Here is a 1,055,555-nt window from a genome sequence, read left to right as displayed (position 1 = left end):
GTCCCCACATCTTCCAAGAGATAGATCCAGGTGGGCAGACCTGCTGGTCTGAAGCAGTAGAACAAACCAGGCGTCCAGTACCACCTTTAAGACCAACCACTCAGAATGTCAGCTTTCATGTGTGTGCCCACTTCTTCAGACGATGAACGAGGTACAGTAAGCAGAGCTACAGATAGCTGGTGGGGTTTAGAATGCAAAGTGGTACAAAGTTAAAATCCAGTAGCAGAATAGTAAAAGTAACAAATTCAGATCAAAGGTTTTCTGAATTGCTTAATTTTACTATTCTGCTATTATTTTATTACATTCTGAATAAAAGTTTGTTGGTCTTGCCTTGCAAGAGATGTTTTGCATGCATTTGATGCTGCTTTGCAAAGACAATAAACCTGTCTATGGTGCAGTAAACACATGCTAAAGAAATACAATTTTTATCTATCAGCTTTGAAAGCTAGAGGCTCAATCTCCAGTCAGTGTGAAAAAGGGAGGGAAAAAGACAGCCAGTTTGGTGTAGCGGTTAAGTGTGTGGACTCTTATCTGGGAGAACCGAGTTTGATTCCCAACTCCTCCATTTGCACCTGCTGGAATGGCCTTGGGTTAGCCATAGCTTTCACAGAGGTTGTCCTTGAAAGGGCAGCTGCTGTGAGAGCCCTCTCAGCCCCACCCACCTCACAGGGTGTCTGTTGTGGGGGGGAGAAGATACAGGAGATTGTAAGCCACTCTGAGTCTCTGATTCAGAGAGAAGGGCGGGGTATAAATCTGCAATTCTTCTTCTTTTTCTTCTACAGTGTCAGTTGCCAGCCAACTGGAGGAACATAATACAGACCCAACATTTTTACTTGTCTTCATTATATCTGTAATAGTTAGTTGCAGGGCTTTTTTTGTAGCAGGAACTCCTTTGCATATTAGGCCACGCCCCCTGATATATCCAATCCTCCAAGAGCTTACAGGGCTCTTCTTACAGGGCCTCCTGTAAGCTCCTGGAGGATTGGCTACATCAGGGGTGTGTGGCCTAATATGCAAAGGAGTTCCTGCTACCAAAAAAAAAAAGCGCTGAGTGTCACAGTGACATGCCAGAAACATTAATAGTAGTATTCATTATATAGGTAATGTTTAGCATTTTTAAAATAAACTTCAAACATCTTTTGAGTAATAAATGAGTGGTCTGCATTGTGTATTCATTATTTTAGGTATAATATATTCAAACAAAAATGTGCCCCCCTAAATGAAAATCCTGACTGTGGACCCCCCCCCCCCCCACAATGAAAAATCCTGGCTAAAGGGTTGGAACACTTTCCCTATGAAGAAAGGTGAAAACGCTTGGGGCTCTTTAGCTTGGAGAAACGTCAACTGTGAGGGGGTGACATGATAGAGGTTTACAAGATTATGCATGGGATAGAGAAGGTAGAGAAAGAAGTACTTTTCTCCCTTTCTCACAATACGAGAAATGTGAAAGCAACGTCACCACAGAGTCGGAAACGACTGTTGCTTGCACAGGGGACCTTTCCTTTTCCCCACAATACGAGAGCTTGTGGGCACTCAATGAAATTGCTGAGCAGTTGGGTTAGAACGAATAAAAGGAAGTACTTCTTCACCCAAAGGGTGATTAACACATGGAATTCACTGCCACAGAAGGTAGTGGCACTTATGAGCATAGCCAGCTTCAAGAGGGGATTGGATAAAAATATGGAGCATAGGTTCATTAGTGGCTCTTAACCACAAGGTATAGATGGAACTCTCTGTCTGGGGCAGTGATGCTCTGTATTCTTGGTACTTGCGGGGGTGGGGGGAACAGTTGGAGGGCTTCTAGTGTCCTGACACCACTAGTGGATCTCCTGATGGCACGTGGGGGTTTTTTTGGCCACCGTGTGACACAGAGCGTTGGACTGGATGGGTCATTGGCCTGATCCAACATGTCTTCTATTGTTCTTAAGAGCAGAGGTCTATCAGTGGCTGAGCCACAAGGTATAGATGGAACTCTCTGTCTGAGGCATGATGCTCTGTATTCTTGGTGCTTGGGGGGGGGGGGCAACAGTGGGAGGGCTTATAGTGTCCCTGGCCCCACTGATGGACCTTCTGGTGGCACCTGGGTTTTTTGGTCATCATGTAACACAGAGCATTGGACTGGATGGGCCATTGGCCTGATCCAACATGTCTTCTATTGTTCTTAAGAGCAGAAGTCCATCAGTGGCTCTTAGCCACAAGGTATAGATGGAACTCTCTGTCTGGGGCAGTGATGCTCTGTATTTTTAGTGCTTGGGGGAGCAACAGTGGGAGGGCTTCTAGAGTCCTGGCCCCACTGATGGACCTCCTGATGGCACCTGGGTTTTTTGGCCACAGGATGGGCCATTGGCCTGATCCAACATGGCTTCTCTTATGTTCGCAGCGCCTGCTGTGCGCCCTCCCTGCTCAGCACAGGGGGCGCTTGTTGGAAAAGCCTTCTCACCCCGCGGCCTGCCACGCCAGCCTTTCTGACCTTCCTGCAGGGCGGCTGCTGCTCTTGCCGCACCGAGAGCGCCTCTCCGCCTCGCAACGCTGCTGACTAACCGCCCCAGCGCCTTCCCCGCCCGCTCCCCTCCGGCGAAGGGCGGCCCGCAACGGCAGCAGAAGCCACGGCAGGCAGGCAGGCAGGCAGGCAGGCAGGCGGGCGGAGCAAAGCAGAGCAGAGCCACCCTCTGGGCCGGATCGGCGGCCAATGGCCTGCGGAGAGCGCAAGGGGGCGGCGCAGGGGAAAGGGGAGGGAGGGAGGGGGAAAAGCCGCCCACGGGAGGTGACAGTCTCGGCTCCTCCTTTGCGTGCAACGATCCGGCGCGCATTGTGCCGCTGAACATGGCAGTGGAGGAGGCTTAAAAGCCGGCCCAGCCGCTTGCAGCGCCCGCGCCACTTGTTGGCTCGCCCGGTGTGTGCGGACCTCGTGGAGGCGCCGAGTGACAGCAGCCGGGCAAGGGGGCTTCCGAGCGGTGCCTGTGCAAAGGCAGGGCGGGCGGGCGGGCGGCTGGAGCAGGAAGCGGCAGCGGAGGCAGGGCCGGGGAGGTGGAGGCGTGCGGGTGCATGTGCGCAGTGGCGGACCGGCGGGGGTGTCAGCTTGCCCCATGGCAAGTGGGCCCCGCTTAAACATGAGGCAATACGTTAAATATGTCAATGACCTTTTTTATTAGCTTGAAAATAGTCCCACTATAATGCAGTGCAGCTAAAATTTGCCTTGCATTTAGGGTTGCCAGCCTCCAGGTGGGGCCTGGGGAGCTTCCTCGTTCCCAACTGATCTCCCGCTGCTGGCAGAGATCAGCTCCCCCGGAGGAAATGCAAGCTGCATTGCCGTTGACTGTCTACTGCCTGCTGCCGGTGAGATGTGCAATACATGCACGCTGCAATCACTAATATAGATGCCTTTATTTTGCAAAAAAGTTTTAATTGTACCTTTTTTCCAGTTAGGGATTTTGGACATTGCATTTCTTTTTTGAGACAAATGAAACGATAGCCTTGCAGTTGTGGTCGTAGGCAAGGTCTTCCTCCCCCCCCCCCCCGCCCCTCCCCGAGTTCTCCTCCTGGCCGCCGGTATTTTTAGACCCGGGCCGCCGCCGCTGCACGCGTGGAGGGGGATGATCGGGCCATGGAGGCGGCGAGGGCTTTGCTGCTGAAGAGGGGAGCGCGGCGAGGGCGCACAGCCAGCCGCCGCCGCCGCCACTGCAGGGCTTGGGAGCCGCTCGTCCCCCGCCGCCAGCGCTGCAGCAGCCGCCTCCCCCAGCCGGGGCCGGGCGCCTTGGGCGTTGCAAGCCCGCCGCAGCGCTCTGCTTGCGGCTCGGCGTGAAGCGGCGGCGGGGAAGGCCGGGCGCCGAGGCGAGGCGGAGGGAGCAGCCCGCAGCAGCCATGCTGCCGGGGGTGGGCGTGTTCGGCACCAGCCTGACTGCCCGGGTCATCATCCCGCTGCTGAAGGACGAAGGCTTCGCCGTCAAGGCGCTGTGGGGCCGCACGCCCGAAGAGGCCGAGGAGCTGGCCAAGGAGATGAGCGTCCCCTTCTACACCAGCCGCATCGACGAGGTCCTGCTCCACCAGGACGTCGACCTCGTCTGCATCAACCTGCCGCCGCCGCTCACCAAGCAGATCGCCGTCAAAACTCTGGGTGAGTGCCTGGCCGGGTGGGTGGGCTTGGGAGCCCTTTTTAAACGGGGGAAGGAAAGACCTCTCGGGTGACCCTAATGGCCACCAAGACTTCTCCTTCCAAAGGAAGGTGCCAGGGGTCAACAGTGAGATATAGGGCCGGCCCTGTCACTTGACAAACTAGGTGATTGCCTAGGGCGCTGGGCTTCTGGGGGGACACAAAATTGGGCATCCCTATGTGCCTTGGTGATGTTATCAGTGTGCCAGGAAGGGGGTGGGGGGTGGGACGCCAGAAATTAGCCCTGCCTAGGGTGCCAGACAGTGTAGGGCTGGCCTTGGTCTGCATCCTTCTGGCATTTCCCCCCTATCAATGGTCTGCTTCTTGGGTTGTCAAGATGGGTCTGCAGAATATGCTCAGAGGTGCTGTGTTCTTAGGATGACTGCTTCTGAGTGGTCTGCTCTTTGGTCAGGGCCAGCCCCGACGCTAGGCAAGCTGGGCAGTTGCTTAGGATGCTGGTTTTCCAGGGAGTGCAGAATTGGGTGCCCCCCATATGACTTGGTGACATGGAGAGGGGACAGAAGTTAACCTTGCCTAGTTTGCCAGACAGTCTAGGACTGGCCCTGTCCTTGGTTACGCATGTGGGGGTCAAGATGGGTCTGCACATGCTCTGTGTTTAGGATTGCTGCTTACGAATGGTCCGCTCTTTGGTCACTCCTTGGGAGGCTAAGATAGGTCTGCACGCGCTCAGAGATGCTCGTGTTTAGGATTACTGCACATGAATGGTCTGCTTATTGGGAGGTCAAGATGGGTCTGCACATGCTCAGAGGTGCTCTGTGTTTTGGAGCAGTGCTTATGGCCTGCTCCTTGGTTACTCATTTAGAGGTCGAGATGGACCCACACATGCTCTGTTCTTAGGATTACTGCTTATGACATTGCACTCTATCTCTGTGTGTGTGTGTGTATGTGTAAGAGACAACCACATGAACAAAGCCCTCTCCATTTTGGTCAGTCTGTAGCTCAGAGTATCTGTTTTGCGTATAGAAGGGCCCAGGCTCAGTTCCTCGTATGCCCCGTTAAAAGGAGGAGATAGGAGATGATGTGAAAAACCTCTGTGTGGGATCCTGGGAGAGCTGTTGCCAGTCAGAGTAAACAATACCTACTGGTAGGGGCCAGTGGTCTGCTTCTGAATAAGGCAGCTTTATGCCTCACTGCTCAGTTCTGTGATTAACAAGATGTTCCACTGTTGGTCTTCAGTTGACCAGCTAGATTCTAATTCAGTAGCACCAAGGGAAGTTCCACTCTCAAAAACGTTCGCCCAGAAAGGCTTGTTGGTGTCTAAGGTGTTACTGTGTTGAAGCTCAGATTAAGCCCCTGAGGTTCAATTAAACAATGAGTTTGGAGGATCAGCCCCACGTCTCTACTATTCTTTGGGGTTTGGTTACGTTTATTTGTAAGGTGTGACAGAAACATCAGGTCAGAAACATCCTATTTTTCCTAAAAGCCTTTTTCTTCAAGTTTTAAGATGTGTAGTTTGCAGTTATTTAAGGTTGAGGAAAAGGCCCGTCTGCAAATGTACTCTTTTTTCTGGTTCTATCTATGTCTAGCTCCAGGCATTCAAAAAAGGTTCCAGCCGGTATCCTGATGAACTTTCAAATGAAATGTCATCAGAAAGTGACCAAGAATAATTTACTGCCCCAGACTAGTAACACAGCACATCCATCACTCTTCTGCTATTTCATAATACTATCTCATGAGTCATTGATATTTTTTTTAAGAAAAACATTATTTCTGGATTTATATCAATTGACAATACAATGGCACTCAACTTACAGCTAGGACCTTCCGCCCCCCCCCCCCCCCCCCAGGTGCTGGTATCTGTTTCTCCTGTTAGATTTTGAATATTGTAATTCATGGAAAATACCCACAGGCAGGCTTTTTAAACTGTGGGGAGATTCCATTCTTTTCCAGACACACCCAAAGTTTCTTCCTGGTCAGGACAATTCCTTATCCTGAATAAATTCTTTGAAGACATAACACCTGTGTTTGTTTGCTTATCACATTTACCTCCTCCTTTCTTTTTAAGAAGACCAGACCAGAATGTAAAAGCCTTCTCATGTTCTACCTTCATGTGAAAGAAGGATTGTGAACAGCTTTCCAGAAGCATTAACCTAATTTTTTTTTTAATGTACCATGGTTCTAAGCTGGGGTTCGTTTTGTAGAAAAATAGGTGGTGGAGCTCATCCAGGGATTGTTATGCAGCTGTGCCCACTATTCAGTGGACAAGGTGGGGAGGGAACCCTCTGAAAGGTTCAGGAGTTGCAATCCTGTGAACTCCTGCTGAATCCTTGAGAGTTCTTGAGAGCCAGTTTTGGTGTAATGGTTAAGTGTGCGGACTCTTATCTGGGAGAACCGGGTTTGATTCCCCACTCCTCCACTTGCACCTGCTGGAATGGCCTTGGGTCAGCCATAGCTCTCTTATCTGGGAGAACCAGGTTTGATTCCCCACTCCTCCACTTGCACCTGCTGGAATGGCCTTGGGTCAGCCATAGCTCTGGCAGAGGTTGTCCTTGAAAGGGCAGCTGCTGTGAGAGCCCTCTCCAGCCCCACCCACCTCACAGAGTGTCCGTTGTGGAGGAGGAAGGTAAAGGAGATTGTGAACCGCTCTGAGACTCTTTGGAGTGGAGGGTGGGATATAAATCCAATATCTTCATCTACCTCACAGGGTGTCTGTTGTGGGGGAGGAAGGTAAAGGAGGTTGTGAGCCGCTCTGAGACTCTTCGGAGTGGAGGGTAGGATATAAATCCAATATCTTCTTCTTTGAGGCCTGGTTCTAAGGAATTAGTTACTATATCAGTGATGGAGGGTGACGTATCTCCTGTTGTTCCAGAGGCATATTGATCCTGATGGGCAGTGTTGCTTCTCCAGGTGTGTTACAGCTCTCAAAAACAGGTGCAAATAGTATCTTAAGTTTAAAGCATATGTAACACAGGTAGCAATTATTTGATTTCTAGAAAGATCTCAGTCTCATGTGTTTTTCAGTGTCTGTTTTCTTGTGCATTTTCAATTGATATAATTATTCCCCCCCCCCTTTTTTTTGCTGATTATCACATCGCATATAGAATCATGGGATTGGAAGGGACTTCCAGGGTCATCTATCCAGGGTCACCTTGTCCAACTCTCTGCACAAGGCTGGACATTCACAGCTACCTCCCCCCCATGCCCCCAGTGACCCCTGTTACAAGCCCAGAAGATGGCAACATACAAACACTTCCAGGATCACTGGCCAAACTGGCCTGGAGTTTGATTGGTGGTGATCAGCGTTTCCCTGGGCATATAAGAAAGAGCCACAAGAACTACACACTGATGCAGTCTTTCCTGTCCTCCCTCTCATGATCCGCCTAAGTTCATGGAATCAGCATTGCTGTCAGATGGCTGTGTTTAAAACCATTAAAGAAGGAGAGCTCATAACCTTCCGAAGAAGCCTGTTCCTCTGAGGAACTGCTCTGTCAGGAAGTTCTAAGTGTCAGGAAGTTCCTCCTAATGTTTAGCTGAAACTCTTTTGATTTAATTTAAATCTGTTGGCTCTGGTCCAACCTTATGGGGCAACAGAAAACAACTCCGCACCATCCTCTACATCAGTGGCCCCCAGCCTTTTTGGCACCAGGGGCTGGTTTTATGGAAGACAATTGTTCCACGGACCAGTGGGGTGGGGGTGCTGGGGTTTTTGCTGCCCCAGGCTGCCCCCAAGCCCACACCCCATCCTTGCCCCATCATGGGGGTCTTTAAATAAGGAGCAGGCAAAAGTCTGTGCCTCACTCTGTGGCCCGGTTGCTAATGGGTCACGGACTGGGGGTTGGGGACCCCTGCTCTACAGGACACCCCTTCAAGTTCTTGAAGAAGGTAATCATATCACATCTTTTCTCCAGGCTAAACATACCAAACTCCTTCAGTCATTCTTCATAGGACTTGGTCTTTAGACTCCTCATCATCTTTGAGCCGGTTTGGTGTAGTGGTTAAGTGTGCGGACTCTTATCTGGGAGAACCGGGTTTGATTCCCCACTCCTCCACTTGCACCTGCTAGCATGGCCTTGGGTCAGCCATAGCTCTGGCAGAGGTTGTCCTCGAAAGGGCAGCTGCTGTGAGAGCCCTCTCCAGCCCCAGGGTGTCTGTTGTGGGGGAGGAAGGTAAAGGAGATTGTGAGCCGCTCTGAGACTCTTCGGAGTGGAGGGCGGGATATAAATCCAATATCATCATCATCATCTTCTTCTTCTTCTTCTTCTTCTTCTTCTTCTTCTTCTTCTTCTTCTTCTTCTTCTTCTTCTTCTTCTTCTTCTTCTTCTTCTTCTTCTTCTTCTTCTTCTTCTTCTTCTTCTTCTTCTTCTTCTTCTTCTTCTTCTTCTTCTTCTTCTTCTTCTTCCTCCTTTGGACATGTTTCAGCTTATCAACATCACTCTTAAATCATGGTGCCCCAAACTGAACACAGTACTCTAGGTGAGGTCTAACTGAGCAGAGTAAAGTGATATTACCATTTCACTTGATCTGGATGCTATATTTCTGTTTATATAGTCCAAAATCGTATTTGCCTTTTTAGCTACTCCATCACACTGCTGACTCATGTTCAGTGTATGGTCTACTACGACTCCTTTTTGCACATACTACTGTCAAGACCAGTCCCCCCCCCCCTCCCGTCCTATAATGATGCATTGGACTTTTCCTTCCTAAATTCAGAACTTTACATTTATTTTCCCTTGACATTAATTTTATTGGTTTTAGTCTAGTTTTCCAGCCTGTAAAGATCATCCTGTATCCTTGACTCTGTCTTCTACCATATTTGCTACCCCTCCCAATTTAGTATCATCTGCAAATTTAATAAGCATTCCATCTATTCTTTCATCCACATAATTTATCAAGATGTTGGACAAAACACTAACCCTTATCCTCCTTTCCCCCCTTCTTGAAGAAGGGGTCATCAGTTGTCTGCCTCCAGTCATCTGGCACATTGCATGTTTTCCAAGAATTCTCAAAAATAATGGACGGAGGCTTGGAAATTACATCTGCGAGTTCTTTTGGATGCAATTAATCTGGCCCTGAGGACTCAGTTTCATTTAAAGAAACTAGGTGTTCATGTACTATACCTATGCATCTCCCTTCCCTCACCATGTGTTCTGTTTTTGCCATGTTGAGCATTGTTTCCCTTGCAAGAGAAGACTGAGGGAAAGAAGGAACTGAGCAGTTCTGCCCTCTCTTCATATAGTTTCATATCCATTTAACAACAGTGTATATCTTCTTGCCATCATTTCCATTTTTCAAACTATGACAACCTTGCAATTGATGTTTCTGGAGTGTCTAAAACAGGAAAGCAGAAAAAGCAGGGCAGGATGATGTGGCCTTAACTTGCCACCCTTTCCTGATCCCTGCTACTATCTCTTTAATATTAGAGCAGAGCAGAGCAGAGCAGAAATATTTATTGTATATAGCCAAAGGCCATCACAATGGAAAATTAAGAACATAATGATAAAAACGCCAAACAAAACTAAAAGCATCATCAAAAAAATCTGTCACAAGATACACAAACAATTAATATTAAATTACAGAAATATAATTACTGTTAGCCTCAACCATAATAGACCTGATTAGTTACAAAGATTGGTATAGGATAAAGTTATAAACACCTAAAATGAAACCAGTTAGTTATAAAATTTATTTACTGAGACAGCAGTCTTGGCCGTAATTTAATATTAGCCTGTTACAAAGAGATTAAACAGGTATCTTTTAACCTCTCCTTTTTAGGAAAAAAGTAACAATTTTTTTTGCATCACCTGATGTTAAAGATATCTTTTGCATTTTAAACAGCAGCTTATTGCAAAGAAATGAAAGCGTTGTTAGAAGAGAGAGGTGAAAGAACTTCACTTATTTAATTTCTCTTTCACAAACAAAATTTCAATTTTCTTTCTTGGAAATAACTCTCTGCAGTCTGTGGTAGTGTAAGGAATGATGGGAAATTGCAGTGGAGAATGCTGGGATACTGTCGCATGACTTATGCCAGCTACCCTCCCCCAGCAGGCTTCCTTCCAAACCAGGAAGTTAAGTAGATGACGCTTTTTAAAGCACAGAGATAAATATGATCATGTCTTTACATCTTCCAGAGTTGAAGACAGAGAGGATGATGTACAAATTGGTAATTCTGACGACACATCCTAAATAGATCCTTGTATTTCCTCCTGCAGCTTCACGTGGGGAGATACACATATTTTTTTCTTTGTAGAAAAAGCCCAACAGGAACTTATTTGCATAATGGGCCACACCCCCGACGTCACCATTTCACACAGAGCTTTTAAATAGAAAAGGCCCAGCAGGAACTCATTTGCATATTAAGCCACACCCCTGACTCCAAACCAGCCTATGTGTTCCTGCTCAAAAAAAGTCCTAGAGATACATAAACTTCTAATGTTCCTTTCCCTGCAGAAAAGCAAAATAAAACATCCTGGGTTGGGACAATAGAAAGTCGAACAGGAAACAGAAATGGTAAGGCACTGGTAGTTCTTGTCGGCCATCCTTATTTCTATCATGTCTGAAATCACCCCTAGAAGTCAGAAACATTATCAGATGCATGTTGGGAAACTGCACATAATCAGGGCTTTTTTTTGTAGAAAAAGCCCAGCATGAACTCATTTGCATATTAGGCCACACACCCCTGATGCCAAGCCAGCTGGAACTGCGTCCCTTCCTGCTAAAAAAAAAAGCCCTGCACATAATACTATAACAGAAAAATAAAATATTTGCAAAGGTGACTTAAACCAGGTGTATTCTAAGGGCATTACTGAAAAGTAGACCCCCTACCATGAAAAAATAGATCCACACATACATAAAATATTCCACTTTGGTTAACAAAGTAATCAAAATAGAAATCCTTTGACCTTTTGCATCTCTCGTTTATAAAATGTTGGGTCCCCCCCCCCCCATCAGGATCAATTTTTGTGGGTTTGATATTGGAATTTTACAGACTGAGGCCAGACATTAGCCCCTGTAAGTGCAAGCAACATTTGGGAAAGGATATTACTAGTCATGTGAGTAATTGACAAAAATATTTTTAGATTCTCGGATCAAATTCTGGCTATTCAGTCGTGTTGGCTGCTTGCCAGGTACCCTTAGTGGATCATTACTGTTTACGGTTTACAGTAAAGCCGCTTTACCCACCAGAGTCAGGCAGACTAGTAGTGCCAAAGATTTACTACTGGGATAAGTAGTAAGTCCAGTCTGAGTGCAGAAAGACTCTTACTGCCTGCTCCTGAACACGTTTACTCAGAAGTAAGTAATATTCATAGCAATGAGCTTGATTCCAAGAAAGCATTTGTGAGGTCGGGATCATAGGATCTCTGTGCAGAGTGGATCTTTGCGTTAAATGTGAATGTGTCCATCTCCAACAAAAAAGTTCTCTTTTTATATATGAATATATTTATTGTTTTAGTCATTTACATTGAGCTTATCCTTTTTCTCATACAGAGTATACATGTGAATCTCTATCTCCCTTTACAAGGTATTCTTGCTCGGTCCTTTTAGTTTAAATGTTCTTATATCAGTCCATATTGAGGTCTTCTTGCTTCCAAGTAGTACCGTCGTTCTTTAGTCTTCTCCTTCTAGGCCTTTATTAAGTCCATTTTCTCTTTCACCTTCATATTCTTGTCACTTCCGAGCTTTTCCTGCCCTGACGATAGGGATGAGAATGTTTTAGTACATAGGATTTGATTTCCTATCACATTCATCAATCTATTTTTCTTCCCTAATCCCTCCCTCCCTCCCTTGCGTGCTCAACTTTCTAGCCAGGGGCACAAATTAAGAAGCTTCCACCGAATGTCCCGCCGTTGACCTTCTAGTGACCACTTTAAATATGGATACCATTTCTCCTTTCTCCTTTTTGTTTTTGACCCCCATTGTTCATCATGATTAAGCATGGCTATAATGTCCGACTGAACATATTCAAATAAATAATTATGCCAGTTTTGCTCCGTCCATTTGGTTTTATCCTCCAACAAAAAAGTTCTCAACTTTTCTGGATACACTATCAAGCCAGCTCTGGAGAAGTACTCCTTGTACTGCATTGTCTTGTACTTGGGATGCTTAGAGTTTCCCTGGACCTATCAGAATGTGTAAGTGACACAGCCTTTCCCTTTCATAATATAATATAGTGGGATACATTACACATAATAAATGTTTGGGGCAGCTGTGATGAGATATTCAGAGAATGCATGTTAAAGACAAGCTCTAAATGGTGGCAATGGGAAAGGAAGTAAAGGTAGATGGTAGGGTAGGCATTAGTGAATCACCAAATGGCTGCTAACAGACCGGCACTTTGTGCCGTCAGCAGGGCTGGATTAACAGTTAGGCCAACTAGGCACTGGCCTTTGGGCCCCGACACCTTTAGGGGCCCCGAGCTGGCTTTCCTCCCTAGCTTGGATGCACAGGCAACAACTGAGCCACTTTTTGCCCAACTTGCCTGGTGTGGCAGCTGCTGGCATTGTTGCCAAGTTTGCCTCTCTCTGCCTCTCCCCTGCAGCTTTGTCAAAGGGGCTTTTGAGAAGGTGCCTGCAGGCTGCAGTGGGGGCCACGGTTAGCAGGGCAGGCGCTCTGACTCTGAGATAATTTGCATGTCCCTCCCCCTCCCCGAGATTTTGACCTACTAAGGGCCTCCAACAGAGTTTAATCTGGCACTGCGACTCAGACGCCTCTGAAATCGATCCAAGAAATCCTTATCTTCCGCCCGTCCTCAGCCTGTCCTCTGGCCTCTGCAGTGTGACTCAAAAAGCTACCATTTCCGAAGTGGTAGCAAATTTTTGAGCCGCATGCCAGTCGCCTCCTTGGAGTCTGGAAGTGGAAGGGCGCAAGCGAGGCGTTTTGTCAGTGTGAAACCACCAAGCCCCACCCCAAGTCGCATCTGGCTTTTTAAAAAAATAAAAACTGTTCAGTGCGCGTGACTACTGAAATGTTTGCGGAAGCTGAGTGATGGGGGTGGTGGTGGTGTGCAACAGCCGTCTGAACACGCCCGTGTCGCCCCATGGACTGGATGGGGATGGCTTGCGGGGAAGCATGTGGAGGCTTCAGGATGGCTCTTTTTGAGCCGGCCCAATTTAAGATGCCTCCCAACTGCCTCCAAATGCCAGTCTGTTATCACCCTACCTGAATCTACTACATACGTAAATGCTGTCAAGTCACAGCTTACTAATGGTGACTTAGCATGGAGCTTTCAAAGTAAGTTAGAAGCAGAGGAGGTTTTCCACGGCCTTTCTCTGCAGAGACTTCCTTGGTGGTTTCTCCTCCAAGTATGAATGTTGTCTAGCTGCCAAGATGTGTTGAGTTGCCTTCCCACAAGATCCACAAGAATCCCACATGGATCCACAAGAAAAGCAATAGCAGAGAGCTGCTGCTCACCTGTTTCACAACAGTGATACCCCTCTTCCTGGAGTTAGGAGGCATACCTCTTGAGGTGCAGGGGTCAGGGGAGGCGTAGTTAAGGTATATATCGGGGGTGGCCAAACTAGCTTAACATAAGCGCCACACAGAATAAATGTCAGATGTTTGAGAGCTGCAAGACAAGAACGTCTGATGTTTGAGAGACTCAAGACAGGAAGGAAGGGAGGAACAAAGGAAGGAAGGAATGAAGACAGGCAGGCAGGCTGGCTGGCAAGCAAACAGATGGGGAAAAAGGGAGGGAGAGGTGGAAAGAAAGCAATTTTAACTTTAAATGCATTCTCCAAGCCAGCCAGTGGGGTGGTGGGGGCTTCGAGAGCTACACAATATGTGTGAAAGTGCCACGTGTCGCTCCTGAGCTGCAGTTTGGCCACCCCTGCTCTTTTGGGCTCTTGCAAAGCATATGAAATTTAAAGTGGGTGGCTTCTCTGTTTCTTTCTCATGCATTTTGTCAGAGTTCCCAGAACTGTGCTAATCTTGAAACGTGATCCTGGTAAGCTAGTAATGTTGTTTTTGCTGAACAATTCATGCAAAATAGCAATTAGTTGGACCAGCATCAGTTTTTGATTTTTCAGGTTTGGAGATATCATGCTTAAGTGTAGTGTGTTGGACTTGAATCGGTGATCCCATCCTCTTTGTGGCAGCCATTTTGTGTAGTTCCCACTACCTCTTTTTAAAATTGCAAATGTTCCTACAGCAAGATTGGGAACCCCCTGGAGTAGAAGGACCTCCCTGGTCTACAATTTTAATTGTAACTTTCATTTTATGTCTACTATGATCCTCAGTGTGTTTGTGTAGGGAGTTTTAATGGGACTTGCTCATTAAAAGTGCTCAGGCTTGCAAACGAAATGACTGATTAGTGGAGCGTGTAGTCCCTATCTTTGTCTAGGATCCATTAACCGTTCTTGAAATCTTGTTTGTTTGTTTTTAGCCCTGACCTGGATAGCCCAGGCTAGCCCAATCTTGTCAGGTCTTGGCAGCTAAGGAGGGTCAGTTCTAGTTAGTAATTAGATGGGAGACCAACACGAAATCCAGGGTTGCCAAGCAAAGCCAGGCAATGTCAAACTACCTCAAGTGTATCCCTTGCCTTGAGAAAAACCTACAAAGACATCATAAATTGGTTGCAACTTGGTGGCACCTTCCACTGCAATTTTGTTTAAAAAGAGTAAGCAAACAGTAAGTATGATTTTCCCCCCCTTAAATGCAGAAGAATGCATATTCATTGGGTGCATTCACACACACTATAATGTCCTTTGCAACGGAATTTTTACTGTGTAAGTATAATATAGTGGGTTCAACGCAAGGAAGAAGCAAGGTGGTAGTGATCATAGCTCTTTTATTAAGTACAGCAAGGGCGGAACTCAAAGACTGAAGAAGTGGGCCAACGGGGCCTACTATATACACATGAAGGTTCCTGTTCATGTATGCCATTGAACATATGAAGTTGCCTTATACTGAATCAGACCCTTGGTCCATCAAAGTCAGTATTGTCTTCTCAGACTGGCAGCGGCTCTCCAGGGTCTCAAGCTGAGGATTTTCACACCTATTTGCCTGGACCCTTTTTTGGAGATGGCAGGGATTGAACCTGGGACCTTCTGCTTCCCAAGCAGATGCTTTACCACTGAGCCATCGTCCCTCCCCATTGGATCCTTCAAACCAGCAGGGGGCCGGTGATTGGAGCAGGGCAACAGGGATTTGGATCCTGCTGTCCATTGTCCTGAGTCCCCAAACTCTGTCCTACAGGCTCCGATGAGCCAGGCAGGAACACTCCTATAACATACATATTAGTTCATATACACAGCAGTAAGAATGGCAAAATCCACTTGCAAACAGTTGCCATGTGAAAGCATCCGTTGTCTCAACTGAATATTGATTCTTATTTGTTATGGTTTTGTGATGCAAATAAGAATTAATATTTGCATTCTGTTCAGTTACAAGAAAAAAAGTTTTGATAAATTGCTTTCATGTTATAGAAAAGACATATAATGGCTGAGTTTAATTTTATTCCAGTACATAATAAATTGATCCTAGATCTCATGGAAAATATCCGTAGATACTTTACTTTCCTATGATTTATAAAATAAATTTTATTTATAATCATTACGCACCATACTTTTTAATGTAGCTATAAATAATGGATTTGTTGCCCAGTTCCTAGCAAGAACCTTTCTAGAGGCCATTTATTAGCTTACCAGAGCCCAATATTTTTAAATATGAAGTAAACCTCAGTAGTTTGACCAAAGCGATAGTTTTTCATTTTAACTATTTTTGCGTTACATTTTCAACAACAGCAATAGCAAGAAGTTATTCTTAAGATACACCAGCAACATGATATGATATAAACAGGCCTACTCATAAGTAATTCCAATTTTTTATCAATGAGGCTTATTCTAAAGAAAGTGTTCCTTCCTAGGATTACAGCCATCATCTCTCAGAGCTGCTGCCTGGTTTCGCAACGTCAAACAATGCCGGGACCACGGAGGTTAACAATCAGGAAATGACAAAAAAGATACTCTCCGTGTTACAAAACAATATCAAAATATAATTGCAATACTTTCCATTCACAAAATTCCAGTGACAAATACCATCCGAAGCCCACAACTTCACTACTGTCCATAAGATGATATTAGGTTCTTTCCAAACAATACAGTCCGACGATGCAAAACTGGTCCGTTGTCGTTTCGGATCCTTATGATCATTCCTCTGGGACTGTCTTATTGATTTTGAATGCAGTAGTCTGATGGTGCCTTATTTCTTTACTATACACTGTATTCCAGGCTTTCTCTAATTTATTTCATTAGGAGAACGCTACTGTTCTTTCTCCATCTTTCAGCATTTCATTGCAAAGCAAAACACTTCGCTTCCCAAGCAGATATTTTCAAGCACAGTAGCCAGGATTACCAACCCCAGATTGGGAAATTCCTAGAGATTTGGGGTGGGGCACGGGCACAGTGAGGGTGAGGTTAGGGGAGGAGAGGGACCTCAGTGGGGTTATAGCACCATAGAGTCCATTTTCCAAAGCAGCCAATTTCTTCAGAACTGATCTCTGTAATCTGGAGATCAGTTGTAATTCTAGAAAATCACCCGTAGGTTGGCAATTCTATTTGTGGCTGGGAGAGTTGTCAGACTTTCCTGCAACAAATAAACCATTTGAGGCATGTCCACAAATAATGGCACAAACTGTCTTCCCATACACAGCTCTAAGGCGTTCTCTTTGATCTTTCTCTTTTGCTAATCTGTAGCGGAGCTTGCATGCAATCTATAAGGCGTGGAAGCTCCTGTGTACTTCTTATATTTAGATCTAACCAGCCCCATTTTTACCAGAGGGTCACGCATTTAATCCAGTGCTATTCAAAGCACGAATGATTGATGTGTGTGTTTAGCCTTGGTGAGAATGTGTTAACTCCACCTATATATGGGAAGCATCCATGCTCTTCTCAAAGGCAGGTAATTATAATGGATTTTGCCATTGCTGAGCGTTGGTGGGGAAGAGGAAGGAGAAAGGAAAAAAGACTCCCTCTGAGCCTTTATGGTGGTATCCTTAGCATGGACACCCAAAATGTGTTTATAGGTCGTTAAAGTAATATAAGCAAAATTATTCCTATAGCATGATTAAATGCATTAATTTTATTAACAGTTTTGATTCAGTAGCTTAAAAAAAGTGTTATTTGACTCCTCATATTTAAATTCAGGTCCACCAACCTAAACCTTTCACTGTTAGTGTAATTTGAACTCTTACCGCCTTTCGGCGGCTTACTTTGCAAGGTTACCTTTTAATATGCAAAGCTCAAGTGCCGTTGTTTAGTTCAGTAAAGAATAGAAGCCTCTTCTCTTATTAAGTATTTGTATTAGGTATTTTCAGTACATGTATTTGGGAAAATGTCGTACATCTTTTTTTTCTTCACTTCAACACAGGCCTGTTTCCCTCACTTCCTTTTTAACAGCTCATATCTAGTGTCATTGTGTGTTGCTAAACAGCTGCTGTAGCACTCCCATTGATTATACATTAGACACACTAGCAGGATCAAGGCGGGAGTTGGAATAATTTATGTGCGTCTGAAGTGCAACCTGCCCTCCGGATGCTGTTGGATCCTCTTTGCCAGGAATTATTTATCTTTCAGGTTCAAATAAATTGTTGCAAAGAACAAATATTTTGCCTGAGGAATCTGTCAGCTGTCCAGACACTTCTCATATGTAGTATTCTATTCACTCTCTCCTCTCCTCCCCGTCCCCGCCCCCCCAAGCTGGAGAAGTTTGAACAGGATGGCAATCTCGAGTGCATCTTGGTTTTGAAAATGAAAATCTCAATGCCTGATCTTTTCTTTAGCATCGCTTATCTCAGCAGAAGTCCTAGTGATTGACTGTTTCCAGTGGCTTGAGAAATCGTTGAATATGTTGCATTTGTAAGATGATTATTGTTATTGTTATCTTCACCCAAAGGGTGATTAACATGTGGAATTCACTGCCACAGGAGGTGGTGGCGGCCACTATAGCCACCTTCAAGAGGGGTTTAGATAAAAATATGGAGCACAGGTCCATCAGTGGCTATTAGCCACAGTGTGTGTGTATATATACATTTTTTTGCCACTGTGTGACACAGAGTGTTGGACTGGATGGGCCGTTGGCCTGATCCAACATGGCTTCTCTTATGTTCTCTTATGTTCTTATCCCTGGTGCAGAATGGGGATTCAAGAGACCACGGAGGCTGCAATCCAGAGAAATAATAATAATAAAAAAGCATGAACCCTGTCAATGTAAGAGATCAGAATATGTGGAACCATTGAAAAGACCTGGACAAATGTAGATATTCACCACTATGCCCAAACCGGAATTCTTGACTTAGTGAATGCTTCTATTTTGGTTATTTATAAATAGATGAATTTATTTTCTTTGTTTATTGATTGTCTTTTTCAGTAGATTACAGGATTGTAAAACAATGCAATACACACCAGAATAATCCATATAATAAGCAGTGCAATAAAACTTGGTCACACATTAATAGAAACAGTATAATATATCCAGTATACAAGGCACGAATTATGGTGACAGAAATCTAATATCATCTTCTTTCTATTCATGAATAGGAATTCATTTCCAAACTATAACAAAATAGCCCAAGTGTAAAAGTTAAAGAAAGGAACACTGCTATGGCCCCCAACCTTTTTGGCACCAGGGACTGGTTTTGTGGAAGACAATTTTTCTACGGATCTATGGGGGTGCTGGGGCTTTTGCTGCTCCAGGCTGCCCCCAAGCCCACACCCCATCCCTGCCCCCCATGGGGGTCTTTAAATAAGGAGTAGGCGAAGGTCTCTCACTCCTTGGCCCGGTTGCCAACAGGCCACAGACTGGTACTGGTACTGCCTCTGTTTTAGAGGCAGGAACTGGTGAACCTTAATCAGTTTTTTGAGGGGTGGGATTCAGTCCTCTAGGAAGTGAAGTTTTCAGTCCTTTTGGAAAACCATTTAAGTGCTTAATTAAACAGTACAAGTAACAAATTATACCTCTAGGATATGATTTTGGCACTGTTAGCTGCAAGGTACTCATAGTAGTAACTTCCAGTGTAGTCCTAAGTAGAGTTATGCCAAGATCATTGTTCTAAAGGTACACCTTTCTTTTAAGGAGCTCAGAACAGTGCGTTTTGCTTCAGATGGCACTATTAAGAGTGTAGTGATTTATTTAGCACTGCCCAGTAATCCACGGCATTTGTTAATGAGATATTGATTGGCACCAGTCCCCGCATAAGCTTGTCATAACGAAAATGTTGTTCCTCACCCTGAGCCCTGTATGGTGGAGGGAGGGCTATAAATCTAAGTAAATAAACTAATGAAGGTCTTGTATGCTATATTAAGTAATAAAAATTGCTCAGATAACCACAAATGAACATGAACATATGAAGCTGCCTTATACTGAATCAGACCCTTGGTCCATCAAAGTCAGTATTGTCTTCTCAGACTGGCAGCGGCTCTCCAGGGTCTCAAGCTGAGGCTTTTCACACCTATTTGCCTGGACCCTTTTTTGGAGATGCCAGGGATTGAACCTGGGACCTTCTGCTTACCAAGCAGATGTTCTACCACTGAGCCACCATCCCTCCCCAATGTAAGGTTAAATCCCAATCTAGTTTCATGTTACAGAGGTGGTACTGTTGTGTTAGTAACATATGAAAAGTTAAAGCCATATGAAACTTTTCATATGAAAAGTTAAAGCCAAGGTGGACAAGTATAGGTTAAATCAGCTGGGAAAAGATGCTCAAACTGGCCGTCCTGACCTGAAGATCAAGCTCTGTTGAACGTACTGGAATTTCCTTCAGAGTAAAGTTTCCTAGACTATGCTACATGGCTGTATGCTATAAATTTCATCATCAGCTGGTAAACAAACACCAGGGGTAGCCAGGCTTGCTTAACATAAGAGCCACATAGAAAACATGTCAGATGTTTGAGATCCACAAGACTGGAACATAAGAGAAGCCATGTTGGATCAGGCTGATGGCCCATCCAGCCCAACACTCTGTGTCACACAGTAGCCGAAAAACTCAAGTGCCATCAGGAGGTCCACCAGCAGGGCCAGGACACTAGAAGCCTTCCCACTGTGCCCCCCCCCCCCCCCACAAGCAGTGTATGAGAGAGAGAGAGAGCCTGCTGGGTGATTTTACAAAGAGTAATGTAAAAGATGGTGATTAATAGGTTAGAAACTGCCCTCCATGGAGATGGACAGGGTGTGGAATGGAGAACAAGGTAGAGTGTAGACCAGGGGTGTCGAACTCATTTGTTACGAGGGCTGAACCTGACATAAGTGAGACCTTGTCAGGCTGGGCCATGTAGGACCAGGCCATATGTGTACGTATTTAAGATTAGGTAGCAGAGATATAAATTTATAAAGGACACAGACAAACACAATTAAATATTTTTTAAAAACTTAAAATAAAACATGCTTAAAAAAATTAGCACTCGTTGGTCTTAAAGGCGCTTTCTTTGTATTTCTCCCATGGGATCCAGGGAACTGGGCAAAGGAAACTCTGGCTCTTTCCTTCCTTCTCCAGGGGATGAGGAGGAGCCTCAGCCAATAGAAGGAAGAGAGGCTTAGCTCAGTAGCTCTGCTGTGTGGTTGAGCAAGCCTTGCAAAACAAGCTGTTACGCAGAAGGAAGCTAGAGGAAGGGAGAAGGAAGCAGACTACAGCCAGTTGCATGGGGGCCTGATAGCAACCCTCTGGGGGCCTGATTTGGACCCTGGGCCACATGTTTGACACCTCTGGTGTAGACTACAAGGATGCTAGGCCAGCCTGTGGTTGTTAAAAGGGCATTTCTTAGAATATCCTAAAGCAAAATCATTATTTCTCTGTTACAGCCAACTAGTGTCTCTTAAGAGCTACAATTCTGGCGTCTTCGCCCTCCGAAAACTGAGGTTCTCTCAGCAGCCTCAGCTTATTTGGCTTCCGCCTTCCTTGTCTCATCAACAGAACCCATGCTGTCTTTTTCAGCCTGCCTTGCTTGGCCCTGCCCCTTTCTTGTTTGTTGTGGCATAGAATAGAAGATGAATGTGGAAGATTCCTTCCTCCACCCTTGCCTTGTGTGCTGAGATCCCCCAGCAACTACTGCAAGGCAAGGGAGGAGTGGGCCGTGTTTGTCTGGTTGCAGCGGAAGCCTGGATGAATTGTGTTGCCAGCCCCGAGTTTGGAAATATCTGTCGATTTTGGGGGTGGAGCCTGAGGAGGGCGGGGTTGTAATTTCTCTTGGAAAATCCGACAAAGCAAGGTGTCTTATTAAGTGTTGTTGATTTATTTAACTTCCTTATAGTCCACCTTTCTCTCGGGAACTCAAGAAGGATTACGCATAGTGAGTAAGTACAATCACAAAAAACAGGAAATTCAGTAACCAGTGCATTTGGATTTCAGAAATCTGGAACCACCAGAAAGAACTGAAGCATAGAGGAAGTATTCACATGACATGTTGAGCGGTGCAGAAATGACGTGAATAGAATCCTCCATACAATAAGCTAAAAACAGCAGTATAGACCACAGTCCTTCAACATTTGTCCAAGCAAGTTTGTAAAACTGTTTTGTGCAGCGATGATGGCAGAAGAGTTAGTTTTATACCCCACCTTTCACTACCCGAGGAAGTCTTGGAGTGGCTTACATTTGCCTTCGCTTCCTCTCCCCACAACAGGCACCTCGCAAGGCAGGTGGGGCTGAGAGAGTTTTGAGAGAACTGTGACTGACCCAAGGTCACCCAGCTGGCTTTATGTGGAGGAGGAGGGGGGAATCAAACCCAGTTATCCAGATTAAAGTCTGCCACACTATACCACTCTGGCTGTATACCACCAAACAGGGCTTTTTATGTAGAAAAAAGTCCAGCAGGGACTCATTTGCATATTAGGCCACACCCCTGGCATCACCATTGTTGCACACAGGACTTTTTTTGTAGAAAAAGCCCAGAAGGACCATATTTGCATATTAGGCCACACCAAACCAGTCGGAACTGCGTTCCTGTGCATTCCTGCTCAAAAAAAGCCCCAGCACCAAACTGGTGGCACTACCAGAAGTGGAGCCCAGGTTACCTGACTTTACTTACATTTACACTTGAGCCTCAAGTATGAGGCAGGGCGGTTTAGAAATCGAATTTAAATAAAAGCACAGTGAGCCTTTTAAAAATGCTTTCCTTCCTCTGGGGATGAGCAATGTGGCAGCAATTTCCATCTGTGAATGACTTGCTGAGAGAAGTTTATGAGCCAGAGGCTGTGGGTGGGATTTCAGCAGATCGTAGTGGGAGGTGAATGGTGGGTATAGGTCACAGTACAACTCACATGTGTGAGTAAGAGATGATTGGAAGGAATGGGTAGACAGTTGGATGCCTGCCATTTGTGAAGAAGTTCACAGGCGTGATTGGGATTACGGCACCCCCCTCCTGGATTGAAAAAAATAATTGGGATTATAACTATCCCAGTTTCCTCTCACACCAGCTATCATAGTCTATTCAATCAAAAGGGTTCAGGAGGTGTGCTCCTGTGAGCTCCTGCTGAATCTGACGCCTGGTCTTAATAGCTTGCTGTTAGTGGTGATGGCTCCATAGTCATGGAATGTAGCACTTCCTTTTAACACTGTTCCTGTGTTGCTAACACACCCCTGGTTCCTCTTTGCATCGGAGATTACTTCTTTATTTTGTGTAAAAAGATGCATGCGGTCAGCTCATCTGGGTGGAAGATAAAATTAGGGATTTGAGCCTCGTAAATAAGGAAGTTCCTTGAGTGGTCGTGCTGACTGCATCCCTGTCTTTTGTCTCAGTTGTTTAAAAACTAAGTGGAGGGAGAGATGACGGTGCGTTGACAGGGCCCTGGCTTTGAATTTGTATTCCTGCTTGAACACTAAGCAATAAGATTTCCAGGTAGTGCCTGGCAGTCTGTGAGAAGGATGTAGGTAGTAATTAAAAATGTGACACCGCCAGCAGCAGGTGGTACAGGTATAGCTTGTTCCACGAAGGGTTGCCTACCTTAGTTTGGTTTGAGCAATTCCTGGAGATTTGGGGGTGTTGCAAAAGGAGGCAAGACAGCAGGATATGAAATCACTCTAAGACTTCCACTTCCTCTAGCCTTCATGATATGCTATAAAGTCTGATGCTGCCACTTCTTCCAAGGAGTACTGATCTCTGTATTCTGGAGATTAGTTGTAATTCTGGGAGAACTTTGGGGTCTCTCCTGGAGGTGTGATGATGTCCCTTCCAGGAAGAATCTGGGGAGTTACTGTGGCAGAAAGTGGTAGCTCTAGCAATGGCCCAAAACTCTGTGGTTTTACAATAAAGTTTCCAGTGATTCCTAGAGCGACCACGATTGCTTCTTTGTTTTCCTCATAAGTGACATTGTCACTCTTGTGCTGCCACCCCCATCATGTGCCCAACCCTCCCATCGGTTGCCAGACTTGAATGTCAGCTGTTTGAGAGCCTCAGACTTGGCCTGGCAACCATAGTATTCTAACGCCTCATTGTTTTTGGTGTAGTGGTTAAGTGCATGAACTCTTATCCGGGAGAACCAGGTTTGATTCCCCACTCCTCCACTTGCACCTGCTGGAATGGCATTGGGTTAGCCATAGCTCTCGCAGAGTTGTCCTTGAAAGGGCAGCTTCTGTGAGACCTCTCTCAGCCCCAACTACCTCACAGGGTGTCTGTTGTGGGGGAGGAAGGTAAAGGAGTTTGTGAGCTGCTCTGAGACCCTGAGATTTGGAGCGGATGGCAGAGTATAAATCCAGTATCCTCTGCCTCCTAGATTATGCTTTAGTTATACACACAAAGTAATCGATGCCTGTGTGGCAGACAGGTGAGACATGTTATTGCTTTTTGTTCTACCTGTCTCCTGTCATAGCAATTGCCTGCAACTTCTTTTGGGAGTTCATGGATGAACAACTCTGCTGTGCTAGCATGCAGGAAGCACATGTGTGATTTTAAACTGATTGCAAAACAGTCTTTTGCAGAAAGCTCTGTTAAGAGGACTGCATTCAGGTTTGCAGTGGCCATTAGCACTGCTCACATTTTTATAATCATGCTCTAAATTGGCTTGGGGGCACAGTTCAGGCCTGCAAAATGTTTGATTTATTTGGTTACACTTTTTTTCTGTTTGTTGACGCTGGGCAGAAACGGCAGATAGTAGAGAACGGCCAAAGCAACTGCAGTTGAAATGTTACAGCTTCAGTGCTTTATTATTATTTTTTTAACACACAGTGTAAGTTTCCTGTAATTTCAGTAGCAAGCTGTGTGAAAAAACCCTCACTTTTGATCATTTGTTTTGTGCTCTTTTTACTGGCTGGGTAGCAAGCAGAGAAGGTTGGGACTAAAATGATTCATTTGAGGAAAAAGTATGCTGTAGGAATATAATGAATGAATATCTTTTTAAAAAAATGTCTTCAGAATTAATTATGGGAAGCCAATAAATTTTCACAGAGCGGTTTTCATGGAAGTAGTTCTGTAGGAAATCTTTTTAAAAATACTAAGTTTCAATAAGTCAAAAATCCAATCATAACAATAGAATGATAAAGGTGTACATAACCATGCTCATAAAGTCAGTACATCAATACTTTCTGGTAATACAATAGCAAAAATTAATGTCAGCCCAGAAAGAATGAGGAGCTAGCTGTTTGTTATTAGCATGTGACGATTTAAATTCGAATCTAAGAATCAGTAGAATAGTCTCTTGATTGTAATGGTAACATCATTTCTGTAATATATTTGATCCCCCCCCCCCCCCGTATTTGCATCTGGAACGTGTACAGTTGGAACGTGTACAAATTAAATTGATTTTAGGACATGAAAGCCTACAATTTTAATGGGTGATTATAGACTGACACTTTGGGCCAACTCAGAGACAGCTCTGAAATCAACCCAAAAAATCCTTCCACACACAAACATCTGCTGCCCATCCTCGTCCCGTACTCACCCTGTCCTCTGGCCTTCGTAGTGGGGCTCAAAAAGCCACCACTTCCGAAGTGGCAGCAAATTTCTGAGCCGCACCCCAAGCCGCCTCCTTGGTGTCTGGAAGTGGAAGGGTGTAAGTGAGGTGCATTGGCAGTGTGAAACCGCCAAGCTGCCCCAGGTCGCATCTGGCTTTTTAAAAGCAAAACTGTTCAGAGCTCATGTGCGCATGAGTGCATGTACACCCATGCACACATATGCATGTGCATGAACACATATGCATGAGCACATATGCATACGCATGCACATGACTACTGAAAATGCAGGGGGGGGACCCAAGCTGAGTGGCAGGAATGGTGTGCAACAGCCGTCTGAACATACCCATGTCGCCCCATGGATAGGATGGGGACAGCTTGCGAGGGAGCGTGTGGAGGCTTCAGGATGGCTCTTTTTGAGTCATCCCAATTTGGGACACCTCCCAACCGCCCCAATCTGCCCGTCTGTTGTCACCCAATAAGACCCAACTTGATTACATTGTTTCCAGTTCTGTAGGGAATGTTGAAAGCACTCATTCTCTTAACAAGGAGACTGTCACCAGAGCCAGTAGTGGTTAGACTGGGGTCTTGGGAGGCCCAGGTGCAAACCACCACTGTGACATAAAAGCTTAGTGGGTAACTGGGGCAGGCGCCTATCAATCAACCGAAAGGACCAGGGTTGCCATTGGGGAGAAAAGTGGAATATAAATCAAGTAAGTCAATAAATAAATTGAGCCCTGTGGCGCAGAGTGGTAAAGCTGCAGTACTGCAGTCCTAAGCTCTGCTCACGACCTGAGTTTGATCCCGGTGGAAGCTGGGTTCAGGTAGCCGGCTCGAGGTTGACTCAGCCCTCCATCCTTCCGATGTCGGTAAAATGTGTACCCAGCTTGATGGGGGGAAAGTAGATGACGGGGGAAGGCAATGGCAAACCACCCCGTAAAAGGTCTGCCATGAAAATGTTGTGAAAGTAATGTCAGCCCAGAAACGACTGGTGCTTGCACAGGGGGCTACCTTTACCTTTAGTAAATAAATAAAAGGTTATTCTGCACGATGGAGAGCAGGGGTGGCCAAACTTGCTTAACATCAGAGCCACTTAGACTAAACGTCAGATGTTTGAGAATTGTAAGATGTGAATGTTTAGGGCACCCATTCTCAGTTCTCATGCTAGTCAAAATTTGCAGAGAGGAGTTCAGATCCATGATAGTTTGAGTGAGCATAAAACTCCAGTTTATGCTGGAGTCTGTTCCTCCTTTCCGTATCTCTATGCTTGCTAAACATTGGTTTCCTCGTTCTCTTTGACTGTGATGTTCTGCGCCATAGGACTCCACCACTTCTTGATCTTTAAGATAAGAATATATTAACAGATCAAAAATGGAAATTTCCTGGAACCTACTTCCATTGAAAAATACTTTTCTTTGCTTTTTATGAGTCATCTCTTGTTGCATAATGCGGAAATGGAACAGCGAAAATCTCTTTTACTCCTGATCCCCCTCTCCTTTTTCTCTTTCCCTATCTAAACTTAATAAAATATTTCAAACAACAAAATGCAAGATCACGATGCTATAGGGATGTACCTCCTACCTGCTGGCAGCAAGGAGGAGGGAAATGTCAGGCATGGGGGAAGGCACAGAGAATGTTCCGGGACGGGGATCCGGGCCCCACCTGGCTTTTGCAGGGCCTATAAAACGGAGCTGTTCCACCAGGCTTTTGGAGTCCATTTGTTAGATCCGTTGGCCTCCCCTGCTGTACCATCATGTAGTACCATCATCAGCACCGAAAAAATTATGCTATTAATATAGCATTGCTACGTCATCATTATTTGGACTGTTATTACTGACGGGGGCCAGTGGGCTATGTAACATCATAATACATGGTATGTAAAGCGCTGATTAGTTTCTGAGCTTAATGCTGTAACTGATTTTATTATGATTTTAGCTGTTTTAATTGTTTGTTTTATTATCATATATTTGATGTACTCTGCTCTGAGCCCCCATGGGGGAATGGACGGAATAGAAACATAATAATAATAATAATAATAATAATAATAATAATAATAATAATAATAATAATAATAATAATAATAATAATAATAATAATATGGAGGCTCCATTGCCACTGCTAATGCCCTTACATTTGCAGCGGCAATGAGAGCAAAATGAGGCCATTGTCCCCATGTAGAAACAACTTTAACTATAAACTCATATCCCAACCTAAATTTCTTCACAGGTTGTCTTGGAAATAAAACAGGAGGGGAGAGACAAACTCATATCATACGTCATCCTGAGCAGCTTGCTAGAAGGGCGGGATAATAAATTTATTTTCTTGCTGTCAGCACTCCCATTTTCATGAAACTAATATGTTCTTTCTCCTCCTGGGAAGCTCTGTTCACCTGGAGACCTGGGATTCTTGTTAAACCACATTATTGTTCCAGAGAAATATGGAGAAACCTGTTGGTGTATATTGGGTATTGCAAATACTGTAAAAGATACCAGTTTGGTGTAGTGGTTAAGTGCATGGAATCTTATCTGGGAGAACCGGGTTTGATTCCCCACTCCTCCACTTGCAGCTGCTGGAATGGCCTTGGGTCAGCCATTGCTCTCGTAGGAGTTGTCCTTGAAAGGGCAGCTGCTGTGAGAGCTCTCTCAGCCCCACCCACCTCACAGGGTGTCTGTGGTGGTGGTGGTGGTGGGGGGGGTAAAGGAGATTGTGACCGCTCTGAGATTCAGAGTATAGGGCAGGATATAAATTCAATATCTTCATCTTCATACAGGTGTAAAAATGGGTCAGGGACGATTTTATTATAGATTTATAGCTCGAGGAAGGATGTATGGTTATTATGTATAGTCTTAAAGTGTTTTCAACTCCAAAACGTCTCAATACAGTAGGGTTAGGATACCAGTCGGTCAATTGGTTAAATATTGACAGCTGACTATGGTCAAATATTCTATAGTCAAAAGCTTGCACAAGTAGCAGTCTACCTTTTTATTTAATCATAGGATCCTCCCTTTTTATTTAAGCATAGGATCCTCCCATAACAAGGGCAAGACTTCCCAGTCACACAGGATTCGAGCGCTGCATATAGATAGATGTCTTTGGATATTGTTGCACTGCAGCTGCAGTGGAGACAAGGCAATCTACTATAGTACAATGACAGAACGATGTCTGATGGTGGGGCAGATGCAGCAGCACCCCTATCTCCGACACGTCACAGGTGGGCAGTTCAAAATATATCTCAGCTGCTTCATCAGACTGTGTGCATTCTATGATGTTTTGGTGTTCTTGTGATGCTAAGAGAAGAAGATGCTGGAGAGGAGGGGATACGGCTCCTCAGTAGTCAAGCATCTGTGTCAGAAAGTTGATTGTTCAATCCCTGGCATCCCCCCCCCCCAAAAAAAGGGGGAGACTCTGGACAGCGACTGCTAGTCAGAATAGCCAATGCTATTAGACCAGGGGTTGCCAAACTTGCTTAATGTAAGAGCCACACAGAATAAATGTCAGGTGTCTGGGAGAAGGAAGGAAGGAAGGCAGGCCAGCAAATAGATGAGGGAGGGAGAGGTAGAAAGAAAGCAACTTTAACTTAAAGTGCATTCTCCAAGCTGCTGGCTGCCTTGGCTTGGAGAAGTGATTGAAGAGAGAAATGCCTTCTCCATTGTGGTTTTACGAATGAGGAACAATAACAAACGATATGGCCATAAACTGTGTTAGTTCATGACCAAACAGGGGTCAGAATTGAGTTTGCCGGCCTCCAAGTGGTGACTGAAGATCTCCTGCTATTACAACTGATCTCCAGGTGACAGAAATAAGTTTCCCTGGAGAAAATGGCTTCTTTGAAGGGTGGATTCTGTGGCATTGTACCCTACTGAGATTATCCCCCTCACCGAACACAGCCCTTCTCAACCCAGAGCAGGCAGTCCTGACCAGAACTCCAAGGTTCTTCTGTTTCTCCTGGTTTCTCCTCAGCTGGACCAAACGAAGAAAATGGCTGATCAAGGTCATTTATTCTGCAGTTAAGTGCTTCTTTCAAAGCTGTACTTTATATCAGTGGGTTCCCTTGTCATCAGCCTTTCATTTCCTCCATCCAATATTTTGGGTGTGATAAGACTTTCAAGGAAGAGGCGACGTGTTCTAAGAGCAGCTTTGACTACTGAGTTGGTGAACAGAGCCAGAATCCATGAAGGTCAGCGCTTCTGGGCTCCATGCCAGTTTAGACAGTACTGGGTGACAGATAAGTTTTAATAATGTTTTTATCACCCCTTCTGTTCCTGATTTTTCCTTCACGGCTCTGTGTTATTTCTGTGTTTTAAACATTGACAGAGATAGTTAACTTTTGAACCTGAAGACCTGTATTTATCTATTGTACTTTTAAAAGTGTCACTGAAATAGTGCAATACTCTTTATTAATAATTTACATAGAATGCACATATAACTGCACCAGGGATCATTGCCTGAGAGAATGATAAGTAAATATCTTTCAGTGAGACTCTTGACATGAAACACTGTCACATTTAAGAAAATAAGAAAAGTCCTACCGGATCAGGCCAGGGGTCTATCTAGTTCGGCGTCCTGTCTCACACAGTGGTCAACCAGTTCCTCTGGATGGTTAACAACAGGGCACAGAGGCTGAAGCCTTCTCCTGATGTTGCCTCAGATTTGTAATTTTTTTTAGTATAATTTCTGCTGTACAGGGAAAGGACCAAGATGGAAAGATTCAGACGGGTAGTGTGTCTGAAGCAGCAGAATAAAGTTTGCGTCCATCGTCACCTTTAAGACCAACAAAATTTAATTCTGGGTATAAACTTTTATGTGTATGCACACTTTTTCAGATCAGAAGAATCTGAAGTGTGCATGCGCATGAAAGCATATACCAAGAAATAAACTTTGTTGGTCTTAAAGGTGACACTGGACTCAAACTTTGTTCAAGATAGAAAGAGTGGGTCACAGGGGTCGTTTTGTACAAAAATAGGTGGTGGAGCTCATCCAGGGATTGTTATGCAGCTGCACCTACTATTCAATGGACAAGGAAGTGGAACTCTCAGAAGGAGGAGGCGGAACTCTCAGAAAGGTTCAGGAGCTGTGCTCCTGTGAGCTCCCTCTAAATCTGAGGCCTGGTGGTTCATATCCTGAGCACACACAAATATATCCATTCTTCCCTTGACAGATGAAGACTGCAATATTATTCAGTAGCCATTGTTATGCTGGGAGGGGTGGGCGGGCAAAAAGCTGTCTGTCTTGGATGCCCAGTGGTTTAATGAACTGTAAACCTGCAGGAAGCATGGCTTCCATCTCCAGTCATTATAAGACACTAAACAGGGCTTTCCTATCAAGAACCATACTCTTCAAATTCCATTGAAATCAGCAATCAAGTAATCAATACAAGATGAGGCAGGAAGTCTATGGCGATAAGGTGGTAAAGTATTGATGGGTGTCCTTTGATAGTATGATCATAAGCAAAGTTGCACCCTCTGAAGGGTGTAATTCTGCTTAGGATCACACTGTAAAAGGAAATCCATTAACCCTTTACCACCTTATTGCCAAGGATCTCCTGCCTCATCCTGTATTGTTTACCTGATTGCTCGTGTGGCTTTTACAACTGCGAACCAGTAACTTAAGATTTGATAAAGTGGTATGGCTTATAATATATAGGGATAGCAGCTGCTATAATTATTTGGGAACGAGGGATGTGAGAAAAGGGAAAGGTGGGTTTTATGGTACAAATGAGTAATGGTCACTTTTCCTCCTGAGCTTGTGGGGAACAATGCTGAAAGGTATAGTCACTGTTTGCATGTGTGTGCTTTTAAAAATTATTGCATAGCTTTCAGCTGATCAGAGAAAGATAAAGAAGGAGGCAGACAGCAATTAGATTGTATTAGACTGTATAGAAAGATATTGTCTTTTTCTGTACCGGCTAGTTTTTGGGGCAGTTACTAAATAGTAAACATTACAGTTGTAAATCTGCAAGGAAATAAGGACTTACATTTGATTCAATTGTATCTGTATGCCACAGGAGAGACATGGAGGGAAAGGCAAAAAAACTCCCATAGGGAAATGGAGGAGCGGGAAGAGGAAACTGCATGTGTAGGCAGCAGTGATCATAGGCATGTCTAGAATTGTTCAGTTTCCAAGAAACGTATGTTTATTTGGTTCCTGCCTATCCCTAGATGTAATGTAACCCTTTTATTGCAGCGTGAATAGGAGTTTTAGCATAGTACCCAATCGCCCCCGCCAAAATATCACTCCCAGTTCTGGTTTCTGTGTAAAACAGTCTTCAGCTTAGGCTGACAGACATTCAGTTCTGATACCGATTTTTTCCTTAGAATTTATAGAACAAATTAAGGCAAGGAGTCATTTCCCTTCACTCCAAAGGTGAACCTGTCTGAGGCCAATTCCCCACTAGCCTTGTCCTGATCTCACACTTCTTTTTCCTGCAGTGCTTCTCCCTGATTTTGCACATGCTGTCACGGGGCTGCAACTTGCCCCGCTTCTTTCCCAAGTTCCCTCCGTGCCTGTAGGAGTCTCTGAAAACCAGATTTTGAAGCCACAGAGAGAATTTGGGAAAGAGATGGAGCAAGTTGCAACTCTGCGCAGCACGTGCAAAATCGGGCGGAAGCACCGCGGGAAAAGGAACGCAAGACCGGGACAAGGCTAGTGGGGAATGCCTCTGACTGTCTTTGTCTGACTTTCCCAAAGACCAACTGGCTGGAAGAACTCCACAAAAAAGACCATGCCCTCAGCACTCAGCTAATCATATACTTCTCCTCAGCTGGTGCTGACCAATCAGAAAAAAGGGGGGAAAGGGAGCAGCCTGTCACTCAAGCTCTCCATTCCAGCGAAGAATTAACTCTTCACTCCCCAACTCTCTAAACTGCTGCATTTGGGAAACCTGTTGTTAAGGGCAGTCTGTCACATATTGGGAAGACAGAGTACAGTGCCAGAGAGCCACCATTTTCTCCAGGGGGACTGCTATCTGTATTCCGGAGATGAGGTGTAATTCCAGGAGGTTCCCAGGCCCACCTGGAGGCTGGCATTCCTACCACTACCATAGTAATAGAGAAGTCTTTGTAAGGCTGACTAATAGTAATTTGTTCACAGCTGTCTAGAAAGCAAAATTAATTCAGAGTAGAAAAGTCACAGCACCTTACTTCAAGTATGAAATAGTGCAGCCACCAGGAAATCTCTCATCGACTATTCAGAGACTCTTTTCTATCTATTGTCTTCTTTCTTCATCAAGCTTATAAAATATCAACTCTAAGAAGACCAATAAACACACTCCTATTCAGCACTGGCTCGAGGGCACATGACCCCTAGGCAGACTAGTGGCCTGCTACCCCCCTCCACAGTGCCCCCTGTGCCTCCCCCCCTCTGCGGTGCCATGCTCCCCCGCACCTCCTTCTCCCTCCCTTCCCCACCACAGGTCTATTTCAATGGCCAGAAGGGTGATCGAGCGCAGCTCCTGGGCTGTCTAAAGGCAGCCCCCCTGCTGATCAACTGATCGGCAGGTAAAACCATGCTGCATGCTCACTCAGCACCTGGGCAGGCCAGCAGCAGCACGAATGAACTGCGACCCGAAAGGGTGCCGCCACCACTCCCTCCTCCCCACTTCCTGGATAGGAAGGAAGTAGGGAGGAGTCAGCTGATCATGGGAGGCGTCTTTAGACAGCTGTGCTTGATGGCCCTTGGCCATTGAAATAGACCTTGGGTCAGGAAGAGAGGGAGGAGGAGGCTGGGGAGCAGGTAAACTAGGCATTTGCCTAGGGGGGAGGGAGGGAGGCTGAATTTGGCACCCCCACCCTGCCAGCGCCCTATGCAACCACCTAGTTTGCCTAGTGGGCGAGCCGGCTCTGCTCCTGTTCTTCTTGACTCTTTTTTTACCAAGATTTGTCTGTGAGTGTGTTATTAATCTTCTGTATGAAACACTTCCATGATGTGCATATTACTTAATTTTGATATCTTTACTTGAGGGTGCCTCTATCCTAATTTATAGGATCTCTTCACCTGCTCTTACTTTTCCAGTGCAATAGGCAAAGGGGGTAACTCCATGCCAAGGATTATACAATTAATTTCATCAGCCATTGCACTGAAAAGATTCGGCCTATTCCCTTGGAATTTGTAAGAATGACTAGGGAAGGAATTTGAAATGATCTAATCTAATCTTTCTAAAGATAAGGAAGACAGGGGCTTGGCTTTCATTTCTCCTCGTACCGTATTCCTAGCAGGCCTTTCTAGCAGGATGCAGCTGGGCTGAACTATGTCCGTCGATTGTAGCCATGTTTGGGAGGTAGACAATAGCCGTGACTGAACCGTCTTTATGAAACGGCACTTTCTGTCGGTGCCAGGACTGGCACTTGTTCATGCCTCTGAAGTGAGTGATATTTTTGTCGGCGCCTGAGGAGCCAAGGAAATAAGTGGCTTGTCAGAGGTAGCTGGTTTAAAATTACCATACATGTTTAAAGTGTAACGGTTCAGAGCAACAACTCTGAGGACAGGCTGGCCTAATGGAAGACGGGAGAGCTATGCTCATTCAGATAATAGTCACATACTCTTGGCCTTTGGGTTCTGTGTAGAAGGAGCCTATGTAGTTAGTCACATTGAAGAAGCCCTGAGGGACAGATGTCTGCATACAGCTGTCTGATTAGCAAGCCCTTGACGTTACAGAATGCTAAGTGGCATGTGCTGAAAATACGTGAGGTACAAGGTGACATCTGGGAAACTCCACTGGGAATACAGATATTCTTTACCAATTCAACTGACTTGACTTGTCAATGCTAAGAGTACTGTGCTCCATTAACGTGCCTGTAACGTGCCGATCCCTTTTTGTTCGGTATTCGTGCCAGTTGCTTCTAGGTACCACATTTGCATTTATTTTTGCTTGAAGCAAATCTGGCAGTCTTTAAGATGCCACAGGACTCCTTGAGAACCAGCATGGTGTAGTGGTTAAGAGTGGTGGACTCTAATCTGGAGAGCTGCGTTTGATTCCACGCTCCTCCACATGAAGCCTCCTGGGTGACCTGACAAAGTCCAGTAGCTAAAAGACAAGCACCTCTTGGGATGCTCTGGGTTGATTAACTGGGAGGCCATGGGGGCAACTGGTAGCTTTGGAGGTCTGATGTAATGTGGTTCAGGGAGGGGAAATTTCCATCCAGTTCAACTGCAGCCTCTGCCATGTATTCTTTAGGTGACCCTGGATACTTCTTGTACACTCCTACTTCGTACTCTCCTACTTCGTTCCTTCTTCCTTCTCCTGTTCCTTCTCGTACGTTGCTATATGCAGCGCTCTTGTGTCCTGCCTGTTGCTCTCTCATCCCCCACTCACCACTCTGCACTATGACGTCACTCCAGGTGATGTCATCATGTTGTAATTGGGAGTTTGGGGGGGGGGGGTGCGGCTCAGGGGCCTGCCTCAAGTGGTAGAACCCCTAGCTGCGGGGCTGGCTATATGAGGATGGTGCGAATACTTGCCTACCTCATATGATTCTTGTAAGGAAGAGATGTTTCAAACACCCAGAAGTGCTACATCAGTATGAAGTATTAGGAATACTGGATAATTTGGACACAGCCTATGCTTCCTCCCATGGTGGGTAGGGTCTTGGCATGTTGGAAGAGCCTTTGCTTGATGTGCAGATGATCTCAGGTTCGGTCCATGGCGATCTCTGTATAAAAGGATCAAGTAGCAGGTGATATGAAAAGCCTCTTCCTGAGACCCTGGGGAGCCACTGCCAGTCTGAGTAGACGATCCTTATCTTGATGGGCCAGTATAAGGCAGCTTTATGTGTTCCAGGGTTGTTCTACCAAGGCAGGCAATGACAGACCACCTCTGAAACCTCTCTTGCCTTGAAAACCTGTCAGGATAGCCATGAAGTTAGATTCAGGTGTGTAGCTGTGTTGGTCTGAAGCAACAGAACAATGTTTGAGTCCAGTGGTACTTTTAAGACCAACGAAGTTTGATTCTGGGTTTAAGCTTTTGTGTGCATGCACACTTCATCTAATACCAGATCTGATAAAGTGTGCATGCACAGGAAAACTTATACTCAAAATTAGATTCTGTTGGTCTTAAAGGTGCCACTGGACTCTAAAGCAGGAGTGTCAAACATGCGTCCCGAGGGCCGAACCAGCCCTCAGGGGGCTTCTATCAGGCCCCCAAGCAACTTGCTATCATCTGCTTCCTTCTCCCTCTCTCTTGCACTTCTGCATCAAAGCTTGCTTTGCCAGGCTTGCTCAATTGCACAGGAGCTACAGTCTCTATTTTCTCCATTTGCTGAGGCTTCTCCCTTGGGAAGGAAGGGTGGGAGGGATAGCTTGCTTTGCCAGACTTCTCAATCACACAGCAGAGCTTATTGAGTCATGCCTGTCTTCCTTCTATTGGTTGAGGCTCCTCCCCCTCCTGGTCCCCTGGGGAAGGAAGGAAAGTGCCAGAGCTTCCTTTGGCCAGTTCCCTGGATTCCATGGGAGAGATGCAAAGAAAACACCTTTAAAACCAACAAGTGCTAATGTTTTAGTCATGCTTTACTTTTAAGTTTTTTTAAAAAATCTTTAATTGTGTTTGTCTGTGTCCTTTATAAAGTTTATATCTCTGCTACCTGGCATTACATTTTATGACACACATGACCGGGCCTGACAGGGTCTCATTTATGTCAGATCCGGCCCTCACAACAAAAGAGCTCAGCACCCCTGCTCTAAAGGATAGCCAAGTCAGCTATGACTTGATGGCACTTTCCACCACCATTTAAAAGTTATTAACCACAATGATTGAGGGAATAAACCCAAGTACTAGCTCCCCTTTCCTTCAGAGGCCTTCAGTCAGACCAAGTCTTTCCCCTCACAGTCTTAGAACCATTGATTCCAGGAAGAATTGCCTCTTAAGGATAATAGGCATTTACTTTGTGAAACAATAGGCTTGGCAGACAGCAAAAGATGACCTAATCTTTGGGCAGTGCACTTGCCTCTGAGCAAGCTGTCTTGGCTTGGGGATGGAGAATAGTGTGTGTTTAGTTGGATGCGGCAACACTTGTTAAGCTTTTGACTCAGGCTGTGCTTTTGCCCCAGTCTGTTAGCAATTCATTGGTTCAGGGCAGGATTTTGTTTGCAAGGCATTATGAAGAATGACAGCATTTTGCCTGGCAGGGCTCCTGTGCCTTTAGAGGTTGCACAACAAGCAGAAATGGTACAGGTAAATCTGGTTGTTTGAGATGCTGATGTTTATAGGGCAGCCAGGAGGTATGGAGCCTTTGCAGGAGACAAAAAACCAAGGGATGGGAGTTGGTATCTTGGTCCCTGCTGGTTTTGGGTGGATCCTGCTAGTTTTGGGGTGGAAAAGGCTGACAGGAATGAAGAAATGAAGAAAGTCGATCCATTTGAAATGTGGTGTTGAAGGAGGAAGAGTTGGATTCAGAGCTTTTTTTGAGCAGGAATGCACAGGAACACAGTTCTGGCTGGCTTGGTGTCAGGAGATGTGGCCTAATATGCAAATGAATTCCTGCTGAGCTTTTTCTATAAAAAGCACCATGCGAAACAATGCTGACATCAAGGGGTGTGGCCTAATATGCAAATGAGTTCCTGCTGGGCCTTTTCTACCGAAAAAGCCCTGGTTGGATTTATACCCCACCCTTCACTCAGAGTGGCTGACAATCTCCTTCCCTTCCTCTCCCCACAACAGCCACCCTGTGAGGTAGGTGGGGCTGAGAGAGCTCTGAGAAAACTGCCCTTGAGAGAACTGTGACTGACCCAAGGTCACCCAGCTGGCTGCATGTGGAGAAGCGGGGAATCAAGCCTGGTTCCCCTGATTAGAATCTGCTGCTCTTAACCAGTACACCAAACTGGCTCTTGGAGGAGAGTTTTACAAATACCGTGGGCCGCCAAAAAGACAAATTAGTGGGTTCTACACCAGGTCAAATCTGAGCTTTCCCTTGAAGCTAAAATGACTAAATTGAGGGTTATATTTTGGTCACATTATGAAACTGCAGGAATCATTTGGAAGACAATCGTGCTAGGAAAAGCTGATGGCAGCAGGAAAAGAGGAAGACCCAGGGCTTTTTTTGAGCAGGAACATACAGGAATTAAGTTTCGGCTTGGCATCGGGGGTGTGGCCTAATATGCAAATGAATTCCCACTGGGCTTTTTCTATGGAAAAAGCCTTGTGTGAAACAATGGTGCCATCATGGATGTGGCCTAATATGCAAATCCTTCTGGGCTTTTTCTACAAAAAAAACCTGGGAAGACCCCCACATGAGATGAATTGACTCAATCAAGGAAGCCATTTTGAAAATCTGAGCAAGGCTGCTAGCGACAGGATGTTTTGGAGAATGTTAATTCATAGGGTCGCCATAAGTCAGAAGTGACTTGATGGTGTGCGTGTGCATGCACGTGCACCCACCCACCCTCCAGGGAAGGTATGGAATGTCTGGGCCGTGCATTCTTTTGCAGCTCATTTTTAAGCTAACCCAACCCCACCCTTCTTCTTCAGCAAATGAAACATGTGATTAGCAACTGCAGTGTGTGAATTTTTAGCTCTGACCTCTTCATTATGCTAATGAATTCCTGTAGATAGTGTTATTTTTCCTGTTCTCATTAAGCAAAGTCTCTGACAGGCTGGTACAAAAAAGGATGTCAGATCAGAATGCCTTCAAAATGTTTTGAATAGCAGATTAATATCAGGATCGAAGCTTGATGGGGAATCGGAGGGTGGATTCGGCCCTAACACTGACCATTGCAGGCATGTTTTTAACATAGCAACCAAGTGTGCCTTTATTCCTGCACCCCATTACATTTAATTTTTGTTTTGTTGCAGTAAAAACAGAAGGATCCAAAATAAAGATTGTTAAATGAAAAGAGTCGGCTGTTTAAAATAAATACATTTCAAAGAGGCAGCAGTTTTGTGATCCTTCTTGCAGTGGGAATAAAGCCGTCTTAATTCTGCATTTTAATCTTATACAGGGCTTTTTTTGGTACAAAAAGCCCAGCAGGAACTCATTTGCATATTAGGCCACACCCCCTGATGTCACCAATGTTTCACATAGGGCTTTTTTGTAGAAAAAGCCCAGCTGGAATTCATTTACATATTAGGCCATACCCCCTGATGTCACCAATGTTTCACATAGGGCTTTTTTTTGGTAGAAAAAGCCCAGCAGGAACTAATTTGCATATTAGGCCACACATCCTGATGTCACCAATGTTTCACATGGGGCTTTTTTGTAGAAAAAGCCCAGCAGGAACTCATTTACATATTAGGCCACGCCTGCTGACACCAAGCCAGCCGGAACTGTGTTCCTGTACATTCCTGCTCAAAAAACCCCCTGTTTTTATATAGTAAAAAACCCTCTGGTTTGTTATTGAAGGAGGCTTTGAAGGAAACCCTTTGTTTTATCTCAATGTACTCTAGCAGAAGCCTTGATGAAGCAGAGGAAACATTGGACTCTTGTCAACTCCAGAACATTTTCTGTGCTATTAGCTTTGTTTTACTTTGTACTCATTGAACTGTGATATGGAGCTTTTTGCACTAAGCCAGTACACATGGGAAAAACAGTGATCCTAAGAGCTTATGAGCAGGCTTTTGAAGGGCACACTGAAGTAAAATTAAGTTATGATGCTTTCTGTTGCCAAGGAGTCTAGCCCTCAAGCCTACAGAATAATCTAGAAGCTCAACACGGTTCATCCAGATTTCAGTATTTGCAAATTTTGTGATTCAATTGGATTATATATTTAACTCTTCCAGTAAAGTATTTATGTTCATATACAGCATCTACTCTGAGAACAGCAGCTCTTGGGCAGAAAACAGTTTCCCTAAACATACGCCTTCAAAATGCAGCATTTCCAGAGGGAGGATGTACATTTCCTCTGCTCACAACCCAGAATCAGTGGGGTCAGGGCTATGTACTTGCACACATCCACCCTCTACATAATGTCTCAGTGCGCATACTGGTTGTGTGTAGAGGGCTTCTAGATCTCAGGGACTGAACCAAGGGCCTTTGACATGAGGACATGAGTTCTATAACTAAGCCCCTCCCCAGTTTATTTAATTTTGTCAGAAGCATCCTAGAAATCCTAGGCCTCCACTTCTCTTACAGTCTAAATCGTGATTGCTATGCTTAAGGAAACACTTCCAGTTTAAATTTCACACACATATAATTCCCTAGTTAGGGTTTATATTAAACTGCCAACTCCTTATATGAAAGATGGAACACAGGGCTTTTTTTTTTGGTAGACAAAGCCCAACAGGAACTCATTTTCATATTAGGCCACACCCCCTGACATCACCAGAAGTGATGTCACCCGTTCAGTAGGTTACTTTCTGCATATCGACACAGAACAGTACAGTGCCATCAGCTGCATTTCATGGATGTGTGTTCTCACACAGCCCAATGAGAGACGTTGCTTCGTCCCCCAACATGGCTGGAGAGAGAGAAACACATGCGGTGGAGTTAGGGTTGCCAAGTCCCATTCAAGAAATATCTGGGGACTTTGGGGGCGGAGCCAGGAGACTTTGGGGTGGAGCCAGGAGACATTGGGGGTGGAGCCAGGAACAAGGGTGTGACAAGCATAATTGAACTCCAAGGGAGTTCTTGCCATCACATTTAAAGGGACAGCACACCTTTTTAAATGCCTTCCTTCCATAGGAAATAATGAAGGATAGGGGCACCATCTTTTGGGGCTCATAGAATTGGACCCCCTGGTCCAATCATTTTGAAACTTGGGGGGTATTTTGGGGAGAGGCACTAGATGCTATATTAAAAATTTGGTGCCTCTACCTCAAAATATAGACGCCACAGAGCCCCCAATTCCCACAGATCAATTCCCCATTATTCCCTATGGGAATCGTTCTCCATAGGGAATAATAGAGTGCCCAGTAGACATTTCCCTCCCCACCATGCTTTCTAAAGCGGAGGGAGGGCCTCCAAACCAGGGAACCCCCTGCCCCCTCCCTCTCTCTCACACACAAATACTTACTGGGTCTTGATCCTGCAGAACTTTACTTGATCTGAAAACGAAAGCAAAACAAAGGGAGGGGCTGTTCTCCGAAGCCCTTCCTGCTGCCTGCTCAGCCTTAAAGGCACATATTTTAAAAACGGACCTGCAGGAGCTCTAAAACGACATGGTGACTGTGGGGGGCAGGGCTTCCCCTGCTGGCCAGCTGGCTAGGGGTGGGGAGAAGCCTGTAAAAACGGGATCCCCCGCTGGGACCTGGGAATTAGGAAGCTTAGGTGGAGTGGGTAGCGGCAGGCCCAGCTTTTCCCAGGAGGGGGTGCTCATGGGTGGCTCTGTGGCTCTTGATCTCTTTGCAAGCTCATTGGAGGTTGGAGGCGGCAGAGAGGATGAAGTGAGTAGTCTGGGAGCGTTTGGCCGTCTAGTGCCTTCCCTCTGCTGGAGACCTTTTTCTAAGCTGGAGGCCTGGCCAAGCCAGCCATAACAGCATTCCTGCTCAAAAAATGCCCTGATGGAACTTACTGTCTGATCATTTTAACAAAGACTGATGTAAAGTTGTACAAATTAAAAACTGCCTTTGTCACCATAGAAACTAAACCAGAATCAAAATGGCAGTGGCTGGAAAACAAAACCACTATAGCTTCTGAAAAAAAATGTACAATGACCAGATCACAAACCAGGAGCCGTTCTCATCCTAGGGTTGCTAACCCCCCAGATTGGGTCTGGAGACCTCCCAGAATTCTAACTGATCTCCAGATGGCAGATATCCGTTCCCCTGCAGGAAATGGCTGCTTTGGAGTGTGGACTCTGTGGTATTATAGCCCACTGAAGGCCCTCCCCTTCTCAAATCCCATCACCCTCAGGCTCCGCCCCCAAATCTCCAGGAATTTCCACATCTGTTTGGGAATCCTAACCCCCCACCCCCCATCAATCTAGTTTTAGCAACACACTTTTGGACTCTCATAATGCTGGGGATTAACCTCTGGGTTGGCCAGGCTTTGCCAGATTGGTTTCTGCCCTGAAAAATTTATATTCTATGTGATGGCAATGTGGAGACGATGAAGGGAGAGGGGGAGGGAACCATAAGTAGCAAACAGATGGGGAAGATAAATTCCCAGTGCCTACGAAAGGCTGTGGTGTACAGAGATGAACTTCTGTATGTATTTTGGATGCTAGTTTTGAAATTCTTTCAATTGATATTCAGTATGTATTACTTTCAGACTATCTGTTTTTCAGAAATTTCATATCCATGTGTGCGCGTGTGTGTATCTAAATAAATAATAATACACACCTAAGTATTAAAAGCCACTCTGTGGCTCAGAGTGGTAAGCTGCAGTACTGCAGTGTAAGCTCTGGTCACAACCTGAGTTTGATCCCGGCAGAACCTGGGTTCATATACCTGGCTCAAGGTTGACTCAGCCTTCCATCCTTCTGAGGTCAGTAAAATGAGTACCCAGCTTGCTGGGGGGGAAGTCTAGATGACTGGGGAAGGCAATGGCAAACCACTCCGTAAAAAGTCTGCCATGAAAACGTTGCGATGCGACGTCACTTCACAGTCAGAAACGACTGGTACTTGCACAGGGGGCTACCTTTACCTTTTAAATATTAAACAGAATCCATTGGTTATATGCTCGTTAGAGATGTTCAGTGTGTGTTGGGGGGTGTATTGCATTAAACTGTAGTGTCTTCTGTGTTAAGCTACTCACAGCTCAACTGCCAATTTGCAGGGGCCCAGTAAATGTTTTGTTACACTTTCTGACACAATGCCAAATAATTGCTGGCTCAAAGTGGCACACTTCTCCATCCTTTGTGTCAGAACAGCTAGTGCTTTGAAAGGTGCGAAATTCTTCTCTTTCCATCTGTCCTAGACTTGTTTTTGCTTGGTTTTGATCAGCCCCTCCCCTCCCCTCCCCAAAAACACTTTGTTCCTTGTACCAAATAGTCTGCTGATTGATAACTTGATGGAATTGATAATACGATAATAGAAAATGTCTCTAGCAGAATCATTGCTGAGCTACGGAACAGCTTCTTTGCTTTGGTAATATTAAGTTTTGCTCTGCATTAAATGGCCCTGCACGTTGCTTCTGTTTTTTGTCTAACTCTTTGAATAGTTATCCCCAGGGGTAGAATTCTAGCAGGAGCTCCTTTGCGTATTAGGCCACACCCGCTGATGTAGCCAATCCTCCCAGAGCTTACAAGGCTTTTTTTTGTAAGCTCTTGGAGGATTGGCTACATCAGGGTGTGTGGCCTAATATGCAAAGGAGCTTCTGCTGGAATTCTACCCCTGGTTATCCCTGTTAAAATGAGAGATCTGTAAATCTTTTTCAGGACCTGGATCTGATGTTCCCCTGTCTCCTCATATTATGATGTACTTTCCCCAGCACTTGGTCCATATTTATTTATCGTTGCATTATGCTAATTGCCATCTAAACAAGAGGTCCCAAACCTTTTTAAAAATTATGCTGTTATAAGAGAATCATACTAACAGCTACAGTTCCACAGAAAAAGTTACAGTGGTGTCAAACATGCTCCTTGGGGCCAAATTAGGCCCCCAGAGGGCTCCTGTCAGGGCCATGAGCAACTCACTGTCGTCTGCATCCTTCCTTGAGGAGGAAGTGGGGGAAGGAGAGCTTGCTTTGCCAGGCTCTCTCAATTAACGGCAGAACTACTAAGCCAAGCCTCCCATCTGTTGGCTGAGTGAGGTGGATTAGGCTGGATTAGGCTGAGTGTGTGTGTGTTCGTCTGTGTCCTTTATAAAGTTTGTATCTCCCTGACCTGGTATTACATTCTATGACACACATGTCCCGGCCCGACAAGGTGAAGATCCAGCCCTCATAGCAAATGAGTTTGACACCCCTGTTTTAAAACGTTAAGGGAGCAATCATAAAAAGGTCCAGGCCTCGGATTCAGTAGGAGCTCACAGGAGCTCCTGAACCTTTCTGAGAGTTCCACCTCCTCCTTCTAAGAGTTCCACCTCCTTGTCCATTGAATAGTAGATGCAGCTGCATAACAATCCCTGGATGAGCTCCACCACCTGTTTTTCTACAAAATGACCCCTGAACAGGTCTATTCAGAATCTGACACAGGTCGGTTCACAGGAAAGTGTTTTTAGGGTTACACCATTGGTGGTGTCTCATCGATGTGTTGCCACTGCTATTAGAACAGATCCATGGGAAATAACCAGGAGCAGACTGGCCATTATGGAAAAGTCCCAGTAAACCTCTCCCACACCAGGGCCAGGGCAGCCCAACCTGCCTGAGCCTTGGGCAGTGAGGGGATGGACTTGATTCCATGTTTGATTCCCCACTCCTCCACATGCAACTGCTGATGTGACCTTGGGTCAGCCACAAGTTCTCAGGAGAACTGTTCTCTCAAGAGCAGTTCACTGAGAACTCTCTCAGCCTCACCTACCTCATAGGGTGGGGAGAGGAAGGGAAAGGAGATTGTAAGCCGCTTTGAGATTCTGAGTGAAGGGCGGGGTATAAATCCAGTCTCTTCTCTCTTCCCTCCTTCCTCCAGTATGGCAGGGGGCAGAAAATAGGTTCTGCTGGATCTCTGCAAAAAACATGGCCTTGAGCCAATTGGACAGTGAAGAGAGAGCTAAGAGAGGTGATCAAAGTCATGTCGATGAGTAAGGTAAAAGTATGTTGCGGTGGACATCAGCCCTTTTTCTCCCTGCCCTTTTCTAACCCTTTCAGGCTACAAAGAGTTAAACTCAGTCACATGGTTTACTTGTAAAAGGAGACTATCAGGGTCTCAAATGTCCTGCTGCAAACTAATTTGCAGACTATGCTAATCAAAGTGACTACTGGCGTGCTGATAGCTACCACACTTTTTGCTGAGAAAATTGGAGTTAAGGTGTGGCGTTTTGGATCACTGCTTAGCAAACGACAGCACTGAAACCACTCTTCCCTCCACACTTTATAGTATCATTTTCTCTTCTCCAGATATGGTTAAAATGAAGCGCATAAATTGCCACACCCACATACATTTGCTTAGAGTGCACACGTCAAAGAACCTGTCTTATTGCTGAGATGGGAATGATGAAATGATAACCGCTTAGGCATGCAAATTTAGCATCGCTTGCCCGTCAGCACAAAAGTCAATAGTTGTATCTCAGTTTCTGCACCTTTTGTTATCCATATCCTAGTCCTGTTTGTGTGCCTGCCTGGGCATGATAAGGCTTCTCACTCTCTTCCCCCACTCCTTACATTTTCAAGGGTGGCTTGTAAAGCATCACTGGAGATGAGGACTTTTGTGGGGGTGGGTGTCAGAACTTAAGAACTTCAAACGGATCCCATACTTGGTTGCAAAGTTAGGATTTTATTAGAAAGAACTAAGCACTGGAAGAGGCAAGATAACAGTGATGGCGAGAGCCAGCACCAACTCAATTTTATACACGTAAAGCAAACATCTCACAAAGCCACAATTCACACCGTTACAGGCACATCTGTCTTCTCACCATCACTATCAGTAGAGAGGATGCCTCCCTACTCCGAAGGCCATGCTGTTCGGCTTCAAAGGGTCTCAGTGTGAGAATGTGCAGAGACATAACATAACTCATTCTACAGCCCCAAATATTTTGGATACCAGTGGGGCAAGGTTAATTACTATTCAAGCACTTTGGGTTAAACAAGGGTTACAACATGGAGTCGGTTTGGTTCAGTAACAAAACCACTCTGAATCACAGTAAGAGTACAATACAGCATTGGTTGCATTATAAGAAAGCAGCAGTAAAGATACAAGTTCTGACATACTGCCCCCCCTAAGCGCCTCCTCCTGCGAGGCCCGCCTTGGGCTTGTGCGGGTACAGTAGGTGAAATTTTTTCAGCAGTTGCGGAGCAGCTACGTTCTGAGATTCGACCCACTCATCACAGCTCGGGGGGAAGTGTTTCCACCTGATCAAATAATACAGTTTTCCCCTTTTGACTTTGGAGTCCAGGATCTCCTGGACTTCATGGTGACTCTGACCCCTCACTGTCGTCGGAGGGGGCGGTGGGGCCCTGGGATGGAAGGACGTAGCACCAGGGTCTTTCCGAAGCAAGCTGCAATGAAAAACAGGATGGATCTTACTTAGAGCTTTGGGTAGATCGAGTTCCACCGTTACTTTGTTTATGACCCTTTTGATTTTAAAAGGCCCCAAGAACTTCAGTGCGAGTTTACGGCAGGACTGGGGAAGGGGAAGGTTTTTTGTTGACAAGAAGACTGTGTCCCCCACCCTTAGATCCCACTCCGGGGAGTGTTTTTTGTCAAACTGTTTTTTGTAGGCTTTTTTCGCTTCCTGCAGGTTTTCCTGAATACCCTTCCAGCCTTCACGAAGGCCCTCCCACCATTGCTGGCATGATGTTGGTTCGGACGGGCTGGCAGGGAGGGTGAGCGTGGGAAATGGCTTGCCTTCGTAACCATTGATGATTTGAAAAGGAGAGGTTTTGGTAGAGCTATGGAGGCTATTGTTGTAGCCATATTCTGCAAAAGGGAGGAGGTCCACCCAGTTGGATTGTTGGAAATTAATGAAACAGCGGAGGTATTGTTCTAGAAGACTATTAACCCTCTCCGTCTGTCCGTCTGACTGGGGGTGGTAGGCAGAGCTCAGACCTTGCTCAATGCCGGCTAGTTTGCAGAACTCCCGCCAGAAGTTGGCAACGAACTGCGTTCCGCGGTCGCTAATGACCTTGTCCGGGAACGAGTGTAGGCGTACAATGTGGGTGAAAAAGAGCTGGGCGAGCTTTTTGGCCGTGGGTAGTTGTTTGCACGGGATGAAGTGGGCTTGCTTTGAAAATGTGTCCACTACGACCAAGATGACTGTCTTGCCTTGTGAAGGCGGGAGTTCGACAATGAAGTCCATGGAGACTACCGACCAAGGCCGGGCGGCTGTAGGGAGGGGGACCAGGTGGCCCGGGGGTTTGCCGCCCCTCCGCTTTGCCATAAGGCAGGTGGGACATGAGAGAACAAATTCCGACACATCTCTTTTAATTTTTGGCCACCAAAACTGGCGGGTGAGCAAATTGAGAGTTTTGACATAGCCAAAGTGGCCGGCCAGGCGACTAGAATGGCAGCGTTCCAAAACTTCCTTTCTGAGGGGAGGGGGCACATAGATCTTTTCATTGTGCAGCCAGAGACCGTTTTCGGCTTTGACTAAGCTGGGTGGGCGGTCGGTCTCCTGGCTATACACTGAGAGGAATCGAGGCAGCAGGTCTGAGTCCGGAGAGCCGATCTGCTTGCCGGAGCGGGTGGTGACTCCCCCCGAAATGGCTGAGGGGGAAATTAGTGAGTCCACCACCTCCTCCCGGAGACTGTCGTGTTGCGGCATGCGGGAGAGGGCATCCGCCAGAAAGTTCTTAGAGCCAGGGATGTGTTTTAGCACAAAGTCGAATTTAGCAAAGAAGCCTGCCCACCGGATTTGTTTTGCAGTCATTTTGCGGCGCCCAGTGAGAGCTTCGAGGTTTTTATGATCGGTCCAGATCTCGAAGGGGACTCTCGCTCCCTCTAGCCAGGAACGCCAGGTTTTGAGGGCAAACATGACTGCAAACGCCTCCTTGTCCCAGACTGACCAATTTCTTTGTTCATTGGAAAATTTCCTTGAGATATAGGCACATGGCCGGAGCACCCCATTCTCCCCTCTTTGCATTAATATGGCTCCCACTGCGGCGTCGGAGGCGTCGCATTAGACCACGAAGGGTTTTAGTTCGTCGGGATGAGCCAACACGGGTTCGGAGGTGAAGAGGCGTTTCAGTTCAGTGAAAGCTTTTTGGCAGTCAGGCGTCCACGTTAGGCGCGCGCCTGGCTTTTTCACCTCGTCACCCTTCCCTTTGGTTTTGAGGAGTTCCGTGAGGGGGAGCATGACTGTAGCGAACCCCTTAATAAAGTCGCGGTAAAAGTTGGCGAACCCGATAAAACTTTGTAACTGTTTGCGGGTTCGAGGGGGTTCCCAGTCCAGCACCGCTTGGACCTTTGCGGGGTCCATTGACAATCCCTCCCCCGACACTCGGAAACCCAAGTAGTCCAGTTCTGTTTTATGAAACTCGCATTTCGACAATTTGGCATACAGTTTGTGTTTACAAAGGGTGCTTAACACTTTTCTAACCAGTGGCACATGAGATTTTAGATCTTGTGAATAGATAATGATGTCATCAAGGTACACCACCACCCCCTTAAAGAGGAGGTCCCGTAGCACTTCATTGATAAAGTTCATGAATACACCAGGGGCCCCTTGCAGTCCGAAGGGCATAACTAAGTACTCAAACTGTCCCAGAGGGGTGTTGAAGGCTGTCTTCCACTCGTCTCCCTCCTTGATGCGGACGCGGAAGTACGCGTCTCGGAGGTCAAGCTTGGTAAATATTTTTCCCTTTGCTACGGTGTTCAACAAGTCTTTTATCAACGGGATCGGGTAGGCGTTGGACATGGAAATCCCGTTTATCGCACGAAAATCTGTGCAAAGTCTAAGAGACCCGTCCTTTTTCTTTCGGAATAGGACGGGGGCGGCATGGGGGGCTGTGGCCGGTCGTATAAAGCCGCGCTTAAGATTTTTGTCCAAAAACTTTCGGAGTTCTGCTTTCTCCGCCCAACCCATGGAGTATAGTTTTGCTTTGGGAAGCTGGTGCCCTGGGATCAGCTCAGTGGCACAGTCCGTAGGGCGGTGGGGCGGTAGCTCGTCCGCTTCTTTCTCGCTAAATGCTAATCTTAGGTCCCGATACTCCTTGGGGATTGTGGCGACTTCCTCGAGTGTGAGGCAAGCCCGCATGTTTTGGGGGGGAGCGTGCGGCCCCCATTCGGGGCGCCAGTGGTGGTGCTCGCACCTCCAATCGGGGAACCGGACGATTTGTTCCTCCCACCTTATGTCTGGTTGGTGGCGGGCGAGCCAAGCCGAGCCTACCACCACGTCGAAAGAGCAAGAGGGGGCAATTACGAAAGTCTCAATCCCCCAGTGTTCCTCGGTTCCTACCGGGACCGCCTGAGTCTCAAGTGTACAGGGCTCCCCCCTCATGGGCCCCCCGTCCATCTGCTGGAATTGCATCGGTTGTGGTAGGGGCGAGGTGGCTAATCCCAACGCCTCGACTAGGCGGGGGGTGATCAGGTCTCTGTTACACCCTGAGTCGATTAGCGCTCGGGCGTGCATGAATCTCTTTAGGTTGGGGTTAAGGAGGGTAACGGCCATAAATAGTAAACCCCCCGAGGCTCTCACCGTTAGGAGTGCCGGCTGTTGTTGGACCTGCTTTGCGGCACCCATTAAAGCAGGTCGCTGTCGTTTCCCGCCGACTCGGTGTCGTCCGACTCCTCGGTCGATTCTTCCACAGTCGCCAGGTCGGTGGTAAAATCCTCGTCAGTCGCCAAGGAAGTGGCGACGGAGCCCCGGCTGGGCTCCTTCGAGCGGCTACTCTTCTTCTTTTTCGGACCCGGGGTGGTCGGCTTCGCCGTGGGTGGGGTGGTCCCCGCTTTCACTGGGCAGTTGGCGGCGAGATGATCCGGGTCTCCGCATCTGAAGCACTTGCGGGCGGGGGACGGGGTCGAGGTCGCCGGGGTCTTCCGCCCTTCGGTTTTGGTCGGGGTGTGTTTGGCCCCCTTCTTTGCCAGCTGCTGCCGCCGCATCCCCACATGTTGGAGGTTGGTCTCCACTTCTCCGGCCAGTTGAATCCATCCGACCAGCGTGTCGGGTCTCCCTTGGCTGTAGCAGCGGTCGAGGATGTTCGGGTTCAAGCCATTGATAAACGCAGTGTATTTCATGACCTCGTTCCATCCCCTCGCCGCTGCGCAGTAGCCCAGGAACTCGGTGGCGTACTCGCGAGTGGAGCGGTTGCCCTGTTCTATGCGCTGAAGGGCGGCGACAGCCTTCTCCTCCCGCAGAGGGTCGCCATACTGGCGGAGCATCGCGTGCAGGAACCCCGCCACGGTAGCTAGTTCGGGCTTTCTTCCCATGAAGAGCCCCACGTACCACTTGCGGGCCGAGCCTCTCAGTCGGGACGCGATGTGGTACACTCGGCTGGCCTCGGTCGGGTAATCGGCACCCCAGTGGGTGAAGAACGTGTCGCACTGTATTGTAAAGTACTCCACGTCCTCGGGATTCCCGTCGAAAGTAATCTTCAACTCCCTTCCTCGACACTCGGCCCCCCCCGGGGCTCGAGGTGCCGCCGGCGGTGGCACTGGGCCCGGTAGGGCCGGCAGGATCGGGGCAGGTGGCGCCGGTGGCCCCGGAACGGGCGGAGCCGGTGGCGCCGGAGCGGCCGGAGCCGGCGGGGCCGGGGCCGGCGGAGCTGGTGGCGCCGGGGCGGCCGGAGCCGGCGGGGCGGGGGCCGGTGGAGCCGGCGGGGCCGCGAGCGGTTGCCCCAGCGGCAGCCCTCCAGCAGGGACCCCCAGGACCGCAGTTTGCAAGGTGCGGAGCTGGTCGTAAATTGCGCCGAGGTTCTGCTGCATCTCCTCGACCATCGACACGCGGGCCCGATGCACGTCGTCGTGGATCTCCCGCACCCAGTCGAATAAGTCGTTGCGGAGGGTCCGGAGCTGGTCGTCTCCCCCTCGGGGCTCCGGGCCCTCTGCCTGGTCGTCGTCGCCGTCTTCGGCTCCCCCTTCGCCCAACATGCTTCTGTACCGTTGCTCCGCGGCGTCGATCGCTGCCGTAGACTTCCGCGGGCTCCAGGTTCGCGGGGCGGGGAACGCGTCGACCGAGAAAGGTGCTGGGACCTTAATTTTGCGCCGAACTCCCGTCACTTTTGGGTCGAGCGGCGGGTCCTCCGTTGGGGTGGTGGGCTCTCCGTCGTCTGGAACTTTTGCCGCCATCGGGCCAAGCCTCCAGTACAGATAAGCCACGAAACAATGGGATCACTGTTATAATGTCAGAACTTAAGAACTTCAAACGGATCCCATACTTGGTTGCAAAGTTAGGATTTTATTAGAAAGAACTAAGCACTGGAAGAGGCAAGATAACAGTGATGGCGAGAGCCAGCACCAACTCAATTTTATACACGTAAAGCAAACATCTCACAAAGCCACAATTCACACCGTTACAGGCACATCTGTCTTCTCACCATCACTATCAGTAGAGAGGATGCCTCCCTACTCCGAAGGCCATGCTGTTCGGCTTCAAAGGGTCTCAGTGTGAGAATGTGCAGAGACATAACATAACTCATTCTACAGCCCCAAATATTTTGGATACCAGTGGGGCAAGGTTAATTACTATTCAAGCACTTTGGGTTAAACAAGGGTTACAACATGGAGTCGGTTTGGTTCAGTAACAAAACCACTCTGAATCACAGTAAGAGTACAATACAGCATTGGTTGCATTATAAGAAAGCAGCAGTAAAGATACAAGTTCTGACAGTGGGGGGGGGGAGACATATTATATGAGTGTGTTTTATAGAGCGCTAATGCATACCTTCATGTTTACAACCATGACAATTTGCTGCATCTTGTTGGGCCAGTATGTGCAAGTTTAGGCTTGACAGTATTTTACCCCCAGAGCGTTCTGGTATCTGCTCATTAGGCAGAAGTTGAGAAGGGAAAATTTGGATATGGAGGCCTGCTTAAAAGGAATCAGAACAATCAGGGCTTTTTTTTTTCGGAGCAAGAACTCCTTTGCATATTAGGCCACACCCCCTTGATGTAGTCAATCCTCCAAGAGTTTACAAGTCTCTTCTTACAGGGCCTACTGTAAACTCTTGGCAGATTGGCTACATCAGGGTGTTGGCCTAATATGCAAAGGAGTTCCTGCTATAAAAAAGGACCTGAAGCTTGCCATCTGAAACTCTGACCAAGGCACTGGTGTTACCACCAAATTGCATAGTAATTGAGTTGCTCTAATGGTTTACCTTGTGTAATCCAGGATGGCCAATAAGAGTCTGTTTTGGGTTCTGCAGCATGATATTTACAATTATGAGTGGGCATAGTGGAGAAATTTATACATTTATTTATTTACCTTAAATTTGTATTTATACATTTATTGTATTTACCTTAAATTTGTATCCCCCTCTCAGCAAGCGGACTCAGGTTGGCTAACAACAACCAAAAAGTTACATTAAACAACTAAAAAGTTACATTTGCTAACAAAAATTACATTAAAATTGCTAACGATACGAAACCAAAACCATAAATACATCATTATAGTGCTAAACTTTGACGTCCTAAATTCTGTCTGCCAGAATTAAGGTGTTCTGCTCCCTTGATCTTTTTCATGTCATAATAGTAAGATCATTCAACGTATAAGCTGCTGGTAGATATGTATCTTTACCCCAGGCATGCTCCTCATTGAGATTCCATTTCCATGTTTGTAGTGGGAAACCTGTATTCAGATTAACACAAATACCCTGAAGAATCCAGGAGAGGAAAATTAGGTCTTCTATGAGCAGTGCTAAGAAGATCTGTTAATGTCAGCATTATGCACATTATCATGGCTATGTTTCAGCATTTAATATTTTAGAAATGAGGTAACTTAAGTAATTGGTGTCTACTGGCTGCCGGAGGGTTGGGGAGGATGTGAGAAGTCATTTATAGTCTTAGAAAGGTTAATTGTTGAAAACAGCCACTTCCCTAAGAATGTCTTAGATGTAAATCCTTCTAAAGCAGTTCTGTGTTCATTTCAAGGAGCATTAAAGGGATGCTGGAACTGTGGGCTGTTTTTTAATTATTCTTGGATGAGGGAGCTCACCAAAAGAATGTAGCCTCTTTAGAAAAGCATACACAAAGGCCACAGTTCCGTAGAACATGGCTGCAAACCGCAAGTCTCTTTGAAAGCAACAGATCTTGTGATTGTAATGAAGTATTGCGATAGACACTGCAGGGAATTGTGTTCAGAAGCCACAGTGCTGTGTAAACTGATGCAAGACCTGTTGAAATTAGTAAGACTTTTGAATCAATACGGCTGAAGTTCTACTGAATTACATTGGATTTCCAGGGAGATCTATTCACTGTTGCTGTCTAGGTGTACGAATGGGCTGAAAGTCTAAAATTTATTGTTACAGAATGTTTACGTTTATAAGGAAATAAAGCAAGTACATTCAATATATAATAAACAGGCCTTATTTGGGGCAGGAGCTCACAAGAGCAGAGTTCCGGAACCTCTACATTTTCTCCCCCCCACTCCTCAATTCTTGCTCCTGAGCTCCACTGTTCAAACCTCACTGTATTTTGCTGAACTCTTAAGATTTGACAAACTTTCTAATATATTCACAAAAAATGGGGAAATAACCCAAACATATAAAGCAGACATGTCACTGTGACCACATAGGAGAAAGTAATTTTAAAAGTATGATGGGAGTAAGGTTTGATGATGACAGTTATAATTCAAGAAGCATTTTAAGGTAGATGCTGAGCTGATATAATTTAGTTTACCTTTGGGTGATGTTAGGGGTCTGTGGCATATGCAAATGAGTTGTGCTACTGAGCTCCGGCATATCTTTTTCTACAAAATGACCCCTGATAATAAATATACATAAATGTTGTTGGTTCTGGCATTTTGTTTTGGACAGGGCTTTTTTGCAGCAGGAAATCCTTTGCATATTAGGCCACACACCCCTGATCTTGCCAATCCTCCAAGAGCTTACAGGGCTCTTCTTACAGGGCCTACTGTAAGCTCCAGGAGGATTGGCTACATCAGGGTTGTGTGGCCTAATATGCAGAGGAGTTCCTGCTACAAAAAAAAGCCCTGGTTTTGGAGTGTAGAATTTATGATTTCTGGGTACAGAACTAGGTTTACCGTAACATCGGTGTGTTTTTTGAATGATTCCCCCCCCCCTCTCTCCTGGCTTTCCTTAGTTGCTCTTGCTCTTTCTGGCTTTGCTCAGCGTTGTGTGGCACCTCATCTGGCTGAAACTTCCAACTGACATTGGTGGAGTTCAAGCAATAGTACGGAATGTTCACAACCATTGTGGGGTGAAGCTGTCAGAATGTTCGCAGACAACTACTGACCTGTGAGAGCAGAGAAACTAATTAATTTGATTAGGCTTGCAATTTCAGATTAGCCCTAGGAAGAGGAGTAACTCTGTGGAGAGCAGATAGAGGACAAAAAGGAGATCCTGAGGAAGCTAATGGGGAGGGGAGTCTAGAAATAAAAATGCTGAGAAACAGGAACATGATGAGAAAGTAATTGGAGAAGACAGCCTGAGGAAAAGGTTAGAGGAGACAACAAATTAAGGCAAGGGGATTAATTAAAGAGGGGTCTCTGAAGATGATGGGTCTCACAGTGCTTGTTCTCAGGAGGTTCTGAACAGGGCTTTTTTGATAGCAGGGACTCCTTTGCATATTAGGCCACACCCCTTGATGTAGCCAATCCTCCTGGAGCTTACAGTAGCCCTGCACTAAGAGCCCTGTAAGCTCCAGAAGGATTGGATACATCGGGGTGTGTGGCCTAATACGCAAAGGAGTTCCTGCTACAAAAAAAAGCCCTTGGTCCGAACGATACGGGGATGTAAATGGTGAGACAGCTGTGCTAGAAAATCTGACTGGAGAGACAGAATGTCTAAGAGAAGTGAGACAAGGTAGGTAGTAGATTAAAACAATGGAGATCTCAGGAAAGAATAACTGGTGCAGACATGGGGGTGAAAAACATAAGTGAAAATGGATGGGGATCTAAGTACTGGACGTGCTAATGGAAGCTGCTGTCAGGAAGGCAAGGAAGCGTTGAGGACAGGGGACAGCCAACTAGGGAACCAAAGGGGAGATATGGTTGCTAGGTAAGGGTCCAGGCCAGTGTTCCCTCTAAGCTGAGTTAGTGTGAGCTAGCCCACAATTTTTAGACTCCAGCTCACACATTTTTGTCTCAACTCAGGAAAAATGGCCCTAGAGCAAACTAATCTATGCAGTCGCTCATAACTTTAATGCCAGTAGCTCACAAAGTAAAATTTTTGCTCACAAGACTCCACAGCTTAGAAGGAACATTGGGAGGCCCTGAAAAGGTTGCTCTACTTTTTAAGGGTTATACAGAACAGGGGTTTGCCATTTGTGGGCTTCTGCTGTCACCGCTGTATATAGGGAAGTGGCAACCCCAAGGCAGTAATGAATGCTGGAAAAGTGTATGTGTGTTGAGCAATGCTCCCTCTAAGCTGTGGAGTCTTGTGAGCAATAATTCTACTTCATGAGGTACTGACATTAAAGTTGTGAGCGAGTGATATGGCTACTGCATAGATTAGTGTGCTCTGGGGCCACCCTCCGAGAGCTAAGACAAAAATGTGTGAACCGGAGGCTAAAAAACTGAGCTAGCTCACACTAACTCAGCTTAGAGAGAACACTGGTGTCGAGTGAGAATAATTTGAACCTAGAGTACAAGCTTCTAGTTAGGATAAATGTGTGTAACTTTTTAATGCTCTTGCTTTAACTTTGTATGATTCCTCTGTGAGTTTCAAAGGAATTCTTTGCTATAATTGGGTGGGAGGGAGTGCTGCTCTGAAAAGATGGTTCTAGTCTGCGGTTAGTGGGAATTCCTGCTGTCTCATGCTGTCACAGATATACTTTTAAAATTTCAATTTCATTTTGTTTGACGCAGCATCAAGACCCAAATAACACTGTAAATGATGGGCAAAAAGTAGAAATATGAGGCTTTATTATTGGTGAAATTTCAGCTCTGATCCAAGCCAAAGACATTTCCTACCTCTTGAATAGTGAAATTGTCACTATATGCACATTTTAGTGCATCCTGTGAATGCAGAGTATTAATCTTTGGTTTGTAGCTTCTCTATTTCCAGAGACAGTATAATTTTTTGTAAATTCCCACTTCATTTAATAAAATTTCCATCTCATACATATGTATTCCTATTATGTATGTGGGTGTCTCGTCTGATATATTTATTTATTAAAATATTTATATGCCATATTTCCTTTGTGATTCAAGATGACTTATGTGAGGAGCAGGAGGCTGTTCTGCCCCCTCCCTGCCCCATGGGAAAAAGAGCCACTCAGCTGAGCCAATGAGAGAGCTGCCCCAGCATCCAATCACCCCATTGGTGGAATTCTAGCAGGAGCTCATTGGCTTATTAGGCCACACACCCCTGATGTAGCCAATCCTCCAAGAGTTTACAAGACTCTTTTTCGTAAGCTCCTGGAGGATTGGCTACATCAGGGGTGTGTGGCCTAATATGCAAAGGAGCTCCTGCTAGAATTCCACCCCTGAATCACCCTTCAGAAGAGAGGTGGAATGTAGGAGGGAAACAGAGCAGGAGAGAGAGGGGAGTTCAAATGTGCCTCAGGGAGAGAGCAGGGAGCCCTCCAGTCTTACTCAGGAAAAGAGCAGGCAGAGAGAAGGGCAGCTCTACCAGGTAGGGTGGAAGACTGGCTGCCATGTGTCAAATGCATTGGATCTCTGTAGACGGGCAGAGAAGATGGCAGGGCAACACTGCCATGCCCACTGACATCATCAGTGGATGTGACTTTGGCTGCTGAGTCTGAACAATCAGGCCTGGTGCTGGCAGGCAGGAGAAAGTGAAGAAACAGAGGGTTTTATATCCTCTTTTTCCCTACCTTAGGGAGTGTCAAAGCAGCTTACAATTGCCTTCCCTTCCCCACAACGAGCACTGTGTGAGGCAGGTGGATCTGAGGGAGTTCTGAGAGAATTGTGACTGGTCCCAAGGTCACACAGCAGGCTTCACAGGGAGGATGAGAGGGGAATCAAACTCAGTTCTCCAAGTTAAAATTCAGTACTCTTAACCACTTTACCCAGCCCAAATACGTGCCATTATGCCATAGCGGTGCATACTGACACAAAAAAGCTCTGGTTATAACAAGGTGACAAAAGTTTGGGATTGTGTTAAAGAAAAGTCTTCAGATGCTGTTATAGGACTAATCGTACTCAGTTTTTTTCAAATGGGAAAGCAATAGATAAGAAATTGAACTGAAGAATCCGTGTTTTCATGTTAAGTAGGTCACATTGTACTTCAGCATGACCAAATTGGCTCCAAACCGTATTCATATGAATGAAATTAGATGTAGAACAGGGACAGTAAATTCACAATTCCACTAATTTCCTAAGGGCTGGGATAGCCTCCCAGCAGGCGTTTCTACATTCTTTCCTATACACAGGGCTTGAATTCAGCAGGAGCTCACAGGAGCACAGCTCCTGAACCTCCAGCCAGGGTCTGCATGCAGTGGGGAGTTCTCTCCCCACTACACACAGATCCCAGGGATAAGATATGCTACTGAGCTCCTGCACCTTTTTTCCTACAAAATGACCCTTGCCTGTACAGTCTACAGATACAGAAAGTGTATCTTTCAGTGGGAATGGAGGTGACCTCTTATTTCTTATTTCACACAGTCTCAGTGCCTTGTATAGTAAAAAGGTAAAGGTAGTCCCCTGTTCAAACACCAGTCGTTTCCAACTCTGGGGTGACGTTGCTTTCACGTTCTCACGGCACACTTTTTATGGGGTGGTTTGCCATTGCCTTCCCCAGTCATCTATACTTCACCCCCCCCCCCCTCCGCAGCAAGCTGGCTACTCATTTTACCGACCTTGTAAGGATGGAAGTCTATGTGAACCTCGAGCTGGCTACCCAGCTTCCGCCGGGATCAAACTCAGGTTGTGAGCAGAACTTAGGACTGCAGTACTGCAGCTTTACCACTTTGCGCCACAGGGCCTTGTATAGTACCGTTGACCTAATTGGAGTGGTTTTCTACCTTATTTTGCTTGGGATGTGGTAATGACCAGACCTTAAGTACCGCAGGAGGATCATGCTTTTCTTATGCTGTTGGCAGGATGCTCCTCCCCAGGACTTTTTTTTTGTAGTCAGAACTCCTTTGCATATTAGGCCACACACCCTTGATGTAGCCAATCATCCTGGAGCTTACAGTAGGCCCTGTACTAAGAGCCTTGTAAGCACCAGGGGGATTGGCTACAACAGGGGTGTGTGACCTAATATGCAAAGGAGTTCCTGCTACAAAAAGATGCCCAGCACCTCCCATTGGTTGTCCGTAGGGATGTGGACCATGGGGGAAAGATTGATATTTTCCAGCTCTGAATATCAAGGAGCCAAAAATTAATAATCGTATACTTGGTTTCAGGCCCCAAATGCTGGTTTGACAATCAGATCCAGTTTTCTTTGGGGGTATGGGTTCTTGAATTATTCAGCTCTATTATTCATTATGGGGAATCTTTCCAGAGGAATGGAGAGGATTTTTTTTTAAAACTAATGTCACTAAAATTGCAGTGGAGCTGCTGGTGCCTGTGTGCTACATAACCACCACATGAATTGGATCTCTATGGACCACTGAACAAAGTGCCCCTGGCCATCCTCTGCTGTTTCCTATGGGAGGGGAATTCTAAGCTTTTCCCATGGCAAACAGTCATTGAACACTCAGCAGTAATCAAATGCTAAGCAACCACTGGTCAGAAGCCTCCCAAAGCAAACAGAACCAACAAGCCCAAAAAACCAATGCTCAAGCAGGAAGTCCCAGCAGAATCACAGGACAAAGGGGCAAGCTTAATAAATATCAAATCAAAGAGCCCAAATCAATGTCAAACCAAAGAATCCTCTAAACAAAACCAGATTTGAAAAAAAAATTCAAGGAATGCTGTTGTGAGCCCAACAAATGCCAAATTAGAGACTTCAGTTCAATTGTGAACCAGAAAATCCTTGTCAATGGCAAACCTGAGCCTCTAGTGCACACATGTGGCTCTTTCACACACATCGTGTGGCTCTTGACTTGCTCTAATCCCCCCCCCCAATTGGGTGGCTTGGAGAAGACATTTGTCTCCTTAAATCACTTCTCCAAGCCAAACCAGTCAGTAGCTTGGAGAATGCATTTAAAGTTGCTTTCTTTCTACATCTCCTTCCTTCCTTCCTTCCTTCCTTCCTTCCTTCCTTCCTTCCTTCCTTCCTTCCTTCCTTCCTTCCTTCCTTCCTTCCTTCCTTCCTTCCTTCCTTCCTCCCTCCCTCCCTCCCTCCCTCCCTCCCTCCGAAATCTGATCTTCATGTCTTGCAGCTCTCAAACATCTGACATTTATTCTATGTGGCTCTTATGTTAAGCAAGTTTGGCCACCCCTGCTTGAGTGCGAATGAGTTTGCGTAAAGAACACAATGGCACAACATGCAAGACCTACAGAACTAATTTAAAAACATAGAATCTTAGCCAAATCAACCTGGCAAGCCGATACCAAGCCCTGCCAAGAAGGCACAGAGAGAGACACAGAAGAATATTCAAGAAAAAAGTCTTGGGAGCTTTAAAATTTTGGCTCCTGTTATTCCCAGTTACTCGGACTCCCGAATATTTCTGGGATTTCTGTTGGTCAGTATCCCAGAAGATCCTAGATACCATTCAGAGACCAAATATATCCAGATAATACTGATAAAAGTATTTTTGGATATATTTTTGGACTGGCCATATTTGAACACAAAAGCCTAATTGTCCATCTATCATTAAACATCGCTTAGAGATATGCCAGGACCATTTGCAAAGCAGCGATATGTTGCATGGGCAAAAGCCCTCTCAGTGGGGCTGTCGTACTACATCTGCCCAAAGTCATGTGACTGTCTTTTGTCCTTCAGAAAAGTGTCGAATCTTTTTTTATTCAAGATGGCTTCCCCTGTTCAGTTTGAATGGTTTTGTTGACAGTGACTTTAATTTGTGTTGGGAGGATGCTTAGTTTTTAATCTCTTGCTGTTTTGAAACATGGAAAGCCTTTTAGACTCTAAGAATCTGGTGTCATCTCATCACATTGGCCCCTTTGCTGCTTTAATCGTACTCTTTCTTTCCACCCTGGATCTCAGGTTCAAGGACAGCGGGTATGCCCAGCTGCCGTTAGATGATCCTCCCAGAGGATTCAAGGGAGCTGCAAATATGGTCTTGCAACAGTAGCTTTTTTTCCTGTTTTCTTAAAATAAAAGTCAGATGTTGGAAGGATTTCTACAATAAAATATTGTGCATCTGGAGAGGAGTTATCTACGTGCATTTCAGGGCAGCAATGTTTATTTCACCAGCTGGCTTGGCATAAGAAAAAAAAGGCTTTGTAGTTCAACATGTTACACAGGATTGGCTTATAATATTTGTTCCGAAGCTCTTCAGAATGCCTTAGTTCTTTTCCATTTTTGACTGTGGTCAAAAAGAAGAGCACTTGGTTAATCTGATGATTTACCTGCAGGGCTTTTTTGTAGCAGGAACTCCTTTGCATATTAGGCCACACCCCTCTTATGTAGCCAATCCTCCAAGAGCTTACAGGGCCTACTGTAAGCTCTTGGAGGATTGGCTGCATCAATGAGATCTTGTTGGGCTGGCCTACGAGTGTCATGAAATGTAATGCCAGGTAGCGGAGATATAAACTTTATAAAGGACATAGACAAACACAATTAAATGTTTTTTAAAGTAAAATAAATAATACTTAAAAGGTTAGCACTCTTGCAATATCTTATTTATTTAACAGTCTCTGATGACTGACACTTCTTGCTCTGAATTATAGCATCAAAATCTGAAGACAATATCTGTGCTGTAGCAATCTTGAGTAGGCTATCCCGGTGTTGTTCAGTTGTGTGCGCATTAAGTTGCAAAACTACTTTTGATGTATTGACATTCATTACAGAAATCTCATGGTCAACATTTTGAGCCTAAGGCCCAAGGGAAAACATGAAATGGCTGGGCATTGAGAGCTTTTGTACACAAGTTGCTTCATGTGCTGGTCAGCCAATGGAGAAAATAGAGGCTTTGCTCTGTAGCTCCTGTGCGATTGAGCAAGCCTGGCAAAGCAAGCTGTGATGCAGAAAGAAGCAAGAGAGAGAGAAGGAAGCAGATGACAGTGAGTCGCTCATGGGCCTGATAGGAGCCCTCTGGGAGCCTGATCTGGCCCTTGGGCCACATGTTTGACACCCCTGCCTCAGGGTCACCATAAATCAGCAGTGACTTGGTGGAACTTTCTGCTGCCACTACTATAATGCAGTGAATACCACAGGAGCGATGGCCAAATTCTTGTGCTACCACCGCTATGTGATAGCTCCTGAGAAACTGGGTGTGTCACCTGGTGTAGCTGGGGGAGAACCTGATGATCTGAGGGTCCAACATGATTGTCACATTTATATATTTCAAATGTGATTTACATATGTTCCCAAGCCAGTTTTTAGCAGCAATTGTGGTATTACATGAATTTGGGCCTATTATGGATATGCAGTTGGAGAAGCAGAAGAGGAGGAGAAAAATAGTATGTTTTTATATCCTGCTTTTCTCTACGCTAAGGAGTCTCAAGGCAGATAGATCCAAGTGGGCGGCCGTGTTAGTCTGAAGCACTAGACAAAGTAGGAGTCAAATGGCACCTTTAGGACCAACAAGTTTTATTCACACGAAAGCTTACATTCTGAATAAAACTTCGTTGGTCTTAGAGGCGTAACTTGAGTCTCAAAGCAGTTTACAATCACCTTCCCTTCCACTCCAAAGAGCCAGTCTGGTGTAGTGGTTAAGCGTGTGGACTCTTATATGGGAGAACCGGTTTTGATTCCCCGCTTCTCCACTTGCAGCTGCTGGAATGGCCTTGGGTCAGCCATAGCTTTCACAGAGGTTGTCCTTGAAAGGGCAGCTGTTGTGAGAGCTCTCTCATCCCCACCCACCTCACAGGGTGTCTGTTGTGGGTGGAGAAGATATAGGAGATTGTAAGCCGCTCTGAGTCTCTGATTCAGAGAGAAGGGTGGGGTATAAATTTGCAGTCTTTTTCTTCTTCCCCACAACAGGTTTCTGGGTTGGGGGATAAAATGTAGAATGGAAAACCACGTACGTTGCACTGAGCTTCTGGATAGAAGGGCAGAATCAAAATGTACTAAACAGATAGATTGTTTTGGGCTAATTACAGCATATAACCAGAATTATGCTTTGATACTAGTTTGAATGCGTGGAGTGTGCGAGAGCTACAAACTCGCATAATTAACAGAGACTGTGAGGCTTAATCTACATGCAGATGTGAGTCAGAGATGACGCTTGATAATATCCCCACATTAATGATTTATTTGTACCTGGATAATCTAAGCTGACCTCAACATGAGCTGGTTTTAAACAAGCCAAAAGCCAAGTGTCCATACTGTGGTTTGATCCACTCAGCCTTTCTGCTGGTGAAAAAGGGAAGGGGTGTGTGTCTATTTTTAATCACCGTAAGAACTTGCACGGGTAAAATATAATTAGTTCAGTTTTTAGAAGAACTGGAAACTCTATAGAGAGGGAAACTAGACTGATAGGAACTCTCCTTTTTCCTGGCACATTGTCAGTATAACTCCCCTCTGTATAGAGTTTCCAGGCCTTGCAAAAATTTAACTAACGGTACTGAGGTATGTCTTGAACGAATATCATTTCCCATTTCTGATGCCTCCACTGTTTTAGTTTTCTGTCACTCCCCATTTCGTTATGATAGAATCCGACCAAAGTGACGTGAAGGTATTTGATGCGGCAGTGACTTATAAGATCTAATCTTTATTTATCGGCCATCTTGAACAGACAGTTCTACAGACGTAGGGACTGAGTGTTCTAACATTATTGACAAACCTATATGTCAACAAGGTCGCTTAACCTCCAGTACAATTACATGAGATTTTTGCAACAACTATTGGTGATTCATTTATCTGCACCCCCACATAAGCGGTCCTGGTTTATTCTGTTACTCGTTTTGTAATTTCAAGACCACCTATCCAGCTAAAGCTTTTTGGATGAATACTTAACACAGCATTGCATCCTTCCACTTCTTGTGCTGGTGGAAGAGAGGAGGCCCCCATTTGTAGTGTTGCCAACCTCCAGGCAGTGGCTGAAGATACCTGTGCTAGGTCGGTCTCTCTTTCTCTCTCTCTCTCATCCTATCTTGTCCTATCAAGTCACTGCTAATTTATGGCAATCTGGAGTTTTCAAGGCAAGAGACATTCAGAGGTGGTTTGCAATTGCCTGCCTCTGGTTCGGCAGTTTACAGCTTTCTCCTTCCAGTACTGAATACAATTGCAATTTTCATTGTTAAAAAAAAAAAGGCAATTCTACTTTTATGTTTTCTAATGTAATATGCCCAATAATGCAGTTGTATATGCTAGCTATAAAGTAAACATTCTAAGTTAAAACAGTAAAAGAAATTTAGGTTCAATGTGTGTGAAGTGATGGCAAGGCACAGCTGACTTGTGGAGACCCCTCCAAGGGACTTTCAAGGCAAATGAGAAGCAGAGGGGGTCGGCCATGGCCTTCCTCTGCAGAGTCTTCATTGTATTTATTTATTTAGTAGATTTATAGTCCGCCCTTCCCCATAATGGGCTCAGGGCCTCCCTTCCAAGTACTGACCCTGCTTAGCTTCCAAGATCTGATGAGATCGAGCTATACCACACTGCCTCACTCCCTTTAGGTTTCATAGTAAAATGTGTGTATTTCTTCAGTTTCCCTCAAATACCGCCCTCCCCCAAAAACCACCCTGGTTACTTATGTATGTTAAACATGTATGAAGGTGTTACCTCTCTAATGAAGGTTAAGTGTGTTTTATGATGAAGATCAAATGCATACAACTGGAAAACAACCAAATTTAATTTTCATTTTATAAACCTTTGGACTTCTTTGGTGTGAACCAGAAGCCTATCTTTCTGCCTTTCTGCGAAGTATAACAAGACAGGCTGAGGGTAATCAATGCTGGGTGGAAAAATCATTTGATGCTCCTGGAACAGGCAAATGCCGTGAAAGAATTAATACCTGGGAGGCTTCTAGTGCAATTTTAAGAACAGCAACTCCTTTCTCAGCCCATTGAAATCAATGGGTTTTAAAAAGTCGAACTCTTCCTAGGATTGCACTGTCAGACTACAGTCCTGAGCAGACTTTCTTTGGACGTAAATCCCACTGAAATTAATTAGGTTTCTATCCAATTAAATGTTGGTTTGGGCTGGGCTGTAAGGCTTTTCTTTTAATGAGCCATGAACTCTCTTGACTCGCTTTAGGCAAACCTTTGTTTGTCTCTCAATAGTTGGCTGTTTTTAAAAGGGGAGCAAGAAGGAGCCCCGTGGCGCAGAGTAGCGCAGTACTGCAGTCCGAACTCTCTGCTCACTACCTGAGTTCGATCCCTGCTGAAGCTGGGTTCAGGTAGCCGGTTTTTGACTCAGCCTTCCATCCTTCCGAGTTTGGTAAAATGAGTACCCACCTTGCTGGGGGGAAAGTGTAGATGACTGAGGAAGGCAATGGCAAACCACCCGGTAAAAAGTCCGCCGTGAAAACGTTGGGATGTGACGTCACCCCATGGGTTGGAAACAACTGGTGCTTGCACAGGGGACTACCTTTACCTTTTAAAGAAAGCATTTCTGCCTCATCATAATAAATATCCAAGTGGAGATGAATGAGGTGAAAGTGAGGTAAGCTGTTTGCATATGAATACTAAGATGAGTTTCCTTTAGGGTTGTCAGGTCTGTGTTGGAAAATACCTGGAGACAGGGCTTTCTTTATAGCAGGAACTCCTTTGCATATTAGGCCACACACCCTTGATGTAGCCAATCCTCCTGGAGCTTACAGTAGGCCCTGTAAGAAGATCCCTGTAAGCTCTTGAAGGGTTGGCTACCTAAGGGGTGTGTGGCCTAATATGCAAAGGAGTTCCTGCTAAAAAAAAAGTCCTGGTAGAGATAATATTGGGAGGCACTGTCTTGAGTATTTTGTTTCATGCACGTGGATATGCACACCATAGAACTACAGTTCACTCTGACCTTGCTTACTGAGATAATTGGACCATGAACAACCTCAATCGGAAAGATGGTTTTTGATGGTCCTAATTGATTCCAATAATGAAGTGGGACTTATCTGGTTATAAATTGGCCCTACTTCTTGTGAGTGTTTTTAAAGCTTAGGTCAGAAATGCTGCATTTTATATTGTGAATAATTTGACACTCTGGTGTGTGCATTTTAATAATTTGTACCACAGAGGAAGGCCTTGCGGCTGAAATACACTTTGGTTTTAATGGCATATTTTACCATTTATGTATTAAAGGTTCGTTAATTTAACATATGAAAATCCATTATTATTTATTTTGTTGTTAGGCCCGTTGTCTTCCTTCTCAATCACCTTGTTTTTCTGGGCTGAAGTTTTTTCTCCCCCATCTTGTTTTGGTTTTGCCATCTTGGATCATGCATACATTTTTGACTGGCACTTTGTTCCATATAATGTCCAAGGGCTTGCTGTGCTTTTAAGAACCGTTGGTATAAGAAGAAGACCAACTCCACCCCCCCTCCTCCTTTAATAATGTAGTGAGCACACACTGAGAATGTTTGCTTTCCATTAGAGAAGGGGAGGCATTTGATTCCTCTCTGAAATGGAGGCAGTGGAGAAAGCAATTAGTTGGAGCTGATGTCCCCAGAGTCAACAAAATATCACAACCAGATGTCCGTGTTTTGCTGGTTCCTGCACCACAGAGCATGTCTGTGGATAATCCAGAAAGGAAAAACAACAACTTTAAGCCCCAAGCAATTAGAGAATAAAGTAATATCGTGATACTTCACTTTGGAAAGCCTGGTCTTTGGGGAATAAACTTGTGGTTTATCCCTCGTGGCCGCTCTATTGGATTTCATTTTAAGTTATCTATTTTCCCCCTTTCAGTTTTTTCAGAGCCAGAGACCTTGCTACAAGCTTCAGCACAGTCTTTAGGCAAGTGTTTAGTTCCTGTCAGGGATTTGGACAGTGGCTTAGCTGCATCAGATATCTACAGGCCATCTTTCATAAAGGTGCATTGCATCTGAAGCTACACCTTATTGCGATATCTACACTAATGCTATTTGTTGTTGTTCAGTCGCACAGTCGAGTCCGACTCTTTGCGACCCCATGGACAAAGTCACGCCAGGCCCTCCTGTCTTCCACCATCCTCCGAAGGCTGCTCAAATTCGTGTTTGTTACATCAGTAACACTGTCCAGCCATCTCATCTTTTGCCGTCCCCTTCTTCTTTTGCCTTCTGTCTTTCCTAGCATCAGGATCTTCTCCAGTGAGTGCTCCCTTCTCATTTGGTGGCCAAAGTATTTGAGTTTCAGCTTCAGCATCTGACCTTCCAGGGAACAGTCTGGGTTGATTTTCTTTAGGACTGTCTGATTTGATCTTCTTGCAGTCCAAGGGTCTCTCAAGAGTCTTCTCCGGCACCACATCTCAAAAGCATCTATTCTTCTGTGCTCGGCCTTCCTTATGGTCCAGCTCTCACAGCCATACATTACTACTGGGTATATCATCGCTTTGACTATACGGACTTTTGTTGGCAGGGTGATGTCTCTACTTTTTATTATACTGCCCAGGTTCACCATAGCTGTCCCCCCAAGGAGCAAATGTGTTTTAATTTCAGGGCTACAGTCACCATCTGCAGTGATCTTGGATCCCAGAAATGTGAAGTCTGTCACTACTTCCATGTCTTCCCCTTTTATTTGCCAAGGTGTGATGGGGCCAGATGCCATGATCTTAGTTTTTTTGATGTTGAGTTTCAAGCCGACTTTTGTGCTCTCCTCTTTCACCTTCCACAAGAGGTTCTTTAGGTCCTCCTCACTTTCTGCCATTAGAGTAGTGTTATCTGCATATCTGAGGTTGTTGATGTTTTTCCCAGCAATCTTAATTCCGGTTTGTGCTTCATCCAGGCCAGCATTCCGCATGATATACTCTGCATGTAAATTAAATAAGCAGGGTGACGATATACATCCTTGTTGAACTCCTTTTCCTAGTCTAAACCAATCAGTTGTTCCATATCCCGTTCTGATAGTTGCTTCTTGACCCTTATATAGGTTTCTCAGGAGACACGTGAGGTGGTCTGGTACTCCCATCTCTTTAAGGACTTGCCACAGTTTGTTGTGATCCACACAATCAAAGGCTTTAGCATAGTCAATGAAGCAGAAATACGGTAGACATTTTTCTGATACTCCCGTGCTTTCTCCATAGTCCATCGAATGTTGGGAATTTGATCTCTAGTTCCTCTACCTCTCCGAAACCCAGCTTGAACTTCTGGTAGTTCCCGATCTACATACTGCTGAAGCCTAACTTGTAGGATCTTTAACATGACCTTGCTGGCATGTGAAATGAGTGCAATGGTCCGATAGTTTGAACATTCCTTGGCATTACCCTTCTTTGGGATTGGAATATAAACTGATCTTTTCCAATCCTGTGGCCACTGTTGTGTTTTCCAAATTTGTTGATATAATGTTTGCATCACTTTAACAGCATCATCTTTTAGGACTTTGAAAAGCTCAACTGGGATACCATCATCTCCGCTCGCTTTGTTGTCAGTAATGCTTTCTAAAGCCTATTTAACTTCACACTCCAGGATGTCTGGCTCAAGGTCATCGATTTCACTGTCATGGTTGTCTGGGACATTTGAGATCCTTCTTGTATAATTCTTCTGTGTATTCTTGCCACCGCTTCCTGATCTCTTCTGCTTCTGTTAGGTCCCTACCATTTTTGTCCTTTATCATGGCCATCTTTGCACGAAACGTTCCCTTGATTTCTCCAGTTCTCTTGAATAGATCTCTTGTCCTTCCCATTCTATTATTTTCCTCTATTGCTTTGCATTGTTCCTTCAGGAAGGCCTCCTTATCTCTCCTTGCTGTTCTCTGGAAATCTGCATTCAGTTGAGTGAATCTTTCCTTTTTACCTTTGCCTTTCGCTTTCCTTCTTTCCTCAGCTATTCCTCAGCTACACTAATTCTATAGCCACATGTAAACTGCATCCACATTACTGGGCTTCTGCTGTCGTTGTAAAATAGCAATAATTCACAACTGGATTTTCCAATGCAGACAAAACAATGCAGTTGTAAATGACTGCTGATGTGCAACGATAGTGCAATATCCAACCATGAGTAGAAGCATTCATAATTGGATGTGGTGTTATAGTCATACAATACCAATAGTACAGTGGATAGAATTTTTTCTCCTCCCTCTCCCAGAATGCTAGAACTCAGGAATACTCAATGAAGATGATGGGCAATAGATTCAGGACAGACCAAACGAAATACTTCTTTACTCAATGAATGATCATCTGTGTAACGCTTTCCTAGGCATAAGCCCTATTCAGTACACCTGAGTGAGACTCTGAGCAAATTTGCTTAGGATGGTACTGCAAATTGTGGAATTCACTTGGAGTGGAGGTAGTGATGGCCACGGTGCAGATAGCTTTAGAAGAGGATTAGACATTCATTGTGGTGAGTTCTGTGACTCTGGCTAATGCCTATCTCTAATTGGCTGGTAACAGCTAATAGTTATCTCTTTGTGGAAACACACCTCCGTTCTTGTTGACACTTTTGTGCATTTTATGGCTCTTTTCCTTGGGAAACTGAGCTGTTTCCCAGAGCCCCAGGAACCTCCTGGTGACCTTCAAAGCATCTTACATCTCTGGGTCCATGACAAGTCTCTCTTTTTTAGTCCTTTCCAGCTGTTGATGGATGGATGTGCCAGGTCAAAAATAAAGACACTCGCACAGCTATTCTTACATAACAAAATAATGTATCTCCATACCCATATAACTAGAGAAGCATGCTTTTGGGCTAGATCATTTGTATAGCAACTGCAACTGCTATCTTTGCGTTTTATTTTGTTTCTTACTGTGTAAAATATAATAGGAGAGAGAACCAAAGTTTTCCGAACTCTTACAATTAAAAAATGAAAGCTTGAAGTCACCGTGTCCCTTTTTTTTTGTTGCTACCCTGACTTTTATCCTTCTTCCCATGGGGATTTAAACCAGGTAATAGGATGCTACAGGGTACCAGTCTTGGTTCTCATGTATTTTTAGTCCAAAATCCCCCAGGGATTATTCTGTCTTCTTTTTCATATGTCAGGTATCTCCAGAGCAGAGACCATGCATGTTGCCAGTGGGCATAATGCATTATTCATAAACCCATCTTATACAAGACTCATGCAGTCATATTTGTCCACATTGCTTCTGTGGAATCTTTTTGTGACCTGTGAAGCTTTATATTAAGGTGTTTTGATTTTTGTTGGTCTTTGACGGTAATAAACACTGACTTACTCATAATCCAAGGTATGAATGAGATTCAAATGCAATGTCATGTGACAGGGCTGGCCCAAGAGATTTTGACAAGTGGCCGTACCATGAGATTCAAGACATAGGATCCAAACACCCCTGATGTATCATGGAGAACACAGGGGTGTCAGGTCAAAAATTTTAGTGCCTCCTGTGACCAATCAGGTGACTTGTGTTGCTAGACAGCCCAGTGTGGGTATTTTATACTCAGGCCCTTCTTCAACCATTGTCTTGTTCAGTTGGGTGAAAAGAGAAGGTCGCAACCATTTCATCCCATAAAGATAAAGCAATCATTATTCCAAAATTACGTAATGCCAAATGTTTGTAAAACCAGAATGACTCAACTGTAGTATTGCTGCCACTTGGCAGATTATCATATAACTGAGTTATGGCAATGCCACAGTTTTTATTTTACTTTGTCTAACCATATAATTACATTTTAATATTTTTTTAAATCAGAGAGATGTCTAAAGGATCATCTGTTCCTATGTGTCCCCAAGATAGATAGATAGATAGATAAAAAACAATGCCACAGTTTGATCAGATGGCAGAGAGTGGCTTAATAAATAATCAAAATCAGGGCTTTTTTTGAGCAGGAACGCAGTTCTGGCTGGCTTGGTGTCAGGAGGTGTGACCGAACGTGCAAATGAGTTCCTGCTGGGCTTTCTCTACACAAAAGCCCTGTGTGAAACAATGGTGATGTCAGGGAGGGTGGCCTGATATGCAAATAAGTTCCTGCTGGGATTTTTCTACAAAAAAAGCCCTGATTAAAAGTACATAGGGGATGTAGAGTTTGTTTTATTATCAGTATATAATGATGGTAATGACCAAGCGATGGCTTTCTGAATACGCATTCTGACAATCTGTCAAGTTTGATGTTTCTAAGAATCATAGAAATGTACCAAGTGAATATGTTTATTGATTGCTTAGAACAGTGATCAAATGTTCCTTCCCTGTAAAGATCCGAGCCCTCATTTAGTACCAGACTGTTGTTTGTTTGTTTGGAGGAATGTAAAAGACCATAGGATTGCTGGGAGGCAGCAACATAGAATGTTTTTTCTAGATGAAATTTCTCATATGTTGTGTGCTTTGAGTCAGTTTGGCGGACAGCGACAGAGCAAGCAAAAAAACCAGCACTGATGGCCACTTGTCCTCCAGATCATGCTCAAAACAGCAATGGCTTACAAACTTCACCCCAACATATTTTCTCCATCCTGAAAAAAAACAACTGCACAGCTGCTGCGTTTTCCAGATTAAAGCATCCCTGTTGCAATCTTATACTTAGGAGGTGCCACCTCCCTTTTTGTCCATCCCAGGCTGACTTCTGCCTCATTGCTGCCTTCGCTGCCTGACTGTCTGACTGCGGCTGTGCGGGAAGAAGGCAGCACATGTGTGTATGACTGCCTTATGTGCCACGTTCGCCACAAAAGCAAACAAAACAAGAACTTCGTGCAGACGCTAATAGTGTTGTTAATAATTTTGTATGCGTTGTTGTGTTGTTTGAATTCTTTAAAGTAGAAAGGGCATTTGAAGTATCAGCCAAGGTCTTCAGAAGAGTTGAAGCAGAAATGTGAAATTTTGGTGACAGAAAAAAAATGTGTTTCATAACAAAGCAGAAGGACTGTGTCTTGCATCCCAGTCCCAATGAATTGAGGAAGTGTCTAATGGCACTGGGTCTCTTCTTCAAGTTCCTTTCAGCTGCTGTTCTGAGCACTGTCACTTATGGTTTTTTTTTTCATTGGTTCTGGCCCTGTACTGCTTGTTTATCCCATGATTTTCACATCCATTTCTGTACCTTTAGTTTTAAGTTTGTGTGCATGTTTGTTTTCCCCCTCCAAATTATTTCCAGGGTTTTTTTTTAGATAACTTTTATCCTGATATATTTTTAAACCAATTTTGAATTGCCATTTTTCTTGTGCATAATGTTCAGGGCCTTTTCTTTTGTTAAAAAAAAGCCCAGCTGGGACTCATTTGCATATTAGGCCACACCCCTTGATGTCACCATTGTTTCACACAGGGCTTTTTTGTAGAAAAAGCCCATCGGGAACTCATTTCCATATTAAGCCACACCCGCTGATGGCAAGCTAGCTGGAATAGTGTTCTTGTGCATTCCTGGTCAAAAAAATCCTTGATAATGTTCCTGTTGGTTTTCTTTGTCCTGGCCACTCACCACCCACCTCCAACCCCATTTTTTGATTATTGGACTGTCATCATTGTCGTATCACCCCCATCTCCTTCCCCCCACCCTAAAGACATGTAGTTTCATTTTTGTTTTTTTCAATGGCACTAAAATGAGGAGAGCCAGTTTGGTGTAGTGGTTAAGTGTGCGCACTCTTATCTGGGAGAACCAGGTTTGATTCCCCACTCCTCCACTTGCACCTGCTGGGATGGCCTTGGGTCAGCCATAGCTCTGGCAGAGGTTGTCCTTGAAAGGGCAGCTGCTGTGAGAGCCCTCTCAGCCCCACCCACCTCACAGAGTGTCTGTTGTGGGGGAGGAAGGTAAAGGAGATTGTGAGCCGCTCTGAGACTCTTCGGAGTGGAGGGCGGGATATAAATCCAATATCTTCTTCATCTTCTTCTTCTTCTAAAATGTTGATATATTGATGCCACATTTAGTGATAAGCTGAATGCATTCCCAGCACTCCATTTTTAAAAAGTGTGCCGAGCCCCATCTGCAGCGGAGGCTTAAGCCCCAGTTCTTCTAGTTTTAATTGATAGTTGTTTTAAGTGACAGCTGAACCTTACCTATTAAAAAAAAAAAAGTAGGTCACCCATGGAAATTCATGTGACTTTTTGCCAGCGTGGACTGAAAATACAGGTCTGACAGACTGATCAAATACTAGGCTGTTCAGCACCACCCTGCTGCAGCCATCTACTGAACTATCAGTCTCTGCTGGTGTGAGGACAGAATTCAGAGTTGCAGACTTCCTCTTCTTCCAGACTACACTTAAAAGGAGCTTCAGAAAAGCAGCCTCCATAGTTGCCGTGTGCACAGCGACCAGGACTTTTTTTGTAGCAGGAACTCCTTTGCATATTAGGCTACATCCCCCCTCCCGATGTAACCAATCCTCCAAGAGCTTACAGTAGGCCCTGCAAGAAGAGCCCTGTAAGCACTTGGAGGATTGGCTATATCAGGGAGGTGTAACCTAATATGCAAAGGAGTTCCTGCTACAAAAAAAAAAGCCCTGCATGACAATGCATATAGATTTTGCTATGTACCCTTTGGGGAGGCATAGAAAATCTTGTCACACATTACCTATCCATTTAAAAAGTCATCTGTCTGCATTTCTAGTTGTTTGTTCACCCTGCAGTTCCACAGAAGCGATGTTTTTTTTGTTGGAAAAGACTTGTTATATAGATCACTTGATTTTAAAGTAGTAGCTGTGCGACCAGAAGTACAGCTAGAGCTTAAGGTCAGCTGCCTAAATCCATTTACTGAAGTCAGACAAGCCTTATTCTATAGGGATCAAGCAGAAGCAGTGGAAGAGGAGTGGTTTTTCAAGACAAAAGGCTTAGAGGCATCACTTCTTCACGGGAAGAAATTAAACAGAAGATAAATAAGCTTAGGGCTTAAGAACGCAAGAACCTAAGAAAAGTCCTGATGGATCAGTCCAGTAGTCCATCTAGTCCAGCATCTTGTCTTGCACTGTGGCCATCCAGTTCCTCTGGATGGCCAGCAACAGGGCGTAGAGGTTGAGGCCTTCCCCTGATGTTACCCACCTGCCTCTTGGATTCAGAAGATTAGTGCCTCTGAATGTGGAGGTTCTCCTCAGCCATCATGATCAGTAGCCACTGATAGACTTATTCTCCATGAATCTATCCAATCCCCTTATTCCTGTGGTCATCCTCTGGCAGCGAATTTCAAATTTTAATCACTCTCTATGTAAAGCAGTATTTCCTTTTGTTCATCCAGAACCTACTGCCCATTAGCTTCACTGGTCACCCGCAAGTTCTAGTATTTTGGGGAAATTTCTCTTTGTGAACTCTACCCTATGTATAATTTTATTACCCTCTATCATGTCCCGTCCCCCCCTTTAGTCATCTGTTTTCTGAACTGAAAAGTTCCAGCCTCTTCAACCTTTCCTCATAGGGAAAGTGCTCTGAGTGACATATCAAGATATTTAAATTGTGGTAAGATAGATCCAGGTGGGTAGTTGGGCTGGTCTGAAGCAATAGAACAAAGTAGGAGTCCAGTAGCACCTTTAAGACCAACAAAGTTTTATTGAGAATGTAAGCTTCTGTGTGCTAGAAGCACACTTCATTTGACTATGAAATGGGGTACAGTTAGCAGTGCTACATATACCCTGCTTTGATCAGGGTATATACCCTACATATACCCTGCTTTGTATCACCTTATAAACAATACCGATAAATAAGTAGGAAATATGTTCACATCAGATTTGAAGGTGATACAAAATGAGGAAGCATGATAGAGGAATGGAACTTCCATGTTACGATGCACTCCACTGCAGTAGAAAATGTGCCTGGCAATACCAAGGAATGTATGTGTATGGTACCCTCTCTAAATTATCCCAGGACATGGCACAAGATACAAGAGTCTTGTTGCAGCTGTACTGATCTGGGTTTGTTCAGTGTCTGAGGGGGAGATGTTCTGGTAATCCCACTGGTAATCAAGACACTGCCATGAATTCCATGGGAAAAGGGCAGAATAAATAAATCTAATAAATTGGGTTTTTAAAAAAAAGATATGCAAGTTGTAGGCATCATGCTGGATTATTTGACTGGTATCCTGGAGAGCTAGTGTAATATAGTGGTTAAAAACAGCTAGCTCTAATCTTGAGAGCCAGGTTTGATTCCCCACCTACCTCACAAGGTGCCCATTGTGGGGAGGGGAAGTAAATGTCATTGTATGCCACTCTGAGACTGTAAAGTAGAGAAAAGTGGGATATAAACACTTCAGTCTTCTACTCTTCCTCTGTGAGATATCCTAATTTCTTTGTTTTTAATGTCTGGCAGGGATTGGGAAGAACGTCATCTGTGACCGAACAGCCACGCCTCTTGACGCCTTCAGGATGATGTCAGCTGCCCACTATTACCCCAAGCTCATGAGCATCATGGGGAACGTTCTCCGTTTCCTGCCTGCCTTTGTGAAGATGAAGCAGCTGATCCAAGAAGGCTATGTTGGAGAGCTGCTGGTGTGTGAGGTACAGGTTCACAGTGGCAGCCTGCTGGGGAAAAAGTACAACTGGAGCTGCGATGACTTGATGGGTGGCGGTGGGCTCCACTCTGTCGGTACTTACATCATCGACCTCCTCACCTTCCTCACCAGTCAGAAAGCCGTGAAGGTCCACGGGCTGCTCAAGACTTTTGTGAAACAGACGGATCACATCAAGGGAATCCGGCAAATCACAAGCGACGACTTCTGTACTTTCCAGATGGTCTTAGAAGGGGGAGTGTGTTGCACTGTGACACTCAACTTCAACATCCCTGGGGAATTCAAACAAGACATTATCGTGGTTGGTTCCAGCGGGCGGCTGATTGTAGTAGGAACTGACTTGTACGGGCAAAGCAATAGCGCGTCGCAGAAGGAGCTCCTTCTGAAGGATTCCACACCGGTCAGCAACTCCTTGTTGCCCGAAAAGGCCTTCAGTGACATCCCGTCCCCGTACCTCCGAGGAACAATAAAGATGGTGCAGGCCGTCCGGCAGGCGTTTGAGGACCAAGACGACAGGCGAACCTGGGACGGTCGGCCGCTCACGATGGCTGCCACTTTCGACGACTGCCTCTACGCTTTGTGCGTGGTGGACACCATTAAAAAATCAAACCAACTGGGTGAATGGCAGAATATTGTGATTATGACCGAGGAACCAGAGTTAAGCCCTGCGTACTTGATTAGTGAAGCTATGCGCAGGAGTAGAATGTCTCTGTACTGCTAGCTTCTAGTCACGTCTTGGAGCGCAGGTTGTGGGCGGAGGGAAGGAGGCGGATCCGTGCAGTTCTTTCCTAACAGGAGATACCTTGAACGTCATGCCTTGGGCAAGGGAGACAATCTGCAGAATCAGCCCTTGATATGTAAGCCACATTGCCTAGTTGGTGCTGAGATAGTTGCCCCTTGTACAGGGCATTCTGCCATCTTGGCACCAGACTCAATGAAGACTTGCTCAAGAGCCTGATAAAAAATGTTTACAAAGTACCATTATATAGGAGGGTAAAATAGGATCAGTGTCTTATCTGCAAGTGCGTAGCTGCTGAAATTGTGTTTACCGTAGGAGAAAAAAAGGTTCAGGAAGGTCCAGTTGCAGCTTTCCTTGCCAACTCACAGGCCGTGAAGATGGAGAAATGTCAGGTGGTCCCTTGCAACAGACAAAATGGCTGGCTTCTGATACAAATGCTTTCCTAGCAGCTCCACTGGTAAGAGCATGCTACTGTTACTATAAGAGATGTTACATTCAGTAACTCCATGCACCTGCAGTCAGCTCATAGGCCTAAGAGTACTCGGCATGAATGAGTCACCTACAAAAATTTGGCGGCTTGGTTTGTTGCGTATAGCTAACATGGAAGGTGGTTTGTTGTTCAGGATTCAGGAATATTTTCCCTTTTTACCCACCACCCCGCAACATGTGTCAAAAAGAAGCAGTGTGGTTTTAAAAATACAGGCTGCTCTAAAAGAGTGGCATGTTTCACAGGGGCCTCACTCAGAGGTCATGGCAAACTGTGGTTTGATCCAACCCAAGTTAGTTGATAATGTTTGAACACATTAAGCTGTTTTGTTAATTTGGCCCCCTTAAGTAAGAGGTCTCTGTTATAGATTAACAGTACTAATCCAGACAACTGGCCTGTCAAGGTCAGTAATGTCTTATTCTGATTGGTAGTTCAGGTAGAGGTCTTGCACGCCACCTAATACCTGATCCATTCGACTAGAGATGCCAGGGATTGAACCTGGGACCGTCTGCATGCAAAATAGGTGCTCTTCCCCTGAGCCAGGGGCCCATTTCAAGCAAGTAGTTCAAGAAACGGGGGTTTGTTGGCAGGGGTGGAATTCTAGCAGGATCTCCTTTGCATATTAAGCCACACCCCCGATGTAGTCAATTCTCCAAGAGCTTACAAGGCTCTTTTTTGTAAACTCTTGGAGGATTGGCTACATAAGGGAGGTGTGGCCTAATATGCAAAGGAGCTCCTGCTAGAATTCCACCCCTGTTTGTTGGTAAGAACAAAAGAATCATGTGCTTGTAGCTGGTTTGTTTCCCACAATTGGTACTAACTGTAGTTCATTGTGATGTCTGAATTCGCATCACAGTTTGTCAAGTAATGTCATCCTTCATGGCTGCCAGGGCACAGAGATGGCAATACAGGGAAAATATGTTCCTCTCTGGAATTCAGAAAGGAGACAAACTGGAGTTTACACATAAACTAGGATTTGCTATTTATATTTGGTTAACTAACCAGAGTTTGTTGCATAAAATACAGCTCATACAAACCAAAGTTTATTGTGCTCTTGGAATGTACACATAGGCTTCTTGTACTGCTAAGCACAGAAATCTGTGGACAAATAAGGAATGTACAAAAATTGCCTGCAGTGGGGGCCACTTAGTTCTCTGATGTGCTCTGAGTTATGGCAGTTAATTTCAGATGGATAGCCCAACTGCAACAAAACCAACAGTGTCCAGGAGCAGATTAAATGCTAGCAAGTTTATTGGGGCACAAGGTTTTATGAAACATGGAGCCCACTTTATCAGACACGTGAAACAATCCACCTAACAAAGTGAAGCTTCCACAAAAACATATGGTACAATAAAACTGTTTTTTTAAGGTGCCATGGGATTCTTTGTTGTTTCTGATATTGCTGTTTGTTTTTGGATCCCAAATTGTGGTGATATTCAACAAAGTAGGGTTTCAGCCACATCCAAAATGTTATTTTGTAGATGGGAGTTTTAGAAAACAAAACGTGGATCGATTTCCCACTCACCTTACGCCGCTCTCATGTTCCTCTTCTCTGCAGGGCTTCCTTCCGATTTCACACTATCTGCCCCGGGGCTGCAGCTAGCGTTGGTTTTTTCGCACGGCAAGTAGAAACCTCTAAAAACCAGTTTTTGTTTGCCGCGTGAAAAAGCCAACGGTAGCTGCATTCCCGGGGCATATGGTGTGAAATTGGAAGGAAGCCCCGCTGAGAAGAGGAACATGAGAGTGGCGTAAGGTGAGTGGGAAATTGGTCATGATTTGGCTAACACACACACTAAATAATGCACTTTCAAACCACTTTCAATGCACTTTCCAACTGGATTTTGCGAGTTCACACAGGGACATCGAGTTGGAAAGTTGACTGAAAGTAGATTGAAAGTGCATTATTTAGTGTGTGTGATGGCAGCCTTGGTTATCCCCACCCCCTCCCCAGAACTGACACCCATCTTTTTTCATGAAAGTGATCTCTTTGACTATCACATCAGGAGACCGGTGAACCGTGTTGTGATACCATGGAAGCTACAGTCCCTGTTTCATGAATTACAACTGAACGGACTCTGAGTTCAGATGATTCTCATGCATCCTCTTGCACAGAATACATCAGATTAAAAAAAAAGTTAATTGAACACTAGAAGAATGCTGTCATCTCTTGATAAAAGAAAGGCTATGTCACTACAAGGAACAAATTGCAAATGTAAAATTACTGATGCCAGAGGATTTAGATTTTTTTTTTTTTAATTTCTAAAGTTGGCATAGTGCTAGTTTTCAAATGGCAGGCATTTCAGCAAAAGCTCTGTTTGCTTTGTAGAATCATAGGCTTCTGTTTCTGTGTAGCTTCTGAAGTCAGGGCACATCTGCCTATGCCCCCCTAATCTGTAGTTTAATCCTATTAATTGCCATGGTTTTGCCATTCGAAATAGCATTGCCATGTTGCATCTTTAAAAATCCTCCAGTCTCTTTGACAGCTCTACAGCTGCAAATTGAAGAAGAAGAAGACTGCAGATTTATACCCCGCCCTTCTCTCTGAATCAAAGACTCAGAGCGGCTTACAATCTCCTATATCTTCTCCCCCCACAACAGACACCCTGTGAGGTGGGTGGGGCTGAGAGGGCTCTCACAGCAGCTGCCCTTTCAAGGACAACCTCTGCCAGAGCTATGGCTGACCCAAGGCCATTCCAGCAGGTGCAAGTGGAGGAGTGGGGAATCAAACCCGGTTCTCCCAGATAAGAGTCCGTGCACTTAACCACTACACCAGACTGGCTCTCTGTTTGGCTCTCACCAGATTGGGTGAACTGCCCTCCGTGGTGTGGCTTGACCCTGCTGCCAATCCTATTGCCTGTTCTCATCTGGGGTAACATTTCGGACACATTTCCAGCACAGCAGGTGGAGGCTGTGAAAGGGACAGCAAGGTCTTATGGGTTGCCACTTTCCACCTTAGTGCAATTTCCTAACAATTCTCTGTTAAGAGATTCCTGGCCTCCTCACAAACCTGTAATTCACAGCATACCAGAAAAGAAAACTTTGAGAGTTGAACTACTTAAATTTATAACGTTGTGTCAGTCATCAGCGATCTGTATAAAGGCACTAGAAAAGAGCGAGAGTCCAGTAGCACCTTAAAGACAAACAAAATTTGTGGTAGGGTATGAGCTTTTGTGACTCACTGCTCACTTCTTCGGAGCTGAACTCGGCCATTAAAATGCTATGCGGGCCCAATCCTGATGACCCCCCCCCTCCCCGCCCAGGTGTAACATCTAGCAGTGCCTTTTGGGTCAGTGCCTCAAACTGTGAGGTGGGCTTCTTGGTCTTCTAAAACTTGCCCACTTATCTGTAGGTGGCTGAATGGGGAGGATGTAACCAGGTAAGAGTGGTGGGTGGTGGGACTAAGAGGAAAGGGAAACTTCCTGTCATGATCCAGATGGGGGTGCCACCTGACACTGCCACCACTCTGAAATTATGGTCAACGAGGGGCAAGTGAACAGATAAGGTGCTTTAAAACTATATAGTAATGTGGGTGAAGGAAAAGAAACATAAAGTCCCTAACACAACTAAACTATCCCTCATCTGTTAGTAGGGCACCAGGCCTTGGCCCGCTCACTCTCTCCCTCAGAGTCAGGGTCTTCCTCCTAAACAGCAGCCGCACTACTTGCTTGACCTCTCTCTCAGGAGGAAAGAACAGTGTTTGTCTCCCGAGAGAGCTTTTAAACCATTCTCCTTAGAGCCTACTCGGACACCGATTATCTAAAACCAGCTCCAAGCATTCTGGGGATTGCAGGCTGTCTCTCCCTACTGCGGCACAGGCTTCACAAGCACCCTAGGTCCACGAGGCCTCTGTCTCACAGCACATCACAGATCATGACATCTCCTATTCAGAAGAACCTGTATTTTCCTTTTTGCGGGCCCATAGATTGCTGTGCACAGCAGTAGGATGAACCCAGCTGTGTGCAGGATTGTCACATGAATCCCTGTGAAACAGCACTGGAGGAGGGGGGTGGATCACAGAAGATTGAATAAATTTTAGAAGTGGAGGAAGCAAGTTTAGAATTTAAAAAACACTGCTTTAGAGTTTGAATTTGTTCCGGACCATTTCAGTGCAGATGATAAGACTCTCTGCTTTACGTATGAGCATACCAGCAACTCTCCCTTGAAAAAATTTGAAGAATGACAAATAAGTTTACTGTATGATTAGAGATTTCATTTTTTAAAAGTCCAGTTGTGGTCACTTGTGTAATCATGCTATTTAATTCCATTCCTGGCAGGTCTGGTCAAGTTTTCTGGTTTTTTTCCCCCTGGCGCTATGTGCACGTCAACCTGGATGCTGCACTAAAGACGTTGGGTTGGATCCAGCCAGCTTTTTTTTCATTCAGTCTCACCTAATTCCTCTCCCTACTTACAGCCCTTGTCCCCCCACCCGCCTGTTGGATTCAACCCATTAGAGCACAAAGAGCAACGCCCCCCACCCGACCCCTGATAACCCATCTCTGCAAATCCTCTTCTCTGTTGAATTAGCGTCCTATCCTGCCCCCATGCCGGACTGAAATTTTCTACTTCCTTAGATTCTTGAATGTGATGCCTTTGTCCCCCCCTTTTGTGTTGATATTTTTGGTGATTGGTGGAAAGCAGGGGTGGGGGGGATTCTAGCAGGAGCTCCTTTGCATATTAGGCCACCCCCCCCGATGTAGCCAATCCTCCAAGAACTTACAAGGCTCTTTTTTGGCGATATCAGGGGGTGTGGCCTAATATGCATAGGAGCTCCTGCTAGAATTCCACCCCTGGTGGAAAGTGCTATCAAGTTGCAGCTGCTTTATGGCAACCTCATAGGTTTGTCAAGGCAAGAGACGTTCATGGGTGGTTTGCCATTGTTTATCTCTGCATCATGACCCTGGTATTCCTTGTCATGACCCTGGTATTCCTTGGAGGTCTCCCATCCAAATACTAACCAGGGTTGACCTTACTTATCGTCTGACATCTCATGAGACGAGTTTAGCCTGGGCCATCCCGGTCAGGACACTGATATTTTTAATGTTCATAAAAACCACAAGTGTACATTCATGGCTGAATGAAATACATATATATTTATTGTGTTTTACAAGCATATATATGTATATGTAAGATGCAAACTATATATAAAAAATAATGTCAATGCATGGGCATTCGATGTACAGTAGATATTTTAAAAATCTATTTATCAAAGAAAAGGAGTGTGTGATAAAACAAGAGTCTATATTTTATATATAATGTGGGTAGCAAAATGAAATGGTGTCTAAATTGTAACAAGAGGATTTGGGGATTTTTTTTTAAGGGAAAGGGAGCAGGGGGTCTGAGCTTGTCTCTAGCATTTGAACAGGCCAGCTTCTCTGAACGGAGGCTGCCTGGCTACATGCCCCCAGCTGTAGTCATCTTTGTCAACTGCAGCAAATTCTGGCCTGGTTTCCAGAGATCGAAAGGCTGATGTTCATTTGTTACGTTCACAGTGCTTGGGGAAAGTAGTTAGTAATAGTCCCGAACATATGTGCTGCTTAAAACATGGTTTCCTGCTGTTCTCTACATATTTGCATTGATAAAATAAAAGGAGCAGAAATGATAAATAAAAGAGATAGGATTTCAGCTGTGACCCATTCCTTTGTTGTGCTTTCTTTTTACTTCTTCCTGCTAAACAATGTGATTTGACTCAATATATTTCAACGGAATCGCTCATATTTCTGCTTCTGAACCAGGGAAGGGAAGGAACAGTGGTAAGAAAAAAAGAGTTTTGATCAGTTTCGTTGATCGTTTTGAGGTGGTAACCAATATTGTCAGGCCACAGGAAGTTTTTTAAAAATTGACTTTTCCAGATAAGTTCCAATTTTACCTCACATTTGTATGTATCAGATTAATCCAGTGACCTGTTGTCACACACAGGAACCAGTGGCTTCACTACATCAGTAATTCAAAATGAATCAGATAGGTCTTTGTCAGACATTTCTTGTTTTAGACTCTGGAGTCTTCAGTGATGTTTTAGGTTCTCCTTATTTTCACACAACCAAGTATACATTCCCTTATTTTCAAACACTACAATCATGAAACTCTCCTTTATTTTGGAATTTTTGTTCTGGTAGTTCTGCCTGGAAGAGAAATCCCTTTAATAATTTTCAGACCAAAGCTCATGGGCAATCCATTCAGCTGCCCCTACAACCGGCTAGAAGTGCTTCATCATCTGCTTGGTTACCCAACATAGTTCCTTCACTGAATATTGGGCTGTTGGAAAGGAGGTTACTTAGGAGTGCAGCTAGGATCCTGGGGTGGGGGGTGACAAATCAACAAATAATATTGAATGGGCTGTCACACATTAGCAGGATCAATGCCTGCCCATTTTCGGGGAACTGAATGAGAATCTATATATTTGTGTACGCACAATATTAATGCAAAAGAAAAACATTTTAGATATCAGCATTTTAGGAAACCCATTTAGTTCTTGATCACTGGTTGCTGATTGTCTCCCTTAAGGTGCGTTTGCACTAAGACTGTAAGTGGATTTTTTAAATTTAATATAGTAAATCTAATAACAAATTGCATTAAAATGAATTATTCAGTGTGTGTGAACACACTCTTAATCTATTTCTTTAGACTGATATGAGTTCGTTGCTGCTAGGCATACCAGTAGGTCCAAGAAAAGGTCTGAGATTGATAGAATGGCCACAGAGGTAACAAAGAGGTTCCCCAAACAATATTACTTTTGCTTTTCAAACAGAACCTCTCAGGGGTGTCAAGACCCAAGCCACTGGGAGGAGGTGGGGGGTAGGATTGCCAGATCCAAGTTGGGAAACTCCTGGAGATTTGGGGATGGAGCTTGGAGCGGACAGGGACCACAGTGAGGTACAATGCCATACAGTCCACCCTCCAAAGCATCCACTTTCTCCAGGGGAACTGATCTCTGCAGTCAGGATATGATTCCAGGGGATCCCCAGGTCCAACCTGGAGGCTGGCATCCCTAGAGCCTCCCATGCTTGCACTGGCAAAAAGAGTTCAGAGAAGATGTGAAGGCAGCATGATTGGAAATGTATGAGATCATAACACCTAAACTTGAGATAACTACTGGATTTCTTTCTGCCCACAAATCTTTCCAGCAGTGGCCATCATGGGTATCTCTTACTTTAATGTGTGTGTTAATTCCAGGCCTCCATTTATATTTGAGCTATGAGATCATTAACTCTCTCAATGAAGCCCTGAGGGAAATATCATTTGAAACAAGTGCTAGAGGTACAGCTGGACTATTAGCAGGCCTCGAATTCAGTGGGAGCTCACAGGAGTGCAGCTCCTGAACCTTTCTGAGGGTTCCCCCTCCTCTTCCCCACCTCGTCCATTGAATAGTAGTTGCAGCTGTGTAACAATCTCTGGATGAGCTCCACCACCTATTTTTCTACAAACCAACCCCTGACTATTAGAATACAGTTATAGTATAGAGTATCTAGTGATGCTGGTAAACTTCAGCATCATAGACAAGCTAAGAAGAATTTCAAGTTAGCAAGGCTAAGGAGGGAAGGCTGCTGGGGGACCATCTTTTTAAACATTGAGATACACTGGCATGATGATGGTGGTGGTGGTGAAGATGATGAAGAAGAACCCAGTCTCTGCAGTTGGCAACATAGTAAGATTAAAAACATTTAACAGGTAAAACAAAAGACAAAAATAAATACACTATGAAAACAGATGGCGAGTAGAATTCCCGGTTACAGTTACAGCCAGTCAGGATGGAAACCATCATTGTCAACCAAAAGCCTGGCGGAACATCTTTGCTTTACCGACCCTGTGGAACTGCATAAGGTTCCATAGGGCCCTAATGGAATTCCACCAGGTTGGGGCCAGGACCGAAAAGGTCCTAGCTCTAGTTGAGGACAACTGGATATCTTTAGAGATGGGGACCACCAGCAAGTTGCTGTCCAAAGAGCGTAACACCCTCCCAAGGACATAACGGAGGACACTGTCCCACAGCTGATGGATAACATACCCACTGGTCCGCTCGTATGTCTTCAGCCTTAGCTCAATGTGTGAAATAACATGGAGACAAATACCATTTAAAGAATCCATTGGCATAATAAAGATTGCATTATACATACAATAATCCAATATCAATCAAAATCACAAGGAAAAGGATTACATATACCTTTTTACACAATAAAATGCAGAAATACTTTACGCTCCGCCCTCATAATGCAATCTTTATGATGCCAATGAATTATTTATAATTTCTGTAGTCAGTAGTTCATTTAGTATAGCATAGGAAGGAACAGTTCTTTTGGTCTATGATTGTATATTTCACTGTGATTCCTCTTGATAGTGTACACGTGTGAACAGTGACATTCAAGCCAGTATAGCGTGTTCATTTATATATTTGAGTGAACATAGGCTTGCTATTTTAATTTAATGCTGGGAATGCAAAGAAGTGCGTCTAGCATCACAAAACACCCTACATTTAAATTTAAAAACCCTCAAATTAAATACAGCTAGGCCGTTGGCCAGTACAAATACCCTCAATCAACACAGGAAGAGGCGGTTTCATCCTGGAGAGAACCACTAAAAGGCCACTGGCATTAGATCCAATTACCTAATTAAGTACTGATTAGCAAGAGAACACTGGCCAGAAATTAGAGTTATTCTGAAAGGATTACATTGAGTTTAAATTCTTTTCTCCTCATGCCATTTCACTGTCTGACAATACCCCCATACAGCTTTTTTGAAGCTTAGTAAGGAAAAAGTATTTCACCCCTCCTTCCTTCATACAGCTTAGCAGGGGTGTCAAACATGCACCCCAGGGGCCTCATTAGGCCCCCCGAACAACTGGCTGTCATCTGCTTCCTCTCTCTTGCTTCCTTCTGCATAACAGCTTGCTTTGCAAGGCTTGCTCAATCGCATAAGACCTATGGAACAAAGCCTCTATTTTCTCCATTGGCTGAGGCTCCTCCCTTGGGGAGGAAGGGAGAGGGAGAGCTTGCCTCCCTCTGAGCCAAGACTCTCTTCCTTCTATTGGATGAGGCTCCTCCCCCCCCTGGTCCCCTGGGGAAGGAAGTAAAGAGCCAGAACTTCCTTTGCCTAGTTCCCTGGATCCCATGGAAAAAACACAAAGAAAGCACCTTTAAGACCAATGAGTGTTAATGTTTTAAGCATGTTTTTGTTTTAAAAGCTTCCATTGTGTTTGTCTCTGTCCTTTATAAAGTTTATATCTCTACTACCTAATCTTAAATAGGCACACACATGGCCCAGCCTGATGTGGCCCGCCCTGACAAGGTCTCATTTATGTCAGAGCCGTCCCTCATAACAAATGAATTTGACACCCCTGGCTTAAGGCATCCTAGAGGAGGAAAATGTATTGGAGAAACAGAGGGTCACCCACTGGAGAGCCAGTTTGGTGTAGTGGTTAAGTGTGCAGATTCTTATCTGGGAGAACCGGGTTTGATTCCCCACTCTTCCACTTGCAGCTGCTGGAATGGCCTTGGTTCAGCCATAGCTCTGGCAGAGGTTGTCCTTGAAAGGGCAGTTGCTGTGAGAGCCCTCTCAGCCCCACCCACCTCACAGGGTTTCTGTTGTGGGGGAGGAAGGTAAAGGAGATTGTGAACCAAGCCACTCTGCCCTCTATTGGCTAGGCTTCTACCCCTCCTCATCCCTGGGGAGGAAAAGAGAAGGGAGGGAAAGAATGGGAGCTTACTTTGCCCAGTTCCCTTGATCTCACAGAAGAGATACAAAGAAAGCACCTTTAAGAGCAACAAAGTTTTATTCAAGGTATAAGAGAGAATGGCTCTTATGCCAGGGCTCTTCTGAGTACAACTGGGTTCCCCTCCTCTTTTTCACTGTATTCATCCCCTCATGATCCAGTCTTTCTCAGTTGGAAAACAATGTGAACTACTTGGATGCAGAATAACAACAAGCCAGTGAGGTAGATTAGGCTGAGAGTGTGTATCTAGACAGGGCCACCCCTGCCACTAGGCAAACTAGGCAATTGCCTAGGGCACCGGCCTTCTGGGGGTGCTGAATTGGGGGCCCCTCACATGACTCAGTGACATTATCAGTGCAGGGATGGTGCCAGAAGTTAGCCTTGCCTAGGGTGGCAGACAGTCTAGTGCCAGCCCTGTACCTAGACCAAGTTCACCCAGCACATTTCCTTTGCAGACTGGGGATTTTGAATTTAGACTTCCCAGATTGTAGGCTGATACTGACCACTATACATTGCTGTTTCTCTATATGTGCACTGCCACATAGGAGTTGCAGTTATTTCTCTAGGGAAGACTATAGGACAAGCACATAGCCCTCAGTCTGTGCCATGGTGCCTTCACGTTGTTGACCAGCACAAGAAGCAAATTATGCACAAAAGCTCGCAATGCCCAGCCATTTCATGCTTTCCTCTGAGGCTCAAAGCATTGACCATGAGATTTCTGTCACATAAATCTGTCAATAAATCAAAAGTGGGCTTGCTACTTAACAGATACACACCTGAACCACACCTGAACAGCATACTCAGGATTGCTAACAGCACAGACATTTTGATGCAATACTTCAGAGCAAGAGGTGTCAGGTATCAGAAACTGTTAAACAAAATATTGCAAGAGTGCTATTTTTAAATCATGTTTTAAGTTTAAAAATAAATTGTGTTTGTGTCCTTCATAAAGTTTATATCGCTCCTACCTGGCATTACATTTTATGACACACATGGCCTGTTCCGACAAAGTCTCATTTATGTCAGATCCGGCCCTCATAGCAAATGAGTTCGACACCCCTGCCTTATGTGATACATACGACACATGATCACTGAATGCATCTAATAAATGAGCTGTGGCTCACATTAGATTACGCCGTAGTATGTTTGTTAAATCTAAGATACATAGAATTGTGGAAATGGCAAACCTTGAAGAATGCTGCTATGCACATAGGCATTGGGGCCATTTAAAGGGTATGGAGTTGATTGAGTTGTACAAGACAACAGAATCTGAGGAATTTAGCAAGAAAATGTACAGAAATTAGGCATCTATGTAGAAACTAGGTTTAGTTATATGCAGCCTAGAAAGTTTATGTTTCTTGTTTAGGTCTCTCTCTATATATATCTATATCTATATCTATATTTTTAAAAAAACATTGGGAATGCAGAAACTCTTAGAAGTATCCACAGCAGATCTTGGGATCCTGTCCTGTGAATCTTGCAAAAAAACAACCCCACACACTTTGTTTAAATCATATGCACAAAGAGAAAACTGCCACCTACTGGCATTCTTTAACAGATAAGAAACTTGACTAAGTTTGCCACCTAGTGCCAACAGGATAAAATGGCTGCCCAGACACTAAAAGACCTGTGCTTTGCAAAAATAAATAACCTGTCACACTGAAACAAAATTGTTCTTTGTGTTATATACTACACAGTATTCATCCAGGTAAACAGCCGTGTTGGTCTGAAGCAGATGAAGTATGCGTGCACAAGAAAGCTCATACCTGGAATAAACCTTTGTTGGTCTTAAAAGTGCCACTGGACTCTAACTTTATTCTACTGCTCAACATCCAATTTAAGAATTGACCAGTCTTCTGGTATGAAGCAGATGCCTAGTCAGAAGTAACTTCCTCCCCTTAATGCATGACCTACTTCAAGCATTCACCAAATCTCTGTGGAATGCAGTTAGCATGAGCCATCTCATAAGAGCATGAGAGAAGCCGCCTTGTGGCTCCTCCTAACTTGCCCCCCCTTCCCGGGCATTTCCCCCTTCTCCTTCCAACTTGCTTTCTTCTGGCTGCGAGGACTTGTTTGGTCCTGGAGGCATCCAAAGGGAAGCCAGGACGCAGAACCCTGTGCAGCTTACTTAACCCTTAAAACGTGCAATTTTTGGAGACTGTCAGATTGCAGTCCTGGGCATGCTTTTGGGACCCCTGGGAAAACAGCCCCCCCCCCCCGCAGGAAACAGAGGCTCTTCAGCGCCGCCCTGTGGCCATGGCAATTCAACGGTCCCCTGAAATCCCACATTTTAAGGGTTAAGTAACCCCTAAAGGGAGAGCCGCCGGGCTCTAGGGCCTGCCATGCGACGGCTTCCTCCCTTCCCACCCCCTGGCTGGGCGGAGCGGCGGCTGCGCGGCGGCCCCAGTCTGGAAGAGCTGGCTTGCCGGCGCCGAGCCCTGGCTGCTTCTCTGGCCGTGGAGGCCTTGGCCGGAATCTGCCCTGCAGTGCAACCGGGCTGGGAGCCTCCAGGTCTGTCGCCTTGCCGGCCTTTCTGGGCTGCTGCTCTCATCCCTCTAACGCCGCCTCCGTCGGCCCCCGTCGCTCTCCTTCCTGCCTTCTGGCTCTGCGGCCCCGCTGCTTGCAAGTTGCATCTCTCTCCCGAAACCATTCGCCTCCCCCGGCTGCTTTTGCTCGCCCCGCCGCTTCGCCCCCTCCTCTCTCATCCTCCTTCCAGCCCCTCGGCAGGCAGGAAACAAAGCAGACAAATGTGGGGCTGGTGGAACCTTCCAAGACTGCAGATCTTATTCCTTATTGTTGTAGGGTTGCCAATCTCCAGGTGGGGGCACGGGATCCCCCTGTTTGGAGCCCGCCCCGCTTCAGGGTCATCAGAAAGCGGGGGGGGGGGAGGGGGGAGGGAAATGACTGCTGGGCACTCCATTATTCCCTAGGGAGAGCGATTCCCATAGGGTATAATGGTGAATTGAACTGTGGGTATCTGGGGCTGTGGGTGGGGGCTGTTTGTTTGAGGTAGAGTCACCAAATTTGCAGCGTAGCAACCAGTGCCTCTCTTCAAAACACCCTCCAAGTTTCAAAAAGATTGGACCAGGAGGTCCAGTTCTAAGAGCCCTCCAAAAAGGTGCCCCTTTCCTTCATTATTTCCAATGGAGAGAAGGCTTTTAAAAGGTGTGCAGCCTCCTGTGATGGCCAGAACTCCCTTTGGAATTCAGTTATGCTTATTGTCACAACCTTGCTCCTGGCTCCACCCCCAAAGTCCCCAGATATTTCTTGAATTGGACTTGGCAACCCTATACCTCCTTTCAGCCTGTTGGCAGGCAGTAAATAAGACAAACAAACGTGGGGCTGGTGGAACATTCAAAGACTGCAAATCTTATTCCTGCGTCTGATGATCATGCAGCGTATCTTCAGAAAGCTTGTGCTGTAAAGGGTGCCAGCCTCCAGGTGGGATCTGGGGGTCCCCCGGAATTACAGCTCATCTCCAGACTACAGAAATCAGTTCCCCCAAGGAGAAAATGGATTTTTTGGGGGATGTACTCTAGGGCATTGTACCCCACTGCAGGCCTTATCCTCCTCAGGCTCCGTCCCCAAATCTCCAGGAGTTTCCCCAACCTGGAGCTGGCAATTCTATTGTTCCAGTTAATCTTCATAATTTAGTTATCCTCTGTGCCCCGTTAATTTCAACCCCCCCCCCCCCCCCCCGCATTTGAGCCACTCCAGTTTCTCAACCCTGGTCACTTTTGCTGTGGCTTGAATTTGTCCTTAAGACAGGAACCCCTGTCTTAAGACTTTTTTTATTCAGATCCCAACTGACTTGTGTATCAATAATCGTTATAATATCCTTTAATAATCACAAAGTCATCCTTTTATGTGTCGCCTTTCAGAATGAAACATGGCTGAGGACCCGCAGAGAAATTTCCGATCCGTATATTATGAAAAAGTGGGCTTTCGTGGTGTGGAAGAAAAGAAGTCATTGGAAATCCTTCTGAAAGATGATCGGTTGGGTGTGTGTGTGTGTTTTTAAGTACTGGGGGAGGGGAGTTGGGCACCTACCATTGACAGGGTGGCCTTTCAGATACTTTGGTACAATATAGATCAGCGGTAGCCAAACTTGCTCAACGTAAGAGCCACACAGAATAAATATCAGATGTTTGAGAGCCGCAGGACAAGAATGTCAGATGTTTGAGAGGTGCAAGACAGGAAAAAAGGGTGGTAAGAAAGGTGGAAAGAAAGCAAACAGAGGGAGGGAGGGGTGAGGAGAGGTGGAAAGAAAGCAACTTTAAATGCATTCTTCAAGGAACCGGCTGGCTTGGCTTGGAGAAATGATTTACAGAGACAAATGCCTTCTCCAAACCAGCCAAAGGGGCAGTTGGGACTTTGAGAGCCACACAATATGTGTGAAAGAGCCACGTGTGGTTCCTGAGCCACAGTTTGGTCTCCCCTGATATAGATGATGGCTTACAAATGCCTCTAGTGGCAGAATTGCTGTGGATATTGGCAGACAACAAGGCTAGCCTTGAGCAAGCTTTTTCCCAGAGAGAGTTCGTTTCATCACCCTGCCAGAGGTTGAAAAGGGCATGGCAGTTAATCAGGTGTAAATGCATGGTAGAACTACCATTGCAAAGCAACCATTGGTTTGAGCTCTCTGTATGTACACTCCGGGCTTTAATCCCATGCTTACTTGGGAATAAATCCCATTGAACTCAATGAGAGCCTTCTGAGCAAACATGCTTTGGATCATTACAGTAAGACCGATTTCGCACTAGGCTTGTTCTGGGTGGAGAGCCTTTTTGCTCCCGGCGCTTCTCTCCCATTTTCGCACCAGCTGCTGTGGAGCTGCAAGTTGGTGTGCTGCTTTTCTGCGGCAAGCAAGATCCTCTTACAAGCGGTTTCTGCTTGCTGTGGGAAAGGGGTGTGGCAACCCGCAGCTCTGAGGCAGCTTGTGCAAAAATGGAGAGAGGCTCGAGGGGCAAAAGGGACATCCACTCGGAACAAATCGGTCAGAGTTTTGTTTTCTTTCTTAGTTTTTCTGGTCTAATAAATGCTGTGACCCACAGGGAGGCACGGGAAGCATTAAGCTCACATATTCTTCTTCCCTCTTAGGTAGATTCCTGCCCCCACCCCTCCGGAACTGAAACCTGTGCTTTAACCATGTGGTCTGCCTGTCCCTTTTTTGCATGGATGAATGTGTGTGTGAGGGTGTTTCATTCTGAATGTAGGCATTCATGCAGAACCTTCTGTACTCTCACACCGTGCGACATATGGAAAATGTACCTGAGGTGCGGTGTGAATTGGCATCTCTGCTGTTTCCAAGAGACCGGAGAGAATTCTATAAAAAGAATTTTTGTGTTGAAACCCATTCAGCTCCTTGGCTTCCTTTCAGAAGCTGTAATCAGTGCATGATGGTGGTACTGGTGCTGTGCCTTAGCATTCTGATGTGTTCCTCAAGAACGGTGGAACGTCATTGTTTCCGTTTGTTTACAGCTGAAGTGAAAAACGAGAGGTGACAGAATTCGGGTGTGGCAAAGGTCTATGCCCACAGTACATCACCAGTTTGGTGTAGTGGTTAAGTGTGCGGACTCTTATCTGGGAGAACCGGGTTTGATTCCCCACTCCTCCATTTGCCTTGGGTCAACCATAGCTCTGGCAGAGGTTGTCCTTGAAAGGGCAGCTGCTGTGAGAGCCCTCTCCAGCCCCACCCACCTCACAGGGTGTCTGTTGTGGGGGAGGAAGGTAAAGGAGATTGTGAGCTGCTCTCAGACTCTTCGGAGTGGAGGGCGGGATATAAATCCAATATCATCATCATCATCTTCATCTTCTTCTTCCCTCACTTCCAGTATAATGTCCTAGTACAGAAAATGTGCACGAGCTATATGTGCTCCACGATCGTTTGCTCCTAACACATCTTGCAGAGTGGAAATACTGCAGTTCTTTAATTGGTCTTGTGTAATGTGTACATTCGAGGAGCCCTGTGGCACAGAGTGGTAAGCTGCAGTACTACAGTCCAAGCTCTGCTCATGACCCGAGTTTGATCCCGGCGGAAGCTGAGGTCAGATAGCCGGCTCCAGGTTGACTCAGCCTTCCACCCTTCCGAGGTCGGTAAAATGAGGACCCAGCTTGCTGGGGGGAAAGTGTAGATGACTGGGGAAGGCAATGGCAAACCACCCCATTAAAAAAAAAGTCTGCCAGGAAAATGTCGTGATGTGATGTCACGCCGTGGGTCAGTAACAACCAGGGGCTTGCACAGGGGACTACCTTTACCTTTAATATGTAAATTGGCTGGCAGAGTGGAGACCTGGATATGCGGCCCATGCAGTTCATATTTTCCCTGTTTGGAGCTTGAAATGCTTTGTTTTTTTTAAAGCTGTTACAGTGAATTACTTAGGAAGTAAAAAAGAAAATATCATTCTGACATGAAGACATGGCTGGGAAATAGTCCTTCAGTGTTTCAAAAAGCAACAGCAAATGGATCAAAGGGTTTTTTTGCCATATACAAATATATTTGCATTTTATCTGTTGGGAATGATGAATTAGCTAGAAAGTCTTTTCTTGGTTGACAGCCCTGATACTACTCTTTTCTTGTGTATCACTTCTGGGTGTACATTTTTTGAAAGGGCCATATTATGCAAACAATTTTACATGGAATTTGTCGAACACTCAAAGCTAAACTTCTGGGGTTGTTACTGATACTGTACTCGTGAAGATGTGTTCTGGTTACAAGAGCCAACTGTCACTGCTTGTTGTATATTTTCCGGGCTGTGTGGCCGTGGTCTTGGCATTGTAAGACCTGACGTCTCGCCAGCAACTGTGACTGGCATCATCAGAGGTGTAACCCAGAAAACTGGAGTTCTCTCTGGGTCAAATTGAGAAGAATACTTGCCTACCAACTTCTTCTCAATTTGACCCAGAGAGAACTCCAGTTTTCTGGGTTACACCTCTGATGATGCCAGTCACAGTTGCTGGCGAGACGTCAGGCCTCACAACATCAAGACCAGGGCCACGCAGCCTGGAAAATCTACAACGACCAATGGACTCCGGCCGTGAAAGCCGTCGACAACATATACCAAGTGTCACTATTTGAGAATAAGGAGATGTTTCTTAACAGTCTTTAATTTTGTAAAAAAATCTTTCTTCACAGATATTGAAAAGCTTTGCACATTCAGTCAAAGATTTCCGCTCCCATCCATGTATCGAACCCTCGTGTGGAAGGTGCTTTTAGGTATGGTTAACCCCAAAGACCGCATTCTTGGGTTTCATTATAGATTGAGGTTGTATTCTTACCATTGTGGGATTCTGGAGTGACCTCAGAATGGAGGTCTTGTGTGTCCATTCCATGAGTACTCAGATGACAAATATACCAGGAGCTGATATTATAGAGCTTTGTATTCAAGACCAGGTTATTATGTCTGCTGTTCTTTTAATCAGTAACTTAATTCTTGCAGTTCTGTTTTTATTGTAAGCTCTGGGTGTCTGTTAATCAGAGAAGCAGACGAGAAAAAGTTGCTCTAAGACACATGGAGATGGAATTTCTGATGGCATACGTTCCACCTTTGTGTGTTTTGGATTGATACATTGTGATGGAATACATGCTATTTTAGTGAGCTGTGTCAAGTATTATCCAGAGGAGAGGATGTAGCTTCGGACACACTTTGCACGCTGAAGGTTCTAGCTTTAGTCCTCAGTTAAAGGGGTATCAGACAGCAGGACAGATACATACATCTGCCTTGGACCCTAGGATGTCACTACAAGTTAGGTTAGACAACTGTAGGCTAGATGGACCAGTACATATTTCACAGGGCTTTTTTGAGCAGGAACACACAAGAATGCCGTTCCGGCTGGCTTGGCACAGGGGGTGTGGCCTAATATGCAGATGAGTTCCTGCTGGGCTGTTTCTGCAAAAAAGGCCTGCTATTCCATATGTTCAAAACATATTCTTTTTGAACTTCACTAGCAAACAAAGAATCTTTGACTATGTATATCCCCAAACTTCAGTTTTATTGTTTTGTAAAAGGTAAAGGTAGTCCCCCCCCTGTGCAAGCACCAGTCGTTTCCAACTCTGGGGTGACATTGCATCATGACGTTTGTTGTTTGGGGAAGTACACTAAAGTCTGTTTGATCCTTGTATTAATTGGTCGGGTCCAAGTCCACGTATAAAATGCACAGTGTTGTCCTCTAGGGCTGGCATTCAGCCCATTGGACAGGAAAACTAGAAGGAATATCTAAGCGACTGCTTATGTATCAAGTAATATATACTTTCTCTTTTTCCCTTTTTGAAGGTATTCTTCCTCCCCATCATGAATCTCATACGTTTGTGATGAAGTACCGAAAAGAGCAGTATAAAGACGTCTACCATGCCCTCCAAGTAATTCGCTTTATCAATGAGTCAACCCCACAAGTTGAGGTTTTCCTCCGGATGTATCAGCTGGAATCAGGAAAGCTACCTCGAAATCCATCTTTCCCATTGGTCAGTCATCTTTTGTTTAGCTGTTAGCAAGATCTTGGTATAAAAGTCCAGATCTTTCCTCCTCTGGAACTGTATTAAAGGAAATACACAAAGGTGAATGCAGGGCCGGTGCCAGAGTTCCTGGTGTTCTAGGCCCCGCCCTGGACAGACCCGGGAAGGTGAGGCCGGAGTGGAGTGGCGGCCTGTGCGCTCCTTGGGGCTTGCCTTTGTTTGATCCCTGTATTAATTGGTCAGGTGCCGGCCCCGCACATGCCACCGTGCCACTCTTACCTTCCGGGTCTGTGCAGACCAGGAAGGCGAGAGTGGCAGGGCGGTGCATGCTCTCCTTGGAGCCTGCCTTCCCTCAGAGGAGAGCACATGCCGATGCACCACTCAGCCACTCTTGCCTTCCGGGTCTCTGCAGACCCCAGAAGGCAAGAGCGGTGGGGCAGGGGCCACTGTAGGCCAGGTAGCACTCTAGGCAACTGCCTACCTGGTCTATTCCTATATGCCAGCCATGGGTGAATGCTGTCCTCCTAGCGATATTATGTCTCCATAGAGGACCTGTGCATGGAACCTTTTGGTGTGGGGTGAGTCTGGAGATGGCAGAGCTGCTCAAAGCCCAGGTATCTTTTGAGAGTGGTCTCAGCTTCTAATTCCAGCCTATTTCTGCACTATCCAAGATTAACAGCAAAGGAGTTTCCCCATGTAGCAAGCAGAGCAGAAAAGTGCAGCTTATCTTGCGTGTGGATTGGGACGGGTGTGTGTGTGTGTCACTTGCCAGAAGTCAAAGACTTGGCCACAATATCCTGGCATCCATCTGTGTACTCATAGTCCATTCTTAACCTGGACCGATTTTGCACTAGGGCTTATTTCGGGTAGAGAGCCCTTTTGCCCCCGGGGCTTCTCTCCATTTTCACATAAGCTGCCACGGAGCTGCGAGTTGGCGCGCTGCTTTTCCACAGCAGGCAGAAACCGCTTGTCAGAGGATCTTGCTTGCTGCGGAAAAGCGGCGCACCAGCTCGCAGATCCGGAGCAACTTGTGCAAGAATGAAGAGACGCCCCGAGAGCAAAAGGGCTCTCCACCTGGAACAAGCCTTGTGCGAAATCGGTCCTGGTCTGGGACCAGAACAGTTTCATAGGACAATATGGAGCATAGGAAATAGTTTTTCTCAAATTAGCTTCGATTACCCTGTGCCCCATACTGAGGTTTTTTTAAAAAATGTGGAATGCTTACAGTAGGGTGATTAACATGTGGAATTCACTGCCACAGGAGGTGGTGGCGGCTACAAGCATAGCCAGCTTTAAGAGGGGATTGGATAAAAATATGGAGCAGAGGTCCATCAGTGGCTATTAGCCACAGTGTATATATGTGTGTGTATGTGTATATATATATGTATACCCACACATATATTGGTCACTGTGTGACACAGAGTGTCGGACTGGATGGGCCATTGGCCTGATCCAACATGGCTTTTCTTATGTTCTTATGTAGTGTGGATAAATCCAGAGGGAAGTCTGTAAACTCTGCCTGGTGGTGGTGGAGGGTGCTGTCAAACAGCCAATTTATGGTGACTCTGTAGGGCAGGGGTGGCCAAGCTCTCCAGATGTTTTTTGCCTACAACTCCCATCAGCCCCAGCCAGCATGGCCAATGGCTGGGGCTGATGGGAGTTGTAGGCAAAAAACATCTGGAGAGCTACTGTTGGCCACCCCTGCTGTAGAGTTTTCATGGCAAGAGTAGTGCAGAAGTGGTTTGCTGTGGTCTGCCTCTGTGACTCAACCCTGGACTTCCTTGATGGTCCCAAGCTTATTTATTAGAGCTTATTTAGGTGAGGGACTGAGATTAGCTTTTTGTTGTGATAACAGCAAGGCCTTTTTTTTGTCGCAGGAACTATTTTGCATATTAGGCCACACCTCCCTGATGTAGCCAATCCTCCAAGAGCTTACAAGGCTATTAGTACAGGGCCTAGTGTAAGATCCAGGAGGATTGGCTACATCAGGGGTGTGTGGCCTAATATGCAAAGGAGTTCCTGCTACAAAAAAAGCCCTGGATGACAGCAGGAGTTGCCTCATGTTTATATTATACATGACAATATAGTTTTAAAAAGCGACAAGCAACTGGGAAGAGTTTGGGATCAGTCGCTGTGGCAGCAGTAGTTAGAAAGTAGGGTTGTTAGAACATAAAAACCCGAAGGCTACAAAATGCCTAGCTCTTAAATTTTGGTGCTGACTCCTAAAGCCGAAGAAAATTGGTCACTGCTTGGAGTACGATGAAGTCTGTTTTGCATTTCCAGGAACCTGAAGATGAAGTATTTCTTGCTATTGCTAAGGCTATGGAGGAAATGGTTGAAGACAGCATCGACTGCTACTGGCTCGTCAGTAGCTTTGTGAACCTATTTAACAATAAATATAAGGACGCAATACCCCAATTGGTAAGAATTCGTTTTTCCCCCAAGGTGAGAAGACGATTACGAAAATGATGGATGTGCAGATTCCATTGTATGTTGTTCTTGTTTTATTTTATTTTATTTAATTTATTAGATGTATATCCCGCCCTCCCCGCCGAAGCAGGCTCAGGGCAGCTCACAACAATGAAAACAGTAGATTACGTATGCAAAGCTAATCTACAAATACGAATTGTGGGTTTGAGGTGGGGATAGGGAAGTGCTGAGCAGTACTATGGGAGGGTTTTGGGGTGGTTTTTTTTTTTTGCCCCTTAGGTATGAAGAATAAATTATTTTTCAGCTATGTTACTCTTTACTGTATTACTGCGTTACTTTTAACTATATTTATATAATTAAATGCAAGAGCCCCGTGGCGCAGAGTGGTAAAGCTGCAGTACTGCAGTCTGAACTCTCTGCTCACGATCTGAGTTCAATCCCAGCGGAAGCTGGTTTCAGGTAGCCAGCTCAGGTTGACTCAGCCTTCCATCTTTCCGAGGTCGGTAAAATTAGTACCCAGCTTGCCATTTTTGGGGCCATTTTTCCTGAGCTAAGACAAACATTTGTGAGCCAGGGGCTAAAAGACTGTGAGCTAGCTCACACTTACTCAGCTCAGAGGGAACACTGCTAGAGAGTGCACTGCAACAGCAGGCTTTGGCCATGGCGTATGTGACATTACAAGCACTTTCCTCCAGACCCGATTTACACATATAGCAGAATGAAATGGTAGAATCCTGATTTCAGAGTGAGTCATCCTAAGTGAGAGAACACATGATGGACAACATTCTGAACAGCCTTCCATTTTTATTTTTAAAAACCCTCCCCTAGGGGAAGGCAATGGCAAACCACCCCGTAAAAAGTCTGCCGTGAAAACATTGTGAAAGCAACGTCACCCCAGAGTCAGAAACGACTGGTGCTTGCACAGGGGACTGACTACCTTTACCTTTTTATATAGTTAAAAGATTTTTGTCCCACATTTCCACTCAGGGCCCTCAAGACACCGAACAATTAAATATATTAAAAATTAACTTGAAAAAGATATATAAAAACATATAACTAAAAACATAAACAGGAAGTAGGGTCAGTAAGGGAGTGCCAGCCCAAACAGAACAGTCTTCACTTGCTGGCAGAAGATACTCATAGAGGGAATTAGATGAATCTTCTTGGGGAAAGGATTTCACAGTTTGGTGGGTGCCACCACTGAGAAGGAGCCGTCTCAGGGTGCAGCCTGTCTCAGCTGAGATGATGGGTCCTCCTCAGAAACAGGGCTCTCGAGTTGACTGTATTTGGGGGAAAATGGGGTTTTAAAAGACCAGAATACACTGGGCTTTGCTCCAAGGCTTTGGGCCCTTGTACTGGGGTTATGCTTCCTGAAATGTACCTTAACATCTGCTGTATGTAAAAGTGGTGGAATAAATCACATATTTTCCCAGTGTTTCCTTACTAAAATTTACCCCGCAGACATCAAAATCAAAACAGTTTGGATGAAACTAGAGCTTCCTTGTGCTAGTTACTGCTTGTAGGGGAGGGTTTTTTAAAATAAAAAATGGAAGGCTGTTCAGAATGTTGTCCATCATGTGTTCTCTCACTTAGGATGACTCACTCTGAAATCAGGATTCTACCATTTCATTCTGCTATTTGTGTAAATCGGGTCTGGAGGAAAAGTGCTTGTAATGTCACATACGCCATGGCCAAAGCCTGCTGTTTCTAGCAATGTTCCCTCTGAGCTAAGTGTGAGCTAGCTCAGTCTTTTAGCCCCTGGCTCACACATGTTTGTCTTAGCTCAGGAAAAATGGCCCCAGAGCCTACTCATTTATGCAGTAGCCAACTCGCAACTTTAATGCCAGTAGCTCATGAAGTAGAATTTTTGCTCACAAGACCTCACAGCTTACAGAGAACATTGTTCTCTAGCCTATGTGCCAAGTGTGCAGGTGAAAGACTTGTTTCAAGTAAGATGATTCTGAAAAGCAGTCACACCGGGTTGAATGAAGTCTGAGTTCCCACTGAATCATCATTTGGGAGGGTTTTTTTGGCTTTTTTTCTTTCACATTGTTTTTTATTAGCACGGCCGATGAACATTGAAAATTCTAGCAACCCTTAGAGTACAATTTAACCTTTAATCACATTATCTAACATGACATGTTTTCTGCATGTGTCAGATTGTATTTAGGATGAAGTTTGTTTTCTTGCAATGAAACCCTGACTTGTACGATTATTATTTGGTTCATTTTGTCACTTCTCTTCCTGTTTCTCCTGCAGCCAAAATATCTGGAACAAGCGTTGAGCCTCGAAGACAGCAGGCTCCTAACGCATCTGAAATCATGTTCAGCAATGAGCCAGCTTCCTTACAACCTCTGGTTTCGGAAGTGTTTTTCTGGGTGTCTACCTGATCGAGCCTACAAAGGCAAGTTGCTTTTGTAGCAAAACAAAACTCCACTGACCCACAAGTGCTGCTCTGTTGGGTTGTCTGAGGCATTTAGGGGCCTTGTAACCGTCCTGAGTCTCTGTCTGGTGACACACCACTCTCCCATCTCACACAAACCTTGAAGGGTTTCTCTCTTATTTGGTGTGATGCCACTAACTCGGGGGTGTCAAACTCATTTGTTATGTGGGCCGGATCTGACATAAAAGAGGGCTTGTCGGGTTGAGCCATGTCGGGCTGAGCCATGTTTGTACCTATTTAAGATTAGGTTGCAAAGATATAAACTTTATAAAGAACACAGACAAACACAAATATATATTTTTTTAAACTTAAAAAATGCTTAAAATGTTAGCACTCATTGGTCCTAAAGGTGCTTTCTTTGTATTTCTCCCATGGGATCCAGGGACCTGGGCAAAGGAAGCTCCCTCCCTCCCTCCCTCCCCTCCCTCCCTCCCTTCCTTCCTTCCTTCCTTCCTTCCTTCCTTCCTTCCTTCCTTCCTTCCTTCCTTCCTTCCTTCCTTCCTTCCTTCCTTCCTTCCTTCCTTCCTCCCTCCCTTCCTCCCTCCCTCCCTTCCTCCCTCCCTTCCTCCCTCCCTCCCTCAGGGACTGGGTGGGGGAGGAGCCTCAGTCAATAGAAGGAAGAGAGGCTTAGTTCAGTAGCTCTGCTGTGCAATTGAGAGAGCCTGGCAAAGCAAGCTGTTCCTCCCCAAGGCAGGAGCCTCAGCCAATGGAGAAAATAAGAGGTTTTGCTCCTGTGCAATTGAGCAAGCCTTGCAAAGCAAGCTGTGATGAAGAACGAAGCAAGAGAAAGGAAGAAGGAAGCAGACAAGAGCCAGTTGCTCGGGGGCCTGATAGGAGCCCTCCGGGGGCCTGATTCGGCCCCCAAACTGTATGTTTGACACCCCTGCACTAACTGGACAGTTTAGGAATTGTCCACCAAGAAGGCTGGTACTCCCATTTTCCCTTCGTGTTGTCATTCTAAGGCTCTGCCTAGTGTCTTTACCTCTTGCTACCCAAGTTGAGTCCCGTGGCACAGAGTGGTAAAGCTGCAGTACTGCAGTCCAAGCTCTCTGCTCATGACCTGAGTTCAATCCCAACAGAAGCTGGGTTCAGGTAGCCATCTCAAGGTTGACTCAGCCTTCCACCCTTCCGAGGTTGGTAAAATGAATACCCAGCTTGCTGGGGGAAAGTGTAGATGACCGGGGAAGGCAATGGCAAACCACCCCGTAAAAAGTCTGCCGTGAAAACATCCTGATGCGACGTCATCCCAGAGTCGGAAACAACTGGTGCTTCCACAGGGGACTATCTTTACCTTTTACAACTAGCTCTGGGAGAGCCAGTTTGGTGTAGTGGTTGTGTGCGGACTCTTATCTGGGAGAACCGGGTTTGATTCTCCACTCCTCCACTTGCACCTGCTAGCATGGCCTTGGGTCGGCCATAGCTCTGGCAGAGGTTGTCCTTGAAAGGGCAGCTGATGTGAGAGCCCTCTCCAGCCCCACCCACCTCACAGGGTGTCTGTTGTGGGGGAGGAAGGTAAAGGAGATTGTGAGCTGCTCTGAGACTCTTCGGAGTGGAGGGCGGGATATAAATCCAATATCATCATCATCATCTTCTTCTTCTTTTACCCAAGGTCTGGTCACTATGGAGACAACTTGCCATACCTTTGCTTTCCTGTGGAAATAGTGATTTAGTGACTGACCACCTCTCTTTCCCTGGCCCACGTTTTAAATAGTGTGTTTGAATAGTAGAGGTCTAAATGGTAAAGAGAATAACCACCGGCATTCAAAATAGTAAAGAATTTATTAGAAGTAAAAATGGCACACTCATACTCTTAGCAGAGCACTGGATTGAGCAAGGAGTATAAGGGAAAGATGTAAATGCGTGACCCTCTGTCTCTCAGCCCTAGCAGCAGGCCTTGTTCTAAGGCAGACTCTTTGACTTAGAAGTTACAGTTTGCTAAAAGGCTCTTATTATCTAGGAGTCTTTGTCCTGGCATCCAGCCCTTTGGATAGAATTGGCCAAAATGGATCCTTTTCCCACCATGCCGAGGGATTTGCTTACCCCGCCCCCCCGCCTGATGTGCCCAGTGTGATGATGTTGCTTCCAGGTGATGTCATTGCACCACATTCCGGAGTTCTTCAGGAAGATAAAATCTGGCCTTTGGATTCCACCTAACGTGTGATCTGACCATTTCACTGTCTTTGGCCAGCATGGCCATTAATATTTCCAGACATTTGATGGTTGGTATTTGAGTGATGCTTAAGAGCAATTGACTTCCACCTTCCTACCTGTCTTTTACTAGGAGAGAAAAAAAAACTTATAAAATGAAATGTAGTGGTTTTGTCAAGGACAAACCCTGAGATAAAATGAAATTTCTTTGTCTGCCCTCCTGAAATCTCATTCTGGATGGAGTGCCCTTCATTGTCCTGAGAAAGAAGCAAAGAAGGAGTATATTGTCTGTGAATCGGAGCTAGCTGTAGATGTTTTCATAATGTATAGATGTACTTTTGGTCACTGTCCCCTTCCTCCCCCGCTGCAGAAATACTTCAGTTGGACTTCAGGAAACTCTAGCTCTGAAGATTTTTAAAGTTCTTTTACAGATTCCAGAATGTGATAGTGGGTTTGGAACTCAGTACCCTAAGAATCTTCAGAGTTTTTTTTATTACTATTATTTAAATTAAGGGTTAAATTAAGGGTTTTGACTTTACGGTTGCCAAGGTAGTCTTGAAAGTGACTTGGTAAAACACATGTACACACACATGACTTTTTTTGAGCAGGAACGCAGTTCCAGCCGTCTTGGAGTCAGGGGTGTGGCCTAATATGCAAATAAGCGCCTGCTGGGCTTTTACTACAAAAAGCCCTGTGTGGAACAATGGTGACATCAAGGGGTGTGGCCTAATATGCAAATGAGTTCATGCTGGGCTTTTTCTATGAAAAAAGCCCTGCACACAGATGTATCCTGAACTACAGAACTGGGGTGGGTCAGTCCAAGCAACTGCAAGAGGAATGCCTTTTCTGGTGCCCACCAAGTGTTTCTAGGAAGTGGGTGAGTCAGATAGGGCTGTTGCCCAGCAAATCTTCTGACTGACGACTGGAGGTTTGGTTGTGCAGATATTTTTTAAATGTTGCTTTAAGGGTTCCAAATCCCCCGTCCGGGCGGGTTTCTCCCCAATTTTGGGGCCTCCAACCTGCTGTAATGGAACTGGCCAGTGGGGGGAGCCCCAACCCTGAAGAGCACTGAGATGCCACAATGTGCATCACCTGGAGGCAACACCATCTTTCTGGGCACGTTGAGGGATGGCTCCAGCATTTAGAGAAAAACTATGGTTAACACAAGAGTTTGCCCAAAGGGCTAGAACAGTGGTCCCCAACCCCCAGGCCATGGACCAGTCCCGGTCCGTGGCCTGTTAACAACTGGGCTGTGAGTTGTATAATTATTTCATTATATATATTACAATGTAGTAATAATAAGACGACGACATTGAATTTATATCCTGCCCTCCACTCTGAATTTCAGACTCAGAGTGACTCACAATCTCCTTTACCATCCTCCCCCACAACAGACACCCTGTGAGGTGGGTGGGCCTGAGGGCTCTCCCAGAAGCTGCCCCTTCAAGGACAACCTCTGTCAGAGCTATGGCTGACCCAAGGCCATTCCAGCAGCTGCAAGTGGAGGAGTGGGGAATCAAACCCAGTTCTCCCAGATAAGAGTCTGCACACTTAATCACCACACCAAACTAAAGAAGATGAAGATATTGGATTTATATCCCGCCCTCCACTCCGAAGAGTCTCAGAGCGGCTCACAATCTCCTTTACCTTCCTCCCCTACAACAGACACCCTGTGAGGTGGGTGGGGCTGGAGAGGGCTCTCTCAGCAGCTGCCCTTTCAAGGACAACCTCTGCCAGAGCTATGGCTGACCCAAGGCCATGCTAGCAGGTGCAAGTGGAGGAGTGGGGAATCAAACCTGGTTCTCCCAGATAAGAGTCCTCACACTTAACCACTACACCAAGCTGGCTCACCAAACTAATAGAAATAAAGAGTGCAATTTTATCATCCTGAAACCATGGCATCCCACTCTCCCAGCCTGTGGAAAAATTGTCTTCCACAAAATTGGTCCCTGGTGCCAAAAAGGTCGGGGACCACTGTGCTAGAGCACACCCCCCCCCCGCCCGATGTGCCCACTGTGATGATGTTGCTTCCAGGTGATGTCCTTGCACCACATGTACAAAGCTTGTGGGACGAAGATTCCCTGCCGGCAGCTAGCTAAGACTTGCCAACCCTAGTTGCTTTGGCATCAGCTGCCCCTGCAGCACAAGGATGTGCACTGTGGACCGCAGTCATTTTGTGGCTGGTTCTGCTTCCTGCGGCATCCATTTTGTTGCTGCATCCTGAAGTGTCTGCAGACGCTAAAAGATTGGAGACTCCTGTGCTACAAAATCCTAGTCTTCCACAAACTACAGCATTTTAAAGGTAGAATTTTTGCTAAAATTACGGTGCCTATCACTTCCTCTGAACTCAAGAAGGGTACAATAGAATGTGCTGATAGCCAGAATTTCTGAGAGACTAACAGGTCTGACTGTATTGGAAGTTTAGGACACTTTGATATGCCATTCCGGTCGGAAAAATAAAACTGCATCACTGAATATAAATAATACGTGTAAGCTTTTTTAGATTTAACTCTCTGGTTGACTTTTCTAGGGTTTGGGACAAAGTGATCAGTGGTTCCTGCAAAATCCTTGTCTTTGTTGCTGTTGAGATTTTGTTGACTTTCAAAATGAAGTTGATGGTATTGAACGGCGCTGAGAAGATTGCCCAGTTTTTGGAAAATGTAAGTACACTTTTTTTTAGTGTACATTGAACAAAACCCAGGAGATTATATTTCTTTGTCAGATTTTTGGAGATCAAGGTATTGGCAAGAGAGAGCCAACTTTGCTTTGCCTCTTTTTCCAGGTGTAAAATGCTTTCCCCATATTTAGAGTGGCTTGGCTTGGGCAGCAGAATGTGCCGGTAGAATTGTGAGACAGTAGAAAGGACCTACATATGAGTGACCTTTTACAATGGTCCCCTGAATGAAAAAGGTAGCACAGCCAGGACATTCTAGCCAAGCCTGTTTTCTCCCAGATGTGCAAGGTTTTTTATTACTTGCAATGAGTTTTATATACATGAAGTATTCAAAATTGCCTCCTTGCAGTGCGGTCCCAAGCCAAATGAGGCCAAATGCAGTGCGGTCCCAAGCCAAATAGGCTTTGAGAATGACGTTCTCTGCAGTTGCTGCATGGATGTAGGCAGGGCTTTTTTTGTAGCAGGAACTGCTTTGCATATTAGGCCACACACCCCTGATGTAGCCAATCCTCCTGGAGTTTACAGGAGGCCCTTCACTCAGAGCCTTGTAAGCTCTTGGAGGATTGGCTACATCAGGGTGTGTGTGACCTAGTATGCAAAGGAGTTCCTGATACAAAAAAAGCCCTGGATGTAGGGAAAGTGAGTCAGGGAACATGGAGCCAACTCTCTTTTGTTTTTAAGGCTCATGTAGTTTGGCTGTCAGAAATCACACCAAATTTATAGCTTAGCTCCCTTAACCTTAGTTCAGTATGATGTCTGAAAGGAAACACAACAGCTTCCCCCCTGTGTTCAGTATGTTGCATATGAGATGTACGTCAAATTCGCATTGAAATGGGCGGAATTTGCTTTGCTCAGCTTTCAGGAACAATTGCATAATAACTCTGGCCATGCTTAGATCACTTGGTGTCTTCCCATTTCCATAAAGAATTTGAACACAAATGAAGCTGCTTCTATTGAATCAGATGCCTGGTCCATCAGGGCCCTGCATACCTTAGGGACCGCCTTTCCCTGCATATGCCCCAGCGAGCACTTCGGTCCGGGTCTCAAAACCTGCTGACGGTCCCCAGCATCTGGGAAGTTAGGCTTCAGTCAACCAGAGCCAGGGCCTTTTCCACGGCTGCCCCTAGCTGGTGGGATGAGTTGCTGGAGGATGTTAGGGCCTTGCGAGAGCTTCTACAGTTCTGCAGGGCCTGCGAAACGGCACTCTTCCACCTTGCTTTTCCATAAGGACAACTTACAGCAACGGACTAGGCCCATAAACCAGAACTTAACACCATTCTGGACTTCCCACCACGCTATGGCGGTTTGGGGTCCCTTGGAACATCTAAGATTGACTGTCCAGTTATACTGCTACCATCGAAATTTAATTACATCATGAATTATTGTACTAGCATCTACTGTTACATGGTTTCTACTAACTGATATTTTAATATTGTTTTATGTATTATCGATGTTTTATCTTGTTGGTCATTTTTGACCCTAACCTATGAAACGCCCTGAGCCTGCCCTCGGTGGGGAGGGCGGGATATAATAAAATAAATCAAAGTCAATATTCTTTATTCAGACTGGCTCGCCAGCATCTCAGGCAGAGATGATGCTATTGGATTTATATCTCGCCCTAGACCCTGAATCTCAGAGCGGTCACAATCTCCTTTACCTTCCTCCCTCACAGCAGACACCCTGTGAGGTAGGCAGGGCTCAGAGAGCTCTTACAGCAGCTGCCCTTTTAAGGACAACTCCTACAAAAGGTATAGCTGACCCAAGGCCATTCCAGCTGGTGCAAGTGGAGGAGTGGGGAATCAAACCCAGTTCTCCCAGATAAGAGTCCGCACACTTCACCACTACACCAAACTGGCTCTCATATCTCATATCATATGAAAGACACCTTTCCTATTACCTCCCACCTGAACCTTTTTAGCTGGAGATGCCAGGGATTGAACTTGGGAACTTCAGTCATGCCAAGCAGATGCTCTACCACTGAGCCACGGTGCCTCCCCATTTCTTAGCAGGCAGGCTTCCTGTGTTGGGAACACCTTTGGACACTTGTGCCATTGCATCCGGGGAGTTTCCACTGCACTAGAAGCAAATGGGAACACCAGTTAATCTCATTATTTACATACCATGTTAGCAGACTTTTACTTAAATGGCCATGCCTCGTTCTGCAGAAAGTTAATTCAGTTGGCATTCCAAGAAAGGAGAAAAGGGGAGTAGGGTGTGTGCGCTTCCATCCAAGTTGGCTGAGATTTTACATAATTTTCATGGATTCCGTTTCTGAGAAACAGTATCCTCTGATATAACTATTCAATGCTTTATTCAGATTTTCAGGTAAGGGTCTCCATCCTTTAAAGAAAATTTTTTTAATGAGCTATAGCCTGGAAATTCCATTAAACAAATTATAAAATTATTCCAAATTATCTTAAAATCATCTTTCATTTTTTTTCTACCCTGGGCTATTCAGCGGGGCTTATTCCCATGAAAGTGCTTTTAGGATTGCACTGTAAATGTTTCACTTGATATACATCATAGGTAGATTTTCAGAATACCCCACCCTCCTTCTCAATAGAATGATACTCTAGGAGTTTTTTCATTCTTGGCTTTCAAGAGTTAAAAATAAATTGGTCTAATTTTAATTCTCAGTCCTTCAAAATCTTATCCGAGATATTAGTGTGCTTTCTGATCTAGCTGGTTATGTAGCGATTTCAGATGGTTTAGTGTCTAATAAAGGTTCTGTACTAGAGAGTATCAGTAGTGTGCACCAGAGCCTCTCTGTTCCACTGGTTAGGGCAAGAAATGAATATCCTAAAGCGACAAAATACCTGTCTTTGTCTTTTGTAGGTACCTCAAGATAATACTGATGCAATTGTGAGCAAAGCCATTGAGTTGTGGCACAAACATTGCGGGATGCCTGCACATTCAGTCTGAGCATTTTCTGAAGAAAATTAATTCAGTTGACATTAATTCTGAGCATTTTCTGGTTTAGGGTTCTGTGGGGGGAGGTTTGTACACCTTTTTCTTTAAATATTTAATTAAATTATTTAAATATTGGTGATGTGTTGCCATAGTTTATTTCAACGTGTTGCTTCCATTGTCAGAACGGCTTGCAGTTTAGAAGAAGAAGACTGCAGATTTATACCCCGCCCTTCTCTTTGAATCAGAGACTCAGAGCAGCTTACAATCTCCTATATCTTCTCTCCCCACAACAGACACCCTGTGAGGTAGGTGGGGCTGAGAGAGCTCTTACAGCAGCTGCCCTTTCAGGGACAACCTCTGCGAGAGCTATGGCTAACCCAAGGTCATTCCAGCAGCTGCAAGTGGAGGAGTGGGGAATCAACCCCGGTTCTCCCACATAAGAGTCCGCAAACTTAACCACTACACCAAACTGGCTGTCTTTATAAGCCTAAATAAAAGATGAGTCAAGTTCATTCATGAGGCTATGATTCCGGATACACTTAGCTTTAAAATACGTCCCATTTATCTAAGTTCAACATAATTTAAAGCGAATGCAACCAGTACAGACATACCTTCACATATTAACTAACGAAACCTAAAGTTAATTTTTTTCTACTCTTTAATATAGCTAATTCAGTTGTTTAAAAAGTGACATTTGGAAATCTCAGTGGAACTGTTCTGGGTCTTGTGGTCCACGTTTTAGAGGTGCACAAGTTAAGAGAAACCAGTACAGCAGCAAAGGAAGAACATGACTGAGTAGAGACGTTTTCCAACCAGAAGAGTTAACAGATGTTCCTGCAGGAAAAAAAGGTGTCTTAAAGGCTTCCACTCTCCCAATTCCCTTGTGCTGCTCCCAAAGGTTTGAAGAAGACTTGCTTGATTATTTAAGGAGTGGTTACTATTTTGTACTGTATGGCTCTGCATATCTGGGAAAGTAACCAAAGAGATGTTAGGGTGAAAACAATAAAGTAATCACAATAAAAACTCTGGTTCTGTATGTAAGCACCTATACCTAATATCGGGACAAATGTCAGAATATATAAATACGAGTTAAAAGGTTCAAAATGTGGGCAAATACAAGAACCAAATGCATTTTGACTAAAAAGCCTTCCTCAGTGGTAAAATACAAGCTGAGCACTCCATGAGTTAAATATCGATACATTTCAAACTCATAAGAACATAAGAGAAGCCATGTTGGATCAGGCCAATGGCCCATACAGTTTAACACTCTGTGTCATACAGTGGCCAAAAAAACCAGGTGCCATCAGGAGGTCCGTCAGTGGGGCACCAAGAATACATATACAGAATGGACCTAAAAATACAAGAACCATGGAGTAAGTAGGAATAAATATTCTTTAAAATGCAACATGGGACATTCGTCTAAGTATAGGCCCAATCTGCAATATTCAGAATCCAGACAGAGTGTTTAGCTACAATGTACCCCTCATAAGTTTTCCTATTTTATGAAGAAGCACAACCTACAAACAGTATTAAGACCCCATCAGAAAAATACAACAGATGCTACAATCAGCAAAAGATAGAACAAACCCCCTTACTTCTGCAGGAGTAAACCACATGCCCTGCAGTTGTGGACAGGTTTACACTGGCACCACACAACATAGCATCCAGACAAGAATAAAAGAAAATGAAAGACACTGCAGACTTGGCCAACCTGACAAATCAGCAGCGGCTAAACATAGCCTAACTCAAACAGGACGCAGTATCTTATTCCAAGACACTAATGCTGGACAACACATCCAATTACCATGTTAGATTACACAGGGAAGCCATTGAACTCCATTAACACAATTTCAACAGGAAGGGAGTTTAAAAATGAATAGGGCATGGTTTCAAGTCCTGGAAAACACAAAATGCTCTACATTTTACAATAGCACTACAGATAAGATTAGAATTTCAATAGCCAATCCATATACAAAAGAACCTCTTCAGGTAAGCTCTTCTATTAGCATGTCACAGCCTGGGAAGCTTCTACAAGATAATGACTCAGCCCTACTCCACCTTCCTGAGTAGATATAAATTACCTGCCTGCCATCTTCTTCTCACTTTGACCCAGAGGGAACTTCAGTTTTCTGGGTTATACCTCTGAGGAGGCCAGTCACAGTTGCTGGCGAAATGTCAGGTCTCACAACGCCAAGACCATGGCCATACAGCCTGGAAAATCTACAACAACTAATGAACAACGACCATGAAAGCCTTTGACAACATATTGGGGAGGGACGGTGGCTCAGTGGTAGAGCATCTGCTTGGGAAGCAGAAGGTCCCAGGTTCAATCCCCGGCATCTCCAAAAAAGCGTCCAGGCAAATCGGTGTGAAAAACCTCAGCTTGAGACCCTGGAGAGCCGCTGCCAGTCTGAGAAGACAATGCTGACTTTGATGGACCAAGGGTCTGATTCAGTATAAGGCAGCTTCATATGTTCATATTTATTTATTTATTTTTCGCATTTATATCCTGCCCTCCACCGAAGCAGGCTCAAGGTGGCTAACAACATTGTAATAACAACAGTAAAAACAATCACAATAATAATCAGTTAAAAATGAAAACAGTTGACAATTTAAAATTATTAATACAATTTTAAACAACAGTTTGGGTGCTAAATTCCATGCCATACATTCGGTGGTGTTGGGCATCTATATACTTTGGTTGAAGGCCATTCGAAATAATGTTGTTTTGCAGGTCTTGCGGAACTGGGCAAGGTCCCGCAAGGTTCTAACATCGTCTGGGAGTTGGATCCACCAGTGGGGGGCTGCAATAGAAAAGGCACTTTCTCTAGTAGCCTTCAATCTCGCCTCCCTCAGCCCGGGGATTACGAATAGGTCTTGTGATCCAGATCCGAGTACCCTCTGGGGAATATATGGGGAGAGACAGTCCCTAAGGTAGGCAGGTCCTCGGCCATATAGGGCTTTAAAGGTAATAACCAGCACTTGTAGTGAATCCAGAATACTATTGGCAGCCAGTGCAGTCTCCGCAGCCCCGGCTGTATATGGTCCCGAATAGGGAGACCCAATAGCAGCCTGGCTGCTGCATTCTGCACCAGCTGCAGCTTCCGGATTTGGGACATGGGCAGCCCCATGTAGAGGGCATTACAGTAGTCTAGTCTCGAGGTGACCGTTGCATGAATCACTGTTGCTAAGTCACTGTGCTCTAGGAAGGGAGCCAACTGTCGTGCCCGCCTAAGGTGGAAGAAGGCGGATCTCGCAGTGGCTGCTATCTGGGCCTCCGTAGCCAATGTGGGCTCCAGTAGCACCCCCAAGTTCTTGACTTTGGGTGCCGATATCAGTAGCACCCCATCAAAGGCTGGTAGAGGGATTTCCCTTCCCAGGCCACCGCGGCTCAGACAAAGGACTTCTGTCTTCGTTGGATTCAGCTTCAGATGACTCAACCTGAGCCACCCCGCCACAGCTTGTAGCGCCAGGGCCAGATTTTCTGGGGCGGAGGCAGGCTGGCAATCCATCAGCAGACAGAGCTGGGTGTCATCAGTGTACTGATGACAACCCAGTCCAAATCTCCGGACAATCTGGGCAAGGGGGCACATATGCATTTAAATGCGTTCTCCAAGCTGCCAGCGAGCTTAGCTTGGAGAAGCGATTTCAGGAGATAAAAGCCTTCTCCAAGCCAGCTAATGGGGCAGTAGGGGCTTCAAGAGCCACACTGTGTGTGTGAAAGAGTGACATTTTGAAGGACGTTCCAAGCCACAATTTGACCATCCCTGGAGTAGACAATACTGACCTCAATAGACCAGTAGTCCAACTCTGTATTATGCAAAGCAGTGTCAAGTAGCACCTTTAAGACTAGCCAAGTTTTATTCAGAACGTAAGCTTTCGTGTGCTCTAAGCACACTTCATCAGACAGCAGGATGGAATGGCAAGCAGTCCTAAATATAGAGAAAGTGGGCAGGGAATCAGCATGCAAAATCATGGAAATCTCCCTTAACAGTTTAAAAGAATCACAAGCCAGGGCCTAGTGACTGCCAGCCTGTCCCCACTGGACAAAACCTATGACAAAGGATAAATGGACACAAATCTGACATCAGGAATCACAAAACTGAGAAACCAATAGGAGAACATTTTAATTTTCCAAAAAATTCAATATGTTACCTCTAAGTTGCTGTTTTGCTGCAAAGAAACTTCCAAGAACAGAATGGAGAGGGAAATTGCTGAATTACAAATTATTATGAAACTTGGAACAAACAAGCAAGACTGAAAAGGAATATTGGATTTTTATCTCATTACACATACTAAACCCACTTTCACCAAGTATAGCTATATATCTACAGTATTCCACTTTCACCAAGTATAGCTATATATCTACAGTATTCCAATGTATTTCTCTTTTAGAATAGTGTATCAGAAAAATGTTTTTTGTATTGACATACTCAAATAAGGGACATTTGCTGTTTATCTCATTACATATACTAATCCACTATTTTAATGCATTTTTTTTAAATAGCAAACTAGAATAGATAAATTTATTGTCATTGTTCTCCACAAAAAGAGAGCAACGAAATGAGGTGCTCTTCCACAAACATACCAACACATCAAACACACATATTCATAAACCATTTAAAATACATCTAATGTTTTTGAATGTTTTTGTGTGTGTGTTACATGTTTCAATTAAGCCTCCGAGAACCTTATGCACCCTCCTTTTAACCTAGAGCAAGCTCTCATTTATTTCAGGATACTTAAGGGACATCAATCTGCTATTCTGGCGTTTATTACTGTTGGGGTTTTTTTTTAGCCCAGTGGACACGGGCTGGCAGTTGCTAGGCCCCGGCTTGTGATTCTTTTAATCTGCTAAAGGACATTTTGATGATTCTGCATGCTGATTCTGCCCACTTTCTCTATAGTTTGGACTGCTTGCCATTCCATCCTTCTGTCTGATGAAGTGTGCTTAGAGCACACGAAAGCTGACATTCTGAATAAAACTTGGCTGGTCTTAAAGGTGCTACTTGACTCTTGCTTTGTTCTACTGCTTCAGACCAACACGGCTGCCCACCTGGGTCTCTCTGTATTATGCAGTTCCATGTGTTCAAGCCAATTCTCCTCCCTGCCCCAACCCCACTCATGGAAAGCATGTCCTGAATCATCATACTCTTACCTTGGCTGGGTCGTGTGGTTTTTGTCTCCTTTCGCAGTCCTCTCCCTTCTTACCTGTGTTGATCCAGGTCAGAATGACAGGGCTTTTCTCCTACAGAGGTATAGCATCAAAAAATGTCAAATCCTTCCTTAGCTAGGCTGTGAACTGAAGTGTGTCCAAGTTGCCTCTTTTAGTTAATGCTAGCATAGGGTTGCCAAAAACCTGGCAGGGGGAAAAATGTTCCATCTCCTTAACAGAGGTTTGTTGGGATGTTATTTACCAGGTGATGCTGTTCACCTGGATGTCATGAAGAGCTCCACCTGCCTCTTTCCACACATGAAGCTTGCATGAAAGGAGATTGGTGAGCAACCCGGTGCTTGCAGAATATTGTCATCCACCCACAGTTTGTTCTCTGGAGTGCCGCTGAGAACATGGGATGTAAGGTTTTTAAAATAAATTTCAATCTTTTCAACAATTAACTCTGGCATTTAGGAAAACCGGCAAGATTAACAAAACAGCAGTTTTTAAAATTTTTGCATTCCTTGATCAGAATGCGGGGTGGGGGAGTTTCTGCAGGTATTACGCTGTGGATTGCTTCTTGATTAAGAAATCAATCGTCATGTGGTCAGGGGCTACCCCAGGAATGAATCCATAGAAGACTGCAGATTTATACCCTGCCCTTTTCTCTGAATCAAGAGTCTCAGAGCAGGTTCTAATCTCCTTTATCTTCTCCCCCCACAACAGACACCCTGTGAGGTGGGTGGAGCTGAGAGGGCTCTCACAGCAGCTGCCCTTTCAAGGACAACCTCTACGAGAGCTGTGGCTTACCCAAGGCCGTTCCAGCAGCTGCAAGTGGAGGAGTGGGGAATCCCAGTTCTCCCAGATAAGAGTCCACACACTTAACCACTACACCAAACTGGCTCTCATATCTTCTTTAGGGAGAGTGAGTGAGAGAAAATGGGCTTCCTCGTCTTCCATCTGCAGTTCCAATTAATGCACACGTTCTGTTTCATAGTGTTGCCTGATGACTCAAAGCCAGAGTGCCAGACTGCTAAAACAATGTCTCTCCTCTCTGGCACACTGTCACTTCTTGAGGGTACAGCTGTGCTGAAATTTTCACATGGGAGAAAAAATAGCAGTTTTAGACGAGTGTTTTAAATGCAGAGAGAAGCTTTCCTTGGCCTCCAGAAGTCAATCAAACTACTATTTAAATGTCAGTGGAAAGTTCATCTCTGTTCGGCCAGTTGTACAGAGAAAGAAAGGTTTCTTCCTGTGCCGTTCTAAAGCAGGGGTGGCCAAACTTGCTCAACATAACAGCCACATAGAACAAATGTCAGATGTTTGAGAGCCGCAAGACATGAATGTTAGATGTTTGAGAGCCACAAGCAGCAGACAGGCAGGAAAACAGATGGGGAGAGGTAGAAAGAAAGCAACTTTAACTGCATTCTCCAAGCCACCAGCTGGCTGGGACAAATGTCTTCCCCAAGCTGGCTGACAGAGTGGTGAGGGCTTTGGGAGCCACACAGTATGTGTGAAAGAGCCACATGTGGCTCCCAAGCCACAGTTTGGCCACCCCTGTTCTAAAGCATGCTCTATAGTAGTAGTAAAAGATATTGGATTTATATCCCACCCTTCACTCAGAGCAGCTTACAATCTCCCTTTCTCACAGGGTGTCTGTTGTGGGGGAGGAAGGTAAAGGAGATTGTAAACCGCTCTGAGACCCTGAAGTTCAGATTGAAGGGCGGGATATAAATCCAATATCTTCATCTTCTTGTGCAATAGGTGGAGTTGAGAGTTCTGAAAGAACTCTGACTGGCCCAGGGTCACGTCTCATGTGGAGAAGGTGGAAATCAAACCCACTTCTCCAGATTAGAGTCCACTGCTTCTTTTTTAAATTTAAAAACAAAAAGTGTAAACAATGGGGGGAAAAAGTCTGTTGCTCTTAACCACTGCATTGCACTGTATTAGAGAGCTAGAGAGCACATGTCGTGGAAAGCACTGTCGAGTTGCAGCCGACTTAAGGCAAGAAATGAGCAGAGGTGGTTCACACCCTGGATTTCCTTGGTGGTCTCCCATCCAAGTACTAATTGGGGCCAACCCTGCTTGGCATCTTTTTTTCAGCAGGAACGCACAGGAATGCAGTTCTGGCTGGCTTGGCGTCAGGGGGTGTGGCCTAATAAGCAAATGAGCTACTGCTGGCCTTTTCCTACAAAAAGCCACGTGAAACAAGGGTGATGCCAGGGGGTGTGGCCTAATATGCAAATGAGCTCCCGCTGAGCTTTTCCTACAATAAAAGCCCTGGTGTCTGAGATGTGATAGAATTGGGCTAGCCTGGGCCATCCAGGTTGGGGCCCTCCCCCATTTAGCTTCAACAAACGTGCAAAACAGAAAGATTCCCATTGCTGCTTGATCCAACACAGCCACCATTACGTGATCTGTCCTCCCGGCAATGCGCCCTGGGACTGATAGGAGCCCATTCGACAGGATGCTGAAAAGAACCCCTGGGACTTTTAGCCAGAGGGCATTTTTGCAGTCTAAAGTGGGATGCCGCTTGCCTGCACCTCCTTTTGCACTGCAGCATTAAGTAACAATAGCACAGAGTGGTAAAGCTGCAGTACTGCAGTCCGAGCTCTCTGCTCATGACCTGAGTTCGATCCTGGCGGAAGCTGGGTTCAGATAGCCTGCTCAAGGTTGACTCAGCCTTCCATCCTTCAGAGATCGGTCAAATGAGTCCCCAGCTTGCTGGGGGGAAAGTGTAGATGACTGGGGAAGGCAATGGCAAACCACCCCATAAAAAGTCTGCTGGGAAAATGTCGTGATGCGACGTCTCCCCAGAGTCGGAAACAACGAATAAACGAACACAAGATGGACAGGAGTCAGAAAGAAAACAAGACAGGAGCCGCTTTTTTTTTTCCTTTTAAAATGTTTTTAAAGAAACTGCATACATCAGAGACCATTTAAATACCATGCAGTTTCAATATGTACAAAACCCTAAGCCGCAGGGATCCAGTTTTTTTTAGTTTTTTTCTAGGTATTTACATTTTGTTCTGGATTTTTTTTTTTCCTTCATACAGCCATAATCTGTTAAATTACAATACTGGAAGAGCACAGGCTTGACTGTCACCACATCCACTCCTATACAAAGACAAAACTATGTACATACACTTGACTTGGAGAGGAACCGGACGGATGCACGGGGGTCTGGAATAAACAACGAGGGGTGTGTGTGTGTGTGTGGGGAGGGGGGTGAATGGGCCATCTGGCCTCTCCTTGTTTTCCTGTTTATACAGTTATTAAGGTGAAGATGGCCGAGCAGGTTGGAGGAGGGGAGGGGGGGGAATTCAACCCTGTTTGCCATTTGCAAGGGCCACATGGGTGCCCTTTTTATCATTGCCCTTTAATGAATAGCAGGAAGGGGGGGAAATGTTTTGTTCACAGAATAAAGGAAATTGCAGGTTGGTGTGCGATAACCCCCATCTGCATTTGAATAGAGGCCTATTTGAGCAAACACAAAAGTTCCCGGCTGCTTGTGCTGGAAAGCGGGAAGGGGGGGGGGGCTATTCTATGGGAAATAAATGAATTTCTCCTGCTTGGTGAAATGAATGGGGACTGGGCAAAAAAAAGAAAGTCTTCTGCTTTTGCTAATCTCAGTACATTTCATGGGGGAAGGCAGTTGCATAGGAATTAATAGAGAAGTCCTCCAAAACCGTCAGACCAAGAAGGATTTCACTGACTATTCTCTAGAAAGATTATGCAGCCTTGCAGAGTCACTAGGCTTGACAGGTTTGTGTTGGAAAATACCTGGAGACTTTGGGGGTGGATTCAGGAGAGGGTGGGGTTTCGGGAGGGGAGGGGCCTCGCCATGGCACAATGACAAAGAGTCCACCCTCCAAAGCAGCCGTTTTCTCCAGGGGAGCTGATCTCTGCCAGCTGGAGATCAGCTGCAAAATCGGGAGCTCTCCAGGCCCCACCTGGAGGCTGGCAACCCTAGATGCCATTTGTTTTTGTGTAAGAGACAAACTGGCATTTAGAAATACATTACAGGGACTCCTCCCATGTACTAGTTCATTCTGGAAGTAGGAAAAGTGTTTTGCTCAGATTGGCTTGTGTTTGTGCGGAAGAGAGACTCGTTGACCAGCCTTTTGGATAAATGCAACCCACCAATGAGCCAGCTGGGTGCAGTAAAGAAGAGCCAACCATTATGTTTTCTTCACTTGGGGGCGAGCACCAAAGGCAAGGTAATATGCAGAATCACTTCCAAACTTCCATCTTAAAGTGGGGAAAATGATGTCTGTATCTAAATGTGAACACAAACGCACGGGGATATTGCTCCACTGAGCCCTGGGTTTGGATCGTATACAAAATAATATGGTGAATGTGCATGATGGCATGCACTTAAAAAACCTAATGTGGGGAATGAAACTGAAAGCAAATCAATTCCGCGTCTCAATTAGAAAGTAGTATTGTCAGAAATATGGAGGAAGAGTGAATATTTGTGTAAATTAATTACATCACTAGCCCAACCAGCAGAATAGCTAATAATACCTTCCCTAAAGTCCTTCCTATGAAAAAGTTTTCTTGCAGTTTTACTGGTGTGCTGAGACTGACATCTTTTCTGCATTCTCATTTTTCTCACTTGTGTGTTCCTGGCGCTTCTATGTGTCTGGTCCATACGTGTTTTGCTCCCTCTAGTGGTTAATTCAATATTCCGTCACTTTATGTCTGGCATAGGAGCCCCGTGGCGCAGAGTGGTAAAGCTGCAGTACTGCAGTCCAAGCTCTGCTCACAACCTGAGTTCGATCCCGGTGGAAGCTGGGTTCGGGTAGCCGGCTCATGGTTGCCTCAGCCTTCCATCCTTCCAAGGTCAGTAAAAAGAGTATCTAGCTTGCTTGGGGGAAAGTGTAGATGACTGAGGAAGGCAATGGCAAACCACCCCGTAAAGAGTCTGCTGTGAAAACGTTGTGATGCAACGTCACCCCATGATCAGAAACGACTGGCGCTTGAACAGGGGACTACCTTTACCTTTATGTCTGGCATAAAAACTTGCAGTTTAAATTAGCTGGTGGCTGCGGCGGGGAGGGCTGACAACCCTAGCGTGAAATTGTTCCCTTCTTCCTCTTCAATCAGCAGAGCTCAGCTCATGTGAGAGGTCAGAGGCAGCGATTTCACCCCCTTTTCTCTGCTCACCACAACTGCCTGACCCACATGGGTAAAGAGAATCTGGGAATAAACTTTCCAGGGGTTTGAAATGGCTGCCGAAGAAAGGAAGATCGTCTACTACTGACAGATTGCAGGACCTAACCCACTAAGAGTAACCCTGCGCCTGTCAACTCTTTTGATGAACTGATCAATAGCAGTAGGGTAATCCATTTATTTTTCATAGGCTTTTTCCTGGTATAGTTCTTCTAGAAGAACAGAACATGCTGTTAGCTTCCCAGCATCCCGTACATCTCTATTCTTCATATTTCTTCCCTCATGTTCAGGGATGAAATTCTAGCAGGAGCTCCTTTGCATATTAGGCCACACACCCCTGATGCAGCCAATCCTTCAAGAGCTTACAAGGCTCTTTTTTTGTAAGCTCTTGGGAGTATTGGCTACATCATGGGGTGTGACCTAATACACAAAGGAGTTCCTGCTAGAATTCCGCCCCTGTGGATTAACACAAATATCACTAGCCAGGCTCATTTTAGCCTCTTTCTTCTGGGCGAGGGTTTTATATAACCTAAAGAGATCCTGGTTTCAAGAGTTTAACTGTCCTTGAGTGGAACTGGGGACATAAGGTGAGAAGGGAATGCAGAAAGGCAAGTGTTTTGCTGTAAAAGAGAAACCATGCTTTCTTTACAAACTTTCCAAAGTAAAGGAATTCTCTTTAGTATTCATTTTTATGACGCCCTTACAATTGGGATTAAATCTGAGAACTGATAGTACCCTCTTGGTAACAATTTGTTGGGAATTGGGCTCAGTTACTGAAGGGGGGGGGGAAAAAGCTTTTTTGGTCCAAACGAGGCATCAAACGAGTTTAACTGGGATCAAGTTATCTGACTGCTGGTGGTGCTAATATGTTGGGTCGATAATGCATTTCGAGATGCAGGGGACCCGCCCCCCACACTAGTTAAAAAAAGAGCCGCTACTTTAAAACAACCTTCCCCATTGCTGGCTTTTTGCGAAATGCTTTGGTTCTCTGTACCACGCATGTTGCTGAGCCATTCAAAGCAGCACATTTTGTTATTTACACCATTAACAGACAGTGTCCTATGTAACAGAACCCCTTGCTCTTTAAGAAATCCTATGCATGCAGAATAAAACGGGCCCTGTGCAGACCTTCTTCTCTGCATCGCAGCACACACAGTCACCTGCATCTGCACCAAGTCAACTCACCATATCGATCCGGTTACTCAACACAGCTGCTTTGCCGTCTAACCTCTACACGGATGCACGTAAGAACATGGAGTGCTAAATAGGACAGAAGGCAGCCCCCGACTGATTCTGTCTGTAAAGCTAAGCTTGTTACCTAACATCCCTGTATCTGTAACTGTTTCAAGAATCGTTAGTTTGTTTCCCAACGCCCCCCCCCCCCCAAGCAAAGAAGTCAACTGAACTGAAGAGATGTACAGTGAGGAATTCTCCTTGTGTTTCCCTTACAAAACAAAAGGGTGACAGCCAACCAGCCACAGGTCCCTCCTCCAGGGATGATTCTCACAAAAGTGTCCAAGTAGGTAGGTCATCAGAGTGGGTCTTTGCCCTTCTCATCTTTCTAAGGTGCTCTCAAACAGAAAGAGGTGTTTGGTAGGAAGGTGTTGACCCAAAAGGTGGTAGGCCTGGTTGAAGCTTTTGTCCCGCATGTTCGTGCCTATGTTCATGTCCGGGGTCAACACCGAGTGCCTCAGGTTTCTTTGGAGTCAGAAGACAGTTGCTTGGAGGAATAAGGGGACTGAAGAACAAGAGTGCGCATGAATGGCTGGTCTTAGATAAAAATGGCAAACCCACACCAGTGGAGTTATAAATACAGATGTCAACTCTTGGTGTAATTCTTGCTATGGTTGGTTTCAGTTACTGAAGGTTGTGCCCACAGGAGGTCTTGGGATCATTTTTTTCTCTTTTTTTCCTTCTTGATTTTATTTAAAAAGGCAGTTCAGAAGATTTACAATATACGTAACAGAGAAGAGAACAATGCCAGCACTTATGGTTCTTTTCAGTTACGTTTTAACGCTGGCGTAGTACTTGCGTAGAAGTAAACTACGGTCTATGAAACCTAAAGAGAAACAAAGGGGGAAAAGAGAGACAATTTTAAATAATTTGCTCATTTTTTACATATAAGAATACAATCAGAGGTGTGGCAGAATGAGACCCACAAAAACTATGGCCCTCATAGGGCTTGCTTAGTATCCATCGAAACAATAGCTACAGACTCCACAAAATCCAATAAGGTTATACTTCTAGTACAAACAGGGCTTTTTTTGAGCAGGAAAGCACAGGAACGCAGTTCCGGCTGACTTGGCACCAGGGAGTGTGGCCTAATATGCAAATGAGTTTCTGCTGGGCCTTTTCTACAAAAGGCCATGTGAAACAATGGTGACATCAGGGGGTGTGGTCTAATATGCAAATAAGTTCCTGCTGGACTTCTAAACTTGTTTTTTTTTTACCAAAAAAAAAAACCAAGCCCTGGGTACAAATATTGAAGTCATAAGACTATGAATCTATCCTGCATTCCTGGGAAAAGGTTTGTCCTTCAAGTGCCAACTTGACTGGGCTTCTTGTGCTGCTCACAGAAATCTGAGAGCCAGATGGTAATAGCATGCCCAGAAATCTGAGAAGCCAACAGGGGAATAGGACTGCTCCATACAACGCAACTGAGATGTATCACTTCTGAGGGAAAAACTTGTGACTTTTCCTCACAACTGGAATCTACATTTTTCCTCACAGGAAGCTGTAAGACTTTCTCTTTTGTCCGTTATGATTTGTGGGTGAATGGAGTGTGTGGGCTGGTGTTCCCTTTCATAGAAGAAGAAGACTGCAGATTTATACCTCACCCTTCTCTCTGAAACAGAGACTCAGAGAGGCTTACAATCTTCTATATCTTCTCCCCCCACAACAGACACCCTGTGAGGTGGGTGGGGCTGAGAGGGCTCTCACAGCAGCTTCCCTTTCAAGGGCAACTCCTGCAATAGCTATGGCTAACCCAAAGCCATCCCAGCAGGTGCAAGTAGAGGAGATGGGAATCAACCCCAGTTCTCCCAGATAAGAGTCTGCACACTTAGCCACCACACCAAACTGCCTCTGGAATTCTGGAGAAGACAAGACCTGATTCAACAATTCATGAATGATTTTTTTTTTAAATATTCAATAAAAGCTAGTGACCAAACAGCAATGAAAGGGCAAGAAAACTGAGAAGGCATAACCTATTACGTCACAACAATTCCTATCAGGCAGGACATGGAAGAAGAAGGCTTTCCACGCCCTGTTCCTGGCAGGAGGGAAGCTTACACTGTGACCTCCAAAATTTACCCAGATGATCCAAATGTCAAGATTTCCAATTATAACAACCCATTGCAGTAATTTTTAGGTAAATCCACATGATTCGCATGAAAGTTGTACTTCAACATGGCAAAAAAATATTTTATATCTCAGTCAGGTGGAAGGGTTCACTTTCTGAGGAATCGTTTTATCAGCCACACCAGAAAAGCCACACAGGCACCTATTCCTGTGCACATACCTCATTACCATAGTAACACAAAGAGCCCATTCTCTTCTTCAGGATTGATTCATAACAGTGTTTGAAAGGACTGCTTTTTTCTGAACATGTGTTTTTGATACAAGTCTCCATGAAGGGACAATCAAAACAATTGTTTCTGAAGCTGATCAGCCAACCACCTTGATGTCTCAACCAGAGGTCGTATTGTAGAAAAACAGGTGGTGGAGCTCATTAGCATAACTCAGTAGCATTCACTGCCCCCCCCCCCCGAACCAAAAGCAACCCAATGCAAGAAAGGAGAGCCCCGGGAAAGCAAGGCTTACTTGGGCTGGCTAGACATCCAGCCAGCCCAACAGGCCTCGCTCACCTGGGGCTCTCCTTGGTTGCCACCTCACAGTGAAAAGGCCAGCAAGTCACCTGCTGGAGAAAGTGGAGAAAGGGTGAGCTGCTGAATTCAAGCCCTGGTCTCAACTGTACAAAAAATTGGGTTGAAAAGTGAAACATGACCAAAAGTGGTTCATAGTAGGCCACCAGCTATGAACAGGGTCAAGTGGAATCAGGTCCATAGCTATGGAGGGGGGGGGATCTCTGGGGCCTTCAAACCAACTTCTCTTTGAGGCACCCCAACTCTGCTGGCCCCATGCCTCTCTCTAGAGAGCCAGTTTGGTGTAGTGGTTAAGTATGCAGATTCTTACCTGGGAGAACCGGGTTTGATTCCCCACTCCTCCACTTGAACCTGCTGAAATGGCCTTGGGTCAGCTCTGGCAGAGGTTGTCCTTGAAAGGACAGCTGCTGTGAGAGCCCTCTCAGCCCCACTCACCACACAGGGTGTCTGTTGTGGGGGAGGAAGATAAAGGAGATTGTGAGCTGCTCTGAGATTCAGAGTGGAGGGCGGGATATAAATTCAATATCTTCTTCTTCCTTCTCCTCCACTTGCAGCTCCTGGAATGGCCTTGGGTCAGCCATAGCTCTCATGGAGCTGTCCTTCAAAGGGCCATTTCTGTGAGAGCCCTCTCAGCCCCACCCACCTCACAGGGTGTCTGTTGTGGGTAGGGTGGCCAGACCGTCCCGGGAGCCCGGGAATGTCCCGGTTCTGGCCCCCTATTCGCTCCCTCCCTCACTCGCCGCCTTCCCCGCCCGCGCGCGGGGCCCGGCGGCAGTGGTGGAGGCCTCTCCGTGGCCTCCGCTGGTCGCTGGAAGCCCTCCAGAGACTCTGGAGGGCCTCCAGCGACCAGCGGAGGCCGCGGAGAGGCCGCGGAGCACCCAGCGCTGGTCCCGGAAGGCCTTCCAGAGCCTCTGGAAGGCCTTCCGGGACCAGCGCCGACCAGCGAAGGCCTCCCCGCGGCCTCCGCTGGTCCCTGGAGGCCCTCCAGAGTCTCTGGAGGGCCTCCAGGGACCAGCGGAGGCCGCGGGGAAGCCGCGGAGCACCCGGCGCTGGTCCCGGAAGGCCTTCCAGAGCCTCTGGAAGGCCTTCCGGGACCAGCGCCGACCAGCGAAGGCTTCCCCGCGGCCTCCGCTGGTCCCTGGAGGCCCTCCAGAGTCTCTGGAGGGCCTCCAGGGACCAGCGGAGGCCGCGGGGAAGCCGCGGAGCACCCGGTGCTGGTCCCGGAAGGCCTTCCAGAGCCTCTGGAAGGCCTTCCGGGACCAGCGCCGACCAGCGAAGGCCTCCCCACGGCCTCCGCTGGTCCCTGGAGGCCCTCCAGAGTCTCTGGAGGGCCTCCAGGGACCAGCAGAGGCTGCGGGGAAGCCGCGGAGCACCCGTCGCTGGTCCCGGAAGGCCTTCCAGAGCCTCTGGAAGGCCTTCCGGGACCAGCGCCGACTAGCGAAGGCTTCCCCGCGGCCTCCGCTGGTCCCTGGAGGCCCTCCAGAGTCTCTGGAGGGCCTCCAGGGACCAGCGGAGGCCGCGGGGAAGCCGCAGAGCACCCGGCGCTGGTCCCGGAAGGCCTTCCAGAGCCTCTGGAAGGCCTTCCGGGACCAGCGCCGACCAGCCTGTCGGTCACTTCCGGGTTCCTGTCCTGCATCTCGACCTGTGTTATTAGTGACAGGCTGCTTCGGCGTGCCGCTGCGCCGGCCCCCTGGGCCCCACAACGATGGGACCGATGCCACAGGGACGGGCTCAAAACACTCTATAACCCCTCAAAAGAACAGCAGTCTAGCTCGCTTCCCCCGAGCCCTGCCGCCATAAGCCTCAAGGGGGCTCATTTTGCGGCATCTCCCGGCGGGAGGGTGGCACCTGCACGGGACACATATCAAATGAAAGAGGGGGCGCAGGGCTATCAGAAACAGCCGGCGGAGGGAGTCGGGAGACCACCCCACTGGGGGATCCACACCCCGAAGGTGATGAAGGTGGCGCAGATAGAGCCAACAGAGCAAACAGGACAAAATAAATAGGCTGCATTATGCAGCACAGTTGAGAAAGTGCCTTATCCCATATACTGATGAAGTATATACAGGATTTCAGAACAAAATTTTTTCCGGCGGTGATATTTGGGGGATTTTTGGGGATGTCACAGGAAGTGCTGTGAAGTCACTTCCTGTTTCCGGCAGTGGCATTTGGGGGAAATGATGTCATTTGGGGGAAATGATGTCACAGGAAGTGATGTCACTTCCCATTTCCGGCAGGTGACGCGGGGAAATGATGTCACAGGAAGTGATGTCACTTCCTGTTTCCTGTGGTGGCATGACGTCACCGGAAGTGACGTCACTGGAAGTGACGTCACTTCCTGTTTCCGGCGGCGCGCGCACCCCTATCTTCCCCCCCCCAACGTGTCCCTGGCTGGCCTTCAGACATTATGGTCACCCTAGTTGTGGGTGAATAAGATAAAGGAGATTGTAAGCCGCTCTAAGTCTCTGATTCAGAGGGGAGGGGGGTAGAAATCTACAGTCTTCTTTTTCTTCTTCTCTCCCCTCTCCTGCTCATCCAAGCAGGATGGGAGAGTGAGAGGTGGCAAGTCTTTGCCGCTCAGGGGCATAGCCAGGATTTTTTAGGTTGGGGGGACTTTCTAAAAATTCGATTCCCCCCTAAATTTTTAAAAAGCCCCCCAGGCCTAAAGAATTCTGGCTGCGCCACTGAGTGGAATCAGCCACAGTTAAGAGGGTCAGGCACATGAATCAGAATATTGTAACAGAGCTCAAGTTTGGGGTTAAACCTGTTGTTGAAAACACTACGGGGACCACCGTGATATTTACCATCCTTGTGTCTTTTACGATTACTAAATGACAGGTGAGTTTGTGAGAAAACCAAACCTTACAGTTTGATGTTTGTAGGAAATCCAAGAATGGTATGCCGGCTTGTGTCTTACGGAAGGGCATTTTCCAACGCCGCTCAAAGAGGCTGTGGTCCGTCCCCTCCTGAAAAAACCATCTTTGGATCCGGCCCAATTGGCACATTATCGGTTGGTCTCAAATTTGCCCTTTTTGGGCAAACTTATTGAGAGGGCAGTGGCGATGCAGTTACAGACTTTCCTGGAGGACGCTTCCGTCCTTGACCCATTTCAGTCCGGCTTTCGCCCGGGACATGGGACGGAGACGGTGTTGGTTGCCCTAGTGGATGACCTTCAACGGCATCTGGATCGGGGTGGCTCGGCGGTGCTGATGTTGTTAGACCTGTCGGCTGTGTTCGACACGGTCGACCATCGGCTACTGACGTGCTGCCTCGCCGACGCGGGGATTCAGGGGTTGGCCTTACACTGGCTTTCCTCTTTCCTGGAAGGTCAGGGACAAAGGGTCGCAATTGGGAGGGAGCTATCCCGGAGGTGCACACTCGATTGTGGTGTGCCCCAAGGGGCGGTTCTCTCCCCGATGTTATTTAACATCTACATGCAGCCTCTTGCCCAGATTGCCTGAAGGTACGGGCTGGGATGTCACCAGTACGCTGATGACACCCAGCTCTATCTACTGATGGATGGCCAGCCGGTCTGCGCCCCGGAAAATCTTGATTGGGCACTACAGACCGTGGCTGAGTGGCTCAGACTGAGTGGGCTGAGGCTAAATCCTGCGAAGACAGAGGTCCTTTGCTTGGGTTGCCGCGGGCCGGGAGGGGGAATCCCCCTACCAGTTTTTGACGGTGCACCGCTGACAGCGGCGGACAGGGTCAGGAGCTTGGGGGTGCTATTGGAGCCTTCCCTAAAGATGGAGGCTCAGATAGCAGCCGCTGCCAAGTCCGCGTTTTTTCATCTTAGGCGGGCAAGGCAGTTGGCCTCCTTCCTGGAGCGCGACGACCTAGCAACAGTGATCCATGCTACGGTCACCTCGAGGTTGGAGTACTGCAATGCCCTCTACATGGGGCTGCCCCGTCCCGAACTCGGAAATTGCAGCTGGTGCAGAATGCCACGGCCCGGCTGTTATTGAGTCTCCCAAAGTGGGGACACATTCGGCCGGGTCTTCGGACTCTGCACTGGCTTCCAGTGATATACTAAGTCCGGTACAAGGTGCTGGTTATTACCTTTAAAGCCCTATATGGCCTGGGACCTGCCTACCTGAAGGACCGTCTCTCCCCACTTGTTCCCCAGAGAGTACTGAGGTCGGGAACACAAAATCTCCTCACTATCCCTGGGCCAAAAGAAGCCCGCTTGAAATCCACCAGAGAAAGGGCTTTCTCCGTTATGGCCCCTACATGGTGGAATCAGCTGCCGGAGGAGGTGAGGGCCCTGCGGGACCTTGTTCAGTTCCGCAGGGCCTGTAAGACGACCCTCTTCCGGCTAGCCTACACCTAGCTAAGATGAGAACTCAATGTAGCTTGCAAGACTTCTGTTTTATATGTATTTGGAATGTTTACTGGTTTTTAAGGTTTTAACTGTTTTAAATGTTTAATGGTTTATATATTTAAATATTGTTTAATTTTTATGTTGATCAATTGCTGGAAGCCGCCCTGAGCCACTAGTGGGAAGGGCGGGATACAAAACATAGATAAATAAATAAATAAAATAAAAAAAACCCAGGGGTTGTTTTGTAGAAAAACAGGTGGTGGAGCTCATTAGCATATGCTGCCCCCCCCCCCCCGCAGCCAAAAGCAACCCAATGCAAGAATGGAGACCCCTGGGTGAGCGAGGCCTGCTTGAGCTGGCTAGAAATCCAGTCAGCCTGAGCAGACCTCCCTCACCTGGGGCTCTGACTGTGCAGGGGGGCAGCCCAGGAGAGCCGCAGGCGAGTGAGGCCTGCTTCGGCTGGCTGTATCTCAAACAGGCTTCGCTCGCCTAGGACTCTTTTTTCTTGCGTTGGGTTGCTTTTAGCTGGTGGAAGAGTGGCATATGCTAATGAACTCCACCACCTATTTTTCTACAAAACGACCCCTGGTGCTAGCCCATCTTAAGACCAGGTAAGTACAGGTGGGACTTGGGGAGCAGATGTGCATGTGTGATCGGGCACATTAAATTCAGAGAGGAGGGCTGGCTAGGTCGGGCCAAATCTCTCGTGTGGTTGCGCCCATACTTATATTGGCAACCATTAGTCACTGTGGGTCTTGAAAGGAAAAAAAAATCTTACCTTGTTAGATGCCTACTTAGTTCATGAACTTCCATTTCAGTGCTTTTAAATTCATTGAGCTCTTTGCGAATTGCAGCCTGTAAATGACAAAATGTAAACCTGCATCAACTTTTTAAAAGTTTAAAGTTCAAAACAATAGCTTTCATAAACAATCAGTGAAGGGGCACAAGTGGTGCCAGTAATGAGAGAAAACAGGTTTTTAGTACAGTTTCTGTCCCACTGCCGTCTACACAAGGAATTTGCCAGAACTAGAGATGAGAGAGTGTGTCTTAATCCTATGCACGTTTACACAGAAGTGAGCTTTTGCATTCACTAGGGTTTTTCTCCTCCAAGTCTGCACACAAGAGATTGCTGCCCCTGAAGTCAAATACTCAGGTCTTAAATAAGCAGAGGACAAATGGCATCTATTGTGATAAGACCTGTCCCTTGGAAGATTGCTGCTGCATATACAAACAAGATTACAAGGCCTGGTTTACACATACCAGAGAACAAGGCGACAGAACGGAATGCACAACTTTGGACTGCAGGTGATGGATTCTAGTTCTGAATGTTCCCTCCCATTAGAAAAAACACACAGAAATTGAAAAGTGGCAACAACACAAAAGCTTTAAACCTACTTTCTTTAATTCCAGCCCCCCAACTCTAACCCCCTATGGCAGGGGTGTCAAACATGCAGCCCAGGGGCCAAACCAGGCCCCCCGGAGGGCTCCTATCAGGCTCCTGAGCAAGTGGCTGTCATCTGCTTCCTTCTCCCTCTCTTTTGCTTCCTTCTGCATCACAGCTTGCTTTGCAAGGCTTGCTCAATCGCACAGGAGCGACAGAACAAAACCTCTCTTTCCTCCATTGACTGAGGCTCCTCCCTTGATGAGGAGGCGGGGGGGGCGGATAGTTTGCTTTGCCAGGGTCTCTCAATCGCACAGCAGAGCTACTGAGCCAAGCCTCTCTTCCTTTTATTGGCTGAAGCTCCTCCCCCTCATGATCCCCTGGGAAAAGAAAGAAAGAGTCAGAGCTTCCTTTGCCCAGTTCCTGGCCTGACAAGGTCTCATTTATGTCAGATCCAGACCTCATAACAAATGAGTTCGACACCCCTGCCCTATGGGGTCATAAAAAGAACAGACCATCCAAACAAGGCTATGCTGGGGATCATGGTACCTACATGGAAAAAAAGCCATGTGGGATGGGGGCTGTAGTAGGGAGGGGAATGAAACATAGGGAAGGATTCCAGAATGTGACCCACCACAATCTCTTCCCCACCACAGCCTGAAGTATGGTCCACTCAACTGTCTCAATATTCTACCACTACATTCTGCATATTAAATCTCAGATAAAGGGATTTAAATCCATGAGTTGAAAAGTCCAAAGTTCAGATCTTACATTGGCTGATGAGCAGTTTTCCACCAGCTATTATTCTGTCAGAATTAGTGAGATAATATTTGTGAAGGCCTGGATGTTAGAACACTTTAATGTGTGTGGGGGTGTGTGTTTACTATGATTCTGATGCTCTTTCAAGGTACGTTTTAAAATTAATTCTGTGCTTTGACAAGACATTTGACATTTCTATTATGTGAGTTGCTTTCTTTTAGGAGCTGGAAACAATGGTTAAATTGTACGTGTTATTAACAATACCAGGTTTGCAGAGTCATAAGCTGAGATATGTGAGACTCATAAACTGAGTTTATGAGAGTCATAAAATCTGAGAGTCATAAGCTGAGATATGTGGCGTGGCGTCATGTCGGAGATATCGGGTCAGATGGTGGCTGTTGGGGGGGGGGCAGAGCTTCCCCCCACACCAGTCAGCTGGCTGGTGGTGGACAGGAGCCCACAAAATCAGAGGATCCTCTGCTCCCAACGCAGCATCAAGAAGCAGAAAATAGAGAAAACACATTTAAAAATGTTTAAACTCACCGGACTCCCAAGGCTGGCCCTAGACTGTCTGGTACCCCTCCGCACTGATAACATCCCCAAGTCACACGGGGGGGTTGCACAATTTCCCCCCCCCCAGAAGGCTGGCACCCTAGGCAATCACCTAGTTTGCCTAGTGGCAAGGCTGGCCCTGCAGACTCTCCTCTGTATCTAAGCTGGAAGGCTGGGGAATTGACTCACAACTGATGTTTCTTGTGCTTCTTCTCCACTTGCCTCTGCTTATTTTAGGGCTGCCAGGCCTCTGGTGCTCACCAGTGGGGGATGGGAGGGAGCTTTCCAGGAGTGGGGGGGTGGGGTGGGGCAACCTGGTGACATCACACAGAAGTGATGTCATCATGTTGAGGACATCACATGGGGGGCTTCCTCCCGCTGGTTAGCTGGCCAGCAGTGGGCTGGAGCCCATGAATTCAGGGGGATCCCCCCACTCCCACCTGGGGTTAGCAACCCTAGCTTATTTGCCTTTATTTACAGGGATCGGGGTGGAATTCTAGCAGAAGCTCCTTTGCATATTAGGCCAACCCCCTGATGTAGCCAATCCTCCAAGAGCTTACAAAAAAGAGTCTTGTAAGCTCTTGGAGGATTGGCTGCATCAGGGTGTGTGGCCTAATATGCAAAGGAGCTCCTGCTAGAGTTCCACCCCTGATAGGGATGGTGCGTGTCTCAATTTAGAGTAGGGGTGTCAAACATGCGGCCCTGGAGCCAAATCAGGCCCTTGGAAGTCTCCTATTAAGCCCCCGAGCAACTGGCTGTCATCTGCTTCCTTCAACCTCTCTCTTGCTTCCTTCTGCATAACAGCTTACTTTGCAAGGCTTGCCAAATTGCACAAGAGCTATAGAGCAAAACCTCTATTTTTCCATTGGCTCAGGCTCCTCCAGAACCTGATCTACGTGTTTTTTTGAAGGGTGGCAAAATTAAAAAATGGTGTCCTCTTATGGGCCATTCTATCTTATGGTCCCATAGAATACAATGGACTCCATGCCCAATTTGGCACCCCCCCGTTAGCGCCTGGGGCAAACATCCCCTTCTGCCCCTCCCTAGTTCCGGCCTTGAGCTCCTCCCTTGGGGAAGAAGGGAGGAGGAATAGCTTGCTTTGCCAGGCTCTCTCAATTGCACAGCAGAGGTACTGAGCCAAGCCTCTCTTCCTTCTATTGGCTGAGGCTCCCCCCCCCAGTCTCCTAGGGAAGGAAGGAAAGAGGTAGAGCTTTCTTTGCCCAGTTCCCTGGATCCCATGGGAGAAATACAAAGAAGGCATCTTTGAGACCAATGAGTGCTAACATTGTAAGCATGTTTTAAGTTCTAATATATATATATATATATATATATATTTGTGTTTGTCTGTGTTCTTTATAAAATTTATATCTCTGCTACCTAATCTTAAATAGGTATACAGATGGCCCGGCCCAACAAGGTCTCATTTATGTCAGATCCAGCCCTCAGAACAAATGAGTTCGACACCCCTGCTAAGAACTCTACCCCAATTTATTGGAGAGAAAGACATTTCTCATACAGGTATCACATTTATCAGGACCAACACTCTTATCTGCCTTGAACACAGGCAAAGACAAAATTGCATTGTTTCATTTTGTGGATGCTGTCAGTTTTACTTTTCCCCTGGGAAGTGATAAAACAACACTTGCAAATAGAACAGACATGCTACTAACTGCGGTGAGGCAATGAATTAACAAAAATGAACCACCTGGAAGAGTGCGCACAACCTCTCCCAGCATTCTCTTAAATGAGCTCTCTAATGTTGCTTTATTTGTGAAGGTGGGCAGAACTGTAAAGGGATTTATCCAGCCAAAGTTAACCACTAATTTCAATGGAAGAGTGTCATGGCTTAGTGGTAGAACATCTGCTCTACATGCAGAAGGTCCCAGGTTCAAGCACAGGCCCAGAAGGTACAATCGCGAGTTCGTGTCATGGCTAGCATGCGACTCCAGAGAAGGGGTTTAAACTTTAAACCCCTTCTCTTGTGAGTTGGGCCACTGCAGCGGGACCATCTCTCCATTGTACCCTATGGGCTCATAGGATACAATGGAGAGATCATGTGCTGCAGAAGGGAGGGGATGGCATATAAATGCCTCCTCTTCCCTCCTCCAGCCATGTTAAACCATGAACCAGTTCAGGGAACATGATGGTTTGTTTGGTTTGTGGTTTGTGCAATCAAGTGAACCATGAACCTAATGAACCGCCATTTTCCCAGTTCGTGTCCATTCCTAGAGTGTACTGTATTTTCCCATTGAAATGTAAGGGCCTTGGAAGTCTCTATTGTGCTACACTCAACTCAGCCTGGAGACAAAGATGTGCAAGAGAGATGAAAGCAGTATGAGAAGCACCACTTTCCATAGTGTAATACCCACGTGTACACCCCCTGAAAAAAATAGGTGCAGAAGTGGGATGGTCATACACAGGGGTGGAATTCTAGCAGGAGCTCCTTTGCATATTAGGCCACACACCCATGATGTAACCAATCCTCCAAGAGCTTAAAAGGCTCTTTTTTGGTGAGCTCTTGGAGGATTGGCTACATCAGGGGTGTGTGATCTAATATGCAAAGGAGTTCCTGCTAGAATTCCACCCTTGGTCATACACATCATAAGACATGGCTTCTATGTCAAGCAGCCTCCAGTTCACTAGGGGAAAACAATCACCTCCAGCCTTGGTTTTCAGGGAAGAGTGGCATGGGGCAGTGACGAAGGAGGAAATATTTGGTATGTAGCGCAACAGTGCAACAGTTCAAGAGGTCATTTGGAATGAAAAAAGAACAAGGGCATAGAAGAGTTTGTTTGACTTACTGTTTTAAGGGGGAAAATATGCTGTATGGACATTTTAAAGTCAGTAGCTGAATATGAAATAAGCCGTAATATATATTTTTAAATGCATTCTATGGCTTGATTATTATAAGCAGAATGGCTTGCAAAACGTGTCTCTCTGGTGGAATTGTCAGCAGAAACAGCAAGCATTAGTGCTGTCAGCAAGGTATTTCCCAGAGAGTTATAGGCCTAATTTCCTTCACACCAAGCTCAGTGGTCGAGTAAATATCCCATTGATTTTTAGCGGAATTAATGCAAATTTATGCGAGTGCAAGCAAATTTTTATGTCAGCAAAATAAAAAGAACGTAACAGAAAGAGAAGCGAAGGAAGTACAAGACTGGCACGTAGTCATGTACTCTAAGCTAGCTGGCTCATCTCATACCTGTAGTCTACTGACTAGTTCTTTGGTCATCGGTCTCAAGGGCAGCAGAAAGCCTCAGACATCCCTGAAAAAAGCCAAGCTGAATGGCCCAGTGGTGTTACGGCACCAATAGTGGGCCCTGAGTCACCTGTTGCCACCTCCTGCAAACTATGTGTGTGTGTGTGTGGGGGGGATTAGGAAGGCACTGCCTCCATGAAAAACATTGTGTAATTCAACTTAACACTTCAAACACACTCAGAATTCTTGGAACCAGGACTTTTTTTGTAGCAGGAACTCTTTTGCATATTAGGCCACCCCCACCCCCGATGTGGCCAATCCTCCTGGAGCTTACAGTGAGCCTTGTACTAAGAGCCTTGTAAAGTCTTGGAGGATTGGCAACATCAGGGGTGTGTGGCTTGATATGCAAAGGAGTTTCTGCAACAAAAAAGCCCTGCTTAGAACACAAACTTACTAATATTCATTCTCGTACAAACAGTAGAATAATTAATAAACAATCCACGGAACAACCATAAGGTGGAACAGGTAAAATGTCAGACATATATTCCAAAGTCCTTAGTAGAAGTTAACAGGCAAGTCCATTCATGCTTTTTCTTCTATTCACAAAACAGGTTCTGTTCCATCCACTGAAGAAGAGGATTCTGTTCTGGACAAGGTGAAAACTTCAGGCATACAGCCACACAGCTAACGAGTATTTCCAGAATATCTAGGACCCTGTTTTCACAAGATGATTTTATCCAAGCTACATTCCTTACAATGAGATTTTTCATAGATCCTACACCTCTTCACACTTCAAAGTTCCAAGCAAGTCCTAGATATGTTTAAAATGCTTTTGCCGCTTTTTCTAGCACACCCAGAATTGTTTACATGTACTAATGGCTATGCCTAATGTATAAGTACCTGACCCTACTTTAGAAGGGCAGTCCTAACAAGGAAGTCTGTTACTGTGAACATGTCTTTCAATAAATACCTTATTTGATGAAAATTAAAGAGGCTGAGTTGACGAGAGCTGCACAGAAGCTGACGCCTAGACTCTTCAAACTTACCTTATCTGCAGCTGTGAGCCGCGTCCACGGTTTGTCTGCCCGTCTGTCGTAGTCCTGAGCATCTGCGACCTCCACGTAATCGCTGAAGCGGATGAGGATCTTCCTCTCACGCAACTCTTCCACTGTTGGCCTTTGACTCAGCTGTAGCAGCAGGGCAGAAAAGCGTACCAAAACATCAAGCTTCCCAAAAGCTCTTTGCCCACTTCTCCCATTGAAAAAAAATGTTAAAAGAAGGAATGCAACATCATTGGCTAGTAGACATCCAGTAGATGAAAGATAAACAACTCTATCTTAATATTGGATGGAAGACATACCATGTGATGTGTAGCCAATGAGAGATCCCTCTCTGTGACAAGGCATTCAGCATACCAGAGTGCTACAGAATAGGAGGAGCAGTATCCAGTGCATCTTACCACCTTTTTGTCAAAACAAATCCCCCTAAATGGACTGCTCTGCCTTTAATACGAGTAGTTTATTTTTAACTCATTCCAAACCTCATCTTTAACTCATAACCAAACTCATTCAGTTTGGTGTAGTGGTTAAGTGTACGGCCTCTTATCTGGGAGAACTGGGTTTGATTCCCCACTCCTCCACCTGCACCTGCTGGAATGGCCTTGGGTGACCCATAGCTCTGGCAGAGGTTGTCCTTGAAAGAGCAGCTGCTGTGAGAGCCCTCTCCAGCCCCACCCACCTCACAGGGTGTCTGTTGTGGGGGAGGAAGATAAAGGAGATTGTAAGCTGCTCTGAGTCTCTGATTCAGAGAGAAGGGTGGGGTATAAATCCGCAGTCGTCTTCTTCTTCAACATAGCTTTCTGTTCTTAATTATGAGCTCACTTGTAAACTTGCCCTGTGTTGTGGCCAGTGTATATATTAAATAGGGATACCGTTCACACAGTAGTAGTTCTTTTGAAATTCAGGCACAGCTGAATGAAAAAGGTGCAATTTTTTCTCTCTGCTGCTGCTCCCACAGCAGTCTAAGACCATTTTTGCACCAGCCTTGCTCCGAAGTTGCTCCGCGCCAGGCTTCTGATTCTCTCTGGAGCAAGCTAGCAATTTTGCACCAGCTGCTCCGTGCTGCCATTTTGCGCCGGGGCAACCCGGGATTTGCTGTGCCGTGTGGCAAATCGTTCGTTGCTCTGGCCCAAAATGGCAGCGCAGAGCAGCGGGTAAAAAAATTGCTTGCTTGCTCCAGAGAGAAACAGAAGCCTGGCGCGGAGCAACGTCGGAGCAAGGTTAGTGCAAAAATGGTCTAGGACAGGGATGGCCAAACTGTGGCTCTTTCACACATATTGTGTGGCTCTCAAAGCCCCCACCAACCCCTCAGCCAGCTTGAAGAAGGCATTTCTCTCTTTAAATTACTTCTTCAAGCCAAGCCAGATGGCAGCTTGGCGAATGCATCTGAAGTTAAAAGTTGCTTTCTTTTCATCTCTCCTTCCTTCCTTCCCTCAAATATCTGACGTTCGTGTGTCGTGGCTGCCAAACATCTGACATTAATTCTGTGTGGCTCTTACAATAAGCCAGTTTGGTCACCCCTGGTCTAGGATGACTATTTATATTCTCTGCAGCCTGAAACAAAATAAGCAACATTCCCTCTTGAAACCTGACATTAAATATCAAAGTGGGATTAAAAGTCAAGGAATTCAAAGGTAAAGCGGATGTTCCGTCCTTTGCTCATAACAATACAGCCCCCCTGAAGCCCCCGCAGTATAAATTAAGGATGAAGTGTCAGTATTATCACTGAAATTCATAGCCTTTGACTGTTTGTTACATATTCTGGATGCTATTTAAATGCAGCATTTTTAAAGTGCTCTATTTATATTTTTACTATGACAAGCGATCAAAGTAGGAAACCATGTAAGCCAAATATAGACTTTAAAAACATGATATAAACTTCACAGTGAAGTCAGTTTTCACTGCTACCAAAAATAGTCTCTGTTCTCAGGCAAGGAGACAAAAAGAGATGTTTCATAACAAGGTAGTGAAAAAAATCTCCTTCATTTTGCTTTTTTTTTTTTTTTTTTTAAAGAATAATTATATCCTGCCTTTTTGTTAAATAAATATTTTGTTATTTGAAATAAAATAAAATCCACACTCAAATCTTTTGATTCTCTAGAGTACTCAAACTATGGTTGGCAACAGGGCTGGAAAAAAATGTTCTTCCCCTTTAATAAAGGGTTCATGTGTGGAAATGGCCAATTGAAATTTTGCATGGCACAGAGGTAAGTAATACCACAAGGGAAATAACATCCAATTAAGTCCCTATTAAAGAGACAGTACATTGTTTTTCTCAGTCTTATTGACAACCCTATAACCTTACCATCCATAGAATGTATCTAATTTGCCAACCTCCCCACAGCAAACATATTACTCAGGAATCCTCAATGGTGTGCCTATGGGCACCATGGCACCCATGATCACCTTTCCTGGTGCCCGCTAAGTGTTTTTAGAAAGTGGGCAGGGTTAGTTACAGCTTTGCCAAGCAGGGCTTCTGATTGGCTGTGCAGATTAAAAGGCATCACATTAAACAGTGCTTGGGCCTGAAATGTTGAAGACATACTATTAGAGTTATATATAACCTTGATCCCTGACATTTTGGGATAAGCTCCACTTCCTGTGGCAGTAGGCTTCCTAACCCTCCCGCCCTGGCGGGGGACCCCAGGATTTCCAGCCTCTTCCCCCGCTCCACAAAAAAACAGAAGCGGGGGGAGGGGGGGGAAACGGCACCAAGGAGCGTGGTGAGCCGCCCCATCTCGGAGCGGGGGACGCCGTGTCACTATTATGTGTAAAGAGACAGCTTATAGCATGTGCTGCAGAACTGGAAGTAGATCTAGAGGCTTAGATGATCTACATGACAGCAGGTGGCTGGCTGCCAGAAGGATTGCATCAGCCAGCAGAGTCAGCATGACACAGCAAGTTGCTGATTGGCTGTCCACTGTATAAATGTACAGAGCAACTGTGGTGATTGTGGGTTAAAGGAGTTGGAGTGCAGCGGAGCATATTGTCAGTCAGGAGAGTGAGTGGTATTGTAAATAAATGTATATAGTGGTTTTACAGCTACTGTGTACAGCCTTCATTCTTGCGTCGCTAAGAATCACCCTCTTGGTCTCTAAGCGCATCGACACGCCGCTGCGCTGCTGCCGCCTCTTCTCCCCTTCACCGTGGCTGTTCCTCCGAGATGGGCTCAGGCTGGGCCCATCTCGGAGGAGCAGCTGGGAGGGGGCGGGGAGGGGGCGGCGGCGGCGCGGCGGCATCACCCGCTCCACCTCTGAGGTGGAGTCGGGGGGTGGGGGTGGGCCAGGAGCGTGGCGGGCCGCGAGTCTGGGTCCTTCTATGACCCGGACTCGCGGCTCGCCGTGCTCCTGGCCTGCCTCCACCCTCCCCTTCTCTGGTTTCGCCTCGGCTGCTCCGTGGCTGCTCCTCCGAGATGGGCTCAGGCTGGGCCCATCTCGGAGGAGCGGCTGAGGTGGGGCGGGGAGGGGGCGGCGTTGTGGCGGCATTGCCTGCTCCGCTCCACCTCTGAGATGGAGTCGGGGGGGGGGCGGGCCAGGAGCGTGGCGGGCCGCGAGTCTGGGTCCTTCTAGGATCCGGACTCGCGGCTTGCTGTGCTCCTGGCCTGCCTCCACCCTTCCCTCCCCTTCTCTGGTTTGCCTTGGCTGCTCCGTGGCTGCTCCTCCGAGATGGGCTCAGGCTGGGCCCATCTCGGAGGAGCAGCTGCGGTGGGGCGGGGAGGAGGCGGCAGCAGCACGGCGGCGTCGCCCGCTCCGCCTCTGGGGTGGAATCGGAGAAGGGGAGGGTGGAGGGAAGGAATTCAATTGTGCTTGTCACACCCTTGCTCCTAGCTCCACCCCAATGTCTCCTGGCTCCACCCCCAAAGTCTCCTGGCTCCACCCCCAAAGTCCCCAGATATTTCTGGAATTGGACTTGGCAACCCTATGTGGCAGCCATTTTGTGATTGTGTCCACACAGTCCTGTGTCAGAATTCCAAACATGCCTGCTGGCTGGAGACCCGATATTACTTTTTTTTTTTTTAATAAAACACTTTTATTTGAGCAACATATGATATTCAAATTCAATAAAACATTAATAAACTCATTATCTCTCATACATCGCTATTTTCCACCCTTACTTCCCCCCTATAGCTTGACTCCCGCCGGTGTCATTTGATTAAAATACTTATAAAAAGAAGGCAATCTTATCTCTTAAGAATCTTATAACATGAAAATAGAAAAGAAAGATAAAAAAAATTGTTATTCTTCAAGAAAATACATATTTCTAATATTACTACTACATAACCCTATCTTCATTGTTATAGTACACCCTTTTAATATTTTTAACACTTTATTGTTATCAAAGATTGCCCAATGTCCTTTTATTTTTCATTCTTTTTCTATATATCTTCTGTATTTTCCCCAATCCATTTTTATCTATCCAAATCATAGTCTTTTAAGATTCTTGTAAGTTTATCCATTTCACTCCATGACATAACTTTAACAACCCAATCCCATTTTTCTGGTATTTTATCTTGCTTCCATAACTGCTCATACAATGTCCTTGCAGCTGAAATTAAGTACCAAATTAAAGTTCTATCTTCCTTTGGAATCTTTTCCATTTGTAATCCCAATAAAAAAGTCTCTGGAAGTTTCTTAAAGTCATTTCTTAGTATTTTTATAATCTCTTGTTGAATCATCTGCCAAAATTGGTTTGCTTTTTCACAAGTCCACCACATATGGTAGAAAGAACCCTCATGCTTTTTGCATTTCCAACACCTATCTGACATCTTGTTATTCATTTTTGCCATTTTTTTGGAGTCATATACCATCGGTATAACATCTTAAAAGCAATTTTCTTTAATATAACAAGTCGAAATCTTCATAGAGTTCTTCCATAAGTATTCCCAAGATTCCATCTGTATTTCTTTATTTACATTAATTGCCCATTTTATCATTTGAGATTTTACTACTTCATCTTCAGTAGACCATTTCAATAATAACTTATATACTTTTGAAATCAATTTGTCGTTATCTCCCAGCAGAACTTTTTCCAACTCAGTTTGATCTTTTCTTATTCCTTCCTTTTTAACACCATTTTCCACTAAGCTCTTAATTTGTTGCATTTGAAACCAGTCAGACTTATTATTTAGCTCGTCGGATGTTTTAAATCCTATCTTACCACCTTGTATTTTTAACAATTGACTATATGGTAGCCACTTTTCTTCACCCATCTCCGCAGATATTTTTATAACTTCTGTTGGCACAATCCATAACGGCTTCCTCTCATCTCCATATTTTTTGTATTTCATCCACGTATTTAACAGACTTCTTCTTATATAGTGTGATGAGAGAAAAAACCATCCATTTTATTTTTTCCATAGTATATATATGCATGTCAACCAAATAAATTTCCATGGCCTTCCAATACTAAAAGTTTTCTATTCAATAACATCGCCCATTCTTTTATCCACACCAAACATACCGCATCATGGTATAGCTTTAAATCTGGTAGTTGGAATCCACCTCTTTCTTTTGCATCTGTTAAAATTTTCATTTTGATTCTTGGTTTCTTCCCAGCCCATACAAACTCTGAAATCTTCCTTTGCCACTTTCTAAATTGTTCATTGTCCTTCACTATCGGAATTGTTTGAAATAAATACATAATTCTTGGTAATACATTCATTTTAACTGCAGCTATTCTGCCCAACAATGACTAAGCTTATTCCATTTTAGCATATCTTCCTCTATTTTGCGCCATAGCTTTTCATAGTTATTTTTATAGAGATCAATATTTAACATTGTAATGTCCACATCCAGATATTTTACTTTAGAAGTGACTTTACACTCTGTTAGTCTTTGCAGTTCATTTTGTTTGTTCACTTGCATATTTTTACATAAAATTTTGGATTTTTCTTTATTAATGTAAAATTCCGCCAGTTCTCCATATTCTTGTATCTTGCATAATAACAATGGTGTTACTTGTATAGGGTTTTCATTGATAAACATTATATCATGTGCAAATGCTCTGTATTTATAAGTAAAACCTTCATCTTCAGTCCTATTTGTTTGTCTTCCTGAATTTGCATCAACAAAATTTCCAGAGTCATTATAAACAATAATGGAGATAGGGGGCAACCTTGTCTTGTACCTTTGCTAATTACCATAGTCTCTGTTAAATCCGCATTTATACAAAGTCTTGCACACTGTTCAGTGTACACTGCTTTCACCATTTTTATAAAACTTTCCCCCAATATTAATTTTTCCATTACTGCAAACATAAAGTCCCAGTTCAAGTTATCCAAGGCTTTCTCTGTATCCGCAAAGAACAATGCAACTTCTTTTTCTGGATGTCTCTCATAATATTCTGCAATATTTACAACAGTTCTGACATTGTCTCTAATTTGTCTCCTGGGAAGAAATCCTGCTTGTTCTTCTTTAAGAAGAAGACGAAGAAGAAGAAGAAGAAGATATTGGATTTCTATCCCGCCCTCCACTCCGAAGAGTCTCAGAGCGGCTCACAATCTCCTTTACCTTCCTCCCCCACAACAGACACCCTGTGAGGTGGGTGGGGCTGGAGAGGGCTCTCACAGCAGCTGCCCTTTCAAGGACAACCTCTGCCAGAGCTATGGCGGACCCAAGGCCATGCTAGCAGGTGCAAGTGGAGGAGTGGGGAATCAAACCCGGTTCTCCCAGATAAGAGTCCGCACACTTAACCATTACACCAAACTGGCTTTAATAAAGTTCATCAGATATTTCTTAAGTCCTTCTGCTAGTAGTCTTGTATATATTTTATAATCATTATTGAATAATGAAATTGGTCTATAATTTTTAACATTCGTGACATCTCTGTCTTCTTTTGGAATCAGTGAAATGACTGCTTCCTTCCATGTGTTTCGTATTGTTCCCTCCATTCTTATAGTATTCATCAGTTTTTGAAGTTTCGGTATCAGCACTTCTTTGAAGACTTTATAAAATTTTGCGGAGTATCCATCTGGGCCGGGAGCTTTTCCCAACTTCGTTGAATTGATTGCTGCTTCAATTTCTATTTTTTCTATTGGTTCATTCAAGACTTTTTCCATATTCTCTGTTAGGGGAGTTATTTTTAGCCTTTGTAGATCTTTTCTTTGTTTACTTTAAATTCTTTAAACAATTTGGCATAATATTTAAATTATTCTCTTTTTTATACTTTCTTGATCCACAATCTTTTTCTCCCCTACTATTAATTTATTAATGATTTTACTTTCTCTCTTTTTTTCCATTTGCCAAGCCAAATATTTTCCAGGTTTATTTGCTCCTTCAAAAGATTTCTGTTGCATCCTTTTCAGGTTCCATTCCAACTCTTTATGTAATAAATGTCTCAATTGTGTTTGTAATATTTAATCTCTCTCATAATTTTCTTTTTTCCCAGGTCTCTTTCTTAACTCCCCTTCCTTTTTTTAATATCATTTTGAATATCTAACATTTGTTTTTCTTTAGCTCTTCTGTCTTTATTATTCAATGTAATCAAAACTCCTCTCATCACTGCTTTATATGCGTCCCATACCATCTGAAATTTAATATCTTCATTTTTATTTATTTGGAAGAAATCTTTAATTTCTTTTTCTAGAGACATCATTATATCTTTATTCTGTAGTAAGTCCTCATTTAACCTCCATCTCCTTGTCTTTTTGATCAACTTAGTTGTCCACATTAATGGATTATGATCTGCCCTTACTTTAGGAAGAATCTCTATTTTTTTTGTAATGTCCCAGATTTTTTGTACTCCACAACATATCAATTCTTGAAAAAGTACTATGTCTTGCTGAGTAAAAAGTATAATCTCGCACTTCAGGACTGAACTTTCTCCATATGTCTTCCAAGCTTTCTTGTATAATTAGCTCAAATAATGACTTTGGTAGTTTTCCTTCCTTATTATTCTTTTTCCCTCAGACCTGTCCAATTAATTCTTTATTGTTCCATTAAAATCTCCCATTATCAAGATTTGTTCATATGTCACTTGATCTAGTTGTTGTGTGATTTCTTTAAAAAAAGAGTCCTTTGCCCCATTTGGAGCATACAGTCCCAGTAACAATGTTTTTTTTAGCATTTAATATTATTTCCACCGCTAAGTATCTCCCATCATTATCCTTGAAAATTACTTTTGGCTCTAGTTCTTGTTTAATATAAAAAAGCACACCTCTTTTTTTCTGATTAGCCAATGAATGGAATTCTAGCCCCAATTGTTTGTTCCATAAAAATTTGTAATCCTTTTGTTTAATGTGTACTTCTTGCTAGCATATAATATTACAGTTTTGCTTTTTAATCCAATGAAACATCTTTCTTTTTTGTGGTGAATTTAGTCCATTAACATTCCAAGATAATAATTTGTAATCCATCATGGTTCTTTATATTATGCTATATCTCCAAATTCTTTATGTTCTTCCAGAAATCTACAAAGTTCTCGCATATTTGTAATTACAATCCTCCTCCCTTGAAGTTCAAAGCTCACACCTTCTGGTAGTATCCATCTGTATCTTATTTCATTTTCTCTCAGTTTCTCTGTTAATTTTTTATACATTCTTCTATCAGTTATAACTTGTCTTGGCAGTTCTCTCATAATTCTCACTCTGTCACCAACTATTAATGTCTTTTCAAAATTTTTGCTGATGATCTTTCCCACCATATCCCGTGTTGTGAATCTTATTACCACATCCCTTGGTAGTTTGTTCTTTTTGGCATAAAATGAATTAACTCTATAGGCATAGTCATATATATTTCTAGAAACCTCTGGATCTTCTTCCAAAAATTAAGCAATAATATTTATTATATATTATTTTAAGTCATTTTGTTCTTCTTCAGGTACTCCTCTCAGGCGTATCTGGTTCTCCATCAGTTTGCAGTCATGCATAACGACTTTTTCTTGTACATTTTTTCAAGGTGGAATCTTGTTCTTTCATTTTCCCTTCCACTTCTTGCATTTTCTTTGATGTTGCCACAGTCTCATTTCTAAGATCCTCAATTTCTTTCTTCAAAGCTGTTGTACATGTTTCAATATCTTTATTTCCTTCTTCGAGGCAGTTATTAGTTCTTTCATTCCTTTCATCACCCTTGCTTCCAGCTGCTCCTGCATCTTTTCCAATGAGATAGCCCTAGAACGTATTGGTTTTGAGTCTGACATGAAGGTATACTGAAAAAAATTGATCTCACCAAATTAAGTTCTAGGTATCAGGTTTTGAAGAGCAAGGCTTGCTCTCTTCAATAAGCCCAAAATCGCCAATCCTGGAGCTTCCCAGCTTGAAATATTAATTTTAAAAGCTTTTATTTTGTCCAAGATGGCGCCAGCGGTTTTTCTGCCCCCTTAAAAAAAATTTCTACTTTCTTCTAGGGGCTACTAAAATTATTTTTATCAACATTAATCAATAATATCCACTGTGCAAAGCCCAATTTTGCTGGCTCCACAAATTTTTAATGTCCCAAATACTTTTAATTAATTCTTAAATTTTGATCTTCTTCTAATGGCCGCCGATGTTTTCTATGATTTCCCAGTCCTAGAGTAGGCTGGCTGACTCCACTTTTCCCTTCTTTCGATGGTTACTTCTTGCTTTGCTTGCCGCTAAATCCCGTTCTCTATGGTTAGGAAGTCTCGTGATACTTTATAACGTCATTTCCTGTGGCATCTACTTCATCAACAACTCTATGACGATGTTATTTCTCCTCCAAAACCGCAAGTATTTAAAACATTAGTTGTTTTTTTTCATTTCTAGCACTGTCCTTTAACATTTAAAGTTCTCAACTTCACCCCTCCTCTTCTTTATATAAACATCATATACTCCGCTTGCCACCTTATATTTTTCTCATTTAATTCTTATTTTAGTCCCGGAATGATAGATAGCAATCTGTACCTTCTACTGTAGTTATCCAGACAGGCACCATCCTTGTATCAATTCAGATGTTAAATAAAACAAAGAAGTTTTGGATTCTGGAGAGTTTAGGTCAATTGAATCACTCTGAAGATCCTCTGTAGACGCTGGAATGCAACCCGTTACCGGAGATCCTTCAAAGTTTCAAAGAAGCCCCCTTGAAAACTTCTTTTCAGCCAAAGTAAATCTCCTCAGAGTTTCCCAAGCATGTCTTGGACTATTCTCTGAGAAAAGTAGGCAGTAGGCATTAATTTGCCTTTTCTACCCCGAACAGAGGTCTCAGGCTGCTCCCCTTGTGAGAAGCAGTTCAGTTCTCCATTTACCAACCCCTGGAAGTCCGGGACCCGATATTACTTAATCATTGGATTAATCAAGACAAAAATATTTAGTGGAATAGTCTGTTGGTCATATGTTGCCTCAACTCTGCTCTAGTGGAGACCGTGACTGTCACCAAATATTACAAAGGGCCTCTGTTACAGTAGAGAGCAGGGGTGTTCACCAAGACCAGTAACAAGATCAATAACTTCTAAGGGGGTGAAGAATTTCTAGTGCAAGAGGAACAGGGTCTGCTGTGAAAAGACCATCTTCGCATCAGAAGAAGTGTAGTACAAATGGAACGAAGGTATAAGATAGCTGTTTTTATTCTGTAAAATGTTCCCTTGCCGCCTATGATGTAATGTATTTTATTGCTTCTTGGTTTTAATATATTGTGTTTAGTTTTAATTGTTATCTAATTTATGCTGTAATCCGCCCTGAGCCCGTTCACAGGAAAGGGCGAACTATAAATCCGCAAAACAAACAAACAAACAAATAAAAAGAACAAAGTCTTAGACCAATTCCCTACTTACCTTGTTTCAGTCTCATTCCTTTTCCCAGAAGGGCTGTTGCTGGATTTCGCACAAGCTGCCCGGAACCGACAAGTTGCCCACCCCTTTTCAAGTTCCCTCCATGGCACAGAAACTGGTTTTCAAAGGATCCTGCCTGCTGCGGAGGGAACTTGAAGAGAGGCAGAGCAACCCACTGGTCAGGGGCAGCTTGTGCGAAATCCAGCAACAGCCCCGCGGAGAAGAGGAGACTGGGAGCGGTGTGGGGCTAGTGGGAAATCGGCCTTAATGTTTAATGAAGACCACTACCCACACTGGGAAACAAGGGATCATCCAGAAGCAAATGAAAGCAGCTGCCTGTCAAAGCCACATCCTTTTGAGGGACCACAAAAATGTCTCCCCAGTGGAAGTAACTTTGAGCTTTTCTAATGAAGATGCTAATCTACAAAGGCAACCGATGGCACCAAATGTTCACTGAAAAGCACATCTTCTGTTGTTAAAAACTTTAAATATGCATAAGGGCCTTGGGAGATAAACTCAACCGGGGGGACTGCTAAAGTCCTTTGCAGAGGGCAGATCTAATTGGGCAGGGGTGAGAGCTAGGAGGGGAATGTAAAGCTAGGGTGGGTTGAATTTAATAAGCTCACTGAGCATTTGTCTTTGGCCTTCTGTATATTTCAGCCTTGGATTCCTCTGTGAATTAGGGCATGGCAGTGAGCTCTGCCTGGAGCCATCCTTTCTAGCTGAGACGGGGAGTATCAGCAAGCGCTGATGAGTCAGAGCCATGGCTTGTAAAGTATCTGTCTGTGAATATTAACAGAACAAGATACAGCCAGAAGCAGGGCTTTTTTTTGAGCAGGCTTGGTGTCAGGGGGTGTGGCCTAATAAGCAAATGAGTTCCTGCTGGGCTTCTTCTACAAAAAAGGGGGGATCAGAAGCAATACTCCCTCTAAGCTGTAGAGCCTTGTGAGAAAAAAAAAATTCTACTTTGTGAGCTACTGGCATTCAAGTTGTGAGCTACTGCATAAATTAGTTTGCTCTGGGGCCATTTTTCCTGAGCTAAGACAAAAATGTGTGAGCTGGAGGCTAAAAAACTGTGAGCTAGCTCACGTTAACTCAGCTTAGACGGAGCACTGGTCAGAAGTATTTGCTTTCCAGGTGCTGCTACAGGTACATCCATTTTTTTCCAGGATAACTGTGGCCTGCAAAAAAATATAAGTCTCTTAAGGCTAGACATTTCAAATATGCAGCTGACTATTCTGACGTGTAAGAATGTGTCACTTGCAGCTGAGATAAAATTAATTCATGCTATAGTAGTCCAGTATTCCCCATTGCTATGTATGAGCGTGAAAGTTGGGCAATGAAGGAACTCTCTGGTTGGGCCACCTCCATCCCCCCCCCACCCCCAAAAACACACTTGGAACTGTCCCTGTTAGAATGTCTTGATCATTATTTCCAGGCATATCTCCTTCAGCATTTGAAATGATATCCTCAGGAACTGCTTTAAGTATCCTTTCGAAGAATACAGTAATTTTATTTATTTATATTTATATCCCGCTCTACCCCACAAAGTGGGCCCAGGGTGGCTCACAATACATAAAACATACAGTTTAAAAGATTAACGCATACTATAAAAAATAACATTCAGTTCTATACAAAAATCACAAGATGGCAAGGCAACATCATAAAGTGCTCCCAGAGATTATTATAAATCGTGCTCTGGTAGAAGAAAAAAAAATACACCTCCCCCCACACACCTCAGCCTTGAAAATGGTAAGGAATTAAAAGTGTCAGTTGAAAGCTCCAAAAGCACCCCCCAAACAGGGAACAGCAGCCTCTCACCTTACGTGTTAATCTTCTCTTTATTTCCCGTTTTTCTTCCTGTTCCTCTTGTTCATTCCGTGCTGGAAAAGATTTTCAAGGTTCTAGATTAGTTAGACTGCTAAAACATGCAGAATATACAGAAACTGGCTTCCGTTAGGATGGGGCTATCAATATTTCAAGCCTTCTTCTGATGCACAGAAAGGACCCCAGGGAGGAGTGAACGTTGGCCATCCCACAGTAATTGCTTTTCTTAGTAAACTGTACAAAAAAGAATCCAAATCCCTTCTGGTCAGCACAAATTTTATTCCTTAACATAGCTCAGCTTATACCAGCAATGAAGCAGGAAACCAGGGCTTCCTCTGTCATTACTGGCAGTGCCTAAGGGCGTGTTTGCTGTGGGGGAAGAGAAGCATTAGACAGGTAGTACAGACAGAGCAAGCAGGTCAAGATGCATTCTGAGGTAAAATTTTGCTTTTATGGAACAGTTCTTGGTACGAGTCCCTGGAGGTGTTCTGTATATAAGATATTTTGTGGGAATAGGCCATTCATGCAACTTGATTGCACTTGATCCCATGAGCTCTAGCTTTCCATCCTCAGCTTTAAGATTATGATCTGAGAAATACCTCTCCCTTTCTTTTATTTTTTAACATTCTGCCTGATGAAAAATTCTGGAGGATCTGAAAGTTTGTACACCGTGTTGTTTCTTTGGTTGCATTTTCCTCTCTCTTTTCTCTCTTACCCACTGGGAGGGTTGGGACTCCCATCTTCCCTTCCAAGTTCTGAGGATTGGCCTCTGTGTCTCCCGCAGCCCAGCATGTGGTCACCATGGGGACAATCTACTGTCTTGTGCACCCATGAAAGAATAGGCCATGACCACACACACACACACAACCCTCCTCCCTCAGGGTAAATATCGTCTGGGATCTGTCCTGATAAATGTGGACTTGCGACCTGCTCTGCATCTCAGCTCACCTGGCAATGGCCAGCAGACAAAGATGGAGGGTGGAAGAGACACATTGGAACCAAAGGACAAAGCGAGAAGACCGTGGGGGCCTGGAAGAGGCTCCTTGCTCTGCAGGAGCATGAGAAAGTCAACAAAGGAGGCAAGAAGGGCCTCCCAGCTGGCTTGGGACGGGCTTACAAAGGCCATCCCAAGCACCTGAAGCTCCTGAACAACCCACCCACCAGTCCTGTCATAACTAACAGGGAGACGCCGGAATGGGGGAGGCAGGACTCACTGGGGGAGTGGAGTCAGGGCAATGGGTATAAGGGGGAGATGAATGCCCAAGGTCTGGGAGGAGAAACACAGAGCTCACGTGGGGAAGGGCTGGATGACCAAGCCAAGAGAGACAGAGGTGTCCAAGTGAGGGGAGACTGTGATGGAAGAGGGGGAACCCTGGTGGCTTAACCACCCCCCTTCCAAATTCTGAGGCCTGAGATGGGCAGAGCAGCTCTGATAGCTGAGACAGCTGGAGAAATTGCTGAGAATTTCTGAGTTTTGAAGGACTACATTCTAAGGTTTGTGGGGCTGCCTAAAATTCTAAGGTGTGATAGCTGGGGAACTGCTCTTTGTTTGGTTGACTGCTCTTTGTTTGGTTGACTGCCTTAAGGGTGAAAGAGATTGAGAGTGATTGCTGCTGATTGAGAGTGATTGCTGAGGAGTGCCCTGCTCCACCTCTTTGCATTTTAAGCTGCGCCTTGCCAAAGGCTGAGCACATCTCACAGAGGTCTGGGAGGAGCAGAGCAGAGCAGCTCTGATAGCTGAGACAGCTGGAGAAATTGCTGAGAATTTCTGAGTTTTGAAGGACTACATTCTAAGGTTTGTGGGGCTGCCCAAAATTCTAAGGTGTGATAGCTGGGGAACTGATCTTTGTTTGGTTGACTGCTCTTTGTTTGGTTGACTGCCTTAGGGGTGAAAGAGATTGAGAGTGATTGCTGCTGATTGAGAGTGATTGCTGAGGAGTGCCCTGCTCCACCTCTTTGCATTTTAAGCTGCGCCTTGCCAAAGAGCGAGAGCTAAAGGGCTCTTGGCCTGTGGCTCTTCGCCTAGGGGCTCTCTAAGGAGCAGGAACCCAGATCCCTGGCTTCTTTGTTCTCCAAATAAGGTAAGTTCCCAATAAGGTAAGTTTAGGTAAGTTGACCCGCCAGAAGGGGAGCCACTTAAACAGCATTTAAAGAGGACTGTATATTTTAATATATATATATATACAATGAAGATAGAATGCCAGCAGGGGGTTGGGGGCTTTCCAGTGTTTTGCACTGAGTGTCACATGTATGACTATCTGCCCAAAGGACAGAAGTCTTGGGTGTGTGCTCGATGCAAGGAGCTCCTGGTCCTCAGGGAACGAGTTCGTACCCTTGAGGCCGAGGTGACTGCCCTGGAGAAGCAGAGACGGTCAGTTAGGCACTTGGGGAAGACTCTCGGGGGCGTATTAGATGAGCCCCGCTCTGAACGTAGCAGCCCCGTTGCTGCCAGAGAGCGTGAGGGTCGAGAGGGAACAGGGCACCGTGCTGAGGATAAGGGGAATGCGCCCTCAGAAGGGACCTCTTCTTCGGTCGGTGAGCGGGAATCCTTTCGCGCCAAGGAACCATCCCTGAGCAGGGGGAGAGGGGGGGTATTGGTAGTTGGTGATTCGATCATTAGGCAAGTAGACAGCCGGGTGGCGAAACCGCGTACTGACCGTATGGTGACTTGCCTGCCTGGTGCGAAGGTAGCGGACATTACGCGTGTAGTAGATAGACTGATAGACAGTGCTGGGGAGGAGCCTGTGGTCGTGGTGCATGTTGGCACCAACGATGTGGGGAAATGCAGTCGTGAGGTCCTGGAGGAAAAATTTAGGCTGCTAGGCGGGAGACTTAAGGCCAGGACCTCCAAGGTAGCCTTCTCGGAAGTGCTACCTGTTCCACGTGCAGGGCAGGAGAGACAGGCACAAATTAGAAGTCTCAATGTGTGGATGAGACGATGGTGTAAGGAGGAAGGGTTTAAGTTTGTTAGGCACTGGGATGCTTTCTGGAACAAGCGGGAGCTGTACAAAAGAGACGGTCTCCACTTGTCCCCGGATGGAACCAGGCTGCTGGCGCTTAAAATCAAAAAGGTGGCAGAGCAGTTTTTAAACTAAATCTTGGGGGAAAGCCGACAGGAGATGAAATGTCTCTGGTTCGGGAGGACTCGTCTCAAAGAGATGAAGGGTTAGCTGCTATTTTTCTACCGGGTAACGGACCGGAGTTGTCCACTGTGAAGGTGACAAACAATATGGACTGTCTGCCAGTGTCTCGAGGCGGCAGGAGGAAGGTGGCGGGCCTAGCTCGCCTGGGAAATTATAGATGTTTGTATGCAAATGCTAGAAGTGTTCAAAGTAAAATTGGTGAATTGGAATGTTTAGTGCTGGGAGAAAACATAGACATTGTGGGAATTTCAGAAACTTGGTGGAATGAGGAGAATCAGTGGGACACGGTGATTCCTGGATATAAGCTATATCGGAAGGATAGGGAGGGAAGGGTTGGAGGTGGGGTGGCTCTGTATGTCAGAGAGGATATACGGTCCAGTAAGGCTGAGATCAGAGAATTAGATTCACTTTTAGAAATGCTTTGGGTTGAAATAGAGGGCCCAAAAGGAAATTTAACTATGGGAGTTTGTTATCGCCCACCAAATCAAAAGAGAGAGGACGATTATAATATGATGGAAGGCTTAAAGATAGCGGCTAAACGTAAAAACTGTGTTGTAATAGGTGATTTTAACTACCCGCAGATTGATTGGGTCAATATGTGTTCTGGTCGAGAGAAAGAGATTGAGTTTCTTGATGCTCTCAATGACTGTGCTATGGAGCAGATGGTCTCAGAACCTACCAGGGGTGGGGCGATCCTGGATTTGGTCCTAAGTAATGCCCAAGACTTGGTGAGAGATGTAAAAGTGATTGCGCCGCTTGGGAGCAGTGACCATAATGTTATTGATTTCACCGTTTGTATAAATAGGGAGTTGTCCAAAAAGACCACCACAACCACGTTTAACTTTAAAAGGGGTAAATACACTGAGATGAGGAGGCATGTGAGGAAGAAACTGAAAGGAAAGGTACATACGGTCAAAACCCTTGAGAAAGCTTGGACGCTATTTAAAACTATAATCCTAGAAGCTCAGATAAAATACATACCACAAGTTAGGAAAGGCACAAACAGGCATAAGAAAAGGCCTGCGTGGTTAACAAATAAAGTAATGGAAGCTGTAAAAGGTAAGAAGGACTCCTTTAAGCGGTGGAAAACCAGTCCAAGTGAGATTAGTAAAAGGGAACACAGGCTGTGGCAAATCAAATGCAAGACTGTGATCAGGCAGGCAAAAAGGGACTATGAGGAGCATATTGCAAAAAACATAAAGACCAACAATAAAACTTTCTTCAAATATATTAGAAGTAGGAAACCAGCCAGGGAGGCAGTGGGGCCCTTGGATGACCATGGGGTAAAAGGATTACTGAAGGAGGATAGGGAAATGGCTGAAAAGCTAAATGAATTTTTTGCCTCCGTCTTCACTGTAGAAGACGAGAACTTTTTGCCCGCCCCAGAACCACTAATTTTGGAAGGGGTGTTGAAAGACCTGAGTCAGATTGAGGTGACAAATGAGGAGGTCCTACAACTGATAGACAAATTAAAAACTAATAAGTCACCGGGTCCGGATGGCATACATCCGAGAGTTCTGAAGGAACTCAAAGTTGAACTTGTGGATCTTCTAACAAAAATCTGTAATCTTTCATTGAAATCTGCCTCCATTCCTGAGGACTGGAAGGTAGCAAATGTCACCCCCATCTTTAAAAAAGGTTCCAGAGGAGATCCGGGAAACTACAGGCCAGTCAGTCTGACTTCAATACCAGGAAAGTTGGTAGAAACCATTATCAAGGACAGAATGAGTAGGCACATTGATGAACACGGGTTATTGAGGAAGACTCAGCATGGGTTCTGCAAGGGAAGATCTTGCCTCACTAACCTGTTGCATTTCTTTGAGGGGGTGAACAAACATGTGGACAAAGGAGACCCGATAGATGTTGTTTACCTTGACTTCCAGAAAGCTTTTGATAAAGTTCCTCATCAAAGGCTCCTTAGAAAGCTTGAGAATCATGGAGTAAAAGGACAGGTCCTCTTGTGGATCAAAAACTGGCTGAGTAATAGGAAGCAGAGAGTGAGTATAAATGGGCAGTCTTCGCAGTGGAGGACGGTAAGCAGTGGGGTGCCGCAGGGCTCGGTACTGGGTCCCATGCTTTTTAACTTGTTCATAAATGATTTAGAGTTCGGAGTGAGCAGTGAAGTGGCCAAGTTTGCGGATGACACTAAATTGTTCAGGGTGGTGAGAACCAGAGAGGATTGTGAGGAACTCCAAAGGGATCTGTTCAGGCTGGGTGAGTGGGCGTCAACGTGGCAGATGCGGTTCAATGTGGCCAAGTGCAAAGTAATGCACATTGGGGCTAAGAATCCCAGCTACAAATACAAGTTGATGGGGTGTGAACTGGCAGAGACTGATCAAGAGAGAGATCTTGGGGTCATGATAGATAACTCACTGAAAGTGTCAAGACAGTGTGCGTTTGCAATAAAAAAGGCCAATGCCATGCTAGGAATTATTAGGAAGGGAATTGAAAACAAATCAGCCAGTATCATAATGCCCCTGTATAAATCGATGGTGCGGTCTCATTTGGAGTACTGTGTGCAGTTCTGGTCGCCGCACCTCAAAAAGGATATTATAGCTTTAGAGAAGGTGCAGAGAAGGGCAACTAGAATGATTAAAGGGCTGGAGCACTTTCCCTATGAAGAAAGGTTGAAACACTTGGGACTCTTTAGCTTGGAGAAACGTCGACTGCGGGGTGACATGATAGAGGTTTACAAGATAATGCATGGAATGGAGAAAGTAGAGAAAGAAGTACTTTTCTCCCTTTCTCACAATACAAGAACTCGTGGGCATTCAATGAAATTGCTGAGCAGACAGGTTAAGACGGATAAAAGGAAGTACTTCTTCACCCAAAGGGTGATTAACATGTGGAATTCACTGCCACAGGAGGTGGTGGCGGCCACAAGTATAGCCACCTTCAAGAGGGGTTTAGATAAAAATATGGAGCACAGGTCCATCAGTGGCTATTAGCCACAGTGTATGGAGCACAGGTCCATCAGTGGCTATTAGCCACAGTGTATGGAGCACAGGTCCATCAGTGGCTATTAGCCACAGTGTATGTGTGTATATAACATTTTTTGCCACTGTGTGACACAGAGTGTTGGACTTGATGGGCCGTTGGCCTGATCCAACATGGCTTCTCTTATGTTCTTATGTTCTTATGTTCTTATGGGCGACTTTTCCCGAGTGATACCCACATCCTGGAGTCTCTGCCCCACAGGAGTCCAGTCCCAGAGGACAAACTGCAGACATATCTAGCACCCTTAACTGCAGAGATATAAGGTGAAAGATACCGCTGAAATGGAAGGGCTAGGCACTTAAAAAAAACTGAAAGCTGCAAATTCAGACATCCCCCCCCCCTTTTACGCAGTATTATAATGTTATATCAATATAACAATATTCATTTGGCAATTGGTGGTGTGGGTGGTGGGAGGTCAATTGCCACTTCTGGGGGGCTGGAGCAAGGAAATGATGGGGAACAACTGCAGCAGCAGTGAAAACAGCTCAGTAACTGTGTTGCAAAATTTAAAACGAAGAATTGACAGGCCTGAAATTGGATTTTCTTGAATGATTACTTGTAACCAGTGTTCCCTCTAAGCTGAGTTAGTGTGAGCTAGCTCAGTTTTTTAACCTCTGGCTCACACATTTTTGTCTTAGCTCAGAAAGGATGGACTCAGAGCAAACTAATTTATTCAGTAGCTCACAACTTTAATGCCAGTAGCTCACGAAGCAGAATTTTTGCTCACAAGACTCCACGGCCTAGAGGGAACATTGCTTGCGACCCAAATATGTTCTCAGTTCTCTCTAAGCTGAGTTGGTGTGAGCTAACTCACAGTTTCTTAGCCTCTGGCTCACACATTTTTCTCTTTGCTCAGGAAAAATGGCCTCAGAGCAAGCTACTATATGCAGGAGCTCGCAACTTTAATGCCAGTAGCTCACAAAGTAGACATTTATTTATTCATTCATTCATTCATTCATTCATTCATTCATTCATTCATTCGATTTATATCCCGCCCTACCCCACCAAGGCTTTGCTCACAAGACTCTGCAGCTTAGAGGGAGTATAGGGTCTCACTAAAGCACTGTGGTAAAAGTGATGGTGTTTGTTATTTGCATTTGCATGCATTATATAATGACAGTTTTAAGGCCTGCAAGACCTTCCTCTTCCGACTGGCTTTCGCTGATGAAAATGGAAATTGCTAAGGAAACCGCCATCAAAAAAGCAAAACAGTATTAGCACTTTTACTAATTTAACTTAATTAATTTTAAAACTTAAGCAGAATTTTAATTAAAATGTTTATGATGTTTAAACGTAATTTTATCTATTTCTGTATAACTAAATCTGAATTATGTTGTTAGCCACCCTGAGCCTGCTCCGGCGGGGAGGGCGGGATACAAATAAAATTTTGTTGTTGTTGTTAATCTGTTGCAGATAACAACAGGACCAGGGGTGAAATTCTAGCAGGAGCTCCTTTGCATATTAGGCCACACACCCTGATGTAGCCAATCCCCCAAGAGCTTACAAGGCTCTTTTTTTGTAAGTTCTTGGAGGATTGGCTACATTCGGTGTGTGTGGCCTAATATGCAAAGGAGCTCCTGTTAGAATTCCACCCCTGAACAGGACATAAAAATTGGCTGAACGGGGATGGCCCTGCTCTGGGGTCCCTGGAAATTTGGCATTTCAGGAATGCCCTTTTTCCTGAGCTCTCACAGCCTTCTAGCTCTAGCTTGTAGCTACTTACGTTTCAGAATGTTCCTCTGTTCCAGCTCTTCAGCGGTTGGCCTCTGGCTCAGCCGTCTGCGGAGAAAGTCTGGGATTAATTTTTGGACCATATCATGCCCTTTAGTCTATGCCCAGGAGTTGCTTTTTGTCCTGTGGTCCTAAAACAGAGACGATGACATTGCTCCTCTGTGCGCAGTGTGTCCCGATAATAAATACTGAGCATAACTTGCTCTGGTAGTTTATTCCCAGTCAAGGGAAAACTCAGCATGCTGTATGATCATAATTAGACATGCCTCTTCCTTCACCACCTCAGGCTAATCAGCTGAAAGGTAGGTGATGCAGATGAACATATGAACATATGAAGCTGCCTTATACTGAATCAGACTTTTTGGTCCATCAAAGTCAGTATTGTCTTCTCAGACTGGCAGCGGCTCTCCAGGGTCTCAAGCTGAGGTTTTTCACACCTATTTGCCTGGACCCTTTTTTGGAGATGCCAGGGATTGAACCTGGGACCTTCTGCTTCCCAAGCAGATGCTCTACCACTGAGCCACAGTCCCTCCCTAAAGATGCCTTTGCTTAATCCCCCTTCCTGGCTTCTATAAGAACGACAAGCTTGGCTCTATATCCATTCTTCCCTATGCTTGTTAGAGCCTCCGTACTTTACCTTACTTGCCCAAAGGGACTGTGATAGGGTCGCCAGCCTCCCGATGGGACTTGGAAATCCCCTGGAATTACAGCTTATCTCCAAACTGTTAGTTCCCCTGGAGAAAATGGAGGCTTTGGAGAGTGGACTCTGCGGCATTGTACTCCACTGAGGTCTTTGTCCTTCCCAGGCTCCACTCCCAAATCTCCACGGGTTTCCCAACCTGGATCTGGCAACCCTACCCCCCACTGGTAGCTAGGAGGGAGCTGGTAACCTTAGTTCATCTCCGGACTACAGAGATCACTTCCGCTGAAGAAAATTGATGCTTTGGAGGTGGGGAGACTCTGTGCCACTGTTTCCCTCTGAGATCCCTGTCTTCCTGAGGCTCCACCTCACATCTCCAGGAGTTTCCCCACCCGGATACAACAAAAAAACAACAACAACCAAACCCATCCCCTGCTAGTAGCTAGCAGGGACCTGACAATCCTATGCTGTGAAAGGCAGCTTATGAGCACAGGAAAACAACAACTAGGCATGGTGATCTTGCCCAGAACAATACTGATTCTTCTTAGCCTCCCTAAGTCCTTATTTCTTCCCCTGCAAGTCTAATGTTTGCTACTGATAAATTTGGTCCCTCTGCCAGTGGTGTCATTTAGCTGCAGAGCAAATAAAATGTGTTGTTGAAAAGAGCAACTGGAAGGCAAGTGCAGCCTAGAATATTAGAGCTGTAAAGAAGAAACAAGGGCCGATTTCACACTCACCTTACGCCGCTCTCACGTCCGTCTTCTCCGCGCTGCGTCCTCCTGACTTCCCACTATTTGCGTCGAGGCTGCAGCAAACATCGCAGTTTTCACGCAGTTTTTCGCAGTTTCTTTTTTGTTTCGTGAAAACAGCAATGGTTGCTGCAGACCTGGCCCAAATAGTGGGAAATCGGGAGGATGCTGCGTGGAGAAGACGGACGTGAGAGCGACATAAGGTGAGCACGAAATCGGTCAAGGAAAAACCAAGAATTGTTAGGGGGAAAAAAGATGGGCATGGAGATGGCGCATCCCGACACCGTCCTACTAAGGAACCTTAGTAGGACTTTTTAGCATCATAGAAATGCTAAAAAGTTTTTGTATCTCATAAGAAAGAAACTCAGCTTATATAATAAGATAAATAAAATTCTGTATGCTGCAAATTCAAAAGTGTGTTATTTCCAGTTATTTGCGGGGGGGGGGGGGGGGAGAAATCCCCACATTTCCTGCACTGTTTCTTTCAGCAAAGCAAAAGCAAGAAAGGCTTGAGACCAAACGGCTGTACTTCAGAGGACATTTCCAAAAGGGCAGAGGTGCAGTAAACAGGGAAACCTCATATATGCCTGAGATTTCTAGCATGTTAAATTGCTTCATAATTATAGCAGTGCTACATAGATGTAACATAATTATAGCAGCATTACATACATATAACACCTAGGAGTGTAACTTTTCTTGAATGCGAATGTTCCAAGACCCCCCCCCCCCCTTTTTGGGCAACAAATGGAATTCCTTAAGCATTTATTCATGGAAGTCACTGCAGATTCACCACTGACTACATGGTGAAACAGTAGAATCTGGTTATTTAAAATCAAGGAAAAAAACCAACTTAATAGGACAAGTCTGTTGTGGATAGAATTAGAAAGGGTTGTTTTTCCTAACAAATCTCAGCCCAGCTGGATCAGGAAGAATATGGACAGAGTATATTTAAGGACAGAAATGACATTTGGTTATTTATCAAGTACCCTTCAGCCGTGAAGCCCAATTTTGCATGCATTTTACACTTATATTCCACTTTTCTCCCCAATGCAGACTTGTAGTGACATGGGAATAGTTCTTCCTTCGTAGGTTTTCTCACAACAGTAACAATTCTGTGAGGTACATTGGGCTGAGAGAGAATGACTGGCCCGAAGTAATACAGGAAGCTTCCATGGTAGAGCGGGGATTCGAACCTGAGTCTCCCAGGATGCTGCTCTGATGCTCTATCCACTATAGCAGTGTTTCCCATTTGCAGGGTCATGACCTGGTACCAGGCTATGGAAGCCTCAATACTAGGTCATAAGGGGTGGCCCGACAGCCCCCGCCCCCCTCCACTCTCTATTTATCTTCGGCACTGCATGCCACGCCGTGCTCCAGCCCCTGCCCCCATGCCGCTGCCTGTAACACTCAGAGAGTGCTACAGACACTGCATGCTGACCAGAAGCACTCCCGCATCCCTCTCTGATGTTTGGAAACATCAGTGAGGATGGGGAAAGCTCCTGGCCAGCACGCAGTCTCCATATTGCTCCCTGAGTGTCCTCCGCCTGGAGAACAATCAGGGAGCAATACTGAGACTGCGCACTGACCAGAAGCCCTCCCCCATCCCTCACTGATGTTTCCAAACATCAGAGAGGGATGAGGGAGTGCTTCTGGTCAGCATGCAGTGTCTGTATCGCTCCCTGAGCATCCTCTGTCTGAACCACGGGGAAAGAACTGGGTCACAGGAGGGGAAAGTTTGGGAAACCCTGCACTATAGCATGCTGGTTCTCAGTTTGGGCCAGTCACTCTCTCTCAGCATAGTCTACCTTGTAGGACTGTTGTGAAAAGAAAATGGAAAAGCACTTTAACCTCCTTGGAGGTTAGTATTGGCACTAGCACTAAATTGCTTTTAATGTTTTTTAATTGTTTACTGTTTAATCCGTTTAATGTTTTTAAGTGTTAAGAGTTCAGAATTGTAAATGTTTTTATTGTTGTGAGTTGCCCTGAGTCTGCTTGGGCAGAGAGGGCGGGATATAAATCCAATAAAAATAAATAAATAAAAATGAAATAAAAATATATATTTCTTGAAGCAGCTGTTTGCTATCTGAAGGAGAATATCAAATATCAGGAAGACATTTGTTCCACTGAAATTCTGGAACATCAGCCAGCATCCTTATGAGGCACTTGTGGAACAGCAGAGTTCATAATTTATAATAAATTCCAGGGCTTTTTTGTAGCAGGAACTCCTTTGCATATTAAGCCGCACCCCCCTGATGTAGCCAGTCCTCCTGGAGCTTACAGCTGGCCCTATATTAAGAGCCCTGTAAACTGTTGGAGGATTGGCTACATCAGGGGCGTGTGGCCTAATATGCAAAGGAGTTTTTGCTACAACCCCCCCCCGATAAATTCTAATAAACCTTTGCCCCCCTCCCATTCTCAACAAGTCCAAGCACAACAGGCTAAGAGATTATCTTCTGAAGCACCAGTTACAGCCCAGTGCCAAGAATCATGATGGACATATTTTCATACCGAAGGTAAACCTGTTCCAACCTGTTGGTTGCTAATATGCCATAACGTTATTTTTTGCAGTGAAGTTAATAAACTATCAGAAACTACAAATAATATTATGATTAAAAATACTGTATTGCAATTGCTGTCATAATTTGCTAGGTGAAGAAACTTTTTGAAAATGAGCACTGATGGCCAGTTAACAGTTTCTGTAGTTAGCTGAAGATGTTTGCTGAAGAACTTTTGGCCAGATGTTTCTTCAGTAAATACTGATGAGAGGAGGCAGGGATGGAATTCTAGCAGGAGCTCCTTTGCATATTAGGCCACACACCCCTGATGTAGCCAATCCTCCAAGAGCTTACGAAAAAGAGCCTTGTAAGCTCTTGGAGGATTGGCTACATCAGGGGTGTGTGGCCTAATATGCAAAGGAGCTCCTGCTAGAATTCCACCCTTGAGTGGAACGCCACTGTGCAAGAACATAGTGCACTTGATCAGATAGGGGAGGGAGACACATCTGGAAGATACAGTTGTGTTTTCTAGCGTCTAGAACAGGAGTCCTCAATGTGGTGCCTGTGGATGCCATGGTGCCCGCCCCCCCCAGCACCCACAATGTGTTTTAGAAAGTGGGCAGCAAGATTTCTGGTTGTCGACTAGAGACCTGCTTGGTTGGGCAGATTTTTAAAAACGTTGCTTTAACAGCAGCTGCCACCACAGCACAAGATCTGTGCAGCCATTTTGTGGCTGGCTCCATCACAATGTCAGCGCAATCCTAAGCACAGGTACACCCTTCTAAACTCATTGAAATCAATGAGTTTAGAAGGGTGTACCTCTGTTTAGGATTGCCCTGTGTGTCAACATTCCAAAGGTGTCTGCAGGATCAAAAAGGTTGGGGACCCCTTGCCTAGAACAAGGAACACTGGGGGTCCTTCACTGATGGTTTTGATTCTTGGTGGAATGAATGACATTTTAAAGACTTGAAGGGTGATTACAGATGGGTGGTTTAAGCTGCCCTATGGACGGGAGGCAGATAGACAAAAAAAGCACGTCCACATGCGCACATCTGTCTCCCGTCCTGCCCGTAGCCCACTTGGGGCCAGACTGAAGCTGCCTCAGGACGACACTACTTACTGGATGGCTGGGAAGTGGCCTGGGGCAGGCCGTGTGCTGTCTGGAGGCTTCCGGTCTGCTCCTTTTTTGACCAGCTCTCTTTAATCACCCATCTGTAATCACACCCAAACTGTTTGCATTGTTATTTACAGGCTCCTCAAATAAATACACCATGGTACAAGAGGTATGTGCTCTCTGCTTGCAGGGAAACTGATCCTGCATAATGGCTGCTGCAGAAACCTCCTACTGCTCAGAGAAGAGTAGACTTATAAATCCTTCGCCCCACCCCATAGTCATTATGATGCCTTTCAGGGAACAAACTGGCTCTCACCACTCAGAAAGACTGCAGCCAAGTGAATCAGATTGAAATGCAACTTGAGTGAAATTATCTTGAAACAAATATAATTAATAGTTCTCAGCTTTGCCATGATGCTCAAACATCTGTGTGCGTGGCAACGAAAGAGAAAGATGGTGTCCTTTGTGTAACATTCTGAATTCTGGATTGCTTCAATTAGTTCTTTTTCAGCTACAGATATGACGATGGTTTCGATGTAAACACCTCTATGAACGGATGATACTCAAGTATGGTAGGGATTTCTTAGTTTACTTTATTCAGAGAAATGCAGGCTCAGACTAGGCAGCGGCTGGAAGAGCAGTGTGAACTCACCGCTTTTCAAACATTGAAGGCAGCTGTAGGGCGATTCAAGCAACATAAGAATATAAGAAGAGCCCTGCTGGATCTGACCAATAGTCCATCTAGCCCAGCATCCTGTCTCAGACAGTGGCCAACCAGTTCCTCTGGGCAGCCAACAACAGCCCACAGAGGCCGAGGCCTTCCCCTAATATTGCCTTCCGGCTTTGGGATTCAGAGGCTTTCGTGCCTCTGAATGTGAAGGTTCCCATTAGTCACAATGGCTAGTAGCCATTGATAGACGTATCCTCCATGAATCTATCCCATCCTCCTTTTTTTTTAAAACTGAAATTTCTATTGAATTGAATTCTACTGCAAACATTAACACAAATTATTAACCACCTTTCCCCGCCAATCTACTATAACATTCCTCCGTGTTTAACAATAGAAAACGTTCTTCAGTTTATCCACATACAATTGATACACCTATAGTAGTCAAGACTCATTTTCTATTCTGAATCTTATTATCTTGTAATACCCGTTATTTACCATTCAGTTCCCCCATTGCATTTTATCCTAATCACCTTAATAACAATAATAACAATAAAGGTAAAGGTAGTCACCTGTGCAAGCACCAGTCGTTTTTGACTCTGGGGTGATGTTGCTTTCACAACTTTTTCACGGCAGACTTTTTACGGGGTGGTTTGCCATTGCCTTCCCCAGTCATCTATCCTTTCCCCCCAGCAAGCTGGGTACTCATTCTACCGACCTCGGAAGGATGGAAGGCTGAGTCAACCTCGAGCCAGCTACCTGAACCAGCTTTCACTGAATCAAACTCAGGTCATGAGCAGAGGGCTCTGACTGCAGTACTGCAGCTTTACCACTCTGCTCCACGGGGCAGATAATAACAATAATATCAACCTAATTACCCTCATATCATTCTAGATTAAACTTTCTTCCACTATCAGTTAACACATTTCCCCCCTTCTATTTGCCTTCCAAGAAGTCAGCCTCACGTAGATGAAAAAGAAGAAGAAAAAAAGAAAAACCAAAAGGCTGCCTCTCATTCTGGAACCAAGAAAACTCAGCAGGGTGGGAAAAAGACCCTTCCTCCTGTTAGAGGTCCTTTAAACCTCCTTTAAAGCTGTTTATTCCTTTGGCCATCACTACATCTTCTGGCAGTGAATTCCACGTTTTAATCAGTGTAAAGCACTATTTCTTTTTGGTGTATTTTATCTTTAGGGTTTGTAGAATCTTTCGGGCTCAAGTGCCGTGTTCTACTGGAGAAAGAACACGGCACTTGAGCCCGAAAGATTCTACAAACCCTAATGATGTTACCAGCCATGAAAACCTGAAATCTTTGATATTTTATCTTTCTCCCGAATGCTGATGTCCTGATTTAAATAGTCCTCTTGAAGATGATATTTGCCTCTCAAGAGAAAATATATAAGTAGCTGAGTCATGCCTATGTTTTTACACTGCAGGGCTAATGACTGCTTTGAGAGTTTGATTTAGATTTTTTTAAAAAACTGTCTTGGGGGGAAAGGTTTAAACAGCCTCTCCCCACGCACCATTTCCTTGTTCCAATTTTAGGTCTCCCCCTGCACCTTGGAATTAGAGGTGATCTAGTCATAGAACACCCTCTGTCATGCCGAGCTCAGAGTTTATAAATGTAAAGGGTTTACCAAAGATCTTCTGCTCAATTCTTGGACAGGGCATTTTGGCTGAATGGAAAGAACACAGAAACTTCAAAAATAACATTTTACACTGAAAAAACCTGACTAATCTGCCTCAATTCAAAACTTTCTGGCCTGAAATGACAATGGTAATATCTACTGACTGGCTCCCAGAACTGCCAACCAAGCTATGGACAACTGCTATGACCGCTTCTAGGGCTCTCAAAAGTCCACCCCCAGCATTGCCTAGGAATTGATTGTATTGGTACCAGGCAGTCTTGCAAGCGAACTGTGAAAATGAAACAAACAATACGCTGCAATAGAAATGTGATTTGTTTTTGGATCGGAGAGGACACAAATCCATGAACTGGTTCTAAGCACAAATTGGCCTAATTTGTGCACAAGTCACAGTTTGACCAATTTTGCACTAGGGCTTGTTCTGGGTGGAGAGCCCTTTTGCCCTTGGCGTTTCTCTCCATTTTCGCATAAGCTGCCACAGAGCTGCAAGTTGGCGCACTGCTTTTCCACGGCAAGCAGAAACCGCTTGTCAGAGGATCTCGCTTGCTGCGAGAAAGCAGAGCGCCAACTCGTAGCTCTGCGGCAACTTGTGTGAAAACAGAGAAAAGCACTGGGGGCAAAAAGGTTCTCCATTTGGAACAAGCCTAGTGCAAAATCAGTCTTTGTTTATTGGTTCATGCTCATTCCTTAAAGATGACTAAAACTTATCAACTCGTGGCCATGACTTTAATAGGCATGAGTCCACTTGATGATATAAGCTGCTATGGGGAAATCAGGCCATCTTGCATTGGTCCTGAAACCACCAACTACTGGTCCAACAGCAAAGTTGTGCCGTACGGGTGGGTTATTAGAGGCTGATTAGGGGCAGAGACTGTTGTTCAGCCATGGAAGCAAGATTTGCGTACAGAAACTATATGGTCAGTGGAATGGACCAGGATGTCTCTCTCCTGCTTACTACACCACAGAATGCCACTCTACCATTCACACAGGATTTGCAAAGCCAACACATATGTTTGGGTTACTGGTTATTCAGCCGAAAGGAACTCTTTTGTTGAGTAAGATTGTGTCGTGAGAACCCATGTTTATAGCACTAAATTAGTTCAAGCTGAAAGCTCTTATTTAGCCCAGATTGAAACCAAGCAGAAAACGCTGTACAAAACCATAATTACTACTAGACAGATACGTTAAGATTCTAATGACATCATAAATAAACTGAATTTTCCCCATTGCAAACCAGTGAGATCTGCTCATTTACTCTGACAGTTGCCTTTCCTTGCAAAAGGCAGAACATTTAGAGAGATTCCAAAATAAGAAATGATGGGGTTCATATCTGAGACACCTGCACACAAACTTGTGTGATGCATGACCTCCCTTCCATGGTGGTGGTGGTGGTGGTGGTGCAAAGTTGTATCTGGAATCTGGTAGTAGAAGTCTTTGATACATGGCATTGCATTTGACTGTGCTAAAGAGTCAGTTGATAAATGTTAAAATATGCTGCTCCTTAACGCTCACAGGAGTTTATATATCAAATTCTTGACAAGGAATTGTCACAGGAGAATGCTACTAAAAACGGCAAAATACAATTTGTTTGCTCTCTGAAATCATGACACTTTAGGAAAATAAATGTCTTTTTCAGATTTGCGCTAGAATCACTGGTTTATTTGGCTGAGGACCAGAAGCTGAGTTTGAGCTGAATTATTGTTACAGAAAATTGCTGTAGGTAAATGACACAAAGCAGGTGTGCGTGTTTGTGAATGTGAGCATGTGCTCAAGATTGATAAACTCTCCCATGTTTGAAAAAAAACTGTTGTATATGTGATCTGAATTGTGACTATGATATGGAGTTCTTGCCTGGCTCATTGGAGCCTGTAGGACTGAGCTTGGGGACTCAGGAACAATAAGCAGTAGGATCCAAATCCCTGCTGCCCTGCTCCAATCAAGAGCCCCCTGCTGGTTTGAATGGTCCAATAGCATGCTAGCACGGGAACTCTAAGTGTATATATAGTTGGCCCCGTTGGCCTAGTATTCAATCTTCTAGTGTAGCGCTATACTATGCTGTATCTAATAAAAGAGCTATGATCACTACACCCTCGTCTCATCATTGTGTGGAATCCTCTATATTATAAAAACCCTTGAATTTTCTCCAAGTTCTTGTGACTTACAAGTAGGATAGTTAACCGCATGCCTCTTAATGAATCAAGTACTTTAGGGTTGATACAGGAGAGGGAGCCAAGGAAGTCAGACTCCTTGTGCCTGCAGAAACTAGGGCTTTTTTGTAGCCCGAACTCCTTTGCATATTAGGCTACACCCCACTGATATGGCGGATCCACCAAGAGCTTACAGTATGCCTTGTAAGAAGAGCCCTGTAAGCTCTTGGAGGATTGGCTACATCGGGGTGTGTGTGTGCCCTAATATGCAAAGAAGTTCCTGCTACAAAAAAATGCCCTGGCAGAAACACTGGGCTGGATCCAGCCACTTGTATGGAAACAGGCTTCCATTCATTGATCACTGGCTGGATCAAAATCTGTGGATGTTAATCAGTTGCACATCCATACATAGATCAGACTACACATCTGACTGCAGGTGTTGTCTCTTTGCACTGCGTTGTTTTTGTGGGATGTTCGTTCTGAGGCACATCCCCATCCACACTCTTGGGCAACCATTCCACTGCAAATGCCATTTTTTTTTTAATATTAGTAGAACTGGACTGAAACATAAAATAAAAATCAATATCTTCTATTTTGTTTTGTTCTGTATATTTATAGTCTCTTCAGGGGTTCAGTGCATTGAAGATGGATAAAGATTTAGAGGAACAGACAATGACTGAAATGGGGCTCTATAAAAAACAAACAACCCCCCCTCCCCCCGAGTGACCCAGGACTAATTTTGGCAAAATAAACATATTCTGAAGGCCTTAGTTGAAGGTGAAAAAGGTGTTCTCCAGTTGGTGTGCTTGTGGGTCCCATTTGTTTCAGCATTCTTTATTATAAGGAATTCATGCATGTAGTTTAATCAGAATTCCTCTTTGAAGCAGGATGTGGATGCGAGGTTTCATAATAGTCTCCGCAGCACAGTATGGTTTATCTGAGAGCCAGTGTGGTGTGCCGGACTACAATGGAACTGAATTCACATCCTGATTTCCATTAAGATCACAGGACAAATTACTTATAGAAGCCTAGCTGTATGTACTTTAGGGCTGCATGAGAATAAAATGGAGATGCACATAAAATTTTTTCCCTTTGGTACAAAGGTTGAAAAATCAGACTATGATGTCTCTCAGGTTGGCATCAACTAATTTCTCCACCTGGCAATATATTCACCTCTCAGAATCTGATTGCAGAACTGGACAGGGAGAAGCTGGTGGAGGACAACCACTACTGAGGAGCCAGAACACCAGCCAATTGGGAGCTGGTTTCGTCCAACTAGTGGCATCATATACATTTAATTCTGCAGTTGCTCTCTGCCATGCAGGAATGGGGGGAAAGTATACTTGCTGAAATTCCCTCTTCTGTGTAACCAACTAAGGGTACACGTGTCTGTCTTCGGGGGTGAATGCAACTTAGACCAATATCGCACTAGGGCTTGTTCCAGGGGAAGAGCCCTTTTGCCCTCGGCACTTCTCTCTGTTTTTGCACAAGCTGCCGCAGAGCTGCAAGCTGGTATGCCATTTTCTGCGGCAAGCAGAAACTACTTGTAAGAGGATCTTGCTTGCCGTGGGAAAGTGGCATGCCAGCTTGTGCGGAAATGGAAAAAAGCACTGGGAGCAAAAGGGCTCTCCACCCGGAACAAGCCTGATGTAAAATCAGTCTGCATTTCTTTTTACAAGTACTGTCTCTCTTGGGTAGGGTTGACAGCTCCGGGTTAGATATCACCTGGAGATTTTGGGGTTGGACCCTGAGGAGGGTGGGATTTGGGGAGAGGAGGGACTTCAGTGGGGTACAATGCCATAGAGTCCACCTTCTAAAGCGGCCACTTTCTCCAGGGGAAGAGATCTCTGTCACTTGGAGATCAGTTGTGGGCGCTCTCAAAACAGATGATGGGAGGTAGCACTTCAGCTGCATTCTTACTGGTACTCTTGTATCAGCCTGTACAGGTTTTTTTTCCACCTTTCCTTCTTCTTTGCCTCTGGACCTGGTGAGTCTGACGTTAGTTACGTCCAAAATCTTCATGCCACCTTAGAAGCTGAAGTCTGATTCTGGCCTCAATCTGTCAACATTGAGCCATGAGTTATGGAAACGAGACTTCTGATTGATGGGATATCAAATCATCCCTTGAGTGGCATGTTCAGTTGTCATTAAGTCTTCTTCTACAGGCATGAAAGATTGCATGGGACTATAAAGAAATTTGGACAGCTTTTGCAAAAGAGAGAAGGGGTGGCCAAATAGGTAGAAAGTTGCACTGATATCATTTTATAGTTAATTATCATTTCATTTTCCATCAGTATTTAAAAAGGACAAAAAATGCAGATGAGTTAAAGAATGCATTTCATTTTATGTTTAGCAGTAAAATAAGATTTAATAAGTTGCTGTATTATATAAAGGCGTCTGAACTTCCTGGGCAGACTCAGTGTTGACTTCAAGTTTGGTGTAGTGGTTAAATGTGCAGACTCTTATGTGGGAGAACCGGGTTTGATTCCCCACTCCTCCACTTGCAGCTGCTGGAATGGCCTTGGGTCAGCCATAGCTCTCGCAAGAGTTGTCCTTGAAATGGCAGCTTCTGCGAGAGTCCTCTCAGCTCCACTTACCTCACAGGGTGACTGTTGTGGGGGAAGGAGATAAAAGAGATTGTAAGCTTCTCTGAGACTGATTCAGAGAGAAGGGCAGGGTATAAATCGGTGGTGGTGGTCGTCGTCGTCGTCATCTTCTTCTCCCTAGGTCTATTAAGAATCCTGTTCCCATAGCATTCAGCATTGTGGTCTCTCACAAGAACCTCTTGATGAAAAGTGTATTTTGGAAACCTTATTTTAAATGATTTAGGTTTAATAATAATAATAATAAAATTTTATTTATACCCCGCCCTCCCCGCCGGGGCAGGCTCAGGGCGGCTTACAGGGTGTGTCAAAAGCCACGTTGAACAATAAAACAATTATACATTTCTATACCATTTAAAGTTTACCATTAAGTTTACATAATATAAAAGTCTAAAATCAATCTAAAATAATCTCATCTTATTGCTATCTCAATTATTGATGTTAGTGATGGCATGGTGTTTATTTCAGGTTCCATCTTGGAAGGCTAGTCGGAAGAGGGCGGTTTTGCACGCCCTACGGAATCGGCTAATGTCCCGTAGGGCCCGCACCTCTTCCGGCAGCTGGTTCCACCATTGGGGTGCTTTTATAGAGAAGGCCTGTTCTCTGGTTTAAGAGCAGGACATGCTATGTATATGAAATTGTTTCACCTTTTCCCTCCTCTTTAAACGCTGGTGCAGTCAACTGCCCAGAACAGGTGCTTAGTGAGTGCCTGGGCACTCCCTAGATACTAAAATGACTAAACTGAGGCTATCGTGCTTTGGTCACATCCTGTGAAGACAAGAATCATGGGAAAAAAACAATAATGCTAGGAAAAGTCAAAGGCAGCCGGAAAAGAGGAAGACCTAATGTGAGATGGATTGACTCGATCAAGGAAGCCGGGGCCCTCAGTTTGCAAGACTCAAACAAGACTGTTAATGATTGGAAGTTTTGGAGAACATTAAGACATAGGGTTTTCATAAGTTGGCAATGACCTGATGGCACCACACACAGAGTATGCACCTCAAATTTTATGCACAGCTACTTGCTAGCATTTACTTTCCTTGCTAGGGAAGAATACAACTTCTTGCTCTGTCCTTCTGGAACTGTATCCCTTTGCAGCTGCTACAATTAGAATAAATCATAATTAGGGAGGAATGTAAGGCAGCAAAATTGCCTAGAAGCTTCTGGTATAGTAAATTTCACTCATGAGAGAAACTGAATATTTTTAATGGTTATAGGATGTTATGTTCAAATATATATTTGCATTTTCATGCATTTAAAAACCCTATTTTTTAAAAAAAATCAGATGTGCTTTAGGCATTTTAAGGAGAAATGTTGGGAGGATACTTTTCAAAAAATTACTTATGACAGTAACACAACCAGTGTTTCCTCTAAGCTGAGTTAGCGTGAGTTAGCTCAGATTTTTAGCCTTTGGCTCACACTTTTTTGTCTTAGCTCAGGAAGGATGACCCCAGAGCACACTAATTTATGCAGTAGCTCACAGCTTTAATGCCCGTAGCTCACAAAGTAGAATTTTTGCTCACAAAACTCTGCCGCTTAGAGGGAAGATTGAACACAACCCTATTTTGTTTTTAAATCAAATGTGCTTCAGGCATTTTAAGTAGGAATGATGGGATGATACTTTTCAAAAAAGGATCCATGACAGTAATACAACCAGCTGCAGGTGTCTATTTGCAACCAAGCTGGTGACGCGTCTGGTACTTCGATTTTTCCCAAGTTTTGCTTGAAGTGCTATGGGAATGTCAGTTCTTTGTACTTGGTGTGAGCCAGTGATCTTCTGCCTTTCCAGATCTGGGACCCACCTTTAGTACTAGTGGGCAGCAAAGATCTCAGCAAACCACAAGTCTGTGGCCACCAGTTTCATGACATTATGGTCCTCACCTTACCATCCTGATGCTCTTTTTGTCATGTGTGAAAGGCAGGACAAACAGGGCCGTAGCCAGAATTTCATGTTTGGTGGGGCCCACAGCAAGATTTATTGGGGGTTTTTTTTGGGGGGGCACCCAGTTTGATGGCCCTAGGCTCTTGGCACTGTACACTGCCTTGAGTTCCACAAGCTAACCCCCCTTCATCAGGGCAGTCACAACAGCTCTGCTCCCCAACCTATTTCCTATGTGCCCCTCTCTTAGAGAAAAAGAGACCCCTTGACTCCCCCCCTCCCTTTGATCTGCACGCTGTGTTAGGGAAGGGGAGACAAAAAAGTGAAAAGACCAGCAGCAATGCTACTACCTGTTCAGAGTGGCAGTGAGCAAAGGTGACAGATTGGAGGCCCTCCAGTGGAGGGGACATACAGTTGGAAGGGGTTTTTGAAAGAATGGGCCTGGCCCCTCTGTAGCTACGGGCCTGAGGACAAATGACATCCTTGCTCTTTCCAGTTTGGTGTAGTGGATAAGTTCGCGGACTCTTATCTGTGAGAGCCGGGTTTGATTCCCCACTCCTCCACTTGCACCTGCTGGAATGACCTTGGGTCAGCCATAGCTCTCGCAGGAGTTGTTCTTGAAAGGGCAGCTGCTATGAAAACACTCTCAGCCCCACCTACCTCACAGGGAGTTTGTTGTGGGGGGTGGGAAGGTAGAGGAGTTTGTGACCGCTCTGAGACTCTGAGATTCAGAGTATAGGGCGGGATATAAATCCAAAAATCTTCTTCTTTCCATAGCAGCAAAAATTAGCCAAAAAGGGGGAAAAAAAGGCGGCTTTAAAGCTTGCAACCCAGCTGTCAGGGCTTCACTACTGACCTGATGGTCTCAACCCATGCGTAGAAGACCACTGGTCTAAAGCATAGATTAAGCTGCAAGAAGACTTGCAGATCAGGTTATATGGAGGGCTATGGAACAGAAGAGTCCCCAGAAATCATAGGAGAGACAGAAAAAGAGAGAGAAGACAGAGACTGATTTCCCACTAGCGTTGCTCCACCCCCAGGCTTTTGTTTTCCTTGGAGCAAGCAATAGTTTTCCCACTAGTTGATCCATGGGTGCGTTCTGAGTTGCGGCAACTTCTAATTCTCTGCGCTGCAACGTAATCCTCAAAAGGCAGCATCTAAAAATGGCACAGGGAACTGGAGGTTTTTGCAGCTCAAAATGCACCCACGGAGCACTTGATAGGAAAAAGATCACTTGAGCTGGGCGCGGGGGGGGGGGGGGGAGAGGAAGCCTCAGGGCTGAGCAACGCTAGTGGGAAATTGGTGTGACTCTGTTAACACACCTGGCTGCAGTCCCTGGAACATCAAATTAAGTCGACTAAAACGATACCAAGTATTTACTACTACAAAATGTGGATTCCAAAAATTCTCACAGACCTGTTATAAGGGACACAGCTATTTAAGAATTGCATCAGCGCACTGAACTGGAAACTAGCACTGAACTTTCCAACTAAATGCACCCTGGGCCCTTGCTCCAGCTGGGAGATGCCAGAGCAGGCTGGCAATATCTATCCTCTCCCTTTCCACTGCTACGCCCTTCCCCTCTTTTCTTTGTAGTACTATCCCATCATGCCCCAAGCCACTATCAGCTGCCATATGGTTAAAAGAAAACCCTGCAAAAATTCTGCTAGGATTAGTTCAGGGGTGTCGAGCTCATTTGCTATGAGGGCTGGATCTGACATAAATGAGACCTTGTCAGGCCAAGCCATATTTAAGATTAGGTAGCAGAGATATAAACTTTTTAAAGGACACAGGCAAACACGACTAAAGATTTTTTCTTTTTTAAAACCTTAAAATAAAACATGCTTAAAACATGAGAAGTACTTTTCTCCCTTTCTCACTCTGTTGGTCTTAAAGCTGCTTTCTTTGTATTTTTCCTGCGGGATCCAGGGAACGGGGCAAAGGAAGCGCTGTCTCTTTCCCTTCCTCCCCAGGGGACCAGGAGGCAGAAGAGCCTCAACCAATGGAGAAAATAGAGGTTTTGCTCTGTAGCTCCTTTGCGACTGAGCAAGCCTTGCAAAGCAAGCGGCGATGCAAAAGGAAGCAAGAGAGAGGGAGAAGAAGACGACTGCAGATTTATACCCCGCCCTTCTCTCTGAATCAGAGACTCAGAGCAGCTTACAATCTCCTATATCTTCTCCCCCCACAACAGACACCCTGTGAGGTGGGTGGGGCTGAGAGGGCTCTCACAGCAGCTGCCCTTTCAAGGACAACCTCTGCCAGAGCTATGGCTGACCCAAGGCCATTCCCGCAGCTGTAAGTGGAGGAATGGGAGAAACCCGGTTTTCCCAGATAAGAGTCCGCACATTTAACCACTACACCAAACTGGCTGAAGGAAGCAGACAAGAGCCAGTTGCTCGGGGGCCTGAAAGGAGCCCTCCAGGGGCCTGATTCAGCCTCTGGGCCACATGTTTGACACCCCTGGATTAGTTCATATCAAGATTGTCAACCTCCAGATGGGCCCTGGAGACCTTCTGGAATTGCATCTGATCACCAGACTGCAGATTAATTCCCCTGGAGAAGACAGATACTTCCGAAGGTGGATTCGATGACACTATACCTCCCTGAGGTGCCTCTCCAAGCTCCGCCCCCAAATCGCCTGAAAATTCCCAACCCAGAGCTGGCAACCCTAGTTCAGATTCCTTTTCCAGTCCTTTTAGCAACAACAGATTGCTCCTTGTCCTTGCAATATGTCAGGGAAAAGACTTTAATACACTGCTTTACTCTTGTGATCACAGCAACTTCTCTTTTTCACCGTGTCTAATTTGGATCTGCGAAATACCTCCATGAATGCCACTGAGCTGTAACATGGCTTTGTATGAACATTTAAATAATTAAATCCTCCACCTCCATAGGATTAAAAAAAACAAAATCTAGTTCAACGCTGACAATAACAAATGTTTCCTAAGGAATCATTCTACATACATTTCTTTTTTGTTCTGTGGTTGTTTTTTTTTAAAAAACCTTTCTGCAAACAGTCTAGGTAATTTAATCAGATGGTTGTTCGGAGCCTGCAGGGACTTTTGTCAGAATGGCACAAATGCTTTGAAAAAAAAAATGATTAAAAATTGCCAACTGCAATCAAAATGTGTCTTTTGCCTCTTCCCCAAGGTCCAGTTCCTTAATTTAGCTTGAGATCTGAATCATTACGTGGCCATTCCTGTGGAACAGGGGAAGACAGATGTGATAATGAAGTTCCGGAAAATAGTATTAGAGAACAAAGAATACGACCATGTAGTCTTTAAAAAATGCTATGCTGACGAACACTTACTTAATACCAACTGCCAGATTGGCATATTACAATAGCATGGGATTTTGCTGAAGCTGCATGGATGTTATGGAAGTATTACAAAGGAAGTCTGACTCTTGGCAAGTCCGACTCTTTGCAACGCCTTGGACCAAGTCACACCAGGCCTTCCTGTCTTCCACCATCCTCCGAAGTCTGTTCAAATTCATGTTAGTTACATCCGTAACCAACGGTCGCTTTGTAGAAAAATAGGTGATGGAGCTCATCCAGGGATTGTTATGCAGCTGCACCTACTATTCAATGGACAAGGTGGGGAGGAGGAGGGGGAACCCTCAGAAAGGTTCAGGAGATGCGCTCCTGTGAGCTCCTGCTGAATCCAAGGCCTGACAGATTACAAAGGAATATCCAAATTACAAAGGAATATCCATCGGTATTTAGGAATGAGTTCCATCATTCTGACAAACAGGAGTAGGAAAACTTCCTGCCCAGCGTACAGAGAGTTCTACCTGGCTTGCAAGAACGGGGAAGCAGGCACCTCAGCATGACAGCATGCTTGCCATGGCGGTGAAGCCCTGGCACACTGGACTAAGCCCTGGCACACTGATTGCTCCCTCTGCCCCCCCCCCCACAACCAAAGCCACCTCCTCCACCTGTGAAAGTGCCACCCAATGGCATGGGCTTGTTAATGGAGTGGTCAAATTGTCAGTCATGGTACTGTTCAAAGTAGTGGATTGTGCTATGATCTCAAGGGGAAGATCTGTGGCTCCATGGCAGTGCATATGCTTTTCTCTGATTTAAAGATTTAAAACGCTTGAGGCTCTTTAGCTTGCAGAAACGTTGACTGAGGGGTGACATGATAGAGGTTTACAAGATTATGCATGGGATAGAGAAGGTAGAGAAAAAAGGACTTTCCTTCCTTTCCCACAATACGAGAACTTGTGGGCACTCCATGAAATTGCTGAACAGTCGGGTTAGAATGGATAAAAGGAAGTATTTCTTCACCCAAAGGGTGATTAACACATGGAATTTACTGCAACAGGAGGTGGTGGTGGCTGCAAGCAATGCCAGCTTCAAGAGAGGATTGGATAAACATATGGAGCAGAGGTCTATCAGTGGCTATTAGCCACAGTGTACTGTTGGAACTCTCTGTCTGGGGCAGTGATGCTCTGTATTCTTGGTGTCTGGGGGGGGGGGGGGTGCAACAGCGGGAGGGCTTCTGGTGTCCAGGCCCCACTGATGGACCTTCTGATGGCACCTGGGTTTTTTGGTCATTGTGTGTTACAGAGTGTTGGCCTGGATGGGCCACTGGCTTGATCCAACATGGCTCCTGTTATGTTCTTAAAGAAATTCTGGTATCAGTGCTCTATCTAAAGTCCTTGACTTGGCAGAGAAGCCAATATTGAACCAATAGTCAGAATTCATCTGAGTTGACAGTTTCCTATATCCAATGTGCAGCGCCCTCTCAAATCTGAATCAAGCTCTCTATTCAACACTGCAGAGTTCACTGGTTGCCATAGAAACAAACTGTCAGAGCAAGGGCTATTACCTCTCTCCGTTTGTCTTAGTGACTCTTTTCTGAAAAGAGTAATCAGGAGGGAATGATACGGTGCTATATATACATCTCTCTGGACCAGATTTGCACAATACTATTCTGATTTCTGCACTCAAGACAATTTTCCTTCAGTATCAATCATTACAGAGTGGTAGTTGTGTTAGTCTGTTGCAGCAGCAGCAGCAGCAGCAGCAGCAGCAGCAAACACCACCACAACAAAACATGAAATCTGGCTGCAAAGGCTCACAAAGTGTTAATCCAGCATAAACTTCCACGGAACAGGGCTCATGTCTTCAAATGCTATGAGCGGATCCTCGTGTTGCATTCATTTTATTTAAGAGGTTTTAAAAAATCAAGCAGAGAAAAAGGTCAAGAGATGATGGAATGAAAGAAGCACAGACTGAAATGTAGCTATCTAAAATGAACATATGAAGCTGCCTTATACTGAACCAGACCCTTGGTCCATCAAAGTCAGTATTGTCTTCTCAGACTGGCAGCGGCTCTCCAGGGTCTCAAGCTGAGGTTTTTCACACCTATTTACCTGGACCCTTTTTTGGAGATACCAGGGATTGAACCTGGGACCTTCTGCTTCCCAAGCAGATGCTCTACCACTGAGCCACCGTCCCTCCCCTTACAATGTAAATCTAATCTTCCTAATCCGGACAATTACTAGGGTTGGCAGCTCTTGGCTGGGAAATAACATCGAGATTTTGGGGGTGGAGCCAGGTGAGGGCAATCAATCAATCAATTTATTCGGCCAACAATCAGTACAAGTCAAAAGCAAGAACTATTCAATGAAACATTTAAGGATAGAATTGGTCTAAAAATAACAGAAATATCTCTAAAATTTAACATTTAAAATCCTAACGCAAGAATTTAAGATCTCCACCGGTTTGATATCTCTAAAATTTATAATCTATACATAAAATTTCATGCTGAGAAAAATTTAGCACAGCCCCGTGGTGCAGCGTGGTAAAGCTGCAGTACTGCAGTCCGAACTCTCTGATCACAACCTGAATTCGATCCCAGCAGAAGCTGGGTTCAGGTAGCCAGCTTGAGGTTGACTCAGCCATCCATCCTTCTGAGGTCAGTACAATGAGTACCCAGCTTGCTGGGGGTAAAGTGTAGATGACTGGGGAAGGCAATGGCAAACCACCCCATAAAAAGTCTGCCAAGAAAAAATCGTGATGAGACATCACCCCAGAGCTGCAAACGACTGGTGTTTGCACAGGGGACTGCCTTTACCTTTTTAATAGTGACCTGTGGGTTCACACCCATCAAAAGGAGGGAGGGACCTCAACATGGGCCATAGGGTCCATCCTCCAAAGCAGCTGTTTTCTCCAGGGGAACCGATTGCTATCATCTGGAGATCGGCTGTCAAAGCAGGAGATCTGGAGATTACTATTACAGACTCTAATAACATCAACTGTATCATCTTGGGCTCATCTACTAGTTCATTTCCCAGTGTGATACATAGGGCTTTTTTGTAGAAAAGCCCAGCGGGAACTCATTTGCATATCAGGCCACACCCCCTGATGCCAAGCCAGCCAAAACTGCGTTCCTGCTAAAAAAAAAAAACCCTGGTGATACATGCCATCATATGCCAGCAATGCCTTCTGCTCTCTGTGTGAATGCTGTTGTTTATAATAGTGTGTCAAAATCTTAATTTTTTTTTAAATTATCTGAATCAGCAGAGAGCTTTTAGGAGAATCTGAACATTTAATTATGCAACTTTGAAAATTTGTAAAAACTTTTCCCTGCTAGAAGCAGTAAAAATGATAGCTGGAGAAACACTACATGTTATTTCCTTCAAAACTAAATAATTAAAGCGTCTGCGTTAATTCCGCTTGCCGGGATTTTGTAATGTTGTGAGCAAGTCTGAATTATATCCATTGATGAGTACAGATGCTGAGAAGATACTGAGAAGAACAGAGAAGTGGCTTTTGTTGTGCTTTGAAGCAGCACTGCGGGATTCAGATAGAAGCTGACCATTGTAAATTTGCTGTGATGATGAAAGGGAAGTAAGACTGGGACAGAAATTGAGGAACAAAGCCTTGATCTCTCTTTTTAGCTTTCCAGATGGATTCGCAAGCAATATGCGTAGTTCCATAAAGTAAAATCCAGCCAAACTGAAGCATTTGAAAGTCCCACTGATTTCAACAGGAGGAAGATCTGGTTTTTAGACCCCACTTTCCATTACTTAAAGGAGTCTGAGAGTGGCTTACAATAGCCTTCTCTTCCTCTCCCCAGAACAGATACCCTGTGAGGGAGACAGGGCTGATAGAGCCTTGCATGTTATGACAGGAATAAAAAAAATAACTTGGTCAGGGCCCTTCCTCCATCATTTATTGTCTGGGAAGAACAGGAAAGTGTTCGGTTCTTACCTGGTCAGCTTGGTCCCAATTTGCTGCCTCAGTTCAAGCCGCTCTTCATCGGTCTGCATGGGGAGGATATTCTTTTCCTCCAGTTCTCGTTTGGAAGGCCTGTTGCTAAGTTTGATGGCTAAAGAATCTTTCCTGCAGACTTTCATTGCCAGGGAACCTAGGACAGAAAGAAGAGGCTTTGGAGAACAGAATTCACTCTAGGGTTTCTCCGCATCAACAGGATCACAGCAACACACTTTTTTTTTTTTTAAATCCTCCCTGCTTGGGAAGATCTTTTAAATTAAAGTTTTAAATTAAACTTTTAGTCTGTGTTAAAATTATCCTTTACCACAGACAAAAAAGTTTAATTTAATTTAAAACTCCTTCCAAAGTTTGGGACCGATTTCGCACACACCTTACGCCGCTCTCACGGTGGTCTTCTCAGTGCGGCTCCCTTCAGATTTCCCACTATCTGCCCTGGGGCTGCAGCAAGCATCGGTGTTTTTGCGCAGTAAACAGAAACCACTAAAAACCAGTTTCTGTTAACTGTGCGAAAACACCGAGGCTTGCTGAAACTCTGGGGCAGATAGTGGGAAATTGGAAGGGAGCCATGCTGAGAAGACAAACGTGAGAGCGGCGTAAGGTGAGTGCGAAATCGGTCTGAGTGCCCTCTCAAACTAAGGCCAAAGTGTTACTGTAAGCAAAAATCCCTTTGTTGAGGGCTACTTTGGAGAAGATTACTTTTGCACAGGAACTTCAGACAGGTGGTGCGGACGGAGCTGGAGTTGTGCCTAAGCTTGGAGGACTTCCTTTTTCTCAAGCCAAGTCCTTTTTGCTATCTTCATCTCAATGCAAGAAAGGAGTCATTCCATAAAAATAAAAAGACATTAGGATGAAAGACTGAGCAGCATAAAAGAACTACTTAATGCACAGAGGAACAAGCCTTACTGAAGAAAAATCAGCATGGCTTCTTCCAAAGGAAATCCTGTTCACCAGGAGTTGAGAGAGTGAACAAATATGTGGATGAAGAGAACTAAAAGACATGTTCCTGCTACAAAAAAAGCCCTGAGGGACAATATACCTCTGAGAGCCAGTTTGGTGTAGTGGTTAAGTGTGTGGACTCTTATCTGGGAGAACTGGGTTTGATTCCCCACTCCTCCACTTGCACCTGCTGGAATGGCCTTGGGTTAGCCATAGCCCTGGCAGAGGTTGTCCTTGAAAGGGCAGCTGCTGTAAGAGCTCTCTTAGCCCCACCCACCTCACAGGGTGTCTGTTGCGGGGGAGGAAGATAAAGGAGATTGTGAGCCGCTCTGAGACTCTTCGGAGTGGAGGGCAGGATATAAATCCAATATCTTCTTCATCTTGAATGCCAGTTGCTGGGGAGCACCAGCATAGTCAGTTTATGGCCTCTGTGTCCCTTCTGTGGCACTTCTGGTTCATCACTTCAGCTACTGGGATCCAGAAAGCTGGACTAGATGGATTACTGGTCTGATCCAGGAGGGCTCTTTTATACTCTTAAATGTTATTCTTTCTTTTGTAATGAGTGCAAAGAACAGGCAAAAAAGTGCAAATATTGCCTTACTTGTAAATAATGAACTTTCGTCATCTTCCTCTTCATCCTCGTCCTCTTCTTCTCTTGCGTAGAGGCAGGAAGAATCTTCATAGTCTGATTCGTGAGGCACATTTTCTTTATTGTCATCGTATTCGATCACAACAGTTGGCACTTGTCTCATGTCTGAAAGGCCGCCAGGTCCAGGTTTTGTGACACTGTCGCCTGCGTGTAAACCAGAGCTTTGGGGAGGAAATCGGGCAGGGAGGGGGAGAGAGGAAAGAATGCTGGAATCAGTCGGCTTCCTAGGAATCAAAGGTCATGTTGGCAGCACCTTTCAGGATGAAGGCAGACAGATCAGGTTTAAAGCAACGAGGTTAGTTTCAAAGCAGCATTTTCACCACATGCAGAACAAAAATACATCCCCCCCTCTTCCAAGATGAGCTGTGACCATGAGGGCCTCTGATGGGTTAGTACCCATGACATCATCAAAAGGTGTGTGTACACCAGAGCTTTTTTTGTAGCAGGGACTCCTTTGCATATTAGGCCACATCCCCCTGAATTAGCCAATCCTCCTGTATCTTACAGTAGGCCCTGTATGAAGAGCCCTGTAAACTCTCGGAGGATTGGCTACGTCAGGGGTGTGTGGCTTAATATGCAAAGGAGCCCCTGCTACAAAAAAAAGCCCTGGTGTACACATGTGCATGTAATTATGCATGTGCTTCATTCTCCCACTCCAAAGGTGGTTAGCAACCAGAAACTTCAGAGCAAGGACAAGACTGATGGATATACTAGGGTTTAGTTTGCTGCTATATGCAGGGCCTTTTTTTATAGCAGGAACTCCTTTGCTTATTAGGACACACACCCCAATGTAGCCAATCCTCTAAGAGCTTACAGGGTTTTTATTCCAGGGTCTACTGTAAGCTCCATGAGGATTGGCTACATCAGCAGATGTGGCCTAATATGCAAAGGCGTTCCTATGCTGGTTTCACAGCACAGAAGATCCCACCACATTTGTTCTCTATATTCTCTGTCTTCACACTCATAGTGAGCGATATAAAAGTGATGTGATATAAAATAAGGGAATGAACAGAGGATAAAAAATAATCACCCATAATAAATCATGAGCCATAAATAAATACTTAATAAATAAGACCATACTAAATAAAAGATTCCCACTAGCTTTCTAAAACAAAGTCACTATATTTCTCTTGTTAAAACCCACAACATACAAAACGCCCTGCTGGATCAGACCAGGTTCATATAGTTCAGTCCTGTTCTCACAGTGGAAAACAAATAGGGACTAGAAGCCAAGGCCTTCCCCCTGATGCTATGAGTTTGGGGTGAATCTTAGAGAGCCACTTTGGGTAAAAAAACTGCAAGAGATGTCAACCTGCCCCCCTTGTATCCAGAGATATGCTGCCTCCATATACAGAGGTTCTCTTTGCTCATCATGGCTAGCTGCCAGTGACAAACTAGGGTTGCCAATCCCCAGGTGGGGGCAGGGGATCCCCCGGTTTGGAGGCTCTCCCTCCACTTCAGGGTCATCAGAAAGCAGAGGGTGGGGGGAGGGAAATGTCTGCTGGGAACTTTATTATTCCCTATGGAGATTTATTCCCATAGAAAATAATGGAGAATTGATCCGCGGGTATCTGGGGCTCTGAGGGGGGTGTTTTTTGAGGGAGAGGCACCAAATTTTCAGTACAGCAGCTAGTGCCTCTCCCCAAAATATCCCCCAAGTTTCAAAACAATTGGACCAGGGGGTCCAATTCTATGAGCCCCAAAAGAAGGTGCCCCTCTCCTTCATTATTTCCTATGGACGGAAGGCATTGAAAAGGTGTGCCGTCCCTTTAAATGTGATGGCCAGAACTCCCTTTGGAGTTCAATTATGCTTGTCACAGCCTTGATCTTGGCTCCACCCCTAATGTCTCCTGGCTCCACCCCCAATGTCCCCAGATATTTCTTAAATTGGCCTTGGCAACCCTATGACAAACCTATCCTCCATTATTGTCTAATTCCCCCTTAAAGCCATCTACGCTAGCTGTCATTACTATGTCCACTGGCAGTGAATTTTACAATTAAATGACTTGCTGACTAATTTTTAATTAATTGCTGCTAAGTAATTTTATAAACCTCTACCATGTCACCTCACTTTCGTCACTTGTGCTCATCACAAGTTCATCACTGTTTTTTTCTAAAATAAAAAGTCCCAGACTCTTTAACTTTTCCATCCCCTTAAATAATTTCCGTCATTTTATTCTGCACTTTCCCAAGGTCTATAACATCCTTTCTGTGATAACAGCAACCATAACCATATACAATGTTCCAGATGGGACCGCACGATAGCTCGTACATAAGAGAATTACAATATGGGCTGTTTTATGTACTGTCCCTTTCCTAACAATTTCTAACCATTCCTAGCATGGGTATAGAAAGTCTTCCATTTTACACCAAAAAGTATTTTAAAAGTATGAAGAAAAAAAGTTGGGAATGTCTGCATTTGATTTTAACTGAGTTTACATTAAACTGATGTTATCTAAAAAGCCATTTTGGAAACTGTCAGTGGAAATCTTCCTAATAATATATAAATGTATAACAATCCCTTAAAAACATTTGATTAACCTTCTAAATTATGAACGAAAGTTTGATTTCAGCGTCACTTTTAAGACCAACAAAGCTTTTGTGTGCACGCACACTTCCTCAGAGACACTGAAATGGAGGGTAACAGTTCACTGATGTACGTAGAGGGTGAACATCAAATCAGCACACAACACGATGACGATGTTTTAACAGGTGCAAAAACGAAACAGGAGCAATAAGTTAAGTTTAAATGATCACTATTTGTGAAAGAAAAGTCAGACAGGGTTGCCAGTCCCCAGGTCCCAGCAGAGGTCCCCTTGCTTTTGGGGGCTTTGATCCACCCCCCCCTATCTGGCAGAGAGGTCTTAATATGCAAATTCTTCTAATGTGCATTAGGGAAGGGACTTCAATGGGGCATAATGCCATGGAGTCCGCCTTCTGAAGAGCCCATTTTCTCCATGTGAGCTGATCTCTGTCACCTGGAGATCAGTTACAGCAGTGGGAGATCTCCAGCTACCACCTGAAGCCCTGTAACCCTTTTCTGGTGGTGTGATGGGAGACTAAGACCACCCCCTTATGCAGCATAACTCCAGTCTAAGCACACTGAAATCAACTCTTAGGATTTCACTGCCAGGTCTTCATTAGCTTATATTCAACTATGGGTTAAGAGCCGGCTGAAGACAAAAGCAAATCCATCACCTGTTTTCTGCTCATTAAACCTAATGGCATGTCCCAACAACTGCGGGCTTGATAGGAGCTCAGAAATGTGAGCCTCTATTGCTGCGGGGAAACAGATGCCGCTATGAAGTCACACGGTGAGAAATATCGCTGTGCATAAGATAAAGCGCATGTTTCATGTGCAATGGACCAGACTGTGCAATTAACATAGGCCCATATGCATGCAAGTAATTGACGGAGGAAAGAGGAGATAGTTGCTTATAGTAAATTGCTGTCTTGACTTAAACTGACTTACACTTTCAGGTAAGGGAATAAAAGACATTTTAAAATAACATGTGAGCAGCTGATGCAGCTACATACACCTGAGTCAAGCTAATGATGCAACGTACACAAGAACAACCCTCCTGGTGTGTTTCCAGGAAAACTGGACTGGTCACTCACTTCTGGAAGCAAAGTACCCAACAAGACAGAACCTTGTCCTGATCCTCTGAGGCACTTATGTTTTTCTGTATTAGACTAAACCCTGTCCAGCCTTCTGCCATGGAAAGTAACAAACGGGGCTCTCCAGAGTCCAGTATGGAGGCCCCAGAAGTGTGCATGGTTAGCATCAGCGCTTTTTTTATTTGTAGCAGGAACTCCTTTGCATATTAGGCTACAGCCCCCTGATGTAGCCAATCCTCCAAGAACTTACAGGGCCTATTGGAAGCTCTTGGGAGGATTGGCTACATCAGGGGTGTGTGGCCTAATATGCAAAGGAGTTCCTGCTACAAAAAAAAGCCCTGTCTAGCATGATTAGAATGATGAGAATGCATATGAAAAAGGATAAGGAAAATACTTTTGATAAAAGAGAATGAAAAACATAGGCTATACAGTACACCCAAGACTGTCTGATTTTCTACGTCAATAAAAAAGATCTTCTTTTTGTACCTACATCTTGAGGGCACAGCAATTAGGGCTGCAATCCTAAACACACTTATCAAGGAGTTTACGTCATACATGGTTCAGCCACTACTGTTAAGAGGCTGAGCTATGAGCCGGTTAGTCCCAATTTCAAAATCTCACTTCACTGAGTGATTCACAAAACCGCAGTGCCTCTGGTGAAGGGTCAACATGACAGGAAGGATACAGTGACAGAGTTCCACCCAGGAAAAACTTGGTTCACATCTACAGCTGGCCACTAAGTTAATTGTGTGTCCTTGGAGAATTCTCAGTCTAATTTCCCTCATAGGGAAAGGACAATAAGATGAGCTTGTCTTCCCTGGGTGATTTGCCTTAAATCCAAGTTTCCACTCAAAATGAAAATGTCACACATTGAGGGAAAAGCAATAATGTGCACCTAATGTGTGTTTGTCAACTACTTGTGTTTCTAGTTAGCCATTCAGAAAACCAGCTATCAAACACCATATTTTCCACTATGACAGGACAATCACCACAATTCACTCTTTTGAGAAGCCTTCATGCAGCTATGGCACACATGTGGGGAAACGGAGTAGTCTAAATACTAAAGAGCCTCTTTTTAGTACTTATAATGCACCACATCTGAGCTAGAGCTTTTGAAATTTGTCCAGCAGCAGTGCTTTATCATAGTGCTTCTTTTTCAAAGTGTTGTAGAAGCTCATTAAATTAAGGATTTCCCAAACCTGATCCAACTTGCATTCAGATGCTACCATTATCATCATCTTCATTCCCAGCAGCAACAGTACATACATGACAGGAAAACAAAATGAACATGGTAATAGCTACTGTAACACCCTCCTAATCATTATGCCTAACCCATTAAAAACAAGCGAACCTGTGAAATGAAATGACACACTACTTATACGAAGCTGAAACAGGTAAATCGATTAAAGTCAAAACAGTTTTCAAAGAAAGAAATTGGTACCAAAATTACGATGATTATCATATATCCAAACTTCTTATCTCAGAAACGGAGGACATTGTCTTATTTGTATAGTCTACAGTGTTCATAGCTTTGCTTTTTTCAAAAGATTTCACTGAATATTTATTCAGGCAAATGAGATAATATGAGCTGCATCCTTCCTGTTACAAGCTGTAGTCCATGACAGGGTAGAACAGTATTTCTCAAACTCCTGACAGCCAAGGTTCATTTTTTAAATTAATTACAATGGGAGGCATGCTTCACTCTTAGACCTAAGAAGGGTTACTTTTCTAATGCTTAATAGTAATAGCATACCATTTGGTAATAGTAATACCACTTATCTTTTGAAGAATCTACCCATGGGTAGTTTAGGATGGCACTGCTACTTGTAGCTAAGCACCACATGGTAGAATTAATTTTCCTCAACAAATGCTAATTGGAAGGAGACACAGCCAGAGCAGTGACTCAAGCAGAGATGCATCCAGCAGCCTCCTCTGAGAAAAGACTTGAATGTCTCCCTGCCTGCCTATCCATCCATCCTTCCAATCTAGGGCATCAGGGAGTGTGGCCTAATATGCAATTGAGTTTCTGCTGGGCTTTTTCTACCAAAAAAGCCCTTCATGAAACAATGGTGATGTCACCATTAGGGGGTGTGGCCTAATAAGCAAATGAGTTCCTGCTGGGCCTTTTCTACCAAAAAAGCCCTCTGTGAGTGTGTATGTGTGTGCGTGCACACACCCTGCAGCACACTAGGAGTTCTCTCAGAGTATCCAGTCCTGCAATTAGTGGAATAGAAAAAGAAGCTACACATAATGTTCCAATACCTTTCTAGCCTCTGCATAGTCATGGCCAGCGTCTTATTTAATTCCTCAATCATCCGGCACCCTGACGGGTGGATAGGTAACGTGTTGGATCCAGAAGGCAAGTGTGGGCTGTGGCTGCCATACTGATGCTGGTGCGCTGCTAACTGCGATGGCAGGACCGTGTGGTGATGTGGAGCCATGGATTGCTGGGAACCCTTCGGAGAGGAGTAGGATGCGAGGGAGTGGTCTGGTCCCCCTAAAGGCATGCAAATCATGACTTTCTTTGGAGGTAGCGGAGGTGACAGTTTGACGGGCATACAAGGCAGTTTCACAGGAGCGCCAGGATCTAAAACACAAAAGTTTGAGAAATTCAGACATAAGCGCTTAGCAACGGGAACATACATGTATACAAGCCACCCGGGAGCCTCCTCCTCATGGGATCTTCTCATACACCGCAGTAAGAGTGAGAGCACTACAATAATGTGGACGAGGCTGATCAATGGGACCAGATGAATGGGAGAAAACCCACACAATCAGATCTGTCCACATGGCTGCAGCCAGGGGTGGAATTCTAGCAGGAGCTCCTTTGCATATTAGGCCACACAACCTGATGTAGCCAATCCTCCAAGAGCTTACAAGGCTCTTTTTTGTAAGCTCTTGGAGGATTGGCTACATTAGGGGTGTGTGGCCTAATATGCAAAGGAGCTCCTGCTAGAAATCCACCCCTGGCTGCAGTATTCTTGAGCATATCACAGCTGTGCCTGAAGAACGAACGTTCTGAAAAAGATCACACTAGAAGCCAGAAGCTTCTAGAAGCCAATTCAGATGCAGCAGACTCCAGTATCAGAAGTGTACACATTCACATCATAGCTGTGTTAGACTCTTCTACTCTGAAAGGCTGTGCTAAAAACTGCATTTAAAAATGGCAGTCTAGATTTCCTATCATCTTCCTTCCCCCTTCTCCAAGCCAGTTTTTGAGCAGCGGGAGAATCCTGTCAATATCTCTGTGAGTTAGTCAAATAAGCAGGGTTTAAAGAGCCCATGTGAGACAAAGTGTTGGGTTGACATTGGGGAGATCTGGTTTCTAATCTCTGCTCAGTCATGACGCATACTGAGTGGCCGTGGGCATATCCCTAATAGCCTATCCCAGGGCTTTTTTAAAATAGCAGGAACGCACAAGAATGCAGTTCCAGCTGGCTTGGTGCCAGGGGTGTGTGGCCTAATATGCAAATGAGTTCCTGCTGGGCTTTTTCTACAAAAAGAGCCCTATTTCCCATCGTTTCCTATTTCCCATTGTCTCAGGATATAAGAGAGCAAGATAATGAATGCTGGCTGCCCTGCGCTCTTCAGAGAAAATGTGAAGAGGTAACTACCCAAAGAAAACTGGTAAAAAAAACATGGCAGGTCCGTTTTTACTTAGAGGAATGCTGATCCAGGGCATTTTTCTGCACAGAGAAGAGAGTTTCATGACCATGAGGATTCAACCTCTGGTTTTCAAGACTGAGACTGAATACAATGCAGGAGATCAGCTATTGGGATAGCAAACTGGTATTATTTTTTTCTTTCCAGGGTTAGAAAAACTTCTGATTGGTAGAGGAGTGCTCTAAGATACTTCTCTGTATCATAGGCTTGTTCCAGGTGGACAGCCCTTTTGCTCCCAGGGCTTCTCTCCATTTTTGCACAAGTTGCCCCATAGCTGCGAGTTGGCGTACCACTATTCCGCAGCAAGCGAGCTCCTCTGACAAGCGGTTTCTGCTTGCTGCGGAAAAGTGGCGCACCAACAAGCAGCTCCACGGCAGCTTATGTGAAAATGGAGAGAAGCCCTGGGGGCAAAAAGGCTCCCTACTGGAAACAAGCCCTAGTGCGAAATCGGTCTCAGACTTCCACAGGGAAGTGACTGGGAAAGGGAAGCACAAAGAACAGTTGAAAAGTAAAGGTGAAGTTAGGAACTACTTATACAGTGCTGTTTGAGGTTGTACCGCTGTGTCAGTATAGCTGGATGTACACATGCACAAAAAAAAATTCCCTGCACTGGCATGCCCAAGTAAGGTGGATCAAGCTGCTTAGGAAAGCAACATTCCATGGAAAATCAAAACAGACAATAGCAATGGAAGAATGAAAATGGAAAGAGAGCAGAAAGAGGATTTGCTCAAGGTGCAATGAACATTGTCCAGAAGTAACTCGCTGCATTGGCAATCTGGGGTTTGGGCATAACACAACATATCAACAGAGCTGCCATAAGTATACATGGCTGGGCAAGCAACCTACAGTGTCTTCTAGAAGAATGGTCTTCTTCAACCCATCCAGACCCAAGACTAGATTACCTATTGGGAGCCAATGAGCTGCAAACACTTGACAGGAACTCATGTGACATAAGAGTCATGTGATAGAAAAAGAGTCAGAGTTATGACCTCACCAGTGTGAACCATGGGCAGTACACCAAAGAACAGAGGGCAGGAACGCAGCTGAGCCCCAGGAAGTACAATATCAAGGGGAACTACCCAAGGGTTGCTCTCTCACTGATTCAGCATAAACGCAGAGGGAGGCAGGAGACTTGGCACCTATGCTCTTTAAGCAACAGTCCTTAAAAGTACCACAGTTTGCGATCCAGCAGTAGAGGCTCTGAGAGTCCCAACCCATAGACTACTCCCTTAGAAAACCTTTGCATTTCATCTGCCTTTTTGTAGCTGAACAAGTGGGGTGGAACATGGAGTTAAAAAAACAAAAACTCTTGTTACACTTTTATACATTTCAGTAAGATTTTAGCAGGACACAACCTACAAGCAATAAGAGCAGCAGTAGGACCATCACTCCCAAGTATCTCTTTTACTCTTTCTCCTGCCACTCAGTCCATATCCTCATTTTCTCTCTCTGTCCATTTTGCCAGCTTAGATGTGTACATAATGGAGAGATTATCTGGATGCTTCTCCATGCACCCTCGTCCCAGTTTGCCATCATTAATAGGTTATCAAGATGTGTCCAGGGAACTCCTCTGCATATTAGGCCACGCACCCCTGATGCAGCCAATCCTTCAAGAGCTTACAAGGTTCTTAGCATAGGGCCTACTGTAAGCTCCAAGAGAATTGGCTACATCAGGGGTGTGTGGCCTAATATGCAAAGGGATTCTTGCTACAAAAAAAAGGCCCTGGATGCAGGCCTTGAATTCAGCAGGAGCTCACAGGAGCACAGCTCCTGAACCTTTCTGAGGGTTCCTCCTCCTCTTCCCCACCTACCTACCTTGCCCAATGAATAGTAAGTGCAGCTGCATAACAATCCCTGGATGAGCTCCATCACCTATTTTTCTACAAAACGAGGCCCCTGCCTGAATGTGTCGCATGGTTCTGGTGCACTGGAAACTGAGATGCACCACAAAGCACTCAGAGCATGTTTCCTTGCACATATTCAATTGATTTCTTGATTTTTTTAAAAATTCACCATACATTGAAAGTGCTCATGTAAAATCAGCCTTTAATTCCATTTAGCCTGGGACTTTGGATGATTCTTGCATTCAGCCCAGTCCCCACAAGGCTGACAAATAGCAACGTTCCTAAAGCTGAATGCATTCTGCACAAAACTCACTTTGACACTGATCTTGCCATGGGCTGAGATATCCAGTAGTAGAGTCTATTTTTTCACTGGAACCTATTTAAAAACACACACACACATACACACACACACACACACGTTTAAGAATTAGATGCAATCTCAGAAGAATTTCAAGCAGAAACACTTTCTGTGAACACGTTCCTCTCACTGTTGCCTCTGCAAAGCAAATTATTATCCACCTTCAATTCAATTAAATAACCTTTATTGGCACGATATCGAACATAACAGGGAACCAATCCAGCCATCAAATGGCAATTTGCAAATACATTAAGCGCCTCCTAGATATAAAAGTTTTGCAACAGTTTCAATTACCAATTGGTTCTGAGTTGACAACAAGAAGACAATTTTATATTTGTAAGGCTTCGCAGTTTGCTCACTCAAACAGGGGTCAATGAGAACGGAGTGCAGGTCAGAGTAAAAAGTACAGTTTAAGAACACATGTTCTAAAGTTTCTATCGCTGGACATGCACAAATGCACAGGGAGTTTTATGGGATCTTCCAAGAAGTATCACAGATGGTAGCACATTGAACCTAGTAGCAAATAAGCTCTGCGTTGCCAAGGGGCAGTTAGGCAGGTGAGATATTCATCCCTATACCCAGGAGGTAAAAACTTCCACCTTCAGTCTCCATTAGTCATGCCCAGAGTGTCTTAATTTGCCTCTTCACAAAAATATTAAGAGAAAAGAAAAAGAAACCCAAACCAAGTGCTAAAACTATGTGGGAAACGTGTGAACTCCTTCATTTTGATTGTGAGAATTCTCATTATATGAATTGTTTCAAACAGGGCCTGAGAAAGCCTCCGGAGAAATCAATAATGGAATAAGGTTAATTCACTTTCAGCCTTGGAAGGATGATTCATTAGAACCAATTGCTCATTTCCAGGAGACTATGCAAAATCGAAATAAACTCCCAGAGGACAAATATAACATATTTTAGAAATAAAAATATGTTTCTTGGCCCCTCCATTCCAATTCTAGGCATGTCTTCTTGGAAATATGACTTTCTGATTTCACTGGGGCCAAATTATATGTTACAGTGGAACCATGTGTAGCGTTAGCCTAAAAATAGGTCTCCAAACTGTTACGAGTTTGCATCAAATTAATGGTAGTTATTGTCTGTAACTAAGATGTCCACTATTTCAACTGCAATTATTTCATAACAAGCACAGCCAACTGTCCTTGAGAATTATTTTGCTGCCTCCCCCGTTTTTGCTTAAACATGCTAGAGGGAGTCTTATCATTTTAAGAGAATTCTGCCCACTTGGTTCTGTCATATATGGAGAGGCCTAGGGATATTAGTGGTAAATAGAGTAGCAACTGCATCACTAGTATCCTTGTTAAAGTGGCCCAAGTAGCCCAGACTAGCTGGTTTTCATAGGGTTCCCAATCCCCCCGCTTTAGCGGGAGACTTCTGGGATCCCAGCTTAATCTCCCGGTCTTCAAAAATTGAGAAGCGGGGGGGTGGGGGGTGGAGGGGGGGAGAACATACCTATAGAGCTCCTATTGTAGAGCTCCTGAGCAGTTTGTAAAATCCCTGTCCCTTTAAGGCTGGGCAGGAAGGAGGAAACAGGAAGGGCTTCGGAGAACGGCCCCTCCCTTCTTTGCTTTCGTTTTCTCAGCAGGCACAGTTCTCCGGAAGAAGACCAAGTAAGTATTTGTGTGTGTGTGAGAGAGGGAGGGGGATTCCCTGGTATGGAGGCCCTCCCTCCCTTTAGAAAGTGTGTGTGTGTGGGGGGAAATGTCTACTGGGCACTCTATTATTCCCTATGGAGAATGATTCCCATAGGGAATAATAGGGAATTGATCCGTGGGTATTGGGGGCCCTGGGGGGGCTATTTTTTGAGGTAGAGGCACCAGATTTTTAGTATAGCATCTAGTGCCTCTCCCCAAAATACCCCCCAAGTTTCAAAACGATTGGACCAGAGGGTCCAATTCTATGAGCCCCAAAAGATGGTGCCCCTATCCTTAATTATTTCCTATGGAAGAAAGGCATTTGAAAAGGTGTGCTGCCCCTTTAAATGTGATGGCCAGAACTCCCTTGGAGTTCAATTATGCTTGTCACACCCTTGTTCCTGGCTCCACCCCCAGTGTCTCCTGGCTCCACCCCCAAAGTCTCCTGGCTCCGCCCCCAAAGTCCCCAGATTTTTCTTTAATTGGACTTGGCAACCCTAGGTTTTCATCAGAGGTTGGAAGTTAAGCAAGGCTGGTATTGGGAATGGGAGTTCACCAAGGAAGATGGGGACTGCTATCCAGAAGAAGTTAATGGCAAACCACCTCTGCTCATCTCTTGTCTTGAAATCACCTGCGACCAGTGTTCCCTCTAAGCTGAGTTAGTGTGAGCTAGCTCACAATTTTTTAGCCTCCAGCTCATACATTTTTGTCTCAGCTCAGGAAAAATGGCCCTAGAGCAAACTAAGTTACGCAGTCGCTCACAACTTTAATGCCAGTAGCTCACAAAGTAGAATTTTTGCTCACAAGACTCCGCAGCTTAGAGGGAAAAATTGCTTGCGACTCAGTGGCACGATTTGCTGTGGTATCCTGTCAGGGTTGATAGACATGAAGGCAAAATGGGAGACGTGGGCCGCTAACAGATGGCCGGTTCAGGGCAGCATCAAGCTGACCTGGAAGTGAGCCAGCCAGAAATGGAGCACCTGGGAGCATCCAGATGGCCCATGGTATGGGCCATTGGCGCCCCAGGGAGTGTCTGGAGTACTCACGTGCCCTATCAATGGCTCCCCAGGCACTCTCCAGGTGCTCCCCGGCTGTCCAGATGGCCAGGGAGGTACCTCAGAGGCGCCCCAGTGAAAAGGGAACACTTTCAAAATGGTGCCTTTGTGAGCCTGCTCCAGGTAAGCCGGGGGCGGCTCAGGGGCGGGATGGGGATGGCAGGGAGATGTGCACATGTAGATGAGCTTTTTAGATCCACCTGCCTGGGTGGCTTTAACCACCTGTCTGTAAGCAGCCATGGAGTTCAGCAGGCTCAGGCAGGGCTTCAAGGTAGTCTGTGGTGACGGTCACCTTCTCCTGCTGGACCGGGAAGCTGCAGCACCACCTTCAGCAAACAGCAAGAATGGGACTGCTGAGCAGTGGAGAACAGGTTTGCAGTTCTCTGACTGCAAATTGTCCCACTGGCACAGCGAACAAGGGATCAGAGCCCAGCTGCCAAGTCTCCGTTTCAAAACCTCTTGATATTTTATGGCTCGAACAGATGTAAGGGCAATCATGGGCATCTATCAATGAGGTAAACAGCATATGTGCAGTCATGGTTTAAATTGGAGCCATAACCCTTCAAGGCCTGCTAATTGAAACCAGGTTCTCCCATGTTTTTGGTATTTTAATGGAGGAAAGAAAGGGGTTTTTTTAAAGACAAAAATAGGAACCTTTCTTAATTTATGTAAGCAGGAGTTTGAAATCCCCAGAAGCCCCCACAAAGACCCAGAAGCAGAAGATCACTGTCTAAGGAACTGCAGACAAAGAGTCTTGGTGTGAAGGAGGCACTGAGACAACAGACCTGCCCAAAAATGGGGGCGAAACTCTTTGAAACAGGTATTAGTGTGATTCCATACTGCAGGGGTGTCAAACATGAGGCCCAGGGGCCGAATCAGACCCCCTGAGGGCTCCTATCAGGCCTCCAAGCAATTGGCTGTCGTCTGCTTTTTTCTTCTTGCTTCCTTCTGCTTCCTTCCTTCTTGCTTCCTTCTGCATAACAGTTTGCTTTGCCAGGCTTGCTCAAACACACAGGAGCTACACAGTGAAGTCTCTATTTTCTCCATTGGCTAAGTCTCTTCCCTTGGGGAGGAAGGGGAGAAGGAGAGCTTGCTTTGATAGGTTCTGTCAATCGCACAGCAGAGCTACTGAGCCAAGCTTCTCTTCCTTCTATTAGCTGAGGCTCCTGCCCCTCCTGGTCCCCTGAGGAAAGAGCCAGAGCTTCCTTTGCCCTGGATCCCACAGAAGAGATACAAAGAACGCACTTTTAAGGTCAACAAGTGCTAATGTTTTAAGCATTTTTTAAAAGTTTTAAAAAAATCTTTAATTGTATTTGTCTGTGTCCTTTATAAAGCTTATATCTCTGCTACCTGGCATTACAAGGTCTCATTTATTTCAGATCTGGCCCTCATAATAAATGGGTTTGGCACTCCTGCCTTATTGGTTCGGGTTAAGTTTGTTCTAGGGCCTATAGCATCCTTCATCAACCCCAGAATGAAAGACCAAATAACTACAAATTGGGCAATCTAAGACAAGAAGAACCATGGAGTGAAAATCCATGAAAGGATGAGGTCCAAAAATATCTCTACAATGGGACAAGTTGAGACACAGATCAAATGAATGCTGGAGGAGTAGAATGAAGATTAAGGATTAGGGGTACACATTCAGTATAAACAGAACCAAATAAATACCAGAAAAAAACCTTATTGGTATTTTTAAGGTATTTATTCAGCCAAATACTAATACTCTAATCTGATTTGACTACCGATATAGCTGAGTCCGAATAAAAGCTTATATTATTCAGATTTTATTTGGGCACAGCTTCTGTGTTCACTCACTAAGTCACTCTGCAGTGGCACCACAGGCTGGGTAAAGAGGCTTGTGCAGCCACCATAGCAGTGCAACTTGAACTCTTGGCAACTTGGCTCTCTTTAAATGCCTGAGTTCATTCACTGAGTCATGCTGCCGTGGTTGTGGCAACACGGGCCAGCTTGGAGAAAGAATTTAAAGAGACCTCTTAAATGCCTTCTCCAAGCCAGCCCACAACACAGTGGTGTAACTTGGAGAGTGAACCCAGGCATTTAATGGGTCTCCATAAACATATGGAGCAGAGGTCCATCAGTGGCTATTAGCAACAGTGTATTGTTATTTATTTATTATTTATTTATTTGACACATTCAATTTCTATCCCGCCCTCTCCACAAGCGGACTCAGGGCAGCTCTCTGTCTGGGGTAAGCGATGCTCAGTATTCTTGGTGCTTGGGAGGGGCAATAGTGTGAGGGCTTCTAGTGTGCTTGAGAGAGGCAACAGTGGGAGAGGATTTCTAATGTCCTGGCCCCACTGATGGACCTCCTGATGGCACTTGAGTGTTTTGGGGTTTTTTTGCCACTGTGTGACACAGAGTGTTGGACTGGGTGGGCCATTGGCCCAATCCAACATGGCTTCTCTTATGTTCTTATGTAAATGCCTGAGTTCAGTTGCTGAGTTGTGCTGCCAACCTCTTTAAATGCCTTCATTAAGGGTGATGCAAGTCAGTGAGTGAACACAGAAGACAATTAAAAAGACTGCAGACTCTTTAATTGCCTTCCTTCCCTCCATTGAAAGCAATGGAGGAGGGGGGGACCTTTGGGAGCCCATAGAACTGGATCCCCTGCACCAATATTTTTAAAACTTGGGGGAATTTTTTTTTTGAGGAGAGGCACCAACAGCTATGCTGGAAATTTGGTGCCACTATCTAAAAAAAGAAAGCTGCCCCCCATCCCCAAAATCCCCTGGATGGATTCTCCACTATACTCTATGGGGACAGTTCCCATAGTGTATAATGCTGTCAAATAAATTCAGGTTTCCTGAATATTTTTTAATTATTTAATTACATTTTAAAACCACCATCCCCTACAAATAGGGCTCGGGACAGTGTACATCAAAGCCATTTACAAGTTCACAATTTCCAAGAACATCATTTGACTTACAGCTGAAAACAATATCTGTAACCAATAGATGGTGACAAACTGCATTTGTCATGTGGGCACTCAATGGAATTGCTGAGCAGTCAGGTTAGAACAGATAAAAGGAAGTACTTCACCCAAAGGGTGATTAACACATGGAATTCACTGCCACAGGAGGTGGTGGTGGCTGCAAGCATAGCAAGCTTCAAGAGGGGATTGGATGAACATGGAACAGAAGTCCATCAGTGGCTATAAGTCACAGGGTATTAATGGAACTCTCTGTCTGGGGCAGTGATGCTCTGTATTCTTGGTTCTTGGGAGGGGCAACAGTATGAGGACTTCTAGTGTCTTGGCTCCACTGATGGAACTCCTGAAGGCACCTGGTTTTTTTGGCCACAGTGTAACACAGAGCGTTGGACTGGATGAACCATTAGCCTGATTCAACATGGCTTCTCTTATGTTATGTATGCTACTGTCCAGGGTTTTCTTTTGAACAGGAATGCATAGGAACACAGTTCTGGCTGGCTTGGTGTCAGGGTGTGTGGATTAATATGCAAATGAGTTCCTGCTGGGCTTTTTCTACAAAAAAAGCCCTGCCAATGCTCAGTGGGAAAGAGGCTGGGGGAGAGAAAGGAATGCTAGCTTGATGGAATTTACCCAAATTCCAACATCATACCAATATTGGGATTTGGGAATAGAGGGAATTCCCAGGTCCAACAGACCTGAATTTTACAAAACCCTATTTTTTTGTACACCCCTAGTTAAGGACAGCAGTGACAAGCTCCCCCCCCCCACCCCCAAAAAAGTCTCAAACAGAAAGCTACAAGAACAGAAACAATTGCTGTAGCTGAAACATGCACAAATATTTATGAATGGCTCAAGTGGATCAGAGTGAGATAAGGGGATTTAAACCGGGTTCAGTAGACATCTTCCCTCTTTACACAATATTGAGAACTGTAACTCCATGAGGCCAGAAACCTTTCACAGAATCTTAGCACAGTTCCCAGCATGCTCTGAGACAAGGCATAGCACTGAAAATTAGCAATATAGCCTTCGTGTAGGGTAGGCTACTCCTAGCACATGTGTTGACAGCAGCACACCAACCCATTTTGCTCAGTATTCCAGGCCAAATCTTGGTTGAACATCTACAGTCTGGAGTATAGGAGAAGGCAACAGGTATAGCTTATGCCAGGGGTGGCTAAACTGTGGCTCTTTCAAACATATTGTGTGGCCTTTGAAGCCCCCACTGCCTTGTTGGCTGGCTTGGAGAAGACATTTGTCATATCTCCAAGTCAAGTCAACTGCATTTAAAGTTAAAGTGGTTTTCTTTCCACCGCTCCCTCCCCATCTATCTTTCTTCCTTCCTTCCTTCCTTCCTTCCTTCCTTCCTTCCTTCCTTCCTTCCTTCCTTCCTTCCTTCCTTCCTTCCTTCCTTCCTTCCCACCCACCTCCAACATTCATGTCTTGTGGCTCTCAAACATCTGACATTTATTCTATTTGGCTCTTATGTTAAGCGAGTTTGGCCACCCCCCGGCTTGTGCCCTTCATTGCCTCCCAAACCTTCACAGCAACCAGCTGGGTCCAAGGCAAATCCCAGAGATGCTGGCAATGCTGCTGGGGCTGGCTCACTCCAAGCCTCATCTCCACTTTCCTCTCATTTTGTTTGTTTCACAGATAGATGTTGCATGTGGTGGGGGGCACTGGAGCCAAAAAGGTTTCCTGCCCCTGACATAGGCAACACAAATTTGCCGTGTAGACTGGCCCAAGGAGTCTGCCAATCTATCCTATGTTGTGATACAATCTGAATCCCATTTTGTTCTATCGTGCTTGCAAATCAGTGACTAGCATTGTTATTGGGAAGGGAATTTTTTCTTAAATTCACTCTTTTAGACATAGGCACTGATTCCTCTTGTCGATTCTTTTTTAAAAAAGGGATTTTCCTTTCGTTTCTCTTTGAAGAGAGATCAATCCCCACCTTTTGTAAAGTCAGTCCTTGAAGCTGCTTTCTACTGCCCACCAGGGTGGTGCTCTAGCACAGGGGTCCCCAACCACCGGGCCGTGGCCTGCTAGCAACTGGGCCCCAGAGCAAGGCAGAGGCGCTGTACCTTCCCCACCCACCCAGGACCCAGGTGGACAAAAGAGGCAGTGCTGTCTTGCTCTGAGGCAGGAAGGCAGCCTTAGAGCAAGGCAGAGCAGTTCCACTGCCCCTTCCGCCCACCCAGCACCTGATCTGCTGACCCCTGGGGGTCTGTAAATGGGAAGGGGAGGAAGACAGGTCTTCTGCCACCTGGCCACCTAGTGGGAAGACATCAGAAACAGCCCCAGTCTCCCCCCAATTTAAAGACCCCCTTGGGGGCAGGGATGGGGCACAGGTGCGGGGCAGCCTGGGGCGGCAAAAAACCCAGCGCTGCCCCTCCCACCGGTCCATGGAAAAATTGTCTTCCATGAACCCAGCCCCTGTTGCCAAAACGGTTGGGAGTCACTGCTCTAGCAGGAGAACAAGATGATCTGCGAAGACACTGCTTGCCTCTGAACATTTGCAGAGCGAAATTTTGCAAAACCTTCCTTCATGCTCTTCTTGAATTTCTCTTTGATCAAAATGGAATTGACCGGAAACCAGATGTCAAATTCCTCATGAGGGGAAACAATCAGATTGCTGGATTTTAGGGAGAAACTGGGTCAAGGGGAAGAGAATTTCTCCTATCAACGCTATCAGTGACACACCAGTGCTAACCAGAGATGCAAACACAAATACAGCATCTTGTAGCCTTATGGAGAATAGATGCTCCTTCCAGTTAGAGGCAGACGAAGAAGGGCATTCTTACAAAAGGAGGTAGCATAAACCATTCTGGAATGCTTACTTACCAGCTAAGTGGTTGGCAATCCGGGCAATGGGTTTAGGAGGCAGGGCAGGGGGCTGTTTGAGGAGGGAGAGCTGTTTCACTGGGGTGTCCTCATGGTCTCCAGAGAAAGCAGCAGATTTTTTAGGGGGGAGGAGCAAGACAGGTTTAGATGAAGGATCTTGAGATAGGTGGACTCCAGATTCACTAGACGTGGGGCTCTCTTTGGATGCTGAAGGACACAATGACATCAGAGACGCAACAACGTTACAAGCAAAGCGGGAGCAGAGAGACAAGAGAAGCAGCAGAGCATTGTGGGTTTTTTAAAAAAGCACATAACTAACAGCAGCGCTAACTCAGACATTGATTATATATATATGTATGTACATATAAAGAAAGAGTGAGAACAGAACAAAAAGAGAGAACCTCTCCACATATAGGCTGAAAACAAACTCTGGGGGGTTTCACAGTAAACACGAGAACTTTACACACCAAAGTTGCATTCATTGCCTCAATTTGAAGACATGGTCAAGAATTCAGGGGTGAATTCTCAGGCCACGTATGCAGTTTCACTGACACCAATCCAGACTGCAACATCCTAACATGTATAACCAGGGCTTTTTCTGAGCAGGAACGCACAGGAATGCGGTCCCGGATGGCTTGGCATCAGGGGGTGTGGCCTAATATGCAAACGAGTTCCTGCAAAAAAAAGGTCTTTGCATAACTATCTCTGTAACTTTCTAGATTAGTGTGTAAGATGAGATGTCAATAGGTCCATTAATATTAATCTATCTGTAGCCCAGGGCTTAACAATGCTGCACAAGAGCATGGGTTTAACCGGCCGTTGGGGCAGAATTCTGGGGGGCAGAAGTTTCAAACCTTTTGCAGTGATGGAACATTTTCCATGTTGACCTGCCTGCCACTGCACCACTGCGTGAGTGCTGTTAGGCCCGGTGGGCTGCATATGCTTGGCTGCATTGACCAGACATGCTGGGTCTGAAAGTGTGTCCTAGAACATACCACCGAACATTCTACTCTGGCTGAACAATGCAGGGGAAGCCACCAGCAGAGTGGAAAAGGGGCTGATGAGGGGTTGTGGCGCAGTGGCAGAGCATCTGCTTAGCATGCAGAAGGTCCCAGGTTCAATCCCAGGCATTTCCACTTAGAGAAGCTGGCCATGGGTGATAGGAAAGATCTGTGAGATCCTGGAGAGCTGCTGCCAGTCTGAGTAGACAATACGGATTTGGATGGACCAGGGGTCTGGTTCCGTATAAGACAGCTCCAGGTTGCTGATGCTTTTATAGACTGCTGTGTGTTTGATACAGCTGATTTCATTGAAAGGAGGTTATATAAAATATATAAGATGGATTTGTTGTTGGGGGTTACTTTTCTGAATTGTTTTTAATATTTTGCGGGGATATCATTTTAATTGTATACTGTTTGTTTTTGTTAGTCATCTTGAGCAGATATCTGGAGAAGTGGATTATAAGTATTCTTAATTAATAATTTAAAATCTCTGCCAGGAAACTTCATTTGCCATTTCTGAACTTTTCTTTGTAAAAAAAAACCCTAAATAAAGCAGCTGGATTTTGAGAAGATGTTGGTTTTTCTATCAGTTTAATGGAGTTAATGGAGTTAACTGTAATTCTCTATATGGCTTCATTTTTGTCATTTTATCTCAGCAATGAAAGGAGTTGTGCTTGTAACAGGAGCATTCATTTCTCATTCCTGCCTTATGTTTGCTGAGGGAATCTGTAAAACTTTGAGAAAATCATCTCCCTTCTCTGTGCCTCAGTCATATATAAGGGTTGCCAGGTCCCCCGGCTTGTCTGGTGGGGGGATTAGGGGTGCATTCTGGGGTGGGTGAGGGCATCACATGATGTCCCTGATGCAATGACATCATCCAGAAATGATACCATCATGCCAGAGATGCATGTGTGGGACACTCTGGTATTTGGGCAAAAGTCTAGGGGTTTTTTGCCCTCAAAACTATAGAGTTTGCCCAAGTACCAAAGTGTTCCCATGTGATGCCCCTGGAATGATGACATCACCCAGAAGTGATATCATCACATCAGGGATGTTGCACAGCAATGTCCCTGTTGGGGAGTGGGGTTTCCCTCAAAGTGAGGAAAATCCTTCTGGTGGCTGGTAACTCTATATCATATAATTCTAGCAATGACTATCAAACCTGTTTAGTCCTTTGCATATTGAAAATAATTGTCCCACCTCTCTTTTTGTTTAGAACCTTTCCCCCCAGGTCCCTCACAAATTACATTACATGAGCAAACTGAAAACACAGTTACTGAATTTCAAACCAGCCCTCATCCATGTGCACTCTGTTTCACACAAATGTAATACCTGACAACCCCCCGCCCAGGAACAGTGATTTCCTCTAATACTGTAGAAACATAGCTACTGACAGGGACAAAATCAGCTACAGAGAACAACTGCTAAATCTGTGGGCTAAAACAATCCACTTATGCAAAAATTAGTAAGAAAATACTAATGGGTCTCTATTCTGCTTTGTTTAATAAATACTATCATCTTCTGTCTTTGAACCTCAGAAAGCTACCTGTTCCATCCATAACCTCTGGAGTTGAGTGCATATCATATGTACAGGAATCCCCAGATGAGGAACACGGCTCCAATTCAGACAGGGCAGGTAGAGAAGCCTGGCTGGAACTGAGAGTTTGCCCATTTTCCAGCGATCCTTCTTCATTTTGTGTGGGAAGCTCACCATCTAGAAGAAATACAAACGATAACATGAAGTAAAGAAGATAATCACAAGGTTTTAAAATCAAGCACTCTTCACAAAGAGGCTATCTGGGGGGAAAAAGTGATTTCGGTCTCTCTCATACACATTGAGTATCTCTCTGATACCTTAATTGCAATCAGACACCCTCAGAAGCTGAACTCCAACAAGCAACACCTACACTTTTGTTCAGTCGGAATCTGACAGGACCAATCTTCTTTAGTTCACCATGACAGCTGTAAATGGTGTCAAGTGTCTTGACACAGGGCAATCAAACAGAGTGTTATCACACATTCAACTTTTGGCAGGAAGATTTAAGTATGCTCGCAACAAAAAAACTGGCTATGGGGCAAACCTGAAATATTTGGGAGGATACAAAACCCATTTTTAAAGTGCTTCGGGATATTTAACAATTTACCTTAAATTATTTCACATTTCTAAAGAACTGCAATACCCGCAACCATCTTTCTGTATTTTTTTTAAAGATACTGTGTTATTTTTGGGACACAAATGAAATGTTAAAAACCCCAGGCTTTTAAAATATGATTTTATGGGAGCAATTTAATTTAGATAATATCATCGCCACCGTATGAAGTTCTAAATGTATTACACATCTTCAAAATAATGAAGAAATTTAAATGCCAGTAGTTGTGAGGGAATTATATAAGAAGCGGGATAGGATGGATGGATAGATGATGGGAATGAGGAAGAATTACTGTTATAATTATTACTATTATCCAGGGCTCATATTGCAGCAGGAACTCCTTTGCATATTAGGCCATACACCTCCAAGAGTTTACAGTAGGCCCTGTAAGAAAAGCCTGGTAAGCTGTTGGAAGATTGGCTACATCAGGGAGTGTGGCCTAATATGCAAAGGAGCTGCTGCTACAAAATGAGCCCTGCATTATCTAGACATCTATTCCTCAACCTGCAAATACCTAAATTTGTGGATCAGGGCCATATTGGCACTAAACAGATTTTTCTGCAAACTTGGGGGACCACCCCCAGGTTTACAAACATCTTAAAAACACACACGTTAGGGTGGGGTTGCCAAGTACAATTTTTTTGTAATTTTTAAATATGCCCTGGCTGGATGATTAAAATGCCTACCACTACATTGTAGACTTTGCACGACGGTGATCACCACACAGGACAGTATGATGTGTGACTGAGAATTGTTGCCGTAAGATTTTGTCTTGAAATGGAAAGGTAGGTTGTAAAGGAATTAATTGTATTTGAATATTGTAGGACTTTTATTTCCTATGTATATTAATTTAATCTTTCATGCACCTTGGAAAAATTAATTTTGTGAAACGAGAGAAAGGAGTACCAACTCGTTGCTACAAAGGCTGGATTCATAAAAGATTGAACTTTGAAGATTTGGATATATTGCCTTCTGACCTGTGGACTGGAGTTTCCCTTCTAAAGGACCAAATACTTTTTCTGAAACTTTTGGAATTTTACAAAATTGGATTCCCGAGCTAAAGGCTTTTGTTCTGTGTTCCGTCTTGCAGTACTTACAATACAATGAGTCGCATTGCTTATTTGATAAAAACATTATTGTTAAATTTGTTATATAAGTCTTTAAAGGCATATGAGGGGGGGGGGGGGTTGTAGAGGCTGGTTCCACAGAGGCTTGAGGTTTACTTCAGTCACTTCTATCTGTATGTCTCATTTGTCTTCCTAATTCCCCAGGTCCCAGCAGAGATATGAAACCAGTTTTATCATAAAGTTTTGCCCCAAAAAACAAAGCATCGGGGACGTCTGAGAGTGCCCCCTAACTGCCCCTCCCCCATTAGAGTAACAAAGGGACCTGGCAACTCTAATAAATATTCATTAAGAGATAAAAAAAGATACTAAAATTTAAGTTTGCAAGGAACCTAAAACATGCTATTAAATATTTTACCAAGTAATATTACAACCAGGGGCAGAATTCTAGCAGGAGCTCCTTTGCATATTAGGCCACACACCCATGATGTAGCCAATCCTCCAAGAGCTTACAGGGCTCTTTGTACAGATCCTACTGTAAGCTCCAGGAGGATTGGCCACATCAGAGGTGTGTGGCCTAATATGCAAAGGAGCTCCTGCTAGGATTCTACCCGATTACAACATAGTGAACTATTTGAATATATGATTAACAGAGGCAATGGTGACATTTACGTCTATGTGGAAGGCAGAAAAACTGAACTGATGGAAGAACAACTTAATTGAGTATGCAACAATGACAAAACTAACATCTTATTTACATAATAGATTGAATTTAGAATTTCAAGAAAAATGGAATGTCCTTTTTGATTATACAGCCGAAAATTGGGGTGACGTTGTTAAAGTTGAGGATAATTAAGAGAGTCAGGCAATATGTCTTCGTAATAATGAAATGTTAGATATAAAGCAATGAAAAAAAGATAAAACAGAAGTGAAAATTTAGATATAAATAAATCTTATGCAGCCAAGTAAGTTCTGCTTGACAATTGTAATGAATAGATTAGTGTAGTGTTGTGGTTTGTGTGGGAAATAGATACTGTAGACAAAGTAGATGACTACAAATGTGTTCATGTTTGCCTATGTTCATTCTATGCGTATGTCTGTATTTACGTAAGACAAATGTCTACATCATATGTATAACTGTAGCAATGTATTGTATATTTTTTTCTGTTCGTAAAAATAAAAAGAATATTTTTAAAGATCTCTCCTTTCCCTACTAGCATTATCCCTGTCTTTTGAGGATTTAGTTTCAGTACTGCTAATTAATTTTCAGTCTTAGCTAATTAACAAGCATGGCCTGGCCGCAATTTAGGACCTCTACTGCATCACCAGGAGATTTGGATAAGGATACATAGAGCCAGGTATCATCCACATTCTGATGACAACCAACCCCAAAGCTATGAAAGATTTATCCTAGGGGTTTTATACAAAGATTGAAAAGAATGGGGGATACAACCGTCTTCTGTCGAACTCCACATGATAGGTCTCACACTGATGATAATGGGTTTCCAATAGCAACACTTTGAGTCTAATCTGTGAGGAATGATTTGAACCAGTTCAACTTGCATCCCCTAACGCCTACTTCTGCCTCCAAGTGTCCTAATAAGATTATACAATTTGCTGTATCAAACACTGCAGATAAATCTAATAAGAGCAACAAAGAGGCATGGTCTTTGTCTACCCCTCAGAAGGAGGTAATCAGCTATCCCATTGTGTGGCAAGATATAACTATCTTTTAATAGTTGAGAATAACATTACTGAAGTCAGGCGTAATGTAAGGAAAGGAAAGGTCCCCTGTGCAAGCACCAGTCGTTTCCGACTCTGGGGTGATGTTGTTTTCACGGCAGACTTTTTACAGGGTGGTTTGCCATTGCCTTCCCCAGTCATCTACACTTTATCCCCAGCAAGCTGGGTATTCATTTTAACTGACCTCGGAAGGATGGAAGGCTGTCAGCCTTGAGTCGGCTACCTGAAAACCCAGCTTCCGTTGGGGATCGAACTCAGGTCATGAGCAGAGCTTAGGACCGCAGTACTGCAGCTTTAACACTCTGAGCCACGGGAATCTTTGTAATGTAAAGAACAGGCTATATAAGGGCAGAATTGAATTGAGATGTCAACTGTCCTATTGCATGACAAGGTATAACTATCACACACACACATTTATGTATAATATTTATACCTCACATAACCAAACCAGAAGCCATCAGCAAATACAATGATGGAGAAGAAACAACCAATAAAGAGAAGTTCTGTAAATTTGCCTGTAACACATTCCAGGTGGTGGCTTCTCCATGATATCTCAATAGCTCTCTTTTGGTATACCCAGTTTTTGCAGCAAGATGTCATTTTGTTATTTTCCAAATGTTTTTAGGACAAAAGTCCCACATCAAAGGAGAAAAAGCAAGTTAACATTTCAGGTACATGAAACAAACAAACAAGGTGTATATAGCAAACAACTGCATGCATTGTCATATCATTTGGAAACCAATAATTTTCTTTTGCCTATAAACAACAGTAGACAAATGTTTCTGAAGATCCTGGAAGGCAGAACATTTGAAATGATGCTTTTGCCCTTTAAGTATCTTTGAGAAGGCAGAATTTCCAACTCATTCATAGAATAATGGAGTATATAAGCTCTTAATTTTTCTTGTTATTAGTGCAGGATTTGGAAGGGATTACAGAGATAAGATGGTATAGTAAGATAATAATCAGCAGAAACCTATGCTATAGGTTTCCAAGTCCTCAGAGGAATAAAGAAATGAAGGTCATATTTATGAAAACTATTTGTGGGGGAGTTAGCTTGCTGCTGACTTCTCAGTTCCATCCACTCCTCATATAGCCTTGTCATCATACTTGACTTCAGTAATGTCATTCTCAACTATTAAGAGATGAATATATGAACATGTGAAGCTGCCTTATACTGAATCAGACTCTCGGTCCATCAAAGTCAGTATTGTCTACTCAGACTGGCAGTGGCTCTCCAGGGTCTCAAGCTGAGGTTTTTCACACCTATTTGCCTGGACCCTTTTTTGGAGATGCCAGGGATTGAACCTGGGACCTTCTGCTTCCCAAGCAGATGCTCTACCACTGAGCCACTGAGATAGTTATATGTCTTCCAGCAAAGTTAGGGCCAGGGTGCAATTCTGCTTGTTTGCCAGAGGCACATAACAATTGGTCCTGGGTGAGCCACAGCGCTATCTTAAGTGGAACTGCACCCTTCTAAAGCCAGGATGGAATTGTTCATGGATTATTCTAAAACCAATACATTAGGCACTTAAAAATAAAATCTAAAGGAGTATCAAAAACTGTTGGGAGTAGATTCAATACAAGTGAAAGATTGTAAATTTCAGCTAAGAATAATTCATATTTGAAAATTATCAACGATGGCTTAGTTACTAGGGAGATCCAAATCACATATTACCATAGCCAGAGGTGGAATTCTAGCAGGAGCTCCTTTGCATATTAGGCCACACCCCCAGATGTAGCCAATCCTCCAAGAGCTTACAAAAATAGCCTTGTAAGCTCTTGTAGGATGGACTACAACAGGGGTGTGTGGCCTAATATGCAAAGGAGCTCCTGCTAGAATTCCACCCCTGACCATAGCAGCGTGGGAATTGTTTCTCCTTCACTGATTCAGTAACGTTGCAGAGGCAAGGTGGGACCATGGAGGGAGAGCACAGTATTGGACAAAGAGTGTTACTGCTACTGCCTATAACCGTTCCAGGATACATATATGTGTTTGGTTTGGACATCATATGAAACCATATTTTAACGAAAACAACTATGATAGGCATGACTGTCCAACTGTGGGCCATTCCAGATTTGGAGTGGTTGGATCAATACACTCATTCTCTTCTTGGAGTTTCCTATTCAGAGTTGAAAATGAGTTGAATGATTACAGCAGCACAATATCCAACGGTGTGTGGATCCAGTGGATGCCTTTTATTTCCATTTAAGGATTAGCAGCTCCTGCTGACTTGATGAAGAAGATAATTTTCTAGGGAAGCTTGTTTGTTTCTGCTAGAGAATGCATTAACGCAGCTGTTAAAACAGATATTGCAATAGTTTTTTGGGTTTTTTTTTTTTTTTTTGCTAGGTTGGTTTTTTTTGCTATGACTCTTACTTTGCTAATATTGATCCGAAGTGTGCAAATTATTCTTTAACAATTCCACAGTGTCCATTTAAGAGGGACTTGGCAACTGGTCGGAACCAATAAAATGAGACACTTCTGTTTTATTACCCTGAAGCGGTCCAAGAATAGCACCGTGTTCAGTAGGAAGAATCACTCATTTGGGCTGATAATGGAACCATTTCTCTTTCTCTCTTTTAAAATAACAGCTTTTCACTATTATTTCTCTGTCTCTTAACAGTAGACTTTGGTGGCCCCTGTGACAGTGCCTGTTCAAATGTAATATAGGCCTCTAGCTAAGGCAGGGGTGGCCAAACTTGCCTAATGTAAGAGCCACACTGAATAAACATCAGATGTTTGAGAGCCACAAGACATGAACATCAGATGTAGGTAGGTAGGTAGGTAGGTAGGAAGGAAGGAAGGAAGGAAGGAAGGAAGGAAGGAAGGAAGGAAGGAAGGAAGGAAGGAAGGAAGGAAGGAAGGAAGGATGGAAAATAGATGAGGAGGCGAAGGTGGAAAGAAAGTAACTTTAACTTTAAATGCGTTCTCAAAGGTATCGACTGGCTTGGCTTGGAGAAGTGATTTAAAGAGACAAATGCCTTCTTCAGGTTGGGCAGTGGGGCAATGGGGGGTGGGGTGGAGTTTGAAGAGCCACACAATATGTGTGAAAGAGTCACATGTGACTCTCGAGCCACTGGCCACCCCTGAGCTAAGGCAACTCTTTAAGAACATGAGAGATTTCACCCAATCTGTTTTCACAGCTAGAGATAATTAAACGATAATCCTCCACTTCCAGAACATTATAGTTAAAGCTGTAAAATGTCACAATTGAACAGTGCTAAGGAAAGTGAAATGCCATGTGCCTTGGCTCTATATATTTAAAAAAGATGACAGAGTTATACATTTATGTGCTGCACTGCTTTATTACTTAAATTAATAAATCTACATGCATTGAGCAGAAGTATTTAGGATTAGTTGTTACCTGGCAAACAGATCTATGGAGAAACTGAGTTATATGAGCTACAGAACCTGTGAGTTATGATCGGTGCAGACAGGTGTTGTTGTTTTTTTAATTTAAGAAACTGCAGTAAAACTATATAGCGTAAACTACACTAAAATATTACATTGCTGTTAAGGAGGATTATGTCATTTCACAGACTGTCACTCTATCAATGGCTATTAGCCATGACAGCAGTTTGTGGCAGAATGCCAGCTGCTGGGGGCAAACAAGATGGCAATACAGTTGCCTTCATACCCTGCTTGTGAATTCCCAAGTGACTTGTATCTTGCCTTACTTGGGAAGAAAAAGCTGGAGGAGATGGACCCTTGGGCTCAGTTCAGATGGTTTAAACAAACCAATGTTTGTTTGGGATGAGGCTGAACTAGGGTTGCCAACTTCCAGGTGGAACCTGAAGATCTCCCAGAATCACAGCTGACCTCCAGATGACATAGATCAGTTCCCCTGGAGAAAATGGAGGCTTTGGAGGAAGGCCTCTATGGCATCATACCGTACTGAGCTCCCTTTCCACAGACCCTGCCCCCCACAGATCTCAAGGAATTTCCCAATCTAGAATGAACCTGGTAAATTATTGGGACATGATATCTCCTTTTCAGAAATTGTCTCGGCACCTGTTAGCACGCAATGGGGGGCTGGGTGAGAAACCGTTACCTTTGCTTTGTGCAGGCTTTTAGCCCCGAATTCTGGTGGGCTTGTAATGGGCCTGGGAAAGGGTATATAGATCTGGTTCCAAGGGTCAAAGCCAGATCTGACACAAAGAGTAATACTGCTGTGCTGTGACGTATCTATCAATAAAAGTAATCCTTTTCTGAACATTAGAGAGAGGCCTGCTTATTGAGGACTGCTCAGGAGCTGACAGTCAAGTGTTTTAGAAAGTGGGTGGGACCATGTGGGGGTGTGCCCAGCAAAGTTTCTGATTGGACATTGGAATTTTTTTTAAAGTTACTCTGGCAGGGTTAACTGCCACATCTTCACTGTGTGACTTCAGCAGCCATTCTGTGGCAGCCATTTTGTGACTGCAACCACTATGCCATGTCAGAATTCTAAAGGTGTCTGCAAGTTGAAAAAGATTAAGGATCCATTCCTGTTACATATTATACCCCCTTGCGTTGCATCATGGAGGCTCATAATTTTTACTCCTCTTGTGCCCATATCCTTATTTCTTCCCCTCCCCCTCCCAAGTGTGGTGCTTCAATAACATAACAGCACAAATATTCTTCCCTCCCATGACTATTAAAGAAAGGGAAGGAAAGAAAAGAGATATATCCAGTGACGTTGGCTGAAAGTGACCTTGCTGTGGAAGTGTAAAGTCTGAGCAAGTTTGGTGAAGTGGTTAAGTGTGTGAACTCTTATCTGGGAGAACTGGGTTTGATTCCCCACTCCTCCACTTGCAGCTGCTGAAATGGTCTTGGGTCAGTCATAGCTATCTCAGAGCTGTCCTTGAAAGGGCAGCTGCTGTGAGAGTCCTCTCAGCCCCACCTACCTCACAGGGTGTCTGTTGTGGGGAGGAAGATAAAAGAGATTGTGAGCCACTCTGAGTGGAGGGCGGCATATAAATCCAATATCATCATCATCATCATCATCATCATCATCATCATCATCATCATCATCATCATCATCATCATCATCATCATCATCATCATCATCTTCTTGATATAAGATGAGGGAAATGAGAAGAATAAGGTCTGAATGGACAAAGAGATTAAGTGGTGGTAAGGAAAGGGAACCTACTGAAGGGCTGCAGCTATGGGGAAGAGCCTCTACTTTGTCTGCAGAAGGTCCCAGGTTCAATCCCTGGCATCTCCAGTTAAAAGGACTAGGCAGTAGGTGACATGAAAGACTTCTGCCTGTCTGAACAGACAATACTGACCTTGATGGACCAATGGTCTGATTCAGTATAAGCTTCATGTGTGCATATGAATATTAAAAACCCCAAAGTATAAATCCGAGACAAGTGTCATTTCCGCCGTTGCATTACAGGAAAAGAATTCCAATTGCCCCATGGCACTGTACAGCAAAGAGCATCTGTGATAAAGTCATTTGGTGGTTTATTTTCTGTGATAGTCCTGTTTCTAGCTACTGAACAGAAATATTAGAATTTCCTGGTAGCACCACATCGAGGATCATCTGAGACTGCAAATACATGGCCTGTGAAATCGTTCAGGTTGAAACGTTAGATGGAAAGTCAGCAGGAGTTTCAAAACGTAGCATCTGATTCATTATCTTATCTGGAAGGCAATACATCTCGGAATGAAGACTATTACTTCTTACTAATGGGCTTACAGCTAATATGATTATTAAATTCCTTTGCAAGACACTGAAACTTCAAACAACCACTTTTCTGAAATTAGTAAATTCTACAACTATTATCTTGCAGTACACTGATATCACACAAAACAACATCAGCACTAAGAATCACAAAGCAGGAAGGGTTTGAAGACCATTAAGTCCCCTGACCCCCAAAAGCGATGAAGCCAATTTAGTATACTGATATCTTAGAATCCCTTAATTCAAAATAATTCTCCCACATGTCAAGTCAACTACTATCAGTTTCTAGATGTGTCCTTAGAGACTGCTATACACACTTCAGATCTCATAATATGCATATAAGGATTTTACACTTTAGCTGTGCATTCCAAAGAAGAGTGGCGGAGCAAACATGATTGCTCTAATGCTCAAACGCTTTATTATCTGTGCAAAAATAAAAATGCAACCCCCAACCCCAGAATAGAGGGAACTCATGTTGGGGAGTCTGAACTGCTTTTTTTTTTTTTTAAATTTATTTAGAATTTATATCCCGCCCTTCCCACAAGTGGCTCAGGGCGGCTTCCAACATTAGATCCAACATAAATTAAACAATATTTAAACATGTAAGGGAATAACTTTAAAACAGATAAAACAGATAAAACCATAAAAATTAATAAATATTCCAATATATACAGAGATCTGGCAGGTTGCATTAAAATTCTCAAGCTAGGTGTAGGCTAACCGGAAGAGGGTTGTTTTACAGGCCCTGCAGAACTGAACAAGGTCCCGCAGGGCCCTCACCTCTTCCGGTAGCTGATTCCACCATGTAGGGGCCATAACAGAGAAGGCCCTTTCTCTTGTGGCTTTCAAGCGGGCTTCTTTCGGCCCAGGGACAGTAAGGAAGTTTTGTGATCCCGACCTCAGTACTCTCTGGGGAACATGCGGGGAGAGACGGTCCTTCAGGTAGACAGGTCCCAAGCCATATAGGGCTTTAAAGGTGATAACCAGCACCTTGTACCGGACTCGGTATATCCCACCAATAGTGCAATCATCAGAAGTGGCAGAACATGTGTGAAAACGTGAAAGGCAGCTGCAGTCAGGGCTTTTTTGTAGCAGGAGCTACTCTGCATATTAGGCCGCACACCCCTGATGTAGCCAGTCCTCCAAGAGCTTACAGGGCTCTTAGTACAGGGCCTACTGTAAGCTCCAGGAGGGTTGGCTACATCAGGGGTGTGTGGCCTATTATGCAAAGGAGTTCCTGCTACAAAAAAAGCCCTGCTGAAAGTTATGCCTTACCAGATTTGAAACTTTATATTGAAGAGTGCCCATATATGTAAGAAAGTAAATTCAATGACGTTGTTTCTTTTAACTGGTTTTTAACCCTGTTCTTTTTTTAACAGTTGCATGTTTTGTTTCTCCGCTTTGTTCTGCGATCGCTACAGCTTCAACTATCAGGGCATTTCCCCAAATGCATCACTGAACTGGAAAAGGCATACTTTTTGCAGGAAAGGTTGTGATTCCATCACTTTGACTTTTATATAAAAACTGCTCCTTAAATGTTTTTGAACTACTGTAAAATTAAATCTACAGTAGGGAATCAATCTCTGTAAAGAAATAGAGGCAAAATTCCATACTGATGAATCTTGCCTTTTGCCTATCTGTGGGCCACACAAAACGGTTAACCAAAATGGATAAATTCGGCTTAAACCATAGTGTTTGCCCCCAAACAAGAGCGCCCCCCCATGCAACGTCCCCAACATGATGATGTCACTTCCGGGTGATGTCATCACATTGCGGAAGTCGTGTGGTGATGACCCTGTTTAGGGGAGGGGTTTCCCCTGCTGGCCAGCCAGTCTGTGGGAGAGAGGAGCTCCCCAAACCAGGGGATCCCCTGCTGAGATCTGGGGGCTGGCAACCCTATGTCTATTACAGAATTATCTGCTAAAATCAAACTATATTTTACACCATTTAGTATTGCCCCTTGAAGACCTCCAAAATAAAGAACATAGCTAATTACCAGCCAGAACATCACTGATACTATGGGCTCTTTCACACATGCTAAATAATGCAGTGTCAATCCACTTCAGCGACCATTTGCAAGTGGATCTTGGCGTTTTGCACAGGAAAATCCAGTGGCAAAGTGCATTGGAAGTGGATTGAAAGTGCGTCATTTAGTGTGTACGAAAGTGCCCTTTATGTCCTTGTCCTTGTAGTTTACTAACTGAAGCTGCCTTTTGCATTTAGGGAGCACAACTTCATTCCAGGAGTATTTTTGAAATAAAGAAATAAGGAAATGTAACTTAAAATAAAGAACAAAACAGCAGGCTTCAGTGTTGAAGAGGCAATGTCTCTTACCTTTATCAAAAATTTCCTTCAACACTCCCCGCTTGATAAGTTCTTCTCTGCTTTGCCTCATTGATATTTTTCTTTCAAGTGCTAGCAAAAAAGAAAAAAAGTCATGGTTATCACAACAATAGGAACACTTTCAAAGGTTCAGAACAATGGTTTCATTTCAATTATTTTCCTGCTGATTAACCCATCCTTTTTTGTAGGCACACTTGTACATTACAAGCTACTACGTATTTTCTAATACCCCTGCCTTAATTTTAAACATAAGTGATTAACAGTAAGCCTGACCCTATGCAGAAGTAGCTGCAGGTAAACTTATTGATATTGGTTGTCAAAAACCAGTAACCTTTTGTTCTAAGACAGACAATTAGCCAGCAGCCTGCAATAGAGAAAAGTTTATTTTTTAATTTGAAATGGACTCAGAATAAATTCAAGACAAACGAAAGGAATAACTTCATCACACCGTGCATAAATAACACATGGAATTATCTGCTACAGGATGTGGTGATGCCACTAGTCTAGTTAGTTTTTGTTGTTGTTGTTCAGTCGCACAGTTGAGTCCGACTCTTTGCGACTCCATGGACCAAGTCATGCCAGGCCCTCCTGTCTTCCACCACCCTCTGAAGTCTGCTCAAATTCATGTTAGTTATATCAGTAATACCGTCCAGCCATCTCATCTTTTGCCGTCCCCTTCTTCTTTTGCCTTCTGTCTTTCCCAGCATCAGGATCTTCTCCAGGGAGTGCTCCCTTCTCATTTGCTGGCCAAAGCATTTGAGTTTCAGCTTCAGCATAGTTAGTTTTAAACAGGGCTTTTTTTGAGCAGGAACACACAGGAATGCAGTCCCGGCTGGCTTGCTGTCAGGGGTGTAGCCTAATATGCAAATAAGTTCATGCTGGGATTTTTCTACAAAAAAGCCCCGTGTTTAACAATGGTGCCATCAAGGGGTGTGGCTTAATATGCAAATGAATTCCTGCTGGTTTTTTTTTCCTACAACACCCCCCCCCCAGTTTTAAAAATGACAGTCATTGGTTGGTTTCAGCTGAAATTTTCTCCTCTCTTCCCCAACAGCTTTCACAAGGCTACTTATGAATACGGTTGCCAGCTTTGGGTTGGGAAATACCTGGATATTTGGGGGTGGCACCTGGGAAAGGCGAGGTTTGGGCAGGGAAGAGGCGTCAGCAGGGTAAAATGTCATAGAGTCCACCTTCCAAGGCAGCCATTTACTCCAGGAGAACTGATTTTAGTACTCTGGATATCAGTTGTAATAGCAGGAGATTTCCAGGTGCCACCTAGAGGTTGGAACCCTGCTTACGAATCACCTTGCCCTCCTTGATAACCTGACCGATGAGAGTTGCATGAAAAGAGCTGACTTTTAAGCTGTCAATTAACCTGCAACAAGCACGAAACTTAGTTGTTGCAAGCAAAGCGTGCAGATACTGCATTTTCATTATATGATGTTCTTCACATACTTTCTTTGGTGGAGAGGCAATTCAAAAAATAAATGCACAAATAAGGGTCAGACAAATTCACCCAGGATGTTTGGGCATGACATCTAAGTAAAATCTCATTGTTCAGAGGCAGCATGGCTTCTAAGGCCCAATGCTGCCTTCATGCCTGTTTGGGGGATTTCTTGAGGCATTCATTTCGACAAGATGCTGGATTAGATGGACCACTGGTCTGAACTAGCAGAGTCTTCTAATGCTCTTTGCCCTGAACACCTATGCCTGATGAGGAGATAAAGTCTGAACACTGGTAGCATATTAGATGGTGCTACCAGTTAAACCATTCTTTCATCCGCTACACTGCTGACATTGTGTGGACTGCAGTGTCTGATCTACAGTGGAAGCAATGGCAAGGCAATCAATGGACTCAAGACTGGAGTAATGCTGTATAGTATTTCATTGCAAGGGTGGCCAAACCTTCTAATTGAATTCTTCCTAGATGCTGAAATGACTTAACTGAGGCTATAGTACTTTGGTCACATTATGAGAAGACAAGACTCACTGGAAAAGGCTGAGAAATTAGAAAAAAGCTAAGAAATTTAATGCTGCCGGAAAAAAGGAAGACCCAACATGAGATGGATTCACTCTGTAAGAAAGCTGTCGTCCTCAGTTTGCAAGATCTGACCAAGACTGTTAATCATAGGACATTTTGGAAGACATTAATGCATAGGGCCACCTTGACAGCCCTTAATACACAAAGGCCTTCTAACTATACAACAATGCCAGGAATTCCAACTGGCCTGAAAAAAAAACCCTCAGATACTATTATGTTGGTATCAAGCAAAATATACGATCAGCCTTTTTTCTGTTCTTTGCTTTTCCTATACTTGAATAACATTAGAGAAATGTTCTACTTCTCAGTCGCTATATAATTTCCACCCTAGTTTGACAGCTAGTTCAACGTTTTAAATGCACAACAACAACCCCGATGCCAGAGTCTGATTTCAGTGGTGCCAGATTCCAACCAAGAAGCATTTGTTGCTGTACAGGTGTCCTTTCAGGAAGTTTGCATCTCTCTTAGTTCCCGTTCACTGCAAAAGAAAATTGTATGTGCTGTACCAAACACATCTTTCCAGGATGTCAGCACTAGCTCCCGCTGAGATGCAGGTGCAGAATTTCACTAGAATTATCGGGCATGGATATTTTGAGCACTAACTTCCTCTTCTCTCATCCCCACATATATTTATCTGTTCAATGGATTCGGTAGATATCATGAGAACTGTCGGTTGTTTGGAACCAAGACTGCGAGCTCACCTTTTTGCTTCTGTCTCTCAGATCACACTTGCTTATGTCCTAGTTCCCCCTGGAGAAGGTCTAATACAAGGGTGGGCAAATTTGCTTAACGTAAGAGCCACAAAGAATAAACATCAGATGTTTGAGAGCCACAAGACATGAACATCAGATGTCTGAGAGCCAGAAGGAAGGAAGGAAAACAGATAGGGGGGGAAGGGAGGAGAGAGCGGTGGAAAGAAAGCAACTTTAATTTTAAATGCATTCTCCAAGCCTCTGGCTGGCTTGACTTGGAGAAGTGATTTAAGGAGACAAATGCATTCTCCAAGCTGGCTGACAGGGTGGGGGCTTTGAGAGTCACATGATGTGTGTGATAGAGCCACATGTGGCTCCTGAGCCACAGCTTGGCCACCCCTGGTCTAATAGATTTTCACTTGTTCTCATTCTATACTTAAGAACACAACAAGAGCCCTGCAAGATCAGAGCAGTGGTCCATCTAGTCCAGCATCCTGCCTCACACAGTGGCCAACCAGTTGCTATGGTCAATCAATAAAACAGGGCATAGAGGCCAAGGCCTTCCCTGATGTTGTGTCCTGGAACTGGAAATCAGATGCTGACCACCTCTGAACATGGAGGTTCCGTTTCGTCACCATAGCTAGTAGCCACTGATAGACCAATCTTCCATGAATCTGTCTTAAAGCTATCTATACCTGTGGCCATCAATACATCCTCTGGCAGTAAATTCCACATTTTAATCACTCTCTGTGTAAAGAAGTATTTCCTTATATTCCTCCTTAGGAGTTGTTTTGTAGAAAAATAGGTGGTGGAGCTCATTAGCATAACTCATTAGCAAAGCAACCCGATGCAAGAAAGGAGAGCCCTGGGTGAGCGAGGCCTGCTTTGGCTGGCTGGAAATCCAGCCAGCCTAAGCAGGCTTCGCTCACCTGGGGCTCTCCTTGGCAAACCCCCCCCCCCCAGGCAAAAGGCCAGCAAGCCACCTTCTGTCCAAAATCACATAAGAAGTAGAGAAAGGGTGGCGTGGGTTTCTCCAGGGGTTAATGAGGGCTGCTGGAGGTGTGGCAAAGCTCCTGGTGGCTGGCTGGCTGCCCACTATCCTAATCCAGGGAATGTAATGCAGCTGCACCTTCTATTCAATCGACAAGGTAGGTGGGGAGAAGGAGGGGGAACCCTCAGAAAGGTTAAGGAGCTGTGCTCCTGTGAGCTCCTGCTGAATTTGAGGCCTGTTCCTCCTGAATCTACCCATTAGTTTTAGAGGATGCCTTTGAGATAAGGGATGGTTAATGCTGCGGGAGAATTACTAAATTAAATTTATAAGATCATTGACTAATGAAATGCTTGCCCATGGTGCACTTTTTGTTATACAGGAATGACATAGCTGGAATATTTTACATTTACAGCAAGAACCAGCAGACAAACCGCGGCGGTATGGAACACGGACATTTAAGGAACTGCAGCCAATGTTTTTGAGAGCTTTGTCAATATGGCATTGGCGAGCAACTGCATCCTAATTGGGAAGATAAGATGTTCTGAAGTGCCCAACAGTTAACAGTTGCTCCTTAAAAATAATTAGAATGCAAAATAGCAATTTAAAGAGAGAAATGCTTCTTAGTCACATATCCCGGCTATTATTTGCATCTAAATTGTGAAGGACATAAATGCCAGATTGATTTGGGTGATTATTTGATTACAACGTAGGTGTCTTGAAGTCCTGTATGGTACCAACAGTGTTTTTGTCAGTTATTACCCCAGAGAACATTACAAATGCTTTTTTCTCAAAGCTGGTCACAAACCAGTATTTTGGTCTCACAAAAGGAATTCCTCTGTGTCCACTTAGGCAGAATCCGACAGCTAACAAAACCACTTCTTTCCCATACAAGACTTTAATTACTGAACTATCTGTTTATGTATGAATGTTGGATGATGATAGTGAAGATCAACAGCGCTGAGTAACTTTTATGTCCACCATAAAAGAACAGTTCCATGTGTGACAGAAACAGTGTTAGAAGAAGAATACTGCAGATTTATACCCCGCCCTTCCTCTCTGGATCAGAGACTCAGAGCGGCTCACAATCTCCTTTATCTTCTCCCCCACAACAGGCACCCTGTGAGATGGGTGGGTTGAGAGAGCTCTCACAGCAGCAGTTGTCTTTCAAGGACAACTCTGCGAGAGCTATGGCTGATCCAAGGCCATTCCAGCAGTGGAGGAGTGGGGAATCAAACCTGGTTCTCCCAGATTAGAGTCTGTGCACTTAACCACTACACCAAACTGGCTCTCCAGATGATGATGATGATGATAAGAAGAGGAGGAGGAGGAAGAAGAAGAGGAAGAGATTCATACCCTAACCTTCACTTTGAGTCTTAGAATGGCTTACAATCTCTTTCTCTTCCTCTTAGTTTAGTTTTTTTTAGTTTAGTTTACTCTTCCCACAACAGACACTCTGTGAGGTAGGTGGGTCTGAGAGAGCTCTCCCAGAACTGCTCCTGAGAGAACTGTGGCTTGCCCAAGGTCACCCAGCAGCTCCATGTGGAAGAGTGGGGACTTGAACCCGCTTCTCCCAGATTAGAGCCAATGCACTTAATCACTACACCAAACTGGATCTCTGGAACTCCATTCCGCTGCGCTCCCCCAGAAAAAAAGCCCCGATAAAAGTAGATTAGTTTCAAAAGCTCAAGGAAATCCAGATAAGAAATACATGAACAACCTTGGAAGTCTTAACGTATGGAAGGAATCCACCAAAGAAAACAAAGGCAGTTGTTTATAATGAATTTCTTCTGCGGGAGGACTGAAAAGCATGTTTAGAAGGAGCCACTCAGGGGAAAGGGCAAGGTTTCCTGTCCATTTGCAGTCTGCAAGTAGTTTGTCATACTGGATTTCACAGATTGACAGGAGGTGGCGGGCAAGAAAAGTCCGGGCAAAAATATGACAGGAACTCTTTAACTAAACAGTGGAAGGGAAAATAACAAAAATTAAAAATAGCAATTCTGAATGAAGGCAAAAGCTGTAGGTGTCTTGGAGAATCGTGCTTTGAATTCAGGCATGTTGCTCTTTCTAGTAATAGGTTGATAAATGGAGTTAAAGCAGTGATTTGCAAACTTTGTTGATGTGGGTCCCCTGTATAAATTCATTTTAATATTTGGGAACCACTTGCAAAGTGAAAAGGAGAAAAGCCCCGTGGCGCAGAGTGTTAAAGCTGCAGTACTGCGGTCCTAAGCTCTGCTCACAACCTGAGTTCAATCCCCGGCGGTAGCTGGGTTTTCAGGTAGCCGGCTCGAGGTTGACTCAGCCTTCCATCTTTCTGAGGTCGGTAAAATGAGTACCCAGCTTGCTGGAGGGAAAATGTAGATGACTGGGGAAGGCAATGGCAAACCACCCTGTAAAAAGTCTGGCGTGAAAACGTTGTGAAAGCAATGTCACCCCAGAGTCGGAAACGACTGGTGCTAGCACAGGGGACTTTTCCTTTCCTGCAAAGGAACTCCACACTACTTTCTCTCTTCTCAACATAAAATGCAGGGATCTCCCATCATTTCACACTGAACAAGTTTATATTCCATATTCATGTTAAGAATTTCTAAATGAACATAAGATAAGCCATGTTGGACCAGACAAATGGCCCATCCAGCCCTCCCACTGTTGCCCCCCACCCCCAGCACCAAGAATACAGAGCATCACTTGCCCCAGACAGAGAGTTCCAACAATACACTGTGGCAAATACCCACTGATGGACCTCTGTTGCATGTGTTTATCCAATCCCCTCTTGAAGCTGGCTATGCTTGTAGCCACCACCACCTACTGTGGCAGTGACTTCCATGTGTTAATCACCCGTTGGATGGAAAAGTACTTCCTTTTATTGGTTCTAACCCGACTGCTCAGCAATGTCATTGAGTACCCACAAGTTCTCATATTGTGAGAAAGAGAGAAAAGTACTACTTTCTCTACCTTCTCTATCCCACGCATAATCTTGTAAACCTCTATCATGTCACCCCTCAGTCGATGTTTCTTCAAGCTAAATAGCCCCAAGCGTTTAACCTTTCTTCACAGGGAAAGTGTTCCATCCCTTTAATCATTCTAGTTGCCCTTTTCTGGAATTTTTCCAAAGTTATAATATCTTTTTTGAGGTGCGGTGACCAGAATTGTACACAGTACTCCATAAATGCATAGCATTACTAAGCAAGATGCTATATTTATGACCATTTTGCACATGATGAGAAACAAAGCCAATTTGGTATTCCAACCCCTCTCAGAAACTCCTCTCCTAGCTTACCCTGTTCTGCTTTCCTCTTCACCTTTGTGACCCCTATCTGAGAGAGGATCAAAACCCACTTTTGAGCACCAACCCACCATTCAAGAACCAGGAAGGGCTCTTCCCCCATTCTCATTTTTGTTGCTTGGGTGTCCCTATTGTTTCTCTTTTTGTTTTCTCTACATGTTTTTCTCCCTCTAGTGGTTGATTTCGTATCACACTGCTGTGTGTCCAGTGTGAAACCTGTGGTTTAAATCTGCAAGGAGGTATGCCAGAAGCACAACAATGCAATATCAAATCAACCACTAGAAGGGGCAAAACATGTGGGAAAGACCCCTCCAACCAACAGAGACACACGAGAGACAAAAATGAGAATGCAGAAGAGTGTGAAGTTAAAGATTAGCCCAGGGGTGGCCAAACCTGCTTAATGTAAGAGCCACATGGAATAAATGTTAGATGTCTGAGAGCCACAAGACAAGGATGTCAGATGTCTGAGAGCTGGAAGGAAGGAAAATAGATGGGGGAGGGAGGAAGAGGTGGAAAGAAAGCAGCTTTAACTTTAAATGCATTCTCCAAGCTGTTGGCTGGCTTCGCTCAGATAAGCGGTTTAAAGAGACAAATGCCTTCTCCAAGCCAGCTGATGGGGCAGCGGGGGCTTCAAGAGTCACACAATATGTGTGAAAGAGCTACATGTGGCTTCCAAGCTGCAGGCTGGCCACCCCTGGGCTAGCCTACGTTATTAAAGGGTAATAACTTTCACACTCCAGAAACACTTGTCATTTGCAAACAAACGTTCAAGTAAAAAAAGATTAAATGTGTTTTCAGGATCTGCAGACACCTGAAAGCTTGCCCTTTAACCTGGTATCTGAGGGGGTGCACAGGTAAAAGCCTTGCATCTGAAAACTCCACCCCACTAGTAGCTGTAGTCACATATATTACAAAATACCGAAACAAAACACGGCAAATGTTTTTTCCGCAAATACAGTAAATAACAAATAGATATTATAATCCCAAAATAATTGTTCCTGCCAAAGAAAGCTTCGTTGTATTAAACGGGCTGTGCATTCACTGATCTGGTTTTTGGGAGGGAAGACAACACTAAACTAAAGCTAGTATTATGCATGTGTGGTATGGAATTCTGGTGATTGTACACTAGGAAAGGCAATGGATACTTTTTCTTTTAATGGCCTCTCCTCTGGCTAGGGTTGCCAATCCCCAGGTGGGGGCAGGGGATCTACTGGTTTGGAAGCCCTCCCCCTGTTTCAGGGTCATCAGAAAGCGGGGGGAGGGGAGGGAAATGTCTACTGGGAACTCTATTATTCCCTATGGAGATTTATTCCCATAGAAAATCATGGAGGATCGATCCGCGGGTATCTGGGGCTCTAGAGGGGCTGTTTTTTGGGGTAGAGGCACCAAATTTTCAGTATAGCATCTAGTGCCTCTCCCCAAAATACCCTCCAAGTTTCAAAAAGATTGGACCAGGGGGTCCAATTCTATGAGCCCCAAAAGAAGGTGCCCCTATCCTTCATTATTTCCTATGGAAGGAAGGCATTGAAAAGGTGTGCCGTCCCTTTAAATGTGACGGCCAAAACTCCCTTTGGAGTTCAATTATGCTTGTCACAGCCTTGATCTTCGTTTCAGCCCTAATGTCTCCTGGCTCCACCCCCAACGTCCCCAGATATTTCTTGAATTGGACTTGGCAACCCTACCTCTGGCCCAGATTCTGCTGTCTGACCCTATCTACACAATTACCCTTAATCCCACTCCCTCCCGCAGGAACAAAATATCCAGTTCTTTCACGCTGTCCCCATGTGATTTTCTGATACTTGTTTTTCCTTGAGTGAAGAAAGCACATTATTTTTTTTTTAGCCCAAACAATGCATTTACCAGGTAATCCTTCTATGCAAGTCTTTTTTTAAATTAAAAAAACAAACATTAAAATCTCTTTCGAGACTAAAATCCCCCACAATGAACGTTTCAGCACGCGCTTTCTCTTTTTCTCTTTCTGCTATATGGAATGTATCCCACCGAAGTGTACATCTTTTGTAATTTTTTTTTAAACATTGCAAGCAGATGGTTCTGCAGTGAGGATCAACATTGTCATCTGTCCTAGGAAAATACATAGGCAACATTTTGATACAGAAAATGCCACATGCCAATGTAAAGAGATTGGGGGGGGGGGTTTCCCCCTCCTGCAGCTGAATGTAATCCGAGTAATAAAGTCTGTTTTTCACCAAGTCGCCTGAGTCAGTGGTTAATAAAGCCACCTTCGTTTTAAAAGACTTTCCATTTACGTAGTAGCAATAAAACAGAGATGCCAGCCTCTAGGGGATGTCTCAGAACTACAGCTCATCTCCAGACCAGAGATCAGTTCCCTTTCAGAAAACGTTTTGGAGGTGGACTCTATGGCATTGGGCCCCACTAGGTTCCAGTCGTCCCCAGGCTTGACCCCCTCATCTCCAGGAGTGTCCCAACCTGGAGCTGGCAATCCTCTGTCCCCCACCACCTTGTGGTGGGTAGGGAGGACCTGGCAACCCTACATGGCTTTTTTTTTGTTACTGTTTCAAGAGGAACACTGAGTTATTTCGGTCGTCCCCCCCCCAAAAAAAAATCTAGTACCTAGCCCAGTTTAGTGCAAGTTAGATATTTCTTCTTTGACCAGGCTTGATAAACATACAATAGCTACAAGCAAATCTTTGGCAATTACAGTTTTCGGGACAGGCCCATGGACTGCCTGACCGCCTAGTTTTAATTTTAATTTAGAAAAGGACTCTAATTTTGTCACAGGTGACTCTGCTGCATGTCAGTCGAATCCTGCCATCTTGTTTTCTGTTTGCCAGTTTGTTTCTGAGAGCCAGTTTGGTGTAGTGGTTAAGTGTGCGGACTCTTATCTGGGAGAACCGGGTTTGATTCCCCACTCCTCCACTTGCACCTGCTGGAATGGCCTTGGGTCAGTCACAGCTCTGGCAGAGGTTGTCCTTGAAAGGGCAGCTGCTGTGAGAGCCCTCTCAGCCCCACCCACCTCACAGGGTGTCTGTTGTGGGGGAGGAAGGTAAAGGAGATTGTGAGCCGCTCTGAGACTCTTCGGAGTGGAGGGCGGGATATAAATCCAGTATCATCATTTGTTCTCCACATCTTCCCAGTGTGGATCTTGTAGCCTTCGCAATTGTGCCATTGATTTAACTTTACTTCAGAATGACATCCTTGCACTTCGTTCTGGAAGAAACGTGACAGAGCACTGTATTTCACTTTAGGCGATTCCTAATTATTATTAATTGCTTTATGATTAAAACTGGAGTCCTTGAAAGGCTAAAAAAAGTAAGAAACTGGAAGTTGAAATCTTGCCCAGTTTTCCAAGCCGGCAGAAAGAAGAACAGCTGCTCTGTAGACTTTGACTAATTTTCATGGTTGAGATGCACAGATGCTCCAAAATATTTGCTTATAAAATAGCACCAGTTCCAGGTAACTTGAGTAGAACGCTTTTTTTGTGAAAGGCATTTAAAACTACCAAAATATTAATGCAGTTAACCAATATGTAGGTAGGTAGTGATCTCATCTTATGGATGAGATGATGAGCAGGACCATCTGCTTTCAAACTCTTTCTAACCAAGCCATCTACATTGTATTTGGGCCGCCGTGCTTGACTGTGAAAAATATTAATAATTTTCTTGTTATTAGTATTTGTTATTTATTCTGCCACATCAATGTGCTCAATGCTTTCCCAAGGGTTAGAAGATAGGTCTCTTCTCCAAGGAGGTTATAGGCTAAAGAAGGGATGGCCAAACTTGCTTAACGTAAGAGCCACATAGAACAAACATCAGATGTTTGAGAGCCACAAGACGTGAATGCCAAATGTTTGAGGGAAGGCAGGCAGGCAAATAGATGGGGAGAGGAAGGAGGGAGGAGAGGTGGAAAGAAAGCAACTTTGACTAGGAATGCAGTCTGCCAGCTGGCGTGGCTTGGTGAAGTGATTTAAAAGAAGAAATGCCTTCTCCAAAACTGGCTGACAAGGTGGTGGCAGCTTCGAGAGCCACACAATATGTGTGAAAGAGCCACATGTAATAATAATAATAATAACAACAACAACAAAAACAACAATAATAATATTTTATTTATATCCCGCCCTCCCCGCCGAAGCAGGCTCAGGGCGGCTCACAACATATAACAAATACAAAATTATAATATAAAACATTATCTCAGTACAATATATACAATTTGCTAATTAAAACCATTATAATTAAAACCTTCAAAATTAAAACTAACATTTACAGTGCTATATCCTAAGTGTTCTCTTCGGTAGTTTATGATGGCTGGATATAGTAGACTAAAATCCACAATAAGCGAAGGCCAGTTGGAAAAGGGTAGTCTTGCAGGCCCTATGGAATTGATCAAGACTCCGCAGGGCCCGCACTTCATCCGGTAGTTGGTCCCACCAGTGTGGAGCTGCGATCGAAAAGGCCCTTTCTCGTGTACTCTTCAGTTTGGCCTCCTTCGGCCTGGCCGCAGTTTCCCCAGCCGCAGTTTGGCCACCCCTGGACTAAAGTTTGTGACAAGGAAGACAACAAAGGGAGGTGGTGGCAGAGATCAACAGGGGAGCTGTATGCATTCACTTCTATTACATGTACTGCTGCTCAAGTTTCTGTAAGAGATTGCTTGTGTCCAAAGCATCATAGAAAACGCATTAGTTTGAGGAGGGTTTTGATGGAAGCGACATCAGATGCTTTACGTAAATATCTGAGAGTCAGTTCCAGGCATCAGGGGCAGGAAGTGAGGATGGGTGGCGTGATTTTAGGGAGCAGCAGAGAAGTCAGCTGATGATGACAGAGCTGGATCAGCACAGCTCATATATCAGGGTACAGAAATGGAGAGACAGCCAGGGCTGAGGGGGGCAAGGCCATCGAGACTCTGAACATAAAGAGAAGGAGTCGTGCTGAATCTAGGAAACCAAACATAGATGTTACAGGGCAAACTTTAGCAGCATTATGCCTTTGAGGTTCATGTGAGACAAAAGGGCTTAGAAGGGGCTAAGTCTGCTTAGGTTGGCCACTGTTAGTTTCTACCATCCTTCCAGCTGTGACTTTGCTAGATTGTAAATTGTGATCTTGGGCAACTTGTTTAGCTTTTCAATATTTCAGCTGCACAGTCAGCACAAGCAGAATTTACCATATGTACAGAAAGGGATTTTTTTTGCAGCAGAAACTTCTTTGCATATTAGGCCACACAACCCTGATGTAGCCAATCCTCCTGGATCTTACAGTAGGCCCTGTACTAAGAGCCCTGTGAACTCTTGGAGGATTGGCTACATCAGGGGTGTGTGACCTAATATGCAAAGGAGTTCCTGCTGCAAAAAAAGCTCTGCATACATATCCTTGATAGCAAGCCCATTTTGGATACATCTTTCTTAAAACATCCGCCTACAGAGCTAACATGGGTGTTTTTGGTATGTAAATCAAGAACAGACAATATCTGCCTGAAGAACAGAGGGTAATCCTTCCACTTAAGCACATCTTTGAAAGGCAGGTATCAAAACTATTAAAACTGTATTAGAACTAATGAACTCATTTAACTGAGGAAAGACAAACCATAAAAAAGAGAAACACAAAAAGCAATCATTGATTTAAGAAGTGCCCTACGTATTCAATTGTCTAGTTAGTGATGGGGAGAGAAGGCAAAACAGTATAGCCCAGGGGTGGCCAAACTTGCTTAACATAAGAGCTACATAGAATAACCATCAGATGTTTGAGAGCCACAAGACATGAACATTTGAGAGCTGGAAGGAAGGAAGGAAAATAGATGGGGGAGGGAAGGCGAGGTAGAAAGAAAATAACTTTAACTTCAAATGTCTTCTCCAAGCCACTGGCTGGCTTGGCTTGGGGGAGTAATTTAAAGAGACAAATGCCTTCTCCAAGCCAGTTGACGGGGCAGTGGGGGCTTCAAGAGCCACATGTGGCTCCCAAGCTGCAGTTTGGCCACCCCGGTATGTCAGGTCTTGGAAGCTAAGCAGGGTCAGTACTTGGGAGAGAGGCCACCAAGGAAGACTCTGCAGAGGAAGGCAGGGGCAAACTACCTCTGCTTCTCACATGCCTTGAAAGCTCCTTGCCGGGATCACCATAAGGTGGCTGCAACTTGGCTGCACTTTACACACACACACACAGAGTTGGTGATGGGTGAAGACCCCCAAGTACATGACCCCAAACTGCTTGCACTGTTGTAAGCAGTGTTCCCTCTAAGCTGAGTTAGTGTGAGCTAGCTCACAGTTTTTTAGCCTGTGGCTCACACATTTTTGTCAGCTCATGAAAAATGCCCCCAGAGCAAACTAAATTGTGCAGTAGCGCACCACTTTAATGCTAGTAGCTCACAACTTTAATGCTAGTAGTAGCTGACAAAGTAGAATTTCTGCTCACAAGACTCCACAGCTTAGAAGGAACATTGGTTGGAAGCATATCTGCTGAACACTCCAAACTGTTCAACAGGCATTTGTAAATGACTGGAAGGGATGTTTGGAAAATGCAAGCATGCACACAACACACACTCACACTTATTGCTACTTATTGGCTGGCTGGAAAAACTGCATTTCCCAGGAAGCCTGCCATGAATTTATACTGGTGAATTTTGAGACTCGGACCTTTTTGGAACCTGCCTTCTGTTTAGTAAGTCATGCCTCACGACTGGTTTCTCCTTTCCCTTTGGGAAAGACGAAGTGTGTAACTGGAGGGAAAACAGGGTAGAGGGTGGAAGCAGCAGCCATGTTGAGCCAGACCCAGGTTCAAAGGTGTCTGATATGAAAACGGTTTACAGGAAACTCACTTTCCAAGCTTCCTTGCTTGAAATTCATTAACAGCACTAATTCAAACCAGTCTTTCAGTAGTCAAGGATGACGGCTACACTGGCATAGCTTTTATATGGGATGTAACATGGTAATTACTGTACTTTAATGTGGAGGACTGGGTTTGATTCCCCACTCCTCCATGTGAAGCCCGCTGGATGACCTTGGGCCAGTCACAGTTCTCTCAGAACTCTCTCTGTCCCACATATCTCGCAAGGCATCTGTTGTGGGGAGAGGAATGGAAAGTGACTGTAAGCTTCTTTCAGATTCCCCAAGGCAGAGAAAAGTGGGGTACAACAATCTATTCTGAAAGGCTTATGAAAACTTGGCTGTGTCTCCCAGGAATTACAGAACTGAGAAATCTGTGGGGGAACATTTTAATCTTCCAAAGCATTCAATGGGTGACCTCAAGGTAGCTGTTTTACTGCAAAGGAACTTCAAGAACAGAACGGAGAAATTGCTGAATTACAAATTATATTGAAACTTGGAACAAACACCTCCCCAGGACTGAACAGGGATATTGGGTTTTTATCTCATTACATATGCTAAACCCATTCTCAATGAGTATAGCTATACATCCACAGTATTCCAATGTATTTCTCTTTTATAATAGTGTATCAGAATAATGTTTTATACTGACATACTCAAATAAGGGATATTGGCAATTTATTTATCTCATTACATATACTTAACCCATTTTCATTTTATGTATTCTTGTATGTTTTCTAATGGCAGCCTAGAATGATGTTTATAATGTATAGATCGATGATGATAAATTAGGTGGACTACAACTAGGAAATACACGCCCTTTTGTGATTCATCTAGATTTACAGAAACACCAATTGGCAGAGGACTTTATTACCTTTTATGACTATCCAGACCAAATGGCCAAGCCACACTGGTTTACCATGTGATCATGGAAAACCAACTGCTTGTATTTCAACCCACAATACCTGATCCTCTCATCTGATGAAGTGTGCTTAGAGCGCACACGAAAGCTTACGTTCTGAATAAAACTTGTTTGGTCTTAAAGGTGCAACTTGACTCCTGTTTTGTTAGATAATGCACAGTGACATTTGACACCAACTTAAGCTGCCCGTACATCTCTGAGGGAAACCTACAGAGAGCTCATTACAATTGTCAGCCCACAATGTTAAAAAAGTATGGGTCAATAGGGCAAAGCAAGTCTGTCTAGAAAGGAGCAGAGCTTTCACAAGTACAAATGATATAAGGCATTTTAAGAATAATTTTAGGCTTTTTCTCAAGGAGTAGTACCCCTAATCTCTATAACTGACCAGGCTTGGCTCCATGCAGCAATATGAATTGGTAACCCTGAGGGGGAAATGTGGCCCTCAGAACAATGTGCTGGGGGCAAGTTGTGAGTGTTGATAGCTACTATTTACACATTGGGTCAGAACCTACAGAAGAATTCCAATAACTCAAATTGTGTGTGTGCGTGGTGTCTTCCCTTTCCCACTGCGGACCTCTAACTCTCTGCTTATGCTGTTCCTCAGCATTTTGAATAGGCATTTTGGTCTACAACAGGTCAGGAGGTAGAGATGCTAGGCTCCAGGTGAGACCTGGCAATCCTCTGAAATTACAGCTCATCTCCAGACTACAGAGAGCAGTTCCCCTGGAGAAAACGAAAGCTTTGGAGGATGGACTCTATGGCATTGTACGCCGCTCAGGCCCTTGTCCTCCCCAGGCCCCATCCCCCAAAATCTCTAGGAGTTTCTGAACCTGGATTGGCCACCCTACCCCCAAACCCCACTGGCGGCCAGGGGGCCCCCGGCAATCCTATCAGGAGGTAAGGAAGTCCCAATTTGCTAATGGAAACCCTTTTCATCAGTGGAAGAAGAAGAAGAAGACTGCAGATTTACACCCCGCCCTTCTCTCTGAATCAGAGACTCAGAGCAGCTTATAATCTCCTATATCTTCTCCCCCCACAACAGACACCCTGTGAGGTGGGTGGGGCTGAGAGGGTTCTCACAGCAGCTGCCCTTTCAAGGAGAACTCCTGCGATAGCTATGGCTAACCCAAGGCCATTCCAGCAGCTGCAAATGGCGGAATGGAGAATCAAACCCGGTTCTCACAGATAAGAGTCTACACACTTAACCGCTACAACAAACTGACTCAAACTGGAGATTTCCCACTTGATCCAAGTCCCTAATCCAAAGTATGTTTCCTTCTGTCTTATAGTTGTATAACAACAGACATGGGAACAATTCAAAATCCACATTTTACATTACGCAGTATATTTAGTGAAGGGACACCAGCCATTTCTCTTCATTGAAATCCTCTGAATTGAATCTTACATGTAGGAACAACATTTTAATGTTCTAATAGAAAGAGAAATCAGGCAGCGTAACAAACTATTTAATGAGGTAATTATAAAGCCATCAACTCAGTTTTTTAAAACATAAGTATTCACAAATGTATGAAGTTATTAGTGTAGAGTTAAATCCTGCCTGAGACAAGTGGGAAGGAAGAATTCAAAAGATATATTGAAGGTTTTTGTCAGAAGTGATCATCCGTAATTGGAAATGATTAGTGAAACTGAGAATAACTATTATGACTTGGGGTACTACTCCAGGAAAGCACTGGGAAGATGGATGTATTGAATAACACTAATGTAAAGCAGCGTTCTCACAGGAAGACAAAATGTAGCAGCAGATAGGCCTGTAAGGCTGCATGCAATCTTAATACTTGAGTCCTAGACTTATTGGTGTGTATCCAACTATCTGCACATGGAAGCCTTATTAAGGTTGCTGGCTCTGGGTTGGAAAATACTTGGAGATTTTGGAGGGTGGAGCCTGGGGAGGGTGGGGTTTGGAGAGGGGAGGGGCCTCTGCAAGATAGCATGACACTTTGGGTGGGGAAGCTCTATGATGAGGACTGAAGAGAGGGGGAGCACTCTTGGGCTCTAGAAACGTCTTTAAAAAGCTTGTGAGCTCCTCTCTGCGGCAGGCCTACAAAAGCACAGTCCCCATGTGGGACTGCACAAATACCATCACAATGAACTTTTGTTCTTCTTTCCAAGTACTTCAACTACTTTTATATCTACAGTCAACTTCCATGTGGTGACTGGAGATCTCCTGGGATTACAGCTGATCTGTAGGCAATAGACATTAAGGTTACATGCAGAAAATGGCTGCTTTGGAAGGTGGGCTCTATGGTATTACATCCCCCTGAAGTCCCTCCCCTTTCTCAGGCTCCACCTCCTCCCAATCTAGAGCTGGCAAGCCTACATTTAGGGTATTGTTGGGTCAATCAAATGGTATTTAATAGATTAATCAAGCAAATTTATTGACTTAAACCCTGAATTCCTAATTTTAGTGTAATTCCGTAGTAATTATGCAGCTGTTAATCTAACAGATGAAGGATTGATGTAATAAATCCACATTGCGTATTAAAAGCTCATCTTCCAAGGGAATCGGCGTAATCCTCACAGATTCCTTTAAAGATCTGAGACTTTCATCTGATTAGTTATTGCTTATGGCAGTTGACAGAATGTAAATTCCCACCCCCGTTTTTGCTGTAATACGGTACGTGAAAATGAAGGCTACTGACTGATCACAAAATCAAAAAACGTCATCGGAGGTTCATATAAGTATTTAGTTAAAACATTTAAAGCACAGTCTCCTTTTCACTAAGATTTAAAATATCAATCAAGGCAGAGGATAATGATTAATCAAGGTTGGCTCAGCCTTCCATTTTTCCGAGGTCGGTAAAATGAGTACCCAGCTTGCTGGGGGGGAAGTGTAGATGACTAGGGAAGGCAATGGCAAACCACCCTGTAAAAAGTCTGCTGTGAAAACGTCATGATGCAATGACTGGTGCCTGCACAGGGGACCACCTTTTAAATCTATTTATTCATTTACATTAATTTTTGTCCACCATTCTCACAAGGACTCAAGGCAGGTTACGCAGAGTGAACCACAAAAAAAAAATAGAGAGAAATTCAATAATCAGTGCATTAGAATTTCAGAAGTCTGAAACCCCCAGAAAGAACTGCAGCATAGGAGAAGTATTCACATGTCTTTGGAGGGACTGTTTGAATGATAACACCACTTTCTAATTGGATAATGGAGACTTCCCTAGGTAAATTTGAAACATAACATGAGAGGCGAGAATGTGGTTGGTCAGCTTGGGTTCTGTTCACCAGTCAAATAAATCAGTTCAAATATTGTTCGGCTTTACTATGTTTTATTAGGTTGGGAGTGGAATATGGAGTTTTATTGTTGCATGTTTTTTGTATGTATTGTAAGCTGCCTTGGGCCACAGGGAAAGGCAGGATACAAATGTGGGATAGAAACTTTTCAAATAAATTAATGAACTCATCTGGGCTCTGCAGCTAACCTTCTGAGGTTACAGTGACGGCTTGCTGTTTCTGCAGGTGAGTCAGGTATCCAATTATCCTCTGCCTGACGTTTGCTCAGGTGCTCTTATGTCACATGTCCTGCAATTAGTGACTTTAGAACAACAGGGAAACCTATATTTTTAGGTTCACGGGCAATCTTTTAGTGAAAATGAAGGATTCTGGCATGTATTTATACCAAGCGCTTTTGAACAACAGCTTGTTCCTGCAGATTGATGAACCGTCTTGGAGTCTTCCATGGCAAAATTGCACCCCTTTTCATAACCGCTCGTAAGTGCTACCAAACACTACCATGCTTCCCATTTATATATGTGGACTTCTGAACCAAATGCTTACCCTGTAATCCAAACAACAGACTCTTACCATGTCAGCCTCACTCAGAAACATGCATATTTACATTTGTCTAGGTGATTGCTTTCATGAGGACCAGGACAATGAATGTTGGAAGGGTAAATTCATCCATGCTATTGAATTCACTAAACAAATCACACCTTTAGAGAAGTTATGTCACCACATAACAGACTTAATGATGCAAAATTGAGCAAGAGTCTCAGTCTTGTAGGTTCAGAAAATGTCACTAACCATTTCGTCAGAAATTTTTCTCGTCTTGTTTTAAATTTAGGGCAATGAAAAAAGATACAAGAGAATCTACAGTCTTTAGTTGGCAGTCACAAACACACCAAGTTGCCTCTGTCATGACAGTATAGTAGATGTGGCAAACGTCTGTTTTACTGTAATTTTAAATTTGGAATTTTACGGGTTTATGGGCTTTTAAACCTAACAAATATGGGTTTATGGGCTTTTATACCTAACAAATTATTGATTGATTGAGAATGCAAAATACTGCCCTCCCCAAAGCAGCCCACGTAGTGGTTTTGTATTTCGTTGTTATGGTACTGGTCTTTCATGTTCCATTTAAGAAACCAAGGAGTATCTGACATTTCCATCAGTGCTGTCCATTACAATATTTCTCCATCATCAAAGTGAAATGAGACAATCTCAAAAGATTCAGACCTTTCAGGAGACAACTTCATGAAACTACCATACAAGACTGAGCACAAACTCTTATTACGCATCTCTTTATTCAGGGGAAATAGAGAGCGCAGATCTTTCCCCGCTCTCCAAAACGCAATGAAGCACTCTAGCACTTTATGTGCCAAAAAAGCCCACCATAAAAGCAATCTGATATTTTTAGATAGCTAATTTGTAGAATCTCAGAGCCATCTGCTGTTCTGAGTTATAAAGAACATAAATTGTGCAGGAATTAAAGGAATTGCTTGGCTTTTAATAAATTCATGGACTCAAGACAGCAGTTTGGCAAAATCTAGTAACATTTGATTTCTTGTAACAAACTTCGGAATATTGTTCATTCAACATGAGCAGGTGACCTAACACCTTTCCAAAGAAATTGCCTAATGATTTTGTTTGCTTAATGAAATGAATGGGGGGGGGGGGGCGGTTTGAAGATGACTTTTGTCAGTAATAGAATGCTGCCGGAAGGATACACAGAATATTGTTATGAAATTGTATCCAGAGGGGTCCTAGTGGATCACACAAGGTCTATCTAGTCTAGCATCCGTTTCCCACAGTGGCCAAACAGATACCCTTAGGAATCCAACAAGAAGGACAACAGACTTATCTCACTACTGCTCCTTAATAACTAGCATTCATCAAAGCATACCAGCTCTGAGAACCAGTTTGGTGTAGTGGTTAAGTGTGCAGACTCTTATCTGGGAGAACTGGGTTTGATTCCCCACTCCTCCACTTGCAGTTGCTGGAATGGCCTTGGGTCAGCGTAGCTGTCACAGAGGTTGTCCTTGAAAGAGCAGCTGCTGAGAGTCCTCTCAGCCCTACCCACCTCACAGGGTGTCTGGTGTGTGTGTGTGTGTGTGGGGGGAAGGTAAAGGAGATTGTGACCGCTCTGAGACTCTGAGATTCGGAGTGGGTGCGATATAAATCCAATATCTTTTTTTCTTCTGATCCAAGGAGGCACCCTTTGGCCATTGTGTCTAAATTGTTACTGACAGATTTTTTTCCTCCATGAATTCATCCGATCTCCTTTTGAAGTACCGTAATCTAAAAGGGCCATCGTAAACAGAGTTACACCCTTCTAAACCCACTGATTTAATTTGATTTAGAAGGGTGTAACTTTGTTTAGGATTGCACTGCAACAGACAAGTTTTTTAGTTTAGGTTTCTTTTGTTTGTTTGTTTCCATGCTTGTTGAATTTTTATAATATTGCTTAACCCTCCTCAATAATTTAAGTATGAGTTGTGCTGCAAATATTGTAAAGAAATAATAAAATAACTAAACCAAGCTTCTGGCCATTGCCCCGTTTAATGGAAGTAACTGCATACATTTGTCTTCGTTTTGCATGTCTAATCTATCGCCAATCAATTTCGCTCACCGATTCCACACTCCTGAGTCATTGGGGTGGGGGTTCCTCACACATTCTCCATATTGAGTATAATTTTATGAACCCCTGCCCTGTCTCCCACTAGTCACTTTTGTCTAGACTTTATAATGAGATAGTCCAGTGCTTTTTGGGTATTATCAGTATGTGGGATGACATCCAGGTCTATATTTCTTTAAATAAGCTAATATAAACTGGGTCAGTGCTTGGAAGCCATACTTTTAGTGTTGCCAGCTCTAGGTTGGGAAATACCTGGAGATTTTAGCAGTGGAGCCTGGGGCAGGTACAGTTTGGGGAGGGGAAGGAACTCAACAGGGTATGGTACCATAGGGTCTACTCTCCAAAGTAGCCATTTTTCCCCAGGGGAACTGATCTTGGCCATCCAGAGGTCAACTGTAATAGCAAGAGTTCCCCAGGAAGTTGGCAACCCTACACTTTGGACAGAAGGGTGACCTTTACTGACATGGTGACGAACTGAGGGATTTTACTAGATCATACCTTACTGTTGGAAAATCAGATAAATGCAGTTGTGCAGAAGGCTTTCTGCCAACTCTATCTTGAGTGGAAACTGTCTCTCTTCTTGAACTCTGTTGATGTAGCTGTGTTGGCTCCACACTTCTGTAACCCTGCATTCCACGCAGGGGATGTGGAAGCCTCATTTGGAACAAAATAACCTGAACATCTGGTAACTAGCGCTTGGAATTGTAACCATGTCATTCCCATTTTAAAACAACTTAATTACAGTGTTCATTCTGAAAGTGCTGGTTTGTCATGATATTCTCAGTTGTGCCTAGCTATTTCCAGCAATATTGTCCAATTTCACAAACAAAATTTGATTAAAACTGTGAAATTGCTCTTCAAATCACCCCTGTTTCATTCAGCCACTGCCAGGAGTGTGAAAGAGCAGCAAACGTGAAAGGAAATGGGACACAGTTGCACTACAAAACACTGAATTACTATCTAATCCAGTAGATAGATCCAAGAGGGCAGCCATGTTGGTCTGAAGAAGTTGAACAAAGCAGGAGTCAAGTTGCACCTTTAAGACCAACTAAGTTTTATTGAGAACGTAAGCTTTCGTGTGCTCTGTAAGCACACTTCACCAGACAAGGGGATCAGGTATCGTGGGCTGAAATGCATGCAGTTTGTTGTTTAAGAGTGCAAACTGGCTGTGGTCACATGATAAAGCTGTGGCTTGGCCATTTGGTCTGGATAGCCATGAAAGGTAATAAAGTTCCCTGTCAATTGGTGTTTTTGCAAATCACAGAAGGACATGTATTTCCTAGTTGTAGGCTACCTAAATTACTTATCAGCATCAATCTATATAGTATAAACATCATTCTAGTCTGCCATTAGAAAACATGAATACATAAAATGAAAATGGGTTAGGTATATGTAAATATACGTACATATACATATACAAAGGATATATGTATAGGTCAGGGGTGGCCAACAGTAGCTCTCCAGATGTTTTTTGCCTACAACTCCCGTCAGCCCCAGCCATTGGCCATGCTGGCTGGGGCTGATGGAGTTGTAGGCAAAAAACATCTGGAGAGCTACCACTGGCCACCCCTCGTATAGATATATCCTCTCCAAAGAAACTTTAAGAACATGGAGAGAGAAATTGCTGAATTACAAATTATTATGAAACTTGGAACAAACACCTCCCCAGGACTAAACAGGGATATTGGTTTTTTATCTCATTACATATGCTAAACCCACTCTCAGTGAATATAGCTATACATCCACAGTATTCCAATGTATTTCTCTTTTATAATAGTGTATCAGAATAATGTTTTATATTGACATACTCAAATAAAGGATATTGGCTATTCATCTCATTACATATACCGAACCCATTTCCATTTATGTATTCTTGTTTTCTAATGGCAGACGAGAATGATGTTCAGTGCCCTGTGGAGGCCCCTAGGCAGTAAAAATCTCGGGGGCCCCCTTGCAAATTATCTCTGAGTTGGAGTGTCTGCCCTGCCGCCCCCACTGCAGTCTGCAGGCACCTTCTCAAAAGCCCCTTTGACAAAACTGTGAGGGAGAGGCAGAGAGAGGCAAAACTGGCAATGACGCCAGCAACAGCTGCACCAGGCAAGTCGGGCAAAAAGTGGCTCAGTTGCTGGCTGTGCATGCAGGCTGGGAGGGCTGCAAGCAGCGGGAAAACTGGGGGAGAAAGCTGGCCCGGGACCCCTAACAGTGCGGGAGCCAATGGTTCAGTGCCTAGTTGGCCTAATTGTTAATATGGCCCTGATAGGGTTGCCACATCTAGACTGGGAAATCCCTAGAGATCTAGGCGTGGAACCTGGGCAGGACAGGGCCTTCAGTGGGGTAGAATGCCATAGAGGCCACCTTCCAACATATACATTTTCTCCAGGGGAACCGACCTCTGTAATCTGGAGATGAGCCATAATTCTGGGAAGCTGGCCAACCCCAGGCTTCTGAGTTGTTTTATACCTCAAGTTGTACATGGAGACCTGTTTTTGCTTAGCCTTACTGTACAATTTGCCAGGCTGGGGTGAGTGCTTCATACACACACTCAGGAAATTTGCGGAAAAGCTGGGCACTGCATAGAAATACAAATCTGCCTTGCTACGAAACGTTCAGAATTTTTCTCTGTAAAAGATTATTGTCAACGACAGATTAAGCACAAGGCCTCCACTTAAATTTGACAAATGACATAGGGGGAAAAAACAAATCAATGCGGGCTCTGAGAAGCGTGCAGACAACCCCTTCCTTCCCAAATCCTCCCACCGGTTGTCATATTAAAAACTGCTTTTGGTACGCCTCAACACAAATAGTTAGGATGTGAAAGAAAAGCACTGACAAAATCTTGAATACGGCTCTTCCTGGAGAATAATAAAACACTTTGCAGCAGGTTCTCTAAATGAATCGCATTGCCTGGCGGTGAAATGGAATTATGGCTTGAGAGCAAAACCCCAGTTCATGCTGTGCCAGCAAGGCAACACAACAGCTCTTGGGAAAAGGAGGCAAAGGATAACACCTCCCTTGGTGACTGGGTTGGGAAGGCAGTTGGGATATAATCACACACACTGGAAATGCGGACTAGGCAATGTTCCCTCTGATTTTTTTCCTTTACCAAGTAGAGCAGTTCACATCCTGAGCCAAATATAACTACTGTAATCTTAAAATGGACAATGGGCAGTGGAAGACCCTGTGCGGCTCCCGACTGCTGCTGAGCGGAGCTTCCTGTATTAATGAACGGCCACTCATGCGCACATCTTAGAGGGCAGCCCCTGTATAAGTAGCACTCTGGCCTTGAGAAACTGCAACAGGATGGCAAAAAAGGTAAAGATAGTCCCCTGTGTAAGCACCAGTTGTTTCTGACTCTGGGGTGATGCTGCTTTCACAACGTTTTCATGGCAGACTTTTTATGGGGTGGTTTGCCATTGCCTTCCCCAGTCATCTACACTTTCCCCTCAGCAAGCTGGGTACCCATTTGACCAACCTCGGAAGGATGGAAGGCTGAGTCAACCTTGAGCCGGCTACCTGAACCAGCTTCTGCTGTGATCGAACTCAGGTCGTGAGCAGAGGGCTCCGACTGCAGTACTGCAGCTTTACTACTCTGCGCCATGGAGCAACTGTGCAAATAATACCTTTCCCTCACCTCTTCTGGAACATGCAATTTATTTTAAAAATTCCATCCCCTTTCCAGATTGCCATGACACTATTTCTCACAGATTCTTGCTTTTCAAAAAGAACCTAAAAATGTAACCACGGCAAAAAAAAAAAATCATGAAAATTTGTATTTCTGTAGACTATCTTGCTCACTGGGACTCAAGGAAGATTACACAGACAGCGTCAATGCAAGCAACAGGTTGGGACATGCAATAAACAATGCACAGGGTTGCCAACCTCCAGGTGCCAACTGGGGATCTCCCACTATTACAGTTGATCTCTAGACAACCAAGATCAGTTCCCCTGGAGAGAATGGCTGCTTTGGAGAGTGGACTCTATGCCTTTAGGCTTCGCTGAGGTCCCTTCCCTTCCCTAGACCCCACCTCCCTTCCGAAATCTCAAGGTATTTCTCATCGCATAGCTGGCAACCCTAAGAGCCACCCAGAAATCTAAGAAACAGAACTGAAGAGAAGCACAAGTGTAAACATTAAAGCATACAAAAATCACAGGTAGAAATTTATCCAAGTAATTTGGTAAATCATCTTTGTGCAGTGCAACCCTGTGTAGAAAAGCCTTCTTGAGTTTTGCACAGCTTGCAGAAAGCCAGGAGAATGGGAGTCTTCCTGACCAGACAGGCAGTTCTGTAAGGTGGAGGCCGCAACAGAGAGGGGGCATGTGTACAGGCAGTTGTTGACTTTGCCCATTTGCACGCTGGCACCTGCAGAAAGCCCAGCTCAGATGAGTAGAACTATCATAGTGTCACATAAAGGGAGAGGCAATCTTGCAGATATGAAGACCCGAGGCCATGATAATACATCACAGCAGTCTAGTCTCAACAAGGTTACTGCGGCCAGATCAGTCATATCAAGGTAAGGGGCCATTTTACATCTAAGTTGGAAGAAAGCCCTTTTTGAAGCTGCACTGGCTTGCTTTTCCAGCAATAACGTAAGGTCTACTGTAACCCCAAGGCTCTTAACTGAGACAATCAGGGTCAGCTGACCTCCAGCAGAAGTGGAGAGTACAATGTCCTTCAAGATCTCCACCTTCCCAACTGGCATTACTTCTGTCTTTTCAGGGTTTCATTCCAATTTGCTCACTCTTAGCCAATTTAACACAGCAGCCAGACAGTTATTCCAGAGGACCTTTACTCAATCAGCAGGAGATTTGGATAAGGATATATAGAGCTGGGTGTCATCTGCATACTGATGACAACCAACCCTAAAGCGACAAATGATTTGTCCTAAGGGCCTTACATAGAGATTGGAAAGCATGGGGGATAGAACTGCAGTCTGTTGAACTCCACAGAATAGGTCCCACACTGATTACCACTGGCTTCCAATAACAATTATTTGAGTTCAATCCATGAGGAATGAATCAAAAGGTGATTTTTTTGTACTTATTTTGGATCTCACAGCATTACCTTTCTTGTCAGTGCTGAGAGAGCCAAAAGGCGTACAAGAGAGGCTTTCACACTACTCCTTGTTCCCTTTTGAGAAGAAAGATAGCTCTCACAACCCCAGCATTATCACAATGGCTTGTGGGATGATGATATCCTATTATCCCCCTGCCCCTGCATCTCCAGCTAAGCAGTGAATTCCCTCCTTGATCTATGGGTCTCAGCAGACCATGCTGACTGTTGATGCCGCAGAGGGTTGACAGTCCTCAGATGGGGCCTGAGATCTCCCGAAATTACAACTGAGCTCCAGACGACAAAATCAGTTCCCCTGGAGAAAATGGCTGCTTTGGAGGGTGGGCGCTTGATGCCAGGAGTCAATAATAATATCTGAGCAAATATCACATGCCATCCAGTCTTGACAGTAAGAACAGAAGAACATAAGAGATGCCATGTTGGATCAGGCCAATGGCTCATCCAGTCTGTCACACAGTGGCCAAAAAACCCCAGGTGCCATCAGGAGGTCCACTAGTGGGGCCAGGACACTAGAAGCCCTCCCACTATTGCCCCCACTCCAAGCACCAAGAATACAGAGAATCACTTGCCGCAGACAGAGAGTACCATCTATACCCTGAGGCTAAAAGCCACTGATGGATCTCTGCTCCATATGTTTATCCAATCCCCTCTTGAAGCTGTCTATGCTTGTAGCCGCCGCCACCTCCTGTGGCAGTGAATTCCATGTGTTAACCAGTCTTTGGGTGAAGAAGTACTTACTTTTATCTGTTCTAACCCAACTGTTCAGCAATTTCATTGCGTGCCCACGAGTTCTCGTATTGCAAGAAAGAGAGAAAAGTACTTCTCTCTCTACCTTCTCTATCCCATGCAATCCTAATTAAATTATAAAATATTCTACAACATTTTAGACTTAAATGAGGGTGAAAATTTCATGTGTTTCTGCTTCCAGCAGCAAGGATTCAAAAGCACGCCTGACGCCTGCATGCATCATCTCTTCTTATTACATCCTAATTGGCCCAGATCCTACGACTTGTTCCAATAGTGCAGTGGAGCCTGAAGGTCACAGCAGAATGTTCATTTGGTTCCGAAGGCCCTGCGACTCTTTCCAAGTGAAACTGGGTTAAAATGGTTGGAGGACAAGGCAAGGCACAGGAACAGCTCAGTTGGATGCCTTGGAAGGACATCTGTTTACGACTGTGGCTGGCTCCGAAGATATGCCTGATAGCTGAGAAAAAGCCTGGAGAATTTAGTCTGTAGCCTTGCTCTGCTTATTGGCTTCCTAACATTTTTAAGACATTACAAATGGCTTTTGGAAGAACGGAATTGGTTCTCCCCCCCACCCCTCCGATTTTTGCCTGCCAGTATTAAAGACAATTATATAACATCCTCCCGATTAAATGTTAAAAGAGCTTTCAGGCACAATCTCTTACTTCTGGCAATGAGGAGCTTACTCTAATTAAAGCCAGGAGGAGCTGAATGTGTCTGCCAGTTCCAATTGTCAGCAGTTTTCTTGCAAGGTTATGCAATCCTAATTAAAGATAATTTTAGATGGGGGGGAAGATCTCTGTTTAGAAGGAACATATGCACACTCTATATATGTATGCATGCATTTTGTTTTCTTTTACAGTAATGTTTCTTCTTAACATATTTCTTCTTGTAGAGATAGCCTTGTTTCAATCCACCTTGATACAACAGTAAGAGAATTAAATAAGATGCTGACAATGAGGGTGAATGCATTTGCCCACTGAAAACACATTCATTCGTTGAGCTGCCTGAAGTACCTTGTTATTTCAGCATCCAATTAGAGCACACCTTAATGGGGAATGAATTTTGTTGTCACCGTTGTTCAGTCACACAGCTGAGTCCAACTCTTTACGACCCCATGGACAAAGTCACACCAGGCCCTCCTGTCTTCTACCATCCCCCCGAAGTCTGTAACGCTGTCCAGCCGTCTCCTCTTTTGCCGTCCCCTTCTTCTTTTGCCTTCTGTCTTTCCCAGCATGAGCATCCTCTCCAGTAAGTACTCCCTTCTCATTTGGTGGCCAAAGTATTTGAGCTTCAGCTTCAGCATCTGACCTTCCAGGGAACAGTCTGGGTTGATTTCCCTTAGGACTGACTGATTTGATCTTCTTCAGTCCAAGGAACTCTCAAGATTCTTCTCCAGCACCACAGCTCAAAACCATCTATTACAAAGGGGTAATTCAACAACAGTAGCTGGATTGCCAGGCTGTGAGAGAAATCCTAAGAAGTTATACTTAGAATCCCACTCAAGATCTACTCAATGTGGATCACTCCCGGGAAAGTATCTTTAGGATTGCGTAGTAAGAATGCCGGACTGTGGAAACCCAAGTTCAAATTACAGCTCTGCAATGAAACTTGGTGACTAACCTTGGGCCCATCAACATTTCTCAACCTAACCACCTTCATAGAGTTATTATGAAGATAAAATGGGAGAGAAGATATGATGTATCCCACCCTAATCTCCTTAGAGGAAGGGTAATATTAAAAAATTTAAATAAACAGCAAAACCAACTAAGAGCCTCATGGCTCCTTAAAGATTAACACATGTATTGTGTGGAACAAACTCAAGTCACAAAATGCGGTAAGTTACACACAGATAGGTAAAGAGAAAATGATTATAAACAGTTGAGCCCAAAGGCCATGGAATAAAAGTTATTCTAAGCTTAATGTATATCTAGGATATCAAGGATTGTGTCTCCTTCATCTACTGAAGATCACACCACAATATACCCGTCAACCATGAAGAAGAAGAAGAAGATGATATTGGATTTATATCCCGCCCTCCACTCCAAAGAGTCTCAGAGCAGCTCACAATATCCTTTACCTTCCTCCCCCACAACAGACACCCTGTGAGGTGGGTGGGGCTGGAGAGGGCTCTCACAGCAGCTGCCCTTTCAAGGACAACCTCTGCTAGAGCTATGGCTGACCCAAGGCCATGCCAGCAGGTGCAAGTGGAGGAGTGGGGAATCAAACCCGGTTCTCCCAGATAAGAGCTCGCACACTTAACCACGACACCAAACTGGCTCTCCACTATTGTTTGCTTGTTTAGAAAATGTATATGCCACCACTCCAGAGACCTGCTCAGGGTAGTTTATAAAATAAAAAAACGGCAGCAGCAACAAAATTAAAACCATAGAAACACAGATCTAGGAAACAGATCTAGGAAAGCGGTGTACAAATCTTCCAAATCTCACCTTTTCATTTGACCATACATTTACTGAAACAAAGGAGGATAGTCGCCAGTGATACAATTAAGTGAGCATTGCAGAATTTGACACACACTGGGGCAGTGTCTTAACAGTGACTGGTAGAAACAGAAAGATGTGCAGGAAAATATAATAACTTGGAGCATGTATATTATTAGAGGGAGGCACTAAAGACAGTCTTTGAAATAAAGCAGGAAATAAAACAGCACTTGGCACCAGCATTGAGAGGGACCATCACGGTGTCCAGTCTCATGTTTCAGACGCCATGCAAGCAGTTATAATGGCAGGCTTCATAACCTTTTGTGACTTTCAGCAGGGGTGCCACGGTCCCACCCCCCCGGGCATTGGTGGGGGATGAGGGGAAGAGTTGTCAGGTCCAGGTTGGGAAACTCCTTGAGATTTGGGGGTGGCGTCTAACTGAGGGACCTCGGTGAGGTACAGTGCCACAGAACTGATCCCTCTAGTCTGGAGATAAGCTGTGATTCTATGGCTCCAATTTTAAACCCAAGCTGGTAAAGAACTCCTAAATTTCACCCGCTTGCCTTGAAGATGCTTCAAGTTCTATGGCTGCATCCCTTCTCCTCCCCTGCCTGGCAATGGTTCTGACTCCCATGTAGCTTATTACAGCAATCATTCACAACTAGGTTGTCTTGCTTGCACAGGAAAATCCAGTTGCAAATGGGTGCAACAATGACAGCCCAATACCACCACCCCTTTTTCCCCCTTTCCTTTCCTTTCCTTTCCTTTCCTTTCCTCTCCTCTCCTTTCCTTCATGGTATGGTTCTTTTGGCCACATCCTTAAGCCTAACCACACAGTGATGAAGGAGGAGGGGGGGGGGGGGGAGAGGCTCACTGCAGTCACTAAAGTTTAAAAAAAATTTATGCTGGGTTACTAAAAGGTAGGATGCCACTGACTTGGTGGTATATGGGTCCTTGATGATGATGATATTGGATTTATACCCCGCACTTCACTTTAAATCTCAGAATGGCTTACAATCTCCTATACCTTCTTCCCCCACAAGAGACACCCTCTTGAGGTAGGTGGGGCTGAGAGAGCTCTCCCAGAAGCTGCCCTTTCAAGGACAGCTCTGCAAGAGCTATGGCTGACCCAAGGCCATTCCGGCAAGTGCAAGTGAAGGAGTGGGGAATCAAACCCGGTTCTCCCAGATAAGAGTCTGCACTTAACAACTACACCAAACTGGCTCTCCACACCAAACTGGTTTCTCTCCCCCCCCCCCCCGCCCCACTAAATTTGGGACATTCAATAATGAGGATACAGGGTACCTATCTTCCCCATATTGGAGAAAAAACAGCATTCTGAAAAGGGAACTGTGATATCTTTTCCAGCCAAAATATATCACAGTATTGGGGAACTGTCTTGGACTTTACTGGTAAAATAACAGGGGGAAGCACAATACCCAATTATGTGTAGATGCAACCAGAGCTATCTATTTCTTTAATCTTGATGTTGTTGCTTTGTTGCAATAACCTTCAGTAAATCCAAAAAACGAGCCCTATGACTTGCTCAGAATCTTGCCCCCTTGTTAACAGAACTCCCTTTCTTTCACACAATGTGAAATGGCACCTCTAGTACTACAGCTGCCTTTTATGTTTTGCAATTTTAATTTCTGCTCCTCACACTATTTTTAAGGGCATAGGACCCCTTCCAGGGGAAAAAAAAGGGAGTTGGAATCTGTAGCTGAGGGACTTGTTCTCAATGGTTAGGATCCTCCCAGCCCTGCGATTCTATACTTACACTTCCCAAAGCCATTTTGACAGGGACAATGTGGTGTATACCGTGACTGAATTCCACTCACTTGGGGTTCATTATGTTATTATTACCACACATATCAAAGCAACACATTCTGGGGCTGTGAGACTCACTAATTTGGAACAAGTCTCACAGGAACACAACAGAACGAGCCATGCTCACGTCAGGGTAAATCTAATGTTTACTCGGGAGGAAACAGAAGAGGAAAATGTTCAAGCTAAACTGAGCAATACGTAGCTGTCTCCCAAAACGCAGGACTGAAAAGAGACAGCTGAAGTAAAATATTAAGAAACACAATGAGCAGTGGAAGGGAAAGGAAATAAAGATGAAGAAAAACAACCCAAACCAAAGGGGAAATCATGGCCCATTTCGAAAATGCAATTGAGCCACACTTGACCCAGTTGCTGCAAGCATTTTTACTGAGCATGTTTCTGTCTACAGATATGGGTTCTTACTCTCCCTTCAAATTGCATTGAAACCAACCTAAAGCCCAGTGCGCAGGGAAGGGCAGCCTGGAAATCAAATTGATAAATAAATAAAGTGGAGTCAACACTAGGTCTTATCATGCTAATTATTATAGTATCCTCTGCTTATTCCACTACGTCTCTTAACAGAGCAAAAAAAAGAAATCAAGGCGATTTCCCTCCAAATCAGACATTTCCTCCTGAAGAACCACTATTGCCAATCTCCAGGTGAGGGCTGGAGATCACTCAGAATTACAACTGGTCTCCAAATGGCAGAGATCAGCTCCCTTTGAGGTGGGGGGAGTGAATGCCTTCACTTGGGTGAGTGGGAAGACAAAACGGAACGGAGAGGGGGGGCACTCACCCAGAGCCTCTTTCTAGAGCCCATTGTATTTTTCTTCACAATGGGCCTTATTTAGGGTTGCCAATCCCCAGGTGGGGGCAGGGGATCCCCCGGTTTGGAGACCCTCCCCCTGCTTCAGGCTCATCAGAAAGCGGGGCGAGGGGAGGGAAATGTCTGCTGGGAACTCTATTATTCCTTATGGAGATTTATTCCCATAGAAAATCATGGAGAATTGATCTGCGGGTATCTGGAGCTCAGGGGGGGGGCTGTCTTTTGGGGTAGAGGCACCAAATTTTCAGTATAGCATCTACTGCCTCTCCCCAAAGTACCCCCCAAGTTTCAAAAAGATTGGACCAGGGGGTCCAATTTGATGAGCCCCAAAAGAAGGTGCCCCTATCCTTCATTATTTCCTATGAAAGGACGGCATTGAAAAGGTGTGCCGTCCCTTTAAATGTGATGGCCCGAACTCCCTTTGGCGTTCAATTATGCTTGTCACAGCCTTGATCTTGGCCCCACCCCTAATGTCTCCTGGCTCCACCCCCAAAGTCTCCTGGCTCCACCCCCAAAGTCCCCAGATATTTCTAGAATTGGACTTGGCAACCCTAGCCTTCTTCCTAGTACCTTGAACAAACCTACATTGGTCTTAAAGGTGTCACTGGGCCCAAACTTTGTTCTGCTGCTTCAGGCCAACATGGCTACCCACCTGGTTCTTGCTTTATTTCCAGTTTATCACCCTAAAGTTTAAATCTTCAGGGAGATAAACAGGAAATAAAGCTGTTTCATATCAAATTGATCACTAGAGGGAACAAAATATATGTAGAACAGGAAGGGCTTTTTTTGAGCTGGAACACATAGGAACGTCGTTCCGGCTGACTTGGCATCAGGGGCGTGTGGCATGATATGCAAATGAGTTCCTGCTGGGCTTTTCCTACAAAAATAGCCCTGGGAAAAACTGAGGAAAATGCAAGTTAATAGCGAGTAAAATGAGAGTGTGGGAAAGCCCATTGTCTCAGAGGGATATCTGGGGGCGCGGGGGGGGGGGGGGAGGGGGCGGGGGGGAATCTAAATCTGATGAAATTTTCTAAGGCAGTCGGACATCAAAATATTTTCACTTCTTCAGAGACTAGCCTAAAGCAAATTAAATACAGTGCTCTTGCCTGAGTGTTTTAACATGACACAGTTTATAAAAGTCCTCTGACACAGCAGAAGTCTTTAATCCAACCATTTTCCTTTTGATTAAAAAAAAAATCTTCTTGCTGCTAATCTCAAGAGGCCAAGCGATTGGCTTGTGTCGAAATTCATTTAAAATGCTGTAGCTAGATCCTAATCTTCTTGGATGGGGGAAGTAAGGGGAAGACACCCCCCCCCACACACACACTTTTTTGCTCTCTTTTTTTATATGGAGCTTTTCTCCAAAAGATGCTTTCATTGCTTTTTTCAGGTAAATCATACAAGCATTCATCCACAGAACAGTCTACTCGTCTTTTATAGAAATGTAGAAAATTGAGGAGTCTGTATAATAGATTTAAGGAGGCTTATAAGAACTGCTGAAGTAGCTGGCAGATAACAGTCTCAGCACGCTGCTGAAATTACATCAGAGGGAAAAGAATGTGCCCGTTTGCCTTCCATAAGTAGTACAAATAGATCTATTGTATCATGTTTTTGCCTGCAGCATGCGCTGTGTTAAGGAAGAAGTTTTTCCAAACATGTTTTAACGCTAGACTGTGAGGTTTGGATTCATTAAATTGAATACAGAATGGGACAATATTGTAGAACATATCTGTGAATACAGTATTTTAAAAATCTTTTCTTATCGTTCACAGTGGTTTTTTTCACCATAAGCAGGTCTATTTTAATTAATATGGGTAGAAAGCAAGCAGGAATACAAGTACTGATTTAGCTCCCTTTGCCTGTGCAGAGCCTGTTACTAACAAAAACATACCAGCAGAGCACAGTGGAAACAAAAAGACACTAGGCTGCAGATCCCTAGAGAGCAATTTGTGTACCAGTGTCCACAGTTTCATCCAGTGCCAGTTAGAAACCCTCCCTGTCCTTCTAAATTCAAAACTACTGATTCTTCCACACACATGACCTCCAGAGAGCAGTTTGGTGTAGTGGTTAAGTGCGCAGGCTCTAATTTGGGAGAACTGGATTTGATTCCCCACTCCTCCACTTGCACTTCCTGCAATGGCCTTGGGTCAGCCATACCTCTCAAGGAGTTGTCCTTGAAAAGGCAGCTTCCGGGAGAGCTCTCTCAGCCCCACCTACCTCACAGGGTGTCTGTTGTGGGGAGAGAAAGGAAGATTGTAAACGGCTCTGAGACTCTGAGTGAAGAGTGGGGCATAAATTCAAAGCTTCTCCTCCTCTGCTCAGGTGCTTGGGTTTGGGTTGCTGACCTCTAGGTGGGGGCTGGGGTTCTCTGGGAACTGTAACTGATCTCCAGTCTATGAAGAACATTTCGTCTGGAGGAAATGACAGCTTCAGATGCTCTATGGCAGGGGTGTTGAACTCATTTGCTAAGAGGGCAGGATCTGATGAGGCCTTGTCAGGCCAGGCTGGGCCATGTGTGTATCTATTTAAGATTAGGTAGCAGATATATAAACTTTTTAAAGGACACAAACAAACATGAATAAAGTTTTTTTTTTTTAAAAAAACACCTTTAAATAAAGCATGCTTAAAATATTAGCACTTGTTGGTCTGAAAGGTGCTTTCTTTGTATCTCTCCAGCGTGATCGAGGGAACTGGGCAAAGGAAGCTCTGGGGACCAGGAGGGGAGGAGCTTCAACCAATGGAGAAAAGCGAGGTTTTGCTCTGTAGCTACTTTGCAGCTGAGCAAGCCTTGCAAAGCAAGTTGAGATGCAGAAGAAAGCAAGAGAGAAGGAGAAAGAAGCAGACAAGGGCCAGTTGCTCAGGGGCCCGAAAGGAGTCCTTCACATGCCTCATTTGGCCTTTGGGCCACATGTTTGACACCTCTGCTCTATGACATCACATCCCAGTTCTCTCTCCTCCCCAAACTGTCATCCACAGGCTCCACTCATCAATATTAGCAACACACACGCACAAACACATTTAAATGAAGATAAACAGCTTCTTCAAACTCTCACCTTTTTTCTTACTGCTCACAAACACAAGTTATGATTCCCATTAATATAGGGCCAAACTACAAGACCTGCTGAATGATTTGTCTCCAAGCAATGAATCTTCAGGGCATTTTTTTTTTTTTAAACTGGTCAGCAGTTTTGGTCTCTCCTCATCTTGTGATCTCAGCAAAGGTAGGGGGCATTAAGAAGAAGAAGAAGATATTGGATTTATATCCCGCCCTCCACTCCGAAGAGTCTCAGAGCGGCTTACAATCTCCTTTACCTTCCTCCCCCACAACAGACACCCTGTGAGGTGGGTGGGGCTAGAGAGGGCTCTCACAGCAGCTGCCCTTTCAAGGACAACTCCTTTGAGAGCTATGGCTGACCCAAGGCCATTCCAGCAGGTGCAAGTGGAGGAGTGGGGAATCAAACCAGGTTCTCCCAGATAAGAGTCCGCACACTTAACCACTACACCAAACTGGCTCTTTCTCCTGCACAAGTTCCCCAACCTCCAGTGGCCCCTGAAGCTGCTGTTTGGGAAAACACACGTTACCTATATGCTTTCTCTGAAAGAACAATGGCATCTTGGAGAGACATGGTATTTGAGTAGGGTTGCCAGCTCCCTTTGCCACTGTGGTTGGGGGAATTGGGAGGTGTTCCAGGGGTGGGCGGGACATTGCACATGACGTCCCCAATGTGATGACATCACCTGGAAGTTGGATCCAAGTAGGCAGCCGTGTTGGTCTAAAGTAGTAGAACAAAATAGGAGTCGATTGCACCTTTAAGACCAACTTAGTTTTATTCACCTGGAAGAAGTGACATTATCATGTTGGCAACCCCACACACAATGCTTTGGGTTTGGGCAAAACTCTGGGGTTTTTGCCTCGGCATGATGATGTCACCCGGAATTGATGTCATCATGCAGGAGACATCACACAGCAACATCCCTGCTTGGGGGTGGGGTTTCCTCCACTAACCAGTTGACTGGTAGGAGATTGAAGTCCTCAAAAGCAAGGGATCCCCCACTGGGATCAGGGGGCTGGCAACCCTATATTTGAGGTTGGAAATATGGAAAGAGTGGAAGGGTGCTAGGATGCCAGTCTGAACTGAGCCGCCCTATGTCTATTGTTTATCAATAAAATGTTGGTGATGGAAAGGGCCTCAAGGTGCAGCTGACAAGGCAACCCCTGAAGAGTTTTCAAGGCAAGGCATGTTCAGAGGTGGTTTGCCATTGCCTGCCTTGGCACAGCAACTCCAGATTTCTTTGGTGAACTCCCTTAACAAATACTAACCAGAGCTGACACAGATTAGCTTCCAAGATCTGACAAGATCAGGCTGGCCTAGTAAGTCCAGGTCAGGTATATTAAAAAAAAAAAGTTAGGAATATCCATTTACAATCTAACACAGGGGTGCCAAACTACGGCTTAGGAGCCACATGTGGCTCTCTCACACATGTTGCGTGGGTCTCAAAGCCCCCACTGCCCCGTTGGCTGACCTGGAGAAGGCATTTGTCCTTTTAAATCACTTATCCAAGCCAAGCCATCCAGCAGCTTGGAGAATGCATTGAAAGTTAAAGATCCTTTCTTTCTACTTCTCCCACCTTCCTCACTCCTTCACCTATTTGCCTGCACTCCTTCCTTCCTGCCCTCAAGCATCTGACAATCATGTCTGGTGGCTCTCAAACATCTGATGTTTATTCTGTGTGGCTCTTACATTAAGCAAGTTTGGCCACCCCGATCTAACATATACTTGGATCCCCGGATAACTTCTCTGATCCCCTAATTTGAATGGACTGGTCATAGATAGAAAGGATTTCCAAAGTGCTGCTTTGCCAAGGTCTCCTGCTTTGCAGTGTATACAGAGCTGGCGTGTCCCAGTAGGCCAGGTAGGCTACCACCTAGGGAATCACCTGGCCACAGGGGAGGCTGGTGGGCACCCCCTCCCCACGTGCACCCCGCCACTCCTGGTGCCCATTCCCCCCTGTCACACTTGCCTTTGCTGCCTGCCTCTCTGCTGCCCTCCTCTGCCTCACCATCTACCCGCAGGCAGGTAGACAGCAGTGGGGGGAAGGGCACCGGGGGGCAGAGGGGCAGGACAACAGCGGGTGCACTTGGTGCCATGCTGTCTGCTGCACTCACCCTTGCTGGAGCGAGGGTTGGTGGGCTTGGGCGCCAAAACCCCTGGTGCTGGTCCTGAGTGTGTAACTTTAGGTATAAGAAGCTCACAGTCCTCTCTGAATAGGCTGTGATCTGTAGAAAGTTTCGGAAGGCAACCTTGTTGGTCTGCAGTCAGATGTGAGATTTATTGATGACATTTTCATGATTTGAACACATGGGAAAGTAGCACTGCAGAAATTTCAATGGGCCTTCACCAACTTCCATCCCACTGTCAACCTGACCATGAACCAATTCACACAAGAAATACAATTTCTAGACACCACTGTACAAATACATAGTGGGAGCATAAAACAACCCTTATCCTGGAAACCTATTGCTCACCCAACGTATCTATATGCCTCCGGACAGACACCATCCTAAAAACATCAAATGATCTATTCTCAAGCTTATCTGTTCTGATCCCCTCGGAAAAAAAATCCTCAGCTGCAGGATCTGCAATAGACATTCTTGGAATTACAATTCCCACCTGATGTAGTAACGAAACTGTTGTGTACTGGACCCAAGGGAGGACTGAATTAAGTGTTCCTGCCTGGCTCATTGGAGCCATAAGAACGGAGCTTGGGGACTTGGGAACAATAGGCAGCAGGATCCACCAATCACTGACCTCTGCTGGTTTGAATGATCCAATAATGTGCTTGCGCGGGAACCCCGAGTTGTATATAGTTGGCCCCATTGGCCCAGTTCCTCAGTCTTTGTAGTGCAGCCACCTACCATGCTGTATTTAATGAAGAGCTGATTATCTCTACCACCTTGCTTCTTCAATGCATCGAACCCACTATATTATAGAAACAGATAAAGCCAGAATGGTACCAAGGGATAACCTGCTATAAGATAGGTCCAAACAAAACAACAGAACACCAACAAAAACAACAGAACACTGACCTCAAGCCAGCTCAATGCATCACTATGCTGGAAGTCATTTCCACGATTCCCAGGATGGCAGGCATTCCTTCAGTGGCCACCTGGGCAGTCCACTTAGAGGGTCCAAGTTGGAATGCATTTGTAAATGCCTCTGTAAGGTTCGTTTCACTCTACTATCTCTGCATTCTTAAAGGCGGTACAATGACTTCATCATGAAAAGGGCACTGAACCTGTTTTTGACACTGAATTTTTACATCAGCCATATAACTATCATGTCATCCCATTTACACGCCTGAAAAACATGGATGGCTTGGGCTTGGGAGACTTTTGTCACCTGCTTGATACCCACCAGAAGCCACCTTGTTAAAATAACATTCACATTACTTTTGTCTTTGCAAAACTGAGACAGAGTGTTTGTGGGCTAAAACGCTTGTCCTGTGGTACGTTTGAGCTTCGGTATGTTCAGGACACGGTAGAACACCACAGAGTGAGAAACATCTGTTCCCCTGCTCCCACGGGGCTAGCATCTGTCAGAAATATTCTAACATGTCCTTGACTTGTTGCAGACAGAGAACTGACTTTGTAGGGGGGGTGGGTGGGAATGGAGGTTTGCTCTTCCAAGAACATACCAGATGAGACCAGTCAGTATCATTCGTAATGTATTTGTACGGGATATATGAGATCTTAATAACACCTTTTCATCTTGATAGAGTATCATTCTGTGGTGTGCAGGAACAGGAATTATACCTCAGTTCCTCTCAGTGGCTTATAGGAAGCCAAGGTGACTCACAACCAAAAGCCAAACTGAACCTTTGTTTTTTTCCTGAACAACATCACATGAACACACACATAAAGAAGCTAGGGAACCACCTGGCCACAGGGGAGGCTGGCGGGCACCCTTCCCCGCGTGCACCCCGCCACTCCTGGTGCCCCTTCTCCCCCCACACACTTGCCCTTGCCGCCTGCCTCTCTTGAATCAGACCCTTGCTCCATCATTGTATTGACTACTCAGACTGGCGGTGGCTCTCCAGGTGGATGGAAAATTTAGATATTAGCCCAATCGTTCTGCATACCTGTTATATCAACTTGGTTACGCATTTAACATTATTATATGCTTCCTGTATGTAACTCTGCCATACAACAGATAAATACATCTCCAGGGTTTCTAACAGAGGTCTTTCACACCACTTACCGCCTCATCCTTTTAGCTGGAGATGCAGGGAATGAACTGGGGACCTTCAGCATGCCAAGCAAATGTTCCACCACTGATCCTTGCCCCTCCCTTTGTCCTGCCCCTTATTAGAAATTTGTATTGAACTGGAAAAGAACCCTTAAATATACTGGCGTTACCAGCCCAACTTACACACACACCACCTGGTGAAGTCCACCCATTTCCATCTGGCCTCATCCCTAGTGAAACGCCAAAGCCAGGGCTTTTTTTGTAGCAGGGACTCCTTTGCATATTAGGCCACACCCCCCTGATATAGCCAATCTTCCAAGAGCTTACAGTAGGCCCTGTAATAAGAACCCTGTAAGCTCTTGCAGGACTAGCTACATCAGGGGTGTGTGGCCTAATATGCAAAGGAGCTCCTGCTACAAGAAAAAAATTCCCCTGACTAAAACTAATGTCTGAGAGCATTTTTATATATTTTGTGTTTGTCTAGGGAACAAACCCTTGTTCATGAAGAAAAAAACCCGGGAAACATCAGGTGGGATAAAGATCTACTGATTTAAGGATCAAATTGAAACAGGCTTCAAATGTACTATTAAATGTTCCCATTAGTATTATTTCAGATGTACTTCATAGTACTTATGGGTTATGGTTGGTAGTATGGGTTATTCTCTCCCCAGGGCTCCAGCATAGCTTCTGCTGGAGAAACGTCGACTGCGGGGTGACATGATAAAGGTTTACAAGATTATGCATGGGATAGAGAAGGGAGAGAAAGAAGTACTTTTCTCCCTTTTTCACAATATGAGAACTCACGGACACTCAATGAAACTGCTGAGCAGGCAGAGGAAGTACTTCTTCACCCAAAGGGGGTGAATAACACATGGAATTCACTGTCACAGGAGGTTGTGGTGGCTACAAGCATAGACAGCTTCAAGAGGGGATTGGATGAGCATATGGAGCAGAGGTCCATCAGTGGCTATAAGCCACAGCACATTGTTGGAACTCTCTGTCTGGAGCAGTGATGCTCTGTATTCTTGGTGCTTGGGGGGGGGGGCACAGTGGGAGGGCTTCTAGACCTCTTGATGGCACATGGGTTTTTTTGGCCACTGTGCGACACAGAGTGTTGGACTGGATGGGCCACTGGCCTGATCCAACATGGCTTCTCTTATGTTCCTCTTTCCCAAGCAATCCACTGAACCACGCTGGTCTTCTCGAGATATGCTTTTCATATGGTCCAGCACCCCTTACTTTCTGATCCCTGTCTCTAGCCTCATATTTGTCCCAGTTTTTATCTTCTGAGTATGGCTAGCTAAACTGTAGATAGCACGAGTTCCTTGTACTGTCATGCTTCAGGGTGCAACTCACACAGTGGTCCTATTTACTAGTTACCGTCAGAGTTCCCTCTAAGCTGCAGTGCCTTGTGAGCAAAAATTCTACTTTGTGAGCTACTGGCATTAAAGTTGTGAGCTACTGCATAAATTAGTGCGCTCTGGGGTCATCCTTCCTGAGCTAAGACAAAAATGTATGAGCTGGACGCTAAAAATCTGTGAGCTAACTCACACTAACTCAACTTAGAGGGAACACTGGTTACAATGAACACAGGTATAATCCTTGTATAGGGTACACTTGATTGTTCTTTGTATTTGAATAATTCTCATGTTGAGTAATTCTCATGTTCCAGTCAGTGCTTGTACAGTTGAAAAGGTGATACAAACCTTGCTCTTATCCAGCTACTGGGTGCCTGGTTTCATTCATAAAGTGAACGCACACTGACTCTTTCTTACTTTTAAAACCTGAAAAGGCTTGGGATGACCTCTTCTCCTATTGTCCAGCCCACCTCACAAGCCCTTCTCGCTGTGCCCTCAGAGGTGAGGTGGGTGACAACCAGAGACAGGGCCTTCCCAGTAGCAGGACCCAGCTTATGGAGTGCCCGTCCCCTTGAGTCTTGCCTGCAGTCAGTGTTGTTTTCTTTTAGGCACTAGGCCAACATATTTTTGTTCACTCAGGGTTTTAATTATAGTGTTGATCTTTTAACATTATTTTAACCTATTAAACTATCAGTGGTCTGTTTTCATGGTCAGGATTTTTTAAACAGGAGCTTAGTATTTAATTTAATTTTTCCATTTATACTCTGTCCTATCCCGCAAGCGGGCTCAGGGTGGCTTACGACATTAAAACAACATTAAAACGAATCACTTCAAAAACATCATCACCCCAAAAATGTCGATCAGATTCGACAGCAGTAATCAGTGCAACAAACCACACAACATTGTGTAGGCTGGAAGCTTTCAACCTCTTAGTGGATTATACGCTGAACATGAGTCAACAATGTGATACAGTAGCTAAAAAAGCAAATGTAATTTTGGGCTGTATCAACAGAAGTTTAGTGTCCAGATCATGTGAAGTGATGGTATCGCTTTACTCTGCTCTGGTAAGATCTCACCTGGAGTATTGTGTTCAGTTTTGGGCACCACATTTTAAGAAGAATATAGACAAACTGGAACGGGTCCAGAGGAGGGCGACGAAGATAGTGAAGGGTCTGGAGACCAAGTCCTGTGAAGAAAGGTTGAAGGAACTGGGCATGTTTAGCCTGGAGAGGAGGTGGCTGAGAGGTGATATGATCACCATCTTCAAGTACTTGAAGGGCTGTCATATAGAGGATGGTGTGGAATTGTTTTCTGTGTCCCCAGAAGGTAGGACCAGAACCAATGGGTTGAAATTAAATCAAAAGAGTTTCTGGCTCAACATTAGGAAGAACTTCCTGACCATTAGAGCAATTTCTCAGTGGACCAGTCTTCCTCGGGAGGTGGTGGGCTCTCCTTCCTTGGAGGTTTTTAAACACAGGCTAGATGGCCATCTGACAGTGATGAAGATCCTGTGAATTTAGGGGGAGGTATTTGTGAGTTTCCTGCATTGTGCAGGGGGGGTTGGGACTAGATGACCCTGGAGGTCCCTTCCAACTCTATGATTCTATGAACACAGTTTAAGCACCTTGATGGTAGGGTGCTGGGGGGGCGGGGCGATGGCTTCATAGGATGCCTGCTGGATCAAGTAAAGGTCTGGTGGAAGAGCTCCATCTTACAAGCCCTGTGGAACTTGGGTAGGTCCTGCAGTGCCTGGGTCTCCAACGGGAGCTTATTTCACCAGGTAGGGGCCTGGACTGAAAAGGCCCTGGCCCTTTTAATGTTTTCCATTTTAATTTCATTTTTTAAAAGCTCCTTCAGGCAAGTTCATGGAAAGGTGGCATAACATTTTTCTAAATAAAAAAGAATAAATAGTCACAGTTATAAAACTGCATGGGCTCTTACACAGCATTTTTGATTCTTTCGTGTCCTTACTACAGCTGAGAATAGACCAAACAGTTTAAGAAGGCTGGACTGCTTCAACTGAAACTTAAGAACTTTTGTCTGCATGAAATAAATTAATTCTAACGGCTGAAGTAAAATCACAGGTATTGATTTCACAATCTCACTTGTCTACTGCTGCCAGGAAGTATTTAATCGCGTGGGACAAAACAATTGACTTCTCATTTAATGTGCCAGGCAGTGATGATCAAGTGGTCCATCTAGACTACTGACAGGTAATGTTCCCTCTAAGCTGAGATAGTGTGAGCCAGCTCACAGTTTTTTAGCCTCCAGCTCACTCATTTTTGTCTTCATTCAGGGAGGAAGGCCCCGGAGCAAACTAATTTATGCAGTAGCCAAATTGCTCACTCACAACTTTAATGTCAGTAGCTCACAAAGTAGCATTTTTGCTCACAAGACTTCACAGCTTAGAGGAAGCACTGCTGACAGGCTTACTAAATTTCAATCAAATGGTAGTTTACCCACAGTTTCACTCCAAAGATTAGGCAAATATGAATATTAAATTTCTTTTCTGGATTTTGTGTACAATGCTTTGAGTGCTTCTGAGCAAATGTCTCATAATCTTACTGCTGGATGGTACCATTATCATGAAACCAGACTATTTCTGAACAAGGAGAATCCATGCCAAAATATGCTTCTGGATCCTGAGAGGTAGACCACTCAATAATAACCAGTAGTCACTCCTGTGCAGAAATGCTGAAAACTCTTTGTAAGTTTCCCGCAAGCCAGACCCAATATACTACTTTGCCTTCAAAAAGAATGGAAAATATTTTCCAAATCTCCTTTTTCAAAAGCAGTCATGCTGATTGGCTATTAGAATCACATGATAGCTGAGGAAAGTGTACATGAGCAATAATAATAATAATAATAAAAATAATAAAATAAAAAGTAGAGACATCACCCTGCCAACAAAAGTCCGTATAGCAAGGGTGGCCAATGGTAGATCTCCAGATGTTTTTTGCCTACAACTCCCATCAGCCCAAGCCATTGACCATGATGGCAGTTGTAGGTAAAAACATCTGGAGAGCTACCGTTGGCCACCCCTGCCGTATAGTCAAAGCTATGGTATTCCCAGTAGTGAGAGTTGGACCATAAGGAAGATCAAGCGCAGAAGAATAGATGCTTTTGAGCTGTGGTGCTGGAGAAGAATCTTGAGAGTTCCTTGGACCACAAGAAGATCAAATATGTCAGTCCTAAGGGAAATCAACCCTGACTGTTCCCTGGAAGGTCAGATGCTGAAGCTCAAATACTTTGGCCACCAAATGAGAAGGGAGCACTCCCTGGAGAAGATCCTGATGCAGGGAAAGACAGAAGGCAAAAGAAGAAGGGGATAGCAAAAGAAGAGACGGCTGGACAGCATTACTGATGAGACTAACACGAATTTGAGCAGACTTCAGAGGATGGTGGAAAACAGGAGGGCCTGGCGTGACTTTGTCCGTGGGGTTGCAAAGAGTCAGACTCGACTGTGCGACTGAACAAAAAGGGATATTTTCTTCTTCTAACAGACATTTGGAGCAATTTTCCTAAATCTCTTTGGTGCTGTTTTTTAAAAAACTTGGAATAGAGGAAAGTTCTACTTACTTTGAACATATACAGCAATTAAAAGGAACAGAATTGTGCCACAATCAAATTTGCTCTGTCCAGTTCCTAGCAATGACACAGAAGAGCCCATCTCTATTTCTGGGAAACTGGTTTATGAAAAGCTGCTGATCTTTTTTTTCCTGCCATCCATCACGGTGCTGTCTGTTCCGGCTCATTCTTTCATTTTTCACCTAGGAAATAACACTGGCCTACACAAAGCCCATTTCTTTCCTGAATAAAACACTGATGAGCTCTGAAAGCTCAGAGGCCACAGAGACCACAGAGAATGCCAGCACTCCTCTTGAGGTCAGCCAGTGTTGATGTCAGCTTCAATTCAGTGCTGATCCATAATAAGCTCCTAATGCAGACACGCTCGTAGACACAGCTTAGAATATCCTCAGTGGAGCTGTGCTGGAACACACAGCGAATCGAATACCCCATCAGGATAACCAATATTGTGTGGCGTGGAAGGGACTGATCACGTATTAATTACAACTGCTCCTCCTTACATCTGTCCAAGAAAAAGCTGCATGGTTTTAAGACCCTTGGCTTCCTCTTCTTAGAAAGACAGAGACATTTTAAAAAACCTTGTTTTTATATCCTTACAGTTACCAAGCTTGCTGTCCACACCCTCACCTACAGAAGAAGACTGGAGATTTATACCCCATCCTTCTCTCTGAATCAGAGACTCAGAGCAGCTTACAATCTCCTATATCTTCTCCAGAAGAGCCAGTTTGGTGTAGTGGTTAAGTGTGCGGACTCTTATCTGGGAGAACCGGGTTTGATTCCCCACTCCTCCACTTGCACCTGCTGAAATGGCCTTGGGTCAGCCATAGCTCTGGCAGAGGTTGTCCTTGAAAGGGCAGCTGCTGTGAGAGCCCTCTCAGCCCCACCCACCTCACAGGGTGTCTGTTGTGGGGGAGGAAGGTAAAGGAGATTGTGAGCCGCTCTGAGACTCTTCGGAGTGGAGGGTGGGATATAAATCCAATATCTTCTTCTTCTTCTTCTCCCCCCAATGAGGTGGGTGGGGCTGAGAGGGCTCTCACAGCAGCTGCCCTTTCAAGGACAACTCCTGCGATAGCTATGGCCAGGGGTCATTTTGTAGAAAAATAGGTAGTGGAGCTCATCCAGGGATTGTTATGCAGCTGCACCTACTATTCCATGGACAGGGTAGGTAGGTCAGGAGGAGGAGGGGAAACCCTCAGAAAAGTTCAGGAGCTTTGCTCCTGTGAGCTCCTGCTGAATTCAAGGCCTGGCTATGGCTAACCCAAGGTCATTCCAGCAGCTGTAAGTGGAGGAGTGGGGAATCAAACCTGGTTCTCCCAGATAAGAGTCCGCGCACTTAACCAGTACACTAAAGTGGCTCAGAGGTAAGGCAAGTGCCAACCAGACAAGGCAGAGCATCCATTAAGGCCGTTGGGAAATATTCTGGTGGGCAGGCAGTCTGTGGGTCTATCCTCTATGGAGGCCACCAAGGTACCTTTGCCCTATCTTGGGTGGAGAAGGAGGAATGCAGCTGAGCCCTGCCTGACTTTGCCAGGCTGGGGTTTCTTTTCCAGCCTGTGGCCCTGCTGAGAAAGGAAGCAGGTTTATGGCTCGGTTGATCCCCATCAGAGGCAGGTATATAGGTGCACATCCCCACTGAGAACTGCTAGGCAGGAAAGGAGTCACAGCTATGCATGGCCAATGTCACATCCACCATGCAGCCTGGCTGTGTAGTCTCATACACAGCAGGGAAGGAGGACAATAACTGAGTCCTGCATGGCAAAGGACACACCAGCTGGCTCTTTCTCCCTCCCTCTCTCCTTCCTTTGGAGGGGGAAGGATGGGCTGAAAGGCAGTGCCCTTTTCCCAGGCTGTTTTTTTTCCTCCCAGTCTGCCCCTGCAATCAGAGACAAGGCCTTTTCAGTGCTGGCACCCAGGGGTGGAATTCTAGCAGGAGCTCCTCTGCATATTAGGCCACACACCCCTGATGTAGCCAATCCTCCAAGAGCTTACATGGCTCTTTTTTGTAAGCTCTTGGAGGACTGGCTACATCAGGGGTGTGTGGTCTAATATGCAAAGGAGCTCCTGCTAGAATTCCACCCCTGCTGGCACTTTGTTTTTGGAATGCTCTCCTCCTTGAGGTTTACCTAGTGCTTACCTTAGTGTCCATTTAAGGATGCAGGCAAAACTATTTCTTTTCACCCAGGCTTTTAACTTCCAGGACTCCGGGTATTTTCCAACACAGACCTGGCAATCCTAGTCACATTGTTGTGTGATATTTGTAATGGGTGTTTTGTATATATTTACTTACTGAATATATTGAGTTTTCTAATTATTTGAATTGAGGTTTTGTATATACAGAGGTTTTTCCTTTTCAGTTCCACCTGGGGACTGGGATCCCTACCTGAACTCAAGACACATTCATGCTGTACTAAGCAGAGTTATATCTTGTTGTGGCCATTGAAATCATTGGGCTAACCAGTGAAAGATTGATTAGGATGGATTGTTGGGACTCTAAAGGTAAGAACCAGCCCACAGGATTGTGGCTGGAAGCAAACAGGCAGCAAAGGGATGATACCATATATGACAGGGGTGACCAAACTTGCTGAACGTAAGAGCCACACAGAACAAATGTCAGATGTCTGAGAGCCCCCCTCCCCAAAAATAAAATTCTGAACCCAGGTGGAAATAAGACCTCCCAGACACATCTTGTTCAGAACTAGAGGCACATAATTAAATATTTTGACACCATGTTTTTAAGGATTCAAATGATTTGCAAAATTCCTCTTGTATAATAAAACTGCAAAGGAGAAGAGGTTGCCAGAGTCTCTTTTTAGTTCCAGGCAGCTAGATAGTTCTCTCTAATTACCTTCCTCCAAAGCAGATGAACAGCTGTAGGGAAAAGCTTGGTGAGATTAAATACGGATAGCATTAGATTTATCCGGTTTTTGTTTTTTTAAAAAATCCTGTCATTTTCCAAATCTTTTAATTATCAGGATAGCAGCAGTGGAAACCATCTGTATATCAGTTTGACCCCCCCCCCGCCCCATAAATGACAAAACAAGGTATGACTCTTAAAGTAACAAATCAGCTTTGCTGATCTTTCTCAACATATATCTATATTGTGCTTGGCCTTATCTCTTCCAGCACATTTCATCCTTAGGCTTAATTAAATAACCCATGGAGAGGTTTGAATATAAAATAGAACATCAGAGATAAGACCTAGTTGAATTGCCATACATGATACACTCCCAAGTTGAAATCGAACAAACAACCAAGGGAAATTCACATAGGCTGCCATCATGCATACTACATAATGCACTTTCCAGCTGGATTTTGCCAGTTCACACAGTAAAATCCAGTTGGAAAGTGCACTGAAAGTGGATTGAAAATGCATTATTTAGTGTGTGACCAATTTCACACTAGACCTTTAATCCTGGTTTAACTCTGTCCTCAAACTGACATTCTACACTAGAATCAGAGAATCAGAAAAACCAACTCTATGACTCTATGATTTTAGTGTAGAATGTCAGCTTAGGGACAGCACTAAAACAGGATTAAAAGTCTAGTGGATTTTTTGCACATTTCATTACTACAGTGCGTTTTCAGAATTTACATAAATAAAGGTGAAGACTGTGACATTAGCAGAAACGACTGGGACATAATGATCTGAAGCTCCCTGTTTTTTTCTGTTCCTTTCAAGACCCTTTGGTTTTTATGCCCCAAACTCAAGAAGCGCGGTGCTTGAAAACACATCAGCAGGCACCATGGTGCCCCAGAGTACCACAATGAGGATCATGGACCCAGAGTTTATGCACAAACTTAAATGATTCTATTTATTAAAAAATATTAATGCCCACCCTTCTGAGCATCCAAGGAGCTCCATATTAACAGGCTCACAAGGTGGTTGCCTAGGGTGCCAGGAGGGGGCACCAAATTGGGCTCCCCTTCCCGGTGCCCATGACAAACGCCTAGTTTGCCTGCCGCCGCTTGCCCCCTCATTTCCCTTCCACAGTGCTACGCGCCGAGCTCCGCCCGCCCCCCGGTGCGATCAGAGGAGTGTGCTGTGACAGGCTCGTACCTACCGACTTTGATGTGGTCTGCAGCTGATCCTTCTTTGAACAGGCTTCACTCCCCCTCACTTCCGGTTTTTGGAAGGAGGGGTGAGAAGCCTCCTCCAGCACTCTGTTCAAGGGATCAGATGCTGACTGCGTCGAAGCCGGTAGGGCCGAGCCTCATTGTGGCATGCTCTGATGGGGGGCGGGCGGTGGTGACAGAGCGTGGTGCTACGAAGGGAGGGAGGGTGTGGGGGGGGCGGCAGCAGGCAGGGAGCCGGCCTGGGGCACCATGCCCCCTAGGGCCAGCACTGCATATTGACTTATCTCTGACAGACCAGAATTTGCTGCTCAAAACATGTTTTAAACAGACTTATTTATTATGAATGCAGCCTTGGTAAAACCTATAATGATGGGACACCTGCCATGTGGAGTCTTCTACCACGTATCCCATCAAAGTGTCCTTTCACAAAACCACATACCAATATAATATATAGCTGTTATTAAAGTATCCAGGGCCTTTTTTCCTGGAAAAAGAGGTGCCGGAACTATCAAGGGGGAAATGAAACACATCAGTGCCCCTCATGGACGTTTAAACACTTTTTGAGAATTTTGTTTTCACAAAGAGGTTCTGGAACTCTGCTCCACAGGAAAAAAAGCCCTGTTACAACATTTGTACCACCACCACTCTATTCCATTTGTACCACTTATTACCACACCACTGTGTTTTGAGACATATATAATCCAAGACTGAGCTTCTCCCTGTCTAGGGAGATACTACTATTGAGGTACAACTACAGAGCTGTTTCTGGCCCTCCATGAAACAGAGAAATCACTTGGATCAAGTGGAACAAGGTTATAATTTTCAGTAAGACTCCACAGCACTCTGTCGGTATTTATGGCGCCCTTGAGTGAGGCTTCCAACGCAGCTGTTTTGTGCTCCTGACTTATCGATGGCAACCAGAATCATAAACATCCTGGCAGTGAAAAGTTATTGCATGACAAGGCTCACATTGCTAAGAGAATAATGAGCCAAGTCAAATATGGGTCAGACAGGCAGGAGGTCAGTAGAACAGTACAGTTCAATCAACGCACTGCTCCACTCCTGCCTGAGGGAATGCCGGCTTCAGTTATTTCACTGTGGGCAATGCTGTTTAAAAGATGAATATTCAGATAAGTATCAATGCTCCTTAATTTCCAATGAATAAGCTACAAATGAAATCCACAATATTTATACTTAGCGCAGTTCTGGATTTCCTGACATATCACAAGCATCAAAGCAGAGACCTGCAAAATTATCTCAGGACACAACTCTTTCCCCTAGCTATCATTCAGGATGTGGTCTGAGGCTGCCACTCTCAAGGTAGCATCTGGATATCTCTTGCTAATACAGGTCACAGAATCACAGAAGGGACTTCCAGGGTCATCTAGCTCAACCCCCTGCCTAATGCAGGAAACTCACAATTACCTCACCTCACACCCCCAGTGACCCCTGCTGTCCATGCCCAGAAGATGTCCTTGCTCTTTTTCTTACTTTTTCTTACTTTCTTACTCTTTTTCTTACTTTTTCTTACTTTCTTACAACTAGAATGATTAAAGGGCTGGAACACCTTCCCTATGAAGAAAGGTTGAAACGCTTAGGGCTCTTTAGCTTGGAGAAACGTCGACTGAGGGGTGACATGATAGAGGTTTATAAGATAATGCATGGGATGGAGAAAGTAGAGAAAGAAGTACTTTTCTCCCTTTCTCACAGTACGAGAACTCATGGGCATTCGATGAAATTGCTGAGCAGACAGGTTAAAACGGATAAAAGGAAGTACTTCTTCACCCAAAGGGTGATTAACATGTGGAATTCACTGCCACAGGAGGTGGTGGCGGCCACAAGCATGGCCACCTTCAAGAGGGGGTTAGATAAAAATATGGAGCAGAGGTCCATCAGTGGCTATTAGCCACAGTGTGTATGTGTGTGTATATATATATATATATATATATATATATATATATATATATATATATATATATATATATTTGGCCGCTGTGTGACACAGAATGTTGGACTGGATGGGCCATTGGCCTGATCTAACATGGCTTCTCTTATGTTCTTATGTTCTTATGAATGTAACAAAATAACCCCTTTTTGTTGTCTTTAGGATCTTCAATGAACAATTCCCAGCCTAAGGACTGGATATTTAGATTTGATGCACTGATCAATCAGTCCTTAATTCTAAAATCTACAGCAGTACCATGGTATAAATTATTTAAACTAGACCATTCTAGAGAACCTTGTTTGCCCAAAATTTTTCTTACCACATTCTCAGGATGACTCTTATATCACTTCATTTTCATACTATGCCAATGGCTGTTCTGATCGGTGGCTATCTTCAACTACCAATGGACCAATGTGTCTGTGGATCACTTACACCACAGGACCTCATTATATCTTACTCTGTCTTGCACTAATCCCAGGGTAAAACTTTTGGCAGGAATTCTATCTGCCATAAACACATATCCTGTAGCTGAGAAGATTGTATTCATGCTATCTGATAATGATGTGTATGTATCTCTCTGTTTGCCTTTGCAGCAAAGAATTTAGGGCCTGAGGGGATACAGCAGGGGGTGGTTTCTTAAAACTGCAGTTTGTTAAGTTTTAATCTGTTTTAATCACAAATGTTTACATTCCAGTTTTATGGTTTTATTTGTTATTGTACCTTGTGCCTTCTCAACTTGTAATGGCCTATGGCTATATACAATAAACTACGTATTTGACTGTTGACTAATGTAACACCTACCACCTGGAGGACTCACTGCCGGCGTCCCGGCTTACTGGGCCATGGCAGATGACCCCCAGGTGAAAGGGTGGAGCCAGTACCGCGCACACTGCGCTTCACCTAAAAAATTCCTCTGCGCAGGCCTGAAGGGCATATCCACACACACAACCCACAACGCATCAAGTCCTGCAGCGATAGGCAAGGGGCGAAACGGCAGGTGGAAGGTGCCACTGGAAGCCGCAGTCCCGATCCTGCATGTAGGCGGTTCAGGATATTGGTCGCCTGATGCTAACCCGGAGACGAAAGCATCTTTCGGCAGCACCCTGAACGACCAAGCAGCCTTATCTAGGGACAGCACTGCTTGCTCCACACGGAGAGGGGCCTAGAAAAGGTGGCCTAAACAAAGCTCGTCTCCCCCACCCCAGTTGGCTAGCCGCGGTCAACGGGCATCCTTACTTGCGGTCGAAAAATACCAACCCTAAATCAGACTTTTCCCTGCAGCCACTGTGGCCGGACCTGCCTGTCCCACATTGGTCTTGTCAGCCACCAGCGAGCCTGCAGCAAATGTGGACTATTGCACCCTTCTTAAATCTTCGTTCGCGAAGCCAAGCCGAGAGAGAGAGAGATATATATTTCTTCTCCATGACAAGACATCAACCGCTGCCCCCTCAAAATGAACACTTCTGTTCTCCAGCCATGTTCTCACTATGAGTCAAGAGAGGGGTTTAAAATCTCATTTCCAAACAAGATCTGATTCATGAATTTTGAAGAAGACTGCAGATTTATACCCCGCCCTTCTCTCTGAATCAGAGTCTCAGAGTGACTTACAATCTCCTTTAACTTCTTTCCCCACAACAGACACCCTGTAAGGTGGGTGGGGCTGAGAGAGCTCTCCCAGCAGCTGTTATTTCAAGGACAACTCCGACGAGAGCTGTGGCTGACCTAAGGTCATTCCAGCAGGTGCAAGTGAAGGAGTGGGGAATCAAACCCAGTTCTCCCAGATAAGAGTCTGCACACTTAAACCACTACACCAAACTTGCTCTCAGTGCTTATTCAATTTTTATTCCATTCTTCCTTTAAGGAGTTCAGATTAGAGATCACACACCCCTCCAATTTTATCCTTATGTCTAACCACTGAGGTAGGTGAGTGATGTGCCCGAGATCAGGCCCTAAAATGAACAAATAACTCATACACTTAAGTATAAAAGAAGCAATTATAAAACAACTTGGTCAAAAAAAGAATATTGGGGTGAGGTCCTACCACTCCACTGAGCAAAGTTCATTTATTAATTAAAATATTTATCCTTCACCTTTCCTTTCGGCTCAGATGTGAAGCCTTCCTCCGATCTAAGGAGTCTCCCTCCAAATCCAGTGGCTCTTCCATTGGAGAAAAAGCCCCTTGGAAGGCTCCACAGGCTGAAGATATGAAGGTTTCACAGAGAACGGTTGGCTCCACCCCACTTTCCCTTTGTACCCATGATGTGCATATCAGTCTGTTACCTGAAGAGAGAACACTTCATGCTTGCGATGGCTGATAAAGTGGGCTCTTGTCCATAAAACCCTATACCACCATTTAATGTTATTAGTCCCCAGGACTTTTTTTTTGTAGCCATAACTCCCTTGCATATTAGGCCACCCCACCCCCCCTGATGTAGCCAATCCTCCTGGAGCTTAAAGCAGGCCCTGTACTAAGAGCCCTGTAAGCTCTGGAAGACTGGATACATCAGGGGTGTGTGGCCTAATATTCCTTCTACAGAAAAAAGCCCTGGCCTTTAAGGTGTGGCAAGACTCCTGTTTGAGGTCTACCTGAAGTGTTTTGTCTTTTGCTGTTGAGCAGCAGCCAATTTATAGTGACCCCCCATGGGGTTTTCAGGGCAAGAGATGTTCAGAGGTGGTTTGCCATTGTCTGCCTCTGCATAGAGACCCTGGACACCCACCCAAGCACTAACCAGGGCTAACCTTGCTTAGTTTCTGAGATCTGATGAGATCAGGTCAGCCTCACTATCCAGCTCAGGGTGCTTGAAGAGTTACCTCCTAGATTTCAGATGCATATCGAGGAACTAAAATTAAATCATGGGGCCCAGTTCTCAACCAAAGAATACATTACAGAATCATAGAACTGAAAGGGACCTCCAGGGTCATCAACCCCCTGCACAATGCAGGAACTTGACAAATGCATCTCCCCATATATCCCCAGTGACCCCTGCTCCATGCTCAGAAGATGGCAAAAACCTCCAGGATCCCTTGTCAAACTGGCCTGGAGAAAAATTGCTGACTGACCCCAAAGTGGCAAACGACATTTCCCTGGGCGTGTAAGAAAGGGCCACAAGAACTAAGCACTGACGCAACCATTCCCACCCTCCTTCTCATGATCTGCCTAATTTACAGAATTGAAAAACTAGAGAGAAGTCACTCAAGATTGCAAACATTAAACAACCCAAAGGGTTATAGTGACCAAAATTACTAAGATATAATGCACTACAATTCCAAATTTTATAGATAAAATACACCTATAGATCTATATATGGAACAATCTCAATACAATTATAAATCCACTAGAATTTCACACTATAGAGTTCCAATGTTACAGGAGGTCGACTTCAAATCCTGCTTCGAAGAAGGATATGAAGTCGACCTCCTGTAACATTGGAACTCTACTTTATAGGGCGTGTTCAGACGCACAGTTTAATCAGTTGTTGCTGCTGTTTCCTACCGGATTAAAAGTGGCTGATCAGACAGCAACATCTGCCTCCCGGTAGTCAATCGTTGTCCAAAGTGAATTATTTTGTTACCTGCTCTTTTGTGGTGTTTTTTGAGTTGTCCGGTTTCACCTTGTAGTTTTCTCTGTCTGAATAGTTCTGCTGCGATATTAACCAACTTCCGGTTGTCTGAAGTCTGTCCCAGAGCAAAAGGAGCCTCAGACATTTGGTTTACGGATGCCAATTTTTTTTACTACTTAGCAATATGCGCATAACCACGTAATGTTTTTACCTATGCACATGCGCATAATGCTCTTATGCGCCTAATGGTGGAGGAAACAAAAAAAAGAGAACTGCATGGTGCCATCAGGTGGATGGCAGAAGATGGTTTCATCGCAAAGTGATGCGAATTGCAGTATGGCAGTCTGATCGATAATATCCGGAACAAAGATATTCAGAACATAACCGAGTCAGTTTAACACGGACTCAACACGCTGTGTGAACAGGGCCTATGTGTGAAATTCTAGTGGATTTATAATTGTATTGAGATTGTTCCATATATAGATGTACGGTATATGTGTAACTATATTTTACCTATAAAGTTTGGAATTGTAGTGCATTATATCTCAGTAATTTTGGTCACTATAACCCTTTGGGTTGCTTAATGTTTGTAATTTACATAATCAGCATTGCTGTCAGATGGCCATCTAAGCCTACAAAAAGACCTTTCTGTTTTGACTATTGCTGTATGTTTTGTCACCGCAACAGCTAAACTGGATACAGATCCTATTTTATTGTTTTCCAGTAGGCTCAGAAGTAGGATCTAATTATAACTAAATTTGTTACTAAATCCCCTTTGGACATATGATGCAAGCTACCAGTCACAAAGAAGAGAAACGAAAACAAGAATTCCTAGATAGTTATTCTACCTTTCCAAGCTCTGAAACCTGCCTTCTACGCCTGACAGATTAATTGCAACCTCTTATTTTCTGCAGCAATACATTATTACAGAACGGCACTGCAGAATTACAGTTTGGGGTTGTTGCATATAATCTTTACAGCATCTGGAACTGTGATTAGCATAAAATCCAAATAGGCTCATTAAGCATTCCTTTCCTGTAAGCTCGGACGCCTTTAAGGATCTTTTTCTCCTTACAAATGCGCCATTAAAGCAATGGCATGGGGGTTAGTACATTCTTTAAAAGGCCTTTTCAAACCAGCAAGGGAAAGTGCGCTTTTTAATGGCTGGAAATATGCGATGCAGCAGATTTTCAAGAGGGCACAAAAGATTCAGTCACTGAGCAGCATAAACATCCCTTTTTCATCGGAAGCCTGCATTTGCCATTTCATGTACAAAAATAGACGACGACAAGCATCGCTTGTGTAAAAGTGAATGGGTAGTTGACAGATCCTTTAAGCGCTGATGCTGCAGTAGCCAGAGTCTACTGAGGGCAGCTGTTCCAGATGTTGTTTGTTTTTCTCATTCAAGTATGAATGTGTGTTGCGAAAAGCACAGGTGTCACCTTCGGTACCAGTCAGTTCTGGCGTTTGCAGGTGGGATGACCTGCTTGCTGAACCACCACCAGCCTTATTTGCAGGGAAGTGTCAACTACTCGCAGCAGACTATGACAGTCAGTGTGGTGTAGCGGTCAGGATCTGGGGTAGGATCTGAGAGCCAGTTTGGTGTAGTGGTTAAGTGTGTGGACTCTTATCTGGGAGAACCAGGTTTGATTTCCCACTCCTCCACTTGCACCCGCTGGAATGGCCTTGGGTTAGCCAAGAGTTGTCTTGAAAGGGCAGCTGCTGGGAGAGCCCTCTCAGCCCCACCCACCTCACAGGGTGTCTGTTGTGGGGGGAGAAGATACAGGAGATTGTAAGCTGCTCTGAGTCTCTGATTCAGAGAGAAGGGCAGGGTATAAATCTGCAGTCTTCTTCTAGGATCTGGGAGATCCAGGTTCAAATCCCTGATCTGTCATGGAAGCTTGCTGGGTGATCTTGGGGCAGCCACACACTCTCATCCTAAGCTAGCTCACAAAGTTTATTTATTCATTTATAAATCCAGTTTGCAGACTGCCCTCCCCTGAAAACAAGACTCAGGGAGATGAACAACAGTTTCAAAAGACACATGCAAATCAAGTTAAATAATTAAAGCAGTAACGAAACAATTCCCGGTGGTGTTAGAATAGATCAATTTTATCATGTGGTTTCTTCAAGAGCAGTGTTAGCACAACCTCTTTTAATCTCTCAACTGAGGTTTGAAGAATGTGGCCACTGACCATGTGCTGGCTTAAAAAGTTGAAGAAAGCTTCAAGGTAATGGTAATCTGTAGAGATCTGTAATTTCCAAAGCTAAGAGGCTGTCCTATATATATATATTTTATATTAAATGAAAGAAATTCATTTAAAATTGAATACTAAAACATATATAAATCCAAATACCAGTAACAATGACCATAAAAGAATTACTTATATACAAGTAGGCAGGGCTCTTTTTCTAGCAGGAGCTCCTCTGCATATTAGGCCATGCCCCCCTGGTGTAGTCAATCCTCCAAGAGCTTAAGAGGGCTCTTAGGACAGGGCCTACTGCAAGCTCCAGGAGGATTGGCTACATCAGGGGCAGTGGCCTAATATGCAGAGAAGCTCCTGCTCGAAAAAGAGCCCTGCAAGTAGGGATACACTGAGTACATAAATGTATATTTATGTAGGTATATAAATGCGTATGTTCCAGGTTGACTCAGCCTTCCATCCTTCCGAAGTCGGTGAAATGAGTACCCAGTTTGCTGGGGGGGAAAGTGTAGATGACTGGGGAAGGCAATGGCAAACCACCCCATAAAAAGTCTGCCATGAAAACATCGTGATGCGACGTCACCCCAGAGTTGAAAACGACCGGTGCTTGCACAGGGGACTACCTTTACCTATTTTAGACATTAACCAAAGCAAAAAAGAAAAAGGAGGGGGAAAGGAAGGTAGGGGGAAGGAAGAGAAAACTATATTAAATCTAATATCACATTTCACTGACCAGGTTCTGCATTAACAGGTTGGAATAAGTAAAGGATCATTTTCGCATATGAAGGATTAGTAGGAAGATTGTTATTGTCCATTAAGTAGCGCACCACGGGTTGCCGCATCTCTTGAAACGATTTCTGATATAGTTCTAAGTTAGAAATAAGAAAACGAGTAGAAATCTTACTATATAAATAAAATTCCCAAAGTTTGTATTGGCAGTTGATTATTGTTGGAGAAGGGCATGTATAGGGACAGGGACAGAGGAATTGCATTTTACTATTTCTTTCAAATCCCTCGCTCAACTAGGAGCTTCCGGCTTCGGCAGAGCGAGGCGGTCGCGTCTCGGAGGAGCTCCGAAGAGACGAGCCGAACTTGGCTTCACAGAGGGACGTTTTAGTCCGTGCAGACCCCTGTTGGGGGGGCCAGTACACTGAGGGGGCTAGGGGAGGCGTCTGGAGGAGTTTCACCTCGAAGACGTTTCTCCCTTCCCTGTCTTGAAGCCAAGCGCGCCTAATGGCGACTTAGCTCCGACCTCCGGAAAGAGGAGGAGAAGCCGCGGCAAGGCGATTTGTTTCACTTTGAAAAGCTAAAGGCTCAATTGCATACTTCCAAACCAAGATAGTGGAGAAGTTGTTGTTTGTTTGCGGTTCCTCGGACTTGAAAAAGGAAAAAAAAAAAAGGAAGGCGGCTGCGTTTGTCCCCGCTCCCTTCGGAGGTGAGAATGTAGGACCGACAACTCCCAGGAGCGGTAAGACGGACAGAACAAAGAGGCTTATTTAAACTTTCTTTTCACGGACGGACTAGCATTTAGTGACAGTGTTGTTGGTGGGTTGCTATCGTGCCCGCTGGATGGGATTAAAGGGCTGACTGGATAAACTGTGGAGAAGGAAAGCGGAGGGTGACGCCCTGCAAATCAGCGGTAGCAAGGACTCTGACTGGATTTTACCTAAGAGGAGATCAAAGAAGATTAAAAGGCTGTGTAACTGGAAGCGGTGGAGAGAAGAAGAAAGGTGGACTTTTGTCTGACTCACTTTGCTTGTGTGTTAATTATTGATTACCTGTAAGATATTTGTGAGTTAACTGGTAATTTGTTAAGTTGCACACCACTCCTAGTTAGTTATTGGTTACTAGTGGGAGTTCAGAGGTTGGCTGAGATAAAATGTCACAACAGGCTAAATTCAAAGGTTCACCGGGTCAACCCAAAACGGTGGCAGATTCCATAGCTCAAGACTCTCTTAAAGAGATTCAACAGATTAAAGAGACTCAACAGACTTTTTTAGAGGCATTAAAACAAGTTCAAACAGAACTAAGCAAGCAGATAGAAGTTCTAACAGGCAAATTTGAGACCTTAGAGGTGAATTACAGGGATACCAAGGAAGACATTAATGAGATAAAAAATATTACAAAATCAATAGAAGAGAAGTTTAATAAAACAGAGGATAGAATAGAAGAATTAGAGATAAAACAGGAAGAACATGAGACTAAACTAGCTAAGCTAGAGATGGTTCAAGCAGACTATATTATTAGATTATTAAATATCCCAGAGGAAAAATTGGAGAATCTTTTGGAAATAACAGCGGAGGCGTTGACTGAAGTTATAAAAATAGAGAAGGAGGATATAATAAAAGAGATTGATTTTATACATAGAGTTGGTACCCAATACGCGAAAAAGAACGATCTACCAAGAGAGGTTCATATAAAGTTTGTACGTAGGTGTATGAAAGAACGTGTGTGGCGTGAGTTAAGAGACCAATCTCTCACAATTAAAGGTACAAAGATAAAAGTTATGAGAGAGATCCCGTGGACAATAAGGTACAAGAGGAGAAACTATACTAATTTAGTGGGTAGGCTGCAAGATCGAGGGATAATTTACAGATGGATGATTCCGGAGGGGGTGCTGTTTACATACGGTGGTGTAAGATACAAGATTGACTCCCCAGAGAAGGCAGAGGATTTTATACTTAATCAAGCTAGAACGTGGGAGAAGAAAGTGGATAGAAGGATTTCTAAAGGAAATTGGAGCCCAGGAAGGCAATTAGACCCAGTTGAGGCTGTAGATGACCGTTCACAAGAAGAAAAGACCGAAACTGAAATTGAACAAGCGCAAGAGCGTGGGCAGAGAGAGACAAGAGCTCAAAAGAAAAAGAAGAATTTTTTTTAAGGAAGATTAAGATATTGTTTAGATTCCTAAATGGCGAATAGTTTAAAGATTTTGTCGCAGAATGTAAATGGCCTGAACTCGCCCCAAAAAAGGAAACGTGTTTTTCAGCAATTAAAGAAATTAAATTTGGACATTATATGCTTGCAGGAGACTCATTTAAGAAAACGGGATGAGGCATATTTGTTTAATAAGAAGCTAGGTAATATGTTTGTGACCTCACAACTGGAAAAAAAAAAAGGGGGTTGGTGACCTATGTTAATGAGCGATTGCAAGCCAAACTGATTTTTCAAACAGAGGATGCAAGGATGCAAGGTATAGAAATAATTACGGAAACAGTAAAGTTTTTGTTAGTTAATATTTATGCACCTAATGTTGAACAGACCCAATTTTATAGAGATTTATATGCAAAGATCAGTGTATACAATTATGATGAGATTTGTCTATTAGGAGATTTTAATGCGGTTACTTGTCCCATTCAAGATAGAAATTCTATAAATCATAAAAAAGGAAGGAAAAAATTAGGTAGTAATACACTACCGGATATTTTTTTCAGAATGGTAGATGAGTTTACCCTGGTAGATCCCTGGCGAGTCATATATCCAAACAAAAGTGATTTTACATTTTTTTCTGGGAGACATAATTCCTGGTCGCGCATCGACATGTTCTGGGTGACAGCTGGACTAATTAAAATATTGGAAGATGCAGAAATATTACCGTGCACAATAGCGGACCATAATCCGATTATGATATCTATAAAAGATGTTAAGAAAAGACCAGGATGGAGGTTTAATATGAGGCTTTTAGATGATAAACAATTTGTGAAATTTATTAAGGAGGAGATGAAGGTATTCTTTCAGATTAATTCCCAGAGAGAGACTTCCCACAGATTACTGTGGGAGACTAGTAAAGCGTATATGAGAGGGTTAGCAATAAGTTTTAATAATTTCAAAAAACGAGAAGAGAATAAAATTTTAACAAATTTAACTGAATTGCTTAGGCAGAAAGAGAGTTACTTAAAAGAGAAACCTTCGGCTCAACAAATTAAAGCTGAAATGAAGTTAGTACAACACAAGATACATTTAATATTCTTAGATGAGATGAAAAAGAAGATTCAATATACCAGATCTCAATTTTTTGAAAATGCAAATAAGCCAGGTAAATGGTTGTCATACAAGATAAGAAAAGAGAAAGAAAAGAAAATAATAAGGGTCTTGAAAGATAAAGATGGTAGTCAGAAAGCAGCAACAGAAGAAAAGAAAAAAATAATATGGGATTTTTACTCTCAATTATATAGTAAAGATGAGGTAAATTCTGATAAGATAGAAGCTTATTTTAAAGACAAAAAAATGATACAGAACTTAACCGAAGAGCAAAGGATTAGTCTAGCAAGTCCAATTACAATTGATGAAATTGAAGAAGTATGGGCCAGACTAAAAAAGAACAAGGCAGCAGGACCAGATGGGCTGCCAGCCGAATATTACATATGCTTTAAAGAGGATATTATAATCCAATATAAAAACCTGATTGAGGAGATTTGGGAAACTCAGCTAATTCCGGAGTCTTGGAAAAGGGCAAATGTATCACTTATTCCCAAAACATCAAAAGACCTAGAGGATATTAAGAACTACCGCCCGATTTCTCTATTAAACATAGATTACAAGATTTATACCTCTATTTTAGCGAATAGACTTAAAAAAATTCTGGCAAATATAATCCATTCTGACCAGGCTGGATTCCTCCCGAAAAGATATATGCGAACAAACATCAGGATTATATCTAATATATTAGAATATTACGACTTACATAGAGAAAAACAATTGATTCTTTTGTTTATTGATGCCGAGAAGGCTTTCGATAATGTTAATTGGGATTTTATGATCAGAGCATTAAGGGAGATGAGTTTTGGCGAGATTTTTATTAAGAACATACAAGCTCTGTATACAGAACAAGTTGCTAGATTTATTATTAATGGAGACTTAACAGAAGAGGTAAAGATACATAAAGGCACAAGACAAGGATGCCCACTCTCTCCGCTGCTCTTTATTTTATTACTGGAAATCTTAAATAACCTAATCAGGGCTAATAGCAAAATCAAAGGATTAGAAATTAAGAAAGAGTCGTATAAGATTTTAGCGTATGCCGATGATTTGGTATTGATATCACAGAATAACAGAGAATCCGTGGAGGAGATTTTAAAAGAATTAGAAGACTATGGTCAGGTCGCGGGTCTAAGAATAAATAAGCAAAAATCTAAGATGCTCAATAAAAATATCTCCCCACAAGAGGTGAGAGAGCTTGAAAGATTAACCGGATTTAGTAATGAAACAAAAATAAAATATTTGGGGATAACTTTCTCCAATAAGTGTAGCAATCTATACGATAATAATTATGTACCTCTGTTAAAGGAAATTGACTCCTCTTTAAAAAAATGGGCGAATATGAAACTGTCTTTTATGGGAAGGATAGCGTTAATTAAGATGATGGTCCTTCCTAAAGTCATGTTCCTGTTTCAAATGATTAGTTTTGGGATAAGGAAACCCTTCTTTACTAAAATAGACCAACTAGTAAGAGCCTTTATTTCGCAAGGTAACCGATCTCGGATAAAATGGAAAACTTTAAAAGACAAAAAAGATATGGGCGGATTGGGACTCCCAGATTGGGAAACATATTATGTTGCGTGTGTCACACTTTGGCTAAAAGAATGGATCCGGCTGGAGAATACGCGTATATTAGCCTTAGAAGGCTCAGATCTACAATCAGGTTGGCATGCTAATCTATGGTATGTGCAAAAAGGGCAGAAATATTTTAAAAATCATTTGATCCGCAAAACCATTTATGAGGTTTGGTTAAAAATTAGAAGATTGATTTATGTTAAGACACCAAGATGGATATCTCCTGAAGAGGCGTCAATTCTGCCTCAACTGGTTAACTTTAAAAAGATAATTAGATATCAGGATATTTTGGATGATAAAGATAACTTAAGAGGAAAAGAAGATCTAGACTCTAGAGGGATAAGTATGGATTGGTGGACCAGAAATCAAGTAATAACCAAATATAACTCAGACAAGGCGAAAGGATTTACAAAAGTAAACTTCGATTTTGACAAATTGCTATTAAGGGAAGAGGAGAAAATAATTAAGAAAGTTTATAATTATATGTTGCAAATTAAATTAGAAGACGAAGTGGTTAAAAACTCTATGGTGAAATGGGCGCAGAATTTACAACGTAATATTAGTTTAGAACAATGGTCCAATTTCTGGAAAAAGAATTACAAAGTGATAAAGCCAATTAATTACAGGGAAAATTTTTTTAAACTATTTCACAGATGGTATCTTACCCCGGTACAGATAGCTAAATTTAACCGTGCAATGTCACCTGTATGTTGGAAGTGCAAAGTAGATATTGGTTCATTTTATCATATGTGGTGGAACTGTAAAGTGGCCAAAACTTTCTGGAAAAAGATACACTGTATGATAAAGGAAATATTAGCTAGAGATTTTGTCTTTGAACCAGAAGTGATGCTATTATCATTTATTAAGAATACAGTTCCACAAGCAGAAGAATACATGGTGATTTATATTATAACTGCGGCAAGGATAGTGTACGCTAAGTACTGGCGTCAGGAGAGGGGTCCGAACCTGAGTGAAGTTATCGAAAAAGTCTTGGATGCCGCCGAAATGGATGTACTTTCAAATATGTTAAGAGGAGAATCTAAAGATGACGCTGTTAGAAACTGGGGCAAGTTTTATGAATGGTACGAGAAAAAAGAAAATATTTTTATCACTGATAAAACCGAAAAAACTTAAAAATAATTATTATCTAAAAATTATCTAAAAATGATTTGTTGTATTTATAATTTGTTCTGAATTCTATAAAGCAGATAAAAAGTCGTGTAATTGTAATGTAACGATTTAAAGTTAAACACTGTTTGTATTTAAGTTAAGATAGATGCCGCGGACATTCTCCTCAAGGAAGTTTATTCAACTCTACTTATGTAAATAACGTGTATATATTATGTGACAGTAAGTTGATGAAGTGGGTGTATTAATGCCATTGACATTGATACAAAGAAAATAAAAACTATTATGGCAAAAAAAAAAAAAAAATCCCTCGCTCAACTTATGCTGTGCTAAAAGTATGCCTGTGAACATTTCTTAAATAAATTCTTTATGACTTTTGATGCTGGCAATGGCTCTCCGTACCACAGAGGCCTCCACTGTCTTGGACACACAGTTTTAAAAGGACTGCCAGGGGAAGGCTGGCAGTCGGCAAGTGGTGGTGACAAGGCACTGGGCAGTGGGAGAGATAGAGGCAGACCCTCAGAACTTGGATGCGGAGCTGGAAGTCCTGACCCTCCCAGTGGGTAATCCCTGCAAAAGTCAGGTGGTGGTGGTGGATTACTGGAGAGAGAGAAAAGCTTCTCCAGGTGTTGAAAAAACACTGAGGGCAGGGTAAAATAAGGCCTGCAGGCTGGAGCAGGCCCATTCTGCCATAGTGTCAAAAGTATACCTCACAAAATAAATTTTTTCTAAGACAATGCACATCCCCCCGTCATGATCCTGAGCCTAGTGAGGCCTGTAGGCCCAGAGAAGCCTGCCTAGGAGTTACAAAAGAGCCTACATTTCCCAGGATCCCTTCTGTCCCTCTGTTTGGGTAGCAAGGTTTTTGGAGGGAACACCGGCCCAGAGAGGGGTAGGGCCTGGGAGGAGAACATAAAAGGGCCAAGCCCAGGCATGAGGTGTTCTTTTCCTGGAAGACTGAGCTGGAGGTAGGCTGTAGCCTAGAGAGCTTGCAGTAGGGGAAAGTTCCCTTTCCCAAGGGGGTAAGTGTTGGTTATTAGAGTAGAAACTGTATAGATAAACACGTCAGGGCTTTTTGTTTATTAGCACCACCCTTTACTGTATATACGTTTAACAGTTTACCCACTTATTATTTGAGCACTGTAAGTAAACTGTTATTGTTATACTCCTTGGGTCCTCACGTCTCCTTGGTCACAGTTAAGTGATATTTCTTAATAAGGAAGACAAGGGTGGTTGGGTGCTCTGGGCCCTCCATACAGATCCTTGCCAGAGTGATGGCAGTCAGTAGAAGGCCCTGCTAGGCCCGGCTATGTGACACCCTCCTTTGATGTTCAACTTGTGCAAAGTCTCTCATTTGCTTTAGAAAATGGCATATTTAATATATTCCACAAAATTTATCTTTCCAAATTGTTACTTACAAATATCCCAGAATGGGATCAATCACGGAAAAGCTTAATGCGCAGTATGCATTTAGACATCATTGTGTGTGCTTATGTATAAAAGAACAGTAAAAGACTGGATACAAGCTTGTCGACTCAGTGTCCAACTGCAATAAAAAAGGCAAATACTATACTGGGGATTATTAGGAATGGGATTTGAAAACAAATCAGCCAGTATCACAATGCCCCCGTATAAACCGATGCTGTGGCCTCATTTGGAAGAACTGTGTACAGGTCTGGTCGCTGCACCTCAAAAAGATATAGCATTGGAAAAGGTGAAGAAAAAGGCAACTAAAATGATTAAGGGGATGGAACATCTTCCCTATGAAGAAATGTTAAAAAAGGTTAGGGCTCTTTAGCTTGTTGAAACAACACTTTATGGGTGGCATGACAGAGGTTTACAAAATTATGCATGGGATAGAGAAGGCAGAGAAAGAAGTCCTTTTCTCACTTTCTTACGATACAAGAGCTCCTAGGTACTCAACAAAATTAGTGAGCAGTAGGCTTAGAAGAGATAAAAGGAAGTATTGGCTCAATCTCCACCTCAGAGGAGAGGTGATGCGAAAGACCCTAGAGCAAGGGTGTCAAACATGCAGCTCGGGGGCCAAATCAGGCCCCCGGAGGGCTCCTATCAGTCCTCCGAGCAACTGGCTCTTGTCTGCTTCCCCCTCTCTTGCTTCCATCTGCACCTCAGCTTGCTTTGCAAGGCTTGCTCAACTGCACAGAAGCTACAGAGCAAAACCTCTATTTTCTCCATTGGTTGAGGCTCTTCCGCCTCCTGGTCCCCTGGGGAGGGAGGGAAAGAGACAGAGCTTCCTTTGCCCAGTTCCCTGGAGCCCATGGGAGAAATACCTTTAAGACCAACAAGTGGTAATGTTGCATGTTTTATTTTCAGGGTTTTTTTTTTTTTTAAATCTTTAATTGTGTTTATCTGTATCGTTTAAAAAGTTTATATTTCTGCTACCTAATCTTAAATAGGTACACACACGGCCCGGCCCAACGCAGCCCAGCCAGGTCTTATTTATGCCAGATCCAGCCCCCATAACAAATGAGTTTGACACCCCTGGGGCTTCTGTCAGAGAAGAAAATACTGACCTCTAACTCAGTATAAACCAGCTGCACGTATTCAGTTCAGGAAGACAGCAGTCAATCTACTGCTGTGGACCTTGCAGATCAAAACATTTATTGGGGCGGAAGATGTCACGGACACGCTTTGTCATTTGTACACTTGAACCTGTCACTGAACCTGCCGGCTGTGTCTTATCTCTCCTCCTTGCTAATGTCTAATCCTCTTCAAAGTGGGCAAAACTGAGCGCTTTTCCTCAGGAGACGGACGGAAATTATGTTTTTCTAAATGGAAATTATATTTTTTCTAAAGACGTTTATCAGAACACCAAAAGATTAAGCGAGCTAGCTCTCATTACAGCATTCCCTAGGGGTTACGTGTGATTTGCTTTGGAAATTAAAGCGCTAACCTTACCGAGATTTAAGATATCAGATAACAACTCCTTCCCAATCTCTGTCATCATGCAGAGCTTGAAACAACATCCCATCTTTTCTTCCATGTTCACTAAGGAAGCCATGTAGTGCCTTTGTTCTGTACGTGTCTGCAAAACTCTGAAAACCTCTATAAATCTCACCAGAACTATCTTGCAGGAAGGTTATTGTATGATGGACAGAGAACATGCAGGGGAGACAATGTGGTGTGTGTGTGTGTGGGGGGGGGGGGGGGTAGTTAGGCAATCATGCCACTTGGACAATATCTCTTCTCAGCAATGTAGCAAAACCGCCCCCCAAAGAAAACTACAACAAAGTAGAATTTTACAATGCCGTAAGGCAAAAAATTGAAAGAAAACAAGCCCAGTTCCAAACAATTTAATGCTGACAGAATACTGGCTTAAGACAAGCAGCCAGTTGAACTGATGCAGCGCCAGCTTTGTGCACATAGAATCATAGAGTTGGAAGGGTGTTAACTCTGTTTAGGATGACACTGTTAGTAATCTAGTTTTTAGAAATATTTATTGGAAACATTTTCATAGCTGCATGGTGCTCTCTGAGAGGGAAGAGGAGGAGAAAATTCCCTGTTTGGCCAGGAATTTCCAGTGCCTTCTGGAACAGAAAAGGTTTTCCTTATTTCCTGGGGTTTCATTTTTGATAGGAAAGCCCTTCAATACTTGAGAAGGGAGTCCATTTCTCATTTTACTAGAACCAATCATAACCAATAATAATCATTAAACTGATTCACTTTAAATGTGGTACTGGAGTAGAATTTTATGGATCTCATGGACCACCAAAAAGATAAATAAGTGCGTTCTAGATCAATCAAGCCTGAACTCTCCCTAGAAGCTAAAATGACTGAACTGAGCCTACTGTACTCTGGTAACATTACCAGAAGGCAAAAGTCAGCGAAAAAGGCAACAATGCTGGGAAAAGTTGTAGGCAGCAGGAAAAGAGGACGATCCAACATGAGATAGATTGATTCACTGAAGGAAGCCATGGCCTTCAAGACCTGAGCAAGGCTGTTAATGATAGGACCTTTCAAAGGACATCAATTCATAGGGTCGCCCTAAGTTGGAAGTGATTTGATGGCGGTTAACACACACAGTCATAATCCTATATGGCTATACCAGGGCAGGGTTGGAACAATTAAATGCTTTAGGGTAATGAAGTCTCCCATGCAAAATGAAAGCTGCTGGAGAAGATCCAATTATCAACGTAAACTAACTAAGCTTTTCGTTTCCTGGGAATTGCTTGGAATGCATTTTCTACTTCCTAGTGAGACTAAGCAAGAATTCTCGGAAGCGGCGTATCACTGAAATCCAAGGGTCACAATTTAAAGTCGTCAGTGAGTAAAATTGTATTTGTTTTATCCATTAGCAATAACAATTTAGATACAGGCAATAGTATTTTCTGCAAGCTTTCAGATGTATTTTAAAAACCATGTAGCTGTTGGCACTGATAATAATGAGGATATTTTCTCGCTATGACCTTTTCAACCTCCATCGTGCTAGCATCAGTCTCTCTCCCTTGGCCTGTAGGCTACCCACCGTTTCTGTCAAACTGAAAAGGTTCTGGCAAGAATGATTGAAAAGTTATTGGCTGAGACAGTTGTGCAAGCCTTGATTGAAGGGTATTGGTAAGACAGAGGAGGTGGGCTAGACTGGTGATTCCCAGTCGATTGGGCATAGTGACCCAAGGTACAAATTTACTTGGTATGGTGACCCATCCAGGACCAGGTGTTTTGACCCATAGTGAATGATGACCTTGTTGTCCATCTAGTCCAGCATTGCATTTCCTACAATGGCAAACCAGATCACGGAATCATAGAATTGGAAGAGACCTCAGGGAATTCATAACTACTCCTCCCCTACACCCCCCAGTGACTGCTGTTCCATGCCCAGAAGATGGCAAAAAAAACCCCTTTCTGGGATCCCTGGACAAACTGGCCTGGAGAAAAAATTGCTTCCTGACCGCAAACAGCATTTTTTGAGCATTTAAGAAAAGGTCACTAGAAAGGAAGAGCCCCGTGGCGCAGAGTGTTGAAGCTGCAGTACTGCAGTCCTAAGCTCTGCTCATGACCTGAGTTCGATCCCCTGCGAAAGCTGGGTTTTCAGATAGCCGGCTCGAGGTTGACTCAGCCTTCCATCCTTCCGAGGTCGATAAAATGAGTACCCAGCTTGCTGGGGGGAAAGCGTAGAGGACTGGGGAAGGCAATGGCAAACCACCTCATAAAAAGTCTGCCATGAAAATGTTGTGAAAGCAACGTCACCCCAGAGTTGGAAACGACTGGTGCTTGCACAGGGGACCTTTCCTTTCCTTTCCACTAGAACTAAGAACTGATGAAACCCTTCCTGCCCTTCCTAAGTTCACAAAAAGCATTGCTGTCAGATGGCCTCTGTTTGAAAACCTCCAAAGGAGGCGAGCCCACCACCTTCCGAGGAAGCCTGTTCCACTGAGAAACTGCTCTAACCGTAAGGAAGTTCTTCCTAGTGTTTAGCCAAAAACTCTCTTGATTTAATTTCAACCTGTTGTCGAGAAATCCACAAATATCACACAAAGGGCACAGCTGCCCCCAAGCTAGTGGCATTCCATCTTCTTCTCTAGTTACTAACTGCTGGACAATTTTTCCTCATTGTTGAAAAGGGAGGTGTGAAAGGGGAGAATATGCAATATTGACAAGGAAGATGAGGAGAGAAAGGAATTATGCAAAAGTCAGGAGTGGCCATTAGAGAGGGCCGGCCTGTAACCCACTTTGCGACCTATTTTTGGTCCTGTCCCACAGGTTGCAAAACTCTGGGCTAGACCATTCCTGGGGACAATCGACCTGTCCAGGTTAGTGGGCTAGAGTGAGGAGGAGTGATGAAACTGACCTTCCTTTCAGTGGAGCTGCACTTGCAGAAAAGGAAGGAGAGGTGATTTTGCTCTCCAAGTTCTAGACCAGCATGGTGTTGTGGTTAGGCTGTCGGATAGGGTTGCCATGCTGTGTCTGGCAACCAACAGGAGGGCTGGGGGTGGGGCCATGACATTGTCTGTGCCACTATGTCACTTCTGAGGAAAACCCAGAAGTGATGTAGGGGGGCTCTACGTAATACCACAGAGTTTCTGATGATTCCTAGAGCTACCCTATCTCACTTCCAGGTTTTCCCAGAAGTGAAATAATGGGGCAGACACTGTCACTGTGGTTTTTTTAAAAAAACTTTTCTTCCACCTCTGCTCAGAGAAGTAGCAGGCAAAGAGAGCTGCCTACAGGAGGCCTCCTATCAGAGCAGATGCTGGTAGCCCTAGTGTCAGTCTACGACAGGGGTGGTCAGACTTGCTTAACATGAGGGCCACATAGAATAAACGTGAGGTGTTTGAGAGCCACAAGACATGGATGTCAGACGTAGGTAGGTAGGAAGGAAAACAGAGGAGGGAGGGAATGGTGGAAAGAAAGCAACTTTAACTCTAAATGTATTCTCCAAGCTGCCAGATGACTTGGCTTGCAGAAGTGATTTAAAGAGACAGATGCCTTCTCAAAGCTGAGCGATGGGGGAATGGGGGCTTCAAGAGCCACACAATGTGTGTGAAAGAGCCACATGTGGTTCCTGAGTCACAGTTTGGCCCCCCTTAGTCTAGGATGTGGGAGACCCCAGGTTTGAATCCTTACTCTGCCATGGAAGCTGGTTAGGTGACCATGGGCCAGTCACCCACTCTCAAGCCTTAACTACCTCACAAGGTTGTTGTGAGGACAAAATGGAGGAGAGAATGATGTAAGCTTCTTTGGACGCCTGCTAAGGAGAAACTCAGTGTTTACATACAGCAAATAAACAAATAGCCCCTTGACCTGTGTGGCCATTCCTTCACCTCAGCCCACAACCCTGGCAATGACCTTATGGTAGTCAGAAGGGTCTGCAGGAACAGAGAGGACTATGGGAAAACTCTGCAGTCTGTGCCCAGAACATCGGATTCAGGCCACCATGTAGACATGCCCTCATTGTTGTCGTGTGCGGCACAGCTAACTTGTATCAGCAAATCCTGATTTTAAAGTAAAGCATCCTCCACCGAAAACAGCAGTTGCTCTAATTACCTGCAGATGTGTGCTTGAACTTCTCGCTCTTCTTCTTCCTCCATTTCCATGGCTTGAAGAGTCTTCCTAAAGTGGCAAACTTACTTCGCCTTCGAATTGGAGGGGTGTGGGTTCCTGGAACCAGCGAATCCGAGCGCATCGCAGCCAGCCTCTCCACTTCTTCAGCTATGTGGTCACCGCATGAAAGAAACACGGAAGGGAAAGAACAAGTTAATAAAAAAGGAAATGGACAGCATTTTACCTTGCTAGAGAGGATAGAGGCTTCTTTTTTTAACCCAGGTCCACACTGCACTGGTAACAAAGCTAAGTATTAATAGTAACACACGCCCTTTGCATAGTACCTTTCAAGAGATTCAAAGATAATCCGGGAAGGCAATCCTACAAATCCGAAAAGATATTCTCCCCTCAGAGTTTTATAAACAGGGGACGTCTTTTGTGGCAATTCGTTTTTACAGGTTATAGTAGATGGCAGAGAAGGATTACATGATACACAGGCCCTAGGGAAATAAGAGAGGGGAAAGGGAGAGACGAGAAAAATTGGAGAAGCAGCTACTGCCTTAAATCTTTTAGGAGGTGCCAAGAAAGAAAATGAAAGGATAACTCGGCATCCCATCATCCATCTTTGAAGCAGCCATTCTGAGGGGGAAAAGAGCACAAACACACCTTTGACATGCCAGGGTGGGGGTGAGGGGGAGAGAAAATGCTAAAAGCTGTGGAGCTTTCTTCCCTTTGTCCCCTGTTAAGCTGCTCAGCAGTAGAACAAGGCAGACATGGTTCAGTCTCTTTCTCACCTCTGAATACCCACCAGCCTGCCTCACCAATCCCCTGTGATTAATGAGAGAAAGCTTGGAGGTCAAAGAGCACGACTTTGACTTCAGCTCTTGGCACCTCCCGTTTCAGACATTTAAGCCAGTGAAGCCACCATACGCTATCTGAGATCAGGGCTTTTTTGGTTGAAAAAGCCCAGCAGGAACTCATCTGCATATTAGGCCACACCCCTTGACGTCACCATTGTTTCACACAGGGCTTTTATGTAGAAAAGGCCCACCAGGAACTCATTTGCACATTAGGCCACACCCCTTGACACTAAGCCAGCCAGAACTCTGTTCCTGTGTGTTCCTGCTCAAAAAAAGCCTTGTCTGAGATACTCAGCCCTGTAGCTAGGGGCCACGGGGAGAGAGGGCCGTGGGAGGGCCGCAGGGGCTGTGGGAGAGCCATGGGGGGACCGGGCCATGGGGGTGACAGCAGGAAGCTTGAGGCTGGGGGCCACCCCCCTTCTTCCCTCCCGTGTGATTTAGAGCCAGTCAATAGGATGACTGGCTCGTCCTTTAAATGGCATGGGATAGGCAGAGGCTGCTCTTGGGTACCCCTCCTGTGCAATTAAATCACACAGAAGTGGGATGGAGAGGGGCAGCCCTGGGATGGGGGGCGAGGGCCCCCCCAAACCGTCAGGGGGCCAGGCCCCGAGGGCCCCTGGTTAGCTACGGGCCTAATACACATTCTCCTAATATTCTTGAGAGCCAGTCTGATGTAGTGGTGAAGTGTGCGGACTCTTATCTGGGAGAACCGGGTTTGATTCCCCACTCCTCCACTTGCACCTGCTGGAATGGCCTTGGGTTAGTCATAGCTATAGCAGAGGTTGTCCTTGGAAGGGCAGCTGCTGTGAGAGCCCTCTCAGCCCCACCCACCTCACAGGGTGTGTATTGTCGGGGGAGAAGATAAAGGAGATTGTCAGCCGCTCTGAGTCTCTGATTCAGAGAGAAGGGCGAGGTATAAATCTGCAATTCTTCTATTCTTCTTCCTCTAAGGTTAGCAACCTTCACTTAGAGCCAGGGCTGTCTTAACGCATGGGCCTGATGGGCACTTGCCCGTGGGCCCCACGAGCATAGGGGCCCCGTACTAATCTATGTATGATGCAGTACTAATAACCATTTACATTTTTATTCTTGTGAGTAGCTGTTGTGGGGGCCCAGTACACTGCTTTGCCCGGGGCCCATAATGCTGTTAAGATGGCTCTGCTTAGAGCCTGGGAGACCTACTACAACTGGTCTCCAGGCTACAGATAACAGATCCCCAGAAGAATAAAGTTAGAGTCCAGTAGCACCTTTAAGACCAGTAAAGTTTTATTCAACGTATAAGATTTCATGTGTACAAACACACTTCTTCAGGTACAATGAAATGGGAGAAAACCATTTTAAACTCTGTGGCATTGCATCCCTGCTGAGCTCCCACCTTTCCCAGCACTCTGCCCTCCACAAGCTCCACTCTCAAATCTCTCAACCAAAGCTCCCTCTAAACTATGGAGTCCTGTGAACAAAAATTCTACTTTGTGAGCTACTGGCATTAAAGTTGTGAGGGAGTGATTTGGCTACTGCATAAATTAATTAGTTTGCTTTGGGGCCATCCTTCCTGAGCTAAGATAAAAAATGTGTGAGCCAGAGGCTAAAAAAAAATGGCTCACACTAACTCAGCTTAGAAGAGTGCTTAGAGGGAATATTGCTCCCAACCCAGATTTGGCAATAGGGTTGCCAAGTCCAATTCAAGAAATTTCTGGGGACTTTGGGGGTGGAGCCAGGAGCAAGGTTATGACAAGCATAACTGAACTCCAAAGGGAGTTCTGGCCACCACATTTAAAGGGACCACACACTTTTAAAATGCCTTCCCTCCATTAGAAAGAATGAAGGATGAGGGCACCTTCTTTTGGGGCTCATAGAATTGGACCCCCTGGTCCAATCCTTTTGAAACATGGAGGGTACTTTGGGGAGAGGCACTGGATGCTATCCTGAAAACTTGGTGCATCCACCTCAAAAAACAGCCCCCCCAAGAGCCCCAGATACCCACAGATCAATTCTCCATTATACTCTATGGCAGAGGTGTCACACATGTGGCCAGGGGCCAAATTACGCCCCCAGAGGGTTCCTATCAGGCCCCCCAAGCAACAGCTATCATCTGCTTCCTTCTCCCTCTCTCTCTCTCTTTTAAAAACTTCTCCCTCTCTCTTCCATCCTTTGCAAGCCTTTGCTCAATTGCACGGCAGAGCTACTGAGCCAAGCCTCTCTTCCTTCTACTGGCTGAGAATCCTCCCCTTCCTGGTCCCCTGGGGAAGGAAGGAAAGAGCCAGAGCTTCCTGTGCCCAGTTCCCTGGATCACACAAGAGAGATATAAAGAAAGTACCATTAAGACCAACAAGTGCTAATGTTTTAAGTATGTTTTACATTTTAAAAAAAAATCTTTAGTTGTATTTGTCTGTGTCCTTTATAAAGTTTGTATCTTTGCTACCTAGCATTACATTTTGTGGCACACATGGCCTGGCCCGACAAGGTCTCATTTGTGTCAGATCCAGCGCTTATAACAAATGAGTTCGACACCCCTGCCTTATGGGAATCGGTCTCCATAGGGAACAATGGAGTGCCCAGCAGACATTTCCGTCCCTCCCCCCCAAGGGACTGGCAACCCTATGCAACACGGTAGGGCTTTCACGCAGAAGCTTGTTCCGCATTCTAGAACATCCAACAAAATACAATATTCTTCAATCATAGTACTTAAGATTCATGGAACAAACCATAACTTTTCAGATGCAAGTTTTTTTTTAAAAAAACAACACCATGATTCAGATGCTAAAAACGTTTGTCCAGCAGAGAGCCACAAATCTGAGAAGAAGCACTGTGAATTGTTCCGCGACTTGCTTTTATGGCCCCCATTTATTATATGAAGGATCGAAGCCTTCTATCTCTTCTACAGAAAAAGACAGTGATTTAATGGGAATAATAATTCAGAATCACCTTATCAGTCTGTTGTAAGCATTACCAAGATATATGTGGAGAGCTCTGTGGCCTACACCTGCCAATCTTCAGGTGGTAGCTGACGATCTCTCAGGATTACAACTAATCTGCAGGTGACACAGATCAGTTCATTTGGAGGAAATGGCCGCTTTGGAAGGTGGACTCCATGGCATTATATCACACTGAAGTCCCTCCCCTCTCCAAACCCCGCCTTTCACAGGCTCCACCCCCAAAATCTCACGTTACATCCCAATTTGATTTATATAGATTTATTAGATTTTCAGGTGAAAAGGAATGGGAAATAGAAGGAAAAGGGTAGGGTACATGAATTAAAATTCTGTAATATCTCTACTTATACATTGATAATTTCGTATCGTCATCAATATCGGTCATCATAAAACATTCTCTGCAAGTACATCTTATGATTCAGTAATCCAATAATCATTAATATCTCTTAAAGCTCCTACTAAGACAGGAATGTATTTTTACACAGCAATAGTGATCATAAATTACATTATTATCTTATTTTAGAAGCTCATATATTATAACGTAACCAGTTATATAATGGTTCCCATGTTTTCTTAGTTTCACAGGTACATCCCAATCTGGAGCTGGCAACCCAACCTACCAGATAAAACTGATATATAAATGTTAAGTTTTATTACTGAGATATGAGCAAATGTTCTAGTGCAAGTACAGTCTTTGTGGAAATGGGGAGGCAAGCGGCTTAGCCAGGCCTCATTTTGGGCAGGAGCTTACAGGAGCAGAACTCTGGGACTTCTAAATTTTATTGTGCTCCTTCTTTCTTACCCCTCCTCCCCACAAAAATACTTGCTTCTGGGCTCCACTGTTCAAACCCCCCGGTGAGAATTTTGCTGAACTCTTAAGATTGGACAAACTTTCTAATATTTCCCCCGCACAAAAAATAGGGAAATAATCAAAACATATAAAGCAGACAGATGGAAATCTTCCTCGCCACTGTGGCCACATAGGAGAAAGTACCGTATTTTTTGGACCATAAGACTCACTTTTTCCTCCCAAAAAAGTGGGGGGGGAAGTGTGTGCGTCTTATGGAGTGAAGGTACCATACGTACCTTCCTCGGGGGGGGGGGTGATCCGCTGCCTCCGTCCCAGCGCTTCCCGCCCCTGCCTGCCTGGCTCCAGCTCTGACGCTTACAGCAAGCGCCAGGATCGCTCCCACCGCCCTCCGATCCCAGCGCTTGCTTTAAGCATCAGCGCTGAAGCCAGGCAGGCAAGCAGGGAGAAAGCACGCCGCCCCCTCCACAGCCAGGGCTTGCGAAGTGCTGGGTTTGCGGAGGGGGTGGGTGCTTCCTCTGTCCCTGTCTGCGTGGCTTCAGCTTGTGCTGATAGCAAGGGCTGGGTTCGGAGGCAGCCAAGCCTCGGATCCCAGCCCTTGCTATCAGCAGAAGCTGAAGCAAGGCAAAGAGGAAGCCCCCCCCTCCGCAAACGCAGCGCTTTGCGAAGCACTGGGTTTGTGGAGGGGGGGGCTTCCTCTGTGCCTGTCTGCCAGGCTTCTGCTGCTGCTTCTAGCAAGGGCTGGGATTGGAGGCAGGATTGAGAGGGGGAAGGTGCCCAGATCTGGGTGCACAGCTTCAAAAATTTTTTTCCTGTTTTCCTCCTCTAAAAACTAGATGCGTCTTATGGTCCGGTGCGTCTAATGGTCCGAAAAATACGGTAATTTAAAAAGTATGATGGGAGTAAGGTTTTATTATGACAATTATAATTCAAGAAGCAAGGTAGATGCTGAGCTGATATAATTTAATACGCCTTCCGGTGATGCCACGGGTGTGTAGCATATGCAAATGAGTTATGCAAATGAGTTGTGCTAATGAGCTCTGGCACCTCTTTTTCCAATAAATGACCCCTGGGCTTAGTAGTACAGCATCTGATCTGCCTGCAGAAGAAGGTATCTGGTTCAATCTCCAGTTAAAAGGATCAAGTGGTACACAATATGAGTAGGATTACTAAGCTGGTGACTGGCACCCGGCAGGAGACTGGGGGAACAAGAACATGGGAGGGCTGCTGTTGCACTGAGGCATGAGGTTTTACCATAGAGTTTCCACTGAATTCTAGAACATTGCATCGATGGTGTGATGTCACTTCTGGGTAGCCTCGCAAACTTCCTGGCAATGCTCAGTGTTGTCCACTGGCACCTGAAAGTGGGTGAAAATGGCAGCAAATTGGGGGCATGTGCTGACTGGTGAAAATGGGAAGTTACATCATGGAATGCATGGAATGCAAGTTACATCTAGGATTTATTTTAAAAGTCAATGGTTTTGCCACAGAGTTTTCCCAAATACTAGCATGCTCCATGATGTAGAATGGGCTGGGTCTGGCCTGCTGACCCTATCCTGCCCAGCCCTCCTGGGTTTTTCTCAACCCCTGAAGAGCCTTTTCAAGCTACTAATTTGCAGCCTGAATTGCAGGTGTAAGCCAACCCCTGCTTCTCCCCCAAAGCACTTAAAGGTTCCCTTTAAATGCTTTTGTGAAGAAATGGGTGTAGGGGTGTGTGTGCACACTCCAAGCCACGAATTTGTAGCTTGGAATGCAGGTGCATGCTGCCCTCCTTACTCAAAGAAGAAGAAGACTGCAGATTTATCAGAGACTCAGAGCAGCTTACAATCTTCAATATCTTCTCTACCCCCAACAGACACCCTGTGAGGTGGGTGGGGCTGAGAGGGCTCTCACAACATCTGCCCTTTCAAGGACAACTCCTGCGACAGCTATGGCTGACCCAAGGCCATTCCAACAGCTGCAAGTGGGGGAGTGGGGAATCAAACCCAGTTCTCCCAGATAAGAGTCTGTGCACTTAAACATTACATCAAACTGGCTCTCTACAGGATCCCTTTAAATGCTCTGGGGAAGAAGCAGGGAGGCTGCATGCATGTGCACTCCAAGCTGCAAATTCATCACTTGGAACCAACATACGCTCCACCCCCCTGCCCACTTCTTAAAAGAATTTAAAGGGATCCTTTAAACGCTTTTGAGAAGAAGTGGAGGGTGCTGCCTGCCCGTCTCCCTCCCTCTTGCAATATTTAAAGGGCCTTCCTGTTGATTGGTGGGCCATGTACTCCTTACCAATCAGCTGAAGGGTTTTTTTAATCTTTCTGGAGGGGAGGGGGAGGGATGGCCTCTGGTGATCAGGCTTGAGGGAGGGGCTTCCCCACCAGTCGGCTGGCTGGCCAGCAGATTGGAGCCCCCAATGCTGCGAGGACCCCCACCAGGACCTGGGAGATGGCAACCCTAGTTACAAATCCCTACAAAATTTCATTACCTTGAAGCTCCCTCCAGCTCTTTAGGCCAGTGCGTGGTCAAAAGCGTCTGTCTCCACAGAGAAGAGGTCTGAGTGTCTCACTAGAGAAGAGGTCTCCCCAAAGCAAGAGATCGTCTTTCTGCCGCAAACAGTTTTTATTACCTCTCTTTCTCCACTCACTGATCAGGTCACCCCAGGTTGAGATCTCCAGGACATTTCCTTTCTGGAGTTCTAGCATTTAACGCCTCCAAATTTCTGTTCCCTGCCAGGAGGAAGAGGGAGATCTTGACCCATCCATTATCTCCCCTGCTAGATCTATTAGCATTTATATGAAAGTGAGCAGAGGTATGGCTAGGAAGCAATTGAATTGACTCCCCCCACCATTGCCTGGTCTCTGCCGGGGGGGGGGGGGGACTTTTAAAACACAATATGGAGGTTTTGTTCATTTCAAACCTCCCAGGGAAAAAAGCATTTCTTCACAATGTCACCTGGTTTTCATGGGAAGTGATGTTAGCGCATTGGCATGATGCTGGCACGCCTGTTTCCCATCTCCAAAATGATCCCAGGGATTGCCTGCTTTGACTTGGCAGCCCTATTTCCAAGTTTGCCCCAGAAATGATTTTACACTGGCAAGGGGATGGCAATTGTTGGCTTATTCATCCCTCTCTGACATGATAAAGGTTTACCAAATTATGCAGGGGTGACATGATGGAGGTTTACAAGATTATGCATGGGATAGAGAAAGCAGAGAAAGAAGTTCTTTTCTCCCTTTCTCACAATACAAGAATTCGTGGGCACTCAACGAAATTGCTGAGCAGTCGGGTTAGAACTGATAAAAGGAAGTACTTCTTCACACAAAGGGTGATTAACACATGGAATTCATTGCCACAGGAGGTGGCAGTGGCTGCAAGAATAGACAGCTTCAAGAGGGGATTGGATAAACTTATGGAGCAGAGGTCCATCAGTGGCTGTAAACCATTACAGCTTATTGTTGGAATTCTCTGTCTAGGGCAGTGATGCTCTGTATTCTTGGCGCTTGAGGGGGTACAGCAGGAGTGCTTCTAGTGTCCTGACCCCACTGGTGGAACTCCTGATGACACCTGGGTTTTTTGGCCACTGTGTGACACAGAGTGTTGGACTGGATGGGCCACTGGCCTGATCCAACATGGCTTCTCTTATGTTCTCATGTTCTCTGCTCTACCAGGCAACAGTAACTTGGATGTTGCCAACCCTATTTTAGAGGGCTGAGGGGTGAAAGAGAATAGAGAAACATCAAAACGAATGCAAAGAATCCTAAACAGCTAGAGACGTATCCTATTGTAGCTAGCTGGCTTTTCCACTCCCTCTCCGTCTTACTATTTCTTTCCCTTTCCTTCTCCTCCATCCTCCAAAATGAGTGTGCCACAAATAAACCACTGAATTTAACTGAACCACTACTGCAGCATAAAACCTCAGCTATGGAGAGTACGGGAATATATGGCTCATGAATTTAAAATAGGGTTGCAAGTTCTCAGAGCTAACTTGCAAGGGTTAAAGAATTTCCCAAAGCCTCCCTCTTTCTCTCTGTGCCAAACAGTGCAGTCTTAAACAAAGTTACCCCATTCTAAACTCAGTGCCCTCAATTATATCCCATTGAATCATATACCATTGAAGAAGGGTATAACTCTGATTAGGATTATATGGCATGAGACTTATTTTCCCCTACTTTAAAGATTTTTCAGCTTGCCTTAAAATCTTAAACCACTAATTTTCGTATAATTTCTCCTCATTTGGGGGAAAAAAATCTATGGAACATCTGTTTTATATTATAAAGTCTGGCTGTTATAACTAAAGACTGAATGGGGAGAAAATTGTTGTTCATGCTGCTCAAGGCATGCAAAAATAGAACAAGCAAAGATCTATTCAGTTCCCTTGGGAATTAGGAAACACTTGGTGAGAAGGTTCCCCCCCTTCATAATTTTAAGAGTGAACAGTTCCATTTCTGAGATGTGGTATCATAAGTAAGGACTTGGGCCTATTGAAGCCAACCTCTCCTCATTGTTCTGAGGAGACCACTGAGGGAAAATGGCACCCAAACAAACTGCAGGGTACCTTCAGTTTAATCATGTAAGCTCCCCCACTTTGGGTCCCTATTGGGGAGAAAACTCAGGGTATAAATGAAGAAGATGAAGATATTGGATTTATATCCCGCCCTCCACTCCAAAGAGTCTCAGAGAGGCTCACAATCTCCTTTACCTTCCTCCCCCACAACAGACACCCTGTGAGGTGGGTGGGGCTGGAGAAGGCTCTCACAGCAGCTGCCCTTTCAAGGACCACTTCTGCCAGGGCTATGGCTGACCCAAGGCCATGCTAGCAGGTGTAAGTGGAGGAGTGGGGAATCAAACCCGGTTCTCCCAGATAAGAGTCTGCACACTTAACCACTACACCAAACTGGCTCTCAGTAAATCAGTAATATAAGGACTTGGGTCTATTGAAGCCAACCTCTTGAAATGTCTTTATTGTCCTGAGGAGAAAGAGCACCCAAAACACTCCTCTGTTTAAGGACAAGCTATGTGGGAGCTATGGCTGACCCAAGGCCATTCCAGCAGCTGCAAGTGAAGGAACGGAGAATCAAACGCAGTTCTCCTAGATAAGAGTCCGCATGCTTAACCACTACACCAAACTGGCTCTCAGTATTCCAACGATATTTGTGATGAATGTATATCATGCTCTACTGTTCAGATCATTCCACATTCATGACCTCAATTGTCCTTACAACAAATCTGTAAAGTAGTCAGTATTATTTTGCCCATATTTGCAGACTTCTTGAAAAGTTGAAAAGGATAGTGGACTGTTCGAGCCTTCTAGTGATTTTGAGACTGAAGGGAGAATTGAACTAGTAACAGAGAGTAACAGTGTGGCATAGTGGTTAAGAGCAACAGATTCTAATCTGGAAACCAGGCTGGATTCTGCACTCCTCCACGTGAAACCAGCTGGGTAACCTTAGGTCAGTTACTGCCCTTCAGAGCTCTCTCAGCCCCAAAATAAGTGTAGCTCACCACCTAGTGGTACATAACACCAAAAGAGCTGCCGGACAAGCTTAGGGTCTCCTGGCTATATTACACACAATGCCTAGTAAATCAATAGATCACCACCACCACTACCATCATGTAATTTATTATTTAGAAAACGCCTATGCCATCTTTACATAAAATTTCCCCAAGGCAGCTTACAAAAAAAATATAATGGAACTAGTGTTGCCAGCCCGAGGTTGGGAACTACCTGGAGATTTTGGGGTTGGAGCCTGAGAAAGGTAGGGTTTGAGATGGAGAGGGCCTTCAGTGGGCTGCAATGGCATAAAGTCCACCTTCCAAAGCGGCCATTTTCTCCAGGAAACTGATCTCTGTTGCCTGGAGATAAGTGGTAATCCCAGGAGATCTTCAGCCACCACCTGGAGGTTGGCAACTCTAAATAAAACCCATTCAACTTTAAAAATTGCTCGTTAAAACCCAGCCAGAGCACAAAAAGCCCAACTATTTCTAATTAGACATGGGCATGAACTGAACCACGGATTGTGATTTGTGGTTCACTTTGAATGGGTTTGTTTGGTCGCACCATGCCTGAACTGGAAAATGAGCTCCCTTTTTTTCTTGATGCCTTTTGTTTTTGTTTTTGTGGTTCGTTTTCCCAGACAGCCTAGCGCCTATTCAATCAATTCCTATGCAACACTGGGGGTGGACTTCTGGGAGCCCTAGCAGCTCTGGGAGCCCTAGCTTGATTGGCAGCTCTGGGAGCTAATCATGTAGCTCCCATTCTGGTCTATGGAAGCAGGCATCCTGATTCTGCTGCTTTCACTTTGCACTGCAGCACAAAGAGAGAAGAGTTGGTTTTCATTGTGAGAGCTGCAGATGAGTTCTCCTGGGGGCACCTGATTCGAGGGGCTGTAACTGGACATTCCAAACCTGATTGTCATCAAACTTGGAGTGTGGGTGGAGGTGAGCCTGCTGAAGACTCCCAGTGAGTTTTACACCTCCCAAACAAAATGAAACAATGAACCACAAACTGGTTTGGGCAACCAGATGAATTACAAAACAAAAGAAACTCTGGTTCCAGAGAGTTCACATGAACCAACATGAACCACCATTTTCAAGTTCTGTGCTCATGCTTATTTCTCATTCCTATATTCTCTTTCCACAGTGAAATACTTCAGTGTAGGGTCAACTATTAAGTAACCTTTTCATGTGAACATTGTTTCATAGAAACTACATCCCAAAATTAGAAAACAAAACACAGATAGCCAAACCACCACCACTAAAAAGCCTATTTGTTGCTTTTTTTCATTGACAAGAGTCTTGCAGACGCACAACAGTTTCCTGTAATCCAGGCTGCGAAGAGCACTGATTCAATTGTGCAAAATAAATGCAATCCAGACCATAAATTATATGAATATAAATGACAGAATTTCTTTGCTGTATATTTTTCGGTTAAATCGTAGCTAAAAATTAATGGCCAAGAAGAACTAAAAGTTAGATGAGGAATACACGCAGTTATATGGCTAAATGCACAAAACTGTGCCAAATGCTGTTTCAACACAAGTGGTTTTTCTTCATTAGATCTGATTTCAATAGGCTGTGAGTCTTAATTATTATTGATCATTTATGGGCTAAAACTGGGCAATCTCCTTTCATGCTGCATTTCTTCCAAAATATGCAATTAAAAACATACAAACTCATTGCAAATTTATTAGATTTATGCCCTTTGGGAGAAGAAAAGAAACTATCTTTTTTGGTATACAATTAAAACTCAAGCTGAAAAGGCAACTGTAAATTACGTGAAGATCCAGCTCATGTCCCACCAAAGGACAAAACTTGAGAGACAGACAGATATAAACAGCAAGAGAGACAGAGACTGAGCAACCATGCTAGGCCCATCCAGTCCAACACTCTGTGTCACACAGTAGCAAAAAACAACAACAGGTGCCATCAGGAATCCATCAATGGGGCCAGGACACTAGAAGCCCCCCCAAGCACGAAAAATACAGAGCATCACTGCCCCAGACAGAGAGTTCCATCAATACCCTGTGGCTAATAGCCACTGATGGACCTCTGCTCCAGATGTTGATCCAATCCCCTCTTGAAGCTGCCTATGTTTGTAGCTGACACCACCTCCTGAGGCAGTGAATGAAGCTGTGTTGCTAGGCTGTTTCCTTGCAATAGTACAATCGCATGTGGTTCTCAGTTTACTAGAACTTATCAAGGACATGGAGTTGCTTGTACCCCATTCGTTGTTGGCATCTGATGCAGGAGGTGAAATCAGCTGTGATAATAATGTATACACTTTTCTTGGAGGCTTCCTTCACCTTAACAAGCTCAGCCTTTCTGACTTTCTGTGAAAATTAAGATCTATTCTGTGTCATAATGACCTACTTTCCAGAGCGCTTGCATGTGGCAAAGCAGGCATGGTCAATGACATTTGCAAAGATGAAAGAGACGCTTGAGTGGGCTTCAGTCTTGCTATCCATCTTTCGCAGTAATGAAACACAGAAACTTCTATTTTGGAAACCATATCTACATAGCACAACACAATCACCTTCCATGTCAATACTGACCTACTAAAAAATAACAAGTTGCTGGTACCGGACGGCATTCACCATAGCGTTTCAATGTGCAGTTTCTTATCCTGTAACTTGATAGATCACAGCTTGATAGATCTCCATCACAGAGTTGGAAGGGACCTCCAGGGTCATCTAGTCCAACCCCCTGCACAATGCGGGACATTCACAAATACCTCCCCCTAAATTCACAGGATTTTCATTGCTGTCAGATGGCCATCCAGCCTCTGTTTAAAAACCTCCAAGGAAGGAGAGCCCACCACCTCCCGAGGAAGCCTGTTCCACTGAGGAACAGCTCTAACGGTCAGGAAGTTCTTCCTAATGTTGAGCCGGAAACTCTTTTGATTTAATTTCAACCCGTTGGTTCTGGCCCTACCTTCCGGGGCCACAGAAAACAATTCCACACCCTCCTCTATATGACAGCCCTTCAAGTACTTGAAGATGGTGATCATATCCATCAAGTCACAGCTTGATAGATCTCCATCAAATCTCCATAAAGTCATGTGGGGTTTTCAAGGCAAGAGATGTTCAGAGGTGGTTTGCCATTGCCTATCTCTATGTAGCAACTCTGGTCTTTCTTGGTGGTCTCCCATCCAAATACTGACCTGGGCCAACTCTGCTTTGTTTCCAAGATCTGACAGGATCAGGCTAGCCTCAGCTATCTAGGTCAGGGCTACTAAAATATAACCAGGGTTTAAAAAAAAACAAACCAGGAACACAGTTCCGGCTGGCTTGCTGTCAGGGGTGTGGCCTAATATGCAAATGAGTTCATGCTAGCCTTTTTCTACAAAAAAGCCCTGTATATAACAACCCTAAAATCCCCCTCAATAGCAGAAGATAGGTCAGTAGCCAACGTTATACATAAAAAAGAACACATTGAAGAGGCATTCATGAAATAACATCCAGTTCCATTTCTGTTATATTGGTTGGAAGCATTCTTACAGGCTACAATTAAATATGTATGCATGTATGCAGGGCTTTTCTTGAGCAGGAACGCAGTTCTGGCAGGCTCGGAGTCAGGAAGTGTGGTTTAATGTGCAAATGAGTTCCTGCTGGGCTTTTTCTACAAAAAAACCCGTGTGAAATAATGGTGATGTCAAGGGGGTGTAGCCTAATAAGCAAATGTATGCACGTATATAAAAATCAGCATGGCTTCTGTAAAGGGATGCCTGGTCTCATCAACATTTTGAATTACTTTGATACCATAAAAATAGTTGCTAAGAGATGACCTGGTCAATACTCTTGCAAAAGGCTTTTGACTAAGTTCCTCACCAAAGGCCCCTAAGAAGACCAAGCTGGACATAAGACACTATTTAAATTATCCATGAAGTGTTCTGAAGTCAGTGAGATGACAACAAATTATCCAGGATGCTGAAATTCCAAACAGGCTGTGAAGAGTTTCCAAGTGAATTTTTACATCAAAAAAGTACATAATTAAGTCAGAACGCAGCATGAAATGCAAACTCTTATTTATTGCCTCTTTTGGATTTTATGTGAATTGCAATGGGAGCACGGAATGCACCATTCTTGATTTGCTATGCATTTAGGATGATAGTGCAACAATGGAAAATAAATGTTTTAAAGACTGCTGCTTAGCAAAATCTGTATTTTATGACTCTCTACTCACATTCTAACTTTGTTAGCAAATCCCTACTCATGGTTTCACTCACACACACTGTGTGGCCTCAGTGAATTCAAGATCCCTCAAGACACTGTTGAGGCATTCTAAAAAGCGTAAATGCGCTTTCATCCACATAAAAAAAAAGTTTATATCTTTTATATTTAGTATTTTTTATTGCATCAAAGCTCTAATTACAACAAAGAAAGAAGCAGCAGGAAGTTGGCACTGGATTCATGGCCATGATCCTGTCTGAAAGTGAGCCCAACCTTTTCCTTTGCACTGTTTCCCTAATGAAAACGTTCCCATTTGCCCCAATGTGGAACCCTCTGAGCACCAACATCTTGTTTTAATAGATCCCCCACGGGTCCCCAGCATGGGTGCCATGATGCCTGACGTAAGCTTTTATAGTGCCCACCAAGCGTTTTTAGAGAGTGGGTGGAGCCAGGTGGGTCTTTTGCTCGGCACTGAGAGATTTGATTGGCTCTGCATATTTTGAAATATGTTGCTTTGGCAACCATGGCATTATGATTTGTGTCCTGTGGCTGTGCCCGCCATACTGTATCAGAATTCCAAAGGTGCTGCAAGCTCAAAAAGGCTGGGCAATCTCCAAACAAATAAATACAGCACAACTACAGTGGTTATAAAATGAGCTTCAGCTTTCTAATATCTAAAGACAGAGCTGTTATAGTTCATCAATTTGGAAAGTTGTACCAGCTCAAGTAAAACAATTCCTAGCAAAACTGCCACCCACATACAATATAGACCTGTCTACTTTATCACTTCCATCACATATGGACATTATTGGCCATAAAAGTCTTACAGGGGACGAGAACAACGTGCTGTAACAGCCTCTGAGTGGCACACTGCTGAGCAGGGTGAAGTCAAATGCAGTGCAGAAGAGCCAGCTTCCCTTTCAGAGCAGCGAGAGCAGCCAACACAAAAATTTCTATTAAGCGATTTTGACGTTCTGATAAAATAGGGCAAGTTCATCACTCTGCTTTTAACAAAACTGATGAAATGCCTAAACGTGTAGAAATATTCAGCTGAAAAGTTCACCAGAGTGGACATCCACCAATGTTGTCCTTGGAAAATTGAACAGCAGTTTATTGACACGCAAAAACCAGCACATACATAAGCAGGAAAAGGAACAGGGTCAGATCCAGTTCACATTTACATTCCCAGACTAGAACCGAAGGGCAAAAACGCTAATGAAACTGAGCCACAGCAAATCTGCTTATACCGAATCAGATCTTTGGTCCATCAAAGTCAGTATTGTCTACTCAGACCAGCAGTGGCTCTCCATATCATTAGCCTGGAGATGAGGTGGTTGAGAGGTGATATGATCACCAGCTTCAAGTCCATGAAGGGCTGTCATATAGAGGATGGTGTGGAATTGTTTTCTGTGGCCCCAGAAGGTAGAACCAGAACCAATGGGCTGAAATTAAATCAAAAGAGTTTCGGCTCAACATTAGGAAGAACTTCCTGACAGTTAGAGCAGTTCCTCAGTGGAACAGGCTTCCTCGGGAGGCGGTGGGCTCTCCTTCCTTGGAGGTTTTTAAATGGGACGTACTAAAATGAATGACAAGATGGTCCATATGAAACAACAGCAGAGCCTGCATGGTCCATAGGAAATAATGGAAGAGAAGATGGTCCATTGACTTGCATGGGCTTCACTGAAATACATTGAAGCACAGAAATGGCTGCAACAAAAACCTGGAATGGATAATCTTCTCTGCCATTATATCCTATGGACCATCCAGGCTCTGCTATTGTTTCCTATGAACAATCGTCTGCCAACCTCCAGGACTGGAATGACAGGGGAAAATATACTTTGCCAATCCCCAGGACTGGAATGACAGGGGAAAATGTACTTTGCCAACCTCCAGGACTGGAATGACAGGGGGAAAGGTGCTTTGCCAACCTCCAGGACAGGAGTGACAGGGGAAAATGTACTTTCCCAACCTCCAGGACTAGATTGACAGGGGAAAATGCACTTTGCCAACCTCCAGGACTGGAATGACAGGAGAAAATGTACTCTCCCAACCTCCAGGACTGGATTGACAGGAGAAAATGTACTCTCCCAACCTCCAGGACTGGATTGACAGGGGGAAAAGTAGTCTGCCAGCCTCTAGGACTGCATTGTCAGGGGAAAGGGGAGGTTGACAGCCTCTAGCACTAGACTGATGGGGGAAAGGGAGATTGGCAGCCTCTAGGGCTAGATTGACAGTCAAGAGGAGAGATTGGCAGCCTCTAGGGCCAGATGGACAGGGGAAAAGGGAGATGTACAGTCTCTAGGACTAAACTGTCAGGGGAAAGAGGAGGCTGACAGGCTCTAGCACTAGATTGAGAGGGGGAAAGGGAAGACTGTCAGCCTCTAGGGCCAGATTGACAAGCAAGAGGGGAGATTGGCAGCCTCTATGGCCAAATGGACAGGGGGAAAGGGGAGATTGGCAGCCTCTAGGACAGGGGTGGGGGACCTCCATCCTGAGGGCTGCATACAGCCCTCAAGATCACTTGGTGTGGCCCTTGGGGATTGATGGACTGAACTGAGACATGTGGCAGCCTCCCTGGGGCCTGGCTGGTCAGCGAGGATCGTGGGTCCCAGTTGTGCTGTGAAGCAGCCTCCCCAGGGCCAGGCAGGGATCACAGGGCCCCGATGTACTGTGCGGCAGCCTCCCTGGGGCCTGGCTGGCCGGCCAGAATGCTGCAGGGCCTGGAAAAGTTACTGTCACAGTTCAGTTTGCCCTTGATTATCCCAGATGGTGTGGCCTAATATGCTAATGTAATGAGTGTGTGACCTAATATGCTAATATTAGGGGATGTGGTCTAATATGCTACTGAGTTCCTGCTGGGCTTTTTCTATAAAAAAGCCCTGGACCTATGCATTTGTCTAGGGTGGCAGGTCGGGTGTGTGTGTGTGCGCGCGTGCGTGCCAGATTAGGCTCTCCCCACATGACTTCAAATAGAAAAACAATTATTTGCATTAATTTTACTGGCCTGAATCATTCTCTCTCTACAAAGCACTTTTTAAAATTGATAATTTTTATGACCCACGAATGATGTTATAAATATCCATATGGCCATTGGCAGAAAAAGGTTCCCCACTCCTGCTCTAGGACTAGATTGACAAGAGAAAGGGGAGGTTGACAGCCTCTAGCACTAGATTGACGGGGGGGGGGGGGGGGAAGGGAGATTGGCAGCCTCTAGGGCTAGATTGACAGGGGAAAGGGGAGATAGACAGACTGTAGGGCTGTGCAGCAGCCTCCCCAGGGACAGGCAGGGATCACAGGGCCCAGATGTACTGTGCGGCAGCCTCCCTGGGGCCTGGCTGGCTGGCCAGAAGTGCTGCAGGGCCTGGAAAAGTTACTGTCACAGTTCAATTTGCACTTGATTATCCCAGATGGTGTGGCCTAACATGCTAATCTTAGAGGATATGGTCTAATATGCTACTGAGTTCCTGCTGGCCTTTTTCTACAGAAAAGCCCCCAACATATGCATTTGCCTAGGGCGGTGGGCTGTGTGTGTGTGTGCGTGCGCCAGATTAGGCTCTCCCCACATGACTTCAAATAGAAAAAACAATTATTTGCATTAATTTTGATGGCCTGAATCATTCTCCCTCTACGGAGCACTCTTTTTTAAGTTGATAATTTTTATGGCCAGCGAATTATGCTATAAATATCCATATGGCCCTTGGCAGAAAAAAGGTTCCTCATCCCTGCTCTAGGACTAGATTGTCAGAGGGAAAGGAAGATTGACAGCCTCTAGGACTAGATTGTCAGGGGGAAAGGGAGATTGACAGCTTCCAGGACTAGATTGCCAGGGGGAAAGGGCAGATTGACAGCCTCTAGGACTACAATGTCAGGGGAGATGTTAGATTCACAGCTTCTGAGAGTGGATTGCCAGCGGAAAAGGGAGATTGCCTCAAGGTGCTCTGGCACCCAGTACCTGGTTATCATGGAAACCAAAGTCCTTTTTGGGGAGACACCTGGAAGATTGGCACCCTTGGCAACTGCATGCCTTTCCTTTCCCCAGGACTCCCTACAGTAGCCTGGTCGAAGGCGGTTGGGGAATTATGTGTTACAAAGTTTTACAGTCAACCTTTCAAATAGTTAACGGTTCATTTTTTAAAAACTAGTAAAAAATTACAAACATAATCTTAGCACAGCACACGATAAACTGCCAGAAGATCAAGTAAAGTTTGGTTTGAAACACATCCTTCCGTGTCTGGTTTGAAGACTTGCCCTACCAGAAATTTAAACAGAGCAGGCCCATTTATGCTTAGTTACAACATCTTGCCTGCAAGTTCGGCCCTAGAGACTGCCAATCTCCCTTTCCTCTTGTCAATCTGGCCCTAGAGACTGTCAATCTGCCTTTCCCCCCATCAATCTAGTGCTAGAGGCTGTCAACCTCCCCTTTCCCCTGTCAATCAGGCCCCAGGGGCTGTCAATCTCCACTTTCCCCTGTGCAATCTGGCCCTAGAGGCTGTCAGCCTCCCCTTTCCCCTGACAATATAGTCCTAGAGGCTGTCAATCTCCCCTTCTGCCTGTCAATTTAGCCCTAGAGGCTGTCAATCTCCCCTTTCCCCTGACAATCTGACCCTAGATGCTGTCAACCTCCCCTTTCCCCTCTCAATCTAGTCCTAGAGGCTGTCAACCTCCCCTTTCCCCTTTAAATCTGGCCCCAGCGGCTGTCCATCTCCCCTTTCCCCTGTCAATCTGGCCCCAGAGGCTGTCAATCTGCCCTTTCCCCTATCAACCTAGTCCTAGAGGCTGTCAATCTCCCTTTCCCCCTATCGATCTGGCCGTAGAGGATGTCAATCTCCCCTCTTGCCTGTCAATCTGCCCCTAGAGGCTGTCCATCTCCCCTTTCCCCTGTCCATCTGGCCCTAGAGGCAGCCAATCTCACCTCTTGTTTGTCCATCTGGCCCTAGAGGCTGCCAATCTCCCCTTTCCCCCATCAATCTAGTGCTAAAGGCTGTCAACCTCCCGTTCCCTGTCAATCCAGTCCTGGAGGTTGGCAGACTACCTTTTCCTCTGTCAATCCAGTCCTGGAGGTCGGCAAGGTACGTTTTCCCCTGTCAATTCAGTCCTGGAGGTTGGAAAAGTGCGTTTTCCCCTGTCAATCCAATCCTGGAGGTTGGGAGAAGACCTTTTCCCCTGCAAATCCAGTCCTGGAGGTTGACAAAGTACATTTTCCCCTGTCAGTCCAGTCCTGGAGGTTGGCAAGGTATGTTTTTCCCTGTCAATCCAGTCCTGGAGGTTGGCAGACTACCTTTTCGTCTGTCAATCCAGTCCTGGAGGTAGGGAAAGTACATTTCCCCCTGTCAATCCAGTCCTGGAGGTTGGCAAAGTGCATTTCCCCCTGTCACTCCAGTCCTGGAAGTTGGCAAAGTGCATTTCCCCTGTCAATCTAGTCCTGGAGGTTGGGAAGGTGCATTTTCCCCTGTCAATCCAGTCCTGGAGGTTGGCAAAGTTCATTTTTCCCTGTCAATCCAGTCCTGGAGGTTGGGAGAGGTCCCTTTCCCGTCAATCCAGTCCTGGAGGTTGGCAGAGTACCTTTTCCCCTGTCAATCCAGTCCTGGAGGGTGGCAAGGCACATTTTCCCCTGTCAACCCAGTCCTGGAGGTTGGCAAGATACGTTTTCTCCTGTCAATCCAGTCCTGGAGGTTGGCAAAGTACATTTCCCCCTGTCAATCCAGTCCTGGAAGTCGGCAAAGTACATTTCCCCCTGTCAATACAGTCCTGGAGGTTGGCAAAGCACCTTTCACCCTGTCAATGCAGTCCTGGAGGCTGGCAAAGTACATTTTCCCCTGTCATTCCAGTCCTGGAGGTTGGCAAAGCACATTTTCCCCTGTCATTCCAGTCCTGGGGATTGGCAAAGTACATTTTCCCCTGTCATTCCAGTCCTGGAGGCTGGCAAAGCACTGTCAATCCAGTCCTGGAGGTTGGCAGACGATTGTCCATAGGAAACAATAGCAGAGCCTGGATGGGAGCCTGGATGGTCCATAGGATATAATGGTAGAGAATATTATCCATTCCAGTTTTTTGTTGCAGCCATTTCTGTGCTTCAATGTATTTCAATGAAGCCCATGCAAGTCAATGGACCATCTTCTCTCCCATTATATCCTATGGACCATGCAGGCTCCAATATTGTTTCCTATGGACCATCCTGTCATTGGTTTTAGTATGTCCCTTTTTAAACAGAGGCTAGATGGCCATCTGACAGCAATGAAGATCCTGTGAATTTAGGGGGAGGTATTTGTGAGTTTCCTGCATCGTGCAAGGGGTTTGACTAGATGACCCTGGAGATCCCTTCCAACTCTATGATTCTATTAGATTCAATTAGAGTTGCTGGGGATTGAACCTGGGACCTTCTGCATGCCAAGCAGGGGCTCAGCCACTGAGCCAACGCCCCTCCACTATCAGTATTTTTACTACATCTACTGGTAATTTTAGATTAGCAATTAGATAAACCAAGTCAATTTAGATCATTTGGAAGGCACTGAAAGAGCTCTAAGAAGAAAATTGCACCAACAGGCTTCAAGTGGATAGAATATGACGCAGCTTGGCTTGATTGAAGGAAGCACCTGACAGCTAAATCCACTAAGTGTAGGTCAGCGAAAGTGCCCCCAGTTAGTGGAGTAATCAGGAAAACAACTGTGTATGTGAGTGTGTGTGTGCCCCGTCTGTGTATGCTGAAGAGCTTAATGTTAAATACTTCTAATGTCAGGCAGGTGATGGATTTATAAGGTCATCTGTTGGAAAGCAGTATTATGATCATCTGTGATGAAAAGGTACCGTGGAGCAGTCTGGATGGATCTGCTTTCCTTGTCTTTAAGTCTCTCAATGAAAGGTAAATGTGGTATTTTTGCTTTGGAAAAGTCTTCAAATCCGCATGCCCTTGAAAAGATCCTGGAGGCTTTTTATAGAAATTTAATAGAGGGAATGGGATTTTTTTTTTTACACTTGGTAATTGCTGTGCTCTGAACCTCTATTCATGTGCTATTCGCGCTGAGGCTGAGATGCCTTTTAAAAATTCCTATCAAATACAAAAAAAAAAAAAAACCCCTTCCAAAAGCATTCATTTCCTCTGCATTTTTTCTCTCTCTCTACAGGGATCATATATAGACATATATATATATGACTATAGCAGGGGTGTTGAACTCATTTGTTATGAGGGCCGGATCTGACATAAATGAGAGCTTGTCGGGACGGGTCATATGTTGATCTATTTATGATTAGCTAGCAGAGATACGAACTTTTAAAAGTACACAGACAAACATGACTAAAGATTTTTTTAATAAAAAAACCTTAAAATAAAACATGCAACGTTAGCACTTCTTGGTCTTAAAGGTGCTTTCTTTGTATCTCTCCCATGGGATCCAGGGAACTGGGCAAAGGAAGCTCTGGCTCTTTCCGCCCCTCTCCAGGGGACCAGGAAGGGAGGAGCCTCAGCCAGTGGAGAAAACAGAGGTTTTGTTCTCTAGCTCCTATGTAATTGAGCAAGTCTTGTAAAGCCGAGATGCAGAAGGAAGCAGACAAGACCCAGTTGCTTGGGGACCTGATTTGGCCCCCGGGCTACATGTTTGACACCCGTGGTCTAAAGGCATCATAAAAACATTTTTATGACGCCTTTCCACTCAGGGTCCCTGAGGCAGTGAACACCAAAACATTGAAACAATTAGGGGGAGGGACAGTGGCTCAGTGGTAGAGCATCTGCTTGGGAAGCAGAGGGTCCCACGTTCAATCCCCGGCATCTCCAAAAAAGGGTCCAGGCAAATAGGTGTGAAAAACCTCAGCTTGAGACCCTGGAGAGCCGCTGCCAGTCTGAGTAGACAATACTGACTTTGATGGACCGAGGGTCTGATTCAGTATAAGGCAGCTTCATATGTCCATATGTCAATTAGAAACAATATTTAAAATTATAAAAATAATGCAATAAAAACACAAAGAATACCAGAATCAGGGAGGAGGGCCCATAGCCATTACTGGAGGTATGTCAAATGAAACAAATAAAGTCTTCACCCACTGGCAAAAGGCAATGTTAGAGGGAGACAGACAAATTTCCTTGGGAGGGAATTCCAAAGATTTAGTGCCTTGACTGAGAAGGCTATTTCTTGGGTTGCCACCTGTATATCCTCAGGTGGTGGGGGGCACCCAAGCAGGATTCCTGGAGATGACAAGAGGGGGGATCTAGGAACCTGGCACCCATCATCCAGTGCCTGATGAACTGGAACAGCTGCAAGAGCTCTGCCAAGGCCACAAACCCTCAGAGTCTTCTCCAGAGACGAAAGAGGGCCAGGGTGGAGTCAGGGTGATGGAACACAGGGAGAGTCGCCCAGGATCTGCCTCTCTCCAATGAAGGAAAAGAGAAGTCATGATTGACAGGACAGAGGCAGGTCTTTAATCAGGTAATCAGAAAGGATGAGGATCCCAGCCTCTTTTATAAGCCTGCTGGACAGCTCCCATAAGGCTTGCTGTTGCTGCCTTTGCTCAAGATAATTTCAGAAGTGAGGGGTTTGGCATCTAGCGCTGCATGCTGGAGATGTCCAGAGCAGTGTTCCCTTTAAGCCGAGTTAGTGTGAGCTAGCTCACAGTTTTTTAGCCTCCAGCTCACACATTTTTGTCTTAGCTCAGGAAAAACAGCTCCAGAGAGCAATTAATTTATGCAGTAGCTCACAGCTTTAATGCCTGTAGTTCACAAAGCAGAATTTTTGCTTACAAGGCTCCACAGCTTAGAGTATTGATCCAGAGGCAGCATGCAGTAAGTGGAACATAAACAGTGGATTACTGCCAGCACATATGACCACCCTGCTAGATCAGGCCAATAGCCCATCTAGTCCAACATCCTGTCTTACACATGGCCAACCAGTTCCTCTGGACAGCCAACAACAGGGCATAGAGCCCAAGGCCTTTCCCTAATGTTGCCTCCAGCTCTGGGATTCAGAAGCTTATTGCCTCTGAATGTGGAGATATTCCTCAATCACCATGGCTAGTAGTCACTGAGGAGATGTATCCTCCATGAATTGATCTAATGCCCTTTTAAGACTGTTTATTCCTGTGGCCATCACTAGAGAGCCAGTTTGGTGTAGTAGTGGTTAAGTGTGTGGACTCTTATCTGGGAGAACCGGGTTTGATTCCCCACTCCTCCACTTGCAGCTGCTGGAATGGCCTAGGGTCAGCCACAGCTATCGCAGGAGTTGTCCTTGAAAGGGCAGCTGCTGTGAGGGTCCTCTCAGCCCCACCCACCTCTCAGGGTGTCTGTTGGGGGGGGGGTGAAGATAAAGGAGATTGTGAGCCGCTCTGAGATTCAGGGTGGAGGGCGGAATATAAATCCAATGTCTTCTACATCCTCTGGCAGAAAATTCATCATTTCCATCACACTCTGCGTAAAGCAGTATTCCCTTTTGTCCATCCTGAACCTACTGCCCATCAGCTTCATTGGGTGCTCTCAAGATCTAGCATTTTGGGAGAAGCAGATAAAATTTCTCTTTGTCAATTTTCTCCGCCCCATGCGTTGTTCTATAAACCTCTCTCATGTCCCCGCTTAAGTCATCTCTTTCCTAAACTGAAAAGTTCCAGCCTCTTCAGCCTTTCCTCATGGGGAAAGAGTTTCTTCCAGCTCTGCAATGTCCTTTTGGAGATACGGTGACTGGAACTGTACACAATACTTCAAATGAGGTCCTTGCAGTGAGTGATCCTGCCAGATGTAATATAGTAGACAAAAGCCCATCCATTGTTTCCTTTAAATGATCTTCCAGCATATGGTCCTGAGACAGATTTTCTTTAGATTTGGGTTATGAAGACATAATCGAGCTACCGGTGATATCATCATAGTACTTAAGCGGCTTGAGGAATGTTCCTAAATGAGGATTGCAGACACAATAGACTGCAGCAGCATTTCCACAACCCATTCATCTCGTTAATGTGCACTTGGGGCTCGCTATGCAAACGACTGACTACGATATCATCAAGTTTTGCTCAGTGACAGTTATATCTTTGAGAGCCTGTCCCTTTCAGCAAAATGATTCCACATCCGGTGGCAATACCTCTCTGTAGCTGACTGGGACTGTATCGTTCTTAAAGACATGGTTTACTGACCGGGCACATTAGCTTTGAACAGATGCTTACCGGAAACACGAAAATCTCAAATGAACACAACAGTCTGTTGTATGCTGTCAAACCAGTTTCATTTTCTGCAAGGGTCGTTTTGTAGAAAAATAGGCAGTGGAACTCATTAGCATAACTCATTAGCATATGCTGTGCCCCCCCCCAGCCAAAAGCAAGCCGATGCAAGAAAGAAAAGCCCTGGGTGAGTAGGGTCTGCTTGGACTGGCTAGAGATCCAGCCAGCCCAAGCAGGCCTCACTTGCCTGGGGCTATCCAAAATCACATAAGAAGTGAGGAAAGGGTGGAGTGGGCTTCTCCAGAGGTTGCTGGGGATGTGACAAAGCCCCTGGTGGCTGGCTGCCCACTCTCCTAATTTAGGGATTGTTATGCAGCTGCACCTACTATTCAATGGAGAAGGTAGGTAGGGGGAACTCTCAGAAAGGTTCAGGAGCTGCGCTCCTGTGAGCTCCTGCTGAATCTGAGGCCTGATTTTCTGTAACATGCAACAGTTTTCCATGGTCAAAATAACCCTTTTAACTGGAGACTATGGAAATTTAATCTGGGACTTCTTACATGGGAAACAGGTGCTTGGCCTCTGATCTATGGCCCCTGTTCACTAGATCTGACTCTTGATATCCTGCAGTCAGCATTTGCAAGACTGTTCAAAACACTGTGAATCCGAGGGCTGCCATGCTCCTAGGGGTGAATCATATACAATTATTTGCTGTAATAGCAACAATAATAATTTAAGTATTGGCTAAGCAAGCAAGTTTTGGCTAATGTGTAGAGAATGTATCTTCATCACTTATGTTTTAAAGCATGTACAGCATCATATCCAGGAACTTCCAGAAATCATAAACATTCAGAAATATTCGTCATGAGACTATACCATGGTGAAAGTTAGTGCTTTAGTCATGCTCTGAAAAGACAGGATGGTGCTTTGACTGAAATAAATATTTACCTGTGAAACAGTACATAGAACACTACTTAATATTGGCAGCCATTAATTGCCTACTGCATCCTGGTGGGTTCATTGATGAAGGTGACAGGAACGGGAGCTATACCTGGGATTCTTGTGTGGAATTTTGGAGTTGAACTTTGGATTCTCTAATTGGAATTGAATTGTATTTCTGTGAATTGATTTTTGTACTTCCACATGCTTGTGACTGAAAATTTCTGAATGTTTATGGTTTCTGGAGGTTCCTGGATTTGATGCTGTACTTGTGTTAAAATATATGTGATGAAAATGTATTCCCTACATATTGGTCAACGTTTAAATTATTATTGTTGCTTCTACAGCAAATAATTGTTTTTGACTCCATCCCACATGCTGTAATACTTATTGTGTACTCTATCCTCCGAGGGGTGGCAGGCAACCTCTCTCTGGGCTCCAGACCCCACTGGGCCTCTTCACTCCAGCAACAGCACAAGGTGAAGGCCAATGTCATGTGATATAATGATGTCACTTCTTGTTTGTACCCAGCAGTGATGTCAGAACACTCCAAGAATATGCACATCTCTACGGTTTCACCAAAAGAGCAAATCCTTAGAGCATTGTGATGTCACTCTAGAGCCAGTTTGGTGTAGCCTCATGAGCCAGTTTGGTGTAGTGGTTAAGTGTGCGGACTCTTATCTGGGAGAACCGGGTTTGATTCCCCACTCCTCCACTTGCACCTGCTGGAATGGCCTTGGGTCAGCCATAGCTCTGGCAGAGGTTGTCCTTGAAAGGGCAGCTGCTGTGAGAGCCCTCTCCAGCCCTACCCACCTCACAGGGTGTCTGTTGTGGGGGAGGAAGGTAAAGGAGATTGTGAGCCGCTCTGAGACTCTTCGGAGTGGAGGGCGGGATATAAATCCAATAATCATCTTCTTCTTCTTCTACTCCTGCGTTCAAACCAGAAGTGATGTCAGGTGATTCTGCTTGCCACCTCCCAAAAGGCTTGATGCTGGTTCTCAGCACAAGGCTGGCAAACCTGTCATAGGTTTGCCTCCTCAGCATTGTTCCCTCTAAGCTGAGTTAGTGTGAGCTAGCTCACAGATTTTTAGCCTCCAGCTCAAACATTTTGGTCTTAGATCAGGAAGGATGACCCCAGAGCACAATAATTTATGCAGTAGCTCACAACTTTAATACCAGTATCTCACAAAGTAGCATTTTTGCTCACAAGACTCTACAGCTTAGAGGGAACACTGCTCCTCAGGGGTAGAGCCTGAAGAGGGTAGAATTGTCAGAAGGGAGAGAGCTCAGCAGAGATGTGATGTCACTCAAGAACTTCAGTTTCTCCTACATTGCCATTTCCTCCAAGGGAAATTCTTCCCCAAATCCTGCCGTCCTCACATTCCACCTCCAAAGTCTCCAGGTACTTCCCAGCCCAGAAATGGCAACTCTAAGTGGTTAAAAGTATGGTTACATTTTTTTTTACAGACTCTTTGAATACCTTGTCAATTGAATAAAATTTTAAGAATTTTAAACTGCATATATAAGCTTCTCAGTTTTGCTTGCCCTGTTCCATTTGTAATCTCAAAGAATGATATAACTCTCTAACGATTAACCCATCATTTAATTGGCCTCTTGATCTTTTTGCTCAGGTCTTCTAGACTTGGAGCAAAGGATTTTATTTATTCATTTATTTTTTGTTAATTTGTATTCTGCCCTTTTCCGCAAGCAGGTTTAGGCGGATCGCAACAAGAGTTAAAACAATTAAAAACTACAAGCTAAAACCATAAAAGATAATAAAACAGATAACACATATATCAAAGGCGGTGATTCTCATTGGGCGCATTCTATATATCAGTGCAGCAGTCGGCCCAAAGAGGAAATAATAAATTAAGATAAAATAATATAGAATCATGGCAGGCAAGGGAGGCTGAGCAGTCTTCTTACTAAACTCTAGGAATTTTCATCTCCAACCCCCCATCTCATGCCACTTCATACATGTGTAGGAAAACGGAAGCAGGATTTTTATCACCTCTGTTTTGGACAACAGTTTATTACATGCGCCTATGTGAACTCAGAGACATTAAAATATGATGCAACATGTCCCAGCATGAGACTGAAAACCTCAGGTGTTCTATGAATCTCATGAGCCCACTTGCCCAAAGAAAGTTTGGTTTACAAGACATGCAATTACAAAAATATAAAAATGACTTTGTCCTCTGAGCCTTAAGAACATACTGTTGTCACAGCTTTCAACTGCAAAGGTATAGGGAAAAAAATTACATTTAGGGTTGCAAAAAACCTTTTATAGTTGATTAACCAACTTCTTCAAATAATCAAACTGACTAACATGATCTCATCACAGGCATGACAGACCAATTTAACGTGGCAAAATAGAAAAACACAGACAATTCATTTATTGTTGGGGTATGACTGTAAACCGGAGGGTTACAAAATCATGCCAAACTAACCATCTCTAAGGCCTACTTTATATGTTATGGGCTGAAAGGGTAACTGAGTAAAAATTACCTGCAAAGCAGATACATGCAGTGAAACAGAAACTTACACATGCAGATACACATTCTTGGTTTCCATTGCTTTCTTTAATGTGTGAAGTGACCCTACAGATTTGTTCATTTCTTCACACAGAGATGAAATGCTACTCTGGTTGCCAACTTTTGGTTGGGAAATACCTGGAGATTTTGGTGGGTGGAGCCTTGTTTTATTTTGTAAACTGTCTCAAAAGGGTTCTCTGGAAAGAAAGCATAGACATTTTTCTAAATAACGATTTTATTTATTTATTCATTTATATCCCTCCTTTCCTCCCAAGGGGGACATAGCGCCTTACATCATTCTCTTCTCCTACAATTTTATCCTTACAACAACCTTGTGGGGTAGATTAGGAGGGGAGCATGTGACTGGCCCAAGGTCACCCTTCCATTGAAGAGTGTGGATTCGAAGCTGGATCTCACAAATCCTAGTGCAACGCTCCGCTTAATCTGTGAAGCAGCTAAGAGACTGCCAATGCAATCAACAGGCAGAATTAGTCCAGTTTTGACCTATAGGGTTTAGCAGGGCTTTTACGATAGCAGGGACTCTGTTGCGCATTAGGTCACAACCCCCTGATGTAGCCAATCCTCCAAGAGCTTACAAGGCTCATAGTACAGGGCCTACTGATTGGCTACATCAGGGGTGTGTGGCTTAATATGCAACCAAGTTCCTGCTACAAAAAAAGCCCTGGGGTTTAGACTGGAGTGACTCTCTTTGTTGGTCCTCAAGGAAAATGAGAAATACCAATGCTTCTCAGATGCTGCTTAAGTGCAAATGAGAGCATTGTTGCAAGTGTTTATCTAGGGACTGCATCTTATTTTTGCTTATCATGTGACCACCTGATTCATTGGGGCAGCAGTGGAATTCTACTAGGAGCTCCTTTGCATAGTAGGCCACACACCCCTGATGTAGCCAATCCACCAAGAGCTTACAAGGCTTTCTTGTAAGCTCTTGTAAAATTGGCTACATCAGGGAAATGTGGCTTAATATGCAAAGGAGCTCCTGCTAGAATTCTACCCCTGCACTGGGTAATACTTCATTATCAGTGCTGGTTGATCTTGTTACAAATGCACATGGAGGTACAGAAGATGGAGATCTAGCTAGCCATGAAGACAAAGTGCCTTCCTTCTCTACGAGAGAAAACTCGGCTTGGCTTCGCGAACGAAGATTTAAGAAGGGTGCAATAGTCCACGTTTGCTGCAGGCTCGCTGGTGGCTGACAAGACCAATGCGGGACAGGCAGGTCCGGCCACAGTAGCTGCAGGGAAAAGTCTGATTTGGGGTTGGTGCTGTAGCAGTGCGATTCTTCCTCAATCTCCTTTTGTCCTCAAGACCAGCTATGCGTGCGTTCTCAAAGGAAGAGACAGCCTGGTGGATGGTGTGCCTCCATGCTTTGCGATCTGAGGCTAGGTCAGACCACTGGTGATGGTTGATGTGACAGGTGCTAAGGGATTTCTTCAAGGAGTCCTTGTACCTCTTCTTTGGTGCCCCTCTATTTCGATGGCCGGTGGAGAGTTCGCCATACAGGGCAATCTTGGGAAGGCGGTGGTTTTCCATCCTAGAAATATGCCCTGCCCAGCGCAGCTGCGTCTTCAACAGCAGTGCCTCGATGCTGGTAACCTCTGCCCGCTTGAGGACTTCAGTGTTGGTCACAAAGTCACTCCAGTGGATGTTGAGGATGGTGCGAAGGCAGCGCTGATGAAAGCGCTCAAGGAGTCGCAGGTGATGACGGTATAAAACCCACGATTCGGAGCCATAGATGAGGGTTGTCATCACAACAGCTTTGTAAACATTGATCTTTGTGCCTTTTTTCAGATGCTTGTTGCTCCACACTCTTTTGTGCAGTCGGCCAAATGCACGGTTTGCCTTTGCCAGCCTGTTGTCAATCTCCTTGTCGATCTTGGCATCTGAGGAGATGATGCACCCCAGGTAGCTGAACTGCTGGACTGTCTTCAGAACTGATTCACCCACAGTGATGCAGGGAGGGTGATAATCTTCCTGGGGTGCAGGCTGGTGGAGAACTTCTGTCTTCTTCAGACTAACTTCTAGGCCGAATAGCTTGGCAGCCTCTGCAAAGCAGGACGTCATATGCTGCAGAGCTGATGCCGAGTGGGAGATGAGTGCAGCATCATCAGCAAACAGTAGCTCTCGGATGAGTTTTTCCATTGTCTTGGAGTGTGCCTTTAGTCGCCTCAGGTTGAACAGGCTGCCATCGGTGCGATAGCGGATGTAGACACCATCGTCCTCATCTAGATCTACTGCGGCTCTTTGAAGCATCATGCTAAAGAAGATCGTAAAGAGAGTTGGCGCAAGAACGCAGCCTTGCTTTACATGTAAAGAGAGAAAACATGTAATTGCAATTCCCACCTGGGTTTTAAGACTCTGGGTTCAGCTGTTCAAACAGCCTGGTAGAAAAATTTGCTCTGCTGTTAAATGATACATTAGCTATTAAGTAAAACAAGGTGATTATTTGGCTACCTGCAAAAAGTAATTATTGAATCAAATTGCTATCTTCCAGGCGAGCCATAAACCCAGCAGTTTCCCCTCCACGGCTCTGTTTTTCCATTACTAATTCACATATGGTTCACGGACTTTAACAGTCTTGCCTGATCAGCTCTAAAATGAAGATAACAGAGACGTCCGCTAACGGCAGCCATTTATGATCACACCTTTTCGGAACAGCCCTAATCCCCATCTAAGGGTGTTCCAAACAATGGAAGGAGGAAGAACAGTAGAGAATAAAGCAGAAGAATTGTACCAGATCTCCATTCCCACAGAGGCAGTTTGGAAAAAAGGGGAAAACCTGAAAACAACAGAAAGAGTCTATGCCTTGCTCCAGTTCCCACCGGGAGTTTGCAGGGCACACACGGAATGTTGAAATAAGACACAAAGCGGGAGACTTGTGCTCACATCTCGTAACTTTTTTTAAATTTCAAAGCAGTTGCAGAGCAGAGGAGACAACAGTTATTGCAGAAGCACCATACCAAGTATGACTGACCCTTTCTCTCCTGAAGATGATTATCAGACCAACAGCAGAAAAAAGACAGGACTTTTGGCCCAAGCATTCTTTCCCCCTCACTTCCTGCTGTAGAGCTAATAGGAGAGCAGCTTTACATGGTGGGATTGTATACAGCAGGGAGGATTACAGTCTCCCTCTTCCAGTGCCCAATCCGCTCCTTTCTTCTGGTGCAATTAATTTGGAAGGTCCAGTTATACATCTCCATCCAGAGTTGCCAACATCCAGGAACCCTTTGGCTCTACCTTTGCTATCTCATCCGTGCTTCTTTTTTGGTTGCTTATTTAACCTCCAGGTGGGAGCTGGAGATCCCCTGCTACTGCAACAGACATCAATTCACCTGGAGAAAACGGCCACTTTGGAAGGTGGACTCTATGGCATTATAGCCCACCGGTGACCCGCCCACCCTCCTAAGGCTCCACCCATCCCAAATCTTCAGGTCTTCCCAACCTGGAGTTGGCAACACTGCTTACCACATCTGTTTTGGCCATGAGGTTAAACTAGTGGCTTATTATCATTATATCACGAAGACACTCAGGCTTACTCTTTAATATACCTTCATGCAAAAAAACAAAAAACCACCGCCAGCCTTCAGGTGGGTCCATGTATCTCCTGGAATTACAACTGATCTTCAGACTACAGAGATCAGCTCTCCTGGAGAAAATGGCTGCTTTAGAGGGAGGAGTCTGCAGTGTTGTACCCCACTGAGGTTCCTTCCTTTCCCAAACCATTTTCTCCCCAGGCTCCACCCCCAAATCTCCAGGAATTTCCCAACCCAGAATTGGCACCCCTACACAGAGAAGGTCTGGTTAGAAACCCATCTTCTCCTTGACATGTACTCGAGAGTTTTGTGTAGAAAATGATGTCAGCCCTAGCTGCAAGATCCAGCTTTGCCACCTCAGTAAAAACTAGTCAAGAATTTTGCATTGCATTGCTAGCACAGAATAATATAATATCAGAGCTTTTCCGGTAAGGGGGGGGGGGAGAAGAAGAAGAAGATATTGGATTTATATCCCGCCCTCCACTCCGAAGAGTCTCAGAGCGGCTCACAATCTCCTTTACCTTCCTCCTCCACAACAGACACCCTGTGAGGTGGGTGGGGCTGGAGAGGGCTCTCACAGCAGCTGCCCTTTCAAGGACAACCTCTGCCAGGGCTATGGCTGACCCAAGGCCATTCCAGCAGGTGCAAGTGGAGAAGTGGGGAATCAAAGCTGGTTCTCCCAGATAAGAATCTGCACACTTAACCACTACACCAAAATCCCAGCAGGAACTTATTTGCATATTAGGCCACACCCCCTGACACTACCATTGTTTCAAAGCAGGATCTCATTTGAATATAAGGCCGTGCCCCCTGACACCAATCCAGCCAGAACTGCATTCCTGTGCGTTCCCGCTAAAAAAAAGCCATGAATACAATAATAATACAAGAGGTCTTCCTCCTTTGAGGCATCACTGCTAAATTTTGTTAATGTTTTGTTAATGTTAATGTAGCACCTTAACTTATTGTAGTTTTAAAAATTTTATGTAACTGTTTTAAAATGTATTTATTAACCATATTTTACAATTGCTTTGTACAATAATCATGGTATATACCATGTCCTGTTAGCCGCCCTGAGCCTGCTTCGGCGGGGAGGGCGGGATATAAATAAAATTTATTATTATTATTATTTAAAAAACTACTGACCTTTGGCCAATATCTCTATATCTTCAGTTAAACCACAGAAGAATGGTAAATGAGGATCTTTCGGCTGATCTTGCAAAGCAGTTGCACTGCCAATTCTATTCTCCAATATCATTTATTTCTAAAGAACCTGAAGATTTCCCAGGACCAGGTGAGAAATACTGATGGGCTGGATTGTTTGTTCAAACACAGCTCTGTGCCTGGAGCCTTCTAAAGAAGCAGCTCCCCAAGGAGTGCTCGTGAAGCACCCAGTGCACTGGTTAACTGCTTGGTCGCCAAGTCTCTCAAGCTTTGCAATTTTGATGTTTTCTTCTACCTTGGACCCATCTGGTACATTTGTGCAAACAGAAAACATGTTGCTAAATCTACTCTTCGATTCACGAGTATATAATTAAGGAAATTCATGCTCTAGCACAAGGTCACAGGACTATGAGGCAGAATCCTGAGCTTTAAAAGGCATGGAGACTTCTACAGTTAGTTCCTGTGTACTTTTTGTAGACAGCTGCAAATACTTTAGTAACCATTTGAATCTGTGAGCATATACTAACCAGGGGTCAAACATGCAGTTCGGGGGCCAAATCAGGCCCCTGGAAGGATCCTATCAGGCCCCGGAGCAACTGCCTGTCATCTGCTTCCTTTTCCCTATATCTTGCTTCCTTCTGCATAACAGCTTGCTTTGCAAGGCTTGCTCAATTGCACAGGAGGTACAGAACAAAAGCTCTATTGTCTCCCTTGGCTGAGGCTCCTCCCTTGGGGAGTAATAGCTTGCTTTGCTAGGGTCTCTCAATCTCACAGCAGAGCTACTGAGCCAAGCCTCTCTTCCTTCTACTGACTGAGGCTCCTGAGCCAAGCCTCTCTTCCTTCTACTGACTGACGCTTCCCCCCTGCCCAGTCCCTGGGGAAGGAAGGAAAGAGCCAGAGCTTCCTTTGCCCAGTTCCCTGGATCCCATGGGAGAAATACAAAGAAAGCACCTTTAAGACCAATGAGTGCTAATGTTTTAAACATGTTTTAAGTTTTTTAAAGATATTTTTGTGTTTGTCTGTATTCTTTATAAAATTTATATCTCTGCCACCTAATCTTAAATGGTCCGGCCTGACAAGGTCTCTTTTATGTCAGATCCTGCCCTCATAACAAATGAGTTCAACACCGCTGTACGAGACCCTCTGAGCTGCCAGCTCCTCTGTCATCGCTCCTCTTTCCTACCACATAACCAGCCTCTCTCCTTCGCTGTGCCTATTCCTGTCAGAATAAAGCAGGTTACAAAAGCCCCTGTTCTTTTAAAAGAGGCACGCAACACATCCTGCTTTTTGCCCACCAAATGACTTCTAGAACTGTGTAACGAAATAAACATTGCTTGGGACCAGTTCTTCTTTCATTGAAAATAGTTCATTTTTTTTTAAATGTAGGAATTAAGGCAGGGGTGGCCAAACCTGCTTAATGTAAGAGCCACATAGAATAATTGTCAGAAGTTTGAGAGCTGCAAGACATGAACATCAGATGTTTTGAGAGAAGGAAGGCAGGCAGGCAAATAGGTGGGAGGGAGGGAGCAGTGGAAAGAAAGCAACTTTAATTTTAAATGCATTCTCCAAGCCACCAGCAGGCTTGGCTTGGAGAAGGGATTTAACAAGACTTCTCCAACCTGGCTGGACAGGGTGGTGGGGGCTTCAAGAGTCACACAATATATGTGAAATATATGTGACTCCCGAACCACAGTTTGGCCACCCCTGAATTAAGGTAAAAGACAATCAGTCGCTGCTTTTAACAGGGATGAACTCCATAGGGACTGCAATGGGATTTCATGAGGGGCCAGTGGTAGAGCATCTCCTTGGCTTGCAGAAAGCCCCAGATTCAATTCCCGGCATCTGTGAATTTAGGGGGAGGTATTCATGAGTTTCCTACATTGTGCAGGGGGTTGGACTAGATGACCCTGGAGGTCCCTTCCAACTCTATCATTCTATGAGAGCCAGTTTGGTGTAGCGGTTAAGTGTGCAGACTCTTATCTGGGAGAACCGGGTTTGATTCCTCACTCCTCCACTTGCACCTGCTAGCATGGCCTTGGGTCAGCGATAGCTCTGGCAGAGGTTGTCCTTGAAAGGACAGCTGCTATGAGAGCCCTCTCCAGCCCCACTCGCCTCACAGGGTGTCTGTTGCGGGGGAGGAAGGTAAAGGAGATTGTGAGCCACTCTGAGACTCTTCAGAGTGGAGGGCGGGATATAAATCCAATATCTTCATCTTCATCTTCTTCTTCTATCTCCCGCAAAAAGGGTCCTGTCAGGTAAGTGATGAGAAAGCCTGAGACCCCGAGAGCCAGCAGCTGCCAAACTGAGCAGACAACACTGAGCTTGATGGAGCAAGCGTTTGCTCCAGCACAAGGCAGCTTTGCATGTTCATGCGCACTCTGTCCTCACCCAAAAGATCCCCTCTCCCAGATTTCAGACAGAAAGCATCCCCAACTATTGATGGTTAGAATTCCCACCAGGACAGCTAGTGCAGAGAAAGAACCATATGTACATAAGTAATATATTTTTCCTTTTTCTGGGATCCTCAAATGGGGGGTGGGAGTTTGTTGTTGTTGTTTTAAATACAAAAATGGAATTAGCCAGTAAGAGGAGGTAAACCCTGCTCTCTCTCCCTCACCTCAACTCACTGTGCTCCACCCCCCCATATTTGACCCCCCCCCCAAAAAAAGTCCAGTTCACTTCCACAACCAGAGCCTGGCTGGGAGAAAACATTTCATACACTAAGGTATTTTGTGTTAGGGTGGGGGTGGGGGATCCAGTCAGATGGGGAGAATCAAGGTTCATTTCTCCCTGCTTACACACAGCACTTTTGTTTATAATAGATCTTTCTTAATTAACACACAACTAAGCAGATTCATTTATATCACTTCATCTCCTTTCTATAGTGCTTGCAAACACAATACAAATTACTAACTAAAGAGCTTTTTTTGTAGCAGGAACTCTTTTGCATATTAGGTCACAGACCCCTGATTTAGCCAATCCTCCAAGAGCTTACAGTAGGCCCTGTACAAAGAGCCCTTTGTGAGCTCTTGGAGGATTGGCTACGTCAGGGGTGTGTGGCCTAGTATGCAACGGAGTTCCTGATACAAAAAAAGCCATGAACTAACATATTCCGATCCTGAATCAACAACTCTCTCTGAGCTTGTCCCTGGGTACTCTGGGGCATAAGGAATGGGAGACGTTTAGGCAGAGCTGGCCCAGTGTAGGAATTAGCATGCCAAACTAGGAGATCCAGGTTCAAATCCTCATTGCCCATTATGTTTGCTCAGGGACCTTGAGTCAACCTCTCTCTCCCCACCTCTTTCTCCATCCCCCCTCCGAGTCTAACCTTCCTCACAGGGTTGTTGTAAGCAGGGGTGGAATTCTAACAGGAGCTCCTTTGCATATTAGGCCACACACCTCTGATAGAAGAAGATAGAAGATATTGGATTTATATCCCGCCCTCCACTTCGAAGAGTCTCAGAGCGGCTCACAATCTCCTTTACCTTCCTCCCCCACAACAGACACCCTGTGAGGTGGGTGGGGCTGGAGAGGGCTCTCACAGCAGCTGCCCTTTCAAGGACAACCTCTGCCAGAGCTATGGCTGACCCAAGGCCATTCCAGCAGGTGCAAGTGGAGGAGTGGGGAATCAAACCTGGTTCTCCCAGATAAGAGTCTGCACACTTAACCACTACACCAAACCGGCTCTTGTAAGCTCTTGGAGGATTGGCTACATCAGGGGTGTGTGGCTTAATATGCAAAGGAGCTCCTGCTAGAATTCTACCCCTGGTTGTAAGGATAAAACCAGGATGGGGACCATATCTGCAACTCTGAGCGCCTAGGATGAAGAGCAGGATAAAAATGAACTTGAGAGCTGGGTTAACACGCTTCTGCATTGCAAAGGTTAAGAATTCTCTATTGTGATATGGAGTGTCATTCTAAGTCTACATCTCTTTGCCAATTAAAAACTTCATTGATTGGCGTTAAAAGACAGGACTGCTGCACATTGCTGCAAGTCTTTCTGCAAAGCGTTTGGCGCTGGAGTTTATGTTGGAAGGTTTACATGTGTTCGCCTATTACAGTGATCATTTCCCTTAATGCTACGATTCAGAAATTTGAGGCTAGGGATGTTGACAAATGGAGTGGGCGCCATGCTTTTACAGATGAATTAAATTAAAAGAGGCAGCACACATTTTTAATATGTGCTTTTGGGGATAACATGAATCACGCAAGGCTGAAAGTCACTGGCTGAACCTGCTGTGCAAATCTCTAGGTGTAATTTTCAGATATGGGCCAAGCGTTATTCTTGGCTACCGTCGTACAACTAGGAGGGAAGTTTTGGATTTCTGTATATCAAAAAGACATCCAGCTGCAGCGATCTAGTCCACCTGCAGTACAACAGAAACAAACTGCAACTCTACTAGCAAGTCATTTATTAAATTTACGAAAGGCATTTCTAAAAAAAGCTATTTCTTAACAATGGCTTGGGGCGAAAAAGGGCTGCCAGAGGCTAAACAATATTTCGTACTTCTGAGCAGAACGAACGAACAGAGTTTTTAACCATTTGGAATTCATCTCGCATGTCAAAAAAATGGTGAAATCAAATAGCGGCAACTGCAGACAGCGAATAGCCCAGAGCGTTGTTACGTTTTTCCTCCTTGGACTTGCAATCAAAACCCTTTTCACTGACCTTCAGGAAACGAGCTCTCACACGTCCATTTGACCCACTCCTAACACCAGAGCCTTCAGATTTGGAGTCAAATAAGACATATCATGGCAAAACAAACTAAAGTAGAACTGGGAGGAGGAGAGAATATTGCTGGTAATGTCTCCGAAGACCTTTCTGCTTGCCTGGTTTTATGCCTCTTGTCACTTTCAGCCTCTTTGAGTTGCTGACTCCGGCAAAAAAAAATCCATCCTCGCTCATTCAGAATGTTTCATTTGCAAACGCACAGAAGGGATCCGCTTACCTGTCCAACCCACCCCCACCCCCGAGATTCTGCTGGATCTTCTCTCTTTTGAACCGTGACACACAGCATCAACCAGAGTGTGGACAACCAAGCTGCGGTCAAGGGTCTGACCAAAAGAACCCCATTCATCCCAATCAGATATCAGCCAAGACCTCTGCACGCCTCCCAGGAAGGGAGCGTGAAATAGCATGCGAGATGGATGCCACGCAAAACAGCCTCTTGGCCAGGACCGAAAAATTTAAGTCTGACTGCAGCTCCTTGAGAGAGGAAAGGGGGAAAAGTTGACGTGCCACAGAGGAAAGACTCGTCTCCTCCAGCCACCCTGACGATGGCAGAAGCGAAAAAGACACACGACAGTTTCTATAGCAGCTACCAAGGAGAGGTCTCAGGAACCGCAGATGCTGGGCGCAGCAAAGGGAGTTAAAATTGCTCCTTTTGCTTCCCCACTCTGGCTAGCATGCCCAAGAGCTGCCAAACCCCTTTCATTCCCTACCCCCTTTCTCTCCTCCCGCAGTCCCTTAAGTAGCAAGCAAAGCCTCCAGAAGCAAGTCACACAAGTGCATACAAGCCCCGCAAGCAACACATCTTTCTTCCTCACGCACACCCGAGAGCACAGGACTCACCGTCACGGGCTTCCTCCCCGCGACTGCAGTTGCTGCATATGTGCTTGATCTCCTTGCCGATGTGGCAGTGTATCACAAAAGACACGTTGTTGTTGTTGTTTGCCAAGGGCTCCTTCAGGGGCTTCATCCTCACCAGATAGAAAGCTCTTTTTTTCGGCTTCTCCTCGCTCCCACCTGGAGCCGAGCCGCCCCTGCAGCCCAGGGAGGAGGAAACAGAAAGCCTCCCGGACTGCTGGGTCTGCGTGGAATCCGCCATCCGCTCCCTCTCGCCTTGGCATCTATCTCTGCTTCACACACTCGCACCCCCCTCTACTCACTCACTCTCTCTCACACACAGAGATTAAGAGGGAGGGAGGAAGCAATGGGGAGAGACAGAGGCAGAGAGCGAGAGAGAGAGAGAGAGAGAGAGAGAGAGAGAGCAAAAGGGGAAAATCAGAGCCCCAGCCTCGGGTGACCCCTGTGACCCAGCTGCCTAAACCAATTCAAGTGACTGGAGCTGCAAAGAGGTGGCCAGCTGGGCTATGAGAACCTTGCCAGTCAGACCTGCTTTGCCTCATCTCACCTTGCAAATACGGACAACCCCGGTGCTCATTCATCAGCAAAGCAGTCATTCTTTCCAACTCCCTTCTTCCCTACAGCATCGCAAACCTCTGCATGCAAATGGAAGTTATGCTTTTCTCATTGGGCAAATGTCGGTCTGAGGTTCTGCCAGGTCCCTCTTGGCCACCAGTAGGGGACCGGAGGGGGGGGTTAGGGTTGCCAGATCCAGGTTGGGAAACGCCTGGAGATTTGGGGATGGAGCCTGGGAAGAACAGGGACCTCTGTGGGGTGCAATGCCTCCTTCCGAAAGATCCATTTTCTCCAGGGAAACTGATCTCTGTGGTCTGGGAATGAGCTGTAATGGGGGGGGGGGAGGATTTATGTTGCAAGGTTTACATGTGTTCACTTTTCTAATTGGTCTCCATTTCACTTAACACAACATGATCAACAATATGGGGAGGGATGGTGGCTCAGTGGTAGAGCATCTGCTTGGGAAGCAGAAGGACCCAGGTTCAATCCCTGGCATCTCCAAAAAAGGGTCCAGGCAAATAGGTGTGAAAAACCTCAGCTTGAGACCCCGGAGAGACGCTGCCAGTCTGAGTAGACAAGACTGACTTTGATGGACCAAAGGTCTGATTCAGTATAAGGCAGCTTCATATGTTCATAACAAACTTAGGCAGTATTTAAACTTTCCTCTGTTACAATTACCATCTCTCTCTCTCTCTCTTTCTCTCTCTGAGAGGGAGAGGGAGAGATTGAGATGGGAATTTGTCTAATACCTAAACAAAACAGGTTGGCTCTACTTCCAGCATGTTAAAATAAGCCCTGTTTTGAACTGAACAACGCACAAAAGGTATTATGGTGTAGTGACTGGCAGATTTGACTGGGACTGGGAGTAAGATTGTCAGGTCCAACTCAGGAAATATCTGGGGTGGAGCAAGGCTGTAACAAGCATGATTGAACTCTGAAGAGGGCACTGGCCATCACATTTAAAGGGACCACACTCCTTTTATAAGCCTTCTATCCACTGGAAATAATGGAGGATGGGGCACCATTTTTTTGGCTCAAAGAACTGGGCCACCTGGTCCAATCTTTTTGAGACTTGGGGACATTTTCGAAGAGGCACCAGATGTTATGCTGAAAATATGGTGCCTCTACCTCAAAAACAGCCCCTCCAAAGCCCCAGATACCCACAGATCAATTCTCTATTATAGCCTATGGAAATTGGTCTCCACAGGGAATGATGGAGTGCCTGGCTGACATTTCCCCCCCCCCCACTGCTTTCTGATAACCCTGAAGTGGGGGGAGAGCCTCCAAACAGGGGGATCCCCTGCCCCCAACTGGGGATTGGCAAGCCCATCGGGGAGACCCAGGTTCAAATCCACACTCTGCCATGGAAATTTGCTGGGTGACCTCATGTGTGATGCCATCCATCAGGCCTAGGCCTTATCCTTTCTCCTCATAAATCCCCCTTGGTCAGCTGATTGGCAGCAGGGGGTAGGGCCTAGCTGGGAGAGGGAACTCCTGACTCTACTGGGATGCATCTGGCTACCCTAAGTAGAGACAAGGCCAAAGTCTGGACTGAAATTGGAGGAAGGGGCTTGCAGCAGCAATCTTAAGAGTTATATTACAAGTCTAGCCAACACAGAGCTCAGCCTCGGCTTCATCGTGTTCTGCTCTGGCAAGCCCTGGTTTTCCTTCTCCCCCAAATCTTACCTTAAAGTGTTTGAATTTCAGGACTGAACTTGCCTTTGGCACCTGGAATGTCAAAATGGCAGCACCTCAAGTGCTAAGGCCCCTGAGGTGCTCCCATTCCATTAGTCTGGATCCCTTCTGCCATATAAACATTGAGAACTATGGCCCAGGTGGAGGGTCAAGGCCTTGTATGTGTTGTATGTTTGGGGCCCTGTTTCACTCCCAAAAATGTCATCAGGAGCACCACAAATTATGAATTTTGGAATGAGTTTGAGGGGAAAATAAGCCACCTTCTGGGTGTTTTTTAAAATTAATTTGATTCAGTGAAGGCTATGTTGAACTGAGCCAAGGGGATTCAGTTCATCAGAAATAACGAGAAATCCTTAACATTGGGGGTCTATTCTGTAGGTTAGGTGGGAATATTCTGGAAGCCTCTGGGCCTGCTCTAAGACAACCAAAGGCTCTCTATGCTGAGCATACGCCATGGAGCCAGTTTCCCAGTATAGCCTGTAAAACTTCTTTTCCTCCTCTGTAGGCGTCTTTCATTCAAAATACCAAGAGGCTATATCTGTCTTCTGCTTGACAAAGACACCATTGAGACGGGCTAGCGGGGGCTGGCGACATCAGGGCAAACTTGTCCAAAATGTCCGTCCCTTCAGAAATGCTGTCTGAGGGACGCTGAGAAACGCAGATTCTGAGGCTGATCAAGCTGCTAATCTCAGGGTGAATGCCCTCTCTTTGTTTCCCCCACTCCTCTTTGACCCGAAGAGCTAGAGTTGTCACCCTTGAATACTTATAGGCAAGGCAGGGTTTTTATCCCTACCCCTCCCAGGCTATAATATCAAAACAAAGCCTTTAACTGAAATAAAATCTGTGCTATCCAACTGATTCATCAAAAAATGTTGCCTTTCTCAGTAACCAAGAGATACCACATGCTGTCTAGAAGATGGAGAGGCTTTTTTGACAGTGCTTAAGGGATGATACTGGACTATGGAGCACAGAAAGGATGAAAGTGGATCTTGGACCATGAATTATCTGCAGAAAGCAACACAGGGCGGGGGGAGGGGGGGAAGATGAGAAAAATTTAATAGAATCATGGAGCTGCCGGGGCTTGTCTCATCAAGACACCTTCTATCCTGTTGAGGCAAGAGTCAAGAAGAAGACTGCAGATTTATACCCCGCCCTTCTCTCTTAATCGATTTACAATCTCCTATATCTTCTCCCCCCACAACAGACACACTGTGAGGTGGGTGAGGCTGAGAGGGCTCTCACAGCAGCTGCCCTTTCAAGGGCAACTCCTGCGATAGCTATGGCTAACCCAAGGCCATTCCAGCAGCTGCGAGTGGAGGAGTGGGGAATCAAATCCGGTTCTCCCGGATAAGAGCCCGCACACTTAACCGCTACGCCAAACAAGCTCCATTCTTCCAATAAAAATAACCTATGCAGTAGAAGAATCAACCCAATTTAAGCCCATTTTAATGCCTTCCATGGCAGAAAGACAGTACATGGTATTTTAAAATATCCAATTAAGTTCCATAAGTAGAGAAGAACAGGAAACAAGGTAAAACCAACAACAACTTTCCTCTTAGGAGAAGGGAGACCTATCTTCTTTAAAGGCATCTTATTAGTACATTTTTATTCTGCCCTTTCCTCAAAGATCTTAAGGTGACACATGGCCCTTTGAACTTTACCCACAAAACAACCCTGTGGAATAGGCGGGAAGGCGGCTGAAAATGTTCTAGGCAGACGTGGTTCCGTATATTGTTCTTTCCTTACATTCCCTACATTATATCCTACTACATTGTCTATAGGATTAACAGGACATATTGCATCAGCTATTTTCCACAGTTTAAACCAGCCAGCAAAACTAGTTAAATATTTAAAAGATTTTTGAAAAATACATTACACAGAAGAGTAAGTCCTATAGTTTTTGAAAAAACACCGAACAGCAAGACTAAATACTGCACTAAATGATATAAAAGCTAAATTTTATCAAAAATTTTCTTTACTAGCTATCTAGTGCCTGAGGCCAAAATGCTGAGTCATTACAGATGACTCAAGACTGATTCAGGTTTTTGGTTTTTCTGCAGGGTTTTCCTTAACCTAATCAACCTTTTCACCATCCCTGCTTGTATAGATGTCACCCGAGCTTTTAAATTGTTAATATATATCAAGATTTTAGGGTAGGGGTGGCCCAACTGCGGCTCAGGAGCCACATATGGCTCTTTCACACATGCTATATGGCTCTCAGAGCCCCACTACCCTGTCAACTGGTTTGGAGAAGGCCTCTGTCTCTTTAAAATCACTTCTCCAGGTCACGCCAGCCAGCAGCTTAGATAATGCATTTAAAGTTAAAGCTGCTTTCTTTCCACCTCCACCTCCCTCCCCCATCTAACTTCTTTTCTTCCAACATCTGACATCCATGCCTTGCAGCTCTCAAACATCTGACATTTGTTCCATGTGCCTCTTACATTAAGCAGGTTTGGCCACCTGTTTTCGGGCAAGCTATGTTTGTAAGTTGTCAGGAAATAGAAGAGAGAAGAGATTGTGTAAATTCATTCTTTAGGGACTATAATCATGGTTGCCAACCTCCAGGTTGTGCCTGGAGATCTCCAGGAATAACAACTGATCTCCAGACTACCGTCAATTCCATCAACAGACTCATTATACTCAGTCAAGGCCCCTCCGCTCCACAGGCTCCACCCACAAATCTCCAGGAACATTCCAATCTTCCTTTTGGGAGGGGGGGTGCTGTAAGCCACTTTGAATTTCTAATGGGATAAATCTGGGTTGAAAGCAAAGTTATTGTTTTTTTATGGCCACCCTAATCCTGATGAATATGTTGCGTGGAGAGACTGCACATCATTTTATTGATTGAAAGGATTTTGAGTCGAAAACAGTTTTTGATGGGGCCTATAATATTAATTCATGTTGTAAAATAATCTCAAAAAAAGACCGTTAAAATGCCAATTTTAACAATTAACATTTACAAAGCAACCGTCCACAGGAAATCAATAAAACATGAAAAGGGAGGTAAAATATCTTAAGGTATAAAAAAATCCAGAAGATACTGGATTTATATCCTGCTCTCCACTCCAAATTTCAGTCTTGGAGTGGTCACAATCTCCTTTACCTTCCTCCCCCACAACAGACACCCTGTGAGGTGGGTGGGGCTGGAGAGGGCTCTCACTGCAGCTGCCTTTTCAAGGACAACCTCTGCCAGAGCTATGGCTGACCCAAGGCCATGCTAGCAGGTGCAAGTGGAGGAGTGGGAAATCAAACCCGGTTCTCCCAGATAAAGAGTCTGCACACTTAACCACTGCACCAAACTGGCTCTCAGGGGAGGAGAACAAACTCATTGAATGTCTGCCATCATACAGGTGTCAAATTGGGGCAAAGTGGGTTGAGGAGGCTGCTGCATATGAAGATTTAAGCAGTTGTTGGAAAGATGAGTGGAAGCATTCACAGAATCTACCTACATTGTACTTGACTTAGCTCCAATTGTCAATCTCGTGTTCACACAGCACTGAAATCTTTCTCATACAGGCAGGTACCAAAAACAGACAAGTCAGTTCATCTTTGTTGTCCTGTGCTGTTCCACATGGTACAGGCCAGCCACCAGAAGATTTTATTCTTGCATGGCAACAAAATAAGAGGAGCTCCTCCTACCTGCTGGAGACATTGAGACCGTTTCCCACCTAACAGTCACATGCTCCAGAGAGGGGCTCTGCACACTCCCTCAGTTCTTCTTTGGCTGCAACTTGAGCAGAACATCTGAGCCAGCTCCGCCACTAGGCAAACTATGCAATTGCCTAGGCTGCTTGCCTTCTGGGCGCAGCAAATTGGGCACCCCATGTGTCTTGGTGACATTATCAGTGCAGGGGAGGGCACCAGAAGTTAGCCTTGTCTACGGTGCCAGACAGTCTAGGCTGGCCCTGCTCAGAACATAGCTCATGCTTTTTTCTTTGATGATGACACATCTTTGTTCAAGAAATTCTCCATGCGTTCCATGAAGAGGGAAGGTCACAACATCGCAACATGTGCATTCTGCCAGCGATTCATCCCAAAGGCTAGGGCGAATCTAGCCCACCTAAAAGTGGTGTTGTGGGGGAAAGTGCTCTCAGTAGGTTCTAACCCAGCAGTCAAACCATCTGCCCGGTCAAACCAACTGCTCTGCACCAAAATTCTTGAGCCCTGTTAGGGAGGTCAACATGTTTGGTTCCACAGTTAGATCCAGCCCAGAAGCGATCTGCAGAACCAAGCAGGTTGACCTCAGATCTGTGGAACCAAGACTGAAGGAGCCAAGTACTCCGTTGCCTGTCTATGCATCACCACCTAGATCCCCATCAGTTTGTGATGAACCACAAACACAGCTGGCATCATCTACTGAACCAGTACATCAGTGGGCCCCTGGAGAAGCATGGCGGTCAGATGTGTATAAACAACGCTTACAGAACAAGCTAGTGGGTTCCAGGGATCTGGTTCCAGAACCAGAACCGTACAGCCATTATTTGGAGCCTCTGAGAACACCATTTTCTGACTCCAACCCGAAGGCCATTTGCTGGCACTTGTCAAGAATGCTTCTTGCCATGAGCACATCCATTTTGGTCCTGTATGATGTAGTCATTATGATTTGCTCTGTTTAGCCTGCTTGCTTACTAATCTACTGTGTTATGTCTGTAACACTGCACAAGTAACTTTTCCACCCTGGGAATGCGGTACGGCTAGCCAGTGAAGGTCAGCCACCTCTACTGTCCAGAGGCTTTCGCTTTTGAGAATAACCTGCTTCAGCCAGAAATGATAACAGGGGTGGGGGAATGAGGGATGTATTATTGGTAGAGAAAACAGGTGCTTTGAGCTTCAAACATGTAATGGTCTGGACAAGGGGTGGCCAAACTGTGGCTCTTTCACACATATTGTGTGGCTCTCGAAGTCCCCACTGCTTTGTCAGCCAGCTCGAAGAAGGCATTTGTCTCTTTAAATCAGGGGTCCCCCGGCGACCGGTACCAGGCTGTGGCCTGTTTGCAATGGGCCACGCAGCCTCGATGCCCCTCCAGCGCCTCCTCCCCCCCCATTTTCACCACTTTAAGGCTGAGGAAGGGGCGGTGAAGCACCTCCCAGGCCGACCTCCCACCTGTCGATCAGCTGATTGGCTGGGAAAACCGCCACAGCAGCAGTGAGGGATGCTGCCCTTGCCTCCTTCCCGGGGGTGGGGTGGGGTCAGCCTGTGAGGAGCTTCATGGCCCTGCCCCAGCCTTAAAATGGTGAAAACAGGGGAGAGAGGAGGCAGCAGCGAGGCTGCACAGGGGGGCGAAGGAGGGAGGAGGAAACGAAGGAAGAGCAGGAGGCGAGGCTGTGCGGGGGGCAGTGGTGAGGCTGTGGGGAGGGGTGAAGGAGGGAGGAGGAAATGGGGGGAGGAGGCACCATGGAGGGGCGGGGGGAGGCCAAATTGGGTACCCCCACCCTGTCAGCCCTGGGGCCGCAGTCGGTGAGCCGGCCCTGGGGACAAAAAGGTTGGGGACCACTGCTTTAAATCACTTCTCCAAGCCAAGCCAGCTGGCAGCTTGGAGAATGTATTTAAAGATAAAGTTGCTTTCTTCCCACCTCTCTCTCCCTCCTCTCATCTATTTGCTTTCTTTCCACCTTTCCTTCCTTCCTTGTGGCTCTCAAACATCTGACATTCACGTCTTGCGGCTCTCAAGCATCTGACACTTATTCTATGTGGCTTTTACATTACGCAAGTTTGGCCACCCCTGGCCTGGACCTAAGGATATAATTGTATTCCTGAGCCTAGAGGCTCAGTTTCACCAAGCCTCTGTCTTGGAACTGTAATGTCTTCTCATTCATGAATAAACCTTATTTGAGTAGATCATAGAGGGGATCATTGATGGGGATTGTGCAGCACCTTCATTCCAAGAGGGATTGGTTGCCTTCCCCCCTAAATGGCAAACTGTTACTTCTGACAATGCCCAGGTACTAGTTAAGAGTTCAAGCAGTTTCCTTCATTACAGTCTTTGTTGCAAGCAGCTGACAATGTTTTCCATGAACTGGACACAGAATTACAGGTTTTGCGAACAAAGGGGGCAGTGTGGAAAGTAATACCTTCCAATACATCGTTGGGTTTCTATTCCAGGTTTTCCCTTATTAATTAAAAAATGTGGTGCTTCAAGGCCAATCTCGGATCTCAGAGGCCTCAATTTTTTCCTTAATATTCATAAATTTAAAATGATCTCCTTGGCTTCCATGACACATTGATTAAACCCGGGAGATCGGTTTGCTGTCTTGGATCTCCAAGATGCATATTTTCATATTTCAGTTCATCCAGCACGCACAAAATATCTTCAGTTCTTGGTATAGAAGGTCTCTTATGAATACAGAGTGGGAGATTTATAAATTGAAATAATAATAATAGTCATATTGAGCAAATTGGTGGTGTATGGTCCAAATCTGAAAAAGCATTTCACATTAATTTACTGGAGCTAAGAGCTATTCGTTATGCCCTTATCTACTTTTTAGATACTCTCATGGCTTTTTTTGAGCAGGAACGTACAGAAACGCAGTTCTAGCTGGCTTGGTGTCGGGGTGTGTGGCCTAATATGCAAATGAGTTCCTGCTGGGCTTTTTCTTCAACCCCCCCCTTCCCCTTCCCCCGGATACTCTCTGCAAGAAGTCAATTCAGATCTGAAAAGACAATTCCACCATGACAGGGGAGCACCCCATTGCTTCAGCTGTGCCAAGAAGTCATGGGCATTTGGGAATGGATAATCAAAAACACCATCTCATTGCAAGCCATATTAGAGGGACCGAGAACATTATGGCAGACAGGCTGAGAAGGCTGGGAGAGACCAATCACAAGTGGTCCATCACCTGCAGATACCTCCTCCCCATTTTCAAACAATGGGGTTTCCCAGAAATAGATCTTTTTGCAACCCATCTCAATTCAAAAGCCCCTTGCTTTTGTTCCTGAACAGGCCTAGACCTGGGATCCACAGAGGATGCGTTTCAACTAATGCAGAACTCCAAGCACACTTTTATGCCTTCCCACCCCTACTCCTTAATAGGCAAGATTGTGGCTAAATTAAAAATGGACAATTCCTACTGTTATTGATCACCCTTTTCTGGGCCAGACAAATCTGGTTCCAGGTACTTTTGCAGATGTCATATATCTGTTTGGCCCAGAGCTTTTTTTTGTAGCAGGGACCTCATTTGCATATTAGGTCACACCTCCTGATGTAGCCAATCCTGCAAGAGCTTACAGGGATCTTCGTTCAGGACCTACTGATCCCATCAAAACCTAGATGCCCTCCAGTTAACTGCATGGTTTCTGGTCCCAACCATTAAGGTCTTACTCAACTAGTGATAACCGTTTTAGCTAGTTCAAAGAAACCTGCAACTTGGAAGTCATATGACTCCAAATGGAGATGTTTTCAGTGTTGGCTGGGTCCTAGAGAATTATCACCTATGTCTTGCCCCCGTCTGTTATTCTGTAATATTTGCTGAACTATTTGAATATTTCCCTAGCAGAAGAAGGGAGACAGCAGAGAGGACAGCAGTCTTCCATTCTATTTTCCAATGAATAGCTTACCTCATCACCAGTGTTCCCTCTAAGCTGCCAAGTCTTGCCAGCAAAAATTCTACTTTGTGAGCTACTGGTATTCAAGTTGTGAGCTACTGGCATTAAAGATGGGCCATTGGCCTGATCCAACATGGCTTCTCTTATGTTCTTTGTACAACATGAAAATCTTCTGTTGCGCCAGAAGACTAAGGGGAGAAATGGAGAGCAGATGTGGCTCAATGGCAGACCACCTGCTTGCATGCAGGGATCTTCCTCCAGTGTTACTGCTAATATGGAGATGGAGTGAATCATACTGGAAAACATAGAAATAATGTGCGAGCTCAGTTTGGTCAATGGGCCTTTCGACGGTATGAACAGTGAGCTGATATGGGAATTAATCTTCAAGGCAGATGAACAGAGGACCTTTTTGGAATTTGCGGGTTGACTATGCTGGAAGACGGTATCTCCAATCCGTGAAATATGATCCTATATACCAGGGGTGGCCAAACTTGCTTCACATAAAAGCCACATAGAACAAACATCAGATGTTGGAGAGCTGCAAGACATGAACATCAGATGTTTAAGAACTGCAAGATAGAAGGAAGGGAGGGGGAGAGAGGTGGAAAGAAAGCAACTGTAACTTTATATGCATTCTTCAAGCTGCTGTCTGGCTTGGAGAAGTGATTTAAAGAGCCAGTTTGGTGTAATGGTTAAGTGTGTGTACTCTTATCTGGGAGAAACGTGTTTGATTCCCCACTCCTCCACTTGCACCTGCTGGAATGGCCTTGGGTTAGCCATTAGCTCTGGTAGAGATTGTCCTTGAAAAGGCAGCTGCTGTGAGAGCCCTCTCTGCCCCACCCACCCCATAGGATGTCTGTTGTGGTGGTGGGGGAGAAGATATAGGAGATTGTAAGCCGCTCTGAGTCTCTGATTCAGAGAGAAGGGCGGGGTATAAAACTGCAGTCTTCTTGCCTTCTCCAAGCTGGCCAATGGGGTAGTGGGGCTTTGAAGGCCACACAATATGTATGAAAGAGCCATATCTGGCTCCCGGGCTGCAGTTGGCCACCACTGCTATACGTGCCCTCTTCGTACATTATATCCACAGGGAGCCTACCAACTCAGTAAATAAGGATAATTAGGTTCCCATGGCCAATGGCTGGGGCTGATGGGAGTTGTAGGCAAAAAACATCTGGAAAGCCACTGTTCCCCCACCCCTGCCATAGTGCACCTGATTAATGCGGTTGCCATTTTGGGCAATGTGTGGATTTTCCATGCACGTACACGCTTCCATACATACAGACCAGAAAAACAGGTTGCTTACCTGTAACTTATGATCTTCAAGTGGTCATCTGTGCAGTCACACACATGGTCTTGCCGCTGGCAATGGATCCGTACCTCGGAGTCTCCAGTAGCTCGCCTAGAGCAGTTTTTGGCACGCTCTCCTGCTCGCCCTGGGGAGCAAGTATCGACTGCGCATGCCTGGAGCAAGCAGGAGGCGCCCCTCCCACTCAGTTTCTTCCAGCCGCTACTGACAGTCTACGTAGGCAAAACCAGAGCAGAAAAGCCAGCAGAGGTGAAGGCTGGGTGGGCACGTGTGACTGCAAAGATGACCACTCGAAGATCGTAAGTTACAGGTAAGCAACCTGTTTATCTTCATCGTGGTCTCTGTGCAGTCCCACACATGGGTGATTAGAAAGCTGAAGATCAAAGAAAGAGATGGGTGCTGGCAAGAAAAATTAAATACTTACAATGTATGCAGGCACTCACCTGGGATGACTTCAGTGGATGATGACCCTGAGAACCGCTTGGCTGAAGGAGGTGTCACGTCTGGCACGAACGTCCAAAGCATAGTGGGAGACGAATGTGGATGGAGAAGACCATGATGCAGCAGAGTAAATGTCCTCTAAGAAGACTTTTGGCTTGTCGAGAGCATGATTTCTGGTGGAAAAGCTGCTTGAGTTGAGGGGCTTTCTGCTTCCAGTATTCAGACTGTTTTGGAGAATGGTGACAGCTTTGATATGCTGGTTTCCAAGGTCTCGGCCGGTTTGACTGCTGTAGAACGGGTTGAGGGACTCCGCTTAGCTCTCTTATGGCCGTCATCAACAGATGTGAGAACCTCATCAGTGGAGGCGTGAAACAGTCCAAGACCATCAAAGGGAAGGTTCTCGATTTTCTGCTTGAAATCTGGTTGCAGATTTGTGGATCGGAGCCAAGCATGGCGCCTTAACGCAACCAAGGATGCAAAAACTCTAGAAGAGCACAAAACAGCATGCCTGATGGTATTTATTTGCTGCTTAGACACTCTGGAGAGTTCAGAAACTAAGTTGGAAGCTACCCTCTGAGAAGTCTCTGGGAGAGAAGGGATGAGTGGTGTGAATTAGTTAGCAAGATTGAAGGTGTAGGCGGAGAAGTAAGCCAAGTAATTATTGACCTTTGAGTTGGTAGAGGCAAGATTGTAAATTTTGTGGGCTAGAGTGTCCAACTTATGGCCCTCATGATCTGGAGGTGTAGGATGTCTTGAAGGTTTCGCTTTAGATATGGAATGGACAATAATGGAATTTGGAGCTGGATGTGAGGCCAAAAATTTTGATTCTGGAGCATGGATTCTATACAAGGAATCAAAACACTTCGAAGTAGGTGGTACAGAGGCAGGTTTGTTCCAAGCCTCACGAAGATCTTCAAAATGCACTGCTAGCATAGGTAGGAGTGATCCAGTAGGAAAATCAGCCTGAACTAGATCATGCACTACATCTGAAACCTTGGGTGAGTCCGATGGGAAAGTCACATTCAAGGCCTCAGCTATAGTGATGATGAGGTTGAGGTAGGCTTTAGATCCATCAGACGGGGAAAGACGGTTTGGTCAAGTAGTGTCAGAGCCGGGGGAGCCCGGTGAATGTTCAGAATCAGAAGTGAATGAACTGTCCTTCTCGGATTCAGAGTCGTCTGGTTCCTAGGAGGTGTGTTGGGTTTAGTGGGTGCAGACTCAGAGTCCTCTGGAGGAGGAACACCTAACTGATACTTTGGATGGAACATCTTTGGATGGAACAAAATGCTCTTATAGACCGCTGGCTTTATTTTATCTTGTTTTATTAACTATGCTTTTATTGTATCTGTAAATGTTTTAAATGGAACTGTATGAATCATTGTGTTGTGAGCCGCCCTGAGACACTTCGGTGAGAAGGGCGGGATATAAGTCCATCAAATAAATAAATAAATAAATATTAGAGGTTTGAAGAAGCTTAGGTCGTGATGGCAGAGTGCTCAAAGTCGTGGCAGGTACTGCAGGCATAGTAGAGCAAATTGGAGCATCATGGATTCAAGGTGGCTTGTGAGACTCACGGCACCAAGAAGGTTCGTGGTATAGAGACGAAAGGTATTTGATGTCTTGGGTGCAAGAAGGTTCACAGTATGAAAATGGAGTACAATTATAATTTATGGTTTTTTTCTTTCTTTTTCTCTTTTTGCTTTATGATGCTTTTTTTTAATGAAGATTCTTAAATAGATAAAATTGATTACCTTTTTTTTAGCAATTTAAAATACACTGCTGGGGGTCACGAAAAGGGGGGGAGGGTGGAGAAAATGTAATGTATATGTATGAATTTTTAATAACAAATGATAAGTGTTATTACAATATATTACAGTATAATAAATTGTTTTACACCAGGAGAAGGTTCACAGTATTGAGACGAATGGTAGGCAGTGTCTCGGGTTCGAGATGGTGAGGGTTTGAGGTCATGGAGTCGAAGAAGTGCAGCTTCAAAGTCTCTATGAGAAGTGACATCAAGTTCACGGTACCGAGAATGCCTGAATCCCTCATCCGAAGGTGAGCACGAGTAATGACGATAGATTCTACGGTGTCGAGGAGATTGGAGATCTAGAGACCGAGGAGTATTCATACTGACCGGTGTGATAGTAGTCATGGTAGTCACGATGAGATGGAGAGCGGGAGCGGAAATCGCGCCAACGAACCAGAGTACGAGAGTGGAGATACTGAGTGGACACTTGAGTGGAAGTCTCCTGGTACAGGGGAGAAATCCCAATGTTCCGAAAAGACTTGAGTTGGAGAAGAGACCATGCACGCTCCTGTGAGAGAATCAGAGGATCAGTAAGTGGGTCGGGTTTGAGAATGTCCAAGGGGACAGCACTGTGGACCGAAGGTGATCGAGACCAAATCGGAATAACCTCTACAGGAACATTAGGAGTTGAGGCATGTCTGAAATCATGTCGGACGGTGCCGAGAGCTTTGGAGGAATTAGTGGTTGAGTCGAAGCTGAAGAAAGTCCAGGTTGGTTAGAAACCGAAGCCATAGTAGTCAAGATGGTAGCTGTCAAGGTCGATAAGATAAGGCTGTCGGAGTCGACTTGGCTATCGGGTCACAAGTTTTTTTCGGAGCCGTAGTCAATGAGTCGGAGTGGTGCCGGGACTTTTTTGAGGACTTATGTCCCGAATCAGAGTGCTAAGACATTCCCTTGTCGGACTTATGCTTTTTTAGGGATTGCACGGCAGCCGAATCTCCCGCATGGCCCAGAGAGATTTTTCAAGCAGAAAACTTTGGAGCCTTGCTGCTCGATTTTTTTGCGCCTTTTTCCGAAATTGGTGCAGTGCGGGCAGGTATCGACCCGATGAACTTCACCCAAGCAAAAAAGGCAATAAGAATGTCCATCAGAAGCAGGGATTTTAGTCCCACACCTCTGGCATTTTTTAAAAGTTGTTTTCCCTTCCATACGCTCCAGACAAGGAAGGAGAAGGGAAGGGAAAAGGGAAAGGAAAGCGCAGAGATAAGGGCTTTCTTTTTGTTGTTGTTTTTTTAAGACGAAAGAAGAAAATAAGAGAAGGAATAAGATACCACAGGTGGAAAAAGGCGAGCTGAGGAGAAGGGAACGCAGCAAGGTAGGTGTTGTCCGAGTGGCAGTTAGGAAGAAACTGAGTGGGAGGGGTGCCTCTTGCTTGCTTCAGGCATGCGCAGTCGATGCCTGCTTCCTAGGGCGAGCAGGAGAGCGCACCAAAAAACGCTCTAGGCGAGCTACTGGAGACTCCAAGGTACGGATCAGTTGCCAGTGGCAAGACCCATATGCGGGACTGCACAGAGACCACGATGAAGATCCCTAACTTTCACATGTATGGAAGCTGTATGTACATGGAAAATCTATGTATTGACCAATTCATATGAAACAGTGAAATGTGTGTACTGGAGGCACCATGGGGATTGTGTACCCCCAATATGCATGGCTGGTGAGCTTGTAGTTCATTTGGACCTAATGGCTGGAAGAGGTTGTGTGTGTGGCTGGAGCTTGGTAACTCCCACCCTCTGTTCCTTGTTTTTCACTGTGATATTACAAGATCACATATACCTTAACCAAGGACTGATACAGAGGACAAATCACACAAAAGAAGGGTATTCATTTTTGTTCTGCCACATGTCATTTCTTTAGCGCCATATTCAGAGTTCAGTTTCATTAACACTCAGAACAATGCATGTGCCATTAGTGGCACTTTCCAATAAATGGAAAATAATCTCTCTCTAAAGATGCACAGCAATCACAAAACAAAGCTGGAGTAAACTAATAGTTCAAGAAATAATAATGAAATTGGTTCTGCATGAATTCTATGGCATAGTTAATTAAAAAAAAACCACCCTCTATTCAACTTCCCTGCCACCATTGAAAAGCTTTATAAAGGATGGTGTGGAGACATTTTAAAGCGGATAAAAAAATTAACTTTATTCGGGGCCGTAATAGGATTCAGCCCACCAGAACGTTAGTCAATTCAATGACCTAGTTAATTTATTCATTAATCAAAACAAAAGTGAGGATTCCCCCCCCCCCCGATTTTTAATTTCTTTAAATTTATTATGTAACAAATAAACGAACTAACAAAGAAAAAGTAAACAAAAAAATGAAAAAAGGACTAGTTGACTTACATCTTAGCAATTTAATATGATCAAGCTAAGTAATATATAACATGCTGAGTCTATATATTTAATTAATTACATCTTCTTTTGGAATTTTTGATCTTTTTTCTCCAACTTTAAAACAACAATGTTCCAGTGTGCAGTTGTTTTTAATGTCTTTTTGATAAAGTTAACTGACTTCAATAATTTAAGCCAGGGGTTGCTTTGTAGAAAAATAGGTGGTGGAGCTCATCCAGGGATTGTTATGCAGCTGCACCTACTATTCAATGGACAAGGTGAGGAGGGAGGGGGAACCCTCAGAAAGGTTCAAGAGCTGTGCTCCTGTGAGCTCCTGCTGAATCCGAGGCCTCATTTAAGCATTTCTTTTACCTTGTTTATTAATCTATTATTATTAATCTATTAGCAGTGGTCTGCAATTTGATTTCCAGATCTTTGTAAAAATCATTCTTGCTGCAGTCAAGACATAAGCCACAGTCTGGATTTTAAAGTTTTTAATTGGAGCTATTCCCTGTAAAATAGTTACTTAGTGATGGAACAATTGGCAAACACGGCCTGATTCAGATCATTCACTTAAAGTGGTATATGTACCAAGAAAAGCATTAATCAGAGATCCCAGATATGCTGTCTGCATTGAGACACTGCTATATTTAATTAGTTGGCCACTTTGTGGCCATTAATTAGTTAGTTTTTATGATTTCAAACAAAAGAGTTTAAAAATTTAAAACTTCAGGTTTGATTTAAAGTAAGTTGTAAATATTGGTGCTCATGCTTCATCAGATTTATGAAGTGCTTGGAAATCCTTGACCAGCATATGAACAATATAATAAAGATAATATAAAAGGCAACACTCTGCCCCCTGCCCCGCAGTTGTAACACACTAAGACATTCTCTCGCAGAAGAAATTAGTGAGGTATATATCTGTAAATTAATTGCTGCATCTTTACGGTTGTAATCCCCAGGTGGGGGCAGGGGATCCCTGGGTTTGGAGGTCCTCCCCCTGCTCCAGGGTCATCAGTGTCTGCTGGGCACTCCATTATTCCCTATGGTGACCGAATCCCATAGGGTATAATGGTGAATTGATCTGTGGGTATCTGGGGCTCTGGGGAAGGTTGCTTTTTGAGGTAGAAACACCAAATTTGCAGCACAGCATTTGGTGCCTCTCTTCAAAACACCTGCTAAGTTTCAAAAAGATTGGACTAGGGGTCCAATTCTATGAGCCCCAAAAGAAGGTGCCCCTGTCCTTCATTATTTCCAAATGGAGGGAAGGCATTTAAAAGGTGTGCAGTCCCTTTAAATGTGATGACCAGAACTCCCTTTGGAATTCAATTATGCTTACCACAACCTTGCTACAGGCTCCACCCCACTGTCTCCCGGCTCCACCCCCAAAGTCCCCTGATATTTCTTGAATTGGACTTGGCAACCCTACACATCTTTCAATCGGCTTCCCACATGGAAGACTGTGTTATACCTTCCTGAAGACTGGGAAATGCATCTGGAGGGAAAGTTTCAATCCAGCTGCAATGAACTTAAATCACTCAAAAGCAATGTTTGGCCACAACGCAAGCACTTTTTGGATCAGCTTTCTGATTTTGAGTTCTCCAGTTGAAAAGTGATAAAACAGCAAGGTTTTTGCATAGCCCAAGAAAACAAAATGAACCTGAGATCTAGTATAATTGTGCAACGTAAACTGGCAATTCCTCCATTCCTACTAGGTTCTTTAGAATCTCTGAGAGATACTACGAAGGATACACTGAAGATTTTACCAAGTGGGCTCATTCTAAAACCAGACAAGATTAAGCCCAACGTGCAACAGTTCTAACAAATACATCTTATCAGTGGGAAGCAACAGTGCATGTTTTATACAAAGAAATGCATGCTTAAAATTACACATTTTTGTCTTTAAATGCTCTCCCCATGTATCTCTGAGGGCAATGTGAAATACATTGAAATGCAAACCAAATACCCTGAAATAAACCCTATCAAAAGCATTAAGTATGCTTCAGTGAGATTCTTGCTGCAGTTCGATATTCCAGGTCAATGAAGCTCATTCTGAGCAAAACATCTGGAGCATTGCTAAGTATTTTTTTTTTCTTTGCAAATTTTTGGCTGAGATTTTCAGTTCATTGCTTTAAACCTGCCTTTCAATACCCGAGGATGAGCAAAAACAACGTCCCTCAGCAGTTCTTTCACCGGCTTGCTTTCTGCTGTCTCCTTTTAACCTTTCCTTCCCACTGTTTTCTTTGGACTGTTTTCCAAGCAGGGGCTACAACTGCAAGCTCTGATATCCTTTCTTGTCCCAAAATATTGTTTCCAGATATTCTCACAAGCCTTGGGTTAAGGAACACAGGTTGGCCCCGCTGACCTGAAACAAAGCATATTTGGGAACAGGGCTTTTTTTTGAGCAGGAATGAACAGGAACGCTGGCTTGGCGTCAGGAAAAGCTCTGTGTAAAACAATGGTGCTGTCAGGGAGTGCGGCCTAATATTCCTGCTGGGGATTCTCTACAAAAAAAGACCTGCATGAAACAATGGTGTCATCAGGGGGTGTGGCCTAATATGCAAATGAGTTCCTGCTGGGTTTTTTTTAAAACAACAACAACAACAACAAGAAAACCCCTGCTCTTTCTGAAAGGCTACTGGATGTTGGAGTAGCACTCTGCTGAGTGGCTGTTTTTTCCCTTTGGGGCAGAACAACCTCCTTTGGCCACACATGCTAAAAAACGCACGGGGGGGTGGGGGGGTGGGAAGGGGACTGCAAACATGGCACAGAAAGAGTTAAGTAGTCAAGATGTGATCAGTTAGATGCAAATGTATCCACAGGTTGGAAATAAGAAGTGCAAACGTATTACAGCAATTGTAGCTGGTACGGCTGTATGTTTCAAAGAGGGATGTAAATGCACTGGCTGTTTTTAAAACCTAACTAATCATACTTCTAAAAACCTCCTTTAAGAAAAGTCATATTCCATCACAGGCTAAAAGAACTAAAAATCCTCAGGTGGCTTAATATTGGGTGCTAAGGTTATCCCAATGCAAGCTGAAAAACAGCTATTATCTTCCTAAAGGAACCAAAACTGGAATGATTATAATAGGTTTCAATCTGTAATGCTGTTCTATAGCTCCCTCTCTGAAGTTAATCAGCTTTAACGCTGGCCAGGACCTGCACAGGAGCCTGACTTGGAAACCTATAAATGCAGTTCAAGATAATTCATGTTGTAGTATTCCCCATTACTATGTATGGGTCTGAAAGTTGGACAATGGAGAAAGCTGATAGGAAGAAAGTTGGTTCCTTTGAAATGGGATGTTGAAAGAAAGTTTATGGATACTAAAGGTAAAGGTAGTCCCCTGTGCAAGCACCAGTCGTTTCCGACTCTGGGGTGACATCGCATCACAATGTTTTCACGGCAGACTTTTTACGGGGTGGTTTGCCATTGCCTTCCCCAGTCATCTACACTTCCCCCCCAGCAAGCTAGGTACTCATTTTACCTCAGAAGGATGGAAGACTCACCGGAAAAGACTAAACCCAATACTTCATTACTTTATTTATGTTCTGCCTTTCTTGCCAGTGGAGGCTGAAAGATGCTTACATCATTTTCCATTTTATCCTCACAACAACCTTGTAAAGTGGGTTAGGCTGAGAGGGTTTGGATGGCCCAGGGTCACCCAGCGAGTTTCCATGGAAGAGTGGGGCTTTGAACTTGGGTCTTCCAGATCCACTAGGGATGTCAGCTTCCAGGCAGAACCTGGGATCAATGCTCCCTCTAAGCTGAGTCAGCGTGAGCTAGTGCACAGATTTTTAGCCTCTGGCTCACATTTTTGTCTTAGCTCAGGAAGGATGACCCCAGAGCACAATAACTTATGCAGTAGCTCACAACTTTAATGCCAGTAGCTCACAAAGTAGAACTTTTGCTCACAGGACCCTGCAGCTTAGAGGGAACATTGCCTGGGATCCCCTGGAATTACAGCTCATCTCCAGACTACAGAGATCAGTTTCCCTGGAGAAAATGGACGCTTTGGCGGGTGGACTGTATGACATTGTTATCCCCTGAGATTCCTGTCCTCTCTGGGATCCACCCCGAAATCTCAACCTGTAGCTGGCAACCCTAACCCACATCTTCTGCCAGTGACCAGGGGGATCTGGCAACCCCAGGGCTTTTTTTGTAACAGGAACTCCTTTGCATATTAGGTCACACACCCCTGATGTAGCCAATCCTCCTGGAGCTTACAATAGGCCCTGCACTAAGAGCCCTGTAAGCTCTTAGAGGATTGGCAACATCAAGGGTATGTGTGTCCTAATATGCAAAGGAGTTCCTGATACAAAAAAAAGCCCCAGCAACCCTATTAACCACTGGCTCTCTTAATCTATTTCATCCACTAGTGTGAGTGTGTATGTTTGTGCAGAAGAGGTGTCAGTGTTTTCCAGTGCTAAAGACAGTGTGGATCTGAACTTCTAATTCACAGGATCTACAATTGCATCCTTCAACGGCAGCTGTAATTAGTTTCCTGCTGCTCTCAAGTGATTTGGCAATTACGATGTATACTGTTGTTGTCAGCTCCGCAGAGGGCATGGTCCCCGCTTGTGTATTTAAGCAAGCGGGGACACCCACGCAAGGCATAACACAGTTCCAGACAAAGGCAAATGCTTTTTGGAGAGAGATGCAAAAGTAGCACATTATAAATAACCCTGTACACAAAGAAGTCAAAGAAATGTGTTGTCATTTGTTAGCGAATAATGTTTTGCTGCACGAGCTTGTAGACCGAGTTCCACAGTTTGCTCCTTCCCTTCCCTGAATGCAGCACCATGCCTAACCTCTGGGGTTGAGTCAAACTGAACCTTACCTTTTATAGAATGGGTAATTGAAACAAAGATTTAAAAAGCGTTTTCTTCTAATGGAGGCCAGCGGGTTGTGATTAATTCCCTCTTTCCCTCTGCCTTCCTTTCTCTGTTTCCCCCTTTCCTAAACAAATGTCATTCAAAAGAAGTAAATAGTGAATTTAAGGTCTAACAACACAAAACTACCAAGAGAAGGTGCGGCACAATCAGTATGTATCCCAGTGTCTTCTGCACAAGCCACCCCCAAAGGAACAAAGGTAGAACAGCAATAGTATTGTTTGCCAGACTGAATCCTGTATTTTCAAGATGAATATTCTGAATTCCTCTGTCTTCAGTACATTTCATTACAGAACCCAGGCATCAGACCAGTGAACTGTAACCAGGGCTTCTAGCCAGTAAAAGGGCCCTTTTTTTCCTGGGGAGATATAAGGTTACCCTAGAAAAGCCTTCCTAAATAAGGTTGTTTTTTTTAAAATGTGGTTTTACTACCATATTATCTTGTTAGGTACAAGACGCTTAATGAGTTTTATAAACAAAAGAGCCAAGCCAAATCACAAAATTTGCAGCATAGCATCTGGTACCTCTCCTCAAAACACCCCCCAAGTTTAAAAAAGATTGGACCAGGGGGTCCAATTCTATGAGCCCCCAAACGAGGTGCCCCTTTCATTATTTCCAAATGGAGGGAAGGCATTTAAAAGGCGTGCAGTCCCTTTAAATGTGATGGCCAGAACTCCCTTTGAAGTTCAATCATGCTCATTGCTCCTGGCTCCACCCCCAAAGTCCCCAGATATTTGAGTTGGACTTCGCAACTCTAGTGTAAACTGTTCTGTAGCAGCTACAGCAGACACCCATTAACTAGTGGTCATGCTGTGCCAATTAAAACTCTGTTGAAGCATCTTTTAATTTTGGAGAACTTGCAAGTGGTAAGTTAATAAAAGGAAATGATTTTGTATTTGGATGGGCTGTGCATATCAGTTTAACTACACAAACCAAGTACTAGAGAGAGGTTTTGGTTGTAGCCCAGAGCCCAGCTTGATCCCGCAAATTTAACGTTCATTTTATAGAATCAACTGGGAACTTCTGAGCATATCTGCATTATATAGCTAACCCTTTATATCAGAGGTGTCAAACATGCGGCCCAGGGGTCGAATCGGGTCCCCAGAGAGCTCCTATCAGGCCCCTGAGCAACTGGCTGCCATCTGCTCCTTCTCCCTCTCTCTTGTTTCCTTCTGTATAACAGCTTGCTTTGCAAGGCTTGCTCAATTACATAGGAGCTACAGAGCAAAGCCTCTGTTTCCTTCACTGGCTGAGGCTCCTCCCTTGGGAAGGAAGGGGGGAGGCAGAGTTTGCTTTGCCAGCCTCTCTCAATCACACAGCAGAGCTACCGAGTCAAACCTCTCATTTTTCTATTGGCTGAGGCTCCCCCCAGTCCCCTGGGGAAGGAAGGAAACAGCTAGAGCTTCCTTTTCCCAGTTCCCTGGATCCCATGGGAGAGATACAAAGAAAACACCTTTAAGAACGGGTGCAAATGTTTATTTTTAAGTTTGTTTGTTTTTTTAAATCTTTAATTGTGTTTGTCTGTATCCTTTATAAAGTTTGTATCTTTGCTACTTAATGTTAAATAAGAACACACATGGCTCAGTCTGACATGGCCTGGCCCGACAAGGTCTCATTTATGTCAGATCTGGCCTCACAACAAATGAGTTTGACACCCCTGCTTTATTATTTATAATCATACAAATCTTGAGCTAATAGTCCTTGATTTCATTACTCGTCTACTGATGCTGATCCTGCTACAGAACCTGCACTCATCTGAGTCTTCTTTGGTGCTGCCGTACAAACAGGTAAAATCAGCAGCCGCCCCATTCAGACACCTTCTCTGTGGTGGCTCCCACATCACGGAACATCCCAAAAGCCCCTCCCCCCATTACCCTCCTCCAAATATACCTGCATAAAGCTCACTCTCCCCAAAACGTGGAGGGACCTCGCAACCAGTAAGGCAGTAAGACCAGGTCTCCCACCTCATAGCGGTCTGTCAAAGTCAGGCTATGTGGAGCCAGCCGAGACTCCATCTTTGAACCAGCCTCACAGACCCAGGGGAAGGTGAACCAAAAGGAACTGCTAAGAACAAGCATGCACACAGGATCTTGTGACTGCTGCAATCTACAAGAAACAGCCAGCCTTGTCTTCCTCCTCATCCATAATCTCAACTTTGCTGACTCTAGCAAACTGTACTTCGAAGTAATTTCAGAGGTCTAGCACCTCTCCCCACTCAATGTGGAGCTACTGACACATAGAAACACAAACTGTAATATAGCGGGTTCTTAGGCACTGAAGAGGAGAGGTGGTAGTGATAACAAGCTCTTTATTGAGTACAGCATGATGGGTGGCTGCACTAACGAGATTGAGGAACGGGGCCCGCTGAGCCAACTATATACAACACTGGGTTCCTGCGCTAGCACGTTATTGGGTCATTCAAACTAGCAGGGGGCCTGTGATTGGAACAGGGCAGTTTGGATTTGGATCCTACCGCCCATTGTTCCTAAGTCCCCCAACTCAGTCCTTCAGGCTCCAATGAGCCAGGCAGGAACACCATTAGTAACAACATGGATCCTCATACATAACACAAACATTGGCAAATTTCCGGACCTCGGAAGTTCCTGCCAAGCATTGCACACGTACACAATTTTAATCTGGCTACTCATTACGCCTGGGCCAGCCCACCCCGGCTCCCCAGAACATACTTAAATTGGCACTCTGCATCCCAAAACTGTACATCTCTGGAGGAGCCTAGAAGAGTGTACCCTAAGACTTTTGTCTGAGCCTCTGACATGAACCACTGGCCAGCCATGTCTCTCCCCCTTCCTTCTTTCCTCCATGTGGATTCCAGACTTCAGGATCAGGTGAATATCACCCTATTACAAACCAGACCTCTTCTTGTCACTATCGATCACCCCTCTGTTTCTTAGTTCTCTCTCTCTCTCTGTTGATCTGTATTTATTATTTTGCATGAATGCTTAGTGTGAATGTATACATCTATACACAGTAAAATTCCATTTATTCAATTAAGGCCTCTTTCTTCCATTAGCATCTCTTGCAATCTGACTCTTGTATACATAAGTATGAAGAAGCCTTATGCATGTGAACTGCCCTGTGTGTCAATAACCAGACCCAGGCAATTTGGGTAACACCCCCCGCCATTTCTACTGTTTTGTAAAATGTGCAAAACCGACATGTTCAGAAGGGTGTTCCTATGAAGGAATCAGAAATACAGTATATGAGATCAGTTTAGGAGATAGTCAGGGGTCATTTTGTAGAAAAATAGGTGGCAGAGCTCATTAGCATACTTCATTAGCATATGCTGTTCCCCCCTTCCCAGCCAAAAGCAACCCAATGCAAGAAAGGAGAGCCCTGAGTGAGCGAGGCCTGCTTGGGCTGGCTAGACATCCAGCCAGCCCAAGCAGGCCTCACTCGCCTGGGGCTTTCCTGGGCCGCCACCCCACCCCCCCCCCAAAAAAAGTCAGCAAGCCACCCACCGCCCAAAATCACATAAGAAGTGGAGAAAGGGTGGTGTGGGCTTCTCCAGCGATTAATGAGGGCTGCTGGGGGTGTGGCAAATGACAACAACGATTTACAGTCAACTCTAACAATCTTATCTAATCACTAGATGATTGGCTAGATAAGGTTAAAGAAATGTTTAAATTCTTAAAACGAACTGTATTATAAAGGTCACAAGATACTGCAAACATTACAAGAAATTGAACATGCCTCACAGTCATTTAAGAAACTTATGACTGTAGAACAAGGGGCACCATAAATGCTTGCACACAACAGCTTATACCTTGAATAAAACTTTGTTGGTCTTAATGGTGCCACTGGACTCAAACTTGATTCTGCTGCTCCGCATGGCTACCAACCTGAATCTATTGTTATGACTGTGTTTGTATTATGTCGCTAAGCACAGTGTAAGATAACGGTGTATCACCTTTGAATGAATGTTAATTTTGCAATTATTTTCTTCGTTCTTCCGCTTTCTCTTATATTATGCATAGTAACTATTTTGTCCTAATTAAATAAAATCTAGCAACGTCACTTGTCGAAACATGCTGGGGAATTCAGCTGTATTTTCCCCGTTACTTTCCCACATCTCTTTAAGCACTTTTTAATAGCAGACATCTGCCATCGCCACAAAACAGTCTTTTATAAACTGTGGTTTAAGGAAGTCCATGTTTTTCCTTACCCACCAGCATGCTCGGCTTGTACTGATGTTACTAGTTCTGTTTATAAAAGCATTTATAGCCCATCTTTTCCTGTGGAACAAGGCAGCTTACTATACATAAATCATCAAGCCATCATACAGAGCAATCCTAAATAGGTCTCCTCAGAATCCTACTTAGGTATTCAGTGGGCTTCCTCCCAGTAAAAGGTTCTCAGGACTTAATCTGGCTGCAAAATGCTTATTCATGATCAGTACGCTGTTACTTATTTCCAGGGGTGGAATTATAGCAGGAGCTCCTTTGCATATTAGGCCACACATCCCTGAGAGCCAGTTTGGTGTAGTGGTTAAGTGCATGGACTCTTATCTGGGAGAACCGGGTTTGATTCCGCCACCCCTCCACTTGCACCTGCTGGAATGGCCTTGGGTCAGCCATAGCTCTGGCAGAGTTGTCCTCGAAAGGACAGCTGCTGTAAAAAGCTCTCTCAGCCCCACCTACCTCACAGGGTCTGTTGTGTGCATGGGGGGGGGGCGGGGGAGGGAGAGGAGATTGTGACCATTCTGAGATTCAGAGTATGGGGCGGGCTATAAATCCAAAATCCAGTATCATGTAGACAATTCTCCAAGAGTTTACAAGGCTCTTTTTTGTAAGCTCTTGAAGGATTGGCTACATCAGGGGTGTGGCCTAATATGCAAAGGAGCTCCTGCTAGAATTCCACCTCTGCTTATTCCAGAGAAAAGACAAGAAGATATGACAACAGTCATAGATCATGGAACTAAAATCCTGGCTGCTTAAGTGGGCATTTAAACCTACAAGGTGTGGGGAGGAATTGCTGGAAAGACATGAGATCAAGGTTGTTGGTTTTTTTGTAGCAGGAACTTGTCTGGATATTAGGCTACACCCCCCTGAGCTTACAGGGCTCTTCTTACAGGGCCTACTGTAAGCTCTCGGAGGATTGGCTACATCAGGAGGGGTGTAGCCTAATATGCAAAGGAGTTTCTGCTACAACCCCCCCCCCGCCCCCTGCATGGGATCCTTTCCTTTTCACATTTGTTACTGGCCCCGGGGCCAACTGGATTCTATTGCCAGTGTGATAGTAGGACGGTTTTCTTCTTCTTCTGGCATGTAGCAACTTGGTGCTCAAGTGCAAATTGTCTGGATCTCATTCACGAGTGCGTGTTGACTACGGCCATACTACAATGAGATCTGAGAAGGTGACATATTTCCTTTGGAGCAAAGCTAAAGCAAGACACTTCAGCTTCTACTGTTGCGACAGCAGGCAAAATACAAGCTAAGCCATTGATATGCCAAAATCAAAGAGCGCCTTTGATGGCGGGGCTCATCCTTTGAGAGAACACAGCATCACAAAGCCCAGAAGTGCTGCTTTGCATGGGCTTGTACAAACATTTTCTATAGTTCTGTTCTGTGTAGGTTTATACAAAGGGAACCACATCCACACGCCTGCAGGGCTTCGGCTTTTAACACTTTGAAGCAGTCTACTACAGTCACCTGCTTTCATGTTGAAACGAAGCATGGTTCTGATGGAGAAACCTGGAGATGGCCTGCGCTCGTTCGAGACTTTTGTACATTATGGAAGCAACGAGGACGTCAAATATCATGAAACTCCAAATGGTGAACAGACAGGGGCAACTCACTCGCCCCTCATTCTGTGAGCTCCTGATGCCAGGTTCTTGTCAAGAGCTGATTCTTCATCGCTATCACAATCCTGACCTTCTACCAAGAAGTTCAGGCAGGCATACACCCTCTATTTTACGCTCACAATGCTCCTCTTGTGGGAAATGATGCGTGAAATGGTAGGGAGGCCATAATGAAAGCCCGATTTTCTGACTCCCTTTAATTTTAGCCCTTTCCCTAGTTTCCACAAGCCACAGAAGCCAGTTGTCTCTTTAAATCAGGGGTGTCAAACATGCGGCCTGGGGGCCGAATCAGGCCCCCGGAAGGCTCCTATCAGGCCCTCGAGCAACTGGCTGTCATCTGTTTCCTTCTCCCTATATCTTGCTTCCTTCTGCACAACAGTTTGCTTTGCAAGGCTTCCTCAATTGCACAGGAGCTACAGAGCAAAACCTCTGTTTTCTCCATTGGCTGAGGCTCCTCCCTTGGGGAGGAAGTGGGGGAGGCAGAACTTGTTTTTCCAGGCTCTCTCAATCGCACAGCAAAGCTACTGAGCCAAGTCTCTCTTCCTTCTATTGGCTGAGGCTCCCCCCCAATCCCTAGAGAAGGAAGGAAAGAGCCACAGCTTCCTTTGCTCAGTTCCCTGGAACTCATGGGAGAGATACAAAGAAAGCATCTTTAAGACCAACGAGTGCTAATGTTTTAAGCATGCTTTAAGGGTTGTTTTTTTTTTAAATTTAAATGTGTTTGTCTGTGTCCTTTATAAAGTTTATATCTCTGCTACCTAATCTTAAATAGGTACATACATGGCCCAGCCCGACATAGCCCAGCCCAACTCAACGTGGCCTGGCCCAACAAGGTCTCATTTACATCCGATCCGGCCCTCATAACAAATGAGTTTGACACCCCTGATTTAAATCATTTCGCCAAGCCAGCAAGCAGCTTGGGGAACACATTTAAAGTTAAAATTGCTTTCTTTCTACCTTCCCCTCCCCAATCTATTTATCTATGTTCCTTCCTTCCTTCCTCCCACATTCAAGTCTTGCGGCTCTCAAACATCTGACATTTATTCTACGTGGTTCTTGCATTAAGTCTGGCCACCCCTAAGCTAAATATCGGTGTTAGGAAAGGATACTACAAGGTGTTCAGGTGCAGGTTTGGTACAGGAAAGGGGGGGGGGCAGCACACAGAGAGATTAAGGCCAGCCTGGCATGTCCCAAAAGCATGCAAAGTCTCTCCAAAATTTAAAACAAAACAAAACATCAAATCACTTCTTTAATCAGAAAAAAATAAATTGTGGAGGGAAATAGCAAGGTCTCCATCACCTTCTGATTTGTAATTCTGCAAAAATTATGTTAAAAAACAAGGTAATGCAACGGAAGCGGGACAAGTTGATTGAATAAAACAGGTAGGTAGCACTGCGGTAATAGGAAGGGATCCGTGTACATCAGCAAGGCTGGAATTTCTTTACAGAGAAGCTGCTTTTTTCTTGAGATTAAAATAACCGATTTTCTGCTCCTGTAGGCGACTGCTGGGCCAGGAACTGAATGTGCAAATGGATTCTCGTTGGAAAATGTCTTTTCACCCTTGACTGCATGATTGGTGCTGTCAGCTTTGATGGGGCCAATTGCTTCTTGGCGGGGCGGGGGAGACCGAATCCAGCCCCTCCCCATGACTAGCATGTCAAAATGGCTGTTCCCATCCCAGTCCTCAGACAGTGACTCTGAGGAGACTGCATAGATGTGGGTCATTAGGAGATTGCTTGAGGGACTCAGCCTCCGTACTTGCTTGAGATGCAGTCTGAAAGCATCTCTGGAGAAGGGGACTCTGTAGCGCTGGACTCTAACTCTGCCTCAGGTTCTACATTCCTCTGTAGGCTTCCACCTGAAAGGGACAGAGGGCATACCTACTGAGCATCCATCAGCAGAGTTAAAAAGGGATAGAGAAAAGGATAAAAGTTCTTCTTTCTCTACCTTCTCTATCCCATGTAGTCCCCTGTGCAAGCACCAGTCATTTCTGACTCTGGGGTGATGTTGCATCACGACGTTTTCACAGCAGACTTTTTTACAGGGTGGTTTGCCATTGCCTTCCCCAGTTATCTACACTTTCTCCCCAGCAAGCTGGGTACTCATTTTACCGACTTCAGAAGGATGGAAGGCTGAGTGAACCTTGAGTCAGCTACCTGAACTCAGCTTCTGCCAGGATCGAACTCAGGTTGTGAGCAGAGAGCTTGGGCTTGCAGTACCTCCTCTACACACTCTGCGCCACGGGACTCCCTTCAGCAGAGTTACCCTCTTCTAAGTGTTTGAAGCCAATGAGCTGAAAAGGTGGTAACTCTGCCTGGGATAACCAGGGTCGGCTCACCCACTAGGCAAACTAGGTGGTTGCCTAGGGCTCTGGGAGGTGCCAAATTGGGCTCCCCCCTGTGCCCATGGCAAATGCCTAGTTTGCCTGCTTGACTCTTGCCGCCACCCTCCCCCCCCAGCACTGCAAGCAAGTGCCACTTCCCCCCCCCCAACCATGGCTGCTCCTTACTGGCTTCAATGCGGCTGGCACAGCTTCTAATCCTTTGAAGAGCCCGCGAGAAGAGACTTCACTCTCCCTCACTTTCGGTTTCAGGAACGAGGGGGAGCGAAGTCTCCTCTCAGGGGCTCTTCAAAGGATAAGATACTGCGCCAGCCACATCCAAGCCAGTAAGGAGCAGCTGGGGGGGGGGGGGGGACAGAGAGCCGCACTGCCTTGCAGCACTGCGAAGGGAAGGAGGGCGGGGGGAGCAAACACCACGCTGGGGGGGGGGGGAGACAGCCAACAAACTGAAGGAGGGCGGCGGCAGCATGCCCACGTGCCGGCGCTGGTGATAACATTGACAGAAACTTAGTGATAGCGTTACCAGGTCCCCCCCCTCCGGACACCAGTGGGGGATGGGGGGGGTAAGGTTTCCAAATCCAAGTTGGGAAGCTCCTGGAGATTTGGGGATGGAGCCTGTGAGGACAGGGACCTCAGTGGGATACAGTGACATAGAGTCCACCCTCCAAAGCATCCATTTTCTCCATGGGAACTGATATCTGTAGTCTGGAGATGAGCTGTAATTCTGGGGCATCGCCAGATCCTACCTGGAGGCAGGCATCTCTACTTTATGATGCCCATGAGCAGGTTCTCATTGCTCTGCCTTTTAAAAATTTCTGCCAGCTTCTCTCTGAAGGGTACATAAAGCAGAGATACTCTGCAAGTCTGATGTAGGTACTTAATAGTTTAACTGGAGTTGCTCGGCTGCATTCAGACATTAGAGGTTGGCTCTAAACTGGGATTCTAAAACCACAGTTTATATCAAGCTTCTGAAATGTGATCTGTTGTAATGCCTGAACGCTCCAGTCTGAGCTTGTTACTTAAGAAGAAGAAGAAGAGTAGCTGACCTTTCTTATATCCTATCTCAGCTATAGTCACCCGGTACTTATGCATCTTGATTCTAAATGGCCCTTCCAGACAACAAGCCTCCCCCAAGTAATGATTGAGGAGGTTCTATCCCACTGTATCTGATGAAGTGTGCTCGCACACAAAAACTTATACCCTGAAAAATACTTTGTTAGTCTTAAAAGTGCCACTAGACTCAAACTTTGTTCACGTCTGTTACTGCATGGCAAAGACACGGTGGATGCCTTCAGGGCCATGGTTCAGTGGTACGGCATTTGTTTTGCATATGGAAAACAAAAGCTGTGGAGTAGGCATGGGCATGAATCAAAGCACGAACTGCAATTTGTGCTAAAAAACGACCAATTCATGGTTGGTTACGAATCATTTCAGCAAATGAAATAAAAACGAAATGGTTTGGTTTGGGGGCGGTTCATCTGTGTTGTTAAAGGCGGGGGATCCACCTCATGCACCACAATGCGTTCTGCCTTCATGTGACCTTAAGCTACTGCTTGTAAAACAGAAGAGCTCCCTTCTTTCAAAAGCTGTGGTAGGTAGGAGTCATCTCACTCCTCCTCCTAAAGCTCTACTTTACTCCACCGGAGGAAAAAAAAGTACTATAGTAAAGCACTACAGGTGCAAACCACAGCTGCCACTTGAGAGAAAGAACAAATATTCCTGCTATAGCAAGGGGTGGCCAAACTTGCTTAATGTAAGAGCCACGTAGAATAAACGTCAAATGTTTGAGAGCCGCAAGATGAGGGAGGGAGGGAGGGAAGGAAGGACGGACCTTCTGCAAGCTGGCTGATGAGGTGGTGGGGGCTTTGAGAGCCACACAATAGTTGTGAAAGAGCCATATGTGGCTCTTGAGCCACAGTTCAGCCACCCCTGTGCTATAGCATGGGAGGTCTGCTTAATACTGAATCAAGCAAAACCTCTGTTAGCTCTCTGTTACTCAGGATTCACAGCCAAGTATTATGTTACAAGACAAGGCCAGGCTCCTGTTAAGAAGTCTGAGAGTGTTGTTTTCTTTATATTAAAAATACGCTTTCAGCCCTCTGGTTTCTAGAGATCCTTTGGGAAATGTGCTTGCAAATCAAAGTACGGCAAACAGGAATGCAGGCAGAAAACAAAAGAAGACCAAATGCCAGACTCCCCCCCTCCCCAAATCTATATATACCATCATTATTTTTTTCAGGGCCTGCCTCATGCTTGGCAGATTTTATTTAAACATTTTGAAGAATAAATACTGGATTCCCCACACCCCCTCTACCTTGGCTATAAAAATGATACCTAAATTATACACGGATGAGTAATTTGCTACAGCAATACAGTCATCATTCATTTCTGATACCGTGGGCACTAGCGAGAAAATTATTCACCTCCATTTGGCACCTCGGGTATACCGATGGTGACACGGCAGAACCAAACCATTTGGTTTCTCAGTTTAAGATTTAGCCGACTGAAATGCTACTTTCACAGAAGAGTCACAAACTAAATTCATAACGAAGATGCAGAAGAAGTGCCAAAGCTCTATTTTCTTCTTCTTTCCCAGGCCCTCCCATTAGAGGTCATACACCTGTTGCTTTTGGAATCACCTTCCCTTTTCTGATTCAAAAGCTTAACGGGGGAGGAAGGGAACATTAAAGATGTGATGTTTCCTTCCTCCCCCCTCAAGTCACAGCTGACTTATGGCAACCCCTAGTGAGGTTTTCAAAGTAAGAGGTATTCAGAGGTGGTTTGCCTTTGCCTGCCTCTGTGCCCAACCCTGGTATTCCTTGGTGGTCTCCCTTCCAAATACTGACCAGAGCTGACCCTGCTTAGCTGCCGAGATCTGATGAGATCAGACTAGCCAGAGCTATCCAAGTCAGGGTTCATGTTAATTACATTGACTGATATCTACAAAAGTTGAAACTCAAAGCAAACAATATGTTGTCGAAGGCTTTCATGGCTGGAGTTCATTTATTGTTGTAGATTTTCTGGGCTGTGTGGCCATGGTCTTGGCATTGTGAGACCTGAGATTTCTGGGTTACACCTCTGAGGATGCCAGTCACAGTTGCTGGCAAAACGTCAGGTCTCACAATGCCAAGACCACACAGCCCAGAAAATCTACAGCTAATCCAAGCAAACGCTTATGAAATTACTTTCAAAATGCTGAGAAAGCTCTCCCTCCCAGACTTTCTATGGCTTGTGGACATTTCCTTGCATCCATTTTTCATTTCATCTTCCCCCAAAGAAATCGGGATGCTGTATGTGGTCTTCTGCCCCCTTTTAAAAATATTATTAACAAACTCCATCAAACAAGTTGGGGGTGGGGGAGAGATCACCCAATGAGTTTGATGGGATTTGAGAAGGGCGTTGAGTTCCAATACTCTACCCACTGCAGCAGGTGCTGCAGCATTAGTAATATGTCCATCACATGTGGTGATGCCCTCTTTAATGCACAAATGGCATTAAATGTATCATCAGTAAGAGAACGTCGCTGCCCCTGAAGGTAATCTGAGGTGGTTCCCTATGTTTTCCAAATACCTTAGGTGGCAGTATTTGTGAATTTCCTGCATTGTGCAGGGGGTTGGACTAGAATCAGGGGTGGCCAATGGTAGCTCTCCGGATGTTTTTTGGCTACAACTCCCATCAGCCCCAGCCAGCATGGCCAGTGGCTGGGGGTGAGGGGAGTTGTAGGCAAAAACATTTGGAGAGTTACCGTTGGCCACCCCTGGATTAGATGATCCTGGAGATCCCTTCCAACTCTATGACTCTACCTCTCTCAGATTCTGCAGAGGGGACATCAGTTACCACACGCCTCAGTTGGGGTCAGATGCTGTTGTAATTTTATTGTGATTTTATTACTATTTATGATGTACTCTGCTCTGAGCCCCCAAATGGGGAATGGGCGAAATATAATGAGGAGAAGAAAAAGAAGAAAAAGAAAAAGGAGAAGAAGGAACTAACCTCCCTCTGCAAATCCTGGCAGCCTCCCTTGCTTGTCAAAACAGTTCCAAATCTCTCTTCGTTCTGGGGTTGGGGGGCCCAGCCCCGCTCTCATCCACAGCCACGTCTGTCCGATGTGATCAGACAAGAGAGATTTTGCAGCTGAGCTGAGGCAAAAACGGACTGGGCTGAAGGGCTGGGCGGGTGTGGAAGGGGGTGGGAAGGAAGCCACAAAACTGTATGTCTCGTTGCCGCTCAACGTCCCTCCGTGCTCAGAGGATACAAAACTCCAGACCAATTTCGCACTAGAGCTTTAATCCTGATTTAGCCCTGTCCCCAAACTGATATTCTACACTAGAATCATAGAAAACAACTCTAGGACTCTATGATTTTTGTGTAGAATGTCAGTTTGGGGACAGGGCTAAACCAGGATTAAAAGTCTAGTGCAAAATGTGCTGCTCCTCTCTTTCCCACACCTAATGCTTTCTGAAACAGAGCAATAATCCCTGACTGAAAATACCCACATACATACAACCCTCTATCACCACAGACTCCTAGTGTCAGACTGCCTGCTCCACCAAAGCCACAACCCAAAGGCGATGTTTGGGTTTCGACTTGTCCCTAGGATCGCGAAGTCCAATTCAAGAAATATCTGGGGACTTTGGGGGTGGAGCCAGGAGACACCGGAGGTGGAGCCAGGAGCAAGGGTGTGACAAGCATAACTGAACTCCAAAGGGAGTTCTGGCCATCACACTGAAAGGGACCGCACACCTTTTAAATGCCTTTCCTCCATTAGAATTAATGAATGATTGGGGCACCTTCTTTTGGGGCTCACAGAATTGGACCCTCTAGTTCAATCCTTTTGAAACTTGGACGGTACTTTGGGGAGAGGCACTGGATGCTATGCTGAAAATTTGGTGCCTCTAACTAAAAAACCAGCCACCTCCCCAGCCCCAGAAACCCACAGGTCAATTCTCTAGTATACATTATGGGAATCAGTCTCCATAAGGAAGAATGGAGGGCCCAGCAGACATTTCCCTCGCCCCCCCCCCCCTTTCTGATGACCATGAAGACCTGCAAACTGGGGAGATCCCCTGACCCCACCTGGGGATTGGCAACCCTACTTCTCCCTCCCCTCCCCGCTGCTGTTCAACCATAAATACCTTCAGAGAGGACGCGGGTGGTTTCTAGGCAGGCGGGCGGGCGGGCAGCAAGCTCAGCTCCGCTTCTCTCCTTCTCTTCTCCTTGCCCAATCTCCGGAAAAGTAAGCACGCATTTCAAGGGCGGGAGCGGCGGGGCGACGGGGCGGCCGCGCTCTCCTCCGCCGGGCGACTAGCTCCTGGATGAGGTCTCCCCGGAGCCATTCATGTCGCACGACGAGAGAGAAGATGCAACCGGTTGCAGAAGCCAACAAGCGACGCGGGCCCAAACGGTTCCCTGGCTTCCCCCCCTCTGGAATTGCTAGGCTCTCGTCCGGGCTATAAATCAAATCAAAAGCTCCATGCGCCGGCCGGCCCGGCTGCACCAATCGGCGCTTTCCCTCCTATGGAAATAGCAAGCGACTTTTTGTTTGCAAGGGGGAGGGGGTGTCTCTGCGAGGGCGACGGCAAGGAGGTGGTTGCTCCAAACACTATTTGTTCGGGGGGTTGTGTTGTGTTTTTTTTTAAAACATGCAGCTTGTCTCCTTCTGCAGGGAATTACTCAGCCCGTCACATGACACCAAACAGCTCAATTATATAATTCAAAACTGTGCTGAGGCTGTTGTGGGGAGGAAGGGATAGGGAACCACACCAGAGAGGGAGTCGAAAGCACACCGCACCGCCACATGGCGAAGTTGTGGTTTGACCAAAGGCCGCGTTTGTTTCCCCTGCTCGTTCTTGTCAGAGGAGCCCTGCGGGCAGCTGGCCTCCTCCGCGCTTAGCTGAGCCCTTTCCCAGAGAGAGAGAGAGGCCCGAAGGCTGCCAGAAGCCCTGCAGAAAATCCCAGCTGGGCTGCTCTGCCAGCTTTCTTGATGCAGGGCTGGTTTGGGGTTTGAAACGCTGCGCATGCCCGATCTGGCCTCAGGGGGACACCCCCCCCCTTGCTGAGTACATTCAAGCACAAAAAAGTCATTTCATGGATTGCAGAGCTGGGGTTGGCTCATTTTATCATCACAACAATCAGGTGAGGTAGGTTGGCCTGAGAGGAAAAGTTATTTGTCCCAGGCAGGGACAAATATTGGATCAAGCCATATTGGATCAAGCCAATGGCCACCCAGTTCAACACTCTGTGTCACACAGTGGCCAAAAAACCAGGTGCCATCAGGAGATCCATCAGTGGGGCCAAGACACTAGAAGCCCTCCCGCTGTTGCCCCCCCCCCCCAAGCACCAAGGAAGTGGATGCTGGATCCCCATCTTCTTCCCATGCTCAGGCCTGTGGTGGAGCCACATCTGGGATGGCAGAGGGCAGCTGGTAAGTTGCCAGTCTCCAGGTGGGATCTCCTGCTTTTACGGTTGATCTCCAGACAAGAGATCAGGTCCTCTGGAGAAAATGGCTGCTTTGGAGGGTGGACTCTCTGGCATTGTACCCCATTGAGGGACCTGTCCTCTCCAGGCTCCACCCCTAAATCTCCAGGTATCTCCCAACCAGGAGCTGGCAACCCAGCTAGTGGTTGGACCAGCCAAGGGTGCAAGAAGCCCCTTAACAAACAGGCCAAAACTTTATACTGTGTGAGGAAGAAAGGAAACTTGTGTTGATTTTGGTGTACGGCAACTCAGGATGAACACGAGCAATGCCTTTGCTCCCAGAGAAAGCAGTTAAATGCCCACTGGATTGCACAGAAGAGGCCGGTTTGGGTCTGTTTCAGCTGCCTGACTGCGGCACTTTTTTAAGGCTTTTACCTGTCAGCACTTTCTTATTTATATTATACTTTTCTTATTAATTAGTGCCCTTTTATCCATTTGATCTGGCTAATGGATTTCTCTGTTCAATTGGCTTAATGGTTTCTCCACTTAAATTAATTATTTCCACTCTTCATATCCTTTCCTGAGGATATACAAACCACTCATTTGATAGAGATAGGTTGATATCATCTGGGTTGGTGGCAAAGGAAGTCTGGAGTAATTCAAGGACCATGTCAGCTCCCACCAAGCTTGCCAGCTCTGGGCAGGGAAATAATTGGAGATTAGGAAGGGCAGGGTTTGGGGAGGGGAGGAACTTCAATGGGGTATAAAGCCATACAGTCCACCTCCCAAAGTAGCCATTTTCTCCAGGTGAACCATTTGTGCAAATTAAGAAATACTAAGCAAGTTAATGTGAACAGCTGCCTTAGGACAAGTTCCTGATTCAAGAATATGTGGCTGGTGGAAGTGGCAAATGAAACACGAATTAAACCTGGGACTTGTGCAGCCACACCTGTTGAGCAGGGGTGGCCAACGGTAGCTCTCCAGATATTTTTTGCCTACAACTCCCATCAGCCCCAGCCAGCATGGCCAATGGCTGCGGCTGATGGGAGTTGTAGGCAAAAACATCTGGAGAGTTACCATTGGCCACCCCTGGAATAGAGGACATACCTCAGGATTGATTCAAGGATATACAGTACCATCTGCGTCTACCAGCAAGAGGGATATAAAGACAGCAGGATTTGGTACCTATTCTTTGCAGCATCCAGTTTGGATCTTATTTCCAATAGAGCCTTTGTTTGAGGACTGTGGACTATATAGTTATAGTTATTGGGTTAAGAGCATTTGATGTGAGCCATAATAAGTGATGCATGAGTAAAGAATGTAAATCATTTATTTGAAGCGTGTAATTTACACGCTTCCAATAAAGTAATAAAGTCAAGATGCCCCATGGTGCAGAGTGGTAACGCTGCAGTACTGCAGTCGAAGCTCTGCTCATGACCCGAGTTCCATCCGGCGGAAGCTGGGTTCAGGTAGCCAGCTCAAGGTTGACTCAGCCTTCCATCCTTGAGGTTGGTAAAATGAGTACCCAGCTTGCTGGGGGGAAAGTGTAGATGACTGGGGAAGGCAATGGCAAACCACCCCGTAAAAAGTCTGCCGTGAAAACGTTGTGAAAGCAACGTCATCCCAGAGTCGGAAACGACTGGTGCTTGCATAGGGGACTTCCTTTACCTTTTTTACTTTAATTTACACAATGTTTTGTTGTTTTCTTATCACCTGGAGGTTGGCAACCCCCAGCAATCAACTCGATGTGCAATGATACTATCATTCGCATATGCCACCCTCCCGCCCCCCCCCCCCCAGCCAAAAGCAACCCAATGCAAGAAAGGAGACCCTCCCCCCCAGGCAAGTGAGGCCTGCTTGGGCTGGCTAGAGATCCAGTCAGCCCAAGCAGGTCTCGCTTTCCTGGGGCACCCCACCCCCCAGTCAAAAGACCAGCAAGCCACCTGCCACATAAGAAGTGGAGAAAGGGTGGTGTGAGCTTCTCCAGGGGTTAATGAGGGCTGCTGGGGGTGTGGCAAAGCTCCTGGTGGCTGGCTGGCTGCCTGCTCTCCTGATCCAGAGATTGTTATGCAACTGCACCTACTATTTGATGGATGAGGTAGGTTGGGAGGAAGAGGGGGAACCCTCAGAAAGGTTCAGGAGCTGTGCTCCTGTGAGCTCCTGCTGAATCTGAGGCCTGCCTATGCCTAAGAACAGATGGACACAAATCTGGCATTATAAGCCCAATATTCAGAAACCAGGGGAAGAATATTTCTGTCTCCCAGGGGACTCTAAACTTAAGGAGAATCAGATACGAAATTGCTGAATTAAGAATTCATCCAGAAATCTGACATCATCCCCCAAGGACTTAACAAGGACCCTCAGCCATTACAGGAGTTAACTGGCTTAGTAAAACTACAGAAATTACATTATCACCAGTTACTGCTCTTGTAAACATTCTCTTGCCTTTCATCAATACATCTGCATTTTAAATAATTATGGTTCATTCTGTCCTTCCAGAATTTCATGTCCATGATGTTCCCAACTTTTATCTCCATAGCCTTGTATATAAATGAAAACCCACAACAAGCACTGGATGAAGCAAAATCCATGACACCTTTTACTAGAATAAAAACTTGTTAGCCTTCAAGATAACATAAGCCTCTTGTTTATTTTCCTCCACAAAGGTGAGAACGATGAAGTTGCTGTGTTGGCATCCTTTGGGGAATTGACTTCTAGAGGACACTTTCACACACACTAAACACACTTTCAATCCACTGTAATGTACATTGCAACTGGATTTTACTGTCTGAAATGGCAAAATTCACTTGCAAAAAGCCACTTAAATGGATTGAAACTGGTATTTAGCCTGTGTGAAAGCCTCTCTCATCATTTAGGAGAAATTGTCATGGGAGTCAAAGCAGAACACTAAACACACTTTCAATCCACTGCAATGTACATTGCAACTGGATTTTACTGTCTGAAATGGCAAAATTCACTTGCAAAAAGCCACTTAAGTGGATTGAAACTGGTATTTAGCCTGTGTGAAAGCCTCTCTCATCATTCAGGAGAAATTGTCATGGGAGTCAAAGCAGAACACCCTGAAAAAGCCATCATCAAGCCTAGGTTTATTACTTTTTGCAAGCATCTACATCTACAGAATCTATATCAGGGGTGGTCAGACTTGCTTAATGCAAGAGCCACATAGAATAAATGTCAGATGTTTGAGAGCCGCAAGACATGAATGTCAGAGGAAGGAAGGAAGGCAAATAGATAAATAGATTGGGGGAGGGAAAGGTAGAAAGCAACTTTAACTTTAAATGTGTACTTCAAGCTGCCAGCTGGTTTGGAGAAGTGATTTAAAGAGAGAAATGCCTTCTCCAAGCCAGCCAATGGGGCAGTGGGGGCTTTGAGAGTCACACATTATGTGTGAAAGAGCCACATGTGGCTCCTGAGCCATCCCTGATATAATATAGTGGGTTCTATACACTGAAGAGGTGAGGTGGTAGTGGTAATCAGCTCTTCGTTAGATACAGCATGGTAGGTGGCTGCACTAAAAGACTAGGGAACTGGGCCAACGGGGCCAACTATATACAGCTCAGGGTTCCCACACAAGCACGTTATTGGATCATTCAAACCAGCAGGGGGCCTGTGATTGGTGCAAGACAGCAAGGATTTGGATCCTGCTGTCCGTTGCTCTCAAGTTCCCAAGCTCCGTTCGTATGGCTCCAATGAGCCAGGCAGGAACACCCAATTCAGTTCTCACTTGAGTCACGTACACAACACCTGATCTACACGAATGGCTAATGCAGATGGGAGGCATCTGTCGTCAAGCTTGGACTGCATCATCCTGAATCCGTCTACGGCATCACCTGCACCTTCATCTTGGGGCAGGTTGAATGAGTGGCACCAAGACCTGTTCCCTTGAAACAAGATTTCAGCTGCAAGTCCAGCAATGGAATATGGAATGGGATGCAAACCACCTGGATGCCACATCCCAAGTGTTAAGAAAACTATTCCATACTTTCCTACTTGGTTTGGAAACCACATCAACAATCCTAACAACAACAACAAAAGCAATCTGTTTCAAGACCATTTCATTTAGATAACCACAGCCTTTCAGACAGACTATTTCCAACAGGGAAAATCAAAACAAAACATCTAACTCTAGAACCAACCAGAAATAAGAGCGAACTTCAGAATATACAAACTGAGCACACTAACAACCCATAGCCTTAACTAGGAGGGGAAATACTGTTATTTCTACCTATGCTTTAAATCCTGTTTTTTAAATTCAGTTTTAAACCTCCCATGCATTTGTGCAGCAGCTGTCATTTTCTTGACATTCCCAGCATTTTTAGAACTGTCACCTTGGCACCCAGTGGATGGCATGACATCATCCAGCTGTGCCATGGATTTAGGCGGAAGCCAAATGTTTAATCAAATCATTTAAAGCCTCTCTCTGTTTTGTCAGTCCCTTATTTCCATGTAGAGTTTAGTCAGTGATATCAATGCATTCTGCTTAGGAATACAGATATCTACAGATTATCTGTCTGTCTGTCTGTCATCCATCCAAATATCTATCTATCTATCTATCTATCTATCTATCTATCTATCTATCTGTCTGTCTGTCTGTCTGTCTGTCTGTCTGTCTGTCTGTCTGTCTGTCTGTCTCCATCCATCCATCCATCCATCCATCCATCCATCCATCCATCCATCCATCCATCCATCCACCCACTCTCTCTCTCTTGCCCAGAGCAAGCTGGGATAGGGCAATTAACAAATCTATTATCTATCAATCTATCCATAAATTCTAGCAGGGAAGGAAGTCTTGAGAACACCTTTCTCCTCCGAATGAGACTTGCCTGAGCTTGTTTCCTCCTTTGTTACAAGCTTGGGCATGGCCAGAAGCAGGAGGCTTCTGGCATGAGTTCAGGGTAGGGGCCACAGAGCTCTTAGCCTGTGCCTTGCAGCCTGTGGCCTTGAGTGAGTCAGGTAATAGGATCCAGGACCAGCCCAGGACAACAGAGTGTTGTACATTTTTCCCCCCTGTTTATTTGTAAACTGCTTTAAGTTTTCCCAGTGGGGAGAAAAGCAAGCTAGAAATGCTTTAATAATTTACAAATCTTGAACACACAAAGCCCTCCTTTAATTTGCACCCTGTTACCTTTGCAATTTTTCTTAAGTCAGTAGACAGAATGTTCTTATTAGATTCCTGAAAGGTTCTTCTGGGCCATTCTCCCTTTAACATTTGCATTTTCTTCTGGATTCCTCAGTAAACATTAGGGGAACTGGCACTCTGTTCCCATACGATGGGCATTTTGCTCTTGGGTATTTGTGCCCAAAAATGGCAAGAGAAAGCTTCCATTTCATCTCTCAGCATTTTCCACCCTTTAATAAGCTTGAAAATGTGACTCCAGTGGGCCTTAATGTTCTAAAAACCCAGAAGGCGTGCAGATTACAGACGAGTGAAATCTATTTCTGCATTATATTAACATGTAGCCAACTTGCAGCTGGAATTCCAAGTTCTGCCTTAAATCGTTCCTGGTCTAGGAGCGCTGCAAACGGCAGCTCTGCACCCTGCTATGGAGTTAAATGCCTGGTGATTAAAGATCATAATCACAAAAGGCAATGAACCAGAGGAGGAGAATCCAGAATAATGTGCCAGCAATAAAAGGGATGCTCAGTTGCACCACCCATTGTGTTTCCATTGGGTTGCCTTATCCAGTCCACTTAATCCACACACTTTACAGCGCCAAAGTACCTAACTCTTTGAATTGTCAGCAGTCAGCAACATACACTCAGTGTTAAACGCTGATGTTAAACATATGGAGCAGAGGTCCATCAATGGCTATTAGCCACAGCGTATTTTTGGAACTCTCTGTCTGGGGCAGTGATGCTCTGTATTCTTGGTGCTTGGGAGGGCCGATAGTGTCCTGCTCCACTGATGGACCTCCTAATTGAACCTGGTGTGACACAGAATATTGGACTGGATAGGCCATTGGCCTGATCCAACATGGCTTCTCTTATGTTCTTATGTTGCAGTTCTCTCAGCAACTAGATAGATCCCAAATATTTAAGAGGCTACATCTTCCTTCAAGTCCCACTGTAAATGTGCACTTGGTATTGCTATCCCTTTCCTCACATTTTCATAGCAAGTGCACATTCAGAGGTATTTTAATGAATCCTCCCCCATAGTTCCACAGTTCCTTTTCTGAGGAGACACTGAAATCTAAGCCTGGCATATTTCAAAAGCAATGGAAGGCTAGCTTTTTATAGTGGGGTCAAGCACAGGTCAAAGGGTAGAACAGATCATCATAGGTAATGGAACATCTGCTTTGCATCCAGATGAGCTCAATCGCAAGCATCTCCAGTTAAAAGGATCAAGTCATAAGCAATGTTCCCTCTAAGCTGCAGAGTCCTGTGAGCAAAAATTATATTTTGTGAGCTACTGGCATTAAAGTTGTGAGCTACTGCATAAATTAGTGTGCTCTGGGGTCAGCCTTCCTGAGCTAAGACAAAAATCTGTGAGCTGGAGGACAAAAACCTGTGAGCTAACTCATGCTATCTCAGCTTAGAGGGAACACTGGTCGTAAGGGTTGTGAAGGCCCTCGACATGAGACCCAGGACAACCATTGGCAATCAGAGTAGATAGTATTGACATTGAGTGCGATCACACCAAAAATTTGCCAAGGCAATCTCCCGGCTTTGCAAAAGGGGAGGGACAGTGGCTCAGTGGTAGAGCATCTGCTTGGGAAGCAGAAGGTCCCAGGTTCAATCCCTGGCATCTCCAAAAAAAGGGTCCAGGCAAATAGGTGTGAAAAACCTCAGCTTGAGACCCTGGAGAGCCGCTGCCAGTCTGAGAAGACAATACTGACTTTGATGGACCAAGGGTCTGATTCAGTATAAGGCAGCTTCATATGTTCATATGCTCCGGAAAGAGGCACACCACGTCAAATAACACAACACCCTCGATAGGCACGGGCCACTCATGCACTTAGAGGAGCATTCAGATGTTCTTGTACATGCTGGGTGCATGCATGGCATGCCCCAGTTGTTCAGATGACTGGGAAACGCCATGCATGTGCTTCACAGGTCTGCTACCAGGAAGCACCCAGTAGCTATTTACTCCAGTCCCAACCCATCCTAGGATGAGGCATGGATGGGCAGGACACGGAAGGCAGATATACACATGTGATCATGGACATTAAATCTGGAGGGGAGGAGTGTCTAGGGTGGGCCTAATCTCTCATGTGATCGCATCCATTGACAGGCCAATGGCTTGATGCTGTATAAGGCAGCACTGTGTGTTCAGTATTGCCTTTGTTCACCTTTGTCTGTGCTGCTGATTTAAATTGTCTATGCTAAGCGTATTTTCATACATTGTGACCTAACCTTGACCATGAAGCTGCCTTACAATGAGACTGCTGGTTCATCTCGCCTGATCTTTTTTACAGTGATTGACAGTGGATTGCAAAAATCTAAGGCAGGGATCTTTCTGCCACTTAGTTGGTGATTCTGTGGACTGAAGATGGGTTCCTCTGCATGCAAGCCAGGTGCTCTTCCACTGACCTACAACTTCTCCCTTGTGTGTGTGCGTAAGGTACTGTCAGTCAGTTCACAGCCAACTTATGATAACCCTAGATAGTTTTCACAGCAAGAGATGCAGGGCTTTTTTTTTTTTGTAACAGGAACTCCTTTGCATATTAACCCCTGATGCAGCCAATCCTCCAGGAGCTTACAGTAGGCCCTGTACTAAGAGCCCTGTAAGCTCTCGGAGGATTGGCTACATCAGGGGGTGTGGCCTAATATGCAAAGGAGTTCCTGCTACAAAAAATGCCCCACGCTTTGCCATTCCCTGCCTCTGCGTAGCAACCCTGAACTTCCTTGCTGCTCTCCCATCCAAATACTAATGCTTAGCTTACAAGGCCTAACGAGATCTGGCTAACATGGGCCATCCCCCTGAGATTTTATTCCATTTATTGGTAGAGTTGCTGATCATATTTTATCATTTTATTGTGTTTGTTGTATTAGAATTGTGAATGTTTTAGATTGTACATTGCGTTTCATCATGATATTACCCGCTCTGAACCCATTTGCAGGGGAGAGCAAACTTTAAGTCCAATGAAACAAACAAACAAACCCAGCTCAGGGCCTAGTAACAATACTCGGCCTTAATGATAAAATGGTCTGTGTTGGTAACAGAAATCATCCAATGTTGTACAAGTGGTAATGTACTGGAAGTGTCAATTTTGGGCTCATGTCTACAAGAATTCAGCCAGTTTGGTGTAGTGGTTAAATGTGTGGACTCTTATCTGGGAGGACAGGCTTTGATTCCCTACTCCACCACTTACAGCTGCTGGAATGGCCTTGGGTCAGCCATAGCTTATCGCAGGAGTTGTCCTTGAAAGGGCAGCTGCTGTGGGAGCCCTCTCAGCCCCACCTACCTCACAGGGTGTCTGTTGTGGGGGGAGAAGATACAGGAGATTGTAAGCCGCTCTGAGTCTCTGTTTCAGAGAGAAAGGCAGGGTATAAATCTGCAGTCATCTTCTTCTCTTCTCCCTTCACCAGGGCTTTTTTTGTAGGAAAAAGCCCAGAAGGAACTCATTTGCATATTAGGCCACACCTCTGGTGCCAAGCCAGCCAGAACTGCGTTCCTGTGCATTCCTGCTCAAAAAAAGCCCTTTCCTTCACAAATCCCACATGCCATTATGGATTATGTGTTCTTGATGAAGACAAGTACAGGAGTTGTCATGGTTGCATAACTTTTTTTGTACATATGGTTGCTTCGTTCTGGAAAGAAACAACCACCTTGTTGTTTTCTACCCACTGTGTTTAGTGCCCTGACAGTTATGCAAGTAACTGTCCACCTTGCAAGCCATCCTCTACCAGGAGAGCCAGTTTGGTGTAGTGGTGAAGTGTGCAGACTCTTATCTGGGAGAACCGGGTTTGATTCCCCACTCCTCCGCTTGCACCTACTGGCATGGCCTTGGGTCAGCCATAGCTCTTGAAGGAGTTGTCCTTGAAAGGGCAGCTGCTGTGAGAGCCCTCTCCAGCCCCACCCACCTCACAGGGTGTCTGTTGTGGGGGAGGAAGGTAAAGGAGATTGTGAGCCGCTCTGAGACTCTTCGGAGTGGAGGGCGGGATATAAATCCAATATCTTCTTCTTCTACCATCTCTTCCTCTCTTCTTAGATCAGCAGCTCTTGATCGAAGGAGTACACAGTTTTAGCCAGGGCTGCTTCTTTTTCTGGAAAAAGAGGCACCGAAAGTCTCAAGAGGGAGATGAAGGAGAAACATATGGGTGCCCAGCCCCTCATGAACGTTTAAACATTTTTTTTTTTGAGAATTTTTGTTCCCCGGACAAGTTTTGGAACTCCTATTCCACCGTGGTTCACTCAAGAAAAAAAGCCCTGGTTTTAGTTTCTGCTTCATTTTCCATGCATAGGCCAAGGAGCACAGGCCACATGTCCTTCCCAGAGTTGTCATCTCCAGGATGGGAAATATCTGGAGATTGGAGGGAGGGTAGAGCTTGAAGACGGTAGGGCTTGTGGGAGGGGAGGGACTTTAGTGGCATATGGTCAAGTCAGAGACTCAAACCCAATATCCTTTGGAAGGGGACAGGTCAAGCCAGAACAACCCAACCCCCCCCCCCCAAAAGGCTGAACTGTGAGTCCTCCTTAGGCCTCAGGGTAGTGCAACCACCAACCCCTTTCCACTAACCAGACAGCCAGGGACCATGGGACCACAAAAGTCACCCTTGTGGACACTTGTAAGGCAAATTTCACCAAACAATTAATCTGACAGCTGTAGCCAAGGAGGGCTTATGTACTGGACTCAGATCAAGGCCTCCAGAACTCTACCAAAATACAAGTGAAGTGGTTTATTACAAAACTGTGCAAGAATAACCAGTAAAAGACCAGTGAACAGCGAGGATGAAAATGATAAAGCTAAAAACCAACCTAAGCACATTTACAGGCATTGGTTCAAGATCCAGATGTTACCAAAAGAAAACTGAGTCCAATAAAGTTCTAAAGTCTAAAGTAAGGTTTCCAGGCAGTAAGTCCCACACACAAAACAAAAAGTGTCCTTAGGCCTTATGTAATCCAGACAAAGGGCAAAACTAGAACGAAAACCCTTTCCTTTATGCCCAAAGACCTGCTTTGGCCTCATTCCAGTTAACCAATCGAATGTATAGCAAGTGATGCAACTTGGCCATCAGGTCTGTTAATAAGCAGGTAATCTAACCAATCAAATGGATTTGCCAATTAACCCAGACACCCTGTAGCTGTGTTGGGTTCAACCAGACACCTTCTCCCTCCCCATGAACTCGGGCGCTAATGAGACACAATGCACCTTCTTAGGTCCTTGAAGCTACCAGGTCTAATGGTGTGACTGGCATCTGTAGTATTTGTACATGCCAATAAAGGTGACTTACTGACTGAAGAAGAAGAAGATATTGGATTTATATCCCGCCCTCCACTCCGAAGAGTCTCAGAGCGGCTCACAATCTCCTTTACCTTCCTCCCCCACAACAGACACCCTGTGAGGTGGGTGGGGCTGAAGAGGGCTCTCACAGCAGCTGCCCTTTCAAGGACAACCTCTGCCAGAGCTATGGCTGACCCAAGGCCATGCTAGCAGGTGCAAGTGGAGGAGTGGGGAATCAAACCCGGTTCTCCCAGATAAGAGTCCGCACACTTAACCACTACACCAAACTGGCTCTCCAGTTGACTGACTGGCACCTGGTTTGCCTCCCATCTCCCTTCTTAGAGTCTTTAAGACTCTTAGCAGCTTCTTATGTTTCAGAGAATGAAACTTCCATCTTTTTAGGCTTCAGCCTTAACTGCTGTTTTGAATTTGAACGAGAAGCTGTTTAAAGAGACCAGTTTCTTGACAGATATAATGCCATATAGTCCACTTTACAAAGCGGCCATTTTCTTCAGGTGAACTGAACTCTGTTGCCTGAAGATCAGCGACTTTGGAGGGTGGCTCTACGGCTTTATGTATGCCATACTGAGTTTCTGCCCTCCCCAGACTCTACCCGTCAAATCTTCCAAGTATTTCCCAAACCAGAACTGGCAACCCTAAAATTCTCCAGCGTATAGCAGTTCCTGCCATTAATGAGCGTATAGCAGTTCCGGCCATTAATAAACTTTAGTCCCTCTCGTTCTGCAAGATATATGGGATAAGAACTTTTCTCTCTTTTTTTTAGCATTTTCCCACATTAAAGAAGACAACGACATTGGATTTATACCCTGCCCTTCACTCTGAATCTCAGAGTGGCTCACAATCTCCTTTATCTTCCTCTCCCACAACAAACGCTCTGTGAGGTGGGTGGGGCTGAGAGAGCTTTCCCAGAAGCTGCCCTTTCAAGGAAAACTCTTGCGAAAGCTATAGCTGACCCAAGGCCATCCCAGCAGCTGCAGGTGGAGGAGTGGGAAATCAAACCCAGTTCTCCTAGATAAGAGCCCGCACACTTAACCACTATGCCAAACTGGGAGTTAGCTTCCATGGATGTATTTTGCCCTCTGGTTATGGCTCCTGCAGAGCATTTTATGGTAGAATAATGATAGAATTCCTTATTCCAAACAAGATCCTGACCAGACGAAGCAAAGCTAGAACTGAGCCTGCCTTATGAAGGGCTTGGATTTAAAGTAAGATATAATTTCAGGGCTGGGTCCATTCCTAACTGTCAGACAGCACACTGTGGATATGTGGGTGTTCTGGTGTTAGCCGGAATGTTCCCGTTCCGTTTTGTTCATCTGGTCTTGCATTTAGCAGAGATGAATCTCACCAAATAAACTTGCTGTTTCCCCCACCACCACCAAAGAGAGCTTATCAGCAATTTATATTTTAAAGATTTTTAAATTCCAAGCCAGCTATGAATGCTGCTAGACGCATATAAATGATATCTGCACATGTGAATGAAATGTTATATAGGCCTTATAGGTCTTTTAGTACATCTGGAATCCAGTTTTGAAACTCAAAGAACAGTCCTGACGTTGAGGATTAGTTACTTAGTCATTTTTCTTCACATTTCCATTCATGTGTGGTGCTCCTTCAAACCCCCACACATAGGTGTATGTTCATAGATGCCCAAGAGGAACGGTCCACAAATATATTTTCCAGTGGCATGATGCTTATCGTGTGTTCTGGTTTGTTTGGTGAAGGGAACAGTCATATAATCAACACAGTGTTTGATGTGTAAAATACAGGGGTCACTTTGTAGAAAAACGGGTGGTGGAGCTCATCCAGGGATTGTTATACAGCTGCACCTACTACTCAATGGACAAGGTGGGGAGGAGGAGGGGGAACCCTCAGAAAGATTCAGGAGCTGCGCTTCTGTGAGCTCCTACTGAATCCGAGGCTTGGTTAAATATATATGTGCAAAACACACTTAGCAAGCGAGCCATTACAGTCTCCTCCTCCTCACTAACACCATAACTGGGCACCAGTTGAAAGCTTTGGGTTCAAGTCCTGGCCAGAAGCCAGCCTGACTGAGCATTGACTACGGTTCACGTTAACATAAACAGAATGATTAACACGTGTTTAAGGTTGGTGGGGCTATCACGCACAAGAGGGGGGCATTATTCAAAGAGGATGGAGAAGAGGAGGAAGAGGAAGAGAAGATTGGATTTATACCTCGCCCTTCACTCAGAGTCTCAGAGCAGCTTGCAATCTCCTTTCCCTTCATCCCTCCACAATAGATACCCTCTGAGGAATACTCCCTCTATGCAGTAGAGTCTTGGGAGCAAAAATTCTATTTTGTGAGCTACGGGCATTGAAGTTGTGAGCTACTGCACTAACTAGTTTGCTCTGGGGCCATTTTTTTCCTGAGCTAAGACAAAAATGTGTGAGCTGGAGGCTAAAAAACTGTGGGCTAGCTCACACTAACTCAGCTTAGAGGGAACACTGCCTGTGAGGTAGTCAGGGCTGAGAGAGAGCTCTCAGAGGACTGCAGTTCTTTCAGGAATAGTGACTGACCCAAGGTCACTCAGCAGGTGCATGTGAAGGAGTGGGGAATCAAACCCGGCTCTCCCAGATGAGTGTTCACCAATGTTTCCTCTAAGCTGCAGAGTCTTGTGAGCAAAAATTCTACTTTGTAAGCGACTGGCATTAAAGTTGTGAGCTACTGCATAAATTATTGTGCTCTGGGGTCATCCTTCCTGAGCTAAGACAAAAACGTGTGAGCTGGAGGCTAAAAATCTGTGAGCTAGCTCACGCTAACTCAGCTTAGAGGGAACATTGGTGTTCACCACTCTTAACTGCTACACCGTGCTGGCTCTCAGGAAGAAAATCACCTCCCTTTTTGTTTCACAATGATGATTCTTCAAGATCACTTATGGCTCTGGTTATTATGAGAAATAAAAAGTAACCATGACAAAATAAGGTTGCCGGGAGCCTGGCTGCCAGCGTGCGGTATGTGAGTGGTAGGGGTAGGGTTGCCTGCTCCAGGTTGGGAAGCTGCTATAGATTTAGGGTGGAGCTTGGGGAGGACAGAGAGGGACCTCAGTGGGGTGCAATGCCACAGACTCCATCCTCCAAAAGCATCTGTTTTCTCCAGGGGGACCTGATCTCCGTAGTCTGGGGATCAGTTGTAATTCTGAGCAGGGGTGGAATTCTAGCAGGAGCTCCTTTGCATATTAGGCCACACACCCCTGATGTAGCCAATCCTCCAAGAGCTTACAAAAAAGAGCCTTGTAAGTTCTTGGAGGACTGTCTTCATCAGGGGTGTGTGGCCTAATATGCAAAGGAGCTCCTGCTAGAATTCCACCCCTGATTCTGGGGAATCTCCAGGACCCCTCTGGAGGCTAACAATATAATCTGAAATATAGCCAAGATTTAATCTTTACATTTCCAGAGAATCTCCTCTCCTTGCCCTGAACTCTCTTTACATCCCTTAAAACACTGAACTGCAACATTTCAGAGGGGGATGTAATACTCCATGCATTGATCTCACAAAAGCCCCTAACAGATTGCAAGCTGTATCGCTATACTGGCAATACAGTGAATGTTATCATAAGCAACCAAAACACTATTCTTTGCCTCATAAGACACAAAATTACTCTTGTGGTATGATTCTGTTGAAGAACCATATCCTCATCAACAAGAGAAATCTTTCATTAGTTCTGCCTTCAACCAGCCTCCTCTGAACACATTGAGATTCACCTCATGAATTTAATTTACCTTTAAAAATCCGGCCTACTTGCTTACCATCGTGTCACAGGGCACATTTCTGTTCATAAATTAATATTGTGTTTGGCCTCTCTCTTCCACTTTCAAGGTTGTTCTACTTTAAGGTGAGAGATGTCACTCCTTCCCCCCCCCAAAGGCCTCTCATTTTTCTCTTTTAAATGGTACCGTTCAGAAGGTTGATAGTTCCCCTATATCAGTTTTGACATACAGATTTCCCATTCCATATTAAAGCCATAAAAGGATCATTTTGTTGCTAATAAAAATGGTAAGATTCTTAATAGTTTCAAATAAATAAAATATGGAATATAATAAAGTGTAGATTATTCAGTAGGAACCTAAAATTAGAACATTTCATTTCTCTAGAAACAGAAGTAAAATGGTTTTATGAATCTAGACTTTCATGAGCCGATTGATGCTTTCATATCTTTTTAGCTTAAGCCATGAAAAAAAAATCTTCCTCAAAGCCCCCGTCTCTGTCCCTGATGATTCATAACTCATATGCTGGCCCCCATCCCTCACCATACCGGAGCCAGGATTTCATGTTTGGTGGGGCCCACAGCAGTATTTGTTGTTGGTGGGGGGGCACCCGGTATGGTGGCCCTGGGCTCTCAGCACTGTAAGCTGCCTTGAGTTCCACAAGCTAACTCGTCCCCCCCCCCTCCCGGCCTTTGCTCTGCATGCTGTGTTAGGGAAGGGGAGAGAAGAAAGGAAAAGATCAGCAGCAATGCTAATAACTTGTTCAAAGTGGCAATGAGCAAAAGGGACGGGTTGGGGGCCCTCAATGGAGGGGCCATACAGTTGGAAGGGGGGCTTGAAAGGATGAGCCTGCCCCCTCCCGGGCTACTGTAGCTACGGCCTGGGTAAGAACTGGCCCAACAAGCAATTTCCAGGTATATAAAGTTGAATCCAAAGATTGATTTTTGCCAGTAACTCGTTTTTACCAGAGGGAAGAGGATAGGTTTTTCCCACCTCTAACTGCAACCAACTGAGATCTCTAAAATGTGAAAGTTTGGGTTTTGGCCTGGTTAAAGGACTGAAAGAGAGGGAAGGCAGAGCATGATATAGTCCAGTCCCATCAGAAAGCTAAGCAGGGTCAGTACTTGTAAGAGAGACCAATGAGAAAGACTCTGCAGAGAAAGGCCATGGCAAACCACCTCAGCTTCTCCCTTGCCCTGAAAGCCCCTTGCTAGAGTTGCCATAAGGTAGCTGTCACTTGATAGCACTTTACACACACACGCAATTGGAACAGGTTTGGTCACCCTGGTGGATGTCCTGAACCATGGGATGGACAGAGGGAGTACAACTCTGTTGACTCTCCTGGACCTCTCAGTGCCTTTCGATACCATTGATCATGGTATCCTTCTGGACTGTATATCTGGGCTGGGATTGGGAGGCACTGTTCCGTGGTGGTTCCAGTTCCACCTGGAGGGTAATTTTCAGAAGATGGTATTGTGGGACTTCTGCTCAGCTCTTTGGCCTTTGGAGTCCTGCAAGGTTCCATCATGTCACCTATACTTTTTAACTTCTACACCAGACTGCTGGGTGAGGTCATTCGGAGATTTTGGCAGAGTTGTCTCCGGGGCTTTTTTGGTAGCAGGAACTCCTTTGCATATTAGGCCACACACCCCTGATGTAGCCAATCCTCCCGGAGCTTACAGTAGCCCCTGAAGTAAGAGCCCTGTAAGCCATTGGATGACTGGCTACATCAGGGGTACATGGCCTAATATGCAAAGGTCTGGGCCACACACCCCTGATGTAGCCAATCCTCCAAGAGCTTACAGTAGGCTCTGAAAGAAGAGCCCTGTAAGCCATTGGAGGATTGGCTACATCAGGGGTGTGTGGCCTAATATTCAAAGGAGTTCCTGCTACAAAAAAAGCCCTGGTTGTCTCCAATTTGCAGATGATAAAAGGTAAAGGTAGTCTCCTGTGCAATTGCCCGTCGTTTCCAACTCTGGGGTGTCATCGCATCACAATGTTTTCATGGCAGACTTTTTTACGGGGTGGTTTGCCATTGCCTTCCCCAGTCACCTACACTTCCCCCCCAGGAAGCCGGGTACTCATTTTACCGGCCTCGGAAGGATAGAAGGCTGAGTCAACCCTGAGCCGGCTACCTGAACCCAGCTTCTGCCGGGATCAAACTCAGGTCATGAGCAGAGAGCTCAGACTGCAGTATTGCAGCTTTACCACTCTGCGCCACGGGGCTGTTAATTTGCAGATGATACTCAGCTGTAGTTCATGCTTCCAGCTAATCCCAATGAGACTTTAGAAACATTAAACCAGTGCCTGGATGTAGCTTTGGAGTGGATTCAGGCTAATAAACTGAAGCTTAATCCTGACAAGATAGAAGTGCTACTTGTGGGTGGGAGGTCTGTGGATCTCAGGCATCCACCCATTCTGGATAGGGTTGTACTCCCCTTCAAGGTACAGATTTGTAGTCTAGGGTGCTCTTGGACCCTAGACTACATAAGCAGGCGGCAGGCTTTGGGCAAGCTTTGCTGGGTTACCCAGCTGTGGCCTTTCTTGGGCAGAAAAGATTCCGGTTACCTCTAGGTTAGATCAGAGCAACGCACTCTACATATGGCTGTCCTTGAAAAGTGTTCAGAACTTCAGTTGGTGCAGAATGCTGCAACAATGAATGAATATTAAGTATGAATGGAATATTGATGAATCCGAAGTATGAATTGCTGAGTCAGTTATAGCAAAAGGAAATTTTGTCATTCGTTTCTGAAATTAAACCAAACGGGTTAGACTTGACATTTCTAAGACAGTCCGTAGGTGTGAACAATCTGAACACAGAATCCCAAAGAAACAGCTGTCAACAAATCCTATAAGCAATGGATTGGGACAGCTTGGGGGTTTTTTTGTGGGGGGAGGGGAAGGAATATTTTTTAAACCACCCAGACTTGTTTCCCATCCTAGAGAGAAAGAATCAAAAGTATAACTCCTGCATCTTTTGAAGTCTTGCGACCTACATTGCTTTCTCCATAAGTGGAACTACTATCTGATCTTGCCAGACCTTCCTGGAAAACATTCTAAATTGTATTGGAGGAAAGGGAATGCTGATTTCAGATCAGAAGAGCTTAGGGTTGCCAGGTCCAAATCAAGAAATACCTGGGGACTTTGGGGGTGGAGCCAGGAGCAAGGGTGTGACGAGCACAATTGAACTTCAAAGGGAGTTCTGGCCATCACATTGAAAGGAACCACACACCTTTTAAATACCTTCCCTCCATTGGAAATAATGAAGTACGGGGGCACCTTCTTTGGGGGCTCATAGAATTGGATCCCCTGGTCCAATCTTTTTGAAATTTGGAGGGTGTTTCAGGAAGAGGTGCTGAATGCTATGCTGAAAACTTGGGGCCTCTACTTCAATATACAGCCCCCCCCCGAGCCCCAGATAACTGCGGATCCATTCTCCATTACACCCTTGGGAATTGGTCTCCATAGGGAATAATGGAGTGCCCAGCAGACATCCCCCCCTGCTTTCTGATGACCCTGAAGCGGGGGGAGGGCCCCCAAACAAGGGGATCCCCTGCCCCCACCAGGGGATTCACAACCGTAAAAGAGCTGCAGTGTATAAAAGTGTCCTGATTCGAGAGGGAATAGTGGCAAGGTAAGGCCCTGTGCATGAGGTGGATGTGCAGGTTCTATTCCCTTTTTGGAATGCCCCCCAAATCCCCCCACTGGGGAGAAATTGGGACCCGGCAACCCTATAATTCATAGGGTTTAAACTACAGGCATTATTTTGGGAAGAGCTTTACTGAATTATCTTGGAGAGGACTGTGCTGAATTTTGTATGTTTTTAATCTTAGAACTGTAAGCTGCTTAGAGCAACAAGGGAAAGGCAGAGTATAAATATTTTACTGAATATATAAACATATTATGTCAAAATGAGGCCCTAAACTATATCAGTTTAAGAGCTCTCACCTGATCTCTGAGACCTTCTTGCTTCTTCTCTTTCTGCTGCTCAAACAACTGGTGGTCTGAGCCCATGCCTGCGTGGAAAATCCATACACGGCCCAATTATTTATTTAGGCAGGGCTCTTTTGGTAGCAGGAGCTCCTTTGCATATTAGGCCACACACTCCTGATGTAGCCAATCCTCCAAGAGCTTACAAGGCTCTTAGTTCTGTAAGCTCCAGGAGGATTGGCTACATCAGGGGTGTGTGGCCTAATAGACAAAGGAGCTCCTGCTACCAAAAATGCCCTGTATTTAGGTATAATTTAAATTTGCAGACCACCCTACCCATGGCTCAGGGCAGTGAACAACATAATGATAAAAACATTTATGGATGATAAAACAATGTAAATAATGCGTAAATTAGCATATATTGGTATTGCACACATTGGAGTCCATCACAGGGGTCAAACTTCCTGATACATATGATACATATGTTCCTGATACATATTCTTGGTGCTTGGGGGGGGCGGCAAAGTGGAAGGGCTTCTAGCCGCACTTGTGAATAGAGTTGCCAATCCCCAGGTGGAGGCAGGGAATCCCCCGGTTTGGAGGCCCTCCCCCCGCTTCAGGGTCGTCAGAAAGGGAAATGTCTGCTGGGAACTCTATTATTCCTTATGGAGATTTATTCCCATAGAAAATCATGGAGAATTGATCTGTGGGTATCTGGGGCTCTGGGGGGGGCTGTTTTTTGGGGTAGAGGCACCAAATTTTCAGTATAGCATCTAGTGCCTCTCCCCAAAATACCCCCCAAGTTTCAAAAGGATTGGACGGGGGGGGGGGGTCCAATTCTATCAGCCCCACAAGAAGGTGCCCCTATCCTTCATTATTTCCTATGGAGGAAGGAATTGAAAAGGTGTGCCGTCCCTTTAAATGTGATGGCCAGAACTCCCTTTGGAATTCAATTATGCTTGTCACAGCCTTGATCTTGGCCCCACCCCAAATGTCTTCTGGCTCCGCCCCCAAAGTCTCCAGGCTCCACCCCCAAAGTTCCCAGATATTTCTTGAATTGGACTTGGCAACCCTACTTGTGAACCTTCTTTTTTTTGGCCACTGTGTGACACAGAGTGTTGGACTGGATGGGCCATTGGCCTGATCCAACATGGCTTCTCTTATGTTCTTATGAATGTAACAACACCATGATTTCTGCCAGGGCCGGCCCTGCCACTTGGCAACCTAGGCAATCGCCTAGGGCCCTGGCCTTCTGGAGGCACTGAATAGGGCGCCCCCATGTGACTCGGGGACGTTATCAGTGCAAGGAAGGCACCAGAAGTTAGCCTTGCCTACGATACCAGACAGTCTAGGGCAAGCCCTGATTTCTGCAGAAGGCTTTTGTGAGCTTGTTAGTAAGCAACTGCTCAGAACTTGTTTCAGAAGTATAATTCCACAATGGAAAATACCATGATTTTTAAAAACAATCATGTCGTATTCAGTTAAATTAGTACACACACACACACAAGAAATGAAACTAATTTAGCTGAATGCGACATGATTGTGTGTGTGTATAAAACCACTAAACTTGTGCACAAGGTATAACTCAAATGATTACTTGCTCCCAACAATTAATTGCTTTTGGGCCTCTTTCAAAAAATGCCAGATCATTTAAAAGTATATAGAACCTTCTCTGGAGTGTTTTGCCTGCTATTTTCAAGAAAGATATAGTTTGCGTTTTTTTTTTCTTTTTTTAAGCGCAGTGATAGATGCTTTTTAATAAGGGAAATAAAATCATTTCCATTAGTTGTCTCTCTCACCCCTTTTATGTTGATTATTCTCCCTTCCTTGCAAATAAAACACCACTTCACTTATAAAATATACATTCCCTCTGGGCACAGTAGAAGCTAGCGACAACCGTAGGTTAAAGAAGATCGGAGCAATGCAGTTGAATCTCTTTAAATGTTTTTTTTCCCCCATGAAAAGTTTATTCCTCAAGAAAACAGCAATTGGAGTCACTCGTCAACAGACTGTCAAGAAGTTAAATAAGGGTTGTTGCCAGGGGTAGAATTCTAGCAGGAGCTCCTTTGCATATTAGGCCACACCTCCCTGATGTAGCCAATCCTCTAAGAGCTTACAAGGCTCTTTTTTGTAAGCTCTTGGAGGATGGGCTACATTAGGAATGTGTGGCCTAATATGCAAAGGAGCTCCTGCTAGAATTCCACCCCTGGTTGCTGCAGTCTGTGGGATTTAACAGCAGCAAACTTAGCCATAACGTCCATTTTCAAATCAACGGTTAATGAGATAAGCAATTGCGGTTACATTGATCAAGCCAGGGTTGCAAAATATGTCACCTGAACAATACCGTTGTTCCTTTGGAAGGATCGCTGTGTTACTTTTAAAACGCAAGTATCTCATTCTGGGGGGGACAGAAAACTCTGAGCAGCTTTAGAAATCAGAAGTATCAGAGTACTCTATCATAGGAGCCCTGTGGAGCAGAATGGTAAGCTGCAGTACCGCAGTCCAAGCTCTGCTCATGACCTGAGTTTGATCCTGGCAGAAGCTGGGTTCAGGTAGCCGGCTCAAAGTTGACTCGGCCTTCCATCCTTCTGAGGTCGGTAAAATGAGTACCTAGCTTGCTGGAGGTAAAGCGTAGGTAACTGTGGAAGGCAATGGCAAACCATCCCGTAACAAAAAGTCTGCTAAGAAAACCTCAGGATGTGACATCACCCCAAGGGTCAGTAACGACTCGGTGCTTACACAGGGGGACCACCTTTACCTTTTACTCTATCAAACCTTTCCTTTATTCACAGTAAGCTCCTTCAACTGGAGGTCTTGAGCCATACAATAAAATCATGGTACAGTTATCAATAACAGTTCCAGAATGATGATTAAAAATTATGACACTAGTAAAATTGCAACCTTGTCACAGAGTGTCAGAAAGATATTATAATAGACAAGAATTTGGCCACAGATCGCGTAACTGTGGAGCTAGTGTCAGGCAGCAAAGAGGAAACTACCTGTGGTTCAATGGCAAGTTGATACTTGCTCAAAATGCAGGAAATCCAGTGTTCTCACAATGAGGACCATTGGTCACAGAATAACAAAAGGTAATCATGCCAGAGGCACAACTGTGGATGGGCACAAATTGGCTCATGAATGAGAGTTTGTGATGAATTTTAGCTGGTTTACATTTCGGTTATGTTTGCAAACTGAAGAGCCGCCACGAACTTCCATGAATTTTAAGGCGGTTCATGGAGGTTTGTGAAGAGCAGAACCCTGCTTTCTGCTCCCCATCATTCAGTTGGGGAGCAGAAAGTCATGAACCAATAGGAACTGGTTCGGTTTATGGTTTGCCAACAGACAATGAAGTAAGCCTCAAAAATGCAGTTTATGCCTATCCCCAGATACAACAAAGAGACATCCAGAGAATGGAATATTAGCAGATCTCCCCTTCAATTTGGCTACAGGCAAAGCTTTCAGTCAACCTAGCATAAATGCAAGGCTTTTTTTGTAGCAGGAACTCCTTTGCATATTAGGCCACACACCCACTGGAGCTTACAGTAGGTCCTGTACAAAGAGCCCTATAAGCTCTTGGAGGATAGGCTACGTCAGGGGTGTGTGGCTAATATGCAAAGGAGTTCCTGCTACAAAAAAAGCCCTGCATAAATGCATGGTGGTTACTAGGAACAGTAAGATATTTTAAATATGGTGGTTCATGACTTTCTGCTCCCCAACTGAATGATGGGGAGCAGAAAGCAGGGTTCTGCTCTTCCCAAACCTCCATGAACCGTCATATATTTTAAATATGTGTGTGTGTGTGGGGGGGGTGAGATTCCAAGGGAACATATGTGGGAAGCTTGAAACTCCATACTAATTCTATTAGCTCCGATCCTCCGTCCTGCTACTCTGCTCAGCCACATTTGAAGCCTTCTTCTTGTCCAGGCAAAATCCTTCTAGATCAACAGCATCCACCATCAGAGGATGGGCCCCTGGCCTGGAGGAAAAGTGGCAGTGGGGGAAAGTGGAAGCCCCATAAGCAGATAAGCAAAAGAGGGAGACGAGGTATGAGGCACTGGCACATGGTAAATGGTCTGAGAGTTTGTATTTGTGAGTCTTGTTTGATGTAGTGGTTAAGGGCTTGGACTCTTATCTGAGAGAAATGGGTTTGATTCCCCACTCCTCCACTTACAGCTGCTGGAATGGCCTTGGGTCAGCCATAGCTTTCACAGGAATCGTCCTTGAAAGGGCAGTTGCTGTAAAAAGCTCTCTCAGCCCCACCTACCTCACAAGATGTCTGTTGTATGTGTGGGGGGGAAGGTATTGTGACTGCTCTGAGATTCAGAGTATAGGGTGGGATATAAATCCAATATCATCATCTTTTTATTGGTCTCTGTGTTTCTACATACAGGTTTTTGAGATTTCGGTCAGACTACATGTCTGCTTTGAATAAACCCTCCACCCCCCCCTTTTTTTTTTTTATAAAAAAGGATACCAAGAAATGACAATGTTCTGGTCGGGGCTTTTTTTCAAAGCAGGAACTCCTTTGCATATTAGGCCATCCCCCTCATGTAGCCAATCCTCCAAGAGCTTACAGGGCCTACTATAAGCTCTTGGAGGATTGGCTTTATCGCGGAGGGGTGGTGGTGGACTAATATGCAAAGTGGTTTCTGCTACAAAAAAAGAGAGCTCTGGTTCTGGTACATGGAACATCTGCTACAGTCTACAAGGGCGGCATGTGCTTGGATAATAACCTTCACAAAAGAGGTATCCTTGTCGTGACCCCCCACATTATCTATTGCATGTGCAGCAATGGGGATATACATAATATCCCCCAAGTCAATACAGCCCCCTTCTGTCAACCTACCACTGGCTCCCACAGAGACCCAACTGCAGGGGTGGAGAGAAGGGAGAGGACAGCTGGCTGCATGCAGACTTCTGCAGTTATTTCTGGGCACCAGCTCTAGCTGGAAATATTCAATTAGTTAAATTAGCCAAAAGAGTCAGAGGAGGATAAATGGAAGAGATTTATTACAGTGAAGCACAAGATCCAAAAGATGCATTAATATTATTTATAGAAATGGTTTGAACGTTCCGGGGTTTTTAAGCCTACACGGTAATTTTCTAACAGAATAAATGTGTTCAGGTACTTGAAGGGCTGTCATATAGAGGATTGTGTGGAATTGTTTTCTGTGACCCTGGAAGGTAGGACCAGAACCAATGGGTTGAAATTAAATCAAAAGAGTTTCCGGCTCAACATTAGGAAGAACTTCCTGACCATTAAATCGATTGCTCAGTGCAACAGGCCTCCTCAGGAGGTGGTGGGCTCTCCTTCCTTGGAGGTTTTTAAACAGAGGCTAGATGGCCATCTGACAGAAATGAAGATCCTGTGAATTTAGGGGGAGGTGTTTGTGAGTTTCCTGCATTGCGCAGGGGGTTGGACTAGATGACCCTAGAGGTCCCTTCCAACTCTGTGATTCTATGATTCTAGGGCCGATGGCACTGCTTTACCTCACCAGAAGTTGGGAAAGAGCTTTCTAGGGTTGCCAGGTTGTTGGAAAATACCTGGAGACTTTGGGGGTGGATCCGGGAAAGGGTGGGGTTTGGGGATGGGAGGGGCCTCAACATGGTACCATGCCATAGAATCCACCCTTCAAAGTAGCCGTTTTTTCCAGGGGAGCTGATCTCTGCCAGCCAGAGGTCCTTGTAAAAGTGGGAGATGTCTGAGTTATAGCCCTCCAAAGCAGATGCTCCAGGAAAGCTCAGCTCTACCTTCAGGTGTGGCATTATACTGGTATATAATCTGCTCCCACAGAGCAGGATGGGAACCATGTGGTTGGCTCCCAGAGCTGCCAATCAAGCCATGGACAAACACTTTGGGTGCTTCTAGGGCTCTCCCCAGTGTTGCCTAGGAATTGACTGAATCGGCGCCAGGCTGTCTGGAGAACAAACTGCAAAAATGTACGAAACGAACCATCAAGGCAAAATGTGGTTCATTTTTTTTAACTTGGGAACGACATGACCAAATGAACCGGTTTGAAATGAACCATGAAGTGGCCTGGTTTGTGCCCGTTTCTAGGCCAAATCATTCCACATTTGCTGTTGTTTACAATGCTGAATTTAGCTTACATCCTACTTCAGAAACCAAACTGTAGAAGAGAAGCCTGTGATCATGGAGGAGAGAGAGGCTGTTGCTAATTTTGTGCAGTGGCTGATCATGCTGCTGTAACTGGGCTAGCAGTGGACATTATTATTTTCAATTATTTTTATATAGGGTCATAAGTGTGCACACAGTGTTACACACGCACAAGAGAAGTCCCTACTAGAGCAGATTACAACTTCAAAATTAGATAGGGCAGAATAACAATAGGTGAAGGGGCAGGGAGCCAAAAGTCAAGTTGCCAAATAATAAGGGACATACAACATGTAGATGCTCAGGGCATTACTTCTTGACATAAAAATTATGTTACAGCTGACATTAGGTGTTCAGCCTAATTTGCTTCAGTAACCCAGTGTCTGTAAACATCCCAAGAGCCTGATGCTGCGAATTTTTACCCAAAAGTAAAATCCCTGTACATTCACTAGGTCAGACTACCAAGGACAAGTACATTTTGAGATTTTGGCATGTGGTCTCTCACCACTAGAGGTCACTGTTGCATAGTATTTGGGTGAGCGGTTGAAGGTTAATCATATTTGGCTTACCTAAACTGGCATTGACTTCCTTAACTCTAACTGCTCTCATGGTGTTTTATTGCCAAGCTTTTGGGTGCAGCTTTATGCCAACTGCAAGTGTGAATTTTCCTAATCAGCACTAAAGTGGCTGGTGACGAGAGGCCCCCAGGTTTCTCCCCCACCACATCCAAAGAGTAAATGTTGACTTTGTGATGTTCTTGGCTCATGAAACTAGCCTCCTCAGACCTCTCAACTCTGACCACATAAATTACAAGAGATTAAAAAATATTGAAATAGAAGTCATCCAGTACTTTGCTGAAATTTGCTTAACACATAAAACAAAATAGTGAGCCAAGTAAATCTGTGGAAGCTCCAGCCCCTGACTTAGAAACTTTAGCAGAATGAGAATAGAAGCATGGATGGATGGATGGATGGATGGATATATATCTATATCTGACTGCCTATGTGACTCTGCCTCTATCTCTGTCTGTCTCTGAGACTAGTTGTAGTTGTCCAATGAGAAGACAATGGAATTCTGCTCTCTTCATGCTTTAAAGCAGAAATTGATGGCCACTTTCACACACACACTAAATAACACGCTTTCAGTCTGCTTTCAGTGCACTTTGCAATTGGATTTTACTGGCTGAAGTGGCAAAATCCACTTGCAACTTGTCACTGAAGAGGATTAAAACTACATTACTTCACATGTGCGAAAAAGCTGAAGCGTTGCAGACTAATTGTTGGGTTGATCCTTTGCTAAATTAAAAAAAAAATTATGAATGCCATCAATTTTGGTGCAGTTGATAAAGGGATAATAAGCAGTGTACTCAGGGCCCCTGGGCAGACAGCGCCCAAGGACCCCCTTGTGACCACCACCAGCCCCACCCTTTCAGGCTTCCCTGCCCACCCTCCACCTACCTGTATGCCCTTCTCCCATTTGCAAGTCCCCCCAGCACCCATGCTCGGTTGGCTGCACCTGTACATCATTGCCCTGGCAGCACTGGCCAGTGTATGCAGCTGCCATGGCCATCAGGAAGACCACTACTGTGCAACACCTCTACGCCCTTCCTTAATGACTCTGGGCAGTGGAGACTGCAGGTACAGTGGAGGTGCGAGCCCTGACTCTGGAAGCTGCCCTATCCCAGGTTATGTTTTCTTCACTGAAGTATCTAGGATGGGGGTTGCTAAACCTGCTTAATGTAAGAGCCACATAGAATAAACATCAGATGTTTGAGAACCAGAAGACAGATGTTTGAGAGAGGAGAGGAGAGGAGAGGAGAGGAGAGGAGAGGAGAGGAAGAAGGAAGGAAGGAAGGAAGGAAGGAAGGAAGGAAGGAAGGAAGGAAGGAAGGAAGGAAGGAAGGAAGGAAGGAAGGAAGGAAGGAAAATGGATGGGTGATGGGGAGAGAGTGAGAGGTGGAAAGAAAGCAACTTTAAATGCATTCTCCAAGCTGCTGGCTGGCTTGGCTTGGAGAAGTGACTTAAAGAGAGAAATGCCTTCTCCTAGCTGGCCGATGGGATGGTGGGAGCCTCAAGAGCCACACAATATGTGTGAAAGAGCCACATGTGGCTCCCAAGCAGCAGTTTGGCCATCCCTGATCTAGGACGAGTGTTTAGGTAACTTGGCTAGGGCAGAGCTCCAAGTCACATGCAGATAACATTAGGGCGATACAAACTATGCCAATTTTGCTCTTGTAAGCCCTCCTGAGCTTGCCTCAGTGGGGACAGCAGGGTATAAACTAACTAACTAACTAACTAACTAACTAAATAAAGGGGGCCTCTGGAACTGCAATCAGCAAATGTAGTGAGAAGCAACTGGGAACCAATCAATACTCATAAATGCCTTTTGTACATCTTCACTAGGAGAAAACTGTTCCGTTGTTAAACAGACACAACTTAGCACTGGGAACTATTTATGACATTATTGTATCTCACTGGTTTTGCTGGGTGTAAGGTTTTGGCACAGGTACAGCCGGCTTCCGTAACCTTTGTGGCCATCCTGTTCTCCAGGCAATGAGACAGGCATGGGGGTGGGGGTGGGCTATGCACAGAGCCATCATGGGACTGCCTAAGCAACCGCTTGCCTTCCCCCACATCCGAACTAGGACGATTTAGGCCTTTTTAATGGGTATTCAAAGACACTACTCACAATTTATTAGCCACTTGTAATTTACGACCCAATTACAATTCAAGCAGAGGACAGTTCACCCGTCATGAATTTAAATGGCTGGGTTCCTGATGACAAACACAGCCTGCTAGGGGGGAAACAATAGTCATTCATTGTGTGGAATCTGACAAATGAAATGCAAGCGAACCACTTAGGGCCAAATGGGACAGTGACACTTCATGACTGGAAATCCTAATACGTTATTTGACCCTGAAAAGCAGCTCTGCCACGGAGGGGGAGGCCATATTGGGGTTCCCTGCTGCGGTGACATTATAGGACTGCATTTACTGGGGTCATATCAAGGCTCAAAGGGATAGAAACTATTAGGAAGTCCCTTCTTACTCCTCAAAGTGCTCTGGCTCATCAGGGTTTTTTTTTAAGGTGGTGTTTTTTTCCCCCTCCCCAATTTGCCTTAGGTAAATTTATAAATTAATATTTTTCTGCATACCTGAGAAGTTCCAGGGATATATAGTCCCTATCTTGTCTATGGATGGCGCCCAGTTAAGAACATAAGAGAAGCCATGTTAGATCAGGCCAATGGCCCATCCAGCCCAATACTCTGTGTCACACAGTGGCCAAGAAAACCAGGTGCCATCAGGAGGTTCATCAGTGGGGCTAGGACACTAGAAGCTCTCCCACTGTTGCCTCCCCGCCGCAAGGACCAAGAATACAGAGCATCACCGCCCCAGACAGAGAGTTCCATCAATACCCTGTGACTAATTGCCACTGATGGACCTCTGCTCCATATGTTTATCCAATCCCCTCCTGAAGCTATCTATGCATGTAGCCACCACCACCTCCTGTGGCAGTGAATTCCATGTATTTAATCACCCTTTAATCCATTCTAACCCAACTGCTCAGCAATTTCACTGAGTGTCCACAAATTCTTGTATTGTGAGAAAGGGAGAAAAGTCCTTCTTTCTCTACCTTCTCTATCCCATGCATAATCTTGCAAACCTCTATCATGTCACCCCTCAGTAGACGTTTCTCCAAGCTAAAGAGCCCGAAGTGCTTTAACCTTTCTTCGTAGGAAAAGCGTTCCAACCCTTTAATCATTCTAGGAAAAGCGTTCCAACCCTTTTCTGCACTTTGTTCCAATGCTATAATATCTTTCTTGAGGTGTGGTTCTGCAGCTGTTGTTATCACAGGTATGAGGGAGGGGTTGGGGGGGGTCAAAATTCTGAGGGGCCCTGGAGCTGAAAAAGTCATGTGATTTCTGTTCATATGATCTCTGGTTTGGGCTTGGGCAGTGTGAAGGAAAAAGCTCAAAGGGGATGGGCTCCTGAGGAAGGCAAAGCTGGGGTCTGTAGTGAAATGCTGGAATAGGCAAAATGGCTTCTGTCTCAGTCAAATGCTTTCCCACAAACTGTAAGTGAACATAAGAACATAAAAAGAGCACTGCTGGATCAAGTCAATAGTCCATCTAGTCCAGTATTCTGTCTCACACAATGGCCAACCAGTTCCTCTGGATGGCCAACAACAGGGCATAGAGGTCGAGGCCCTCTCAAAACAATTAAAAAAGCAAGTGCAATCATGGAAAGGTTCAGATTGCATTGAGAGTATGAGACATACATACATACATACAGCTCCAGGTTGTTAAATAACTGAAAATTGGTGAGGTGGAGCCTGAAGAGAGCAGGGCCTAGAGAGGGGAGGGGCTTCAATGGCATATGTTACAAACTTTGGCTGGTTTGTGGTTCATGAGCCCACGTTTGCAAATATTGGAATAGCCACCAACTTCTACAAACTTTGAGGCAGTTTGTGAAGAGCAGAAAACCAGGGGTTTAAATGGCTCTGAGCCATTTAAAGCGCTGCTTTCTGTTCTTCGCAAAAAACAACAGCTGAGCCATGGGAGCTGCCCACCACTTGGCTGTTAGATTTAAATAGTCCCAAGCCATTTAAGCCTTCCTGTTCTGCTCCCTGCCAAGCAAAACTGGAGGTTCAAATGGCTCCATTTAACCCTCCAATTCTTGTTCCCTCTTCCTCAAAATGACAGAGAGCAGATCCAAAAGGTTTAAATGGCTCAACGCAGGGCTTTTTTTTGTAGCAGGAACTCCTTTGCATATTAGGCCACACACCCCTGATGCAGCCAATCCTCCTGCAGCTGACAGTAGGCAGTGTAAGAAGAACCCTGTAAGCTCTTGGTGGATTGGCTACATCAGAGGTGTGTGGCCTAATATGCAAAGGAGTTCCTGCCCTGGCTCAAAGTGTTTCCATGCAGGTGCTCTTTTGTACACATTGCTAGCAGTGCTCGAAAGTTTGCCTTTATTCTGTTCACATTAGTAAAGATGTATTTATTTTTCATTGACACTTTTAATATGGTTAATCCTAAAGAGCAGAAGAAGACACTTCCAGTCGTACAGTTGTGCCACACGGGACACTTGTTAGATGACCTCATCACACCCTTCCCACTCCTGGAACATCTTTGGCCTGGTTTGCCAAAAAAGTATCTTCTCCAAGGAATCCCCCCCCCCCCCCCAAGGCCTCTGCAATGACTTAATGCTCTGGAAAGAACAGTGGTGGTACTAATTATGGAATTATACCACCTACCCATGCCTGCAATTAAGTTTGCAGCTCTTGACTATTAGAATACATGTTGTCATAATAAGTATGGTTTTGCTTTCTTTTATTTGCATTTGCTGAATGGTAGAATCTATAATTACAAAAGGTAAGAATCATCAGTTTTGGATGCCTGTTTCTGTAATTATATTAACTGAACAACATAGTGATTTAACAATATAAAGCAGTATGCCTACTGAAGTAATTATTATACAAGAGTAAGAAGTTTGCTAATTATGAAAAGTCTTTTGAGTTTGATGTGGCAATTAAATAAATATAAACAGTACTGGCTGTTCTGCAACTCTGATTGAGATCGTGAGACTCTGAAAGACAATATTCTCTTTCCCCTTTGAGCCTGACTATAGAAAGGACTCGTGTTAAGAAGAAGAAGATGATGATATTGGATTTATATCCCGCCCTCCACTCCGAAGAGTCTCAGAGTGGCTCACAATCTCCTTTACCTTCCTCCCCCACAACAGACACCCTGTGAGGTGGGTGGGGCTGGAGAGGGCTCTCACAGCAGCTGCCCTTTCAAGGACAACCTCTGCCAGAGCTATGGCTGACCCAAGGCCATGCCAGCAGGTGCAAGTGGAGGAGTGGGGAATCAAACCCGGTTCTCCCAGATAAGAGTCCGCACACTTAACCACTACACCAAACTGGCTTTAAATGGCAAAGTACAGATACATTGCCATTGACTGAGGACCCAACTAAGATTAATAGAATAATAGAGTTGGAATGGACCTCCAGGGTCACCTAGTCCAGTGGCCCCCAACCTTTTTGGCACCAGGGACTAGTTTTGTGGAAGCCATTTTTTCTACTGACTGATGGGGGTGCTGGGGTTTTTGCTGCCCCAGGCTGCCCCCAAGCCCACATCCCATCCCTGCCCCCCATGGGGGTTTTTAAATAAGGAGTAGGCGAAGGTCTCTGTTTCACTTTATGGCCCAGTTGCTAACAGGCCACGGACTGGTCCGCGGCCTGGGGGTTGGGGACCCCTCATTTAGTCCAACCCCGATTAGGTTTTGTGATTGTATAAATGAGATATCGCTGTGTATAAAACTAAAATACTTGGCCTCTGTATGGCAGAAGCCACAAAACTGAGTCACCCACAGACAAGATAACACAAGAGATGCCCCAGGTATGCAGGAAGATATGACGGTCTATGCTTTTGGGGGGGGGGGGAGGGAGGAGCTGTAAAGTCAAATCTGATTAATGGCAATCTGGTCGAGTTTTCAAGGCAAGAGATATTCAGAGGTGGGTTGCCATTGCTTGCCTTTACATAGCAACCCTGGACTTCCTTGGTGGTCTCCCATCGAAATACTAGCCAGGCCCAACCCTGCTTAGCTTCCAAAATCTGAGAAGATCAGGCTAACTTGGGCTATCCAGGTCAGGGCTTATGAGCTTAAAAGTAAAGGTAGTCCCCTGTGCAAGCACCAGCTGTTTCTGACTCTGGGGTGACGTTGCATCATGACGTTTTCACAGCCGACTTTTTTACGGGGTGGTTTGCCATTGCCTTCCCCAGTCATCTGCACTTTCCCCCCAGCAAGCTGGGTACTCATTTTACCGACCTTGGATGGACGGAAGGCTGAGTCAACCTTGAGCCGGCTACCTAAACCCAGCTTCCACCGGGATCGAACTCAGGTCATGAGCAGAGCTTGGACTGCAGAGAAGACTCCGCAGCCCTTCTCTCCAAATAAACCAAAAACTAGCCTGATGGTGACAAAATACACTCCAGAAGGGATGGAATGTTGAGAACAGGGGAAAGATGGTAAGAGGAGAAATCAATCTCCAAACACTGACTACAGAGTCTGGGAGAGAGGGGGGGACGACATTTGGATGGGTGGTGTCAGATTTCCAGTTTTGTTACTCTAGTTCTTCACAGGCCCTGTTTCTAGATCTGGTACTCAGCTGCATAGCACCACCTTGGGGTCATTTGAACCTTCCAGAGTAGAGTTCTGGGAGCTACTATTGGCATTAACACAAGGAAGTGTGTGGGAAAAATCCATTAACTTCACTGTGGTTGAAGTAGCTTGAGTTCACCTCCAGGATGCTACTAAGTGTTGAAGTGTTTTATATGTTCTATTTTAAAAATGGATTTATACTTTCAGAACATTTAGTTTTGTCCCTCTGATTTATAATGCCTTAGCTGTGTATTAGCGGAGGGAGATATTTTGTTGTTGTTACTCATATCATCCTGTAATTCAGTCTAAAAGGGCCTGTAACGTAATGATCAATTGAATGGAAAGTTCATTGAGGCTGGATATAGTAGGTGAAGAAGCAATGATTCAAGAGGACTGTCCAGGATAGAGTTTCTACGGTATTGGGGGCAAACTCTATCTCCCAGGTCACAGCTATTTATATGACCAAATAATGCGTTACAAGATTATATCTTTCTGACACTTGACCGGATCAATAACACATGCAGCTGCCGTTTCACTACATGATGAAGTGATTACAATCACTCAAGGGCTTAAGAGCCTTACTGTGGTTGTGTATTTGAACTTTACATGGGAATGAATTCATCCACAGTTATTCAAAATAACAAGCTAAAGTGATTGAAAAATGTTAAAACGCATTTCAAGGCAGTCCCTTACTTTCTTTGACCCAGTTCTCATTGAGGTGTGGAGCAAATATGCACCTGGGCTGTTTGACATCGAACAAAGGGTGTGTGTCACGTGCCTCAGCCTCCTACATTGGAGCCCCCAGTGTGCTGCCTGTGGGCACCACCTCTTCTGGCACCCACTGAGTGTTTTTAGAAAGTAGGTGGGGCTAGGTGGAGCTTTTGCCCAGCAGGGCTTCTGATTGGCTGAACAGATTAAAACTTTCAGAGCTTCTGTCTGAAAAACTGAAGAGGTACTATTCGAGTTAGTTACATATCACCTCACTCTCTGACATTTGGAGACTTCCTGTAGTGGCCATTTTGTGACTTGCGCCACTTCTTGCGGCAGCCATTTTGTGATTGTGCCCACTGTCCTGTGTCAGAATTCTAAAGGTTGGGGACCCTGTCCGACATATAAAACAATTTTCTCCACATAGTGTATTAGCAAGAAAGTTAGGCAAGCCTCTTTTCCCTTACCTTTAGTGTTCTGTGAAGGACTTTTTTGTGTGGGTTTGTGTGGAGAATTTTATTTTTTTTAACACGGAGAAACATGAAATCATGTGAGCTCCCAGCTGCTGACTGAAGTGATACAACCCAAACACAGGTTTACCACATCAGTGAAAACTAGGCTACGGAATAGCCAGAGGGTTAGACTGAAACCTTGATCATCTTGACTTGAACTACCAGTTCTGGCAGTGTTGTGTTACTGACATTTAGAGAGTCACAGGCAGCCTTGACACAGTGGCTGGATGAACACTTGTCAAGAATGCTTTAGGCTAATCCTGCATTGAGCAGGGGGTTGGCCTAGATAGCCCTTCCAACTCTATGATTTTGTGACTGCACTAATGAAGGAAAATCAAAAAAGTTCTCACTTTTGACTGAATGGCTGACAGCACGCCATTATCACATAACAACATGGGCAGCATTAAAATGATTCATTAAGCCACTTTGGTGTAGTGGTTAAGTGTGCAGACGCTTATGTGAGAGAACCGGGTTTGATTCCCCACTCCTCCACTTGCACCAGCTAGCATGGCCTTGGGTCAGCCATAGCTCTGGCAAAGGTTGTCCTTGAAAGGGCAGCTACTGTGAGAGCCCTCTCCAGCCCCACCCACCTCACAGGGTATCTGTTGTGGGGGAGGAAAGTAAAGGAGATTGTGAGCCGCTCTGAGACTCTTCGGAGTGGAGGGCGGGATATAAATCCAATATCTTCTTCATCTTCTTCTTAATCACAAATCACTTTTTCAGAGCAGGGATCAATTCGGCACTCTCAGGGATCATTCTGGTATCAGTGGCAAAGTACCTAGTGCCGCAGTTGTGTACCATCCAGACCATGAAGCAACTCTGAATCATATTTTTCTGGTTTGTTAAAGCAACGATGAATGAATGCCTTCTCAAACTTGCTGATGGGGAGGGGGAGTAAGTTCCTCATAACTCCTTAAAGGTAAAGGTAGTCCCCTGTGCAAGCACTAGTCGTTTCCAACTCTGGGGTGATGTCGCATCACGACGTTTTCATGGCAAACGTTTTTACAGGGTGGTTTGCCATTGCCTTCCCCAGTCATCTACACTTTCCCCCCAGCAAGCTGGGTATTCATTTTACCCACCTCGGAAGGATGGAAGGCTGAGTCAACCTTGAGTCGTAAGTAATTTCTAAGCTGATTTTTTTTTTCCAATTAAACCCACATGGACACACAGTTGGGGCAATTTCATATGCAGTTTGTTAAATATGCTAAGGTTTTTAAAAGAAGGTTCTAGAAAGTGTTTGTCTTGCCTGCTGTTGACTTGGTTTTCTCTAAGAAGCGGAAAACTCATTTGAAACGTGCTTTCTATGTAAGAGTGACCGATTTCGCACTCACCTTACGCGCTGTCACATTAGTCTTCTCAGCGCAGCGTCCTTCCCATTATCTGTGCCAGGGCTGCAGCAAACATCGTGGTTTTCGCACAGCAAACGGAAACCGCTAAAAACCGGTTTCCGTTTGCCACACGAAAACCATGATGTTTGTTGCAGCCCCAGTGCAGATAGTGGGAAATCCAAAGGACGCGCGCTGAGAAGACGAATGTGACAGCGGCGTAAGGTGAGTGTGAAATCGGTGCGTATCTCAGAATCAAGATCTGAAATTCACGTTATCAGGGCTTTTTTTTGAGCAGGAATGCACAGGAATGCAGTTACAACTGGCTTGATGCCAGGGGGTGTGGCCTATTATGCAAATGAATTCCTGCTGGGCTTTTACTACAAAAAAAAAAAGCTCTGCATGTTATCATCCCCAGATTGGGAGAGGCTGATCCTTGGACTGAGGTCACTGTATGAGATGGGAAGGGGAGGTTATGGGTTGGATCCAGTAGATTCCTGCATAGACCATAGCCCTTGTGCAAGAGGAAACTTACTGCCATGACCACACTGACTGCTTGCATCATAAAACTTATTGTATCCTAGCTTCCACAGCTGCCTGTGCAAGACGCTGTGCAAGTATTCGATCATTACTACAGTGTATTTAATACTAGTACTCTTGCAATGAGCAAGCAGAACTATGCTATGTAGGGTTGCCATGTCCAATTCAAGAAATATCTGGGGACTTTGGGGGTGGAGCCAGGAGACATTAGGGGTGGAGCCAAGATCAAGGCTGTGACAAGCATAAATGAACTCTAAGGGAGTTCTGGCCATCACATTTAAAGCGACGGCACACCTTTTCAATTCCTTCCTTCCATAGGAAATAATGAAGGATAGGGGCACCTTTTTTGGGGCTCATAGAATTGGACCCCCTGATCCAATATTTTTGAAACTTGGGAGGTATTTTGGGGAGAGGCACTAGATGCTACACTGAAAATTTGATGCCCCTACCCCAAAAAACACCCCCCCCCCGAGCCCCAGATACCCACAGATCAATTCTCCATGATTTTCTATGGGAATAAATCTTCATAGGGAATAACAGCAGACATTTCCTTCCCCTCCCCCCGCTTTCTGACTACCCTGAAGCGGGGGGGAGGGCCTCCAAACCGGGGGATCCCCTGCCCCCACCTGGGGATTGGCAACCCTAATGCTATGTGAGCGTGCATTGCTGTTCACATAGGGTTGCCAAACTCCAGGTGGAGGCTGGAGATCTTCTGGAATTACAAGTGATCTCCAAACCACATGCATCACTAATTTATTTATTTAAAACATTTATTCCACTTCTCTTGGAGAAAACGGCTGCTTTGGAAGGTGGACATTATATCCTACTGAGATCCCTCCCTTCTCTAAATCTCACTGTCCCAGGCTCCACCCTCAGATCTCCAGATAGTTCCGAATCCATAGCTGGCAACCCTACATCCACCTGTCACAGGATTCAAGCCTAACAGTGCAATCCCTTGTGGCTACTCCAGCCCAGCCCCACGGATTTAGACGGCTGTTCTCTTCACGGGATTGGGACTCTAACAATCCTAATCAAGGGTCTGCATCAAAATGAGGACTAAGATACGATGGATGCTTCAGCTCTTTTTTGGGCTGCCTTAACAGGTGAGTCCTTGCCGTCACGAAACAGTTCAGCGATGTAGACACAAATGACAAGATCCCCCATGGCTGGACCCATTGGTAACATATGCAGTATTAACAGGGCTTTTTTTGTAGCAGGAGCTCCTTTGCATACTAGGCCACACACCCCTGATGTAGCCAGTCCTCCAAGAGCTTACAGGACTCTTCGTACAGGGCCTACTGTGAGCTGCAGGAGGATTGGCTGCATCAGGGAGGTGTGGCCTAATATGCAAAGGAACTCCTGCTACAAAAAAAGCCCTGTGCGGCAAAACGATAAAGTAGAAAGTCCAGTGGGACGAATCGCATTCACCGCTTCAGACTGCAGCTTATTACATTTTTAATGTTCCCTCACATTTTAAAAGCAATTAACCTCCCTGCAAACTGATAAGCAAGATAGGGCTCGTCTCCCCAGTGTTCTAGTCTCTATTTGTGGGAAGTATTTAAGTAGGAGAAACATTCACAATGGTAGCAGAGCTCTACCTTCAGTCTGAAGTGGTCCAATCCATTCTACCACCTCATTATGCTATGTATGTCAATCCAGTCTGAGTATAACTCTCCTATTGTACAAAACAATAATGGGCCTCTCAATTGTTGCCTGGCAACAGCACGATCCGAACTGGAGTTCTGCCATTCGAAGCCCACTCACTTCAACAGACTTAGGAGGGTGTAGCTTTGTTTAGGAATGAATTGCTAGTTTGTGAGCTATCCCATACAAATAATACACTTAAATCCAGGTGGGCAGCCGTGTTGGTCTGAAGCAGTAGAACAAGGTAGGAGTTCAGTAGCACCTTTAAGACCAACACAGTTTTATTCAGAATGCAAGCTTTCGTGTGCATGCATACTTCTTCAGACGAGGGAATGGGGGACAGTGAGCAGAACTTACATATAGCGGGTGGGTAGTGGTTAAGAATGTAAAGTGATACAAAGTTAGGATCCAATGGCAAAGCAGTGGAATAAACAAGTTGAAAGACCGTTTGGTCAGGACAGCATTTGCATGGGAAACCAATAAAAGGGAATAAAAGTTGCCTGTTAATTGCTCTTGCTACAAGTCTAGGTAAAGCATTTTGTTTTACATTTTGGAGTCAGGGTTGTGGCCTAATATGCAAATGAGTTCCTGCTGGGCTTTTTCTACAAAAAGAAGCCCTGCATAAACTGTTTTCGGTCCCCACTGGGGAGAAAGGTGACATACACAGAAAGTTAATGAAGAAATTAAATAATGTGACAGTGAGAATGTTTGTTCTATTAATTGATTCCTAGTAATTCTCAGCAACTTTCAACTCTACTAACAAATAATAATAGGATATGCTTTCAAAAGCTGCCGAATTACCAATTCCTCCCAACTGGATATAGCATTTCTCTATTCCGGGGGAAACGACAGGAAACAGTCTCTTAATATATCGCTGCATTAGATGTGTACTTTCTAACGTTCCATTGCCATCTTGTGTTTTATAAACGCACTGCAACTTCAAAGTTGAAACCCAGAAATCAAATTCTGGATCATGTCATAATCACATTGGATTCTATACACTGAACTGGGAACACGTACTTTGTGTTATAAAAAATATTACACAAAAATTTTGTGCATCTAAATGGATTATCTTATTTGCACATAATGGAAAATGTACCAGACCATTCCCAGTATATTGCATAGGCTGATGAAAAGGAAAAGGTGGTCCCTTGTGCAAGCACCGAGTTCTTACTGACCCATGAGGTGACATCATGTCACATCACAACGTTTTCATGGCAGACTTTTATGGGGTGGTTTGCCATTGCCTTCCCCAGTCATCTACACTTTATCCCCAGCAAGCTGGGTACTCATTTTACTGACCTCATAAGGATGGAAGGCTGAGTCAACCTTGAGCTGGCAACCTGAACCCAGCTTCCTCTGGGATCAAACTCAGGTCGTGAGGAGAGCTTGGACTACAGTACTGCAGCTTGCCACTCTGTGCCACAGGGCTCTAGACGGATAGTACAATCCCAAATGGACGAATACCTTTCTAAGTCCATTGACTTCAACAAACTGAATACAAACTCAGTTGGGTAGGCAGCACGGCAATCTCTAGTTGTTAAAATAACATTCTGCTGACAATTTCCTGCATCTTCATTTCTGAGGCACATTTTACTTGACTCCCTCAGTGTATTTATGATATAACTGGAACGGGGGTGGGTTGAGATTCGAAAACCAACGTGCCCATGCTTTGAAAGACTGGAAATATGGTATGGCCTCACTTTCTTTCTTCCCACTGCTTGCTGTGACTTTCTCCCTCTCTCCTCTGTTTTGGCAAACTACTAGGGTAATTTATGGGTTTGCAAGTAGGGTTGCCAACTTCCAGGTGGTAGCTGTAGATCTCCTGGAATGACAACCCATCTCCAAGCAACAGAGATCAGTTCATCTGGAGGTGATTCTGTGGCACTGAAGTCCCTTCCCTCTCCAAATCCTGCCTTCTTCAGGCTCCTCCTCCCAAATCTACAGGTATTTCCCAACCTGGTATACCCTATGTACAAGCCACAGCTTGCGTGGAAACTGGAATATCTCAATGACTATCAAACGGAGGTTGCAATTTTGCTTTCCAGAAAAGCTATGATTGGTACAATTGTTATCCTAGTTTGCAAGTAACAGCAAAACTAAGGAAGGGAAAGATGCACAAAGGGAAAAAAACATGTCAACTCAAGTCTTGGATTATAATAAACCACGACTGGGTCCTTCCGTGGGAAACAAGCCACTTTTTTCAGCTGAAATGGTAAGGACTCAAGTTAACATCACCTTTGATCTTTATTTTTTTATGGTACAATCTTGAAATGTGTTTTAGCCAGGGCTTTTTTTGTAGCAGGAACTCATTTGCATATTAAGCCACACACCCCTGATGTAGCCAATCCTGCTGGAGCTTACAGGGCCTACTGTAAGCTCCAGGAGGATTGTCTACATCAGGGGTGTGTGGCCCAGGCCTTTTTTTTTTTGTAGCAGGAACTCCTTTGCATATTAAGCCACACACCCCTGATGTAGCAAATCCTCCAAGAGCGTATGGTAGGCCTTCTAATAACAGCTCTATAAGCTCTTGAAGGATTAGCTACATAAGAGGGGGTGTGGCCTTATATGCAAAGGAGTTCCTGCTACAAAAAAAGTTCTGGTTTAGCTTTAATTTCTGATCAAAGCTATAAGAGCGGTTCTGTGTAACTGGAACCTTCCCACTCACCAGTCAACTGCAGCAGCGTCTCTATATTAAGGGGAGGGACGGAGGCTCAGCGGTAAAACATCTGTTTGGTAAGCAGAAGGTCCCAGGTTCAATCCCCGGCATCTTCACCTAAAAAGGGTCCAGGCAAGCAGACATGAAAAACCTCAGCTTGAGACCCTGGAGAGCCGCTGCCAGTCTGAGTAGACAATACTGACTTTGATGGACCGAGGGTCTGATTCAGTATAAGTCAGCTTCATATTGGTCGGACCAGCCGATATCAGTCTAGGATTCCAATTTCAATATTCAGTACAGCCACAAGATGGCGGTCCTATCTAAACAGTTACAACCAAATAGATTTCATTGGAGGGCATCGATATGCAATAATGCGGAGGCTAATTGATAGAAATGTTATCTGCAGGATGGGGATTTCTTCGCTTCCCAGTCTCTGATCAGCAATCTGAGATGCAATTGGCATAAAGTAAATATTGTGCTGTGTGTCACAGGGGAGACCCGTTTCTCCGGTGGAAGAAAGGATTCACGCTCTGTGTCAGGAGTCCTCATCTTTGATTCTTGCCTTGGATTCTGGGCCAATAAATGAATAACAAGCTGTGCATGGTGATCTTTCTCTCCCTCCGGCTCAGGGGGATGATTAGTGTTGACATAATTAATTGAAGGATGAGACGGGGAAAAATCTAATTCCTACTCCAACATGGCTTCAAACTGTCAGTGCAGAACTTTTCATCAAGTTCGCCTGCGTGGAATCAGAGCCTTGTACGTGATTGCTATGCACACTTCTGATGCATGAAAAGATAAGATGAAAAAGTACATTGCAACAGGGATACTAAGAACCAGGGCTTTTTTTTGTAGCAGGAACTCCTTTAAACTTATGGAGCAGAGGTCCATCAGTGGCTATCAGTCCATCAGTGGCTATTAGCCACAGCATATTGTTGGAACTCTCTGACTGGGGCAGTGATGCTCTGTATTCTTGGTGCTTGGGAGGGGCAACAGTATGAGGACTTCTAGTGTCCTGGCCCCACCGATGGACCTCCTGATGGCACCTGGGTTTTTTTGACCTCTGCTCCTTTAAACATATGGAGCAGAGGTCCATCAGTGGCTATTAGCCACAGCGTATTGTTGGAACTCTCTGACTGGAGCAGTGATGCTCCTGTATTCTTGGTGCTTGGGAGGGGCAACAGTGTGAGGGCTTCTAGTGTCCTGGCTCTGCTGATGGACCTCCTGATGGCACCTGGGGTTTTTTGGCTACTGTGTGACACAGAATTTTGCACTGGATGGGCCATTGGCCTGATACAACATGGCTTCTCTTATGTTCTTATGTTCCTTTGCATATTAGGCCACACACCCCTGATATAGCCAATCCTCCAAGAGCATACAGTAGACCCTGTAAGAAGATCCCTGTAAGCTCCAGGAAATTGGTTACATCGGGCGGGGTGGTGGTGGTGGCCTAATAGGCAAAGGAGTTCCTGCTACCAAAAAAGCCCTGCTAAAAATGATTACAAAATGTCAAGGTGCAGTAAAAATGCTGCTATGATAGGGTTGCCAGCTCTGGGCTGGGAAATATCTGGAGATTTTTTTTTTAGGGGGGTGGAGACTGGGGAGGGCTGGGTTTGGGAAGGGGCGGGTATAATGCTCCAGAGTCCACCCTCCAAAGGATTTATTTTCTCCAGGAGTACTGGTCTGGATCATCTGGAGTTCAACTGTAATAGCAGGAGATCTCCAGGCGCCACTTGGAGGCTGGCAACCCAAGTGTGTCAACTGCCATCTATAGTGAGTCAAAAACAAACAAAAGACTAATGGTTACTGTAATAAAAATCTGTTTAAAATGCAATGCAGCTGAAACATGAGAGTACACATGTACATACAGAGCCAAATAGCTCACAGCTGAAAATTATTGGCAACCCCCCCCCATTAAACGATATAAAGAATATAATTGTTCAAAAATTCCTACATGTATAAAGGTAAAGGTAGTCCCCTGTGCAAGCACCAGTCGTTTCCGACTCTGGGGTGAGGTTGCTTTCACAACGTTTTCACGGAAGACTTTTTACAGGGTGGTTTGCCATTGACTTCCCCAGTCATCTACGCTTTCCCCCCAGCAAACTGGGTACTCATTTTACCGACCTTGGAAGGATGGAAGGCTGAGTCAATCTCGAGCTGGCTATCTGAACCAGCTTCCGACGGGATCAAACTCAGGTCGTGAGCAGAGGGCTCCGACTGCAGTACTGCAGCTTTACCACTCTGAGCCACGGGGCTCCTACATGTATACTAAACATTAAAGAACAATTTTATCATGTGTTTGTTCCTATGTTTTCCACTTTGATCCAATAAATTCCCGGTGAATCCAGGAGACTGCAAACAGTAGTTCGAAAACCGATTCAATCCACTGCAACCGTTCCAATCATTCAGAGGGCAAAGGCCAGTGCCATTCTTCAAAAATTGTCAGCGGCATTAAAGCTGAACCCCAATTCCATGAGTTGATCACGGGGCCGCAAGCTGGAGCCGGCTGTTTCACACGGAGGCTTCGTCAGATATTCATATAAGGGTCCTGCAAAATTTCATATGTCTACACTCTTTTCATTAACATTTTGAGTCAAAGGTGCTGGCTCCCTCCAAGACATCCACGAGAACATGAGAGCACACAGGACAAAGTAGCTTGAGAAGTCTGAGGGTCCCAAACCAGAAAGAGCTTTAAAAATGATAACTAGGCCCTGACCTGGATGGCCCAGGCAAGCCCAATCTCGTCAGATCTTGGAAGCTAAGCAGAGTTGACTCTGGCAAGTACTTGGATGGGAGACCTCCTTGGAATACCCAGCTGAGAGGCAGAGGCAGGCTCTATTCAGTCACCTCTCTGAATATCCTCCAGGCCCGACATGACTTCCAGGTGCAAACACACACATGCACACACACACAAATACAAAATAGCCCTAAAAAAGTGATAACCAGCACTTAGAATTTGGATTGGAGGCAAATAAATAAAACACTACAGTTGATACAACATTGGTGCAATGTGTTCTAAGCAGGGCTTTTTTGGTTGCAGGAACTCCTTTGCATATGAGGCCACACACCCCTGATGTAGCCAGTCCTCCTGGAGCTTACAGTACTAAGAGCCCTGTAAGCTCCAGGAGGATTGGCTACATCAGGGGTGTATGGCCAAATAAGCAAAAGAGTTCCTGCTACAAAAAAAGCCCTGATTCTAAGCAGCTTGACCCAGAGAGGAAGTCTCAGTACAGCAGTCCAGTCTAGAGGATACAATAGTTTGGGTCATAATGGATAGGTCAGCCAAGTGTAAATAAGAAGTTAACGTAAGGTCTTACAAGCAATTGAAAGAAGGCACTTGAAGCAACAGATGGAGCTTGGCAGAACTAGAATTTTTGCTGCCCTTGTGGGCTGACTAAGTATTTGGCAGGCACCATACATTGCAGGTGGAATGTGTGCAGTTTGGTATGTCGTAAGGTTGAAGCAGGAAGTGGTAGTCAAGGTGGTTGTAAACTAATTACGGGGAAAACGCCGCTATTCTGGCTATTATATTTCCCACTGCCCTGGTTTATTACACAGGTTGAGAAAGTTTTATCAGTAATTCCTTTTCCTGCACAAAGAAACAGAATGCTCAGAATTCAAAATGCAAGATAGGAAATGGTTCCTGGATATGTCACTTCAGACTGTAAATCAGGGGTGTCAAACGTGTGGCCTGGGGGCTGGATCAGGTCCCTGGAGGGTTCCTATCAGGCCCGCAAGCAAGTCTGCTTTCTTCTTCCTCTCTCTTGCTTCCTTCTGTGTCACAGCTTGCTTTTCCAGGCTTGCTCAATCACACAGGAGCTACAGAGCAAAACCTCTATTTTTTCCATTGGTTGAGGCTCCTCCATTGGGGAGGAAGGGGAGGAGAGAGAGCTTGCTTTGCCAGGTGCTCTCAATCACACAGCAGAGCTAGTGTGCCAAGCCTCTTTTCCTTTTATTGGCTGTGGCTCCGCCCCCTCATCCCCTGAAGAGAGAGGGAAACAGCTAGAATTTCTTTTGCCCAGTTCCCTCAATCATATGGGAGAGATACAAAATCTTTAACTGTGTTTGTGTCCTTTATAAAGTTTACATCTCCGCTACCTGGTATTACATTTTATGACACACATGGCCTGGTCTCACTTATGCCAGATCCGGCCCTCATAACAGATGAGTTCGACATCTCTGCAAAATGGTGTGTGTGCGTGTGTGTATGTGTGTGTGTGTTTGGGAGATCTCTGCAACTGAAAGCTTACTTGTGGGTGTCTCTGTGTGGGGAAGTCTTATACATAACAGACTAGCAATTCAGTCAGAAACCTAAAAGAAAACTCTTCTGCTGATCTGGTTTTCTTTGTGCAGAGAGTTGTTTTATTCATGTATTTTTTTCATACGGAGGTGCAATCTAGGCTTAGAGTCCTCGCAGAATTACATTTGACATCCAGACTACAGAGATCAATTTCCAAGGAGAAAACAATGACTTCAGAGGATAGACTGAGCATGGAATTATAGCCCCACTTAGCCCCCTCCCCAAATTCTGCTTTCCTTGAGAGCAGCCCCCAGATCTCCAGGAATATCCAAAGCTAGGGCTGAAAATCCTAAGAATGAGGCTTGAAGCACACTTTGAAAGAACTAATGTTTACCTAGAAAGTTCCAAAACCACCTGTTCACACATTGCTTAGGCCCCCAGCCAATTTCACTTACGGCAAAATTCCTTCGCAGTTGCCAAAGTAGCAGGGAGATTCTGCACACTAAAGTCCTGCTCTGCTCTCCTCTCCCCAAGGAGAAATGCTTGAATTTGGTGTCCTTTTGATTTGCTTGGAACCCTTTTAAGAATGCACAGGTTAGCTTGCCAACTATGTTGACGTAATGCACTGCGAGGCTACAGAACGGCGTTTTGCATCGCATGAATAAACATGTTGCAATTTAATATAGTGCTGATGCAAGGGAGGTAAATATCAGCAAAGGTTATTATTGACAAGAATGAATATTCTGGGATTCTATTAACACCTAGGCAGTGTGAATATTACGAACCAAGAGAAAAGTTGCAATCCCACACACACTTTGTTGGGAGGAAGTCCCCTCCTGAATTGGGTCAGATTTTGCACAAAATAAGACTGGAAGGGCCAGATTAGACTAGATCGGGGTGGCCAATGGTAGCTCTCCAGATTTTTTTTTGCCTACAACTCCCATTAGCCCCAGCCATTGGCCATGCTGGCTGGGGCTGATGGGAGTTGTAGGCAAAAAACATCTGGAGAGCTACCATTGGCCACCCCTGGACTAGATGTTGGAGACTGCCGGGGCTGCCAGGTCTGTGTTAGAAAATACCTGGGGATCCAACTTTGGGGTTGGATCCAGGAGAGGGTGGGGCTTGGGGAGGGGAGGGGCCTCAGCATGGTCCAATGCCATAGAGTCTACCCTTCAAAGCAGCCATTTTCTCCAGGGGAGCTGATCTCTGCCAGCTGGAAATCAGCTGTCAAAGCGGGAGATCTCCAGACCCCACCTGGAGGCTGGCAACCCTAAATTCTCCAAATGTATCTTTTAACAGCAGCTCTTGAGGGGTGTACACTAATTAGATTTGGACGATGGTGCTAAGATGGTAGGCTTTAACCCAGGCCCATCTTAACAGCATTATGGGCCCCGGGCAAAGCAGTGTACTGGGCCCCTACGACAACTACGCACAGGAATAAAAATGTACATAGTTGATAACTGGTCGACCTATACAAAAGATCTTTGTAAAGGTCTACAAGACTATATTCAGCCGCCTTGGTGGGGAGGGTGGCATATACATTAAATAAATATATTCAACATTTTCTCAACTTGCACAAATGAAAAAAACGTATCCATTCATATATTCGCAAACTATTTTATTTATTTTATTTTTGATTTATATCCCGCCCTACCCCACCAAAGCGGACTATCAATACCTGGTTATTAGTACTGCATTGTACTCAGATTAGTATGGGGCCCCTATGCTCATGGGGCCCATGGGCAAGTGCCCATCAGGCCCATGCATTAAGACAGCCCTGCTTTAACTCTTTCTTCTTATGATAATTACCCTAAGAAAACCATTATTTCTTTTCCTAAAGCTGTATACCTGTATGCCACTTTTTGTTTTCCCTATCTTGAAAGTATCTCGTGTGAAAATGAACTTGTAAGTAAGTGTGCCACTGAACTGAGAGTTACTTTTTCAGTAAGTTTGCGTAAGATAGAACTATATGAGCAAAACGAGACTCAACTTGGTGGACAACTGCAATTGTCAGCTTTTCCGCATTCTCATTTTCTTAGCTTGTAAGCCGCTGTTTCTTCGGGTGGGGGGTGGTTCTGTCCCACAAGTGTTTTTCTCTCTCCAGTGGCCTATTCTATATTAGACCAGTTTATGTCTGGCATAAACACTTGCAGTTTAAATCTGTATGGAGATACACCAGACATAAACTGGTGTAATAGCAAATCAGTCACTAGAGGGAGCACAACATAATATCAAATCAGCCACTAGAGGGAGGAAAACGGACACCACGTCCAAAGAAAGAGGAACTTACAAGTAAGGAAAATGAGACTGTGAGAAAGTCCTGCATCTCTTACACCTTTAAATATCTTTTAATAGTTGTTTCAGGGGCCATGCAGGGTGGACTGGAATTGTATGTCTGCGGAAAGTTTAACTCTTACCTCCTGCACTGTTAACCCATATAAATGACTCCCCTTCTTGGAAGCTGCCATTTGCCATTGTAGAAAATGCACGGTTACCCTTATGTTTCCACTCTCTGAACCAACAGCAGCTAAGGGAGGGATTTACCTACAGAACATGGCGCAGGGGAAAGGATTAACCTGATAACCCATTGCCATGGCCCCAATTTGCTCTATCCAGAAGCTGCTATAAAAAGAAATGTAAAGAACTGGGAGATCCAGGCACAAACCTCCAACCTTATCAAGTTTCCCCCTGAGAGTTCAGAGAATGGCTAAGCATGATAAATTTCTATGCGCTCTTAATGGCATACTACAGAGGTAGGTGTACCGCGGAGGGGAAAATGAGGATTTTACAGGAACAGAATAGGATGAGTAATTTAAAAGTTCAAAGACAAAGGAAAATTGCACGCATATTCTGTTTTCAGATAAGGATATTTCTTTTTGATCAAAGGCCATCTACAGATGCTGAACAAAGAAACAGGCTAGTGGGGTTTTTTTTGGAAAAATGAAAATTCTATGGATTACCATCCTAAGCAAATAAATTTATTGCCATTTTGGGGATGGGAGAAAGGGTTCATGTGTGCAGATGATTAAGGGTAATCATCATAAAACTCCCCCAAAGCCTTATCACACCTTAAAGCTTTCCTAGGATCACAGAATGAAAAAGTTGGAAGAGGACTAAAGACCATCCAGTCCAACCCCCTGCACCATTGAAGGATGTCCTAAATTATCCTTGGCCAAATGTGGCCAAACTTGCTTAACTTAAGAGCTGCATAGAATAAATGTCAGATGTTTGCGAGCCACAAGATGGGAGGGAGGGAAGGAAAGAAGGAAAATAAATGGGGGGGGAGGGAAGAGGTGGAAAGAAAGCAACTTTAAATGCATTCTCCAAGCTGCCAGCTGGCTTGGCGAAGTGATTTAAAGAGAGAAATGCCTTCTCCAAGATGGCCAATGGGGTGGTGGGGGCTTTGAGAGCCACACAATGGTGTAGTTCAGGGGTGGCCAAACTACAGCTTGGGAGCCACATGTGGCTCTTTCACACATATTGGCTGTGATCACACACACTAAATAATGCACTTTCAATCCATTTTCAATAAGAACATAAGAGAAGCCATGTTAGATCAGGCCAGTGGCCCATCCAGTCCAACATTCTGTGTCACACAGTGGCAAATATATATATATATATATATATATATATATATATATATACACACACACACTCACACATACACTGTGGCTAATAGCCACTGATGGACCTCTGCTCCATATTTTTATCTAAACCCCTCTTGAAGGTGGCCATGCTTGTGGCCGCCACCACCTCCTGTGGCAGTGAATTCCACATGTTAATCACCCTTTGGGTGAAGAAGTACTTCCTTTTATCCGTTTTAACCTGGCTGCTCAGCAATTTCATCGAATGCCCACGAGTTCTTGTATTGTGAGAAAGGGAGAAAAGTACTTCTTTCTCTACTTTCTCCATCCCATGCATTATCTTGTAAACCTCTATCATGTCACCCCTCAGTCGACGTTTCTCCAAGCTAAAGAGCCCTAAGCGTTTCAAGCGTTTCAATGCACTTTTCAACTGGATTTTGCCAGTTCACACAGTAAAACCCAGTTGGAAAGTGCATTGAAAGTGGGTTGAAAGTGCATTATTGAGTGTGTGTGATCACAGCCAATATATGTGAAAGAGCCACATGTGGCTCCCAAGCTGTAGTGTGGCCACCCCTGAACTACACCATTGCCCCATCCCACACAATTGCTCTCTGCAAATGTTATTAGTGTAGCAACAGACCTGCCACATAAGCTGGGCCCTCCAAGTCAGGGCATTTCCCACATGGCGGGTAATTATGTACCGTTAAGATAAACTCCCCTTGTGGCACACTTGGATTCACTGATGCAAAGTCCCACAGGTAGTCAATGGGAGATCGGTAGATACCTAACTTTGGCTGCGATCACACACACTCAATAATGCACTTTCAATCCACTTCCAATGCACTTTCTAACTGGATTTTACTGTGTGAACTGGCAAAATCCAGTTGGGAAGTGCATTGGAAGTGGATTGAAAGTGCATTATTTCGTGTGCGTGATCACAGCCTTTGTCTCACCGAAATGGTCTTTTGAGCCTCCTCCATCCCAACAGCCTCTCGGTACTCAGAGGTGATCTTGTTCTCCAAGCCCGCAAACGGTGAATCACGTCGCATCCGCTCACCCACTCACACATGGACAGGAAGCTTCAATCTCCAAATGTCCCCTCGTCGCTTTTGCAAACTAGGCAGTCATCCAAATACGAAAATCGTTCACATCGAAATGATCTCTGTGATTAACACATAAGAAAACCCGAAGCTAACAAATGACCTTTTCAGATTTTTTTTTTTTAAAGTGTTAAATGTGATATTGGTGGGAGAGGAATCGCTAATTTTCAGATCTTGAGGGCAGCTCTACTGAAATTGCCGCTTCAGTTTCATCAGACACCCTTTCATTGTATACGGCATTTAGGCAGGGAGGCTTGGACACAAACAATTACAACAAAATGAATGATGGTGATTAGGAGGACTGGCAAAAAGTCAATGCCTTTGGAGAGAGGACTCCTCAAGATGCTTGGCCGTACAGCAGCTGGGTTTCATGGCGTTAAAAAAAGGAAACAAAGTGAACTGATGTTTCTGACCTCAGGAAACTTGATTCCTGGGATTGTGAGACCCAAGTGGTGTAACAGCCCGACGAGTCAGTAATGAGCAGGCCTCAGATTCAGTGGGAGCTCACAGGACCACAGCTCCTGAACCTTTCTGAGAGTTCCACCTCCTGAGAGTTCCACCTCCTTGTCCACTGAATAGTATTGCAGCTGCATAACAATCCCTGGATGAGCTCCACCACCTATTTTTCTACAAAACAACCCCTGGTGATGAGGAAGGAGGTGAAATTACTCCTGTTGACAGAGGCCTGCTAAGCCAAAGAGGCAGGGAGTACAAATGCATTTGCTGAGCAGTCGGGTTAGAACGGATTAAAGGAAGTACTTCTTCACCCAAAGGGTGATTAACACATGGAATTCACTGACACAGGAAGTGGTGGCGGCTGCAAGAGGGGATTGGATAAGCATATGGAGCAGAGGTCCATCAGTGGCTATTAGCCACAGCATATTGTTGGAACTCTGTCTGGGGCAGTGATACTCTGTATACTTGGTGCTTGTGGGGGGGCACAGTGGGATGGCTTCTAGTGTCCTGGCCCCACTGATGGACCTCCTGATGGCACCTGGGTTTCTTGGCCACTGTGTGACACAGAGTGTTGGACTGGATGGGCCATTAGCCTGATCCAGCATGGCTTCTCTTATGTTCATTCCTTACTCCTTTCCTTTCCACTCATCGGTATAAATGAGGGTTCCCCTGCACACACTGTACAATAGCATGTGCTTTCCTATGCTGAACATTAGTTGTCACATTGCCCATTCACCCGATTTGGAGTGATCCTCTCAGAGCTCTTCCCAATGTGATTTTCGCCATCCTGAATAATTTGGTATCAAAGAACTCCAGAAGCAGGGGTGGAAGTCTAGCAGGATCTCCTTTGCATATTACGCCACACACCCCTGATGTAGCCAATCCTCCAAGAGCTTACAGAAAAAGAGCCTTGTAAGCTCTTGGAGGATTGGCTACATCAGTGGGTGGCCTAATATGCGAATGAGCTCCTTCTAGAGTTTCACCCCTGTGCAGAAGCCATGCTGACTTTTCCTTGCCAGGCTTCGCCTTCTTTATGTGCTTAATAATTCTATCTTTAATAGCAGTTTCTGCTAATTTACCATCAACGAACTTTAGGCTAACTGGCTTGTGATTTCCTGGATTGCATCTGGCAAGTTACTTAATGACAAGTTACATAATCATGGTCAGAAGATCCATGATCTCATATCTGAGTTCTTTGAAAATCACTGACGATGTGGCTGCGGGCTGCATATAGGATCTTCCCATACAAGCATGGATGGCAAGTTCTACCTTGGCTTCGGTGGGGGATTTTTCTCGTGCGCAGCATGATGACATCACCCTGAAGTGATGTCATCGTGTTGGGCATGTCACACCAGGGATGCTCTAGGATTCAAGTAAAAACTCTGTGGTACCATAGAGTTTTTTCTCGAATCCTAGAGCATCCCCAGCGTGACATGCCCAACACGGTACCATGGAGTTTTTACCTGAATGCTAGAATATCCCCGTACAATGTGCCCAGCACGAGGATGTCACTTCCAGGGGACATCCTTGCCCTGGACATGTTACACGTGATGGAGCTCTTTGGGGTGGGGGTGGGGACCCACCCCCCGGCGGCCCGCTCCGTGCTGGCAGGTTGAGGGTCCCCAGCAGGAGTCTGGCAGCTCTACATACAAGGTCTAGTAAAACAATTTGATATTGCCAAGCAACAGTGCCCACTAGATTATGCCTCTGACAACCATATTAGTGCCATGATAAGAAATCTCCACACCTTGGTAACTGTAACATTGCTATTAAAATGAGAACAGTGAGAATGGCTTTCAAAATGAGAACAGTGAAAATGACAGCCATTAAAAAAGGGAATTGAAAAGATATATATATGTACACAGGGCTTGTAAAACTTTGGTATACTTGAACGATCTTAAAAGATCAGGAGTAAAACCTATGGGCGAGATTAAACCATGTCCAGCTCTAAAGTGAACCTTATATCCAGGCCTATCCTTTGTTGACTACACCATATATCCATACTGTGGTATAATGTATGCCTGGGACCAAATCCAGCACCTGCACACTCAGATTATGTGATGAATTTTGTGAATTTTATCCACAAAAACCAACCGTGTGAACTGAACCTAGACATTGCTGAACGTTGCCCATGGAACGTTTACAGTGCTTCGTGGATGGCCAGTAGCGTTGGAGGCAAGGCAGCCATATCAGGTAGCTGGATAGGGAGACAAGACGTGCGCCTGCTTTTTCCTTTCCACCACACATAAGTTCAGTATCATCTCATGTCCTTGGAGAAGTGAAAGAAGCGATCTGAAAGTCATGTAACTCTTGTGTTCTTGCTAGCGCTTTTTTTGTAGAAAAACTTATTTGCATGTTAGGCCACACCCCTGACATCACCATTGTTTCACGCAGCGTTTTTTTGTAGAAAAAGCCCAGCAGGAACTCATTTGCATATTAGGCCACACCCCCCAACACCAAGCCAACCAGAACTGTGTTCCTGTGCGTTCCTGCAAGAAAAAACCCCACCAGCCCTGGTTTTTGCACAAATGGAAATGTAGGATGGCCAAACTGTGGCTTGGGAGCCACATGTGGCTCTTTTACAGATACTGTGTGGCTCTTGAAGCCTCCATTGCCCCACTTGCTGACTTCGAGAAGGCATTTGTCTCTTTTCCAAGCCAAACCAGCTGGCAGCTTGGAGAAGACATTTAAAGGTAAAGTTGCTTTTTTCCACCTCTCCCTCCCCCATCTATTTCCTTCCTTCCTTCCTCAAACATCTGATGTTTATGCCTTGTGGTTCTCAGACAACTGACCATGTCTCGCAGCTCTCAGACATCTGACGTTTATTCCATGTGGCTCTTCCTTTAAGCAATTTTGGCCACCCCTGGACTACTGTATCCTCTTGTTCTGCATCATACTTATTGTATCCCTATTTGCATTTCTTGCACAGATGGAAAATGCAAGGAAAAGACTATTTGCATTTCTGCTTCCACAAGACCTTGTGCAACCAAATTCTGGTCATTATAAATATGTAGTGATGAATGTGGTAAGGGTAGCACAAGATCTTGTGAAAGCAGAACTGCTATAAAGTCCATTTGTATTTCCACTTGTGCATCACTGGATCCCAGCCCAAGTGTACTTTTTCTAGGCAGGCAGGAGGGACAAAAGGACTTATAGCTGCTTATTTTGTGGGTATAATATCCTCCAGATTAAAGGGGGAGGAATAAACTCTTCAGTCTGCTTCACTCACTTTAACACACCTCTGAGCAACGTGCCCTGCGGGATGCCATCACACGGAGCATGTGATGTATGAGTTGAAGTGTCCCCAAATCTAGTTAAGCCTTCAAAAGGTGATTTCCTTAAGCCGGGCAGCTTGAAGAAGCTTAGCTTTAGGAACTGCAGCTGGAAAGCTGGTGGTTATAGCTAGAGGAGTGCTGAGTCACACTGCGTCCTTTGCGGGGCTGGTGCCAACCACTAGGCTAGGGGTGTCAAACATCTGGCCTGGGGGCTGAATCAGGCCCTCAGAGGGCTCCTATCAGGCCCCCGAGCAACTGGCTGTCATCTGCTTCCTTCTCCCTCTCTCTTGCTTCTTTCTGTATCACAACTTGCTTTGCAAGGCTTGCTCAGTTGCACAGGAGCTACAGAGCAAAACCTCTGTTTTCTCCATTGGCTGGGGCTCCTCCCTTGGGGAGGAAGGGGGGGGGAGGAAGAACTTGCTTTGCCAGGCTATCACAATTGCACAGCAGAGCTACTGAGCCAAGCCTCTCTTCCTTCTATTGGATGAGGCTCCTCCCCTCCTGGTCCCCTGGGGAAGGAAGGAAAGAGCCAGGGATTCCTTTGCTCAGTTCCCTGGATCCCATGGGAGAAATACAAAGAAAGCACCTTTAAGACCAATGAGTGCTAATATTTAAGCAATGTTTAAGTTCTTTAAAAAAAATCTTTAATTGTGTTTGTGTCCCTTTATAAAGTTTATATCCCTGCTATTTAATCTTAAATAGGTACGCATATGGCCCGGCCCGATAAGGTCTCACGTATCAGATCCGGCCCTCATAACAAATGAGTTTGACACCCCAGCACTAGGCAATGTAGGCAGCTGCCTATAACAGCATCTCACCACAGAGGGGTGCCAGCCAGGATGTACTCCTGCAGGCTGGGAAGAAGCGCTGGCCCAAAAGAAGCCCGGCAGTGCGGGAAGCTGCAACTGGCCTTAAAGCCCAGCAGCAGCACCAGGGGCTGAGGAGCAAGTCAGCGAGGAGTGTGACTCGACTCGCAAGGCAAGTGCCTTTAGTGCCGTGGGCGGGCGGGTGATGGTGGGGAGGAGGAAGGGGCTGAGCAGTGGTGGCGGGGCAGGCAGGGATGTCTCACCTGGGGTGCCAAAAACCCTGTCGCCACCGCTGGCCCTTTGTGTGACTGAGGATGTGTGGACAACTGCTGTTGTGCATAGGTATTTAAGGCAGTGCATCTTCTGATAGAAGAGTTTACAAAACACTTCCTAGGAACTCAGGGCTGGCGCGTGGGAGTCAGCGACCTAGGTGATTGCCTAGGGCGCCAGCTCTCAGCGGAGGCGGAGGCCCCCTCCCAACTCACACCATCTCTGAGCCTCCAACTGGACGCTGAGAGGTTGGAGGAGCTCCCCCGGCCCCTCAGCGCCCAGAAAGGACAGTGCTTCCAGTCCTCGGTGCCTTCCAAACTCAGAGAGCGCCAAGGAGTGGAAGCATGGCATGTTCTTTCTGGGCACTGAGGGGTCAGAGAAGCTCCCAGACACTAAGTGCCCAATGTGATGATGTCATCTGTGGGTGACATCATCATGCCGTGCGTGTGCGCTAAAACTTCTTCCCAGGGGGTGAGTGGGAGCAGGCAGAACCCCACGCACTGGGCCTGTAGGAACCTCATGTTTACATGAGCACAAGGAGAACAATTTATTAAACATGCAATGCAAGTAAGATCATTTGCCTATCTTGCTTCCCCCCCCACACACACACCTTCTTCCCCATCCCTGAAGGACAAGAAAAACTATTTCAGAGTGATGAATCTCACTGCTTAATCAATGTAATGGAAACATGTGTCTCTTTCAGTAGCCTGAGTTCCCATGAGTTACGGTCCACTTGAAATAAATCTGATTGGCTGAGCAACGCCACACAGTGTAAAGTTTGGAATTAAATTAACAGCCTTCTGCTTGGGGAATAATTAATATGCCAGAGGGGAGACTTGTGCATGTTGAAGTAGACAGAGCAGATGACTAAGTGTCCTTTTCCGAATCTGCCTTATGTGAAAAATATTTATCACCTTTCTTGCAGGCCTAGAACATGAAATAAGCAATCTGTAATTAAAATAATAGTTGCAGCCCACACTGGGGGTTTGTGTAAATGTATGCTAGGGTATACTATGTAACAGTACTGGAAGGAACACAGAAAAGGGGCAGGAAGTAGGGTTGCCTTGTCCAATTCAAGAAATATCTGGGGACTTTGGGGGTGGAGCCAAGAGAAAGGTTGTGACAAGGATAACTGAACTCCAAAGAGAGTTCTGGCCATCACATTTAAAGGGACCACACTCCTTTTAAATGCCTTCCCTCCATTGGAAATAACAAAGGATAGGGGCACCTTCTTTGGGGGCTCATAGAATTGGACCCCGCAGTCCAATCTTTTTGAGACTTGGAGAGACATTTGAGGAGAAGTGTTGGATGCCATGCTCCAAATTTGGTGCCTCTATCTCAAAAAACAGCCCCTCCCCAGAGCCCCAGATACCTGCGGATCAATTCTCCATTATACCCTATGGCAGTGTTTCCCATTTGCAGGGTCGTGACCCGGTACTGGGCCATGGAAGCCTCACTACCGGGTCACAAGAAAAGCCACAGCTAGCCCCGCCCCATCCCATGTTGTTCAGAGAGGAGCTGGGCTGCCTCTCCTTCCTCCTCCCCCGCTCCCAGTGTTTGAGAGAAAAGCTAGCATCCACTGGCACTTTAGACCCATGAAGTGTTCTTCAAGGTATGATCTTTCATGTGCCTTGCAGTATGTTCTTTTGGGGAGATTTTCCCAGGAGGCCTGGGCAGCAAAGAAGGGTGTGTGTGTTTTTTTCAGCCGGGAGGGGTGGGGAGTGGGCATTCCAGTAGCTATTTTTTTACCAAATGACCCCTGGGAAGAATTTTTGCTGGCTGGGGTCATCTGATGGTGAGGAAGACTTTTCTTTCTTTGCCTTCCTTCCTTCCTTCCTTCCTTCCTTCCTTCTTTCCATGCAAGTGATGGTCTTTCTGTATTCTTGGCGCTGGGGGGTGGGAAGCAACAGTGGGAGGGCTTATAGTGCCCTGGCCCCACTGGTGGACATTCTGGTGCTTTTGGGGCATTGTATGAGGGAATTTTGGACTGGATAGTCCACTGGCCTGATCCAACATGCCTCCTCTTATGTTTATGTTCTTTCTTTCCATGTCTTTTTCTTTTTTCTTTTCCTTTCCTTTCCTTCCATTTTATTCTTTCCCTTTCTCTTTCTTTCTTTCCTTCCATTTTTACTGGATGAAACTTTTCTGTTCATCATACAGTTGTTGCAGACATAGGAGCTCTGCCAATGAAAAGCTGGCACCCCCAGTTGTAGCCAGGTGGCCTTCTATGAGATTTCTGTGTGAGTGAGTGAAAGTAAGAGGTGTGGGGCAGAAAGAGATTATTGGAGATTACTGCGGTATATCTCAACAGCACTAGAACTTGGCACCATTTTACTGGTCCTGCTTTTAACACCTGTCTGACACCAACATCAAACTCCTCCTGTAGATATTAAAAAGGATGAAAGAAGTTCACTGGCTAAGTATCTGCACAACAGGTTGCTTTTAAAGGCATGGGAAACACAGCCAGTAAAAAGCTGCAAGCCCCTCATAAATATCCTTTTTGGGATAACTGCAGAAAAGCTTGTATGAACTTCATATGACTTGAAATTAATTCATTAATTGTAGTACAATTCTCTGTTACCTTTCACAGCAATTTCCCTATGTTTCAACCAAAGAAACGTATGAAAAATAGCTGTCAAAAGATTTTCTTGAAACCAAACAAGCTTGGTTGTAACTTGAGGCAGGATTCCAGTAGTAGCAGCTGAAGGAAGGGCCTACTAAATGTGTCAGCATATTTTGAGGTAGAGCAGCTGCCAGGGCCCCGTGTGGGTGGTACACAGTGCTGGCATTCCTGATGGCAATGGCAAAAGCACTCCCAACTGCATACACTGGCCAGTGTTGTTGAGGAAGAGATGTGTAGGTGGTGCAGGCAATTGAACATGGGCATTAGGAGTGCTTGCAAGCTGGAGAAGAATACACAAACAGATAGGTGCATGCAGGTGTGGGGGTGAAAAGAGAGGACTGCCCACTTTTCACCCCCATTTTGGCTCAGCATGAGTTACAGAAAGATTTTTCTGAAAATGAATTTACTTCCGAAGAAGAGGCAGGTTTGGGGGAGTGCCCTGGAAGTGACATCACAGGAAAAGGTGGAATTTTGGTTCAGTGTGCCCCAGAAGTGACATCACTTGGTCCTTGATATCACAGGAAATGTCTCCCGGCTCCACCCCCCAAAGTCTCCTGGCTCCACCCCCAAATTTTAGTGGGCCACGAAGGAGAAGTGTAAAAATAATTGGGGCACGGGAAAAAAAAGTTTGGGAAACCCTGCTCCATGGGAATCGGTCTCCATTGGAAATGAGTGTCCAGCAGATATTTCCCGTCCCCCCCACACACACCCTCCAAACCGGGGGATCCCCTGCCCCCACCTGGGGATTGACAACCCTAGCAGGAAGTAATTGGAACTGGTTCGTGCTAGGGAATAAAAAAGTTGATCCCGTATTTTTGGATAATAATCCAGAATTTAGAAAGGGTAATTTGGGAAATACTGATCCAAGAGACACATTTAAGTGGCACATTTAAGACCAACCAAATTTTATTCAAGGTATAAACTTTCATTGAAATAATCTTTAAATGATTTCCAAATCCTTATCAAAACAAGAATAGTCACTGGCTGGGATATGGTTATGAATTCAATTAAATACCTGGGAATAAATGTTTCTTGGGGCGGGGGAGAACTATTCTTTCATGACAATTACAAAACAGTATGGGAAAAAATTCAAGAAGACATGAAGAGATGGTCTAATCTAAACCTGTCCTGGCTTGGGAAAATTTCTGCAATAAAAATGAGTGTTCTCCTCAAAATCAACTTTCTATTCCAGATGTTACCAATCAAGATACATGATAAGATCTTGAAAGACTGGCAGAGACAGATAAAAACTTCCATATGGAATGGCAAGAAACCAAGGGTCACAGAGGCGGCCTAGCAGTCCCCAACATTAAGTTTGCCTGCTTTTGATTTCTGACTGAATCAAAAACCTGAACAAATGACTGATAAAACGGGAAGCAGCAAATTTGTCAGATGGCTTACATAGACTTCTTTGGATCAAAACGACTCGGAAAACTTCTTTACAAATCATGAGTAATACTTGACATGTTACTAGAGATAGTCTGCTAAAAAACTGGTGGTCACTTAACACAGGAATGAGTCCCCCAATATCACATCTAATGTCACCATTATATGCTTATCATAACCAGGGGTGGAATTCTTGCAGGAGCTCCTTTGCATATTAGGCCACACCCCATTGATGTAGCCAATCCTCCAAGAGCTTACAAAAAAGAGCCTTGTAAGCTCTTGGAGGATTGGCTACATCAAGGGGTGTGGCCTAATATACAAAGGAGCTCCTGCTAGAATTCCACCCCTGATCATAACAAAACTGAGAGGAAAAATAATGACTTTGTAACATATCAAGATATGATTGATTAAAATGGGATAATCAAATCTTGGCAAACAATTAACGAAGAAGTAAAAAAGATACAATGGTTAACATATCTTCAGCTTTCACTGAGACTTAAAGAAGATAAACATCGAGAGGGAGATACACTGAGGAATTTGACTCAATTTGGAAAAAGCGTTATGCAATTGCATCTCACTGGTTTCCTGTTGCTTGAACTTGAGGCAGGCACTCCGCTCAAACTGGGATCCTGAAGCCTGAATGAACTGGCCAATCAGGACTCGAGGCCTGTAACAACTTGAAACAAAGAGATGCAAATGAAGACTCCTGGAGAGAGCCAATAGGAGTAACTGTAGCCTGCTAGGGGGGCGTGGCTTGCCATGGCCAGATTGTATATAGTTGTAATTTCGCAAGTGTTCCTCTGTGACTGTTTCTTCTTGCAGTAAAGTGTTCTTGGTTGATTCAGAGCTGGCCGAACTCATTTTATTTCCAAAGGTATAAGCTTTTGTTTGCATGCACACTTCTGAAAAAGTGCTAAATTTTGACTAGTGCCTCTTCTTAAGGGGTAAGGTGATAAGGCATTTTCAGCTCTTGTAGAATATCCTACAATGATAAAGACTTATCATCCTGGCAGAGTACACTTAATTAACCGTTACATTCTTTGTAATTTTCAGCATGCCAATTCAAGTGTTCATAAAATATGAATAACGGCAAACTAATTATGTAGTAAGCGTTTGTTAATATTTTTCTCTTGGGAGAATTTTACCCAACAGCTACAGGCTTCAATCGAAGGCTTTGTTTTATCTTCTCACAGTTTATTTGTGTAAACAGAACGAATGCGATGGCTGAAGAACCGATCCACAGTCACCAACACATTACACAACAGGTTGCTTCAACCTAGCAAATAGGGTTGCCAACCTCCAGGTGACCTCCAGCTGACAGAGATCAGCTCCCCTGGAGAAAATGGCTGCTTTGGAGGGTGGACTGTCTGACACTGTACCATGCTCAGGCCCCGCCCCTCCCCTCCCCTCCCCAGACCCCACCCTTTCCAGGATCCACCCCCGAAGTCTTCAGGTATTTTCTAATCCAGACCTGGCAACCCTACTAGCAAACCATTTTTCATGCTGCCCTGTCTCCAAAAAAAAAATCAAATACAGACAACTTTAAAAGTAGCCTTAGTCCCATTCCAAAGAGGAATATTTAAATTTCTCCCATTAGTATCTACATTCCTGTAATACTATTCTCTCTAAACCTTCAAGCCTTCATGCATATATATATCCAGGTAGGTAGCTGGGTCGGTCTGAAGTAGCAGAACAAAGTTTGAGTCCAATGGCACCTATAAGACCAGCGAAGTTTTATTCAAGGGGTAATGTGCGGGGTAAATGGAGTGCTCCCATTGGCTGACAGGTGCATTCCATGCACTCGACAAACCATTGACCCATCATGTGTCAGTCACCACCTCTGAGTTCCCATTGGCTGACTCCCCTACCCCTGCCCACTGTAGGGGTGTTACCTCAGAGACACTTCTCACTGTCAACACATCTCAGACAGGGCTGTTGCTCTACTCTGGCTTACCTCAGAGATGCTTCTCTCTCTCTCTCTCAACAAACCTCAGATAGAGCTGCCAGCTTCCCAACCAAACAACCCTTTCAGCCACTGCTCGCAACAAGCAGATGACCAGCACACAGGGCACCCTCCAGGCCTTCATGGCCCCCACCTCTCTCTGGCAGCCTTCTGAGGCTTCTCACTGGGCCCTCAGCCTCTGCCACCCCCCCCCCCCGAATGCCCTAACCACCACCAGCAGCAACAGCCATCTGCTGCCCCCTGAGTACTGCTACCTTACATCATATGACCACAGAGAACACTGACTCTCTACTGCCGAAAGATATGTTGTTCACTTCCATGCTTGTTCTTTTGACTATACTACACTACTGTGTGGTTGCCCTACCTACTGCCTACACATATAATGCCATAGAAGAGTCCACCATCCAGAGCAGTTATTTTCTTCAGGGGGAGAGAGATCTGTTGTCTGGAGTTCAGTTGTGATCCCAGGAGATCTTCATACTCCACCTGACTTCAGTGGACTTAGAAGGGTGCAACTATGCTTAGGATTGCACTGTGCATGCTTCTGTTGTGTCTCTTGACACTGAACAAGCAGCAGCTCCTCAAACTGTCCAATCCACTTCCCTGATTAATGCTATGTAGAAGTGGAAAGCGCCATCCAGTCATAGCTAACTTATGGCAACCCGGTAGGTTTTCAAGGCAAGAGATGTTCAAAGGTGTGGTTTGCCATTGCCCTCACCTGCGTAGTGATCCTGGAATTCCTTTGTGGTCTCCCATCCACATACTAACCAGGGCTGACCCTGCTTAGCTTCTGAGATCTGACAAGATTGGGCTAGCCTGGGCCATCCACATGGCAGATGGTTACACACCATCAAGATCAACTTAACTTGTGATTAGCATTGGCAAGTCCCCCCCAGTGACTGGCTGGGAATGGGGGAATAAGGTTGCCAGATTCAGACTGGGAATCTCCTGTACCTCAGTGGGGTACAAGGCCAGAGAATCCACCCTCCAAAGCATCCATGGTCTCCAGGGGAACAGATCTTTGTAGTCTGGAGATGAGCTGTAATTCCAGGGGATCTCCAGGTCTCACCTGGGGGCTGACTCCTTCTTGTCACGCACTTGGATTTGCTGATGCAAAGGCCCAAAGGAAGTCGGGAGACTGGTGAATGTCTGATTTTGTCTTACTGCTTAGCTTCTGAGATCTGATAAGATTGAGCTAGCCCAGGCCACCTAGATCCGGGAGTTAATGTCATAAGTATTCTGAAAAGGAATGGGGTCACTGAAAAGGTCCCTGTTCCCCTCCTATACTGAAGGTGGAGCAGAGTGTTTCCCCACGCTAGCTGTTCCTAAAATCTGCTTCCATGCAGACAGCTGCCCTGTGGAACAGACCAGGCATGATCTCCAAAGAAAATATTAATGAAGCAGATGTATGCAGGCATGACTAGGATGTTTGCCAGATGAATAGGTATTAATTAACTTTCCCCGTTGCCACTCCCTCCCTCTTTCCTGAGGCCCAGACATAGTTTGTCTTTTTACTGAAGGAAGAAATGGAAATGGAAGAAAAGATTGAACAATCTTTGCAATAAGGACTCCAACTTCTTGGTTTGCTGACAGCTGAAATTATTTTCCTAAATAGTCTGAATTTTTAATATATCACTAATTTTACCTTCACCAGCTAATGTTATTTTATTGTTAAATGAACATGGTCTAATTCAATAACTGCGCATCCGCCTAAACTATCCACGGTTTCTGTTAGGGTTGCCAGGTCCAATTCAGAAAACATCAGGGGACTTTTTTGGGGGGGGGGAGCCTGGAGATTTTCCCATTCCCTAAAATAAAATAAAAATAAAAATACAGCAGTGCAGCTCCCCTGAATAGCCTTCATTTCCTCATCTCCCAGCAGCTGCACTTCCACTAAATGAAAGTGAACACATACACAATTTACAAGTTTACACACACTCATAAAGCAGCCAAAATAAACAATTTGCAAGCACACACTTTTGTGTGTGCTTGCAAAATACACCGTTGTATTTTTCTCCACAATGGGCCTTATTCCTAGTAGGGTCTAAAGGAGAACCAATCCCTGGGTATCTGGGGCTCGGGGAAGGGCTGTTTTTTGAGTTAGAGGCACCAAATTTTCTGCATAGCAACTGGTGCCTCTCCTCAAAACACCCCCCAGGTTTCAAAAAGATTGGACCAGGGGATCCAATTCTATGTGTCCCAAAAGAAGGTGACCCATACTCTATTATTTCCAGTGGAGGGAAGGCATTTAAAAGGAGTGCAGTCCCTTTAAATGTGATGGCCAGAACTCCCTTCAGAGTTCAATAGTGCCTGTCACAACCTTGCTCCATCCCCAAAGTTCCCAGATATTTCCTAAATCAGACCTGGCAACCCTATGATGCAGTGTTCTGCCATTGAAATCCCAGCCATATTTTCACAACATCCAACAGAAACTAATGGAAGTAGGAAAAAAATAAATGCATCCCTCCCAACCCAGCCCAAGCCCCAATACAACTTAGGATAACAACAAAGTTTGCAGCCAATCAGAGCTCTCAAAACCCCACCCAGGCAACCGCAGCTCAGATGATTGGCTCCTATATCTCACTGATCTCATGCCATGCACCTTTAGAGTTCATAAAGGGGACTTCAGTGACGGAAGCCCCACAGAAGGGATCACTCAGCACAACCAGCCAAGGGAAAGAACAAACATGGCAGCCTGCTTCTAACATGGCTTTGCTCAGGACTCTTACAGGGGTTCCGTCTCAGGAAACAAACACCCAGCAGAAGCCCCTGGGAATCCAGGGCCAATGAGTCTCACACAATAAGAAAGAGAGAGGAGCCTGCCAAAGACTAGGTGCAACTTTCATCCTTTCCATCTAGACCAGGGATGGCCAAACTGTGGCTTGGGAGCCACATGTGGCTCTTTCATACATATCGTGTGGCTCTCAAAGTCTCCACCACCTTGTTGGTCAGTTTGGAGAAGGTATCTGTCCCTTTAAATCAGTTCTCCAAGCCAAGCCAGCCAGCAGATTGGAGAATGTGTTTAAAGTTGCTTTCTCTTCACCACTCTCTCCCCTCCTCCCCCATCTATTTGCCTTCCGTTCTTCCTTCCTGCTCTCAAACATCTGACACTCATGTATTGCGGCTCTCAAACATCTTACATTTATTGTGTGTGGCTCTTACGTTAAACAAGTTTGGCCACCGCTGATCTAGACCAACTCTGCGTACTTCTCCCAGCTCAACCTGAGACATTTTATTTGCTCCCCACCTTTAAAAACACCCAGAGCCTGGAGCCCTTGAATGCCTACAAACTTTGTGTTATTGTGGGTATAGCCTAATACAAGATATAATCTCTCTCTCTCTGCATTTCACTTCACCGTCTTGTTACTCAAACATTCTCCTTTGCCCGCTTTGTACTTAGCAGTTAGTGTAAAGTATGGATCCAGTCATTCACATGTTTCCCCGCAGTATAATTACGTATGCTTTACTTTTGGAAGACTGTCAAAGGCAAGTGCATATAAAAGCAAAGCACTTTTCCTGCACGGAATAGGTTGTTTTCAATTACAATGACAAGTATACTTCTAGCAGTACAGTAAATCTTCTTTGATTCTTTTTGGTGATTGCTTCCCTTGTCTCAGATGAAGCGCTTGTTTACCTAGTTCTCAATGAAAGTTCATCTCAGCTGGTTGCATCTTAAACACTCTTGTCATTTCCTGCAGTGCTTTGTCTTGCTGCACCACGAGTGAAGTCCCTGAACGTTAGTCAATCTAAGGCTCTAAGCCAGGAGTGTCAAACGTGCGGCCCGTGGGCCGGATCAGCCCTCGAAGGGCTCCTATCAGGCCTGTGAGCAAGTCTGCTTCCTTCTCCCTCTCTCTTGCTTCCCTTCTGCATCACAGCTTGCTTTGTCAGGCTTGCTCAATCATACAAGAGCTACAAAACAGAGCAAAATTCACAATGAGCAGCCATTTCATGTTTTCCTCTGGGTCTTAGGCTCAAAGCATTGACCATCACATTTCTGTAGTGCATGTAAATAAATAAAAAGTAGGTTTGCAACTTATAGATACAAACCTGAACAACACCTGAACACCACACTCAAGATTAATACAGCACAGACATTGTCCCCTGATTTTATGTATTGTTATTTATAAATTCAATTTCTATCCTGCTTTCCCCACTGAAGTGGGATCACAGTGGGTCACAAGATAGATTATTGCAATTTGATGCAATAATTCAGAGCAAGAGGTGTTAGTTATCAGAGACTGTTAAACAAAATATTGCAAGAGTGCTAATCGTTTAAGCATGTATTATTTTTCAAGTTTTTTTTTAATCATTAATTGTGTTTGTCTGTGTCCTTTATAACGTTTATATCTCTGCTACCTGGCATTAAATTTTATGACACACAGGGTCTGGCCCGACAACGTCTCATTTATGTCAGATCCAGACCTCATGACAAATGAATTTGACACCCCTACCCTAAACAAATCTGTAGGAGCTGCTTCTAAAAAGAGCCGGGGGGTGGGATTCCCTAGGAAGAAGAAGAAAAAGACTGCAGATTTATACTCCGCCCTTCTCTCTGAATCAGAGACTCAGAGCGGCTTACAATCTCCTATATCTTCTCCCCCCACAACAGACACCCTGTGAGGTGGGTGGAGCTGAGAGGGCTCTAACAGCAGCTGCCCTTTCAAGGACAGCTCTGCGAGAGCTATGGCTAACCCAAGGCCATTCCAGCAGGTGCAAGTGGAGGAGTGGGGAATCAAACCTGGTTCTCCCAGATAAGAATCCGCACCACTACACCAAACTGGCTCTCCAGTCATCAGTGCCATCACTGGCAACAGATCATAGGTGTTCTGCTCCTAAACTCCCAGAGGAGACACCACCTCAGGCAGGGCCAGTTCCAGGTATCCAGAGCCTCTCTCCCCTCCATTGCCCACCACCAGGCCAGCACACCTTCCTTCCTCCCCCCCCCCCTCCCAAATGCATGTCTCCCATGTACTTGCATGTTCTTCCCCTGTCTGCTCACAAAAATCCCATTCTGCAAATTGTGTGAGAGCATCTTGCAACCAAAACCGTCAGAAAGAAAAGTAAATCTAAATTCATATAATTGGCCTTACCACAAGAGCATTTAAGCTGTTCCATGAGAAGACGACCAGCAGCCCTTTATAATTGGGGCATAACATCTGATGAAGTATTAAGCGTCAAAGGAACTCGCTTTCAAATTTCTCATCACACTACAAATGAAATTGCCAGCTCTAGGTTCGGAAATGCTTGCAGATTTGAGGGGGGGAGTGGAGGCTGCGGAGGGGTCAACATAAAGTGGCTGTGAAACTTTCCACCACTCAAGAGTCTTCTTTAGAAAATGGATATGCTAGGGTAGCCAGCCTTCCGGTAGGGCCTGGAGACCTCCCGCTTTCACAACTGATCTCTGGCTGGCAGAGATCAGCTCCCCTGGAGAAAATGGCTGCTTTGAAGGGTGGACTCTGTGGCATTGTACCATGCTGAGGCCCCTCCCCAAACTCCACCCTCTACCAGATCCACCCCCAAAGTCTACAGGTATTTTCCAACACAGACCTGGAAAACCTAGGATATGCCTCCAGAGACCTGCTTGGGGCGGCTTACAGTTTGCTGAGCCTGCAGAAGGTTCTTCTGCTTGACATCCAACTCCTGTTTCAGCAGAAGACCCCTGGCACCGGACAAAAGCCTCGCCGTCAGAGGAACGAACCCCCAGGATACAACCTGTTATTGTATTCTTATGTGCACTTCCTTGATTGTATGAAGGGTACCGTATAGATGTCTTGAACAATGGGAGAACGCCTAAGACAGTGGCACAGAACTAACCAACTTCGCCCTTGCTTATTGTGCGCAATTAATACGACGACTTCCCCGCCATTCATCACACACGTTGTTCGATCAGCTTCACAAGGCTGTCTTTGTTATTCTTGCATGACAGGCATAAAAGTGATTTACAGCTCTCAATAATGGTAATATACCTTTAAGCACCGGCATTTACTTATCCCCTCCAGGAGACCACCAGGCTTAATTTTAGCATTATTTTTTTTTAAATCAATGCCTATCCACATATGGCAAATGAATTTAATGGGGAAATAAATTGCTATTTCAAAATGAGCATGCTCGTCTTAGATTTCTGAAAGCTGGTTTTAAAGATCTCTCTCTCTCTCTCCCCCAATACTATGCACAAATCCTTGTTTACCTGCTGTTGCTTATTTCTGTACAATCTTTATTTTATGCACAAACAGGTTTGTTGTACAGGATCTGATACAACAGCAAATGTTGTTCAGCACACAGGAATAGGCCCAATTATCGAAAGAAAGAGCTCTATAGCTTTTCAGAGTTATTCACTTGTACTTAACCATAGAAGAATCTGATGCAAGGATAACCCATCCAAGTTTGCTTTCAGTTGGTGGCTGGAGATCTCCTGGGATTACACCTGATCGCCAGGTGACAGAATTCAGTTCACCTGGAGAAAATGCTTTGGAGGGTAGGCTGTATGAAATTATATCCAGCTGAGGTCCCTCCTCTCCCCAAACCCCATCCTTCTCAAGCTCCACCCCCAAAATCTCCAGTTATTTCCCAACCTGGAGCTGGAAACCCTAAGCCAGGGCTGGCCAAATTTGCTTAACCTAAGAACCACATAGAATAAATGTCAGATGTCTGAGAGCTGCAATACATGAATGTCAGATGTTGGGAGGGAGGGAGGGAGAAAGGAAGATAGAAGGGGGATGGAGGGGAGATGGAAAGAAAGCAACTTTAAATGCATTCTCCAAGCCACTGGCTGGCTTGGCTTGGAGAAGTGATTAAAAAAGAAAATGCCTTCGCCAAGCTGGCTGATGGGGCACTGGGGGCTTCAAGAGCCACACGTGTGAAAGAGCCACAGTCTGGCCACCGCTGCCCTAGGTTTCCCCTTCATTTTCCCGACAGAATCCCTAATGTTCCAGAGGTGTAGCTATGTTACTGCAATATTGTCCAAATAACAAAGAGTTTTGTGGTAGGTGAGAAGAGCTCTGGGATGTTCTTCTCTCCTGTGTCTTGAGGAAAGAGCAATTTCTTGGCAGGAAAAATAAAGATGATTTAAAGGCTAACACGTTTTTATTCTAGCTTACGTTATCTTGGACTTGAGCCCACTTCATCAGATTTATAAGGTGGGCCCTCACTTGGCAGACATAGATACAAGATGATGAAGGGGGGAAAAACCTATAAACAGCAGGGTTAAAGGGCCATGAAAATGTGGGAGGTAGAGAGTGAGATATAATTAGGTTAACGTCAAATGTCATCAGGGAAAGGACAGAGATCGTTCAAAACAGCAGTAACTGGTGATAATATGATCTCTCAAGTTTTGATAAACACATTAACACTCACAACAGCTAAGAAATCGCAAATTGTTCTCAAAGTGTTGGGGAATGCCAACAGAATTGTTGATAAATTTCTAATTCAGATGTTTCATTCTGGTAAATAAAAGGTAAAGGTAGTCCCCTGTGCAAGCACCAGTCGTTTCCAACTCTGGGGTGACGTCGCATCATGACGTTTTCACGGCACTTTTTTTTAATGGGGTGGTTTGCCATTGCCTTCTCCAGTCATCTACACTTTCCCCCCATCAAGCTGGGTACTCATTTTACCAACCTTGGAAGGATGGAAGGTTGAGTCAACCTTGAGCCGGCTACCTGAACCCAGCTTCCACCGGGATCGAACTCAGGTCATGAACAGAGAGCTCAAACTGCAGTACTGCAGCTTTACCAAAACCCATAGAGCTTGGCAAAACACCAGAGCATCCCCAATGCAATCTCCCTGGCACAATGATGTCTCTTCCGGGTGACGTCATCGCACTGGGGACATCAAATGCCCACCAAAGTCCCCTACTCCAGTGAAGGTAAGATCTGGCAGCCCTAGTTCCCTTTGGACTGCTTTTTGCATGCATGGTGTATGTGTGCGTGTGGGTGTGTGTGTCTTCCTGGTCTGTTTGCATTCACATTGTTATACAAGCTAGTATCTCATGTTGAAACTTCTGCGGTCTTTGTCTCAAAATGTACTTTGGGAAATTATGATTGCAATATTGGAGCTCCTCAGCAGCATTTAATTATCCTTGCCATGTCTCAGTAGCATACAGGTGCCGTTACTATTCTCTGTACACTGGGGAGGGAAAGATAGGCTCATTTTATTCCTCAGTGAAATATGCAAATAGGTTAGTGGAGAAAAGTTAATTATGACAAAGAAGAAGTTCTGTTTTCATTAGAGACAGCTGTGTGGCAGCCGTCTAATTTTTTAAAAATCCAAGAACCAACCCAGTAAAAGCCTTTAGTAACAGATTTTTTTTTAAATAATAGGTTAGCCTTCAGTCTGTAAACAAACTTAAAATGCAATTATATCTAACTGGATTAACTGGAAAACAAATGAATATGATCCAGGACATTAAAAGCAGGGCTTTTTTTTTTAGCAGGAATGCACATGAACACAGTTCCAGCTGGCTTGATGTCAGGTGGTGTGGCCTAATATGCAAAGGAATTCCTACTGGACTTTTTCTACAAAAAAAGCCTTCTGTGAAACAATGGTGATGTCAGAGGTCTGGCCTAATATGCAAAGAAGTTCCTATTGGGCTTTTTCTACAAAAAAAAGCCTTGTGTGAAACAATGGTGACATCAGAGGTGTGGCCTAATATGCAAAGGAGTTCTTGCTGGGCTTTTTCTACAAAAAAGCCTTGTGTGAAACAATGGTGACATCAGGGGTGTGGCCTAATATGCAAACGAGTTCCTGCTGGTTTTTTCCTACAAAAAAGCCTTGTGTGAAACAATGGTGACATCAGGGGTGTGGCCTAATATGCAAATGAGTTCCTGCTGGGTTTTTTCTACAAAAAAGCCTTGTGTGAAACATTGGTGACATCAGGGGTTTGGCCTAATATGCAAAGGAGTTCCTGTTGGGCTTTTTCTTCGAAAAAAGCCCTGATAGAGAACCCTGACATCCAGCAATCTCTGAAACATGACAGCAGTGCCAGTAATCAACTCCACATGCTCACATATTCCTGTTCAAGAGTATATTCCTTCACTGAGTATAGATAGTGAAACAGATGTGCTTGCATTGCTGGTCTCATTCTCTTCCACGTTGCAAAACCTGTTTTGTTAAGCAAACAACCTTCTTCTCTTCTCTAACAATCTATTTTTTCCAGGTCAATTGAAACCCTCCCCCCCCACAGGCTAAAATGCTGATCATGTTAAAATCCAATAAAATAGTAGATCAGATTCCATTTATTCCCACAAGGGCCTACCATAGAAACATGGCCACATCTGGGCACAATCCATTTTCCTTGCGACAAGCTGTGCAAAAATGTATTTAACACAGCAAAGCCAAGGCGTAAGGAGTAATTCAGGAAGGCTCTTGATGGATCTCTGGTTGAAGTTCCATTGTTATAGAAGTGCCCCCTGTTTTATGCACCATCGGAAGTGGGGCTCAGGTTGCCAAATATCCCAGGCTACTGGCAGGGGATGGGGTAGGGTTGCCAGCTCCAGGTTGAGGAAGCTCCTGGAGATTTGGGGGTGGAGCCTGGAGAGGACAGGGACCTCACTGGGGTCAAATGCCACCGAGTCCACCCTACAAAGCATCCATTTCCTCCAGGGGAACTGATCTCTGTAGTCTGGAGATGAGCTGTAAGAACATAAGAGAAGCCATGTTGGATCAGGCCAAAGGCCCATCCAGTCCAACACTCTGTGTCACACAGTGGCCAAAAAACCCAGGTGCCATCAGGAGGTCCATCAGTGGAGCCAAGACACTGGAAGCCCTCCCACTGTGCCCCCCCCAGCACCAAAAATAGAGCATCACTGCCCCAGACTGAGAGTTCCAACAATATGCTGTGGCTAATAGCCACTGATGGACCTCTGCTCCATATGCTGTAACTTCAGGGGATCCCCAGGTCTCACCTAGAGTCTGTCATCACTAAGTGGGGCTGGGAATCCAATTATCTCTCATCATCACTATAGTCAGGGGTCGTTTTTTAGAAAAATAGGTGGTGGAGCTCATCCAGGGATTGCTATGCAGCTGCACATACTATTCAATGGACAAGGAGGTAGAACTCTCAGACAGGCTGAGGAGCTGCACTCCTGTGACCTCCCACTGAATATGAGGCCTGACTATAGTATTAACTGGCATTCCAATTCCACAGAGCTCAGTTGCGACGAGGGAAGCCGGGCAATTCTGCTCCTTCCCTAAAGTCATTCTTCCATCTGTACACACAGCCAATAGTTCCATGCTGCCATCTCCACCCCTCTCATTTATTATTCAGGGAAGAATAAGATTAATGCAGAAAAACATGCTGTTCAGGGAATCGCCCTGGAGTATCTGCTGAGAGCTTCTCAGGTTTTGCACTGGTCACAAATCCGCACCTACAAAACGGATACCTAACCTCCTTGTTCACGAAAAGGGGCATGACGAATTGCACTGCCTAATAAAAGGCCTAAAAGAAAAGGTCACACTGCATTTGCATACATGAACTCAAAGGAAAAAACCCAATTTTTAACTATCCATTTTACAGCATTCATAATCTATCAATGCAAAAGAGCCCTGTAACTCCCCCCCTCCCCTTGTGAACTCGAAAGGTCAGGTTTTGCAATTGTTCAATCTCTCTCTCTCTCTCTCTCTCTCTCTCTTTCTCTCCATCCCTCTCCAAGAACTAGTGGAAACAGCAGGAGTCAATTCATATGGCTGATGAGACCCACACACATGAGATACTTGGAGATCAATGACTGGATTTTCCTAGTGAGATGACTGACATGAGCACAGTCTTCATATAACCAAACTACTAACATGAAACAAAAGAGCTATGAATAGAGTTAAGAGTGTTTCTAGGAGAAGAATGTGACCATCATACCAATTGTTATTGGAGCCCTTGGAGGAGTGCCTGGAAGTCTCAAGAAACACCTGGACATTCTGCACACTGAGCAAGTAACACCAGCTCAGCTCCAGAGAGAGAGAGTTTGGTGTAGTGGTTAAGTGTGCGGGCTCTTATCTAGGAGAACCAGGTTTGATTCCCCCCTCCTCCACTTCCACCTGCTGGAATGGCCTTGTGTTAGCCATAGCTATAGCAGAGGTTGTCCTTGAAAGGGCAACTGCTGTGGGAGCCCTCTCAGCCCCACCCACCTCACAGGGTATCTGTTGTGGGGGGAGAAGATATAGGAGATTGTAAGCTGCTCTGAGTCTCTGATTCAGAGAGAAGGGTGGGGTATAAATCTGCAGTCCTTTTCTTCAGAAGAAGAAGAGAGTGTTGCTTGGAACAGCAAGAATCCTGCAAAGATATAGTCCTCAAGTATTTGAGGCTGCAATACAGGGATGAATGTGGTTACTTCAAATGGACTGTCAGTACTGACAGAGAATTGTATGAAATCAATGTAAGACTCTGATTAATACTAAATGTCATATGTGAAATTAATTGCAGTTCTTCCTTATAATAAAATCTCTCCATATATATTTAAAACATGTACAGAAATGTCTTAGGCCAGTCAAAGAAATCACCATTATCTGTAATCATGCAACAGAGACATACATTGTTCCAACTAAACAAATAACAAAAATGAAACAATGACAAAGAACGCCTTTCAAGCAGAAAGTCAATGTCCATTTCCCAGCAAGTAGGGTTGCCAGTTGCCCCCTGGCCACCAGCAGGGGACCAGGGGAGAAGGTTGTCAGAGCCAGGCTGGGAAACTCCTGGAGATTTGGGGATGGAATCCTGACCTGGATAGGCCAGGCAAGCCCAATCTTGTCAGATCTTGGAAGCAAAACAGGGTCGACTCTGACAAGTACTTGGATGGGAGACGCGGGGACTTGGGAGAATAGGCTTCATTCAGCCACCTCTCTGAATTTCCTCTATGCCCCCACTAGGGGTTGGTCACCAGATGTCGCCATGACTTCCGGGTGCAACACAAACACACGCAAAATACAAAAATATCCCCCCCCCCACACACACACACTGAAAGAGAGATTAAGGGATGGTGCCTGGGGAGGACAGAGACTTCAGTGGGGTACAATAAGAACATAAGAGAACCCATGTTGGATCAAACTAATGGCCCATCCAGTCCAACACTCTGTGTCACACAGTGACCAAAAAACAAACAAACAAACCAGGTGCCATCAGGAGGTCCATCAGTGGGCCCAGGACACTAGAAGCGCTCCCATTGTGCCCCCAAGCACCAAGAAGATGGAGCATCACTGCCCCACACAGAGAGTTCTAACAATACACTGTGGCTGATAGCCACTGATGGACCTCTGCTCCATATGTTTATCCAATCCCCTCTTGAAGATGTCTATGCTTGCAGCTGCCACCACCTCCTGTGGCAGCGAATTCCATATGTTAATCACCCTTTGGGTGAAGAAGTACTTCCTTTCATCCGTTCTAACCCGACTGCTTAGCAATTTCATTGAAAGTCTACGAGTCTTTGTATTGTGAGAAAGGGAGAAAAGGACTTCTTTCTCTACCTTCTCTATCACAGGCATAATCTTGTAAGCCTCTATCATGTCATACCTCAGTCGACGTTTCTCCAAGCTAAAGAGCCCCAAGCGTTTTAACCTTCCTTCATAGGGAAAGTGTTCCAACTCTTTAATCATTCTAGTTGCCCTTTTCTGCACTTTTCCCAATGCTATAATATCTTTTTTGCCATAGAGTCCACCCCCCAAAGCTGCCATTTCCCCCAGGAGAATAGATAAGGTGAAATTCTGGGGGATCACCAACTAGAGGCTGGCATCTCTACCAGGGACTCCCAGTAAGATTTACTTCTGAGAAGATCTGAATCAGATTTGGCTAGATGTTTTACTAAAATAATCTGAGCCAGTTTGTTGTAGTGGCGAAGTGTGTGGACTCTTATCTGGGAGAACCGGGTTTGATTCCCCACTCCTCCACTTGCACCTGCTGGAATGGCCTTGGGTCAGCCACAGTTATTGCAGGAGTTGTCCTTGAAAGGTCAGCTGCTGTGAGAGCCCTCTTAGTCCCATCCACCTCACAGGGTGTCTGTTGTGAGGGAGGAAGATATAGGAGATTGTAAACCGCTCTGAGTCTCTGATTCAGAGAAAAGGGCGGGGTATAAATCTGCCGTCGTCTTCTTGAATTCCTACAGGAGCTCTGACTGCTAACAGTGAAATAAATTGAAACGTTTTTACAGGGTTTCCTTTATCACCTTAATGAAACCGCAGCCACCGGAACTAACCAAGTTTAATTAGGCTAGGATGTTAAACAGGACTGGACACAGCTGCACAATAATAATTTCCTATTCGTTGAAAAAATAAAGCAGAGAAGCCACTGACATGAAGACATGCACAGCTGAGATCTGCCTGCAGAAATAAAGGGAGACACAAAAGCCCAATATGAATGTGGGTGTCTTTGTTTTTGATACAATAGATGGCTTTTGCTGTGGGGGAATTTCATGACATCTTAGGGAACTAATGAGGCTGGGGAAATGATCTGACAACGTTGCTTGTGGTTCATAACAAAGGAAGACAGCTGGGCAAAAGGTTGGGAGTCGGCCATGACCCACATCGTGAAAACATGTAGCCAAATAACCCTTTCATCCCAAGCCCCATCCTGGCTCAGTTGGAGTGATCCTTCCCTCATCACAGTGACCATGTAAGACTAGGGTTGAGAAGTCTCCAGGTGGTACCTGGAGATCTCCTGGGATTACAACTGATCTCCCAGAAGGGCTTCTGATTAGCCATTGGCAGGCCTTTTTTGTAACAGGAACTCCTTTGTATATTAGGCCACACCCCCTGATGTAGTCAGTCCTTCAAGAGTTTACAGGGCTCTTAGTACAGTCCCTACTGTAAGCTCCAAGAGGACTGGCTACATCAGGAGTGTGTGGCCTAAGCTGCAAAGGAGTTCCTGCTACAAAAAAACCCCTGGCCACTGGAGATCTGATTGCTGTGCAGATCTTTAACAAGATTGCTCGGGCAGCAGCTGCCACCATGGCAGGGATGAGCTGAAACCTGAAAATGGTGATTCCGATCGAGGTTCGGGGCAGCTGACAAACTGAACCCCCAGCTGAACCCAATGGCCCCACATGAACCAAGCCGGTGCAGCAAGGCTGGTTCCCTTTTCTCCCAGTCACAGCAAGTTTTGCTCCCTCCGCCCCCCCCTTTGAGGTACTGAAACTTATATGATGTTTTAATTTTGATGTCTGTTTTTACTGTTGTAAGCCGCCCTGAGCCCACTTGCAGGATAGGGTGGGGTATAAAAAATTAAATTAAATTAAATTAAATTTGAAGCAGCAGGAAGCAAAACCAAAGGGTTAAATAGCTGCCAGAAATACTCCCTCTACGCTGTGGAGTCTTGTGAGTGAAAATTCTACTCTGTGAGCTACTGGCATTAAAGTTGTGAGTTACTGAATAAATTAGTTTGCTTTGGGACCATTTTTCCTGAGCTAAGACAAAAATGTATGAGCTAGAGGTTAAAAAACTAGCTCACCCTAACTCAGCTTAGAGGGAACACTGGCTGCCAGCCATTTAAACCTAAAAGCTCAGCAGTGGACTCTGCACCGCTCAGCAGCCATTTAACCCTTTGGTTTTGTTCCCCACTACTTTGGGAGGGGGGGAAACAAAACCAAAGGGTTAAATGGCTGGTCTTGAACAGCCAAACCAAGCTGGCCAAAAGACCAGTAAATGTTCAGGGATTGATTGCATCTTCTCCGAACATCAGTTCCCAAGCGCTGAACCATGCCCATCCCTACACCATAGTACAAGGATCTTCACTGTGTGACTGAAGTTAAACTGTGGCAGCCATTTTGTGTCTGTCTCCATTTCCTGTGACAGCAATCTTGAGGCAGCCATTTTGTGGTTGTGCCTACCACCCTGGGTCAGAATTCCAAAGGTGTCCACAGGCTTTAAAGAGTTGTGGACCCCTGATGTAGTACTTAGTTACCTCACCCCTCACTTTTTTTTGGTCCTGTTGTGTCAGAGTCCAGTATGAGGCATGCATGCCCACACAACAGGACCTCAACCAACTGTAGGTCATGAACTGACAGTTGTGGGGTTCAGGCAGGGATTTCATTCATGTGTCACCAACAGCCAAAAGAGGAAAAGTCAGCCATGCTAACCAGGGAAGTGTGCTTTACTAGTAGACCAGAGCAGATCAGGTGATTATTCCTATTTAACAACAAAACAAAAACCTTTGGATTCATCCTGTGGTTGTTTTTCTGAGCAACTATGGAGTAGCTCTAAAAAAAAAAATCACAAGCGGTAATTAAACTGGTTCTTGAGAGTACTACATATCAGATGGAATGTGGGCATTCACATGGCTAAATGCTCCTCCATACATAGGAAAACTGAATGACAGGGTATAGGGTTCTAGTTTAGCCTACTCCCTAACATGCTGGTTTTCTATAAAGATTTTTTTTTTAAATAGAGTGACATTAAATCCTGTGAATGCTTGCACAATTGTACCTCAGTTCAAAGAACTAAGACAGAACACTACATCATGTCTCTACTTGTGAAAATTTGCACTAGGAGAACAGCCCCTGCTCAATCTGCCTCCATCTTGTTCCTCCCCTTTCTGCCCCAGCTGCAGCTGGGAGTGACACCAGTTTACATCAGGGTTCAAAGAATATTCACCACTTTTCCATAAGATAATAGAAGTATTTAAGTCCTAATTATATTCCCCATAAGATGTTCGTGGTTAACTGAAATAAATGTGGAATCAAATTTAATGGTTCACACAATACCTGGGAAAGGAGAAGTTAATTCTTTTATGCACTACAGATTTGATAAACTGTCCCGAATATTGTATGATTAATTTAAGTAGTATAAGCTATGAATTTTGCCACAGGTGTGGAAGTACAATATAAGGCACCCAGGATTCAGCGAGGCTCCTTTACCTCCCTCCCAGTAATAAAACTCGTTAGTCGAGATTTATTTCCCTCAGTTCTCTTTGAAACTACATCATGATCAGAAATGGCTCTTTTCCCCCTCCAAGCAGTCCGTTTAAAATGCTTTTGAGCATCCCTGTTGTTTTGTTTGATCCAATTTCACTAGGACACCTTGTTTCATTGTTGTCACTTCTCAGTTATCCTGTCAATAGTCTTGCGTTGTAATCCCCTCCACCAAAAATTTACTTATTTTAGCTGGTTTAGTTATTCCCCTGTATTTTAAATGTAAAACTAGGGGTGTGTTAATAGAAGGAAAGTCAACCAATGACTCAAAACTGGTATGTTTAAGGAATTCTACTATGAATGCTGAGGTGCTAAAGCTCGTTTGTCCACAGACCCCTTGAGGTCTTGGGAAAGATTTTCTATTGCTTTTTCCCTCCGTAAGCCTTGTGTGCTGTCATTCACGCAGGCAGAAGGGGAGAATAAGCGGTTGCCTAGCAACTACCAGCATCATACCTACTTCCAACAGGTTGTAATGCCTTAGATTACCAATGGAACCGTCTATAAAATACCGTTTAAAAAAAAACCCCAAAACCCTTCCGTCTCTAAAACACAATCTGAAAACAGCTTAATCTTTCTTTTGTTTTAAATCATCCCCTCCCCTCCCTCTTTGATTCATGGCCCACTTGATCGACACACTTCCCATATGACTGATATAGAAGATGCAGAAGTATCCTTAAGCTTTTTTTCAGATCTGATTCGGCACTCTGACCACTTCTAAAAGGAGTGTGTGTCAACCGTGATGCTCCCAATACAGGGTGGTCACCATTTTGTGCAAATAGGAGAACACACATGCCCCCATGCAATGAACAGCTTCAATGCATGTAAAATTGTAGCCCTCTAAATTCTGCTGTTCTGCTCATGCATGTCAAAGCTGGAAAATTCACGCATTGGCCTATACACTTGAAAGGGTCACCATTAGGAAGTGGGCACAAACAGAATTACGAACCAAAGTTCATCACAATTCAGAGGTTTGTGCTCATCCCTATCCCATGACCCTCCCATAACCCTCCACATGGTTGTTGGAGGTTTGCGGTGGGCAGGGTTTTTTTTTTTTTAGCAGAAACTCCTTTGCTCTTGATATAGCCAATCCTCCAAGAGCTTACAGTAGGCCCTGTAAAAAGAGCCCCATAAGCTCTTGGAGGATTGGCTACATCAAGAAGACGACGACATTGGATTTATATTCCGCCCTCCACTCAGAGTGGCTCCCAATCTCCTATATCTTCTCCCCCCACAACAAACACCCTGTGAGGTGGGTGGGGCTGAGAGGCTCTCTCAGAAGCTGCCCTTTCAAGGACAACCTCTGCCAGAGCTATGGGTGACCCAAGGCCATTCCAGTAGGTGCAAGCGGAGGAGTGGGGAATCAAACCCGGTTCTCCCAGATAAGAGTCCGCACAATTAACCACTACACCAAACTGGCTCTCCAGGAGAGTGTAGCCTAATATGCAAAGGAGTTCCTGCTACAAAAAAAGCCCTGGTGGTGGGAAGTGGGGCCAGGGGGAGCGAGAGGAATTTCTTTACTGCCTTGCATCCATTTTAGCCTGAAACATCTGCAGGCCATTACAGCAATCCCTCTTGTTCTCCCCCCCTCTTCCAAACATTCCCTTTAAATAGCTTTTGCAAGCAGGCACTACGTGGGGATGAAGTTCAAATGGCAAGCTCACCACTTCCAGATTAACTTCCAGAAGTGAAGCTTGGACTTCACTCCTGCGGGGCCCCCGTTTGCAAGAGCCATTTAAAGGGAATGTTCCCTTTAGACGGCTTTTGCAAGTGGGTGCCAGGCAGGGTATACCACAGACAAGACAGTCCTTTTGTTGTTGTTCAGTTGCACAGTCGAGTCTGATTCTTTGCGACTCCATGGACAAAGTCATGCCTTCCCATCTTCCACCATCCTCCGAAGTCTGCTCAAATTCGTGTTAGTTACATCAGTAACGCTGTCCAGCTATCTCATCTTTTGCTGTCCCCTTCTTCTTTTGCCTTCTGTCTTTCCCAGCATCAAGGTCTTTTCCAGGGAGTGCTCCCTTCTCATTTGGTGGCCAAAGTATTTGAGCTTCAGCTTCAGCATCTGACCTTCCAGGGAACAGTCAGGGTTGATTTCCCTTAGGACTGACTGATTTGATCTTCTTGCAGTCCAAGGGACTCTCAAGAGTCTTCTCCAGCACCACAGCTCAAAAGCATCTATTCTTCTGCACTCGGTCTTCCTTATGGTCCAACTCTCACAGCCATACATTACTACTGGGACAGAGTTAAACCCTTCTACATCCACTAGCTTCCATTGACTCTACTCAGAATTGCAGTGTGAACCTACTTATGCTAACAACATAATCACAGTTTGGTGTAGTGGTTAAGTGGCTGGACTCTTATCTGGGAGAACCGGGTTTGATTCCCCACTCCTCCACTTACAGATGCTAGAATGGCCTTGGGTCAGCCATAGCTGTCGCAGGAGTTGTCCTTGAAAGGGCAGCTGCTGTGAGAGCCCTCTCAGCCCACCCACCTCACAGGGTGTCTGTTGTGGGGGGAGAAGATAAAGGAGATTGTAAGCCGCTCTGAGTCTCTGATTCAGAGAGAAGGGCGGGGTATAAATCTGCAGTCTTCTTCTTCTAAAGATGATTTCAAAGTATTTAAAATGGAGGGGGGGGGGGTGTTTGCTTTCTTATTTTCATTTCCACTTCTGCTCCGTAACTTTTCCCATGGGAAGCAGAAATGTCTAAATGTTACCATTTTAAAAAACCTGATTTTGAATCATGTTGGAAATAAAGCTTTAGTGGCAAACTCAGGGGGAACACACCAAACAAAACATACTGCGTAACGTCCATTAATTGACCCTCATCTTTGTAAAGTTCCGAGAGATGCCAAAGACCAAAAGCTTGACTGAAATCAATAACAATTTCTAACACCACCTGCTCAGACTTGCTCCCAACACGGTAATTAAAGCACCCCTAACCGTCCACAATTTAATGCACAATTATGCACCTACCTTCCTGAGTGGGCAGTCGCCACAATGACAGGCAATTATTATTATTTTTAAAGCCATGCCCAAGCCTTATATACCTAGTCACTAAATTACCCCCTCGCTCTAAGGGGTGGTCCTTCCAGGTCATCTTGTTTGGATGTCCCAGCAGGCATCCACTCACTGCCAAAAACAGTGTTGTTACAGCTGTTCCAGAGATACAGGCTGTCAGGCCAGAGTGTTTCAACAGCTTGAGTCACCGTCTCCCCCTGCTACTGTATAATTTTGGTTCCATTAAATCCGGGCATCACACAATGGTCCCTTTTGTTGCAAACTCCACAAAGAAATTCTGCCGAAATGGAAAGCACCGGCTTTCAAGCCAGGAAGTGTCTGATTGATACATATTTTTTTTGATGTGCCACGCGTGGGATTATTTTCTCTCTGCCAAATCTCGAGGGCAGCTGCCTGCTCTTGCTCTTTGAAAAGGCGAGCTACTGAAACTAGTAGGTCATTCCCCAATTTCTAGCATCAAGTTCTCAAGGTGGGATGTTAGCAGAGCTGCAGATATTAGCTTCTCTCACACCCGCTCACGCATACAATTGGGAGGGGGGGGGATTGTTGCTTTTCCTCATTGTGAACGCTCATAGTGGACCCCATCCTGGAGTGTACCTGGCAGCCAGAAGCAAGCTGCTTTAATTAGCACCACTTAAATGATATGATTCCTCCTTTCTTTCCTGTTTCATTCTAATGTTAATACATCCATCTACAGCAGGGTTGCCAGTCTCCAGCTGGCACCTGGAGATCTCCCACTATTACAATTGATCTCACCTCCAGATGACCAAGATTAGTTCCTAGGGCTGCCAAGTCCCTGGGCCGGCGACATCATTATGCCAGAGATATGAGTCATCGCACTGGTGACATCATCGTGCCGGCAATGTCACGCACCAGCTGCTCTAGCAGTTTCTGGTATAACTCTATGGTTGTCCAGGCGCTCTTGCAATTTGGGTGGTAAAACTCTATGGTACAATATGTACCATAGAGTTTTCCCCTTCCACATTGCTAAAGTCGGAGGCCATGGGGGACTTGACAACCCTATTAGTTCCCCTGGAGTGAATGGCTGCTTTGGAGGGCAAACTGTATGTCATTGCACCCCACTGAGGTCCTTCCCCTCCTCAAACCCTCCCCTCCCTGGGTTCCACCCCCAAAATCTCCATGTAAAAACATAACAGCATAAGAGAAGCCATGTTGGATCAGGCCATTGGCCCATCCAGTCCAACACTCTGTGTCACACAGTGCCCCCCCCAAAAAACAGATGCCATCAGGAGGTCCACCAGTGGGGCCAGAACACTAGAAACCCTCCCACTGTTGCCCCCTCTCCCCAAGCACCAGGAATACAGAGCATCACTGCCCCAGACAGAGGGCATTTTCCAACCCTAATTTATGGAATATCTAACTTATTCAAGAGCCTGTTCAGATATGCCAGTCCAGTCCTCCCCTAGGATTATCCCACATCAGGCAAGGCAAGAAGTATGTAATCAAGGGGTCCCCAACTTTATTGTGCCTGTGGGCCGTTTGGGAGTATTGAGAACAGGCAGTGCTCTAGTGCGGGGTTCTGGGGCAAAAATATTGGGGGTTCCATGTCAAGCATGTTTCAGTAATGGAGGCTGCTGTTTCTGAATGAGTGCTCCCTGTAGACACAAAATCATGCCTTCCCGAAGGAAAAAAGTAAGACACTGTGGCATCCTGATTTACTGAAAAAAAGCTGTCTGGTGTGAGTCTTCCTGCACACAGAGAGGCTTCCAAAAGAGCGCCGTATTACTCCCTGACACCTGAACAGGCCCTTGAGCAGTCTTCACAAATGAGGTTTCTTTGTGTTTAAATGAACTTTGGTCATTTCCCATAATTTGAATACCCAAATGGTTTGAACGGAGCATTTGATTTTAACCTCACTTGCTTTCTATTCTACATCAACATTCACAAGGGCTGATTCCACAGTAGTCGCTCCACTCTCAGGCTTCTGCTTTTCCACCAGTTGCTGTGCAGGCGCATTTTGACTTGCATCTCCCTCCAATTTCCGCCGTGCATGGGAAATCCAAGGGAGATGTGAGTCAAAATGCGCCCGTGCAGCAACTGGTGGGGAATTCATCCTTTGAGCCGGGGAAAGCAGAAGCCCAAGGGCGGAGCAACCATACCGTAGAAAAGGACAAGGTATTCCCAGGGGTCATTTTGTAGAAAAATAGGTGGTGCAGCTCATTAGCATAACTCATTAGCATATGCGCCCCCCCAGCCAAAAGAAACCCAATGCAAGAAAAGAGAGCACCAAGCGAGCGAGGCCTGCTTGGTCTGGCTAGACATCCAGCCAGCCCAAGCAGGCCTCGCTTGCCTGGGGCTCTCCTGTCCCTCCCCCCCCCACCGATCAAAAAGCCAGCAAGCTGCCTGCTGCCCAAAATCACATAAGAAGTGAAGAAAGGGTAGTGCGGGCTTCTCCAGAGATTAATGAGGGCCGCTGGGGGTGTGGCAAAGCTCCTGGTGGGCCAGAGGAATCTAACAGAAAAACAAATACGGTGGGTGGGATTTTTCTCTAAATTTGATTTCCAACCGAAACACATCCCGGGGACAAAGAATTTCCTAGTGGATGCTTTGTCTCGCCTACCCCAATGTAATAGCTGAAGGGAATAAGTGATTGACTCTCTGATCTCCCCATCACATCTGGGGGGAGGCGATTACCACCTGGTTGCAAAAACTCTGGCAAGAAACGGAGAATCAATGGGGGATTAAACTCAAATTAGAAGTCGAAAAAGAAAGGGACTCCAAACCGGCAGGAGTGGAGCAATGGGAAGGGGGGTTCTGGTACAAAGAAGGCAAACTGTATGTGCTATAGAGCATGCGCCAGGAAGTGTTGCAAAAATGCCATGGCAACAAAACGGCTGGTCATTTTGGCTACGTTAAGAAATTACATTTGGTTAACAGACAATTTTGGTGGCTGTTTATGAAGGAAGAAGAAGAAGAAGATGAAGATATTGGATTTATATCCCGCCCTCCACTCCGAAGAGTCTCAGAGCGGCTCACAATCTCCTTTACCTTCCTCCCCCGCAACAGACACCCTGTGAGGTGGGTGGGGCTAAGAGAGCTCTTACAGCAGCTGCCCTTTCAAGGACAACCTCTGCCAGGGCTATGGCTGACCCAAGGCCATGCCAGCAGGTGCAAGTGGAGGAGTGGGGAATCAAACCCGGTTCTCCCAGATAAGAGTCCACACACTTAACCACTACACCAAAGGGAGACATTTCCGAATATGTAGCCTCCTGCCCAATCTGTCTGATATCCTAGTGGAGGGGGGGAAACCTCCCGGCCTCCTCCAGCCCCTAGAATCAACCGCTTGCCCATGGTCAATGGTCTCTATGAATTTTATTGTAGAACTACTGCCCTCCCAAGGGAAAACCATAATCCTTGTAATAGTGGACACCTTTTCTAAACAAGCGCACTTCATTCCCTGTTCAAAACTTCCCACCGCTAAAAAATTGGCACACTTATTTTTCCAGCATGTGGTACAAATACATTCCTTCCCTGATAAGGTGATTAGCGACTAGGGAGCTCAGTTTGTTGCCAACTTCTGGCGGGAGTTTTGCAAACTGACTCACATTTTGCAAGGACTCAGTTCCGCCTACCATCCTCAGATGGACAGGCAGACGGAATGAACCAACGCAGTGCTAGAACAGTATTTATGGTGCTTCATTAATCACCAACAATCGACTGGGTGGAATTGCTCCCCTTTGCAGAATATGGATATAATAACAGTGTAGATAGTTCCACCAAGGCCACCCCGTTCATGGTGGTAAATGGATATGAGGGGAAACCCTTCCCCTCATTGCTAGGGGGGAAAGTGCCAGAAATTTTCTCTTCCTTTGAACAGTGGTGGACCAGGCTGGGGAAAGCGTGGGGAAGTATCCAGGAAAACCTGGAAGCAGCCAAAGAAACATACAAAAAACATTACGACAAATCCCATTCCCCCACTTCGGATTTTAAAGTGGGGGGCACGGTGTTCCTATCAACTAAGAACTTGCCCATCACCCAGCCGTTAAAGAAACTGGCGTACAAATTTGTTGGTCCTTTCCGGATCAAAAGGATTATAAATACAGTGACTGTAGAGTTGGACTTGCCTAAAATGTTTAGTAAGATTCATCCTATTTTCCACTGCAGTTTACTCAGGAAGGATCTTGGAGCAACACACTGGCACCCTAGACCGCCGGTCCCGATCCCCGTGGGGAACCAGAATTACCACGAGGTGGAAGAAATCTTAGATGCTAGAGTAAAAAGGGAGGTGCTGTACTTTCTTATTCGATGGAAGCATTTCCTCAAATCACATGACGAGTGAGTCGCCCAAACTGATGTAGAAGCCCCAACCCTGATCAAGCAGTTCTATGCTAAATTTCCATAAAAACCCTGAGGGAGGGCCTAAGGGGGGGCAGTATGTCAAGCACGGTTATTTTCCTCCTAAGATGGCTGAGGTATAGTCAAGAAAAAGCCCTGGTTATTCTCCATTACCAACAACCCCTTTCTCACGTCTCTGCAGCTATCTGGCAAAGGATGTTTATCTAACGGAACTGTCAGGCTGTGTCTCTGTGCCCTAACTCCCCCGTTTCATCTCAGGCACTTCTCAGGCCTTATCTTGGTCACCGGTTAGTGTTAGACAGCTGTTGCTAGGTAGAGGGAAATTATTGCTTTGCCCTTTGAACCCCAAATTCCAATAGTGTGTGTTTGTAACTTTTATGATACCCTATATAGCATCCTGCAATCTCTGATTCCTCAGTCTTCTCAAAGACAATGTTCTATATGCAACCTGGAGTTAAATAAAGAAGCTCACTTTGATTCCAAACAAAGGACTCTATTATTGAACTACTTGTGCTTGACAGTAGGTAGCCGGGGAGGAGGAGGGGGAGCCGTCAAAAAGGTTCAGGAGCTATGCTCCTGTGAGCTCCTGCTGAATCTGAGGCCTGGGTATTCCTAACACTGCTTTGGAGAATGTCCTTTGTGTAAGCATTCATACCCTGGAAAAGTGGGCATGAGCCATCATCCCTCTTTGCCTCTCTTCTCATTCAGTACACCAGGGGTTCCCAACCCTTGGTCCGTGGACAAGTGCCGGTCCATGGCCTGTTAGCAACTGGGCCGAGATTTGTATAATTACTGTACTTCATTATATGTTACAATGTAGTAATGATAATAAGACGATGACATTGGATTTATATCCTGCCCTGCACTCAGAATCTCAAAGTGGCTCACAATCTCCTTTATCTTCCTCCCCTACAACAGACACCCTGTGAAGTGGGTGAGGCTTAGAGTGCTCACAGAAGCCGCCCTTTCAAGGACAACTGTGCAAGAGCTATGGCTGACCCAAGGCCATTTCAGCAGCTGCAAGTGGAAGAGTGAGAAATCAAACCTGGTTCTCCCATATAAGAGTCCGTACACTTAACTACACCAAAATAAAGTGCACAATTGTATCATCCCGAAACCATCACACCTCTCTCCTCGGTCCTTAGAAAAACTGTCTTCCACAAAACTGGTCCCTAGTGCAAAAAAGGTTGGGGACCGCTGCAGTACACCTTCTATTTATGGTTATCTGCCTGGAAAAAGAAGAAATGCTCTATGATGACTCATCACAATGTAACTGATGCAAATAATTTCCCACATTCTGTTGAGCAAATATTAATTTATCAATTAATAAGTGAAACTGCTACATTATTATTTAAATTTTTTTTTTTAAATTTCTATCCCACCCTCTCCGCAAGCGGACTCAGGGTGGCTAACAACATTCATTTTTTACAATTTAACCAATAAAACTACAGTTTAAAATTATTTAAAAACATTTCATTTCATGGTGCTGTATCACTACAATATAATATAGTATAAGTGGTGATCATGGTACTCTATAATGATGTAGGGTGGCAGCTCTCTCCCGGTTAGATCTCAAAGGCCTGTCTGGAAGCCCAATGGGGAGGCTTCGCATTGGGGAAGAAGAGGAATGGGCTGTGGGGACACTTGGCCTGCCTGATGTGGACTGTGATGCTGGAAAGGGGAATCAATCTTCCGCTCCCCACCAATGCAAAGCCCTGCCCTTGAGCAACTCTCAATCAAAAAGAAAAAAAGTAAGGTTAGAAAAAAAATACATTCTCTTCTTGCTCAGCATAGTATTTTTTAGTTTTAAGTTTTATTATGGTCAGCAACGAGATCCAACTGACAAACACTATCAGGTACACAGATATTCAAGTTAAACTCCAGTTAAAATAAAAACATAAAATTTAGCAAAAAAATCTATATAAAATTACATAGTAGAAATTGAATAATACACATTAAAAATAACATCTTAGATAACCATATTTAAAATTTGAGCCTGGAATCTAAAAACCGAAAACTATGTGATTTTAAGATATTGGGCAACTGCCTTGATGTATTTCATATTTTCGGGGGTCAGAAACCAGAAGACTTCATTAAGTCTTGTTGGTGTTCCAACACAATGGGTGAACTTGCTTTTAGGTGTTGACTTTGTCTCCGGAACACTGCAGTTCATTGATATTAGCATCATTTAGTAACAGTAGCATTAAAAGAAGAGTTAAAAGAGGTGACAGTAACATAAAAAGAGGATTTTTTTTTCTTGTATGATTTTGTCTTCTTTTGATGGGCAAGAAGGATATTTGTAAACCCAGAAGAATCTAGTAACAATCGCTTTCAACATCCCTGGGAGGCCTAACTGCCAATTCTAAAATGTCAGGGGGTGTGGCCCAATATGCAAAAGAGTTCCCGCTGGGTTTTTCCTACCAAAAAAGCCCTGGATGTATGTTCAACAGACTAAGCCTTAGCAAAATTGTGAAGTGAGCACTTTTCTGCAGACATAGTATCTATTAAACTTGTGAGAGCTTTCAAGGGATATTAATGAACGAGTTAAATCCTGCGTATGCAAAAACTGAACCAAGTGCCATTTGTCAACTGCCATAGATTCCATCATTCCCTATATGAGAGTCCCAGAAATTTTTTATTAATAGGGCATTTTTTTCTAAAATTACAGCCGCTCTTCACAGCAAGCGTTTCCAGATATTAATGAGAATTTCAGTGGCTGGCAATAAAATCATAATTGGAGACAAACCCAATGATTTGTTCTCCATTTGTCACAGAGAACACGGCAGAAGTGGGAAAAGGCAAGACGCCAGGAATGAAGCCCTTTTCACATTATTTCTGTGGACTTTGCAACATGTGACTATCTAGGTGTCGCTATAACATGGAGACTGGGGGGGGGGGGGGCGGGGACTCAAACCACTTTCAGGTGCGCTCAGTAAACTGCAGTTCTCACCCAAGCAAATACGGCTGTCAAAGATGTTCCCCATCAAGGCTGGCCACTTCATAGGGTTCCCAGCCTCCCATTGCGGGTGGGTTTGGACAATTCTTCCCAAGGATAATTCTTGACACAGAGATTATCATCATTTCAACACCAAGTGAAAGCTATGTTATTCTCTTAGACAGGCCTCGGATTCAGCAGGAGCTCACAGGAGCGCAGCTTCTGAACCTTTCTGAGGTTTCCCCCTCCTCCTTTCCACCTTGTCCATTGAATAGTAGGTGCAGCTGCATAACAATCCCTGGATGAACTCCACCACCTATTTTTCTACAAAATGACCCCTGCTCTCAGATGTCTGGATAAACTCTACTAAATTACCACAGTCTTTACAGCTGTTTCTCTGCTCATTTTAATATGAATTCAATTCTAGTTTTTGTTTGGTTTTAAAGGCAGGTAAGGCGGTTTGAACACTCTCTGTGACAGGATATAAATATTTAAAACAATCATTTCCATGCTCTCACCTTTCTCCCTAAGGCCATGTAAACAGCCAGGGTTTTTTTGCTCAAATACTCTGATGATCAAATAGGCGTGGGTTCTGGAGAGGCGGCATATAAATCCCCTAAACACACAAATAAATAAATCAATTGTAATAAATAAGGCATGCAAAACAATCTGGATTCATGCATTATTTAACACCGCAGCTCCCATGCCGTAGTGAGATTCCAATACATACAAAGTCTATTCCACCACCAATAATTATTTCTGACTAAAAGCATTGTGAAGGAAAACCTTCCCCATGGTTCTGGATGCCCAGAACTAATTATGGATTCCCCCCCACAGAGTATTTCTCAAGTAGCACTAATTATAGGGTTGCTGGCTCCAGATTGGGAAACCCCTAGAGATCTGGGGGTGGAATCTATTGAAGGTAGAGTTCGGGGAGGGGAAGGACTTGAATGAGGTATAAACTGGGCTTTTTTTGTAGCAGAAACTCATTTGCATATTAGGTCACACCCACTGATGTAGCCAATCCTCCAAGAGCTTACAGGGCTCTTAGTACAGTGCCTAATATAAGCTCCAAGAGGATTGGCTACATTAGGGGTGTGGCCTAATATGCAAAGGAGTTCCTGCTTCAAAAAAAGCCCTGGGTTCAATGCCACAGTGGCCATTTTCTCTACAGCAGGGGTGTCGAACATGCAGTCCACGGGCTGAATCAGGCTCCGAAGCAACTGGCTGCCATCTGCTTCCTTCTCCCTCTCTCTTGCTTCCTTCTGCATCACAGCTTGCTTTGTAAGGCTTGCTCAATCACACAAGAACTACAGAGCAAAGCCTCTATTTGCTCCATTGGTTGAGGCTCCTCCCATGAGGAAAAAGGGGGGGGGAGCTTGCTTTGCCAGGCTCTCTCAATCGCACAGCAGAGCTACTGCGCTAAACCTCTTTTTTTCGTGCTGGCTGAGGCTCCTCCCCCTCCAGGTCCCCTGGGGAAGGAAGGAAAGAGCCAGACCTTCCTTTGCCCAGTTCGCTGGATTCCATGGGAGAAATACAAAGAAATCACCTTTAAGAACAACGAGTGCTAATGTTTTAAGCATGTTTTATTTGAAATTTCTGCTTTTTAAAAATCTTTAATTGTGTTTGTGTCCTTTATAAAGTTTATATCTCTGCTACCTAATCTTAAATCGGCACACACATGGCCCAGCCCAACAAGGTCTCATTTATGTCAGATCCGGCCCTCATAACAAATGAGTTTGACACCCCTGCATAGGGGACTAGATTGCTGTAGCCTGGAGGTAATCCGAAGAGATCTCCAGCTACACCTGGTGGCTGGTAATCCTAACTAATTCCCACCTGATCCATATCCCAGGTGTGTTTCAGTAGAAGCCCAGCTTTCTTCAGTCAAGATATTCAAAAGAGTAAAGAACAAGATCAGATTCAGGGTTTTTTTAAAGCAGGAATGCAGTTCCGGCTGGCTTGGCATCGAGGTGTGGCCTCATATGCAAATGAGTTCCTGCTGGGCCTTTTCTACCCCCAAAAGCCCATATCAGATCAATTTACTATACACGAAAGGCTCTTAGGTACATTCATTATGCTCCAGAGCCCATTCCTCAATGTTGGATTGAGGGGATTAAAAGATTTAAATGACTTCCTGATGTTCATAGTTCTGAGATATGGTAGGAAAAAAAAAATCCTTGCGTCCAGAAACAATCAAGTAACGACTGCTAACAGGAGAAGTGCACAGTTGTTCTTTGCCAATATGGCTCCGTTGCTTCAAAATGACAGATGCCTCCAGTGCCAAACTCAATGTCTAATCCTAACAGGAGCAAAAGGGGCTTTTGATATTTTGCAGAATGAAAAGATTTGTTGAACATAAACACAGCAAAACAAACACTTTGCATAAATGCACACACCTCATTTAGAACTCAATTGCCTGTTAATGTTTCAAAGGAGCGAATCTTATTATTCTCTCCCCCCCAACTGCACAGGGACTCAGTAGCGCAGGAGCAGAGGCAGCAACAACAAAATTGTCACAAATAATGCCCAATTCTACAAATTACCGCTTACAATTTCAGCCCCCTCAAATTAGGTTAGAATGATCTGCTCAAGGAAGGAGGTTTTGCTTTGTTCAGTCAAGAGATTCAGTATTCTACTGAGTATTAAACAACACCCCCCCCCCCGTGATGTTCCTTCTTTGTACATATCATTCTAGTTACAGATCTAGGGTTGCCAGCCTCCAGGTGGGGCCTGGGGATCTCCTGCTCTTACAACTCATCTCCAGCAGAAATCAGAGAAAATGGCTGCTTTGAAGGGTAGACTCTATGGCATTGTACCAGGCTGAGGCCCTTCCCCTCCCGAAAACCCACCCTGTCCTGGATCAACCCCCAAAGTCTTCCACTTTCCTTATCAGACTTCCCCTTCTTTTTCTTTCTTCAATATAATTGTTCTGTGGAGCTGCTTCTGCAAACCCTCAATTCAGGGATCCTTCAAAAACACATCAAGGACTTTTGTAAACAAACTAAGCAATAATAATAAAATAACAATAACCAGGGGTGGAATTCTAGCAGGAGCTCCTTTGCATATTAGGCCCTACACCCTTGATGTAGCCAATCCTCCAAGAGCTTACAAGGCTTTTTTTCCTAAACTCTTGGAGGATTGGCTACATCATGGGTGTGTGGCTTAATATGCAAAGGAGCTCCTGCTAGAATTCCACCCCTGACAATAATAAAGGGGCAGGGGGGAACCAACATGTGAATCCACATTGGACTTCTCATGTGAAGTCTCATAGATCAGGCTGGATAAAACAATCTCGAGGGAAAATTGGGAGAGTGATACATGCAGTCACGAAATACAATCTAATAATATTTCGCTATTAATCCCAGTTGTAATCCTCACACCTATTCTATAAAGTGGATCTGTAATGCTGGGGGTGGGGTGGGAGGATTTTTCTCCACTGAAGTGTTTGAGACGTGTCTGTCCTTTTGGAATGGTGAGATTTCTTTGTGTATGGTGTGAGTTCATGGTCCTTTGGAAACGCGTCAGTGTATATATTGGCATGGGTTTCTGTTATAGAGAAGGACCTTTGGTGAGGCCTCTTTGATAAAGACTTGGGAAATGGTCATTTAGTCAACAATACCGTCAGAGGCTTAACTTTTCGGGTCCATGCCTTATTGTTGAGAAGCAAGCTACCAAGAACTCTACTGCATCTCAACATTGGAATAAACTTTATCGACTATTGGGACGGTACAAGCACTCTGCCGGAAAGCATTACAAGGACTGAGAGCGCAAAAGACAGACTTCATGAAAGCTTTGGACTGATTTCAAATATCATAGACAAGCCATTTGTATGCACTTTACTATTTCCTTGAAATGACATGTTGTTATTGTAATTGTTGTTTCCTAGTTATTCTGTCATGGTTTTTGTTTGCCTTTACCCTCTCCCGTGACTCTCTTGTGGCTAAACTTCCAAATGAGGTCTAGAGTCCTCCTGAAATTACCACTAATCTCCAGCCTACAAAAATCAGTTTCCCTGGCAAAAAAATATCAGCTCCCCGGGAGGAAATGGCAGCTTCAGAGGGGTCATTTAGCCAAACTCTGAGAAGGCTATCCCAGAGAACAGACAGCCTAAGGATACTGATGAAGCTTATGCTCTGTGTCAGGGGTGGCCAACGGTAGCTCTCCAGATGTTTTTTGCCTACAACTCCCATCAGCCCCAATGGCTGGGGCTGATGGGAGTTGTAGGCAAAAACATCTGGAGAGCTACCGTTGGCCACCCCTGCTCTGTGTGATTGCTGGAGACTACTGTGTTCCTTTTGTAAGATTGGTGAAACACTAATTGAGAAAGAATGGAGCTCTTGAGGAAGACACGGAACTGCTTCTATTCAAATAGCAAGGGATCCTTCTCTCCTATTTGGAAGCTTGTCTCTTGTTCAAGAGAAGTCCCATCGACTGGTGGGAGAAAGGAAGAAAGCACTCTTTGTGGGACTACATTTGTAGAACACCTGTTTTTGGACTGAAAAGGTTTTTCACCATTCATGGACTGTAACTTCTATTTGTTTGATTATTCTACACTGTAATACACTTATGCACACGTTTGTTGAGAACTGTACAATCTTTTCATTGTTTTTGTCTAGCTTGGAGACCGTGGTGCCTTGTGTTTTGTTAGCCCCTGGAGGAAATGGCAGCTTCAGAGGGTGAAGGGGTCATTTAGCCAAACTCTGTGCTCTACGGAGGCTATCCCAGAGCTGAGGCCTGTGTGACATATAGGGCTGCCAAGTTACCAGACCGGGCAGGGGTTCTCCTGCCCTGGAGGTTCCCACCCCACCGGCGCACATTGGGCTGGCGGAGGGATACTTGGAAGTGACGTCATCGCACTGGCAATGTCATGCGCCGGCCGCTTTAGGAGCATCCAGGAAAATTCTATGGTTTTCCCAGATGCTCTAGCATTTTGAGAGGAAAGCTCTATGGTTGGAGGCCATGGGGGGATTTGGTAACCCTAGCGACATAGTTGGGCTGGAAGGCCTTTCCATGTGTAGTAGAAAAATATGAATTATTTTTGGAAATACCTCAGCAAAGTTTGTGTATGTTCCAGAGATAGTGAACTAAACATGGAAGGCTGGATCAGATGCAGAAGGCAGGATTTATTTCTTACTAATGAAAAAAAACTTGTTTTTGTTTTTCTTTACTGATGCTTAGTCTCCGTTTAAAAGTCTTAACCCCAGAATTGAATCTTTACTGAAGTTTTATTTCAAGGATTAGATTAAAGTTCTGTTTCTAAATAGCACGCGGCAGAATCCCAGACAAATACTCAAGTGCTATTTCCCTTTACACATTGGTAAATCAGGTGTGTTTTATGCCTTTGGGCTTAGTTGTAAAGATAATAAGAGTTATAATAATCAGCTCAGGTCTCTAGATGACAATATAAAACCAACGTGAAGGAAATAATCAATGGAGCGATATTTATTTTTTCTTGACTGCAGCTTTCTTTTTAAATATATATTTTAATGTCGGTTTGCTGAAGCCATTTTTTATAATTCTGTCAAAGGGATTCCATCTGTTGATAGTTCTATGAGTATTATTTTAGGTCAGCTTTACATACGATAAAAATACATATCCTGAAAAGCTGACGTTATGACTACTTCTGCATGGAGATGATTCTCTATGTAGTTTTCATTGCTATACTGAGTGCAGAGCCATTTATAGTTAAGATTTTCTCCACTAGTACCTTGCCTCAGCCCCTTGGCCACCATTTCCCCCTCAACTGGAGAGCTTTTTTAATAAAAAATACAAAGAATTCGTAGATTGCTATACCATGGTAACCACCTATCCCATGCCTTCTTGTGTCCAGCTTTCATTTTTAAAATAGCCCCTAGCCCTTTGTGTTTAGAGTTATAATGGGAACTGTTTAGCCTCTACCTTTCTTCTTATAACTCTGCAACAAAAAGGGCTAGTGACTCAGTTGGTGTTTCTAATGCAATCTGGGAACTAGGAGGTCATTACAATAGATCATTATAACACTATATTTATTCAGGGATTTCTGATTTTATTTGTTAAGAGAAGCCCCCCAAATCCCTCCAGCGTGAATGTGGGAAATGGCAACCAAAGGGGTTAAGGCAAAGGTATTAGTGCCAGTGTAGTGGGACCTGGAAATTTGCACATTTTCCTGTCTATACGGCATAAAAAGATGCTTTGACTGAAATTCTTCAAAAAAAATCATACAAAACCAGGTTTGGGAAAGACTGTAACAACGTAGGAAAAAACATGAAGGCAGGATGAATAGAGAATGTTGTTACACAGCTACTCCTGAAAACAGCAAGGCTATAAGGAAACTCAGTGCAAAACATCCATGTGAAAATAGCCAACATCAAGGCTAGTTTACTACTGTCCATTACCAGGGCTTTTTGGGAATCAGGAACTCCTTTGCATATTAGGCCATGCCCCCTCTGATGTAGCCAATCCTCCTGGAACTGTACTAAGAGCCCTGTAAGCTCTTGGAGGATTGGCTACATCAGGGGTGTGTGGCCTAATATGCAAAGGAGCTCCTGCTACCAAAAAAGTCCTGTCCATTACTGTTCCAAATATCACTGCACACAATCTCTTACCACATGAATACATGAAGCTATCCTTTACTGAGTCAGACTACTGGCCCATCAGAATTACTGCCAGTGGCTCTCAGGTGGAGGTCTTTCACACTGCCTACTGCCCTTTTCTTTTTGGAATTGCCAGGGGTTGAACCTGGGACCTCCTACTTGCAAAGCCTATGCTTAGCCATGGTCCCTCCCTTATAGGACATTCCTCAAAGGTAGCTCCAAAAATGAGATCTAATTCTCCATGCGTTAGGCTTGCCAATCCCCAGGTCCCAGTGGGGGTTCTCCCGCTTTCCCAGGCTCCTTCCCACCTTCAGTCAGCTGGCCAGTGGGGGGAAGCTCCACCCCCACAGCTACCATGTGCCTTTCCCCTTCAGAACACTAGGAGAAAGCTTGCAAAGGTTTCCTTTTTGGATGGTGTGTCTGTGTCTCTAAGGCTGAATGGGTGCGGGGTGAGGAGGCAGAACAACGTGGCTGGTCCCAGTAGCTGTGAAAGCAGCCCAGCCCCTCCATATGTTGTACAAGCTTTTCAGAGGTCGTTTACATAAAGGTAAAGGTAGTCCCCTGTGCAAGCACTAGTCGTTTGGGGTGAGTCCCCTGTGCAAGCAGTGGGGTGATGTTGCTTTCACAACGTTTTCACGGCAGACTTTTTACGGGGTGGTTTGCCATTGCCTTCCCCAGTCATCTACACTTTCCCCCCAGCAAGCTGGGTACTCATTTTACCAGCCTCAGAAGGATGGAAGGCTGAGTCAACTTTGAGCCGGCTACCTGAATCCAGCTTCTGCCGGGATTGAACTCAGGTTGTTTGCATAGTAAAGCACAAACTTGAATCTTTGGTTTCCCTGTGTTGTTGGAAGTTCAGCAACTCATGAGTAAATTGCCCCAGTGAGACGACGAGTGTGGAATTGCACAGTTTTATTTTTAGTTCTCTGTGTGTGTGCGTGTGTGTGTGTGTGTGAGAGAGAGAGAGATAGAGATGATTTGCAGCTGCTTGGGTGAGGAAATGAAGACTGTATCCAGGGGAACTGCACTGCTGTGTTTTTATTTATTTATTTTAGGGAAAGTCTCCTGGCCTCACCCCCAAAGTCTCCCAGCCCCACCCCCAAGTCCCCAGATATTATCAGAGTTAGACTTGGCAACCCTACCATGCACAAAGAGAAGGCCTTGGAAGTTGGTGAGCAGCAGTTTACAAACTAAAATTAAAGGTGGGAAGAAAGTAAATGACCCAACCTGGCTCCTCTTCTTCTCCATCCCATATTTCTCCTGTTCACTGATGACACCGCCTAGAAACTGTTGGGAACCCTAAAGGGGACTTATCTACTATCAGTAGTCCTTTCTTTAGTGATGAAACACAGGTGGTCTGCAATAGAGGGGAGCCCACCTGCTCAAGCTGCCCATTTTGTACACTTCAGGAGAAAAATCCAAAGAAAAATATACAAAATTCAAAGGGAAACAAAAATCAAATAATCACATTTTCTGTACTTTGAATCCTAATGTGAAACTTTTTTATTGTAGCTCATCAAATTATTATCTAAGGTAGTCACATAATGTCAATCATCGAATTGTGTAGGAGTTACTTATTTCAGAATTCCCAGAAGTACGCAGCTGATCAAATTACTTCTGAATCACACTCCTCCCATCACGACTTTGCAAAAAGCTTTTAATAGAATCTTAGTAACAAGGACTTGTCAATAATATGAATGCTTCTGCACTTTCCCAAATACCTTTCATATATGGATTCGCAATACTTTATGCAACACTTGTCACTTGAATCGCTATGACATTATCATCATCAGATAACATTTGGTTCACCAAGAGTAAAAATCTCTCTTTCATGACTACCAAATCCTTAACTTAGGGTTGCCAATCCCCAGGTTGGGGCAGGGGACCCCCAGTTTGGAGCCCCCCTCCCCACTTCAGGGTCATCAGAAAGCGGGGGAGGTGGAAATGTTTGCAGGGCACTCCATTATTCCCCATGGAGACCAGTTCCCATAGAGTATAATGGAGAACTGATCTGTGCGTATCTGGGACTCTGGGGAGGCTGTTTTTTGAGGTAGATGCACAAATTTTCAGTATAGCATCTAGTGCCTCTCCTCAAAACACCCTCCAAGTTTCAAAAAGATTGGACCAGGGGGTCCAATTCTATGAGCCCTAAAAGGAGGTGCCCCTATCCTTCATTATTTCCAGTGAAGGGAAGGCATTTAAAAGGTGTGCGGTCCTTTTAAATGTGATGGCCAGAACTCCCTTAGGAGTTCAATCATGCTTGTCCCAACCTTGCTCCTGGCTCCACCCCCAAAGTCTCCTGGCTGCACCCCCAAAGTCCCCAGATATTTCTTGAACTAGGCTTGGCAACCCTACCTTAACTTGCTTCAGTGTCAAATTTTGCAAAAGGTAAACCCAAAGATATTAAAAAGCAACAATATGGGTACAAAATTGGTCAGTATCTAATCACCTAATTCCAATGGGATCTCACAAAATGTTAATCCACAGTGTTTCTAAGTAGAATTTTTAAGGTATTCTTTAAGGAGAGCCAGTTTGGTGTAGTGGTTAAGTATGCGGACTCTCAGCCCCACCTACCTCACAAGGTGTCTGTTGTGGGGGAGGAAGGTAAAGGAGATTGCGAGTGCTCTGAGACTCTTCGGAGTGAAGGGCGGGATATAAATCCAAGATCTTCTTCTATTCTCTGGATGGAATTATACCTTCTACTGTGTTTTTGAAAAGATGTTTGGAACCAGTGATGATCTTTGTTGGTATTGCAGGGAAACTTCCGGTTCTTTTGTTCATATATAGTCAAGGCTTTCTTTTGTAGCAGGAACTCCTTTTCATATTAGGCCACACAACCCTGATGTAGCCAATCCTCCAAGAACTTACAGGGCTCTTAGTTCAGGGCCTACTGGAAGCTCCAGGAGGACTGGCTACATCAGAGGGGTGGGGCCTAATATGCGAAGGAGTTCCAGTTACAAAAAAAGCCCTATGTGTCGCATTCCATGATACAAGGTTATTGGAAAATATTCATCAGGTTATTGTCAAAATCAACAGTTGCAAGCGCTAGGTTGGGAAATTCCAGGAGTTTTGGGAGGTGAAGACTGGGGAGGGGAGGGACTTCAGCAGGTTTTAATGCCACAAAACCAGCTTCCAAAGCAGCCATTTTCTCCAGAGGAACTGATCTCCGCTGCAACCGGGATGGGGAGCAACATAATGACATAATAACGTCACACACAAACCAGAAGTGATGTCAAAACAGCTCTCTGCCCACTCCCCAATTCTCCCATTGGTTGCCAGTGCTCAGTCCCCATGGTGTTATCGTCTCTACCATGATGGTTAGTCCTATAACGGGTTGACTAACATGAAGGTGATGGTAGCAACGCAGGTGCTAGTGCTGTGGGAAGCGTGTGCTTAAGCCTTGCAGACAGGCCTGGCCCTGGACTGTTTGGCACCCTAGGCAAGGCTAACTTCTGCTCCCCCCCCACACACTGATAATGTCACAGAGTCACATGGGGGCATCCAATTTGGTGCCCCCAGAAGGCTGGCGCCCTAGGCAATCACCTAGTTTGCCTAGCGGCATTGCCAGGCCTGCTTTCAGACGATTAGTGCATTGCCAAAGACAAATAAAACTGAATCAACAGGAAAAATAAGGCAGCTTCCCCCCCCCCCCCCGGCACAAAGAATAATTTGTTCAAAATGTCAGATCACCATCCAAATATGTGCCTGCTCTCCTGCCATACAATGTTACATCCTTGCAGATGTCACAATTTGAATTGCTGGGACCAATAACTATTTATCAGCAGCTTGGAAGACTGGTTTGAGTGCTGGAACAACAAGCAATTCTCCACAAGTGGCACGCTAGGGAGGACATCATTTGGCCGCATTAAATAATGTGGAATAACAGCAACCTCCTTCTGCTTTCGCATGTAAATTAGAATCTTTGCTTCAGGGACAAGCGGGCATTGGCAAAGTAAAGTTTTTCTTGATGAGTGTATCAACAAAATCTAAGGGTCCCTAAGGAATGGTGGCATGGCATAGCACAGTCTTGTCAGATTTTGAAAGCTAAGCAGAGTTGGTACTTGGATGGGAACCCCTCCAAGGAAGGCTCTGCAGAGGAAGGCAATGTGCAAACCACCTCTGCTTCTCATTTGCCTTGACAGCCCCTTCCTGGGGATGCTGTAAATTGGTTGCCCATACATACATGCAAACATACTTACATACATATTTCACTGCACCAACTCAACATCAAGGCTTTTTTTGGTAGAAAAAGCCTAGCAGGAACTTATTTGCATATTAAGCCACACCCCTGATGTCACCATTGTGTCGCACAGGACTTTTTTGCAGGAAAAGCCCAGCAGGAACTCATTTGCATATTAGGCCACACCCCCTGACACCACCAAGCCAGCCAGAACTGTGTTCCTGTGCATTCCTGCTCAAAAAAGCCCTGCTCAACACACAAGTGGGGGCCCCACAAAGAACTTGTGGGAGGAAATTCCCTCATTGGTCCCAGGTTTCTGCACAGCTGAGCCGATGTTTTCTTCCTTCAGCCCTAAGTAGTCCATCGGCTACTCAACATTTTATTTGAATCCCACAATTTTAATAAAGGACAGAAAAACAGCATGGCCCCATATGTGAATACTCAGATCCAGAAAATTGAACTATGATGAGATATGCCAGACATTTCTACAAACTTGAGAAAAGTCTCAGGATTGCTAAACATCGCGGGGGGGGGGGGACACATTGGGGGAAACATTGCCTGTAATTTTAAGAAACATATGCCCAGTCAGTTACAGGGAACACTAGGGAACCACAACAGTACTGGCAGCCTTCAAGCCTTGATTTCTGTCAGCAAAAAAGGCAGAGGAAGGGGTCCTTTTCAGGTCCTTTCTGGCCTTTGAGCAAGGACTCATAGGGGCCAGCCCTGTCAGCAATCACCAAACAACCTGCAACCACATGACTTGCGTGACTCACCCAAGACTGACTTACTACTGTTCAACAGCAGACACCCCATGAAAGCCACTGTAGTCTAATGCTAGGGTTGCCAGCCTCCAGGTTGGGCCTGGAGATCTCCTGCTTTTACAACTGATCTCCAGCTGGACAAGATCAGCTCCCCTGGAGAAAATGGCTGCTTTGAAGAGTGGACTCTACAGCATTGTACCCTACTGAGGCCCCTCCCCAAACCCTGTCCTCTCTCGGATCCACCCCCAAAGTCTCCAGGTATTTTCCAACTCAGACCTAGCAACCCTATAAGTGGTTAGAGTTTGAGACTAGGATTAGGGAGACCCAGGTTCTAATTGCTACTCTTCATGGAAGCTTGCTGGGTGACCGTGGGCCAGTCACACACTCTCAGCCTAATCTATCTCTCAGGGTTGTTGTAATAAAATGGAGGAGGGGTGAATGGTGAAAGCTGCTTGCGTCCCCATGGTAGAGAAAGGAAGAATGTAAATGAAGTAAATAAATTATAAATATAGCTGGCGATGGGGAGAGGATAAAAAGTAGGTTGCTTGGTGGGTGGGTAGGAGAAAAAGAAGCAGGGAAATGTACCAGGAATGGGAGTACTAGGGAAAGAGGGGAATACAGGGGAAAAACGAGGTCCACCCAAGCACATCACTCTTCAAGTTGCCAGAAACTCTATGGTTTTAACAATACGGTTTCCAGTGACTCCTGAGGAATGTGACATCATTTCCTGCTTTCCCCAAAAGTGATATCACCCTGCATACAACAGGGTGAAACAAAGGTCAACATTATACCAGCTGTACATATTCATTTAATGGCATAAGAGTTGCCCTTTTTGTGGAGAGTGAAAAAGACTTTAAGAAAAATTACAGCCCCCCCCCCGCCCTCCCCCAGGAAGGAGTTGGGAATATCAGATAGAAATGACACTTCATTAACTAAGCCATTATACAAATTCTTAGAGTATATGGCTTTTAAATTATTGTGGAGGATCCATGTTAACTGTTCCATCAGTTTTAATTGCTAAAAAGCGAGCCTGTCTTATGAAACCTCCTTGCCATACCATTAATTGGCCAAGTGATGAAACCCTTGTATAAAAGACATCCAATAATTCCATTTTTAACTCAAGGGAAAAGTAACCATTCAGAAAGGTACATTGTAAAGAAGTAAGTGTCATACCTTTCTCAAAGAATAGGCCCATTTGTGCTATAAATAACTTATTTTAAATTAATTGCATTACATTTATCAAATGCTTTCACTTAAAATTGTTAGGGCTCCATTTCCCCTCCTTGAAGAGATACTAATCTTTAGACGTCGACTTTACTTACTTAATAAATGTCTGTCTCTCAAGTGCATTTTTATCCTGCCCTTCTTCCAAGGAGTACAATACAGCATTCATGGTTTTCCCATCTTCACTTCAGCCTCACAACAACCCCTGTGAGGGAGGCAAGGCGGAATGAGTGCAACTACCCCAAGAGCACCCAGCAAAGTAGGGTTGCCAAGTCCAATTCAAGAAATATCTGGGGACTTTGGGGGTGGAGCCAGGAGACATTCGGGGCGGAGCCAGGAGCAAGGGTGTGACAAGCATAATTGAACTCCAAGGGAGTTCTGGCCATCACATTTAAAGGGACAGCACACCTTTTAGAATGCCTTCCTCCCATAGAAAATAATGAAGGATAGGGGCACCTTCTTTTGGGGCTCATAGAATTGGACCCCCTGGTCCAATCCTTTTGAAACTTGGGAGGTATTTTGGCGAGAGGCACTAGATGCTATATGGAAAATTTGGCACCTCTACCTCAAAAAACAGCCCCCCCAGAGCCCCTGACACCCGCGGATCAATTCCCCATCATTCCCTATGGGAATCGTTCCTGGAGGTGCATAATGGCTGTGGGGGTGGAGCTTCCCCCGCTGGCCAGGTAGCTGGGGGAAGGGGGAAGCCTGTAAAACCAGGGGGTCCCCTGCTGGGACCTGGGGATTGGGAAGCCTACAGCAAAGTCCAGAGTGGCACAGGAACTCAACTCAACACTCTGCTACCTTGCAATTTGGAAAGTGGAGAGGTCACTTATGGGCCTGGGGGCAGAAGCAGTCCCGGCCTCCCACTGGAGTTAAAGGGCCTGCCGATCAGCTGTTCTGTGGGCCCTTTAACTCATGTGGGGAGCTGGGGGCTGGAAAGGCAGGGTGGCAGCGAGAGTGGCGGGGGGGGGGGGCTGGGGGAGTGACTAGAGGGAAGGTCATGTGGGGCACTGGGGGCATCAGTGCACCCTGAAAAATGTAAACGCCCCCTGACCTTCCAAATCCTGGCTATGGCCCTGGGAGCTAGCATGTCTGTGTCTCCAAGACAATACCCACAAACTTCGGATGCTGATTTGCTTTTGTCAGCCTGTCAACCTGCTTTTCACTGCTGCAGTTAAATGGTCCCCTCTAGATGGGGGCCGGTCAGGTGAAATGCAGACTCACTTGCCCGCAACAGATAACAATGTAGTTATGGTGTGAAATTTAGCTATTGTGCCAATTATCTCTGTTCAGTGCCTTCATATTAGGATTAATAAAATTAACCCTGCAGAACGGCTGTGTTATCTGCATGCAGATTTCCAGTTAATGTAAGATGATGCTCATTCCATTCTGTGAAAGCTACTTAGCGTCAGGGTGAGATACTACAACTACAATCAGACACACTAAATAATGCACTTTCAGTCCACTTTCAGTGCACTTTCCAACAGGATTTTACTGTGTGAACTGGCAAAATCCAGCAGGAAAGTGCATTAAGAGTGGATTAAAAGTGCATTATTTAGTGTGCAAATGCAGTGTAAGGCTGCAATCAGACACATGAAATAATGCACTTTCAATCCACTTTCAATCCACTTTCAATGCTCTTTCTTTCCAACTGGATTTCACTATGTGAACTGGCAAAATCCAGCTGGAAAGTGCGCTGAAAGTGGGTTGAAAGTGCATGATTTAGTTTGTGTGGTCACAGCCTAAAAAAAAGAACAAGATTCGAGTCCAGTAGCTCCTTAAGGACCAACACGTTTCCCAAGGTTTAAGCTTCCAAAAGTCAAAGCTTCCTTCATTAGATACTTGACGAACGGTGCTTTGACACATGAAAGTTTCTACCCTGGAAAACTTGTGGATCTTTAAGGTGCAACTGGACTCGAATCTAGCTCCTCTACTGCAACCAACGTGGCTAGTACCCACCTGAAGCAAAGAAACGGGGGAGAGGGTGCGTTCACACACACTAAATAACCTGCTCTGCAACTGGATTTTTACTATGGAAGAAGAAGAAGATGATGATGATGATGATATTGGATTTATATCCTACCCTCCACTCCAAAGAGTCTCAGAGTGGCTCACAATCTCCTTTACCTTCCTCCCCCACAACAGACACCCTGTGAGGTGGGTGGGGCTGAGAGGACTCTCACAGCAGCTGCCCTTTCAGGGACAACCTCTGCCAGAGCTATGGCTGACCCAAGGCCATGCCAGCAGATGCATGTGGAGGAGTGGGGAATCAAACCCGGTTCTCCCAGATAAGGGTCCGCACACTTAACCACTACACCAAACTGGCTCTCCCAGCAAAATCCACTGGCGAACAGATGCTGTGTGAAAGCACCCAAAGTTTGACAAAGGAAAGAGCTATGGTGAGAAGCGACGGCATGCTCCCCTGTCCAGAAATATGGATGTGAGGTGCCAGATTAGCAATCAAAGGCTGAAATGATCAGATCCTGCATCTTTTCATGTTCCTAGCGTTGTAAATCAGTCTGGGGCCGAGAGTCTGGCAGCTGGGGGCTGATCTGGAGGTTCCTGAGTTTCCATTTTTCTGTGCCCCAGCCAGAAGAAACCAAGAGCTGAATGCAACGTTAAAAAGCGAACGGAGCCAAACCCACCAGCAGACGGATGTTCCCCTCTGTCTCTCCTGCCGCCTCACTATCTGCTTGACCCTGATGATCTAGCTTTTGCATCCATATGTCTGGCTCGGTACTGAACACTTAGCAACATTCCTTTAATTAATCACCAGATGGTATGATTTAGCAGAGCAGGGAAGCATTCGTGGGCGCAAAGGTGTGTTCACTCAACTGTTGATACCGAAGAAGGAAGCGTTATCCCTATTCTCGGAGAAGCCAGGTGTCGGAGCCTTTGTATTTGTTTTGAATCAACAAAGCACAGAGCCTATTAACGTTCCTTCCAAGTGCAGGGATGAAAAATCCAGATGAAAAGGCAACGCGGCACAACTTTGGCTAAGCACATTCAACAGAACGATTGTCGCCGCTTTGGGAAGGCATCTAAAGATAACAGAATCCAGTTCCGCAGATTTGCCGCCGAAAAACAATCGATAAATGCCTGTCTTAAAAAACATTGCCTCCGAGAACACATCATTCGTTATTAGTTGTGAGTTTTTAAAGTTATTTCTTTCTTCTTTGGGGAAGGGGGTTGGAGATACTTTTTGCAAATTGTCCACAAGGCAGGTTAAAAATCAGTCCATCGCGCAGTTGGCACTGGCGTACCACGCAGAGCAGTAAGACAAGATCTTCTCTGCCTGGAAGGGAAATTTTAATCTCTATCAAGCGGGTTCTGATGAAATTTTTTAAAAACAGGGTCAGAAATTAACAATCTGGCAGATATGAGGGGAAGACACTCAGAGTTGTAAAATTCAATTCCCTGGGGCAGTCTGTTCATTCAAGCTGCAAAGGGTGGGAAGCCAGTTTGGTGCAGTAGTTCAGTGTGTGGACTCTTATCTGGGAGAACCGGGGTTGATTCCTCACTCCTCCACTTGCACCTGCTGGAATGGCCTTGGGTCAGCCACAGCTCTCGCAGAGGTTGTCCTTGAAAGGGCAGCTGCTGTGAGAGCCCTCAGCCCTACCCACCTCACAGGGTGTTTGTTGTGGGGGAGGAAAGTAAAGGAGATTGTGAGACACTCTGAGATTCTGAGATTCGGAGTGGATGGTGGGATATAAATTCAATATCCTCCTCCTTCTTCTTCATTCTAACCGGAGCAAGAACAGGAACCCCAGAGAAACTATTCCCTTGGAACAGTGGCAGTCATTGGGCTACCGGGAACAAAGCTTTTCTCCTGGATCTGACATTCTACTGGATATGATAGCGATCTCATATCCCATACATGACACAGTGCGTATTATGATATACATTTCCAGAGTTCTTAATATGCCATGTGAACATATGTGCTGTTCCAAGTGAGCTCCACTTACATCCCATCTGAGGTTTTGCAGCATCTGTTAATAAAACCTCAGTTATTCACCCATTCTGCGTTTCTAAAATATACAGGGGCAACCCACAATGCCCTCTCCAGTTTCTGAACTGTCTTGTTCTTTCCTGAATTCAGCAGGGGCAGGGGAAGGATTAATGAGATACAGTGGGACAAATATTTCAGGAAAAGAAAGATTTCCAGGTAGGTGTCTGTTTGTAGGAAGGCCCTCCCACTCCTGCCATTCCACAGATTGCATAAAACAGGATTGTTCAAGAGGGCTTTTTAATAAAGAGAATATGACCGTATTATAAAGGAATAGTAACAGTGGTGGGCTATAAATAAATAAATATTCAATATTGAAAAGCGGAATATTTTAAGAGCATTTGTTGTCATTTTTCCATTTTATAGTAACTATTGGAATGTTAGCAATATAAATCAAATATTCAATATGTACCATCTGATATAATTGATTAACAACAACTAATTGAGTGTTAATAAGGAAAAGTTAGGAAAGATTGCCTGTCTGTCTGTCTGTCCATCCATCCACCCCAGGGGTCATTTTGTAGAAAAATAGGCGGTGGAGCTCATCCAGGGATTGTTATGCAGCTGCATATACTATTCAATGGACAAGGAGGTGGAACTCTCAGAAGGAGGAGGAGGAACTCTCAGAAAGGTTCAGGAGCTGTGCTCCTGTGAGCTCCCACTGAATCTGAGGCATCCATCCATCCCTCTCTCTTACTCCCTCTCTAGTTGACAATACAACAAGAAGTAAATATCCCCCCCGTTTTGGTCTTCCACTATCATCCACATCCATAAATATAAACTCTAAAAAATGAGGCGCTGGACAGAAATTTAATATCTAAGCCAGTTTCCAAAATGTGAGGTTAAGGAAGAAAACAGATGAGTCGGGCAGCAGGTTTATAGTAGGATCTGATGAATATGGTTAGTGATGCAGCCTTTATCTGAAATATAATTAAAAACAAAAAAGCACTGTGTTAGAACAGTCATAGAGATTAACTGGGGGAGGGGAAGGGTTAGCAATATTAATGTTGAGCAATGCCATTTTTCTTCTGATTCCTAATATGCTGATCTGCATATCAGAACTCCGCATATTAATTGGACCGAGAGAGAGGGAAGACCTGACGCATGGGGGGATGGGCATGAATGTGATATTTTCCCTAGTGGGATTTTTTGAGTGTGTGTGTGTGTGTGAACACATACTGTCAAAATTATTTCACTGCAGGACTACATATGGAAATTGAAAAGCTAGGCACATTTCCCGGGAAAGATTACGAAAAGCTCTTGGGCACAGATTTTTCCAGTTAAAACTCATGGGAAGTATTCCATTCCATTGTTACACTTCATCTGTGTGTGTTCCAAGAGCGATTCTTATGACTATTTTGCTGAGAAAATGGCACAACAACAATAAATGCTTAAACAATAAATACTTAAATAACTGCGGCAAGTTGCCAGAAGCAAACTGCAGAAATGCAGTATGGTGCAACAGTAACTGTTCCCAATTCCTAATAGCAGAAGGTTCTCAAATCCTTGTGGCAGGGCAGCCAAAAAGGATTTGAGGAGGGAATCAAGAGGCCCAGGCAGGTGTTCTAGGGTTTCCCTTGCTGGGAAATTTTAGGGATGGAGTTTGAGGATGGCAGGTTTGGTAAGGGAGGGACTTCAATGGGGTCTCATGTAGAATCCACCTTCCAAGAGGCTATTTTTTCCAGATCAGCTGTAATCCCAGTAAAGGTAAAAGGTAATGGTAGTCCCCTGTGCAAGCACCAGTCATTTCCAACTCTGGAGTGACGTCACATCATGTTTTCACTGCAGACTTTTTACAGGGTGGCTTGCCATTGCCTTCCCCAGTCATCTACACTCCCCGCCCCCCCGCAGGAAACTGGGTACTCATTTTACCGACCTCGGAAGGATAGAAGGCTGAGTCAACCTCGAGCCAGCTACCTGAACCCAGCTTCTGCCGGGATCAAACTCGCGTGAGAAGAGAGCTTGGACTACAGTACTGCAGCTAACCACTCTATTTGGTGTAGAGCCAGTTTGGTGTAATGGTTAAGTGAATGGACTCTTATCTTTGAGAACCGGGTTTGATTCTCCACTCCTCCACTTGCAGCTGCTGGAATGGCCATGAGTCAGCCATAGCTCTTGCAGAGTTGTCCTTGAAAGGGCAGCTTCTGGGAGAGCTCTCTCAGCCCCACCCACCTCACAGGGTGTCTCTTGAAGGGGGGGGGGGAAGGTAAAGAAGATTTTGACTGCTCTGAGACTCTGAGATTCAGAGTGTAGGGTGGGATATAAATCCAATATCATCATCATCACCATCATCTTCTTCGCCACGGGGCTCTTTTACAATCCCAGTAGGGATGCTGAATACCCACTAAATCAGCCCACAGCCTGTTTGCAAATATGGAGCTGATTTTTTGATGAACGGAAGGATTCCAAAATTGCAAGCCACCCCTCCCCCCTCAGTCTTCAGTGGGGTTGCCCATCCTACCAACAGTGTATTGTTGGAACTCTCTGTCCGGGGCAGTGATGCTCTGTGTTCTTGGTGCTTGCGGGGGGGGGGGGCACAGTGGGAAGGCTTCTAGCCCCGCTGGTGGACCTCCTGATAGCACTTGGTTGGACTGGATGGGCCATTGGCCTGATCCAACATGGCTTCTCTTAGGTTCTTACCACCATTAGACATGCCAGGACCTCTCTAGCCGCTGGCGGGGGATTCGGGCGGGGGGGGGGTAAGGTTGCCAGATCCTGGTTGGGAAACTCCTGCAGATTTGGGAGTGGAGTCTGGGGAGGACAGACACCTCAGTGGGGTACATTAAACTGTATGCAAAAGCATCACTCTTTTCTGCTTAACAACCAGGGATATTTTTCATGGGACCAGCATATCCAGTGTATTCAGCCATGTACGCTTGCCTTGAATTTCCTTTTCATGTATAACGTAATGCTACATCTTCTTTAAGTTACACAGTTGTTCTATTAAATATATTTTAATTTTTTTTTTATTTGTCGTGTTCTTTGGGAGACACCATAGAATTGTTAAAAATGAAGTCACTGACAGAGGCCAGAAAGGAGGATGTTATGCCAGCCATTAGCCATCTGGCTGCTTGTAAGCTTGTTAAGCATGATGGAGCATGTGTCAACATCTGGTCTAGGGGCCACCATCAGGTTCAAAGGATGCTCTCAGTCCAAGGAAAGATGACAAATGAGAAGGACCCAAATGTCCAAGAAGCCACAGCTACATAGAAACTCTCCCAGGTGATCAAACTGACTAAGACCAGGAAGGCTGGAAAGCAGAAAGGGACATAAAAGCAGAAACAAAACAACACTGATAAACTCAATGGGAATAGATCCAAGTGGGCAGCCATGTTGGTCTGAAGAAGTGGAACAAAGCAGGAGTCAAGTGGCACCTGTAATGCTCTCTACATGGGGCTACCCTCGATGCTAACCCGGATACTACAGCTAGTGCAGAATGCTGCGGCACGGCTGTTAATGGGGCTGCCGCTATGGGAGCACATTCAGCCAGTGCTGAGAGAGCTGCACTGGTTGCCTGTTGTGTTCTGAGTTCGCTTCAAGGTGTTGGTATTAACCTTTAAAGGGACATGGTCAGGGACCTGTCTATCTACAAGACCGCCTTTTCCCATATATCCCCCAGAGAGCACTGCGATCAGGGACAAAAAATCTGTTGTCCGCCCCTGGGCCAAAAGAAGCCAGGTTGTGGCAGCACCAGAACTTTGGAACACTCTTCCAGAAGCCATAAGGGCCCTGCGGGATTTGTCTGCGTTCCGCAAAGCCTGTAAGACCGAGGCCGTTTTTGCACTCACGTTTTACTGGCGCCACGACCCTCCTCACGCCGGCGAATCTGCATGGATTTCGCACCAGAAGCGCCGGCGCACCCAGAAGCGCCGGCTACTTCCGTCGCTAAGCCAGCGCAAACGGAAATCGCAAAGATGCAGGAAAACGTTTGCGCTGGCTTAGCGACGGAAGTAGCCGGCGCTTCTGGGTGCGCCGGCGCTTCTGGTGCGAAATCCATGCAGATTCGCTGGCGTGAGGAGGGTCGTGGCGCCAGTAAAACGTGAGTGCGAAAACACCCCGAATTGTTTAAACAGGCTTTTGCTGTTTGATTGAAAAAGGGCTGCCACCGGACATCTTATAGAATGCTGGTGATCACAGTCGAGAATTCAATACCGCTTATATTGTACCGAAGCAGCGCCATAGAATGGTTTTAAAACTGAAATAAGTAAATTATGGTTTTATATGTTTTATTGGATTGATTGTATTATACAATGTTGTGAGCCGCCCTGAGTCCGCTTGCGGAGAGGGCGGGATATAAATTGAATGTAATAAATAAATAAATAAATAAATAATTTAAGACCAACCGAGTTTTATTTAGAATGTAAGCTTCTGTGTGCTCTCTAAGCACACTTAATCAAACAAGGGGATCAGGTATTGTGGGCTGAAATACAAGCAGTTTGTTGATTAAGTATGCAGACTGATCACATGGTAAACCAGTGTGGGAATAGTCGATTGAGTATCTGGGGCTAGTGGAAAGACTATGGCAGGGGTGGCCAACGGTAGCTCTCCAGATGTTTTTTGCCTACAACTCCCATCAGCCCCAGCCAGCATGACCAATGGCTGGGGCTGATGGGAGTTATAGGCAAAAAAAAAACATCTGGAGAGCTACCGCTGGCCACCCCTGGACTATCGGACCGATTTCTCCCTAGCCTTACGCCGCTCTCATGCTCCTCTTCTCTGTGGGACTTCCGTCAGATTTCACACTATCCGCCCCGGGGCTGCAACTAGCTTTGCCTTTTTTGAGCAGCAAACAGAAACTGGTTTTTAGAGGATCTTGTTTGCTGCATGAAAAAGGCAGAACAAGTTGCAGCCCCGGGGCAGAAAGTGTGAAATCTGACAAAAGCCCCGCAGAGAAGGGGAGCGTGAGAGCAGCGTAAGGCGAGGGGGAAATCGGTCCCGGTATAATCAGATGGGTAGGTTGCTGAAGCAGTATCTAGTGCCTGAAAAAGCTGTTTGAGTTTGTGCCACCCCGCCACAATCAGACGGAGGGCGCTCAGCTGGCATCAAAGCGGGCCCATGGTCAACCATTCACATTGTTAATTCACTGCAACCACGGGTCCATGAGAAGTGGCTATGGCAGACCAAACGGCTCATGTGATCGCACACCACAATCAGGCTACAGTTAGCAGAGAGGACACAAAGCACTATGTGTTGGTACAACTGGGATTCTGTTCTTTGTAAAGCAACACTTCTGGGATCAATGGGAAAGCCCATTCAGAACAGAAACAGCTGTTAGTCAGTGGCTGCTGGCATTCCATTCACAGTAACAGAATCTTGGCAAATCAAAAGCCATTCATCAAATGGCCATACTGTACTGACACAGCTGAACTGCACAGAGACTGTAAAACAGGGGCGAAAACCACCAGACAACCACCGACTTCCTTGAGACCACAACTCAGGCTCATGATCTTTCCTCTAATGCTAGGACAGTCAACTGTTTCCCTTGCCTTTCCTCAAAGGAGCTCCTAACCACTAAAGAGCGAGAGTCCAGTAGCACCTTAAAGACTCACAAAATCTGTGGCAGGGTATGTGCTTTCGTGAGTCACAGCTCACTTCTTCAGCTTGTACCCTGCCACAAATCTGATTAGCAGAGCAAAGCCTCTATTTTCTCCATTGGCTGAGGCTCCTCCCTTGAGGAGGAAGAGGGGAGGTAGAGCTTGCTTTTCCAGGTTCTCTCAACTTCATAGCAGAGTTACTGAGCCAAGCCTCTCTTTCTTCTATTGGCTGAGGCTCTTGGTCCCCTGGAGAACAAAGGAAAGAGCCAGAGCTTTCTTCGTCCAGTTCCCTGGATTCCATGAGAGAAATTTATTTATTTATTTATTTTATCAAATTTATGCCCTGCCCTCCCCTGATGAGCTCAGGGTGGCTAACAACAGTTAAAAACAACATAAAACATTAAAACAGAATATCCAATAAAATCGTTCCATCCATACAAAGAAAGCACCTTTAAGACTAATGAGTGCTAATGTTTTAAGCATGTTTTAAGGCTTTTAAAAAAATGTTAACTGTGTTTGTGTCCAGGGTTTTTTTTGTAGGAGGAACTCCTTTGCCTATTAGGCCACACACCCCTAATGTAGCCAGTCCTCCTGGAGCTTACAGTAGGCCCTGTAAGAAGAGCCTGGTAAGCTCCAGGAGGATTGGCTACATCAGGAGTGTGTGGCCTAATAGGCAAAGGAGTTCCTGCTACAAAAAGAGCCCTTCTGGTTAGTCTTTAAGGCGCTAGTGGACTCATGCTCTTTTCTACTGCTATGGACAGACTAACATGGCTTCCAATCTTGATCCATCACACTGGCTGTTATTGTAGTGCCTCCCAGTGATCCTCTGTAGGAATAAAAAGCTTGTCATTTCAGATCAGGATGTTTTGTTTCATGACATAAAAATGCATGTTACATCATTCAGTGGTAGTAGATGAATTTGTTTCTTAATTGTTCACTATGCTGCCTCCAAGACTTTTTTTGGTATAAAAAGCTGAGCAGGAACTCATTTGCATATTAGGCCACACCCCTGACACCACCATTGTTTCGCACAGGGTGCGAGCAGGAACTCACTTGCATATTAAGCCATGCCCCCCGATGTCACAATTGTTTGGCATGGGGCTCTTTTTTTAAAAGAAAAAGCCCAGTAGGAACTCATTTGCATACTAAGCCACACACCCCGACAGCAACAATGTTTTGCACAGGGCTTTTTTGCAGGAAAAAAATCCAGCAGGAACTCATTTGCATATTAGGCCATGCCCTATGATGCCAAGCCAGCCAGAACTGCGTTCCTGTGCATTCCTGCTAAAAAAAAACAAAAGCTGGTAAAAGCAAAATATCCCTGGCTGTGACAGACTGTGTGCAAACAGAACGCTGCCGCCCGGCTGTTATTAGGGCTCCCAAGATGGGAGCACATTCAGCCGGGGCTCCAGGGTCTGCACTGGCTGCCAGTAATATTCCGAGTCCGGTACAAGGTGTTGGTCATTACCTTTAAAGCCCTATATGGCCTAGGACCTGCCTACCTTAGGGACCGTCTCTCCCCACACGTTCCCCAGAGAGTACTACGCTCAGGTTCACAAAACCTGTTGGTAGTCCCCGGGCCAAAGGAGGCCCGTCTAAAATCCACCAGGGATCGGGCCTACTCAATAACGGCACCTTATTGGTGGAACCAGCTGCCGGAAGAGGTGCGGGCCCTGCGGGATCTAGGGCAATTCCGCAGGGCCTGTAAGACAGTCCTCTTCCGGCAGGCCTATGACATTAGCTGACAATGTAAAACATCTGGATGGAACAAAATGTATCTATAGGCCGCCGGTTTTATTCTATCTTGTTTTTACTAATTTATGGTCTAATTGTATTTTTAAATGTTTTAAACTGAAGTTGTTTTAATTATTATGTTGTAAGCCGCCCTGAGACACTTAGGTGAGAAGGGCGGGGTATAAATCTTAATATAAATAAATAAATAAACTTTATCTCTTTTCCAATATCCACTGCTTTTTCCATAAATGTGCAGCCTCTACACAGGCATTCAATTGTGTCTAAGCCTATTTGGTTCTATAGCCAGCCTCCCCTCGAGTACGAGGCCCACTAATGCCGCTGGATTAATTGCTTTTGCTTGCCTCATCTTCTGCTCCTGTCAGTGACTCCAGCAGAGGATGCCTCCCCCGTGTCAGCCGTACTCCCATTTAATCTGCAATTAAATTCACTTGCCATCTATTATTTCTCATCAAAAGCAGCCTTCAATTTACATAGACGATTCTGTATTTCAAGAGGGGTCAAAGAAAAGCAGGTCAGAAATAGAGCTGCAACCCTGACATTAAATGCTCTGTTATCTGCCAACATGCCTTGCAGTAGCTGAACTTCTTGCCTTCCAAGTTCTCTGGGGAGAAACAATGGGGCAGAACCATGCCAACATCTCTTGAACAGTTCAGTTCTATGCCAGGAGCTGCAATAATGTGCTAGGGGAGGAGTTTAGGAACAAACTACCGGGGTTGTCAATCCCTAGGTGGGGGCAGGGGATTCCCCGGTTTGGAGGCCCTTCCCCTGTTGCAGGGTCATCAGAAAGCGGGGGGGGGGAGGGGGGAGAGGGAAATGTCTCCTGGGCACTCCATCATACCCTATGGAGAGCAATTCCCATAAGCTATAATGGAGAATTGATCTGTGGGTATCTGGGGCTCTGGGGAGCTGTTTTTTGAGGTGAAGGCACCAAAATTTCAATATAGCATCTAGTACCTCTCCTCAAAACACCCTCCAAGTTTCAAAAGGATAGGACCACGGGGTCCAATTCTATGAGCCCCCAAAAAGGGTGCCCCAATCCTTCATTACTTTTGAACAGAGAGAAGGCATTTAAAAGGTGTGCGGTCCCTTTAAATGTGATGGCCAGAACTCCCTTTGGAGTTCAGTTATGCTTGTCACAACCCTGCTCCTGGCTCCACTCCAATGTCTCCTGGCTCCACCCCCATAGTCCCCAGATATTTCTTGAATTGGACCTGGCAACCCTATGAACTATACATTTCATGACCAGACCTATGTCTGTCTCCTAAAGAGAACAAAGGGGGAATTGGCTGTGATAGTCGGTTGTTTCCGCCCTTAGTCACCAAATAATTGCTGGACTCAGAATGAGCAGCATTTTATCCATTTTATCCTAGAAATTAGATTTCTAGGTTTCTGTTCCTAGAATGGAAAGGAGGACTGCCTCCGTTCCTGAGGACTGGAAGGTAGCAAATGTCACCCCCATCTTTAAAAAAGGTTCCCGAGGAGATCCGGGAAATTACAGGCCAGTCAGTCTGACTTCAATACCGGGAAAGTTGGTAGAAACCATTATCAAGGACAGAATGAGTAGGCACACTGATGAACACGGGTTATTGAGGAAGACTCAGCATGGGTTCTGCAAGGGAAGATCTTGCCTCACTAACCTGTTGCATTTCTTTGAGGGGGTGAACAAACATGTGGACAAAGGAGACCCGATAGATGTTGTTTACCTTGACTTCCAGAAAGCTTTTGATAAAGTTCCTCATCAAAGGCTCCTTAGAAAGCTTGAGAGTCATGGAGTAAAAGGACAGGTCCTCTTGTGGATCAAAAACTGGCTGAGTAATAGGAAGCAGAGAGTGAGTATAAATGGGCAGTCTTCGCAGTGGAGGACGGTAAGCAGTGGGGTGCCGCAGGGCTCGGTACTGGGTCCCATGCTCTTTAACTTGTTCATAAATGATTTAGAGTTGGGAGTGAGCAGTGAAGTGGCCAAGTTTGCGGATGACACTAAATTGTTCAGGGTGGTGAGAACCAGAGAGGATTGTGAGGAACTCCAAAGGGATCTGTTGAGGCTGGGTGAGTGGGCGTCAACGTGGCAGATGCGGTTCAATGTGGCCAAGTGCAAAGTAATGCACCTTGGGGCTAAGAATCCCAGCTACAAATACAAGTTGATGGGGTGTGAACTGGCAGAGACTGACCAAGAGAGAGATCTTGGGGTCATGATAGATAACTCACTGAAAGTGTCAAGACAGTGTGCGTTTGCAATAAAAAAGGCCAACGCCATGCTGGGAATTATTAGGAAGGGAATTGAAAACAAATCAGCCAGTATCATAATGCCCCTGTATAAATCGATGGTGCGGTCTCATTTGGAGTACTGTGTGCAGTTCTGGTCGCCGCACCTCAAAAAGGATATTATAGCATTAGAGAAGGTGCAGAGAAGGGCAACTAGAATGATTAAAGGGCTGGAGCACTTTCCCTATGAAGAAAGGTTGAAACGCTTGGGACTCTTTAGCTTGGAGAAACGTCGACTGCGGGGTGACATGATAGAGGTTTACAAGATAATGCATGGGATGGAGAAAGTAGAGAAAGAAGTACTTTTCTCCCTTTCTCACAATACAAGAACTCGTGGGCATTTGATGAAATTGCTGAGCAGACAGGTTAAAACGGATAAAAGGAAGTACTTCTTCACCCAAAGGGTGATTAACATGTGGAATTCACTGCCACAGGAGGTGGTGGCGGCCACAAGTATAGCCACCTTCAAGAGGGGTTTAGATAAAAATATGGAGCACAGGTCCATCAGTGGCTATTAGCCACAGTGTATGTGTGTATATAACATTTTTGCCACTGTGTGACACAGAGTGTTGGACTTGATGGGCCGTTGGCCTGATCCAGCATGGCTTCTCTTATGTTCTTATGACTTAATATCATATCACACTTACCACCACTGCACAGTTTAATGAAAAGACAGGGCAATGGCAAACCATTGGTAAAAGGTGGTAAAAAGTCTGCCGTGAAAACGTCGTGATGTGCCATCACCCCAGAGTCAGAAACGACTGGTGCTTGCACAGGGATTACCGTTACCTCTTTATACAGAGACTCTAAAAAAACTAACCAGCAATTACAGCCAAGGGCTTATTATATTTGAACACTGACAGAACCTAGCATGGAATCTGCAGGCTCTGGGAGCTGGCTAAAAAAGTCAAAGTTGTCATGATTCTCCAGACAAGGGATGGCCAAACTGTGGCTCTTTCACACACATTGTGTGGCTCTTGAAGCCCCCCCCCCAACTCCGTTGGCCAGCTTGGAGAAGGCATATATCTCTTTAAATCACTTATCCAAGCCAAACCAGACAGCGACTTGGAGAATGCATTTAAAGTTGCTTTCTTTCTACCTCTCTCCTCTCCCTATTTCCTTCCTCCCTCCCTTCCTATCTTGCAGCTCTCAAACATCTGACATTTATTCTATGTGGCTCTTAAGTCAAGCAAGTTTGGCCACCCTGCTCCAGACAGCTAAGAGAACATCTCCAAAACACTCTTCTTTTAGCTGTCTATTCGGGCATTCAGCCACTGCATCTAAACCAGCCTGTCATGTCTTGAAGGGACATAGATTGGATACAAAACATAAATAATTTAATAAAGCTGAGACATGAACCAACAATTACACAAAATTAGAACCAAATATTAACTTGTGGCACAACTGCAGCACGGTACTCCTGCAGACCTTTTTCGGGAAGTCTTTTGACAATACGAAGCTTGATTATTCCTTCTCTTTTCTGTTGTTCCCATGTAGACAATGAAAACAAACAGCCATAAGTTTGGATATGCCAAGTTATTACAAGGAGGAGAGGAGAAGGAAAGAAGAAGACTGCAGATTTATACCCCGTCCTTCTCTTTGAATCAGAGACTCAGAGCGGCTTACAATCTCCTATATCTTCTCCCCTGATTCTCTGCTGAATCTGTGAATTAGGCAGTTCATGAGAAGGGGGGCAGGAAGGGTTGCATCAGTGCTTAGTTCTCGTGGCCCCTTCCTACACACCCAGGGAAATGTCAATTGCCGCTTTAGGGTCAGTCAGCAATTTTTCTCCAGGCCAGTTTTGGCAAGGGATCCTGGAGATTTTTGCCATCTTCTGGGCATGGAGCAGGGGTCACTGGGGATGTGTGTGTACGGGGAAGGTATTTGTGAAGTTCCTGCATTGTGCATGGGGTTGGACTAGATGACTCTGGAGGTCCCTTCCAACTCTGTGATTCTATGGAACTGCTATTTTCAGAGTGACTGCTTTCAATGCCACAGCTGCTTCAGGTCCTATATGTGGTCCCACCATGATAAAGCTAGAAGATAGTGGTCCAGCAAAGTACCTTCATCTCCTTAAGGCACACTTCCCAGTTTTCTAAAATACTGAATGGCCCATAACCAGTACTTCCTCTAAGCTGTGGAGTCTTGTGAGCAAAAATTCTACTTTGTGAGCAACTGGCATTAAAGTAGTGAGCTACTGCACAAATTAGTTTGCTCTGGGGCCATTTTTCCTGAGCTAAGACAAAAAAATGTGTGAGCCAGAGGCTAAAAAAACTGTGAGCTAGCTCACACTAACTCAGCTTAGAGGGAACATTGCCCGTAACGTATCAAGCAAAAAAGAGAAATTCTGTATTCCAAGATCATATGCGATACAGACAAGCTGGAACGAACGGGCAAATTTGTTGGCTGGACAGATGATCAAGCAAGGCTATTGAGTACGGTTCACGCTGAGGCCCTTGGTTTAAATTCAGGCTACTGAAATAAACTCAGCACCACAGCCCTTCAATTATTCATGTGAAATCAGCTGGTGGTCTCCATCTTCCTGCAGGGATCTTCTGAGGCCTGCAGTAGAGAAACACTGCTTCTGTCAATCACAACAGAAGGTGTTAAGAGAATAGATTTGGGGGGTGGGGGGCGGAGGTAGAGAGGATAAAACATTCCTAGAGTCCGAGAGACATGCTTTTCTTCTCTAGAAAGCTGCATCAACCAATATCCAGGTCAGTTGCTGAGATCTAACAAGTCAATTAGATCAAATCTCAAGTACAGCTGCAACACCACAAACAAACTTATTTTGACACTTTCCATAAGGTATCTGTGTATACAGAATGTCATTTTGCTAACTTAGCTCAGCGCCTTTTTCTAAAACAACAATTCTACCATTAGGGACATGCAATCTGACATTTACCAGTCCAGATTTGACCCAATGGCCATTCATAAATTCTAGAAAATGCTCTGGATTCAAACAACATCACTTTTTGAGATCAGAAGCGGGCAGAAACCTTCCCGTCTGAGGTTCATTCTGGTATCTGGTCTATTTATCTACGTTTTTGCTTCCAATCAGTTATGATGCTATGAGGTACACAGGGTTGCCAATCCCCAGTTAGGATATATAGAAAAGTTTGTTGCAATAGCACTACGATAAAATTTAATGGAAATTTTCACAAAAATTCTTGTGTGTGTGAGTTCAATTTTTGGTTCTACAATTTTATCTTATTTAGACAAACATACATTTATATTTTATAAAGCATAAAGACATCACATGTAAAAGTAGTCTTCACAGTATTATATACTATTATATTCTCTTAACACCTTCTGTTGTGATTGACAGAAGCAGTGTTGATCAATGGTGGTGTCTGTTCTCATACTATGCAATCGATACAACTCCTCATTGCCGGGAAAAATATCAACAACCTCAGATATGCAGATGACACCACTCTAATGGCAGAAAGTGAGGAAGACCTAAAGAACCTCTTGTGGAGGGTGAAAGAGGAGAGCACAAAAGTAGGCTTGAAACTCAACATCAAAAAAACTAAGATCATGGCATCCAGCCCCATCACACCTTGGCAAATAGAAGGGGAAGACATGGAAGTAGTGATGGACTTTACATTTCTGGGATCCACGATCACTGCAGATGGTGAGTGTAGCCATGAAATTAAAAGACGTTTGCTCCTTGGGAGGACAGCTATGGTGAACCTGGGCAGCATGATAAAAAGTAGAGACATCAGCCTGCCAACAAAAGTCCGTATAGTCAAGGCGATGGTATTCCCAGTAGTCATGTATGGCTGTGAAAGCTGGACTATAAGGAAGGCCGAGCACAGAAGAATAGATGCTTTTGAGTTGTGGTGCTGGAGAAGACTCTTGAGAGTCCCTTGGACTGCAAGAAGATCAAATCAGTCAGTCCTAAGGGAAATCAACCCAGACTGTTCCCTGGAAGGTCAGATGCTGAAACTGAAGCTCAAATACTTTGGCCACCAAATGAGAAGGGAGCACTCCCTGGAGAAGGCCCTGATGCTGGGAAAGATAGAAGGCAAAAGAAGAAGGGGACGGCAAAAGATGAGATGGCTGGACAGCGTTACTGATGTAACAAACACGAATTTGAGCAGACTTTAGAGGATGGTGGAAGACAGGAGGGCCTGGCATGACTTTGTCCATGGGGTTGCAAAGAGTCGGACTCGACTGTGCGACTGAACAACAACAAAATTACAGCAAGCTGTAATCTATCTGATACTTACATAAATCCCCAGCTGAGGGCAGAGGATCCCCTGGTTTGGAGGCCTTCCCCTTGCTTCAGGATTATCAGAAAGCGGGGGTGGGGAGGAAAATGTCTGCTAAACACTCCATTATCCCTATGGAGATCAGTTCCCATAGGGCAGGGGTGGCCAACAGTAGCTCTCCAGATGTTTTTTTGCCTACAACTCCCATCAGCCCCAGCCAGCATGGCCAATGGCTGGGGCTGATGGGAGTTGTACGCAAAAAACATCTGGAGAGCTACCATAGGGGAGGGACGGTGGCTCAGTGGTAGCGCATCTGCTTGGGAAGCAGAAGGTCCCAGGTTCAATCCCTGGCATCTCCCCAAAAAAGGGTCCAGGCAAATAGGTGTGAAAAACCTCAGCTTGAGACCCTGGAGAGCCGCTGCCAGTCTGAGAAGACAATACTGACTTTGATGGACTGAAGGTCTGATTCAGTATAAGGCAGCTTCATATGTTCATTGGCCACCCCTGCCGTAGGGTATAATGGAGAATCAATCTGTGGATATGTGGGACTCTCAGGGGAGCTGTTTTTTTGAGGCAGAGGCACCAAATTTTCAGCACAGCATCTGGTGCCTCTCCTAAAAAAACAACAACCTAGTTTCAAAAGGATTGGACCAGGGGGTTTAATTCTATGAGCCCCAAAAGAAGGTGCCCCCATCCTCCATGATTTCCAATGAAGGGAAGGCATTTAAAAGGTGTATGGACTCCTATCTGGGAGAACCGGGTTTGATTCCCTTCTTTTCTGCTTGCATGGCCTTGGGTCAGCCATAGCTATCGCAGGAGTTGTCCCTGAAAGGGCAGCTTCTGGGAGGGCCCTCTCAGCCCCACGCACCTCACAGGATGTCTGTTGTGACGGGGGGGGGGGGAGTAAAGGAGATTGTGACTGCTCTGAGTCTCTGAGATTCAGAGTATAGGGTGGGATATAAATCCAATATCTTCTTCTTAAATGTAGACACTATTGCCTATTCAACTTTTTTTTTTAAAGAAAAGGCCCTTGTCTTGAGCAAGATGGTTCTAAGTGTGGGATGTGCCACAGTCATATATATACATATATTTAAAGGGATGCACCCTAACACAAAACCCTGAAGAGGCTGAAGGAAAATCTGTATATTCTCAAAGAGTGCCTGAAATCATGGATTGCTGAGTCTTATGTTGACTAAGAGTACTGTTTGTTTAAAAAAATACTTCCCCTCCCCTACTTCTATATTCCCTAAATATAATAATCAAAGGAAAGTGCCCTTGAGCATTTTATGCAACGTTATGCTATGGCATAGACTTTTTAGGGTATGGGACAATTTGATCAATGGTGGTGTCTGTTCTCATACTACGCAATCGATACAACTCCTCATAAGAATGCCTCCATATTGAATCACAAGGCTTTGATTTAGCAGCACTTCTGCAACCAGGGGCATAAGAGTAAGCAGACCAGTATCCTTTGTCTCAAAAACGCCATGAGCTTCAAAGAACTCCAGCTGTTCCGTTTATCATGAAAGACCTTTTTTGCAAGAAATCTTTCAGGCAAACTATAACCTGGCTGATTTCTTCACAAAGTTCCCAATATAGCATTCCCTTACACAAACAAACTTTAGTGAACATACACTGACCACATTTCAATCTCTCTTAACATTTTTCCTCCATCCATCCATCCATCCATCCATCCATCCATCCATCCATCCATCCATCCATCATCTACACACACACACACACACTTCACTCCCTCCTTAAATGGTTATTTGGGGACTCTCTTCAATATATTCAGAGCTCTGTGGAAAATTAGAAGTGTCCATCAAACAAGAACTGCAGACTTCATACTTACTGTATTTCTAAGATAATTGAGCTTTTTCATAGATTTGGGGGTTTTGATCATCACTTAACTTGACTGCTTTATTTTTATTTTATTTTTGTACTGAGATACTTATTACCAAGAATCAAAAGTTGTCAAAACAAACTTTTAGACATTAACTTCTTTTTCTTCATGAATTATCGTAAATGGCAGTTTAAGGGAGAAACAGAGAGTTGCATTGTGCTGTAAACGTGGAAACTTCACACATAATGTAGTTGATCAACAAAAAAGTAACAATGGACTCTTTCTGCTACCTCTGTATTATAAAAATGTGCTACCAGTTCCTGCAACAAGCTAGCTTTGGGGAAAGGACTTGGAAGTCCCTCTCTCTTTCTGACTCCCTTCCAGCTACGGTGGGCTGGCTTCCATCAGACACCTATTCCAGCTCTGGACAAGAAACTTGCTGATCTGGGCTTCTCTATGACCTGTTTATTGGAGGTGGGTTTAAACAAGAGCTGTGCAGTAGTAACAGAAAGGCTTGAAGAACTGGACAGGCAAACGCTTAAGTGTATGAGCAGCATCTGGCATCGGGACTTTTTTGCAGCAGGAGCTCCTTTGCATATTAGGCCACACCCCTCTGATGTAGCCAATCCTCCAAGAGCTTACAGGGCTCTTAGTACAGGGCCTACTGTAAGCTCCAGGAGGATTGGCTACATCAGGGGTGTGCGGCCTAATATGCAAAGGAGTTCCTGCCACAAAAAAAGCCCTGGGTTGCAGAACATTTTGGTAGCCAGGCAGGGGCTTCAGGCCCTCCACAACCTGACAAGAGACCTTTCAGAAAAACTAGTCGATGTTCACTTGCATACCTCAAACAGAATACTTTCTTGTGAATTTAGCACATTGTTTGTTTAGTACCACAACAAACGCATGAAACCATATCATTAGGATTCAACTCTGCCACCTGAATCTAGGCTAACAAAGAACAGTCCTTTCCAGACCATGTTCTTTGTTGGACAGGGTGACTGGGCTGCAGCTCCAGCGACTGATTCTCAGCAAAGACAACGAATCATGTCAAAGATTTCCATTTACAGAACTGGCAACCCTCCCTGCATCCTTTTCATGGACAGTTTGTTTGAGAGAGTTCACGTACGAAGTGGTACGGAGACTAAACACAGCTTGGTGGTGGGGGGAACATCTTATATTCAGCTTGGATACCCAAAAGGAAAATGCATGTGTATCTTGCATATTGCTCTGACCTGGACAGCCCAGGCAAGTCTGGTCTTGTTAGATCTCAGAAGCCAGGGTCAGCCCTGGCTAGTATTTGCATGGGAGACCACCAAGAAAATAACCAGGGTCGCTGTGCAAAGGCAGGGAACAGCAAACCACCTCTGAACATCTCTTGCCTTGAAAACCGGGGTCTTTTTTTGTAGGAAAAACCCATCAGGAACTCATTTGCACATTAGGCCACAAACCCTGAATCACCATTGTTTCGCACAGGGCTTTTTTGGTAGCAAAAGCCCAGCAGGAACTTATCTGCATATTAGGCCACACTCCATGATGCCAAGCCAGCCGGAACGGCATTCCTGTGAGTCCCTGCTTTAAAAAAGCCCTGGAAAACCCTATGGGGTTGCCATGCCAGGTTGAACTTGGTGACACTTTCTACCACCATTTTACATACTATTGTGACAGATAAGATGGGCACATGGCAATCACTGCTGTTCTTTTAAAAGATATGCATTTTTAGCTTTCACGTTAAAAAAAAACCTAGAGCCTTTTAAAACAGATACGGCAAAAAGCAATGTCAGTCTGAAGAAGAGTTATAAAATGTCTTGCAACAAACAGAGAGATCAGAACGAATAACGATTTCTGCTAAACATTCGCAAGCCAAGTTCTAAATGAGACAGAAGATGAAATGCTGACTGCCTAGTTGTTTGAATTTTGTTAAGATGTCATATGAATCTTTTAGCAATATTTTTCCAAAATCATATTAACAAACAAGCACAGATGAAGAGTTCAGTATACAATCTAGTAAACTGCAAATGTTAACATTTCTGCCAGTTTTATTTTGATGCAGTCTTTATTGTTTTATTCAGTCATAAAACTGATTTAATTCCCCTGCAAACAAGAACAGAACAGATGACTGAACAGAACGGAACAGTTTTAAACAGTGAAATGTTAATGCCTTCATGGAATTGATTCATGTTTTCCAGGGTGGTAAAAAACTCATTTTTACTGGGGCAGCAAATGGCAGTTTTAACTTCTTAAAAACAGCAATGACAGAAGAACTTTGCAAATAAAAGACATGCGTTTTCCAGCACACGTGTGTACCAGCATGTCAAATGCCTTGCCTTTGCCTTCCTCTTTGCATAGATGACACCTAAAAGAGACTGTTGAAAGGTTTACTAGTCCTGCCAGTGTTTATGATTTCATGATACTTCTGAGGGAAATGTCACGCATGTCTTTCAGTATATGTGTCAGTTGTATACCTGGTACCTTCTAAGGACAGCTCATCATACCTCCTGTTAGCTGCTACCGAAAGAACCATAATACCAACTGTTTTAACGTCAAAGATTTAAAAGGGCAGAGGGGGCCCTTCTGTCCAATCAGAAACCAGACCAGCTATGTCATGTTAACATAGACCTGTGATAACAAGATGGCTCAGCAGAGAAGCATAAGAACATAAGAGAAGCCATGTTGGATCAGGCCAATGGCCCATCCAGTCCAACACTCTGTGTCACATAAGAACATAAGAGAAGCCATGTTGGATCAGGCCAATGGCCCATCCAGTCCAACACTCTGTGTCACATAAGAACATAAGAGAAGCCATGTTGGATCAGGCCAGTGGCCCATCCAGTCCAACACTCTGTGTCACATAAGAACATAAGAGAAGCCATGTTGGATCAGGCCAATGGCCCATCCAGTCCAACACTCTGTGTCACACAGTGGCCAAAAAATTTATACACACACACACACACACACACACTGTGGCTAATAGCCACTGATGGACCTCTGCTCCATAGATGACACCTAAAAGAGACTGTTGAAAGGTTTACTAGTCCTACCAGTGTTTATGATTTTATGATACTTCTGAGGGAAATGTCACGCAGTTTTACCACAGGATGCTTCTCTCTGTAGTGTAGGTCAAGCATCAAAATAAGTGAGGTGTGCGTTAGCTCCACAAATCCCCGTAACCAAATGGTTACTAAAGCACCAAGTCAGGCTTGTCAACTTTTCTCATGACAAAACCCCAGCTGTTTCCCTTTGATCTGTTCCCTATGTTCCTGGTCTAAGTCTTGATATGAAGCCTGAACCAAAGTTTAATTCTAGGCAGGGGTCATTTTGTAGAAAAATAGATGGTAGCGCTCATTAGCATAACTCATTAGCATATGCCGCCCCCCCCCCCAGCCAAAAGCAACCTGATGCAAGAAAGGAGAGCCCTGGGTGAGCGAGGCCTGCTTGGGCTGACTAGAGATGCAGCTAGCTCAAGCAGGCCTTGCTCACCTGGGGCTCTCCTGGGCCGCCCCCCCCCCCATTCAAAAGGCCAGCAAGCCACCCACTGCCCAAAATCACATAAGAAGTGGAGAAAGGGTGGTGCGGGCTTCTCCAGGGGTTAATGAGGGCTATGGGGGTGTGGCAAAGGCCCTGGTGGCTGGCTGCCTGCCTGCTCTGCTAATTCAGGGATTGTTATGCAGTTGCACCTACTATTCAATGGACAAGGTAGGTGGAGAGGAGGAGGGGGAACCCTCAGAAAGGTTCAGGAGCTGTGCTCCTGTGAGCTCCTGCTGAATCTGAGGCCTGATTCTAGGTCTAATGAAAGAACAAGAAATTGACTAGAGGTCTGTTTTCTTGACACAAAGTTCATCTTTCCTACCAGAAAAGCTTCTGAAACCAGCTATAATTTCTTTTTTTTAGAAAAAGGTATAATCAGCTTGGAAGCTACAATATGGCAAACTTTGCCTCCCTTGCACTGATACAATAACGAAAGGAAAAAGCTTCTACTCTGCCCAACAGGTAGGTAGCAAGACTTAACAGCAAATGGAATATCAGAGCCAAACTCTTGCAGCGCTCAGAAATCATCAAAACTGCCAGGAAAGAAGAATGCAGTGATAAGTAGAAAATGGGTCTCTAAAAGTAAGACAAAAGAAAGTGAGTGAGTGAAATTTCATTGCACGTAGGAGACTATAAAAGCTTGACGCTGATGTCTTGACTGCAGAGAAGCGTTCACCAAGAATAGCAAGTGAGTAGGAGTAGCTGGAGCAGAAAGTTTCTGGTATGCTTTGGTACTGGAGTTCTCCAGGTATCAACAACTTCTTGTTGTCAGTCATGGGCGGGGTGGGGGGGGGGGGTCAAAGCAGAAGAAGACTGCAGATTTATACCCCACCCTTCTCTCTGAATCAAGAGACTCAGAGCAGCTTACAATTTCCTATGGCCAACGGTAGCTCTCCAGATGTTTTTTGCCTACAACCCATCAGCCCCAGCCAGCATGGCCAATGGCTGGGGCTGATGGGAGTTGTAGGCAAAAAAATCTGGAGAGCTACCGTTGGCCACCTCTGTCTTCTCCCCCACAACAGGTACCCTGTGAGGTGGGTGGGGCTCAGACGTCCTTGAAAGGGCAGCTGCTCTGTGAGAGTCCTCTCAGCCTCACCCACCTTCCAGGGTGTCTGTTGTGGGGAAGGGAGATAAAGAAGATTGTGAGCTGCTCTGAGACTCTGAGCCTCGGAGTGGCAGGCGGGATATAAATCCAATACTTTCATCTTCTTCTCATAGCAGCTGCCTTTCAAGGACAACTCCAGCGAGAGCTATGGCTGACCCAAGGCCATTCCAGCAGCTGCAAGTGGAGGAGTGGGGAATCAAACCCGGTTCTCCCAGATAAGAGTCCAAACACTTAACCACTATACCAAACTGGCTCTCACCAGAATCAGAGAGATCAGCTGATGAAGTCCTTGGCATCTGAAAACTCCTGAGTTACTCTAAGTAGGACAAGCTTCGTTGGAACAATGGAAATACAGCCAGTCACCTTTTAAGTCCTATACCACATACCAACACACCAGGGTCTTCAAAGTTATGTGTTTCTAAGCTGAAAGAAGGAGGCATATGTAGCCTGGAGAAAACAGAGAGGCACATGCAGGGCTGGTCCTAGACCAGGGGTGGGGAACCTTTTTCTGCCAAGGGCCATTTGGATATTTATAGCATCATTCGCGGGCCATACAAAATTATCAACTTAAAAAACAGTACTCCGCTAAGGGAGAACAATTCAGGCTGGCAAAATTAATGCAAATAATTGTTTTTCTATTTAAAGCCATGTGGGGAGAGCCTAATTCAGCACATACATACACTGGCCCGCAGCACTAGGTCCAGGCATATTAGACCACACCCCCTAATATTAGCATATTAGGTCACACACTCATTGGCCACACTATCTGGGATAATCACATGCAAACTGAACTGGTGGCAGCTGGCTTTCACCCCCCACTGCTGCCACCCCTCCCTCCCTCCTTTCATGTGGAAACTGCAGCTGCTCCCAGCACACCTTTAAAGGCACCCACATACCTCAGCAGCAGTCCTTCACAGCTGCACAGTGCGGTTGGGCCTCATGATCCTTGCCAGCCAGCCGGGCCCCAGGGAGGCCACCTCGTGGCTCGGCCCAGCAGTCCCCAAGGGCCAGACCAAGTGATCTCAAGGCCCACAAATGGCCCTCAGGCCTGACGTTCCCCATCCCTCCCCTACACTGTCTGGCACCCTAGGCAAGGCTAACTTCTGGCTCCCCCCCTCCACTGATAATGTCACAGAGTCACATGGGGGTACCCAATTTGGTGCCCCCAGAAGGCCGGCGCCCTAGGCAATCGCCTAGTTTGTCTAGTGACAGGGCGGGTCCTGGGCACATGATCAAAGACCCGAAGGTCTGTCATCTGCAAGAAGTTGAAGACTTCTCGGCTGCTTCGAAGAGCTAATGAATTTGTATTAGAGCAGGGGTGTCAAACATGCAGTCCGGGGGCCGGATCAGGCCTCCAGAGGGTTCCTATCAGCCTCCCCAGCAACTAGCTGTCACCTGCTTCCTTCTCCCTAAATCTTGCTTCCTTCTGCATAACTGCTAGGCTTGCTGAACTGCACAGGAGCTACAGAGCAAAACCTCTCGTTTCTCCATTAGCTGAGGCTCCTCCCTTGGGGAGGAAGGGTAGGGGAGGCAAAGTTTGTTTTTTTCAGGCTCTCTCAATCGCACAGCAGAGCTACTGAGCCAAGCCTCTCTTCCTTCTATTGGCTGAGGCTCCTCCCCTACCAGTCCCCTGGGGAAGGAAGGAAAGAGCCAGAGCTTCCTTTGCCCAGTTCCCTGGATCCTATGGGAGAAATACAAAGAAAGCACCTTTAAGACCAAGTGCTAACATTTTAAGTATGTTTTAAGTTTATATATATACATATAAAGGTCTCATTTATGTCAGATCTGGCCCTCATAACAAATGAGTTCAACACTCCTGTATTAGAGGCAGGCCTCAGATTCAGTGGGAGCTCACAGGATTTCTGAGAGTTCCACCTCCTCCTGAGAGTTCCTCCTCCTCCTTCTGAGAGTTCCTCCTCCTCCTCCTGAGAGTTCCTCCTCCTTCTGAGAGTTCCACCTCCTTGTCCATTGAACAGTATGTGCAGCTGCATAACAATCCCTGGATGAGCTCCACCACCTGTTTTTCTACAAAATGATCCCTGATTAGAGGAAGGCACGTGTCTATGGTGACAGCAGTTTGACAATACAAAACAGTTCTATAGAAGGTTTACTCCTTGCTGAAGGTTTTCCAGAAGACTGGACAGAGCCTGGACAGCCATCTCTCAGGATTGCTCTAGCTTCGAAAATATATGTCCCCTTCTCCCTCTGAAAGAATTGGAATGGCAAAAAAATAAATTTGGAATTCTATTCAATTAACATTTCAGGCACTGAATGCTTTCCACAAACACCACAGTCCTCTACAGACTTGCTCCAGTCTTATCCCACTGAAATCAAACAGAGGCAACTCTGCGTCGGATTGTGCCTTTGAAATGACTTCCAAAGCCCCTGAGCGACGGAAGTCAAGTTTTGCTAACTTTCTGCCTGATGTGAACAAAGGTGTGGCTTTCGTGGATATGGCAACATCTACACCCCAATGTTAAATCAGAAGTATAGTTTTTCCAAGATCAGTTACTCCCAGAAACCTTTCCATACACAGCCAGTGTGGTAGAGTGGCTAGGATGTCCTACTAGGATCTGGGAAACCCAGCTTGGAATCCCCAGGCAGCTGTGGAAGTTTGCTGGGTGACCTTGGGTCAGTCACATACTCTCAGTCTAACCTAACCCTGTGGAGATATAAGGACAAGAGGAGAGTGATGTAAACTGCTTTGGATCCCCATTGGGGAGAAAGATGGAGGTATAAAAGAAGTCAATAAATACATAAGGGCTGCTTTTCTTTGCAAACCATAACTGCATGTCGAAATCAAATATATGGAGGGGAAAGGGGGAGTCATCTTCACTGCTTCTGTCCCTGGCTGTCCCAATGTTCTAACAAAGCTTATGCTTTAAAGGTCTCTGCTTCTCTATACATTCTGTATCTCCTGGAAGCAGGTCAGTCTTCATTTTGCGTCTTTCCCTCCTTGTCGTTAATTAATTTGCAAAATCATCTTTTTCTGCACAGTTGCAGAAAAAAAAAATTAAACCTCTGCCTTGTCTCTGGGTGGTCTCAGGGCTTTTTTTGGTAGAAAAAGCCCAGCGTGAACTCATTTTCATATTAGGCCACACCCCCTGGCGTCACCATCGTTTCACATAGGGCTTTTTGTTCGAAAAACCCAGCAGGAACTCATTTGCATATTGGGCCACACGCCCCTGTCACCAAGCCAGCTAGAACTGCATTCATGTGCGTTCCTGCTCAAAAAAAAAAAAAGCCCTGGGTGGTCTATTTCTTCTGCTTTCATGGTTGGAACAAACCACCCACTTTATTATTTGAATATAGTGCTCTTGGATTGATTTGAACAATGCAGGTGCAGATCTCTAGATACCCTGTAGGGGGCAGCAAAATAATGAAATCACCCACTGCCTAGCTGCCCTCCAAGGTTTCATCTTTGAGCACTCCATTCTGTGTTTTAGCAGAGATGGCTTAATAAGAAACTTCTAATTTCAGAGCATGACCACAGAGGCGCCTGTTTTTATTCAAACCCAACATGAGTCAATGAGGAAGACGAAGTTGCCAACCTCCACCTGAGGCCTGGAGATCCCTCAAAATTACAACTGATCCCCAGACTATAGAGATCCCCAGACTAGGAGAAAATGGCTGCTTTTTATACCCATTATTCGTCACAGGTCAGACTCAAAGGGTTGCTATTGCAGGGTTCCACAGGGGATAATTCTATCCCCCTTGCTTTTCAATCTCTCTATGAAGCTCTAAGATCAAATCGTTTGCAGTTTGGGGGTTAGTTGTCATCAATATGCTGTTGCTAAACAGCTCTATATCTCCTTATCCAAATCTCCTAGTGATGCAATAGACCAGTGGCCCCCAACCTTTTGGCACCAGGGACTGGTTTTGTGAAAGACAATTTTTCCATGGACCAGTGGGGGTGCTGGGGTTTTCGCTGCCCCTGGCTTCCCCCACATCCACACCCCATCACTGCTCCCCATGGGGGTCTTCAAATGAGGGGTAGGTGAAGGTCACTGCCGTGCTGCCCCTTCTCCCTGCCTGGGGCCTGGGCGAATGAAAGAGGTAGTGCTTTGGAGTGAGGCTGCACTGTCTCTTTCGTCCGTCTGGGACCTGGGTGGGTGAAAGGGGTGGTGCGGTGCCTCTGCCTCACTCTGCGGCCCGGTTGTTAACCGGTCATGGACCAGTACCGGTCCACAGACCAGGGGTTAGGGACCCCTGCGATAGACCTCCTAAATAGCTGGCTGGCTGCTATGGTTAACTGGCTAGAAGTGAACACACCGAAATGAAACCCTGAAGCAACAACGGTCATGATGATTGGGAAGGTGGAGGTCTTAAACGACACTGTTCTCCCCACTTTCAATGAGGTTCAATTGATTCTTGCTGACTTGAGTTAAAAGCCTTGGGATAATAGTAGATCCAGCTTTATTGTTGGAGAAGCAAGTTAATACAGCTTCAAAATAAAAATGCTTTCTCGCCCTTAAGAGTCTCAGAGCGGCTCACAATTTCCTTTATCTTCTTCCCCCACAACAGACACCCTTGTGAGGTAGGTGGGGCTGAGAGAGCTCTCCCAGAAGCTGCCCTTTCAAGGACAACTCCTGTGAGAGCTATGGCTGACCCAAGGCCATTCCAGCAGCTGCAAGTGGAGGAGTGGGGAATCAAACCCGGTTCTCCCAGATAAGAGTCCGCACACTTAACCACTACACCAAACTGGAATCTCTTAAGATGGTCCCTTACTGTGATACAGCTGATCTGGCCACCTGGATCCATGCTGCAGTAACACTGAGACTAGACTACTGCACTGCACTGCACATTGTTGTTCGGGGGCCTGATAGAAGCTGTCTGGAGGCCTGATTTGGCCGCCGGGCTGCATGTTTGACACCCCTGGTCTATACTGCTGTGTATAGCCTACTGTAACAAGATCCTGTCATGTAATTTTTGCACCGTTTAATGAGTCACGTTAATACTTATGTTATACTTTAGTTCTACCTTTTAGATCCTAGTACATTGCCTATCGAATGTCCCTAGTGCATTACCTATTGAATGCATTGTACTAACTAATGAATAGATGAAGATATCTTATACTGAATCAGACCACTGGTGCTTCGAGGTCAGTATTGTACAGGGGTGGAATTCTAGCAGGAGCTCCTTTGCATATTAGGCCACACACCCCTGATGTAGCCAATCTTCCAAGAGCTTAGAAGGTTCTTTTTTGTAAGCTCTTGGAGGATTGGATACATCAGGGGGGAATGGCCTAATATGCAAAGGAGCTCCTGCTTGAAATTCACCTGCTTGAAATTGTCTACTCAGACTAGCAGTGGCTCTCCAGGGTCTCAGGCAGAGGTCTTTCACATCATCTCCTACCGGGTCATTTCAACTGGATATGCCAGGGATTGAACCAGGGACCCTCTGCGTGCAAAGCAGAGGCTCTTCCACTGAGCCACAGACCCTTCCCAATCTCTCTGTGTGATCTGCCTGGAGTTCCCTGTGAGAAAGGCAGACTAGAAATAATGCAAATAAATGCCCTGCCCAGGGCTTTTTTTGTAGCAGGAAACTCCTTGGCATATTAGGCCACACCCCTTGTATGTAGCCAATCCTCCTGGAGCTTGCAGTAGGCCTTATACTATGAACCGTGTAAGCTCTTGGGAGGATTGGCTACATCAGGGGTGTGTGGTCTAATATGCAGAGGAGTTCCTGCTACAAAAAAAGCCCTGGCCCTGTCAAGATCTCTCCCCTCCTCAAATCCTGCTTCCTCCAAGCTCCACCCCAAAATCTCCAGGAATTCCCCAACCCAGAGTTGGAAACCCTATATTATTACTCAAGTGCAGCTATCCACGAAGCTCTATGCAGCTCAGGAAAACTGGTAAAGGTACCGTTGATTGTTCCTGACACCGCTAATGCCATTTTAAATGTCACTTCATCGCACGGGTCTTCCAGCTCCTTCCTTGCCACCGAGAAATCTGTGGAGACGGCGGCTGTGGGGGCTTGTCACTTACCCATCATGCGGGATTTCAAAGCGCTGAACTGAGTCATCCAGATCCCGGTGACTCACTCAGGCCACTTGATACGTGCTCTTTTCCATTTTGAATTCAATACAGCAATCACTTAGAAAAACCACTCACAGCCGGCAGCTACTTTCCTCCCTTCAGGCCTCTTAGTACTCCACTCGCTAAGTTCCTCCTGACTGGGAAACGAGGCTAAAAACATTTGGGGGCTGGTAAAAGAAACAAGTCAAAGCTATGTATGATGCCTGTCCTGCTCCGTGAATTCAACAGAACCTCAGTTCTACAGGCAGATTTCTACAATCCTTCCTTGGCCACATTTACTGCTTTATTTGGTGCTTTTTAGTCAAGAAGAAGAAGAAAGAAGAAGAAGAGGAGGAGGAAAAGAAGAAAAGGGGGAGGAGGAGTAAAAGAAGAAGGGGAGGAGGAGGAGAAGAAGAAGAGGAGGAGGAAAAGAAGAAAAGGGGGAGGAGGAGTAAAAGAAGAAGGGGAGGAGGAGGAGAAGAAGAAGAGGAGGAGGAAAAGAAGAAGAAGAGAAGGAGGAGAAGAGGAGGAGGGGAGGAGGAGGAAAAGAAGATGAGGAGAAGAAGAGATGGAAGAGAAGAAGAAGGAGAAGAGAAGAAAAAGAGGAGGAGGAGGAGAAGAGGAGGAGAGGAGGAGGAGGAAAAGAAGAAGAGCAGGAGAAGAAGAAGGAGAAGAAGAAGAGGAGGAGGAGGAGGGGAGAAGGAGGGGAAGAGGAGGCGAAGAAGAGGAGGAGGAGGAAAAGAAGAAGATGAGGAGGAGGAGAAGGAGAAGAAGAAGAAGAGGAGGAGGAAAAGAAGAAGATGAGGAGGAGGAGGAGGAAGAGGAGAAGAGGAGGAGAAGGGAGGAGGAAGAAAGGAAAAAGAAGAAGAGGAGGAGGAGGAGATGATGGTGGTGAATTTATATCCTGTCCTATACTCCGAATCTCTCAGACCGATTTCCCACTCACCTCACGCCGCTCTCACATTCCTCTTTTCAGCGGGGCTTCCTTTTGATTTCACACCATCTGCCCCACAGCTGCAGCTAGTGTCGGCTTTTTCACGCTGCAAATAGAAACCTCTTAAAACCAGTTTCTGTTTGCGGCGCGAAAAAGCCAATGCTAGCTGCAGCCCCACGGCAGATGGTGTGAAATCGGAAGGAAGCCCCGCTGAGAAGAGGAATGTGAGAGCGGCGTAAGGTGAGTGGGAAATTGGTCTGAGTCTCAGAGCGGCTTACAATCTCCTTTACCTTCCTCCCCCACAACAGACACCCTGTGAGGTAGGTGGGACAGAGGGAGCTCTTACAGCAGCTGCCCTTTCAAGGACAACTCCTGCAATAGCTATGACTGACCCAAGGCCATTCCAGCAGGTGCAAGTGGAGGAGTGGGGAATCAAACCCGGTTCTCCCAGATAAGGGTGCACACCCGTAACCACTACACCAAACTGGCTCTTGGTGGTGTCCATGGCTGGTGGTGTCCAGGGTAGTGACCATGGCTGTTCCCAATTCCGTTTTATCGTTAAAATGACTCTCCGCATTGGTTAAGAAGACTGGGAGAGACAGCAGACCTAAGTTTCATTTCAGTGACATCAGAGCTTTGTCACTAGCATGGGGAGTCTGACAAAGGTTGGGAAATTTGGAGGGGCAAAGACCAGGGCTTTTTTTTATAGCAGGAACTCTTTTGCATATTAGGCCATACACACCTGATGTAGCCAATCCTTGAAAAACTCATGGGGCTCTTATTACAGGGCAGGCCTACTGTAATCTCTTGGAGGGTTGACTACATCAGGGGTGTGTGGCCTAGCAATGGAGTTCCTGCTACAAAAAGCCCCGGCAAAGACCTATCGGTTCAGACATCCCCAGGGTTGCAAAACCACTTCTGGAGCAAACTGTAATCGATATCAAGACGTCAATGCAACACTCTAGCATGGAGCTTTACCATAGACTTTCACATTAGAGCATCATGCTGATACATTGACATCATGTCCCGTTCAAGACAGAAGGGATGTTGCAATGTTGGGGGGGGGGGAACTACCAGCCCCCCCCATTTTCTCCTGCCGATCTGTGGAGCAGTGGCAGGGAACAGGGGGCTCCAGACCTGGGGTTCTACCACTACGGCAAGAGACCTGCACTCCCTAGGAGGGGCCATGACTCAGTGAGACATACCAGTTAGAGGATCTCAAGTAGATGGTGTTGGGAAAGATCATTTACTACCTGCAGAGCCACTGTCAGCCAGAGGAGACCATGCCACAGTTGATGGACCAATGGCTTGGTTTGGTCGAAGGCAGCCAAATGTGTTCGTATGCAAATTTCAAGGGATTGGGAAGAAGACCAGGGAATCAGGAGCACAGCATATGCTGCCCCCCCCACCAGCCAAAAGCAACCCAACACAAGAAAGGAGAGCCCCAGGCAAGCGAGACCTGCTAGAGATCCAGCCAGTCCAAGCAGGCATCGCTCACCTGGGGCTCTCCTGGGCCTCCCCACCCCCCTATAGTCAAAAGGCCAGCAAGCCACCCACTTCCCAAAATCACATAAGAAGTGGAAAAAGGGAGGCGTGGGTTTCTCCAGGGGTTAATGAGGGCTGCAGGGGGCGTGGCAAAGCTCCTGGTGGCTGGCTGGCTGCCTGCTCTCTAATCCAGGGATTGCTATGCAGCTGCACCTGCTATTCAATGGACAAGGTAGGCAAGTGGGGAGGAGGAGGGGGAACCCTCAGAAAGGTTCAGGAGCTGTGCTCCTGTGAGCTCCTGCTGAATTCAAGGTCTGGGCTCTGGCTCTGGATTCTTACATGGGTGAGACACTTAGCAAAACCAAGATGTCTCAAATCTTAGTCATGGTAACATTTCGAGCAATACTAGAGGGATTGCCAGCTCTGGGTGGAAAATATCTGGAGGCTGAGTCCTGGGGAGAACAGGGTTGGAGAAGGGGGGGGGGGACCTCAACAGGGTATAATTCCATGGAGACCACACTCCAAAGCAGCCATTTTTTCCTAGTAGAACTCATTTTGATCATCTGGAGATCAATTGTAATACCAGGAGATCTTCAGGCCCCACCTGGAGGTTGGCAACCCTAAAATCTGAGCTAAAAGGAGACTCCACTCGCTATTCACAAACTATAATGGATGTTTCTGGCAAGCAGCAACCAAATTTATATCAGTGTCCAGACTGACGGGATTAAAGTTGTGAAGGCAGTTGGCCAAAACACATCTTACTGCGCTCATTATATTGGTGGGAAACGTTGCGCTATGGAAACACAGATAACAAGCCAAACTGATTCAAGTTGCTGGCATGGCTGCCTAAATCAGAAGCGACGTCACCAAAGCTGTCAGTCTTGTGCTGACACTGCATCCAAAGGAAGGTGAGTTGCCAAGGTGACACAGGAACTAAGGAGAAGAGAGGAGCCAACATCCAAGAGCTTCTTACATGCCATCTTTTCAGCTTTAACAGGAAGGATAGAGAAGGTTCAAGGTATTCACTTCAAGGTATTTTGCCACTCCCAAGCAAAGTATAAATTTTGCTCCTAACGTTCAATGTTATGCTATGTTTCAGTTCTTTCTGGTGACGAAGAAGTAGTAGTAGATATTGGGTTTATATCCTGCCCTATACTCTGAATCTCAGAGTGGCCACAATCTCCTTTACCTCCCCATCCTCCCCCACAACAGACACCCTGTGAGGTGGGTGGGGCTGAGAGAGCTCTTACTTCAGCTGCCCTTTCAAGGACAACTCCTGTGATAGCTATGGCTGACCCAAGGCCATTCCAGCAGGTGCAAGCGGAGGAGTGGGGAATCAAACCCGCTTCTCCCAGATAAGAGTCCGCGCAATTAACCACTACACCAAACTGGCTCTCTCCGAACTTCTAAAATGCTAGCTAACACATTGGTTTTTGAATGTCCTGATTTTTGTGATTGTATTAGCTCACTCTGTATAATCTGCCTTGAGTCCCTGTCAGAAATAACGTACATAAATTATACAAATAAATAAATAGCACAACTTGGATCCATGAGTAGGTAACTGTTATTATTAGGCATGTGCACAGACCCGAACCCATGTTAGGAGCAAAAGTTCAATCCAAACTTTGGCTGGTTCACGAATCCCAAACGGAAGTTCAAAGAAGGATACTCAATGAACTTCTGCTTGGTTCAGGTGTTACACCCTGTGGAGAAACGCCTTGCTCCTGGAGAGGTGGCAAGCCAGCTTTAAAAGGTTCTGTCTCTGAGCTCAGAGACAAGCAGGAAGTGGGGGGGGGGGAGAAGTTAGCCCCTGGCATTACAGCAACATCTGGGCTACCTCTGAAGAGATGCTAATGGAGCTACTTGAAGAGACAATGGGCATCCTTCTCCTCTAGGCAAGAAACAGAGTGGGGAGAGCATTGGGCTAGACCAGCCCCAGAGACTATCTCCAGGAATGAGCTGGAGATTTCCCAGAACACATTGGGGTTTCCCAGAATGCCTCATAGAAAAGAGGCTTCCTGGGGACAACAGGAAAAGAAGCCTAAACCTGGGTGGACCAGGTAACAAGGGGTGGAGAGTAATGTAAAGTGGGTGGAGTCAGAGGATTAACAAAAGTGCTTGCTCTGAAGAGCATGGGGCCTCTTCTCTCTTGGAACTGGGACTGGAAGGTAATAGACTGCTACTCTCCAGCCAGTGGCCAGCAGCCATATTTGACCATGTTGCTGGATGCAGGAAGCCTGAAGCAATGAGGTATCATTAGAACTTTTTGTAACTTACTAAACTTAGATGTGCCTGCTCTGCTTAAAGTGTTGCCCGTTTTTGTGAAGTGTCATAAGCTGAACATCTTGCCATTTGTACCCTTTTAAGCCTTTGGTTCACTTTTTTTGGGCCACTGTATTTATTTTAAATAGAAAGGCAGAAGTTAAATATTTTAAAATAAATGTTTTCCCTCTGTACCCATCATGTTGTATTACTTTATCTGCTGACTTTGTGCATCTGACTGAAATGGGCTCCAGCAATGAAGCTTACGTTATATAAGTCTTTCTGAGCATGCACAGAGTGCATTTCCCGGCCTGTTGAATAACTGCAGGCTTCTGCCTACCCATATACTTAATAATTCTGGAGTCTGCAGCTTCTAGCACAGCCTTCGGTGGGATTCTCAAACATAAAGACCAAAAGTGACAATTTTTTAACTTTAAGGGGGAAAATTCCATGCCTCATTTTTTTCCTGTCAACTTCCAACCAGTTAACAGAGAAAGATTTGTTTAAAAAGCTCACCAGAACAGTACAAAAAGGCAATTCCATTCTTTTAACACTTATTCTGATGCTTTATCAATAAATATTGAACTCCCATTGACCAATAGTAAATGTATCAATTTGCATAATGAAGCTTCTGAAGGGAAAATTGGAAGTTAAGTGGAGGGGGTGGCTGTTAGCTCCAGGCTGGGAAGTACCTGGATATTTTTTTTTTGGGGGGGGGGGTTAGACCCTGAGGAAGGTGAGTTTAGGAGAGGGGAAGATGAAAATATTGGATTTATATCCTGCCTTCCACTCTGAATCTTAAGAGTCTCAGAGCGGCTCACAATCTCCTATATCTTCTCCCCCCACAACAGACACTCTGTGAGGTGAGTGGGGCTGGAGAGGGCTCTCACAGCAGCTGCCCTTTCAAGGACAACCTCTGCCAGAGCTATGGCTGACCCAAGGCCATTCCAGCAGGTGCAAGTGGAGGAGTGGGGAATCAAACCCGGTTCTCCCAGATAAGAGTCTGCACACTTAACCACTACACCAGACTGGGAGAGAAGGGATCACAGCAGGATAGAATGCCACAGAGTCCACCCTCCAAAGCAGTAATGTTCTGGAGATCAACTGTAATAGCTGGAGGGTGGCAACCCTAGAGGAGGGGACATCAGCAGCGCATTCATTTAAAATTAATTTAAAATAATGTCTTTTATCCCACTTTCTTGGCATGCCTTATGGGATCAACGATGATAAAAGGAAAAGGCATGCTAACTTAGATATGAGCCCAGCATGCTGGAAAAAATGTGATTCTGAGGGCGATTACCTTCACTGTGGGCTTACTTGTTCTGTACTCCGGTATTTTTGGCATACGGTGCTGAAGACAATCTACACAATTACCGAGATCCAATTAGATGATACACCTGAATATCTGCTTCTGGGACTACTTCCGAAAGATGATCCACCAATGTGGAAACGATCGGTTATTGGTATCCTACTAGCAGCTGCAAAACTTGCGATTGCTTCTCAACAGAAATCCCCTTCAGCTCCATTGGTTTCGGCTTGGCACTCCAGACTCTGGGAACAATATATTTTAGCCAAACTAGCACCCATTTCCCACTCGCCTTATGCCGCTCCCACGCTTCTCTTGTCAGCGGGGCTTCCGTCCGATTTCACACTATCTGCCCCGGGGCTGGAACTAGCTTTGCCTTTTGCATGTAGCAAACAGAAACTGGTTTTTAGAGATTTCTGTTTGCCGTGTGAAAAAGCTGAAGCTAGTTGAAGCCTTGGGGCAGATAGTGTGAAATCGGATGGAAGCCCCGCTGAGAAGAAGAGCGTGGGAGCAGCGTAAGGCGAGTGGGGAATCGGTCAATCTTTTAATCTTAATTCCTTGCCTTCACCAGCAACGGTTACCAAGTATAAAAGAACCTGGTCTCCTATTTTAAATTATCTGGCAAAGAACAGAGAAATTCCTAAAGAACTTTATACCTTATATTTAATTTAAGCTCCTTTGCTTTTTTATTGGTGTCGTTGCAACACTTTTAATTTTTGAGTAAATTTAACTATTTTTTTTTAAAGATAAAAGGAAGGTAAAAGAGGGCTTGAGTCCATATAATTGCCACGTCTTCCAACTAGAAAGGTATACACACCACTTGGGAAATGCAATACTCTTGTTTACAGTTGATGTTATTAAGGTAAGGTAGTCCCCTGTGCAAGCACCAGTCGTTTCCAACTCTGGGGTGATGTTGCTTTTACAACATTTTCACAGCAGAATTTTTACAGGGTACATAAGAACATAAGAGAAGCTATGTTAGATCAGGCCAATGGCCCATCCAGTCCAATATTCTGTGTCACACAGCAGCCAAAAAAATTATATATATATATACACACACACATACACACACACTGTGGCTAATAGCCACTGATGGACCTCTGCTCCATATTTTTATCTAACCCCCTCTTGAAGGTGGCTATGCTTGTGGCTGCCACCACCTCCTGTGGCAGTGAATTTCACATGTTAATCACCTTTTGGATGAAGAAGTACTTCCTTTTAGTTTTAGTTTTAGGGTAGTTTGCCATTGCCTTCCCCAGTCACCTACACTTTCCCCCCAGGAAGCTGGGTACTCATTTTACCGACCTCAGAAGGATGGAAGGCTGAGTCAACCTCGAGTCGGCTACCTGAACCCAGCTTCTGCCGGGATTGAACTCAGGTCGTGAGCAGAGAGCTCGGACTGCAGTACTGCAGCTTCACCACTCTGCGCCATGGCTAATACACTATGCAAACGGAGGGAAGAGAGTATGAGGATGGTTTGGAGTGTGGTTTATCCAGGACATTTGTAAGATCAGCATCAAGAAGCCCTCCATAGCTTCAGAGACAGGCAGCCTCCAAAGAGAGAGAGAAAGAGGGAGTAAAGCTAGATAAGACACCTTTGTTGCATGCAGGCCTCATTATGCAGCCTCAAGCAACCCCTCTTGTGGTTTGCTTGTATATCCAAGCTGCCTTGCCTAATAAACAGCCCAAAGGCTGCCTGTAATAGTCATGAAACACAAAACTCTTCGGCACTGTAGATCAGTGGCTCCCAACCTTTTCGGCACCAGGGACTGGTTTTGTGGAAGACAATTTTTCCACAGACTGGTGGGGGTGTTGGGTTTTTTGCTGCCCCAGGCTACCCCCATGGGGATCTTTAAATGTGGAGTAGGCAAAGGTCTCTGCCTCACTCTGTGGCCCGGTTGCTAACAGGCCACGAACCGGGACCGGTCCATGGACCGGGGGTTGGGGACCCCTGCTGTATATGATCTCTCTGGTATACTAAGAAGGATACAGAAAAGAATTTTGACTTGACTAATAAAGAAGAGCTGGTCAGGGAAGTTTATGGTCCAAATGCTTCAGTATGCATACTCAAAAGTCAGTCCCATTTGTTGATAAATGGTACCTTTCCCCTAGTCATTTAGAACTGGATTCAAGAAAGCAAAAGGGTACATAGCAATTTCTTCTAAGTACAATTCAACCCCCCACCCCCGGAGCATATCATACGCATCTGTAATAAAGATATACTATTTTAATGCAGTCTTATACAACTGCAAAAAGTCTGGGGCCGAGTTTTCAAGAGCCTGAGGCATATGTCTCAGTACGATCCCCCAAATCACAGGAAAATTGGCCAACAGAAGTTCTGTGCCATGTAGATTTAGTGACATGGTTCTGGTGTAAGGTTAAGCAAAAGTCAGTGTCCAGTTGGGCACATATAAGCAGGACGCTTTTTGTAGCAGGAGCTCCTTTGCATATTAGGCCACATGCCCCTGATGTAGCCAATCCTCCAAGAGCTTACAGGGTTCTTCTTACAGGGCCTACGGTAAGCTCCAGGAGGACTGGCTACATCAGGGGGTGTGGCCTAATATGCAAAGAAGTTCCTGCTACCAAAAAAAGCCCTGCATATAAGGCAAAGAAGACTAAGGAAGGGGCTGGGTGACCAAGACTGCAATTAGAGACAAAGGCTTTCGTTGCCAGCTACACCAAATTTCATTCTTGCGAATCCCTGCATATCCTAATAGTGTTTGCCATCTTCTATTTCAGGGCAAGGGATTCAAAGGAATGCATATTTATTGCCTCCTCCGGCTGACCAATAAATGCAGCCTTGGCAGGAAAGCGTAAAGTTTTATCTAGTGCATACTAATTATACCCAAATGCCACTTGATATTAAAAGCGGAAGAAACTAAACAACAACAATGGCGAAAACTAGCACAGAGGGCCAGGGGAGGCAGAAAAGAAGGAATCGATAGGTGTGAAAGAAGGATCCCAGGCCTTCACAAAGTATCTTTTAAGCATGCCTAATGACATGATGAAGGCTACAAATAAGATCTGCACACAGGCTGTGATTTCCCCAAGGTCTTATTGGATTTCTTCTTCCCAGAGTCCAGCTTTGTGCAGAAAAAGATCTTAATCTTCCTGTTGACGGTGCTCTTTTTTTTGGGGGGGGGGGGAGAAGGGGGAGGGGAATGGAAATGCATGTCTTCAAAATGGAATCGCTTACAGTTAATATCTAGAGAGGTTTACACAAAGAGGTCAGTCCTACTGAACTCCGGCTTCCTCGCAAGTAAGGCTGCACGGGACTGCAGTGTCAGACATTATAAAATGTTAAAGATCAGAGTGCTATAGCCAAGTTAAAGTAAAGGTAGTCATCTACACTTTACCCCCAGCAAGCTGGGTACTCATTTTGCCAACCTCGAAAGGATGGAAGGCTGAGTCAACCTCAAGCCAGCTACCTGAACCAAGCTTCCGCTGGCATCAAACTCAGGTCGTGAGCAAAGCTTAGGACTGCAGTACTGCAGCTTTATCACTCTGCACCACGGGGCCGAGTTACTGCTGCTTAAAATATGATCTTTGTGTATAAGTCAATTTGGTTCTGTGACAGAAGCTTTCTTATTAGCCCTGTAGTCTACTTAAGAACACAAGAGAAGCCATGTTGGATCAAGCCAATGGCCCATCCAGTCCAACACCTCTGTGTCACACAGTGGCCAAAAACCCCAGGTGCCATCAGGAGGTCCATCAGTGGGGCCAGGAGACTAGAAGCCCTGTTGCCCCACCCCCAGCACCAAGAATACAGAGCATCACTGCATCACTCTGCTCTATATGTTTATCCAATCAATTCTACTTCACCTAGTCTCAAAAGCTGTCCATTGACATTCATTGCACCATCTGGACCTCCAAAATGTCCTATCGTTAACAGCCTTGCACAGTTCTTCGAAATGAACACCCTGGCTTCCTTGTTTGAATCGATCCATCACATGTTGGATCGTCCTCTTTTCCTGCTGCCTTCGACTTTTCCTAGCATTGTTGTCTTTTCCAGTGATTCTTATTCTCAGGGCCTTTTTGGTAGAAAAAGCTCAGCAGGAACTCAGTAGCATATTAGGCCACACCCCCTGATGTCACCATTGTTTCACACTGGGCTTTTTTTGTACAAAAAGCCCAGCAGAAACTCATTTTCACATTAAGTCACACCCCCTTGGCATCACCATTGTTTCATACAGGGCTTTTTGTAGAAAAAGCCCAGCAGGAACTCATTTGCGTATTAGGCCACAACCCCTGATGCCAAGCCAGCTGGAACTACATTCCTGCTCAAAAAAGCCCTGCTTATTCTAATAATGTGACTCTGTCATCGAATTGTGACTGTTGTTAGCCGCCCTGAGCCCGTCTGGGGAGGGCGGGATATAAGTGCAATAAATAAAAAAATAATAATACCAAAATATAATAGTCTCAGTCTAGTTATTTTAGCTCCTATGGAGAGTAGTGTCTTTTAAAATTCATTTCTCTTACTGAGACTATATCCTTGCAAACTGCATTTGAACATCCTAAAGACCATGCCCATGCATCTTGTGGGCAGATTCACTCACGCGTGTGCATCAGACGTGAGCTTTGTCTATACTTCATTGCCACATATTTGATTAAAAGGCTGCTGAAAATGTGTGCTGACTTCTTTGTGCGTGAGCTATGGAGAGCAGGGCTCTGCCTGCTATGCTCATTGCCCTCAACTGGGCAGCAAAAGAGAAATGCCCCGGAAAAGTGGCATTGTGCCGATGGTGCCAAGTTACAAATACATAGGAATATCACAACACCAGAATGACACTAGTATTCACTCAAAACCAGGGCTTTTTAATAGGGAAAAAATTGCAGCAGGAACTCATTTGCATCTTAGGCCACACCCCCTGACACCAAGCCCCCTGAAACTATGTTCCTGTGCATTCCTGCTCAAAAAAAGCCTTGGCTATCATAGAGTTCTCATATCATCATAGGGTGAATCCTGGAGTGTCGTGCTGGTGTGATGCTGTCACTTCTGGGTATTCGCCAAAAGTGACATCACACTATTGGCCAGAAACTCTAAAGTGAACTAACATTAAAGCTGCTTTGAGTCTAAAGAGGTAAGGCAGGATAGAAATCTTTTAAGTAAATGGAAATTTTATACATCAAGTGACTAAAACATTCTTATGAACCAACACAGCTGTTCTTCTTGCTGATTCTAACGTTGATGCTTTAGAGCAGGGGTGTCAAACATCTGGCCCAGATGCCGAATCAGGCCCCCAGAGGGCTCCTATCCGGTCCCTGAGCAACTGGCTGTCATCTGCTTCCTCCTCCCTCTCTCTCGCTTCCTTCTGTGTCACAGCTTGCTTTGCAAGGCTTGCTCAGTCGCACAGGAGCTACAGAGGAAAGCCTCTATTTTCTCCATTGGCTGAGGCTCCTCCCTTGGGGAGGAAGGGGGGGGAGGAAGAGCTTGCTTTGCCAGGCTCTCTCAATTGCACAGCAGAGCTACTGATCCAAGCCTATCTTCCTTCTATTGGCTGAGGTTCCTCCCCCTCCTGGTCCCCTGGGGAAGGCGGGAAAGAGCCAGAGCTTTCTTTGCCCAATTCCCTGGATCCCACGGGAGAAATACCTTTAAGATCAACGAGTGCTAATGTTTTAAGCGTGTTTTAAGGTTTGTTTTTTACAAAATCTTTAATTGTGTTTGTCTGTGTCCTTTATAAAGTTTATATCTCTGCTATCTTATCTTAAATAGGTACACACATGGCCCAGCCTGATGTGGTCCGGCCCAACAAGATCTCATTTATGTCAGATCTGGCCCTCATAACAAATGAGTTCGACACCCCTGCTCTAGAGAAACAACATCCTCAACTTCTCAGGGATCTCCCTGCTTTCATATTTCCTAATGCTTTATTGTTCACTGGTGGTCGATTGAAACCTAGCAATAAATTACAAGCCGTATAGCAGAGCCTTTTAGAATATGTCCATGTGGGCACAGGAAGGACTGCGAGCAGTTGGTTCATTTGTATTGTGAATGCCCATTGAAATGGTTGTCTGAACCCTAACCCGAAGCACCAGCCACAGAAAAACGAGCCAGTGATTGAGTAAACTCATCTTAATTCAATAATTAGTACATTAGTTTTGCTACATTTATTTTCTCACATTGCTGTTCCTAAAAAAAGACACCTGCGTCATGAGTCACTGTTATGCTAATCAATCTGTGATTTAATTAATATGGATTTTTTCTGGAGCAACCAGCATGAAGACAGATAAGTTATGAACAAAATCAGCTAGCTTTTTTGGGGGGGGGGGGAGGGGGAGGCTCTGAATCCTTATGGTTGATGAATCACATTGTAACCTGACAACTCGTTCCTCCCTCTCCCACATTTTTTACATAGAAACTAGAACTTGCGAATACAACACTGGTGATCAGCTCCACCTTCCTGAGTGCTAGGGCACATTACGTTGCAGAGAGCCAAAATGGGTCTCATAGTGAAATCCTAAATAGACTTACACCATTTTAAAGCCCACTAATTAATGTTTAATAGTATAACTCCGTTTAGGATTGCACCGAATGTACATTTGATCAGGGCTTTTTTTGTAGCAGGAACTCCTATAGTGCAGCCAATCCTCCAGGAGCTTACAAGGCTCTTCTTATAGGACCTACTGTAAGCTCTTGGAGGACTGACTACATTGGGGGGTGGGGGGGGGGGGCGTAGCCTAATATGCAAATGAGTTCCTGCTACAATAAAACCCTGCATTTGATAATCCAGTCAAAAGCGGCTACCTGTATGATATATGAGTTTTCAAGTACGCTGTATTAAGTGGATTCAGATGCATAGTGAGGTTGCCATGAAGAAGCAGAACAAGCTTTGAGTCGTGGCACCATTAAGACCAGCAAAGTTTAATGCTAAGTATAACCTTTTGTGTGCACACATACTTCTTCAAATAGACTAAAACAGAAGTCACCAACCATTACATATAGAAGAAGAAGAAGATATTGGATTTATATCCCGCCCTCCACTCCGAAGAGTCTCAGAGCGGCTCACAATCTCCTTTACCTTCCTCCTTTACCTTCCTCCCCCACAACAGACACCCTGTGAGGTGGGTGGGGCTGGAGAGGGCTCTCACAGCAGCTGCCCTTTCAAGGACAACCTCTGCCAGAGCTATGGCTGACCCAAGGCCATGCCAGCAGGTGCAAGTGGAGGGGTGGGGAATCAAACCCGGTTCTCCCAGATAAGAGTCCAGACACTTAACCACTACACCAAACTGGCTGCCAGGGGTGCTGGGGGTGGGGTGGTGTGTGGCTGGAAAGAGCCCATTAGGGGCAAGATGCATAAACAACTAAGCAGTATATATAGCTTAGAATGGATGAAGGTGATCGGTAAGACCTGGGAATAACAGCAAATTAGCATACAGTATAATAAAGGAGTTCACAACAGATATGAGAACTGAATGATGTCAGCATGTACAGCGAGATAAGAAACCAATATCTCTGTAAACCCCTGGGGGTTTTATTAATAGTCACAAACAGCTGTCAAGCCTCTATTGGATAATGACAGTTCTCTTTCACAAGTACCAAGAAACAAACTTTTTCTTGCCCACAGAAAAGCCCCCTCCCCCCAATTTTAAACAACTCCTCACCCACAATAATGAGACATCAAATTTGAACATGGACTGTGGTATCAGAGCTTGCATCAAACCCAGGTGCCAGTTCTGCTGCCACGTACACCCAGACAACACTGGACCAAATAACATCATCTCAGGCTCATTCACTTGCCCATCTTCTAACATTGTATATGCCCTTCAGTTTTCTACACAGGACAAAACCTACACGAATGGATGAATGAACACAAATCTGAGATCAAGAATCACAGAACTGGGAACTTGTAGGAGAACACTTCAGCCTTCAAGGACATTCAATGAGAGACCTCAAAGTAGTCATTTTTTTGCAAAGAAACTTCAGAAACAGATCAGAACAGGAGATTACTGTTACAAGTTATTACATCACTCGGGACAATGAAACCTCCAGGGCTTAACAGAGATATTGATTCCTTATTTCACTACACATGCTGACGTCATTCAGTTTTCACATTTGTTGTAAACTCAATTACTCTGTTTGCTGATTTACTGTTATTCACAGATCTATCCAATCGCCTTCATCCAGTCTTATCTATATTTACTGCTCAGTTACTTATGCATCTTGACTCTAATTGGCTCTTCCTGGCAACACCTTCCCCACCCTCTTACCTATTGGCAGGGGTGGAATTCTAGCAGGAGCTCCTTTGCATATCAGGCCACACACCCCTGATGTAGCCAATCCTCCAAGAGCTTACAAAAAAGAGCCTTGTAAATTCTTGGAGGATTGGCTACATTAGGAGTGTGTGGCCTAATATGCAAAGGAGCTCCTGCTAGAATTCTACCCCTGCCTATTTGTAATGGCTGGTGACTTCTGTCTCAGTGTATCTGAAGAGGTGTGCATGCTAGGGCTCCCAAGTCCCATTCACGAAATATCTGGGGACTTTGGGGGTGGAGTCAGGAGCAAGAGTGTGACTAGCACAACTGAACTCCAAAGAGAGTTCTGGCCATCACATTTCAAGGAACTGCCCACCTTTTAAATGTCTTCCTTCAGTAGGAAATAATGTAGGATAGGGGTACCTTCTTTTGGGGCTCATAGGATTAGACCCCCCGATCCAATCTTTTTGAAACTTGGGAGGTGTTTTGGGGAGAGGCACTGGATGTTATACTGAAAATGTGGTGCTTCTACCTCAAAAAACAGCCCCCCCCCCAGAGCCCCAGATACCCCGGATCAATTTTCCATTATTTTCTACAGCAATAAGTCTCCATAGGGAATAATAGAGTTTCCAGCAGACATTTCCCTCCCCTCCCCCCACTTTCTGATGACCCTGAAGCGAGGGGAGGGCCTCCAAACTGGGGGATCCCCTGCCCCCACCTGGGGATTGGCAACTCTAGTGCATACACATGAAAGTTTATACCCAGAATAAAACTTTGTTGGTTTTAAAGGTGTCGCTGGACTCAGATTGTATCAAGTAGCTGCCCTGGCCTGGCTAGCCTGATCTCATCAGATCTCAGATACCATCAGACCATGGTATTCCTTGGGAAAGAGACCTCCAAGGAATACCATGGTCGTGACAAGGAGCCAGGCAATGGCAAATCACCTTTGAATGCCTCTTGCCTTGAAAACCCTATGAGATTGGTACAAATCTCATAGGATTTGACAGCAAAAAGCCAAATGATGTAGCAATCAGTGTTTTGCAGGATTGTGTATCATGTAACATCTGAAGCAACCAGGAGATCTGATGGATCCTTCTTGGCTGTTGCAATGAAAGCTACTTTGAGGTTTCTTTTCAAGCGTCTTCGGATAATAGCCGTCCTTTTCGATAACAGACAGAAAGACATTGTCAGTTCTGTTCAAAATATTTCAACAAAACCAAGATAAATAGGAAAACCAGGATTTTTTTTTCCAGAAAGAAGATTTACGAGTGTTTTAAAAAGAAAGAGAAAGAGAATCTAATTTCTACCGGCCACGAAGGGAGGCAAAAAAAATCATTTCTAAAATTACCTGCATTTTCTGCAATATTTCTTCTTGAATAAAAGAAATGCATTTCACAACAGAAAGACAATATCCTCGAGGGAACACATCTGATTTGTTGAGGATTAAAACATACAGATCTGAAGCAAACACTGTATTTGGAATATGATATGTATGTGTTCGTTATTAGAATAGGCACGAGACAGATTAATGCACTGTGATTTCTGTGCAATTTGTAGTGACTGAACAATGGAAACTCCTGGGAATGTTAATGAGCGCTTGATCATTAGCGGTTTCACAGGAAAAGTATACATCTGCATGGCTTTTTAAAAAACACCTCGCGATACCAAAGTAGAGAAGCAAAAGAAAAAATTCTTAAAGAAGCATCTTATCTCCTTTAAACATCAAAAAAATTGAAACAAAATTGAAACATTTCCTATGATGTTAAGGTATAATGAGTGTGTGCATGTACACACACACACATACACACAGACTCCTATGGTGATTTCCAGATGAAGAACTGTAGAGGGTGAGGGAGTGTGTGAATTTGCAGAAATGGTTGAGTAATCCAGATAGGATCAAGTCACCGCATCCAGGGGTAGAATTCTAGCAGGAGCTCCTTTGCATAACAGGCCACACACCCCAGATGTAGCCAATCCTCCAAGAGCTTACAAAAAAGAGCCTTGTAAGCTCTAGGAGGATTGGCTACATCAGGGGTGTGTGGCCTAATATGCAAAGGAGCTCCTGCTAGAATTCCACCCCATACCACATCCAAAACAAAAGGGAGATGGGGGGAGTGTTCCAGGAGTGGATGAGTACGTCATGTAACATCCCCAATGTGAAGAAGTTACCCAGAATTGCCATCAACAAGTCGGTGATGTTGCATGGGGAACACTCTGGTTTTATGGAACACTCTATAGTTAAATGGGCTTAAACCATAGAGTATGCCCAAAAACGAGAGCATCCTATGTGACGTCCCCGATGTGATGGCAGCACTTCTGGGTGATGTCACTGCATCGAGGACATCGTGCAGTGATGTTCCTGTTTAGGGGAGGGTTCCCCCCCCCCACCGGCCAGTTAGTCTGTGGCGTGGAGAAGCTCCCAAAACCAGGGGATCCCCCACTTAGCCCTTGGGGGCTGGCAATCCTATTTGTTTCTAACAACAATAATATATTAACTACTTAAAACAAGGTTGGCGTCTAGGGTTGCCAGGTCCTCCACCCTCCAAAACATCCATTTTTTTCCAGGGGAACTGATCTCTGTAGTCTGGAGATGAGCTGGAATTTTGGAGGAATCCCTGGTCTCACCTGGAAAATGGCATCCCCAAGAGAACCCTGGTTAGAACTGATAAAAGGAAGTACTTCTTCACCCAAAGAGTGATAAACACGTGAAATTTACTGCCACAGGAGGTGGTGGCAGCTACAAGCATAGACAGCTTCAAGCAGGGATTGGATAAACATCTGGAGAAGAGGTCTATCAATGGCTATTAGCCACAGCGTATTGTTGGAACTCTCTGTCTGGGGCAGAGATGCTCTGTATTCTTGGTGCTTGCGGGGGGGGGGGGGGCAACAGTGTCCTGGCCCCACTGGTGGACCACCTGATGGCATCTGGGTTTTTTGGCCACTGTGTGACAGAGTGCTGGATTGGATGGGCCATTGGCCTGATCCAACATGGCTTCTCTTTTGTTCTTATGTTCTTATATCCAGGGGTGGTCAATGGTAGCTCTCCAGATGTTTTTTACCTACAATTCCCATCAGCCTCAGTTATTGGCCAAGCTGGCTGGGGCTGATGGGAGTTGTAGGCAAAAAAACATCTGGAGAGCTACCATTGGCCACCCCTGTATATACCAACCATTTTCCTCATATAATTTCAGGACAAAACCCATGCATAGATTAGCACTTTTAAAGTCTCACTGATTTCATTTAAGGATATCTATCTATCAAGCATGTGCATACAACTCTTTCACTGAAATAGAAAGTTAGAAGTCCTTAATGGTGGCTAATTAATATACAGTTATATGACATTTATATTTAATATTATTGTGATATTTATTGGAATTGTCATTTCAGGAGTCAAAAAATCAGAACCACTTAATGCATAAATAACATATCCATTACATTTGATTAATTAGTTAACTGAATTGCAGCGTATGTTTTCATTAATACTGTGTTTGCTTCATTTCCAGCAGATGGTGAAACTAAAATTGCTTATAGAGAGATCCTGGCTTTAAACACACATTACTTCTAAGTGATGTATGTTGTAAAGAAGGGTTTGTGTTTGATGTTTTTGATCCTGCCCAGAATGTAAAGGTCTCCAAGACAAAACCCAATATTATGGCTGGACTTCGTAAAATCAGACTTGTTTATCCAAAAAATAAATTAGGATTGGTAAAAGTAGATAAACATTGTGTTTGCAAGACCTACCGTTGTGCTAAAACAGAGTACTAAATTTATTCACACTGTTATATTTACACTTATAACATGGGTCTATGTAAGACAAGAAATCCCATGAAGAAGAAGAAGAATTAGATTTATACCCTGCCCTTCACTCGGAGTCTCAGAGCAATCTTCTTTGCTTCCTCTCACCTCAACAAATGCCCTGAGGGCTGAGAGAGCCCTGAGAGAACTGCTCTTGAGAGAACAGATTTGAGAGAACTGTGACTGGCCCAAGATTACCCAACAACTGCATGTGAAAGTGGGGAATCAAACAGCAGCCAGAAAGGAAAATAATTTGCCTCCAATGAAGTATGGAGTATAAAGTATCCAAACTGGCCAGCTAAATATAAATGCTACGTGTTAAACCTCTGGTCTTCTCCAACATCTAGCTGTGGAGACAAAGTGACACAACCAAGTGACTAAGTGACTCACACAACCAAGTGGCAAGACCTGTTAATTAGTCACTTGGTTGTGTGTGAAAGTTGGAATCTTGCCATGTTTGAAGCTAGTTAAAGGTTAAAGTGAAATGAGGGAGAATAAAGTACTACCTCATCGCTGCATTGTGGTGCTGTGTGAAAAACGCTTTTGTGGAATATTGAGTATCATCAGGATTCCTCAGGAGCAACCGGGAACCGAGGATCCTAAAAGAACTGAAGAACCATTATTGTGAAATGAACATTTACTTGTAACGGGAGACGATAAAATTTGGGTTCTTTGAGCTTGATTATTTGGTGTTCTATTGTCAGGGTATGTTTGTAAAGTGTTTTGTATGAGAGCGTTATTCTTTTTGTAATTTGGTTTCAAATTGTGTTATTGTGGAGATTGGATATCACGGAAACCTAGGGTTTTCTTCCTGTCACCTAACTGGAGAGTGGCAATCCTAGTTTTTTCCTATATAAATGGAGAACTTTACATTCATCCCTGTTAAAATCCATTTGATTTGTTTTAGCCCAGTTTAGCCCAATTATTTATTACAATCAGAAGTTATATGGTATCATTATAAATTTAAAAAAATGCCTAAAACTGTCAAGAGTCATCAAATACCAGCTCTGTTTACTGTTTTGTCAGTAGGCTTGTCAATCTCCAGATGGCACTTCGAGATCTCCTTCTATTATAATTGTTTTTCCAGATCACCAAGATTAGTTCCCCGGGAGAAAATGGCTGCAAGGGAAGGCGGACTCTGTGGCATTATTCTACCCTGCTGAGGTCCCTCCCCTCCCCAAACCCCACCCTCCTCATCACTCGAGACTGGCATCCCTGGGCGCAAATCACAGCTTGAGCTGTACATGCTTAGAATGTAGCATGAGCAGGGGTAGAATTCAAGCAGGAGCACCTTTGCATATTAGGTCTAGGGTTGCCAATCCCCAGGTGGGGGCAGGGGATTCCCCGGTTTGGAGGCCCTCCCCCCACTTCAGGGTCATCAGAAAGTGGGGGGGGGGAAATGTCTCCTGGGAACTCTATTATTCCGTATGGATACATACTGCCATAGGAAATAATGGAGAATTGATCCGCGGGTATCTGGGGCTCTGGGAGGGGCTGTTATTTGAGGTCGAAGCACCAAATTTTCCTTATGGCATCCAGTGCCTCTCCCCAAAATACCCCCCAAGTTTCAAAAAGATTAGACCAGGGGGTCCAATTCTATAAGCCCCAAAAGAAGGTGCCCCTATCCATTATTTGCTATGGAAGGAAGGCATTTTAAAAGGTGTGCAGTTCCTTTAAATGTGATGTCCAGAACTCCCTTGGAGTTCAGTCATGCTTGTCACATCCTGGCTCCTGGCTCTATCCCAATGTCTCCTGGCTCCACCCCCAAAGTCTCCTGGCTCCACCCCCAAAGTCCCTAGATATTTCTTGAATTGGACTTGGCAACCCTAATTAGGCCACACACCCCTGATGGAGCCAATCCTCCACGATCTTACAAAAAGGGGCCTTGTAAGCTCTTGGAGGATTGGCTATATCAGGGGTATGTGGTCTAATATGCAAAGACGCTCCTGCTAGAATTTAACCCCTGAGCGTGAGAATCATTCAAGGCACGTATATAGAAAAACCAGGCATACACCATAAATCAGGGGTGTCAAACTCAATTGTTATGAGGGCCAGATCTGACATAAATGAGACCTTTTGGGGCTGGGCCATGTGTATCATAAAACATAATGCCAAGTAGTGGTGACATAAACTTTATAAAGGACACGAACAAACACAAAGATTTTCTTTTAAAAAAAAAGCTTTAAACAAAACATGCTTTAAAGATTAGCACTCTTGCAATATTTTATTTAACAGTGCCTGATAACTGAAGGAAGCAAGAAAGAGGGAGAAGGAAGCAGACTTGCTTGCAGGCCTGATAGGAGCCTTCTGGGGGCCTGATTTGGCCCTCGGGCCGCACGCTTGACACCCCTGCCATAAATGGATCATTTGTGGGTTCACTGCAACTTCTGAACAGGGCTAGTCTCTGTCCTGCTGCAGTGAAAGAGGCTAAGACTGAAGAGTTGGGCATCCATCCAGAAGAAATGGATCCACCACAGAAACAGACCACTGTGGAAAAGGCAGATCCCAGTGAGGTATAAAAGGAGCATAGCTTAGAGGGAAACAGTTAACCCCCCCCCCCCCGGGGAACAGGGCAGTTTAAGTTTATAGACTGAAATAACTGCCTTTATGGATACATATAAATATCCACACAGCTGCACTGAAAGAACAAGCAAAATATAAAAACGAAGAAGTGATGGCTTAGATAAAACACTGGGAGTAGCGGATGGGTTGCAGACTTATAGCAGGAGTTCTTTCTGGAATACGCAGTGAGGGGTTTAAAAAGACATGGAACATCAACATCGAAAAGACAAGAGCTGTTCAGTTTGCCACGGCTTACCTCTGCATCATGCCCCTGATATTTCTGGGAGGTCTCTCACTCAAATACTAGCCAGGGCCAACCCTGCTTAGCTTTCACAATCTGACAAGATTGGGCTAGCCTGCTGTGTGAGCTTGGGCCAGTCACAGTTCTCTCAGAACTCTCTTAGCCCCACTGGCCTCACAAAGTGACTGCTGTGGAGAGGAGAAGGGAATGTGATTGTAAGTTACTCTGCGCCTGCTTAAGGCAGAGAGAAAAAAGGTGAAGGTAGTCCCCTGTGCAAGCATTTCCGACTCTGGGGTGACGTTGCATCATGACGTTTTCATGCCAGACTTCCCCAGTCATCTACACTTTCCCCCCCAGCAAGCTGGGTACTCATTTTACCAACCTTGGAAGGATGGAAGGCTGAGTCACCCTTGAGCTGGCTACCTGAACCCAGCTTCCACCAGGATCGATCTCAGGTCATGAGCAGAGAGTCTGACTGCAGTACTGCAGCTTTACCACTCTGCGCCACGGGGTTCCTTAAGTCAAAGAGAAATGGGGTGTAAAAACCTTTTCTTCTTCTTCTTCTAATCCACTTTAAGACTCTAGCTGAAACCTATGACAAACTTTAAACGCAAGATGATCCACATCAGCAACCCAGCATCAACCAACCATAAATCTAAGCTAGATTCTATTCAGGAACATTCTGTTCAGAAAAAAATGCGCACAATCCATAAAGTCCAAGTCATCAATGCGGTCGGTAGACAAATGAAAGCAAACATGTTCTGATACAATGTGCTGAAGCAACCCAGCTTTCAAGATTCATTCACTTTACAGCAGATACTTTCCCCTCCACTGCAAGGAATTTAGATTATCTGATCTCGGCAGCTACTGCTGAACCCACGTTTTCCCCTTCCTGCTTTTATTAATGCCTTTCCTGAGTGCCTTGAGGCTCTGTACAACCTCTCCCTCCCCTTTCGATAAACAGCTAAGCAAACTCATCCTTGGAGGAGTCGTGGAAAGCAACGGGCTTTAAAGAAAACCAGTACACAAAACCCATGGAAGTTATAACTAGTTACAAGGAGGTAATTCAACACCTACTTGCCACTAGCTTAAGAAACCACACAGCTTTCAAATATGGCCTCACCCTTCACAACCAAGACGACCCTTCCAAACCCAAGTCGGTGACAGGATAATTTTGCTCACCTAAAGCTGCTGGCACACCCAACTGCCTATAAAAGAACAGCAGAAGAAATGCTGAATTTTATAACTCCCTTTTCTCTTCCTTAAGGAGTCAAAGCAGCTTACAATCACTTTCCCTTCCTCTCCCCACAATAGACACTTATGAGCCATGTTCCCTCAAAGCTGCAGAGTCTTGTGAGCAAAAATTCTACTTCGTGAGCTACTGGCATTAAAGTTGTGAGCTACTGCATAAATTATTGTGCTCTGAGGTTATCCTTCCTGAGCTAAGACAAAAATGTGTGAGCTGGAGACTAAAAATCTGTGAGCTAGCTCACGCTAACTCAGCTTTAGGCTGAATTAGTGTGAGCTAGCTAACTCACCTTTAGGCTGAATTAGTGTGAGCTAGCTCACAATTTCTTAGCTGCTGGCTCACACATTTTTGTCTCAGCTCATGAAAAATGGTTCTAGAGCAAGCTAATTAATGCAGTAGCTCACAACTTTAATGCCAGTAGCTCAGGACTTTAATGCCAGCAGCCCACGAAGTAGAATTTTTGCTCACAAGACTCCACAGTCCACAGCTTAGAGAGAACATTGCTTGTGAGGTTCGTGGGGCTGAGAGAATTCTGAGAGAACTGTGACGGGCTCGAGGTCACCCAGCAGGCTTCATGTAAAGGAGTGGTGAATCAAACCCAGGTCTTCGTATTAGAGTGTACAGCTCTTAACCACTATACCATGTTGGCTCTGAAGTTTTTCATACTAACATCTAGTTCCACTTATTAAGAGCAGCTTAATTCTAATGACGACATTCTCAAATAAAGCCTATGTGGAGATAGATGGGACAGCCTTACAATGGCTTGTCTCTTTTCTCTATGATGGGGGACAGAGGATGGCGCACGGGGAAAAAGTCTCGACACATCACCCTTTGGTATGCAGCATCTCACAAGGGGTGATTCTTTATCCCATGTTATTTAACATCTATATGTGCCCCCTTGCCTAGTTGGTCCAGAGCTTTGGGCTGGGGTGCCATCAATATCCTGATGATACCCAGCTATATCTGTTAATAGACTCTGCCCAGGATATTTTGGTCAGGGTCTTAGAGGCTGTAGCTGGGTGGTTAAAACAGAGACCGATTTCACACTAGATTTGTTCCAGGTGGAGAGCCCTTTCGCTCCCAGCGCTTCTCTCTGTTTTTGCACAAGCTGCCCTGGAGCTGTGAGTTGGCGCGCCGCTTTTCTGCAGCAAGAGAGATCCTCTTACAAGCGGTTTCCGCTTGGCGCGGAAAAGCCACATGCCAACTTGCAGCTCCACAGCGGCTTGTGCAAAAACTGAGAGAAGCAAAAGGGCTCTCCACCCGGAACAAGCCCTAGTGTGAAAACGCTCAGAGACGGCTGAAACTAAATCCATCAAAGTGCCTGGTATTTCTTGGAGGTCTCTCACCCAAATAAGGGAGAATGAGAGTGGGGATCCAATTCCCAGCTCCTGGTGGGGTGCTGTTATCCCAGTGCCAACAGTGAAGAGTCTGGGGATGATACTGGATGTCTCATTATCTATGGAGCTCCAAGCACAATTGTTGCCAGATCAGTATTTCCCCATCTTTGTCAGATCAGGCAACTGGCTCCCTATCTCTCTCCCCCTAACCTAGTCACAGTGATCCACACAAGGGTCACCTCCTGACTGGACCACTGCAACTCCCTCTATGCAGAGCTACCCTTGAATTTGATCTGGAAACTTCCACTGATCCCGAATGCAGTGCCACTGGCAGGAACACCATAGAGAGCACATATACACCCAGCGCTCCACCAACTGTACTGGCTTCCAGTTGAATACCGGTTCAAGTTCGAAGTTTTGGTTTTGTCCTTTAAAGCCTTATGCAGGGCAACATACCTTCAGGACTGTCTCTCCTGATATGTCAACAAACAGGGCTTTTTTGGTAGAAAAAGCCCAACAGGAACTTATTTGCATACTAGACCGCACACTCTGACATCACCATTGTTACATATAGAGTTTTTTGCAGGAACCCCCCCCCCAGCAGGAACTCATTTGCATATTAGGCCACATACCCCAACACCAAGCCAGCCAGAATTGTGTTCCTGTGCGTTCCTGCTCAAAACAAGCCCTGTCAACAAAACAGCACTGCGCTCGATGGACTACGATCTGCTGGTGGGCCCTGGGTCCAAAGATGTCCACCTAGCCTCAACCAGGCTGGTGGAGCACTCTCCCTACTGAGATCCAGGCCCTGTGGAACCTACAACAGTTCTGCAGGGCCAGCAAAATGGAGATGTTCTGCTAGGCTTTTGGTTGAAGCAGCAGAAACCTATTTTGTTTTAGCCTCTCCTTCCAGGCATTGCTCTGCATTGCTTATCATATGTAATCTATATTGTCAATCATCTGCCCCATCAGCATCAATTACCATTTACCTGCACACATGGAGGGGGGGGAGCCTATGGGGGGCCAGATAGGGATGAAGTGATTAGATGTAGGCTTCCCAAATCCCCCGCCTGGGCGGGGGACCCCCGATTAAGGAGCCTCCTCCCCCCGCTCGGCAAAAATCCAGAAAGCGGGGGGAATGGCGGCCCTTCCCACGCAGCCTAGATCCCAGCAGCTTCTCCTCTCCCCTTCCCACTGATCCTTGATGCTTCTCCTCCTCCCTTCCCTTCCCTTCTCACCTCGGATCACAGCAGCTTCTCCTTGCCCCTCCCCTTCCCACCCAGCTCCATCGCAGCAGCCGGAGCTTTCCCAGGCTGCTTCCTGCCCCGCCCCAAAGTACGATGCGCCTTTGCACCTCCGGAGGTGGTGAAAGGCTTCAACTTTCTGTGTCTTTGTTGCTGTGAAGAAGCTGGCTGGTGAGTAGAGAGCCAATCCCCTACATCAGATTTGCGAGAAGGGGTGTGTGTGGAGGAGAGGGAAACGTCTTTATTATTCCCTATGTGGAATATTTCTCATAGGGTATAATGGGGAATTGATCTGGAGGTTTCAGGGGCTATGGGGTAGCTATTTTTTGAGGTAGAGGCACCAAATTTTCAGTATAGTATCTAGTGCCTCTCCCCAAAATACCCTCCAAGTTTCAAAACGATTGGACCAGGGGGTCCAGTTCTATGAGCCCCAAAAGAAGGTGCCCCTATCCTTCATTATTTCCTATGGAAGAAAGACATTTAAAAAGGTGTGCTGTCCCTTTAAATGTGATGACCTTGGAGTTCAATTATGCTTGTCACACCCTTGTCCCTGGCTCCGCCCCCAATGTCTCCTGGCTCCACCCCCAAAGTCCCCAGATATTTCTTGAATTGGACTTGGCAACCCTAATTAGATGGTATCAATTGTTATTTATTAATGTTATTTTACAGTTGTTTAAGGATTGGTTGTGAAGTTTTAGAAGCTAGATTATGTATCTGTGGTTGTTGAAATATGCCCTGAGCCTCCTTGCAGCCCAAAACACTAACTCTCATTGTAACATTTTCCATTGCTCAGAGGGTGTGAGTCAATGACTTTGCACAATACTAGGATGAAAAGTTGGAGTATAAATCTTAAACATAAACATGAGTCTGATACTGAACATTCATCGTTCTCTGTTGGGAGTTTGGCATTTAGTTTGTGGTAATGCTCTCAACTTCTGGATTCCAATAAACATGACTATTTCTACATTCGCCTTTTAATTATGGCATTTCCATGCTCTAAAGTGCGCTCAGAGCTCTTTCAGTTTTCTCAGATTCACGGTACAATGAAATATGAACTGCAAGCAATTAGACAACATTAGAAAACTGACAGTAGCCCTCAGTTTTCTGGAAAGCAGAAGGTTTAAACTTGACCCACTGTTACCTTCAAAGGTTTTGGGTCAGTAGGTTACCACTGCAGAATAAAACCAGAGTATGACTTAGGGAAATTACTATGTATGTATTTCCTGGACAGGACTTCTTCCATTTACAATGATCAGTACAGTTGCCAGATCTGGGATGGGAAATTGCTGGAGATTTCAGGGATGTAGCATTGGGAGGGTGTAGTCTGGAGAAGGAGAGACCTCAGTGGGTTACAATTAGTGTTGCCAATCCCCAGTTGGGGGCAGGAGGTGCCCAGTTTGGAGGCTCTCCCCTCACTTCAGGGTCATCAGAAAAGCGGGGGGTGGAGGAAAATGTCTGGTGGCCACTCCATTATTCCCTATGGAGATCGATTCCCATAGGGCATAATGGAGAATTGATCCATGGGTATCTGGGTCTCCAGAGGGGCTGTTGTTTTGAGGTAGAGGCACCAAATTTTCAGCATAGCATTTGGCGCCTCTCCTCAAAACACTTGCCAAGTTTAAAAAAGTTTGGACCAGGGTGTCCAATTCTTTGAGCCCCAAATAAGGTGCCCCAACCTTCCATTATTTCCTGTGGAAGGAAGCCATTTAAAACGAGGACGGTCTCTTTAAAGGTGATTGCCAGAACTCCTTTTGGAGTTCAATTGTGTTTGTCACACCCTTGCTCCTGGCTCCACCCCCAAAGTCCCCAGCTATTTCTTGAGTTGGATTTGGCAACCCTAGTTACAATGCCATAAAGTCCATCCTCCAAAGCAGCCATTTTCTCCAGGGGAACTGACCTCTGTAACCTGAAGACCAGTTGTGATTCTAGGAGAACTCCAGCCATCACCTGGATACTGATAACTCTAATGATCACGTTATGTGTCAGCGTGGTAACATGTATAACCTGCTGATCACTGATCATCCCAATACACAGGGGTGGAATTCTAGCAGGAGCTCCTTTGCATATTAGGCCACATAACCCTGATGTAGCCAATCCTCCAAGTGCTTACAAAAAACAGCCTTGTAAGCTCTTGGAAGATTGGCTACATCAGGGGTGTGTGGCCTAATATGCAAAGGAGCTCCTGCTAGAATTCCACCCCTGCCAATATACAAGGCAAGCCTGTAGGCACAGGGGGGCCTGTTGGGGCACTGTCCCGGACTTCCAGGCCTCCCAACTTCCCGGGGGGCCTCTGGGACACAACCTGCTTTTTGTTGTTTTTCTTTTTTTGTCATGGCTGAGCCAGCGAAGCATCATCAGTGGCAGCTGGAGCCGGGAGAGCTGAGCAGTGCACAGTGCAATGCAGCAGCAAAAGCTCCACCCCCCCCCCAAATCTCCAGGTATTTCTCAACCAGGAGGTGGCAACCCTACCCTCGGTCCATCAGTGTCAGCATCATCTGTTCAGACTGGAACTGGCTCTCCAGGGTCTGAGGCTGAGGTGCTTCACATCATCTACCGCCTGGTCCTTTTTAACTGGAGATGCCAGGGATTGAACCTGGGACTTTCTGCATGCATGCAGATGTTCTGCCACTGAGCCATATCCCCTCCTATATGTGTCTGTTCATCCGCCCCCCCCCCAAAAAAAAATAAATTAAGATCAACTGAAGTTCTTTTTTGGTCGGTTCCAAGATTCCATCTTTTGAAAACCATAATTATTATTATATGCCATACAAAGGTGAGCAAAGTTGAATTGGTTTCATTAGTACTGATTACTACAGGGGTGGCCAAACTTGCCCAGTGTAAGAGCCACATAGGATAAATGTCAGATGTTTGAAAGCCGAAAGTCATGAACATCAGACATTTGAAAGCTGTGAGACAGGAAGGGAGGGAGGGAGGGAGGGGTGGAAAGAAAGCAACGTTAACTTTAAATGCATTTTCCAAGCTGGCAACTGGCTTGGCTCAGAGAAGCGATTTAAGGAGACAAATGCTTTCTCCAAGCTGGCCAACAGGGCAGTTGGGGCTTCGAGAGTCACACAATATATATGAAAGAGCCACATGTGGCTCTCAAGCCACAGTTTGACCACCCCTGGTTTACTAAATACCTATCATCACTACAAATTTAGGCCAAGGGGGTTTCTGTATAACAGGAGTGGGCAACGGTAGCTCTCCAGATTTTTTTGCCTACAACTCCCATCAGCCCCAGACATTGGCCATGCTGCCTGGGGCTGATGGGAATTGTAGGCAAAAAAAAACATCTGGAGAGCTACTGTTGGCCACCCCTGCTGTATAACATGCAGAGAATAAGGCGCTTGGGACAGATTACTTGGAGGCAGGTTACCAGTTCAGGATTTCCAGTGCCTCGTAAGCCAGTTAGGTGGTGCTGACTGTACATTGTGGGCCGGTATATATAACTTTAATGTACCTGATCTACTGAAAGTTCATCATGAATATTTAAAGCAATGAAGTTATTCAAAGCTATGACTTGTTCCATTTCGTTTCTGTGGGATTCTGCTATGGTGAAATGTCACTGAATCCTGGCTTGCATGGCTGACTTTCAGGGAACGCTATGAGATCGACATGTTTAACTGGCATATGGCATTGTGCATTTTCATGATTTTCATTTCAGTCTTAATTCCATCCAACCAGACATAAGACTTTTGAGTTCAACTGAGGAATTAAGCACGGACTTAATATATTAATATAATAACATCCCATATATTAACATAATAATTCCACATTAAAATTGATGGGAATTGAAAGCACCTAGGCTTTGTTCAAAATGAGTCGGACGTAAGATAGAGCAGCTCGGAATGTATCAGTGAACAAATATATATGGTTTTTTTTCCTGCTCGTCTTTTTTGTGGTTTGAACGCACCCCCCTCCCCCAGAGCTACTGAGACCTGTAATAAAGACTCCTTCTGGTTTTCTGCTCTGTTCCCACCAAACCTCATACGAAAACAAACCAAATGGCCTGCTCAGCTCCAAGCGCCACTAGAAGGACAGAATCCTGAGCACTTTGCCTCCAGATTCCCTACTCTCACTAGCCCTGCCCTTTTTTCTACTTCTCCAAGGGCTGACTGACTGGCAGAATTCCAGCTGCGAGATCAGGCTGGCTAATTGTACAACATGGTATTGATTTGTGCGCCTGATCTCCCGTCCAGTCAACCCGGCATCCCAGCCTGTATCATTTCTAACTGAACTGATACAAGCACTTTCGCATTTACACATCAGAATGAAGTAGATTCTCTCCTATTTAATTATAATTAAAAGGCATACAGGGAGCCAAGGTTTTGGGCGGTTGCAAAGAGAACTGGAATGGATTTTTAATTAACAAAAAAACTAGCCATATTTCTACACAGATGCCATGGCCGTTTGTAAAACTCTAACCAACCTATTTATTGTAAATGTTTTCCAGCAAGGGCCTAGCGGGGTGAGATGCCAAATGTTCCAGGCTGCAGCAGTCAAAGCGAATCGAAAGGCACTGAGCATTTCACAGCATCAGGCCTTAGATGATGAATACTGTTTGTTTCTAAATCAATCGATGGTTTCCAGGCTCTATTAAGACAAACGTTGCCTTTATTTTTAGCTTTGCTAAGATGTATTGCCCATGTCTTTTGTTATCAAACTAATGGGCAAGCTCCTTGAAATGCAACCAGACTTTGCCAGAAGTGATCTTAATACTTTATCAGGTACTTAATACTTTATAAGGTTCTTATGCAGTTTTGAAAAGAAGCCCACAAAAAATTAGTAACGCACAACGATCTTTACAAGAGAGGTCAGATACAACCCCAATTGTTAAAAGAACAGCTTGGGCAACCATCCCTGCGTAGTTTTCCAAAGGCAAGTTTTAACTTGCTACAAGCAAACATTATAATCCCAATTGCCAAATGTCTTAATGTTTAACCAGGGGTCATTTTGTAGAAAAAGAGATGCCAGAGCTCATTAGCACAAGTCATTTGCCTAACTTATTTGCATATGCCACACACCCCTGACATAACGTAGTTCACCTTCTGGTGATATCAGCTCAGCATCTACCTTAAAATGCTTCATGAATTATAATTGTCATAATAAAACCTTCCTCCCATCATACTTTTTAAATTACTTTCTCCTATGTGGCCACAGTGGCATGATGAAGATTTCCATCTGTCTGCTTTATATGTATTGGTTCTTTTCCTGTTTTCAATGGGGAGAAATATTAGAAAGTTTGTCAATTCTTAGAGCTCAGCAAAATTTTCACAGGGGGTTTGAACAATGGAGCCCAGAAGCAAGTATTTATTTATTTTTTTGGGGGGGGGGGGGGTGTTAAGAAAGAAAGCACAATAAAATTTAGAGATTCTGGAGCTCCGCTCCTATGAGCTCCAGCCCAAAATGAGGCCTGTGTTTAACTATATTAACATTGCCATACAGAACATACTGTAATTATGCCTTATGGAAATTCCAAAATTAACTTATAGTTTGTGTTTTACATCAACATCTATCCGGCATGCTTGTCACATCACATACATGCATATGATCGTGTATATCTCTTTTTACTGTTTAATACAGCAGGACATATAAACCATAGCTAGCTACATCCTACAACCCTACATCCCCAGCAAGTAATGCAAATAAAATTAATATGTGTTTAGGACAAGCAACTTTGTTCAATCTAAAGTCAATTTTAGATTTCAAATGGGCTTTCTCAGCTACTCAGTAAACTGGCTTGTCATTAAACTTCTGATGAAGCTCTATAATGGAACGATTCCATTATTTCATTTCAAGTGGATGAAGATATTCCAAATGGCAAAATGTTACTCTAGAAAAAAAATTATTTCTTTTTGCTGCTTTCATCGCTTATTCCTGTAGCTACAATATGGAAGTAAATCTAGTGCAATGAAGAACTCAGGAAATTCAGCTGGTATCTACAGATGCATCTCTGTAATAAAAGCATGATGTATATGGGGTTAACGAAGGTAAATAGATTTAAATGCTTATAAATTATAAATATGCTTATGAGCATATTTAACTGCTTACAATGCACTTAGAACAAACGTTATTAACAAAAGAGAGGTACGCTTGTTCTAGGGTTTGCCTCTGATGCCCAAATACATTTTCAGTCCTGCATATTTATGACAAAGCAAATGTCGAAATCAAGCTTGCCTAGACTTTATGGCAAAGGTACACCTCCTAAAATGATGGTTTATAGCCTCGTTTGACGGAAATATCTTCTTCAGTGACTAGTCTGCTGTGTCCAAGTTGTAAATATTACAATAGCTCTTCTCTCTGATCTGCGCTTTGATAGTGTATGCCAAGGCCACAGTTCAGAGCCACAAATACATCTGCTCTATAATCACAGTTCAGAGCCACAAATACATCTGTTCTTTTGCCTGTCATCTTAGGGATAGCCAGGGGTTGTTTTGTAGAAAAATAGGTGGTGAAGCTCATTAGCATAACTCATTAACATATGCCACCACCACCCCACCAGCCAAAAGCAACCTGACGCAAGAAAGGAGAGCCCCGGGTGAGTGAGACCTGCTTAGGCTGGCTACAGATCCAGCCAACCCAAGCAGACCTCGCTTGCCTGGGGCTCTCCTGGGCCACACACCCCCAGTCAAAAGGCCAGCAAGCCACCCATTGTCCAAAATCACATAAGAAGTGGAGAGAGGGTAGCATGGGCTTCTCCAGGGGTTAATGAGGGCTGCTGAGGGCGTGGCAAAGCCCCTGGTGGCTGGCCAGCTGCCCACTTTCCTAATCCAGGGATTACTATGCAGCTGCACCTCCTATTCAATGGACAAGGTAGGTCTGGAGGGGGAACCCTCAGAAAGGTACAGGAGCTGTACTCCTATGAGCTCCTGCTGAATTCAAGGCCTGGGGATTGCAACCACTGTTGCCAATAACACAGAAATTCACATCACTTTTTCTTTTGTGGATTGTAGTTTACAGAGGAGCTGTTCCCTGATTTATTAATCACATTACTAGAATCCAGGGGTTTTTTTTGTAGCAGGAACTCCTTTGCATATTAGGCCACACACCCCTGAGGTAGCCAATCCTCCAAGAGCTTACAGTAGGCCCTGTAATAGGAGCCTTGTAAGCTCTTGGAGGATTGGCTACATAAGAGGGGTGTGGCCTAATATGCAAAGGAGTTCTTGCTATAAAAAAAGCCCTGATAGAATCCAATTTATACTTCATAGGTTATATTTTATATTGTTGTCAAGAAAGGATTAGGTACCCACTTCCCAGGGACATGTGGCAGGTTGTACATAACTGAAAGTAGGGTTCCCAACCTCCATGCAGTGCTTCCTCTAAGCTGAGTTACTGTGAGCTAGCTCACAGATTTCTAGCCTTCAGCTCACACATTGTTGTCTTAGCTCAGGAAGAATGACCCCAGAGCACACTAATTTATGTTGTAGCTCACAACTTTAATGCCAGTAGCTCACAACTTTAATCAGGGGTGGAATTCTAGCAGGAGCTCCTTTGCATATTAGGCAACACCCCCCTGATGTAGCCAATCCTCCAACTGCTTACAAGGCTCTTTTTGTAAGCTCTTGGAGGATTGGCTACATCAGGGGTGTGTGGCCTAATATGCAAAGGAACTCCTGCTAGAATTCTACCCCTGACTTTAATGCCAGTAACTCACAACTTTAATGCCAGTAGCTCGGAAAGTAGAATTTTTGCTCACAAGAATCTGCAGCTTAGAGGGAATAATGTCTACATGTGTGGACTATTACAGTTGATCTCCAGACAATAGAGATCAGTTCCTCAGGAGAAAATGGCTCTTTGGGAGGGTAGAATATGGCATTGTAACCTGCTGAAGTCTAAGGGTTGCCAGCCCCCAGGTTCCAACAGGGGATCCACTCCACTCCTCTCCTCTCCACTGTGAACCAGCTGGCTGGTGGGGAAACCCTTCCCCTGAACAGGAGCATTGCCACACAACGCCCTTGATGTAACATTGCCCACAAGTGACGTCACTGTGTTGGGGACGTTGTGTGTAGGGCACTCTGGTTTTTGGGCAAACTCTATGGCAGGGGTGGCCAAACTGTGGCTCGGGAGCCACAAGTGGCTCTTTCACACACATTACGTGGCTCTTGAAGCCCCCACAGTCCCATCAGTCAGCTTGGAGAAGGCATTTCTTTCTTTCAATAACTTCTCCAAGCCAAGCCAGCCAGCGGCTTGGAGAATGCATTTAAAGTTGCATTCTTCCCCCCTTCCCATCTATTTGCCCTCCTGCCTTCCTTCCTGTCTTGCAGCTCTCGAATATCTGACATTTATTCTATGTGGCTCTTACATTTAGCAAGTTTGGCCACCCCTGCTCTATGGCTTAAGCCCAATTTAAGACGAGGGGACCTGGCAACCCTATGCAGTCCCTCCCTCCCCAATTCATTCCTTTCCATCCCCAAAATCTCCAGTTATTTTCCAACCCAGAGCTGGCAACCATAACTGAAAGGGAGAACAGACCCAGAGATAACAGAAAACAAATTAGACAGCCCAATCCCCCTATCATGTCTATCCAGAAAGAAATTTTACTGATTATTCAGCAATACATCCAAATGGATTCAGAGGAACGTGCTCCCAAGTTAAGCACAGACAGGAATTTAGACCATTCAGTTGCACTCCATGCCCTTATATCCCTAATATCCATGCCCTTATATTCCTAATAAATTGGTCCCCATAACACAGGTCTGCACAGACTAAAAGGTAAAAGTAGTCCCCTGTGCAAGTACCAGTCGTTTCCGACTCTGGGGTGATGTCGCATCATGACATTTTTCACAGCAGACCTTTTTACAGGGTGGTTTGCCATTGCCTTCCCCAGTCATTTACCCTTTACCCCCAGCAAGCTGGGTGCTCATTTTACTGACCTCGGAAGGATCGAAGGCTGAGTCAACCTTGAGCTGGTTACCTGAACCCAGCTTCCGCCAGGATTGAACTCAGGTCGTGAGCAGAGGTTTGGACTGCAGTGCTGCAGCTTTACCACTCTGCGTCACGGGGCTGCACAGACTACAATCCACCAATCCAAATGCAGCCAATTACTACAACAGGGGCTTGGCAAACCTGTTTTTGCTGCTTGTATGTGATTAGACAAACAGAGGATGAGGGCTGACAAAACCCACTAGGCCTGTGATTGCCAACAACCTGGAGAAAACTGCCCTGTCACTTTAACAGAGGCTTAATGTGTGGAAATGGGCAGCTGAGGATATTTATGGCATGGAGGTAGATAATATCACCTGGTAAATAACATCCCTTTAAGCCTCTTTAAAGGGACAGGTCTTTTTTTCTTCTCCAGGCTGTCGGCAACTTTAGCGAGACTGCTAACACGCAGTTCATTTCACCTTGCTGAGTCATAAGTTCAATTTGCCAAAAAGGTAATAGAAGAATCCTGTGCATACAGATTTAAAATATGAGACCAATGTACAGTATATCTAAGTAACTTTGGGTCCAAGAAATCCAAGTCCCCAAACCTCAAGGGGAAAAAAAAAACCATTGTAAATGTAGTCTGAAATCTGATCATGAATTGGATTTGCAATCTTATTTTAGGTTACTATCTACCAGCGGTCATTTTGTAGAAAAAGAGGTGCCAGAGCTCATTAGCACAGGTCATTTGCATAACCTATTTGCATATGCCACACACCCCTGAAATCACCTGAAGGTGTACTAAATTATATCAGCTCAGCATCTACCTTAAAATGCTTCTTGAATTATAATAAAAAAAACCTAACTCCCCTCATACTTTTAAAATTACTTTCTCCTTTATGGTCACAGTGGCCTGATGAAGATCTCCATCTGTCCGCTTCATATGTTTTGGTTATTTTCCCAATTTTTGTGGGGGGAAATATTGGAAAGTTTGCCAAATCTTAAGAGTTCAGCAAAATTTTCATGGGCGGGAGGGGTTGAACAATGGAGCCCAGAAGCAAGGAGGTTTTTTTGGGGAGGGGGGGATTAAGAAAGAAAGAGCACAATAAAATTTAGAGGTTCCAGAGCTCTGCTCCTGTGAGCTCTGCCCAAAATAAACCCTGCTATCTACCAACAAAGAAAATGCAGAAAAATCACCTTGCGGTGCTGAAAATACTTGTGCCAATCCTTTCACAATGCAAACCAAGACAGAGCAACTCCATGCACTTTAATCAGAAAGATAACTTCAAGCCTTTTCTATCGCGTAACAAAATTACTACCTATGAATCCATTCAAGCATGATTTATCCATAAGTGTCTTAAGATTTTTAGTGCACTCCTAAGCAGAGCTTCACCCTTCTAAGTCAATTCAAAGTAATGATTTAAGAAAGATATAACTTAGATTAGTATTTCACTGCTTGTACTACAAGGGTTCCCCTTCTCTAACCTTTTAGCTGCATCACCCCACCCTCTAAAAATCACATTTATGCTGTCTTTTATGTTTCTAGCTTGTTTTTAATATAGATGATTTATACCGTTGGTTTTTATGATTTTATGGTATTATTTTTACTTACGAGCTCCCTCGAGCAAGCCTCCAGAGGGGCACCATGGAAGTTCTCTAAGTAATTTAATAAATTTGTAGTAAGCTGCTGTCTTGTGATGCTACTGAGGAGTAATGACACCTGTCATCTTCAAACTATTCACCTCAAGATAATTGCTGGATTCAATCACATAACCCCCTCTGCCAGTGTTTATTGCCCTCTGAGGCCCTCATGAGGGTCATATGATACTAAAGTCACTGATTTGAAGATCAGCATCAGAGTAAATGTTATAGAGCAGGGGTGGGGAACCTCTGTCCTGAGGGCCGTATGTGGCCCTTGGGGATTGCTGGGCCGAACCGAGCTATGTGGCAGCCTCTCTGGGGCCTGGCTAGCCAGCGAGGATTGTGGGGCCCAGCCGCGCTGCGCAGCAGCCTCCCCAAGGCCAGGCAGGGATCACAGGGCCCAGATGTACTGTGCAGCAGCCTCCCTGGGGCCTGGCCAGCCGGTCAGAATTGCTGTAGGGCCTGGAAAAGTTACTGCCACAGTTCAGTTTGCACTTGATTATCCCAGAAGGTGTGGCCTAATATGCTAATGAATATGTGGTCTAATATGCTATGGAGTTCCTGCTGGGCTTTTTCCATAAAAAAGCCCTGGACCTATGCATTTGCCTAGGGCAGTGGGCTCTCTCTATGTGTGTGTGCCAGATTAGGCTCTCCCCACATGACTTAAAATAGAAAAACAATTATTTGTATTAATTTTGCCAGCCTGAATCGTTCTCCCTTGGCGGAGCACTGTTTTTTAAGTTGATAATTTTTTATGGCCCACGAATGATGTTATAAATATCCATATGGCCCTTGGCAGAAAAAAGGTTCTCCACACCTGTTAGAGAAATAAGTACTGACTTTCTCAGCCTGCTCCTACACACCTTTTTCCCGGGAAGCAAGGCCTGTTGCCTTTGATGGGGTTTATTTTCTCCAGTAACTTTGCACAAGAGTAAGTCATCTGAGAAATAAATATAAAAAATACATCCCGAAGTATCCCAGGCATGTTTGTGGAGACGCTCCAGTATTTTTACCAAAATGCAGAGGTGCCAAACTCATTTGTTATGAGGGCTGAATCTGACATGAGACCTGGTTGGGCCGGGCCATATTGGGCTGGGCCACGTGTGTACCTATTTAGGATTAGGTAGTAGAGATATAAACTTTATAAAGGATACAGACAATTAATGATTTTTTTAAACAGCAGACTTAAAACATACAAAACATTAACGCTTATTGGTCTTAAAGGTGCTTTCTTTGTAGCTCTCCCATGGGATCCAGGGAACTGGGCAAAGGAAGCTCTGGCCCTTTCCTGCCTTACCCAGGGGATGAGAAGGGGGAGGAGCCTCAGCCAATAGAAGGAAGAGAGGTTTGACTCAGTAGTGCTGCTGTGCAATTGAGAGCGCCTTGGCAAAGCAAGCTATCCCTCCTCCCCTTCCTCCCCAAGGGAGGAGCCTCAGCCAATGGAGAAAATAGAGAGTTTGTTCTGTAGCTCCTGTGCGATTGAGCAAGCCTTGCAAAGCAAGCTGTTATGCAGAAGGAAGCAAGAGAGAGGGAGAAGGAAGCAGATGACAGCCAGTTGCTTGGGGGCCTGATAGGAGCCCTCCGGGGGCCTGGTTCAGCCTCCGGGCTGCATGTTTGACACCCCTGTACTAGAGTGTTGCCAGGCACACTTCACACACACAAGGGAAGTTCCCCTCGCCGGTAGCCAAGCAAGACCTGGCAACCCTAAGCGAACTCTTATTCATTGACTGGCAAGCACTAAAAGGCCTTGGTCACAGACTTGCAGATCCTAATTACTATTTCCAACCCTCACCTTAGTATTTGCTTCTCCATTAAAGTTCTTTTTCTGTACAACTGAGTGCAGTGCAGTTGCTGGGACCCACCGGAGTCACGAAAAGTGCCTTCAGCATTTGCCTCCAGTCTGAATTGCACAGGCACGCTACTGGCGTGCATGATTACTACAGAATCCGCTACAAATCTGCACAGCTGGGTATTTATTCTGCGTATATCTGATTAGCACCGGCTAATACTCAGCACTTGCACTTCAGTGATAACTAGCGATAGTTTTTCCAGCCTCATAATTACTATAAGGATACCTATTCTGTCTTGAGGTGCCCTGGCTCTCATTAAGCTGGGCAGCGTCTCCCCACCAGCTTCTAATTATGGGCATTTCTGCATTATTCGCAAATAACAGATTGATAACTTAGCTCAAAGGGACATCTTTCACTAACTTCAAAAAAAAAAAAATCTCGGAAACATCTTGGCACGGAGACTGCTTCTTCAACTTGTCACAGGCCAGCTGGCTCGCAGATAATAAGCCGGGTGGCTGAAATCCAACATTTATTCCAGGAAGTTGGCTCCAGCTGCAGTAGCCATGCCACAGAAGTAGGTCTCTACACAACCTCCCTTGCCCTCTGTTGGCCTAGCACAAAGGGCTACACAGCCAAAGGGCACTCCAGTTGCGTTAACACAGAACCACCCATTATATCTTTATGAAAGAGGGAAGAGAAATTGCTTTGCCTGTAATTATAAGCAAGCTCTTGATTTGCAAGTGCAGGATTTCTCTTCCATGGTGCTTCTTAGACCCTCTGCATGGTCTTTATGTCTCTGTGACAGTCTTGCAATGCACAGTTCTAACACTGGATGTCCATGTTCCTGAGGTACTATAGAATGGAACTGTAGGAACCAGGGCGTTTTTTGAGCAGGAACGAACAGGAACGGAGTCACAGCTGACTTAGTATCAGGGATGTGGCCTAATATGCAAATGAGTTCCTGCCGGGCTTTTTCTACAAAAAAGCTTGGTGTGAGACAATGGTGATGCCAGAAGGTGTGGCCTAATATGCAAATGAGTTCTGGGCTGTTTCTAACCCCCCCCTCAAAAAAAAGTCCTGGTAGGAACCATTCCTTCCCGTTTGGTTTTTGCTTTGGGAAACCTCCATCCACAACAGAAAACGTTTGCCTGATTCATCTCTCTTTGCCGGCTCCACAGGAGACAATGTAGTAGCAAGATACAATACAATACAGAGGGGATAGGGGGACCTTTAGATTTCACTGCAGCATTTGTACTGATACCCAGCTTTAGGGCTCCCTTATTATTTGTGGAGCAAGCACTTATGGGTGTCTGTTATCAGCAAGTGAAAATGGCTTTGTGGGAGAGTTGGTTGCTCTTATTTTTCCCCTAACTGCAGAGTGAAATCTTGATTGCACTGAAATGGCAGGAAACTATCAGATGGACACAATTTCACATGCTGCATTTTGTTAAGAAGTGATTTTGTCAGAGGATGGGAGTAGGGATGCCAGCCTCCAGGTGGGACCTGGGGATCCCCTGGAATTACGGCTCACCTCCAGACTACAGAGGTCATTTCCCCATGATAAATGGCTGCTTTGGAGGGCGGGCTCTATTGCAGAGATGTCCAAGGTGTCCAAAAGGTGTTATAAGAATGTAAGAGAAGCCATGTTGGATCAGGACAATGGCCCATCCAGTCCAACACTCTGTGTCACACAGTGGTCATCAGGAGGTTCACAATTGGGGCTGGAAGCCCTTCCGCTTTGCTCCTCCTCCCCAAAGCACCAAGAACACAGAGCATTATTGCCCCAGACAGTTCCAACAATACGCTGTAGCTAATAGCCACTGGTAGACCTTTGCTCCATATGTTTATCCAATCCCCTCTTGAAGGTGGCTATGCTTGTAGCCGCCGCCACCTCCTGTGGCAGTGAATTCCACATGTTAATCACCCTTTGGGTGAAGAAGTACTTCCTTTTATCTGCTCAGCATTTCATTGAATGCCCACGAGTTCTTGTATTGTAAGAAAGGGAGAAAAGTACTTCTTTCTCTACTTTCTCCATCCCATGCATAATCTTGTAAATCTTGTATAAGGGCTGGATCTGACATAAATGTGACTTTGTCGATCCGGGCAATAAAACATACTGCCACATCCTAGAGAAATAAACTGGTAAGTTCCAAGTTGGTGTGTCCTCACTGCAAGACCCGTGGACAGAGGGAAAGCCTCACTGGTGAACTAGAGTGGCTGGTTGTTGCAAGCTCCCCCTACCCCCAAACAACCATGGAAGGGGACTGAGAGGAGCCAGCCAGCTATGGCTGAAGGCTGCTGGGTGGTCCACGGGGGAGAGAGGCCCAGCCACTGAGTTGCATCCTCAGTGGTAGGGCTATGCCCCTGATGTGTGGAAGAAACTACTGAAGAATGCTCCACAATGGGCCAAAACACAGCTGCCATACGGGGTTGGGGGTATGAATACCACCGTGGCACTGGCCATCAGCAGGCCCCTGCAGATGATCATCTGTACCCCACCACCACGTGCAATCACTGATCCCTGTGGCCATCTGGGACAGCATCCCAAGAGCTGCAGGTCAAGCAGAGAGGTGTACGATCTCACCTTGGAACCGTGAGCTGGCATGAATACAGCTGCAGTGGCTCCCAAGTTAAAGTGTGGCTGCCACCAAAGTGAAGGGGTTCTGTTGGACTGCTGCAGACAAGGTTGTTCTGCCGTACTGAAGGAATAACTGGGGTGACTCCACCTGGTCCCCGCTCGCCCCCCCCCCCAGAAGCCTCCTGCTCCCTTTCTTGCACCGGTTGCTCACAGACCAGATAAGAGCACTGGATGGGCTGATTCCAGCCCCCTTGCTCTACGGCAGAAGTAACCAAACTGCGGCTCAGGAGCCACATGTGGCTCTTTCACACATATTGTGCGACTCTTGAAGCCCCTCACCCCATTGGACAGCTTGAAGAAGGCATTTCTCTCTTTAAACCACTTCTCCAAGCCAGCACGAGCTTGGAGAATACATTTAAACAGGGCTTTTTTGGTAGAAAACCCCCAGCAGGAACGCATTTGCATATTAGGTCAACCCCCCTGACATCACTATTGTTTCACATGGGACTTTTCTGTAGAAAAAGCCCAGCAGGACCTCATTTGCGTGTTAGGCCACACCCCCTGACACCAAGTCAGCTGGAACTGTGTTCCTGCTTAAAAAGCCCTGCATTTAAAGTGGCTTTCTCTCCACCTCTCCCTCCTTCCTTCATTCCTTCCAACATCTAACATTCATGTCTTACAGCTCTCAAATATCTGAGATTAATTCTATGTGGCTGTTACATTAAGCAAGTTTGGCTACCTTTGCTCTATGGCATTGCACCCCACCAATGTCCTCTGCAGGTTCTAACATGAAATATTCAGCCATTTCCCAACCTGGTATGGGTAACCCTACCCCCTCACCCCCTGCTGGTGGCTGGGGGGGGGGCTGCCAACCCTAGATGGGAGTAAGCAGACTATGGAACAACCCTTTTTAGGTCCTGCTCATGCTCTGTGCTCCTGCTATTATCTCAGGTGCATTCTGATGTTCAAAATCCTGGATAAAATGTTGTAGTTCCATGATGCCCACTCATCAAATGGGTTGAATCCAAATGGATGCTTCTGGTTGTGGAAGGAGAGTTTTGCATTTAACCAAAGGATTTGGACCCAACTCCCCCTAGACCTGCGCTTATGGCCCACAAATGCCCACTTGGCATACTATTTTAATGGCATTTGACACCTCTCAATAGGATGTTAAAAAGGAATGTATAAATTAGAAGAATGTAATGTAAAATGAAGCTTTTATGTTTCGCAATAGTGGGCTACCCTTTAGCATTATTTTTTTTTAAAAAAGTATTATATGACAGAATAGTTCTGCACCAAGTGTAATCAAATGCACACTTGGACATACCCCACTGAAGTTAATAGAGTTAACATGGTAATAATAGGCTGTGTGATGAATAAGGAAAGCCTTTTTCATGTAGGTTACAATTTACCAGGCAGCAATTTGGATATGTTCCTGCGCACCTCCCATCTATCTCAATGTGGCTTATGCCGGCCCATTTACCAGAGGATCACGTTCTCGCCTTCACTGTATGCCATAAAGTCATGAAACAATAAAAAAAAGAAACATAGTTCTGAATATGTGTATAATTATGTATTGTGGTTTCATTTTGGGGAGATGCACAGCTGTTGGGTTTATGGCAGAAATAAACTTAACAGCACATAGATACGATTTGCTGGAAAGAGGGTCCCATTTCAATAGGGAAATCCCCCTCTTTGCCATGAAATTCACATTTGCAAGGAGGAAATGTGCAGAAGTTTGCTTGCCTCCCAAATGTGTGCCAGCTAATGTTTCCTCTAAGCGGAGTTAGTGTGAGCTAGCTCACCGGTTTTAGCCTCCAGATCACACATTTTTGCCTTGGCTCAGGAAAAAATGGCCTCAGAGCAAACTGATTTGCAGTAGCTCACAACTTTAATGCCAGTGGTTCATGAAGTACGTAAATTTTTTGCTCACAAGACTCCACAGTTTAGAGGGAGTGTTGGTGCCAAGCAGAGCTATTTTTGTAGGGAAAAGCCCAGCAAGACCTTATTTGCATATTAGGCCACACCCCTGGTGTCACTGTTGTTTCACACAGGGCTTTTTTTGTAGAAAAAGCCCAACAGGAACTCATTTGCATATTAGGCCACGACTCCTGATCACAAGACAGCTGAAACTGTGTTCCTGTGCACTCCTGCTCAAAAATAAAAAAAGACCTGGTGCCAATACAGTTGACCATGGCTAGTTTTGCAACACTTTGGCAGAGGTGGCTCCACCCCATGTTTCTGACTCGTGTTCCTATGAGATACAGACAGAGATGGAATACAGGCACTACATTGCTGCAATATTCTGCGACTGCTTCCTTGTTCTTTGTTTACAGAAGCTGCTAACTCAGAGAGAGGTTAAAATGAGCCCCTCTAGTGGTTTAGTCATACATCATTATTTTTGGTTCCATCCTTCCGAGGTTGGTAAAATGAGTACCCAGCTTGCTGGGGGGAAAGTGTAGATGACTGGGGAAGGCAATGGCAAACCACCCTGTAAAAAGTCTGGCGTGAAAACGTTGTGAAAGCAACGTCACCCCAGAGTCGGAAACGACTGGTGCTTGCACAGGGGACCTTTCCTTTCCTTTTAATGGGATCTCCAATAGGGATAGCAGCCCCGTGGCACAGAGTGGTAAAGCTGCAGTACTGCAGTTCAAACTCTCTGCTCATGACCTAAGTTCGATCCTGGCAAAAGATGGGTTCAGGTAGCCAGCTCCAGGTTGACTCAGCCTTCCATCCTTCCGAGGTTGGTAAAATGAGTACCCAGCTTGCTGGGGGGAAAGTGTAGATGACTGGGGAAAGCAATGGCAAACCACCCCGTAAAAAGTCTGCCATGAAAACGTTGCAAAAGCAACATCACCCCAGAGTCGGAAACGACTGGTGCTTGCACGGGGGACCATCTTTACCTTTTTTACCAATAGGGATGCCAGCCTCCAGGTGGGACCTGGGGATCCCCTGGAACTACTGCCCTTTGCCAGACTACAGAGATCAGTTCCCCTGGAGAAAATGGATGCTTTGGAGGGTAGACTCTATGGCACTGTACCCCACTGAGGCCCCTCCCCTCCCCAAACTCCACCCCCAAGTTTCCACGATATTCTCAGCAACACCATAGGCCAACACCATCTGAGTTCCCTTTCCTCCCCAGGCACCACTGTAAAATCTCCAGAAGTTTCCCAACCTAGAACTCACAAACGTATGCCTTTCTCGCTAGAGGCCTGGGAGAATGTGGCAACTGTAAGCATGAGTGCCCCATCTCTGTAAAATGGGGAAAAACCAGAAGAGCCTCCCCCAGATTCACTCTACACATTCAGATCCAACCCTGCACTTGCACAGTGTTCAAGAACATAACATTGTCAACATTACAATGCAGTTTCTTGGTAAAGCAAAATAAAAACCATCTCACAAAAACAACTTTTAAAAAAATCTTTTGAAGTACGGAAGTTTCTAGGGTCACAGACAAGATTACCAGAATGAAGAATGGCTTAAAACCAACCATAAGAAGAGCAACATCTAAGCAAAAGATTTATGCGATCTGAAGAGAAACCAGAGTATAGCAACATCTAAGCCTTGTTCTATAGCTAGGGTCATGGGACCACGGAGCAAGTCCTCAAGCTAATGGTTTTCTAATATTGTTAAATATAAGGGAAAGCCTCTAAATTATAACTTCTGTCACTACATTAACAAAACCTGCTACAGTGAAATTGGAAAAACCATGGAGAAAAACAAGGTAAGGCAAGCTCTAAAGTTCAGAAGAAGAATTTTCTCAGTTGGTATCATAAGCTATAGATTTCTTATACAGACAACCATCCATATGACAACTGGGAGGAATTCTTGCCATTGGAAAAGATCCCAATACAAGACCTATGTGCAAGAACACTTGGGAAAATTAAATCAGATTTTAGTAATATAGACAACCAAGAAACCATGTGCTAAAAAATGCTATTAAGTGGTAAACTGGGACTCTCTATTGCGCAGAGGCTGTGGAATTTAAAAGAATTCTGAGCTCATGGGACACCAAAGAGTCAGTCGCACAATACCGCACAATAGTCACAGACTGAGTTGATAAAATAAATATTGGCTGAAAATCTAGTGAAACAATGGAATTCAAAATTGAGAGGTAAATTATTAATCTAATCTGATTAAAAGGGCAGCTAAAGGTTGCCCTTATTAATTGCTTGGGAAGAAAGGAAGAAAAAAAGCTATTCCCCAACCAAATAATTGGCTAGGCGTGCGCAGCCTGTTGACTGTTCAGCAACAAAGATAGCAGTAATAGTATAATTATAATTTACAGCAAAAGAGGTAAACAAAGCCATTGGCCCTCAGCCATTTATTTTACAAAGAACAGTTGTACACATCTGCATATGGGCCTTTTCATAGCAGGCCATCGCCAGTCACAAGTGCAAGAAAAACCTTTACCTTGATGCAGCTTATCTGAGCTGCTATCTGGGGGGGGCGGGGGGGAACCAGTGACCGGATCAAAGAGACCGAGAAGAAGCAGCTGGCAGGCAAAACAGCAAAGCAAGCAGCCGCCGAGCAGCAGGAGTTGTAATCATAAATACATTAAGTGAGAAGCAAGGTAGAGCTTTCCGGTGCCTCTAGTATTGTTTCAGCTTTGATTGCGCTGCTAAATTGAAGAGAAGTCATTGTGTTCTTCTTCCAGGGGCATTCATACACACACACAGACTAACCCAGATTAACTTGAGGCATATATATGCCATTTCTTAAAAAACAGAATCTGCTTTCTCCTGCTTTTTTAGAAGCGTTCTGTTCAGCACCACACCACAGTGAACAGCACCTGATGCACATACCGGCTTAGGTAGTCCTCAGCCTTCCCTATTAACAGGGACACAGCCCTGCAATTACTTAACTTCACAGGAGAGAAAGCTTGATAGAGCAGGGGCGGCCAACGGTAGCTCTCCAGATGTTTTTTGCCTACAACTCCCATCAGCCCAGCCAGCATGGCCAATGGCTGCGGCTGATGGGAGTTGTAGGCAAAAAACATCTGGAGAGCTACCGTTGGCCACCCCTATGATAGAGAATTGGAAGTAACCAGAGGTGGAATTCTAGCAGGAGCTCCTTTTCATATTAGGCCACACCTCCCTGATGTAGCCAATCCTTCAAGAGCTTACGAGGCTCTTTTTTGTAAGCTCTTAGAGGATTGGCTACATCAGGGCTGTGTGGCCTAATATGCAAAGGAGCTTCTGCTAGAATTGCACCCCTGGAAGTAAGGACAAATGAATAAAAGAAGACACCTGAGCAGGTTTGGTCTCTATTTCCATACCAAGTCAAAGTATGCGTAGAAATAATATTCGGAATCTGCACTGACTTTTAAGAACAGCTGTACATGTATCCAAAAGCCCTGTATTTGTTCGATATGTCACTTTTTATTTCTTTTAAAGCCACATTAATACATGCAGTTGTGAAGGACAGTGACAACTACAGACTAAAGTAAACAGCAATGGTGGATTTCTTAAGAGTATTTCCAGTCAAAGAATCCTCCGCTATGCAATGCATTTGGTTAGAATAAGCTTGTTTAGCCAAATATTTACCACACGCTACAATTTTTATAAATAATCAGTGCTGCTCATTTTTTGTAAACATTGCCTAGCAACCAATTTTCATCAAATTTTAAAAATCCAAAGCCACCCAATGGAATATGGATTCAAGAACACGTTCTTCAGCATTCTGAAGAGTATTTACACTTCTGCAAAGAGGTGTTTCTCAAAGAGCCCAACGAGAGAAAGCTCACTATTGAGTGGAGAAGAGACATCACAGACGTCAAAAAGTGAGGAAAAGAAAAGGACAATTACACCAAATCTTGGCTATAGTTGCTGAAGGCTGCAAGCCTTCCGTTTGAACTCTTCAGCGAAGCAACTGCAAGGTCAAAAGATGAAGTAAGCTAGCTGTGCCAATTTGATCAGCATGACTGATAAGCATTACCTATGACAGTACACACAGTGTGCATAGCCACTTCAGAAAGACGCACAATCGCCTGCATTTGCATCTCATACTCCTACCATAGGAACACTCTACGTCCTCTAATTTATTCCATCTTCAGTCACACTTAAAAAAAATCAACACCATTTGGTATCCTTCTGGCTCTCTGGTGCAAAATCATGGTTACCACAGTTGCAAACGTCTTCAATGAAAAACACCTTTGTAATTATTTATATAGGATTTAACCATGTAACAGCCAAAAATCACTTTATCAACATACAAAGCAAACACGGCAATGGATATTTTACTAGGTGCAAAGAAAAGTCAAAGTCAAAGTGAGCAGTGAAGGAGAAGCCCACCCAAGTTTCAGGAATTGGGGAGGGCGACAGAAAATCTCTAACATCATCCCAAACACTCATTTAATGGGCTGGATTCAATAGAGAATGTCTGCTGATGGGAGAGGGGGAGAGATTTTTGCCAATTCTCCCAGCTGTCACAAGCATCCAATGCTGCCCTTCTGCAGTTTCTGGGGTCCCCTGTCCCGAGGGAGTAGCATTTTGGGAACATTTTGGGCAGCAGAGGGTAGGCAAGAAAGTCCTGTTTCACAGCTCTAAATCCCCTTCTATCCAAAAAAACTCTTCATGGGATCCAAGCCATTGTGTTGAAAGTGGAATTCCATCGAAAGGCGCAACAGTTTTCAAGCACATCTGCTTTTCTGTAAACTTCCTAGATAGTCAGTTAATAGGGGCCCTTGACAGAGAAACTAGTGCCACACAATCCTATGGGATGCTACATTTTGGTGACACCCAAATATGGCCTTCTGAGCAAGAATAATGTGCAGCTGAGGGTCATTTAATGTAGATTGCATGGGATAGTTGAAGGCTGCATGATACAATAATCTTGCTGATGCTAAGCTGACTCATAGGTGCTCAATGCCTGGGTAGGAGACTTCTGGGAACTCCACACGCTCTGCTTCTGAGGTCCATGATGGAAGAAATTTGGGCCATAATTGTAATCCTAAATAATACATGAAACCTCCCAGATTTTCCCACCACCACCACCTTTGGATGTCTGGTTTGGAACTGGCCCACCACAGCTTTCCCTTCCTTCCACCATCCTTCAGAAGCAGGTAAGAAAAGAAAGTTACAGGAAAGGGATACAGTGCTATAAATCACAGGATGGGAAATCGGAGATCTAAGAACCATGCAGGAAATTCTGTACAAAACTGCATGTGAAAATAGCTGGGGAAACTCCTGAGACAGGACGCAGGGGGGGGGGGGGGGGTTGTAGCAGAAACTCATCTGCATATTAGGCCACACACCCCTGATGTAGCCAATCCTTCTGGAGCTTACAGTAGGCCCTGTACTAAGAGCCCTGTAAGCCCCGGAAGGATTGACTACATAAGAGGGGTGTGGCCTAATATGCAAAGGAGTTCCTGCTACAAAAAAAAGCCCTGGACAGGAGCATACAGAGAAACATAGGATGGGTTCCTCTATAGGGAAATGCGCTAGTGGTTCAGGTCATGCACTAATTACATCATAAGCAAAAGGCCATTTGGGTGTGAGAGAGAAGGAAGTGAAGAAGTGAAGGAGGGCACAGATTAGCCTGTTTTCAGAAAGTGGAGGGCAGCCTACGATAATTGGGCCGAACTATGGGGCTCCCACCTGGCTCTGAGCTTAGGCTCTGAACACCAGCCTGAAAGACAGCAGATGAGAACTTTTTATATTACTATCCTCTCCATGCAGTGAAAAGCTTTCTTTCTAGGTATCAGGCAGTTATCAAAGGCCCAGGGGCAGGGTCAACATTAGAAAGCAGCTCTTTGAAAGGGAGAGGCGGGGGCTGAGGGAATGACCACTGGAGAGTAGAAAGGGCTCTGGGATTTCTTCTTTGGGAGGGTCTGAGCAGGGGGGGGCCAGGAACAAAACCGGGCAAACCCAGTGAAAGCAGGTAACTTTGAAGTAGACAGCAGGAGGGTTGGGAGGAGAATGCAGAGTTCAACTCCAGAAGGTCGGAGGGTGGATAAAAGAGAGTGCACGGCTGGCCCTAGACTGCCTGGCACTCTGGGCAAGGTTAACTTCTGGTGCCCACCCCTTGCACTGATGACATCACCGAGTCACATGGGGGACACTCAGTTCGGAGCCCCCAGAAGGCCAGGCACCCCAGGCAATCACCTAGTGGCAGGGCCACTAAGAGAGTGGGGGATAGAGGACTGGGATTTGGGGAGAAGGACGGCTGGGGGGGAACCCCTAAGAAGCAAGGAGGTAATGGAAGAGGGGGAGAAGGCTGTCAGCTGGGCCAGCCCTGCCACTAAGCAAACTAGGTGACTGCCTAGGGCACCAGCCTTCTGGGGGCGCCAAATTGGGCATCGCCATGTGACTTGGTAACATTATCAGTGTGTGTGTGGGGGCACCAGACGTTTCATACTTATTGTGTGGCTCTTGAAGCCCCTACCACCCTGTTGGCTGACTTGGAGAAGGCCTTTCTCTCTTTAAACCACTTCTCCAAGCCAAGCCAGAGGATGGAGGGAGAGGTGGAAAGAAAGCAACTTTAACTTTAAATGCACTCTCCAAGCCGGTTGGCTTGGCGAGTGCATTTAAAGTTGCTTTCTTTCCACCTCTCCCTTCACCCTCTCATCTACGTTCCTCCCTCCCTCTCTTGTAGCTCTCCAACATCCGACGTTCATGTCTTGTGGCTCTCAAGCATCTGACGTTTATTCTATGTGGCTCTTACCTAAAGCAAATGTGGCCACCCCTGGTCTGGGGCAAGCCCTGGCTGTCAGCTTCGAGTCCTGCGCCTCAGAGCCCAACAAGAGCTCCAGGGTGCAAGCTTTCCAAAGCTCCCTGCCTCCGCCATGAGTAGGAAACCAAGATCTCCCAGTCTTTTTTATCCCAGCCAGAAGGTGGGAGGCGTGTCTTAAAGAAGGCTTGCAAAGGATGCAAAGGTATATACCCCCATGCCTATTTGTAATCCGCTTGATTGCAGCAGAGGGGGAAATTAGCCTCTGTAGCGAGTTCAGACTCCTGTATCCAGCTCCAGCCCTGGCGAGCCTGGACCTTGCAGGAAGGGGGCGGGGGGGGGGGGCGTCTCCTCCACATGCCCAACTTCGAGGTCACCCGGTCCCTGCAGCTCCCCGCCCCGTAGCTGCAGAGGCGCCGTCCCCCCAAACAAGTCTGGCTTCCTTCCTCCCGCTCCCCCCCCGCCCCCCCCAGTGCAGCGTCGCCAAGGCGGGGAGGGAGGGAGAGAGAGAGAGATGACAGCCCCCCCCCCGGACGTGTCAGGGCTTCGCATTCCCGCAGCAGCAGAGCGACCCCCCCACCCCCCACCCCTCTCCCCATGCAGACACAAAGAGGGGCTGCCTGCCGCGGGGCCGGGGTTGCAGGAGGGCAACGGCGGCCAGAGGGCTTGCAGAGGGGCGGGGGGGGGGCGCCGCTCTCTGGCTCACCTGCCTCGAGGTTGAAGGAGATCCTGGCCTCGGCGAGGTAGGGGGTGTCGCTCTTGGAGCGGACTCGCCTGATGGGTCTCCGGTCGACGTCCTCCTCGGAAGATGCCGCCATTAAGGTGGGGACGGTGAGCAGGGTCGCCCGGCGAGCTGGAGGAGAGGAGAGGAGAGGAGAGGAGAGGAGAGGAGAGGAGAGGAGAAGCAGGGGGCCGGAGAGCAGAGGGGAGAGGGAAGGGAAGGGCGCACACGCGTCGGAGGGAGGGAGGGAGGGAGGGGGAGGGGAGGGGGGGAGAGAGGAGCAGACAGAGAGATGGGAGGGAGGGGAAGGGGGGAGAGAAAAGGAAAACCCGTTAAGGATCTCTGGACTGGAGCAAGAGTTGCTTTGGAAACCCTGGCCCTGCTAGCCCCCCCCCCCCCCCCGCCTCCCAGTCCCAGCAGGGCTAGAGGCTCCCCTCGTGGGATCTTGCAGGGACTAACGAATTGCAAAAATATTTCTATTAAAACGCGCACACGCTTTCGTCGTCCGTGCAACGGGCCTCAGAGAGCACGCCCCTTCTCCCGCCCGACCCGCTTGCAAAAGCTGCGGTTTATTCGAACGTGTGTGTGTGTGTGTGTGAGAGAGAGATTCTGTTTCCCCAAAAGCAGATTTCCAAACGGAGGAAGCTGGGAAATGACCGGCTACTGAGAGGAAGTGAACTTACAGGGCTCTTTTGTTTGCGGTGCAGAGCGTGCTGGGGGTACGGTTTAGGGGGTGCCAGCCTCCAGGGGGCGGCTGGAAATCTCCCGGGATTACAGCTGATCTCCAGAAGGCAGAGGTCAGTCCCCTGGCTGGAGAAAACACCACCTTTGGAATAATTACTCTGTGATATTAGACCCTCCCCTCCCCAAATTCTGCCCTCTCCGGACTCCCCACCCCCCAAATTTCCAGATATTTCCCAACTCCTGGGGGCTGGCATCCCCATTTGACAAAATGCTAGGTAGCTGGGGGTATCAAGGAATTATGGGAAACTGCCTATACAGATAGCCAGAACTGTGTATTGGTTAAAATATCAAACTGGGATACAGCTGCCAGCAATGTTCCCTCTAAGCTTAGTGTGAGCTAGCTCATAGGGTTTTTTTAGCCTCCGGCTCACGGATTTTTGTCTTAGCCCAGGAAAAATGGCCCCAGAGCAAGCTAATTTATGCAGTAGCTCACAACTTTAAGGCCAGTAGCTCGCAAATTAGAATTTTTGCTCACAAGACTCCACAGCCTAGAGAGAGTACTGGTTGCCAGGTCTGTGTTGGAAAATACCTGGAGACTCTGAGACTGGATATGGGAGAGGGCGGGGTTTGAGGAGGAGAGGGGCCTTAGCAAGGTACAATGCCATGCCCTTCACCCTTCAAAGTGACTGTTTTCTCCAGGGGAGCTGATCTCTTTCAGCTGGAGATCGGTTGTCAAAGCAGGAAATCTCCAGACCCCACCTGGAGGCTGGCAACCCTAAACGGGGATCTGGAAGCGCAAAGTTCACATTCCTTGTCCATCATGGAAGCTTTCTGGTTGACTGTGGGCCAGTCGCTCTCTCTCAACCTAACCTTCTTTGAAGGGTTGTTGTGAAGATAAAATGGAAAAGAGGGAAACTGTATAAGTTGCTTTGGGTTCCTGTAGGGGAGAAAGGCAGGGAACAAATGAAACAAAATAAATAAATCGCCACTGACATTCTCTTTGCCACGGGGCAGGAGGATACAGAATGCCAAGCTAACCTAAGGAAGTTCACACAAATAAAAAAGCTAAAGGTCGTCCCCTGTGCAAACACCAGTCGTTTTGACTCTGGGGTGAAAACGGCAGACCTTTCTACAGGGTGGGTTGCCATCGCCTTCCCCAGTCATCCACACTTTCCCTGCAGCAAGCTGGGTCCTCATTTTACCAACCTCAGAAGGATGGAAGGCTGAGTCAACCTGGAGCCGGCTACCTGAACCCAGCTTCTGCCGGGATCGAAATCAGGTCATGAGCAGAGAGTTCAGACCACAGTACTACAGCTTTACCATTCTGCACCACAGGGCTCCTGTTCACACAAATAGCTTCCCGCAAAGTTACTGCTGCCCTGACCTGGATAGCCCAGGCGAGTCTGATCTCATCAGATTTGGAAGCTAAGCAGGGTCAGCTCTGGTTAGTATTTGGATGGGAGACCACCAAGGAAGTCCAAGGTTGTGACGCAGAGGCAGGCGATGGCAAGCCACTTCTGAACGGCTCTTGCCTTACAAATCGCTTGGGGTCATCCTAAATCAGCTGTGATTGTGATGGCAAAAAAAAAGTTACAATTTGAACCCAGGCCTCTCTCATTCTAGTCTAACTCCTCTCTTAAAATACGACCTGTTGAGAATATTGCTTAAAAATAAAGCATACCTGGCAATAGTAACTAATGCGTAGGCATTTTGTCCTAATTTGAGGCATTTCCGTCATCACACGTACTCATTTGTCACCTACTCTAGGAGCTCTGGACAGCTATCAGCAGTGTTCCCTCTAAACTGAGTTAGCGTGAGCTAGCTCGCAGATTTTTAGCGTTCAGCTTACACATTTTTGTCTTAGCTCAGGAAACATGGCCCCAAAGCACACTAATTTATGCAGTAGCTCACAAACTTTCATGCCAGTAGCTCACAAAGTAGAATTTTTGCTCATGGCTTAGCGAACATTGGCTATCACAATGTTATATTTATGCAGAGTTTTAAAGTGTTCAAAGTATTTTGTATATGTTCTCAGAACTTTTAGCAACTCTCTAAGGCCAACATTTGTCCCATGTCAGAAGGTGGGTGAAAGAACACTGAGACTAAACAGCAGGGCAGCTTTGAAGGGACAGCAGTCTTTTAACCTCTTCGTGCCATTGACTTAGATTCATTGTCTACTGATTGACTCAATGCTTTGTTTACGGTAATACAGCTTGGATCCTGGCAAGAAAGGGAGGCTATAAATGATGATGATGGTCAGGGATGGAATTCTAGCAGGAGCTCCTTTGCATAGCCAATCCTCCAAGAGCTTACAAGGCTCTTTTTTGTAAGCTCTTGGAGGATTGGCTACATCAGGGGGTATGTGGCCTAATATGCAAAGGAGCTCCTGCTAGAATTCCACCCCGATGATGGTGATAAAGAGCAATTTGCTCTGTATTATTTAATTCTTTTGCACCCTGCTGTTGTCCTCACTGGGGATCAAGAGTGGCTTACACTGTTCTCCTCTCCTTCATTGTAACTTCACAACAACTCGGAGAGGTAGGTTAGTCTGAGACTGCGTGACTGGCCCAGAGGATGCACAAGTGGGGATTCGAACCTGAGTCTCCCGGATACTAATCTGACACTCTTAAATATTACACCACACTGGCTCTCATGAATACTTTTCATAAATACATATATACATAGGGCTGGCAACCTTCAGGTCGGGGGCGACCAGACTGTGGCTTGGGAACCACATGTGGCTCTTTCACACATATTGTGTGGCTCTTGAAGCCCCCACCGCCCTGTCAGCCAGCTTGGAGAAGGCATTTGTCTCTTTAAATCGCTTCGCCAAGCCAGCCAGCAGCTTGGAGAATGCATTTGAAGTTAAAAATCGCTTTCTTTCCATCTGTCCCTCACCCATCTATTTGCCTTCCTTCCTTCCTTCCTTGTTCATATCATCTGATGTTTATTCTAGGTGGCTCTTATTTGAAGCAAGTTTGGCCGCCCTTGCTCCAGGTGGAAGCTGGAAATGTGTCACTACTACAGTTGATCTCCAGGTGATGGAGATCAGTTCACCTGGAGAAAATGGCTGCTTTGGAAGGTAGACTCTAGAGCATTATATCCCACTGAAGCCCCTCCCCTCCACACACCTCACCCACCTCAGGCTCCACCCTCAAAATATATAGGTATTTCCCAGTCTTGGGGCTGGCAACCTATATATATATACAAAATGTCTAGCATCAAAATTCATCTGCTGTCATACTTTCTAAATGTAAACACATTCAACACATTCTTGTTCAAAGTAAAGGACATTTTACTTTGCTAGGAATGGCTTCCTTTGGTGAGGCAAGGAGTGAGATATATCATTGGGTAAGTTTATGTCAATTGTATTCGAGAACTTAAACCATACCTGCCACCAAATAATTCCCCCAAACAGGTATTGTCATGATTCCCTGCGTTTGTGAATAGGAACCAGGGGTCGTTTTGTAGAAAAATAGGTGGTGGAGCTCATCCAGGGATTGTTTTGCAGCTGCACCTACCATTCAATGGACAAGGTGGGAAGGAGGAGGTGGAACTCTCAGAAAGGTTCAGGAGCTCTTTTGAGCTCCTGCTGAATCTGAGGCCTGATAGGAACCATTGCTCCCCTATCATTTAACATGCCAACAGCTAGTCTGCTAATCACTGCACAGCACAATTTATAAAATGTGCAGCACAGTGCTAAATCTAGTCCTGGGAGATCCCACATTTGGAGGCAACGTCTGTGATTAGTCCCATTCAAGCAAGGTGCTAAATGACCTTGAACAGATGCAGAAGTTCCCGGCGCCCTGCATCCTTCTGAACTGTATTCCATAGGAAAAGAAGGAAGGAAATGCCCAATGGTGATATATTATGGATGGCAGTGAACCAGAGAACACATTCAGCTAACACAATGAAAATTGAAGGGAGACGATCCAAATGCCAACTTTGTCTTTCTTATAACATTAGCAAAGGATGAATGCTACAGTTTTATTCACTTTGTTCGTATATGACAGAGCTTTGCAATAATGATTTATTTTTTGTTGTGTTTGCTTTCTTGAAAAACCTAGCAAGCCAAAATGTCCATGGAGAAACAGTCCAATACACTGTCACAGGCCTCTGGTGCAGGGCAGAGACCAGAGCTGTAGGTCCCTCCAGGGTTTCCAGTCTAGGGACTGGTCAAGCCCTTTAGTTCTGTCCCTTCCCTGGATCTGACTTTTGAAGAGTTCCCTAGGGAGGGACATTCCTGGCTCCCCCCTCTATCTCAGGGGTGGCCAAACTGTGGCTCAGGAGCCACGTGTGACTCTTTCATACATATTGTGTGGCTCTCAAAGCCCCCCAGCACCCTGTCAGCCAGATTGGAGAAGACATTTCTCTCTTTAAATCATTTCACCAAAATGCATTTAAAGTTAAAATTGCTTTATTTCCACTTTTCCCTCCCCTCCTTCCTTCCTTCCTTCCTTCCTTCCTTCCTTCCTTCCTTCCTTCCTTCCTTCCTTCCTTCCTTCCTTCCTTCCTTCCTTCCTTCCTTCCTTCCTTCTCTCAAACATCTGATGTTCATATCTCGTGGCTCTCAAACATCTATGTGGCTCTTGTGTTAAGCAAGTTTGGCCACCCCTGCTTTATCTCCAGTCCAGGGGCCAGACTATGTAGATTGGCAGGAGCCAGGGGCAATGGGTCTTCTCCCTGGTCTTGAGACACCCTGCCATACCGCCCCCCCCCCCCGCAGGGTTGCCAGACCCCCTACTTTTTCACTCTAACCTACCTCAGAGGATTGAGAAAAATAAAGCAGCGGAAGGACAATGATGCTGTAACTCTGGGCTCCCATTGGACAGAAAAACCAGGGTACACATTTCAAAATACATCAATGCCGCCGAGTCCCTTAGTGCGTTACAATACAGATAGCTTGTGTAAACTAGCCATGGTAGGCTTACTCTGATAACTTAAATATATGTATATAAATCAACTTTTGGGTAATTTGTGGAAGTGCTAAAAAGGTAAAGGTAGTCCCCCTGTGTAATTCATTCATAATAGAAATTATAACGCAGGTTCCAGGCCTAAAAATTTTTTTGCAGTAAGACTTGCAATTTGGGGCAGCTCTTTCTGTTTCCTGCTGGCAGGATTTCCATAAACCAAAACCTTGAACTTGGAGGATACTGAGAAAAATCTGCTTTGGATGCCTGTAGTTGATAGAAACTGGAGCCACCTGGCAACACCTATAAAGAAGTGTGTATATCTTTTGTGTTTTAAAAAAAAAATCCTCACTGTTTCAGAGAAAACAGATTTCTTCGGGCATATTTTGAACAAAGCATTCTCTGGGGCACACTGGTGGATGAATTTTAATTGGTATACCAGTGATGCTAATTGAGAAACCGTTTCTTTTAATCCTCTGCCTTTTTATTTTCATGATGCCAGGAAAAGGTAAAGTCATCGGCCGCCTTTGCGCCATAAATCTGTACCAGCTCCTCCTCCTCTCATTTTAAATTTTCCAAATACAGGTGGATAAATCACAGCTTGTTTTGTAGGAGACACGTTATTAGAGAGCAAATATCCATGTACATTCAGGAACGCATATCAGAGATATCCCTGCCACCCCCACAACTCAGGTTTAAAGTACTACTCTCCAGTTGTTCATATTTGTAAATTGTGGGTTCATTAGATGCTGCTGTTTATATTGTCAGAGAAAAATCAAACTGGTAAATTCTTTTTCTTGTTTTGCATTTACAGTGTAAACTCTATATTATTCAAATTACAAGGAATATATCAACAGGGTATTAGAGAGATGAAATTAACTGGAACTCATAAAATGGGGGAGAAGGGGAAAGAAACACTGATGTGAATATTATGGGGGAGAGTCTTCTTTTTCATTGTGTTTCGTGGTGTTCTTCCGGAACAAATAAATACTTCGAGGGGGAAGATGGCGGCAGAATATTATGCTTGTTTCGCAAGGCAGCAAAGCTAGCCCATTTAGCAGAAAATAAATACTGTGGAAAGTGGCATTTTTTTTCACAAACTAGATATTTAATTGAGTAGCATTTGAGAACAGCAATACAGAGCTGATGTTCCCAGCTCAGCCATACATCTCTTTGGTGAGGGCAGATGATCACCCAGTTTGGAGGCCTCCCCCCACTTTAGGGTCATCAGAAAGCGGGGGGAGGGGAATGTCTGCTGAGCACTCCATTATACCCTATGGCGACCAATTCCCATAGGGTATAATGGAGAATTGATCTGCAGTTATCTGGGGCTCTGAGGGGCCTATTTTTTGAGGTAGAAGCACCAAATTTTCAGCATTGCATCCACTGCCTTGCTTCAAAAACCCCTCCAAGTTTCAAAAGGTTTGGAACAGGGGGTCCAGTTCTATGACCCCCAAAAGAAGGTGCCCCTATCCTTCATTATTTCCAATGGAGGGAAGGCATTTAAAAGGCATGTGGACCCTTTAAATGTGATGGCCAGAACTCCCTTTGGAGTTCAGTTATGCTTGTCACAACCTTGCTCCTGGCTCCACCCCCAAAGTCCCCAGATATTTCTTGAATTGGACTCGGCAACGCTGTTTGGTGGTCTTAGACAAAATGTTCTCACTCTCAGTTAAAAACCCCTCTCTATAAAACCAGAACAACATTTAGGGATAACAAACTGGATCGAGGGTTGCCAACTTCCAGCTGGCGGCTGGGGATTATAACTGATCTCCAGGCGACAGAGATCAGTTTACCTGGAGAGAATGGCTACAAGCACTAAGGATAATTCTCTAATTGTCTGTGCTAAGTGAAAGTTATTGCATCACTAGTCTTTTGTTAACCTGCACAGGATAGAACAGGGGTGTCTCTCATTTGTTATGAGGCCCGGATCTGACATAAATGAGGCCTTGTTGGGCCGGGCCATGTCAGGTTGGGCTGAGCCATATCAGGCCGGGCCATGTGTGTACCTATTTAAGATCAGGTAGCAGAGATATATGTTTTATAAAGAACACAGACAAACACAAATATATTTTTAAAAAACTTAAAACATGCTTAAAACTTTCTTTGTATTTCTCCCATGGGATTAGGGTTGCCAAGTCCAATTCAAGAAAAATCTGGGGACTTTGGGGGTGGAGCCAGGAGACTTTGGGGGTGGAGCCAGGAGACATTGGGGGTGGAGCCAAGAACAAGGGTGTGACAAGCATAATTGAACTCCAAGGGAGTTCTTGCCATCACATTTAAAGAGACAGCACACCTTTTAAAATGCCTTTCTTCCATAGGAAATAATTAAGGATAGGGGCACCATATTTTGGGGCTCATAGAATTGGACCCTCTGGTCCAATCGTTTTGAAACTTGGGGGGTATTTTGGGGAGAGGCACTAGATGCTATACTAAAAATTTGGTGCCTCTACCTCAAAAAATAGCCCCCCAGAGCCCCCAATACCCACAGATCAATTTCCTATTATTCCCTATGGGAATCGTTCTCCACAGGGAATAATAGAGTGCCTCGTAGACATTTCCCTCCCCCCCACGCTTTCTAAAGGGGGGAGGGCCTCCAAACTAGGGAATCCCCTGCCCCCTCCCTCTCTCACACACACACACTTACCAGATCTTCCTCCGGACAACTCTACTTCCTGTGAAAACGAAAGCAAAGAAAGGGAGGGGCCGTTCTCAAAAGCCCTTCCTGCTTCCGGCTTCCTGCCCAGCCTTAAAGGGGCAGACATTTTGCAAACGGCTCAGGAGCTCTACATGAAGCCTAAAGGTATGTTCTCCCCCCCCTCCACCCCCCACCCCCGCTTCCAGTGTTTTGAAAAGCGGGAGGTGAGGCTGTGAAACCAGAAGTCTCCCGCCAGAGCGGGAGATTTGGGAAGCCTACATGGGATTCAGGGAACTGGGCAAAAGGAAGCTCTGGCTCTTTCCTTCCTTCCCCAGGAACTTGGTGTGGGGAGCCTCATACAATAGAAGGAAGAGAGGCTTGGCTCAGTAGCTCTGCTGTGCAATTGAGAGAGCCTGGCAAAACAAGCTATTCCTCCCCCACTTCCTCCCCATGGAAGGCATCTCAGCCAATGGAGAAAACAGAGGTTTTTGCTCTGTGGCTCCTGTGCAATTGAGCAAGCCTTGCAAAGCAAGCTGTTATGTGGAAGGAAGCAAGAGAGAGGGAGAAGGAAGTAGATGACAGCCAGTTGCTCAGGAGCCTGATAGGAGCCCTCTGGGGGCCTGATTCGGCCCCTGAACTGCATGTTTGACACCCCTGGGATAGAATGTAAAATATTTCTTTGGATGCCCTGACCTGGATAGCCAAGGCTGGCCCGGATTTCAAAAGATAAGGAGGATCAGCCTTGATTACTCTTTGATGGGGGACCATCAAGGAATACCAGAGCGGCTCCACAAAGGCAACAGCAAACCACCTCTGTGCTACAAATCACTGATCCAAACAATCACGTAACCGTCTGCTGCACATCCCACTGTACCACATGCACATAATTGTTTTATTAAAATTGTACTGCTGTGCTAAGTGTTGCCGCAAATCTTGTGCAAATGGAACTGCCCTGAGTCTATTTTTCTTTCTAGTTGTGCCTCACTGGAGCCAAGCCATTATAAGCACAGCTGAAACAATGATTTGTGTCAATGTTCTTAATGCAAAAGGAGGGGTGTAAATAATACCAAAAATAATGACTACCACACAAAGAAACACAAAATGGAAAGGCTCTACAAACAGACATGCACGCAAACAAGTCTATGGAACATTTTCTTTCTTTCTTTTTTTTTTTTTTAAATCCAAATAATATTTTGTTTACAACTGACCCAGACCAGGATTCCAGTTTCTCTCCACTTGCCACCCCCATTGACACATGTTGTGTGGCTCTCGAAGCTCCCACTGTCCCGTCAACCAGCTTGGAGAAGGCATTTCTCTCTTTAAATCGCTTCTCCAAGCCAAACCAGCCGATGGCTTGGAGAATGCATTTAAAGCTGCTCTCTTTCCACCTTCCCCCTCTCCATCTATTTGCCTGCCTGCCTTCCGGTCTTGCAGCTCTCAAACATCTGATGTTTATTCTATGTGGCTCTTACATTAAGCAAGTTTGGCCACCCCTGCTTTAAGCACACAATTGCTATGAAGTTTCTGAAAATCTCTCCATGGTGGCATCTTGAACATTCTTAGTTGAAACTTTATCTCATTGGTCCATATAAGACTGAAATGCTGTTGGTTGACAACAAGACCAATCATAATTTGCAGAGCCTGGGCTGTTATGAGACTGGGCTGTTATATACAGGTCTTGGGATGCAGTATGAGACTGGACTGTTATATACAGGTCTTGGGATGCAGGCACCAATTTCCAATGTGGCCACAGTTATCAGTGCACTGCATCCAAGAAGAACTGTTGTGAGCTGTCCTGAGCCATTAGGGGATATTTTATTTGATAAAATAAAAATAAATAAATAAAATCTACTGCAATATGCTGCCCAAGGATCTACATTTGAAGATTATCCATAAGCTTCAGTTGGTTCAAAATGAAGCACCAAAAGTAGTTGCAGACATGCTCTATGTGGCCCATATATTGCCAGCTCTAAAAGATCTTTGTTGGTCACTGATTTGCTTCTGGGCACAGTTTGGTGTAGTGGTTAAGTGTGCGGACCCTTATCTGGGAGAACCGGGTTTGATTCCCCACTCCTCCACTTGCAGCTGCTGGAATGGCCTTGGGTCAGCCATAGCTCTCTCAGAGTTGTCCTTGAAAGGGCAGCTGCTATAAAAAGCTCCCTCAGCCCCATCCACCTACCTCACAGGGTGTCTGTTGTGGGGCGGGGGGGAAGGTAGAGGAGATTGTGACCACTCTGAGATTCAGAGTATAGGGTGGGATATAAATCCAATATCATCTTTAAAGTACTGGTCACTAGATATAAAGCTGTGGATGGACTGAGACCTTTGCCATTTGAAGGACTGTCTCCTCGCATACAACTGGCCCATCAATGCCACTATGTCTACCCTGACTTGAAGAAGCAAGATGGGTGAACAATAGGGATAGGGCCTTATCTGGTTGTGCTGTCAAGACTCTCTGGAATTTTGCCTCCATAGCAATTTGTCTTCATCTAAATCACTGACCGTTTTCACACACAGCTTACCACAGGGTCACGTTCCTGTTCTCTCCGCAGCGTCCGTCAGATTTCCCACCATCTGCACCTAAGTTACAGGAAGTGACGCGGCTTTTGCGTAGCAAACGTAAACTGCTAAAACCCAGTTTACGTTTGCTACGCAAAAGCCGCGGCACTTCCTGTAACTCCGCCGCAGATAATGGGAAATCTGACAGACACTGTGGAGAGAACAGGAACGTGACCGCGTGGTAAGCTGTGTGTGAAAACGGTCTCTTTTTTTGGGGGGGGGGGGAATACTCCTCATCCTTTTATCATTGGAAATGGACCATAGGCTACATGCCATTGTTTTAACTGAATGTAGTAAGCCAGGAGTGTCAAACTTATTTGTTATGAGGGCCAGATTTGACATACATAAGACCTTGTTGGGCTGGGCCATGTGTATACCTATTCAAGGTTAGGTAGCAGAGATAAAAACTTTAAAAAGGACACAGACAATCACAATTTTTTTAAAAAAAACATAAACATGATTAAAACGTTAGCACTTGTTGGTCTTAAAGGTGCTTTCTTTGTATCTCTCCCATGGAATCCAGGGAACTGGGCAAAGGAAGCTCCGGCACTTTCCTTCCTTCCCCAGAGTATCAGGAGGGGGAGGAGCTTCAGCCAATAGAAGGAAAAGAGACTTGGCTCAGTAGCTCTGCTGTGCGATTGTAAGAGCCTGGAAAAAACAAGCTCTGCCTTCTCTCCTTCCTCCCCAAGGGAGGAGCCTCAGCCAATAGAGAAAATAGAGTTTTTGCTCTGTAGCTCCTGTGTGATTGAGCAAGCCTGGCAAAGCAAGCTGTTATGCAGAAGGAAGCAAGTAATGGCTAAAAAAAAATCCATTTTGCTATTCAGAGGCTTCTAAGGAAGCCTCCAAAGGCACTTTTGGCAGTGCAGGGGGAAAGCGGCAGCACGGCGGCACTCTTGTGCACTACCGATCACTCTCTCCCTCCACGCCGCCCTGCAGAATGCGCAAGAAGCAAAAAGAAAGGGAGCTTGTGTGGGGGGAGGGGTGCGGCACAGGGGCCTGCCGGGAACGGCAGAAACCCTCGTGCCGGGCCTGGGAGTGGGAAATCAAGCTTGGTTCTCCCAGATAAGAATCCATGCACTTAACCGCCACACCAAACTGGCTCTACAAACCACTACACCAAATTGCAGGACAGAAGTAACAGCATAGTAATGGCTGCAAAAACATGCCATTTTGTTTTTATGGTTATTCCATGTGGCTGCATCCAAGAAGGAAGAAACATTAACAATTTGAGATATGCCACATTACTGCCAGAAAATACTGAAGACTCCACATGTCTTCTGATGAATGCAGAAAGTGCAAAAGCAGGAGTACAGCTGAATATCAAGAAGACAAAAGTAACAACTGGTGGGGAATTACGCAACTTTTAGAAGAAGACGGCGGCATTGAACTTATATTCTGCCCTCCATCCCAAATCAGAGTCTCAGAGCAGCTCACAATCTCCTTTATCTTTGTCTCCCACAACAAACACTCTGGGCGTTTTCGCACTCACCTTCAAGTGGTGTGACCACCCTCCTCACGCCGGCGGATCTGCAGGGATTTCGCACCAGAAGCGCCGGCGCACCCAAAAGAGCCGGCGACTTCCGTCGCGAAACCCGCTCAAACGTTTTCCTGCTTCTTGGCGGTTTCCGTTTGAGCTGGTTTCGCGACGGAAGTCGCCGGCTCTTTTGGGTGCGCCGGCGCTTCTGGTGCGAAATCCCTGCAGATCCGCCGGCGTGAGGAGGGTGGTCGCACCACTTGAAGGTGAGTGCGAAAACGCTCACTGTGAGGTGGGAGGGGCTGAGAGAGCTTTGCCAGAAGCTGCCCTTTCAAGGACAGCTCTGAGATAGCTATGGCTGACCCAAGGCCATTCCAGCAGCTGCAAGCAGAGGAGTGTGGAATCAAACCCCGTTCTCCCAGATAAGAGTCCGCACACTTAGCCACTACACCAAACTGGCTCTCTTAAGGTTGATGAAGAAATTGAAATTGTTAAAGATTTTCTATTCCTTGGCTCTATCATCAACCAAATGGTAGACTGCAACCAAGCAAACAGAAAGAAGTAGAGACTGGGACGGCAGCCATGAAGGTTCTAGAAAGCATTCTTAAGCATAAGGATGTGTTACTGGTGACCAAAATCAAGATAATTAATGCCCATGAGTATATATGGTTGTGAAAGTTGGACAGTGAAGAAAGCTCACCAGAAGAAAGTTGATTCATTTGAAATGTGATGTTGGAGGGGAGTTTTACGGATACCGTGGACTACCCAAAAAACAGACAAATGTGTTCTAGATCACATCAAGCCTGACCTTTCCCTGGAAACTAAATTTACTAAACAGAGGCTATCATACTTTGGTCACAATATGAAAAGATAAGAGTGACTGGAAAAGACAATATGCTAGGAAAAGTTGAAGTCCGCAGGAAAAGAGGAAGAACCAACATGAGATGGAGTGGCTCTATAAAGGAAACTGTGGCCCTCAGTTGATTGATTGAGTGTCAATTTATTCGGCCAATGACCAGTACAAATCAAAAGCAAAAACTATTCAACAAAACATTTAAGAATAAAATTGATCTAAATATAACAGGAATATCTCTAAAATGTAACATTTAAAATCCATACAGAAGAACTTAAAATCTGGACCTATTATATAGCTCTAAAGTTTAGAATCTATACCTAAAATTTCACGCCGAATTCTACAAGCTGCTGAGAAAAAATTTAGCATAGCTAATAGTGACCTGTGGATTCTCACCCATCAAAAGCTTCCTTAAAATATCTGCATCAGAACAACTTAGGTAATTATTAAGCAGAGGGGAAATTACAATAGATCGAACTTCCTGATAAAAATGACAACACAACAATACTTGTTCTATAGATTCCACCTCATCAGTGCCACACGGACAGGTTCTCTCCTTCATGAGAGTTTTTTTAAATCTCCCTTCTACAACTGCAGATGGGAGGGCTCGCCATCTTGCCAAGGTGAAAGCCCTTCGTTGACTAGGTACCTCCAAAATGGAGAGGTAGGGTGCTGGGGCAACCACATAGTTTAGTTTCTCCGGAAATAGGAAATTTGGGGTATTAGTGCTATCCCTTTGGCGCTCTATATCAAGCAATCTTTGTTTGATCATTGATCTTGCTTGATCATAACCCCTTTGTAAAACAAATTCTAAAGAGAAGCCCATATTCTGTAGTTTAGAGTAGATGGCCCTCTCCCAAGAGGATTGAAAATTATCTTGCAGAACTAAAGCTGTCAAACCCTTTGGGTTGTGTACTAATCTTAACCAAAAGTTAATAGAGGCTAGACTTACCCTAGCTTCCACTTTAACCAACCCTGACTCAAGACGTAGAGTGGCATTAGACACGCATCTTGGAACCTGGAATAAAGTTCTCAAGAATCTTGACTGGACTATTTCTAGAGGAGCAAAATGGGAAGAGAAAGGTCCAAGTATTGTCCCATACATTAATTGGGGCAATGTTTTTGCCAAAAAATAACCGTAAAGCTGCTGGTATATACATGCCTCCTTTGAGCAAATTTAAGAATGCCCTGTGCAGTTTTCTGGCCAATTGATGCAGCATAATCATGATGGGCAGTTCTACTCCCAAAGGAATGAATCATCACCCCTAAATATTTAAAATAGGATACTTGTTCTAGCCTATGGCCGTTGATATACCAAGACCTTTTTTTCCCTACTTTTGCCGAATGATAGAATTTTAGTTTTATTATAATTAATCTCTAGTCCGGTCTCTTCACAGTAGGAGCTGAATGCCTTGAGTGCTCTTTTCAGACCCACTGGGGTTCTGGAAAAAAGATCTGTATCATCGGCAAATAGCAAAGCTGGTATTTTCCTGTTTGCTAAAATAGTGGGGTGAGTGTCGACAGAACTTATGCTGCTAATCAGATTATTAATATATAAATTAAACAACACTGGTGCTAGAACACATCCTTGTTTTACTCCTCTAGCTGTGGCTACCACATTAGAAAGTTGTCCAGCTCTGTCACATCTAACTCTAAGGGATGTGTTGGAATAAAGGGTGCATATAAGATATAACAGCCTCTGGTCTATATTCATAGCTTTCAGTTTTTCCCACAACAAGCCCCTGGATATAAGATCAAAAGCTGACCTTAAATCAAGAAAGGCGGCATACAATGAGGCTGACTTACTGGATGCAAATTTCTCTATTAGATGTTGCATCAATATACAATGTCCCAGTGTAGTTCCTTACTCCCTAAAACCCGCCTGTTCCAAAACAAGGATATCTTCTTGTTCAATCCGGCATTTTAGTTTGTCCAGTAAATGGCTAGCATATAGTTTGCCTATAATGCTGAGTAAACTGATAGGTGTATAATTGGTTGGATCATCTCTCCTCCCCTTTCTTATAGAATGGCATGATGATTGCCTGTTTCCAGTCCTCTGGAATACATCCTGTTGAATCAATATAGGTGAAAAGTGTAGCTAAAGGTGGAGCGCACCATTCAACATTAGAAAATATATTATCAATACCAGGGGCTTTTCCTTTCTTTAATTGTTTTATAAGAGCTGTGACTTCTTTAACAGAAACTGGAGGCCAATCTGGCAAATCCAATGTTGTTTGTTGAGCAATCTCTTGGGGACATTTTTCATACATCTTTTGGAAATAGGATTCCCAAACATTGGCCGTAATAACAGAATCTAATGGAGAAGATTCCAAAAAAAGGAATGTTTAAAAGTCAATTTCCAAAATAGTTTGGAATTTTTGTCTTTGGCTGCCTGAATCAGTATTTCCCATGTTTTCATTTTATCTGCTTTCCTTTTTTTTTTTAGCCACAATTGCTTTGTAGAATGTCTTTGCATTCAAATAGGATTGAAAGAGGGCTGGACTTTCTGCATTAGAGGCATGGAGTGCAGAAATACAAAATCTTTTGGCATCTTGACAATCTTGATCAAACCATTTTTTGGAAGGGCATCTCAGCTTCTTTTTTGATCCCATGTTTTAAAGGAATAGAGGCTTACCTTTGAACAAAATCATTGTAAGGAATCAGGGGATTGTCGCCCTCTGAACAACCAATAATGGCTGCTCTGTTTGCCTTGCATTCCTCTTTGATTAGGAATCCCTTTAATTTCTGTTCCAACTGGGATGTCCATTTTGCACGACATCCTAATTTGTTCTGTTGGTAAGATCAGCATCCCAACCTGCCTATTCAGATGACTTTTAGGTGGTAAAAGGTTAAGACATAGATAGTGGGGGAAATGATCACTTTCTAAGGCAGGTAGGACCTGGAGGCTTCTCACAAATGGAAGTATATTTCTGGAGACAAGAAAGTAGTCTATAGTACTACACCTCTTTCCCATCAAAAATGTACTGCCTGGAAAGTCTCCATTAGTAGACCCATTCAAAATATGAAGACTAGCCCTTCCTGCCATCCCAACAAGGCATATGCCGGCGTAGTTTGCTTTGCCATCCTTTGAGTGACGTTGGTAGTGGGTGTGGGTTTGAGCATCCTCTGTTGTTATTATGGAGTCTTTATAAAAGTCAAAGAGGAACTGGTCACTTGGACCGATCCTTGCATTAAGATCTCCCCCAACTATAATCTTGTCTGCCACATTGTCTGTAATAAGATCTTGTAGATATTGTTCTAGATCTGTCCATATTGCTGATGTAATCTTGTTTTTCCGATGGGGAGGGAGATGCACGTTGACCGCTATTATCTGGTCAGAGCCTAGCTGAATAAGAATAGCCATTGCTAAGTTCTTTAAGGGATGTAGTACTATAATCCTTGCTATCAGAGAAGTGGACACTAGAATGCCCAGACCGCCCATTAGCCTCCCAGGTCCCCCACCATTCGCAGCCCCAATGGTATAAGATTTGTAGCCATCCAGCACAATATCATCAGCTAACCACGTTTCCTGGACCATAATTATATCATATTTTTGATCCTATAAAACTGCAGAACAGGTATTCTTGTTTAAAAACAGATGATGGTGGGGATGAAGGGGAGGACTGCCCATTGGCAGTCCCAAATACTCCCAAATCCTGTTCCTGATAATCCCAAATACTGCCAAATAATCCCAAATACTGTTCCTGAGATACATCAAGAGACAAATACTTTACCCCAGTTGGAGTCCAGGCTTAAAACAGATGGCCCTCAGTGTGAAAGACTTCATGCTACAAACTCTATTGTACCATCGAGTTTTACCACAAAACCTAGGGTGTCCCCAGCACAATGTGCCTGGCATGATGACATCAGTTCCAGGTGACATCATTGCACAGTCAGGGCACGTCACGCAATGACGGGGCTCTTGGGGACGGGGATCCCCCTGGTGGCCGGCTCTGTGCCGGCAGGTCGGGGGCCCCCAAACTGAGGGATCCCCCACCTCCAGGGGGAACTTGGCAGCTGGGATGGGGGGGTGGATATGGTCTTTCAGATATGAGCGTCCCAGGCCATTAAGGGCTTTGTATGTGACAGCCAATACCTTAAATTGAGCCCAGCAAGGGTGGAATTCTAGCAGGAGCTCCTTTGCATATTAGGCCACACACCCCTGATGCAGCCAATCCTCCAAGAGCTTACAAGACTCTTTTCTGTAAGCTCCAGGAGAATTGGCTACATCAGTAGGGTGTGGCCTGCTAGAATTCCACCACTGGAGCCCAGTAACTGATGATCAGTGAGTATAGTGACTGCAGAATGGGAGTAATATGCATGCTCCGTCTAGCTTCCGATAATAGCCGAGCTGCGGCATTTATGTGAAAATAATTCATATGAAAATAAGTGACGTCTGTGTTATGGAAGTGGCAGACCGTTATTTTAATTGGGGTAAACATCCTCCAATTATCTGTTTTAATCGTTTGACTGAATTTAACATCTGATGTTTAATCGATTCAGAGCACTTTAATCCTTAGGTCAGAACAAATTTACGCAGACTGGCAGTGTTTCGTTCACTGTGCCACCTGCTGGTGCAAAGAGGGAATTAATCGACAAAATCCACCGAGGAGAAAAGTCAGTGAAATTAGAAATGGCTTTGAATTGGGTATCACTGAGATATTTTCCAGTTAAGACAAAGGATCATACTGACAATTTATTGAATATGAATGCAGCAATGGCAAATTGTTTTTGGATTCAGCATTTTCAGAAAACAAACTTTTGCAAACTGAAACTTGTGTAACCCCATGTATTCAATATATTATACAACTTCAATTTCTTTTGCTCTTTAACTGTATGATCTGATTTTATTGCACAGTTTGTGTATTATGTTAATATTTATTACACTTTTATAATTTTGTACTTAACCTAAGGCTCAGTGAGAAAACTGAAAATAATTAAATAGGTTGACATATCTTCCTTGAATCCATCTCTCTTGCGACAAGTACAGATCTAGAAATGTGAAGAACAAAGTGGAAGAATCCTCCTAGTTCTTATTCGGACTGCAGATGCGAAATAACATCTAAATTATATCATGTTTGTGCTTTTTGATTGAGTTGGTCAGGCCAAGAGCTGAGAATTGTATGGGGTCAGCTCATTCCTTTCTAAATGTATCTTGTCAGAAGGAGCCAGGAGTTTGTTTGGCTTCATCAACATCTCATGGGGTCGCTTCGGCCCACTGAACTGAGTGGGAAGCTTTTCTGGAAGCAGTTCCTGTACAGCATCCTAGGGCATCGATACTTTTAGCCGGAGCCTTTAATGCTTGTATTGAGTCTTCTGAGAAGAGTCAGTTTGGTGTAGTGGTTAAGTGCGCGGACTCTTATCTGGGAGAACCGGGTTTGATTCCCCACTCCTCCACCTCCAGCTGCTGGAATGGCCTTGGGTCAGCCATAGCTCTCGTAGGAGTTGTCCTTGAAAGAGCAGCTTCTGGGAGAGCTCTCTCAGCCCCACAATCACCTCACAGGGTGTCTGTTGTGGGGGAAGAAGATATAGGAGATTGTAACCCACTCTGAGACTCTGATTCAGAGAGAAGGGCGGTGTATAAATCTATGGTCTTTTTCTTAACCTCAGGGCTGGATGAGCTTTTGAGTCAGGTGCTGTCTGTCTGTCTGTCTGTCTATGAGCCAGTTTGGGTTAGTGGTTAAGTGTGCGGACTCTTATCTGGGAGAACCGCGTTTGATTCCCCACTCCTCCACTTGTAGCTGCTGGAATGGCCTTGGGTCAGCCATAGCTCTCGTACGAGTTGTCTTTGAAAGGGCAGCTGCTATAAGAGCTCTCTCAGCCCCACCTACCTCACAGGTTGTCTGTTGTGGGGGCGGGGGGGAGGTAGAGGAGATTGTGACCACTCTGAGACACTGAGATTCAGAGTATAGGGTGGGATATAAATCCAATATCATCATCATCATCATCATCATCATCTTCATCTCTCTATCTCTCATTTCTCTATCACGGGACAGCTAAAGATGCTAAGATTAATTTTTCCAGCAGACAGCTATACAGTTTTGCAGTAAATGGTGTGTGTGTGTGCGATTTTAAATGTTTATTGAGGAGTAGATCCTGCTGAGGACTACACTTGTGGTACATACAAAGGTGCTAGTCTAATTGACTATGTACTAGAACAAAGCAGCAGACAAGAGCACCTTTAAGACCAACTAAGTTTTATTCAGAATGTAAGCTTTCGTATGCTCTTCAGCGGACTTCATCAGACAAAATGGGAATGGCAAGCAGCAGTTCTTAATATAAGTGGGCAATGAGTTGGCGTATAGAATCATGGGAATGTTTTGGCAGATTAAAAGAATCACAAATAGGGATCTGTGTTAGTGTTAGAGCAAAGTAGGGCTCAAACAACACTGGAGGGTGATAGAAAGCAGACTGCTGTTGCAGGTGCAAAGTGCCATAAATCTAGGTAACGTTCTGGCTTTAAATAGAGGGCATGGTTTCTCAAGTTCTAGTTCTGCCATTAGTAACAATGAGATGGAATCTGGAATTTAGTTAATAATGGCCTTCTAATATACCAGCATATATTGCCCCTGCACTTTGGGAACAATCCCTTGCTACTGTTTTTGGAAAGGCCTCTTGGACAGAATATTGATAGAACTTCCTGCAAATAATCTGTGGTCCCTGATTTCTCTGGAGGCAACAGGTTTCTTAACCAAAAAGATGTGCTCAGGTACGGCATCTGGGCCAGATCCAATATGAATTGATCTTCTGAAAGTTATTTTTTTTATGCAGTGGAGCAAGTAGTTGGCTGCCCTTTGCGCACAAATTACAGGGATAATTTTGTCAATTTGTATACATGCAACAATTGCCCCTACATATAAAAAGGGGCTAAGACTGGACTAGCAATTTACTGGCCCATAAACTTAATCATAACAGTAGATAAGGTAGATGCTGCTTTCCTCTCTCCAGGGCCGATCCTGTCACTAGGCAAACTAGGCAACTGCCTAGAGCTCAGGCCTTCCAGGGGCACCAAATTGGGTGCCCACCATATGACTCGGTAATGTTATCAGAGTGGGGGGGGGGCGCCTTGCCTAAGGTGCCAGACAGTCTACGGCTGGCCCTGCCACTATCTCAAGCTTTTAAACCGGATAGAATCAGATTCAGCATTATATCTTGAACAAGCGAGATTTAGAAGAGGTCTGTCAGCCCGTGAGCAGTGTTCCCTCTAAGCTGAGTTAGTGTAAGCTAGCTCACAGATTTTTAGCCTCCAGCTAAGGAAAAATGGCCCCAGAGCACACTCATTTATGCAGTAGCTCTGGAAAGTGTAGATGACTGGGAAAGGCAATGGCAAACCACCCCGTAAAAAAGTCTGCCGTGCAAACGTTGTGAAAGCAACGTCACCCCAGAGTCGGATACGACTGGTGTTTGCGCAGGGGACCTTTCCTTTTCTTTCTCACAACTTTAATGCCAGTAGCTCACAAAGTAGAATTTTGCTCACAGGACTCTGCAGCTTAGAGGGAACATTGCCCTTGAGACCATTACCTTGTATTGTATAATCTATAGACAAATATTCCCTCCCCCCTGCCGCAAGGGTCATCTTTATGCAGCATCTATGGACTTCCATGAATTTATATGAAAAAGGCCATGGCCCCTCCTTTTGCTGGACATTGTCCAGCCCTGGTAGAGAAAAGAGCTGCTTTTTCATGTACTGTGTGGAGGGAAGGAGGAGGGAGGAGAGGCAGGCATGATTGCCATTGCGGCAGCCCCCTACTTACCAGGGAGGCTTACGCTGAAGTAAACTGCTACAGAGGAGGCTGTTTCATCACACCCTGAAACCATGATTGAAGTGGCTCACCGGCTTGCTCCTTCAGCAGTTTCCTGTTCCTTCCCTCACCCCTCATGTTCCTCACATGCTCATGGGCTGGATAAAGGCCCTGGACAGGCCTGTGTCTACTCAAACTGGTATCAATTGTCTAGGATCTCAGGGAGAGGTCTTTCACATCACCCACTGCCTGGTTCTTTTAACTGGAGATGCTGTGGGTTGAACCAGGGATCTTCTGAATGTAAAGCAGGTGCTCTACCAGTAAATTCCCCAAACGACTATCCTTTTTTGGAATTCATCTGAGGAGCAATTACTCTTCCATGTCCACATAGCATGTTATCGCAATCCTTTGCTTTAAGGGGGGTGGGGGGTGGGGGTAGGATGATTTCTAATGCTACATATCACCAAACAGCCTATACCTATACAGTTCTGGGTTCCTACTACAGAAAGAAGTTTCCATTTACCCTTCCTTCACTTTCTCTCGTGTATGCCAACATACTCTCCCACAGGGGCCATTGACATTACCTTGAGCTCCTTGACTGTAAAACAGTCGGTATGCAGAGTCGACATCTAACAGGTAGTCCATCTTGAAAGGGCTGTCCATCTTGGAAGAATTTTGTTGCTAACACCTCTGTTTTCCTCAAGCTGGCACAGTTAATTTCCTGAGAAAAAGGAGATGAAACTTACATATCAAATGGCTTAAAGTGTAAACATGATATTAAGGCATCCTAATTTGAGACTTATAGTGTAGAAATCTTGCGCCTAACCCTTGGAATCCCCGGGTTTAGTATTTTTCCACTTATGAAACCCTATGAATATGGAAGATTTTGATTTTTGCTACTCTCAGTTGACCTTTAGACAACTGTTGCACCTTTCCTTTTCAAAGTTAGGCTTGTGTAAGTTTATCACACTAAACTTGTAAGCTGTTTGGCAATCCCTAAGTACAAGTGCTAATAAATGACAGTTGTATGACAAAATGCAAGGATTTCTTTTTCATGGAAAGGCAGTATTCGATCATGTTGTGCTAGAAGCGAGTCATACGGCTGTCAAAGAAAATGACTATTTTTTTCGGACTATTAAGATCTTTTTATTATTACTTTCTTTTAAAATACAGGAATGCAAAAGTTAAGATAGATCAGCATTTACAATATAAGAGTAAAAAAGCAGAATAACACAAAATATATAATTAAATCTACCTTCACATACCAGTAAGGAGAACTGTCATCTTTAAACAATGTCAGAAAATGTTTAACACATAATGTCGGGATAATAGGAATTACTCGAAATAATCTCACAAGATACTGTATACAACAGGAAACCAAACAGATTGGAAGGATTTGTGATAACTCTCCAGATGTGGCATAATAGAGTGACTTGTGAATTAATGAATTAATTAGTGAATTAATTAAATGGTCCCAAAATTTATTATGTCACATTTGTAGGGTTGGGGATGTTGTATCCTTCCATTTAGTTGCCCCAACAATTCTAGCAACAGTTCAAAAGGACTATTTGATGGGACTGTGAATACAAGTTCTCTTTGTGAAGAAGGTTAGCAATTTACCAAAAGTTTATATTCTTTGGCATCCGATTTTTGTGCTAGCCCTCTCCCAAACCCAAATAATGCAAGGATCACCCCCCTCCAAAAAGACAATGACACAGACATGAATACAATGTATACAGTTGTAATGTACATTACCAGTGATAATTTAGCTTACTGTCCATGGTTTCCTGAATCTCCTTCCGCTTAGACGGCTAAGCTGTATATTTAGAATTCAGCATTCACCCAACATTATAGGCATTCTTGCATTTTACAGCATGTTTCGGTACCACTGGAGGTGGGGAAAAGCTAATAAACCCCCTTAAGTTGTCTTGATTTTTAAAGGAACGGTTTCCCCACTTTTTAGCTTCCCTTAAAAGTCCCCCACTTTGAGTCCCTGCCTTCCTTTATTCATTACCATTCCCTAAAAAGTATACACTCCATCCCCTATTGGTAATCAGATTATTTTGATATTAACAAGCTTATCAAAAACTTGCTGCAGGTCTTCAGGGCTGGTTTTCTAAGAACCCACCGAGCAGCAAGCGATACTTACTGCAAAGACATCCAGTGCTTGCTTGGCTGTGGCAGACAGTCCGGCAGTTTCCAGGGAGGCTTTGGCAATGACTCAACATCTCCCCCCCCCCACCACTGGTGGAAGCAAATAATTTTGATTGTTTGATTGGAACTCAGATGAATAATGTATAACACCGGGTAGACTTCTTTTATCTGATACCCGAAGAGCCAGGAGAAGTTACTAGGCAACGGAAGGTGACACTACCCTCTTCAGCACACCCACTCACCTTCTCTTCTGGATTGAAAGACCCCCCAGTCCTTGGCTGCAATCAAACTTTCCCAAGGAATACAAATATATACAATTGCTTTGCGGATGTACTTCATCTGCTCCTCGCCTGATCTCTCCCTCACCTTTTCTTTTGCCTTTGTCTGTATTCAGAGTTGCTGAAATCAGGCTACAATGATTAACTTAATCCCCTTTGTCTAATAATTTACTTTTACCAACCTGCACCCCCCCCCCCTTGACTCTTTACCGCAAGAGTAATGGGGCTATAAAGTTATCTTTCAGTAAATGCAATGCGATGAATAATGCAATGAGATGCTTTAGTGGCCAAGTTTGTTCTTATCACAATCTAGTGTTGGTAGGTTTAGGTTATTATTATTGTTGTTGTTTTAGGACTGGGACTGTACAGAAGCATTCTGAGTGTTTTAAGTCATACCCAGTGAGCACAAAGGTTAAGTTCTTCACATCATTAAATCCTCTTTCTCGATTTTGGAAATGAAGCCATGAAGGTTCAGAGTATTTACAAGAGCATCTCTCCAAGACGGAATATATAACATACAGCTGTGTGAACAGTTCCATTCAAAGATCTGTTCGCACAGATCAACAGATCCAGGATTAAGAATAATCTAATACAGAGGGGGAGGGGGTTGTATTTAAAGAGGACAGGTACTTACCTGTGTGATGATCTTTGGCTCCTCATACACCGCAAAGCGAAACAGTGTTGTTGTTTTTAAAAACGCCTCTAAATCTCAGCAAGTAGCTTGTAATTGTCGTTTCAAGTGCCAAAGAATTGTGAAGAAAAAAGTAGTCGTTCTTACATATGAAGGTGAACTGAAAACCCCCTTTGCAGAGATCAGAAGGGAGCCACTCCCCACCCCGAAAACACAAGCTGCTGACTTTAAGAACACCGAGGAAGCTTTATTTAAACTGGCTTATCTGTTCCTTTCCTACTACCTCGTCAATTTCATTTGCATTTAAAATTATTCTTATGTCTTTTTTCACTGCTGCGATTAAAAAAAAAAGAGGTGTGGAGTATTTTTTCCCTAATCGCGACAAAATGCGCTGGGTGGCTTGGAGTAACCCCACTTCTCTTCTGAGCCAGGAAACATGGTGAGTAATTATAATTGGTAGTTATTTTCTAGAATGAAATGCAGAGTGCTCTTTCTCTCCCTCTCTCTCTAATGCAGTTTTTGATTTTCCTCTCCCTTTGGAAATGCATGGCAACACAACCACTCAGGCAAAGCGTCATTTTTTGGGGGGTGGGTGGGTTTGCGGTGGTGGTGGGGAGAATCCAAACCAATGGTTCTGTTCTGATCATCTCGTTATCACCATCTACGCTTCCAGGGAATCTGACCAATCGCTTTTGTGGTAAGAAACCGTCACCAGTTTTTAGTCCAGTTCCTTCTTTGGCTAACAGCCCACTGCTTCCTTGCCAGCACAGCAGGCAACACTTCCTGAGTCGAGGCCTTATGTGAGGTTTTTACACCTTCTTGAACACACGTATGAACAGGGGTGGAATTCTAGCAGGAGCTCCTTTGCATATTAGGCCACACACCCTTGATGTAGCCAATCCTCCAAGAGCTCACAAAAAAGAGCCTTGTCAGCTCTTGGAGGGTGGGCTACAACAGGGGTGTGTGGCCTAATATGCAAAGGAGCTCCTGCTAGAATTCCATCCCTGCATATGAAGCTGAATCAAACCCAGTGGGGAGATCTTTGGGCCTTCCTGGGATATTTGCCGTGTACACAAAGCACACGTAGAGTGATGACATTATCACCCGTAAGTGACATCATTGTGCCACTGACGGCGTGCAGCGATGCTCTGGTTTTCGACAAAACTCTATGGTTTGAGCCCAAATTGCCATAGAATTTTGCCCCAAAACTGGAATGTTGCTGTGTGACAGCAGCAGCATGATGATGTTACTTCTGGGCAGAGCTTTTTTTGAGTGGGAACACAGTTCCGACTGGCTTGGCATTGGGGGTGTGGTCTAATATGCAAATAAGTCCCTGCTGGGCTTTTTCTACACAAAAGCCCTGGTTCTGGGTAACTGGAGATGCCACGTCTTGAACCTGAACCACGTTTCAGGGCATTTCCAGGTGGGAGGAGCCTGCAAAAGAGACGATATAGGATGTATATCCCGCCCTAGACTCTGAATCTCAAAGTCTCAGAGCGGTCACCATCTCCTTTACCTCCCCCCCCCCCCGCCAACAGACATTCTGTGAGATAGGTGGAGCTGAGAGAGCTCTTAAAGTAGCTGCCCTTTCAAGGCCAACTCTGCTAAAGCTATGGCTGACCCAAGGCCATTCCAGCAGCTGCAAGTGGAGGAGTGGGTAATCAAACCCAGTTCTCTCAGATAAGAGTCCACACACTTAACCACTACACCAAACTGATTCTCAGCAAGGGAACTCCTGCCTGGACTTGTGGGGGAGGGAGGGGGGGATAGACTGGCAACCCTAATCAAACCACCCCCCCTAATCAGTCCATCAAGGTTAGTATTGTCTTCGCAGACAGGCAGTGGGTCTCCAGGGTCTCCAACGGAGGCCTTTCAAATCACCAGCTGCCTGGTCCTTATAACTGGAGATGCCACATTTTGAACCTGGGACCTTCTGCATGCTAAGCAGAGTGTTGTTGTTCAGTTGCACAGCTGAGTTCTTCTTTTGATTTTCTGCAGATTCTGTGCTTCTCTAATTATTGGTCTTTCTACCGTCCAGTTGTGCAGGCATCAAACCCCCTTACATTTCCTGTCAACAACGTATAGTCCTTCCTGTCCCTCAGGTCTTGTGGGATGCTTTCCCCAACTAAACTGGTTTTTCACTTCTTGGTAGGGTTTCCAATACATCTCTTTATATTTTTAGTCTCGGCGTGACACAGCTCAGAGCTGAATCGGCTGTACAAGCAGTAGCGTTAAAGTAAAAGGTAGGGCAGGGATGTCAAACATATGGAACGAGGGCCAGATCAGGCCCCCAGAGGGCTCCTATCAGGCCTGTGACATCTCAGTGTCATCTGCTTCCTTCTCTCTCTCTGGCTTCCTTCTGCATCACAGCTTGCTTTGCCAGGCTTGCTCAGTCGCACAGGAGCTGCAGAGCAAAGCCTCTATTTTCTCCATTGGCTGACCAGCACATGAAGCAACTTATATACAAAAGCTCGCAATGCCCAGCCATTTCATGTTTTTCCCCTGGGTCTTAGGTTCAAAGCACTGACTGTGAGATTTCTGTAATCAAAAGTAAGTTTGCAGCTTACACACACAGCTGCTGAACAACACCAACAGCATACTCAAGACAGCTACAGCACATTGCCTCCAGATTTTGATGCAATAATTCAGAGCAAGAGGTGCCAGTTATCAGCAACGGTTAAAGAAACAAAACATTGCAAGTGTGCTAATCTTTTAAGCATGTTTTATTTTAATGGTTTAAAAATATATTTAATAGTTTGTGTCCTTTATAAAGTTTATATCTCTACTACCTGTTGCTGTTGAAGACGCAGCTGTGCTGGGCAGGGCATATTTCCAGGATGGAAAACCACCGCCTTCCCAAGATTGCCCTATATGGTGAACTTTCCACCGGCCATCGAAATAGAGGGGCACCAAAGAAGAGGTACAAGGACTCCTTGAAGAAATCCCTTGGTACCTGTTGCATTAACCATCACCAGTGGTCTGTCCTAGCCTCAGATCGCAAAGCATGGAGGCACACCATCCACCAGGCTGTCTCTTCCTTTGAGAACGCACGCATAGCTGGTCTTGAGGACAAAAGGAGATTGAGGAAGAATCGCACTGCTACAGCACCAACTCCAAATCAGACTTTTCCCTGCAGCCACTGTGGCCGGACCTGCCTGTCCCGCATTGGTCTTGTCAGCCACCAGCGAGCCTGCAGCAGACGTGGACTACTGCACCTTTCTTAAATCTTCGTTCGCGAAGTCAAGCCGAGAGAGAGATCTCCACTACCAGTCATTACATTTTATGACACAAATGGCCCAGCCTGACAAGATTTCACTTCTTTCAGATCTGGGTTTCCAGCCTCCAAGTGGGTGGTGGTGGTGACCTGGATTAAAAAAAAAAAAAAAAATGCTTAATCTTCTTTCCTGGGGAAAATGGCTGCTTTGAAAGGGGGGCTCTATGGCATTACACCTACTGAAATCACTCCCCTCTAGGCTTCCCAATCCCCAGGTCCCAGCGGGGGATCCCCTGGTTTTACAGGCTTCCCCCCGCCCCCAGCCAGCTGGCCGGAGGGGGAAGCCCCGCCCCCATCTATTATTCCCATAGGGAATAATAGGGAATTAATCTGCGGGTATCAGGGGCTCTGGGGGGGCTGTTTTTTGAGGTAGAGACACCAAATTTTCAGTATAGCATCTAGTGCCTCTCCCCAAAATACCCCCCAAGTTTCAAAACGATTGAACCAGGGGGTCCAATAATATGAGCCCCAAAAGAAGGTACCCCTATACTTCATTATTTCCTATGGAAGGAGGGCATTTTAAAAAGTGTGCTGTCCCGTTAAATGTGATGGCCAGAACTCCCTTGGAGTTCAATTATGCTTGTCACACCCTTGTTCCTGGCTCCACCCCCAAAGTCCCCAGATATTTCTTGAACTGGACTTGGCAACCCTACTCCCCTCCCTAAACCCCTGTTTCCCAAGTTCCACCCCCAGATTTCCAGATATTTCCAAACTAGGGTTGGCAACCCTAGTTATTGTCCTATATCCAACCGCATTCCAACAACTTAAGGGCGAGGCAGTGCAGTCCCCGTGGGCAGTGGTCCCCAACCTTTTTGGCTTCAGGGACCAGTTTTGTGGAAGACAATTTCTCAGGATGATACAATTGTGCACTTTATTAGTTTGGTGTTGTGGTTAAGCGTGCGGACTCTTGTCTGGGAGAACTGGCTTTGATTTCCCACTCCTCTACTTGCAGCTGCTGGAATGGCCTCGGGTCGGCTATAACTCTGGCAAAGGTTGTCCTTGAAAGGGCAGCTTCTGGGAGAGCCCTCTCAGCCCCATCTGCCTCACAGGGTGTCTGTTATGGAAGGTAAAGGAGATTGTGAGCCGCTCTGAGACTCTGAGATTTAAAGTGGAGGGCAGGATCCAATGTCGTATTATTATTATATTGCAATATATAATGAAATAATTATACAACTCATGGCCTGGTTGCTAAGAGACCATGGACCTGAACTGGTCCATGGACTGGGGGTTGGGGACCCCTGCCCTAGGGTACCGGACTTCTGGGGGTCCCAGATTGGGTGCCCCCATGTGACTCAGTGATGTTATCCATGCGGGGGGGGGGGGGGGATGCCAGAAGTTAGCCTTGCCTGGGGAGCCAGACAGTCTAGGGTTGGCCCTGCCCATAATCTCCAGGTATTGCCCAAGCTGGATCTGGCAACCCTAATAGCAGTGACTATTTTATATTTATACAAGGAATTTTTAAAAAAATAAAATGTATTCCTCCTCCTCCTCTTTTGCCTCTGGTGACATGGCTTGCCAGATATTGCCAAGAATCGGTGATACATTGAAGTGTAAAAACCATCGGCTCTAAATCTCGGGATCCACCTTAGATCGGCTAAAGTAGGACCTCCTTTGACATTCCTGTGAAGTCTATTGGAGGAATGAAACAAAGTCATGGGTATTTTTACAAACATTCAAGGGTGGAATTCTAGCAGGAGCTCCTTTGCATATTAGGCCGCACACCCCTGATGTAGCCAATCCTCCAAGAGCTTACAAAAAAGAACCTTGTAAGCTCTTGGAGGACTGGCTACATCAGGGGTGTGTGGCCTAATATGCAAAGGAGCTCCTGCTAGAATTCTACCCCTGCACACATGAGAGGTATTCAAGAAGTCAGACAAAAAATGACATGTAATTCAGTCAACTGTGGGTATCCCAATGTTTTAGGTTTCCAGGTCACATGAGATAATGTTGCATTTCATAAGAAAAGGAAGAAAAGACATTGGATTCACATAGAATCCATTGCTCTTCTTCTGACTTTGTTGATTCCCACTGAGACATCTCAAACTAGCCATTTCCAAGAGGGATTGACTTGGGTAGCACAATATCTGGTTTCACTTCGTATGGCTATTTCCATGTGCTTTTCTGCAGGGAGCCATTGTTAGTGGCTCCGAAACAGCTGGTTTGGAATCAGGAGTGGAATTCTAGCAGCAGCTTACAAGGCTCTTTTTTGTAAGCTCTTGGAGGATTGGCTACATCAGGGAGGTGTGGCCTAATATGCAAAGGAGCTCCGACTAGAACTCCACCCCTGTTTGGAATCAGAGCACTATGTTGCAGCTTGATGTTAATGTGAAGTCAATTTCAACCAGTGTTTATGAGGAATTGCAGATACTGGGTTTTCACCACATAATTTCCCACCTCACTCCAGCTCCCATCCCACATGGCTTTTTCCCATGTGGGTCCTGTGATGCCTTGTATAGCCTTTTTGGTGGTCCAAGGGGAGGGACAGTGGCTCAGTGGTAGAGCATCTACTTGGGAAGCAGAAGGTCCCAGGTTCAATCCCCGGCATCTCCAACTAAAAAAGGGTCCAGGAAAAACCTCAGCTTGAGAACCTGGAGAGCCATTGCCAGTCTGAGTAGACAATACTGACTTTGATGGACCAAGGGTCTGATTCAGTGTAAGGCAGCTTCATATGTTCATATGCTATAGTTTCATTCATATATGACCTCATCCTCCATTTTTCACCAGCAGAAGAACTGGTTGGATCCAATCGGGAGGTCCTGGTGGGGGGACAGGAGGGGAGGGGGCCCCTGAGCACTCATCAAAACCTGGAACTGGCCCTGATGCCCAGTATTGTTTCTGACATGTTCTTTGCACAATGGGTTTCCCTTGCCACATGACAAGGAGTTTCTGAATGCTGCTTAATTTCAGCAATAATGATGTGGGAGGAGCCTTAGAAAGAAAAAAGATCTCTAGGATGAATCCATCCAAACCTCCAGGGCAACCTTGAATGTTTATTTCATTGTGAGCTTTCATGAGCTGCAGCTTACTTTAGATATGTGAAGGAAAATCATACTGGAAACCGGGACTGATTTCCCACTAGCCTTAAGTCGCTCTCACGCTCCTCTTCACACCAAGGGGTGTGGCCTAAGATGCAAATGAATTCCTGCTGTGTGAAACAATTGTGCCGTTAGGGGATGTGGCCTAATATGCAAATGAGTTCCTGCGGGGCTGTTTCTAAAAAACAAAAAACCCTGCTGGAAACTCTTCTTATCCAGAAGATTACATGTTTGGAGGAGGAGCCAAGGCAGAGAGGTTTGGAGTGAATCCTGCCACTAAACTTCAAAGTGCAAATTCTCCATCTAAGGGAAAAGGGAAGGGAGAATGGTAATTTGGGAATCTGTCATAAATCAACAGAGTTAGCAGTTACATATAATCAGTGGGGGTGCCTACCCTATTTGGAACATGGGTGGATAACAGCCCCCTCTTTTTTCTTATGCTGTCAAGTCACAACAGACTTATGGCAACATTATAGGGTTTTCAAGGCAATAGACATGTGGGTTGGTTTCCCATTGCCAGCTTCCACAGTGACCCTGCTTAGCTCCTGAGATCTGACAAGATCAGGCTAGGCTGGGAGTCCAGGGGTGGAATTCTAGCAGGAGCTCCTTTGCATATTAGGCCACACACCCCTGATGTAGCCAATCTTCCAAGAGTTTACAAGGCACTTTTTTGTAAGCTCTTGGAGGATTGGCTACATCAGTGGGGGTGGCCTAATATGCAAAGGAGAGCCTGCTAGAATTCCACCCCTGACTGGGACTATCCAGGTCAAATCCCCTTCTCTATACAACAAAATAATGTCCACTAATAATGAAATAAAATGAACAACAACAATCAGAAAATAGATTCAGATGGTGTTGGTCCGAAGTAGCAGAACCATTGCTTTTTTTTTAAGCAGGAATGCACAAGAACACAGTTCCAGCTTAGTGTCAAGGGGTGTGGCCTAATATGCAAATAGGTTCCTGCTGGGTTTTTTCTACAAAAAGCCCTGTGTGGAACAATGGTGATGACAGGGGGTGTGGCCTAATATGCAAATGAGCTCCTGCTGGGCTGCTTTTACAAAAAAAGCCCTGAGCAGAACAAAGTTTGTTCTTAACGTTGCCACTGGCCCCAAACTTTGTTTCAATGGCCAGAAAAGAGACACAGACAGTAAAAAAACTATTTTATTTAGCCTCATATATAAAAAAAATGATGCCAGTTAAAAAAAAAAATCAAATTCCAACATGCTATTCCATCACCAGTGTGGTGTAGTGGTGTCAGACTAGGATTTGGGAAATCCAGGTTCAAATCCACACTTGTGCCATGGAAGCTGGCTGGGTGACCTTGGGCCAGTCACATTACTCTCAGCCTAGCCTTGTCCTAGATAGCCCCAGGATAGCCTGATCTCATCAGACCTCAGAAGCTAAGCAGAGTCAATGTGGAGCAGGGCTGGATTAACAATTAGGCCAAGTAGACACTGGCCTATGGGCCCCCATGACTTTAGGGGCCCCAGGCTGGCTGCCTCCCTCCAGTTTCACGCAGCCAGCAACTGAGTCGCTCTTTGCTCAACTTGCCTGGTGTGGCTGATGCTGGCGTCATCGCCAAGCTGCCTCTCTCTGCCTTTCCTCCACAGCTTTGTCGAAGGGGCTTTTGAGAAGGTGCCTGCAGGCTGCAGCAGGGGCCACAGGTGGCGGGGTGGCTGCTCCAACTCTGAGATAATTTGTAAGGGGGGTCCTGAGATTTTGACTACCTAGGGCAGGGGTCCTCAAACTTTTAAAATAGGGGGCCAGTTCACTGTCCCTCAGACTGTTGGAGGGCCTGACTGCCATTACTGTACAAGGCCGCGGGCCGTCAGTTCTCCGTCTTCTGCATCTCTCTCCCTTCCCCACACCACACACCCCGGCCTGGGAACTCACCTCACCTCGGTATTGCCTCACACTCTGTCTCCGTCGCCTCAGCCCAGTGCCGGAAGTGTGCGTTGCTAACGTGAGTTTAGGTCGAACGTCACTTCCGGTCTGATTTTGCCATAACCCGGTGGGCCACATAAACATCCTCAGCGGGCCGCATCTGGCCCGCGGGCCGTAGTTTGAGGACCCCTGGCCTAGGGGCTTTCACGGGGTTTAATCTGGCCCTGATGTGGAGACAGGCAATGGCAAACCACCTCCAAATGAATCTTGCCTTGAAAACCCTGCAGGATCACCATAAGTAAACTGTGACTTAACAGCAAAAACAAAAACACCTTCATAACACTCATGTTCTGAGTAGGCACTGGGCTTCTGTCCTACATGCTGAAGCCCAAGAGCTGGCCATCCTAAACATCTACAAGACATTTTTGAGAGCTAGGAGGCTGCCGTTGTACTAACTCTTACTAACAGTAGCCAAAGCATCACAAGCTTCACCAGACTGGATGCTAAGAAACATACTACCCCCACCCCACCCCTAGCATTGTTTCCAAAGGACTACAGTCAAACCAGAGAATCTCTTAAGTGGAAAATGAAGGGTGGGCATTTTTGCAAGCCCAGCAGAACCAATGCAACGTAGTGCCCAGCAAACCCAGTGTCAACATGGCGATGCCAGCTGAAGACTTCATACTCAAACCTAGCTGTCTTTCTCATCATGTACAACTGTTTATCAAGGAAATGCTTTGACCTAACTGCATAAAATACATGCAAACAGATCCAAGATTCAAAATGTTAAAGTTAATCATCCCCTGTTTGATTGATTTGTAGTGATTCAGGAAGGACAATAATTGTTCACCTGGCATTTCCAAGAGAACAGCCTTGTGGTTTTCTAGTACACACTTACATATTGGCAACAGGCTCCCCCCCCCTTTATTCTGAACTCTTTACTGTGAACAAAACAGTGACAATAATGACTCAGAGGTTAGAAAGAAAAGGGAAAGAAACTTACTGCTGACAAACACTAATATTAACTCAAAAGAAAGTGAGAGAGAGCAAGAACGCACGGATTGGGTGGCTAAAGAAAAGTGGTGGCAAGGTGATCATTATGAAGAGCTGTTTCCTCGGGGACGTGTTCAAAAGAAAAGAAAAGGGGGGGAGGAATCAAAGTTTAAAGCCACTTACATGTCAAGAATAGCCTTATAGGCAGCAGTAATTATTACTCTCGCGCTTACGGGACGAAAGGTAAAAGCTTTGTTCTGTATTTGTTCGGTCCCCTCACACCTGAAATGTTTCAAAACTCATACAATAAAAACCATGCAGACAACAGCTTGAATAAAGACGGATAGCACGACAGTGTGAAGAAGATACACCTACCCCTCACGTTCTCAAACGTGAACTGGACGTGATTGTCAGGCACTTGAGATGAGTGGCCCAAGAGCTACCATGGAGGGTGTGTGTATTCAGCCTCAAGAGCCCCCTTCTGGCTCAGAATAAGGGTGTAGTCTCAGCTCCTACACAGCCTTTGGCTAGCCACACCATCAATACAAACAGCCTGGCTTTCTGTCCTCACCTGCTAATCAGAGCAGTATGTTTTACCTTCTGTACTTCTCACCTCAGGGACTGTGGGCCAGAGAACATATTACTCTAGGGTGAATGTATATTTTCCTGTCTCAGGTCTGGCCATGTCAACTGCGAAATAGCCTGCTGCCTCATGAACCTTGGACACAGAAGTCACTCCCTTATCAATCTTTGTTTTATGTAGGCTGTCCAAATTCTAAAATAGATCTTCTCCTGGTGGTGTAGTTAATACATAATGGCGGAAAGTGCCATCAAGTCACAGCTGATTTATGGTGACTCCGTCAGATGAACGTCAGATGTTTGAGGGAGGGAGGATGGAAGGAAGGAAAAAAGCAATTTTAAGTGCATTCTCCCAGCTGCTAGATGGTTTGGTATAGTGGTTAAGTGTGTGGACTCTTATCTGAGAGAACTGGGTTTGATTTCCCCACTCCTTCACTTACAGCTGCTGGAATGGCCTTGGGTCAGCCATGGCTCTCACAGAGTTGGTCCTTTAAAGGGCAGCTGCTGTGACAGTCCTTTCAGCCCCACCCACCTCACAGGGTGTCTGTTGTAGGGGGAGAAGATATAGGAGATTGTAAGCCGCTCTGAGTCTCTGATTCAGAGAGAAGGACAGGGTATAAATCTGCAGTCTTCTTCTTTGGCTTGGAGAAGAGACAAATGCCTTCTCCAAGGCCAGGGCAGTGGGGGCTTCAAGAGCCACATAATATATGTGAAAGAGCCACATGTGGCTCCAAAGCCATAATTTGGCCACCCTTGTTCTAGAATGTCCTGAAAAGGGTTTGTTTTTTCTTGAAAAAGATTAATTCCTTTATTCCTCATTCCCATATGTAACTGAGTATTAAATACACACCAATGTGTTTTCCCACATTCATCATTCCCTGTATTGCTCTCTCCCATCCCCACCTCCTTTCCTCTTTTAGTTTCCCCCCACTGAGACTGTGAATTCCTTGAGGGTGGAGCAGGGGTGGAATTCTAGCTGGAGCTCCTTTGCATATTAGGCCACACACCCCTGATGTAGCCAATCCTCCAAGAGCTTACAAGGCTCTTCTTTGTAAGGGAGGATTGGCTACGTCAGGGTTGTGTGGCCTAATATGCAAAGGAGCTCCTGTTAGAATTCTACCCCTGGGGTAAGGTCCTTGTTTCTTCCTGTGTGAAACCCTGCTGGGATCCGCGTACACTGCTGGTATCAGATTTCCATTCATAATGGCAATCAACCCCCCCCCCCCCCCCCCTCAGGACTTCATTTCAAACTGGGTCTGGAGAAATGAGAAACCCCCTCCCCCACTTTAAAAAGCTAAGGTTCTTTCCTTTTTTGCTGAGCCCAATTCCAAACCTCACCATTTTCTCTAAAAAGCAGAGCAGAGAGTAATCTTACATAAGCTCATTGAACATATTTCTTTCCATGGGAACTGAGAAGGTGCTATCCTAGTGAGCAAGACTGTGTGAACAATGCACATTGAAGGCTAACAATCAAGTTAACAGCTAGTAGCTGAAGACAACGTTCTGACGGAATGTCTTAAACACATAGGGTCACTAACAAGGCCACTATTAAGCATAAACAGATGATATAATTATTACAGATCATCTGGAGATTTTTGGCATAACTACAGTTTTTTTCCTTGGGGAACTCGGTGGAACGGAGTTCCAGAACCTCTTTGTGGAAACGCAATTCTCAAAGAATGCTTAAAAGTTCATGAGGGGCTCCTGTGTGCTTCTCCATCATTTCACTCTTGAGAGTTCCAGCACCTCTTCTTCCAGAGGGGGGAAAAAAGCCCTTGGGCATAACAACTGGGGGGTGGGTGGGTGGGTGGGATCCAGTCAAGTATCTTTGCATTTATGCATATCTGTCACCTTGTCCATTTATTTGTGGTTTATAAACTTGTTCTCTCAAGGCTGTTCTGCTCAAGAGCAGTTCTGGGAGAGCTCTCTTAGCCCCACCTACCTCACAGGGTGTCTGTTGTGGGAAAGGGAAAGGAGATTTGTAAGCTGCTTTGAGACTCCTCTGGCTAGCGAAGGGTGGGGTATAAATCCAATCTCCTCCTCTTCTTTTTCATAAATGCATGACAATAGATTTTTTGATGGGCCACACTGCGTTGTCTTCATGGCTTTGGTGTGGGTAGACATTAATGGTGCAATCCTATGCAGAATTGCTCTGGTCAAAGCCCACTGAAATCAGTGGGTTTAGGCTGGAAAAACTCTGCATGGGATTGCACTGTAGGTCTGTGAAGACCCCGGTTCCATATATCCTCCAGTCATAAATTGTACTTGGGGACCTTGGGCCATTCACACGCACTCTACATAACCTACTTTGCACAATCATCGCAAGGATAAAATGCAGCAGGGGACAACCACCAACCTCCTTGGAAGAAAAGAAGGATAAAAATGCAAAACTATCTTATAAATGAAAGAATTTATCTCCACACTACTGCGATGGCCATGATTCTTTGGCTGATCAGCAGGGCTTTTTTGTAGCCGGAGCTTCTTTGCATATTAAGCCACACCCCCTGATGTAGCCAATCCTCCAAGAGCTTCCAGAGCTTTTGGTACAGGGCGTACTGTAAGCTCCAGGAGGATTGGCTACATCAGCGGTGTGGGCCAAATATGCAAATTAGTTCCTGCTACAAAACAGCCCTGCTGATCAGAATGTATAGAATTAGACCTAATGAGATTGTACTAGACATTATGTGAAATCAAGTCCTGCTACTCTTTCATGCAATGAGAAAACAGTCATAACTCAAAACCATGTCTCCCCATTTGTCTGAGTGGTCTTCATTTAATAGGATAATCTTTAAAAAAAATAGCAAAATCATCAAGTGCTCCAAAACGCAAGCCAAAGGTGCTGCTTGCTTCTGTTTTGATCTGCACAGCAGATATAAAGAAAAGCATCTTTAGCCTAGGGTTTTTAAAACAATCTTATGATAAATCCCAGGGCTGGAGGGACGGTGAGACAGAAGCTTGTTTTATGTTGATTTGATATTTTTGCTAACAGGCTCTGTCAAAAGAACAAAACACCCAAGTTCTCCCCTGAACATGCCAGGCATATATGTTCTAATTTGCTAGTACAAGTAGGATTAATCATCTATGTATGCTGTGGGATAACTACAAGCAACTTGTTAATTTTAAGTTAGACTTCTGGTTTGAAAAGGAGTTCCATGAGGAAGTTAGGAATGTATGGTTGTGTGTATGAATGGAGATAATGCTGATGGAATAGTTAGTATCTAGACCAGGGGTCCTCAAACTACGGCCCGCGGGCCAGATGCGGCCCGCTGAGGACGTTTATGCAGCCCGCCGGGTTATGGCAAAATCAGACCGGAAGTGACATTCGACCTAAACTCGCGTTAGCAACGCACACTTCCGGCACTGGGCTGAGGCGGCGGAGACAGAGTGTGAGGTGATACCGAGGTGAGGTGAGTTCCCAGGCCGGGGTGTGTGGTGTGGGGAAGGGAGAGAGATGCAGAAGACGGAGAACTGACGGCCCGCGGCCTTGTACAGTAACGGCAGTCCAGCCCTCCAACAGTCTGAGGGACAGTGAACTGGCCCCCTATTTAAAAAGTTTGAGGACCCCTGATCTAGACGATTAGCCGTGTGAGGCAAAGAAGTATCCTTCTGGTACTTCAAAGACTACGTTTCATGGGCTAGAGCCCCTTTCATCGGATGATCTTTAGCAACTGATCTCACACTGAAAACTGAGGTACTATACATGAACCAATAAACAGAGGAAAGCAGATCTAGCGAACAACCCTAATCAGGTCTAGTTAGAATCCTACTCCAGTTTATTTAATGGGGCTTACCCCCCAAAGAAATGCAGCCCCATGGCACAGAGTGGTAAAACTGCACTACTGCAGTCCAAGCTCTGCTCATGACCTGAGTTCGATCCCGGTGGAAGCTGGGTTCAGGTAGTCGGCTCAAGGTTGACTCAGCCTTCCATCCTTTCGAGGTCAGTAAAATGAGTACCCAGCTTGCTGGGGGGAAAGTGTAGATGACTGGGGAAGGCAATGGCAAACCACCCCATAAAAAGTCTGCCGTGAAAACATGACGCAACGTCACTCCAGAGTTGGAAACAACTGGTGCTTGCACAGGTGCTTTTACCGTTTTTTTTACCCCCAAAGAAAGTGCTAGGATTGCATGGACAGTGCCAAGGACATAAATGAGCCCAAGCGCACTCAGCTCTTGCAGATTACCTGGAATAAAGGTGGAGATGCATTTTATGGGGAGACTGCTTCATCCACGACAGCTTCCTACACTGAGAGGACACGCACACAGCATTACACAGTTGGGTTAGAACAAATAAAAGGAAGTACTTCTTCACCCAAAGGGTGATTAATACATGGAATTCACTGCCATAGGAGGTGGTGGTGGCTACAAGCATGGACAGCTTCAAGAGGGGATTGGATAAGCATATGGAGCAGAGGTCCATCAGTGGCTATTAGTCACAGGGTATTGTTGGAACTCTCTGGGGCAGTGATGCTCTGTATTCATGGTGCTTGGGGGGCATAATGGGAGGATTTCTAGTGTCCTGGCCCCACTAGTGGACCTCCTGATGACATCTGGGGTTTTTGGCCACTGTTTGACAGAGTGTTGGACTGGATGGGCTGTTGGCCTGATCCAACATGGCTTTTCTGTTCTTATTACACGTGTACTCACAACACCTAGTTGTGAGATTTCACATGGTTTTCCTTTCTAATTATATCCAATGAAATACACGATATCTACATGCAGAGGCCTTAAAATGAGGTCGTCCCACATGTACGTCCTGTGAGAGCTCTGTTGGAAAGAACACACAGAAAATGTAACTTAGGGGTGGTAAAGTCTCAGAAAAAAGACGTTGGACTGTGAGCTTTCTGCCAGCCAAAGAAGTGACCGAAAAAGCTCATTGACTCTAAGGTATTGCAAAGGTGATGGCTGCTCTTGTACTGAGATTATTATGTAACAGCATCATTGTACATAGAGAGTAACAATCAGACAAAGAAGGATCTTTGTTCAAAAAAGCTTAGGGGTGTCAAATGTGGCCCAGGGGCTGAATCAGGCCCCCGAAGGGCTCCTATCAGGCCCCTGAGCAACTGGCTGTGGTCTGCTTTCTTCTCCCTTTCTCTTGCTTCCTTCTGCATCACAGCTTGCTTTGCCAGGTTTGCAACTTACAGATACACACCTGAACAGCATACTCAAGGTTACTACAGCACAGACATTGTCTTCAGATTTTGATGCAATAATTCAGAACAGGAAGTGTTAGTTATCAGAGATGGTTAAACAAACAAAATATTGCAAGAGTGCTAATCTTTTAAGCATGTTTTACATTTTTTTTTTTTAAATGAGTTTAACACCCCTGGCTTACAGTCTAAATTTAAGTTGGGAAGGGGACACAGTTGAGGAAGGAGGTGAGAGAAGTCAGAGACAAAGGCAACACTCTCCAAAAACAAACAGATAGGAGAAAAAAACGGAGCCAAGATGGTAACATAGGATAAAAAGTTAAAGGTAGCCCCCTGTGCAAGCACCAGTTGTTTCCAGCTCTGGGGTGATGTTGCATCACGATGTTTTCACAGCCGACTTTTTACGGGGTGGTTTGCTATTGCCTTCCTCAGTCATCTACACTTTCCCCCCAGCAAGCTGGGTACTCATTTTACCAACCTCGGAAGGATGGAAGGCTGAGTCAACCTCGAGCCACCTATCTGAACTCAGCTCCCACCGGGATCGAACTCAGGTTGTGAGCAGAGAGCTCAGACTGCAGTACTGCAGCTTTACCACTCTGTGCCACGGTGCTCTTAACATGGAATACTAGTGAACAAATCCATGTTCATATATTTTTGGTTTGGGATTAAGACATTTCAAGAGGAACATGCTTTGGCGGCTACCCTCTTCATCATTTAAAATGCCTTCAAGAACAACAGCTTTAAAAAACCTGCTACAACATGCTATCGGAAAGCATCAAAAAGCTGTCATTCCAAACTGAACTTCAGCCCATCCCTATGGCAACTAATGGAAACATTTAATGCTGCCTATATATGCACCAAAAAAAAATTGTAATGTGCTCCCCCGCTGCACTTTTCATTTTATGCTAAAATCACTCAATGCCACCTACGCAATTGTGAGATTGCAACAAAGCTGAAATACATCAGGAGGTGCGTCGACATCGCAAAATGATGTCTTAACCGTGGAATAGTTTCCTGGCTTGTGTAGATCACAAGTCGTGAATCACAAAGTAAAATGCAACTCAACAGTCACCTGTAATGGATTTCTGGCTACTTGACAACCCTGATCTCTCCCGTTTTACAATCCCTCCCAACCAGCGAGCAAAACCAGCAGATCTATCAAGCACCAGGCTAATGAGCTTTAGCTTGGTGCTTTGGGGCAGTTCTGGGATTTAGAACCTTGAAAAAGTAGCCAAAGGATATTTTCAAACCTGTAGCTAGTTAAGTGCAATTAATTTTACAATTAATGACCAACTTTTAAAACTAAGGGTAAAGGTAAAGGTAGTCCCCTGTGCAAGCACCCAGTCATTACAAACCCATGGGGTGATATCACATCGCAACCTTTTCTTGGCAGATTTTTTATGGGGTGGTTTGCCATTGCCTTCCCTAGTCATCTACACTTTCCAGCTGGGTACTCATTTTACCAACCTCAGAAAGATGGAAGGCTGAGTCAATCTTGAGCCGTCTACCTGAACCCAGCTTCTGCTGGGATTGAACTCAGGTCAGGAGCAGAGCTTGGACTGCAGCACTGCAGCTTTACCACTCTGCGCCTCGGGGCTCCTCTAAAACTAAGGGTACAAAGCGATATATATATTAGAGGTGTGCACCAAGCAAGAATAAAAAGCTATACTTATGTATCTGAGATGTGGGGAAAATCTTCCCCCATAATTGCTTATGTTTGTGGAGGACATGTCCAGGACTAACGTTTAGCCAAAAACTCTTTTGATGTAATTTCAACTGGCTGATTTTGGCCTGACCTTCTGGGGCAATAGAAAACAACTCTGCACCATCTGCTACATGATGGTCCTTCAAGTACTTGAATATGGTGATCATAACCAGTGTTCCCTCTAAGCTGAGTTAGCTTGAGCTAACTCACAGATTTTTAGCCTCCAGCTCACAGATTTCTGGCTTAGCTCAGAGAGAATGGCCACAGAGCACAATAATTTATGCAGTAGCTCACAACTTTAATGCCAGTAGCCCACAAAGTAGAATTTTTGCTCGCAAGACTCTGCAGCTTAGAGGGAACATTGATCATAACACCTCTCAGTCGTCTCCTCTCCAGGCTAAACATACCCAGCTCCTTCAACCTTTCTTCGTAGGACTTGGTCTCCAGACCCCTCACCATCTTTGTTGCCCTCTTCTGGACCTGTTCCAGCTTGTCTACATCCTTCTTAAAATGTGGTGCCCAAAACTGAACACGATGCTCTAGGTGAGTTCTAACCAGAGTAAAGTGATATTGTCACTTTATGTGATCTGGATACTGTACTTTTGTTGATACAGCCTGAAATCACATCTGTCTTTTTAGCTACCACATTATACTGATGGCTCATGTTCAATGTATGGTCTACTAGCATGGTACTTTTTGCACATACTACTGCTGAGATATGTCTCCCCCATCCTATAATTATGCATTTGATTTTTCCTATCTAAATGCAGAACTTTACATCCCCCCCCCCCCGAAAAATCATTTTATTTCTTTAGTTCAGTTTTCCAGCCTGTCAAGATCTTGACTATGTCTTCCACTGTAATGACTACCCCTCTCAATATAGTGTCATCTGCAGATTTAATAAGCATTCCCCTTTATTCCTCCATCCAAATAATTTATAAATATGTTGAAGAAGACAGGTCCCAAGGCAGATTCCTGGGATGCTCCAAGAACCAGCATGGTGCAGTGGTTAACAGCAGTCTCTAACCTGGGGAACTGGGCCTGATTCCCCACTCCTTCACATGCAGCCTACTGGATGACCTTGGGTCAGTCACCATTCTCTCAGAGGTCTCTTGACCCCATCTACCTCACAGGGTATAGGTTGTAGGGAGAGGAAGGAAAGGTGATTGTAAGCCATTCCAAGACTCCTTCAGATAGTGGAGGGGGGAGAGTATAAATCCAACTCTTCTTGTCAAGAGGATGAGGAACCATTAACAAGCACTCTTTGGGTGCAATTTGTCAACCAGTTACAGATCCACCTAACAGTGAAAGGATCCAAACCACATCCTACCAACTTGTCAAAAAGACTATTATGTGGAACCATATAAAAAGCCTTACTGAAATCAAGATAAACTATGTCTACAGCATTCCCCTGATCCAGCAAGGTAGTAACTTTCTAAAAAAAGAGAGATCAGGTTAGTCTGACATGACTTGTTCTTGAGAAACCCATGCTGGCTTGTTATTGAGAAACCCATGATGGTAATCCTAACCATCCTTTTAAGTGCTCAAGGACTGACTGACTCATGAACTGTTCTAAAACTTTTCAGGTATAGACATTCAGGTGATGGATTAGGAGTTACCCAGATCCTCCTTTTCCTCCTCCTCGAAGATGGGGACAACATTTGCCCACCTCCAATTTTCCAGCATTTCACCTGTTCTCCAAAATTTTTTAAAAAATAATGGACAGAGGCTTGGAAATTACATCCAGAAATTCTTTTAGCAACCTTGGTTACAATTCATCTGGCCCTGAGAACTTAGTTTCATTTAAAGAAACTAGGTGTTTATGTACTACTGCTATACTGATCCTAGGCTGCAACTCCCTTCCCTCATCATGTGTTCCACTGAGCACCATTTCCCTCCCAAGAGAAGACTGAGGAGAAGTAGGAATCGAGCAGTTCTGCCCACTCTTCATCACCTGTTACAATTTCACTTTCCTGTCCCCACAATGGGTCTACCATGTCCTTGCTCGTTTCTTACTTTGAACATAACAAAATAACCCTTTTTGTTGTTTTTAGCATCTCTCCCTAGCCTCACACACGGAGCTTTAGCTTTTCTAACACTCTCCCTACAAGCATTGGTTATTTGTTTATATTCATCCTTGGATATAAGGTCCTCCTTCCATTTCCTAAACGAGCTAACAGCTTAAAAACAGGCATAAAATATAGCTTAAAGATCACTGAAACCAAACAAGTACACATGATTAAAACAATTAAAATCAAAACTAAAATACACATGCAATAAAATAAAAACAACAATTAAAGCATAGGGTGGGATCACTGAGATTTTAAAAAGCCTTCACCCACCAGGAATGCTAGTCTTGAGGTGGGACCTGGGGATCCCCTGGCATTTAAGCTCATCTTCAGGCTACAGGGGCTAGTCCCCCTAGAGAAAATGGTGCTTTGGAGAGTGGACTCTATGGCACTTTGGATGCTTTGGAGAGTGGACTCTACGGCACTGTACCTCATGGTGGTCCTGTCTTTCCCTGGTTCTATTCCCAAATATCCAGGAGTTTCCCAACCTGGATCTAGCAACCCTATCCCCCCCATTCCTTGCTAGTGGCGGTGGGGGGGACCTGGCAACCAACAGGTGAACACCATCCAGTCCAACCTCCTGTTTAGTACAGGGAATCCAAATCTAGAACATCCCTGACTGGCTATCTCAGGGGTGGCCAAACTGCAGCTCAGGAGCCACATGTGACTCTTTCGCAACTATTGTGTGGCTCTTTAAACCCCCATCGCCCTGTTGGAGAAGGCATTTGTCTCTCTAAATCACTTATCCAAACCAAGCCAGTCAGCGGCTTAGAGGATGCATTTAAAGTTAAAGTTGCTTTCTTTCCACCTCTCTCTTCCCCATCTTCCTTCCAACGTCTGATGTTCATGTTTTGCGGCTCTCAAACATCTGATGTTTATTCTATGTGGCTCTTATGTTAGGCAAATGTGGCCACCCCTGGTCTAGCTTACACCAGAGGACCTCCAGTGCAGGAGATCCCACCACATTGGATGCATCAGCCCTCTTTGCATACACACACATGCGATCGGGGAAAACAGTCTTAAAAGGCTGCCCGAATTTTGCAGGTTATGGCATGAGCGGCATCTTGCTGAGATTCAGTCAATAAAGTGAAATACCACCGAATAGCCATCGTCGGTGAGAGCCGGTTTGGTGTAGTGGTTAAGTGTGCGGACTCTTATCTGGGAGAACCGGGTTTGATTCCCCACTCCTCCACTTGCAGCTGCTGGAATGGCCTTGGGTCAGCTATAGCTCTGGCAGAAGTGGTCCTTGAAAAGAGCAGCTGCTGTGAGAGCCCTCTCCAGCCCCACCCACCTCACAGGGTGTCTGTTGTGGGGGAGGAAGGGAAAGGAGCTTGTAGTCAGCTCTGAGCCTCTGTCCTTGAAAGAGCAGCTGCTGTGAGAGCCCTCTCCAGCCCCACCCACCTCACAGGGTGTCTGTTGTGGGGGAGGAAGGGAAAGGAGCTTGTAGGCCGCTCTGAGCCTCTGTCCTTGAAAGGACAGCTGCTGTGAGAGCCCTCTCCAGCCCCACCCACCTCACAGGGTGTTTGTTGTGGGGGAGGAAGGGAAAGGAGATTGTGAGCCGCTCTGAGACTCTTCAGAGTGGAGGGCGGGATATAAATCCAATATCATCATCGTCGTATTCTTCAACCTTGAGTAATAGCAGGAAAATAAACAGTCTACTTTTGTGTAGCAAACACCAACCAACCACAAGACGCCTGACAATGCATAGCGATTGATTTTTCTAAAAAAAATATTATCAACGGCTTCAAAACCACTTACTGTCAGAAAAAGAAAAATCAGACATTATGCATATGGAACAGAAGATGAATTTTACCTGTAATCTGGGAAGACGGCAGTCCAGGACCAATAGAATCTATACCAGTTCACTCCTTGACAAATGACAGAGGCAAGGGAACCACACAAATACTGAAAAAATATATATAATCAAAAACAAATGCTGTGTCTTTATTTTAATTTTATAAGGCTGTGAGTGACACTGGAACGCAGGGGGAGAAAGAGGTATAGGAGGACGAGGTGACATGCCAATTTGTCATTTGGAGAATGCATCAAATCTTCTTTTAAAAAGACCAACTCCATACAGACAAGGCTCTCATTTACATAATAGAGTCATTAGGCATGGTTTGTTCATCTCCAGTGGCCACAACATACATAGCCTCTCAGCACTGCACTTTTCAGTAGAGTCATTACACAGGCAGCCGCCAGGAATCAAAAGCTAGTTCACAAATGTGCTCAATTTCTTTATGTTTTTGCAACAGATGGGCAACGTCGTGTGTGAACTGAAAAACCATTGCGCTTGAGTTGATGTAAAGCAAGGTCTCTTTGGCATGACTCATCAGGGCTGCCAAGTTCCCAGGCTGGGCAGGGGTTCCTGTGCCCCGAGGTTCCCAACCCGGCAGCCCACACTGGGCCACGGGGGGGGGGGGATTCTCCCCCGACGTCACCGGTGCGATGACGTCACTCGCAGTGATGTCATTGTGCTGGCGATGTCGCGTGCCAGCCGCTCTAGGAGCTTCTGGAAAAACTGTATAGTTTCCCTGGACGCTCTAGCAATCTGGGAGGGAAAACTCTATGGTACCTATTGTACCATACAGAGTATTGAACTCTATATGTAAAAAGACTCCTAAACAGGATTTCATGTTAGCAATGTGGCAAATTCCACGCATATCGTTTGACACATCTGAGGTTTATTTTGCTTCCTTAATGGAAAACATCTTTATTTAATATTCTACCTTTTCTCTCGCGAACACAGATGAAAGGTTAATATTATCTCAAAAGAGTGAGCAATAAATTATTCAAACAAAATATGAATAAAAGAACTCTGCCCTTAAATGGTAATATACATTCTGGTAACTGTACATTGCGATAGCATCTCCTATATGGAGCTTGGGATAGATTCCAGTGGGTTCGTATTCGTTGGCATTTTAAAAAGAAATCCTGTTCCTCGGAGGGAGGGGGGAATCTATATATTTGACAAATAGATTTTTAATGATAGTCATCAAAGCTCAAAGAAGTTCAGTGAATTTCTCCAAGTTATGACATGGAGTGAAGTGGACAAATTAACAAGAATATTAAGAGACTATGATTGAGAAGTTTTTAAGACGGAGTGGAAAAAGTTTAGAAGATATGTAGAAAAAGAGTGGAAAATAAAAGGACATTGGACAATTTTTGATAATGATTAAGTTTTAAAAAAAGAAGAATATAAATTTTTGTTTTAACAGTTAAGGGTACTTTTAAATATTTGCATTTTAAGTAAATAACACCGGTGGGGGCCAAGTAATGGGGGGAGGGGTGGGTAGAAAGTAATATATAGGGTAGATAAAAGAAGTTTTTAAAGATGCAAGAAATAGATTTATTACCATATGTTACCAATAAAATTGTTTTAAAACCAAGAAGTTCAGTGAATTTCTAGTCTAAGGACTGAATTCAATAGCAGATGCTTTGCGGAATCCCCAGGTGGTCTCAGGTGCGTGCGCAGCGACTGCAGAGTGGAATTTGATCTAGAGTGGCAGCGCTATACTTTGTAAATAGGGCCCCAAAGCATTAGCAGCAGAGCTCAAAGGTGTGTCTGTCTGGCAGCGCTTTCAGTGCCTTCTTGAAATCTGGTGATGGCGGCTTTGCAGTATTAGAAATGGTGAGCCTCATCAGGCAGCTCTAAGGACAGGCCCGTAGCTACGGTGGGGTCCTGAGGGATCCAGCCCCGCCAATCAAAAGCCCTGTGTGACCTTTCGGCCCGCTCTGTTCAAGAGACCTTAACCACTCCCCCCCACACACCTGATAAAAAGTGCAGAGGGAGAGGAAAGATTGTGCATAATTTTGTGATAATAAAAGAGATAACATTGCACTTGTTTTTTTTAGGGGCAATCACAGGATATTTTGAGAGTTGACACTGAGAGCCCATCCCTCCAGCCCCCCTAAACAGAAAATCCTGCCTGTGGCCCCACCAAACTTGAAATCCTAGCTACGACCCTGTCTAAGGATGAGAGTGGCTCTAACTGCTGAGCTGAGCTCTGAACTCGTGCACAGAGCTGGCCTGACCAACTAGGCAAACCAGGCATTTGCCTAGGGCACCGGGAGACCAGGGGCGCCAAATATGGCCTCCCTCTGCCCCCTAGGCAAATACCTATTTGCCTCTTCCTCCCTCCATCGTCCCTTCACCAAAATTTTAATGCCCAGGAAAGGGCAGCGAAGCGCCGTGCTCCGGGACTCATTAAAGGCCGACCCCCCCCACCAATAAGCTGATTGGCAGCTAAAACCGAGCTGGGGGCTGGGGGCTGCTATGCTGCCCCTCTGGCACACTCGCTATCAGTGCAGCAGCAGTAAGTGAGTGGCTGAAAGAACAGCTGCGCCACTGACTCCTCCCCACTTTCCTCCCCCACGCAAATCCATTTCATTTCCTTTATATCCCGCCCTCCCCGCCAAAGCAGGCTCAGGGCGGCTCACAGCATAAAATCACAAGCAAACAACGGATCAAAACATTATAAAACTACATTACATATAAAACACATTCTGTAATTAAAACAACCAAATTAATTCGGTGCTAATCTCTTTGGCAATACATATTTCTCCAGTGGCGACGGTATGCCTTCAGCTTCCTACAGTATAAACTCCACATCAATTAAACGCCAACCGGAAGAGAGCGGTCCTGCAGGCCTCGCAGAACTGGGCAAGGTTTCCTGGGCGAGGCCCTCACTTCCTCTGGCAGTTGCTTCCACCAGTGGGGGGCTGCAATCGAGAAGGCCCTCTCTCTGGTGACCTTGAATTTGGCCTCCTTCAGCCCGGGGATTACCAATAGATTTTGAGATCCTGAATGAAGTACCCTCTGGGGAACATTTGGGGAGAGACGGTCCGTAAGGTAGGCAGATCCTAGGCCATATAGGGCTTTAAAGGTAATAACCTGCACCTTGTAACAAATCCAGTATACCATTGGCAACCAGTGCCGTTCCCGCAGCCTTGGCTGTATGTGTTCCCACCTGGGAAGCCCCAATAACAGCCGTCGCGTTCTGCACTAGCTGTAGTTTCCGAGTTCAGCAATCCAGGAAGGAAGTGGGGAAGAGAAAGCAGCGCACCTGCTCTTTCAGTAGCTCGCTTGCCGCTGGTGCCCTGGCACTGATCTTGAGCATGCCAGAGGGGTGGCATAGGAGCTGCCAACCCCTGGCATGGTTTTACCCACCGATCAGCTGATGGCGGGGGAGAGGATGTCAGCCTTTAAATTGCCCGGGAGCTTGGCACTTTACCACTCATTCCTGGACATTAAAATTGTGACAAAGGGACGAGGGAGATCGGAGGCGCCATGGAAGGGGGCGGCGAGGCTGCGTGGGGCATCATGCGTCCTAGAGCCGGCCCTGCTCGTGCATCACCATAACAGCCTTTGCTGCCAAGCCCTGTTCTCTGGAAGGCAGCAGCAAAGGTCACACCTGAATCTGCCTTAAATTGAGTCAGACTCTTGGTTCATCCCAGTAAGCATTGTCCACACTGACTGGCAGCAGCTCTCCAGGTTCTCAAGCTGAGGCCTTTCATCTCCCCTATTGCCTGAGTCTTTTAACTGGAGATGGTGGGGATTGAGCTTGGTTGGGACCTTCTGAATGCTATCTACTGATCCACCACTTCTCCTCTCATGGGGCTACCTTGGGAGCTACCTTATTGTCTGGAGTCAGACTTCCTGCCCCTGCACTTATGTCCCAGGAGACAGAGGCCGAGAGAACTGTCCAGCTTGCCATTACATTCAGAGATGCTGGGCAAGGCAGGGGCCAGCAGCAGAGGCACAAAATGACAAGGGTCTCAGAGGAGCAGCAGAACCTACAACAAACAATGGATGAGGATCTGTTGTGGGAGCCAGGAAAGCTTCTTTGGAAAGGGGGGGGGGGAGTAGGAAACAGGCTCCTTAAGCCAACAGAGGGCAGAGGAGAAGCCTTATGAGGCTTTCTATTGGAGAGGAGCAGGGGAAGTGGGATCCCTGGCAGGCAGCTGCCCATTGGTCCTAAGACCTGCCAGTCCCATAGACCCAGCCCTCAAGATAGAGGAAGTGGTGAGGCCAGAGTTGTTCCATCCCTGGGCAGTCCTTTAAAAGATGCACTCTGGGAGAATGTGAAAGGAAGCACCTAAGGCAACCAGGGAGAACAAGAAGAGAGTGCTTCTTCTCCCCCATGCTGTTTAACATCTATATGAAACTTCTGGGATGGGTCATCAGGGGATGAGAAGTAGGTAGGGACAGTGGCTCAGTGGTAGAGCATCTGCTTGGGAAGCAGAAGGTCCCAGGTTCAATCCCCGGTATCTCCAAAAAAGGGTCCAGGCAAATAGGTGTGAAAAACCTCAGCTTGAGACCCTGGAGAGCCGCTGCCAGTCTGAGAAGACAATACTGACTTTGATGGACCCAGGGTCTGATTCAGTATAAGGCAGCTTCATATGTTCATAAGATATGTTCATAAGGTACCACCAATATGTAGATGTCACCCAGCTCTACTTCTCCTTGAAAGATGGTATCAGGATGGGTCTGTAGAACTGCTTCACTGGTGCCTGGAGATACTAATGGGATGGAGGAGGGCTAGGGTTGCCAAGTACCTTTTAGTCCCTGGTACCTATTGTATCATAGAGTTTTCCCTCCCAAATGGCTAGAGCGTCCGGGAAAACCATAGAGTTTTCCCGGAAACACCTAGAGCAGTCATCGCGCGACATCGCCGGAGCAATGGCGTTACTTCCGGGTGATGTCATCATGCCAGCGACATCGGGGGAGGTTTCCCCCACAGGCCCAATGTTGGCCAGCGGGTTGGGAACCTCCTGGGCAGGAGAATCCCCTCCTGGACTGGTGGCTTGGCAGCCTTAAGGAGGACCATTAAACTGAAGCCTAATCCAGACAAGATTGAAATGTTACTGGGCAACGACACAGTTGCTCAAGGGCTGAGGAGTCCATCTGTCTTGGTGAGGGTTGCACTTTCCCTGTAAGAAGAAGTTTGTAGCTTGGGGGTACTGCTGGATCTTGGTCTACAGTTGGAGGCCCAGACCTCTTTGTAGTGTCTCATCAACTCTGGCCAGTCCTCAAAAAGCATGTTCAGGCCATGGTAATCCATGCTCTGACTATATCCTGGTTAGATTACTGTAATGCAGGGGTCATTTCATAGAAAAAGAGGTGCTGGAGCTCATTGGCGCAACTCAGTTGCATATGCCACACGCTCAACATACTAAATTGTATGTACTAAATTATACTAAATTACTAAATTATATCAGCTCAGCATCTACCTTAAAATGTACTAAATTATATCAGCTCAGCATCTACCTTAAAATGCTTCTTGAAGTATAATTGTCATAATAAAACCTTACTCCCATCACACTTTTGTAATTACTTTCTGCTATGTAGCCACAGTGGCATGATGAAGATTTCCATCTGTCTGCTTGATATGTTTTGGTTATTCCCCATTTTTTGTGAAGGAAAATATTAGGAAGTTCGTCAAATCTTAGAATTCAGCAACATTCTCACAGGGGGTTTGAACAATGGAGCCCAAAAGCAATTTTTTTTTTGCAGGGGGAGGATAAGAAAGAGCACAATAAAATTTAGAGTAGGGGTGTCGAACTCATTTGTTTTGAGGGCCAGATCCGACATAAACGAGAGCTTGTTGGGCTGGGTGATGTCTGGTTGGGCCAAGCCATGTTGGGCTGGGCCATTTAAGATTAGGTAGCAGAGATATAAATTTTATAAAGGACACAAACACAAATATATATATATATATATATATATATATATATATATATATATATATATATATATATATATATATATATATATATATATATATATATATATATATATATATATACAACTTAAAACATGCTTAAAACGTTAGCACTCGTTGGTCTGAAAGGTGCTTTCTTTGTATTTCTCCCATGGGATTCAGATTCCAGGGAAGTGGGCAAAGGAAGCTCTGGCTCTTTCCTTCCTTCCCCAGGGAACGGGGGGGAGGGGGGGAGCCTCAGTCAACAGAAGGAAGAGAGGCTTAGTTCAGTAGCTCTGCTGTGCGATTGAGAGAGCCTGGCAAAGCAAGCTATTCCTCCCAAGGGAGGAGCCTCAGCCAATGGAGAAAATAGAGGTTTTGTTCTGTAACTCCTGTGCAATTGAGCATGCCTGGCAAAGCAAGTTGTGATGCAGAAGGAAGCAAGAAATATGGAGAAGGAAGCAGACAACAGCCAGTTTGCTCAGAGGTCTGATAGGAGCCCACCAGGGGCGTGATTCAGTCCCTGGGCCGCATGTTTGACACCCCTGTTTGTAAATAGATCTTGCTTAAATGGAAGGGGGGCGGGAGAAGAGAACTTTAATTACTGCAGAGAAGGTCAGGAACGGATTCCGTTGCCCCTCTCTCTTGCTAAAGAAGGATGGCATGTCTTGTTAATAGCCCAATCGACAACTCAGTTAAGCCAACTATTTGTGGCCTACGCTGCTTCAGATTCATCAAAACCAATGCAATTAAATAGCCTCCAAGGCAATTACTCAGGTTCAGTTTTCAGACTCTGCTAACACTATTTTTGGGATGTCAGATTATTTCTGGACTCTCCGTTGCCTTGGCTTATTCCACAGCCGACACTTTCAAACTTGAACTTTCTGGGATGAACGCTGTCACCTCCCTGGAAGCTAATTAAAAGCATTCTCATCTCCCAACAAGAACCGGGCTCCTCTAGCCCATTATTGTCCCAGCATTATTTGTGGAAGTTCTATTAAAGATAGTTGAGGATAGCAAGATTCAGGAGCACTTGAGAAAGATGCTCTTTTCTCAGATGAATACAGCAACAGCAAGACAAGTGTGTGCAGTTATTTTTTTTGTAGACCAGGGTGGCCAAACTTCCTTAACACAAGAGCCGCATAGAATAAATGTCAAATGTTTGAGAGCTGCAAGACATTAATGTCAGAGAGAGGGAGGAAGGGAGGAAGTACTTCTTCACCCAAAGGGTGATTAACATGTGGCCACAGGAGGTGGTGGCGGCCACAAGTATAGCCACCTTCAAGAGGGGTTTAGATAAAAATATGGAGCACAGGTCCATCAGTGGCTATTAGCCACAGTGTATGTGTGTATATAACATTTTTTGCCACTGTGTGACACAGAGTGTTGGACTTGATGGGCCGTTGGCCTGATCCAACATGGCTTCTCTTATGTTCTTAAGGGAGGAAGGCAGGAAGGCAGGAAGGCAGGAAGGCAGGAAGATAGATTGGGGGAGGTAAAGGTAGAAAGAAAGCAACTGGCTGGCTTGGCTTGGAGAAGTGATTCAAAGAGACAAATGCCTTCTCCAAGCCAGGCAGTGGGGATTTGAGAGCCACACACACAATGTGTGTGAAAGAGCCACATGTGGCTCCTGAGCCACAGTTTGGCCACCCCTAATATAGCTGGTTATTTTGTTGGTTACATTGTATTTTAGTACTGGTGTACTAAAGTACTGGGAGATGAAGATAAGAAGATATTGGATTTATATCCTGCCCTCCACTCCAAATCTCAGAGTCTCAGAGCAGCTCCCAATCTCCTTTATCTTCTCCCCCCCACAACAGACACCCTGTGAGGTGGGTGGGGCTGAGAAAGCTCTCCCAAAACCTGCCCTTTCAAGGACAACTCCTATGAGAGAGCTATGGTTGACCCAAGGCCATTCCAGCAGCTGCAAGCGGAGAAGTGGGGAATCAAACCCGGTTTCTAATTTGCCCTTTTTGGGTAAACTTATTGAGAGGGCAGTGGCGATGCAATTACAGAATTTCCTGGAGGACGCTTCCATCCTCGACCCATTTCAGTCCGGCTTCCGCCCGGGACACGGGACGGAGACAGTGTTGGTCGCCCTAGTAGATGACCTTCAACGGCATCTGGATCGGGGTGGCTCGGCGGTGCTGATGCTGTTAGACCTGTCGGCGGCGTTCGACACGGTTGACCATCGGCTACTGACGTGCCGCCTCGCCGACGCGGGGATTCAGGGGTTGGCCTTACAGTGGCTTTCCTCTTTCCTGGAAGGTCGGGGACAAAAGGTCGCAGTAGGGGGGGAGCTATCCCAGAGGCGCACACTTGATTGTGGTGTGCCCCAGGGGGCGGTTCTCTCCCCGATGTTATTCAATATCTATATGCGGCCTCTTGCCCAGATAGCCCGAAGGTATGGGCTGGGGTGCCACCAGTATGCTGATGACACCCAGCTCTATCTACTGATGGACGGCCGGCCGGTCTGCGCCCCGGAAAATCTGGACCGGGCATTACAGGCCGTGGCTGAGTGGCTCAGACTGAGTGGGCTGAAGCTAAATCCTACGAAGACAGAGGTCCTTTGCTTGGGTCGCCGCGGCCCGGGGGGGGGGATCCCCCTGCCAGCTTTTGACGGTGCGCCGCTGATGGCGGCGGACAGAGTCAGGAGCTTGGGGGTGCTGTTGGAGCCTTCCTTAAAGATGGAGGCTCAGATAGCAGCCGCTGCCAAGTCCGCATTTTTTCATCTTAGGCGGGCAAGGCAGCTGGCCCCCTTCCTGGAGCGCGACGACCTAGCAACAGTGATCCATGCTACGGTCACCTCGAGGTTGGACTACTGCAATGCCCTCTACATGGGGCTGCCCCTGTCCCGGACTCGAAAGCTGCAGCTGGTGCAGAATGCCGCGGCCCGGCTGTTATTGGGTCTCCCAAAGTGGGGACACATTCGGCCGGGTCTTCGGACTCTGCACTGGCTTCCAGTGATGTATCGAGTCCGGTACAAGGTGCTGGTTATTACCTTTAAAGCCCTATATGGCCTGGGACCTGCCTACCTGAGGGACCGTCTCTCCCCATACGTTCCCCAGAGAGCACTGAGGTCAGGAACACAAAATCTCCTCTCTATCCCCGGGCCAAAAGAAGCCCGCCTGAAAGTCACTCGAGATAGGGCTTTTTCCGTTATGGCCCCCACTTGGTGGAATCAGCTGCCGGAAGAGGTGAGGGCCCTGCGGGACTTGGCTCAATTCCGCAGGGCCTGTAAGACGACCCTCTTCCGGCTAGCTTACACCTAGCCGGGATGGAACTTGACGTAACTGGCCTGCCATCTGTTTATATAAAATGATAGGTTATTGGTTTTAAGCTGCATTGTTTTTATGAATTGAAATGTATTGGTTTTAATGTTTAAATGTGAAGTATTTAATTGTTTATATTTAAATTGTTAAATTGTTATTGTTGGAAGCCGCCCTGAGCCACTCCTGGGAAGGGCGGGATACAAATCCCGAATAAATAAATAAATAAATAAATAAAATAAGAGTCCGCACACTTAACCACTACACCAAATTGGAGTGGTATAGTATAGTCCAAGGGTGGCCAAACTTGCTTAATGTTAGAGCCACATAAAATAAACGTCAGATGTTTGAGAACCACAAGATGTTTGAAGGAAGGCAAATAGATGGGGGAAGGAAAGGTGGAAAGAAAGCAACTAACTTTAAAGACATTCTCCAAGCGGCTGGCTGGCTTGGCAAAGTGATTTAAAGAGACAAATGCCTTCTCCAAACCAGCCAACGGGCCAATGGAGCTTTCAAGAGCCACACAATATGTGTGAAAGAGCCACATGTGGCTCCCGAGTGACAGTTTGGCCACCCTCGTACAGCTCGATCTCATCAGATCTCAGAAGACATGCAGGGTCAGTACTTGGATGGGAAACCACCAAGATAGATTTTGCAGAGGCGGGCAATGGCAAACCACCTCTGCTCTGTCTCTTGCATTGAAAATGCTGCAGAATTGCCAGGAGTTAGATGTGACTTGACAGCACTTTACACAGAGAGAGAGAGAGAGAGAGAGAGAGAGAGAGAGAGAGAGAGAGAGAGAGAGAGAGAGAGAGAGAGAGAGAGAGAGAGATGATATTAGATTTATATCCCGCCCTCTACTCCGAATTTCAGAGCGGTTTACAATCTCCTTTATCTTCCTCCCCCACAACAGACACCCTGTGAGATGGGTGGGGCTGAGAGAGCTCTCCCAGAAGCTGCCTTTTTAAGGACTGCTCTGCGAGAGCTTTGGCTGATGCAAGGCCATTCCAGCAGGTGCAAGTGGAGGAATGGGGAATCAAACCTAGTTCTCCCAGATGAGAGTCCACATACTTAACCACTACACCAAACTGGCTCTCTGAGAGAGAGAGAGAGAGAGAGAGAGAGAGAGAGAGAGAGAGAGAGAGAGAGAGAGAGAGAGAGAGAGAGAGAGAGAGAGAACTCTCTCCACTGAGGAGAAGGGTAGGGATACCTAAATGAATAAAGTAAGGGGAGATGTAGATAAGAAAATGGCATGAATAAAAAAGTGAAATGCCCTCAGGAGTGCTGGTCTGATCAAAATCTGAACCCTTTGGGGTTCCTTTAAAAAATTAGGTACTCATATCTGTGGTGTAGAAATTACAGAGTTGGACTGAGATCTGATGGGCCTAATATCAAATCCCCCCTCTCTAAAGGAAACTAGCTGAGTGTGACTTTGGACTAGTCACGGTTTTATGGCACTACCTTATACTGAATCAGACCCTTGGTCCATCAAGGTCAGAATTGTCTACTCAGACTGGTAGCAGCTCTCCAGGGTCTCAGGCAGAGGTCTTTCCCTTAACCTACGACCTGATCCTTTCAACTGGAGATGCCGGGGATTGAACCTGGGACCTTCTGCATGCCAAGCAGACTACCACTGAGCTACAGTCAATCTTCTCAGTCTATCCTACCTCACAGGGCTGCTGTGGAGATAAAATGGAACAGGGGAGACTGAAATAAGCCACATTATTTCCCCATTGGAGAGGGGAAATCAGGTTTTAAATATCTGAATAAATTTTCTATGTGTGTGTGTGTGTGTGTGTCTCTCTCACACACACAAAGAAGCAAACTTTTTCTTTGGCTGACTATTTGATGCTTTCAGGAACTGAGCATCATTTAAAATTAACACCCACGAGATGTAGCAGCGCGTAGGAGTGGAGCATGGAATCAAACTAAAGAGTAGTCCACAGCCGCTAAGTAATGATGAGGGGATTTGTGCTTTTTCTTTTTTTCCCCTCCCCCCACACCCCAGGAATCTCAGATTTCAACAGTATGCCGAAGAAAAACTCTGATGTAACACCTGAAGAACACAAGCTAGTTGGAGAAACGGCATGCTGCATCTTTCAGGTTTTTACTATGGAGTTGGGAAAATGTATAATTCTTGCAATATGGACTATTAAAGAAGAAGATATTGGATTTATGCCCACCCTCCGCTCCGAATCTCAGAGCCAATTTGGTATAGTGGTTAAGTGTGTGGACTCATATCTGGGAGAACCGGGTTTCATTCTCCACTCCATCACTTACAGCTGCTGGAATGGCCTTGGGTTAGCCATAGCTATTGCAGGAGCTGTCCTTGAAAGGACAGCTGCTGTGAGAGCCCTCTCAGCCCCACCCACCTCACAGGGTGTCTGTTGTGCGGGGAGAAGATATGGAAGATTGTAAGCCACTTTGAGTCTCTGATTCAGAGAGAAGGGCGGGATATAAATCTGAAGTCGTCTTCTTCAACTCACAGCGGCTCACAATCTCCTTTACCTTCTCCCCCCACAGCCAGGGCCGGATCTAGTGGGGGTGGGGGCAGAGGGGGGTGCTTGCCCTGGGCGCCAATGGAGGGGGGGCACCAAATTGGGTATGGAGTCCATTGTATTCTATAGGATATAAGATAGAATGGCCCATAAGGGGGCGCCAGTTTTTAATTTTGCCCCCCCCCTCAAAAAACATGTAGATCCTGTCCTGCCCACAGCAGACACCCTCTGAGGTAAGTGGAACTGAGAGAACTCTCACAGAAGTGCATGGACTCTTATCTGGGAGAAGTATTGCAATCTGGACATGAGGGGTGTTGCGTTACCAAAGCAGAATGGGCATGGTTAAGGGTTTTTTTTTTCCTAGCAGGAACTCCTTTGCATATTAGGCCACACACCCCTGATGTAGCCAATCCTGCAAGAGCTTTCAGTAGGCCCTGTAAGAAGAGCCCTGTAAGCTCCAGGAGGACTGGCTACATCAGGGAGGTGTGGCCTAATATGCAAAGGAGTTCCTGCTACAAAAAAAGCCCTGCCGCCCCCTCCTCTTGTTGGATTCAGGCTCAGGGAACTGGCAGGTTCTGACAAGAGGCCAACAGACTCAAAACGTTTGTTGAGGTTGGGGCAGGTCCACTTTGGGATTACATCCCTCTCCGTGCTCTCCCAGCATGCAATTGCATCAGCTGGCTGTAGTAGAGGAATCAGCAAGCAGCACTGCTCCCTGAAAAGCTGTGCGCTCAGCTCCTAAGTACAACTACAGCACCTTTGGTGAGCCAGTTTGGTGTAGTGGTTAAGTGTGCGGACTCTTATCTGGGAGAACCGGGTTTGATTCCCCACTTCTCCACTTGCACCTGCTGGCATGGCCTTGGGTCAGCCATAGCTCTGGCAGAGGTTGTCCTTGAAAGGGCAGCTGCTGTGAGAGCCCTCTCCAGCCCCACCCACCTCACAGGGTGTCTGTTGTGGGGGAGGAAGGGAAAGGAGATTGTGAGCCGCTCTGAGACTCTTCGGAGTGGAGGGCGGGATATAAATTCAATATCTTCTTCTTCTTCTTTGTGTTGTGGTGGCTGCTGCAAAGCTGCTCCAAACATCCGATCAGTGGCGGACTGAGTCTAAAGAATATTGGTTGCCAGGAGACAAAGGGGGCCCACCCACAACTCTAAGGCTATCATTTAGTTTTTATAATAATAAAATGTTCAAAAAATACATACGTACCTAAGTGGGGGGGAAAAGGTACAATTAAAACTTTTGCGAAATAAATGTGTATGTATTTTTAGTAATTACAGTGTACATTTATGGTACATTTTACTGGCAGCATGCAGTAGATATTAAATGTAAATACAGATTGCATTTTCTTCAAGGGAGCCGATCTCTGCCAGCTGGAGATCAGTCGGAAAAGTGGGAGATCCCCAGGCCTCACCTGGAGGCTGGCAACCGTAAGTACAATGCAAATTTTAATTGCATTACAGTCATAATATTGGGACTTCTATTATATTTTCAAGCTACTAAAAGGACATTAACATTTTAAACTTATTGTCTAATGTTTAAGGGCCCCCCCCCTTCATCAGGGGCCCACTTGCCAACAGGCAAGATGACAACCTGGCAGTCCACCACTGCATCCGATCCCCATGTATCACCAGCAGCATAGCAGTGTTTGTGCCGCTGGGATAGGCTGAAGTCCTTTATATGGATCTTCTATAGCAGGACAATGAATTACAGTGTGTGGGCAAGGCTGTGATCTGTTTTGCATCCTCCAGTCTAATAGGAGATCGATGTCCTTTGTCTGTTTAACACACATTCTTTATTTTGATGGTCTTGTTTGGTGTTTCCCCCCCCTTGTTGCATAGTTTTAGTTTAGTAATTTATATTTATACAATTGAGTCAATTATTGTTTAACCAGAGTATTAGAAGGTTTTCTGTATAATGGGCTTTGATTTTTTTCCCCCATGTATATTCCACATTTAGCTAAGCAGAATCACCAGGTCAGATAACTCCCTAGACGGACCCCTGGCCCCCATTCCTGCCCACCTCCCACCTGCTGTTCTGTTTCACACATTCCTTTGTCCAACTCTCACCTGCAAGTTTATTATTGATCTCCATAGAATCATAGAGTCGGAAGGGATCTCCAGGGTCATCTAGTCCCACCCCCTGCACAATGCAGGAAACTCACAAATACCTCCCCTAAATTCACAGGATCTTCATTGCTGTCAGGTGGCCATCTAGCCTCTGTTTAAAAACCTCCAAGGAAGGAGAGCCCACCACCTCCCAAGGAAGCCTGTTCCACTGAGGAACTGCTCTAACTGTCAGGAAGTTCTTCCTAATGTTGAGCCGGAAACTCTTTTGATTTAATTTCAACCCATTGGTTCTGGTCCTACCTTCTGGGGACACAGAAAACAATTCCACACCATCCTCTATATGACAGCCCTTCAAGTACTTGAAGATGGTGATCATATCACCTCTCAGCCACCTCCTCTCCAGGCTAAATATGCCCAGCTCCTTCAACCTTTCCTCATAAGACTTGGTCTCCAGACCCCACATCATCTTCATCACCCTTCTCTGGACACGTTCTAGCTTGTCTATATCCTTCTTAAAATGTGGTGCCCAAAACTGAACACAATACTCTAGGTGAGGCCTTACCAGAGCAGGGTAAAGTGATACCATCACTTCACGTGATCTGGACACTACACTTCTGTTGATACAGCCCAAAATTGCATTTGCCTTTTTAGCCACCACATCACACTGTTGACTCATGTTCAGTATATGGTCCACTATGACCCCGAGATCCTTTTCACACATACTACTGCTAAGATGAGTCTCCCCCATCCTATAGCCATACATTGGATTTTTCCATGCCAGACCTTACAAATCTGCTGAACTGGAAGGTCACATAGGCAGCTGTGAATCCTAGCACCTAGCCGGGCTCATTGAATTCTCGCTCTCTCAAGCAAATGCACACATTTTTATCCTGCCTTTTCTCTAAGGAACTCAGGCTGGCCCACGTTACCCATGTTAAGCTCACAAAAACATTATCAGGTGGTTTAGTCAGAGAGCGTGACTGGCGCAATGTCATCCAGTGAGCTTCTTGGAAGTGCCAGTACTCCCATGCCCCATTAGCCCAGGGGTGGCCAAACTGTGGCTTGGGAGACACACTTGGCTCTTTCAGACATTATGTGGCTCTCAAAGCCCCCAACGCCCCATTGGCTGGCTTGGAGAAGGCATTTCTGTCTTTAAATCACTTCTCTGTGCCAAGCCAGCCAGCAGTTTGGGGAATGCATTTAAATTTAAAGTTGTTTTCTTTCCACCTCTCCCTCCCTCCCCCATCTATTTGCCTGCCTGCCTTGCAGCTCTCAAACATCTGACCTTTATTCTATGTGGCTCTTATGTTAAGTAAGTTTGGCCACCCATGATATATATTATTGCAATTCAAAGTTTTTATATCTAGGGGAACTTACGTACTGAACAAGGGATGGTTACCACACAACTGTCTTATGCAATGCTACTACATTTTGACCCTTTACCATTAGTCTGTGGTGGGATCTTCTGACTTTGGGTCATCTAGATGGTGTGTCTCTTAAGAAAGATATCTAGCTGCCCTTTCCCAGATGAATTTCAGTTGATGGGTATCAACAAGTGGCTTAGAAAAAGGGTCTATTCAAACTTTTCTCATGCGTACTAGAGGTTGTATAGCAATAGTTCATCTGTGACGAATCTATCATATTCTAACTCTGATGGTAGAGATAGAATGAATGCTGAGATATACACAGAGGCCAGTAAAATACAGAGCTGTGTTTGCTTGGCAAATCCAGGCCTCGGATTCAGCAGGAGCTCACAGGAGCACAGCTCCTGAACCTTTCTGAGGGTTCCCCCTCCTCCTCCCCAACTGCCTTGTCCATTGAATAGTAGGTGCAGCTGTGAAACAATCTCTGGATTAGGAGAGCAAGCAGCCAACCAGCCAGCCGGAGCTTTGCCACACCCCCAGCAGCCCTCATTAACCTCTAGAGAAGCCCACACCACCCTTTCTCCACTTCTTATGTGATTTTGGGTGGCAGGGAGCTTGATGGCCTTTTGACTGTTGGGGGGGCGTGGCCACCTAGGAGAGCCCCAGGCAAGTGAGGCCTGCATGGGCTGGCTGGATCTCTAGCCAGCCCAAGCAAACCTTGCTCACCCGGGGCTGTCTTTTCTTGCATCGGGTTGCTTTTGGTGGGGCGTGGGGCATGCTAGTGAGTTCTGCCACCTATTTCTCTACAAAATGACCCCTGCTTTTGGCTGGTGGGGGGTGGCATATGCTAATGAGTTATACTAATGAGCTCCACCACCTATTTTTCTACAAAATGACCCCTGGGCAGATCTTGATTTATTTATTTATCATGGGATTTATATCCCTCCCTCCGCACCAGTGAGCTTAGGGCAGGTCACAACTGTCAAATAACAGTACAAATAAATACAGTTCATAACAGATTAAAAAAAATTTAAGTCACCAAAGCGAAACACTATCTCCAGCATCTACCAGGGCCTGCCACTGGTGCAGGGCTAGGGTTGCCAATCCCCAGGTGGGAGCAGGGGATCCCCCGGTTTGGAGGCCCTCCCCCCGCTTCAGGGTCATCAGAAAGCAGGGGTAGGGGAGGGAAATATCTGCTGGGAACTCTGTTATTCCCTATGTAGATATATTCCCATAGGAAACAATGGAGAATGGATCCGCAGGTATCTGGGGTGCTATTTTCTGAGGTAGAGGCCCCAAATTTGCAGCATAGCATCTGGTGCCTCTCCCCAAAATACCCTCCAAGTTTCAAAAAGATTGGACAAGGAGATCCAATTCTATGAGCCCCAAAAGAAGGTATCCCTATCCTTCATTATTTCCTGTGGAAGGAAGGCAGTTAAATAGTGTTCAGTCCCTCGAAATGTGATGGCCAGAACTCCCTTTGGAGTTCAATTATGCTTGTCACACCCTTGTTCCTGGCTCCTCCCCCAATGTCTCCTGGCTCCACCCCCAGAGTCTCCTGGCTCTGCCCCCAAAGTCCCCAGATATTTCTTGAATCGGACTTGGCAACCCTATGCAGGGCATATAAAGACTTAACAATGGATCCCGTTCGGCAGATGCCAGGACAGTTCTAAGCAGGGCTGAGTTAAACCCTGTGGAGGCCTTTAGGCAGTCAAAATCTCAGGGCCCCCCCTTGCAAATTATCTCCGAGCGTCTGCCCCACCTCCTGCATCCCCTGCTACAGCCAGCAGGCATCTTCTCAAAAACCCCTATGACAAAACTGCGGGGGAGAGGCAGAGAGAAGCAAACGTGGTGATGCCACCAGCAGCAGCCATACCAGGCAAGGTGGGCAAAGAGTGGCTCAGATGCTGGCTGCACATGCAGGCTGGGAGGGCTGCAAGCAGGGGGGAAACAGGGGGAAAGCTGCTCCAGGGCCCCTAAAGGTATGGGGGCCCACAGGCCAGTGCCTACTTGGCCTAATTGTTAATCCAGCCCTGCTTCTGAGGGAATATGTCCAACGAATAGTCCACTGCTTGACAGAAAGTGGAAAGATACAGGCTGGAAATCGATACAACAGAGGCCTATTGCAGTTCCTTTTGGAGATTGGGGCAGAGAGGTACTAATTATGGCAAAGCAAAAAAAAGTTGTACATTGAGATGGAAGCTCGAGAGATGATGAATGGAGCGTTACTGTGTGGGCCTCAGGTGACAACAATGATCCAATTTACAAGTGACGGCTGTAATCTGAGGCAGCAAACAAGGATGACTCATAAGCTACATACGAAGAAGGAAAAAGGAGAACTAATAATAAACAGCAGACTTGAATCTGATTGTGTTTGTGGAAAACAGCTTTCATTGAGACTTACCTGCAGATAAATTGGCTTCATAGGGCATCCTTTGCCTTCTTATAGTACTTGTCTTATTTTTCTAACAGCGCGATATCCAGTACATATTATTATTTCATATACATCCAGTCAGCAGTCTTTGCAAAGTCAATGAGGTAGGCCAGTTATCAGGAGGGAAAGGGATAAGATGCTGGGAGACCTGTGATTAGATTTCTCTTAGGTCCGCCCCCCTCCCGATCCAGTTTGGTGCAGTGATTAAGTGTGCAGACTCTAATCTGGGAGAACCAAATTTGATTCCCCACTCTTCCGCATGCAACTGCTGGAGGGACCTTGGGGCAGTCATAACGCTCTCAGAGCTGTTCTGCTCAAGAGCAGTTCTGGGAGAGCTCTCTCTGCCCCATCTACCTCACAGGGTGTCTGTTGCAGGGAGGGAAAGGGAAAGGAGATTCTAAACTGCTCTGAGACTCCTTCGGGTAGTGAAAAAAAGGTAAAAGTAGTCCCCTGTGCAAGCACCAGTCATTTCTGACTCTGGGGTGACGTTGCTTTCACAACGTTTTCATAGCAGACTTTTTATGGGGTGGCTTGCCATTGCCTTCCCCAGTCATCTACACTCCCCACCCCCAGCAAGCTGGGTACTCATTTTACCGACTTCGGAAGGATGGAAGGCTGAGTCAACCTCAAGCCAGCTACCTGAACCCAGCTTCTGCCAGGATCGAACTCAGGTCGTGAGCAGAGCTTGGACTGCAATACTGCAGCTCTATATATAAATCCAATCTCTTCTTCTTCTAAATTGGACTGGGCCTTTGAGGAAGTGAGAAGACAGGTCAACTCAACCCTCTGATACAGTTTGATCAGTTGAAACCAGCTACTCTGAGATTATAGTAACCATTAAGAAGACAGATTATCAATCTTTCTTAATTTTAAATGTTAAAATATAGCATGGGTGTGGGGTGGGTTTGACTGGGATAATTGCCTAGGGATCACAGGTCTCAATCTGAACTGAAGCCCTTCAAAAATGATATTAGCTGGGAAGATTCAGTAAGAATCTGAACTATTTTGACTTAAATATTTTCAGATGATGATGATACTGGATTTATACCTTGCCCTTCATTCTGAATCTCAGAGCAGCTCACAATCTCCTTTCCTTCCTCCCCCACAACACAAACTCTGTGAGATGGGTGGGGCTGAGAGATCTCTGACAGAAGCCTCTCTTTCAAGGACAGCTCTGTGAGAGCTATGGCTGACCCAAGGCCATTCCAGCAGCTGCAAGTGGAGGAGTGGGGAATCAAACCCGGGTCCCCCAGATAAGAATCTGTGCGCTTAACCACTACACCAAACTGGTTAGGAGCTAGGGTTGCTAGCTCTGAGTTGGGAAATTCCTGGGAATTTTGGCCATGGTGCCTGGGGGAAGGGAGGGACCTCAGCTGTATATAATACTATAGAGTCCACTCTCCAAAGCAGCCATTTTCTCCAGGGGAACTGATGTCTGTTGTGCAGAGATAATTTCTAATCCCCAGAGACTGTCACGTAGCAGGTGCAGGCAGGCAAACCGGACACATTCAGGTACTCACCCAAAATGCAGAGTTCAGCTCCAGAAGTCCATTCAGGTGTTCAACCAAAGTGTAGAGTTCAGTCCCAGAAACTGTTCAAGCCAGAGGATCATTACCAGAAGGGATATCCTAGACAGCATAGTCAGGAGGTTCAAAGGTCATCACAAAGCCAGTCCAAGGTCACACAAAGAAAGCATGATCAGGAGTTGTCATCACAGAATGCCTGACTTTGAAGAAGGCACAGTAGCTTAGCTTTGGATTCTACCTACACATTCTTTCAGGTACACACACCAGACACAGGCAGTAAATAACAGGCAGTAATTAAGGGACTTGACAGCTACATAAGGGCTGGGTGGTGGCTCTGGATCAGCTGTTGATTGTGAGTCTTGGTTAGCCTGCAGCTCATTACCCTGTTTGCTAGCTGCTGCTGCTGCTGACTCAGAGCCAGCCATGCATGACTCCCCTTCTTCTGAGGAGTCCTCTTCCCCTGAGGATTTTGTGCTGATTTCAGACTGACCCATGACAGAGATCTCTAGGCCCTACCTGGAAGTTGGCAACTCTAAAAGGAGCTGAGACTGTTCAGGGCTATATAAGGTCGAGTCTCAGATGATATCTAAACCAGGACTTGTGTAGCTCTTAAGGATGCCAAGTCTCATCTCTACCTCTCAGGAATTTTTGAGTTGAGCAAAAAAGAAAGAAGAGATATTCAGAATCATCCCTACTTTAAAAGAGCCATATAGAATAAACATGAGATGTTTGAGAAAGGAAGGAAGGCAAGCAGGCAGGCAGGCAAATGGGGAGGGATGGGAGAGAGAGGTGGAAAGAAAGCAACTTTAACTTTAAATGCCTTCTCCAAGCTGCTGGCTGACTTGGCTTGGAAAAGCAATTTAAAGAGAGAAATGCCTTCTCCAAGCTGGCTGATGCTGGCTGCACATGCAGGCTGGGAGGGCTGCAAGCAGGGGGAAAACGGGCGGGGGGAGCCCACACAATATGTGCAAAAGAGCCACATGTGGCTCCTGAGTCACAGTTTGGCCACCCCTGGTCTAAATATTACTCTAGAAGGAAAGAATGTCTCTCTATGATGATGCACTAACCATATCTTGTTTCATTTTGGCCTGCAGCTGGTATGCATCTAGTATTAGGAGGAACTACTGAGACTACAAGGCAAGGAAGGTGGCGGGAAAGTTCTGCTTGGCTCTGGATTTGCTCCAGGTGGCTACCACTGAGAAGTTGTAGCCACCACCTCACTTGAGAAGGCAGGTCTGTTGTGGAGACCTTAACCCTTAAAGCAACTCACATCAAACTTTTAAATAGACCCTTCCACCTATTTGTTATTTAACCAATGAACCCATGCAGTCAATAACCTTTTCTGCATGATAGTTATGGACGACTCTTTTTTCAAAGGCAGATTTACCTCACTGCAATTAAATTCTCCTCAGAAAGTAAATTATTTACCTGATTATTGGCTTGTACCATACCCTGAATCCTATTATTTTAAAAAGAGATTGAATTGTATATTGTACATTTCCTTGTGCAGTGATGTGTTATGATAGAGGGGTTTTGTAAGTAATTCTAATTAAAAGCTTGGTACTCTGTTCTCTCTTCCTACTACCTGTGTTGTAGCAACAGGGCACTGCTAAATAACTGAGTAAATTAGGCTGTTGATTCTCTTTCAGATGTTTGAGGTTGATATAGAGGTTGATTGACTAGTGGAACATTTGAAAGCACAGCGTGGTTCCCAGTGAAGACATAATACCAACAACACCTTAAAGGGAGCTTTTTTCAGCGACATGGAAGGTGGCTCTGGAAAACGTTGCTATATTTGTTACAAGAGGGGAAAGATGGCTGTAGGGGATTTTTCTCAGTCTTACCAACAGCAAACTTTGGGCACCATCAAGCCACCTGTGACTGGAAAGGAAGGAGTAGAGGCATCCTACACCCCTCCCCATACCTTCCAATTCCACCCATGAGGTTGGACCATGAGGTTCCTTAGAAGCCAGTGATCCAGAATCACCCATTCAAATGATATGCACTCAAGGACTGGTCTAGGAATACCAATCTCCAGGTAGAACTAGGGAATCCCCTGGAATTACAGCCAAGGCTCATTTTGTAGCAGGAGCTCCTTTGCATATCAGGCCACACACCCCTAATGTAGTCAATCCTCCAAGAGCTTACAGGGCTCTTATTACAGGGCCAACTGTAAGCTCCAGGAGGATTGGCTACATCAGGAGGGTGTGGCCTAACATGCAAAGGAGCTCCTGCTACAAAATGAGCTCTGACAGCTTGTCTCCAGATTCAGTTCCCCTGGAGAAAATGGATGCTTTGGAGGTTATGGCACTGAAGCCTCCATCCCCAAATGACTGGGAGTTTCCCAACCTGAATCTGGCAATTCTACACACACACCCCCTTACTGGTGGTCAGAGAGGATCTGGCAACCCTAGCCCCATGGGGAACCTTCTTGTCCCCCTAGGCTGTTTAACATCTGTATGAAACCTCCAGTATCGGTCATCAAGAGATTAGGAGTAAGCACCACCAATCTGCAGCTCTACTTCTCCTTGACAGCTGAGTCAGGATGGGTCTGTACAGGTGCCTGGAGGAGAACCATTAAGCTGAAGCCTAATTAGGGTTGCCAAGTCCAATTCAAGAAATATCTGGGGACTTTGGGGGTGGAGCCAGGAGACATTAGGGGTAGAGTCAAGATCAAGGCTGTGACAAGCATAATTGAACTCCATAGGGAGTTCTGGCCATCACATTTAAAGGGATGGCACACCGTTTCATTTCCTTCCTTCCTTAGGAAATCATGAAGGATAGGGGCACCTTCTTTTGGGGCTCATAGAATTGGACCCCCTGGTCCAATCTTTTTAAAACTTGGGGGGTATCTTGGGGAGAGGCACTAGATGCTATACTGAAAATTTGGTGAGCCAGTTTGGTGTAGTGGTTACGTGTGCGGACTCTTATCTGGGAGAACCGGGTTTCATTCTCCACTCCTCCACTTGCACCTGCTAGCATGGCCTTGGGTTAGCCATAGCTCTGGCAGAGGTTGTCCTTGAAAAGGCAGCTGCTGTGAGAGCCCTCTCCAGCCCCACCCACCTCACAGGGTGTCTGTTGTGGGGGAGGAAGGAAAAGGAGATTGTGAGCCGCTCTGAGACTCTTCGGAGTGGAGGGCGGGATATAAATCCAATATCATCTTCTTCTTCTTCTCTCAAAGCAGCCTGCTGCTGCTTTCCTTGCCCATGGCACTGCCACACTCATTTCACAAGGGGCTGAGCCGGGTATTGCTGGACTCTGCCCTCCACCTTGCCTGGGGCTCAGCTAAGGGTTGCCCTCTCCTTTACCTCACACAGGGCTTGGCTGGGCACTGCTCTCTGTCTTGTCCAGGAAGGGCTCTATCCTTTGCTTTGCCTCATCTCATTTAGGCAAGGGACATTTTGCAGGAAAATAGGTGGCAGAGCTCATTAGCATGACTCATTAGCATATGCCATCCCCCCAGCCAAAAGCAACCTGATGCAAGAAAGGAGAGCCCCAGGCGAGCGAGGCCTGCTTGGGATGGCTAGAGATCCAGCCAGCTCAAGCAGGCCTCATTCGCCTGGGGTTCTCCTGGGCTACCCCACCCCTCCCCACCGCCAAAAGGCCAGCAAGCCACCCGCCACCCAAAATCACATAAGAAATGGAGAAAGGGTGGTGTGGGCTTCTTCAGGGATTAATGAGGGCTGCTGGGGGTGTGGCAAAGCTCCTGGTGACTGCCTGGCTGCCCGCTCTCCTAATCCAGGGATTGTTATGCAGCTGCACCTACTATTCAATGGACAAAGTAGGTGAGGAGGAAGAAGGAGAACCCTCAGAAAGGTTCAGGAGCTGTGCTCCTGTGAGCTCCTGCTGAATCTGAAGCCTGCAGTTAGGTAGAAAAAGCCCAGCAGGAACTCATTTGCATATCAGGCTCAGCCAGGCACCACCCCTCTGCCTCACCTCATCTTTCCTTGCCGATCTTGCAAGGGGGTGGGTGGACCAGCCTAGAGTTGCCAGGTCTCCTCTGGACTCTGGCAGGGGATGGGGGCATTGGGTTGCCAGATATAGGTTGAGAAGCTTCTGGTGGTTTGAGGATGGAGCCTGGGGAGGACAGGGAGCCCGGTGGGGTACAGAGCCAGAGAGATTATCCTCCAAAAGCATCTGTTGTCTCCCTCTCTGTGAGGTCCTGGAAGCTAAGCAGGGTCTTTCCTGGTTAGTATTTGGATAGGTGATGACCAGAGAAGACAAGAGCCAGTTTGGTGTAATGGTTAAGTGCATGGACTCTTGTCTGGGAGAACAGGGTTTGAGTCCCCACTCCTCCACTTGCACCTGCTGGAATGGCCTTGGGTCAGCCACAGCTCTGGCAGAGGTTGTCCTTGAAAAGGCAGCTGCTGTGAGAGCCCCCTCAGCCCCACCCACATCACAGGGTGTCTGTTGTGGGGTAGGAAGAAAAAGGAGATTGTAAGCCACTCTGAGATTCGAGGTGGAGGGCAGGATATAAATCCAATATCATCATCGTCATCAATGGCAAACCACCTCTGAACATCTGTTGCCTTGAAATCTCTTACAGGGTCACCACAAGTCAGCTTTGACTTGACAGCACTTTCTACAACCCCCAATGACTGGAGAGTTTTAGCTGCTTGAAGTTTCTCAACCATTCTTACTGAAGTGTGTGAAATAAACTGAATAACTGGTCCATGAAAGGTAGCATGCATTCGAAGAGCTCATTCAATTATTTCTTTGCTTGTGAGCACATTACACCAGTAAGCTCCTATAAATAGATGGCAGCCATTAGGACAGTCTTTCCACACGTCGCCTAAGTTGTCAAGCCTTGACGTGCAAAAGATGTTAATAAGAACATGTGGCTCATTGGTGCTGGCGCCCACAGCTTTCTGTTACGATTCTGAGCTGATTTTCTAAGGATTGCTGTGTAAAAAAACTTAGAAATGCCTGAAGTGGAATTATGAATAGATCTGCTCTATGTAACAAGATATGTGTTCCTGATACAGAATTGGCTTGTACATTGCTTACTAGTAAGCGGGGGTGGTGGTGTAGAAAAAGCCCAGCAGGAACTCATTTACATATTGGGCCACATCCCCTGACATCCACCCAGGGCTTTTTTGTAGAAAAAGCCCAGCAGGAACTCATTTGCATATTAGGCCACTTCCCCTGATGCCAAGCCAGCCAGAACTAGCCCTGCTAGTAAGAAAAACAGCCCACTTTATGGGAGACCTCAGAGTCAAAGGAGGAAGATGTGCTGTTTAATTCAGAAAGTCTCTTTCTGTGCTCCTTTGGAGATAGTGTTTCACATGGGGGTTTTTTTGTAGCAGGAACTCCTTTGCATATTAGGCCACACACCCCGATGTAGCCAATCCTCCAAGAGCTTACAGTAGGCCCTGTACGAAGAACCCTGCAAGCTGCAGGAGGATTGGTTGCATCAGCAGGTTGTGTGGCCTAATATGCAAAGGAATTCCTGCTAGAAAGAAGGCCATGAGTGTTTGTCTGTCGCTGTAGAAAAGAGCAAGAGTCCAGTAGCGCCTTAACAACTATCAAAAATTTTGGCAGCGCATGTGCTTTTGCGAGTCACTGCTCACTAGGGCATGTGTGAGTATGCCTCTCGCAGGGTGCTGGCATTTTATTTATTTTATTTACTTACAATTTATATCCCGCCCATTCCAAACAGACTCAGGGCAGCTAACAATCAGAATAACACAATAAGACATTACAATTTAAAGCAAAGTATTGGTGCTATACAGAATGTAAAAGCGTAGGCAGCTCAGATCGTACTAGCCTTCCATTTATCTGTTGGTGGTCCTTCTGGTGGTATTGCCCAGCGGCATAAAAGTGGCAGCCTTTTCGCCTAATTGTTGTAGGCCTGTTTAAAAAGTTCAGTTTTACAAGCCCTGCAGCATGAAAGCTCCTTTGTTGTTCAGTCGCACAGTCGAGTCTGACTCTTTGTGACTCCATGGACAAAGTCACTCCAAGCCCTCCTGTCTTCCACCATCCTCCGAAGTCTGCTCAAATTTGTGTTTGTTACATCAGTAATGCTGTCCAGCCATCTCATCTTTTGCCGTCCCCTTCTTCTTTTGCCGTCTGTCTTTCCCAGCATCAGGAGCTTCTCCAGTGAGTGCTCCCTTCTCATTTGGTGGCCAAAGTATTTGAGCTTCAGCTTCAGCATCTGACCTTCCAGGGAACAGTCTGGGTTGATTTCCCTTAGGACTGACTGATTGGACCTTCTTGCAGTCCAAGGGACTCTCAAGATTCTTCTCCAGCACTACAGCTCAAAAGCATTTATTCTTCTGCACTCGGCCTTCCTTATAGTCCAGCACTCACAGCCATACATTACTACTGGGAATACCATTGCTTTGACTATACGGACTTTTGTTGGCAGGGTGATGTCTCTACTTTTTATTATACTGCCCAGGTTCTCCATAGCTGTCCTCCCAAGGAGCAAACGTCTTTTAATTTCATGGCTACAGTCACCATCTGCAGTGATCTTGGATCCCAGAAATGTGAAGTCTGTCACTACTTCCATATCTTCCCCTTCCTATTTGCCACGGTGTGATGGAGCCGGATGCCAAGATCTTAGTTTTTTTGATGTTGAGTTTCAAGCCTACTTCTGTGCTTTCCTCTTTCACTCTCAACAAGAGGTTCTTTAGGTCCTCCTCACTTTCTGCCATGAGAGTGGTATCAGCTGCATATACATAAGCTCCTCCCCTACTATAAATGTGGTTAGTCTTTAAGGTGCTGCAGGTGCCTTGATCTTTTCTATGCTGCTTTGCTATAGGAGGTTTTCTTGAAAAGCTTCCACCCCGCCCTATCTATGCAGGGTTCATTTACAAACATACGAATCACATTGAGCTTGTTTGGTGTAAAGAGGTCATGTGACATTTTTCAAAGCAATAAAAGGTAAAATGATCGTTGTCTCACCTGTGCTACGATGCCAACAATACTGTTTGAGAGACAGTCTTTCACATAGATGTTTACCTCAACAGGTGCATTTTTTGGAGTAATTTCAGCAGATATGCCTGCCTACACGGTAGAAAACATTATATGAAAATTATATCCACAATGGAGTGATCATACAGGAAGAACATTGGGGTACAGCCCTTTGGTTACTGGTAGGGATGGCGGCCTCCAGGTGGGAGCCCTTGGAATTACAGGTAATCTCCAGTCTACAGAGATCAGTTCCCCTGGAGAGCCTGGAAGCTTTGGAGGGTGGACTCTGTGGCATAGTACCCCACTGAGGTCCCTGACCTCTCCAGGCCCCACCCCAAAATCTCCAAGAATTCTCCAACCGAATCTGGCAAGCCCAGGCCTTGAATTTAGCAGGAGCTCACAGATCCTGAACCTTTCTGATGCCCCCCCCTCCTTCCCACCTACCTACCTTGTCCGTTGTATAGTACGTGTATCTGTATAACAATCCCTGGATTAAGAGAGAGAGCAGCCAGTCAGCCACGAGGAGCTTTGCCACACACCCTGCAGCCCTCATTAACACCGGAGAAGCCCCCGTCACACTCTTTCTCCACTTCTTATGTGATTTTGGGTGGTGGGTGGCTTGCTGGCCTTTTGACTGTGAGGGGGAGAGCGGCCAAGGAGAGCCCCAGGTGAGCAAGGCCTGCTTGGGCTGGCTGGATCTCTAGCCAGCCCAAGAAGGCCTCGCTTGCCCAGGGCTCTCCTTTCTTGCATTGGGTTGCTTTTGGCTGGTGCAGGGGGTGGTGGCATATGCTAATTAGTTATGCTAATGAGCTCCACCACCTATTTTTCTACAAAACAACCTGTGGGCAAGCCTACCCCCAACTCCCACCAATGTTAGTGGGTTTGCTCAGAGACAAAACAGCTAGAATCCTGGTCTAAAAACCTGGCAGAGAACTTAGGTCAAAGCTTTGTGATCCTTCGCGAGCGGAAATCTTCTCTGGAAACAATGTCCCAGAATGGCTGACGAGGCAGGGTGTCAGCTGGATGGTGGGTGGTGACAACCAAACAAACTCACAGCTCTCTCCCTAATAATAGGAAATATTTATTCACAAAAAAAAGCTCAACTCAACATGCGCTGCTGTTGCCCAACACACTTTATTTCTAGGTGGAAGCTACAGCGATGGAACTGCTGTGTTTTCCTCTTAGGAAACAGTTAGCAAAGAAGTCCTGACGGCAGCTATTCAGCAGGATACGAAATGACTCTATACTGACTGTGTTTCCCATTCGTCTCATTGTGATTTGAAGATGTTGGGAATTATTTTAAAATAGTAGCTTGTCCATTTAGGGTTTCCAGCTCTGGGTTGGAAAATACTTGGAAAATTGGGGGGGGGGGGGTGTGAAGCCTGAGGAGGGGCCTCAATGGGGCATAACACATCGAGTCCACCCTCTAATGCAGCGGCTTTTCTCCAGGGGAACTGATCTGGGTTGTACTGAGATTAGGGCTGGTGCTAGGCTTTCTGGCGCCCTAGTCGAATCACGCACTAGCGCCACCCCCCACCGCCCATTATTAAACAAACATAGGGAAATTGAAGAGCGCCAGACTTGAAACTTTTAACATTTTTAATTTACGGATTTTTAATTTTAATATATTTTTTTAAAAAATGTGATGTTATAAAAAAATTGTGAGAATAAGTGCTTACCGGCCATGTTAGGAAGGAGGGTGGCAGGATAGGATGAGGTGGGAGGCCAAGTCACACGTCGGGGAGAGGGGGGGCATGGCTTTGTTGAGGGCAGCTTGGTGATGGGAGAGGACAAGGTGACAGCGGTCAGGAGCCAGAGTCATGCATCAGGGAGGGGGCACCCAGTGGTGCCTCTTAGGCCAGGTAGTGCCCTAGGCGACTGCCTATTTTGCCTACTTCCACGCACCGGCCCTGACTGAGATCAACTGTAATAGCGGGAGATCTTCAGGTGCCACCAGGAGCATTCGGAGACATCAGCATTGCATGCTTGACTCGAAGAGCAAGTGTCACGAGCCCTAACGAGGGGGAGCTGGAAGGGTTAACAGACTTGGAAGAGAATGCCAGCCAGTTCGTTAGCCGAACAACCAGCAGCTGGCCCATCAAGCACTCTCCTCACATTCCAGGCACCAGTGCCGGTTGCTGACAATCAATCTCCTCCAAGCTCTCCCCCTCTCATCTCAAGAGTTCGAAGCAGGCTCTGGAAAGAACTTTCAGAGCAAAGACATGAGGCATGCCGATGCTTCAGATCTCTCAGCCCTGAGTTCTAGCAGAGTCACTGCTACCCAGGAAGCAGGCTGATTGAGGCTCCTATATAACTTCCACCCAGGACCTGGTAACCTCGTGGAAGCAACAAGTTGATTCTCTGGCATGCATCCATGCTCCTTCCTGATTCCAGACCCTGACCTGCTTGAATTCCTTGGCACCCTGACCCTTTGGCTTTTGGACACTGACTTCTGATTCTGGTTTGCGATTTTGCTTTGGTGACTTGGCCCCTGCTTAACTTCCTGGACTTTGACCTTGGACTGGCTTTGGACTCCTGCCTACCTGCACCCTGAGAACGTGACAGCAATTGTGATTGTATCAACTAGTTAGTCCCAATATCACGTTTGTGCCTGACGAAGCATTCTGGGAAACGGACTGTTTACCGGTTCACCGTTGTGCTGGGTTTCCAACTTTGGGACATTTGTACCATATGTTATCATCCGACAAAGAAATTTTCATCCAGGCACTGTAGGCTCCACGTAAGCAAATAAGAAGAAATAGAGCGACTGCTCTTTAAATCACAGAGAAAGGCACAATTTGAAAGTGGAGCGGCATTATGAAGTGGCTGTTTTTGGTTTGGGTCAGCATTGTGAATTTGCAACTATATGTGCATACAAAATTGTGGATTTTTGATAACTTTTCATTTATTGTTTATAAGTTTATACAATTTTGCAGTCGTTGCCCATAAGCTTTGTGCTCTTACACTGCCACCAGGAGGTTGCCAACCCTCCAGCTTGTCACTCCAGCTTTGAAATGCAAATCCCGATCAAAACACAAATTTAAACTCAATGCCAGCACTGGGTCGGGGCTAGAGCGTTGGACTAGGACAGGGGTGGCCGAACTTGCTTAAGCTAAGAACCACAGAGAATAAATGTCAGATGTTTGAGAGCCCCAAGACATGGATTTCAAATGTTGGAGGGGGGAAGGGAAGGAAGGAAGGAAGGAAAGAAGGAAGGAAGGAAGGAAGGAAGGAAGGAAGGAAGGAAGGTAGGTATATAGATTGGGGGAGGGAGGAGAGGTAGAAAGAAAGCAACTTCAACATTAAATTCATTTCCCAAGCTGCTGGTTGGTTTGGCTTGAAGAAGTGATTTACAGAGAGAAATGCCTTCTCTAGACTGGCCGATAGAGTGGTGCAGGCTTGAAGAGTCACACAATATGTGTGGAAGAGTCGTATGTGGCTCCCAAGCCACAGTTTAGCCACTCCTGGACTAGGACCTGGGAGACACGGGTTCATATTCCCACTCAGTTATGGAAGCTCATCTTGGGCCTCTCTCTCTCTCTCTCTCTCATAGGTTTGTAGTTGTGATGATGAAATGGAAGAAGGGAGAATGATGCTGTCAGCTGCTTTAAGTCCCCCTTGGGGAGAAAAAATAAGGCATAAATATGTAAATAAAATGTATATGCTTTGCATGCGTGCCATTCAATGGGTGACCAACCCAATTTTTCTTTACTAAACATAGTGTACCATTAAACATTTGTATGCATATTTTTATTTCAATTAGTAAAGAAAAACCCTTTGGCAAAAATATATATTTCAAAATGATAAGAGATCAAAATCTGTTTTTACCTGTCCTATAAAATGGAATAATATCTGCCGTCTCTATGGGTTAACATCTTATCATGATGTGAGATGGCCAGGCTGGAAACTTTTTCTGAGTGCTGTTGGGCTTGTTTGTTTATAAAATGTTTTTTATTATATGTTATTGTTTTATCATATGTCGTACTCGGCCCTGAGCCCTACAGGGAATGGGCGGAATAGAAATATACTAAAATAAATAAATAAATACCTATACTATATCAGGGGGATGCAGCCTAATATGCAAAGCAGTTCCTGCTGCAAAAAAGGCCCTGGTTATGAACATATAAAAGAAAGAAATAATAAAGTAGTAGGGCTATTAAGCAGCAAGAGTGAATTCAACAGTGGCATTAGCAGCAGTGTGGTTAGCACCAGTGCATGTGAAACAAGTGCTTATCGCAGTGGGGAAAGACTGTAACTCAGCAGCACATCTCATGCATTATCTGTATAAAATCCCAGACTTGGTTCCAGTTTAAGGATCCTACACAGCACAGCTTGTTTGGATAGCTGTTGGTAGTCAGAGTATATGGCATTGAGCCTAAAAAAAGTTATCTGGGGACTGTGTGCAAATGCTGGGAGATATAAGGTGGCATTGACAGGGGAGGACACAGTTTGGGAAGGATGTGATGTCACTTCTGGGTGATGCTCTAGGCTCTTTCCTCTTCTACCATAAAGACTAAAACAAATTCCTAGAGCTTCACTATGTGGTGGCCATTTTTCTCCTGCTTTTCAATTCACTGGGGGTGGAAAATCATGGCTAATTGGAGACAAATGGGAGATCTAATTGTAAGGATCAGTGTTATCAGAGGCCTAGAGTAAAAACTAGGGCTAGAATTAAATCCTGTAGTATATTATTGCAATCTGTAGGCTTCAGACAACTTTATGTCAGTTGGTTTTTCCCCTTTTTGTCAGCAACCAAAATATCTTAATGGTATGTTTTGGTAAGGCTCAATGGATCCATGTTAGTGTTCCTGCTGAAGCGACTAGCAGTAAAGGTAAAGGTAGTCCCCCTATGTAAGCACCGAGTCGTTACTGACCCATGGGGTGATGTCACATCATGACATTTTCTTGGCAGACTTTTTGTTATGGGGTGGTTTGCCATTGCTTTCCACAGTCATCTACATGTTACACCCAGCAAGCTGGGTACTCATTTTGAAGACCTCGGAAGGATGGAAGCCTGAGTCAACCCTGAGCCAGCTACCTGAACCCAGCTTCCGCTGGGATCAAACTCAGGTCATGAGCAGAGCCTGGACTGCAGTACTGCAGCTTACCGCTCTGTGCCACAGGGCTCTTAAAGGTAAAGGTAGTCCCCTGTGCAAGCACTGAGTCGTTACTGACTGATGGGGTGACATCACATCATGACGTTTTCTTGGCAAACCTTTTATGGGGTGCTTTGCCATTGCCTTCCCCAGTCATCTACACTTTACCCCCAGCAAGCTGGGTACTCATTATACTGACCTTGGAAGGATGGAAGACTGAGTCAACCTCGAGCCGGCTATCTGAACCCAGCTTCCACCGGGATCGAACTCAGATCGTGAGCAGAGCTTGGACTGCAGTACTGCAGCTTTACCACTCTGCGCCACGGGGCTCCTGAAGTGACTAGCAGTGCAGTCCTAAACTGAGTTGCACCCTTCAAAGTCCATCAAATTAAATAGACTTAGAAAGGTTTAACTCATTCCAGGATCGCACTGCTGATGCAACAATTCTGCACCAGTAGGTTATTTATTACCACTTTACATTCTTTGATGGAATTTGTATTTCCAGGCAATACACTGTATTTCTGAAAGCCCGTCCATTTACAGGAGATAAAAAAGTAAAGGAAGATGTCAAATCCTATCTTGATAAAGCCAACACTTTCCCACGTCATGTCATTGCAATAAGATTTCTTTCCCCATAAGGAAGGGTTTTTCTTAAAATGCAAAATTAGATGTTTAAATATGGAGAATAGGTCTTAAGGCCTGACACATTTTCCCAAAGAAGTGAGCATATTAAGTCAACACATCCTGCATTCTGGCATCCAAAAACATTATTTGAGCAGCAGTTCGGGGGCAGGACTGGTTGCACATGGTGAGGCTTACATTTCCCTTGAGAAGCTATTTGTCTTAGCATAATTGCTAATGAGGATGAGAAGTCAGGGAGGCATGCTTTTGTGATGCAAATGAATGTTTTAGCCAACTGAGGTTGTACATTTACATTACAAGACCAAGCAAAAATAACTACATTGTGGGGAACAGTGGGTAGAGACTGGGAGGGAGTACCTCTACTTAACTTGGAATTGCTTAGACCAGGGGTGTCAAACATGCAGTTCAGGGTCCAAATCACGCCCCTGGAGGGCTATCAGGCCCCCGAGCAACTGGCTGTCATCTGCTTCCTTCTCCCTATATCTTGCTTCCTTCTGCACAACAGCTGGCTTGGCTTGCTCAATCACAGAGCTACAGAGCAAAACCTCTGTTTTCTCCATTGGCTGAGGCTCCTCCTTTTGGGAGGAAGAGGGGAGGAATAGCTTGCTTTGCCAGGCTCTCTCAATTGCACAGTGGAGCTACTGAGGCAAGCCTCTCTTCCTTCTACTGGCTGGGGCTCCTCCTCAAGGAAAGAAAAAAGGGCCAGAGCTTCCTTTGCCCAGTTGCCTGGATCCCATGGGAGAAATACAAAGAAAGGATCTTTAAGACCAACGAGTGCTAATGTTTTAAGCATGTTTTAAGTGTGTGTGTATGTGTGTATATTTCGTAGCAAAAGAGGTGCTGGAGCTCATTAGCACAACTCATTTGCATAACTTATTTGCATATGCCACACATTCCTGGCATCACTGGAAGGTGTACTAAATCACATCAGCTCAACATCTACCTTAAAACGCTTCTTGAATTATCATTGTCATAAGAGAACCTTACTCCCATCATACTTTTTAAATTACTTTCTCCTATGCGGCCAGTGGCATGAGGATGCTTTCCATCTGTCTGCTTTATACGTTTTGGTGACTTCCCCATTTTTTGTGGGGGGAAATATTAGAAAGTTTGTCAGATCTTAGAGTTCAGCAAAATTCTCACAGGAGGCTTGAACAATGGAGCCCAGAAGCAAGTATTGGAGGCGGGAGGGGGGGGAAGGGTTAAGAAAGAGCACAATAAAATGTAGAGGTTCTGGAGGTCTGCTCCTGTGAGCTGCTGCCCAAAATGAGGCCTGTGAGTTAGATACTTTAAATACCCCAAAGCAATGAAATAAAAAACTGAATAATTTTCAGCCACCTGTTAGGAGCATAGTATTATTAAAGGTAAAAAGGTAAAGGTAGTCCCCTGTGCAAGCACCAGTCATTTCCGACTCTGGGGTGACGTTGCTTTCACAATGTTTTCACAGCAGACTTTTTACGGGGTGGTTTGCCATTGCCTTTCCCAGTCATCTACGCTTTCCCCCCAGCAAGCTGGGTCCTCATTTTACCGACCTCGGAAGGATAGAAGGTTGAGTCAACCTGGAGCTGGCTACCTGAACCAGCTTTCACTGGGATCGAACTCAGGTCATGAGCAGAGAGTTCAGACTGCAAAACCGCAGCCTTACCACTCTGCACCACGGGGCTGTTATAGTATTGCTAACTGTATGCAATAAGATATACAGAAAAAGGAACATTGATCTCAGTTGTTCATCTTGTTGAACATTCATATACCAGCCACTGCACTTTAATATTTCCAAAATTATTACGTAATATCACCAGACAATTTGGTTTTCAACTTTCCCTTAGGTATGTTCAAGCTGAATTGATCAAATGAACCTGGCTGGAATGATTCATCAGCTGTTTCTGCAGAACAAACTAGGTACATTTATGTGGGAGGTAATGAAGTGTCATATGTATAGATATTAGCAACCGTAGGACTTCAATTTAATGCATCCATGTCATTGAACAGCCAAGAAACTGCCCTGTTCTTTCAAGGACCCATTGTGCTCAAAAGAATACCATAGGTAGCATCAGTACCTTGGACAGTTCCAGTTCATCGCATCACACGCTCGTTTCCAGCCAGGTGGACTATACTCAGGGGTGGAATTCTAGCAGGAGCTCCTTTGCATATTAGGCCACACCTCCCTAATATAGCCAATCCTCCAAGAGCTTATAAAAAAGAGCCTTGAAAGCTCTTGGAGGATTGGCTGCATCGGGGTGTGTGTGTGTGTGTGTGTGGCCTAATATGCAAGGGAGCTTCTGCTAGAATTCTACCCTTGCCTATTCTGTATAAGAATTGGCATGGTTGCGGGGAGAGGGACAGACACTGAAGGAAGAACAAAATGAAACCTAAGTGATGCCTTGTTCCTGCACTTCCACAGACCCCTCAATTACACTATGTGGTGGATAGACTGGGGCTATCAGCAGCTGTCTGACTACAGTTCAGGGGCTGGATGCTGCACATTACAGAAATTAGGAACTGAAGTGCAAAAGATATTGTTCTTAACAACTAGAAACAGGGCTGATGAGGGTCACTATGGGCCTCCAGACAAAAATTCCCTCTGAGTCTCCTTTATGCCACAAAAGGCAATTATATCATTTGTCTGGTTCCCTGAGCTCCCAGGGTGACTAAAACCTCCAGAACTTTGTCTTCCCAATCACTTCTCTACATAAACCTACCAGTCAAAGGCAAATGCCTCAAAGTGATACCAGTGTTCCCTCTAAGCTGAGTTAGCTCACAGTTTTTTAGCCTCCGGCTCACACATTTTCGTCTTAGCTCAGGAAAAAATTACTCCAGAGCAAACTAATTTGTGCAGCAGCTCACAACTTTAATGCCAGTAGCTCATGAAACAGAATTTTTAACTTGCAAGACTCCACAGTTTAGAGGGAGTATCGACTTATACTAGGTCTAGCAAATCCAGATTTTGCCTAGTGACTGGACTGCTAGTCCCAGGGGCAGATTCCTTTCCATACCTGAAGAAGGATCAGAGCCACACAATCCTAAGCAGTTCACAGGGCTAAATCCCAGGCCTAAACTCCATGTGGTTCTTCGTTCAAGTTCTTGAAAGTAGAACACAGCTTCTGAAACCTGCAACAGTTGAATGCGTTCATATACTAGTTGCCCAGTGTGTTGAGCTTGGACACCATGGTGCCCACTGATGGGTTTCCTAGCTCCCGATACAAGAAGATGCTTGTACTGCAATGTCCCAATATTTTGTCATTGGCCCCAGCACTCAAAGGCAGCCATATTGCCCTCATGTTAGCCATCTTGTTGTAGTGCCCACTCCCCAACCCCTACTTTAGTACTATTCCCATTCAAACTGGAAAAAAAGGTAAAGTCCCCTGTGCAAGCACTGAGTTGTTACTGACCCATTAGATGACAAATCGTGACATTTTCTTGGCAGGTCTAAGCTGGAAGCCGGATATTTCAATACCTTTGCAAGTTGCCCTGCTTAACCTACATCTGTGAGGATCTTGCACTTCCCTCTAATGCACCTGCTCTTGGCCACAACTAGGCTCTACCTGGATTGTGACATTTGAAAGAGCATAGCAATTCCTGTGTTGTTACTGTAATGAGTCCCCCAGCCATCTGTTCAACTATGTTCTATTTTATCTCCTCTCAGACTAAGGTTATATGAGAAAATCAGAGTTTCAGAGGGGTGGGGGGAACCAGACTACATTAATTTGGAGTTGTGAATACCGATTTATTTTTAGCACCAATTTTGCTATGGATTTGGGCACTGGCTTTCCAAATTGCAGTTCAGCATGCATTGTAACAGCCTAGCATCAGCTTGGCCTTTTATCAGGAACATATGCCCAAGAGCGATGACAAGGCACTGTCTGAGTAACAATAGGCATGGCAAAGTGACAAAATCTAGTATTTTTTCCCCCTAAGCATGGCAATACAAATGAGAAATGATGAGTCACCTCAGTTATCTAATTTTTATTTTAATAAACAGCTGGAAAACAAGGATAGATGAGCATCCCAATTTGGTACCCAACAGAGGTAAAAACCTTATGAGGCTAACATGGACCACTTCAACCATTGACATACATACAAAAATGCATGCCCTCCAGGTGCTTCCTGCTGGTCTACTATCATGGAACTTTTCAGAACTCCACCCCTTCCCCAAAGACTTGACTTTAGAAAACCCTGGTTCAGTTGTCATGGATATTGATCAAAAATATGGGTTCAATTGAACATTTACTCAGTTCTCTTCTCAAAGTGAGGGCAAAAGCTTCGCCTGTTGAAATTCTATATGTCAGGTTGCCACTAAGAATGAAAGAGCTGACCGCTAAAAATGCTGAAAGCCAAAGCAGATGATCAAGAACCACAGGAAAATTGATTTCCAGGGATTGGAAAATGCCGAGCTGAATTGCTTCTCAGAAGGGGAGCAGGCTGGGGCTTCTGTTCGGGGTAGTGGAGGGCAATTTAATGCCTACTGCTACTTTTCTCAGTCAAAGATCAGTCCAAGATATGCACAGGAAACTCTGAGGAGATTTACCTTGGCTAAAAGGGAGTCCTGGGGGGGGGCTCCTTTGAGGGGTCCCCGGAGACGAGTTGCATATTCATCATCTGCAGAAGTTTCCAGAGTCATTTATTTGACATAAGCTCGACAGGATCCTAACCTTCTTTGAGACTTCTAAACATCTAAAGTTATACGACTGGTGTTGGATCTGGATAACTGCAGAAAAAGGTACTGATGACTAGCTTCATTCTGGGACTATTTAAAGTTAAACAAAATAAAATCAGAAGGTGGGAAATAGAGATTCAGAAAGCTTGGAAGAAGAAGGGAAGAAGGGGCGAAATTTGAACTTTGTAAATTTAAAGGACAGTGCTAAAAAGTGGAAAGGAATTTATTGTTTTGTCTACTTGCTGTTTTGGTGAAAAAGCCCCATCGTCACAGATTTGCAGCTATCGCAGTCAACACAGGAAATACGTCAAACATTGCGAGATCTTTTTACCAGTGAAAACGGGATTTGGTGGCAAGAAAAGCACGAAGTGTCGGATGGAAAAGGGAAATCATTGAAGCAGCTACCCTACTCTAGGACTGTAATATCATACAAAAACATCGGCGGCCATTGTTAGGAGGTCCAAATTTAAACAAAGTTTTTAAAGTGTTTGGGACATTAAAAATTGGTGAAGCTGACAGAGGTGACAATTATAAGGCAAATACTATTGGACATTATCGCTGATAATTATTTTAGAAGCCTTTTGAAGGAAATTTTTTTTAAAGGGAAGCAGAAAGTCGCTACCGCCATTTTGGAAGAAATAAAAACTTTAAAAATTAATATCTGAGCCCAGGTGGCTCTGAGGATGGCGAAATTAGGCTTATTGAAAAGGGCAAGCCTTACTCTATCAAATGTGATAGTTTAAATTTATTTTTGAGAGGTCAAAAATGTTGGTGTTTTTTTAAATGTCAGAGCATAAGTTAACCTGTGCAAGGACTGCCTCAATGGAGAAAATGCAAGAGCAATTAGAAGCAATGGAAGCCAGGATGATGAAAGGGGTGAGAGACATAATAACTGCTTCTAAAAAAGAAATTAGAAAAGACATTGAAGAGCTAAGGAAAGATATAGAAGATCTCAGAAATGAGACTGTGGTAACATCAAAGAAAGTGCAAGAGGTGGAAGAGAGAGTGTAAGTACATGATTCCACCTTGTTAAAAATGCAAGAAAAGGTGGCAATTCATGACTGCAAATTGATGGAAACCCAGATACGTCTGAGAGGAGTACCTGAGGATGAAGAGACTGATTTGAAAGGATATATAATAAGAATAATTGCAGAATTTTTGGAGGAAGATCCTGAAGGAACTAGAAGCATGTTTGACTATATGTATAGAGTGAACTCACTATATGCCAAGAAAAATAATCTACCAAGAGATGTGGTTATAAGATATATGACAAAAGAAATGGTGGGAAAAATCTTGAATAAAAATTTTGAAAAGACATTGATAGTGGGAGGCAGCAGAGTAAGAATCATGAAAGAATTGCCAAGACAAGTGATAAATGACAGAAAAGCATATAAAAAATTGACAGAAAAACTACATGACAATGAAATGAGGTATAGATGGATAATACCTGAAGGTCTGAGCTTTGAGCTGCAAGGAAAAGGGATTACAATTACAAGCACACAGGAACTGCATAGGTTTTATGAAGAACATAAAGAATTTGCACCATGATGGATATTATCTTGGAATGTAAATGTACTAAATTCACCTCAAAAAAGAAAGGCAATGTTTCATTGGATTAAAAAGCAAAATTGTAATATCGTTTGTTTACAAGAAGTGCATATCAAACAAAAGGATTACAAATTTTTATGGAATAAACAACTGGGACTAGAATTTTATTCATTGGCTGAACAGAAGAAAAGGGGAATGATTTTCTATATTAAACAAGAATTGGAGCCGAAATTAGTGTTTAAAGATAAAGATGGAAGATTTGTAAATGCAAAAAACCCCGTTGTTATTGGGACTGTATGCACCAAATGGTGCAAAGGATGCTTTTTAAAAAGACATTATACAACAATTTGATGAACTGACTTATGACCAAGTTTTGATAATGGGGGACTTTAATGGAACAATTAAGAACACACTGGATAGATCTGGGGGTAAAAAAAACATAATAAGGAAGGAAAATTGCCAAAGTCTTTTTTTGAATTGGTCAAACAAGAAAAGTTGGAGGATATATGGAGGAAATTTAATCCTGAAGTCTGGGACTATACCTTTTTTTCAGCAAGTCATAAAACTTTTTCCAGAATTGACATGTTGTGGGGCACTAAAGACTTAGGCCTTATAACAAAGAAAATAGAGATTTTACCTAAAATTGGGGCTGACCATAACCCAATAATGTGGGTTACAAAATTGTCTAAGAAGTTGAGAAGATGGAGATTGAATGAAGATTTACTACAGAATAAAGAAATAGTGACATCTCTAGAAAATGAAACTAAAGCTTTCTTCCAAATAAACGATAAAGAGGATATAGAATTTCAGACGGTCTGGGATGCTTATAAAGCAGTAATGAGAGGAATATTGATTACATTGAATAACAAGGATAAGGGGGCAAAAGAAAAACAGATGTTGGACATTCAAAATGAAATAAAGAAAAAAGAAGGGGAACTGAGAAAAAGGCCAGGGAAAAAGAAAATTATAAGGGAGATTACAATATTATAAATGCAAATGAGACATTTGTTAGATAAAGAACTGGAATGGAATCTGAAAAGATTGCAGCAGAAATCTTTCGAGGGAGCAAACAAACCCAGAAAATATTTGGCCTGACAACTGAAGAAAAAGAGAGAAAGTAAAATTATTAATAAAATTGTGGTGGATGGAAGAGAGGTGGTAGATCAAGAAGGAATAAAAAGAGAATTCTTTAAGTATTATGCCAAGTTATTTAAAGGTGTTAAAATAAGGAAAGAAAAGATGGATGAGTACTTACAAAAGATAAAAATAGCACCCTTAGCAGAAAATATGTGAAAAGTTTTGAACAATCCAATTGAAAAAAAAAATTGAAGCAGCAATTAAGGCAATGAAAAATGGAAAAGCACCTGGGCCAGATGGATATACAGCTATATTTTTTACAACTCTCAGAGGAGTTAATCTCGAAACTTCAGAAATTGATGAATATGATAAGAACAAAAGGGAAAATACCAAATACGTGGAAGGAAGCTGTTATTTCATTGATTCTAAAGGAAGATAGAGATGTTACGAACGTAAAAAATTATAGACCAATTTCATTATTAAATAATGACTATAAAATATATACAAGAATCTTGGCAGAACGGTTCAAACAATATTTGATAAATTTATAAAGGAAGATCAAGCGGGGTTTCTTCCCAAAAGACAAATAAGAGACAATATCAGAACTGTTGTAAATATTGTAGAATATTATGAAAGACATCCAGAAAAGGAAGTAGCATTATTCTTTGCAGACGCAGAGAAAGCATTTGACAATTTAAATTGGGATTTTATGTTTGCAGTAATGGAGAAAATGGAGCTGGTAGAAAGCTTTATAAGAATGATAAAAGCAATATATACTGAACAACGTGCAAGGCTATGTATAAATGCTGATCTTACAGAAGACATGATAATTAGTAAAGGTACAAGACAAGGTTGTCCACTTTCCCCACTGTTGTTTATAATGACTCTTGAAATATTACTGATACAAATTCAAGAAGATAAAGAAATAGGATTAAAAGTAAAAGGATTTATTTACAAATACAGAGCATTTGCAGATGATATAATGTTTATAAATGAAAACCCCATACAAGTCACACCTTTGTTGTTAGCCAAAATACAAGAATATAGGGAGTTGGCAGGACTTTGTATTAATAAAGAAAAATCAAAACTTCTATGTAAAAATATGCAAATAAATAAGCAACAAGAATTGCAGAGACTAATGGGCTGTGAAGTTACCTCCAAGATAAAATATTTGGGTGTGGAGATAACAATGAAGAATATTGATTTGCTCAAAAATAATTATGAGAAGCTATGGCGTAAAATGGATGAAGATATGTTAAAGTGGAATAAACTTAATTTGTCACTGTTAGGTAGAATAGCCGCAATTAAAACGAATATTCTACCAAGAATAATGTATTTGTTTCAAACTATTCCAATTGTGAAAGACAGTAAACAATTTAATAAATGGCAAAGAAAAATTTCAGAGTTTGTGTGGGCGGGGAAGAAACCAAGAATTAAAATGAAAATTTTAACAGATGCAAAAGAGAGAGGCGGATTTCAATTACCAGACTTAAAATTATATCATGAAGCAGTTTGCTTATGGATAAAAGAATTGATAATGTTGTTAAACAAAAAACTCTTAGTGTTGGAAGGTCATGGAAATAAATTTGGCAGGCACACTTATATGTATTATGGGGAAAAAAAGATAGACAGCTTTTTCTCTCACCATTATATAAGAAACAGCTTGCTAAATACATGGATGAAAGATAAGAAATATGGAGATGAGAGAAAACCATTATGGATAGTGCCAGCCAAAGTGATAAAAATAACAGCTGAGACGGGTGAAGAAAAGTGGTTGTCATATAATCAACTATTAAAAATACAAAGTGGCAAAATAGAATTGAAAACTGCTGAAGAGCTGAATAATAAATATGATTGGTTTCAAATGCAACAAATAAAGAGCTTGGTGGAGAATGACATTAAAACTGAAGAAATAAGAAAAGAGCAAACAGAAATGGAAAAAGTTCTGCTTGGAGACAACAAAAAATTATTTTCAAAATTATATAAATTACTTTTTAAATGGTCTACGGAAGATGAAGTAGTGAAATTTCAAATGATTAAGTGGGCAATTAATGTAAATAAAGAAATACAGATGGAAACTTGGGAATATTTATGGAAGAACTCTATGAAGCTTTTGACGTCATAGTATTAAAGAGAAGTTTTAAAATGATGTATAGATGGTATATGACTCCTAAGAAATTAGCAAAGATGAATAATAAGATGCCAGACAGATGTTGGAAATGTAAAAAACATGAAGGTTCTTTCTACCATATTTGTGGACTTGTGAAAGGACAAAAAAGTATTGGCAGATGATTCAACAATAAATTTCTAGGATCTTGGGATATGAATTTAAGAAAGTTTCAGAGACTTTTCTGTTGGGATTACAAATGGAAAAATTTCCAAAAGAAGATAGAACTATAATTTGGTACTTGCTTTCAGCTGCTAGGACATTATATGCGCAGTTGTGGAAGCAAGAAAAAATACCAGAGAAATGGGATTGGATTGTAAAAGTTATGACATGGAGTGAAATGGACAAATTAGCAAGAATTTTAAGAGATTATGATTTAGAAGTTTTTTGATAATGATTAAGTCTTAGAAAAAAGAAGAATATTAATTTTTGTTTTTATAGTTAAAGGTACCTTTAAACATTAGTACTTTAAGTAAATAACACCGGCGGGGGTCAAGTAACGGGGGGAGGGGTGGGTAGAAAGTAATATATGGGATACATAAAAGAAGTTATTAATGATGCAAGAAATATAATTTGTTACCATATGTTACCAAATAAAATTGTTTTAACAAGAAGAACCACAGGAGAATCTATATCAGGGGTGGCCCAACTTGCTTAACGTAAGAGCCACATAGAATACACGTCAGATGTTTGAGAGCCACAAGACATGAATGGCAGATGTTTGAGAGCTGAAAAGGAAGGAAGGAAGGAAAATAGATGGGGGAAAGAGGAAGTAGTGGAAAGAAAGCAACTTTAAATGCATTCTCCAGGCTGCTGGCTGGCTTGGTTTAGAGAAGTGACAAAGAGAGAAATGCCTTCTCCAAGTTGGCCAACGGGGTGGTGAGGGCTTTGAGAGTCACATAATATGTGTGAAAGAGCCACATGTGGCTCCCAATCCACAGTTTTTCCACCCCTGATCTATATAAATTGAGCAGGCAATAGCATGGCAAATGATGTTTATGAGGCTTCCTCTTTGTTGCACTGGCTTCCCCACCTTCAGCCATCCTGGATGGTTTTGAGCCTCCCTGCCAGTCTCCATTTACAAAGGAGGGAAAGTTAAAGCACCTTGGTCTGCTTCCTTTCCCCCAAGTAAACATACCTTTCCCACTGCCTCCCCTGCATGCTCCATCCAGTTTTTCTTCCCCAACCTCCCTTATGTACCATCTTTGGCCCCACCGTCTGGGCCTTTGCTCCAGTCAGTGTTCAGCCTGCCTCTTCTTGGAAGTGATAAAAGGAAGGTGGACACCTACTCTCAAGGCTTACTGCCCTATGCTCTCCTTCCTACATTTCAAAGGAATCAAGTTCCACCTCCTTCTTATCCTGGCCCGTCTTGGCTGCCAGCCTTCACCCCTGTGGGCCCACCGTTGGGATGACTGGGTCTCCAGCCTCTTCTCTAGCAGCAGTGGGGGGCACTGCTTGGTTGAGGCCCATCCTTGCCTGCCCCACTGTGCTGGTCACTGCTTTCTGGGTTCCTTGCTGCCTTTCCCTCTGGTTAAGGGCCTTTGGTGTACTTGCTCACCCACCCTCTGCCATCCATCATGGTTTTGGGAGTCCCTGCCAGCCTCCAGATAGGAAGGAGAGGAGGTTCAAGCACCCAGTTTAAGGCCTTCCAGGCACTGTGGAAAGGGTACAGCTTCATTTGGATACTGTGTACAGTTCTGGTCACTGTATCTCAAATAGGGCATTGTAGAGCTAGGAAATTACAGAGGAGGATAGGGTTGCCAAGTCCCCCGAGTTTTCCCTCCCAAATTGCTAGAGTGTCCAGGAAAACCATAGAATTTTCCAAGAAGTGCCTAGAGTGGCTGGCGTGCAATGTCACCGGTGCGATGACATCACTTGCAGGTGATGTCATCGTGCTGGCAACATGAGGGGAGGTTATCCCCGCTGGCCCAATGTGAGCTGGCAGGCTGGGAACCTCCGGGGTGGGAGAACCCCCACCTGGCCAGGGGAATTGGCAGCCCTAGAGGAGGACAACGAAGATGATTAGGGAGTTGGAGCACCTATCCTATAAGGCAAGTCTGAAAAGCCTGGGACTTTTCAGTTTAGAAAAGAGATGACTACAGGGGGGATATGATAGATGTTTATAAAATTATCCACGGGGTAGAGACGGGGGATTGAGGGGGCTTACCCCACAACACTAGAACTTGGGGGCACCCCATGAAATTTATGCACAATGGCTATAAGACAGACAAAAGGAAATATTTTATTCAACAACTGTGGAGTTCATTGGTAGTAGAGGTAGTGCTGATGGCCACAAACAGATATCTTTAAAAGAGGGCTAGAGAGATTCATAGAAGATAGGTCAATTGATCTATGGGTATCTGGGGCTCTGGCAGGGCTGTTTTCTGAGGCAGAGGCACCAAATTTTCAGCATAGCATCTAGTGCCTCTCCACAAAATATCTTCTAAGTTTCAAAAAGATTGGACCAGGGGATCCAATACTGTGAGCTCTAAAAGAAGGTTCCCCTGTCCTTCATAAGTTCTAAATGGAGGAAAGACATTTAAAAGGCACACATTTCCTTTAAATGTGATGGCCAGAACTCCCTTAGGAGTTCAGGTGTGCTTGTCACAACCTTACTCCTGGCTCCATCCCCAAAGTCTCCAGGTATTTCTTGAGTCGGACCTGGCAACCTGCCTGAAGTAGACCTATTAAACTCTACTCCTGTTAGAAACCATGCTGCCTCCTTATTTTGATATCTGGCACCAGGACTTTTTTTGTAGAAAAAGCCCAGCAGGAACTTATTTGCATATCAGGCCACACCCCCTGATGCCAAGCCAGTTGGAACTGTGTTCCTGTGCGTTCCTGCTCAAAAAAAGCCCTGTCTGGCACTAAGAACACAACAGGAAGAAAGGCAAGATATAAATATAATACATTCATAGATAAATAATAAGCAAAAGAGAGAAAATGGCAGGAAAACACCTCTCGGTCTCTTGGGTGAAAGGCTCTCTGCCCACTCCCTTGCGGTACGATCAATTCTTCTCTCAAGTTCACACACACACACACACAAGGCAATCTGTATAAGTAGTTTTCAGAATTGTAATAATTAAACTAATTAGCACCAACTAAATGCGGGAAGAAAGGTCTTTTGTTTTGAGAGGAGGAGGAATAATAATTGCTACCACAGACGGTAAAGCAGTTTTTGAATACTGAGGGTAGAGATGGGGGGAGGGTAGCAGAACCTGTTCTCTAATCACCTCCTGTCCAGCACTAGTCACGAAAGTGCAACAAATCTACAATATTCTCAGGCAGAACTGGCAACAGTGCTGTATGCTATGAGGAAGCTGTGTTGGATTAGAAATTTCTATTGGCTGTCCTGATGTATATCATCTCAGACTTGAATGTTACTGACTGGATTCCATAACTGGGATTAGCAGTAGGGTCGTGAACTCCAGATTGGGAATTTCCTGGAGACTGGGGGGTGGAAGCTAGGGAGGGCATAGTCTGAGGAAGGGAAAGACCCCAGCAGGGATGTGATCCCCTAGGGTCCACCCTTCATGACCTCCATTTCCTCCAGGGGACTTGATTTCTTTAATCTTGAGATCAGTTGTCGTTCTGGGAGCGCTACAGGCCCCACCTGGAAGTTGGTAACCCTAATTAGAAGAGTTCAGGGAGCTGAACATGGAGATTTCCCATTCTCAGGGGTGGAATTTTAGCAGGAGCTCCTTTGCAAATTACGCCATACTTCCCTGATGTAGCCAATCCTCCAAGAGCTTACAAAAAAAGAGCCATGTAAGCTCTTGGAGGATTGACTGCATCAGAGGGTGTGGCCTAATATGCAAAGGAGCACCTGATAGAATTCCACCCCTGCCCATTCTATTATGTATACTAGGACAAGATATAGTGATTCACTTAGTGAAGCTGACATCAGGTTTCCAGTCTCCATGAGGGGCCTGGAGATGTCCAGAAAGTACAACTCATCTCTGGATGCCAGAAATCAGTTATGCTGGGGGTGGGGGGGATGTCACTTCAGAGGGTGGTAAGGTTGCCAATTCCAGGTTGGGAAATTCCTGGAGATTTAGGGGTGGAACCTGGAGAGGGAAGGATTTAGGAAAGGAGCTCAGCAGGGACCACCCTCCAAAGCAGCCATTTTCTTCAGTGGAACTGACTGCCATACTCTGGAGGTCAGTTGTAACCTCCAGGACTCACCTGGAGGTTGACAATCCTATAGGGTGAACTCTATGGCAGTATGCCCTGCTCCCCAAACTCTGCCATCCCAAGGATCCATCCGCAAGTCTCCAAGAACTTCCCAATCTGGAGTTGGCAACCCTAGGCTTACTGCCAAGGGAGGAAATAAATCAAAGCCTTGGTATTGTTCAAATCCAAGACTCTGGCCTGGTTTACACATGCAGGGAGATGAAGGTAACTGTGAGGTGGCCCTGAGGCGGTAGAATGATCTTTGCATATCTGACGGCCCATCTCCTCCCACGTCTCTGCCTCAGATCCCAACTACAGTCCCCAGGCTGCCACCTATTGGCTGCTTCCTGGCATTGACCAGAGTCTGTGCCTTTTCCACTGTAGCTCCTCCACTTTGTGGAAAGGGCTCCTGGAGGCAGCACCGGCCCGAGGTCACATAGCACCTTAGGCATACTGGGTGGCCTGCCGCCCCCCTCCACAGCACCCCCTGCACCTCCTTCTCCCTCCTTTCCCCACCCCAGGTCAATTTCAATGGCTGGAAGGGCGATTGAGTGCTGCTCCGGGCTGTGTAAGGCGCCCCCCTGCCGATCAGCTGATCGGTGGGTAAAACCACGCTGTGCGCTCACTCAGTACCCAGGCAGGCCAGTGGCAGCTCGAACAAACTGTGTCCGGAAAGGATGCCATGGCTGCTCCTTCCTCTGCACTTCCTGGATGGGAAGGAAGTACGGAAGAGGGAGCAGCCATGGTGCCCTTTCCGGACACAGTTCGTTTGAGCTGCTGCTGGCCTGGAAGCCGATTGAGCACTCAGTGTGGTTTTACCTGTTGATCAGCTGATCGCCGGGGGGGGGGCGCCTTTACACAGCCCGAAGCAGCTGTGTAATTGAAATTGACCTGGGGTGGGGAAGGGAAGGAGGATGAAGAGGGGAAGGCCGAATTTGGCACCCCCACTCTGCCAGCACCCTAGGCAACTGCCTAGTTTGCCTTACATTCGAAATAAAAATTGGTTGGTCTTAAAGGTGCAACTTGACTCCGACTTTGTTCAACTGCTTCAGACCAACACAGATGCCCGCTTGGATCCAGCAGTGTTCCCTCTAAGCTGAGTTAGTGTGAGCTAGCTCGCAGTTTTTGAGCCTCCAGCTCACGCATCTTTGTCTTAGCTCAGGGAAAATGGCCCCAGAGCAAGCTAATTTATGAAGCAGCTCACAACTTTAATGGCAATAGCTCACAAAAGTAGAAGTTTTGCTCACAAGACTCCACAGCTTAAAGGACATTTTATTGCCAGAGCTTTAGACATTAGGCCTCTTTGAGGGTGGGGGGGAGACATTATCTAAGGTTTTATTTTGTATGCTTTCAATGGTGATGTTTTGTATTCAGGTGGGTAGCCCACCTGTTTTTAATTGTGATTTGTGCAAGCACGTGGAAAGGTGGGTTAGAAATATGAAAAACAAATTAATTTCTAGCTACTCAGCATCTGATCACCACAGTTCTCCTCACGTGTGAACCAAGCCTTTGTCTGAAAATTGGATGAGTTTGTAGTGCCTAGTTAAATCAATGAGCTTCTAAGTATTTCAGGTTCAAGTTTATTAAGTTTAACAGTCTATAGGCCATACACTAGTTAAAAGAGCTATGAGTTAAGAATCACAATAAAACATAAATTTGCCACATCGGCAATAAAAGTTTTCTCAGAAGCTGCTCAGAAGTAATCAAACTCATTGCGTGTCAGGAATGATTAGATATTTTGATATCCATTTTCTGAGAACTCTCTCTTGAGCTTCTAGGTATTTAACTCCCCACTGGACTGTGGTCACACTCAATGGAGGAAATCCCCTTTCATCTGCTATGAGAAAGAGCAGGACAAACATGTGATAGACTAATAAATAACATCAGCTGTATTAGACTAAATGGACTGGTGGCTGGAAGGACAGCTGCATTTGTTTCTGCAAAATTCCTGAATGGACAAAGAATGTTTCTAATCAAACTAATCATATGGTAGATTTAACAGAGATACACTCAGAAGATAGAAGAAAAAGAAGAATTGCAGATTTATACCCCACCCTTCTCTCTGAATCAGAGACTCAGCATGGATTGCAATCTCCTATATCTTCTCCCCCCACAATAGACACCCTGTGAGGTAGGTGGGGCTGAGAGAGCTCTTAGAACAGCTGCCCTTTCAAGGACAACCTCTGCCAGAGCTATGGCTAACCCAAGGCCATTCCAGCAGGTGCAAGTGGAGGAATAGGGAATTAAACCCAGTTGTCCCAGATAAGAGTCCACACACTTAATCACTACACAAAACTGGCTCTCTGATTTATGCATGCAAGAAGGCGCCAGAGCTCACCAATGTATATTGACCCCATAATCAGCCTATACACATAAATGTAACCAGGGGTGGAATTCTAGCAGGAGTTCCTTCGCATATTAGGTCACACACCCCTGATGTAGCCAGTCCTCCAAGAGGTTACAAGTCTCTTTTTTGTAAGCTCTAGGAGGATTGGCTGCATAACAGGGGTGTGGCCTAATATGCAAAGGAGGTTCTGCTAGAATTCCACCCCTGAATATAATCTAGATAAAGAAGGTGAAAGCACTTGTCTGTGTCAAGAGCCATCGAGTCTCAGCCAACTTACAGCAACCCCAGCGAGGGTCTTTCAAGACAAGTGGGAAGCAGAGGTGGTCTGCCATTGCCTTCCTCTGCAGAATCTTCCTTGGTGGTCTCCCTTCCAAGTACTGACCCTTCTTAGCTTCTGAGATCTGACAAGCTATGGCTGTACCAGGCTGCAGGGCTTTTTTGGTACAAAAAGGCCAGCAGGGACTCATTTTCATATTAGGCCACACCCCTCGATGCCACCATTGTTTCACAGAGGTCATTGTTGCAGAAAACGCCCAGCAGGAACTCATTTGCATATTAGGCCACACCCCCAACTCAGAGCCAGACGGAACTGCGTTCCTGTGCATTCCTGCTAAAAAAAAAGAGCCCTGCTTGCTGATGATGTATGGGAGCTGACTGCAATGCAACATACAGCCACAGCCAACCTGCAATCTAAATATAGCCGCTTTTTTACACTTTAGTTGCCATGTATGGTATGCGAGGCAATTTGATGCTGGTTGCCGGAGAAACCATTTATGCTATTGAATAAGGTTGCGCTGCCCCAGCTTCATCCTCTACTACCACATAATAAATATCGGAGAGATTAAGTCTCGCTGTAGAATTATGACTGGCAGGGAAGCTGAAGCCCCTGGAGCCCATGAGATGCCCAATATGAGCCCTCCACCCATAATTTGGCAGCCTGCAGAATGGTGGAAGAATTTGGTGGGGCTCTCTCTCTGTAGTGCATTTCAGAAATGAACCAGGAAGCATGAAAATGAATGTTTAATATCTGCACCGTTTTCATGTATCTGGCTTTGAGAGGTGGGCCTGTAGGTGTACAATCTGAGATGCCTCCCCTAAGCGACAACAATACTCCGAACCTCTTCCGAAACGATTGCATTTTGCTGCATTAATTAATGACTGGTGATTTTCAAATGCTCTGCCTTTGCAGCCTCATTTGCATAGCAATTTGCTGGGGATCCCCATCTGCATTCTCATTTCACAGCAGGCACATGCAAGGACAGCCCCCCTGATGGCAGCCAGGTAAGACCTGGCAACCCTACAGCTCCAAGTAGAGACTTGGGAGGGATTTGGGGAGAGGTACAACCTCAGTGGGGTATAACTCAAGAGAGCCCACCTTCCAAAGCAGCCATTTTATCTGGGGGAACTGAGCTCTCTCCTGGAGATGAGTTCTAATTCTGGAAGTTCTCCATGACCTACCTGGAGGTTGATAACTCTGCCCCCTCAACATTTGTAGTCATGTGGAGCAAAATAACATTTTCAAGGTGAATTACACCAATCCTAGAAATGACAAATTTGTTTGGGCATTTTTTGGCGTATTTTGGCCCTCTAATGTTAAAGAAGAAGAAGAGGAGGAGGAGGGGAGGAGACTGGATTTATACCCTACCCTTCACTACCCAAAGGAGTCTCAGAGTGGCTTACAATCTCCCAGGGCTTTTTTTTTTTTTAGAAAAAGCCCAGCAGGAACTCATTTGGATATGACACCAAGCCAGCCGGAACTGCATTCCTGTGGGTTCCTGCTCAAGAAAAGCCCAGCAATCTCCTTTCCCTCCCCCCAACAGAAGCCCTGTGAGGTGAGTGGGGTTGAGAGGACTCTGACAGAAACTGCTCTAGAAAGAACGGCTCTGAGAGAATCACTCCAGCAGTTGCATGTGGAGGAGTGGGGAATCAAACCCAGAGTCCATGTGCTTAACCACAAGAAGGGCCTTTAGAATACACTTCCCACTAAAGCCTTATTCTGTTTCAAACTAGGGAAAAAACAAACCCTGAAGCAGCTGTGTGAACAATTGTTTTTCAACATCCTCCCACACAAGGACTGCATTTCTTCAGGCTTGCCATTGTTAAGGCCCATCTTCAATTATGAATGGTGCTGACACACTTTTTAAAGAATGTGCAGCTCACACAAACCTAAGTTGCTTGATTAAACAACACAATGAGAGCTCCTCGGTGTACGCATCTGGCAGGCTTGTTGTAATGCCGTCGGAGCTGGTCCATAGGATTTGTTTGCTCAGTATAAACTAGGCTGCAATGCCTTGTGGGAAAGCAGGGGCTGCTTTATATCCCTTGGTTTGGTTTCTCAGAATGTGCAAACTCTCTGCCTTTATGGCTAATTCACAGTCTAGGATTGCCAGCTTCCTGGGATTAAAACTGATCTTATGAGAACAGAGGTCAGTTCACCTGGAGAAAATGGCCACTTGGGAAGGTGGACTGTATTGCAGGGGTGGCCAAACTGCAGGTCGGAAGCCATATGTGGCTCGTTCACACTTATTGTGTGGCTCTCGCCCCCACTGCCCCATTGGCCGGCTTGGAGAAGGCATTTCTCTCTTTAAATCACTTCTCCAAGCCAAGCCATCACTTCTCCAAGCCAAGCCAGCCGGAAGCTTGGAGAATGCATTTAACATTAAAGTTTCTTCCTTTCCACCTCTCTCTCCCAATTTCCCTTTCTTCCTATCAAACATCTGACGTTCATGTCTTGTGGCTCTCAAACATCTGATGTTTATTCTATGCGGCTCTTGCATTAAGCAGGTTTGGCCACCCCTGCTCCATTCTAAAGTAACGTTTGTTCCAGTTTGGGGTTTTATCAGTTAGTCTTTTTTTGACAGCAAGCAGAGCCATAGCGCCTTGATTTGCAGAGAAGACTAGGGGCCTTGATTTGCAGAGAAGAGCCTTCAGCTGAGGAAGGTAGCGGTACCGAAACCGGTCCCTTTGGCTTCAAGTCCACCACGTTGGCATCTATTATTGGCATCTCTGAAGACTGATTTGTCGTTTTGCAAGTACCTGAGTGGACATTTTATAATGAGAGGCTGCTTTGTACTGGAGGAAACAATGTATCCTCGGGAATGATGTATTTATATTGATCTGATATGTGCTGTGTGAATAATTACTTTCGTTTAGTGCTACACATTCTTGCTCGTTTTTGCTACACCCCTTGCTCCATGACATTCTACCCCATTGACGTGTCTCCCCAAACCCCACCCTCCTCAGGCCACACCCACTGAATCTCCAGGTACTTTTCCAACCTGGAGCTGACAATTCCTATTTATGTATTCACATCCCCCCGCCCCCACCAGACCAGAGAGAAAGATAATACCAAAACATCCTTTGAACTCTATGGCACATTTCCCATACTTCTCAGAAAGGGCTGTGATGGTTCTTTTATGAATAAGCCCTAAATATTATTTATTTGCATATTTATTTAGGATATTTATATGGCTGACTTCTTCCCACTCCTGCTTTAGGCAGCCGGCAATTAAGCAATGTGAAAAAAAACCAGCCATTAAGAACAAGCCATTTGGACATAAAAGCTATCCACAAAGCAAAAGCAGACCATTTAAAAGCTTGTTAGATAAAAGATGTGCTTTGGCTTAAGATTTTTTTAAAATAGGATCTAGGCAAGGCTTGACAGGGAAGGACCACCACTGAAGATGCTCTGTCTCTAGTTGCCACTCCCCAGATGGATCCTCCAGTTTGGGGGTCCTCCCTCCGCTTCAAGGACATCCAAAAGCAAGGGGGGGGGAATGTCTGCTGGGCACTCCATTATTCCTTATCGAGACCAATTCCCATAGGGTATAATGGAGAATTGATCTGTGAGGCTCTGGGGGGGGGGGCTGTTGTTTGAGATAGAGACACCACATTTACAGCATAGCATCTGGTGCCTCTCCTCATGACACCCTCCAAGTTTCAAAAATTGGACTAGGGGGTCCAATTCTATGAGCTCCCAAAGAAGGTGCCCCTATCCTTCATTATTTCCAATGGAAGGAAGGCATTTAAAACGTGTGCGGTCCCTTTAAATGTGATGGCCAGAACTCCCTTTGGAGTTGAATTATGCTTGTCACAACTTTGCTCCTGGCTCCACCCCCAATGTCTCCTAGCTCCACCTCCAAAGTCCCCAAATATTTCTTGAATTGAACTTGGCAACTCTACGGCAGAGGCACATGCAGCAGAACCTGAGAGGCAGGTTTGAACTGGAGGACTAGATAGTTTGGGAGGCGATGGTCCTTCAGGTACAGGGTCGGCCCTCCCACTAGGCAAACTAGGCAGTAGCCTATGGCGGTGAGAGGCGGGGGGTGGCAAATTGGGCTCTCACCCCCAGTTCTGGTTCCCCAGGCTAGTGCTTAGCTTGCCTCCCTCCTGCCACTAGCTCCCTCCGGGCCGCTGCTGCCCGTCCCCTCCCCGGCACGGCGTCCTGCCCTCCGCCCCCCCAGGCTCTCTGCTCACTGCTGCTAAAAGCAGCAGCACTCCGCTCACTCCCTTCCCCCTGCTCACAGGCTAAAAGTAAGCTTAGCCGGCTTCGCAGCTTGTGCCTGCGCGTTTTGTCTCTTAACAAAATGTGCAGGTGCGGGCTGCGAAGCCGGCTAAGCTTACTTTTAACCGGTGAGCCCCAGGGGGAAGGGAGCGAGCAGAGCGCTGGGGGCGGGGCCAGGGCATCAGGCAGGACATCGCGTGGGGGGAGGGGGCATGGAGCCGCAGGGGGGGAACCATGGGGGGCGCTTGGGGGGGGGCGCCAGGCAGCAAGTCTGCCTAGGGTGTTTCAGTGCGTCGGGCCAGCCCTGTTCAGGTATCCTGGCTGCAAGCCATTAAGGGCCTTAACGGTAAGAATCAGCACTTCGAATCGTGCTCAGAAACTGATGGGGAACCAGCAAAGATGCTTAAGCACAGGTGTGATATAATCTGTACTGTTTGCTCACTGATGCCCTGACCTGGATAACGCAGGCTAGTCTTATCTCATCTGATCTCAGAAGCTAAGCGAGTTCAGCCTTGGCTAATATTTGGAAGGGCAACCTCAAGGAGCACCAGGTCCTGATGCATCCAAGTACTAGCCGGGACCAACTTTGCTCAGCCATTGACATCCAACAAGGTCAGGCTAACCTTATGATATCTAAGTGGTCATTAAGCCATCTTTTAAATATAATGCCATAGTGACTGGGTGCTGCAATACATCATTGCTCACAAAGCACAAGTTCGTTTTTGATATTGTCTGCAATTCCTGATGGAACTGGTTTTGCATGTTTTCACAGGGCTTTCCTTTCTGCACCCTGGGAATACCAAGTGAACATGCAGGCGACATCTAGTTATGCAATTCATTCACAGCCTGCCTTTCTGCCCAATGGGAAGCCAATGCAATTTACATGTTACATATCACTTCCAGGTTTATGTCTTATATCGGAAACTGAGACGTTGGTTTTATTTTTGATTGTTAGCCACCCTGAGTCCGTTTGGAATGGGCAGGATATAAATGGAGAGTAAATAAATACATATCTTGCCTCTGTTTTTATGCTCACAACAGCCTTGTAAAGGCGGTTCGGCTGAGAGTCTGTGACTGGCCCAAGATCAGCCAGCAAGCTTCCCAGGCAAAGTGGGGATTTGAACCCAAGTCTCCTGTGTCCTAGTCTAACACTCTAACCACCATCTCACACTGGTTCTTGGTAGGGCTGGTGCTGGCAGCGATCGAGGTGAATAATGCATTTCCCCCCAGATGATATCTGGAGCAATTCTGGAACAGTTTAAACATCTTTACATGAAAGGAAGGCTAAAAATTCATCACTTCTTCTACCCTCCATAATTTCTAAAGAGTGCAAAGCTATCGTTCATTCACAATAAACCTGTGTGCTTCCTTGCTCTAGTCAAGCTTTAGCACTCACAACTCTGTTTCTTTTTAAGGGAACAGGCTTTTTTTCTTTGAAGTGGAATTTCCCTTTCCGCACCAGCAAATCCTGAGAGATTTTCCTTGAGGCAGTACCTCAAGAGTGCATGATATCACTTCCAGGTATCACTTTAGGAATTTCCCCCAAACTCCATAATAAAGATCATAGAGACTAGAAGAAATTACTATAGCTTCACTATCAGTAAAATCCCCCCACTCCTTAAATCAGGGTCGGCTCGCCCACTAGGCAAACTAGGCATTAGACTAGGGTGCCAGGAGGGGGGGCGCCGCATTGGACTCCTCCTTCCCTGTACCCCACACAAACGCCTAATTCGCCAGCACCCCCAGAGGAGGGGGGAGAAGCCTTGTCGCATCCTGCACTCTCTTAAGAGAATGCTTCATGGAGATGCCCGCATCAAGCGGGTAAGGGGAAGCTGGCATACTCTTCTCAGCGCATGGGGGGCAGGAACTGGAACGTGGTGTTGCAAATAACACAAGGAGGAAGGAAGGGGTGGGAGGGGGCGTGGCGTAGGAGGGTGGGCTTAGGGGAGGGCCGGCGGGGCTTGGCGCTGCGGAGGGGACGCTGCAAGGCAACTTTGCCTGGGGCGGAGGGTACCCTAAGGCCAGCCCTGCCTTCAATGATTGAGGGTAGCCAAATGGCAAACCTACTCTGAAGTAACGCCATCTTCTCTTCGACAAGTCTCTCCTTCTGTATTCCACTACAGATGGACATCCTATAATCAAACCATATAATCAATCATGTGAGAGAAAATTTGATCTTACAAATGTGTGGTTAATCACTAGTTCCAGGTTTTAAAAGTTTGCCCATTCAGAGAACTAAAAATATGTTATACAGTGATACACAAACACGCACACCGCGCCCCCCCCGCCCCCTTTGGGCTGGGGAAGGAGGATATTCAGTTGCTATTCTGAACGTGAACATTTGGAAGCAAGTTTCTACGCAAATCAATGAAACTTTCTCTAAATCTCAGATATTATAATTTTGCTATGTTTACTCACAGACAGGCAACATCATTACAGACAATAAAGAGTTAAAAATGCAGCTTTCCTGGCTTTATCTACACATCCAACCATGAATTCGTTTCACACTTTGGAATGTACTTTGTATGCGTTAGCCTATCCCTCTGACTCTTTTTTCACACCATTTGCTTTCTGATTAAGTAGCTTACTATTAGAATAGAATTTAAGAGATTGGGCTTAATGACGTTTTAAGAGAGGCCTAATCAGCAGAATGAAACACATTCTTCTCTGGCGAACAACTTGAATCTTCACTAAACGGGGGAAGGGCTTTTTAAGACTATGGATTTATAAGGTATGTAGGTAGCGTTGCCAGCCTCCAGGTGGGGCCTGGAGATCTCCTGCTTCTACAACTGCTCTCCAGCTGGCAGAGATCAGCTCCCCTGGAGAAAACAGCTGCTTTAAAGGGTGGGTTCTATGGCATTGTACCATGCTGAGGCCCAGGGTTTTTTGTGTTTTTTTTTGAGCAGGAACACACAGGAACACAGTTCTGGCTGGCTTGGTGTCATAGGGTATGGCCTAATATGCATTCCTGTGAAACAATGGTGATTTCAGGGGGTGTGGCCTAATATGCAAATACGTTCCTGCTGGGCTTTTTCTATAAAAAAGCCTTGCTGAAGCCCCTCCCCTCCCCAAACCCTGCCCTCTTCTGGATCCACCCTGAAAGTCTCCAGGTATTTTCCAACACAGACCTGGAAACCCTATGAACCTGGCAAGCCAGCCTCAAGAGGGGATTGGATAAACATCTGGAGCAGAGATCCATCAGTGGCTATTAGTCACAGTGTATTGTTGGAACTCTCTGTCTGGGGCAGTGATGCTCTGTATTCTTGTGGGGTTTTTTTTGGGGGGGGGGCAACAGTGGATGGGCTTCTAGTGTCCTGCCCCCACTGATGGACCTCCTGATAGCACCTGAGTTTTTTGGCCATTGTGTGACACAGAGTGTTGGACTGGATGGGCTATTGGCCTGATCCAACATGGCTTCTCTTATGTTCTTATATATGTAGGGTTGCCAGGTCTTCCCTGGCCACTGGTCCCCTACCTAAGACCTCCAGGTTTTCCCCTCTGAATCAAGTTCCAAGCTCTGACTTTTGCAGGACTGCGCTTCAACCTATGATCGCAGATTGCATGATCATTCCAATTACAGAGTTAGGTGGATAATCCTGTGAAGGAAAGTTTCCGTAATCATTCCTTCTCAGCTGTCTGAAGTACAATGAACTTCATCTTCTTCCATCTTCCTTGCTGGCATTTATGACCTCCCACTGCTTTAAACAAAAAATACTTTCTTTCTAGCTGCTGATGTCAAGTTTTGACAAATATTGTCCCCCCACCCCCCCCCACCCCCGCCTCAGCCTACCTCTAGCTCATATCAGCCAGGCGTTTATGTAAGAAGACTTCATTACCAGCAATGAGACCTGATCTTCAGAAAAGCCATTACCAGTAGTGAGACTGAAATCGGAAGGAGTGTTCCTGCACATTATTCCTGATGTCTTTGCAATTGTCAGAATTTAATGAACAACTGCTGAACATTAGATCACAGCAGGAGAGGAAATCTGGAGAATGATATAGTCATTGGCTTGGTTGCTGAGCAGAAAGTTTCCGTGTAAAATGGTCATTATGTTACATAGGTGATGTTCAAAATGCTATTTCTACATTTTAACGTCTGGTAGCCTGAAATTTAACTTGTGGTTGGGTTGGAAGGATTAAGCTATTTGTTCTATTATGGGGGGGAATCTGCAAGATAGTTATATAGACCTATTGTCTTGTCCTCACCATCACTGAGAGCCATTTTGGTGTAGTGGTTAAGTGTGTGAATTCTTATCTGGGAGAACCAGGTTTGATTCCCCACTCCCCCACATGCAGCTGCGGAAGTGATCTTGGGTCAGTTATAACTCTCTGAGCTGTTCTGCTCAAGAGCAGCTCTGGGAGAGCTCTCTCAGCCCCACCTACCTCGCAGGGTATCTGTTGTGGGGAGGGGAGGGGAAAGGAGATTTGTAAGCTGCTCTGAGACTCCTTTGGGTAGTGAAGAGCAGGATATAAATCCAATCTCTTCTCTTCTTCTACTCCTGATTACCAACATACTAAATAGGCAGCAATTCAGAATGCTACAAAAACATGCTTAGTAAGCTTACCAGGTTGCCCATCAATGGGCAACCACCTGCCCCTGTGGCTCTAGACCCTGCCACCCCTCAGTGGGGCAATGGGAGTGAAACCAGTCATGGAGCTGACAGAAGAAGAAGAATGGGGAGGGATGATGGCTCAGTAGAAGAGCATCTGCTTAGTAAGCAGAAGGTCCCAGGTTCAATCCCCGGCATCTCCAGCTAAAAAGGGTCCAGGCAAGTAAGTGTGAAAAACCTCAGCTTGAGACCCTGGAGAGCTGCTGCCAGTCTGAGTAGACAATACTGACTTTGATGGGCCAAAGGTCTGAGTCAGTATAAGGCAGCTTCATATGTTCATATGTAAGAAGAAGAAGATATTGTATTTATATCCCTCCCTATACTCTGAATCTCAGAGTCTCAGAGCGGTCACAATCTCCTTTACCTTCCTCCCCCACAACAGACACCCTGTGAGGTGGGTGGGGCTGAGAGAGCGCTCCCAGAAGCTGCCCTTTCAAGGACAACTCTGCCAGAGCTATGGCTGACCCAAGGCCATTCTAGCAGGTGCAAGCGGAGGAGTGGGGAATCAAACCCGGTTCTCCCAGATGAGAGTCCGCACACTTCATCACTACACCAAACTAATAAAAACAAAGTGCACAATTGTATCATCCCGAAACCATCGCTTCCTCCCCACCCCGGTCCGTGGATTGGCTCTCACAGCTTGGTGCTCTAGGAGTTCACCCAATCCATATTGTATTTTGTACCTCATTATGAAGCTGAGTCCAAAGAATTAAAACTCCTTACCTTACTGACAAAATAGGCTGAAGGGGTGCGCAGCAGGCTTGAGGGTGGGATCCCCAGTGAGTTTGCTCCCACTTGGAAAGACATTTAAAAAGATGTTGAACTGAAATCCAGATACTACATGTCATTCCTCTGCTACAACAAAGGGCTTTTCCACATTCTTAGTTCCTGTGTCCCTGTTGCTTTGGGCGGGAGGGGGTGTGTGTGTCCCTGCACACGTTTTCCTCCATCTACAGGTTGATTTGATATTACATTGCTTTATGTTCAGTTGTAATACTGAATCGGCCATCAGAGGGAGGAAAACACATGCCCAGCAGAGTAAAACCCTAGAAGTGACAGGAACACACAAGAGAAGGAAGTGAGAATGTAGAAAAGCCCACAGGTACAGAGGTACATTTGGCCACCCAATGAGAAGGGAGCACTCCCTGGAGAAGATCCTGATTCTGGGAAAGACAGAAGGCAAAAGAAGAAGAGGATGGCAAAAGATGAGATGGCTGGACAGCGTTACTGATGTACCTAACACTAATTTGAGCAGACTTTGGAGGATGGTGGAAGACAGGAGGGCCTGGCGTGACTTTGTCCATGAGGTCGCAAAGAGTCAGACTCAACTGTGCGACTGAACAGCAACAACAGAGGGAGAAAGCATGCGCAGTTTTGCTGCCTTTCAGTTCAGATTTTTAACATTGAAGCTTGAAAGTGGACGGTCACTTCACTATGTGGTGGGAATCTCCAACTCCTTAGAATTTCTTCTCTTGTTCTGGGGCAATGTCAGGGCCACCCTGAAAGCTTTCTACTGTAAAAGGCTTCTTACATCATCAGCTATTATAACCCTGTGGGGCAGAGTGATAAGCTGCAGTACTCAGGGCTTTTTTTGTAGAAAAGCCCAGCAGAAACTCATCTGAATATTAGGCCCCACCCTCTGATACCAAGCCAGCCAGAACTGTGTGTTCCTGTGCGTTCCTGCTCAAAAAAAGCCCTGGCAGTACTACAGTCCAAGCTCTCTGCTCACGACCTGAGTTCGATCCCGGCAGAAGCTGGGTTCAGGTAGCCGGCTCAAGGTTGACTCAGCCTTCCATCCTTCTCAGGTCGGTAAAAGGAGTACTCAGCTTGCTGAGGGTAAAGTGTAAATGACTGGGAAAAGCAATGGCAAACCACTCCGTAACAAAAAGTCTGCCAAGAAAATGTCATGATGTGACGTCACCCCCATGGGTCGGTAACAACTTGGTACTCGCACAGGGGACTACCTTTACCTTTACCTTTTTATAGGCAGCAGGGCTAAGCACAGGGAACTGAATTGCATATAGTGCAAGGTAGAGAATTAGGGCTGGATAATAGTACATCTGCAGGAGGCCAGAGTCCACTCACAGAGAACAGGGCTGTGTAAAGTTTGAGCCAAAAAGCTCATGTGGAGAAGATGTTAGTGGGAGGGGTGGGGGAAAGGAAGCAAACCTAGAGTCTGGCTGTTACCTAATCTGACCTGGAAGTATTTATAGTTAGACTAAGGAACCATTGAGCTGCTTGCGGGGTGGAGACCTGCTAAGGCCCGAGAGGCAGTCCTGAGAGGTTCACCACAAAGAGCATCAGCAAGTAAATGTGGAGATCCTTAGTTTGAATTCTGACTGACTGTTAAATACTGGGCTCAATGCATCGGCGTTCAAACAGGAACATGCTTTATTGGTAACTACACACTAAGACAAAATGGCGGGGCAATGACCTTGCTTTTAGGCATGCAAAAGAACCACCCCCCAGATCCCGTAGCAAACTGCAGCCGTCAAGTTTTGCGCCGTAATGAAACTGTACATACTTTATTGGCAGTGGCTTGAATATTGTTAGCATCAAAATGGAAAATGCACTCATTACCAACAATAACCGTGGCAACATCAGTTATGGGAACACTTTGTAATAAATAAGATATCAGCTAATATATAGTCACTGACACCGGAAAAGTATGAATCAGAATGTGTATCAGTGTGGTTTCCAATTGTGGAATATCTGGCAAACAGAATTCACTTTATGTGAAAATGCTATATTTTTAATAATTTTGTTGTTAGCAATAATTTGAAATATACGTGTCCCCATTAACGTTCACAATCTTTAATCTATACTCTCTAGTTATTCATATACTGTGTGAAAAGAACATAATAACTATAGTTTAATTTTAATTGTAATGTATTATATTTGTAAAGCATTGTAACAAAGCTACACACTATATTTCGTTTTTGTTGTATGAATAAAGGTGTTTAAAAAAAAATAAAAATAAAAAGTTTTGCGCCAAGACTGCTCATTGGTTGCTGCTACCATCCCAGTCTCTAGCTATCTCAAAGAGTCTCCCTTGTTTCTCACTGCTGCCGGGCGCATGCGAAAGCTCCCTGCCAATCATAAAGTCCATTACATAACACTGATCCTTCCTGATACATCACTCTGAGCTCAGTATCTAAGAGAGCCATATGTATTTCTGTTTCAAGGTGACACACTAGAAAATCTCCATCATCTCCTGATTAAAATTATAGGCTTTGAAACACAAAGATCTTTTTTTTCCCTTCCCATCTCTCACCCCCATCAATGACCCACAAATGATTTCCCTCAAAAGCGCTAATTACTCCCTCTATTACGGTGTGTTTTGTTTTGAAGATGAAGGGAATATAAGAAGAGCCCTGCTGGATCGGATCAGACCAGAAGGGCCCTGGTTCATCTAGCCCAGCATCCCGCCTCACACAGCGGCCAACCGGTCCCTCTCACTGACCAACAACAGGACATGGAAGCGGAGACCTTTCCCTAATGTTGCCTCCTGGCTCTAGGTTTAGTGCCTCTGAATGTGGAGGTTCCTCTCAGTCACAGGGCCGACGCGTGGGAGTCGGTGGGGTAGGCGGCGGCCTGGGGCACTACGTATGGAAATTTATGGTAGTGTTGTTATGAGGAGTGCATCAACACTAGTTTATAGTGTTAATATATGGCACCAAACTGATTGACTGTTTCTCTGTTTCATTGTTTTAATTTTTGTAAATTATTTCATGTATTCTACGCTTTATTAAGCCGGTTGTTTGAATTTTATGTTGTGAGCCGCCCTGAGCCCGCCTCGGTGGGGAGGGCGGGATATAAATCAAATAAATAAATAGGGTACAACTGAGGTAATATATATGGTCAGGGGTGGAATTCTAGCAGGAGCTCCTTTGCATATTAGGCCGCACTCCCTGATGTAGCCAATCTTCCAAGAGCTTACAAGGCTCTTTTTTGTAAGCTCTTGGAGGACTGGCTACCTCAGGGGTGTGTGGCCTAATATGCAAAGGAGCTCCTGCTAGAATTCCACCCCTGTGCATGGTACCTACCACACTTATATTTTTAGCCAATTTAAAAGTACGAATTGGCTATATCCCGCAGAAAATGCCATTCTGTGACAGAAAGCTAGGAGGTGCTATCACTATCCCTTAACAGTAATTTATAGGTGGGAGTAGTTCATGAACACTAGAGGGCAGCAACACTTTAGTTTAGAGATGAGAATTGTGTGCTATTCTTTATCCAATATGAGATTAGTTGTATTTAGAGGTACTGGGGTGGGGGGGATACATGTATTTGTATACTTATTACTGTAATAGCAATAATAACTGCCATACTGCAAGGGGCATACTGCAAGGGAAAGCGAACCATAGCATAAGCTATCAAAGATTTCAGGTTTTCACGGCTGGTAACATCATTAGGGTTTGTAGAATCTTTCGGGATCAAGTGCCGTGTTCTACTGGAGAAAGTTTTCCTTCCAGACGTTTCGTTCTCAGCTGCGGAGAACATCCTCAGTGGCGTTGCAGCCGGAGCAGGCGCTCAGACCTTCTTGGCTGCTGTGCACTGAGTGAGCATAAGCCTTGCAAATTAGAAGAAGCCTTGCAAATTAGAAGACGACTGCTGATTTATACCCTGCCCTTCTCTCTGAATCAGAGACTCAGAGCGGCTTACAATCTCCTACATATTCTCCCCCCGCCACCTGCTGTGAGGTGGGTGGGACTGAGAGGGCTCTCACAGCAGTTGCCTTTCAAGGACAAGCTCTGCCAAAGCTATGGCTGACCCAAGGCCATTCCAGCAGCTGCAAGTGAAGGAGTGGGGAATCAAACCAGGTTCTCCCAGATAAGAGCCCATACACTTAACCACTACGCCAAACTGGTTCTCAATAAGGCCATCAAGATAGCTAACAATTAAATTAACTAGCAAAAGAACAGGCCCACTGCAGATCAGTGAATGGAAATACTGGAGGGGGGCAAGGCGGAGGAACTGAAACTGCCAGTAGAAGAACCAGTGTTGTTTCTTGAATGCTAAAAGAAGAAGAGTTGTTGATGGCATGTGGATGGAAGTTTGCCCAAGTTTATTCATTGTGGATGACTCCATTGTACATATAGACACAACTAACCTGGGGATAGCCTATGAGTGAAGAGGAAGCTAGATTGCCACCTCCAGATTCCACTCCCCCCAACTTCTACACATTGATCAGCCCTCCGCCACCATGATCCAAGGTGTTCAATCTATTATCCAGAGAGAAATGAGATGCGGATTTAGGAGGAGGTATTTGCAATTGCTTCCTTGATGTGGCGAAGAGGGCTTGCGCAGTTTAGTGAGGCTGTGGGCTATGCTATGCAGGGCCACCCAAGATGGACAGGCCGCAGCTGAGAACCCAGACAAAATGCGATCCACTGGAGAAGGAAATGGCAACCCACTCCAGTATCCTTGCCAAGAAAACCCCATGGACAGTAACAAAAGGCAAAAAGATATGACGCTGGAAGATGAGCCCCTCAGGTTGGAAGGTACCCAATATGCTACTGGGGAAGAGCAGAGAGCAAGTACAAGAAACCACAGAATGAGTGAAGTGGCTGAGCCAAAGCCAAAAGGACACTCAGCTGATGTGTCTGATGGTGAAAGGAAAGTCTCGACTGTGCGACTGAACAACAAATAATTTGTGAATTTTCTGCATTGTGCAGGGGGTTGGACTAGAGGACCCTGGGGGGACCCTTCCAACTCTGTGGTTCTATGTATCACAAATGCACATCAGCCAGGCATTGTGCAGTTGCCAGGGTTAGATATTTTTACTCCCCCTTCCATGCACTGATGATCCCAGATTAGGCATTTGCACAGCACTAACGTAATTTCACGTACACCCAGAGGTGACCAGACTTGCTTAACATAGGAACCACAGAGAATAAAAGTCAGATGTTTGAGAGCCACAAGACATGAATGTCAGATGTTGGAGAGAAGGAAGGAAGGAAGGAAAATAGATGGCGAGAGGTAGAAAGAAAGTAACTTTAACTTTAAATGCATTCTCCAAGCTGCCAGCTGACTTGGCTTGGAGAAGTGATTTAAAGAGAGAAATACCTTCTCCAAGCCAGTTGATGAGGGCATGAGGGCTTCGAGAGCCACATAATATATGTGCAAAAGCCACATGTGGCTCCTGAGCTGCAGTCTGGCCACCCCTGATGTACACCTAGCTTCCAATTTATATGGAGTCAGCATAAGCAAGAGGGGAAAGACTTTCCTGACATTACAAGCAACCGGTAGAGAAGGAGGGATGCTTGCCCGTGGAACAAATCAAAACAGTCCCTGCTGCACAAAGAAAAAAAAAATCCAGGTTTCTGCTTCCTGGATACAAGAGCTCACAGTGTGTAGCATGAACACACTAGGACAAGACTTTATGAACTAGTGCTGCTTCTATGAACAGGCCCTTGTGAAGAAAGTTTGTTTTGTGTTTTGGGATGTTCTGTGCTCTGAAGGCACATTAATCTACAGAAGAAAGCTTTGGATATTAATATTTTGCTCCATGGGACCTGAGCAATACAGGTGGTTTGTGTGTTTCATAATAATAGTAATGATTATATTTATAATTTCTAAAGCACCTAAAATAAATTACTGTTACACAAAGCTGTAAAATACATACTTCCCAGTCCCTGATTAAATATATGGAACTAGGAAGAAACAAAATACATACATACATACATACATACATACAGAGAGAGAGAGAGAGAGTAACCACAAAAAGTCAAATTTAGGAAAAGTCAGATATCTGATTTCCCTTTGGGGAAAGATGCAACTTAAGACTAGATGCTATGAAATAGTGTTGATGATGTCGCAGGGGTGGAATTCTAGCAGGAGCTCCTTTGTATATTAGGCCACACCCCCTGATGTAGCCAATTCTCCCAGAGCTTACAAGGCTCTTTTTTGTAAGCTCTTGGAGGATTGGCTACATCATGGGGGGTGTGGCCTAATATGCAAAGGAACTCCTGCTAGCATCCACCCTTAATGGTGTGCAAAACTGCAGGGGAGAGGCAGAGAGAGGCAAACTTGGTGACAACGCCAGCAGCAGCCACATCAGGCAAGTAGGGCAAAGAGCAGCTCAGTTGCTGGCTGCGTGTGGAGGCTGTGAGGGCTGCAAGCAGGGGGAAAACTGAGGGGGGGGGGGAGACAGCCCAGGGCCCCTAAAGCTTTGGGGGCCCATAGGCCACTGCCTGCTTGACCTAATTGTTAATCTGGCCCTGGTGTGAATAGGGTTAGGTGCTCAACAGGTGACCAACTTCTTCTGAGCTGATGAAAATCATAGCCGGAAAAAGCCAAAGAGGATCGCTTTGTCTCCTTGCACTGGGTTATTCTGCTTTGTACTTCTGCTGGAATGGGTAGAGGAATCTGGGAGTAGATGCTGCTCAAAGCACCAAGGGCTCTTTTCCTTGATGCATCTTTCTGTTTATATTTTGGGTCTATACACTCACCTCACTGGGTGTCTTTTGTGGAGGAAGAAGATAAAGGAGATTGTAAGCTGCTCTGATTCAGAGAGAAGGGCGGTGTATAAATCTACAGTCTTTTCCTCCTCCTCTATGTTTTGCCCTGGGCAACGTCTTGGTAGCCCTGGGTATGATTGCTCAGGAAATATTTCCCCCCTTCTTATTTCCTACAAGGCCTGTCTTCTGAGAAATAAGAAGTTATGGAATTTGAGAGGATGCTGTAATGTCTAAGCCTTTGTACAGTCTTGTTATGTCTGAAAGATCATGTGGTCTTTTTGTACCAGTAGCTCAAACAGCTGATTGCAAAAATATATATCTATTTGTTATTACAAAGCTGTTGACTTTCCTGGTGGGAACATCAGGTAGTTCACAGGGTTGGTAAGTGGTAAAACAGCTTAATAGTTGCATAGCAAATAGCTGAAGGAACCATGATAACATTCCATTATTTCCCCTGATAACAGCACAAGCAAATCTTGCAAGACATGAGGGAGACGGTGGTTAGGGAGAGGGAAGTTATTCGGCGTAAAAAGACTTAGGCCAACTTTTTTTTAAAAAATGTACTTATTGAATAAAGTTACATTTTTAGTTAAGAGAACTCATGGACAGATGGAAGGGTGATTGCACACACCTTTTCATGTCCCGATTCTTGAATTTAAATATTAAGCTTGCAGTGTATAGAATTAGGATCCAGTTTAAAATAGTCTGGGTTCTGCTTTCCATCCCCAGTGTTTGGACTTCCTATACAGCATGAGAGAGACTCCAAAGCAATTTAATGCCAGATATGAGAATATCTTAAAGCAATTATTGACACTGATAATAACAGACTCCAACCATTCAATGAGTTTAACTCCCATGCCTGTTAAAAAATACATTTAAAACTTATTTTTTTTTTTAGAAAATGCATGCTGGCAAAACCATATAAAATAAGCTTGTAAAAGCAAAGAACAAAAAGAGCGGTGAAAAAGAAGAGACTGCAGATTAAACAGCAACATCTTAAAGACGAGCAACTTTAGTAGGGCACAGGTTTTAGTGAACTAGACTAGAGCATTGGATCCATCCTTATCCCTTGGGGTCTGTATCTGACATAGGAGCCTCAAGTCAATAAAAGCTGATGCAAAAATGCAGCTGTTGATCTTTAATGCGTCACAAGCAAGGTTGCCAACAAACTGAAGACAAAAGTCCTGTCTGGAAATGGGCAGGTGAAATTTGTTGTGGCATCAAGGTGAGTCACATCATCTGGTCAATAACATCTCACGCATCCTCTACTAATGTGGGAGGGTGAGATCTAGGGTTGCCAAGTCCAATTCAAGAAATATCTGGGAACTTTGGGGATGGAGCCAGGAGAAAGGTTGTGATAAGCATGATTGAACTCCAAAGGAGTTCTGGCCATCACATTTCAAGGGACCGCACACCTTTTAAATGCCTTCTCTCCTTTGGAAATAATGGATAGGGGCATCTTCTTTGGGGGCTCATAGAATTGGACCCCCTGGTCCTATCCTTTTGAAACTAGGGAGGATGCTTTGGGGAGAAGCACCAGATGCTATGCTTAAAATTTGGTGCATCTACCTAAAAAAATAGCCCCCCCCGACCCCAGATACCTGCAGATGAATTCTCCATTATATCCTATGGGAATTGGACTCCATAGGGAATAATGGAGTGCCCAGCAGACATTTCCCTCCCCACCCCCCGCTTTCTGATGACCCTGAAGTGGGAGGGGGAGGGCCTCCAAACCGGGGGATTCCTTGCCCCCGCCTGGGGATTGGCAACCCTAGAGAAAGTGGTTAGCTCTGGGTTGGGAAATACCAAAAGAGTTTGCGGGATGAAGCCCAGGGAGTTTGGGGGAAGGAGGGGCTCAGTGGGGTAGAATCCACTCTCCATAGCAGCCATTTTCTCCAGGGGACCTGATCTCCATCACCTGCAGATCAACTGTAATGGTCGGAGTGCTCCAGGTGCCGCCTGGAGGTTGGCAACTCTAGCAGAGGACACTTTATCTCCAGGCTTTTGAGAACTCTAGCCGCATCTCTCTGTTAGTATGCAGTTATGCAGTTGTCTTATGCAGCTGCTCACCCTGAGATCTGTCATTTCTTTAATATCTTGTACCAATTAAAAATAAATAATTGCAGTTCAAACCCTCCCCCTTCAAACACACACACACACGCCAAAAACTAGCATTCGTCTGAGCATGCATCAAAAGCTTCCAAGTGAATTCAAAGGAAGAATCATGCGCGGGGCTTTTTTTGTAGCACGAACGGCTTTGCATATTAGGCCACACACCCCCCCTCACTGATGAGGCCAATCCCCCAAGAGCTTACAGTAGGCCCTGTAAGAAGAGCCCTGTAAGCTCTTGGACGATTGGCTACATCAGCGGGGTGTGGCCTAATATGCAAAGGCGCTCCTGCTACAAAAAAAGTCCCTGGAATAAGAATTCTGGGTATGACTTCCACCTCTTAACCTTGACCCAGAATCTTAAATCTCTTGCTGTAGTGGGGGAGGGGGGCATCAGACCAGGCTAAGGTTACCAATCCCCAGGTGGGGACAGGGGATTCCACAATTTGGAGGCCCTCCCCCCGCTTCAGGGTCATCAGAAAGCAGGGTGTGGGGGGGAAATGTCTGCTGGGCACTTCATTATTCCCTATGGAGACCGATTCCCATAGAGTATAATGGACAGGAGAATTCATCTGCGGGTATCTGGGGCTCTGGGGGGGGCTTTTTTTTTTTTTTTAGGTAGAGGCACCAAATTTTCAGCATAGCATCTGGTGCCTCTCCCCAAAGCATCCCCCCCCCCCAAGTTTCAAAAGGATAGGACCAGGGGGTCCAATTCTATATGCCCCCAAAGAAGGTGCCCCTATCCATTATTTCCAAAGGAGAGAAGGCATTTAAAAGGTGTGCGGTCCCTTGAAATGTGATGGTCAGAACTCCTTTGGAGTTCTGTCATGCTTATCTCACAACCTTTCTCCTGGCTCCACCCTCATAGTCTCCTGGCTCCACCCCCATAGCCCCCAGATATTTCTTGAATTGGACTTGGCAACCCTAGGCCAGGCTACAGTTGAGTGGCTCCTGCCGAGCGGTCAGCCCCACTGAAACTTGGCTCAGCTTCCTGCTGGCAGTCTTTGGGAGTAGAAGGCCCCTGGGGAATTTGGCAGGAAGTGAAAGGACATCTCCTCCATCCTTGGAGACAACACCATCACGGCTGCTGCTGTATATTTTCTCCCCGGTCCCACTGGCCACCTCTCCTTCAGTGGCTGCGCTGCACATCTGGAGACCCATCTGCAAGCAGCAGGGGGATGGAGAGGGTGGGCGTTGGCTTGGGGGAAAGATCTGAGGGCAGCAGTCACAGCTGCTCCCTCTCCATTAACTGCAGCAAGAGATTTAAGGTTCGCTTACAGGGTCTGCGAGAAGAGACGGCAAATAGCATTGTACAAACTGGCACTTTTTCTTTGGATATGTTATCATTGGTTTCATCCATAACCGTTGAAAAACCATTCTTTTGCATCGTTTTACATGACGCATCCTTATACGCAAGGGATGCAACAATAATGTCCACATTGTGTAAATTGAAAGGGGAAAATGCATCGTGTGAATACAGAAAACAGCAGAAAAATAGGGACAACTATTTTGATTTGGCACAAGAGAAGTGAAACTAAACTAAGGGAATTTTTGACTGCAAAATTTGACTGTATCTCATGCATACTCTAGCAAGGCCATGATATCTCATGGTGCCCATCTACAAATTAAGCTTAGACTTTATAAATTCAGCCCAATCTGTGGATCTGGTTGTTTTCATGTGGTAAAAGGCTGTCTGATTTTGGGAGGGGGAGGGGGAAACTATTGTTGAAATACCATCAGATATCTTGTTCTCTCTCAAGGCGCCCTTCTCTTGGACAGGATGTATGGGTCTTGTTAATACTCTCAGCATTTCACAATTAAGAAGGGCACATCTGCCCATCAACCTCCAATTTTGATAAATTTATTTACTTTTCTAGGTTTCCCCCTGGAATTAAACCCAAACAAATGGTAACCATATAAACTAAGTTTGTTATCCCTGTTTGGTCCTTGAATCTGTTAAACATCATTATGTTGTATGCCCAGGGGTGGAATTCTAGCAGGAGCTCCTTTGCATATTGGGCCACATCCCCTTTTGCAGCCAATCCTCCAAGAGCTTACAAAAAAAACCCCTTGTAAGCTCATGGAGGACTAGCTACATCAGGGGTGTGAGACCTAATATGCAATGGAATTCCTGCTACAAAAGAAGCCCTGGTCCCTCATATATATCTTGAAGTCAGGGAGACAAAGACAAACATTATTTCACCACTCCTGATATGGCCCCAAACAGCTAATCATTGATGCTTTTACACATTACAGTTGCCGACATCTAAGCCTCGAAAGGACATCAGAGTAAAAACTGATGTTCACTTTTGGATGGCTTCTGTGCACCTACTTTTTAGTACGCCGATGAAGAACAAAAAAAGCACAGAAAAAAAAATGAGAGGTCAGTTTGAAAGGGTGTGAATTCTATTTCTGCCTTACGTCAGCAGTGCCTTGATGTGAGGCCGGCCTAATCCTCAGATTGTTTCTCAGCTTTGGACTGGCAAGTCTTCGATGCCACAAAGATGATGCTGTGGCCCACAATCCTCTGGGGCCAAAGCCGCCAGTCACGTGGGCTCTTCTGCATTCTCGTTTTCATCACTTGTGTGCCCCTATTACTTTTTTTCTTTTCTGCATGTGCTTTGCTCCCTCTAGCGGTTGATTTGATATTACATCTCTGTATGTCTGGCATATTTCCTTGCACCGTAATAGGGACACACAAGTGATAAAAACAAGTGATGAAAACAAGAATGCAAAAGAGTCCTGTGTTAAGTGTCTTAAAAATCCCTCTTTCCGCAGGTTTAGTTAAACTCTCAGTCTCACACCCAGCAATCCGAGGCCATTGCTAGCATTCAAAAATGCAGCAACATAACCATATGACAGGGGTTGCCAAACTGCGGCTCGGGAGCCACATGTGGCTCTTTCACACATATTGTGTGTCTCTTGAAGTCCTCACCACCAAGAAGGCATTTGTCTCTTTAAATCACTTCAGTTTGGTGTAGTGGTTAAGTGTGCCGACTCTTATCTGGGAGAACCGGGTTTGATTCCCTACTCCTCCACTTGCACGTGCTAGCATGGCCTTGGGTTAGCCATAGCTCTGGCAGAGGTTGTCCTTGAAAGGCAGCTGCTGTGAGAGCCCTCTCAGCCCCACCCACCTCACAGGGTGTCTGTTGTGGGGAAGGAAGGTAAAGGAGATTGTGAGCTGCTCTGAGACTCTTCAGAGTGGAGGGCGGGATATAAATCCAATATCTTCTTCTTCTTCTTCTCCAAGCCAAGCCAGCTGGTGGCTCGGAGAATGCATTTAAAGTTGATTTCTTTCCCTATCTCCCTCCCCCTCCCCCATCTATATTCCTTCCTCCCTCCCTCTCCTCCCTCAAACGTCTGTTTTGTGGCTCTCAAACACCTGACGTTCATGTCTTGTGGCTCTCAAACATCTGAAGTTTATTCTGTGTGGCTCTCACATGAAGCAAGTTTGGCCACCCTTGCTATATGGTTTTTCTAGGAAAACGATTTCTATGCTGCGTTGGCGTTTCCACCCACAGGGCATGATAGAAAATCTGCATGGCCACTTCTGTTATTTCATGAGGAGCCTCTGATGCTGCTGTCAGAGAGTGGCCTCAAACATCAGCTAAAGAACTGAGACTTTTCTAGGCAATCAGACAGTGAGAGATGGAGGCAGATTCTTTTATTCTGCAGATTTCCCCACCCTCTCCTTCCTGCAGGTCTGGTGAAAGACATAACTGGTTTAGCACACTCAAGAGACGGTTCTTAGAACTAGGTTAGGGTGGTTAGGGCATGTGATCTAACACTTAGGTCAGTTTCCCAACCCTTTTCTCAAAACACCTTTTCCACAAAGCCATTCACTTAACCCTTGAATACTTTTCTCCTCATGCAACCAAGACACACCTGTAACTGCTTTTACTCATGTTAATCCCTCACGACTCTCAAATTTTCCTCCTGTCCCTTTCTTTTTCTTTTGTTCTCTCCTTGTCAAACATTAGATTCTGGGGGAATTCAGGGACTTGCTTCATTTTATGATTATAAAAAGCATCAGGTGCTTTGATGACACTGTATGCATGACTACAGAATGTACACTGCTGAAAATGTTAGCTCTGACATTTGAAAAAAGAAGAAGAAGAGAAGGAGGAGGAGTTGTTGGTGGAGGAGATTGGATTTATACCTTGCCCTTTGCTACCCAAAGGAGTCTCAGAATGGCTTACAATCTCCTTTCCAATCCTTCCCCACAACAGACACCCTGTGAGGTAGGTGGAGCTGAGAGAACTCTGACAGAAACTGCTCTTGAGAGGAACAGCTCTGCAAGAACTTATGACTGACTCAAGGTCACATCAGCAGGTGTATGAAGAAGTGGAGAGCCAAGCCTGGTTCTCCCAGATAAGAGTCTGTGCATTTAACCAAGTGCTTGGCTAGACCAAACCTCTCTGTTTGCAGTGCTGGCAAAACAAAGCCACAGTGCTTTGTGATCCTGAATGCTAGTTGCAGCTGGATCCTAGACATCTGTAGGCAGGATCCTCAAGGCTTTGGACTGGGTCCTAAGAGATGCATTATCTTTAAAGACAGCAATTTCTTTTTTAAAAAATCACTACCAGGGGAGATTTAAACATACAGGCATAAGCCAGTATGACCATGGCACAATGTTTCTTCTTTACACAAAACACAAAGGAAACAAGAGCTGAGCTTCATTATAGCATGTGATTGCTCTCTGCTGGCCAAAGTGCAGCATTACATCTCTTTAGTCCGGGAAAGCATATGTGGTCACAAATCCTTGAGTCTTTCTGGGACTCCTTTTGGCTATTTCCCTGGCTGATGTTTGCAGAGAGATCACTGTTTCCACCCAGTACTTGAAATGGAATGTAACCTTATTCCCTACATAGCTGGATTTATTTTTCCAGATTCTTAAATGAAGTTATTTGTAGAACACAAAAGTAACCTTGTAATCCTGAAGTAAAGTAAATTGTCTGATAAGAAAACTTTACAGTTCCTCTCCCCTTTTCCCTGTTGTTACATTAGATGTTGTATAATATGTCAGGGGTGGCCAACGGTAGCTCTCCAAATGCTTTTTGCTGACAACTCCCATCAGCCCCAGCCATTGGCCATGCTAGCTGGGGCTGATGGGAGTTGTAAGCAAAAAAAATCTGGAGAGCTACCGTTGGCCACCCCTGTTATACTTTATTTGTTTTTTAAAGCATATTTTTATTCCACACTTCCTCCAAATTGCTCAGGAAGCCTACTTTAATCTCCTCTCGTCTATTTTACTTCACAAGCAGGGGGAGACTGGCCCTTACGGTCACCAGGACTTTTCCTGGTAGGACTTTTCCTGACCTCACACACACCTGGGTCAGGTTGGCCCAATAGTGGAAGGGCTTGTGCAGAGATTAGTGGATTGGTTTCCCAGCTCTGGTTTGGGAAATATCTGAAGATTTTTTTGGGGGGAGCTGATATTTGGGAAGAGGGGGCCTCAACAGCCTCCTAAGCAGCCATTTTCTCAAGGGGAACTGATCTCCGTGTCATGGGTGCTGGGGACCCTTCAGAGGAAGTTGAGTCTGATGAGGAAACTGTGCCCCTGCCACCTGCACCAGTGCCCCTGCCTCCTGCTGGAGAAGATCCCAGCCCCCCTGCCTCGCCCTCTCGGGTGGCTCGTGTGCGTGACCGCCTCCGGCAGGACCTCAGGGATCGGAGGAGGGCGGCACGCTCACAAGCAAGACGCTCCCTGAGCCCTGAGTTCTGAGAGGATTCTGGCCCTTCTAAGAGCAAGGATGCTTGAGTGGTAACAGGATCCTGGCTGCCTCCCTGAGCCAGCAATTAGCCCAAACGGGCAACAGCCAGCAGAGGGCTATATAGCTGTGGGCTTTGGGAGGAAGCTTTGTGGAAGCAACTAGTCATCTCCCTGACATTCTAGCATCCACTCCGGCTTGACTTTGGTTCCTGACTCCCTGACTTTGGCTTTGGACTTCTGGACTCCCTGACCTCGGCTTCTGGACCTCAGACCTGCGATACTTCTACAGTGACTCGGATTTGGCGCCTCGGACCCTCCTGCTTACTGGCTACAGACCTCGGACTGCCTCTGGACTTTGCCTGACCCGGCCCCAGCCGTGACAGATTGCTTCCACCGACAAACACCCACTCCACAGGATGGATGCTGAAGCAAGTGAAACCACAGAACTACTGGCTGCGCTCCAAGCCCAGGTACAGCAGCTAACACAGGCAGTAGTGCACTTGCAGCAACAACCTGCGGCCAGTGCTCCAGCCAAGTGCCCAGTTCCCCCACCTGACAGATTTGGGGGTGCCGTGGAAGAATTTCCTGCCTTCCTAGCACAGTGTCGGCTGTACTTTGAACTGAGAGCACGGGACTTCCTCAATGACAAAACCAAGGTGTGTTTCGTCATCAGTCTGTTAAAGGGGCAGGCGGCCAAATGGGCCACACCCTTACTGGTCGCGTCCTCTCCCCTACTGACTGATTACCAGGGGTTTGAGGCCCACCTGTCTACTGCTTTCTCAAACCCAGTCCAAGCAGCCACAGCCAACCGGAAGATCAGGGCACTGAAACAAGGCAACTCCTCGGTGGCTCAATATGCCACTGAATTCAAGCTCCTGACCCAGGACTTGGCGTGGAATGAGGCTGCCCAGATGGACCAGTTTACTGAGGGGTTGGCAGAGGAGGTCCTGGATGAACTGGCCAGGGTGGAGCAGCCACCCACGCTCCAAGAACTTATCACCCTCTGCCTCCGCATCGATGGCCGCCTGGAAAGTCGCCGCCAAGCCAAGACCAGAGGGCGCCAGCTCCCTGCGCCGTGCTACCTGGCTCCTCGCCCGTCCCCAGCTAGTACCAGCACCAAGGATGAGCCTATGCAGCTTGGAGCTGCTCGACCCCGCCTGACCCCAGAGGAAAAGACCAGACGCCGCACGCAGAATCTGTGCCTCTACTGCGGCACGGCAGGCCACTATGCCTCTGGCTGCCCTGCTAAGCATCGGATACCTGGACCTTCGCTGCCACCGCCGCCAAAAGGGCAGCCCCAGGCGTAAGTGGACCCCCCAGCCTGGGGCGACTAGCTGGGTCCTCCGAACAGCGGGCTGATACCCCAGGGCCATTCCTGCTACCAGTCAAACTCCGTCTGCCTGACGAACGCTGGCTGTTCGTGTATGCCATGCTGGACTCGGGAGCGGCCCACTGTTTTATAGATGCCGCCTTTGTGAAGCAGCACCAGATCCCTGTGCAGACAAAAGGGATTCCGTCGCTGGTGGAGGCTATTGACGGGCGCCTCCTCCGTTCTGGCCCCGTCACCCAGGAGACCTGTCCCATCACCTTCCACGTCCAGCAGCACCAAGAACAGCTGCGGTTTGATGTCGCCCGCATGCCTCGCTTCCCGCTGATTCTAGGCCTTTCCTGGCTGAAGCTGCACAACCCCATCGTGGACTGGGCCCAGCAGGAACTACGCTTCCGAGACCCATGCCCCCATCTGACTCCTCCCACCACTCTAGCAGCTGGCATCCCGAGTGGTGGTCCTCAGCTCCCTCAGAAGTATGTGGACTTTGCTGATGTCTTCGAAGAGACAGGAGCTGATCAGCTTCCCCCTCACCGGCCCTACGACTGTGCCATTGATTTGGTACCTGGGGCACCACTCCCGGTGGGGCGTCTGTACCCAATGTCGGAGCCGGAGTTGGCAGCTCTGCGAGACTTCCTGGACAAGAACCTGAAACGCGGATTCATCCGACCCTCAACCTCTCCCCTATCTGCTCCAGTGCTCTTCGTGAAGAAGAAAAGTGGGGAGCTCCGGCTGTGCAATGACTACCGGGCCCTGAACAAGATCACCATCCGCGACCGGTACCCTCTACCACTGATCCCTGAACTCTTGGATCGCCTAAAGGGGGCCCAAATCTACACCAAGCTGGACCTCCGTGGAGCGTACAATTTGGTGCGCATACGGCCCGGAGACGAATGGAAGACCGCGTTTGGGACCCGATACGGGCAGTACGAGCACCTGGTAATGCCCTTCGGACTGACCAATGCCCCCGCTGTCTTCCAGAGGTTCATGAATGACATATTCCGGGACCTGCTCGACCGCTTCGCGATCATATACCTGGATGACATCCTAATTTACTCCCGCAATCCTGCCCAGCACGCCGAGCACGTCCGCCAGGTCCTGCAGCGCCTACGAGCCCATGGTCTCTACGCCAAGCTGGAGAAGTGCGACTTCGACCTGCGCTCCGTCGAGTTCCTTGGGCACATCGTGTCACCGCAGGGGATCCTCATGGACCCGAAAAAAGTAGAAGCGGTCCTGACCTGGCAGGCTCCTCAGAATCGCAAAGACCTGCAGCGGTTCCTCGGTTTTGCCAACTACTATCGGCAATTCATCCCGGCCTACGCATCCCTGACCACACCCCTGACTCAACTACTCCGCCCCAAAGAACCCTTCCACTGGTCCCCAGAGGCCGATAACGCCTTCTCCACCCTGAAGACTCGCTTTGCCACCGGGCCACTCCTGAGATACCCCGACCCCCAGCTTCCCTTTACGGTGGAAGCTGATGCCTCCAACGTGGCCCTGGGAGCAGTGCTGTCCCAGCGCGAGGAGCCGTCCCAGCCACTACAGCCCTGCGCCTATTACTCGCGGCAGCTCACTGCTGCAGAGAGGAACTATACCATCTGGGAGAGGGAGTTGCTCGCGATCAAGGCGGCGTTTGAGGTTTGGCGACATTACCTCGAAGGGGCTCGCCACCCTGTTCAAGTGCTCACCGATCACCGGAACTTGGAACACCTCCAGACCACCCGCCGTCTCAACCAGCGCCAGATCCGGTGGTCCCTATTCTTCTCTCGCTTCGACTTCCGGATCTCCTACATCCCCCATACCCAGAACCGGAAAGCAGACGCGCTCTCCCGGAAACCGGAATACGCCCCTGCCTCAACTGAGACCGCGCCCGCTGCTCCAATCCTGCCGCCCTCAGTATTTGCAGCCACCTCCACTTCACCAGCACTCGTGGAGGACATTCGGGCTAGCCAGGCCAATGATCCCTGGGTCCAGCAACACCTCCAGGCTCTCCAAGATGACCCAACAGGGGAGTTCACGACTCGAGGCGGCCTCTTGCTACACCGCGAACGCCTCTATGTGCCGCCCGGGCCCTTGCGGGCAGAAGTGCTACGCCTGACCCACGACTCGTTACCCGCCGGGCACTTTGGACAGCATAAGACCACCCACTTGCTGACAAGGGAATTCTGGTGGCCACGAGTTCGCGCTGATGTTGCCCGCTATGTCAGCTCCTGTGATGTCTGCCGACGGGCCAAAGACATCCCAGCCAAACCCTCAGGGTTGCTGCAGCCCTTGCCCACATCTTCAGGACCCTGGGATACCATCTCGATGGACTTCATCACGGAACTTCCACGCTCCAAGGGTCAGACTTGTATCTGGGTGGTCGTCGACCTATTTACCAAGATGGCCCACTTTGTTCCGTGCCCGAAACTCCCCACAGCTCAGGAGACGGCCCAGCTTTACCTGCAACACATCTTTCGTCTGCATGGACTCCCAGCCCATCTGATCTCCGATCGGGGCCCTCAGTTTTCCTCTCGGTTCTGGCAAGCCCTCCATTCCAGCCTGGGTACTCGAGTGCACCTGTCCTCGGCCTACCACCCACAGACAGATGGCCAGACAGAGCGCACCAATGCCACGCTAGAGCAATATCTCCGCTGTTACACCTGTTACCAGCAGGATGACTGGACCACTCTATTGCCCCTAGCGGAGTTTGCATACAACAACGCGGTCCATTCATCCACCCAAATGACCCCGTTTGCTGCAACCTACGGGTACCACCCTCGGTTCTTCCCAGCGATCCTACCACCCACGAATGTCCCCGCCGTCGATGCCTACCTGCAAGAACTCCGTGCCAGCCAAGACTTGCTCCGAGAGCAGCTACAGCAAGCCAAGGAGGCATATAAACGGGCTGCGGACCGAAAGAGGCAAGAAGGCCCTCCAGTGCAGCCGGGGGATCAGGTGTGGCTCTCAACTCGCTACCTGCGCCGGCCTGGTCGGTCTCACAAGCTGGATGCACGGTTCATTGGACCCTACCCCGTCGTTGAACAAATAAACCCCGTCGCCTTCAGGCTCCAGTTGCCACCCCACCTCCGCATTCACCCCGTGTTTCATCGCTCCCTCCTTGTTCCGGCTGCACCCCCTGACCCAGCTCGGACTCCTTCCCCACCGCCGCCACCACCAGTGTTGGTGGATGACGAGGAAGAATATGAGGTGCGCCAGATCCTGGACTCCCGGTACCATCGTGGAGGCCTCCAGTACCTGGTGGACTGGGAGGGATACGGCCCAGAAGACCGGTCTTGGGAGCCCGAGGACAATCTTCATGCCCCGGACTTGGTGCACCAGTTCCACAACGACCACCCCGACCTTCCAGGTCCCTCGACGGAGGGGGGCCCTGGGGGGGGGGATAGTGTCATGGGTGCTGGGGACCCTTCAGAGGAAGTTGAGTCTGATGAGGAAACTGTGCCCCTGCCACCTGCACCAGTGCCCCTGCCTCCTGCTGGAGAAGATCCCAGCCCCCCTGCCTCGCCCTCTCGGGTGGCTCGTGTGCGTGACCGCCTCCGGCAGGACCTCAGGGATCGGAGGAGGGCGGCACGCTCACAAGCAAGACGCTCCCTGAGCCCTGAGTTCTGAGAGGATTCTGGCCCTTCTAAGAGCAAGGATGCTTGAGTGGTAACAGGATCCTGGCTGCCTCCCTGAGCCAGCAATTAGCCCAAACGGGCAACAGCCAGCAGAGGGCTATATAGCTGTGGGCTTTGGGAGGAAGCTTTGTGGAAGCAACTAGTCATCTCCCTGACATTCTAGCATCCACTCCGGCTTGACTTTGGTTCCTGACTCCCTGACTTTGGCTTTGGACTTCTGGACTCCCTGACCTCGGCTTCTGGACCTCAGACCTGCGATACTTCTACAGTGACTCGGATTTGGCGCCTCGGACCCTCCTGCTTACTGGCTACAGACCTCGGACTGCCTCTGGACTTTGCCTGACCCGGCCCCAGCCGTGACACTCCGCAGTGTGAAGATCAGTTGTAATCAATGTCCCTTCTAAGCTCCACAGTGTTCTGAGCAAAAATTCTACCTCGTGAGTCCAGTGTTCCTTCTAAGCTGAGTTAGCGTGAGCTAGCTCACAGATTTTTAGCCCCCAGCTCACACATTTTTGTCTTAGCTCAGGAAGAATGACTCAAGAGCACAATAATTTATGCGGTAGCTCACAATTTTAATGCCAGTTGCTCACAACTTTAATAGCAGTAGCTCACAAAGCAGATTTTTTGCTCACAAGACTCTGCGGCTTAGAGGGAACACTACTCGTGACCAGACAAAGCTAGTAGCACTAAAACTGTGAGCGAGTCTACATTTGACTATCGTGTAAATTAGTTTTTTAGACTACTTCCATGTAAAAATCTCAGAATGAATACTTTCATACTATATTTAAACTTTATTTTAGGAATAATTTAAACATTATAACTAGAGAAAACAGAATAAAATCAAGTTTCAATGCAGAAAATGGTGTCCTCCATGGGAGTAGATCAGGTTTCTGGAGAACAGGTCTACCTGCCCCTTTCCACTGTATTGGAAGACCTGATCAACAGGTCTGTCCACCCCTTTCAACTATATTGATCAGGGCTTTTTTTTTAAAAGAAAAGCCCAGCAGGAACTTATTTGCATATTAGGCTACACCCCCTGACATCACTATTGTTTCACACAGGGCTATTTTGTAGAAAAATGCCCAGCAGGAACTCATTTGCATATTAAACCACACACCCTGAAGCCAAGCCAGCCAGAACTGCGTTCCTGTGCGATCCTGCACAATTAAAGCCCAGATATTGGTAGATCTGGCCTCCAGAGAATAGGTCTATCCTCCTTTTTACTATATTGGTAGACTTGGAATTTGGAGAGCTGGTCTACCTGCCCCTTTCAACTATATTGGTAGATCTGTCCTCTGGAGAACAGGTCTACCCACTCCAGACCACTATATTGTAGACCTGAACCTTAGAAACATACCAGCACTTGGGTGGGGAAGAAATTCTTGTGTTTTAACAATTTATTAATAACACATGGTTACAATATTTAATTAACTTTTTCTTATACTAAACCATATGATATTTCACCCCCCCTCCCTCCAATATTGACTCCCCCGAAGTTATAAATTTCCAGTTAATTCTAAAGGTACCACTAATCTATCAAAATGTAATACTTTTGATTAATACTAAAAAATTGTCCAATGTCTTTTTACGTTCCACTCTTTCTCCATATATCCTTTGAACTTCTTCCACTCCTTTTTGAATAAGTCTAAGTCATAGTCTCTTAAAGTTTTAGTTAATTTGTCCATCTCACTCCACGATAAAACTTTCACAATCCAATCCCATGTCTCTGGTATTGTTCCTTGTTTCCAAAGCTGCGCATACAATGTCCTAGCAGGTGGGGAAGACATTCTTGCAGCCTACTTTGGGGTTTTAAAAAGTGAAATGTGATACATTTACAGGTCAAATTTACAGTATATTTCTGTTGGACTGAAGGCCAGGATTTGAACAGAATGGGCAACACGCTGCACCATGGTTAGCTCTGGACAAGCACAGGAGAATGTTTATGCATGAGGACAGAGGGAGTGACATGTGCGTGAGCCAATGAGATTCTCCCGATCGTGTAAACATGGTTAGGAGGACCGGCAATTCTCCAGACCTTTATTCAGCCGTGGCTACTCCGTCCACAGTTGATTTGCCTCCGCGCTTGCACTTTCGCTCCTAAACGACGCTAACCCCTTAAATATTTTCCTTTGCATTAACAAAAACATTGGGAGAGCAGATAAGGGTGAAAAGAAAAGGATGAGGTGGGGGGGGACATGCCGCAAATTGCATTGTTGTCATCTCCTAGAATGCATGTTGGAGAAACAACAGGAATTAAGGGGCCACCGGAGTGGAGTGATGTGAAATGATAAGGAGCCTGTTGCCATCTAAATGGGAAGACATTCTTTCCTCTCTTCCAAACAAACAGCACCCCCCCCCCTCCATGGGCCTTTTGTGACTCTTAGCCATAAAGAGAGCAGTGGTGGATTTATGTGCAATCAAGAGATCTGTAGGCAGGGTTCTTTGGACAGGAAGAAAAGCCAGGGAAGAGACTGTGCAATTCCAGTCCCCGGCGGTCTGTCAACACCGCACACTCCAGGACTTTTCACTCTAATCCAGTAAACGTAGGGAAGGGTGGGGAGATTAAGGTTTGGTTCCATTTCAAACTAGCTATGCCCATCGAGAGACCAAAAATATACAAAAAGGGCGTATGCTGCCTCAAAAGAATGTTATCTAAATGCCTATTTTGGGTGCAATTTGCATTTGGTTCCTCCCCCCTATTTGTCTTAAACGGCTAAGTAAAATTTCCACATGAAGCGAAGGAAACTACTTTCACTGCTGCTATGCTGGGGCTATTTTTCTTTTCAAAACACTGCTACCAGGATCTGTTTGCAAGAGAGTAGCCTATACACAAACTATATTATTACTCTCAAGAGATGTGCATGTCCCACCCACCCACCCCCACACAAATGCAAGTCCACTTGGTTTGGTTAAGTCAGTTATCACTGTTATTTATTTTAATACTGTTCTAATTATTATTATTTTTTAATGAAGAAAAGGAGGAATACTCCCTCTAAGCTGTGGAGTCTTGTGAGCAAAAATTCTGATTTGTGAGCTACTGGAATGAAAGTTGAGAGCAAATTATTTGGCTACTGCATAAAAGAGTTTGCTCTGGGGTCATCCTTCCTGAGCTAAGACAAACCAACTCAGCGTAGAGGGAAATCTAGGACAACGACATAAGCTGTTTTAGATTTCAATGGGGACAATAGCAGGTGAGGGATGGTGGCTCAGTGGTAGAGCATCTGCTTGGTAAGCAGAAGGTCCCAGGTTCAATCCCCGGCATCTCCAACTAAAAGGGGTCCAGGCAAATAGGTGTGAAAAACCTAAGCTTGAGACTGTGGAGAGCCACTGCCAGTTAGAGTGGACAATACTGACTTTGATGGACTGAGGGTCTGATTCAGTATAAGGCAGCTTCATATGTATGTCTAAATCAGGGGTGGCCAAACTTGCTTAATGTTAAGAGCCACATAGAATAAATGTCAGATGTCTGACAGCCGCAAGACATGAACGTCAGATGTCCAAGAGCCACAAGAAATGAATGTCAGATGTATGAGAGCCACAAGACAGGAAGGAAGAGAGGGAGGGAGGAAAGCAAATAGACGGGGAGGTAGAAAGAAAGCAACTTTAACTTTAAAAGCATCCTCCAAGCTGCCAGTTGGCTTGGCTTGGAAAAGTGATTTAAAGAGAGAAATGCCTTCTCCAAGCTGGTTGACAAGTAGTGGGGGCTTCGAGAGCCACACAATATGTGTGAAAGAGCCACAGTTCGGCCACCCCTGGTCTAAATGAAGGGAATATAATATAATATAATATAATATAATGTAATGTAATGTAATGTAATGTAATGTAATGTAATGTAATGTAATGTAATGTAATATAATATAATATAAAGAGATTGGTAGCTTTCTGCACATGCTGACAGGCATAAAGCTGCCAGCTCCAGATTGCAGATGACTGGAGATTTGGGGGGGGGGGGGGGGTGGTGGAGCCTGAGGAGGGCAGAATTTGGGGAGGGGGGGAGAGATTTTACTGGGGTCTAATGCCACAACTTTCCAATCCTGGCATCTTCTCCAGGGTAACTGATCTCTATTGCCTGGAGATCAGATGTAATCCCATGAGATCTCCCCAACCAGCATTTGCAGGTTGGCAGCTCTAATTAGGAAGAGCCCCGTGGTGCAGAGTAGTAAGCTGCAGTACTGCAGTCCAAGCTCTGCTCACAACCTGAGTTCGATCCTGGCGGAAGCTGGGTTCAGGTAGCCGGCTCGAGGTTGACTCAGCCTTCCATCCTTTTGAGGTCGGTAAAATGAGTATTCAGCTTGCTGGGGGGAAAGCGTAGATGACTGGGGAAGGCAATGGCAAACCACCCCATAAAAAGTCTGCTGTGAAAACGTTGTGAAAGCAACATCACCCCAGAGTCGGAAACAACTGGTGCTTGCACAGGGGACTACCTTTACTTTTTTTTTTTTTTACCCTAATTAGGACCCACAAAGACCAGTGATGAGGATCTGAGAACTAAACGAACAACAATTCTACAGGTCTTTGTGACCCATCTGGTGAGGCTCTCTTGGGTTCCCCCTCCCCCACAATTCTGTTTTTATTTTAATTTTCCAACATTCTCCACATATTAAAGCAGTAAATCACATATATCAAACCACAATTAATCTCACTTTTAAAACCTTCGCCAAATTGAAATGTGATCATAAATCTTCCTAGGCTCAGTATATCTTATATGTAGTAACTATCATAGCTAATTTAGTTTACTACAGTCCTTATATTCTTATAGTTGCACCATACAACTATAAATCACACTTAATTATACTTGTGCATATGCAGCTAAGCAATGGGAATGCCAATGACAGAAGCCTCAATATCTCTTAGCTGTGATGTATCTAAACATCCAGAGCTATCTTCAACCAGTCTCTTCTCAAATTCAAATCATTAGAAGCCAGGCTTTTTCTGTAGCAGGAATTCCTTTGTATGTTAGGCCACACACCCCTGATGTAGCCAATCCTCCAAGAGTTTATAGTAGGCCCTGTGAGAAGAGCCCTGTAAGCTCCACTTGCAGCTGCCAGAATGGCCTTGGGTCAGCCATAGCTCTCATAGGAGTTGTCCTTGAAAGGGCAGCTGCTGTGAGAGCTCTCTTAGCCCACCCACCTCACAGGGTGTCTGTTGTGGGGGGGGGGGGAGGTAAAGGAGATTGTGACCACTCTGAGACTCTGAGATTCAGAGTATAGGGCGGGATAGAAATCCAATATCTTCTTCTTCTCATGGAGGATTGGCTACATCAGGGGGTTGTAGTCTAATTTTATTTATTTATTTGATTGATACCCTGCCCTCCCCGCCGAAGCAGGCTCAGGAAGGCTTACAGCCCTCACTTCATCTGGTAGTTGGTTCCACCAGCAGGGGGCTATGATTGAGAAGGCCCTGTCTCTAGTTGATTTCAGTCTGGCCTCCTTCAGCCCGGGGATTACTAACAGATTTTGTGATCCCGATCTAAGTACTCTCTGGGGAACATGTGGGGAGAGACGGTCCCTAAGGTAGGCAGGTCCTAGGCCATATAGGTAATAAAGGTAATAACCAGCACCTTGTAACGAACCCCGTATACTATTGGCAGCCAGTGCAGTTCCCGGAGTCCCGGGTGAATGTGCTCCCGCCTGGGAAGCCCCCAAAACAGCCGGGTAGCCGCGTTCTGCACTAGCTGCAACTTCCAGGTTCGACACAAGGGGAGTTCCAGCTACAAATAAAATAAAATGTTAAAAACCCTGATTAGAAGTATATCAGGCTCCCTTGGTTCGAAGGGATTTGAATTTGGTTGGATTTGAACCTAGAGGTGACCTAAAGCAGGAAGCCCAGGTTACAGGCTCTGGCGAAATTACATCACTGCTGGTTTGGTCACAGGGGGTTAACCTTCACAAATACCTTCACACAATGATTGTGTTGTGGACGATGTCAGACATTTTTGTGCTCCCTTTCGGGGAGAGAGAGAGCGTTAGTCACGACTGTGCACGACGTCACAAAAAAATTATTTGCAAGAGACAGCAGCACGAACAGTCACCCTCCATGACTGACAGCAAACAGCTATGAATAGATTGATGAGCTATTTGACTGCTGTTTACCCAAAGAGAAAAGTGGGTAGGCTTCTTCCACTGTGCACAGACATAGCTATGAAACACTGGCTGAATGTATAAGCCAAGGGCCACGGCAAAATAACAGGAAGTCAGGAAAATATATGGCTATAACAGGAAAGAGTCCTGTGGCCCCATGACAATTTTTTTTTTCATGACATGACCATTTATAGGCAAAGTGCCACAACGAGGGCAGAATTACACATTATGCAAAATACATAAGGGATGCTTAGGGGTAAAAAAGAAAAATTCTTAAGCTTTAATGGAACTCTGAAAAGTGAAGTAAGGTCAGCCAGGGACAAACACATCACAGAAACATGGAGGGGAACTTAGGTGTAAAGCAGGGCGCTTTTTTGTAGTGGGAACTCCTTTGCATATTAGGCCACACACACCCTGATGTAACCAATCCTCCAAGAGTTTACAGTAGGCCCTGTAATAAGAGCCCTGTAAGCTCTTGGAGGATTGGCTGCATAAGAGGGGTGTGGCCTAATATGCAAAGGAGTTCCCACTACAAAAAAGCCCTGGATGAATGTATGGGATGGGTTAAGTCCCTCTCTTTCCTACTCCCACATTTCAAATGCCACACTTTTGGCAGTAGACATTCACTGAATGACAATGTACATTTATCAAGGTAAAAATTCACATAACGTACAGTATTGTGATAGTTTCTCCCTATATATTTATATATATGTATGTAAAGGTAACCCCTTGTGCAAGCACCAGTCGTTTCCGACTCTGGGGTGATGTTGCTTTTACAATGTTTTCACGACAAGACTTTTTATGGGGTGGTTTGCCATTGCCTTCCCCAGTCATCTACACTTTTCCTCCAGCGAGCTGGGTACTCATTTTACTGACCTCGGAAGGATGGAAGGCTGAGTCAACCTTGAGTCGGCTACCTGAACCCAGCTTCTGCCGGGATCAAACTCTGGTCGTGAGCAGAGCTTAGGACTGCAGTACTGCAGCTTTACCACTCTGCGCCACGGGGCTATCTATCTATCTATCTATCTATCTATCTATCTATCTATCTATCTATCTATCTATCTATCTATCTATCTATCAATCAATCAATCATGGCAGCAAACTTGTGGAAAACAAAGCACAGAGCTAGAAATAATTCTGCCAGAAGTGATACCTAATTAGTCTTTTAGGCAGCACGGGTCCTCTGAGCATGGAACTTCCGGCGCACACCCAACTGAAAGCTCTTGCGGCTTTGTGATGCATGAATAAGCCTTGAGCAGTGGGCATGAATAGGAGGCACAGGAATATAGGAGGCATGCACAGCCCTTCTGCTTTCGATTGGGCATGTCACAGAGCCTGTATGCCTGTCACACCAGGGAAACCTTTTAGCCTGTCATGTTCTGCATGCATCACACCGTTCGCTTTCATAAATGATGAAGAAACAAATGGCTTTCTCTGAGCAGAACAGGATTTCGTTCCATGCAAGAATTCCAGACAGTTAGCTGCATGCGGCCATACTAACAAAGGGTTGGATCCAGGCAGCTATTGCGTCCCATCTTGCTCCTACGTACTACAGTCACATGGACACATGAAGCCAGGGCTCTTTTTGTAGCAGGAGCTCCTTTGCATATTAGGCCACACCCATTTCATGTAGCCAATCCTCCAAGAGCTTACAGGGCTCTTCTTACAGGGCCTTTTATTAGCTCTTGGACGATTGGCTACATCAGGGGTGTGTGGCCTAATATGCGAAGGAGCTCCTGCTGCAAAAAGAGCCCTGCGTGAAGCTGCTTTGTACTGAATCAAGGTCAGTATTGTCTATTCAGACTGGCAGCCTCTCCCTAGCGTCTCAGGCGGAAGTATTTCACGTCACCTGCTTTCTGTTCCTTCTAAACTGGAGATGCCAGGGATTGAACCGGGGACCTTCTGCATTCTGAGCAGGTGCTCTACCTCTGAGCTATGAGCCCTCCCCAATCCATGTGATGACTTTTGTCCACGTGGGTCCCATGATTCCCAACATAGCCTTTTGTGGTGGTCCATGGGAACCTCTCTGTCCCTTTTCTCCAGCAGAAAAACTGGCTGGATCCAACCCAGAGATGGCGCTTAAAACATTTACTGTGACATAAGCTTTCTGAAATAGACAAGTGCACCTTTAAGACCAACTAAGTTTTATTCAGAATGTAAGCTTTCGTATGCTCTTAAACAGACTTCATCAAACAAAAATAGAATGGCAAGCAGTCCTAAATATAGAGAAAGTGGGCAATGAGTTGGTGTGTAGAGTCATGGAAATGTTTTTAGCTGATTAAAAGAATCACAAATTGGGGTCTGTGTTTGTTAGTTAAGTGTTGTTAACTAGGCTGAAACAATAGTGGAGGGTGATAAAAAGCAGATTGATGTCATAGGTGTGAAGTGCCATAAATCCGGATATCATTCTGGCTTTGTTCTGGGTTTAAATAGAGGGCCATACCCCCTGACACCTCTGCTTGCCATTCCATTTTTGTCTGATGAAGTCTGCTTAGAGCATACAAAAGCTTACATTCTGAAAAAAACTTAGTTGATCTTAAAGGTGCACTTATCTACTGCTTTGTTCTACTGTTTCAGAACAACACGGCTGCCCACTTGTATCTATACGTTTTCTGAACCAGAATCTGATGTTTTCCTGTGTTGATGCTAGAACTCAGGGCTTTGTTTTGAGCAAGAGTGCAATTCCAGGTGGCTTGGTGTCAGGGGGTGTGGCCTAGTATGCAAATGAGTTCCTGATGGGCTTTTTCTACAAAAGAAAGCCCTGCTGGAACTGCCGTGCACTGGATTGGGCACTGGGGTTTATTGTTTTCCATTGACTTTTTATAATGTTCACCAAAATATATCCATCATGCCATATATGCCTATGGATTTGCTAATTTATACTGAACAAGGGAACATATGACATCATGTAGATCATTTTCTGCATGCATAAAATCTCATTTCGTAACCAATTTTCGTTTTTAAAAAAGTCTGACAAAGCTTTACTCAGTGAACAATGAATTAGAACAGTTGCATAAGTCTCCGATTTAAAAAGATTCTCAAAGGAATTTCCAGCTATGGCAGAATAAGTGCTGATTGAATAATAAAGACTGCTGGTCAGAGATATCCGTTCATTGGATCTTTCCCAAAGGCATATCAACAGAGCGATTCCGTGAAACCCAGTCACCTTGGGAAAGTCCACCCTGCACAATCAGAGCATTCATCCCTTTTAACCAAGAATTCCAATATATATATATATTCCAATATATATATATATATTTTCCTCCTTCAATGAGTTCTTCCATGCAAAGAACAATCATCTCCATCAATTCCACAGTCAAAAATTTGCAGCCAATATAAATTAACCTTCTGCTAAGCTATAGTCAGGACTTTTTTTTTTTGTAGCAGGAGCTCCTTTGCATATTAGGCCACACACCCCTGATGATGATGAAGACGACGACGTTGGATTTACCGGTATATCCCACCCTCTACTCAGAGTCTCAGAGTGGCTCACAATCTCCTTTATCTCCCTCCCCCACAACAGACACCCTGTGAGGTGGGTGGGGCTGAGAGGGCTCTCACAGCAGCTGCCCTTTCAAGGACAACTTCTGCCAGGGCTATGGCTGACCCAAGGCCATTCCAGCAGGTGCAAGTGGAGGAGTGGGGAATCAAACCCGGTTCTCCCAGGTAAGAGTCCACGTGTTTAACCATTACACCAAACTGTCAATCTTCCAAGAGCTTACAGGGCTCTTAGTACAGGGCCTTCTGTAAGCTCCAGGAGGGTTGGCTACATCGGGGGTGTGGCCTAATATGCAAAGGAGTTCCCGCTACAAAAAAAGCTCCGGCTATAGTTTGAAAGCTGACTCCATCCTGCGTCCACTATCGCAAGGATGGGGATGCAGTTGCTCTATTGAAGGTATAAATGCGGATCAAATGATTTCTGGAGGTTGGCTTGCAATGGTCACATGATCCAAGGCCTTGTACCACAACCGCTCATCATTTGAACAGACATGAGGGATTACAAGAAGTGTATTTCCAACGTCTCAAGCTCCCATATTGCGGCACAGTTTGTTATGTGTAGATTGCTCATAACTTTGTCTCGGGGGATAGCAAAGCATATTTATTTATTTTGGTGTCTACAAACAGCTCTTCCGCACCGATGGGGAACCTCCAGTGGATTGCAGTGGATTGCAATCTCCAGTGGATTGCAACATTGGTTGCCCTTTTCGTCCATTTTATTTTTATGCAACAACCACTGTACTGAGGTAGGTAAGTCTGAGAGAGAGACAGAGAGACAGAGAGGGAGAGAGAAGGTGTGTGTGTGACAGAGAGAGAGAGAGGGAGAGTGAGAGAGGGTGAGAGAGAAAGAGAGGGTGTGTGTGTGAGTGTGTGTTAGAGAGACAGAAAACGACAGAGAAGACTGTAGATCTATACCTTGCCCTTCTCTCTGAATCAGAGACTCAGAGCGGCTTACAATCTCCTATATCTTCTCTCCCCACAACAGACACCCTGTGAAGTGGGTGGGGCTAAGAGGGCTCTCACAGCAGCTGCCCTTTCAAGGACAGAGTCTCAGAACGACCTACAATCTCCTCTACCTTCCTCCCCCACAAGACACCCTGTGAGGTGGGTGGGGCTGAGAGGGCTCTCACAGCAGCTGCCCTTTCAAGGACAACTTCTACAAGAGCTATGGCTAACCCAAGGCCGTTCCAGCAGCTGCAAGTGGAGGAGTGGGGAGTCAAACCTGGTTTTCCCAGATAAGAGTCTGCACATTTAACCACTACACCAAACTGGCTCTCAGAGAGAGAAAGAAGGAGAGTGATAGAGGATGACGAAGAAGACTGCAGATTTATACCCCGCCCTTCTCTCTGAATCAGAGACTCAGAGCGGCTTACAATCTTCTATATCTTCTCCCCCCACAACAGACACCCTGTGAGGTGGGTGGGACTGAGAGAGCTCTGACAGAAGCTGCGCTTTCAAGGACAACTCCTATGAGAGCTATGGCTGACCCAAGGCCATTTCAGCAGGTGCAAGTGGAGGAGTGGGGAATCAAACTTGGTTCTCCCAGATAAGAGTCTGTGCACTTAACCACTACACCAAACTGGCTCTCAGAGAGAGAGAGCGAGAGAGCCCTGAGGTCACCCCACAGGTGTCCGCAGCAGAGATGGAATTCTAACCCTTACTCCCCCAATCCTAGTCCTGCACAAACATCTACACCAGCCCTTTTAATAATAAAATTTTTAAAAAATGACGGATGAATCTTTCTATTAGATCTTCTTCCATTTCTGCCCTAATAAGCCCCTTTTAAAAGGTCTGGCCTTTGACATTTCTGCTGCCAAAAGCACACAGCCCAGAAGGAGATTAAATAATTTACAATACACCTAAGGGCTCTCGTTTGGTAGGGAATCAAGCCCATCGACAGAGTGAGTGCGAATCTTTCAAAGGTTTGCAAATAATAAATGTATCTAGGGGTGGTGCTACTGTTACGCACACTCACACACTCCGTGTTGAGTGCAATGTTTGCACCTCAGGAAAGGCACACCAGACTTCAGAAACAGTGGTGTGCACATTAACCTAGAGGTCCAAAGGGACCCATTGCTGGTTTCCATCCTCACAGACCACATTGGCATCAGCGCTCTCTTTTCCTGTTCTTCAAAGATCTCAGCTGCTGCCCAGGGAAAATCTGATTGTGTGGCTAACCTTGCAAGCTTTTCCTTAAATAACAAGGCCATCGCTGCTGTTGTCTGGCAAGATAGTAAAAATCTCCCCACTCCCCAGGGCTTTTTTTGAGCAGGAACGGGCAGGAGCGCAGTTCTGGCTGGCTTGATGTCAGGAGGTGTGGCCTAATATGCAAATGAGTCCCCGCTGGGCTTTTTCTACAAAAAGGCCCTGTGGTGGTGCCATCAGGGTGCGTGGTCTAATAGGCAAATGGGCCCGTGGCCAGAGAATTTTAGGTGGGGGGGGCCACGGGGCCTAAAAATGACACTTGACACATTACAGAGCCTGAAGCGTGTCCGGACAGGGAAAGGAGGAATCTGTGGCAGGCAGGCCAGGGAGAGAGAGATCTGTCCCACAATGACTCTCCCAGAGAAAAAACAGCATCCTCTTGCTGAGGCGGTAATAGGAAAGAGCCACGATGTAAGAGGCCCCCGCGGAGCAACTAGTGGGGAATCCATTGCTTGAGCCGGCGCAGGGAGAAGCACGGGGGCAGAGCAAGTGCTGGCGAGGAATCACTCTAAGACTTATACACACAGAGCTCTCCCCACACATGCACCGTGTGTTCAGAGCGGCGGTGCTTGGCGGTGAGCAAAGGAAGAAGACGACGACGACATTGGATTTCTATCCCGCCCTCCACTCCGAATCTCAGAGTGGCTCACAATCTCCTTTATCTTCCTCCCCCACAACAGACACCCTGTGAGGTGGTTGGGGCTGAGAGGACTCTCACAGCAGCTGCCTTTTCAAGGACAACTCCTACAAGAGCTATGGCTGATCCAAGGCCATTCCATCTCCTTTATCTCCCTCCCCCACAACAGACACCCTGTGAGGTGGTTGGGGCTGAGAGCACTCTCACAGCAGCTGCCCTTTCAAGGACAACTCCTACGAGAGCTATGGCTGATCCAAGGCCATTCCATCTCCTTTATCTCCCTCCCCCACAACAGACACCCTGTGAGGTGGTTGGGGCTGAGAGGACTCTCACAGCAGCTGCCCTTTCAAGGACAACTCCTACAAGAGCTATGGCTGATCCAAGGCCATTCCATCTCCTTTATCTCCCTCCCCCACAACAGACACCCTGTGAGGTGGTTGGGGCTGAGAGGACTCTCACAGCAGCTGCCCTTTCAAGGACAACTCCTACAAGAGCTATGGCTGATCCAAGGCCATTCCATCTCCTTTATCTCCCTCCCCCACAACAGACACCCTGTGAGGTGGGTGGGGCTGAGAGGACTCTCACAGCAGCTGCCCTTTCAAGGACAACTCCTACGAGAGCTATGGCTGACCCAAGGCCATTCCAGCATGTGCAAGTGGAGGAGTGGGGAATCAAACCCGGTTCTCACAGGTAACAGTCCGCACACTTAACCACTACACCAAACTGGCTCTCTCAATGGAGGGGTCATACAGATGGAAGGGAGGGTTGAATGGGGTGGCCTTCCCACTGGGCCCCACTGTAGCTACAGGCCTGCATGTAAATGAGTTCCTTGATGAGCTTTTCCTGCAAAAAAAGACCTTCCGATCCCCATTCGTTTTCCTCCAAGGTGAAAGGAATGGAGATCGCGAAGGCAGAAGCCTCGCCGTGCTCTGGTTGTTTAAATCTGGACTGCTGCAGGAAGCTGAGGATACTAACAGACCAAGATGTGGGACGTTTGCATTCTGCCTCGCATCCAGCAGCTGGCTCCGTGACTTTCTCCACGCAGTGATACAGCTCCGGTGAAAGGATGGACATTGCTCCTTTGAAAGGAGCCCAAACTCATGCCAAAAGGCCCATGATCGATTCTTCATGCCATCCTGTAAGACGGGAGTCCGCTGCAGCACCTTCGAGCTGAACCGCGGCGAAAACAATACAGCCTGTACTCGGCTTCATAAACATTCTTCGTTACACAAAGGGCAATTGAAAGGCAGCGTGATACGGCTTGACCTTAAAAGCTATAGACAATCTCGTGGAGCACAGACGTTTCATAAAGTATAATCACTTCCTGGAATTCTTGGGGCAGCATAGCCGGAGCCATGCAAATCCTGTTTTCTTGGCGTCGTTTCCTGCGTGCGAATTATCATCGGTTCAGGGAGGCTTGTAACCATGGCACTGGCTAAACAAGAGAGGAGAGGGCTTCTGGTAAAGCCATCCCAAACGAGGCTTTCAAGGATTTTCCGGATGGTAACAATTCTTCCTCTCTCTTTCTCTGTTAGGTGAACTCCCACCCCCCAAAAAGTGGAAGCTGAGTAGTTCATTCAGTAGTTCAAAGTGACCTACAATTGCATTCCCTTCCTCTCCCCATAACAGAAACATTGTGGATAGGTGGAGCTGAGAGAGCCTCACATTAAGCTAGATGTATTGGGAGAGTAACTCAGGATACAGAGCGTGTGTCCCTTGAAGAACTAATGACTTAGAGAGAGAGAGAGAGAGACCGATCTCCCTCTAGCATTGCTCCACCCCCAAGCGATCCATTTCCCACTAGTTGCTCTGCGGGTGCATTCTGAGCCGTGGCAACCTCCAAATCCCGGTGTGGCAACGTAACCCTGAAAAGAAAGCACCTAAAAATGGAGCAGGGAACTGGAGGTTGCCGCTGCTCGAAATGCGCCCATGGAGCAACTGGTGGGAAATTGATCATTTGAGCTGGGGGGTGGGGGGACAGAAGCCTGGCAGAAGAGCAATCCTAGTGGGAAATCAGTGAGAATATTGGACTGCAAGATGAGTGGCAGAGTAGATGGTAGGAAAAGGAAAACAGCCCTTTCATAAACACAACAGTAAAGCTGGGGTCATAGAAGGAAGCTCTTCATTTGCTGCTGTTGTCCCCTTCGCTAGCTGTATGAAGGACGGAGACTCTTGGCATATCCCAGTAGAAAGAGGGAAGGACTGTAGCACCAGAGAGGAGCAGGTGCCTGAATGGCTTGGTTGAGGAAATGGATTGGTTGTGAAGACAACCTAACTGTCAAGCAGGGCTTTTTTGTAGCAGGAACTCCTTTGCACATTAGGCCACACACCCCTGATGTAGCCAATCCTCCTGGAGCTTACAGTAGGCCCTGTACTAAGAGCACTGTAAGCTCTTGGAGGATTGGCTACATCAGGGGTGTGTGGCCTAATAGGCAAAGGAGCTCCTGCTACAAAAAAAAAAAGAAGCCCTTCTGTCAAGCGTTTGATGCTCACCGATCATGTGGGATCATTTAATGGATTTTTTTGTAATCCAAGGAACATCCCTGCCTTTCCTATTTCCTTCACTGCTTCTTATTGTAGCCCAGAGCTGCAACCATTCTTCTAAGAGTTTATTCAGAGGAGGAGGCGATAAGATTTATACCCCACCCTTCACTCAGAGTCTCAGAGCAGCTTACAATCTCCTTTCCTTTCCTCTTTCCGCAACAGACACCGTGTGAGGTAGAACAAAGCTGGAGTCCAGTAGCACCATTAAGGAAGAGAGCCCCGTAGCGCAGAGTGCTAAAGCTGCAGTACTGCAGTCCAGGCTCTCTGCTCACAACCTGAGTTCGATCCCGGTGGAAGTTGGGTTCAGGTAGCCGGCTCAAGGTTGACTCAGTCTTCCATCCTTCCGAGGTCGGTAAAATTGGTACCCAGCTTGCTGGGGGGAAAGTGTTGATGACTGGGGAAGGCAATGGCAGACCACCTCGTAAAAAGTCTGCCATGAAATAGTTGTGATGCGATGTCACTCCAGAGTTGGAAACGACTGGTGCTTGCACAGGGGACTACCTTTTTAGCAGTGTTAAGACCAACAAAGTTTTATCGAGAATGCAAGCTTTCGTACGCTAAAAGCTTAAATGTGCTACTGCTTCAGACTAACAGGTAGGTGGGGCTGAGAGAGTTCTTTCAAGAACTGCTGTTGAGAAAACAACTCTGAGAGAACTGAGTGGCAGCAGGTTTCTGTCACACCAGCAGGCTTTAGACCAACATGTAAACTCTAGGACTGCAGTCCTAAGTGAGTTACGCCCTTCTAAATCCACTGGAGTCAATGGATTTACAACAACGTGAGCCTGATTAGGACTGTAGTGTCTACTGAAATCCATGGGCTTCGTAGGATGTAACTTGGAATCTGGCTGTTTTCAGAACAAGGCAGCCATTGTCTGTTGGCAGGAACTCGCATTTGTCTTGACTGAATCGGCGTGTGTCGTTTCCTTTTTTCTTCTTCTTTGCCTTGTCAGATAAGCTTTGGCTCTGCAGCCAAGCTTAACACTGCAGAGTAGGAATTTTGCCTCTGTTCGGCATTTAACCAGGACAGAACACAAATGTGTTGATGTTTTCTCTCTAAATTCTTTCCACCTGCTAATGACGTCTGGCCGATTAATCACGGCACATGTGGAGGCCTGTCGTTCAAGAGCTGCGGGTGTCCCCCAAGGCAAGGTGTCCCCTTTGTCCCAGGAGGGCAGAAACATGCCCTGAGCAATGGCGGAATGCCTCAGAAATTTAGCAGTTAGATACACACATCCTCAGGAAGTGAAAATAAAAATGGGGAAAGGGAACCTTGCTGCAGGCCTGTAGCTACAAGGGGGTCTGGGAGGGGCCAGGCCCATCCTTTCAACCCCCCCCCTCCATCGGAGGACCCCCAAGCCGTCCTCTTTGCTCACCACCACTCTGAACAAGTAGTCTTTTCGCTTCCCCCTCCCCTTCCCTAACACACCTTGCAGAGCAAAGGGGGGGGAGTCCAGAGGTCTCTGTCTCTCTGAGAGAGGAGCACATAAAAAGGGGGTGGGGGGAGCAGAGCTGCTGTGACTGCCCAGGCGAAGGGGGCTTAGCTTGTGGAATTCAAGGCATCTGATAGGGCTAAGAACCCAGGGCCGCCAAACTGGGAGGCCCGTCCCCCCCCCCCCCGCCAAACAACAAATTCTGCTGTGAGCCCCACCAAACATGAAATCCCGGCTATGGCCCTGCCTTGCTGTGTCTGTGGCCTTTTCGGGTGTGAGACCTTAAAAAGACAGCAGCAGCAGTAGAGAGAGGCACACAGACAGGGACAATTAGACAGAGAAGCACTTGGTCCAGGAAACACAAGACACTGTCATAGGGTTGCCAATCCCCAGGTGGGGGCAGGGGTCCCCCCGGTTTGGAGGCCCTCCCCCTCCCCCCACTTCAGGATCAACAGAAATCAGGGGGAGGAGAGGGAAATGTCTGCTTGGAACTCTGTTATTCCCTATGGAGATTTATTCCCGTAGGAAATAATGGAGAATCGATCAGTGGGTATCTGGGGCTCTGGGGGCCCCTGTTTTTTGAGGTAGAGGCACCACATTTTCAGTATAGCATCCGGTGCCTCTCTCCAAAATACCCTCCAAGTTTCAAAAAGATTGGACCAGGAGGTCCAATTCTATGAGCCCCAAAGAAGGTGCCCCCATCCTTCATTATTTCCTATGGAAGGAAGGCATTTAAAAATGTGTGTGGTCCCTTTAAATGTGATGGCCAGAACTCCCTTTGGAGTTCAATTATTCTTGTCACACCCTTGTTCCTGGCTCCACCCTCGAAGTCTCCTGGCTCCACCCCCAAAGTCCCCAGATATTTCTTGAATTGGACTTGGCAACCCTACGCTGTCACCATTTTGTACTACAGAAAGTTAAAATGTTGGCAGATAACTAGGCTTAGGTTGGTTTTCTGCCATTAACTGTTTGTCAGGGCCTCTGCATACCTTGCTCTTCTTACCGGTGAGATGTTTCAGAGGTCAAATACGAGGTCCCCATTACCTTGTGTTTGCCTTCCTTTTCCTAACTGTGTGACTGGCTTTTGGCAGTGCATTTACCTCGTCTTTGTTCTTATTTGCGGGAAGGGGAGGGGTGGTTGTAGCAGGAACTCCTTTGCATATTAGGCCACACCCCCGATGTAGCCAATCCTCCAAGAGCTTACAGAAGGCCCTGTACAAAGAGCCCTGTAAACTTTTGGAGGATTGGCTACATCAGAGGGTATGTGGCCTAATATGCAAAGGAGTTCCTGCTACAAAAAACGCCCTGCTTACTCGACTAATGAGTGATCAGGCATAACCAGCTGAATTCTGTCTGCAACTGAATGTCAGCCAGTAGATGGTGCCATCATGTTGTGTGTGTGTGTGTGTGTTAATTGATGTCAAATCACTTTGAATTTTTTTTACCCTATAAATTAATGGTCTTCAAAAAGTCCTATCAGGAACAGCCTTGCCCAGGGCTCAACAAATTGAGTCAATCCATCTCATGCTGGGTCCTTCCTCTTTCCCATCTTTTCCTAGCATGATTGTCTTTTCCCAGTGATTCTTGACTTTTCATAATGTGACCAAAGTATGATAGTTTCAGCTTGATCATTTTAGCTTCTAGGGAGAGTTCAGACTAAACTCCGGGGCTTTTTTTGAGCAGAAACACATCAGAACGCAGTTCTGGCTGGCTTGGCGTCAGGGGATGCGTCTACTATGCAAATGAGTTCCTGCTGGGCCTTTCCTACAATAAAGCCCTGTGCAAAACAATGGTGATGTCAGGGGGTGTGGTCTAATATGCAAATGAGTTCCTGGTGGGCTTTTCCTATAAAAATAGCCATTTATTTGTCTTTTGTGGTGGCCCATGGTATCTGTAAAACTGCACTCCTCCACTACTGCATTTCAAAGAAAACAACTTTCTTCCTGCCTGCTTTCTTCATTGTCTGACTTTCAACCCATACATAGGCATGCATGGGGAATGCTATAGTGTGAATTATCTTGCTTGTGGTAGCCAGCGGCACATCATTACACTTAACTATTTTTTTCTAGCTTCTTCATGGCTGCCCTTCCTAGCCTCTACTTGATTTCCTGGTTGCAGTCTCCCTTTAGGCTGATTTTTTAGTCAAGGAATTTAAAATCTCTAACCAATATTTTGTCATCTTTAAAGGTGTGTGATTCTCTAGCAGTCAGGGGTGTAATTCTTGCAGGAGCTCCTTTGCATATTAGGCCACAAACCCTTGACGTAGCCAATCCTCAAAGAGCTTACAAGGCTCTTTTTTGTAAACTCTTAGAGGATTGGCTACATCAGGGGTATGTGGCCTAATATGCAAAGGAACTCCTGCTAGAATTCCACCCTGCCAGCAGTCATAATTTTTGTCTTCTTGATGTTCCTGTTTTGGCACATTCAGCTTTAACCATCTTCAGCAGTTGTTTCAAGTCTTCGTTATTTTCTGCCACTTCAAAATTTCTGTGGTTTTGTCTGCATATTTCAAGTGGTTAAGTTCCTTCTGCCAATTTCCATTTTTATCCATATCTAATCCAGTTTCCCTTATGATATGTCCTCCATATGGATTGAAGAGACAGGGATATAAAATATATCCTTTGTCCAACATCTTTGCCAGGTGGAAACCATTCTGTTTCTCCATTTTCTGTCCTAACAGCAGCCTGTGGTCCAGAGTACAGGTTGTCCATCAAAACAAGCAGATGTTATGGCACACCCATTTCTTTTAAAACTAACCAGGGGTGGAATTCTAGCAGGAGCTCCTTCGCATATTAGGCCTCACACCCCTGATGTAGCCAATCTTCCTCCTTGTGCTTTGAAACAATGCCAACGGCAGTGCTTGCTGGCCGTTACAGTAAAATCCCTAAGGAACAGCATCTTTGTATTTGTGGCATTTCTGTTAGTGAGGATTTACCTCACTACATTCTTAACTGTCCATTGTATGCTCAACCCAGGGTAAAAATTCTCTCCGGAATATTAACTAGTCTACATGCCTATTCAGATCCTGAGAAGATTGTATTTCTGTTAGCTGATTTTGATGCCAATATTTCTTACAGAATGGCACTGTATGCCCTAGCAGCGAAGAAATTACGGGCCAAAGCTGTTTGCACAGGTGCCAATTAACTACTGATTCTGTGGTTACTTTGTGATTGTAATATTTGTTCTTTTTGTGGTGTATTTTGCCTCGGTTTTCACAATTTGTTTTATGGTTATGATATTTTACTTATATTGTCTTGTTAGCCGCCCTGAGCCTGCTTCGGCGGGGAGGGCGGGATATAAATAAAACTTATTATTATTGTTTTCCACCTGTATATTTTATCTCCATGAACCTCCTTGATACTTTTGTTTGTAATAGCCTATGGCTTAACACAAATAAATAAACTTACTTACTTATTACATCAGGGGTGGGTGGCCTAATATGCAAAGGAGCTCCTGCTAGAATTCCACCCCTGAAACCAACCATAGCTTTTCATGATCCACACAGTCAAAAGCCTTGCTGTAATCAAAGAAACCCAAGTTGATTTACTTCTGTAATTCTCTTGTATACTCCGTTAACTGGTATGCACCAGTAAATGATTGTAATAATTTATAAAATTGTTTTTATTGTCTTATCTACCTTTGGTTCTCGCCATGCAGCCTACAAATACTCTAAATGGCACAAGGTTCTCTCGCCCTAGAAAATTAGAAACTGAAACAAGTTTCAACAATGTTTCAAATTATCTATCTATCTATCTATCTATCTATCTATCTATCTATCTATCTATCATCAACAGAAACCTTTGAAAGGTCAGAAAAGCTATGCACAGTTCAAGTCCATAATAATTTATCATAAGGATATGCAGTAGTGTTTAACTTACTCAGTATGGCCTTACAGTTGGTGTCAAGCATCGCTGCATGCCAGTCTCTGCAAATGACACTTCCAGGCTCATACACAAAATCCAGTTCAAGATCCAGGTTGGTGCCATCTTGTGACCAACTGAGGAATTACTACTTTTAACTAAGGAAAAAAAAGCCCCAGGAAAACTTGGAATTGTTGTGAGGTCTGCATATTTTCAACAAGATTCTTTTACAAATATAGTGGAAAATAACACAAATTATGTGCCAGAGAAAAAGCCATAAAAAGAGAGCAACCTTTCGTAAAGCAAGGTGAATGTCTTTATCAAGGAATTTTTAGATAGATTATTGGGATACCTTGTTCCCACATACCAGGTGAGAAGCTTACTACACTAATGGAGGCCACACAAGAATTTACACTGCAAGACAGGCCTACATTCTTTTCTGTCTGAAGACCAAGACCGAAACCTGCCACCTGACATTAATTTGCATACTGAAACAGCACTGTTTGTCCATAAAAGGGCAGCGATTGCTTACCTACACACAAATACCCAAGGAACTGGTCAGGTTTTCAGCTGTGTTTGTCATGTACCACACAAGGGATTTGGAAAAATCCACGAATTCCATGCATATTTATCTTATGAGCCATTCCGTCAAGACAAAGAGTGAAGAATATGGCTATTGTGTAAATTGTCTGCCCATTCATTTCTACTTCCTTTTTTGTTTTTGAACCTGAGAAACTTTAGCAATGTGGAGATTGGTTATCTTTCTGGGTTAAATGCCTCCAGACTGTGTAAAAACAAAACAGAGAAAGAGAGAGATATTTCTTGCTTGCAGCTGCAAGGCCGTGTATCACATGTTTAGACAGAAAAACCGTATGATTTGTTAACATTTGAAATCATTATAAAAAGAAGAAAAAAACTAAGCTAGGACTTTTTCTTTTAAAGTCATCAAACACTTTAAAATGGAATTGTTCAAGAGGACATTTTGATAAACAGAATACCACTGCAGTTTTAATAGCTGTGATACATTTTGGGGAGTTTTATTTAATCATTTACTGCAGGCATTATGCTGGTTTAATGCATTTTTAAAAACTTGTAATCTGCCTCGAGTCTCAGTGAGAAAGTTGGCTTATAAATCAAGTGAATATATCATGCAACATAATAATTCTGAGCTTTTATGCAGAGTTTCCTGAATATTCAAACCCCTTTGCAGACTCATGGTCATTATTTTCTCAATGCCCCTTGTAAGGCAAGGCAGTACTATTAAGGAGGGAGGTTTGAAAAACATTCCTGATTTTTTTTAATTTTTTTTTTACTGCTGGTCATCTTGAAATTCTTCCCACCAAAATCCTCTGATGTTGGATCGAGGAGGGACCCCCACATCCACTACAATTTACATTTCAGTGAAATTTCAGTAGGGGCTCTCTTTATTCTTCCCCGTTACAAAAAGGAGATGACCAGGGGTGAAATTCTAGTATGAGCTCCTTTGCATATCAGGCCACACACCCCTGATGTAGCCAATCCTCCAAGAGCTTACAAGGCTCTTTTTTGTAAGCTCTTGGAGGATTGGCTACATCAGGGGTGTGTGGCCTAATATGCAAAGGAACTCCTGCTAGAATTCCATCCCTGGAGATGACAGCGGATGGGGGGAGAGCATGGTTAATCTGACCAACGTAAAATGACGGTGTTTGTGTATAAGGAGATATGAACTGGGCATGATCCAGGTCTAAGAAAGACCTAGTTTTAAAATACATTTCTTCCTTCCATTTATAGCCTGCTTTTCTTCTTTTGTGGGATTCCAGGGTGGCAGGTATGGGGGTTAGGAGTGGTCTCCTATCTAGCACTGCCCCCAAACAGCAGGACTGCTGTCAGCATTGTCTTCATCGTCATACAAAACATGATGGCTTCAAGCAGGGGTGGAATTTTAGCAGGAGCTCCTTTGCATATTAGGCCACACACCCCTGACGTAGCCAATCCTTTAAGAGCTTACAAGGCTCCTTTTTTTGTAAGCTCTTGGCGGATTGGCTCCGCCAGGGGGTGTGGCCTAATATGCAAAGGAGCTCCTGCTAGAATTCCACCCCTGGCTTCAAGTACAAAAAAAGTAATTTGCAAAGATTTTCTATTTCTAAAAAGGGGAGCGCACATAAAAACTATGTGCCACAAGGCAGAGCTGAGCCTTACATCAGGGTTTATTGGTAGTTCCCCAACACAGGTCAGTGGGATATATCCAACCGTCCTCAGGAACCTTCTTCCAGCACGTGTGTCTCTGATTGATTCTGCATTATGGGCTTGCCTCTCGTTCTCCATGTGTCATTCGGCCACAGTTCAGATTTTTTAGTTCCGCATGGGTGCCTTACTTTCATGGCTCCTCTACCATCACTCTGCTCCTTGTGCTCTGCATATCCGTTGTGCTGGTTCTGTTTCGGCCACTTCCTCTGACCCCTCCCCGCCTTTTTCTTTATGCGCACGTGTGGTTGCATTATAACACAACCAATAGGTAATGACTAAGTGCGCAGAATTGGACTCTGTTGGAGTTGAGAATCCCCAGATGGGGGTAGGGGATCCCCCCGGTTTGGAGGCCCTCCCCCTGCTTCAGGGTCATCAGAAAGTGGGGGTGGGGTCGGAAATGTCTCCTGGGCACTCCATTATTCCCTATAGAGACCAATTCCCATAGGGTATAATGGTGAATTGATCTGGGGGTATCTGGGGGTTGTGGTGGGGGGGCTGTTTCTTTGAGGTAGAGGCACCAAATTTTCAGCATAGCAGCTGGTGCCTCTCTTCAAAACACCTTCCAAGTTTTAGACCAGTGGGTTCAATTCCATGAGCCCCCAAAGGAGGTGCCCCTGTCTTTCTTTATTTCCAAAGGAGGGAGTGCATTTAAAAGGTGTGCGGTCCCTTTAAATATGATGGCCAGAACTCCTTCAGAGTTCAATTATGCTTGTCACAACCTTGCTCCTGGCTCCACCTCCAAAGTCTCCTCCCCAGATATTTCTTGAATATGACCTGGCAACCCTAACTCCAACAGTACAACCGCTTAAGCTGGAAGAAGTCTCCTTAGGCGGGAAGAAAGCTTGCAACTTGAGCCAAAAGGAAAGATGTGGTATAAACATTTTAACAAACAAACTCTGCTCCATGGATTGGTAGAACTGAGTTAGGATTCAGTAAAGCCAGGAAGCCCAAGCCACGTGTGCTACTGCACCATGGGAGGGTGGGAGGAAAATGGAGGGAATGAAATGGGGTTTGTAGGGTTTCCAGGCCTCCTCTGGTCACTGGTGGGGGATGAGGGGCTAGGATTGCCAGCTCCAGGTTGGGAAACTTTTAGAGATTTGGGGATGGAGCCTGGGGAGGACGGGGGCCTCACTGGCGTGCAATGCTACAAAGTCCACCCCCCTCCAAAGCATCCATGTTCTTCAGGAGAACTGATTTCTGTAGTCTGGAGGTGAGCTGTAATTCTAGGGGATCCCCAGGTCCCACCTGGAGGCTGGCATCCCTAGCTGTTTGTCAATGCTGTGTCATCACTTCTTTCTGCATAACTGGAAGTGATGTCAGTGCATCGCCACTGGCTCTAGGATCCAAACTTTATGGTAGAGTTCTTGTGAGTTACCTTGGGCAGAACTCTGAAGAGCCAGCATAGAAATATCCTAAATAGATAGAGTGTCTACTGATGCAGCCACACCACTTTTGGTTTTATGCTCAGAAAGGACATCATGGCATTGTGGGATGCCATTCCAGCCCCCCTGATGCCCCCTTGCTGCTTGCTGGAGCATGTGTGGGAAGTGGCAGGCAGGAGTTCCACTGTCCCTACCTGGAAGATAACACTCCTATGTGGGCAGCCATTTTTTTTTGGTAGTTTTTGTGAAGTTAAAACCCGCAACATCAGCAGCAAGGAGAATGCTTCAGTGGGTGTAAGAACCAGACTTATTAAGCCCCAATAAATCCCAGGTGTGTAGCTCTTTGTCAAATAGAAATATATTTCCTATTTTACTTACTGTAGAAGGAGCTACTAATACGCTGTCTTTGGCAATAAACTTTGCTTAACTATGTGGGGATCAGTAACGTGCTTAATAAAACTGCTTCTAGCATCGTTGACTTTGGATTTGTGGTCTCTGAAGACACTACAGTGGGTTTCATGTAGTATTGCAAATGGATCCATTAACAACAGGCCTTGCCAAGAAGGTGGGGGATTGAATATTAATTTTGGCCCCTGCCCATTATGTTGACATCTCTCCCCCCCATTAGCTGGAAAAACATGCATAGATTTTTCAAAAGACAGCTGTATTTGACATTAGAATTTAACACAACAGTATGTTAGGATTGTCATCACAAATATCATTAGATTATGGGAGCCTCTTTTCATATTTTAACCCGGGGATATCAAACTCATTTGTTATGAGGGCCAGATCTGACATGAGTGAGACCTTGTCAGGCTGGGCCTCGTGCGTCATAAACTGTAATGCCAGGTAGCGGAGATATACACTTTATAAAGGACACAGAGAAACACAATGAAATATTTTTTTAAAAAAACTTAAAACATGTTTAAAAGAGTAGCACTTTTGCAATATTTTGTTTATTTAAGTCTCTGCTAACTGACACCTCTTACACTGAATGATAGCATCAAAATCTGGAGACAATGTCTGTGCTGTAGCAATCTTAAGTATGTTGTTCATGTGTTGTTCAGGTATATATCTGTAAGTTGTACTCCTACTTTTGATTTACTGACATTCATTACAGAAATCTGGTCAATGCTTTGAGCCTAAGACCCAGGGGAAAATATGAAATAGCTGGGCATGGTGAATTTTTGTACATAAGCAGCTTCGGGTGCTGGTCAGCCAATGCAAAAAATAGAGGCTTTGCTCTGCAGCTTAATAGAGCAAGCCTGGCAAAGCAAGCTGTGATGCAGAAGGAAGGAAGAGAGGGAGAAGGAGGCAGACAACAGTGAGTTGCTGGCGAGCCTGATAGGAACCCATAGGTCACATGTTTGACACCCCTATTTTAACTCCTGATACAATCAACTACAAAATAAAGAATATGTGTACACACGATGCCAAACTACATTCAGGTTATCTTAGAAATAGTATTTTCTTTTTACTACTTGTCTTGGAGCAAATTGGACAAAAGAAGATCACACAAAGCTGCCTGGAATTGTGTATCATTGTCAGTAGTGTCTACTCATCTTAGTAGAAACTCTACAGATTGTCAAGAAGATGTATCTGTCACATTATCTATTATTCAACTGGTGAAGCCATAGGTGGGGCTTGGGGCCTTCTGTATTCAAAGCAGATGTTCTGAGTCACAGCCCATGCGATAGTTGAAAACAGTCTTGACTGCAGTGTTGTCAAGCGTAACTTGATTGTGTCAATGCTTATGCAGCCCTCTCCGTGTGTAAGATCGGGGTAATGGCCCCAGTCATCTCTCTCCCCACCTAAAAGACATACATCAACATGTCTAGAAGGCCTTTTGTAAATTTAGATACTAGTTCATTTCATTGGTTTTTGTTATTAATTTCAAAATGGACTGCCTGACTATGGATAGATCCAAGCGGGTGGCCGTGTTGGTCTGAAGCAATAGAACAAAGTAGGAGTCAAGCTGCACTTCTAAGACCAACAAAGCTTTATTCAGAATGTAGGCTTTCATGTGGTAGAAGCACACTTCATCAGACAACAGGATGAAATGGCGAACAGTCCTAAATATAGAGAAAGTGGGCAGTGGATTCGTATACAAAATCATAGAAATAACATAAACTAACAATCACCAGACCCCAAATTGTGATTCTTTTAATCTGCTAACAACAATGTCCATGATTTTGCATACTAATTCACTGCTCACTTGCTCTATATTTAGGACTGTTTGCCAATTGCCGTTCCATCCTTATTGTCTGATGAAGTGTGCTTCTAGCACACAAAAACTTACATTCTGAATAAAACTTTGTTGGTCGTAAAGGTGAACTTGACTCCTACTTTTTTCTAGTGCCTGACTATGAAGTTATTTGAAAACACATGATGCTGCCTTGCATTAAACCAGACCACTGGTCCATCAAGGTCAATGGCGTCTACTCTGACTCTCTAGGACCCCAGGGAGAGGTTTTGCATATTATGTACTCAGGGCTTTTTTTGTAGCAGGAACTCCTTTGAATATTAGGCCACACACCCCTGATGTAGCCAATCCTCCAAGAGCTTACAGGGCTCTTAGTAGAGGGCCTACTGTAAGCTCCAAGAGGATTGGCTACACCAGGAGTGTGTGGCCTAATACAGAAAGGAGTTCCTGCTACAAAAAAAAAAGCCATGCATGTACTACTTTGTTGTTGTTCAGTCACACAGTCAAGTCCGACTCTTTGTGACCCCATGGACAAAGTCACGCCAGGCCCTCCTGTCTTCCACCATCTTCCGAAGTCTGCTCAAATTCGTGTTTGTTACATCAGTAACGCTGTCCAGCCATCTCATCTTTTGCCATCCCCTTCTTCTTTTGCCTTCTGTCTTTCCCAGCATCAGGATCTTCTCCAGTGAGTGCTCCCTTCTCATTTGGTGGCCAAAGTATTTGAGCTTCAGCTTCAGCATCTGACCTCCCAGGGAACAGTTAGTTAATTTCCCTTAGGACTGACTGATTTGATCTTCTTGCAGTCCAAGGGACTCTCAAGATTCTTCTCCAGCACCACAGCTCAAAAGCATCTATTCTTCTGCGCTCGGCCTTTCTTATGGTCCAGCTCTCACAGCCATACATTACTACTGGGAATACCATTGCTTTGACTATACGGACTTCTGTCGGCATGGTGATGTTTCTACTTTTTATTATACTGCCCAGGTTCACCATAGCTGTCCTCCGAAGGAGCAAATGTCTTTTAATTTCATGGCTACCGTCACCATCTGCAGTGATCTTGGATCTCAGAAATGTGAAATGGAGATTGCAGGGGTTGACCCTGGGAACTTCTGCATGCCTTGTCAATGAATCACAGCCCCATCCCTCTGCTATTTTGAATGTTTTTTGTTGCTATTATTGTTGCCGGTTAATTTGCATAATTCTATTTCTTCATTTTCAGTGGGAGCTTATGCCCTTCCTCAGGAAACTCTGGCTACCTTGGAAAAATGAAACCAGCTGAGCCAGGGAGCAGAGGGACTGCTAGGAATGATGTGGGAGCAAGACTGCAATAATGAAAGGTACAGGACAAAACTAGAGAAAAATCATAGGTTGTTTACAATGGGAATATATATTTTCACAGGGCTTTTTCTTAAAAAAAGCCCAGCAGGAACTCATTTGCATATTAGGCCATACCCCCTGACACCAAGCCAGCTGGAATTGCATTTCTGCTAAAAAAAAGTCCTGTATTCTCATATTAATTATGATCATATTGAACATATGAAGCTGCCTTCTACTGAATCAGACCCTCGGTCCATCAAAGTCAGTACTGTCTACTCAGACTGGCAGAGGCTCTCCAGGGTCTCAAGTTGAGGCTTTTCACGCCTATTTGCCTGGACTCTTATTAGTTGGAGATGCTGGGGATTGAACCTGAGACCTTCTGCTTACCAAGCAGATGCTCTACCACTGAGCCACCATCCCTCCCCCATGATAATTACAACACCCCCCTCCTTTCCCCTAATTATTGTAATTAATAAGGAAAGAATTGCACAAGTTTATTAGATATGAAGCGCTGGTGTGTGTGTGGGGGGATGTGTTGGAATCACTTCTTCCCCATCACAATGACAATTTCCCTCCATTATTTCTTCTATCTTTTCCTGTGCATGAAAGACATTGTCTCAGCTGCCCACTTGGATGGCTTCTGCCCCAGCCTAATCGCTGCGAGGGGGAGGAATTCTCCCCTCCACCCCCGCCAAAGTCTAGTCAAGATTCTTTCCGTTCTTAATTTTGAGTGGTTGTTTGCTCACATTCTCCTTGATAACCAAATAAATCTCTATCCTTTCCGCAGCAGGTTTCCTTTAATGCACTGATAGAGCTATTAGCATGTCACCGTGGTTAAGAAATTTCCCTAGTCTTACTTACCCTCAAGACCACTGCTTAAGTACACATGCAGACATGCAATATATTTTTTGCTGTATTAAAAGGCAAAAGATATATGCAATCTGAAGAGAAACCAGAGTATACAAATTACATTTCAACCAGAGATTTTCTTACTAAACATATTCCCAGAAGATTATTCCAGACAGACCAAAGTGTTTTTAATACACGCAGTGACTGCAGCTGGAATAATGTTTTGCTAAATATTGGAAACTGTACAAAATACTGAGAAAAGAGGACCCATTAGCTAAGCTTTTAGATCTCGCAGAAACAGATAGATTATCAACCAGATTGAGAAATGTTAATCCGTGTGAAAACTAAGAAAATATGGGAACCATTATATAGCTGGTTACGGTGTGATGTATGAACTTCCAAAACAAGATAAAAATGTGATTTATGACAAATATTGCAGCGTAAAATATATATTCTTGTCTTAGCAGGAGTTTTAAGAAATATTAATGAGTAATGAATTATAAGATGCAATTGCAGAAAATGTTACAAGATGACAGATACTGACGATGAACATATAGAATGAATAATGTATGTGTAGAAATATTACAAATTTTTAATTCATATACCCCATCTTTTTTCCTTCCCTTCTACCCCCCCATTCCTATTTTAACTGAAAACGTAATAAATCTATTTAAAAACTATTTTTGCTGTATTAATTGCATTGTTGGGGAGTTATGTCACAATCAGTCAATGCACATGCCACTTTAGTCAGTTTGGTGTAGTGGTGAAGTGTGCGGACTCTTATCTGGGAGAACCGGGTTTGATTCCCCCACTCCTCAACTTGCAGCTGCTGGAATGGCCTTGGGTCAGCCATAGCTCTGTAGAGGTTGTCCTTGAAAGGGGAGCTGCTGTGAAAGCCCTCTCAGCCCCACCCACCTGACAGGGTGTCTGTTGTGTGGGGGGAGGTAAAGGAGATTGTGAGCTGCTCTGAGACTCTGAGATTCGGAGTGGAGGGCAGGATATAAATCCAATATCATCATCATCTTCTTTTTCTTCTTCACATGGGGATCCAAATTGGCAGGGTCTGTTATTAAGGCTACTACCAAACAGACCAGGAACCAGGCAGGTTCAAAAGAAAACAATGCCAGCTTCCGGGTGAGAACTAGGAATCCATTGGAATTACCGCTCATCTCCAGACTACACAGATCAGTCCCCGTGGAGAAAATGGATGCTTTTGAGGGTGGGATCTAGGGCATTGTGCCCCAGCTGAGGTTCTTGTCCTTTCCGGGCGCCATCCCCAAATCTCTAGGAGTTTCACAACCTGGATCTGGCAACTCTGCCCCCCCCCCGCCCTCCCCACTGGTGCCCAGGGAAGACCTGGCAACCCTTTCAAGACATAGAGAATACAGCAGTAGTCAGTAGCATGCAGTACACAGGAGACCACTTCCAAAACCCACATTCAGTGACGTAACATTTCTGACAACAGAAATTAATAGGGCAACTAATTGACTTGCCTCCTTTATCTGACAGATGACACTAATTATCTCATTAAATGAATCTGGGATTTATTCTGTCAGCAAACAATCCATTCGTAAATGCCTCAGCTTTTTGAATATTACCTTCAAAGCTTCTTGAAATATTATCTTCAAAGGATGTCTTTCGCATTTATAGGGAAAGTGCGTGTTTCTCTTGGTGATGAATCTCACACCTCAGACATATTTTGCTGGTTTTTAAGAATAAAAAGTTGCCACGTGCCAAAATGAAGCACACAGTGCTTTTGTTCAGGCTAGATCCCATCCCAGTATTAGAAAAGTGCTCACGACATGCCGGCTATTCTTAACAAAATTGTGTTCCAGAAAATTGTGTACCTCAGAACACTCAAAATTCTGCAGCACATCTGGTCAGGGCAGCAGGGGGAAGAAACAGGCTTGAGCAAAATTGTTAGAGAAAAAACAGGCATAGAGTGAAGAATTCATGCCACAAATTAAAAGCAAACAGCAGCGTTTCCCCTTGTCCCCTCAAGTTGTTTATAGGTCTGAGTTGTTTGTATAATGATACTACAGACTGATGACAATGTTTCCACATACCATCCAACAATGCTATCCTGTTTGCATGAAATGGTCCATGGTTTTTCTGTTTTAATCAACAGATTTTCTACAGACGCATTAAATAGATTGCAGAGGCACAGCCTCTGTACATATTTCTGATCCTTGTTTTGTATAGTTTACCAGGGGTTTTTTGGTAGCCAAAGCCCAGCAGGAACTTATTTGCATATTAGGCCACACCCCTGATATCACCATTGTAGAAAAAGCCTAGCAAGAGCTCATTTGCATATTTGGCCACATCCTCTGACACCTAGCTAGACGGAACTGCGTTCCTGCTCAAAAAAAAGCCCTGTATTTTGCTATGGTACACTGATTCCTGTGACCTCATTTAATTTCTTCATTCACTTCATATATACCCTCCCTTTCTGTCAAATGAGCACCCAAAACATCTTACAGCGTTCACCTCTCCTTCATTTTACAGTTTTATTGTGTTGCCAAGTCTGTGTTGGAAATTGTTGGAGACTTTGGGGGTGGATCTGGGAGAGAGTGGGGTTTGGGGAGGGGAATGGCCAAGGCCAGCCCTAGACTCTCTGGCACTCTAGGCAAGGCTAACTTCTGTGTGTGGCCTTCATTACAGTTTCATTACTTCCACTGCAATATATCTACCATCATCATCCTTAAATATCAATTTTGGTTCCAAATCCTGTTTTACATAAAAAACCACACCTCTTTTTTTCTCCTTAGCCAATGAATAAAATTCTACACCCAGTTGCTTATTCTACAAATATTTATAATCCAATCATTTGATATGTACTACTTGTAGACATTTTTGCTTCCCAATCCAATGAAAAGTTGTCTTTCTTTTTTGTGGTGAATTAAGTCCATTTACATTCCAAGATAATAATTTGTAATCCATCATGGTTTTTTGTTTTAATCTCCACCAAAAACTTCTCCATCTCTTGAGTGCTTGTAATGGTAATCCTCTTCCCCTTGAATTCAAAACCCAAGCCTTCTGGAAGAATCCATCTATATCTCATTTGACTCTCTCTCAGTTGATCAGTCAGTTTTTTATATAATCTTCTGTCACTTAAGACTTTCCTTGGTAATTCTTTCATAATTCTATGTCACTGCCTTCCACAATCAACTTGCCTTCATATTGTTTACTTAGAATCCTTCCCACCAAGTCTCTTGTTACACATCTCACCACCACATCTCTTGGTAGTTTATTTTTCCTTGCATATTCTGAATTGACCCTGTAGATACAGTCACAGAACAAATTAGTTTCATCAGAATCATCTCCAACAAATTCAGCAATAATCCTTATTATATATTTCCTTAAATCACCATCCTTTTCAGGCACACCTCTCAAACGTATCTGATTTTCCATTAATTTACAGTCTTGCAGTACTGCTTTGTCCTGCAATTTTTTAATAGTGGAATCCACTGTATTAATTCTTTCATCATGGTCTTTCACTTTCACTTCAACCTCTTGGATTTTTTTTGATACTGCTTTAAACTCTTTACTGAGAACTTCTATATCTTTTTTTAATTCCTTCTTACATTAACTTATAGAGTCTTTAATCACTTTAGACAATCTTGCTTCCATGGCATCCATCTGGTTTTTTTTATCAGCCTTTTTGCCCTCTTCTAGTGTCTTAGCTCTTGTCTGTAATGGTTTTTGGGCTGACATCACTGCCTTCCCATTGCAAATATAGGCTTTACAATTGACGTCACCAAATTCTTTTTAAATGGTCTCGATTTATAGATTAGGGCATGCCCTTTCAGATAAGCCCAAAATTGCCTCCCTCCTATGCCCCAGAATCCAGATATTAATTTTTAAAAATTTGTAGTTTTCCAAAATGGTGAACGATGTTTCTCTATGGTTTAATCCTAGAGACGCTTAGGATGCCTGTAATTTTCCCTTCCCTTAATGGCCTCTTCCGTCTACTCTTGCCACAAAGTCTCATTTTCTGTGGTTATGAAGTCTCATGATGTTTCCAGATGTCACTTCCTGTTACATCTTGTTGATCTGCAGTTCTTCAACTCTCAGAGGGGGTGACCGCAAGTATTCAAAACAATTTCAGCTTTTGTCTTTTTTAAAGCTTTATCTCTATTTAACTCAAAAAAAGTAGGAACTATTGGTGAATGATGATAGTAATGTTAATAAAAGACCTGGAATATGTTGCCATATCTTCTCCTGAGTTGTTTTGTTCAACTATATGGAATCTCTTTCCAGAGGGGTTTTTTTTTTTTGGATGCCCACATTATTTCATTGGATGCCCATGTCATATATTATTTCAGCTGCTAGAACAAAGCTAGCTAAGTTCTGGAAGATTAAAAAAAGACACCAAAAGATAGAGCATTTGTAGATTTTTTTTTTAAAATTACATGTCAAATTATCTGTACTGCAAAAGAATTTGTCTTGGTTGGATAGAGTTTGGGAAAATATAATCATTTGGAAGAATATCAGTAATTGTTATCATTTCATGTAGCATAAGTTGAGGCTTGAATCATTGCTAAAAGGATGGATGGATGGATGGATGGATGGATGCAGACAGACAGACATTGGGAGAGGAAAATGTCTAACATGGGAATCAGGCAGAAGCTATACTAGCCAGGAGAGTTTCAGAACACTGATTGACTTTAATTTGGAGTGATGCTTTCAAGAATAATACTACAAATTTTGGACTGTTGAAGCCATAGCTGAAGAAGGTCTTAGGGCTGAAACCGGTTCCTCTTTCATCAGCATTTCCATGCACACATTGGAGGGCTTCCAGAAGTGAACTGCAGCTGACTTGTGGACTTTACAAAAGGATTTTTGAACTTTGGTCACAATAATTATGTGCTGTTTTGTACTCAAATACTAGACACACGCAAGTCAGTGTGTTCTGCGTAACTGTTGTTTATTATGAAATAGTGTTTTATACAAATGCTGAAAAAGAAAAACTTCTATTTAATGTTTTGATGTCACACGGTTCTGTATTGTATTGAGCTTGACTGTTGAACTGTGGCTTCTTATACCTGATATCATTATGAGGGAATCAGGCATGAAATTCTAACTCCAAAAGATGTTTGACCACTCATATCAATCTACCATAATCAGATTTGTGCAATATGCCTCAAGCCCAAAACACAGGCAAAGGCAAAGCGTTGAAGAGAAGGGCCCCCATACACAGATTTGTATGTAGAAGGTTCCTCCCAAATAATGAAGGATGTAATTTGTCAGTGTAGGGAAAGATGTCTACCTGTGTCCGTGGACAAACACAGCCAGAGTAGATAGTGGCTTACAATGAAAAGCAACATATCTCAAAAGGCAATATTATACCCATATTCAGTCACTAGGTAAGAATCTTTGAAAACTCCAAAATCAAGGATTTGTTTAGCACAGGGGTGGCCAAACTGTGGCTCAGGAGCCGCATGTGCCTCTTCCACACATACTGTGTGGCTCTCAAAGCTCACACCACTGGTGGCTTGAAGAAAGCATTTAAAGTTGCTTTCCTTTCTTCCTTCTCAAACACCTGATGTTTACCCTATTGGCTCCTAGTTAAGTAAGTTTGACTACCCCTGGTTTAGCATATGGTTTAATTCTGGAAGGAAATTGAATATGACTTTCAGGTGACAGTAACTTTCAGACATACTCCTGGCAGCCAAAAAAAAAAATGTTGAGACATGACAAACATCCCACCTATGGTCATTTCGTTGACATAAATGTTTCTACACAGCTACAACCATTTGAATATTTACGAAAGAGTAGCTGTCTGCTTCAAAAGGCGGGGCTTGGGACATTCAGAGAAAGCAAAAGACAACCACATTCTACAGCAGCTTTAGCTCCTTTGATGATAGATTAAGATGGAGCTCTTAGAGCCAAAAAAACTGTTAAGGGTCAGTGAGAAAGGGTGGCATCGTAGATAATGAGCATGGCTTTTATGGACTATCACTGCCCAGCTTCATTGTCCAGCCAAATTAGAGATGTCAGAAGAATGGACCACACACACATGTAGTCCTTTGCGAGAGAGGACCTGTAGAAAATGCATTCCAAGAATATTCCAAATGGGTAAGAAGTGTCCTACTGAGATGAATGAAGTTTCAGTGCTGTCAGAGTGCACTGAGGATTGCACCCAAACTGATTTTACATGAAGGTAGCACTCACGTTCAAAAGGAGAGCAAATAATAGAATGGCCACTAATAGGTCAGCTTGCTTAATCCTTTGCCAGAATCTTTGGGCTGGCATTTGGTTCCTTTGAGATCTTTGTTTACTTTTAATCTCGATTTCTTTGATCCCTGTTCCTCTCTGACATTACGTGACTTGACATCCCACGTCAAGCGGGCAGTCTTGGTAGATATAGGCAATTAATTGCATTCAGTGGTTTTGCAGGCTAATTTCATCTGCTTGCTTTTGTTTGTCCAGCCCCACCTTCATGGGGTTAGGATAATGAAAACGTTCACATCTGAAATTTGCAGGAATTAAAACCAATTTGAATCAGTGAAGGCCTAATGAAGTTCTACTGGCATTCTCACTAACTACCAGGGGTGGAATTCTAGCAGGAGCTCCTTTGCATATTAGGCCACACACCCAATGCGGCCAATCCTCCAAGAGCTTACAAGGCTCTTTTTTGTAAGTTCTTGGAGGATTGGCTACATCGGGGGTGTGTGGTCTAATATGCAAAGGAGCTCCTGGTAGAATTCCACCCCTGCTAACTACACACCGCCAGTAGTCCCGGATGGTGATGCATCTCCTCCTCTACATTCATATTGGTGGAGTGTGCCATCAAGTCACAGCTGACTTTTAGCAAGTGACATTCAGAGGTGGTTTGCCATTGCCTGCCTCCATGTCATGACCCTGGTATCCCTTGGAGATCTCCCATTCAAATACTTGCTAGGGCCAACCCTGGTTAGCTTCCGAGATCTGACAAGATCCAGTTTGGTGTAGTGGTTAAGTGTGCGGACTCTTATCTGGGAGAACCGGGTTTGATTCCCCACTCCTCCACTTGTACCTGCTGGAATGGCCTTGGGTCAGCCATAGCTCTGGCAGAGGTTGTCCTTGAAAGGGCAGCTGCTGTGAGAGCCCTCTCCAGCCCCACCCACCTCACAGGGTGTCTGTTGTGGGGGAGGAAGGTAAAGGAGATTGTGAGCTGCTCTGAGACTCTTCGGAGTGGAGGGCGGGATATAAATCCAATATCTTCTTCTTCTTCTTCAAACCAGCCTGGCCATCCAAGTCAGGGCGCATTCATATTAGAAGACTCAAGTTCCTGCATCATGAAAGAGCATCTGGAGGGTGCATATAGAATCATAAGAGTTGGTTGGATGGGACCTCCAGGGCATTCTAGTCCTACCCCCTGCACAATGCAGGAAACTCACAAATACCTCCCCCTAAATTTGCAGAATCCTCATATGTAGGAGACATTCATGTACAGGGAAAACATAACCATGGAAACAATGCACACTGTGAAGTATTGCATTTGTAAAAGCTATCATCCCTCCGTTCTCATAGTCACTTCCATAAACTGAACTATGCAATACAGAAGAGCAAGAAAACACAGTGATGCAAGATCCTGCTGCAGCAACTACAACTAGGATAGACAAATGCAGGGCTTTTTTTGAGCAGGAACGCACAGGAAAGCGGTTCTGTCTGGCTTGGTGTCGAGGGTGTGACCTAATATGCAAATAAGTTCCTGCTGGGCTTTTTCTGCAAAAAAAGCCCCGTGTGAAACAATGGTGATGTTGGAGGTGTGGCCTTATATGCAAATGAGTTCATGTTGGGCTTTTTTTGTAGGAAAGCAAAACAAAGGATGTGGCCTAATATACAAATGTATGTAAGCGGAGGACCTATCTTGACCTCTTTATACAGATCATGGCTTGGAGAGTCTGTATATCGGTCCAGTCCACAGTGTAAGATCTATGGAGAGTGGAAGGATACCAAGATCCTCTTCCCATTCCACACATTCCATGTACATAGGGCTGTTGTGTTACTGGGTTTAATGGATGCTTCCACTTCATCTGACACCATTACACAAAATTACCTTGCTGTTCCAGGGGTATGCTGCCCATGGTACACGTCCAAGATAGTGGTATCCCTGACATTCTACTTTGTAATCAAGGACACTTCTCCACCCACAAGACTGAGGTAAACTCCTGAGACACTAGCACTGTCTTTGGGAGTCAGCTTGCTTCCAGTGTATCTGGCCAAATAGACTTCCCTCCCTCCACCTCTCCTGGTTTGTTTGCCAGCTGGCCAATATCTTCAGGAGTAAATACTGTGGTATTTGGGACACTCAGGTCAAAAAGATTGCCTATCACTACACTAACTAGAAAGCCAACGTGGTGTCATGGTGAAGAGCAGCGGACTCTAATCTGGATATCTGAGTTTGATTTCTCTCTCATCCTCCATGTAAAGCCTTCTGGGGCCAGTCACAGTTCTCTCAGAACTCTCTCAGCTCCACCTGTCTATCAAGGTACCTGTAGTGGGGAGAGGAAGGGAAAGGCAATCGTAAGCTGCTTTGAGACTCCTCAAGGTAGAGAAAAGTGGGGTATAAAACTTACTCCTATTCATTTATACATTATGCTTTTGGGATGTGCCGTGGATAGGCTTCTAAAAAAACCACTCCCTCACTATCACAGATCACCAGAGACTAGGTAATATTTTATCATCTTGAGAACTGAGGCCACAAAAAATACATTAGACATTTGGACAGATTAAGACCACTTTTATTTAGAAATGACAGAACTGCCTAATTACATACACTGGACTACTGAGACTACAGTCAATCAAGGATGCTAAGAAATCAATACCACCCAGAATGAACAAACCACTGTATTAACTACTTGATCAATCTGTGTGTGTGTGTATATGCCATCAATTCACAGCTGACTTATGATGAGCCCATAGGGTTTTCAAGGCAAGAGATGTTCAGATGTGGTTAGCCATTGTCTGCCTCTGTGTCACGACCCTGCTATTCGGGGCGAAATTCTAGCAAGAGCTCCTTTGCATATTAAGCCCCATGATGTAGCCAGTCCTCCAAGAGCTTACAAAAAAGAGCCTTGTAAGCTCCTGGAGGATTGGCTACATCATGGGGGTGTGGCCTAATATGCAAAGGAGCTCCTGCTAGAATTCCACCCCCGCTGATATTCCTGAGAGGTCTCCCCTACAAATATTAGCCAGGATCGACTCTGCTTAGCTTTCGAGATCTGACAAGATCAGGCTAGCCTGGGCTATCCGAGTCAAGGCATTAATTACTTTAACTGCGTTAAACACTGCACATGTACATATTTTAGCTTCCTACTATATAGCCCCTCTGTTTTGAAGACAAAACAGAAGCACTGCCAAAGTTCTTTTGCATTAAACTCTCCTGGATATCTATAATGCTTTACCTCTGCGGACTCGTTTGTTACTTCTGATATGCAGACAACATTCCTTCATGCCTTTCCACATGGAAGCACAAAATATTCTGCATTTTCGGCTCCCACCATACAATGTTATCTGCTGCTGGTGTCTTATGTAATTCTACAGGAATGCTGAAAGACTTTCCGGGCTCTTGGAGGTTTGGAAGGTGAGGAAGAGTGGGAGGGGGGGGGGAAGGGACTGGAATCTGATATGGCATATATCACTGTGTTTGCACTTTGGGACAGAGAGTTCTTGCAATTAAGATACTAGCCGGATGTGTGGTCTTAACTTTTGCTGATACCGCAAGAATTTATTGATAATGCAAATTCTGAGGAAGAGATCTGGAGAATTGTAGTCTTTTGTGTTACGTTTCAGGAGTGAGGTAACTATAGGAATTTATAACAGCAGGGGGGAATAATGTTGTTGCAAGTTTTCTGCACCTTGTTCAAAGGGGATGCATTTTTTTTGTGGGGGGCGGTCTACAGGTCTCAAGTGCAACAAAAAGATGAGATCTTAAGGCGGGAGTGTCGAATTCAATTGTTATGAGGGCCAGATCTGACATAAATGAGACCTTGTTGGACCAAGCTAGATTAGGTAGCAGAGTTAAAAGCTTTTTAAAGGACACGGACAAATACAACTAATTTTTTTAAAAAACAACAACAAACAAACCTTAAAATAAAACATACTTAAAACATTAGCACTTGTTGGTCTTAAAGGTGCTTTCTTCGTATTTCTTCCATGGGATCCAGGAAACTGGGCAAAGGAAACTCTAGCTCTTTCCCTCCTTTTCCCAGGGAACCAGAAGGGGGAAGAGCCTCAACCAATGGAGAAAATAGAGGTTTTGCTCTGTAGCTCCTGTGCAATTGAGCAAGCCTTGGAAAGCAAGTTGAGATGCAGAAGGAAGCACGAGAGAGGGAGAAGGAAGCAGACAAGAGCCAATTGCTCAGGGGCCTGATAGGAGCCCCCCAGGGGCCTGATTTGGCCCCCGGGCTGCATGTTTGACACCCCTGCCATAGGGAATGTCAACAAGGGAACTAACAGAAGAAAGGCAGCATTATGTTTCTCCCTTTTCCTTGACCCACACCATGGCAGTTACTGTAGTCCTAGATTTGCTGGGGCCGGGGAGAAGCAGCCATGCTACTTTAAAAATTCTTAACTCTCCTAATAAACAAGTATTCCACTATAGGTGCCAGCCTCCAGGTGGGACCTGGGAATCCCCTGGAAATACACTTCTCTCCTGACTACAGAGATCCAGTACCCCTGGAGGAAATGGAGGCTTTGGAGGCATCTTTGGCATTCTTTGGATCCTATCCTTCCCAGGCTCCACCCCCAAATCTCCAGTAGTTTCTCAACCTGGATCATTGGCGGCAACTTTCACCAGTGTCCAAGGGCAACTTAGCAACCCTACAGCACACACTCCCTCAGGGGTGGAATTCTAGCAGGAGCTCCTTTGCATATTAGGCCACACACCCCTGATGTAGCCAGTCCTCCAAGAGCTTACAAAAAAGAGCCTTATGGAGGATTGGCTATATCATGGGGATGTGGCCTGATATGCAAAGGAGCTCCTGCTAGAATTCTACCCCTGCACTCCCTACAACATATAGGAATACCTGCAGGGGGCTTTTATTTCCACATAGGGAGCTTTTGAGTATTCAGCCCACCACCCATATTCTGTGGAATCTCAGAATGTGGTCATTTCCCCATGCGGTCATTTCCCCAGAAAGCACTTTCCTGGGGCATCTGTTTTGACCTCGAAAATCCAATCCTCACCAAACATAGAGGGCAGGTAGAGGAGAGCTAGCTGGGGATCCCCTGAGAGTCTGGTGCCTCTAGCTTGCGCAGGACCCATTCTATAGAGTCATGAACTTGACAAACCGAACCAGTTCACTTAGCCCTTAAAAGTTCGTGATGGTTTGTGGTCTGCAAACCAGGGATGCCATGAACCACAAACCAAACCTTCCTGGGATATTTTATTCCTAGAATACTTGTTTGAATTTAACCTGTCCTTAAGAGAGGACAGAGAGCCAGTTTGGTGTAGTGGTTAAGTGCACGGACTCTTATCTGGGAGAACTGGGTTTGATTCCCCCACTCCTCCACTTGCAGTTGCTAGAATGGCCTTGGGTCAGCCATGGCTCTCACAGAGCTGTCCTTGAAAGGGCAGCTTCTGGGAGAGCTCTCTCAACCCCACCTGCTTCACAGGGTGTCTGTTGGGGGCAGGGAGGTAAAGGAGATTGTGACCGCTCTGAGACTCTGAGATTCAGAGTATAGGGCGGGATATAAATCCAATATCAATAATATCATCTTCTTCTCCTCCTCCTCCTTCTCAGGGAGGGAACCCATATTGACTGTACACTTATGGGGAGGGGCTTTTCTAAATATGGCTTTAAAATGGTACAACTGAGCAATACCTATTTGACCATTTTGATATGTCCCTCTTCTCTGACTGTATGAGCCTCTTCTTATAAAGACTGTAGCATTTTAAGTACAGGAACTGTTTTACCAGCAGCGCCCAGTTTGCATTCATTTGGCATTGCTTTTCACTGGAGTCTATGAAACAAACATGATTTGTTTTTTTTACCCCGTTGAATCTTTTCCTTTTTATAAATAGCTCCTGGCACAGTGTCTTTAATTTAGACCAGTTTGACCTTGAGCAGATAAGAAATGTAAATTAAAATGTTAAGTTTTGCTGGACAGAGATAACACAGTTTCATACTTAAATTTCACAGCATTTGATAGTGTATTTTTACAGCCACCCTACAGGCAAATGGAAACCATGTGTAGGAACTGAATCAGTATACTGTACATGCACAGCAAAAAAAAAAATGACAATGTTATCTTATCGCACTGGTACATATTTTATACACAACAGTTATTAAGACAATTATCTACACCAAAGAGTCATCATGTCAGGAAAAGCAGCACAGCCTGTATATAGTGCTATTTTAAAATTACACACTTCTGAGGAGACCTACACATACTCTCTCTCTCTATATATAAATTGGAGTGTTTATTGCTATGGTGATGACAGCATTAGATTGCTACATTTATTGCTCAACATGACTGAAAATTAGTCAGGGGGCCTGTGTCTCGTAGCTGTTTTCTACAGTTACCTGAGAAATATAAAAATGCCTTCCCCGGAATGTATCGTTCCTAGGGAGAGGCTGCGGCTCTGTGTGAGAACTCAAGCTTTGATGGAGACAATCAAAAGTTCCATCCCTGGCATCTCTTAATAAGGACTTGGGGCTATCATGCTAAAATGGAGTGTTCCCTGCAATATTCCCTCTAAGCTTGTGAGCAAAAATTCTACTTTGTGAGCAAGTGATTTGGCTACTGAATAAATTAGTTTGCTCTGGACGTTTTTCTTGAGCGAAGGCAAAAATGTGTGAGCCAGAGGCTAAAAAACTGTGAGCTAGCACACATTAACTCAGCTTAGAGGGAACACTGGTTCTCTGCTCATGGTCTGGGAGATCCACTACCAGATTAGAAAACCAGCCCACCCAGATGCCTTGTGTCAAAGGAAAGGTTAGATGACACCCTGAATGTTCCCTGACCACAAGATATGTAAACCATTTTTGACAGCAAAATTTTAAAGATGTGGTCCACAGATCTCTTTTAATATTTTAAAATAGCCAAAGAGCCAGTTTGGTGTAGTGGTTAAGTGTGCGGACTCTTATCTAGGAGAACTGGGTTTGATTCCCCCCTCCTCCACATGCACCAGTTGGAATGGCCTTGGGTCAGCCATAGCTCTCATAGGAGTTGTCCTTGAAAGGACAGCTGCTACAAGAGCTCTCTCAGCCCCACCCATCTCACAGGGTGTCTGTTGTGTGTGGCGGGGGGGCAGAAGGTCAAAGAGATTGTGAGCCACTCTGAGATTCAGAGTATAAGGCGGGATATAAATCCAATATCATCAACATCATATTTTAAGGCCCTTCTCAGAGAAAACCAAAGCAGATGGCTCCAGTAACGAAGAGGTCTATTCAAGGCATCTGAATTCAGCCATTATCTCAGTCACTTTTACAACCTAATGAGATATGTTACTGTTACAGGACCAAGTCAAGATCCAAATCTTGTGCTTCTAGTGTCAGATGCTACACTTCAACCATACTCCCTTCTCATGCCTTTATATTGAGGCTCATGAATTTGTTATGGTAGGTGTGATTGCGATAGATTGTGGTGTTGTCTGCCCACTCTGAGAAGACCTCATTTGGACGATGGATACTATTCTTCAGGGCTTTCCCCCCCTGGGGGAACAGAGTTCCAGAACTCTTTGTGGAAACAAAATTCCCCCCAAAACGTTTAAATGTTCATGAGGGGCACCCATGTGTTTCTCCTTCATTTCCTTCTTGAGAGTTCTGACATCTCTTTTACCAGAAAAAAACGCCCTGCTATTTTGCAATATGAACCCCTGTTTTAGACCATGCATGACAGCTGCTTCTCTTATAGATAACAATTTTGTTATTTTTTAAAAAAAATCCCAAACACACCCATCTTCTTTATTATACACCAGGACTTTGTTATTTTTGTGATGAATACTTAAAATTCCTCGGTTAGTGCCTGCTGTTAATGTAAACCGAATTAATCTGAAATGCTAATACCAGGAAAGCTATTATGTGGCCACTTTTGAAAAATCATAAACAAGAAAGGGTCAACAAAGAGGAACAATAGAGTTCTGGTAGATGTTTGAGGGAGGGAGTTCTTGTTGGCCCAAAGGTGGGCACTGTTACAATAAACATTTTCAAGACAAACATTATCTTTAGACATAAAGGTGACATCCTGGCTCCGCTGAAGGTACTGTAGCATTTGGCCACAGACAAGCTACACAAAATCTATGGTGTTCATCAGAACGTGGCAGGAACTGTTTGGATGGAGGTCAAGAATAGACCACAGCTTCCTCTAGAGCAGATGCTGCCCCGCGTTCAAAGAGATGAATTGTAAAATTTCTCAACAACATAGTCCTTTAGGAGGCAGTGGAAGCTGCCTTGGGTTAAATGGCACAATTCTGTTTGAAAAAGAAATTAGGTACGTTCCAGCTAATTTTAAGGCTGGAATCCTAAGTAAACATGTACAGGATGACATGAAGAGACTGTGATGTAGTGGATAGAGGGCTGGACTAGGAAAAGGAAGACCTAGGTCAGAATCTCCACTCTGCTGTGGACGCATGCTGAACGACCTTGGGTTGATCACACACATTCTACTTTATTGGGTTGTTGTGAGGATAAAATGGAGAGGGAAATGCTATAGCGTGGAGAAATGTGGGGTGTAAATGATGTGAACAAATGAATAAAGGCTGCTGATTTCAACCGGGCAGAGTTTATCCATTTAACATTCCCCCTTCGAAATCGACGTAGTCAATTTCCAGGGCAGACTTAGCAGGACTTTTCTGAGAGAAAACCCTACTGAACAGATCTGAATAGGACTTTGAGCAGACCTGCTAAGGAGTGCTCCCTTTCACTGAATCAAGACCACTGGGGGCTTTTTTTTGTAGCAGGAACTCCTTTACATGTTAGGCCACACACCCCTGATGTAGCCAATCTTCCAAGAGCTTACAGGGCTCTTAGTACAGGGTGTACTGTAAGCTCCAGGAGGATTGGCTACACCAGGGTGTGTGGCCTAATATGCAAAGGAGTTCCTGCTAGGAAAAAAGCCCTGAAGTCCACTATTAGTACCACAATGTTCAGAATTCACAGATAACAACAGAAATCATGGAGGCATGACTAACATCTCCTATGATTCTTTACTTGGCTAAATACAATTTATGGATTCAGAAGCACCTCTGAGAACATCATGCTTTGAAGCTTCTTGATCTATGGCTGCTTCACTAAACAAGCATTCGTTCCGGTTTGTTGATAGCCTTCAGTATGATCAGTCCAAAACCTAGCACACTGTCGCATCATAGGTTCAAGTGTAAACTGTCCCAAAATAAACATTAAAAAAAACCCCAAACCACATTGGAACTACACCCATGAACCACCAGCTAGCTAAAAACAGTCAATGGGACCCAGGGGTAGAATTCTAGCAGGAGCTCCTTTGCATAGTAGGTCACACCCCCATAATGTAGCCAATCCTCCAAGAGCTTACAAAAAAGTGCCTTGTAAGCTCTTGGAAGACTGGCTACATCAGGGATGTGTGGCCTAATATGCAAAGGAGCTCCTGCTAGAATTCCACCCCTGGGACCTAAGTTAGTTGAACCTACTTTTCTCTGAGACAGTAGACCTGTGACTGGACAAGCAGAGACATACCTAACTAAATTTCCCTACAAACAGGAAACTAATAAAGTAAGAGAGAACCTCTCTCCCTGACTTTTTCCATATATTTTTGTACAGAGGAGCTTATGAAGTCATGAGCCCCTTCCTGAAGCACACTGCCCAGACACAAGGTTTCCCCACCCCCCTACCTTAGTAAGAGATGTCGCTGTCTACATATAGCCTGATTCTACTTGCTCTGTTCTATGTTCATATTCACAGACAGGGCTGGATCTTGGGGGGCGGGGGGGGGGGGAGCAGAGCGGGGTGCTTGCCCCAGACACCGACTGAGGGGGGGGCAAATTGGGTATGGAGTCCATTGTATTCTATGGCAGGGGTAGCCAACGGTAGCTGTCCAGATGTTTTTTGCTTACAACTCCCATCAGCCCCAGCCATTGGCTATGCTGACTGGGGCTGATGAGAGTTGTAGGCAAAAAACATCTGGAGAGCTACCGTTGGCCACTCCTGTTCTATGGGACCATAAGATAGAATAGCCCATAAGGGGGCGTCATTTTTTAATTTTACCCCCCCCCCCTCAAAAAACATGTAGACCCGCTCCTGCTCACAGATTACATTTTATATGGGTTCTGTCAGCCTCCTTCCCTGTACGGTTGTCACAATCTGAAACAGAGTGTAGGGGTTATTTGCTTCACTGGGTGCGGGGGGCCACCATATTCACTGATGCGCATTGTTCCCTCTAAGCTGCAGAGTCTTGTGAGAAAAAAATTCTACTTTGTGAGCTACTGGCATTAAAGTTGTGAGCTACTGAATCAATTATAATGCTCTGGGGTCAATTTTCCTGAGCTAAGACAAAAATGTGTGAGCTGGAGGCTAAAAATCTGTGAGCAAGCTCACGCTAACGCATCTTAGAGGGAACACTGCTGATGGGTATGTTTGCCAACTCCAGGCTGAAAAATTCTTGGGTGGGGTTTGGGGATGGGTATAATGCCATAGAATCTCTGTAGCCTGGACACCAGACAGATTTCCAGGCCCCACCAGAGGTTGGTAACAGTGTTCCCTATAAGCTGAGTTAGTGTGAGCTAGCTCACAATTTTTTAGCCTCTGACTCACACATTTGTGTTCTTAGCTCAGGAAGGACAGCCCCAAAGCAAACTGATTTATGCAGTAGCTCACAATTTTAATGCCAGTAGCTCACGAAGTAGAATTTTTGCTCACAAGGCTTAGAGGGAACATTGATTGGTAACCCTAGGGTACATGTGACTTACCACAATGGGATAAACAGCACTCTCCCAGGGCCATTTCAGGTAAAAAAAAGAGACCAGTGAGGAAGGTTGAAATCTCTTCTCCCTCACCCACCATAGTCCCAATACCAAAATGGGCACTGTATACATGCAAACTGAGGGAAACTCACAACCGGGTATCCTTTTGTAGTAAAATAGGTGGTGGAGCTCATTAGCATAACTCATTAGCATATGCCACTCTCCACTCCAACCAAAAGCAACCTAATGCAAGAAAGCAGAGCCCTGGGTGAGTGAGGCCTGCTTGGGCTGGCTAGAGATCCAACCAGCCCAAGTAGGCCTCGCTTGCCTGAGGCTCTCCTGGGCCACCCTACCCCCCAGTCAAAAGGCCAGCAAGCCGTCCGCTGCCCAAAATCACATAAGAAGTGGATAAAGGGCGGTGCGGGCTTCTCCAGGGGTTAATGAGGAGTGCTGGGAGTGTGGCAAAGCCCCTGGTGGGTGGCTGGCTGCTCGCTCTCCTAATCCAGGGATTGTTATGCAGCTGCACTTACTAGTCAGTGGACAAGATAGGTGGGGAGGAAGAGGTGGAACCCTCAGAAAGGTTCGGGAGCTGTGCTCCTGTGAGCTCCTGCTGAATCTGAGGCCTGCTCACAACTCACACCTGACTGAAAGTGGGGGACACAGGCACAACCCATGTAAAACGTAACATGTGAATGGCTCTTTATTGTTCATTTCTTTGCAGAGTTACTCCAATCTCAGCCTACTTGAGATGACTTAACCTTGTACAGGTAGAATTGCACTGCTAAGCAGAAATGGGAATGCAACACCACTTTGTGTCGATTAAGTTACGCAAATTTGGGATCAAGGGCAAAGAAATAAGTAAAGAACTGCTAACTTTTTTAAAAAGTGAAAAATGAGTATGGGAACTCTATCCCCCTCCCTCTCTTCACACCAAGTGGAGACTTCTACATTAGTAAAATGTGGAAGCAACAGGCTACTGTATGTATCCCTTTGTGCGGGACTGGCGTCAGTGGTATCGCTTGGTGCAGACAATATTGTCTGGCAGCAGCTAAAGCCCAAGGATATGCAATGGGATCACTGCCAAATGCCCCCTTTGTTAGACCTTCTGTACATGTTAACCGTGTGTAAAAGGCTAAGGCGTTGGGAAGTTCTATTGTTCCTTATGCAGTCCCAGGAACCCCTGGGCAGCTAAGAAATGCTACTTGTTCTTAATGGAGTTACAATCAGTGTTCCCTCTAAGGTGAAGTTTTTTAGCCCCTGGCTCGTTTTTTTGCCTTAGCTCAGGAAAAAAGGCCCCAGAGCAAATGAATTTATGCAGTAGCTCACAACTTTAATGCCAGTAGCTCATGAAGTAGAAGTTTTGCTCACAAGACTCCACAGCTGAGAGAACGGGTGGGGAGCGTCCGTCCCGAGGGCCGTATGTGGCCCTTGAGGTCACTTGATGTGGCCCTCGGGGATTGCTGGGCTGAACCAAGCCGTATGGCAGCCTCTTTGGGGCCTGGCTGGCCAGCAAGGATTGTAGGGCCCAGCTGCACTATGCAGCAGCCTCCCCAGGGCCAGAGAGGGATCACAGGGCCCAGATGTACTGTGCAGCAGCCTCCCTGGGGCCTGGCTGGCCAACCAGAATTGCTGCAGAGCCTGGAAAAGTTACTGTCACAGTTCAGTTTGCCCTGGATTATCCCAGATGGTGTGACCTAATATGCTAATGAGTGTGTGACCTAATGTGCTAATATTAGGGGATGTGGTCTAATATGCTACTGAGTTCCTGCTGGACTTTTTCTACAGAAAAGCCCTGGACCTATGCATTTGCCTGGGTCAGCAGGCCGTGGGTGTGCGTGCCAGATTAGGCTCTCCCCACTTCAAATAGAAAAACAATTATTTGCATTAATTTTGCTGACCTGAATAGGGTTGCCAAGTCCAAATCAAGAAATATCTGGGGACTTTGGGGGTGGAGCCAGGAGACATTGGGAGTGGAGCCAGAAGCAAGGTTTTGAAAAGTATAATTGAACTCGAAAGGGAGTTCTGGCCATCACATTTAAAGGGACTGCACACCTTTTAAATGCCTTCCTTCCATAGAAAATAATGAAGGATAGGGCACCTTCTTTTGCAGCACATAGAATTGAACCCCCAGGTCCAATCTTTTTGAAACTTGGAGGGTATTTCAGGGAGAGACACCCGATGCTACGCTGCAAATTTGGTGCCTCTATCTCAAAAAACAGCACCCCCAGAGACCCAGATATCCGCGGATCAATTCTCCATTATTTCCTGTGGGAATACATCTCCATAGGGAATAATAGAGTTCCCAGCAGACATTTCCCTCCCCTCCTCCCGCTTTCTGATGACCCTGAAGCAGGGGAGGGCCTCCAAACCAGGGGATCCCCTGTCCCCACCTGGGGATTAGCAAACACTGCAGTTTCTGGTTTGCCCACCAGGGGACTGGCAACCCTAGGCTTGAATCATCTCCCTTGGCGGAGCACTGTTTTTTAAGTTGATAATTTTTATGGCCCGCGGATGATGTTATAAATATCCATATGGCCCTTGGAAGAAAAAAGGTTCCCCACCCCTGGCTTAGAGGGAGTATTGGTTACAATCAGGGTGGAATTCTATCAGAAGTTCCTTTGCATATTAGGCCGCACCCCCTGATGTAGCCGATCCTCCAAGAGCTTACAAAAAAGAGCCTGGTAAGCTCTTGGAGGATTGGCTACATCCAGGGCTGTGGCCTAATATGCCAAGGAGCTCCTGCTAGAATTCCACCCCTCGTTACAATGCTAATGAACAATGGGTTTTCTTTTTTTAAAATCATTTGCAGCACTACTCGAAGGTAAGAGGTGGCAGATCCAAGAGCTGGATCAAACAGGAGAGATCAACCACAATAGGAGTACAAAGATCACAGAAACTGCACTTGTACTCTTTAAAAGTAGTGAAAAAAATTACAACAAATTGCTTGCAGGGGAAAAACTAGACTTTTCGTGAGCAAAGAATGGGAGTATTTAGAATTGCCAGATCCAAGCTAGGAAATTCCTGGAGATTTGGGGGTGGAGCCTTGGAGACAGCAGGATTTAGAGAGGGGAGGGAGCTCAGCAGGGTATTGTAACATAGAGCCCACCCACCAATTCAGACTTTTTATCCAGGGGAACTGATCTCTGTCATCTGGAGAGAAGTTGTAAATAGAGTTCCCATTTCTCCATTGTGGGCAGCAGGGGTGGAATTCTAGCAGGAGCTCTTTTGCATATTAGGCCACACCCACCCGATGTAGCCAATCCTCCAAGATCTTACAAGGCTCCTTTTTGTAAGCTCTTGGAGGATTGGCTACATCAGGGATGTGTGGCCTAATATGCAAAGGAGCTCCTGCTAAAATTCCACCCTTGGTGGGCGGGGTTTTCCCCAATTTTGGGGCCTCCAACCCACTGCCATGTTGCGTTAATTTGATTTATATCCCGCCCTCCCCGCTGAAGCACGCTCAGGGTGGCTCACAAAACATAATGAACAACAATATAAAAACATTAAGTTAAAATATCAGTCTGGCCAGTGGGAGAGCCCCACCCCCGAAGAGAGCCAGCACACCTGACGTGTCTGGTGAGATAACATCATACGGGGGGCACTATCGTTTTAGGGAAAACTCTATGATTACCATAGAGTTTTCCCTCAAATGATAGAGTGTCCCCACACAACATGCCCAGCATGATGATGTCACTTCTAGGTAATGTTGTAATGTGAAGAAGACGTCAGACGAGAGGAACAGATGCCCCTGCCGGCAGCCAGGTAAGACCCTAGTTGTAACCCCTGGAAATCTCCAGGCCCTATCTGAAAGTTGGCAAATCTAGGAGTTCTACAGTTAAGGTCATCTCAGCTGTACCACAGATGCAAGGGCCACTGGCCTCTGAATCAGAGAAGATTATCCTAGACATGGGCAGAAAGCAGAACTACCATTATGCTGTGGTAGTTCTAAACAACTCCAACAGGAAGTCTTTCTCCTATGAATGAGGCACTTCCTGTTTAGCCCTTACTGGTGCTGACTGGAGTGACACCTGGAAGTAGCCCTTGTGGTATCAGAGCCATAAACATTCCTGGATCATAACTGTACTAGCAGCATGACTGTTTGCTCCTTTCATCTAACAAAAAAAAAAGTCCCCTGCCAGTGTTTAAAGCAGGAAGAGAAATTAAATGCTTCCCTTCAAAACAACTCATTTGCACTCATTTTCTTCTTCCCTGGGGACCTGTTGTTGTCTGAAGCCAGCTCAGTACACTTCCGTCCCACCATTGCTGTTACAACAACACTTTTCTTTTGGCAATGACAAAAATGCACTTGTTTGTTTGTATTGGCACCGTCTTGACGGTCGTGAAATTGGAAAGAATTTTGGAGGAGGATCTCTTTCGATACAGTAAATTCAAGCTGATATCCCGAAACAAAATGCTATTCAGCGTTTTCCAGAGAGTCTTTTTTGGCCATGCTATAAGTGTCCATGTGTTACCGAGACAGAACGGGGCCGTTTTTTTGTGTAGTTGTACACATTGTGACCTAAGAGTAATTTTTTTTGCCTAATTAACAGAGGACAAGAGTTAAATTAATATCATTCTTTTGTATTACCACTGCAACAGCAAAGCACAGAGACTTCTGCTACCATGCATGAGTAGAAGGTGGTGGTGGGGGGAGAGCATTAAGTTGGTTGCTTACAAGCCAAATAGCATTCGTTCTTCCTGCGTATGTGACCACCCTATCCACCCATGAATAGATGCATATGCTCTAGTTCACAGTCTGAGTCCAGAGATACCTTTAAGACTAACACAGTTTAATTCTGGGGGTAAGCTTGTGTGTGCATGCTCATTTTTTCAGATATGTATTCAAAGTATGCATATTACTTTTCACCTCCATCATCTAGTCATTTACCTGCATATATGGGAAGATCTTACATATATAGAACACACGAGGACCATTTTTGGGGATAGGAATCTAGGACACTGACATAACATACACCCAAGTAGACTTGCCGAAGGGAAGACCATCTGTTTTGACAAGCACCTTTCCCATTCTTTTCCTTTCTGTTATTGAAGGATGTACATCAGGACTGATTCCGCACGAGGCTTGTTCCGGGTGGAGAGCCCTTTTGCTCCCGGGGCTTCGCTCCATTTTCTCACAAGTTGCCCCAGAGCTGCGAGTTGGCGCTGCACCCTTCCACAGCAAGTAGGATCCTCTTCCAAGCAGTTTCTGCTTGCCGCGGGAGAATGGACCGCCAGCTCACAGCTCCGGGGCAACTTGTGCGAAAACGGAGTGAAGCCTCGGGAGCAAAAGGGCTCTCCACCCGGAACAAGCCTCGTGCGGAATCAGTCCTGATGTACATCCTTCAATAACAGAATCAAAAGGGCTCTCCAATTATTTAATTTATACCTACTATTTTTTCATGAATGCTCCATTTACATTATTAGTTGTTCATAATGATTTCTTTAGCTGTAACATATCTATTTGACACTGTTTAGTTATTATATTGGATTTTATTTTATATGGTAATGCATGTATTCATGCTCTTTGGAATCTTTCGATAAAACAGTTGATGTTCTGTTTACTCTTGCCTACTTTAATAAAAAATATTTTTTGTTAAAGAAAAAAAGGGCTCTCCACTCAGAAGAAGCCCTAGTGCAAAATCGGTCCAGCTCTCCCCCCACTTCTGTTTTGAGAAGTATATTATTAAGTATAGGGCTTTTTTTTGGTAGAAAAAGTCCATCAGGAAATCATTTGTGTATTAAGCCACACCCCCTGACATAAACATTGTTTCACACAGTTCCAGCAGGAATCTATTTGCATATTAGGCCATACCCCCTGCTGCCAAGCCAGCCAGAAGTGCCTTCCTGTACATTCCTGTTTTGTTTTGTTTTAAAGGTCCTGATTAAGTACAATAAAATAACGGACAAGACGGGGACACAGGAGGGGGAGGAAGAAAAAGCCAGTTTGGGAATTTCACTCGATCACTTTTGTTGCATTGTCCCTATTTGTTTTACCATCAAATGTAACATAATTTTCATTCTCAATAAAGCTTTTAAACTATTTTATTACTCATAGGGGGAATGTGTTTACTTTTATTATGCTTGACGTATATAGCAATTACTTTTATTATTTATCCTCTCTTTTATAGTTTTATTGCACTTTTGAAGAACTTCAAGCTTACCATTTGAAAATTATTAAAGCGGCCAGAGCTACAGACTTTAGAAAGATGACAACCAAGGATAGCAATCGTTCTCAAGTGTATATATTTTTTCTCTTAAACATTACAGGTATTGTGCTGAATCCAAATTCCCACAAATGGAAGGAATGCATTCCCCCCCTCCCTCAGCAGCTCCCTTTGTCCCACCCAGAGCTGCTGCTGTGGAAAGCGGGTGTCTGAGGCCAGTCTTGAAGAAATATGCTGAGTGGCACAGAGAAGTGCAGGAAAAGGGGGGAAATCATTCCTTACCCTCTTGCAGGAGGATTTCCATACAGGGCAGAGGTGCATTTGGCCTGCGTGCAGGGCCAGCCCTAGACAGTGTGGCACCTTAGAGAAGGCTAACTTCTGGCACACACCGCCTTCCCCCACCCCGCACTGATAATATCACCAAGCCATATGGGGGCACCCAATTTGCCCCCCCCCCCCCACAAGGCCAGCACCCTAAGCAATCACCTACTTTGCCTTGTGCCAGAGCTCATGATGGAGACGCAGGGGTGGAATTCTAGCAGGAGCTCCTTTGCAAATTAGGCCACACACCCCTGATGCAGCCAATCCCCCAAGAGCTTACAAGGCTCTTTTTTGTAAGCTCTAGGAGGATTGGCTACATCAGGGGGTGCAGTCTAATATTCAAAGGAGCTCCTGCTAGAATTCCACCCCTGGAGACAGGCAGACAAACACTAGTAGGGTTGCCAGGTCCCCTTGCCCTGGCCACTGGCAGGGAGGATGAGGAGTAAGGTTACCAGGTCCAAGTTGGAAAACTCCTGGAGATTTGGGGGTGAACCTGGGGAGGGTGAGTTTTGGGGCATAATGCCATACAGCCCAACTTCCAAAGCTGCCATTTTCTCCAGGGGAACTGATCTCTGTAGTCTGGAAATGAGCTGTAATTCCAGGGGATCCACCTGGAAGTTGGCATTTCTAGACACTAGACACCTCACACTATTTTGTGTTAGGTTGCCAACATCCAGGTGAGGCCTGGAGCTCTCCCAGAATGACAAATGATCTCCAGTGTTCCATAGATCAGTTCCCCTGGAGAAAATGGCTGTTCTGGAGGGTAAACACTATGACATTATACCCTGTTGATGTCCTTCCTCTCCCCAAACCCTACACTTCTCAGGATCCTCACTCAAAACTCTCCAGATATTTCCCATCCTGGAACTGAGAACCTTAACTGTTGTGAGAGACTTCACCCCTGTGAACACGCCTGTCCAGTCACAGGAACTGTTTGCCACAAATGTCGCAGGGTGAAACATCTTGCAGCAGTCTGTAAGTCACAATCACTTAGAAAAATTACTACACCATCCCAGTGCAGAAATCCAAAGACACAAAAGGCTATTAATGCAGCTGATTGTGACCTAACAGGTGCCACTGAAGGATGCCTGCAGTAGGGTTGCCAGGTCTGACTCAGGAAATATCTAGGGACTTTAGGGGTGGAGCCAAGAGCAAAGGTGTGACAAGCATGACTGAACTCCAAAGGGAGTTCTGGCCATCACATTTAAAGGGACCGTGATCTTTTAAAATGCCTTCCCTCCACTGGAAATAATGGAGGGTGGGGGCACTTTCTTTTTGGGGCTCATTGAATTGGACCCCCTGGTCCAATCTTTTTGAAACTTGGGGGTGGGTGGGTTTGTGGAGAGACATCAGATGCTATGCTGAAAATCTGGTGCCTCTACTTCAAAAAACAGCCCTCCCCACAGCCCCAGATAACCATAGATTGATTCTCCGTTATACCCTATGGTGACCAGTCTCCATAGGGTATAATGGAGCGCCCAGTGGACATTCAAACATGCCCTCCCTTGCTTTCTGCTAACCCTGAAGCGGAGGGGGGCAGCGTGCTTCCTCCTTGTCTGTCTGCCTGGCTCCACCTCTGATGCTTAAAGCAAGCGCTGGGATCGCTCCCTCCGCCCTCCAATCCCAGCGCTTGCTTTAAGCATCAGAGGTGGAGCCAGGCAGACAGACAAGGAGGAAGCACGCTGCCCCCTCCGCAGCCGGCGCTTGCGAAGCGCTGGGTCTGCGGTGGGGCCACGTGGAGCGATCCCAGCGCTTGCCTGAAGAAGATGGAGCCAGGCAGGCAGGCGCGGGGGAAGCGCCGGATCGGAGGCAGAGGCAGCGGATGGCCCCCCCCCAAGGTACGTACCTTCGGACCGTAAGACGCACACTTTCCCCCCCCACTTTTTTTTGGGGGGGGGGGAAGTGCATCTTATGGTCCGAAAAATACGGTATATGCTGATTATCAAACCCACTTTACAACATGCACAGGGGCCATGTCAACCCCTACCAATCTGTGGACAATTCCAAACACAGCTGCAGTTTCAAGATTGCCAGACCACTGCTACTTTCTGTGTTGCAGCCAATGGCACTAACAACTTACTTAGCTATGGAACCGCTATTGACCTGAAACTTACTCATAAGGTCTGCAGTGTTCATCCAATCCATTCGGATTTGATTCTTCAGGCACACACAAATATGTTTTGTGGCACTGGTGGTGTTTGTGGCACTGGTATGGTGCAAGTTAAGCGCCATACTGATGAAGCCTGTGGTTTTACCACAAAGATATATTCCAGCAGGGGCCATTTTGTAGAAAAATAGGTGGTGGAGCTCATCCAGGGATTGTTATGCAGCTGCGCCTACTTTTGAATGGACGAAGGAGGAAGTGGAACTGTCAGAAAGGTTCAGAAGCTGTGCTCCTGTGAGCTCCCGCTGAAACCGAGGCCTGCATTCCAGTAGAAGAAGGATCTGAACATTTTAGAAAAGTCCGAAATCACTGAGAAGACAGAAGGCCCTATCCCATGGGGTTTCACCTGTTGTGGTGTTCCCAAACCCAAACAAATGGGGAAAAGTCTGTGTGGATTTAATTCTGTGTGACTCTGCCTGAGTCATAAAGCGAGAATGTCACATCACACCCACAGTGGATGTTACTGCAGATCTGAATGGATATTCTCCATCAGTGTTCCCTCTAAGCTGAGTTAGCATGAGCTAGCTCACAAATTTTTAGCCTCCAGCTCACACATTTTTGTCTTAGCTCAGGAAAAATGGCCGTAGAGCACAATAATTTATGCAGTAGCTCATAACTTTAATGTCAGTAACTCACAAAGTAGAACTTTTGCTCACAAGACTCTGCAGCTCAGAGGGAACATTCGGCGCTACGAATAGCTGAGTTCTGGCACCTCTTCTGCTGCTGATTTTTTTTTTTTTAAATGTGACCAGGGAAACCATTTCTGGAATAGTGGGGATGTTCAACCTCATGGATGACATTCTTGTGTTTGGGACAATTCAACAGAACACAATGACAAACTTGAAGCTGTTCTAAATTGGCTACAACAGCGCAATCTCACATTAAAGTATGAGAAGGGTGAAGATAATGACAAACTTGGGGGATTTTTGGATACATTTTCTCTGCCAGTGGTGTTTCTCTGGATCCAAAGAAAGCAGCTGCCAGAGAGGAAGATCCAAATACTTCATCTGAATTTAGACATTTACTTGACCTCGCAACATACTCTGGGCATTTCATTCCCTGCCTTGCAACCATTACTCATTCCTTACGAGAACTCACCGGCAAGAATAAATCATGGGAGTGGACGGCTATACATCAAGCGGCATTATCTTTGCCTCAAGACATCCCTCTCTAGTGATACAACAATGGCATATTTTAATCTGGTGGGGCTTGGAGACATACGGACTCAAACAGATTCAAATGGTCACGTATTCACTATAGCATATGCCGGGAATACTCTTTCAACAGCTGACTGTTACTAAACACAAACAGAAAGAGAAGCTTTGGATGTGTGTGGCATTGCTTCTACTTCCACTTGTACCCACGTGGCTGCCACTTCACAGTCTTTACTGATCGCAAGCCACTGCCACCTATGTTCAGCAGTGTTCCGTTCCAACCACCAGTTCATATTGAACACTGGATACTGCAGCTCCAAGATAATGATGCTGTTCAGGAGTGGAATTCTAGCAGGAACTCCTTTGCATATTAGGTGACACACCCCTGATGTAGCCAGTCCTTCAAGAGCTTACAAAAAAGAGCCTTGTAAGCTCTTGGAGGATTGGCTGCATCAGGGGTGTGTGGCCTAATATGCAAAGCAGCTAGAATTCCACTCCTGATGATAATGATGATGTAGTATTTGATTTATGAATAGTCTCATCTCAGCTAGTGCCAGGCTCTAGGTGATGTACAACAATAAAATACATATAATAATCAGTAAAACCAATTTACTAAAAAACAGATTACGAACCTGATGACTTCTGTTGTAAAGTGTTTCTGCTTTCTAGACACTGCATCAGGAGCAGGGGACCCTCCCCCCCCCCTTGGGGGGTGAATTATACACTTGAAGTTTCTTCCAGACAAGGTCAACCCAGCAGATTATTTTTCAAGTCATCCTCGTACTCAGGCTTCAGCCATTTACACAGCCACAGAACTTGCTAGAGGTAGTGTTGCCAAGTCCCCAAGCCGTCACGGTTAGGGGATTTGGAGGACATTCCGGGGGTGAAGAGAATATTGCAGGGGTGGCCAACGGTAGCTCTCCAGATGCTTTTTGCCTACAACTCCCATCAGCCCCAGCCAGCATGGCTAATGGCTGGGGCTGATGGGAGTTGTAGGGAAAAAACATCTGGAGAACTACCATTGGCCACCCCTGGAATATTGCACATTGTATACCCAGCGCATGTCACCCAGATGTGACATCACTGCATTGGTGACGTCATGTGCAATGCTCTGGTTTTTGAGCAAAACTCTTTTTTTGTGTGTGCTTTCAAGACCATAGAGCTTGCCCCAAAACCAGAGTGTCATCGCACAACATCCACAGTGTAATGATGTCACTCAGATGTGGCATCATCGCATTGGGGTAGTCATGCCGCAACATCCCTGTTTGGGGGTGAGTTTCTCCCCACCTGCTAGCTGGCCAGTGGTGGGTTGAAGCCTCCAAAAGCGGGGGAACCCCTGCTGGCTCCTGGGGACTGACTGGCAGCCCTAGCTGAAGGTCATGTGTTCTTCTTACATCCAGGGATGGAATTCTAACAGGAGCTGCTTTGCATATTTGGCCACACACCCCTGATGTAGCCAATCCTCCAAGAGCTTACAAAAAAGAGTCTTGTAAGCTCTCGGAGGATTGGCTACATCAGGGGTGTGTGGCCTAATATGCAAAGGAGCTCCTGCTAGGATTCCACCCCTTCTTACATCTCATGCCATTCCCTAAGCCACGACGCTGCAGAGGGTTGAAGAAACTGTCGATGCAGATCCCTGGATAAAGTGACTACATGTTTATTTTAAAAACCACCAGCATCTTCCTGGGTGATTGCAGAATCTTACAGCAGGCTCCTCTTATGCTGTATCCTTCTGCAAAGGAACATGCAGATGAAGCCATGCAGAATCTTACAGCAGGCTCCTCTTATGCTGTATCCTTCTGCAAAGGAACATGCAGATGAAGCCATTCAGATTTGTTCTTGTCTCAACACTTTGTCTCAACAGCACACAATAATCCATTCGTTATCTCGTGAGCCCCATAGATGTAAATTTGCTTCCTGTTTTTGCAAATAGTTAAGGATGGTGAAATGTTCTCCATTTCCTCGGGGGGAGTTTTCTTTTCTAAACAATTAATATCAGAGTACATAACACACACCAAAAACACATTTCACATCTTTCCAGTAACAGTAGAGTCATGCATATTATGAAGAGGCCGATGTTTGTTTGTTTTAAATACTAGCCAGCCATTTCCTTCATGGGCACTCGGGACTGGGGGATTTTTCTCCTGCACTTCACAATCCTTACCAACATCGTTTCCCATTTGGCACACAGCGCTTCTCTTTGAACACATCTCCGCTTATGCACACATTCAATCGTTCCTTATTTTTTAAATGCTGTGTTTACTGTTGAGGTTGCTAATGCTACTGAGTTTACCTTTTGACAAACATGTTCACAGAGTTTAAAGATACAAACTGGTAAATTAAAAAAAAAAATCTGTAAACTGTCTTTACAGAGCTTCATGTGCTCATCATTCACCAAAATTAAACCCCAGAACTTGTTTATACCACAAAGGAGTCCACAAAGCCCAAACTGAAAGTGAACCCATTCAGGAAATTTTCACTTTGGGGTTATCGAAATCCTGAAACTGTACAAGGAGGAGGTTTGGTTGTTGAAATATCTACCAGGGTGGTAGGTAACTCACTGAAAATGCCCAGTGTGCAACTGCAATAAGAAAGGCCAACGCTATGCTGGGAATTATTAGGAAGGGAATTGAAAACAAATCAGCCAGCATCATAATGCTGGTGTCTGTTGTGGGAGAGAAAGATAAAGGAGACTGTGAGCAGCTCTGAGACTGAGATTTGGAGCGAAGGGCGAGATATAAATCCAATATAATCTTATTTATTTATTTTTATTTTAGTATATTTCATCATCTTCTTCTTCTTCTTCAAAACCATCAGGATGCAATGTTTGTGTGAGTGAAAGAGTCTACACCTGTCAATTTTTAGCGATGGCTGCAATAGCTGCCCTTTTTTGCTGACTTATGGAGACCCCAACGGGTTTTCAAGGCAAGAGATGGTCAGAGGTGGTTGCCATTGCCTGCCTCCACGTCACAGCCCTGATTATTCCTTGGAGACCTCCCATCCAAGACTAGCCAGGGCCAACCCAACTTAGCTTCCAAGATCTGATGAGATCAGGCTAACCTGGGATATCCAAGTCAGGGCAGATGATATTTACTAGTTTGATATTTTTGTTTGAGTCACAGGACAAAGCTAATCCTGCCTAGTTTGTCTTCTAAACTTACATCAACATCAGTGAGATTTAAGTCGTGTTAAATGTGTGACTTGATCCTCGTTGCATGCGATTTGGACCGATTTCGCACTCACTCTACAGCCGATCTCACGTTTGTCTTCTCAGTGCAGCATCCTTCTGATTTCCCACTATCTGCCCTGGGGCTTCATCGGTGTTTGCGTGCAGCAAACAGAAACTGGTTTTTAATGGTTTCCGTTTGCTGCGCGAAGATGCCAATGCTTGCTGCAGCCCCGGGGCAGATAGTGGGAAATCAGAAAGCCGCCGCGCTGAGAAGATGATGATGAAGATATTGGATTTATATCCTGCCCTCCACTCCGAAGAGTCTCAGAGCGGCTCACAATCTCCTTTACCTTCCTCCCCCACAACAGACACCCTGTCAGGTGGGTGGGGCTGGAGAGGGCTCTCACAGCAGCTGCCCTTTCAAGGACAACTTCTGCTAGAGCTATGGCTGACCCAAGGCCATGCTAGCAGGTGCAAGTGGAGGAGTGGGGAATCAAACCCAGTTCTCCCAGATAAGCGTCCGCACACTTAACCAGTTTGGTGTAGTGGTTAAGAGAAGACGAATGTGAGAGCGGCATAAGGTGAGTGCGGAATCAGTCTCAGTGGAATGGAAAGGTGCTATTCCAAAGGTATGGGGAAGATGTCAAGATGAATGCGCAATACCAGAACAAAAATGCAGATCAAAACAAATAGGTTCCCCACCTTAAGTCACCAAGCACGTCTCGGGATATTTATCTCCAGGAAGAATAAGAAAGAAAGAAACTCTGCTCTTCAGGAGCAAACGTAAAATAAAATGAAACATTAACAGAATGCGGCCATTGGTGAGAGCCACTGGTTATTGTTTGGCATGCACCCTGACCAATCTCAAACAAAAGGCAAGCAGATTGCTTCTGTCAGATGCAAAAAGCATTACTGAAGCTTTCGGAATATTGTGTCCTCTGTCAACAGTATCTCACTGAAGTGGCCTGAAGCACATATGCAATTTTTTTTTCCACATCTGCCGCTTTGAGCAGGGTTTAGCAACATAAAGATTCTAAATGAAGATTTGCGTGTTAGTCAACAAGGGATTGGCTGGCTGGATTTTAGCAAGGAATCCATGGTAAGGCAAAGTACTTGATAAAGCAGGGGTGGCCAAACTTGCTTAATATAAGGGCCACATAGAATAAAGTCAGATGTTTAAAGCAGGTAGGCAGGCAGCAGGAAGGAAAGAAGGAAGGAAGGCAGGAAGGAAAATGGGGTGGAGGGAGTGGAAAGAAAGCAACTTTAAATGGATTCTCCAAGCCGCTGGCTGGATTGGCTTGGAGAGGTGATTTAAAGAGACAAATGCCTTTTCCAAGTTGGCCACACAATATGTGCGAAAGAGCCATGTGTGGCTCCCAAACCACAGTTTGGTCATCCCTGTGTTAAAGCATAGAATGTACCCCAGCCCAGCAATTTTTTTTCAAGAGAAAGCACTGGAATGTATGTATACAAGTGGCTTTGGATGCATGGTGGAAGGCTCCAAGATAGGACAATTAAAAGGTAAGGTTTACTGCCCTGTCACAACCAACTTATATCGACCCCATATAAATAATGGGAAGGTAGCTGATTAAAGTCCCCCTTCTCAGTAGCCCCATTGTTCAGAAAAAATAAGCCCAGGAGCTAGCCATATATATCATTCTTTGCTTATTCCCAAAAGGAAGGGAAGAAAAGGGGAGGGACGGTGGCTCAGTGGTAGAGCATCTGCTTGGTAAGCAGAAGGTCCCAGGTTCAATCCCCCGCATCTCCAACTAAAAAGAGTCCAGGCAAGTAGGCATGAAAAGTCTCAGCTTGAGACCTTGGAGAGCTGCTGCCAGTCTGAGTAGACAAGACTGACTCCAATGGACCAAAGGTCTGATTCACTATAAGGCAGCTTCATATGTTAAGAAGAAGGTATCTCAAAGTTGCTTACAGTTGCCTTCCCTTCCTCTCCCCACAATAGGCACCTTGTGAGGCAGGTGGGGCTGAGAGAGCTTTGAGAGGACCAGAGCTATTTTTTTGAGCAGGAACGCACAGGAACACAGTTCCGGCTGGCTCAGCATCAGGGGGTATGGTGTAATAATACAAATAAGTTCCAACTGGGCTTTTTCTAAAAAAAAAAAAAAAAGCCCCGTGTGAAACAAGGGTAATGTCATTAGCCTAACGTGCAAATGAGTTCCTGCTGGACTTTCTCTACAAAAAAAAGCCATGTGTGAAACAAAGGTTATGTCAGGGGTGTGGCCTAATATGCAAATGAGTTCCTGCTGGGCCTTTTCTTAAAAAAAAAAGCCCTGGAGAGAACTGTGACCAGCCCAAGGCCACCTTGCAGATTTCACGGGAAGAGCAGTGGGGAATGAAATCCAGTTCTCCAGATGACAGTCTACTGCTCTTACACCATGCTGGCTCTGTGGAATAAATCATCTTGGCAGTGTAGAGTAAATCAAATCAACAGAACAAGAGTCCTATGATGTAAGTTTTATTCCTAAATTGAGTCTTGCATGAGTCAGGCTTTTGAAAGAACTTAAGGTGAGAGGAAATGAATCAGATCTTAAGAACCTCAGAGAGAGAAATGAGTTATGAGGGGACCTTCCCTCCCCTCACCCAGCAAAGGAAGAGATTCCCTGGCTGCCGCAAGTCTCACAAAAGGAAGACGAAACCTAGAACAGAGAATGAGTGGATATGAGGTCAGCAGAGTGCCATCGACTGAATCATTGGAGCCTTGTAAAACTAGAAAGCCATTTAGAAATTGATGACAAAAATGCTCAATGTAGCAAGCTCATTAGTGCAAACAACAAATTCCTCAATTCACATACATACTGTTATGAAAAAACTATCCCAGTATGAATGTCCTCCTGATGTAATTGGTAAGTTTTAAATTCCCTAGCTATGTTTTGTTTAAAAGGACAGCACAGTTCCTGAATCTTCCTGGCCACTAGAAATACTTGACCAGGTGCTTTTTCACACTTGCTCAACTTGGCAGTCGAGCCACAAGCATTAGAATCAGCAGGGCTTTTTTTTTTAGCAGGAACTCCTTTGCATATTAGGCCACACCCACCCTGATGTAGCCAATACTCCAAGAGCTTACAGTAGGCCTTGTAATAAGAGCCCTGTAAGGTCTTGGAGGATTGGCTACATCAGGGTGGGTGTGGCCTAATATGCAAAGGAGTCCCTGCTACAAAAAAAGCCCTGAGAATCAGATTGGGCAAGGTTCTTCCACATGGCTGACCTCCCTCTGTATTTTCACACTTGTGGAGTCAGTTTATTAACCCCCCCCCCCCCAACGCACATGACCTAAATAATCAGGATTTTCAAAGAAAGGTGCTGTCATCATCCTCGCTATCATAGCACCACCACCTCATTTTAATTTTTTGTATGCTTACATCGACGTAATGACTGCATTTTTTAAAAAAGGCACTAAAGTATCTAGATATCCATATGGCATCGTAATGATAGGTTTAGTAGATTTTCTGCATTCCTAGCTTTCATTTATTTTTAAAGTCAGTCTCTATGCCCCTCCTTTGCAGAAATATGCCTTTTCCCTTTGTTATCTGCATGAGGGAAAAGGGTAGAGACTTACTTTTTAAATAAAAAATGGAACCTGAGAATTCAGAGAACTTGCTATGCTTATCATTGCAATGATAAGTGCCTTTAAAAAAAAAAATGAAACATGTCTTCAAGGTGGGGGGAGGGAACGGTTTGACGAAAATGACAGTCCAGTTATCAAAAAGTGGCTGGAAATGGGTGGGAGTGGGTGGCAAAAGAAAAAAAACCCAAAAACATTAGGCAGAAGGAAAAATCAACTTCTAGAAAAAGACTGGGGTCAAAATGGTCTCCAAAAAAACAGAAATAACCATGGCAGGCAGAGGGGTGGGGGGAACCAAACAAAATTTGTGTGGAAATCCAGGGATAAGCCAAAACAGTATGGAGCCAGAAGAGGCAAAAAAAAAGAAGAAGAAGATGATATTGGATTTATATCCCGCCCTCCACTCCGAAGAGTCTCAGAGCGGCTCACAATCTCCTTTACCTTCCTCCCCCACAACAGACACCCTGTGAGGTGGGTGGGGCTGGAGAGGGCTCTCACAGCAGCTGCCCTTTCAAGGACAACCTCTGCCAGAGCTATGGCTGACCCAAGGCCATGATAGCAACTGCAAGTGGAGGAGTGGGGAATCAAACCCGGTTCTCCCAGATAAGAGTCCGCACACTTAACCACTACACCAAACTGGCTGCAGAAAAGAGAATGAATGCTTAGCTGAGGTTATTTTACACCTTAGAGTCATGATTCTGGTCTTCCTTGGTGGTCTCCCTGCCAAATACTGTCCAGTGCTGACCCTGCTTAACTTCTGAGATCTTACACGGTCAGGCTAGCCTGGGCTCTCCAAGCCAGGTCTTTATAATACTTGGAGAACTGTCTAAATGTTCTTAACTTGGAAGCCAAGGTGTACTAAAAGCTACATAGCCGCTCAAGAAATTAAAACAGGAAAGAATCAAGAACCTTTTTTTTAAAAGCAACATCAAATCGTATAATTTTACAGAAAGAAAAACAGATCACTTTTGCCAAACATGCCAAAAAACAGATCACTTTTGCCAAACATGACTGACAGCACTGTTTGATACAAGTACACAGGGGTGGAATTCTAGCAGGAGCTCCTTTGCATATTTAGGCCACACACCCCTGATGTAGCCAGTTCTCCAAGAGCTTACATTTTTGTAATCTTGGAGGATTGGCAACATCAGGGTTGTGTGGCCTAATATACAGAGGAGCTCCTGCTAGAATTCCACCCCTGCAAGTACCTGTTCCACAATGAGATTCCAATTCTCCATCTCGTTACAATAATTGTTCCAGCTGAGACACCCCCTTTAAATCCAGTTTAAAGTTAAATCTTGTCAGTGTAGAACATTCAGAAGGCATAAGTTCCCTTATAAAATAGGTACACACTTTTTTTTAAATTGTCTTTAAATGCTGAATTAATCAATCATTCAAATTCACCAATAAAGTCATTTACAAGTCTCCTGAATTCTTCCAGCCCAAATTAATTGGAGCTGCAGTGGCTCAGAACGCCTGTTCCTAGACTGTGTGATGGCACACACCAGATCCTCCTCTGGTACAGCGCAAGAGTAGCAGCATTACCTTTGCTTACAGAAGGCCATCAAGTTTAACCAGAGCAACCAATTGACAGAATGTAGGCATCAGACTAGAATACAGTCTTCTTTAAATGTCAGTGGGATTCTGATGGTGATACACATTTTGCCTTTCATTTCTCACTGTTCTTTAAACCTCTGGCACATCACACACCTGCTTCTGGAGATAGGGTTGCCAGCCTCCAGATGGGACCTGGAGATTTTTCAGAATTACAACTGATCTCCAGTGACCCATATTCTTCTTTCTTGTACATCCAGGATGTTACCAGTAACTCAAGGCAGGCCATTTTTTGTAGCAGGAACTCCTTTGCATATTAGGCCACACACCCCTGATGTAGCCAATCCTCCTGGAGCTTACAGTAGGCCCTGTACTAAGAGCCCTGTAAACTCTTGGAGGATTGGCTACATCAGGGGTGTGTGGCCTAATATGCAAAGGAGTTCCTGCTACAAAAAAAGCCCTGACCCTAGGCAGGGCTTTTTTTTTTTAGCAGGAACACACAGGAATGCAATTCCAGCTGGCTTGGCTTCAGGGGGTGTGGTCTAATATGCAAATGAGTTCATGCTGGGCATTTTTCTGCAAAAAAAGCCCTGTGTGAAACAATAGTGATGTCAGGGGGTGTAGCCTAATATGCAAATGAGTTCCTGCTGACCCTAGGTAATTAACAGAACATATTCCAAACCATCCAATGAAAATAAATTAATGCATTAGCTCCAACTTATAGCTTCAGCTTCCAGCTAATGAGCGAAACTGGTCTATACAATCTCATTTCACTGTTCTATTTTGCTCAAGCTTTTCAGAATGAGAAACTAAATTCTATATGGGAACTCTTACAATTCCATCATCTTCCAACTGGCTGCAACTTACTACCACAAGTTAATACTGTGCTGGAAGGGAAGCAGGGTAGCACAAAGGGTACAAAGGGTAGTTTTTTAAAGCTCTTGAATCCATGGATTAATACCAAAGGTAGGATTCAAAACAAATGTAGGTTGAATGGATACAGCCAGCCCCCATCTATCTGGTTTCACTGAGAAGGTCCGAAGATTATGACTTCTGACAAATTTAAGCCAGGGTACAGAAATCATTCCCTGCGTAATATTTTTTTTAAAGAAAAACCATCCATCTATACACACCCACCCACCACTTCTCAGCCACCTGGTTCACAAGGCAGCTAAGAGAAGATGAAACTCAACCCCCTTCCTTATTTATCCTAGGTGCCATTAGGATTGGCAACCCTCCAGGTGGTAACTGGAGATCTTCTAGGTTTACAATTGATCTCCAGGCAACAGAGATCAGTTCACGTGGCGAAATAGCCACTTTGGAAGTTAGACTCTATGGCAGGGGTGGCCAATGGTAGCTCTCCAGATGTTTTTTTGCCTACAACTCCCATCAGCCCCAGCCACTGGCCATACTGGCTGGGGCTGATGGGAGTTGTAGGCAAAAAAAATCTGGAGAGCTACCGTTGGCCACCCCTGCCCTAGAACAGGGGTAGGGAACGTTGGCTCTCCAGATGTTTTTGCCTACAACTCCCATCAGCCCCAGCCAGCATGGCCCTGCCCTAGAATATCTGACCTCTGCATTGTTCATTAGTCTATTTCATGTTTTATTGTTCCAAGATACTAACAGCTGTAGTAGTTCCAGGTTTTACTTATGGCTGGGTAACCTGTCCAGAGGACTTCTATGTAGGCCTTGTGTTCTTTCCTTTGTTTCTCCTGAATACAGCTTTAAAAAAAAAAAAAGGTAAGGGTAGGCCTCTGTGCAAGCACCAGTCATTTCCAACTTTGGGGTGATGTTTTCACGGCAGACTTTTTATGGGGTGGTTTGCATTGTCTTCCCCAGTCATCTACACTTCCCCTCCCGCAGCAAGCTGGGTTCTCATTTTACCAGCCTTGGAAGGATGGAAGGCTGAGTCAACCTTGAGCCGGCTACCTGAACCCAGCTTCCACTGGGATTCAACTCAGGTCGTGAGCAGGGAGCTCGGACTGCAGTACTGCAGCTTTACCACTCTGCGTCACAGGAATACAGTTACTTTGCATTAACTAAAAGAGGCCCTCTGCCTATTCCTGAATGGCAGGGCCGGATCTGGGGGGGGGGGGCAGAGGGGGGTGCTTGCCCCGGGCACCGACGGAGGGGGGGGGCGCCAAATTGGGTATGGAGTCCATTGTATTCTATGGGACCATAAGATAGAATGGCCCATAAGAGGGCGCCATTTTTTAACTTTGCCCCCCCCCCTCAAAAAACATGTTGATCCGGTCCTGCTGAATGGTTGCGGAATCTTACAGGCTTTGACTCATGAAGGTTCGTATTTAAACAAACATTGATTTGTCTTCAAGGTACCATTGGAATTTTGCTACAACAGAATAGAGGACTCCCTGCTCTGCAGAAAAAAGACCACAATCCCCGTTAAGGTAATTGAAACAACTGGCAGCCTTTCCAATTCAGGATGCGGCTGCTGATTTATAAAGCTCTAAATGGATGAGGACCAGCAAGCTGAAGAGACAATTCTGTGCTACGCTTTTCTTCAGTACAACTGGGAAGATTTCTCTAACATAATATATTTAACATATTTATTTAACACAGATGGTACACATCTGTGTGCCAAAGTAAGGAATTCAAGACTGTATAGAAGGTCCATCTTTGATATTACCTCTGAGGGACTGGGAAACCTAGGGAAGAAGGGATAATTAATATTACTGTTACCCACTTATGGCAGTCCACTTATGACATATGCTCCTTATGATACACAATAGATTAGCATGTGCTGCTGAGGAAACATTTTCAGCATAAGTCATTTTGTAATAGCTGTTGTTACCTCCAGGCCTCGTTTTGGGCAGGAGCTCACAGGAGCACAGCTCCGGAACCTCTAAATTTTATTGTGCTCTTTCTTTCTTACCCTCCCCCCCCAAAAGAAATACTTGCTTCTGGCCTCCAGCGTTCAATGCCCCCCCCCCCTTGAGAATTTTGCTGAACTCTTAAGATTTGACAAACTTTCTAATATTTTCCCCCACAAAAGATGAGAAAATAACCAAAACATAGAAAGCAGACAGATGGAAATCTTCATCATGCCACTGTGCCCACATAGGAGAAAGTAATTTTAAAAGTGTGATGGGAGTAAGGTTTTATTATGACAATTATAATTCAAGCAGCATTTTAAGGTAGATGCTGAGCTGATATAATGTAGTACACCTTCTGGTGATGTCAAGGGTGGTGTGACATATGCAAATGAATTACACAAATGACCCCTGGTTACCTTTGTCATGAATCATAGAATTGGGACCTCTAGGGTCATCTAGTCCAACCCCCTGCATAATGCAGGAAGCTCACAAATACCTGCCCCTAAATTCACAGGATCCTCATTGCTGTCAGATGGCCATCTAGCCTCTGTTTAAAAACCTCTAAGGAAGGAGAGCCCACCACCTCCTGAGGAAGCCTCTTCCACTGAGGAACCGCTCTAACGGTCAGGAAGTTCTTCCTAATGTTGAGCCGGAAACTCTTCTGATTTAATTTCAACCCATTGGTTCTCATCCTACCTCATGACACTCAGAAAGGCACATCAATTTCCCACCATTTGCGATTTGCATGAACAAGCCCCACTGACTAGAACTTGCCTTTCCGCAATAAAGAACCATAGAATCAATCTGGTTTCTGTATCGCCTTCGTGATATTCAACAGTGGCCCATCCAAGCCTAACCGGCATCTCTCATGAAAACGCTCCTAACAGCTGTATTGCGCTCTGAGCAGGAATCTACTTCAGAATTAGGTGGATTGCAACTAGGAAATACATGTCCCTTTGTGATTTACCTAGATTTGCAGAAACACCAACTGGCAGGAAACTTTATTACCTTTTATGGCTACCCAGACCAAACGGCCAAGCCACACTGTTGTGCCATGTGATCACAGTCAGTTTGCCCTCCTAATCAACAAACTGCATGTATTTCAGCCCACTATGCCTGATCCTCTCGTCTGATGAAGTGTGTGCTTAGAGAGCACACGAAAGCTTACGTTCTGAATAAAACTCTGTTGGTCTTAAAAGTGCTACTGGATTCCTGCTTTGTTCAACTGCTTCAGACCAACCCGGCTGCCCTCTTGGATCTATCTTCTCCAGAAGCTTCGCTACAGAATATCCTGATAAGATCAACAAGAAGATTGTCCGGCGTATGCTTCATTCTCACACTTCCCCTGAGATGAAAAATCAACAAAAGCGCCGGCATTTTTCTTACTGTCATTGAGACAATTGAAGCCTAAGCAGAACAATCGTAAAAGACACATGTCTGGGCAACTCCTACTGCCGACGCCTTCCCAAGGCTCGCCTGTAGTGAAACATCAGCTGTTTGCAAAGCAAATATGCACGATATCTGAATCAGCATTCCTCATGGCAAGAATTCCGTCCAACGCCATTGTCTGCCGTTGACTCCACTGCAGAAATTCCCCCACTTTTGCAGACTTTTGGCAGCTTCTCTTTCCAACCTCTTCCCAGTTACTGACGCTTAACAATGGGGGAGCCGCTGATACCAACGGCTTATGAAGGCCATCGAGAAACAGGCAGAAGACAATTTGTGGCCTTCCCGGAGCTACGAGGAGGAACGGAAATCTTTCCAGTAGGCTACTAAAAACTGGGATGGTTTCAGATTTAAAGGCCAAAAGATAACCCCAAGTAAATGGCAGCTAAATATGGTAACAGCCCTGAACTGAATAACCCAGGCTAGCCTGATCTTGTGTCATGAAACCTAGCTGGGTGACTTTGGGCCGCTCATACGACTGAACTACTCTTATTGCAAGAAGAAGAGAAAAAAACAGAATAGCCAGCCATTCCTTTCCACCCATCATTTAAACCCATTCATCAAACATGGATGTAAACAATGGCCCAGGTGATGATTGCGGTGTGAAAGCCTCCACTATACCGCACTGGCTCTATTCTTAGTCCTATTGCAGAGTTATTTGCAGGGCTTTTGTTGTAGTAGGAACTCCTTTGCATATTAGGCCACACCCCTCTGGTGTCGCCAATCCTCCTGAACCTTACAAGAGGCCTTGTATTAAGAGCCCTGTAAGCTCTTGTAGGTTGACTCAGCCTTCCATCCTTCCGAGGTCGGTAAAATGAGTACCCAGCTTGCTGGGGGGAAAGTGTAGATGACTGGGGAAGGCAATAGCAAGCCACCCCGTAAAAAGTCTGCTGTGAAAACATTGTGATGCGATGTCACCCTGGAGTTGGAAACAACTGGTGCTTGCACAGGGGACTACATTTACCTTTTTTTAAACTTTCAGAGGGATTGGCTACATCAGGGGTGTGTGGCCTAATATGCAAAGGAGTTCCGGCTACAACAAAAGCCCTGGTTATTTGGATGTGCCCTACTGCATTATTACATTTCCCCCTTTTTCTGTGTTCCGTAATAGTCTCTGGTTTATAAATCTCTCGGCTTGGCTTCGCGAACGAAGATTTAGGAAGGGTGCAATAGTCCACGTCTGCTGCAGGCTCGCTGGTGGCTGACAAGACCAATGCGGGACAGGCAGGTCCGGCCACAGTGGCTGCAGGGAAAAGTCTGATTTAGGGTTGGTGCTGTAGCAGTGCGATTCTTCCTCAATCTCCTTTTGTCCTCAAGACCAGCTATGCGTGCGTTCTCAAAAGAAGAAACAGCCTGGTGGATGGTGTGCCTCCATGCTTTGCGATCTGAGGCTAGGTCAGACCACTGATGATGGTTGATGCGACAGGTGCCAAGGGATTTCTTCAAGGAGTCCTTGTACCTCTTCTTTGGTGCCCCTCTATTTCGATGGCCGGTGGAGAGTTCGCCATACAGGGCAATCTTGGGAAGGCGGTGGTTTTCCATCCTAGAAATATGCCCTGCCCAGCGCAGTTGCGTCTTCAACAGCAGTGCCTCGATGCTGGTAACCTCCGCCCGCTTGAGAACTTCAGTGTTGGTCACAAAGTCACTCCAGTGGATGTTGAGGATGGTGCGAAGGCAGCGCTGATGAAAGCGCTCAAGGAGTCGCAGGTGATGACGGTATAAAACCCACGATTCGGAGCCGTAGATGAGGGTTGTCATCACAACCACTTTGTAAACCGGTTTATAAATAAGATGAACAAATACAGCTGGGCTGGAAATAAAGATGAACTCAGGTTCATTCTAGCACTAGAAAACAGAAGGATTAGGTGCAATTGGTCTGGGTGGCAACGGGAAGGCTTTCTCCTTATGAGCAGAATGCAGTTTTGTTCCTTCCAAAGGAAACTGCATTACTGCTGTCTCCAGAGAACAATCTTCAGATTTTTTTCTTTGGAAGAGGTCTTGACCCTTTCGGTGGCACAAGCCTCAGCAAGATGGTCTTCTGTAGTTTCCCTCACTCCCTACCCTGAGGCTTGTTGCCACGGTAACATAGAGCCAACACAAATATTTCCAGCTACACCAAATCTAGTAAAAGATTACGGTCTTTTGAATGTTACCATATGGCCACCTACGCATCATGGAGGTGAAGCAGACTGTGGGATTCATCTCACAAGTCAATCAGGAACAGTGGAATGAAAGTCATGTTGGCAGAGAGAACTTTGTGTTTGGCTCCTGGGTCTTCCACCAATCAGGAAAAGCTGGTGCTCTTGAACGTATTCATTCATTATTTGGAGTAAAGAGACCAGAGGTTATAAAGTGATACCCATTGGAGCCAAAAATCATACATTCAGACAGATTTCCCACTCACCTTATGCCACTCTCATGTTCCTCTTCTCAGCGGGGCTTCCTTCTGATTTCACACCATCTGCCCCGGGGCTGCAGCTAGCGTCGGCTTTTTCAAGCAGCAAACAAAACCCACTAAAACCCAGTTTGTTTGCTGCATGAAAAAGTCAACACTAGCTGCAGCCCCAGGAAGCCCTGCTGAGAAGAGGAACGTGAGAGCAGCGTAAGGTGAGTGGGAAATCGGTGTCACTCTCCTGCAGAAGTGAGCAGAGTGTGATTCCTTTAAGTCAGGGTTGTTGAATTCATTTGTTTTGAGGGCCGGATCTGACATAAATGACACCTTGTTGGACCAGGCCATGTGTATCATAAAATGTAATGCCAGGTAGCAGAGATATAAACTTTATAAAGGTCACAGACAAACACAACAATGATTTAAAAAAACAAACAAACCTTAAAACATGCTTAAAAGATTAGCACTATTGCAATATTTTGTTTAACAGTTTCTGGTAACTGATACCGCTTGCTCTGAATTATAGAATCAAAAACTGGAGACAATGTCTGTCCTGTAGCAATCTTGAGTATGCTGTCCTGGTGTTGTTCAGGTATGTGTCTGTAAGATGCAAGCCTATTTTTGATTTACTGAGATTCATTATAGAAATCTCATGGCCAGTGCTTTGAGCCGAAGACCCAGAGGAAAACATGAAATGGCTGGGCATTGCGAGCTTTTGTACATAAGCTGCTTCATGTGCTGGACAGCCAATGGAGAAAATAGAGGCCTTGCTCTGTAGCCCTTGTGCAATTGAGCAAGCCTGGCAAAACAAGCTGTGATGCAGAAAGAAGCAAGAGAGATAAGGAAGCAGATGACAGTGAGCTCGCAGAGCTGATAATGAGCCCCCTGGGGGCTTGATCTGGCCCTTGGGCTGCATGCTTAACACCCCTGCTTTAAGCTCTTTAAGCCATGCCGGCACTGGCAGTTGTGTCTGGAGTGGGGACCAGCCCATGGAGAGGGAGAAGAATGACACAGACACACCATGCTAGGAGGAATCAGACCAAAACGTTATTGATTACGGGCTCCGCAGGTCTTGGCGCAAGATAAGCTAGGGACAATGGGGTATGGTTGACAGCCCAACTCCAGTCAACACCTTCCCCAACCCACCCATTGGGGTAACCAAAGGCAGAAGGGGGTATTAGGGCTGAAAGTGGTGGAAACCACTATTTGTAGCCATCACCATCCTCCCAGGGATGTGGCCGGCCCCAAGGCTGGCTATTTCCCACTCCTCCATATGCACCTGCTGATGTGGCCTTGAGTCAGTCCCAAGTTCTTGCAGAGCTGTTCCACTCAAGAACAGTTTCTATCAGAGCTCTCTCAGCCCCACCTACCTCACAGGGTGTCTGTTGGGGGGAGGGGGAGGGAAAGGAGATTGTAAGCCGCTCTGAGACTCCTTCGGGTAGTGAAGAGCAAGGTATGAGTCCGATCTCTTCTTCTTCTGTAAAGACCACTGTGCTTGTGGGAAGATCTGGGGGCTCAATCACTTCAACTAGGGTTGCCGGATCGCCTGCCACTGGAGGGGAATGGGGAGTATGGCTGCCAGATCGATATTGGGAGACTCCTGAAGATTTGGGGATGGAGCCTGGGAAGGACAGGGACCTCACTGGGGTACAATGCTATAGAGTTCACCTCCCAAAGGATCCATTTTCTTCAGGAGAAATGATCTCTGTAGCTAGCTTGATGGAAAGCATCATCTCAAGGCAGATGTATATTAGTTTCCCAACAAATGGAGGGTGGGGAGAGAGCAGAAACAAAACCTCATTCATCCCCCTGCCCTCTCCTGTTCCATGTTCTCTCACCCCCAACACTTCTTTTCTTTTCATGGTAAACAGCCACCTCAGCCACAGAAAGAAGGAGGAGGAGGAGGAGGCGGCAAAGGAAAAGAAGGAGGAGAAGGAGAAGGTGGTGGTGGTGGAGGAGGAGGAGGATGACAAGGAGGAGGAACACCAATTATTCAGATCATTTGGGCAATGCAAATGAATGAGATAATGAGCAAGGCTTACGAAAATAACCTAAAATAAATTGTCTATTCCTCCTTGTACCTCAGTTTTTCTGGAAGCGAGGATATGTATTTGCATTTCTCAAAAGTAGTTACTGCCTCTTGCTGTCTCCTATCCCCACTTCTTTAACGCATATGCTATTTGCCACAGAAGTGTGATAAACAGAAGATACCCCAATGCACAAGGAACAGAACATTAGAGATTTGTCACTCCATAGTAAACCAGAGAGAACAAGACGGGATGTTCCTTGGACCATTGGTGGAAATGAGATCTCTGGTGCTTATCCATGTGGACTGTTTGTATTAGCTGATTGAAAACTAAAACTCTTCAGAATCTCATGAGTGACTGAGAATATAATACCTTACCTTGCTCAATCACTGCATGGCTAAAGCGATTTATGCTATTACATGTCCTAATGTATATTGGTATGACAACATGACAAATTTTAACTTGGATCATTGAACACAAAAGCTGCATTAGGTTAAGGAAAATAAAAGCAACCCCTTGAGAAACATTTCCAGGAATTTAGTCACAAAGACAGGGGTTTAAGATACTTTGCAAGTTAGAACATACCAACCCAATGCCAAGAATGAATTTCTTTTTTAAAATATAAAGGCATTTTATTATGCACTGCATTAAGAATCATAGGGAGCCTCTGAACTAATTTTGTCCATTCATTCCAAACCTGGTCTGGGAGGCAATGCAGAACATTAGAAGAGCCCTGCTGGATAAGACCAGTGGTCCATCTAGTCCAGCATCCTGCCTCACACAGTGGCCAATTAGTTCCCCTAGAGGGCCAACAGCAGAGCATACCGTAAGAGCTTCACGTAAGAGCCACATAGAATAAACATCAGATGTCTGAGAGCCACAAGACATAAACATCAGATGTTGGAGAGCTGCAACGGCGCAAGGGAAGGAGGGAGGAAAGCAGGAAGGAAGGAAAGAACAAAAGAAGGCAAATAGATGGGAAAGGAAGAAGTAGAAATAAAGCAGCTTTAACTTTAAATGCCTTCTTTGAGCCACCAGCTGGTTCGGCTTGGGAGTGATTTAAAGAGACAAATGCCTTCTCCAAGCTGGCCAATGAGGTGGTGGGGGCTTCAAGAGCCACACAATATGTGTGAAAGAGCCACATGTGGCTCCCGAGCCACAGTTTGTCAGCCCCTGGCATAGAGGCTGAGTGAGGCCTTCCCCTGATGTTGCCTCCTGGCTCTAAGATTCAAAGGCTTACCGCCTTTGAACATGGAGCTTCCCCTCAGTCACCATGGCTAGTAGCCACTGAAAGACCTATCCTCCCTGAATACAAAACCTTATAGCAGGGGTGGCCAATGGTAGCTCTCATTTTTTACCTACAACTCCCATCAGCCCCAGCCAGCATAGACAATGGCTGGGGCTGATGGGAGCTGTAGGCAAAAAAACATCTGGAGAGCTACCATTGGCCACCCTTGCCTTATAGAAAGACCATTTACAATGAATAGACCATCTGTAAAACAGGAGTTTCTACTCGAACCAGCTAGAAAGATTTTGGATCAGTTTTTTTCCAGCAGCCTAAGGCGCCTTAAAAATGTTTTGAGCACTGCCAGAAAAGCAATGCATGGGTTTTTAAAGTAACTTACCCTTCCTCCCAGCATATGGGCTCTTTTATTGATTACTGAAACCTTTATTAGGCATTTGTTCATAGGAATCCAGATAATAGGAAGTAGAAGGCAATACAATTATACTCTAAAAGAAAATGTCATTTAAAACTATAAACATTGAAATGTAGTATAAAATCAAGGATAGACAAAAAAAAAAAAGTTCCTGACAATACTTCATTTCTTCCCTAAACTGATACACCCACCCTACTAAGAACATAAGAGAAGCCATGTTGGATCAGGCCAATGGCCCATCCAGTCCAACACTCTATGCTTGTAGCCGCCACCACCTCCTGTGGCAGTGAATTCCACATGTTAATCACCCTTTGGGTGAAGAAGTACTTCCTTTTATCCGTTTTAACCTGACTGCTCAGCAATTTCATCGAATGTCCACAAGTTCTCGTATTGTGAGAAAGGGAGAAAAGTACTTCTTTTTCTACTTTCTCCATCCCATGCACTATCTGTTATTATTGAGTATTACCATACTCAATTTAATTATTGCACAATGGTGAAAATGGACAAGAAAATAATAATATTCATTGAGATGCATACAAGTAGAGTAAAGACATATTTATTTAGAGTTAAAACAACACAGATCTTACTTTCCAACTAGGCTCTTTTATTAAGAAAACGTGTTATAAAGAACCGAATTCAAACATGTTACCTATACCAGTCATTTAAATAAAGTGTAGCATGAACATACAAATATTTACTCAGCCTAAGGAGCAATATAACCATATTCAATGAAGCTTACTCCCAGAAAAGACTGTAGCTATAGTGTGGTCCTGCTGCCAGGTTGCAGTCCTAAGTACACTTACACAAGAGCAAGTGCCACAGCATGAAATTCTGTGCAAACTCTGAACTAAAAGGTGCACAACATCAGGCTGTTAGAAAACCCATTCTGTTAAAGTCAAATTGTCCAGTATTATGGTTGCCAAGTCTAACTCAGAAAATATCTGGGAACATTGGGGGTGGAGCCAGGAGATTTTCACATTTCCTCAAATAAATAAGTAAAAATACGGCAGTGCAGTTCCCATGAATACAGTCTTCATTTCCTCATCCCAAGCAGCTGCACGTCCACTGTACTCTTTCTCTCTCAGATGCAAAGGAGCTCCTACTAGAATTCCACCCCTGCCCTGATGTAGCCAATCCTCCTGGAGCTTACAGTAGGCCCTGTACTAAGAACCTTGTAAGCTCTTGGAGGATTGACTATATCAGGGATGTGTGGCCTAATATCAGAGAGAGAGAGACCAAAACAAACAGTTTGCAATCCCACACTTGTATGGTCTCACAGGGGCAATTTACTCATGAGTTGCTGAAGTTCCAGGTTCTTCAGACTAACACAGAGAAACCAAAGGTTCTAGTTTATCTCTTACCATTCAAACAACTTTGAAAGGATTGTAAAACAAATGGAGGGTCTGAGCTGCCTTCTCTTACTTTCTTACAGCTTCACAGCTAACTGGGAGCAGCCATGTTGTTCTGCGGGCTCACCCCGGTTCCATTCAACCTGGGCCCTACGTATTTAAAGGCACAGACACACTGTCCAAAAAGCAAGCCTTTCCAAGTGTTTTCTAGGATTCGGAAGAGGAAAGGCACATGGAGGCTGTGGGGCTGGAGCTTCTCCCTGCTGGCCAGCTGACTGGGGGGCAGGAAGGAACCTGCAAAAGGGATCTGGGGATTGGCAAGCCTAAATATTGAAAAATGTCTTCATTCCCACATGCCAAGCTGCATGCTTCTTGCAGGCCCATTAGGAGCTGCTTTACCACATGCCAGTCTCCAGGTGGGACCTGGGGATCCCCCGGAACTGCAACTCACCTCCAGACTACAGAGATCAGTTCCCCTGAAGAACATGGGTGCTTTCGGACTTTATGGCATTGTACCCCACGGAGATCCTTGCCCTCCCCAGGCTCCATTCCCAACCTGGATCTGGCAATGCTACTCCACCCCCATCCCCTGCCAGTGGCTGCGGGCACCTGGCGATCCTAAATTATATAAACCATCACAACCACTCTTAAGGTCCTGAGGAGAAAACTGGCATAATTAAATTAGTTCCAGGGCTTTTTTGTAGCAGGAACTCCTTTGCATATTAGGCCGCACATCCCGGATCAGGGGTGGAATTCTAGCAGGAGTTCATTTGCATATTAAGCCACACACCCCTGATGTAGCCAATCTTCCAAGAGCTTACAAAAAAGAGCCTTGTAAACTCTTGGAGGACTGGCTACATCAGGGGTGTGTGGCCTAATATGCAAAGGAACTCTTGCTAGAATTCCACCCCTGCCCTGATGTAGCCAATCCTCCTGGAGCTTACAGTAGGCCCTGTACTAAGAACCTTGTAAGCTCTTAGAAGATTAACTACATTTATGGAGTAGGTTGTGTCCAATTTTGGGATGGTGGCTCAGTGGTAGAGCATCTGTTTGGGAAGCAGGAAGTCCCAGGTTCAATCCCCGGCATCTCCAAAAAAGGGTCCAAGCAAGTAGGTGTGAAAAACCTCAGCTTGAGACCCTGGAGAGGCGCTGCCAGTCTGAGAAGACAATACTGACTTTGATGGACCAAGGGTCTGATTCAGTATAAGGCAGCTTCATATGTTCATATGTTCATCAGGGGTGTGTGGCCTAATATGCAAAGGAGTACCTGCTACTAAAAAGCCCTGATTAGTTCTATAAACTTTCCTTGGGAAACTCTAGAGCACCAGCAGACCCTCCCCCTCAGAAGTTACATAAGCTTCCAACCAACTGTAGACATTTGGTTTAAATCTACATTAAGCCAACACATCAGCAAAAAAGTTATCCTCTTCGCTGTCCTTGTATCCTTATGCAATTGGCTGAGTACCCTACATTTATTAATAGGCAGCATACAATGTTACAGGAGAACATTTAATTTTATCTTCTCTTGGCATGTTTCACGGGAAAAGTGGAATTAAAAAGCCTAGCCACGGTAGCAGCCCAGTTTCAAATATCTTGCAATTGAGTGTACCTTGTTATTATTCCTGGAACACAAAACAATATTTGACGTCAGTCCCGGCATGCGTCTTGGAAGTTATCCTGGGTTAGATAGGCAGATCACTGGGAACACAAAGGAAGGACCATGAAGGGCTAGAACTCAGGTGGGAGTTCTCCTGACAACAGAATTTGGGGTTCAGGTGGGCAGTCATGTTGGTCTGAAGCAGTCGAACAAAGTGCGAGTCCAATGGGACCTTGTATTCTGGGTATAAGCTTTCCTGTGCATGCACGGAATTAAGCGTTGTTGGCTTTAAAGGTGCCACAGGACGTAAACTTTGTTCAACAGAATTTCAGATTATAGGCTCCAGATCACAACCTTAGCACCGGATTGGTAGGTACTGCTCATTTCTCATTGGTCAGAGCCAGAGGTGTCTGGGTGAGACATTTTAGCAGCTGAGCCTGTGCATTTTATTCTGAAGCAATTCTCATAGGCTTCTGTAGGACTTCCTCCTTAGAAGAATGCACTCTACATTGCAGTCGCCTTATTTATAGTTAGGTACAGGGGTGGAATTCTTGCAGGAGCTCCTTTGCATATTAGGCCACACACCCCTGATGTAGCCAATTCTCCAAAAGCTTACAAAAAAGAGCCTTGTAAGCTCTTGGAGGATTGGCTACATCAGGGGGTGTGGCCTAATATGCAAAGGAGCTCCTGCTAGAATTCCACCTCTGGTTAGGTAACATATAGTTAGCAGTTAGGCTCATGCTTTGTAATCTGGCTGCACTTGGCTCGGAGAGCCAGTTTGGTGTAGTGGTTAAGTGTGTGGACTCTTATCTGGGAGAACCGGGTTTGATTCCCGACTCCTCCACTTGCACCTGCTAGCATGGCCTTGGGTCAGCCATAGCTCTGGCAGAGGTTGTCCTTGAAAGGGCAGCTGCTGGGAGAGCCCTCTCCAGCCCCACCCACCTCACAGGGTGTCTGTTGTGGGGGAGGAAGGTAAAGGAGATTGTGAGCCATTCTGAGACTCTTCAGAGTGGAGGACGAGATATAAATCCAATATCTTCTTCTTCGTCGTCTTCTTCAAGAGGTCACAGACCCAATGCAGTTTAACTGCCTTGCTAAGATAGGACTTTGGGGGTCTCCCTTACACTGGTTTTTCTCCTTTCTCCATGATCAGGGAAAGAAGATGGCGCTTGCTGAGGGAGTCTTCCTGCGATACCCGCTCAGATATGGAGTGCTGCAGGGGGCAATTCTCTCACCAACAACGCTCCCTCTAAGCTGTGGAGTCTTGTGAGCAAAAATTCTACTTTGTGAGCTCCTGGCGTCAAAGCTGTGAGCTACTGCATGAATTAGTTTGCTCTGGGGCCATTTTTCCAGAGCTGAGACAAAAACGTGTGAGCTGGAGCCTAAAAAACTGTGAGCTAGCTCACACTAACTCAGCTTAGAGGGAACACTGCTCACCAATGTTATTCAATATCCATATATGCCCCCTCACTCAGCTGGTCCGGGGGATTGGGCTGGGCTGCCACCAGTATGCAGATGACACCCAGCTCCAATTATTGAAGGATGGCTGCCTGGGCTCCACCCCAGAAAATCTGACCAGGACACTGGAAGCCTGTCTGGGTGGTTGCACAGAGCCAGCTGAAACTTAATCCATCAAAGACAGAGGTCCTGTATCTGAGTTCACGGGAGGGTGGGGGGAGCTGAGATGGGAATCGGGCTCCCCAACTTGGGTGATGCATTACTTGTGCCAGCCCAGAAGGTGAGGAGCCCGGGGGTGGTCCTGGATGCCTCACTTCCTATGAAGGCCCTGGTTGCCACAGTTGCCCGGTCTGCCTTTTATCAGCAGCTTCGGAAACTGGCCCCCTACCTCTCCCCCCAGGACTTGGTTATAGTGACCAATGTAACGGTCATTTCTGTCACGGCTGGGGCAGGCAAAGTCCAGAGGCAGTCCGAGGTCTGTAGCCAGCAAGCAGGAGTGTCCAAGGTGCCAAATCCAAATCGCTGTGCAAGTATCGCAGGTCCGAGGTCCAGAAGCTGAGGTCAGGGAGTCCAGAAGTCAAAAGCCAAAGTCAGGGAGTCAGGAACCAAAGTCAAGCCGGAGTGGATGCTAGAATGTCAGGGAGATGACTAGTTGCTTCCACAAAGCCTCCTCCCAAAGCCCACAGCTATATAGCCCTCTGCTGGCTGTTGCCCATTTGGGCTAATTGCTGGCTCTGGGAGGCAGCCAGGATCCTGTTACAACTCAAGCATCCTTGCTCTTAGGAGGGCCAGAATCCTCTCAAAACTCAGGACTCAGGGAGCGTCTTGCTTGTGAGCGTGCTGCCCTCCTCCGATCCCTGAGGTCCTGACGGAGGCGGTCACGCACACGAGCCACCCGAGAGGGCGAGGCAGGGGGGCTGGGATCTTCTTCAGCAGGAGGCAGGGGTACTGGTGCAGATGGCAGGGGTACAGTTTCCTCGGCAGACTCGTCTTCCTCTGCAGGGTCCCCAGCACCCATGACAATTTCCAGGTTTGATTACTGGAACTCACTTTACGCAGGCTTGCCCTTGCAGCTGATCTGCAAACTCCAGCTGGTGCAGAATGTAATGGCGCACCTGCTCACCATGCTGCCTGTGCAGGTGAACATTCAGCCAGCCCTATGTCAATTGCACTGCCTACCAGTTGTGTACGGGATCCATTTCAGGTACTGGTACTAGGGTTGCCAAGTCCAATTCAAGAGATATCTGGGGACTTTGGGGGTGGAGCCAGGAGACTTTGGGGGTGGAGCCAGGAGAGACTGGGGGTGGAGCCGGGAGCAAGGGTGTGACAAGCATAATTGAACTCCAAAGGAAGTTCTGACCATCACAGTTAAAGGGACCACACACCTTTTAAAACGCCTTCCTTCCATAGGAAATAAAGATGGGGGCACCTTCTTTGGGGGTTCATAGAATTGGACCTCCTGGTCCAATCGTTTTGAAACTTGGGGGGGTAATTTGGGGAGAGGCACTGGATGCTATACTGAAAATGTGGTGCCTCTACCTAAAAAAAACAGCCTCCCCCCAGGGCCCCAGATACCCGCAGATCAATTCTCCATTATTTCCTATGGGAATAAGTCCCCATAGGGAATTACAGAGCTCCCAGCAGACATTTCCCTCCCCCCACTTTCTGATGACCCTGAAGTGGGGGGAGAACCTCCAAACTGGGGGATCCCCTGCCCTCACCTGAGGATTAGCACTCCTAACTGGGTACCGACATTACTGTGAAAGCCAAAATGAAAGAACCACCATGGTATCAGTAGCAAAGTAATATTTATATAGGTTCTAAGCAGGGGGGAGGGGTAGAAAAAGCCCAGCAGGAACTCATTGGAATATCAGGCACCACCCTGACATCCCCATTGCTTTGCACAGGGCTTTTTTTTGTAGAAAACGCCCAGCAGGAACTTAGCTGAATATTAGGCCACACCCCCTGACATCAAGCCAGCTGGAACTGCGTTCCTGTGCATTCCTGCTCAAAAAAAAGCTCTGGTTCTAAGTGTTTACTCCATACAATTCATGAAGGTACCAAATGCATTGAATTTAAAGTGCTATTAATTTCAGTTCAACGACGATTAAGTTCATAGAGTCTTGAAGTGCACAGTAGCTGATGTTATAAATCTTCAGTACCATAAAACAGTCTCAAATGTACAAGTGCAAAGTCACAAAAACATTCCTAAAGAGCAGTAATAATTCCTTCAGAGAAGACCAGAACTCCCTTTTAAATACAAGGCTGGACAGCAATTGCAATAAGCATTCTTGAGATCATGCCAAATCGTGTCAAATTCCTTAACTTGCATGCTCCATTAAATATCCGACTCAGTCTTCTTTCCCTATAATTTACCCTATGGCCAGATTCTGAAGGTTAGGAGGAACTGCACTTAATTTGAAGATTATTTACGCTGGTGCAGAGTCACAGACGATCTCCAGCCCTGAGTCAATAGGTAATCATTCCCGGCCCCCAAGTATCATCCACACCTTTTGAGTGTCACAGACATAGGCTATGAGCAGAACTACAGGAGAGACAACAAAGTGCTCATCTCCTGGCCAACACCAGCTGCTTGAGTAGTTGCCGAATTACTCCCAAGCAGCTGGCTACAAATTTGACCCATGGGCAAATGCCTATAAACACCAGCCAAGGGAGGCTGTTTAAGTCATTCTACCACTGACTCTGCAACCACAGCTTCAGATCCTCCCTCCCTCATGTGATCCTTGGACTGGCTTCTGACTATACCTTTCCTCTCCACTAGACTCCTCCTCATGAGTAACCCTTGGAATGCTTGGCTATGACTTTTAGAGGACCCATTGATAACGGCTTGCTTGGTACATAAGAACATAAGAGAAGCCATGTTGGATCAGGCCAATGGCCCATCCAGTCCAACACTCTGTGTCACACAGTGGCCAATATATATATATATATATATATATATATATATATATATATATATATATATATATATATATATATATATATATATGTGTGTGTGTGTGTGTGTGTGTGTGTGCGTGTGTGTATACACACACGCGCGCGCACATATATACACACACATTGTGGCTAATAGCCACTGGTGGACCTTTGCTCCATATTTTTATCTAACCCCCTCTTGAAGCTGTCTATGCTTGTAGCCGCCAACACCTCCTGTGGCAGTGAATTCCACATGTTAATCACCCTTTGGGTGAAGAAGTACTTCCTTTTATCCATTTTAACCTGACTGCTCAGCAATTTCATCGAATGCCCACAAGTTCTTGTATTGTGAGAAAGGGAGAAAAGTACTTCTTTCTCTACTTTCTCCATCCCATGCATTATCTTGTAAACCTCTATCATGTCAGCCCGCAGTCGACGTTTCTCCAAGCTAAAGAGCCCCAAGCATTTTAACCTTTCTTCATAGGGAAAGTGTTCCAACTCTTTAATCATCCTAGTTGCCCTTTTCTGGACTTTTCCCAATGCTATAATATTCTTTTTGAGGTGCGGTATTGAATTCTTGGACTGGACTCTTGACTCCGTTTCTCTTGCTCAGACTTTGGTTGCCTCCCAGGAACCCGCCCTCAGCTCTGCCTGACCTGCAACAGATGCGAATCAGTTCTTCATTTTGACTATTTTAATAAGAACCATCATTTCAAATACAAAACTTTCCAAAACTCTTGCTGACCTGGGGGCAATTTGTCCCTGCAGATGTTAGGACAAAATTACCTAATCTCTGTACAAGAGAATAGACAGATACAAATTTGACATTAATTATGGCAACTTTCAGAAACCTGTGGGAGTCTACCAGAACTTGCTGCTGTAGATCTGAATGTTATCATTTTTCAATGAAGGAACTTCAGAAGAGAGACGCCAGCTTTTAATTTATACCATTAGTAAATTGTACTGTATTTTTGTTGTTGTTGTTCAGTCACAGTCGAGTCCAGCTCTTTGTGACTCCATGGACAAAGTCACTCCAAGCCCTCCTGCCTTCCACCATCTACCGAAGTCTGCTCAAATTCATGTTAGTTACATCAGTAACGCTGTCCAGTCATCTCATCTTTTGCTGTCCCCTTCTTCTTTTGCCGTCTATCTTTCCCAGCATCAGGATCTTCTCCAGTGAGTGCTCCCTTCTCATTGGGTGGCCAAAGTATTTGAGCTTCAGCACTTGACCTTCCAGGGAACAGAGCCAAGCGGGCAGCCATGTTGGTCTGAAGCAGTTGAACAAAGCAGGAGTCAAGTTGCACCTTTAAGACCAACCAATTTTTATTTAGAACGTCAGCTTTCGTGTGCTCTTAAGCACACTTCATCAGACGAGGAATCCAGCACAGTGAGCAAAGCCATACATAGCTGAGCAGAGCCATACATAGCTGGTAGGCAGTGGCCCACAATGCAACATGGTACAGATTTAAGAACCAATGGCAGTGAAGTAAAATTATCTGGTAGGCAGTGGTTTAGAATGTAAAATGGTACAATGACAGAATAGTAAAATTAACAAATTGAGCAAACCTTTGATCAGAGTAGCATGAGCATGCGAAAGCAACAAAACAGCAGTATGCAGTAAAATTAACAAATTGTACAAACCTTTGATCTGAGTAGCATGACTGTTCCAGGGAACAGTCAGGGTTGATTTCTCTTAGGACTGACTGATTTGATCTTCTTAGGTAGAACTTAAACCAAAATTGTCTCTTTCACCCATAGAAGGTATTAAATTCGTTCGACGTAATTACAGGGCACTTTATTAGCTATTCCTCTTATCTAAACCAGCTATTTAATCTGGAATGGCTGTGAATCAACCACTCAACTTTGACAGAGAATCCAGATGATTTTGCTGGTAACCTGTCATAGTTCTCTACTTTCCCCACTATCCCCCCATTCTTTGGCAGAAAAGTGGTGCAGAGATATATATGATGCATTTGCAGCGTGAGGATGTCCTACGTGAGTAATGAAAATGAGATGGGGTCATGGCTCAGTGGCAGGGCATTTGCTTAACCTGCAGAAAGTCCCAAGTTCAATCCCTGGAATCTCCAGTTAAAGAACTAGGCAGTACATGATATGAAAGAGCTCAGCCTGAGACCCTGGAAAGGCGTTGCGGCTCCATACAAACAATATCGACTTAATGAACCAATGGTCTGATTCAGTATAAAGCAGCTTTGTGTGTTCAAAAAACTACTCCTACTAAATGACAACATAACCAATATCACAAGAGCTGTTGCCAAATTGCCAAGAGCTGTTGGCTGAAATTGTCAAAAATTATTCTAAGCAGGTTTTATTGTGATTCTTAATCCTATTTTAGCCTTTTGTGCTTTGAACCGACATATGTGATTGTTGTTTGGCTGACAAGTCTCTGTAGATCTCTTTTGGTTATGCCAATAAAGGTGTGATTGATTGATTGATACTCCATGTCCAGGGACTGTTGTCCCTTTAGGTTTTCAGTCCTTCCTTCTCATTTCAGCATATTTCAATACTTCTCGTCCCTCAAGGAGGATCAACCAGCTCTGACAGGGCTTTTTTTGTAGCAGGAACTCCTTTGCATATTAGGCAACACACCCCTGAGGTAGTCAGTCCTCCTGGAGCTTGCAGTAGACCCTATATTAACAGTCCTGTAAGCTCTTAACCAGAGCCAGTTTGGTGTAGTGGTTAAGTGTGCGGACTCTTATCTGGGAGAATCGGGTTTGATTCCCCACTCCTCCACTTGCACCTGCTGAGATGGCCTTGGGTCAGCCATAGCTCTGGCAGAGGTTGTCCTTGAAAGGGCAGCTGCTGTGAGAGCCCTCTCCAGCCCCACCCACCTCACAGGGTGTCTGTTGTGGGGGAGGAAGGTAAAGGAGATTGTGAGCCGCTCTGAGACTCTTCGGAGTGGAGGGCGGGATAGAAATCCAATATCTTCTTCTTCTTCTTCTTCTCTTGGAGGATTGGCTGTATTGGGGTGTGTGACCTAATACGTAAAGGAGTTTCGGCTACAAAAAAAGCCCAGAGCTCTGTTGCCATTTGTGAACATAAATTATCAGGGGATAGGATTAAGGGATTTCTTTTTTTTTGCCGTTTGCCAAAGTTATTGCTCTTTAAAAACACTTAGTGATAAAAATTTTCACCTGTCTCTGAGACTTTCCTCAAGCAAACAAACAAAAAACACCATCCCCTCAATCCCCAAGAGATAAGCTTTTTTTGTAGCAGAAACATATTTGCATATTAAACCACACTCCCTTGATGTAGCCAATCCTCCAACAGTTTACAGGGCTCTTCCTACAGGGCCTACTGTAAGTTCTTGGAGGATTGGCTGCATGGGGGTGTGTAGCCTAATATGCAAATAAGTTCCTGCTACAGAAAAAGCCCTGATGAAACTGATAATTTTACTATGCATTCATAAGCGCTGGAAGGGTACAGTCAAATCCCAAAAGAAAAAGAAGTATTTTATCTGGATATAACAGAAGAAAAACCACACTGGGAAGTAGCATATGTATTTTAAAGGGAAACATTATTATATTCAGTGTTATGCAGATCCTTAGTTTTGCTTCTAGCAAGATGCAGAGCAGTAATTGCTCAGCAGCACAACATAATCTTTGTGCTGTAGTCCCTCATACACCTTTGAGTTTTGCCCAGAAATGCTACAGACTATAAATTTTAATACCACAGATTTCCCTCCCTCTGCTCTATATATTTGTATTTATCAGCAAGCTGAAGTTTCAATCATACCTCTGATGAAGCAAACTCCAGCACATGAAAGGTTATGCTGCTATAAATCTGTTAGTTTTTAATGGCACTATGGAACATTTTGTCTTTTTTACCTACAGCAGACTATGGCTAACCCTCTAAAATTGGGCAGCAGTAATTAGAGTGACTAGACTAACTAGAGTGACATAGGTTTCTTTTACATGCATGCTGTAATGTCTCTGTGCATTGCAATTTTCTAAAATTAGGCTCACTGAGGCTTTAAACGGCAGTTTGAATATAGTCAGATTCACACAGTTTAATAGGGATGGACGCACACAACATTTTTGCAGTTGAACCATGAACCCATACGAACCAGGAGATTTGTTTGTGAACCAAAATGGTTTGTATTGATTTGTGAGCCATTTAGTTTAAACCTCTACTTTCTATTTTCTGCAGCTTTTTGTCAGGGGCAGAAAGCAGGGGGACCACCACATAGTTGTTTTTCACTCTTCATGAAAGGCATAAAAATTATGCCATGAACTGCATAAAAATTAATGGAATTTCGTGGAAGTTCTTCAGTTAGCAGACCACAATTCATGATGAACTTTAGTTCATCAGCTGGTTTGTGCCTAGCCCTAGAGTTTAAGCCCTTCCATTTCTGTTCCTTCTCTCCAGAATAACTTCTAGCCTTATGGTCCAGTAGAAAACCTCAAATGGACAAGTCCGCAAATCAGGGTCTTTGGCATTAATTGGCACCAATGAACCCATTGGTGGGTGTCATGGTGTAGTGTTTGGGATCAAATCCTCAAAAGCACAAGCAAACTGGACAATGAAACGATTTCATCTTCTACCCTGATTCATATAATAAACCCAAAAGAAAAGTTCAGAGATATTTCTGCATGCCTATCAAGTGGATTCTCTCTTTACATTTTTCTTTCCCCTCCCCACAAAGCTAGGCTATAATCAAGGTCAGCCTTGCCACTAGGCAAACTAGGCAACTGCCTAGGGTGCCAGCCTTCTGGGGGCACCCAATTGGGTGCCCCTGTGTGACTCAGTGATGTTATCAGTGCAGGGGTGTGTTAACTTAAGAACGTACAGTAAGAACATAAGAGAAGCTATGTTGGATCAGGCCAATGGCCCATCCAGTCCAACACTCTGTGTCACACAGTGGCCAAAAAACCCCAAGTGTCATCAGGTGGTCCACCAGTGGGGCCAGGACACTGGAAGCCCTCCCACTGTGCCCCCGCAAGCACCCAGAATACAGAGCATCACTGCCCCAGACAGAGAGTTCCAACAATAACCTGTGGCTAATAGCCATTGATGGACCTCTGCTCCACATGTTCATCCAATCCCCTCTTGAAGCTGTCTATGCTTGTAGCCGCCGCCACCTCCTGTGGCAGTGAATGCCATGTGTTAATCACCCTTTGGGTGAAGAAGTACTTCCTTTTATCAGTTCTAACCCGACTGCTCAGCAATTTCTTTGAGTGTCCATGAGTCCTCGTATTGTGAGAAAGGGGGAAAAGTGCTTCTTTCTCTACCTTCTCTATCTCATGCATAATCTTGCAAACCTCTGATCATGTCACCCCTCAGTTGACGTTTCTCCAAGCTAAAAAGCCCCAAGCGTTTTAACCTTTCTTCATAGGGAAAGTGTTCCAACCCTTTAATCATTCCAGTTGCCCTTTTCTGGCCTTTTCCCAATGCTATAATATCTTCTTTGAGGTGTGGGGACCAGAATTGTACACAGTACTCCAAATGAGTATGATTTATACAGAGGCGTTTGATACTGGCTGATTTGTTTTCAGTTCCCTTCCTAATAATTCCCAGCATGGTGTTGGCCTTTTTTTATTGCAGTTGCACACTGTCTCGACATTTTCAGTGAGTTAGGATGGCAGACAGTCTAGGGCTGGCCCTAGGATGGCAGACAGGTCAGTCCTACAATGGCAGACAGTCTAGGGCCAACCCTGGCTATAATTATTTCAAAATAAAGCGATATGGAAACAGACACAGATTCACACGCGAGAGGCGCTCCCGACCCCGAAAATATTGATAGATTGCACATTGCCTCCAGTCTGGCTAGGCATGATTTTGTTTGTTCAGGGAGTTAAGGCAGTGAGCAATTCCAGTCTGCCTAGACATGATCTGAATATTCTTCCAATGAATCGTTAAGGATTCCTAGCGACCAAGCCCCCCTTTCAACCTTCCCGTTGTCTAATCTGTTTGTTTGTTTGGGTCTGTAAAAACCTTTCAGCTATTTATGTGTATTTCTGGTTCAGCAGACCTACAAAGGTGCTGGCATTAGTCCTGCTGAAAGAAACCCACCACTGAAGTCTCCTCGCGCTGCTCATACAATGTAATTGCTTGGCTCATTAGAACCAAGAGACTGACGGATGAGAGAGAAGGAGGGAGATTAGCTAAAGGAGGTCACCGAGGGCTGGGCAGGTTTTAACCTTTATCCCCCCCCCCCTATTTTCTTAAGGGGGAGAGAAAAATGTCAAACATGAACAACAAAAGCCGGATTTGCAAACAAGTTGAATAAACAGAAGAATTAGCTGGATGGATCAAACCATGCATCCATCTAGTCAAACATATGGGGTCACCCACAACAGTGAGCAGAGAGATCACAAGCTATACATGATATAGATATCCCTTCCCAGTTTGCCTGCAGCATCTAGCACTCACAACAGCACTGATTCTAAACACAGAATTTCCATTTTTACTTTCTATAACCTAGTGCTTATTCATTACTGATAAGCCTGAAGTGGGGAAGGGCCTCCAAACTGGAGAAACTCCTGCCCCCAAATGGGGATTGGCAACCCTAGGGGGAGCAAATAAGGGCTACGGTCTTTGTGCTGAACTTGTAGGCTTCCTGGTTGGCCACTGTGTGAAACCAAGCCTGTCTGATCCAGCAGACCTCTTCACATTTATAATCTTGCTAGAGTCCTTGCAAACAACGCTATGAGGCAAGTCAAGGTTATCTCTGCCTTTTAAGAGTGGCTGGCTTAAGGCCAGTTGATGGAATAATGCCAATAGATGACTTTTTGCTCAGTCTGTTAGCCAGTACAGTAAAACAGCAATTGAAATGGTATCTATGTATCACATCAGTGCTTAATTTTTGAAGCATTATGGTTCCTAGAGACCTCTGTCCTCTAACCTTCATTCCAATTTCATTTTGCTGATGAAGGCTTATAGCCTTCATGGAGGTGTGGCTATGGGGTGCCATTAAGAGCTCTTACCACTGCACAGACATGAGCATGTGCATCATTGACCTAACTGGACAAAAGCTGTCCCAGCGGGGACACATGTATAGCAGGTCATTCAGCAGCCAGTTTGGTGCAGTGGTTAAGTGTGCAGACTCTTATCTGGGAGAACCAGGTTTGATTCCCCACTGTTCCACTTGCACTTGCTGGAATGGCCGTGGTTCAGCCATAGCTCTCGTAGGAGTTGTCCTTGAAAGGGCAGCTCCTGTAAGAGCTCTCTCAGCCCCACCTACCTCACAGGGTGTCTGTTGTGGGGGGTGGGGAGGTAAAGGAGATTGTGACCACTCAGAGACTCTTGAGATTCAGAGTATAGGGCAAGATATAAATCCAATCTTCTTCTTCGCTCCATAGCATTCTATTGTACTGAGACTGGCAAATATGTGCAGCAAAAACTTGTACAAGTCACACAACTGGTGCAATCAATACCCCATCAGAGTCACAGTGGAACCTCCTCTCCTTTCAATTGAGTTCAAACCTTGTGAGTATACATGTGATGAGATACAGCATACAACCTGGACTGACTGTGCTTCCGTATGTCATACACAACTGTATCTACACATACTTCTTCAGCAAAGGTAATCGTTTTATCCTTCCAACAGCCCTATGAATTGTAATCAGCTCAGAGATACTGACTGACCCAAGGTTACCCAGTGAATTTTGTGACTAAGTAGGGACTAGGGATGGGCATGAACTGGCTGATGAACTAAAGTTCATCATCAGTTTTGGCCAGTTTGTGGTTTATGAAGCAATGTTCGCAAACTGAAGAACCACCATGAACTTTCACAAATGTTAATGAAGTTTGTGGCTCATCACGAAAAACAGCTGAGCTGCAACAAATCCACACAGAAACATATTCAATATCCAGAACAAATGTGCTTCTGACAGAGAAGTTAGAACTGATAAAAGGAAGTGACGGGTTAGAACTGATGGGTTAGAACTGATAAAAGGAAGTACTCCTTCACCCAAAGGGTGATTAACATGTGGCATTCACTGCCACAGGAGGTGGTGGCGGCTACAAGCATAGACAGCTTCAAGAGGGGATTGGATAAACATATGGAGCAGAGGTCCATCAGTGGCTATTAGCCACAGCCTATTGTTGGAACTCTCAGTCTGGAGCAGTGATGCTCTATATTCTTGGTGCTGGTGGGGCGGGGGACACAGCGGGAGGACTTCTAGCCCCACTGGTGGACCTCCTGATGGCACTTGGGTTTTTTTGGCCACTGTGTGACATAGAGTGTTGAACACAGAGTGTTGAATTGGCCTGATCCAGCATGGCTTCTCTTACGTTCTTATGAGAATGGTCCAAACAGACCGCCGCATCTCTCACCGTGATTCATAAATGATACAAAGATACCAAGTTTGAGTCGGGTGGCACCTTTAAGATCAACCGAGTTTTATTCTGGGTGTAAGCTTTCATGTGCAAGCACAAAGTATGTGTGCACACAAAAGCTTATACCCAAATAAAACTTGGTTGGTCTTAAAGGGTGCCACTGGTCTCACACTTAATTCTGCTGCCTTAGATCAAAATGGCTACCCACCTGACACTACAAAGATATTTAGTTACAAGTGTGCTATAACTACTTAACCAACAAACACTTCCTAGCTATTATTATTATAACAGCACACAAGCCATTAGAACTGTTTTGCTTTGCCTGAATAAAAGGTTAAAGGAAATTCGCCACAGGGGGACTGAGGAAGACAGCGAATATTCTTCAAAAGAGGAAGCAAATCCTAACTCCTGAGAAGGAAGAGATGGAATGTTGAGTTATCCCCAGAGTCCAGCAAATTCCTAGGGATGACAAGTTGAAATTAATACCCACTGGAAATTTGTTTTGCAAGTCAAGACATGCATGTTCTGTAAGTTCCCATTCAGAATAATGGACAGTTATATAAATAGGAGTGCTGCTGGTTCCAAAGGAAGTGGCAAACCTGTTTTTACATCTTTGACCAGAAAGGGTAAACATTTTCCAAGTAATTTGTTACACACACACATACTCATGAGCGCGCGCGCACACACACACATCAGGGAGTGCCTTTAATTGTAAAAATAGCTGTTGGCAGGGCTTTTTGGGTAGAAAAGGCCCAGCAGGAACTCACTTGCATATTAAGCCACACCCTCTGACGCCAAGCCAGCCAGAACTGCATTCCTGTGTGTTCCTGCTCTAAATAAGCCCTGGCTATTGGAGAATCTGGTCTATAAGCTTTGGACCCAGAGTTCAAGATTGCTCAAGGCCTCCAAGAACTGCTCTGATTTCCAGCCCTCACAATCCAGACAGACAGGATAAACTATACTGCCCTGCCAAGAGACTACATGGTTGAAAATGGTCACTTCTGATGCCACAGCTTCATGTGCTCACACCTTTCGTAGGGATGGGCATGAACTGGCATACAAGTTCATGAGAAATTTTGACCAGTTCATGCTGTGCAAATTCAAATTTGTGGGAGGGCAGTGAGTATGTATTTTCAAAGTTTCAGCCTTTTTAATGGAGGTTTGTGCTGATTCGTGAGCAGATATATTTTTAGACAGAGTGTCTCCACTCAATCAAAAAGTTTACAAAATTTCAAAGCAACAACTCAGAGGGCAGGTAGAGAAGCAAAGGGATGGGGGGAGTCCCTTGTGATTTTGATATCTCTAGGTTGCACAAGATCTGTTCTATATACTCCTGAACCTGTGTCCTTTTGACAGGTGAAGGTTCAGGAGTGTATAGAACAGACCCTGTGCAAGCCAGAGACACCAAACTCAAAGGGGATCTCTGGCTGGCTCTCCTCAACCTGTCCTGGTGAAGATTGGATTTACAGGTCCAAGTTATTGCCCCCTCACAGAAGGTACTCCCAGGAGAGTGGTCATTTCCCCATAAACTACTTTCCTGGGAATCATCTTCCAGGGGGGAGGGGTGTAACTTGGACTCTGTAAATCCAACCATCCCCAAACTTGAATAGCAGGTAGAGGAAAGTCAGCTAGCTCATAGTTTTTTAACCTCTGGCTCACACATTTTTGTCTTAGCTCATGAAAAATGGCCCCAGAGCAAACTAATTTATGCAGTAGATCACAACTTCAATGCTAGTAGCTCACAGTTTTAATACTAATAGCTCACAAAGTAGAATTTCTGCTCACAAGACTCCACAGCTTAGAGGGAACATTGGACTCACAGGATATGCAAGGGTGTCTCAAGGCTGTTGGCGGACAAATCACAAGAGAAAGGGAGATGATTCTGTCATGCCGATACAATATATAAAAACCCTCAACAAAAATACCTCTTGGTCCTTTGAATATACCTTCATTTCTCTAAGGATATCACACCCAGTGAAAATATGTTCCACCCACTTTCTTATAAGTGTGTAACTGTCATATCAAAGCCTGTTTTGGACTCCTTCCCTTGCAGGCCATGACTAACTTGATCGAAAGACCTGACACAACGCACATAACAAGCCACTGTTCTTTCCCTGTCGACCTACAGCCCTCTTATTGTCTATTCATAGAGTTCAATCTATCAAAATATGGGCTTTGTTTCAATCAAGCATGAATTACTCTTGATAACGAATTGTTGCAAAAAGGCTGATGTGCTTGCGGGAATAACACAGCATTTTCCCACGTGCTTTTGGGGTGGTGGATGAAAATCATCTAATTATAGCGTACCTTTTCACTCAAGCAGTGGACACTATCACTAAGCTCCTGTATTTGTTATTTTTAAATTGTCTATCTATTCTTGTTTGAGGGTGCATCCTTCCCACCTATTTTTTTTTTTTTTGAAACAAGCTTTCACTTGCTCCGACATATTTTGCTTCAATATGCCCACCTGTCTCTTTGCTATAACCTTCCACATCTCACAAGTTGCATCAACAATGAAAAAGTTCTTTTACCATCGTCTGGCCAGAACTATACTCGATTCTCTGATAAGCAGGACTCTTAAACAGAAGCCAAATTAAGTTAGTTCCGTTATTTTTATTGGCATCAGCAGGCCATGGCTCAATTCACATACAATGCCAAACCATCAGCTGTTAATGGGAGCCTATAGACACTCTTGTGGAGTAGTGGTTAAGCCGTGGTGAAATGGCTGAGAGCGGTGGACTCTAATCTGGAAAACTGGATTTGATTGCCCGCTCCTCCACATGGAGCCAGTTAGATGACCTTGGCTCAGTCAAAATTCCCTCAGAGCTTTCTCAGCCCCATCTGAGAGCCAAATAAGATTCCCACTCCTCTACTTGCAGCTGCTGGAATGGCCTTGGGTCAGCCATAGCTCTCGTAGGAGTTGTCCTTGAAAAGGCAGCTGCTGTAAGAGCTCTCTCAGCCCCACCCACCTCACAGGGTATCTGTTGCGGGGGGAGATAAAGGAGATTGTGACCACTCTGAGATTCCGGGTATCAGGCAGGATATAAACCCAATATCTTCTTCTATCTACCTCACAGGGTGTTGGTTGTGCGGAGAGGAAGGGAAGGTGATGGTAATCCGCTCTGAGACTCCTTCTGGTAGTGAAGAGCACGTTATAAAACCAACTCTTCTAGCCTCTTTCCCCACTTAGAAAGTAGGAAGAACCCTGCTGGATCAGTCAATTTAGTCCAGCATCCTGTTCTGCACACAGCCAACCAGCTGCTGTGGAGAAAAGCAGGGTATAAAAGCCAACTCTTCTTCTTTGCTGTAGCTGGAGGGATTTAGGAAGCTCGAGTTTGTACTCCTTGAACTGTGCTGGACTAGGCTACATTGGCATAACTCTTACATGCCAATGGATGGCGAGTTATCATCTTAATCCCTTTAATATGCTATTTAGGACTGAGTTGCTAGTTGGGTAGTCCAGGGCTAACAGGGATTTCCAGCAGGAAGACAAATGGTATCGGTTTCGCTCAACTCTCTTCCTTAGAGCTTATGAACACTGTACAGATATTGCACATCCCCTTCAGGTCTTCGTCAGGTTTATGAAAAGTCTGCAATGCCAATTATAAATACTCCATGTCATGGGATAATAATGTGGCTGCAATTAAATTGACATTCCTTTTGAACAACTCAGTTCCACTGAAGTGCTTGCATGAAAGATGCCTTTTTCTCGGTGTCCAAATATAGTATACTGAAACTGCTTCGCAATCTGTCTGAACAATATACGATACTACCTACATTCTATACAATTTTGATACAAAAAATGAACATTCTGCCAAATACAGAACTTCACACACTTGGGTTGTACCATCCAACATTCTGTCAAAGGTGGTCTCACTCTGTTCCCTTCACCCTCTCATCTGGAACGTTCCATCCACAAGGATCCCATGACTCCCAGCATCATTTTCAGGTTTTGCCAGACACTACTCAGAGAAGGGGGAAAGGGAGGACTAATTTTCTTTGACTGACAAAAGTAGGCAGGATAAAACTCATTGTGTTTTATTGCAGAAAGATGTAGAGAATTCCCCCTTGAATTTCAAAATCTTTTATGTGAAACTCTCCCTACCCCCTAACATCCATGACTCTTCCTTCTGATAACATCCTCACAGTACATGTCTGAAGTTCTAGAGCAGGGGTATCAAACATCTGGCCCAGGGGCTGAATCAGGCCCCCAAAGGGCTCCTATCAGCCCCCGGAGCAACTGGCTGTCATCTGCATCCTTCTCCCTCTCTCTTGCTTCTTTCTGCATCACAGCTTGCTTTGCAAGGCTTGCTCAGTTACATAGAAGTTACAGAGCAAAACCTCTGTTTTCTCCATTGATTGAGGCTCTTCCCTTGGGAGGAGCCTCTCTTTCTTCTATTGGATAAAAATCCTCCCCCTCCTGGTCCCTGGTGAAGGAAGGAAAGAGCCAGAGCTTCCTTTGCCCAGTTTCCTGGATTGCATGGGAGAGATACACGGATAGCATCTAGTGTTAAATGTTTTAAGCATGTTTAAAAAAAACTTTGTGTTTATCTGTTTCCTTTATAAAGTTTATATTGCTGCTGCCTAATCTTAAATAGGAACACACAGAGTCTGGCCTGACATGGCCCCGCCCCACAAACTCTCATTTATGTCAGATTTGGCCCTCATAACAAATGAGTTTGACACCACTGTTCTAGAGCAATTCAGCCTTAAATTGCATGACAGTTTGTCCACAAGAATTAGATTTCTTCTATACAAACTAGAATTGCTTTCTAGTTCCTGCTACCAAAAAAGCCCTGGGCAACCCTGAACTTTCCATTCAAAGTGTGGTCACAACCATTGCTTTTGGACAAAGATCTCTCAGGCAGTTGTTCACTTTACCCTACAACATAATGCATGGGATGGAGAAAGAAGTACTTTTCTCCCTTTCTCACAAGACAAGAACTCGTGGGCATTCGATGAAATTGCTGAGCAGTTGGGTTGGAACTGATAAAAGGAAGTACTTCTTCACCCAAAGGGTGATTAACACATGGAATTCACTGCCACAGGAGGTGGGGGCAGCTACAAGCATAGACAGCTTCAAGAGGAGATTGGATGAACATGTGGAGCAGAGGTCCATCAGTGGCTATTAGCCACAGTATGTATGTATGTATATATGTGTGTGTGGGGTGTGTGTGTGTATACACACACACACACATATTGGCCACTGTGTGACACAGAGTGTTGGACTGGATGGGCCATTGGCCTGATCCAACATGACTTCTCTTATGTTCTTATTGGTCGTTTTCGCACTCACCTTAATCAGCAGCGACGACCCTCTTCACCGTGCAGGATCTGCGAAGATTTCGCACTAATTGCCGCGGAGCACCCAGAAGAGCTGGAAAGTTCCGGCGCTTTTGCGGCGCAAACGGAAACCGGCAAAACCCAGTTTTCGTTTGCGCCGCAAAAGCGCCGGGATTTTCCGGCTCTTCTGGGTGCTCCGCGGCAATTAGTGCGAAATCCGCGCAGATCCTGCGCGGTAAAGAGGGTCGTCGCTGCTGATTAAGGTGAGTGCGAAAACGACCATACTCTGAGGGATTATAGGCAAACTGCCCTGAGGTACCCCACACCCTTTGATGTGCCCACTAACTTTATACAATGTTAACAAGATGGTTGCAACCACCTGTGCTTTCACCTTTGACTCTTAGGACAGGACTTACAGAATTAGATGAGGGAAGAACATTTATTTTAAGCATTTTAAAACATTTTTATCCCACTTCTTCACAGCACAAAGCAATTAACAAAGTATATATATATATATATATATATATATATATATATATATATATATATATATATATATATATATAACCAAATACAGTGCAAACAAATACAGTATATATAAAACCAAATACAGTACTAAAAATTGGTACTATAAACAAACCATAAAACCAGTCAAAACACTGTTTCAGTTTTCATGAATAGCACCATTAATTACGACTAAACTATTATTTATTTATTTATTTATTATTTTTTTATTTAAAACCCGCCCTTTCCTCAACAGGCTCAGAGAGGAGAACAACGGTTAATAAATATACAGAGTTAAAATTAATTCATACAATAAGCAATACGACAGTCTTAAACACAGATCAAATTCTGCAGATGGCTACAGCAAATTGCATCCGCTATATAAACACATATACTGGCTAGAGATCCAGTTTGGTGTAGTGGTTAAGTGTGTGGAGTTTTATCTGGGAGAACCAAGTTTGATTCCCCACTCCTCCACTTTCAGCTGCTGGAATGGCCTTGGGTCAGCCATAGCTCTCATAGAATTGTCCTTGAAAGAGCAGCTTCTGGGAGAGCTCTCTCAGCCCCACCTACCTCACAGGGTGTTGTGTGTTTGGAGGGGGGGAAAGTAAAGGAGATTGTGACCGCTCTGAGACTCTGAGATTCAGAGTATAGGGTGCAATATAAATTCAATATCTTCTTCTTCTTCTTCAATTATGTCAATATTTTACATATTTAATGCCATCTACTGTTAGCATGGTGTAGTATGGGGCACCCAGGGTGGTGCTTGTGGATGCCATGGCACCCACCATCTTTTCTGGCACTGCCAAGTGCTTTTTGGAAGTGGGTGGGACCCAGCAATGCTTCTGATTGGCTGTAGCTCTTCTCCCAAAGGGTGATTAACACATGGAATTCACTGCCACAGGAGGTGGTGGCAGCTACAAGCATAGACGGCTTCAAGAAGGGATTGGATAAGCATATGGAGCAGAGGTCCGTCAGTGGCTATTAGCCACAGCTTATCAGTGAAACTCTCTGTCTGGGGCAGTGATGCTCTGTATTCTTGGTGCTTGGGAGGGGTAACAGTGCGAGGGCTTCTAGTGTCCTGGCCCCACTGCTGGACCTCCTGATGGCACTTTTTTTTTTTTTTTTTTGGAAACTGTGACAGTGTGTTGGACTGGATGGGCCACTGGCCTGATCCAACATGGCTTCTCTTATGTTCTTACGATTTTTAACAGGGGTGGAATTCTAGCAGGAACTCTTTTGAATATGAGACCAACCCCCCCCCCCCCCGGTGTAGCCAATCCTCCAAGAGCTTACAAAAAAGAACCTTGTAAGCTTTTGGGGGATTGGCTATATCAGGAGTGTGTGGCCTAATATGCAAAGGAGCTCCTGCTAGAATTCCACCCCTGATTTTTAAAAACACTGCTATGGCAGCAGCTGCCAGCACAGGACAAGGATCTGCACTGTGTTAAGGAAGCTAAGCTGCGGCCATCATTTTGTGTCTACAAGAGATTCCAAGACTGTTTGCCAAAGGCCTCCACTCAGCCTTCACACACTTCTTGACATGTTCAAATTCATTGTTCAGTCACTACACCCGCCCGAATTTACTTCATTCTCATCAGCATAACTGGAAGAATGCTATAATGTTAAGCAATTACGATTTGCAATTATGATTCCCATGTTTATTTGTCATTTTTCTCAATCTCCCGCTTAATACTTTCAGCAATCACTGATCTGTTCATCTAAGATGTTTCTCAAAAAAGAGAGAGAGAGAGCTGAGTTTCAAAGTTCATCTCCATGATACACATCATCCGCTTAAATTCCACTGACTTCAATGGAATGTGAAGTAACCTAACCACGTACCAGATTAAAGCCACAGACATCTATGCAGAATCTGACTGCTCATCTATCAAAATGAATCTTCCCATAATTAGGAATGCAATTATCTTTTATTCATTTTTAAAAGAACATTTCATACCACAAAGCATTCTTCCTTAAGCATTCTGTCAGTCATCCTTATAACAACAAGACATTCAGCCATTTGTCACAGGTTGCCCTAACCTAGCCCCGAAGCGACTGTTGAGAATTATGACACTTTGGGGGTATCTTACCTCAGAATATTGAAAGACTCTCACAAGATCTAGTCAGACACGTGATAATGGTGGCCAGAGTTATGTCAGCAATGAAATGGAAAGCAGAGAAATGTCCTAGATAAGAGGACTGGGAAGGGAAAGTAGCTGAATGTGCAGTAATAGCAAATTAACGAGTTATGTAAATATAAAAGGCCAATTCGGGAGAAATGGAAAGCTTATTATTCTCATTTTAATTGGGGAGAAAAGATATGAATTATTGAAGATGCTATGTATCGTTTATTATATTTATATGTTTGTGGGGTTTTTTGATATAGCGGAAGAAGCAGAATTCTTTTTAAAAATAAGAAAGAAGATTTAACAGGGCTCTGTATAAAGAGGTTTATGGCTAATGCCACATTAGATCAGTTGTGTCCTGTTCATAAATGTCTTGGGAATGATGTTAGTGCATTGTCCAGCAGTATGCTTTATGACAGTTTCAGTCAGTAGCCAGTCTTCAAGACCAAACTTGCTTAATATAAGAGTCACATAGAATAAACTTCAGATGTTTGAGAGCCACAAGACATGAATGTCAGAGGAAGGAAGGAAGGAAGGAAGGAAGGAAGGAAGGAAGGAAGGAAGGAAGGAAGGAAGGAAGGAAGGAAGGAAGGAAGGAAGGAAGGAAGGAAGGAAGGAAGGAAGGAAGGAAGATGAGGGAGAGAGAGGTGGGGGAAAAAGCAACTTTAACATTAAATGCATTCTCCAAGCTGCTGGTTGGCTTGGCTTGGAGAAGTGATTTAAAGAGACAAATGCCTTCTCCAAGCCGGCCACATGTAGCTCCTGTGAAGAGCCACATGTAGCTCCTGAGCCTCAGTTTAGCCACCCCTGCTCAAGGACAAATTAGGACAAAGACAAAAACAGAGATCATTAGCTCAAAACTCATCCTTAAAGCCAGAACTTTCTCTTCCAACCAAGGTGTTCCAATGAAACAAAACAATATTTTATTTTATTTTTTTTAAGTTGATAACTGCCATAGTACACCACGGGGAAATACACCCTATCTTGATCATGTAATATTGCATTGCATTGCTTAATCTTTTCCAGAGGCAGAAGCGTGTATGACTTGCGGCACATTTGGCCTTTCTGTTCTCCTGTGTGCTGTGGGTTGGTTCCTGTCTTTGTTTTATGATGTTTATAAAATCTGATGAGTGTCCAAGGGATTTGACAGGAGTGCTAAGTAGTTCTGCGACGGAGATCCAAATCAGAAACCGGCCCTTCATTTCAGGCTTCCTGACTTGGCAAATGGCACTAAAAGGCTGTTTCAGGTCATGTTCAGAGGTTGTAAGAAATGTTGGTCCAAGGTTAGAAACAGCTGATTTTCTCCTTTTGATCTTGACTTCATTCTTCTTCCTGCATGCAAGTACCTCATTTGATCTTCCATCACTCCACTTGAGGACTTGGAAGAGAGTGGAAGTGAAATACACCCTATCTGACGTGACAGTTTTCTCCCTTTCTGTTGTCAAGCATTGTCTTACCAAGCTCGATTATGACAGCATGGTAATTTGTGCTCGTAGAACTTGTTCTACCCAATTCTTTGGTATTTTACCACCTTGGTTCTTGACTTTTTATACAAGATATTTAACTGGCTTGCATGTTTGACATCCTTGCTCTTTATTGTGCAGAGCATGCAGCAAGGAGTGATGGAAAGCATGGATGTGCACACATTAGAGTTGCCTGTGTTCTCCAGGTTTACCTATGGTACCATTGAGTTTTCCCTCCCAAATGGCTAGAGTGTCCAGAAAAATCATAGCGTTTGCCTGGAAACGCCTGGAGTGGCTGCCAGCGAGATGATGTCACTTTCAGGTGATGTCATCGTGCCGACAATGTTGGGGGAGGATCCACCCACCGGCTCAGTGTGGGCCGGCGGGTTGGGAACCTCCCGGGCAGGGGAACCCGCACCCAGTCCGGGGGCTTAGCAGCCCTAGCACACATGCAAACACACACTCAACACTAGTCTATGCTTCCTTGTGAATGGCTGATCCTTGTGGATCCAGTCTCTCGTAGGTGGCAGGCTCATGCAGAGGACACCAAAGAGTGCTGCTCCACCCTAGATGTAGGAGGATTCACACCACCAAGAGTCAAGCTAGAACCTGTAGAAGGCCTGCCCTGGGATAAAGAGCTGCCCTGGGCAAAGGGTGCCTTAGGCTTCCTCCCTCCCCACACCTGGGTCAGCCCTGCAAGGTTGCGAAACCAAAGGAGCGTAACAAGCCCTGCAGCACCTCTCAGGCTTTCCCTGCCATGTCTGTGAAAGAACCTCAGGACAAGCTACCTGCCCTCTGCTGCTTTTCTTTCCAGGATAGACTTTAGCTCTGGCTATCAATCAGAGCAAAAAGAGCCCCGTGGCGCAGAGTGGTAAAGCTGCAGTACTGCAGTCCTAAGCTCTGCCCACAACCTGAGTTCGAGCCCGGTGGAAGCTGGGTTCAGGTAGCCGGCTCGAGGCTGACTCAACCTTCCAAGGTCAGTAAAATGAGTTCCCAGCTTGCTGGGGGGAAGTGTAGATGACTGGGGAAGGCAAGGGCAAACCACCCTGTAAAAAGTCTGCCGTGAAAACATTGTGAAAGCAACATCACCCCAGGGTCGGAAACGACGGGTGCTTGCACAAGGGACTACCTTTACCTTTTTTTTTTTTTATCAATCAGAGCATGACAGTTTCAAAGGGGATCGATGGTTTCCCTTTCAGTTTTTCTCCCCACTTTGGGCAAGCATGCTCTGTTTTAGGATACCCATTGGATAAATAAAATGCAGATATTATGAGATGTGCAAGTTGTTTTGTGTCACTGGCCCAAGGTAAATTGAGGTTCTCCCTCTGATCGAACCCCCTGCAGCTGCTCAGCTCACTGGCCCCTAAGGCTGGCTCTGAACCTGTAGATTAAGCTAATGTCCTCTGAGTAAGACTCCAGCCAGGGCTGGCCCTAGTCTGTCTGGCACCCTAGGCAAGGCTAACTTCTGGTCCCGCCCCCGCACTGATAACAATACCAAATCACACGAGGGGGCACCAAATTCAGCACCCCCAGAAGGCCAGTGCCCTAGGCGATTGCCTAGATTGCTCAGTGACAGGGCCAGCCCTGACTCCAGCTTGGACTTGCTTGGATGCTCATTGCATTCTTACTAGAATAGGAGTTCTAGGGCTCTTTTTCTAGCAGGAGCTCCTCTGCATATTAGGCCACGCCCCCCTGATGTAGCCAATCCTCCAGGAGCTTAGCTCTTCATACAGGGCCTACTGTAAGCTCACAGAGGATTGGCTACATAAGGGGGTGTGGCCTAATATGAAGAGGAGCTCCTGCTAGAAAAAGAGCCCTGACTGGACTTCCTAGTTGAAGGCCTTTGAGCTGCGATGAGTCCCTCAGCCACCCTGTCTGACCAGGCCGTTGTAAGATGTATCAGCTTTATTTGGAATATATTGTAAAGAAATCAGTCTCCCAAAGATTCTAATGTGAGTATTTGGGGTGGTTTACGTTGGAAGAATCATGCTGGCCATGGCTTGAACAATTCAGTTGTCCGGCTTAAATACTTCTGAGGAGAATAAGCAGCTCATGTATCTGAGCTCAGTGGTGTGAATTGAGATCTTCTCTACAGCCCAACATGTCAGCTGCTGGTTTGTACTGTAACCTCTGTAGAACATGGGGATGGTAGGCCAGCAACAGTAAAATAAAACTAAAAGTAGGCAAAAATCTTGGATCTCAAGCATGGTTGTGCTTCTCAGTAGGATGCAGTAGAATAAATAAGTCTCATCAGGGCTTTTTTGGTAGAAAAAGTCCAGCAGGAACTCATTTGCATATTAGGCTACACCCCCCAGGCATCACCATTGTTTCGCAGAAGCCCAGCAGGTACTCGTTTGCATACTAGGCCACACCTCCAGACACCAAGCCAGCTGGAACTATGTTCCTGTGCATTCCTGCTCAAAAAAAACCCCTGTCTCATTACAAAAATATGTTTTAAAAGCACATGAATAGATAGCACATGTGTGGGGAACAAGAAAATAAGCTACTTGAATCTATGAAGAGCCATTCACAATATGCTTCATTTCAAAAACCAGTCCTGATTTGGAAGCTCTTTTAACCAGTTCAATTTCAAAATTTATTTCAATACAAAACCAGTAATCTATTTCAACAAAAAAAAAAGTTGTGCAGTTGATTTATTATGGTATGCTCTTCCAGGCAACAGCACACTTCATCAGATGCCTGAAATACATGGGGAAGGAGGTAGGTGTCTAAACCCACCTGGCTGTACATATATGGGGAAGGTAAACCAATAGAACAAACAACAGGATTGCAAAGGATAAAAAGATAAACAACATAAACCCTGAATGCTGCAACACTAGAAGCAACAAAAGTACACTATAATCCAGATACAAACAATGTATGTTTTATTGGAAAAGAACTCTGGTGTTCAAGAACTTCTTGATGGGAGATACAAATTCATTCTGAACTCATCCTGCTTCCCAGGAACCATAAATGAAGCAAGGTCCCACCAAAGCAGAAAGTCATCCAAAACAAGAAGTCACCCAGAGCCCTTTGAGCCACAGTGGCTGCCTGCTTCATTTGGCTCTCAGCCACACCCCCACTGCACTTTCTATTTCATTGCCAGGATTATTTTCTTCCATCCAAGGAACGTGATTTCAAAGCCCTTAGAAGGAAATCAGGCAAGGGATATATAACAGTTCGGAGGCGCACGCAGCGGAATGAAAGCTACTAATTAGTACTTCCTTTGCTTCCTCTTCCAAACAGTGGGATTCTTGGGTGGAAAATATGAACGATCAAAAACATGTAGATTGGGGTCTAGCTGTTTTTCTCTGCCCTCCAAAGACTTTCTCTTTCGGAGTGAATGTTTGCAACGCCTTGTTGATGCACTCATTAAATTGTTTCTCATTCCATCATTCCTAATTTCTGTTCTTGGCAGACGGGACCCTTACGTTTTGACTCAGCATTTAAACTGCAATGCATAGAAGCTGTGTGAATATGTAGTGCTATCCAGTCACTGTCAATTGATGGTGACGCTATGATTTAATAACCTCCAAAGCATCCTATCATTAGCAGCCTTGGTCAGGTCTTGCAGACTGAGGGCTGTGGCTTCCTCGATGAAAAAGAAGAAGGCTGCAGATTTATACCCCGCCCTTCTCTCTGAATCAGAGACTCAGAGTGGCTTATAATCTCCTACATCTTCTCCCCCTACAACTGACACCCTGTGAGGTGGGTGGGGCTGAGAGGGCTCTCACAGCAGTTGCCCTTTCAAGGACAACTCCTATGAAAGCTATGGCTAACCTAAGGCCATTCCAGCAGGAGTGAGGAATCAAACCCAGTTCTCCCAGATAAGAGTCCACACACTTAACCTCTACACCAAACTGGCTCTCCATCCATCTCTTAGATGGAGTCCATCCAACTCTTCTGGGGTCTTCTCTTTTCCTGCTGCCTTCAACTTCTCTTATGCACACTCAAGATCTCAGCTTTTATTCTCAATTAAAGAAGACTTCCAGTGTGATCAGAAAGCTGTCTTCTATTGATAGATCAGTAGCCATAGACGCAGGGCTTTTTTTGTAGTAGGAACTCCTTTGCATATTAGGTCACACACCCCTGATGGAGCCAATCCTCCAAGAGCTTACAGTAGGCCCTGTAAGCTCCTGGAGGATTGGCTACGACATCAAGGGCATGTGGCCTAATATGTAAAGGAGTTCCTGCTACAAAAAAAAAAAAAGCCTTGAATATATGACTGTGTCAAAACTGGCTCACCTGTGAGGTGACCAGTCTTTTATGCCTTATCAAGGGCCATTATGCAGCCCGCCAAAATACAGTGCAAAAAAGCTTGCACGAAGCGGTACAAATTCATTCCCACCACCACCTTTTCCCATTAGACGCTTGGCAGCTGAGCTGTCTCTGCAAAAAGATAAACGTGACCCTGAGGTACCAACCTATACCTTTCTGCAGGGCAGAATGTGATACCTGTATTTGTTGCAATGGACAGAGAATAGCTAAGGCAAAGCAGGCACAGTGCGCACGCACACACACACCATTCTTAAGACATCCAGTATACAGAAAAAGAAAAATGGCAAGGACCCTTGACACGAGAGTGATTTTCCTATTAACCCCTGAACCTCTCTTTTTCCCAGGGAACTTTCCTAGCGTCAGTTCTGGGTTTTCTGTGGCTTTGGTCCTGAACAAGTGGGAAACAAAATAATTCTAAACTCATACCCCTCCATACCCTTTCTTTAAAAATGGATAATTATTAAAGTCCTGCACTTATCTCTCTGAAAAGTTTCCAGGGATCCGACCAAGGAAGATCACTACAAGCTCTGCAATTTCATGCAAATTGGCCAGAAACACATGTGATGTTGCCAGCAATTAGGGTTGCCAATCCCCAGGTAGGGGCAAGGGATCCCCCGGTTTGAAGGTCCTCTCCCCATTGCAGGGTCTTCAGAAAGCAGGGTGGGGTGAAAAATGTCTTCGGGGCACTCCATTATTCCCGATGGCAGGGGTAGCCAAGGGTAGCTCTCCAGATGTTTTTTGCTTACAACTTCCATCAGCCCCAGCCATTGGCCATGCTGGCTGGGGATGATGGAAGTAGTAGGCAAAAACATCTGGAGAGCTACCCTTGGCCACCCCTGCCCTATGGAGATCGATTCCAGTAGGGTATAATGAAAAATTGGTCTTCAAGTATCTGGGGTTCTGTTGGGGGGGGGCTGTTTTTTGAGGCAGAGGCACCAAATTTGCAGAATACCATCCAATGACTCTCGTCAAAAGACCCTCCAAGTTCAAAAATATTAGACTCGGGGGTCCGATTCTATGAGCCCCAAAAGAAGGTGCTCCTATCTTTCACTATTTCCAATGGAGGGAAGGCATTTAAAAGATGCGTGGTCCCTTTAAATGCGATGGCCAGAATTCCCTTTGTCACAACCTTGCTCCTGGCTCCACCCCCAAAGTCCCCAGATTTCTCTTGAATTGGACTTGGCAACCCTACCAGGAATGGCCTTTTAATGTGATCAACCTCAGTGGCCCATTAGCAGCTTACAAGCTACACTGGACAATGATACTTTTCTCTCACAGGCACTGGGAGGCAAACCTATTCTTGCCCAAAGACAGCCTCCTAACCTTAAACAACTTCTCGCCCATAGCAATGCCCATCCAAACATGGACACAGACTCAGGGACCAGGGCCTGCAACAAACCAAGATGCCAACACTGTCCCCATATCCACTCTGGCAATGCAGGAACTGGACCTCACCATACATGCCATCCCATCTCAGGTTCATTCTCTCATTTGTCTTCCAACATTATATATGCCATCAAATGTCAGCCACGCCTTTCCACTGTCTACATCAGACAAACAGCTCTGAGGTGCGCAAAAGAAATTAAAAGGACATAAATCTGACATGAAACGCTGCAACGTTCGAAAACCAGAACTCAAGTCTCACCTTTAAGACCAACCAAGTTTTATTCAGAATGTCAGCTTTCGTGTGCTCTAAGCACACTTCATCAGACAATAGTAAGGAATGGCAAGCAGTCCTTAATATAGAGAAGGTGGGCTGTGGAGAGTCATGGAAATGTTCTATGAAGAGTCATGGAAATGTTTTTTAGCAGATCAAAAGAATCATGAATAAAACTCTGTTGGTCTTAAAGGTGCTACTTGACTCCTGCTTTGTTCTACTGCTTCAGACCAACACGGCTGCCCACCTGGATCTATTAAAAAACCAGTGGGAGAACATTTTGATCTACCAGGTCATTCCATTGCTGACTGAAGAGTGGCAGTCATCCAACAAAGACATTTCAAAGCATGAGATTGCGGAATTCGAGTTAATGCACAAGTTCCGAACCACAGACCCCCCCCCCGCCCCCCCCATCCAGGACTGAATAGTGACACAGGATTCCTCTCTGACTACAAATGCTAATTTTCCCCTCACAGCATTTCCTCTTGGCTCCATCCAGCTGATTACAATACATATTGTACATTGCATTCTTTATAACTGGTGCCCAGGGCTTCCTCTAGTCGCCTCCCAGCTCCCTGTAAAGAGACCAGCCTAGGGACTTACTACCAGGGCACGTATGACTAACAACAGGGGAGACGCCAAGTTCTTCCCCCTTCCCACAGATTGCTGCCACCAGACTGGTTTGTTTTATAGGGCCCAATCCACTCTAGTTTCCCTTAAGGCAGGGGCAGGGAACGTCAGGCCTGAGGGCCATTTAAGGCCCTCAAGATCACTTGGTCTGGCCCTCGGGGCTTGCTGGGCCGAGCTTCCCCTTCTCATGGACATTGTGAAGGTCTGCTGCTGGGGTATGTGGGTGCCTTCAAAGATCTGCTGGGAGCAGCTGAAGGAGGGGAGGGAGGGCTGGCAAAAGTGGGAGCCAGTTACCACCAGTTCAATTTGCATGTGATTATCTCACGTTGATGGTGTGGCCTAATATGCTAATGAGTGTGTGACCTAATATGCTAATATTAGGGGATATGGTCTAATGTGCCTGGACCTAGGTATTTGCCAAGGGTGGCAGGCCGGTGTGCGTGTGTGGGCATGCTGCATTAGGCTATCCCCACGTAACTTCAAATAGAAAAACAATTATTTGCATTAATTTTGCCGGCCTCCCTCGGCGGAGCACTGTTTTTTAAGTTGATAATATTGTGTGGCCCACGAATGATGTTATAAATATCCAAATAGCCCTTGGCAGAAAAACAGTTCCCCATCCCTGCTTTAAGGGATCAACAGTTTCCAACTTACCAAAGATGGTCAGGACATTCGCCTTCTCTTACGTAGGGCCGATAGGCACTGGCACCTTGCAAGCCACTGACCCAACGAAAAGTTTAAACCAAGGTTTATTTTAACCATGCAGGTAATCCCCCAATACAATGTAATTTAAAAAAATGAAAGCTTCAAAGCTAACTAATACCTCAAGTCAATTGTAGGAAGCCAAAACGACTCAGAGTCCCTCAGGCACTCCCTCCTGGGATGGTCTGGCCTGGTCCACCAGGGTTCCAAAATATTCTTGTTGACCTTGAGGTCACTGCCATTCCTTGCCCAAGCAAGTAGACAAGGGCTAAAACTAAGAGAAAAACTCTCCTTTTTCTAACCCACCAGCCTCTAATTGGCCATCAGGGCCTGATACCCTGTAGCTGGTGGCTCCACTATGAAGGGGAGAGATCCTGGGAAACTTAACTCAGTTTTAAATTAACTCCTGGCACTACAACAACACCTTCTAACTAGAATAGAAGGGCTCAAATCTCCACTTCTTTTCTACTGTACCTGATGATGGGAATGTGGAGTCTCAAAAGCTGACACCCTGTAAACTTTTGTTGCCATCTAAAGTGCTCTCGGACTTGAATCTAACTGTTCTGCTGAAGAGCAACACGGCTACCCTATTAGGGTTGCCAGGTCCAATTCAAGAAATATCTAGGGACTTTGGGGGTGGAGCCAGGAGACTTGAGGTGGAGCCAGGAGCAAAGGTGTGCCGAGCATAATTGAACTCCAAAGGGAGTTCTGGTCATCACAATTAAAGGGACCACACACCTTTTAAATGCCTTCCCTCCACTGGAAATAACGAAGCATAGGGGCACCTTCTTCATAGAAGAAGACTGCAGATTTATACCCTGCCCTTCTCTCTGAATCAGAGACTCAGAGTGGCTTACAATCTCCTTTATCTTCCTCCCCTACAACAGACACCCTGTGAGGTGGGTGGGGCTGAGAGGCTCTCACAGCAGCTGCCCTTTCAAGGACAACCTCTGCCAGAGCTATGGCTGACCCAAGGCCATGCTAGCAGGTGCAAGTGAGGAGTGGGGAATCAAACCTGGTTCTGCCAGATAAGAGTCCGCACACTTAACCACTACACCAAACTGGCTCTGACCCACTGGCCCAATCATTTTGAAACTTGCAGGGTCTTTTGAGGAGAGGCATTGGATGCTGTGCTGCAAATTTGGTGCCTCTGCCTCAAATAACAGCCCTCCCCCAGCCCCAGATACCTACAGATCAATTCTCCATTATACCCTATGGGGATCAGTTTCCATAGGGAATAATGGAGTGCCCAGCAGACATTTCCCTCCCCCCTGCTTCTGATGACCCTGAAATGGAGGGAGGGCCTCCAAACCGGGGGATCCCCTGCCCCCACCTGTGGATTGGCAACCCTACTACCCTACACAGGTCAGGCATGAACCAAAGAAAACTGCTCAAATGAACCGAACAACTCAAGCCGCCAAACAAAGTACAAAGCAAATATTTAGTCACCAACTCATCCTTGTTCATAATGGGTGATTACAGACCAGCACTTTGATGCCTCTGAAATCGACCCAAAAAATCCTTCCAGACAGCAACATCTGCTGCCCCTCTCCTCCCCTCCCCACCCCATACTCATCCCAGGATCCGCAGAGCAGTTCAAAAAGCCACCACTTTCAAAGTGATAGCAAATCTCTGCGCCAACTGCCAGTTGCCTCTTTGCTGTCAGGAAGTGGCAGGGCGGATGCGAGGCAACTTGGCTGTGTGGAAGCACCAAGCCACCCCAAGCCGCTTCCGCCTTTTTAAAAAAAGAAACCAGCCAGAGTGCTTGAGCATAGAATCATAGAGTTGGAAGGGACCTCCAGGGTCATCTAGTCCAACCTCCTGCACAATGCAGGAAACTCACAAATATCTCCTCCTAAATTCACAGGATCTTCATCGCTTTTTAACCCATGGGGAAAAAAGAGGGGTCCATTTTCTGAGGCGCCTCCCTGGAGGTGCCCGGCCTCCTGGAGGACAGGGTGTAGGCGCTTCACTGGGGAGCATGTGGAGGCTTCGGGATGGCTCTTTTTGAGCCGGCCCACTTCAGAAGCCCCAAACTGCCTGTCTGTTATCACTAAATAGGTCCCGATTCAGCAGCCACGCATTGTTTTCCTCTGAAGTCAACCAAACTATTTCCTACAAATCTGTATGATTTGTTGTCATCAGAAAGCAATGCTCTGCTTCCATTTATATCACCAAAACAAGGCAGATTACACTAAACACAAAGAACAAATGTAAATTAGAGATCAAAAGTGGCCACAGAGGAGTGGGGGAAACCATTTTCAGTCTCTTTGGAGACCATAGGCGCTTCCACACATGGGTGGATATTGTGCTGCAGCAGTCATCTGTATTGTCCTGGGTGGAGAAGGCAACGATTCCCAGAGCACAATATCCAATGATGAGTGGAGGCAGTCTGTATTTCAGCTTCATTGTCCAAGCTAAGAATTCTGGAAGAAGAAGAAGAATTGCAGATTTATACCCCGCCCTTTTCTCTGAATCAGAGACTCAGAGCGGCTCACCATCTCCTATATCTTCTCCCCCCACAACAGACACCCTGTGAGGTGGGTGGGGCTGAGAGAGCTCTCACAGCAGCTGCCCTTTCAAGGACAACTCCTACAAGAGCTACGGCTGACCCAAGGCCATTCCAGCAGCTGCAAGTGGAGGAGTGGGGAATCAAATCCGGTTCTCCCGGATAAGAGCCCGCACACTTAACCCCTACACCAAGAACTGCACGAGGCGCTCCAGGAGAAAAAAAGGATCAGCACAGAACATGTTTTGCAGCTAAAGACAGCTTCAATAGAACGTCTGCAAAAAGAATTCTCCGACCTGAATTATGTGCAGATTCCTGCATACTTGCTGTTAAATTTCTGTTGATTTATTCAAAGAAAGTCTTTTTGTGAGCGCATACCAGATTCTTGGATATATAGCCATTGTCAGGCCCTGCGTTGCGCTGACTTCGCTTCCTGCCATTCAGAATCATGTAGATAAATAGGGAAGGGCTGAAGGAATGCTGGCAGCATTCGGCTTGTTCAAACAAACCAAACAACAGTCAGAAGCGATCCCCGGTATTACTGAAGGTAGCGTAAAGTAGGTAGAGCCTTTTGGATAATATCTGTACAACCTGAGAACCACCGAGATAAGAGTGGGCCCATGAGACACATTTGGTGGGCTGATAGTAGTAGGCTTGCCAATCCCCAGGTAGGAGCAGGGGATCCCCTGGTTTGGAGGCCCTCCCCCTGCTTCAGGCTTATCAGAAAGCAGGTGTGTGTGGGGAATGTCTGCTAGGCATTCCATTATACCCTATGGAGACCGATTCCCATACAGTATAATGGAAAATTGATCTGTGGGTATCTGGGGCTCTAGGGCTGCTGATTTTTGAGAGAGGCACCAAATGTTCAGCATAGCATCTAGTGCCTCTCCTTAACCCCCCCACAACGATTCAAAAAGATTGGACCAGGGGGTCCAATTCTATGAGCCCCCAAAGAAGGTGCCCCTATCCTTCATTATTCTGGCTCTACCCCAAAAGTCCCCAGATATTTCCTGAGTCGGACCTGGCAACCCTACCACACCCCTGTTTAAAATGTGAACTTATATGTGTAACCTCTGCAAAGAAGGAAACATTTCCTCATTCACTATGGTGTAGGGACAGTATTTGGCCTTTCTGTGTATGTTTAATGCCTGCCTTGAAAGTTTATGTATTTAGATGGGACTTGTTGGGCGTTGGGAGAAATTCCTGGTGCCTCTGGTGTTTTTTGAGTCAAACCTGGCAACCCTAGACAGTAGGGTCACAAGGTCACAAGGTACCTTCTATAGAGATTTATGTCATAAGGTGAGAAATTGTGAATATGAAAAGATAGCTATTATTGGAGATTTTAACGCTGTGAAAGATCCACAGCTGGACAGAAGTGTTCTGAACAAGGATAGGGGGAAAACTAAAAGGAAAGGAAGTAGTGTCCTCCCTCAAAATTTTATTAATTTGGCCGAAGACTATGGCTTGACCGATATTTGGCGTATATTAAACCCAAACAGGCGGGATTACACATACTTTTCAAATAGGCACAATTCCTGGTCAAGGATTGACATGATGTGGCTTTCAGCGGGTATGCTCAAAACATTACAAGAGGTAGAAATCCTTCCCTCAACGATTGCAGATCATTGTCCCTTAATGTGTGAAATGAGAAGTAAGGAGAGGAGATCTGGTTGGCGAATGTACCATAATTTAACTAATAATAAGAGGTTTGTGGAATTTATACAGAAAGAAATGGCGTTCTTCTTTCAAGTAAATGCACAGGCTGAGGTGTCTCAAACGACGTTGTGGGAAACAAGTAAGGCTTACTTTAGAGGATTGGTTATTAATTTTCTGGCAAATAAGAGAAGGGAAGATGCAAGATTAAGAACCGAGCTGACTGATCTAATTAAAAACAAAGAAACCCAATTTAAGCAAAATCCCCTACAAAGGGGAATTAAAGAGGAAATTAAGAACCTAAAACATAAACTACATTTAGTGATGTTGGAGGAAATGGAAAAGAAAATAGCATATTCTAAGCAACAGTATTTTGACAACGCTAACAAGCCAGGAAAATGGTTAGCCCATAGAATAAGGATAGAAAGGGAAAAAAGAATAATTAAAGTGTTAAAGGATAAAGAAGGAAGACCTAAAGTCGGTTTGGAAGACATAAAGATGATAATAAAAGAATTTTATTCAGCGTTATATAAAAAGGCGGATATTTGTAGGGAAGAACAAGAAGCTTACTTGAATAAAAAGCCATTGATGGAAATACCGGAAGATAAAATAAAAACTTTAAATGAGCCAATTACTATGTTTGAATTAGAGGAAGCCTGGTCTAAGTTAAAGAAGAATAAAGCGGCTAGCCCGGATGGTATTCCGGCAGAATATTATATTACTTTTAAAGACCTGATAATTAATCAATTCAAAAGTCTAATACAGGAGGTCTGGTGTTCGGCAAAAATACCGGACTCCTGGAGATGCAGTAATGTGACACTCATACCAAAAGAGAAAGGACAATTGGATGACATTAAATACTACCGTCCAATATCTTTGTTGAATGTAGATTATAAACTTTATTCTTTAATTTTGGCTAACAGGCTTAAAAAGATCTTACACACCACAATCCACCCAGACCAAACGGGATTTTTGCCATCCAGATACTTACGTAATAATATTCGTATTCTTGCTAACATTATGGAATATTTGGATTTATGTAGGGATAAGCAGGCTGCTTTTATTTTCATTGATGCTGAAAAGGCGTTCGACAATCTTGACTGGAATTTTTTATTTGAAACCTTTAAGAAACTTAAGTGTGGAGGAGATTTTTTTAGAAATATTCAAGCGATCTATGACAAACAATTGGCTAGGATTGTGGTGAACGGAGAGCTAACAGATGAAATAACACTCGAGAAGGGTATAAGACAGGGTTGCCCGTTATCCCCTCTGCTATTTATTTTCTCTTTGGAAGTCCTGAGTAATTCGATTCGGATGAATGATAAAATTAAAGGCATTAAAGTTAAAGGAGAGGCGTACAAGATTTTGACGTACGCAGATGATATGGTTCTGATTTTGCAGGACCCTCTTGATTCAGCTGAGGAAGCCTTAACAGAATTAATTAAATATGGTGAGGTGGCAGGCTTAAAAGTTAATAAACAGAAGTCAAAAATTTTAACGAAAAACATGCCTGGTTCAGCATCTTTGGAATTAGAAAGGAAGATGGGCTGCAAATTAGAACATAAAATAAAATATTTAGGTGTACACCTCACAAATAGATGTAGTACCATCTATGACAATAATTTTATACCGTTGTTAAAAGAAACGGAAATACTGCTTAAAAAGTGGAATAATTTAGGACTATCATTTATGGGGAGGGCAGCACTGATTAAGATGTGTATTTTACCAAAGATTCTATTTCTGTTACAAACGGTGTGTTTCGCTGTTAAGAAGCCGTTTTTTGCTAAAATGAATAAACAGTTCAGATCTTTCATATGGCAGGGTAAGAAACCCAGAATTAAGTGGAAAATTCTGTTGGATAACAAGCAAAACGGAGGTTTAGCCCTCCCGGACCTGGAAATATATCACCTAGCCTGCACGATTTTATGGCTTAAAGATTGGGTTCTTTTAGAGAACAGGCGGATATTAGCAATAGAAGGCTTCAATCTCCAGGCCGGTTGGCACGCTAACCTTTGGTATGTGGGGAAGCCACAGACTTATTTTAAAAACCACTTGATTAGAAAGTCCCTTTTGGAAGGCTGGATGAAAATCAAAAATAAGATTTATAGGGGGAAGACCCCTAGATGGTTATCACCGGAGGAAGCAGTAGTTCAGCCTAGCTTATGGAAAGTCACAAAACCAATTAGATATACTGATCTTTTGGATGATATGGATAAATTAAAAAATAACGAGGAGTTGGCCAACCAGGGAGTGAAAATTGACTGGTGGTTAATGATGCAGATTACCGCGAAATTTAACAGAGATAAAATTTCAGGATTTACTAGACCGAATTATGATTTTGATAAACTGCTACTATCAGGCTCATATAGATTAATTAAAAGGGTATACAATTATGTTTTACATATGGAACTAGAAGAGGAAGCAGTCAAGACCACAATGATAAAGTGGGCGCAGAATCTGGAGAAAAACATCATGTTAGACCAATGGGACATTTTATGGAAAAACAATTACAAAATAATCAAACCGGTCAGCTATAGAGAGAATTTCTTTAAAATGTTTCATAGGTGGTACTTTACTCCGTCCCGGTTGAGTAAAATGAAGACGGAAATGTCACCAAAATGTTGGAAATGTGAAGCTAAAATAGGTACTTTCTTCCACTGTTGGTGGACATGTGAACTAGCAAAAAAATATTGGGTTATGGTTTATAATTTATTAAAAGAGATCTTAAAGGAAAACATACAGCTAAAAGCTGAGATAATGCTTTTATCTTTAGTCCGGGATAATGTACCAAAAGAAGACGAATATATCACAGTTTACATTCTAACGGCCGCCAGAATCCTCTATGCCAAGGTCTGGAGACAAAAAATTATTCCCCAAAGGGATGAATTAATACAAAAAATTTTGAATATTGCGGAGATGGATATTCTCTCTAACATGATCAGAGGTTTATCAAAAAAAGAGGCAATTGACAAATGGAAAAAATTTCATGATTGGCTTGATTTATTAAAATGAATGAGGAAAGAGTGTAATAAGAAGATTGAAATGTTGAAATGGTTGCTAAGATAATGTATGTTGGAATTATCTATGTCTGTATACGCCACAAGCAACTTCAATTCGTGTAATGTATTTAGATAAAGTATTTTGTGCTCTAAATAAAATCTTAAAAAAAAAAAAAAAAAAAAAAAAAAAGACAGTAGGGCTTCCAGCTCTGGATTGGGAAATATCTGGAAATTTGGCAGGGGGCGGGGTTGGATCCAGGAGAGGGCGGGGTTTGGGGAGGGAGGGACCTCATCAGGGCGCAATGCCATAGAGTCCACTTTCCAAAGCCTCCATTTTCTCCAGGGGAACCGATCTCTGTAGACTGGAGATGAGCTGTAATTCCAGGGGATTCCGATTCCCATCTGGAAGATGGCATCCCTACATTCAGAGTATAGTTTTCCTGCTGACTGTGGCAGCCCAAAACACCCCCTAAAACCCTTTGCCTGGTCCCCACGAACAGGATTTCAGAGGTCCTTTTGGGCTGCCACAGAAGGAGGGGAAACTGTGCTCCGTGGATGGCAAGTCTTCCACCCACAGAAACGGCTCATCTGGATCCAGGCCATAGCACCGGCAGTCCCCAGGGCTTTTATTGAGCAGGAACGCACAGGAACACAGTTCTGGCTGGCTTGGTGTCAGTGGGTGTGACCTAACATGCAAATGAGTCCCTGCTGGGTTTTTTCTACAAAAAAGACCTGTGTGAGACAATGGTGATGTCAGGGGGAGTGGCCTACTATGCAAATGAGTTCCTGCTGGGCTTTTTCTACAAAAATAGCCCTGCCTCCATCTTCTTGCTACTTACACTGCTTCAGGCTGGGTGGCCCACTGGAGGTTGTTGGCTTAATATTGACAACAGGATCTGGAAAGAATGCTGGGGACAATTGGAGCCAGGGGCCTGGTGGGGAATAGAAGAGACTGAGGCCAATTCCACACTAGACTTTTAATCCTGGTTCAGGCCTGTCCTCAAACTGACATTCTACACTTGGATCAAGGGATCATAGAAACCAACTCTATGAGTTTATGATTCTATCATTCTACTGATTATACTTCAATTTTAACCCCATCTTTTTTCTTCAATGCATTTCATCATTTTCCTCTCCTCCTTGTGATTCTCATAATTGATTTTTTTTTTCAGATTGATTGACCGAGCAGCTGTTACTCTTAAGGAATCCATTATGACAACTTGCACCAGAAAGCATTTTTAAAAAGAAACAATAAGATCGTAAACCTATAAAACAGACCAAGGTAAAAAGGTATAGACAATCCCCTGTGCAAGCACCAATCGTTTCTGACTCTATGGTGATGTTGCTTTCACAACGTTTTTTTGGCAGACTTTTTACGGGGTGGTTTGCCATTGCCTTCCTCAGTCATTTGCACTTTACCCCCAGCAAGGTGGGCATTCTTTTTTTCCGACCTCGGAAGGATGGAAGGCTGAGTCAACCATGAGTTGGCTACCTGAACCCAGCTTCTGCTGGGATTAAACTCAGATCATGAGCAGAGCTTGGACTGCAGTACTGCAGCTTATCACTCTACGCCATGGGGCTCATAAAACAGACCAAACTACAGCACAAAAACATAAAGAGAGCCCAGCTGGATCAGAACGGTGGTCCATCTAGTTCAGCATCCTGTCTCACACAGTGGCCAACCAGTTCCTCTGGAGGACCAACAACAGGGCATAGAGACTGAGGCCTTCCCCAATGTTGCCTCCTGGTACTGGGATTCTGAATACGAAATTTCCCTAAACTACCCTAATTCTGCTGTACGCTGTACAGTCCAAATTCAGTGTCTTAAACCAACAGATGTACTTAGGACCAGATCTAAAATGTTACATTCATTCTTTTTCTGCCATATTCCTCAGAGAAGAGCAAACAAATGACAATAGGTTGGACATGTTGACAAGAGTAGAACCAGCATTTGTTCTAATTTAAATACCCCAAATATCACACTGGTTATAGAATGGTGGTTGAGCTGGATTTGTCACAAACCTCTTTCAGTCCAAATAACTTCCCTGATATTTCCAGGTTTCCTTCCTCATTTTTAGCATCTTGGAGAAAAGATCGGCACAATTAGCAAACTGACTTTATAATCACAGAGCCCAGCTGTGAAACGTTTTGCTCACAAAATGTGCAGCTGTCAAGTCAAGAGAAATTTTACGAGCACCTTTCACCAAGCCTTCATGCTTTCACCCATTCAAAGTCTGGTAGGATTCCAAAGGAGGAAATTCTTGATGCCACTGAGCGGCTGAACAAACATTTGATTCTTCCCAGTTGCCCCATATTTAACTCTTGTCATTTCACTTTCAAGAAACTATTTCTGGCATGTTGGGAAACACAGTTCAGTCACCTCCGGCTAATCAAGTTGTCCAGCTAGTTGCAAGAATACCTGGCGTGGAATTTGGTGCCACCAATTCCCACTCAGGTGACCAAATAAAAAAAGAGGGATTAGGGCTTCAGTAGTTCTAACTCCTGGGGAAGGTGATAGAACTTCAGAGGGACAGTGTGCACCTGCTGAGTGACCTTGGGTCAGTCACAGTTCTTGAAAGATCTGCTCTCTGAAGAGCAGTTCTCAAAAGAGCTCTCTCAGACTTCACAGGCGATGCTCCCTCTAAGCTGTGGAGCCTTGTGAGCAAGAATTCTATTTCGTGAGCTACTGACTTTAGAGCTGTGAGCCACTGCATCAATTATTGTGCTCTGGGGCCATTCTTTCTGAGCTAAGACAAAAATGTGTGAGCCAGAAGCTAAAAAACGTTGAGCTAGCTTACACTAACTCAGCTTAGAAGGAATACTGCTGACAGGGTGTCTGTTGTGGGGAGGGGAAGGGAAATGAGATCGTAAGCCACTCTGAGACGCCAAGTGAAGAGTGGGGTATAAATCCAACCTTCTTCTTCTCCTCCTCTTCAGAAGAAGAACTGTGGTTTAGTGGCAGGATGTATGTTTTGAATGCAGAAGGTCCCAGTTCCTGGAAACACAAGTGAGATGTAAAGACAGACTTCTTTGTGCCTGGCCTGGCACTGAGACATGCTGGAGAGCTGCTGTCCAGCTTGTTAGATATTACAAATCTCAAGGTTTGCCTTGATGCAAAGTAGCTTTATACTGCCTCTTTTCTAGCTGGTATTTAACCTCATTCTGTCAAAATTGGGATGCTTGCCTCCAGGTGGGACCTGGGGAACCCCTGGAATTATAGCACATCTCCACATTACAGTGATCCATTCCCCTGGAGAACAAGGAAATTTCCAGGGATTTTTTTTGATAGAAAAAGCCTAGCAGGGACTCATTTGCATATTAGGCCACACATCCCTTATGCCAAGCCAGCTGGAACTGCATTCCTGCTCCAAAAAAATGCCCTGGATATTTCAGAGGGTGAAATCTGTGCCGTACCCCATTGATGTCCCTGTCCTCCCCAGGCTCCATCCCTAAATCTCCAGGAATTTCCCAACTGAATCTGACAACCCTATTTCCTCCCCCCACCTTCCCAATCTCCCATCATTGGCCAGGGGAGACCTAGGCCAAAATAATGCTTTCTAATTGGACTCTTGAGCAGACGCTTGCATGTCATTACATGCTCATGTAACAACTGCAATCCTAAGGACATTTTCCTGGGAGTAAACCCCAATGAATAAAATAGGGCTTGCTTCTGCTTAGGCCTGCTCTTAAACAGTGCAATCTCAAGCACAGTTATGCTCTTTTAAATCCATCAATGTTAATGGGATTAGAAGGATAGAACTCTGTTTGGGATTGTGCTGCAAGTCACTTTAAGTTGTTTTTTTCCAGTTGTCTTTCATGAAGGTTAATAAACTTCCTGTTTTTGCAGACCAATGCAAAACAGAAAGACCTAGTGCCCCCTTCCCCTCCCCCTCTTTTTCTTGTAACCACAGAAAGCGCAAACAGATCATAAAACACCTTTCAATACAGTGTAAGACAGAGCCTGCGTGGTACCTGCTGTGTAGGACCATACTGATGCACGGAGGGCTGGTACAGCACAGAGGTGAACAGTAGGAACTATGAAGTGTCTCTTTTTGGCTTGGCAGCTAGAAAAATCAGAGCCAAAACTGCCTCCTTAGATTAGTGGATTTTATTTTAGACCTCTATAATTTTATAATATATCGATATTTCATATTTACCATAAATGGGTTCATTGGATTTACAACATTTTTAACGTAACTGTTTAGATATTGCCTCAGCATTATGGTGTTATAATATCTTGGCAGTTTAAACCTAAATGTTTGTATTTTAGCATTTTAGTAATGCATTTAAGGTTGTAACTGTTGCATTATACCCCATGTAACTCATTGGTCTGTTTATTGGACCGTTTTTATTTCTGTCTGATTACTTTTTACGATATCGTGTTTAATCTTATATTGTGACGGCCAATAGCCATATACAATAAATCTTTTCTACTTCTACTTCAGTAGCAGCAGGGCAGTCCATGCTAATTCCAATTTCACCTGACTCATTCACTTTGGATTATTCTAGCAACCAATTCAGATACACATTTTTTTTTAATTTAAAAATGACATTCGTTTATTGTTGAAGCCACTACGCCACATGGAAATGCAGACACGGATGACAGATTCATTCGAAAAAATGCTGCATGTAACACAGCTTCTATAAAAAAAAAACAGTTCCAATATTATGAAGGCATTTTTTTTTAAAAAAAAAATCGCCCAGAGAAAGTAATCCAAAAATGGAAAACCAGCACCAGTACTTGTGTGGTATTATCTCACACAAATAACACAAGTTTGATAACAGATAGCAAGTGGGATGGTGGGAGGTGTTTCAGTCAAAAGTGGCCCAGAAGTAGGGGTGCCACACACCCCTCCAGTGGAGGTCATAGAATCAGAATCATAGAGTTGGAAGGGACCTCCAGGGTCATCTAGTTCCCTGCACAATGCAGGAAACTCACAAACACCTCCCCCTAAATTCATAGGATCTTCATTGCTGTCAGATGAAGATATTGGATTTATATCCCACCCTCCACTCCGAAGAGTCTCAGAGCGGCTCACAATCTCCTTTACCTTCCTCCCCCACAACAGACATCCTGTGAGGTGGGTGGGGCTGGAGAGGGCTCTCACAGCAGCTGCCCTTTCAAGGACAACCTCTGCCAGAGCTATGGCTAACCCAAGGCCATTCAGGCAGCTGCAAGAGGAGGAGTGGGGAATCAAACCCAGTTCTCCCAGATAAGAGTCCGCACACTTAACCACTACACCAAACTGGCCATCCAGTCTCTGTTTAAAAACCTCCAAGGAAGGAGAGTCCACCACCTCCCGAGGAAGCCTGTTCCACTGAGGAACCACTAACGGTCAGGAAGTTCTTCTTAATGTTGAGCTGAAAACTCTTTGGATTTAATTTCAACCCATTGGTTCTGGTCCTACTACCCTCTTGCTGCAGATCAGCCATCCGGCTGGGGAACTTACCCAGAAAAAGAACAAGGCCCAGTCAACATTACAGCAATGTGTCCACATCACTTCTGACGTGACCTGGAAGTGATATCATCATGACAATGATGTCAGGGTGACACTCTGGTATTTGGACAAAACCTTTGGAAAAAGCCAAATTTACCGTAGAGTTTTGGCTTAAATACCACAGCATCACCCCAACGTTGTTGTGTGAGGATATCACTTCTGAGTCACGCAGGAAGTGACATAGACATGTCACTGCGACATTGGCTTGGCCTCCCCCAACTCCCATTATGTCCCCCCCCCCATCCTCCTGTAGGTTGCCAGGAGGGACCTGAAAACCTACCTGGAAGCAGGACCGAATCTGCATGTTTTTTGAGGAGGGGCAAAATTAAAAAATGATGCCCCCTTATGGGCACATATAATAGAATGGACTCCATATGCAGCTTGGCACCCCCCTGGCAGCACCTGGGGCAAGGCCCCCCGCTGCTCCTCCCTAGATCCGGCCCTGCCCGGAAGGGGAAAAAACTGTCATTGTGCTCCACCCTCCCTTTCTCCCTGCAAATTGCTTCCTTTTGACAGTGTTTGGGAAAGAGGAAAGCAGCTGTGTTGTAACATTGAGTTGAGTCCTTCTCAGTCATGTTTGTTTAACTCCACTGGATCAGATGGTTCTAGTACAACTCCCTTTCCAGAGACAACCTCACACAACCCACAAGTTGAAAACAAGCAAATTCAAAAAATGAAGCAACAGAGCAAACTAGCTCAAGATGCCTACACACACACCCTGTAAAAAGCCCACAAAACATCTCACAAAACAAGCTGTACTTACACATCCAATAACTAAGCAGCTCTACAAATGAGTGCTGCGGAACTGTCCCTGTTGAGAAATACATTGAGGGGGCTCAGCACTTCGGTGCTACTCAAAGGTGGCAAACTGTCATTTTTTTGTAATTGCTTTTTTATTATTGAGATTGGGTCCAGTTGGAATTCGTATCTCAGCTGCCAAAATGCAAAGGGCCCACCGTGGAAGGTCCATCACAGGCAGCCGTTGCCATTTCAGAGGTTTCTAGCTAAAGATTTGTTTTGTTGACCTCAGCTGAATTTAAGCATATTTGCATATTACCTCGAATTAATATAAGCATGTTTTGAAATATTGAAGGAAAAGAAAAAATAAGTTGTAAGTTTCAGGAGTAAAAATTGTATTAGTGTTGCCAGCTCTGTGTTGGGAAATACCTGGAGATTTCAGGAGGAGGAGCCATGGAAGTGCAAATTTGGAAAGGGGAGGAGCTTCAATTAAGTATGATGCTACCAAACACGCACACACGTGCATACACATAAACACACACACACCCTGAAAGCAGCCATTTTCACCTGGGGAACTGACCTGTTACCTGGAGATGAGTTATAATTCCTGGAGATCTCTAGGCCCCACCTGGAGATTGGCAACCCTTAAAAGTATACTAATGTGTTGTTATTCATGTGCCAGTGCCATTTTTGCTATTGTCTCCTTCTTCATTTCCATTTCAGCACATCAGCAGCACAATAATTGTTCTCTTAATTGTCCACAATAATTGTCCTCTATGTTGCTTGATCTGCCAACTAAACTAATTATAGTTTGCCACTCTAATGCATTCCAAAGTTGCTAACTGTGCTGTAGCAATGGATATTAAGTTGACATTAAAAAACAACATTAAAGCGGTCTTTCTAAAAACCAGATAATAAGAACATTAGTGGAACGAAACCTTGGCATTTCCAGAAATATGACTCAGGTTTTTCATCGTCGGAAAAGATGTGGGTTAGACTGTTTTGTAAACCTTATTCCAGCCATGAAGGAAGAAGAGGCTAAATTAAGCGACGATATCAGCTACAAAAGTAACACAGCAGATAAACCATCTGAGTTATCGATCGAGTCACGATGATGTCAAACTGGGAGCTAACATTGGTTTTGGATATGCACAATGACAACTTATCTGACCTCAGGAAAACTAAACACAAGATATCATTCCAGAGACTGTTATTCACCACACTTGTAAATACACCAACGTAGTGCCGAGACGCTCAACTTAAACCCAGTTTGAGACAAAGCTGAGCCATCAGTAAATAAAACAGCTAGAAGAACATGTGTCATGTCATCTTGCCGCTCGCAAGAAGACAGAATATTTTCAATGCCTAGAAAAATTAAGCCTCATCCCAACAACATCACTCCAACACCTCCATATTCTTTTGATGTAAACATAGTCTGATTCTTATATTGTAATAGCTAAGTATCTTTGGATGCTTAAATCCGGTGGCTCGAGCTGAGAAAAGGCAAGACGGATCTTTCTACAAAACTGAAAAGGGACCCAGGTTTACGTGAATTTTTTAAAAAACAAAAACTGGAGGTAAGCTGTAATGCCAAAGGATCCCTGGAGGTTGGTGTCTCTACACCAGGGGTGGGGAACATCTGTTCCAAGGGCCCTCGCGATCACTTCATCTGGCCCTTGGGGATTGCTGGGCCGAGCTGAGCCATGTGGCAACAGCTACAAAAAAGCCCTGGACCTAGGCATTTGCCTAGGGTGGCGGGCCAGGAGTGTGTGCGCCAAATTAGCCTCTCCCCACATGACTTCAAATAGAAAAACAATTATTTGTATTAATTTTGCTGGCCTGAATCATTCTCCCTCGGTGGAGCACTGTTTTTTAAGTTGATAATTTTGTATGGCCCGCAAATGATGTTATAAATATCCAAATGGCCCTGGCCAGAAAAAGGGTTCCCCACCCCTGCCCTACATGGTGAGGAAAGGTCTCAAAGTCATGACAAATGATATAAAACAGGGGTGTCACTCATTTATTAGGAGGGCCGGATCTGACATAAATTGGACTTTGTGGGGCCGAGCCATGCATGTCCTTAAAATGTAATGCCAGATAGCAGAGATACAGACTTTATAGAGGACACGGGCCAACACAATTAAATATGTCAATTTTTAACTTAACATACAAACATGCTTAAAACTCTTGCAATATTTTGTTATAAATGGAAAAGGGGGATAGTGGGATTTTGCAATGCAGTTTTAAAAATAAAATATCAAGAAAAAGCACACAGATCACAGCAGAAACTTTAAAAAAAATGCTCTCAGCCTGGGAAAACATGAAATGGCAAGACATTGCAAGCTTCTCTCCCCCCCCCCTGCTTCCCGGGGTCTACTCAGGTTAGCAATGGCTCTCCAGTGTCATATCCCCCCTTTGGCTGTGAGTTCCCAAGTTAGAGGACTCACTAGGCACTAGTTTTTACTCCACTGAGAAGAGACAAAGCTGGCTTAAGGCATCAACGCTTGGGTTGCAAGGACACAACTCCAGGAAGCTTCAGCTGGCCAAATAAATAAATATTTATTTATTTATAGGAATGCTGGGAAGTTCCTCCATTGAAACTCAGAGACAAAGTTGCAAAGAAAACGTGGAGTGGATTTTATGTTCACCTCTACGCTGTCCAGAAGCCAGAGTGGGAAATCCATTCCACATTTTCTTTGCAGCTTTGCTTTCAGCTTTAGCCTCTGCAAAGAGAAGGCAGAAGGAGCTGGGAAGTCGGAGCAGCAGCCTTTGCAGCTTCATAGGGTGAGGACAGGAGGAGGGAGGGGGGGAGAAGAGAGCCCCGTGGGCCTGATTGAAGCCCTGGGTGGGCCAGTTTGGCCCACAGGACGCATGTTTGACATCCTTTAAAATATCAACATATTTATTTCTTATTGGGGTGAGGAAATAAGAGTTTTGTTTTTAAAAAAAACTGTCAGAGGTTCCGAAGAGTATACTAGACAGTATATTTGTAAGCAGGGCTTTTTTTGTAGCAGGAACTCCTTTGCATATTAGGCCACACACCCCTGATGTAGCCAATCCTCCTGGAGCTTACAGTAGGCCCTGTACTAAGAGCCCTGTAAGCTCTTGGAGGATTGGCTACATCAGGGGTGTGTGGACTAATATGCAAAGGAGTTCCTGTTAGAAAAAAAGCCCTGTTTGTAAGACCTGAGCGAGGCTGTTAACATTTTGGAGATCGTTAATTCATAGCGTTACCAATATGTCGGAAATGAGCCAGAGAAAATGTTGTGAAAGCAACATCACCCCAGACTTGGAAACAACTGGTGCTTGCACAGGGGATTACCTTTACCTTTGCATGCCATGATGTGGGGCTGGATAGCAACAGGGTGGGGCTTGGGTTTCCATGTCTTGCTTACAGCTCGTGCAGGATTTTAGTTTTATTCATTTATACCCCATTTTTCTCCCCAATGGGGATCCAAATTATGGACAGCAGCAGAGTTGTGTGCTCAGGATGGTATTTTTGTCACTGTAAATTTGTATTGTAAGTCATTGTAATATTGTATTGCAAAGAAGGAATCACTTTAATAATATTTTGATATTGTTTTGTACATGGAGAGTATTTTCTTGTCATTTCCTGGTTGTAAACCTCCGTGACCTCGGCATTTGTTTACGTCTGCTTACAGCTCATGCAGGATTTTATTTTACTCATTTATACCCCATTTTTCTCCCCAATGGGGATCCAGATTGGTTTACCACAATCTCATCAGAACATCGGAAGAGCCCTGCTGGAACAGACCAGCAATTCATTTAGTCTAACATCTTGTCTCACACAGTGGCCAACCAGTTCCTCTGGTGGGCCAACAACAGGGCATAGAGGCTGAGGCCCTCCCCCTGTGCTTCCCTCTGGCCCTGGGATTCAGAAGAGGCATGTGGAGGTTCCCTTCTGAATGCAGAAGGGAACCTCAGCCACCATGGTTCGCAGTCGTGGTTCAAGGTACATATCCTCAGGGGTGGGATTCTAACAGGAGCTCCTTTGCATATTAGGCCACACACCCCTGATGTAGCCAATCCTCCAAGAGCTTACAAAAAAGAGCCTTGTAAGCTCTTGGAGGATTGGCTCCATCAGGGGGTGTGGCCTAATATGCAAAGGAGCTCCTGCTAGAATTCCACCCCTGCTTATCCTCCGTGAATCCATCTAATCCCCTTTTAAAGCTGCTTCTTCCTGTGTCCATCCCTACATTTTCTGGCAGTGAACTCCACATTTTCATCTCTCTTTGTGTAAAGTAGGATTTCTTTTTGTCCTGAACAACAACCCATCATTTTGTCCTCACAACAACCCTGTGAGGTGGCTTAGGCTGAGAGCGATGAAATGGCAAGGAATTGCAAGCATCTCTCTTACCCACCCCAGGGTCTACTTAGGTTAGCAATGGCTCTCCAGGGTCCTATCCCCCTTTGGCTGTGGGTTCCCAAGTTAGAGTACTCACTAGGCACTAGTTTTACACTACTGAGAAGAGACAAAGCTGGCTCAAGGCATCAACGCTTGGTTTACAAGGCCTGTAAGGCATTGCAAGCTTCTCTCTGTCCCGCCCCCTGCCGGGGTCTACTCAGGTTAGCAGTGGCTCTCCAGTGTCATATCCCCCTTTGGCCCAAGATCACCCAGCCAGCTTCCATGGCAGAGTGGGGTTTGAACCTGGGTCTCCAGGATTCTAGTCCAGCACTTTACCCATGATACCGTAACGGTGGGTTAGAAAACCTAGTTGGTCACTGTGCGGGACAAGATGCTGGAACAGATTGAGCCCTGATCTGACCCAGCAAGGCTACATTTATGTCTCATTATTGCTTGAGCTATTCTCAAGCAGGGCTTGTCCCATGAAATGTAAAATCTCCCGTAAAACGTAAAAACAGTCACAATACAAGTCTTGAGTTCTGCATTATCACTTGCACACTCCCCCCCCCCCCCCGGATGTGTGTTTCAGATTTCAGGGTTTTCTGCAAACCTGGAGCTTTTAAAAATGTTTTTTAGAAAGATCTCTCTGGTCTGTTGATGACTCCATTCTCCTGATTCACGTATCCGCAGATTAAGCCGTGTTGAGGATTAGACATATTGATGTCCAAATATCCACCTTTCTGACTTGCACAGCAATCAGTGTGTTGGATCCAGAGTAAATTTTCCACTCATGCACAGGGCTGCCTCTGCCACTTGGCAAACTAGGTGATCGCCTAGGGCACCGCCCTTCTGGGGGGTCCCGATTGGGTGCCCCATGTGACTTGGTGATGTTATCAATGCGGGGGTGGGGTTTGCTGGAAGTTAACCTTGACTAGGGTGCCAGACAGTTTAGGGCCAGCCCTGCTCATGCAAGCCACTTTTCTCAGTGGAAAAGAACTTTCTTATCTTCCTCGATCCTGCTGCAGTCCAGTGATCCCCCCCGCCCGAATGCTGCTCATAGGGTGGGGGAGGGGACTCTTAAGAACAGCACGGGAGTCGGGCGGAATTCTAGCTGGAGCTCCTTTGCATATTAGGCCGCACACCCCTGATGTAGCCAACCCTCCAAGAGCTTAAAAGGCTCTTTTTTGTAAGCTCTTGGAGGATTGGCTACATCAGGGGTGTGTGACCTAATATGCAAAGGAGCTCCTGCTAGAATTCCACCCCTGATGGAAGCCAAATCAGGAGTCTGCGGGAGAAAGAGGGAAAGAGGAAACCAGTAGCAATTTATCCTGCCCCTCTGCAGAAAACTTAGCCTTGATCCAATCCAGCATGTTTGGGGCTACATGTATACTAAATTTCATAGGTCAGCATCAAAAATGCAACACATCGTGCATTTGCTTGTAAACTGTCTTGCTTGGGAGAGAACTGACTATCACTGTAAAAGTTCTGGCACTGAAATTAAATGGGAACATTAAAGCTACAATCGAATTAAATGAGAACAATACGCAATGGTTTGCCACCCTTGCAAGTCTAACCAGGGGGCATAACTGGGATTTGAAAAGTCAGGGGGCACACGTTCCCATCCCCCGCGGGGCTTGCCAAATCTCAGAAGCTTTTTGGGGTAGGGGCAAACGCTGGAGGCTCCAAAAGTGGTGTCAAGTCAAGGGAGCCAACCCTAAAACTTCGGAGTCAAGAAGGGACTGCACCGTGTATGCAAGCGGGGGGTGGGGGGGTTCCCTTCCACCTCCCTTTCCCCCACCCCAGCACTTTGCAGCCAGCAGCTCCACCTGTCTCCCCCTCTTCCTGGCCCATCCCACACGGCTTCATCCGCCTCCCTCCTCTCCACCTGCTGCTTTCCCAGCTCTGGCTGCTACTGATGATGCTTCACTGGCTCAACCATGGCAAAAGGAAAAAAACAACAGGCTGCACCCCGGAGGCCCCCTGGGAAGTCAGGGGGGCACCTGGAAGTCAGGGGCCGTGCCCCCACAGCCCCACTGGCTATGGGCCTGAATCTAACCTTGTCTCATCTGCTGCCGACAATGAAAAGACATCGCCGCTATCGAAATACCAATGCCGTCGTTTCAAATATTTATTTCTGGTATGTTTTACCTTAACAGGCATAAGTCATTTCCCCAATTTCGTACAGAAATACATACTGCAAAGACCAATATGGCCTGGTTCAATGGGTATTCAACATAGTAAATGTAATGACAGTTCTACAAATATAAATATATAGTTAGATAAAAACAAAATAAGCACACATAGATTAAAAAAAAACCACACCAGACACAGATAAATTCAATGCTAGTAACAGACGCTCAGTGTTAGCCTTTTTATCTTATTGTGGAAAACTTCTGTTGGCTTTCTGAAGAACAGAAAACAACCTTGCCTGTAGCATTTTTGCTTAAGGATCAGACCATGTAACAATCTCTTGTGGAAATACTGGCTATCCAAGTCGGTATTCTGTATTAAATTTTAAATGTCTTGAGCAGGCCTGATTTTGGGCAGAAGCAGAGCTCCGGAGCCTCTAAATTTTATTGTGCTCTTTCTTTCTTAACCCTCCCCCCCAAAAAATGCTTGCTTCTGGGCACTATTGTCCAAACCCTCTGTGAGAATTTTGCTGAACAAAGATTTCACAAACTTTCTAATATTTTCCCCCACAAAAATGGGAAAATAACCAAAGCATATAAAGCAAACAGATGGAAATCTTCATCATGCCACTGTGGCCAGATAAGAGAATGTAGTTTAGAAAGTATGATGGGGGCATGACAGTTATAATTCAAGAAGCATTTTAAGGTAGATGCTGAGCTGATATAATTTAGTGCACCTTCCCGTGATGTCAGGAGGAGTGTGTGGCATAGGCAAATGAGTTGTGCTAATTAACTCTGGCACCTTTTTTTCTACAAAAAAACCCCTATGGTCTTGAGAAACATGGAGAGGTGTTCTAGGAATGGCAGCTCTGGATTGGAAAATACATGGAGATTTAGGGGGTGGAGCAGAGGGAAGGTAGAGTTTGGGGAGGGGAGAACTTCAATGAGATATAATCCCAAATCCACCTTCCAACACAGCCGTTTTCTTCAATGGAACTGATCTCTGCCACCTGGTGTTGTAATCCTAGATCTCCAGCCACCACCTGGAGACTGGCAATGCTACAGTGTTCATGTGGACACTTCCCACCTATACCCACTTATCTGAAAGCAACACCCATTGAACAACCATGGGAAATCCTTCCAAGAAACGATATTCCGTTCGGAATGAGGCCACTGGCATCCGTCCCCTTCCAGTATCTGGAATATTGGTAATTGTGATCCGTAGTTGTGAACATTCAAAAAGAACTGACTGGTTAGCAAAAGGCTTTTCTGAGCTGTTAAAAAACCAAGATGTTGCAAGCATCTTGAAGACACCCCCCCCCCAAAAAAAAGTTGAAACAGTACTTTGGCAAGAGTGCAACATACAGCAAGTGAGGTAGACCTGTTCGATATAAGTTGCTCCATGATCCATGTATCACAGCGCATTGAACTGTGAAGCACAAATGTGCTCTCTTTCAGTCCCTGACCTCCCAGTTTAAGCTCTTCATCGCATTATGGTCTGTATTTGTGACTTTTTCTGTCTCTGAAGCCTTGCCCAGTCCAATGAGACCACTGTGTCAGTTTCACCCTCTTGTCAAAAGTGGGTTGCAAAACGAATCCCTTCTTCATCCAGCACTCCTCCAAAGGGACGTTCTTTGGTCCAACCTGTCCGACGGAATTCCAAAAGGCCAGGCAGCGGTTCCAAGTCTTTGTTGTCTTCTCTCCAAATGGAAGATTCATTTTGGCCCTCCCTTTACCTTTTGAGGGTTAATATTTAGATCAACATTCCTCGGTGATCATCTGCCCGAGTGGAATGTCAAGAAGTCAAAACAGAACTTCGACAGTGTTTAGTCAGTAATTGGCAATGACTCAAAGGATTAGAGATGATGATCTTTCCACTAAGATGTCATCTTTAGGCTTTCCCAAACATTTTGTTTTTTATACGTTCGGTTATGCTTCAGATGTTTTCGTTTGTGCAGCCGGCTCTTCAGTTTGGCGGCATTAAAGGATGCTTTGATCTGGTTACCGATGGCCTCTAACCTGCAGAAACAAGAAGTCATTGAATACGTTAGGAAAGAGAAAATCTGTTTGTACGTATAAGTTAAATCGAACACATGCCCTCCGGCGTGCTTATTCATATGTAATCACTTCATTAGCTGGATATTTCGGTGATGCCGTTTTAAGCCATTTGTAATCCAAATTAATCTGTATAGTTTTGCTGCTTTCCTACTGCGGAAAAGAGTTCTGTGACACCCAGAAGCTCACACATTATGCGCTATATTGGATCAATTTAGGTGAATGTTGTTGCAAATTTTGTTATTTTTCTTCTAGCATAGAGACAAGTGCGATTAAAAATAGTGTGCTAAATTTTCTGGTGTGTTAAGCTGCCATTAAACACGCAGTCCTGCATAAAGCAACATTTTTTTCCACCTACCTAAATTGTATCTCCTTTTCATTAAGGCAGTTTTCCTTCAGTGTTGTGACACAGGTATAAATTGCGTGCATTTTCCCTTGTGTAAAAGCAAAACTCTGTTGCATTGTTTGATGCAACTGTTTCCAGTAGCGGAGCAGGGCTCTCTCACTAAAAGCATCAGCATCTTACATAACCTGTTAAAAAGCTATTTAAGGCATCTATGTATATAAGAAAAGAGCAATCGTCCAGTAGCACCTTAAAGATTAATAAAATTTGTAGCAGGGTTGGAGCTTTTGTGAGTCACTGCTCACTTCTTCAGATACATAAAAATATATCAAGGGCATCCTATTGTAAAATATTGCTTTTCATATTCCGAAATGTTTCTGACGTTCTAATGTTTTAGCCTTGGGGACTGGATGAGAAGGCAGCACCGAAATGTTTTAAATGAATAAGTAAAACGAATTAAATCCCTCATGACAAAACTCAATAGGACCCATTTGCAGGTACTGTCAATTTGCTGCAGGGAATTTTTTTATTTTTATTTCTTAAAAAGCCTCTAGCCAGTCTGGTGCAGTGTTTAAGTGCACAGACTCTTATGTGGGAGAACCGGGTTTGATTCCCCACTCCTACACTTGCACCTGCTGGCATGGCCTTGGGTCAGCCATAGCTCTGGCAGAGGTTGTCCTTGAAAGGGCAGCTGCTGTGAGAGCCCTCTCCAGCCCCACCCACCTCACAGGGTGTCTGTTGTGGGGGAGGAAGGTAAAGGAGATTGTGAGCCGCTCTGAGACTCTTCGGAGTGGAGGGCGGGATATAAATCCAATATCTTCATCTACCTCACAGGGTGTCTGTTGTGGGAGAGGAAGGTAAAGGTGATTGTGAGCCGCTCTGAGACTCTTCAGAGTGGAGGGTGGAATATAAATCCAATATCATCATTATCATTGCCAGTCATATGTGTGGGTAAATTTAGTCCAAACACCTAATATGTTGACTTGCATATCAGCAAAAGTATCCACAAAGTCAAGCCAAAGGAAATTAAATTGGGTGTGTCTCCCTGCTCCCTGTCCCCTGCTAACGCTTGCTAATGTGTCACTCAGGGCTTTTTGTTTGTAGAAAAAGCCCAGCAGGAACTCATTTGCATATTAGGCCAAACCCCCAGATGTCAAGCCAGCCGGAACTGCTTTCCTGCTCAAACAAAAAGCCTTAGTGTCACTTGTCCCTGTCCTCCAAACCATGTGATTTGTTTATGTGAGGCAGTTTAAACTGGAAATCAGTGGGCGATTTCCCACACAGCTTACCGCGGAGCGAAGTCCCTCCTCACCACACAGCGTCTGCTCGGATTTCCCACCAACTGCTCCGCGGATTCAGGAAGTGCCGCACCTTTTGCGTTGCTAACGTAAACTAGGGTTTTAGCGATTTCCATTTGATACGCAAAAGGTGCGGCACTTCCTGAATCCGCGGAGCAGTTGGTGGGAAATCCGAGCAGACGCTGCGTGGTGAGGAGGGACTTCGCTCCTCGGTAAGCTGTGTGGGAAATCGCCCTCTCTCTCTCTCTCTCTGTGCACGTAAAGTACCATCAAGTTGCAGCCAACGTGGCAACCTCATAGAGTTCTCAAAGCAAGAGAAGTTCAGAGGTGGCTTGCCATTGCCTGTCTCTGCATAGAGACCCTGGTCTTCCTTGGTTGTCTCCCCATCCAGATACTAACCACGGCCAACCCTGCGAAGCTTCTAAGTTCTCATGAGATCTGGCTAGCCTGAGCCATCTAGATCAGGGCATATAATGCGAGTAACAGTGGGGGAAAGACTGTGGCACATTTAAGACTCCATCTAGCTACTACTGAAGGTTAAGGGCTAAATTTACCACTGACGTTAGAATTCAGCCTTCTCTGTAGGATGCAAGACACCAACTCACCTTCTCACTTTCTTGCTGCTAGCCAGCTGCAGGAATGTGCAGGTCAGACCTTTGCAATCCCTGTCTTTAGGAAGGGATTTTGAGCCTCTCTCTGTTGTAGATTGGGCCCTGTTAGAAGAAGAGATGAGATACAACTCTTAGTGCTGTCTTTCAATTACCTGTGTATCTTGCCCTTTCTCCTCTCCCATTCATTCTGTCTTCACAACTGCCTAACAGATAGATTAGGCAAGCAATCTCCTAGTGGGGAGATCATGACACCCTCTAATGTGATTCCTGGTACTCACTTGCTTCTTCCCTAAATATCTGTTCTGCACACAAAGATCCAGTCCTGGTTTTCCTCCATCTTAGTGGAACAGGAACTGCTTCAGAAGATCCCAAGTGGAATCTTTGGGGGCATTCACACTACACTAGATAATGCCTTTTGCAACTGGATTTTTACTGTGAAAGAATAGCAAAAATCCACTTTCAAAACACATTGTTTAGTGCAGTGTGAATGCACTCTTTGGGTGTCCGTGGGAAGCAACTATCTGGAAACAGCAAACTCTATCATAAGGGGCTGCATGACTTGGAATCTCCTAAGATACTGTGGAGATTCCCAACATTTTGTGATTGGCTCCAACTCTCAAAGGAACCATTTGTGATAGGTCCCACTGCCACAGCAGCCATGTTGTTATGGCAACCATGTTGTTATGGCAAACAGAGCCAGTTTGGTGTAGTGGTTAAGTGTGCGGACTCTTATCTGGGAGAACTGGGTTTGATTCCCCACTCCTCCACTTGCGCCTGCTGGAATGGCCTTGGGTTAGCCCTAGCTCCGGCAGAGGTTGCCCTTGAAAGGGCAGCTGCTGTGAGAGCCCTCTCCAGCCCCACCCACCTCACAGGGTGTCTGTTGTGGGGGAGGAAGGTAAAGGAGATTGTGAGCCGCTCTGAGACTCTTCGGAGTGGAGGGCGGGATATAAATCCATTATCATCTTCTTCTTCTTCTCTCTCTCTCTCTCTTTGAGCAGGAACGCACAGAAACACAGTTCCGGCTGGCTTGGTGTCAGGGGGTGTGGCCTGATATGCAAATAAGTTCCTGCTGGGCTTTTTCTACAAAAAGTCTGTCTGTCTATCAGACCATTTATATTCTGCCCTATCCCAAAAGGGCTCAGGGGAGATAACAACATTACAAAAACAATATAAATAGTGATTAAAACATATCAGTAGAACAATACAATACAATCATAAACAATTATAGATCTATTCTCAACAATCCAAAAATGTCCATGGGCTCAATCATTTTGCGACTGCCTGGGTTAGGCTGGCAGTGACCCAAGATCACCCGTTGAGTATCACAGAGGGGGACAGTTGTATCCAGCTCTGTGGTACATATCCAATACTTATCCACTATACTACACTACAGTGATTTTTCTTTTTGCTGAATTTAATATAAACTTTGCTTTAAAAATTTGATGTTTTACGCCACAAGAAACTCCAACTCAAGTTTTGGAGCAAGATAATTCCGCTCATGGTTGGTCCAAGTCCTTCAGTGACATTTAAGATGCTGACTGAATTAGTCCACCATAGTCTAACACTCTATTTGTTATTTACAAGTAGCACAAACGAAAAGAGAGAATAAAGAAAACTGGAACATAGAACAAAGCATACCATTCTTGCTTTCCATTCTGACAGAAGTTTCTACACTTCTTGTCTTTTAAGTTAGCACACTGGCATCTGTCGTGAGTCTCTTCTAGATTCGCAAAAGTTAAGTCTTCCAGTGACCGCTTGGTTCGAGAAGGACCCCCAAGTCCATACGGCACAATCCGCCTATTTTTAAAAAAACAAGACACACCTAACTTAGAGTTTATTTAGACAACTTTTCTCTCTCCCTTTATTTTATAACCTCAACTTACTTATAACCTCAACTTGCTTATAACCTCAACACAACACAATTTATTGAGGTACTAATTATGGTCCAGAGCCCCAGGGCGCAGAGTGATAAAGCTGCAGTACTGCAGTCCTAAGCTCTGCTCACGACCTGAGTTCGATCCCGGTGGAAGCTGGGTTCAGGTAACTGGCTCCAGGTTGACTCAGCCTTCCATCCTTCCACGGTCAGTAAAATGAGTACCCAGCTTGCTTGGGGGGTGGGGAAGTGTAGATGACTGGGGAAGGCCATGGCAAGTCTGCCATGAAAACGTGAAAGCAATGTCACCCTGGAGTCGGAAATGACTGGTGCTTGCACAGGAGACTACCTTTTAAAATTATGGTCCACAAAGGACTTTAGGGTGAGATTCTGCAATTAACATTTCCGCTGGGTTCTAATTCACAATCTGCCTGTAAGACCTTTCCCCACCACCCAGACCAAGTTGTTGAATCTGACTTGAGTGCTGTTAGGTAATGATGCTGCCAGACCTATGAACTTTTATCATGGGCAGCCCAGGCCCACCAGGGTAAAGTTCTAGTCAGGCTAGGGAGATTAACAACAACAACAACAACAACAACAACAACAACAACAACAACAACAACAACAGGTCAGTGGAAGACGATCAAGTGGCACTCACTCTGGCGTGTTGATCCAGATGATGTCCAGGTGGCAAAAGTAGACGCACTCCTTGTCTTCCAGGGAAGAACAGGAGCAGCGCTTGGACCTGCGCAGAAGCCAGGGGGCGCTGGAGGGCAGCTTCTGGCCGGCGCTGAGCTGAGCATCCGAAGCCGCTGGAGGAGGAAAAGAAAGGGGGAAAGGCTTGGAGAGGCGCTTCCCGCTCAAGGGAGCCGCCGCAAGCGCGCAGGGTTGGGGTTTGGCGGAGAGGGAAGGCGCGCTGTTCAGAGGCCGAGCGCCAGCTGCCTTTCCTAGCGCCTGGAGCAGCGAACAGCGGCATGTCTGTTTTTACACAAAGGCGCCCCAGGAGCCCTGGCCTCCCTTCTTATCGAGATCTTTGGCACGCAAAGGCAATGCTATACGGTCGCCAACATCCAGGTGCGGCCTGGAGATCTCCCGGAACTACAACTGCTCTCCAGGCAACAGCCATTCTGTTCCCTTGGAGGAAAGGGCTGCTTCGGACTGGAGGGCCTTCGACCCCAGCCCTGCCTTTCCCAGGCGCCACCCCCACCCCAAAAAAAAATCTCCAGGGATTTCCCAAGGGCAGCCCTCCTAGGCCAGAAAGGGAGCCGGGGGCGGCCAAGGGCTGCTCCGGGAGGCGCTGAAACCGCAGCGCTGCCCCGCCACGGGCTGTTTTAGGGGGCAGGCACCTCTCGCCCTGCTTTTTGCATCGCCTGAAGGGATGGTGCAACGGCCCGTTCCGGGATGGTCAGAGGCGGCTTGCCATCCAGGAGATCGGCGGCAGCTCTCCTGCAAGGCTTCTTTAACTGCGTCTCCATCCCTGCCTCCCTCCCTTCAGGTGGCCTGCACCCCATCTCCAACTCCGTTTGCTTCTCACAACAGCCCTGCGAGGTAGGCCGGGGCGAGAGCCAGGAAAGCACCGGCTCAAGGTCCCCCGGTGGCCGGCTGCGGACTTGCTGGCCCGCCGGCTTCTCAGAGTCTTGCCGGGGGGGGCGCTGAGCCCTGCGCCGCGCCGACTCCAGCTGCAGCCTCGGCGCGCCGCCCGGAGTCCGTCTCCAGTGGCTGGCGGATCGCGCCCTCGCCTTGCGGTATCTCCTTCTCCCCAAACTGACATTCTTCACTAGAATCAGAGAATCCAACTCGATGAGTTTAGTTTGTCAGCTTGGGGACAGGATGAAAAGTCAGCGCGACATTGGTCGTCCTCTCTGCCACCTGTCGGTTTGGGCACCCCGAACTGGGCACAGCCAGCCCCGGGACCCCCCTTCTGCTCTGAGCCCTCCGGCCGAGAAGCGCCAGCCTCGCCCGCCCGGGAAGTTGGGAACCCCGGGATTGGGGAGAGAGAGATGGGCAGCCACTCCAAACAGCCGCCGCCGCCACCTCTGATCGTGGAGACCGCGCGATCCGGGAACCAGAGAAGCCAGCGCTCCGTGGAAAGGGCGACGGCAAAACGCGCCGTCGGGGTTGCCGAGGCCGGCTGGTCGCTGCCTAGGGGAAGGGAAGGCGGCAGGCGGGCGGGCGAGCCAAGCCGGCGTGGCGGTGGTGTCTTACCTGCGCGCGGAGCTCCGTGGCCGAGCACGACGAGCAGAGGCACGAGGAGCCGCGCGCAATCCATCCCGGCTTCTCTTCTCTCCTTTGCAAGCGCCTCTTGGCTCTCCGGGGCCGTTGCAGAGAAGGCCCTGGCGGCCGGCTAGGCAGCGGCACTGAGGATTGGCAAAGGATTGGTGCGGCGTCGGCGGCTTCCCGCGAGGCTGCCCGAGTGCTTCTGGCTGCGGCCGCCGCGCCGCCGGCTCCTTTTATACGAGCCCCCCTCGCGCCGCGGCGGAGTAAACAGCCGCGGCTTTCTTTGCTCCGGAGACAATGGGATGGGGCGATTAGTCACCCAGCGGCAACGTGCGGCCCGAGATAAGGGCCGGCGGGAAAGGAAATCGCTGCTGCGAGCGGCCGAGAGGCAGGCAGACGCCGTCTGGCCAGCCCAGGGCACAGCCAGAGCAGCAGCGGCAGCAGCAACACAAGGCGGCGCGGGGAAGACCAGGGAAGCCCCGGAGTTCAGCACCACCACGCCACCCAACTCGGCCGGCAGGGGGCGCCCGAGCTCAGCGGGCCCGGGCTTTTTTCCCTTCGCCGCGGAGTTGAACGGGCCGCAGAGGGCTTGGCCAGGAGTCAGGACTGCTAGAAAAGGTGCGGGGAGCAGGTGTGCAAAAGCTGGAGGTGCCCGTTTAATTTATTTATTTATTTATTTTATTTGCGGGTTTATAGCCCGCCTTTCCCCAGGGGGGGGGGGCTCAGGGGGGATTACAACATAATAGAACAATTAAAAATCCAACAATAAAACAACTCTAAAACAGTTAAAACAAGCAGATAAAACAGTGTGGCTAGTGCAAGCACGTTGTTAAAAAACAAAACTCTACAATACATCTACCTAAGCAATAAAATCAGTCCAAGCATTCCCTCGTTGGAGGGAAGAAAACCTTCATTCTGTCGACCCCGCTGTGTTTTTGTTATTGTTGTTGTCTAGTTGCTCTTTGCGACCCCATGGACCAAGTCACGCCAGGCCCTCCTGTCTTCCACCATCCTCTGAAGTCTCCTCAAATTCATGTTAGTCACATCAGTAACGCTGTCCAGCCATCTCATCTTTTGCCGTCCCCTCCTTCTTTTGCCTTCTGTCTTTCCCAGCATCAAGGTCTTCTCCAGTGAGTGCTCCCTTCTCATTTGGTGGCCAAAGTATTTGAGCTTCAGCTTCAGCATCTGACCTTCCAGGGAACAGTCAGGGTTGATTTCCCTTAGGACTGACTGATTTGTATTGCACTTTCTTAAATTCAGGGATTAGGATTTTAGCTCACCGAAGCCTGTGAGCCAATGCAAACCCAGAGCAGGCGGAAGCAGCGTGGTTGGTCAAGGTGCACAGAGAGGGAAATACCTGGAGATTTGGGGGTGGAGACAGCCCTCATCAGGGTATAATGCCCAGAGGAGTCCATTCTCCAAAGCAGGTGATGTCAGAGGGTGTGGCCAAATATGCAAATGAGTTCCTGCTTCTACAAAAAAAAAAGCCCTGTGTGAGATTACCAAAATGGATCTTAAATCAGAAGATGTTTAAATGATTTGGCCGTGCAGATTTAATACAGCTAAATGCTACAAAGATTATCTCTTTAAAACCACCAGCTCTAGGGATATTGTGTTATCGCTGATTAGTGCCAGTTGTGAAAGGCTACTGTGCTCCTCTTGTATACTTTTTGAGCAGTCCATCGGACTGTCTCAGGCTGTACCGCTTGCATTTCGGGGCCCATGCGCAGGGCTTTTCTAGTAACAGGAACTCCTTTGCGTATTAGGCCACACCTCCCTGATGTAGCCAATCCTCCTGGAGCTTACAGCAGGCCCTGTACAAAGAGCCCTGTAAGCTCTTGGAGGATTGGCTATAATAGGGGGGGGGGTGTAGCCTAATATGCAAACGAGTTCCGGCTACAAGAAAAGCCCTGCCCATGTGTATTAACTGAGGATTCATGTCATGCGTCTAAGCGGGCTCCAGTCTACAAAAGTTCTTACAGAGTCTGCTTAGTGGTTAAATTGGCTGGACTAATGCCAGGGTCCCAGCTCTCTGACACCTTTTATGGCACCTGCCAAGCATTTTTAGAAAGTAGGTGATTGTGATTATTGGAGATTTGGTTCGCAGTACAGATTTTTTTTTAAAAAATGTTGCTTTGGCAACAGCTGTTAGCACAGCACAAAGATCTATCCTGTGTTACTGAAGTTAATCTGCAGCAATCACCTCCTGTGGCAGCCATTTTGTGGCAGCCATTTATTTGCTGCACCCACTGTGTCATGTCAGAATTCCAAATGCGTTTGGAGACCCTTTCACTAGGGTCTGAGAGATCCACATTCAGCGCTATCGAGGTCTTTGTCTCTTACCTAAATGAGGTTGTGAAGGCCGAAATAACCTCTGAATCAACCAAGAACACTTTACTGCAAGAAGAAACAGTCACACACAGCACAGGCACTTCACTCATTATATACACTCTGGCCATGGTTAACCACACACCCCCAGCAGGCAACAGTTACTCCTATTGGCTCACTCCAGAATGGTTTGTTTGCATTTCTTTGACACAAGTTGTTACATGCCTAGCATCCTGATTGGCCAGTTCTTCCAGGCTTCAGGATCCTGGTTTGCAAGGACTGCCTGTCGCAAGCTCAGGCAATAATAACCCAGTGAGATGCAATATATAACACAGCAAATACATAACAAGGGTAATATGGGTGAAGGGATAAAATCACACATTGCCACCTGGAGCTTCTAGGAGGAAGAGTGCAATAAAACATACCTCTTAAATAGAAAGTTGCATGTACCACAGAAAGGATGAGGGAGAGGCTTCTGTAAATCTGTTCCTATGGGAATGATATGGGAGGACCCTGCAAGGACACCCACAACAGGGTAGAGGGGAACAGTGGCCTCTGGCACAGGAGCAGCCTGGAGCAGCTTTCCCAGCCCAGGTGTGCAGGAGCAGCTTTCCCAGCCCAGGTGTCCAGGTGTGCCTGTGAATCTGCAGGCATGATCTGGTCGACAGCAGGGAGATCAGAAACTGTCCTGGGCTGCGTCCTTTCATTTGAAGAGCTCGGGTACGAGGGCATCTTTAAAAGAAACCATAAAGGACAGAAGTCAGGCACCAGTGAAAGGGGTCTCCTGAGCTTAATCAGCTTTCTGCGTCGCCCTGAAGTGTGCTTAACCTTGCCAAGTCTGTCACTTAATTATGGTTCCTGTGCCAATGTTTTGAAAAGGGAGACTGATTCCAAGGGGGGTTTTTTTCCCTCCCACGAATGCATCTATAGTCCAAATGATTCATCAGTGGAAGATGCTTCTTTCTGCTTGTTAAGAGAGCTCTGCTGGAGCGTTTTGTGGTGTTCCCTCCTTCCTTCCTTCCTTCCTTCCTTCCTTCCTTCCTTCCTTCCTTCCTTCCTTCCTTCCTTCCTTCCTTCCTTCCTTCCTTCCCTCCCTCTCTCTCCCTCCCTCTTTTCCTCTTTCTTTCTTTCTTTCTTTCTTTCTTTCTTTCTTTCTTTCTTTCTTTCTTTCTTTCTTTCTTTCTTTCTTTCTTTCTTTCTTTCTTTCTTTCTTTCTTTCTTTCTTTCTTTCTTTCTTTCTTTCTTTCTTTCTTTCTTTCTTTCTTTCTTTCTTTCTTTCTTTCTTTCTTTCTTTCTTTCTTTCTTTCTTTCTTTCTTTCTTTCTTTCCTTCCTTCCTTCCTTCCTTCCTTCCTTCCTTCCTTCCTTCCTTCCTCCCTCCCTCCCTCCCTCCCTCCCTCCCTCCCTCTCTCCTTCTCTCTCTCCTTCTCTCTCTCCCTCTCTCTTTGGCACAGCAGAGCTCTTAGGTGGTGTGTGCATCTGCTTCACATGCAGAAGGTCCAAGGTGTGATCCCCTCTTGCCAAAACAATCCAGTAGTAATCAGTGTTCCCTCTAAGCTGAGTTAGCGTGAGCTAGCTCACAGATTTTGAGCCTCCAGCTTACACATTTTTGCCTTATCTCGGAAGGACGACCCCAGAGCACACTAAGTTATGCAGTAGCTCACGACTTAGTGCCAGCAGCTCACGAAGTAGAATTTTGCTCACAAGACTCTGCAGCTTAGAGGAAACGTTGGTAGTAACTGAAGTGAAAGGCCTCTGGTGAAGACCGGCTGCTGCCAGTCCGAGCAGACAATGCTGAATAATGGTCTGGCTCAGTATAAGGCAGCTTCATGCATTTGAAAGATTGTGGAGAAAGAGCATCCCTTCATTGTTTCAATTGCTGTGCTAGATGGGGAGGAAATAGATAGGGTTGCCAACCTCCAGATGGTACCTGGAGATTGCCATTATTTATTTCTGTATTTCTGTAAATTTATAGTCCGCCCTTTCCATAGTGGGCTCAGCGCAGATTCCAACATGGTAAAACAATTAAAAACCAACAATACAACAATCAAATAAGCAAACGATAGAACAGTCGAACGGTTAAAACATTAAGAAATCAAAACAGTTAAGCCATTAGCTCAGAATTAATTTAAGGTAGCGTGGATGGTGTGAACACATAAGACATACTCGTCACAGCTTAGGTGTCCAAAAGATGCCAACTGTATCGGCCTGATTTTTAGCAGTCAAGATGGCAGCCAGGGCTAAGAGGCCAATTAGATGGTGTAATGTGTCACGGCTGGGGCCGGGTCAGGCAAAGTCCAGAGGCAGTCCGAGGTCTGTAGCCAGTAAGCAGGAGGGTCCAAGGCGCCAAATCCGAATCACTGTAGAAGTATCGCAGGTCTGAGGTCCAGAAGCCGAGGTCAGGGAGTCCAGAAGTCCAAAGCCAAAGTCAGGGAGTCAGGAACCAAAGTCAAGCCGGAGTGGATGCTAGAATGTCAGGGAGATGACTAGTTGCTTCCACAAAGCTTCCTCCCAAAGCCCACAGCTATATAGCCCTCTGCTGGCTGTTGCCCGTTTGGGCTAATTGCTGGCTCAGGGAGGCAGCCAGGATCCTGTTACCACTCAAGCATCCTTGCTCTTAGAAGGGCCAGAATCCTCTCAGAACTCAGGGCTCAGGGAGCGTCTTGCTTGTGAGCGTGCCGCCCTCCTCCGATCCCTGAGGTCCTGCCGGAGGCGGTCACGCACACGAGCCACCCAAGAGGGCGAGGCAGGGGGGCTGGGATCTTCTCCAGCAGGAGGCAGGGGCACTGGTGCAGGTGGCAGGGGCACAGTTTCCTCATCAGACTCAACTTCCTCTGAAGGGTCCCCAGCACCCATGACACTATCCCCCCCCCCAGGGCCCCCCTCCGTCGAGGGACCTGGAAGGTCGGGGTGGTCGTTGTGGAACTGGTGCACCAAGTCCGGGGCATGAAGATTGTCCTCGGGCTCCCAAGACCGGTCTTCTGGGCTGTATCCCTCCCAGTCCACCAGGTACTGGAGGCCTCCACGATGGTACCGGGAGTCCAGGATCTGGCGCACCTCATATTCTTCCTCGTCATCCACCAACACTGGTGGTGGCGGCGGTGGGGAAGGAGTCCGAGCTGGGTCAGGGGGTGCAGCCGGAACAAGGAGGGAGCGATGAAACACGGGGTGAATGCGGAGGTGGGGTGGCAACTGGAGCCTGAAGGCGACGGGGTTTATTTGTTCAACGACGGGGTAGGGTCCAATGAACCGTGCATCCAGCTTGTGAGACCGACCAGGCCGGCGCAGGTAGCGAGTTGAGAGCCACACCTGATCCCCCGGCTGCACTGGAGGGCCTTCTTGCCTCTTTCGGTCCGCAGCCCGTTTATATGCCTCCTTGGCTTGCTGTAGCTGCTCTCGGAGCAAGTCTTGGCTGGCACGGAGTTCTTGCAGGTAGGCATCGACGGCGGGGACATTCGTGGGTGGTAGGATCGCTGGGAAGAACCGAGGGTGGTACCCGTAGGTTGCAGCAAACGGGGTCATTTGGGTGGATGAATGGACCGCGTTGTTGTATGCAAACTCCGCTAGGGGCAATAGAGTGGTCCAGTCATCCTGCTGGTAACAGGTGTAACAGCGGAGATATTGCTCTAGCGTGGCATTGGTGCGCTCTGTCTGGCCATCTGTCTGTGGGTGGTAGGCTGAGGACAGGTGCACTCGAGTACCCAGGCTGGAATGGAGGGCTTGCCAGAACCGAGAGGAGAATTGAGGGCCCCGATCGGAGATCAGATGGGCTGGGAGTCCATGCAGACGAAAGATGTGTTGCAGGTAAAGCTGGGCCGTCTCCTGAGCTGTGGGGAGTTTCGGGCACGGAACGAAGTGGGCCATCTTGGTAAATAGGTCGACGACCACCCAGATACAAGTCTGACCCTTGGAGCGTGGAAGTTCCGTGATGAAGTCCATCGAGATGGTATCCCAGGGTCCTGAAGATGTGGGCAAGGGCTGCAGCAACCCTGAGGGTTTGGCTGGGATGTCTTTGGCCCGTCGGCAGACGTCACAGGAGCTGACATAGCGGGCAACATCAGCGCGAACTCGTGGCCACCAGAATTCCCTTGTCAGCAAGTGGGTGGTCTTATGCTGTCCAAAGTGCCCGGCGGGTAACGAGTCGTGGGTCAGGCGTAGCACTTCTGCCCGCAAGGGCCCGGGCGGCACATAGAGGCGTTCGCGGTGTAGCAAGAGGCCGCCTCGAGTCGTGAACTCCCCTGTTGGGTCATCTTGGAGAGCCTGGAGGTGTTGCTGGACCCAGGGATCATTGGCCTGGCTAGCCCGAATGTCCTCCACGAGTGCTGGTGAAGTGGAGGTGGCTGCAAATACTGAGGGCGGCAGGATTGGAGCAGCGGGCGCGGTCTCAGTTGAGGCAGGGGCGTATTCCGGTTTCCGGGAGAGCGCGTCTGCTTTCCGGTTCTGGGTATGGGGGATGTAGGAGATCCGGAAGTCGAAGCGAGAGAAGAATAGGGACCACCGGATCTGGCGCTGGTTGAGACGGCGGGTGGTCTGGAGGTGTTCCAAGTTCCGGTGATCGGTGAGCACTTGAACAGGGTGGCGAGCCCCTTCGAGGTAATGTCACCAAACCTCAAACGCCGCCTTGATCGCGAGCAACTCCCTCTCCCAGATGGTATAGTTCCTCTCTGCAGCAGTGAGCTGCCGCGAGTAATAGGCGCAGGGCTGGAGTGGCTGGGACGGCTCCTCGCGCTGGGACAGCACTGCTCCCAGGGCCACATTGGAGGCATCAGCTTCCACCGTAAAGGGAAGCTGGGGGTCGGGGTATCTCAGGAGTGGCCCGGTGGCAAAGCGAGTCTTCAGGGTGGAGAAGGCGTTATCGGCCTCTGGGGACCAGTGGAAGGGTTCTTTGGGGCGGAGTAGTTGAGTCAGGGGTGTGGTCAGGGATGCGTAGGCCGGGATGAATTGCCGATAGTAGTTGGCAAAACCGAGGAACCGCTGCAGGTCTTTGCGATTCTGAGGAGCCTGCCAGGTCAGGACCGCTTCTACTTTTTTCGGGTCCATGAGGATCCCCTGCGGTGACACAATGTGCCCAAGGAACTCGACGGAGCGCAGGTCGAAGTCGCACTTCTCCAGCTTGGCGTAGAGACCATGGGCTCGTAGGCGCTGCAGGACCTGGCGGACGTGCTCGGCGTGCTGGGCAGGATTGCGGGAGTAAATTAGGATGTCATCCAGGTATATGATCGCGAAGCGGTCGAGCAGGTCCCGGAATATGTCATTCATGAACCTCTGGAAGACAGCGGGGGCGTTGGTCAGTCCGAAGGGCATTACCAGGTGCTCGTACTGCCCGTATCGGGTCCCAAACGCGGTCTTCCATTCGTCTCCGGGCCGTATGCGCACCAAATTGTACGCTCCTCGGAGGTCCAGCTTGGTGTAGATTTGGGCCCCCTTTAGGCGATCCAAGAGTTCAGGGATCAGTGGTAGAGGGTACCGGTCGCGGATGGTGATCTTGTTCAGGGCCCGGTAGTCATTGCACAGCCGGAGCTCCCCACTTTTCTTCTTCACGAAGAGCACTGGAGCAGATAGGGGAGAGGTTGAGGGTCGGATGAATCCGCGTTTCAGGTTCTTGTCCAGGAAGTCTCGCAGAGCTGCCAACTCCGGCTCCAACATGGGGTACAGACGCCCCACCGGGAGTGGTGCCCCAGGTACCAAATCAATGGCACAGTCGTAGGGCCGGTGAGGGGGAAGCTGATCAGCTCCTGTCTCTTCGAAGACATCAGCAAAGTCCACATACTTCTGAGGGAGCTGAGGACCACCACTCGGGATGCCAGCTGCTAGAGTGGTGGGAGGAGTCAGATGGGGGCATGGGCCTCGGAAGCGTAGTTCCTGCTGGGCCCAGTCCACGATGGGGTTGTGCAGCTTCAGCCAGGAAAGGCCTAGAATCAGCGGGAAGCGAGGCATGCGGGCGACATCAAACCGCAGCTGTTCTTGGTGCTGCTGGACGTGGAAGGTGATGGGACAGGTCTCCTGGGTGACGGGGCCAGAACGGAGGAGGCGCCCGTCAATAGCCTCCACCAGCGACGGAATCCCTTTTGTCTGCACAGGGATCTGGTGCTGCTTCACAAAGGCGGCATCTATAAAACAGTGGGCCGCTCCCGAGTCCAGCATGGCATACACGAACAGCCAGCGTTCGTCAGGCAGACGGAGTTTGACTGGTAGCAGGAATGGCCCTGGGGTATCAGCCCGCTGTTTGGAGGACCCAGCTAGTCGCCCCAGGCTGGGGGGTCCACTTACGCCTGGGGCTGCCCTTTTGGCGGCGGTGGCAGCGAAGGTCCAGGTATCCGATGCTTAGCAGGGCAGCCAGAGGCATAGTGGCCTGCCGTGCCGCAGTAGAGGCACAGATTCTGCGTGCGGCGTCTGGTCTTTTCCTCTGGGGTCAGGCAAGGTCGAGCAGCTCCAAGCTGCATAGGCTCATCCTTGGTGCTGGTACTAGCTGGGGACGGGCGAGGAGCCAGGTAGCACGGCGCAGGGAGCTGGCGCCCTCTGGTCTTGGCTTGGCGGCGACTTTCCAGGCGGCCATCGATGCGGAGGCAGAGGGTGATAAGTTCTTGGAGCGTGGGTGGCTGCTCCACCCTGGCCAGTTCATCCAGGACCTCCTCTGCCAACCCCTCAGTAAACTGGTCCATCTGGGCAGCCTCATTCCACGCCAAGTCCTGGGTCAGGAGCTTGAATTCAGTGGCATATTGAGCCACCGAGGAGTTGCCTTGTTTCAGTGCCCTGATCTTCCGGTTGGCTGTGGCTGCTTGGACTGGGTTTGAGAAAGCAGCAGAAAGGTGGGCCTCAAACCCCTGGTAATCAGTCAGTAGGGGAGAGGACGCGACCAGCAAGGGTGTGGCCCATTTGGCCGCCTGCCCCTTTAACAGACTGATGACGAAACACACCTTGGTTTTGTCATTGAGGAAGTCCCGTGCTCTCAGTTCAAAGTACAGCCGACACTGTGCTAGGAAGGCAGGAAATTCTTCCACGGCACCCCCAAATCTGTCAGGTGGGGGAACTGGGCACTTGGCTGGAGCACTGGCCGCAGGTTGTTGCTGCAAGTGCACTACTGCCTGTGTTAGCTGCTGTACCTGGGCTTGGAGCGCAGCCAGTAGTTCTGTGGTTTCACTTGCTTCAGCATCCATCCTGTGGAGTGGGTGTTTGTCGGTGGAAGCAATCTGTCACGGCTGGGGCCGGGTCAGGCAAAGTCCAGAGGCAGTCCGAGGTCTGTAGCCAGTAAGCAGGAGGGTCCAAGGCACCAAATCCGAATCACTGTAGAAGTATCGCAGGTCTGAGGTCCAGAAGCCGAGGTCAGGGAGTCCAGAAGTCCAAAGCCAAAGTCAGGGAGTCAGGAACCAAAGTCAAGCCGGAGTGGATGCTAGAATGTCAGGGAGATGACTAGTTGCTTCCACAAAGCTTCCTCCCAAAGCCCACAGCTATATAGCCCTCTGCTGGCTGTTGCCCGTTTGGGCTAATTGCTGGCTCAGGGAGGCAGCCAGGATCCTGTTACCACTCAAGCATCCTTGCTCTTAGAAGGGCCAGAATCCTCTCAGAACTCAGGGCTCAGGGAGCATCTTGCTTGTGAGCGTGCCGCCCTCCTCCGATCCCTGAGGTCCTGCCGGAGGCGGTCACGCACACGAGCCACCCAAGAGGGCGAGGCAGGGGGGCTGGGATCTTCTCCAGCAGGAGGCAGGGGCACTGGTGCAGGTGGCAGGGGCACAGTTTCCTCATCAGACTCAACTTCCTCTGAAGGGTCCCCAGCACCCATGACATAATGAAATAAGGATGCCTGCCTGCCTCAGCCATAGGCCTGGTGGAACAGCTCCGTCTCACAGGCCTTCCGGAATGGCAACAAATCCGGTAGGGCCCGAACCTCCATAGGGAGCTGACTCTACTAGGTTGGGGCCAAAGCCGTTGATCTCCGGATGACCAAGATCAGTCCCCCTGGAGAAAAGAGCTGCTTCAGAGGGTGGACACTATGATGCCTGCTCCAAGTTGGGAAATCCCTGGAGATTTTAGGGGTGACGCCTGGGGGAGGCAGGGTTAGGGAAGGGGAGGGGCTTCAGCAGGGTGTTTTGTCCTAGAGTCTACCCTACAAAAGCAGTCGTTTTCTCCAGGGGAACTGATCTTTGTTGCCCGGAGATCAATTGTAATAGTGGGAGATCTCCAGGTATCACCTGGGAGTTGGCAACTGTAGGAGGGGGGGTGTCATTTGCCGGATTATTTGGGTTAGCAGAGTGCTCAAGTCTCACAGTGCAGCAAAGCCCATCTGATTAGCATGTGTCATACTGAAGCAGTGACACACAGAGCCTCTTCGTAAACTAATGTGAGTTCTTTATTGTTAAGAACCCTATTCTAGACAGGACAGAGTCGACATAGGTTTCTAACGTAGTCTAACTAGGATGGAGAATGATACAGGATGCCTGTCCTGCCCTCATAAGATGCCCAAGATGGAGAAGCATGCAGAGTGTGTGGAGTGAAGGTGTCAAAGCCAGAAGGAAAGAAATTTCCCCTAAGAGTAGCAATCTACACGTCAAAGGGATAGCATCAGGGCAGTAGAAAGGAAAGGATATTCAGTGTTCTGCCTGTCTATCTCTCTGACTCTCTTGTAGTCTTCCTTTGTAGTCTGAGGCTAACGCAAAGTCCTTCACCTGGGAGTTTAAAACTCTAGGAGGGGGTGTAAGGAAGAAAAAAAGGGGGAAGAGTATAAAGATCATATGCTAAATAAAAAGTAAAGCCCCGTGTCACAGAGTGGTAAACTGCAGTACTGCAGTCCAAAACTCTGCTCACGACCTGAGTTTAATCCCAGCCTGAGTTCGATCTCAGCGGTAGCTGGGTTCAGGTAGCTGGCTCAAGGTTGACTCAGCCTTCCATCTTTCCGAGGTCGGTAAAATGAGTACCCAGCTTGCTGGGGGGAAAGTGTAGATGACTGGGGAAGGCAATGGCAAACCACCCTGTAAAAAGTCTGCCGTGAAAACGTTGTGATGTGATGACTGGTTCTTGCACGGGGGATTACCTTTACCTTTACCTTTTAGACCCCTATGCAAGCACCAAGTCATTACCGACCCATGGGGTGACATCATATCACAATATTTTCTTGGCAGACTTTTTACGGGGTGGTTTGCCATTGCCTTCCCCAGGCATCTACACTTTCCCCCAGCAAGCTGTGTACTCATATGCTAAATACAAGATACAAATCTACAAGAAACACATAGTGATACAAATGCATAAACATCCAAACTCAGTAGAAAAGCAGTCATCGATATCCATATCATCATCAAGAAGAAGAATCAACAAGAAGAATTGCATGAGGATCCCAGGTGTTAAGCTCTCTTGTTTCCCTTACCTTCATCAATGAAACGACAAAATATATATACAATGCTGCCATATAGATACAAATTGAAGGTAAAAAGTAAAAGTAGTCCCCTGTGCAAGCACCAGTCGTTTCCAACCCTGGGGTGATGTCGCATCATGACATTTTCATGGCAGACTTTTTACGGGGTGGTTTGCCATTGCTTTCCCCAGTCATCTACGCTTTTCCCCCCACCCCCCGCCAGCAAGCTGGGTACTCATTTTACCAGCCTTGGAAGGATGGAAGGCTGAGTCAACCTTGAGCCGGCTTCCTGAACCCAGCTTCCGCCGGGATCTAACTCAGGTCGTGAGCAGAGAGTTCAGACTGCAGTACTGCAGCTTTGCCACAGGACTCCATCGAGTACAAATTACAAGGTGTAAAAAATCGGAGACACCATCATTCCGCTTACCCAACTTCAATAAATTATTTATATGCTGTTTCCCACCCCCCCAAAAAAGTTTAAATGGATTTGATTCAAATTAGGAGTGACATTCATTCCTATAGAGAAACCATAAACATTATTTATAACCCATTAAACAGTAATCTGAACTAATTGGTAGATTATGAAATGTATCATGAAATACATCTTACCATGAATAATTCAGCTATCTTCTCAGAGAAGGCATGAAGGATAAGTCTTAGGACACCAGTCGGTCCATCGAAGCTTCTTACATCTATTGTCACCGTGAGACACCTCAGTCAAAGTCTAGGATTAGCACGGCTTTGAAGTCAGTTCCTCAGCTCCAGCCGTCCGCAAGCTTAAACATCAAAGGCCTGCAGTGTTTGACAGCTAATTACAGCAGCTGGCTTTTAAGATGTTTTTTTTTTTTAATGGGCAAGTACCACAGCAGCCTGCATTTGAGGGTGTCTAGCCCAGAAGTCAAATGGGCATCTTTTTGAGAAGTAATTTGTGACAGTCTGAAGCATTTGGGCCCAATGGATCGTCCATTGTAAGTGACAGTTCTACTTTTCCATCTAGACTCTTGCTTGAGACAGGAAAGTGTTCTGTGCAAAAGGCCCATTTCCCTTGTCAGTCTATCTATATATTTAAAGGTAAAGGTAGTCCCCAGTTGTTTCCGACATTGGGGTGATGTCACATCACGACATTTTCACAACAGACTTTTTTTTTTTTTTAACACGGTGGTTTGCCATCGCCTTCCCCAGTCATCTACACTTTCCCCCCAGCAAGCTGGGTCCTCATTTTACCGACCTTGGAAGGATGGAAGGCTGAGTCAACCTTGAGCCGGCTACCTGAACCCAGCTTTGACCAGGATCAAACTCAGGTCGTGAGCAGAGAGCTCAGTCTGCAGTATTGCAGCTTTACCACTTTGCACCACAGGGCAGAGTATCTATATATTTATCTACTTTTTTTTTTATCCAGTCTTTCTTCCAAGAAAAGCAGAGCAGAAGTAATGTGAGATACCTGGTCCGTGAGCTTCAGCACATTGATGTCAAGAATCCTAGAGAAAGAAATAAGTTGAGCCTGGATTGGGGATGCCACTTCTTTCAGCGAACCGGTCTGTGATTCAAAATCTTGAAGGATTCAAGGACTTTTCTTGGGGTTCTGCTTTGGGAGCACCAGCACTTTCATTCAGCCCATAGGAACGGGTGAATCGTCTTGAGGTTTTAAAAGTCGGGACTTGACGCTAAAAAATGGACTTAAAGTAACAAAGTAAAGAGATCACAGTGGATGTGTATTTGTAACTGGGGTTGTTTGTAATGAATTTTGATGTTTTTAATGTTAATATAGTTAAGTTTCTATATAAGTTTCTTTCATTATTAATTTTGCAGTTTTCTATTGGCTTTAATTCTCAGTTGGGGGCAGGGGATCCCCTGGTTTGGAGGTCCTCCCCCTGCTTCAGGTCATCAGAAAGTGGTGGGGAGAGAGAAGGAAATGTCTTCTGGGCTCTCCATTATACCCTATGGAGACCAATTCCCATAGAGTAGGGGTGGCCAACGGTAGTTCTCCAGATGTTTTTTTCCTACAGCTCCCATCAGCCTCAGCCAGCATGGCTAATGGCTGGGCCTGATGGGAGTTGCAGGCAAAAAACATCTGGAGAGCTACCATTGGCCACCCCTGCCATAGAGTATAATGGAGAATTGTTCTGTGGTTATCTAGGGCTCTATGGGGGCTGTTTTTTTTTATTTTATTTTCAGCATAGCATCCAACGCCTCTCCTCAAAACACCTCCCAAGTTTCAAAAAGATTGGACCAGGGGGTTCAATTCTATGAGCCCCAAAAGAAGGCGCCCCTATCTTTCATTGTTCCAAATGGAGGGAGGGCCTTCAAAAGGTGTGCGGTGTATTTAAATGTGATTGCCAGAATTTCTTTCAGAGTTCACTCATGCTTGTCACACCCTTGCTCCCGGCTCCACCCTCAAAGTCTCCTGGCTCCACCCCCAAAGTCCCCAGATATTTATTGAGTCGGACTGACCACCCTACTATTAGCTGATCGAGGATCTGTTCAGCTTGCATCAAGCGACTCCGGCAGCTGCTGAACAAGTTTGCAGCTGCTTGAGGCAACTCACAACTGATTGGGGGACCCCTGCATCGAGCACGGGAAGCCTTCAGGGGCCATTAGAAGCCAACCCACAACTGATGGGGGCTTCTGCTCCATCTGCCCCTCCTCGTTATAAAAGGGAGATAAGACAGGTACCATTTCTTTTCCCTGCCCCCCAAGCTGGGGGAGGATGGGAAGAGAAGCAATGCTTCTGAGCTCCCCGTTGCCAAAGGGAAAGGAGAAAGAACTCACATCACCTTTGATTGGGTCAGGGAGAAAGGAAGGGAAATCACCTGGGCTTCTGATCACCCCCTGCCCCCTCTTCTCAGCAAGTTGGGGATGCAGCTGTGTTTCCAGCAGGGGTGGAATTCTAGCAGGAGCTCTTTTGCATATAAGATCACACACCCCTGATGCAGCCAATCCTCCAAGAGCTTACAAGGCTCTTTTTTGTAAGCTCTTGGAGGATTGGCTATTTCAGAGGGGTGTGGCCTAATATGCAAAGGAGCTCCTGCTAGAATTCCATCCCTCTTTTCCAGAGTGGGAGATTAGAAGACCCCAGTTTCCATCTGATTCCCATGATCTGGGTACAGATGGAGGGCTTTTTTTGTAGCAAGAACTCCTTTGCATATTAGGCCACACCCGTCTTATGTAGCCAATCCTCCAAGGGCTTACAAGGCTCTCAATACAGGGCCTACTGTAAGCTCTTGGAGGATTGGCTACATCAGGGGTGTGTGGTCTAATATGCAAAAGAGTTCCTGCTACAAAAAAAGCCCTGGTACAGAGGGGGAGGGGGTGGTAGAACCCAGACAGGAGGTTAGAAGCTAGCTCCTAGCTGATCCTTCCAATGTGACATCGGCTTCTGGTGGTGAGAAGTAGCCTGGTCCAGTGAAGGGTTGCCAACAATCTGGAGAGGGGGGAAATACCCTGTTCCACTGGCAGAGGATTAATTTGTGGAAATGGGCAGTTGAAACTTGTCACATGACATGAAATTAAATAACATCACCTGGTAAATAACATCCTATTAAGCCTCTATTAAAGGGACAGGACTCCCCACCCCCACCCCGGCCAATAGTTAATTCTGAACCTGATGTTGGTGGGTTGATTTCCTTAGATGTTTCAATTGAAGAATTAGAGGTGTCCATGTGACCACACAGTTGGTCCATGTGACGTCTCCATAAAAGTCCATCTGCAGTCTGCATTCTATATGAGACAGCCCCTGAGACTTCCACTGTTTTAGTAGGAACCAGGGCTTTTTTTCTGGGGGAACGCAACGGAATGGAGTTCCAGAACCTCTTTGTGGAAACAAAATTATCCCAAAAAAACCATTTAAGAGTTCCCGACGGGCATCTGTGTGTTTCTCCTTGTTGGAATTCAAGTTATTTACATTTCAGCTGTTATGAGTTAACAAATGTTAGTTGCTAAAGAACTTTCACCCGGTTCTATTTTTCCGCTTGAGACTGAGGGCAGTGATACTTCACTGTAACATCACATATTGCCTATAACAAATTACCTAATACATATTTATCACCTATCTTCTTTCCAGTTATTACTTCACTTCATTACTTGACCACCATAGATACTTAACATTATCATTTGTCAATCGTTCTCTATGTCTTGCCTTTTGTCTTTAACCATAAATAAAACTTTTCCCACTTATTAGTGGCTTCTACTTTGGAAATCCCTTTCAGCATATTGGATAAAATATCCATCTCAGCGGCCTGATAAACCTTGTCTATTACTTCCTCTATTTCTGGGCTGTCTTTTTGCCTCCAAAACCTTGCATAAACAATTCTAGCAGCAGTTAGTACGTAAATCGTAAGATATTCGTCCTCTCTGGGGACTTCCTTTCTCACTAAAGAAAGGAGCATAATTTCAGGTTTAAACTGCCAATTTATACCCAGCATATTTTTCAGCATTCCGTGTATTTTAACCCAGAATTTCCTTGCAATTACACAGGTCCACCATAGATGATAAAATGAGCCTATTTTTGACCCACATTTCCAGCATTTTGGTGAAGTAATCGGGTTAATCTTATTTAATTGAACAGGCGTTACATACCACCTGTGAAATAATTTAAAAAAATTTTCCTTAAAATTAATCGGCTTAATTATTTTATGATTTAATCTCCAAAATAACATCCAAGTTTCTAAATCTATATTTTTCTCTAAGTTTTCAGACCATTTTAGCATGACTACCTTAACTATTTCATCCTCTAGTTTGAGCTGCATCAAATAATTATATGTGCACTTAATTGTTTTGTCAACCTTATTTTGTAAAATTTTGTCAAAATCAAATCTTAAACTGGTGAACCCAGACAACTTATCCTGATTAAACTTAGCCAATATCTGTGTCATGGGCCACCAGTCTATCTTTATACCTCCCTTTTCTAGGTCTTCCCTCCCTCTTATTCTATTATTTTCATCTAACAAATCATAATATTTAACTGTTTTTGTATAATCATATAACTGAGGTTGTATGGAGGCCTCATAAGGAGAAATCCATCTTGGGACTTTGTTGTAAATTAACCTTTTAAGCTTCAACCACACACTATATGTCCCCTTCCGTATTAAATGGTTAACAAAATACTTTTGCGTTTTCCGGGTATACCATAAATTAAAGTGCCAACCATTTAATATGTCAAAACCTTCTAATGTCAAGACTCTTTTGTTTTCAAGCCCTATCCACTCCAATAACCACGGAATACCGCAAGCCGTGTGATAATTTTCCCAGTCTGGGAGACCAAGACCGCCATTTTCTTTAGCATCCATAAGAATTTTCCCTCTGATTCTAGGTTTTTTATCTAACCATATAAAAGATCTGGTAATACGTTCTAATTTAACAAAAAAGACTTTCCGAGCTGCAAAGTTAACGACTTGGAATAAAAATAGTACCTTAGGTAGTATGTACATCTTTATCAAGGCAATTCTACCCATAAAAGATAATTGTAATGAACGCCATTTTTTTTAATTTACCTTCAAGTTCTTTTAGAAGTGGTTCGTAATTAAGTGCATATATATTACTACTCTTGTTATCTAACATTATCCCTAAATATTTAACTTTAGATTCACTCTGGAAGCCAGTACCTTTTACCACCGTTTGTATATCAGATGAAGACATATTTTTAGTTATAAGCTTAGATTTATTATAGTTAACTCTTAATCCTGCCACTTGTCCATAGTCATTTAATTCCTGTAAAATCTCCTCAGTTGCTTCAATTGGATTTTGAACAATTAAAACCAAATCATCTGCGTATGCTAACACTTTATAGCTTTCATGTTTGATTTCTAAACCCCTAATTTTGTCATTTTTCCTTATGGACTCCAGTAATATTTCCAGAGCTAACACAAAAAGTAGGGGCGAGAGAGGGCATCCCTGTCTAGTCCCCTTCCTTAGGTTTATCTCCTCTGTTAGATCTCCATTCACTATTATCTTCGCCCTCTGGTCTTTATATATTGCTGCCACATTCCGAATAAAATCCTGTCCGAAATCCATCATCTTCAATAGACCCAACATGAAATCCCAATTTAAGTTATCAAAAGCTTTTTCGGCGTCTATAAAAAACAAAGCCAACTGTTTCTTCCCCGTTATTTCATAATATTCCAAAACATTCAGTATCATTCTTAAGTTCATCCTCATATGTCTTTTAGGCAGGAACCCAACTTGATCAGTATGAATTATTTTATTTAATACCTTTTTTAATCTATTAGCGAGAATAGCAGAATAAATTTTATAATCCACGTTCAGAAGCGATATCGGTCTGTAGTTTTTAACTTCATCTGCACCTTGTGCTGATTTAGGTATTAATGCAATGTTCGCCATCTTCCAAGAGTCCAAGATTTCCGCTTTAGACCACACCTCTTCAAGAAGCCTTTTGAAGTGGTTAATTAATGTCTCCTTGAGCACAATATAATATTCAGGTGGAATGCCATCCGGACCGGCGGCTTTATTTTTCTTCAATTTATTCCAGACTTCTACTAATTCATACATTGCTATTGGGCGATTCAATCCCTCCTGTTGTTCTAATGTTATTTTGGGTAAAGACTTTCTCAGCAAATAATCTTCTTGTTTTTTCCTGTCCATCTCCTTAGCTCCATAAAGTTGGGAGTAGAAATCTTTTATTATCTCTTTCAAATCTTCTTGTGTATGTTTATATTCACCCCCGTTATTCTTAAGGATTTTAATAATCTTATTATTTCGTTCTTGTCTGATCTTATGGGCGAGCCATCTTCCCGGCTTATTAGCATTTTCAAAGAAATATTGTTTAGCAAATCTAATATTCTTTTCCATCTTCTCCAAATAAAATAAATGTATCTTGTGTTGCAGAATTTTTAACTCTTCCTTTATGTGTAGTACTGTTGGATTATCTTTCAGTTTCTTTTCTCGCCCTTTTATTGCTTCTATCATTTCCTTTAATTTACCACTTTCTTCGCGTTTCTTTTGTGCATTGAAGCTTATTACTAGGCCTCTAAAAAAGGCTTTACTTGCCTCCCAGACCGTCATAAATGTTGTTTCTTCTCTAACATTCCATTGAAAAAATTCTTCCATTTCTTTTTCAGCATATTGAACAAATTTCTTATTGTTTAATAATCTCTGATCCATCCTCCAACCTTGCTTTTTCCTTTGGCCTTTCATGTGAATCATAAGTGGACTATGGTCTGCTACTGTTCTGGGTAAAATTTCCACCTCTTCTACCTCTTGCATAAGTGGCGCAGAAACCCAGCACATATCGATCCTAGACCACGAACAATGTCAATTTGAGAAAAAGGTGAAGTCTCTCTTATCTGGATTTAAGGTTCGCCAAGCGTCCACTAAAACGTGTTCATCTGCCATTCTAAAGAAGCTATCTGAAAGAGTTTTACATGAGACTGGTCTACATTTTGATCTATCTTTTCCATATTGTTTATCTATTTTTTGACACGTCACAGCATTGAAGTCTCCAATTATGCAGATGTTATCCAACTTATTTATGTCAACCACTCGTTGTAGCTTCTTATAAAAACCGCCTTGTTTTCCATTGGGAGCATATATATTGATAAGAAGAAAATTATGATAACCTTTAGTAATGTGTATGCCCTGATATCTGGCATCTTCTGCTTCAAAAACCAAATTAGCTTGTATCTCCTCCTTACAGTAAGTGACCAGACCTCTTTTTTTTTTGTCTTTGTCCGACGAAATTATTGCCTTCCCCAACCTTTTATTATGCAGTAAAGCTACATCCTTCTGTTTTATGTGTGTTTCTTGTAAGCATATAATGTCTGCCTTAAATTTTTTGAGTTGTTCAAAAACACGTCTTCTCTTTTGTGGAGAATTTAATCCGTTTACGTTTAACGAAAGTATCTTTAGTTGCGTAGACATAATTAATTATTACCTGTCTTTATCTTTTGCTAATTGCGGTCTCTCTTTCTTTTTTTCGTTGTCTGGTCTCTCTTACTGCTTCTATACTAACCTCTCCCTCCTCATGTTCACTCAGCTCTACTTCCGGAGTCATTTTATCGTTGAATTCTCTGGGGTTCTTCCGTTGTATTTCTGTCAGCCAACTCCCCGTCTGACTATTTAAAAACTCCTCAAGCTTAAAAATCGAGTCAATCTTATACCTAGTATCAGCCACACTAAACAATATTCCCTCTGGCGTGAGCCATCTGTACGATATATTTTTTTCCTGTAGGGCCATCACTAATTTTTTGTAACTTTTCCTTTTGCTTCTAATTGACCATGGAATTTCGCGCATAATTCTTATCTTTATACCTTTTATTATAAAAGGTTGTTCCTTTGTGACTACCCAAATCTTATCCTTAATCCTTTTCCTTACAAATTTCAGATGGACTTCCCGCGGGAGATCGTTCTTCCTGGCATAAAATGAATTTACTCTGTATACATAGTCAAACTCCATTTCTATCTCTTCCTGCCTCATATTAAGTAATTCCGTCAATGCCTCAGCTAAGATGGCGTATAGGTTCTCATTTTTTTCTTCCAGGATGTTCAAAAACCTCAATATATATTCTGCTCGATCCATTTCTAATTTTGATAGCTTTTTATCCTGATCTAGTTGTCTTATCTCTAGCTCTTCTACACGTTTATCAGACATTTTCTGATTATTTTCAATTGATTTAGTAACTTTTAATAATTCATCTATTTCCTTTTTAGTATCTCTAGAATGAGTCTCCAACCCCTCCAGTTTGCAAGCTAAACCTTGAATTTGATCACTTAACACTTTCTGAGCTTGACCTAATGTTTCTGCAAAAGTCTGCTGTATTTCTTTTACAGCATCCATTGATAACATTGTACCAACCGCCTTAGGTTGACCAGGGGAGAATTTGGCCTTAGCTTGTTGAGACATCTCTCTTATTACTATATCAGACTGTATATCAACTTATTAATAATTAAATATCAAGCATCTAGCAAAGGAAAAAATATTTAACATAACAGTTAATGGCCCAGATACAAATAGTAGCCCAAGAGTGTTAATTAATTAATATATCAACGCACCCCTATAATCAACTTAATAAAAGATACTGTTTCTTCACAGTTTAAGCATCACTCAATCCCCCTGAAAAATAAATTACTGTCCCTTTAAATAACTCTACTCTCTTGCCTCGTCGACACCTTCTCTCTCCGTCACTCTTCCATTCTTCCACAACTTCCAGCTGTTTCCCACTTCTAACACTCTGTCTCCACCAAATTCGTCAGACTGTCCCAGCAACTTTCAGAGACCAGTCCTACCCCTCTGCCAATTTCCAGCGTCTTCCACACACCTCAGGAGTCGAAGTGTAACTCTCAGACAGCTGCTTAGTCCTTTATCTCTTTCCCTTTTATGATTACTTGTCGCCACCTTCTTATTAAAGGTCCCCGGAGCAGTCAACCCTCGCCTCAGTAATAAAGATTCAACCAATATCCAAACCAATGAGTTCAAAACGGCGTCTTCAGAGTAAAATTCCAAACGCCTAACCAACAGACTTGCTTCAGCTTCAGCAGTCTTGTTGTCGGCTCCTCTCTCTCCTCAGCTCCGCTCCGTCCCACCGCCTCTCGGCACCTTCCACTGGCTTCGTAGGACTTCTCACCCCTCCTCGGGTGATTTACGACCACCATGCACTTCCCCCAGCACACAGAGCCACAGCCGCAGACAAAATAAAAAGAAAATCTCCGACCTCGCTTTTCACACGCCAACGCCTTTGCGCTCAGTCTCGTTCTCCGGTAGGCAGGAGCTGACTCGTCTCACGACGCCGCCGGCTTCGGAATAAAGGTGTATGACAGCGGCCAAGGATTGTAGTCACTGCCTTCGCCCCTTCTATATGCTCGTTCCACAACTGGAACCCAGCACGGGCTGATATTAGCCCTCCTGAAGCCTTTGTTCGGTTTTGTCTCTAGCAAGGTTAAGAGACGCCGCCGCGTCGCTCCGCCAGGAACCGGAAACCCCCTTCCCCAGATATTTATTGAGTCGGACTGACCACCCTACTATTAGCTGATCGAGGATCTGTTCAGCTTGCATCAAGCGACTCCGGCAGCTGCTGAACAAGTTTGCAGCTGCTTGAGGCAACTCACAACTGATTGGGGGACCCCTGCATCGAGCACGGGAAGCCTTCAGGGGCCATTAGAAGCCAACCCACAACTGATGGGGGCTTCTGCTCCATCTGCCCCTCCTCGTTATAAAAGGGAGATAAGACAGGTACCATTTCTTTTCCCTGCCCCCCAAGCTGGGGGAGGATGGGAAGAGAAGCAATGCTTCTGAGCTCCCCGTTGCCAAAGGGAAAGGAGAAAGAACTCACATCACCTTTGATTGGGTCAGGGAGAAAGGAAGGGAAATCACCTGGGCTTCTGATCACCCCCTGCCCCCTCTTCTCAGCAAGTTGGGGATGCAGCTGTGTTTCCAGCAGGGGTGGAATTCTAGCAGGAGCTCTTTTGCATATAAGATCACACACCCCTGATGCAGCCAATCCTCCAAGAGCTTACAAGGCTCTTTTTTGTAAGCTCTTGGAGGATTGGCTATTTCAGAGGGGTGTGGCCTAATATGCAAAGGAGCTCCTGCTAGAATTCCATCCCTCTTTTCCAGAGTGGGAGATTAGAAGACCCCAGTTTCCATCTGATTCCCATGATCTGGGTACAGATGGAGGGCTTTTTTTGTAGCAAGAACTCCTTTGCATATTAGGCCACACCCGTCTTATGTAGCCAATCCTCCAAGGGCTTACAAGGCTCTCAATACAGGGCCTACTGTAAGCTCTTGGAGGATTGGCTACATCAGGGGTGTGTGGTCTAATATGCAAAAGAGTTCCTGCTACAAAAAAAGCCCTGGTACAGAGGGGGAGGGGGTGGTAGAACCCAGACAGGAGGTTAGAAGCTAGCTCCTAGCTGATCCTTCCAATGTGACATCGGCTTCTGGTGGTGAGAAGTAGCCTGGTCCAGTGAAGGGTTGCCAACAATCTGGAGAGGGGGGAAATACCCTGTTCCACTGGCAGAGGATTAATTTGTGGAAATGGGCAGTTGAAACTTGTCACATGACATGAAATTAAATAACATCATCTGGTAAATAACATCCTATTAAGCCTCTATTAAAGGGACAGGACTCCCCACCCCCACCCCGGCCAATAGTTAATTCTGAACCTGATGTTGGTGGGTTGATTTCCTTAGATGTTTCAATTGAAGAATTAGAGGTGTCCATGTGACCACACAGTTGGTCCATGTGACGTCTCCATAAAAGTCCATCTGCAGTCTGCATTCTATATGAGACAGCCCCTGAGACTTCCACTGTTTTAGTAGGAACCAGGGCTTTTTTTCTGGGGGAACGCAACGGAATGGAGTTCCAGAACCTCTTTGTGGAAACAAAATTATCCCCCAAAAAACATTTAAGAGTTCCTGGTGGGCATCTGTGTGTTTCTCCTTGTTGGAATTTACATTTCAGTCGTTATGAGTTAACAAATGTTAGTTGCTAAAGAACAGGGTATGATGTTATGTAGTTTGTATCCAAAAACTTTATTTCTCTTTTGAAAAGCATGTGTCTTGTCGCCATTCTGTCTGGGCATCACCTATGAATTTTAAACTAATATCTCAACACTCCTTCATTTCCCTCCTGAGAGCTGTGGCACCCCTTTTTCCACACACAAAAAAACCCTGATAGGAACCCACTGTGAACCATTTCCATAATTCCAAGCCCATGCTGGTTCCTGAGGACAGAAGGTACACAGCAGGGGTGTCAAACATGCGGCCCAGGGGCTGGATCAGGCCCCCAGAGGGTTCCTATCATGCCCACGAGTAAGTCTTTCTTCTCCCTCTCTCTTGCTTCCTTCTGTGTCACAGCTTGCTTTGCTCAATCACACAAGAGCTACAGAGCAAAGTCTCAATTTTCTCCATTGGCTGAGGCTCCTCCTTTGGGAAGGAAGAGGGGGAGGGAGAGCATGCTTGCCAGGCTCTCTCAATTGCACAGCAGGGCTACTGAGTCAATCCTCTTTTCCTTCTATTGGCTGAGGCTCTGCCCTCTCCTCATCCCCTGGGGAGGGAGGGAAAGAGCAAGAGCTTCCTTTGCCCAGTTCCCGCGATCATGCTGGAGAGATACAAATTCTTTAATTGTGTTTGTGCCCTTTATAAAATTTATATCTCTGCTACCTGGCATTACATTTTATAACACACATGGCCTGACAAGGTCTCATTTATGCCAGATCTGGCCCTCATAACAAATGAGTTTGATACCCCTGGTACACAGATTCCTAGACGTCAAAGTAGAGTACAGCTCCCGTTCTTTCTTTAGACTGCAAGAGACTTGCAATACTAGGGTGTATATGACCTAGGCATGTCCTGAGATGACCTCTCATAAGCAATTCAGATGGGCTGGACCCAGAGGAAGGACAGAGTGTAACATGTGGTTTGGATCCTGTTACCGTTAGGTGGATCTGTAACTGGTTGAAAGATCGCACCCAAAGAGTGCTTCTGAATGGTTCCTCATCTTCTTGGAGAGGAGTGACAAGTGGAGAACCTCAAGGATCTGCCCTGTTTTGTTCAACATCTTTATCAATGATTTGGATGAAGGAATAGAGGGAATGCTTATTAAATTTGCAGATGATACTAAATTGGGAGGGGTTGCAAACACAGAAGAAGACAGAAACAGGATACAGGATGACCTTGACAGGCTGGAAAACTGGGCTAAAATCAATAAAATGAATTTTAACAGGGATAAATGTAAAGTTCTGCATTTAGGTAGGAAAAATCCAATGCATGGTTATAGGATGGGGGAGACTTGTCTTAGCAGTAGTATGTGCGAAAAGGATCTAGGGGTCTTAGTGGATCATACACTGAACATGAATCAACAGTGTGATGTGGTGGCTAAAAAGGCAAATGCAATTTTGGGCTCTATCAAAAGAAGTATAGTGTCCAGATCATGTGATGTGATGGTACCGCTTTACTCTGCTCTGGTAAGACCTCACCTGGAGTATTGTGTTCAGTTTTGGGCACCACATTTTAAGAAGGATATAGACAAGCTGGAACGGGTCCAAAGGAGGGCGGCGAATATGGTGAGGGGTCTGGAGACCGAGACCTATGAGGAAAGGTTGAAGGAGCTGAGGATGTTTAGCCTGGAGAGGAGGTGGCTGAGAGGTGATATGTTCACCATCTTCAAGTACTTGAAGAGTTGTCATATAGAGGATGGTGTGGAATTGTTTTCTTTGGCTCCAGAAGGTAGGACCAGAACCAATGGGTTGAAATTAAATCAAAAGAGTTTCCGGCTCAACATTAGGAAGAACTTCCTGACCGTTAGAGCAATTCCTCAGTGGAACAGGCTTCCTCGGGAGGTGGTGGGCTCTCTTTCCTTGGAGGTTTTTAAACAGAGGCTAGATGGCCATCTGACAGCAATGAAGATCCTGTGAATTTAGGGGGAGGTGTTTGTGAGTTTCCTGCATTGTGCAGGGGGTGGGACTAGATGACCCTAGAGGTCCCTTCCAACTCTATGATTCTATGTGCCAACAGGAATCTTGCCAGTCTGGTTGCTCAGTCCCCAGAAATTGCCCTTTTCAGTGCAGTGTAGTCGGTACCATTCACTCCGCTTGGCTATTTGCCTAGGGTCCGTGTGGTGCCACTGTGATAGACCTAATTAAATTTTCTTATTAGCGAAGTCGTGCAAAATCTCAGAGGTGAAAGGCGTGATGTTGTCTGAAACAATTGTGTCGGGTGCTCTGTGACTTACAAGAAGTTGGCAGCAAATTATGACGGCAGCATTTGAGGTTCCAGGTGGGGTGATGGCTACTTAAAGTTATTTTGAAATTGAATCTGCAATAATTAGCAAGGTTTTGCCCTGGAAGGAACCAACAAGGCCTAAGTGGAGATGAGACCAATGCTTCTTTGTCACTTCCCGAGGGAAAGCTGGAGCTTTTGGTGGAGCTTGACATATGTTGCATTCACTCATGGATCCTTTTAATATCAGTGTCTAATCCAGGCCACCACACATAGCTTCCGGTCAGGACCTTCATTTGCACCATAACTGAGTGCGTTGCATGCAGTATGACTCACTGTCCTGCTTCTGGAATGACCACCCTGTTTCTCCAGGCAGTTTTTCTGTGGGATAACTTACCCTGTTAGGTCAGGTATCTGCAGGGGAAGACAGCTTAAGGCATCTGCATTTGCAATTTCTTTCCCTGGCCTATATATGAGATTCTCATCATAAGCATTCAGCATAATACTGCAATGTTGAATTACAGGGAGATAAACTGGGAGGCATTGGTTTGCCTTTGGTGAAAATTCCAAGAAGTGTGATCTGTTTGGATCTCAAAAGGATAACCACATGCATAATGATGATTTTTTAAAAACTCCTGCCACGATAGCCAATGCCCAGGCCCGTAGCTACGAGGGGGCCTGTGGGGGCATAGCCCCCTGACTGCTAGGCAGAGCCCCCTGACTTGGGGCCCCTAACCAGCCTCCAGTGCCTCGGCTGCATCCTTCTCCATTCTGCCGTCATCATACACCATTGCTTCTGCTTGCTTAGGGACCAGAAGAATTCTCTGACTCATCAGCAAGCAGAAACAACGGGGCACTTTCGGAGCCCAGGACTGAAAGTTAAGCTCCCTGCTGCTTCTGCTTGCTTAGGCACTGGAAGAAATCTCTGACCCCTCAGCAAGCAGAAACAATGGGGCACTTTGAGCCCAGGACTGAAAGTTAAGCTCCACCTTGCTTCTGCTTGGTTAGGGGCTGAAAGAAATCTCTGACCCCTCAGCAAGCAGAAACAACGGAGCACTTTTAGTGCCCAGGACTGAAAGTTAAGCTCCGTATTGCTTCTGATTGCTTAGGAGCTGGAAGAAATCTCTGACCCCTCAGCAAGCAGAAACAACAAAGCACTTTCAGTGCTCAGGAATGAAAGTTAAGCTCCCTTTTGCTTCTGCTTGGTTAGGGGCTGGAAGAAATGTCTGACCCCTCAGCAAGCAGAAACAACGGAGCACTTTTAGTGCCCAGGACTGAAAGTTAAGCTCTGTATTGCTTCTGATTGCTTAGGAGCTGGAAGAAATCTCTGACCCCTCAGCAAGCAGAAACAATGAAGCACTTTCAGTGCCCAGGACTGAAAGTTAAGCTCTGAGTTGCTTCTCCTTGCTTAGGGGCTGGAAGAAATCTCTGACACTCCAGCAAGCAGAAACAACAGGACTGAAAGTTAAGCTCCATGTTGGGCTGACGTTGGGCTAGAGGGTGCCCGCAAGAAGAGGCCGTTTTGGCCCTCAAGTGGGACGGCGGGGGTAGGGGGCAGATGGCTCCATTGCAGACAGGGCAGGGTAGGGTAGGCTGGCGCACACAAGTAAAGGTCCCGGCTGCAGTCCGGGGCTGGGGATCAGTGGAGAGGTGATGTTTGCCTGCAGGGGTTTTCTGGCCTGGTCTTGCTGGCTATCCGAGCGAGGGTGGGAGCTGCGCTTGGGCAGCCTTGGCTCGCCTTCCGACAGGAAGAAATCCGAATTGGAGGTCTTGTAGCCCCAGAAGTTAGTTGCGACTTGGTGGCGCCTTCCACCCCCCCTTGTCCCGCTGGGCTTGCCTAGCTGGATCATGCTACAGGTAAGGGCAGGAGACCGTGCGGCACGTATCTAAACCTCTGAGTGGCTCCCCACCAGAGCTGCTGGAAGAGGGGTGGAAAGGGATCACCTTGGGGCAGCTGTGGGGAGGGGGGAGGCTGTATGGCAGCAAGCTGGCAGCTTTCCTCCTCAGCGGTGGTAGGAGAGAAGGCCATGGAGGTTGGGGCCACTATGTGCCCCCTGAAAAAAATCACCCCCCCCCCCAATTCTTCAAATCCTGGCTACGGGGCTGCCAATGCCTCTTTATCAGTATGAGCATAGTTCCTTTCAGTTGGTGCTTCTGTATCATCTGGTAGTATGCGACAGAGCAGAGCTCCAGTCCCAAATTGTGAGGCATCGCAGGTAACAGGCAGAACTCTCTGTTCATCATAGTGAGCGAGTACAGAGCCAGAGGTCAACAACTTCTTTAGGGCCAGAAATGCTTCTTTATGTTTGTAAGCCCACCTCCATTGAGCACCTTTATCTAACAGGCAGGGCTTTTTTGTAGCAGGAACTCCTTTGCATATTAGGCCACACACCCCTGAAGTAGCCAACCCTCCTGTAGCTTATAGTAGGCCCTGTAAGAAGAGCCCTGTAAGTTCTTGGAGGAGCGGCTACATCAGGGGTTTTTGGCCCTAATATGCAAAGGAGTTCCTGCTACAAAAAAAGCCCTGCTAACAGGTGATGAAGGGGTTCTGCTATTGTGGCTTTGTTTTTAAAAATAATGTGATAAAAATTTAGGAGTCCGAGAAATGCCAGAAGAGCTCCCTTGCGTTGTAGTCTAGGCCAGGGCATGTATTGCCTTTACCTTATCCCGTGTAGAGCGGATACCAGCTGCATCAATCTGGTATCCCAGGATGGAATGTGATCCAGCTGGCCCTTCTCTGTCTTAACTGGGATGCCTGAAAGAGCAAACTTCTGCAGAATCTTTTTGAGTCAATTCACAAGTTGTTCCCAAGGTAAAGCCATAATTAACACATCTTCGAAGTCAGGCTAATAAAGTTTCCACAAAGTGCCGAAAGATTCCTGGTGCCGCTCAGATTCCAAATTGAAAGCCCCTCTATGCGTAAGAATGCCTTGAGTCTCTGCAGCCTTGTCGTCCACTATCAGAAGCGGATAGGCTTGAGCAAGGTCCAGTTGAATGACTACAGCTTCTTGCGCAAGGTTTTCTGCTGCTGCCTGTAAAGTTCGTAAAGATATTTTATGTAATACTTTAGTGCCTTAAAATAACTCATCTAACTCCTATCTATTTTAATTTGTTTTTTATATCCCATTTAACTGATGGACTACTTTTAAGATTCTGAGCGGTGTGAATTATGATCTGTGTTGGTTGCAGACTGTAAGAACTAAATTGAACTGGTTCGGTTTAGCTAGAACCATTCCTTCTGCTAGGACAGACATTATTGGTTTATAGCTAGCATGGGGTTGCCAGGTCTGTGTTGGAAAATACCTGGAGACTTTGGGGTTGGATCCGGGAGAGGGTGGGGTATGGGGAGGGGCCTTAGCAGGGCACAATGCCGTAGAGTCTACCCTTCAAGGCAGCCATTTTCTCCAGGGGAGCTGATCTCTGCCAGCTGGAGATCAATTGTAAAAGCGGGAGATCTCCAGGCCCCACCTGGAGGCTGGCAACCCTAGGCAGGCACTGGATACAGGTCTTGCTAGAGTGCCTTATTTACAGTACACTCATAATCCCCACAAGACAGGAACAATAGGAGTGGCCCAGATTGCCTGAGTGGATGGTTCTATAACTCCTTGTCCAATCAGATTCTTCATTGGTCTTAGGTCACCAGGAACATTCCAGGCCTTCAAACAAATAGGTGCTATGGGAGGGTCCATTTGAAAAGTGCACCTTTGTATGCGCCTCATGAACATATGCGTGCCTCATGAACACATGTGCACCTTTGTATGTGCCTCATGAACACACGTGGGAACTCAGATGCCCATTCTTCCAGTACTGCTAGACAGACACTGGGTGCTTTCCCATAGCACCTGTTTGCAAGCTGGATTTTTAATTTAATTTAATTTAATTTTCAGCTTTATATCCTTTCCTGCAAGCAGGCTCAGGGCAGCTTACAACAGAAATTTAACAAAGATATTAAAATATAAAAATATTATCAAACACAGCATAAAAGTCCAAGGGCAGTACTACATATCAACAAAAGGTTTAGGAAGGCATTTTTTTTTTTCATTTTACACAGTAAAATCTAATAGCAAGTTGCATTAAAATGGGTTATTTGGTGTGTGTGTGAAAGCACCTGCCATGTCCTTCTTGAATACTGATTCCCAAGGGTGTGGACCAGTTTCTTTCCAGCAAGGTTTTACAAATCCTTTTTGTAACTAGCAAGGGTAGTAATGACTGTCCAGCAGCTCCATAGTGAACATCTACGTCACAGCTTCCAAAGATCTGAACAATCTGTCCATTGTAGTCATGAAGCTGACCTTTTGATCTGTGTAATTTGGGAGAATGGTCCTGGAATAGATGTGAAAATGTGCTGCTGCCCATGATGGTAGCCCCGGAGTCAACTTCCATTTCACATTTCTAACCATTTAGCTCTACCGTGGCAGTCATTTCTGGGCATTTCCCCTCAACAGCATCAATACGTTGAATGGAGTACAATGTATGTACATCGTCCTCAAGGAAAAACCTCCAGATTATGGGCAGTTTGAAGATGGGAATGGTTTTCCTGCGCTCTCTGTTCGTTGGGATTACCCCTTGACTGAAAAACTCTTTCTGTGTGGCTCATTTTTTGGCAATCTGCATCCACTTTGCCTATGCTGCCCTTCCCAGCTTCAACATATAGATGCGTTATTTGAATTATGTAATCCCACTGAACATATACTGAATCAGACCCTCGGTCCATCAAAGTCAGTATTGTCTACTCAGACTGGCAGCGGCTCTCCAGGGGCTCAAGCTGAGGTTTTTCACACCTATTTGCCTGGACCCTTTTTTAGTTGGAGAGGCCGCGGATTGAACCTGAGACCTTCTGCTCACCAAGCAGATGCTCTACCACTGAGCCACCGTCCCACTGATGCAGATGTGAGCCTCTGTACTGTTTTCCCTGGGTTTGTTGGAGAATGGGGGCATCGGTGGGGCGCCTGTTACAAATTTCTCTGACATCACATGAAGCAGCTTCAGTTGCCGATGCTTGTTGCTGTGCTGCAGCGAGAATCAGAGTCTGTTCGGGAAGGAGGCGCCACTAGATGGCCTTATCCTTATCGCTACAGATGAGGTGATCTTGTAACAAGCCTTCCGGAAGTTCCCCAGATTCACAATGTTCAGCAAGGTGATGGAGCTCCGCAAGGCACTCTGCTATATTCTCATTGGCTCGCTGATCACACTTTAAAAAAATTGAGCCTCTTTAGAGCAACAGATGGTGAAGAAGAATTGCAGATTTATAACCCTGCCCTTCTCTCTGAATCAGAGACTCAGAGCGGCTTACAGTCTCCTTTATCTTCTCCCCCAACAGACACCCTGTGTGGTGGGTGGGGCTGAGAGGGCTCTCACAGCAGCTGCCCTTTCAAGGACACCTCCTGCGATAGCTATGGCTGACCCAAGGCCATTCCAGCAGCTCCAAGTGGGGGAGTGGGGAATCAAACCCAGTTCTCCCAGATAAGCGACCACACACTTAACAACTGCACCAAATTGATGGTGCTGCTCAAAAAATGTGTCTTCAACAGAGCTATCAGTCCATCATAAGTTTTTGTACTTGGTGCAGCAGGTGCTGTCAGAGAACAAACAATAGCAAAAAGTTTTGCTCTACAAACAGTCAAAAAAATGGCATGCATTTGGTCTGCCCCTTCAATCTTATTAAGCTTGTATCTAGTAAGACAGTCTTTCTGTACAACAGTCCAAAGAGGCCGGTTGACTTACATCACATTCTTCTATATGGCCCAGAGTGAGTCAAGGCAAGGAATAAGCTTGTCTGATCTCTATTTCCACAATTTCCTGGGTGTTTTAATAGCAGGGGATCTCACCTTCGTCACCATCATTTTGTGTAGCAAAGCAGAGAACCCCCAGTTCTCTTTGGCTGATGGCCTCTTTACTAACAGTAACTGTAGGGCAGGCAGGGCTTTTTTGTAGAAAAAAAAGCCCAGCAGGAACTCATTTGCATATTAGGCCACACCCCTGATAGCATCATTGTTTCACACAGGGCTGTTTGTAGAAAATTCCAGCAGGAACTCATTTGCATATTAGGCCACACCCCTGATGCCAAGCCAGTCAGAACTGTGTTCCTGCTCAAAAAAAAAAAAAAAAGCCCAAGGGCAGGTAGCTTGGCATTTGGAATAAGGAATAACAGTACCCTAGACCAGCGTTGTCTTGGCCTGGTTCTGCATAAGAACATAAGAGAAGAAGAAGAAGAAGAAGAAGAAGAAGAAGAAGAAGAAGATATTGGATTTCTATCCCGCCCTCCACTCCGAAGAGTCTCAGAGCGGCTCACAATCTCCTTTACCTTCCTCCCCCACAACAGACACCCTGTGAGGTGGGTGGGGCTGGAGAGGGCTCTCACAGCAGCTGCCCTTTCAAGGACAACCTCTGCCAGAGCTATGGCAGACCCAAGGCCATTCCAGCAGGTGCAAGTGGAGGAGTGGGGAATCAAACCCGGTTCTCCCAGATAAGAGTCCGCACACTTAACCACTACACCAAACTGGCTCTCCAATATGGGCCATATTGGATCAGGCAATGGCCCATCCAGTCCAACACTCTGTGTCACACAGTGGCCAAAAACCCAGGTGCCATCAGGAGGTCCATCACTGAAGCCAGGGCACTAGACGTCCTCACACTGTTGCCCCTCCCAAGCACCAAGAATACAGAGCATCACTTGCCCTAGACAGAGAGTTCCAACAATACGCTGTGGCTAATAACCACTGATGGACCTCTGCTCCATATTCTTATCCAATCCCGTCTTGAAGCTGGCTATGCTTGCAGCCACCACCACCTTCTGTGGCAGTGAATTCCATGTGTTAATCACCCTTTGGATGAAGAAGTACTTCCTTTTTATCCATTCTAACCCAACCGCTCAGCAATTTCATTGAGAGCCCACAAGTTTTTGTATTGTGAGAAAGGGAGCTTCTTAGTGGGCCCTGTACTCCTGCAGGCTGCAAGCAGGAAGACTGAGAAGAGTCGCTAGCGATGCCAGCCTCCAGGGGGACCTTGGGACCCCCCAGAACTACAGCTCATCTCAAGACAATGGAGATCAGTTCCCTTGGAGAAAATGGATGTTTTGGAGGGTGGGCTGTGTGGCATTGTACTCCACTGAAATTCCCCTCCTCCTCAGACTCCATCTCCAAATCTCCCAGAGTTTACCAGTCTGGATCTGGCGACTCTAGCTCCCATCCCCTGCCTGTGTTTGGCCAGGGGGAACCTGGCAACCCCAAGGCACTGTGTCCTTCCTACTCTCCTGGCCTACTGGGAAAGACTCTCGAAGAGGCAATACAGAACACTGGCAAACCTAATTCTTAAACACATGCATGTGAAAAAAAGGAAACTCTTGACTGTGAAAAGAGCTTGCTTTCTGAGATCTCTCCCACGTCTGGGTAGAGATGTTATGAAGGTATCTGCTGAGCCTTTTCAAACATGCACGATAGAATTCGGTGTTTTCCTGCCAGCCAGGAAGTTTCTTCCCACACAAACATTCCTGCATGATATCTCACAAAGTGCATTCCTCCAGGGCTACAGACAGGAGATGAACGGAACCTCTGCGCTATGCAATTAGATCGTGCTCTCAGCATCGTGTGGATGGTGAGAAATGTGGCGTGGAACCCTTCCCACCTGTTTAGATCTACACAGCAAAGACAACTGACCGTAACTTCTGCTTGGATTGGCGGATGTCAGAGTCTCTGGCAGAGAAGGGTCTTTCCCAACGCTTGCATTCTCATTCCTGTTACTGGTATGTGCATATAGAAGGTATATAGAGAGCAGGGGTGTCAAACATGCACCCCAGGGGCCAAATCAGGCCCCCAGAGGGCTCTTATCAGGCCCCCAAGCAACTGGCTGTCATCTGCTTCCTTCTCCCTCTCTCTTGCTTCCTTCTGCATCACAGCTTGCTTTGCAGGAAAGAAAAGGTCCCCTGTGCGAGCACCAGTCGTTTCCGACTCTGGGGTGATGTTGCTTTCACAACATTTTCACAGCAGACTTTTTACAGGATAATTTGCCATTGCCTTCCCCAGTCATCTACACTTCCCCCCCAGCAAGGTGGGTACTCATTTCACTGACCTCGGAAGGATGGAAGGCTGAGTCAACCTCGAGTCGGCCACCTGAAAACCCAGCTTCCACCGGGGATCGAACTCAGGTCGTGAGCAGAGTTTAGGACTGCAGTACTGCAGCTTTAACACTCTGTGCCACGGGGCTCTTTGCAAGGCTTGCTCAATTGCATAGGAGATACAGAGCAAAGCCTCTATATTCTCCATTGGCTGAGGCTCCACCCTTGGGGAGGAATAGCTTGCTTTGCCAGGCTCTCTCAATTGCATAGCAGAGCTACTGAGGCTACCCCCTTCCTTCTATTGGCTGAGGATCCTCCACCCCCAGTCTCCTGGAGAAGAAAGGAAAGAGCCAGAGCTTCCTTTGCCCAGTTCCCTGGATCCTGTGGGAGAAATACAAAGAAAGTACCTTTAAAACCAAAGAGTGCTAAAATTTTAAGCATGTTTTTTAAAATATATATATATATTTAATTGTGTTTGTGTCCTTTATAAAGTTTATATCACTGCTACCTAATCTTAAACAGGTACACACATGGCCCGGCCCAACATGGCTCGGCCCAACCCTACATGGCCCGGCCCAACAAGATCTCATTTATGTCAGATCCGGCCCTCATAACAAATGAGTTTGACACCCCTGATATACAGGGTTGTGATTATTTCCCTTGCAGCTTTCCTATGCTCTTAACAGCCAGTTCGTTACCCTGTCGAAGTCTGACAGACACTGGCACGAACCCACCAAACCACCCGTGGCGTTTTTGCACTCTGCGTCATCAGATAAGGGGAGCTGCTGCTGAACCAATAAATTGCTGCCTGTTAAAAGTCCCATTTTTCTTCAGGGGAAAAACCAAAAGGTGGCCATCCCTGTTACATAGCATGAGGGATTCTCTTTTTTTTTTAATTTTTATAAATTTTATTTACTCCAAAATATACTTAATTACAGAAAAAAAATAAACTAATAGAGGTTGATTGTGGTATACAACAAAACAAATATCGTCTACCGTCTTATATTACCTATAACTAATTCAATGAACATTAAATGGTTTTATATATTCTTCCCTCTAAATCATTCTTTTTCAAGCCAAACATAAAATTTTTCCCATTTCTTAATGGCATCACATTTCGACATTCCTCTTACCATATTAGACAAAATATCCATTTCGGCGACATTTAATATTTTTTGAATTAATTCATCCTGTTGTGGGATACCTTTCTGTCTCCAAACTTTAGCGAAAAGAATTCTAGCCGCTGTCAAAAGCATGAGGGACTCTCTTGTGCTTCCGCCATGAAGTAGGTTCACTGCACTAACCAGAACACAGAAAGCATTTTGTGATCAGCTGCTGCAGCACAACACACACGCACACCCCCTCCTACGAGACTTGCAGAGCAGAGATGATCTTTTAAATCCTCGACTTGGTGAACAGAAGGGCTGCTCAATCCTCACCGTTCCCACTCCAGCCCCTTAAGAAATTGCTGTACCAAGGCAAGATGCTGGTCTTGCTGCAGTCAGTGGTAGGGCTAGGCTTACGGAAGGTCCCTAATTTAACCTGTGGTGCATTCTGGGAAAATGAATGAAAACGCAGGAGTGGCGAAAGACCTTTCTCTATCTACCAAAGACTCTGACAGCTGCCTGTCAAAACAGAAGTTATTGGAGTTTTTTGCTATATGTCTTTGGTTTTGTGTGTGTGTTTTTAAAGAGTTTACAAAATGAATACACACATTGATTTTGAAGACTGGAAATGACTGATCACTGATCATATGGCCTGGAGGTATTTGCTTCCTGACTCCAAAGTAGCAATCAGCATTTCCCTGGGCATGTAATAAAAGGGCTGTACCGAGGGCTGGATTTTCCTGTAGAAAAAGCCCAGCAGGGACTCATTTGCATATTAGGCCACACCCCTGATGTCACCATTGTTCCACATGTGGTTTTTTTGTAGAAAATGTCCATCAGGAACTCATTTGCATATTAGGCCACACCCCCAGATGTCACCATTGTCCCACACACGGCTTTTTGTCGCAAAAGCCCAGTAGGAACTCATTTGCATATTAGGTCACATCCCCTGATGGCAAGTCAGCCAGAACTGCGTTCCTGCTAAAAAAAAGCCCTGTGTGAAACAAGAGCAACATCAGAGGGTGTGACCTAATAAGCAAATGAGTTCCTGCTGGGCTTTTTCAAGGGATAAAATTGCCTCCGTATATATTTCTCAAGTAAATATGGGATTCCGATTTGCCAATCTGTTTTTACTAGAGTTGTAAATTTGTGTTTTTAATTGTAGGAATGTTTTTTTCCTGTGTGACTGTCGTAGTACCTTTTTTGTGCATACTGGCCATGAACCGTTAATAAATCTGAATGAAAAAAAAAAAGCCCTGGCATATGGCCTGTTTGTGTGTGTGTGTGTGTGTGTGTGTGTGTGTGTGTGTGTGTGTGTGTGGACCTGAAGCTGTTCTTCAAGTGTCTCTCCTTTAGTTGATGCATCAGGCCACAAGGTGGAGCTTTGCTCTAAAATTTCACACTGGAGAAGCAGGAATGGAATACATGCACGTTAGAATTTGGCAGCACTACTGACATTAGTGGGATTTGTTTGCATTGCGTGTTACGCATGGGATGTGTGACATCTCACACCTGCTTCCTCCATGTGACAGCGAACGACAGAGAGCTGGATAGCCCATGGCTCTGTGGAGGGAACTCCTGTGCCAGTTATCAAATGGGCTGCTGCTTAAATCCTCCTGGTTGCACAGACGGTTCAATGCTAGCGATCTCTGCCACTGATGTGGGAACCAGAACTGTATCTGAGGGGTTCACAGAAGCAAACCACTCTAGGCTTGGCCTCCATTCACACTGTTGCAGAGGAACTGGAATTTGCTTGTGGCAGTAACGAATGCGGTTGATTGCCAGGTTCTCACACTCTCTTCCAACTCCTCCAAAGGCAGACTTTTGCAGCTCAATCTCGTTAATCCTGGTTTCCGAATTCCTTCTTTTCCAGTAGCCAAGAGTCTTGGATGTGTGTAAAGTGCCGTCAACTCGCAGCTGACTTTACAGCAACACCAGAAAAGTATTTTCAAGGGAAGCGGTTAAGTAGAGATGGTTTGCCCTGGCTTCCCCCTGCAGAATTGTCCTTCCAAGTCCCAACCCTGCTTAGCTTCCAAGGGTTGACGTGATCAGGCCAAACACGCCACCTTCCCTCCCACCAAGATTCTTAACTACGGTTTAATCTCAGTTTAAAGTGCTGCCTACTGAGAAAGAAACTAACCTCAGTTGGGCAGCTAGACTCACAAGTCATGACTGAGTGGGAGACTTCAGTCTCAGCATGCTACACAGAAGGAACTCAGCAACTGGTTGTATCCAAACGCTACTGGATTCCTTGTCTGCATATAAAATCCAATTGAGAGTGATTACAAGGGTTGCCAGCCTCCAGGTGGGGCCTGGAGATCTCCTGCTTTGACAACTGATCTCCAGCTGGCAGAGATTAGCTCCCCTGGAGAAAATGGCTGCTTTGAAGGGTGTGCCATGCTGAGGCCCCTCCCCTCCCCAAGTCCCTGGTCTCTCCCAGATCCACCCCCAAAGTCTCCAGGTATTTTCCTACCCAGACCTGGTGACTCTAATGATTGCTATTTAAATGACAGCATAATACCCAACAAAGGTCGTTTTGTAAATAGGTGGTGGAGCTCATTAGCATAACATTAGCATATGCTGCCCCCTCAGCCAAAAGCAACCCAATGCAAGAAAGGAGAGCCCTGGGCGAGCGAGGCCTGCTTGGGCTGGCTAGAGATCCAGCCTGCCCAAGCAGGCCTCGCCCGCCTGGGGCTCTCCTGGGCCACCTGGGCCAGTCAAAAGGCCAGTGAGTCACCCGCTGCCCAAAATCACATAAGAAGTGAAGAAAAGGGGGCGTGGGCTTCTCCAGGGGTTAATGAGGGCTTATGGGGGCGTGGCAAAACCCCTGGTGGCTGGCTTGCTGCCCACTCTAAGTCAGGGATTGTTACGCAGCTGCACCTACTATTCAATGGATAAGGTAGGTGGGGAGGAAGAGGAGAAACTGTCAAAAAGGTTCAGGGGCTGTGCTCCTGTGAGCTCCTACTAAATCTGAGGCCTGATACCCAACAATGCGCAGATTCAGCTCTTTTCTCTCTGGCTTGTTTATGACATTACAGCATCCGTGAGTCTCACCCATGGACACCAATGCCATTTTATTAATTAATTAATTAATTAATTAATTAAGTAGGCTTATATTCCGCCTTTTCCCGTAAACGGGCTCAAGGCGGATCACAACATATAAAAATAACAATAAAAACCTACATATCAAAGTTAAAACACCAAATTAAAATTAACAGTAAAAACAATAAATAAAACTCACCACCGGCGGACAGGGCACAGCATATCAATAACCAGTTGTAGGCCCACCTTAAACGATGGTAGAGAAGAATCCAGCCATTTAAAAAAGGTGCAAGGGCCCAATCCTGACTGAGCCTGTGGTGGGAGCAGGTGGGGGCCGGTGATCTTGTTTCCCCTGTGAGCCTTTTCAAGTGCTGAAACACCCCCTCCACACAATCCACAGGTGGCTAGTTTGGAACCTGAAAAGCTGAGGCTTGGACAGGAGGGGGAGGAGGAGATCGGATTTATTCCCTGCTCTTTGCTACCCAAAGGAGTCTCAGAGCAGCTTACAATCTCCTTTCCCTTCCCCTCCCCACAACAGATATCCTGTGAAGTAAGTGAGGCTGAGAGAGCTCTTCCAGAACTGCTCTTGAGCCATGAGAGAACCTGTGGTTGACCCAAGGTTACATCAGCAGGTTCATGTGGCAGAGTGGGGAATGAAACCCGATTCTCCCAGATAAGGGTCCGCACACTTAACCACTATGCCAGACTGGCATAGTAACTAAGAGCAGGGGGCTCTAATCTGGAGAGCCATGTTTGATTCCCCGCTCCTCTTCCACATGAAGCCTGCTGAGTGGCCTTGGGCCAGTCACAGTTCTCTTAGAGCTCTCTCAGCCTCACCTGTGCCTGTGGTGGGGAGAGGAAGAGAATGTGATTGTATGCCGTTTTGAAGCCCCTTGGGGTGGAGAAAAGCAGGATATAAAAACCTTCTCATCTTCCCTAAAATAGCATCGACCAGGGCTTTTTTTGTAGCAGGAACTCCTTTGCATATTAGACCACACACCCCTGATGTAGCCAATCCTTGAAGAGCTTACAGTAGGCCCTGTACTAAGAGCCCTGTAAGCTCTTGGAGGATTGGCTACATCAGGGGGGGGGGGGTATGGCCGAATAGGCAAATGAGTTCCTGCTACAAAAAAAGCCCTGGCATCAACATTCATGCGTCTGGCCAGTTAAGGACACTGTGAAGTCTAGTTCGGCCCTCTGAATCAAGTATTCCTGGCAAGGGTAAAGGAGCACAAAAATAATGACTCACAATCAAAAGTAGGTACAAAGGCCTGAAATATAGTAAGAACAATACATAAACAATCAATTAAAATAGCAGCCAATAATACTAATCAAGAGTAGACGCCCAGCAATTAAAATACAGTACTATGCCTAGATTTAATTTTATAGGCTTCTACTAAGAAGTTCGCAACACATGTAGTAATATGGGGATTAACGTCTTCTAAAAGGTAGGATAGATTTTTCCTTTTAGTAAATACATTGTGTTGGAGATATTCAGCTAAAAATTGTCTACGTTGTGAGGCCAGGAGAGGACGTTCTAAAATAATATGGGATATAGAATCAAGGACTCCTAATTCATATGGGCATAATCTATTTTGGAGAGGTATCTGTCTAAACCTATCATAGAGAACTGTTGATGGGAAGGCATTTAAACGCGCCAAAGTAAAAGTTCGATGATGGAATGGGGAGTCGAAAGTAAAAAAATAATGGGGTATCTTCCCATGTCTTTGGGGTATACCTAGATTGGCTGCAGAGCAAACAGGGGAATGTGAGGGGAACACTTTTTGGTATTCGTGATCCAAAAGCCTTGGTTGGATTGTTCTTAAGATACATAATTTGTCACATAAGAAAAGAGTGTCCACCTCAATACCAAGGTTTTGTAGTTTGTGGGTAAATGTAGAGAGTCAAGTATGCCTGTCTTTCATCAGGTAGTGTAATAAACTTCCTGAATCCGTTCTGAAATGAATTTTTAACCAGAATTTACACGCCATAATCCAGGCTCTGGTTTCTAGAAGGTGTAAACCTAGCTCTGCACAAATGAATGAGTAGGGGACACTAAAATCTGACGGCAGAATGATGATTGCACATTCTCCACGCAGGGACTAAAGGCTCCAATCCACAATTCCATATAGCAACTTATGTCCTTTTTGGGAGGGTCATCCAGAAATGGCCACCCAAAGTCAAGAAAGTCTGAAAAGAAGCATGCATGAATTTGACCTTAGAAATTGTTTTGGACATTGGATGAACTTTCTTTAAAAGGTTGCTGTCACTGCGATTACACGTTTTCTTCTACCACTTTCCCTGACCTGGATGGCCCAGGCTAGCCCTCATCAGAAGCTAAGCAGGGTCGGCCCTGGGTAGTTCTTGGATGGGAGATCATGGTGGAAGTTGAGGGTCACTATGCAGAGGCAAGCAATGGCAAATCACCTCTGAAGTGTCTTGCCTTGAAAACCCTTCAGTGGGGGTGTCAAACGTGTGGTCTGAGGGCCAGGTCAGGCCCCCGGAGGTCTCCTATCAGGCCCACGAACAACAGACTGTCATCTGCTTCCTTCTCTCTCACTTGTTTCCTTCTGCATCACAGCTTGCTTTGCCAAGCTGGCTCAATCGCACAGGAACTATAGAGCTAAGCCACTATTTTCTCAACTGGCTGACCAGCACATGAAGCAATGTATGTACAAGAGCTCACGGTGCCCAGCCATTTCATGTTTTCCCCTGGGTCTCTTAAGTTCAAAGTATTGACCATGAGATTTCTGTGATGACTGTCAATAAATCAAAAGTAGGTTTGCAACTTACAGGCACAAACCTAAACTACAGCACAGATATAGTCTTCAGATTTTGATGCAATAATTAGTTATATGTAGAATTGCTAACTGTATCCCATTTCATTGTCTGAGGAAGCGTGCTTTTAGCAAAATGAAAGCTTCCATTCTCAATAACACTTTGTTGGTCTTAAAGGTGCTACTGGACTCCCAACTTTGTTCTATTGATTTAGACCAATACGGCTGCCCACCTAAAGCAAGGGCATGTTCACTACTGGAGGGAAACATCTCTCACCTAGCCTTCCAAACTGGCTAGGGGAGAAGCCCACAGATTTGGCTTTGACTGATGCCTTAGTAAAGGCTTTGTATGGATTTGGATTTGCTTTTCTGCCCCGGGGCCCTTTGACCTTTTAATCCCTTTGCAATAAGCCTCTCCTTCCCCTTTCTGTTTGTTTGTTTTTCTACCTCAGTGGATTTTAAGAAATTGACCACACGTTTTTTAAAAAAATACCTCAAGGTGTTTGAAGCCCTTATTCAGTCTCCCATGCTTATTCGGAGTAACTGCAGGTATGTAGCTGCAAGGAGGCTGATGAAACTGACCAAAGGAGTGAACAAGAAGTTATTTACAAAGCAGGTATGCAGTTTAAATTGGGTATGTGGTCTGTGAAGGGTTAGCCTCTTTGAAGCCTCTCTGATCCATTAACCCCAAAGAGACCCTCCCTTGCCAACACAGGCAGTCTATGTGGTCAGCTGGTAGAAAGGGCTCTCAAGTCACAGCCAGCTTATGGAAACCCTGTATGGTTTTTGAGGCAAGAGAGGAACAGCAGTAGTTTCTCATTGCTTGCCTCTGCACAGCAGCCCTGGGCTTCCATGGTGGCTTCCCATCCAAATCCTAACCAGAGCCCACCCTTCTTAGCGTCCAAGATTTGAGGAGATCCTGCTAGCCTGAGCCAACCAGGTCAGAGCAGCTAGTCCATGTTGGAAGTGAAGGCTCTGTCCCCTATCTCAGCGTCCAGATGTGGCAGCAACAGAGAACAGATAGCTAGATTGTCATACTCATTGCCGGCTCGCCCACTAGGCAAACTAGGCGGTTGCCTGGCGCCAAATTGGGCTCTCCATCCCGGTGCCCAAGACAACCGGCTACTTTGCCTCTTCCTCCTGCTGCTGCCACCGCCAGCCCCCTCCCTTCCGCTGTGCTCCCCCCCCCACTCACCGCAATGAGGCTGGGCCCTATTGGCTTTGAAGCAGCCGCACGTTTTTTTAAGCCAGCGCTGGAGGAGGTTTCGCTCCTCCTCACTTCTAGTTCCAGAAAAAAGGGGGGAGAAGCCTCCTCCCACGCTGGCTTCAAAAAACGTGCAACTGTTTCGAAGCCGGTAGGGCCCAGCCTTGTCATGGTGAGCTTTGGGGGCGGGGGCTGGACAGGGAGCCTGCCTGGGGCACCATGCGCCCTAGGGCCGGCACTGGTCACACTTACCTTTCTTTCCTGTATCTGCTCTTCTGCCACTGTCCCTTGGACGTATAGACTCGGGGAACAAACTTCCTTCTGGTCGCTCTCTCACACCTTCTTCTTATACATACCAAGAGTGATGTCATGTTGTCTTCTCTTGACACCATGAGAAGAAGGTGGTCCTCTTGCCATCTGCTTTCATCCTCAGCTAGTCAGTTAGTCTCTACTCTTTCCCACTGATAATGTACTTCTTAAATAAAGAGAGGACTATTTCTCTTTTAAACTTGCAACGCAGCTCTGTGTAGCTTTGTAAGCTGAGTAACCTGGTAAAGTGACGCTCCTGTGTTTGCGGCTTTATTTAAGCACTCTGCTAACTAGTGGGAACTGGACTAACTGTACCAGTTAATTCCAACAGTTCAGGTGGCAGATTTCAAGCAGCAGTTGCCATTAGAGTTGGTGCTTTCATTAGACAGCCGTAGACGGCTGCCTGGAGCGCGGCCCTGGGGGGAGGGCACCTGTTTTGACCGTCCCACCCACCCTTGCCTCTATGGCAAAGGAAACAGTGAATGTGGCTTCCAGCCTCAGCACACATGCATGCCGCTCACCAACGCATGCCACTCATTCCAGAAGTGAGGGGTGGAGTGACAGCGGGCAAGTGGCATGCATGTGCGCTGAAGCAAGGAGCTCTGTGTTGGCTGCCGCTGTACTCACCTTCGCCAAGGTGGCGAGGGGGAGGGGAGGATGGGGTGAGGACAGTGGGGGCACCTTGCTGAGGTCGCCAACCTTACACTGGCACCCCAGCACTGGTGCTGGTTGCCATATTAGAAGCTGGAGCTGCCAAGATTTCAGCTAGCTGTCATAGATTCCACAGCTGTGCTTCTAACGCCAGCTCATAGTCTGCAGTGATAATATTTATTGTAAAGCCATAAAAATCTGAACCTGCCCATTTCTGACACTGAAGCTGCTGTTAAAAGGTTAAAAGCAGGCTAGGCCATTCAGGGGAGATCAGTTGGCAACCCTACCAGAAACGTAACAATCTAAGTTCATGTGCTGCTTCTAGAATGATCCGCTGTTTACCTGGACTGAGGCGGCTTCCTAGGACCTTCTCTCTGGGACACTGTGGAAGGTCTAAATGCACACAAATGTGGGTCTCAAAGTAAGCCAGGCAGCACCCAAGGAAGACTTAACAATTGGCCAGGGCTTTAGAAAATAATTTAAAATATGTTGTATTTTTAAAATATCTAAACCCAAGATGGTGTGTGTGTAAAGTGCCATCAAGTCACTGCTGACGTATGGCAGCCCTGTAAGATTTCCAAGGCAAGGGCTGTTCAGAGGTGGTTTGCCATTGCCTGAGCTGAGCGTCTCTGCATAGCAACCCTGGGATTGCTTGGTGGCCTCCCATCCAAATACTAACCAGGACCAACCCTGCTTAGCTTCTGAGAACTGATGAGACTGGGCTAGCCAGAGCCACCCAGGTCTGGGCATCTAAGAAGCTACCCAATGCATTTATATAGACTTGTGCAAGCTTCTTAAGGAAAGTTCCTTTTCTGAACAGACTCCAAGATTCTTTAAAAAAAAAAACAGTATTATTGTCACCCATATAGTGAGAATTACTCCTTTCATGCCATCTTTGGAAGAAGAAGAAGAAGAAGAAGAAGAAGAAGAAGAAGAAGAAGAAGAAGAAGAAGAAGAAGAAGAAGAAGAAGAAGAAGAAGAATTTGCAGATTTATACCCCGCCCTTCTCCCCGAATCAGAGACTCAGAGCGGCTCACAATCTCCTATATCTTCTCCCCTCACAACAGACACCCTGTGAGGTGGGTGGGGCTGGAGAGGGCTCTCACAGCAGCTGCCCTTTCAAGGACAACCCCTGCCAGAGCTATGGCTGACCCAAGGCCATGCCAGCAGGTGCAAGTGGAGGAGTGGGGAATCAAACCCGGTTCTTCCAGATGAGAGTCCGCACACTTACCCCCTACACCAAACTGGTAGCATTCCTCAGTTTGCCTTACAAGTTCCAAATAGGGCTGCCAAGCCCCCGGGCCGGGCAGGGGTTCTCCCACCCTGGAGGTTCCCAACCCGCCAGTCCACATTGGGGGAGAGGCCTGCGCCGGCCACTCTAGGTGTTTCCGGGAAGACTCTATGGTTTTCCCGGATGCTCTAGCAATTTGGGAGGGAAAACTCTATGGTACAATAAGGAAAACTCTATGGTACAATAGGCACCATAGAGTTTTCCCCTCTCAAATTGCTAGAGTGTCCGGGAAAACCATAGAGTTTTCCTGGAAACACCTCGAGCGGCTGGCGCATGGCATCGGCAGCGCAATAATGCCACTTCCGCGTGACGTCATTGCACCGTATGTGCATTGCGCGTGCAAAAAAAAGTCCCCCCCAGAAGCCGTGGGGGACTTGGGAACTGCTAAGCTTGGGAACTGCTAGGCTGCCAGGACTAATTCCTTGCCGAGATTTTAATGGAAACCTAAAATATGAACAGGGCACCCCCCCCCCCCACATTCGTCTCCTAATTAATGAGCTCCAGAGTTACATTTGATCAAACATGCAACAGCAAGGTAAGCATCACGCACAGGAGTAACACAGCGTACCCAGGGCTTTTTTTAGATAGAGAGAGAGAGAGAGAGAGAGCCCATCAGGAACTCATTTGCAAATTAGGCCACACCCCCTGACACCACCATTGTTTTACAACAGGAACTCATTTGCAAATTAGGCCACATCCCCTGACACCGAGCCAGCTGGAACTGCATTCCTGTGCGTTCCTGCTAAAAAAAAAAGCCCTGAGTGTACCCAAAGATAGCAAAGATTGGACAAATTCCTTGCTTGCAATATAGGAATTAGCCCAAGTCAACATTATGTAGAAGGTTTCTGCGATTGCCTTTGGATACTTAATTTCTAAATGATGTCATTGTATAAAAAAGGACAAGCCCTAACAATGCCATATTATTATTTGATTTTACAGTTCAAGAGGGAGATCAACAAGCCCCCTTCCCATCTCTTCCACATTAGGCTGTCAGCTGGCTGGGACACCTTCTGAAGCCGGTATTTGGGGAGGTTCTTTCTTTTTTATATTCCAAATGCTCACAGGCACCCTGTCGTTCAATGAATTTAGAAGGGACGTCTGGTCTCAGAGCAGCTGTTATTTTGATTGTGAGTGCAGCAGAGGATCTTATTAAAAAGAATAAATTTCCATAAGAGCTGCTACTGCAGCATTTCCTTTGCCGGAGAAGAGGTTGTGTTAGGTGAAGGACAGCTACATCTGGGCAGCCTGGAGGACTGGGGATTTAGGGACAAGCAAGTGATGGTTAGAGTTGGAGATAATAACCGTTTCTTTAAAGCTTGGTGTCATCTGTCTATCTATGTGAATGCCCCCTTTTCTCTTTTGGTGATACTTGGGATGTGCACATTGCATTAGGAATAGCAAACAACAAAGGAATCACAGATGTGGTAGGCATTTATGGTTAGCTTAGGTTATTTTTTTTTTCCAGTTGAGCTGTGATTTATCGGCATGACAACAAGCAAAGGGCTTGGATAAATACAAAGGGAAAATGAGTCCACCAGGCAGGGAACTGGGTACACAAGGCTTAAATTGTATACGTACCACGGTAGTTTCTGACATTCTCTCTGTCACAAATGTTTACAGGTAGCCATCTTAAGTTGGGAGCAGAACTTGGCCACAAGCCCTATGTCCACCCAGGGCTTTTTTTGTAGCAGGAACGCCTTTGCATATTAGGCCACACACCCCTGATATAGCCAATCCTCCAAGAGCTTACAGGGTTTTATTACAGGGCCTACTGTAAGCTCTTGGGAGGCTTGGCTACATCAGGGGTGTGTGGCCTAATATGCAAAGGATTCCTGCTACAAAAAAGGTTCTGCATCCACCTATATAGCATACATTCATAGGTGAAGGTATGGGTTAAGGCAGGGGTCCTCAACCTGCAGCTCGCGGGCCAGATGCGGCCCGCTGAGGACGTTTATGCGGCCCGCCGGGTTATGGCAAAATCAGACCGGAAGTGACGTTCGACCTAAACTTGCGTTAGTAACGCACACTTCCGGCACTGGGCTGAGGCGGCGGAGACAGAGTGTGAGGTGATACCGAGGTGAGGTGAGTTCCCAGGCCGGGGTGTGTGGTGTGGGGAAGGGAGAGAGATGCAGAAGACGGAGAACTGACGGCCCGCGGCCTTGTACAGTAACGGCAGTCCGGCCCTCCAACAGTCTGAGGGACAGTGAACTGGCCCCCTATTTAAAAAGGTTGAGGACCCCTGGGTTAAGGGTATGATCTGACTACTTGTGTGGTACCAATACACACATGCGTTGAATGAGAAGGGGTATTGTCCAGCATAGCATAGAAGGGTCTGGCAGAATCGGGTTCAAAATCCCTGTGCTGCCATGAAACTCCCTGGATGACTTTGAGTCAGTCATTCTCACCATAACTTCTCCCCAGGGTTGTTGTGAGCATAAAGCAGAAGAGAGGAGACAACCATGTACACTAAACTGAGCTCCTCATAGAAAAGTGGATGGACAAAAAAAGTCCATTCTGAACATTCCAATGAGCCAAGAAACACAAGCAGGCGGGGGGCTTAGTGGATGGGAGATATTTGGTAATTTTTAAGACTGCCACCAGGTTTCAACCTGCATCTTTAAGCCCTTAGTATATATAAAAAACAAACAAACCCAATGTTCCTCAGGGGGGGAGGGGGATTGTTAGAAAACGGTCCATTAATGTGTCCAAATAATTGCTTCAAATATTGATATCCTGCTTTTCTCTCAGCTAACAAAACTCAAAGCAGCTTAAATCTGATTCCACAAAAATGTAATTGAAATATAATAGGATGATGGTAAGCCATTTACTTAGGCTCACAAGCCAGCAGAACACATTCACTTTACAGAGCTTCTGAGATCTCCACAAGTTTGGGGCTTTCCTCATGTCCTCAGGTAGCCCATTCCATAAAACAAGAGGGGACACCAAGGAAGCTCAACCTGAGCAGCAACAGCTCTCACTTACCTCAGTGGAGGTGCCGTCTGATTATTAGAGCACATAGAATTGGAGGTGGTCCCACAGATTTGAGGGCCTAACTCAGGTTTTAAAGGGCAAGGCGTTTTTTGTAGTAGGAACTCTTTTGCATATTAGGCCACACCCGCCCAATGTAGCCAATCCTCCAAGAGCTTACAGGGCTCTTAGGATGGGGTCTACTGTAAGCTCCAGGAGGATTGCCTACATCAAAGAGGTTTGGCCTAATATGCAAATGAGTTCCTGCTACAAAAAAAGCCTTGTGGGTAACACCAATAATTTATTCATTTATAATTATGCCCTGCCTACTGGGGACCCAAACTTCCATCATTCTCTTTTCCTCCATTTTGTCCTCACAACAAAACCTATGAGGTTAGGCTGAAATTGTATGATTGGGCCAAGGTCATTTGAATTGAACAAATCAGCTCAGAAGACCTTGGAGAAGGTGTCCCTATATTAGGGTTGCCAAGTCCAATTCAAGAAATATCTGGGGACTTTGGGGGTGGAGCCAGGAGCAAGGGTGTGACAAGCATAACTGAACTCCAAGGGAGTTCTGGACATCACATTTAAAGGGACAGCACACCTTTTAGAATGCCTTCCTTCCATAGAAAATAATGAAGGATAGGGGCACCTTCTTTTGGGGCTCGTAGAATTGGACCCCCTGGTCCAATCTTTTTGAAACTTGGGAGGTATTTTGGGGAGAGGCACTAGATGCTATACTGAAAATTTGGCGCCTCTACCTCAAAAAACAGCCCCCCCAGAGCCCCTGACAGCCGCGGATCAATTTCCCATCATTCCCTATGGGAATCGTTCCTGAAGGTGCATAATGGCTGTGGGGGTGGAGCTTCCCCTGCCAGCCAGCTGGCTGGGGGAGGGGGGAAGCCTGTAAAACCAGGGGATCCCCCGCTGGGACCTGGGGATTGGGAAGCCTACCCTATATATGTGTCTGTGAGAGCAAATAGCAGTTTTGAGTTTGGAAAGGTTTGTGTGCATGCGTGTGTGTGTATGTGAGAGAGTGAGAGAGAGCGCGCACAGATAGCTGAAGGCACAGGCTCTCTGGCTTGTTGTAAGGATACAGTGGAGAAGGAAGAATGTTGTAAGCCGCTTTGGGTCCCCAGAGGGGAGGAAGATGGGGTATAGATGAAAGCTTTTGTTTTTCTGTAGAAAAAGCCCAGCAGGAACTCATTTGCATATTAGGCCACACACCCCGGTCATGATCTGTGCTGTGAGACAGAGGCCTAGTGGGCCTAGGGAGCCTGGAGGCCTGTGTTGCAGTAGGAAGAGACAGCCTACAATCCCCAGAATCCTTGGCACTGGTTTTAGCCAACTGACGTCCAAGTAGACTCTGAGGAGAATTGTTTAAAAGCTCTCTCAGGAGACAAACACTGTTCTTTCCTCCTAAGAGGTCCAGCAGGAGATAGGGTTGCCAATCCCCAGGTGGGGACAGGGGATCCCCCGGTTTGGAGGCCCTTCCCCCGCTTCAGGGTCGTCAGAAAGCGGGGGGAGGGGAGGGAAATGTCTGCTGGGAACTCTGTTATTCCCTATGGAGATTTATTCCCATAGAAAATCATGGAGAATTGATCTGCGGGTATTTGGGGCTCTGGGGAAGGGGGCTGTTTTTTGAGGTAGGGGCACCAAATATTCAGTATGGCATCTAGTGCCTCTCCCCAAAATATCCTCCAAGTTTCAAAACGATTGAACCAGGGGGTCCAATTCTATGAGCCCCCAAATAAGGTACCCCTATCCTTCATTATTTCCTATGGAAGGAAGGCATTGAAAAGGTGTGCCGTCCCTTTCAGTGTGATGGCCAGAACTCCCTTCGGAGTTCAATGATGCTTGTCACAGCCTTGATCTTGGATCCACCCCTAATGTCTCCTGGCTCCATCCCCAAAGTCTCCTGGCTCCACCCCCAAAGTCCCCAGATATTTCTTAAATTGGACTTGGCAACCTTACAGGCAGGAGGATCCTCACTCTGAGGGAGAGAGTGAGCAGGTCGAGGCCTGGAGGCCAAACACACTAGGGACAGTAAAGTCTAGTTGCATTTATTTTCCTTCACCCACCTTACTATATCGTTTTAAAGCACCTTATCTGTTCACTTGCCCTTAATTGATTTTCCTGTTCAAAATAAACCTTTTTTTGTTGTTCTTTGTTACTCTGCCAGGTCTACACATCTATTTTCTTAGCCAAAGCAAGGGAGAAATGAAGGGCTTGGGAGAGTACTCTGGCCCTTCCCAAGGGACCCTAATTCCAGAGTGGTGGTAGTGACAGGTGACACCCCCATCTGGGTTACAGCCCCTGACACCAAGCCAGCCAAAACTGCGTTCCTGTGCGTTCTTACAAAAAAAAAAAGCCCTGAGATGAAGTAAAATAAATAACATTTTATTTACTGGTTTCTCTTGCTCCTTGGTTTGCTCTGACATTCTACCTGCAGACTCAATGACATTTTTTAATGACATGCTAATATAAAGGCAGGAGCCCCGTGGCACAGAGTAGTAAAGCTGCAGTACTGCAGCTCGAGCTCGCTGCTCACGAACTGAGTTCAATCCCGGTGGAAGGTTGGCTCAGCCTCCCATCTTTCCGAGGTCAGTAAAATGACCTTGCTGTGGGGGAGGGGGGAGTGTAGATAACTGGGTAAGCCAATGGCAAACCATCCCATAAGAAAAGTCTGCTGTGAAAACGTGATGCAACGTCACCCCAGAGTTGGAAACGACTGGTGCTTGCACAGGGGACTACCTTTACCTAGAAAGGGCAGAAATCTTTTTCTAAGCATATCAGAACAAAACAGGTGCTGTAAACTTAAAAAGTTAAAAGATTTTCCCCTATAACTTAAAAGAGAGCCTTTGAAACAGGCTTTTCAGATGTCAACACATTGTGGACTGCCTCTCTACTCTGGCTCAAACATGGGCTATTGTGTCAGAATATCTAATACAACAGATCTCTGGCAATGCGAGTGAGTTCAAGGCAGTGATTTATAACACGAAGCCTAAGCAACATATTTCTCTGCTTCCTGACTTCAAGAAGTATTCCTCCAACTCTTGAAAATAATTGCACAAACCACTAGAAAACTGCCCTTTCCCCATCACTAAAGAAAAAAAGATGGATGTTCACATCACTTTGATCTCCAAGGCAGCTCTTTTTTTCCTGGTGAGTTTGAACGACTTTCACTCCTAGATCTCAAAACTCACTGCTTTGCTGTCTTAAAATAGCAAATGTCGCTTCAATAGAACAAAACAAATCTCTTTTTTTAAAAAACATAGGCCGTAATCATGCCGGGACAGTAGTTTTATGTTTAAATCTTCATAGGCTCAGTGAAGGAGGCTGTTCCACCATGGGTTGTGCCAGCCAAGCATGGTTTTGGGGAAACCTCGAGACTGGACTACTGCAACGCCCTCTACATGGGGCTGCCCTTGTGCCGAACTCGGCGGCTGCAGCTGGTGCAGAACGCGGCGGCCAGGCTGTTGCTGGGGCTCCCAAGGTGGGAGCACATACAGCCGGGGCTGCGCGGGCTGCACTGGCTGCCGGTGGCGTACCGAGTTCGCTACAAAGTGCTGGTTATCACCTTTAAAGCCCTATATGGCCGAGGACCTACCTACCTGAGGGACCGTCTCTCCCCATATGAGCCCCAGAGGGCACTGAGGTCATCTGGGAAAAACCAGTTGAATATCCCTGGGCCAAGGGAGGCCAGACTGAAGGCCACCCGGGATCGGGCCTTCTCTGTCACCGCTCCAACACTGTGGAACCAACTCCCTGAGGAGGTGAGGGCCCTAAGATGTTTAGATCGATTCCGTAGGGCCTGTAAGACCCACCTTTTCAAGATGGCCTATAACTAATGACAGAATTAATGATAAAGCTAGGTATGCTGCTGGAAATGGTTTAATTATTTGAAATTTACTAAAAATCCAATGTTATAACGCCATATTGTTAAATTAATTTTAATATTTATAACTGTTTTTAACCATGTTTTTATACTGTAAAATTGATGTAATGTGCATTTTATGTTGTGAGCCGCCCTGAGCCTGCTTCGGCGGGGAGGGCGGGATAGAAATAAAAAATTATTATTATTATTATTATAAACAACATTCAATTTTTCCCCTTGCAGATCTCATTAATGGTATGGCTGTGTGTGTTTGGTTTGGAGTCCTCCAATGGCAGTAAAGTCATTGGTTTCTTTTGATGAGCAGCCATCATCACAAAAATCAACAAAGCCTCTGTTTAGTTGTTCTCATCTTCCACTTGTGGTGACTGTCTATTGTACAGGATTGTTGTAAAGATTACATGGGCTGGATCTATCTAGTAATGCAATAAAATAAAGGCTCAAGGTAGTGTAGTGGGTTAGACTGTTAAGAGACCCGAGTTCAATCCCTCTGCTGTGGAAGTTGGCTGGGTGACCTGGAACCAGTGATACTCTCTTAGCCAAAGTTACCATTCAGGGTTTGTTTGTTTGTTTGTTTGTTTGGGAGGGGGATAAAATAGAGAAGGGGAGAATGTTGTAAGCCACTTTGGGTCTCTCCTCATGAAGAAAAGTGGGTATAAGTGAATAATAAAATAGAAATAAATCATTCTGTATTTTAGTTTGTCTCACATATTTAATGCTCCATGGAAGTAGAATTCTAGCACATCAGGAGAGCTGCAGCTCACTTATAGAGTATCTACTTTGCATGCAGTTTCCGCATTCAGCCCCCCGGATCAGGTGATGTGCTGGTAGTAGAGGGGTTGAATGAGCTTGACATTGCTGGTCAAAGGAAGCAATACAGACTTGGATAAACAAATCACCTGAATCTACACAAGGCAGCTTCAGGTATTCTGTGTATGCCCCAAAATGCAGCCCACAAATTAATTTGGGTGAAGGGCTGTGGCTCTTTGGTAGAGAATCTGCTTTGCATAAGGAAAGTTTCCAATTAGAAGGGTCAATAGTTGAGATGGGAAAGACCTCCGCCTGAATCCTTGGGACAGCTGCTGCCAGAGTAGACAATATTGACTTTGAAAGCCTAATGGTCTGACTCATTCTAAGGTAGCTTCCAGTTTGGTGTGAGCGAGTTTGGTGTAGTGGTTTAGTGCTCATCTGGAAGAACTGAGTTTGATTCCCTACTCCTCCACTTACAGCTACTGGAATGGCCTTGGGTTAGCCATAGCTTTCACAGAGTTGTTCTTGAAAGGGCAGCTTCTGCGAGAGTTCTCTCAACCTCATCCACCTCACAGGGTGTCTGTTGTGGGGGAGGAAGGTAAAGGCGACTATAAGCCGCTCTGAAATTCTGAGTGGAGGGTGGGGTTTAAATCCAACATCATCTTCTTACCAGAGTTCTAATTGTTCAGGGAGAAAGTTGTACTGGAGTCTTTCTCCTTGGGTGAGCATTAAAATTTTTTTTTCTCAGCTGCAGCCTCAAGTAGTCAACTATTTTATCACTTCAGGATTCTATCATCCATCAAACTGAATGGGTAACCTAGCCTTGAGATGACATGTATGAAGCACTTCTGTGAATTTAGAAAAGGTCTACATAATTGAATATTAGCTCTGGGAGTGGTACTCCTTCCCCCAGTCTTTGGTGCACAACAGACAACCAACAACTTCATTACAGAGGATCCTGTACTTAGTTGCCAAGAGTTGTCTCCATAACACTGCATAACAGTGACGATGCTGGCTCACTGATAGTCAAGTTAGTATGATTACATCATTCCAGAATGAACATGCACGTTTTCCCAGGAGTATACAAGTATAATACACACGTATAGAATTAAATTCTTGAGTCATACTAAACTGTTCCATGCATACAGGCTTTCACAACTGTTGTTGAAGTTGAGAGCTCTCTAGTTACTAGAAAAGCTCCACCTTAAGTACCATTAATACTAACAAGATCAAGGTACAAATGATACTACTTTTTCCAGTACAGTATTTCCTAAGTGCTACATTACTACAATATTTGTTCAACAATCCCATGCATGTCTCAACTTAAATCTAATTTTGCAGTGGTGACATTGAAAATAAACTGAGTAAGATATATGGAATGTGTCTTGAAATAGGGCAGGAGAAATATCTGCAAATAAATACTGGTGCTCAAGATGTTTGATTTTGCAGGTCGGAGTTAACTGTTCCTGTCTCACATGGTAAAAAGGAATATATCTGTTGTTTAGAGAGGCATAGTGTGAAGCTAAGTTCTGAAGGAATGGCATTGACATAGCATCGAGTTTCACTGTTTCTCCCTTAATGTTGCATCGGTTTTTTTTGTTTTTTTTAGCAAGAACACACAGGAACACAGTTCTGGCTGGCTTGGCACCAGGGGGCATGGCCTAATATGCAAATGAGTTCCTGCTGGGCTTTTTCTACAAAAAAGCCCTGATGTTGCATAGTATCCTTCTTTGGGTCTCTGCCTGGCACCAATGTTTTTATGGGCAACAGAGTTAGATGAATGCAGGCCTTGAATTCAGCAGGAGCCGAGGAGCACAACTCCTGAACATTTCTGAGGGGTCCCCCTCTTCCTCCCCACCTACCTTGTCCATTGAATAGTAGGTGCAGCTGCATAACAATCCCTGGATTAGGAGAGCCGGCAGCCAGCCAGCCACCAAGGGCTTTGCCATGCCCCCAGCAGCCCTCATTAACCCATGGAGATGCCCACACCACCCTTTCTCCACTTCTTATGTGATTTTGGGTGACGGGTGGCTTGCTGGCCTTTTGACTTGGGAGAGACAAGGAGAGCCCCAGGTGAGTGAGGTCTACTTGGACTGGCTGGATCTCTAGCCAGCCCAAGCAGGCCTCACTCACCTGTGGCATTCTTGTGTTGGGTTGCTTTTGGCTGGTGGTGGGGTGGCGGCATATGCTAATGAGCTCCACCACCTATTTTTCTACAAAACAACCCTTGGATACATGTAAGTTTTTGTGTAACCTGCAGATGACCTGCTAACAGGCAGACTTGTAGGCAGGTCTTTTTTTTTGTAGCAGGAACTCCTTTGCATATTAGGCCATACACCCCTGATGTAGCCAATCCTCCAAGAGCTTACAGTAGGCCCTCTACTAAGAGCCCTGTACGCTCTTGAAGGATTGGCTACGTCAGGGAGGTGCAGCTTAATATGCAAAGGCGTTCTTGCTACCAAAACCACCCGCCTGCTTGAAGGTGATAACCCTTCTTGACTCTACCTGGTACCTGCATGTCAGAAGTTACGGACTGGGCTGTGAACCTTTCACAGGACCATTTTGCCAGCTTATAAATCAAAAACTGCTTTAATAATTTTTTTTTAGCACTTCCATATTGTCATGGTTTCATAGAACAATTTGCGTACAAAATTCAGAATCTCCCGACACTGAACGATGTGTACGCATGTCTCATGTAACCGGTAGTCTTGAAAATGGCATTGTCTGTCTGAAAGGGGTTTTTTAATACATGAAATTGCAACTTTATTTCCCGACTACCAAGAAGACTGGACCTGAACGGCAGATTTCCCTGAATGCCATTACCATAATTCAATGTTTTATTACTGTACTGTTTATTTTTGAATGCTGTTAGCCGCCCTGAGCCTGCCGTGGCGGGGGAGGGCGGGATACAAATAAAATTTTACTTTACTTTACTTACTTTTTGAGCAGGAACGCACAGGAACACAATTCCAGCTGTCTTGGTGTCAGGGAGCATGGCCTAATATGCAAATGAGTTCCTGCTGGGCTTTTTCTACAAAAAAGCCCTGGCCATTACTATAGTCCACAGTGGTTCTATATCCCCTTTATAACAACTTTCATGGTGTTCAGTGTACCAAAGTCTTCCTTACCCAAAGAATGGAATAGTGGCAATGTTGTCTGGCCATCTTAGAAGGAAAGTGTAAAGGGAGAAATATTCCCTGTAGGTTAAATAAGCACATGAAATAATGCCTTTTAGGCTAAGAAGTCGACCCAAAAAGCTCTTTAGAAGCTAGAGGAAACTTCAAATAATTAGGAGTTCAAGAATTTTTTGCTGCCATGTGGCTTTAACTTATGAAACATTAAAAACAGGAAAAAATATTCATTTATCTCTTTCCTACATTTCTAAGTTAATAAAACATGGCTTTATGCTTCTTTTTGACAGTGTAAATGAAGTAACAGGAATACTTCTTAATCATTTTTTAAAAACATAAATAAGCTTTCTTGTAACTTGCAGGTGTTAATAAGTAAAAAAACCCTCTGATTATACTAAGAAGTAAAAACTAACTAAATAAAGAAGTCTGATTTTACAGATTTACTAAGAATGTAATGCTCAACAGGCATCTTTTAAAGAAAATTATATGCCTTATAGAATTTTGAAAAGATTAGCTTGTTCTTTGTGAATGTAAAAAAAAGAAAACCCAACTATTGAAAGCAGAGGGGGAAAAAACAGTTAATGAACTTAAAAAGAAAATCACTTCAGTAGGCAATTTATTTCCAATGTGTACCAAGAGTTGTGGGGGTGTGGGGAGATCAGGTGAGGTAATATCGAGGGCTTTCAGGGAAAATGCGTATAAATTGATGGCTCAGTTTCTTCAAAAAGGCACAACTTCAGCAGCAGTAAAGTCCGTAAACAAAAATTTTACTGAAATAATTCAATAACACAGATACGAGCTTCTCTTTAAAGTGTAAAGCTAATGGCATACACAAGAAAGATGGACAGACCCTTTCCCCCAAGACTAATATGGATACAATAAATATGGAGTTTTACATACTTAGTCTGTACACACAAACTTTGCCCCACAGCCATAAAAATTTACATTTAACAGTGCAACATATAATTTAATCATTTATTTCATTTGACATAAGTTTTTTTTTACTTACGAAACACAAGAAACTACTTCGTTTTTTAATATACATATAATATATATAATTTTGACAATCTGTACACCTTTCTAAACATAAAACTCCAAAAAAAGGCACAATTGTCTATACAACATGTACAAAAAATGGCCGGAGCTGACAAGAAACGACAATTATTGGTCAAAAGTTCATGATTGCACAAAGATTAGTAATGAGTTTGTGTCAGAAAAAATGTGCTTTAAGTAAAAGGGAGGTTTGCAAAGAAACCTAGTAAGTGTTACTTTAAAAAAATAAAATAAAAATAAAACAAACACACACACGCGCACGCACGCACACGCAACCCAAGAGAAAACCAAAAACCCTAGGTTGCTATTATAAGTCTGTCCTCATCGTCACTGCTGCTGTCGCTAAACTCCACAGTATTCTGTCGCTCAGGCAACCCTTTGCGCCTAAGTGCTTGTCTATCTGGAGAGACAGTTCGACGGATTGGGGAACTGGATAAAACGTCAGAATTCACCTTCATGGGAGGCTCTGATGCCGAAGCCTGTTCAACCCGAACAGAATTGATATTGCACTTTGGTTTTAGATGACTCTCTGAGTCAGGCTTTTCTGGGTCCAGTTTATCCGAGCTATTGCATCGTGGGTATTCGCTTGAAGCAGATTCGGGCAGGGTTTCCACTTTGTACCGCTGGTTGGCTGGTGCCACCTGAGGAGACTGAGCACTGGTGATCTGGCCAGGATTGCTGGCCACAAAGCTTGCTGGACCCCTTTCCTGGTGAGTTTCGCAGGCCTTGTTGCTGGAAGCTGGTGTTTCTGTGAGGCCCTGCCCATCCGCGGCTAAGGGGCTGGCCGAAGTAATTAAAGTCGGCAGTGCTATGTTCAGTATCTGTAGACCTGGAATGTGTGTCTGGGGATTGGGGGTGCTCTGAGAGGGAGGGTTTGCAGTCAAAACTTGTAGCCCTACCGCATTTAGGGTTAACCCCGAAGGGTGTATCTGCGGAGTGATGTTGGTTTTTGTCAGCCCTAAGATGTTCACCGTCTCCATGTTCAGGGATGGAAGAGACTGAAGGGGCGGTGCGCTCAGGTTCTGGATACCTGGCACGTTTATTTGGCCAATGGGGATACAGGACACGACACTGTTCACTTCGGCGACACCGAGACGATTTGCAGTGCCGGAGACCGCGCAGGCTGGATCACCAAGAGCACTTGTAGTTCTGTGGATCACGCTAACAGCGGGGATACTGAGTTGTACCGGTCCAGCCTGAATGGGAAGAAATGTTGAGTACGTGGCCAAGCCAGCAGGTACCACGTGGATCCCTCCCACAGGAATCATGCCGTAAGGGGTCTTGGCTTGTTGCTGCGAGTGCAAAGGAAGGTGGCTAAAGAGGTGGGCCTGGGGAGGTGCTGCATTCATGGTCTGTTGCTGATGCTTCTGCTCGAGGAGCTCTGGGTATGGGGAGGCTGCTGAAGGAGCCACCATTGTGGTTTGCGTACTCCGGTCCACGGGTGAGGAAGGAAGTCTTGTACAGGTTGTGCTCTAGTGCAAGGAAAGAACAAAAAACAGAAAAAACAGCAATAAGGCTCACAATTCTGTATTGTTTCTTAAAAACATCGGACAGGCCCAGGGCTTCTTTAGTAGCAGGAACTCCTTTGTATATTAGGCCACATACTCCTGATGTAGCCAATCCTTCAAGAGCTTTATTTGGCCAGTGGGGATACAGGACACGACACTGTTCACTTCGGCGACACTGAGACTATTTGCAGTGCCGGAGACCGCGCAGGCTGGATCACCAAGAGCACTTATAGGGCCAACTGTAAGCTCTTGGAAGACTGGCTGCATCAGGGATGTGTGGCCTAATATACAAAGGAGTTCCTGCTTCGAAAAGAGACTTGGATCTGTGTGCTGGATTTTGCCTTATAGGGCAGAAGTAGGGAGGCCAACTCCAGATTGGGAGTGGAGCCTAAGGAAGGAAGGATTTTGGGAGAGGAGGGACTTGAGTGAGTTATAATGCCATAGAGTCCACCTGTCAAAGTAGCCATTTTCTGCAGGTGAACTGATCTCTATCATCTGGAGATCAACTGAAATCCCAGGAGATCCCCAGCCACCACCTAGACACTGGCAACTCTAGGCAAAGGCCATGAAAATTGCCTGGAAACAAATCGGCAGCAAATTTTTCAACATGAGGATGATACAGTCCCCCGGAACCAACTCCTGACACGGGGCTGCTGCATTTTGGACTGGCAGAAGCTTCCAGATCATCTCCAAGGGCAGCCGCAGGCCAACTGCATTTTAGTAATCTAACTCGGATCATGGATCACCATGGCCAGATCACGCTTTTCACTAAACAACCACAGCTGGTGTATCAGCCAAAGCCGACAAAAGGTGCTAGGTGACAGAGAAAAAGCAGTTTGTTAACGCTCTCCCATTAAAAAAAATAAAAATAAATCATTCAGTGCTCCTGTTCTCCACAAATAGCTCTCATGGATGTGCAGAGTATGTTGAAAACATGAACACATCATAAGAAGTCCCATGCAATTTCTAATTGCTAGCTGTGGCCAGGGCCGGCTCACCCACTAGGCAGTTGTCTAGGGTGCCAAAAGGGCAGGGTTGCCAAAATTGGCCTTCCCCCCCCCTTCCCCCTAGGCAAATGCCTAGTCTGCCATCTCCTCAGCCTCCTCCTCCCTCCCTTCCCCTCCCCAGGTGTATTTCAAAGCCTGGAAGGGCGGTGGAGCCATGCTCCTGGGGGATCTAAAGCGCCCCCCCCTCCAATCAGCTGATTGGCAGGTAAAACAGCGCGGTGCTCAATGTCTTTGAGCGCTGTGGCAGGCTGGCAGCAGCAAAAGAACTGTGGCACCCTTTCAGGAAACGGTTCTTTCACTGATGCCAGCCTGCCATGCTGCTTTACCCGCTGATCAACTGATTGGCGGGGGGGTGGGGCTTTAGATCGCCCGGGAACGCAGCTCAACTGACCTTCTGGGTTTTGAAATACACCTTGGGTGGGGAAGGGAGGGAGGAGGAGGCGTGGTGGGGAGAGGGGAAGGCGTGGGGTGGGGGGCGCTGTGGAAAGGGGCTGCAGGCTGACAGTCTGCCTACGGCGCCGTGGACTGTACTGGCTGTGGCAAATATCTTTCCTGTGCTAGCCATGAGAAAATCCTGCTAGCAAACATGGGTCCATCAGGCTGGATTAAGCCTTTCCTGTTTGTGCCTCCATACAGATTACAATCACATACACCATGCAATGAATAATGGCATGCCCATCACAGAAGGAGATCTATTTGAAAAAACAAAGCACGAGAATTTCAGTATGCTGGTAGCTCATACCTAACGCGATGCAGAAGTCTAATCTAATTAATTAGAGTGCAACTTATTTTTAAGCATTGGAAGCATTGCTGAAATCTTTCCAAATTGGGGTGCTTAAAAATCCCAGCCAAGGACACGGAAGCGCTGTTCAGCCAAGAATGTTTTGCCCCTTTCTCCCACCCTGATTCTAGAAAATTGAATCGACTCACCTTGGAAACCGCTGTAGTAACGGCAGTAGCACCAGAAGTTCCTAACGCTCCCTCTGCATCTGGGTAGTCCACATACATGTGATGGGGTGGAGACTGTGGAACGACCTTTGTGTTTGTTTCCTGGACTCGCGTGTGGCCTTCACTTGCTTCATGGGGTATGGCTGCCCCCAGCGGCCCCGAGCTGCTGCCTTCTGATGGGGCTGAACTAAGTACTGTCATCTTGGTGAGAAGTGCTTTTGGCAGGCTATCCATAGAGTCTGTGTGAACGCCAGCAAAACAATCCGTGATTCTGGTATCTTCATCCGCACTTGAGGTCTCCTGAGAAATGTTTCTAGAGGGATGATGCTGTGGGCTGGCTGAAACTGAGGGAGTGGCAGATAAAACCGATTCCGCTTGGCTGTCTTCATCCTCCTCCTCGTTGTCATTGTCATCGTCATCGGGGACGTCTGAATCCTCTGCATCAAACCCAGACCGATCGTAGCCCAATCGTTGCTTCTCACCTAGGAAGAAAGAAAATTTATAAGCACCTGATATCCACACATCCCACGTCACAGAGAGAGGCATGATGCAACACTGGTGCAAGGAACAGAATTTAGTTATAGTCTTTCGTTTCACAGAGGGCATGCACGGGACCATTGTTTCAACATGTTACAACCAGTGTTCCCTCTAAGCTGAGTTAGCGTGAGCTAGCTCATAGACTTTTAGCCTCCAGCTCATACATTTTTGTCTTAGCTCAGGAAAAATAGCCCCAGAGCACACTAATTTATGCAGTAGCTCTCAACTTTAATACCATTAAGTAGCTCACAAAGTAGAATTTTTGCTCACAGAACTCTGCAGCTTACAGGGAACATTGGTTACAACTCATGTTCCCCTCTGGAACACAACTACATTTACTTCTTTTTTTCCAATATGGATCTCAAGGCCCATGCACACAAAAGCTTATACCCACAATTAAACTTTGTTGGTCTTAAAGGTCCCACTGGACTCAAACTTTTTTCTGTTATGTATGTCTGTTTGCCATCCATGCACAACCAAGACCCAGGTCTTCTTAGATACGAGCCGCAAGCAGGCCGCTGGAAATTAGCACATGGATTTTCTGAATATACATATAAATGTTCTGAACAAACAAGAGTGCCCTTTCGTGCGCTTTCCAACTTCACCCAGGGTCCTCTATCACACCGGTGCTAACTTTTCTGCTTGTGTTTAACTACATTTGAGAAAGCTTTTCAAAAATAAAATACAGTTAAGACATCTTATTTACAGAGAAGGAGGCGTTAGAACCAAATAATTCATGCAGGTACAACATATAGTGCAGCATTCCTAGACTCCATTACCACCAGACTACAGGAAGAAAGGGCAAATGCTTCCCCATACAAGCTTCCCACTTTCTCATCTTGGAAAAAGTGCTTTAGCTTGGCTTTTCCCCAAGCTGGGTAACTACCCAACAGTTGATAAATCGATAACAACTCTAAAGGAAATCGTATATTAAAGAAGGCAGAGATATTTCCATGCACTTAACTAGGATATGTAGTTTAACAGATACAAAAAAGGATGGTTTATATTTAATAATACTTTGCCATATACAAGCAAATTCTCAGCAAGAGGCCTAAAACATATTAATGTAAATCTGTATCACTCATTTGCATATGTAGTGTACTGGGAGCTTCAAGTGAAGACCCTTTGTTGGAGAGGCTCCTTGAAGCTACACTCAGAGTGGCCTCTCTTGCTGAGCCAGCCAACCAGATAATCTCAATTTGATTGAAGCCCATTGTTTGAGAGGCTCCTTGCAGCTACATTCAGAGTGGCTGCCCTTGCTGAGCCAGCTAATCAGATAATATCCATTTGAATGAAGCCCATTGTTTGAGAGGCTCCTCGCAGCTACACTCAGAGTGGCCGCCCTTGCTGAGCCAGCCAATCAGGTAATACGAGGTGTGTTTTGGGTGGAGTTTCTGTGTATATAGTTGCGGCTAGCAGCGTGTGTTTTCAGTTGGGTTTTTGCTAATAAAAGTGCTATGCTGGAATCACTATAGAGTCTGACCTACTACTTTTCACGTATTAAGCTAATGGCAGTGGTGTAAGGCCCTCCTCTCCACCAAGCAGACCGCATGAACTGGGCATGTGTAGAGGCTCCAGTATGCATGGTCTTCCTCCACATTACCAAAAGCGAAGATCACAGGGGAGGGCTTGGAGGGCCCAATTCACACTGCTGGCAACTTGGGAAAGGAGAGAGGTTTGCACTGCTCTTCCAGTAAGCTATTTAAGCACTGCCATGGCTTACTGATTCAACTGAGATTGGGATACTCAGGAAAACTGACTTTTTAATATTGATCCTTGTTTATTGGTTTTAAACACTTGAACTTTTAAATGTGCTCATTAACTGCTTGGATTGCAGATCTCCTTTATTTGTATAATTTGTCAAACCATCTGAACTCTAAGCTGCCTCTTAAAATCCATTGTTTTAATAGCAGAAGAGTTATATAAAGTACTAAGGAAAACAAAATGTGCACTTCGATCCTATGGAAGAGAGCCATTAAATCGCACTCTCATGCTAAAGGACTGATAACCACAGACACAAGCTTACCATTCAGTGGGAAAAGAATCATGCATGGTCTTAACATTCCCACTGAAATCAGTCATCATTCCCACAGAAATCTTATTAACTTTCAGCTGGATTGTTTGGCTGGAGGGAGAGGCAAAGTTAAAACATGACAGTCCAGTTTGCATAATGCTCAACCGCTGATGGTGAACATTTAAGAAAATGGGAATTAATACCTGTCTCTCTTAAGAGCCAGTTTGGAAAGCTAGTTTGGTGTAGTGGTTAAGTGTGCGGGCTCTTATCTGGGTAAACCAGGTTTGATTCCCCACTCCTCCACTTGCACCTGCTGGAACGGCCTTCAGTCAGCCATAGGTCTTGCAGGAGTTGACCTTGAAAAGGCAGCTGCTGCAAGAGCTCTCTCAGCCCCACCTGCCTCACAGGGTGTCTGTTGTGGGCAGGGGAGGTAAAGGAGATTGTGACCACTCTGAGATTCAGAGTACAGGGTGGTATATAAATTCAATATCTTCTTCTTCTCTTAAAGGCTTTTAAAGCTGATAACCTCACTTTGTCGAAGAACTCTGAACATCTTATTCAAGCCGCAAGTTTTATTTCAGATCTCAGTTGCTAACAGTAAGAAATGATCAGCTAATATTACAGAGCAACTACTCACAAAAACTATTCTTGTGAGCCAATGCCTCCCCCCCAATAAAGATCCCCAAATAAGAGGATGGACAGAGGAGAGGAGACAGATCTGTCCCATGGGCCGTATGTTTTAAGGCACCACTTAATTCTGTTTCTCTTTATTGTCACAAGTCACAGCTCAATTTGGGAGAAAACAGCTAGCAGTAACAAATTACATCCAATGCTCAGACTGGTTGAAAAGATGTGGGGATGCTATTTCACACAACTAACAGTGTGATTTCTTGAGGGGGAAAAAAAATCAACCCAATGCAAATAAGCAAGTAATCGAAAATGACCCTTAAATATATTATTAACTATTAGCATCAGAAATAGTTGATTCTGAAAAGAAAAATTCTGAATACAATGATAATCCTATTCAGTCACCAATGGCAAGAAGCAGTAAGGCTCTCATCTAGCTGCAGGTGTTTCTACTAATGTCTATAATAAGCTGTTAATAACAGTGCTGGAAACATTCTCAGCCTTTTTTCCCTCTTGCATTGCCAAAATACCTTTTTCAGCAGCATTTAACAGCATCTGTTTAACACCATCAACAAAGCATTAGCAACAAATGCATTTCAGATCAAGAAATAAGCTATGATCACACAGAGACACAGACACACACAAGGTCTACTCCCTAATGCTTTTCTCGGTATTTGCTATTCAGTTCTTTATGAAATATTTGACTAATTCAAGAAATTTTGCCATGCTATTCATAAAAGATATCTTTAAAGTGAAAACAAAATCTGGGAAACGGTGTCTGATGGCTCTATTCTATATCTACATTTAAAGGAATTAAGCCTAACACTGTTTATAGAATACTTTCAGGCAGGGCTTTTCTTGTAGCAGGAGCTCCTTTACATATTGGGCCAGGGGTCCCCAACCTCTGGGCCGTGGACCGGTCCCGGTCCGTGGCCTGTTAAGCAACTGGACCATGAGTTGTATAATTATTTCATTATATATTACAATATAATAATAATAATAATAATAATACATTAGATTTATATCCTGCCCTCCACTCTGAATTCCAGAGTCTCAGAGCGGCCTACAATCTTCTTTATCTTCCTCCCCCACAACAGACACCCTGTGAGGTAGGTGGGGCTGAGAGACAACTCAGGCGAGAGTTATGGCTGACCCAAGGCCATTCCAGCAGCTGCAAGTGGAGGAGTGGGAAATCAAACCCGGTTCTCCCAGACAAGAGTTCACACACTTAATCAACACACCAAACTAATAGAAACAAAGTGCACATTTGTATCATCCCAAAACCATGCCCCCTACCCCCGGTCCGTGGGAAAATTGTCTTCCACAAAACCTGTCCCTGGTGCCAAAAAGGTTGGGGATTACTGCATTAGGTCACACACCCTTGATGTAGCCAATGCTCCAAAAGCTTACAGCAGGGCCCTGTAAGCTCTTGGAAGACTGGCTACATCAGGGAGGTGTGACCTAATATGCAAAGAAGTTCCTGCTACAAAAAACCCCGTTTTCAGGTACCAAGACCGATTTCACTCTCCTTTGCTAAAAGAAATGTGGGCATTGTAGAAAAGAAGAGAATCACTGCAGACAGATTTGCAACAGAAGAAAGGAATTATGTTAATTCTTCGAATTACTGGGAACATCTGGCTATTGAACACCAGACCAACCCTATGCTTAGACCACATACAAATAAACAAGCAGCACAGGAACATCTTAGATGTTATCATTCCACTCCATTAAATGTGTATCTTATGAGCATGTGGGCAGCTGCCTAAACAATCTTATGGTCCAAACCTACAGCACTTCCAGGAGCTTCTGTAAGTGGCAAAGCTGGTAATGATGATTCATTTCCAGAGATGCAAGTCCACGGAAATGGAGTAGGTCATTCTAAAAGTCCCCTTAGCAATAACACTTGTAACTGGAGACACCGTCCATTACTGGAGATGGAGTAAATGCCAAATTCAACTGGCTGGAAACAGTGAGGCAGCACAAAAACAGGTTGCTTACCTGTAACTGATGATCTTCGAGTGGTCATCTGTGCAGTCACACACATGGGTCTTGCCGCAGGCAATGAATCCATTCCTCGGAGTTCCAATAGCTCGCCTATAGCGCTTTTGGCGCGCTCCCCTCCCGCCCTGGGGAGCAGGCAGCGACCGCGCATGCCTGGAGCGGGGGGGGAGCGCCCATTCCACTCAGTTTCTTCCAGCCGCCGCTGACCTAACACAGTACAGAGTTAAATAACAATCACAGGAAGCCAGCAGCGGGGAAGGCTGGGTGGGCGTGTGTGACTGCACAGATGACCACTCGAAGATCATCAGTTACAGGTAAGCAACCTGTTTATCTTCTTCGTGGTCTCTGTGCAGTCCCACACATGGGTGACTAGCCAGCTGAGTAACCTGGAGGAGGGTGCTGGTAAAAGAAGAAAGTTAGTCACATAAGAAAACAGATCATGTTCCAAGACATAGAGGCAGAAGCGAAAACACTCACCATACTTCAGTGGAAGATGGATCGGAGAACTGCTTGGCCGAAAGAGGCGTCTCGTCTCGCACGAACGTCCAAAGCGTAATGGGAGACGAACGTGGAAGGAGAGGACCACGATGCAGCTGCACAGATGTCCTCTAAGGAGACGCCCTGTAGAAAAGCCGAAGACGTGGAGACCGCTCTAGTAGAGTGGGCCTTGAGGCCTTCGGGAAGAGGCTGTTTAGCCAGTTCGTAACACAACCTGATGGCACTAACTACCCATTTGGATAGTCTTTGGGTAGAAATTTTGTGTCCTTTACGTGGTTTACCGTAGGCCACAAACAGGTTAGGGTCCTTACGGAAAGGTTGTGTGCGATGCAGATAGAAGGCTAGCGCCCTTCTGACATCCAGAGAATGCAGGGATCGCTGTCCCTGGTCCGACGGGTTAGGGAAAAACGTTGGTAACGCGGTGGAGGTAGACAGATGAAACTTGGAGACAACTTTGGGGAGGAACGTAGGATCCGGTCTTAAGACAACCTTGTCCCTATGAAAGATGGTGTAGGGAGGGTCATGTCTGAAGGCACATAAGTCACTTGCCCGCTTACCCGAGGTGAGGGCTATTAGCAATGCTGTCTTCCAAGAGAGAAGATTGAGCTGTATTGTCGCCATGGGTTCAAAGGGCGCCTTCATTAGACAGGAAAGAACAAGGGATAAACTCCACGTTGGGACGAATGGTTTAACCGGTGGATGTAGGTGCAGCATTCCTTTGAGGAAGGATTTAGATAAGGGGTGAGAGAACACTGTCCTGCCGTCGATAGTGTCATGGAATGCCGAGATGGCAGACAAGTGTACTTTAAGTGAAGAGTAGCACAAGCCTGATTTCTGCAGAGATAGGAGATAATCTAAAATCAGGTTCAGAGGTGTTACCTCAGGAGTCCAATGATAGGGTGCAACGAAGGAACAAAAGCGCTTCCATTTGCGTTGGTACGAGAGTCTAGTGGAAGGCTTCCTTGCGTTGAGAAGAATATTGGTCACTTCTGTGGAGAGGCAGGTGAGTGTATCCTCCAAGCGGTGAGGGCCAGAACCCGAGGGTTGTGATGAAGTACCTGGCCGTTCGCCTGCGAGAGAAGGTCTCCCACGATCGGGAGGCGGCGGTAAGTGTGTTGTGACATTTGCAGAAGTTTGGTGAACCATGGTTGCCGTGGCCACCACGGTGCGATAAGGATGCAGTCCGTGCCATCCCGTGCGACCTTCGTCAACACGCGTGTCAGTAGGGGGGTTGGCGGAAAAATGTAGTGGAGGGGACCTCTCCAGAGATGTAGGAAGGCATCGTCGCCCTTCCTGCAGTAGAAGCGGTGACATTTGGCATTGTCCCTGGAGGCAAAGACGTCCACCCTGGGGGTCCCGAAGCACCTGAAAATCCGACGAAGGTAGGTCAGATTGATGGACCATTCGTGGTCGTCTATACGTATCCTGCTTAGGGAGTCGGCCAATACATTCTGTACACCTGGGAGGTGGATGGCGGTCATGTGGATGCTGTGTTTGATACACCATTCCCAGAGCAGAGTGGCTATGCGACATAGTCGAGGGGATCTGGTGCCTCCCTGCTTGTTTATATAAAATACTGTCGCCATGTTGTCCGTGGAAATCTGGATGTGGCGACCCGCAATGAGAGGAAGGAAGGATTGAAGAGCTCTGTGTACTGCAATCAGTTCTAAGCAGTTTATGTGCAGGGTCCTCTCCTGAGGGGTCCAGAGACCTCTGACAGTCTTGCCTTCCAAGTGGGCTCCCCATCCCCACATGGAGGCGTCTGTTGTCACGATAGCCGTTGGAGTAGTTGGTAGGAACGGCATGCCTTCGAGGAGGTTGTCGAGGCTGGTCCACCAAGTGAGAGAAGGAAGGACTCTCCTGGGGACGGTGAGCAGGGTGCTCTGAGGTTGCACGTGAGGCCGGTAGGCACGTACGAACCAGAGCTGAAGTGGTCTCATTCGTAGCCTGGCGAAGAGGAGGACTGCTGTAGTAGCGGCCATCAGACCTAAAAGACGCTGAATAGTTAGGGCCGGTTGGATGGGATGCAGCTGGACCATCCTGGCAAGGGTGATGATAGTCATAGCACGGTCCTCTGGGAGGAAGGCACGGTGGATAGAGGTGCGAAGATGGGCCCCTATGAAGCAGAGCTGTTGAGTGGGGGTGAAGTGCGATTTTGTAACATTCACCCGCAGGCCTAGAGACTCCAGCAGGAGAAGGGCTTCGTGGAGATTGGACTCGAGCTGGTCTGGGGTCGGTGCAATGAGGAGCCAATCGTCGATGTACGGGAAGACCGTGATGTTTCGTAGTCGAAGAGCAGCTGCCACCACCGCCATGCACTTGGTAAATACCCTGGGTGCGGTGGAGAGGCCGAATGGTAGGGAGATGTACTGATAATGATGTTGGCCCATCGCAAACCGGAGGTATCTGCGATGCTGAGGTCGAATAGTCACATGGAAATAAGCGTCCTGAAGATCTAGGGAAGCCATCCATGAATCCTTCGGAATCAAGGGCAAGATGGACTGCAACGAGATCATTCTGAATTTTTTGTACAGGATAAATTTGTTTAGCTTCCGAAGATCCAGAATGGGACGCTTGCCTCCATCCCTCTTGGGGACCAGGAAGTACCTTGAGTAGAGTCCCGTTCCCCGGTGTTGGGGGGGAACCGGTTCTATGGCTTTTTTCTGGAGCAGGTCCAGAATCTCGTGATGGAGGTGATGGGATGGAGGGGTAGCAACGAAATAGTGGTGGCGAGGCAGCGAAGCGAACTCTATTGCGTACCCCAGACGTACGATGGTGAGTACCCAGGAGTCGGTCGTGATTGAAGTCCAAGTCCCGTAGAATGGGGAAAGACGCGTGGGGTAAGGTGACTGTATGGGGAAGTCAAAGAGACTGCTTGGTAGGGGGGGATGATTTTTTGGACTGCTGAGGGCGTTGCCTTTGCTGAAAAGAAGGCTTCTGTTGAGCAGGTCTTCTTTTCCAGTATTCAGACTGTTTAGGAGAACGCTGGCGTCTTTGGAAAGATGGTTTCCAAGATTGTTTGCGGCCGAAGGGTTGCGAAGCAGGTTGGGCGACTCCTAGGCGCTTGGCCCTTTTACGGCCGTCGTCAACAGAGGACAAGACCTCATCGGTGGAGGCATGAAAGAGGCCAAGGCCATCAAACGGAAGATCCTCTATCTTCTGCTTGATGTCGGGTTGAAGATTAGTGGATCTCAGCCAAGCATGACGACGCAGGGCAACCGCAGAGGCAAAGACACGGGATGAACAGGAGACCGCATGTCGAATCGAATTAATTTGTTGTTTGGAGACCCTGGAGAGTTCGGAAACCAGGGCTGATGCTGTTCCCTGAGAGGAATCGGGAAGCGATGGTATCAGTGGTGTGAACTGGTTCGCTAGATTAAAAGTATAAGCAGCAAAATAAGCCAGGTAATTGTTAAGCTTCGAGTTGGTGGAAGCAAGTGTGAAGATTTTCCTTGCCAAGGTGTCTAATTTCCTTCCCTCACGATCCGGCGGTGCGGGATGCCTGGAGGGCTTGGCCTTCATGGCAGAATGAACAATTATAGAGTTCGGAGCCGGATGTGATGCAAGGAATTTGGCGTCAGGGGCATGGACTCGATAGAGGGAGTCCAGCCTTTTAGAAGTGGGAGGTACTGATGCAGGTTTGTCCCAAGTCTCCTGAAGACCCTCCAGGTGCACCGGTAGCATAGGAAGCAAGGACCCTGAAGGGAAGTCTGATTGAACCAGGTCATGTACCATGTCCGACACTTTGGGGGAGTCTGCCTGGAGAGGTATCTTCAGTGCCTCCGCCATGGAAGTAATAAGATTGAGATAGGCCTTGGATGCATCGGACGGAGAGAGCCTGAGCTGTTGCGCCGAGTCCGGTGGGAGAGAGGGAGAGTGGTCCTCCGAATCCGAAGAGCCTGGGGACTCCTTTCCCGAGGAAGAGGCCCCCGTGGAGGGGGAGGGTGGATGAACGATCGGTTCCGAGACGGGGGCTGCCTCCGAGGTCTTGGGAGAAGACCGAAGTCTAGAATCCGGGGCCACGGAAACGGTGGCAGAGGCAGTACGCGGTTTAGCCACGTCTCGGTACCGAGGGTGGTCACGGTGATGATGCGAGGGGCCAGCCTCTTGATCAGATGATAGCAGGCGATTGAGGAGTCTGGGTGAGTACTCGAAGTGACTTCGAGGGTCACGAAGCCGAGAAGGGCGGTCGAAGTGGAGCTGAGGCGAATCCTCGCGTCGGGTTGTGCGCGCGTAGCGGGACCGAGGCGAACCGCCATAACGGACCCGTGGAGTCTCGGGATCACGGTGGAAGTAGGAGTCTGACTCGTGGTATCTACGATGGATGTCCCAATCAGAGTGGGAGCCGGAACGGTGACGGGATCTGCCCTGTCGAGGTGAGGGCGATCTGGATAGAGGAGAGTATTCATATCGCCTTCTCGAGTAGTAATCCTGTTGTTCAAAGTAAACGGAGGAATCGGAGTCGTGGCGGCTACGCGGAGAGCGTGATCGAATTCGAATCCGATGGGAGGAAACTTGCGTTGCCGATTCACGGTACAGCGGAGAGAGTGCAACATCGTGGAAGGCGTCAGGTCGCAAAGACGGGCGTAAGTAAGTCTGCGTCGGGTCGGTGGAACGGTCGGGTTCAAGGATCTCGGAAGGTACCACGCTATGTACTGAAGGCGATCGAGATCGAATCGGAATCACCTCCACAGCCGTGGAGGTGTGAGGTGTAAGCCTGGGCATGTCCGTGATGACATCAACCGGGGTCGACAACTCGGACGGCAAGAGTGGTTGGGCTGAACTCGACTGAGCGGTCGAGGACATGGTGTTGCGGGGCTTTATGGGCGCCGAGTCCGTTGATTCGGAATGACGCGCCGGCTCGGAATGGTGAGGTTTCTTAGGCGCCGAATCCGAGTGCCGAGGCTTCTTCGGCGCCGACTCCGATTCGGGATGACGCAGTTTCTTCGAAGACTTGTGGCCGGCTTCGGCGTGCTTCGAAGGACGTTTCCCGGACTTGTGCGTCTTTTGAGGCTGAGGCGCAGCCGGGGCAGCCGAATCTCCCGCTCGAGGTGGGGGAGGCGGCGAGTCGGAGGTGGGCATAGCCCGCAGAGACCGTTCTAAGAGGAAGGCCTGTAGTCGTGCGGCGCGGTTTTTGCGTGCCTGCTTGCCAAAGTTTGCACAATGCGGGCAAGCGTCGACTCGATGGCCCTCCCCGAGGCAGAAAAGGCAGTGGCTGTGGCCGTCTGTGGTGGGAATTTTAGCCCCACAGTGCCTACACTTTTTGAAGGTAACCTTCCCTTCCATACGCCCCGGACGGTGGGGGGGGGGGGGGAGAGGGAAGGGCGGGAAGGGACGGGTATGGAAAAAGAGAGTTAAAAGCGCAGAAACGGGGTTCTTTTTTTTTTTTTTTTGTATATTTTTTAGGACGAAACGGGAGAAAGAGAGAAGAGAGAACGATACCAGTCAAAGTAGAGATGAAATGAGCTGAGGAGAGACGAGCTAAGGAAGAGCGCAGCGAGGAAGGTGTTGTCCGGGCGGCGGAAAGGAAGAAACTGAGTGGAATGGGCGCTCCCCCCCCGCTCCAGGCATGCGCGGTCGCTGCCTGCTCCCCAGGGCGGGAGGGGAGCGCGCCAAAAGCGCTATAGGCGAGCTATTGGAACTCCGAGGAATGGATTCATTGCCTGCGGCAAGACCCATGTGTGGGACTGCACAGAGACCACGAAGAAGATCCAGTAATTATGTGAAAAGGTTTTCTTCCTTGTGTTTGAGATTAGACCACCACTTGGATCACTTTGCCACGAATATTCATATAGGAAACAGATTTCGTCAGAATGCTCCTTTTGTATATATTCCTTTTGTGATCACATCGGGGAATGCTCAAGATCACACCTGCGTTTACCAGGTTTACTTTAAATTTATTTCTCTTTGGTGCCTGCAACTTCGGCTCTGCTTCTGCCTAACACTGACATCTGCTGGGAAAGGGCACCCTGATAAAAGCGGAAAGCTTCAAGAGATGAAAAGGGGCTTTGATGTCTGCCCTGAAATGTTAGGCAAGAACACAGGGCTTGCTGGATGTCAAGTTTCTCTTCATTGCCTTTTTAAGGTGTCTAAAGAGCTGCTCAGACAACTCCCAGCTGGCAGAGAAAGACCTCTGCAGAGACCTGCAGGGTGAAAATCAACTTAGTCACTGATAGAGAGGAGCAGCCAGGCAAATGGATGGAATCTCCCCACATTACCATCTCAGTGGGGTGGGGTGGAGGTTCAGCATGTGCTGCCAGCTAATGCTGCTGTCTGAAATAGTTAGCACTGCTAGCTTTCAATCCACGTTAATGTTTAGCGCCTATTTAGTTTATTCCTGCCTTCCCAGCTATTTTAATTGTCCATTGGTTTAGTCCAGGGATGGCCAAACTGCGGCTCTTTCACACATATTGTGTGGCTCTCAAAGCCCCCACTGCCCCATCAGCCAGCATGGAGAAGGCATTTCTTTAAATCTCTTCTCCAAGCCAAGCCAGCCAGAGGTTTGGAGAATGCATTTAAAGTTGCTTTCTTTCCACCTTTCCCTCCCTCCCCTATCTATTTTCCTTCCTTCCCGCTCTCAAAAATCTGATATTCGTGTCTTGTGGCTCTCAAGCATCTGACATTTATTCCATGTGGCTCTTACATTAAGCAAGTTTGGCCACCCCTGGTTTAGTCATTATAAGCTGCTTCAGAGATATGTTTTTGTTTAAGAGTCATAATGTATTTTGTTGTTTAAGTCAGGCAAAGAGAATCCTGCATGCATATGACTTTTTTTCAGCATCAGGTCAAGTTAACTTGAGAGGCCACTATGTGCTCAGTTTTAAAAAACTTAACAAAATATGCCAAATAACCTTTTCACCAGCATTACTGCTGTTGCCTGTCCACCACCTCCTGGGATTGAGCGCCCTCTTGAAGCTTTTCTTCCCCCTGGTGCCACCAACTTGCCCTCCCATTAGGAGAGCCAGTTTGGTGTAGTAGTTGCAGACTCTTATCTGGGAGAACCGGGTTTGATTCCCCACTCCTCCACTTGCAGCTGCTGAAATGGCCTTGGGTCAGCCATAGCTCGCATAGGAGTTTTTCTTGAAAGGGCAGCTTCTGGGAGATCCCTCTCAGCCCCACCTACCTCACAGGGTGTCTGTTGTGGGGGAGGGGGGAAGGTAAAGGAGATTGTGACCGCTCTGAGACTCTGACATTCATTTCAGAGTATAGGGTGGGATATAAATCCAATATAAATAAATAAATTCCAAATCCTCTTGTTGGCCAGAACAGATGCTGCCCATATTCTGCCAGATGAAAGATCCCTGTCAGCCAAGTTTCCACCGGTCATTTTATACCCTTCCCCCTTCTGCCAAAAAATGCTGAAAAACAACAAGTTCCACACTTCTAGTCACCTGTGCTGCCAATGTCATTGGCTCAGGGGAGAAAGAACGCTGGAACACATTGCTGCAACGGCTTTTGGAAGGTCATCCCCTTTCTTCAGCCTTGCTTCCTAGCTCTAAGAAAAGGTTCACTAACTGGTGGGGACCCAATGAGAGCTCTGGCTCTTCAGTTTGAAAACCCAGTCCTAAGTCACATTTATAAGGAAATACGTTCCACTGGTAAATGACCTTAGTTCACGAGCAATGCTCCTAAGGCAGGGGTGTTGGACTCATTTGTTATGAGGGCCGGTTCTGACATAAATGAGACCTGGTTGGGCCGAGCCATGTTGAGTTGGGCCGAGCCATGTCAGGCTGGGCCATGTGTGTACCTATTTAAGATTAGGTAGCAGAGATATAAATTCTATAAAGTACACAAACACCAATATATATATTTTTAAAAACTTAAAACATGCTTAAAACAGTAGCACTCATTTGTTTCAAAGATGCTTTCTTTGTATTTCTTTAATGGGATCCAGGGAACTGGGCAAAGGAAGCTCTGGCTCTTTCCTTCCTCCCCCAGGGCACTGGGGGAGGGGAGGAGCCTCAGCCAATAGAAGGAAGAAAGGCTTGGCACAGCAGCTGTGCTATGCAACTGAGAGAGCCTAGAGAAGCAAGCTATTCCTCCCCCCTTCCTCCACAAGGGAGGAGCCTCAGCCAATGGAGAAAATAGAGGTTTCGTTCTGTAGCTCCTGTGCAATTGAGCAAGCCTTGCAAAGCAAGCTGTGATGCAGAAGGAAGCAAGAGAGAGGGAGAAGGAAGATGACAGCTGGGGCCTGATAGGAGCCCTCTGGGGACCTGATTCGGCCCCCAAACTGCATGTTCGACACCCCTACTCTAAGCTGTGGAGTCTTGTGAGCAAAAATTAGTTTGCTCTGGGGCCATAGGAAATACTGCACAAATTAGTTTGCTCTGCGGCCATATTTTCTGAGCGAAGACAAAAATGTGTGAGAGCTGGAGGCTAAAAAACTGTGAGCTAGCTCACTAACTCAGCTTAGAGGCAACACTGGTCATGAGCCTAAAACACACTTTTAAGGAAGTTTCACTGGAACAAACAGGACTTTCTTCCAAATCAATGTCCTTTGCACTGGAGTGCTGGTCACCTAATTAAGAGGAATTTACAATAAGAACATAAGAGAAGCCATGTTGGATCAGGCCAATGGCCCATCCAGTCCAACACTCTGTGTCACACAGTGGCCAAAAAACAGGTGCCATCAGGAGGTCCACCAGTGAGGCCAGGACACTAGAAGCCCTCCCACTGTGCCCCCTCCAAGCACTAAGAATACAGAGCATCACTGCCCCAGACAGAGAGTTCCAACAATACACTGTAGCTAATAGCCACTGATGGACCTCAGCTCCATATGTTTAAAAAATACAGCCGGTGCGGGTGCAATGAAAAATGATACCCCCAAGTTGCAGTATGTCATGCTAAATGCTTCGCTTGATCCGACAGCTCTGTTCAGAAGCCAGCATTCCAAACATTGTAGACCCACATTTTCAGTAGAAAGGGCATTCCTTGGCTCAGGAGATGAAAGATGCAAAGGTGACTGGGAACATAAAAAGGTGAAACTAAGTGATATTCACTAATGCCCTAATGATGGCAAGTGCAAACAAAGAACACTGCCACAAGCCACCTAATTCTGTTGATGCAAATCCTCTATTTATCTGGGAAGAAGCTTGAAGAAGAAATGAATGGGGGCTCTACAGCCACTGTGTTAAGCATTCCTAACATCAGGAGGAGCTACTCCCACAAACGCACTTTGCTTGTACCTCCCTAATACGCTGCGTGCTTAGGACTGAAGTTACTACATGGCCTTAAGATGTCAGTAAAGGCAAACAAGGCAAGATTTGAGAGAGCTGGAGAGGAATTGATACCTGTTTTAAATGTCTAAACTACCATTAACTGCTGCATTTTCCCTGTCAAGTCGTAACAATGAGTTGGAAACTAGGGAAGGGAGGTTAATTCAGAAGATTTTGACTAAGTATACTTTAATGAAAGCAAGGTCAACATATTCATCATCAGTGTTTGCAGGAGCTATAAAAGCATGACCGATATCATGAGCTACTCTCAGTTCAATGAAACTCAGAGACCTGTATCAGAATATCTGACTCACTACATCAGGGGTTCCCATGTGGTGTCTGTGGGCCGCATGGCACCTTCTGACACCTTTTCTGGTGCCTGCCAAGTGTTTTTAGGAAGTGTTTTAGCAGGGGTTTTTTTTGTAGCAGGAACTCCTTTGCATATTAGGCCACACCCCTCTTATGCAGCCAATCCTCCAAGAGCTCACAGGGCTCTTAGTACAGGGCCTCCTGTAAGCTCCAGGAGGATAGGTTACATCAAGGGTGTGTGCCCTAATATGCAAAGGAGTTCCTGCTACAAAAAAGCCCTCATGGCTTCCAAAGTAAACTGAACTTGTACAATATTATTCACCATTCCTAAGCTTCAATAAATGCTTTGTGGTCAGTACCACAAAATCCACCTTGCCGAGTGAAACCTTTAAAGGGTAATAAAACTATATTCCCAAGTCTTTTGCTCTTTTGTAGTCAGTGAGAATTGCAACAGCCACTATATCTGTATGTCCATCATGGACAAACCTCCATTTGTTTGGACATGAATACAGCTTGTTCGTACGCTCTTTTCTTGCCTTAATTCTAACCTCAAGCAGAGTGTGACTGAAGGTTTCCACGTTGGAGAAGCCTTGAACTCCAGCTCTCCATGACAACTGAAAGCAGGTTCCCATGTAAATCTGAGTTTATTTTTATCCTGCAAAATCGGATTCTAAACTGCAATAAAACTGAGGTTTAGGATCTGTTTGTAGGAAGGAAACGAACTCCAGTTTGCCTGGGTGCCTACATTTGGATGTTGCAATAAACTAGAGCTTCATGTCAGGGTGTGCAAGCAAACCAAAATCACCACCACTGTGTATCCAAACAATAAAGATAGGAAAATAGGAACAGACTTTTCAGATTTGGATTTATAAATTCTTTATTGTTTAGATTCATAGTGGTGGTGACTTTGGTCTGTAATATACTGTGTTGCCACTTTGTTTGTTATCTGCTAGGATGTGACAGCAAAGCATAGAAACATGGCACCATGGACAAATCACAAAAACTGCCACTGTTTTTTTAAAAAAAATTAGACAACACACAGGCCAAAGGCATTATTGCACTTGGGAAAAGGAATGCCCAGCAATGGATCTTGTATGATCCAGTCCCAGCTCTCTGCTCCTCATCTGTTTCCCTGGTTACTCCTGCCTTAATGGTGCTGCCTATCAAAATGAAGGATCCATCTATAAAGACTGTTCTTGTCAAATAACAGAGATTGCTGTTGCCCTTTCATTTCTATCAATATGAACTAATTCAATTTTCTCTATAAAGAAAGGTAAAGTTGTGGAGTCATATCAAACTGAAGGCAACCAAGTCATTTCCCTCACATCTTACAGAATTGGATTCAAGTTGATTCATTTACTCTGCTCTTCGGTGCCAGTGATGAGAAAGTACATTAATCTTTTACCCTTTTCTATTTCTTTCAATAAACTTAACCATGTTTGCCTCTCCAACCCCCTCATAATCTGATCAATTATGTAACCTATCGGAACAATTTTCATGGAAGGGGGAAAATACCAGCTTAGAGCAGAGGCTAAGAAAATAATAATAATAAATGATACACACACACACACACACACCATTTGGTCAGCATCTTGAGTGGGTTCTAGGACCCCAAAATGGTGCCTAACTAACAGCAAATCATGTGATAAGCAGGGCTTTTTTGGTAGAAAAAGCCCAGCAGGGACTCATTTGCATATTAGGCCACACCCCGACATAATTGTTTCACGCAAAGCTTTTTTGTAGGAAAAAGCCCAGCAGGAACTTATTTGCATATTAGGCCACACCTCCTGACATCACAACTGTTTTGCACGGGGATTTTTTTTTGCAGAAAAGGCCCTGCAAGAACTCATTTACATATTAGGCCACACCCCCTGACACCAAGCTAGCTAGAACTGCATTCTTGTGCGTTCCTGCTAAATAAAAAACCCTGGTGATAAGTCACAAATATCCCAGTTCCAGGTCTGGAACTTCACTGAAGGGGGAAGTGTGGCCTTAAACAGAGAGGGCTGGGAGGCAGTGACAGAGCTGCGGGGCCACAGATGAGCTGTGGGGCTGCGCAGATGAGGTTCCCTGCCACTGCCAAGTGACCATTCATGACTGGTGCATGACTGGCCTGCAGGTGGGCAGAACAGGAAGAGGAGGGGCTGGAAGGGAACCACAGGAAGTAGGTAGGAGGAAGGGATGGAATAGGAAGAACAGGCCAACCAGTTGGGTCAGAAAAATGGGGAGGGGGAAGAAAGGGAAAGCGAGACAGCTGGGGTGAAAGACTAGTGGGGGAGTTCATCCTTCACCCCACCAAGTCCTTCTGATCCTTGTCTTCTTAATGACCTAAATTCTTAATACAATATTGGGGTCAATAAGTGTGAGGCCCCCCCCCTTTTTTTAACTGACCATGTATTTTTTTTACATTTATTTATCATTTTGCTCATTACATTACAAAACATAAAATACCATATCAAACACAAAGACTAACATGTATATTTATATATGACTACTGATTTTTTTTGGGGGGGGGGATTGCCAAATCCTACCTAATTGAGCTAGATCATCCCCTTTCAGACTGACAACAATCAGACTGATAACAATGTGACTTTCTTTGCACTTCATAATCCATTCAGCTGTACTAAGAATGGTATTCTTTTTCCAGTGTTGTGAATTCTTGCTGCTATGTTATCAAGTGCATGATTGCATTATACTTAGTTTTTGGAAAGCATGGACGCATCAAAATAAGATCTGGTGAATAGGAAATTTCTACATTCAAACCTTCTTCCATGCACTCCACCACTAATAACCAATATGTTTTTGCCTTTGATGACAGCCACTCCATATGTATATAGTCAGCTTCTGTAGGCCAACAGTATGAACAGGAGTCATAATAGCTTCCGTAATTTTTTAATGGAAGTTGTGACAATTTGTGTGGTGTTAAGTGTCGCTACTGAAGCATCTTCAACAGACAGCAATTCTCTGCAGGAAGTTTGTTTTTTAAAGCTCCCCCCCCCACAGTGGTGGTTTTAATTTTGTTATTTTTAGAATTACGTTACATTTTAGAATTACAGTACTGTTTTTATTGTTACAACTTTCCTTGGGTCCCTAATAATCTGTGAGAAAGGCAGCCTTATAAATGTTTTAAACAAATGAATAAACAAAACCATGTACATAAGGAACTACGGGAAATGTTTGAGAATGAGACCCCTTTATGATCTCATCACACACATGCACTCTTATCGAAACAGGCCCATTCTACAAAAGTAGCCGGAAAAAAAATACTTATTGAGAAGGACAAGCAAAATACGAAGGATACAAAAATAAAGACCTGTACTGCATCTCCAAAACACATTTTAAAAATATTTACCACATTCTTCTCCATCTTGGTCATCTATTAATCCTACGGAGACTCCCAGATCCATACATTTTTTGCTATGTGCCTTGGACTTCATATGTTTTGTCAAGTTTCCTTAAGAAAAACAAAAACAGAAAATGCACTGATTTATGATTTGCCATGTATGCCCAGCCACAAAGGACTACGCTGGCAGACAAATTAATCTCCGAGGCCACATGTTGGGCCAACATACTGCATTTTCATGGATATATACTAGAACTGTAAGAAGATGTGCAAAGAACTGATACAGCAGAGGCTTCTGCTTCTCCTGTGGGATACAATAGCTACCCTGAATGGATTTATATATTTGATATCTTGTCTGGCAGCTTCACAGTAAGTTATTGAACTATTGTGCTGGAATTCAGTAAATGACTTTTGCCCCCCCACCCCACCGAGTTCCAACATCAATTTTGTTATTCTACAAGGAAAGCAAGATTGAGCTCAGGCAAAACTTAGACAAGAATGTGGAACAACAGATACTGCTTTCTGTGTTATTCTACCTAAGCGGTTTCTAGAAATATTTTCATTACGCTGCTCATAACTAATAATCCAATAATTATAGGAGCAAATTGTACCATAATATACACTTTCTTGCATCATATAGAATGCAGAGTTTATTATCATTGGTTTTTTGCATCATGTAAGAAGCAATAAAAAGTAATATGAAATATGGAAATATTGCTGCTGCCATGAAGAAAATTTAATTATGTGCATATGTTGATTTGAATGACATCCTGAAAAAGTCCCGCTCCCCCCCAAAACCCTGGTTATTGCTACATAAGTTTACTATTAAGGGTCGGGCTATACACGGGTGGCTGAAGTTGCTTAATGTAAGAGATGTTTGAGAGCTGCAAGACATGAACATCAGATGTTTGAGGGAGGGAGGAAGGAAAATAGATGGGGGAAGGAGAAGTGGAAAGAAATAAACTTCAATTTTAAGTTAAGATGAGCATTTTAAGTTAAATTAAGCTAAACTGGCTGGCTTAGCTTGGAGAAACCTTCTCCAAGCCAGCCCATGGGGTGGGGGTGCTTCGAGGACCAAACAATGTGTGTGAATGAGCCACATGTGGCTTCCAAAGCTGCAGTTTGGCCACCTCGGGGCTAGAACACAAGAATGGGAAGGTTCTCACACTCTTTTTCATTCAGCAAAATGTATCTGGGAAGACATTTTTATAAAATGATTTTATTGCATTGTCTGTTGTATGTATTATGTTTTATTGCATTTGTTTAAAATTTTGTAATCTGTCTTGTGCCTCCATGGGGATGGCTGTCTGTAAGTCAAGGGAGGACAATAAATACATTGGCAAGCTATTGACATTTTAAAGTTGCTTTTCCACCGAACCATCTCTTATCACTGCCAGAGTCATGCTACAGATTGGAGAAGGCATTTAAAGGACTGTGTCCCTTTAAACACCTCCGTCTCTCCATTGGAAACAATGGAGGATGGGGACACCTTCTGGGGTCCATAAAATTGGACCCCTTGGTCCAATATTTTTGGAAGGTTTTTTTGGGGGGGGGGGAGATGAGGAGAAGCACCAGCAGCTATGCTGCAAATTTGGTGCCTCTAACAGCCCCCCGCCAGCCCCACATAACCCCAGATCTATTTTCCATTATAGCCTATGGGCACTATGGACCATAATGGTCCCCATAGAGTATAATGCCCCCCCCCAAAAAATGCGGCAATCCCAATACCAGGATGATATCAGGATTCAGGAATATTGGGAAATACCAATTTCTTTTTTGTTCAATACACCTGAATCTGAAAAATATCCATTTTTTTCTGCGCACCCCCATATCTGGCATCTCCAGTTAAAGAAGAAGAAAAAGAAGACGACATTGGATTTATATTCCGCCCTCCACTCAGAGTCTCAGAGCGGCTCACAATCTCCTTTATCTTCCTCTCCTACAACAGACACCCTGTGAGGTGGGTGGAGCTGAGAGAGCTTCTACAGCAGCTGCCCTTTCAAGGACAACCTATGTCAGAGCTATGGCTGACCCAAGGCCATTCCAGCAGGTGCAAGTGCAGGAGTGGGGAATCAAGCCCGGTTCTCCCAAGTAAGAGTCCATGTACTTAACCACTATACCAAACAGGCTCCAGGTAGCAGAGACCAGGTAGTGGGTGATATGAAAGACCTCTGCCTGAGACCCTGGAGGCAGTCTGATAGGCAGTACTGACCTTGATGGATCAATGGTCTGATGTAGGATAAGGCAGGTTCATGTATCTTCAAGGGACATTTTTGCCCCAGAACATCACATTGGTTGGGACAACAAAATACTCCACCGGTAAACATTTTGGGGGGGGGTTTCTGCCCTGGTTTTGCTTTGTTTTCTGTACAGAAATAAAACTGGAAAGTGGTGATTATACTCTGGGGGCACTGTTTGTCAGTGCAGATGAAAATGTCCTAAAACAAACATTTTAGAGCCACTTTTCGAAGCATCTGAGTGCAACTAGGGTGGGATTTCCATGCTTCCTGAATTACTATTATGTAAATAAATAGCAGCACATCATCAATTCACTTCAGCTTCCCATATCTTCCTTATTGGAAAGAGCCACTGATCAAGAGAAGATAAAGGTTCCCGATAGCCAAGTCGGTCCAAACCAAAGCAGCATACATAGTTTGGGTTGGCTTTCGCCAAAACCAGTTAGCTATGTCAAGCTCATTTACCTTTAGTCTTGAAGGAAAAATTGCAATAGTTGCAATGATACGGGCGGACATCTGTATGCGTGCGAATATGCTTCTTCAACATACTAGGCTTTTTACAGCGTATTCCACACTCTTCACATATATATTTCCCTCTTCCTCTACCACGAACGTAGACATATTCTTCATTTGACTTGTACCTAAAAAACGAAAAAACACTTCGCACAATACACTTCTTGGTAAAAGAGTAATACTAGAAATTCCAGAAACACTTCAAAATAATCCCTATCCCATATTATTAATATTCAATTAAGTTATCTGCACACAAAGCCTGTTGTTTGAACCCTTCACTTTCTCAGTGTGTTTTGGGTGGAAATACACAACCACTTCAAGCATCGTCATCAATGTCTTCAACGGGAACTTTTGAAGTAGGAGTAATTACTGATTGGCTCTACCACAAAGATTGCTGAGCTAACTTATTGCAACCTTTTCAAAACTACTCAGAAACAGCGGTATGTATGGTCTACAAACAACTCTTGGCCTACAAAACCATTTTTTTCCCAGGCAGTTTGAGCCACCTAGTGGCATGATTTTAAGTTCCTACCGAGCACTAAATCACCTTCTGCTTTCATCTCATAAATATACCCAGGAAGATAGTTGGTAGGACATTAGCCTTGTGAAACTTAGTTTGAAATTGGAATGTTGTACGCCAAGTTCTTGAGAGCATGAATCTGAGAAGTCATATGCTCAAACACTGGAGGGGGGGGAAATAAGGGGGCAGGACCAGTCTTCCCTCTAAGCTGACTTAGTGTGAGCTAGCTCACAGATTTTTAGCCTCCAGATCACACATTTTTGTCTTAGCTCAGGAAAAATGGCCCCAGAACACAATAATTTATGCAGTAGCTTTAATGCCAGTAGCTCACAACTTTATTACCAACGGCTCACAAAGTAGAATTTTTGCTCACAAGACTCTGGAGCTTAGAGGGAACATTGGACAGGACAACATCATCAACTGAGGACTGGGGGAAATGATTGTTCAGTAAATTTGGGGGAAATGGGGTCTCTTAGGGAAACAGATCTACTCAGAGTAAACCCCATTTTTACTCAGTGGGGCTTACCCCAAAGGAAAATGTTTTTAGGATTGCAACCATAATCTATCCAAATGGTTTTGGGGTGCTTAAACATAGGGAAAGCAATGACCTCCCCATCTAATCACATTTCCCTAAAATAAAGTACTTCTCTGGAAGAAAAAATTAGAATTATATATATGAAACATCTACCTACCTACCTACCTACCTACCTACCTACCTACCTATCTATCTATCTATCTATCTATCTATCTATCTATCTATCTATCTATCTATCTATCTATCTATCTATCTATCTATCTATCTATCTATCTATCTTCTATCTGTCTGTCTGTCTGTCTGTCAGTCAGTCCAGTCCAGTCCAGTTTAGTCCAGTCAAGTCACAGCTGCCTTATGGAGACCCTGTATGGTTTTCAGGGTAAAAGATGTTTAAAGCTGGTTTGTCACTGCTTGACTTGCTGGACTTCTTGCGTGGTCTCCCATCCATATATAATAACCATGGCTGACCCTGCTTAGCATCTAAGATCTGATGCCATTGGGCTAGCCCGGATAAAAACCATACTTACCCTCCATCAAATATTTTAACTCTTCTTGGTTCACTTTTGGCTAAAGAGTTCTCATCTTGATCAGTGCTTGTTTCAGAGTTTTCTTTATTGCTCAGTTCCCTTGCTGCCTTTTGTTTAACTAATGCCCGCTGAAAGAAACATTGAAAGGAATGTGTAAATTACTTATTTCTAATGTATTTATAGTCCACTTGTCTCATTGAGACTCTAGGCAGATTACAAAAATTAAATAAAATGAAAAGCAATTCAATCACGCAGCGAACACTTCCAATAAACGTGGTAGGACCAGGATTACAGAACATGAAAAGCTTGTGAACAAAATCTGCCTATGGCAACAAAAACTGTCAAGGCACAACATTAAAAACTCACTGTAAACAAGGTCAGCACACAAAGGTTCTATCCAGTTCCTTACCTTCTGCTGTGTAGGTTTACTATCTTCTGAGATGTCCCCTTCACACACAGAGGAGCATACAGGGGTGGAATTCTAGCAGGAGCTCCTTTGCATATTAGGCCACACACTTCTGATGTAGCCAATCCTCCAAGAGCTTACAAAAAAGAGCCTTGTAAACTCTTCGAGGATTGACTACTTCAGGGGTGTGTGACCTAATATGCTAAGGAACTCCTGCTAGAATTCCACCCCTGCCTGTATACATTACTGCAGCAACCCATTCTACGATTCATTCTCCAATATGCACAAACCAGGACTTAGTCATGATGATATACAACTAGTTTGCATGTGGAAAAGACAAGGAAGACGAAGCCCTTACAACACCAACAGGCATTTAGGCCAGTGAATGGCTGACAAAGCCTTCTGAAGCCAAAACAGTTCAGTGCCAAGGGGTATGACCCAAGTTTGTTTATATTTTTATAGGGCTGCCAGGTTCCTCCTGGCAATTGACAGAGGATGGGGGGGGGGATTTACCTTGAGCAGGAGGGAGGCCTAAGCAATGTTACTGGTAACATCACTTTCATCATGCGCTGTAAGTAATGTCATCATGCTGGGATGCCCCAGAGATGCTCCGATCTTTGGCCAAAAATTTTATGGTACACGTGGCTTCTACCATAGGGGCTTTTCACACTTACCAATGGAAACCGGAATGGAATCGGTATTGTGCCACCATGGAGTAATCCAGGACAGGGATGGGAGTTTCAGACACGATTGAAATCTGGTAGGGTTCCATGCCTGAAGCGAGCCATTTCACACTGTTCCGATTTTATCTCGCTTCCAGGAGCACCAGCTGTTTTTGTGTCCTTTTTTGCCAGCAGGTGCATAATCTCCGGCTTTTTTTTTTTTTTTAATGTCGGGCTAAGAGCGCTATGACGACGTATCAAAACACAAAATCTCAATGGAGGCCAGGCATCCCAATGTCGCTGTTGTACTATATTGGTATGTTGTTACAGCGCTATAGCGCTCTTAGCCCGACGTCCCCTCCCTCCTCCCAAAAAGCTGGAGACCATGCATTGGCTGCCAAAAGAAGGCATGAAAACGGCCAGCGCTCCCAGAATCACTACAGGGGATTTCACAGTGTCCCACAGCGATTTCAACATGGAAGGAGGGGTTGAAAACTGGAGGGAACTGCTCTTAGTAAACAACGACTCAGGCACGCCTCACTACCGGGACAGCTGCGGGACTTTGTGATAAGGCAACAGTATTCTAGTAGCAGCCAGTTACTGAATTGGATCTGTCTGAAATGACAGCAGAAACCCATTACTGTTCAGTAACTGACCAGCTGCCATACCGGAATACTTAGGCTGTGTGAAAAAGCTCATAGAGTTTTCTCCAAGTACCGAAGTGATAGGCCATCTGCTTTGCATGCATAAAGTCCCATATTCGATCACCAGCATTTTCAGTTAAAAGGACCAAGCTATAGGTGATGTGCAAGATCTCTGCCTGAGACTCTGAAGAGCTGCTGCCAGTCTGAGTTGACAATACGGACCTGTTCTTGCTCTCTCTGACCTGGTATTCTGCCTCTGTATACAGAGGTTCCATTTCATCATCACAGCAAATAGCTGTTGATGAACCTATCCCCATGACAGAACCAGCATGGAAATCCTCCCCACTTTGACAAGATAATCAGTTTGAATCTCAGGGGTGGAATTCTAGCAGGAGCTCCTTTGCATATTAGGCCACACACCCCTGATGTAGCCAATTATCCAAGAGTTTACACGGCTCTTTTGTAAGCTCTTGGAGGATTGGCTACAACAGGAGTGTGTGGCCTAATATGCTATCTAGAATTCCACCCCTGTTGAATCTAACCACTCAGCTTCTCCCTCTAGTCCAGGTGTCCCTGAGCTTTCCAAGCCTGCAGCCACTGTTTGAAGTCTGACACAGCGTGCGCTGTGCAACCACAAAATGCAAAGCCAACCACAAAATGTCAGGGAATAAGGTTATGCAGCATCCCAATAGTAACTCTTCAACATTCCTGGCCAGAAGCTCTGCTTTAAGATGCCTTTTTAAAATACACATATTGCTTAAAAATATTTTCTTGCATCCATGCAGCAGGAAAGATTCTTGCGCTTTGGCAATTTAAAAAAAAAATCTGCACAACTGATCAGATCTCCAATGGACAGTCATGAGCAGTGGTGGACTGGCCAGGGCGTCAGCTTGCCCAATGGCAAATGGGCCCTTGATGAAGTGGGCCCCCTTAAACATTAGACAATATGTTAAAAATGTTAATGACCTTTTGGTAGCTTGAAAATATAATAGACGTTCCAATATTATTATTGTAATGCAACAAAAATTTATGTTGTGTTTGGGTTGGCAACCTCCAGGTGGGGCCTGGGGATCTCCCGCTTTTACAACTGATCTCTAGTTGGCAGAGATCAGCTCCCCTGGAGAAAATGCAGTATGTATTTACATTAAGTATCTACTATATACTTCCCCATACGAGCCCCAGAGAGCACTGAGGTCAGCAGGGAAGAACAAGCTGACTATCCCTGGGCCAAAAGAGGCCAAACTACAGAACACCCGCGCACGGGCCTTCTCCATTGCAGCTCCATGCCTATGGAACCAGCTCCCGGAAGAGGTGCGGGCCCTGCGGAGTCTTGACCAATTCCGCAGGGCCTGCAAGACCATCCTTTTTAGGTCAGTTTTCACAGACTGCTGATTTATGATCACTAAACAAATGGATCCGCCAAAATGACTTTGCCCAGGGACCCTCGCTATCATGTAAACTGACAGAAATAACGCCAGGAACATCACTGTTACTGTCAAATTATGTCAAATGTGTATTTAGAATTGTTTTTTGGACACTGTTGATTTTAAAGTCTTGGATATTTATTGTATTGTATATTTTATGGATGTTGTTAGCCGCCCTGAGCCTGCTTAGGCGAGGAGGGCGGGATACAAATAAAATTTTTATTATTATATTATTATATAGAATATATGTACACTGTAATTACTAAAATATGTATGCATTTATTTTGCAAAAGTTTTAATTGTACCTTTTTTCCGCTTACGTATTTTTTAAATTTTTATTTATTTCTTATAAAAATTAAACGATAGCCTTATAGTTGTGGGGTGGGCCCCCGATGTCTCCTGGCAACCAATATTTTTAGACCCGGTCCGCCACTGGTCATGAGCCCTGCTGGCAAGAGCCAAACTTGGCCCCTCCTACCATAAAAATGTTTGGAAGGTGCCAGCAAAGGTGGCGGAGGTACCATGGTGCTCGCAAGCACTGTGTTGAGGACCACAGCTTTAGTCCGCTTCGCTACAATTCCCATCTGAAATTGTACCAAGCCTCACTAACACTGAGTAGGAGAAGGATTCAGGCTGTTCGTGGACCTTTAGGCTGGGAGAGAATTCTGATTTCAAAAGGGCCCAGGAGTACCAGCTTAAAAAAAAAAAAAAGGAAATCAATCTCCTCCACAATGTTTCTTCTAAGCTGCAGGGTCTTGTGAGCAAAAATTCTACTTCGTGAACTACTGGCATTAAAGTTGTGAGCTACTGGCGTTAAAATTGTGACCTACTGCATAAATTAGCATAGAGGTCATCCTTCCTGAGCTAAGACAAAAATGTGTGAGCTGGAAGCTAAAACATCTGTGAGCTAGCTCATGCTAACTCAGCTTAGAGGGAACTCTGATCCTCTGTACTTTTTGCTTTCTCTTTTTAAATTCTCTATCTTGGTACATCACTGAATGTTTTGTAGCTGCCATTCAATAAATATGATATCTCAAAATACCAGCACATCCTACTTCCTAAGTACTCCATACCCCTTAATTTAACACAAAACAGCCAAGTAGCTCTTATAGGGAGAAGAAAAAAAGACAGGGGAGCATAGAAAGAGAAAGTCATTACAGAACGTTGATATGTTCAAAAGAACTTATTTTTGGTCATCGAGTCTCAGCTGTCTTATGATAACCCCATCGTGTTTTCAAGGTGAGAGATCAGGCTAGCTTGGGCTATCCAAATCAGGGTTGAAAGACCACTAGTGGCTTACATTTTTGTTACCAATAGCAAACTGCAAAATACAGAAGTCCCCAAAGCAGTTTTCCAAATGTATCCCTAGCTGCAAGAGATAATTAACATACCATTTGTCTAAAGGGGGCAACATATATATTTCCATTTAAGAAAAAAATCTTCTTGTTATTTCCCTACTCTCATGCCAAATCTACAAGGACTTATCAGCTGAAAGCTAATCCTTACAGCACATTAAAATGGCCACAAATATAGGCAAAGCTCCAAATTAATTGAGGGTTAATACACATAAATTGTTCTTCCCACATCACTGCCATACTGAGCAAACTTTCCTGTTCTCGTGAAATGAAATGTCAACACAACACAGCGTGATTTCATGCTTATAAATTCCTTTCAACTACAACATTTAATGTAGATCTCAGGGCCTCTGCAGTGAAAAAGACTATTAACAACTATGATAATTACAGTTAAAATACAACTCAAAAACAGTACACTCGGGGCTTTTTTTGTAGCAGGAACTCCTTTGCATATTAGGCCACACACCTGAGGTAGCCAATCCTCCAAAGCTTACAGGGCTCTTGGTACAGGGCCTGCTGTAGGTTCCAGGAGCATTGGCTACCTCATGGGAGTGTGGCCTTGTAAGCAAATGAGTTCCTGCTACAAAAAAAAGCCCTGAGTACACTAGAGCAGTTTCTGGGCAAGAGGCCTGAAACCAACAAGAATACAAGTTAGACCCAATGCAGAAAAAGGGATACAACGTCAGATTAGGACCAGGGAGATCTAATTTGAAATGAAGCTCACCAGATGAATCTGGGATCTGTTATTATTCTTCTGCCTAGTATATCTCAAAGGGCAGGGGTGACAAACTCATTTGTTATGGGGGCCAAATCTGACCAAAGTGGGACCTTGTTGGGCTGGGCCATGTGTGTACCTATTTAAGATTAGATAGCAGAGATGTAAACTTTTAAAAAGACACAGACGACTGAAGATTTTTTTTTTTAACTTAAAATAAAACATGCTTAAAACATTAGCCCTAGTTTGTCTCAAAGAGGCTTTCTTTGTATTTCTCCCAAGAGATCCATGGAACTGGGCAAAGGAAGCTCTGGCTCTTTCCCTCCCTCCCCAGAGGACCAGGAGAGGTGGAGCCTCAACCAATGGAGAAAATCGAGGTTTTGCTCTGTAGCTCCTGTGAGATTAAGCAAGCCTTGCAAAGCAAGCTGAGATGCAGAAGGAAACAAGGGAGAGGGAGAAGGAAGCAGATGACAGCCAGTTGCTTGAGGGCCTGCTGGGAGCCCTCTGGGGGCCTGATTCGGCCCCCGGGCTGCATGTTTGACACCTCTGTCATAGGGTTATTGTGAGGATAAATTGTGGGGGTGGGGAGACTCAGGGTGACATGCCAGCCTGAGCTACATGGAGAAAAGACAAACAATAAACTAATAAATAAAGAACACATAAGCACCCAGAACTGTCTTTCTGCAGCTATAATTCATGAACGGGAGATTGCCTCTTATCAGGCAACAACAGAAATAAGTATGAACTAGAACTTCTGGCTGCCAGAGAGCTGTAGAATCTTCTGGCTGTGCTACACACATGGAAACTACCATACAATAAATAAATAAATAGTATGAATGACATGCAGGCTGCCAAAAAGGGGGGACAAACAGAACAGCACCTAAACGTCATAATACGAATTTGACAGTGAGAGAACACCCCATCGCCCTCTGCAGTAGTTCAGCTTCTTTGTCAGGTGTCAAATTTCACAAAGAGAATTTTGCAGGCACTCAGGGCATTTTTTGTAGCAGGAACTCCTTTGCATATTAGGCCACACACCCTTGATGTAGCCAATCCTCCTGGAGCTTACAGTTGGCCCTGTACACCCTGTAAGCTCTTGGGAGGACTGGCTACATCAGGGGTGTGTGGCCTAATATGCAAAAGAGTTTCTGCTACAAAAAAAGCCCTGGTGGCACTGAAGTTTACACCACCATAATAATAATTATTTGTCGTATGGCAGAGTTATACACAGGAAGTAAACAATAATATAAAATACGTAACCAAGTGATAAAATGGATATGCAGATCGACTGGGCAATCCCCCTAAATACTAATACCTAGATTTTCAATCCACTCAGTCACAGCTGGGGAGAGTTCAAAGAGCTCTGTCACATGACCCTGGAAAGCCTGACACTCACATTCCCGTGACAGATGGAAAACAGTTTGGCAGGCTGCACCACAATCGCATTCGGGTCCTGTTATTATGCCCCATTTAAACAACAGGTCTGCACAACTGTCAAAGCCTGCTTGTATTCTGCTAGCCGTCTTCCATACTTTACGTGGCAAGTCAAATCCTGCAGGCCTTTTGTTGATGTTTATCAGCTTAGGGATATCAGGTGGAGCTGATTGCATCTGTGTTCGCAACCATTCAGTCCCTAGAATGAAATTTTGTCATTGCAGGATTTGTACAGATCTTGCTGCTGGCTGTTGGGATCTCAGCCGTGTTTTTGTGAATAGGCAACTCTCTGTTTTCTATATGATTCATGAAGAAGAGCATCTTGTGTTTGGAGATGAAGGAGAGGGATGTGGCACAACATGGGTAGAGGGTTTAATACCTCCAGAGGTGGAATTCTAGCAAAAGCTCCTTTGTATATTAGGCCACACACCCGTGATGCAGCCAATCCTCCAAGAGCTTACAAAAAAGAGCCTTGTAAGCTCTTGGAGGCTTGGCTACATCAGGGGTGTGTGGCCTAATATGCAAATGAGCTCCTGCTAGAATTCCACCCCTAAATACATCTGCTGATGGTTCTCACTGTTGAGTTGCACATCAACTGCTGTTGAGCCACACTAAAGCACCATATTCTGCAGTACCATACACCAACCCCAAAGCTATACCACATAATTTATGGAGAACGTTGTTTTGCATGTGTATTTTTGCTGCTACATTGGTAAGATGATGTTTATAGCTCAAGGCCCTGTCCAGGGTAATGCCAAGGTACTTAGGTATATGGTTGTGTGTAAGTCTGGTGTCATTAAGATAGACATTCAGTTTGCAGTTGGCAGGATTGTTATTGACATGGAAACAGGAGAATTCTGCTTTTCCTAGCCATCATTTACAGTAGCAGTTAGCCAAAATTTTGAGGTCCCTAGTCAGTATTTCCTCAGTCCATTCAATTGATTTGTGCCTTACTGAACTGCCATGTCATCAGCATAAGTAAACTTTCTGGATATCCTGCCTCGCCTCCTTGTGGTGCATTCTCAATAATACTGAAGAGCTAGAACTCATGGCAGCCAGACAATCGAAGGATCTCCTGAGTACACTATACACATGGAAAATCACCACAGTAATGGAAGATCATAATCTTCCCTCCACTTTTAGCCACCTACAAAAGGTGGGAGAAAATGGGAATTATGTCCAGTGCCTTAAACATTTTGGACGAAAGGCACAATTAAAGTGAAGCAGATAACCTCAGTTTTCCATACCAGACTGAAAATGTTGAAGATTCCTTAAGAAAACAGAAAGATTCCTTAAATTAGCAATGTATATTCAGTGCTGTTCTACTTAAATAGATGAAATTTTCTTCAAAACCACTTGACATTTCTCCATACAGAAGCCACAAATGTCTGGATAAGGGCTTATGGTATTTCCCTATGGGATTATGGTATTTCCCTATTTAGTGAACAAATTCTGGCAATGTAGGGATGTTAAATTTGCCATGTTTTCCAAATAACTGGACTAAGCTCCACCGTTATCGCTTTGCTCAAGAGGTCGAATGCGTCAGCAATCCCTTAGCAATTGTTAAAAAAAAAAACGAGGCGTGAAACAATACCACGTTCTTGAACCTTCACATTTGCAAGCCATTTTCTGCAGTGTTGATAGCTACATACATTGCGAGCTAAAGCAGGTATTTTAAAGCCTTAAATAAACAAACCAATTTCCTACATTGTTTTTTCATTTTCATATAAATATTAACAATGCAGAAACCTTGCAGTTATTACATCTGACTTCACATATTACAAGGATTTCCCAAAGCTACCCCACCCCCCACAAGATACACATAAGAAAGTATGGAAGGATGCAACTGTAAATGGTCATGGTACTCCTAGCTATCTGTGGCCTGCCCTTGTAAGAGGTAGTAGACTCCACGCAGAAATATATTTAAGGGTGCAAGGATACAAAATATATATATTGTTGTGTGGAAAAGATCCCAGATCTATTGGATTTTGTAAAATAAGCCCAGTGACAGCAATAAAGTATCTTTCCCCTTGTACACTCAGTGCTGATAGTTACAGCGGGTATGCTGATTTGCATCAATGACAGGATCATGACCCAGAAGTAACAATTACTCTACTCAGGAGTGTCAGTCCAGGGGCTGAATCAGGCCCCCGAAGGCTCCTAGCAAGCCCCCAAACAGCTGGCTGTCATCTGTTTCCTTCTCCATCTCTCTTGCTTTCTTCTGCATAACAGCTTACTTTGCAAGGTTTGCTCAATCGCACAGGAGCTACAGAGAAAAACCTCTATTTTTCTCAATTGGCTGAGGCTCCTCCCTTGGGGAGGAAGGGGGGAGAGGGTGAGCTTGTTTTTCCAGGGTCTCTTAATCACCCAGCAGAGCTACTGAGCCAAGCCTCTCTCCCTTCTATTGGCTGAGGCTCCTCCCTCCCCTGTCCCCTGGGAAAGGAAGGAAAGGGCCAGAGCTTCCTTTGCCCAGTTCCCTAGATCCCATGGGAGAAATACAAAGAAAGCACCTTTAGGACCAACAAGTGCTAATGTTTTAAACAAGTCTTAAGTCTTTTTTTTTTTTTTAAAAATTGTGTTTGTCTGAGTCCTTTATAAAGTTTATCTCTTCTACCTAATCTTAAATAGGTACACACACGGCAGGGCCTGACATAGCTTGGCCCAACAAGGTCTCATTTATGTCAGATCTGGCCCTCATAACAAATGAGTTTGACACCCCTGCTCTATATTGTTGATGAGAATAATTAGCCCTGTGATATAGCTGAGGCTGAAAGTGACTAGTCCAAGGTCACCCAGTGAGTTTCATTGCTGAGTGGGAATCAATTGATTCAGAAGTAGTGCCAAAAATAAAATTAATCTGATTTTGTATTTTTCAGATTATTTTAGAATCCAATAGGCAGCTTTTAAATAAAATAGCCGACAGAATACAGGAGGTTAATACAAAGAGACAATCCAGTTTTTCATCTGTGTGCAGCACTACATATATGAAACTGTGTAAGCTGTGCGTGTGCATGGAATACATCATAGGTGCACAAAACCTCATTTGGCATGTAAGCAGTTGCACAAGGAGTGGGACCAGACCATCTCAGATCATGTAACAGAATGCAGAATCAAGGAATGGTTTCCTTTAACCTGCTCCCCAGGATAGATTTTTGTGTGCTGACATTTAAAGTATCCAAAGAACATCAAAAAGTTCTTTGCAGAAACACCTGGCTGTCTACATCTATCAAGCTAATTTTCCCAAGATAAACCTGATAAGCCTTCTAGCAGAAATACCCAAAATTTATGTAGTGACAGAATCAATCACCATTACAAGAATTCTGGCACCAATGGGGTACATGTGGTTAATTTTTTAAAAATATCACAATTACATTTTTACCCAAAATGTGATTACATCATGTTTCTGCCCCTCCACCCTGAAACAGACAGAAGAGCCTGAATATCAATATTTACATTTCCCCCTTTAAGACCAACAGATAGTTCCAGTACCTTAAGTAAGTTGTTCTTCCACTTGCTTGAGTAGACCAGTACATCAGATCGAAAGTTAGTACTTATTGCTTGAGTATAGGATGATTTTCCAGCTTTCTGTTTCGAATTCAGGAGGGAAAGAGCGATTTTTGTTGGCAAGCCAAGCGGGTTGGGATTGTTTGAACTAACGGACCAAGAAGAGTAAACTGAAATCTTTTGGTCACTTTGTAACAGGTGTGCAGGCTTCCTTTTTAACAGGTAACACCATGTAAAGTTTGTTGTTGTCTTTAGGCTCGGAAAAGACAATCGTTGTATATCGCTTGCGTTTACAATGGACAAAGCGGCTCCAGTTTTTGCTTGGTGCTGGATGCTGGGTTGCCGACTATCGTTCACAACGCTGGGGGATTTCCTTTCTTGACTGTTTTCTAGGGCCTTCAGAAAGGAAGCCTGAGTGTTTACCAGAGCAGGTTCAAATGGCTTTCTGGCCACACTACCTTCAGTTTCAGAGGTTGGTACATTTGAATGTTCCGAGGATTCTTTTGTGAATGAAGATATCCCAGGCTGAGCACATTCAGACAATGGAGGCGACAACATCACGTCAGACACATTATTGATTCCGCTGTTTTTGTTGTGAGGTAAGACATCCTGATCCGATGAGAAACTTTCGAGGGGCTCCATGGTACAGATCTGGCGCACTAAGACCGGCTTCTTCTGTTTGTGAGTTTCACCGGCTTTCATGTTCAACTGATGCAGCGATAGAGCACCTGTGGCGCTAGCGGCTCCACTTTCGTCTTTAACACGCTTCTGGTGTTTCTCCATGGCGATGTCTAAACTATTGGCTGGGGAAAGCATGCGTTTGCTTGAGGCTGTGGCCTCCTGCTGAGGGAAAAGTCCAACAACTGGCACTTTCTGGATGATATTTAAGGATCCCAATGAAGTGGAATTTTTGCTTCCCGTCTCGGGAAGCAAATTTTCAAACAAAGGTCCCGGCTGTGAGCTTGGCAAGCACCTCAGAGGATCTTTGTGGGACTTTGGCAGCTGACTTTGATCTTTGAGGGTTGGCACCAATGCGATATTGGTTTTACTAAGAGACTGGCTGGCCTGGTCCTGTGTCACTAAAATCTGAGGAAGGGGTGCCACCGTAGAGAAACCATAGGATGGAATATTGCTGTGAATGCGGACAGGGACGACAAAGGGTGCCATCTGATACACACGACCACTGCCGTGATCCGGGATGTGGTGCAAAGGAGATGGACCGTACGGATTGGATGTTTTGTCGTTTTGTTTTGTGTGCGTTTCTAATGCAACCCCAGATTGCTCTTTGCCAGCTGTGCCCGGAAGACCTACAGGATATTGCTGACCTATGCACATTGCTTTAACTTGAAGTTGATATTTGGGAGCAAAGCAATCCTCCTGCATGCTATGCTGACCAGGAAACATGCTCATGCTTTTCTGAGTTCCAAGTGCTGGCCCTTTGAGAGAGGTTTGCGAATACTGGTTGGAAGAAGGTTGGGGAATATGATGCTGTAAACCAGGACCTAAAGCTTGTTCATTGGAAGGCAGGTTAAAAGAGAGGCTGCTTTTCACTGAGGGAGGCTCACACAAAGTCTTGGCATAAATCTGCGGGTGCTTTGAACTTGAAGAAAATTCCTCTGATTTCCCTGAGCTCTGCGATCTCTGAAAGGAAGCTGTAGAAATCTCGGTCCCAGGAGCCGTTTGAAAGGAAGTGCTTGACACAATTTCGGGCTGGTTTTTTTCCACAGCAATATTTAAAGAGATCTGCCTCACAAGGGGCCCCCTCCTCCTTTCTAGCAGAGGTACATGTCCAACAGCACCACCGCCAGGAGACAACTTGGATGTGGACGTCTCTGTAAACGAGGCAGGTCTGGGTGGAGACATGCTCCCACAGTCAAAAGATTTGCTTCTATAATCCACAACCTCCATGGACGGCTGGGTACAGTTAATTTGTTCGGAAGCAGCGCGTCGCATTTCTCTGTAATGAGGCACACTGAGTGTATTGGAACTGTTAGGAATGGTAAGGAATTCCAGGGATTTAGTTGAAGGTTCAACTTTGGAAGCGTTCTCGTTCTTAGAGATATCATCTTTGTCAAAAGAAGCGGAGAAACTCGATGCACGCGACAGGCTGCTCTCCCGACTTAAACTTCTAGAAAGCGTAGAGTCAAAGCTGGACTCGGCCGATGAGTGCTCGATTTCAGCCAAGCGAATCCTTTTCTTCTTAGGTGGGAGTTTTTCTGTGGGGAGCTTGGACAAGCTTTCGCTACGCTGGGGCCAGTTGAATTTTTCTGTCTTCTCCAGATCGCTGCATTGGCTTTCATGATCTTTATCTGGTTCCGCTGTGACCAGTATTTCAGGAACCTGGATGTTATGCTGGCGAACAAGTCTTAGGGATGTCAACGGTGCATTCCTTTCATGAGGAGCCACCGGATGTTCATGAAGCTGAGTTCTTGGAGCTTCCAACACCTGATGACCATGAGAGGCACGCAGAGGGGAATGCCTCTCCTCTTGAACGATGATGGTATTCAGAGAATGGAGCTTCACAGCTGTATTACCATCCTGAAAGGAAACGGGGGAAACTGTTTCAAAAGAGTCTGATTTGTCAAATGAACTAGGCCGGCTTAAGGAGTTTGTGTGTTGTATGACTGAAATTCCAGCTCCTTGTCTTTTCAGCTCTGTTTTTTCTTGTGTGGCTGCAACAGTCTGCTTTTCACCAAGCAGTAATGTCTTTGTCTCCATGGCCTCTTCTGCGCCACAAGCCTCTGGCTCATTTTGAGACAGTTTTTGAAGTGAAATGCTGTGTGAACCTAGGACGGTGGCAACATGTTTAGAAACACTGACAGTATTTCCTGGCTTATTCTGACTTCCTGACTCTATGTTTTTTGTCAAACTGCTGTTATCATTTGTCTGGGGCTCATCATCGTCATCTCCAACACTTTTCATCTTCCTCCTTTTCCTTATTTGAGACGTCTGCTCCCAGATACCAGTGGAAGTGGCAACACGATAGTGAAGGATTTGGGGCTGGGTACTGTTGGAGACAGTCTTATGTTCAGAATCTCGCATAGCTGCCTTGGTTTTTGGTCCGTGCAACTCTGAACAATAAAACTTTTTATGGTTCTCAAAGTTTTCCAGTTTTCTATATCTGTTTCTGCAAGTTTCGCATTCAAACATTGTCCCTCTGCCTTGATGCGACTTCTTTGTTTTATCCACACTTGATCCTTGTACAAATGATTTGCTTCTTGCCATTACAAATTCATTCGATGCGCTGCATCCATAGCTTTCATCTACGGATCGTGCTGGTCCAAAGCCATGGCTTTCAGTTACCAAAGAATCTTCTATTGCTGTTTGTCTAACAAGAGTGCGGGGATGCCCACCTTGGAGTTGTGGTGTGGAAGGTCCTGGTACAAAGACATCATCATACAAGGAACCAATTTTATCATCAAAGGACTGACTTCCACGAAGCGGGTGAGGGGGAGGTATTACATTTGTAGGTACAGCCGAATAACTGGTAGTAGGCATAGAATTACTTCTGGTTATAGGTAAACAGTCAAGGGTTGGTACAGATAGAAGAAAAACTTGTTTTGATTTATCAGTTGGTGTAAAAGGAGACTTTGGTATATCAGAGCTGGAACTAGTTCTTCTACCCATTGGTTTTAGATCAAACTGGAAGGAGTCTTTAAAAATATAGGATTTGGGGGAGTCAATACTGCCTCTTCTTGACAACGATGTTCTCCGTGGCTTCACACTGTCCAACTGTTTGTCATCTACCACGGCCTGGTTATCAGATATTAACTTTGAAATGCGTTCTTCAAGAGTTTTTGTGGCCAGGGGTGGTCTCATTTGGCCAGACGAAAGCAAGTTCTTGTCAGGGCAAACTGTCTGCACAAAAGACGCCACTGTGGTGCTCACCCGTGGCACGCAAGGTAGACTTTTACTCGGGTCTTTTTCAGGAGTGGGCAGTCCCTTCATAAATGGAGTTGGCGGACTCATGTTTTGATCTGCACTTTCTGAACGTGAGAAGTAGCCTGAATCAGTGCTGCCTAAACTTCTAGGGCTCAAGAGACACTTTCCTTGCTGATCTTGGGAACAATCAGTGGCTTGTTGCCTCTGTAGCTGTGCATGCACTACTGTCCCTGCAGGAGTCCCATGTTGTTCCTCAGAAATGCTCGTTTCTGTTTTCTGATGCTGCTTAATATCAGACTCCTTTACCAAGTCTGCATGAACCACATTTGGTTTCACATTTGAGGCTTTGAAGTCTCCTTGTCGCGTCGTACAAACTGTCGAGGTGGGGTCTGCTACTTTGGGGCTATTGGACCTTAAAGGAGAAACATTTACAGGGTGTACAATCACTTTAGGTAAAGAAGTCCTTCCTTGTGTGAATGGATCCTGTAATGGTGAGTCACCCATATATTCTGGATTGCTTAGCGAAACAGAGCTACTTTTGAGCGAAGATTCGGAATTGGACAGGATTTTCATTACATGGGCGTGTTCCAGTTCTAAGGATCCTTGGTCCTCCTGCCTTTCGTCGGCAGTACCTTCGTCATCGCTGTCGCCACTTTCCTCCACATCGGAATGGATGCTAAGTGCTTTATCCGACTCGTGGGACAGAAACAGACCAGTAGAATCTGGCTGGAGGACAAGTCCTAGTTTGATAGCATGGGCATGGGACTTTTTGTGCTTATACAGATTGCTTTTGGTCTTAAATGAAAACCCACAGGTCTCGCAAGGATACGGCCGTTCTCCTGTGTGGGAGCGGATGTGCTTCAGAAGAACGCTGGGCTTGGCACAAGCTCTGTTACAATACTCGCAGACGTACTTCCCCAGTTTTTTAGGCTTCTGGTCTTTCAGAAGGTTACATATTTGTTCTACCCCGTGGCTGACGACCGAAGCTATCTGGGCCGAACTGTACAGGGGAGCTATAGGTAACTGGGTGGCAGAGCTGGAGGGGTGAATGGACAAAGGAGATGCTTTCGCTACTAGCGGGTTTTGAGAAAAAACCTGAGTAACAGTAGAAGATGGGGGGTTGATTATAGAAGAGGTTACTGCTATGCTGTATATATGCTGGAGTTTGAGATTTTCCTGATTCTGTGGCTGTATCAATGAGTTACTGAAGCCGGGGCACGCTGTAATCTGTTGGTTCTGCTGCCCAGCTTTAGAAAGAATTTGTTCTTGTGAGTGAGTCACTGAGTGCATCTGTGCTTGTTCACTCTTCCCTGATGTCGCTACATGCACGGTCTGCGAAGTGCAAGGATAATATTGAGATCCAGCTACAAATTCTTGCTGCGGCAAAGCAGCGTGACTTTGGACACTCAGAGTATTGGATGTGAGATCAGAAGAGGCGCTTACAGTTTTATTTGGTTTCAGTTTTTCTATTTGCATCCTACTAGAAGGGCACTCTTGGGCTAAGGTGTTCAGCTCAGGCTCCATAGCTTTCAGTAAGACATCAAACGCAGTATTTGTACATGAGGATGAATTACTACAATCAACAAAAGGAATACATTCATTATTGTCAACCTTGGGTATGGTTGACATAGAGCTAGGGAGACTCTTCTTGACTGGTAAACTGAGTTGCGAGGAACTGTAGTCTTCTACTGGCCATTTATTCAAGTCCAAGGATTGAGGTAACCGACACAACCTGGCGTGTGCTGAAGTCTCAGATCGGGATGTTTTAACAGCTACCTCACCGCTAAGTGTCCCCTCGTTTTGTTTGCTTTGTTTCCCATTTTGCGTAGCCGAACTGCACTCTTCTTTTAACAGCTCTGAAGGATCAGGAAGAATATTACAAGATGATGAAAGGTCTTCTATTTTCTCCTTAGGTTTTACACGAGATGGAGTCCTCAGGGGTGATTTTGGTATTTTCGTCAGATGATTCTCGGTTACGATCTTTTTACGCTTCACACCTTTAACTGCGTCTGTGCTCCCTCTTGAAGCAGCCTCGGAGATTTCTGCCCAAACAGAAAGATGAAAAGTTATGTGATGACCATGCAAGCACAATTACCGTCGTCTGTAGAGCACTTTTAATAAACAAAATGTTATGAATCACTATAGCCACTTCCCTGGATGCAAAAGGTTATTCTGTGGGCAGAAGAAAGACATTTGCACCAGTGAAAGGCTACTTGGACCGGAAGGAAGCTCCACCACAAGAAGAACTATCAACAGGATCCAGCCCAATGTCATTAATTTCACTTTTAGGACACGGCCCCCAATGTTATGCCCACGGAGGCTATGGCACCCATCAACACTTTTCTTAGTCCCCACCCAGTGTTTTTAGAAAGTGGGTGGGACCATGGAGAGCTCTTACCCAGTAGAGCTTCTGATTGGCCACTGAAGGTCTAATCGGCTATGTAGATTAAAATAACATTGTTTCAGCAGCAGCTGCCATCACAGTGTTTGTCTTATCCTCTCTATACAGAATCACCGTAAGTCATCTGTGAGCAGGGCTTTTTTTGTAGCCTAATATGCAAAGGAGTTCCTGCTACGAAAAAAGCCCGGAAATTTACTATTCGCTGAGAGTAGGTTGATAGACTGCGAAGCCCTTTGGTCACTTAATTATTCACTCCCAACTACAACCATTGACGATGGCTCAATATCCAGTTCTACAGTCAGGGAACACAGCATATGTATCTGTAAAGCCAACAGTTCCAGATGGTGAAAGCAAGCCAGGAATTGGTTACTCTTGGATGCATATAGTTTTTGATCTAAGTCATCTCTGTGGGCAGTTAAATTTTTTTTTTTAACATAGGAGTTTATCCCTGGATATAGAACATTATAGAACAGAATGTGTAATAATATTTTGTGGCTGCTCACTTCCAGTGTTGGGATACTTTGTGGATAAACTGTGTTTCCAGTCTGCCTACTAATTCTGTCCTTATAATTACAAGATTCAGTAGGGAATACTGTTTAGCTGCAGCTAATTTTAATTAACTGTATTCATATTTAATTCAGTTAACCACACAATTGGTTCGCTGAGCAGTAGTGAATGAAAGCATGAAAAAACTGGAATAACTAGTATCAACAATCAGTTATTTCAATGTATACATTTAAAGGAAACTCACGATGGTATGCACCAATGCGAAGCAAGTGTAGTGAGGAGACTTTGAATAAAATTCTCCAAAATCAAATACATTCAGAACTTTCATGTAACATTATGTTAGGTTTAGTTTACATTTCAAGTAACTGTTGGCATTAAGTTCCATAAACAGGAGTCCCAAACTTTTTTTGAGCCTGTAGGCACTTTTGGAATTCTGGCATGGGGAGGTGAGTACAACCATAAAATGGCTGCCATAGAAGCAGGGCCATGGACAGAGAGGAACCCCAAGTGTGGTGGAGAATAGGGGAAATTAAAAAGTGAACTGGGAAAGGGGATTTTTTTTTGCTAATCACAGATAGGGCTTTTTTTGTAGCCGGAACTCCTTTGCATATTAGGCCACATACCCCTGATGCAGCCAATCCTCCTGGACCTTACAGTAGGTCCTGTACTAAGAGCCCTGTAAGCTCTTGGAGGATTGGCTACATCAGGGGTGTGTGGCCTAATATGCAAAGGAGTTCCTGCTACAAAAAAAGCCCTGGTAAATTGTTATTGTTTGATGCAAACAGAATGTTCTGAGAACAGTGAGAATGCCTCATGGATTTGGACTGCAACTAGAGTTTGGGAGCAGAGGAAGTAAATATGTGGGTTTTTCATTTCTGTTCTCTAGGACTTCAAAATGTGCCTCACAAAATGAAATCTTTCTCTGGCTAAACTGCAAGAGAGGACTTCAATACAGCTAGCCGAACAAGAAATCAACACCATCATGTGTTTTTATATTTAAGACAGAATTGTCAGGATAGCTTTAGAAAATGAAATGCTACATTTTTCAAAAAGTACACAGTATAAGTCTGTTTTCTCTCCTATTGTCAAAACAAACCCAGCTCTGCTGAGTCTGGCACCCACAAGTGATTTATTGTGTTGATTTCTGCTGTGAGCGATTTAAAGCATATGCACTTACAAATGTTGAGCTTTCCTCAACAATCATCAACAGAAATTAACTTCTCCATTCAGAAGAGGAGCCAAGTTCTTGAACTGGAATCTAAAACATTATGCTATATAGTGGGGGCGGGGGGGGCAGGCGGGGAAAAAGACAGCTGTGACTCTGGACATCTATGAAGAGCTCCTCACTTTACGATAGCCATGGATACAAAGAGGAGTTGGCCACAGTGAAGGAGCTGTAACCAACTTGATACTTCCGGAAAGATCCAAGTCCCTGTTGTTCTGAGATAAGCAATTTCAGCCCTGCAGGTACATAAAGGTAAAAAGGTAGTCCCCTGTGCAAGCACTGAGTCGTTACCGACCCATGGGGTGGGATGACGTCACATCACAACTTTTTGTTATGGGGTGGTTTGCTATTGGCTTCCTCAGTCATCTACTCTTTACCCCCAGCAAGCTGGGTATTCATTTTACTGACCTCGGAAGGATGGAAGGCTGAGTCAACCTTGAGCAGGTACATATGGGATCTTTAAAGAGGCAAAGAACCAGACTGAGGAGGAGCCAGCGAGGGAATAAAAAAGATATGGTGACGAAACTGAGTGAACAAAACTGTGCAAAGGATAAAGGAGCAGCCAGTTGGTTAGATAGTGACTCCGGGGGAGTTTGGCTTGCATTTAATTTGTTTATAAAATTAGGCAGCAAACCAGGTTGTTGGAAACAGATGACAGATGCTTTTTTGTGTGTTTGTTTAAGCTCAGTGGTCCATAAAATAAAGGCTTTAGTTAAGCATTTATACGTAACTACAACCCTTTTGTCCGCTGACACACCAATGTTTCCACAGACATTTCAGGTTTTTTTGTCAATTGGACACTCAAAATGATAGAATGTAAGGACAAAATCTATTCACAATTAAATTTAGAGTTTTGATTTTTCAACGGAAATGGCAGAAATGCAAATAATGAATGATAACGAACATGGAATTCTACCAAAAGGAGACTCTATGAATTTAGTTGAGTGAAATGGCCGGATACAAGTCATGGTACTGCCATCAAAGCTTGTCGGTAAGTGAATCAAGAGATAGAAAATTTACAACAATCCGAAATAAGGCAGAAAAATGACTTCCCGAATTAAGCAACTAAGATTAGTTTTCTCCATTTTACTAGGCTATAGTGAAAAAAGCATGCTGCTGTATGCTTTCACACAAGAGAAAGGACACAGCCAGGCCAATGATTTCAGAAGTTTCCTCCTTTTATAGCCAGTTTCGTAAAAAACCGGCAGACCACACTCACAAATATCATTTACTAAAAAGTGATGTCATTCAGCAAGTTCCTCAAAAGGCCATCTTAAAAAAAATATTGTCTACTAAGGAACTTGCTGAGCTATCTTGCTATTCACAACCACGAGTCCTTGCCAAAAAAATCCACTGCTGCTGAATTTACTAAATCAACTATCTGGCAGTCTTCTACTTTGTTACTCTCTCTAGTATTTTAATGCAAAGCGTTCAAAAATAGACGAAATCCTTATGGACTACAAAAGCAGGCCTATTCTGATGGAGTAGGTCAACAGCAAGTGTCCTTTGCGCTTGATGGGATGCATTTTGTATTTAGTGCTTAGAGCACCAAATGTAAGTAGTAAAGGGCCATGATTAAATATCTATGGAAGTGTGAAATGGTTTCAGTTTTTGCAGTTGCAATAGCATTCCTTTTATATTATGAAGGTATAAACAAATTTTGGTATTTCACAGACCTGCAACATCAGAAGGCCTTGTACTTATCATGAGAGTATGCTGAGTTTATAGGGTTGTAGAAGGAGGTTTACCTTTCTGTGGGTCTTCAGTTTCATTAAGTTCTTTTTGTGCTTCTTCAATTTTCTCTATGGAAAACAATAAAAAAAATCAGAATTAAAAGCAAAAATTAATATTGGATTAAAAAAAAAATTATTGCCACTCCCTGATGGACAACAATTTTGGACGATGAATATTTTCACCCGGGGTGGCAAACTTACAACCCAGGGGCCGAATCAGACCCCCCCCCCCAAAGGGCTCCTATCAGGCACCCAAGCAACTGGCTGTCATTTGCTTCCTTCTTCCTATCTCTTGCTTCCTTCTGCATAACAGCAGAGGCTTTGCAAGGCTTGCTCCGTTGCACAGGAACCTCAGAGCAAAACTTCTATTTTCTCCATTGGCTGAGGCTCCTCCCTTGGGGAGGAAGGCAGAGCTTGTTTTTCCAGACTCTCAATCGCACAGCAGAGCTATTGAGCAAAGCCTCTCTTCCTTCTATTGGCTGAGGCTCCTCTTCCCATCCCCTGGGGAAGGAAGGAAAGAGTCACAGCTTCCTTTGCCCAGTTCTCTCATGGGAGAAATACAAAGAAAGCACCTTTAAGATCAACAAGTGCTAACATTTTAAGCATGCTTTATGAGTTCGACACCCCTGCTCTAACCTATCCTTGCCTAAAATGTAATGGTAACCCAGTGGAGAATCAATCTATGATGAAAGTTTAGGGCAAATGCTACAATTAACACTAGGAATACAATACACTGAAATATAAAAGCCATAAATCAACATAGTCCATTAGCCAACTCATTACAGGCTTTAATTCTAGCTATCCAGATCTAAGTCTGTAGAAACAATATTCACTTATAAAACAAGGCTTAGTAAAGTCTCCAGGAAGATGCTCAGACTTTCTCATAAATTCAAGATGTCATAGTTCTGTGTTATATGATAGCTACCAAGAATGTATTTGTACATGGAAGGAATTAAGAGGCACTTTCAGATTATGTTAAAAGATTACAATGTGACAGAGAGAAAAGAGAGATGGTTTTAAAAGCATGCAGTACTGAAGCAGAGTTTAGAATTTCCCTTATTGATTCTTCAACAGAGTAAAAGCTTCAAACTCTTTGCCCTAAAAGAGAGCTACCACAATGCAGAGTCTTCAAGTCTGGGTCTTGCAAAAAAAAAAAAAAAAAGTCATCGTTTTGGCAACAACTGCTTTTATTATTGGAACAAAAACTCAAGGCTTCCTTTGTACATCTCTGAAAGTCCAAATGTACACAGGGTTTAAATTAGTGTTATTTTTATTCAAACCAAACAGAAGGGAGGGGAGGACCAATTTTAAACAACTCATTACAATATCATAAGCTTGGGGGAAAGCACATTAAAAACTTATTACAGTCGCAAGAGTAATATTTAGCTTCCTATACTCTGTCCCAACAGCTAAGATTTAAAAAAAACAACAACCCAAACACGATTTCCGTGTACATTGAGTAGCTGTGTTGGTCTGAAGTAACGAAAGAAAGTGAGTCTAGTTGCACATTCTTCCAAAGTGTACTTGCACGCCAAAGCTTATAGCTTAAATAAAACTCTGCTGGTCTTAAAGGTGCCACTGGACTCAAACTTTCTATTTCAGTGTGTAATCTGAAACACCTTCAAAGCCTTGTCTTTCCCTGGAAGCCACCCTAACGACAAAAACCATCATCTGGCCTTCCACTCCACTTGTCCTGAATTCCAATTTGCTTGTCTCTCTGTCTTTAAAAATGAGCCTCTGTTCTATCATTTCATTCATTCCATTCTCAAGCTACTTTTTGCTCTAGCATTCTTTGAATTGACCTCTTTGTCTGAGGTTTAAATGTGTTTACTCACAAGCAGGGGTGGAATTCTAGCAGGAGCTCCTTTGCATATTAGGCCACATGCCCCTGATGTAGCCAATCCTCCAAGAGCTTACAAAAAAGAGCCTTGTAAACTCTAGGAGATTGGCTACATCAGGGATGTGTGGCCTAACATACTAAGGAGCTTCTGCTAGAATTCCACCCCTGCTCACAAGTAGTCTCCTTATGCTCAACATACCTGTTCCATTGCTTGAACAGGTTGCAGTCTTAGGATTGGATCCAGGCTACATTTATCACTCATGGAAGGAGAGGGGCAATTTCTGCTGACTCCCTGTTCCAGTGGCATATTCTCAGTGTCCCCATGGCCCTAGAGTTGGCCGGTCTCCCCTAGGGAGCATGGGATTGCGGAGGGTGGGTTAGGGTTGTCAGTTCCAGGTTGGGAAACTCCTGGAGATTTAGGGATGCAGCCTGGGAGGACAGGGACCTGAGTGTGGTACAATGTTACAGAGTCCACCCTCCAAAGCATCCATTTTCTTCCAAGGATCTAAACTCTGTAGTTTGGAGATGAGCTGCAATTCTAGGGGATCCCCCAGGTCCCACCTGGAGGCTGGAATCTTCACCTCCCCCGCCCCCCAAGGAAAAGCACCACATGGAAATCAGTGGGCTGCAGTGGGAAGGGAGAGACAGGAAATCTCCATTCTACCACTGCAAAATTTAGTCTGGATCTAATCCATAATATATGATCTAAATGGTAATGCTGTCACAACATATAATTTTAATTCATGGCAGTTTCATAGTTATTAGCAAACTCTCACTCTAAGCACTAAGAGGCTTGGCCCTGAAAACAGGACCACAAAAATTAACACCCACTTGCCTCTTTATACCCCTTCTAATTAATTTCGGTTCCCCACCCAACTTCACGTGCTCACCCAACACCATCTTTCATCAAACTTCCCAATAGGCTTTCCTAGGGCTGAGATGAAATTACTCACTATTTTCACAAACACTTTCAGCAGTGCTGAACAATGCCTCCCTTGTTCGATTGTTTTTTGACACACCTTGTGCAAGTGTTTACTTGCTGGTTTAAACTGCCCTCATTCTCAATTGTCCTCAGTGATGTCACAGCACACGAGGCAAAAGTGATTGGCTATACAACGCTGGTATATTGCCTCATTCATAAAATAATCCTCAAGTGGGAGGGGTCACGCAGGTGACCTCTCTTAAGAAGAATGTAGCAGCAGCTAGATGGAAAGAACTGAGATGAACAGGTCATAAATGAATATGCAGGAAGTCTAAACTTCTTGTTTTTAAACAATTGTCATCCAAAATGCTAATGCTGAAAACCATTAACTGAAAGTGGAAAATATTATGAACAGTTTGGGTTTTGTCTAGTGTTCCCTCTAAGCTGAGTTAGTGTGAGCTAGCTCACAGATGTTTAGCCTCCAGCTCACACATTTTTATCTTAGCTCAGGAAAAATGGCCTCAGAGGAAGCTAATGTATGCAGTAACTCATGTCTTCAATCCCAGGAGCTCACAAATGGGAATTCTTGCTCACAAAACTCCACAGCTCAGAGGAAATACTGGTTTTGTCCTATCTTATCTTTCTGCATCATTTCTTACAACATGACATGCCTGTATTCAAGTTCCTCTCTCTTATGACCCAAAAATCATTAGTTACATTCAAAGCCACACACAAAGTAACCCTTTGTAGTACTACAGACATGAGAAGCCAAGTACAATAAGTTAATTTTTTAAAAAATATGGGATCACCATGTTCCATTGCCTGTACCCAAACTTTGGCAGGTGAGAGGTACAAAAAAGGCCCAACCTGAGCTGAAATAGGAGAAATGGGGAAAAGCTTTAAACACTGGGTTACAATACTAGGATCAGAAGATTTATTTTGGCTCACCGCTCTAAAAAACCCCCATAAAATTTCATGGCACAGCAAAGTTTAAAACTGGGCTGGAGAAAGGATATGTACACGGGTGATAACAAAGTCAAGGAAAAGGCAGTCAAGTGAAAACATCCTTAATTTCTCCCACTCAAAGCAGCAGAACTGGGAGCCGTTAGATTAAAAGTTGACTCAGAAATAACTTCTCCTTCATGGAATTTAAATTTAGGACAGGGGTTCAGCCCCTGGAATGTTTAATAAAATGATATCACACAAAATTCTTATAGCCACCTCCTCATGTTTGGGACTGCAGGAGTCAGATCAGTTCAGTTCAGACCATTATTGGCATAAGAACAATAATGACTCACAATCAAAAGCAGATACAAAGACCTGAAATATAGTAAGAACAATACATAAACAATCAATTAAAATAGCACCCAATAATACTAATCAAAAGTAGACACCCACCAATTAAAATACAGTAGTATGCCTAGATTTAATTTTATAGGCTTCTACTAAGAAGTTCGCAACACATGTAGTGATATGGGGATTAACGTCTTCTAAAAGGTAGGATAGATTTTTCCTTTTAGTAAATACATTGTGTTGGAGATATTCAGCTAAAAATTGTCTACGTTGTGAGGCCAGGAGAGGACATTCTAAAATAATATGGGATATAGAATCAAGGACTCCTAATTCACATGGGCATAATCTATTTTGGAGAGGTATCTGTCTAAACCTACCACAGAGAACTGTTGATAGGAAGGCATTTAAATGCGCCAAAGTAAAAGTCCGAAGATGGAACGGGGAGTCTAAAGTAAAAAAATAATGGGGTATCTTCCCATGTCTTTGGGGTATACCTAGATTGGCTGCAGAGCAAACAGGGGAATGTGAGGGGAACACTTTTGGTATTCGTGATCCATAAGCCTTGGTTGGATTGTTCTTAAGATATATAATTCGTCACATACAAAAAGAGTGTCCACCTCAATACCAATGTTTTGTAGTTTGTGGGTAAATGTAGAGAGCCAAATATGCCTGTCTTTCATCAGGTAGTGTAATAAACTTCCTGAATCCGTTCTGAAATGAATTTTTAACCAGAATTTACACGCCATAATCCAGGCTCTGGTTTCTAGAAGGTGTAAACCTAGCTCTGCACAAATGGATGAGTAGGGGACACTAAAATCTGACAGCAGAATGATGATTGCACATTCTCCACGCAGGGACTAAAGGCTCCAATCCACAATTCCATATAGCAACTTATGTCCTTTTGGGGAGGGTCATCCATAAATGGCCACCCAAAGTCAAGAAGGTCTGAAAAGAAGCATGCATGAATTAGACCTTAGAAATTGTTTTGGACATTGGATGAACTTTCTTTAAAAGGTCGCTGTCACTGTGATTACATGTTTTCTTCTACCACTTTCCCTGACCTGGATGGCCCAGGCTAGCCCTCATCAGAAGCTAAGCAGGGTCGGCCCTGGGTGGTTCTTGGATGGGAGATCATGGTGGAAGTTGAGGGTCACTATGCAGAGGCAAGCAATGGCAAATCACCTCTGAAGTCTCTTGCCTTGAAAACCCAAATAGCATGACTTCCACAAAGATCCTCCCATCGATGCTCTCTTTAGAAATTAAGCACAGCAGATTAGCGATTGGTGAAATCTAAGAGCCAGTAGGCTTCTTCTTCTTTTTTTTTCTGAGGCAGTACAGATGATAACATAGTTGGTGAACTGTGGACATTTACATGACTATGGAGAAACTGTATTCTGAAGGGGCCTTCCCCTTCACTCAGTTATTACAAAAAGGTAAATGTCTGTAGTACGTGATTTTCAAAAACTACTTTCTAAATCAGGAGTGTCAAATATGCAGTCTGGGGACCAAATCAGGCCCCCAGAGGGCTCCTATCAGGCCCCTGAGCAGCTGGCTGTTGTCTGTTGTTCTCCCTCTATCTTGCTTCCTTCTGCATAACAGTTTGCTTTGCAAGGCTTGCTCAACTGCACAGGAGATACAAAGCAAAACCTCTATTTTCTCCTTTGGCTGATAGTCTTCCCTTGGGGAGGACGGGGGGGGGGGAGGCAGAGCTAGTTTTTCAGGGCTCTCAATCACATAGCAGAGCTACTGAGCCAAGCCTCTCTTCCTTCTATTGGCTGAGGCTCCTCCCCCCTCCCCCAGTTCTCTGGGGAAGGAAGGAAAGGGCCAGAGTATCCTTTGCCCAGTTCCGTGGATCCCATGGGAGCAATATTTGCACAGCCAATCAAATCTTCAGTGGCCAATCAGCAGCCTTGCTTGGCAAAAGCCCCACCTGGCACCACCCACTTTCTAAAAACAGTTGGTGGGAGCCAGAAAAGGTGTCATTGGGCACCATAGACACCCCTGCTGCAAATCGTTCCATTTTAGTAAAATGTATCAATTGCTGCTCTGTACATGTTTAGGCCCTGATCTCTGTACCCTGAATAATCTAGGCCTTTGTCCTAGCCCTCTGTCTGTATTACATTTTATGAATCTGTATTAATCCAGCCCTTTGTCTGTATTAATTTTGGGACACTTCTTCTTTTGTGTGGGTTGGTATTGACCATAAAGTTTGTCTTGAATTTGCAGCACTTAGTCTTCTGGGTAACATCTGGATCTTAAGCCAATGTTTGTAAATGTGCTTAGTTTAGATTTACAGCTTTGCTATTTTTATCCTCACTGTTCACTGCTTTTTTTATTGACTACTTCTACACAATTTTAAAATAAATCACTTTTCTTCCGTTTTTTGAGTTCCTGAATTCAGGAGGTTTCAATCTGAATCTAGTACTTTATCCCTCACTGGCCACTACTATCAACCAGGCTGGTGTTGTGGTTAAGTGCATGGACTCTTATCTGGGAGAACTGGGTTTGATTCCCCACTCTGCACATGCACCTGCTGACATGACCTTGGGTCAGCCACAAGTTCTCTCAAAACTGTTCTGCTCAAGAGCAGTTCTGGGAAAGCTCTCTCAGCCCCACCTACCTCACAGGGTGTTGTGTTGTGGGAAGGGAAAGGAGCTTGTAAGATGCTCTGAGACTCCTTCAGGTAGTGAAGGGCAGGGTATAAATCTAATCTATTCTTCTTTTCTTCATTGTTTTGTGAAACCTGCCTGTAAGCTTCCTATCTTGCAAGTGTGACTTTCTTGATCTTCGTTCCAGGAGGTCTGGAGGCTTTGTCCCTTGGCCTCTGGCTGTATGGCTAGTGAAAAGGGGCTGGGGGTGGTGCTACCCTGGGGTGTCAGGTCTCATACTTCAGCTTTCTCGATTTTGTCTTGCTTCACCTGCCCCCTTCCAAGGGATCCTGGTTTGGGGTCCCTTGACACTACATATGCCATCTGAGTTCCTTGGAGAGACAAAGAAATGGAAATATAATAGCTGGCTAATAGATATAACCAGGACTTTTTTTGTAGCAGAAACTCCTTTGCATATTAGGCCACACACACACCCTGATGTAGTCAATCCTCCAAGAGCTTACAGTAGGCCTAGTACTAAGAGCACTGTAAGCTCTTGAAGGACTGGCTACATCAGGGGTGTGTGGCCTAATATGCAAAGGAGTTCCTGCTACAAAAAAAGCCCTGGATACAACCACTGCATCTGGAAATATTGGCATCCTGGAAATATTTAAGAGTTCATTACTAAGCAAATGAGAAGCTGGAACTATAATTTGAGATTCAGTTTCTATTTAAAGTCTATGTAAAATAATGAAAACCCTCGCACCTCAAGCTGCTACAAGTGTTCTTTTATTAGATCAATAAACTTTTTAAAAAAGAATAGGTGCTTTGAATTAAAGAACGACTGATGCAGATGGTATATAAAATGCTGGAGACAGAATGTCTTCCCGGGTGCTAACATTTACACTGCTCTGAGGGAGACAGTGTAAGCATGAGCAGAAAAATAAGCAGAAAAGGCTCTTAACTTTCATTCAGGACAACTTCATACTCGGTTATGTACTAATTGTGCTGATCTCAACCCCAGCATAATGTGTACTGTTCTTCAGAGGGGAACTAAGAAGTTAATGTTCTACTTCCCACCTTACACTAAGTAACAAAGGGGTTTTAGTCGTTAAATTCAGCCGCGGAAGGAAGTGTAACCAGCCCATTTCACACATTTTGCTCAAACTTCTGGCAGACTACAAAAATTAAAGCTGCTCTTTGAGTTGGTGATCCCCTCTCTACTGTCTCCCTGTATTCCTCTGTGTTGTTAAGAACATAAGAGAAGCCATGTTGGATCAGGCCAATGGCCCATCCAGTCCAACACTCTGTCACACAGTGGCAAAAAAATTTATATATACACATACACTGTGGCTAATAGCCACTGATGGACCTCTGCTCCATATTTTTATCTAAACCCCTCTTGAAGGTGGCTATGCTTGTGGCCACCACCATCTCCTGTGGCAGTGAATTCCACATGTTAATCACCCTTTGGGTGAAGAAGTAGTTCCTTTTATCCGTTTTAACCTGTCTGCTCAGCAATTTCATCGAATGCCCACGAGTTCTTGTATTGTGAGAAAGGGAGAAAAGTACTTCTTTCACTGACTGACATTTGTTCACTGTCTGACATTTCATCTGAGGCAGATAAGTCAAATTCATAAATATAAAATGGGAAAACATTTTAAGGAATGCCTGTTCAGATTAGGAATGGGCAAAAAATGGGAAAATGGAGGTTCGTGAAAGTTCAAGGTTCGTGAAAGTTCATGGTTCCCTTTAAGTGGCAAACTGTGCTGCTGCTACCAAGGCAAATGAACATTCACTTTGTGTGGTTTGCAAAAACCATTTAAAAGGATCGCTTTAAATCAGGGCTGTCAAACTCTTGGCCCGCAAGCCACACCCATCCCACCCAAGGCTTCAATCAGGCCCACAGCAATTTTCTGCCGCTCCGAGGCTGTCCACAACTGTTCCCAGCTTCTTCTGCCTTGTCTTTGCTGGCTTCTGGGCTTGCAAAGCTGCAAGGAAAACACAAAATGGGTTTTCCATTACGTGCACTCAGAGACCTTAATGGAAAATCCATTCCGTGTTTTCCCTGCAATTTTGTGTTGCAATGTATTTCAATGGAGTGGAGTGCTAAGACAGTGTTTTGCAGCATTTATGGCCAATGGAAGCTCCTTGAAAATAAAGGGTTGATGCTTTGAGCCAGCTTGTCTCTGCTGAATGAACTGGTGCCTAGTAAGTACTCTAACCTGGGAACTAACAGCCAAAGGGGACTATTATACTGGAGAGCAATTGCCAATTTGAGTAGACCTGTGAGGGGGGGGGAGAAGCTTGCAATGCCTAGCCATTTCATGTTTTCCTAGACTCAGAGCATTTTATATTTTTAGTTTCCATGGTGATCCTTGTGCTTTTTCTTCATGTTTTATTTTAAAAATTGCATTGCCATATCCCATTATTCCCCCACATTTCCACTTTAAACAAAATATCACAAGAGTTTTAAGCATGTTTGTATTTTAATTGTGCTTATCTGTATCGCTTATAAAGTTTATATCTCCACTACCTGGCATTAAATTTTATGATGTGCATGGCTTGGCCCCACAAAGTCCCATTTGTGTTGAATCTGGCCCTCGTAACAAATGAGTTTTACACCCCTGCTTTAAATGGTTTTTGCAAGTTGTGCCATGGCAGAGCTTTGGGGAAAGCATTTAAAGAGACCTTTGGTTCATGCCCATCCCTAGTTTAGATCCTTACACTTACAGCCTATTTCCTAAAGGATCTACACAATAACTATGCTGATTGGCTGTGTGCAACACCCTACAAGCTTGCACAGACCCACAAGAGAGATTGATCTCACAGAAAAATAGCTTCCCAAACACAGGGCACTGTAATATATAATACCAGGGGTCCTTTTGTCGAAAAATAGGTGGCGGAGCTAATTAGCATAACTCATTAGCATATCCCCCAGTCAAAAGCAACCCAATGCAAGAAAGGAGAGCCCTGGGCAGGCGAGGCCTGCTTGGCTAGAGATTCCTCCCTCCCATCCCGTCAAAAGGCCAGCAAGCCACCCACCACCCAAAATCATATAAGAAGTGGAGAAAGAATGGTATGGGCTTCTCCAGGAGTTAATGAGGGCTGCTGGGGGTGTGGCAAAGCTCCTGGTGGCTGGCTGGCTGCCAGCTCTCCTAATCCAAGGATTGTTATGCAGCTGCACTTACTATTCAGTGGACAAGGTAGGTGGGGAGGAAGAGGTGGAACCCTCAGAAAGGTTCAGGAGCTGTGCTCCTATGAGCTCCTGCTGAATCTGAGGCCTGTATTATACGTATATTTTAAAAATCCAGACACATGGTGCAGACTGTATACTGGAAATTACACTCGAATAATGCCCACACAAACCAAGCCCTGAAAAATCTGCCACTCATTTTTACCTGCTGGGCAAGAAGTTTGACAAGAAAGGACAATAAATCCCTTGCATTCTCCTGCTTTCTTCTAAATGTGTACTTCTGCCTTTATTTGTGCACACCGCAAGATTGAGGCTAAGATATAAACCCTACACTACAAAAAGACAGCCTTCAAATGTGAACTATTCCTTACAAAATTCTTAATTTCCTTCCAGTGGACGGGGCAAGGAAGAACACCGAGGGGGAGGAGAGATGACAAAAAAGCCATATTTAAAGCTGTCAAAAAAGTTATACTAAGAACTTTCACTTCCTGCATCTCTTATATACAGAACTAACCCTGTAAGAATGACAAAAGGTGAAAAGTCCTCTTGGAAACAGTAACTTCAGCTAGTGAAACTAATGAATGGAGGCATTTATTTGTATTGCAAATACAGCTAAAGTTTATTATAGCCAGAAACAGAAACCAAGAGAAAATACATTCTTCTCTGTTCTCAATGTATCTCTTTGTAGACTCGAATGAACTCTGCACAAGGAAACTAGTGGACTGCCTAAACAGAGACAGTAAGCAAATCACTCCTAGAACAACAGAATTTAGGAAACAGAATTTAAATGTTTTGATTAAATGTTGATATGGAAATCTATTTATTTATTTTGATAAATTTATATTCCGCCCTTTCCCAGATGGGCTCAGGGCGGATTACATCCAGGTAAAACCACTCAAATACAATAAAGCCAATAAAATGCAATTAAAACAGCGATGTAAAAGATTTTGGCAAAGTGTTAATACATTTAAATTGTGCCCAATTTCACCAACATTTCTGGAAAAGCTTCAAACAGCAAAGTTTAACAACCTACCGTACTTTGACCTTTCTTTCTTTTCAGAGGAGCAGATATAACACTGAGCATGTGGCAACAGTGTAATTAATATCTGGAAAGTATTATATAATAGCAGTTGTAATTATAACCAGGGATGTTACACACCTCTCTGTTTGGATTATAAATTTGATTGCAAATTGTACACTCTACAAAAAAAATCATTTATTTTTAAAACTTCGAAGTTGGTAAGAACTAGAATTAGACTCTGAGCGCATGCATAGTTTTCTAGGCTATCCCAATTTTCTCCCATTCCTCCTCTATCATCTTTGTTTCAAGTTAGACAAATTAACAATGTACAAAGAGGTATTTTGATGCTAATAGTGTACCTGTGTAGGGGATGGAATGGGGTGCTGAGATTTAGACTAACATTTCTGTAAGTGTGAAGACTTGGGCTTATGGAGCATAGTTTCCCCCATTTTCTCCCTTCCCCCCACCCCCTCCACACTCTGGCAGCTCCACTGCCCTCTGCAATCCTCTTCTTGTAGGTTCCCTGTGTCCCAGGAACAAGATTTCAGGGGACATTTGAGGGCTGTGGAAGGGGAGAGGCAGGAAAACCTCACTTGGTGGGTGGAATTCCTTGTGCTCATAGAAAAAAAATTTGTATCCAATCTAGTGCATCTCTCTCTTCTTGACCATGCCCTACTCCACATCAGATTCCATGTTCATCATGGGAGGATTGGGGTGTGGGTCACAAATATTCTGTGCAAGTATGATCTTGGACTGCTCTGCCACAGGTATCCCACTGAAGCATCCAAGAGAGGAGCAAATATTAACCTGTTGCACCAGTTCTCCAGGGGGGAGGCAGAGAAGGAAGCGGCATGAGTTGTTTGAAAAGGAAAGGTCCTCTGTGCAAGCACCAGTCGCTTCCGACTCTGGGGTGACGTTGCTTTCACAACATTTTCACAGCAGACATTTTATGGGGTGGTTTGCCGTAGACTTCTGCAGTCATCTACACTTTCCCCCCAGCAAGCTGGGTACTCATTTTACCGACCTTGGAAGGATGGAAGGCTGAGTCAACCTCGAGCTGGCTACCTGAAAACCCACCTACCACCGGGGATCGAACTCAGGTCGTGAGCAGAGCTTAGGACTGCAGTACTGCAGCTTTAACACTCTGCGCCATGGAGCTCTTACCTCTTACTAATTTGTTTACCTATTACTAATTTCTAATACTGCTCATTTGACCTGACTGCCAACTCTTAAGCATGTTCGATTGTAAAATATGTATGCCTTTTAACACAGCCACTTGGAAATTGTAGTGAATTCTGAGCATGCGCCAAGAAGATGAATGCTACTAACTGCACAAAAGCAGCGCATACGCTCTTATACAGTTGATTTCCAAATGATCCATGGGTTGTCCCATGATGAGCCAGGACGATACATAATCCAAATTGTGACCATGAGTCAACATGTTGAATGCCGACACTGTTAGATCCAAAACTACCATACATACTGCACATTGTGAATTGCTGAGGTGATCAGATGAACTGCCTGACTCAACAGCAAACAAAGCACATTTCATTCTTGAATTGCTGCTTTACAAACATTTAATCATCCCTTGATGTAAACTCTGTGGTATGCAATCATTTTTGATCAATAATTGCCACGTACTAGGGTTGGTCCTGGTCACTATTTGAATGGGAGACCACCAAGGAAGTCTAGGTTCATCATAGTACTATGCACTAGCATGGATAAGCAGGGTTGGCCCTGGTCAGCTTTTGGATTGGAGACCACCAAGAAATACCAGGATCGCTATGCAGAGGCAGGCAATGGCAAGCCATCTTCCAATGTCTCTTGCCATGAAAATCCTGAGGAGTCACCATACGTTGGCTGTGACTTCACTGTAAGAAAGGGGAAGAGGAGGAGGAGGAAGACGACATTGGATTTATATTCTGCCCACTGCCCTCCACTCTGAATCTCAGAGTCTCAGAATGGCTCACAATCTCCTTTATCTTCCTCTTCCACAACAAACACCGTGTGAGGTGGGTGGAGCTGAGGGAGCAGCTGCAAGAGCTATGGCTAACCCAAAGCCGTTCTAGCAGCTGCAAGTGGAGGAGTGGGGAATCAAACCCGGTTCTCCCAGATAAGAGTCTGTCCACTTAACCACTAAACCAGACAGAAAGACAGACACATTGAGCTCTGTATCTCAGAAACTCAAATATCAAAGAGGACAGGCCATGGCTTTTTAAAGACAAAATTAAAACTAAAACCACATTTTATTAAAATGCTTGACACACTCAAATGAGGACAATCACACTTTAAGCGTTAATTTCTAAACATCATTAGCTCAAATCTATCTTTTTTTAAAATGCCCATGTTTGCTGTAAATTGCTTTGCCCTACGGGGCAGCATGCACACAGACAATGTTGGGTGCGTGAACATTACCCTTATTACAATTGATACAAAAACTGCACTGAATTTGATTGAGCTAAAGAATGATCCTGCTAGCGGAATAAGATAAATTTAACCAAGCATCCTAATGTGTGGGCGGGTAGGTGGGTGTTCTCCACATCACTGCTACTCAAATGCAGCGCAAAGGGAAAGGGAATTTATAGCAGTGTATAAAAATCATCTGCAAAAGGTTTAATAACAGGAGGAAGAGATGAACTAAAATGTATGCAGCCTCCCTTCCTAGCATCTTCCTGGGGAGCCCAGTGCAGTTTTCACAGCAGCATTATTTTATTTTTAATTATTTAAATAACTCCTATGTATGAAAGCACAGTAACAGGATCACTGATGACATTACAGCCTTCAAATAGCTGCGTATGGTATGGTACCTGCAAAATGTGTAAAAATTTGAAGTAATTCTTGTGAACAAGCAGTTTGATTGCTGATGGGACAAACAACAGAATGTATAAAAATGCTCCTACTAAGAGCTGGGCACCCGCGTGCTCTCCTTCCTACACACACGCTGACATTTTAAACGATTCCGCTGAAGAACATTACGACTAAGCAGACAACCTCTGTGATTAAAGTGAATTTACGCTTACATGGCATGAGAAATGAATCCAATTACAATCCTGGCCATTCATAAAGGTAGAAGGTGGTCATGGCTTCTGAATTCAAAAGCGCTCTGTCTCAGTCCTAGTAGGCTGTGTCAGCTCCCGAGGAGATTTGCAAACCTACTGCCTTCTAAGCTTGGAGGTTCAGTTTTTCTTTAAATGCCCTCTAGACAAGAGCTAACGCTAGACTCTAAACAGTGGTGGGAAATGCTGTCAAGTCATAGCTGACTTAAGGCAACCCCTTAGGGTTTTCAAGGCAAGAGACATTCAGAGGTGGCTTGCCATTGCCTGCCTCTTTATAGCCACCCTCATATTCCTTGGTGGTCTCCATCCAAGTACTCGCCAGAGTTGACCTGCTTAGCTTCTGAGAAGATCTAGCTAGCATGAGCCATCCAGATCAGGGCACAGCTCTAAATACTACATGCTTTATTAGCGTTAGATGTTGTTGTCTTAACTCTACCTTAAGAGGGGAGCAGGAGAGATGATCAGCTTCGTTATTAACCAACTTGCATTTTCATTTACCCCTGACTCTTGTACAATACAATACAATACAATAAGAATACAATAAAATAACCTTTATTGGCATATCGAACATGGCAAGGAACCAATCCATCCATCAAATGGCGATCAAATACATCCATCCATCAAATGCAAATACATCAAGCACCTTGTAGATGCTAAATATAAAATGTTTGCGACAGTTTCAATTACCAGTTGGTTCCGAGTTGACAACAGGAAGACAATTTTATATTTGTTGGGCTTCACTGTTTGCTCACTCAGACAGGGGTCAATGAGTATGGAGCGCATGTCAGAGTAAAAAGTACTGTTTAGGAACACATGTTCTAAAGTTTCTATCTCTGGACATGCACAAGAGCACAGTCTGTTAGCACAGGGAGTTTTATGGAATCTTCCAAGAAGTAGCTCAGATGGTAGCACATTGAACCTAGCTAATGAACAGGCTCTGCGTTGCCAGGGGGCCGTAGGAAAACAGGTTTACAGTACAATCCTAAACCGAGTTACACTCTTTAGGGTTTGCAGAATCTTTTGGGATCAAGTGCCGTGTTCTACTGGAGAAAGTTTTCCTTCCAGACGTTTCGTTCTCAGCTGCGGAGAACATCCTCAGTGGCGTTGCAGCCAGAGCAGGCGCTCAGACCTTCTTGGCTGCTGTGCATTGAGTGGGGCCAGGGCTGCTGGAGAGCTGCTATTTCTAGGCTGGAGGGGGTGTGATGAAAGGGCAATTGATTTGTGGATGTGCCCATTGTTTGGTGGGCTTCCTGGAAGGGTAGTGATAAGGAAACTGGCTGTTGAATGTGGCCATTGTTCTGTGTTAATTGCTGGGAAGATTGGAAGGGGTTTGAAGATAAGGAAGATGGTTGTTGATGTGCTGATTGTTCTGTGGAATTTGCTGGTTGTTCTGAGACTTTCTGCAATTTATAGTCTGTAGGGTGTTTTGCAGAGCTGGGTACCAAGATTGGTGGATGAAAATGCCTTCTTCCTTTCTGTTACATCTGCTGAATCCACTGAGTTCAATGCATTGTTAGTACCTGCACAGTCCCATGGGAAACTTTACAACCAACCAGAGTATCTAAGCAGACTTAGGTATATCCCCTGTTTTGATGAAAAGGTCAGTAAGAGCCAGCTTGGTGTAGTGAGTTGTGTACAGACTCTTATCTGGGAGAACCGGGTTTTGATTCCCCACTCCTTCACATGCATTTGCTGATGTGACCTTGAGTCAAGTCACAAGTTCTCGCTGTGCTGTTCCTCTCAATAGCAGTTTCTGCCAGAGCTCTCAGCCCCACCTACCTCACAGCGTGTCTGTTGTGGGGAGGGGAAAGGAAAGGAGATTGTAAGTTATTCTGAGACTCCTTCAGGTAGTGAAGGGTGGGGTATAAATCCAATCCCTTCTTCTTTCCATGTTTCACAAACGCACACAACAAATTCAGTCCTTAATCCAGAATATTATGTAACTCTCTTCATACCATTACCTTGGCTAACTGACCTGCATCAACTGAATATGATCCTGTTGGTTCTTCAGGATATTTCAGAGCTATCAATAGCATGAGATACTTCTGGACCTGCATATTTCTGCTTTATAATAATTCCGCTCATTGCTAAGGACAGTGTCATTACAGAAGGTGATACAACTGCTGCTTCTCACCATGGGAAGTTCCTTAGGACCCAGTTTTATCCCACAGACTCTAACATGTACATGAAACTGCTGGGTGAGATACTCAAGGGATACGGAGTCCAGCAGAATCAACACGCTAACCATATCCTAGCTGTAGTTCTCCTATACATCAGATCTGGGTGAGGTGGTTTTCTTTGTGCCATGGTGTAGGGTTTGGGTCATTAATGGCCTTTGTGTAGCTTAATAACCTCAATCCAGACATATCAGTGTACTGATAACAGGAACTGACTGGCCTGGTAAATGGAGAAACACTTATCCTTCATGGGCTCAGACCTTCCCTAAAGAGTCATGTTCACAGCTGGGGGAGGGGGGGAGGCTTTAGGATTCCTATCTAGTAATTATAATGTAAAATGTCTTTTGACAACTTTGAACGATTTGCCAGTTTTGCCTATTGCTGAAAGGTAGGCATAAAACAATTGTGGGCAAACCTCAGGAACTTCCAGAATAGATTAACATATTTAATATGAGACTGGCCTTAAAGGTGGGTTCCAAAATTACAGCTAATTTGCAATACCATTGCCTAAAGAGTTTTTAAGATGGGACAATCCTAAAAGACCTACATTGGTTAGGAGTTTGGTTCTGAGCCCAATTCACAGTGCAGGGGTTTGATCTTTAAAGCACTATAAAGGCTCTGGATCAAAAGGAGTCCACATGAGCCCTTTGGCTTATAATGTATTTGTGAGGCCCTGCAGTGGATACCAAGCCAAGCAGGGGAAAAGCCCAGCAGGAACTCATTTGCATATTAGGCCTCACCCCCTGACATCACCATTGTTTCACACTCAGGGCTTTTTGTAGAAAAAGTCCAGCAGGAACTTATTTGCATATTAGGCCACACACACCGATGTCACACTAGTTTCGCACAGGGCTTTGTTGTAGAACCCAGCAGGAACTCATTTGCATATTAGGCCACACCCCTGACACCTAGCCAGTCAGAACTACATTCCTGTGAATTCCTGCTCAAAAAAGGCCCTGAGGCTGCATGCGTCTAATCTCCAAGTCCAGTACTTTATACTATTATACAGACGCTCTCTCTCACCTTCTATACTATCACTAGCAATAAATAAAAGGAACAGAAAACTTTTAGGTAATGTGGAGATCATGCTGTGTCTGTAAAGTCCCATCAAGTAGCAGTTGACTTAAGCCACCCCAAAGAGTTTTGCATTTAAAAAAACCCACTCTCTATAGCAAAGTCTACTGTTCTTTGGTTTCCTGCCCCAGACCTTCTGTGTGGACGTCTTGTGAACAGGAAATCATTTCCCTCCAGAGCAGTGTGTGTTGGCTGTAGAGTTCATTTATTATATCACACTAAATTTATGCCAAATGAACCACAACAACCATACGTCAAAAGCAATTCCGGACAGCTCATTCATGTAACAACTAGACTTTACATACTCATATCCAGGGATTTTTTTTAATAGCAGGAACTCCTTTGCATATTAGGCCACACCACTCTTATGTAGCCAATCCTCCAGGAGCTTACAGGGTTCTTATTGACTGAAGTGGGATGGATAAGCAACTATTTGGGATAGAGCAGTATTTCTTAACGGAGGATATACCCTTCACTCAGGGATATTATTGTACAAGATAATCTAAAAATCTCATGGGGGCATTCTGAACTGGGGGGAGGGGGCACAATAAGTCCCATTTAGGATTTTAGGCAGCCTACTTGCAAAAGTTTCTGACAGCCAGTAGTGCCAAGTTGCTTCATACAGCTCATCCAACTTGGGGACAAAATCCAAGGTCACATATTTGCAGGGCTTTTTTTGTAACAGGAACTCCTTTGCATATTAGGCCATATTAGCCCCTGATGTAGCCAATTCTCCTGGAGCTTGCAGGGCTCTTAGTACAGGACCTACTCTAAGCTCCAGGAGGACTGGCTACATCAGGAGTGTGTGGCCTAATATGCAAAGGCGTTTCTGCTACAAAAAAAGCCCTTCAGATTTCTCAGCCAGACTATGCAAAAAGTGGCACATAGGAGTCTAATAAATAATTCAGGAGTCGGGTGATCAGGCACAAGGATCTCAGCTGTACAGCTTCTGTTTAGCATGCCAAAGGTCCCAGATTCAATCCCAGACATTTATAGTTAAAAGCAGGGGTGGAATTCTAGCAGGAGCTCCTTTTCATATTAGGCCACACACCTCTGATGTGGCCTATCCTCCAAGAGCTTACAAGGCTCTTTTTTGTAAGCTTTTGGAGGATTGGCTACATCAGGGAGGTGTGGCCTAATATGCAAAGGAGCTTCTGCTAGAATCCCGCCCCTAGTTAAAAGGATTTGGCAGTAGGTGATGTGAAAGATCTCTGCCTGAGACTCTGGAGAGCCACTGCCAGTCGGAGCAGAAAATATCAGCCTTGATGGATCACAGCTTCATGTGTCGCTTTGCATGTACGCCTAAAATCTTTGCATGCACACCTAAAATCTGTGTGTCATATGCATGTGTCATAAATATACTTATACTTTTTATGTCATAATTTTACTTGGGGGTGGGGGTGATTCAGTGAAAATATTGTATACTAAGAGGACAACTGGATGGCCCAGGCTAGCTCTATCTCATCAGATCTCAGAAACTAAGCAGGGTCTTCTTTGGTCAGTATTTGGATGGGAGACCTTCAAGGAAGTCTAGAGTTGCTATGCAGAGGCAGGTAATGGCAAAACAGCTCTGAATGTCTCTTATCCTGCAAACCCTACGGATTTGCCATAAGTTGGCTGGGACTTGATTCTTTTTTTTTTTTAATATCAAATTCTTATTGAAATATAGTCAAAGATTTACAGAAATGCATGTCAGTAATGCAAGGTAAGCCATAGAAAAAACAATTCCATCAGTATCAACCATCAGATAAGCTAGCAACCAATATCAAATAGAATTAAACCGGATGCTAAGACGATAATATGCATGTATTTCCTAAGACATTTAGTGAAATGCTAACGGTGAAAGTACATTGTTATCTAGTTGAATATCTTGACCACACACAATATCTGTACCCAGCTTATACCTAAGGAAAGGTAACCCATTTATCCAAAAAATAATATGAACCTGGCTTTTTAACTACTGTAACTGTATCAGCAAGATTATCCATGATAAAGTATTCCCAAAGTTTATTTTGCCATATTGACAGGAGTGGAGGATCCACCACAAGAGGAGAGCAGTGGAATAAAAAGTTAGAAGTCACTGAGGTAAACAGTATGGCTATGGCACGAGGTTACACCAAAGACACGTCAAGTACTAACAGCAGGGGGATGGTAGCCCACCAAGGAAAACAGCTAAACTAAAAAAGAAAGACCTACGTGGCTAGAGATTTATGACATTTGTGCCTCACTGAATTTGAGGGAAATAGTTATCACCACAATCTTCACTGGAGAGACAGGGCAGTTTTCTTTATAACAGGAAGTAACACAACATATGGATCACTCTGAAGCAATGGAAAGTTTGAGGCATCTTTAAGACCAACAAAGGTTAATTCTAAGTACAACTTCAGCCATATTTAAGTAGAATTGTAAAATACCAATTTAATAGATGGAATCTGAAAGACCATTCAATTAATTCGTTTAAGACTTCCAAGATAGAAGACTAAGTCCAAAATCAGAATTGAGTGGTAAAGGTGAACACATTTTGCCGTGTAATGGCTGAGTCCACACACCGAAGTTCCCAGATTAAATTATTTCAGTGATGCTGGAGGCACTTTTCCAGCCTCCAAAATTAGGTATTTCCTACCTACACAGAACTCCATTTAGGTTTGTTGGAACTGCTTGATTTGAACTCATTTTTGCTCTTATTCCGAAGAACCAAATTGACTACGCTTATCTTTCAAACCTGAAATGGGTCCTACTATCTCTTGAGAAAGCTTGTATCTCAAGAAAGAACATCTCTATGACACTGCAAGGAGAAGTCAAATGAGTTTCTGGAATAACAGGCAGATGACATTCAGTTCTCCACCTTCTACCACAAGCTCTAGTGAAGCAATGGAATCCCTCAGCCCCCAGCCTGGAATAAGCAATGGGGATAGATTAGGTCCAACGAACCGAAGTTTGTTCCAAGTATGTTAACGGTTGTTAAGGACACCTTCTGCATCTGCTGCAACATATTCCAACTGGCCGCAAAATGTTTTGATGGAAAAGAAGAATGCTGGATGCTTTTTCCAGAACTGCAGTACACATATGTGGCATCAATGACAGAGCCATGGCCCCTCTTCTGTTTTGGGATGTGGAGAAACGCCATTTTAGGCCTGTATTTAACTGGAGGCAGGCTTTGGGCCTAGTCTCCTCCCTTCCCCTCCTATCTCGAAACAGCAATTCTGAGGAGGCCTAAACCAGTTCCTGGGCTGGAACTGCAATTTATATTGGAGATTCTGGGTGGGAAGCAGACAGTTAAAGCTAGAAATCAGTTGAGTTCAGTCTTGGAGTTCAGACAGACTCAGGAAGGTATGGTCAGGCTCGCAACAATCTAAGTGAGGTGCCTGCCTTGCATGACATTCAGTCAGGGCAAGTATTAGAACAGGGGGAGAAGGAACATTTTTTCCCTACTTTGATCTGTTTCTTCTGTTCACTATTTTAAAATGCCTGTACATAGTTATATCCTGTAAATAAATATTGTGTCTGTTTAAAGTGGAGTCCCTCAGTACCACATAGTTCCCCCAACCGCTTGGAACACTAGGAGTGGGTAGGGGAATCCCTAGGGTGGAGAGGAGTGGCACAGCAGCTGGTTGCCAACTCTCTAGGGGTGCCCCAAATATCCCCAGGAAGCTCCAAGAAGGGTTCTTAGTAAGTCCAGAGGGAGGTTAGGAGGCTGTCCCACCTAACCAGAGCCCAGAGAGGGACAGTGGTGGCAGCGAATACCCTGAGGCAGCAAAGTGGAACAGCCCTTTCAGGTCAGTATACTGAGAAGGGCTGGGGACAGCTAGCAGACGCAGGATTGGTCCGCCACATGGGGCAATCTGCTAAACCTTTGTAATGGATTGGCCAGGTATCATCAGAAAGGCCTGCCCAAACCACAGTAGATAAGAAGGTACTTTCATCACTACCAATAAAACTCTTTATGCAGCCTGCCTGATTTAGATTTTTTTTTTAGCAGGAACTCCTTTGCATATTAGGCCACACACCCATGATGTAGCCAATCCCTCTGAAGCTTATAGTAAGTCCTGTAATAAGAGCCCTGTAAGCTCCTGGAGGATTGGCTACATCAGGGGGGTGTACCCTAATATGCAAAGGAGTTCCTGCTACAAAAAAAGCCCTGCCCTGCCAAAACTGTGAAATACATGTACTGTAGTCAAATACACAAGGGTTTCAAATCAGCAGGGGTGGAAATCTAGCAGGAGCTCCTTTGCATATTAGGCCACACCCCCTGATGAAACCAATCCTCCAAGAGCTTACAAGGCTCTTTTTTATAAGCTCTTGGAGGACTGGCTACATCAGGGGTGTGTGGCCTAATATGCAAAGGAGCTCCTGTTAGATTTCCACCCCTGCAAATCAGTAGCCACATTCTACATTTTCACATACTTGGTAATTGCAACCTAAACTGTGTAGTTAAGGACTGCACTTCTAGTGATTTGCCACAGGATGTGAAGGAGCAGATGGGCCCAAGCAGATGGTGTTTCAAGAATATCTTGAAACTCCCAGACTGTCAAGACACATAGGTTCTTTTATTTTCAGCAACTGCTTCCCCCATTCAGGACCAAGAGACGACATAACCATAGTAACAGGCTGACTTATCAGGTATAACCAAATGCCTGTCTATTCACAAATCAGCTGAAGATCCAGATCTTTGCTTAGTTACTTCAAACCCTGCACAATAACCTTCTCTCTCCATTCACTGTAACCAGCACATGAAACTGACATTAAAATGCACAAATTTTTACATAAGCAGAGAATCCTTAATCACTTAAGAATATGAACAATATTCTAATTATAAGCTAATTCAATACCCAGTCGTTGGTATTAATATGTTCAATATGTTACCTTAGGGGTCTACTAGTCACCAAGTTCTGTATGTATTTGAACGTCGATGGACTTCGTGTATTCGTTTGGGTTCTCTTTTCCCAGTTATGTTTTCCCGTTCCATTGTGTTAACATTTTTAAATAGCATCTCTCGAGCTAACCATATCCAGCAAACTAAAAATATACCCGCTATAGCTAGAAGATAGCTTCGCATTAAATGTAACGTCATTATCTGATTCTAAATCCAACAATACTATAGTTAGGTTTCTCAAAAAAAGGACATTTCTCCCACTCCTATTTAAATCATGCTATTCACATATAACGTAACAGCTTTGTATATTTTTTTGACTTAAAAGCCAGGATTTAACGGCTATAATTGCAGACAAAACACAGTTTTAATAATGGTACCAAAACTGACCAGACCACAAGAAACAGAGGCCTGCACTGTCCAAAGCTCACCACTAGGAGTCAGCTTTGCATATGTCCTGCACCAACCTTTACCCGACATATAAGAAGAAGTGAATACAAAGCTAGTAATGCTGATTGTCAGCACACACTTGCTGTATGGGCAGGAGGGAGGATAAGGGGAGGCGGAAATGACCCACATGCTGAAAGGGGTCTCAAACTTTGCCACACTCAGTTCTCTCACCAATTCACGGGGTAGGTACTTAACAGAAAGCAGCACAACAGACAGCTTGACAGAAAATGCTGCGCAACACACCAGTTTTTTTTCCTTGTCAGTTCTGACAGCATTTTAGGGTTAAACTGATCCTCTTCCTGTCACAGAGGGCTCCATGGAGTAGAGAAGGACAGGAGGGAAGAGGGTGCGTAGCCTTTCCCCCTGCCAGCCGTTTTCCTTTTTTCCCCCTGTGTAGCCTTTTCCATAACCGTCCCTTCCGGCTGCTCTCCTCTATTCTCTCATGATCTAGATTTGTGTTTGGCAGGAAAATCACTTGGGGGAACACTGCAAGGACAAAAGGATGACAAGTAAAGAGTTAAGCATCCCCAGGGGTCATTTTGTGGAAAAATAGTTGGTGGAGCTCATTAGCATAACTCATGAGCATATGCTGCCCCCCCCCCCCACCAGCCAAAAGCAACCTGATGCAAGAAAGGAGTCCCGGGCGAACAAGATCTGCTTGGGCTGGCTAGAGATCCAGCCAGCCCAAGCAGGCAAGCCACTTGCCACCAGAATCAGTGGAGAAAGGGTGGCAGGGGTTAATGAGGGCTGCTGGGAGCGTGGCAAAGCCCCTGGTGGCTGGCTGACTGCCCACTTTCCTAATCTAGGAATTCTTATGCAGCTGCACTTACTATTTAATGAACAAGGTAGGTGGGGAGGAAGAGGGGGAACCCTCAGAAAGGTTCAGGAGCTGTGCTCCTGTGAGCTCCTGCTGAATTCAAGGCCTGAGCATCCCTATCCGTTTATATCCTTTTACTCTGCTTTTCTCCACAACTGGGACAAAAAAACAGCTTACAGGATCATTCCCCCCCCTCCTTACAACAAGCCCCTGTGAGGTAGGTCTGGCTGAAAGAGTTCAGTTGGGCTCAAAGTCATTCAGCAAGAGTCCATAGCACAGTGAGAATATGAACCTGAGTCTCCAAGACCCTAGTCCAATGGTCTCATCTCTACACAGGATTTGCCCTTGTGTTAAAGCTCTGGTGGCTGCTACTGACATTCTGGCATGCAAGCTGTATACTGGGCCTACTCTGAAACTCGAATCAATGCAGACTGGGGGTGGGGGGGGGAATTAAAGTATAAAGCACGCTGAAGGGAAATAATAGATGCATGAGTGTACCCCGAAGGCACATCTAAAAACTAAGCAGTTCCAGCACAAACTCAAACAGGGTGGGTGTCACAGGTTTTAACCAGTGTCCCCTCTAAATTGAGTTCATGTGAGCTACCTCACAGATTTTTTAGCCTCCAGCTCATACGTTTTGGTCTTAGCTCAGGAAGGATGACCCCAGAGCACACTAATTTATGCAGTAACTCACAACTTTAATGCCAGTAGCTCATGAAGTAGAATTTTTGCTCACAAGACTCTGCAGCTTAGAGGGAACATTATTTTTAACTCCTGCTTCATCCAGATTTACCATGCTCCATGTCCTTAGGGAAGTGGGTGCTCCATCACACATAATCAGGTGTCAGGATTTCCATTTCAACAATGTGTATTTATGGCACAGTGTATCCTCTGAGCCTGCTGGGCTTCCCTTTCCAGCCTCCCTAGGAGAAGGGGCATGTGTCTGCGCTTCTGCTGGTCCAACAGTCTGCAGCCAAAAGTGCCAGTTTTATTTATTTTATTAAAACATGTGTATCCTGCCCTCCCATCTGTCCTCTGGATTTGGATCCATAAGGTGAATTCTAGCAAATTTAAGAGCACCATACAAAACAAACATACAAAAATGGTACATACACGGCCAAGGGAGGGGGATACTTCCTTTGACTCCAAATACAAACTATCAACAGCATTTTGTATATTAAAAAGCCCTCTAATGCATGAGAGTTCTAAAATGAAGCTGGAAAATCTGTAATGAGGGGATGAGGCAAATGCTCCAGGGGGTTAGAGAACTGCACATGTGGACTGATATAAACAGGCAAACTCCGGCTGTGGCACTGCAAAATTTAGCATGCAAACAGAGAGTGTGAATCGTTAATATTTAAATTTGCAATTGTCTCTTTTGTTTCCAAAAAATGTGGCTCATCCCCCCTCCCCAATAATGGCAGCCAATTAGACTTCTGAGTTTAAAATCTCCAAGCGATAACAGAGTGATGATGGAATTAGAATACACCAAAAGGTGCACAAACAAGTCCATAAAACCTCCAACAAAATTATAGCTTCACATGTTCTTGTATAAACTCTTATTTGTAAGCCCCTAATTTCACATTATTTCACATATAGCTATAAATATTATTTTACCCATTTATTAACAATATATATTATTAAACACAAACTCTGTGCTTACTGATATACTTCAGTTTTGACAGCACAGAATGTGGGAGAAAAGGGAATGAAATATCTGGATTTTGATTGGATGATAATAATGTGTGGGATGGAATGGGGCAGAAGCAACAGTATTGGTGCTAGATGCATCCAAAACAGAACTTAGTCCATCACACAGTCTTATAGTCCTTTGTGCACTATCCAAAGAATGTTATTTCGAAACCTGTCACAAGGAAAGTGCCTCTATTTTCCAAGGCAATCAAACTGAGGATGGTACACAAATTTAATCTGTTTTTACAGTGTGGCTTACTTACAAGTGTAAAAGACTGGGGAAGGCAATGGCAAACCACTCCGTAAAAAGTCTGCCGTGAAAACATTGCAAAACGACTGGTGCTTTCACAGGGGACCTTTCCTTTCCTTACTTACAAGAATGCCAGCATTTACAATTCACTATCAGTTTTACAATTCCATTCGTTCTCTTCCTCCGCAAATGCACAAGTTATACACACATACAATATGAACACCTTCCACAAATCCATTAAGCTTCAGAGGAACTTCTGGAACTAATTCAGGAGATGTGTCATGCATTGCTTCCTTTCCACAGGAAGTATTTACTGAAATCCTACACTGTCAAAGGTCGCCGTCAAACAAACAATTCACTTTTTGCTTTCAGCTGCGTATGCCCTAGTGCAGCCAAAAATAATTTGAAGGTCAAGTAACAATCTTAATTTTGATCCATTTGCCAAATAGCTCTCCATCACCCTAGCTAATATTCCATCCTAAATACTTAACAAGAGATGCATTCCAAGAAAAGCTAATACTATAGATCCCTGTGTCTACAACAAGCATTAAAGCAAGAGAATGGTGTACGCTAGCTGTGGAAAATTATACCTTTGGATTATTCAGTTTTAAATATGACATCCAATACAAAACAGTTACCAGTTTGGGGAAAAGAGAAAGAAAAGGACATATCGGTGTGGGCTGCTTTATTTTATATTGAGCTGGGTTATTTTACAATGCCATAGAACTATACAACAGATTCCTTACCACCTCCTCTATTGTACCACTGAAGGAAGAATAGCTGGATATTAACCTGAACCTAGGTGATTAAAGGGGGGGGGGGAACCCTACACAAACAAGCACATAATAAAACTAGTATTTTAACTAGTCTAACCAAGCACCCGCAAAAGCGACTCCCACTTTATACAGACATCGGAACTCAGTGAATTTTATGACGTATTTGTAAAACGGTACTGATGAAAGCAGCAGACTTCACTGGTGATGCTTCTTTAAGGAACTATTGCATAACAGTAGAACAAAGCAGGAGTCAAGTTCACCTTAAGACCAACAAAGTTTTATTCAGAACGTAAGCTTTCGTGTGCTCCAAGCACGCTTCATCAGACGAGGAATCAGGTACAGTGGGCACAGCGACATATAGCTGGTAGGCAGTGGTTTAGAATGCAAAATGGTACAAATTTAAGATCCCGTGAAAGAATAGTAAAATTAACAAATTGAGCAAACCTTTGAGCTGGGTAACCCTGCACACTGTACCTGATTCCTTGTCCGATGAAGCGTGCTTGGAGCACACGGAAGCTTACGTTCTGAATAAAACTTTGTTGGTCTTAAGGTACACTTGACTCCTGCTTTGTTCTACTGCTTCAGCCCAACACGGCTGTCCACTTGGATCTATCTATTGCATAACAGTTTCAGCAATCAATCCGCCACTTCTCATGCTCCTGTACCGGCCAACATGTACTTCATATTTTTGAGAAACATTTTTGCTCTGATCTTCAAAGTTCTTTAGGGAACAGGGGGTGGGGGGGGGGTGGGGGGAAGAGGTGTCGTTAAAAAAAAACTTTGACGTTTTAAAAAAAAATCTTAAATTCTGCATGCTTTCCTCATCCGTTCTTATTTCTAGTCACAACATGGTAGCTACTTTAATGAGGGCAAATCACAAGTCTGTACTTGCTAATAACTTACGTACTCCGCACAAATTCAAATTTACACGTACCACAGGAAAAGGTTCCTGCAGTAAGCCGCATGGTAGCGAATAACTATTTCACAAAACAGTCTTTAGTATGATGGAGAGCAGCAAGTGGCTGTTTACATAACAGTGAATTAATCTCTACCATGCATTCCATAATTTATACCCACAGTGTATACGGTACCCCTCAAAATTTGTAGAACGGAAGATTTCCATGTCCAAAATACAATTTATCCAAGCCAATGTGCTTAGCCTGCAGTTTTAGTTTCACAGCAGTGAAGTGGGGGGGGGGGGGAGAACCTGGTAAATTAATTACTGTCAACAGGAACCACAACTAATGTCCAGCAAAATACTTTATGGAGTGATACAAGCTTGTTTCTATTTCTCTCCCCCCACCTCCAAATTGTATCTTATCTGGCTGCTGGAGAATCATTTTAGCATTTGGCATTCCCCTCCCGTCTGATTGCCAATCAAACTGCAAAGTGAAGTTGAAGAGTTTCATCAAAGCAAAACAGATTGCAAAAAAAAAAAAAAAAATTCTCTTAACTAATTTTAGATTTAGCACATCAGGGTTATTTTTTTCTCAATTATTTCCATTTCAGAGTGATAGCCCCCAAAAAAGATTCCAGGAAACTGAGTAATTCCTTAAGATTGTTGATAATCGACAAGGCAGGGATAACTGGAGACCACAGCTTTAAAGAGAACTGATGAGCAACAAGAACAAATATTCTTGTTCCAATGGAAAGGCAGAGCTGGTATAAATGACTGAAGAATTTTAAAAAGACCAGAAGGACTTACCAAAGCAGACAACAATGCCTTCTTCTGTCACTTCCTCCATTCATGCTTAAAAAAATCAAAATCTCTCAATGGAACAGCTCTTGGACTGGTACAAGTGAGATAGTGTTTACTAACAGGCATCACATACAAATGTATTTCTAACTTGCCTACCATTCTATTACAACTATACTTTCACGAGAGGCACTGAAAGCACATTTCATGAGAGGCAACCGATACATATGCAGCCTCTTGCCTAGAGACGGAATTAAAATTAAACAATCATAACCAAACCTGCAGGTTTAAAGTCTGATCACATGACAGCCGAGTCTAGAACAGGTGCTCTGGATCCAGCTATCACACAGAACTCCTTTTTCCCCCCCTTGTCCAGCCATAGTATTATAAACTTCTCCCTTATTAGGTTAATACACACCATCTAAAACAAAAACAAATACACACACATTTAAAAAGATGTCACCATGCAAATACAGCCCAATTCACCTCCTCCTGCTGAAATCTAACTTGCACACGTTGGTTTATTCCATTTCTTTAGTCTGCAATAATTAAAGAGCAGTTTAACAGTCACATTACCCGACAGCTGACAGGTCATTTCCCATTATCAGTGGCATAAGACACCTGAATTGCCCTGCCACATCATGCTATATTCAGAGAGCAATTCTAAGACGTAATCTCTCGCAGGCTTAGGGATCCTAGGAATCCTCCCCCCCCCCCCGCTATCTCTCCATGGCAACAGTAGCTACAGTAAAGACAGTCCACCTCTTACGCAAGCGAAAAGAATATGAAACACTGCCAAGAGGCCGCAAATGCCAGCAGTCAAAACATCACCCTCCACCCCTCCCGATTTAATTGTTGCTTTAAAGAAACAGCAGTGCATTTTCTTTTTTCATTTCCTTCATACTGGAAACATACACACACACACAAGGGCTCATCTGCATCTAGTTTGATGGGAGAAGACAGTGTACCAAAGAGACACACGTTGGATAATGCACTTTCAATGTGCTTTTGCAGCTGGATTTTCCTGTGCAAAAAAAGGGAAATCTACTTGCAAACACTTTCTAAAGTGCATCGAAAGTGTATTATCCAATGTGTGCTGAAATTAGGGCTCCAACCCCTTCCTAAGTGGATAAAGCTTGCAGAGAGAGGAAGAATCCTTTGCCCTACCAGCTTTTGGAAACACAACACTGCTCTCCAAACCGAAATTCACTTGACTGCTGGTATTTCAAGTAGAATACATTTTAACCCTTGCATGTGGATATAATTTTAATCTGAAGGGCTATAAAACAGCTAGCTGCTTTATTAAAGGGGGGAGGGGAAATCAAGCACAAAAACCGACCCGTTTAATTTATTTTGCTTGACAAATATTATTCTACTGTGCTCCCATGTACTTTTATGAAAGTTTTGTTCCTAGGACTTGGGGCAAGGTTTAAAAAGAAAAGAAAAAACCAATTCATGTTCAAATGCAATCACCCTGAAGGTATAGTAATTAATCCAATAGGTTTTTATGCACTGGTTTGTACTTGTCAGATAGACATGAAGTTTACATTATTAACAAGGGGTTGTTATGCAGGCATTAATCGTTGGCAAATTTTTTCGGTCCCAGTTCAACAACTTATCCAAGAGAAACAATCCTTCCTAAATGGAAGAGTGAATGGCAATTATCTCAATGGGTAATCTACATTTGATCCGTCACCTGATTGTAAAGCAGTAGTCCAATATAAGCAGCAGACTTAAAGCAGATAAGGCTAAAGGATCAGTACGTAGCGCTCTCTCTCTTTCTCTCTCTCTCTCTTGTGTAGCACTGGCAGTCTCCATGAAACCAATGCAAGCCACTACAAGGCCTCTCTGTGCCTCCTGCTCCCCCCCCCCGCCCCCACTTAATGGATGTGTATATACTCTGCAGACGATCTCAGATCTAATCTCTGGCTTCCTCAGTTAAAAGTGACACAGGCAGCATGGCTAGGAAAGACCTCTGTGCAAGATCCTGGAGAGTCACAGCCAATTATGTCCTAGATTAGTGGTGTCCACTGATTTGTTTCCTGGTGGTGCCCACTTGCTTCTTCTGCAAAGCATCTCTTCCTTAAGGTTGAGAGCCAATCTGGGTTTCCTATGCTTCATTGGAATAGGAAGTGCTTCTGAAGAGCCCATGAGGCATTCACTCCGTGCCTCTGAAGATCACCAGCCTGGAAGCAGCAGCTGCCTCCATTGAGAAACCTCCCATTATTTTGTGACTTGTCCCAGCCCCGCCCACCCATGACAGCCATTGGGGGGGCACCCAATAATTCCAAAAACATCCAATGGTTCAACAGTGGTTGGACACCCTTGGCCTGACTCAGTAGTTTCAGTGCATTCGTGCTCTTCCATTGCTCTAGAAAGCACAGCGCATCAAAGCATAGGTGACTCTACAACCTAGTTGTCTCTTTTACATAAGAACATGTTAGCGTCAGAGGCACCAACTCGGAGGACATGTTAACATGCCCCATATCTACGTTCTCACATTATGAAATGGGGTGGGGTGGAACCATGGGAGACCAGCAATCATACCACTCCCATAATGAAGAAACCGTTCTCTGTAAAATTCCTTGATAGTTCCCACCTCTCCTTCTGCAAGCTCAGCACACTTGCTTAAACTCTGAGAGCAGCACTACAACAACTGCAAGGCTACAGAGATTTCCAAGAGCGGGACTTAAGTTAACTTCATCCATTACAGCGATCAAAAAAGAGTCAGCAACAAAAAAGGGAACCAGGAATGGATGGCTGAGAAATTGCTGATATGCTGGAAAAATTACTAGTAAAGTTACACACTTTAAAGTGTGCAAAAGCACTGCATTTTCCACAGAATGACACAACTATTGTGGCTGAAAAGTGTTTTGAGAACAATATTTCCTTGCTTTCTTTGAGCACTTTTATAAACAGGGGCTTACAAAAAAATTCTTCTGCAGTCTTCCAGTCTTATGCTGTATAAAACTGTCCATATTCACTGAAACTCATGATCAGTTGTGTAGATTTCCTAGTATCCCAGGATTATGTTTCTCCAATGCATTCTCTAGTTTGTTGGCATTTTGGAAGACAAGCACCTCAAAAGTGTTCCCATTCGAAGTGGATCACAAGTTGGTTTTTTTATTTGCAAACAGAAAAACTGACCGGAAGGAACCACTTCCTCAGGGTGTCTCATCAATCTCAGCTGTAACATGAAGTCTGGGAAAGTTCCCATGAAAGTCAAGAAGTAGTTCCATTATGGAGCTGTAAAAACCAATAGCCACTAATTTTTTTGCAGGCATTCTAAGTGGAAGAGTTAAAATATTAATAACAAATCATACAGTATTCTGTCAGAATTTCTTCAAGCCTATGTCTCTGAAAACGACAGGGTAAGTTATTTTAAATATGTACAATGACTGCTCTCTCTCTCTCTTAAAAAGAAGTTAAAGTTCCTTGGACACAAACACACAGAAAGCCCACAGAGGAGATGCAGAAATGGAATTACGTGAACATGTGTAAAGTGATGGGTTCCCAGAACTCTTGAGAGTTTTGGAACAAGTATGTTGCTATTACTAGAATCTAGGTTGATAGATTCAGGTGAGCAGTCATGTTGGTCTAGAATCACAGAATCATAGAGATGGGTCATACAGACTATCTAGTCCAACATCCTGCTCAATGCAGGATCAGCCAACGTGTGTGGATGTGTGTCACTTCCATTTGGTATCAGCGCAGAACAATTTGGAGAACATGTGCAATTACCATGACAGAATATCCATTGTCTACTGTGTAAACTTTTAGTAATTGCACATCATATGAGAAAGCAACACGGGGCTTTAAAGAAAATCTTTTTTCATAAATTTACTCCTGGATATGTGTTGTTTTATAATAGTAATAGTGATCACTAAGGAAAGCCACAGGGGGCCAAAACACATATGGTCTATTGGTCATATGATATATCCATCAACTGTATATGTGTAAATATTATCTCAGTATGTACAAAGTTTCAAGAGTCTGATATCTGGACCATTTAAAACCTATTTTATCTTTTACTAAACTTGACAGTATGACCCTCATAAAGCACAGCTTTAATGGATAAAACACAGTATCCGGCAACTTGGGAAGATTTTAGGACTTTACAAAAGAAACATTTATACACAAAACCACATACAAAATCAAATAAACTTAAAGTCAGACAACAGCTTGTCTGCAACACTGCATTTCACCACAGTTAAACTACATAAATATATATGAAATCCACTTGGTTTCAAAGTTATGTTTTTCACAATTATAACTAACAGTATATATAAACAGCGAATTTAAAAAGGAATCTGGAAAACCACTGCAAGATGCATTTTTAGCATATATAAATATACTATCTTTATCCTTTCCTTTCTTTCCAAATAATTCTGAAACAAAACAAGAGCATGTACACATTTGTTAAATTACTTTTTCTTGAAAAAAAAGTAAACTTTATGTTTACCTTTCAATTACATACTATTCTTGCCTCAGCAGCAGTCAAACTTACATTGGCTTTTAATTTGCAAGTTCACTTTTCCTTTTCTGTTTCCCCTCTCCTACTACGTTGCCTGAATAGAGATGTAAAATTTCCAGAAGTTATGGAGTGGGATGGGGTATGCCCTCTGGAAAAAAAAATTGGGGGTGGGGGGGACTGAAATATATACAGTACTTACTTTTCAATCCTAAACTTAGTTTCTTACTTTCACTACATAAAAGGCATCACTTATAATTTAGGCAGTATATCAAATTGTACAAAATGTAAAGTATAAATTCCTTAATTTTCCAAAAGAAGTCTACAGTCTCAAACTAATAGCTGTGAGCCTCTATTCAGACTGGTGTTGCCTAATCAAGCCTATCCTACACCCTACTGTTTACATGATGATTTTATATCAGAATATTTAAACATTTCCTACGCCACCTCTTCGGAAATCGGCTTGAAATGATTCATAGAACAAAAGATACAATCATAGAAACATACAGTCATTAAAATTAACAACCATAAAAGCCATCCAATAAAACCCAGTTGCATTAAAAAACACGTAATTCATCCCAAAGAGAGACGGCATACCCTGAATTTTTCCAGGGATCACTGCTGTTTTCCCACCTCACTTTAATCCAGACAATTTTAATCCAGACCATGCAATCGATTTCCACCTCACTTTAATCCAGATAATATAATCAAATCAGGCGTGTCTATCTCAAAATTACTAATCTTTCATGTAAGCAAACCTCAGATAACAGGGAGACATAAAATACAAACAAACTTCTCTCTTCCTTTTTCTATAGCACAAACTTTGGTAACGTAATCTTCCTTCCTTCCTGATCATCTCCCATTTTCTATTACCCCATCTGGCCAAAACCTATATATACCCTGTGGTATATAAGTATGCAACCACAAAACAAAAGGCCTCTATGTATACATTCTCCAAAACTGGGTACCACTGCCACCACTGTCCAGTTTAACACTATTTCTGTATTGAACTTTGTATACTGCAGAAATTAGACTATACTGTAATGTCCCACTGTTCTCAGATTAACAAGCCTTATTCCAACACAATCAGTGAAGTAATACTTCCTACTGAATGAACTACTCACTTTAAAAAAAACCCCAACATATACAATTTTAGACACACACACACACACACGCAGAGCAAAACCAAGCATCTAAGCCTGAAACATTCATTTAACATCTTTAAAATACCATTTTAAAGAATATTACTGAAGAATATTCACTTTGCCTGATGAACTGTTCTGCACAAGAACTTTCAGTATTCTCAAAACCACTGTTTCCTCCATTAAATACACAAACTATCATGCCAAGAATTGAGCAGTGACTCACGAAAGTTCAGACCCTGTCATGAAATTCTGTTAAGTCTTTAAGATGCTACTGGACTCTTGCTCTTTTCTACTATCACACCTAGCATATGAAAGGCAGGAAAGCAAAGACAGAACAGACGGTACATGCTGGAAGCTAAAAAGATCATCATATGCCAGCAATATAAGACCCAGATTCACAAGAACTTTAGACTAGGACATTCCATGAAGAACAAGGGGCTGCTGCAGGGCTTTTTTTTTGTAGCAGGAGCTCCTCTGCATATTAGGCCACATACTCCTGATGGAGCCAATCCTCCAAGAGCTTACAAGGCCCTTCTTACAGGACCTACTGTAAGCTCTTGGAGGATAGGTTAGATCAGGGGTGTGTGGCCTAATATGCAAAGGAGCCCTGGGCTGCTGACAATATGTATGCAAAGCTGAGTCTAGGGTTAAATATGGATATTGCCTTACAATTTTGCATTCCAGCTATCCTAACTTTTAAAGAAAATCAAATTTCACTATCTTGCTGAATTTCATTCTTGCATTATTTTTCTAAAAGCACCATCTAGGTTTTAGTTTTGTATTTTCCTTTCCTTAGCTGTGGAGAAATGGTAGAGGGAAGGGGGCGGGGGGAGAGAGATCTTCAGAATATTATTTATGCCTGGTTAAAAGAATGCCTTTTTTTCTGAAGAAACCAAAACCTCATGCAAAAGGACAACTTCATTTCCAGCTCCTGATTTTCAATTTACTATATGCACACATGGAGTAATTCACAGCCGTTGAGACTGCAGGACACTGTGGCACTGCTTAACCACTCGAGATGTCACACTTGGCGAATCTGGAAAGCATTTAAGCCTCAAGCCTGGACTCCTTTTGATACAAGAGGTTAGTTCCTCCGGCTTTTTCAAAAAGCAGTTTACTAGGAAAAACCGGCACACGCTCAGAACATTTCTAAAGCACTAGCAAAGCAACAAAATAAGCTTAGAAGGGAGGAAGAAACATTTTGTACTCACTTCAACTTCAAACAAGAGAGAATGCCAGCCACTACTATTTATTAGGTCATCCTTCCCCACTCCCAAACGTATGCGCCAATTTCACCAAACTATTGTGGTGAAGGAAAGGAAAAGAAGATCTGTTAAGTTTTAAAGCTAGGAACCATTTGGCAATGAAACCTGTGATTCACAAAGGCGTCCCTCTGTGAATGGGTTGCTGCCTTCACCAAACACACTTCTGATAACCAGCCACTCCAGAAACTGCAGCCTACTCAATAGTTCAGTCACTCAGGTTTAAAAAGGCTTCTAGACCAGCAGACTTAAACCTTTTCAAACCAGGATGCCCTTATTTCCCACTCCTCCACTTGCAGCTGCTAGAATGGCCTTGGGTCAGCCACAGTTCTGGCAGAGGTTGTCCTTGAGAGTCCTCTCAGCCCCACCCACACTTCACAGGGTGTCTGTTGTCGGGGAGGAAGATAAAGAAGATTGTGAGCCTCACTGAGACTCTGAGATTTGGAGCGGAGGATGGGATATAAATCCAATATCAATACCATCATCATCTTCTTCTTCTTCTTGCAACAATAGATCAAAACTCCAACCCCCTCTCCCACAGCACACAGTATGTTCACATCTATCACTTCCTCCCTAGGAGGAGAAAAGCTAAAGAAAATGGTACTGATGAAGACTTGTTTCAGTGGCAGAATGCCATACTTTCTCCCTCAAGGATATATAGATGAGAAGGCCTTTTAAATGTCAAAAGGAAACAAAAACCAAATAAGCAAATCTGAGATCTTTTGTGAAGCTGACATCACAAAGCACAGATTCAGAGCATCATTGTATTTCAGAGCATTCTGGTCACAAATGATGCAAGAGAAGTTGAATGTATAGAATACAGTTTCCCTGCAAATAATTGGTTCTTAGACTTTTAAAACTTGCCCTGAACTTGCTCTTTCAAAACTTATTCTACTTTCTAGGGTCCCCCAACCCTATTCTGACTGTCCATTTCAAAAGTTCAGAGACTTGCTCACTGTGTGCATAAAAAATGCATGAGCTTCTGTTGACAAGATTGTAATACTGGCATACACATTTTTAACACGATTCATCTTCCTGCTACAAAACCCTATATTTTTTCTGTACTCCCTATTTGTCAAATTACACTGGAGTGAAAGACAGTGCCAAGTGAGGATACAATCACCCCTTCTGCTCTAATGATAAACACTGAAGGATTTTCCAGAGGCCTTTGGTCCACCCTAGTCTTGGCTAGGGACCTGCCACCTACTTCAGAACCCTGCCTCTCCATGGAACTTCATATACCCTTTCCAAGAACTCCATTCTACTCCCTAGGTAAGTCTACCCGGGGCTTTTTCTGTAGCAGGAACTCCTCCGCATATTAGGCTACATCCCTCTGATGTAGCCAATCCTCCAAGAGCTTACAGGGTTCTTCTTACAGGGCCTACTGTAAGCTCTTGGAAGACTGGCTACATCAGGGGGATGTAGCCTAATATGCAAAGGAGTTCCTACTACAAAAAAAGTCCTGGGTCTACCCCAGTTTGATAGCCATAGGAATAGCCTGTATTTTAGTTGGCCAATCTAGACAAGATTGTAGGAGCCATGTTGGGTTGTTTCATCATGTATTTGCTACTAGAATATAAAGTCAGGGGCACAGGATAAAGATAAAGGTAGTCCAGTATGCAGATTATTTGATATTAAAATCAAAACAGGTGCAGAGTGAGAAGAAGTGAAACCTCTCTCACCTTATCTTCTGAAGGTATACTGTCACTGTTTTGTTTTTACTCCAGCCAGGATAACTTCCAGTACTGACTGGGGGAGACGAAGAGGGGAGTTCATGTAACCAAAGTGCAGAGGCACTGTGTAATGGCAGAAGTAAAATTCAGCTCCCCTCATCTGTTCATTCCTATTTCTATTAGAACCAAAACCACTGCAGGCAAACTATGTCTCCAGGGCACCCAACAAAGTTGATCCAGCACAGACAAAAGGAAATATGTATTTACCAAATGAGTAAATTAAGTTGTGGAATTCACTGCCATGAGCACAGATGTAGTGATTGTCTTGAGCACAGATGGTTTTAAAGGGGATTCATGGAGGATAGATCCATCAATGGCTTAGTCACTGGTTAATAAAGTATCCACTATACAGAGACAGCTAACTTCTGAATACCAGTGCTATGAGGTAGCATCAGGGCTCTATGCTGTGTTTGTTAGTTCTCCAGATTTGACTGCTGTGTAAAACAGGATGCTATACTTGATGGACCACTGGTTTGATCCAGAAGGGTTCCTCTTATGTTCTTACACACGGCTTTCTAACAGTTATTTTCTTCTTGACATAACTTTCCCTTTGGAAAGGAACTGTTGTGTATAATAAGTTTTTAATACTGACAAGCTCTGAAGGCCAAGAGCAAAAATTTCCGCAAACTATACAAAATGCTTGGGTTTTGTAGTGACAAAACCATTTTTTTTGCTTTGCAGTTCCCCCAGTAGTAAAGAAAGCCCGACTGCATATAAATTTGTTCTTTATTTTACTGTTCAGCGCTGTGTCAATGTTTCCTTTCAAAAAGAAAATCATATTAGGAAGAATATTATTTTTACCAGTGGAAAGCCAAAATTCATTTCAAAAGCTAGACTACTCTTGATGGGATTAACATGTTTAGGAAATTCTAAATAACGGCGGAGATGTGGTTTTTAAAAAATGACTTCTGTTTCAGACAATAACTTAAATACCTAGATCCTCTGCAAATTAAAAAAAAAACATGTGTCTATAAGGAGACAAGAGAAAACCTTTGCACAATCACAAGCTCATGTTTGCTTTCGCTGTATATAGGGTTGACAGATTTATAGTAGCACTAAGAGGCTATTGGGAAGTCTTCTGAATATGGACTAAGGACTAATATAAAACCAACTACCATTATCATTCCCAATGGGATTGCATTATAAATAGTGATGTTGACCCTGGTGCTTCCTTGTTATGAAATGCTGTCAGAGTAGAACTAAGAGAACCAACCACCTCTGCCTCAAGTACATGAAAACTTTTTGCAAGCAATTTTATTATCGTGGGTTAGGCAAAAATTACACTTACATATATACTCATCTGGAAGAATAAATATGATCCAAACATTTCAAGAAAACTATTCATGTAGACCACAACCTGGGAGGAAAAGGAGAGAGGCGGAAAAGGGAGAGTGTCCTCTCCATTTATATCCATATAGATTACATTAAAAAAGGTAAAGGCAGTCAGCACCAGTTGTTTTCAACTCTGTGATGTTGCTATCACAACGTTTTCACAGCAGGCTTTTTACAGGGTGGTTTGCCATTGCCTTCCCCAGTCATCTACACTTTCCCCCTAGCAAGCTGGGTACTCATTTGACCGACCTCGGAAGGATGGAAGGCTGAGTCAACCTCGAGCCGCCTACCTGAACCAGCTTCTGCTGGGATTGAACTCAGGTCATGAGCAGAGGGCTCCGACTGCAGTACTGCAGCTTTATCACTCTGCACCATGGGGCTCTTATAGATTAAATGTAAAAGATTAAATTACATTACCCTTAAGGAAAGCAGCACAACCTGTGGACACTTTTTGTTGTTCAGTCACACAGTTGAGTCCGACTCTTTGCGACCCCATGGACAAAGTCACGCCAGGCCCTCCTGTCTTCCACCATCCTCTGAAGTCTGCTCAAATTCGTGTTTGTTACATCAGTAATGCTGTCCAGCCATCTCATCTTTTGCTGTCCCCTTCTTCTTTTGCCTTCTGTCTTTCCCAGCATCACAGTATATATCCTAGTTTATACTTGGATATCATACATCCCAAACAAAGGTCAATACCAGAATTAGTGGACAACATTATTAATCTTGGACATCTACTAACCAAACCATCTAAAAGCTGCTCAGATAACTTTTCTGCCATTCTATTTATTTCTGTTGTTGAGTTTACATCAAGGTGTGTGTGGAGAACTGTAGGTATACAAATATCCCCAACTATCCATTACCATGGCTCAAGTCACAAAGATATGATGATCATCAACAAATTCAACAGCATTTACTGCTGTTTGGTAGATGAGCGTGATGCAGACAGAGATGTTACCTCCTGGTAAAAGACCATATGAAACTACCCAAAGCATAAGAACATAAGAGAAGCCATGTTGGATCAGGCCAGTGTCACACAGTGGCCAAAAAACCCAGGTGCCATCAGGAAGTCCATCAATGAGGTCAGAACACCAGAAGCTCTCCCACCATCGCTTCCCTCCCAAGCACCAAGAATACAGAGCATCACTGCCCCAGACAGAGTTCCAACAATACGCTGTGGCTAATAGCCACTGAGGGACCTCTGCTCCGTAAGTTTATCCAATCCCCTCTTGAAGCTGCCTATGCTTGTAGCCGCCGCCACCTCCTGTGGCAGTAAATTCCATGTGTTAATCACCCTTTGGGTGAAGAAGTATTTCCTTTTATCTGTTCTAACCCAACTGCTCAGCAATTTCATTGAGTGTCCACGAGTTCTTGTATTGTGAGAAAGGGAGAAAAGTAGTTCTTTCTCTGCCTTTTCTATCCCGTGCATAATCTTGTAAACCTCTATCATGTCACCCCTCAGTTGACATTTCTCCAAGCTAAAGAGCCCCAAGCGTTTTAACCTTTCTTTATAGGGAAATATTCACAGAGGAAATACTGTCATAGGCAATTTTAAATTTTAAGTTTTTATAACAAACTTAACGTCCTTAAGTAATTTTTCCTATGAAAACTACCTATAAACTTTGACTTTATTTAAATCTTGCTTTTTTAATTTATACCCTGCTTTGTGAAAGCAACGTCACCCCAGAGTCAGAAACGACTGGTTCTTGCATAGGGGACCTTTCCTTTCCAAATCTATTTCAACATAATGTGCATCTGCAATTACTATGACTCCATTTATTGGCTGCTGTGATGCAAACAAGTTATTAACAACTACATACCACTGAACTGGCAATTAACTGAACTGTTGTTTGTGTTTACCTGAAGTCATTTTAGGTCACCTATCTTTCTTATGAACTCATTTGCATTTGTCCAAAAAATCCTGCAGAGATAACCCAGTCCCTTTCTGCATTATCCCTTCCACCTCCCTCATGCAGTCCTCTATGAAGTGAGTGCTCTACCTAACTGACAATAGAGTCGAACGCTGCCATATGCCAAAGCTGTTTCGCACCTATATATTTTATCATTTCTTTTATCAGACAAGACATTTGTTTTCAAATTCTGGATTCCGTTCATTAACATCTAATGAATCATCAGCCTCAAAGTACGTTCTTTGTTAATTCAAGTAACACAGTAAAACTAATTTAATCATTCGCTGCTAAGTATTGTTAAGAGATACTTTCTCTGCCTATTATGTCATTAGTTCTTTTCATTACATACAACTTTGGACTATCTGAAGATTAGAAGCAGATCCATTTATAGGAAGAATATAAAAATAAGTATAAATCTTTAGAAAACCTATTCCATCCATATCTTATCATCTGCATACTCTATTAACTCAGGGGGACCTGTCATAGGAACGGCTGTTTGCATGAGGTTTCAGTTCTGGTAAGTCAAGAGTCAGGAAAGCCAACTCAAGTCAAAGTTACATTAATCCTCAATTTTACATCTCAGAAAACCTTGTTATAAATTAACTAGGAGTAAGGCCCGTATGGGCTCTAGAAAGAGACGGTGTGTGAGTGCCCCCCCCCTTGCTATCTTCCCACCCACCATTTGGAACAGCAGTCGCCGCTCTGAGGGCTTCAGGTCGGGGGGGGGGGGTGTGCACTGTTGTTGGCCAGCAAACCCATGTTGGTGTTGGCAGTCTGAAGGCAGTTTGAGAGGGCACAGGACAGCAGCAGCCATTTGTGAGGGCTTCTGAGAGACTAGCCACCAAAGCGTCTGGGATGTATGCCTGTCAGAGACAAGCGTGTATGTGAGGGTTTAGGCAGTTGTTTCCAAAGTTCTGGGGTTGATGTGGGTGGGGGACAGGGGAGTGAGCCAATAGGTGTTGCAGAGGTGTGGAGTGACGGGTGATAGGCCAATGGTTGTTGGAGCTCAGGCTTCAACTAATGGGAGAGTGCTGTTGTGCCAATACCACTATGGTTTTACTATTAAGGATAAGAATTCAAATGCCTTGATTATTTGATAGGCACATCCAAAAGGCAGTCTTAGGTTTATTTGTCTTTTCCTAGTTTCACGTGGCTTCCAACTGACCATCATTTTTTTTAAGTGATCTTTAAAAAAGAGGTGGTATAGTATGGAGGCTGAGCTACAAATCAGAAAAAAAACTCAGTCAGTGGCTTCAGGAAAGACAGCATATCTGAATTCCTACCTCCAGCCCTAGCTGTCCATAATGTGGGAATAATAATGCTGTCTGAATGCTTAAAGCAATTCACATATACTATTTAAGTAATCATTTTGTAATATGTAATCTGCCCCATGGCGCAGAGTGTTAAAGCTGCAGTACTGCAGTCCTAAGCTCTGCTCACGACCTGAGTTCGATCTCTGGTGGAAGCTGGGTTTTCAGGTAGCCGGCTCGAGGTTGAGTCAGCCTTCACATCCTTCTGAGGTCGGTAAAATGAGTACCCAGCTTGCTGGGGGGGGGGAGCGTAGATGACTGGGGAAGGCAATGGCAAACCACCCCGTAAAAAGTCTCCCGTGAAAACATTGTGAAAGTAATGTCACCCCAGAGTCGGAAAAGACAGGTTGCTTACCTGTAACTGTAGATCTTCGAGTGGTCATCTGTGCATTCACACTCATGGGATAGTGCGCCTGCGCCGATCCCCGAATCGGTATCTGAAAAAGCCCGGGATTTTTCCGCGCTCGGCGCCAACGAGCATGCGCAGGCGACCCACTGCGCATGCCCACCAGCGCCCGCGCGGCAATCCCGCCAGTTCCTCCCTGACCGCTGAAAGCCCCTTACTGAAGAGAGACCGTCAGCAGCGGGGAAGGAGGGCGGGTAGTGTGAATGCACAGATGACCACTCGAAGATCTACAGTTACAGGTAAGCAACCTGTCTATCTTCTTCGTGGTCTCTGTGCCTCACACTCATGGGAGATTAGCAAGCAAAGCATACCTGGAGGCGGGAAGACGGTCAGCCTGAAGAAACAGCTTGCAACACCGCAGCTCCCAACCGAGTCCTCTGCTGAGCATGCACGTCCAGCGCGTAGTGCTTCATGAAGGCATGCGGAGAAGACCAGGTAGCCGCCTTGCAGACATCGGAAAGGGACACCCCCTTCAGGAATGCCACCGACGTGGCCATCGCCCTTGTGGAGTGTCCACGAACAGGTCCAGGCAAAGGCTTCTTAGCCAACAAATAACAAAGTTTGATCGTCTCAGTAAGCCATTTGGACAGTCTCTGAGAGGAAATTTTGGACCCTAACTTTGGGGCAGAGTAGGAAACAAAAAGTTGATTGTCCTTACGAAAACCCCGTGAACGATTCAAATAAAACAGGAGGGCACGCTTAACATCTAACGCGTGCAGTCTGCGTTCCTCATCCGAGGAAGGACTAGGGTAAAAGGTGGGCAACCAAACTTCTAAGTTAAGGTGAAACTGGGAAACCACCTTCGGGAGAAAAGTAATGTCTGGAGCCAGAGAGACCCCAGCCTCCCTAAAGGCAAGGTATGGGTAGTCACAACGCATCGCTGTGAGCTCCCCCGCACGACGTGCCGAAGTTATGGCAACTAAAAATGCAGTCTTCCAAGACAAAAGTTGCAGGGAACATGTCGCCATAGGCTCAAAGGGACGACGAGTCAACTTGTCCAGAACCAAAGTCAAGTCCCACAGCTGTGGAGGGGATCTAGACGGGGGATGAAGGCGGAACAACCCCTTCATAAATCTCTTGGACTGCGGGTGAGCAAAGACGGAGTAACCCTCAACTGAACCATGAAAAGCAGAAATAGCTGCTAAATAGACCTTAATGGATGAGAATACCAGCCCCTCATCCACCAAGGACAAAAGAAACTCAAAAACTGTGGGCAGCCCCACAGTGTCAGGTGACATTGGAGAGTCAGCCACAAAGTCACTAAACCTTTTCCACTTCCTCTCGTAAGAGGCACGGGTGGAAGGTTTCCTGCTACTCTGGAGCACTTGCTGAACCCTGGTGGAAAAGTCTAGTGGTCGATGAACCACGCAGTCAGCTTCAGGTGCGGCACGTTGTGATGGAACACGTGCCCTCCCTGGGCCGACAACAGGTCCGGTTCTGCCGGGAACTGGTAAAAGGTCCCCTTCGACTGCTGGAGCAGGATCGAAAACCAGCTCTGACGGGGCCACCACGGGGTCACCAGGATGCAACGTGGCTTCTCCTGCACTAACTTGTGGACCACCCTCGTTAGCAGAGGTAAGGGCGGGAACATGTACAGGAACCAGCCCTCCCACTGAAGTAGAAGTCCGTCTCCCAAGGAAGCCGGATCCGCACCTCCCCTGGCACAGAACAATGGGCACTTCTTGTTCTGCGCTGTGGCGAAAGCGTCCAACTGTGGGTAGCCCCAAAGTTGGAACACCGGCTCTAGGAACCTCCAATGCAGTTCCCATTCGTGAGGGGAGGCTCCACCCCTGCTGAGCGAGTCCGCCTGTATGTTGAGGACCCCCGGCAGATGTGTAGCTTTTACAAAAATGTCCCACTGGAGGCACTCCTCCCAGAGGTCCATCGCCAGCGAGCATAGCCTGCGAGACACTGTCCCCCCCTGTCGGTTTATATAACACAGGGCAGTGGTGTTGTCCGTAAGCAATGCCACAGTCTGTCCCACCAGCAGCGGGCGGAACGATCGAAGGGCAAAGTGAACTGCTAGCAGTTCCAGATAGTTTATGTGGCACCGGCTCAGTTTCGGTGGCCACTTGCCCCCCACACATAGCTCTTCCAGGTGGGCTCCCCACCCCCACATGGAGGCATCGGTAGCGATGGTTACTGTAGGGGTCGGCAGATGAAAAGGGGCCCCTTGACGGATATTGCTCTCTGTTCCCCACCATTGCAGGGAGCGGAGAGTCCCGGGTGGAATGGTGAACCTCTTCCGAGGTGAGTCCCTGAGAGGTCGAAAATGGCGCAAGAACCATATCTGTAGGCCTCTCATGTGCAGTCTTGCGAAACGTAGCACGCTTGTCGTCGCGGCCATCAGCCCCAGCATCCGCTGAAGCTGCTGAGCCGTGCCCCACTGCCGCCTTTGAAGTAGCTGTACCAGAGTGATAATGTCCTTCGCTCTCTGCGAAGGGAGGAATGCTCGATGTTGTTGAGTGTCCAACAGAGCCCCTATGAATTGAACTGTCTTTGAAGGAGTGAGATGGGACTTTTCCAGGTTGACTTGCAGGCCCAGGGTGCCAAGAAGACGCAGAGTGATAGCGATGTGGGTTGCTAGACTCTCCCTCGACTTCGCCACAAGAAGCCAATCGTCGATGTATGGAAAGACAACGACTCCCTGCAGACGAAGATGGGCAGCCACCACACTCATCAGCTTCGTGAACACCCGAGGAGCAGTAGACAGTCCAAACGGCAGGGCCCTGAATTGGAAGTGACGAGCACCCACTGCAAACCGTAGAAAACGCCTGAACGCTGGATGGATGCTGACATGAAAATAAGCATCCTTGAGGTCCAGAGTCGCCATCCAGTCTCCCTGATTGATGAGGGGCAGGATTGTTTGCAGCGTAGCCATTCTGAACTTCTGGTACAGAATAAATTTGTTCAGACTCCGAAGGTCCATGATAGGCCTTAGGCCTCCGTCCCTTTTGGGGACCAGAAAATACCGGGAGTAGAAGCCTCCCGTCCTGGCCTCCGGTGGAACTACCTCTATGGCTTGTTTCTGTAGGAGGTTGTTCACCTCCGCCAGCAGAGGTGGGGAAGGGGGAGTGGTGACTACCACGGACTGGTTCGGGGTCTGAACAAACTCTATTTTGTAGCCCTCTTCTATGATGGACAGAGCCCACCTGTCTGTGGAGATCAACTCCCAGGCCGGTAGGAAAGGGCGTAGGCGGATGGATGAATTCCCAATGGGGGCGATGACGCGTGCTTGGAAGAAGTCAAACCCCCTGCTTCTGGGAGCGAGCCCCCTTCGACTTGCTGGGCGGTTGTGACCCGTAACGGTTCCTGCCGTTGCCTGAGTAGGGTGATCGTTCGGATTGGGCAGGGCGAGGACGCCACTGCTCTGGGGAGAACTTCTGGTAAGGCTTTTTGGTCCAGGGTTTGGACCATTGCTTGGATTTGGAAGCCTTAGCAGCAGATTGGACACCCAAGTTCTTAGATGTCTTAACGCTCTTGTCGAACTCCTGGAGGGCCGAGTCAGTCGTTGTACTGAAGAGCCCGTCACCCTCGAATGGCAGATCCTCAATGAAGGTCTTAGTGTCCTGGTGGAGCGTGGTAGACCTGAGCCAGGAGTGCCGTCGGATACAGACTGCAGACGTGATCTGTTTGGCTGAAGCTTCCACCATATGTTTTGCTGCGGCCAGTTGTTGTCTGGCCACAGCGAGACCTTCTTTCTGTAGCCTGGTTGCAGCAGCTCTCTTGTCCTCGGTTAACGAGGAAAGGAAGGGGGAAAGTTGTTCCCACATGGCATACTGATATCTAGCCATGCAGGCGGCATAGTTAGACACCTTTATGCCGAGTGCCCCCGCGGAGTAGACCTTGCGGCCCATTCCATCGATCTTCCGCCCTTCTTTGTCCGGTGGGGAGGAGTGGACCTTCCTTGCCTTTGAAGAGGAGGAAACTACCACCGAGTTCGGGCGCGGATGGGTGAACAAAAATTCAGCCCCGGGCTCCTGGACCCTATACATATGGTCCAGTCGTTTGGATGAGACTGGCGTCGAGGAGGGTCGTGCCCAAGGCTCCTTGACCACTTGAAGGATCACCTTGGTCACTGGCAGAGCCACCGCAGTGGATGTGTTCCGTTGCATTATATCGAACACGTTGTCGTCCACTACAGGCTCTGGTTGCGTTACAGGCAGCTTGAGGGTGGCAGCAATCCGCTTCACAAGGTCCCCATAGGACTTCAGATCCTCCGACGGTGAGATCGGAAGATCCTCGGCCGTCTGGGAACCCGGTGAAGGCTCCAGTCCCTGGACTTCACTCTCCGATTCCGACGACGAGGAGTCTCTGTGTGTAGAGTGCTCCGAGAGCATCGGGGTCGACTCTCGCGGTGGAAGGATTGGTGTTCTTCGATCCGCATCTACCGGAACCAGCTGTCGATCCGGGGGAACCGATGCCGACGCAGAAGCCTTTCGGGACCGATGGGAAACCCTCGAGACCGATGAAAATTGGGATGCCTGCTCCCAATCGGGGTAGTCGTCCGGGTACCAACGACAGGTCTCGAAGCGGGAGTAGGGAGGCTGCCACCTGCGTTGCTCCCACGATGGTATCGGGAAGCGTTGAGGAGGGTAGAAAGTTTCTCGCCTGACTCGGGGCTTGAATGGTGGATCGATCACCGGTGCCGACGCGTCAACCTCCGAGGTCGATCCGCTTTCGGAGCGACGACGGGAGCCCGAAGACGAAGACCGCTGGGTCAAGTCGATTTCCGGCTCTTGTTCCGACGCCGACAGGCGCTGCTGGTCAGCTGGGCTACGGCGCGGAGGCGTCCGAGGTTTTTTCGGGGGTTTTGTCGACGTCGATGCCGACGTACCGCCCGATGGGGAAGGAGTGCGGGGTCGCTTTCGCTTCTCCTTCGACTTCGCCTTTTTCGGAGGTCGGGTCCCCGAATCCTCCTGGCGCTTTTTAGCAGGCATATCCACCGTGCCCTCGAGGGGACGTTTAGTGGAGCCCCGCTCTTCCGGCAAGTCCAGAGTCAGTATCGGAGCCGCATCGGCCGATGCGAGCTCCAGTGCCGGGGTTTCGGACGACTTCGGTGCCGATGCCTCCATCGGTCGATGGGGTCTAAGCGCCGATTCGATCAGTGCCGCCGATAAACGAGCCGCCCGGTTCTTTCTCGTCTGCTTCGAAAAGCGGAGACAATGCGGGCACGCGTCTACTCGGTGGGCCTCTCCCAGGCACAGTAGGCAGAGGGAATGACCGTCTGGAGGGGCGATCTTCTTCCCACACGCACGGCAGCGTTTGAAAAACCCCCAGCGACTTTCCATAGAAAGTAGCCGCAAAAAAACTCCCCAGAACAATCTGAGCGAGAAAAAGAAGAGCGGGGGAAAAGCGCGGGCGAAGCGCCCCGAAGGGCCGTAGCCTGACGAACACAAAACGCTTTTTTTTTTTTTTTTTTTAACTAACTAACTAACAACTATAAACTACAACTAACTACTAAACAACAATATTAAACGGGCTAACAAGAAGAAAAGGCGAAGCCAAAAACTTCTCACCGACCGGGGAAAACGGAAAGGTAAACCTCTCAGCGCAGCGGTCAGAAAGGAACTGGCGGGATTGCCGCGCGGGCGCTGGTGGGCATGCGCAGTGGGTCGCCTGCGCATGCTCGTTGGCGCCGAGCGCGGAAAAATCCCGGGCTTTTTCAGATACCGATTCGGGGATCGGCGCAGGCGCACTATCCCATGAGTGTGAGGCACAGAGACCACGAAGAAGATCGACTGGTGCTTGCACAGGGGACCTTTCCTTTGTAATATATCTATATTGTTGAATAGCAATTGAAGTTGAGAGAACAGAGGCTTTGCCCAGGGTCATTTAGACCTCACTTTTCTCCATTATGGAGAGCTATTTTATCCTTACAACCCTGTGATATATGTGACTAGCTCAAGGTCTCCCACCAAGCTTCCATGGAAGAGTGCAAATCTGAACGTGGGTCTCCCAGATCCTAGTCTGACCACTAATATCACACTAGTATGCAAAGCAGCTGTAGTTCAAGGGCAGAACATCTGCCTCACCTGCATAAGGTCCCAGGTTCAATCCCCTCACATCTTGACTTGCACTTTCTTAAATCAATGGTCTATTTTTGGCACAACACAGTCTCATACATGTACTGGTATAAGCTGTTGCACTGAATACTGTCACAGATATAGAAGCAGTCACTGGGTGACCTTTGGTTCAACACTGTCTCTCAGTCTGACTCATGAGGAAGGGGTGGGGGACTTATTTCTACTGCCATGGGATTCATGGAGAAAATAATGGAAGGATTTTTTAAATAGCATAAAATAAAATAGAAAGAATGTTCTTACATCACTTTATCCAAGCCAGTAAAACACTATTTGATTGTTTCTGTCCCAAATTTGTTTGAAACAGAAAGCTTACTACAAAAAATGGAAAGCAATTACCTCAAGAAGTCTGTTAATTTAACATAACAATAAAGCTCAGGTCAATAAAGCTCAGGCCACTAACTACACAAATTAGCAAGGGTAGCTTCTGAATAGTAATAATGCCCTCAGGCAATCAGAAAAGGAGAATTCAACAAAATAACCCACTGCCTTGTAAGACAAATACAAAAATACTGTGTGGGGGGGGCAATTAAAGTATTTTAAAACTATTCTTTAAAACATTTTGATCATGCTTTTATTCTTAAAAGATTCAGATTACTTGACGTAATTACTGGTAATAATTATCTATGTGGATGTTTTCTCCACTTACCACTGAGATATATATATATTTCTCCTAGAACGTATCTGCCTGTTTCATAGATGCAGTAGATAATGGAAACATAAACTCTACAGAGTCGAGGCGGTATGCCAAACTCCTACGATGATGGAAAATACAGACTTATCCTTAAAATATACCCAACGCACAAGGAAGGCTGCGAACACTCAAGGCTTTAGCGTTCTTCAACAGTTTCTGCAGATCCACAGAAATAACCATGTTGCTTTCTAAAAAGAGTTCTCAAACTGTAACCTGTCTTCGCAGACCACCAGATCAGTCAACATCATCAATTCAGTTTAAATCCATCTTACTGAAGAAAGAAATATACCCTAAAGCCACAGATTATCATGCTGACATTGAAAGCACACTCAACTCCACAATCCAGTGAACATCTCCTGGCTTTTTAACATAAAAATATCCCTTTAAAAAACATTCAGCTTACATGTTAACCAATCAGGCTCACCTTTTTGTGTTGAATCTATATTATCTTAATCAGTATGAAAATCTGCTTTGTGGATTTATTTTAACAGTTTCTTACCACTATAAGTGAGACATGAACAATTTAGGCCATTTTAGGCGGCGACAAAGATGCCCAAAGGTGGATTTTGGTATAGTGCCTGTTTACAAGTGTTCTAAGCAGGACCACTGACAGCCACTTCCTAAAATATTATTGGGTGTATCGAGCTTTACACTGCTAAGGTTACACATGCACCAATAACCATGGCTGGCCACAGCTACCATGTCATACCTTTCTTGGGGGCCACAGAGGACTCCTGGAAGTGAAGTCAACTTCACCCAAAAGACCAATCAGCTTCCCAATCAAACTAGAAACCAAGGAGCATGTTACTCTGGTAATTCTCTCTCCATACCCTTTCTTGTACTCCGAGACCGATTTCGCACTCAGCTTACCCCGCGGTCATGTTCCTCTTCTCTGCGCAGCGTCCGTCGGATTTCCCACTATCTGCGCTGGAGTTACAGGACGTGTAGATAGTGGGAAATCCGACGGACGCTGTGCAGAGAAGAGGAACGTGACCGCGGGGTAAGCTGAGTGTGAAATCGGTCTGAATCTAAATGTGACTGGTAGCCGGGTCAGTATGCCTGAACATCTGGCTTTAAGAGTGACATGCCTCGTTTTCAAACCATTATTTTATTTAGAAAGTGTATGAAGCCTCTAAGTAAAAACAGAATAAAATAATAAAGCACAAGAATGACCGATAATAAACAAGTCAGCAAAACAAGCGATCAAAACAGCCAGAGACATAAAAACAGCATAACAAAACATTCAGCAGACTAAAACAGTTCTCGGGATAGAAATACACCAACAAGTTGCCTCAAGCTCGTCTCTCGAGACAGAGTATATATTCTATAAATAAAATAAAATAAAATTAACAGCCTGGGTAAAAGAAAATCTTCGGCATTCCTCGTGCCTGAAGAACAGTAAGATATAGTGCCCAGAAGAAGTAAAGTACAAGAATTGAAAAAAGGCTCAGATCTACTCACAACCCACAACATTCCCACCTGCAGAGAGCACCAGGCTTTGGAATAAAGTTTTCTGGTGAAGAACCAACCAACAGCAAACCTCAAAGCCCGTGAATCACGAGGTGACAGGCAGTCATCTTGCCAGTCGCCCTGAGCCTGCTCCGGCGGGGAGGGCGGGATATAAATAAAATTATCTATCTATCTATTTATCTATCAGTCCTTTAACTGACTTTCTTTTCCTCGCCTTGTTTCTCTCCCCGTTTTATGCAGCTTTAATGCTGATTTTTATAATATTGGTGTTGCCATGTATTGTTTTTACTGCAGCTATTGTAGCTTGTTTAGCTATTTGCGTTATTTTGTTATATTTTATTTTAAATTGTATTTATTGTTGTATCTGATATTATTAGCTACCTTGGGACTAAGTCCAAGGAGCCTTTAGCATCCCTATTAAAAAGGTAAAGGTAATCCCCTGTGCAAGCACCAGTAATTTCTGACTCCGGGGTGATGTCGTATCACGACGTTTTCTTGGCAGACTTTTTACGGGGTGGTTTGCCATTGCCTTCCCTGGTCATATACACTTTCTCCCCAGCAAGCTGGATACTCATTTTACCAACCTCGGAAGGATGAAAGGCTGAGTCAACCTTGAGCCGGCTACCTGAACCCAGCTTCTGCCGGGATCGAACTCAGGTCGTGAGCAGAGAGTTCGGATTGCAGTACTGCAGCTTTACCACTCTGCGCCATGGGGCTCCTTTTTAGCATCCACTCCTTTTCAGCATCCCTAGAATAACCCAAATCCTGGTCCTACCCTATAGCCTCCAACAAAATATCTTTGTTTTATAGTATCAAGATGCCCCCCCTTTATGTATAGTGAATCTACTATACTGAAACTACTACAAGTTTCAGTGGACCAGCACACTGCTAATATGGATGGCAGATTCTTATGATGTGGCCTGTATGTGACAGATGAAGACAGTATAAGGCATATGAAGCTGCCTTATAGTGAATCACACCCTCAGTCCATCAAAGTCAGTATTGTTTACTCAGACTGGCAGCGGCTCTCCAGGATCTCAAGCTGAGGTTTTTCACGCCTACTTGTCTGGACCCTTTTTAGTTGGAGATGTCGGGGATTGAACCTGGGACCTTCTGCTTACTAAGCAGATGCTCTACCACTGAGCCACCATCCCTTCCCCAAATGATGGACACATATGGGACCTGAACTTCTAGTTGGGGTCAGGATCAGTGATTCCTCTAAGCTGAGTTAGAGTGAGCTAGCTCACAGTTTTTTAGCCTCTGGTTCACACATTTTTGTCTTCGCTCAGGAAGGATGGCCCCTGAGAAAACTAATTTATGCAGTAGCTCACAACTTTAATGCCAGTAGCTCACTAAGTAGAATTTTTGCTCACAGGATTTTTGCTCCACGGCTTAGAGGAAACATTGGTCAGGATAGAGACATTGCAGCAATCCCTGGACTTGCAAGTAAAAAAAAAGACAGCAAAATTAGACAACATGTAAAGAGGAAAGTTAATGAGGTTTCCTTCCCTCACTCGCTCCATTTTTTTTGGGGGGGGGGGTTGCTAACAAGTTCCTGATGCATAAGCATTTGAATAAAAGGTCAGGAAAGTTCCACTATCAGAGCCATTAAAAAAAAAAATCTAGTGACTGTACTTAAAATAGCAGCCCAAGATCAGCATTCAAGTAAGGCAGTACTCAATCAGGCTAAGAAAATGTGCTTTTCAGGTTGAAATACACATGAAATGAATAGTAGATTAAGAGCAAACCAGAGAGTTCCTGTGCCTTTAACAATACCCCCAAAGCAGGTAGATTTTATTCTCTTAATACACTACTGACATAAAGAAGCACATCGAACATCCATGGTTTCATCTCCTGAAAGGCCAACAATGTATGGTTCTCTGCATGTATCTTGCAAATCCATGGGAATGCCATGCACCTGGAAGGTTGCAGCCACAGAATTTGGCTTGGTTTTCAATTTTGAACAATTATGTTTAGCGTCTGTAGTACTGTGAAAAAAAGATTGAGCAAAATCTCCAAAGCGTCAGATGGGCTGAATGGGATTTCCACTGACAGAATTCAAGTCCTGAATGCATTGCTGATCCCACTTCATAGTTAATTAGTTGCACTGCTCCTAGGGGTGTTTGTTAAGGAAAAACCAAACCAAATAAATACCAAAAAATACCTTATTGGTATCTTTCAGGTATTTATTCAGCTGAATGTAGATTAGACAATCTGATTCAGATACTGATATAGCTCACCCAAATAAATGCCAATATTATTAAGCTTTTATTCGGGCCAGCTATATTGCCAAGTCACACTGCCACCATGGTACAGCTTGGAGAAGGCTTTCCCTTCACTTGTGGATGCACGCTGCAGAGGTGGCGCAACTCTAGAGAGCAAACGGGAGGTGTTTTTAAATGACTTCTCGTCATCCCCCAAGTTGTGCCACTACCGTGATGCACTTCCACAAGTGAAGAGGAGGCATTTTTAAATGCTGAATAAATTCGGGCTTCCTGATTATTTACCCAAATTCCACTATCATACCAATACTAGGATTTGGGAATACCAGGAAATACTGATATTTTCGGGGCCCAATGAACTGAAATCCCAAAAAAGCCACTTTTTGCATACACCCTACTTGCTCCCACAGCACACCTTCTACTAATATCCACACCTCCCCCAAACATTGTTTCTAAAAATTATGAAATCACAACGTATTACACACTTACAGATGTTTATTTGTTTAAAGTAGATAACTGTTCTTAGTTCCATATACGTCAGGTATTTCATTTGCATTCTGCTTTCCTACAAACAACTTTAAATCCAAAGAGTTAATGGTACGAAAACAAATTACCTCATTACCTTTTCATACAGATCCAGGGTAAAGGGGTTATGTACTGTAGTAACCCTATGACTACAAAGTCTAGCATGTGATGTCAGTCTAGTATAGTTGCCACGGACTCCACTGTGTTTGCAGTTTTTAAACAAGGTTCATAGTAAGAGTTTGAGGGAAAGGAAAATGAAATAAATTTAAATGAAAGATACTTTTGGAAAACAAAAATGGGATTATATAGGAATATAAAATGCATAGAGGGAAAAACCCCCCAGCAAGACTCCGTCCTCTCCAACACATTCTTCAGAAGCAAATGCAAATAAAATTCAGGGCATTTCAGAGAACATTCTGAAAGGTTATAAGAAATTAAGGCCTTGTTCTTACTGAGGTAGCAAACATGCAGGGGTGGAATTCTAGCAGGAGCTCCTTTGCATATTAGGCCAAACACTCCTGATGTAGCCAATCCTCCAAGGGCTTACAAAAAAGAGCCTTATAAGCTCTTGAAGGATTGGCTACATCAGGGTGTGTGGCCTAATATGCAAAGGAGCTCCTGCTAAAGTTCCCCCCCTGCAAACATGTATCTAGGCTGTGCTAATTCAGCCTGCAAGGAAGGGTTCACACAACTAAAAACTTGTACAAAAATTTCCTTCATACAGAAAACTGAATGGTTAAGGTGTCTGTGAGAGACCCCTCTAACATCTAGTGCCCAGCGCAAAGGGGATTATTTTGCATGGAAGAAGCATTACTTCCACACCAGGCACAGGTTTGCAATCTAGCTGAGAAGCAGATTTTTTTTTACCTACATGGTGTAGGCTACACCATATTCAGACATCACAAGAAACCTCTGCAAGAAAGCAGCTTGTTGCCATGCTCACATCCTCCATCCCCTCTCCTTGTGCACAGGAAAACTTCCTAGCTTGGGAAGACTTTAATCAAACCCCAACCGACCTTGAATTCTGAAATCCAGTGCCTGGCAAACTGGAGTTTGTTTTTTGCCTCCCAACCACGACTGAACTGTAGTTTTAGAATCCCAAGGTGCATTCACACTACACTAACTAATGCGGTTTACATCTGGATTTTTACTGCCTAAGAATAGCAAAAATCTGGATGTAAAACACATTAGTTAATGTAGTGTGAATGCACCCCCAGTCTGTGGAAAAGAAAGCAAACTCTAATATACACATATTTGAACATCACAGTAAAATGAAGCTTAATTCAAGGGTTCCAATCCCAGGAATGTTAAATCAAGTTCTATGCATGAGGGAAGGGGATCACATGAGCATGAAAGAGGCAGCATTTGTGCTTGTCTCAAACAAGCAGGGCTGATGTGAAGTCTGCACAAGGCATTCTCCCTACCTTTCAGCCCTTCATATTTGACATTATGATCTTTTCAATAGTAAGCAGGGCTTTTTTTGTAGCAGGAACTCCTTTGCATATTAGGCCACACACCCCTGATGTAGCCAATCCTCCAAGAGCTGACAGTAGGCCCTGTAATAAGAGCCCTGTAAGATCTTGGAGAATTGGCTACATAAGAGGGGTGTGGCCTAATATGCAAAGGAGTTCCTGCTACTAAAAAAAAACCCCTGGTAAACAGATATAATGCCCCGGACCTAAATATATTCCTCCCCCTCCTTTTGCTATTTGTTACTGCTATTTATCTTTACTTTTGAAAAATAGTTCCAAGGTACCCACTCCTCATTTATAACAGAACAAAATCAACTCCTCCGTACAAGAGAAATTAAACGTTTAAAGGCATAATTCAGACAGCTTCTCAAAAAATGCCAACAGCTTTCCTTCTTGAAGGGTGTCCCCACCCCCCACTCCCCAATTGCTTTTGTTGCTGTTGCCAAAGCTGTGTTTTTAAAAGCCTGAGGGAGAAAAGACTGATTAGTTATAGCACTGGCTCAGGAGACACATTTGCAGCAGTGTTTACTAGAAACACTGGATTAAAATTAACATGCAGGTACAAGGCCATGACTGCATCTAGCTGCAGGTTTCTTCAAATGTGAGGTGAGCCTCCCCGAGGAGGCATGAAGAGTTGCTAAGCAAAAAGAGGGCTATAAAGCAGGAAAAAAGACTGGCGGAAGCAGGTATCGTGAAAAGATATCAAAAAGACAGGAAGAGAATCATCAACGACAGCACAAGCATCCTCTATGGAGCTCGATTATATTAGAATTGTTGGTCAGCGGAATTTAAACCGGACTTGTCTGGGTTTTCTTTTTTCTTGCGCCCAGATGTAGCACTAGTTGACTGCCAATGTTGGATTTTTCGTGAAATAAAACACCTTTAAGTAAAGCAAGGCAAGGTTTCATGCATCCCAGATTCTATCAAGTGGAAGACGAGGATTGCTTCATTCCGCACAAGTGTAGGGAGATGTGCCTATGTTAGCCTTTGCCAGGGCTTTTCTTGTAGCAGGAACTCCTTTGCATATTAGGCCACGCAACCCATGATGTAGCCAATCCTCCAAGAGCTTACAGGGCTCTTCGTACAGGGCCTGCTGTACGCTCCAGGAAGACTGGCTACATCAGGGGTGTGTGGCCTAATATGAAAAGGAGCTCCTGCTACAAATAAAGCCCAGGCCTTTGCTAGAATCACTGTTGATTAAAGCCACACTGATTTTACAGTCAGCCATTTGTCGGGAAAAGGGAGAAATGGAAGGCAAAAGATCAAATTTGCAAACAAGAAGTAAAAACAGTAACAACTCAGGGGCTGCTCAGCATGTGGTATGTTTACGACATACGCATGTGCAAGAAAACAGAAATACGAATGCATGTGCAAGGACTATATGTATGTTTTGCGGTTTTTGTCCAGTCCCAAAACTTTGATTGTCTTGTTCCAGCACAAAGCAGATCTTGCTGGGGTGGACCAGCCAAATGTGATGACACAATCTAGACACTGTTTCGTTAAAATTAAACGCTCCATATTCTGTCTGTTAATAACAAGCGCGCATGAGATGGTGAACAATAAGATATATACGTTTTCATAGTAATAACTGCTAGAATAGCAGCACTTAAGCTATTCACGGAACAGTTAATAAGGAAAGTGGTAATAAACAGAACAGCAACCTATAAAAACCATGCCTATGTAAACTGTAACAGCAGGACCCAGGCAGAAAGCTACAGAACAGACTAAAACGCAAGAGGTCAGGAGATTAAAAAAAAAAATCAAGCATCCTCGAGATCAAAACAGTCTCTTAACAAAAGAGGGTTGAATTGACAAAATGATGCCATGAAACGATTTAGCAGCGAGGAGCAGTGGTGTCAACACAGGAGGGATTAGGGCACACGAAGAAGAACAAGAAGAAGAAGAAGCTGATGGTATTGGATTTATATCCCATCCTATACTTTGAATCTCAAGATGAGAACAGACGGGCATTTTGGGGCGGCAGGGAGGAATCCCGAAACAGGACGGCCCAAAAAGAGCCTTCACAGGACCGCCAAAGAAGATGGGGCAAGGGGTACAAAATTCCTGGAGCTCAAGTCAGTTTGCAGCCTAATATCCAAAGGAGCTCCTGCTGGAATTCCACTCCTGCCTGTAAGTTCTTGGAGGACTGGCTACATCAGGGGTGTGTGGCCTAATATGCAAAGGAGTTCCTGCTACAGAAAAAGTCCTGATCCAGACTATGTCACTGGCAACATGGCAGCATCACTTCCAATGTTTACTATGAGTGACACAATCACATTGTAACACTGCAATGATGCTCTGGTGTTTGGGCAAAAAATGGTTTCTACCACAGGATTTTTGCCCAAATACCAGAATGTCGCTGTGACGATGCCAGCACGATGACATCAGTTCCAATACACGCTGAAAGTAAATATTTCACACGCTGGTGAAATAGCATATAGTAATATAAATAAATAAACTTTTTATTTATACCCTGCCCTCCCCACCTAGGCAGGCTCAGGGCGGCTAACAAGACATGGTAAAACCATGATACAAATAAAACAATATATAATATAATTAATAATTTAAACAGTAAAACCAATAAAACAGTATGACATTATAGTACAATCAAATTATGTGTAAAATGGCTTGGTGTTATTGCTATTATCAAGAGTTCCATCTTAAAAAGCTAGCTGGAAGAGGGCAGTTTTGCAGGCCCTACGGAACTGGTTAAGATCCCGTAGAGCCCGCACCTCTTCCGGCAGTTGTTTCCACCATTGGGGGGCAATCAACTGCAGGGGTGTCCTTCCCGCTCCTGGTAAGTCAGATGATTGGTGGGAGGGCTTGCCAGTGGACAACCCTAGTGTGTCCCTCCCTCCTTGCCTTTTCAGCCACATTCTTTTAATTTCTACCCTGCCTGGTGTCATGGGTGCTGGGGACCCTGCAGAGGAAGTTGAGTCTGATGAGGAAACTGTGCCCCTGCCACCTGCACCAGTGCCCCTGCCTCCTGCTGGAGAAGATCCCAGCCCCCCTGCCTCGCCCTCTCGGGTGGCTCGTGTGCGTGACCGCCTCCGGCAGGACCTCAGGGATCGGAGGAGGGCGGCACGCTCACAAGCAAGACGCTCCCTGAGCCCTGAGTTCTGAGAGGATTCTGGCCCTCCTAAGAGCAAGGATGCTTGAGTTATGACAGGATCCTGGCTGCCTCCCTGAGCCAGCAATTAGCCCAAACGGGCAACAGCCAGCAGAGGGCTATATAGCTGTGGGCTTTGGGAGGAGGCTTTGTGGAAGCAACTAGTCATCTCCCTGACATCCTAGCATCCACTCCGGCTTGACTTTGGTTCCTGACTCCCTGACTTTGGCTTTTGACTTCTGGACTCCCTGACCTCGGCTTCTGGACCTCGGACCTGCGATACTTGTACACTGATTTGGATTTGGCGCCTCAGACCCTCCTGCTTACTGGCTACAGACCTCGGACTGCCTCTGGACTTTGCCTGACCCGGCCCCAGCCGTGACACCTGGGGGGTTAAAACATACAACACAGAAAACCTCTGTGGGCTTTTTTAAAAAAAACCCGAGTTAAGATAATATATTCCAAGAATCTATCAAAGTAGTGAAAGGGTGACTCCCCACTACCACACTTTGTATGCATTGTGATTTGTACTGATCTGTATTACGGGGTTACAAAAGTAGCACAGTAGATGTCTTAGGTGAATATCTTCGTTTCAATTTACACCGCATGATGCATAATTAATTCATGGAATAAACTAACATGAGGTGACATTCACTGATTTAGAAGACCTTAAAAGAGGATTAGACAGATTCATGGAGGTGGAAAGTCCACGAGTGGTCATAAACATAACTCCTGGCAAAATGCCTCTGACCTTACATCTACCTTGATCAATTCTGGCCCATGTGGCATACAAAAGGACACTGGATGCAATATGTATGCCCTTGATTAAGACATAAGGCTGTAGAATAAGAGGCCTCAAGAATATCTTTAAGCCTTTGTCACTTCATTAAATTTCCTTGTGGTCCAGCATTGTTCTATTGTATTCTGCATTATGAGTCAATATGTGTACTTACTTTTCTGACCTCTGAAAAAGACCAGTCTAGGCCGAAACGCATCAGGTCAAGTTAAGTTAAGTGAGCTCCCGTTGTGGTTTTATGATTGTACAGAGGATAGAGGCTAATGATGGGCCCCTAAATGGTTTTAGCTTTCTATAATAAAATACATGTATGTTTGCTTATTATTTATTACACAGTTTGCTTTTAATGTTTGGCCCTTTAATTGCATATTCACCTTTTAGGTTTCTTACATAAACTATGATGACCAGATGGAGCCTCCATGTTCAGGGGAAGTATATTCTTGAATGCCAGTTTGGGGGGACCTGTTTGGGATGGCTGCTGCCTTTATTCTGTTCTGATGGGATTCCCAGAATATCTGCGGCTGGCTAGCATGAGAAAAAAGGACACTGGACTAGAGAAACCTCTGATATTATCCAACAAACTTCTTGTTTTATTCTGACGAAAGACAGAGTATGTAGTTATCGTATCCTCCTTTGTACATGAGAGGATAAAAATACTGACTAGTAATCCCACTGCTGCTACTACATCTTTTATGTATACTACTAAGATATTAAAGGGTATGTGAAAAATGAAGGCTGAAGTTTTGGTTTTTTGTTTTTTTTAATGTTAAGGTAACAGCATTCTGTGCATGCCCAGAAGTATTTTTCTTTCAGAACTCAGCTTGTGCTGAAAAAACTCTTAGGCTAAGTCCTACTGAGATCTTGGCACAAATTGAGTAGCTAGAAAGAACAAATTCTAGCAAAGTAGCCTTGTTAGTCTGTTGTGGCAATACCAAAACAGAATCTTGTTAAAACTGTATTTTAAAAATGTATTGTAGTTCCAGATTCTGTCGCTAGAACTGATTTTATCAGATGCATAAAGTGAATTCTCAGTCTGCTAATATTGCTATACAAATTGAACAAACGTTTGTTTAGTAAGGCAGAAAACCAATGGTAATTCTCATTAAAATGCATGCTCTGAATCTATGACATCTTGTAATTAATTTTGCAAAGTTTTAAAAAGCTCATAAGCAAGGAGAACAGGAAACTTGCTATGGATACCTGTTTAGGATCGCTTTCAAAAGATTTAGGCAATTCTGGATCCTTTGAACTTCCAAAGATCTCTCCTTCAACCTGATCAGAAACATGGATTCGAACACTGCGGAAATTACTTCCAGGGTAATTTCAGTTACCCAACCTGTTCCTGCTTTTTCCTTCCTCTTTAAGGAGGCAGCAGAAGTAGAAGAGGGGAGGGGATGGGATGGGATGGGAAAATAGAACTAGAGCTAAATGGATTTTAGCATCCAGGAACTAAAATCACTTTCTAAAGTTAATGTTAATGTAGGAAGGCAATACCATTTGAAGACTCAGCTCACCTGCCTCCTCTCCCTGGGTGATGAAACCAACTTCTTACATCTCCCCAATTTAGCTTCCCCCATTAAGCATCCTGTGAGTTTGTTGGTTTGTTTGTTTTCCAGCTTAATAGAAATATTTCTAAAGCCTTCTTGCAGTTTAATACTGGTGGAGAGAGACGGATGTCTCAGTTCAACGGGGCTTATTCCCAGGTAACAATTATTATTCTGCTCACAGGAACAGAAAGACAAGTGATTTGTTTTGTTATATTTGTTTTGGATCAGGGTCATAGGGGGCAGATGGAATTTTTGTCTGGGGGCCCATGATGGCTCTTAGCAGCCCTGAGCCTCCATGACCCTGTTTCATTTGCCAGGCCTTAGATACTGCCTAAGCAAACTTCTGTTTGTATCGCAGAAGCTGAAGTCTATCATTAGCAGCAAACTGCCAAACCACATTATTCAGGGTTGTATACACAGTTAAAGCTTACAAGAATAATGTGCATTAGTGTACCGCAACTACATTTTGGAACAACGAGAAGCAGTGTGGAGGTGCACTGCAGATTAGGGAAACCAAGGGTTCAAACCTCTGTTTGGCCACAAATCTCACTGGACAAACTTGGGCCATGCGCTGACTCTCACCCTAACTTATGCTGCAGGACAGTTACACTACAGGCAAAGTTATCTGGAAGGACGTAATAAAAACAAAGAAGCTTCTTAATTTTAAAAATGTGGTGTTTTCTCACACTGCCAATCAATACTCCCTCTAAGCTGTGGAGTCTTGTGAGCAAAAATTCTACTTCATTTGCTAATGGCATTAAAGTTCTGAGTGGGCAATTTGGCTACTGCATAAATTAGTTTGCTCTGGGGCCATCCTTCTTGAGCTAAGACAAAAATGTGTGAGCCAGAGCTAAAAAAAACCCCTGTGAACTAGCTCACACTAACTCAGAGGGAACACTGCTGCAAATTTATTTTTACCTGGCATGTTCCTCTGGCCTCCTTCAGGGGCTTCTTTTCCAAGGAGAGCCAAGGGACACTGCGTAACTGGGGGACACAACGGCAGTATTTTGAACAGCACCAAACACTTCTGCTGTACCAAGTCAATTTTATTTTATTTTTTATTTTATTTTATTCAATTTAAACCCCACCCTCCCCGCCAAGTTGGGCTCAGTCAAGGCAGGCTATGTAAGTTTATTTATTTATACCTCACTTTTTTCCATAATAGGGACCCAAAGTGGCTTACAACATTAGGCCTTCCTCCATTTTGTTCTCAGAAGAACCCTGTGAGGTAGCTTCGGCTGAGAGTGAGTGGCTCCAAGTCAGCCAGCACGCTTCAACAGCAGAATGATACACTATTTAGAACAACATATAGTGATTGTAATGTAATGCAAAGAAACTTGAAATATACTGCACCTCAACCCAACTAAAACAAAACAAAAATGCTGTTTGTTACCTTCACTCTTGAAGGGAGGCAAATGGAGCCTTGTAAAGGAATCTCGGTTAACCTCCCACAGTTAGAAAAAAAAATCTCTTACACACTTATCTCCTATTTTGACACATTTATTGGTTCAACCCTTGTTCTCCCTTAATTGGATCCAGTTTGGTGTAGTGGTTAAGTGTGCGGACTCTTATCTGGGAGAACCGGGTTTGATTCCCCACTCCTCCACTTGCACCTGCTGGAATGGTCTTGGGTCAGCCATAGTTATCACAGAGGTTGTCCTTGAAAGGGCAGCTGCTGTGAGAGCCCTCTCCAGCCCCACCCACCTCACAGGGTGTTTGTTGTGGGGGAGGAAGGTAAAGGAGATTGTGAGCCGCTCTGAGACTCTTCGGAGTGGAGGGCGGGATATAAATCCAATATCTTCTTCTTCTTCTACATCTGTTGACCCTGTACACTTGCCTTGTTGTTCCTGTTTTGTCTCAAAATGTCATCATCATGTTATATCCTAATTTGCTTTTCAACCCTGTCTGAATGGTTTTCTTCCATCTCGTTTTGTCAGAAGAAGCGTGCTTGCACACAAAAGGTCATACCTTGAATAAAACTTTGTTGGTCTTAAAGGTACCACTGGGCTCTAACTTTATTCTATTGCTTCAGACCAACATGGCTACACGCTTGGATCTATTTTAACCCCTGTTCTAAGTTAGTTTTTGTGTTGCTGTTGATGAAGTGAGGTAAGAGCCACACCACTTCTGCGTTTACACTCTTACTGTGCAATCCTAAACAGAGTTATACCTTTCTAAACCCAGAAGCCTCAAGTGTCTTTGAAGGGTATAAATCTACTAAGGATTTTACTGGTAGCCGCTTACTGACTTCAAAGGGAGTATTTCAAAACTACTCGTTTGGCGACTGAAGTCGCCTTTTTCAGTGCTATCCTTGCTGCCCACTAAAATTTATATTTGCTCAGATTCTCTTCAGGGAAAAAGAGAAGAGGACACAATGTACTTCTTCAGACCCTAGCAAAAAAAAAAAAACAAAAACCCTGGCACCCTATTTTTCCAAGTTTTTCTTTAAAAATATCATTAAAAATTATTAGTCAGCAAGTTATTTAGGAAATTTAAATTTATTCACAATGTTAAAATGTACTTTTCCAACACTCAGGGAAACTGTTACTCATTATTTCTTCTGCTTCACTACCAACAAAGTCTTTATGATTCTCATGAGGCATGAACCACAAAAAGAAATAACCCTATTAAAATTTTCTGAATGCAATTTAACTCTTTCCCCAGTGTTCCTGAAAGCCTAGAAGTATGTCTAGTTTCATGAAAAAAATTCTGGAATATAGAATTATATGCAAAAAAAGTTATATGTAATGTAGACATATTCTCTAATAAATATAACTGCCATACCCATACACACTTCTATTTGAAAATTCCCCACAAAACAACAATCTTTTATGTAGTCCAAACTATTACCTTGAGTGCAAGAGTATTACTTTGCAGCAAGATGAGGGATGAGCAAGAATGCTGGTTCATGGAGGTTAATGGGTGTTCACAGTCCATAACCACCGTTAACCTTTTGTTTGACAGCACCAGTATCCTCTTGGGTCACTGGGGAGGCCCACACTTAGAGGTTGTTGGGAAGGGTGGGGTCATTGGAGAAGGTGTGGAAGTGCTCCCAAAGTGTGGCCTGGAAATGGAGACACAAAATCAGGGCAGGCCAGAGGGCTTAGCCACTGTGGTGTGGTGTGGGCTGGGAGGATTGATGCAGGAGCAGACTGGAGGTGGGAGCAGCTCTAAGGAGCTGGGACGTGGAGGGGATAGGAGTTTTCCCACCACCCCCTAATTCACCACCCTCAGATTCCTCCAGTTTGGCAGCATTAATAGCTTTTGTGCCTCCAAGTCTATCGCCAAGAGCACACTGAGGCGAAAGAAGCTCTGCCTCTGAGACGCCTGGTAAAACACCACTACAGCTGGGAACCAGGATGGACTTGTCCCACAGAGATGGAGGTCTCTGGGACGGAGGGGTGGACTTCCCCCAAGCACCCTTGGCCCCCACTCTCACCTTCATGGCACAGAGGGGCGCTGACAATTAGGTGGGAGGGTGGGTCCTTAACTGAGGAAACCACTGGCTTCACCCCTCTGCCTGGTTGTAACACAGAGACAGCTGGAGGGTCAGAGTCCTGACCCCACCAGACATCTTCTCAGCTGGACTAGGTGCACAAAATCCTACTCAGGGGGGGATTGTGTGGATCTTCAGCCAAAGAACCCACAGGCTTTGCCACACTGCCTGGCTATAGCAGAGGGACATGTGATGAGTCAGAGCCCTGACCCAACCAGATAACTTTCCCAAGTGGACAAAAATCCCATTTGAGGGGGAATGTGTGGGTCCTCAGCCAAGGAACCCACCTGGTTATAGCAGAGAGACAGGTGCCTCAGAGCTCTGAAGCACCAACACTGTTCACAGACGTTCAATTCCTTCCCTCTCTGCCTCTGATAGTCTTCTTTGGAGACCTAAGATAGGTGTTTCCAAGGTTGCAGAAATCCATCCCCCCACCCTCCCAGCCTTGAGAATTGATTTATTGGCACCAGCATGTCTGGTCCATGAAGTGCTCCCATGAACCACATGAAACTCCAAGAAAAAATGGTTCCGTTCATGGGTCATTCATGGGAAAAGTAGGCCCAGTTTGTGATGAACTTTGGTTCGTAAATCAGCTTGTGCTATTACTATTTCTTTCCATAAGCAACACACTTCACTAATTAGGAACGACATATACTGTAGTATGAAATGTATAAAGGGGAGGAGCAAGAGAAATGAGAATTATAAGCACGACTATTCTGATCGATCACTATTAGGCAGAAGCCTAATTTTACCATTTGAAAAAACTGAGTATTTGCATTCAAAGACATTTATAATGCTATCTAGAAAGCTTCAGTGAATCTAGCAATCTCCTCTAAAACCCATACCACTGACATTTTAATTCTCCTATTCATATTTGAATTATTCACATATTCTTCTACGTTTCGGCCTTTGACTGTTGTGGGGGGAAGCTCACCAGGAAAGTGAAAACCTACAGAATGAAAGGAATAGTTTAAATCACAACAATTTTACGTCAGAAGAAACCTTCAAGATTTTGTATAAAACATCTAGACCAAGGGTCCCCAACCCCCGGACTGGTACCGGTCTGTGGCCTGTTAGCAACTGGGCCGCAGAGTGAGGCAGAGACCTTTGTCTACTCCTCACTTAAAGACCCCCATGGTGGGGCAGGGATGGGGTGTGGGCTTGAAGGCAGCCTGGGGCAGCAAAAACCCCAGCACCCCCAATCCCACCGGTCCGCGGAAAAATGGTCTTCCACAAAACTGGCCCCTGGTGCCAAAAAGGTTGGGGGCCACTGATCTAGACTACAGCAATCTTCATGAAAGCTACAGGAACTGATGCCAGATAATGATTAAAAGTATGCAATAAATGAAAATAGTTTAAAGGATGCATATCTTATGCACGCTTGATGGTAAGCTCTATTGAAGTAAACGGGACTTGCTTCCAAATACATATGCATAGGAATACCGAAGTCTAATGTCAACCACATACTCATTAAAAAACTACAGACTGGCAGCTATTGCTCACCGTCCCAAACCAGTGGAATGAGAAGGACAACACTGACCTACTTTATCAGACTGCTGTACTCAATACATCACAGGAAATACTTGGAGCACTTTGCAAAAGAACTGCATTACAATAATATCCAAGGTCCACACCTACCCCCTTGAGAATCATTTCATAAAAATATTGTGGACTGCAGGTTCCCATCATGCCTCTAAGTTCTGTCCTGCCTCCAGAGGGCAGTGCGGAAGTTGCCAAACTGGCTTAACGTAAGAGCCACATAGAATAAATGTCAGATGTTTGAGAGTCACAAGACATGAATATCAGATGTTTGAGAGCCACAAGACAAGGAAGGAAGCAGGCAGGCAAATAGATGGAGGAGGGAGATGTGGAAAGAAAGCAACTTTATCTTCAAATGCATTCTCCAAGTCGTCAGCTGGTTTGGCTTGGAGAAGTGATTTAAAGAGACAAATGCCTTCTCCATGCCAGCCAACAGGGCAGTGGGGACTTCGAGAGCCACATGTGGCTCCTGAGCCACAGTTTGGCCACCCCTGGGATAGTGCCAGTCCCCAGATGGGTAAAGCAGGTATCTTTTTCTCCCCTGGCTATTCCTCCTCTTTACAGCTTACATACACATGCTGCTAGGTCCTAGCCTGAAAGGGCTCCATGAACAGAATGCATATGTCAATACTGGAAAGAAAAATATTGATCTTAATGGGGCTAAATATTTTCCTACAGGCACAGATTTTGCAGTACAGCGTCCTAGACCTGATCCATTGCAAACACAGATGGGGCTGCATCAAGATGCTCACCAGTATGTTCACTCCAGCACTGAAACACACTTATATTGGAACTGGAGCTTTTCTGGTTTTCTAATTAGAATAACAAGATTTTAAAACAGATTCGGGTGGCTAGCCGTGTTGGTCTGGAACAGCAAAGTCCAGTGGCACCTTTAAGACCAACCAAGTTTTATTCAAGGTATAAGATTTCATGTGCATGCACACTTCTTCAGATTTGAAGAAGTATGCATGCACATGAAAGCTTATACCTTGAATAAAACTATTGGTCTTAAAGGTGCCACTGGACTCAAGGTTTTAGAAGTCCTTATATTCTTAGGCTTACTTAAAATGTCCATCTCTTTTCCATCCCCCACTGAAGGGTTTCCTTTCGGTCTAGTGTTGACCAAAATAAATAATAATTAATTCGTAAAAGGCCATTAGCTTTTTAACCATGTACCCCTGAAAAAGGGCCACCTCTCAATTTATTGGTCAAAAAATGTTCAAGCATCAACAACTAATTTGCAAAGAAGGGCTCCCATCTTCCAAATTTATTTCTATGCCAAAACTTCCAGAGATCACATTCCAATTATACTTACATTAAAAAGCCATAATCTTCAAAAACATTTATATCTCTCTACAAATAGCTGCCATAAATTGGATTCTAATTTCCATTAAAATTTTCCATACACTAAATCATTTGTATCCACTCTCTAAATTTAAGATCTTAGAAAAAAACATTAGTCTAATCATACAAAAGAAGCTTTTCCAACCATTCATTTTTTCCCCAGGAGTTGAAGACTTATTCCAATGGCAAGCAAAAAACTAATCAGGCAGAATACAGAACAATATCTCTTAGGATATCCTGCCACATAATTCAAGAGCAGTAATTCTGCAGAGCATGAAATGTTAACAGCCAAAGCTCCTAGAGAAATCATTTGAGATTGTTTCTCCAAAAGCAGATGTCTTAGACATTTCCACCACATATGGTAGAGGCAAGCAGATCTTCTCCACAGTAGTAACATTTCCCATTACGGCTGTTAATATATCTTTGCCAGTTTCTCTTGCAATTGGTGCCACTTATGATCCTCCAAAGCAGGGATGACCAAACTGTGGCTCGGGAGCCACATGTGGCTCTTTCATGCACAGTGTGGCTCTTGAAGCCCCCACCACCCCACCAGCTGACTCGGAGAAGGCATTTCTCTCTTTGAATCACTTCTCCAAGCCAAGCCAGCCAGCCAGCAGCTTGGAGTATGTATTTAAAGTTGTTTTCTTTTCACCTCTCTCCCTTCCCTCTCTTAGCTATTCTCCTTCCTTCCTTTCTTCCTGACTTGTGGCTCTCAAACATCTGATGTTTATTCAATGTGGCTCTTATGTTAAGCAAGTTTGGCCACCCCTGCTCCAGAGGCTTTCTCAAGCCCCCATAGGGTAGCCCCAGCAGAAAAGGATGAGAGTGCTGGAAGACATGCTTTTTATTTGGGCAATGGCACACCCCGATAATGTAACAGAGAAGGGGTACCCTCTTATTTGGATCAGAGCCCTGCCCTGATTAAAAATGGCATGCCTGCAGGGGTGGAATTCTAGCAGGAGCTCCTTTGCATATTAGACCACACACCTCTGATGTAGCCAAGCCTCCAAGAGCTTCTAGGGCTCTTATACAGGGCACACTGTAAGCTCTTGGAGGACTGGCTGCATCAGGGATGTGTGGCCTAATATGCAAAGGAGCTCCTGCTAGAATTCCACCCGTGCATGCCTGTCCCTTGCGATGCTGCCCAGCAAAGAAACAAACAGTGCAATCCTAAGCAGAGTTATGCCTTTCTAAGTTTACTGAAATAAACCAACTAAGAAGGGCCTAATTCTGTTCAGGCTCATTTTGTAGCAGGAGCTCGTTTGGAAATTGGGTCACACACCCCTGATGTAGCCAATCCTCCAAGATCTTACAGGGCTCTTGTTACAGGGTCTACTGTAACCTCTTTGAGGATTGGCTACATTTGGGGTGTGCGGCCTAATATGCAAAGGAGCTCCTGCTACAAAATGAGCCCTGACTCTGTTTAGGATTGTGCACACACACAAAAAAAACTGAGCAAGAGAGACTTAGATGCTCTTCAAGGTCTTGCAAAATGAATAGATGTCAGGTATATCTCCAGGTCACTACAGTGATCTTCGGGATATGTTATCCCTTAGTTCTGATCTGGCAATGCCCCAAAGCTCTGCAGGCCAAATACATCAAGAGGCACCCCTTCTTACCTGGTGGAAGCCAGGTAAGGGGAAACACTCCTGCCTTCCTTGGTTGCCAATATGTCACCGTGGAACGCTTCCATTCCCAGACTGCTCAGCTTCTATGGATCTGGCCCCTACCCAAATGAAGCAGTCCTTAATCTGACGGAATTGTGTCAAGGAGCAAGACTTGCACAACAGTGAACTTAAGTATGAAACAACCGCAATAAATTATTAACAAAAAAGCCAGGTAAATCCAACTATACACCCAGAGAGAATTCTACAGAGTTTCTCTTGTCTTCTGTTCCCAAACCCTGGGAACCGTCCAACCATGTTGCAAAACATTTTTAAAATTAAAACAAGTGAAACTCACATGCTATCATAAAGAGAAAGTCGTTTAAAAAAAAAACTATAGCCATGGTTATATTAGTCACTGGGTCAGTGGGGGGGGGGGGCTATAGAGGTAATCCTCCTAAATGAAGATGGAAAACACCACTGATTCCCACAGGAGAGGAAGGAAAAGAGCTTTCAATTCAGCTTTTCCTGGAAAATGCAAAATACTAACCCTTCTAGAACCCAGAGAACATACATACATCATTTCATGGAATATATGACCACAGTCTAACATTATGCAGAATTTTCCCATGTAATAAAATGTTAGGTGTTTATTTCTACAGGACTATCAATATGCATGCTCGAGATGAAAGGTCCCTGCCCAAAGGAGCTTACAATCTAAAATTTGCTAAAATGTCGGCAAAGGAAGGGAAGGAAGGTAGAGGCAAGAACAACTGACAAAAGATATCTAGTATATAAAGGCTGTGCTGCTTTACAAACACTGTATTTTAGGAACCAGAAACTATTTGAAGTTGGATATCCTTACCTCAGCAGTTATTTTTCAACCAGACAGAGAACTAAAAATACTGCAAGATCTACAATATGCCATGAGAACTGTCAGGAAATCATGAACTGAGTTGCAATCCTATGCAGTTACAAAAAATAAGTTTTAATGCATCCAGCCAAACTTACTTCAAAGTAAATGCCTAGGACTGCACTGTTAGACACTTAACATTATTTAGCGATATTCTACTAAGTACAAATGGAAAATGTGAAGACAGATCAGAGATATTAGTGGTAAATTTGTTCTACTTTAGTTGGTCTAGTGTTTTCCCACTTGAAGGGGGGGGAGAACCTGCCAATTAAAGTGGAAACACAGTCCTCAGTGGAAAAACTGACAATACAGAATTCTTGTTTAAGAGAGAAGTTCTTACACAGAGAGTTCTAACAAGCCCCGTGCAGAGATTTCCGCTTCATTCAAAGGCAATGTTTGAGTAGTGGGATATTTACAACATTAACAAAACCTCTAATTTACTTTTAAAATGCAGTTATTTAGATCAACTATCCCCAAAACAGAACAAACTAAAAGTCCAGTGGCACCTTTAAGACTTATTTTGGGGATAGATTCAGGTGAGTAGCCATGTTGGTAGGAAGGAAGGAAGGAAGGAAGGAAGGAAGGAAGGAAGGAAGGAAGGAAGGAAGGAAGGAAGGAAGGAAGGAAGGAAGGAAGAAAGAAAGAAAGAAAGAAAGAAAGAAAGAAAGAAAGAAAGAAAGAAAGAAAGAAAGAAAGAAAGAAAGAAAGAAAGAAAGAAAGAAAGAAAGAAAGAAAGAAAGAAAGAACCCAAGTCCAGTGGCACCTTTTAAGTCCAATAACGTTTTATTCAAGGTATAAGCTTTCATGCGCACGCACAGGGGTGGAATTCTAGCAGCAGCTCCTTTGCATAGTAGGCCACACACCCCGATGCAGCCAATTCTCCTAGAGCTTACAAAAAAGAGCCTCATAAGCTCTTGAGGATTGGCTATATCAGGGGTTTGCGGCCTAATATGCAAAGAAGCTCCTACTAGAATTCCACCCCTGTGCACACATACTTCTTCAGCTACATTGAGATGGAAGTTATCAGAACAAATAGCCATCTTAAGGCTGTTAAAAAAACAACAACCTGGTAATTAAAAACCAAAAACACCATCAACGAACACATTCCTTGTTAACTGATAAAAGCACCATCAGGACACGCCAGTTTTCCTGCTGGCCTCCTCTTTGGCAACTCCCCTTATCAAACTACAAATGTCTATTTAAACCAAGAAAAACTTTTACAAGCAGTCTGAAAGTGGGGGGGGGGGAGTGGCAGGGCAGGAGAGGGAGACAGAGAGATAGAGAGCAGGCCTGCTGAAAGAGAAAGATAGGTTTGGAGGGAAAGAAGCCACAACCCTTGAATGCATGCTAGATTTCCCCCCTCTCCCCTTACATCTTAAATACAACTGAAAAGAAGGCCTCTTCCAAATTCTGGAAGTGAGCTGCTTAAGACGGAGGGAGTCTGTATTACCATTGTTAATTGAAAAACAGCCTAGGAATTCCTACTCTTAAGTATAATTCTAGCCTTCTGTGGGGTTTTTATAGTGATTACAAGCAGGGGTGGAATTCTAGCAGGAGCTCCTTTGCATATTAGGCCACACACCCCTGATGTAGCCAATCCTCCAAGAGTTTACAAGGTTATTTTTTATAAGCTCTTGGAGGATTGGCTAAATCATGGTCTAATATGCAAAGGAGCTCCTGCTAGAATTCCACCCCTGATTACAACTATAGCTGTCATGCTAATCTCAAAGAACAACAGGTATCAGAACCATTTTGGATCCCGTTACAGTACTCTCCTTCATGTCCGACAATTTATATGGTACTACCAACACAGAAAACTCAACAATGGTCCCATCTCAAAAATGGTACAAACTTCATTCAGTGTTTAATCGAAATTGCTATACCTAGCAAGAAAAACTTCTGCAGCCCTCCTGTAACAGAACTTCTTTCTTACCTCTCAGATTTCTAGGATTTATTTGTTTTGTTCGAGGCATTCTCATCCAGTCATAGACGATTTTCCAGCAATGGAGAACAGACCAAAAGCAGCTCCATAAACATCCCAGTGGGGTCAGTTAATCCACATACTGGAGGAGGAAAAAGAAAGGGGAGGGTGGAATTAGATATAGCCACAAGGGACAAACTGAGAAGTGCCATGCCATTTATGAATGTAACAATTTGGAACCAGATGAACCTATATTAGTCAGCTATGTTTGGAGGTATATTTTGCATGGAAAACATGCAACTCCATACTCTTGAGTTCAGACAAAAAGTAAGTGGCAAACAGCACCATTTAAAATCACATTGATTGAATTTTTCCTAGAGCCCTCAGTAAGATTTACAAAGTCAGGATTACAATTGAAATAATGACAGAGCTTCGTAATTACTGCTTAACATGTTTTTTTTATAAATTACCAAGCCCTCCCAACAAACCACAACTGTAACGCACACAGTAGCAACTTTGCAATACCCTAGCCCAGCTCTACTGAAATCAATTATTCAGAAAAATCCACAGTGAGCAACTCTCTAAGTAATAACCAAAGTGATCCTAATGTTGCAGCCCATATCTAATGAAACTATTGGCAGACAAGAGCACATTCTCACTATAAAATGAAAGTGCTTTGTTTTAGCTTTCAGTGGGTCTTCTGTATTCCAAACTTAATGTAGCTAATTACAAGTACTCATGCTAAGAACACAAGAACTGTCTTTGCTGGCTCAAACCAAAGTACCCTCAGATCCAGCTGTCAACCAGATGTACCAGGCAAGCTTAGAGAAAGGCCACATGTTGTATAATAAAATGTCCCATAAGCTGGATATTTACTACAGTGGAAATAAGAGTGATTTCATATTAAAATCAAACCACTTATCTAACCTAGTCCAACATCCAATTCTGTGCTCTGTTCTCCAGAGCAGAGGTCCCTAATCTTTTTTGAGCCTGCAGCCACATCTGGAATTCTGACCTGGCATGGTGGGTGTAGCAACAAAATGGCCGCCACAGGTGGTGGAGCCGGCCACCAAATGATTGCCACAGCTTAATTTCAACAACACAGTGCAGATACGTATGCTGTGTTGGCTGACAAAACAACATTTTAAAAAATGTGTATAGCCAATCAAATCTCCAATAGCCAATCAGAAGCACTGCTGGGCAAAAGCTCTACATAACCCCACCTACTTCCTACAATCCCATGGCAGGTGCCGGAAAAGGCATTAGTGGGCACCATGCTGCCCATGAGCACTGTGTTGTGGTCCCCTGTTCCAGGGTGACAGATGGATGCTTTCTAGTCTGTTGACCTGGACCAGCAGACTGCTGACCCCTGGAACAGGATCCACATCAATGTAAGTCTATCACCGAGTTACAGCCCTTCTTTTACCACAGACCTGGCAGTCCAAAAGCTGTCACTTTTCTAGCAGGGTTCCGTTATCAGCAGCATGAGGCAGATATCCAACAGGTAGTGTTTTCCCCAGCACGGAGATATGAGCTAACTGCAGAACACCTACACATCAGGTTTGTTAAAGGTCAGAATGCCTATAAGAAAAATATAGCAACCCTTGAAAGAACATACAAACTACCACACCAAGCTACGAAAAACAAACCAGAATGCATTCACCACATTGCTTTAAGCGTGCTTAGCAGCACATGCATTTCTCACTTAACGTTTTAAAGAGGAGAAAACCACCAGACACCCCTGGTCCTGCCTTCAATACATCTCATCTCTAACTGTGCCAATGCGAGCAATGGCCTACCGGTGGATCACCGGAATATCACTGTGTGGCTTTTTCAGCTGTACAACTTCGGCTCTGGGCAATACAGTTTATAGGTCATCATGATGAGCCATTTCCCAGGTTAAAAGAAATGATGAGTGTTTCAAAGAACACTTATCAGTTTGAACCACAGGTCACTTTCAGAAAAATAATAGTTACAGGCATTCAGCCTGTGCCTTAATATGGTAACATCCAATATAGGTATTCAGTGTTAAAGGAACACAGCAAAAAAAATACACTGAACAACAGACCATCTAACAGGTACTCATACCAAAAATCTCTGAACTGCCCAACATGATGCAAATATATTCCATATTCTATCATAGCATATGGTCTGTGGTCAAAGACCGAATATGAAACACAAGAGACTGTAAAAGTACATATATAATGCTCCAAACTAAGAGGATCTTTTCCCTTTAAAAGTCTGGAGCATTATATATGTACTTTTACAGTCTCTTGTGTTTCATATTTCATAGAATATATTTCCACCATATTGGGCAGTTCAGGGAGCTAATTCCCACAGCTTAAACTGAGTATGCATATTTTTACACCGATACTGAACTTTTAAAGGGAAAAGATTTTAGTACAACCACTGTACTTTCACATAGTTTGGAGCACTGTATATGTACTTTTCAGTCCCTTATGCTTTGCTCTTCTGCTCCTTATGAAGGAAAAAAACAAATAAGTGGATGCAAGTCTGACATTAAAAACTGCAATATTCAGAAACCAGCAAAAACCTCTTTCAATCTGTCAGGACGTTATTACAGATGAGCCTCACTTTAGGGAGGCACAGTGGCTCAGTGGTAGAGCACCTGCTTGGTAAGCAGAAGGTCCCAGGTTCAATTCCCGGCATCTCCAACTAAAAAGAGTCCAGGCAAATAGGTGTGAAAAACCTCAGCTTGAGACCCCGGAGAGCCACTGCCAGTCTGAGTAGCCAAGACTGACTTTGATGGACCGAGGGTCTGATTCAGTAAAAGGTAGCTTCATATGTTCATATGTCCTTCAACAACAGAACTTCAAAGAGAGGCACCCGCACAAAAATGGGAGCTTGGATTTTTATCTCACTGGGTTAACTATAATAGCATCCCGACCCGGATAGCCCAGGCTACCTTGATCTCATCAGATCTCAAAAACTAAGCAGGGTCAGCCTTGGCTAATATTTGGAAGGGCAACCTCTGAGGAATACCAGGGTCATGATGCAGAGGCAATGGCAAACCACCACTGAACCATCTCTTGCCTTAAATGCAAGTATAACTTGCCACCTAGTGGTATATAACGCTAAAAGAACTTCTGACTGTCAGACAATCTTAGGATCTCCTGGCTATTCCATACACAATGCCAGGCGATCAGTGTTCCCTCTAGCTGAGTTAGCATGAGCTAGCTCACAGATTTTTAGCCTCCAGCTCACACCTTTCTGTCTTAGCTCAGGAAAAATGACCTCAGAGCACAATAATTTATGCAGAAGGTCACAACTTTAATGCCAGCAGCTCACAAAGTAGAATTTTTGCTCACAAGACTCTTCAGCTTAGAGGGAACATTGCACACGATAATTGATTAATTATATTAGCAAAACCTAGGCCTCCCTTCAAACCACACACTTAGCTCAATACAACCACTGTACTTTTCGTGATATGAATTTTATCTCATTATATTTCACTCTATACTTCCTGTATTTCATGGCTCCTTTACACTGCTGTTTTTAAATACCTCCTGCATAGGACAACAGCATACTGAAGATCCACTCACTGTACCTCACCAACAAAACTGTGGTCAATAAAAGGTTATGTTGGGATATTCTTTCCAGTGCCACAAGCCTCCTGTTCACTTTTGCTGTTTACTTTTTGTAAACAAAAGACAGATACCCTCCTGGGATTATTATATTTGAATGGAATGGCTATCCAGAAGACATCTGAATGAAATGGCATCAGTTAATCCAGTCCATGTTCCCGAATGCCTCCAGAGTCAGCAGCTGACAACAAATACTGGCTTAAACGCTTAATGATTTTAAAAAATGGAACGAAATTAGGGACGTTTGGAGATAACATTACATAATATTTACACTTTCAGAGTAGTACTTCCGCCGGCCACCAGTAGGATTTCCCTCCCCCCCTCCCCGTTTTCAGACTCCAAGGAAACACATAGCAGGCAGCAGGCCAACCGCTCTTGCAAATAAGCAAAAGATCCGAGCGCTCCTTTCCTCCCCGCGTTTCACCCAAGGGGGAAGGGCAGGGAGGGCTGACCCGGCTTGTCACGAACGAGCTCCCGTCAGAGCAGGAGATGGAAATGCGAGAGACGCAATGAGGACGGGCGAGCTCTGTGCGCGGCACACGGTTGCAAAGGGAGGAGGAAAAAAAAAATATGAATGAATAAGGAGGGAGGAGCTTGGGAAAACCCCTCTGCAACGCTGCACTGAACAAAGCACAGTACACATGCCAGGAGGTTGGCGGAGAGCGAGTGCGAACGGAGCCCGACCCAAGGGAGGAGGGAAGGGGAAGCGAGCGCTCCGGCATGCCTCCTTTACTCCTTCTCACAACACAGCAAAGCGGAAAGCCTACCTGGAAGTGCCCGAGAAAAACAAATGCATGCAGCTGGCCGAGCACAGGAGTAAACAGGAGGAGCGTGCACGGTGCACACGCCGATGCAAAAGCAGGCGCCAAGAGTACAATGCAGGCAGCGGGGGCTTCTCTCCCCGGCCTTTGCCTTAGCCAGCCCCCTCCCCTTTCCACCACCCCCGATCCCCCCGTCTCCCCTGCCCGGCAGCATTCTTTATGGAAGGCAGACTTTTGTGCCGGGCTGGGGGGGGGGGGGGGGAAGGCGGCAAAAGGGGGCTCAGCCCGGGCGACGGAGGCGCCTCTCCCGCCCAGCGGGAGGGGGGGGGATGTTTGCACGGTGTGCGCGCGCGCGCCTACAGCTCTCCCCCCCCCCTCTTTCCGGGATCGCGCCCCCCCCCCCCCAGCAAACCTGCTCAGTAGGCAGCGCGAGCTGCTGCTCTTCGCTGATGGCGGCGGAGGCTCTGGCGTCAAGGAAGGAGCAAGCAGCAGCCGCCGCCGCGGCAGCAGCAGCTGGGATGGCAGCGCAGCGAGTCCTGTGCAGCGGCGGCGGCGGCGTCTGGGATCCTCCTCCACTTGACAACCTCCAACACAAACATGACCCGGCGCTAAACCTCCCCCCCCCCTCCCGCCCAGCATCCTCCGCTGCCTCGGCAGGGCCTCCCCCCCTCCCCCGCCCGACCATACACACACACACTTCACTACAACCTCCTAGCGCATAAACACACACAAACGCAGGAGCGCCCCCGCATCCAGATCCCTCTCTCTCTCTCTCATACGCATGGCCCCTGGTTCTGGGCATGGCCAGAGGTTTTCCCAGGTAGGCGAGCAAAGACACAGGAGGGGGGCCGGCCCCGGTGAAACCCCCACGGGATCGGGACGGAGGGGAAGGGGGAGGTGGAATCGTCTCGACCCAGCTTTCAGTCGAAAGACCAGGTCCAGGCTCGTTGACCCCGGGGTCAGGAGGCTCCGGCGCCAACTCGCTCTCCCTCCCCCAGGCAGCCCTGAGCGCTCAGAGGAACTACAGCCCAAACGCGCACCCTGGAGAGCAGCGCGGCCCCCACGCCCAGCGCAATCCGGGGCTTCCTCCCAGAGCTGGCCCTGCCGCTAGGCAACCTAGGCGATTGCCTAGGGCGCCAGCCTTCTCCGGCTTCCAAATCGGGCACCCTCCCATGTGACTCGGTGGCATTATCAGTGGGGGGGGGGGGCGCCAGAAGTTAGCCTTGCCAAGGGTGCCAGACCGTTCCTGCTCCTGCCAAGCCTCGGCTGCATCTCGCCCCACATATTTATTCGCTTAGGAAACAGAGCCACAGTGGGTTCTTTTGCAAAACGCCTGGCTTGCGCGGCAGCCGCACACATCCCTGCTCCCCTCGCAACTTCCTTTACCCCGACTCCCGCAGCCGCTTCCTCTCTCCAAGACCCTGCTTGGGAGCCTGCAGGGACCCAGAACCCCCTTTCCCCGCCTGCCAAAGCAATCCTGCTCCCAATGAACGGGGCTGCCCCCCAAAACCCCTCGGCCAGGAGACCCCCCTCTTGATCCCCCAGCAGACGCGGGTCTTCCTTCCCTCTAGGGAAAGAAGCCCAAAGCCACCAAGCAGAGAGGACAGAATCTCCCAGCACCCTTGCAGCAACTCGGAGTATCTCACCATTATCGCCCCTCCCCCATTTCCCAGTGGCCCCATTTCAAAACGCATCCCCCCCCCCCGAAAAACCCCACACCAGTCGTGAGCCCCTCCTCTCCGGCTGGCCCTAGACTGTCTCACACCCTAGGCAAGGCTAACTTCTGGCGACCCGCCCCCCCCCCATGAAAAGGTCACTGAGTCACATGGGGGTGCCCAATTTGGTGCACCTAGAAGGCTGGCGCCCTAGGCAATCGCCTAGTTTGTCTAGTGGCAGGGCCGGCCGGCAGAGCCCCAACGCATTCCTGGCAGGAAAGGGGGCGTGGGAAAGGAGCCACATGGTGGACAGAGGGAAGAGGGGGAGGGGAGAAGACCAGGTGTGGGGCGTGTCGCAGACAGGAGTGGTGGCGGGGGGGGGATGCAACAGGGGGGGGAGAAAGGAGCCAGTGGGGGTCCACGGGAGATGGGGGGGAGACAAGAAAGGTCAATGGGTGAGGAAACGCTAGAAGGCGACGGGGGAAGGGGAGAAGAGGCTGCCTCTGAGGAAAGCGCTACTGCTCCCCTCCCTTCTCCCTTTCTTTCCACGCCCTTCTCCCCCCCCCCCAGTCACTGGGGGGGAGGGAGTGTCGCGCGCGAGAGCTGCACCCTGCCGGGAAGGGGGGAGCAAAAGGGGGGGGGAAGAGGGGTTCTTTTACCTTCCCTCACTTTCTATTGCAGGAAGCGGGCCCGGTGACGTCATCGGGTCTCCCGGGCCCCGCCCCCTTCCCCCTCTGCCTAGGAGAAAGGGGCGGGACTTGGACGGAGGGAGGGGTCACTGAGGGGGTTTCCTGGTTTCCTCGCCGGGCTGGGCGAGAAAGGCCAGAAGTGAAACTAAAAAAAAAAAAAAAATCCTAAAGGAGGGAGGGGGGAATTCCCTTTCCAGCTCATCCGTTTCCGCATCGCAGAGAGCTCCCAGGGTGCTTCAATCACGCAGCCTCCCTTCTTACTGGGAAGTCCTGATTCGAAAAAGTTGCCAAGCTTTTTCTCATGTTTTAGGAAGGGGGGGAAAAAAATGAAGATCCTGCCTTTCTACCGAGTTGTGCTGTTAGTTTTAAAGGCTGCAACTTCAGAGTCTGTTGCAAACTCACATAAACTGGCAACAGGGTCCTTTCCAGTTAATCACAGGGCTTGACAGACTCCGGTGTTTCATGATCTAGTTGTTCTATTTTTGCTTTTTAAAACAAGGATCCTTAGGATTCACCAATACGTTTTAGATTTCCGAAGTGACATTGTGTACTGCAGCGGCAGGACAAAATGAGTGCATGCACATGAAAGCTTATACTCAGAATTAAACTGGGTTCATCTTAAAGGTGCCACTGGACTCAAATTTTGTTCTACTGTGCACTCAAGATCTTCAAGCAAAACTAATGTACATTCACAGGGACGGGAGGAGGGACGGTAGCTCAGTGGTAGAGCATCTGCTTGGGAAGCAGAAGGTCCCAGGTTCAATCCCTGGCATCTCCAAAAAAGGATCCAGGCAAATAGGTGTGAAAAACCTCAGCTTGAGACCCTGGAGAGCCACTGCCAGTCTGAGAAGACAATACTGACTTTGATGGACCAAGGGTCTGAGTCAGTATAAGGCAGCTTCATATGTTCATATGTTCACAGATCCTATGCCCAGAAAAGTCAAGGGGCCTAGGATTCTCTAGTCAAAAAACCAAAAAAAAATTAATGTAACTGGCCTTAAATCTAAATAGGTTAGCAAACATTTATTGTCATTCAAGACATCAATCTTCAAGGGCAGGAATAGCAAACAGATAAGGATGCACTCAAAGTGTGTATTATATCTGAATAAATTCTGCCACCAGACACCTGAATAGAACATAAATTTGTGAAGTTAGCTGAGATGGATACCAACTCCGTAGTGCATCCAGCTATGACAGGATCAAGGCAGATGGCATAGGCCCACAGAGAAAGTACCACGTGATATTTTTCAGATAATGCAGATAACCACAGATTATCTGAATGGACTGGTTCTGGGAGGGATGATGACTCAGTGGTAGAGCATCTGCTTGGGTAGCAGGAGGTCCCAGGTTCAATCCCCGGCATCTCCAACTAAAAAGGGTCCAGGCAAGTAGGCATGAAAAACCTCAGCTTGAGACCCTGGAGAGCCGCTGCCATTCTGAGTAGAGAATACTGACTTTGCTGGACCAAGGGTCTGATTCAGTATAAGGCAGCTTCTTATGTTCAATGAGAATTTCAGGTTTAAAGAGGCTTTTAGTGTCTATTCTGTGGGGATGTCGTAGTCTGAAAGTCCTACCAAATTTGGGTGTTTTAAAATAAGAAACGATCACCCAAACAGAGAGGATTCACTTTCAGCCTTTGCTTTCTGAGGAGGGAACTTTCACAGAAAACTGGCTTTTGCAACTTCTCAGTATTTGTTCAGCACCTGTGGGATCCCAGATGCTTCCAGATGGTCAGTTTTTCTTTTGCAAATAACTGGTTGCAGGGTGACAGAAGAAAATTATCTACAACAACTATTTGTGCAGGTTTTTGTCAATCTCTCTCTTCTACATATACCAAGGGTGGCCAACAGTAGCTCTCCAGATGTTTTTTACCTACAACTCCCATCAGCCCCAGCCATTGGCCATGCTGGCTGGGGCTGATGGGAGTTGTAGGCAAAAAGCATCTGGGAGCTACCGTTGGCCACCCCTGACATATACCCTTGCATAGTTGGGCCCTCCTGGAAGCTTCTGCCCAAAGGGCCACCTGTCCTAGCCTGAATAGCCCAGGTTGGCCCAATCTCATCAGATCCCGGAAACTAAGCAGGGTAAGCCTTGGCCAGTATTTGGATGGGAGACCCCCAAGGAATGCCAGGGTAATTAGCAGAGGCAAGCAACTGCAAACCACTTCTGATGAAACGTGCATGTACAGGAAAGCTTATACCAGGGTATACCAAAGCCACATGTGGCTCTTTCACACATTTTTGTGGCTCTCTAAGCCCTACCCCAACCCCACCGGCCACCTTGGAGAAGGTATTTAAGTGAAAGTTGCTTTCTTGCCCCCTCTCCCATCTATTTGCCTGCCTTCCCTCCCTCCCTCGCGGCTCTCAAACATCTGACGTTCATGTCTTGTGGCTCTCAAACATCTAACCTTTATTCCATGTGGCTCTTATATTAAGCAGGTTTGGCCACCTCAGCTTATACCCAAGAATTAAACTTTGTTGGCCTTTAAGGCGCCGCCGGATTAAAACTTTGTTCTGTTGCTACAGACCAACAGGACTCCTCTAAGCTGAGTTAGTGTGAGCTAGCTCACAGGTTTTTAGCCTCCAGCTCACACTTTTTTGTCTTAGCTCAGGAAAAAAACTGGCCTGAGAGCAAAAGAAGAAGAAGATATTAGATTTATATCCCGCCCTCCACTCCGAAGAGTCTCAGAGCGGCTCACAATCTCCTTTACCTTCCTCCCCCACAACAGACGCCCTGTGAGGTGGGTGGGGCTGAGAGGGCTCTCACAGCAGCTGCCCTTTCAAGGACAACCTCTGCCAGAGCTATGGCTGACCCAAGGCCATTCCAGCAGGTGCAAGTGGAGGAGTGGGGAATCAAACCCGGTTCTCCCAGATAAGAGTCCACGCACTTAACCACTACACCAAACTGGCTCACCAAACGTATTCATGCAGTAGCTCACAACTTTAATAGCAGTAGTTCACGAAATAGATTTTTTTGCGCACAAGACTCTACAGCTTAAAGCAGGAGTTGCCAAACTTGCTTAATGGTAAGAGCCACACAGAAGAAACGTCAGATGCTTGAGAGCCTCAAGACAGGAATGTTGGATGTTTGAGAGCAGCAAGGAAAGAAGGAAGGCAAATAGAGGGAGGGAGGGAGGGAGAGGTGGAAAGAAAGCAACTTTAAATGCATTCGTCTAGCTATTTTCTGCCTTGGATTGAAGTGATTTAAAGAGAGAATTGCATTCTCCTAGCTCGCCCATGGGGTGGTGGGGGCTTCAAGAGCCACCCAATACGTGTGAGAGCTACATGTGGCTCCCCAGCCGCAGTATGGCCACCCCTGGCTTTGACGGATTATTGCTACCCACTGAATCTAACCTCTTTTTGCCTTGAAAACCCTGTGGGTCACAAAAGGGGTGGGGGGCGTGGGGGTGGAATGGGCTGCCCCTACCAGCAGTGAAGAGAAGTGAACCAAAACTGCTGCGCCATCTTAAAGATCATGAACATTTGTTCCACCATAAATATATCAAAATCTGCTGGAATAAATGCCAATAGTCTCTCTTCAGCACCAGCGGAAATGCTTTTTTAAATTTTGCAGCAAAAGGCTCAAGGCACTCCCCCGCCCCAGGCCTGGAATTACCGCCAGCGGAAAGAGTCAATGACCAATTTCGCACTAAACTTTTAATCCTGGTTTAGCCCTGTCCCCAAACTGACATTCCACACGAGAATCAAAGAAACCACAAAGTTCCCTCTAAGCTGTGGAGTCTTGTGAGCAAAAATTCTACTTTGTGAGTTACTGGCATTAAAGTTGTGGGCTACTGGCATTAAAGTTGTGAGCTCCTGCATAACTTAGTTTGCTCCGGGGCCATTTTTCCGGAGCTGAGACAAAAACGTGTGAGGTGGAGGCTAAAAAAATGTGAGCTAGCTCACACTAACTCAGCTTACAGGGATCACTGGAAACCGACTCTATGATTCTATGGTTTTAGTGCAGAATGTCAGCTTGGAGACAAGGATTAAAGGTCTAGTGCGGAAATTGCTCTCAAGCCGCCCAGCGCTAAAGCCACAACCGCGTCAAAGCGACCCGCCACGTCCGCTGGAAAAAACAGCAAAGTTGGGACTCCGGCTGCCAAAAGTCCTCCAGAAGCGGGCCCGGGCAGGGTGACAGTCGCACGCCCCCCTGCCGAGGCCCGTCCCTCCAACGCAGCCACACGCACTCGCGCCCATGTATGCACATCGCCCGCGCTGCTGCTGCTGCTGCTGACGCGGAGATCCCGGAGGTTCCTCCTGCTAGCTGCTGGCGGGTCATGCAGGCTGCACTCGCCCGCCCGCCTGCCTGTCGCCGCCTCCTCCTCCACCTCCTCCTCCTCTCCTCTCCTCTCGCTGGGTTTTCCCGTTCCCCCAGCAGCCGCGCTTTAATCTCCTCCTCTTCCCCGTCGCAACAGACGGAGAGAAAACCCCGCCGCGGCCAGGAAAGGCACAATGCAAAGGCGCCGCTTCGTGCGAGCTAGCCAGCCTGCCCCCCCCCATGACCCCCGCCCCGACAAAACCAACCATTAAAGAAAGGAGGGAGGGAGACTCACCCCAAGCACCGCTCCCGCCCCCCGCGCTCCTGGGCTCTTCGCATCGAGCAACAAAAGCCGAAGGCAACCCCCCCACCACCCCCACTTGCGCTCTTGCAAGTGGGCGTGGGAGGAAATACGAAGGGGTGGCGCCTAAAGGGGGAATCTCTCGCTCGCTCTTGCTGTCTGCGTCCCTTCTTTGGCCCTTGGCGGGACTTTGTGCTTTTGATTGGTTTACACCATCAGTTGCTTCCATACATTGAGAGAGAGTGCACAGAGGTCTTCTGGAACCGGAGCGGTGCGGTCGCTTCTGCATGAAAGCGGAGGAGGCGAAAGAGAAACTAAGCGCAAATCATATTTCGTACAATCCTTTTTTTTTTTTTTAAGTAGCTTTGTAGGAGTGTCGTCTGAAGGGCGTGTTTGCACGTCTTTGACGTGCATGTACTTAAAACCTTTATGTGGAAATAAAATGTACGGAAGTTTAGGGAGGAAATCTTTGAGCTGTTCAGTCTTCGGTCTGCTTGTTTCAAGGAGTTTTAATGTGGCTTTTCATTTAATAGAAATCCTTTCTGCGATCACACACGCTAAACAATGCCGTTTCAATCCACTTTCAATGCACTTTCCAACTGGGTTTTACTGTGTGGCCTGGCAAAATTCCGTTCGAAAGTGCACTGAAAGTGGATTGAAACGGCACTATTTTTGCTACAGAAACTTCCTTGTGGTCCAGCATTGTTCTATTGTTTTGCTGTATTCTGTATTATGAGCCAATATGTGTACTTCCCTTTCTGACCTCTGAAGAAGACCAGTCTAGGTCGAAGCACGTCAGGTCAAGTTGAGGGGGTTCCCATTGTGGTTTAATGATTGTGCATAGGATAGAGGCTTATGATGGGCCCTTAAATGACTTTAGCTTTCTACAATCAATACAGGTATGTTGGTTTATGATTTATTTTACAGTTTGTTTTTAATCTTTGGCCCTTTAATTGCATATTAACCGTTCAGGTTTCTTACTGCACTATTTAGCATGTGTGATTTGCAGCCCCTGTGTAACATTTAAAAGCAGTGTTCAGAACGTTGCAGGATGAGACGGCGATATTCAATACCCAAGGCAAATATTAATCCACTCTCATTCCTGTCAGCATAGGTAGTAGCCCCACAGCACACACCCCATTCCCCTACTGAGTGGTTTCAGCACTGTCTTGGTTATTTTATATTTACAATCCATTTACCTCAGTTTTAGACCAACCTGCTCTTTAAATGCACTATTGTAATTAAAAACGTATGCACTATCCATAGTAAATATTATCTATTATAAATAGGTAAAATCAGGCCTTGGGTTCAATGGGAGCTCACAGCTCCTGAACCTTTCTGAGAGTTCCACCCCCTCCTTCTGAGAGTTCCACTTCCTTGTTCATTGAATAGTAGGTGCCGCTGCATAACAATCCCTGGATGAGCTCCACCACCTAGTTTTCTACAAAATGACCCCTGGGTAAAAGTATAACTGAAGATTGTTAGTTTAAAGCAATATTGATTATCCCTGGTTAATACATGCATGCCAGCATCAACCTGGCTTCCATCACTTTGGTGTAGTGGTGTAGAGCTGGTTTGGTGTAGTGGTTAAGTGTGCAGACTCTTATCTGGGAGAACCGGGTTTGATTTCCCACTCCTCCACTTGCACGTGCTGAAATGGCCTTGGGTCAGCCATAGCTTTTGTAGGAGTTGTCCTTGAAAGGGCAGCTGCTGTGAGAGCTCTCTTAGCTCCACCTACCTCACAAGGGGTCTGTTGTGGGGGAGGAAGGTAAAGGAGATTGTGAGCCGCTCTGAGACTCTTCGGGAGTGGAGGGCGGGATATAAATCCAATATCTTCTTCTTCCCAAGGCCGTGCTGATGAGGTTCTAACGGATCTTTGCTTACTCCCGTCTTTAACTTCTGATCTTGTGTTGTAAACAACAGTAGACTCGGAGCTAATCAACAGTGATCCCATGGGCTACTTTTTCCTGCAGATATTGCATCATCTTTATAGCAAATTGGTCTCTTGAATTATTCATTAAGACTTCAAAATTGGATTTTGCACTCTAGAGCCAATCTTCTTGATCTGGCCTGCTGGACTAGTGGGGGATGGGGAGAGAAGCAGAATTTGAAGCCATGGTAGATTAAGACAACCCATTTAGTGAAAGCAAATACCTGCTAGCGTAGTCTAACCAAGATTTTTTTTTAAAAAAGTCTAGCAGTGTGCAAAGTGCTTGTGCAAATTCCCACACCAGTATGGCAGGTTATATTTTTAAAAAAAAATAAAAACCCAACCCCGTTGGCTTGAAACCTTGATGTGTGGTTTAAACATCTGCTTCTAATGTATTAACCATTAGCTTGGTGGGGGAATAATGTAGAATTTGAATTCTGGATTTAATTTTAAAATCCAGTTGATATTTAATTCCATACTTTAAAAAAACAATCGATGTCACAAGATATTATGGTTTATTTGACCTTGGTTTGGTTTACCTGACATTGAATGTGTAGTACAGGCCTGAAATTGTTGGATACCTCAACGTTCTGCCAATGGCTGCTAGCTGATCATGTGCAGCCTCCACATGCAGAAACTGGATTTATGTTTCACACCTCATAGCAAACATTTATTTGTATATTGTACTTGTTTCCTGTGGGTGTGAGAAGGGTACTGGTGATTTGTTTGCAATGCTATGGGGGAGGAAACTGCCACTACTTGGGCCAACTTTGCTGCTTCAGTTAGCCACAGCCACGTCACCTATTTCAAGAGATCACTGTGTGTCTGATAGTTATGAATCTGCATTTCTAAAGTTTACTAATAGTGGTCACTCTCAGCTAATCTGGTGGGGTATATGAAAGCGGGCAGCCACCTTTGAACGCCTAGAATCTCAATAATAATAATAATAATAATAACTTTTATTTCTATCCCGCCCTCCCCGCCTAGGCGGCTCAGGGCGGCTAACAACAATTTACACGTTAACATAAATAATAAAACTTTAAATTTAACAATTAAAATTAAACATATAAAAACCAGTCAGTTAAGTTAAAATACATAATTTACATTACACTATATATATATAAATATATCTGGCAGTAATAAAACTATTATAGCGCTGGTTCTGCCAGTTTAGACAATCTTATATGAGTGTTCTTATATTTAATAGATGGCGGTTCTTTGTATCATGCAACTCAGCAGTCAGTGTGACCATAGGCTTGTCTAAAAAGGGCGGTCTTGCAGGCCCTGCGGAACTGGTCGAGGTTCCGCAGGGCCCGCACTTCCTCCGGAAGCTGGTTCCACAGTGCAGGTGCCGCAGCTGAAAAGGCCCGTACTCTGGTGTTTTGGAGTTTGACCTCTCTCGGCCCAGGGATAGTCATTTTGTTTTTACCCACTGACCTCAGTGCCCTCTGGGGTTCATATGGGGAGAGACGGTCCCTTAGGTAGGCTGGTCCTCGGCCATATAGGGCTTTAAAGGTGATAACCAACACTTTGTACTGGACTCGGTAGGTAATTGGTAGCCAGTGCAGTCCGCGCAGCCCCGGCCGTATGTGCTCCCATTTCGAGAGCCCCAATAGTAGCCTGGCCGACGCGTTCTGCACCAGCTGTAACTTCCGGGTCTGGCACAAAGGTAGCCCCAAGTAGAGGGCATTACAGTAGTCCAATCTTGAGGTGACCATTGCATCTCAAGGTAAATGCAATCTGTAAGATAGGATCCTTTTCAATATTTTAATTTTTAAAATTTCCCCCCAAGGAGACCTTTCCCTCAAGTGGGTCTTTTCTCCCTTGAGAACTGCCTCCGGTTGCTCTTCCTCCTATCTGCTCTTGCCATGCCTGCCTGCCTCACTTACTCCTGAGGTGACTCCTCGGCTGATTACAGACTGGCACTTTGGGCCGACAGAGACGCCTCTGAAGTCGGCCCAAATAATCCCTCCACACAGAAACATCTGCCGGGCATCCCCAGCCCTCATTCACCCCGTCCTTCCGGCAACTCGACCCGGCTCGAAAAGCAACAACTTTGAAAGTGCTTGCAAATATTTGAGCCGGTCAGTAGTTGCCTCCCCACTGTCTGGAAGGGGAAGGGCGCAAGCTGTTTCCGGGTGGTTTTTTTTTTAAGAACCCAATGAGAGCGCTGGAGCACTTGTGCGCATCAGCGCTTCTCCCCGAGAGGGAACAAAGAGGAATCCGGCTTCGGGGTCACCTTCCCATGTGGAGGTGCCAAGCTGTCTGACGGACCGGAGGTGGGCGGCACGCGGGTGAGGATGTGGAGGCTCCCAAATGGCTCTTTTTGCACCAGTCCAATTCGGGTCACATCCCAGCCGCCCCAAAATGCCTGTCTGTTCTCAGCCCTCCTTCCCATTACAGTGTTTGGTGGCATTCTTATGGCTGTGCTCATGTTCCACCCCTTCTCCTTCAGGGCTGAGGTGTCGCTTGCTGGCATCACCCTGTCAGTTGTGACTTAATATCACTTTATACACATACAACTGTTCACAAATGTACTGCCGATCCTTGGTATCTACCGGCCTTTAAGCTATCAGAAAGCCTACACCTTCCATATACACTTTGGATGCACGAAGAGCAGCAATTTGAAAACAATTTTTACAAACTTCTATGGATCACAACCCCACCCTCACTCCCCAGTTCCCCGCATACTGTTGAAAGGGACAACTGTAACAGGAAGGGCAGCAGCCTGCTGACTGAGGTGCTCTTTCAGCCACACACAGGGCACAACTCAACCACCATTATTGTTTCACAGATGTCAAATTGTGATTAAAGAGTAGGGTTTCCAACTTCAGGTTGGGAAATACATGGAGATTTGTGGGATGGAGCCTCAGGACGGTGAGGTTTGGGGAGGGGAGGGACTTCAGTGGAGTGTAATGCCATAGAGTCCACTTTCCAAAGCAGCCGTTTTCTCCAGGTGAATTGATGTCTGTCCCCTGGAGAGCAGTTATAATTCCAGAGGCTCTCCAGCCAGAACCTGGGGGTTGACAACTCTATTAGAAAGGTTACTTAAATTCAATTTTAACTCAGAATACATTTGGAGGGGGGGTAGTAGTGTTTGTCCTCTGGGGTTCTTTGCATCTTGCTCCCCTTATCATTTCCTGGCAGTTCTGTTCAAAACATAACGTTTTGTAGCTCTCCACAGCCTAAAGGCCCAGTAATGTGAACTTGTATCAAATTCACCATGTGGAGGGGGGGAGATACACACACACACAGAGCTAGGAAATATTGTGACTTTCAACTGCTGAAGAGATAAAGCACCCAGATTTCATAAAAACAAACAAAAACTTTGTTTTAAAGAGGGAAAGTTCCATAAAAGAATGATGCAATGCTGTGGGGAATGCACAAGTGTTCTTACCCTTGAGAGATACTTTAGTGGACAGCTAAAGATTTTTTTCTTAGAATGCTAATATACAGTTTCTAAGCAACAAATGTAGTTATGTGTGCAACAGGCAGGTTGGTTCTTCATTAATCTGGACATAAATTAATTTTCTGGCTGTTTGCTGGACATCTGGAAAATCAACCTGGAGTCAGAATTCATTATGAAATTGAACTAAGTTCGATGAAGGTCAGGAATAGCCCGCCCCTTCATGTACTATACCGTCAGCTAGCGTGGTGTAGTGATAAAGAGCAGTGTACTCTAATCTGGAGAACTGGATTTGATCCTCCACTCCTCCCCATGAAGCCTTCTGGGCCAGTCAGTCACAGTTTTCTCAGAACTCCCTCAGCCCCACCTATCTCATAAGGTGCCCGTTGTGGGGAGAAAAAGGGAATGTGATTATAAGCCATTTTGAGACTTAATACAATATACTTTTGCGTGGACCTGATGAACTGGTGTAAGTGCTTGAGCATAAATGCCTTGAATTACTCACAGAAAAGCACTGGCAAAGTCCAAGGGCAGCTCTTTCAGCACGCCATGAGGATCCAGAGTTTATATGAACAAGGACGCCAATTTGAAAGGGCGACAGGACAGAAATAGGCCTATGGTTTTTCCACCAGAATTGTAATTTTCATTAGTCGAGCACTTAACATAGTTGTGATAATGGAAAACATAAGGTAGTTTTTATAAATGCTCCTTATGAAATGGCAGACATGCAGGGAAAATACAAGTTTCCTGTTACCAAATTAAATGTTAGGAATGAAAAGGTTTGTGGCATATCCTTCTCTGAAGTGAAACAGGTCATGAAATGGGGTGTCTTGCTGGGGTATGTCACAGCAAGGCAGTATACCATTCAGGGATTGAGTCTTTGCGCTGTTTCCCACTGCTTTTGTTGCAACCCTACCAGCTGATCTTAAATTAAATAGGGGAGGGAAGGTTATGAGAAATGATTAATAAGTATATGAATTTGTTTCAGGTCATCTTTGCAACACTTTATTATGCAACTATTAATTTATACAAATGACAGAGTATTTGGCTGTTTTTATTATACCTCACATTAATGTAATGCTGTCAACAGCGGAAGGAGCCCTGTGGCACAGAGTGGTAAAGCTGCAGTACTGCAGTCCAAACTCTGCTCATGACCTGAGTTCAATCCCAGCAGAAGCTGGGTTCAGGTAGCTGGCTCAAGGTTGACTCAGCCTTCCATCCTTCCAAGATCAGTAAAATGAGTACCCAGCTTGCTTGGGGGGGGGGGGGTAAAGGTGTAGATGACTGGGGAAGGCAATGGCAAACCACCCTGTGAAAAGTCTTCCAAGAAAACGATGTGATGTCACCCCATGGATCGGTAATAACTTGATGACTACCTTTGCCTTTTTTACACTGGAAGCACTGTACTGGACACAGCCAGGGCTTTTTTTCTGGAAAAAGAGGAGCCAGAACTCTCAAGAGAGAAATGAAGGAGAAACACACGGCTGCCCCTCTTGAACATCTAAACTTTTTTTTTAAAGAATATTGTTTCCACAAAGAGGTACCAGAACTCTATTCCACCACGTTCCCCCAAGAAAAAAAGCCCTGAACACAGCACAGCCCCAAATTTTGCGGTATGGGATTATAAAACGGGTTCAGTACTCTGCTGTGTATAGTTGTAGGTTTTGTGTCACGACTGAAGGGCTGTTTTTATGGCCACTCCTAATACCAAAGCCAGGCCTTGAATTCAGCAGGAGCTCACAGGAGCACAGCTCCTGAACCTTTCTGAGGGTTCCCCTTCCTCCTCACCACCTACCTACCTTGTCCATTGAATAGTAGGTGCAGCTGCATAACAATCCCTAGACTGGGAGAGCGGGCAGCCAGCCAGCCGCCAGGAGCTTTACCACACCCGCAGCAGCCCTCGTTAACCTCTGGAGAAGCCCACACCACCATTTATCCACTTCTTATATGATTTTGGACAGTGGGAGACTTGCTGTCCTTTTGACTATGGGGGGTGGCTGCCAAGGAGAGCTACAAGTGATGGAGGTGTGCTTGGGCTGGCTGGATCTCTAGCCAGCCCAAGCAGGCCTCGTTCACCTGGGGCTCTGCTTTATTGCATCAGATTGCTATTGGCTGGTGTGGGGGGGGGGTGGCATATGCTAATCTTTTTCTACAAAACGATGTAGCACTGACAAGGAGTAGTGACTTACAACAGAGCAAGTAGAGCTGTGAAATGCAGGTTTCCCCCTATGACAAACAGAGCAAAACTACTGGCAGCTGTGAGGCTGCTTTTGTTGTTGCTATGCGGTTCTACACCATAGCCGCTAAAGTAGGGGAAACGGGGAGGGCTTTCTACAGTGATGAAATCCCAGAATACATTTTCCCCATTGATTTCCATGGGATTGGCACTGCAATTCTAAACCACAGGGTTTGGAGACGTGTAATTGTGCTTCAGACTGCCGCATTAAGCATCGAGCAGTGCAGCAGTAGACTCAGAGATAATCTATATATTATACAGAATGAGGTGGTAGAGAAGGTGGTAAGATTGTGGCTTGTACCACTAAAAGTGCCGTAGGAGTTTCTGATTTTTTTAAAAAAGTGTCTTGGAATTTTAAAAGTATCTGTGCACCCAGTTAACCAGCAGAGATGAAGAGAAAACAATGGGGTATTGGGAAGAACTTTTATTTCAAAATATTAATACCCCTGTATGTTTCACATTAAGCTGTCTCAGGGGGATCTATACATAAGTTTAAAAGAGAAAGAGAAAAGAGTTAAAAAGCATCTTTTCAATGTTTCTCTTAATAATTTGTTAAAAATATATCAAACCAATGATAAAAACATGTTTTAAAAGATTATTATTATTTATTATTACTTTAGAATTGTATCCCACCTTCTCCACAATCAGACTCAGGGCAGCTAACAATCAGTTCAGTTCAAGCATCTATGATTACAGTTTAAAACAATCAAATACAATTAAAACATTTTATGGTGCTGTTCAGTACAATATAGGAGCCCTGTGGTGCAGAGTGGTAAAGCTGCAGTACTGCGGCCTGAACTCTCTCCTCACGACCTGAGTTCAATTCCGGTGGAAACTGGGTTCAGGCAGCCAGCTCAAGGTTGACTCAGCCTTCCGTCCTTCCGAGGTCGATAAAATGAGTACCCAGCTTGCTGGGGGGAAACTGTAGATGACTGGGGAAAGCAATGGCAAACCAACCCATAAAAAAGTCTGCTGTGAAAACGTCGTGATGCGACGTCACCCCAGAGTCCCTTTCAGTACAATTTAGGCAGGACCTTTCCTAACAGCGATCCCATAATGATCATAATTCCTCAGCAGGGTGGCAGTCCTCTCCCGGTTTAGGGGTTAAATGCCTGTCGAAATAGTTCAGTTTTGCAGGCCCTGTGGAATTGGGAGAGAACCCTCAGGGTCTTTATGGCCTCCAGGAGAACATTCCACATTTCTGGTGCTGCCACTGAGAAGGCCCTGGCCCATGTAGAACACAGCCTGGCCTCCCTTGGTCCGGGGATAGACAATAGATGCTGTGATCCTGAACGCAGTGCTCTCTGGGGAACATGCAGAGAACATCTGAGATAGAACATCTGAGCATGTGTGTAATGTACTGGGAGACGAGACGTGGTGAAGGCATAGGTCTTTATTGGCTAGTACATCACACGCAACTGAGAACACGCGGCCGGGTCCGCTAATATATACATGCCTCCCGGAACATCCCCTTCGCTGGCCAGCCCAATCCTGGCCAGTCAAACTTCCCGCCCTTGGTCAGGATTGGCAGTGGCTTTTCCCGCGCTGCGCACGGCGACCCGAGGGTGGCTCGGGTCGCGCGGCGCTTGCGCTGAGTCCGATACACTACACTCCTCCCCTCCTAGTTTAAACTACATAGTCCTGTAGGTACGCTGGCGTCCTGCGTTCCCGTGTTGATCTCCTCGGGGTTGCCGTTGGTGTGGGGCCCGATCCCAACGTGGGTGGCGCCGTTTCTGGCTGTTGCCGGCCCGGGTCGGGTGCTGGCTCCGGTTCTGGTCCCGCGGCTGCCGGGGCCTCGTACGTGGGTAGCTCCTGTATTGGCGGGGCCCCTTCTGGCGGTTCCGTTGCTGGCGGTTCCCTACTCTCTGCCTCTTCTGCCTCCTCGGGTAGGGTGCGGCGGCGCAGCTGGTCGATGTGCCGCCTCAGCACCTGGCCTCCGGCGGTGGTTACCTCGTATGACCGGGAGCCTGTTACCCTCAGAACCCTTCCCGCCAACCACTCGGGGCCGCTTGCGAAGTTTTTCGCATACACTGGGTCGCCCGGAAAGAATCCTCTCACTGCTTCCCGGACCTCGGGGGACCCGCGGACATCCGGCGCCCGGTCCGGGTGTAGCCTATCAAGACGAGTGGTCAGTTTCCTCCCCATGAGCAGTTCTGCGGGGCTGAAACCGGTTACAGGGTTTGGGGTGATCCTGTTGTGGAACAGGAATGCTGAGAGGCGGTGGTCCCAATCCCCATGTACTATACGGCCAAGGGCCTCTTTGGTGGTCCGCACCATGCGCTCCGCCTGGCCGTTGGTGGCTGGATGGAATGGGGCGGACCTTATGTGCCTTATGAGGTACCGGTCGGTGAACTCCCGGAATTCCCGGGAGGTGAATGCCGTGCCGTTGTCCGTCACCAGGGTGTCAGGGATCCCGTGTGTGCAGAGGACCCTTCTGAGCGCCCTGACTGCTGCTGCGGTGGAGGTCGAGGCCACCGGGATTACCTCTAGCCATTTTGTATATGCGTCCACAAGTATAAAGAAGATCTGGCCCTGATACGGCCCCGCGAAATCCACATGGAGGCGGGACCACGGCCGCCCGTTCGACTCCCACCTGTGGACCGGGGCGGACGGCGGATTGGGTCTGGACTCCTGGCATGGTTGGCACCTTCTTACCCACCCCTCTATTTCCTCATCCATGCCCGGCCACCACACGTAGCTCCGGGCCAGGGCTTTCATTCTCACGATGCCCGGGTGGGTCTCGTGGAGATCCTCCAGTACCTGTCTGCGCAGGGGGGGGGGCACCACCACCCGGCTCCCCCAGAGTATGCACCCCTTGTGTGTCGATAGCTCGTCCTTCCTGGACGCGAACGGCCGAAATGCTTCTTCCACCTTGCCCGAGGGCCACCCCCTTCCCACCCAGTCCCTGACCCGTGCGAGGATGCGGTCTCTCCCAGTCGCCCGAGCCACCTCGTCCGCGTGCAGTGGGCGCTCGGGGAGCGACTCAATGAGCATCACCCCGTGTGCCGGGGCGGGATCTGGGTCCGTTGTGGGTAGCGGCAGGCGGCTGAGGGCATCTGCGTGACCCATTGCTTTACCGGGGCGGTGTATCAGAGCGTAAGTGTATGAATTCAGGAACTGGTTCCACCTTAAAACCCTCTGAGACAGAATCTGGGGGGTCTGACGATCGGGGGCTAGGAGGCCGAGGAGCGGCTTGTGGTCAGTGGCGATGGTGAAACGCCTACCGTAGAGGTAGTCATTGAACTTTTGCACCCCCGCCACGATCGCCAGGGCCTCCTTATCGATCTGGGCGTAGTTCCGCTCGGCAGGGGACAGAGTCCGGGAGTAGTAAGCGATCGGCGCCTCTCTCCCGTCCGGGAGTTGGTGCCCTAAGACCGCTCCTACTCCGTAGGGGGAGGCGTCGCAAGCCAGGATCAGGGGTAGGTTTTCATCGTAGTGATGAAGTACCGCGTTAGAGACCAAGAGGTCTTTCACTGCCTGGAACGCCGCGGCTTGGCGTTTACCCCAGACCCACGGGGCCTGTTTATCTAACAAGCGGTGCAACGGTTCCGCCACGGCGGCTTTGTGTGGCAGGAATGCATGATAAAAGTTCAATAATCCTAAAAAACTCTGTAGTTCTGCCTTGCATTTGGGGGCAGGGGCCTGGACTATGGCCCTGGTCTTGTCCGCCGTCGGGTGAATTCCAGCCGCGTCCACGGCGAACCCCAGGAACTCCACTCGCGGAACACCCAACAAACATTTCTCCTTTTTGACTCGCAGCCCCGCCGCTTGGAACCGTCTGAGGACCTCTCGCAGGCGGCAGCTGAACTCTCCTTCGGTGGGGGCGGCGATTAAAACGTCGTCAAAGAAGGGTTGAACTCCGGGGATCCCTTTCAAGAGAGAGTCCATTATGCTCTGGAATATCCCCGGAGCTACACTGACCCCGAACTGCAGCCGTTTAACCCTGAACGCGCCCCTGTGGGTCACGATCGTCTGCGCCTCCGCTGTCTTAGCGTCGACCGGCAGTTGCTGGTATGCTTGTGCTAAGTCCAGCTTTCCAAAAACCCTCGCCCCGGCTAGTGCTGCTAGGACGTGGCTAACCACCGGGACTGGGTAGGGGTTGTCTTGCAGCGCCTTATTGATCGTGCACTTGTAGTCGGCGCAGATCCTAACCTCCCCGTTGGGTTTGACTGGCGTTACTATGGGGGTCTCCCATTCCGCATACGTTACAGGTTCTAGGACGCCCTGGGCTGTTAGGCGGTCCAGTTCTGCCTCTATTTTAGGCTTAAGGGCGAACGGGACGCGCCTCGCTTTAAGCCTTATGGGCCTGACCATTGGGTCTATCGGTAAGGTGATGGGCGGACCCTTGTAGCTCCCCAAGGACCCGTCGAAGACCTCGGGGAACTCCCGGCAGACCCCGTCGAAATTGCTGGCCTGCAATTGGTCCACCCCCACCAGCTGGATCCCCAGTGGATTGAACCACGCCAACCCGAGAAGTGTGGTCAGTTGGCGCTTGACCACTAGGATGTCTAGGGGCCCCCTAAAACCCCCTCTTTCTACATGCACCCGGGCCCACCCCACGATGTGTACTGGGTTCTTCTGAAAGTCCCTCAGTACGAAGTCCGCTGGCCTCGTTTGGATGCGGCGGCGGGGACATAGTTTCTTGAGGGTTTCCTCCGAAATGATAGAGATGGAGGAACCCGAGTCTACTTCCATGATGCAGGGGGCGCCCTCGATTAGGACCGACATTTTGACCTTGTCTGGGGCCGAGAGGGGCAAGTTCAATACCTGCAGACTGGTGGATGCCGTCGTGTGTGTGTCCAGGGAGTCGTGATGCGCTGACGGTTGGCGGCGGCTGTTCTTGGCCCGGCAAGCCCGGGCGATGTGGCCTGTCTTTCCGCAGCTGCGGCAGTCCAGGTTGCGGTACGGGCAGTCCCGTCGCTCGTGGGGGTCGCCGCAGCTGGCGCACCTGGAACCGGTGGTGGCGGTGGCCCTCTCCGTCGCTCGTTGTCTCGCGGGGGCCCGTGTGTCCGTTCTCTGAGGCCTCCGGAGCTGAAACGCTTCTTCCTCTGCTCGGTCTTCCAGCTCTGTTTCCCCTTGGTGGACTGCTTCGCCGCGTGGCTGGCCGAACGCCTTGGTGGCCCTCTCGAACGCCGTCGCCTCGTTGAAGGCTTGTTGTAGCGTGAGCTCCTCCTTAGCGAAGAGCTTCTGCTGCAGTCGTTCGTCTCGGAGGCCCCAGACGAAACGGTCCCTCAGGGCTTCGTCCCTTTTGTCAAAATTGCAGTTCCCGGCGATCTGTCGCAGGGCCGCCAGGTAGACCGCCGCTGTCTCCCCCGACTTTTGGTCCCTCTTGTGGAAGAGGAATCGGCGGGCGACGATGGACGGTTGGGGCGAAAAGTGGCCCGTGAGGAGTCTCACGACTTCCCGGTAGGTCCTCTCGGTCAGCTTAGCTGGAGCGGAGAGGCCTCTTGCGATCTCGAAAGTTTCTTCTCCACAGACGCTCAGCAGGACGTCTCTCTTCCTGTCGTCATCTTCGATCAGGTTCGCCCGCAGGTAGCACTCGACCCTTTCTGTGTAGGTCTCCCATCTCTCGGGGTGCTCCGGGTTGAATTCCGCAAGATGGCCCGTCGTTACTGTAGAGTTCGCCATGGTGGCGGCGGGCTGTGCGATCCTGCGGTCTCACGCCTTCCTCGTCTCCGGCCCGGTCAGGTTCCCCTCGGGGCGGCCGGACCTATCTAGATCCCATCCTCGTCGCCAGTGTAATGTACTGGGAGACGAGACGTGGTGAAGGCATAGGTCTTTATTGGCTAGTACATCACACGCAACTGAGAACACGCGGCCGGGTCCGCTAATATATACATGCCTCCCGGAACATCCCCTTCGCTGGCCAGCCCAATCCTGGCCAGTCAAACTTCCCGCCCTTGGTCAGGATTGGCAGTGGCTTTTCCCGCGCTGCGCACGGCGACCCGAGGGTGGCTCGGGTCGCGCGGCGCTTGCGCTGAGTCCGATACACTACACTGTACAAAGAACACTTAATTATCAAGAGCCACCAAAACACTAGTAGAAACTCAGAAGAATGTTACAATAATGATTGCAGGCAAGGAAAAGCAAGCTATTAATTTCAAAAATTATTCCATAGAATGAATAAACCGTTTTTAACCAAAAATCCTTTTTACGGGGTGCCTTCCCCATTGCTTTCCCCAGTCATCAACACTTTACCCCTGGGTACTCATTTTACTGACCTTGGAAGGATGGAAGGCTGACTCAACCTCAAGCCAGCTATCTGAATCCAGCTTCTGCAGGGCGCCGGGATCAAACTCAGATTGTGAGCAGAGCTTGGACTGCTGTACTGCAGCTTACCACTCTGCACCACGGGGCTCTTTTCAGCTTAAAAATACCAGATAAAAAATTTAATCACGTAGATGTCTCTATAGTTCATGTACATGCAGAGTTTTAACCTGGGAGTCTTTTTGTTTTAAAGATGCCCCCACTCACCTGAAATCTGAAGTGATGTAATCTAGAATTCCACGACCTTTTCCTATGTAAATTTTGGCTGAAAAACAGAAGAAAGTTCCTTCAAAGCCACACTCAAGATTGCAGATAGCTGGGAAGAAAAAACACACACAAGTTTGGTTCCCTAAAGAGAACGTGCTGAGTAGGATTTGTTAGGGCTTCTGCATTATACAGAGCTTTTTTGTAGCAGGAGCTTCTTTGCATATTAGGCCACACACACCCCGTTGTAGCCAATCCTCCTGGAGCTTACAGTAGGCCCTGTACTAAGAGCCCTCTATGCTCTTGGAGGATTGGCTACATCAGGAGGGTGTGGCCTAATATGCAAATGAGTTCCTGCTACAAAAAAGCCCTGTGCATTAATATTCCTATAGTTTCTTCTTTCTCTATAAATTTGTGTAAATGGAATATTTGTTAAATTTTTACTTGTAGCTAGGGTTGCCTGGTCTTACCTGAGTACTGGCAGGGGACTCTTTTCACATGCATGTGGTGTGTGCAATGCAATAACATCACCCAGAAGTGACATCATCACGTTGGGCATGTCAGATGGGGGATGCTCTAACATTTGGGTAGAAACTCTATGGCACCATAGAGTTTTTACCCAAATGCTAGAGCGTCCTTCACACAATGTACCTGGTGCGATGATGTCACTTCCAGGTGGGGCCCCCCCACTTGCCATTTCCTTGCCGGCAGGTTGGAGACCCCAACATCAGGGAACCCCCACTCCTGGCGGGAATGGGAACCCTACTTGTAGCCTTTTGTAACTTGATTTTCCGCAGACATAATTCACTTTCATTTCTTCTTCAGAGATCAAGAAATGAATGAAAATTTACTCTAATGGACATGAACCCACCAGCAGCTTGGAAGATCTATATAAAATGGAAGAGTTGGTTTTTATACCCTGCTTTTCTGCACCCTAAGCGGCCCCGTGGCGCAGAGTGGTAAAGCAGCAGTGCTGCAGTACTGTGGTCTGAACTCTTTGCTCACAACCTGAGTTGGATTCTGGCAGAAGCTGGATTCAGGTAGCCGGCCCAAAGTTGACTCGGCCCTCCATCCTTACGAGGTCGGTAAAATGAGTACCCAGCTTGCTGGGGGGAAAGTGTAAAAGACTGGAGAAGGCAATGGCAAACCACCCCAAAAAAGTCTGCTGTGAAAACGTTGTGAAAGCAACATCACCCCAGAGTTGGAAACAACTGGTGCTTGCACAGGGGACCTTTCCTTTCCTTTCTGTACCCTAAAGAGTTTCAAAGCAGTTTACAATCAGTTTCCCTTCCCTTCCCTTCCCTTCCCCTCCCCACAACAGGCAACTTGTGAGGCAGGTGGGGCTGAGAGAGTCCTGAGAGAACCATGACTGGCTCAAGGTCACTCAGCAGGCTTCATGGGGAGGAGGCGTGCGGAATCAAACCTGGTTCTCCAGATTTGCTGCTCTTAAGCACTACACCATGCTGGAGGAATAACATCTGGGATGCTCCCATACAATCATCTCTTCCAACCAGCTATCCCAGGTTCTCAGTGTTCCAGCAAATCGCAACATTTGGCAAAGCATCTTTCATTGCTTAATTTAACAAAAAATGCAACTGTGCATCTCAGCAACTGGTCTTAATGAAAAAAACTGTCATAGATTTGAACATAAGCCCTGCTGGATCAGACCAGTGGTCCATCTAGTCCAGCATCCTGTCTCACGCAGTGGACAACAAGTTCCTCTGGATGGCCAAGAACAGGCCATAGAGGCTGAGGCCTTCCCCTGATGTTGTTTCCTGGCTCTGGATGTGGAGGTTCCCCTCAGTCACCATGGCTAGAAGCCACTGATAGACTTATCCTCCATGAATCTATCTAATCCCTTTTTAAAGCTGTTTATTCCTGTGGCCATTGCTACAACCTCATTTGAATTGTAAGCTGCTTTAGGAACCAAAGAGCAGCAGTATTTAAAAAACCCAAAACCAACTAAGGCATTTGGCTGGATTGTAACCATGTTTGTTTGTATTGTGTATGTGGACTCCTGCTTATGTCCCTTTACCAGTGTTCCTGCCTGGCTCATTGGAGCCTTGAGGACTGAGCTCAGGGACTCTAGAACAGGGGTGTCAAACTCATTTGTTATGAGGGCCGGATCTGGCATAAATGAGACCTTGTCGGGCCAGGCCACGTTGGGTTGGGCCAAGCCATGTCTGGTCAGGCCATGTGTGTACCTGTTTAAGATTAGGTAGCAGAGATATAAACTTTATAAAGGACACAGACAAAAACAATTAAATATATATATTAAAAACTTAAAACATGCTTAAAATGTTAGCACTTGTCAGTCTTAAAGGTGCTTTCTTTGTATTTCTCCCATGGGATCCAGGGAACAAGGCAAAGGAAACTGTGGTTCTTTCCTTCCTTCCCTAGGGGACTGGAGGAGGAGGGAGGAGCATCAGCCAATATAAGGAAGAGACACTTGGCTCAGTAGCTCGGCTGTGTGATTGAAAGAGCCTGGAAAAACTAGCTCTGCCTCCCCCCCACTTCCTCCCCAAGGAAGGAATCTCAGCCAATGAAGAAAATAGAGCTTTTGCTCTGTAATTCCTGTGCGATTGAGCAAGTTGTGGTGTAGAAGGAAGCAAGAGGGAGGGAGGAGGGAGCAGATGACAGCCAGTTGCTTGGGGGGCTGATAGGAGCCCTCTGGGGGCCTAATTTGGCCCCCGAACTGCATGTTTGACATCCCTGCTCTAGAACAATAGACAGTAGGATCCAAATCCCTACAGCAGGGGTGACCAACGGTAGCTCTCCAGATGTTTTTTGCCTACAACTCCCATCAGCCCCAGCCATTGGCCATGCTGGCTGGGGCTGATGGGAGTTGTAGGCAAAAAACATCTGGAGAGCTACCTTTGGCCACCCCTGCCCTACAGTATCAAATATTGTAACTGTATAGCCTATTATTTTGTAATTGTATAACTATTAAAGAAGGAGCACCCCATGCTTGAAGAAGCAGGGTATTTCAAGTCGACTCCCTGCACATTGGGACTCCATGTTCTTTATGCTTTCAATTGGACTTTGTGGATTATGACTTTTGCACTTTAATAGTATTTCAATATTATTTCGTTATTGGGTCACTATAGCCTTTGCGTTTGTGTTTAATTTAATCCCCAGTTGGGGGCAGGGGATTCCCTGATTTGGAGGCCCTCCCCTCACTTCAGATTATCAGAAAGTGGGGGAGGAGCTTTTGAATATCCAACTGGCACACCATTATCCCTATGGAGATCGATTCCAATAGGGTATAACAGAGAATTGATTTGTGGGTATCTGGAACTTTGGGAGGGGGCTGTTTTTTGAGGTAGAGGTGGGCACCAAATCTTCAGTATAGCATCTAATACCTCTCCTCAAAACAACCCCCAAGTTTCAACGTTTGGACCAGGGGGTCCAACTCTTTGAGCCCCAAAAGAAGGTGCCCCCATTCACCATTATTTAAAATGAAGGGAAGGCATTTAAAAGGAGTTCCTTTAAATGTGATGGTCAGAACTCTCTTCAGCGTTCAATCATGCTTGTCACAATCTTGCTGCTGGCTCCACCCCCAACGTCTTACGGCTCTACCCCTAAAGTCCCCTGGTATTTCCTGAGACAGACCTGGCAACCCTACTACACCTCTACTACATGTGAACTTATATGTTTAACCTTTGCAAAGAAAGGAAACATTTCCTCATTGAATATGGCGTAGGGCCAGTATTTGGCCTTTCTGTGTATTTTTAATGCCTGCCTAGAAAGTTTATGTATTTAGATGGGACTTGTTGGGCTTTGGGAGAAATTCCTGGTGCCTCTGGTGTTTAACTTGTCTCATGAAAAGACCAGTAAAATTTCTGACATGTTCAGCCTTGTTTGTAGTGACTGTTTGGAATCTGCTCACAGAAGTTTTCATAGCGTAAAACAGGACAGGCCTAAGAAATTTTACCCCCACGAAATGTGTCTACCTACAACTGTAGAAAGTTCTTTGGAAGAGGGCTTAGGCCGGGGTGTCGAACTCATTTGTTATGAGGGCCGGATCTGACATAAATGAGACCTTGTCGGGCCAGGCTGTGTTGGGCCAGGCCATGTGTGAACCTATTTAAGATTAGGTAGCAGAGATATAAACTTTAAAAAGGACACAGATAAAACATGCTTAAAACATTAGCACTTGTTGGTCTTAAAGGTGCTTTCTTTGTATTTCTCCCATGGGATCCAGGAAACTGGGCAAAGGAAGCTCTGGCTCTTTCCCTCCCCAGGGGACCCGGGATCAAGGTTTTGCCCTGTGACTCCTGTGTGATTGAGCAAGCATTGCAAAGGAAGTTGAGATTCAGAAGGAAGCAAGAGAGAGGGAGAAGGAAGCAGACAAGAGCCAGATGCACGGGGGCCTGATTCGGTCCCCAAACAGCATGTTTGACACCCCTGGCTTAGGCTCTTTCAAAGTGAAAGGTGAGATGGAAAGCAAGTGACTGTAAGTGCCACAAATTTAATGGCAAAAATACTTTTTTTTGACAGTCACATATGCTTAGGAGCTGAGCCCTGGATTTCCTTTCATCGCCACCTGACAATAGTAGCTGCTGAACAGCTTTGCAGCTGTGCTAGCGATGCCAACCTCCAGGCAGGACCTGGGGATCCCTGAGAATTACAGCTAATCTCCAGACTACAGAAATAAGTCCCCCTGGAGCAAATGGATGCTTTGGAGGGTGGACTTAGAATTAACTGGGGTAAAGTTACAACCTTTGGCAGCCTTTTTGTAAACTCTGTGTAATATTTTGTTTCTACTTCTTGGTGTAGCTTGGTGTAGTAGTTAAGTGTATGGACTCTAGCCTGGGTGAACCCGGTTTGATTCCCCGCTCCTCCACACGCACCTGCTGGAGTGACTTTGAGTCTGTCACAGTTCTTGAAAGTGCTGTTCCCTCAAGAGCAGTTCTCGGAGAGTTCCCTGAGCCCCACCTACATCACAGGGTGTCTGTTGTGAGGAGGGGAAGGGAAAGGAGATTGTAAGCTGCTCTGAGGCTCCAAGTGAGGGAGGGGAGGTATAAATCCAATCTCTTCTTCATATAAAAATGTTTTTCCTATTCAACTTTTTTAAAAAAAACTGCAGCTGAATTAAATGGTTTTTTAATGCAAGTTAATAATGCCGATGCCAACAGTTCTTTAGAGCCAGAAGGGTCAAGTGGGAGGGCTTTTGACACTTCCAAAGAGAGACTGTGAAAGGGCTCTCTTGCTGCTTTTCAGAGGAACAGAAGAGCTATCCAGAGAAGCACCTCTGCAGTAGAAGATTTGTAAATTTGCAGAGGCGGCTTGACTTTGAACCAGATCCTCTGTTTAAGCTGTTAAGAAAACCTGGCTTCATTTGGCTCAATGTGTGTTGAAGGTACTTGTGACCAGTGTTCCCTCTAAGCTGTTAGCGTGAGCTAGCTCACAGATTTTTAGCCTCCAGCTCACACCTTTTTGTCTTAGCTCAGGAAGGATGACCCCAGAGCACAATAACTTATGCAGTAGCTCACAACTTTAATGCCAGTAGCTCACAAAGTAGAATTTTTGCTCACAGGACTCTGCAGCTTAGAGGGAATATTGCTTGTGACGGCTTTGCTATTCTGCACCCCCCGCCCCCCGTTCGATTCCAAATAGATGACAACCAGAAATGAAGTTTGTTATTCTTTTAATCTGTTGAAAACATCTTCACTATTTTGCATGCTAATTTGCTGCTCACCCTCTGACAAAGTGTGCTTGCGCACAAAAGCTCACACCTTGAATAAAACTTTGTTGGTCTTAAAAGTGCCGCTGGGCTCTAACTTTGGATACGTCTAGATAGATAGATAGATAAATTTATTGTCATTGTTCTCAAAAAAGAAAATGAGAGCAACGAAATGAGGTGCTCTTCCACAAACATACCAACGCATCAACACCCACAAAAGGACATATACATAGACCATTTAAATGCATCTAAAAACAAATAACCATTCATAACCCTGCATTTAGCCTAACCACGGCACTTGGATAGAAGCTGCCCTTGAATCTATTTGTCTTAGGCGTCAACACTCTATATCGCCTACCTGACGGTAAGATCTCAAATAGCAAGTGGGCTGGATGTGAAGGGTCCCTTAAGATCATTTGTATCTTCCTTTTACATCCCATATCATACAGATCCACCAATGAGGGGAGATGTAAGGTTTGTCTATGTAAGGTTTGTAATTTCCTTTGTTTAGTATTGACATTAATTCCTCACTTTCTTGGTCATAATGATCTGGATGCTGCCCATCTCAAACCCTGCCATTTCTGTGTTTCCCCCTGTAATATTTCAGCCTCATTTAAATACTGATTTGTTCTAAACTTCCAGCTCAGTTATTTCAGCCAGAAAACAGCAACAACTGTGTACAAAACACACTATAACACTCCAGGCCTTGTAGGCCATTTTTCTCCCCAGCTTTCTGCCTCCCCAAGCCAGCTAATTTCCTCCCCCTTCCTTCTGGAACCTTTCATCCATCATCTGGCTGCTCTTAGTTCAGGGGTGGCCAAACTTGCTTAACATAAGAGGCACCTAGAATAAATGTCAGGTTGCAAACAACAACAATACAGGTTGCAAAGAAAACTGTTGGCTGCAGTCAGACGAGCAGTTCGATCCAATGCCGTTGCTGCTCCCTTCCAGAATTAAAGTGCACAATCAAATGGCGACATCTGCCTCCTGTTCCCCAGTTGCTGGCACCTTTCCAGGCATGAATGCACATCACAAAATGGGTAGCAATGTTATTTCTGCATGACAACAGCATGTGCGAGGTTTTTCTGCAGCAGTGTAGGAGGAAAGGTCATGTGGGTTGGCCCACAGTTCAATTTTGCCTGATACAATCTTCTGTATTATGGCACCCAGTATTTCTATGCCTGGAAATTCCCACATTCTCAAGAGGAAAGCAATGGATCTCATGCCAGGTGAACTCAAGTGGAGGATACATATGATGTAATCAGGGCCTTTTTTGTAGAAAAAGCCCAGCAGGAACTTATTTGCATATTAGGCCACATCCCCTGATGTCACCATTGTTTCGCAGAGGGCTTTTCTGTAGAAAAAGCCCAGCTGGAACTAATTTACATATTAGGCCACACACCCCTGACACCAAGCCAGCCAGAACTGCGTTCCTGTGAGTTCCTGCTAAAAAAAAAGCCCTGGATGTAATAACACTTTTCCTAACTGTGCATCAGTAAGACCTAGCATCAGCCCAAAACTTTAGTAATGACATTGAACTGCATGTGATTGCTCCAGCTGAGTAGTTACATTTATAACCAAGGCTTTTTTTTTGGTAGAGAAAGCCCAGTGAGAACTCATTTGTATATTAGGCCACACCCCCTGACATCACCATTGTTTCACACAGGGCTTTTTTGTAGAAAGAGCCCAGCAGGAATTCATTTGCATATTAGGCCACACATCCCGAAGGCAAGCCAGCCAGAACTGTGTTTCTGTGCATTCCTGTTAAAAAAAAAATGTTTCACTTGTATAAACTCTTAATTAAAAGCAGCAGAGGGAAATGCTGGCTACAACTTACACACAAAACCAGGGCTTTTTTCGTAGCTGGAACTCCTTTGCATATTAGGTCTCTGATGTAGCCAATCCACCAAGAGCTTACGGGGCTTTTCTTACAGGGCCTACTGTAAGCTCCAGGAGGATAGTCTACATCAGGAAGCTGTGGCCTAATATGCAAAGGAGTTCCTGCTACAAAAAAACCCTGCACAAACCCATTGAAAACATGTAGCTGTCAACAACTGTAAACTGCAATCCACTTATTTCTAGGGTTGTACTCTATTTCCCCCCCTGTAAATTTTCAGGGTAAAGGGGTAAGCCTTTGGGGAGAGGTTGCATGAAATTCCCCCACCCACTTGCAGTGTGCAGTCTGGTCACCAGTAATTCTTTCTCCGATTTGCATCTTTTGGTACCACATTCTAAACGAGGCTTTTTGTGAACACAGTAACACCTAATCAGGAATCATAGAGGTAGCACGGTGATGTCATGTCACCATGCACCTACACAGTAGGTAAAATTACTAGATACAACAGAACAGCAGATTCGACATAACCAGCTACTAAGTGAAACATAACTGCAGCTTCAGTTGGATACATTCCAATACGTAAGAATCATGCATCTTGTTTTGCTGCGTCATACTGATAGAATGAAGGAGGTGGCAGCGTTGGAAGTAACAGGCAAAGTTCCCCTCACATCTAATTCCATCCTCAAAATAGCCACATCCATGTACTTACAAATGCTGCTTGTGAAGGGACATACATGTTTCAAATGCACAACTACAAGAATGATGCAGTGCAAAAAAAGAGAAAGACCAACAACACATCATGCCTGGAAATATACCGAGTATATCCAAGGGTTCACTAAGCTCTCAGTGAAGTAAATCATTTACATTCAAAACCCTCTCTGCATAATAAATGCCCAGATTCAAATCTCTTTAGACCCGTGGTTCTCAGTAGATGTCTAAAAATGGACACTTATGGAGTAAACAGAATACCTAATGGATTCCAAAGGCATATCTGATTTCTTACACTGATGGAAGTTCTGAATATCAAATATTCATGCCCGCATAGCTCTTTCACAAAGCTAGAAACTTTTAAACGTATGGAATAAATAAACAGTTTGCCAGAAATATGGGATAAAGGGATTGGTTTATCTGACATGGATGGCCAAGTTTCACAATGGATTATGAATCCCAGGGAAGTCAGGAAGGCCTGATCCACAGAATAATATGCTTGCCAAAAAAAAAAGAGTTCTCCCTGGTAAGAATGGGAAGCAGAAGCAGAAGAAGAAACTGGGTTTGTATCCTGCCCTTCACTTTGAATCTCAGAGCAGCTCACAATCCCACCCCCCCAAAAAGACACCCTATGAGGTGGGTGGGGCTGAGAGAGCTCTTTCAGCAGCTGCCCTTTCAAGGACAACTCTGTGAGAGCTATGGCTGACCCAAGGCCACTCCAGCAGCTGCAAGTGGAGGAGTGGGGAATCAAACCCGGTTCTCCCACATAAGAGTCCGCGCATTTAGCTACTACATCAAACTGACAGCTTGTATCCTGAGCAGCATTCCTAACACAAATGGATACATAAGTAAAAAGATTGCCAAGTGATTTATTTTTGTCTTTATGTAAAATAAAATATATTAGTTGATCTGACAATTCCCCCCCACCCCTGCAATGTTATGTCCCCAATATTTCCAGAGAGGAACTGCAAAGTTGTGCTGGTTCTTGCTAAAAGTGAGGACCTACGACTTTATTGTTTTCTTAAGAGGAGGGGCTGTGGCACAGTGGAAGAACCTCTGCTATGCTTGCAGAAGATCCCAGTTTTAATCCTTGGCATCTCCAATTGAAAAATCCAGGTGAGGTCAAAGACTTCTGCCTGAGACCCTCTGGAGAGCAGCTGCCAGTCCAAGTAGACAATACTGAACTTGATGGTCTGATACAGTAGAAGGCAGTTCCATGGGCGTACATTTCATGCTTAATTAGTCCAGGGCATTTTTGGTTGCGGGAATTCCTTTGCATATTAGGCCATACCCCCTGATGTAGCTAATCCTCCAAGAGCTTACAGGGCTCTTCTTACAAGACCAACTGTAAGCTCTTGGAGGATTGGCTACATCAGGAGGTGTGGCCTAATATGCAAGGAGTTCCTGCTACCAAAAAAGCCCTGAATTAGTCTAACATTTCCTCTCCCCAGGAATCTTGTAACAGAGTTGAAACAAATTTGCCCCCAAATCCTCTACAATATTCTGCCATCGATTTGATAGCAAATATCCTGTGCGCACATACTCTCCGAATATTTTCCATCTGGCAGTCCCATGATTTCGAAGCGGCTTCATTTAACAGTGAAAATAATGGAGTCAAATTCCTTCTTGCTCCTAGAAGTGGATAATACTTTTGTTTGTTTCAAACATCAGTAAAACGGCATATTTCCTGATGGCAGTGCATACATAATAACTACCAAGATCTCTTCTGGAAAACGTCACTCGATTGTGGCAGATTTGCCTCAGAACATTTTTAAACTAGAACATCTGAGAATTTCTGCAGCAACCATCTCCTGGTGAAAACGAAAGGCTTATTCAATTGTATTTTGGAAAATGGAGGGAGAGGGAAGGGGCTGCTGATGTGGATGTCTGTATGCACAGGAAAAAGGCAGCCCTACGGGGAGTTCTCCCTCCCCACCCCCAGTATCAGCAAGTCAGATATCTGCATTTCCCCTATGGAATACCACTGGAAAACAGGCAGTGTTTGAGTCATCCTTGAGACAGGTTCAGGGAAGTGTGACGGGAAACTAAATCATCAAACTTGAAACTGGATGTTATATATGTGATCTGAATTGTGTTCAATATATGGAGTTCTTGCCTGGCTCATTGGAGCCTGGAAGACTGAGCTTGGGGACTCGGGAACAACGGGCAGCAGGATTCCTACTCCAATCACGGGCCCCCTGCTGGTTTGAATGGTCCAATAGCACGCTAGCACGGGAACCTGGTGTGTATATATAGTTGGCCCCGTTGGCCCAGTCCCAGCCTTTTCAAGTTTAGCTCAATATCATGCTGAACAAATAAAAGAGCTATGTTCACTACCACCTCGCCTCTTCACTGCGTGGAACCCACTATATTATACTGAACCTTGATCAAAATCCCCCCCTGGTTCTAAGCACAGTAGTTGGAATTCATTTGGTTGGTTCACACTGGAAACCATTTTGTATTGGAGCTCATAAGCACGTAGAGAGAGCGAAAGAAGATGGCCACATCTGCAAGCCAGTGCCTCCCGTATAGCTATTTCCTGTGAGCATTGGTGCCACAGTGCACCAACAGAGATTTCCCATTCACTTCTTGAGTGGCAGGTATTCCAGGTAGGTCTCCTCAGCCACCAGCTGGGAATGGGGGGGGGGGGCCAGGTAGAATTGTCAGATCCAGGTTGGGAAACTCCTGGATATTTGGAGATGGTCCCTGGAGAGGAGAAAGACCTCAGTGGGGTCCAATGCTACAGAGTCCACCCTCCCAAGCATCCATTTTCTCCAGAGGAACTGAGCTTTATAGTATGAAGATGAGTTGTCATTCCAGGGGATCCCCAGGTCCCAGGTGGAGACTGTCATCTTTATTGGGTGGTGATAGCGCCAGGCCTCAGATTCAGTGGGAGCTCACAGGAGCATAGCTCCTGAAAATCGTGAGAGTTCCTCCTCCTCCTTCTGAGAGTTCCACCTCCATGTCCATTGAATAGTATGTACAACTGCGTAACAATTCATGGATGAGCTCCGCCACCTATTTTTCTACAAAATAACCCCTGGATAGCACTGTGCACCTAGGGAAACGGGCACGTGAAATTGCCCATTCCTTGAATCAAAGAGAGAAGTCAGTTCCTACAGGAGTTTTGTGCATGAGTAAGGAAGGCCAAGCGCACAAGAATAGATGCTTTCGAGCTGTGGTGCTGGAGAAGGCACTTGAGAGTCCCTTGGACTGCAAGAAGATCAAATCAGTCAGTCGTAAGGGAAATCAACCCTGACTGTTCCCTGGAAGGTCAGATGTTGAAGCTGAAGCTCAAATACTTTGGCCACCAAATGAGAAGGGAGCACTCACTGGAGAAGACCTTGATGCTGGGAAAGACAGAAGGCACAAGAAGACGGGGACGGCAAAAGATGAGATGGCTGGACAGCGTTACTGATGTAACTAACATGAATTTGAGCAGACTTTGGAGGATGTTGGAAGACAGGAGGGCCTGGCATGGCTTGGTCCATGGGGTCGCAAAGAGTCAATGCTATGAAAGGAACAACAACAAATTCACCCAATAGTTACCCTTACAATTGCTTTGTCCTTCTTATATCATTTATTCTTGAGCTCCAGTCTTTGACTTTCAGTACTCCACTTACATCTACCAGTCTGACAGCACAAGGGGTTCTTGGCCTAAGCTGTTTTCCATTTCCATGTTAGTTTGTTATAGCCACATTCAAGAGGAGTCAGACTGACATGTTACCGACTAAGAAAGTGTGGACCTTTTCTGTTGCTTGACCTTTGATTATAAATTGAGCAGCTTTGGATGGATATCATATTCTTATGTATCTGAAGAAATGAGCTCTGAGTTACAAAAGCTTATGAGGAACTGTTATCCTTTAAGGTGCCACTGAATTCTACTTTAATCTAGTTATTTTACAAGCTTTCGGTTCTTCAAAGGAATGCACAGTGCTGCGAAAGGAAGAAGTCTAGCCCAAATGAGTTTTATGACGGCTATATTTTTTTTTCCTGGCAGGATTCCTGTAGAAATGTAGCAGATGAAAACTTCCTGTCATTGCATTTTCCTGTTAGTCAAAGCAGCCCTATCAAAGAAAAAGAAGAACAGCTCAAAGCACTCTCCCTCCCTCCCTCTCTCTGAAACAGTGATATGTCAGTGGCAGGGAGTATAATCTTGGTAGTTTCTCTATAAAATGGTTAACACTGAAAGAAATTCTTTAGCGATCTGAAATTCCAGTATTGGCTTTGTGCCAGTCGTGTGCCTTGCTGCACCACTGAAGAAATTGCGGCCTTTGAATTGGGGGGGGGGAGGGGGAGATATGAAAGCTTTTAAAATAGGTAATGAGTAAAATATTAAGTAGGCCACTGAAAAGCAAACTAATAACAGAGAAGCAAAGGCAAAGTATGCAAATGAACCCTTCTGCATGGCTGAGCCATTCTGTTTAGGGCAGAGTTAGAAAACAAAACCTTTTTAGTTTTGCAGAATGAAGAACTGTCTCATTTACCTAAGTGGCCACCAATGACGAAATAGGATAGTGTAAAATCAAAAAGGAAAAAAGACCATGAATGTATCCGACTCCGGGCTCTTTTTCTAGCCGGAGCTCCTCTCCATATCAGGCCACGCCCCCCTGATGTAGCTAATCCTCCAAGAGCTTAGAGGGCTCTTAGGACAGGGCCTACTGTAAGCTCTTGGAGGATTGGCTACATCAGGGGGTGTGACCTAATATGCAGTGGAGCTCCTGCTAGGAAAACAGCCCTATACATTTAAAAGATATCGAATATAGTAAAAATATAACAGGGAGCATGTGGCTGGTGTTTTTTTTTTAACAAATATGTTTAATTCAGATTTCTCAGACCAAGCGTCATGCATGTGGCTACTTGAAAATCATCTCCTAAAAATCAAGATTTTAGCAATAAATTAAAAGCTCCTTAATGTTTAGCTTTTATACAAACTGTATCGCTAGTCCAGGATCCAGTGTGTGTGCTGATGCTCCTTCCCATTTGTACATCAAAAGATACAGAATACATATGTCCTTTGGTATACTTGGAGCTCTCCCAATGAAATGGGAGAGCAGAGTGTAGGTGGGTCAGGAGAATGGTGGAAGACAGGAGGGCCTGACATGACTTGGTCCATGGGGTCTCAAAGAGTCAGACTTGACTGTGCAACTGAACAAGAGCAACATAAAAAAATACCAATACCTTAAGCAGTAACATCAAAGCACTGAAATATAGTATATCCAATACCCTTCTTCGGGGCTTTTTTTTAAGAAAAAGTCTGGCAGGAACTCATTTGCATATTAGGCCACACCTCCTGACAGCAATCCAGCCGGAACTGCATTCCTGTGCGTTCCTGCTCCAAAAAAGCCCTTCCCTATAACAGCCAGTTTGGTGTAGTGGTGAAGTGTGTGGACTCTTATCTGCGAGAACCAGGTTAGATTCCCCACTCCTCCACTTGCAGCTGCTGGCATGGCCTTGGGTCAGCCATAGCTATCGCAGGAGTTGTCCTTGAAAGGGCAGCTGCTGTAAGAGTTCTCTTAGCCCCACCCACCTCACAGGGTGTCTGTTGTTGGGGGAGAAGATATAGGCGATTGTAAGCCTCTCTAATTCAGGGAGAAGGGTGGGGTATAAATCTGCAGTCTTCTTCTTTTTCTTCTTCTATTTTAAGTGGAAATAATTCTGAAAGTAAAAATCTGAAGATGTGTAGTGAGTCTATTGCAATACTGAGATTTATGGCATAAATCAGAGAAGTTCAGTTAGTAGAGTTGCCAAGTACAGGCTGGGAAATTCCTGTAGATTTGGGAGTGGAGCCCCAGGAAGGGAGGGACCACAGTGAGATATAATGCCATAGACCAGGGGTGGCCAATGGTAGCTCTCCAGATGTTTTTGCCTACAACTCCCATCAGCCCCAGCCATTGGCCATGTTGGCTGGGGCTGATGGGAGTTGTAGGCAGAAAACATCTGGAGAGCTACCGCTGGCCACCCCTGTTATAGACACCCCCCCAAAAGCAGGCATGTGAGGAGAGGAACTGATCTCTGTAGCCTGGAGATCAGGTGTAAGTCCTGGAGTTTGCAGGATCCACCTGGAGGTTACATGCATGCAATACAACCGTGGGAAATAGAACGAAAACCAGCAATTTATAAACACTCAAACACTCAAACTCCTCTGTATAACCAACATTTATATAAGGAAACAATAACACTAATTCACACTGCTACATATATCATTCTTAAAAATGACAAAATATTCAGTACTAAATGACAATAATAAAGTGCAGTGTACCATATAAAAAGGTGTGTTACCCAGAGTTGTTTTTCAATAATTCAGTCCTTTCAGACCTTCAACATCTGTCCCAATGAAGACTTTCATAAGAGGAAAAGTTAATTACAGATAATCTAACTGCTCCTGTGGAATAGTTTAAAGTGCAAATGCAGGTGTTGGTTCCGTTGACAAAATTCTTCTGGGAAATAACTTTATGATTCTCTCAATCTCTCAGACGTTGCTTCCAACTCCAGATAATCAAAAATACACAGTTCTCACCTGGAGGTTGGCAACTGTAGTTAGTATGCATTCATTTGTATGTTAGACATAGCCAGGTGCATAATCTAGGAAAGTCACTATGGGAGGAAGAAGGAGGGAATCATTCATAACCACGATGATCATCATGGTTATGAATGATCAATGAAGAGACGTTGAAAAGGAGATTTCTGGAAGGAGAAATGATAAAGTCTTCCTGATTGAGATACAAATACATCAATTTTACTAATTTAAGAGGTGACTCAAAAAAAGATTGCTCATTGCAGCCTTTTCAAGAAGATCACAGTCATGTAAAAGGATGTTAACTGTAGCAATTTCATAGCTTGCAAGATGTGTCCAGTGATTAGATAGATACAAATTAAATCAAATTATTTCCTAGAAGGGAACAAAAGAATAAGCAATCCCTCCAGTGCATCTCCTCTGAGATCAAATGTTTAAACTAATATCACACTAAAACAAATGTTTTTTTTTCCTACTTAGAGGATGGTAGCAAAGATGAAGAGACAAAAAAATAGTTTTCCCAGTTTGTTTTTCTCTCTTCATGAGCTCATGCCCAGTTGATTAAATGATGTTATTATTTTTTGCAACTTGATTTTTTTTTTGCATTTATATACTGCATTGTAAACGCAGACATATTAGTATATTGGAGGTGTACCACTGAAATACTTGCAGCAACAAAATTCTCCAATATATGGAAATAAAACTCAAGGCAATTCAAAACAAGCATTCCCTAAGAACAGCACATTCTGTTGTTGTTGTTGTTTTGTCTTTGCCGGTTTGGTGTAGTGGTTAAGTGTGTGGACTCTTATCTGGGAGAACCGGGTTTGATTCCCCACTCCTCCACTTGCACCTGCTGGAATGGCCTTGGGTCAGCCTTAGCTCTGGCAGAGGTTGTCCTTGAAAGGGCAGCTGCTGTGAGAGCCCTCTCCAGCCCCACCCACCTCACAGGGTGACTGTTGTGGGGAAGGAAGGTAAAGGAGATTGTGAGCCGCTCTGAGACTCTTCGGAGTGGAGGGCGGGATATAAATCCAATATCTTCTTCTTCTTCAATATCTTCTTCTTTGGAAGAAGTAGATTTTTACAAACTGAAAGAGCTTTCTAATTCCTTGTATGTTTCCCTGCATTCAGTCAAATGCAGAAGGCTATTCATGTTACTTCTCCTTAGACTGAGGATCTTGCATTTGTAATAATTAAAATATTATACGGGTTTCCTTCTTAAGGTTTCCTTCCTGTTTACATTGTATTTTATTTAAATCATGGTTTCCATGTCTGTGAGCCGCCCTGAGCCTGCCTTTGGCGGGGGAGGGCGGGATATAAAAATAAATTTGACTTGACTTGACTTGACTGTATGGCTGACCCTTTGTCCTTACCTGTTCTAGATGAGCCATGTGTTCTCTATCTCTCTACACACACAAAGGTTCATGATTCTGTTTGTTAAAAATCCACGTCCTTGTTGTACTCCAAGTCTAGGCTAGACTTCCCCTTCCTCTTCAAAAAGCTGGTTTGGTGTAGTGGTTAAGTGTGCGGACTCTTATCTGGGAGAACCGGGTTTGATTCCCCACTCCTCCACTTGCACCTGCTGGAATGGCCTTGGGTCAGCCATAGCTCTCGCAGGAGTTGTCTTTGAAAGGGCAGCTGCTGTGAGAGCCCTCTCCAGCCCCACCCACCTCACAGGGTGACTGTTGTGAGGGAGGAAGGTAAAGGAGATTGTGAGCCGCTCTGAGACTCTTCAGAGTGGAGGGCGGGATATAAATCCAATATCTTCTTCTTCATCTTCTTCAAAAACCAAAGAAGCAAATTTCTACTCCTGGGATTATCTTATTGTACCTGCTCCAAGGTACTACCAAGTGCCTTGTAAGACTATTGTGCACACTACCTCTGTTCCCTGGAGAAGAGGCTGGAAAATTTCTTCTAAACCTCATAAGATAGAAGAATGAGTTAAGTGCTGTTGGTTTCGTAGAGACAAATATCCCCAAAGGGAAGTGCTGCATCACCAACTTTTTGGATCATGTGTGAACAAGGGTGAGCCAGTAGTTATTGTAAACGTGGAGTTCCTTTTTTTATTTTTTAAAAAATGCCTTACCAAAGGCTTCGGAACAAACCTAGTAGTCATGAGATAGACTGGTGTATGAACTAGAAACTAGTTTAAAAAACAGCACTTGAAGAGAGTAGAAGTAAATGAACAGTTCCGAAAATGTAGATAGATTAGGGTTGCCAAGTCCAATTCAAGAAATACCTGGGGACTTTTAGGAGTAAAGCCAGGAGCCTTTGGGGGTGGAGCCAGGAGCCTTTGGGGGGTGGAGCCAGAAGCAAGGTTGTGACAAGCATAATTGAACTCCAAAGGGAGTTCTAGACATCACATTTAAAGGGACCGCACATCTTTTAAATGCCTTCCCTGCACTGGAACTAATGAAAGATAGGGGCACCTTCTTTTGGGGCTCATAGAATTGGACCCCCTGGTCCAAACTTTTCCGAAACTTGGAGGGTATTTTCAGGATGCTATGCTGCAAATCGAGTGCCTCTACCTCATAAAGCACCCCACCCCCCAGATACCCACAGATCAATTCTCCATTATACTCTACGGGAATCAGCCTCCATAAGGAATAATGGAGTGCCCAGCAGACATTTCCCTCCCCCCCCTTTCTGTTAACCCTGAAGCAGGGGCGGGGGGTGTGCGCCAAACCAGGGGATCCACATCACAGTTCTCACCTGGTGCAAAGGAGTTCCTGTTACAAAGAAAAAGCCCAGAGAATATTATTACCATAACCTTGTGAAAATCTAAGAATGAATTATTAATTTAAACTATATTTTAAAAATGATTTAAACATTATAAGAACGAGCAGCATCGCTTTCCCCACGAAGAGGCCCTCCTGTAGCTGTGTGCGAGCGAGTCCTGGACCAGTGAAGCTCACCCCTGGCGGCTGCCCCATCTACAAGGCGGCCTCTTTGGACACCCCCCGCTGCAGCAGCTTCCCTCATCCGTGCAAAGCTTTCCAAAGGTCCCAGCCCTCGGAGGGGGAAGACTGACAGCTGCCAGTCACCGCAGCGTTCTTCGTCCGAACTCCCGGCGCAGCAGCCAGCCTCGATCCATGCATTAGAGCGCGCTGAGTTTTTGCAATGGGACTTTGCCAGCGATGCAATTCAGGCCGGGAGGTCAGAAGACGCCCCGTCGAGCTTTCTCCCCGGGGGAGCGAAGCGGAGGGGCCCGGCGGCGGCAGCAGCAAAACGCAGCAGGCGCCCCCTGGAGGCGGCTTCTCCTCCCCCCGCCCAGGGCGCCGGGCCCGGGGCGTTCTGGGCCGTTGACTGTTACCCGCTGCCGCCCCCGCTCGAAGGGTTGCCTGGCGGGCGAGAGGCGGAGAGGCAGCCCGAGGCGGCAGGCTGGAAAGCGGGGAAGCGAGAGTCCCCGTGGGGCAAGGGGGGCCTTGGCCCTGCTCGGGCTGCGAGAGTTTCCCCCCTTCCCATTCGTCGTGCCAGGATCCGAGTCTTGGTGGGTGTGTTTCTCTCGGCGCTGGCTAGCCTGTCCGACGATGGTGCGAAGGCTGCGCCTTTTTGACCACCTGGGTGGGTCAATGCCGTGTTGGTTGGGAACAGAACAGCTCCCCGAGGAAAGCCGTTCCCGTCTGGACGCCAGCCTGGCCCTCGGGGACTGAGAGCAGCTCGCGGACAATCGGGCTGCCCGAATTAAAGTAAGCAAAGTTTTAGCTGAGGGTTAGATTTCAGACCAAGAAAGTTTTGTTCACACACACACACAGACAGACACACACCTCCCAGCAGCTTCCAGTTTTTGTAATTAAATTTATACAGGGGTCATTTCATAGAAAAAGAGGTGCTGGAGCTCCTTAGCCCAGCTCATTTGCCTAGCTCATTTGCCTGTACCACATACCCCTGACATCACTGGAAGGTGTGCCAAATTATATCAGTTTAGCATCTCCCTTAAAATGCTTCTTGGATTAGAATTGCCATAATCAAACCTGACTCCCATCATACTTTTAAAATTACTTTTTCCAACGTGGCCACAGTGGCAGGATGAAGATTTCCATCTGTCTGTTTTATATGTTTTGATTATTTTCCCTTTTTCTTTGGTGGGGAAAAACGTTAGAAAGTTTGTCAAATCTTAAAGCTCAGCAAAATTCTCGCAGGAGGTTTAAACGATGCAGCCCAGAAGTATATAAATTCTTACACAGTCCAAGGAACGGTTGCACCAGAACGCCAGTCCCTTGTAGCTCCTTTGGGAAAGTTCCGGTGAAATTGACAATTTTTCAACGCATTCAATATTCTTAAATCTGTGCAGCCATCGATGGCTGCTTGGAAGGGGAGACTCTGTGGCATTGGACCACGCTGAGGACCCTCCTGTCCCCTCCCTTCCCCAAACCCCACCCTCTCCCAGCTCCACCTCCAAAGTCTCCAGGTATTTTCCAATACCGACCTGGCAATCCTAGGCGACTAAGATCAATATATGAGCAATATATGGACTTTGTGTACCAGGGCTGGGACAGTATGTGCTTTTGGATGTGTTTGGTTGTATATTTAATAACAGTGTGGTTTTGAAAAAGGCGTTTGTATACTCTTGGGCTATATTTGTAGGATAAATATTTTTCTATGGTATAGTTGTTATATACACAATTATAAAAAATCTAAAAAAATCATCACACAGCCATCTTGTTATAGTGGTTTGTTTTGCTTTGCACGGTGGATTTCGGTTTCTTCATTTGTCAGTGTTGGCATGGATGCTAGCCAATCGATACTAGTGCCCGTAACTAGGGTTGCCACTTCTGGGTTGGGAAATACTTGGAGACTTTAGGGGTGGAGCTTGGGGAGGGCAGAGTTTGGGGAGAGCAGGGTACAATGCCAAGGTGTCCACCCTCCAAAACAGCCATTTTCTCCAGGGGAACTGACCTCAGTTGTTTGGAGAACAGTTGGAATAATAGGATGGCAACCCTACCCATATGGCAACTGGCATCAGAGGAGAAATCTGCTTATTGCACTATCCCGCCCCCCCCCCCCCAATTGCACAAATTGTATCTATCTGTCCCCTCCCATCTCTGTTGTATATGGGCTGAGCCTCACATTTACCAGACACTAGCTGATGGTGGGAAAGTTTGCTGATTTTGCTGACACAAGTTCCACTGTTTGTGTAGTGTACCCCAATGGACAGATCCACACTGTTTTGTTTTGGCACTTATTTGCACAAACCAGTTAATCCCAGATTTCGATAGGAATTTATTCATATACGGGGACAAAAAGGGAACCTGCATCATGCTGGGATTGCCAGATCCAACTCAGGAAATCATTGGGGACTTTGGAGGAGGAGCCTGGAGACTTTCCCACTCCTTAAAATAAAGAAATAAATAAGAATACAAGACTGCAGTTCACCTGAATACAGTCTTCATTTCCTCATCCACTTTTTTGCCTTCGAAGGGTTCCCCAGCAGCTCCACTTCTATACCATAACAGGTCCCTTGTTACCCTTTGGTAGCATTGGCAAGCATGGCTTTATTACATATGGGACATATAAACACACTCGCAAAGCAGCCAAAAGAAGCACAGTTTCCAAGCTTACATTTTTTGGGGATCTCACTGGGGTAATGGTATGAATCACTTTACTCATGGGACTTGCTGAATGTAACAATCTGCTGTATTTAGGGTTGCCAGGGGACTTTGGGAGTGGATCTGGAAGAGGGTGAGAATTGAGGAGGAGAGGGGCCTCAGCATGGTGCAATCTCAAAGAGTCCATCCTTCCAAATACCAGTTTTCTCCAGGGGAGCTGATCTCTGCCAGCTAGAGATCACTTGTCAAAGTGGGGGATCTCCAAGCCCCAACTGGCGGTTGGCAAGCATAGTCCCACTTGCTTTTGACACATGGATATGGCTGGTTTGTTATAAAGTTAAGAAGAGTGCTACAGGATCACACCAGTGGCCCATCTAGTCCAGCATTCTGTCTCAAAGAGCAGCCAGTCAGTTTCTCCGGGGGGTGGAGAAGCCGAGGTAGACAGGGAAGTTGGTTCCTGACACTCCAGGTTGACTGCTGTTGAATGTGAAGGATCTGTTTAGTCATCATGGCTGCAGCCCTTGTAAGCCTACAGTTTCGATGGCTACAGCTTGAGGTATGCCACAAAAAGATGTACTCCCTGCCTAAGGGTCACATTGCAGCAAAATATCAGGGGACCATTTGGGAGTTGGATTTGGTGGGCATCTGAAAAGGCACTGAGTTCTCAGAGTACCCTTGAAGTCCTGCTTATTTTTTCTCCACCAGACTGAGGCAAGATATCAGGAAAAGGCCCAGGAGCGAGGAGGAGAGCTGATCCAAAGGCATGTGCAAGGACGGGAGAGGCTCCAGCAGGCAAGTTCTTCCGCGAAAGCGGGAGGGCTTGCAGTGTAAGCAGGGGGTAGCTGGCTTCTTGAAGCCGGGCGGGATGCCAGGCCCCGAAGCTCCTGATGAGGTTGGCTGGCAGAAGCCGGCAGCAGTCGGCTAGCGGGAGGGGGTGGGGGTCGTATAGCGGGCAGCTAGGGGGAGGGGAGTGAAAGTGTGAGCGAATGGAATCCCGAAGGCCCGCAGCTTGAGAAGGCGAGAGCCCCGGGTGCATTAAGGTCCATTAGGTCCATGGAGCGAGGATGCCCATCCCTTCAGGGGGACAGCGCGGGCGCTCCGATGCCCATCCCTTTAGGGGGACAGGGCGGGCGCTCAGAGGCCCATCCCCTCAGGGGGACAGGGCGGGCGATCCGATACCCATCCCCTCAGGGGGACAGGGAGGACGCTCCGAGGCCCATCCCCTCAGGGGGACAGGGCGGGCGCTCAGATGCCCATCCCTTCAGGGGGACAGGGCGGGCGCTCAGTTGCCTATCTCTTCAGGGGGACAGGGCGGGCGCTCAGATGCCCATCCCTTCAGAGGGACAGGGCTGGGCTGCCCATTCCGTTCCTACCGATGGACCGTGTGTGTGTAGGGGTGGGCACGAAGAGGCTCACAGACTCGGCTTCGTGGCTAATTTTAGCGGGTTCCTGCTTGATGAAGCGAAGTGGGTGGCAGCCTGCCGTCCCCAGCTTTCAGGAACTTTCCAGAGTCTGTGGCGGTTCGTCTTCAGAGCAGAAAGCAGGGGTTTAATACAACTGCGAGGCTTTTCAATCTGCTCCCTGCTCTTCGGCTTCGGCAGGAACCGGAAGGCACGGCGTGAAAAGTACTCTGATTCTGAGAACCGGTTTGCTGTAGCCGTCGAGTGCCATGGGAGAGCACCTTTGGACCACTGTGTTGTGTTGAGCCGTTTAGTGAGCAAGTACAGCCAGGGCCGGCTCACCCACTAGGCAAACTGGGCGGTTGCCTCGGGCACCGGGAGGGATGGGGCGCCGAATTCGGCTCCCCCCCCCCGGTGCCCAAGAGAACTGCCTAATTTGCCTCTCCCGCCCCCCCAGCTCTCCCTGCCTCCGCCAGCTCCCGCCTCCCGCTCGCCCTTCCACCTCGTCCTGCCGCCACCCCCAGATCCTACCTGCCCTTCCCCCCGCTCGCCCTGCCGCCACCGCCAAATCCCTTTCACCCTCGGCCTGCCGCTGCCAGCTCCCATTCGACCCCCATCCGCTCGCCCCGCCGCCAGATCCCGTTTCCAGTCCTCTCACTTTACAAATTCTTGCCCAGTCCCAGTCTTCTCACTGGTTTCTCCATATAAGAACATAAGAGAAGCCATGTTGGATCAGGCCAATGGGCCATTCAGTCCAGCGCTCTGTGTCACACAGTGGCCAAAAATACAAAACCCCAAGTGCCATCAGGTGGTTCACAATTGGGGCTAGAAGGCCTTTTGCTCTGGCTCCCCCCTGCCAGGCACCAAGAATACAGAGCATCACTGCCCCAGACAGTTTCAACAATACACTGTGGCTAATAGCCATTGGTGGACCTCTGCTCCTTATTTTTATCCAATCCCTTTTGAAGCTGGCTATCCTTGTAGCCGCCGCCACCTCCTGCGGAAGTGAATTCCACATGTTTATCACCCTTTGGGTGAAGAAGTACTTCCTTTTATCTGTTCTAACCCGACTGCTCAGCAATTTCATGGAATGCCCACGAGTTCTTGTCTTGTGAGAAAGGGAGAAAAGTACTTCTTTCTCTGCTTTCTCCATCCCATGCATAATCTCGTAAACCTCTATCATGTCACCCGCAGTCGACGTTTCCCCAAGCTAAAGAGCCCCGAGCGTATTAACCCTTCTTCATAGGGAAAGTGTTCCAAACCTTGAATCATTTTAGTTGCCCTTTTCTGGACTTTTCCCTCTGTCCACATGTTTGTTCACCCCCTCAGAGAACTCTTAACAGGTTAGTGAGGCAAGATCTTCCCTTACAGAAGCCATGCTGAGTCTTCCTCAAAAACTTGTGTTCATCAGTGTGCCTGTTCATTCTTTCTTTGATAGTAGTTTCTAGGAACTTTCCCGGTCTTGAAGTCAGACTGATTTCTCCTTCTTCCTCCTTCACCTAGTCCTCCTTCCCCTCTTTCTACGCCTCCCTCTCCCCTTCCTCTATTAAAACCCAGCCTTCTGCTCTCGACGGACCTTTCAATTTGTGGCTGAGTTTGTAGGTCAGCCACAAACAGGGCCACGTTTCCCTGGTTCGTGCCCATCTGTAGGGGGTGGGCTGAATGGAGGAGAGAATGCGTGTGTGAATGCGATGGGTCGAATGGGAAGCTAGTGGAGGTTCATGGATGGAAGCAGGTGGATGCGGGCTGACAGCCGCCGGTTGATGTTGGCCAACTGAAGGCAGCGGAGGAGCCTGGAGGCTGCCGGCGGAGGGAAGCTCAGGAGCCGTCCCTGCTTACCCGGTGTTTTCCTTGCAGGTTTGCCTCCCAGGGTGGCGTTTGGTTGAGGTGCGGCTGCGAGCCTTCGAGAGAGTCATGACGTTTTAGGCAGGTGAGCCAAGTCCCCCCTCCTTTTTTACGCATTTTTATAATCACATCACGCATTTTCATAATCAAATGAACTCGAAACACCTTCTCATAAGTAACAGACATGTGAACATGAACATACGAAGCTGCGTTATACTGAATCAGACCCTCGGTCCATCAAAGTCAGTATTGTCTACTCAGACTGGCAGCGGCTCTCTAGGGTCTCAAGCTGAGCTTTTTCACGCCTATTTGCCAGGACCCTTTTAGTTGGAGATGCCGGGGATTGAACCTGGGACCTTCTGCTTACTGAGCAGATGCTCTACCACTGAGCCACCGTCCCTCGCAATAGCTACGCTTAGCCTTGTCTTATAATCTAATACCTGTTAAAAAGAGTTAATTGAATGAAAACCTAAGTATTGTTGGCCAAATTCCATAACTGCAGCCAAAACGGTTGTGAGGGCCAACTCAAAGAGAAACATGGAAGCTTCAGCGTTTGAAGAACTTAGTGCCCATTTCATAAGGGACCCAACCCAAAATTCTGCCACAGTGACCTGCCGGCTGGAGAGGATGGCCGCATGGGGGGCATTCTGGCAAGCTGGGTTGGCAAGGCAAAGAGTAAGGGGAGGAAGGAACAAGCCTCATTAGAGAGCTGTAAATGATTCCCCCGATCAAGGGAGATGGCGGTGTATTAAGTGGTCCACCGATCGGTAGGCCAGCAGGCCCCTAGCGTTTCCCTTTCAAAGCAGTTCACATTCCCTTGATCTCAGACAGGTGGCACGAATCCACAGACCTTCTCCTAAGGAGTCTCTTCTTTGACTATTTCAATCTGATCAGATGGCATCCTTTTAGGATTCCGGTGTTATTTAGCCATTCGTTTCCTTGAAACCCTGGCCCTTGCTTTCAAAATGCGGTCTGAATAGAATTGAAGGCATCCGAGTGAAAACTCTTGGACCCTCTGAAGTTCCGGTGGGAATGGAGCTCTCCTCTCTTTCTCTCCCACACACACCCTCTCCCAGTTAAAGTCAAGGAATCACAAGCCTCTTTAGCGCCCGATAAGGTCTCTGCCTCTGGACCCAAATCTAGATCCAGATGTTATTGGATAGGAAGATGAGGTAGAGTCTGGGTTGCTGTTTGGCGCACTTCCGCCAACGCAACGAGATGTTTTGATGAACTTTCTTCCCTAGAAAAAGTTGGGAAAGGCTGTTCTCTGAATCTGGGACTGCTCTTAACCAGTACCTCATCAAGCTGTTTTCCAGTGAGATTCCTCTCGTTCCTGGGAAAATGGCCTCATATCTCTCCGTCTTGCAGGTGCCACAGCAGCATAGAGTTTCCCCCCTTGCCACGTGCCATGGCATGTTTTATTTAGGACGGTATATACTGATTTGGCATTTTAGTCATTGGCAAGTCTACCTGCAGATTTTAAGCCGTGGTTTTTGTTGGTGTTGTAAATGACTGTTTTTTTTTATCTGCATTGTAAGTCACCTTGAGTTCTGTAGGGCAGAAAGGCGGCTATATAGTTGAAATCAAATACCAGCTGTGATGCGAAGGCCGGGTTTTATATCCTAACAATCTAAGAAGTGTCCGGGGCAGTCTGAACTCCAAGAGGCAGCCATCATTGCATACACGCAAAGGCAGCGATGCCCAAACGGTGGCTCAGGAGCCATATGTATGGCTCTTTCACACATGTCATGTGGCTGCTGAAGCCCCCGATGCCCCCATCAGCCATCTTTGAGGAGGCTTTTGTCTTTTTAAATGACTTCTCCCAGCCAACCAGGCGCACCAGGTTGGAGAATGCCTTTAAAGTTAAAGTTGCTTCCTTTCCACCTCTGCCTCCCCATCTATTTTGCTTTCCTCCCTCTTTCCTTGCCTCCTTCCTTCCTTCCTTCCTTCCTGCTTGCCTTCCAGTCTTTCAGCCCACAAACATGTGACATGCATTTCTTGCAGCTCTCAACAACTGACGTTTTGTCTCTGTGGCCATCCCCGGCTGAGACCTAGCACGAAACCTTCTGGATCTTTTCCAGGTGTCACCGGGCTAGAACTTCCCAAGTAACGTAGTCTTTTCGTGAGAGAGAAAGGGCCCTGAGTTCTCAGAGTGGCCTTGAAGTCCTGCTTTTTTTTTTCTCCACCAGACTGAAGCAAGATGTCAGGAAAAGGCCCAGGAGCGAGGAGGAGAGCTGATCCAAAGGCGTGTGCAAGGACGGGAGAGGCTCCAGCAGGCAAGTTCTTCCGCGAAAGCGGGAGGGCTTGCAGTGTAAGCAGGGGGTAGCTGGCTTCTTGAAGCCGGGCGGGATGCCAGGCCCCGAAGCTCCTGATGAGGTTGGCTGGCAGAAGCCGGCAGCAGTCGGCTAGCGGGAGGGGGTGGGGGTCGTATAGCGGGCAGCTAGGGGGAGGGGAGTGAAAGTGTGAGCGAATGGAATCCCGAAGGCCCGCAGCTTGAGAAGGCGAGAGCCCCGGGTGCATTAAGGTCCATTAGGTCCATGGAGCGAGGATGCCCATCCCTTCAGGGGGACAGCGCGGGCGCTCCGATGCCCATCCCTTTAGGGGGACAGGGCGGGCGCTCAGAGGCCCATCCCTTTAGGGGGACAGGGCGGGCGCTCAGAGGCCCATCCCCTCAGGGGGACAGGGCGGGCGATCCGATACCCATCCCTTTAGGGGGACAGGGCGGGCGCTCCGAGGCCCATCCCCTCAGGGGGACAGGGCGGGCGATCCGATACCCATCCCTTTAGGGGGACAGGGCGGGTGCTCCGAGGCCCATCCCCTCAGGGGGACAGGGAGGACGCTCCGAGGCCCATCCCCTCAGGGGGACAGGGCGGGCGATCCGATACCCATCCCTTTAGGGGGACAGGGCGGGCGATCCGATACCCATCCCCTCAGGGGGACAGGGAGGACGCTCCGAGGCCCATCCCCTCAGGGGGACAGGGCAGGCGCTCAGATGCCCATCCCTTCAGGGGGACAGGGCGGGCGCTCAGTTGCCTATCTCTTCAGGGGGACAGGGCGGGCGCTCAGATGCCCATCCCTTCAGAGGGACAGGGCTGGGCTGCCCATTCCGTTCCTACCGATGGACCGTGTGTGTGTAGGGGTGGGCACGAAGAGGCTCACAGACTCGGCTTCGTGGCTAATTTTAGCGGGTTCCTGCTTGATGAAGCGAAGTGGGTGGCAGCCTGCCGTCCCCAGCTTTCAGGAACTTTCCAGAGTCTGTGGCGGTTCATCTTTAGAGCAGAAAGCAGGGGTTTAATACAACTGGGAGGCTTTTCAATCTGCTCCCTGCCCTTCGGCTTCGGCAGGAACCGGAAGGCACGGCGTGAAAAGTACTCCGATTCTGAGAACCTGTTTGCTGTAGCCGTCGAGTGCCATGGGATAGCAACTTTGGACCACTATGTTGTGTTGAGCCGTTTAGTGAGCAAGTACAGACTGGTGCCCACCCAGGAAGACAACCTGGATGCACCCATGGTCCAAGCACTGGCACCTTATCGACTACATTCTGGTGTGCCAGAGAGACCTTCGAGATGTCTTACACACCCGAGTAATGCCCAGTGCGGAATGTCATACGGATCATCGTCTTGTACGCTGCAATCTCCATCTTCACTTTAAACGCACACCCAGGAGAGGAGGTATCCCTTGGAGGAAGCTTCAGGTTGGCAGCCTTCAGTCAGCCGAAGTTAAAGCTGCCTTCCAGGCAAAACTCCAGTCAAGAATTGAGGACCCCAGTTGCCCCACAGACCCTTCTCCAGAAGCACTCTGGGAACACCTAAAAACTACCATCCTGTCAATCTCTGAAGAAGTCCTCGGGTTCTCCACAAGGAAAAACAAGGACTGGTTTGACGAGAACAATCAAGAGATCCAAGAATTACTAGCGAAAAAGAGATCTGCCTACCAAGCACATCTTGCACAGCCCTCCTGTCCCGGGAAAAAAGCAATCTTTCGCGCTGCATGTAGCATCCTCCAGTGCAAGCTTCGAGACATTCAGAACGAGTGGTGGACTAAGCTTGCAGAGAGAACCCAGCTGTGTGCAGACACTGGTGATTTAAGAGGGTTCTACAAAGCCCTGAAGGCAGTATATGGCCCATCATATCAGGCTCATAGTCCCTTGCGTAGTGCAGATGGCCAAGTGCTCCTCACAGACAAGGCATCCATACTGAATCGGTGGTCGGAGTATTTTCAGGCTCTCTTCAGTGCCAACCGCATAGTTCAAGATTCAGCAATCCACCTCACCCCACTTCAACCAGTGAAAACAGAGTTGGATGAGATCCCCACCCTAGAAGAGACTGTTAAAGCCATCAAGCAACTGAAAAGTGGCAAGGCAGCGGGAGTTGATGGAATCCCACCAGAGATCTGGAAGCATGGGGGCACAGTACTACATAGCACACTTCATAAAGTACTTGTCACCTGCTGGGAACAAGGCAAACTACCACAGGACTTTCGCGATGCAATCATCATCACTCTACACAAGAACAAAGGGGAAAAGTCAGACTGCTCCAACTACCGGGGGATAACCCTGCTCTCCATCGCAGGCAAAATCCTTGCCAGAATACTCCTGAACAGACTGGTGCCCACCATTGCAGAAGAACTCCTCCCAGAGAGCCAGTGCGGCTTCAGAGCTAACAGGAGCACCACCGACATGGTATTTGTTCTAAGGCAGCTCCAAGAGAAATGCAGGGAACAGAACAAGGGTCTATATGTGACTTTTGTCAACCTTACCAAAGCTTTTGATACCGTTAGCAGGAAAGGCCTGTGGCAAATCTTGGAACGTTTAGGATGTCCCCCAAGGTTCCTCAGCATGATCATCCAGCTACATGAAGACCAGCGAGGCCAAGTCAGACACTGCAACGACCTCTCGGAGCCCTTCCCAATAGGCACCGGTGTAAAGCAAGGCTGCGTTCTCGCGCCAACTCTCTTTACGATCTTCTTTAGCATGATGCTTCAAAGAGCCGCAGTAGATCTAGATGATGACGATGGTGTCTACATCCGCTATCGCACCGATGGCAGCCTGTTCAACCTGAGGCGACTAAAGGCTCACTCCAAGACAATGGAAAAACTCATCCGAGAGCTACTATTTGCTGATGATGCTGCACTCGTCTCCCACTCGGTATCAGCTCTGCAGCATATGACGTCCTGCTTTGCAGAGGCTGCCAAGCTATTCGGCCTAGAAGTTAGTCTGAAGAAGACAGAAGTTCTCCACCAGCCTGCACCCCAGGAAGATTATCACCCTCCCTGCATTACTGTGGGTGAATCAGTTCTGAAGACAGTCCAGCAGTTCAGCTACCTAGGGTGCATCATCTCCTCAGATGCCAAGATCGACAAGGAGATTGACAACAGGCTGGCAAAGGCAAATCGTGCATTTGGCCAACTGCACAAAAGAGTGTGGAGCAACAAGCATCTGAAAAAAGGCACAAAGATCAATGTTTACAAAGCGGTTGTGATGACAACCCTCATCTACAGCTCCGAATCGTGGGTTTTATACCGTCATCACCTGCGACTCCTTGAGCGCTTCCATCAGCGCTGCCTTTGCACCATCCTCAACATCCACTGGAGTGACTTTGTGACCAACACTGAAGTCCTCAAGAGGGCGGAGGTTACAAGCATCGAAGCACTGCTGTTGAAGACGCAGCTGCGCTGGGCAGGGCATATTTCTAGGATGGAAAACCACCGCCTTCCCAAGATTGCTCTGTATGGCGAACTTTCCACCGGCCATCGAAATAGAGGGGCACCAAAGAAGAGGTACAAGGAATCCTTGAAGAAATCCCTTGGCACCTGTCGCATCAACCATCACCAGTGGTCTGACCTAGCCTCAGATCACAAAGCATGGAGGCACACCATCCACCAGGCTGTCTCTTCCTTTGAGAACTCACGCATAGCTGGTCTTGAGGACAAAAGGAGATTGAGGAAGAATCGCACTGCTACAGCACCAACCCCAAATCAGACTTTTCCCTGCAGCCACTGTGGCCGGATCTGCCTGTCCCGCATTGGTCTTGTCAGCCACCAGCGAGCCTGCAGCAGACGTGGACTACTGCACCCTTCTTAAATCTTCGTTCGCGAAGTCAAGCCGAGAGAGAGAGAGAGAGAGACAGCCAGGGCCGGCTCACCCACTAGGCAAACTGGGCGGTTGCCTCGGGCGCCAGGAGGAATGGGGCGCCAAATTCGGCTCCCCCCCCCCGGTGCCCAAGAGAACCGCCTAATTTGCCTGTCCCGCCCCCCCAGCTCTCCCTGCCGCTGCCACCTCCCGCCTCTTTCTCGCCCTTCCACCTCATCCTGCCGCCACCCCCAGATCCCACCTGCACTTCCCCTCGCTCGCCCTGCCACCACCGCCAAATCGCGTTCACCCTCGCCCTGCCGCCGCCAGCTCCCATTCGACCCCCATCCGCTCGCTCCGCTGCCAGATCCCGTTTCCAGCCCTCTCACTTTACAAATGCTTGCCCAGTCCCAGTCTTCTCTCTGGTTTCTCCGTATAAGAACATAAGAGAAGCCATGTTGGATCAGGCCAATGGGCCATCCAGTCCAACGCTCTGTGTCACACAGTGTCCAAAAATACAAAACCCCAAGTGCCATCAGGTGGTTCACAATTGGGGCTAGAAGCCCTTCCGCTTTGCCCCCCCCTCCCAAGCACCAAGAATACAGAGCATTCGCCCCAGACAGTTTCAACAATGCACTGTGGCTAATAGCCATTGGTGGATCTCTGCTCCTTATTTTTATCCAATCCCTTTTGAAGCTGGCTATCCTTGTAGCCGCCGCCACCTCCTGCAGAAGTGAATTCCACATCACCCTTTGGGTGAAGAAGTACTTCCTTTTATCTGCTCTAACCTGATTGCTCAGCAAGTTCATGGAATGCCCACGAGTTCTTGTCTTGTGAGAAAGGGAGAAAAGTACTTCTTTCTCTACTTTTTCCATCCCGTGCATTATCTCGTAAACCTCTATCATGTCACCCGCAGTCGACGTTTCCCCAAGCTAAAGAGCCCCGAGCGTATTAACCCTTCTTCATAGGAAAAGTGTTCCAATCCTTTAACCATTCTAGTTGCCCTTTTCTGGACTTTACCCGACGCTACAATTTCCTTTTTGAGGTGCGGTGACCGGAATTGTACACAGTATTCCAAAATGAGACCGTATCATCGATTGATACGCGGCCACTTCACTGCTTCCTCCCAACACTAAATCCGATAAGCTCTCTGCCTCCGTACCCAAATCTACAGCCAGATGTTATTGGATAGGAAAATGAGGTAGAGTCTGGGTTGCTGTTTGGCGCACTTCCTGCAACACAACAAGACCTTTTGATGAACTTTCTTCATGTTGTACAATCTTCCCTAGAAAAAGTTGGAAAAGGCTGCTCGCTGAATATGGGACTGCTCTTAACCAATCGATCATCAAGCTGTTTTCCAGTGAGGTTTGAGATTCCGCTCGTTACTGGGTAGTGACAGAGTGAGCGAATGGAATCCCAAAAACCTGTCCCTTGGGAGGACGAGACTCCTGGATGCATTAAGATCCATTAGGTCCATGGAGCCAGAATGCCCATCCCTTCAGAGGGGCAGGGCGGGCGCTCAGATGCCCATCCTTTCAGAGGTACAGGACGGGCACTCAGATGCCCATCCCTTCAGTGGGACAGATCTGGGCTGCCCATTTTGTTCCTCTTCCTCCTTCAACATTTAACATTCTTTGTATATAATCTTCAAAGCAGACATGACGTCTTATCAATTCTACATTCTGGGACCAGCTGTATTGTTAAAGAATGTTAAATGTTGAAGGTGGAAGAGTGTGAGGTTACCTTCCAATGGAATGTTGTAAATCTTATGGGAGTTGTATAACCCCATTGTGGAATTAATGTAGAGTGCACCTTTGCTGGAAGAAAACTTTGAAGGATGATAATTAGTTGGCCTCCTGTACTTTTGAGCTCTACTGATTATGTATTTGTGAATTATGTATTTTTGTACTGTGATGTTATTTCATTATAGCAGTTCATTGTTATGCATAAAGTTTAGTAATTTTGTCACTATAACCGTTAGGTTGTTTTCTACACAGTCTCCAGGTAGGGAGATCTCCCACTTTTACAACTGATCTCCAGCTGGCAGAGATTGGAGAAAATTCAATCTGAATTTACATTTAGTATCTACTGTATACTGCCAGTGATATGTACAGTGTATGTACACTGTAATTACTAAAATATATATATTTATCTCGGAAAAGTTTTTATTGCACCTTTTTTCCACTTATGTATTTTTTGAAAATTTTATTTATTTCTTACAATAATTAAATGAGCCCTAGAGTTGTGGGTGGGCCCCCTATGTCTCCAGGCAACCCATATTTTAAGCCCAGTTCACCACTCCCTCCTCCCCTTGCTCCTTCTCCTCCATCTCCTCCTCCTCTTCCTACTTCTCCTCCTTGTCTTCCTCCTTCTGTTTCTTCTGCTCCCCCTACTTCTCCTACTCTCTCTTCTCCTCGTCTCCTCCTCTTGCTCCTCGTTCTCCTCCTTGTCCACCCCTGTCTCCTCCTCTTCTTCTTACTCCACCTCCTGCTCCTTCTCCTCTTTCTTCTTCTCCCTCTCCCCTTCCTCTATTAAAACCCAGCCTTCTGCTCTCGACGGACCTTTCAATTTGTGGCTGAGTTCGTAGGTCAGCCACAAACAGGGCCACGTTTCCCTGGTTCGTGCCCATCTGTAGGGGGTGGGCTGAATGGAGGAGAGAATGCGTGTGTGAATGCGATGGGTCGAATGGGAAGCTAGTGGAGGTTCATGGATGGAAGCAGGTGGATGCTGGCTGACAGCCGCCGGTTGATGTTGGCCGACTGAAGGCAGCGGAGGAGCCTGGAGGCTGCCGGCGGAGGGGAGCTCAGGAGCCGTCCCTGCTTACCCGGTGTTTGCCTTGCAGGTTTGCCTCCCAGGGTGGAGTTTGGGTGAGGTGCACCTGCAAGTCATCGAGAGAGTCATGATATTTCAGGCAGGTGAGCAAAGTCCCGCCACTCCCTCCCTTCCCTTATTTCTCTCCTGCTTCCCATTCTGCCACTCAACCAAGTGGCCTGCCGGCTAGAGAGGATGGCCACATGAGGGGCATTCTGGTAAGCTGGATTCGCTAGATAAAGAGAAAGAGGAGGAAGGAACAAGCCTCATTAGAGAGCTGTAAATGCTTCCCCTGATCAAGGGAGGTGGAGGTGTATTAAGTGGTCCACCGAACGGTAGGTCAGTAGACCCCTAGTGTTTCCCCTTCAAAACAGTTCAACTTCTCTTGATCTCACACAGGTGGCACCAATGCACGGAGCTTCTCCTAAGGAGTCTCACCTTCAGCTATTTCATTCTGATCAAATGCCATCCTATGTCTTTGCATCCTCCTCCGACTGGGCTAAATTTGGGGTTCAATTCCAAAGATACTGTCGGGATTTCTGAGTTCTTTAGCAATTAGTTCCTTTGAAACCCTGGTTCTTGGCTTCAAAATCCGGTCAGACTAGAATTGAAGACATCCGAGTGAAACCTGTTGGACCCTCTGAAGTTCCAATGAGAACGGATCTCTCCTCTCCCCCTCACTCACACACAACTTCCTGGGAACCGTTTTAGGTTGGATTTGGTGGGCATGCCAAGCCCTGAAGATCTTCCTGGGTAAAAATGGGCATATTATTTGAAAACAGCCAGCCACAAGACTGACTTTCAGACTGTCCCTCTAATCGAGCGACTTCATCCGCTGGGCACAATAGAGAGGACCTTTGGTGGCAACCCCTAATATTATGGAATGTCCTCTCCATGAAGGTGTGTCCTCCCCCCTCGCTTTCACCTTTTAAGAGGCAGCTGGAAATCGTTTTCTTGAGGACTGAGTAATTTGGCTTCTTATTCATTGGAACCCTAACTGCAAACACACTTCTCCTCCTCCTTCTGAGAGATGGGTTTGCTTTTGCAAAAGGAGAGGGAGTTTGCTAAAGTGATCAAGTTTGATTCTGCTTTTTGAGGGAGTCTTCCATTAATAAAACAACAACAACAAGAAAACTCTTGATGCGTTTTGCAAAGAAGAGGGAGGAGAGAGTTCCAATCCACTGGACTAGAAATATTTCTGTTGCTTTAGGAGATCTTGCCCTATCCCAACACTGTACTCTTCAGGGCATGGGAATGGGAGCGAAGAAGTCCCACAGTGGGCTGAGAGAGAAAGGGCCCTGAGTTCTCAGAGTTGCCTTGAAGTCCTCCTTTTTTTTTCTCCACCAGACTGAGGCAAGTTGTCAGGAAAAGGCCCAGGTGCGAGGAGGAGAGCTGATCCAAAGGCGTGTGCAAGGCCGGGAGAGGCTCCAGCAGGCAAGTTCTTCCGCGAAAGCGGGAGGGCTTGCAGTGTAAGCAGGGGGTAGTTGGCTTCTTGAAGCCGGGCGGGATGCCAGGCCCCGAAGCTCCTTATGAGGTTGGCTGGCAGAAGCCGGCAGCAGTCGGCTGGCGGGAGCGGGTGGGGGAGGGGGTTGTGTAGAGGGCAGCTAGGGGGAAAGGCGTGAAAGCATGAGCGAATGGAATCCCGAAGGCCCGTCCCTCAAAGACAGCGAGAGCCCTGGGTGCATTAAGGTCCATTAGGTCCGTGGAGCAGTGATGCCCATTCCTTCAGAGCGACAGGGCAGGAGCTCAGATGCCCATCTGTTCAGAGGGACAGTCACAGTCCTCTCAGAACTCTCTCAGCCCCACCTACCTCAGTTGGTCTTGTTGTGGGGAAAGGAAGGGAAAGCGATCATAAGTTGCTTTGAGACTCTCTAAGGTAGAGAAAGGAAAGGTCCCCTGTGCAAGCACCAGTCGTTTCCGACTCTGGGGTGACGTTGCTTTCACGTTTCTACGGCAGACTTTTTACGGGGTGGTTTGCCATTGCCTTCCCCAGTCTTTTACACTTCCCCCCCCAGCAAGCTGGGTACTCATTTTACCGACCTCGGAAGGGTGGATGGCTGAGTCAACCTTGGGCCGGCTACCTGAATCCAGCTTCCGCCAGAATCGAACTCAGGTTGTGAGCAGAGAGTTCGGACCACAGTACTGCAGTACTGCTGCTTTACCACTCTGCGCCACAGGGCCGCTCTAAGGTAGAGAAAAGTGGGGTACAAAAACCAGCTCTTCTTCCTCCTAATGTAGCTTGTCAGAATCCTCTCAGAACTCTCTCTCGGCCTCAGCCACCTCAGAAGTTGCTGTTGTGCCAAGAGGAAAGGAAGGAGATTGTAAGCCGCTCTGAGACTCCCAAGTGAAGGGCAGGTTATAAATCCTACTCTTCTAATAATAATAATAATAATAATAATAATAATAATAATAATAATAATAATAATAAAGAACTCTTATTAATTTGAGATAGATCAAGAGGATCTGTGTAAGTTTATTTCTATAGCACATACACTCCGGGGATGGCTCTGCTACGCTCATGAGCCTTGAGCTCTTTGCTAACTTACAGTATTACTGAATAATCCAACATGTGGGACACTCATGATGAGACTTGCTCAGTGATGCCATATATATATATATATATATATATATATATATATATATATATATATATATATAAATACTAAACATGAAAGATAAAATGTAAGATTGTTCAGCCTTAACTGATGTCAGATTCTTATATTGAATATTGAGGAAACGGTAAATAGTGTTATTTTGCATGTGAGTTCTGACAAGTGCGGAAATTTGAGATGGAGAGTCAGTGTGGTTGTAGTTGTTAGGCTGAGTGTTGGGCTAAGATCTGGAGAACCCAAGTTTGAGTCTCTGCTATGGAAACTCACTTGGTGACAGTGGGCCAGGCCCTCTCGCTCCTCCTAACCTGCCTTACAGTGGTGTGATGAGGATAAAATGGAGGTGAGGAAGACACTGTTGTAACCTGTTGTTATTCTCCACAGAGGAGAAAAGAGGGGTCTCACACTTCAGGGAGTTTTGAGAACCTTTGGTGTAGACCAGGGGTGGCCAAACTGTGGCTCTTGAAGCCCCCACTGCCCCGTTGGCCAGCTTGGAGAAGGCCTTTGTCTCTTTAAATAACTTCTTCAGCTGGCAGCTTGGAGAATGTATTGGAAGTTAAAGTTGCTTTCTTTCCATCTCTTCCTCCCTCCTCCATCTTCTCCATTTGTTCTTATCTTGCACTCTCAGACATCTGATGTTCATGTTTTGAGGCTCTCAAACATCTGATGTTTATTCTACGTGGCTCTTATGTTAAGCAAATTTGGCCACCCCCGATGTCCATCCAACTATGGAGACTGAAACCTTCAGCTAAAGCTAAGCATCAATTACATGTGGGAAACGAAGGTGTATCATTTATTCCTGGGGGAAAGGTAGCACGAATTGAGTCTGGTGTCCTTGCTCTCATACAGATGCACTGCTCCACCTCTGCAGCTGCCTCCCTTGAAGCATTCGACTCCTATATTGGAAATCTCCAGAAATACCTAAGAGAGAAGAATTTGTCCAAAAGTTATTTGAAACCGCAGAAATGGACTTCCTGTCAGTGAAGTTGAAGGAAGGAAGCATACAAGAATGCAAAGAAACCTGGCATCCCCTATATGACAGGCTGAAAAAGATAAAATGAAATATAGTAGGCAGGAACGGTATGTGAAATAGATCAAGAAAAATATTGGATAAGAATATAAATGATGCCATTGATGGTAAATAATAGGCTGTAAACTTTACTCTCCAGATTATTGTTTGTTTGTTTAGTTTGTGTATTATAGTTATGTCTTGCTTTTTGTTTCAGTATGTATGTGGGGAAAAAATAAAAACCTTTGAACCGTTAAAAAAAAGAAACATCCCACTCCACAATATCATTCCAAACTCTGTTGTTTTATACCATTGCCTTCCAAACGAACCTTAGAGAATGAACACGGTTGCCTTCCTGCCAAGTCGCTCGGTTTTTGTTCGTGCGCTGAAAAACTGGACAGAGCAATATGGGAATCTCCTAGTATCTGTTATGTTGTGGGTTGCTGCGTTTTCAGCACTCTGTTTTAGGATGCAATGCTTTCCCTGCCAGCTCAACTGACTTCAAGTAGCTTTATTGACATTCTGTTGCGCGGTGATTAAGCCACAAATACACTCCACTCCGGCCACTAGCCAGTGGTTTTTTCAGTAACCTCAGCAACAAACGATCCAAACAACAAGCTGGAATCAGAGCCGGATTAAAAAATAAGCTAAGTAGGCACTGGCCTATGGGCCCCTATGCCTTTAGGGGGCCCGGGCTGGCTCCCCCCCCGCAATTCCTGCCCCCCCAGCTTGCAGCCCTCCCAGCTTGCATGCGCAGCCAGCAACTCAGCTGCTCTTTGCCCAACTTGCCTGGTATGGCTGCTGCTGGCGTTGTCGCCAAGTTTGCCTCTCTCTGCCTCTCCCCTGCAGCTTTGTCAAAGGGGCTTTTCAGAAGGCGCCTGCAGGCTGCAGCGGAGGCCATGGGCACGGGGGTGGGAGCTCAGATTCTGAGATAATTTGGGAGGGGCCCCCCAAGATTTCAACTGCCTAGGGGCCTCCACAGGGTTTAATCCAGCACTGGCTGGAATACAAGTGTTTTTCTTATTTAAATGCACCACTGTAAGTTTTGCCCTCAATCTTTCGTTTTGGGAGGGTTTTTTTGTAAACCATTTTCTGCTTATGCACAAAGAAATGGTAGAGTATCTGCTGTTCATACAGCATTATGGGCTGGATTGTGTCAAGCAGATTGGGGGTGGGGGGCAGAGGAGATGATTTCTACTAATTCCACCCCTCCTGCTATTCCTGGAGTTCCCCTGTCCCACCAGAAGCAGAATTTGGGGATATTGTGGGCTGCAGTATGAGAGGGGAGGGGGGACAGTCATACCAATCCTACCTCCAATCAGAGCTTTCTTTTTTCCAGCAGGAGCCCACAGGAGCGGAGCTTCACCTGGGCTGGCCAGGGTTCCAGCTAGCACGACCTGCCATGCAGAATCACATGCTCCCAGGCTAGGCGGTGAGCTCCTGCTGGGCTTTTTCTACAAAAAAAAAAGCACTGCCACCAATGGTAATTTTAGGCAGAACCTTAGCTAGTATTATCTGACAGATCTGGGTGGGGAAATACCGGGAGATTGAGGGGATGGAGTCTGGGGAGGGTGGGCTTTAGGGAGGCGAGGGGCCTCAGTGGGGTACAATGCCATATGGTCCACGCTTAAAAGCGGCCATTTTCTCCAGGAGACCTGATCTTGGTCATCTGGTGATCAATTGTAATAGCGGGAGATCTCCAGCTCATGTACTCATGCAGAAAACCACTTGAGGAAAATCTACTTTGCTTTGCCACTCTACCAGGGTGCTTTGTAATACCTGAATGCACTGTTGTGTGAGTGCTCCAGGTCACAATTCTTTTCCCTCTCTCCAGCAGGAAAGGGATTTCTGGGTTGCCAAGTACAGATGCATCCCACCCTGGCTGTTTATCCGGGGGAGTGCTGCCAAGCCCATCGCTACAGTGGTGGCCCAGGGGTCCCGGCCCCACCAATTTAACTGCCATACAAAGTCCCTGGCCCCACCAAGCACAGCCCCCTGTTGCCCCTGAATTCCTAAATGCCAGACTGAACTGTAGTGGTTAGCATTTTTTTTTTAAAATAAACTTGCAACATTTCTGAGCGATAAATGACTTGTCTTCATTATTTATGCATTAGTTTTAAGTATAAGTGTAATAATTAGGGCCAGAATGTGCCCCACGAAATGAAAATCCTGGCTGTGGGCCCCACCAAATGAAAAATCCCAGCTATGGACCTAAGCGCTGCCTCATCGCAGACTCAAGCAACAGGATTGTTCCACACCAAATTAGGGCCACATTGGCTGCTAACAGATGACCAGCTCAGGGAGGCATCAAGCCAACCCAGAAGTGAGCCAGCCAGAAAAGGAGCACCTAGGAGCATCCTGGCGGTTCACGGAAGAGGGACGGACCGTGGGCGCCCCAAGGAGCATCTGGAGCATTCACACACCCTGTCTGCAGCTCCCTAGGCACTCTCTGGGTGCTTCCCGGCTAGGGTTGCCAAGTCCAATTCAAGAAATATTTGGGGACTTTGGGGGTGGAGCCAGACTTTGGGGGTGGGGCCAGGAGACATGGGGGAGGAGCAAGGAGCAAGGGTGTGACAAGCATAATTGAACTCCAAGAGAGTTCTGGCCATCACATTTAAAGGAACGACACGCCTTTTAAAATGCCTTCCTTCCATAGAAAATAATGAAGGATAGGGGCACCTTTTTGGGGGGCTCATAGCATTGGACCCCCTGGCCCAATCCTTTTGAAACTTGGGAGGTATTTTGGGGAGAGGCACTAGATGCTATATTGAAAATTTGGTGCCTCTACCTAAAAAAACAGCCCCCCCCCAGAGCCCCCAATACCCGCAGATTAATTCCCCATCATTCCCTATGGGACTCGTTCATGGAGGTGCATAATGGCTTTGGGGGCGGGGCTTCCCCCGCCGGCCAGCTGGCTGGGGGAGGGGAGAAGCCTGTAAAACTGGGGGATCCCCCGCTGGGCCCTGGGGATTGGGAAGCCTATTCCCGGCTGTCCAGGGGAGGTGCCTTGGAGGCGTCCTAGTGAAAAGGCACCATTTTCAAAGTGGTGCCTTTTCGAGCTGACTCCCGATAAGCCAGGGATGGCTCAGGGGCAGGATGGGGACGGCAGGCAGATATGCATGTGCAGATGCACTTTTTAGATCCGCCTGCCTGCCATTCCCGGGGCAGCTTTAACCGCCCGTCTGTAAGCAGCCGTTAATCAGCATGTCTCGTATGAAGAAGAAAATACCTCTCTGACCTAAAATCCTCCACCTCATACATGTTGGCATATTGTGCTACAAGACACCAACACGGGAATAGGGAAAAGGAGATTCTGTGTGTGTCCAGCAGAGAAGGGAGAGAGAATTTATTGATAATAGATGCAGTCTGTATTTCAAAACAATTCTCTGCCTGGCACGAGCCACGTGCCGTTCGAATGGCTCATTAATTCCAGCTCTGCTTGCTTTAGTGTTGCCGCGACCATTGGTTCAGATGGCTGCAGCAGTTCTGAAGAGGGGGGGAAAGTCACCCCAATCCAATCGCGTGTTTTGCTACACAAGGAGAGCCCGCAGAAATTGCTTTTGTCATGACGACTCAGCAGGCCCTCTCCCTGGGCTTTCTGGATTCTTCTTTTTTTTTGCTGAGTGTACACTGAAGATGAAAAAAAAAATAGAATCTTTATATTCTCAAGCGTGAACTACTTAGCTTGCAAATGGAAACCAAAACAAGGGGAGAGTCACGGAGAAATTGAAGACAGATACCGTGACCAAATAACAAAATTATTGGAAACAATTTATACAAAATGTATAGACTATATTCAAAGTGATATCAACACATATTTTAGTACTAGTAAAATTCAGGGTAACAATTTTGAAACAGTCTTCTCATACAACAAAACACATAAACCAGTTACAACCAGAGACTACTTCCAAAAGTGCAAAGGGCAAAGAGTGCTTGTAGACAAAATACTTTGGACCTTGAGTACATATTTTGTCTACAAGCACTCTTTGCACTTTTGGAAGTAGTCTCCAGTTGTAACTGTTTTATGTGCTTTGTTGTATGAGAAGATTGTTTCAAAATTGTTACTCTGAATTTTACTAGTACTAAAATATGTGTTGATATCCCTTTGAATATAGTCTATAAATTTTGTATAAATTGTTTCCAATAATTTTGTTATTTGGTCATGGTATCTGTTTAGCTTGCAAACTGGGCAGTCGGATACACAGACGCCACTTCATGGCAAGAGTGTTTGGATGCAAGCCTGTTTCTGTTCTACAGACATCAAGTGTTTCGGTTCTCCTGTGAATCAGCAAGCTACGTGTGGGTCATATACAGATCTGCAGTGTGGTTTCTGCTGGAACAACAGCAAAAGCACAACCTACAAACAAATGTGCAGCTGCACAAGCAGCTAGCCTATTCACCAGCCACACACAGCGGGCCGAGCCGGAATCTCTAGAGCCAAGAAGAGAAGCTGGGTGGGGCACCCACAATGGTGGAGGCAGCCAGCTCAGCACTGGCAGGGACGTCTCGAATGGAGGTGGACCAAGAGAAGGGTTAGGCCTGTAGGAACCTCAGAAGGCAGAATGGCACTTCTGCTGATGGCAGTCCAGGGTATGGAGACATGTTCAGGAGCACCAATAAGGACTAGCCCAGGGGTGGCCAAACTGCAGCTTGGGAGCCACATACATATTGCGTGGCTCTTGAAGCCCCCACTCCCCTTTTGGCCAGCTTGGAGAAGGCATTCCTCTCTTTAAATCTCCTCTCCAAGCCAAGCCAGCTGGAGGGTGTGCCCTAATATACAAAGTAGCTCCTGCTACCAAAAAAGCCCCGACTGAAATCAAAGAGCTTAAGAGGGGGGTTACTGTTTAGGATGGCATTGTAGGAACCTGAAAGTTAGGACAAGGTAAAGAAGATTTAAAAATAAGGATGAGAAACTCTTTCTGAGTGGAGGGCTGGAGGACAGTGAAGGGGTGAGAGGAAGATCATGTTGTGTGAAGGCCAGATGAGAAAATGCCAGAGGCGGCGCACATATTCCACACAAGAGACATTTGTAATTCTGGTTTTTGCTTCTTTGAAAGGAAAAAAAGATTATACACACACTCAAGAAATATTTGAGTACCGACAAGAAATATGGCAGCAGTGGTTTTCTTCAAATTACTTACATTGTCTTGAGCCTCAAATCCTGTGGAATACTAATTCTGGTTAACCTGCATGCCTGCCTTGATATATTTTGGGTAACTGGAATTAGTTTGAACTAGATTTTCCACACAAAAAGGGACGAAGAAGAAGTGAGGCAGGCTCTCAAGCCCAACGACAGGCTGGCTTGCACACATCCCTTCTTAATGGTAGCTTGTTGTGCTGTTGAAATGCAACCTCAGAATTAGGGCTGCCAACCTCCAAGTGGAGCCTGGAGATCTCATATTACAATTGGTTCTCTAGACTACAGAGATCAGTCCCCCTGGAGGAAATGGCTGTTTGGAGGGTGGACTCCATGGCATCATACCCCACTGAAGTCCCTCTCCTCACCAACTCTCCCCCCCTCCAGGCTCCACTCCCCAAATCTGAGGTGCTTCCCTACACAGAACTGGCAATCCTACTCAGAATGGGCCTTGCCTTTCCTTCCCTTTAACACTACCACAACAGGGGCCATGACTAGGGTTGCCAGGTCCACTTACTTTGCTAGCAGGAGGCTCCTAATGTACTTCTGGAAGACTGGAAGTGACATTACTCAACCTCGTAAAACCAGAAGTGCTGTCCCCAATGTGATGATGTCACCCAGAAGTAATGTCATCACATTGGGGACATTGGGGCAACACTCTGGTTTTTGGCAAAACTGAGCCCGCCTCGGCGGGGAGGGCGAGGTATAAATCGAATTAAACATAAACATAAATATGTGGGAAATTTCCCCTCAAATCGTAGAGTTTTTGCCCCAAAATCAGAACACGTTCCCAACATAATGATGTCACTTCAACATAATGAAGTTTTACCGGAAGACGCCTGAAATACTTCCACAAAAGTATAAACAAAACCATGATCAGAAACTACCCCACCCCCAAATATGAGAACCATGATAAACCCCTCCTACAAAATTCCCCATCACCACAATGATTTAGGAGTAGAGATATTTTTTCATTCTGCTACTGGCTCCATTCCTAGGATTTTCAGACGTTGTGGAGCTTTCTGGCTTCTCTAAACTAAACTAAACTAAAAAAAAAAAAAAAGAGCAGAACACAACATAACAAAATAGTGAAGGTGAATTGGCAGTGCTGTTGGTGGAGCCTCATTGCCAATTGTAGCATGTATTCCTTTGCCCTCGAGCATGCCGGAGGCTGGCTGAACGCGCTTCTCGGAATCCAGGCTTTGAAGGCCGAGGCAGCTTTCAGTGTTTCTTGAAAACCAGACCAGTTTTTACTGTTCAACTCTTTTCAGCGGCAAAAGAACTTTTGAAATATAAGATGGACCCAAATCAAAGCCCTTTCCCCCAAAGGCTTCCCAGGCTGCAAAACAACAAGGTGGCAAAGTCTCCATTTCCCTCTGCTCTCTACTAGCATCAGCCTAAATGATCAGGCCCAAATCATCCTCTTTGTGCGTGAAGAGTGGCGGAAACTACAGCAGCAAATGTAGTTCCCTGTTCAGACATGGCACGATAATGGTCAATGAACAAAATCCGCTTTGTGTCTCAGGGAGAAGAGCAGACTATAAAAGAAGTAAATAAAATAAAATGCCACTCTTTCAGACTGTTAATACCAAGTCCATGAACAGCTTGGAACTTTACACAATAACAATATAATAAGTACCTTTTACAAATGACAATACATTCTAATCGAAAGGCAATGTTGCCTGTTAGTGTCCCTGCAGTCCAGCAGTTTACAATCTAGGGTGTCATGAAGCTGCCTGATACCAGATCAGACCATTGGTCTATCATAGGGTTCTTAGCCTCCCGCTGGAGGCTGAGGTTTTTCAGATTTTTGGGGCCCCAAGCCATTGCCATGCAGCTGGCCAGTGGGGAAACCATGCCCACAAAGAGTGCCGGTGTGCTGCGATGTGCTCGGCATGATGACGTCACCTGGAAGTGATGTTATTGTGATGGGCATGTTGCCAGAGGGACGCTCTATCATGAAAAAACTCTATGATAACCAAAGAGTTTTCCCCCAAGTGATAGAGCAGCCCCCTCAGCAATGGGCCCAGCACAATAATGTCATTTCTGAGTGATGTTATTGGAAGAAGATTCCCCTGCCAGAGCCAGGTAGGACTTGACAACCCTATATCAAGGGCAGTATCATCTACTCTAATGGACACCTGCTGGTCTCCAGGGTCTTAAAGAGAGATGCTTCACATCATCACCCACCTCACCTTTTTTGGCTGAAATGCTGGGGATTGAACCTGTCACCAAAGTACGGGTTAATTAACAGAAAGCTATACCAAAAAGGCAACTTGACTCTCATAAAATGTAAATAAGTCGCTACAAATAATAATTTGAAAAATGTTTGATATGCTTTGATTTCATGTACTCCACATGCCAGAAGAACCAATTAGTGGTTTGGCCCAGGTCTAATATTGCCCCACTGTAGATTCCATAAACCACCAGAAAACGGCAGAAGATTTGAACAGGAAGTTTGTTCCATAAGCATTCTGCAGTTGCGTGGCTGACAGAGACCCACTTCCGTATGCATGTGCGGCAGAAGCACAGCAAGCAAACTCCTGTCTCAAAGAGCTTCTTATCCAAATTTCATCAGTGGAGAAAGCAACAGAGGACAGGCAAAGGAACAAGGGACAAATGCGTACAAATGAACTGACATGACCTTTGTTTCAGGCAAGCCAGAGGCTTCAAGAAACAGATGAGTACTAAGATCCAAGTGGGCAGCCGTGTTGGTCTGAAGCAATAGAACAAAGTCGGAGTCAAGTTGCACCTTTAAGACCAACAAAGTTTTATTCAGAATGTAAGCTTTTGTGTGCTAGAAGCACACTTCATCAGACAATAGGATGGAATGGCAAACAGTCCTGAATATAGAGAGAGTGGGCAGTGAATTAGTATGCCAAATCATGGAAATGTTTGTTAGCAGATTAAAAGAAGCACAATTTGGGGGGGAAGAGAGAAGGGGGACATGATGTACGAATCCAGAGTACTGCAAGTATGTATAAGGATAAGGAAGGAAGGAGGAGAAGCCCTTTTAGGGGGAAAAAGGTGATGGGGCTGGAAGAAGAAGAAGAAGAAGAAGAAGAAGAAGAAGAAGAAGAAGAAGAAGAAGAAGAAGAAGAAGAAGAAGAAGAAGAAGATATTGGATTTATATCCCACCCTCCACTCCGAAGAGTCTCAGAGCGGCTCACAATCTCCTTTATCTCCCTCCCCCACAACAGACACCCTGTGAGGTGGGTGGGGCTGAGAGGGCTCTCCCAGCAGCTGCCCTTTCAAGGACAACCTCTGCCAGAGCTATGGCTGACCCAAGGCCATTCCAGCAGCTGCAAGTGGAGGAGTGGGGAATCAAACCTGGTTCTCCCAGATAAGAGTCCACACACTTAACCACTACACCAAACTGGCTCTCCACGTATCTGCTGCATGCCATGCACATAGGGTTGCCAACCTCCTGGAGGGGCCTGGAGATCTCCTGCTATTCTAGCTGACCTCCAGACTGCAAAAATCAGTTCCCCAGGAGAAATGAGGGTGGCCTCTGTGGCATTGTACCCCGCTGTGGTTTCTCCCCTCTTGAAACCTGGCTGAACCCTCAAAATCCCCCGGCGTTTTCCAACCCAGAGCTGACAACAACCCTACTGACAGGCCAGTTCACTCACTTCAAACTCCTCGTGGTGATGGCCGCCACAGTGATTTTGACTCAGATGTGCGCACCCAGTTCTATGCCTCCCAGGAACACGTAAGCCTAGTTCAGACTGGGACCACAGGCTACAAGGAGAAAGGGTTCAGCATTTTTCCCTGGCTGTTTTCTTGACCTTTGCTGCCAAGTCTTGCCTGAGGCACAAACAAGCTGTGAAAACAGAGGAGAATTTAGAAAAGAGCTTTTAATGAAGTCCCAAACATTTTGTCAATAAAGCCTTGATGTGCAGAGCTTGCAATAAAGTGCCGCTTCCCTGCAAACCTTCCCTTGTGTTCTCATCGGGCAGCGGTGCTATCGCTTAAGCATTAGCAGCTAATTGAGTTAAAGCAAAGAGGGAGGGGAGAGACACGAGTCCCAGAGAATATGAAGTCTCACCTCCACGCCTTCTTGGGTGAGCCTTAACTGTGCAAGTGCACTTTCTTTCAGTCCCAATCCGCACATCACAAAAATGGTACACTTAGACAGGCATTTGAGACTATTTTGTAAGTGCTGTCACACATGGACATTCCACAAACTCCAGAGGTCTGCATCTGAGGAAGTGACTGCTGACTCTTTTTTAAAATATAATTTTATTTTGAATTTTTAATAGGGATATAGAAAGAAAAAACAGGGAAACAAGGAAAAGGGAAGAATGTGTATTAAATATGAAATTAAGAATCCAGTAGCACCTTTAAGAGCAACACAGTTTTATTCAGGGTGTGAGCATTTGTGTGCACGCACACTTCCTCAAGCAATATGTACGGTATATCAAATATGCTCAGTTATAATCACCCAAGTATAAATTATATGGGCAGTTTTGGAGATACTAAAGCAGGGGTGGCCAAACTGTGGCTCGGGAGCCACATGTGGCTCTTTTGCTCATATCATGCAGCTCTCAAAGCCTCTTACTGCCTCATAAGCTGGCTTGGAGAAGACACTTCTCTCTTTAAATCACTTCTCTAAGCCAAGCCAGCCAGTGTCTTTAGAATGCATTTAAAGTTAAAGTTGCTTTCTTTCCACCTTCTCCCTCCCCCATCTATTTGCCTCCCTGCCTGCCTGCTCTCAAACATCTGACATTCAAGTCTTGCAGCTCTCAAACATATGACATTTATTCTATGTGGCTCTTACATTAAGCAAGTTTGGCCACTCTTGTACTAAAGGATATTTCTTAATCAATTTATTAATAATAATTATTATTAATAATAATCAAATTATTATTAATAATAATAATTTTATATATATATATATATATATACACACACACATGCACACACACATATACATATATATTGTGTATATACACACACACACATGTGTGTGTATGTATGTATAACATCATATAGTTTTTATTTATTTAGATTGTTTAAAGGTCCAGTATAGCTGCCTATTACAGCCTATTATCTGTATTCAACAGTATTCTTATACTTCCTTAACATTTTTCTCCTGTTTTATCAATCTAATCTACCATATGATGTAATATATATATCTTCGTAAGGACTGTTATAGAGTTTTCATGTTAGAATTTGTTATATTCAAGACAAATACAACTGATATCCATAATAGTTTGCGTTAAATCTATCATAAAGTATTGTCAGATACCAACAAACCATTTCGAAATCTAACTGCAAGGATTGGTTACAGTAATGGGAAAACTCTCCGTTGTTTTTAAATTCACCATTGTCTTTGGTTGATATAGTCCAGGGGTGGTCAAATTTGCTTAATGTAAGAGCCACATGGAATAAACATCAGACATTTGAGAGCTACCAGATGCTTGAGAGCCAGAAGGAAAGAAGAAAAATAGATGGAGAAAGGAAGAAGGAGTGAGAGATGGAAATAAAGCAACTTTAACTTTAATGCATTCTCTAAGGCTCTGGCTGGCTTGACTTGGTGAAGTGATTTAAAGAGACAAATGCCTTCTCCAAGTCAGCCAACAGGGTGGTGGAGGCTTCGAGAGCCACACAATATGTGTGAACGAGTCACATGATACAGTCTGTCAGTTTTGCCAAAACTGCATTTTCTTCAATCTTGTCAATCCAATTCTAAGGTGCTGGACAGCTCTCAGTTTTCCACTTGGCTGCAAGTCTTACTCTTGCCGCAGTTAACATACATCTGAAAAATTCATGCATTGTTTTATGGGTGGAATTCCTAATAGCGCTGTCTCTGGTGACCTAATAATCAATTTTTTTAAAAAGAATTTCACCATGCATTTCCATTCAGTATTTATTTATTTATTTACAGGGCCACCACATATGGTAAAAGAAAGTTGACTTTGGACTTTTGAAAGCCTATGGAGGCTACATTTTGGTTAGTCTTTAAGATGCCATTCCAGTCCTATTTTAAATTCTGGGGAGGAGTCATTTTTGAGGAGTGCAGCAAAAAGCAGACAGGAGCATTGCTAGGCTTTATCAGGGCTTTTTTTTTTTTTTGTAGCAGGAGCTTCTTTGCATATTAGGCCACACCCCCTGATGTAGCCAATCCTCCTGGACCTTACAGGGCTCTTAGTACAGGGCCTACTGTAAGCTCCAGGAGGATTGGCTATATTGGAGGGGTGTGTGGCCTAATATGCAAAGGAGTTCCTGCTATAAAAAAAGCCCTGGACTTTATCTTTATCTAAGCTCTCACAAACTATGAAAATATACACGAAAACAAAGACCCATTAATGTTTAAGGTGCCACAAGACTCTTGCTAGCCCATCCTGTATCAATTTGTTGTTCCTCCAACTGGTGAGACAGAATATACAAACAGGATACAAGGCGAATGAGAGTAAGCCCTTTGCCGCACGATTGAGTTGTTCCTGATTTTCTTGGAAGTTGATCCACAAGTATTGGAATTGGGCAGGGCTGGGATCTTCCACATGTCTGCCCCTCTGCACATTTTTACAGTTGAGGAGTTGGTTTATTTCTTTCCACACATGGCTTAAATAATGAGGATTTTCAGGGGTGAAATTCTAGCAGGAGCTCCTTTGCATATTAGGCCACACCACTCTGATGTAGCCAATCCTCCAAGACCTTATAAGGCACTTTTTTGTAAGCTCTTGGAGGATTGGCTACATCAGGGTGGTGTGGCCTAATATCAAAGGAGCTCCTGCTAGAATTCCACCCCTGAGGATTTTCAAGAGAGGATGCTGTCACCATTGGTGGCATTAGAGAACGCCCCCCCTTATTTATTTTTTTAAATGCCCTTAAAATAGCGACATAATGCTGTAGGTTAAGCAGGCTCTCTGAATTTCCATCTTTCGTTCTTTTAAAAAAAGTAAGTCCCCCCTCTTGCAGAGGTATAAGGAAGAAAGCATATCTCCATGAGGAAAGGGGAACAGAGATTAACTTTTTAAAAGTGAAAACTGAGAATTCAGAGAACATGCTTAAACTATCATTACAACACTACAGTGTTACATTGATATTCTAGGGCCCTTTCCAAAACAAGAACATTGAAATTTCTTATGGTGGGAAAGAAGGCGTGGTTTAACCACGGTGATAGTCCTGTCACCGAAAAGTGGGCTGCAGGTATGTGGGACAAATAGAATAGACCGAAGCATTGTGCACTAAGAAAAAAATCAATTCAAAACTGGCTTCCAGAAAAGCAGTGGGGTAAAAGTGGTCTCAAAAGAGCAAAAGGAAAAAACAGATGAAAAACAAACAAAACAAACAATGAAGTGAAAGCTAATGACACAAATAAGTATGTGGAAATCGGGGGATAAACCAAAGCAGTAAGGGGCCAGAAGTGATTTTTTTTTTGAGGGGGGACATGTGGGAAAACCCAAATAGTACTAACGATATTGCCACTATTTTATTTTGGATTTTGTTATTGTTTAGATTTAGAACAAGGAAAGGGGAAAAGACAGTTTTAGGACAAGGAAAGGGGAAAAGACACTTTGTGCAGGGGGAGGGGGAAAGGCTACTTTTGTAAGAAAGGTATTTTTATGGCTTGTTTTTTGTAACTATTTCCTGGTTTTGCCGCATTTCTTTCTAGCAATCTGTTGTGTTGTCTTAATTGTCTCCACCTGCTTTGATTGGATTGTCGCATGATGCTTTTGCATGTTGTAAGAGGAAGTGGGACACTCATTGTCTAAAAATAAGGGAAATACAAGTGATAAGAACTCCTTTACCTTAATTGCGGGGGGGGGGGAATAGACTTTGGTGTCCTTTTGTTTCAAACTGTTATGGCCCCAAACAATACTTCCTCTTACAGGGATGCCAGTCTCCAGGTGGGACCTGAGGATCCCCTGAAATTACAGCTCATCTCAAGACTACAGAGATCAGTTCCCCTGGAGAAAAGGTGGACTCCCTGGCATTGTACCCCACTGAGGTCCCTGTCCTCCCCAGACTCCACCCCCAAATCTCCAAGAACTTCCCAACCTAGAGTTGTTTCCCAACTTTCCCCTCTTTACCTTGTGCCATCCCATTTGTATTGTGCAAAACTGTGTTGTCTTCAATTATTATTATATTTTATTATACAGCTAGATAGTGTAATTCAGGGAGGAAAGTTGATATGGTATAGCCTGATTGTACCCAGAGCCGGATTAACAATTAGGCCAAGTAGGCACTGACCTATGGGACCTACACTTTTAGAGGCCCCAGGCTGACTTCCCCCTCTGGTTTCCCCCCTGCTTGCAGCCTTCCCATCCTGCACACACATCCTGCACACACAACAACTTGAGCCCGACTTGCCTGGTGTGGCTGCTGCTGCCGGCGTTGCCAAGTTTGCCTCTCTCTGCCTCTCCCCTGCAGCTTTGTCAAAGGGGCTTTTGAGAAGGTGCTTGCAAACTGCAGTGGAGGCCGTGGGTGGCAGGGTGGGCGCTCTGACTCTGAGATAATTTGCGAGGGGCCCCCGAGAGTTCAAGGGTTTAATCCAGCACTGGTTGCGCCTGATCTTGGAAGCTTGACTTCTCCCCAAACCTACTAGTGCGCCCCCCCAAATTTAAGAAACAGAGAATTGTAGGAGAAATGAAGAAACTATTTACCTTTTTAATTTCCAGTTGTTTTAATTTTAATTTATTTTTAATGATGAGATTAATCAATAAAAATTGTGAGAATACTACTTGATCCTTTTAGCTGGAAGTGCCAAGGACAAGACCTTCACATGACCATTTCTACTTGATCCTTTTAGCTGAAGGTGCCAGGGACAAGACCTTACGCATGCGAGAAAGATGCTCTACCACTGAGCTATGGCTCCCACCCCGTGGCTCTGTTAAAGTGGAGTAGAAAGGATGAGTGGCTGCAAAACAACTTCAACAGGACCCAATTTTTAGAAACTGTAATTGGCTCTTCTTCAGCTTTTACAATTGGTTAATTTATTCCTCCTGGCTGGACAGCATCTGCGCTCTATGGAGCTTGATTTCCATTGGGGAAGGCAGGCTCCAAGGGTCCACATGTTGCTCATGGGGAGAGGGGGCATCTAGTGCCCCCTAGGCCAGGTGGCATCCTAGGCAGCCACCTGCTTGGTCTTCTCCCATGCACCAACCATGTCACTTTGTGCCTATGAACATTTCCCCCTTTCCCTTCATTCTTGTGTCTGTTAAGATGTCAGCTTCCTGACTACAAGCTCTATTTGACCAGACAGGATGATTTCTAACTTTTTTGACAGCTCCCCAGTTTTTAGAGAGCAGAGCAAGAGTGAAGGCAGTGTGGTGTTAAATGACCACGCCACCCCTGTTGTCTTAAACCCAACTGGACAGCAGGTTTTCTTTTAGACTCCTTTGGACGGGCTGGCTTTAAATTTCCCCTGGCTTTTGTCAGTTTGCATCACAAAGCTAACGTTATTTAAAGGCAGTGCATTATTTCGGGCCTGTGTGACTCAGACAGCCGGAGCTGCTCGCAGAGAGAGCTCCAGAAATGTGTACGTTATTGCCTCTATTTTCGTGGCATGGGAACTGCGACTGAAGGGACTAATCACCAGGTACGGGGGAGTTGCTTCATCAATTTGCAAATTAGGAGTAAGCGATCAAATGGCTTCTCGTGGCTTTCAGACGTGTGGCTCCCCCCGGCTTTAAATGGAAGAAATCATAATATTCATACAGCTGTCGAGCACCTTTATTCTGAAGGAGAATCAAACAACTGGCACATGGTTAACTTGCACAGCCCACTCAGACTGTTCTTGGTTTGTGAAAATAAAACGGGGGGGGGGGGGGGACTAGGATGGGGTTTCCAATCTGTTGGAATTATATATATAAGAATGTCTACATGACAAACCGTAAGCAGTTTAAATGGTTCTTCTGCTTTCCCTAGAGAATTCTGGGAAGTGTAGTCCCGTGAGCAGTGTTCCCTCTAAGCTGAGTTAGTGTGAGCTAGCTCACCATTTTTTAGCCCCCCAGCTCACACCTTTTTGTCTTAGCTCAGGAAAAATGGCCCCGGAGCAAACTAATTTATGCAGTAGCTCACAACTTGAAGGCCAATGTAGAATTTTTGCTCACAAGACTCCACAGCTTAGAGGGAACATTGCCCGTGAGGCAGGGCAAAGACCTCTGAGATCTCTAAGAAAGCACCCTCACCAAACTACAATTCTCAAGATGCTTGGGGGGAAGTGATTATTGCTAAACTGGTGCAAAAATCAGTGTACATTTGTAGGTAGAGCTGCCAGTCTTGGGTTGCCAGGTCCTGCCTGGCAACTGGTGGGGGATGGGAGGGTAAGGATTGGAGTATCAGGAGTTCGAGGGATTGGAGTATCAGCAGGTTCTCTCCCTGGTGTCATGAAAGAGTTACAGTATTTTTTGCACCATAAGACTCACTTTTCCCCAAAAAAAAAGTGGAGGGAAAAGTGTGTGCGTCTTAAGGAGCGAATACTGCAAAAAATTCACACAAATGCCTCTAAATTCACACAAACGGCTCTAAAAACTAGGTGCGTCTTATGTTCAGGTGCGTCTTATGGAGCGAAAAATACGGTAACCTGTTTGTTCATCTATGGTAACTGTTAGATAAGTAGAACCTATAGGGTGTTGAGTAGAAGTTCCCACCTTAGAAGCAGAAGATCTTATGCATAATTGGTCAGTTCACGATGGGGAGATGTTACTTCGGCAGTCCAAGCTCACGATCTGAGTTTGATCCTGGCACAAGCTGGGTTCAGGTAGCCGGCTTAAGGTTGACTCAGCCTTCCATCCTTCCGGGGTCGGTAAAATGAGTCCCCAGCTTGCTGGGGGGGGAGTGTAGATGACTGGAGAAGGCAATGGCAAACCACCCTGTAAAAAAGTCTGCCTTGAAAACATCGTGATGCAACGTCACCCCAGAGTCAGAAACAACTAGTGTTTGCACAGGGGACTACCTCTACCTTTCTTCTACCTTCCTTTTTTCTAAGATCAGATGAGAACATCCATCTGGGTGCTAGCAGAAGCTAGGAAGATGTAGCTTAGTCAGCTAGACTATTGTTTTTATTTCTCCATGTAACCCTCCCTAATAACTTAGTAAACTCCTCTTCTAGCGAATTCACACACATCTGCTGCATTATTATTTTTATGGTCCAACAGTTGCCAGATCCAGGGTGAGAAACTTCTGAGATTTGGGGGTGGAGCCTGGAGAGGACAGGGACCTCAATGGGGTACAACGTACAATTTCTGGAACCGAACTCTCGTCCAGAAATAAACTGTAATTCTGGGATATCCCCAGGTCCCAACTGGAGGCTGGCAACCCTAGGGGCCTTTCCTGGTATTACAAGTGATCTCCAGGCAATTAAGAGCAGTTCACCCGGAGAAAATGGCTGCTTTGGAAGGTGAACTCTAGGGCATTATCCCCCATTGAAGTCCCTCACACAAACCCCGCCCTCCTCAGGCTCCACCCCCAAATCTCTTAACATGGACCCTGTTGTAGAAACAGTAGCGAACAGCGCTGGAGTGGGGAGGGAACGCAGTGTCGGATTAAACCCTGTGGAGGCCCCTAGGCAGTCAAAATCTTGGGGCCCCCTTGCAAATTATCTCAGAGTCAGAGAAGAAGAAGTCTGCAGTTTTATACTCGGCCCTTCTCTCTGAATCAGAGACGCGTCTCACAATCTCCTTTATCTTCCTTCCCCACAGCAGAAACCCTGTGAGGTGGGTGGGGCTGAGAGGGCTCTCACAGCAGCTGTCCTTTCAAGGACAACTCCTGCGAGAGCTATGGTTGACCCAAGGCCATTCCAGAAGGTGCAAGTGGAGGAGTGGGGAATCAAACCCGGTGCTCCCAGGTAAGAATCCACACTAGGATTGCCAAGTCCAATTTAAGAAATATCTGGGGGACTTTGGGGGTGGAGCCAGAAGACTTTGGGGGTGGAGCCAGGAGACATTGGGGTGGAGCCAGGAACAAGGCTGTGACAAGCATAATTGTACTCCAAAGGGAATTTTGGCCATCCATTTCAAGGGACTGCACATCTTTTAAATGCCTTCCTTCCATACGAAATAATGAAGGAAAGGGGCACCTTCTTTGGGGGCTCATAGAATTGGACCCCCTAGTCCAATCTTTTTGAAACTTAGGGAGTATTTTGGGGAGAGCCACTGGATACTAGACTGAAAATGTGGTGCCTCTAACTCAAAAAACAGGGCCCCCAGAGCCCCAGTTACCCGTGGATAAATTCTCTATTATTTTCTGTGGGAATGAGTCTCCATAGGGAATCATGAGTACCCAGCAGACATTTCCCTCCCCTCCCCCCGCTTTCTGATGACCCTGAAGCGGGGGGAGGGCCTCCAAACCGGGGGATCCCCTGCCCCCACCTGGGGATTGGCAACCCTACTGTGTACAGTGGCACTTTTAAGTCCAACAAAGTTTAATTCTGGGTTTAAGCTTTGGTGTGCCTGCACACCAAAGCTTAAACCCAGAATTACACTTTGTTGGTCTTAAAGGTGCCACTGAACTCATTGTTCTGCTGTTTCAGACCAACACCAGGGCTTTTTTGTACCAGGAACTCCTTTGCCTATTAGGCCACACCCCCGTGATGTAGCCGATCCTCCTGGAGCTTACAGTAGGCCCTGTACTAAGAGCCCTCTAAGCTCTTGGAGGATTGGCTACATCGGGGGTGTGGCCTAATATGCAAAGGAGTTCCTTCTACCAAAAAAGCCCTGGAAAAGGAGTACGTCTCTAATCCCAAACCCCTTTGGCTATGAATATAAGACTTTCCTGTTATATCTCTGCAAGAAAAGTTAGAGACTTGCTTTTAAAAATGAAAGCTGGGAATTCAGAGACCACGAGACACATCTTTTATAGTATTATGTCAATAAGTATTACATTCAATATTCTGTTTTGCTCAAAATCAGGTAGCCCTAAACCTCCGTTCTCTTTTTTGTCAGCTAGTATTTTCCAGCCTATTCGAGGTTTCTTTCCTTGCCAAACATAATTTCTAGCCAATTGATTTAATTTCTTAAGAAAAGGAGCCCTCATAGCAAAATTCACCGATTGAAACAAAAATAAAACTTTGGGAAGAATATTCATTTTCAGTAATGACACTCTGCCCATAAATGAAAGTTTCAAATTAACCCAACGTTTGAATAAAGACTCTATTTCTTTTAATAAAGGAACATAATTATTTTCATAAGTGGCACTGCATTTTTCCGAAACAACTATACCTAAATATCTGATTTTTTTCTCTCTTTTAAATCCTGATTTTCTTTCCAAATCCGCAATTGCCTGTGCCGTCATATTTTTGGTTAGCCACTTCGACTTACTTTTATTTATTTTTAAGCCGGCAACCTTCCCATATTCTTCCAAATGATTCAAAACCGTCTCTATTGAGTCCAAAGGATTTTGCAACACAAGAACCATATCATCTGCGTAAGCTAATATTTTATAGTTTTCTCCTTTAACCTTTATCCCCTCAACTTTGTCATCCAACCTAATTGAGTCAATTAAAACTTCAAGAGAAAAAATAAACAGTAAGGGAGAAAGGGGACAACCTTGTCTCGTACCCTTGGTAAGATGGACTTCTTCTGTTAAGTCACCATTAACGATTATCCTAGCAAACTGTTTGTCATATATAGCCCGTATATTTTCAACAAATTTTGCCCCACAATTAGATTTTTCCAAGAGTTCTAACATAAAATTCCATTCTAAATTATCAAAGGCCTTCTCCGCGTCGAGAAATAAAAAGGCTAACTGTTTATCCCTATTAAACTCCGAGTATTCCAAAAAATTAAATAACAGCCTAACATTTGTGTGCATTTGTCTTTTTGGTAAAAATCCAGATTGATCAGTATGTATAGTTTCCCTCAGTACCTGTTTTAATCTACTTGCCAGAATTGACGTAAATATTTTATAATCTGTATTTAATAAAGATATAGGGCGATAGTTTCCAATATTATCAGGGTCTTTCCCAGGCTTGGGGATAAGAGCTACATTACTGTACCTCCACGACTCTGGGATTTTGGCCGAACACCAAACCTCGTCTAATAGATTTTTAAAAGGATCTATTATATTCTCCTTAAAGGTTATGTAATATTCCGGAGGAATACCATCAGGTCCAGGCGCCTTATTACTTTTAATTTTTGTCCAAGCTTCTACTATTTCACACATCGTAATTGGAGCCGTTAAAATTTCTTTCTGTTCATTAGATAATAAAGTCCGGACCCTGTTCTTCAAATAATCTTGTTGATCAGACTCATGGTTTCCCTGTTTTCTATATAAATTCTTATAGAACTCCTGCACTATTACTTTCATTTCTTCTAAAACCGAGGTATTTTGCCCGTTCTTATCCTTTAACGATTTTATCACTTTTTTCCCTCTTTCCTTCCTGACTTTGTATGCCAGCCACTTACCCGGTTTATTGGCGTTCTCAAAAAAAAAGGCTTTGGAGTAGGCTATCTTTCTTTCTACCTGATCTGAAAAAATTAAATGAACTTTATGTTGGAGATTCCTAATCTCTGTCCTTAACTCCTTTAATGTGGGATTGGTTTTCAGCTGCGATTCTTTAATTTTAATTAATTCCGACCATTTCATCAAATTACTGCTGTCTTCCTTCCACTTTCTAGCACTATAACTGATGACCAGTCCCCTAAAATAGGCCTTGCTGGTTTCCCAAATAGTAGTATAAGAAACGCCACTCTGGATATTTGTGTGAAAAAATTTTTTCATTTCTTCCTCAATGTATCGGATAAATCTTTTATCCCTCATGAGACTTAGATTCATTCTCCATCCTGACTTCTTTTTAGAGGTACTTAAAGATAACATAATGGGTGAATGGTCGGCGATTGTGGAGGGGAGAATTTCAACTTCTTGCACCGCTTTCATTAATCCCAAAGAAATCCAGGTCGAGTCTATCCTGGACCATGAAGCATGTCTATTTGAGAAGTAGGTATAATCTCTAGTATTAGGATTAAGAGTACGCCAAGCGTCCACTAAGGCGAATTCCTCCACTGTTCTCAGAAAGATTTCAGGAAGAGTATTACCACTTTTGACTTTAGATTTCCTTTTATCTCTTATTGAACTTCTATCTAACTCAGGATTTTCAACCGCATTTAAATCCCCGATTATACATATATTATCGTAGTCAGCTTTGGAGACCCTAGAATACAAGTCCTTATAAAATAATCTTTGATTTTGGTTAGGTGCATAAACATTAATCAGAAGAAATTTTTTTCCATCCTTTATTATTTCGATTCCCTGCATTCTTGCCTCTTTACCTTCAAAAATCATTTCAGCCTGTATACCCTCTTTGACATATGTCACCACTCCTCTCTTTCTTTTATCCGCCTCTGAAGTGATGAACTCTTTACCCAGTCTATTATAGTGTAAAAGCTTTCCGTCTTTCTGCCTCATGTGAGTTTCCTGTAAGCATATGATATCTGCATCATATTTCTTTAACTGTAAAAAAATTCTCCTCCTTTTTTGGGGGGAGTTAAGACCATTAACATTAACCGAAATAATTTTTAATCTATTTGCCATTTTAACTTCTCCCCTAATCTATTGCAGTCTCTTTTTTTTTTGTAATCTAGTCTCCCTTTTTCTTTCCTCGGATTGATAAACCTCTCCTTCTTCGCGCTCTTCTGAATCTGATAATTGAAGTTCTTTAGATGGATCTACTTGGTCTGATTGCCTCTCTAAACCGTTGGAATTTGGCGTCTTATTTTTCCCTTTTTGCCAGTCACCTATATACGTTTTAAAGAACTCCTCCAGTTTAGCCATTGAATCTATCTTGTATCTGTTATTCCCGTATGTGAACAGCAACCCCTCAGGGATCAGCCATCTGTACATAATCCCTTTTCTTTGCAAGGCAAGGGCCAACTGCCAGTAGTCTTTCCTCCTCCTTCTGACCGACCAGGGTATTTCCTTCATTATTTTTATTTTAACCCCTTTAATAGTCAGCTGCTGGTCTCTTCCTTCCTTCCAAACTCTCTCCTTAATCAGCTTGCGTGTAAATCTTAAGTGTACCTCTCGGCTGAGCCCGTTTTTTCTAGCATAAATGGTATTAACTCTATATACTGAATCAAATTCCTTTTCTACATCTGACTTTTCCATCATCAACGGTTCTGCTAAGGCTTCACTCATTACTTTAACCAGATTTTCGTTCTTCTCCTCCGGAATGTTTAAAAACCTGAGTACATACTCAGCTTGGTCCATTTCCATCTGGACCACTTTCACCTCAGATCTCTCTTGCTTAACTTCTATTTCCTCCATTTTCCCTTCCATTATTCTAAGTTTGCCTTCTATTAATTTAGTTATTTTAACTACTTCAGATATATCCTTCTTTGTGTCGCTGAATTTATTATCCAGACTTTCCATTCTATTGACAACCGCCTCCATCTGCTTGGTTAAGTCTGCCTTCAATTGATTTAAAGCATCTAAATAGCTGGCTTGCATATCTTTCACCACATCTTGTGATAAGGCAGCACCTACAGCCTTTGGCTGCCCAGGCGAGAATTTTGTTTTCACTGGTTGGGACATTATATTCATCTACCACCCAAAGCAACCCAAAGCAACAATTTCACAATATCATAACACCATGAAAAAAAAAACCAAAGACGTAAGTCAAGAAAACACAGCTGACCCACCAGCTGCCCAAATCTCAGAGCTTGAAGGTAATCACTGTCAATTATCACTTCATCAATTGTCAATGCAAAGAATATCTCCGCCCACTGATATTAGAAACCTGAGTCAAGGGCTGCAAATTAAGCCAGCGATGTGAGTCTTAATGTGCATTAAACATTAATGGTTTGCTTAAGAATCCAATCTTAGTCCAGTTAGTTTTCACAGTCCGTTCTTGTCTGATGGCACAGCAGAAAACCATATAAAATACAACCACGTTGATTTGAAACAAAAACTTGTCTTGCCTACTTTCCAGTTGTGATGTCTCACTTCCTGTTCTTTAAACAGCAGCCCTCCGCTTTTGTGCGCCGCTTTGAAAAAACTTCTCTGGACGGCCCGCCCAGTATCTGCTTCTCCCCCTGCTCTCCGCAGCAGCGTCGACACTCCCGGCCACGTCTCTACCCAGTCACGCCCACACTTCTCTTCCTTCACCAATACTTCCAGTTAACCTTTTCTTGACCGGGTATTTTCCCAGAAAAAGCTACGTGGAGAGCCTCTTACTCCCCTCTAATTGATAATCCAGAATGGAAAAGGAAAGAAAACCCTTCGTATTGTTGACTTGCCTCTCCAGAAGGAGAGGGAAAAAAAAAAAAAAAGGCAAATATCAAATAAACACTTGAACTTTTCTTTCTAGCCGTCCTGCTGCCGCGTTGCAATGCGAACTCGTTTACTCTCTCCCCCAACCGGGGAGGAGCCAGGAAAGAAAAAACGCTGAGCGGTTAGGAGGATAGCAAATAAACAACAACAAAAAAAGCTTCTTTTCGCCTCTGTAATCCACCACCGCCAACCACAGCCCACCTCAAGAATCCGGTGGCTGGAACTTTTTCGTCCATAGACGCCTTCAGCCGCGGTGCTCAAGACTAAGGGTGAACACTTGGAGATTGCCCTGACCGGCTCCCCACTATTCCCCTTGCTCTCTAGCGCACTTTACCTCCCTCGACTGGAGGTTGTGCGGACCCGAAGACCCCCCAACAGGCTGAATTCGCAGTTCGTCGCGAGGAGCTCACTCGAGACGCAACTGCACCGTCCCGCCGGAAACCGGAAACCCTGCTTGTTCAATTTGTTGGTTGAAAGACTGGGTAATGTTAGAAAACACCCGTGTGTTAGCAATAGAAGGGGCCGATTTACAAGCCGGTTGGCACGCTAATATGTGGTATATTAAGAAACCACAAAATTACTTTAAAAATCATTTAATTCGTCAGTCTTTATTGCTAACTTGGACAAAAATAAAAAGGAAAATCTATGACAAAACGCCTAGGTGGATATCCCCAATGGAGGCATCTATTCGTCCACAACTGTGGTCTCCCGAAAAATCTCTAAGATATTCGGATTTATTAGATGAGAAGAATAAAATGAGGAGGAAGGATGACTTAGAACAAAGTGGAATTACTCTGGATTGGTGGGTAATGACCCAAATTATGGCTAAATATAATTGTGATAAAATTGTTGGGTTCACGAGAACAAATTTTGACTTTGACAAGTTAATAACAGATAAGACTGGGAAAACGATAAAGAAGGTTTATAATTATTTACTACAAATTAAATTGGAGGACGAATCGGTTAAAAACGTAATGGTGAAATGGTCATCGAATTTAAAATACAATATAACGTTGGAACAATGGGCAATGTTATGGCGGAATAATTTTAAGATCATAAAACCGGTTAATTACCGGGAGAATTTTTTCAAACTCTTTCACAGGTGGCATATTACACCGGTTTTAATAAACAAAATTAATCACGACTTCCCACCTAATTGTTGGAAATGCGGAGTGAAGATTGGAACCTACTATCATCTATGGTGGACATGTAAGGTGTCCAAAAAATACTGGAAAGGTATTCATAGAATTTTGACTGAAATTTTGAAGATTAATTTTCCGCTTAAACCGGAGTTTATGTTATTGTCCTTAGTACGTGGGATGGTTCCCAGAGAGGATGAATTCATTGTAGTTTACATTGTAACGGCGGCTAGAATGTTATTGGCTCAAAATTGGAAATCTAAAACATCCCCAAAAAGGGAAGAATTAATTTACAAAATTATGCAGTTAATGGAAACAGACATATTGGTTAACACAATACATGGAAAATTGAAGGAGGACGCAATAAAAAAATGGGAAAAGGTATATATATGGTTAGAGAAAAATTAAAAATAGGTTAGGATAAAAGATTATAATATTTTATATTCTGTATATTGGATAACGGTAGTACTGTTTAAATTAAAGTTATAATATAACATAATAATATATTGTTTAAATTAAAGTTATAACAAGTTGAATATTGGGAATTTTATGCCACAGTCATACCTTAACTTGGATAAAGGAAGGGTGTTATAGGATAATGTTTATCCTATAAATTCTGTTACAGGGGTTGAATAAGTAATTTATGATTTGAGGATATCTAAGGAGGTATGTACTTTATTATTTTGTCGTATGTGTAATGTAAATTTGTTTGTGGTATCATTGTTTTGGTTTTTTATGTATTGCAATGGATGAATAAAATTATTGAAACTCAAAAAAAAAAAAAAAAAAAAAAAAAAAAAATTCTGTTTTGCTTTTTTAAAGTCCCACAGTAGAGTAATGGTGGTGGTGGAGGAGGTGCCAGAAACGGGCACTCTGGGGAAGTGGCTTTGGACAAGACTGGGAAAACCCAAACTTTCCCAGCCACCTGGCAGCCATCCACGTGTTGCTGTAATCTTTCCCAAAACTTTGCAAGAAAACAGGCTTGAGAAAGACTGAGGGAAAGCCCAGGAAACCTTGGGAGGTGCATGAATATACATACCGCAAAGCTGTAGAGAGCAAGGGGGTGGTGGGGGGTGGTGAAGGAACAACTTCCTGTCAGCATCCAAACATTGAACCTGGGACAAGTATAGTTCGTATTAAGCTTTTAGAGGGCTCCAGTGGTTTCAGGGTGGACATGGAAGGTTGTTACGTTTTCCCTCCTCCTCCTCCTCTTCCTTCCACCCCTTGCAAGCATTTCATCTGGATTAAAGTTACCATCCACAAGGTGGAGCTAGGAGATCCCCTGGAATAAATCAATCTCCAGCAAAGAGATCCCCTCTCCTGGAGGAACTGGAAATGGCAGCTTTGGAGGGCAGGTCAGATTCTGTGGCATCACATCTCCCTCTAGGCTCCTTCCTCTCCCCAAACCCCATCCTCCCCAAGCAATACCTCAAACCTCCAGGAATTTCTCAAGCCAGAGAGGGCAGCTCTCAGTCTGGAATCTCTCAGAATGACAATTTGCTCAAAGAGGTGGGGTTGCCAGCCTCCAGGTGGGACCTGAAGATCTCCAGCTTTTACAACTGATCTCCAGCTAGCAGAGACCAGCTCCCCTGAGTGAAACGGCAAGAGCCGGAAACAGAAAGAGCAATTAACATGCGTTGATCCAAGTTGTTGAATTTTCTACTGAGGCTCCAGGATAAAATACTGAGAGAAAAAGGCTGACGAAGGTCTGAAACCGTGAGGAATTCCGGGCTGCAGTCCCTAACTCTCTTGGAGACAAGAGGTGCTGGAGATTTGAGGACTCCACCCAAGTTGCTGAACATAAGGGAGAACAGCAGGAAGGCAATTGCCTCTGAGGAACTGTACCTTATTATCTTCATACAGCAGACAGTGTGGGGGAGTGAAAAGAACTCCTTTTCCAGCTGTGTTTGTATTATTGTTGTTTTAAAATTGTTTAACATTAAAACTGTTGTTTCAAAATTGTATTAATAATTTAAATTGCAAACTGTTTAATTTTAACTGATTATTGTAACTGTTTTTATTGTTTTATGGTTTTATTGTTCTATTGTTGATATCCAATGTTGTTAGCCGCCCTGAGCCTGCTTTGGCGGGGAGGGCGGGATATAAATGCAAAATAAATAAATGAGTGTTTGTGAATTTAGTATCAGGAGTGGTTTATAAGTTACTAATGATGACTATTGCTATGCATGTATTTTGATAAATGTAGCTTGCATGTACACTATATTGTGAAAAAAGTGTTATTGTTATTCCGGTGTTTTTTTTACTTTATTATTCACTCACATTGGAACCTGTTGATATTTACCCCTGAAGAAAATGGCTGCTTTGAAGGGTGGACTTTAGGGCATTGTATCATGCTGAGGCCCCTCCTCTCCCGGATCCACCCCCAAAGTCTCCAAGTATTTTCCAACACAGACCTGGCAACCCTACAAATGGAAGAGGTGGGGGTCAGGTCTATCATAGCAGAAGACCTCCTGGCCTAACCCCCATTCTCCACAGCCTCCTGGCAAGGCGAAGGGGGGAAAATGCTTACAGCACAAAACCAGAAGGGACATCATCTGGTCAGTCGGTGCTCTAGGATTCATTCCAGAATCTAAAGTTAAACCATAGATTCAAATACTTTATCTTCACCCCCAGGGTTGGAATTCTAGTGGAGCTCCTTTGCATATTAGGCCACACACACCCCTGATGTAGCCAATCCTCCAAGAGCTTTCCTTTACTGGATCAGAACATCTGAGCTTTTTGTAAGCTCTTGGAGGATTGGCTATATCAGGGGTGCGTGGCCTAATATGCAAAGGAGCTCCTGCTAGAATTCCACCTCTGCCCACCCCAAGTTCTCCCACCTCACGGCCAGCTAGGAATGGCAACCCCTGTGCTCAAAGCATTACCAAATGGGTTCAAGACCCTTTTAAAAACCCTTTGTGAGGTGGTTATCTACCTTCCAAACTCTCAGTCTTTGTCCGCACAAGGCCATGCTTGAGGTTGCCAACTTCCAGGTGAGGCCTGGAGATCTCTTGCAATTACAACTTATCTCCAGACAATAGAGATTCATCCCCCTGAATATATGGTTGTTGTGGAAGGTGGACTCTATGGGGTTGTACCCTGCTGAGGTCCTGCCCCTCCCCAAACTGTGACCTCCAGGTATTTCCCAATTCACAGCTGGTAACACTACAAAAGCCTAAACCCTTGTGACAGTTTCCTCCTAGGCCCAAGGTGGCTCTCAAAGCCCCCATCCCATCAGCTGGTTTGAGATGGCATTTGTCTCTTTAAATCACTTCTCCAAGCCAAGCCAGCTAGCAGCTTGGAGAATGCATGTAAAGTTAAAGTTGACTTCTTTCCACCTCTCCCTCCCCATCTATTTCCTTCCTGAGCCAGTTTGATGTAGCGGTCAAGTGTGCGGGAGAACTGAGTTTGATTCCCCACTCCTCCACTTACAGCTGCTGGAATGGCCTAGGGTTAGCCATAGCTATCGCCTGGGGTTGTTTTGTAGAAAAAAAGGTGGTGGAGCTCATCCAGGGATTGTTATGCAACTGCACTTACTATTCAATGGACAAGGTGGGAAGGAGGAAGTGGGACTGTCAGAAAGGTTCAGGAGCTGTGCTCCTGTGAGCTCCCGCTGAATCTGAGCCCTGGCTATCGCAGGAGTTGTCCTTGAAAGGGCAGCTGCTGTGAGAGCCCTCTCCGCCCCACCCACCTCACAGGGAGCCTGTTGTGGGGGGAGAAGATTTAGGAGATTGTAAGTCGATTAAGAGAGAAGGGCAGGGTATAAATCTGCAGTCTTCTCCTCTCTTCCTTCCTTCCTTCCTGCTCTCAAACATCTGACGTTCATGTCTTACAGCTCTCAAAATCTGACATTTCTTCTACATGGTTCCTACATTAAGCATGTTTGGCCACCCCCATCCAGGCTAAGAATGCTTCCTTCCCTCAGTCACTCAAACTTAGCAGTTCCATTGCTGAGACAGCATGGTAAACATGAGCATCTGTGCCTCCCCTCTCCCCCCAGTTCCTCCCAAGAGTCCTGCCTTTGCGGTCTGACCCCAAGCAGAGGAGAGGGCTCACAGCTTCTGTATTATCCCGCAGTGACCTGGCTTTTCTTGCCTTGCTCGGAGCGAATACACCCAGAAACACCTGGAGGAACCCTCAAGAGACTTCACCTGGCACCTGCGTAGCAAAACCAGTTCTGCAGGGAGAATTGACAGATGACGAGTACAAAAATATTGCTGAGCCAGCAATGAAAAACAATCCACCTGAACCCTCCTCCTTTGTAATCGTTTGTGTATCAAGCAGCAGATTTCTCTCTCTAAGGGAGGGAGGGAACCAACCTGAGATGGCAATACCTTTACTCAGGGGTGGAATTCTAGTAGGAGCTCCTTTGCATATTAAGCCACACCCCCTGATGTAGCCCATCCTCCTGGAGCTTACAAGACTCTTTTTTGTAAATTCTTGGAGGACTGGCTACATCAAGGATGAGTGGCTTAATATGCAAAGGAGCTCCTGCTAGAATTCCACCCCTGTCCACACACCCCCTTTGCACCACCCTTTCTCTCCTCTTCCTCTTTGTCGTCTTCTTGGATTCTTGCCTTCCAAGTCGCTTTACAACTAGGGGGTGGGGAGGAATCTGTGTGGCAGATAGTGATTTCACAGTAGTAGCTGGAAGAAGGTGGGGGGCGGGGAGAGACTGAAAGGTGGAGGGATTTTGTTGTATTTTTAAATATCTTATTGATTGAACATATGAACATATGAAGCTCCCTTATACTGAATCAGACCCTCGGTCCATCAAAGTCAGTATTGTCTTCTCAGACTGGCAGCGGCTCTCCAGGGTCTCAAGCTGAGGATTTTCACACCTATTTGCCTGGACCCTTTTTTGGAGATGCCAGGGATTGAACCTGGGACCATCTGCTTCCCAAGCAGATGCTCCACCACTGAGCCACCGTCCCTCCCCAATTATTTATGAATGGCCAGTGTCTGACTTTATCATCTTGCATATTATGTATTTTTAAATGCAATTTTTGTTTTATTGCTGTAATCCACCCTGAGCCTCTCCTCATCCTCCTTGCATGATCTGGCTTGCAGAAAGCCCACCGTTTGGTTCAGGGGTGGCCATACTTGCTTAAGATAAGACCAACATACAGTAAACATCAGATATTTGAGAACCACAGGGAGGGAGGGAGGGAAGGAGGGAGAGGGGAAGGAAGGAATGAAAATAGATGGGGAGGGAGGGGAAATAGAAAGAAAGCAACTTTAACTTTAAATGCATTCTCTAAGCTGCCAGCTGGCTTGGCTTGGAGAGGAGATTTAAAGAGAGAAATTCTTTCTCCCAGCTGGCCAAATGGGCAGTGGGGGCTTCAAGAGCCACACAATAAGTGTAAAAGAGCCACATGTGGCTCCTGAGCCACAGTTTGGCCACCCCTGCTTTAGTTGGTGGTTCCCAGTCCCATTTCCTGAGCGGCCCAGAGAATGGGATTGTCCTCTGGGAAATCAGCCCCTCGCTGGAGGCAGGTGAAGAGGTGGGAGGAGGGCAAGGGGGGAATTCTCCATTATCTGATGCCCCAGAGAAGAATATGATGGAGGTCGCAGGGCGCATTTGGTGCTGGTGGTGGAAAGGGATGGATGCTGGGTGGATCTGGGGATGTGAGAATCAGGGCAAAGAAGGGAGGAAATTTAAGGCTGCAGTCCTGCTGTGCAAATTTACATGCCTTTTGGTTACCTAGTTCCATGGCGCAGAGTGGTAAAGCTGCAGTACTGCAGTCCAAGCTCTCTGCTCACGACCCGAGTTCAATCCCGGCGAAAGCTGGGTTCAGGTAGCCGGCTCAAGGTTGACTCAGCCTTCCATCCTTCTGAGGTCAGTAAAATGAGTACCCAGCTTGCTGGGGGGAAAGTGTAGATGACTGGGGAAGGCAATGGCAAACCACCCCGTAAAAAGTCTGCTGTGAAAACGTGAAAGCAACGTCACCCCAGAGTCGGAAATGACTGGTGCTTGCACAGGGGACTGCCTTTACCTTTTAAAACTGTATCACAGTCACCCTTTGAGTTAACAAGGACAGGCTCCAGCTGATTGGAGCAAGGCCTAAGAATAGGGAATGTGCTTGATTTCTTTTCTTTCTTTTTACACAGAAATCTTAACAGTCTGGCTGGGAGAGGAGCAGGGCTTTTTTTGAGCAGAAACACCCAGGAATGAAGTTCTGGCTGGCTTGGTGTCAGGGGTGCAGCTTAATATGCAAATGAGTTCCTGCTGGGCTTTTTCTAACAACAAAGCCTTGGAGAAGAGGATGTGCTGGTCTCTCTCTCTGTCCTCTCCTGCTTTCTCGTTCTTTCTGTTTAAGGAGGCAGCAGCAGAAGGGGAGGGGAGAACTGGAGCCAGTTGGATTTCAGTATCCAGGGTCTTGAGTTGCTTCCTACAGTGGGTGCAGATGCAGGACTCCGATCAGCTGCCAGGGCTCCTGGGGGAAGGGGCTGGAGAAGAAAGTGCTTGCAGAGAAACACACTTCTGGGTGCCATGGTGCCCATAAGCACTAGTTGCAAAAAACCCAACATATCCATTAGCTCTAATCAGCTTCTGCTTTCTTTTCCAAAGCAAGTCAGCGAGCCAGAGAGAGAGAGAGCTGAGTACTAAGAGTTAGATTTTTTTTTTCTAAATTTGTCTCATCTGTAATGTTGGGAGGAAAATAATGTGTCATTAAATAAAAATAAGTTGTTTTCTGCTCAGTTCTGATGTTGACATGTGCTAGGTGGTTGCTGCTCGAAAATGTGTGATGGGGAACTTGGGGAGAGGATGTTACACAATACCTTATTGCACTGTAATTTGTAAATCATAGAGTTGGAAGGGACCTCCAGGGTCATCTAGTCCAACCCCCTGTCCCCTTTTCCTTTATTGTTTCTTACCTATTGAACAATTATTATTCCATTCATGGATCGTAGCAGCAAGCTGATAATCAGGGCTTTTTTGTAGCAGGAACTCCTTTGCATATTAGGCCACACCCCTGATGTAGCCTGTCATAGGTTGTTAGGATTCTGAAAAATTTACACAATTACATTCGTCATAACCAGGGGTCGTTTTGTAGAAAAACAGGCGGTGGAGCTCATTAGCATAACTAATTAGCATATGCTGCCGCCCCCACCAGCCAAAAGCAACCCGACGCAAAAAAGGAGAGCCCTGGGTGAGCGAGGCCTGCTTAGGCTGGCTGGAGATCCAGCCATCCCAAGCAGGCCTCGCTCGCCTGGGGTTCTCCCGGGCTGCCCCCACCCTAGTCAAAAGGCCAGCAAGCCTCCTGCCACCCAAAATCACGTAAGAAGTGGAGAAAGGGTGGTGCGGGCTTCTCCAGGGGTTAATGAGGGCTGCTAGGGGTGTGGCAAAGCTCCTACTGGCTGCCTGCCTGCTCTCCTAATCCAGGGGGTTATGGAGCTGCACCTACTATTCAATGGACAAGGTAGGTGGGGAGGAGGGGGAGGGAACTCTCAGAAAGGTTCAGGAGCTGTGCTCCTTTGAGCTCCTTCTGAATCTGAGGCCCGGTCAAACACTCACGATCAGTGTTCCCTCTAAGCTGCAGAGTCTTGTGAGCAAAAATTCTACTTTGTGAGCTACTGGCATTCAGGTTGTGAGCTGCTGCATCAATGAGTGTGCTCTGGGGCCATCCTTCCTGAGCTAAGACAAAAATGTGTGAGCTGGAGGCTAAAAATCTGTGAGCTAGCTCACGCTAACTCAGCTTAGAGGGAACACTGCTCACAATTGCAACCAACATGCTACATGGGAATTATTGCTGTAGCCCAAGCTACAGCAAAAACTCCTTTGGTTTCAATTGTGGGGGAAAAAATGATTAAAGTCAAATAAGAGAATCTCTTACCTAAAAAACAGTATTTTTTCAGTCAGCAGCAGAACCAGTGCATGTGCCCAAAAAACAACCCAACAGGACAAAGATCAAATTGGGTAGAAGAGATTTCCTGGGGAATCATTGTTGCCAATCTCCAGGAGAGGGCTGGTGTGCTCTCCGGATGGCAGAGATCAACTCTCCTGGAGAAAACAGCTGCTTAAATTAGGGTTGCCAGCCTCCAGGTGGGGCCTGGAGATCTCATGCTTTTAAGATCTTATCTGGCCTACTTACAGGGGAAGTGCTAGAGCTCTATGCCAATGTTACTCAAAGAATTTCCTGTCTCAGACCCTAATTATTTTAAAAGCCTACTAATAGCCCTAACTAAGTTGTAAAAACTCAGAAGCACCCACTGAACAACTCTCAGACCAACCAGCTTGCCTCTGAAAAACGACCTTCTGGAAGTCAAAACTATGCCCCCCAACAAAGCAATTAAACTTTTTTTAAAAAATGCCTAGGCAAGGGCAGCTTTCCCCCCAACCCAAAGTACCCCCCCCTTAACAGCCCTCCCTTTAACCCACTAGGCAAATTTAAAAAGACCAAATGGGAAAATATTTTTAAGCATTGCCAGGCAAACCAGGAGATGTCTTCTTCCTGCAGCCAGTGACAGGACAGGAGTCAGGGGTATTCCTTCAGAAATGTTCAAGGGATTCAGCAGCAGGGTAATACTCTCTGGCCATGCACAGAAGATTTTCAAAATGTGAAAAATCCTGTTACTAGCATGCACTTCTTTGGCCCTAATGGGCCAGATTGTCCATCTCTCCCTCCTCACCCCCATTCCTGCTGGCTGCTAGGCCTTACAAAGGAAAGCAATTTAACTATACTGTATAATTAAAGGAAACACAAAGGCATGATAAATTAGATAAATTACTTACTAGCCTTGTTTTTAGCTATTGGTTTATTTCAGAAGTCCATTCTTTTGCTAATCCATTCCTGAGTATGTGTGAAATTATAAATATTAACCATTCTAGAGCATTTATTCTTATTTGCAGTAAAATAACTTGCTGCAACAAATCCCTCCCCTCCCCCCATTGCCCAGATTGAGTTCACACTGATAAAACAGTTGTTAACTTGATGGCTGAGTGATTGAGAAGAATCTTCACCTCTTAATGGTTCTAATTGTAGAGACAAAAGAAGATGAAAGATTCCCCTGAAGAATGCAAGGAAAGAGTATTCTTCTCCGCCCCCCCTCCGGATTCCTGAAGGAAAAAAGGCGATTTTTTTTTTTTTTTTTGCTTTTTTTCTGGTATGCTTCATTCTGCTTCCAGGTCAGATCAGAGAATCTGACTCGGCTTTATGAAAGCCTAAAATTATCGAAAAGGACATTTTGGGGTTTTTTTCCACATTTTATCTTTACCAAATGCACATCCCTACTCATTATTCCCTATGGAGACCGATTTCCATCGGGAATAATGAAGAATTGATCAGTGGGTATCTGGGGCTCAGGGAGGAGGCTGCTTTTTGAGGTAGAGGCACCAAATTTGCAGCATAGCATCCAATGCCTCTCCATCCAAGTTTCAAAAGGATTGGACTGCGGAGTCCAATTTTATGAGCCCCTAAAGAAGGTGCCTGATCCTTCATTATTTCCAAGGAGGGAAGGCATTTAAAAGGAGTGCCGTCCCTTTATATGTGATGGCCAGAACTCCCTTTGGAGTTCAGTTATGCTTGTCACAACCTTGTTCCTGGCTCCACCCCCAAAGTCTCCTGGCTCCACCCCCAAAGTCCCCAGATATTTCTTGAATTGGACCTGGCAACCCTAAGGTAGCTTTAGGTGGGCAGCAGTGTGGATCCGAAGCAGCAGAACAAAGTTTGAGTCCAGTGGCAACCTGAAGACCAATAAAGTTTAACAAAGTATGCTGTTTGTTGTGATCCACCCTGAGCCTGCTTGCGGGGAGGGCAGAATAAAAATTGAACCAAATAAAATAAATACAAATAAATAAATGAAAATGGGGCCATCACTAGGTCCCAGCTCAATGATTCACAGTTGAGGATTTACTCCTTATTTTTTTTTGTTATAAATCAAAGGAACCCTGGAGGTCCCTTCCAACTCTATGATTCTATGAAAAATGGTTCCTGTCCTATTATCGATCTCGGAGACCGCTGTGTTTTCTTAATGTCACAATATTTAAAATGCGCACCAGTGTGAATATCTGAATACTGGAGATTGGTTCATGGTTCTGGATCTTCAGAATGCATATTTTCATACCCATATAAACATGGAGCCTTTTATGAATATGTAGTTCTTCCTTTTGGTTTCTCCACAGCCCCTGAGTTTTTACAAAATATATAGTGGTTGTGGTAGCCCTTTTGAGAGCTAAAGAATGTGCAATTTACCCATATCTTGATGACTGGCTTTATGTAGCCCCAACAAAACAAGGCCTATTGGCTCAAATCTTTTGGCCCTGAGACCTGAAAGCGGCTAGGACTGCGTGTTAATTGAAAGAAGTCCCACTTTATCCCTCAGCAGGTTACTTCTTTCCAAGGCTTTGTTATTGCTTTTTTTTGTAGCAGGAGCTCCTTTGCATATTAGGCCACACCCCCGCTCCGATGTAGCCCATCCTCTGGGAGCTTACAGTAGGCCCTGAACTAAGAGCCCTGCAAGCTCTTGGAGGACTGGCTACATCAGGGGGTGTGGCCTAATATGCAAAGGAGTTCTGTTGCTGCTACAAAAAAAAATACCCCTGCTCCTTTCATTGGGGCAGTTTTAAATTCAGCAGAGGGGAAGATGTTTCTTCTTGTAGAGAGGGTTGCCCTCATTACATCAACTGAAGAAGCAGGCACTAAAGGAACAATGTTATACACGATACCAAATTTATATTCTGAATTTCTATACACATATACAACCTCTTACAACTTATATATACATCACTTTTACATACACAATCTTATAACAGCCAGCGTTCCAATTCACAATAGCCACAGTCATTGCATCAACGGCTTTGAAATCTAAAACTAATCATTTTCAGACTGCCCTAACAATTCACAGTTTAAGAGTATTAATTGCTTCCCCAGTATTTGTTGCCTGGTTTGCATGACTGAAGATGAGATTCTTGCAAAACTGGTTTATCCAAGTATTTAAGTGATTCACTCCACTCACAAATGGCTTTCCAATACCTAGATCAGGGGTGGCCAATGGTAGCTCTCCAGATGTTTTTTTGCCTACAACCCCCATCAGCCCCAGCCATCAGCTATGCTGGCTGGGCTGATGGGAGTTGTAGGCAAAAAAACATCTGGAGAGCTACCGTTGGCCACCCCTGACCTAGATAATTCTAACACAGTTGGAGTGGGGGACAAGAGCTGAAAATGTAGTTACAGGGGCATTCCCTTGGGACTCAGCCTCTGGGGGTAAAGCTCATGATGATTGACTGCTGTCTTACCTGGATGGGAAGCCCACTGTTAGAGTCAGCAGGTGAGACGTGGCTCTCACATGACAGGGGCTTACAGATTAATGTTCTAGAACTCAGAGCAATTTGAGAGGTCCTTAACAATTTTCCAGATATGTTACATGGACAGTCGGTCCTAGTACAGATGGGCAACTGGACTGCAATGTACTATATAAACGAGCAGGGGGCACCACTATTTTTCATCTATGGGAAGAGGCCAACACTATTTGGGAATGGACCATTCAACATCAGGTTGACTGAATCAGGTCAAATGAATGTTCACGACCTTGAAACGCAGCCTTACATAAAGGTGTGGGCATAACCTTAGTTCACATGCTGTCCCTTATCTTTCTGTTTACGACACTCCCTTGTTACAGTGATCAGTACGCAAACGATTTTTAGACTGCTCTAACAAAGGTTTCCTTAAGACTAAAACTGCCTTCCGTGCAAGCTTGTAACTTTGTAATTTAAGAAGCTTTCTCACGAAGTTACCTTCTTATCCTGAGCCAGTCTACTGGCCCATCTGGCCAGATATTATCTACTTTGACTGACGGCAGTTCTCTCAGAACTCAAGCAGGCTTACCTTTTGTATTCTTGCATCTGAAATACTTTGCAGTAGCTAGGCCACTTAACACTTTATGGAATTCTGCGGTCCCCACCCTGGGCAACAATTAAACATGAGATGATTTATCTTATTAATTTAAAACATTTCTATCCCCCAACCTTAATCTTCTCAGAGACAAGACAATGGGGTTGTGGCAGATACCAAGCTATAGGAGGGTTAGAACCAATGCTGCACGGATGAGAGGAGTGAGATGACATAATTGACAGCTAATGGAACTGACTCTGATGGGGGGAACTTCTGCTAACTGCCAAAAAGGAGGGGTACAGTTAGGCAGTTGGAGAGTTGAAGCAGTTGAAGGGTGTACGGATCAGAGAGTGGTGGCTTCGAGAGTCTCTCTCACGTGAGGAAAGCTGACAAATGAAGTGTGGCATGCCTCTGAATATTGGAGACTCTGGTGGGAGGCTGTGTCCAAAAGTAAAAAGTTTCTGTGTGTGTAAAACACATCTTGAAAAGGAAAACAGTTTGAAGCTTACTGTCCAATGTGACAAGACAGTCAGTCAGGAAGATCAGGATTTGGCAAAGGGTTTGAGGCGGCACTGAAAGGCCTTCAACATGCCAAAGGCCAGGTTATTTATCTTAAGGAAAGGAAAGGTTCCCTGTGCAAGCACCAGTCGTTTCCAACTCTGCGGCGACATTGCTTTCACAACGTTTTCAAGGCAGACTTTTTAATGGGTAGTTTGCCAATGCCTTCCCCAGTCATCTACACTTTCCCCCCAGCAAGCTGGGTACTCATTTACCAACCTCGGAAGAATGGAAGGCTGAGTCAACCTCGAGCTGGCTACCTGAAAACCCAGCTTCCGCCGGGGATCAAACTCATGTTGTGAGCAGAGCTTAGGACTGCAGTACTGCAACTTTAACACTCTGCGCCATGGGGCTCTTTATTTATCTTAAAAGGGGAGATAATAACCATCTTGCCAGAGGAAGGGGGTCTAGTGAAGACACCTTAAACAAAGGGACAAAGCTGAGAATGTTCTCAAGATTGTACAATTATCACATGTGAAGTTGATAAGAAAAGCTATACCAAATAACCTCTAAGATTCAGCATTATAACATCTGCCATGCTTTTAAAAAAGGTAAAGGTAGTCCCTTGTGCAAGCACCAGTCGTTTCCGACTCCGGGGTGACGTTGCATCAGGACGTTTTCATGGAAGACTTTTTATGGGGTGGTTTGCTATTGCCTTCCCCAGTCATCTATACTTTCCCCCCAGCAAGCTGGGTACTCATTTTACCGACCTCGGAAGGATGGAAGGCTGAGTCAACCTTGAGGCGGCTACCTGAAACCAGCTTCCACCAGGATCGAACTCAGGTCGTGAGCAGAGAGTTCGACTCCAGTACTGCAGCTTTACCACTCTGCACCACAGGGCTCTTAAAAACCATGCTTTTAGTGAAGACAAAAACAATGAAAACTTTTGCCCTCCTCCCCACCTACCTACCTTGTCCATTGAATAGTAGGTGCAGTTGCATAACACTCCCTGGATGAGCTCCACCACCTATTTTTCTACAAAATGACCCCTGTGTAGCCAAATATGCAAAGGAGATCCTGCTACAAAAAAGCCCTGAATGTGGGAATTGAGGAGAACGTTCTGCTCATGCCTGGTTGTTGCACAGGGTGGGGAGTCAAAGTTTGGGTATACAAACCATGTGCTCTGTCACTAACTTATGCCTTTCCTCATCAGCACAGTTTAGAAAAGAGGTTTGCTGCAAAAGTTCAAGCTGTTGTTTCTCAGAATCAGTGGAGACAGCAAGGAGCTTATGCGGTGTTTTTGAACATGTACAGAGCCAGGCTTTCTGAACCAGAAAGAGCACAAGAGAATTCAGGACAGTTGAAGTACAATATTGATTTGCTAGTGCTGGACAGGCCTCTTCCTTTGATGATTAATTCAGTGAAAATCCATAAGAACTTTGCTGCTAGGAATCTGAAGCACGTGCCTGAGAAATCCCGGAAACTGAGAATAATGCAGAAGAATCAGAATATTTTGCTGTGGAAAAGAGAAAATGCAGGAAACCCTTCAAAAGCACAGCATACTTTTAACGTTACATGCCTCATAATTACAACAAAAAGACATGGTTAGTAGTTAGAGTAGAGCAGGGGTCTCCAACCCCTGGGCAGTGGACTGGTAAAGGTCCATGGCCTATTAGCTTACAATCTCCTTTATCTTCCTTTTCCACAACAGACCCTCTGTGAGGTAAATAGGGCTGAGAGAACTCTTACAGCAGCTGCCCTTTCTAGGACAGCTCTGCGAGAGCTATGGCTGACCCAAGGCCATTCCGGCAGCTGCAAGCGGAGGAGTGGGGAATCAAACCCCGTTCTCCCAGGTAAGACTCCACACACTTAACCACTACACCAAACAAATGAAAATAAAGTGCACAATTGTATCATCCCGAAACCATTGCACGCACACACACCCGTCTGTGGAAAAATTATCTTCCACAAAACCGGTCCCTGGTTCCAAAAAGGTTGGGGACCGCTGGAGTAGAGGACTTGTGGGGGAAAGTATCCAGTCCCGATGCAAAGTGTAGAACGGTGAGAGAGAGGGATTAGGAAGAAAATTCAGCATCTTCCCCCCCACAAGGGTTAGGATTAAACTCCTTTCCCCTCCAAGGGTTTTTCCAGTAGAAAAATTGGAAGTTTTAGGAACCAGTAAAAAAAAAAAAATGCTATTACGTATTTTCTCCTTTGGAAGGAATGCCTTTAAGATAAAAGTTTTTCACAGAAAGTGTAGAGATTTTTATGTGAAACAAGAAGACAGTTATACTTCCTGTGTATATACTTCCAGAGTCACAAATAACTGATTTTCAAGCATATATTGAACATTTCAATGTGATAGAATCTGACTTCAATAAATATGCTATAATGAATATCAAGGATTATTTTGTAGAAAAATAGGTGGTGGAGCTCATTAGCATAACTCACTAGCATGCCCCCCCCACCAAAAGCAACCCAATGCAAGAAAGGAGAGCCCCGGGAGAGCAAGGCCTGCTTGGGCTGGCTGGAGATCCAGCCAACCCAAGCAGGCCTCACTCACCTGGGGCTCTCCTTGGCTGCTCCCCCCCCCCCGCCACAGCCAAAAGGCCAGCAAGCTCACCCGCCACCCAAAATCACATAGGAAGTGGAGAAAGGGTGGTGTGGGCTTCTCCAGGGGTTAATGAGGGCTGCTGGGGGTGTGGCAAAAATCCTGGTGGCTGGCTGCTCTGTTAATTCAGGGATTGTTATGCAGTTGCACATACTATTCAATGGACAAGGTAGGTGGGGAGGAAGAGGGGGAACCCTCAGAAAGGTTTAGGAGCTGTGCTCCTGTGAGCTCCTGCTGAATTCAAGGCCTGATGAGTATGATGATTTCTGTATGCCTCGTAATAGGTGATGCGACTGGCCTTTTCTACCAGCTGAGGGGGATCACACAGCCTCCTATCAGCATTGACAGAGATGAGGCCACAACTGTGAAGTCTGCACTTTAATTGCTTGCTTTCTTTACCATGCCCACCCCAGACATTAACCACCGCACCGGAACCATACCAGCACACGATCCTTCACCTGTTCACATCAAGATGCTAGGGCACTCTTCCTGGCCTGAGCCTTTCTCCAAGCTCCTACCTAAAGCTCCTACCCTGATTGCAGCAACCTTCCTGCAAGGTTAACCTAGGTGTACCTAGGTCATGGATGGAAATTTCCAACTGGGTTCCGTTGGGACTAGGAATATCACCTTCCAAAATGCTAAGAGGTTTGGTACCCTCTTACCTACAGATGTCCCAGCTAGTCTGCTCACAGCCCTTCTCGTTGCCTTCCAGTCAGCCACCGCGCCCCCCCCCCCTAAACGTCTTTCAGCTGGGGCCTTTTAAACTTCTGGCCATGCCCAGTTCCTGCTTCCCTGCTCCAACTCCTGAGCAGGCTTTTGCTCTATAGCTAGCTAGGACTGGGATGGTGGCTCAGTGGTAGAGCATCTGCTTGGTAAGCAGAAGGTCCCAGGTTCAATCCCTGGCATCTCCAACTAAAAAGGGTCCAGGCAAATAGGTATGAAAAACCTCAGCTTGAGACCCTGGAGAGCCGCTGCCAGTCTGAGTAGACAATACTGACTTTGATGGACAAAGAGACTGATTCAGTATAAGGCAGCTTCACATGTTCATATATTCATATGGCTTTCCCCGTCTGCTTCTCCCTTGCTCTTGCGCAGTCAGTTGGCTCAGCTCTGCAATTGCGCTGCTGCCCAATTTAGAGAAGTGACCATTACTCCCTCTAAGCTGCGGAGTCTCGTGAGCAAAAATTCTACTTTGTGAGCTTCTGATATTAAAGTTGTGAGCAAGTGTCTTGGCTACTGCATAAATTAGTTTGCTCTGGAGCCATCCTCCCTCAAAAATGTGTGAGCTGGAGGCTAAAAAACTGTGAGCTAGCTCACGCTAACTCAGCTTAGAGGGAACATTGGCAGTGACCCTGCTTCACCCCTTCTTGCCCATAAACAGAGCACTGATGGGTGCACTCGATCTCTCCCAACGGTTGTTGTTTTTTCCTGTGGTCATGCCACAAATGACTTGTAGAGACCTCACAGGAGTTTCAAGGCAAGAGATGTTCAGGGTTGTATGCCATTACTTGCTTGTTTGGTGCAGCGGTTAAGTGCGTGGACTCTTATCTGGGAGAACCGGTTTCGATTCCCCACTCCTCCACTTGCACCTGCTGATGTGACATTGGGTCAACCACAAGTTTTTTCAGAGCTGTTCTGCTCAAGAGCAGATCTGGGAGAGCTCTCTCAGCTCCACCTACCTCACAGGGTGTCTGTTGTGGGGAGGGGAAGGGAAAGGAGATTGTAAACTGCTCTGAGACTCTTTCAGGTAGCAATGGGCAGGGTACAAATCCAATCTCTTCTGTTCTCTTTTCTGCATCATGACTGCAGTGCCAGATTAAACCCTAGGGAGGTCCCTAGGTAGTCAAAATCTCAGGGGGGCGGGGAGCCTTGCAAATTATCTCAGAGTCGGAGTGCCCTGCCCCGCAGCCACCTTCTCTAAAGCCCCTTTGACAAAGCTGCGGGGGAGAGGCAGAGAGAGGCAAACTTGGCTACAACACCAGCAACAGCCACACCAGGCAAGTCAGGCAAAAAGCAGCTCAATCGCTGGCTCCATGTGCAGGCTGGGAGGGCTGCAAGCTGGGGGAAACCTGGCCCAGGGTCCCTAAACGTTTTGGGGCCCATAGCCCAGTGCCTACTTGGCCTAATTGTTAATCTGGCCCTGCATGACAGTGGTATTTCTTAAGGTTAACTGAAATACTCACCCACAACCTTGCTTAGCTTCTGAGATATGGCAAGAAGCAGTGCTGAGCACATACAGAGTTCACTTGGGCTGTGACACACGTCACTTTAGGAAAAAACATGTGTTTTGGAGTGTGAGCTATGTGTCCTCAAGTTCAGCCACTGCCTGTACAAACATAAATTATGAAAGGTGCATTACAAGTCCTTTTTGTTCTGGGTATGTGTTTTTCTTTGTTCAGCTTGTGATCACTGCCTCGAACGGAGATATTTGTGTTTCCATTAACTCTTCTTTTGGGCTTCCTGCCGAGGCGGCTTCTTTGTTTCGCAAATTTGTGGCTTTAAAAGCACTTCTTTTGAATATGAAGGGAGCCCAAATCTCAAATTGCATCTTAGTTTCCTTTTTCAGAATTGTATACTCAGATATCCTAGCATGGTGCAGGGGAAAAGAACACAAGATTGAACTCCTGGAATAGTCTGACAGCAAATTCATTTTGGTTGGGTTTCTAATCAGAAATACGCTCCCACCACCTTTCCACACTCTGAGTATCTTTTCCAATGAACAAGGGGAATAAATGAAGGGAGAAACAACCAGCCCTAAATGAATTAAAGGTAAAAGGTAGTTCCCTGTGCAAGCACCAGTCGTTTCCAACTCTGGGGTGACGTTGCATCGCGGCGTTTTTACGGGGTGGTTTGCCATTGCCTTCCCCAAAAGGTAGTTCCCTGTGCAAGCACCAGTTGTTTCCAACTCTGGGGTGACGTTGCATCACAACATTTCCACAGCAGACTTTTACGGGGTTGTTTGCCATTGCCTTCCCCAGTCACCTACACTTTCCCACCAGCAAGCTGGGTACTCATTTTACAGACCATAGAAGGATAGAAGGCTGAGTCAACCTGGAGTCAGCTACCTAAACCCAGCTTCCGCCGGGATCTATCTCAGGTTGTGAGCAGAGTTGGACTGCAGTACTGCAGCTTTACCACTCTGCCCCATGGGGCTAGGTAACCAAAAGGCTGAGAAAAAGAAACCAAAATGAACAAAAGACAAAAGTTAATATAGAAAGTGGTGTAAAAACTAATACAAAATGTTTTAATAGAATATAGAATAAGAGCAGAGAATTTAAAGCAATGGCGATACATACAGCGCTTTTCCCTTGCGTAGTACAAAAAATGGATATGATAACAACAATACAAAGATGTCAGAGAAATCATTGTCTACATGACCATACATGTTTTGGCCATTAAAGCTTTCTTCGCCAGTCGGTCATGAATCACTATGCACCACTTATATACTAAATTAAAACAGAGCTGAATAGGCGCGGGATGAATTTTTAAAATGCTATTTGCAGTCATGGAAGAGGTTGATATAAATCTTGATCTTCCATTTATGGTCAATAGTCATTCCCCAGACCTGCTTATGTTATGAGGAAAGGGAATGATGTGATTTCCAATATCTCATGCTTTCTAGGCTTGAGCAGGGCAAATCATGTTGGGAAAAGTGTGTAAGGCAAAGAGTGCCTTTGGGCTCACTTACAATCATCCTGGCTATGTATGGGATAGCCACAAATGTAATCTGTCAGGGTACACAAAGCAGTTTACAAATGAATGTAACAGCTGATTCACAAATAATTTTTTCCCCCATTCCTCAGATTCAAGAAATCCCCTTTTCTTAGGTTGGGACACTTTTCTTCCAGAGCTACAGTTTATATTCTAAAATAAAGAAACGTTC

The 1,055,555-nt window shown here is 45.3% G+C and overlaps 5 protein-coding genes and 1 non-coding gene across 16 annotated transcripts; 2 read left to right on the top strand and 4 right to left on the bottom strand.

Annotated features, from left to right (window-relative positions):
- Positions 1–3,855: 3,855 nt before the first annotated feature.
- On the top strand, positions 3,856–73,872 carry GFOD1 (Gfo/Idh/MocA-like oxidoreductase domain containing 1). Its single transcript, XM_060244228.1, has 2 exons — positions 3,856–4,114; positions 72,749–73,872. Exons 1-2 carry the CDS (start codon positions 3,862–3,864, stop codon positions 73,666–73,668), a joined length of 1,173 nt encoding a protein of 390 aa, XP_060100211.1. The 5' UTR covers positions 3,856–3,861; the 3' UTR covers positions 73,669–73,872.
- Positions 73,873–87,755: 13,883 nt separating this feature from the next.
- TBC1D7 (TBC1 domain family member 7) lies at positions 87,756–104,950 on the top strand. 2 transcript variants are annotated; one of them, XM_060244226.1, is made up of 7 exons: positions 87,756–87,877; positions 91,012–91,092; positions 92,150–92,337; positions 94,612–94,749; positions 97,018–97,166; positions 101,880–102,009; positions 104,859–104,950. In XM_060244226.1, the coding sequence occupies exons 1-7, from the start codon at positions 87,766–87,768 to the stop codon at positions 104,943–104,945; spliced, it is 885 nt and encodes a 294-aa protein (XP_060100209.1). In that variant the 5' UTR covers positions 87,756–87,765; the 3' UTR covers positions 104,946–104,950. The 2 variants fall into 2 exon arrangements, with proteins under 2 accessions (XP_060100209.1, XP_060100210.1); XM_060244227.1 differs by lacking the exon at positions 91,012–91,092.
- An 11,729-nt stretch (positions 104,951–116,679) lies between these two features.
- Positions 116,680–752,089, bottom strand: PHACTR1 (phosphatase and actin regulator 1). 8 transcript variants are annotated; one of them, XM_060244218.1, is made up of 18 exons: positions 751,898–752,089; positions 594,881–594,982; positions 587,969–588,076; positions 545,950–546,086; positions 524,491–524,637; positions 274,722–274,886; positions 205,548–205,628; positions 194,134–194,301; positions 191,587–191,793; positions 183,044–183,106; positions 179,486–179,810; positions 173,558–173,766; positions 171,997–172,153; positions 150,830–150,885; positions 142,961–143,022; positions 130,406–130,546; positions 124,247–124,323; positions 117,154–117,322 (listed from the first exon to the last, which is right to left on the bottom strand). In XM_060244218.1, exons 4-18 carry the CDS (start codon positions 546,026–546,028, stop codon positions 117,307–117,309), a joined length of 1,953 nt encoding a protein of 650 aa, XP_060100201.1. In that variant the 5' UTR covers positions 546,029–546,086; positions 587,969–588,076; positions 594,881–594,982; positions 751,898–752,089; the 3' UTR covers positions 117,154–117,306. The 8 variants fall into 8 exon arrangements, with proteins under 8 accessions (XP_060100207.1, XP_060100206.1, XP_060100201.1 ...); XM_060244220.1 differs by lacking the exons at positions 183,044–183,106; positions 587,969–588,076; positions 594,881–594,982; positions 751,898–752,089 and having other exon boundaries at positions 545,950–546,081; XM_060244221.1 differs by lacking the exons at positions 545,950–546,086; positions 587,969–588,076; positions 594,881–594,982; positions 751,898–752,089 and having other exon boundaries at positions 524,491–524,660.
- On the bottom strand, positions 474,985–475,056 carry TRNAA-UGC (transfer RNA alanine (anticodon UGC)). The gene has a single exon. It is a non-coding gene; the product is annotated as a tRNA-Ala (tRNA).
- A 21,210-nt stretch (positions 752,090–773,299) lies between the features above and the next one.
- Positions 773,300–780,117, bottom strand: EDN1 (endothelin 1). The gene is made up of 5 exons (XM_060243002.1): positions 780,054–780,117; positions 778,507–778,660; positions 777,614–777,772; positions 775,970–776,077; positions 773,300–773,687 (listed from the first exon to the last, which is right to left on the bottom strand). The coding sequence occupies exons 1-5, from the start codon at positions 780,115–780,117 to the stop codon at positions 773,546–773,548; spliced, it is 627 nt and encodes a 208-aa protein (XP_060098985.1). The 3' UTR covers positions 773,300–773,545.
- A 55,210-nt stretch (positions 780,118–835,327) lies between these two features.
- Positions 835,328–958,757, bottom strand: HIVEP1 (HIVEP zinc finger 1). Of its 3 annotated transcripts, none has more exons than XM_060244213.1 (9): positions 958,565–958,757; positions 951,897–952,026; positions 881,881–881,934; positions 872,103–878,041; positions 861,974–862,101; positions 860,344–860,519; positions 857,651–857,752; positions 839,080–839,579; positions 835,328–837,106 (listed from the first exon to the last, which is right to left on the bottom strand). In XM_060244213.1, the coding sequence occupies exons 2-9, from the start codon at positions 951,940–951,942 to the stop codon at positions 835,931–835,933; spliced, it is 8,121 nt and encodes a 2,706-aa protein (XP_060100196.1). In that variant the 5' UTR covers positions 951,943–952,026; positions 958,565–958,757; the 3' UTR covers positions 835,328–835,930. The 3 variants fall into 3 exon arrangements, with proteins under 3 accessions (XP_060100196.1, XP_060100198.1, XP_060100197.1); XM_060244215.1 differs by having other exon boundaries at positions 958,575–958,595; XM_060244214.1 differs by lacking the exon at positions 958,565–958,757 and adding an exon at positions 956,663–956,764.
- Between the last annotated feature and the right edge of the window lie 96,798 nt (positions 958,758–1,055,555).

This window comes from Heteronotia binoei, chromosome 7 (genome assembly GCF_032191835.1).
Source record: "Heteronotia binoei isolate CCM8104 ecotype False Entrance Well chromosome 7, APGP_CSIRO_Hbin_v1, whole genome shotgun sequence".
NCBI classification, from domain to species: domain Eukaryota; kingdom Metazoa; phylum Chordata; class Lepidosauria; order Squamata; family Gekkonidae; genus Heteronotia; species Heteronotia binoei.
Note: the sequence above shows the minus strand (reverse complement) of the source record. Positions and strands in the feature narration are given on the sequence as shown.

Coding starts and splice junctions, on each gene's coding strand:
- TBC1D7 (XM_060244226.1), top strand. CDS start 87,766: ATGGCTGAGGACCCGCAGAGAAATTTCCGATCCGTATATTATGAAAAA. Junction 94,750..97,017: donor AGGACGCAATACCCCAATTG/GTAAGAATTCGT, acceptor TTTCTCCTGCAG/CCAAAATATCTGGAACAAGC. Junction 102,010..104,858: donor TTGCCCAGTTTTTGGAAAAT/GTAAGTACACTT, acceptor TGTCTTTTGTAG/GTACCTCAAGATAATACTGA.
- PHACTR1 (XM_060244216.1), bottom strand. CDS start 313,122: ATGGCGGATTCCACGCAGACCCAGCAGTCCGGGAGGCTTTCTGTTTCC. Junction 173,767..179,485: donor ACTATGCAGAGGCTAGAAAG/GTATTGGAACAT, acceptor TCCTCCCCAAAG/CTCTGGTTTACACGCAGGCG. Junction 130,547..142,960: donor AGAGAAGATTAACACGTAAG/GTGAGAGGCTGC, acceptor CTGCTGCTACAG/CTGAGTCAAAGGCCAACAGT.
- HIVEP1 (XM_060244213.1), bottom strand. CDS start 951,942: ATGAGAATGCCTCGAACAAAACAAATAAATCCTAGAAATCTGAGAG. Junction 878,042..881,880: donor AACTGAAGACCCACAGAAAG/GTAAACCTCCTT, acceptor CTGTTTGGGCAG/AAATCTCCGAGGCTGCTTCA. Junction 862,102..872,102: donor GGAAGAACAACTTACTTAAG/GTACTGGAACTA, acceptor TGTTTCTTTCAG/CGGGCATTAGTTAAACAAAA.
- EDN1 (XM_060243002.1), bottom strand. CDS start 780,117: ATGGATTGCGCGCGGCTCCTCGTGCCTCTGCTCGTCGTGCTCGGCCAC. Junction 778,661..780,053: donor CCACGGAGCTCCGCGCGCAG/GTAAGACACCAC, acceptor TTCCTCCTCCAG/CGGCTTCGGATGCTCAGCTC. Junction 776,078..777,613: donor CAGAATGGAAAGCAAGAATG/GTATGCTTTGTT, acceptor TTCTTCTAACAG/GGCCCAATCTACAACAGAGA.
- GFOD1 (XM_060244228.1), top strand. CDS start 3,862: ATGCTGCCGGGGGTGGGCGTGTTCGGCACCAGCCTGACTGCCCGGGTC. Junction 4,115..72,748: donor GATCGCCGTCAAAACTCTGG/GTGAGTGCCTGG, acceptor AATGTCTGGCAG/GGATTGGGAAGAACGTCATC.